At 43.5% G+C, this 1153433-nt stretch overlaps 1 protein-coding gene and 1 pseudogene across 2 annotated transcripts; both read right to left on the bottom strand.

Annotated features, from left to right (window-relative positions):
• Positions 1 to 4238: 4238 nt before the first annotated feature.
• Positions 4239 to 934135, bottom strand: LOC126470633 (cAMP-specific 3',5'-cyclic phosphodiesterase-like). Of its 2 annotated transcripts, XM_050098609.1 has the most exons (13): positions 934016 to 934135; positions 818216 to 818398; positions 758284 to 758316; positions 429594 to 429695; positions 336445 to 336509; positions 278087 to 278199; positions 28460 to 28553; positions 16110 to 16321; positions 12741 to 12839; positions 12213 to 12477; positions 11424 to 11701; positions 11082 to 11264; positions 4239 to 10998 (listed from the first exon to the last, which is right to left on the bottom strand). In XM_050098609.1, the coding sequence occupies exons 1-13, from the start codon at positions 934120 to 934122 to the stop codon at positions 10666 to 10668; spliced, it is 2067 nt and encodes a 688-aa protein (XP_049954566.1). In that variant the 5' UTR covers positions 934123 to 934135; the 3' UTR covers positions 4239 to 10665. The 2 variants fall into 2 exon arrangements, with proteins under 2 accessions (XP_049954566.1, XP_049954567.1); XM_050098610.1 differs by lacking the exons at positions 758284 to 758316; positions 818216 to 818398; positions 934016 to 934135 and adding an exon at positions 587576 to 587717.
• LOC126472189 (5S ribosomal RNA) lies at positions 684083 to 684200 on the bottom strand (annotated as a pseudogene).
• Positions 934136 to 1153433: the final 219298 nt, after the last annotated feature.

Here is a 1153433-nt window from a genome sequence, read left to right on the forward strand (position 1 = left end):
TAATATTCACATCTGTCAGCATTTGCTTTCTTTGTAATTGGTATTATTACATTCTTCTTGAAGTCTGAGGGTATTCCACCTGCGTGATACATATTGCACACCAGATGGAATAGTTTCATCATGGCTACCTCTCCAAAGGACAGCAGTAGTTCCAACAGAATAATGGAGCCTTCTCTGTCAAATTATTTTCACAGTATCATATCTCCCATTTCACATTCATCTACTGTCTGCCCCCGATAGCTCAGTGGTCAGCGCGACAGAATGTCAGTCCTAAGGGCCTGAGTTCGATTCCCAGCTGGGTCGGAGATTTTCTCCGCTCAGGGACTGGGTGTTGTGTTGTCCTAATCATCATCATTTCATTTCATCCCCATCCATGCACAAGTCGTCGAAGTGGCATCAAATCAAAAGACTTACACCCGACAAACGGACTACCTGATGGGAGGCCCTAGTCACACGACATTTACCTTCATCTACTTTTTCATCCCTTTCTGTAATATCATCTTGAAGTTCGTTTCCCCTGTATAGCCCCTCTATGTATTTCTTCCACATTACAACTCTCCCTTTTTTGCATAGTATGGGTTTTCCATCATAGCTCTTGATATTCATACAGCGGCTTCTCTCTTCTCGAGATGCCCCATTAATTAATGTACAGGTGCCACCTATTTTTCCTGTAGTGATATGTGCCTATACATCCTTACATTTGTCCTTTAGCCATTCCTGCTTAGTCATTTTAGTTACTTTCATGGTTTAGAAGAAATTACAACAACATTATCTCAATGATTCACAGAGAAAGTCTTCCCCCTCGAGTTTATCTCTGACCAGTTAACCATAAGAAACTGCTGTATTGCACAAACACTTCATGTTCATGTCATGTCTTTAATATAAGTTATGTAAAATATTTTATTATATGATGTTCTCCCTCATTGTGTGCCTACCATTTTTGATTATACTTGTGTTTAATTTTATTGGATACTAAATCAACCTGCTACATTTTTAGTACTGTACAACTTGGTGAAAACTTGGAGTGCAACCAAAGTATGAGCATCTAGTTAATTATACTATAAGTCCTCTTTATTCCAACCATTGGCTGTTTTATATTTTGTATTTTAATTACATTACATGTGGTCTATAGGCCTGTTTTACACTCACTTGAAAATAGCTACACAGCTTGTAACTTTGCAGAGGTTGTCAAGGCATTGTAAAAATATGTTTTAGTCTGACAAATGTCTGACAGTGTGGCAGATTGCTCCCATTCAGAAAAAAACTATATTCATGAATACCTGTTGTTGAACTCAGATGAGTTATTGACCACAAATTTAATTGGTGAATGAATACTGGGGGCTGTGGATAGTACATAACCCCAGCTGCTTACACAGTTGTGTACAACACAAGAGTCAACCTCCCTCCCCCTTCGCTCACCAAACCTCCACCTCACACAGTTAATTTCCTTTTGTGTAATTATCTTTACTAATGTAAAGAATATCCAAAATATTATTCTGTAGGAAATCAATGAATTAAAATGTGTAGCTTACTGGTTTTTTATGTCCTCAAAGCAGGAAGCTGTTCTTAATGCCATACAGACTGAACCTAAATGTTGTAGGTGGCATCAAATATTTTTTCCAGTTTAATTAGTCATCAGTAAGCATAGCCAGAAATTATGATTTTTCTATGTAAAAAAAAAAAAAAAACCACCGTATTTCTAAGAGTGATACAGAATTTCAGCCAAAGGAAATCTGTTTTGGACTCTACAAAATTTAATGAGCTGGTAGATTTGTGAAAAAAAATCTCTTCCAAAAGAACTGATTCTATCACCTGATTCAAATAAAATGATAATGCGAACTGGGGTTACTTTGGCCCTGTGCAGGTAATTTTAGTCCAGTGGTATAAAAATAAAAAGAAAAAAAATTCCCATTAGAATTACATCACTAGCGCATAGTATACAAGGCAGTATGCATTTACTATGTATTAAGAATGATCTGGGAGATTGCAAGTTCCACGAGGTAACATTGTGTTGGCAGCACTGAACTTAATTTTGATCGTAAATATTTTAACAGCAATTAGACCTCAGTAGCTTCTGCCTGGAGGTTTAACATTAGTTAAGCTAAAAATATGATAAGCGTAATTTTTTGTTCTGTCAGTATTAGGTAAAAAGATGAGAAACTGTCATTGTGTGAAATTAAATATGGGTAATTTATTGAACACTGCTGTAAAATGGTGCACATTCTTGAAAAACCGGTGGACCGAAATTTTCCCAAATGGCATATGAAGTGATGCTGGAATTTGATGGTGATTCTGAAAGTTTCTCTGTGCAAAATGATGTCCAGCACCACAAACAAAGCAGTTGGAGATTATGCTACAGTTCTGTATGTCAGAGAAGAATATTCTGGAACTGGGACTGAGGTGAGTGATGAGGGACCTAGAATGAACTGTATGGGAAAGACAAAGCCCTACAGAATGTGGCAAGAACAAAAAGATAGACAATTTTATCTTTGGAAGGATTTTATAAGAATTATCATTCCAATATGACTAAAAGTGTTGCTATTTTCAAGCACAAGAACTTCTTTAATTTGTGTAATAAGGCTCATATCCATACAGTACTCCTTCAAATATGATATATTCTGTTTGGAAATAGTTATTGATGAAATGTACAACACTTGTATATTAACTTTATTCAGAAATTAATACAGTAAACTATTAACTGTCCTTACCTCCAAAATTTGGTGTTTCATTTGTTCTTCATGCTCCTGAACATTTACTCTAGAGAAATTCATTGTGTTCACTTTATCCCAAAATCATATTACCACTTTTTCATGAATAAATGACTGGGTGGGCCAAACTAGCCACAAGTGCGGGTAACATTGGCCAACTTTTCTTAAATAGCACCACAGTTATAGATGTAATTTTTTTCCAGTGGCTGACTTATTGTAAGTATTTGACAATACTAGAAAAATGTATTTGGAATTTTATCTCTACCACTATCTTTTGTTTTCTTGCCACATATAAAAAGAAAACAAAAATTGACCCAAAGTAACCTCTGTTTATGGCAGTTCCTCCACAAAAAGCAAGAAGAGCATAGGACCAATGCTCAAACCCTATGGAATGTTGAACATAATTTGTCCTCACATAAATATGAATCTTCTCTGAGTTACCTGAACAGTCTAGTACAACAGCTTGTAACTTTTTCCATGACAAAGTATTACATGTTAAGACATTCTTCTGTCAGTTAGAAATGGCTGTCAAGCAGCAAGATTTAAATTTATCTTTAAATTTTTTTTGTTACATGTTATACTCTATGTTACTGGGTGAATTAGCAAAGATTTTCACTTTTGTATGCTTCAGTTCTGTTAGTCCTGCAGCACACTATGGCTGTGTAACATATTGTGAAAATTATTTTTCCTTTGAATGGTAATATTTTAAAACTTAATATTGATTTTGACCTGTAATTGATTTTGACAACATACTATACATGAAAATAAATGTGCAGTGAGGCTGTTATTATTTGAATGATGCACAGATAATATGGTGTCACATTGGTTTATCTCTGATGAGCTAACCATGGGGACTCGCTGTATTAGAATTCTTCACACACTGCTGTTAAGGAAACATTAGGTGTTATTTATTACGTGTCTTTATACCACGATTTCTTTTTTCCTCAGTGAAACGTTTCTCCAAAACAGTAGGCTGTAAGTTGTTCATGACTAAAAATCCACATTATTCTCAAAAAAAAAAAAAAAAAAAAAAAAAAAAAAAAAAAAAACAGCTGAAACATTGTGTGGCATCAAAAATCTCACTTTAGCCCTCAAGGATGACACTTAATCATGTCATGATATTGTATAGGACACACAACTATAAACTTGTTTCAAATCACATATACAAAATAATGATTATTGCTCAGGCTTGCAGAGTGATACATTTGCTAAGAATGAGTTCTGACTGTGCTTATGCAGCAGAGATCACTCCATCCAGTTTCAATACAGAACTGTACTTCAAAAATCATTATGAAGTTAAACTGGATGCTATATTCTACCACATGACACTACAACAATATTCTGGAAACCTAAGCTGTTATTTCTGGGAAGACTTAATTAATGGCTTGGCCAAAATGAAACAAAAAAGGTTTGTTATGCAAAACTTACAATCAAAGTGCTGTTTTCCAAACCTTCCCAATTTTCTCGCACGTAAAAAAAGGAATAAAAGTGTGATAGAGTAAATAGGTACATGAAATAAAGGAACAAATATACAAGCTTCAATTCTGATTTATTGACTGATCTGGGCTGCACATAAGGTGAGGTATTCATACCAACAGTGACACATTGAAGTTTTACAACAGAAACCAAAACCAGCATACATTTCAATTTTATTGTTTCACATACAATAGGAAGAAGGTTGGTTAATGACAATCACATGAGGCAAATTAATGCCACTATTTCATAATGTATTCCTCTGACACAAACTAAATATTTTTAAGCCAGGTGTACAGCTCTTTCCAACAGACATTAGCTTTTACTTCATAGTCTCATATATGTTACCATTTATATAAAGTTTTATTTTTCACATGGTTCAGACAGAGCATTGGATGGTATTCTTTTATAAAGCAAAACTATTAACACCATTTACTTCCTATTTTACACAGTGAAATTTGAACAACTATAGCTAAACATTTTCTTTTACATATTTGCAATCTGACAGAGGAAGTGAGCTACATAAACTGAAATCTCTTTTGGTACAAACAAGGAAAATCTCTTATTTTGTACATTGCTTAGTTTATCAGAGGTAAGATATACCTTTCACAGTTGATACAGCTTGGAACAGTCTACATCTACACACACACACACACACACACACACACACACACACACACACACACACACACACACACACACACACACCAGTGACTGAGGGAGTTGGTACAGTTAATGACTGACCTATGATCTGTTTTATCTGAAAACTAACTATGTCATAACATGCCTCCGAGAATGTTATAGGTTCTTATGGATAGTGCTATGATTTTACTTCTCTTATTTTATGAGAAACTTTTTTCCATTCTTGTTTCTTATGGCAGAAAAGAAATAAAGCAGGGGTTGCAGCTATAATACTTTATGCAAAGATAGCAGTCAATCAGTAATAACTATTGTGGCCCATAAATTATAAATATGAACTGGAAGCTTTACTGTAAGGTGACTTCAGAAATATATTTGAAAAGATGAAAATGCTGTTAGCTAGGGGTTTTAAAATACCTCACAAGAAAACTCAGTAAAGAGAGGCACCAACAACTGATTCTATTAATTTTAAAAATTACGTTGAGAGTTAAAACATTAAAACTATTTCTACTTTCCTCCATGCTTAAGTAATTTTGTAATGGTATTTTAGTCTTCGCATTCATGTTCTTGAGATTATTAGCATTACTGGAAATAATAATTCTGTAGTAGCCAATGCCAGATAATGGATGTGATAGACACAGAGCATTTCACTTTGGACTAAGTAATAACTATTTTGTAGTGATATTAACAAAAAACGTAAGTTTATTCATTTGGATTAAGTTCTGTTGCTACCTAAGTGATGACTGAAATGCTGCAAAGTTCTCCCTCGAGCTAAAGCAAACATAATTTCTGTAATAGTGTTCAATGCGGATGATACACCAATGCACTCACATGAGAGTATTGCAGAATTCTTGATTAATCTAATGCACGCATGTTCAACAAATTCTAACTGAAATACTTTAAGAGTGGATTGTAATTTTATAGTCGTGACAGTTTCAGTAGCAGCACTGTAAGAGCATTTGTGTACATGTGTATGTAGTTATATACTGTTCCTTATGACAGAGGATTAACACAATATTCACTGTATTGCAGCATAAATTAGTCACTTATTACAAAAATATATGAGCTAAAAGAGAACATTCTGATATAGCAGTCAAATGGTTATACCCTATCTGAATACTAAATAATAAATGCTGAAATTAATATCTGAAATTTTTATAGCACATTATGAAACAGATTTCTCTGTGACTGCAACATCTGTTTCCTGCCTGCCAGGTATATAAGCCCAGTAGTATTTCACTTACGCCTTTAATAGACATATACACGCACACACATATATATATATATATAAATACATATAATACAATACAAATATAATTTCATCAGCACTTATTATTTGTCTCAGGCTGCACTGGTGCAGTGCTTTTATACTCAAATGCTACAATGTCTGAAATTCAGTTTAAAAGAACAGAATAAACAAAAATTAGCGCAATTTTGTATCACAAAACTGCTTGAAATTATGTGGTCTTTGATAGTAGTATAAGAACTCAGAACTGCATACTGTTACATGAAATGGCAATGTTGCATATGGATTCCACATGCTCATACACATCTGAACATAATACTTATATGGTAATGAAAAATTTGTGCTTTGAAAGGCATCTGCATATGCATGATGATTATATTGTGCATATATAACATTGTTGCCAGCTGAATATTTAATATTGAGAAATAGATTTTTGAAAAGTAAAACATGAATAAATCACGAAAAGTCACAAAACACCAGTGCAGTTAACTATTGGAACAGTGGTAACACATACGCAGCTAATATTTTGGCAACATAATACTGTTCTGGGAGATTTGTGAATCTACACTACTTGATAACGACTAGGGTTCCTCCAGTAACATCAACATTGCCATCTACACGTTATCACACAATTACATGAATTTGAGGTACATTTGTAATGTGTGATAAATATCATATGAGTAAATAATGTATCAATAAAAAGCAAGTTACATGGAGAGAGACACATTGAAAATTATGGCATATCAACCATTTGAATTACATACTCCCCGATTCAAATATTAGCAAAATTTCAATGCTAGTCATCTAAAACAAATTGTAAACAAAAATGATTTTAACAAAGTTGCACAGATACACAATAAATGGTTATATCAACACACTAACTGTTTAAGCTGGTTTCTAGAAGGAAAACTACTGTTATTCATTTCTTGCATTTTTGTGGTTATTTGCCATGCTTTTGAAATAATAATACATCACCATCCATCAAATCAGTTTCTAAATTAATTTCATGTTTATTTCAGTAGCTTTCTCATTCTGTACATATAAAAATGTCTATCCTGCCACACAAACACATTAGTTCCAATGACTAGCTTCTGTGTATCTAACAGAAAAACAGCTGCAGTAAGACTATAGATGAAACACAATATTATGAACTAATGCTATACAGATATTGTCATCCTACAATAAAGTTATAAGTTTCATTTCTTTTGAATTTATTTGTGAATTATGACATTTCTTGTTCTTCTACACACTTCTATTCATTATTAAAAAAGACTTTGGTATATGTTGACCTAACTCTTGAATATCTCAACAATGAAATGTATGGTGTTTATACACATTTAACATCGATATGTCCTGGAGCAATAAATATTTTATGTAAGAAATTATTAGAGTTTAAAAGTTTGTTTTCAGTCAGTGAGGACACACAGAAAGAAACAAAAATGTTTACTTATTTTCAGTATTTATTAATTCTGCGATAATGTACTGTAGACACTCACAATTTACTTAATGATGACAATAAATATCATGAGCAAACTGTAAAAAAAGCATCCAGATCTGAAATTGTTCCAGATATGTAAACATTTACATTTGCACATAGACGAAATGAAGAAACACACACAAAAATGTGAGCAAAATGTTCTCCTACAAGAAACCAGCATTTTAACCCTGGGAAAGTGTGTTCCTCTTCTTCTATACACAGATCTAAATACAACATACACAATCTCTGTTTATTAATTTCGGCAATAAAGTTATCTTTAGTTTTTGTACAATAGTGTTACAAACTTATGTGCCATTACAGAAAGTGAAACACAAGCAGATAATATATATTACAAACACAATATAACAATTTAATAACAACAAAGTAATTACAATAAATAACCATACAGATGTTTATGAATAGTCACACACATAATAATGTTGGTGAAGATGAAAGTGAAGCACCAGTGCCTACACTTACAATTAACATTACACATTACTGCTTTTTGCAAACATACACACAATAATATTTTCTATAGATTTTTCATGAAACCCTGCTTTTCCCCATGTCCTAAGTTTTGTGAAAGAGTTCCTCAGTATTTTAGATCACTGCCTAGTAACGTCCAGCGTTCCTGCAGTCTGACAAACATACCACACACACACATGAGAGAGAGAGAGAGAAAAAGAGAGAGAGAGAGAGAGAGAGAGAGAGAGAGAGAGAGAGAGAGAGAGAGAGAGAGAGAGAGAGAGAGAGAGAGAATGGGCATTTTGGGAAAGTGCTCTCATTTTTAAATACTTTCACACCGATCATACTTTTGTAATCAGTGGTTAACCACCATTTGCAAGATACTGGGAATAGACATATAAATTCTTGTATGAAATATATCAGTTCTCTGCATTACTGATTGCCTTTATAGAAAGAAACCCAGCTTTCAGACTGTTCCATTTCTTTAAAAGAATGTGAGAGATAGACTGACTGACAAGATTTTCTGTAAATTAGATATACTCAATATTCACAAACTTCCAGTACTTTCTGTGATACCACAGTTTTCACTTTCAGATTTATTGAATTAATTCCAAATGGCCCAGTATCCATGACATCACGTGAAGAAAGTGGGTGTTGATAATGCTCTGAAGGCAAATACCAACACTTAATTTTAATTCCATAATTTAATTTTTTCATATTAAACATTACAAGTTTTACATTTTAGTCCTTCCATATATTAAGTTGTATTTTGTTTAGCGGAAAATTTGTCTTACTGGCACCAAGGTATATTAAGGAAATGGTGAAGTATATGTGAAGTAGTTAAAGGAAACAGGCATTGGAAACTGAGTAGGGGGTAAGGAGTCTCTCACAAGAAAAATAATGACAACAGAATCATCAGACAAGAGCAAACTATATATTATGATAATGTTCAACCTAGTATGCTTTAGTCTGCTATTGTTTACACAAATCTGGCTAAAAAAGCATAGCAGTAGAATAATGATAAATAATTTTTAATCCTATAGCTGAAAGTTTGTTGGAAATTTTATGTAGTATGCACATCACATATCCCTTCTATAGCAAAATATGCTAAATAACACCTTTTAGTTGAAATTAAGAAGTATGATGGACAAAGGGCTGTATTCCAATTTTTCACAGAAAGTGTACAGGTAGGACAACAAGTGAGAGATGACAAAAGCTGAGAGAAATGACAATACAATACTGATGAGTTAGCTGAAGTTCTTATTCACTTTTTGTATTTAATGTGGTGACTGAAAAAAATTAGCAGACCTCTGAAAATGATACAGTTGTTTTGTGTGTACTGTTAACACATACACTTTCAACAAATAAGTATTCTCATTTATTAGATTTCAGCATATTTGTGAAACAAACAGTTGTACTCTGACCATACTGAAAGAAGCACTGAACCTGCCAGAGCCTTCTTTGTCTTTCACACAGTGACAATGCCAGCTGGACTGTCTTCCTTATTGTAGTAAAGTCTCAGCATGTGGACAGTTTGAAATAAATCTTAATTTTACTTCTCAAGTGATATGAGAAAACATTATAAAAACAACACAAAAGATATACAGATATAAAAATTAGTTGCATTTATGAAGTGTCACATTCACAACTGAAAAGACAGTTGCTGTGACAACAATGTCAAATACAAATTATCACAGCAGCTACAAAACAAATGCTATGTAATTTATGTTTTGTATCTTCTTCTCCTCTCCCTCTTCTTTTTTGTTTACCCTTTCTCACTCTCGCATTCACCCCCTCATTCCCCAACATTTACAGAAAATGTTGAAAACACACTATTTCCATTTCCATCACAGGGCCAAGTAAGCAGTAGGTTTCAGGTAGTCCCTGACATAAATGGCAAGATTAAAAAAGAGATATGTTTTGTTGACTGCATTGAGAATCACACTTAAACTGTACTGAATAATCAGAGATCAGGACAGAACCCAATGGTTGGCAAATACTTATTTGTTGAAATTATCTGCAGTCTAGCTGCCTACTCCACTGCATTTGTGGTTATTTTACTTCACTTACAATAAGTTTTATTCTTTACTGGCTTACACACTTAATAAATTATAATATCTCTCTATATTTGCAACAGTATTTTAAAATACAAGGAAACAAAGATACGGTATATGACTATTCTCCTACTTTTGGTACCAGAATTTTGAATTCACCGCTTTACCAATTCTTAGTTTCCTGCTTATAAAGTAGTCTTCTCACTCCTCTCCAACAATACATGTTTCTGCATAAGTACAGCTGCTATTGTACAGTGGGATAACAATGCTAGAGAAACAGCTATCCTCAAATTAGCTAGTACTTTGCTCTACACATGCCATACACATTGACAAAATTCAGATGGTAACCTTGTACATTCATTACAACATTTTCTTATTTGCTGGTAGCTTCTCTTCATATCAGCCTCCAGAAGGCTCAAAACATTTTCAAATGCTTACATTTCTCAAGTAATACAAAATAAAAGACCAGAGTAAGAAATGAAGAATACGAAAGATACAAGAGCAGACAGATCGTGTGGCGTACTGTGACAGTGTTCACTGTCTGACTCGCCACCACTGCTGCACCTTCTCGTGCAGCTTCTTGCAGAGTCCCAGGAACCTCCGTCACATTCCTGCTGCTGCTGCTTCATCTCCTTCACCTTCACCTTCTCCTTCTCCTTCCTCTAGGGTCACCTGAAAGCGAATTCTGTCTGGTTGTCCAGAATGCCTGGGTGCAGCCGCCCCACTCTGTTCACTGCCACTGTCTTCTGTATCTTCCTCTCCTTCCTGCTCTCCTTCTGTTTTTCCTCCTTCTGCTGGAGGTGGACTCGGTGGTATCATACTTTGGTACCAATCTCGGTTTTCCTCTAGTGTATCTAAGATGTCTTGTGCATCTGGGTGTACCAAATCAGCCCAAGTTTCCCACAAGGGGTGCACGATGTAGTCAATGAAGCCAACCTGAAAGCAGATGTACATTTTAGCATCATTGTGAATGTTCTCTCTCTCTCTCTCTCTCTCTCTCTCTCTCTCTCTCTACAAACCTGAGACTTCTCAATTGTGGCACTGTGTCTGTCACACATTGGGCTGATGTCTAGGTTCTGTTCACGCTCTCTGTCACCTTGCTGAAAGAATTCCTCCATCAGAAGATCAACCCATCGTCGATATAATGGAAGAGGCTTTGTAGGATTGCTCAGATCAGCACAGTGAACTAAGTTCTCTAGTACCTGGAACCAATTGTAGCAAATGCCGAATGAAGCTAGTTCAATGGCTGATAAAATCTTTCGTAAGTAATTTCATGTAACGGAGTGAAGGAAATTGGAATAAGCAACCTTCTGCGGAAATAGGTAAAATAAATAACTACATCAATAACAACTGAAACATACCTGAATACGATCAGTGTAGTTGTCTAGCAGTAAAACTCCAGAGCCAGCCACTTTCTTTGTCTCCACCATTGTTTTAAGATCAGCAAGGAGAGACATGTGTTTTGACATATCAGTTGATAGTACCATGTCAATAGCCATTTTTCTTAATGTTTGGCGTTGCTTTTTGCTCATATTAACAAAAATATCGCATCCTTCATTTTGGAGGAGTTTAAAAGCTACAGCCAAGTGGTGATTTTCCAATACAGATTCATCATTGTACATCAAAGCAAGTTCAGAACCTGAAACAAGCAAAATGAAATATTAATATATCCATGTGAATTCAATTAAGGAAACAAACAAATATTTCAATTAAGGAAACAAACATTATAAAAGTAAATATCAGCAGGATGTTTTCATGTCATTCATCTAAGGAAAGAGAATGAATACAAACTACAGAATGAAGTGGACTACATGCAACAAAATTAATTCCTTCCTTCCTCCCCCCCCCCCCCCCCCAAAATGATATGATGTATGTACGAGAAAATTCGCATGGCTAAGCAAACATATGCAGCAGAATTATCTTTCAATTGAGAGTAATACTAACCCATCACTTAACTTCTGTAGTATGCTGTGTGATCAGTTATATTTAAAGTAAAGCTTTGTGATAGTCAAACCATCCTTTGAATTGGCTATTGTTTTACAATCCTTTTACTTTTATTTTTATTTTTTAAGAAACCCAATGACTTAATTACAGGTTTCCCATTAAAAATAAATAAATAAAAAATAAAATAAACTTTTCTCAATGCTTACTTGAATTTATAAGGAATTGGTTGGTGAGTCCAGGGTGATCAACATCATGTATTGTGGCTGCAAACAATGCAGCCATGATTTCCAGTGGTGTAAAAACTGACTCAAGTGCAGGAGAATTGAGAAGAACATTAGTAGATTGTGTAACATCTGCTGCATGCAGACTGTTGTGAAATGGATTATCTTTGACATAATGGTCCTCCAGCGTCATCATGAATGTAATAAATGTCTTTGGAGGGATCATGAAGGTCTTCAGCAGATCACGATTCTGAAACAGAGAAGGTAAATAGTTGAAAGGCCAAGTCAATTTGTAACATAAAAATTGCAAAAATGGATTAACACCAACAGCATTTTTGCCTTGCCTGCTGTTCTTAGTTTCAGACACAGACCATTGTAACAAATGATAAACTGCTATACATTTCATAAAGTAACAGTTATTATCTCTTTATCATAAATTCCTGCTTCGCACTACTTGAACGACATTTCTTCATAAAGATGCATTGTTTAAATGAGAAATTGTGACTTACTAACCTGGAAAGCTGTGTAAGCAACGCAAGTCAGAGGTCTGCCATTGGATAGCTCTCCTATTTTGAATATATCAATGCCCCATGTGTCAATTTCTGCAAGCAGCTGTAAAAGAAATACGAACAATGAAAAACATACCGTGATGAAACTAAACAGCATTAATTGAATTTATGTTGCAAACAGAAACAAAACATTTCACAGAGGGTAGTACCAAACTTGCTGTCCCTCCCTTTGAAGCATCCACGTGTAACCTCTTTAAAGAAATATATTTGATTATTCTTTTCTGCAAGGATAAAAAAAAAATATTGCAACAAGGATTTGAAAAGTAATTCGTGCATACTATCATGGAGTGTTTTCAGAAGCGTATGTAGCTCTTCCAATTTATTATTACCAGAGTGGCCTTGCAGTTTAAGTATGTGACTCAAAATTGCAAATTTTCCTAGCCACACTGTTTATTGATTTGAAGTGTCTTACATATTTCGATTATACACCATTTTCAAAGGCTAAATGGAAAACAAAAACATAGTACAATTAGTGAAGAAATAGTTACATCTCTGGAGAAGTCTTAGCACATATAAAAGTATGGGTACATACTACTTAGTCATCTGTTACAGTCAACAGACATTGCTCATGAGAAAATAATAATAGCTTAAATGAATTGTGTTAGTTACTATGGTATACAGTTCATTAATGATATATCATCATGATATTATTTACCACATGTTAAATATAGTAATTTACCAATCAGGATTGACCATAACCCAATTACACATTTTAAAATAATGGCTGTATGTAAGAATAAACATTGCATACATGCTATAATATACACATGTAGATTTACATCATGGAAGAATAACTAGTGAGAAATTAAATAGATTATTGTGAAGGGGGGAGAGGAGAGGGGAAAAAAGGGATGGAACGTTGGTGGAAGGGGGAAAGAAGACAGTTTAAGTAGAAATATTATAACTAAGACAAAATTATCATGATGTAAAGTACGTTCCAAACAAAATCAGTTGTGTTTATAGTCACTTAAGAAACAGCCATTTGTACCACCATGTTCAGTATATAAGCCCATTATTACAGCCTTAAAAAAGACTATTATAGTCTTACAGTCAATAAGAGAAAGGGGTTGCTAATTTTGGTGGAGGGGGGAAGGGTGTAGTTCAGAAGTGTGAAGTAGATGTTAGTAGAGGTGTAAATTTGAGAAGTAAATACAAGATTTCTTTACAAATTTCATTGCAATTAAAAATAATGCTTACATCTCATAGTGGCATCACAGTATTAATTATATTATAAAAATGATCACTGCTATTATAAGATTTAAAGTAAGCTATACAACTAAAGTCTGGCTTCCTAGAACAATGTATGATGTGTGCATGAAGTATAGAATATAGAACAAGTTTTCCACTTTCTAGTAAAGGCTATATTACAAGTAACAGTTGTAATGTAGACAATTTCTATGGAAATAGTGCTGATGCTAGGGAAATTTACACAAGATAGAAGTGCCTGTATTCAATAAATGTTACGTAATGTGAACTAAATAGAGGAAAACTCTTATAAGCAATAACGAAGATGCAGTCGCCATCTGGCAGGCTGCTATATTTAACGCATTGTAAGTAATATCATAATGATACATCATGAACAGACCGTATGCCTTAGTGACTTTCATAACACAGTTAAGCTATAATTATTTTTTCACAAGCAATGCCATCTAGGTTTTCCAAAAGACTGCACTATTTTCTTCATAGTTAGGCATATGACGAGTGTAATACAACATTACTTATTTTATTACCCTTAAAGACTTACCATGTGTGTGTGTGTATATGTATTTTAAATTAGTGCAAATAGAGGATGTAGTAATGACCAACTGTAATTGTAAATCTTACATATAGGCTGAAACATTTTCACAAGCAATGCTATCTATCTTGCTGTTAAGTTTGCACATATGCATTTAACAACACAATTAATCATTTGAACAAATGTAAAATAACAATTCACTAATTTTACTCTCATTTTGTTTTTAATCTTTATGTAATTTATAATACAAGTCTGTAAAATCACAACATGTAAATGGTAGACATATTGCTACCCTAGCGTGCTATTGCAGCTGACTTCACTGAAAACCACATGCATTAGAACGACTTATTTTGCACTTGTCAGTTCTCCACAATAGATGATTAAGTGCTACGTACTCTTATGCTCAGCATATGCAGTGTTTTTCATATGAATGCTTTTATATGTGGTAAGAGTTCCCCCCCCCCCCCCCCCCCCCCAGATAGTTCAGTTTTACTGTGGATTCAGAGTAACCATTTGTTCACAGATGATACTATCCTTGCCGGCCGGAGTGGCCGTGCGGTTCTAGGCGCTGCAGTCTGGAACCGCGAGACCGCTATGGTCGCAGGTTCGAATCCTGCCTCGGGCACGCATGTGTGTGACGTCCTTAGGTTAGTTAGGTTTAACTAGTTCCAAGTTCTAGGGGACTAATGACCTTAGAAGTTGAGTCCCATAGTGCTCAGAGCCATTTTTGATACTATCCTATGAAAATGATGTGTAATTAAAATGCATAAAGCAGTTCCAATCACTGAACAGTGCATCTAATATAATTTGAAATTTTGAGTTCAACATGGTCACTATGCCTGACAATGCATATTTGCAGATCATTAGTTAATTATGCGATTTGTAAATGGGGAAAGGTTGGATGGAGAGAGGGATATGCCAAGAGTGAGTAGAGTTTGAAAGTACTGTAGCATCCCAGAAATACTATTTATTGCAGAATACTCAATCTAAAATTATGCATTAAATAGTTATAGTATTAAATATGAATTAATGCTTTTGTGTAAGTGACTTTCAGACATACAATGTATGTGTTGACACTTCAACCAATCCCAACAATGAATTGAAACAAAATGTACCCACAGTCCAGCACCACCTGCGGCTGTGGCAGTTACATTGTTACTACTGCACAACATGTCTCCATATGGAAATCCTATAAAGTAGACTGCCTGCTTTCAACTAGAAAGCACACCGAATGGTGCATCATGGCCAGGGTGCTTTATCACCCATGTCAGTGGGTCCTAAGCTTACAGTGAAAGGTCATGTCCGTGAAACATTATTATATGACTGCATTAATGTCCAAGGTGACTTGACAAGCAGGAGGGTAAAATATCATACTTTAACTTATGTACAATACTGATAGGTTTTAATGTTAACAATACAAGGAGAAAAAGTGACTACTCAGAGTATAGGCGAATTTTTGAGTGTCGTTTGGAAGTTCAGCTATGTTCTCAGTTTACTTCGTGTGTGTGTTGACTGCTCAATGGCTGAACTATACACCGAGTTGCCACATTTACTGATTACGACATAGGGCAGACGTACCGTGCCGAGCTCTTCCTCGTATGGCGTCTCGACGCCGTGCTTGGGCAGCTTCTCACCAGTGAAGGAGTTGGTGTGGCACAGGGGCCGCTTCACCCCAGAGATCTGCGACATGGTGGCGCCCGCGCCAGGGCGCGGGCGCTCCTTCTTCTTGGCAGTGCGCTGCTCAGAATCTTCCACCCGCAGAGATGGCAAGTCCAACTCCTGCTGCTTGTCTGCAAAAACACGTCAGTGCGTAAACTCGCTGATCTCAAATACTAATTGTTGCCTACAATTTGCTATTCACCAGATCTCCATCTAGTCTCACAGCTGAAGACATTGTTATTTTTATTTGCATTTATCTGGTCCAGTAAATGCATTTATCTGGTCCAGTAAATAATACATATACGGTACAGCACATCAGATATTCGTCAAGTCAGTGCAAATATATCTTCATGTTTACATGATGTTTTCTATGTATTAATGAGTATATTTTTCAGCCCTAACTTATAATTAAACCACTTTATCTAGAAAATTACAATCGAAAATATGAACAAACTAATATTAACAATCACAGTTTTTAGATGTGACAAGTAGACAGTCACATTTACTCAATATTTTTGTAAGTGATAAAGAATGTGCTTATACACATAACATTAACTTACTTGGGCTCTCAAAGATGTTGGAAGAACTCTTCCAGATTATTTAGGCAATGCATTAATATATATATTCTTTTAACACTGCTTCAATTTTGTTAGGTCATTTATTACTTTAAATTCATTTGGAAACTTACTGTAAATAATTTTACAATCCTTTCTGGCACAAACTGGAGTGTGTGAAAGTCAGTTTTCTGCCTTGTATTATGTTGCAGATTTTCATTTTTGAGCACAAGACAATCATTTTTATTGCATATTTCCTATTAATAAATATTGTACTTTCAAAGTGCAAATACATGGAAGAGGAAGAATCCTCATCCTTTTAAACAGTCATCTGCAGGGCTTGTTCCTTTTTATTCCAACCATGATTCTCACTATCCTTTTTTGTATCCTGATGAGTTTTAGGCTTCTGAATAGAACGCAGATTAGCATGATAAAAAGTCATTATACAGTCCTTATGACAACAGTTTTCAAGTACTCTCATTATATAGCACATGGTACTTAGTCTCTTAAATATGCTGTCAAAGTGAACATCCCATCTACGGTTATCAAGAGCCAGATTCCCAGAAATTTTGTATAAGCAACACTTGCAATATCTGTGTCTGATATCTGCATTTTTGTGCACTTTTCACTGTTTCTTTTGACATGAAAATTTAACGCAATTGTTTAACTTTTATTTATTATTAGCTTATTTGACTGAAGCAGTTCACAACATTAGTTAATGTCTCGGATAACATTGTGTGCAACATTTCTGCTGTCTTCCCACTGATTAAAACCCTTGTGTCATCTGCATTCTGGCTGCAAAAGCTTTATAATTCCAAGGAGACAATTGGGGTGGGGGGGGGGGGGGCACTAAGAGTGATTTTGGAAACCTTTCAGCAAAGGTGTAACGAGCAAGAGGCAGTCCCACAAAAATAAAAATCTCTTTCAACTGAACTCACATCCTCTCTCGGAAAACAGAGACGTATCAGTTTGAAGAAAGCCAAAACATTTAACAGATATTGACTGGTAATAAGTGTACTATGAACCATACTAATATTTTGTCATTCACCTGAAAGTTAGACCCCCATCCCTTCTCTCCTCTCTCACAGCTCAGACCCTGAGTTCTTACTCTCTTCGAACTGTACCTCTGGGATTCTACAAATTGGAAATACGGTATACAACGTACATCGATTTAAAAGATGCCTACGATGAAAAACATGTGCATTTATGCCTAAAAACAATGACTTTCATTGTCAAACTGAAAACTTTTCACGTTGGCTGCGTATACGAACACTTCATCCAGTTATTTTTATGGACACAAGAATAACTGTGTGTGCTATGATTAGTCCAATCGCGTCTTCGGTACCTAAGGGAGCGTATTCAGCTGAAACACACTCCTTTATTCTGTTCTGAAAACCAATTTTTTTAATTTCGTAAAAAAGACTTTCGTGATATGTAAGGATTCTATATTTGAGCTTCACTTGCTTTAGATTTATCAGCGTTGATGTAACAGTTTCCTTCGACTTAAATGAACCTGTGACCATGTTAGTCTGGCCCGATTCGAGCTCTGTGCACTACAGCAGTACGCCGACACGTTGTACGGAAGTGTAGTAGGTTACTACTCCTTGGACTACCACTCCTTCCATTCACGAGCAATGCATCCACTAAGTGAGCTACAGGTGCCGCAATATATAATCACTTGCAGCATGAACATTCATTCTTTCGTGAACAGTTGTTTTCAGTTTTCCCTCCAATCAATGTAAGTCTGCAGTCTGCTTTACCCATATGATCACTCCACTTTACACCCACAGCCACTGTCATAACTAGCTTATTTGCACTTGCGCATATTGTAGTCAAAGTCAAACACATTATCACGTTTTGTAGACCCATCATGTTCAACAACTTCAAGGTGTAACTGTGAGAGTCATATTTATGGTAGAGGGGGAGGGGGAGAGAGGAGTTGTCTGCTTCAGACAACTTAAGTTATCAATAACGTGCGAAAAGTTTGAGATTTCAGTGGGTGCTACCTCCCAAGTCAATGAAAATGTGGCAACTGTGACCCTCCCACAATTCTATGATAGGCCGACCGAAGTGGCCGAGCGGTTCTAGGCACTTCAGTCTGGAACCACACGACCGCTACGGCCGCAGGTTCGAATCCTGTTTCGGGCATGGAACTGTGACCCTCCCACAATTCTATGATAGGCCGACCGAAGTGGCCGAGCGGTTCTAGGCACTTCAGTCTGGAACCACACGACCGCTACGGCCGCAGGTTCGAATCCTGCTTCGGGCATGGATGTGTGAGATGTCCTTAGGTTAGTTAGATTTAAGTAGTTCTAAGTTCTAGGGGACTGATGACCTCAGATGTTAAGTCCCATAGTGCTCAGAGCCATTTGAACCATTTGAATTCTATGATACAAATACCAAATAATCTGTGTTTATTTTGATCTCCCTCCGCGCAGTACAGTCCGCCTACATCCTGCCTTCTGCGCACTTACAATTTCTCCTTTTCTAGCAACATCGTTGGAAATGAAATTAAAACACTGTATAGCAGCCGGCCGGTGTGGCCGCGCGGTTCTAGGCGCTACAGTCTGGAACCGCGCGACCGCAACGGTCACAGGTTCGAATCCTGCCTCGGGCATGGATGTGTGTGACGTCCTTAGGTTGGTTAGGTTGGTTATGTTTAAGTAGTTCTAAGTTCTAGGGGACTGATGACCTCAGCAGTTAAGTCCCATAGTGCTCAGAGCCATTTTTGAACTGTAGCTAGCACTCTGCGTTTTGTGACATGAACTGGAATATCCTTACGACAATAACTTCGAGAACAAATAAAGGGACACACAGAAGGGTGTATTCGCAACGATAATTAATTATAAAATTTGTATGACATATTTCAGACTCGAGGTATATATACCACAAAGAGCAACTGATGTTTATTGGAGGAGTGAACCTTGCATCCCTTTGGTGAACGACTTTTTTCGGTAACGGCATATTAGCCAAAATTAAAGAACTATTGTTTTTCGTAGGCGAAGGGAAACGTCTTAGCAAACTTATTGTTTAGATGAGAATCATTAGCGAAAAGTCTGTACTCCTTAGCTGTCTGGCGCAAACAATGAAGCTCAGCGGCTGCCCCCTCTGATGAAATGTTCAACGATAGACGAAGGTTTGTCATGCGACGTCCGCCCAGACGAAACTACGAGAACAATGACGATCAAAACGGAAAATAAAGTTGTCAGAGCGTCTGACTTCCATGCAGTGGGATCGGGCACGATTCCCGGCCAGATCTTCGGTCGGGGACTGGATCTTGTTTGTCATTATTTCATCATCATCATCAACAAGCAAATATCCCAGTGTGGCGTCAACTGAAAAGACTTGTTCAGGTGGGGACTCAAGGCCATCAATGCCATACGATCATTTCATCCCTTTTTTTCCTTTTCTTGTTTTCATTGGAGAAAAGCAGCAGAATGAAAGCGACGCTGCACTTGGGAGCAATCAAATAGTTAGCGTGTCCCACTGAACTCTTGCCTCAGCTCGCTCGTATCCCACTACAGATCGATGCCTTCCTATCTACATCTAAACTTAGCAGCTCAGTGCGACGAAGAACGAACGGATTAACCACGTAAACAGTGAGCGGAATCAACTCAGTCACCGGCAACAATGGAATTCATGTAAAAAAAGCTCAACAATGTATTGTCTCTAGATGTAACTCGTGTCATCTACACATTCTTCCCAAGATACATAAAGGACCAAAATTTCTTTGAACAAAAGTCTTGTGCAAATCAGATTCTTAATATTATTTATTACTGTATATAAAAGATCGACAAAGTTGTTTTTTGATCTTCATATTCGTACATAAAACGTGCAGTTTGCAACTCGTGTTACCCTCATAAACCCCAACACGGTAGAAATTCTGCCCAGTACCGCTACAGTAAGTCTTTCAGTCGTCGGTGGACTACGCAGATGAAAATGAACTTTCTTTCAGAAAACAGTTATGACACTAATCAGCATACTTTATACCGCATTGAAGTGGGTAGCACACAGCAGCTGATACCAATTTCTCATCTGAAGCTGGAGAACGTTCCTCGAAATATACTCTGGAAAGTGTTGCCCTATTTTCTTGCTTATATGACATCTTTTATTCAGGATTTACTGTCATATGGACACTGTGATATGTAGCGAAATGAACCTTTTGTTTCCTCTCTGCTAGTAGCAATGAAAGAGAGGCAACTGTTAAGAAATGGACAGTGGGGTTCAGACGTGGTCGTGATTCCCTGAAAGGTTATACACGGGAAAGAGTTCCAGGAACTACAATCACACACGAAAATATCGAGGAACTACACAATACGGTACGGAACAATCAGGGATCAAAGGTACATTACATTACATGAGTAGTAGTTGTAGTAGTATTGCGTATTTTACGCGTAGAATTAACTATGAGGAAGTTTTGTGCAAGATGGGTGCCAAGTTTGCCGAACGCTGACCGGAGCAAATAAGTAAAATTTGTTAATGTTTGGAATGTTTCAAGAAGAACACAACTGATTCTGTTCGTCAGTTTTTGTTGGTGATGAGAAGTGGGTCCATTTCTTCACTCCAGACACAAAAAATTAATCAAGGCAGTGGAAAGAAGCCGGTAATCATGCACCATAACAGATGAGCCCGTTTGGTCTGCCTGACGCCTTATAGAGAGGAAAAGTAATTATTATTGATTACGCTCCACAAGGAAAGGCAATAACTGACCAAGTGTTAAAGGAACAACTACGAGACCTGAACTGTAAGGGGGGTTGGGGCGGCATCATCATTCTTCAGGAAAATGAAACTACCCATTAAGATACTTTGGAAATGGCGAAGCTGAAGAATTACACGTACGGACTGTTAGAGAACCTAACTATTTCCGAAGATCACTTCGAATTTCTGCATCTAAAGAAATTTGTGAGCGGAAGACGCTCTGAGTGCACTGAAGAGGGTATAGTCATGGCTGGAAATCATACAGATCAGCCCCCCCCCCCCCCTCTCTCTCTCTCTCTCTCTCTCTCTCTCTCTCTCTCCGGTGTTGCAATCACCTCGCTGGAAAACGTAGGACAAAGTGCATTGTCGTTGACACAGAGATTGAGCCGAAAAATACGACGACGGCAAAAAATCGCGTCACCAAGAAGGAGTTGTGCCACATAAGCGTAACTTCGTATGCGTGTTTCTACGTCTGGAAGATGACGTCTATTGAAATTTTGCGCCAGTCGATAAGACTGGAGTAGCAGCGGCACTATGAAGATGTGAATCAGATTTGCTTTAAATACACGCAGTAACCGTCACGAGTGTTAGTTACCTTTGAAATTGGACATGGTGTGTTGATGTTATTCATAACGCATTTAAAGTGACAAAGACGCCATTATCAACACGTCACCGAGTTTGAACGAGGCCGTATAATAGGGCTCCGAAAGCCGGATGTTCCTTCTGCAGTACCGCAGAAAGACTTGGCAGGAATGTAGCCACTGTACATGACTGCTGGCAGCGGTGGTCACGGGAATGTACGATCGCGAAAGGTCGGGCACCGTACGGCTACTTGGCACTACCGAGAGGGACGACCATCGTGTTCCGGGTTCTGGCACGTCGTACTGCCTCTGCAGCAGCAATTTGAGCAGCATCTGGCATCAGTGGCACAATGAACTGTTACATATCGGTTACTTCAAGTACAGCTCCAAGCCAAACGCCCTGTAGCATGCGATTAGTCAAGCGGTCTAAGGCGCTGCAGTCGTGGACTGTGCGGCTGGTCCCGGCGGAGGTTCGAGTCATCCCTCGGGCGCGTGTGTGTGTGTGTGTGTGTGTGTGTGTGTGTGTGTGTGTGTGTGTGTGTGTGTGTGTGTGTGTGTGTGTGTTCAGGATAATTTAGGTTAAGTAATGTGTAAGCTTAGGGACTGATGACCTTAGCAGTTAAGTCCCATAAGATTTCACACACATTCCCCCGTAGCATGCATTCCACTGACCCCAAACCACTGGTCTTTGTGACTTCACAGGTGTCAAGAGAGACCTCACTGGACAGCGGGATGGAGGTCTGTCGTGTTTTCTGATGAAAGCTGGTTCTTCCTCTGTGCTAGCTAAGGCCATGTGTTGGTTAGGAAGAGGCAAGCTGATGTCCTGCAACAACACTGGGCCTATCCCTGGAGCTATGGTCTGGGGGTGTGATTTCGTATGACAGCAGGGGTACTCTCGTGGTTATCTCACTCACCCTGACTGCACCCTGGTGATTTGAACTGTTGTGCTGCCATTCATGACCACCATTCCAGGTGGTGTTTTCCGACAGGATAACACTCGCCCACATACCACTGTTGTAACGCAAAAACGTGGTCTACCGAGTGTCGACGTGTTGCGTTGGCCTGTTCGATCACGATATCAGTCTCCAACCGAGCACATTTCGGACATCATCGAACGACAACTCCGGCGTCATTCACAAACATCATTTTCACTGCATTGACCGGCCACGGGGCAATAGGCATCCAACTCCATCCCATAAACTGACATCCGGCATCTGTTAAACACGATGCGTGCACGATTGCATGGTTGTATTGAATATTCTAGCGGTTACAACGGTTATTAATGTACCAGTATTTCACATTTGCAACGGCTTATCTAGCGCTTACATTAACCTGTGACCTTGTAATATTAATAAAACATGTTACCGTGACAAATGTATTCCCGAAATTTCGGTACTCTACATTCATTATTTTTTGGTTCTGCGATGTTCTTCCGTCAGTGTATGTATCTTTTTGAACATAAGAAAATGTGACACTGCCAGTCCGACGAATTTTCTCCTCACCGTCGTAGAACCAGACGTGCTACTTAAAACCACAACGGTAGATGCGCTTCTGGAAAATCTTAACACGACGCCTTTGACAACGCGTGGCTGGCGCGGACTGTGCTCAAACGATCGTCTCCTACAGGCGTGGCCAGAATCACTGTGTAGAATTTGTCAACAGACAGCTAATTTGTTTGTCTGTCGGCGAGAGCGAGTTACTCATGGTCGTGGCTTCCTGTTGTGTGCGACAGCGGCCACTTATCTGGAAACTTGCAACGTCCGCGCGCGCTGCCGCCTGGGATGCGGCCAAGTCAGAGGACGCTGCGACATCACCTGTTGCGTAGCTGCACACTAAATCTTCGCAAATGCTGCTTGAGGGCAGGCCCTCGGCAAACAGGAACCCTATTGTAAAACTGAATGACCTACCAAGAAAGAGGTATCTGTATAGGTAGTTAGATGACGAGAAGAGACTTCCTCGCCACATACAGTTATCCTTCGCAAAATGCGGTTAATTTTATAAACACAATTGCCAGTGACAGCAACGTACGATTATAAAATACTATCGGACGCTGTGTGGTTGTAACACTCTCTCTCTCTCTCTCTCTCTCTCTCTCACTACAGAAAAGCAGCAGCAGCAGACCCAGATCGAGGCGAACGAGTGTAGGTACTCCCAAGACTGACTGAACTGCTAGGACAATTCTGGCTAAAGCTCTGGTTTTGATTATTAGAGTTTGACCAGAGTACAGAGCTTTTAGATACATGGACACGTCGTACTAGTCACGGTAACATGACCAAAACACAATCTACACCATCACAGGTTCTACATTTGCAGACAAAGGAAGCCTATATTTTTGCAGAATAGGAGAGTGACTAGAGAGGAATTAACTATATTGACGGCTATCAGAGAAAGACTGAATTTGTGTCACGTAAAGACATGATTCGTCTCGTCAGTGGCGATAGGCTGTACTCGAGGTATTTGTTCAAAAGATGTTCAAATGTGTGTGAAATCTTGTGGGACTTTAGTACTAAGGTCATCAGTCCCTAAGCTTACACACTACGTAACCTAAATTATCATAAGGACAAACAAACACACCTATGCCCGAGGGATGACTCTAACCTCCGCCGGGACCAGCCGCATAGTCTATGACTGCAGCACCTTAGACCGCTCAGCTAATCCCACGCGGCGAGGTATTTGTTGAAAATTAGGAAACGGAACAAGAATTGTGTGACCTAACAAGTCGGGATTTGTGAGTAGCTACGTGCTTTGTACCCTTCTGGTAGAGGTTAGGCAGCATATCCTTTCAGTAGATCTTTATGACGTTTTGAAGTGACGCAGAACTGTGATCCTCAGTAGACAACAGACCGTACAGCCTTGAAACAAACTTTGTGACTTACTTCGACGACTTCTTTTCAGTGACCCTGCCTTCCTTGAAGACTATAGAAATGACTTGCACGGGGATACAGACGAAAGTAATCGTGGAATCAATGTGAATACTGTACCCGAATAATCAAGACGAAAGAGACGCAAAGCGGGTTCCCACGCATAAAGTGGACTTAATTTTGAATTTTGAGGAGAAATCTACGTGAACAGGACTACGGACCAACACTGAATCTTAATTAAGTGGTATGTCCTCTACATAAATCGCAGACAATGAACATGAATGTATGTCAGTTTGTATGTACATGTTGCCAAGAAGTGTTTGTTGTCAAAACATCTTTAATTTAAGAAGTGTTTAGAATTAGATGAGAGGTACCCAGGAAAACTCAACTCTGATGGGGGAGCTTTGAGTCGTATCTTATTCAAATAAACCTGCTTACAGTGATTTGTGGAAACATGGAAAATAAAATCGCTCTTATTCAAATAAACCTGCTTACAGTGATTTGTGGAAACATGGAAAATAAAAATCGTATTCGGCAGGAATGTGATTGCAGCTCTGTACGGCCATCTGGACTGGGCGTTTCCGCAGTCACTGACGGAGAATGCTGGATGGCTCCATAAAGAATGCCAGAGCCGACTTCCTCTTCCATCCTCCCCCAGTCAGAATTTTAGCTTCGGCTCTAATGATCTCGTTTTCAACGGAACAGCAAACTGCAATCTTTTTCATTCTTCTAGCTCGGTGTGCAGTGTACATGCGTAGTTTCCACAAATATAGTGCTATTCTTCGAATATCAGGACAACGACCTTTCTAATGCTTACAATGAAATGTAGAGCAGTCAACTTATTACAGCGTCACTCTGTTTTTCATAGAGCTAAATAATTTTCAGTAACTGACATTGCGATGCAATGAAACAGGATCCACACATTACCGCTAATTTGTTCTTTTTTATGGAACAATATTTCTAGGGATAGTAAAACTTCCAGCTTGAGAGAACACCCGCTTGTACTAGAAATATTTCAAGACTGGGAAGCAGCGGTAATGGTTTGGCCTTTTCCGGTGTGGCGACGTTTGGGGAAACCGATATTGCGCCAAACCACCGGTCCACAACATCTTTGCTAGTGGTAGTTGTACGAGAAGTATGCCTACAACTTGCCACGAAACTGTCCACCCACAGACATGCGAGTATGCTTGGAAGAGTGGGCAATGTCGGTAGAGAACCCTCGAAATAAGTTACTTCTCCGCACCTACTCCTCCAAAAATATTTTTATGGACGAATTCTGACAACATACTAATTCTTTAACACACAATATCTTCCATTTACCACATGAAAGATAAAAAGACTGAGCACAAGCTCGGATTGGACAATGACGAGGAAGGAAATCAGCCGTATGCTCTCCAACTGAACCACTCCGACAATCCCTCGGGCATGGATGTGTGTGATGTCCTTAGGTTAGTTCGGTTTAAGTAGTTCTAAGTTCTAGGGGACTGATGACCACAACTGTTAAGTCCCATAGTGCTCAGAGCCATTTGAACCATTTTTGAACCACTCCGACAATCACCTTAAGTAATTTAGAGAAACCACAGCAAAGCTAAAACCTGATAACTCGTACTTCCCAAATCTAAGTGCCGCGTCATAAGTACCACGCCAGCCCGTTTGGGAACGACAAGGCCACCCACGTGCTGCCCTCTTGTCAAAACACAAAATACTATCCATCGAAACGTGAAAACGGATTACGCATGCCATAAGAATCGTACACTAGTATAAAGGCTCTTGACACAAGAGAGCCACGTGTCGCAGAACAATGCCTCTGGCCGACGCCATTTGCATCCAGTTGAGTAACTTCTACTAGGTTCGCAATAGCAAAGTAGTTTGAGGGAGTGGTGGCTGCCACAAAAGGGGTAAGTGGAAGGCCAACCGCATACTAAGACACCATTACATAAGACGGACACTGCAACCATATCCGACTGGTAACCACGTGTAACCAATCTGCCAGTCGCTTTTAAACAGATTATTTTCTTCGATTACTTCATCATTTCACCTATACTGATCACAAAGACATGATGTTTCAAAAACAATAAATATGTCAAGACCCGTTCGTAAAGTCACGATCGGTGTCACAGCAAGTTACACTCACGGCTGCGGCGCCTCTTTTCATTGGGGTAAGACATGATATTCTGTTTCTTGTAACGTCTGTTCCTAACTGTTCCTCTGAATTAGTTTTAAACGTCCACACTGTAAAATCGGTACTTTACTTTTGAAAATAGCCATATAAGCTAAATCTAGTTAAGGATATGTGTCGCGACGTATGTCATGATAAGCTTACGGCGCCAGGGAAAAGTGTAGCCTAGATTCGTAGCTAAACGCCGCCAAAATACGCCAGAGAGCAGAGGCACACTGCTGCAACGAAGAAGCAGATTTCGTCGAGCAGTCTTGCTAATAGTTGCAAAATTTCGTTTCTAATCGCACTCTGCTCTCGTACGTAAACAGCCTCTTTCCTCAAACTGCTCTTTGACATCAGATGATTGATACAAAATTATAGTTTTAATGCATTCTGTACTGCGATTACTGATTCACTGCTGTGGACCCATCCTGGACTGTTGCTGAACGAGCGAAGTGTTTGTATGCTAGTCATCTACGACCCGTCATTTCAAGTAAAAAGAAACACTTTCACCAACGGATATTCAAGAAACCCCTAGAGCACTGATGCAGTTAGTACACGCTTCCCGCCCGTGTCACGAGGACAAGCTTCACCACAACAATGCAGTGTTAAACCGTGTGTTCAAGCAGAAGCCACATCCAGTCCTTACGAAGGCTAAACAGCGGCCATAATCCTCTGCTTTGTAACTAACTTTCGCTTAATGTTCCTAGGGCATGCAGGCTGACTTGAGAGTTCTGTTTTGTTGGCACAATGGCCTTTCGGATCAAAAGTCTTTGCCTACTTTAGACACATTTTTTGTATTTATGAATTTCTTCGGACGAAAACAGAGGAGGAGAGGATTGTAGGAGCGCGAGTTTAGAGTGAAGAAAAGGACGTTTCAGTGATCGTTATCGACGATACCGTGGATCGAAATTTTCGTTACCAAACCTGGTGCAGATTCTTGTGATTATGTACAGTCATTGCAGAAAGGTCGGAATACCTGCTAACTCTGGGACCGATCCTTTTGTGGTCCCCGTTATGTGGTTTCGTAGTCCGAAGTTTAGGATTCGACTAGGGACGGCCAGTTGACTTCACAAGTCAACGCTATTAAAAGGTTTTCTAACAAAAGTTAGAAGACTCTCACGAAAATTTAACATGATAAGCGGCTGTCTCGCAAAACTAACGGTGGTCTTTGAGAATGAGGCTGTCGTACGAAGGATTGCTGGTAGACTTAACACAAACCCAGGCCCGTTTATGGTGACAATGCATAATGGAAACAATGTTACTGGACTGCACCACTGTAAAATACTCAACTTTTAAATGGGAAAGCAAGAACTTCCTTTACATACATGCGTAAAAGAACACATTAGCGTAAATGAACATAACAAAATGTAAACATGTTTTTTCTTCATTCAGTATTATGTATAGAATTACTCACCAAGAAAAGTTGAGCAGATGTACTCTGAGATCTGGTTCCCTGATTTGCTGGACTCTGAGAAATGGCTTAGTTCTTTATTCAGCATGCGTTTGAACTGTAAAAAAGGAGACAAAGTATTAATGGCGTGCAATATACAATGGAAATAACAGTAACAAATAAATAATTATTGATCAAGAGTAAAGAGGAGCAGGTCAGTCGTGAATCACTGAGTAGTGAAGATTTGTTATCCTAAACGCAATGTCTACGAAAATTACGAAATTTATCAGATTGTGGGAGAAAGTGTTCCATTATTTTCTCGTTGAAGATCATAGCTTTTACAGCCTTACTCTCCGGCACATGCCTATATCCACAATGCAATGTTCGAATGTCTGTTCAACTTGGATAACCGGGCAATATTTATGCTGAACAGTAAAATTACAAACAATATCCCAAGAGAATTCCTGAACGAGGGGGCTAGTACCATGCGTCAGGTTTTTACATAGCAGACCTTCCTGATTCGGTATTTTGTTTTTATTTTCCTCTGAGTGCCAAATGCGTTTTCTTTCTCATTATACAGTGGTAGGTGATCCAAAGAGACAGACACTAGCACTTGTTTCGAAAGGCGTATATCTTTCGTGAGTTCACTACCTCTTCGAAAATAAGGAAGGGGTGGCGAAGGCGGTGACAGAGCAGTGGTTCAGCGACTTTACTTTTAGTCGGAAGGAACAGGGTTCAATTATCCAACCGACCATACAGACTGAAATTTTTCGTCGTTTCCCTGCTTCCCTAAATGACTTGACGTAAATGTCAGAATGGTTTTTTTTTTATGGGTAATTTCTTTCCTCACCCTGTTACACCTGAGATAGCGCTATGTCACTAATGACTTTGATGTCATACGGACGTAAAACTCAAACCCTCCACCCCACCCCCTCCTTCCTTCCTTCCTTTTTTCCTGATGCAAATGATTCTGCGTCGTACTGTGTCGTATTTCTGAATCAAGGACGGAGATCCGTATCGGAAATACCATAACTGAGCGTGACAGACTATCATGTGTAGTCTGGTGTTTATACCAGACTGCAAGGCGTTAATCTCTTGCGCGGTTTTGATCTGGGTCTGTTCTCCCTTCGTTTGTTTGGCGAGGAAGTCTACTTTTCACTTTTGCGGTGTTTGCTACAATAAGGCTTTTGAGAGTTCACGATGACTTTTGAAGAAGATTATCAGCACTTTTAACTAACAGGCTTTTGAGAAACGTGTCTTAACAGCGTAGGCTGACGCGAAGTGGCGCATTGTTTAAGGAACAGGGAACACCTTTCGTATGAAAAGCGTCTGATTTTTCCACATACTGTCTACTGCAATCGGGAGACCCAGGTAAACTGGTACAGGCGGTTTTTAATATGGTTTCCAAAGGCGTTCGGCGCTGTACTTCACCGTGGGCAAATAACCGAGACATGGCGACAAGAAGTAACATCTCAGATATGACTGATCGAAAGACGTTTATACTGACAGTACCCAGTACATTACACAGGACGGGGAATGGAAGTAAAATCGGACGTGCCCCAGAAAAGCGTGACAGGACAGCTAAGGATCTGTATATACAAAAACGACTTATCGCACTTTTAGATTGTTCGCTGACGATGTACCATCGCTGGGCAGTTGTAACCGTTTGGTGCATCACGATGGCTATCTTTAACTGAGGATAAATGCATGGTAATGTTCATAAACAAGATAAAAATAACACGATAACGCAGGATTAAAGGATTAGTGGAAACCTTCCGAACCCTGGCACGTTGATTGAATATCGTGAGTGAGTACCACACGACGTGATTTGAAACTGAACGAACACCTACAGAGAAAAGTGACTCAGCAGTACGACATTACACACGCATGCGGGGGAGCCGTTATTCAAATCTCTCTCCAGCAACACAGATCAAGGTTTCTGGTGGTTTAATCGCGAATTCCAGGAAACTGCTCATTCCCTTCTCTAATCCGAGCTCCTGCTCCATCTCTGATAAGCTCGTTGTCGACGGTGTTTTAAACTCAACTCTTCCTTCCTTCGAGAGCATTTGAAATCTGTAGTAGGAAATGTGAATAGAAGAACTGCATTTGATGGTAGAGTTCTGGTATAGTACGGAGCATCTATAAAGGAAACCACAAAAAAATGGCTCTGAGCACTATGGGACTTAACAGTTGTGGTCATCAGTCCCCTAGAACTTAGAACTACTTAAACCTAACTAACCTAAGGACATCACACACATCCAAGCCCGAGGCAGGATTCGAACCTGCGACCGTAGCAGTCGCACGGTTCCGGACTGCGTGCCTAGAACCGCGAGACCACCGCGGCCGGCAAGGAAACCACACTCTAGGGTGCCCCAGCGTTTGGATAAATCTGGCAGCAGAAATCAAAGCTATGTAGAAAAACACACTGCTAGGATCTTACCCGGTCAAGTTAGTCCAGATTTAATTTTTAGAGAGGCTCAGAGTACTAGTGCGGGAATGTTTTGGAAGAACGTCGATGTCGTTCTTGGGAAACCCTGCAGAGTAAATTTACTAATATGGTATTCGGCGTAAACTGTGCATTATTTGTACTGCCTCCATGCTGCATCTCGTCTTAGGTACGTACCATAAGAAAGATTAAGGCCTGAAGTCATCGCTCTGTACGCTATTGGAGTAGGTCAGTAGGACATAAGGCCGCACTTTACAGTCAATGTAAATTCAGGAGGAACAGGATTTAAATATCCAGCAGCAGATTTTCGTTAATCGAGTAGGACGAGTTCTGTAATGGTTCCTTTGATTTCCTATAGAACCCAAGCCCAATTCGAGCATGTGCTCCGTCTCTAATGATCACGTCAACGTCGGGACGTTAAGCCTCATCTTCCTGCGTCAACCTGGGCCTCTCTCTATTGCCTGGAATGGTGATGGTGGGACGCACGAGAGCACTGGACCGGTGAGCCGCCCGGCTTTGGTCATCGCCGCTTCGCTTGTTTGGTAGTGCATGGCGGAAACGGAGACGGCAGGGCGCTTGCTGACGTACGAAGGGAGGGGTTGCAGGTGTCTGTGCGACATAAGACCGCTGCGGCCTTTTCAGGCTGGCCGGAACGCGAGACTGGAACGCGAACGAGTCGTGTAACAGCTCTCCTTGCCGCTAGTGACGTCAGAAGTGACTCACCAGAGAGAGACGCTGCGCCTGCCACCAGCAAATTAGGCAGCACGCTGAGCGCGCGCGCGAGCACACACGCATACGCGCGAACACACACACACACACACACACACACACACACACACACACACACACTTTCTACAACGCACCAATGCTAAGAGGTTCCTTCCTGGGTGCGGAGCTTCCAGGCGACTTTCTCAGCTCTGCTCTAAGTGCCGCTTAGTAGCCGGGAAATCGGCTGGCGGTGCATCCTCCTGTGCGTGTTAGTACCGGGTAAGCGCAACTTTCGCCAGAACTCTGCGGCAGTCTGCCGAGCTGCCTCCACGCGGGTGCTGCAACGTTTAGTGGAATCCCGATACAACGTAAGCGGTTCAAAATTTCGCTGAGATTTTCAACGCCACTGACATGCCTTGTCGGCGTTGTGCTACCATTCGCGAAGATAGAGGGGTGGTGGAAAATAGTCGTAGTTATCACCCTGAAGGGCGGCCTTCCACGCTCAATGCTAACAAATTTTTTGTGAACGTGATCCGTCGCACCACTATTTAGACTCCTCTGCAGTTTTTTTTACACTCAACTTACCCCTTTACGATTACAGCGGAAGCCTCTTGGCATCAGAAACAAGCGATTAGTTTGTGTATGTCCTTCTCGCTACGAAATCTCAGACGCTGTTGTAACTGTTCCTTAGTGCGACAGACATGGTGGTGAATCATAGATTTGTTTTCTTTTGGGGAAGGGGAGGGGCATATGATATAACGTGGAACCCGAAGCACGACACAGTCAACAACTGAAATTTCAAACCGTTTTTACCCGCAAATTCTTCACACCCGCAAATTCTTCACACACACACACACACACACACACACACACACACACACACACACACACACATATATATATATATATATATATATATATATATATATATATATATATATATATATATGTGTGTGTGTGTGTGTGTGTGTGTGTGTGTGTGTGTGTGTTTTGTTAAACATAGATAAAATACAACATAAACACGAGGCACTCATGTGGAGAGTCATTGCGCACCGATACACTGAGAAAAAAAAATATTATTCTTGTAAGTATTCTGACAGGTTTCACGTTATAACATTGGCAGAGGTTCAAAAATGGCTCTGAGCACTATGGGACTCAACTGCTGAGGTCATTAGTCCCCTAGAACTTAGAACTAGTTAAACCTAACTAACCTAAGGACATCACACACATCCATGCCCAAGGCAGGATTCGAACCTGCGACCGTAGCGGTCTCGCGGTTCCAGACTGCAGCGGCTAGAACCGCACGGCCACTTCGGCCGGCATTGGCAGAGGGTATCGAGAAAGTCCAAAGAAGGGTAGCTAATTTCATATTATAGAGAAATAAGGGATAGAGTGTCACGGGTATGATACACGAAATTGGATGGCAGGCATTAAAAGAAAGGCGTCTTTCGCTGAGGCTGAGCATTATTATGAAATTTCGATCACCAACTTTCTCACAGTGAGTGAAAATATTTTGTAGGCACCCATCTCCATAGGGAGAAATGATCACCATAATAAGAGAGAGAAATCAGAGCTCGCACGGAGAGGTTTAAGTGTTCGTTCTTCCCGCGCGCTGTTCGGGAGTCCAGAGGCAGACAAGTAGCTTAAAGGTGGTTCGATGAACCCACTGCCAGGTACTTAATTGCCAATTGCAGAGAAATCATGTAGATGAAGATAGGGTAATATCGCGCGCATGATCCATGCAACTTTAAAATAATTAATAGCAATCTGTTGACCTGGCAGTCAAATGGTACTATGTTTTTCGTACTATTTTCTGTTGAATCTGGAGGAACCGTCTACTACGCAAGCGGTCAATTCGCAAAATTTTTCCAACAGTAAATCCTAGATTATCAGCAGAGTACACGTCAACATGCATTTATGTAAGAAATGACACTAGAATTTAGATAAATCAAAGCACGGAAACCACATGAAACCTATCTTACAAATTCAAACCATATTCTCTCAGTTAAGCATCCTGTGGTTGCACGACCTTGCTAGGCAGAAGAAAAAGAAAGTAGTTGTTGGGTAATTGCGAGTGGAGCAAACGGGCAGGAAGCACATGATTAAACTCCCTCGGTTGACGAGGTCATTCTGAAAAAGACTTTGAAGTGCTGAGACGGCTGTCCGTGGAACATAATGAATGTTAAGCTGCACATGCCTAACACTGCAAACGAAACATGAACCAGTGACTGCCCAATGCGGACCCAGTGATTTTTGCAATTTTACTTTAACTGGACGTAGATCATGCACTCGATGTAGTATTACTGTATCTTTTAACTTATAATACGACAGTTTTCAGAACACCAAGCCCAAGTATCGGACCCTTAGGTACTGTACACAGTGAAGAGAAATGTAGACATCGTCCTCAATCCTCTGGCTGGAGTATTAGAATGATAATTAAGTTTGCCATATTCAGTGCTTGGTTGTTGATTATGTTAATTAGGAGTTGATTTCAAGAGTTCCTCCAAAACCACCATTAAGTCATCCTCGCTTAAGTTTTCCTCGGGTTCCCTAAATCACATTAAACCAGCATCTGAATAATTCCTCCAACACATCACTTCCCGTGTCTCCCAAATAAGTTTTATTGGAAGCATCAACTCTCAAGTCTTTAATCCCGATGTCCAGCTAAAACCTATCTTTCCTTATTCTAAAAAAAAAACAAAAAGAAAGGCTTTAGACATTTTACCACGCTGTCAAGGTAAATGGATACGCGGGTTACAGTTTTCCAGTCAACCTCTACAGAAATCCTGATGGACAGAATGCATTACGTTACCCTTGTTAATACCAATTACTTGACCATAAAGCAACGTCGGTGTGAGCCAACTGATTGTGATTGAGCTGTTGACATTCTCCGTACTTAGAATATTAATTATCTATCAAACACCACTGGCAGTTTTACCGCAGAGAGAGGACGTCGCGAAGCTGCCGTAAAGAAATAAAGAGCGACACAAACTGAACGCCAATTCACGACAAACGAGGAAAAAATCAAAGATATAGCACAATAACTCGAGGAAAATTTAAGTGTAATTTATTAGATTAGCTAATATGGAATATTAGAATTTAAATTCCTGTCAGTAGCGTTGCAGGCTGAGCTGGACTAGCTCAGTTGGGCGGGTCATGGGGAAAAAATCCAGTATTGCCATCCCACTGAAGAAACTGTACTGACATCCATCTGAAGTTCGAATCAGGAGGTCTGTATGGGAAAGTAACTCTGCCGTTACCGAAAGCCAGTCCAATGTTGTAACTATGACTGCACCACTTCACTCCGTATGTGATTCTCCCCTGGGTGCAAATACATTATATACATCTTGAAGACGCGATGCTAAATGATGAGACTTGGAAACCTCACAATCAGATTTACTGAGCGCAACGGAAAATATAAAGTCAAGGGGAGATTCTTGGATGAGCGGATTACTTTTACGAAGGAGACACGACACGTTGGTGTCCCGACTGATCGAACTGGAGGAAGAGCGCTGAAGAATTCGCAGGCATATTGACAGGTTTGCAACCGGCAGACTGTCTTCAAATGTGTGCTACAGAGACGTTAGGGTAACGTACACGGGAATTGGACATAGGCTAGGTCCTTTCGAGAAAATCTACTGTATAAACCAGGTAATCTACTGTAAAATCCTCCGAGCAGTCTACATTGTGTGTGTCATTCAGTGAGCAAATGAATACGATAATCCAGTGCGTACTGAGCTCGTACGGAGAGCCATGTTTTCTTCGTTTTATTTGTGAATGGAAAAGTGAAGGGAGCATCCAGTAATGGTAAGTAGTAATTTCCGGCTTCAAATGGTACAAATGGCTCTGAGCACTATGGGACTTAACATCTGAGGTCATCAGTCCCCTAGAACTTAGAACTACTTAAACATAACTAACCTAAGGACATCACGCACATCCATGCCTGAGGCAGGATTCGAACCTGCGAGCGTAGCGGTCGCGTGGTTCCAGACTGAAGCGCCTAGAACCGCTCTTTCCGGATTCGTAGAATATATGTATGTGCGGATGTAGAACGTTCCATAATACTGCGAAATGAAGTACGGACTTTGTGCTTTTTGTCTGTCAGGTGACCCGTTAACTTTGTCGGCTGTCTGTGGTAGCATACCGGCGTAAGATATCCAGGAGTCATTGTACGTGTCCGGCGCACGAGCGGCTAACAAGCGTGGCTGCTGCTGTATGGCGTGCCCCGGCACAGATTAACGCGCCCAGCTTGACGATACCCAGTCAGCTCTTTTTATCGTCCGCTGCGGCCTCGTTCAAATCACGAGTAAACATCACGCGTGACAGCAGCTACAACTCCGTCATGGCGACATGGTGGGGCTGACTTGAATTTAGGGTGTCGTATACTGAAATATGCGGCAGGAAACGAGATCTCAAATTAACAAAGCTGTAATAAACTCCATCTCTCGCTGCCAGGAAAGTGGAAGTTAAGACCATAAATGTCGAGTCAAAGATTATTTACTTATTATTTCATTTTTTGACAGACCTTGGAGAAAGAGTCGGATGCACCGACACAATAGTCACTGTGTTGTAACGTTGCACGAGAATAAATCTGTCCCCGCTTAGTGTAGTGTGTCGTCAAACCCGAAAGCATAGGTCCGAGGTGATGAGAAACGGCAGCGGAAACACTACAGATCACGAAGAAATGATTTTAACCGGCTCACGTGAATTCGAGGATTGAATCGGGAATTAAAAATTAAATTATAATCCTATCTAGCACGTCTGATAGATTTTTCCATAGAAAACCATAACGTTCGAAATATTCGAGGAAGGAAAGTTCTATTTGCGGCAGCCAGTTGCCAGTCCTATCCAGTTAGCATCCTTGAACTTATTACCGTGAAAAAAAAAAAAAAGAAGAAAAAACTGGTTTTCCTCAACAGCAATTTCTTTTGTAGGTTAAATACCAAGTCTGCTGGGAAACGGTCGCCGAATTTCAAGAATCGTTCGCGAAGTTCACAACTCATGGGAAATAGGTGCGAACTGTATTTCCAGTAATAAGCGGCAATTTGCGATGAATAGAGCGAAGTAGTTGTACCAGCACTTCAGCGTTTTCTGTAACGGGAACGTAAGTATATAACGCTCCCCTGCAACAAAAGGCAGTTTAAGGCTCTCGTAAGGACTGGCGACTCAGCTTCGTTTCAATTTTACGTAACAGCACGTTTCTCCCATTGGCCCTAGCTTGCGCGGCCATCAGCGTCAATTATAAGTCAACTTCACTGGAAAATCTGCTGTAACATGTAGACATGACGCAGAACTGAAGATGCTGAAGTTCGATCTTCGGAGTAAATTGGTAGTAGCTTGAAGTTTACTGCGTTCACATCGAGGACGTTGGAATCCTCTCATTCTCGAGGAGAGGTTCTAGGCTCGGGTACTCTCAGTTAAGCTTCTCATGGCTTCTTTGAAAACATTTCAAGAGGATTCTAGTGGCTAATTCCCACCATTTCATTCCTTCCGTTTATTCCTCTCCCCTCCCTCATGGCGACGAAGCCGACCTAATATGTTGTTGCGGCTCCATGAAGAGTTGCTATTTGCAGGAGGTTTACGGATAACGAGACAGTAAGTGCATCATTGACAACAAGGAAAGAAGGAAGTAAAGCGAATTTCAAAATGTCATACTAACTTTGTCGCTAAAAGCTGCTATATAATGACATTTGCTTTCTCCTTTTCTTCGAATTTATGTGTAACAAACAAAATTGTATTTACACGAAGAACAGAGTTTACATGGAATAATAGTGAAATAACATATGCTCTGCAGCACTTATTTACTAATTTATTACTGAAGTACGGATTCAGCCAACTTTAAATCTAGTATTATTGCGAGTATGCGAGAGAGATTACTAAGTAAACATACTTTGCTTACTTTTATTCAACAATTTCCTGAAAAATTATTTTGTATGGTAACTCATCCTTAGGAAAAGCAGATACCATTGCACAAACGCCAGCCGCAAGAATAATATGTCGTGCGCCCCCAGAATCGACTTTTAGATATGTAAATATATGGATATATGTGTTTATCTAATGAATATTCTCCCATAAAATTCGTCCTTTATAATCTAGTGCGGTTAAGAAAAAAATGTTTGTGTCCTTAAGTACAATACTAGAAGAATAAATTCTTTCCACTAGCCTACACTAAAATCAACTACAATTTAGAAATGGGGTTAATTATGCTAATACCAAAGTTCTGATACAAAGTGTCTGCCTGACAGACAGAAAATCTATATTTTAAAGGATATTGTGATTTTTTCTTTTTAAAAAACTTCCTTCCGAGCGTCTCCTATTCCAGAGAAAAAAAATTAATTCGGAACTTACGATCTCCCATCCCCCCCCCCCCCCCCCCCCCACACACACACACACCTATTGTTGAGTTCACGTAAGAGGAAAAAATTACGGAGTTCATTTGCAAATCAGCATGTGTGAAATACAAATTAATTTAATGCTTGTAAATTCATTAAAATACATTATGTCACGTGAAGCACGTAATTAACTCAGCATAACGTGTTTATATAGTGAGTTTAGACCTGGTCACCCCATGCTACGCACTTCACGGAAACTTTAAGCCGATAGGTAACCAGTCTTTAACCGAGTCTCTATTACATTACAAAACAAATCTAGTATTTGTTAGTTATAAACATGCAGGAACTATATGTGTTTACTCCACTGGCGCAATGTTTATACCGAGTTACCCATAACCCTAAACAAAAGAAGGTTCATGTTGACATGTACGAACTTGTACTTAGTTACTAGACTGAGCGTAACATTTCATTAGCAAGAAGGCTCACGCTCTTGATGACAGAGTTTTGCTTTTAAAACACGGTATGCTGATGCTTCAGAAACTTACTAGTAACCGACAAAGAACACTGAGATTCAAACAAGACGCTAATTTCTACAAATCACTGTAGTAAACACGGAAAAATAATATTAAAAAAATTTACCTGCAGTATCACATTGCTGATCATCAGAGAAACGTCCATGACTAGAGGAATCCAAGCGAAACTGTCATGGAATAGGGAAGACTGCTCCTTCTCAAGCGTCATATTATAAATACGTAGACACAATAAAAAAGGTACAAAATATCACAGCTGGGTAGAAGCACTATCACAGACGAGGGAATGTGTCGGTGCTGCTCGGGCCGTATGCGCGGCGGAACTGGCGCGGCGCGCTAGCAGGCCGCTCTTTATAGCCGAGCCGTGACGCCGCCACACGACACAGCCGCTACTCGGAACGATGCTGGCGCGCCAAATTATAATACGTGGAACCGCTGCCTCTGCCGCTGCTCCTGCATCCCAGCCTATTCCGGATCTTCTACTTAAACCGTAGACCGACTACTCCCCCTACCTACTAAAAATATCTATTCCGGCCGGCCCGAAACTAAGCCCTCGCAAGCCGTCTGAGAATATTTCGTTTGTTGTCTTTCGAGGGAACTACAGCTCCGTAGACCGGCTCACACGAACTCCAGAACTTTCACGTGCACAATACTCCCAGTTCTCCAACTTGATCAAAACTGCACTTACCATCAGTATCTGCAAATAGAAGCGGACCTGTAATTTTCTTTTCGCCACTTCCCCCAATATACAAGGGTGTTCAAAAAGTCAGTATAAATTTGATAACTTAATAAACCACGGAGCAATGTAGATAGAGAGGTAAAAGTTGACACACATGCTTGGAATGACATGGGGTTTTATTAGAACCTAAAAGAAAAAACAAAGTTCACAAAATGTCCGACAGATGGCGCTGGACAGCAAAACATCAGTGACTGCGCATGACAATCGTGTATAAAAGGAGCAGTAGTGAGAGAGAGAGAGAGAGAGAGAGAGAATCAGATGCGCCAGCAGTCGCAGCATGTTGATGTTACCTGAAAAGGCACTTTTAGTGAAGCTGTATTACCAGAATGGGGAATGTCCTAGTTCAGCGTTACGATCTTATCGCCATAGGAAGCGGATTCGAACGGTAAAGGTCCGTTGACAAATGCAGCTGTGGCAAGAATGATTTCGAAGTTCTAATCCACGGGTTGTTTAGACGATAGACCCCGTAGTCGCCGATCAAGCACAAGGCGTAATACTGCTGAGACAGTTCAGGAAGAAATGGAGACTGTAGCGGGTTCGTCTATGCACGGGGAAGTCAGCGCACGTGGAGTCGCACGTCGCACCGGCATTCCATACGCTACTGTTTGGGTGGCACTTAGGCGAACCCTCCGATGCTATCCGTACAAAATCCATCGGCATCGTGAACTGTTACCTGGCGATTTAGTGAAGCGGAGGGCATTTGCTGTGTGGGCGTTTCAAAAGATGGCGGAAGACGACGATTGGTTGAGTAACGTGTTGTGGACGGACGAAGCTCATTTCACGCTCCGAGGGTCTGTCGACGCCCACAACTGCAGAATTTGGGCTACCGAAAATCCTAGAACTGTTGTGGAAACTCCATTGCACGACGAGAAAGTCACGGTATGGGTTGGATTTACCACATCTACCGTTATCGGGCCTTTTTTCTTCGAGGAAATGCGTGATTCTGGTTTTGTAACTGCTACCGTGACGGGTGAGAGGTACGCCGATATGTTACAGAATCACATCATCCCCAGCTTGGCTGGTAAACACCTGCTGGAACGTACGATGTTTATGCAGGATGGCGCTCCACCTCATATTGCTAGACGCGTGAAAGACCACTTGCGCGTCGTGTGCTCAGCCGCCACTTTCGTCATGCTTGGCCTCCCAGGTCCCCAGACCTCAGTCTGTGCGATTATTGGCTTTGGGGTTACCTGAAGTCACAAATGTATCGTGATCGACCGACATCTCTAGGGATGCTGAAAGACAACATCCGACGCCAATGCCTCACCGTAACTCCGGACATGCTTCACAGTGCTGTTCACAACATTATTCCTCGACTACAGCTATTGTGGAGGAATGATGGTGGACATATTGAGCATTTCCTGTACAGATCATCATCTTTGCGTTGTCTTACTTAGTTATGCTAATTATTGCTATTCTGATCAGATGAAGCGCCACATGTCGGACATTTTTTGAACTTTTGTATTTTTCTGGTTCTAATAAAACCCCATGTCATTCCAAGCATGTGTGTCAATTTGTACCTCGCTGTCTACATTATTCCGTGATTTATTCAGTTTTCAAATTTATACTGACTTTTTGATTACCCGGTATATTGTAGTAATGTAGCAACATCAAGCTAAAGAGTATTATTAGATTTTTGTTGCAAAAATTTTAAAAAGAGGTAAATTATTATCTTAATACTCTGACAGATGGATGAAGATAAAATGTTTAAAGAAAAGAAAAGTGACGAAAGTCTGGGACATCTAATATCTTGTCGGCCTTGCCCTGGCCGGCCGGCGTAGTGCAGCAACTCGGTATAGCATGGACTCAACAAATCGTTGGAAGTTCTCTGTAGAAATAATGGGCCGTGCTGCCTCCATAGCCATCCATAATTGCGAAAGTGTTGCCGGCGCAGTATTTTGACCACGAACTGACCTCTCGATTACGTCCCATAAATGTTCGATGGGACTCATGTCGGGCGATCTGGGTGGCCAAATCATTCGCTCGAACTGTCCAGAATGTTCTTTAAACCAATCACGAACTATTGCGGCCCGGTGACATGGCTCATTGTCATCCGTAAAAATTCCATCGTTGTTTGGGAAAATGAAGTTCACGAATTGGCACAAATAGCCTCCAAGTAGCCGAACATAACCGTTCCTAGCCAATGATCGGTTCAGTTGGACCAGAGGATCCAGTCCATTCCATGTAAACACAGCCCTCGCCATTATGGAGCCAACACCATCTTACACAGTGCATGGTCGATAACTTGGATTCATATCTTAGTGGGGTCTGCGCCACACTCGAACCCAACCATCGGCCCTTACCAACTGAAACTGGCACTCATCTGACCAGGCCACGGTTTTCCAGTCGTCCAGCCGATATGGTCACGAGCCCAGGAGGGGTGCTGCAGGCGAAGTCGTGCGTCAGCAAAGGCACTCGCATCGGTCGTCTGCAGCCACAGATCGTTAACGCCAAATTTTGCCGCACTGTCCTAATGCATACGTTTGTAGTACGTCTCACATCGATTTCTGCGTTTATTTCAGGCAGTGTTGCTTGTCTGTTAGCACTGACAACTCTACGCAAACGCCTCTGCTCTCGGTCGTTAAGCGAAGGCCCTCGGCCACTGTATTGTCCGTGGCGAGAGGCAATAACTGCAATTTGGCATTCTCAGCACTCTCCTGACACTGTGGATCTCGGAATACTGAGGAGGAGATTAGTGTTGAACGTACCGCCGTCAACTAGGGCATTAGAGACGAAGCACAGACTCGGGTTAGGGAAGAATGGGGAAGGAAACCGGCCGTGACCATTCAAAGAAATCATACCGGCATTTGCCTCAAGCGATTTGGAGAAATCACCGAAAACCTAAATCAAGATGGCCGGACGCGAGTGTGCTAACCACTACGCCACCTCGCTCGGTCGGAATACTGAATTTCCTAACGATTTTCGATATGGGATGTTCAATGCGTCTAGGTTCGACTACCATTCTACGTTCAAGGTCAGTTAAATCCCATCGTGCGGCCATAATCACGTTGTAAACCTTTCCATATTAATTACCTGAGCACAAATGACAGTTCCGCCACTGTATTGCCATTTTATACCTCGGGTACGCGTTACTGACACCATCTGTGTATGTTCATATCGTTATCCCATGACTTTTGTCATCTCAGTGTATAACAAAGAGTTTGAATTTTAAGTGCTTCTACTCAGAAGATAGTTTTAAACTAATGATAACATTTAAGTTTTGTACGAAACACGTTCCTGGCTAAGAGACGTCTGCTAGTATCAAACAAAAGGCGTTCATTTGAGGATGACATTTCTAAGAATGTACCTTTGTAGCACAGCATTGTATGAAGGCGAAACATGGACTGTGGGAAAACCGAATCAGAAGAAAATTGCAGCATTTGAGATGAAGCACTACAGAAGAATGTTAAAAATTAGGTGTACTGATAAGATAAGGAATGAGGTGGTTCTCCGCGGAATCGACGAGGAAAGGAATATATGGAAAACACCGACAAGAAGAAGTGACAGGATGATAGGACGTGTGTTAAATACTCAGGGAATAACTTTCACGGTACTAGAGGGAGCTGTAGAAGAAGACAGAGATGGGAAGACATCCAGCAAATAATTGAGGACGTAGGTTGTAACTGAAACTCAGAGAGGAAAACGGTTGGCACACGAGAGGAACTTGTGGCGGGTCGCATCAAACCAGTCAAAAGACTGATTACTCAGATCAGTACGTCCATTTCACTAGTTCGTGTGCATCCCCGAAGACGGCTCGGACTGCCGGCTTCACGGAAACCATGGCGTCTCTTGGCTTACTTGGACAAAATTCACACGCCAAGAAAGCAACAACTCTAAAACACATGACTCTGTGGTGGAGTACGGCTTAGAACCAGTGTTATTCGCTTCCTTTCCTTTCTCATTAACAAACAGGGCGAGGAAATAAAAAATCTATTACTGAATGACCTCCGTAAGCACCCTGGCAAATCTTAACTTATCCTCATGATTCTTGAGCGCTATAACCAATGGAAAGAAGAAAGATGAGGGTTGAATGTCCCCCTGGAGACGTGGTAATTAGCGACAAGCTCATTTTGACGAAGGAAATTGGTCGTGCAATTTTAAAGGAACTGTCCTGCAATTGACCTTAAGCAATTTAAGGAGAGAAACGGAAAACCTATACGTGGATTGTCGGACGGGAATTTGAATACGAATCCAGTGTATACTGTGCTATCTCGCTTCATACACGCGCGCGCGCTCGCGCGCGCGCACACACACACACACACACACACACACACACACACACACACACACACACACACACAAAATGGAGACAGCAGAAGGGTTTCATATCTAATACTTCAGAAAAATAATATTTATGCAGCTGTTGTCCACAATTCCCGATGATGATCTTGGATGCGAGGCGCTCAACATCATGGTCATCAGCGCCCTGACGAAAAGTCAGCAGGCCATTTTCATGAGGGAGGGAAGAGACGACGACGACGGCTGCCCCCATCTGCAGAGTAGTTTGTAATGCATTTAAGTCCGCCTCGCCTCCGCACAACTTCAGGGACGAGACACGACATTTCAGAAAATTTCAGAACCTTTGTAACACTGGTGTCAGTATCGGCGAGGACGGTCGGCACAACTCCAGCCAAACCTAGGGCTGACCTGATGTCAGTATGTAAGACACATGTAGGCAAAATATGTTGAACCGGAAGTGGCACTTCACAAAGTGGAAGGAGGAAACCGTGTGTTAAAGGACTCTGTCCTATGCGCAGTCTGGTGTGCAGCATTCCTTTCCATCGTTCTGGTTGGCGTGATGGCCGCCATTCCTGTGTTGTCGATATGAGGGGCCGCAGTTCGTTCGCCGCCAGCTCCAACCATTCAGTTTCCCGCTGACGAATGATTCATCTGCCAGATAATGAGATGACAGTGCACAAGGGGACGACACATCAACGTAAGACACCATTCCGACATGCGTCTTGCCACGTTGTTGGAGCTGCCGTAGTGACTCATGGATGAGATGAGTCAACTGGGCCACGGGGATACATTTGAGGGACCGCTTTTAGGGCACTGAGCGAGTCAATAGACGAGAAACCTTGTACTGTGAATCCACTCCAGTGCCGTTATAATGCCGCACAGCTCTGCATCATAATCTGTAAACTGTTCCGGGAGGCGCACTCTGAAAATCATATACGGAAAAACAGCTGAACAACCGAGGGCATTCTCTTGCCGGGATCCATCCGTATAAACAACGATTAAACTGTTTGGTACAGACTTAAATTTGAAGAAAACAGAGTTTACTGCAGATTACGTTTTCACAACTCTGTTTTCTTGTACTGCGTCAAGTTTAAAACCATTTTGGGCTTCTTAAGACGCCAAGATAACAGTTTATTCCATCCCTGGCTGTGTATTCGAAGGTCTGGTACATCCAGATCCTCGAGTCAGTCAGTAGCACGTATCCCGAACGGCCTGTTCGCATGGGGGTGATTCCCGTACAGCCGCTCAAAGTTGAGATGGACTGTCGAACTAAATGCCGATTGCTGAGACAACGCCGAAATTTTCAGAGCCTCTCGAACCAAAAAGAGGCACCGTCGAATCCAGAGGGATGATTCATTAGCCTCTGCACACAGACTCTGAATTGGGCTGTCCGATAGCTTTCTGTCGATATCCCAATACCCTCGTGGTGGACAGCGTCCAACAAAAATGGTTCAAATGGCTCTGAGCACTATGCGACTTAACTTCTGAGGTCATCAGTCGCCTAGAACTTACAACTAATTAAACCTAACTAACCTAAGGACATCACACACATCCATGCCCGAGGCAGGATTCGAACCTGCGACCGTAGCGGCCACGCGGTTCCAGACTGAAGCGCCTAGCACCGCACGGCCGCACCGGCCGGCCAGCGTCCAACATCTTGATGTAGGAAACACGGGCTGATCCGTAAACCACGCTGCCATACGCTAACCGTGATCAGACAAATGCCCTATAAAACTGCAGGGGGCGGGACGTTTCAGCTCCCCACGCCTTTCCACTGAGGCATTTCAAAATGTTCAACGATGTGAAGCCCTTTGTTCACAGGTCTTCCAGGTGCGGGAGAGGGGTTATTTTAGAATCAAATAATAGGCCCAAACAGCGCACATTGCCCTTAAAATGTAAAACATTGTCCCCATTGAGACCCTTGGGCGATTAAAACTTTGACGAGCACTTTTAAAATCGACGCACGTAGTGGTCTCTGGCAAGAACCTAAACCAAGTTTTAATAGCCCAAGATTCCAGCCTCTTGTAGTCAACTGCAGTTGTCTCGTAGTCATTGTCAATTCGGAGGAGTAGGAGAAGACTGTAAAGTCATCCACAAACACAGCATTAAACAGGGCTCCTGACTGCAGAAAAGATGCCATTGATACCAACTGCAAACAATGTGACACAGAATACACTGCCTTGGGGGACCCTATTCTCCTCAACATAGCCGTCAACAAGGCATCACAGTTCCCGTCTAAATTACGCGAGCACCTCAACTGAACTTTCACACTGACTAAACTGACCAGTTACTCCTGCGAATTTTAAGCCGATCTGTCAGTACCACAAACATTCGAATAGTATTCAAAAATCTGAGTGCACTGCACTGCACCATGTCTCCTTTTGTACATACGCTCCATTATCCAGTTGCCGTCTAACTCTCCGCAGTTGATTATGTTACTTCCGTCTGATGTGACACCATTTTGTATCACTTTTTGCTCGCATTTGGAAACACTGATCTAGCTAAATGGCGTCATGGTCAAGGCACTGGTCTCCTCTACAGGAAGAACACAGTTCAGTTCCCGTCTAGCTATTCTTACTAAGAGCAGTTGTCCTTAAATCATTTCAATCGAATACTAGAAGAGATACCGTATTTCAATGGGACTGTGACCAATTTCCTTGCTCTTACTCAGATAGAGCTCCGCGTCTGAACATATCGAAACTGACCCTGAAAATTAACTTGCTCTTCTTCCTTGCACACCACCACCACCACCACCACCACCACCACCACCACCACCACCACCACCAATTTGACTATCACTGTTGTATGACGACTACATCTAGACTGTTACATTCTATTCCTGCTGTTCTGTGTCAACTCCTCACCATCCATTATGTCTTGATATCGACCTGTTCTTAAATTGGAATCCGGCATAGATGTCCTTCAATCCATCTACCATCAGTTCATCTGACTATATGCTTTGTCCAGTTTCACTTCACTTCTTTTTATTACGGTCCCCCATTCCAATCTGTTCCCTGAACCATTTGTTAATATTCCTGTCTCCGCAATAGTGAAGCAACCCTCAGTGTTGGAATGGTTTTCCTATTAAACGTCCCTCCCTCGTTGCCACACGCAAAAACTGGTAAGGCACACTAATTCTAAACTTTCCGCATCAACGGTATTTCAATGAAATGATATAAGATTTTTTCTCGAGTCTATGTGCACCAATACTTGTACTGTCCACTAATTAAGTGAGCGCACTATCTCTTTATGTAAAAATAAAATAAAAAACAACTGATCCTTATCGTTTTAATACATGCAAATATCACCTTCGATCAAACACATGGGGGCTCCTGAAGCAAAAAAGTGTCTGCCACTTTGTTCAAAAATGGCTCTGAGCACTATGGGACTTAACTTCTATGGTCATCAGTCCCCTAGAACTTAGAACTACTTGAACCTAACTAACCTAAGGACATCTTACAACACCCAGCCATCACGAGGCAGAGAAAATCCCTGACCCCGCCGGGAATCGAACCCGGGAACCCGGGCGTGGGAAGCGAGAACGCTACCGCACGACCACGAGATGCGGGCTGTCACTTTGTAAATGCCCTCTAGATTCTTCAACTCGTAGAGAGTCGGTTGGAAAGAAGTTTAACTGCCGTGTTACAACCGAAACATAGTAAAAGATGAGGCAGGCACCAGGGAACATTTTCAGCAGCTCCCTCCCTTAAACCCCGTATCTTTCAAAAGATTTTCAGAGAGTAAAAGCATAAGAGAGAAATCGCGGCCTCGCGCCGTACGGTGGACTCCCTTAGCTACCTACACCTTACGGTGGTTAGCAGAGTTTCGATGTAGATGTAGACGTTTAGCTTGGTGGTTCTGTTTCTTCTTTTTCGATAGACGTGAGATTTGTGGCAGCTCACGGTTTCGTGATTTCTCACCCCTTATTTCGGCGTCGTCGTCGTCGTGGTGGTCGTCGTCATGAACAATATTTATTGCGATGGCGGCGACGTTGACAAGCATGACGACTGTCGACATCGATTCCCCACTAACTTACACAAACTGCCGAAACTTGCGTCTCCACACTAATATCAGCCAGCAGAAAGGGATTACCATAGCTGCATGCACCTGGGTGAGGCTTTACAGCGTAGTAAGGCAATGTAAGATGGTGCAAGATGTTCGAAATACCGAGGAAAATAGGGCGAGCTATAAGGGAAAGATGGGTAATATACAGGGTGGCAATTATTGAACTGTATGAAATAAACTGAGGCGTTTGCGTTAGGACGTCTAAACTGCACGGTTGGTCGCGGGGCTTGATGGGAATTAGTATGCGCATACGTGGTTTGATCCAGCAACGAAGCCCACTTTCATTTGGATGGGTTCGTCAATAAGCAAAACTGGCGCGTTTGGGAAACTGAGATTCGCATTTCGCGCTCGAGTAGTCTCTTCACTCTGAACGGGTGACTGTGTGGTGCGCAGTGTTCAGTCACGGAATAATCGGTGCGATATTCCTTGATGGCACGGTCACTACCGAACGGTACATGAAGGTTTTGAAATGATTTCATCCCCATTATCCAAACTGACCCTGATTTCAATAAGATGTGGTTCATGCAAGATGGAGCTCGATCCCATTGAAGCAGGAGAGTGTTTGATGTCCTAATAGAGCACTTTGGGGACCGTATTCCGGCTCTAGGGTACTCAAGAGGCCACTGGCATGGGTCTCGATTGGCCGCCATATTCTCCGGATCCGAACACATGCGACTCCTTTTTGTGGGGCTATATTAAGGCCAAGGTGTACAGCAGTCACCTCAAAACCACTGCTGAGCTGAAAACAGCCATTCAGGAGGTCATCGACAGCATCGATGTTCCGACACTTCAGCAGGTCTTGCGTCTGCGCCACACCATCGCCAACGATGGCAGGCATATCGAACATGTCAAAACCTAAATGGGAATATCTGTTGTGATGTTTACATGCTGAATAAAGTGTGTGCACGTGATAGTTTGTAATTAACTTACGTTTTTCTCATATAGTTCAATAATTGTCACACTGTACAATACGTACAAGAGCCAATAGGAAACAATAAGAGTGGAAGGTCAAGAATAAAGTGCTCGTATAAAAAAGGGTGCGCCGGCCGGAGTGGCCGAGCGGTTCTAGGCGCTTTAGTCTGGAACCGCGCGACGCTACGGTCGCAGGTTCGAATCCTGCCTCGGGCATGGATGTGTGTGATGTCCTTAGGTTAGTTAGGTTTAAGTAGTTCTAGGGGACTAATGACCTCAGAACTTAAGTCCCATAGTGCTCAGAGCCATTTGAACCGTTTTTGAAAAAAGGGTGCAAGTCAAGGATGTAGTCTTCCGCCGCTACTGTTCAATCTATATATCGAAGAAGCAATGACGGAAATAAAAGAAGGCTTCAACAGTGGAATTAAAATTCAAAGTGAAAGGATACCAATCATAAGACTCACTGATGACATTGTTATCCTCAGTGAATGTGAAGAAGATTCACACAATCTGCTGAAGAGAGTGAGAAACTTAACATCAGGACTGATGATCACGAAGTGGATGAAGCTATCGAATTCTGTTACCTGGACACCAAAACAACCCATGACAGATGGAGCAAGGAGGACATCAAAAGCAGACTAGGACTGGAAAAAAGGGCATTCCTCACCAAGAGAAATGTACTAGTACCAAACATAGGGCTTAATTTGAGGAAGAAATTTCTGAGATTGTACGTTTGGAGCACAGAATTTTATGACAGTGAAACACGGACAGTGGAAAAATCGGAATAGAAGAAAACCGAAGAATCTGAGATACGGTGCTGCAGAAGAATGCTGGAAATTAGGTGGACTGATAAGGTTCTCCGCAGAATCGGCGAGAAAAGGAATTTATGGAAAACACAGAAGAAGAAGCGATAGGATGATAGGGCATCTGTTAAGTCATCAGAGAATAACATCCATGGTACTAGACGGAGCCGTAGAGGGTAAAAACTGTAGAGGAAGACAGAGATTGGAATACATCTAGCACATAATTGAGGACGCAGGCTGCAAGTGCTACTGTGAGATGAAGAGTTTGGGCAGGAGAGGAATTCTTGGCGGGCCGCATCAAACCAGTTAGAGGACTGATACCTCAAAAAAGGTGGAGTCACCACAGACAGGTACTCTATTCTAGTCAGTCAATTAATTACTCTGCAGGAAAAGGGCAATTTATCATTTGTGAGACAATTTTGTATGCGTGTAATGTATCTCTACACATTTGATTGTTATTCAATCCACTGATGACAAAAGAGAATGTCGTCAACGGCGAAGGAGTTCTTTTCATTTCCATGGGGGTTAAGCGTCCGATCGGCAGCAAGGACACATGACATGGAGCACGTGCTCATATTCGATAAGGATCAGGCCGGCGCCGACAGCTCTCTTATGTAAGTAACCCCACTGGCTTCTGCTTAGGACGGTTTAGCCAAAGTTAGTGATAGTCACAGTAACAGACGAACCTACACTTTCAAGATTGTAACAGCAACGTTTCACCATATCTGCCATTTCACTCACTGCGAGAAGGACGTCACCAGAGTAAGAAGAGGAAATAAATAAAAGAAAGAAAGAAAGAAGGAAGACTGGCTTTTAACTTACTGTCAGCATGGACAGGAAGTGAAGTCGGGTGTGGGTTTGCGGAAGGGACAATCCAGGGATTCGCATGAACCGATTACGGAAGCCAACGGAGAATCTCATCGGTTTCTCTGGAGTACGCAGAAAAAAGAAGTAGGTGGACATGCAGCTCTCATCTGATCATCGCATTCTGCTCTTTGTGTATTTGTTTCGCCCAAGGTGTAAAAGACGGTGGAACTAATAACAGGGGAACTACTCTCTCCAAACAAAGTTTTCACACTCACCTGTTTCTTGTACAAGTTTTAACACACTCTGTAGCGTAGCCTATGAGTGACAGCGAATGTGTTACTACTGTACCGTCGTCCTAGTTGCAGTTCGTTCACGCAGTATATGATAGAACATAAAATGTTGCTGAAGTAATGCTAATGAACGTGACTTTCATACGAGCTATTCATCATGTCGATATGAGATTTCTGTTAAGTTGTTTTCTGTATGGGGAAATAAATCAATTCGCCGTAAACCTAATGCTCTTACACGTAGACCAAATGATCCAGCAACAATGATTAACATATAAGTACGAAACCTAGAGCACAACACGCACATTCGCCTGTTTCTTACAGTTCTTTCATTTTAATACAGCGTAACTCTGAGTCATGTGACTTTTTTTTTTGTTTTAACCGCAGTGAAAGCAAAGGTGACAATCAACGATCTCATGTATGTAAGAGCTAAGAATATGCCCACTCCAAAAATGCTGAGGACAAATACGTTCACAACTATTTATTGTTAACACGGAAGTAAACGGCAACATTTTAAATCACGTGTTACACATAAAAAATGTCTTGATTGACACAACTATAATTACTGTAGTATTACAAGATGACAAGGCTTAATGTGTTGGTAACCATTATAGTGAAGCATAATAATTCCGGAATATGAAATAATTTGATTTGCATCTTATTATCTTACTTATAACACAGCTTTGTTTGAAACTTAGTCATTACGTTGTTGTTCGTAATAATATATTGTTATTTTTCAGTGTCTGTCTTTTGTGCAACAAATAACCTCGTTCCTCTGACAGAAGGTAGGCGTTGGAGAGTAACACATTATGTACCATACCTTAGTTATGTCCAGCATTGAGAAGCATACCTTCAAAGTCCGGGGAAGCGGCTTATTCATATCCAACATTCGTGAAACAGTTTTAATGTTAGAGAGATACGTCAGAGGTATAGGAAAATCGTCCATGAAGGGAAGATAGAGACGAGACGTTAATTGCTAGAAATTATTACAATACTATAAAGAAAGCTCTGAAAATCGTACTAAACAAGACTTGGTTTAGATATTGTAGACTGATGGACACAGATAAGATATATGTTTGACATTGCGTCAATCGTTGGGCCGATCTGAAGGTTATATTATTCCCGAAGAATCAAGTTTGCCAAGTTCGCTGCTAATTCTTTTTATTACTATTACCGCTTTCGACAGATCTACGTTGTCATCATCGAATCTTGTAACATTATTATACGTCCATGCTTTTTATGATACTGAAAGTGACATATTTATGTTGGGTCAAATTGTAATTTGCCACAACACTGCAAGTGACAGTGATGTTGCGTCAAATTGTACTTTGGCACATTTTATTACAATTTGACGCACCATCGTCACGTAACTTTCAGTGTTGTAAAAAGCATGTTCATCTAATATTGTTACAAGATCCGATGATGTCAGCTTAGACCTGTCGAAATCGGTAATGGTAATAAACAGAATTACTAGCGACCTTGGCAAACGTAGACTTCGTTACAGAATTACTTTCCTTGACTGTAATGATAACTGGATTAGTAATGCTGATAATTTATTACTGTGATTAGAAAAACTGTCAACAGTTTCTCTTAGTTCATTTCAGCTCAGTTAACTGCATGTTGTAGAATGTAAATATGAGAGGATCGTGACATCAATAACTGTTATTCTGTAGAAAAGTGGTTAACAAAACGTGAAACCTAAATCGTGTGCAAATAAATATGTTTATTACAATTACCATAAAATGCACTTTTCTGTTGTGTACATTTTATAATGATCCACCAGCTGCTCACATCACGTAATTATACCATCGGGGAAGTTCATGACAGCCCTTTCCTAATAGTCCGCAGCTCGTGGTCGTGCGGTAGCGTTCTCGCTTCCCGCGCCCGGGTTCCCGAGGGGGTCGGGGATTTTCTCTGCCTCGTGATGACTGGATGTTGTGTGATGTCCTTAGGTTAGTTAGGTTTAAGTAGTTCTAAGTTCTAGGGGACTGATGACCATAGATGTTAACTCCCATAGTGCTCAGAGCCATTTGAACCTTTCCTAATAGTGCTAACGACTGATGTTTTACTTTGAATACAACTTGAAATATTCAAAGGAAGGCAATTCAGTCATTTATCCTTAACAATCCTCAATAAAATAATGTTACTTCTAACTCCGCCATAGCCGGTCCCAAGCCCGGTTGAAAAAGGAGGAGGGGGAGGAGTAACACCTCGTAAAAAAACCTTGGTTCACCTGGCCCGGATGATAGCACCTCGTGAGGGCCCCTTGCCAGGGACACGGTGAAGACCTCAACGGCAGCGAAGGCGGAGATGAAGATCATCGGTACAGCGGAACTGGCGGAAGAGGCAACCTTGCTTTTTTGGATACTATAAAAGCTATCGTCCAAGTTTATTTGGACAAAAGGCACGACGGTTCCACAGGTTAGTGGCGGTAACCCTATAGCGTCTGTTCCACCTGTTAGTGGCGGCTGATCTATAAAACTCAAAAGTGGAACACCGAGCTTAATCAGACTGAAATCTCAGTTTCAGTCACAAACCCAGTCCAAATAAATCAATGTGGATACAGCACCTTCAAAGACAAATTACCCCAGTGGGTCAAATCCCACGGTTGAAAAACCGCAAGTGGTCTATTCGGATTCTGGGGAGACCACAGAAATGTGTATGGAGGTAAATCGGAGTACCTCAAAACCCCGTAATAAGAAAATCAAACCAAAATCTAGAATTTGGCTAATGACATTTAATGTAAATTCTTTCTTAAAAATGGAAAAACTAAAAAATATCCTGGACAAATCCAGAGAACGTAAAATCAAAATTATTGCATTTCAGGAGTCACGATATACAGATGAAAATCCTTTTGAATCAGAAGGATACAGGATATACAAAGGAAAACCTGGAAAACGATCCATGGCAAATTGTCCACAATTTGGAACTGGATTTGTAGTAGATACATCAATACTTGATTCAGTCTCGACTTTCAAATCTTACTCGGGTCGGCTCTCCACGATGACAATAAAATCAGTTAATAAGATATACACCCTAATCAACGGACATGCACCAACTAACATCACTAACAAAAACAAAGTAGAAGAAGTAGAATAATTCTGGAACCAATTAGATAATATTCCCCAAAAAATCCCAAATAACCATGTCAAAATCCTTATGGGCGATTTCAATGCACAAATCGGTAAAGAAAAGAAATATCGATATTGGGTAGGTAAATGGTCAGGGCATACACAGACCAACCGGAATGGCATGTGACTCATTGAAATCTGCAAAAACCACGACCTATTTTTCAAATCAACATTTTTTCAAGAAAAGATCCTCGAAAACGAAAACTTGGATCTCACCTAATCCATTACTAGGTGAATATCAGTTGGATCATGTAATGATCTCCCGCGTAAATACAGTAGAAATCATGAAACTTAAAGTCCTTAATGGACTAGATCTAGATTCCGACCATTACCCAACAAAATTCACCCTAGATGCCATTCCAGAAAAAATAAAATTCTCTAAGAAATCTCTACACCGTAAATATGATGTACAAAAGATAAATGGAAATGAACAATTTACAAAAGAAACACAAAATTTAAAACCACAAAATTGGCAACAACTGCAAGCAGGACTTTTAAAAGCAGCTGAAACTGTAGCACTGCAAACAAGAACACGTAAACACCCATGGTGGACAGATGTGTGTGACCAACTGATAAATCTCAGACAACAAGCGTGGCAAAATTGGTTGTGCAACAAAAATCAAAAGACCCTGGAAGATCTCAAAGATACCAGGAAAACAGTCACAAAACCAATACGAACAGTCCGTAAACAACACGAAAATAAAAAATTGCAAGACATAGAAAATTATTTCAAGAAAAACAATTCCCGAAATTTCTACAGAGTATTTAAACAAAAATTAACAAAGTACTCTCCTCCATCACCCCAATTCAAAAGTGAACATGGGGAAGTTGCCCATACCAACACCAAAAACTGTGAAATTCTTGCAAAATACTTTTTTAAATTACTGAATTGTGAAAAGCCTGCAGAAAAATTTGAGTTCCATCACACACAACAAAACCCAGACTCAAAGCCACCGAGTTTACAGGAGATTGAGATAATTCAGTCACTGAAAAATAACAAAGCATCAGGAGAAGACCAAATCATCGCAGAATTATGGAAAAATGCAGGAGAAAATCTTATTGCAAAACTCAAAGAAATTATACATGAAATCTGGAAAACTGAAAAAATCCCCACAGATTGGAAGACAGCAATCATACATCCTCTGTACAAAAAAGGGTGTAAAACAGATCCCAACAACTATCGTGGAATCTCTTTATTGTCAATAGCATACAAAATTCTGTCTCAAGCCCTACCAAACCCAGCAGAACCTCAGCTGGATTCAAAACTAGGCGAATACCAAGATAGATTCAGAAAAGGTCGATCATATGTAGAACAAATCTTTAACTTGAAAAACTCAATGAAATATTTTCATAGTACTTCAAACAAAAGTTATGTCATCACGTTTGTCGACTTTAAAAAAGCATATGACAGTATAGACCGAGAATCCCTTTTTGAAGTATTAGCAGAATTTGGACTAGATCAAAAGACAACAAACATCATAAAAGAAATACTCACGGACAACAAATCCAAAGTAAAATTTATGGGAGAATTGAGCACAGAATTTGAAATAGACACAGGAGTACGACAAGGGGATGTACTGTCCCCAGTGCTCTTCAATTGTGCTCTTGAAAAAGTTGTTAGAGAATGGAGAAAAGCAGGTGCACCAGCACACAGACTGGGACCAAGACGTAAGGGCATAGAATTAGACTGTTTAGCATTTGCTGATGGCATGGCACTGATCGCACAAGACATTACCGATGCACAGAAACAGCTAGAATTATTACAAGAGCAGGCAGCAAAAATAGGATTACAAATTTCATTTGAAAAAACAAAATTTATGACTGACATCAAAGATGCACCTTCTGATCTCAAAATTGGTAATAACTACATCTCTCGAGTAAAAGAATTTAAATATTCAGGTGAATGGATTGCAGAAAATTGTAATGAAAAGAAATCTGTCAGATAAAGAGTCCAGAAAATGGAGACTGCGTTTCAATTAACAAAAAACATTTAAAACAAAAAGAGTCTCGTGGAACTGCAAAATACGACACTACACAACAGTAATTAAACCCGAAGCTCTCTACGCATCTGAGACACTAAACTTTCAACACAGAACACTGAAAGAGGAATTAGAAGTGAAAGAACGTAAAATAATCAGGAAAATCCTAGAACCAAGAACTAAAGATGGTGTGCATTATCCAAAGCCCAATGCAGAAATATATAAAAATACCTCCAAAATAACAGACACAATGCGCATGAGGAGAATCCAATTCATGGAGCATTTAGAAAGAATGGACTCAAACAGGTTAACGCACAAAATCCATACATTTTTAAAGAACAAAACTGCAAGACCGAACTGGTACAAACAGACAGAAAAAGACCTGAGAGAGTTAGGGTCTTCAAATCTACACGATAAAAATGAAATCAGAAAAATCACAAACACACGGGGTTTTGAGGAGGAAGAGAGAAAAACTAACCGACATACGTGGTCTACGCAACGAAAGCTAGCCCACTCGTTGTTTATGAAGGAATACTGGGCGAAACGGAAGGCCAACAAAAGTTGATTACGCGTGGTCCTAAGTGATCCATCCGCGAAGAAGAATAAGAATAAGAAGAAGAAGAAGAAGAAGAAGAAGAAGAAGAATGTTACTACTGGAATATGCCGAACATACACAAGCAGTTCCTAATGCAAATCATTAAATGATTTGACGGTGGCTTCCGTTCGACCCTAAGATTTTTTTTGTAACAGTTTAGTGTGACGCCATTATCTGGCAACAAACAGTTCATGTACGTGAAGAAAGCAAAATAGCATTGTGGCGCGTACCTACGTCGAGCTATAGGTCTCTTGGTAACTAGACTGGTGAGTTGGTCCTCAGATGAAAGAAATGTAAGTCGACTCTACTTCCAACAGGCTCTTTACTGTTCAAACCTTCCTTCACTTTCGAGGTAGCTTATTTTTTCTGCCTCCGCACTGCAGTGTACTGTAATGTAGCGTGCTTATATCTAGTTTCTGCGCGTATCGATTGTCACGTTGACCGGTAATTATTTAACGGAGCGGCAAGTTCTTATTGATCAGCACATTAGCGCTAACGCTGCTAGTATAAGACGCGTGCTACCTACTGTACAATGAGGCATTCTCAAAGTGATGCAACGCTGTGAGGGGTCGCCAGTGTCCATCAATCCATAGGCGATGAGGTCGGTGGAAAGAACGACGCTTACGTAACCCTTGTTGTGAAAGACTGTTCTTCGGCTACCTTTTTCTCCCTTTGTGCAAGTTCGACATTTGCTGTAACGTAAGACTCAACATTTGAGAACAACCAAATACAGAGTCTTACGTTACAGCTTTTTAAATTAAACAACGTTAAAGAAATAGCATGAGGCAATCCTAGAAAACTTTCCTTTTTGCTGTAACAACAGATTTACTGTTTCCTTTGCAATATAAGTCGCTATGACGAGAAATGATACTTGGCTGTAGCAAATTTTCTTGTAGCACTGGATTCATCACATCAGCATATCTGAACACTATTCTGCTTGAATTAACCCACTGACACAACGCAGCGGTACGTTGCTTCCCATGGCCATACGAGTCTTTGGCAACTTACGTCAAGTTACTGTATTTGGAAGAAGATCGTACTTTACACTTTCATTTTCCAAATGTTCTCACATTTCACCTGCATAGCCGTGAAGTTAAACAGCGGTAACGAAATACTGCTCTGGAAACGGCCGGTTTGTGTTCAAGTCGGGTGGAAGTTTGATCACCCAGATTTGTCCACCGAGGCGAGGCGAGGAGAGGTGCAGGGCACAGACTGTGGTGAAATGTCCTCCATTACATTCTTGCACTTTTCGCTGTACCTCGTTGAGTGCTTCCATGGGAAACTTGATAGTGATTCGCCCGTCCTATGCGGAAGATAACGTTTGTGACTCCTTGGCGCTATTCGAGAGGTGTAGACTGCGTGCTGACACAAGAATCTGTCATATAGCTGTGAGGGCGGGTCGTGATCTTGGCCTGGATAGCTCAGTTGGTAAGATCGTTGCTCGTGATAGGAAACGTTCTGTGTTCGTGTCCCAGCCCGGCACTCAGTTCTAATCTGCCGCCTACTTTCAAACCAGCACATATTCCGCTGCAGAGTGAAAGATTCTTTATGGAAATATTTCCTCGAGAAAATATAGGTGTAAAGTACGATCTTCTTTTCAACATAGTAAGTTGCCAAAGAACAGTATGGCCATGGGACGCAACGTAACACTGCGTTGAGCCGGCCGGTGTGGCCGTGCGGTTAAAGGCGCTTCAGTCTGGAACCGCGTGACCGCTACGGTCGCAGGTTCGAATCCTGCCTCGGGCATGGATGTGTGTGTTGTCCTTAGGTTAGTTAGGTTTAAGTAGTTCTAAGTTCTAGGGGACTGATGACCACAGATGTTAGGTCCCATAGTGCTCACAGCCATTTGAACCATTTAAACACTGCGTTGCGTTGAGTCAATGAGTTCATTCAAGCAGAACAATATTCAGATTTGCTGATGTGATGAACCCAGAGCTACAAGACAGTTTGCTCCCTCTACAGCTTTCCGCAAAACGACATACGAAACACTACAATGCAGAGGCAGTTTTAGCACAGTCACCTGTAAAATTTAATTACCTGACATCTCGCCCAGTTCTAAGGGACGCAGTCCCAAACCATCTCACTTGGGCTTTTAGTGAGCTCAGTGTGAGTGCTATTGCACACAGTAAATGCGGTCAGCCGATGACCCCGTGGAGTGACGAGCAGTACTGTGGAAATGCTCTATTAAACTGAGTAGAGAACGTTTGCAGAAAAAAAAAACTTCCGAGAATGTGATAAAGGGGCACGAGGGTTCAGGCGATTACTCGCCACCGCACAACAGACAGCCGATTACAATGATCCACTTGTAGCCAGTGTTTCCCGCGCTCGAAACGTAATTGCACAATTCTACTCCGCATAACTTCAGCCTCGTTTGGACGAGAAGCGGCGTCCTAATTTCTCCGCTACCGCCTAAACACACGCCGTCTTCTACGAGGCAAATTACTACCAAATCGCTTTGGTGAGCCACAAGTTCGTCATTATTAACTCGCTTCGTCATATGAACTGCGGAATACGTCAAACACGGTTGGCGGACGTAAGAAGGTAACCGTTCTGATTTTAAAAAGGAAGGAAGAGTAGGGTTTAACGTTCCGTCGACAACGATGTCATTAGAGTCGGAGCAAAAGCTCGGAATGTTTCAAGGATGGGGAAGCAAATCGGCCGAGGCCTTTCAAGGGAACCATCCCAGAATTTGCCTGGAGCAATTTAGGGAAATAACGGAAAACCTATATCTGGATGGCCGGATGAGGACTTGCACTATCGTCCTCCCGTCCAGATTACACACACACAAAAAAGACGATTATCACATACTAGATTATCAACGAACATTGGGTACAGTTGCTGTTGCCTCTATCGACCGGATGAGGGCTCTCTCTGGCACAGGACTCGTCGCCAAGGCTGAAGTTGTTACTGAACGCAGAATTATGCAACTAGGGTATGGGGGTAGGCCCCGTTGCGACAGAAGTGATGTGTACATTATTCGACTATGCTGTCTGCAGTATGACTGCGAATTACCAGGTGGAGTGTCGTATTGTGTGCCCGCAGCTCGTGGTCGTGCGGTAGTGTTCTCGCTTCCCGCGCCCGGGTTCCCGGGTTCGATTCCCGGCGGGGGTCAGGGATTTTCTCTGCCTCGTGATGGCTGGGTGTTGTGTGATGTCCTTAGGTTAGTTAGGTTTAAGTAGTTCTAAGTTCTAGGGGACTGATGACCATAGATGTTAAGTCCCATAGTGCTCAGAGCCATTTGAACCGTTTGTCGTATTGTGTAACTCCGTGTCAGCTATCGGACACAAAAAACACTCCGTTCTGCTTAACAGGGTATTGGCACGGTACTTCTGGTGAATTTTTGTACACAGTGGAGAGTGCAATGGCAGTCCTGTGCTCACAGCAACGTGCTATTCGTGTGAGTGCATGAAGAGAGGCCCAAACAATGTGTCAAATGTGTAGCGGCATTGTACGAACGATTGTAAACTAATTTGGTCACGGGCCTATGTACAGCCACGTTGCATTTCAGTGTAAGTGTTACCTGGCAGTACAATCACAGAAACCATCGGCCTTCTCTCACTGAATTCACCGGGTCTCGTTGCATCACCGATGTTAAGCAGCTTCGAGCGTGGTCAGTACTTGGATGGGTAACCGCCTAGGTACAGCGACATGTGCTGTTGGCTGCTTTTCGTTTACGACAAAGGAGAGTTTATGATCATAAAACTTTGCGCCACTATCCTGGTTGGTTGGTTAGTTGATATCGGGGAGGGGACCAAACAGCGAGGTCATCGGTTCCAACGGATTAGGGAAGGAAGTCGGCGGTGCCCTTTCTGAGGAACCATCCCGGCATTTGCCTGAAGCGATTTAGGGAAATCGTGGAAAACCTAAATGAGGATTGGCGGACGCGGATTTAAACCACCGTCCTCCCGAATGCGAGTCCAGTGTACTAACCACTACGCCACCTCGCTCGATCAATGTCCTGGATTACATTCCAAACCTCCCTGCTGTCTCTCATGGACTAAGATGGTGTTGACGGTGATCCGTCCGACGGATGAGGACCTTAAGCTCAGCCGCCCCCTTCGTGCTATTCGCGAGCTGTAGGCTACGTGTTGGCACCAGCTTTCACCCTTTCCCTTCTACCATCAACACACACACACACACACACACACACACACACACACACACACACACACACACACACAATTTTACAGACACTAACACTTAAAAGACACAACGCACAAACTTCGCGAAGGAAAAATGCAATTGTGCGGGAAAAGAAGATAAATCTTTACAATTAGGTGGCCGAACCTCCTCTTCAGTCTCTCAGACAACAATACAATACAACTCTAGTTTACAGTTACAGAAAGTGATAATGGAAAATATCTTCGCTGACAAGTGAGACGGATTGCTATTAACGTCATCCAGTTTACTGATAATGAGAGAGATGAAAGAATGACAGCAACGATGGAGAAGTATACGGATATTTCTTGCAAAAGGTAGAATGAGTAAATTACGGAAGGATGGAAGTTGCCTTCTAAACCCATTTAGAAGGTAGACAAGAAAGTAACGTCGCGTCGACGACGACATCATCAGAGACGATGCATATGGTTGGTTGGTTGGTTGGTTGGTTTGGGGAAGGAGACCAGACAGCGTGGTCATCGGTCTCATCGGATTAGGGAAGGATGGGGAAGGAAGTCGGCCGTGCCCTTTCAGAGGAACCATCCCGGCATTTGCCTGGGGTGATTTAGGGAAATCACGGAAAACCTAAATCAGGATGGCCGGACGCGGGATTGAACCGTCGTCCTCCCGAATGCGAGTCCAGTGTCTAACCACTGCGCCACCTCACTCGGTAGACGATGCATATGTTCGGATTCAATAAGGTTGGAGAAGGAAATGCCCTTTTCTTCAAAGTAGGCGTCGTCGAATTTACACTGAGCGATTTTAGGAAAATCACGGAAAACTTGAATCAGAACGTTGGAGGGGGGTTTTGAGCACCCATCCTCCCGAAGCTTATAGCTTTTTTTAGCACAGAACTAGTCATCAAAGTTAACGACGGGACACACAAATTCTCTCCACGACATTAGGCTAAATTAAGGTGCCAGATTAAGCGCGAGAAGATGTGTGAACGACAAAATATGATTGCGGATAGAGCAAACCGCATTAGCATTTTACGAAAAATCAGTCATCAGAAGTCGAAGATGATTTTATTTATGTCAATGTGCAACGTCAATCGTGGAAGTAGAGTACCGGTCGACATGTAATTGTTGCTAGACACATTGCGCATCACAGTAATCTTCTCCTTAGAATAATACGAAAATGCTCTCCTCCCCCCTCCCCTCTCTTCTCTCTCTCTTTCCTCTCCCTGTGTATGTGTATGTGTGTGTGTGTGTGTGTGTGTGTGTAAAATTTTGGTGCTACCGCTGTGCGAGACATTTTGTAACATTTATGCAACATCCATGCCCACGTATATTACAGTTTTGTTGCTATGTTTTATAGGAAGATTTTTATTTTATTTTTATTTTTTTTTTTTTACGGGAAGCACGCAAGTAGGTAGAATCATAGGGCAGACTCATCGAACGCCGCGCCAGATGGTCATTTTGCGTGAGAACAGCTGGGCGAGAATGAGCCGAAACGTACTGGAACAGAGAGAGACAGCGAGGATTCACCTACCATGCTGGGCGTCACGAAGGGCAACTTTTATTATTTAAATCTACTGTTTAAATATTAATGTACAGCTCCAACTGTGCTGACGACGTTGCTTGCACTGAGAACTTGGTAATAAGAATTTAAATATCACTCAATTCATCAGGAAATAATAGTTAAAGATTTTAGTTACTGCCACTGATGGAAAGGAAGGACCAATTAGAAGAGGACAGGGGTCAGACTGTTAAAATAGGTCGCTACTAGCCTACGACCTGTTCACGTGTATAACATCTGATCTTACGTAAAGACAGAACAGTTTAACGAAATATTGTCTCGGATGACTTGTGTGATTTGTTAATCCAAGGAAGTCTACGATCGGTATCCAGGGTGGCAACATACGAGCTAGTGTATGAAGTGCAACTCTGCATAAAGACGGAATTAATTGTTGTAGTTGCCTCGGAAAACATACTATAGCGATTTAGAGAAATAAATACTCTCATTAATAGAGAAAAAAAGAGGTCGACCACAGAAGCTAATGCAAAGAGAATGAGATATGTTATTAAGGAAGGTCAAAAACGATCCTAAACTGACAGCTTCTACGTTGTCTGCGCATGTTAATGATCAGTTCGGTAAGGAAATCACACCATATGTGGAAGCTGTTATGGAGCTGTGGTACCTTGAAGAAAACCATAAATTGGCAAGAAGAATAAGAAATTGGAACTTGCTTTTGCTCGAGAGCATATAAGCAAGAACCCAAATCTCTGGGACAAGGTACTGTTCACAGATGAAAGTAAATTTAACATATTTGTAAATTATAGCAGAATTTTGGTGTGAAGGCGACCAAATACTGAGGTGGTGTGGAGACGACCACTTACTGAGGTGGATCCCAAACACATTCAACCCACACAGAAGAACAGTGGAGGAGGAATTATGGTATGGGGATGTACGGCTACATCTGGTGCTGGGCAACTTGTTTTTGTTGAAGGTAGCATTGACAGATATCGGTATTTAAATATCCTAAAGGAAAATCTGCAAAAAAGTATTGATCGCTTGGATTTAGGCACAGATCATTACTTTCAACAAGATAATGACCCTAAGCATCAAGCGGAAATTGGTCGTCTGTGGTTGTTATAACATACTGTCCATGTTCTCAAGTTTCCGGGACAGAGCTCCGACCTTTAGCCATTTGAACATCTCCAGGGTACGCTTAAAAGAATGGCCAAGAACATGAAAACATGAAGTAAGACTGCTCCGAGACAATAGCTACAATAACCGTGCTAAAATATTACTTCAGAGACTATAAAAAATAGTTCATTCCATGCCACAGAGTTTAACGGAAGTGGTAGAGGGGGATGCCTACAATGTGTAAACATTGTCATTATATTTACGTACAGTGTAATTTTATTTGTATGTATGAATACTTGTTTCCCCACTGTGTGAAGCCAGCTGGTACAGAATTTTTATTTACTTTTTGCAGAAGGCAAATTTAGTTAATCCTTTTATATGTAAAGATTAGGGAGGAAACCCCCTTACTGTTAGTTTACCAAATAACATCTCAGGTTGTTGTCTTTAGTTGTAATAAATAAAGGTACTCTACATTATAAGCGGTACATGAATACTTTTTTTCCATGAGAGTAGGATCACTGTGCGTCCCCGTGTACATACTGCGGCAAATAGTATTTAAAACATTCATTTCCCAGTTTGCTGTGCTAGTGTTACAACTGGAGTACCATTTCTCACATAAAGAGGAGTTACTGTGGACTACAGTGTAGTTGTGTTATCAAAAGACTGCCGCATGGAAGGAAAAGATTAGCGACTGTATCATTGTGATGCACACACGTTTCCTCTAGAGCAGCAACACGGGATCAGACAGAGTTCTGCGTATCTCAAGACGCAGACCGCCCCATGGCTCGGCGCCAAAACTTTCTACTTGCAATCACAAGAACGTGATTCCAATACGCAGGCTGTGCAGTTTCTCCACGTGTCTGCTTGTAAGGGTATGATTTACGTGATTATGATCGGGTCAAGAAACTATCAACATAACGCACTGCCACTCAGTCTGACGTTCTTGTGTGGCTCAATCGAAAACACATTTTTCCTCTCAACTCTTAAGAAACTCTGCAGCTCTTCAAATACACAGCGAAGGAAACCATTAACGTCTTACCCAACGCGTCACCAACTATACGCCCTACAAGTACCAGTTCTCGCTATGGCGGAATATTGCGTTGTATTTGAATATACCGTATAGGACACAAAACAGTGTGACTACAGATGACGAAAAAAGCAACGATGTAACTCTGCAGGAAATCGTTCTTGAAACGCCTTTAATAGCCACGATACCACCGAAATGCTACATGAGCGTGTTCTACGTCGTCACATTACCACTCTTCAAATTATTTTCAATCAAAACTGATCGCGTTGCGTAATGGATTGTGAAGGCATTTCCAAAAATACGATATACTGACAATATTATCTTCGACTATGTATCTCATCATTTATCTTATCCACTGCGAACAAGTGAATATGATAAACGTAATTTCGAGTTTGTAAATCACCGATCGAAAGATTACCATTTTTGCACTATTTCAAATTAAATCGTTTATAAAATTTTGTTAGTAAAATTAATAGTGAAAGCCATAAATGGTATTCAGGAGCAAAATTTTTACAAGATACTTTTTTATAACAAGTCTGAAGTACGTAATCCTTATGAATTCATAACTATTTCAGTTGACTACCTAAAACTAGAGATTCTGTTGATAAGCAGCAAGTATTTTTCTGTAAGATTGACATCCCTAACTTCTTTTACCTACCGATTTGTTGAACGAACTACAGTTCTTGAATAAAATGGTGTGCCTTTTAACAACAATCGCTAGCTCGGAGAAACAGCAATACAGGGATTTTTGCAGTGCTGTTTTCCGCAAAGCTTGTTTTTCTACTGAATGTGGGCCTACGTCAGCACAGCGCCGCTTCGTGTCCAACATGGCATACTTAGACTGCAACTGTGCTGTGCCGTCTGAGTTTTGCCTTGTATTTAACAAGCTACCTAGAGCTCTTTCTCCACGGAGATTTAGATATTTCGCATTACCGTATTTCCTCTTTTACGAGCTACCGATAGCCGCTAAGAAATATGCCATTTGTTAATAAACCATTTGATTTAATGCCTTGACATATAACGAAAGTTAATACAATTAATCATACAACTTAATGCTTGCTTCACTTGTCAAAAAGGTGTTTTCAGTATATTCCACCCTTTATTAAGTACTTAGGCTACTCCTGTTACATGTGGCACCTGGCATATACAGCTCGGATTAAAAAGGTACGTATGGGTAAAAATTTGGAGAATATTCCAGAATATGGCTTTTACGAAAAACACGCGAGTGGCAGATATAATAGTTATAAGTATACAATCACGTGGATGATTCTGACGGCAAAGTCTTGTCTCATCATTATCACAATCACACGCTTGCAGTTAAAATCGGACTACATTCCTAAAAATACCAGATAAGAACACAAGGATGATAAACGCTGAAAGTAATATACGCTCTGATTTCAAATTAACCTTGTAAGTGACAAATCGTTTTTTTTTTTCAGCGTACCAGTTAAATACTTCTTAGTTTGAATACTCTGGCAAATATAAAGAATAAACCTGCTCAATGTCTCATTTATTTCTCAGTCTACCAAGATAAACGTGGTTAATATTCGTACTAATGAATCAAGAGCACACCAGTTAAATATGAAAATTCCAGTTGTTTACCAGTGGTACATACACCGGGTTTGCCTTCTAAGATGCGTCAGGCGCATTTTCTCTGGTGTTTCGGAAGATATTCGCAGTTTAATTTTTGCGAAGTGTAGCTGCTCTCACCCCATAAAATACTGCCCGTCATGACTTACACGTGACGCTCAGTACCGACGGAAAAGCGTCAATTTGCTTCCATTTCGAACAAAATGATTTTTAAAGTAGAATTTTGCGTTCCCGTTCTATATAGTAGTCCCAAATCAGTCTAGTGTGATATTCGTTTTATCGACACAGTAGAAACCCTCTAATCCGACCTTGGATGGTCCGTCACTCCTGTTAGTCCGGCTATGCTGAGGCTCGCGAGCCTGTGCCAACTTGTCACTGACTGGACGCCTGTCGGGCCATTGTTGCGGGGTCTATCGCTGTGCATACTGTACGTTATTGTGCAGTTTTATCCTTTGTTGGGATTAAAAAACTTCATTGTTTGCTTTATTCCGTGTTCTCTACCGTACTTATTACTGTAGATTCACTATGTGTACAGTTGTCTGTTTTCGAACATGTCTGGATTCGAACGTAAACACGTACCTCTTTCACTAAACGAAAAATTAGCAGTGCTACAAAGTCTGGACGAAGGAGATTCGCTCCAAAAAACTGCAAAGAAACTGAATGTAGGTGTTACGACGATTAAGGATTGGAGGAAGAATCGGAAAGACATTGACTCCTATACAGTTACGATTGATGGTGAAAACACTCTGAAGATTCGCAAAACGTTAAAAAAGCCTAAACTTGAACTGCTTGATAACGCATTGTGAATGTGGTTTTGTCAAGAAAGAAGGAAAGGAACTCCAATATCCGGGCCAATTCTCAAAGAAAAAGCGATAGTTTTGCACAAAGAACTGGTAACCGAAAGTAAATTTGCTGCCAATGAAGGCTGGATTGATCCTTGCAAAACTCGTCAAAAATGTATCCCCGACTTTTTTCCAAGTAATTTGTTTTCGTTTTTACTGTAAAAACAATGCATACAGTATAATCATTTATTAGTTTATACATACAGTAGTTTATTTCTTTGTAAAAAAATTACTTTTTTATATACAGTGCTATAAACATTTTTTAGTTTACAGTGTATATCGTTTATACGTTATTATGTACAGTACAGTACTGTAATTTGCTTGTCGTTTTTCCTTTTAAAACCAATACATATTATAGTGTTTGTAGATGTTTTTTAGTTAATATACTGTTTAACACTGTGTAAAAAACATCTTCTTATATTACTGTAGACATCTTTTAGTTCTTAAATCGTTTAAGTTTTTGTACTCAATGTCTTTTTATATTTTTTGCGATGAATATTAGATTTTTCGGATAATCCGACCTTTTTCTCGTTCCGACCATAGTCCCGGTCCCGAAGGTGAAGGATTAGAGGGGTTCTACTGTGTATATTAACAGGGACATCAAAGCACGAAGAATAACCAGCAATGATGAGTGCTGCTGCATAGCGGTAGGAGTTAATACATATCGATAAAATGAATATCGCACTAGACTAATTTGGGACTGCTATATAGAACGGGAACGTAAAATTCTACTTAAAAAATCATTTTGTTTGTAACGGAAGCAAACCGACGCTTTCCGCCGACACTGGACGTCACGTAGAAGTCGTGATAGGCAGTATTTGCCTGGGGTGATTGCAGATATATATTACAAAAATGAAATTACAAACATCTGCCGAAACACTAGAGAAAATGAGGCAGACGGCTATTAGGAGCAACACCCTGTATATTTACCAGTGTTGCTTAAAGGCTTGAAAGTCAACAAAAAGTTAACCATCCTTCAGTTACGCTGGTAATAGAATTAAGTACCCACCAACTGTTCCTAGCGAAGCAATAAAACAACGCAGCCCACGAGTTCCTTCAGTAAGACTTTTCTTCTTCTATCTAATGGACTTCACTCTCTCCTACTGTAGTACTTCAAAGGAATCATGGAGCATCTAGGTCGCTGATTTGATTCATCTACGAATATCTGGACAAAGCTGAAAGAGATATTCATTTATCATGATGTGCTAGAGACTGAAGGGCCGGCCGGAGTGGCCGTCCGGTTCTAGGCGCTACAGTCTGGAACCGAGCGACCGCTACGGTCGCAGGTTCGAATCCTGCCTCGGGCATGGATGTGTGTGATGTCCTTAGGTTCTTTAGGTTTAATTAGTTCTAAGTTCTAGGCGACTGATGACCTCAGAAGGTAAGTCGTATAGTGCTCAGAGTCATTTGAACCATTTAGAGACTGAAGGATGAAAATCTGCCCAGGTACATAACCACTCATGACAGTGATACACGAACTGATAATTTGGAAATGTACTTTGTTGCCATATATTGTCTTTTCCGGCAAATCCCAAAGGTAACAATCATTTTTATCGCGACGATCAGAAGTAGCTACCTCTGTATGAAGTACCTTGTGATTCAGCGATCTCGGTAACGGAAGTGTTTCATTGTTTCGTGTGCAAGCTAAAAACTGTTCGCTTGCAAATGGAGCAAATTCTGTTGCGACGCGCCGTAAAATGAGCTGATAGTGGAACAACAAACAAGCCTGGAGCTGGTCCCCAACGGCGTTGGTTAAGAGAAGTTTGTGACTTTAGTGTGGCTTCTTGCCTCAACGGGAAATCTGAAGCGGAACCCTCTAGTAGTTTCGGTGTTACAACTAACAGGATTATTGAGCTATAATGCTGCCAAGCAAAGAGTTAAGGAAGCCAACGCACTGAACACGCAGTCACACACAAGATATGCACAAAATCCGTGCACCTAAGACTATAGCAACATCAGGTTTCCTGTTATACTGCGCTAAAGATTTATTTATTTCGCTAACGGACAATTGTCTGTGTAGTCATCTACCTGCAATTCCTGCAGTTGTACTAGTAGCTTAGTCCAACTTGCTACATAACCGACAACATTAAGCCTTTGGCTGTCACGAGGCAGTGACTCAAGTCTCGCTGGAATTCGCTAGGCGCGCAACGATCGATAGCCTCACACGCTGGTCAGTCATAGTTGTGCTTTTAGACCACATTCTGCTCACACGAGGCCAGTTTCTGCACTAGTTAAGTATTTATAGATGTAATGGACATTGTAAAAACATGCTACATAAGACGTAGGCCAAGTGGAGTGGGTTAGATTTCAAACGACAAAGAAAACAGCAAAAGAACCTGTGGTACAACAGAACAAATTATAGAGCAAACAACTCAAGGACAGTCGGCTGATGAACTTTAAGTTCAGCCTTATTGTTGTTTAGAGTCGTATATATTGTTAGCATACAGCCAAATTTAAATTAATTTAATAAAATGTAAATTGATTAGGTTCACATAATTCGATATAACGAGCAAGCGACTCGCGGAACAAGTAAAAGAATCTAATACCACCACCACCACCACCACCACCACCACCATCATCATCATGACGACGATGACGACGACGACGACGACGACTGCCAACAACACCACAGTTTTTTCAGTCTTTTGGTTTTCTTATTGGCCTTATCCTATATAATCGTCCTCTATTTCCGCTACAACGTTTACTCGCCTTCAGTCTCCACACTCGATGTCTCAAAACGTGACCTGTGCAACAGAGCATTCCGTCGGACAATTGTCTCGAAAGTGGATTGGCGTCAAGGGTGTGAAATCGAGAGTATATACTGATCATTGTGTACCATATTTCTTATCAGGATCTGTTATACAAAATGAATCACGTGTCCATTCTCCAGAATGCCAACGACTCTTAAGCTATATTTTCCTTGGGCGAAAATAAATGACTGGAGAGTAAATGTAACTGCCAGCATCAAGAATTTTTGTATGTAATTTTTTACCTGTTGGAGGGTTTTCCCGATATTCCATCGAGAAACGTATAAAAACACGACAAGATGGTTGTACCTTCATGGAGAAATGTTTGCGGTTGCGTACGTAATCATGGTTATATCCAGGCGCATCTCTTCGCCCGAAGCAAATAAACAGCCACGAATATGTTTCTTCATGGCCCCAAAAATACGGAAATCGCATGGGGAGAGATCGGAACTGTGTGAGAGATGCGTAAAGGCTTCCTAGCGAAACTCCCGTGGCGTACTCGAAACAGCCTCGGCAACATGTGTGCGGACATAATCCTGTAATAAAATGATGCCGTCCGTCCACATTCCTGGGCTTGTGGACTTTGCTGCAGAAGTTTCGCTGGGAAGACCTTCCACACAACTCATTCAGTGCCTATGCCTCCCCATGAGATTTCCGTATTTTTGTAGCTCCGAAGAAAGATATTCGTGGCTAGTGATTTGCTTCGGACGATGAAGTGTACACATGGATACAATCATGGTTCGGTAGGCAGCTGCAAACATATTAGCATGACGGCATTGACCGTCTTGCCTCACAAAAAAATGGTTCAAATGGCTCTGAGCACTATGGGACTTAACATCTGAGGTCATCAGTCCCCTAGGACTTAGAACTTCTTAAACCTAACTAACTTAAGGACATCACACACATCCATGCCCGAGGCAGGATTCGAACCTGCGACCGTAGTTCAAAAATGGTTCAAATGGCTCTGAGCACTATGGGACTCAACATCTTAGGTCATAAGTCCCCTAGAACTTAGAACTACTTAAACGTAACTAACCTAAGGACATCACACACACCCATGCCCGAGGCAGGATTCGAACCTGCGACCGTAGCAGTCCCGCGGTTCCGGACTGCAGCGCCAGAACCGCTAGACCACCGCGGCCGGCTGCGACCGTAGTAGTCGCGCGTTTTTGGACTGAGCGCGTAGAACCGCTCGGCCACCGCGGCCGGCTCTTGCCTCACAGTAGGATAAATGTATTAACAGTTATGATGATAACTTTTGAAATAGTAAACAATTTTCAGCCCACTATGTTTACGTGTATTAAATTACGTTTATTTATTTTGATCTTTCAGCTGCCAGGCTTTGGACTAAGCTCTGACCACCTTTGAGTATTCCTTCATTTCGTAACCATTCTCTAACTATATGACCTCTACGTAGAGAACTGCATGGCCAGCGAAAAGCCTCACATTGCAACAAACGCTGCCTTCCAGGTCATTTACATACATATGGTAAATATAGATCTTTCACATTTCCGTCAGATACATGGGACGCTATTTTCGCTTGCAGCAAGATCTCTGACGATTTCCGCTTCCGCCGGCCGAAGTGGCCGCGGGGTTCTGGCGCTGCAGTCTGGAACCGCGAGACCGCTACGGTCGCAGGTTCGAATCCTGCCTCGGGCATGGATGTGTGTGATGTCCTTAGGTTAGTTAGGTTTAACTAGTTCTAAGTTCTAGGGGACTAATGACCTCAGCAGTTGAGTCCCATAGTGCTCAGAGCCATTTGATTTCCGCTTCCACCCTCGTCAACAAGCGCTATGAATGTGAGAACGTCAGTACCGTAGGGACGATTAGGTGGCTGGATGGTTGCTTGGTTGGTTTGGGAGGAGGGGACCAAACAGCTGGGTCATCGGTCTCATTGAATTAGGGAAGGATGGAGAAGGAAGTCGGGCGTGCTCTTTCAAAGGAACCATCCCGGAATTTGCCTGAAGCGATTTAGGGAAATCACGGAAAACGTGAATCAGGATGGCCGGACGCGTGTTAGAACCGTCGTCCTCCCAAATGCGACTCCAGTGTGCTAACCATTGCGCCACCTCGCTCGGTGACTAGCTGTAACGTTCCTTGAAAATATCTGCCTACATATCGTGATTCCCTTAAGTCATTTGGTAGATGAAGTGGAGAGGGTGGGGGACACGCGAGGACGTTTCCTTCACGAAATCGACGGCCGATTCCTTCGGGAGTACGTGCTCTGTCTCTAATGACGGTAGACGTGCCAGCGGCAACAAAACAGACACCTGGTCATCAAGGCAAGGGGAAGCAATGAGCGGTAGCCGCCGTCCTCGGGCCATCGAGAGTGGCGTCAACGGCTGGGGGAGAGGCCTGGATCGTGGAGATGCGATAAGCGACGGGCCATGGTCCTGCGGCACGTACGCACCGCTGCGGCTGACTAAGCGCTCGGCGTGCGCCAGTCGGCGCCTCCGTTCTGCGAAACACCTCGGCCGCAGGCCCTCCCCTTCTAGAGACCGACCAGGCAATGCCGAGGGCCACGCCGCTTCCTGGAACTGTACAGCTTGCCCGCGTCTCGCACCCAATTGCAGCTAGAACGAATAAACGATGAACACGGTTTCGCGGACAGCGCCGATTTGCTTATCTGTGTACGTACACATGGCTGTCAAAACGACGCAAACTCCTGAGATGTCGAGATTAATACGGCATTACTATCGATAGACCGACGTTTTCCTTTTTCCGGATTTTATCCCGTATTTCCACGGGGGTCGGAACTTTAAATTTTCGGATTTGGCGATATTAGCGCTAGAGCAGGTTCCCAACCTTTGTTGGATCACTATTCCTGAGTGCAGTCAGCCATTAGCTAGTATCCGCGCCCTGCCATCTGTTGCCTCCCCCCCCCCCTCCCCCTCTCCGACATTATCACCACCTTAAGCACATTACTACCGTAAACTGTAGAATAAATGGCTTTTCTTGCAACACTTTTGTATTTAAAATGATGAAAGATTAATGATATTTAGTGTGTGTGTGTGTGTGTGTGTGTGTGTGTGTGTGTGTGTGTGTGTTATAATGAAGAAGGAATTCGTGGTGCATCTCAAGTGCTATCCACAACTCCTCCTCAGAAAACCAAGTTAACTATCCACAGTGAGGGTACATACTTTTTACAAAACATGGTTCCCCTGCATTACTCCTCTCCACTGCGGCAGCTGCTTGACCTGCGCATAGCAACCCCATTTAAAATCAAAGAAATTCTGATGTGTCACTACATCTACTGTTCGTAAATCACTTCATTGCTCCATTCCTTACTTCTGAACTGGCAGAAACTGGACAACTTTAGGCTGTTAGCTCTTTGTGTCTAACCACTCTAATAATAATGATAATAATAATAATAATAATAATAATAATTACTGTGTACAGCACTACAGTCGCCCTTATGTAGTTACTAATGTGTAGTGGTGTCAATTAATTCATTTCTCTGTTTCGAAGAAAGTAATGAAGCAATTCTGGACTACTACAGGTACTATCTACAACTTGGAGAAGACATTTTCATGAGGTGTTTAGCATTTGTTGCGCATATGTCTCACTTTTATCATCAGCGATGTATGGGACAAAACACAACATAAGTGTGTAGTGGGTGAACTATGTGAGGAACCTGTAACCTCCACCGTGTTAGTGCTACTAATAGAGGAAAAGTTATTGTTGATAACCTATGTAATCAATATTAGACACACATAAAATTGTGATAATAGTAACGATATTTTGAAAATAATTTAGTTTCATGACAAACAGAATCTAATCATTTAGTTTTTACGCCTCAGAAAATTTCTTTTTTCCCTCAGGGGATAATTACCCCAGGTCGGAAAAAACTGAGCTAGAGGAAGGCAGGATGGCCTGCCGACATACCTTTCTCCCCGGGACGGAGTATGTGCACCCCAACTGGCTGCGTCTAGTGTTATTCCATGTGAAAGTGTGTTGCCTAAATGAGGCGGGACGTGGGTACCAGCCCTATATTGACCTAGACGGATGGGAAAAACCGCCAAAAAACCACAACAAGGGTAGCTGGACATAGGCCCTTCTCGTTAATTCTGCTGGCGGATTTGATCCAGGGTCGACGCAATTCCCCGAACCCCAGAAGCGGTGTGCTAACGCGCGCGTCTATCGGTCGAGTCGACAATAAGCCTCCGTGTGAGCTCAAACTTCACAGTTTTTCTCATCCTGGGCTTTTTGATAAACTTTTGTAGGAGGAAGCAATATGATTCCGACTCTTCCCACAAAGTCCTCTCTAGAAATTTCAGCAACAAAACTACCTGCCTCCGTAACGGAAGCCGCTAACGCACGCTTGTGCTGTGGCGCTCGACTCGGAGGTAAGCCGGTTCGAATCACTTTGGTGGACGAAATTTTCACTGCCAGTATTTGACCGGCAAACCTCTGCGCAGTGTTTGACGAAGTCAGGGCATATGACACAGCTGATAGTGATCCGTCCGTCGGATGGGGACCTTAAGCTCGGCGGCACCCTTGGAAATCTGCGAAAGGAGTAGGCTCAACACGAACGGGAGAATGCACTACACAGACACCCATTACAGTCACCTACTCTTAAGAGATGCACTTACGCACACAGCTTCCATACTTCGCAAAGAAAGGGTGACTGCGGGAGCGAAGGATAGGAAAAAACTTTCCATTCAGGAGACTGAACTTGCACTTTAGGGTTTCCCAGCCATTCATGCCATACGACTTTATTGTACTAATAGTAAAACTCTTCATGATACACAAAGCCTCTCACTGAAATTTGTTGAGCTTCTCCGTAATCCTCTCGCACCGACTAAACAATCCCTTGACGAAATTAGCGGCTCTTCGCTTGATCTCTCTCTCTCTCTCTCTCTCTCTCTCTCTCTCTCTCTCTGTGTGTGTGTGTGTGTGTGTGTGTGTGTGTGTGTGTGTGTGTGTGTGTGTTTCTAATGTATTAATACCACCTAGTAACGTTGGTGAGGAATACTTAAGAATCGGTCAAACATGTATTTTGTTAGTCACTTCTTTCTTGACTGAATTACATTTCCCTAAGATTATTCTAATAAACTAAGCCTGGCATCTACTTATCCTACAATTTGTTTTATGTGGTGCTTTCGCATTAGGTCACTTTGGGTAATACTCCTTGCGATTGCAGAAGAGTTCCTGTTTCTAGGAATTTATCGTGAATGGCATAATTGAACAACAGCAGATTTCTTCATTTACTTATGTGCAACACGTTACAATTATTTACGTTTAGGGCCAGCTGCCAGTTCCTGCACCATTCATCAATGCTCTGCAGTCCTTTCTGCAATTCATAACATTCGTCTCGCGTACCATCCTATAGATAGCTGCATCTTCTGCGAACAGTCTCACGGAGCTTCAGGCGTTACCTATTAAGATTATAACGACCCTATCACACTTCCTTTGAAGTACTCCTGAAATTACCTTTACGTCTGTCGATTTTGATAATTAAGAGCGACGTGTTGAGTTATGTTTGCAAGGAAGGCTTGAATCCAGTCACCGATCAGGTCAGATTTACTGTCTTTCAACACTACGGAAAAAGGGAGGGCGATTGAGCTTTACGTCCCGACGATGACGCGGCCATTAGAGAGGGAAAATCGAGCTCGGACTGAGTAACGATGGTAACCATCCCGGCATTTGCCGTAAGAGATCTGGGCAAATAACGGAAAGCGTAAATTTAGGTGGTTGTGCGGGGATTTGAAGCGGTATCCACCCGCATTCGAGTTCAGTGTCTTACCACGCCGGAATTTCTAGTTCTTGATATGTTCAAACTTTCTGCAGGTAATAAGCAAGCTATCCAGGCACGGATGGCGACTTTTCTTGCTGCTGTCGCTGTCACTATCTTTTATCTTCCAAAGGCCTCAGTAGTTCTCCTACATACCTTTCTGGACTAACACACACGCTATAAGCGATTTGCAGAAGAATGAAGAAGCCACGAAAAGCAAGTGACCGGGTTCGAAAACTTCAGAGAGAGATTTATTCTGTGTTCTGAAACCGATCACAGATTTTCGATGATGCCCATTGTTTGGATGGACTACGTAAGTTGTCAAAGTCATTTTAGGAAGTATCTCGGAACATTCTAAACTTAACACGTAAAACAGTTCTACTGTAAAGAGTAAATTTTTGGAGGCAACTTTGGAAATGACAGATTGGATATCTCTTGCTAAATTTACGTTCCATGAAAGAGGAAGACCTTTGCTAAATACTGTATCTAAAGTATGTTGCACTGTAGAAGTGAGAGCAGGCAATGAATAAAAAAATTAAAATCAGCTAAAAGTGTCGGAAAAGCGAATATGAGAGAGTCGTCAGGACGAGCTGTACCCGTTGAAGAATAAATCAAGTCATCCTGTAATAAGTAAATGAAGAAAGGAAACTACCTAAGAAAATTGAAGGAAAAACATAAATCTCCCCTGTCATATTGTGAAGCATAAAAAGCGGATGATAAGCGCTTTTAAAGGCAAAAAGCTGTGCAGCAGAGTTAAAACCAAGACACAAGTCTTCGAAGACCTTAAAAGGACACTGGACTTTCTTACTAATCAACTGATGAAAACTGGATAGAGTGTCGGAACACAGTAATTCAGAGATAAGTCCTCGTTAAGGACCAACGTCTGTCCCGTAACACACACTTTGGCATGTAGTTACTCCTAAAGACACTCGGCTGCAATTCTTCTTCGTAGAACTACAGTCAGTATGACGCATATATTTCACTGGATATTGGTGATTTATAAATACCCCTGCTGATAACGGAAAGTTTTAGAAATGGCGACTCTTCCACAACAGTTTTCATTTCTAAGATATTGCAGGACTGTGGACGCAAGTAAAAAAAATTGAAATAAAATACAATTTGATTTGATCGGCAATTTATTTCCCTCTTCCTATCATCGTTGGTCCATATTTTACATTCTGAAAATCGGCGTAGGATGCATTCTCATTTTACACGCATTAAGGCTGCTTCTCGATCCAGTCATTGAAGGAGTGCCTATGTTACAACTTTCACCGTGAGAACCCGGTCGGGTTGGGGATTTTCTCTGCCCGAGGACTGGGTTTTTGTGTTGTCCTCAACATTTCATCATCGTCATTCGTGATAGTGGCTAAACTGGACTGTGTAGAAATTGGACTGAGTGAAAGTTGGGACTTTCTATGGCCGCTGATGACCGCGTAGCTGAGCGCCCTACAAACCAAACATCATTATCATCACCATGAGAACCGTTAGCAGTTAACCTCATCCTTTCGGTTATTTACGGAAGCAGTATGTACGCTGCTGAAGATTACTTTTAAGTTCAATCCAGAAATCCTGTGGAACCTCTCGCAGGACTGGTTAGGGTGGTTATTGTGTCAGTTTGTCACCGTCGTCTTCCGCTGGCCCAGTGCTGACGCACAAGGTAACGGTGACAGAGCTTTGCACGCGACCCCAACCACGCTTTACTTTATCGTTCTTCAAACAGAAGGCGCTGGACAGAAATGAGTAATGCATTACGGGACACCCAAGGACCCAAGTGACTGAGGGGTGATCGTTCCTGTGGCTATCCAATAGCTTGCCCACTAGCGCCGATTTCCTTGGGCTTCTATGTATATTTATTTGTAGTGTTTATCATTTCATCAACTACGAGGTAACTGAACACGAAGCCCTAACACGACAAGACGAGGAAGGATTAAGAATTCGTCTGCGGCTTTAATCGAGGAGCTAACCATACACTCCTGAAGAGCTACGGAGGACATTACGGAGAAATTTGGGTCACGGTGTACGAAACAGTATTTAACCACGATTCTCCCGGTCTATTTCTACGCCATCTCTTCACAATAATCGTGGCTTGCACGTGGTTTAGATTGGCGTGTGGCTAATGGAATTTCAAATAATTGTACAGGAGCAAGGTAAACACACATTAATGAGACTATCTTAAGGTTAAAAAATTTCGGCGAAGTCCCCTTTTAGGGAGATGCCCTTTGTCCATCGTCTTTACGGTTATATTCCATCCCTGTAATGCGATTCTCAAAGACCTCAAATTCCCATCTACAGCATCCATAACCGTTTCACTGTAGTCAAAATGTTCTGCTGTTGCAACTTTCCTCAGATGTGGGAATACGTCGATGTTAGACCAGGTGAATAAGGTGGCTGTTTGAACAGTCCGTACCCTAGGTGTCTCAATTTTCCTATTGCCAAACCATCTTCATAGGCAGGTGCAGTGTTCAATGATAGATATTTATTTCATTATCCATTACTCTTCTCGCGTCATTTTGTATCTAGCTGGTCCAGAAAAGACCGAGCGAGGTGCCGTATTTAGCATTCTGGAATAGCATTCGGAAGGACGGCGATTTGAATCCCCGTCCAGTCATTCAGTTTTTGCATGATTCCTCTAAACAGTTTCAGTGAAAGCGACGCAGCCAACTTCCTTCCCCATCCTGCCCCCAGTCCTAACTTGTGCTCTGTCTCAAGCGACCTCTGCGTCGAAGGGACGTCCTGATCAACAAGACTTAAAGTAACATTTCTTATTCTTTTCCGTTTTGAAAAAAAAAGAGAAAAAAAAGGCTCTGAACACTATGTGGGACCTAACTGCTGAGGTCATCAGTCCCCTAGAACTTAGAACTACTTAAACCTAACTAACCTAAGGACAACACACACACATCCATGCCCGAGGCAGGATTCGAACCTGCGACCGTAGCGGTCGTGAGGCTCCAGATTGTAGCGCCTAGAACTGCTCGGCCACTCCGGCTGGCATCCGTTTTGCAAGATCATGAATAGAAATAATCGCCTTCGCATCCCATAGCAATTAAAACAGATAAAATCGACCTCTCTCTCTCTCTCTCTCTCTCTCTCTCTCTCTCTCTCTCTCTCTCTCTCTCTCACTCACTCACTCTCACTCTCGCGGTGTAAGGTCAGCGACTTCTACTAGTGTCTTCACTGCTTTTTCGTTTCTTACGTGAATTGATGGAACCACGTCTCACCCACAATAACAAATCGGCGAGCAAAGTAATCCACATTCTTCTAAAAACTGTCCACACATTGCCAAGAAATTAGGTTTTCTCATTTTCTTCTGATCGACAGTCTGCAAATGCGTCTGCCATCTTGCGCAGAACTTTCTCAGAGATACTTCTCCATGTAACATGACCGAGCGAGGTGGCGCAGTGGTTAGCACACTGGACTCGCATTCGGGAGGACGACGGTTCAATCCCGCGTCCGGCCATCCTGATTTAGGTTTTCCGTGATTTCCCTAAATCGCTCCAGGCAAATGCCGGGATGGTTCCTTTGAAAGGGCACGGCCGACTTCCTTCACCATCCTTCCCTAATCCGATGAGACCGATGACCATGCTGTTTGGTCTCTTCCCCCAAACAACCCAACCCCAACCCCATGTAACATGTACCGTACTCTTTGCCCTGATGCACTTAGAAGCGTATCAAACAACTGACGTCCTAACGGAAGATCGTCCAAATCGCACTGTGCACTTTCCCGGCGTTTTCAGAAGTCGTCCTCTTGAAAAAGGTCCACGTGAAGTGCGGCGTCATTGGAATGCAGTCTCTCAGTTCTGACCGATTGAAAACATAGATGCATACTTCTTATTAAGCATCACTGACTTTGTCCGAATTTTTATTTATGATAAACAGTCCAAATCAAATAATTTTATGTAGCATCAGCAGCAGCAGCAGTAGTAGTAGTACTAGTAATAATAATCAGTCCGACTACCGGTTTGATAAAACTCTCCACGCAGGTCTATCCTGTGAAAGCCCCTTCATCCCTGCATAACTACTCTAACCTTCATCCATTTGAAACTGCTTATTGTACTAAAGTCAGTCTCCATCTACTACTGTTCTCCCCCAGATTTCCCTCCCTTATCCCATTACCAAACTGACCATTCCTTGATGCCTCAGGATGTGACCTGATAGCCCGCATCTCGTGGTCGTGCGGTAGCGTTCTCGCTTCCCACGCCCGGGTTCCCGGGTTCGATTCCCGGCGGGGTCAGGGATTTTCTCTGCCTCGTGATGGCTGGGTGTTGTGTGCTGTCCTTAGGTTAGTTAGGTTTAAGTAGTTCTAAGTTCTAGGGGACTGATGACCATAGTGCTCAGAGCCATTTTTATTTGATGTGCCCTGATACCTTCTTTCAGTCAATATTTGCCATAAATTTTTTTCCTGTTCGATTCGACTGCATACATCTTCATTATTTATCCTATCTACACATTCTTCTGCAGTACTACATTTCAAAAGCTTCTATCCTCTTCTTGTTTGAAATGTTTGTAGTCCACGTTCAGCTTTGGTACAGGGCTACAGTCTCAGTACAGTATTCCAGTTTATCAATTCGAATGAAGCACGCCTAATACGGCTACTTTAAGACATAAAAGTCTATTCCGCAGGGCAAGGCGCCCAGGTAGATGCCGTGTTCCTTAATTTCCGGAAGGCGTTCGATACAGTTCCGCACTGTCGCCTATTGAACAAAATACGAGCGTACGGACTGAAGAGTTTCTAACAAACGAAACATAATATGCCATTCTGAAAGGAAAAAGTCATCACGCGAAAAAGTAACATCGGGCGTGCCCCAGGTGAGTCTTACAGGATCAAATGGCTCTCAGCACTATGGGACTTAACATCTGAGGTCATCAGCCCCTAGACTTAGAACTACTTAAACCTAACGACATCACACACATCCATGCCCGGAGCAGGATTCGAACCTGCGACCGTAGCAGCAGCACGGTTTCGGACTGAAGCGCCTAGAACCGCTCGGCCACAACGTCCGGCTCTTACAGGAGCATTAATTTTCATAATGTATATAGATGACCGAGTAGATAACGTCAGAAGTTGCCTGAGGCTTTTTGTGGAGGATGCTGTTGTATACAGGGAAGTCGCCAAGGTGGAAAATTGTAGCGAAATGGAGAAAAATCTGCAGAGGATCGACGCTTGGTGCAGGGTGTGGATATTGGCCCTCAACATACACATATGTAACGTATTGCAATTACATAGACAGAAAGATCCTTTATTGTATGATTGCACGATTGCAGAACAATCACTGGGAGCACATACTTCAATAAAATACCTAGCAGTATGAGTACGTGGCGATTTGAAATGGAATAACTACATTTTAATCGCGAGTAAGGTATATGCCAGACTGAGATTCATTGGAAGAATCCTCAGGAAATTCAGTCAACAAAGGAAGTAGCTTACAAAATACTCGTTTGACCAATACTTGAATACTGCTCGTCAATATGGGATCCTTATCAGATAGAAGTGACGGAAGAATTAGAGAGGATCCGAAGAAGACCGGCGCGTTTCGATACAGGTTTATTCAGTAAGCAAAGGCGTCACAGAGATGATCAACCACCTCCAGAGGCAGACACTGCAAGAGAGGCATTCTGCATCTCCGTATGGTCTACTGTTCGGAGAGTCAACAATAATATTGCTTCCAACTACGCATATCTTGCGAAAAAACCATGAAGATAAAACCAGAGAGATTCTAGCCCACACGGAAGCTTATGGGCAATCGTTCTTCCCGCGAGTTATCGGCGACCGGATGACAGAAGGGGGAAGTGACAGTGGTATACAAAGTACCCTCCGCCACACACCGCAAGGTGGCTTGCAGAGCACAGATTTAGAAGTAGACGCTTACGTACATGTACTAAAAAAGTCATTTAATATCAACGTCATCTCTGAGCCATGTAGAGGATCTTCCACGTTACCCTCATAGTGACTGGACAAATGCGACTGATAACTGTCCAGAGACATATGCTGGTGTTAAAGGTAACTGATACCAGAAGCTGTGTGTGTGTGTGTGTGTGTGTGTGTGTGTGTGTGTGTGTTCTCCCTGAGCAGCCGGGAAATAGCTAGCAGCGGCAGTTCTTTGAAAGGAACACGCGACCCAGACGGGAAGAGTACGTGCCACAAAGGCCCTCATTCTCAGAAGCCCTAGGGATCTCCCACGGTGGTAATGGGGTTACTGCCGTTATTGTTTATATCGTTAATGCGGAAGACTAGGTCTACTGTAGGCCGCGGGACGTCCGCTGCCAGTCTCACAGCAATACCTTCTGCTTTCGACAACAGGACTTCCTTGTGCTTCCTTGCTGGCCTAATTATTATTACTCTCTACACGAGAAATTTACATGACAGGAAGAGAGAAAGTTACAATTTAACGGCATTAGCTGTAGTAGTACCGCCGGCCGGGGTGGCCGAGCGTTTCTAGGCGCTACAGTCTGGAGCCACGCGACTGCTACGGTCGCAGGTTCGAATCCTGCCTCGGGCATGGATGTGTGTGATGTCCTTAGGTTAGTTAGGTTTAAGTAGTTCTAAGTTCTAGGGGACTGATGACCTCAGAAGTTAAGTCCCATAGTGCTCGGAGTCATTTGATTTTGTAGCAGTACCTCAACTGGAGGAAAGAGACCACCATATCCTGTTTGAAGGATCATGGCACCATTCGTGTTAAAAGATTTATTTAATCTAAGAACACCTGGCAAAAAATTAGTCACTTCCAGAAGACATGACGCTAATACAATGTTACACCGCCTCTAGTCTGTGTTCGGTGACGAGGAGAGTCCACAAGTTTTGTCAGCCATGACACATACAGCTGATGCCAATCATAGGTGATTAGTTCCCGTACAGCTACCAAATTACGGAAATGTTACTTGTTACGTTCTGCATGCTGTTTCAAAGTTTCCTATGGGCTGCGATCGGGTGCATGAATCTTTGTCAAATCAAGAATGTATTCGTGGAGCCATGTGAACACGTGTGTTGTCATCTTGGAGGACGGGAATGTCCATAGCATACTCATCAGGAAGGTGTAGAAAAATGGCAACACTTGTTCGTCGGGAATATTGAAATAAATAGAAATAAATATTCTAGTTCGTGTTAACGGTGACTTGAAATATCTCCAAAACATCACGGGAACGTCTCAGAGTTGAGCTATACCCTCTATACAACGCGGGTTGAACGTCTCATTGAAAGGACAGTCTATACCTAAGTCAGCTACTTCCAGTTTCTATATTTGGCTCACTGAAGAACTGCAGTTTCATGTGCCGATCTGAGCAATGCTTTTTTACGAGGTAGTCGTCTCCAGTATCCATTCCTTATGGTTACCTTGCTTGGAAAGTGGCTGAGATGGACCTGCATTCACAGACAGCACAGACACCAACAGTTCTTGTCTTGTTTGAAACCGTTTGTCCTGGGCAAGGCGTAAAACTAGTTCCCGTTCCTTATCGGTTACGATCTTTTTACAACCACCTGTGTTACGCAGTTTTACATGTTTGCGAGTGGCGAAAGATTTATTGTAGACACGTTGGGCAGTCCGTGTTGATACTCGTGCCAACTACCACGACAACTTCTGTTACTTTGCTCCCGGTAAACGTTTCAGGTTAGTAAGGTCGTGGTCAAGGGAACTCTTCTGTTCCTAACGTTTTGTCCAGAACTAGCTTGACATCTTTAGAGGCGTTGCTGTTCCGTTGAGTCTTGACAACGGAGGAGCAACACTTCTGAAAATGTCCAGCGCAGTTCTGGGCGAAACGTTAGGAACAGAAGAGTTCCGCGAATCACGACCTTATCCTCGAAAGATTAAACAGCAGCAATGTCACCCGATCGTGAAAGCCTTCATTCTATCAATGTCTGTTACATTGTGATCACGGACACGTCGAAATAAGGTAGCTCCTTTCTGGCATTTCGTTGGTCTACACTTAAAGCCACCTTACCGCACCGATTCCATACACCTACCTGGCTCATAGAAATCACATTACCTCCATGGCTAACGTTAACGATGGAGGGTCACTTGACTACTGGTTCCACCCATCTGCCACTAAAGAACTTCAAAGCGAACACAGTGCTGTCTTAAGGGGCGTTGTTCGTAAAATTGGTCAAAAATGTAATTATAATTTGTTAAAGAAATGCACACATGGTGGTAACAAAAAAAAAAAAAAAAAAAATGCGAACGAAAGCTTTAATAACCTCATTTGAAAGTGATGCCCAAAGACAACATTTTGGTCATCTACTGTTGTTAAAATTTTCTTATATCATGCTTGCCTGGTAACAATGGATGATTTGGGACCCTTATCAGACTAGCATTTGCTGCAGGTTGCTTCAGTGAAAACCTACTGAAGAAGATTGAGGCTAGTCAGTGATGGATATTGCCAAAATGGTACGCCAGAAGGATGACACTAGAAGAAAAGGGCTACATGGAGACCAAACAGACCTAATGTATGGTTATGACCAAAACTAAGATACTTGTTTCTGGCATAAAGGGTAATAAAATCTTTGTCCTGCACTTCCCGCAAATTAAATTTCTCAATGTGTGATGGACATATTCTGCTGAACCAATGCAGAGAAAAAGGTGAAATTTGCTATAAACATTTTACATTCTAAAATACAACATCCTACGACACAAAATTTTGGAAGTGCTTCACTGTCAATTTTATTTCAATTTTTGTGAAATAAAAATTGCTACGTTTCATACATAAATTTAAAAAAATGTTGCAAGCCTTCTGTGACTGATTTTGAGAAACTGGTACATAGACTTGTTTATCTAATACTAAGAATAACCTACCACATTTTGAAAGTGGTAACCTTTGAGAAAATAATCCTCATGTCATACTATGAGTTCTAGAAGTATCCAGCAACGCCCTGATCAATTTATTCGACAAAAAATTGAAAAACGAATCCAGATTATAGCCGACAACATGTGCAAAACTTAGTTTAATCATTTTCCAAATAGTAAAAGATACTTTAGCTTATACATAACCGTATATTTTCTCATACACCCACTTTGAGGTAACTAATATTTTTTTCGGTGACCTAACGTGAAACCTTAATAAGGAAGGCCATACAGGAACTTGAGTTTCCTTCCTCCTGAATACGAGTCCATAGTCTTAAAAGTATTTTTATTGCTATCATATTTACATTTTTTGTTTTTAATGACTGAGGCAAACCATGATCAAAAACTAGACTAATAAACCAGTATTCAATGAAACTACGAGAATAAATTACGACGTACTACATTTTAATCAGTGTGTCAGTTGCTTCGGTTTGGCAGGAAGATGCACTACAAAACTTTCTGTGAGCGAACGTCAGAGGTGTTAATAACATTTGGAATAATCTCGTTTCTCTTCTTTCCTTTTTCGATTTTCCTTAATTGCTTAACATCATACCGACAGCTAAGTCATTAGAGCCGGAACTGAAGCTCAATTCCGATAAAGTTCAAAGATAGCAGTGTCGTGGTACGTTAGAAGAAACGGTCTTGTAAATGGTTTCAATCGATTTTGGGAAAACCCAGGAAACCTAATCAAGATGTCGAGCTTCATTTCCTACCACGAGAGCTGTGTTCTGTAAGGTACAATCAAATAAAGCCAAGACAATGGAAAATAGTAAGTACACCGTTCGTTTTTTAAAAAGTAATCACCTTAACTGCTAATGCATTTATCCCACTGTGAGACAAGGCATTGCCTTCACGGAAAAATGTTTGTGGTTGCATACGGAACGATGATTGTATTCAGGCGGGCATCTCTTCGAGCGAAGCAAATCGACGGCCACGAATTTCTTTCTTCGGGTATCCAAAAACATGGAAATCGCATGGAGAGAGATCGAACTGTGCGGAGGATGTGTAAGGGCTTCCTAGCGAAACTTCTGCAGCGTAATGGTCCCGCCCACATGTTGCCGAGGTCGTTGCGAGTATGCTGCAGAAGTTTCGCTGGGAAATCTTTACACATTCTCCATATTAGGCGCTATCCTTCCCCATGCGACCCCCATATTTTTGGAGCCCTGACAAAAGACATTCGCTACCGTCGACTTGCATCGGACGAAGAGATGCACGCCAGTAGAGTCGTGGTTCCGTAGGCAACTGCAAACGTTTCTCCATGAACGCGCTCACCGTCTTGTCTCACAGTGGGATAAATGTATTAGCAGTTATGGCCATTACTTTTGATATAATAAAGTTTAATTATTATTTCTAATTTGTGTTTTTTCATTTAACTGCTCCTTATACCATCGTACATACGGTTTACACTTGTGCCTTTTATATGATTTTACTTGAAGTACGTAAATGGATTCTGCTTCAGTCTGTCATTGTCAATAACCTTTGCCATTTCCACGGACATCAGAAGTGTTCTTCGAGCAAAATATAGAAAATCTGCGAATACATCCTTTTTGCAGTATTAGGTGTGATTATCCAGCGTTACGGAATAGGATAGATGACTAAGTAATTATCTTTTCCTCAATAATACTGGAACTAGTCCTTTTTTCCCACCAATCCTCTGGACTCAGTACCTTCCTGCAGATAATAGACACTACGTTCTACATAATATATTCCTTTGTTTCAAAGGTGTCAAAGCATTCATCTTTCGTTCGTACAGGGTTAGCTACGTTTACGATAACTATTTAAATTTTTTTAAAAGGAAGTGGTTTAGGGTTTAACGTCACGTCGATGATGACGTCGGCTTCTTTCGGTCGCGTCCTTCTCAAGGGAAGGATCCGGCCATTTTCCTGTAGCGATTTAGGAAAACCATGGAGACACTAAATCCGGATGGTTGGACTGGGATGCGCCCGCCACCCTCGCGAATGCGTGAGTAACTGTTTGCTACTGCGCAAACTCGTCGGGTGTAAATATTTCAGCCTGAAACTATTACTCACATGTATCTCCATGGATTACCCCTCTCGAAGTTCTGTCGGCAGTTCGATATGGAACGAATCAAGCATGCTTTCGCATATCTTCTGGAGCTGCTCCCTTATTAAATTTACTCGCTACTGAACATAAGTAATTCTTGGACTGACTACCTTTCGTCAGTAGGTAGCGTTCGGCATTTCATCCTTTGTTCCTTGCTTTCTGTTATCCTCGAGTTTCGCAAACTAATTACTAAAAGTAAGAACATAATGGACGCAAAACTAACTTGTTGATCTCGCATTCACGTGAATCGGTATACTTTAGTTACTGCCGATATTCCACCACAGATATTCTATCAAATATTAATTATGATAGTTCCATCATTCGTGGAGGGTCAGATGTTATGTTTGCCTTATTATATTGGGTTATTTTGAATGCCCCAGACTAAGTATCTGTGAAAATAAATTCTCTGTTTTAAAAGTTCATTTTAGATTCAACCCCAGTCCATATGGAACCTTATTCTTGAAGTACGAAGTAATATTCTACACGGAAACTGGATTTGGGAAATTTGTAGTGAGGTCTTATGGGACCAAACTGCTAAGGTCATCGGTCCCTACACTTACACACTATTAATCTAACTTAAACTAACTTACGCTAAGGACGAAAGGACGACACACACACACACACACACACACACACACACACACACACACACACGCCCGAGGGAGGACTCGAACCTCCGACGGGGGGAGCCGCACGGACCGTGATAAGACGCCATAGACCGCGCGGGTACTCCGCGCGGCGAAACTGGATTTTCTGGTAATCGTGTATTCCACGAGACCCTTTCTCATGATTTTACTATATTCATACTGAATATCTTACATTAGTTTAAGCCTTATGTAGTTTCTGGAAAGAACTTGATCACTGGATCACTAGCGGAACACGTATAGTGATATAAGAAGGTAGGAATATAAAAAAACTGTCACTCTTCATTTCATTTTCGGTAACATCGTTTTCAAAAATCAGGTAAGAGAGTGCACGTTTTTTAATCAGATAAGTAGAATCTTGTTTGGACACGATGTATAAAATGCTTCTAACTTTGCCGGAAAGCAGCAGGTGATGTCGTCCAAGTATACCGCTTGAAGGTGGATGGTCTAAGACTACGTGGATCAACAGAACAAATGGCCAGATCCGACGAGGGGATAATTAAATATTGTGAGGAAGATAGATTTAACCGAATCTTGTAGCTTTCGACGATCGGGAACATGAAGAACACGAACCATAAAAGAAACCGCAAGGGGACAGAGAGACGATGAATAATCATCTTCTGTTGTTAGGTGCTCCTTTAGTTCGCAAACATTAATAAATCGGAACGAAGATGTGGAAGAGGTAGTAGAGAAGAAGGAAAGAAGAGGAAGGAGGAGGAGGAGGAGGAGGAGGAGGAGGAGATTCGCAGCGGTCAATAAACCTAAGAGAATTTATGTTCTTAATGGGTACATGCTAAGAAAGTAACTTAGTTTTGATATGGTGCCTAAAAAGAGACATAAATTACAAGAATTCTATCGTTCATACTGACTGCTCATGGTGTTTCACATCTTATACTATATCAATGTCCTTGTTAGTTTTTACTGGGAAGTAGTTTGTTAATAGCAACAATATCAAACAGGGAGACTTATTTACATACTCTTAAATTTAGCTACTGCATCGTCGTATCTCTCCCGTTAATAGGATGTTGGTTTTCACTCTGATGACCTGCACTAACTTTCCGTTTATCGAGGTGATGCAGCGATAAAGGTCCTGTACTTCCAAATTCTAGCCCGGTCATTCGGATTCCGGTGTCCGTAAATCAATAAAGGCGAATGCCTGGCTGATCCCATTGAAAAAGACATTGGTGATTTTATCCTCCACCCTGACAAATCTGCGTTTGTGTTCCGTCTCTAATGGTTTCGAGGTCGGCGTGGTGTTAAACCCTTATCTTCTGTCTTTCCGTCCTTCATGATGCTTTGACGTTTGCTTTCACTCTGGAAAGCTCAAAACATTTCAGTGTATCATGTATCTAATACGAGTAAGTGGCGTAGTATGAAAAATTCTAAGTAAATCAAATAAATAACTCAAGAAACTTACGAATCATTATTAAGCCGAAGTAAGCTAAAACGTCAAAAATGACGTGTGTGATGTATTACAAAGAAGAGGTAATGGGCATACTAAATCTGCTGAAAATTCAACACAGCATTCGATTGGAATTTGAGGGAATTTGAGCCTATCTCATCTGTAATGTCCATGTTAATACGGAATTATTTGGCTTTTCAAAATAGTATTACTAGTTATGAGACCATGCATGTTCAACTTTTGGTTTAAAGATAAGCTTACTGGTATTAATGTTAAGTATTCGGGTTCCATATAACGATTTTTCTTTGTCATTGCTTAACGATTATCGAGCTGGTGAACAAAGACCTGTTGTGGAAGCAGTCACCTTTAACGTGGGATCGAATATGCTTTAGCATTCTGTGCTCGCGTTTGTTGTTGCTCTTACCGACACGCAAGTTCCGACTAATATATGACCGTGCAAGAACTCCCTTCGGTATGATCACAGTATTATGTAACTACCGTTCTGGAATGATCTGTTGACAACTGATTGCTTGGGGCAACAACAGCCACTTCGGCTGCAGGTGAATGTTTGAACGATTCAGGAGAGACAAACACAAAGGAATACGGGCAAAACAAATTCCTGGCAGCTAACTGCTAAAACGATTACAGCGATGTACGATGCAACAAAATGGTTTTCGTAAAACTGCGTACGTTCAAGGAACCGTATGAGAATCATGTCAGTGTGCAAACGAACTGACAACGGACGCATACAGTCTACGAGACAGAACTTGCTGATCTTTCGCATGCTTACAGTGCAAGTTTAGACATAACAGATGCTACTGAAGTATGATGCGTTTCTCAGACGTTTTCGAATAACCAAGGTTTAAAATTTTACAGGTACGTTGAATACCAGACGAGAGCACCAGCAGTCAAGCAGCGGCGTTAGTGCATCCGGCAACACCGGCAGATTACAATTCTGGCCGCAAGATGATAGCGAGCTGTATGTGTTGACTGTTTGCAGTATAGGAAGAAGGAAGGGAGGAAGATTAGAGTTTAACGTCCTATCGACAAAGCCGCATTAGACGGAGCGCCAGCTTGTATTGGAAAAGTACGGGGAACAAAATCGGACGAGTCCTTTTGAAAGGAATCATCCCGGCGTTTTCCTTAAGCCGTTTAGCGAAAACTGAACTATTCTTACATGAAATATATCTGCAATCGTGAATACGGACAATCACCAGCTGTATAATGCAATGACGACAATGACGACAGTGAAAATTTGTGCAGGAAGGGACTAAAACTCGGATTTCCCGCTTATCGCGAGCGATCGCCTTAGAATTAGGCTATCCGAGCACGCTTCAAGGCCAGACCCAAACTTCCATATGTCATCAACCATGTGTCTACAACATGTTCTCGTACATCCACTATGTTTATATCCGTATAGGGGAGTCATTTTAACTCAAAGTCGCTTGCCCGGTGTCGACGAAGAAGTACGACATTGCAGTGCTTGCGTTGTTCAGAAGTACGATGTAATGTTCCTTCGGACATGCTAGGCCCGGCACAAAATTTCCTTGACGTCATTCCATTACACAGCCGATGGTATTCGCAACAGCGAATACATTTCAATTATTTCATAACGGCTGTAGTCGCCGCAGTGCCTGCTGCTTCGGACATTCATGCATATCCGAAGAACATTGCATTGTACATCTGAACAACACAGGCACTGTAATATCATATTAACTACGCTTGGTCAGTATTCGAAAATTGGGCTGCTCAGGAAAATCGTTCATCATTTCCACCTCAACCCGTACATTCTTGGCCTCTTTGCTCAGTCGTCTTCTGCTAAAAAGTCCTCGAGATTTACCCTGTCATATATAGTTCTGATCCATCGAGGTCTCGCTAACCATTTTAGGTGGCCAGGCCACCATATTCGAGTGTCTCCTCTGCCTAGCTGTATCCGGGGAGCATGCTGGCGCTAACCTCGTTCTCTTAACACGTTAGTAAATTCAGGATAGCTACCTTATACATCTTCCATTTTAAGTCCCGATATCGGCCTTCCTTATCGCCACCTGGCACCTATTAGTGTAATCCTGCAGTGACGCGTTGTAGAACCATGGGTTAGTAGTCTGAAAAAATCTATTTCACATTTCACTCCTGCCTCGCTGATTTTGCTTTCTGTCGTTTCCATTAAGAGCTTCAGATAACTGCTCTATACAAACCGAGCGAGGTGGTGCAGTGGTTAGCACACTGGACTCGCATTCTGGAGGACGACGGTTCAAATCCCTGTCCTGCCACCCAGCTTTAGGTTTTCCGTGATATCCCTAAATCGCCCCAGGCAAAGTCCAGGATGGTTCCTTTGACAAGGGCACGGCCACTTACCTTCCCCATCCTTCCACAATCCGAACTTGTGTTCTGTCTCTAATGACCTCGCTGTCGACTGGACGGTTAAACTCTGAGCTCCTGCTCTGTCCTACAGAACACGTACCCATACGCGGGTACTTAGTTATCCACACTATTGTTTATCTGGGCTTACCTCTTCCTCAATAATAATCTCCGTTACGCAGGGTTGTCAATTTCTTACTTTCGTATATTGCATTGTGGGAAAAATACACAGGAGGTATTTTTCTATTTTCTGCCTCAGTGTCTCACGTTATTCACTTTGTTTACCAATCAGTCACGAATCACAGCACGATATACAAAACATACGAAAAAAAAAAGAAAAATCTTCTGGCTCGACTTGTATGGCAATGACTGCAACAGAAACAGAAATCAAAGAATTCCTAATAATTTTACCTGTTCACAAAAAATGATAAATAAGTCAGAGAGAGAGAGAATTGGATACCTATATTAGCATCGTCCTTTTGTACTTTCTATTCCTTGGCACGACAGGGTAAGAGCCTTAGGTGGTGGACGATCTGTGTGAAGTCGCCTCGCAATAGTGAAACGTGCTACAGTTTTATCTTACTTTGGTGATTATTAACAATTTCGTATGTCCCAATGATCGCGTGCAAATTTTTCTGTTGAACATAATTTCGGCGAGTTGTATGTCCCTGATCTCCCCACTTATTCAGCGAGGTAAAGGGTAACTACAGTTTAACTTGGAATCTGAACGACCTGTCTGTCTTGGCGACTCCTCACATTCGGTTAAAAGGCAGACTGAAAATTTACGTGGTCAGACGGCGATTCGATCCCGCTACCCTTCGTTTCTCAGTAGTTCACTTTAATAACCACACATTCTCAATCATGTATAATCCATTAAAATTTGAGAGGCTTAGTTATGTCTGCAGCTGCTACATTCCAAGGAAAATAAATACCTTCACCAAACACGACCAAAGCTGCCGGTGGCACTGAAAGGTCTAGAATACGCGGTCACAAAAATCTATGATACTTCCTTTACTCAATAATACAAAATCATCTCGAAGCTAGCAATAAAAGTTTCAAATCTCAACTACCAAAAGAATTTTTACTTTGTTGGTAATTTTAAGTCTTTTTCCCTAATAACATGAGTAGTGTCGAAGATTAAAATTTAACTTTTTGTTACGAAAACGGAAGCAATTGTGCCGTCTAGTGCTGTGTAAATGGTCATCATGTTGTCATAGACACAAACGAATGGTCTACATGTAGCCTGCAAACGGACAGCAGATGCCAAGTTGGACGGCGGATTCCGCTGACGGACATTGCCCTCTGGACAAATCGCTAACGTCGATGGCAGCGCTACGGTAACATTATTTGCCAATCCGGTTATGTATAGAACAAATCGAATTAATGAAAGCACTGTGAAGCTGTGGTCGACATAAAAATAAATAAAAAGAGGTGTTTTGCGTATAGTGCTTTTTTCTAGGCTTCAAATACATGTGGCCATGGAACGGTAGCATGAAAACTTACATGGGCGAGATGCCACAGAATTAAATACTTTCCACTGGAGACAGCTGACATGCAAAAGTAATATATCTGAGATATTCAGAGTGTATAGGGGTGACGTGTTCTAGAAGTTCATGATATCATTGTTAAGTTACAAGGTTCCAGACACGGAGGACGAGGGCTTCGCGCGAATCGGGAATTCGCCTAACGTGATTTAAGAATACCGCGGGAAAATTAAAGCAGCATGGCCGGACGTGGATATCAATCTCACTTTTCCGAGTTTTTAGGCACTGTAATTATGCGGCACACATTGCGGAGAATGTTATCCTATGAGTAGAACAGAATAATTGTTTTTCCATTGAGAACGACTAAATTTAGCATTTATGACTAATTTTAAGAGGCCACAACGTTTGAAAATTTTGTATTTGTTGTATTTGGTGGGTAACTTCTTGATATACTCTCTATGGAGCAAGAAGCGCGTATTTCGAGGGGACAGGTCACACGCTACTCGTCAGATTTTCGTTGGGAGCAGTCCTGGAGCGCATTCTTTATATTAATTATGCCCAACTATCTGTATTTTGTTGTTGTTGTCTTCAGTCCGAAGACTCTTTTGATGCAGCTGTTCTATCCTGTGCAAGCATCTTCATCTCCGAGTAACTACTGCAACCTACATTCTTCTGAAGCTGCTTACTGTATTAGTCTCTTGGTCTCCCTCTACGATTTTTACCTTCTACACTTACCTCCAGTACTAAATTGATGTTCAAAATATGTCCTATCAATCGATCTTTTCTTATAGTCAGGTTGTGCCACAAATTTCTTTTCTGTCCAGTTCTATTCAGTACCTTCTCCTTAGTTACGTGATGTGCTCATCTAATCTTCAGCATTTTTCTGTACCACCACATTTCAAAAGCTTATATTTTCTTCTTGGCTAAACTGTTTATCGTCCATGTTTCACTTGCATACATGGCTACACTCTCTACAAATGCTTTCAGTAAAGACTTCATGACACTATAATCTACATTCAATGCCAACAAATTTCTATTCTTCAGGAACGTTTTTCTTGCCATTGCCAATCTACACTACATACGCTCTATACTTCGCCCATCATCAGTTATTTTGCTGCCCAAATAGCAAAACTGGTCTACTACTTTAAGTGTGTCATTTCCTAATCTAATTACCACAGCATCACCTGATTTAATTCGACTAGATTCCATTATCCTTGTTTTGCTTTTGTTGATGTTCATCTTATACATTCCTTTCAAGTCACTGTCCATTCCGTTCAACTACTCTTCAAAGTCCTTTGGTGTCTCTTATAGAATTACAAGTCATCGGCAGACTTAGACTTTAAAAAGTATGAAATAATGTGATAGCACTTGACAAGTTACTTTAAATCCTAGACAACATGAATATGAATCAATGAAATAACGCAAATCTTTTTAATTTACGGTAACAAGTTAGCAAGGGCCAGCTGGCGTATAACTTAGTTGTCGCCGGGAAGTTAAAACTTAACCTACCTTCCTTCTTTCCTTTCTTCCTTTCTTCCTTCCTTCCTTCCTTCCTTCCTTCCTTCCTTCCTTCCTGTAGTTTCCCGCCCCTGCTGATCGTAAGGACTAAGACATGTCGTACTCTAGATTTCCTTCGTTTTCAATAATTTAAAAACCTCAATTGTCTGGGAACTATAACAACGTGTGATTTACAACTTTGTTGTTGTGGCCTTCAGTCCTGAGACTGGTTTGATCCAGCTCCCCATGCTACTCTATCCTGTGCAAGCTTCTTCATCTCCCAGTACCTACTGCAGCCTACATCCTTCTGAATCTGCTTAGTGTATTCATCTCTTGGTCTCCCTCTACGATTTTTACGCTCCACGTTGCCCTCCAGTACTAAATTGGTGATCCCTTGATGCCTCAGAACATGTCCTACCAACCGATCCCTTCTTCTGGTCAAGTTGTGCCACAAACTCCTCTTCTCCCCAATTCTATTCAATACCTCCTCATTAGTTATGTGATCTACCCATCTAATCTTCAGCATTCTTCTGTAGCACCACATTTCGAAAGTTCCTATTCTCTTCCTGTCCAAACTATTTGTCGTCCATGTTTCACTTCCATACATGGCTACACTCCATACAAATACTTTCAGAAATGACTTCCTGAGACTTAAATCAATACTCGATGTTAACAAATTTCTCTTCTTCAGAAACGCTTTCCTTGCCATTGCCAGTCTACATTTTATATCCTCTCTACTTCGACCATTATCAGTTATTTTGCTACTTTAAGTGTCTCATTTCCTAATCTAAATTCCCTCAGCATCACCCGACTTAATTCGACTACATTCCATTATCCTCGTTTTGCTTTTGTTGATGTTCATCTTATACTCTCCTTTCAAGACACTGTCCATTCCGATCAACTGCTCTTACAAGTCCTTTGCTGTCTCTGACAGAATTACAATGTCATCGGCGAACCTCAAAGTTTTTATTTCTTCTCCATGGATTTTACTACCTACTCCAAACTTTTCTTTTGTTTCCTTTACTGCTTGCTCAATATACAGATTGAATAGCATCGGGGAGAGGCTACAACCCTGTCTCACTCCCTTCCCAACCACTGCTTTCCTTTCATGCCCCTCGACTCTTATAACTGCCATCTGGTTTCTGTACAAATTGTAAATAGCCTTTCGCTCCCTGTAGGGATAATTTTTTGGTAGTCCTGAGTGAAGAGGAGATGGGTGAAACACGTGTGCACTACGGCTTACAGATTAAAGGAAGTCAGTTGAAGGAAACAGCGTGTGTCGATGCCCGGGTTTCCGCCAGCCACCGGAAACGCATGCCGCCAACAGTCGTAGACGTGATGTTGCACTTCCATAGCCCAGTAGTAAGTACTTTCAAAGTTGCAACTCACGTAGTTCTCCCCACATACTGATGAAACAAATCCTCAAATGAGAGCCTACAAGACTCAAAAATCCTGCTGCGAACCGAACGAAACTGATTTACACGAAAGCTTCTCAGAAATCGTTCTAAAAATATGCCTTGCAGACGTTTGTTTTCCTTGCAGCAGAAACTCTGCTATGCGCGCAAGAACAATAGCCATACTTCAGAGGAACACGAGCTTCGAATACCTAAGTCAGCTATGCTAGTAACGCGATGCGTGTGCCGGAATTACTCTCAAGAACGCGTAAACATGCTGCGAGCGCTACTCAGTAAACAAGGCCAATGCCAAGTACCGCGAACCGTGGGAGTGCAAAGCCTCCTGCTTTCGTCGCAGCATCCGTTGACCGACACTCGAGATGACAGTCAACGCCCTCCTGCTGTGTTACGTTACCTGATTCGGTTTCGTGCACTGGCGGCATTGTTCCTTAACGCAAGGTGTGAGAGAGGTGTCGCGGAAGCGGCATTGCAACCCACGCTGCAGCGGTCAATGGAACTGAGTTGTAAACTGTGGTCGCGAGCGTTCGCTGAGTGTTCAAACACATGCTGGCGAATGAAAACAGGTTTCGAAAGTACCGCGAAATTCAAATATAGAATCTCTATGGGTCCAGAGTCATACAATATTGCAAAATAAGAACTGATGATGTACATGCAGACATGAACAATATTCATGATCACGGTGATACAAGGCCGCGCGGGATTAGCCGAGCGGTCTCAGCCGCTGCGGTCATGGACTGTGCGGCTGGTCCCGGCGGAGGCTCGAGTCCTCCCTCGGGCATGTGTGTGTGTGTGTGTGTGTGTGTGTGTGTGTGTGTGTGTGTGTGTGTGTGTGTGTTTGTCCTTAGGATAATTTAGGTTAAGTAGTGTGTAAGTTTGGGGACTGGTGACCTTAGCAGTCAAGTCCCATAACATTTCACACACATTTGAACATTTTTTTGGTGATACAAGTGATTATCCCCATATAAGTATGAAATATATAAAGTAGAGCTAAACAAGGCACCATTTCGTCGGCATGACCATAGAAGGCACATTATGCATGATGGAGTAAATACACTTTCACTGGGGCATTACTGTTTACTGTAAGTATTGTCGTTACGTTACACTCATTTTTAACATCCATATAACAATAATATTCTTCCTGCTATGAGCAGAATTAATTATTTTATCATCATCACCATCATCAATGTGTTAACGTATTTTGTTGATCATCATCGCTGATATGTTAATATTTTTTCATCCTCCTCCATCTAGGAGCAGAATTAATTATTTTAACATCATTAACATAATTAATGATTGTATTAATACATTATCTTCAACATGTCAGGTATGTAGGTACATCATAAATCAAATGGCCACCAAAGAGATGATGTACTGTGCTAAAGAGTCTTTTGTATTTGAAAATAATACATCAAAAGTGGTCTTTAATATCAGGTACCTTTGTACCGAAAAGCATAGGCCTCGATCTACAGGGATGGTTATAACTAGAATTTCGCTGCTTGAAAGGGCTCCCATGAAAAACATGTGATCGTAAGATAATGAAACTTTGTAGAAACATTTGTAAATACATGCGGAAGAGAAATAAGGAATAAATCATTGAAAGAAAAACATTTCAATTTCCACATAAGAGGGTCCACATCTGGTGACCTTGGTGGTTATACGGTATGGAACGATAGGCCAATGATTCCGTTTACTGGTGGGAGACACAGACGGCCAATCACGCCACAAATTGTTGAAGTTACTGTTTCCACAACCGAGTATGTTGGACGCAACGTGGGATCCCCAAGCAGTGCACGAGTTACGTCACGACAACTGAACACTCCATGCCCACCGTTCGAAAAGTGCTGTGAACAACTGTGAAATGGTACCCGTACAAACTCCAGACTACTCACCAACTTTTGCCACGTGACGCAGGCATACGTTTCTTACAGGGTCTAAAGTTGACGTCACGTGGCCATTGAACATTTTTTACAGTGATGAAGCACACCCTACGCTCATTTTGGGGGAGTGAACATTCACAACTGTAGCATTTTTGGATCGTCACCTCTAACGAACGTTCATGAAGTTCCCCTGCACAGCGAACGCATCACTGTGTTGTGTGGCTTCAAGTCACAGTTCACGATAGGTCCATTTTCTTTGAGGAAGTCGGGCCCCAAGAAGCAAGAAAATGCAGCGTGAAAGGCACACATTACTGAGGTCTGCTTTGCCAACATATGACCTATGCTCTACAGGAGGGAGATGCTTAGCCTCAACTAATTTGATACACTGCTCGTGGGGTCACTAAATTGCAGTGGAATATTTGGAGAAAACCGAATCACTGACCGATCGTTCGCCGGCCGAAGTGGCCGTGCGGTTAAAGGCGCTGCAGTCTGGAACCGCAAGACCGCTACGGTCGCAGGTTCGAATCCTGCCTCGGGCATGGATGTGTGTGATGTCCTTAGGTTAGTTAGGTTTAACTAGTTCTAAGTTCTAGGGGACTAATGACCTCAGCAGTTGAGTCCCATAGTGCTCAGAGCCATTTTTTTGACCGATCGTTCCAAACTGCGTAACCACCAAAATCACCGCATTAGAGCCCACTGATGTGGAAATTAGAATGCATTTCTTTCAATGGGAAATTTTTTATTTCTCTTCATCATGCCCTTAAAAATGTTTCCACTAACTTTTATTGTGCTCGTTTTTCAGGGGGTCCCTTTCAAGTAGCGAAACTTTAATTATAAGCACCCTATATTTCGATGGTAAAGTCCTAAATAATAAAACTGTATTGAAAATTGCTAGTTTGAGGTGCTGGGGTAGAGAATACCCATCTATTAACTTGTATTCATATGTTTTATCTTCTCTACATTCTCCCCTTTTCCGTACTCGAATTAAATCAAACGAACAAACATAAACTTCAATGTATTTGAAAAACTCAGTCGTTGCGCATAGTACACCGCACGTTATTAAAATTGGAACATTAGGAAGTATAGAAAATGGCGAAGTTTTACTTATTGTGCCTATAAACCATAGTAGAAAGAACAGATTATTAATTTTTTAAGGTAATTTTGTGGTTACAAGGTCCGAAATTCAGTAACTCTCCTGTTTAGCAGCAACAAATGCTGTAGCTCGGCTGGGCATCGTTTCAAACTGAATGAGAATGAGAGATAGTACGTCGTTTTACGCTGCTTCCACTCTGCTAGAGAACATCAGTCGTAGTGGCTCCCGAGTGGTGGCAGAACATCCTCTCGGGAACCAATGACCAAATGTTTCAAATGGGGGTGAGATTTGGAATACGTTGTCGACAGAGCAACAGTGGAACACCTTCTGTATCTAGGTAGGTCAGGGCTGCACGGGAAATATGTGGTCTTGTGTTACCTCGTTGAAAGATAACGCCACGGACACCTCGAAAGATAGCGCACAGCCATAGTCCTTAACACGTCAGAAATATAACGGCTGCTGTCCAAATCGAGGCCTTTGCGAGGCAGAGGTGTAGCGTGTTGTGTACCCAGTGGCATCCCGTACCATCACGCTACGGACTGGCCTGTATGAATAAGACTAATGCAATACAACAACATTCCTTGTCCTCGGAGCCTCCGCACGCGGATATGCTCGTCGTGAAATTCGGGACTAGTGTGAGTAGACAACATGATGTCACTCCCGTGTCTAGAGTTGTTGCGAGCATCCCTGTCTGCGAGCCTGTCTTTGCTGCCGTGTCGAATAAAAACTCAACAATGCCGTACTGACAGTTCGTGGAGCACAAGACTTCGTTGCACTGTTCGTGTGGATAATTGTCTCGGTGCAAACAAGCCCATTTTGGCTAAAGGTATCTGACGCCGGTGAAAGATCCTGGAAGGTTGAGCGAACAATACAAGGATGTCTGTCTTCTGGAGATCCTGTATGACGTAGAGTATGGACCTCCTGAACCTATGGGTTCCAGATTCCCAGGACAATAGCGGGATGATGATCTGCTCTGTCGCAGGAGGATAATCTGCAGACTCGATAGGCCACAAGCCTGTCGCTGTCGAATTCAGATACGTGCTGGCAGACATTTCTCCTTCTCATACGGGGCATAACACCATCTCCTAAACAACCACCATTCAGATGCTATTTCTAAATGAGAACCTCGATGCCTAAGGTTTCCTTATACAGGGTGGTGAGAAAAAGTCTGTAAAGCTTGTAAGCGCGTTGCAGGGTAGGTTGCTCTGAGAAATAATTGTTAAGAAAAACATTCGAAAAGTTGTGGCGTGTCCGACTTAATTAGCAATGTAGTTCGTCTGTCAGGCCGTTGCGCTCTCAAATTCAAGCGGGTCGCCAGATACAATTTTCGATCCGTAGTATCGTCCCATGTCCAATTTTTCCATCGCTCTCTTGTTCGGTTTTAGGAAACCAAACGATGGACCCGTTTAGCGACACCGTCTCCGGCGGGCCGCTTGAATTTGCGCGCGAAACGGCCTAATTAGCTAACTTCAACCCAATTACCTCGGAAACAGTGCAAAGTATCGAATTTCTTCCTTAACAGTTATTTCTCAGAACTACCTACCCTACAAAATACTTACGAGCTTTTTAGACTTTAAAAGGAGTAGACAGTGTTACTCTTGTATACCTTGTGCGGCTGCATTGATGTGCTAATCATTTGCACATCGAAGCGTACTGTAGATTTCTTGCCAATTTGACGTTTGTCACATACCGCCTTCACGATGTTACAGTTTTAATGGCCGAAAGTACAGAAATGAAGGAAAATTCGAATTTTACGTATCGTCAGAACCTAGGTCACTAGAGACAGGTGAGGAGCAGGGAATATGTCATACTTCCATTTAAGAAATTTCGCCTGAAGTTATTTAGGGAATGACTTAGCGATTATTTATGTCACTCCTCCAGCGTCTTAACCACTGTCAGTATTTAAGGCACTGAGTGACTAAGTCATGATAAGGCAATTGATGTAATATCTGTCGTCGGCAGCTGCAGCGTATGCAGTGCAGTATTTTCCCTATGGTCCTGGCGGGAATGGGTCCCTGACGTGCAACATTTAGTTCCACATCAGCGCACACTCCGCTGCAGAGTGAAAATCTCATTCTGGAAACATCCCCCAGGCTGTGGCTAAGCCATATCTCCGCAATATCCTTTCTTTCAGGAGTGCTAGTTCTGCAAGGATCGCAGGAGAGCTTCTGTAAAGTTTGGAAGGTAGGAGGCGAGGTACTGGCGGAAGTAAAGCTGTGAGGATAGGGCGTGAGTCGTGCTTGGGTAGCTCAGTTGGTAGAGCACTTGCCCGCGAAAGGCAAAGGTCCCGAGTTCGAGTCTCGGTCCGGCACACAGTTTTAATTTGCCAGGGAGTTTCACATCAGCGCACACTCCGCTGCAGAGTGAAAATCTCGTTCTGGAAACATTTAGATTGTTGTCGATACGACCTACAGTAGACCGCTGCTGGCCCCGTGCGGCTCTGCGAAGGTGACATGACGTCTGTTCGTTAAACACTTGTGGTCGACGTGCGGAAACTGTCTCTGTGACACTGAAGATCTACCCAAGACACCTGCTGGTCTCGAAAACTAGAATTCTTGTGTACTCTCCGACATCCTACGAGGTGTGTGTTTTGCACCGGTATCATCAGACGTTCAGAGTCACCTAACCCGGGACGTGCTACCGTATTCACTAAATACTTCTCTGTAACAGACTGCTCATATACCGTGTCGCACCTAGCCACAACAATGAATATGTGCCATGTATGACGCCCCAGCGTCATACATAGCACATATTCACTGGAACAGTCCTTCCCGTGACTTTTCGCTATTCAGTGAGTTACGTCACTAATCCTAACTTCCAGCGATCATCAGGATGCAAAGACAAACGTATCATTAGAGACTGAATACATTAGATATCAGAGCAATTTATATCCAGAATTATACGACGATTGCGCACATGTAGGTCTATCTAGAGACTGATGCCAGTGTAATAAATATGACAATACAGTTGAATAAAGCAAAAAAAAAAAAAAAAAAAAAAAAAAAATGGCTCTGAGCACTATGGGACTCAACTGCTGTGGTCATAAGTCCCCTAGAACTTAGAACTACTTAAACCTAACTAACCTAAGGACATCACACATATCCATGCACGAGGCAGGATTCGAACCTGCGACCGTAGCGGTCGTGCGGTTCCAGACTGTAGCGCCTTTAACCGCTCGGCCACTCCGGCCGGCTATATGAACGACTTGCACCGATATCGTTTCACGTCGTTGCATCTTCACTGATGTTATCCCCATCGATCCATTAATTTAAAGTGCCTTTAATACATTTCACGTAGTAATAAGATCGTTTATGCAAACAATCGTAAAAAAATCTGAAGGGAAAAATTTAGTTTAGTGGATACAAATCGCAAAAAGTGTTCAAATGTGTGTGAAATCTTATGGGACTTAACTGCTAAGGTCATCAGTCCCTAAGCTTACACACTACTTAACCTAAATTATCCTAAAGACAAACACACACACCCATGCCCGAGGGAGGACTCGAACCTCCGCCGGGATCAGCCGCACAGTCCATGATTGCAGCGCCTTAGACCGCTTACAAATCGCAGTTCAAATGGTTCAAATGGCTCTGAGCACTATGCGACGTAACTTCTGAGGTCATAAGTCGCCTAGAACTTAGAACTAATTAAACCTAACTAATCTAAGGACATCACACACATCCATGCCCGAGGCAGGATTCGAACCTGCGTCCGTAGCGGTCGCTCGGCTCCAGGCTGTAGCGCCTAGAACGGCACGGCCACTCCGGCCGGCCAAATCGCAGTCTTCAGAGATAAGGGTAATAACTTTTTTTTTATGAGGACACCAGTAACACTGCAGTTGCACTTAGTAAGTACAAGCGGCAAATATTGTCAGAGAAAAGGTGTGAAATCCGAACCAGGCTGAAGCAAAGCAGTGGAAAGCTCCTCAGTATAACAGCCTTCATCAAAAGAGAGACCTGGCTAAGATATTTAACTCCATTTATTGCCTTGTGTACGTTACTGTGCACTGTCTGGTTTGTAACTCATAGAGAAAGCTGGCACAATGGTTAAGACAACAGATTTATCCTCGAAGGAGCCAGAATTATTTCCCAGCCTAATTTAGGCCTCCAAGAATTACTTCAGAGGAAAGGCGTGATATTTGTTTCATTGAGATAGTGGTACGCTTTCTCGGGTATAGTAATCCTATTATTATTGCCCTTAAGTAATTACTCTAGGAATTATACGAACTATGCGTGACATGTGCTCACGGCAGGTGAAGAAAGGGTTGATGTACAGAACAAGGCAGTGGTGTGACTACTGCTCTGTTTCTAATGGTCTCTATGAGGACAAGACATTTTGCTCAAAAATCCCTCCTCCTAATGGTGCTCTTCGACATTCTACGAAATCCACCGTAATGGTCCTTCCAAAGAAATCTAAACATGCAGCGACTAAAAATTAACCAGCCATGCTTTCAGACGAATTCTACAGATAAGTTTATCGAAAATAAAACGTACTGGACATGACTGACAACTAATTCTTATTTAGAAAAGCATTCATTACTACTGGCACCCAATTTTCCTCTCAACTTTTAGTGACGGAGCATCTGACCAACAAGTAAATATGTTACTTATTTTATTAGGTGTGAGACAGCGTTTGTTAAAGTCGAAATTACGTCACATAAGAAAAACTGGCTTCAGCTGTTAAACATTAATATTATTTAAAAAAACTTCACAGTTCAAGTTTGTTATTTATTCTACGTATGAAATTTCGGTACTGACACAGGTTATGCAGATGTGCTGCCCGCATCTCGTGGTCGTGCGGTAGCGTTCTCGCTTCCCACGCCCGGGTTCCCGGGTTCGATTCCCGGCGGGGTCAGGGATTTTCTCTGCCTCGTGATGGCTGGGTGTTGTGTGATGTCCTTAGGTTAGTTAGGTTTAAGTAGTTCTAAGTTCTAGGGGACTGATGACCATAGATGTTAAGTCCCATAGTGCTCAGAGCCATTTATGCAGATGTGCTGCAGTTGCGCCTAAAACGTCAGCTATTACACATACATCTTCGGATGCCTTTGATCACGTGTACAAAAGGAATCACAAAGTATTGCAAACGACGGTTGTTACGCAACAAAGAAGGCGGCTTAGGATTTAACATGCGGTCGATGACGAGCTCATTAGAGAGAGTACAAGCACCGATCGGGAAAGGACGTCATGGGAAGTCGGCCGCAGCCTTTTGAAGGAACCCTATAGAAAACTGGAACTCAGACAGCCGCACGGGTATTGAACCCTACTGCCTCGTTAAGATTACTCGGTGCTCTTCGCACGTGAGCTATGCGGATGACGTTCAGTGGCCCCTAAGAATTCAGAAACTCCCTAGTTTTTCGTGAGGAATGTAAAGATGGAACCTAATAAATTTAATTTTAAAATGAACATGCATAAAACCCAATCAATTATAACCGAAAAGCAGAATGCAGAATTTGTGACAAACATTCTTAATGGAAAATTCGTTAACGAGTAAAGGGACTGAGAGTCTGGCTGAAAAGAAGACTTCACTCTACATACGAAAGATAAAAGCCGTAAAGGAATTAAAAAGCGAATAAAGCATTTGTAACTTTGACAAACTGAAATTTCATAAACCCAAATTTTTCCTAGCTGACCGTGCCTCAGAGTTTCAGTGTGTTTGTACTCTTCTTGTACTAAGGGACTGTCGAGATTTGACAAGTGGTCCATCACAGATTGTACTTGGCTGCTGAGCGAAAGATTCATTTTGGAAAAAGACAACTGTGTAATTATCAGCGGTCTCCGATTCAGATGTCGTGATTGTGGTGGATATTACCATACCTTATATATGTGTAAAACATACATAGGACACATATGCGAGAAATGTAGTTACAACCGTTAGGCAAGAAAATGATGACAACCGAAAACCCCTGAATCCTCCCGGGAATCGATTTTTATAAAACGTTAATGTTGTATAACGCAAACTGTTCCAGTAACCGGGAAAGGGCAACAGGGCGTTAATAGTTTACATAGTACAGACCGCAGTGGCTGACTAATATTCAGGTCCAGCGATTTAGGAGGGCAGAAAGACGTGTAACCTCATTATCATGCACTTCAAACAAGCCTCGTAAATGTACAACTGTGTGGGTAGGAACATAATCGTCGTAGAAAATGTGCTGTCTTATACTCCATACGATGGTTGCACCGCTGAATAAATGAGACTACGGAGGATGGTAGCATAGACTGTGACAATCACCTGTCCTGTAGATGTGACCTTAGGACCAGCTGAAAAACATAATGCAACCGCTCGAAGTATCAATTAACCTCTGGAGTGCTTCGCATTTGGAAAATGCTAAGTATGGAAGAAACGGGTCATGCGATAGGTACTGTGAAAACTTCTGACCACATTACATTTTCCCTTCGGTCGATAAGTCAAGTTGGTGCTCCTTGCAGCACTGAAGTTCAAATGGCTCTGAGCACTATGGGACTTTATATCTGAGGTCATCAGTCCCCTAGAACTTAGAACTACTTAAACCTAACTAACCCAAGGACATCACACTCATCCATGCCCTAGGCAGGATTCAAACCTGCGACTGTAGCGGTCGCGCGGTTCCAGACTGTAGCGCCTAGAACCGATCGGCCACCCCGGCCGGCAGCAGCACTGAAGTCTCTTATTTGCCTTCACTTCATTTATGGGAGCAACAGCATGTCACGCAGGACTGTGTTAAAGGCTTCAGGCTCACCTTTCCGTTGTCCTCTGGATTCTCTTGATACCTTGCAGTCTACTTTATGGTGGTGCTCTTTCAATTGAAAGCCACAATCCTTTTCAATTCTTTCATGTCAGGAACTGACAGTTCAGTTTTTCTTCCACAACTGTGTTTAGCTGACCACGCGCTCCTTAGGTTGTCATGACACCAGCTGTAGATCCCTGGACTGGATTTGCCACTGTTGCCACGTGTGCATTAATTAAGCAGGTAGTAACCGTTTTCTCTGGATGGATATTCTGACATCACGTCATTTTACCACAACGATTACTAGCAGACCTGCAACTCAGAAAAATTTCGAAGATTTCCGAAAATTTGGTGTCTGAATGACAGTGTCCGCACTAAACTGTCAAACCCTCTTTAGTGCATGAATTCTAAATGTTATCTGAATGATCACGAACGCGAGAAAGTGCACGTCGCAGTGTTACCCACTGCAGAACATCTTCAGAAGTAATGAAAACAGGCTGTTACAGCTCACCGTAAAGGCTAGAACGGAAGATGAAACTGGATTTGGAGGCAACTTGTCTTGGTGGCTCTAGACTCTAGACAACGTTCTGAGCGATATCACATGAGTATCGAACAGTTCTTTTATTTTGTGGCTACTACGCTACTAAGTGAAAATTGCGGCATATCAAGAAAAAGAATGTGTCAAGCTGGATTCAACAAAATAATAATAATAATAACGTGGAGAGGTACTGCTTCGACATGCCTCCGTAGTCCAGGTCCGACAGTATGTTGCAGGAACCAAAAGCGTTTCTGTTCTCGAAGCTAGTGTATTCGCAGTAGCAAGAGTGATCCACGATTACTGTGTAGGGCGTAATGTAACTGGACGTCGCAGAGTAGTGTAGAAACGGACGATTATTTTAGAACTGTGGGTAAAAATTGTTGGCCTTAGAAAACATAATAATTCAAAGGAACAAATAATACTATAACGCTACTGTAAATAAAAGAACATGAGACTGCACGATACAGTTCCCTGCCGATATACCGTTTGAGATGTCATAAAACTCTCAGTATTTGACCTGCTGTGACTTCAAGACGGCAGGCGATCTATTTTTGATGTATTCGCTCACAGACAATGTTAAGGTGAATGACAGGAGAAACCATGTCGGTGTTAACTTTAAGAGAGTAAAGGAATCTATGATAAACCTACATCTTGGTGGGAGAAGGTGACTTGGACAACACCGCTCGCGAAAGCTAGTTCAGTAGGTTAGCCACGGTGTCACCTCGCTCGGTGAGGATACGATGGAAACAATCATCAAAGTGAAATATTGTCTGGAGTAGCTTAGAAAAACCTCAGCATCAAAGAATTTAATTGTAATGTCGTCGTAGCATATTTTAGGAGTCCCTGCTACTTCATTCAATAATGGTAAACGCTCGAGAGGTGACAAGACAGGACTATCACCCCTGGGTACACATTCCAGTTGTATGTAGACGGGACACAACGTGTAGTATGTTGCGGGAGAGCGCGACGTTTGCTCAGCAGATTAGCCGTCGTGCGTTTACCCGGAAGCATGCTGTTGTCTCCACATCCGGTCCTACCATTACCCAGCGACGTGTGGTTTTGGAAGTGCCGGTGAAGAGATGGGTGTTTCCATGTCAGTTACACGTTTATTTGTAAAGCCGCACAGTTGTCTTGCTCTCCGCTACCTTTGATACTAACACGGCCTTTGTACCCATTGTATTTGTTCGACGTGTCGATCTCACACACACTCACCCCCCCCCCCCCCCCCCCCCACACACACACACTTGTGGATCAATATCTCTAGGCATACGGAAGTAGACTGGAGTTCAGAAGAGTATTACAGCGACGAAGCAGTGGACTGAAGACTGTGACAGTAATGAACACGTGTCAACTGCTCGATCAGTTTGACGGGACCTGTAAACGACACTGCTCCTCATGAACTTTCGCCTTGTGTCGCCATAGAAATTAGACCACAGTAATTATTTCGATTGTTCAAGCCCTTTTCCCTTTCTGTCTTCAGCAACTGAGTTAGTGCACAGTATCCAGTGAGCTCACTGTTGACGGTACGTCAAGCTCTAACCTTCCACATTAATGATCTCTCTCAGGAGAAACCGATACTGTGTTTCGGTCATGGGTTGGTTGGTTTGGGGGAGAGGGCCGAACAGCGAGGACATCGGTCACATCGGATTAGGGAAGGATGGGGAACGAAGTCTGCCGTGCCCTTCACTGCAATGAACTGTTAAATATTACATTTAATCGATTATATACTACATACATAAAGTTTCTTCTTCTCCGTCGAATTCTTCGTCCTCTTTTTGCCTTTTCCTGTTATGCCATTCATTCCCGGTTACTGTCTCCATCTTTTCCTTGATTTGCCAGAATAACACCTGCGGAGAACATATCCAGGAAGACTGGGCAACACAGTTAAAAAAATCTACCTCCTTCTGTTTCCGTTAGTTCTTCTAGTACTCTATTTCAAGTTTTTCTCTTGTCCCATTTATGATTACAGCTGACGGTTTATATCCTTTAGTAGTTCTAAAAAAAATCATTGAGCCAAAATTGTCTCAAAAGCGGTTGGTAGCGGTTCAGTCTCAATGCTCGTATCATACAGCTATTTAAAATTCGTTCGAATTTTCGGTGAAAACTTTTAGGGACAGAAGATTTGCATTTAACGCCCCATCCACGATGATATCGTTAGAGACGAATTGCGAATGGATATTGCCGTGTCCTTTTCAAAGAACCCACCACAGCATTTGTTGCAGAAACCACGGAAAACCTAAAAGTGAACTGCCCGGCGGGTACTTATACACTGTGAACCGCAACCCCGCCGCCAAGATTTCAGAGGACAAAAACAAGAAAAAAAGTCTAATGAACATGGACTCTAAAATGCACACCTGAAGACCAGTGGGCACTTATTCAGTAGAAGAGACGTGTTTCACAGTAGCGAAGATAAACAAATGCTCATAGCGCTTATGATATGCATTTTAAAACCCAGGTTTACTGAACATTTTTTCTCCTTTTGGTCCATACCACCACCTCTGAAAGTTTGTTGGAGTTCTGTTGCAAAAATCGTTCAAATGGCTCTGAGCACTATGGGACTAAACTTCTTTGGTCATCAGTCCCCTAGAACTTAGAACTACTTAAACCTAACTAACCTAAGGACATCACACACATCCACGCCCAAGGCAGGATTCGAAACTGCGACCGTAACGGTCGCGCGGTTACAGAGTGTAGTGCCTAGAACCGCTCGAGTTCTGTTGCACCCTGTATATAAATTTTGTTATGCAAGTATTGAAAGGACATCAGAAGAGAAGAAAACGTTACACAGGAGGTATGGAAAAAGGTATTAAGGTACGCTACGACTTGCTTACAATGTCCTTTCGGAGGAGCGAAGTAAAAGGGGAAGGAAGCTTAAAAATGAACTCCCATTATCATCGAGATCATTGTAGACAGAATACTGAGTCAGTAGGACGGACAGTCCTGGCATTCATTGCAAATCGTTTACGGAATGCAATATAAACCCCGGTCGGGATACGGGTACAAGTGTTTGAACCCTGCTTTTTTTCTGTTGGGAGCCCAGTGTAACATCGTTTCTATCCTTTCAGTCAGATAATTCCAGTTCAGTCATCACATTCGTCCTCTATCCGGCAAAAATGCCTAGTAAACTGTCATTTTACGACAGAAGAAAGAAAGATTAGATTTTAACGTCACATCGACGGCGAGGTCATTAGAGGTGGAGCACAAGATCGGACTGGGCAAGGATATCGAAAGAAATCGGCCGTGTTCTTTTCCAAAGAACCTCTCCGGCCTTTTCCTTAAGGAATTTACGGTAGCCACGGAAAACACAAATATAGGTAATCGGACTGGGATTTTAGTCCCTGTCCTCCGAAACAAGAGTCAGTATGTTAACCACTGCGCCTCCGCACTCTGTGTAATTTTATGCGCTCCGCAGAGTGCTAACGTATAAGGGGGCAGTCAAATAAGGGGAAAATGTAAGTAAACTGTTCATTATTTAAAAAGTAATCGCCGTAACTGCTAATACATACATTTGTCCCACTGGGAGGCAAGATAATCAATGCCTTCATGGAAAATGTTTGCGGCTGCCTACGGAACCATGATTGTACCCAGGCCGAAGCAAATCGACGGCCACGAATGTTTTTCTTCAGTGCTCCAAAAATACAGAAATCGCAAGGGGGGAGGTCGGGACTATATGGAGGACGTGTAAGGGCTTCCCAGCGAAACTTCTGCAGCATAGTGATTCCGCTAACACGTTGCCAAGGTTGTTACTATTAAGCTGCAGAATTTTCGGTAGAAAGCCCTCACACATTCTCGGTTAAGTCTAGATCTCTCCCCATGCGATTTCCATATTTTTGCAGCCCTGAAGACAGACATTCCCGTCCATCGATTTGTTTCGGACGAAAAGGTGTACGCCTGGGTACAATCATGATTCGTAGGTAACAGTAAACATTTTCCCTTGAAGGCAATGACCATCTTGTCTCACGGTAGGATAAATGCATTAAGAGCTATTGCGATCACTTTTGAAATAATAAACAATTTTCATATTGTTCCATCTGTCTCGTTTTCATTTGACTGTCCCTTATGGGTAACTGCAGGAAATGAACTTACGTTTGTGAACGTAGCAGTTCACGGACGGAACTGTTCAAACGAGTTCAGACTCTGAGAATGTGTAGTAGAATAGCGTACCATAAATAAATGATGCCTGCAGAAAGATGGCGTATACTAAGACCCAGTAGAACTTCCTCATGTCGCACGCATATTTCAGTAATGAAGAGCAGTCAAACGAACTGAAAACATCAAAGCCAGTGCCAGAATACCTCATCTACGTCAAGAACGAGTGAGTTAGAATGGAGCAGAATGACTTGCCTCTGGGAAGTGGCTTTGCTAAACGGAGACTTTTAGATCGTAAAAGTGCGTAGATGCTACACGACTATGCTTACATACAGGGCCGGCCGGTGTGGCCGAGCGGTTCTAGGCGCTACAGTCTTTTCTTTAAGTATACTTTCTTTTGTCAGATTTGCTGGTTCTATGTGGTTTATACCCTTTCTTTCAACTAAGTTTATTAGATATATTCCTTTAAAATTAGGTTATTATTCATCTAAATCATTTGATTATGGTTGAGGTGAATTATTTGGTGGTCAAGGTTTATATAGACTATTTATTTATTTAATTGGTTATATACAAGGTTGATATGATTCTAATTTTAAGATTTATCTTTTAACTTTTATTTTTTGAATATTTATTTTGGTGATATTATTTTTCGTTTACTTAAATAGCTTATAATTAGAGCGTGACACTGAAGATGTTAAGGAAGTATTTTTACTTTTAGGTATTTATAAATATACATATATTATTTTTACAGTGAAAATGTAATGTTTTATTTAAACTATATAAATTTTAGAAATGTTAACGGAGTTTAACCGCTAATATAAAAAGTTAGCAGCTTTCATATTGGCTTTACATTTCCTTAATTGGAACTTTATAGTTAAATTATATTATTAACAGTAATACGCCTCTTTTTGGCTTCAATTAATGCCTCGGGCATGGATGTGTGTGATGTCCTTAGGTTAGTCAGGTTTAAGTAGTTCTAAGTTCTAGGGGACTGATGACCTCATATGTTGAGTCCAATAGTGCTCAGAGCCATTTGAACCAATGTCCAAATTAATGACCGCATGACCTTCAAAACAGAATACTTTGTTCTCATAAGAACAGACGCTCAAAGCGACCTCCCTGTACATCCAAACGCTGCGCAACCCGCCGGATCATAAAGCTCTGTACCCTTCAGAGAAAATCTGCATCCATAGTAAAAAGAGCAGCATGAACACGCACTACTAATTCTTCCATATTAGTCGGCGGAGAAGAGTACACGTGCTCATCCATGTGGACCCACAGTAAGAAATCCAGGGGATTTATGTCAGGTGAATGTGGTGGCCATACAACTGGACCCCCACGTCCGAGCCATTTTCCTGGAAATGTTCTGTCCAAATACTGTCGCACATTAATTCCAGAGTGTGAAGGTGTACTATCATGTTGGAACCACATCCTCTGCCAAACATGTAGTGGAACATCTTCCAGCGCATCAGGCAGATAGTTTGAGAGAAATGTATGATACCTTAGGGCAGTCAACCGCTCAGGCAATATGTAGGGGCCTAAACACCTGTCGTCCAATATTCCGGCCCAGACGTTGATACCAAAGCGAACTTGACATTCACGGTCGCAGGTGACGTACAGGTTAACCTCATACCAATGGTGGACATTGTGCGTATTGAAGACACCCTCAAGAGTGAATGCTGCTTCATCCGGCCATATTATGATGTTCACGAAGTCGTCGTTAGCTTCCTGTTCTTGTTGGAACCATTCAGAGCATCCGCAAAGCACTTGATAATCCCACTGGTAACGCAAGGCCCTAACGGAATGTAATGGACCTGAACGAGGCAAGAATAATACTTGGTACTAATTTACGGTACCACTTGGTACTAATTTACGGTACCACTTGAGAAGGATACAAAGAAAACAGGTTTCGCATTTAGTAAATGAAGTGGTGCGAATAATTTCACGCCCACGACGTGGAGAGGGCTGCTTTAAAAACTGACCAATCTTCCATTTCTACGATTGTAGTATGTAAGTGCAAATGTTTTCTTGAGGACCCGTTGCAGTCGTTGTGGACGATTAAGATGCCAGGTACCGTACCACCTGGACTACATTTACCAAATTAAAAACATATGCCTCAAACCAGGATCGAACCATTGACATCCTGCAAGTTAACCCAAAACTCAATCCACTGCACCAACGGAACAGCACAATAAACATGTGCTGACATATATATAGTTATCATACATGTTGTTACAGTGTTGCCAGATTGCCACTCTTTAACGTCCTTTTTCTGCTGGATGTACTCGCCGGACGAAATTTTGCGACATACATTTTTTTTTATCTCTGGCATGTAAGGAGTCGCGCTGCGAAGCCCGAGTGCGCGAACTTCGCTTCACCCTTTAGAGCCCTGTTAGTGTCCCCCGCTAATAACTGACAACCCTATTCTTCATTCTAAATACTCGTAGTTCGGCCATTTGCGGCTCTAATAACTCCGATGTCAAATCCCAGGACACAAAGTGGTCGTAGAGTCATAGAGGATCGCTGTCGCGGAGCGACGGAAGACTGGCGTAACCTCACAAGAGAGATAACTCCTAGCACAGGTTCCGTGTCTGAATCCTTGCACAAGCATGTGCTTGTTGCTTCCGGTCACAGTGGACAGTGATGCAGCGACGGGAAATCTACTACAGTGACTCCGAATGACTTCAGTTTCCTCATCAGTTTTCAAACTGGATATTAACCAGTCATTAGCTGTGAATGCTTTGCTGATCTGAGTCAGCTGTTTCCCCGGGTAATCAAATTCGCTTTAAGCACTAGTCAAGGTGAAAAATTTAACTGAACACTGCCCTGTAGCATTACGATTGCACTCTAATAAATTCTAAGATTAGACTACTGGATCGGAAACATACAAAGATAACAGCCTCTGTTTAACTTCCAGCTGCCTCTGCATCGTCCTCATCAAACTCAGAATAAAATCTCAGGATAAGAGTTAAAAATATTAATGTCAGCAAAGTACATCAAAATGAAACATTCCCATTTCCACAGACAAAAAATGGTCTATTTGCACTTAAATAAAACTCGCCGAGTCAGTTTTTTGGCCAAAATTTCCTCCAGATAACTATAAGTTCCCTGATGTAACACAAACCGCTCGCAATTAGCAACATGAAACTGTGCATCACCACGGAATTTTGCCGATACGTGGTTATTACAATAAGGTTGCTGTCGTAATATTAGCGCTCCTGCGCAAAATTGGGTAAGTCCACCCACGCAACTTTAAAGTGCCGTGTCCAAGCCCGCTTGGCGTACCACCTCCTCTGCACGAAGGTCTGTGACTGATTGCAAGACTGCAGGTATTAGAGCATTCCCGACACTGAACAATTTACGCTTTTTAGCCAATTAGCGCAGTAGTTGCAGTATGCTTGGCTTGTAGTTCACTCACGAGAGTTCTTATTGGTTCAGCCACCTCTGCTGTTAATGACTCTATACATTAGTGGCAATATCTACAGAATTAACGACTGTAAAAATTGCTATGACCTCAGAGAAAACGGTCTGAATATCACGTGCAGTAAAGCATTCCTGAGTTCCACGTTATACTTTTGTTTGGGGGAGAATGCCCCAACGGAAGTAGTATACAAGGTAAGTTGCACATGTTGCTGGGAGCGACCTGATATTTGGTAAATAAGAATGTTTGGCAGTCACAATCGCGTGTTTTAATATTTTTATTCATTTCTCCAGTGACTAATGTCGACAGGGTCTAGTTGACATCTCCACTCCGGAGGACACTGTTGATGCCATGGACTTTTTATTTACTCTGTTTTATGTATTTGACAAGTCAATGTGGTGCCATGCGATTCATACACAGTAACGTCATTTCCCAAAGATCCGAAAGTGACAGATAGTCTCTGCCAAAACCGGACATTGGTGGCAATAAATAAAAATAAATACATTACAACACACGATCTTGGCTGCCAGATATTATAAGAATCCCATCTCCCACGCAGCTCGGAACGCCATCTAAGAAGTCAAACTCATTCTCGTCTCAGTGCCTGCAGAGGTTTACCGCACCACATTTAAATGACGCGAAATTACTCCTGGGATTGAAATCCGGATCGAATAATTACTCGATTGACAACCCGTCCCTATCGGGACAGAAAAGACACTTTACAAGTTTTCTGAACAGCATGAGCCGGCCGGTGTGGCCGTGCGGTTCTAGGCGCTTCACTCTGGAACCGCGTGACCGCTACGGTCGCAGGTTCGAATCCTGCCTCGGGCATGGATGTGTGTGATGTCCTTAGGTTGGTTAGGTTTAAGTAGTTCTAAGTTCTAGGGGACTGATGACCACAAATGTTAAGTCCCATAGTGCCACTTTACCTGCAAATGTGCATTTTATGCTACTCCCTTCGGAGAATTCGTTTGTAAACGGGTCGGAATGGACCAGCAGTGACATCTTACGCGACCGGGATGTCATTCGTTGCAGGTAAAACTATAGGCAAACACTAGAGCAATACACTAGCGCAACCCGACACTTTCTTCCTAAGACAGTACTCTCATAACCACGAAAGTAGTCACCCCCTTTTGCCAATCTGTCACATCAGCCTTTCGTACCTTTTTACGTTAAAAAATGAGATAGAGACTACGTTACACCACCTCCATCGATACTATTAGCCAGCACTCTCCCCAAACAGTCGCTCATAGCTTCGTACGTGATAGTCCTACTTTAAAAAATGTTCAAATGTGTGTGAAATCTTATGGGACTTAACTGCTAAGGTCATAAGTCCCCAAGCTTACACACTACTTAACCTAAATTATCCTAAGGACAAACACACACACCCATGCCCGAGGGAGGACTCGAACCTCCGCCGGGACTGGTCCTATTTTATGTCGCATGTTACGATCACCTCTAAATATTTATACAATGCGACGTGCTCAAGATGTTCACCACTAATCTTGCAATCAGATGCTGATAATCTCTGTGTTATAGGAATTATGTTACATTTATCGACATTTAAAGAGAGCTACCATTCATTACACAAAGTGAAAATGTCATTCAAGTCTTTCAGCTGTTCCTTAGGATTGTCCAACAATGATACTTTCCTGTACACAACAATATCACCAGCGGACAATCGTGCACTGCTTACTGTTGCCTGATAAAGCTTTCATCTAAATTGAAAACATTAGCTTCCTTGGAGCACAGCCGATGTCCTTTTCATTTCTGTGAAACGTTCGCCGTCCAGTACAACGTAATGACTTCTATTAGTCAAATAATCCTCGACCCAGACACATATTTGAGAAGATACTCTGCAACAGTAGCCGACGATGTGGTGCAGTGTGAAACGCCTTTAGAAAATCGACATGTTCGACGGCATGTATAGTTTACAAGATGATGTATATGAAGAAAGCAAGCTGCGTTTCATGTGAATCTTTTTCTTGCGAGGATAGACCGACGAAGTTTGTAATTTCAAAATTATAAGCAACAAAGATCTTAAAATGAGCGAAACTATCGATCGAACAGTGACAGACACAAAATCAAGCTGCAGCAAAAGCAACGGATTGTGGCTACAACCAACAGTGCAGTTAAAATAAAAATAATAGGAAGAGCCTGGTATCACGCCTGCGAAACGAACGAGAAAGTCACGAGAGCTTCGCAAGTTGGAACTGGTACGCAGCAGAGCAGGTGTTTCTATGAGGCGGCTAGAGCCGACAGGTAAAATCGAGCTTTGATGCCAGAAGAGCGCGTGATACATACACCTCAAATGAACTATTCATTACACGTCCCGAGACCAAAGTCGCTTTCTACACGAAGTGTGTGTCTGATGCATGCTGTTTGATCTGACTTATCTCCTGTATTTGTAATCGCGGAACGCCACTTACAGTAAACAGCTTGCATGTGCCGCAGTTCTAGAGTACGTCGACAAAAGGAAGCCGGGAGTGTGTTTTCTTTACTATAATTTTAATCTCTTATAGGTCCACCGGAGTTACTGACGTGCTCTAAATGTTCGTGACATACTGAAGTTAGGCTCGGGGACGGTTGGAGTAAATCTGGATTGGTTCAAATAATATTCTTCACCAGAGTTTATCGGCAGGTTTGGTATTAATTCGTGGTTTTTATACTGTGCACTAATTTTCTGTACTAAAATCTGATTTTGTGTGTAACATTCGTCGAGACCACAGCGTGCTGCTGATTATGACCCGCACTTTCCGATGATGTCGTCAAATTTACCGACCGAGTCGGTGCTCTTCTTCCATTGCATTAAATAAGAAGCAAAATCGTATGGAATTTTTGGTTGGTATACCCCGAGGGATGCGTTCAGCCACCAAACTAATAAATGTGTTCTTGCTTCGCTCTAGTTGGTTCCATTCCTTCGCGAAATGTGAGTTGTGTCGTAAGTGTACATGCTGACTGTAGGTCACTCTGATTAGTGCGTGTGGAATTTCAGTGTCTTGTTCAACATGTGTGTGAATTCAAATGGTTCAAATGGCTCTGAGCGCTATGAGACTTAACATTTGAGGTCATCAGTCCCCTAGAACTTAGAACTACTTAAACCTAACTAACCTAAGAACAGCACACACACCCATGCCCGAGGGAGGACTCTAACCTCTGCCGGGAGGGGCCGCGCCATCCGTGACACAGCGCCTCAAACCGCGCGGCCTCTCCGCGCGGCGGAGTGTTTTGCTTATACTGTTGATGACTAAGAGATAAGGAAGAGAGGGAAATCTGCTCTTCTTGAATAGTAGCAAAGGGACAGCCGAACTTTACGTCACTAGCCAACGGACAGATTTTTGTAGCCTCACATGCCCTCACTTCAAGAGACGCCGTTGAGAGATTTGGAATTTAGCCCAGGATTTCGGCGTAAAGTTTGGCGATTAGGAACTGTACGCCACCAACTCTCTTCCAATTGCCCGCGAAGTACTGGCGATGACTTGTTTTTCCACCCGAATGGGAACTACCTACCTCCGAGTCCTGCGCCACAACACAAGCGTGCATTAGTGCTCTCGGCTACGGCGGCGTGAAAAAGTTGATGTACCTGCACTGGAATTCGCCTTCTCTTTGCTTCTGTCTGCACATCTTTCCATCCCTCACTCCTGGTCTGCCACTTACAGTGCAATGGTTAGCATTAGGGAGGGAAGTCCCTCAGTATGGCAGTGGTCTCCCCAAAATCACTTAAGGCGAATGCCCAAATGGTTTATTTGAAAACGCCGATTTTTACTTCATCCATTTTGCACGTGAGCTTGTGCTCCGTCTCTAATGACCTCGTAGTCGGTAGGACGTCAAAGGCAACTGTCTCCTCATTTCCTTCCTTTCGCCAGCGCACAAACACGTGAGAATGCAAGCAGGTACTTAACACAAACGGCCGGTCATGCGTTATTAGAATACGAACGACACATTGCTACACAAAGGCGACATCATTTTGTTATATCTACAACTCTGTCGTAATCTGTACTGAAACAATTTGGAAACTCTTACGGGAGTACCGAGGGCAGTGCTGTGAGGTTTTCTCGCGCTGCTCTTACAGATGCAGCAAATGACGCGAAATAAAAGAGAAAGCTCAAAGAAAGAAAAATAAGTCGATTACGAAAGGGCTGGATGGTACGACAGAAAGGACAAAGCAGAGCGAGACTGCATGATAATGGTGCAGGCAAGCGAGAGTGGCGCGCATTGAAAGCTCCACCGCTTCGTCCGCACTACAGAGGCACTCACCGCGAGCCTCAAACGTTTGTAGTCCGCGTCTCCATAGTAGAGCGCACTTACCGCCCGCACCGTTTGTTTCACCTGCGCACACTTCCTCGGTTTCTAGAACGAGCCCAGCACAGTTTAAATTCTCCGTCCGACACTGCCAGAGTCGGCTATTCTCAACAATCGTTTCAAACAATTAATGATAGCCCGTGCGCACCGTCTTCCTGCTGGAAGAACTTAAGTACTCGCTGACGCAGATCATCTTTGGCCAGATTGAACAGTATACGGCAAATAGCCTCGTCGAGAAGTTCTTCAAGGGGTACACGGCCCATGTTCCTCGTATTTCACGAAGCTCCATACGTTCGATTTATATTTGCCTTCTTTTCCGTCTCTCAAAATTTTTAATCTTTGTTCTGGTCGCTAAACAAACACTAGACCTACATCATATTTGCTACGGAGTACGGCAGTGGTAATATTTGGATCATGGCCCTCTTTACGTAAACTCTGCCGTTGTCATCGATTTTGTTTTCCCTGCAGATTTCTCCAGATAATTTAGTACTATATGCATCAACTAACGTATGGCCAGAATGGTCTCATCATGATATTAAAATTAAATACTTAATTCCGTAAGGAGGGTTAAGCGATATCCGTGATTAACCCATGAACAATGCACACGTGGTCCAACTTGCCTTCGCCACCATTACTGAAAGGACAGTCATGCATAGTTCAACATTTTATGCTCCGAATGTGCATTTTATCTGCTTTCAAATGGTCTTGCTGTCGCAACAGTAATTAAAGCGCTCTTCTAACAGGTTAAACATTGGAACTTCCCGGCAGATGAAATCTGTTAGCCAGTTCGGGAGTCGAACCCGAGACCTTTTAGCCTATTCTTTGTCGCAAAAGTTCATCACATTGTGAGCAAACAGGTTTGTCTGTCCACGCCTTAACTACGATGGGCAAAGCTGTCATCGACTGAAACTTCCGGCACGACGCACGACCCACCATCACCTTTACTTACGACAGTACCTATCTCCCATCTTCCAAACTTCACGGAACGACTGCTTCATATTGGGTCGTTATAATTAAAAGTGCAGCTGCTCACAGAGGTGCAGTGTGGGCCGTAATTATCGTATGGCAGCGGAAGTTGGTAGATATTCCATTGCGTCAATTTGGAACCGATTTACGCTGGAAATAACAGTTCCAGTTTTCGCCACCAGGTGTACATGTGGTGCCGTACAGCATCTTAGCCGCGCGGAGTAGCAGCTCGGTTAAAGGAGCCATGTCACGCATTACGCGGCCCCTCCCGCCGGAGGTTCGAGTCCTCCCTCGTGTGTGTGTGTGTGTGTGTGTGTGTGTGTGTGTGTGTGTGTGTGTGTTTTGTTCTCAGCATAAGTTAGTTTAAGTATTGTGCCGGCCGATGTGGCCAAGCGGTTCTAGGCGCTTCAGTCTGGAACCGCGCGAGCGCTACGGTCGCAGGTTCGAATCCTGCCTCGGGCATGGATGTTTGTGATGTCCTTAGGTTAGTTAGGTTTAACTAGTTCTAAGTTCTAGGGGACTAATGACCTCAGAAGTTGAGTCCCATAGTGCTCAGAGCCATTTGAACCATTTCTAGAGGACTGATGACCTCAGATGTTAAGTCCCATAGTGCTCAGAGCCATTTGAACCAAGTTTAAGCAGTGTGTAAGTCTAGGAACCGATGACTCAGCAGTTTGGTCCCTTAGGAACTCACACATTTTTGAACAGTATCTTATATTGAACAAATTGTGTAAGTGACGGTTAACATCATGAACATTATGTCTTCCTCACTTGTTTGATCTTTTCTGCCTACGTCTCGCTCCTAATGCATTACTTATAGAACCATTTTTATACCTTTTTATTGCATTCATATCGCCAGATTTGTATTTGTGGCCAAAACTGAAACTAATTTTTTCCATCGTAAATCGGTTTCGCATTAACGCATTAGAGTATCTACCAAATTTCAGTGCCATACGATAATTACTGCTCACACGAGACCTCTGTAACTGCACATTGATTATAACCATCCGGTACGTTGCTGGGCCAGCACTGGATATTGAGGAGAAATAGCTCAGCCATAGCCTACGGGACTGATTCCAGAATTAATCATTCACTCTGCAGCAGACTTTGTGGAATTTTGAAACTTATGAGTGCGATTCGTGATCAGTGCCTGGATAGTTAAGTCGGCAAGGTTTTTGCCTGCGTAAGACAAGTTTACAGGTTCGAATTCCTGTCCGGCACTCAGTTTTACTCTCCCAGGAAGTTTCAACACAGCGGACACACCGATGCAGACTGAACGATTCACTCTGGAAGTTGAACAGAGTCCTCAAATTCGGACGCTACGCCCTGGATGCATTGCCATATACATTTTATCATTAAACTTATCCATTATCGTTATAGTCAGTAAATAACTAAAAACGATCACGTCATCAATATTTATTTCCATTACTTCTAGCTTATCTTCTTACATTACAATTATCGAAATATCGTGCTGGAGACTATAGGTAGTTCCGTAAGGGAATACACGCGGCACTGGTGCCAACATCCCACGAATAACTTCCATTAGCTTTGCCCTTCAAGTACCAAGTTAGTCACAGAGCACTGCCATTGAGAGATAACTTTTACTGTTTACAAAACAGTCTATCGTGAGCAAACAACCAGTATCCTGCACGTGCCAAGCGAAGTGTGCGTCTGGCGATGGCGACAGAATTCTGCAGTGTTGTGCATCGCAGTAAGAGCAACGGTGATACTGGGCCACTCAACACAAAAAAGGGAGCAGTAACTACAGCACTACGTAGTGCCTGTTTTTCTTTCTCGTAGAGAAAGAATACAAATAAAAAAGGGACAAAGACATCTTCTGAATACTAAACATCAAAGAAAAATAGCATATGGATAAAAATGAGAAAATATACCTACAGTAATATTAAAATAAAGAGTTTCAATTCGAATGATTTTTGTTGGCTGAATCTAAAGCGATCATATTTTCTTTCAGTATCAGTGGTGAATAGCATTCCATCACTAACAGACTTTCTGAGTCATCTTAAAACTGCACTCTTCTTAGTATTATTAATGCACTTGTCCATTTCACCGACAATTTAATAAACGGACGTTATGATTCAGCATCCCGTTGATGACAGGGCGAATAGAGGCTGAGAACAAGATCGAAGAGGGCAAGGACGGGAAAAGAATACGGCCAAGTCCTTTTCAAAGGAACCATTCCGGTATTTGACTCAAACGATTTAAGGAATGAATGGAAAAACTTAAATGTGAATGGCCGGATGGGGTATTAAATAGCTTATTAAGAACTGCGCCGCCTTTTAATTATATAGTTAAGTGCTATTAGCTCTCTTTTTCTGGAAAATGTGTCTCAGCTTCAAGACACACGCGCCCGATTTTGCATCTCTTATTCATACTCAATCACTTACACAGTGATATTCCCTTGATAGTTTTGTGTACAGTAATTTCGAGACTTTTAGCCTATTCTTTGTCGCAGAAGTTCATCACATTGTGAGCAAACAGGTTTGTCTGTCCACGCCTTAACTACGATTACCTTGCGCGATATTCAGCTAGCGCGCATCTCACTTGCTTGCAACTGACTACAAGCCACAAACAGTTGATTCGAAAATACATCATTGTCGTTCTGTGTTTGCACTTCACTTCGCTAAGACGTATACTTCGCTCAAAATTAGTAATACAAATAGATACGATATTTAATTAACTGATGTGCAGTTAATGTTTTCGATAACTATTAAAGTTGGTTCATTCTAATTGTGTGTTTTTGCTTCATTGAAACTAGCCACTGTATCATGCTTCCCTCTGCTTGGTTTTTTATGTCTGGCCCCCAGTTTCCCACTGCCGTCCCCTTAGCTTCACTATTTCTTTTTAAGAATTTGTACGGTACTGTACTTAATGTGTATATTTCGGTGCCATGTGAATGAGTAATGTCATTGGTCGCCATTTTGAAACCATGTAGTGTTGCATTTTGGAGCTTGGTATGACGTCAATGGTCGAAGTCAACGCATGGTATCGAAGGCTCTAGTTTATCCAACAATTTTATATAAATATGCATGTGTCTATGTGCACACTGACCTTCCTCCGTAGGTCGATGTGCACACTGACGCCGGCGGGAATGGCCGAGCGGTTCTAGGCGCTACAGTCTGGAACCGCGCCACCGCTACGGTCGCAGGTTCGAATCCTGCCTCGGGCATGAATGTGTGTGATGTCCTTAGGTTAGTTAGGTTTAAGTAGTTCTAAGTTCTAGGGGACTGATGACCTCAGCAGTTAAGTCCCATAATGCTCAGAGCCATTTGCACACTGACCTTCCTCCGTAGCCATATCGGCCGGAAGGAGGGAGGCTGGTGATGCAACACAGTTCCGATTAACACAAGATTTGGGTATGACCCACGAACACTCCAGATATTGTATACTCGAGATGTCAATCAGTTCATTCCTGCATGCCTGTAACAACTGTATTTTAGACCAGCATTCAGTCACTTCCTTTAACCAGCATTTCTCCTTACATCACAGAACTTCTCCAAACGTGCCAACAGTCTAGAATTAACTTCACTATGGCCAGAGGTTTGTCATTAGCACAGCGCTGAGTTCGCAAGACACGTATTGCAAGTTATGTCAGTGTCCGATATGTGTGGCTAAGACACCTCACCTCATCGAGCAAGAACTCACAGACACAGCTGAATACTTAGAGGGTAAAACTACACAACAGAAGTAGAGAACCAATTTACCATCACTGAAATGGATAAGCTCACCATTTCTCTTGCACCCCCTCCCTTCCCCCCCTCCCCCCTCTCCCCCCCCCCCCCCTTCTCTCGACACGTCGTGGAGATCACGCCAAGGACGATCCAGTCACGTTATGATGCTCACGGTGGAGAAACACGATATTAAATGTTGCTCTGTAGCAGATTTTGATTTCACTTATTATTTCATTTCCTGCATCCCTTGATACCAAGCTACACATTCATAGATCCTCAGGTATTGCGAAACTTTTTTCTATACAGTTTATTTGTTCGCTTTCCCTCGCACTACAATGCCAAGAACTTTGAGTGATTACAGTACTTCATAAAATCGTTTCCGCTTCATTTTACTCGTTACCTTCGGCCCAGTGGATTCCAAGTAATGTCAGTGTCAGCCATGGGGCAAGGCATGTTGAGGTGGAGGAAGCAGGCGACGAAGTGTGGTAGTTTGTGGTGCGTTATACGCTGCTTAACGGGCCATCTACATGCAAACCTTCAGCGGCTGAACACCTCCAGTCGAGTTATTGAAGGTCCACGGGGAAAGTGGGCCTTGCTCTTTATTTAAAATTCATCCCGAGGCGTCTCCGTGTCGGGTTTGAACAGTTAGTTGAGTGTCGAAAGTTCGTCTGCTCGAATACCATTTGGATTTCGAGTGCTACGGCAAATATCTCCACACAAAGAAGGATCGTTTGGCAGCTGCGGTTGTAACGCCTAAGCGACTGTCGGAATTAATAAACTAATAAGACTGATCAACTATACATGATACATCCCGTTCGTTACTTTCCTTCCGTCAGTGCTCTGAAAGTTCATTACAAGTAAGGCCCTAAAGAGGATAGCCCACATCACGCATACTTGATCTTAGCAGTACAGCGGCATATTGCAGATTACTTTTCCAATACTGCTTCGTGTGTACACTCTCCAGGTCTTATACAGGCGTCATGAATTACGTGCTGGACAGAGGTATGTAACTAATCAAATCAAACGTTGACTCGTATCAGAACTATTGAAGATACCACCAACTGAAGAACAGATCGGCTTCAGGACGACGAACATAGCGTATATGCAAAGTTCAGATCATCTTTATGTTACTTTGGATCCTTAACAATGCTTCTCACAGAAGCCATATTTTGAAAAAGCCAAGATTAGTACCGTCAGCTTGTGGATCCTACAACTGCTTTAAAGAAACCAACTTTGTTTTCACAAACTAAACATTTGAAAGCAAAAAGATTCTTTGAATTCGGATAAATAGCTAATCTATGCCTCGATTAAGCTTGCGAAACGTCATGTTCAAATTAAATTAAAAACCGTTGTTACGTCCACTGACCGTCCGCAGCTCGTGGTCGTGGGGTAGCGTTCTCGCTTCCCACGCCCGGGTTCCCGGGTTCGGTTCCTGGCGGGGTCAGGGATTTTCTCTGCCTCGTGATGACTGGGTGTTGTGGATTGTCCTTAGGTTAGTTAGGTTTAAGTAGTACTAAGTTATAGGGGACTGATGACCATAGATGTTAAGTCCCATAGAGCTCAGAGCCATTTGAACCATTTTTTCGTCCACTGACCGCCAATTAATGTTTGATTTATGGATTTTACTAACCGCTTTACGAATGGTGAAAATTTGCTATGGAGAAAATTCCTTACAACTGTAATTCCAGCTGCATGTTAAAATATCTTTCAAGAATGCTTTATAGTTATGTGACAAATTTAGTAACTCAATAACTGTGCCGTAAGAGGCATACAATGAGCCCAAATGCTTCGAATGAATTGTGTATCAATTAAAAAAGTCACTGGCAGTATCTTATGTTCATTACTGTATTGACAGATACAGTCAGGGTTGTAAACACTTCCATAACGGAGAAAAATGACACGAAATAGTTTGTTCCGAATACGATAGTACTAGGATATCGTCTGGCTGTGACCGAATGATTTGAAAGTATGTAGCTTCTTTCTCGTGTCTCGACTCGGTTAAAATACGTAATTAATATAAAGACACCGTTGGATTATTTTCATCGTTTTGCAGTCATGTGTAAGCATATTTTAGACTGATTTGGAAGTAAGCTTTAAGTTGTTCCATTTAAAAGAAAGGAACGAAAACACACACACACACACACACACACACACACACACACACACACACACACACACGAGAGAGAGAGAGAGAGAGAGAGAGAGAGAGAGAGCGGGGGGATTGTTCAAGTACTGACCTGTACTTTGAGCCGGTGTTGAATGGCTGGCAGGGCAGCAACCCTCGAACCATTCGCCCACTCGCATACCCACTCAATCAATTGAGAGAGGCGTAATCTAATGAAGTCATGACAGCTGTGGAGGATTTGCGGAAGTGGCTTTGCAGGTAACCGCGGAATAGTTGCTGAAGCACGCATTATCACCCGGTAGTCCGTCGCAGCTATAACAGCTGCTCATCCAGGAATACGCGCGAAACTCTTCGCGGCAGGGGCGCGAGAGAATGCGAACACTTCGAGGCAATCAGACAAGAGTGCTTACGGTGAAAACACGTTGCCGGGAATTCTCTCGAGTACGAACTGTTCCATGACGCTACCGCTCCTGTTCAATCAGATAACGACGCATTTCAATCGCATCTCCATTATTTTACTCCCAGTTAAGTCCTCCGTTTCATTACGGTAATAAAACAAAACAAAATAATTCTACCACCAAATCTTTTTTTAAATTACATTTATAATAAAGATATTTGTTTTTGTTAACTTAGTTGTGGACGTTATTTCTGCGCGCAGATGTCTCCTTTCAATATACCGGGTGATCAAAAAGTCAGTATAAATTTGAAAACTTAATAAACCACGGAATAATGTAGATATAGATGTAAAAATTGACACACATGCTTGGAATGACATGGGGTTTTATTAGAACAAAAAAAGGGTCACAAAATGTCAGACAGATGGCGCTGGACAGCAAAACTGCTACCGTGACGGGTGAGTGGTATGCCGATATGTTACAGAATCGCATCATCCCCAGCCTGGCTGATAACACCTGCTGGAACGTACGATGTTTATACAGGATGGCGCTCCACCCCATATTGCTAGACGCGTGAAAGATCTCTTGCGCGCGTCGTTTGGTGATGATCGTGAGCTCAGTCGCCACTTTCGTCATGCTTGGCCTCCCAGGTCCCCAGACCTCAGTCCGTGCGATTATTGGCTTTGGGGTTACCTGAAGTCGCAAGTGTATCGTGATCGACCGACATCTCTAGGGATGCTGAAAGACAACATCCGACGCCAATGCCTCACCATAGCTCCGGACATGCTTTACAGTGCTGTTCACAACATTATTCCTCGACTACAGCTACTGATGAGGAATAATGGTGGACATATTGAGCATTTCCTGTAAAGATGATCATCTTTGCCTTGTCTTACTTCCTTATGCTAATTATTGCTATTCTGATCAGATGAAGCGCCATCTGTCGGACATTTTTGAACTTTTGTATTTTTTTTTGTTCTAATGAAACCCCATGTCATTCGAAGCTTGTGTGTCAATTTTTACTTCTCTATCTAGATTATTCCGTGATTTATTCGGTTTTCAAATATATACTGACTTTTTGATCACCCGGTACTATTCGAATCAGAGTACTGAACTACCTATATAATTGAAACAGATCCTTCTTTTCTTTTGCCACGGAATGCAATAATGTTTCTATTTTCAACAGTTACAGGCTGTTTCACAACTACGACATTTCATCTACGAATATCCCCAGATGTATGTATGGTAGGGTCTGTACGTCCGCAAGTTTCCACTCTACTGTTCGACGTCGGGACCAACGTCTTGCTGCATCAATAATCTCCCTAATACTAATATCCCTATTATCCACGTTCTGCCACGATCAGCCCCTAACGCACAAGCAATGCAGCACAGATGATTTTTTGTTGCTCTTCATGGTCATCTGCTAGGCGGTGTGACACCCAGCTGGCATACACCTCTGCGTACCCCAAATCGTGGACGAATGTGTCAACGCTACCAACAAAGACGTAAAGTTGTGCAGCAAAGAGTTCGTTTGTGATCTGTTGGTCACCACGAGTGAGAGTGTCCGCACGTTCCAACACTGCAGGAGTCACAGCTGTGTGCGGCCAGCCGGCACGCGAGAGATCGGACAGGTTTGGCCGGCCTTGTTGCGATGTTGACAGACGCCTCGGCCTACGACTCACCGTGCTTTTTCCACTGCTAGATCTCCGTAGACATTCTGCAAGCGCCCATGAATATCTACGATGCTTTGGTTTACCGACAAAAGAAACTCGGTGCCAGCTCTCTGCTTGTAACGTATCTACGTTGTAAGACGCCATTCTGAGCACTTCATGAACTATACGGGCTAAAGCCAGGAATATCCCAAGATGTCCCATAACAAATTCCGCGATTTTTCGACCGAAATTGGGCAAGAAAGAAAATGTGTTGCATTCCTTGTTGAACGCCCCTCGTATATGTATATGAAGCAGATTAGACAAAGCCTTGTTTTCTTTTGCCACGGAATCCAGTAACGTTTCTACTCTCAACTGTTACAGACTGTCTCACATTTAAGTACGATTATGCTCACGATTTTCATATTCCCCCCCCCCTTTCGGTTTTCCTCTCCTCCCTCCTTGTTTTCCCCCTCATCTGTCCAGCCCCCCCCCCCCGGCCCCCCATCTGCCCTTGAGGGTGTGTCATCTTTGTGCCGACATTTTCGTGCAGTGTTTACAGTGAGTGTTCAGTGTTGTGTATCTTTTCGGAAGTGTTGCGAACGGGTATGATACTGTCGCTGGGTGTGATTTTTATATCTCTTGCGAACAGAAACCAGACTATCGCCATGTTTTTTAATTGTGTGTCTACTATGTTACTTGTCTGATTCCTATGTATTTTATTAGCATTGCCAACCCTTTGCCTTATGTTTTAACTTTCCACACTTTTCGCCGTTTTATAATTTAAGTCACCGTTTTATCGCCTGCTTTTATTGTTTCTTCTCTTCTTCTTACGTTTTAAAAAGTCTGTAGGCTGCAGAGCAGCGTACAAAGCTGCTGCCAGGCCCCCCCCCCCCCCCCTTCGGGGGAATCGGAATTCAATGAAGGAAAAAAAAACGATTTTCATAATGCGAAAGAACCAAAAATTCTTAAATTTTTAATTACTTACGTCTCGTTGCCTGCTGAAATGAATGTTAGTATAAATTTCAGCTTCAGTCACAAAAATAAACATATTAAATTACGTGGGATGTAACTTCGAACCATGTAAATCTACCTACCTGTCCTGCGGTTTTTGTGTCTTGTGCATCTGTTCTTTTTTATGATTTTTGGGATCTCATGTTGACAAAAACAATTCATATGAAAATTACGATAAAACTAGATTATTTTTGACAACAGAAGCATTCCTTACCAACGTGGCAACGTAAAATAGTGCCCGAATAAAAGGCAACTCCAAATTAGCGAAGCAGTTTCGTAGTACTGTCCTGTTAACGTATTTGGTAACAAATATTAGTAATTGAAAATTTAAATGGGATCTCGTTTTGCCTTCAAAGTTGCGGCGCATCAGCGAAAATAGTATCAAAGAGGACAGGACCAGTCCGAAGAGTGGGCTAGTAAAATGTGACGTGCTGGGAATGGTGACGGTGCTTTTCAAAATATTGACGAAGGGAAAGAAGAAGGAACCGACGCAGAGACGTGTAACTCGGGCCACGATTCGCGTGGCCGGAGGCTTTTCTGCTGTGATTTGTTTCTGTGGCTGCAGCCGGAGCTGTGGCGGCACCAACAAAGGTCACACCGGAAATCGAATATCGACTGACCTGGAGCTTATTCCCGCGGTTTAAGGCTGCCACTCCGATTGTCTGTTATTTTGGCGCGCTGCGCTCTTCGCGCTCCTGCTGGAGGCCAGATGTCCGCCGGCTACGCGCCGAGGTCATTAGAGATGCGACAGATATTTGGCCTGTTCTTCCGGACTGGCTATTTCAGTGCGCCCTGGCGCACATGTCGCTGCATGAGATCGCCACCCGATCACGCGGAGGTTATTTATGACGTCAGGAGAACCTCTTAATCGTGATGGCTTTGGGATAGGTAGTATCTGGCATTCGCAAAAATATTTCCTCGCGTCAAGATAAGGAAAGCGGAAGAACTGAATACTGGTTCCCTAGAATGGATCATTATTTGTTTAACGTGAAATACTATGCTCACGCATAAACTCGTAATGTAAAAATCTCCACAACATGGTATAATAATGTGTGTAGGCATAAGACATTTCCCGAAATGCATTCGTAGTTATGAACACGAACGACTGTCAGCTGTATGAGGGAAGAACTCGGATTTCCCACTTTATGCGAGCCATCGCCGTAACCGCATCGGCTATCCGTGCACGACTCACAGCCAAACACACACTGCCGTCGTTCCAGTGTCACAACCTGTACTCGTACATGCATTACGCAATTCCCTTACAGGAGAAGACATTTTAATTGAAAATCGTTGCCTGGTATCGGCGGATAAATACGGTACTGCAGTGCCTGTGTCGTTAACAAGAACGATGCGACCTTCCTTTGGACACGAATGCTTGTATTTATCCACTGATAGCAGGCAGTGACTTTCAATTGAAACGTTCTCCCCTGTACAGGAATAACATAATGTGAGTAGGACGTAGAACAGATTGTGACGCAGGAGAGTCGACATACCGAAGTTTGGGTGCGTGAATCGTGGACGGATAGCCAAAGTGAATAAGGCGGCCGCTCCTGAAAAGTAGAAACTCCGCGTTCGAGTCCTGGTACGGCACAAATTTTCATTATCGTCATTCACTTATAAATGGTTCAAATGGTTCTGAGCACTGTGGGACTTAACATGTGAGGTCATCAGTCCCCTAGAACTTAGAACTACTTAAACCTAACTAACCTAAGGACATCACACACATCCATGCCCGAGGCAGGATTCGAACCTGCGACCGTAGCAGTCGCCCGGCTCCGGACTGAGCACCTAGAACCGCTAGACCACCGCGGCCGGCATTCACTTATACAGCTGATGGTTGTTCATATTCGGAACTACGGATACTTTTCATCTATTTCATAAAGGCTGTAGTCGCCGCAGTGCCTGTGCCTTTGGTCATGCAACCATGTCCAAAGGAACATTACATCGTTCTTCTTAACAACACAGGTACTGCATATGTAACAGATATTTTATTTGTTTCGCTAAGTATTTCACGCATTCAGATATTAGACTGATAATCGAAAAGGTTTTAGTTTCAGTACCTGGTTCACCCAAAAACTTGTGTCACTCTTGAAGTGGCTTTCGTGTCCACTAACAGTGTTTATGGGTAACAAAGGTAGAACATCCCACCACAGAATTACAGACCAATGTCCTAATCATGGGTTTATTGCAGGATTCTTGAGCATATTCGTATTTCGAATATAATAAATTTTCTTGCAACAGAGAAGATTCTGTCCACAAATCAGCACGAATTTAGAAAGCATTCTTCTCGAAAAACTCCGCTTGCCCTTTTCTGACGATGTTCTACGAACCACGAATGAAGGGCAGACAAATATCATATTCCTAGATTTCTAGAAAACGTTTCACATAGTGACCCACTGCAGACTTTTCAAAAGTCCGGCCATACGGAATTGTTTTCGAGATATGGGAATGGTCCGGATACTTCTTGGGTTACAGATTCCCGTGCGTTGTCCTGGAGGGCGAGTGTTCGTCGGAGGTATGGGTATCATCAGCAGTGCTTCACGGAAGTGTGATAGGACTGCTCTTGTTCCCTGTACAGGGTGCCTCGGGAAGAATTCAGGGATGTGGCACGAACAATCATTCGAAGCAAAAGTGTCTAGTAATCATAGGCTCTATAATGCATATTGGAAATTTGTGGTAAGGTCTTATGGAACCAAATTGCTGAGGTCATCGGTCCCTAAGCTTACGTACTTGATCTAAAACTAACTTACGCTAGGGACGACACACACACACACACACACACACACACACACACACGCCCGAGGGAGGATTCGAACCACCGACGGGGGTAACCGCGCGGACCGTGACAAGACGCCCCAGACCGCGAGGCTAAAATGCATATCTAAAGAGCTATGTGCACTACATCTTCGCTACTGTGGAACACGTTTCTTCTACAGAAGAAGTGTTCATAGCTCTTAAGATATGCATTTTAGAGTCCGTGTTTACTAGGCTTTTTGGCTCGAATAATCATCCCTGTCATATCCCTGACTACTGACGATACCTCCTAGCACATCGCGTATACATCATTTATGTGACGGATAGTGTGAGCAACAATCTGCGACTATTTGATGATGGCGCTATCGTGTACGGCGAAGTGTCGTCTTTGAGTGACTCTAGGAGGATATAGGTCGACTCTAGCACAATTTCTATTTGGTGTGATGAATGGCAGTTTGCTCGAAATGTAGAAAAACGCAAGTTACTGCAGATGTGTAGGAACAAAACTGCTCTGATGTGCAAATACGCTATTAGAGGTGTGTTGCCTGACACTGTCACGTTCATTAAAAACCTAGGCGTAACGTTGCAAAGCAATATGAGAACGAGCACGTAAAGTCGGTAGTTGGGGAAGAGAATGGTCCGCTTCGGTTTATTAAGAACATTTTAAGAAAGTGTAGCTCATCTATAAAGGCGATCGCATTTAGAGCATTAACACGAGTACTGTTGGAGTGTTTGAGATCCCCACCCAGCCGAATTAGAGGAAAACATCGAAGCAATTCAAAGGCGTGCTGCTAGATTTGTTACCGGTAGGTTCTATCAACAGGCGAATACAACTGAGATGCTTCGTAAACTCTAATGAGGGCAGACGATGTTCTTTTCGCGAAACACTACAACGTTCACCTCTACTACGAAGACAAGATAAATTAGGGTTCGTGCGAAAGCAAGATAGACTATCGGTTTTCCCTCGTGCCATTTGCGAGTGGAACAGGTTCAAATGGTTCAAATGGCTCTGAGCACTATGGGACTTAACTTATAATGTCATCAGTCCCCTATAACTTAGAACTAACCTAAGGACATCACACACATCCATGCCCGAGGCAGGATTCGAACCTGCGACCGTAGCGGCCGCGCGGTTCCAGACTGTAGCGCCTTTAACCGCTTGGCCACCACGGCCGGCGAGTGGAACAGGAAAGTGAATGACTAGCAGTAGTTCAAGGTACCTTTCGCCATGTACGGCATTGTGGGTTCAAAAGATGGTTCAAATGGCTCTGAGCACTATGGGACTTAACATCTTAGGTCATCAGTCCCCTAGAACTTAGAACTACTTAAACCTAACTAACCTAAGGACATCACACACATCCATGCCCGAGGCAGGATTCGAACCTGCGACCGTAGCAGTCCCGCGGTTCCGGACTGCAGCGCCAGAACCGCACGGCCACCGCGGCCGGCCGCATTGTGGGCTACGGAGTATGTACGCTGATGTAGGTGTAGGTGTTGATTACTGTAACTGCAGTTTTCCTCACGCAGGACATCGGACGTGCAATGGCATTTATCGGTGGTATAGCTTGCGTCTCGAAATACAGAGTATTTCACATACGGCGCGAGGGCTGTGTGTGGTTCTACGCGGGAGCGTTACCGGGGAGGTCGCATCCAACCGCAGGTGGCAGTCTGGCCGTTCTTCGGACTTTAGCAAGTGACGTGTCGAGCTTCAGGAGCTAAGAGCGGCCTTGGAAGGATTCGTAAGTAATGGCTCCCGCACAACCCTGCACACAGAGCTTTTCTCGTACATACGAGGGCTATCCACAAAGTACATTACGTTTTGGAATTAAAAATAAATAAAGAATTGGAAAATTTTTGTATTATATACAGATGAAAGCGACACTTAAATACTACTTTTCTACATAGTTGCCATTTAAATTAAGGCACTTATCGTAGCGATGGACGAGCTTGGAAATTCCTTCGTCGTAAAATACGGCCGCCGGCGCCTTCAACCACGTGGTTACCTCTTCTTGAAGCTGTGCGTCGTCATCAAAACGCTGCACAGCCAACCACTTCTTCATTGCTGGGAATAAGTGGAAGTCGCTCGGTGCCAGGTCGGGACTGTATGGCGGATGAGGAAACAACTCCCACTTAAAAGATTCGAGAACATTACGAGTGGCATTTACCGTCTGGGCCCGGGCGTTGTCATCAATCAGCAAGATCTTTGAGCCCAACTTTCCCCTGCGCTTGTTTTGTATTGCTCTTCTGAGGTTGTGCAGAGTTTGGCAATACCTTTGAGAGTTTATTGTAGTGCATCTTTCCAGGAAATCCACAAAAATCACACCTTTTCTGTCCCAAAAGACAGTCGCCACGTGGTTGACGGCGCAGGCGGCCGAATTTTACAACGAAGGAATTTCCAAGCTCGTCCATCGCTACGATAAGTGCCTTAATTTAAATGACAACTATGTAGAAAAGTAGTATTTAAGTGTGGCTTTCATCTGTATATAATAAAAAAATTTTCCAATACTTTGTTTATTTTCAATTCCAAAACGTAATGTACTTTGTGGATAGCTCTCGTATAATACCCCGTATTCCGAGACCCGAGCCTTACCGGTGAGAAAATGTTAATGATTGTAAATAAACAGCACTAAATCGTGGATTTTCTGAAGTATTAATTTATTTCGTCAACTAGTTTTCTGCTTACAGCGTCACAATCACACTTTAACTGACTGTCGACCTCAAAGAGAATACAATACTGATGTACAACCGTGCGAAAGATACTACACTTGGAGACTGCAGCGCAAACACAGAAAATTTATCTTTGACAATGCAATGGTAAAGTAATTAAAATGTTAAATAGTAAATAAATGTAAAGCGAACAAACCAGAAAATCGTTAAGACTAAACATCCAAAAACCAGTGTCTCACTCAGCAGAAAAGAAGATATGCACGTGGTAAAACAATGTAACAACACTCATAACAGTTTTAATTAAATTAATTGTCACAATATATGTAATTAATACACGACACGAGTATTCTAGAATGAACGGGTACAACATCTGGAAGGTGATGCAGAAACAATGTAACAGGTAGAATTTACAGTGCCACTGATACGTAATTTAACTTGTGCATTTGCTGTTACAACTGTCACTTATATATTTTACACTGTTTCTGATTCATCTTCCACGCGTAATGCCTATTCACTCTCCAAAATTTTTCCCTTGCATCACACACACACACACACACACACACACACACACACACACACACTATACATAAATGCAAACTGTCGATGTTTTGTGTTAATGTTTTTTTTCTGATTTGTTCGCTTTACATTTATTTAATGTTTAACTTTAACATTTCCCGTTATATTAACGTTGCACTGCCAAAGATGACTCTACTCTATGTTTGCACCTCACTCTTCATGTATGATATATTTTGGAATTCTGTTCATCAGTATTGTATACTATCTGATGAGGGCAGTCAAAGTCCGATGACGGCCTTGTAAGTCGAAAACTTAGCGAAGTAAATTACATACTGTAGTACCTCCACAATTTAATGCTTTTCATTTACAATTATGACGTTGTTCTTTGAAGAAGCGACCGAAGAATCTGTTAAAATTTTACTGTGCGTCCGATGTCCTGAATGAGGATAACAATTTTCAACTAAAAGAGATGGCGCAGTGGTTAGCACACTGAGCTCGTATTCGGGAGGGGGAGGGTGGGGGGGGGGGGGCGGTTCAAGCCCGCGTACAGCTATCCTGATTTTGCGACCGACTTCCTTCCCTAATCCGATGGGACCGATGACCTCGCTGTTTGGTCCACTTCCCCAAATCAACCAACCAACAGTTTTCAAATTAATCAAAATCTCATTCGCCGAAGATTATCAATCCTCGTTCATAATGTAGGGGGCAATAGGAAACAGCAGCTCGCAACTCCATACATCACAGGAAACCAACTGAATCAAAAGTTCTTAAAACTGCGAATGGATGCTATTCTCAGTAGACGGGTCGTGGCGAAGTAAAAGTCGGGTCTCGTCAAAACAGCACAAAAGTTTCTTCATTGATACACTTCGCGGAACGCCACTGCAACCACAGCCGAAAAATCGGCTTTATGCATTTAGTGACAGCTATTTTACAACATGACGCGATGCTACGACAAAAAGTTTTTATGTTAACTTCTTTACATTTGTGCGGACGAGTTCTTGAATCTTAAAATGGGGACGCTTTGTTTGAAATGATGAGAGCTGAATAATATTGAAGATAATTTGGCTGGGAAGTAAATCAGTGGGTGAAAGTGCTCCGAAGTGTTTGTTAGCGGAATGAGTGTGTCCAACAACAGTGTCTCTATCTGGAGACAAAGCGCAGCCGGTTCTGTCAGTAGTGTTTAGCATGCAGGGCCTCGCATTACGAGCGTGAAACCGGTGTGGTAATGAGTGGCACCGTATCAAGAAAGGTACCATGCCGGAAACTGATAAATGGTATCAGTCTCTGGCCTTATTGGCTGTCTGCTGCATTCTGTCTGTGACACACGTCCTCATTTAGGCCAGTATCCCGTGTTCACTGTTCGTCTCACATTGCTGTACGGAGAAACCTAGAACAAAGTCATTTAGGTTCTTGATACCGTTCTGTGACATTAATAATAAGGACGCGAGGGCACTGCGATACAAACAGTCTGCAATTCCACACAAGCTGAAGGGAGCTACCGAGTCGTTCCCTTGAAGTAGCTGATTCTCATCAAGAAATGGAACCGGCTGCTGGTCTGTGTATGTTTACCCCTTGAAGCATTCCGTTTTTATTTGACAGTACACTGCTCCTCTCTAAATTAAATGGCTCCTTCGTTACAGCCATTTCCTGGTGCATCACCATAATAAAAACACAAGGGAAGTAAGGTACTTACGCCACACATGACTAACACAAACGATGAAAATAGTAGAAGGGGGAACAATGACTTACTGCAAATGAAAATTTGGAAAATCGGATTAGAAACAATGAAATAATTTGGCTATTTACGGAACAACATACAAAATGGTCGAAGGAAGGTAGACATTAGTAGCAGCTTAGCGCGGTGAATCGGAAAAAAACACTACTGTTGCTAAAGACTGACACACTGTCTTGTGTGTAAGAAGAGGGCAGATTATGGAAAACAGCAAAGAATGAAAGTAGATAGATTTCAACTGTTGTGCTGTATGTTAACTATAAAGATAAAATACGAAATAGGGAATCAAGGGACTGAGTGAGGAACGAGTTTTGTGGAAAAGTACCATTACAAGAAGTGAAACGTTAATCGGACATGCTTTGAGAGCCGCGAATGGTTAAATGGATAAATGAGAACATTACAGGCGAAACATTGTAAGGGACACTAAGTTCAGAAACTGTCGAGAGAGTGCACGATACATACGAGAAGAAGAAATATTGCTTAAGGTAAGAAGAGATGGAAAATTAAGAGTTTTAAAACAGTAAAAGATCAGCAATGTTGCGTATAAATGATTGAAGTTTCCGCTCTATACACCCACGGTGTTCTTTAAAAACAGTCTGTTGTCAGATACCTCAGACTTTTGGAAGCATGTTTACGTCATGGTACTTAATAAATTCTTATGACACTGCCTGACAGACAAGTTCGATCCATGTCGATTTTTCACTAGAACTGCCCGCTCCGTTACGCGGGGTCATGCCTGCCTCGTTGCAGTATCACGCTTCGCTTCAAAACGCGTGTCGTTCACCGCGGTTCCCTATAACGCATACCGCCCACTTTAAGTTAAAGCGGAACTCCGCGGGAAATACGACCTGTTGCCAGTCTGCAGTCGTGTGTGTATTCATGCGGCCATTGCGTACGGAAGCGTTTTCTCTGCATCTCCACTCTCTGACAAGCATTATATTGCGTTGTAATGTAGGAACGACAAACCTAAAACGGCTGAGGTGTTACTAATTTCACTCAAGATCACTTTCGCTACATTGACTAACTTACGGAAGTGGCGGAAGAAAATGTCTTCATTCCTTCAACGCACTCCGCCGGCAGCATCCAAAAATGACAATCTGACAGTAGTGTAAATGCAGTTTTTTGTCCCAGATTTCTTCCTTTAAAATCCCTAGCGTATTCAGTGCCTCAAATTTATTAGTTATTCATATACGCACGGTGCTCTTAAGATTTCTCTGACGACAGTGTGAATGAGGTTATACCAGCATCAGGAGATGCCGTTCCTGATGCTACTCATTCCGACCTGCCTCCAGTCCAGCTAACTTACGATACTGCGCGGTCAGCCCGCCGTTTCCTTTCATTGTACAGTCACTACGGGACTTCCTACGAATGGGCGGAACCCTGGAGTGTCCTTACAAAGTATTACAGCTTGCAGATTCTCTTTCAGCCATCTACTTTCCTATCCACATACACACTAATAACCCGGTAAGCCGAGTTAGCCGAAACGCTCGTGCGATATTAGAGGGTCAGTAGCTCGAGTCTCAATACAGTCATGGGAGAAACGTTACCTTTTCCTCCAGCTCTCACTTACCAGTGTCGTGCCGACCAACAGCCATGCAATAACGTTTTACTGTCGGTGTAATACCTTACTCGTTACTCAGGCACGTGATGGAAGACAGCAAAATAGTGTAAACAAACTGCTGTGCTCTTGTCTTCGTCGTTATCGTTGTCGTCGCCGAAACAACAACAGCAGCAAAAACCACAACAACCACCCTATTTGCATTTCAAGTAGCTCATAATTCAGAGAAAAATAATGACTAGTTCCGTGTATTATATGAGTCGATTTGACAGGGTGTGTCAGTGTTGGATGTAGCTCATGACGAGGTTGTTTACCATCGTCTTCCTCCAACCAGTTATGAAGTGACAGATTTGAATATGTGTCTAGCGAGGAAGTGATGAATACTGGCACAGTGTAATGTCGAGTTGGTGTCTTATAACCAGTACTGTAATTGAAAGGGTGAAAGTCTATGTCGGTGCATAGTGAGTCGCCAACCTTCACGTCCCCACCTGACAGCTTGTTGCATCAACAGGGTCACTTGCCTAGGTGAGTTAGTCCATGACTCACCATCTAAAGCAAGTTTATAGATGACGAAAACTATTCCAGTTGTGGATGAGTAAGAGAAGGGGTCGGCTGTGGTCTTGCTGATACTGCAGGATATTTTAAACCCGCTCCTGCTGAATATGACTCAAGTGTTTTAATCATTGTAACTAGACTTACCATAGGCCACCGTAAGTCGTCATAAGTAAGCGTTGACTGTGGGACTTTTCCTAGTATCTCTGGTCAGTTGAGGTCATACCAGCGTTATCTACATATTAGGCATGTTGCATACTTATCAGGCGTTATCTCATAATGATCGCTTTCTTTACATATGTAATCTGCGTCTTAATAGATTTCTCTAAACACCAGAAGCGGTGAACCGTCTAGAAACTGTGTGAGGATGTAAATTATAAAGGGCCAGGTAACCAGTAGAACATTTTTGTTCTACATAGTTATCATCCTGTCTGTTGTTTGAAAGTAAACAGTATTTATAGCAAAATTGAGACTGTCAATGTTTAATTCAGGTTTTATTCGAAAACTGTTGATCTGTAAGGTGAAACAGAGGGGTGTTGCAGTAAAAATACAGAAAACAATATTGGTTTATCATATAGCGCTAGAAAACGCAGTTTTTCTAAAATAAACGTGAAATAAAAAAAACAGCAACAGAAAAATGTATCAAACATCGCATCAGTACTTTGTCGAACTTATATAGAACATATTTCTGTTGGTCATAAAAATATTTCGCATTTATCAATAACAACAGGAAACTGTTACCTTGGTAATATGAAGAACGTTCTATGAGTACAAAGTAACAACAACAACAACAACAATAATAATAATAATATATTACTTTTCGCGTTTGTGCATGTAAACTGTGCTTGCATTAAAAGTAAATGCTTTGGTTAAATAAAAGCCCAGAAGTATGCGATCAACTAACCTTTGTAATTTCTAAAATGCAATGTATATTCCGTAAGGATATAAAGTACACAATGAACTAACAATGAATGATGTGCGATTTTAATTACGTGCAAAACAACCAACCAAATCCACAAAAAAAAGAAATCGTTGGCTCCCAGTTTCTCTCTTACACATTAATTTATGTTTCTTTGCCTACCAATGCTACTTGGTAATCCTAACATTTACTACGTCATCTATGCAGTGTACCAAAACTGCCGAACCGTAGTTCCGGTAGAGCGCGTCTCTAGTTGTATCACATCATTCGGTCACAGTGTGGACAAGTTTGTAATTTACCAAAGGACAGTGCAAATAATGTAGCGGACAGAAATTGCACACTATCAGCGCAAGTTGCTTGCTGCCCAAATTGTGCGGATGAAAATTTTACTGTACATTGTTTAGAGCTAAGTATCCGAGGTAGGCGGCCATCGGGCCAAAACGAGTAAACGACAGCTGCCATTTAAGTAACTTAAAATGCGTTAATCAATCTCCGAAAAGCCTGCTCTCGGTGAGACATTAACAATTGTGGAGCTGGGCGATGGGTGTCAGTCAAAACAAACACTTGGACATTATCATTTTATACCCGACGCTTAACGTTTACGAGATCGTAGAAGGTACTGTCATAACGTGCAAACTAAGCAGACACCGTCAGGAGAACAGTGCGACTGCCTCTTAAGGAAATTCGTATTTCTGGTGGAATGCCAATTGTAACTGTGTCTCAGAATATTACAGGGGTGTATGTCGCTCTGACAAAGACAAATTTGTTAATATCGAATACAAAATTAAGTGTTAAGAAATATTTTCTGGAGGTATTCTTCTGTTGCATAGCAGCGTAATGAAGTGAATCGTGGACGATTAACACATTAGACAAGAAAAGAATACGAAGTTTTAAAATGTGGTGCTACTGGTGAACGCTGAAGATTAGATGAATGCACCAGGTAACTAATGAGGAGATACTGAACTGAACTGGAGAGAAAAGAATTGTGTGGCAATACGTGACTAAAATAATTGATTGATATGACACATCCTGAGGGGAAGTAAAAAAATTATTTAAAAATGTGTAAAAATTATAAAAGGAGATCCGATCTTGACTACAGTAAGCTGGTTCATATGGATGTTGGTTGAAGTAAATTAGCGCGGAGAGCTGCATTATACCAGTCGCCGGATTGAAGAGTGCAATAAAAATAATGCCACTTATACGGGTTAACAGAATTGCGAGAAATACTGTCATTTCAATTTCGCCTGGACGGCCCATCTCGCTTGTTGACAAAGCGCCGAGTACAACAGTAAACAATATGCCAATTGCGCTGTCGACCGACAAGTCGAGTGTGGGCACGTGAAGTACCTTGCGCTGCCTGCACAGGCGGACGAAGAAGGTGATGCGGACGATGACGACGAGGTAGTTGACGTAGGCGGCGCCGGCGGCGCGCTGCGCCTGGACGCGCATGGCTGACGGAGAGTCGGGCTCGGCGTCCCCGCGGCAACAGACGTTCCCCAGGTCAGCGTCGGACTGCGACTGCGACTGCCACTCGCTTGCGTCCGCGGCTACTGTCGCTGGCGCACTGGCGCGTCCTCGTACGACACGATGTCTGTCGCCGACATCGATCACCGGATTATTGACGCTGCGCCCCCCCCGCCCGCACCCCGCGTTGCCAGCGCAAAGGCCGCGCGGAAAAAGCAAAACACCAATAGCCACTCGCCGAGCCGCAGAAGCCGTCGTTGCACCCTTCAGTTCGCCTGACAGTCCCTCATTATAATTTATCACAGTCGCGATTTCGCGCGACATTTGTAAAATAACCGGAAGCGTCCATGGGACCATCTTCAGATCTTTACAAGGGATAGTCATTATCAGATCAAGAAACAAAAGCTCGCTTAATGTCCTTAACAGGAGAGCACAGCTCTTACAAATTTTTTAAGTATGTCATCTTCCTTTCAGCTTTTTTTGAGGTGGAGGGTCAACAGTCTCCTGACTGGTTTGATGCAGCCCGCCAAGAATTCCTCTCCTCTTCATCTCAGAGTAGTACTTGCAACCTAAGTCCTAAATTATTTGCTGGATGTATTCCAATCTCGTCCGCAGCTCGCGGTCGTGCGCTAGCGTTCTCGCTTCCCGCGCCCGGGTTCCCGGGTTCGATTCCCGGAGGAGTCAGGGATTTTCTCTGCCTCATGATGACTGGGTGTTGTGTGATGTCCTTAGGATAGTTAGGTTTAAGTAGTTCTAAGTTCTAGGGGACTGATGACCATAGATGTTAACTCCCATAGTGCTCACAGCCATTTGAACCATTTATTCCAATCTCTGTCTTCCTCTATAGTTTCTACCTTCTACAACTCCCTCTGGTACCATGGATGTTATTCCCTGATGACTTAACGGAAGCACTATCATCCTGTCCCTTCTTCTTCTTCTTCTTCTTTTCATACGAATTAGTTCAAATGGCTCTGAGCAGTATGGGTCTTAACTTCTGAGGTCATGAGTCCCCTAGAACTTAGAACTACTTAAACCTAACTAACCTAAGGACATCACACACATCTATGCCTGAGGTAGGATTCGAACCTGCGACCGTAGAAATCGCGCCGTTCCAGACTGTAGCACCTAGAACCGCTCGGCCACCCAGGCCGGCATACGAATTGGAGAGACATACAGGATGTTACAAAAAGGTACGGCCAAACTTTCAGGAAACATTCCTCACACACAAAGAAAGAAAATATGTTATGTGGACATGTGTCCGGAAACGCTTACTTTCCATGTTAGAGCTCATTTTATTGCTTCTCTTCAAATCACATTAATCATGGAATGGAAACACACAGCAACAGAACGTACCAGCGTGACTTCAAACACTTTGTTACAGGAAATGTTCAAAATGTCCTCCGTTAGCGAGGATACATGCATCCATCCTCCGTCGCATGGAATCCCTGATGCGCTGATGCAGCCCTCGTCGTATCACAGCCGTCCACAATACGAGCACGAAGAGTCTCTACATTTGGTACCGGGGTTGCGTAGACAAGAGCTTTCAAATGCCCCCATAAATGAAAGTCCAGAGGTTTGAGGTCAGGAGAGCGTGGAGGCCATGGAATTGGTACGCCTCTACCAATCCATCGGTCACCGAATCTGTTGTTGAGAAGCGTACGAACACTTCGACTGAAATGTGCAGGAGCTCCATCGAACATGAACCACATGTTGTGTCGTACTTGTAAAGGCACATGCTCTAGCAGCACAGGTAGAGTATCCCGTATGAAATCATGATAACGTGCTCCATTGAGCGTAGGTGGAAGAACATGGGGCTCAATCGAGACATCACCAACAATGCCTGCCCAAACGTTCACAGAAAATCTGTGTTGATGACGTGATTGCACAATTGCGTGCGGATTCTCGTCAGCCCACACATGTTGATTGTGAAAATTAACAATTTGATCACGTTGGAATGAAGCCTCATCCGTAAAGAGAACATTTGCACTGACATGAGGATTGACACATTGATGGATGAACTATTCGCAGAAGTGTACCCGTGGAGGCCAATCAGCTGCTGATAGTGCCTGCACGCGCTGTACATGGTACGGAAACAACTGGTTCTCCCGTAGCACTCTCCATACAGTGACGTGGTCAACGTTACCTTGTACAGCAGCAACCTCTCTGACGCTGACATTAGGGTTATCGTCAGCTGCACGAAGAATTGCCAGGTCCATTGCAGGTGTCCTCATCGTTCTAGGTCTTCCCCAGTCGCGAGTCATAGGCTGGAATGTTCCGATCAATTGCTTCGAACGTCTTCCTGTCGGGACACCTTCGTTCTGGAAATCTGTCTCGATACAAACGTACCGCGCCAAGGCTATTGCCCCGTGCGAATCGATACATCAGATGGGCATCTGCCAACTCCGCATTTGTAAACATTGCACTGACTGCAAAACCACGTTCGTGATGAACACTAACCTGTTGATGCTACGTACTGATGTGCTTGATGCTAGTACTGTAGAGCAATGAGTCGCATGTCAACACAAGCACCGAAGTCAACATTACCTTCCTTCAATTGGGCCAACTGGCGGTGAATCGAGGAAGTACAGTACATACTGACGAAACTAAAATGAGCTCTAACATGGAAATTAAACGTTTCCGGACTCATGCCCACATAACATCTTTTCTTTGTTTGTGTGTGAGAATGTTTCCTGAAAGTTTGGCCGTACCTTTTTGTAACACCCTGTATAATAGTTCCATTAAATTTTATCATTCTATGTGACTCAAATTTGACATTAATAGAGAAAGATTTTCTGTCAAAGAGTCTCTTAAGGTCTGGAGAATATGGTCTCCATCCATCCCATGAAAATTCTTCAAAGAGTATCATCTCATGATAGCCCCCCGACCCTTGAAACGCAAAGTCACCCGGTGTTGGAAAAAAGATGTACTCGCTTATTGTGTCATAATCTGATATTTTTTCAACCAATTTGGACTTACCAACCCCAGGAAGTCCATACAGATAAAGTCCTTTACTAAAGGCAAATTTAAGACCGTCATTCCACCATCTAATAACCTTTCGTCGCCGATTCTACGCGTCCCCGCGACAACATTGCTTACCTTCCTGCCTTATCTGGTCAGTCCACCTAATTTTCAACATTCTTCTGCAGCACCACATGTCATCTTATTCTACTCTCTTCTATTTCGGTTTTCTCACAGTCCATGTTTCACTCCCATACAATGCTAAGCTCCAAACGTACATTCTCAGAAACGTCTTCCTTGAATTACGACCTAAGTTTGATACAAGTATATTTCCTGTGGCCTGGAATGCCCTTTTTGCCAGTGATAGTCTGGGTTGCTTTTTATGTCCTCTTCGTTCCATCCGTCATGGCTTGTTTTGCTGCCTAGATAGCAGAATTTCTTAAGTTCATCTACCTCGTGATCATCAATCCCGATGTCAAATTTCTCGCTGTTCTCATTTCTGTTATTTCTCATTACTTTCGTGTTTCTTCTATTTACTCTCAATCCATATTCTGTACTCATTAGAACGTTCATTCCATTCAGCAGATCCTGTGATTCCTCTTCACTTTCAATAAGGGTAGCAATGTCATAAGCGAATCTTAGCTGTTAGAATTTTATTTTACGACTGCAGTTTCGGCGTTAAACCATTTTCAAGCACCTATTTAACGTAATGAGAACGATTTATAGTGGGATTAACAGTAGGCCCAACGAATTTTTTAATTTGTTGACATACATACGCCGTACTTACAAGATTCTGGCATACAGCTGCTTTGCATTAGGCAGAGATAACGACGTCATATGCACGACAAAGAGCAGTTAGCCTACGGTCGGAGGAAGGCAATGGCAAACCACCTCCACTAGGACCTTGCCTAGTAAGGCGCGGTTCTCCCGAGTCGCTCCCCTACGCTCTGTAAAAGAAGTATGGGACTCATCATCATCATCATCATCATATGTACAAACCCTTTAAAGTCGCATGACATAAAATAGAATACTGACTTGCTCTTTAATATGCATATTCCGATGTTATCTCTGCCTTAAGTAAACTTTTATGTCAGAAGCTTCTAAGTACGGTATATGAACGTCAACAAACTAAAAAACTAGTTGTACCTTACATTAATCCCACTATAATTTTGTTCTCATTAGGTTGTATTATGTTGTTAGATGCTCGAAAATGGCTTGCCACCGAAACAGCAATCGTAAAATAAAATTTTAACTACTGAAAGCAAGATGCTATCATTCAAAAAACAAAAATTAATCTTCTTTAACACAAAAACATCTTAACGATAAGCTTCATCATCGTCAATGCATTCACTTATTTTCTGTCAAATAACGTGTAACAATTTTTGCACTATTAATATATACGGTTCTGAGATTTTGCTCTTTACATTCAGAACCTTATTAACAAAAATATATACCTTATGATCAGTATTTATTCTTTAACTAGCATTTGCAAAGTTACGATAAAATAAACAAGAAACCAGTGTTGGCATCAAAATGTAAGATGATGTCATTACAATAAGCCGACATTAGCAAAACTGAGGAAAAAATTCAGTAACTTCATTTTTGGCCTAAGATTTAGGTAAATGTATGTTATATACTGTTGAGAACGCTTGGTTAATTGCAAACGACGGACAGCCACTTAAATATCAACAATATGTGATACTAAGGTATGTATTTTTGTTACTGATGTTGTGAATGTAAATACCATAATCCTATAATTGTATATATTATCACGAAAAACATTTTACACATTTACAGAAAATAAACACACCAACCATGATGAAACTTACCGAAAAATGTTTGGGTGTACTCCACTTAGTCAACGGGCTGCACAGTTTTATTTTGGGCCCTCTACCAACGAACTAGGATCTCAATGTGTACTAGTAATGCATACATCTACCCGCTAAAATGAAAGATTAATTATGTAGTTTTGTTTTACGTGGCTATAATTAACACTTCATAACCACCTCGACGGTCCTCACGAAGTAATATTTTATACTAGGAGCATGGCACAGCCTTACGATGCGGTGCATGTGTTAAATAAGATCTCGGACTAGAAACCAAAGCAATCATCATTTATGTGCGAGGCACTAGTCTAGATGAGAAACAAATTCACAGGTCACTACTTCCCATTTATGGTTTAGCATGGTCTCAACACTCTCAGTGGATTCTAATATATTAAGTAATATTGGACAAGCAAATACACGAAACCTCCTGGCAGATGAAAACTGCGTGCCAGACCAAGACTTTGCCTTTTGCGGGCAACTGCTCTACCGTCTGAGTGACCCAAGCGCGACTCATGACCCGTCCTCACACCTTTCCTACCGCCAGTACCTCATCCTCTGCCTCCCAAACTTCACAGAAGTTCTCCTGGGAAGCTTGCAGACTAGCACTTCTGGGAGTTGGAGATGAGGTATTAGCGTTTGTAAAGCTATGCGGACGGGTCGTGAATCGTGCTTGGGTCACTCAGACGGTAGAGCAGTTGCCCGCGAAAGGCATAGGCCCCCAGTTCGAGTTTCGGTCTGGCACAAAGTTTCAATATGCCAGGGAGTTTCATATCAGCGCACACTCCACTAGAAACAAATACATATTGATGGACGTTCCGACAGCTTTCACAAAATATGTACCGCAACGGCACAATTTGTTTTTGTATTGCTATTTGCCTTCTTTATTACAAATGATATTTTTATTCAGCTTTTCAACCATGCATAATAATTCTTTTTACTTCCACATGCTTTCAGTTGAACGAAGTCTCGGCAATGAAAGTGAAATTACTCGTACCGGTGCTGCTTTTTCCATTTTGTGTGTAACGGTTGCTATCTATTTTACTGTAGTCACTCTCTTCAAGAGGGGAAACATCGAATATATTTTTATTGTTTAAAAAAACGCTGACGCAACTGATGAAAAACAAAGCTCACATTAAACTCACCAAATTAGAAGTTACAAATAGTAAATAAATGCTGCGATGTAACAGATGCATTTTGCTGGATGGGCCACGCAGATGGTGGAAGTATGAAGCAGCTCTAGGATCAGGCTGCTGCCGCCTCGTTCTCTGACACACGCGTTATGGAGGGACATGGAGCCGGCACACCGGTCTCCGAGACTTCTAGAAGTTGGGGCAGCTACTTCTCGTTCGTGTATCCCTGTTTTTCCCGATTAATGTTCCTGTGATTTGTCCAGCTGTTTCGAGGTCAGTGCTGGGACTGTATCATGTGCCAGTATGAAAGGAGGACAAACGCCTAAGCCGAGCCGTAATATGATCACCACAATAACAGCTGCCGATATGCACTTGTTTCTTTCTCTTTTTTGTAATTGTTTCTGCTTGTTGTTAACCAAACAACACTCCATGCAAAATTGATAACAGGTGTACAATAAAGGTTATAGTTTAACGTTCCGATCACAACGAGAATGTTAAAGCCGGAGTATTAGATCACAAGGAAACGTAAGTTGAATCGAATAGATTGCAATATCGAGAAATTATGTGAATATGACCGAAGATGACATGAATCCTGTTACTGCGAAATACTGGCCATGCGTCTTAAACAATGAACCCCGAGGCCGTGACTACAATACGTGTGTAGATGCACAGATGCCGATCGTGTTGAGTGTAGCTAGGGGCTCAAAGTGCGTAAGTTAGTACTTTTCTACCTCCTTGCCTTCTCTTCCAAACAAAGACCGTTAGTGAAGACGCTTACACACTCACCATTTACGTCATCGGGGCATTTCTGGCCTGACCGTAAAAGCGGGCGAGGTTTAGAAACTGGCACAGGAACTGTTGTAAAACAGTCGGTATGGGCACTGCCCAGCGGTGACTCACGCCACCACGTAGGGGGCAGCAGAGGAGGCACTATCATTCATTCACTGGCCGCACACGTTTCGCTCACGAGACCTTCTACGGGTCGGACTGCATCTGCGAAACACGCTTTCATATTATCAATCGGACTGAGCGAGATACCACACCGTATTTGAAATCAATCGAGTTTTAACCCCCACGACACCGCCTAGGTGTAGTTTTTACATTGTTCCCTTACATAGCTCGTCGCCGCTGTTTCAAGGTTAGTCGTTTCCTTCTCCCAACCTTCAAGCAAGTGAGTAAATCTCCGTCTTTAGCTATCCAGTTGTCAGCAACATGTAACACGCTACGTGGGAAAGGTATCATTGAAATGAGTGGAGTAAGGGCAATACTCTCTGGGTGGTTATCTGCATTTTAGTTTCTTGATTTAAAATGTAATGCTATACGAGTAAACAATCCCATCTATGTTGGAGATGAAATCGCCCTTGTCTAGAAACATACGCCTTCACAACCACAGAATATGGCGCTTAAATTCGACAATCTAAAGCTAGGAAGCGAAATTTACGTCTTAACTGTTCAGGAAAGATTTCATCAAAAATGGTTCAAATGGCTCTGAGCACTATGGTACTTAACTTCTGAGGTCATCAGTCCCCCAGAACTTAGAACTACTTAAACCTAACTAAGCTAAGGACATCACACACATCCATGCCCGAGGCAGGATTCGAACCTGCGACCGTAGCGGTCACGCGGTTCCAGACTGAAGCGCCTAGAACCGCACGGCCACACCGGCCGGCTACGTATTAGAGATAAAAGTAAATCTGCATTCACAATACTGTTGAATTGAACGTGCTGTATCTCCAATAGTGAATAGAAAAATATGGCATACGTACGCTTTTCAATCTGCCAACGCGTCTCTGAGGAGCATTTCAAGCTTAGAGCGTGCGCATAGTGCCCCTTTACAGCAAGCAGTTTTGTCAGTAAGTGAAGTTCCTCGCCGAGTTGAAGTACACCACAGCGACCTTATTCGGGCATTCATCCCCGTTCGTGAACACAAAACATAGATCCCCTGCATAGTAGTCGCCAGCGGTCAAAAAACATCAGCTTATGGGCACTACTTACAAATAATGCTCCGTATTTACCCCTAGGAGAATGTAACGGAACTGTGTGCTACCTTTTTGGAGGTCACTGACCCGAATGTATTGACGCAGACAGTACGGTACGCAGTCATCTCCACCCGATCAATTTGGTCCCTGGACGTCAATTACGAACAACAGTACAAACTTCCCAGCATCGTGTGCGCTAAGGAAGTGGGCGTGATAACACCTGAAATGGAAACTGTATGGACTGTGTTGTCTACACCGACGAGTACAGGAAAACTACTGCAGATACACGTCTGGGACATGTTTTATCAGATTCAACAGATCAACAACAACAAAATAAATGGAAATCGTGCTTTACTTTAACATCATACAGTTTTGAGACAGCTTCGTATTAGCGAAGTCGCTAAATTTCAGGCAAAATCTTTTATTAGTCGTAACTCCGTAAACTACACTTTTGCGGACCTATGTTTATATGAAATTTTTTCTTTAGTTTTACTTGTAGAATAACATATTAAAATACTTGCATATCTTCGTTCATCACCCTGTATTTGTTGAGTCTTCTAGCAACGTGCGCTCTCGGAATTTTAATAGAACACCACAGCGTGATTCACAACATCCCTCTTGTCGCGTTTACCATTGGAGTTGAATGAGCATCCCCGTGACGCTTTCGTATTTTCTAAATGAACCTGCGACGAAATACGCTTCTCTGCTTTGGACATTTCCTATTTCTTCTATCAATCGAATCTGGTACGGATCCCAGACTGACGACGAATAGTCACGTATTGGTCGAACGAGGGATTTGTAAGCTACCTCCTTCGTGAATTGACTAAAATCGCTGAGGATTCTTCCAATTAATCTGCGTCTGGCATATGCCTTTCCTGTGATTAGTTTTATGTAGCCATTCCAATGCAAATAGCTACGCACGCGTACTCGCAGATATTATATGGATATGACTGCTTGCAGTGATTATGCGGAATCCGTGTAGTTCTACAATAATGGGCCTTTCATCCTATTCATCGGCAATACGCTATATTTGTTTTATGATGAGAGTTAACTGCCAATGCCTGCACCAAACGTCGATGCCCTGGAGGTCTTCCTGCCTTTCAGAACCATTTTCTCGCCACGCGAGTTCTGTGCACAACCGCGTCATCCACGTACGGCTTCAGCGAGCTTCCAATGTTAGCCACTAGGTCCATTACATACACTGTGAAAAGTAATGATCCCATAACACTTCCTTGGGGTACGCTCCATATTAATTTTACGCCTAAAGACTCCTCTTCGTTAAATAATGACATGTGTGCTGTTTGCCAGTCACAGAGCTGGTCTTATACTTAGTACGCTGGAATTTTTTCATTAGGTGGCACAATGGAACTGCATCGAAAACCTATTGGAAGTCAAGGAACACACCATACACTAGGGCACCGGTATCTGCTGCCTTCCGGATCTCGTGGACGAATTCACCGACCTTGATTTTAGACGGTGGTATTTTGCGGATTCCAAGTTAATTCGTACGGGGAAGCTTTTCAGTCTCCAGAAATAACTTAAGACGCGAACATAAAACGGATTCCGAAGTTATACAACAGACATATTACTTGTCTCGCTCTTTCGCAGTGAGGACAAGGAGAGGGTTAGGATTTAACCTCTCGTCATCACCATTATAATTAGAACCGAAGAACCAGCTTTGAGTCCACAAATATGGAAGAAAGAATTGGGGATAGCACTGCGGAAGTAGCAAGGGAGACGGTGCAATGGTTGATATATTTGCAGCGCATTCAAAATTACCGGGGTTCAAATCCCCCGCCAGTTATCCTGATGCAAGTTTCCAATGGTGAACCTAAACTATCTAAAGCGAATGACTGGATGAGGGCCGGCCGGAGTGGCCGTGCGGTTCTAGGCGCTACAGTCTGGAAACGAGCGACCGCTACGGTCGCAGATTCGAATCCTGCCTCGGACATGGATGTGTGTGATGTCCTTAGGTTAGTTAGGTTTAATTAGTTCTAAGCTCTAGGCGACTGATGACCTCAGAAGTTAAGTCGTATAGTGCTCAGAGCCATTTTAACCATTTTGAACTGGATGAGGGCTTGGAAGAGCATGCGGCCATTTTCCTACGCCATTTCGGGAGGGGTGGGGGGGGGGGGGGGAGCGCGCCCGTCTTCCTTCTGTAATGAACCCTTAGTCGGCCCGCTACTTTTGTGCTGGAGCAACAATCCCGCAAGTCGCTGGAAGGCAAATCATGACAAACATACACCACCATGCCTAGACGAGGATTTGAATCCAGCCCCTTTTGAATATGGATCCCGAGTTTTAATACCACGCCACCTCATACTGTGCGCTATTTCGATCGGAATCCACAGTCTGCCAGTACAGACTTTCGAAAGAAACTTCTGGTTCAGTTTCCAAGTCTCGTTATCCCACAAAATTTCATAAGAGATAAAGGTATTCTCTATACACGTAAATGGTATGACGTATAGTGTGAGCATCAGTCTGCGACTGTCTGCTGATGACGCTATGGTGTACGGCGCCGAGTCGTCGTAGGAGGATACAGGATGACTTGAGCAGAATTTATATTTGGTGTGATAAATGGTAGCTCGCTATAAATGTGGAACAATGCAAATTAAGATAGATGAGTAAGGAACACATCCTACAGTATTCTAATATAGCATTAGTTGTGTGCTGCGTGACACGGGGACGTCGATAAAATATCTAGGCGCAACGTTGCATAACGACATGAAATGTAACGAGCACTTGAGGAAGATTCTAGGGAAGGTGAGTGGTCTAGTTCGGCCTATTGGGAAATTTTAGATAAGTCTAGGTCTTGGGTGAAGGAGACAGCGTGCCGAACACTTGAGAGATTTGGGATCCCCGAGACATCGAATCGAAACGGAGCCGTGTTGCTTCATTTGTTAGCGATGGGTTCGATAACACGCGATTGTCACGCAGATGCTTCGTGAATTCAAATGGGAGTCCCTGTAAAGGAAGACTACGTTCTTTTCGCGAAACGCTATTCAGAAATTTTAGAGAAGTCACATTTGCGACAGACTGCAGAATGATCCTACTGCAACTAACATACATTCCGCGTAAGGACCGCTAAGACAAGATAAATCAGGACTCAGATGAATTACTCCAAAATATGATGCCATATGAAAGCAGTGAATGAAAATAGGCAAGTAGCTCAACCTAACCGTTTCAGCAGATCAGCAATGTGTTTCTTCCAATTCAATTTCTCATCAATGCATACACCCAGAAATTTTGAATATTCTGCCTTAGCAACAGACTTCAGTTCATAGTCTACATTTATCAATGGTATTATGGCATTAGCCGTGCAGAATTGTATATACTGTGTATTCTCAAAATTTAGTGAGAGTCCATTTGCAGAGAACCAATTAACAATTTCCTGAAAGACATTATTTACAATTTACTCAACTAATTATTGTTTGTTGGGTGTGATACTATACTTGTATCATCAGCAAAAAGAACTAGCTTTGCATCTTCGTAAATATGAAGTGGCAAGTCATTGATATACTATACTAAGAACAATAAGGGACCCAAGACTGAACCATGTAGGACACCATTCTTGATACCTCCACAATTGGAGAACTCTGCTGATTTTTGCAGACTGTCTTTACCGTTATTGCCAAATGCGTCTAAACAGAACCTGTGTGCTGTTATTCTTCTCTTGGCTGCCGAAGGACAAACACAGGTAGACATCCATAAGAGAATGAAGAATGTGTATGGGGGCAGCATGTCTGTCGAAAACCACCGTTGTGGCATGGTGCCCCAAGTTCTGTGCTCGTTGCTATTCGATACAAGACGCGAGTCGATCTGGGAGGCCAGCCCCATCCATTACGGGCGACAAGTGGGAGTCATTCGAGCACCCGCCCTATAACCTGATCTCTCCCCACGCTATTATCACGCCTTCTGTTCCTTAAAAAAGGCCTTGAAGGGCGAGGATTCTCATCGGATGTACAGCAGGTAGTTACGGACTTCTTCCAGCAGCAGGACACCGTGTTTTACCAAATGGGTATCTTCAATATGTTGCGTCCTTGGGATGATTGTTTTAATATTTAGGGCGATTTTGCCTGATTAGCATGCCGATTATGGACTGTACGACCTTAGAACGGAAACCTTTTTGTTCGTGTCTAACACATTTGTACCCAGAGTGAATCACCTACATCGATACCAAATGGTCCACAAACGTTTTTATATGGTACACCCCTCGCCAAGAGAAATATGCTTGCGTGAAACATGGGTCTTAATTTTATGAAGAAATTTCTGAGAATATACCTGAGGATATCAGCATTGTATGGAAGTCAGTCTTGCACTATGGGATACTGAAAATTAAGTGGACTGGAACGATAAGAAATGGTTGGTCCTCTGGAAAGTCGGTAATGAGAGGAGTATGAAGGAAACCCCGACTGCGAGAAGAGACAGGACTACGAGGTATGTGCTGAGAATAACCACTATGGTACTAGAGCGAGCAGTAGGGCGAAACTGTAGGGGAAGGCTACGGGATGAATATATCTAACAAATGATCGAGGACGCAGGGAGTATGCGCTCCACAGAGATGAAAAGTAAGGCACAGGAGAAAAAATCTCGTCAGTCAGAAGACTGGAAGAAAACAAATACGTGGTACCCCACTACCATACGTATTCCTTCGGGATTAGTCCGAGCTCTGCAACAACATTTGTCACGGGGATTCATCTGTGTCCATACCAGAGGTCACTTCTACGGTTGCGCTCGCCTAGGAAGAAGCTGGTTGAAACTCCGATGATGGAATACAGTTCCACCATCAGCATATAGCTGTGAAGTGAAGAGAGATGACTACGCACAGTCTAGACTGCCAGACAGAGCTATAAATATATGGGTTAAATTCTAAATTTCTCCACAGAGTGAGGGCATGTGACACGGTTGATCGTTATCCGCCGTCGGATGAGGACGATAAGCTCGCCATTTCCCACGATACTATTCGAGAGCAGCAGACCAAGTGCCGGTTACGAGAATCTCTCTCTCTTCTTCTCTCATCGTCATCAACAACATAAATCCGACACTGCGTTCTACACGTACTCATCACACTCACCTTTACCAAAACAGTTACGCTCAGGAAACTAACACGCACGCAGCATCAGCTAGAAAGTCTCGCACTAGTTTGTAAGCGAACACGAAATACTACGATTTTGATAAGGTTTCCACTAGCAGACAGACTAATTCACGCAGGAGGTTTGTTTATGTAATTTATTACAGCTACGACAGACAATCCATCCGGTCATAGATGATTAGTTGTGCCTATGCGTAGTCAGGTTGGACCCATACTAGCAATAATAATAACAATAATAATAATAAAATAATAATAATAGTATTAGTATTAGTAGTAGTAGTAGCAGCAATTGTAGTGGTAAAATCAGAGAAGGTAGGCTACAGTCGAAAGTACCTCCGGAAATTTCAAGGAATGTGTAGCAGGAAATAGTGTTCTGCGTGAAAATGCACTGTTTCTTTACAAGCAGGGAGTGTAAATTTCAGATAGAGATTACGAAGATAATCCTGAGCATTTCAAAAACAGATCGCAGTATATTATACGAAATCCTCGCTATTCCAGTGGTTGAGTGAAAGTTTCTAGAGAAATTCTGCAGTTTAGAAGCACAATAGTAGTGTGAGATAGTCTTGAACATGCATGGGACAGAGCTCCTATACAGACAAAGAAAATGAAAGATTAGAGGGCTCACATCCCGTCCATGATGGGGTCATAAGAAATGGCAGACAAGGGAAACATCCAGGAATTCGCCTGAATTATTTTAAGTCGTTTGAGGAAAAATAAATCAAAATTCCTCAGAATGGGGATCCAGTGCTGATAATTGAGGTAGTAGCACACAGCTAGAGGAGGAGGAGGAGGAGGAGGAGGAGGAGGTTGTGGTGTGTGTGTGTGTGTGTGTGTGTGTGTGTGTGTGTGTGTGTGTGTCAGAGGTAATCTTTGCCTTACGCTGCAAACACTTGTGACGTTACTGCCACATATCGCTACACGATATTAATTCATTTTCTGCCGCTATTTCGTGGTTCAAAATGGTTCAAATGGCTCTGAGCACTATGGGACTCAACATCTTAGGTCATAAGTCCCCTAGAACTTAGAACTAATTAAACCTAACTAACCTAAGGACATCACACACACCCATGCCCGAGGCAGGATTCGAACCTGCGACCGTAGCAGTCCCGCGGTTCCGGACTGCAGCGCCAGAACCGCTAGACCATCGCGGCCGGCTATTTCATGGTTATTTTAGTAAAAATATAGGATATGTGTGCTTGTAAAGCTAGCCTTGCAAACTCGACATTGAGGTGGTGTGTCGCCAGAAATGTCTCTATGGCCTCTTTTGTCGGCAGTAGGGAGTGTGTGGATCTTATTAAGTGAAGATCGCATCCTTTGGGGATACGAGAAGTTCCCATGAAGTGGAGTAGCGTCATTCTCCAGGCTGGCGCCTGCATCCCCTTTGGTCAGTGAACGCCACGGCCACCCTACAGTCCCCACAAGATAACTAAGGACGACATTTTTGCCTTTCTGCACGAACATCAAAGAACAAGACAACACGGCACGGCACCATGCGATCAGCGTGGGAGAGTCTGTTGCGTCCACTCTAAAAATTTGGTCTAGTCAACAGAATTGCGTCGGTCTAGACAGTGTAGTTGGCGCCTGAAGCTGACCAGTCATGAAGACACTGCTCTAGCCCAGTACCAACTTTGTGCTTAAAAATGTGTCTTGTATGCGAAAGGAGGGATGTTAAATGTGATTTCCCTGCTTTTTCATGGAGTTAGCAATAATTCTCGCTCGTCTCATTGGTAACAGTATAGAGCCGGCCCCTCCACGTAGAGTTTTTTTTTTAAAATGGGAAGTTGGGAAGAAGGAAGGAAGTCAGGAGAATCGGTGGATGGATACCGCCTAGAGAGGTAATTTGGTAGGTTCAAATGGCTCTGAGCACTATGGGACTTAACATCTGAGGTCATCAGTCCCCTAAAACTTAGAACTACTTAAACCTAACTAACCTAAGCACATCACACACGTCCATGCCCGAGGCAGGATTCGAACCTGAGACCGTAGCGGTCGCGTGGTTCCAGACTGTAGCGCCTAGAACCGTTCGGCCACTCCGGCCGGCGGTCCACTTGTAAGTGGGCTGTTTAGGTTTTTATGTTGGTAACGCCACATAGCGCTCTGTATGAAAATCACTGACTGTGCTGAATGCAGTCTGTGGCTGGTTGGCATTATTGGAATATTCGCTATTGTAGTGTTGGGCAGTTGGATGTGAACAGCGCGTAGCATTGCGCAGTTGGAGGTGAGCCGCCAGCAGTAGTGGATGTGGGGAGAGAGATGGCAGAGTTTTGAGAGCGGACGATCTGGACGTGTGTCCGTCAGAAAAACGAAATTTTTAAGACCGGATGTCATGAACATATATATATGACTTTTGAACACTATTAAGGTAAATACATTGCTTGTTTTCCATCAAAGTCTTTCATTTGCTAACGATGCCTATCAGTAGTTAGTGCCTTCAGTAGTTAGAATCTTTTATTTAGCTGGCAGTATTGCCACACGCTGTATTGTAGTAGTTTGAGTAACGAAGATTTTTTGTGAGGTAAGTGATTCATGAAAGGTATAGGTTAGTTCGTGCCCTGGATCGTCAGTCGAGAAGCCTAGCGCAGCTGACACGGTACTGAAGTCGGCATGGCTCCAGATCCAGGGATTATTGAAAGTTAGATTGCGTTGCACTAAAAAAAATACTGTTGATCAGAATAAGTAAAGAGAGAAATGTCTGAGTACGTTCAGTTTTGCTCAGCTGCTTGAAAATCAAATAACGTAAGAGGTTTACCAGCACTGTCATTCTTAATTTTTCTAAGGGGATGTTTCACACTCTGCAAGAGGTTGTAATTCAGGCTTTTGACAGGTGGTTACATTAATGCGACTGGACAGTGTATCTACCTCTGCAGCATTTACTCTCGGCAAACCTCTGAAGTGCATGTCAGAAATGCATTGAACCCCTTATTTGGGCTTCTTGCTGTTCCACTCGTCTATGGTGCCCGGAAAGAATGATTGATTAAATGCCTTTGTGCTCTCTGTAATTCGTTTAACCTCATCTGCACGGTTTCTTCAGGAACGATGCGTAGGCGGTTGTAATACATTTATGATTCCTCATTTTCGTGAGATAATTGTCGAATTTCTTCGAGCGTCTGCTAGTTCAGGTTTTTCAGCATCTCCCTTGGATAGAAACAAGCTTGTGACCATCCGTTCTTCTGTATAGGTTCAATATTTCCTGTTAGTCCTATCTGGTGTGGGTCCCACGCACTTGAGCAATATTCTAGGATGGGTCGCACATGTGCTCCGCTAGCAATCACCCTTTTTGACGTTCTATTTTGCTAGTATCTTTCGAATGGATCTAAGCATTCTACCTGACTTGTCCACGACTGAGCTTATGTGGTCATTCCAGGTCACATCCCTGCCAACTGTCACAGCCAGGTAGTTGTATGATTTGGCTGATAAGAATGGTGACTCAGTGATATTGTAGTCATAGGCTACTACTGTTGTGTTGACTGAGGAGCCAACACCGTGTTACTAGAGGAGGCCGAAATGCACGCGTTTTAGCTCACGCAGTCTGGCGTGAGGAGGGAAGAACCATACTGACGTGAGGTCTGGAACATGGCAAGGAGTTAGAATTCAGAAAGCGGACGTAATCAGCTTCATACTTAACTTTAATCCATTAATGATGAACGTCGCTCTTAATGGTACATGAGTCACAATATTTTCTGTTCACATAGTACTCATAGTAACTGAATATGCCGCCTTGCTAGGTCGTAGCAAATGACGTAGCTGAAGGCTAAGCTAAACTGTCGTCTCGGCTAATGAGAACGGATGTAGTCAGTGAACCATCGCTAGCAAAGTCGGCTGTACCTCTGGGGCGAGTGCTAGGGAGTCTCTCTAGACTAGACCTGCCGTGTGGCGGCGCTCGGTCTGCAATCACTGATAGTGGCGACACGCGGGTCCGACGTATACTAACGGACCGCGGCCGATTTAAAGGCTACCACCTAGCAAGTGTGGTGTCTGGCGGTGGCAACTACATTTATTCGTTTTGTGAAAAGTATAATTTTACATTCATGAACATTTGAAACAAGTTGCCAATTTAAGCACCACTTTAAAACCTGAATGACTATTTGTGCAGTTCATGAGACCGTACTTCATTAAAGATACAATATTGTCTGGCAGGTCGGAAATATGGAAATATACAACATGAACACAAGGATCCCAAACACTCCCTGTGGCACATCTGAAACTACTACTACTACTACTACTACTACTACTACTACTACTACCACCACTTCTGTCCATGACTATCCATCCAAGATAATGTGCTTCGTCCTGCTTATCAAGAAATCCTGTTCCAGTCACAAATTTAGATTCGTACCCCGTAAGTTCGTACTTTCCTGTGCGATGCTGTGTCAAACACTTTCCCTAAGTAAAGAGAGACACTAGTCTCTGTAGAGATATGAGAAGCAGGAGACTGAAGCTCTCGCGCTGGTGGAAGAGGCAGAGCTTTATTCGCCGAGTGCGGACTTCAGAGCAAGATAAACGTGAACGAAGCGTAAAACTGCGATTTCGCGCTAAGAATTTAACTGTGAGTTGAGAAGCGCAGACTTACGTCAAAAGAACAGTCTCTGGAGCCAGGTCAGCCGCGATGAGTGGCCTTCATTTCTCGCTGAAGAGCGGAACATTGTCAACACGAAGCCGCTCACTCATGCGGTGATTCAGCTCGACCGGCCCTCTAGGCGCAGAGGAAGCGAACGCTGCGCCTTTACGTCAGTAAGCTTCCCGCACAAAGGCAGGTTCCCGGCGAGCGAAATACGGTGAACTGCACTTTGTCCCTCACTCCTTTCTCCTGGTGACGCACAACTGCTAAGCTTTCTTCCACGCTCGTAAGTCTGTGCAACGATCTGCCGCCCATAATCGAGCTCACGTCTCTAGACTGCAGATAATTGGAAGTATAAATAAATAAATGTCATTTGGCTCACAACGTGGTGCAACCTTTTCTATCTGTCGAAACTTAGGCGGCTCGCGTGTCAGTGTCGCCACTCATTTATTTAAGCTTCTCAGCTGCTCTCACGAGGCTGAGAGAACGCGATTCTAGACCTTTCCAAGTAACGAAATTCCGAGATGGTTCCCGCGACGCAGGTTAGAATGTAACGTCCCAAAGTCAAGGTCACGGTGACGGAGCACAAGCGCGCAATAGGTTAGACACATAAATTCGCCATAAATAATCCATAACAATTTCAGAAGGTGTCCACATCCACATCACTAGAAAAAAAACATACTTATTACTCCTTATTAAAGCCGTCAGTGACTCAGGGACGTGTTAAATATGCATCAACATAATTTTTTTCATCATTTGTCCAACAACATAAAGTGTATGACAGGTACTGGGTGGTTATAATTAAAGTGCAACTGCTGACAGGAGTCCAGTGTGGGCTGTAATTATCGTATGACTGCGAAATTTGGTAGATATTCTAATGCATTAATGCAGAACCGATTCACGTTGGGAAAACAATTGTTCTCAATTTGGCCACCAGTGCAAATCTGGCGCTGTGAATGCAAGAAAGACGTATAGAAATGATTCCGTATGTAATGGGTTAGGAATAGGACGCGGGCAGAAAAGGTCAAACAAGTGAGAAAGGGACATGTTGATTTTATTATTAACCACCGATTACGTAAATTGTTCAATATGAACACTGGAGACGTTCACGAGACGCCATACAGCGCCAGATTTGCACCTCGTCGCCAAAATTGGAACTAATTTTCTAATTTTTGTCCAGTGTAAATAGAGTCCGAATTAACCATTAGCGTATCTTCCAAGTATCGCTTCCATACCGTAATTACAGCTCGCACCGGACTTCCCTTAGTAGCTGCACCTTAATTATAACCAACCGGCAGAAAAGTCTAACCTACAATCATTTCTTTTGTACAACCCTTATTTCACAGAAGAGCTTCTATTAGAAAACCGGTAGATTACATATCCTGTAAACTGACTCGGTTCACATCATTTCGATTGAAAAATCGTTCAAATGATCAATGGAGCGTGTAATTAACGACTCAACTAATTACTATTCACAAGAAGGGAAGATGAAACGAGTAACAGACACCACTGCTCTTTATTGTTGGAAGTTACCTGCTATCCATATCGCATTGAATTATTTAAAAGAAAACATGTGCTCTACACAAACAATATCAGAGCAAGCCATGGATTGCTGTAACCTTTCGTATCGTTTATGGTGCCTATCTGGAAGATTTCGATTGAACAGAGGACACTCTACTACAGTACATCTACCAGGATTTGCATCTGTACTGGAAGGTTCTTGACTACAAGAAGACAGTATGTCGACAGAGAAACATCAAAAGACGTGCACGAAAGAAAGAAAGAAAGAATATTATAGCTGATGGCATTATATACGGAGTACTAGTTTGGAACGCAGCGACTGACGGAGTAAATCGGGCGTCACTTTATTTAACGATCCACCGAGGCATTCGCCAAAATAATGCAGCAAACGCGCATGACCTACACCAGGATGCTCGAACGGTGATCTGAAAATAGCTCCTCCAAAGAAGAAGATAAATCGGTAACGCTAAAGATTCATCGGTAAAGACCGACGTTGGTCTCAGGGTCTGGGCATACGAACTCCAAGTCACGTAGCACTCCGACGGAACGGCGGAATGGTTCCATCTGGATAATGCGAGCGAATCCTTACGCCTACTCTTAGCAGTACATTGACTGTACTGAATTCCCTTATATCGAGCTATTATCGCTAGATAGGGGTAATTGAAGTATTTACTCCGCACAGAAACTGCGTGAGATACACAGCAAAATAAGTCATAAAGTAACACAGAGGTACTGCCAACGTTCTCACGAAGCATGATTGGTTTATCAAACAGAATCAGTCAGCACTCTAAGGTTGTTCGCTGACGATGCTCATGTCTACAGGAATGTATCGTCGTTGGACAACCTTAAGAAAATACAAAGAGATGAGGACAAAATTTCAACTTTTTGGAAAAGGCAGATAAATGCAAGGTAATCGCCCCACTAAAGAGAAAGAATGTTACAGTTGAACTTCTGGGGCCAGTCACAGCCTCTAACTATTCCGGGGTAATACTGTAGGTGACATGACGTGGGACAGACACGCAAAGCCGGCCTATGTGGCCGAGCGGCTCCAGGCGCTTCAGTCTGGAACCGCGCGACCGCTACGATCGCAGGTTCGAATCCTGCCTCGGGTATGGATGTGTGTGGTGTCATTAGGTTAGTTAGGTTTAAGTAGTTATAAGTTCTAGGGGACTGATGACCTCTGATGTTAAGTCCCATAGTGCTCAGAGCCATTTGAACCAAGAAACACAAAACCAGAAGTAGGAATGCCGAACGGAAGACAGATTACTTGAAGGGCCCTGGAGGTCCGCAGGTCATCAGTAGTAAAGAACACCGGATACAAGATGCTAATGCAGCCAATTCTTGATTACTGCTCCACCGTTTTGAGTAGTCGTTGACAAGTCATGGTAGCAGACATCGAAAGAATTCAGAGCTAGGCTCATAATACGTAGTTATATCCCATACAAATGCATAACAGAGAAGCCCAGGACTCTAAACTGGAAATCTAAGGCAGGAAAACAAATTGTAATATCTTTGGTATGTGTTGCTCCTGGTCAGATGTGGAGAGGCCCTTATATAGTCAGGTTACACAGGCAATAAATTAACGGTAAGTAAATAAAAAGCAGCACTCTTGTCGTAAAATCTTGTAGAATAAATTTAGAGAACCGGTATACGATGAACACTGTGCGATAATTCTGCTCATTCCATGGTTTATCTCACATGGATATTCTCATAATAAAATAATAGCGATTTAGGCGTCCGTCGAGGCACAGAGAAAGTTTTCCCCCCCTTGTTCGAAACTCGAATGGAATAGGATTGATAATCGCTAACGTTGGCACCAAGTACCCTCCACCAGGCACTGAGGGGTACACATGTAGATTTGGAATGGATAAAAAGAATCATGCAGATGTTTACCATCAATTCCAAAAAAACTTACGTGTTCTTTCGCCATAATAGTCGTCCAGTTGCACTAGTGCTACAGAATCAAAAACAAGTGACATACGTTGGTTGTTTCCGTCTCGTTCTGGAGACACGTACGGATCTGACAGCACCATTCACAGCGAGAGAGATCAACGCACTGACTACAGGGTTCACACAGCGCGCTGTCAGTGTATTCGTACGCCCCCCTCTCGCATCTTTTGCTTCCTCAGCTTTTCAACAACCCTTCTGAAAAGGCAGTGTACCCGCGTAATCAGTTCCAGCGGCGATAACGGCCGCTGATTCATATTTAGTGGCCGCAACCGGACACTTCATGGAAGGGGGGCTCCCTTTCTGTCGTGAATTCCTTGCTGGAGCCCACCTTCATTTCTTATCTGTGGTGCATTCAGCACTACTGACTGCGTTTCACTCGAAACGAGAGAATTAGAACCCTCAAAATTGGAGGGGGGAGCACCTTTCAAAAACGAGTGAAACAGACGACTTAGGTTCGTTTATTAACCGAGACGTACAAAAACATTGTAGCAGTAACAGCTTCTCTGTTTTGTTTGACTAGAAGGATAAAACAGGAAGTAAGGTAATTAATTACTGCAGCGAGCCATTTTCGGTGTTACAGTTCCATGATTTGGAACACAAATTTCCATCCTAATTTTGTTTAACACGTGGTGGAAATTGTTCAGAAAACGGAGCAGTAAACAACCAGATCGTCGTAATTGAAAATAAAGGGAATATTCAGTTTTGATAGACTTTGATACACTTCGATAATGTTGCAAAACTGCTATAAGTAGTAGTTTTTTTTCGAAAGATGCAATGAAGATATATGAAGGCATAGATTGGAAATGAAGTGCGTTTTTGTCTTTCGCCATCATTACGATCCGACTGACAAACCGTATAGTTTCGAATCAGCAGTTTTTGGGCAAATTATTTGTTTTATTCATCAAAGTAATCGGTGTTCTAACAAAACCACAGTCGTCGTCGTGACTGTCCTCCATTTGAATCTGCTGACTGTATTCAAGCCTTGGTCTCCCTCCATAAATTTTACCGACACTCCTCATCTAGACTTCCTTTCATTATAAAAACTGGCTATTGCCTGAGGCCTCAGGACGTGTGATGTCAACCTGACCTGACTCACGTTTCATTTCCAAATAAGTCTGTCCAGAAAAATATACGGTCCAGTCACGTTGAAGTGACCACCGCCTATATGCGACGTCAAGGTAAAATTACCAGGTGGAAGCACTAGCAGTGGAGGGTATACAGGGTGTTACAAAAAGGTACGACCAAACTTTCAGGAAACATTCCCCACACACAAATAAAGAAAAGATTTTATGTGGACATGTGTCCGGAAACGCTTAATTTCCATGTTAGAGCTCATTTTAGTTTCGTCAGTATGTACTGTACTTCCTCGATTCACTGCCAGTTGGCCCAATTGAAGGAAGGTAATGTTGACTTCGGTACTTGTTTTGACATGCGACTCATTGCTCTACAGTACTAGCATCAACCACATCAGTACGTAGCATCAACAGGTTAGTGTTCATCACGAACGTGGTTTTGCAGTCAGTGCAATGTTTACAAATGCGGAGTTGGCAGATGCCCATTTGATGTACGGATTAGCACGGGGCAATAGCCGTGGCGCGGTACGTTTGTATCGAGACAGATTTCCAGAACGAAGGTGTCCCGACAGGAAGACGTTCGAAGCAATTGATCTGAACATTCCAGCCTATGACTCGCGACTGGGGAAGACCTAGAACGATGAGGACACCTGCAATGGACCTGGCAATTCTTCGTGCAGTTGACGATAACCCTAATGTCAGCGTCAGAGAGGTTGCTGCTGTACAAGGTAACGTTGACCACGTCACTGTATGGAGAGTGCTACGGGAGAACCAGTTGTTTCCGTACCATGTACAGCGCGTGCAGGCACTATCAGCAGCTGATTGGCCTCCACGGGTACACTTCTGCGAATAGTTCATCCAACAATGTGTCAATCCCCATTTCAGTGCAAATGTTCTCTTTACGGGTGAGGCTTCATTCCAACGTGATCAAATTGTAAATTTTTACAGTCGGCATGTGTGGGCTGACGAGAATCCGCACGCAATTGTGCAATCACGTCATCAACACAGATTTTCTGTGAACGTTTGGGCAGGCATTGTTGTTGATGTCTTGATTTGGCCCCATGTTCTTCCACCTACGCTCAATGGAGCACGTTATCATGATTTCATACAGGATACTCTACCTGTGCTGCTAGAACATGTGCTTTCATGCACGATGGAGCTCCTGCACATTTCAGTCGAAGTGTTCGTACGCTTCTCAACAACAGATTCGGTGACCGATGGATTGGTAGAGGCAGACCAATTCCATGGCCTGCACGCTCTCCTGACCTCAACGCTCTTGACTTTCATTTATGGGGGCATTTGAAAGCTCTTGTCTACGCAACCCCGGTACCAAATGTAGAGACTCTTCGTGCTCGTATTGTGGACGGCTGAGATACGACGAGGGCTGCATCAGCGCGTCAGGGATTCTATGCGACGGAGGATGGATGCATGTATCCTCGCTAACGGAGGACATTTTGAACATTTCCTGTAACAAAGTGTTTGAAGTCACGCTGGTACGTTCTGTTGCTGTGTGTTTCCATTCCATGATTAATGTGATTTGAAGTGAAGTAATAAAATGAGCTCTAACATGGAAAGTAAGCGTTTCCGGACACATGTCCACATAACATATTTTCTTTCTTTGTGTGTGAGGAATGTTTCCTGAAAGTTTGACCGTACCTTTTTGTAACACCCTGTATAAAAAGAATCGTTGTCGTAACGCAGAAACGGATCGGTTTATCTCACGTCCAAAAGGGTATGATCGTTGGCTTTGGGGCCAAGAGTGGTAGCATTTCCGAAACTGCTTAATCTGTAAACTGTTCGCATACCATCGTGGTTAAAGTTACCGTACATGGCAAAATGGCGATATGCAAAACCGACGCCGAGGCAAACGTAGTGCACCACGACCCATAAACGACGGGGTGAACGACGGCGGCGGGGATGCGTGCGGGGGAATAGACGTGCAACAGTTGAGCAACTGATTGCCCATACGAACGAAGGGCCTACCAACAGTGTCTGTTCAACGACCGTTCAGACAACGTTGCTTTGGGCCTTCTCAGCAGGCGCCTGGTTCATGCAGCCATGCAGACTGCTGTTCCTAGGCGACGAAGGCTGCAATTTGGACGCCAATAGCGCAGCTGGAAATCCATTGGATGGTGGCAGGTGGCCTTTCAGATGAATCACGATTTATGCTCCATCGGACAGATGGCTGTCGGCGTGTACGGCGTGAAACGTCAAAAAGCAAAAGGTCCATGCCAGAGGAGGGAGCGTTATGGTGTAAGGAATGTGTCCATGGCATTCTCTGCGTAATCTAAGCAGCGCTGTCTTTTGAATGGGGGAAACTGGCGGGTGATTGTAAACTGTGATAGATAAATGTCTTAAGATATGGACCAAGGATAGTTATTTTGGCGTCTGAAAAATGTCTGACGTTGCATTGTTATTGTGAGCGTTTACTTCTGAAGGTGGCAGGGGTAAAATATAGGGAGAGAAAGGCTATTTACAATTGGTACAGAAACCAGATGGCAGTTATAAGAGTCGAGGGGCACGAAAGGGAAGCAGTGGTTGGGAAGGGAGTGAGACAAGGTTATAGCCTATCCCCGATGTTATTCAATCTGTATATTGAGCAAGCAGTGAAGGAAACAAAAAACAAAAAAAATTCGGAGCAGATATTAAAATCCATGGAGAAGAAATAAAAACTTTGAGGTTCGTCGATGACATTGCAATTCTGTCGGAGACAGCAAAGGACTTGGAAGAGCAGTTGAACGGAATGGACAGTGTAATGAAAGGTGGGTATAAGATGAACATCAACAAAAGCAAAACGAGGATAATGGAATGTAGTTGAATTAAGTCGGGTGATGCTGAGGGAATTAGATTAGGAAATGAGACACTTAAAATAGTAAAGGAGTTTTGCTATTTTGGAAGCAAAATAACTGATGATGGTCGAAGTAGAGAGGATATCAAATGTAGACTGGCAATGGGAAGGAAAGCGTTTCTGAAGAAGAGAAATTTGTTAACATCGAATATAGATTTAAGTGTCAGGAAGTCGTTTCTGAAAGTATTTGTATGGAGCGTAGCCATGTATGGAAGTGAAACATGGACGATAACTACTTTGGACAAGAAGAGAATAGAAGCTTTCGAAATGTGGTGTCACAGAAGAATGCTGAAGATTAGATGCGTAGATCATATAACTAATGAGGAAGTATTGAATAGGATTGGGGAGAAGAGAAGTTTGTGGCACAACTTAACTAGAAGAAGGGATCGGTTGGTAGGACATGTTCTGAGGCATCAAGAAAAAAATGGTTCAACTGGCTCTGAGCACTGTGGGACTTAACATCTATGGTCATCAGTCCCCTAGAACTTAGAACTACTTAAACCTAACTAACCTAAGGACAGCACACAACACCCAGTCATCACGAGGCAGAGAAAATCCCTGACCCCGCCGGGAATCGAACCCGGGAACCCGGGCGCGGGAAGCGAGAACGCTACCGCACGACCATGAGGCATCAAGAGATCACCAATTTAGCATTGGAGGGCAGCGTGGAGGGTAAAAATCGTAGAGGGAGACCAAGAGATGAATACACTAAACAGATTCAGAAGGATGTAGGTTGCAGTAGGTACTGATAGATGATGAAGCTTGCACAGGATAGAGTAGCATGGAGAGCTGCATCAAACCAGTCTCAGGACTGAAGACCACAACAACAACAACAACAACAACAACAACTTTGCGTCATACGGTAAATCACTAAAACTACGTTTAAAGTAATAACAAATATATGACAACCATCGTTTGTTTGGTATGATGTTTAAAATGATTGCACGATCATGAGAGTCACCCACTGCCTAAGGAGTTGTGATCAGCTAAATTTTTACCATAACTCTCCGGCTCCATCTCGCTTACGCACTAGTAACTGTATTCAGGCGCTCGTTCCAGTTTAAGATGTAGATGATTCAGGATTAAGTTACACCACTGATTTCGGTGCTTAACAGTAGAACACTGGAAATGATGATACGCGGCGCATGGACCGACTTTGACGATCAGGATGCTTCAAAGGGTAGGTGATCCAATTTACAGCCATGCGTAATACTGGATTCAGATCTCTCTGCCTTATTACGACCCACATTTCTAACACTCTTCCAGAATTATCCTCAATACGACCTCGATTAATGCAAATCTCTCGTTTCTTTTGCTGGCTGCTCTTTATGTTTGTTCACCAACAACGTATGTTACCGAGCTTGTATCCAATTTTGAATACGTGAATCTGTTGTGTGACACCAGCGAAGCCGCGAAGTCATGTGAACTCTGTCAGGAAACAAAGTTAGTGGAGAAATACTACAAAAAGATAAGTCGTGAACCTGTTGGTCACCAATTTCTGTTAAGTCATATGGTTCTTGAAGACGACCATCGAATGGCCACCATTGGACACGATTAGAATTGTCGTCTCTTTCTCTCTCTCTCTCTCTCTCTCTCTCTCTCTCTCTCTCTCTCTCTCTCTCTCTCTCTCTTTCTCTAAAGACGTTAAAAGTAACTGTACAAGACATTTTTATGTTAGTAGCCAATCACAAATTATTTATGCTGTAGATCAAACGTAAACCGACACAAACTCAAGATGAGGGTTAAAACCACAAAACGCCTCCTGCAATAGTAATGAATAATTTAGGATTTATTACTGAAGTCTATTTGTTTTTTTCTGTTCTAGCTCGTAATTTTTAAATTGTGTCAGTACATTATTTTCTCCGCTAATAATTCGGCCATAAGGAAACAAAAGATTGATTTTCAGTAAGTCATTTAGAATCTTCACAAAAGACAAAAGTCCTTTTTTTAGAAAATAGACACATGTCGCTGACAGATGTAGAGCGAACCACACGTCACAGACGACTGTTCAATAGGTCTGAAGGAACTTGCTGCACGCCTTCACTGCAAACAACTTTATCCTGGGAACTTAGTACATCTTAAGATTACAGTATTTCTTCAACGTATTCCTATAGCTACATTCTAACAATAAAATACCCCAGCAAATGGTGACATGAATATGCAGTCAGTCTTAAAAATATAGTAGAAGAAAGTTAGATTCTTAGCCTAGTCATTCATAAGGCAAGCCATTTATGGCCAACAGCACGATAACTTACCTTTCAACATCCCCTAACAGTGATTACCAATGGAATGTTGAGTTAGATCTATTTATTCTACCTGTCTGTTCCACAAAAACACATCAAACGTTTCTGATCCGAAAAGTGACCTCTCAGTAAATCACTGTTACTAAAACATGGTTCAAATGGCTCTAACCACTATGTGACTTAACATCTGAGGTCATCAGTCCCCTAGAACTAAGAACTACTTAAGCCTACTAACCTAAGGACATCACACACATCCATGCCCGAGGCAGAATACGAACTTGCGACCGTAGCAGGAGCGCGGTTCCGGACTGAAGCGCCTAGAACCGCTCGATCACAGCGGCCGGCTCGCTATGACTACACAATGCGTTAATATAGTAGCACATATTCAGTCGTGTAGGTCAACCAACTTTGATTAATCGTATTACTGTTTCTCGAATGTGAAATCAATTTCATTTGATCCTGATTACTATTTCATGGTCAGTTTTTACTGTTGCTAAATCTTTAAGAAACTGCATATAAGAGAAAGAAAACGGGGTTTCGATCAGATTTAAACCTGGATACTGTTAAAGGATTTGGTTTCCGAGCGACTCGTAGTTTTGAAGCATTCTACCTGTTTGTAACAGCAGCACATATTAATTACAACAGTTATCGATATGCAACGAACCATCACGCCACGCAGTGTATTAACAGCTATAGTTTTACTGAGACTTACGAATCAGAGATGAAGCACAATACGAAATTTACAGTGGTAAATAGGAATTGACAGATCTTGATTGAGCTCGAGCAGCGATTATAAGGAGATAACACTGGGAGCAACTATTTCCAGGTCACTGGAATGGCTGTTTTGGTAGTATCTTTGGACGAACAGAAGTAGGAGAAAACCAAGACGATGAGAAGCTGAAAGTGTATCCGGATTCTGGGGAATGGAAGTCGCATCACCTGTTTGTTAAGATTCTGCGAATTCTGTAGGTGTTACCGACAATGAGATTATTGACGCTACGCCATGATCAACAAACAGCCCAGGCTATTCCTGTTTGGTTTTCGAGCCGCTATTCGTCTTCCCGAAAGAACAACTTTTACATGCGTAAGCGGAGCGAACCGTGTATATTCGCAAGCCGATTTCTTCGGAGTACCTTTCGTGAAAGCAGGTATTTGCGATGAGCTGTAGAATGACCAGTGTCAAAATTGGAAAATAAAATAAAGTTCCGACTATTTCAGAGACGTAATTTCATAGACAGTGCCTACCCTAAAAATGTTTCCTGTGCAAAACAGTAAGTTCACTGCCGAAGATGATAAAAGCACAGGGCAATACTTTGGTTGTGGCCTGGTCTGGGGTGACCGCGCTCACGGCCACGTGCACCGAACTCGGTCAAAATCAAGATAATCAATGTCCCGTACCCACGGTTAAAAGTCAATCGCGTTTAAGATGTTTATGCGGTTCTCTATCGTTAATCGCCGGGTATCAAACGGTTATCAGCCAACCGTGCATATGACCGTGGACAACTCCGTGCATTGGGATGGAAGGCGTCCTGGAGAGGCAAAGAGCCGGCCGGAGTGGCCGAGCGGTTAAAGGCGCTACAGTATGGAACCGCACGACCGCTACGGTCGCAGGTTCGAATCCTGCCTCGGGCATGGATGTGTGTGATGTCCTTAGGTTAGTTAGGTTTAAGTAGTTCTAAGTTCTAGGGGACTTATGACCACAGCAGTTGAGTCCCATAGTGCTCAGAGCCATTTGAACCATTTTTTTAGAGGCAAAGATGTTAACAGAGATACGAAATTGCAAGAAATGGTTCAAATGGCTCTGAGCACTATGGGACTTACCATCTATGGTCATCAGTCCCGTAGAACTTAGAACTACTTAAATCTAACTAACCTAAGGACATCACACAACACCCAGTCATCACGAGGCAGAGAAAATCCCTGACCCCGCCGGGAATCGAACCCGGAAACCCGGGCGTGCGAAGCGAGAACGCTACCGCACGACCACGAGCTGCGGACACGAAATTGCACACGGGCGCTTATATACGTAAGTTTTCTACACAATCGCTGGGGAATGATGTCACTGTCACACGCTCTCGCTTTCGACAACAAGCAGAAGTGGGAAACTTCCTGTCAGACTAAAAATGTGTGCCGGACCGAGACTCGATCTCGGTACCTTGAGGAGTGCTTGTGAGTCTAGTTTGGGCAGCTCAGATAGTAGAGCATTTGCCAGCGAAAAGCAAAAATCCAGAGTTAGAGTCTCGGTCCGGCACACAGTTTTAATCTGTCAGAAAGTTTCATGACAGCGCACACTCTGCTGCAGAGTGAGGACTTCATTCTGGAAGCACAAGTTTTTTTGTATCTTGCTGCTAGTCCGTTCGTTTATGTTTGACGAATTGGAAAACAAAAGAAGAACACCAAATTTTTCGACGTACGAGATGGATATACTTCTGGAATTGGTTAGTGCAAATTCATCAGTTCTTGAAAATAAAAGAACTGACTGTAACAGTATAAAAGAAGAAATGAACATTGTCTCGTTTCGGTCTCTATTTTTGACCTTTTTCGTCCAGTTCCAATACCCACATAATTTAAATATAAAAGTCATCAAGTACATGCTAATTAAAACGCCTAATGGTTATTTTTATCAAAAATGCTTGTTTTCTTATTTCTATTACTGCATACAAAAATCCAGTTTTCATTGAGAACAAAAATTCTTAATTACCGATCTTTCATTAAAGACTGTTAATCGATACTTTATTATTAAAGAAACGACAAATTATTTTTTTCTATTTTTTGTATTTTACATTTCACGTAAATGCTTATAGAACATACACCTTTGCGTAAAAATATAAATCTATGTCGATCGAAACCAGATACGTATTTTATGGGACGAAAAAGTATGCTAAAATTTAAATTGCTAAAAGATAGTTACTTGGTCTCATGGAACCCATTTTGAAATATTGTCTATTTGTTTAAAAAATTGCATGCCCGATTTACTTTTAGCGATTATCGCTATCTATAGTTTAAAAAGACAATTGTTATTTCGATTAAAGCTTACTAGATTTTGCAAGCGAGGAAAATATAATCTTTGACCATACACCGAAGAGCCAAGAAATTTTGATGATGTGCGTAATAGCGGTTTTGTCCACCACTGGCACACAATACAACAATGTTGATTCGCCAAGTCTTTGGAAGGTTTCTGGAGGTATGTGACACCAGATGTGTATGCAAAGGTCACGCAATTCTTGTATATTACATTCTTTCTTTCCTTCTTTCTTTTCACTGGCGCATTTGTCCCGCAATGTTCGCAGGGTCGGCGTGGTTACAGCGGATTTGACAAGGTTAATTGAAAGGGGTGGCTGGATGCCCCTCCTGCCGCCACCCCATACCCCTCAGGATGGAAGCTGTGAACCCCAGCTGTCTGCATCTAGTGTAAACCATGAAATAGTGCGGAAGTGTTACAAATGTCTGCGTGTCGTGTAACTGAGGCGGGATGTGGGGACCAGCACGGTATTCACCTAGCAGGATGTGGAAAACCGCCTAAAAACCACAACCAGGCTGGCCGACACACTGGCCCACGTCGTTAGTCCGCGGGGCGAATTCGATCCGGGGCCGCCGTGTCCAGGAACCAGCGCATTAGCGCTCTTGGCTAACCTGGCGGGCAATTCTTGTATATTACATCCCGGTGGTGTTTGGGCGAGGAGCTGGCGCCCGATAACGTCTAAGATGTGTTCTATTGGTTTCAGATCTGGTGAATTTGGTGGCCAAGACGTTAATGTGAGTTCACTCCTCAAACCACTGTAGCATGATTCTGGCCTTATGACATCGATATTTATCCTGCTGGAAGAGGTCAACCATGAAGGGATGCAGGTGGTCCGCAATGATGTTCACGTAGACCACAGATGCCACGGTGCCCTTAATTACAAGTACTACCACAGGTCCCACGGAAATCCGGGGGAGAGTCCCCAGATCATAATACTGACCCCATTATCCTGCCTTCGTGGCGTGATGCATGTTTCGACCAGCCGTTCACCTGGAGGAGGGTGTACCTAGACACGGCCTGGTGCAACAAGAAAATTGATTCATGCGACCACGCGATAGGTTTCCACTGATCCACGTGCCAATCTACATCTACATCTACATCCATACTCCACCAGCCACCTGACGGTGTATGGCGGAGGGTACCTTGAGTACCTCTATCGGTTCTCTCTTCTATTCCAGTCTCCTATTGTTCGTGGAAAGAAAGATTGTCGGTATGCCTCTGTGTGGGCTCTAATCTCTCTGATTTTATCCTCATGGTCTCTTCGCGAGATGTTCGTAGGAGGGAGCAATATACTGCTTGACTCCTCGGTGAAGGTATGTTCTCGAAACTTCAACAAAAGCACGCACCGAGCTACTGAGCGTCTCTCCTGCAGAGTCTTCCACTGGAGTTTATCTATCATCTCCGTAACGCTTTCACGATTACTAAATGATCCTGTAACGAAACGCGCTGCTCTCCGTTGGATCTTCTCTATCTCTTCTATCAACCCTATCTGGTACGGATCCCACACTGCTGAGCAGTATTCAAGCAGTGGGCGGACAAGCGTACTGTAAACTACTTCCTTTGTTTTCGGATTGCATTTCCTTAGGATTCTTCCAATGAATCTCAGTCTGGCATCTGCTTTACCGACGATCAACTTTATATGATCATTCCATTTTAAATCACTCCCAAGGCGTACTCCCAGATAATTTATGGAATTAACTACTTCCAGTTGCTGACCTGCTATATTGTAGCTAAATGATAAGTGATCTTTTTTCCTATATACACTCCTGGAAATTGAAATAAGAACACCGTGAATTCATTGTCCCAGGAAGGGGAAACTTTATTGACACATTCCTGGGGTCAGATACATCATATGATCACACTGACAGAACCACAGGCACATAGACACAGGCAACAGAGCATGCACAATGTCGGCACTAGTACAGTGTATATCCACCTTTCGCAGCAATGCAGGTTGCTATTCTCCCATGGAGACGATCGTAGAGATGCTGGATGTAGTCCTGTGGAACGGCTTGCCATGCCATTTCCACCTGGCGCCTCAGTTGGACCAGCGTTCGTGCTGGACGTGCAGACCGCGTGAGACGACGCTTCATCCAGTCCCAAACATGCTCAATGGGGGACAGATCCGGAGATCTTGCTGGCCAGGGTAGTTGACTTACACCTTCTAGAGCACGTTGGGTGGCACGGGATACATGCGGACGTGCATTGTCCTGTTGGAACAGCAAGTTCCCTTTCCGGTCTAGGAACGGTAGAACGATGGGTTCGATGACGGTTTGGATGTACCGTGTACTATTCAGTGTCCCCTCGACGATCACCAGTGGTGTACGGCCAGTGTAGGAGATCGCTCCCCACACCATGATGCCGGGTGTTGGCCCTGTGTGCCTCGGTCGTATGCAGTCCTGATTGTGGCGCTCACCTGCACGGCGCCAAACACGCATACGACCATCATTGGCACCAAGGCAGAAGCGACTCTCATCGCTGAAGGCGACACGTCTCCATTCGTCCCTCCATTCACGCCTGTCGCGACACCACTGGAGGCGGGCTGCACGATGTTGGGGCGTGAGCGGAATACGTCCTAACGGTGTGCGGGACCGTAGCCCAGCTTCATGGAGACGGTTGCGAATGGTCCTCGCCGATACCCCAGGAGCAACAGTGTCCCTAATTTGCTGGGAAGTGGCGGTGCGGTCCCCTACGGCACTGCGTAGGATCCTACGGTCATGGCGTGCATCCGTGCGTCGCTGCGGTCCGGTCCCAGGTCGACGGGCACGTGCACCTTCCGCCGACCACTGGCGACAACATCGATGTACTGTGGAGACCTCACGCCCCACGTGTTGAGCAATTCGGCGGTACGTCCACCCGGCCTCCCGCATGCCCACTATACGCCCTCGCTCAAAGTCCGTCAACTGCACATACGGTTCACGTCCACGCTGTCGCGGCATGCTACCAGTGTTAAAGACTGCGATGGAGCTCCGTATGCCACGGCAAACTGGCTGACACTGACGGCGGCGGTGCACAAATGCTGCGCAGCTAGCGCCATTCGACGGCCAACACCGCGGTTCCTGGTGTGTCCGCTGTGCCGTGCGTGTGATCATTGCTTGTACAGCCCTCTCGCAGTGTCCGGAGCAAGTATGGTGGGTCTGACACACCGGTGTCAATGTGTTCTTTTTTCCATTTCCAGGAGTGTATTCGCAGCACATTACACTTGTCTACATTGAGATTCAATTGCCATTCCCTGCACCATGCGTCAATTCGCTGCAGATCCTCCTGCATTTCAGTATAATTTTCCATTGTTACAACCTCTCGATATACCACAGCATCATCCGTAAAAAGCCTCAGTGAACTTCCGATGTCATCCACAAGGTCATTTATGTATATTGTGAATAGCAACGGTCCTACGACACTCCCCTGCGGCACACCTGAAATCACTCTTACTTCGGAAGACTTCTCTCCGTTGAGAATGACATGCTGCGTTCTGTTATCTAGGAACTCTTCAGTCCAATCACACAATTGATCTGATAGTCCATATGCTCTTACTTTGTTCATTGAACGACTGTGGGGAACTGTATCGAACGCCTTGCGGAGGTCAAGAAACACGGCATCTACCTGGGAACCCGTATCTATTGCCCTCTGAGTCTCATGAACGAATAGCGCAAGCTGGGTTTCACACTATCGTCTTGTTCGAAACCCATGCTGATTCCTACAGAGTAGATTCCAGAAAAGTCATTATACTCGAACATAATACGTGTTCCAAAATTCTACAACTGATCGACGTTAGAGATATAGGTCTATAGTTCTGCACATCTGTTCGACGTCCCTGTGCTAACTACAGTCTTAATTGACGATTTCGTTTGGTTCGACATGGGAACACATTGGGAGCTCTGCGCAGAGCCCCGTACCAATACCGAGCGCTGCCTAGTGTGCTCCGAGAGACAAGGGCCTGCAGGAGCATATTTCTCTTTCATCAGATGTGGCACAGATGGATGATCCACGGAGTTGGCACGCCTCCGGCACCTAAGTTCATTGATGAAGCGTGGGCGTCCAACATCGTGTCGTCTGCTTGTCGTTTCACCATCCATCAAACATTTTCCACAGATGAACTCAATAGTAACATGCGGACAGTAGACCAGTAATGAGGTGCATGATTATAAGAATCTGTCCTTTGTCAGAGTAGCTAATGTCAGTGGATTTCCCAAAGTTCTCCGTTCGTCTTTGCTCAGCTTGTATACACCGCGCAACAAAATTAAAGGATCACTTTCTCGAAAACCCATAAATGCCTCCCACTGCGATGCATAAGTTTAAAATTTGGCCGAATGGTTACTACAGCATTCCTCAGTAACAGTGCAAAATCGTGGCGCGCTGCAACGTCACCCTCGGACTGTGCGATGCTTCAAACAGCAAGGTGGCTGGTTACGCAAGCGAAAGAAAGGTCACAGCTCTGAAGTTCATGTGAGCTGTAAGGTGAGTTAATGTCACACTGGCACCAAATTTCATCACAATTCTGCCCATCGCCACTGTGAACGTGTCACACGATCGGAAGGTCGCCACACACCCTCTTACCGACATTTCACCCCTTCTTTGGACGCTTCTGCGATGGAGGTCAGAACCACGATGCCCAGGTTTAAAACCACGCGGATTTGTTATGGGTGCCAAGGAAAACATTTCAGACACAACGCCGTTCAGAATACACGGAAAGGCCTTAGAGGGTGGCGTAATGTGAATGAAACCACCCCTTCCCCAGGGACGTTGATTCCCACACATTTCTCGGTCGAAAACTACATTTCGCATTGCGATGAGCAAGAGGAAGATGTTCTCGAGAACGTTTGACACTGCCGACACCCTCGGGCATTTCAACCCTTCACTAACGACAGTGTGGGGCTGCAGCCCCGTTGAACATGATCATACCCCTTTGGACTGCAGCGCGATCACTTTGTTTGCTGACGCGTACAGGTTGGAACCACTAGGGACTGCTCAGAACCATTCGACGAAGTATGAACATGATCCGAAGTATCAAAGAGTACTTAAACTTCTTCAACAATCCTGTTTTCCGCTCTCTTGTGGCGTGATCACGCTGGAGTACATCGTTAGCATGTGCACGAATAAAACGGCAAAATGTCCCTCTAAGACACCACCAGTTCGGCAACACCCTGGGTACCACCCATACACATTTTTTGAATACGTTAGAAATGTACCTTCAGAAATTTCGACACCAAATCTGCCTGTTGAATGATCTAGCGAATGAGGGTTATGCAGTTATTTGAGCGGTTTGCGTAACTTCAGGCGCCAGGGCAGTAGCCAGACTAAACTTGTGTCGAAGTTTCTAACCCTAATACTGGTTATACTTGCTCAAACATGTTCACCACTAATACTGTAATCAGCTACTATCGCGTTCTTCCTCTTTTTATAAGCATTATCTTACAATCATCCCCATTTAGAGAAAGCTAACACTCATTACAGCAAGTGGGAATTTGGACCACGTCTTTCTGCAATTACTTATGATCATCCAAAGACGATACTCCCTGTACTCAACAGTAACACCGGCGAACGTTCAAACAAAGCTGATAATTCTGTCCGTGAAGTCGTTAAACTGAAAGTATTAGTGGAGTGATTATGCTTTCTTGGGCCTAAAACCGATGCTACTTTCATTTATGTAGAATATTCGGCCTTCAGTAGGTACAGTGCCGAACTTCATTCAGTCATGAGGCACAACTGAGGTTACGTAATGTTATGGGTAAGTGTAACGCAGTTTTCATTGGTTCCTTCATTAACTTCGGGAAACTGTCAAGGCAGGTTTGATGAAAATAAGAATGGAATAACACTTCTTCCACGGCCTCATGCACGCATACTAGAACTACTGCAGTCTCTTAACTTAATTACACCCGCCAGGTTAGCCGAGAGCGCTAATGCGCTGCTTCCTGGACTCGGGTAGGCGCGCCAGCCCCGGATCGAATACGCTCTGTGGATTAACGACGAGGGCGGGCGTGGCCAGCCAGCCTGGATGTGGTTTTTAGGCGGTTTTCCACGTCCCGCTAGGTGAATACCGGGCTAGTCCTCACGTTTCGCCTCAGTTACGCGCCTCGCAGACATGTGAAAAACGTTCGCACTATTTCATGGCTCACACTAGATACAGACAGCTGGGGTACACTAATTCCTTCCCAGGGGGGTATTGGGTGGTGGCAGGAAGGACATCCGGCCACTCCTTAAAATTAACCATGCCAAATCCGTACTTAACCCTGTCGAACCTGTACACGATGCAGGACAAAGGCAGTAGCAAAAGAAGAAGAAGTCTCTTAACTTAATTCTTTGTCAACGTTTGGAAGAACATTATAAAAAGAAAAACACTTACTTGGTTCAGACTTTATTTGACGCGATCCTCACGAGATGCAAAAGGAAGGAAAGAAAATTACTGATTAATGTCCCGTCGACGACGAGGTTGTTAGAGGCGGGGGCCTCAAGCTCGGATTAAGGAAGGAAACTGACTGGCCATTTCAAAGGAACTACCCCAGAATTCGCCTGGCGCGATTTAGGGAAATTTTGAGAAACCTAAATCTGGATGGCCGGACGGGAATTTGAACCGTCGTTCTCCCAAATGCGAGTCCAGTGCGGTAACCACTGCGCCACCTCACTCGGTCCCACGAGATGCGGGTTGTTTCGGATGTCGAAGGCAATCCCATATCATATTACGTGTGTTTTAACGTTCTTCAGTCCAATCTCTGTACTTTTTACAGGTGACTAGACCATCGGCTTCACAAATGTAGCATCGTACACCAAGTCCCCACGTGGCCAAAGTCACGTTTTCAAGACGCTGTCTTTCCTAGAGGCGGTATCGGATTTTTTCCCCTCATTGTATCGCAACTCGTGCTTGGCTGTTGCACAGCCTGTAGTTTTTTTCATAGAAAATGTACGAGACGTGATTACGAAAGAACCGTCTGCGACGCGTCACACGGTTGGGAGCGCGACAAAGCGTGACGACAGGACAGCTCGCGTGATAAGTGCAGAACAATGAATAATTACGCACGTGGATTTTCTCCTTGCATGTCTGGCTAGTGATATACATCGCCCGATACAATACTCTGTACAACCGGATGCGCTCTCAAATGAAGCAGTTTCTAACATAATGCGTATAGCAGGCAAAAGGGACAGATAAATTACGCTGTTAAACGAGTGGGGAAGGACGAATGTCATAAGCGAATCCGCAAGGGTGAGTATTTTCGCGACGGGAGCGATGCTGTAAGATTTTACCATTGAATGACAATAGACTCTCGTTCTAACTCACTTTCGTTAAGGGGTTAATAGTCCATCGAGGCACTTCGACGTCTGCATGGGAAGAAACTCTTGACCTCCATTGTTTAGGGGTGATGTTGCCCGGAAAAGTGGAGGTCGTCGTTTTGCCTACCGCCGCGGCAGTGAGCATGGGTCTACACAGTGCGTGCGTGCGTGTGCCCATTGATATCAATGTATTAAAAATGACCTGTCTAAATGATTCTGTACCCAAATGTAGATACGAAATTACCGATAGATGGCACAATAGTTGATACCGAGAGATGTAATGGGGCGAGGAAGTCATGTATTTTGCACCAAGCATTTCAGATACATCTGTCGCTGTGTCTTATCTTCAGAATATTTAAGAAAGTGCTATAAATGACAACTGTATTTCCAGGCAAGAGTTAAGTATTATACTTACCGTATGACTTATGAAAGGAAGGCTCAGAAGAATTCAAACATGAATTATTGGTTATACAGTAGAAGAAAACGTCAAGTCGACTTATTTTGTTAAATATTTTTTCCCTTTTGTCTGAGAGTACGTTCTTGCAAAAATTCGATACGAAGTGTTTAAATGTTCCTTCCTTTCAAGTTCCCACATGTTACAGTATATTATGAGTGTATTTTAAAGGGAGTAAAATTTCTGTGATTTTTGGATTGTCTGTGTTATTAGGTTGCTTGCCATCACAGTAACATTTTCAGGCATATTGTGTTTTTTCTTGACGTACAAGAAACGAAGAAATACCGTTCAACTACAGTATTACGAAAAAAAAAATGGTTCAAATGGCTCTGAGCACTATGGGACTTAACATCTATGGTCATCAGTCCTCTAGAACTTAGAACTACTTAAACATAACTAACCTAAGGACATCACATACCCCCATGCCCGAAGCAGGATTCGAACCTGCGACCGTAGCGCTCGCGCAGTTCCAGACTGTAGCGTCTAGAACCGTTCGGCCACCACGGCCGGCTGTATCAGTTGTACGGTAATCCATTACTATGGAACTCCGTGTAGTTCACCTATGTCATGGCCCATATCAATTGTATTCACGAGAGGTGCAACAATAAGAAGAACTGTTCTTAGAGTACAGAAGTGCTGCTGTCAATCATTTCTAAGACCTGAAAGGAAATGAAGAATGTGGTTAGTAGAAAATAGAGGCGAGGTAGTAATAGCAATAAATGCAACTTCGCTGGTTTTTAGACATTTCCTCTCACACCCTCTTCTGCGAATACTGCACTGTTTCTCAGATGAGTTTAAAATACATCTCACTCGAAGACAAGAACTCTAAATAAAGTATGCATTTCGTGATTTATATTTCTGTCATTTTGAAGAGATTAAAGCAGCCATAGCGTATGGAGCAGTAGGCTTGGCAGCGTGAAACTAAAAGGGTGGTGCGGTGCGGTGCGGTGCGGTGCCTGGCGTGGGTGTGGGGGTGGGGGGTGTTGGTGGGGGAGGGTTTTGTACAAGCGGGCCCCGTCTAGGGTGTGACAGGCAGCGGCGACGCGGCAGGAGAGAGAAGATGCATTAAAAAGACTGCAGCAGTAATTAACGACAGCTCCGGGAAACGATAATTCGTTTATATTTTCATTTCCGCTTTAATCTCTCTCTCTCAATTTAATTTTTATGTTTTACAGTCAAAATTTCATGGGATATCAAGAACAATAAAAAAGGGAAATACGCAGTTAGCGATTTTTACCGCTGCTTTCCGCCGAAAAAAACCCTCAGGCAAATTTTGTCACGAATTTTACATTAATTAATGTATGTCATTACGATTTGTAAGGAGGGTTTCTAAGATAAAACAACTCTTTTATAGCTTTCAATTTGCTGGGCGTCGTTCTTATTTCATAATGGTTGATGGATGTTCACATGGCTTAGGGAAAGAAAGAGGAAGAAAAGGAGACAATGTCATATGTCCTATATGCACGTTGGTCCCCGTTACGCGATCATTATCAATCTCTCAATACTGGTGCAAGATATCGGAGCGAGGCTGTTGACATGTGACAATAGGAAACGAGGGACGAGGGGAGCGGGGGGGGGGGGGGGAGGGGGGATGTATCATTTTGTCTCGAATGCTTACAACCCTTTATTCTTACCTATAGAACTACTGAAGTATTTATGTTTTTCCTTTAGTGGTACAATGTAATTTTAAACGGCCTTCGAGAAATCTTGGCAATATACCCATCCGTAACTACATACGTAGACCAATACACAGCGTGTGATGGAAGGTGGATACCGTGCCAGAATCATTTCCCTCCTCCGTGTTCCGCTTGCAGATGGTAGGAGGAACATCGACGCTCCTCAGTGAGAGCCAGAAGTTTTCTACCTTTCTCCATGGGCATTATGTGAGACGAATTTTGAGGGAGTGCTATATCTCCAGACTTTCATTTAATCGTAACACTGAAAATTTTGAGAGTATGGCTCTTTCTTGTAACGTCTGTCATTGCCGTCGGTCCAGAATTTCTGTGACCCTCTGGCGCTGGCTGGGCAAACTAACGACGAACTGCGCGGAACTTCTTTAAGACTTTTCTATCTCTTCTTTTATCCCGATTTGATAAGGTTTTAGACCAACCTAAGGTATTGAAAAACTTATCGAAAGAAAGTTTTATGAGCTACTACTTTCCGCTGTTAAGTGCACTTCCGTAGGACTACTGCAGCTAATATGAGCTTCGGATTTGCGTTTCCCACTGTTAGATTGGTGTGATCTAGTTCCACCGTAATTCGCGACAAGTGATATTCCTAGGCACTCGCAGGTCTTGACTGACGCCAGTAAACGTGGTATGATGTTTTCGTCTATTTACGAGCATCATATTAAATTTATTTAATTTCAGGATCAGCTGCCTGTCTTCACACTACGCACTGACCATCTGCAAGGCTTTCTGCACGTCTTCAACATTGTCTAAAGACATAACCTCCGTGACTACAACTGCATCGGCTGCGAAATATATCACAGATCTGCAAAGCTGTCACACAGATCGTGAATAATAACGCCCTTGAAGCACACCTCACACTTAAGTTCGCTTCTGGTTCTGTCTCAGGCGGTTTTGTATGGTTTACTGTGAAACTTTACGAAAAAATAGGCGGGAAATGTTCTCAATATGAAGGCCATGATTTCGGGCATAACAGTGTCATCCAATTTAAGGACGACAGAGAGGGACCCGCCTTGTGCAGGTTGCATGTCTTTGTCTTCATATTTAGCAAATATGATCGTTTTTATGCAGAAAAAATTATCGACGAATTTAAAAGAAATATATTGCTACACTCTTTTCAACGATTTCTTGGTTCTTTTGAAAGGTACACTGTTGCATTTAAAAACTGCTGTTGCTCTAATATATCTACAGATAAGCATTAATCATTGAGCAAAATATTCTTTCCTATGTGTACCAGCACAAAATACGTGGCAGATGCTGAAAGAGTGTCGGTTTACTGTCATTACGTAAAATGTATAGAACTACTGAAAATTTTCCTGAAGTACAAGGCGCAGAAAGTACTTAATAGTCTGGGAAATCTATGGAGAGCAGCTGCGTCAGCTAAGGTATACTCATTCAGACATAATGAGAAGACCACGCAGAATTTAGTGACTTACTTTTGCTCTTTAGCAACGAAGACGCACGTCAAGTTAAAACTGTATTCCGAGCCGATATCGTAGCTAGAGTCCTGTGCAGCGCAAGTATTGCGCAATCAACTACGCTACCCGAGGAAAGCCATGGTCCGACTCAATGCTTGAAGGTAGAGAGAGAACAGCAGGGTAGGAAGAAAGGAGCTCAGAGTTTAAAGTCCCTTAACGACGATCTCATTAAAGACGGATCACAAGCTATGATTGGGGCGTAACGAGCAAAGAAAATCGGCAGTGTCCTTTTCAAAGAAACCGTCCCTACAATTGCCTTAGGCGATCTAGGGAAGTCACGCAACACCGCAGACGACGACGACGACGACGTCGACGCCGCTTTTCCATCGACGGGTTTTTCATAACACCCACTGTGGGTGTTTTCAACACGTAGGGTGCTTCTCCTACCAGTGGCTTCTGTGGGTCTTGCTTCCCCCCCGCCCCCCCCCCGCCCCTTCCTTGACTGTGGTGTTTGTCATGACGGTTGGGCCTTTTGCTGAGTGGACGGACGACGATTTGAAACGCCATCCCCAACGCAGAGTACAGTGTGCTAACAACAGCGCCACGTCGCCCGAGAGACCTGACCAGGATCAAGTCCCGTTCTGGCACAAAGTTTTAGCTTGTCACAGACTACAACTATGTGGGTTATTTCACTGTGTGAATCACATTATTCTGCTAGATAAATTGAAGTTTTATGGGACTGATGGTTTAGCCAACCAATGGATATTGTCACATCTAACCAACAGAATGTGGAAAGATGTGCTTAGTTGTTCAAATGGTTCAAAGGGCTCTGAGCACTATGGGACTTAGAACTTAGAAGTACTTAAACCTAACTAGCCTAAGGACATCACACACATCCATGCCCGAGGCAGGCTTCGAACCTGCGACCGTGGCGGTCGCACGGTTCCAGACTGTAGCGCCTAGAACCGCTCGGCCACTCCGGCCGGCAATGTGCTTAGTAATTCCACCATTGTAGTCGGGGGACATTATTCTGACTGGTGGAGAAATCAAGTATGGAGTTCCCAAAGTCTCGATATTAGGTCCACTATTGTTCCTCATATGTGTAAGCGATCGTCCGTCTAACATATAACAAGCAACATTAATTCTTTATGTGGATGACACTAGTATTGTAATCAGTCCAAGCGTACATACAGCAACAGAAGAAATGGTAAACAATGCTCTTAAAAGTATCATTGACTGATTTTCTGCGAATGGTCTCACTCTCAACTTTAAAAGTCACAATATATTAAGTTCTGCACATCTACGGGTTACTACACCGTCATGGTGTGAAAATAATAAACAGGGTGGAAACTTCGAAATTCTTAGGTATCCACACTGATGAGATTTTAAACTGCAAAACACACATTTTTGGACTCCTAAAACAACTTAATTCAGCCACATTTCCACTTACAACCACTGAAAATCTTTCGGAGGGAGAAATCAGTAAGTTGACATATTTTGCATATTTTCATTCAATGATAACATGTGGAATAATGTTCTGGGGTAACTCATCGTTAAGAAAGAAAGTCTTCATTGTTCAAAAACGCGCTGTAAGAATAATTTGTGGTGCTCACTCACGGTCATATTGTAGCCATATGTCTAACTAGTCAGGCGTTCTTACTGCTGCTTCACAGTATATTTATTCCCTCATGAAGTTGGTTGTGAATAATCCACTGCAGTTCAAAAAGAATAAAGATTTACACAACTACAATACCAGAAGGAAAAGTAACTTTCATTACCTCGCGTTAAAGTTGTCTTTAGTACAGAAAGAGGTGAACAGTGCCGCATGAAATTTTTGATAACTTATCTAGTGATATAAAATGTCTAACAGGCAGCAAACTAAAATTTGAAAACAAACTAAAAAAGTTTCTCCTTGACAACTGCTATTCCGTAGGTGTGTTTGTATTATTGCAACGTGTAAAAAGTGATGAGTAGGAATTACTAACTCACATCTGTATACTAAAAAAGTCTTATAAATGTTCAGTATGAAGCCATATTTACAAATTAATTTTCAATGTGAATGTAAAATGACTCGTTCCACATCAGTACGATTCATTGTGCGAATGACCCATGGAGCACAAAAATACCTAACTAATTCAGAATATTACATATAATGAATTCTTACAAGATTTTCTTCACACTATTACACAAGTTTAGGGGGGTACAAGATGAACTGCGGTATTACGAAATCCTCACACGAACCTTGGCCTTCACGATGTGTGCTGGATTCCGCGCCTCTACGATTCAGATTGCCTGTACCTGTGGAGAGAGCAGACAAACGTGTGGTTCCACAAAAAGGGCAGCAGCTTTCCTGTAGCTGCAGGGGCAGTCTGGATGACTGACTGATCTGGCCTTTAAACATTAGCCAACATGGCCTTGCTACGACGGTGCTGCGAACGGCTGAAAGCAAGAGGAAACTACAGCCGTTATACTTCCCGAGGACATACAGCTCTACCTTATGGCTTAAAGATGATAGCATCCGATTGGCTAAAATATTCCGGGTGTTAGGTTTTCTTAGAATCTTCGGGAGGAGACTACTGAGAAGGATGTTATCATGAGGAACACAACTGGTGATTTACGGGCTGGAGAGTGGCGTGTTGCATCCTTTCACCGTGCATGTAGTTTCGATGATTTAAGAAGGGAAATGGATAGGTTGAATTTAGATACAGTGGGAATTAGGTAATTAATGCAGTTAGCAGCAGATTTCGGTGGATGTAGGTTGCAGCAGTTTTTCATAGATGAAGATGCTTGCACACAACAGACCAGAGTGGAGAGCTATATCGACCAGTCCTCAGACTGAAGGAGGTGACGGAGACGACGACGACGACGACGACGACGATAGTAAATAATTTGGTGCGAACTAGGTAATTGTGAACAGCTGTGGTCCTTCTGTAACGTCGACGATAGTGGTTCCCAACCTAGGGGTAATTAGCCATCTGAGGAGTGAAATGAAGATCTCTCAGTGGTAGAAACAGAAAGGGTTCGAATATGTTTCAGTCATGAAACTAAAATTTTTTAAAAACATTACTATTATCACAACTTTGACAGACTAATACTGGCTGTGTAAATCACAACAATATTTTTCTCAATTACTAACATTAATGCGTGACATGATGCGGTGGAGTTTACAGCTTCCGATAAAACGTATGAAGAACATCCCTCTCACGTAGTCCACCCACTACACACATACCTCATGCTTTGTACCGCACGTCTGTGATAGTAAAAGAGAGACGCATGTGTAACAAATGTTAAATCACACATGAAAATGTCTTCTGCAAATTATAGATAATTCTTGCAGTGGGCCAGATATTGCTTCATTACTCACTTCGAAACAGATATATAAACTAAGGGATAGCACGACACTATAGAGCTGTTTACATAGTTATTACTAGAATTGTCAAACCCAAAGCATTATCCTGAAGTCCTCCAATTTCTTCCAGTGTAGAATTAAGGAGTCGAGCATTTAAGAGATTTGCGAACAGTAAGTATAGCGCAAACTTTTTTTTTTTTGGCTGGTTTTAAATTGGGGCTCAGGTTGCGGGTGAAGCAAGTATCGCTAGGGTGAGGAGTGGTGCAGGAAAACGTCTTTTGTAACAAGTGTCTGCCCTAACTATGGACAGGTAGCTTCGATTTCTACATAGAAGTTGCATGTAGCACTCGCAGTGCACCAGGCATTATATGATCATTTATTCTAACATACAGGCACGCAAAGAGATGGGGAAAAAAAAGAAAAACACACACTACCCGAACAAAGCACACGGAAAAGAAATGTAGCAACCAGGATTTACAAGCAGCATTGGCCCCTTACCTAGTCTGCATTTATCATGAATCTCTCGCCCAGCACGAAGTCCCAAGTGACTGGGAAAGAGCGCAGCTAACTCCGTTATATAAGAAGGGTAAAAGAAGGGACCCGAAAAATTACAGATCAATATCCGTAACTTATGTCTGCTGCAGAATCCTTTAACATATTCTCAATTCGAATATAATAGACTTCCTTGAGACTGAGAAGCTTATGACCACGAGTCAGCATGGTTTTAGAAAGCGTCGCTCGTGAGAAACTCAGCTTGCCCTTTTCCCCACATGATATACTACGAACTATGGATGAAGGGCAACAGGCAGATTCCACATCTATAGATTTCCGGAAAGCATTTGACACGGAGGCCCACTGCAGGTTGTTAACGAAGGTACGAGCATATGGAATAAGCTCACAGATATGTGAGTGGCTCGAAGACGTCTTACACAACAAAACACAGTATGTTGTCCTCGACGGCGAGTGTTAATCAGAGACAAGGGTATTGTCAGAAGTGTCGGAAGTGTGATAGGATCGCATAAATGATTTGGCGGACAGGATGGGCAGCAATCTGCGGTTGTTTTCTGATGATGCCGAGGTGTGCGGTAAAGTGTCGTGGTTCGGTGGCTGTAGGAAGTTGCAAGACGACGTAGACAAAATTTCTAGTTGGTGTGATGAACAGCAGCTAGCCCTAAATGTGGAAAAATGCGTAACGTTGCAAAGCGATATGAGAAGGAACGAGCATCTGAAAACATGGTAGGGAAGCTGAATGGGCAACTTCGGTTTATTGGGAGAATTTTGGAAAAGAGTGATTCACCTGTAAAGGAGATTGCATACAGGACGCTGGTGCGACCTGTTTTGAGTTCTTCTCGAGTCTCTGGGATCCGCACCAGGTGGGACTGAAGAAACAATTCAGATGCGGACTGCTAGATTTGTTACTGGAGGGTTTGAACAACACGTAAGTGCTACGGAGATGCTTCGGGAACTCAAACGGGAATCCCTGGAGGGAAGGCGACGTTCTTTTCGAGAAACACTACTGAGAAAATTTAGACTGGAAGCTGACGGCCGAACAATTCTATAGCCGCCAACATACACTTAAGAGCCAAGGAAACTGGTACACCTGCCTAATATCGTGAAGGGCCCCAGCGAGCACGCAGAAGTGCCGCAACACGACGTGGCATGGACATGAGTAATGTCTGAAAGTACTGCTGGAGGGAATTGACACAATTAATTCTGCAGGGCTGTCCATAAATCCGTAAGAGTACGATGGGGTGGAGATCCCTTTTGAACAGCACGTCGCAAGGCATCCCAAATATACTCAATAATGTTCATGGCTGGGGTTCGGTGGCCAGCTGAAGTGTTTCAACTCAGAAGAGTGTTCCCGGAGCCACGCTGTAGCAATTCTGACCGTGTGCTGTGTCGCATTGTCTTGCTGGAATTGCCCAAGTGCGTCGGAATGCCTAATGGCCATGAATGGATGCAGGTGATCAGACAGGATGCTTACGTACATGTCACCTGTCAGAGTCGTATCTAGACGTATCAGGGGTCCCATATCACTCCAACTGCACACGCCCCACACCATTACGGAGCATCCACCAGCTTGAACAGTCCCCTGCTGACACGCAGGGTCCATAGATTCATGAGGTTGTCTCCGTACTCGTACACGTCCATCCGCTCGATACCATTTGAAACGAGACTCGTCCGGCAAGGCAACATGTTTCCAGTCATCAACAGTCCGATGTCGGTGTTGACGGGCACAGGCGAGGCATAAAGCTTTGTTTTGTGCAGTCATCAAGGTTACACGAGTGGGCCTTCGACTCCGAAACCCCATATCGATGATGTTTCGTTGAATCGTTCGAACGCTGACACTTGCTGATGGCATTGAAACCTGCAGCAATATGCGGAAGGGTTGCACTTCTGTCATGCTGAACGATTGTCTTCAGTCGTCGTTGGTCCCGTTCTTGCAGGCTCTTTTTTGGGCTGCAGTGATGTCAGAGATGTGATGTTTTACCGGATTTCTGATATTCGCGATACACTCGTGAAATGGTCGCACGGGAAAATCCCTACCTCATCGCTGCCTCGGGAATGTTGTCCCCCATCGCTCGTGTGCCGACTATAACACCACGTTCAAACTCACTTGAATCTTGATAGCCTGCCATTGTAGCAGCAGTAACCGATCTAACAACTGCGCCAGCCGTTTGTCGTCTTATATAGCCGTTGCCGACCGCAGCGCCGTATTCTGCCTGTTTACATATCTCTGTATTTGAATACCCATGTCTATAACAGTTTCTTTGGCGCTTCAGTGTACATTGCACGTAAGGACCACGAAGAGAAATTAGGGCCCATACGGAGTCATATAGACAGTCGCCTTTGCCTCGCTCTATTTGCGAGTGGTGCAGGAAAGGAAATGACTAGTAATGGTACAGGGTACCCTCTGCCACGCACAGTACGGTGGCTTGCGGGGTATCAATGTAGATGCAAATGTAAAATATGGAAAGTAGATTTTTGATTATGGTAGCAATAAAAATAAAAACAGGAACTGAATTGACTTTGAACATCATTTATGTTGTGCACTGACTGGAAAAAAGTCAGTCATAAAAAGGGTTGTTAGAAACAGGCAGTACCAACTTAAACATTAGTTTGTGGTTTGATAAAACACGTGCAATAATTAAATAGTATTTGTTTTTCATTATCTTCGAAATGAAAGTGTTCAAAGAAATTCTTTCTAGTTCCAAAGTTTAGTTCAAATGGTTCAAATGGCTCTGAGCACTATGGGACTTAACTTCTGTGGTCATTAGTCCCCTAGAACTTAGAACTACTTAAACCTAACTAACCTAAGGACATCACACACATCCATGCCCGAGGCAGGATTCGAACCTGCGACCGTAGCAGTCCCGCGGTTCCGGACTGCGCGCCTAGATCCCAAAGTTTAGTTAGGTGCTAATGTTGGTGATAGTGGTGGCAGTGTCGGGAAGGAGAGGGGTAGGGGATACTAGCTAATATCTGATTGTACTCACGATTAATGGCCTAGGGGAAGTTGGGAACTACTTTTCTAAGAAAGTCACGTTTTGCATTCTTTCGCTCGGTAGAGTTGCGCTGCAAAATTCGTGTTTTGAACATATAGCACCGGCAAAATCGTCAATTTTGAATGTCGATTTAAAAGGCTATAACGGCAACTGTTGCTCCACAATCTTCGGTGACCGAAGGAGTGGTGGAACGTTTCCGTGATAGCCGATGTCAGGGATCGAAGACAGGGCCTGGCTCAGAACCTAGAGCCTGCAGGGAAGGGGACGCTAACCCCGCTATCGATTGCTATGCGTCGTCGCAACACAATCTGTGCGTGGCTCCCTCACGCACCCGCACAGCTAGCGCCCCACCCGCCTGCACGCACGAGGTACTAACTAAACACTCGGCTAGGAGCAGGCGCGCCTCCCGTCAAAGACCTGCTCGCAGCGTAGGCCTTACGGCAAAGACCTATTCCCCCATGTCAGAGAGGCACGGTGAGGTCACACACACCTCTGAGGCCAAATTCTAGGCTGCTTCCTTTGTCTGCCGTTTGACTGGCAACTACAAAGGCCTCCAGAGCATACCTTGTCCTCTCCCTCCCGTTCATTTGTACTCAGGATGCCACAGTATGTGGTGGATGGTACAGTCTATCAGCTATTGGTAAGGAGGAGACAGAATTGTCGGCATCCCACTGCAGATGCACGAATTTTTCCCTAACGCACTGTACGTATACATATCCTGTACATACACAACCCATACGGCGAACTGCAGAGGGTACCTTGTACCACTGCTGTTCATTCACTTTCCTGTTCCACTTCCAGTGTGAGGCGGAAAAAAAACGACAATCTATATGCGTCCGTACGAGCCCTGATTTCTCTTACCCTTCTTGGTGGTCCTTACGCGAGATTTACGTTGATGACAACAGAATTGTTCAGCAGTCTATCGCAAATATCGGTTCTCTAAACTTTCTCAATAGTGAAACTGGAAACTTCCTGGCAGATTAAAACAGTGTGCCGGACCGAGACTCGAACTCGGGACCGTTGCCTTTCGCGGGAAAGTGCTCTACCACTTGCCCGCGAAAGGCAAAGGTCCCGAGTTCGAGTCTCGGTCCGGCACACAGTTTTAATCTGCCAGGAAGTTTCATATCAGTGCACATTCCGCTGCAGGGTGAAAATCTCATTCCTTCTCAATAGTATTCCACGAAAATAATGTCTTAGGGAATTCATGAAGCATTTCCGCAATACTCACCTGTTGATCGTAACAAATCTAATAGCACACCTTTGAAGTGCTTCAATGCCTCCCTTTAATCCGATCTGATAGGGAACCCAAATACTTGAGCAGTACACAAGAATGGGTCCCTGAAATGTTCTGTACGCGGTGTCCTTTACAGATGAGTTACTCTTTCCTAGAATTCTTCCAGTAAACTGGAGTCGACCATTCGCCTCCTTGTAACTAACCTCTCGTACCCGTTTCATTTCATGTCGCTTTAAAACTTTACGCCTAAATATTTAATCGGCGTGACTGTGTCAAGTAGCATACTGTTAAGTAGCCTGTTTGTATGTTGGCAGCACTACGGACTGTGTTAACATCGCTGCGCCCTTGGCAAGATATTCTGTGGTTGGACGGACTAACACTTAGCGAGTGGACAAGGAACTGTATGGACATGATAATCTCAGTGGAGACTCTGTGTTGGTAGGACGTGCATTGTAAAGTGAGATGAAATGATGTGTTTATAAGAAAATAGGCAAGGAAATGTGTGAGGATGGATGTATGGTTGATAATGTTTGGGCAGTGGAATTATTGACAACTATATAATTTTTGGAACTGGCTGTCACGTGAATAAGATAAAATTTTCTAAATACATTGCTTGCTCTTCAAGAAAATCTTTCTTTCGCTACCCATATGCCTCCTAGTAGTAGAGTGGATAGTAGTTAGAATCTTTTTATTTAGCAGGCTGTTGTTGCTACTTGCTGTAATTGCTGTAGTGCGTGCTATGAAGATTTTCTGTGAGGTAAGTGACATATAAAAAATAATGGGGTTTCCACTATCGGAATTTGTGACTGAAATGAGTTGAGACAATTAACAGAGTTGGAGGTAGTTTCATATTCTTTAATTTCATATTTTTGGATTTGTATTATTGTTAGAATTTCTTGCAATTCAGGGCCATTCTTTCGTGTTAGTTATTGGAAGTCATGATGTCAATGTATAGCAGTCAGATTGCGTTGGGCTTGTATTCTGTGAGTGATAAATGAATAGGCTAAGTTTTAGTAGTCTTTGTCAGGGAAAATTTTGTAGGTCAGTATTTAATAAAAAAAAATAATCGAAGAGGTAGTTTCAACACTACTAAAACTGCATTCAAACATGGCGGTGTTGTTTTTCCTATGCATGTACATTAACTTACATTTTTCCACATTGAGAGCAAGCTGCCATTCATCATACCAAATATTAATTCAGTGTCGGTCATCTCTTATCCTTCCGCACTCACTCGAAATGACACTTTTCGGTACACAAGTGTCATCAGCAAACAGCCGCAGATTTCTTCTTGCCCTATACGTCATCACACGATTCATAAGATGGACGAACTATTATGTTTCTTGACTCGAATTTGTAGAGTAAAGCTCTCTGCGATCAAAGATGCTCTTCCCCTAATCGTCTCCCATTACATGTTGGCGCTTTCTCAGTGAGTGAACACTCATGTAGCGAATTCTGCAGTTGTTCTTCGAAACTTTTCTACAGCTCCGTTACTCTAAGAACGTATCACACTGTAAAGTGAATTAAGTACCATCTTATCCGTGACCCGCAGATGAACTACAAACATACAAACAAAAAAAAAAAAAAATGAAGAGTTAACGTTCTGTCGACATTGAAGTCATTGAGAGGGAATTAATGCTTGGATTGCACGATGGTGGGAAATGAAATTGGCTGTGACATTACTTAACATACCTTCAGTATTTTACTGCTTAAAGCAAACTGCGGAAAACAGGTTGCCACAGGAAGTGTTACGGAATTAAAATTTCCTCTACGCGTTTCGGAGAATTCTGTCTCCATAATTAGGTGGCTTCACATAAAAATTAACATGTAACAATGCCTGAGAGCAGGAAGTAAAATCAAGTCAAGTTATTACACAGATATGAATCGTTTATGGGAACTAACTCCATAGGAAAAGAGGAATGTTATGAAATTGAAGTTATCACTGGCTATTTAGCTGAACGGTGTTCATATCATACGCTCTAGTTTTCATAAACCGTCAGACTCCTCGGTCCAAAACTTTTCAGGATGAATTAAAATAAAAGAATTTTTTTTAGAAAAATCTACAAGATTGCTTTAATGCTTCAGTTGGTCTACATAGTCTTCCCCCACTTGAGTACAATGAACAGAACGTTCACATAACCATATGAAACTGTTATAAAAGTTCTTCTTTGAGCTTTTGTTCAAGTTGAGCGCAACATTGCCTTGAATGTCGGTTATGTCGTCAAAGTGTTGGCTCTTCGTGTGAATTTTTACGTTTTGTGGCAGGTTCGTATTGATAACACCAAGTATCGGAACTTCTGACAATTTTTTTCCCCAGGAAAAACTTGTCCGTGTTTTACACTTGCATTAAGTAGCGCTAGACGTCCAATCGTCAGTTCAGTTTTCAGCCTGTGATATTTTTCAAAGCATTTCTCTGTTTGCTTTAAAAAAAAAGAAAAGTTCAAATGTGTGTGAAATCTTATGGGACTTAACTGCTAAGGTCATCAGTCCCTAAGCTTACATACTACTTAACCTAAATTATCCTAAGGACAAACACACACACCCATGCCCGAGGGAGGACTCGAACGTCCGCCGGGACCAGCCGCACAGTCCGTGACTGCAGCGCCCGAGACCGCTTTTTTTTTTTTTTTTTTAATTCTCAATTTGTTCGCTATTGTTCGTTGCATCTGCTCGGGGCGGACGTCGTAAGACAGCCGTTTAGGTTCGTTGTTGATCGATTAACTCAGTTTTTATATTACAGAGGGCTGCTAACCCTCTGACCGAACACGCTGAGCTACCGTGCCGGCTATCGCTCGGCTAATCCCGCGCGGCTTTGCTATCTGCTTGGTAGACCTACCGACTTAGATCTCGGTGAACTCTTTTCAGTAGGCCATAGGAGAGGTGGAGGAGGAAGAGGAGTGAGACTTTGTTTTGAAAAATTGCTAGCTTCCAGCGTGTACCCCAACACACGCAATATGTTTCATTTGTCCGTTACTTTTTTCGTCATTAATATCTACAACATTTATATTGCACATTCTAGCTGACAGTTCTGATGAATGTCTTCAGTGGTTGTTCCTATTTGTTCTGGGAGAGAAATTCCTTACACAGTATCACCCGTGGTTTTTCCCCTTAGCTTCTTTAACCTTCCGTTGCACGCGATTTGATTTAGTGTCAGCAAGTCAGTCAGACTGAAGGTCTGCACGTTCCTCAACACAATATTATCAGAGAGTGGCCGCGTGTGGCCTTGTTAAAATCTAATCGCACTTTGTGCGCCTGTAAACAGACTGGGCGAAGCGGAACTCTGGGAGAGACCCATTAACCCGCTAATGCGAGACTCGAGCTGGGCAGGATCGTGCGAGACAAGCATTTCTGTCTAATCACGGAGCAACAAACACGTGCACATAGTACTTAGCAGCTTTGCCAGTCACACTAGATCCTTATTACGACTGGTCAGACATAAAGCCTAACCGAGCGAGGTGGCGCAGTGGGTAGCACACTGGACTCGCATTCGGGAGGACGACGGTTCAATCCCGCGTCCGGCCATTCAGATTTAGGTTTTCAGTGATTTCCCTAAATCGCTACAGGCAAATGCCGGGGTGGTTCCTTTGGAAGGGCACGGCCGAATTCCTTCCCTAATCCGATGAGACCGATGACCTCGCTGTCTGGTCTCTTCCCCCAAACCCAAACCAAACCATAAAACCTAGTACGGGAGGTGCGGTCCAATTGCAGAATTTCAAGTGCGACATTGCAACAAATTTCACGGTTTTAATCCACCACAATGAAGCATTTGCTGCCCGAAATGAGGTTCATAGTTTTTAGATGAGCGTTTACACTATTCAGTACAAAAAGCAATTTGTTGGTTGATGATGTTTCGTTCGAGATCTGTTAAGAACTGTAGAGGATTCATAAAGTTTGTTAATATTCCGTGACATCTCCATTCGCAGTGGGTAGAGTTTTTATTGAGTTACTTTCAGAGGTATATCAAATGGCATCTACGGTTAGAAATTTGAATACACTGCTGACAAACAACACACTGACGGAAAAAATCTCTGCACCAAGACGGAGTTGTACGACATAAACGAAAGTTAGTAGCCGCGTTCCTACGCCTGAACGATGATGTCTGTTCCAATTTCGTGTCAGGCGCATGAGTGTGGCGCTAGAAGCGCCACTATGAGGATCAAATCTGGTTTGCTTTAAATACACGCTGTAACGGTTGTGAGCGTTAGTTACCTTTGAGATCGGAGGTGGAGAGGTAATGTTAGTCAAGAATGCTTTTAAGGCGACAAACACGCCATTGTCATCTTACTGAGTTTGAACGAGGTCGTGTGATATAGCTACAGGAAGCTGGATGTTCCTTTTGCGAGACTGCAGAAAGACTTGTCAGGAATGTAGCCACTGTACATCTACATCTACATCCATACTCCACAAGCCACCTGACGGTGTGTGGCGGAGGGTACCTTGAGTACCTCTATCGGTTCTCCCTTCTATTCCATTCTCGTATTGTTCATGGAAAGAAGGACTGTCGGTATGCCTCTGTGTGGGCTCTAATCTCTCTGATTTTATCCTCATGGTCTCTTCGCGAGATATACGTAGGAGGGAGCAATATACTGCTTGACTCTTCGGTGAAGGTATGTTCTCGAAACTTTGACAAAAGCCCGTACCGAGCTACTGAGCGTCTCTCCTGCAGAGTCTTCCACTGGAGTTTATCTATCATCTCCGTAACACTTTCGCGATTACTAAATGATCCTGTAACGAAGCGCGCTGCTCTCCGTTGGATCCTCTCTATATCTTCTATCAACCCTATCTGGTACGGATCCCACACTGCTGAGCAGTATTCAAGCAGTGGGCGAACAAGTGTACTGTAACCTCCTTCCTTTGTATTTGGATTGCATTTGCTTAGGATTCTTCCAATGAATCTCACTCTGGCATCTGCTTTACCGACGATCAACATTATATGATCATTCCATTTTAAATCACTCCTAATGCGTACTCCCAGATAATTTATGGTATTAACTGCTTCCAGTTGCTGACCTGCTATTTTGTAGCTAAATGATAAAGGATCTATCTTTCTGTGTATTCGCAGCACATTACACTTGTCTACATTGAGGTTCAATTGCCATTCCCTGCACCATGCGTCAATTCGTTGCAGATCCTCCTGCATTTCAGTACAATTTTCCATTGTTGCATTGTTTCAGCCGTAAATAGGAATATTAAAAAGGGTAGGAAGATTTTTCTGTTTAGAAAAAGTGACAAAAAGCAGATTTCAGAGTACCTGTTGGCTCAACACAAAAGTTTTGTCTCAAGTACAGATAGTGTTGAGGATCAGTGGACAAAGTTCAAAACCGTCGCACATAATGCGTTAGATGAGTATATGCCAAGCAAGATCGTAAGAGATGGAAAAGAGCCACCGTGGTACAACAACCGAGTTAGAAAACTGCTGCGGAAGCAAAGGGAACTTCACAGCAAACATGATTGTTGACAGCAGTGATCACCAGAATATAGGGACGCAAGAAGCACGGTCTCCGGACGGACACGTGGCACTACAGAGAGGGAAGACCACCGTGTTCGGTATGACTCTAGTGCATCGTACTCCATCTGCAGCAGCAGTCTGAGCAGCACTTGGCAACACAGTGAACTGTTACAAATCGGTTACTTCAAGGAAAGCTCCGACACAGACGCCGTGTGGCGTGCATTCGACTGACCCCAAACCACCGCCATTTGCGACATGGGTAGTGTCAATCGGGAGCTTATTGAAAGGCAGGATAGAGGTCTGTTGTATTTCCTAATGAAATCTGGTCCTGCGTCGTTGCCAGAGACGACCGTGTGTTGGTTAGGAGGAGGCAAGTTGATGGCCTGCGACTAACCTGTTTGCGTGCTACACACACTGGACCAATACCTGAAATTATCGTCTGCGGTGCGATTTCGTATGACAGCATGAACACTCTTATGGTTTTCCCACGCACACTGACTGCAAATCTGTATGTCAGTGTATTGATTCGACCAGTTGTGCTGCCATTGGTGAACAGCATTCCAGGGAGTGTTTCCCAACAGGATAACGCTCGCCTACATACTGTTGTTGTAAACCAACATGCTCTACAGAGTGTCGACTTGTTGCCTTGACCTGAGAGATCACTAGATCTGTCTCAAATTGAGCAGATATGGATCACCATCGGACGACAACTCCAGCATTATCCACCGCCAGCATTAACCGTCCCTGCGTTGACCGACTAAGTGCATCAAGCATTGAACTCCATTTCACAGACTAACATGCGGCACTTGTACAACACTAGGCATGCACGTTTGCATGCTTGCATTCAACATTCTGGCGGTTACATTAATGTACCAGTATTTCACATTTGCAATGGCTTATCTCGCGCTTACATTAACCTGTGACCTTTCAATACTAATCACTTAATTATGTTACCTATACAAATGTATTCAAAATTCCGTTACTCTACATTAATTATTTTTTTTTGGTGTTGCGATTTTTTCCCGTCAATGTAATAGTTACGATGCAAACTGTCACTTCCATTACACACATGATAATTTGTAAAATTCCTATCTTCCCTTCGTCTTTTTTCATACTCGTTAATATTATTATCACCTAGAATTATAGAAGAAATTTTAAAAAATACTACTATGATTATTAAAAATAATAATAATCATTTTTCGTATTTCTTGGTGATGCGGTGCTTTTCAGAGACTATTCAGTGTTTGTTAATACTCAGTTCCATATCCGATTTTACTAGAAACATGCGCTGAGTAGAAGGTACTTCTGGAACGGTCGTCCGCCATCAAGGGCTGAGAAATTATTAGCAGAAGTAGTCCCGGAAATCATTATAGTAAAACTGTATATTCACTACTTTACACCTTGCTTGTACAGAAATGGTGTCTGTATACTTGAAGGAAAAAAAACAAACCTAGTTTCACAAAGCGCCTAGCATACCGCGCTCGTTGGTCTATATGTTATTCGTATGATTTTGAAACGCATTTCAGATGGTCGTTGCACATTTTTTAATACATTCTATGTCGATTTCTGAGCGAATCATATGTTGATTTTTTAGTGCGTGCATAGTGTACGTGATGTCTCTGGCAAGGAAATCCCTGTCGCACCTAGAACAAAGAAATTTTCCCGCAGGCAAAAAAGAAAAAAAAAAAAAAGAAATTACATATTATATTCTCGGTGTGTCCGAGACAATGAAATTTTGACAGAAAATTTTTGCCAGAACACTACACTAGTTTGGGCCTGTTGTACAGTACCTGGTTAGCAGCCGCTTAAATTCCATTCCCGGAAGAGCGCGGAAAACGCATTGTACGAACAGTAATAACCCCTTACCGGGGAACAAACACGGGATAACTGAACCTGTTATTCTGGCAGGGTTAGTGAAATTTGTTGTAGTTGTTGTTGTTGTTGTTGTGGTGGTGATGGTGGTGGTGGTGGTGGTGGTGGTGGTGGTCAAACGATGCAGCTCTCCATGCGTTAGTGAAGTTAACTCTAGAAAAAGTTGACGGTGGCAGGAATAGTTACAGAATTACTGATGATAAGATTGTTTGTTAGAAAGAGGAAGGAGAAGAAACGGGGACATCACACAAATTATATTGAAGAATATGACGATTCCAAATTTATATAAACGTTTCGTACTATACTTTTCGATCTAATACTTCAGAATCTGAAGTGTACGAATGAACTGTGAAACTGTTTCCCGACATGAAATTGTTTGCCTGTAGTAGGCCTATTAGGCATTGACATTGGCCTTCGTGAATTATGTTCTGTCGTGTTATTTATGTAAACGAGGTACATAAAAATGACCATTTGCGCCAAAATAGTCACGTTTATTTGGCGTGTGTTACAACTGCTGCAATATTAGAAAGGTATCATTCGTTTTAACTAGTAGACAGTAACAGAATAGACGTAATCAAATCGAGAAACTACCCACGTCTTGGGTACTATTCGTATTAACAGCTTTTTCATTAATGAACAACGACATTTTGATTTTTCATGTAGCAAAACGTTTGACGAACTCTGATATGGTTATAGATTCTTTCGGAGAAAGGAAAGCACGTCGTGTAACGCTGTAGCAAGATTAGAAAGGAAAAAAAAATGCTGGGACCTAAGGATTGAAGAAACGTGTACTGTGTTGCTTGTCTCTTGTCTTTACTGGTCTTATGTTTCCTACATTTAATTTTATGTCAAACAGAAGAGAAAGTTGTTAGCTAATAGGCAGTAAAGAGTGCAAATTTTGTGAAGAGTTCTTATTCTCCCGGTCACAAACAATCCCACCCAGTATTAAATCTGAGTTTTTTTTTGGGGGGGGGGGGGGGTGTAACATGTCAAACCGGCCGACTGGAAGCAGGAGAGGCACCACAGGATATTTTAACTTCCACTGTCCTGAATATACGTTTCATGGTTGTTGTTGTTGTTGTTGTTGTTGTTGTGGTCTTCAGTCCTGAGACTGGTTTGATGCAGCTCTCCATGGTTTGATGGTTTCCATTGCAAAATATACACGTTTGAATTCTACAGAGCGAAATACAGTGACGTGCAATAGGAAGAATGCTGTGTGAAGTGGCGTCGCACTGCACTCTGGCACATTTAAGACGGAATAACATAACTTACACTTCCTCGAAAATACATGTTGTATACATCAAACTCTTCAGAAAGATGTGCGCTACAAAATGAACATTTTTTTGAAAAATCATTTTTTTAAACTGATGTTCTATCACAAACGTTCGAGGGGGGCGAAGGACGCGAAGGTTTTGCTCATGTTCGGCAATAACGCAGATCCGAGGCTATATATATAGAAAGAACATGGCCTATTTTAGAAATCAAAACACCATCATGTATTTTCATACCGGGTTCATAACACAATGTTGTACTTCTCCCTAAATAGCAATGGCACCATTCAAGATGAAAACGAACGTTGCATGAAAGTTTCTTGAATAGTCCCAAAAAATTAACCGGACTCCACGCCTACAGGTAACTTAGGTACTTCACGGAACAGTAAATTTTATCCCCATGTATTACCCACGACTCTAGATCCACACACAAAGCTTCATTTCACTCGTATTGTTGAAAATAACGCTAAGCTACCGTAACAGTGCCTCGTCGGTTAATACTCTACAGAAGGCTAAGTGACGACGATTTTGTGTATTTTGTCATATTTCAGTGCTCTGATAGGGGTATACGGAATAAAACACCCCCATCTACTTACATGAATAGTTAATTTAATTTTAAAATGTCACCAGTTTCCTCTTTAAATGGTTGAACGATTGATTATCAAATCTAGCCTTGTTCTCACGACACGCTACGAAGATATATAACTGGGTGCAGAGGCTAGATATTGAATTTTAACAGGTAAAGTGTAGGAAGATCAACTGCAACTAGAACTGAACTGATATATATGTAATGCGACTTTTAAAAATTATATAGGCTGAAAGCCATCACCCTTCCTTCGTTCGAGACATGTTCAATTAATAGTATCTCTCTACCTTTCCGTCGAAATCAGGGCGCACGTGCAAGCTCATTATCGAGTTCTTGATCGACCGTGCGTTAAAAAACTAATGTGGGACAAAATCGACTTCGTGCCGAAAGCAACGTTATTCTGGACTGTTGCCGGCCGGAGTGGCCGCGCGGTTAAAGGCGCTTCAGTCTGGAACTGCGCGACCGCTACGGTCGCAGGTTCGAATCCTGCCTCGGGCATGGATGTGTGTGGTGTCCTTAGGTTAGTTAGGTTTAAGTAGTTCTAAGTTCTAGGGGACTTATGACCACAGCAGTTGAGTCCCATGGTGCTCAGAGCCATTTTTTCTGGACTGTTCGAAGTCTTTCTTCTCATGAGAAGACGACGGACGGTGTGTGCAGCAAGGCACACGCAGCAGCTTATACACATCTCCTACTGCCTCTCTTGAACACGGCGTCTTATTCTAGCTGTCTGTCATCTGGTAGTGGAACCCCCAGCAGTCCTATGCAATCTGTCTGTCACTGAAGCCTCATTTGTTTGGAGGCAGAGAGGCTATGCAATAGTAAACACAAAAGACATGCAGTTGAAAGCATATATGTTCGAATCCCCATCCAACCATATCTTGGTTTTCTGCAGTTCTCCTAAGTCGCCTAAGGCAAATTCCGAAATGGTTCATCCGAAGAGGACACTATCAATCTATTAGCAAATCCGAATTTGTGTTTCGTCCCTAATGACTTCAACATCGACGGGACGTTGAACCCAAATTTGTCTTCCCTTTTCCTTCATCGACGCAAGCACCAGAAAGAGTCGATATTATGGCGCTATTGCCAGTAATTAAACGCATTATAGACCTAAACGCAGTTCCGAACACCACAGTCATTTAATGTGCATGGTGGAATGCAAACTGTTTGCTAATAAATCCATAAATAAATAAGTAAATAAAAATAAATTCCGGTGTGTGTGGCTTTCAGTCTGTCGGAAAATTTTCAGTTTAGCCCCACTCAGTCGGCTGGAATGTACATCACTGTCACTGCTTATTAATTAAAGCTTCATCGGATTTGGCCTAAAAGGAGGCTGAGTCAACCATGTTTCGTACCACCACCTAATCCCGGAAAAAATCTGGATGGTCACCGTGATCGAGCGAGGCGCCCCCCCCCCCCCTCCAACGCTAATCATTAGGTAACGCTATTCTCCTAAAAACGAGGCACTCAACGACAATGTTAGCGGCGCTCTTGCAATGTAAACTTGCACGGATGATATGACATTCATACAATTGATAATTGATTCATGTAATCGATTAGCCTCGATGGGCAATGGATCCACCACATTCAGTGTGGATGTGGATGCACAATTACTTCCGACCTCCTGCGGGGATCTCGAAGTAGCGAGCTGGAGGTCACGGACAGGTATGGCGGATAGGTGCAACACCGATTCAAAGGAAGGCCTCGGCGCTTGTTCGTGACGTCACGTCAGCTAGGCCCGGCGAACGCCAGGTCTGTTGCAGGCATACTCATAATGGTGGTGTCTCCCTCTCTGACACAGGAAAATGTGAAATTATTGGCGGTATTTGACTGACACACACTGTTCTGAGAGATTTCTGCAATCAATTAATTGTGCAATTCATTACACTTCTTAACAAATAGTGTACTCCTGAACTTAAATTTCCGCCTGTTTTAAGGATTGACATACAAAAACAACTTCATGGTCCAGCAGCAACAGAATTCTTGCTTCTTTACCTTATTTGTAAATCTGAGGAAGGTACGTTTGTACTGGGTTGCTTTAACAAGAAACTTTGAACATATTGGTGCTCTTCTTTAGGTATCTTGGTTGACTATAGGGTGAGGAGCACTGAATTTTAGTGAAATATCTTGCGATTGGACACGTTGGGGGAGGGTGTGGGGGACAGAAGAGGCGGCAAAAGAGAAATACTTGTTTTATCAAATAAAATTTTTTTATCTTATAAAGTTTCTCCTTTCAGTTGCAAGAGGGGAATATTTATCTTTTCTAATGTGCATGTTTAAAAAAGTTTAAGCTCAGCAGTATTTTCGATGTATGAAGCTATTTTGTTTCCTGTTTAGAATTCCTTTCGTTGAAAACGACTGTAATCTAATTACTGGCAACAGTTGGACATTTACACATGTAAATTAGTTCACATTTCCAGTGACGTTGTCAAACGAAAATAAATAAAAGAAACTAGTTAACTGTAAGGGGGTTGGGGTAAGTTTCGATAGCAAAGTGGATCAAGTAAATATAGTTACTTGAATGTAAAATTTCCGAAGCTTGCTATGGGGTAAAGCATCTTCTCATATTGATCTACGTTTGTTTCGACAGGATTCAGTAATACAGAACTATGATCTTCATTTGTAGGTTTACGATAGTAAGAAAATCTTTCATCTAAATAAAACTGCAGAATCCAAAACAATACCAAACATTTTGTCCAAAAATAAGAGATTTATAGTGATTAGCACGCCCAGGCGTTTCTGCCTGCAACAGACCTGGCGTTCGCCGTGCCAGCTGACGTGACGTCACCAACAAGCGCCGAGGCCTCGGTTTGAGTCGGTGTTGATAGGTGTCGCTAGGTGGAAATGTGGGTCAGCCGAGGCGCGTGCCGTGGCAGTCCGCGCAGTTGCGATAAATCCTGTGTCCCGATGGCACAGCAGCTAACGCAACTCCCTGAAGAGCAGGAGATCCCAGGTTCGAATCTTGTTCCGGCACACGTTTTCATTCGTCGCTGCTGACGCCACACCAAGTCCTGATGCAGCAGATATTAACAGTATCTTCCTTTTCTTCCCCCACTCCCCCCTCCTTCAATTTACGTAGAGAACACGTACGTTTCAGGTATGCTGACAACTTTATTAAAATTCTTGTAAGTATTCTGTCTCACACAACAAAAAAAAAAAAATCCATGGCATAGATATTTTACGCCATGAGGAAGGATTTTAATCAATGAAACGGTGTGGTTAAAACTTCCGAAATGAGTACAATGACCCTTTACAGGATGGTAAGGCGTTTTCACACCTCTAATCTGACTAAACCTGCTTTTTATTTACAGGGATCTGCAGTTTAACGTGCACTCAAGGGCACAGTGGAGGTTTGAGTACTTAACATATGCCCAAAAAACTTGAGAACTGTCAAAAGTAACGTTAGTTTCAGATAAAAGTCTTGGGATGCTGGGGGCCGAATTTCTGATAACTATGAACTGAGCTACCGAGTCGTTAAGGAACAAAATAGACCAGTAGTGTGGTACCCACTGAGTCACTAATGTAAACGAATGTACAAAACATGGTTGGTATGCTCCCAAACTTGCTTTTTGTTCAGCTGTGTTGAAAACTTAACACACATACCTTTCAGTAACAAGTAAATTGCAGATTACTGATTTTCTGGGAGAATGCGAAAAAATGATGCCTTACCTCATTCTCAAGTCAAATGTTCTAGTTTAAACACGCTCCCAGCTCGATCCTCTTCAATTTTGATGAAATTGATACAGTCTGTACCTGAGGGACCTGCATGAATTTCTTCAAAGGTTCAGGTTCACCTGTAACTTCATTGAGGTGCTAGAGCCAGTTTTGTGAAGATTACTTTTCGGAGAGCGGAAAATCACGAAGAAATCTTCAAGTTTGGCATGCCACTGTTCCTAATCTAAAAGGGATGCCCCTTGCTTCTGGGCATAGTGGTACAACTTTTTTTCTCAAACATAAATGATGCCAGTAAAGTTCAGAAAGCAATACTTTTGGCATAATTTCAGTTGAAAGTGGGCAAAAAATCGGGTCGCTGCAAATTTGCCCCATAGTTTAACAAGGTATAAGCAGTGAGGAAAGGGCACTTTTAGATTAGGAACAGTGACAGACCAAACTTGAAAATTTCTTCGTGACTTTTCGCTTTCCGAATAAATGGTCTTCACGAAAGTGGCTCTAGTACCTCAACCAAGTTACAGATGAACCTGAAATTTTGCAGAAGTTCATGCAGGTCCCTCACTTACAGACTGCATAAATTTCATCAATATTAAAGATGGTCGAGCTGGGAGCATGTTCTAAATTACGACACTTGATATGAAATGACCCGTAATTAAAATGTTATGAAATATCTCACTGTGATAATATAAAAATCCCACGAAAATTACTGTAGATATTTTTTCTTAATGAACAAGATATGCACTAAAAGTGGGTTTATCGTTACATAAAAATAAATTATTCAACGAGAGAAAAATTCACCAAATACATAGCAAATCAATTGCTTCAACCATGCAATATTCAACGTAACTATATCTATCCCTAGTAATGTATTTAAGGGCGAGTGCCTATCCAAAACACTGGAGTAAATTGAGAGGGGCAAGGGAGAGGGGAAGGGAAGGTTGCTCACTTGACATTTGTATTGGTCCTTCCGAAAGTTTTCTCCTAGTGAAATTAAGACATGTAACTCACGTTACGCTTTTTGTGTATACCTGTCACCTGTCTCAATTCTATAGCTTACTCCAGTGAAGAACACTGGTTTGTAAACCGCATCTTGAAGCTATTACAATTTCGCTTTCTTAAAACTTATTTCTTGTAGAACCCAGAGGGCAGGCACGATTCTCAGCAACAGACGCTCTCAGCAACAGACGCTCTTTCTCCGGAAGAATAGTTGACAAAATCAAGTACCTCCATTTCTCGGGATATTGCACTCCGAGAAAGGGAGCTGAAAACGAAAAAAACCACTGAATTGAAGAGAGTTCTCTTCGGCTAACGACTGAATAACTATTATCAGTGTGAAACTATAGCAATTAAATACAAAGGAAGGTATATTATAATTTAAGGTTCCATCAACGACGTCATTAGAGAGGGACGCAACCAGAGACTGGGGAAGGAAACAGGCAGTGACCTTTCACCCCACCTGATTTAAGGAAATTACCGGAAGCCTAAATCTGGATGGTTTACCCGAAGTTTGAACCTCGATTCTCCCAAATGAGATACAGTGTCTTACCACTGCGACCGAGCGAGGTGGCGCAGTGGTTAGATACTGGACTCGCATTCGGGAGGACGACGGTTCAATCCCGCGTCCGGCCATCCTGATTTAGGTTTTCCGTGATTTCCCTAAATCACTCCAGGCAAATGCCGGGATGGTTCCTTTGAAAGGGCACGGCCGACTTCCTTCCCCATCCTTCCCTAATACGATGAGACCGATGACCTCGCTGTCTGGTCTCCTTCCCCAAACAACCCAACCCCAACCTTACCACTGCGCTATCTCGCTCTATGTATAGTAGATGGGTGTTGCATTTAGTGGACCCAGGAGGCATTATAAAAGCGTAACTTACAATCTAATTAGAAAATTCTTCTCACAACTCACCGACAACTATAACATTTAAAATTGGCATTAGTATGCACATAAAAAGCTAATTAATAATATTCTAGGCAAAATTAAGTTTCACTTGAGACGACGCGATCAGCTTTGCCGTGGGTAAAAGAACATGCCCCGCTCGGAAGCTCAGTCTGTGGGGAATGTTTCACAAGAATCATTCTGCAACACGTCTTGTATTATCTTTTCAGCTGCTTCTAGAGACACCTACAGCAGGATCTCCTGCAAAACTTGTGAAGGAAGAGCTCGATTACCAATGGTAATAAGAAGAACAGCTTTAGAATTTACAGCGCACTGACGTAAGACTTGCGAACAAACATATATAATCTTCACGCATAACAGAAAATCACTTCTAAATCTGTTGCAAACTTCTTCATATTCTTGGAGTTGCTGCCAAGCTTCCACCACAGCTTCTTTTTTGTATATGTTTTATTTATTGCTACCTGTTTCGAGCGCGGCTCATCTTCAAGTGGTACTTAAATTAATCAAGCTATTATCTGCTTGTGTGTGTGTGTGTGTGTGTGTGTGTGTGTGTGTGTGTGTGTGTGTGTGTGTGTGTGTGTGTGTTTTAACTTTGATGAAAATCGATTGCTATCGTACGTGAAATTTTAGGACTATCTTTTGTTCTAAATTATTGTCACCAATAAGAATTTTGTCGAAGTTTTCAATATATAGTTTCTGCGTTCTGTTTCTTCATTTAGGATGTTATTTGGATTTTTTTGAGAAATATGTGCACATTTCTATTTTCTCCACAATGCCTATGTAGCTTCATCTTTCGGCTCTATGAAGAATAGGAAGATTAGTGTTTATATCAACTGTAAAGTGTTTATTTCTTCGAACATGCATACTAAATGTGGAGAGGTTGTTTTCTTTTGCATGCTCCTTGTATCTTACTGAAAATATTCGTCCTGTTTGTCCGATGTAGATCCTGTCACAGTACTGCATTTAATTTTGTACATGCCTGATTGTTCGTATCTCTGAGGTTTGTCCGTTTTGTGTATTATTTTAATTCCTTGTTTATTCTCTGTGAAGAAGCTAATTGTAACATTTTTATTACGAAATGTATTAGTTACTTTTTGTGAAATATTTCCCATATATGGTAGAGCACCTAATTTTCCTTTATATTTTCGCTTATTTTATTTCCTCATTTTCGTTTGCAAATGGTTCAAATGGCTCTGAGCACTATGGGACTTAACATCGGAGGTCATCAGTCCCCTAGAACTTACAACTACTTAAACCTAAGGACATCGCACACATCCATGCCCGAGGCAGGATTCGAACCTGCGACCGTAGCGGTCGCGCGGCTTCAGACTGAAGCGCCTACAACCGCGCGGCCACACGGGCCGGCTTTCGTTTGCACATTTGGCCTTAATTTTCTTTCTGTATATTTCGTCGACTATGATAGGATCGTAGCACGAAAAGATGTTGTTTTATGTGCTAGTGGATGACATGATGTGTTGTATATTATACGGTGACTTATCGTTGGTATACGAAATATGTTAAATTTATGGACACCGTTATCGCTAGCTATTTTTATATCAACGAAGTTTATGCTCCTGTGGAATACCATTAGAATGCCTTTTATGCATTTTTTTTAGCTGCAGAACAGCATACAAAAGATATATTCTAAATAAGATGCTTCCGGGCTGTTCCATCTGTATGTACCACAGCCAATGTCACAGACCTCCAGTCAGTCGAGGCTCTTGCTGACGTCACACATTATTACCTGGGGAGAACATTGGCTTCAGTTCCTAGAACAGTCCCGTACTGGACTGCCCAGGGTGAGCCATGTCTGACGCACAAGGAGCAATGTGAAGTACGCGGAAGGTCCTGTTATCTAAGTTTTATTGCAAATATTAACACCGCGACTGTAGCTCTTTACTAACTTTATTTTATAAACGTAATACTTTTCTAATAGTTAATTTTTCGCATTGTGCACGCTTTTTGGTTTATGAGTATATAACGCTCCCGACAGTAACGGATGTCGAGAGCAGAGTAAGCCCTGATTTAAAGGAATCATACAAGGCATACGTGTTTTACTCAACCACTCGCTGCCATGGGAAACGTCTGATGCGCAACCGCTGCTTTAAACTGAAACCAGATTGCAGATTTTATGCAAGGTACTGATATTTTTAGCCCCACGCATACACGTTAGACGTTAAGTCACCTTCATAGTTGCAGAGAAAGTAAATGCGTTCGAAACTACACCTTGCTTCAACTTAAAAAGCGTCTGGTAGCTTAAATAATTTTCTACTGTGTTTTAATTAGTCGAGAAGGGGACATAAGTGGAGAGGAAATCTTTTGGCTTAAAATTTGAACTCATTCATCATCCTCGTACCCTATTGTACTATACTTCTTCCAAAATTTGCGCTGTTCTGTAGTGCTTTCTGTAATTTCTAACTTGAAACTGGTACAAAGTTGTGGATCGAACTGCAAAAACTTCGTACTACCAACGGTTTAAGACTGATACAGCACAGTCGCAGAAATGCTGACACCTGAATGCTCCAACTAGTGTTCAGAGAAGTTACAAGGCGGTGGCAAAGCGTGTTAGCGCATGAAAGAGATGTGGTTTAATATAGTTTAACTACATATTTTTTTAATCAAATTTCAGAAACTTTCATTCTGTTCTGCAAATCGTACGAAGCTGTTTTTACTTGCAAGAGTTATTTCTGAAGTGACTTTTGGTCAACCACATTTTATTTATCATTCTGTGATGCAATAACGATTTTTCTAATTGATGACTGTGAAAAAGATAGAGCAAAATTTAGTGAGTACAACACAAGTCTGCCAACGTGATTAAAAAAACCTCTTTAATGATGACGGTGAACCTGCCCATAGGGTGGATTTAAAGTGAGAAACACAAAGATATGAAGCATGAACTGCATGAAAATAAATTGTTTACAGCAGGTTTGGCATCCTATGACTTCAAGCGTTTCGAGTGCACTGAAGAGATCATAGCCATAGATAATCTTTTGCAGATATTACAGAATTGCACTGCCCAGGTGGAGTCTCCTTAAAAACAAAAAAACAACCAGGTGGAAGGAATACTAGCTGAACAATTATGTATATTTCTTAACTAAAATACGCAGTCTCTTACTGTCAGTCCTAGAACAGTTCATCTTGCTCCCTTAATCGAAGGAAATGTCTAGGATTGTGACATACTCTCCGACCAGCACCCTGTATTTGTTGTTACTACAGATCACTTGCTCTGCAACAGTGAAGAGCACGCACGCCAGAAACCTCGCTAAAGTGGTTACAGCAACGTGGGAAGTGGCAAGCAAGGTGCAGCGCGACGCTGAAAGTGCCTCGGTCGTGAGTGTTCATGAGTACACGGGAGGCTCATCACTCATGTGCTCTGGAGAGCATCTCCACACACTAAATAATCATTCACCCAAAACTGGTAGCGGCCATAACTTCCGTTCACCAAAGCAGGCTAAATAAGAATAAATGGCGCGTCGAAAGCCACCGATGCACGAGTCGCATGTGAATATTTACACCGCCTTGCAGGACGGATACAGGAAAATGCTGTGTTTGCAGTGTTTAGGAAATTCCGGCTGCATTCTAATTACACTGGTCCGTATTAAGAATTCTTAGACGTTAGTGTAACAAGAGAATATAAAGGATGTAGACGGTGTGAATGACGGAACTAAATTATTTATCGCCCACGGCGGTGGCTCGGAATATAGCCAAAAGTCGTTGTAATAATACACTCACTCAAGAATGTTCAAATGGCTCTAAGCACTATGGGACTTAACATCTGAGGTCATCAGTGCCCTAGACTTAGAACTACTTAAACCTAACCAACCTAAGGACATCACACACATCCATGCCCGAGGCAGGATTCGAACCTGCGACGGTAGCAGTCACGCGGTTCCAGACTGAAGCGCCTAGAACTGCTCGGCCACAGCTACCAGCGTTATGCTACATTCCGTTAATAATTTGGCCACTGTGCACAACTGAAACATCACCACATTGAAATAACATGTTGGTGTACTCTACATTTACATGACCACTCTGCGATTCATACTTAAATGCCTGGCAGAGGGTTCTTTGAACCACTTTCAGACTATTTCCCTACCGTTTCACTTTAACAGCACGTGGGAGAAAAGAACACTTACATCTTTCCGTCGAAGCTCTGATTTCTCTCTTTTTTATTGTGATGATAATATCCCCCTCTGTAGGTGGGCGACAGTAAAATATTTTCGTATTCAGTGGAGAAAGTTGGTGACTGAAACTTCGTGAAAGGATCTCGCCGCAACGACAGACGCCTCTGTTTTAATGACTGCCACCCCACCTCGCTTATTACATGTGACACACACTCCCCTATCTCGCGATAGTAAAAAAACAAGCTGTCCTCCTCAGGTCTTTCTCGATGTCCGCCATCAATCATATCCGGTAAGGGTGCCGTTCCGCACAGCAGTACTCTACCAGAAGACAGACAAGTGTAGTGTAGGCAGTCTATTTAGTTGACCTGTGTCCTGTTTTAAGCGTTCTGTCAATGAAACGCAGTCTTTAGTTTCCCTTTCCAAAACATTAAACATATAATCGTTCCAATTCAGTTTGTTCATAATTGTAATCACTCTGTATTTAGATGAATTGACAGCTCTTAGATTTGTGTGATTCGTGATTATATTTTTTATAAACGTCGCCTAATGATGGGAGAAGTTGTAAGAAGTAGGGATCATAAATGGAAGTATATTTCATGAATTAATATACTTTTATTCAGATTTAATACCACATATAATCATATGACAATGTTGCTCTTGGCAAAAACACAGAAAATTAACATAAAAAAATGGAACTAATAATATGGGACTTTGATTGACATCTTTAAGAAGACTGAAAGGAGAACAAATCAGAGTCCCTCATCTCTGCAACGCTCATTTTCAAATAAGCAAGACAAACTTCCTGGCAGATTAAAACTGTTTGCCGGACCGAGACTCGAACTCGGGACCTTCGCCTTTCGCGGGCAAGTGCTCTACCAACTGAGCTACCCAAGCACGACTCACGCCCCTTCCTCACAGCTTTACTTCTGGCAATACCTCGTCTCCTACCTTCGAAACTTTACAGAAGCTCTCCTGCGAATCCGTGGTAGAGCACTTGCGCGCGAAACGCAAAGGTCCCGATTTCGAATCTCGGTCTGGCACACAGTTTTAATCTACCAGGAAGTTTCATATCAGCGCAGACTCCGCTGTAGAGTGAAAATTTCATACCAAGTTCACTGTTCTCAGCCCAAACTCTGTCGGAGGGGCAGCAGCATGCTTGTAACCAACGTGACAAACGAAAAAGTGTCTCGAAGCGTGAAAATAAGGGGGGAGGAGTGACACTGCAAAAGCTTCTCTGACATCAGAAATACGCATAAACAATTTACTATAGTTCGTTTAAAATTACTTGATAGTTGACACTACACGAGTTGGAGCTGGTTTCCTCCGAACAGTTCGCCGTTGCCAACCTGCCACAATTGGTCAGTTCAATACCGATTCCTTGTCCGGCATTCTTTCTTGACGTGTTTGGATCCCACATCATTGGTCTTGCAATTTTATATGGTATCTCACGACACATGATAACCACACCAAAAACTACGCGCGCGCATGCCCGCCAAGTTTTTGTGATTTAGCGCAACAGGTAGCGTATTAAAATGACGTGTACGAGATGGTAGGCTCGAATCTCGTCAACTGAAGCGAATTATTTTTATTTCTAAATACAATCAAAAGACTTTGATTATTGTGTTTATTCAGTTAAGTGGTTTAAATTTATTTTATATCTAATTCTTTGCGCGCCATTTTCATCGCCCTATTGACTTTATTTGCTCTTATTATCCTCCTATCATTCCTTTTTCGTTTGGAATCTGCGTGCGTCACCACCCAAAAAGACTGCTCATCAGTTGGTAACGCGGCTGCTCGTGTGGCTAACGAAATCAGGTAATCAATGATAGCGAGAAATTGCAGTTTGATTTTAGCGCTGAAAACAATTTCTTTTCTGTCTTGAATTTGCTCATAGACGTTAACTTTTATCGCCATGAACAAAGCGACCGTTATTTTAGTTCTGCCCTAGATTGTTGACCGCCGTTTTCTCGGGTACACTGCACATCACGAGGTTTTGGTTAGTTTGACACGAGTTTACATTCAGCGCTACAAAACTCTTCTCTGCCGCAGTTCAGTCGTTGGTCACTTAAAATTAGCTGTGGATGGAACACCTCGCATTCCCGACATACCAGGCTGTGGCCACTTCCAACATTGCTCCGCGTTACAAATTTGTGTCACCTATAACCGAGCGGTATTCAGCATCTAATGTAATCGAACTACAGGCTGATACCGAGTTTGAACGGTCTTTTACTATTAGTTGACGAAAGCATTCACAGAAGGAAAGACAACAACAACAAAAAATGGTTCAAATGGCTCTGAGCACTATGGGACTTAACATCTGAGGTCATCAGTCGCCAAGAACTTAGGACTACGTAAACCTAACTAACCTAAGGACATCACACACATCCATGCCCGAGGTAGGATTCGAACCTGCGACGAAAGGCAACAGGCTGGATTGCCCGATCAGATAATACTGTGAGAAGATGCTAAATTTTCCACGTTTCATGAGAACAGAAAGGCACGATCCTTGTTGACACCCATGCCGAATAGATACCAGTTACAAATCAAGCGGGCAGTTGTGGGCTAAGGTACTGTTGTGGCCGTGCGTATGGGATTACCCGCAACTTCAGAATAAGCCGAGCAGGCCCTGGCAACCCCCCCCCCCCCCCCAAGATGCTACCGAACTCTTAAGCAAGCGTTTCTGTCATACACAACAGTGACCACGGGTAGTCCCGGAATCCGCTTCCTTGCGTGAAAACTTTTCAGCCACCACCCAAAATTCTGCCCTGTCCACTTTAATTAAAATAAAAAAGTAACAGAACTGATACAGGATCGTGAAGCAATCCTAATCAGTCATGTTACAAAGTGCAGCGCACATATTAAAGAATTCATATGCAGGAACTAGTACGGGACGTGAAACCCAATTAGTCTTTCTTACTTCCTTCTTTCCTTCCTTCTCAGAATATGCTGTCATGCTTTTGGCGACCGGTATCGCCGAAGTTTGTTGGCCGCTGTGGCCGAGCGGTTCTAGGCGCTTCAGTCTGGAACCGCGCGACCGCTACGGTCGCAGGTTCGAATCCTGCCTCGGGCATGGATGTGTGTGATGTCCTTAGGTTAGTTAGGTTTAAGTAGTTCTAAGTTCTAGGGGACTGATGACCTTAGAAGTTAAGTCCCATAGTGCTCAGAGCCATTTGAACCATTTTTTATCGCCGAGGTTTGCTTTTTATTTCTTTGTGGAATGAACACCCCTTTTTAAACGAATAGAATCTCGGTTTTCAAGCCGAGTCAATTCGAGTAAAATTCTCGATGTTTCGATGGCTATCTCCGCCATCGTCGTCAGGAGTAAAAATCACTAACCGGCGGGGCTGGCACGACTGCAACGTCGGGCACGTCATAAAGAGACGAAAAGGGGCGTGCGCTGAAGGGAGTTGGGCAGCTCGCAGTAACTCCAGGCTGCCGCTGGACCCAGTGACATCAAGGGGCGCGAGGCGCTGACACCAAGTTTGAAACTGGCGCTCCTGATCCCTACAAGCGTCGTGTCCGTATTCGCTTCCTTTCGATATCCAAAGCCTGCCTCCACGCCCTACTAAACGTGTACCCATGGTCTGTTAAAAATTGTTGTTACTCATTCTAATCTCAGCCGGCTCCTTTATAACGGAACCCCAATATGTGTTTTTCTCTTTTTTTTTATTTACTGATTTATTTAACCTGGCAAGATTAGTAGGGCCATCAGGCCCTCTCTTACATCTAACCAGGCATTCTACTTATTTTACATTCATACGTTTTAGTAGGCATGTTAAACTACATCTAATACAAAAAGTGAAATAAACAATTAGAAAGGTACACCTGGAAAAATACATACATATAGAGTTTATATTCGTAGATCATAAGTACTGTTATAATTACACATTATTGAAGAGACAAATTTTAGATAGGAGTGCTGGCAGCAGGGAGTATGAGGGAGACTCATGGTGAAGGGAGGAGAAGAATAGACATGATGAAACATAATTAAGGAAATATAAAGGAAAAGAAGATTGCCTGGCTAATAGAGATAGATGAAGGGGAAGGCATCTCAGGAGCAAGATAGAAGACGCTAGCTTTGCTATTTGACAGATGAGAGGATTGGCCTGGTACATTAATTTTGTGGAGTCCGCCCCAGTAGCTGAGTGGTCAGCGTGACGGATTGCCGTCCTCTGGGCCCGGGTTCGATTCCCGGCTGGGTCGGAGATTTTCTCCGCTCAGGGACTGGGTGTTGTGTTGTGTTCATCATCATTTCATCCCCATCCGGCGTGCAGGTCGCCCAATGTGGCGCCGAATGTAATAAGACCTGCGCTATGGCGGCCGGACCTGCCCCGCGAGGGGCCTCCCGGCCAATGACGCCAAACGCTCATTTCCATTTCCATTAATTTTGTGGAGAACTTTATGAGGATGATAGTAGGAAATGCTTCAACTTCTTCTTAAAAGCAGCAGGAGATTGAATTTTGCGCAAGGTAAGGGGCAGTTTGTTCCAGAGGCGGACAGCGGCAACTGAGAAGGAGTTTGCAAAAGTTTTTGTTTTGTGAGTGGGCACAGTTAGGATACCAAATAAGAGTGACCTCGTGTTTCGATTATGATGGCATGACAGGTTTTTAATGTTGACGCATGAGTGACGATTCTGTCTGTATTTGTGTCCGTTTTCCGGGAAATCCTCAACTATAATCGACGTGACAAGCTTCCTTTGTTTATTATGGCCGGCCGGAGTGGCCGAGCGGTTCTAGGCGCTACAGTCTGGAGCCGCGCGACCGCTACGGTCGCAGGTTCGAATCCTGCCTCGGACATGGATGTGTGTGTTGTCCTTAGGTTAGTTAGGTTTAAGTAGTTCTAAGTTCTAGGGGACTGATGACCTCAGAAGTTAAGTCCCATAGTGCTCACAGTCATTTGAACCATTTTTGTTTATTATGTCGCTTACGCTCGGTACTAGCCTCCGCCAACTGGGCTACTTGTTTGACCTTCGTAGATGCTGCCCATTCGCAAGGGACACTATACACATCAGGTACCCGAAGAGCTATGAGGTGTTCAACAGGGCGCAGCATACCTCGTATCTTGGGCGCAGTCCGGAATTCTCCTGTCAGTCCATGTCTCTGCAGTACACGTCCCAATTTGCTGTTCGTTGCGTCCCAGTGTGGCAGGCAAGCAGCCAACAGGGCATCTTCCGCCGATTCACAAGGCGTCCGTCTTCAATGGCACCTGAAAGCGTTTGCAGTATCTCTCTTTCTATAACCATTCTCTCACAACAAATGTCTCAAGTACTCAAATTCAGACTGTAGGTGACCGTCATCAGTGGTCTCTGCTCCTGACGACCACGGCGAAGATAACCCTCGAAAGCTCGAGTATTTTATTCGAACTGACGCGCGTTGAAAACAGAGATTTTATTCAGGCATACCGTCGCGAAAGGCTCCCAGGACACCATTTTTAAATCTCACACATCAGACTCCCACAGAAGCATATAGCTATGTGCCTAGAGAATTTTTTTTGTTGCTATGCTTCAACCGACGATGGCAATATACATTGTTTTGATGGCGTTGGGAAGAATCAAAGGAACACACACCATGCCTGACGACACGATACCTGCAATGGGTTAGGAGCATTATTTGTACGATTTCACTATCGGTCCGTTATTGTCATTCTGTGTATGATCCAGTATAGAAAAATGTTATTATGTTTAAGGAGAAAATACGAATCTTGGCAGCCAGAGCAAGATCTCAGCTGTATTCACAGCCGTGTTGTGATAGTTCCGGGCACAAGCTTCGCAGATAGCTGTAAGGCTCAGGTGCACACAGAACAGCGCCAGGCCGGCCGGAGTGGCCAAGCGGTTCTAGGTGCTACAGCCTGCAACAGCGCGACCGCTACGGTCGCAGGTTCGAATCCTGCCTCCAGCGTGGATGTGTGTGATGTCCTTAGGTTAGTTAGGTCTAAGTAGTTCTAAGTTCTAGGGGACTGATGACCTCAGAAGTTAAGTCCGATAGTGCTCAGAGCCATTTGAACCATTTGAGAACAACGCCAGCAAACTGCACTGTCGAAGTGACTGCAGAATTAAATTTCTATAAATTTTCCATAATGTACAAAACTCTTTCGGCGGAAAAAAGGAGAATATAGGAGTTATGACGGACTTCGACTGTTCTGAGACTGAAACTTGTTAGCGAAAAAACTGACTCCATTGATACGAGTTCGCCAGGCAGCAACACAACAACACTTGAAAAGTAGTCTTCAAAAATGGCTCTGAGCACTATGGGACTTAACATCTGAGGTCATCAGTGCCCTAGAACTTAGAACTACTTAAACCTGACCTAACCTAAGGACATCACACACATCCATGCCCGAGGCAGGATTCGAACCTACGACCGTAGCGGTCGCGCGGTTCCAGACCGAATCGCCTAGAACAGCTCGGCCACACCGGCCGGCAAAAGTAGTCTTAAAAATGGGGAAAAAAGATGAGAGGCTTCTTTAAAAAGCATAACATGCTACACAGAAGGTAATAAAGCGTCTAACGCTGTGGGGGAAAATATTCACATTGCAGTGAACGCGTATGAAGAACAGACTGTGTAACAGCTACTTGTGTTCCCAAGCCAAAACGTCGTTAAGCACAGTGTTCGATGTTATGTCTCTTCACGACAGTGACAGGAGACAAACTACTGCGTCGTATTCTGTTCCAATGACGTTCTCGCATTGCCAACAGACTCATGGACAGAAATAAGACGGTCAAATCAACTGTGAGGAGCCCCTCTATCGCCTCTCCCTCGATTCGTGCAAATTCAGTTATCGGCTCACTCACGATGCAGCGTTTCCTATCCACTACATCGACGGGCGTGCTCGCGCTCTTACCACCTATATTGTGACAATTTCTCACTTGCGAGAGGATAAAGGGAACGTAATGACTGTGTCCTCTTTCGCTCTTCTAAAACTAAAGCTCACGTCCCGATCACATCTTTCTTGTTCATTGCTCGTTGCTACAAACATTAAGAGGCTGCTATGCAGAAGGTCTGCGATCTTTCAGCATTCTGGAAACGGCACAGGCTCGTCAGAGTCTTGCCCATTCCTTGCTTCTCTCCAACTAGGACAGCATTCTATTCATGCCTTCCGTTTTCGATACCAGTTTACGGATAAATTTATTTTTCATTCAGTACATGTTTGCAGATAATTAAGAGGCGTCACCATCGCTTGATACGCATAAGAACACGCGCAGCGAAATCAGTTGCTCTGTGTACCTCCTGCGCCACTAGCAATCAAACATATTCCTGTTATATCCATTCAGCAACTCCTACATTTTCTTTACACAGCCGTTAAGTCGAACACCAACCGCCTTCATCTCTCACCAGCGCCGACTTTCAGCCCTCTTCTCCGCACTCCAGACTTTCGGAAGACGACAGATAACTTCATTTACTGGTGAAATCGTTGATGCCGTGAAATTCTTCCCGTCTAAATCTACCATCTAGTCACTGGATGCGCCATCCGGTAAGTTCCAGATTTATATTTTACCATCCAAAACAATCCTGTCTAATAGACTATCGAAGTACAATATTTTGGACTAACTTTCTAATGCAAACTTAGCTGGCGGTTATCTCCACTAATAGTTCGAGGAAAAAGCCCATAACAGACAAACTGACCCATCATAGACATAACGCACTTCCAGCTCCTTCCAAACGAACAAAAACGTTAGCGTAACCTTCGCAGTCTTTATCAACTCTAAACAATCCTGTTGGATGAACATCCGCAACTGAGCATTATAGCAGAGGTTGAAAACACCGCTTCAGTTGTAAATTAATTTATTTTCACACGACCGGTTTCGGACTGTTATAAGCCCATCCTCAGGTGTCGTACTGGAAATAGCAAAAGACAGGAGATAATTTTCACATGCTGCAACACACATAAAAAACTAAAAACAATTTTTTTAAAAGTTTTAGAAACTTTTAAAAACATTTAGAAACTGCCGGTCGGGCTAGGTGCTGTCAAAACTATGTCAATGCGCAAGTGGCACCAGACAGTACTACGGACGACTGCCTGTGTAGGGAATATATACAAATGATATCACGACATTTAAGCTGTGCTGTGGTCCCCCGAGCGACGTGTGTTGTTTTGAGTTTTTTTGTGTGTTGCGGCGTGTGAAAATTATCTCCCGTCTTTTGCGATTTCCAGTACGACACCTGAGAATGGGCTTACAACAGTCCGAAACCGGTCGTGTGAAAATAAAGTAATTTACAGCTGTAGTGGTATTTTCAACCTCTGCTTTATCAACTCTATTTGATTCTAAGAGCAACCATGTGCTTAAATTGTAACGTCCATAACACCTGCACATTCCATACACTTCGCCTATCCTTCCATATCCAGCAAAGTAGTCCACAAGATGGATCCACGACCAGTACTCTTCACCATTTTAATTCCTAGCAAGTCTCCCTACATCCTAACCTTCCAGTAAACCAGACTAATGGGATCCAATCAAATAATCACTATCTATAAACTCTGAAGGCCAGTTCCAAGGTTAATTTTAACAGACTACCCCTTTCCGACTTAGAAACTGGTTCAGTTCGTGATTTCCTGTTTAGAAATTTGTGGTAAGGTCCTATGGGACCAAACTGCTGAGGTCATCGGTCCCTAGACTTACACACGACTTAACCTAACTTAAATTAACTTAAGCTAAGCAAACACACCCATGCCCGAGGAAGGACTCGAACCTACGACGGGGAAGCCGCGCAAACCGTGGCAAGGCGCCCAAGACCACACGGCTACACCGCGCGGCGTGTGATTTCCTGTCAGAGGGGTCATAGTTCGCAGTAACTGACGGCAAGTCATCGAGTAAAACAGAAGTGATTTCTGGCGTTTTCCGAGGTAATGTTATAGGCACTCTGCTGTTCCTCAACTATATGAACGATTTAGAAGATAATATGAGCTACCGTCTTACGTTGTTTGCAGATGATGCTGTCGTTTATCGTCTAGTTCAGTCACCAAAAGATTAAAACCAATTGCAAAACGAATTAGCTAAGATACCTGCAGGGTGTTAAAATTGGTAATTGACCCTAAATAACGAAAAATGTGAGGTCATCCACATGAGTGCTAAAAGGGGTCCGTTAAACTTCGATTACATGGTAAATCAATCATATCTGAAGTCCGTAAATCCAACTAAATACCTAGGAATTACAATTACGAACAACTTAAATTGGAAAGAACACACAAAAAAATGTTGTGGACAAAGCGAACCAAAGACTGCGTTGTATTGTCTGAACACTTAGAAGATGCAGGAGATCTGCTAAAGAGACTGCGTACACTACGCTTGTCCGTCCTCCTTTGAAGTACTGCTACGCGGTGTGGGATCCTTACCAGATTGAATTTTCGGAGTACATCGAGAAAGTATTATTTCGAAATAGTGGAGAGAACGTCACGGACATGATACAGGATTTTAGGTGGACATCATTAAAACAAAGGCGTTTATTTCAGTCACCAACTTCCTCCTCCGAATGCAAAAATATTTTGTTGACGCCGATCTACATTACTGTGAAGGTGGTTCGATGAACCCTCCGCCAGGCATTTTGCATAGTAGCCGTGTGGATGTGGAATGTTGGTATATTAAGTATGTTGTGACAATTCGGAACAGACATTACTTTAAGTCATACCCTGGTACGAAGTTATATAGGTTTACAGAAGGACTGATTCCGAGATAAAAAGTCCTAGAGTCACATTATACTGAAACGAGTAAACAAGAAGATAATGTAACGCGGGATACACAGAGGTAGTACGCTAAAAAGTCCTACTGGTAACACAATACGAAATGATAAATCACCGTCGGTACACGTTAATGACTATGTATCTAAATTAACAATAACATGTTCTTTTGTATGTCCGATATAAATTGTTTCAAAAGTTACGGGTGGAAAATTGTATATTTGTTCATATCTGTAAGCACTATCTAGACCAGTGCTTCCCAACCTTTTCGGCTGGTGGACCCCTTCTTCAGTCGAAAATCCATGGCGGACCCCTAGTCAGTCAAGAGCACAGTAACTTTAAATTTCAGAGCGAAACCCATGAGAACTGAAAGCTTCTTAATGCAAGTTCCATGTTCCCAATGACCCCCCCCCCCCCCCGAAGTATCAATTGTCTTTGGTTTAGAGATGAATGAAAACAACTTGAAGGTCAAAAATCGACTTATGAAATAGGTAGTGCATTGACAAAGCAAATTTAACATTTAATGATGCCTGGGGCCGCATACGTGCCAGCGAGCGCTGTTATTGGTCTACAAACCTCGCTCCGGGCATGCGTAAAAGGTTTCAGCGCATCTACCGCCATGAGCCAGCGCACAAACGACCCCAGTATTGTTGCGAAACAGTCGATCAGAGAAGCCGCATTCTCCGGCACTAAACTGTGTGTGTGTTCTCACTTAGGAACCGCAAAGGCTGCTTGGGAATACGGCCTGAAGTAAATGTGCACATGTTTTTCACACGAAAAAAAATCGTGATGAATTTCATTTTCACATTTTTATTCAATAATTTTACTCATTATTTTACACTATTTGGTGAAGGGTGGCCGCGGACCCCCTAGAAAGAGCCGGCGGACCCCTAAGGGGTCCGCGGACCACACGTAGGGAAGCCCTGATCTAGACTGTGCACCGGAGTTGAGCATCTGCTACAAACAAAATGAGCTCTATCCTTGTTCATCTGTACCCTTTGTTTACCAGCCAACTAACTGACCGACGTCAATTTTATCATACGGACGGCTGGAAGACATATTTAGCAGCAATCGGATAACGAATGTTTTTCTGTCAAACTTCTTACACCAATAACGAGTTTTGAAAGATTGGAGAGGCGTTTTACGGGTGGTCGAAAAGCTTGGCAACTGTGGAATTTGGAAAAATATTTTTCTTTCTGATGCTTTAAGCCCTCTGTAGCCTCTTCCTGTTTGAAGAGGCCAGTATTTTCCGGTTGTAGTTCATTAACAGTCGAAAAACTTATTTTTGTTCTTTTGCAACAGTTGCCTTTGACCGGTCAGCTTTATCGCTCCTGTTATTGCTGACATTATTACGTCCCACTGTTTGTAGTCTCCATAAAGAAAATAATAGAATGTTGTTTCTCAGTCATGCAGACTGCCGTCTTCCTTCCGCGGAATCTTAATCGGCTGACTTAAAAAACCATTTAGACAAATTACTACATCTTTTGTAAACAACAGAAGCCTTTATCAGTTTTTTGTAAGTAAAAAAGATGTTAGAATATTCTATCATTTTCATTAAAAAGAAACAAAAGGAATCATACTGACACACGAACGCCCTTATTCAGATAATATTTAGTACAAGCGTGTACGCCAAGCTAACGCGTACCACCTTATCCGACGTAAATGTTCGACATAATGTAATTTTATTCACTCCCACATAAAATTCACATCGAAACGCCGATATGCGATTCTGTCAGGTTCCTTGTTCAGTGTAATGCCAGTCTAGAATGTAGCCTTGTGATAATTTTTTGTTTATTTTGATGAGAAAAGCAAAGCCAAAACAGAATCTCTAAGTAGCACCTATTCTAATTATAGGTATATAGCTCTGACACTTTTTTTTGTAAGATTTCTTGTGGAAAAATGCTATTCATTTTTTTAATGTTCGGTTAACAGGCGACGCCCTCATCCGGGCAACTGAAGTAAATTTGAAGGATAGCGGATCGTTATGACTGTGCAAAAAGCAATTTCAGTGGTTGCAGCGCTTATTTTTATATCCTTACTTGTGAAAATTACACCATTAACATTTAGCGTCACCTACTGCACAAGCCGACAACAGAGTGTACAAAGCATTAAAACTATGCGGCGAGCCAAAATCCAGAATGTCGTGCAGCCAGCACAAGTTACCATAAAAGCCTGTATAACTCGTGACATCAAATCAAGTAGGCTTTGAATGCGAGAAGATGTGTGGCATTCCAGAGGCTTTCTATTACTGTTTCGGGTCCTTTCTCACAGTGCGGATAAGAATCAGGAAGACTTTTTGAAACAGTTAGACGGGCACTTCGATGTTCGAAAATACCTACCGGGTCACACTGAAAAAAGAGCTATCATTTTACGCTCTCCGACTTCATTCTCGTACTGATCGCCGTGTACAGTACTCTAATTCAAAGCGAGTCTTCTAAAAATACACACTGTATCCCAAAACAATCATATTATTGTCAGATATAATGTTGGAAGTACGAGTTGGAAATGAGGTTCACACCTATAATGTCTCAGGCAGACTCCAACAATTTAGTTCAACTGAAAGAACGTGTAAAGGCATTGTGATTTGCTGGCAGCTAACATGACATAATGTGTAATGATGAGCCTCATCACACCTGGGAGAGTTTTTCGTCTTGGCACCAGGCGTATACTATTATCCCTCTCGTAATGATTTAATTAAGATTTCGAGCTACTCCTTTACTTCACAAAAAATGGTTCAAATGGCTCTGAGCACTATGCGACTTAACTTCTGAGGTCATCAGTCGCCTAGAACTTAGAACTAATTAAACCTAACTAACCTAAGGACATCACACACATCCATGCCCTCCTGTACTTCCAGCGAATGATCAGCATCGATGTATTGTCCGCTGGGATCGTGCAGGTGTGTCTTCTTTTATTTTTGAATATCATATCTTGGTTAAAAAGGGGGCGGGATAAAACATATGCGGAAATATGCACGAGGAACCGTGAATTTTCAGTCCTCCTAAGGAAGTCTCAGTTTCAAAGTACCCAAAAGTCAAAGTTATCTCTCTTGTCAAACATGCTTTCATAACTGACAAGGACATTACCGGCACTAATCAAGTATGTTTACGTATCGGTCCTTTTTATCTTCCAAACACACTCCATGTTACAGACAATGATAAGTCATGATCATTTAATTGTTTCCCCAATTACGTACATCATATCTTACACTTGAAGTATAGAATAAGTACGTATTGTAATTCTAATGTAAAAGATGATTCTGTGGTGATGTTACAGACTATCAGGTATGACGGAGAAGGAGCAAGGAATCCCGGTGCGGAAACGACCGAGTGGAAAGTTAAAAGCTGAAATCGTACTTCTACCTGTGACTCCGGAATGCTCGTACCGGTACTGTTGTTACTAAGATGATAAGGTAGGCAACTTTCAGAGGTGGTAGTATGTCCCAAAACAAGAAAAAAAAGTTAAGTAAACATGGTCTCCAAAATGCATACCTTTAGGGCTATGAGCATTTGTTCGTCTTCGATACTGTGAAATACATCTCTTCTATTGAACAAATAAGCATAAGTCTTAAGGTATGCACTTTAGAGCGCATGTTTGCTAGACTTTTTTCTTGTTTTAGTACATACTACCATCTCTGAAAGTTACCTACCTTACGATCTTAGCAACGACAGTACCGATAAATGTATTGCACCGTCAGAGGTATCGGAACGATTTTCGCTTCTAACTTTCGACCCGTCCCGAGTAGCATCGCTTACCACAGATTGATACATTTACCCTTCTCCATGATCACTGAAAGTTTTTAGCATCATCACGGAATCACCCCCCAAATAGTATTCTATATGTTTCAATACAATAAACAGGGTGATCAAAAAGTCAGTTTAAATTTGAAAACATAATAAACCACGGAATAATGTAGATAGAGAGGTAAAAATTGACACACATGCTTGGAATGGCATAGGGTGTTGTTACAACAACAAAAAAAAAAGTTCACAAAACGTCCGACAGATGGCGCTGGACAGTAAAACTGCTACCGTGACGGGTGAGAGGTACGCCGATATGTTACAGAATCGCATCATCCCCAGCCTGGCTGATAAACAGCTGCAAGAACGTATGATGTTTATGCAGGATGGCGCTCCACCCCATGTTGCTAGACGCGTGAAAGATCTCTTGCGCGCGTCGTTTGGTGATGATCGTGTGCTCAGCCGCCACTTTCGTCATGCTTGGCCTCCCGGGTCCCGAGACCCCAGTCCGTGCGATTATTGGCTTTGGGGTTACCTGAAGTCGCAAGTGTATCGTCATCGACCGACATCTCTAGGGATGCTGAAAGGCAACATCCGACGCCAATGCCTCACCACAACTCCGGACATGCTTTACAGTGCTGTTCACAACATTATTCCTCGACTACAGCTGTTGTTGAGGAATGATGGTTGACATATTGAGCATTTCCCGTAAAGAGCATCATCTTTGCTTTGTCTTACTTTGTTATGCTAATTATTGCTATTCTGATCGGATGAAGCGCCATCTGTCGGACACTTTTTGAACTTTTGTATTTGTTTGGTTTTTAATAAAACCCCATGTCATTCCAAGCATGTGTGTCAATTTACACCTCTCTATCTACAGTATTCCGTGATTTATTCAGTTTTCACATTTACACTGACTTTTTGATGACCCGGTACATGCGCGACAGTCCTAGAAAGTCGTTGTGCTTTTGTTGTTGAAATAGACGCTTACTGCAGTAGCACGCAGGCTCCGCAACTTCGTTCAACTGCAGTTTCACATACAGCACAAAGTGTTGCCAGCAAGCAGTTGCTATGTGAAGGCGTATCTCATAAATATGACAGTTATTCGGAGGTAGTCACATGTAAGTGTTTTTTTTTTTTTATAACAAAGCGTTTGATCGTGTACATCATGTTACACTCTTAGAAAAACTCACGTTTTATGGAACTGATGCCTTTACACGCAACTGGTTTAAATCATACCTAGTAAACAGAATGCTAAAAGTTGTGCTGAATAATTCAGAAGCCGGCCGTTGTGGCCGTGCGGTTCTAGGCGCTTCAGTCTGGAACTGCGTGACCGCTACGGTCGCAGGTTCGAATCCTGCCTCGGGCATGGATGTGTGTGATGTCCTTAGGTTAGTTAGGTTTAAGTAGTTCCAAGTTGTAGGGGACTGATGACCACAGATGTAAAGTCCCATGGTGCTCAGAGCCATTTGAACCAATAATTCAGAATGTGTTGGAAAATTAGAAAATTTTTGTGACTGGGGAGAAATCACAAAGGGAGTCCCACACGATTCACTTTTGGATCCACTCCTATTCCGTATATATGTGAATGACCTTCCACTTAACATTCTAGAAGCAGAATAGGTGCTTTTTGCAGACGATACTGTTGTTATAGTAAATTCCATTAGAGAGAAAACAACAGAAGAGATTGCCAATGAAATTTCACAAAAAATTATTAAGTAGTTCTCTACAACGCATCATCCCTAAATTTTGAGCAAACACATACTATTCAATTCTGTACAACAGTCACACCAAACAATTGACGTAGCACATGAACAGGAGTCGGTATATAAGGTAGAACGCTCCAAATTTTTAGGTGTACGTACGGATGAAAACTTGAACTGGAAGAAGCATATTACTGAGCTTCTAGAACAATTACATTCAGCTGCTTTTGCTCTTCGTACAATTAATTGCTTTGGAAACAAACAAATCAATCTCCTGGCATATTTTGCACGTTTACACTTAGTAATGTCTTATGGAATAACTTTCTGGTGTAACTCATCACTTAGAAAGGAAGTACTGACTGCGCAAAAGCGAGCAATAAGAATAATATGACTTGTGGTGACGACCCGCGGTCACCATGTGCGTACCTCTACAAGGAATTGGGCGTTTTAACTGCTCCATCACAACACACATATTTGCTTCTGAAACTAGTCATAATTAATCCATCACAATTGGAGAAGAATAGTGATATCCATTCCTAAAATACTAGAGGAAAAAATTACCTTTATTAACTATTATTAAAGATGATGGGACTCAGAAAGGATTTCAATAAGCAGCAGCAAAAATTTTAGATCATTTGGTCAATACCATAAATATATAATAGTTAGCAAAGCAAGTTCTAAATCTAATCTAAAAACGTTTCTCCGGGACAATTCCTTTAATACCATGGACAAATTTCTATTTAAAAACAGGCAACGTGTAAAAAGACTAGTTTTTAAGTTTAGTGACATGAGCAGAGCTATAACATTGTGTGTTCGTTAATGTTAACATTAATCACGTATACATATCCCGAACTGACTCGATAAAAGAATCGTTCAAATGATCTATGGAAAATGCAACCCTACACGTTTTAAACATAATTTTCTGTCTCGCAATATTGATAACAATCTTGCACTTTACGTTATTGTCACAAGACGATCAACCGGATACACATGAAATTCCGCCATTAAACAGAAGTCGATATTATTAAACTATGGTCAAGAGATTCTTTACGAAAATATGGTACGGATTCCGTAGCTCGTTAAATCTGACATTTCCCCAAAATGCCTGCAGAAGTGCACTTTTTCTTATAGATTTCCACGCATATTGGCACGTTTACAACCAGATTATAATATTCACCTTTGAAAAGAAAGAAGACACTTTCACCATTGTCAGTCAATTATTACGAAACAGTTAGTAGATAAAGACATACAAAAACGCAATCCATGACGCACCAGAAAGCCGCACTCTATTAATGCAAGCCATGACACCTGTCACAGGTCTCCAGCCAAGTGTCAAAAAAGGAGCTGACCCTCTGCAATCAGCAGCCGATCGCTGTCATACGGATGAGGTACCAGTCACCCTGAGTAGCATCTCAATTTATGATCCTCTGCTGATTTTATGGCTCATCCTGTTCCCTTCGGCCAATAGTCTCATGGTTGCAGTATAGTGTCCCGTAAGTGCTGCATTTATACGAGGCGAAAAATCACGGCCACAATATCTGTATCTTTAAAATTCCAGCTCAGCCCTTTGGCGTGATCCATTACGAATTTTCGCAGCTCTTAGATAGTAATACATAACGACGATCTCTTCTCTACATTTCATATACACGTAATTTGAGCGTTCAAATGGAGCTGCTTGCTCCTGCATACTTCCATCAACGTTTGTAAAATTTACACACTGGGCTTTTGAAGTTAGTATCACTCTTCCTCCGGTCAAAGTGTTTGAAGAATTCTCTGAAATTTGTTAAGTTACTAATAGTTTTCGTTTAGTGTGTTTCGCGGCCGTTGCTGGCGCCTGGAAAAATCTTAAGGCAGATGAGATTGAAACAAAAGATGTCCTTGTCCTCAGTGTCTTACGGGAGGCACAAAAGTTATGAGCAGCTGAGGTTTTCTTCGGACAGCCTCTCACGAAAATCTGAAGAGAACTACAAAAAGTTTCACTTCGGAAGTCATAACAACCTCTGCACTGAAAAGAACCGTGACACTGTTCATTTTCTCCCAGTCACTACTAGTCCAGGCAAATTAGGAAAAATGGGGGAAAAATTTATAAAGTTTTGAAATTTTGAGGAAACACTTAGGGGATGTAGAAGTAAAAAAACAAGAAAGTTCCCTCCCCCGATCCTCCCCTTAATATAATTTATTTTCCTTTTTCCAAACTTTACCAAAAAGATTCATTTAATGAAGTTATCTGTATGACAGAAAATATTTCTGCTGAAATTCTTCTCAGAGAAAGTCAAATGCACGTTTAAGCACGGTAATTAATTTATGAGCGCTAAAATTTGAAGTTAAAAAAAGTGAAATTTCTTTTAAAACACTTTTATTTATACAGAACAATTTTACTATATAGTCTTTACTTAAGATTTATGCAGCTTAAATTATTGGAATGAAAATAAATTTTCATGAAAATTAAGAATTACTGTAAAACTAATAAACAATTACTTTTGTTGAAATATATTTACAATAATATGTACAGCATGTAGACAATTAAAATACCCCAATATCTATCGAAGACATAAATTCTTGTAAATTTTTTAAAATATGAAACCATCATCCAAATCTTCTGTCAAATCACTGCGAAGCACATTAGTCCAGCTTTGTCCACGACAGTTTTTGCACATCATTGTGCAATGTAGGTCAGCCTTCACACATCCGAACTTTCTTCCGCAGCCTTGAGGGCATCCGCATGAAATCAGTAGCAGTAATTTCTCTGGAGCAGGTGGTCGTTTCATGTGAATCGGGGAGACGGATGAGTTTGATTCCCTCCAGCCTCAGTTTATGGGATCCAAGTTGTTCGCGTCATAGCTGGATTTGTAGGTAAACTCGGTAAGAATGGAGGCGTTCTGCATCAGTAGTGGGTGACAAACGGGAGAGTATGAAGGCATTGTTTACCTACCCACAAGTACATTAAAACACTTAAATCGAATGGCATTTAAGTTGTCATCATCAGGACTCTTTGCTGTTTTTATGTAGGGAGAAAGTGCATAAATTTCTCTCCTGCTTTTGCAATGGTATCAGAAGAGGAAGCAGGATCGTTGAATATCCGTGGAATATTATGCAGCTGGGGATACCGGTTGAATAGTTAGAAAGCTTGCCGCTTTCCTTTCCCAAACAATTGTTCAAGTGCTGTCGCAGCCACTTACTGCATGAAGAAACAGTACTGAATTCTTGCATTCATGAATGAGTGAGGAGTTACGTATATCTTGAGAACTGTAACACCCTGTTCTGATGCTACCTTTACCTTCCTCCATCAGGATTATGTCTGTGGCATCTGGAGCAAGAGAGATAAGCAGCACAAGAAATCTACAACTTGACCCATTATAATCACCTCTGGTAAAATGTTGACGCATTTGTTGCTTTTGCAACAATTTCAACATTTGCATCGGCATCCGCAATGCTGGTTTCAATACCAAAGCTGTCTCGGTTTTGCACAAGCAGTATAATAAAATTCTCTTATTGCTGAGGTTGCTAAGAAAATTTCTGGTGAGGTCCGCTACATCGTTCGCCTTTGGCGTTCAATAGTTTTTATGTTCAGAGAACTTTCTGAATATCCGTCAAATACAACAGTAACATCACCCTTATAATGTCTCTGAATATAGGTTATTACGGTTTTACAGATGTCACCAAAAGTTCCATTCTTGGTCCACAAGACGTGGTGGGTAAGAGATCCTCCATCTATAACAAAGAACTGCGATTCAATATTCCTTTCAGGTACTTGACTGAAAAGGTTGTACAGCGACGACTTTTTCGTTTTTCTCATCAATCCACTGCTGTCAAACGGAGACATTGGTACACTCGATAATTCGTGCGTGGAGCAATCCTATAAATCATCAGGTGAATGAAACGTGCACAGTATTCTCTGAAATAACTGCGTTGTATCTACTCCAGTTATATTTTTTTCAAGCCTAACAGTTGACATGCACATTGCCCTAACGATGGTGGATCGCTGAAGCTTCAGAGAACCAAATTTTGGCGAGACAGTAACTATTGTTCGAAGAGCTTCTTCACCAACAGACACAGCTTTGTAGCAGTTTACTTCTTGAGAAGCTACTAATCCAGATCCTAATGAATACAATTGCTCCTTATAAACAAAGGGAGCGTGTTGGTGCACCCATAGCTGATATGTTTTGCGAATTTTCTTGAAACGTGACGTCGACGTTGGTATCTTGAGTGTGACCTCTTTTTCGGATAGAGTAGGGGTTCGACACTAATTTACCTTATCAATCTCGATGATTACAGGCTTCTGCCGCTACTAAACACATAACACAGTTGATACGTTCGGCAACCTTTCTACCGAAATCATCATAGCGTTTCTCTGCTTTCTCAAGCAGCGTATGTTTTACAGTTAAAGAGCGAACTTCAAACACGCTACGGCGTTTGTGGAGTGGATTTTTTTGTTTCCGCCTCTATGTCACACTTTTCATCACATATGAAACAGTCTTTTTAGAAACTGAATGGATAAGAGAAAAAGGGTCTCAAACTTTTATCATCTGCTTGTGCAATATTCTGATTAAGTAGTTTCCTTTATTACGTTCCTTAATATATTCACGACGACATACCTTAAGCACCTCAATCAGTCCAGCGTTCTGTAGAAGATTATGAGCCCCATCCTTCCCTTCCTTGCAGACGCGTATCAGATTTTCCAAGCACTTCGCCACTATTGATTTCTCTCCTTCCGGAACAGATTTATCACAAACAAAACAGGTAACAGGGTCCAGCATTATTGTTTCCTCAGTCCAGACGAAAGAAATGAGACTAAGAAGAAGCACTTCATGACACCACTAACTAATAAACACTGTCACAAAAACAGAATTGTCTGGCACAACTTTGACAGTTCACAACATTAATTCATCTGAATTGGCACTGGGTGGGAAGAAAGAGCAGCGACAATAGTGGTAGGGGAGCGCTGAATGAATGGGAAAAGGAACTTGAGGTTTTCATTGTAGGCTCGTACTCCTGATTTCAACAATACTGATCGCAAAAGAAATATCATCAAGTAGGATATATAGGCTACGAAATATTTCCATACAATTAATTACACTTTTCATACATTTCAAAGTGACAAAAACTGCAAACTATTACGTTAACAGAATTCTATTCCAAAGCTTATGTATCAAACACCATTCGTATAAATGAAAAGATGCACAAGATCTTTTTCGTGTACAGTTTTGCGAGGAATATATTTACTAATAAGAGCTCTGTTCGAAAAATGAGCCTTTTTGCGTATAAATTTAAAATAGGGTACAAATTGACCTGGATGGGATAAAAGGGGTGACGCACCACCCCCCCTCCCCTACGAAGGGGAACTTTTCTGTTTCTTATTACTACAGCCCGGATGAGTATTTTTCCGAAGCTTCAAAACTTTATAAATTTTTCCCCCATTTGCCGATTTTCTTACTAATTTGCCTGGGGTGTACTCATCTCCGTAATGTTCACAGTGGGCATTGATACGTCACAGATATCTGTGGCTGCAAAATATTGCTCCCCAGAATTTGTGGTTTTCAGCTGTCCAAAATGGGACTATTAGGGAACTCGTCTATTGGATTATGATATTACACGATAGTTCGTAATAGATGTAGAGACATGACCCTACAAAAATGTCTTAGTCTATAGAATATCCAGAATTTAACTGCAGCCCTTTCGAATGACTGAGATGGAGAACGAAACTGTGCATGATGTTTGTTTTCCATAGACAGTTCGCTGATGGCGGTGGTTTTAACGACAGAGAGTTGTTTTCCTATAGCGTATCTCAAACGACAGGAGCAGTTCCGGTAACGCAGGAGCAATCTGTGCCAAGATCACCGCCACTAGAGGGTATTACGGCACCAGCCGCGGCAACGCCAGGAGGTTGTCACGCCGATGTGGGTCCACAACACGTTACTTACCAGTCTTAGCAGCTGCTAGACATATAACTTTTTCCAGTTAATCGTGCTCATAGCAGTATTAAATAACTCAAAGTATGGTCGATACACAGTAGGCTAGTTCAGACCGTTGCAGGAGGGATGGCTAGAGTTTTTCCGAGACTAACTATAGCAATGAGCTTCGTTAACTCTAATGGTAGTTGCTTCGATGCTGATTATACGTAATAATAATAATAATAATAATAATAGTAGTAGTAGTAGTAGTAGTAGTAGTCAGCCGAATTGCAGTGCAAGACTTGTATGCATTAAAAAAATGAATCAAGCAGTAAATCCAACTAATTTTAGATCATACTTTCGCGTAGTGGTCATAATACATATTATTTCTCAAGTCAACATCCCCTTTTCTCAACACATACTAATCGTACAGGGATGATCGAGTTATCATTAGAAAGCCTTTTTTTTTACCGGCTCCTGAGATTGCATACCGATTTCGCGCTAAACTTACTTTTCGTGTTAAATTTTAACATAAAAGAGACTTACCTATCATAGGCAAAAGGGCATCATGGATGTCCAATTTCATACCTATATTTTACGAAGCTAACACGTTAATCACGAATAAGGGACTTCCTTTTCGTATTATCTTATTATAAATACAGTATTATTTGTTTTAAAGTAGTGATTAACTGAATAATTCGTCTACAGCATTCTCATAGATAATAACTGTCACTACTGCTGTAGTCAATTATCTCTGCCGGTCGTACAGTTTGACTTTTCTAAACGAATATACTTTCCGAAACGACAAACGTACTTATATGGAACAGACAACGCTTTGATCCAGCAGAAATTATGAATTCAGACACGTACAGACGTTGGTGATGGACATCAGTTGGAATGTCAGTTTTATCAGTGAATATCTGTTATGTGATGAACATATCAGATTTTTCCTTCATGGTGTAACACCTCCCATTTGCGTTTGTACTATAATCAACGCAGAATATTCACTGCAGAAAGTAAAAAATTTCTTTGTCAAATAGGTACGTGTTGATTTGACCATCACTCTATAGGCACAATAAGACTACTTCGCTTTCCGCACACACAAGTAAGCTTAATGCCAACACTCCCTTATGCGTTTGGTAAGAAGCGCAAAACGTATACGGGAAAATTAGCGTCAACATGTATCAACGACGTGAGCACTATTTCCAGAGAAAAGTGGTATTTTTTATCTGTTTAAAAGCGATAAAATAGATTGCAAGAAACGCTGACTGAAAATACCTTGCACCATTTTGCAGAAAGACATGTTATCCCTGTTATCACCGCACATTTTTTAAATAGTCAAATATGATTGCTTCTTAAAACTTCGCAAGCGGACATACCTAAGAGGGGTGCAAAGATTCTTATACGAAGTTACAATCACGTAACGAGAAACAGCATATTTGCAAGCGTGACTGTGAGACTCTGACCCTGGTGTCGAGCTGTAAGTTTGCAGTGAGTGATAACGTAATCCCATTCACACTTGTGCATTAATTTCGTACACCCACGTCGCGTGCACCAAGCGATGTGACGTAACTCTAGGACGTTAATTTCTGTGCGACAAGGACCATCGTTAGAATCTGGGACATCCAATTTAAGTTTTCCGTGTTTCCCTAGATACCGAGTGTCAACGTCGCTCGGCGGTTTCTTAAGGGCTCTCCTCAAGGCTGTGCAACGCACTATTGCTTCTGATGTAAGTGGATACGTGACATAGCAACGAGATGGAAAGGAACTCCAGAGGTAATATCAAGGATATACTCGTAATCAACTGGAAGTGTTTTGGCAGAGGAAAAGGAAGTATAATCATAAGGTGGCTAACTTTCATTATTAATCTTTTTCTGCCAACGTCATCGAAATGAGGTTCACATATATCAAAACAGAACGTTATTCATCAGCGGAAAATAATTTCTACTTTTGTTCGTTCGACCGGAACAACTATAAATCACATATCCAATCAAATTCCACGGAAAGGGAGGGGATGGAGAGACCACGTTAAGCAAATATTCCAATAGACAATTCGTAGAATGCTGTTCGTTGGGAGAAATGTGGCATATGATAATTCTTAGGCTAAATACGTTATTAATAACATATACACATCAGTTGGTTCTACTAAAGATATGGTTGAAGATTCGACATCGAAGATCACACTGTTAAGTTCAGATATGCTGAATGTGATATGATGAATAGTTTCCAGTTTTCATTATTGCAATTACTTAACCATTAAACTACATCAGGTTCGGAACGGTTTGCGCTGATAGCCGGTCATGCCATTGCGAAAAATGGTTCAAATGGCTCTGAGCCCTATGGGACTTAACTTCTGAGGGCATCAGTCCCCTAGAACTTAGATCTACTTAAACCTAACTAACCTAAGGACATCACACACATCCATGCCGGAGGCAGGATTCGAACCTGCGACCGCAGCGGTCGCGCAGTTCCAGGCTCTAGCGCCTAGAACCGCTCGGCCACTTTGGCCGGCCATGCCATTGCATCTTCATTTATTTCATCCCCATTGATCCATTAGTTTCTGTGCATTTCATATACATGGTATTCAAAAAAAGTGTCACATATTCCTGCATGAGGTAGTGTTAGTCAAAACAAAAAAACAAAAAAGTTCCTGTTGTAATATGTCCGGAAACGAATACCTGTTGGTATATGGGCCGCTGAGATCTGCAGGTTACAGCCTGCATTTTATTTACAGATGAAGCAGGATTCAGAAGCGATGACAGAATAAATTACCACGCAATTGTGGGCAAATGCAAATCCTCGAGTAATTATGGAGTGGACGACAGGATCACTTATCAATATATGGGCAGAAATTGTGGGTGACAGACTCATAGGGCCATACGCTTTACTAAATACGAGAGAGTAGAGTAACAGCTGCTATACATCATAGATTTTCCGAGCGATGAATTACCAGCGCTACTGGAGAAAGTTACCATTGTAGAAAGGCAACGGCAGTGGTTTGTGTACGACAGAGGATTACCCCATTACCTACGGATCATGAGACATTACCCCATCGCAAAGTTTCATGGACAATAGATTAGTCGAGATGGTGCTGAAGCATAGCTTCCCATTCATTCGAGCTGAATCCATTGGACTTCTGTATATGAGGACACTTAAAGGGATTGGTGCATGTCCAGACCCATCGAAAATTAGAGCGTGAGACCAATGCATGTGAAGCAATCTGAATGGAGCCAGGTGTTTTTGACAGAATACCCGATTCAGTGAGAAGTGCCGAAATCTTTGTCAGCATGCGTGTCAGCCATTTGTAGCACTTTATACACTACTGGCCATTAAAATTGCTACACCAAGAAGAATTGCAGATGATAAAAGGGAATTCATTGGACAAATATATTATACTAGAACTGACATGTGATTACATTTAACGCAATTTGGGTGCATAGATCCTGAGAAATCAGTACCCAGAACAACCACCTCTGGCCGTAATAACGGCCGTGATACGCCTGGGCATTGAGTCAAACAGAGCTCGGATGGCGTGTACAGGTACAGCTGCCCATGCAGCTTCATGAGTAGTGACTGGCGTATTGTGACGAGCCAGTTACCCAGCCACCATTGACCAAACGTTTTCAATTGTTGAGAGATCTGGGGAATGTGCTGGCCAGGCCAGCAGTCGAACTTTTTCTGTATCCAGAAAGGCCCGTACAGGACCTGCAACATGCGATCGTGCATTATCCTGCTGAAATGTAGGGTTTCACGGGGATCGAATGAAGGGTAAAGCCACGGGTCTGAAATGTAACGACCACTGTTAAAAGTGCCATCAATGCAAAAAAGAGGTGACCGAGACGTGTAACCAATGGCACCCCATACCATCACACCGGGTGATACGCCAGTATGGCGATGACGAATACATGCTTCCAATGTGCGTTCATCGCGATGTCGCCAAACACGGATGCGACCATCATGGTGCTGTAAACAGAACCTGGATTCATCCGAAAAAATGACGTTTTGCCATTCGTGCACTCAGGTTCGTCGTTGAGTACACCATCGCAGGCGCTCCTGTCTGTGATGCAGCGTCAAGTGTAACCGCAGCAATGGTCTCCGAGCTGATAGTCCATGCTGCTGCAAACGTCGTCGAACTGTTCGTGCAGATGGTTGTTGTTTTGCAAACGTCCCCATCTGCTGACTCAGGGATCGAGACGTGGCTGCACGGTCCTTTACAGCCGTGCGGATAAGATGCCTGTCATCTCGACTGCTAGTGATACGAGGCCGTTGGGATCCAGCACGGCGTTCCGTATTACCCTTCTGAGCCCACCGATTCCATATTCTGCTAACAGTCTTTGGATCTCGACCAACGCGAGCAGCAATGTCGCGATACGACAAACCGCAATCGCGATAGGCTACAATCCGACCTTTATCGAAGTCGGAAACGTGATGGTACGCATTTCTCTTCCTTACACGAGGCATCACAACAACGTTTTACCAGGCAATGCCGGTCAGCTGCTGTTTGTGTATGAGAAATCGGTTGGAAACTTTCCTCGTGTCAGCACGTTGTAGGTGTCGCCACCGGCGCCAACCTTGTGTGAATGCTCTGAAAAGCTAATCATTTGCATATCACAGCATCTTCTTCCTGTCGGTTAAATTTCGCGTCTGTTACACGTCATCTTCGTGGTGTAGCAATTTTAATGGCCAGTAGTGTATAATGTGTACTTCTACGCAACAGACAGGTGGAAGTGAAAGGACAGATTGGCCTATATCTCAACCGATTTTCGGAGATATGACTGTAGGAACTTTTATTCTGGTTTTGATTAATAGTGCCTTTTGTAAAGAGCCTGTTGCAGGGTAAGTCAACGACCTCCACGGACTCCGTTCCCACAGTGGTGCTACTCCCACATACTTCGTGCCGTGGAAGAGTGCTCTCAAATCATAAGTAAAAACACCAGTGAGAATTAACGTTTGCGTCAGGCTTAGAGGCGTTGACCACAGGCTACGGTTAAGACGACTGTTTGCAGTAAGGTGGTTAGAGTCCCGGTCTGTCACAAACTTCGACAAGGTTAGCTGTCGAAATATTGTACTCAGAAACACAATCGTCGACCCGGTAGTAGCCGGAAGATTTGCCGTCAGTCAGACACGGCAAGAAAATAAGAGACGTCGCTACAGGGTGCTGTTTTCCCTCTTCAAGTTCCTCGAGGTGAACGAGATACAGACAGCATCCACTCGGTGAAACTCACCATGCAGGAGAAATAGTCATCGTCGTGGCATATGCACGTTGTCCTAGTGTTATTTCTGTTATCTACATCTACATCCATACTCCGCAAGACACCTGACGGTGTGTAGCGGAGGGTACCTTGAGTACCTCTATCGGTTCTCCCACACTGCTGAGCAGTATTCAAGCAGTGGGCGTACAAGCGTACTGTAAATTACTTCCTTTGTTTTCGGATTGCATTTCCTTAGGATTCTTCCAATGAATCTCTGTCTGGCATCTGCTTTACCGACGATCAACTTTATATGATCATTCCATTTTAAATCACTCCTAATGCGTACCCTCAGATAATTTATAGAATTAACGGCTTGCAATTGCTGACCTGCTATTTTGTAGCTAAATGATAAGGGATCTATCTTTCTATGTATTCGCAGCACATTACACTTGTCTACAATGAGATTCAATTGCCATTCCCTGCACCATGCGTCAATTCGCTGCAGATCCTCCTGCATTTCAGTATAATTTTCCATTGTTACAACCTCTCGATACACCACAGCATCTTCTGCAAAAAGCCTCAGTGAACTTCCGATTTCATCCACAAGGTCATTTATGTATATTGTGAATAGCAACGGTCCTATGACACTCTCCTGCGGCATACTTGAAATCACTCTTACTTCGGAAGACTTCTCTCCGTTGAGAATGACGTGCTGCGTTCTGTTATCTAGGAACTCTTCAGTCCAATCACACAATTGGTCTGATAGTCCATATGCTCTTACTTTGTTCATTGAACGACTGTGGGGAACTGTATCGAACGCCTTGCGGAAGTCAAGAAACACGGCATCTACCTGTGAACCCGTGTCTATGGCCCTCTGAGTCTCGTGGACAAATAGCGCGAGCTGGGTTTAACACGATCGTCTTTTTCGAAACCCATGCTGATTCCTACAGAGTAGATTTCTAGTCTCCAGAAAAGTCATTATACTCGAACATAATACGTGTTCCAAAATTCTACAACTGATCGACGTTAGAGATATAGGTCTATAGTTCTGCACATCTGTTCGACGTCCCTTCTTGAAAACGGCGATGACCTGTGCCATTTACCAATCCTTTGGAACACTACGCTCTTCTGGAGACCTACGGTACACCGCTGCAAGGGGGGCAACTTCCTTCGCGTAATCTGTGTAAAATCGAACTGGTATCCCATCAGGTCCAGCGGCCTTTCCTCTTTTGAGCGATTTTAATTGTTTCTCTATCCCTCTGTCGTGTATTTCGGTATCTATCATTTTGTCATCTGTGCGACAATCTAGAGAAGGAACTACAATGCAGTCTTCCTCTGTGGAACTTATTGTGAGGCACGAAAGAACTCTGAAACAATTATCGTCTCGTGACCACTCAACAGTTTTCCTCTGACGACAGAGTTTAAAACACCCGCGTTATTTCTACTTTCAGCGAATCTCGCCAACGAGAGCAGTAGTGTCGAGAGACGAGGAGTGCGATCTGCTTGCTGGCGGAACTCGGTGCGTGACACGGGAGTATCGGAAAATTGCAACCGCTGCTCCCACCAAGTATTCTGCGACAGTACTTTCCCCGCACGCAGCGGAAAACAGGTTAAGGTCGCCCCGATATCGATCCTGGGGCCGCTCATTTGTACGTAAATGTATTCCGTGATGCCCCCAGTTTTCCTGTCCTGTCTCGAGCCCATTGCGCGGCTCAGTGCTAGCGCCGTGCCATGCAAGGGGAGCAGGACAAGTCCACTACTGCAAACGACGCTCTTTAGCTGAACGATGAAACGCTTCTTTGCGCACGTATGATTTAAAAACGTAAGGAATATCAAACAATCAAACTAAAGGCCCGATCTTCATCTTACTGCGGACGAGTTGTCTGACTGTCAGACATCACGTTTCCAATTTGTCAGGACATTAGCAGAGTGGCTCAAAGTGGTTTTCCACACTAAAGTGCGCAAAATAGAAAAGCAATAAAGGTGAAAATTGCGCACATTGCGTCCCTTACACGCAGAACCAGTCAGACGTGTTGTTCACATGAAATACCTTCCAGCTGCGATAGTTATTTTACTGCATTTTGCAGGTAAGTAGTACTGAGATCTACTCTTAAAAATTTGCAAATTTATTTGCTGTTGAGATAATGACTCCTGCACTTCAGGAGCTAAGTAATGTAATGTTTTCTGGAAGACAATAGAATACTTCTGTGTTAGCAGAAGAGCCAACACCGTGTTACGAGTGGAGGCCGAAATGCACGCGTTTTAGCCCACGCGGGCTGGCGTGAGGAGAGAAGTACTATACTGACGTTAGGTCTGGAACCTGACAAGGAATTAAAATTCAGAAAGCGGACATAATTAGTTTGATACTTAACTTTAATCCATTAATGATGAACGTCGCTCTTGACGGTACATGATTCACAATATTATCTGTTCAGAATACATTCTTGAAGTAATTATTGTTGTGACTTGGCAAGACAGCCAAGCCACTATGATTGGTAGCCGAAAGGCACGCGTTTAAGCTCACGCAGGCTGGCGTGAGGTCTGGAACAGTTAAAGGAATTTATAGTAGCAAATAAAGTACGTAGCTGATGGAATACTTAACTTTAATCCATAATTGGTGAACATCGGTCTGACGGTACATGCATCACAAGATAAATAGCAAATGATAATGGCGCCTTGCTAGGTCGTAGCAAATGACGTAGCTGAAGGCTATGCTAACTATCGTCTCGGCAAATGAGAGCGTAATTTGTCAGTGAACCATCTCTAGCAAAGTCGGCTGTACAACTGGGGCGAGTGCTAGGAAGACTCTCTAGACCTGCCGTGTGGCGGCGCTCGGTCTGCAATCACTGACAGTGGCGACACGCGGGTCCGACGTATACTAGAGGACCGCGGCCGATTTAAAGGCTACCACCTAGCAAGTGTGGTGTCTGGCGGTGACACCACATTTATAGTAACTGAATATGGCGCCTTGCTAGGTCGTAGCAAATGACGTAGCTGAAGGCTATGCTAAACTGTCGTGTCTGCAAATGAGAGCGTATGTACACAGTGAACCATCGCTAGGAAAGTCGGCACTGTCGGCGAGTGCTAGGGAGTCTCTCTAGACTAGACTTGCCGTGTGGCGGCGCTCGGTCTGCAATCACTGGCAGTGGCGACACGCGGGTCCGGCGTATACTAACGGACCGCGGCCGATTTAAAGGCTACCACCTGGCGACACCACAAATACTGGAAAGAGGAGAGGAAATTAGCGTTTAACATACCGCCGACAACGAGGTCATTAGAGACGGAGCACAAGCTCGGAATAGAGAAGGATGGAGACGGAAATCAGCCGTCCCCTTTCGAATCCATTTGCCGTAAGTGATTTAGGGAAACCACGGAAAACCTAAATGAGGATGGCCGGACGCGAGTCTGAACCGCCGTCTTCCGGAATGATTGGGCTAGCCACTGCGCTACCCCGCTCGGTAGTAGAATACTAGGTAAGTTATTTTTATGCATATTTTCAGTGATGCAACACACGATATTGTGAGCATAATGAGTAGTATAACGCCAAGAATACTGCATCAACAATTTGATCTTTCGTTGCTCAACTTTCAAATAATGGGAAACTGATCCTTTAATTTCATTTCTCGCTTCCATAGAGATTTTCAAATTGCACGATACACTTTCATATTTCAAAGGAAGGAAACGGATTAACAACGGTGGAGGGAGAAAAAGGAAAGGGGTGAGGAGGCGAACCACGCGGTATCAACCGTCACAGCACGAACGCAAGGTCCAGGTGAATGGGATGCTGCACGAAGGGAAGAACGGAAAAAAGATTTGGGAAACTACTTGGTAGGTTCGGCTCTGACGGCGTGCCGCATAAGGACCTGAAGAAGGATTGTTGCCTTTACCGTGCAGAAAGTTACGCAGGGTAGCCTCTGATCAGTTGGATGGACGGATCGATAGATCAGAGTTCAACGATCCGTCAATGATAAAGTCATCAGAGAGGAACAACAAGGAATGTAGAAGGACGGAGATAGGACATCGCCGTGGCCTTTTGCAAGGGGACCATACTGAAATTCATTGGTAAGGAAGTCAACTATGTTTGAAAACATTCAGCGTGTTCAGTAAGTCGGTATCTATTAATATAAGGAGCGATCAAAACGTTTCCGTTAGAAAGCCGCACAGTCCAGAGTCGGTATGCCAATCAGGCAAAATCGATGTGAGCACTGAGGCAATCATCCCACCGCACCACCAGGTTGAATGTAGCCGTTTGGAAAGATATCGAGCCCTTCTGCATGAAGTCCGTAGCTGCCTGTTGTAAATCGTCGTCTGATAAGAATCCTTGATTCTTCAGAGCCTTTTTTTATGGGGAGAGATCAGGATTATAGGTCCAGCGCTTTACTGTCTCCCGCTTGAGTTAGCCTAACTTCTGCGTTACGCCATTTGCGATGTGGGGGCATGCGTTATCATGGAGCAGCAGTAGCCCTTGTCGCACCATACCACAACGATGGTTTTCGACGAAAATGCTGCCCCCCCCCCCCCACACACACACACACACACACACACATTCTACATTCTTCATTCTCCGATGGATGTCTACCGGCGTTTATCCACTGGCAGCCAAGAAAAGAATAACAGCACGTTGGTCCTGTTTGGACGCATTTGATGATAACTTCGCCGCAGTTCACGTTTCAGCGTTTACCGCACGCACGTTGGAAAGACACGAATGCCTTCCTGTCCCTTGCCTGCATCTCGGTGCTTAATTATCCCTATCAGAATCGCGTTACCTTGCATACACGCTGTAGCACGTCCTTAAAAGCAAACGTTTTGATCGTTCCTTATGCTGCCCTCTGTAGCTGAGTGGTCAGCGCCACAGAATGTCAATCCTAAGGGCCCGGGTTCGATTCCCGGCTGGTTCGAAGATTTTCTCCGCTCAGGGACTGGGTGTTGTGTTGTCCTAATCATCATCATTTCATCCCCATCGACGCGCAAGTCGCCGAAGTGGCGTTAAATCAAAAGACTTGCACCAGGCGAGCGGTCTACCAGACGGGAGGCTGCCTTTTTCTGTCGACGCATTACTTCTGGTTAATTCTGATAATTCCAGTAATACTATTCGCTGATAAAGCTGCTTCGAGTCGTGACGGCGAAAGCAACATTTAATTCGTATCTCTGGTCAAAAGAACGTCCACCTGTCATTGCGCAGGTACTTAATTCCGCGAAAATTTCTTACAGGGATTACATTCGTGGACTATCTGCAAAATACGATTAGACTTTTACTAGCACTCGTATATGCAGCCACAAGATTGCGGCCCATGCACGTGATGTGACACGCCGCTAAACGAAACTTTCCCCGAAGGAATGCGACGCTCACGTTCACTGGGCGCTACGGTGTCTGGAGCTTACTCCGTATCTTAAACGAACCATTAACATTACCTGCGAAAATAATCAGAAAATTTTCTGACCACGGAGTTGAATTTTTCAAAATTTAAAATTTTCGATTTTATTCATTGTTCTTTAATGAAGAAATAAATAAATATTACTGATTTCCTGATCAGTTTTTGAAGCTCTTTGCAATACTGGATGTGTGTCTCATTACACGAGAGGCTCAAAGAAATTAGTTTCTTCGAAGTTAGCGGTTTTTAGCGAAATGCTGTAGAGCGCGTTATATTTCAGGCTAAGCATGCAGCATATGATTGTGTCTATGTCTCTATGCTGGCCTTTGTTGCACAGTAACAAGAAAGGAAGTATTGTAGTCTTTGGAATTACTGGTATTACTAGTTTTGAAGATGAAAGAAAACCTCTCTTTCCTCCATACTAAATGTGCTATTAGCATTATACTAGAATGTCGTCTATAGAAAACGTTGTCTAGAAGAAACGATTTTAGTTTATACGTTTAAAATCTTCTTTACTATCAGTTACATTTTAAGTTATTGGGGAAATGATCAAATACTTTTGTTACTGGATACTGAACAACTTTCAGAACCACTGACATATTTAGTGATGAGACATTTTCTCTTTTCAGTGTTGCAGCTGTGGAATATTCCTACCGCATTGTGAATAGTAATTTTTAATTAGCTAAATTTTAATTAGATCAGTTGCATCAACTGTAAGGGCGTGGTTATAATGCGTAACTCCTTGAAGTGGCCGCTAACATATAGTTGTGGGTGAATATCACGTATTATTTTCAGTACTACCTCTTGTACAATTAATATCTTGTATGTGAAGAGTTACTCCAGAAAATTATTACGTATGACATTATTGAGTAGAAATACCCAACGTGCGTTATGATGTTTATTTTTTTCCGAAACCAGCGTATTACAGGACAATGGCTATATCATTATTTTTTTAGGGTGCTAGTCATTAGCGTCCTTCCAGAATGAGATTTTCACTCTGCACCGAAGTGTGCGCTGATATGAAACTTCCTGGCAGATTAAAACTGTGTGCCGGACCGAGACTCGAACTCGGGACCTTTGCCTTTCGTGGCCAAGCTTCATTAGCGTCCTTATTTTTCGACGAGAAAAAATTGCTGGACGTTTGAGTAATTCAATAATAGATTTTATTGCGCATTTTTCTTCAACACATTAATTAAAAATATCTCACGAGGGCGGACCAGCCAGTACTAAAGGAAGTGGGGAGTATTGCGTTGTCAGTAGAGAAGCAGCAACAGAAGAATGGATCTGTCAGGAGAGCTCAGTGATGTGGAACGGGAACTAGTCACTGGATGTCACCTACATAACAAATCAGTCTTCTAAATCTGCCCAAGTCGACAGTCAGTGACGTGACTGTGAAGTAGAAACGCGAAGGAACAACCACAGCTGAACCAAGAACAGGCAGACGCCCTATATTGACGGACAGGGACCGTCGAGCGCGCTGCGAGGGGTAGTTGTCGGACATAAACCACTTGAAATCAGCGGAATGAATCACTCGTGAATTCCAACACGCTCCCAGTAATCCAGCTACCACAATATCTACGTACAGGGGGCTAAAAAGAATGGGGTACAATGGTCGAGTCACACATTTCTGTAGTCTGTGATAAGTGACGCTCGAGGTGGTGTAAAGAGCGGCTATGCTGGAAAGTGGATGACTGGACACGAGTGATTTGGGGTGATGACTCATCTTGTGCTCTGTGAAAATCAGATGGAAGGGTTTGGGTTTGGCGTATGTCTGGAGAACGTTACCTGCCATTGTGTGTTATGTTATGTTATCTGGGGACCTAGAAACGACGGAGAGGCTCCGTCCCCGCCGCAGCCGCAGTGGTCCACAACCCCACGACGACTACCGCAGTCCACTTCACCCCTCCACCGCCCCACACCGAACCCAGGGTTACTGTGTGGTTCGGCCCCCGGTGGAGCCCCCAGGGAACGTCTCACACCAGACGAGTGTAAACCCTATGTTTGCGTGGTAGAGTAATGGTGGTGTATGCGTACGTGGAGAACTTGTTTGCGCAGCTATCGCCGACATAGTATAGCTGAGGCGGAATAAGGGGAACCAGCCCGCATTCGCCGAGGCAGATGGAAAACCGCCTAAAAACCATCCACAGACTGATCGGCTCACCGGTCTTCGACACAAATCCGCCGGGCGGATTCGTGCTGGGGACCGGCGATCCTTCCCGCCCGGAAAGCCGTGCGTTAGACCGCACGGCCAACCGGGCGGACTCGCCATTGTGTGTAGTGCCAACAGGGAAGTGCGGAGGAGCTGGTGCTGTGTAGAGGAACAGTCCGGAAATGATGATTGTGTCAGCATGATCATACACCCTGTCATAAGCATTATCTGTGAGGCATTGGCTTGAGGACAATAACATTCCCGAAATGGATTGGCCTGCCCAGAGTTCCGATCTGAACCTAATGGAACACGTCTGAATTGAATTAGAATGGCGACTTCGCTCCAGGCCACAGCGTCCATCACTGCCTTCTCTGATTTCGGGATTTGTGGAAGAACGGACAAATGGCTCTGAGCACTATAGGACTGAGGTCATCAGTCCCCTAGAACTTAGAACTACTTAAACCTAACTAACCTAAGGACGTCACACACATCCATGCCCGAGGCAGGATTCTAACCTGCGACCGTAGCGGTCGCTCGGCTCTAGACTGTAGCGCTTAGAACCGCACGGCCACTCCGGCCGGGCTCTGTCTTTCCTTACGTTTTTAATCCTCTACAGGTGCGTCAAGTACCCTGGACATTATTCGTATTTCCTGACGTTCCTTCTTTTTGACAATGTTTTTCACTCGTTCCTCCACTCGCCGATTCTGCTGAGTACCTCACTTCTTATCAGCCCACCTAATTTTCAGCATTATTTTACAGCAGCACACCTCAAACACTGAAAAGGAAAAATGACTCATCACTAAATTTGTCAGTGGTTCCTTCCCCGATTTTCTCCTGAATATATCTCGTATTTCCTTCATTTCTTCTGCTTTGTATACTTTCAACAATCGAAGCTTAACACTGTCTTACTCCGTTTCTGGTCAGAGCACCTCGTTCTTGGTCTTCTATTCTCATTTTCCCCTCTTGATTCTTCTACGTGTTGTATAATACCCGTCCCTACAGCTGATCTCTATTTTCTTGAGAATTTCGGACATCTTACACTGTCCAAGTGTTTTTTCTAGGTCGACAAATGCTACGAATACGTGTAAACTTTTATTACGTCTTGCTTACGTTATCGAACGCATCGCGAGAACAGGCTCGTACAGGGAACCACTATTCCCACTAGCGATATTCCTAGACTCTCACGACCTATACCCCTGTGCACTACCAGCCATTAGGCACTGGGGGCAATATTTGGATTTGCATTACATGATTCAAGTGTTTCGACGAACGCTCGCGCTGTGGTCACGCGCATTCCTACAAGCGCAGGTCGTGCCTCCGCTATCTCGCGCCGTGCCCGCAAATCACGCTAAAGCCTGTGCAAAGCTGCGGACAATACCATCTTACGTACTCCGCATTCCCGCAACGTCACACCATGTCCCCGCAAGGACAGGTTGCAAAGCCGCGAGCCGTTCCACGTTCCTGGAAGCTGCTCGCTACGGCAGAAACAATGCGGTGTTTTCGGGCAGCACTTCAAAAAATTCTGCTCATGCTTGCTACAAATCAACATTTGGGTACGAATTCCGTTAGTTCAAAATATTATGTAGCAGTAAGATATAAGTGGAATTTGGAAACATCTCCCACAGACCACTGCATTCCGATGGGGAATGTTCGCGTTCGTAACTACGTACAGCTATCCAAACACAGAGCAGTGCAACTTCCAAGTAATCCACGTCAGTAAACTATATATGGATATTAAATATACGAATCGACCAGTGTGGCCGAGCGGTTCTAGGCGCTTCAGTCCGGAACAGCGCGACCGTTACGGTCGCAGGTTCGAGTCCTGCCTCGGGCATGGATGTGTGTGATGTCCTCGGGTTAGTTAGGTTTAAGTAGTTCTACGTTCTAGGGTACTGATGAACTCAGATGTTAGGTCCCATAGTGTTCAGAGCCATTTTTTTTAAATATACGAAGGCCAATAGACTCTTCCTCCACATTCAACAGGCAGTTGTCACAGACGGAATTACAGCAGAATAACTCGCTTCCAATTAACAATAAATGGGAAATAAACTGGTTGCGGCACGTTCTATTCAAGGTGAATATTATTAAAACCGACAAACTGCAGGGACGGATTCCTGGCTGGAAATGGAGGAAAAAAAAAAGTCCTACGAACATATGTTTGGGAGCACATCGTTGCCATCGTAGATGGCGCTGACGAATGACATTCCCTCTGACAATGTGCCGTGTGTTCCTTGTGTGGTGCAGGCTGTGTGATTGACGCAGTGTACTGCAAGCAGCACCAGAATGGTCCGCTATTCACGTCGGGAACAAGCCGAGATGGTGTTTTTGTATGGCCAAGTAAATGGAGACAGCCGAGAGGCAGCACTGCTATACCACAACAAGTACACTCACAGATACCAACCACATCACACAACATCATTTCAAGGCTTTTTTGGGCGTTTGTTTGATCATGGGTCCTTTCAAAATAAATGGTTCAAATGGCTCTGAGCACTATGGGACTTAACTTCTGAGGTCATCAGTCCCCTAGAACTTAGAACTACTTAAATCTAACTAACCTAAGGACATCACACACATCCATGCCCGAGGCAGGATTCGAACCTGCGACCGTAGCGGTCACGCGGTTCCAGACTGAAGCGCCTAGAACCGTCCTTTCACATAGACGAAAATGCAGGGAGGCGTCTTTGCACTTTGTCTGTTTTATTAATGTTCACCACCCCTTACAATCTCTCTCTCTCTCTCTCTCTCTCTCTCTCTCTCTCTCTCTCTCTCTCTCTCACTCACTCACTCACTGCGCTATCAAGGAAAGAGACCCAGTATTCCCGAATCGGATTAAAATTAATGGTTCGCTTTTGGGTATTCAGCCGAGTTGTTGATTCCGTTTTATGTAGTCGAAGACCGACCCAGTCATCTTCTTGAGGTGCTACGAGTTGTGCTGATACGTGTAGTCACTGCCTGGATTAGGTCTGTCGTCGCAATATTGTACATAAAATGGCATCAACAGCTCGAAGGAACACCCGAAAGCACGCCATTAATCAACAACGCCGAGAAACCAGAGAGAAAACGAATACAACTTCCTGTCTCAATGCTAAATTTCTCGCTAAGCTTAGGCCTAACATTTATATCAAAATCTGGTAGAGGATAGGAACTGAATCCACTACTTCGTGTACGCGTGTATGTGGGTGTAAATGGAACTGTTCTGCTAAACAAGTTTCTTTTTGGAAGATCCAGGTTCTAAAATACTGACACAACACCCACTTCTTATGAACATTTTATTTGCATAACATCTGATGGAAATACTTCACATAAACAAACACAGTTCCCAAGGCACTATAAAAGAAAAGGAAGATCGGTTTGATAAAAAAAGTGAGAGAAATTATCTGTATTAGAATGCTGAAGATTGGATGGGTAGATCATATAACTATATTGAATAGAATTGGGGAGAAGAGGATCTTGTGGCACAACTTGACTAGAAGAAGGGATCGGTTGGTAGGACATGTTCTGAGACATCGAGGGATCACCAATTTAGTATTGGAGGGCAGCGTGGAGGGTAAAAATCCCGGGTTCGATTCCCGGCGGGGTCAGGGATTTTCTTTGCCTCGTGATAAATGGGTGTTGTGTGATGCCCTCAGGTTAGTTATGTTTAAGTAGTTCTAAGTTCTAGGGGACTGATGACCTCAGTAGTTAAGTCCCATAGTGCTCAGAGCCACCATGCCGTGGAACAGCTCTGCTCATTCACTGCTGGAGTTCTAAGTTATTCTTCGTGTTTAACTGTCCCTCTTAATACATATCGATAAAACGAACATCGCAGTAGACTAATTTGGGACCACTTTGTCGAATGCAATCGTAAAATTCCAATTTAAATATAATTTCGCATTCAGCGGAAAACAGACGCTTTCCGTCAAAACTGGACGTCTCATGAGAGACTTAATAAGCAGTACTTGTTTGGGCCGATTCCATCTACACACTGCAAGAACGACATTGCAAATATCTGTTCAGACACCACAGAAAATGCGCCTGACGACCCACAGGCATCCGGTATATGATATCTTGGCTCCCAGTATTAACACTAATCCATACCGCTGTCATTCTAGGACAGTGTTAGTCAAGCTGAACAGGAAGAGAGAAGGTCTCGTTGAAGGAGCCTTTCTGGCCAAGCGGATAGGACAACGGAGTACAATTTCTCTCCGTGGAGTACCAACAAGGTTTTCATAGGAAGAATTTGTTCTCTTTTTATTTTTTCCTTAATTTTCTATTAGTTTGCTGTCTTCGGTAAGGTGCTTCTCTAATCCCCTATTTTTACAGAAAATATTTTTAATAATAATGTACAGCCGGTCTTAGACATTTTCTGTTTTCCTGAAAATCCCGCTTAATGAAACTATTATGCGAATACACCAATTCAAAAGGCAATTTCCACGAAGAAATGGCGGTGAATGCTTAAGGTAGTGACATCCCCCAAGTAGGAAGTATCACATTTACGGGACAACATTCTCATGTGTATTGTGTTTAAGGTAAACGCAGGTCTTGTTATTCACAAAAACAGTCAAGTGAATCTTCGAGTAAGATTCCGGTGAAGTAAGCAAAAATGCGGAGTAAGCTCAAATGAAATGTTACTACCTGGATTTTTCTCTCTGACGGACGTACCGTGAAATGCTCCAGGTTTCTGCACATGGCCAGTACCGAACCAGTCACTCAGTTTGCAGCATTATCAGTACTCGACGCGTTTCAATGTTATAACTCCAGTTACGAGGATTACATTCTGTTTTCAGCGGTACATCTACTTCAGTCTTTCAGATTGTTCTCATAAAATTAAGACGTTTCTTGTTTCTGCGCTAACTGACGTGCGGGAAAAGCCAAATCAGCGGCAGCTTTAAAGAACAAAACGCAATGCTTAAAAAAGACATTTATCTTCGAATTTGTCAAAGAATGAGAAAGAGAAATCTATGAAGTCACTAGAGGTACTCTGTTATTAAATACTGTAATCCCAGATAAAAGACCACTCAAATTTCATAGAACACTAAGCGATTGACAAACAGCTGCACACACGCAGAACACTAAAAAAAACCTTCCTGACAGAGAACATTAATTTACAATTTTTGTATTCAAAAAATTCATCGAACTGGTCAAAATGAAGTGCATTTTTAATTTCCTCAACAAATTTAGGAGAGAGATCTCCAACACATCGTGGTACAACATAATGACTTGATTTGAGCTATACTCCCTACCAAGCCTGTTCTATATATATTCTAGTAACTTAACGGATAGATTCGGTGCAACTGTTGTTGTATTGGGAAAGAACAGTTATCATAAATGCCTGATTTTTCTGTACCATGTTCACTCTTACAGCGGATCGAAAATTACGCACTGGTTTTATCAGCGATAAACAAAAGAATTATTAGACGTAATCACCAGATTTGTAACGAACTGTCATGATAAAGGGCAACGCAGGTAAACTGACAATAACAACCTATCTGAATACAGACTGTTTTCGAAGTATATTGTGGACATTAAAAAAAACGAATTCGAGTGTGAGTGGTTACTGTGTTTTATTTGCGTATGAATCTATAAAACTAGAAAGCAAAGCCAGGTAAGGCAAAGAAGCACGAAGTTAACGTTCTTCGGAGCCGGAAGTACTGAGAGTGCAACGCTCCATTTTCGAATATTCTCCGCGCGCGGAGGGCCCAGCGTGATGTAACCCCCCGCTGCGCGGAGTGGCAGGGAGGCTCCGGATATCAGGAAGTATTTCGGCACAGGGCCGTAACTCCGGCTGCTGCCGCTGGGTGGCCACACTTGTCACGGCATGAGGCGCTCTAGCGGCAGCTCTCAGCACTAAGTGCTGCTTCGTTTTTCCCTCGCAGGCGTTCCGAGCTCTCAAGGCTTACGACCGCGCTGTGGCGAGCCGGCCACCGAACCGCGCGGTTGTGGAGTGGCAGCTTTCAGCCGTCGGCTATTCAACAACAAAAAGCCTTTAACAATTGGCGTGAAAGCTGCGGCTTAAATGTCCAATCATTTCGTCTTGCGCGGCAGACATTTCACGGTAATCTCTTACGCTGCTAAACGCTCTGTTACCACAACGGAGACTCCAGCGGTCAGGCAAACTATGCCATTGACTGTTTAAGCTGCACTGTTTAAATACAGTAAACCCTGAGAAACTTTAAATGGGAAACTATGATTTGTGACATTTTAGCATTACCTTACGATTATTTTTGTTAGAAATTGCTACGGTTTATATTCCAATGTTACCAGTTGCGCCCTCCCTACGCTAATGTCTTCATATATCCCGCCCAAGTGCGACTGGAAGGAGGTTTCATCCATATCCAGAATGCTGTTTTGAGAGTTCACCCTGCTACAGAGGAGCGAATGGACTGAATACCGGAAAATGTACATTTGACGGAAAATGTATGATGGCGCGCTGAAAAGTAATACCTCCGAATTTTTTTGTGAAAACCCGTAAAGCTTTTAAATAAAAGAGGCGTTATCAGCATACTACATCTTTAGTCTTCATGTCTACATATTTGCAATCCTATGCCGCTAGAGGGCTACGAATTGTGAAGTGTAACATGGCGGTGTGTAACGTAACTATGTCAGTGCGTGAGAAAGAGGGTGCTGTAACCGAGATTCGAATTCGAAGAGTTTGTCCACACATTTGTGAACCCTCTCTTTCAGCATGACAATGCGAGACCACATACGAGCGCTGCGACATTTGCAACAATCCGACGCCTTGGGATCACTGTCATCGGTTATCCGCCGTACAGTCCCGACTTGGCCCCATTCCAATTTTCATGTGTTTCCCAAACTTAAAGAACATAATCGAGGACTTCAATTCGATAGTGATCAACAGCGCAAGCAGAGGTGAGATTGTGGCTAGGTCAACAAACTTAAACATTCTACAATGACGGTATCAACAAATTTGTCTCCCGTTGGGAGAAATGTGTTCGTGCCAGGGTGACTACATTGAGGAATTGATATGCTGACATGAAGAATGTTAATAACTTTTTTCAAAAAACTTAAGAATTTTCACATAAAAAATTCAGAGGTATTACCTTTCAGCACGCTTACGTAGTACCGTGCTCTTACTAGTAACCGAGATCACTAATGTGAGTTGCTGGTTCGAATCTGATTATGGCCAGATCAATAGACGGTATGCCAAATAGTCGGTGAAGTTTCAAATTTCTCCACGGAGGTTTAATGGTATCCAACATAAAATTAACAACCTTTCTAACAGGCAGTTACGATTTATCTGGAAAACAATTGGAGCACATATATATACATCAGCTTCTGTTGCCGTATGGGGGCCCACTGACTGCTACTTGTAAATCCAATTTCAACACTCGACAATGATGAGTGGGCCTCTGAGGTTAAAAATTGCCTCTCTACGCCGCCAACTATTATATTTCTTTTTATTCTGTGAATATGGCCGTTTAGCCTGAAAAATAGAAAAAAATCTCTCAACGGAAACTGTAGTATGTTCCTTGTGTTCTTTCTCTGTCACCAGCGACAGTTCGTAATTTTGATCGGAAAAGCTAACTACGCAGCTAAGCTGGGGCCTGGAAGGTGAATTTGATAGAAGCGGATCAGAAAAGGTCAGTCTGCACCTCACTCTGGGGAGGACGTATCGCTGAAGTATACTTATTTACACCTAACGTGTGTCATTTGAATAACTTGTAACATTCAAAATAAAACATCAGGTACACCGCACATATAAAATGAACAGTGGAAGATTCTAAACATTTGATTCTCTTACAGGCAGTTGTGAGAAAATGACTCATATAGACAGCCAATTGCCTGAGCATGACTCTCAGCAATTCTCAGAGCACTTCCCCGATCCGTTGGTTCGCGTCCATGGGCTTCATCAAAAAGCTTTTCATTGTGAAAACCCATTCACAAATCCTTAGCTAAACATCTCAAAACTTCATATAACTTAACAATATTGGTAAACCAGATTAAAGTGTGTGAGGTCACAACAATGTGGTTATTATTTACCACCAGTTTGCCTTCGAAATGAAAAAGAAATTATCTTTACAGGTATCACAAATACAACGCCATATTACATTTAATTCGTTGACAATTCTGGTTGCAATCGAACTTCTCATCCTCAGCCTTGCCATTTCTTCAGTTGGCTCAAGGTTTGTAGGTAACAGTCACATGGTGTAAATTTACTGCTCTTAGGTAAAGACAGTGGTAAACAATTTGTAAAGTGAACATGGCAAACATGTTTGTATTCACATAAGACTTAATCGATTTAGAGTGACAGAACTAATTCTACACCATGTTGTGATTCTGGAAGGGAACTGTGTTCAGAGGTTAATGTCCTGTCGACTTGATGTCATTAGTTACAGAGCATTAACTGAAAAAGGAAGGAAGGACGAAAGAGGCTACAGCATTTTATAGGAAAGCGTAGAGGTCACTCCTGCTTACAAAAAGGATCAGAGATCGCATGCTCAGAATTGCTAACCAGTGTCAGTGACATCCGTCTGTTGCACGATCCTATAACATATTCTAATCTTGTGATATCATGTCTCTATACTAGCCTACCGGCGTCTTTAAGGGGGGTAGGACGTCCAACGGGCCGACTTGGAGCAGGAGAGGCACCACAGGACATTTTAATTTCCACTGTCTATACTTTTACAAATAAATTCATAAAACTTTGTCAGCATGACCAGGAAAGATTCAAGATTCACACTCGTAGCAGCGGTAGTTCAAAAACATAACAAAATAATTATTTTTACATGTGAAATTTCATCATTTTTTCACTTACTATTGGCTGCATTTGTTGCTATAGGTACACTTTTCTTCATAAGTAAGAGAGACTGTTCGATGAATTTTGCACAGCATACAATCCATACTTACAGGTGTCTGAAACTCTAGAATCTATTTAATTTATGACAAAATGAATGAGTTATTACGTTTTAAACTTTATGTTTAGAAAAAAAACAAAATTTGTAGTTAATTATCTCAATTTTTACCACAGTTTTTAATAGATTTGGAAAATTCTAGAGTTTCATACACCTGTAAGTATGGTTTGTATGCTGTGCAAAATTCATCAAAGAATCTCTCTTACTTGTGAAGAAAAATGTACCTACAGCAACAAATGCAGCCAACAGTAAGAGAAAATATGATGAAATTTCATATCTAAAAAAAATTATTTTGTTATGTTTCTGCACTTCCACTGCTGTGAGTATGAATCCTGAATCCTTCCTGGTCATGCTGACAAAGTTTTATGAATTTATTTGTAAAAGTAGAGACAGTAGAAAATAAAATGTCCTGTGGTGTCTCTCCTACTCCAAGTCGGCCCGTTTGACGTCCTACCCCCCTTAAGTTAACAACGGCACTGCAACTTTCCGCCAGACGCCTATAGCGGTCTCGCGGGATCTGGCGGAGCCAATGTTGGGCGCCCGCTGGCCCACACGTTCAGCCGCTCTGGACTGCGGGCGTCCTCTGCCGTCGCGTTACAGGGCGGCCAGAGGCAACTACACAGCCCGCTCGTACTCTCAGCAGATGCTTCCTACTCACGGCACCGACGACATCGTTCGTGCTTTAGGTCAGAGAGCCTCATCCTTGTTGACGCTGTGATAGTTGGACTATTTTGCATAATCTCCAATGAGTCTCCGTACGCTTGGAAAAATACAAGTCACGTAAATCTTCTGTTTAGTGTGTAATCTTGTTCGCTAATCGTTTCTTCTCCTGACCATCTTTCCTACGCCAGCAACTGCCATACCGCTGTATAGCCCACCTCTCCTTACTGATGTGTACGAAGCCATATACAACATACCTGAAACATCATAACGTTCCAGGAGGGGAACAATCTTCTCTTAGAGAATCAGCAGGGATTCAGGTAAAACCACACACGTTAAGCACCTCTAGATTTATTCATACACGACATCTTGCAAACAATATGAGTTAGGTGAATCTGGAGATTTCGTCTTCCTAGATTTTCGAAGGAGTTTCGACACTGTATGACATTGTCGACTAATAACCACGACACGATCATACGGAGTATCTTCAAAAATACGAGATTTGGCGGAGGAACAGTAGACAACCCAGACGGTATACTGGACGGCGAATGTTTCACAGAAGCTGAAGTAATGTCATGCGTGCCCAAAGGAAGAGTAATAGGACCACACGGTTTTCAATAGAGGTAACAGATTTATGGTTCAAATGTCTCTGAGCACTATGGGACTTAACAGCTGAGGTCATCGTCCCCTAGAACTTAGAACTACTTAAACCTAACTAACCTAAGGACATCACACACATCCATGCCCGAGGCAGGATTCGAACCTGCGCCGTAGCGGTCGCTCGGTTCCAGACTGAAGCGCCTAGAACCGCACGGCCACACTGGCCGGCAACAGATTTATCAGACAGCTTCAGCAGCGCTGTAAGATCGTTCGCTGACGATAATGTTGTGTGCAGAAAAGTGTTGTCTTTGGGATGGGACAACTGCAGAAAGACTTGCCAAAAATATTCATTTGGTTTAACGAACTTTATCTTTCTTTAAATATGGGCCAATGCAACGTAATGCCTATGACAAACAGAAAACTCCAGACTGTATACGATTACAAGAAATGAGATGATAACGTGAAATTAGTATTAGGGTAGAATGGAAGACTTAGATTCGTTGGAAGGGTTTTGGGAAAGCGCATTGCACCTGTAAAGGAAATTACAAATAAGACGCCAGAGCGACCAATTCTAAGGTTCGTTCCAGTGGGAGAAGTCCCTATCAAGTAGGTATGACAATGAATATCAAAAGAATTCGAAGACGTGCTGCTAGGATCGAAAGTGTAACACAAATTCTCGGAGAAGTTAAATGAGAATCCTTGGAAGAAAGGTAACGTAGCAGTTCTCGCGGAATTGTCATGGGTAAATTTAGAGAGCGCGTATTCGAAGAAGCCTGTGTGCCAACTATGCTGGCACCACCATATCCCTAGCGTAGGGGTTATGAAAATAAGACGAAAGGGATTAGGGCACGTACACTGGCATATAGGCAGTTTTCCCTCGCTCTGTACGTGAATGGAATAGGAAAGAACATAATGCTGGTACATTGTAACCTACGTCTGGCAAAATGCAATGCTTCTGTAAAGGAAATGAAGAATAAGGGAGTGTTGTTGTTGTTGTTGTTGTTGTTGTGGTATTCAGTCCGAAGACTGGTTTGATGCAGCTCTCAATGCTACTGTATCCTGTGAAGCTTGTTCATCTCCGAATGACTACTGCAACGTACGTCTTTCTGAATCTGCTTACAGTATTCATCTCTTGGTCATCCTCTACAATTTTTACCCCCACACTTCCCTCCAATAATAAATTGGTGATCCCTTAATGTCTCACTATGTGTGCTACACCCGATCCCTTATTTTCTAGCCAGATTGTGCAACGATTTTCTTTTCACCCCAGTTCTATTCAGTACCTCCTCATTCCTTACGTGATGTACCCATCTAACCTTCAGCATTCTTCTGTAGCATCACATTTCAAAAGCTTCTATTCTAGCGAAGCTGTTTATAGTCCATATTTCACTACCATACACGGCTATACTCCATACAAATGATTTTAGAAAATACTTCAACACTTAAATATGTATCCAATGTTAACAAACTTCTCTTCTTCAGAAACGCCTTTCTTGCCATTGCCAGTCTACATTTTATATCCTCTATACTTCGGCCATCATCAGTTCTTTTGCTGCCCAAATAACGAAACTCACATACTACTTTAAGTATCTCGTTTCCTAGTCCGATTCCTTCAGCACCACGATGGTTTCATTCGATTACATTTAATTATCCTTCTCTTGCTTTTGTTGATGTTCATCATCTATCCTTCTCTCAAAAAATTTTGCCCATTCCGTTGAAATGCTCTTCCAAGTCCTTTGCTGTCTCTAACTGAATTACAATGACATCGGCAGACCTCAAAGTTTTTATTTCTTCTCCCTGAACTTTAATTCCTACTCCAAATTTTTCTTTGGTTTCTTTCACTTCTTGTTCAATGTACAGATTGAATAACATCGGCGATAGGCCACAACAGTGTCTCACTCTCTTCTCAGCCACTGCTTCCCTTTCATGCTCCTCGACTCTTGTAACTGCCATCTGGTTTCTGTACTGTAGTAAATAGCCTTTCGCTCCCTGTATTTTACCCCTGATAACCTCAGGACTTCGAAGAGTACTCCCGACAATATGGTCAAAAGCTTTCTCGAAGTCTAGAAATGCTATAAACGTGTTTGTCTTTCCTTAACCTGTCTTCTAAGATAAGTCGTAAGGTCAGTAGTGCCTCGCGTGTTCCTTCATTTCTCCAAATTGATCTTCCCAGAGCTCAGCTTCTAACAGTTTTTCCATTCTTCTGTAAAGAATTCGTATTAGTATTTTGCAAATATGACTTATTAAACTGATAGTTCGGTAATATTCACATCTGTCAGCACCTGCTCATACATCTTGTTTACCAGATGGAAGAGTTTAGTGATGGCTGGCCCTCCTAAGGCTGTCAATAGTTCTTGAGAAATTTTGTCTACCGCCGGGGCCTTGTTTCGACAGTACTCTGACAAATCCTTCTCGCAGTATAATATCTCCCATCTTATCTTCATCTACGTCCTCTTCCATTTCATAATTCAATCATCTCCAACACTTGGTTTAAGAATCGTGAAAGAAGGCTGTATACGTGGAAGAGACCTGGAGACACCAGAAGGTTTCCAATTGTTTATATAATGGTAAGACAGAGATTTCGGAACCATGTTTTAAATTGTATGAGATTTTCGGGGCAGATGTGGGCTCTGAGCACAATTTATTGGTTAAGAACTGTAGTTTAAAACTAAAGAAATTTCAAAAAGATGGGAAATTAAGGAGATGTGACCTGGATAAGTTGAAAGAATCAGAAGTTGTTGAATATTTCAGAGGGAGCATTAGGCAACGTCTGACTAGAACAGGGGAAAGGAATACATTACAAGACGAATGGGTAGCTTTGAGAGATGAAACAGTAAAGGCAACAGATGATCAAATACGGTATAAGACAAGGCCTAACAGTTACACATATCTATTCACTGGATGAGGTATTAAACTGCTATTGAGGCCTGCGGCAAATAATACAGTAAATATTGAATGTAATTGATAACAGGAGAAAATACAAAAATGCAGCAAATGGAGCAGACGAAAGGGAATACAAACGTTTAAGAAATGAGACTGAAAGGAAGTGCAAAATGGCTAAGTAGGAATGGCTTTAGGACAAATGTAGGGATTTCGAATATAAAGATATATAAATTTAAAGAGGACTTTGGAGAATACGGAAGCAGCTGTACGAATATCAAGAGTTTAGATGGAAAACGAATCCCAAGGAAAGAAGGGAAAGCTGAAAGAAGTATATGGAGGCTCTATACAAGGGAGATGATGAAAACGATAGTGCGACCAATTCTAGTGTATTGTTCCAGTGGGAGGAGTCCGTATCAGGTAGTCATACAAGGGATTTCGAAAGAATTGTTCTGCAAAATACTTTTGTAGAGGTAAAGGCAGCTTTTTGATTTAGAATTATCTACAGTAAGATTAAATGTGACAAGTTAAAATTATATTAGGACAGAATCACAGCATAAATTTGTGCAGGCTTCAATAGCAATTTAGTAGCTCATCCACTGATCCAGTGAACAGAAATGTGTAGCTACTGCAGGGCAAAACATCGGTACTTTTGGAACATCTATCGTAAAATACATGTAAATATTCGCCCCTCCTCCTTCTTCTCTTTGCCCCAGTCTCTCTCTCTCTCTCTCTCTCTCTCTCTCTCTCTCTCTCTCTCTCTCTCTCTCTCCCCCCCTCCTTCCTCCTCCCAGTTCCCCTCTCAACTGACACTGTCATGAAACGGAAATGAGCAAAATCTGTCGCGAAAACTCTAATATTTCTCTGAAAAAAATTTAGGAGTCCTCAAATGGAAACTAACGTTGATGAGTTTAGCATTAAAGCTGCAAATGATAGAGAGAAACTTGGTGTGAACCCGCGGTCACATTAAAAAATATCCGCGGATACGTATGAAGCAAAAAAAGTCTGAGTATATATTATTTCAAAGAAACTGCGGAGCAAAAGACGTAACGCTCGGTAGTCCAAATCATGTCGTATCTACCGGCCGCTACCTCTGAGAAATGTGTTGAGACTACCTTACCTAGTGGAATTAGTTTCGTAACCCGGATTGTAAGATTGATTTGGTAGGCTGAAGTACGTTACTGCTCGAAATTACAAACTTCTTAGCAAATTCAATGTGATCGTTAAGGCAGAACTTGAAAAATGTACCGTTCTAGAAAAACACTGTACGCGTGGTTACGACACATGCCGCTCTCACTTTCCATCTGATTCACGAATGCCAGTTGAGAGAAGGTCCTTACATCTATGAAGGAAAACGCACTATGCTGTTTTAGTGAAGCCCTTTCTTTGAACAGACCCCATCAGTAAGAGTTGATAGCCATCCACAACAGCACTGTTCACTCCGTTACGAGAAGCAGTGGCAATTATACTAAGTGCTAGGAACTAAATAAATGTGAAAATCTTGTTGAACATTGAGTTGCAACGTCGTTCTAGATGTAGAGGAAAGTTCTCTAAGGGGTTTCTGACGTCACTCAAGGTCAAAAATTTGGGCCATACCGACAATTTAGACTATATAAAAAAACCGCGTTAAACGCATTTTTTTTTTTAAACTGAGGCGTCAAAGAATACGTCCTACTACATTCACATGACGTAAGGAACAAGAAGTAGAGCTTTGAGGTGAAGAAATTCTCTGTGAAGTTTCTTTATTAACAACTCCATAACACAATGGAAAATAGTTGTGCCATCATAGTCGCTATTTGGAGGTCCCTGTGTAAACGTGCGTAATGGCAGCGTCTCATTTTCTTTAGCAGTCACATAGGGCAGTAGACAGCGAAGTCACCAGCGCAGCAGCTCTATCTCATACGCAAGCATGGAACGAAGTGCCCCTACTTCTGCTAAATAAAGGATTCCAGTATTACCTCCAAGACTATGGGAAACGTTGGAAAATGAGTGTGGTGGAAGATAATTAAGCGAATGATGTCTTCCAATACAAAATTTCTTCACGATATTTCACCTAAATGTTGTCAATGAACAGTTATTACCTCCTTTATATTGTTTATCATTTTATTTATACTTAATTCCTAGCTGCGGGGCACCGCCAATGGCGACTTAGTGGCGAATGTGAATTGAACCTAGAAGCACACAAGAAAAGGAAATTACTTTGATGAAGTACAGAGAAACTGAATAGTGAACAACATTCTTCAAAGATTATGAAAAAAGACGAAATTTATTCGAATATGCCATTAACTTCAAGGATTAAATACTAATTATGGTGGAGAGCGGTGGGATAGGGAAGTGTCTTGCGCTGAACTGTCTATCATCCAAGGGTTCGTCAAAAGTGGTTTATTTTATTTGCTGTTTTCTTTTACTCAGTTATTTAGATTCTAAACCAGACCGAAAGAAAGTTGAACTGATAGCAGAGGAGTGTAACTGAGACAGAGAGAAGAAGAGTAAGTACATGTTAAAGGAGGGGGAGGGATCTACTTACTATTGCTTGGACCTCTGGCACGCAGACATACAAATATACTCATCGGGAATCCAGAATGCACGTGCCACTGTATTATACCAAATTGCTACACCACAGATCGTGTGATTCATAATTCTACACTACGCAACGTAGCCTTCCGTTAGACTACTGTCCTTTTAGTTTGAAGTAATTTTTTTCTCATTTGTTCTGGATTTTTAAGCACTTGCTCGTTGAAATATATCTCAGCTCGGGAATCAGATGGATTGTGTTTCATTCTTCTTTCCCCTTACGAGGCTGAGAATGTTGGGAGACGTGTGCTTGCTAGGGTTTCACGAAGTTCTTCCTGATCTTCGCCGAAGTTCATCTCCTAGCTGCTTCCGGAAGGGCGTTTCAGTTGTGTGTTTTCTGTACGTGCGGCGTGTTGTCATAATGTACGGCTGCTTCAGGAATAACCTAAAACTGGATGCATCGTGTACGGAGATGTAAACCCCTTCTACTGCACGTGAATCTGTTACTTTAATCCCTGCGCCAGTAAGCTCGATCAAATCCATTGCTGTTGTAGTTGTCACGTAATTGTTTTATCTGATCAAGATGGACGTGAACACTGAGACTCGCCAACATACTGAATCAAAGGATGCAAGATCCACAACAGGCGGACGCATGGCAACGCTGTAAACTAATTACGCGTGAGTCCAGCAACTCGGGTGGAAAATGAAAATTTCGAAATGTCTCACTAGCCAACGTAAAGAAACAAACAACGTGGACACAAACCTCTGAAATAAGAATGGTGAAGGAAAGAAAGGGAAACTGGCACCTACGCATAACAATTCTCAATAATGGTGCATACATTGTTCATATAAGGAGGAAAACCATATGCTACACTGTCAGTGTTAATTTGCAACCAAAAGCAGATCTGAAAACCACATTTGCATCTGCTATTATTCACTTCTCGGTATTATCGCCTTTTTCAAAACATATCTAAGACAGAATACGTGTTGCAGCAGCTGTTATGCCATGTTAGGGTTATCTGGTATGCTGAGGTCGCACCACAAGCCCACGAGTTCGTCTTTACTGAACACAGAGAAGCAACGGAAAATATCTCTTCAGGGAGCGCTATTTTCGCACGCATTGAGTCTTTCAGTTGGTCCGTGAGGCGTGTCCGGATGGCTAACCGGATAGAGTGCTCCTCATGAGAGGCAGGTGTCCAGGTATGATCGCTGACTGACACACAGGTTTAGCTTGTCAAGTATTGTTCAACTGAGAAGGACGTACGCAGCCTCAGTTTGCGGAATTGTCTTTATGTGTTGCTCATACCAGAAGAACAAGATTCGCTGTGAAAGTCACTTGCGAGGAACGATCACTGGAGCACTTGAATCAAACAAAATTCCTTACAAGGGAACCTCCCCATCGCACCCCTCTCAGATTTAGTTATAAGTTGGCACAGTGGATAGGTCTTGAAAAACTGAACACAGATCAATTGAGAAAACAGGAAGAAGTTGTGTCGAACTGTGAAAAAATAAGCAAAATATAGAAACTGAGTAGTTCATGGCAAGATATGCAACATCAAGGAGATGATGAACGCGGGAGCGCTGTGGTCTCGTGGTAACGTGAGCAGCTGCGGAACGAAAGGTCCTTGGTTCAAATCTTCCAACGAGTGAAAAGTTTAATTTTTTATTTTCAGTTTATGTAACAAACTCTTAAGTTTTCATCACTTTTTTAGGAGTGATTATCACATCCACAAGAAAACCTAAATCGGGCAAGGTAGAAGAATCTTTTTACCCATTCGCCAAGTGTACAAGTTAGGTGGATCGACAACATATTCCTGTCATGTAACGCACATGCCGTCACCAGTGTCGTATAGAATATATCAGATCTGTTTTCCTGTGGAGGAATCGGTTGACCTATGACCTTGCGATCAAATGTTTTCGGTTCCCATTGGAGAGGCACGTACTTTCGTCTACTAATCGCACGGTTTTGCGATGCGGTCGCAAAACACAGACACTAAACTTATTACAGTGAACAGAGACGTCAATGAACGAACGGACAGATAATAACTATGCAAAAATAAAGAAAGTAAAATTTTCACTCCACGGAAGACTTGAACCAAGGACCTTTCGTTCCGCAGCTGCTCACGCTACCACGGGACCACGGCGCTCTTGAGCTTTATGTTCATGATGTTGCCTATGTGGCCCACAGACTACTCAGTTTGTATATTTTGCTCATTTTTTTACAGTTCCACACAACTTCTTCCTGTTTTCTCAATTGATCTGTGTTCAGTTTTTCAAGGCCTATCCACTGTGCCAACTTACAACTAAATCTGAGAGGGGTGCGATGGGGGGGGGGGGGGGGGGGGTTCCCTTGTTAGTGTTACTTCACAGCCCACGACGACATAGCCGAATACCTACTCAGCCAACGCGCAAAAATGCGCCAGAAGGATACTGTACGAAACGCGAGTGTTGCTAGACGGGGATTGCAACTAAACACAATGAGAAAAGCTCTCTCCTATCTTTGATTCTCGGCAGCAGAATACAAATACCCAGAACCATGGATGGGTCTCCAAACGAGATTCGCCATGTCTGCAATTTACATTTTCGAGATCAAAAACTAAAGCACCCAGAATGAATGAACCGAATGAATTCCAATTCTGAAGGTGTACAATCAGGATGCAATGCAAAATCGTGAGACCTTGGTTTTCACCCCATTTTTCGTCAGTTTTCTGTACCAGTTTGTGGCTGACTACACACGCTTCTGTCATCGTCAACAGCTTTCAACCTTCCACTCTTAAATAAACGACAACGCAGGGGCACGACACCGTCGCTCATAATATTCAGTCCGTTTGTGGCGTTTAAGTCACATGCTTGAACACATTTATTACATTTTTTGCTATGTTTTAATGCACAGTATAGGAAGATTTTGTTACGGGAGGCTGGCGGGTAGGTAGGATCACAAAGACTCATCGAACGACGTGGCAGATGGTTGTACTGGAGCAAAGAGAGACAGTGGGGATTTGTGGCCGAGCGGTTCTAGGCGCTTCAGTCTGGAACCGCGCGACCGCTACGGTAGCAGGTTCGAATCCTGCCTCGGGCATGGATGTGTGTGATGTCCTTAGGTTAGTTAGGTTTAAGTAGTTCTAAGTTCTAGGGGACTGATGACCACAGCTGTTAAGTCCCATAGTGCTCAGAGCCATTTGAACCAAGACAGTGGGGATTCATCTACCACGCTGGACGCCAATAAGAGAATCTTTTATTATTTATATTTCCTGTTTAAATATTGATGTACAGCTCCAACTGTGCTGATGACGTAGCTTGCTCTGAGAAATTGTTAATAATTACAATATCACTCAGTTCATCAGGAAATTATAGTTACGAATTTCAGTTACTGTCAGTGCTTATCGATGGAAAGGCTTGATCAGTCACAAGTGCACCATGAGAGGGGAGGCGCCAAGCCACTAAGACAGCTCACTACTACACACGAATCCTTGTATAAAATATGATCTCATCTAAAGGCGGAACAGTTTGTTGAAAATGCCTTGTATGACGTACTTGCGCGATGTTGTGTTAATCCAAGGTAGTCTACAATCTGTGTGCAACACACAAACTAGTGGGTAAAGTGCAACTCCCTGTAAAGACGTGATTAATTGCTGAAGTTGTATCGGAAAACGTATTTGTGCAATCTCGTATGGATTCTAAGTTGGTGTGAAGCTCTTTGTGGCTAAAATTAGTTGCCATCCCAATATTTTACGATTCTCATTCTGCTTAATCATTTAAAACTACCCGCTTGCCACGTTGTTATGCGCTGTTTAACGCACAAGCGTTAGAGATCGCGATCGACAGAGAAGAAACCAGTTGTGAGAGCGCCTACAAGACGCGAAGTAAGCGAACTACTGGCTACTACTCAGTTACGAGAAGTGACGGGCGGACGCACTCGAGTTACGTATCTAAAACAAACGTAGCATAGTTGTGTGTCCCCGTGTACATATTGTGGCAAACGAGATCTCTGACATTCATATCCCTGTCTGCTGTGGTAATGTTACACGTTCACAGCAGAAATTTCGCTATTAATTCCTACAGCTTTGAGATTTTTGCCTCAAAAATCTTGTTAGAGAATGGATTTCACATTTGGCACGATTTTTAACTGTAGCGTTAATTTTGAAATAAATTTTGAAATAAAAACAATATGACTTTATCGCTTTCACGGCACTAGGCATATTGAGCTACTAGTTGCTATTCTGTGTCTCTTTCTCCACCCCCCCTCCCCCCTCCAGCACCTTCTTTCGCCATACCACGAGTCAAGTGGCTAAATTGGGCTAACTGCTTTATTTGATAGCTGACCTTAAGTGGAATGACCACATAAAACAAATAGTGAGAAAAGCTGACGCCGGACTCAGATTCATAGGAAGAACCTTAAGGAAACGTAGCTCACCCACGAAGGAAGTGGCTTATAAGGCGTTTGTTCGACCCATTCTTGAGTGTTGTTCCATGTATCTGGGATCCTTACCAGATAGGACTGATAGAAGAGATGGAGAATATGTAACGAAGAGCGGCACGTTTCGTCACGGGATCGTTTAGTCGGCACGAGAGCGTTACGGAGATGCTCAACAAACTCCATTGGCAGACGTTACGAGAGAGGCGTTGTGCATCACGGGGATATTTACTATTGAAATTTCGAGAGCGCACTTTTCGGGAACAGTCGGACAACATATTGCTGCCGGCCGTGGTGGCCGAGCGGTTCTAGGCGTTACAGTCTGGAACAGCGCGACCGCTACGGTCGCAGGTTCGAATCCTGTCTCGGGCATGGATGTGTGTGATGTCCTTAGGTTAGTTAGGTTTAAGTAGTTCTAAGTTCTAGGGGGACTGATGACCTCAGATGTGAAGTCCCCTAGCGCTCAGAGCCATTTGAACCATTTGACCCTGTCGTTATAAGACCCCATCAGACATTCACGTTGAATGATTTAAGGAACCCACAGGAACCCTGGGTCTAGTCACCATACAGTGACCATAACTTGACTCCTCGAAATGCGAGTCTATTACGCCACTTGGTTCCATCTTTTCCAGTAATAACTTACATATGACTCCTGCTGTATATTGCAGATGTGATACTGTATTTCAGTCAAAACAATTTATATATTTATATTAATCTCTAGAACTTGTGTATTTATGTGCACCACAACAAAAGACCATTTGAACCAACAAAAATGGTTCAAATGGCTCTGAGCACTATGGGACTTAACATCTTAGATCATCAGTCCCTTAGCACTACTTAAACGTAACTAACCTAAGGACATCACACATATCCATGCCCGAGACAGGATTCGAACCTGCGACCGTAACAGTCCCGCGGTTCCGGTCTGTTGCGCCTAGAACCGCACGGCAACCGCGGACGGCTTTGAACCAACATATTACTTTCCCCCACATACGTCTCGCGTAATGAACAAGAGGAGAAAATTCGAGAAATTAGAGCCAATACAGAGACTTACCGACAATCATTCTTCCCACGCGCTATTCGCGAGTGGAACAGAGTTGGAGAGCTAGGTTACTGATACAGAAAGTACCCTCCGCCGCACACTATTAGCTGGCTTGCGGAGTATGACGTAGAGTAAGTACATACTTCGCAATGTGTACAGTCAGAGTTTGCCACACAAATAAATAAATCCCTGCATAGTAGTGTAAGCTGGCCGGGCTGGGTGGCACCCGACGTTGACAGGAGCCGTGGTCAGGGGGGGGGGGGGGGGGGGGCAGATAAGTGGCGGCGTTTCGTCGGCGGAGCTGAGTGACGTGTGCGTCAGAAGCGCACGTATCGACGAGCTGCCAAGCGCGAGAACCTGCCGCCGGCACCCTGTGGCTCGTGAAAAAAAAAAAAAACAAAAAAAAAAGAAAAAAAAGAGGACGCGCTCTCCACCACCCGGACCCTGTCGACGAGAAGCCACTGCGCTTGTCATCCGCACCACAAGATGCATAAATTTCAATTAGAACTCGACCAAACTTTTGCGATTTTTATGCCTGTCCGACATCGTGTTCACGCCGTCAACACGAAATGACAGCGACGGCGGTTAAGTGTACTTGGAGAAGCGATACGCAGCGGCCTTATAAAGCTAACCATACTGTCATTGTGTAACACGGGCATCATTTGTTGAATGACGGAATCAAATGAGAAAGCGAATTTCTGATCAGCGTCTGGACCATTTTAAGAATAGTGTAACTTACAGAATGAGATTTTCACTCTGCAGCGGAGTGTGCGCTGATATGAAACTTCCTGACAGATTAAAACTGTGTGCCTAGGTCCCGAGTTGGAGTCTCGGTCCGGCACACAGTTTTAATCTGTCAGGATGTTTCTTAGTGTAACTTATTTGCGAACTAGTAGCACGCTGCAGATGAAAAATGAGTCCGCTATTTTTTTTATAATTGAAATAAATGGTTGTACCTGTTATTTCTTGATGATGATTAGCTTCGGGCACCTATGTCCATTTTAAAACCATCCACAAAGAAAATTACAGTTGGCATGACGACGCATAAATATTTGCAAAAAAAAAAAATGGCTCAAATGTCTCTGAGCACTATGGGACTTAACTTCTGAGGTCATCAGTCCCCTAGAATTTAGACCTACATAAACCTAACTAACTTAAGGACATCACACACATCCATGCCCGAGGCAGGATTCGAACCTGCGACCGTAGCGGTCGCGCGGTTCCGGACTTGTAGCGCCTAGAACCGCTCGGTCACTCCAGGCGGCACATATTTGCAACACAGTTATATTACACTAGTATACATGTAAGGTATGATCTGGTCATTTAGTTTTATGAGGTGCCTTACTAGTCTTACTTTTTAGTCTTTGCGCGTAACAAGAAGTTTAATCTGCAAGACGAAAGGATTTGTTATTTTTTTAATGTTCCGTACTTCAAAAAATTTTAAAAATGCATTTTCTCGTTTCATGTGGCTTTCGTCAATCCGCGGTGCTTGTCGTTTCAATATTGGATGTGCTGTCACATTAGTTGCGTTATGGATTTCATTCTTAACAAAAAGAGATCTAATTTTTGCTCTTTAGAGGACAGTACGTAAAACTAAGTAAATGGCTTGTCTATGGGCGATTTACAGTATGCTGGTTGTTTGTTTCTACTTTCGAGTCTTTGTGCTTAGTGCCGCACGTCGTGTTTTAATTTTTGATTATCAAACATAATTTTCGCTCATTATACGTAAAGCTGTGTTACTGTGTTTTACATGGAAGTAAACAATTTTCTTTTACATTAGAGGACTGAATATCAGCTAATGTATTACTCTTGAGATGATCTGCTTAGGGGGCAGTCTTCTTGTAAATTGAGAGGTTAATTTATTTTTGGAGCGGGGGGCTGCCGCACCTTTTGGTTTTGAGTTGTACTAAAGACATGTAACTTTTTTAGGGACTGTCCATAACTCATAACAGTATAACTGCTGAGCGGAGCTAATGAAACTGCAGCTTCTTCTGCAAGTGACGTCGTGTCATGGCATAACGCATAGCACTTTGGTGTAATTCGACCAACTGGAGACCAATGAGTGATCTCAGAAAAAAATATTTATATTGCACTGTTTTTAGATATATATTAAGTTAACGAAAGAAAAAAGAATAAATATAGTTTAGTCAGGAAATATTTAACCTTGACGAGCGCTGTTCTCAACGGCTCAAATGACTCTGAGCACTATCTGAGGTCATCAGTCCCATAGAACTTAGAACTACGTACTTAAACCTAACTAACCTAAGGACATCACACGCATCCATGCCCGAGGCAGGATTCGAACCTGCGACCGTAGCGGTCGCGCGGCTCCAGACTGAAGCGCCTAGAACCGCTCTGCTACTGCTCTCAACGGGTTTTACCTAGTAACTACACACCAGTTCTCCACTGTCTGTCCTATTTGGTCTACTTACTGTTGTTGCCGGCCGCGGTGGCCATGCGGTTCTGGCGCTGCAGTCCGGAACCGCGGGACTGCTACGGTCGCACGTTCGAATCCTGCCTCGGGCATGGGGTGTGTGTGATGTCCTTAGGTTAGTTAGGTTTAAGTAGTTCTAAGTTCTATGGGACTGATGACCTAAGATGTTGAGTCCCATAGTGCTCAGAGCCATTTGAACCATTTTGAACTTACTGTTATTGAGTCGGTAATAGTGCCGCTTTGATCGTCACCGGTGGACAGTTCTTGTACATTGGATTTCGTGACAATACAATCACATGATGCGGTATGTAACTAGTGAGACAACTCATAAAACCAAATGACAACGACATACCTTATATGTAACGTCATTGTATTGCAAATATGTATGCCTCTTTTGTGTAGAACTGTCATGTCAAATGTAATTTCCTTTGTAGGATGGGTTGAAAGCCGGCCGATGTGGCCGAGTGGTTCTAGGCGCTACAGTCTGGAACCGCACGACCGCCACGGTCGCAGGTTAGAATCATGCCTCGGGCATGAATGTGTGTAATGTCCTTAGGTTAGTTAGGTTTAAGTAGTTCAAAGTTCTAAGGGACTGATGACCTCAACAGTTAAGACCCATAGTCCTCAGAGACATTTGAACCATGGGTTCAAAATGGACATAGATGTCCGAAACTAGTAACAATCAAGAAATAGAAAAGATAATTCTTATGACGGAGCTACAACAATTTATTTCAGTGTAGCTTATATTGTGCTCCGATTTTTTACCGCGGATGCGAAATGAGTCTGCCACTTTATGCTGGAATTGAAACAGCAATCGAAGCAGTGATTACAAGCCAGTGGCTCCGCGCGAAACAGGGCGAACTCGATTTCATCTGGCGGAAGGTCAACGCCAGTGTTTTCTCGGGTGCAAAAGTAGCAAACGGTAAAATGTAATTTCTGGAACAACTGAATCAAAAAAATGTGAAAATGGAAAAAAATCAGGTCACTGGACCTGACCGTAAAGAAGCTTTGGTCCTGGAGAAAATGAGCGATTGGAAGTGCGAACTGCTGTAACGTCAACTCTCTTAACCAAATTTTGTACTTTCTGACTTTCATTAAACCCTCTCACAAAAAGAAAGTAGTTATGGACAACGTTGACTGAAGAGATTCTTAGGCGCTGGCGGGTATTTTGCAGACGTTTAGGCGTGAAATCTAGCCGTAAAATAAAAAAAATAAAAAAATATGTTGGACGAAATGTATTATCCTACAAGGGGAATACCCGCAAAATACGACCTTTTTGAATCAAAATATTCAGTATTTCTTCGCGGGCTGAAGTTTTCACTCTGCCATTATATACAAATGAAATCATATGATTCAAACCAGTCTCTTCCTTGAAATGAGTTCAACGTCTCAATCATAAGAGCCGTCCTAAAGACTACAAAAAGTTATTTTCTACTTATAAAAGGAAAACTTCCTTTCCCGTTGCCTCAATATTTTATGCGTTACGGCTTTAGAGCGAGTAAGGCTATTTCGAGCTTCACATGTCCGTACATCTGAAGTCTGTAGGAATTCTTTACCCCCCTCCAGTTAAGACACAAATGAGAATTACTTCGTTTATTTTACCGCTGCAAATTGAAGCACAGACTTCCTTTCCGCAGCAAGACGTGTCATTTCAATGCGACATTTACACGCATACCTAAGCATTGCACACACAGTGCATTTCTTCACAACGCGGATAACGATAACTGTGCGCGGATCGCACAGCAGGCCAAATGCTGGAATACAGGCCAGTCAAATTTCCTCTTCACCAGTCAAGGCCACAAGTAAGTGGCCTATGAAGCTGCAATCGACTCCGTACAAACAGATGTGAACTGCGAACACAGTCCCATAGTCTTATGCAGACGTGGAACGCCATTTCATTGGAGCGAAACTGGCGAGAGACTATTTAAAACTGATTTGTTTCTGAAACCTGTGTCAAGTTCACATAATATTCAAGCAATTCGCTGAGAACATCTGCATCTACATCTACATTTATACTCCGCAAGCCACCCAACGGTGTGTGGCGGAGGGCACTTTACGTGCCACTGTCATTACCTCCCTTTCCTGTTCCAGTCGCGTATGGTTCGCGGGAAGAACGACTGTCTGAAAGCCTCCGTGCGCGCTCGAATCTCTCTAATTTTACATTCGTGATCTCCTCGGGAGGTATAAGTAGGGGGAAGCAATATATTCGATACCTCATCCAGAAACGCACCCTCTCGAAACCTGGCGAGCAAGCTACACCGCGATGCAGAGCGCCTCTCTTGCAGAGTCTGCCACTTGAGTTTGTCAGAGTCTGCCACTTGAGTTTGTTTAACATCTCCGTAACGCTATCACGGTTACCAAATAACCCTGTGACGAAACGCGCCGCTCTTCTTTGGATCTTCTCTATCTCCTCCGTCAACCCGATCTGGTACGGATCCCACACTGATGAGCAATACTCAAGTATAGGTCGAACGAATGTTTTGTAAGCCACCTCCTTTGTTGATGGACTACATTTTCTAAGGACTCTCCCAATGAATCTCAACCTGGTACCCGCCTTACCAACAATTAATTTTATATGATCGTTCCACTTCAAATCGTTCCGCACGCATACTCCCAGATATTTTACAGAAGTAACTGCTACCAGTGTTTGTTCCGCTATCATATAATCATACAATAAAGGATCCTTAAGCAGCAGCATTCTCACTTGCCCCAACAGCTACGGCACTGCTCGCTCCTGGTAAATACGCAGAGGACGATGTCACACTTCGCCAATGAAAAGGTGCTTGTTGTCGTGGCACGTTAACTGGGCAGCGTTTTTTCAAGAGATAACGCAATGTAGCTTGCAGGTAGCGCGATCTGGACGGAACAATCGTCCGTAACCGGGGCAAAATCTTACAGAATCAGTCGTAATCCTGCGAGGTCCACAAAATTATTTTTGAGAAGTGCTTCTTAGAAATTTGTGGACAAAACCATCTCTTCACACTGCATCAGTTTGCTCGGTAACACGAATACAGAATTTCACAAAACAGGGCAGGAAAAGGAATAGGGTGTCTAACCACAACCTGAGGCTAACTAGACCTACGAGGGGTGTTCAATAAATAATGCAACACTTTTTTTCTGAAAGTAGTTTGGTTTTATTCAGGATTCCAGTGCATCATAGCATTACCCAGTCTTTTGACTACAAAACTCTACTTTTCAATATAATCTCCGTGCAGTGCGACAGCCTTACCCAACCTTACTGAGAGGGCGTATATGCCCGCCCGGTACCACTCTACTAGTCGACGTCAAAGCCAAGTCTTGCCGGAGGTGTGCCAAAGTTACCAACATACACGTCCAGTTGTGCTGCGGTGTGTTTGTTTGTGATACGTCCATCAGCATGAATGAGAGTATGCGCACGTTCCAATCTTACACGAGTCACAGCTGAGTGCGGCCGGTGGGTACACAGGAGATGGGAAATATTAACGGGACCTTATTACGACAATGACAGACGCCTCACCGAACAACTCGTCCAGCTCTTGTTCACTGCAATGTCTCCTTAGACATTATGCAGGCGCCTATGAATATCTGCGATACTCTGGTTTTAAGCTAAAGGAAACTCAATGATGGCTCTCTACTAGGAACGCACCTCTATTACAGACGCCATTTTGAAGGCAACGTATAGCGCCGCCACCTGTCGGAACTTCATGGAACTATAGGGGCTGAAGCGGGAATATTCCACGATGCTCCACAACAAATTCCGCATTTTTTCAAGCAAAATTGGCCGAGAAAAAATATGTTGCATTACTTTTCGAACACCCCTCGTACAAATAGTGCTACTTTCCTGTAGCATAATGTAATTTAAGCCTTTAACTGTTCCGTTAAGGACGATTCTCAGAAAAGGTACGGATGTATCGAAGAGAACAATGCTCCGTCCGACGGACAATCTCCACCAACAGCCTGACGTACGTTCTCATCTCCATAACACACTGACAAAAGATGTTCGATCTAATACAGAAGAAGAGTGCAGTGTTGAAGAATTTAGAACTTACGCTGACATATCTATTCTGGCTGCTGGCAACATTATGGTGACGACTATTTGTTTCTCCATTGCGACTGGAATTTGATATTTTAGAGTCGACTCCCATAGCGTAACTGCAATGTCGTGAGACTCTCCCACAGGGTTGGGTAGCACAAAAGGTATGCAATTAAACCAACGCTATGTTTTCCGTATGTGGCTAAAGAGGTATTTGAATATCACAGACTTTATGACATTTCACGTAACAAATTACTGTTTAACGTCTCGTCGACGACGAGATCTTTACTGACGAGGCACTATCTCGGACGGGGAAGAAGATCAGCTATGTCCTTTTCATAAAGACCATTCTTACCGCTGCGCCCCTTCGCGCGGTGTGTCAGGTGCAAGACACCAGGTACTTTCTCAGTACGGAATGAAAAAGAAGTCGTCGACATCATTTATCTCTCAGTATTTGAGACATGCTACACAATAATCCCAGTAACTTAGACTTGGCTGTAAAGCACACGACTATTACAGAACGGAACAAAGTTCGATAGATATTTGCAATCAACGTTTCATCACCGTCCTACCACGTAAGGACTCGACGTTGCCTTAACTGAACAGCTATTGTCTTTGACGTTATTAATGTTTGTGAAAGGTCGTCTCCAACTGAAAAACGTCTCAAATCTTATTAACACATTAGAAACTGTGCAGATTGCTAAAGCGTGGCAGAGGGTTGGTTTCACTCTCACCTACTGTCTCTCTACCCAATTTGGACTACGTAAATAATTACTACTTACACAAGTCACTTCGGTACATTCTATATTTAAGGTAATTTCGTATCATACGTCAGCAGGATGAGCGGGATCACATCATATCCTCCCTTCACTGACCGAAAGCCGGTTCCTGAAATTTTTCAGGAAATTTTTAAAATGAATACTCGCATCTCCCTTCGATACTTCACCAGTTCAGACTAGTCGGGATTTCCGCAATATATTCCTTCCGTACAGGAAGCCTATATTCACATTAACATGGTTTCCATCTCCTAGTATTTTTACAGTATATTACCAGATACCGACTTCCGGAACACGCTGAATGTGTTCGACCACAGTTGACTGATTCATTCTCTCTCTCTCTCTCTCTCTCTCTCTCTCTCTCTCTCTCTCCAAGGATTGAAACCGATCTATACGCCTTCCGCAACTTTTACCTATTCAACAGCCGAAATCCGCATCCAGCACCAGACCTGCGATTTCTTCTCTACAGCTCCCCACAACACAGCGGTAATCCATATTGTAGGTCTGTAGCAACGATACACTAAAAGAGTACCATCAAATTTGTATTTAAAAAATTGCAGAAAGGTAACTTATCATCTTAAGTACTCTAACTTGCAGAAGGATGACGAAAAAGAGTTTAAACAGAACAATGTGAATTGCATACTTTTTTTTCCTTTTAACGTACATTACCTGATTTTTCGTTGACTTTGTGAGTTAGGCTATATAAAGCAATAATTTACATTTTTGTGAATTTGGTAACAAAATGTAATAATGCTCTTTAGCTTACAATGCTACTCTCCTAAACTACTGGTTACTAACGAGCTTCAATTGTACGTAATTTTATTCAGAAGACTTTTTTAAGCAAACGATAACGTTTAATTTTATTATGGTTGAACACTTTTGTCTTTCCGAAGTTTACTTGTCAATTTGTGGAACGGAACGATATTAGACACTATTTAGCCGATCGTAAAAGTCTGTATTATTCCCAAGTCGCATACACATATGAAAACATCACGAGTAGAGAGAATCAAAACTTTCTCACGCATCGCCGTGCTCCTAAGCGTAGGGAACTCGTCTGCCCTAATATGTATGTCCGCGCTCTTCTAGCCGAAGGGCAAGTTGCGGAATTTGGGTAGGGTGATTAATGAGACCTTACACGACATTTCATGAAACGCAGGGGTCGTATCCCCCCATTCGAACATCACGTGAGAGATCGCCAACCGGCTTCGACACCTAATTACTAGACTGAGATGGAACCATTTTTCTTTATTATCCAGTCATCTCTACACTGCCCTGTTTTATCCAGCCACTTTACAAAAGGAACTCGCAGAGAGGCAAAGAATACCACGGGAAGGCAACAAACGCAGGTCCCATATGCTAGTGATAGTGACAATAACTACGAGAGCGCGAACTGCATCCCGCTGAAAACGGTACAGCGCGCATAAAAGCAGAATGGGAATGGTGCAGACTGCACGATGACTGCCTCCTCCGCCCCCGCAGGCGGTTCGCCGTCGTGTGCTTCCGCGCATGCGCAAAGACCTCGGGCGCGCCCTTCAATTCGCACGCCGTGCTCATCTCCGCTCTAATATCAAGTGCTCGCTATGCGCCCCAGACAAACAGCCCACGCATATACAAGAGCCAAAGGACGCCCTGACAAGCGAGAAGGAAACGAGATAGAGCGAGAGGGGAGAGAGAGAGAAAGAGAAAGAGAGAGAGAGAGAGAGAGAGAGAGAGAGAGAGGATGTAACTGGTGGAGAATGTGCCGGTGGAAGTGGAAAGGGTAGAGGGGAAGGGCCGCCGTGCAGCAAATGTGTACTAAACTGTACGGTAAGTCTACGTTTATCTGTATAAAGACGATCATCAGATTTCGTAGCTAAACAAATGCACACAACTCATCGGCAGTTTCGTTGGTTAGTCTCCAATGACATACATGTGTTATGGTTTTAACACACATAACATAGTTTAGTCTCTCCATCGTTTCGACGATGGTATCTCCGAGGCGCAAAGCCGCAATCTAGTTTACAATGTGAAAGATAGGCTGCACATTATTGGTGTTGATCATTCACGCAACATACGAGGGAATTTCAAAAAGTAAGCTGCGTATTCTTTTGGCAGGCCAATTAACTTTTACTGAATTCAGCTTTACCCTTCAAAGAGACGCGGTTACATAACAGTATACCGTTGGAATGTTCCTTCAGTCATCCAATTCATCGACGACAGAAATCGCCTCCTTCATCAACGAGCCATTCGAGGACCGATGTGTGAACGTCTGCATCGTTGCAAAAATCAGCGATCGCTGCGAATCAGTTCCTAGATTGCCTAGACATTGTCTGTTGTCGATGGCCTTCCTCCCAGATCAGCATCCCCTAAGCCTGTGCGCCCTTGGCCAAAATCTTGGCACCACAGTAATACACTTGGACGCGACATTGCATTTGATCCATTTCCGTGAGAATTTCACGGCGAACCTGTGTGCAAATCAGACGTTTGGCACACAAGAACCTTTTCCCGTGTTCAAGTTCGGATTACGTTTCCATCCCACACTGTGACGTACCCGTTATCTGCACCGCAGCAAACCTGTCTCTGCAGGAAACCGGGAACATGTACTTTCTTCTGGCAATGCGCCACTCTTGTTGCACCGTACTGTTAGCGTGGAACTTATTTTCTGGAGTCCCCTCGTACATGATCGATTTCGGAATACACATTCCATTCTGAGAGGTATTTGGGAAACAATCGCATCTTTGAAGATACAATGAAATACGTCCATGCATGGACACGTGAGAACCACCGGTGTCCAGCCAGACTGATTTTACCTACTTGCTAAAGCGGAATGGCACGATACTGGTGGTTGTCGTCCGCGTAACGACCTGTTTCACTGAATCACAAACCATTTGACTGGTTTCCCAGACACATCCGATGATGCAACGTGTATTCCGACATCTATCAGATATGTAGTACGCATAACGAACATCAATAAGTTGCATGCAGCACATTTATTTCCTTGATCACTTAATTTCACCCACACTTTGGTTCTAGGCGCTACGGACCATGTGCGTCCGCTGCGTGGTACCTGATACTTCTTAACAGTCGACATTAATTTCGTTGAGAGCTGCACTGCTGCAGTATTCTTAAGTATCCCGCACTTGGCGAGTGCTAAGGCAGAGATGTCGCCACATCTGACGAACTAAAGAACGGTTTGTTTCAGGACTCGTCGACTCGAGGTCGTTAGAGTCGGATCAGTAGCTCGGATGTAACGAGGATACAGGAAGTATACGGCCGCGTTCCTGAGACAGTGATCAGTCCAGAGTTCACATCAGACAATGTACGGGAAATCACAGAAAGCCTATGTCTGGACTGCCGATCGTTGATTTAAATTCTATTAGTGCAGCATACAAGACCACTGCCGTAACTACTGCGTGGCCTCCATCGGCGCGTCAAAGTGAGTTTCTTGGGGATAGTGAACGAAGTTTCTGTGCTATTTATGCTACGTCGCACTACAAGATGATGACGACGACGACGACGACGGCGAGGCGACGGCGGCGGCGGCGACGACGACGACGACGATGACGGCGACGACGGCGACGACGATGACGGCGGCGACGACGACGACGACGACGACGACGGCGACGACGTAAATCTTGTAGTGGTTTACATTTAGATAATTTTACTGCGAATCCTATTTCAGATAGTACAAGTGAATGTGAGCCTGAGAAAACAGCGTTACCAGAGCGTTCGTGCATATATAAGAAAATCATTTGTTTTAGTAGTTCCGCGGCACCGATATGTAGTATCGATTCATGTCAACACGACACAGTGATAACTCTTAATGGAACAAAGACCATCATCGCAGGGAGATATCAAATACATTATGAAAACTCACACCTTGCACGGTTGCTCAAATGGCTCTGAGCACTATGGGACTCAACTGCTTAGGTCATTAGTCCCCTAGAACTTAGAACTAGTTAAACCTAACTAACCTAACGACATCACACACATCCATGCCCGAGGCAGGATTCGAACCTGCGACCGTAGCGGTCTCGCGGTTCCGGACTGCAGCGCCCAGAACCGCACGGCCACTTCGGCCGGCTGCACGGTTGCATTCCAGGTAACAAATAAGCCTGCTCCCATTAAAAGTGTTTTAAAATATCCTGTAAGGTAATTTATTAACTTTATAAATTTTTCGTTGTCTTGAGTGGATAGTTGGGAGTTGCCGTCAACAACGGTCTTAATCACGGTAAGTATTAGAGTAGAATGCTACCGTTGAAGTATAAATTTACATAGTGTGTGTTGTATCTCGCGTGATGCTGTTCTTAGTTCCCTGAAAACTCGTCACTACGTCATACTGATTTAAGTCGATATTTAATGTTGGCGTTGCGGAAGTGTCAAAAACTATTTTATGAATGTTGTACTTACAGGGTGACAATTATTGAACTATGTGAAATAAAATCGTCATAACTTCTGAACGGTTTGTGTTAGGACGTCCAAACTGCACGGCTGGCCGTGGGGCATGATGGGAATTAGTATACGTATGCTGGTTTGGTTTAGCGACGAAGCCCACTTTCATTTTGATGGATTCGCCAATAAGCAAGATTGGCGGATTTCGGGGACTGAGAATCCGCATTTCCCAATCGAGAAGTCTCTTCACCCTCAACGGGTAGCTGCGAGGTGTGCAATGTCCAGTCACGGAATAATCGGTGCGATATTAGTTTGATGGTACGGTGACTAACGAGCTGTACTTGAAGGTTTTGGATGATGATTTCATCCCCATCATCCAAAGTGACCCTGATTCCCACAAGATGTGGTCTGTGCAAGACGGAGCTCGACCCCATCGAAGCAGGGGAGTGTTTGATGTCCTGCAGGAGCACTTTGGGGACCGTATTCTGGCCTGGGGTACCCACAGGCCACTGACATGGGCCTCGATTGGGCGCCATATTCTCCGGATATGAAGAAATGCGACTCCTTTTTGTGGGGCTGTGTTAAAGACAAAGTGTACAGCAATAATCCCAAAACCATTGCTGAGCTGAAAACAGCCATTCAGGAGGTCATCGACAGCATTGACGTTCCGACACTTCAGCGGGTCTTGCAGAATTTCGCTTTTCGTCTGCGCCACATCGTCGCCAATGATGGCAGACATATCGAACATGTCGTAACCTAAATCCAAATATCTGTAGTGACGTTTAAATGACCAATAAAGCTTATGCAGGCCGTAGTTTGTAACTAATTTACCTTCTTTTCATATAGTTCAATAATTGTCACCCTGTATCTGTAGTGAATCAGATTCCAAAACAGCGCACTTTCCGCCAACTGCTACGAGCATCTGCTAATACTGTGTTCACAGGTTAGCACCAATTTTTGTCTTTTTCCCAAGTACAATCCACACCATATGACTCATTATTAATTCTTTCTGCCATATAGTCTGTAAGTTACTCAGCAGAATTAGAAAACGATTTACCCGTTTTTCCAAAGTCCTTCGCTCGCTGAATTTCAGTCATTCATATTATCTACTTTCTGGTGAACTGGCTTTTAATAACAGCGAAAAAAGATGTATTTAATGTTTTCGCATCAATCACGTAACATTCTCGTTTCCAGCTGCTAGAAATAATTATTTTTATTAATACAATTTCTTCCGCTGAAGTACCGAACATTCTATAGTCGGCAGTTTCGCTAAAGCCCTGCAGGGCTTATGGGGAACGCAAAGTTTCCGGGGAACATACATCGGAGCCCTACTTGTACACAAAATCTAGCATCAAGTGCAACATTCGTCTCCACAAACGAAACAGATTGTATTTGATTGTGCCAGAGTGTTTTTGGAAACGCAATGGAGATTGGAAATGTGGAAAGGCTCTGATGATTTCTTTCGTTGTCTTCGTGATTCACCAGAGACATTTTATCCTCACTGCATCCAGAGATTATTGCTTACATCCTTCCTTCAAGCGATGGCGTAATTAATATGATCTTGTATTTACGACTATAAGTGAAGCTGCAAAACGCGTATAGATAGTTCACTGAAACCACTGTTCAAATTTCATGCTGTTGTTGTTCACTAAAATAATGAAACGGAAATGAACGAAAAGGGCCTACTTGCCCTTCTACTTAATTTTTTAGGTGTCTAACGGTAATCCGTCTTGTACCAATCACAAGGCTCACGACAATAGTTCAGCGAGCTCTTAAAGCCGCCACAGTATTAAGTCGACTGAAAAGTGCCAGTAGCTGCGGATGAACTGCATCATTCCTTGCAGTTATGTTTCTGTTATCATATAAACTGAAAATAAAAATGAAATCTCTTTACAGGTAACAAAAATCTTGTTGAAAGGTGATACTGAACACAGATCTTTGCCCGTAGAGAAGCCGACTGCTTTGCGTCGGGCCGTGTGGCGACAATATGATACAGAGCAACATGTGCAATGCAAAGTTTATAGTTCAAGTCCAGGCCCCTCACACAATTTTAATGTCATTTTAACGTACAAATTGCAAATGAGAAAGTTTCAGCCCGTTTCGCGTGCATGTAAACTCATAGACACGTGACTGTTTTGACTCCGTGCGATTTTTTAGTACTATTGCAAGAAGTATTTACAACAGTTTGTGATCGAATTATAAACTAACAGTATAACTACAAATCTTTTTTTGCTGATCTCTGCATATTTCCAAATAGGTTAAAAAGCTGAGCGTCAGCAGCACGTGGTCTTGTGATCACAGTATCTGACTTGCGATCACATGGCCCTGGGCTCGACGCTCGGCAATGGATGTGTGTGTTATCAGCATCATCGATGCGCAAGTCGCCGAAGTGGTGCCAAATAATGGAGCCTTACACCATTCGGCCGATCCACCGAGAAGGGGACTCCCAGCCAAATATTATATACGTACATTTTTTACAGAGCTGAGCAACAAGCACAGCGATGGAAACAATCAACGCATTGCATCGGCTGGCACGTGACGGGAGAGAACTAGCTACAGTGTAACGGGGAACTTCCAGTTCATTGTCGTTCTTCGCAGTCTCGTGAATACTGACACACTGACGTTCGACGAGCACAGGGTTTACGTACGTGTAGTGAACCTGTTACAGACGGCTCGATACCGCTTTTCGTGAACTTACGCCGCTCGAAGTCAAATAGACAGGATGTTCGAATATTTCTCCAAACCTAAAAAGACGAGTGAGATTGTTCTGAAATTTGTCGGCACGTACGTTCATATTTATAAGGCTGTGCTAAATGTGGTATGTACTCTCTGTAGCGCAGATTTCAACTACACGTAGACGGGTGCAAGAAAGACGTGTCACACTAACACGTTCTCGGTCCTAATACCATCATGCAGACGTAGGCCTCAATGTAGGTGTTATTTTTCCTGTACTGAACAATACACGCTTGAAAACCTTTTACACATACGCATGACACGAAGTCACTGTAGGTAATAGGAATAGATAACATTGTTGATGTTGAGACAAAAACTGTTAATGTTGCACTCAACAATATAGTTAATCCAAACTATGCCTGTTCACATACCCAGGACCAATCGGTTTTTCCAAGGGTTTATTATTATTAGAAACGGAGGGAGGTGGGGTGTAATGTCGACCACTATTTAAAGCCAAGGACGGAAGAATACATTGTAATGGACAGGGAGCAGATCCAATCACTACTGCGAAGAAATGCTAATATTTCCGATTGCACGTGTTTCTCCTGTTTGGTATTTTACAGATATTATTAAGTCTCAAAACCTGTCTTTCTTTCACAAGACAATCGCCATAATAGTATATTTCTTTTGAAAGTGTCTAATTCAGTTCCGATTTTGTCTCCAAACCTTTATGGTATTGGATTAAAACCTGTGGCACACTGAGTGAATACGATCAGGACTGTAAGTGAACAATATCATTCAGTATCCAACAGCGTGCCCTGGCTGGCATATCTATGTACATACTCCCTGGAGGCAACGTAATTTGTGATAGGCAGACGTATGCAGAGGCTGTACAACCAGCTTTCGGAGCTGTGTTTGCCATCGGTAAAGATGATACTCTGCAGTTCTTGACACTGAAATCCCAAAGCTCGAATTACGCATGTCTTAAATAAACAGCTACAAATATAGCGGTTGTATGAAGAGAACAAATGTTTAAGCTAATTACAGAGTAATGGTAGGAAAATACAACTGGTGTGATTTTCGTTAGCAACATTTTAAGTTCCCGTATAATTTTTGCATGCTTAAGATGAAACTAGTGAATTATGCAGATCGATTCAAGAAAGAACATTTACACATAGAAAGTAACTTCTAGCCAACTTCCCTGTGAAAACATTGTGATGCTCGCAGCTTTTAAGCAGACAGGCTCATTAAAGGAAATCATCGATTACTGCAAACGAGAAGTAGCATCAGATGAATCAATTTCCAAGCTCGTTTTCAGGTAACGTCTGCGTAAAAATATTTAATAGAGGAGTTCCCATACCACATGTGTCTGTACTTCAAATTAAGACTGCACGAAGGTTGACGTATATACAGCAGAAATCATACGGAAAAAAAGAAACAAGCAACCTGAAATTTCGAGATTTTATGGTTCCCAGACATTATTTCGAAGAAGAGTAGGCCGTTAGTAATTGCTCTGAATGGTATTGGTGCAGCTATGATGGCACTGATCTGAAGTGTTAGCCGTTACTCATGTCCGACCTCAAACTTTGCTGCATGCTCATTGCATCGTACTACTCAACGTAAGTAGTATTGTGTGTTCACGAGTCACTGACTATGTTCAGTGGCACCAGCGTTGGAGATGTTAAAGGAACCAGGCAAAATAAAGCCTGTATCTTGCTAGTATAACCATTGAAAAAGAAGGGTAACGTTGTAGCGAAAATTCTATAAAAACTTAATTTTTTGAGAACACTGAAAGTTCATAACAGTCTTTGATTTATTGCACGTCACATGCGGCTCAGGTAGGTTGAAACAGATTCTGCGATTGTGCAAATTTATAATGACGTTTTATTTCACCACGATGGCTAGCTTATTAAATATAGGAACACAGTTGTACGTGCAAGGCACAACATATCATTACTGTAGTTCGCCATTCTGCATAGTTTTTGTTTGGAAATATCTAGATTCGTGAGATGAGGCATATCAGCTTGGCGTTTAATTCCACCTGAGAGCATCCCTTGACACTAAGATCCGCATTTGTGACGGATGAGTAATATAACAAACTGCTCGAAGGGTGCTGCGACGAACGCTCTTTCTTGGTTGTTATACCATACTAGCGTACAGAAAAGCATCGACAAAAGTAGCTGCGAGGGAAAAACGACCGTTAGAGTGTATAAGCTGGACGTATACGTTTGTTTGTATGGGTAATGTGAAAGGTGTCATATGTAGATCAAAATTTGTCATCGGCGGCACATCAGTCCTTAGACGCAAAGAGAAGCAAGCTACGAACAGAAAAAAAAGGTTCATGTCGAAGCGGTCATTTAATTTGCTACATATTCATTATATTGCAGTTTTCTTCCTAAAGCGCTATCTGACTCCGAATATTTCACTGCTTCAAATGTTGTCCAGACTACTCACAGCCTTTACATTAAAGTCTTAGAAAGAATTTCACCTGTCACTGATTATGATGAGATGGGTTAAGACCTGATACTAACCGAAAGATTTGATACTGGCATTTAAAATCGCGAAGTTTACTGTTAGTTTGAAGCATCAGCGCTACAGCTTTAACGTGGTCGGTAATGACAAGGTTTACTTTCCGACTTCTAGCAAAGGAAGGTGATAAGTAGATAGAGTGAGTACATAATTCACGACTGATCTGCTGTGTAAATATGGGTATATGAAAAAAAAAGAAAGAGATGAAGTAGGTACTTACCTTCAGTGAAGCCATGTCAGATACGGAGCGATGAGTCTGAATAGTTTCAAGTTGATCCAAGCACCAGTCCAGTTCTTCCATTGTCTCGATAGCCAGTTTCATGTAAGCGTCATCTGTGGACATGGAAACACGCCATTAGAACAACAGTAACCCGTTCCGACGATGCTATATGCAGCTGTTTGGTTAATGAAAAACACATACACAATGTAGGATTATACTCTATGTTACAACTGCTAGTTATAGAATGACACTACTTTGTTTACGTTCACTGACAGGCAGAAATAACGCCGAGCTCTGCAGGTCGTAACAGGTTGCACTTTCGCCTTGTGACGTATACAGCTCCGCTCTCAAGGTGCGTGGAAGTGGCTTCTGCTTCCAGATTCAGGTTAAAACCGGCAGAAAGCAGGCTTATAGCATGAAAAAATTGGGAGCAGCCGGCTATGTGGCTCGCTGTAGCTCTTACTTGTCGGTCAAATGTTCTGGCTGTGTTTTATAGCAATGTCAAAGCGAGCCTGCTCTCAATAGCGTCGATGAGACTGTGGACATGCAGCAGTGGACCTACTCTTTTCCTTTAGTGTCTACTTGCGCCGTGAGGCACCTGCAAGGAACAGCATTATCCAGTTTCTACGCTATTGGGTCGACTGACGGTGAGGAACAGATCTTCTGATTATGAAAATCCGTTAGTTTCTAGAATTATTTTCTCAATTCAAATTTTGTTAAAAAAGAGGAGCCTGGCGCTGCAGTCATGGACTGTGCGGCTGGTCCCGGCGGAGGTTCGAGTCCTCCCTCGGGCATGGGTGTGTGTGTGTGTGTGTGTGTGTGTGTGTGTGTGTGTGTGTGTGTGTGTTTGTATTTAGGATAATTTAGGTTAAGTACTGTGTAAGCTTAGGGACTGATGACCTTAGCAGTTAAGTCCCATAAGATTTCACACACATTTGAACATTTTTTGAGGAGATTGGGATTTCTTTATTGTTTAATATTACTAAGAAATTACGCAAGAAATATGGAAGAAGCGCCCGTGGCAGTGGCTACGGAACTCTTCCGAAAATCATCAGGAACAATTCGCAAATACAAGAAAAATTACCATGTAGACAGACAGATTATGGGTTCTACATACGCGCAAGAGGAAAAAACAGCTTTCCTCCACGTGTGTTTGAGAGCTGCGTGGCATGGAGTACACAGCGTTGTGGATGTAGAAGAAATCAATGATCAATCATTTCTTCTACACCAACCGGTCAGTAAGACTATACTGCATACGTGACTTTTTATCGTTGGACGAATTGTTCCAGAGGTCTCCAAAGATTTTCAGTCGGGTGCAAATCCGGGGACTTCGCGGAACACTCAAGATGTGTGACTTGAACGTTCCCCAGTCGTGAAGCCGCTGTTTTCGCTCAGCTTATTGTCATCTAGAAAGTCAGGACCGGAAATATCAAGATCACCACAAGCTGCCTGGTATACGCCAAAATTTGGGTGTCCAGTAGCTCGATAAGGCCATTCTGATTCATGGTACCAGCCACCTCAGCTAAAAGACCGATTTCAATGCAATTACAGCATTCATACGACATTGCATCACCTTCTCCAGCTTGCGTCTCTTGCGTGCAGTACGCAACCCTGCCACATGTCTACCTGACGTCGATAGTGAGTTCCACGGGACGCAACGTCCACGAAGACATAAATGTGATCCGTTTGAATATATAGCGCTTTTCTAGTTTTCCACGGTCCACTGAGTCTCTCTTTTCGCTCATTTTGGACAATGTCGTAGAGGGGTGGAGGAGGGGAGGGAGAAGGAGAGAGAGAGAGAGAGAGAGAGAGAGAGAGAGAGAACTCTGCTCCAAGTATTCATGTGATGTAATTTCTCCCGGAGTCTTCACTAGGACGGGTCGTGGGGAGCGGGCGGTGGGGGGTTGGGGAAGTTGAGGGGGATAGTGCTGAGAACACTGATGACGTCCTGCATCAATATTCCTAATTCGTAGGGAAGGAGTTAATAGTTTTTGAGCTGTGACACGCACCTGGGGTTCCTGATCCACCATGCTCATCTCTCGGGCTTCATTTAGATAAGAGCTTCTGATGCAGTACTTTAACACGCCCCCCTTCCCCCGCTATCAGTTCCCCGTAAAACGATTTTTCGAAATAGGTTCCGATTGTTCATGTAAACTGTCCAATAGCGACTGTACAAATGCGGTTTTCGCTGCCGAATTTCTGTTTCCACAATCGATTTATCGCGTTTAAGTTGCGGTAGGGTTGTCAGGTTACTACTTGCTTTTAGAATGTTGGTTATTATGGACGAGAGCGTTTTTTTGTAGAGTGTAGGGAAAGAGAAAACATTAGAGCAGAAAGTTATTCATTTCCTTTACATAATTTAGGATAATCACATTTTTCTTTATTATACGAAAGAGATACATAGGTGCTGATATGGTTTCCAAACTGATAAAATCGAAATGCGTCGCAACAATCCTATGTCTCCCGTAGCTAACTAATTTGTTAATCGTTATACACACCCTCTTTTTTAGTACCAAGCCGCTGGTACTCTATAAATAGCTAGTGACAATACGTACGCTAGTTCTGTCCCAGGATTAGGAATGTGTCTTACGTAATTCGGAAGTTTTCTGGCCATTACAAGTGACCAAAACGTTAGAGTGCAATAAGGTTCCACCGATGATCACTTCGTGCTGTGTTTTTTCACAACTCGAGTGATCTAGAAGGGTGTAACAAAACTACGAATTGGTGTGGTAAGGAATTTAAACGTGTCGTCTTGAAAAGTCTCTTCCCCTTCCATGTCTTTACGAATTCACTAACATCCATAAGGAAATATTATTCTTCCTTTGTTAAACTGCAAATATATGGATATGGATATTCTTATCATATGGACGAGCCGGGAACACATGATTTAAAGACGTCATTCGTGTAAAACAACTGACGCCAGGGAAACTGATATTTCATTGCGCTGGCATAATCGACTGAGATTCAATATAGCGGATATCGATTTTCAAATTCGATTATCGTCTTCCGCAAGGTGGGCTACATGCAAACGTAGAATTAGACGGATGGGTATGCCAGTGGAAGCAGACCAAATGTTAAGTACGCGTGAGACAGATTCGTAGAATCTACCATTTATGAGGGGAAAGTGAAACATTGTAGGCCTGGCATAGAGATGGCGTCGATGGATGAACTATTTTTTTCTATTATGTTGTACATGTTGCATTATAACACAAGCAAAGCGTTAATTTGGCAGGCGATATAGTTTTGTTTATACGGCTTTTTAAAATGATCGTGTTACATGTGATTCGTTCAAAAAGAATAAAGCGGAATACAGCGTCATCACAAATAATTTGGTGTGGACACTTTACCGGCATCAGAAATGCATCTAAAAGTTAGTCAGGGGTCATGGGCCTGCCCCTCCATTTTCAACATTTAAGAAATGTGCAGCTGAACTGAAACGTGATCCTACCACTCTTGATATTAGCGCCTATTAAGGATGCTCCTAGCCCGAAACAGCAGATAACATCAAGAAAGTGCAGTATCTCGTATGAGATGATTGGCAATTAGTGGTTTGTGAAATACCTGGCGCCGTAAGCATACCGGTAGAAAGGATATGGCACATTTTACAAGAAGAATTAATTGCAACGACTACGTGCCACATTTGTTCAATACTAGTAAAATGTTTCCCCTACATGTTTCGGTCAATTTAATGAGACTCTAACTATTGTTGTACACCATTTCGCTACTATGGATGAAAAACAGATCCAACTTTTCACGCCAGAAACGAAACAGCAGTCAACACCGTTGGAACAAGCAGGTGTTCTTGCGTTAAAAACGGCGAAGCCGGGTACATTTGTTTTGCGAATGTTTAATTACGCATACAAAATTTTTTTTTTCCTGATTGCATCCAAAGGGTAAAGCAACATGTGTAGAGGATTACGAAAGTCAGCTGTTGTAATTGGATGAAAAACAATTGAGTTACCCACGAAGCTATTTTGGCAGCGGGTATAACTTATGGATATGATATAGGAATTCCTGGCAATTCACAAGATTTGGTGTCCACGTAACTTCACACCAAACGAAATCTGTGTCCTTAAGAAGTTTTGAGTCCAATGAAGAGATTATGGAGATTACGCACAATTTCCAGAATCGCACTTGACGAGTGGACTATTCCCACTGAAAACACGTGGAACGTATTGACTTCAAGGGGATCTAAGTCTTAAAATAAGTATATTTATGATCTATGCACAACGTCTTTAAACGCCAGACAGAAAGCTTGTCCCCTAAAATTGACTCTCCACTCAAGCACACGTCTCCATGCGTTGCAATCCGTTGGACCCTCGTATCACGGTAGATACAGACCTCTCAAGTCTGTATTAGCTTCGACACACCCCCTCATACTGTTTTTTCGATAAACTTACGATCGTATTCAGTTCGATTGAAAGGGTTAATGTTGAGATACATAGAGCAGTAACATAAATGTTTTATCTTGTGTCTTAGGCCACAAGTTGGTTATTTTTCAGGGATGTTTTTGTGTGTTTTGACATCAGAAATATTGTTAGAAACTATATCTAACTAAACGTGCTGTAGTAGGTGAAGTATTTACTGTTTCAAAAGATGGAAGTGTAGTAAGTTTGTGTTTAGCTTCGCATCGACAGCCAGGCTATCTGACACGGAGCACAAACTCGTATTCGACAAGGTACTATCCCGTACTCGGCTTTCGCCTTAATCGATTTAGGGAAAACATGGGAAACCTAAATCTGAATGGTTGGACGGGGGTTTGTATCAGCTCGTCGTCTCTTGTAGTCATCTGATTACGGGAGTCCAAGTTAGATATCGAGAAAGAAAACAGGACAGACCGCCACCTCTCAGTAGAGAAAGAAATATAATGGGTTAAAAATACGTGCATCTTGACACTAATTTTGTATAAAATTCAGTGTCACAAGCGTTGTACCGTGTACATTATTCTAAGCACTGAAATGCACGAACGTTTGCGGACAACAGCTGAGAAAGAGAGTAACTCTAAATTTGCATTCTGACACATTCGTGACTGCCAATGTTTTCACGAATACACAGACAGGGCGGTTACGGTTTCTTAAAACAAACTCGATAATTATGCACTTATCCCGCGAGGTTATTCAATATCTTTGAATACCAAATTAAATAAGGAAACAACACGTACGTAAATTTATCATCATCACGCCCAGCGCCCGCCAAACGGCAATGCGAGGTATTACACATACTTTGGACATACGGCTAAGAACTCTATTCTTGTGTGATAAAAGCTTGCCCTCTATTTATCGTCTACGCACCTTAGAGAGCCGAATTAACTTGCCCGACTGTAATCGAAACTTACAGAGGTAAATGGCATGTCGATAATAATAAAGTGGTTTATCTAACGTCCTAAGCCAACAACGAGCATGATCTGCAAAGGTATTAAATGAGAACGAGACAGCGACCACTGTGAAGTCAGTACTAAGCCACTCACCTGTAATTGCTGCGCAAAATACAGGAAAAGTCTACCCCAAGACAAGTAGCAGCGGTGTGTAGCGTATTGTTCGCTGAGGACTTGAGGGGACAACTGCGCGGACACGCAGAAAGCTTGCTGCTCTGGTAGGCAGCTTCACTTCCCAGAGAGCTAAAGGCGGCTCGGCTTACCCGCTGCGTCATGCGCCGCCCCCAGTTCTGTTCCACGGATTTAACCTCGCTTCTGATTTGCACCCATTGTCTGAAGTGTCTGCAGTGATCGCAATATAATCACCTCCAATTGTTCGTTATTAAAAGGTGTATTCCAGTTGCGTGATGCTGTTATAACACATTAAATCACTCGATTATTCTGGTGAAGTCTGCCTCATTGTATTGGTTCAAATGGCTCTGAGTACTATGGGACTCAACATCTGTGGTCATCAGTTCCCTAGAACTTAGAACTACTTAAACCTAACTAACCTAAGGACATCACACACATCCATGCCCGAGGCAGGATTCGAACCTGCGACCGTAGCAGTCGCGCGGTTCCGGTCCTCATTGTATTGTTTTCCATTTATGCTTAAAGCTACAAATCAGCATTGAAATTTTTTTGTGTCATTAACGACTCCTGCCAATCTAGTGTGTCCCGAAATACTGAACCACGATTAGAAGAAGTATATTTCGTAATATGCATGCGCAATTGATGCCAAACAGTACTCAAATATTTTATTTAGATGATGTGCTTTCATAAATACCAACGGTTTTCTCGCGAACATAGCAAGAGAGACAAGCTATGGGACTGTGAACAACTCTTTGCCTTACGTAGTGAAATACACACATCAACAAAAGTTTTGCATCAATCCGACATGTGGCGCACGTGTGTTGCTACTGTAACTGTTCCTGTACCGATCGAAAGGTAACATCTGTGGAACAGCAGAGTGGGCGTCCATTATACCGCGAAGGACAATCGCGACCAATGAACGGGAGAATATCAACTCATTACGTGCAGAAGACTTGCCAGCGAGGGAAGTTCCTCGGCGTGTGCACAGGCGTCAAAGTGATGTGGTGCGGACATGGAATCGGTTCCGATTGACAGGCAGTAGCCGGCCGTTGTGGCCGAGTGGTTCTAGGCGCTCCAGTCCGGAACCGCGCTGCTGCTATGGTCGCAGGTTCGAATTGTGCCTCGGGCATGGATGTGTGTGATGTCTTTAGGTTAGTTAGGTTTAAGTAGTTCTAAGTCTAGGAGACTGATGATCTCAGATGTTAAGTACCATAGTGCTCAGAACCATTTGGACCATTTTTGACAGGCAGTGTTGACAAATTACACCGCACGGTCGTCCACGTTCGACAGGTGCACAGGATGATCGACATCTAAGAATCCTGAGTCAAAGGAACCGTGGACTGAGTGTTCCAGAACTGAATTCGGCGTTCGATGAAGCTATAGTGCGTCACGTATCGCATCAGACTGCTACGAGACAATTGCACGATGCGAATATCCATTCCTGACGACCATGGCGAGAACCTCGTCGTGCTCTAAAATATCATGGTATCCGTTACAGGTGGGTAAGAAATCTTGCAGAATGGATGCCCGAGAATTGGGTTCGGGTGTCGGTTACGGACGAAACTCGGATCTGTTTGTATCCTGAAAATAGCAAACAACGGGCCTGGATTGTAGCCAGGGAATATAGAACGCCGCCAGCGCTGTGTCCCACATGTGAAAGAAGGTGGTGGTGGAGAGATGTGTTGGGGACCACCGTACCTCTCGTATTTGCTGAGGGCAATCTCGCTACTTTACGGTACAGACAGTAGATTCTGGACCAATAGTGGGTCAGTAGTGCCAAAAATTTGGTGACACGTTCATGTTGATGGATGATAACTCTCCTGTACTCTTTTAACACGTGCTTCAGCGCGCTAGACTCGCCAAAATGGAGTGGCCTTCCTACTCCCCAGACATCGAACATGTACTTAATCGACTGAAACGAGCTGTTTTTGGACGTCGACAACGATCACACACTCTGGGCAACTTACGTACAATCTGGTCTAGGGCTGGCTTGATGATTTCATCGATAGTATCCCACGACCGATTGAGGCCTGCATCCGAACAAGGGGAAATTCGACCACGTATAGACGTTGCTCAGGAGTTCTCTGAACCCCCCTCCCTCCCCCCCTCCCCCCATGGGAAACTGATGATTTTGTCGTTATACAATTTTTCTTCATTCGGTGATCTGGAAACATTGCAAATGAATGTATACGCATGCCTCAGGGCCAAATTTTGTTGTGGTTACCATGACTTTCGAAATAAAGGCGTGATGCAAAACTTTTGTTGATGTGTGTAAGCAAATAGTAATTTTGAGAAATGTCGTTATTGATGTAAACATTATTTTTTTTCTGCGTTTAGTTAAGTTGACTTAAATCGCAGCTTTTACTGCTAATGGCCCGTCCACCCCATATTTTCTTATAACCCCCACAATACAGTGACAGAAGAATACCGAAAAATGGCTGTTCTAGTCTTGATAGGAGCCGCCACTCGTCATCACAGGTAAACTGAGAAAGAAACAAAATGTTTTTTCTTGACAACTCCTCCTCCAAAGATGAATTTTTGTTTCCGAACTGGTTGCATACATGTAGTGTAAAAGAGTGCTGCCGCTAATTTATTTTCACTGTTTTATTCACTCCTCTATAAAAGTGCCCCTGTGTACTAGTTCCGCATAGTCATAATACGAAGTAAAAATCATCTACAGAACCTCATTTAACCTATCTACTTACCTACCTAAATTAAGAACTCGGCGTTTGTAATTTGGATCAGTAACTGCTACTCGGAAACTCGCCCACTTGTGCTAAACAGTAAAAGGGACGTGGGATAAGAATTGTTTTCCGTTGTTCCGTAGTGCACGATTTTTTAATGTTGTATGGCTCTTTCCACCATATAGGCCTCAACTGGGTCACCAACAATTTGAAACCTGGAGCCTCGATTCAGATTTATATCAAGTTCTCCTCTCTCTGTCTACACAGGATGAACATTAATAAAACTGACTAACTGCAAGGACGGATTCCGGACTGGAAATGGAGCGGAAAAAGGTTGTATGAATATGTGTCCGGAAATGCTTCGTTGCCAGGTAGATAGCGCTGACAAATGACAGTTCCTCTGACCACATGCCGTGTGCACATTGTGTGTTACAGGCTGTGTGATTGACGCAGCGTACTGTAAGCAGCCGAATGGTCCGGTATTCATGTCGGGAACAAGCCGAGATGGTGTTTGTGTACGGCCAAGCAGATGGAAACGGTCGAGAGGCAGCACGGCTGTACCAGAACAAGTACCGTCACAGATTCTAACCACGTCCTTTTTGGGCGTTTTTGTGATCACGGGTTCTTTCAGACACACGAACGTGAAGGAAAGCGGCAGACAGTGCGTATACCAGATTTGGAGCACCAGTTTTTATAGGCTATTGAGACGAACCCTAGTACAAGCTCCCGGCAAGTGGCCCACCAACATGGTGTGAGCCGAAGTACGAATAAGTGTATCGTGCATGACAACCACTGCTATCCCTATCACCTGCAATCCCACGGAGGCCACTTTTGTGACGTGGATGCGATACAGCTGTGTACGGTGTTCCGGGAGTATTTGTTGTCGTGGGACACACACAGCTTCCATTCTGGACATATATTAATAGGACCTTTTTTCCTCCATTTCCAGTCAGCAATCCGCCCCAGTAGTTTGTCGGTTTTACTAACGTTCACCCTGTATATTAGATTTGAAACAAGCGAATGTCATTAAACATTCTGACTCCCGGCATGTTCTCTTGTCACTGGTCGCAATCCGCCTCAGCGTAATTTTTTTACGTTGTACGTATGCCACTGCTCGTGTTTACTTGGCACAGTTGTCCCATATACTGTACATGTAAGCCATTATTATGGATACAATAAGTATGAAAACTTGTAAAAAAACTGACCTTTTTTCTCACAGAAGAAGAGGAGAGGAAAAAAGAATAGCGGGTGCGCTGGTGGAAAAGAGAGCAGAGAAGGGGATGGATGAGTGAAGGACGAGGACTAACGAAGGTTGAGGCCACGGGAGTTACAGGAGCGTAGGATATATTGCAGGGAGAGATCCCAGCTGCACAATTTAGAAAAAAGCCTTGTGGCCGAAAGCTCAGCATGGATGGCTGTCTTTCTGTGTCTGTCTATTATCATCTCTATATGGTGAGTAGCAATCTTTCCTTTTATAATATTGCCGTTATTCCATTCTAGATTTTCCATTGTCTGAATATTTTATAGCAATGAATAAATTAAATCGGCAACTTAAGAAAATATTTATTCCCCCACCACTGGTTTGGATCCGTTTCTGGCTGAACTTCAGACGACGTGTACAGAAAAGTTACAAATGAAAATGAGCCAGAGATGACGCTCGACTAGTACTGGAAATCAATAAATATTTTATTTAATGACCCGCTGCAGAATTTCGTAGGTAGAACTGAAAAGAAGCAAATACACTTCGTGTACGGCGTAAGAGCGAGGCAAATTTTGTCAGTTCTTTTGTCTAGCGTCTGTAGTGTTACAGATCATCGTAGCTCCCTCCATGTGGCCTCCGGTTGCAGACTGTGAGGCGATACAGGTATCGATTTCATGGTAGAGGGGCACATTTTTTCCTCGTGTATGTGCGCTCTAGGCGGCTGCTAGGACAAGTAGGTTCTCTACGCAGAATGGGAAGACTACGTTTGTTATACACTCCTGGAAATGGAAAAAAGAACACATTGACACCGGTGTGTCAGACCTACCATACTTGCTCCGGACACTGCGAGAGGGCTGTACAAGCAATGATCACACGCACGGCACAGCGGACACACCAGGAACCGCGGTGTTGGCCGTCGAATGGCGCTAGCTGCGCAGCATTTGTGCACCGCCGCCGTCAGTGTCAGCCAGTTTGCCGTGGCATACGGAGCTCCATCGCAGTCTTTAACACTGGTAGCATGCCGCGACAGCGTGGACGTGAACCGTATGTGCAGTTGACGGACTTGGAGCGAGAGCGTATAGTGGGCATGCGGGAGGCCGGGTGGACGTACCGCCGAATTGCTCAACACGTGGGGCGTGAGGTCTCCACAGTACATCGATGTTGTCGCCAGTGGTCGGCGGAAGGTGCACGTGCCCGTCGACCTGGGACCGGACCGCAGCGACGCACGGATGCACGCCAAGACCGTAGGATCCTACGCAGTGCCGTAGGGGACCGCACCGCCACTTCCCAGCAAATTAGGGACACTGTTGCTCCTGGGGTATCGGGGAGGACCATTCGCAACCGTCTCCATGAAGCTGGGCTACGGTCCCGCACACCGTTAGGCCGTCTTCCGCTCACGCCCCAACATCGTGCAGCCCGCCTCCAGTGGTGTCGCGACAGGCGTGAATGGAGGGACGAATGGAGACGTGTCGTCTTCAGCGATGAGAGTCGCTTCTGCCTTGGTGCCAATGATGGTCGTATGCGTGTTTGGCGCCGTGCAGGTGAGCGCCACAATCAGGACTGCATACGACCGAGGCACACAGGGCCAACACCCGGCATCATGGTGTGGGGAGCGATCTCCTACACTGGCCGTACACCACTGGTGATCGTCGAGGGGACACTGAATAGTGCACGGTACATCCAAACCGTCATCGAACCCATCGTTCTACCATTCCTAGACCGGCAAGGGAACTTGCTGTTCCAACAGGACAATGCACGTCCGCATGTATCCCGTGCCACCCAACGTGCTCTAGAAGGTGTAAGTCAACTACCCTGGCCAGCAAGATCTCCGGATCTGTCCCCCATTGAGCATGTTTGGGACTGGATGAAGCGTCGTCTCACGCGGTCTGCACGTCCAGCACGAACGCTGGTCCAACTGAGGCGCCAGGTGGAAATGGCATGGCAAGCCGTTCCACAGGACTACATCCAGCATCTCTACGATCGTCTCCATGGGAGAATAGCAGCCTGCATTGCTGCGAAAGGTGGATATACACTGTACTAGTGCCGACATTGTGCATGCTCTGTTGCCTGTGTCTATGTGCCTGTGGTTCTGTCAGTGTGATCATGTGATGTATCTGACCCCAGGAATGTGTCAATAAAGTTTCCCCTTCCTGGGACAATGAATTCACGGTGTTCTTATTTCAATTTCCAGGAGTGTATATAACACGCTGAAATTTAAGAAAATTAGAATTGGAGAACAAGTGTAGCAATAGTTTGGCGAATCTAAGTTTTGTGAGACGCTGAGTATATTCGACACTTGCTTTAATAGTACTTCTAGCAATAAAACTCTGTGAGTATTAGAGTAATCAACAACTGCAAGAAGTGAAGTAAGTACAAGGCTGTATCCGGTACCCACTGTGGCAATAGTTGTAACGTATGGGCCCGCATCTCGTGGTCGTGCGGTAGCGTTCTCGCTTCCCACGCCCGGGTTCGCGGGTTCGATTCCCGGCGGGGTCATGGATTTTCGCTGCCTCGTGATGGCTGGGTGTTGTGTGCTGTCCTTAGGTTAGTTAGGTTTAAGTAGTTCTAAGTTCTAGGGGACTGATGATCATAGATGTTAAGTCCCATAGTGCTCAGAGCCATTTTGTAACGTATGGAAGGACAAAAAGCTCCAGCCTTAGCGGCGCTTAGTTGCAGACAGCATCAGGGAAATCTCGGAGAATGTAACGCACTAATTTCCTGAACGTATTATGGTAATAGGGGGTAATTTCAACTTAGCAGCTATCGACTCGGAAGCTCACGTAATTAGAATACGAGCGAGGCACTCGGATTCGTGAGTGTTTGTGCTGAGCGTCTAACTTTAAGATTACCCTGAGCAGTTAGAGCGTTGAATCGTGACGGTCAAGTCTTAGATCTCCAGGTGCCAAACACTTAAGAACTTCTTGATTAAATTAACGTACAGGAGGAAATCAGTGACCTTGCGGCTGATACAGCGTCAATGATTGAAGGTGTTAAAAATACAGGTTTATATATAGCAAGTTCTACAAGAAACTGATTGATGCTGAGTGCGAATGTTATTTACAGGCATCCATCTCCCAGCAGTAAATGCGGTATTTCAGTGAATAAAATTCAAGAGAAGCGTACAATACCTTTTACACATGTGTGGGTCTAGTAAATTTGCGAGACATGGTAACATAAGCTTGTTTGTGGATGACGCTGTTGTGTACAGGGAAGTCACGATGCCAGAAAATGGAACCGAGGTGCAGGAAGATTCGCAGAAGACCGATTCTTGGTGCTGGGACGGCAGTTGATTCTTAGAATAAACAAATGTTACATACTGCGCATAATTTTGTAGAAGGAGCGGCTATTGTTCGATTGTGCGGTTGACGATCAATAAAACAAAACAGTAGCAACCGTAAAACATCTAGGTGTAAGCGTCTGGAGCGACCATAATGTTACGACCACATGAAACACATAACAATAGTTGTGGAAAATGCAGATTCTAGACACAGATTTAACGGAGTGTCCTAAAGAAATGTAATTCACTGAGGGACGAGGTAGCAGTAAAACACTCAATCCATCGCTTTTTGAGTAACGCTTGACATGATTCTGGGATCCTTATCAGATAGAACTCAGGGAAGAAAAAAAAAGATAGATAGATAGAGAGAGAGAGAGAGAGAGAGAGACAATGAATCCAAAGAAGCCTACGTCCATCATGCGAAATGATCGTGGCGATATAGTCAGAAATTCGAGCTCGAAACGAAAGGAAGGCAGTTATAGAGTTGCACTAAGTAATCTCCGTCATATATGGGAAGGTGGTTTGCGGAGGACAGAGGTAAATATCTACAACGAAAAGGCAGCTCGAGGTTTTAGGACCGTGACTAATTCTTTTACAAGCACAAACAACAACACGATAATCCGATTTAGAGCCAGGATTTGTGAATTAAATATTTTGGATAATCTTTTGGATGGGATGGGGGCGGGGGAGAAGGAAGAGGAGGAGATCGTTTACTTATTTCAGTACCGCTGTGCACTGAATATCACGCTTTATTTCTGTGAGACATAATGAGTTCACCTGAAAACATTTAGCTTCGTCTCTGTGAAATGACGTGTGGTGTTCAGCTTTTGCCAAAATACCATCATGTACCTTTGTAACGTTTTTACGAATTTTGCACCTTCTTAACAACCAGATCGTAGGCTGTACTCGCCTAATAAGACACACAGAGGTTTTCAATATGGTAATAGTACACGTTGGGTTTTCCAAGGATTTGTAACGTCTGTCTACTTGCAGCATTATTGTGCATTGAACCGAGGACCTAGAAACGACGGAGAGGCTTCGCCCCGCCGTAGCCCTCAGTGGTTCACAACCCCACAACAGGCCATAGCAGTCCACCAACCCCACCGTCGCCCCACACCGAACCCAGGGTTACTGTGCGGTTCGGCCCCCAGTGGACCCCCCGGGAACGTCTCATACTAGACGAGTGTAACCCCAAATGTTTGCGTGGTAGTGTAATTATGGTGTACGCGTACGTGGAGACAGTGTTCGCGCAGCTGTCCGCAACTCGTGGTCGTGCGGTAGCGTTCTCGCTTCCCACGCCCGAGTTCCCGGGTTCGATTCCCGGCGGGGTCAGGGATTTTCTCTGCCTCGTGATGACTGGGTGTTGTGTGACGTCTTTAGGTTAGTTAGGTTTAAGTAGTTCTAAGTTCTAGGGGACTGATGACCATAGATGTTAAGTCCCATAGTGCTCAGAGCCATTTTTTTTTTTTTGTTCGCGCAGCAATCGCCGACATAGTGTAACTGGGGCGGGATAAGGGGAACCAGCCCGCATTCGCCGAGGCAGATGGGAAACCTCTTTGAAAAACCATCCACAGGCTGGCCGGCACACCGGACCTCGGCGCTAATCCGCCGGGCTTCTCACTCGGGAAGCATCGCGTTAAACCGCGCTGCTAGCCGGGCGGGTGCTACACCATTATTGTATCCAATAAGTTTTAGTGACGTTGTTCTGGTATGTTCCACAGGCTGATACCAGAGACGATTCATAAATTTAGACAACACTGTCTATGGAGTGCAGCTATATAGTGCTATATTTAGGATAAAATCAACAGTCGAGATAATATTTATTTATTTACCGGCTTCGGCTTATGTTAAAGCCATCCTCACAACTGACACAGTGTACTATCGTGGTATCAAGAGAAAATTGAGGAACTGCCAGCACCAGCCATAGAGGGCCAGAAATTCTGAGGATGGCTTTAACGTAACCCGTAAACTGTAAATAAACAGATATTATTGCGATCTCGACCGTTGGTTTTAACCTAAACCAGAGAAGATTTACAGCTGATCAAGTCAGTGAAAACAAAAATTTCGTTAATATTACGGGCATTACAAGGTCAAGAACAAAATGTTTCACCCTGGCAGTGATACTGGCTTTTTATTATTTTAGGTAAATAATTCACTTATCTCCAGAATGAAACTTTCACTCTGCAGCAGAGTGAGCGCTGATATGGAACTTACTGGAAAATTAAAACTGTGCACTAGACCGAGACTCGAACTGGGGACCTTCGCCTTTCTCGAACAAATGCCCTACCGGTAGAGCACTTGTACGCGTAAGGCAAAGGTCCCGAGTTCGAGTCTCTGTCCGGCACACTGTTTTAATTTGCCAGGATGTTTCAGTTCACTTATTATTCCGTGCGCGACTGCTACGGTCGCAGGTTCGAATCCTGCCTCGGGCATGGACGTGTGTGATGTCCTTAGGTTAGTTAGGTTTAAGTAGTTCTAAGTTCTAGAGGACTGATGACCTCAGATGTTAAATCCCATAGTGCTCAGAGCCATTTGAACCATTTATTATTCCGTGTCGTTCCCTATTAATTCAACGAACTTTGTCCAACCAGTAAACAGAGATCATTCCTGAAATATCACTGCCGAACGTCAGCAAAATATTAATCTCTAGCTACCACCTCTTCATTGGACACAAATCCACAAGCAAATTTATTAAGTAGTGGATGTAGATAGACGCATGAGGTGTCAAATCAGATGAATACAGTAGATGCTGGAACAAGATGTACTTAAAACACCTCACTTTCTCCGTTGAAAATACAACATTTGTGAACAGCTACAATGTCCTGTTGATGTGGGCCTACCTGTTTATATTACCGTGAACATGAACAACGTTGTTCATTCCAACATTCTTACTCGACAAGTGTTGCCCTTTCTTCTAAATCTTCAAGATGAGTATGCTGTGGACACTTCGAAAATGATGACAGCCGTGTTCACAGAGCTGCACTCATACGTTCCTCGTTTGGCGGACATGCAGGTACCTCACACCGCTACACTGCTCCGCTACGTCAAACGACCTTAATCTCACAGAAAATGTCACTGATTATTTGGACAGCGGGTGAAACGTATCAGTAAATATACCCGCAGTTTGGGAGCTCTAAGGGATGTAATCATCAATGAGTGGCGTCGCCTGGCTGTAACATACCTGTAAAAGACGGTGGACTATCTTTCTAGGCGAACTGAAAGCTAGAGGCGATATTATTCGGTATGCGCGAGATGTCTTCTGAGAGTGGCAAATCTTTTCTTCGGTGTCGAAAGTAACGTTAGGATCCTTAATATTTCAATAAACGTTCCAAGCATTAAAATAAGGTTTTATACAAACCATGGTACACAAAGTAGTAAATATTTTGCGGTATACTCCTCGCTCTCAAATTTTTTATCCATTGATACATTCCAAGAATTTTGAATGCAAAACAGATGTAAGCTGAAACTTATTGGCAGATTGAAACTGTATGCCGGATTGAGAATCTAACGTGGGACCTTTGCTTTTTATGCTAAAGTGCTCTATTTCAATCCGGAAACACCACTATAGGCTATGGCTTAGCCGTGACTCAGCAGCATCAAATGGTTGAAATGGCTCTGAGCACTATGGGACTTAAATTCTGAGGTCATCAGTCCGCTAGAACTTAGAACTACTTAAACCTAACCAACCTAAGGACATCACACACATCCATGCCCAAGGCAGGATTCGAACCTGCGACCGTAGCGGTCGCGCGATTGCAGACTGTTGCGCCTAGAACCGCTCGACCACTCCGGCCGGCTCAGCAGTATCCTTTCTTCCAGGAGTGCTAGTCCTGCAACGTATGCTGGATAATTTCTGTGATGTTTGGAAGATGGGAGATGAGGTACTGGTGGAAGTAAGGCTGTAATCGGTGGGTGAAGCACTTGACCGCGAAAGGTAAAGGCACTGGGTTCGAGTCCCGGTACGACGTATAGTTTAATTGGCCAACAACTCTGTTTGAAACCAGCGCATATGCCGGTTATTATTTTGTACCATTTGCGATAAATCACTACTAACAATGAGTGAATCCCTCGGTGTCATCACCAGTAGAAGTACTAAAAAAAAAAGACAAGATGTTGTTATCATTTACGTGTCCCATGGCATCATTTCACGGAAATTAACTTAAATGGAAAGAGTCAACTCAGAAGCTGCACACACTTCTCATGAAAATATGGATGTTTACATAATTGTAATTGACTTTGAGAGGCATCCACATGCCTTGCTCATACTGTGGCATCAAGCAGTCAGGCCTGCAAGATGAGTGGTCTGCCAAGCGAGTGGATTCATTCTTATTTATCGAGTAACATGAACTCTAGTACTCACACTTAAGTTACAAGTTATCCTCCTATATGATTAATACGCAACGGAAACACGCATATGACCATCAGTAATTTACAGAACTCTGACTGTACACTACGCACTGGCAATACCACATTTTCTTTCTTTTTTTTATTTAACGGCTTTTGTCAACACGTGGCCACCGCACTGAATATGAATGGCGCACACATTATAAATTCGGGACGTCATGACAACATACAATTCGAAGGAAAAGTCAACCAATATTTTTCTTTTCACTATCTTATTTATTCCGATAAATTCTCTAACCTAAACACACAAATTCTATAACCTACAACAATAACACATGAGAAATTCAGTCCAGTGGGCATGGCTTTACATTGGTGAATCTCTATATTATGGTCTCGTAATTATTTAACGCTACAGTGCACTTTCTGGATAGGATGGTGGATCTTTTATTATTTCTCACACTACGACTCTCACAATCATCATCACGAAACTATCCTCCAGACCGAGCAGTACAGAAGGAACAAGCATAACCCACTAATCTTTTGCAACTGCCTTGCTACTCTCCAATGCAAACCACACATACCCAAATTACATGACATACATCACACTACAACATGGAATACAATACGCTAAATGGTCACAACACTATCACTTTCAGCTTTCCCACTTCAATTAGTATTTATCCCAGTTTCACACGACACTGACCCACTTTGTAATTCTACTTTCCTACTATGAACTCTGGAGATATATGCACGTATTCCTGTGCAATGCAAGCCAAGTGGCGTTGCTGGATAGACGGCCGACTCACCTTGCTTCTCTCTCAGAGTTTGAATCTAGCGTCACACGGAATCATATCACGCAAAGTAATATTAAGAACATATTCATCACACACGCGAGTCCTCAACTGATACCATGGACGAGTACTTCTCTTTATCCTTTGTCTCATACACAGATTGAGACTCACACAGTACTCACGACGTGGAAGTACTCGTCTCTAATTTCAAGTCCTGCACACGCCATTTCTTAAATATTTCAACTTATGGTACACACGCTATTTCTTAAATATTTCAACTTATTGTACACACGCTAGTAATTCAGCTTAACTTAAGCACACGGAAGTATTTCCACTTATTGCTACACGTGGTTTTATTGTGACCGTTGGTCACTTCTGAAGATTACTACGATCCCATTAATATTACCTGCCTGACATTTAATTCTCCCCACAAAAGTTCCTGAAATAGAGAGATTATTATTTCAAACCACTCTTAAATATTCCACATGCATACCATGTCTCCACTCTTTTGCCATTACGGAGCACAACTAAAACAGGTCTTAACAGCTCAAGATCCAGCGGCAGAGTGCTGAAACATGGCCGTTCTGTAGGTCATCTCGCACCTCTGTCGAGGTGGGGGGTAAGACCATGCTACCGTATTGGTCAGCCACATTTCAGGCGCTCAAAGCTCAGGTAAATTTCATCTCTTTGGTCCCACCAAAGGTGGCCAAAGGATCGACTCAAAGATGATCATATATTCACATTCACTATCTGTGGTTAGCAGACGACCATACAATCATTCATTTCACAGATCTCACCAAACTGGATGTAGGGATTTATTTTGTGGGAGTGCACATGTGATCAATTAAATAAATAAATTGTCATTCTTTCCCACACTGGTATCCGGCTTCGCTGTATTAATTGAAATTGAGTTATTTTACAAAAAAAATATGTTGTTCTGACAAAAATAATGAAGTATGTTGTACCTATTTTCAATGTCGGGCGGTACTGTACCCTTTCAACTTATTGAGAACATTCAATAAGCCCCTACAGTGCAGAAGGAGCTGTGAAGCATGAATAATCTAGACTTGAAAACACTTTTGTTTGTTCTCAATTTATTTCCGTGGGTAGACCATCAAACAGTTTTGCAGTTTTGGAGTTCAGTCTTTTCTCTGGCACGTTCAAAAGATAGTAGTGTACAAAGTTTTTCCTTTTAATATTCGTGAAGTAAAATAGAAAAGGCAGCTGTCAGTGTACTGGAGGGTATTGGAAATATACAAGTCTTCTACGAAAGGACACCAAAGCAAGACGTTCTAACGAAACGTCTTGGAGCAATGCCTATCTATGATCCGTATCAATGTAAACTGATTGCAGAAACGGGGAAAGTTCAAAGAGGATCTCCGCTATCTGTGACCGATTTATTTGATCGGCAAGGGAGCTTTACTGAGATGCACAGTAAATTCAATAGGTGTCTTACAAGAAACGCGTCCAACACCTCGTGAAAGACGGCTTTTGAGACTTTGAAGAGCTTCCTTCCTAGAAGGCTCCGCCTACGTCTGTCTCGTGCAGAGACCATAGAGATGAAATTAGAAAATTCTTGGTGCGCAGAAAGGTGCGATGTCCTTTTTGCTGCGCAGCATTCATGTACAGAAAAGGAAGTGGGGTTGGAGACGAAGAGGGTCGCCGCGATTCAGGAAGCAATATCGGTCGGAGGTACCTCCTTACCAGTATGAGTGGAAATATAGGTGTAGACGTCCACCTCGAAATTACACAAATCAGACTATTTGGCGTCATGAAACGACGAACAATTGGCAAACTGTGGAGAACAGTGAAAATACTGTTAAACATCTTAAAAATTTTCTAGCTCCGGGGCAGAAGGAGGAGGAACATCTAGTTCTGCTGTAGTGTAAAAAAACTGGGAATCCCCGAGATACCATCAGATAAGAATCAGCACTTGGTAGTCACGAACACATACTAGTGAACATTGCAGAGAGTCCACATAGTTCGTTAAAACACGTCTGTAATTTTAACAGGAAAGAGGAAGTTTCAAGTCTTAATGGTATTTGGTTTCTGGTACTGATAAGAGCATGTGATAGTTTGCCGTTGAGGGACAATAGAGGAGTGGCCGATAATATTCGACAAAGATCCAACTGCGATCGGACAAAAAGCAACTAAAATGCACATCAATCTATAGGAATCCACTGCATGCAACGGTTATAATCGGTTGGTTATAATTAAAATGTAGCTACTTACAGAGGTCCAGTGTTGGCTGTAATTATTGTACAGCAGCGAAACATGGTAGATACGCTAATGCGTTAATGCGGAACCGATCTTCGTTGGAAAAAAATTACTTCCAATTTTGGCTACCAGGTGCAAATCTGGCGCTTTGAATACAAGAAAGAGGTGTAGAAATGTTTCCATAAGTAATGGATTTGGAACGTGACGTGGACAAAAAAGGTCAAACAAGTGAGAAAGGCATGACGTTGATATTATCAACTGCCGCTTACACAATTTGTTCACTATAAGCACCGGAGACCTCGAATTGGTGCTGTACAGCACCAGACTGCACCTGGTGGCCAAAATTGGAAATAATTTTTCCAGAATAAATCGGTTCCGTATTAACCCATTAGAATTCCTACCACGTTTCGCTGCCATACGATAATTATAGCCCACAGCGGACGTCCTCTTTAATTTTAACCAGCTCGTATATCCAAGTTCTGCCCCCACCCCCTATCTCCACGGGTAACGCTTGCTATTGGAGGTGGACCCTGTGTTCGGCGGCGGGTATAGTGCGTCGCCATCTACTGAAGCTCCAGGATGGCGGGAGAACTGTAAGTGCTCCGTAAATAGACTGTAAAAACAGTTCTTGGTGAAATCTATTTGTTCGTATAGTATTTCTCTCGAAAATTTTGTCTTACTGTGAAAAATCTCCAATTCCTCAAGCGTATTTACAAGCAGGCCCTTTGGAGCGTTGTGCAGATTTTTAAGGTTAGTTTGAATTTCGCCTAACGAGTGGGTGTTTCGCACAAGATGTCTTTTATACAACCTTCATTGCTGTTATACGTTTGCTGTATAAAACTATTTTTCTTTTTGAAGAACCTACCAGTCTGTCCAATATAAAATTTATCGTAATCACCACACTTAATCCTATAAACTCCCTTGCCCTCATACTTATCGCGTCTGACAGCCGAGTGTCGCAAATTGTCCCCTAATTTACTATTACTTTTTAGCCCTAAACTGATATTGAATTCCCTGAATCTATTTACTACAAGTTCAGTGAATATGCCGTTGTATGTCATACTCATCTTTGCTTTTTGCTGTCTGTTTGGCTGCTGAGTGCTTCTGTTAATTGTAAAGTTACTGTACGCTATAATAGTAAAGAAGTTAGGTGCTGTAAGTTGTACATAAAACAAAAGATTCGTTTGTTAACAGACAGTTGGCCCCAGCACCAATCAGCGCGTTCTTCCAATGTATTACATAAGAAAAGTCTGTAACACGTTGTTTTGTAAGTTAATATCTTTTGCAAAACATTGTACGTGATTCCCATGTTGAGCGGGATTAGACGAGCGGTCTAGGGCGCTGCAGTCATGGACTGTACGGCTGGTCCCGGCGGAGGTTCGAGTCCTCCCTCGGGCATGTGTGTGTGTGTGTGTGTGTGTGTGTGTGTGTGTGTGTGTGCGTGTGTTTGTCTCTACGATAATTTAGATAATTTAGGTTAAGTAGTGTGTAAGCTTAGGGACTGATGACCTTAGAAGTTAAGTCCCATAAGATTTCACACACATTTGAACATTTTTTTTATTCCCAAGTTGACTGATGAAAGCATTTTATACGTTCTAACGATGATAATTGTGGTTGTAAAGAGAAACAAATTGCATGGTGTATTACGCACCCAGCGCCACCTAGCGGTTTAATCCACTTGGATTCCAAAATTTTCACTTGGTAGCAGTTTGCACTTGTCTTGTGCACGAGAATGTTGACGTGATATAATTTATCTATTTCTTTATGTGACTGACATAGAACTGGTAAGCTATGAAGCCTAGTCCTCGTAATGTCTCGTAACAATGGTGAAATGTATCATATTTTCATATAGTCTAAATGTTCAAATGTGTGTGATTTCCTAAGGAACCAAACTGCTGAGGTCATTCGTCACTAGAGTTACACACTACTTAAACTAACCTATGCTAACAACAACACACGCACCCACGCCCGAGGGAGGACTCGAACCTCCGACCGGAGGGGCCGCGCAATCCGTCACATGGCGCCTCAAACCACAACATTTTCATACAAATTGCAAATGGACCGTGTTTTACTGTACCAAAGCTGTTCGGAAAACTTAAAAGTCAATTTATCGAGAATTTTTGAGAGTTGCATCGAACGCCTTTGGCCGATTGATATTTGTGTTCTGGACTCCACGTATCATAAATATATAAAATAAAAAAGAATCACAAAAATCCAATTTCCTGGTTGTCTCTTTGATAGTGGGAAGGTCCAAATGCAATCAATTTAGAAAGTTATCATTTCGTGTGCGGTTTTTTTTTTTTTTTTTTTTTTTACACACACCCGTCTTGTGTTTAACCCACTGCCTTATACAGCCAACTCACAGCCTTCCACATGTTTCAAGTCCGCTACTACGTTGCCGACCGCGAGTCGGGCCGAACAGCTATTGCTTCTTTTTAGTGTTTCTTCTTCTCTGTGAAGGTGTAGGACGTCAAACGGGCCGACTTGGAGCAGGAGAAGCACCACAGGACATTTTAATTTTCACTGTCTGTACTTTTACAAATAAATTCATAAACCCTTGTCAGCATGACCAGGAAGGATTCAGGATTCGCACTCATGGCAGTGGAAGAAAAAAAAAAAAAAAACAAAAATAATTTTTTTACATGTGAAATTTCACCATTTTTTCACTTTTTGTGCTATAGGTACACTTAAATTCACAAGTAAGAGGGATTTTTCGATGAATTTTGCACATCATACAAACCATACTTACAGGTGTGTGAAACTCTAGAATTTATTTAATTAATGAAAAATGTGTTGTAACGTTTTAAACTTCAAGTTTAGAAAACACTCAAATTTTATAGTTAATTATCTCAAGTTTTGCTACGGTTTTTAATAGATTTGGAAAATTCTAGAGTTTCATACTGTAAGTATGATTCGTATGCTGTGCAAAATTTATCGAAGAATCTCTCTTATTTATGAAGAAAAGAGTACTTATAGCTACAAATGCAACCAATAGTAAGTGAAAAAATGATCAAATTTCACATGCAAAAAATTTATTTTATTACGTTTTTAAACTTTCGCTGCTATGGGTGTGAATCCTGCATCCTAGTCATGCTGACAATGTTTATGAATTTATTTGTAAAAGTATAGACAGTGGAAATTAAAATGTCCTGTGGTGCTTCTCCTGCTCCAAGTCGGCCCGTTTGACATCATACTTCCCTTAATTCATACCACTGGATACCTGAGAAATCTGTCTGCTTAATGATACATAACACACCCGAATTCTTTCGGTATTTTTCGAGTTACAAGCAATCGTTTTCAGGTTCTGTGAGGTTTATTTCCTCCACCCCTCCCCCAATCCCACCAGGAACACAACCTCCAGAAATTGTGTAGTGTGCAAAGCAAGGAAGAAGAAAATTGATACACGGTATGAGTGTGGGAAATGTCTAGTGGTGTTGCACATGCCTGTATTCTTTAGGGTGTACCACACAAAAACTTCTAAAACAGTATTATCTTCACTCCTCGTATCTACAATAAAAAGTAAGAAAAAATTTATAAGAAACTAGCAAACCCGGCAATGCCTCGCAATTGATAAATATGTATGGGAACTGCACTTACATCCTAAATTCCTTGCCCTCTGCCAATCTTTTCATACTCCCCCCCCCCCCCTCTCTCTCTCTCTCTCTCTCTCTCTCTCTCTCTCTCTCTCTCTCTCTCTATCTATCTATCTATCTATCTATCTATTTGTACACCACATCATCATCCTCCTCCTCCTCCTCCTCCTCCTGCTCCTCCCCCTTCCCTCATCTCTCTGTGGATAACCTCCTAACCTCCTACCCCCTCTCTGTACAGTTTCGTCTGAAAGTCCAATAGCTACGTAGATCTCCTCCGCCCATCTGTGTGTGCATAACCTCCTGCCCCATCTCTATGTCCATTTCTGTCTAAATGCTCAGAAGTGTTTTGTGTAAAAATATGAAGTAAAACAGACAAGATGTTTTAGATATTTTCTACCATTTCCCACCATAGGGTGGGGTTTGAGATAGAGGAATTCGAGGTTTACAAATGTTAACCCAAATATTAATTTTTTCCGCAGATTGGGATAAGATTTGTTTGTTTCGTCTAGAACTTTTATTCCTCTTTCTCAAACCCCACCCTATGGGGAGAGAGGGAAAGTTTTAGTTTTAGCGAATCAAAATTTACGAAGCAAATAAGTATTTTATATTGATCTGTAACCATTTTCTACGCAAAAATGAGAACATGGATTTTCATGAATTACAGGGCCATCTACTAAGAACCAAAACAAACGTTTAAGACAAAATGTACGTAGTTTTTTAATGTAGAATCTGATTCTGCAATAAAAAATGGAGGTTTCCATTTGAAATTTTAAATTTGCCTCCCGCCCCACCCCCAGGGGGCTGGGGTGGCGGGCTAATTTTAGCACCAGCAGCTGTCCCCCTCGAAAATAATCAACTTTGGACTCTACAAATTTTTTCGTGTGAAGCTTATTTTTCGAGTTATTCTGGTTTGTCAACTTAAAATTTATACTTAAAAAATATATAGCCTACAACCTTCACGCAAGTGCAAGCAATAGGTTGACAGTTTTATCGCAATCGCATGAGCGGTATGACAGTGCATGAAATACGAACAAACAAACACTGATTTTTGTATATTAGATTCCTGTCAAAGAAGTTATACAGTTTTGAGAAAAGTTTATAAGAGAAAATATGCTGATTTTCGTAAATTTAAAGAGTAAATACAACGTCCACTATTGTGAAAAATATTAGTAAGTCAATGGGTTAATAAACTGCAACTATCACTGATTGGTCTGACAGCTTTCTAGGTAAACTCTTCCTACATACACGTTTGAAAACTACGAAATGGTAAGTACAGGAAGAAAATGGGAGTACTTTAGAACGGGGTGCTTTGCAGATTGGTCCAGACTCTAGGGTAAAGGACGCTTGTCCTATAGTTCTACGTCACTTACTTTGGCCACAAAGTACTTGTTCCACTAACATGCACGAGATATATCACATTTCACCTGCGGGACGTACTTCAGTATGCAAAAGACCAGTGTACTGAGCGAAAAGCTTGGATGAAATGAAGATATCTTTGCACACGTTGCGTAATAATCAGTTTGTAAGGCATAGGCGTGTGAAGGTGTCATAGAGTTTGGCTTGTCCTGCGTAGTTAGGACATTTCTTGAGTACAGTTTGTGCTCCGTAGGAAGAACGCACACACTTGGTGCCGCTTACGGGAAACGTAAGGGGAATAGGGACACGGCAATGTGAGACTCCAGCTGCCTCCGAGCGGAGTCTCATTATGCGTTACGTATGGCGGCCGACATTTGCTTCCCATTCAGGGGGAAGATCTAATGACCGCCTACGTCTAATTGCGGCTCTCTCCGCAGCTACCAGCGCCGCTGAGCCGCCCAGCCTTCTGGATTTCGTGCAATTTCCTTCTACGCTCGTCTCTCCACTGCCTCTGTCCAATCTTTTCACGTGCATTGTAGTATGTCTTAAGTAAAGCTTCCTTTACTGATCATAACTGTTCTCTCTCTCTCTCTCTCTCTCTCTCTCTCTGTGTGTGTGTGTGTGTGTGTGTGTGTGGGGGGGGGGGGGGGGAGGAATTTGAGGGGGCACCTTGATGTCCAGCAACAGAGTTTGTAATCGCTTTTAACTATGCGACGTAGATGACGCGGAAACAAATAATTTAATATAACAGATACGATGCTGCAAATGTCGGAAAATGCCCCAAAAGTGGATGACAAATGTTAAAAAAGTACGTCTCAACATGTACTTCGCCGCACGTGCAGCGATGGAGCCCATCTGTATGTCGCACCTTATTGTGCCAACATAAGCCAAGTTAGTATTTACGTCAGTGCGGCTGCGGGTGTAAGTGCGCGCCTTTAGGGTGTGCACCGAGCGAGGTGGCGCAGTGGTTAGCACACTGGACTCGCATTCGGAAGGACGACGGTTGAATCCCGCGTCCGGCCATCCTGATTTAGGTTTTCCGTGATTTCCCTAAATCGCTTCAAGCAAATGCCGGGATGGTTCCTTTGACATGGCACGGCCGACATCCTTCCGCATCCTTCCCTTATCCGATGACACCGATGACCTCGCTGTTTGGTCTCTTCCCTTAAATCAACCCGCAACCCTTAGGGTATGGGGCTCAGAGGTCGAGTCTTGTATTGCGTTAGAAAATTGTGTGTCTACATTGAAGTAAGACCTATTATTTTATTTAGCGGTCTCGCGGTCTCCGCTGTTTAACTGCAAAATACCCTACAACAAAAAACCTAGAGTACTGCGTCACAGGTAAATATGTATAAGCTTCGAATTTCACCGCTTCCAGCAAATGACCTATGTATTCTTTACAAAATGAAGTCTGTAAACACAAAAAGAATGAACAAAAGGAAAGTAACACAAAAATAGTAGCAGCTTTTGCTTGGTTACAGCGAGAACAATAATTCTGTAGCTTCTACGTTTAGAACAGATCATGTTCACAGAAGCTGGTCGAAAACAGAGTAGCCTAACAGAGCCATGTGTAGCATTGCCCCCTACCGGCGGGGATAGGATAAACAAGCCCAATCGCTGCACGTCCGGGTTCTCGCTTCCCACGCCCGGGTTCCCGGGTTCGATTCCCGGCGGGGTCAGGGATTTTCTCTGCCTCGTGATGACTGGGTGTTGTGTGATGTCCTTAGGTTAGTTAGGTTTAAGTAGTTCTAAGTTCTAGGGGACTGATGACCATAGATGTCAAGTCCCATAGTGCTCAGAGCCATTTGCACGTGCGGCGAGGTATGGTTCAAATGACTCTGAGCACTATGCGACTTGACTTCTGAGGTCATCAGTCGCCCAGAACTTAGAACTAATTAAACCTAACTAACCTAAGGACATCACACACATCCATGCCCGAGGCAGGATTTGAACCTGCGACCGTAGCGGTCACGCGGTTCCGGACTGAAGCGCCTAGAACCGCACGGCCACACTGGCCGGCGGCGAGGTATGTCATCTGCTGATGCCACATGTTCAACATCTGTCATCCACTTTTGGGGCACCTACCGATATTTGCGACCCCATGTGCCTTGTGTTAAATTACTTCTTTCAGCGTCATTTACGACGCTTCGGTTAATTTTTGAACGTTAATATGAATCACCCTGCATACTCCTACACACAGCTAAAACGCACTCGTAGAAAACTAATTACACTGTCTGACAAAAAAAAAGTGAAGCACACGGAACGGGGAGATGAAACGAAATGACACTCCACGGGTTGAGAGTTCAGTGTTTACAGAATCGTGTCAAATTTACGAACAACATAACAGTATGAGCCGACTTATCAGTACGACGTTCTCCGTCCCCGGTAGCTGAGTGGTCAGCGCGACAGAATGTCAATCCTCAGGGACCGAGTTCGATTCCCGGCTGGTTCGGAGACTTTCTCCGCTCAGGGACTGGGTGTTGTATTGTCCTAATCATCAACATTTCATCCCCACCGACGCGCAAGTCGCCGAAGCGGCGTCAAATCAAAAGACTTGCACCCGGCGAACGGTCTACCCGACGGGAGGCCCTAGTTACGCGACTTAGTAGTAGTAGTAGTAGTAGTAGTAGTAGTAGTAGTAGTACGTTGCATCCCTCTCTGGACACAGAGCGACGCGATTCATCAGCAGTCCATTCTTCCCGGTCACGACACGACTCCAAACACAGCCGTTTGTGTTGGGGTGTAAACGGCAGCCTACACACGGGACGCTGATTCCCTAGTACGGCTGCTGTTAGTCTCCGAGCAATGGTGCGGAATGGCTCAGAAACTTTAAGGGAATCCATTACTAGTTCCCATATAGCAGGCACCAGTGTGAAGGGTTTGCGATGTGCTGGGTGCACAATATGGCGATCCTCCCTTGCGGTGGTCGACAGCCCCCTTCCCGGCGAGTTGCCTGCCGTCACGTTCCCATGCAGTACGACATCGGGCCACTGTCACATCCGAATGCCACACTGATCTTGATATTGTACGATTCGACCAGCGAGTCAGATGCAGAAGTACAATGAAACTCGTTTCAAACTCTGACACGTGAAGACAACGTTCTGTCTCACGAGCACGCGTCATCTCCTAATCCTTCACAGTGATTAAGCCGTTCATGCCCCTTATATGTCCAGACAGCCTGGAAACAACACTAATGTTCGCTGGTGGCCGTTCTACTTGTCACAGAGGGGAATAAATCTAATCATTTACATACTCGCTGACTGTGTGCACAGCCACACCCATGTTCAGAAAAAACGGAACACCTTGAACGATTAGAGATAGGACGTTCATACTCACAGGACAAGTATATTAGTATGTTCTGCAGAAATGATTACCATTTCACTCAGCTCGTTTCAACATGTGTCCTGTTACCTAATAGGTACACGTGCACCATGGGCCCTGATAACTTGGTCCATGCGTGATGGCATCGACGCGCATAAGGAGCGAGTGGCGTCCTGTGGTGTAGCAATTCATGCTGCATTCACCTCGTTCCAAAGTCCATCTGGTGGTTAGCATTGGGTCACAGCACGGCACCCATCGTTTCACCATATTCCACACATTTTCGATTGGCGACAAGTCTGGCGATCTGGCGGGCCAGGACAAAAGGCTGACATCCTGTGACACCAAGAAGGCACGTGTTGGTGCAGCAACATGTGGTTTGCATTCTCTTTCTGGAAAATGGCGTCTGGGGTGTTGTGGAGACAGGTTATGGCTATGGGTCACAGGATGTCATTTACGTAGATCACACTGGTCACAGTGGCATGGACACACACCAGCTGTGATTTGTGGTTGTACCCAATAGCACCCCACACCATAAGGCCTCGAGCTGCCGCTGCATGTTTCGTGGGAATGCCGTCATTGTGCTGCCGCTCTCCCTGTCGGTGGCGAACCAAAATGCAGCCATTATTTTCAAACAAACAATTCTTGGATTCGTCCAGAAACACTATCTGATGCCATTACTGTCCCCGGTGACGCGTCTGGTATGTTTCTGCACATTCAGTAAAGGTAAGCGGAGAAGTGGACGGCGCGCACATAACCCAAGCCGTATTAAAATCGCTAAGGGCTGTTACTCTTGAGAGCATACGGTGTGTTACACTATTCCACTCTTACGCCAGAGCCGAGGAGGACGCAGATCTGTCCTGCCTTGTCACTCGGATGAGATATCGATCTTCTCGGGGAGTGGTTTGCGTGGAGCGATCTGGACAATGCCGTCATGTTCTACGGCCTTCCGTGAACCACTCTGTACACACCCGTTGCACTGCCGAAACATTTCGTCCCACACGAGCAGTAATTCCCCGATAGGATGCATCACATTTTTTCAGGCCAATAATGCGCCCTCTTTCAAACTCGCTGATCTGTCGTACAGTTCGCGCAAACGTCTGTGACGCATCCTGCAGTCTACTCAAGAGACACTGAGCCATTACCGTTTATAACGACAACAGGAGCCTCAGGCACATTTTACCGGTAGGTCGCGTTGTACCGCGATGTGGTTGTTGACGCTGAACCCGTCGGCCGACATGGTTCGAATGCTAATCATTTCTACTGATCATATTAATCTACACATGCCACGCGAATATGAACGTCCTATCTCTAGTATTTCAATGTGATCTGTTTATTTTTTTCTGAACATGAATGTGCCTTGACATACGGCCGTGTCTTGGGCGTGATTCACTTTCTTTGTCTGGCAGTGTTGATTATGTTACTTTCTGTTCCATAGGTCCATAGTAAGAAGATCCTTAAGTATATACAACATATAATGGAACAAGGCTAAGGGAAACCTGTCTTCAGTCCGAAGCACGGCGCAACGTGGTACACAGAGCGAGGTGGCGCAGTGGCTAGCACAGTGGGCTCGCATTCGGGAGGACGACGGTTCAATCCCGCGTCCGGCCATCCTGATTTAGGTTTTCCGTGATCTCCCTAAATCGCTCCACGTAAATACCGGGATGGTTCCTTTGAAAGGGCACGGCCGACTTCCTTCCCCGTCCTTCCCTAATCCGATGAGACCGATGACCTCGCTGTCTGGTCTCCTCCCCCAAACAACCCAACCCGCAACGTGGTCCTTTTCACATCGGTAAACATTGCCAGGAGTGAAAGAATTGATGAGCGACTCAAAAATACTAGTAACACTGACCAGAGATCTAACCTTTGAATCCATACTCAGGTACTTCATCACTGCTAACGTCCCTGCCACGGGCCATAAGTGAAATGCTCCGCATGGATGTGGAGAAAGTAAAAAATCTTGAACGTTTTCATGTAAGAGGTAATAAACTTGTCACAAACATGTAAATTTTTATACATTGCGGCACATGTCATGATTCTTAGGATACTATAGCCATTTATCAACTAAGTGAAAATCAGTTGTTTACATCAACTTGCTTTGACCAAATTACTACAATGAAGATTTGCTGAAGCAACGTTTTACGCTACATTCATTTTACTTTGTATTATTGAATAATATATACATCAATCAGTTCTGCTAAGTAATTCCCCAACAGAGCATCAGCTAACTTCAGAAAATACTGGTAATGTGTCAGAGATTCGGTCCTATTGACCTCAGCAGGTAACATGGCCGCTGTGGTCGAGCGGTTCTAGGCGCTTGAGTCCAGAATCGCGCTGCTGCTACGGTCGCAGGTTAGAATCCTGCCTCGGGCATGGATGTGTGTGATGTCCTTAGGTTAGTTAGGTTTAAGTAGTTCTAAGTCTTGGGGACTGACGACCTCAGATGTTAAGTCCCATAGTGCTTGGAGCCATTTGAATCTGAAACTCAGCAGGTAAAGAATATTAGTTAACTGTGGGGTCAGTCTATTTAATTTGAGAGGTGGCAGAAGCCCCCTCTCATATTTCTATCTTACTCTGAGTAATTAGATATTTCTCTCTAATTGCATGCGGTGAAAAGTTGCTATTCCCTCACACGCGGACTTCCCACACAGCGTCTCTCGTCACCCGGGTGGTGCGGTGACAGGCAGAATCTGCTGATCTTGAAAGGGTTAAGCCGATGGGTGTGAAAGAGTCGAGTGAATGCTTTCCAGACGCCGACACTGTCATAATAGCGGCGGAGACACGCCTGCAGGGGCCCGAAGGAGCGGCTGGGCTAGAGATTCCGTTACTTTGCAGAAACTTAGCGAAAACACTTCCTGGCGGGCTACCAGCGAGGCATGGGAATGACTTGTGTCTCCAAGCAGTCTTGGCGGGCAAATTCCCGCGTTTTATGCAAAATCGTAACTGTGATTGGCTTGCTCAGGGCATAGCTCCGTGACATAGCAAAATCGGCGCAGAAATTGGCGCCAAGAATCTCCATTGGTGGAATGGTAGTGCTTCGACAATAGAGTGGAATTTTCCGCCGGTTTTCGAGTTGCTGATTGGAACGTTTAACCATGGCCACTGTCGTGGGGGCGGGAATGTTCTGCGTTCGGTTTGTACGGGTGCTCTGGTGGGAGTCGGTTCTCACCTTTCGGTCAGAGTAGGTTACGAGACTGAGCTCTCGCTGCTCTGGACAGCCTGCCTTCCGTTGGCTGTCTAATATACTTTTATTTAATCGTAACTGTTTGACGAAGTTGCTGAAGTTTTGACTTCCACATAACTTTCCGAGTACAGTTGGCAGTTGAGTATTCTGCGTACAAGCGGCCTATGTTGTTTGTCTTGAGCAGTTTTGGCAAAAGTTGACTATATCGGAGTTACTGTGTGATTTCGTTTGTTAAAATCAATCACTGTACCGTCAGTGACTGTGTGGCGTGCCTTCTTCGTCTCCCTCAGAGGCGCATTTGTATTGCTAGGAGGTCTTTAGTCTGGAACAACCAGACCAGGATAATTTGTTTCGGGCTATACTCGCGGTATTATCATCACCACGACTGGACGTCGAAGCAACCAGCCATCTCCTCCGGTACGCCAGATCGTGTCCTTGCAGTTAAGAAGACAGCTTGGTAATGTACGTCCGCAGCACTGGCAAAGCAGGCAATTTTGCTAGGTGATAATCAGAGCTCAGCAGAGCGCCCCTGTTCGTCTTTTCTAACTTTGTTCTGTCTTGGGTGTTCATTGTCTGAGTTCTCACTACTGTAGCAGCAATTAATGTTGGGTTGGCTTTGTGTTTCTCGTAAGATTTGAGTTGCAAGGAATTGGCTCCACATACCACTCCGTCATAAAGGTCACAATCTAGTTTAGGGACAACTTCACCTTCACAGCATTTATTTGAGTATCCAATTTGAGCCAATTTGATGTATTGTAAATGTTTCATGTGTTTTGTTTATTATTTTGAGTTTAGTCATAAGAAATCATATTGTTATTTTGGACAGAACTTTCATTCTGTTAATCGGTAGAGCAACCCTATCATTTCTGACTACGTTAATGAAACTTTCCTTTATTTAACTTATTTATCAAATTAAATTATTGCAGGTGCCAAACTCTTTTCTACTCCACTTGCAGGGTCGATTACAGTCAGTCCGCGTTTCTTTTTAATCCTTGTGCAACAGCAAAAGTAGGAGTTAGAATAGGGGGGGGGGGAGGGCTTAGAGCATCATTTACATATGTAGATTCTAGAAGAATTTAGTGTTAAATACACTGCTAGCCCCGGCACCTCGCAAATTTATTAGTCTAAATGACGTCTTCGTGCCAAAATAATTTCTTTGTCAACAGTGCATTTCAGTGAGCTAGCTGGACGATGAGGGAAGCCTATTGGGCGATGCACAAGTTTCGCAGTAGCTGCACTTTGAAGTCCGTCTGCTAGTTTGGTGGCCGGCCGAAGTGGCCGTGCGGTTAAAGGCGCTGCAGTCTGGAACCGCAAGACCGCTACGGTCGCAGGTTCGAATCCTGCCTCGGGCATAGATGTTTGTGATGTCCTTAGGTTAGTTAGGTTTAACTAGTTCTAAGTTCTAGTGGGCTAATGACCTCAGCAGCTGAGTCCCATAGTGCTCAGAGCCATTTTTTTTGCTAGTTTGGTCTGGGGAACAGCGCGTGTGGTGGTGGGCGCAGAGATGTTGGCGTGAGTTTGCCCTAGCCCCTGGCTGCCGAGGTCCACCCGTAATCTGCACGCTGTTCCCCTGGCAGCTGGCGCATTTATCTTTATTAGCTCGCAGGTCCTTGCGAAGGCTGACCGCACACTTGGCAGTAATTGGATTTGACTTACCGGTGTAAGCATCATGACGAAACTTCTCCCGTTGTACAACATCCTGACAATAGCGGAAGTGCTTTGTAAATACCTGTAAGTGTAGTGCGTTGTTCACCTTTAAAATAGTGTTCAGCTTTCTCCTGCATGGCTATAACTACGTAGTAAGAATCGAGGAAGCTTGCGACTACACTGGGTTCATTACTTTAAGTTGAAGGAAGCTGCTTTTTTTTTTTTTAAATTTGCCATCTTGAAAGTTTCATCTGCAAACGCTATTGTAACTTAGTGGCGACCGGCACCAGAGGAAATTTATTTTAATAACTATTTCGTAAATACGATCAATTCGCATCATTAACAGTTATTTTTGATTTGAAGTTTCTTTTCGTTTTAAATAGCAAAACATGCCCCAACTTAATACCCTATGAATAGGTGTTCAGCTCCCTCCGCGGGGTTGTGAACTTGTTAACTTTAAAATAGACGTTCGTGATGCGGACACCCATGTTGTTACCTGCTTCTTGACTTTTGGTTGCTGTCGTCTACGTCATCGTCATCTGTCGAATCTGCAAGTGCAGTATTTCAACTTTCTTATTTCTACTGAAAATTTATCTCTCTATTGCTAACAAAATCTACAACGTTTATTACAGACCTCGTTAAAGCATACGTAATGCATGTAGCTGACTGTTGTCGCCTCGACTATCTCAGTGTTATTTCATACTTTCTATGTGCCCTTACAACTAAGTGACACCCGTCGGGTTCCCGATCTTTCTAGCTTGTATTGGCCAGATTTCGTCGACAGTCTTCCAATAACGCTGTTTCGTGTACACTTTCTTCCGCATTACATTTTTTTTCATCCATGTCCTCACTTACTTCTATAATATAGTCTGTATTTTGCTGGTGTCCTCGTAATGCAAAATTTTCGTGAATCTTCTGGTGACATTCTTTTGAAATATTCATAACAGTAACATGTTTTATTGGAAGATGTTATGATTTTCTCGGTCTTCTTGCACCGTTTCTCATCTGATCGTAATCTATATTATGGGCCCACTTAACATAGCCATTGACTGTTTTTGTGTTTCTTCTACATCTACCACCTGACGGTGTGTGGCGGAGGGTACCTTGAGTACCTCTATCGGTTCTCCCTTCTATTCCAGTCTCGTACTGTTCGTGGAAAGAAGGATTGTCGGTATGCCTCTGTGTCGGCTCTAATCTTTCTAATTTTATCCTCATGGTCTCTTCGCGAGATGTACGTAGTAGGGAGCATTATACTGCTTGACTCCTCGGTGAAGGTATGTTCTCGAAACTTCAACAAAAGCCCGTACAGAGCTACTGAGCGTCTCTCCTGCAGAGTCTTCCACTGGAGTTTATCTATCATCTCCGTAACGCTTTCGCGATTACTAAATGATCCTGTAACGAAGTGCGCTGCTCTCCGTTGGATCTTCTCTATCTCTTCTATCAACCATATCTGGTACGGATCCCACACTGCTGAGCAGTATTCAAGCAGTGGGCGAACAAGCGTACTGTAACCTCCTTGGATTGCATTTGCTTAGGATTCTTCCAATGAATCTCAGTCTGGCATCTGCTTTACCGACGATCGACTTTATATGATAATTCCATTTTAAATCACTCCTAATGCCTACTCCCAGATAATTTATGGAATTAGCTGCTTCCAGTTGCTGACCTGCTATATCATAGCTAAATGATAAGGGATCTTTCTTTCTATGTATTCGCAGCACATTACACTTGTCTACATTGAGATTCAATTGCCATTCCCTGCACCATGCGTCAATTCGCTGCAGGTCCTCCTGCATTTCAGTACAATTTTCCATTGTTACAACCTCTCGATATACCACAGCATCATTCGCAAAAAGCCTCAGTGAACTTCCGATGTCATCCACAAGGTCATTTATGTATGTTGTGAATAGCAACGGTCCTACGACACTCCCCTGCGGCACACCTGAAATCACTCTTACTTCGTTCTGTTATCTAGGAACTCTTCAGTCCAATCACACAATTGGTCTGATAGTCCATATGCTCTTACTTTGTCCATTCTTCTGTTTCTGGTGGGTGTTTCTGTTCTGTAAGATGCATTTAATGGCGTACAAATTTTATAGTTTCATTTCATTGTTCTAATCGCTTAGATTTGCACTGCCTGGACTCGACATCTCTACGGTCTTTTTTTTTCTGACTCTAAGTCACCATGTATCAGTGTCTTGCGCCAGTATTTGCAAGTTATCCTTAAGTTCAGCGGAGTCTATTTTGATTTCAAAACATCTCACTGTTGCAACTTTTCTTGCTCCGGCCAGTCCTCTTGTAACAAGACTTGCCTCACAAGTCCTGTTACCTAACGCTGGATGTCTCATTCGCTACAGTCAGGTAGTACTTACGAGTATGTTCAAAGTTGATACAGTACGTCGCTTGTTGACATGTGTTTGCTCTAACCTCCGGCTGCGGAGGTCCCACGCGTAATCTGCATGCTGTACTCCCTGGCACCTGGCACACGCGTAACGCCAACCTGCCCAAGACATACGCCGTTGGACCAACCCGAAAGATAGGGGACGCATCGCTCAGTGAGGCGGGATTGTATTAGCTGTTAATAGTGGCAACCATATAAAGCAAGCAGCACAGAAAAGAGGGCAAGTTAACAAATCTTCTCTATCTTTAATACTTATTCTACAATTTTCAGTTGTGTTATTAGTGTACACTGACTGAAAAAAAAACGCAACATCAAAACATAGTTAATGTACAGTCATGAAATTTCGAGAATACATTTTTCCAGGTAACATATTTCAATGACTAACGTTACAAGATCACAGGTTAATGTAAGCACCAGGTAAGACATTGCAAATGTGAAATGCTGGTACGCTAATAACCGGTGTAACCGACAGAATGTTGAATGCAACCTTGCAATCGTGCATGCATTGTCTTGTACAGGTGTCGGATGTCAGTTTCTGGGATGCAGTACCATGCCTATTACACCTGGACGATCAATACAGGGACGGTTACTGCCTCTTATGGATGACGCTGGAGATGTAGTCCGATGATGTCCCATGTGTGCTCGATTGGAGACAAATCTGGTGACTGAGCAGGCCAAGGCAATATGTCCACAATCTGTAGAGCATGTTCAGCTACAACAGTGTTATGTGGGCGAGCGTTTTATCCTGTTGGAAAATAACCCCTAGACTGCTGTTCACGAATGGCAGTACAACAGGTCGGATCACCATAATCCAACACACGACCATCACTGGCAGTGAGGCAGAACCAGTTTTCATCACAAAACACAACAGATATCCACCGTGCCCTCGCATGGGCTCTCACCTGACACCACTGAAGCCGCAGATTGGGGTGGTTTGGGGTCAGTGGAATGCACGCCACAGGGCGTCTGGTTCGGAGCTGTCCTAGAAGTAACCGATATGTAACAGTTCATTGTGTCCCTGTGGTGCCAGATGTTGCTCAAATTGCTGCCGCACATGCTGTACGATGCGCCAGAGCCATACGCCGAATGCGATGGTCTTCCCTCTCGGCAGTGCCACGTAGCCACAGCAGCCTGGTCTTCTTCCGACAGTACATTCTCATGACGACCGCTGCTAGCAATCACGTACAGTGGCTGCATTCCTGCCAAGTCGTTCTGCAGTATCGCAGAAGAAATGACCAGTTTCTCGGAGACCTATTATAAGAGCTCGTTAAAGCTCAGTGGAGTGATGATAATGGCGTCTTTGTCACCTTAAAGGCGTTCTTGACTAACATCAACAAGCACGTCCAATTTCAAAAGCAGGTAACGTTCACGGCTGTTACTATCAGTATTGAAAGCAAATCTGACTTGCAGCCGCATATGCGACTGCGCGAAATTTGAATGGACATCATCTTTTAGATGTAGAAACACACCTACCAACTTTCGTTTATGTCGCACAACTATTTCTTGGTGATGCGATTTTTTTCGTCATTGTATATTACAGATGAAGATCAATGTGTTTTTTAATACACTCGATTCTGTCAAACTTACACGAATGACAGCGTGTCGGCATACGCATGCTTGGGGCTGACAGTCTGCGACCACTTGTTTATTATTTTGTAACATCATGATGTCACTCTCTAGTTCCCGACCTACCTCGGGTACCTGGCGATTCGAGATCCTGCAGACTTCAGGTTAGTGCGAACATCTGTAGACGACTTCAGACGAGTGACACGATAAGCACATTGTTGCAGTCTTTTTGAGTAGATGAGTGTGATACGTTTGTTACACACATGTGCGAACCAAGGATCTGAGTCAAGAGTGGGGGGAATGGGTGTGATTCATTTCTGTTTCGACGAATTACGGAGGGGTGGAGGAAACGAAGCACAATCTCTTACAAAACAAAAGTGAAGGGTGTTACAAAACTGCGTTATTAATCACCAGATATACGAATGCTACCACTTAATAATACGTACCTACTATATGCGTTGTGCTGAACTGATGTGGCACATTTCGTTTTAGATTTGTACATAATGCTCTGGTGTCAGACAGGTAACATTCAGACAAACGGGAATACTTCCCATATTCACATTTTAGTAGATTTTAAGACTGACTGGTAACGCTAGAAAAAAAAAAGTAAACTCGCGAGGTGAAAGTAAAACGTAAATTGAAGGCTTTAGAACACAATGCTGCAAGTAAAATAGCGGCAAATGGCTAAATAGTTTTGAAATTTTACGACAAATGGGTGAGGCTACACTTGTTGCTAGTGCGTATCTATTAATGTTCAGGCGTTCCTCAAACTGATTCCAAAGTCAAAAGCTTTCCGGCGTGATTTCACAGTATGCGAATTCGAATAGAAAAATGAAGAGTAGGGTTAAACGCTCCATCGACGATGAGGTCCTGAGAGACGGAGCGCAAGCTCGAATGGACCAAGGATGAGGAACGCAATCGGGCGCGTCCATTTCAAAGGAACAAACCCACCACTTGACTTCAGCAATTTAGAGAAACCTCAGTCTGGATGTGTGGTCGGGAATTTTAAACGCCGTCCTCCGGAATGCGAGTCACGTGTCATACCATCGCTGCTTGTTGTGCGGTACGGCAGTATCACGTGTTAAGGAATTTATTATTTTTCCTAAGGGGTACGCCGCAAAAGTTTAATGACCCCATTCGACGAATGAATAGGTGTCAAGACTCTCACACGCCTTCCCCTCACGAGTAACTTAGCAGATGTTTGGGATTAAGCCCATGGCACTAGTGCAACAATGCCTCTACCACGATTCGAATGAATGGCTGAAGTCAAGCTCCACCTGTATCGCGTGCGTTTGTAAATTCAGCTACGGAGGAGGAGGATAATATTAACTAACAGTTGGAGGAAAGTGGTTGCTGCATTATCTCGTTTCGGGAACACTTATTGCTGTTCACCAAGCTCCTTTTCAGCGTTTTATTGAAGTGTCGTAAGTAGGATATTATAGGCAACAGTTAGTAATGGTATTCTTCTATAGCTGTTAACGCTTGTCTTAGCTTGAGTTTTCTATGATTATTTAATTTTCCCCACGAGGCTGGGATAGTTCACGCTGCTGCGTCCTCAGCGCGCCGTTAATGGGAGATTTTACTGCTGGAGTTTAGCGCAATTAGAAGCCGGGACAGCTGCCTGATGTCACTGGTTGTTTCATCGTTAACACAGTAAAGTGTATACACACACACACACACACACACACACACACACACACACACACACACACAGAGCCGCGCCTAGCGCCTTCCATCTCTGGTCCGTGGACTGTTGAGACGCATTGCGGGTGAGGCGCACGCACCGTCCAGTGACGAGGAAGCGCAGCTGGAAAATACAGCAACGAAATGGCGATGACGAATACACGCTTCCAATGTGCGTTCACCGCGATGTCGCCAAACACGGATGCGACCATCATGATGCTGTAAACAGAACCTGGATTCATCAGAAAAAATGACGTTTTGCCATTCGTGCACTCAGGTTCGTCGTTGAGTACACCATCGCAGGCGCTCCTGTCTGTGATGCAGCGTCAAGTGTAACCGCAGCCATGGTCTCCGAGCTGATAGTCCATGCTGCTGCAAACGTCGTCGAACTGTTCGTGCAGATGGTTATTGTCTTGCAAACGTCCCCATCTGTTGACTCAGGGATCGAGACGTGGCTGCACGATCCGTTACAGCCATGCGGATAAAATGCCTGTCATCTCGACTGCTAGTGATACGAGGCCATTGGGATCCAGCACGGCGTTCCGTATTACCATCCTGAACCCACCGATTCCATATTCTGCTAACAGTCATTGGATCTCGACCAACGCGAGCAGCAATGTCGCGATACGATAAACCGAAAACGAGATAGGCTACAATCCGACATTTATCAAAGTCGGAAACGTGATGGTACGCATTTCTCCTCCTTACACGAGACATCACTACAACGTTTCACCAGGCAACGCCGGTTAACTTTTGTTTGTGTATGAGAAATCGGTTGGAAACTTTCCTCATGCCAGCACGTTGTAGATGTCGCCACCGGCTCCAACCTTGTGTGAGAGCTCTGAAAAGCTTATCATTTGCATATCACAGCATCTTCTTCCTGTCGGTTAAATTTCGCGTCTGTAGCACGTCATCTTCGCGTTGTAGCAATTTTAATGGCCAGTAGTGTAGTTCTGTATATAATACTTCGCAAACAACTGTGAACTACATGGCAGATGGTATTTTTTTATCAAACGTCGTCTCTCCGTCTTATTAGATTCGCACATAACCTTAGATAAAATACAATGACGGAAAAAATCGCAATAGCAAACAATAATTAATGTACAGGAATAAAATTCCGGGAATACATTTGTCTTGGTAGCATAATTAAGTTAATAACATGACAGGATCACAGTTTTAGGTAAGCGCGAGATAAGCCATTTCAAATGCGAAATGCAGGCAAATTAATAATAGGTGTAACCGACAGAATGTTGAATGCAAGCTAGCAAATGTGCATGCATTGTGTTGTGCAAGTGACAGCTGTCAGTTTGTGGGATGGAGTTCCATGCAGAACTTGGTCGGTCAATGCAGGGACGGATACTGCTGCTTGAGGGTGAAGCTGGAGCTGTCTGATAATGTTCCATATGTGCCCGATTGGAGACCAATCTGGTGACCGAGCAGGCCAAGGCAACATGTCAACACTCTAGAGACCATGTTGTTGTGTTACAACAGCGGTATGTGGCCGAGAGTGATCCTTTTGGTAAACATCCCCTGTAATGAAGTCCATAAATGGCAGCACGACAGGTCGGATCACCAGATTGTCGTAAAAATTTGCAAATGGGGTGCGTGAGATTACCACGAAAGTGCTCCTACTGTCATACGAAATCGCATCTCAGAATATAACGCCAAGTGTAGGTTCAGTGTGTCTAGCATGCAGATAGGTTGGTCCGCAGCTCGTGGTCGTGCGGTAGCGTTCTCGCTTCCCGCGCCCGGGTTCCCGGGTTCGATTCCCGGCGGGGTCAGGGATTTTCTGTGCCTCGTGATGACTGGGTGTAGTGTGATGTCCTTAGGTTCGTTAGGTTTAAGTAGTTCTAACTTCTATGGGACTGATGACCATAGATGTTAAGTCCCACAGCGCTCTGAGCCATTTGAACCATTTTGCAGATAGGTTGGTTGCAGGCCCTCAATTGGCCGCCTCCTAACCAACACTCGGCCATCACTGACACCGAGGCAGAACCAGCTTTCATCAGAAAACACAGAAGATCTTCACCCTGCCCTCCAGTGAGCTCTCGTCTGACATCACCGAAGTGCTCCTGCTGTCATACGAAATCTCACCTCATACCATAACTTCAGGTGTAGGTCCAGTGTGCCAAGCACACAGACAGGTTGGTTGCAGGTCCTCAACTGGCTTTCTCCTAATTAACACGCGGCCATCACTGGCGCCGAGACGGAACTCGGTTTCGTCCGAAAACAACAGATCTCCACCCTGCCCTCCAATGAGCTCTCGATTGACACCACTGAAGTCGCAAACGGCAGTGGTTTGGGATCAGCGGAACCCACGCTACAGTGCAGCTGTCTCGGAACTGTCCTTAAAGTAACGGATTTGTAACTGTTCGTTGTATCACTGTGGTGCCAACTGCTGCTCAAACGACTGCTGCTGCAGATGCAGTGCGATGCACCATAGCTATTCACCGAACACGGCGGTAGCGCCACATGGCCGTCCAGAGCCCGGTCTTCCTGCGACCAGACATCACGTGACCACCGCTGCCAGCAGTCGTGTACAGTAGCTACATTCCTACCAAATCATTGTGTAATATCGCAGAGGGAGCATCCAACTTCTCGTAACCATATTACACGATTTAGTTCAAACTCAGTGAGGTGTTGACAAAGATGTCTTTGTCGCCATAAAGGCATTCTTGATTAACATCAACTCACCACGTGCTATCTCAATAGTAACTAACGCTCACGACCGTTACAGTGTGTCTTTAGAGCGAAACTGATCTACGTTCTCATACTGACACTACTAGTGTCACTCTTACGTAACTGGTTCCAAATATGAATATACTTCATCTTTCAGATGTGGAAACACGCCTACTAACATTGGTTTATGACGCACATCTATTTCGTGCTATTCCAATTTTTTCCGTCAGTCTATGTGTTTCTGTACGCACACTTTTCTCTGTTTTCTTAGTCTCATGTTACTGAATTGAGATACACTACTGGCCATTAAAATTGCTACACCAACAAGAAATGCAGATGATACACGGGTATTCATTGGACAAATATATTATACTAGAACTGACATGTGATTACAAAAAAATGGTTCAAATGGCTCTGAGCACTATGGGACTTAACATCTGTGGTCATCAGTCCCCTAGAACTTAGAACTACTTAAACCTAACTAACCTAAGGACATCACACACATCCATGTCCGAGGCAGAATTCGAACCTGCGACCGTAGCGGTCACGCGGTTCCAGACTGAAGCGCCTAGAACCGCATAGCCACACCGGCCGGCCATGTGATTACATTTTCACGCAATTGGGGTGCATAGATCCTGAGAAATCACCTCTGGCCGTAATACAGGCCTTTGTACGCCTGGGCATTGAGTAAAACAGAGCTTGGATGGCATTTACTGGTACAGCTGCCCATGCAGCTTCAACACGATACCACAGTTCATCAAGAGTAGTGACTGGCGTATTGTGACGAGCCAGTTGCTCGGCCACCATTGGCCAGACGTTTTCAATTGGTGAGAGATCTGGAGAGTATGCTGACCAGGGCGGCAGTCCAACATTTTCTGTATCCAGAAAGGCCCATACAGGATCTGTAACATGCGGTCGTGCAATATCCTGCTGAAATGTATGGTTTCGCAGGGATCGAATGAAGGGTAGAGCCACGTGTCGTAACACATCTGAAATGTAACGTCCACTGTTCAAAGTGCCGTCAACGTGAACAAAAGGCGACCGAGACGTGTAACCAATGGCACCCATACCATCACGCCGGGTGATACGCCAGTATGGTAATGACGAATACACGCTTCAAATGTGCGTTCACCGCGATGTCGTCAATCACGGATGCAACCATCATGATGCTGTAAACAGAACCTGGATTCATCAGAAAAAATGACGTTTTGCCATTCGTGCACCCACGTTCGTCGTTGAGTACACCATCGCAGGCGCTCCTGTGTGTGATGCAGCGTCAAGTGTAACCGCAGCCATGGTCTCCGAGCTGATAGTCCATGCTGCTGCAAACGTCGTCGAACTGTTCGTGCAGATGGTTGTTGTCTTGCAAACTTCCCCATCTGTTGACTCAGGGATCGAGACGTGGCTGCACTATCCGTTACAGCTATGCGGATAAAATGCCTGTCATCTCGACTGGTAGTGATACGAGGCCGCTGGGATCCAGCACGGCGTTCCGCATTACCCCCCTGAACCCACCGATTCCATATTCTGCTAACAGTCATCGGATCTCGACCAACGCGAGCAGCAATGTCGCCATACAATTAACCGCAATCGCGATAGGCTACAATCCGACCTTTATCAAAGTCGGAAACGTGATGGTACGGATTTCTCCTCCTTACAGAAGGCATCACAACAACGTTTCACCAGACAACGCCGGTCAACTTCTGTTTGTGTATGAGATATCGGTTGGAAAGTTTCCTCATGTCAGCACGTTGTAGGTGTCACCACCAGCGCCAACCTTGTGTGAATACTCTGAAAAGCTAATCATTTGCATATCACAGCATCTTCTTCCTGTCGGTTAAATTTCGCGTCCGTAGCACGTCATCTTCGTGGTGTAGCAATTTTAATGGCCAGTAGTGTATATGAAGGATGCATAAGAACTGTAACACATTTACCTTTAACAACAGTTCTCTAAAATTGACTCAACACGGTTTCGTTATTACAACGCCGAATTTCACATTCGCATTTAACTTTCCAGACTATCGCTGTTAATTTTTCATATGTAGCATATCGACGTGTTACGAACAAAGGAGTGCATATCTCAGTTCCACAGACTTAAGCTGTTATGCGTACTTCACACGGATCAAAAATACTGGAGCAGTCCCCTGGACCAGGCCACACGAGATGCTTCTATCTCGTTACTTTGACAGATGCTCTACTTTCCTCCATCCGCGCTCTAACTATTGATTTAACATGTTCTTTTCATCCCACATCGCTTTGTAGTACTATTATCCTTATACAGTATGTTCTACAGGCTCCTGAACGCTGCAATCTGATAACGATAACCAAGAACTGCATAGATGACAAACAAAATCCTCATCTTAGCTCATGTCATTTCTTTTCAATTTAAGATACCAACCACTTTTTGTTTGGATAGTCGTTCTCTGTTAATGACCTCAAATACTATATTAAATGTACTGGCATAACGCTTACCTCAATATTTTCCGCAGGTTTTTTTTCCATTCACTATGTCAAATAACTTTATGTACTCTAATAACAAATTTGCTCTCTCTTTTCTGTTAACTTTCTTTTACTGTAGTTATTTCAGAATTAACACGTCTATGCAGGATGGTCCTTTGCTAAAATCACTAAAGTGGCCCAGTATTTCTCACTTTGCCCGTTATTGTCTTCGAATTCTCTCTCTCTCTCTCTCTCTCTCTCTCTCTCTCTCTCTCTCTCTCTCCATTCGTTTAGTCGGTTCCGACTCTTCGTGACCCCCATGAACCAAATCACGCCACTTTTTCCTGTCTTGCACTTTCTCCCGTAGACCTTCCAGGTTGGAACACATTGCTTTTGTGGTGCCATCGATCCATCTCATCCTCTGACGTCCTCTTCTTCTAGTTCCTTCAATGTTCCCCAGCATTAATGTTTTTTCCAAAGTAGGTAAGCTTTTGTTTTAACATTAGACCCTCCAGGGAGAAATCTGGTTTTATTTGCTCCAATATTGATCTGTTGGTTCTCTTTGCAGTCCATGGAACTCCAAGAAGTTTCCTCCAACACCACAATTCGAAGGCGTTAATTCTTCGCCGTTCAGCCTTTCTAATGGTCCAGGTCTCACGTCCATACATCACAACTGGAAAGACCATAGCTCTCATAATACGGATCTTTGTTGCTAGTGTTATATCTCTGGACCTTATTACCTTGTCAAGGTTTGACATCGCCTGTCTACCGAGCAACAGGTGTCTCCGGATTTCATGGCTGCAGTCGCCGTCAGCAGAGATCTGGGAACCGAGATAACTGAATGTGGTCACTACCTCCATGGTTTCTCCTGCTATATCCCACGAATTGGTAGGTGTAGTTGCCATAATTTTCATTTTCTTCACATTCAGGCTAAGACCGGCCTTTTCACTTTCGTCTTTCACTTTCAGCAAGAGTGTTCTCAATTCTTCTTCACTTTTTGCCAACTGGATCGTATGATCCGTGTATCTGAGGTTGTTTACATTTATTCCAGCTATTTTAATTCATGTTTCTCCTTCATCTAGCCTCGCATTCCTCATAACATGTTCTTCGAATTTACACTAACGGAAAATGAGGAACGAACATTTCTACCTACATACGTGCAGTAGAAAAACAGTTTTTGCTACGGATTCTGAAGAGGTTTCGATTCCGTAGCCGAGACTGCATAGGAACACGTGTCCGGTGGCGCTCGTCTTGAAGGAGCACGATCCGAATCCTGGTGATGGAACAATTTGTCATCGCTAGCACTTGGCCTGCAAGAGATGGAGTGTTACTGGTGTACAGCTTGGCTCCAAATCCAAAACCCCTCTACAGTGTCTTATGGAGTGAGGGCATGTGAAACTGTCGAGGGTGATTCGAACTTCACATGCCGACGTCAGCTCCTTTCGAGATATTGTAGAGAAGTGGGCAAATGTACCAGCACCGAGTTGCATTCTCTCCTTTCCGTTCGTAGCACAAACACATCGCTATACGTTACATCAGACAACCCTATGTTATTCCTACGCGCAGTTACAGGACTGGACTGTAACGGAAACTATGAAAGTTCCTGAAATATTTTTCGAGGACATATTGTCCATAAGTGTATGACACTTGAACAAATTAAATACACTATCTGTATCCCACGTACCATCATAAGAGGCAATGAGATGGATGATGTTTGTGTTTTTCTTTGCTATCTTATACAGCTTCCTCCACATGAACGTCCGCAGTTCGTGGTCTAGTGGCTAGCTTTGCTGCCTCTGGATCACGAGGTCCCGGATTCGATTCCCGCCCAGGTTGGGGATTTTCTCTGCCCGGGGACTGGGTGTTCGTGTTGACATCATTTCATCATCATCATCATCATCATCATCATCATCATCATCATCATTCGTGACAGTTGCTAGATTGGACTGTGAAAGAAATTGGACTGTGTAAAAATTGTGACTGTCTGGGCGCTGATGCCCTCACAGTTGAGCGCACCACAAAAAAGATACTATGCCATGATAATACGAGTATTAATGATACCAACAAGACCTCACTACCGTGACCTCAGGCGTGGACGGCAATTCCTCGTCCTTACAACGTACAAGATGTTTAATCACAGTCGATTCACACAACACGTTCATAGCATCAACATACACTCCTGGAAATTGAAATAAGAACACCGTGAATTCATTGTCCCAGGAAGGGGAAACTTTATTGACACATTCCTGGGGTCAGATACATCACATGATCACACTGACAGAACCACAGGCACATAGACACAGGCAACAGAGCATGCACAATGTCGGCACTAGTACAGTGTATATCCACCTTTCGCAGCAATGCAGGCTGCTATTCTCCCATGGAGACGATCGTAGAGATGCTGGATGTAGTCCTGTGGAACGGCTTGCCATGCCATTTCCACCTGGCGCCTCAGTTGGACCAGCGTTCGTGCTGAATGTGCAGACCGCGTGAGACGACGCTTCATCCAGTCCCAAACATGCTCAATGGGGGACAGATCCGGAGATCTTGCTGGCCAGGTTAGTTGACTTACACCTTCTAGAGCACGTTGGGTGGCACGGGATACATGCGGACGTGCATTGTCCTGTTGGAACAGCAAGTTCCCTTGCCGGTCTAGGAATGGTAGAACGATGGGTTCGATGACGGTTTGGATGTACCGTGCACTATTCAGTGTCCCCTCGACGATCACCAGTGGTGTACGGCCAGTGTAGGAGATCGCTCCCCACACCATGATGCCGGGTGTTGACCCTGTGTGCCTCGGTCGTATGCAGTCCTGATTGTGGCGCTCACCTGCACGGCGCCAAACACGCATACGACCATCATTGGCACCAAGGCAGAAGAGACTCTCATCGCTGAAGACGACACGTCTCCATTCGTCCCTCCATTCACGCCTGTCGCGACACCACTGGAGGCGGGCTGCACGATGTTGGGGCGTGAGCGGAAGACGGCGGGCCCGTAGCCCAGCTTCATGGAGACGGTTGCGAATGGTCCTCGCCGATACCCCAGGAGCAACAGTGTCCCTAATTTGCTGGGAAGTGGCGGTGCGGTCCCCTACGGCACTGCGTAGGATCCTACGGTCTTGGCGTGCATCCGTGCGTCGCTGCGGTCCGGTCCCAGGTCGACGGGCACGTGCACCTTCCGCCGACCACTGGCGACAACATCGATGTACTGTGGAGACCTCACGCCCCACGTGTTGAGCAGTTCGGCGGTACGTCCACCCGGCCTCCCGCATGCCCACTATACGCCCTCGCTCAAAGTCCGTCAACTGCACATACGGTTCACGTCCACGCTGCCGCGCCATGCTACCAGTGTTAAAGACTGCGATGGATCTCCGTATGCCACGGCAAACTGGCTGACACTGACGGTGGCGGTGCACAAATGCTGCGCAGCTAGCGCCATTCGACGGCCAACACCGCGGTTCCTGGTGTGTCCGCTGTGCCGTGCGTGTGATCATTGCTTGTACAGCCCTCTCGCAGTGTCCGGAGCAAGTATGGTGGGTCTGACACACCGGTGTCAATGTGTTCTTTTTTCCATTTCCAGGAGTGTATACCATTTTATCTCTCCCAGTGCAACAAAGAGAAAGATGTAAATCACAATGGCTGCGCATAACGTAAGGACACGTTAGCTAAGGAACGTCAGCCCTCAAAAACGGCAGCTGAAATTTAGGCGATATCAAAAACATGTTTATTTCTTTGTTTCTTTATAAAATAGGTAGTGCTAATATCAGAAGGTTTTTTATAACGTTAAATTCTACCTCAACGATAGCGAAAATAAGTATATAAGAGACATTTATGAGGTACGAAACAAAGGTTTTAATGCTGAAATCTGACTGTGATCACGTAGTTATGTATGTACACCCTATCGTAATAATGTATCAGGTGTCCCTTCTAAGAGCCATCAGATGCATTTTCTCTGGTGTTTAGGCAAATATCTGCTATTTCCTTTTTGTGACCTGTAGTTCTGGTCACCTCAAATAAATGTGACTCATCAAGTCTTTTATGCGACACCCGAGGTCGACGGAAAGCGTAAGTTTTTTCCTCTTAGTGAACAAAATGATTTTTAAAGCGGAATTTTACGTGTCCATTACATAGAACAGTCCCAAATTAGTCTAGTGCGATTTCGTTTTATCGATATGTATTAAGAGGGTAATTAAACACTGAGAATAACCAGTACTCCAACAGCCACAAAGCAGCGCAGAAGCATGTCGATTGCAGTCAGCTCGGCTCACGACGCTACTCAGCCGCTGCTGTAGTACTGGTTATTCTGCGTGTTTTAACGTCGCTCTTAATACATATCAATAAAACGAATTTCGCATTAGACTAATTTGGGACCACTCTATACAATGGACACGTAAAATTCTGCTTTAAAAATCATTTTATTCGTAACGAGAAACAGATCTACACTTTCTGTTGATACTGGGTGTCATATGAAAGATGTGATGAGCTTAATTTGTTTGGAGTGACTCCAGCTACACACAGCAAAAAGAAAATTTCAGATATCCGCCGAAACACCAGAGAAATGCGCCTTTGACTCTTTATGAGGGATACTCTATATATGATTAAGATCCGTAAATTTGGAGATGCTCGAATGGGGTCACTGGAAAACCAATACAACGCTAAAAAATCATGTATATGTTTATGCAATGCTAACACTTTCGTGTGTTCGCTATTCAGTCTCCACTAGTATAACCTACGACTGGCTTGTACCTCTGCAATTTTCGTACATCTCACAGGCGTATTTCTCGAAGCATGGTTGTAATCATAGTTGGAAGCATAGAGAGAGCACGTGCCCTTCGCTGGCCTCCTCTCTGAGAAGGTCGCCGTATTCCACGTGTGGCCTGCCCTCTGCGCAGCGCAAAATGCCACGCAGGGATTTTCGTAACAAAAGCTCCGAACGCCTCTGGAGATATCTCTGTGGTAGCGACTAAGAAGCAGCACAAGAAAGCGGCAGCGTGACAAGAAAACCTGCCACACAAAGCTGTAAAGCGGGAACTCTCAGAGGGGAGAGTTCGTGCCGCCTCTAGAAATGCTGCTCTTAACGTTTGCCAAAGGTTCTGTAAGCTGTGAACGGTTGCATGCAGACGGCCGAACTGCGGTATCCTATGTAACTTTTCATACATAATATTTCTTTCACCAATACAAACTGCGCACTAGAGCGTTGTGAGATTTCTTTTCATACTTCATCGCTGTTGTTCACGTCCTGACTACCCAAGGTAGATTTGTAGTACACATTACCTTTTCTTTGTCCTTTTATTGTGATGTATTGTACATGCCGCGATTTCTAGTTTTTGAGTTTTTCTTGTGCAGCTGCGCTGGAGGCCTTTAGACGTTAAGAAAATTTTTGTAATATATTTTCTAAAACAAACGCCCAATATTACATAATGTGCAGTTTATATTTTTCAGTGAGAAGGAGAGCCAAGTATGTAAGACACGTTCGAGTTCTTTTCTGTCATAATTCAAATTTTTTCTCTTCTTTCTGGATCACCCGCAGGGTTCTTTTTCTAAATTTCCACACATTTTGTGGGGAATGTAAGTTGCATATCGTTGCGTGCTACTATCTATAGAACGCCGTTAGCGTCGGCAGTTTCTTGATCGGTGGGGTAATTGCGTAAATCAAGAGCGCTGGGATTCCCCAAGTAGAGAGATGGAGAAGCATGGCTTGCTCCTAAGACCACGTCGCGGAGTTTGTTTAAGCGGTAAAAAGGTTGTTTGGCTGTGCGTGTTCGTATGTGCCGCGTAGTAGTGCTAACGATACATTTTTAAGTGCACCATATAAGACAGTTTGCGTGTGGTATAACATATTCGTATACATCTCTTCCGCCGTGTTGATCGAACCACGCGTTTGACCAGTGAACTGTACCATAAGAATTAACTGTGAAAATCTCCTGCTACTTGTTAAACGGTGATCGTGAACGTATAACTGAAGTAGAGAATACGGTATGAACAGTGCGTCAGTGAGAAAGAACGATATTCAAAGTTCAAGTAAGTTTCGGGCTTGCAGCCGGTCGTCGTTCTATATACCGGGTGAACAAAAAGTCAGTATAAATTTGAAAACTGAATAAATCACGGAATAATGTAAATAGATAGGTACAAATTGACACACATACTTGGAATGACATGGGGTTTTATTAGAAGCAAAAAAATACAAACGTTCAAAAAATGTCCGACAGATGGCGCTTCATGTGATCAGAATAGCAATAATTAGCATAACAAAGTAAGACAAAGCAATATGTCCACCATCATTCCTCAACAATTGCTGTGGTCGAGGAATAATGTTGTGAACGGCACTGTAAAGCATGTCCGTAGTTATGGTGAGGCATTGGTGTCGGATGTTGTCTTTCAGCATCCCTAGAGATGTCGGTCGATCACGATACACTTGCGACTCCAGGTAACCCCAAAGCCAATAATCGCACGGACTGAGGTCTGGAGACCTGGGAGGTCAAGCATGACGAAAGTGGCGGCTGAGCACACGATCACCACCAAACGACGCGCGCAAGAGATCTTTCACGCGTCTAGCAGTACTTAGTTTTATTTTTGGTTCTAATAAAACCCCATTTCATTCCAAGCATGTGTGTCAATTTTTACCTCTCTATCTACATTATTCCGTGGTTTATTAAGTTTTCACATTTATACTGACTCTTTGATCACCCGGTATATTCCACTATATTTCAACTGGGCACCTGTCAATCACCCTCAGGGGAGCCATCTTCGACAACCGCCCACATTTCGACACTTGCACATTTCCATGGCACAAATACAACGCGAGGACGCTGTACAAGAAAATTTAAAACCACAGTAGCCATCGCACGCACGCACGCACGCACGCACACACACACACACACACACACACACACACACACACACACACACACACACACACAAGCTGCCCAATGCCAGAAGTTATCAACAGTTAATATTATTTACCAACACGTGATTTAGTATTAACTCTGACCCTCTGTTGTTTGACCAGGAAGAGAGAAGGATTCAAAGCAGATTTTAAGCAAAATCCTCCATCGCTATGTAAAAGGTCACTCGCTAATTTCATCTCAACGGCTGCCTTAGTAACACTACCCCAACAGCTGGAAGCGCACGCCAGAACCTCCGTGTTGTTATATTCAATAGGATCACCACTACCAAGGCAGTGTTCAGCATCAGCAGATTTGCTCGGCTGTTGTAAGCGTGTGTAATGCTTACGTTTAATACACCGATCCACCTCGGTCCTAATGGTATGATCAATGTACGAAATGCAACAACTGCTAGGGTCGTTTAACAAGTAATGCAACATTTTTTTTCTGAAAGCAGGTTGATTGTGTTGTGACTTGGCAAGACAGCCAAGCCACTATGAGGTAGCCGAAAGGCACGCGTTTAAGCTCACGCAGGCTGGCGTGAGGTCTGGAACAGTTAAAGGAGTTGAGTCTAGTAAAAAAAGTACGTAGCTTCTGGAATACTTAACTTTAATCCGTAATTGGTAAACATCGGTCTGACGGTACATGCATCACAAGATAAATAGCAAATGATAATAGCGCCTTGCTAGGTCGTAGCAAATGACGTAGCTGAAGGCTATGCTAACTATCGTCTCGGCAAATGAGAGCGTAATTTGTCAGTGATCCATCGCTAGCAAAGTCGGCTGTACAACTGGGGCGAGTGCTAGGCTGTCTCTCTAGACCTGCCGTGTGGCGGCGCTCGGTCTGCAATCACAGACAGTGGCGACACGCGGGTCCGACGTATACTACCGGACCGCGGCCGATTTAAAGGCTACCACCTAGCAAGTGTGGTGTCTTGCGGTGACACCACAGATTGTATTTTGAATTCCAGTACACCACTTTATTCCCGACTCTTTTGGGTACAAAAGCCTATTTTCAACATCATCTCCATCCAATGTGAGGGTCTTACGCTATCTTACTGGGAGGGCCTGTATGCCGGCATGGTACCAATCTACTAGTCGACGCCGGAGCCAACGTCTTGATGCGTCAATAACATCCCCATCATACACGTACTGCTTCCCGTAGATTGCATCCTTCATTGGTCGTAACAGGTGGAAGGCAGAAAGTGCGAGATCTGGGCTGTAGGGTGCATGACGAAGAACGGACCAATGAAGGCTTTCTGAGCTCCTCTCGGGTGCACAGGCTTGTGTTGTCATGCAGGTGTTTGATTGTAATCCGTCCTTTCAACACTGCTGGAGTCACACTGTGTGCGGCCAGCCGGCACGGGAGGGATCGGACAGGTTTGCGCGACCTTGTTGCGATGATGACAGACGCCTTGCCCAACAACTCAGTGCGTTTTTCTGCAGTGCCAGGACACCGTACACATTCTGCAAGTGCATACGATAATCTGCAACACACTGGTGACAGCTCTGTGCTTGGAACGCACCACCGTTAAAGACGCTATTTTGAAGGCTACGTATAGCGCTGCCACCTATCGGAACTTCGTGAAAGCATAGGGTCTGAAGCGGAAATATTCCACGATGTCCCACAATTTATTCAACCGAAATTGGCAGGGAAAAAAAGATGTGTTGCATCACTTACTGAACGTCCCTTGTACAATAGATAGGTAGACATCGGTCTTACACAAATCACGATCGTTCTTTACAGACCGCGAAAGAGCCCTAATGTTAGATGGTGGTCGAAAACCACACTTCCCATCCCGGTGGAAATGATGGGTGCGTAAGGAAAAAAAAGGTCGTTAACTTCGGTGACAATTTTCATCACTCACCAGACTCAGGGTTGTTCGATAGCGGATCGTGCGTCTGATCTCTCTCTCACTGTAAATATTCTGGCTAAAGGTTTTTCGAGGTGAGACAACTCGGCTCACGAACGCTCAGTGTCTGAGATGACGTGGGCCATATGAACCAACGTACGAAGCGAACCCTCAGGTTGAGCAAAACGATGTCAACCGTCAGCCTAAAGATACAAGCCAGAGGGAATTGCCTTTCTAGAAATGGCGTGGCCCAACGTACCCTCAACCTTCCTTCTGACCGACACATCAAGGAAGTGAAGGCAGCCACCTTTTGCCACCTCCAAAGTGAAGCGAATTTTTGGGTGAATTGAATTCAGCTGTTCTAAAAGGTTGTTAAAATTTTGCAAAAGGCCTCACAGATTTCAACGGCGCCGTCTCTAGGACTCGTTTTTCGAAATCTTGCAAAAACAGTTTGGCAGTAATAGGTGACAAAGCGCTCCGTATCTCAACTCCATCGATTTGCTCATAAAACTGATCATTAAATAGGTAAGTCGGAGTCAAAACAAGTCGAAATAGGTTCGTTCATTCAACACCAATCGTAATCTTAATTAATCATAGCGAATCAGTTGGAAGAACGCGAGTGAAGAGAGAGGCCACATCAAAAGTTACTAAAATATCAGGGTCATTCAAACGTAATTCCTTTAATCGATATAATAACTACGCCTATTTCTTAAGGGGGACCGGCCGCGGTGGTCTTGCTGTTCTAAGCGCTGCAGTCCGGAACCGCGCGACTGCTACGGTCGCAGGTTCGAATCCTGCCTCGGGCATGGATGTGTGTGATGTCCTTAGGTTAGTTAGGTTTAAGTAGTTCTAAGTTCTAGGGGACTGATGACCTAAGATGTTAAGTCCCATAGTGCTCAGAGCCATTTGAACCATTTGAATCGTAAGGGGGAATGACAGGGTAAGGGTGAAAAAAAACTGGAAATTTTTTATTACGGAATTTCAATGTATATACATTGAAGAATTATTTTCCAAAACATTATGCGCGAAATCCAAAAAGTAACGATTCTGTGGGCGTTTCAAGCTGGGCGTGGATGGCACCCCTCGGCGTTAGAGAAACGGTTGCAAGTCGTTATCGATGCCATCACCCTTATTTGTACCGATTTGAGTAAACCTGATTTGCTGGAGCGTTGTTTGGGCGGTTTCACTCAAAATGTGAACGAAAGTTTCAATAGCCTCATTTGGAGATACGCTCCCAAAGATCCAGCCGAAGCCAAATTGTCAATATTCCTTCAAACTTGGCCCTATGTCTTTTGAATGTGGCCCATACTGCATTATTACATGTGGAAAATGCCCTTCAAATCAAAATCGGCGATGAAATCCGCCGATTCTGTGAAGACAGAGTCGCCAGCAGCGATGCGCTCAGCAACAAAATGGGATTTGAGGACGAAAATTTGGGCTTAGCAGGTCGAAGTAGCAGAAAGCTGACACCCACTAACTGAGGCGATTGTTATTATGGACTAGGCATCTATGATATCCCGTAAGTTTTAAGCTTGGTCCCTTTTCTGTGATAAATACTCGTCAAACTTTAAACGCCTTTTTCTCAGAACCATGTTTTTCGGCATGGTTGTTGTCGCCCATGCTACAATTTCCATCTGATTTTAATAACTTTTGGTCTCGCTTGAAGCAAACTGAGTTCTTTTCAGTTCATCGAAGCCGATTTTTTTATCTTGATATTTAGTATTTCTTCGCCCAAAAAAGATGGGTTCAATAATGCCCATTTTTTTCGAATAAAATATCTATAATTTCGTAAATTTTTTTTTTTTGAAATTCCGTACAACGAACTAAAATTACATCTGTAACGATCAGGGTGATATGTTAATTTCATGTTTCAAGTAACTACAACCGGAGTTACAGCGACAACCGCTGCCTCGGAAAAATCCCACCATACAGTGAAGATATTACTATTTTTCACCTAAAAAATACCAATGAAAACTTGATTGTATGCTGTATTCATTGCATAGGCCTAAGAGGAATCCCTTTCTTGGGGATTTTCTGAAGGCCACGTAATCTAGGGAGACAGCAAAATAAGAGACAAGACACTTTATAGTCTGTGGTGACCAGAAATTTTTCTTCAGGAGATCAGATAGTAAATACTGCATTTTGAACATATTCCTGCTTTCCAACGAAAATGTAGTATTGCTCCTGTCCGCTGGTAAAATAACAAGCATCTGAGCCTTGAAAACGACAGAGTGCTCACCCACAATACAGTAAAGAGTGGCAACTAACTTCAGGCTCTTTGCTGAACAGCTTCCATTGAACACTGTGAATCAAAATATTTAGACAATAAATTTAACAAGTGATTAACACATGTAATCATATTGGATGTAACTGTCGCCGTTTTCTGGTTACTGCCGTCAATTATACTCGCAACGACAAGCTACACTTGATCACAGAAACGTTATATTGCCTCGTGACATTTGACAGCCCCTTGAACAGATTCTGTGTACTTTGAAGCTATGTATTTGAGGATGATGGTAAACGCACAGTATCAACACTGTAAACGCGTTGCTACCACACCACGATATTACCGCGCTTGGTCTCCTGTGGCCGTTATCGGGAACACGCGGCGACATTGCAATAAACAATTCTTGTGGTGAATAAAGGAAACACATCGTACTGTGAATGCTCTCAGGACGGTTGTGCATATAATATCAAGTGATTGGACACGTTCTCATGATAACTCACGATAAGCCGAACCAAGCATCCTCACTCACAGACGCAATAATACTGTGGTCGACTAGTACCTGCTAGTGGTACAATGGAAATATTATGGGGCAGTGTAAGAAAATTTTATAGATGATGGGTCACTGTTCATGATGTGGGTCTCAAATAGGCGTGTGTCGAGATTGCTTGCAGAACAGTATTTACCTGCTGGGGAACTTTGTTCCAGTATATAACTTAATGTTATGAAGAAAGGCTGGGTTATCAACTGGTTATGGCCTTTATATTGCTAACGTCCACTAAATAACCATGCGCACTGTGTTCGGTTTCCTCGTTGTAGTCTTGATTATAGCGTGATAAAAATCGTTATTATATTTTGTTTAGTTAGATTACATTGTTATATCCCCAACGAGAGACGTGATTTGCATTCGTGAGTCGAGTTCAGTTCCGGTCTGGTCGTCCTTATTTACATCTTCAATCCTCTTTCGACGCTGATACAGCTTAAGGCTACGAGTGATCCCACATAGAGTGCACCAACGCCTCTATTTTTCTTCCTATCCAAACAGATGAAACATTTTGCAGCTTATACGAGTACTGTAGTCAGCTGAAGGTAAATACAGCAACAGAAGAAAAGTTAATAAGCTTCTTAAAATAATTAGTAACGTTTTCTGTGAAACAACTCGATATTAATCTCTGTAAAAAATTTACACAGCTATTTCTTCACTAAATAGGTTCAACACTGATGTACGGAGGGTGTAGTTCCGGTTGGAGCTGGTGCTGTGATGTTTCTGGGCTGTTTTTCGGCCAACCATCGGGTAACGTGTACACGAACGGGGATGTTGATTTCAACATTATCGTCGCTCAAACGTTGCCCCTTATTACACATCCTCATGATGTGTGTGCTGTAGACACTCCCGTCTCCAAGACAACAGCCATTGTCACAGGACTGCACGCCTGCTTTCCTCGTTTGACTCACAATCAGTATCCTCTTACTGCTAGACTGGCCAGCTAAGCTACGCTAATCTTAAGCCCATGGAAACTATTCGGAAAAACTGGTTAAACGCAGCAGTCAGAGAGCTCAGTGGGATCCAATCATCAATGAGTGTCTCCAGCGGGATATGGCATATGTAAAGAATGTTGTCGACTTTCTTCCTTACTCAATTTAGGTCGTTATCAATGACAGAAGTGATGATACACAGTATTAGCGTCATGTCTTGTGATGTGACCAATTTTCTGTCCCCGTGCTTACATTGTTTACAAGAGTTAAATACTTCTGTAATTAAAGCGAAGCCTTTTTCGCCACTGTTCATATTAATCTCTAAATGGGCAGCAATGCCTACGAAAATTATAAATTATCTTAAGTAAGTCATTTTGGAGCATTAACGTACTTCATATAAATTGTTTCTGGAACATTTAACTAAACTGATAAGGAACTGATTTATACACTGATGCTTATAGTTGGAGGAACTGTAGAACATCGGCAAATTAAGTGACCTGTACAGTTATGTGCGAATGCCGTGTTCCTAAGGGGATTTTCATACTCTGGTTTCATCCGCTCAGTTACATGCATCAGTAGAGCCACAGTGTGCCAAGAAGGACAAGCTAAATATGAAAGCTACTAAAAACCTTATTTAACATTACTAACTTCATAGCTATGAAACACTTCACGTTTGCTAAGAGAGCCTTCTGGTATACCGAACAACAAAAGCAAATCTATCGTGCATAACACAGAGTAATGTTTGCGGTTGATAAATAAATAAGAAAAAAACATTCTGAGATTTCCAATAAGTATTTAAGTAGTTAGCTTTTCTTTCCAACCTAGTTTACCTAACATAAAACTATTTGCATAAATTTATAGTTTGAGGTACATTCGGGTTCAGGAAACTGCTTTGGTCCCCATATAATTCATATTTTTTAGAAAAAATTGGAACATAGTTTCTCTGATATGTTTGTTACCTTAGGGTATGGACCTGTAGTACTTCACTTAATCAAGAACTTACGTCCTGCGTTACAGTCGTCTGGAACTAAATATAAGACTCTTACGTGCCCTCTTCCCTTCCCCACTACGAGTACTGCAAATTCTATGACAACAAAAACTAGTCTCTCAGTACTATGAGGTATAGCTTGGCCTATTCTGATGGTTGACACCTCTTTAGTTACGTTTGAAATAGTCTTAGATCTGATACAGTATCTTAATTTAACACTCGACCGCGACTATGATAAGAACTTTGAACAGTTAGCTAACTGTCTTCAGTCACAGTGTAATCAATAATTGTAAATGACTACTACATGTTTCTTTCAAAATGGACGCGTATTCTAGTCACCAATAGAGCGAGATTTATTGAATGAACACAGTTTCATCGTTCGAGTCACCCTATCATGACAGCGGGTTACCAAATGCCACTAATCGAAGGTAGCACTTTCGCCCAATTTCATGTCTTGCACTGCTATATTTTCAAAAGTATATCGACAGGATCACTGGGTAATATACGACCGGAACCTGTTAGAAACTACAAGGATACAGTCAGTTTTGGAGTCTCGTATGGGTACAGGGTACAATATTTACGAATTTCATACTCTTCTCCCATATAAGACTCTTGAGCTGACATATTTGCCTCTACTTTCAAGCCTGCCCAAATAAATGGGTTGTTCACTAGGAAATTCATCTTTAAACGTTTCCCTTACAATCTCTTGTAACCGAAGAAAATAGGTTGCCTTTAAATAGAGAAAGAACGCTTGTACAGGTTGTCAGGGCCAGTGAATCTTGTAGACATTGAGTGGTTACTATTCTTGCGTTTTTTGTTTCATATTATTTCAGTTTTCAGAGCGTTTAAAAATACTCGCAAATCTTGTGTCACTTTTGCTGAGTACAGACAGATTCCATTTGGATGAAATGTTATACTCGCGTCAGACCTCATAAGGGCTCCGTTTTCATCAGTGAACATCAACTATGCAATTGGAACACAGCAAAACCAATAGAAAAGTAGAATAGTCACTTATGGCGAAGCAGTCACAAATAAGAGATGAATCTTACCTCCAGGAGCCAAATTGCGTGGCTGTGGTGTAGCATTGCCGGGGGCTCCAGATGACCTCCGGGATCTGAAACAAATCGAGAACGCAATATAAATTACCGATCTGCCGAGGTATTCCTCACAACAGCAACTCAACAGCAGGAAAACAAGATCTGAAATCTGTGAGAAATATTCTGAGCGTACACGTTCATTTGCCTTCCTACTGAGTTGGAATGGTTAATGAAGATGCCTGTTAATTTAAGGACTCAGCTAATGACTGAAAAGTATACCAAAGTCCAAGAAACCCGTCTTCATTGACTTCAGCTACAGCAATAGTTTTCTATAGTCTCGTTCCAAGCATATAGCAGCTATATAATAAAATATGTAACTGCCATATGCATGACATGATGAAAATGCAGGTTTGTACGCTCAGTGTTTGTACGATGGGCATTCAATAAGTAAAGCAACTAATTTTTTCCCAGCAGATTTCTTTGGAAAAATGCGGAATATGCTGTGGGACATTGCGGATATTCCCCCTTCAGCCCCTATAGTTTCATGAAATGTAAATAGGTTGCGGAGCTATGTGTAACCATCGAAATGGTGTCTGCAACGGATGTGCGTTCCCAGCAGAGAACTGTCACTGAGTTTCTTTTAGCGGAAAACCAGAGCACAGCAAATATTCATACGCGCTTGCGGCATGCCTACGGAGACCAAACAGTGAACAAAATCTCGGTGAGTCGTTGGACGAGGTGTCTGTTATCCTCTCAACAAAGTCAAGCAAACCTGTCCGATCTCCCGCGCGAAGACCGTTTACACAAAGCTGTAATTCCTGTAATATTAGAATTTGAGGACACTCTCATTCGAGGTGACCAACCGATCGCAATCAAACACCACGCTGCACAGCTGGCCGTCTTTGTTGTTAGTGATGATACACTTGTCGATCAGTTCGCGTACTCAAAGACGCGCTGCCCGACGGGTTCCTCGCCGCGTAACAGAAGACCACCAAATGCAACGAAGGATCATCTGTGCGGAATTGGTTGCGCTTTTCGAGGCTGAGCGTGACAATTTTTTGTCGAACATCGTCACAGGCGATGCAACACGAGTACATCACTCCAAACCGTAAACAAAACGGCAATCCGTGTAGTGGCACCATACCGCCTGTCACCTTTCGACCTCCCTCTATTTGGACCAATGAAGGATACACTCTACGCCCTACGGGAAGCAATACATGGATGAGGGGGAGGTTACTGATGCAGTAAGACGTTAGTTCCGACATCGACGAGAAGAGTGGTAGCACGCGGGAACACAGTCCTTCCCGTAAGGTGGCGTAAGGCCGTCGCATTGAACGAAGATTATCTTGAAAAGTGGGGTTTTGAAGCCAAAAGATTGGGTAATAATATGGTGAATAAAACCAAGCTGCTTTCAGAAAAAATGTGTTTCACGGAACCCCACGTGATAACGGTCATACGGCCGAAATTGCATTAGTAGATTTTACCGTCAAAAGAGACCATTTAATAATCCTACATGACTGTGAATTCTAGGCATGAGAAGTCACTGTACACCAGTCTCTACCAACTCTTTATAATATCAACAAGATTGAATATAAGGTTCTAGTGAATTATTCTCGACACAGCTGTGCCAGACAGTTTTTTCTTTTTTAATTGAGATGTGCAGTAATTGCTGCTGTAGTCCCGTTGAAGGTCGAGGTACATTAATCATCATTTTTCCGTATGTGGCCTTCATCCTCGAAGTAAGAGTGTGGAAGATCTGCAAAACAGATGCAATTTCAGACACGGCCATACTATTAGCGAGTACGTAAATGTTTAAATATGCAACAATTTGTGTTAGCTTGAAGCTTGAACGGCGATCAGAATGCATTGCGTTGCCAACACGTGACCATGTTATCTGGCCTAACAAGTGCATAAAGGGCACGTCGGGTGAAGCGTCTTCCTCTGTAGCTAACAAAATAACAAGTGAAAGGAATATTTATTTAGACACGTAAACTCTTTCTGCAGAGTTTGAACATCATTTAATTAATTGTTTTCCAGAGTGTTACAGCACTAGATATATGTTTTAAAATAACACATTTTTCCCCAACGTGTAACTGATTTAGTTAAACCAAATCCTCAGGAATGGGACGCATGGCCGGCCAATTTGACACCAGTGGATTTCATTTTGTGGGACTATCTAAAGAATCATGTTAATGTCACCGAACCCACAACACCAGATGACTTCAAACAGCGCATCGAGGAGACTTGTCACTCAATGACATCAGTAACTTTACATCGCGTCCAAATATCGTACGGAAGGCGAATCCAATTGTTTCTTCTAGGAAAACGGGCTTGAACTTAAATGAAGATTCCGACCAACAGAAAGCTCATCTGAACACAGCCAAATATGTACAGCATGCTGCATATACTCCTAAAACTTTGAACGTTTCTAGTTTCCTAATTAAATCGACATAAATTTTATTTAAATTTATTTGCACACAATTTGTTTAATTCCGTCAGCTAAATGATAGAAAAAATAGTGCTATATTTAAAGAAAATTATAAATCGTTGCTGCAGATGTTTGGAAAATAACTAAATAAACTACACTACTAGCCATTAAAATTGCTACAACACGAAGATGACGTGCTACAGACGCGAACCGTCAGGAAGAAGATCCTGTGATATGCAAATGATTAGCTTTTCAGAGCATTCACACAAGGTTGGCGCCGGTGGCGACACCTACAACGCGCTGACATGAGGAAAGTTTCCAACCGATTTCTCATACACAAACAGCAGTTGACCGGCGTTTCCTGGTGAAACGTTGTTGTGATGCCTGGTGTAAGGAGGCAGCAGCATGGACTATCAGCTCGGAGACCATGGCTGCGGTTGCACTTGACGATGCATCACACACAGGAGCGCCTGCGATGGTGTACTCAACGACGAACCTGGGTGCACGAATGGCAAAACGTCATTTTTTCGGATGAACCCATGTTCTGTTTACAGTATCATGATGGTCGCATCCGTGTTCGGCGACATCGCAGTGAACGCACATTGGAAGCGTGTATTCGTCATCGCCATATTGGCGTATCACCCGGCGTGATGGTATGGGGTGCCATTGGTTACACGTTTCGGCCACCTCTTGTTCTCATTGACGGCACTTTGAACAGTGGACGTTACATTTCAGATGTGTTACGACCAGTGGCTCTACCCTTCATTCGATCCCTGCGAAACCCTACATTTCAGCAGGATAATGCACGACCGCATGTTGCAGGTCCTGTACGGGCCTTTCTGGATACAGAAAATGTTGGACTGCCGCCCTGGTCAGCATACTCTCCAGATCTCTCACCAATTGAAAACGTCTGGTCAATGGTGGCCGAACAACTGGCTCAACACAATACGCCAGTCACTACTCTTGATGAACTGTGGTATCCTGTTGAAGCTGCATGGGCAGCTGTACCTGTTCACGCCATCCAAGCTCTGTTTGACTCAATGCCCAGGCGTATTAAGGCCGTTATTACGGCCAGAGGTGATTGTTCTGGATACTGATTTCTCAGAATCTGTGCACCCAAATTGCGTGAAAATGTAATCACATGTCATTTCTACTATATTATATTTGTCCAATGAATACCCGTTTATCATCTGCATTTCTTCTTGGTGTATAATTTTAATGGCCAGTTGTGTATATTCATAGCTAAGAGGAAAGAATAAAACTTCTTACGTTTATCTATCTAAATAAATTCTTCCTTCACTCATTATTTTGTAAACTGAAGAGAAAAACATCTTAACTGTAAAATCCTTTATAATGGCTTAGTGACATGATAGATGGTTGGTTGGTGAGCGCTATGGAGAACAGCGGAGAATGCTGCTTGCTTGTGAAAAGCGAGATTACCAGCACTAGACACACATGCATTCGACACATACATCTACGCACATACTACGCAGGCCACGTGGCGGTGCGTGGTGGAGGGTACCTTGTAGTATTGCTAGTAATTCTCTTTCCTGCTACAGGCACATATGGAACGACGGAAAACGCCTCTCTCTAAGCTTTCGTACGAGTCCTGCCTTACCTTGTCTTCGCAGTACTTACGCGGGATGTACCGGGTCATCAAAAAGTCAGTATAAGTTTGAAAACTGAATAAATCACGGAATAATGTAGATAGAGGTACAAATTGACACACATGCTTGGAATGACATGGGGTTTTATTAGAAGCAAAAAAAATACAAACGTCCAAAAAATGACCGACAGATGGCGCTTCATCTGATCAGAATAGCAATAATTAGCATAACAAAGTAAGACATAGCAAGGATGATGTTTTTTACAGGAAATGCTCAACATGTCCACCATCATTCCTCAACAATAGCTGTAGTCAAGGAATAATGTTGTGAACAGCACTGTAAAGCATGTCCGGAGTTACGGTGAGGCATTGGCGTCGGATGTTATCTTTCACCATCCCTAGAGATGTCCGTCGATCACGATACACTTGCGACTTCAGGTAAACCCCAAAGCCAATAATCGCACGGACTGAGCTCTGGGGACCTGGGAGGCCAAGCATGACGAAAGTGGCGGCTGAGCACACGATCATCACCAAACGACGCGCGCAAAAGATCTTTCACGCGTCTAGCAATACTTCGTTTTATTTTTGGTTCTAATAAAACCCCATGTCATTCCAAGCATGTGTGTCAATTTTTACCTCTCTATCTACATTATTCCGTGGTTTATTAAGTTTTCAAATTTATACTGACTTTTTGATCACCCGGTACTTTGGCGGCAGTAGGATCGTTGTGCAGTCTGCCCTCTAAACTTTCTCAAGAGGGTTTTGTGAGATAGAACATTGTCTTTCTTTTCAGGGATTCCCAACTGAATTCACATAGTATTTCCACAATACTTCCGCACTGACAGAACCTACCGGTAATAAGTCTAGCAGTACGCCTCTGAATTGCTTCGAGGTCTTCCTTTAATCCGATCTGGTGATGATTCCAAACACTCGAGCACTGCTCAAGAGTGAGTCACGAAAGTGTTCTGTATGCCGTCTCCTTTATAGATGAGCTGCGTTTTCCTAGAGTTCTCCCAATAAACAGAAGTCAATCATTCGCCTTTTCTACAACCGACGTTACATGTTCGTTCTGTTTCATATCGCTGTTCATGGTTAAGCCTAGGTATTTAATCAACGTGACCGTGTTCGAAAAGTATGGGACAGTTTTTCCTACTCGTCTGCCTTAGTTTAAATTTTTGAATATTTAGAGAAGGCTGCCATTCATCACGCCACATACTAATTCTGTCCAAGACATCACCGTCCCAGGGCAACGCGTTGGGTTGTATTAACTAAGAAGTCTTCAAAAAAAATAGTTCAAATGGCTCTGAGCACTAAGGAACTTAACTTCTGAGGTCACCAGTCCCCTAGAACTTAGAACTACTTAAACCTAACTAACCTAAGGACATCACACACATCCGTTTCCGAGGCAGGATTCGAACCGGCGGCTGTAGCGGTCGCTCGGTTCCAGACTGCTGCGCCTAGAACCGCTCGGCCACACCTGCCGGCAAGAAGTCTTCCAGCCACCCAAATGTCTGAAAATGTTTTCCATATGCTCGGAACTTTGTTAGCAGTTTGCAGTGTAGCACAGAGTCAAATACTTTCTGGAAATCTAAGATTATGGAAGGAAACTTCCCATTGCCCTTCGTCCATGCTTCGGAGAATATGGTGCGAGAAAAGGGCAAGCTGAGTTTCGCGGGAGCTATGCTTTCTAAATCCGTGGACCTAAGTTTTTCTGTCTCAAGGAAATTTATTATATTCGAACGTAGAATATGCTCAAAAATCCTGCAGCAAACCGATGTTACGGTGGTACGGATATTAGTCTCTAATTTTGCCGGTCCTTTCTTTCGCACTTCTTACGAGGGTGAGTCAATTGTTATCCGCAAAGGAATTATAAAATTTTATTGTAAACATATAGGAAACTTACAAGATGATCATTTTTCGACATAGTCTCCTTGCGTTTCAACGCACTTGGTCCATCGTTGTACAAGCTTCCTGATGTCTTCATAAAAGAAGGTTCTCGGTTGAGCTGCGAGCCAGGAATGCACCGCTTCTTTCACTACTTTGTCCGAGGCAAATCGACGGCCGCTTAATGCCTGTTTGAGTGGACCAAACTAGTGATAGTCAGAAGGGGCAAGATCGGGGCTATATGGAGGATGATCCAGTACTTCAAATCTGAATTTCTGGAGCGTTTCAGCAGTGTGGGCACAGTATGCGGACGGCCATTGTCGTGCAACAACAAAACACCTTTTGACAGCAATCCTCGGCGCTTGCTTCGAATTGCAGGCTTTAGCCTGGCAGTAAGCATATCACTGTAACGTACGCTGTTTATTGTTGTGCCCCTTTCCCCATAATGATCCAGTACTGGATCTTGTGCGTCCCAAAAAATCGTAAGCATCAGCTTTCTTGCGGACGGTTGGGTCTTGAACTTTTTCTTGCACGGCGAATTTAGATGTTTCCATTCCATACTCTGCCGTTTACTCTCCGGCTCGTAATGATGGATCCATGTTTCGTCACCAGTAATGATCCTGTGTAAGAAGTTGTCCCCTTCGTTACCATAGCGATCCAAATGTTTTTTGCCGATGTCCAAGCGCGTTTGTTTATGCAACTGTGTGAGTTGTTTTTGGACCCATCTTGCACAAACTTTATGAACCCCAAGTCTGTTGTGGATGATTTTGCAGGCAGAACTATGACTAATTTGCAGACGATGTGCCACTTCGTGAATAGTTAATCGTCTGTTTAAGAGAATCATTTACGTGAACGTTCAATGATATCTTAATTTGTGGTGGTAAACGGTCGTCCGGCTCCATCGTGCGTAACACTTGTGCGAACATTTAGGAATTTTTCAATCCATTCGTAGACACTCCGTTGTCACAAAACACTGTTCCCGTACTGCACCGAAAGTCTTCGATGAGTTTCGGCCCCTGATACTCCTTCCGACCACTAAAAACGGATCACTGAACGTTGCTCTTTTTTGGTGCAAATACACAGCGGAGCAGCCATTATTAACAGCACAGCAGCGATAACGAAACTAATCTAGCAGCTTGAAAATTGCAAAGATATAACAACAAATAAACAAAACATGTGTCATCAACGTAAAGCGATAGTACTAACAAAATAAACAAAAATGTAATTAAATTGTGGATAATAATTGACTTACCCTCGTATATACGAGAATCACCAGCGCTTGGGACTTGCCGCTGGGCGTGATAAGCGCGATGAATGCCAGCGAAGTATATGGTCAATGCCGAACAGTATCCGTTAAACTAAACTCGGATTCCATTTGCACCTGGCGATTTCTTTCTTTTTACTCTTTCAGCAGCTTTTCAACTCCAGGGGTGCCTTGTTGCAACGTCAGTCTGGTCCACAAGTAATTGAAAAGAAGCCTGCCATTCTTCGATAGAATTTCAACTGGACATCATTGTTGGTATGCACGTGGCTAGCTGTCTAGCTGGTCGAAGTGTGCAATATCCTGGTATGTGGTACGTCGAGACGCGCCAGTGGCCTAGTCTTGGAAAGAACGAGAAAGTGAGGAAAATCACACATGTAGTTAAGGTTATAGTCGACCAAGACTGAGCGCAGAAAGAGAAGACTGTATCGTGCGCCAAGAACGTCGTGCTCACATCAGACTACATCTTCCGTTCGGGCACTAACAATGGACTCAGTACAACACCTCGAGTCATCCTGCACCACTGGCAAGAGAAACAGCAACCGGAAGTCTGAATAGCCTTCCCACGTATAGGCTGCCGTTAACAAAACGACACAGACGGCTTTGTTTGGAGTGGTACCCTACCATGAAAGTATGTATTGCTAAGGAGTGGCGTCACAACATTTGTAACGAGTCTCGTTTTTGCGTTATCTCGACTGTGAGTATGGCGGCGCCAGTTCGACAGGATACATTCTGCCCTTGTGTTGTAGGCAGCCACACCAGTCTTCACCCCCAATAATCATTGTGGGGAGCTATTGAGTATAACTTAACGCCTCCATCGAAGTGATTCATGGAAGTCTAACGGCACAGCTGTATCTCCCAGGCATCATGCGTCCTCATCTGTTACTTCGAACGAGACACTATCCTGGTTCCATCTTTCAAGAGTAGGACGCTTGGCCATTCACGGCTCGCGTGTCTATCAACTGCCTGGAGAATGCTGATATACAGGTTCTGACAACAAATTCTCACCTGTGACAATATCTGGGATATTGAGGGCATGTTACAAATGACACACTTCGTAACAGGCTCAATGCACCCACACACAAGGAGGCACTACACGTGTAGATTGAATTTGTAACCACACCTCGACATCCTACATAATGGCTCTGGTGAGGAGTTTGTGGCCGGACTTGCATTCTGATATCAAATAGACAATTAACAGAAACAAGTGCCGAATATGGTCAAGTGTTGTCCTTTTGAAAGACGACCCTCCATTTTCTCGCAGGAGGTGATATATGCTGCTTCAGAAGAGGATATACACTATGTGATCAAAAGTATCCGGACACCCCCAAAAACATACGTTTTCATATTAAACACTTGGCTTGGTCATAAGTAAGCAACAAGCAAAATATACGATCAACACCAGAAACAAATCAATGTGGAGAGGCATTGAGCAGTTTGAGGGTTTGAAAGAGTACATCACTTTCAGTATTTGGGGCGAATGGTTACGGAAGATAATTCGGTACCAACAGAGGTAAAGGCAAGAATAGCTGCAGGTAAGAGGTGCTGTTACAGCTTCTTTAAAATGTTGCAAATCTCCAACGTTTCAAATCAGCTGAAGACGAGAATTTGCGAATATATTATAAACCAGTTGTAATGTATGAGTCAGAAATGCGGACAGCAACACAACAAATCTTTGGATGTTCATCCTCGTAATGGACGGCTACAAGAACTTGGACCATTCAATATGAAATGAAAATTAAAACATCTGCAACCGTCACTTTTCCAGTTAATTTATTTACACAACCTGTTTCGGTGATCCATCACACCATCTTCAGGCCAACTGACCTACGTAAATTGGGAGTAATCCAATCTCTTCGTGCATTCGTAACAGGAGCCAATGTTACTGTCGTCGGTTGATGAATGAAGGGATAGTGTCGTGCAAACCAGATATCTACGGATACCGGTTATAGATATTGGCTCCTGTTTTGACTGCACATGACATCAGATTCCTCCCAATTTACAGTGGTTAAGGCGCCTGAAGATGGTGTAAAGGAGCACAGAAACCGGTTGCGTAAATAAAGTAAGTGACAGAGTGATGGTTGCAGGTGTTTGAATTTTCGTTTCAATAATGCAAGTCAAAAATGCCTTGGATGCATTGGAGCGCAAGCTATAAGGGGCAGTAAAAAAACGGTGCTTGGAGTGTTAGGACCAACGCAGAACTGTATGAACTCTACAAAAATCCATCAATCACCGTAAATGTAAAGGCCCGAAGGTTTCAGTGATAGAGCCAAAGAAGGTGCTAACTGCAAAGCTACAGCGTAGCAGCTCAGTGGGGAGACCACAATTGCGATGTCTGGATGATGTAGAGAAGGATCTGAGAAACTTAGACGTAGCCTACGGATATGAAGTAGACAGACTGACGAAGTCGACAGAGGGGTCGAGGAGACAAAAGGTCGGCAAGAACCGGGACATTGATGGGCTGTACGCCGAAAAGAAGGAAGAACTTGCGTCAACTTTTCAGTGGGTCTGGTGATCAGCTCTTTGAAGTTGAACGCACGGTTCCGACATGAAGCTAGAAATGAAATAAATCACTAGCCCTCGTTTGACGTCTGACTATCGCTATGGAAATACTTGAACTAGTGTCAGTCACACACATTTCCACTGGCCGAATGTGCCGACATGATAGTTCCTTACAAGATTTGTGTGGAAATATTCTTACTGCTGGGAAAAAATTGCACTGTTTCCTAATTGCGAGGTTCGAAATTCAAGGATAATTACTCGTGTTTTTCGAGAAACTACCATACAGCTGGCCGGATTTCCAGAACACAAATTTCTTCTGAACGTGTTACTGAACATATGTGACCGAATTAATAACATTTACTCACTTCTCAGAACTTGGCCTTACAAACGCGCATACGAATAATTTTAACATCTCCTGACGTTTCACGTAAATATGGCGAACCTTACACGAAGAAGAGTACAATTTCTTCATCGTAAGCGAGTGAAACACTTCAAAGCAAGCGAAGTAGCTTGCACATTGTAATTTTTGTAGATCGAAAATGTTAACTACCGATTAATTCCATTCGTAGTGTTTAATGTGGAAGCTACGTTCATTCGTGACGGCACCACCACCACACACATGACGCAGACACATTACTTTTAGGGAGACATTTTCAAGATGACTTCTTTCAAAGTGAGTGGTGCAATGTCCTCGATAATTAGGTCTGTACTACTGGGATACACCTAGAAAATGAGTCGCTACTGATAATGGAAGAAATTACATTAGTTTTAAGGTCGTAGTTGTTCTTTCATAACAAGGCAACGTACGTACTATTCTTCAAGCAACACGTTAGTGCAGCATATATGCAGGCCTACGGTGTGATCACACAGGACAGTGACGGATGTTAGTCACTGCGAAGAGGTGGTAAACAAATCGGAAAATTTGTGAAGTTGTGAAGGGGCAGATATATTGGTCCCCGAGAATGGATCTGTCATATCGTGAGATTTTAGCTCATAGGAACCACTCTGATACCTTAGTCATGGGTGTGTAGAAGGTCCCCCGCAGAGACAAAAGAACACCTCACCGCGCTTTGTGCCTACGTTAAGGGATGGGCACCAACCTGTCATTATGGCCGTGAACGACCGAGGAGCTTCGTCCAATTTCTTGGCTCGGCGATGGAGCACAAGGAGTGACGTGCAGCTGCCTGGGTCGTCCGCTCACTGCGGACTCGACTGATACTACAAATGTCATCCCGTAAGTTTGCGCTATCCGGAAACTACTAACACCTGAGAATTCTGCGGATTCTTTCGTTGACGTGGTGAGTAGGCAAACGTAGTACATGTTCAGAGGAGTCCCGCTTCAATCTGTTCTAAAGTAATGAACATGTTCCTTTAGACCGCGCTCTGGATGGCTGCATTTTTGGGAACCAAGCTACAATAGGTCCCACGATTTAGATAGTTTCAGTGTCACATCAGAAATTATATTAAGACAGGCTATAAAAAAATCACAATAATCCGGAAGATATTCATTTTCTAGGGTCTAGCCAGAAAACGACGGGAAAACACCAAGAACTCGAGACTCACTGACATTGCGTGTCTGCTTTGCGCCAGTCTTCATTTACGAACAGAAAAATTATGCTATGACATTCCTCTTTGCTGATGATCAAATTGTGATTGGTGATACGGGAACACACTGCAGACAGCCACTCATATTTTGTCTACAACAGCCAAGTTACACTATGTGTTAGTATATTCAAAGAAAAACCGAGGCGTTGTCTTCAGGGACCAGGAGCCGATTCCCAGCAAAACAATAATAAATAACCTGAAAATAGAAAGAGTAAACCCTTTCATTTTCTTAGGAAGTACTGTCTCATTTACGATAGAAATGGACATATAAAAGAAGCTAGAACAACTTCACTACTCTAACCGAACAATCTATAGAACTATGAGACCTAAAGCAAGAAATGAAATTCTAATAAAGTTCTACAAAACGATGTCAATAGCGCCAATAACATACTGAAGTGCGTCGTGGACTGTAACGAAAAGAAATGTACGAAGAATAAAAGTATTGGAGAAACAATTCCTAACAAGTTTAGCTGGGTACACACCATCCAACAGGAGGAAGAATGCTGACATCAGAGAGGAACTCGGAGTGAAAAGCTTAATAAGCAGATTAAGGAATATGTCACAAAAATGGAAGAAGATACAATAGCAAAATTAATTATTACCCGGCGGGCAGAAGACGATCTGGAATATCGAATAGCACGTGGAAAGATCAATAATTTCAACTGAGAGGGAATAACAGGCAGATGCCTAGTATATACACGAAGACGAAGAAGAAGAAAACAAATACTCTCTTAAACAGGCACGAATGCAAAATCCCATCAGTACCTGCAGTGGAGACCATTAGAGTGATAGCCGGCCGCTGTGGCCGAGTGGTTCTAGGCGCTTCAGTCTGGAACCGCGCCGCTGCTACGGTCGCAGGTTCGAATTCTGCCTCGGGCATGGATGTGTGTGATGTCCTTAGGTTGGTTAGGTTTAAGCAGTTCTAAGTCTAGGGGACTGATGACCTCAGATGTAAAGTCCCATAGTGCTTAGAGCCATTTGGACCATTTTCAGAGTGATATACCGGGAATGATAGTCGGGATTGGTAGTCTAGTGGTAAACTATATACCTAGAAACATAAAGGTCGCTGGATCGAATCCCGATCAGACGTTAAAATTTTTCAGTCTGCCTTTACCGTATCCTTCACTTCTGTGTGATGTTCAACTATTCCAGGAATGACACGTGGTTCGGATTCGAAGCTAAACTGTAGGTCTCATTCCTCCAGTAAGAATACTGGGGTAGGTTAAGGACACACAAGTTCCCGAAGTGGCACCCAATTCGGAAAACTTTTACAAGACGGCTGAGCATACCTGCTCAGGGACTTCCAATGAACCGAGCCTTTTACTTTTAACAAGGAAATAGAAACATGAAATAAGTAGTGTAGTACCTACACACTGAGGTGATGAGTCATGGGATACCTCCTAATATCGTGTCGGAATCCTTTTGCCCGCTAAAGTGCAGCAGCTCGACTGGAATGGACTCAACTAGTCGTTGGAAGTCCCCTGCAGAAATATTGAACCATGCTGCCTCTATAGCCGTCCATTATTACGAAACTGTTCCGGTGCAGGATTTTGTGCACGAAATGACGTTTGGATTATGTTCCACAAATGTTCGATGGGATTCATGTCGGGCGATCTGGGTGGCCAAACCACTCGCTCGAAATGTCCAGAATGTTCTTCAAACCAATCGCCCACAGTTGTGGTCTGGTAATATGGAGTATTGTCATCCACAAAAATCCCATCGTTGTTTGAAAACATGAAGTCCATGAATGGCTGCAAATGATCTCCAAGTAGCCGAACTTAACCAGGATCCAGTCCATTAAGTGTAAACACAGCCCACACCATTATGGAACCATCCCAGCTTGCACAGTGCCTAGTTGACAACTTGGGTGCATGGCTTCGTGAGGTTTGCGCCACCCTCGAATCTAACCATCAGTTCTTAGCAAGTGAAATCGTGATTTATCTGACAAAGCCACGGTTTTCCAGTCATCTAGGGCCCACCCGATACGACCACAAGCCCAGGAGAGTCGCTGCAGATGATGCTGTGCTGTTAGCAAAGGCACTCACGTCGGCCGCCTGCTGCCATAGCCCATTAACGCCAAATTACGCCGTTCTGTCCTAACGGATACGTTCATCGTACGTCCCACATTGACTTCTGCTGTTGCTTCACCAAGTGTTGCTTGTCTGTAAGCACTGACAACTCTACGGAAACGCCGCTGCTCTCGGTCGTTAAGTGAGGGCCGTCGGCCACTGCTTTGTCTGTGGTGACAGGTAATGCCTGAAATCTGGTATTCTCAGCACACTCCTGACGCGGTGGATCTCGGATTATTGAACACAGCGACGATTTCCGAAATGGAATGTCCCATGTGACTATCTCCAACTACCAATCCATGTTCAAACTCTGTTAAAGCCCGTCGTGCGGCAATAATCACGTCGGAAACCCTTTAACACGAATCACCTGACTACAAATAACAGCTCCGCCATTGCCCTTTTACACCTTGTGTACGTGATACTGCCACACACACCGAATATGTGTATATCGCTATCCCATGACTTTTGTCACCTCTATCTACAACAACAACAACTACTACTACTACTACTACTACTACTACTAATAATAATAATAATAATAATAATAATAATAATAATAATAATAATGTTGACAACAAATTCTAAATTCCTTTCCAACATCTACTAACCTAATTCTATGCGAAAGACGGAGCAAGACAGAATACTGGCCGGGCTATGTCTGCTTCAGTAGCGCTCTTATTTGACTTCAAGTGAGGTCAGCCAGTTCTTTCACTATCCAGTTTCTCTAATAGCCCAATTTTTCACTCACAGAGGAACCTGTTTCGGATTACAAAGCTGTGCTATTTACAGGTATTATTCTGACCTAACAATTCTTTGTTCTCGTGTTACGGCGAGCTTGCACATATTAGCAAGCTTATAATCACATGTGTGTAGGCTTCTCTGCTCTTTCCGTTTACGCTGATAACTTCGGCGCAGAGCGTCCATAGCCTCCTCCTTTCCGTTTACTTGAATTCGCTACCTTTTGCCACGTTTTTCACAATTTCCTTGTAATAGAAGCGTAATACTGGTCCCGTGGTCCGTTCTCGCGAATCACTCATTATTAGTATTCAAGATATGCGTCAATGTATGAAAAACTTGTTTCTACAACACAACCGTTTTTGCAATTTACTAATGACTTACGGGACACTGATTACGTCTGCTCTGGAAATACGAGTGAGTGATCAAAGATAACAAAATTTTTCACTAGCATTCGGTTATCTGTTACAATATTTTAATGAGGGTCCGTAACACGAAAACCTGTTAACACATGTTCTGGCGTATTAAACCATATCACTGTCAGAATCATCTCTGCGAAGTTACTGTACAGATATTCACACCCATATTACGCCGAAATCTGTTACCCCGCAAAGTGTTCTAAATGGAGTGTCAAAAAAAGCAAAACGTTAATAGTATGATATATAGAGCGCATCGCTTGCAACAACATCCCCCTACGATCTTTCCCCGTTATTCTTTACCATCTGTTTTAAGGTTGAAAAACAAACTGTGTTTTGTGTAGCCGGCCGGGGTGGCCGAGCGGTTCTAGGCGCTACAGTCTGGAACCGCGCGACCGCTACGGTCGCAGATTCGAATCCTGCCTCGGGCATGGATGTGTGTGATGTCCTTAGGTTTAAGTAGTTCTAAGTTATAGGGGACGATGACCTCAGAAGTTAAGTCCCATAGTGCTCAGAGCCATTTGAACCATTTGTACCATAGCACTGCACCTGTCGTTTCACCATATTTTCGATTGGCAACAAGTCTGGTGATATAGCAGGCCACGGCATAAGGCTGACATCCTGTGAAAACAAGAAGGCACGTGTTCGTACAACAACATGTGGTCGTGCATTATCTTGATGAAAATTGGCGTATGGGGTGTTGCGCAGAAAGAGTATGGTAAGGGTTGCAGGATGTCATTCATGTAGATCGCACTGGTCACAGTGCCCTGGAAACGCATAAATTTTGATTTGCTGCTTTGTGGTTGTACCCAATAGCACCCCACAACATAAGGCTTGAGTTAGCGCTGTGTCTTGCGCGAATGCAGTCACTGCGATGCCGCTCTCCACGTCTGCGGCTTGCCAAAATGCAGCATTTATCTGCAATCGAACAGAACCTGGATTCGTCCAAAAATACTGTCTGATGCCACTCCTGTCCCCAGTGACGTCGTTCCATACACCATGTTTCGGCACATTCGTCAAAGGTACGCGGAGAACTGGACGACTCGCACTTAACCCGTGCCGTAATAAACGGCGACGGACTGTCCCCCCTGATAGGGTGCACTGTCCCACTGTTGCACCAGAGCCGAGGAGGATGCAGATCTGTCCTGCAGTGCCATTCGGATGAGGTGTCGTTCTTCTCGGGTGGTGGTCTGGGTGGTGCGACCTGACCCATCTCGTCGTGTTCTACGGCCTTCCGTGAACCATTCTGCACACAGCCGTTGCACTGCCAAAACGCTTCGTCCCACACAAGCAGCAATTTCGTGGATGGAGGCATAACATTCTCTCTTGCCAATCACGCAGCCTCTTTCAAACTCATTGATGTGATGGTACGGTTCGCGCATACGCATGCGAGGCATCCTGCATATCTGCTAGAGTCCCACTGATCCATTACCTCCGGTTGATAGCAACAACGAAAGCCACAGGCACATTTTACCGGTGGGCGGTGATGCAAAGCGATATGGATGTTTACTTTCAATCCGCAGGCTGTGATGGTTCAAATGCTAATGATTTCTGCAGAACATAGTAATGTACATGTCCTGTGAATATGAACGTCTTATTCTGGTCGCTCAGGGTGTTCTGTCTTTCTCAACATGGGTGTATGTTTTGTTTTCTGACGATGGCAAAAAAGCCGAAAACAGGGTCGCCAGATACAAATCTTAATAGAACAAAACATAGTAACTTATAAACCTTATATATGAAATTGTTCTACCGACAAGTGACCGAAGAATCCATAAATATCTTTACGAACTGTTGAAAGTATCCAAATAATGTGTTCGGCGAGTAAGTGAAAACCAAGGTCAGTAAAATGGATTGTCTGTCCCGTTATCCTCAGTTCACGCCAGTGGAGCTGAAGCTGTCATCTGCTGCCAGGTGGTGGTGGATATGTTGGGATGGGCGCTCGACAGCAATGTCTTGAGCACCCATGAGAAAACTGTTCGAGACAAGTGTCAGAAAATGACTCGAAACAGAAGTGCAAAACAACACGAAAGCTAAAAGGAACACAATGTCGAAAACCATGTGTGTGATGATGATGATGACGATGATTGGTTTGTGGGGCGCTCAACTGCGCGATTATCAGCGCCCGTACAAATACCCAAACTTTACTCAGTCCAAACTCGTAACTGTCATAAATGATGATGAAACGATGAGGACAACACAAACACCCAGTCATCTCGAGGCAGGTGAAAATCCCTGACCCGCCGGGAATCGAACCGGGGACCCCGCGCTCGGGAAGGGAGAACGCAACCGCGAGACCACGAGCTGCGGACAACCATGTGTGTATCCACACTGAAGTACGAAACGAAGTATCATGCCAATATTAAAACATTAACGAAACGGAAGAAAGGGGAACAAGGAGTTAAAACAATGTATCGGAGGACGCGGCTGGCTGACCGAAACAATAATAAAAGGAGAAGCCAGCCACTCTGCAACACACTTAAACCGCCAGCCTATCATGTGCTACTAGATTACGATCTCACATTCCGCCCATTTCCAGCCTACTTCTGTAATATTTTTCAGTGCGGAACTGATAAGTGCTGAACCACTTACACTCGGAGTGCTGTCGAGTGCCATTAAAAATTACAACAGTTAAAAATGTACTTATAAATATCTCGGCATTGTTTTCTTCTTATTGCAAAAGTAATGGAACCTTCACGCAAACTGCACTTTTCGGAAACCTTCTTTCGCTATCTTCAAGTGTTTGTGAAATTTTACGGTTATCACCGATACGGGACAGGAAGAAACAGCAGGACATACAAAACATATTACAGAGCTAACCAGTATCACGCATCCTCGTATCTACCACAACACAAACGAAGCATTAGATGAATATAGAACAAAAGCTTTTGAGAAACGTTCACTGCTCCGAATAAAGATAAACGAACGTCCTATTGCTGGTGGCGGTGACAGAAAAAAACAAACTTGTCTTAATGGCGAAGAACTCCCCAACCCACGAGAATGCCCCTTTATCTTCTTACTCAGACTCATTAATTGCGAGATAATGTCAAATACCACTTGTAACAAGCGCTGCAGAAGTTGTCGCAAGCTATCTTTAAAGCATGTAGATCAGTCTTTCGAGTGGGAACTGTTTGCTGCGGATAACTGCTGCTCCTTCTCCCTTACTAAAAAATGTTTTATGAACTTTCATTCACCTTCATATTTTAGAGACAGTGAATTCAATCGAATTTTATCCAACAATACGCTCTGGCCGAAAAAGAGAAACAAGATCCGTGCTTAAAATGTTTTTCTTCGTTGCCCCTGCATTCCTGTAATGCGTTCTGATTGGAATGTATTCTCTCGTTCGAATAGTAGCATGTATTGTAAACCTAAAGCCGTCCTAGCTCAATGTCCATTTTCAACAAGCATTTGCTTAAGGACACGTTGCACCGGTCTCTAAAGATTAGGCAAATTATGCAGCCATATAGGGCAGCGAGGATTCTTTGATGGAGAGGTGGGAAGGTGGCAAATTTTGTTCGGAAAGCTAGTAAATTACCACGGAATAGGTTTGCAGTTCGTTTACACTGACAGCAGTTCGGCCTCCAGACCAGCATATTATGAAGCATTACTCTTGCACTCACACCACCACTAGCTACATTTGATTCTCTTGTTAAGATGAGACGAAAACTTAAGATGATAAATTTGTGTTTGCAGTCAGCTAGCAGAGTATTTTCAATAGAATATCCAAACTTTCCATGAGCAAAAAAGTGCTAAATACGAATTGAAAATACTTTTCGTTGCTTCTCATTCCCAAGAATTTAAAGAATCGCATATCTCAAAAACTGTTCAGTACATCAATTCAGGCGCCAGCCTCTAAAAGAACATTTGAGAGCGTTTAGCGCTTCGGATTTGGCGCTCATTGTGTTATTAGTGGCATAGACGCACAGGTAAAATTGGCGGGAATGCGACTACTGTTTTTCCACTAAGCAGCTGATGACTAGTAACCACTATTGTTTCTTGATTTATAATCATTCTGTCATTTTGTTGATCTGCTATAGTTACGCCATTACTCTCTTTTATAATTAAATCTCGCAATAATTTTTGTGCTATTCATTTAAACAATAACATTAAAATTAGAGCTTTATTTGGGGTGGAGTGCCGGCCGGTGTGGCCGAGCGGTTCTAGACGCTACTGTCTGGAACCGCGCGACCGCTACTGTCGCAGGTTCGAATCCTGCTTCGGGCACGGATGTGTGTGATGTCCTTAGGTTAGTTAGGCTTAAGTAGTTCTAAGCTTTAGGGGACTGAGGACCTCAGAAGTTAAGTCCCATAGTGCTGAGAGCCATTTGAACAATTTTTTTGGGGTGGAGGTGGGGGTGGAACTCGTCTCGTTACGGGGGGAGGGGGTGTAAGATGATAAGATGAATTTGTCAATACATTTCGCGCTTAGGACACCACGGCACGTGGTATCGGCCCTAGAAATGGCGCTCCGTAGTTCTCGTCAAGCCAACAACTCTATGGTCTCTGTTTGCCGTGCTAATTCTAGTCAATTGGGACGTACGTAAATGCCACAAGTATTTAACTGACTCTCAATTACAGTGCGACTTGGAATCCGCATAACAACTCTCCTTCGCAAAATGCTTATTTACTGCATGGGGAATTTCTATGCTTTTATACCGACAGCAATCGACCACTCTAAGCTCAATCCGATCTGAGAGTATAAAGTGTAATGTGTTTAGTAGACGGCAAGCTGGTTTCGTGTGGCTGATAAACTGAACGCCACTTTGACGGTTCGTGTATCCCCGCCAAAAGTATAACCCTACAGTGTCGCTGACTGAACTAACTTGCTCTGTATAACGCTGTGCCCGCCCTATTGATTATGTAGCTTGGGAAAAGAGGAGAGGGTTGAAACCGACGCCGGCGTATAACCGCCTTATGAAGCACAGGCGCAGGATGAGCATATAACGTCTCCCTGTGACTGCAGGTTTATAAGCGGTGTCTCTTGTCTTCGTTCCGTAAGGCATGAGGCAGTGTGGAGACGCACATAAACTAATACATATAATGTAGGCAACAGGAAATGTGCTCTTCGTTCTCTTCGCCGCCTCACTGACAGACACTGAACTTATTATTATTATTATTATTATTATTGTTATTATAACAGTAAACAAAGCAAATGAGATCAGTATGTTGGATTTAGTATTTTATGACTAGCCAGATACAGCGCAAGTATCTAGCACTGTGTGATTTACTGATAGATAATTCCCGCAGGTTCCACTAAAACTGTATTTATGTAATTGGTAGATGGACATTTTATCAGTGTCAGTGCTTTTCAGGTGCTAACTATGATTTTTGTGTACGAATGCCAGTGTACCAATAATCGAAGGGGCCACTATCACTAGATTACGTCACGGTCGCCGTAGTTCGATTTTAAAGTCTCTCGTCGATTCTGTAGTGGCCGGGCTGGTCATGTCAACGATCAACGCTGTTCTTGTCTTCGAAGTCTCTCACTCTCCAGGTTTTATTACATCAGATGTGTGGTTTTTCCATAAACCGACGAATGTCAATACACAAAGTTGAGTTTAGTTGTTTTCTACAGGGTGTTACAAAAAGGTACTGCCAAATTTTCAGGAAACATTCCTCACACACAAATAAAGAAAAGATGTTATGTGGACATGTGTCCGGAAACGCTTAATTTCCATGTTAGAGCTCATTTTAGTTTCGTCAGTATGTACTGTACTTCCTCGATTCACCGCCATGATTTCATACGGGATACTCTACCTGTGCTGCTAGAACATGTGCCTTTACAAGTACGACACAACATGTGGTTCATGCACGATGGAGCTCCTGCACATTTCAGTCGAAGTATTCGTACGCTTCTCAACAACAGATTCGGTGACCGATGGATTGGTAGAGGCGGACCAATTCCATGGCCTCCACGCTCTCCTGACCTCAACCTTCATTTATGGGTGCATTTGAAAGCTCTTGTCTACGCAACCCCGGTACCAAATGTAGAGACTCTTCGTGCTCGTATTGTGCACGGCTGTGATACAATACGCCATTCTCCAGGGCTGCATCAGCGCAACAGGGATTCGATGCGACGGAGGGTGGATGCATGTATCCTCGCTAACGGAGGACATTTTGAACATTTCCTGTAACAAAGTGTTTGAAGTCACGCTGGTACGTTCTGTTGCTGTGTGTTTCCATTCCATGATTAATGTGATTTGAAAAGAAGTAATAAAATGAGCTCTAACATGGAAAGTAAGCGTTTCCGGACACATGTCCACGTAACATATTTTCTTTCTTTGTGTGTGAGGAATGTTTCCTGAAAGTTTGGCCGTACCTTTTTGTAACACTCTGTATACTGCGCCCTCTATGAAGCGTATTTCCACAAGGTTTCTTTCAATTTTAATTATCAATATGAAGTAGCTATTATAGCAGACTGGGATTAGAATCCAGATTTCCTGCTTATCGGGAGAAGTTGCCTTATCCATGAGAGTATCAGAGCACGCCTCCACACTTGACTCAGACGTTCATTGTCACCGTTTTTTCTACCTACGAGGGGTTCGCGCAGACATCATTTCATTTCTGTACACTTAATTCACTTAAATTTTTTACCTGATTTTCTTTTTGTCAATTCAGATTGTTAATTTCATGATGTGGCCACAAAATTTCAGTCAACTCTTCTGAGCGTGTCCGTTATCATCTCACAGTGTTGTTAATACGCAAAACCTTTCTCCTTCAGAATCTTAGTCGAAAGCCTTTTTTTCATGTTTAACTTCGCTAGGTGTTTCCAGTAATTAATAATTCCGATAAATATAAAGCTTCAGGCTTAATTAGTTGGTTGTAACGTCTCAATGTTGCGACCCGAGATGATGATTCTTGATTATACATCTTCCATGAGATTGTACCGACTTAATCTAATTTAAATATTCACTCTTCACTAGCTTCGCAATTTAATTCCCAGGTGTCGACAATTTCTGTAGGTTATTTGAATTTACATACTTTATAATCCTTACCATTACTGTTTATTGGCTGTCATTTTGGAATGGTACTGGTAATGATGACGGTTTAAACATGTTATGAGCACCGTCATCATGTTCTACGAAAGCTCTTCTGCTGGTGTTCTACACAAGTGTCTTCTGCAGTTGCAAACAGAGCGAAGTGTGCGGGCGTCGGTCCTGTGAGTTCCTTACTGTTTCCTTGGAGATAACGTACGTCGCTCTAGACATCATCAGTGCACCTCTTTCACCAGTTAATTATTTTCAGCAATGAACAGGATTATAAAAAATGGTTCAAATGGCTCTGAGCACTATGGGACTCAACTGCCGAGGTCATCAGTCCCCTAGAACTTAGAACTAGTTAAACCTAACTAACCTAAGGACATCACAAACATCCATGCCCGAGGCAGGATTCGAACCTGCGACCGTAGCGGTCTTGCGGTTCCAGACTGCAGCGCCTTTAACCGCACGGCCACTTCGGCCGGCAAACAGGATTATAGAAATTGAGTTATACACATTGGATTATATAAGATGTCTCATTAAATTAAACTCTACCTTGACCAATAAAATTTGATCTAAATCAAAAAATCTTTCAACATAATGATAAATTGATTATAAATATCTGTTCTATGGAAATAAAACAAAAGAGGAGTAAGGTAACCCACAGATTTTCATTGGTAATATCAGTGTCCGTGCAAATACTTTCGATGTTAGTACCAGCGACTATATTACATCTGTTTTCGCACGTTTTCTGTAACAAACTCTTATCTATTGCAGGAGCCCACACGCACTATACTATTTTTGTAAATAGGTTATGACAGTACATCAAAACGTTACGTTCTAAGCTGCTGCCTGGCGTTAGCATAGACGCCAAGACGCCTTTCAACACACTGCGTTCGGCTGACGACATCCAGGGAAGGTGACGACGTGGATTATTCAGACGAAGGTGAGTAGCACGCAAGGTTGGTTGCTTCCTTCCACGTTGTTCCAAATACCATTCCACTAACTAATTCATCACTTGAATCACTCACACTTTGACTTCTACTTATGCTAAATGCCTAGTCCGCTCGCAACCTATTTTGTAGGTCATCCTGATGCCTATAAAAACATTCAGTTTACAGTAGATAAAAATTGATATCTGCCATGATATATACAACTTTCCCACAACTGTGAGAATTCATCTCTTACATTTAATCGGTATTTTTAACCATATCTTGTCTGTGTTGGTTTCTAGCTGACAGTGGACTACAAAATTATATGGGCAGCGATCCATTTCGCTTTCACATAGTCCTCCCAGTTGCCGTTGTATATTGAAGAGATGCTCAGAACAAGGACCATATAGACTTAACACATCCTGTGACCCTCGTCAGACGAAGGGCATTTACTTTGCCAGGTGTCCCGTCCTCAGCGCCGTAGCTAGACTTCTTCGATAATTCTCAATAATGATGACGAAAATGTCTTCCAATTCCAGAATTCGAACCGGCTACCTCTAGCCACTCCGTGAAACAACAAAAGTACCAAATTCATCAAAACAAAATGACGCAATGAAATTTACACGATATTATTTTCGTGAGATGCCATGGATGTTTTATGTGTATTTGCTTATCTTCATAAGGGCAGAGTAGGATTAGACTCAAGTGAACTGGAAGGTGAATAAGAGTGGATGCCAAACGAACGCAACATTCTTTATTGGAAGGTGCGCAGACACTGAATACCAGCCATCTATTCGCATTATTCTGTAGGTACTGGCAATATTGTACAGAAGGCTTCGCCATGCAGCTCACAGACATTAGTTGCGAGGCATAGCTTTTTTTTCCTTGATCAACGACGACCAACGGGAATTGTTATTGGACGCAATGGAGATACCAGCCTGATTGACGTCTTATCACAACTTAATGTGGCAAACACTACAAATGTATCCGAGGAGGACATGAAGCGTTCTTTATTTTCTGTAAGAGATGATGCTCTAACAGAATGTGTCTTTAGGATAACGAACAGTGGGCTGCTTATCACATGAGTTCACGAAGTAGTTTCATTGATTATATGAAAAATGCGTCTTGCTCAAGCGAATGACAGTGTTGGCGATATTGAACTAAAGCTGGGTTTTACGTCGCTGGATTCTTTTGAGTTTTTAGTTCTACAGAAACACCTTGGAGGCCAAGAGCCTTTTAGTACATGTTTTGCCATGGGTAAAGTCTAGTGATTGTCCTAAAAAGATAATTTCAGATTACTTGAGAACCATCTGTTCCGCTTCAGGAAGTTAACAAACCATGGACACAAAAGGATATTCCAATATAAAGCACTTTCTCACACTGTAGGTGACGTTCGTATTTGTTTGTAACAAAGTACGGGGACATTTTAAACCAATGTTTTCTTTGCGTGAATACTATGACAGATTTATGAGACGTGGTGGGGAAAGCGGTTCGTGTCTGAAATTCTCTTTCAACACGAATTAGGGAGCTTTAAGCAGTTATCAAAACAACGGTTGGTTTTGTGTTTTCTTGTAAGTTTCACCAACCAGATGCAATGCAGTGCTGAGCTTTCCAGAGCAAGAAGGCTTCTGCGTGACAGACCATAAATTCGGTCTAAACAGAAGGCAGCAACAGTTAAATTTTCAGGAAGCTTCCAAATGTTACTAACAGACCCTTCGTCACAGACGACATAATCTCCCAAATTTTCTGTTTCCTTGTCTGTGACGTCATCCATTTTTATGGTATTTTTAAGCTCCAAGAATACATTTTAAAGCCTAAAATTTTTAAAATACTGTTTCTAAGCAAGGAATGCTTGTCCGAAATTATTTTCTAGAAAGAAATTGTAAAAAATTAGTTCCGGTGCGGCGTCTTTGAGAGAATGAAATTTTTACGAGGTCATTAGAGACGTAGTGCAAGCTCGGATGTTATGAAGGATGGGGAAGGAAATCGACAGTGCACTTTCAAAGGAACCAGCCCGGCATTTGACTGGAGCGATTTAGAGAAATCACGGAAGAAATAAATCTGAATGGCTGGACACGGGTTTGAACAGTTCTCCTCCCGAATGCAAGTCCAGTGTGATAACCATAGCGCCACCTCTCTGGCACCATACTCATTCTACAGGTAATTACAGCAATTTCTGTTCATTCCGGAACATACACTCGCAGTGAATGAGGTAGTTTCATTGCGTTCACAGTTTCTGGTAGCTTTATGAAACATTGTCCCGAAACATTTGTAAAGCAGGCCGATTTTCAATGTTTATTCGGAAAGAGAAACTGAAGTTTCCACCACTAAGAGCTGCATTTTAAGCTGTTACTTTCACGCTCTTTCTTCGTTTCCGCATACCATATTTTTAATAACGAAAATCTGTGCGTTGGACTTGCCCTTGACCAATGAAGGTCTAAGACTACATCGGCCTAGAGTTGTTACGGGGAAGTTAATTTCATGCTTGCGTGTCCGCGCAACATTAAACAAGTTGTTGGCTTCCTCAGGTTTTCACGGTAATCACGGCCTCGAGTAAGACAAACGGAATGTTGGCGCGATGCGTTAAGTGCCACAGTTAACCGCTTTCCTGTGTTATAACGAATAATCATTTTGTTTCAAACAGTAACATCTGCACTATAAGAAGAAACCACAAAATTATGCAACAACGTGCGGGCCGTAATCTTTTTATAAAAAATATTGCATATAAAATATTTCCTGGCCTGATAATGTCTATAATTGATTCAAGTCGCAATTGTAAAGCATGCGTAAGCTCAACAGACCAAGTATTAGCCAGCCTCTACACAGAGCACATGAGTCGCTTTGGAGGGTTGCAGGCAGTGTAGAACTGACGCCGACGTGTGAACCTCAATCACTGACGAAAGTCAAAAACTAGTGGCAATGAAATGGTGTGTATGTGCTGATCGGTAGAATGGTACCAGTTTAGTAACATAGGGTGGTGTGAAGAAGTGACAGGATAGCAAAAAGGAGCCCACGAACAAACTGTGAATGAAGTTAATTGATTTGTTGGTGAATAAAAGGAACAGTCTTCTACTAGCAGCCAGGTACCACAACATAAGAATAATAGTCGTAACAATTATTGAAAGTAAATGAATTTTTAAAGTATTATCTTTTCAAATGGGACTAAAAATTATAAAATTATTTTTCCTAGAGGCATACAGATTCTTAACCTCATACAAATAGTGCTGAAAAGTTGTGATAGGAAATTTTTAATAGCTACGGATACACACCACTGGCCATTAAAATTGCCATACCACGTAGATGACGTGCTGCAGACGCGAAATTTGACCGACAGCAAGAAGATGCTGTGATATGCAAATGATTAGCTTTTCAGAGCATTCACACAAGGTTGGCGCTGGTGGCGACACCTACAACGTACTGACATGAAGAAAGTTTCCAACCGACTTCTCATACACAAACAGCAGTTGACCGGCGTTGCCTGGTGAAATGTTGTTGTCATGCCTCGTGTAAGGAGGAGAAATGCGTACCATCACGTTTCCGACTTTGATAAAGGTCGGATTGTAGCCTATCGCGATTGCGGTTTATTGTATCGCGACATTGCTGCTCGCGTTAGTCGAGATCCAATGACTGTTAGCAGAATATGGAATCGGTGGGTTCAGGAGGGTAATACGGAACGCCGTGCTGGATCCCAACGGCCTCGTATCACTAGCAGTCGAGATGACAGGCATCTTATCCGCATCGCTGTAACGGATCGTGCAGCGACGTCTCAATCCCTGAGTCAACAGATGGGGACGTTTGCAAGACAACAACCATATGCACGAACAGTTCGACGACGTTTGCAGCAGCATGGACTATCAGCTCGGAGACCATTGCTGCGGTTACCCTTGACGCTGCATCACAGACAGGAGCGCCTGCGATGGTGTACTCAACGACGAACCTGGGTGCACGAATGGAAAAACGTCATTTTTTCGGATGAATCCAGGTTCTGTTTACAGCCTCATGATGGTCGCATCCGTGTTTGGCGACATCGCGGTGAACGCATATTGGAAGCGGGTATTCGTCATCGGTACACTGACCCGGCGTGATGCTATGGGGTGCCATTGGTTACATGTCTCTGTCACCTCTTGTTCGGATTGACGACACTTTGAACAGTGGACGTTACATTTCAGATTTGTTACGACCCGTGGCCCTACCCTTCATTCGATTCCTGCGAAACCCTACATTTCAGCAGGATAATGCACGACCGCATGTTGCAGGTCATGTACGGGCCTTTCTGGTTACAGAAAATGTTCGACTGCTGCCCTGGCCAGCACATTCTCCAGATCTCTGACCAACTGAAAACGTCTGGTCAATGGTGGCCGAGCAGCTGGCTCGTCGCAATACGCCAGTCACTACTCTTGATGAACTGTGGTATCGTGTTGAAGCTGCATGGGCAACTGTACCTGTACACGCCATCCGAGCTCTGTTTGACTCAATGCCCAGGCGTATCAAGGCCGTTATTACGGCCAGAGGTGGTTGCCCTGGGTACTGATTTCTCAGGAGCTATGCACTCAAATTGCGTGAAAATGTAATCACATGTCAGTTCTAGTATAATATATTTGTCCAATGAATACCCTTTTATCATCTGCATTTCTTCTTGGTGTAGCAATTTTAATGGCCAGTAGTATACTCACGAGATTTACAACGAAAGAATTGGAAGGCATGCAATAGAGAATGGTAAGGAGGTGAACTATTCATACGTCAGTTATATATTGCATGTGCTCCAAATTTTATTTTAAAATCTCAAGTTTTTTCGTAGCTATTAAAAATTCACAGTCACAAATTTTCAGGACTATCTGTATGGGATTAGGAATCTGTATGGAGCTAGGAGAAATTATTTTATACTTCTTAATCCGTTTTAAAAAGGTGATATATTAAAAATTAAATGTTACTTAAATTGTTGTTTTCTGCTTTTTAGTCCTGTGTGACGTTTTTCAATCGATTTCGAACATCCTGGTGAAATACAGAAGAGACATCTGGTAAATTTCAGGTTTATTTCGCCGCGCGGGATTAGCTGAGCGGTCTCAGGCGCTGCAGTCATGGACTGTGCGGCTGGTCCCGGCGGAGGTTCGAGTCCTCCCTCGGGCATAGGTGTGTGTGTGTGTGTGTGTGTGTGTGTGTGTTTGTCCTTAGGATAATTTAGGTTAAGTAGTGTGTAAGCTTAGGGACTGATGACCTTAGCAGTTACGTCCCATAAGATTTCACACAAATTTGAACATTTTTTCAGGTTAATTTCAGTTTCTCTCCCCGTGACTCAACTAATGTACTACTTCCCTCTGTCCATCTCTCGCGGAAAGACCTTGACGATAAAAATTACAATGCCAGCAATCGTTCTTCCTGCGAACTATTCACGACTGGAACAGGAAACAGGGAATGGTACACAAAGTGTCCTCCGCCATACACCGGACATGAAAGCCAGTTAATATTGCAATGTCATCCAGTTCTGAGGTATCGTTTGAAATGTCGAGTCTCTAGCTTATTTGGAAGTTAGTTTAAAATCAATTGCAAATTCTGCGCCGAACAAACAGATAGACAAATAAATGACCTAATAAAAACTGCGGAAAAAACCTAACACACAGGGACTGAAGACAAGCGTTACGCCATATAAATGACAGCCGGTTTCAGACGAAACAGAAAGTGGCAGCTGTCAACGAATGCAAGTCCATCTCAACCAGTTTCTGAGTGAAGATTGCGAAGAAAACTACACTCATTCAGGTTGCTATGATCGAGAAACAGTGATGTTTCTGTGAACATCGTCCGTGACCAAGCGTTGCCCTTTCTTCTGCATCTTAATGACGAGGATTCTGTGGACACTCAGTTCTTCTAAGATTACATGGGCCGTGTTCACACAGCTGTAAAGTACGTTCCTGGTTTAGTTGCCCTACAGGGTCTAATCACCACTGAGTGTCCTCATGTGGACATGGTTACAGAAAGACGGTTGTGGGCACTGTTCGCTGCCGGGTTGTGTTCATCGTCAAGGCTTGAGTCCGTGTTACACGATATTAGCCTCAAGACCCCTGGCGGTCACTAATTTTTTGTCCAGTGTGAATATTACTAAGCATGTAAGTAGCAATAATAAGAAAATTTCGTGGCTGCCGTTTCTCCTGCATTATGTGTAGGTGAGAACCGTTGACTGAATCTCTGCGAAGTGATCCTGCTCTATTGACCTACCAGAGCGACAACTTTAAATTCACCTACAACAGCAGGAAAGTACTTTAAACTAGTTCTAGGTCGAATGAAACAAGTTTACTGTTACTAGTCACTGTTTTACATCCACAACGCGTTTCGCGGGTTTAAACCTTCGTCATCGGGTGGATTCAAATGTGTTAGTATAACATACTTGTGTGTTGTGCTACGATTCTCAGGCAACTTGGTTGTGGATATAAATAAACAGTGACTGGTAACAGAAAACTGCTTTTCATTCGATATCAATAACAGTCACGGGAAAGCCTAACCTAAAATGTTCGCCTTTAACAGCTTCAGGTCGTATGACTGAATCTTTGCGACGCAAAGTATTGTCACAATCTTGTTGGAAATTGAGGTACAAGACGAACAACGTTTCGATATTGGAGAATTTATGTATTTTAAAGAACCTGAACGTGATAAAATGCTGAACTGAAAAGATTCTTTAAATGTGTGTGTTCGATAAAACCCAAATTACTCATTGCTATCTGGGTGTCTACACTAACACATTGACTGCAATGTGTGTTATTAGTATACACAGCTACACTGAATTCAAATCGATATATAGTGGCTGAGGCCTCCTGGTGAGGCCGTGCGCTTTTGGTTCCGAAATTCGTTGGCGGACAGTCTTCACATTTGCGATGTGATTATTGGCAGCCTCTTCTCATGGTTGGCACCTATATGTAAGGGTTTTCCGAATAAGTTAATGTGCTTGGACTGACTTTTCATTATTCACACTTGCAAAGTAAAGCTTACAATCTATTAATTTATTCAAATATGTTGTTACATCTGCTGTGAATTTGTAAACGAATCTCTTGATGCATTACAAATTCAGCATTGATATTATTCTTGCCCTATTCTTACAAAAAACGAATGTCATTCGTCTGAAATGCCGAGTTCTTATTCGTTCGTAAAGGCTGTGCGTAATTTCTATACACATGGCCTAGCAGGAATGATAGTGAAGAAATTAACTTCACAGGTCATGTGTCTTACAGTTATACACACCCGAAAAAGGCCTCGGCCTGGTATTTACCCTGGGTGATTAAGGTATGGTAGCCAACGTGTTAATGTACAGAATGGCTGCTCCTTTCCATCCCACTCAAATTTTCGTACTGAAGTCCACACTCTTATTCCCTGTGAGGGGAAATATGCTTTCTTGGCGAACTTAACTGATGGCTTTTTCTCCAGTCAATAGACGAATAACAGATATTAACTCTCCGAGCTGGTGGGAGTGGTCCTATTCTTCTGACCTTCCAGTGCAACAACTTTAAATTCGCTGATAACGCTAGGAAAGCTTTTGTTAAACTAGTTCTAAGTCATATGAAAATAAATTCTGAGTGAAACATACTACGGTTAGCTTTGATACAGTGCATAGCTGTTTTGGTAAGTTTGTCGCTGTTAAATGTGGTTAAAGAAAACTCATTCTAAGAGAAGGGAACATCATGCTTAAAGTCCAGAGAGCCGTAAGCACAAGGCGCCCCTCCATTTTGCTAGTACTGGATTCGTTGTTGTCTTATCCGCATCACTGACTAGCGCCGCTTGTCTTAGGGCCTGTACCGGCAACCAACCATTATGTAACTGCGTTTTAGTGTGTTTTGATCGGCCTACACGTACAACTCTAACTACTGATGCGCTGAAACATATCACACGCTCTCGACTTTTGACGCAGTTTCCGAATAACAGATTTGTGCAGTGCAGAGCCGTTTCGGAGTAATCATTGTTCTAATCCATCTGCAATATACCTTAGACTCTTCGCCATGCTACTGCATAACTGCAAACGAAACTGCGATGCTCCAATATTAGTGCAACTAATTTACTCAGTTTCAAAATATGTGTGCACGTGAGGTGACAGCGTATTATCGACAATAATCGGACGCCGGTACGGTATTTCTTCTTTGTAGCCTTTATTACCCATCTTCGTAATGTATGAAGTAACTGTCGCTCTTGCGGTGGAGCTTGCCTGAATCGTAGTGGTGGAAGAAATTTTCGTGAAGTGGTCGTTTTCAGCGAGACAAATGTATAGTTTCTGATTATTTCTATCTTCTTCTTGTTTCTAATGGGCCTACTTTGGAGCACACTTGTTCAACTGTTGGGCTTTCATCTTTGCCCAGTACTGTCGCATCCTCTGCTGGTGTAACTCCTTACTTTCTTCTGTCCAGCGGGTACCTTTTCTTTGGGGGTTTTCGCTGAAATCCTCGGATTTCCTTTAGGGTGTGTCTCACAGACTGTCTCTTCTGGAGATCAGTTATTCCTAGTTCCTTAATGTCCTTCTCGGTTTCTGTCAGCCAAGTGGTGCGAACCTTCTTGTTTTGCCAGAAGGTGAACAGAGGGTTGGTCAGTCTGTTTGGAGGGAATCTTGTAACATGGCTATAGAAAGCTACCCTTTTTTTTCTTGCACAATCAGAGCCTCTCGATATGTTCGTAGAGCTCTGAGTTATGCCGCCTTCTGAATTCCCCAGCTGCTTCTACCGGGGCTAGGATCTTCCTGAGGATTCTCCTCACTCTGACTTCGAATTTCTGCATCAGACCTCTCCGGTTCATACAGTGACATTCCCTGGCATATAGGGCTTCTGTTCGTACGACTGATTTGATTATTTCTTTAATTTACATGATGCATTTTCTTGATTATTAACACAGACTGTGTAATTTTACATAATGCGATAATTTTCTCGTTTTCTGGCGGCAATGGTCCTTTCGGGCAGTGCACGATAATTTACGCTTGTTTCTCTTAATTAAGTTCATGAAAGCTAAAAATATCAATAGTTGCCAATTTACCAATTACAATAGCCACCACTCAGTCTCACAAAATAAAAAGAGGAAATGTTAAAACGTAAAAGAAATAGAATTATAAAAACATGCAGTAAATACAACAATTTATAGCCTTGAGTTTATAGATTTTTACCTGCATCCTTTTATTCTCCGCAAACCATCTTATGGTATGTGGCGAAGGCTATTTCATTTCATTTTCCTGTTCTATTGGCGAACTGTCGCCAAGTATCCGCTTGAGCCCACATTTTTCTCATTTTCCCATCACGGTCATTTCGCTGGATGAGTGTAAGAATAAGCACTACGATGTCTGACTCTTCTTGTTTTTCCGAAATTTACCTGTAAGTTTGTCCGTGACACTCAATGCTTCCCCCGTAGCGTCTGCCGCTTGAATATGATTCTGTCTCTGTGTCGCTTTTGCGCTTTCTAAACGCACGTTGAACCAAGGTGGTTTTCGTTGAATCTTCGGTGAAATACATTTTTCTTGGGCTTGTCTCGACGAACCTTCGTCTGAATTCTGCCTTTGCTACGATTTTTTCTATACAGCTATTTCACTTTAAATCGCTGCGAACACATCCTACTACATATTTTACGATTATGACGGCTTCCAGTCATGGCCAATCGAGTAATTTCAGAGTAATTCATTGTTGAAACTATTTATGTGAAGTAAGTCACAACTATTCGCTTAAGTGTCAACTACGAGTCCCTAAATCAACTATCGATTCTCTGCATGTCTTCCTTCAACTTCATTACGACATTCAGGTGATGTGCCGGCCGCGGTGGTCTCGCGGTTCTAGGCGCGCAGTCCGGAACCGTGCGACTGCTACGGTCGCAGGTTCGAATCCTGCCTCGGGCATGGATGTGTGTGATGTCCTTAGGTTAGTTAGGTTTAAGTAGTTCTAAGTTCTAGGGGACTGATAACCACAGCAGTTGAGTCCCATAGTGCTCAGAGCCATTCAGGTGATGTGAGTTTCTCCACTAACAACAGTATGATCCCCCGACAGTTTCTAGGAGCTTCGTACATTACCCAGCAATCATTTATCCGTATAACGAAAAGCAATGGTGCTACAACATACCGTTGGGGTACGTCAGAAGCTACGAGGGATGTACAATAAGTAATGCAACAGATTTTTTTCTGCCAGTTTCAGTTGAAACAATATGGAATTTGTTTGGGACGTCGTGGAATATTCCCGATTCAGCCCTTATAGTGTAATGAAGTTCCGATAGGTGGGGGTGCTATACGTAGCCTTCGAAATGCTACCTTTAACGGAGGTGCATTCCAAGCAGAGTGTTATCATTGAGTTTATTTCGGCGGAAAACGAGAGCATCGCAGATATACGTAGGTGCTTGCAGAATGTCTAGAGAGACCTGGCAGGGAACAAGAGCACGGTGAGTCGTTGGACGAGGCGTCTGTTATCACCACAACAAGGTGGTGCAGAACTATCTGACCTATCGCGTACTGACCGGCCGCACACAGCTGTGACTCTTGCAATGATAGAATGTGCGGACACACTCTTTCGAGGTCATCAACGGATGACAGTCAGACACCTCGCTGCCCAACTAGACGTATCTGCTGGTAGTGCTGACACCTTTTCCCACCAGGTAGGGTACTGAAAGGTGTGTGCCCGGGTTCGTAGCCGCCAAACAGGAGACCACAATGGGCAACGAAGTACCATCTGTGCGGCATTGCTTGCACGAGGCTGATCGTGACAATTTTTTGTGAACATCGTCACAGGTGATAAAACATGGGTTCATCACTTCGAACCGGAAACAAAACGGCAGTCCAAGGCTTGTCAACACACCACCTCTCCTCCGAAGAAAAAGTTCGAAGCTGCTCTCTCACCCAGTAAAGTCAAGGCGACGATCTCCTAGTATTCTGAAGAGCTTATTGTATTTAATGTCCTCTCTCATGGTGTAACGATCAATTCGGAATTGCGTTGTGGTACCCCCAGGAACTGAAGAAACGTCTTCAGCGCGTTCGAATCCACAAAAATGGAAACGAACTTCCCTTCTCCATGACAATGCAAGGTCTCACCCCACCTGCGCACCCGAGAAGAGCTCGGAAAACTTAATTGGACTGTTCCTCCTCATCCACCTTACAGTCCAGATTTCGCACCTTCCGACTTCCATATATTTGGCCCAACGAAGGACGTACTCCGCGGAGAGCGGTGCGTGGGTGATGGGGAAGTTACTGATGCAGCAAGAGGCTGGCTCCGACGTTCACCAGCAGAGTGTTACCATGCGGGCGTACACGCCCTCCCAGTAAGGTGGCGTAAGGACGTCACGCTGAATGGATATTACGTTGAAAAATAGGGTTGTGTAGCCAAAACAGTGAGGAATAATACTATGTATTGGAAACCTCAATAAAACCAACCACCTTTAAGGAAAAAACGTGTTGTATTATTTATTGAACGCCCATCGTACTTTCACATCTGAAGATCCCTTCCCTTTAACTATATTTACAAGATGGTCCCCAATCCAGTTAAAAAGCTAGTTCGATATTCCCTAAACTCTTATTTTGTGCGGTAGGTGGCAGTGTGAAATTTAAGGTGGTCAAGTATGGGGCTGTTATGTACTGCCTTCTAGGTTTCATGAACGAACAGATCTGTTCCACAAGATCGGTGTTGGCACATTTCATGTTGATTCTCACAGGGAAGATTAGTGGTCCCCAGAAGGTCATAATAAATGAGCACAAAACACGTTCCTCTATTCACACACAGAATAACGCGGGCGATACAGACCTATAGTTACGCGCATCTGTTAACGAGTCTTCTTGGAAACGAAATCAGCTTGCGTCTTTTCCAGCTGTCTGGAAAGTCCGTAACTCTGAAAGTCTACATCTACATCTTCATCTACATCTACATCGATACTCTGCAAATGACATTCAAGTGCCTGGCAGAGGGTTCATCGAACCACCTTCACAATTCTCGATTATTCCAATCTCGTACAGCGCGCGGAAAGAATGAACACCTATATCTTTCCGTACGAGCTCTGATTTCCCTTATTTTATCGTGGTGATCGTTCCTCCCTATGTAGGTCGGTGTCAACAATATATTTTCGCATTCAAAGGAGAAAGTTGGTGATTGGAATTTCGTGAGAAGATTCTGTCGCAAAGAAAACGCCTTTCTTTTAATGATTTCCAGCCTAAATCCTGTATCATTTGTGTGACACTCTCTCCTAGTCTACGTAGAAATTGTGCTAGAAGTAAATCTAGGTTTTCTTTTCTTGTATAACCTGTAGAAAATAGTGCAGTACCGCTATATCCAGTCACCTCTTCTCGGTTGAACAATTATAGTTTATTTTCTGTTCGGCAGTTGCTTGTCTCAATATCTGTCGTAGCGAAGTTCATGCGGCGATTGAAATAAGGAAATTTGGTGCGATCTTCTTCTGAAACAATTTACGAAGACGGAATAAAATTTTTCGACCTTCTGTTAACTAATCTCTCTAGTGATGGCACTCAACGCTCAGTTGCCATTTCGTTATTAGCGTGCATGCCTTATCAACAGAAGGTAGATCGTCGGTGTACGGTGATTTGTTCCTATTCACAACTTGCGTGATATACACTCTAAGACAAAAAACATTGCTCTACGCGGAAATTATCGGAATGGGACAACAATCGGTTGATGGTATGGACATGTACAGCCCAACAAATGATTACAATTTCAGAAACGTTGGATGATTTATTTAAGAGAAACAGCTTCACAAATTGAGCAAGTCAATAACGCAGTGGTCCACCCTAGCCCTTATGCAAGCAGTTATTCGGCTTGATATTGATTGACAGAGTTGTTAGATGTCTGCCTGAGCGACATGGTGCCAAATTCTGTTCAATCGGCGCGTCTGATAGTCAAATCCCGCGCTGGTTGACGCGTCCTGCCCACACTGCTCCGAATGTTCTCAATTGAGGAGAGATCCGGCGATCTTGCTAGCCAAGGTAAGGTTTGACAGACACGAAGACAAGCAGTAGAAACTTTCGCCGTGTTCGATTGGGCACTATACTACTGAAATGTACGCGCAGGATGGCTTGGCATGAAGGGCAACAAATCGGAGCGTAGCATATCGTCGATGTACCGGGCCGGATAATGCATTCGTCGTGTGTTTTCCTTTTTTTTCCTCCGTAGAATGTATATGCCCCTACTACAGATACAAAGCTTTCAAATCGGATTGGTTTCATGGGTACACTGACTAATTAGCAGCATTTCTTCCCAGCAGTACTTGAAATTTTGATGACCTGTCTGGTTTCATTCCGTACTCTTCCTCTAAGACTTATCTTGATCCTTTTGCACTGAGCACATATTAGTTGGTCACAACGATTTTTAGTTTCCGCCTCAATTCAGCACCGCCAACCGAAGGTGTAAAGTGACGTGCAAAACGAACTTCCCTTGCGTTTGTACTTTGAAAATTACGTGCTATTCACATGTAGAAATATCGGTGGTAGTAGAGGACGTTAACCGGTTGCATTCTTGTAAGTGACACTGCCGGAAAAATTCAGTACACCTGGAAAGACGGCTTAGATTTTCATCTGATGACGGCATATGCCACCTGGGGGATAGCAGATGGTGTAAGTAGGCTGTTTATGTTTTCTTATTGGCAACGTTACGTAGCGCTCTGTATGAAAATCACTGGCTGTGCTGTGTGCAGTCTGCGGCTAGTTTGCATTGTTGTCTGCCATTGTAGTGTTGGGCAGCTGGATGTGAACAGCGCGTAGCGTTGCGCAGTTGGAGGTGAGCCGCCAGCAGTGGTGGATGTGGGGAGAGAAATGGCGGAGTTTTGAAATTTGTAGGACTGGATGTCATGAACTGGTATATATATTATGACTTTTGAACACTATTAAGGTAAATACATTGTTTGTTCTCTATCAAAATCTTTCATTTGCTAACTATGCCTATCAGTAGTTAGTGCCTTCAGTAGTTTGAATCTTTTATTTAGCTGGCAGTAGTGGCACTCGCTGTATTGTAGTAGTTCGAGTAACGTAGATTTTTGGTGAGGTAAGTGATTTGTGAAAGGTATAGGTTAATGTTAGTCAGGGCCATTCTTTTGTAGGGATTATTGAAAGTCAGATTGCGTTGCGCTAAAAATATTGTGTGTCAGTTTAGTGTTGATCAGAATAGGTAAAGAGCGAAATGTCTGAGTGCGTTCAGTTCTGCTCAGCTGTTTGAAAATCAAATAATGTAAGAGGTTTATCAGCACAGTAATTAATTAATTTTTCTAAGGGGACGTTTCAATGGTTTGAACGTCGACCGGCAAGAGGTATCGTAGCGTCATAGTTACCAGAGCGCCACCTCTGTGTGCCCTCTAGGAAATGCTAACAAAAAAATGTTCAAATGTGTGTGAAATCTTATGGGACTTAACTGAAATGCTAACAGCCAGAAGGCTTACTGGGGTGCAAACGTGTGAAGCAAGCAGGCAGCCATGCCGTGGATACGAGCTGGTGCTGCCTACAGCCAAATGAGCCAGTGTGTAAGGAGTCAAATTGGGACCTTCCGAGTGGCGGGATGGTCTTTCCAGAGAAATGCCACACAAGCTGGGCGTTGCGTCAGATGTGCAACGGTGATGGTATCAGTGCTCACGTGAACATTCCCTCCCCCCCCCCCCCTACCCTCATGCACTTATACTCTTGCGATCATTATCAACCGTTAACAAGTACAATACTGATTATTGATCTGGAAAAACGCTGCATGCTATTAATAGGTAAACGCTCTAAAGCCGGTTTACTGGATTCTGAGAAGATCTGCATACTAGGTAGTAGGATGGCAGAGTTCATTCATCACCACAGAAATATTGACAAGGAAATTAATGTGGGACCTTGGTACAGACCCCAACGCTCACTGACAAGTAGGGGATTGATTGGCTTTAAAAAGCTTTTAATGGTGCGAGTACGCCGTCCCTCCGCGTAATGCCAGTGTCGGATTTTCTGCTCTTTTCAGGAAGGCTTCCCTTCTGAGCAGAGGTACATGTTCTTTCTGCCTTGGCGCCTGAACGTGATCAGCTATTGTACTCATATTGTTGCAGTGCGCTAACGATCCTACTGTTTAGCACCCTCACTCACAAATCATCATCATCATCATCATCGTAGTCATCGTATTGGCGCTATCTTCTATGACTATTATTTACCGCTGCAACTCACTGCAGATATGCTCCGCTGGAGTAAAATGAGGATTCTGGATTGACCATTACGCAGGGTGAATCCCGAACTCCATCAACAAAATTTACTAATAACTTCTGGGAATTCAGCCAGGTAACACTTTCAGCGGCCGTCATTTTCAAGGCAAACTGCAACGGACAGGAGGCGTACATGAAAAATCGTTTCTGACGTTGAGACTTTGCCAGCTGAGCTGTCCCATCTTGAAGTTACATTACGTCAAAATGGTTATAGTGATAGACTGAACGTGCGTTGCGCTATCGACCAACTGTACATTGGGTGATTGATGATAATTCTGAGTCAACACCTAAGTCTACCGCCATTTTGCCTTACGTAGGAAACACGTCCAACAAGATAGGTCGTATTTTACGGAAATACGAAGTGAAATGTGTTTTCCGACCTCCATCTAAAATCAGAGCGCTTTTGAGTTCCGTTAAGGATGATCTTGGACTGCGTAAGGCGGGTGTATATCGTATTCCTTGTAGCTGCGGTATGGCAGATATTGGCCAAACTATCAGGACCGTGGAGGACCGATGTACTGAGCATAAACGGCACACACGATTACAGCAAGTAGATCTGCTATTGCCGAACAATGCTTGGATACTGGTCACCCCATGTTATATAACAACACCGAGATATTGGCATGCACGTCCAGCTATTAGGACAGTGTTATTAAAGAGGCAGTTGAGATTAAATTTGCGAGCAATCTCAATAACAGGGATGGAGGTTTCTGTTTAAACTCTGCTTGGAATCCGGCTCTCTCCCTTGTAAAAAACAGAGGGACAGAGTCAATGCTGCCGCACCTGTGAATTCGTAGTCTCACTGTCGATAGCTCTGACTTTGATCATTGGTGGCACTAGTGTTCAGTGTGTGTGTTATCTTTCCTGCTTCAGTCCGAGAACCGAGGTTTTAAATTTGCATGCACGTCGCCTGTCCGTTGCAGTTTGCCTTGAAAATGGCGGCCGCTGAAAGTGTTACCTGGCTGAATTCCCGAAAGTTATTTGAAAGTTGTATACGCCAGGAGAAACTCAGGTCTAACAAAATTTAGGTTTATAAATCTTTTCTGAGCATTTTGGCATGACAGAGCTCTGGTTCATTGAAGATTAATGACGAAATTATATTTTACTCATTTTTTTACCCCACTTACCTTCGTTTCTGTGAAAACGCCCTAGAACGTATGAAAGCCTGTAATATGCCATCACGAAAACGTGCAACACAAAATTCAGTTTCCTGTTATGTGGTTCTCGTTGCTGCAAGAACAGCGCAGCGTGACGTCGTTGCGCTGCTATTGCAATGCATTCAGTGAACCCTTACACGAGGTTAATACTGGTCAAGTCTTCAACAGTAAACCTATCCGTACTGCTGTGTATCACTTTTAACGTATAACAAACACTACCGAAAAAAAGACGTTAACAGAACGGAGCAGTACTGGACGTAAGCTTGATGGCGAAAAGTAAAGTTGTCAACGGCAGGTACCGCGATTGAATGGAAAGAGATTGTTTCCAAACTGGACACACCGCGCCTACCGTCTGGACATTGGTACTTTTGTGTGAATGTTTTCGGTACAATACAGATACAGGAGTAAGTTGCAGTAGCCCGCCCGGTTAGCCTTGCGGTCTGTGCACTGTTTCCGAGCGGGAAGGCGCGCCAGCGGATTAGTGTCGAGGTCCGATGTGCCGCGAGACTGTGGATGGTTTTTAAGGCGGTTTTCCATCAGCCTCGGCGAATGCGGGCTTGTTCCCTTATTCCGTATCTGTTACACTATGTCGGCGATTGCTGCGCAAACACTGTCTCCACGGCCGGCCGGGTGACCGAGCGGTTCTAGGCGCTACGTCTGGAACCGCGCGACCGCTACGGTCGCAGGTTCGAATCCTGCCTCGGGCATGAATGTGTGTGATGTCCTTACGTTAGTTAGGTTTAAGTAGTTCTAAGTTCTAGGGGACTGATGACTCAGAAGTTAAGTCCCATAGTGCTCAGAGCCATTTTTGAACTGTCTCCACGTACGCATACACCATAATTACTCTACCACGCAAACGTTGGGGTCACACTCGTCTGGTGTGTGACTTTCCTGGCGGGGTCTACTGTGGGCCGAGCCGCACAACATAATAGCCCTGGGTTAGGTGTGGGACGGCGGTGGGGTGAGTGGATTGCTGTAGCGTGTTGTGGAGTTGTGTACCACTGCGGGCTACAGAGTGGACGAAGCCTCGAAGCCTCTCCGTCGTTTCTAGGTCCCCAGTTCCATATAATACAAGTGGGAGTATGAAAACGAACGAAACGCAATTATTCTGTAACAAGTCACCGGGGACCACATGTCACTTAAATACTCAGGAAATATTCCTGAGCAGTCTTAGAAATTTTGTCATCTAAGGAACTAAAAAAATACTATTTTTCAGTCGACTTCACCCTGTCTTTATTCACAACCATTTTATGAGAACATTGTTATATCTTTCACCTCAAAAGTGGTAGCACTGACCTGCCGAAAATGAAATGGTTCAAAATGGCTCTGAGCACTATGGGACTTAACATCTGAGGTCATCAGTCCCCTAGAACTTAGAACTACTTAAACTTAACTAACCTAAGGACCTGACACACATCCATGGCCGAGACAGGATTCTAACCTGCGACCGTAGTGATCGCGCGGTTCCAGACTGTAGCGCCTAGAACCGCTCGGTCACCTCGGCCGGCTCCCTCGTAATCATTATCCACGTTTTACTTCCATATGTTCTAGTCTATGTCCTTCATTTTAACTGTGGACTACCACTTCTAGCGCGCCGGCCGGGGTGGCGGAGAGGTTCTAGGCGCTACAGTCTGGAACCGCGCGACCGCTGCGGTCGCAGGTTCGAATCCTGCCTCGGGCATGGATGTGTGTGATGTTATTAGGTTAGTTAGGTTTAAGTAGTTCTAAGTTCTATGGGACTGATGACCTTAGAAGTTAAGTCCCATAGTGCTCAGAGCCATCTGAACCATTATGAACCAACTTCTAGCGCGCTCTATGTCTATAACTCATGGTGAATGACTTTTTTATTTTTTAGGGGGTGGGTGGGGGTGGCTCCAAGGCAGTTACCTTTCCTGTATGAGCTGTTAAGTGGAATCTCTCTATTTTTCAAGTACTGATATACGCTACTATTTTTCAGTATCCCTTTATTATTCAGACCATTTTTAAGAAAAAAATTCTTTGTTAATTTCTGTAAAAATCATCTGAGGATGCGTCTTCAGTTGACGCGAAACCAGTAGTCGTTTTGGATAAAAGTATTTTGCAGGCAGTGTGGATTACTGCATTCAAAATGTGGAAATTTGGTTGCAGTTGCCCGCAATTTAAACTAAAATGGATAGACTAACGACTCGCTCTGCAAGATACACAAAACAAGGGCACGACCATAATGTGTGCAATGAAATGTGCTCTGCAAATAATTCAATTCTTGATTCAGATACAAGTTAGACCAGAAATCCGACCACTGGCCGTGTCTACGCTTACAGAGCGTGGTGTCCTTCCGCCATTAGCGTACAGAATTTCAGTAGAGGGGTGTGATTCCCTCGCATACAGGTTACATAACTCCCCATTCTTTAAATCAGGGTCTGCAACATAGATTGCAGTACCACTTCCCATGGCCGTATATGGTACCTCTGAAGATCAGCAATCTATTCGTCCGTGTTGGCGACATTGGGGTTACAGAAATCCCCCTCCCCCTCCCCCACCACCCAAGTAGGGCAACCTATGCGCACTCAGTGGAATGCAAATCCAGCGCGAGGTGGCCACTCTAGGCGTGTGACGTCCTCATTTCGCACGTAGTAGTCGTTCGCAGCCTCGGTGGGTGGTAATTATCAACCAGAGGGAACCACCGAGCGAGGTGGAGCTGTGGTTAGCATATTGCACTCGCATCTGGGAGGACGACGGTTTAAATCCGCGTACGGCAATTCAGATTTAGGTTTTCCTGATTTCCTGAAATCGCTCCTGGCAAATGCCGATTTCGTTCCCCATTCTTTAAACAGTCCGAGCTTGCGCTCATCTCTAATGACCTTCATGTCGATGGGGTGTTAAACCCCATTCAATCAAAGTCACAAGGACTTAAGTCGTACTACTGTTCGTTTTTGGAACATCACCTGCGAAAGAAGCGGCGACACATTCTGCGCAACCCACCCATCATTTTGCACGACAATGTGCGGGCGCATACAGCGCAAGCAGTGGCTGCTCTGTTCGGTCGATGGGACTGGGAAGTACTGTACCATCCCCGGACTTAAGTCCTTGTGACGTTGATTTGATTTCGAAGATGAAGGAAACACTTCCTGGCATTCGCTTCAGAACTGTTCCAGACATTCGACAGACAGTAGACCGCTCCATTCGCACCATCAACAGAACAAGATCTGCTAACGGTATACTACGCCTTCCATATCGCTGGCAACGGGTTCAACACAACGCTGGTGGCTACTTAGAAGGACAGTAACAGGTGCAAATATGTAACTCTTTTGCATCGGTTGTGAATAAATAGTTGCCACTATTTAAGTTCCAGCCCTCGTATATACTCGCTGCGGATGCCAAATACGCGACGTCACTTCCATTTATCACACGAATTATTCCTAGTCGCTATTACACTTATAACGAATGTTCTTCTGCGCTTAGTTGTTCTACACAATATTGCTTACTTTCTGTTGTTCCCGTGGCTATAATCAAACACCTTCGTAAAAATCCCAAGCTCTTGTCTGAAAAACTGGGCGTCTTAGTTACCCATTTGTCCCCATGGCGCTGGATTCTATTAAATTTCCCTCACTTATCATATTTCATTGGTTCATGAAAATTAGCGGAATCTTCTTTGAGTCTGTATTGCTTCAAAACTGCAGGAAAACGCGTTTCAGTAAACATTTCTCGAACCCGTGGAGCGCCATAAGAAAGTTCTGCTCATCTTAACGTATTGGGCTGTCTTTTTGCCTTGAAAGTTTATCGTTAAAGCACTCCGAACAGAAACAGAAACTGCTTGAAACGACAGATATTCCTGTGTAAACGTGGCGTTCATTTTCCAGTATCTGCTAGTAAAACAGCACACACACCACCCACACACACCTTCTGATGTAATTTGTATTCTTATTGCTCTGAGAAAGTTTTATTAAATACTTTAAATATCTTTGTACCTAGGACGTTAACTGTAATCTCTCAGATGCTTTGTTTATCTTTATTCCCGGTAAATACAATTAGTTTCCTGAGTAAGCGCTCCCCCCTCTCTCTCCTTCCCCCCTCCCCTCCCCTCCCTCCCTCGTCATCTAGTAGTTTCTAACCTTCCGCATCCGCATCCCTTTTTACTCCAGCAAATTTATTAGAGTGCTTTTTAACGTAGACTTGATCAGAATTCCATTTACTACTTCGTGTAATCTCTACTGTTTTTTCTTATTTTTGCTGAGGATATAGATTTTAATATCATTTTATACACCGCCCTGATTATTTGTCGCTTACCGTGTTGACAGTGTAAGCTGTTTTACACATTTACGGTTCTTCACTGTAAGTTTATCTGTTCATAAGGCAGAAGATATCTCGTATTCAGTTGTTCATGTGTGCATTTCTGCGGAACACATGAAGTAGATAATGGGATAACGGATATGATTACTTCGGGGAACATTCTAGAGCGTGAAACTGGTACTTACTTTCATCACCTTTACTGTTTATTTTTCTTTTAAGTAAACATAAACCTGAACGTGCTCGTACGAACCGATGATCACTTTCCCGTCCTTGTCATACATTTTGCATTTTAAGCCAATTCCGATCTTCTTATGAAGAATACAACTTATCATTTCTAACCTCGAACGCTATCTGCCCACAGTGTAGAAAGCTGCAGGCCAGATAGTCAACTTCAAGCATATCTACCATCTTCAGAGCGTAAATTTCCGGAACGGGAGCAGATCTGCTACTCACAGTTTCCATATGCAGGCATTAGATGAAAGTGTCCGAGAGTGGACATGACGTACGAAGAACTTTTAGCATAACGCATTAACGCGAGTTCATCAGAGAGAGACGCATATCGGAAAATATACAGAGAGAATTTTGTAAGTCTTTACAACTGTGTAACGATGCTGTTACAATTTCAGGTACTCGTGATTGTCATATAAGCAGCACTTATTCCATGAAGGACAAGTACCAAATCTCTCTGAACAACCGTCATTAGAAATGTAATTGGGAACAAAATCTTAAACAAATGTACTAAGTAGTACAGCATTCTCTTTGGGCGCTATATTCGCTCTTCAGTCTAAAATCGACGTTATCCTTAACACTAAGTCACCAATCTACAATACTTTCGTACAATTTTCAACGTACTACGCCGATAAAGTACTGGGAAATCTAACCGACAACAACATATACTAATTACAATGTCTGCAATATGAACCATGTATTAGAATGTACAGAGCGTCATTTACATTCCCGCAAAATATTTCCATGATGTGGTAAACAAGATTTAAAAATCAACCTGTCAAATTCTACTTCAGTATAACGAAGCCTGCAATACCTAGTCAGCTAGATTAGATAATTAGAGCCACAAACAACCTGTCTCTATGGTAGGAATTTTTTGAACAACAGAAAGTAAAGAACTTAAGTACCTTACGGTATGTAACACTGTGAAGCTGTAAACTTTAACTGAAATAACGGAATAACGATCCAGTAAAAGATTAACTCATACAGTACGTAAAGCTGTATAAGGTTACTTTGGTGCTTATTAGCATTGTGACTATGCCTTAGTGAAACTGCAGACATTCCTGTTAGAATTTGTAGCTGGCTCTACTGAGTTTAGTTATCCGCTGTTTCTCCAATTTACTTAAGACGAATGAAGGGACGGTACTTTTTAGAAGTACATGGTTTGTTCTTTGCCCTCTAATTGTTCTGTTGAAGTTGTGCTCGGTCAAACGACTTTGCGATCAAACGGATCGTAAGCCAACGCACCAGAATACTGAAGTTCCTCCCTTCCTTGTTTCGTGTCTTATCTCCTAACTAAAGCACAATAAAAATAAAACGTAAGACAGACGTCGCAACAACAAAACACAGTATGTACCAGTTTAAAAAAAAGTCTTCAGAGCCTTATATCCCAATGAGAACTACGATTAGAAGTAACTGTTTGTACAGTTTCACCAACAATCATTTGAATGCAGGAATGTAGACCAAAGTGCTGCTTTCTCATTTTCAGAGAAAGTAAAGGAGGTGGGGGCAACGCTGAGCGGGCCGAAGCGAGACTGCTGCAGTTCGCTTTCTTCGCTTCGAGGGTCGGCGCCAACAACAGCTAATCAACAGAAATTGGCCCCGTCCAGGCAGGTCACTGGAGCAACACAAACGCAGCCTGCCACCATCAAAGAACGCGCTCCGCTGCACAATGTTCGTAGGTCCCGCTGATGAAACTCCTTTCACGAAACGCCCTTCTTGCCCCCCCCCCCTCCCTCCCCACACCTCCACCGCACCTCGCCCCCAAACACACACACACACACACACACACACACACACACACACACACACAGGAAACCTTTCGCATAAAATGGAACGTACTGAGAATACTAATAAAGGTACACAAATGGGGCAATATATTCACGATCTTTCCTCCTGATATGCATTCCATGCTCGAGCCCGGAAACCTTACCTACACACCACGGATTAGTATTTCCATTCGCGTCGAGCCTGGCGCTCGATTCAATCCCAAGTTACTAGAAGGGGCTGAGGAGAACCTGCGCCCCATCCATATCGACGCGGATCAACGTACGAGATTGGGGCACTACTAGAGGTGCGCTCTACCACGACTACGGTTCGGAAGTTTTGTTACACTACATAAATGGCGTACTAAGTGGTAGGATTATTGGCAGTATTGGTATGAAAAGAAACCTAAACGAATTTATAACAGAAAAACTGGGAGCCGACGATTTTTCTTTTTTTTTTTGTTTTCTGCCTATTTGTTTTCCAAATAATTGGAACTGAATATCATTCATTGTTACTCCATTGTGTATTTTATATCCTTCTAGAATATAAATTGCATTTTATAAGTAATAAAACTTAGTCGATCGCGTAATTTCTGCGCCTTTATGTTATCAATAGAATCACTTCTGATGCAAGTACAGTTTACGTGCACAAACATAAATCTGTATAATTATTGTTGTTACTTTGAACTCAATAGAACTTTTTCATCGTGATCAAAGGCAAGAGTTTCCTGTCGTTATTGATCAATCCGATAGCTGTTTATGAATAACAGAAACACGTTTTACACAGATTTGACGAAGTATTGAAGCTATGTTTGATATATTTTCGTTTTGTGTTTTTCTTATTTTAATTTTCTGTTAAAGAAATTGCTATTTATAGCGCTATATGATGAATGTGTATTGTTTTCTTTATTTTTACTACACCAAACCCCGTTTCACGTGACAAATCAACAATTTTCGAATAAAACCTTAATTAAACATTGACAGTTTCCATTTTACAATACCGAGCGAGGTGGCGCAGTGGTTAGCACACTGGACTCGCATTCGGGAGGACGACGGTTCAATCCCGTCACCGGCCATCCTGATTTAGGTTTTCTGTGATTTCCCTAAATCGTTTCAGGCAAATACCGGGATGATTCCTTTGAAAGGGCACGGCCGATTTCCTTCCCAATCCTTTCCTAACCCGAGCTTGCGCTCCGTCTCTAATGACCTCGTTGTCGACGGGACGTTAAACACTAACCACCACCACCATTTTACAATAAATACTGTGAATTCTTAAGTAACAGATATAAGGATAACTATACTGAACGAAAATCTTCTGTAGGTTACTCGGCCCTTTTTATGTTTCTCTGTTTCTAGAAGGTTCACCACTTCTGGTGTTCTGGAGAATCTAGCAAGACATTGATGGCATATGTAAACAAAGCAATCGTTATGAGGTAACGCCCAATAGGTATGCAACACACGTAGCGTACAGGCACAATCTTAACTAACCAGAGCTACTAGGTAAACTACCGTAGCCTACGTTTACTTATGGTAGTCTACGGTAGCATTCCGTAGTTTTACAACTCTAGTCACTAGGCTTACGCATCCTTATAATCGATATCAAATGTCATAATGTACGATTCATTTCAGACCAAGTGATACTGACAGAACACTAACAAATTTTGGTGAACAATCTTGACTGTTTCACGTAAGTTACTCCGATAGTGCTAGAGCCATTAGAACCAGCCATCTATAGACTGAGCGAGGAACTACAGCGGTTGAGCCATTAGACTTGCATTCTGGAGAAGCAGCGTTCTTATTACTATCTGGACATGACAACTTAGATGTTCCACTATTTCTGTGAATCTGTCCAGTAGAACGCTGAGATGGTTCCTTCAACATGCCGTATCACAATTCTTTTCTCATATCCGTCCATCCCAGTTAGCACTCAGTGTCTAATGACTTCACTGTCTACAACGCAATATTTCCATGCACTGGGTAAGAGTTTGACCCTAGGCTGTGGTAGGACAAGGCTGAGGCAAGAATCAGAATTGACCTTTTCAAAAGAGTTATCCTTACATTCATCACAGTCCACTTAGGGAAACCATGAAAAATGTAAATCCACAATTTGAATCTCGACTAATCCATTGCCGCAATCAAGGTACAACCTCTCTTGGTTCCAAACGAAGTCGCTCTTAATGCTCTAGTTTTCGGAAGCTGACCGTATCGAATTGAAAGTCTAACTATAAACGTGCGGCCACGGCTTTTAGACAAGTTCACCCCACATAGAAGTGTTCCGGAGAGCTCACTGAGTTTTCATGCAAATCGTCGATACAGAGGCACAATGAAATCGAGTAAATATTTAGAATCGTACTTTCAAATGCTCTGTACGGTAATTATGCAGCCCCTCTTTCACGCGTTTCACTTAAGGACTGTCAGAATAAGAGACACCAAGGATCCCGCAGAGCGAAAAACAGTCCTCACTTCTTCGTTCTATTCATTAATGGAACACAAAAAGAAGCGGCAAACAATGCTACGAGGTACTTTACACGAAGCGATTAATAGTGACTAGTAGACTGTGTGCTAAGTTTTCAACGTAATATGGATTAAGTTAGGCGAAGAGGAGAGGTAGCGGACTGAGAAGAATGATGGAGATGTACGTTTTAAGATACTCTGCTTTTGGAATGGATAGTAGAGCAAAACAATTCAAGAATAATGTTTGTTAGTTTGGGCTCAGAAATGGAACTGCAACACATTCATGTGCGGACTGTTGACAAAAAGGTAGGCAGAAGATGCCAAGTACTAACACGAGGGGATTTCAGTGGTGGAACAGGGAAAGACAGAAGAATAGCACATGGAAGCATAGGCAGTCATGGTGGAGAGAAGCCGAAACGATAATAGCAGGCATCTAATAGAGTTGTAAGCAGAGAAAAAAAATCAGTTCTTGGGTAGCTTCTTTTCTCCCTCAGAAATAAATGAAAAAATTTCCTATGAAGCAGAACATAGAAATGCCAAAAGCATTATCGATTACTTGATGCCGCATGGAAAAGATATATAGCATCTCATACGGAAGAAGACCGAATGAAGTACAGGGAAAGAAGGAATGAAGTGAAACAAATAGCGAAGGACGCTAAAAGGAAATCTTGGGAGGAATGTGGAAACATGGTTGAGGTCAGGGCAAGAGAAAACAAAACAAGAAGCTTCTTAAAAACTATAAATGCACTGAGAGGGAAGTATCAGAAGCAAAAAAGGACAGTTAAAGATTGGAGAAAGCCAGAGTAAACAGCAGTGCCCGAAGTGTCGAGAAGATACTATGAACGAAACTTGAAAGAACTGAGGGTGTAATAGAGGAAGGGATTATCGTCGTACAATATGAAATAATGCAAGATCAAAAAACTGAAGGCGAGATAAAAGAACATGAGATAGCAATGGCGGTTGACCAAGCTAGAATAAGAGAAAGTTGCGGGACCTTACTGGGTAGTAGTTCCTGAACTAATCAACTATGGTGGAGCAAAATTGGTAAAGGAACTTACTGAGCAGTCCAAGGGAGTATTGGAGGAGAATAGTATTCTAGAGGAATGGAAAAACATAGTCATACCATTGCATAAGAAGGGGAACTGTTATGATTGTGGTAACTACAAAGCTACCTGACTATTAGCCGTCGTCTGTAAAGTCCATACTCGTATACTGGAGAGGCGAATGAGAGGGGTGATGGAAGAGGATATGGGAGGAACAAGCTGCTTTTTGGCCGGGGAGGGGGGGGGGGGAGGGGTAGACAGAGGACCACATCTACACTATAAGAACAACCATGGAGAAGTGCATAGCCAAGATGCGCGACCTTTATCTCGCGTTTCTCCATCTCAAAGTTGCAGCTGAGTCCGTGCCAAGGTAGTATATATGGGAAGCACTGATAGCAAAGAGGGTACAATGAAACTGATAAATGCCATGAAGGGTGAGTATGAACAACCATTGGGAGTCTATCGTATTGATGGTGAAAAATCAGGAGACTTTCCAATGGAAAAAGGACTAATGCAAGGTGATACCCACAGCCTGTTACTCTTTAATATCTTCCTAGGTGAAGTAACAAAAACATGCAAGAAGCGAACCCACAGAACAGAGCTTGGAAGGTTGAGACTACGACCAGTCCATCTGCAAACACTGCTCTATGCAGATGATACAGAATTGGTGGCTCACATACCAGAAATACTTCAGCAGGCCGTAGTCTGATGGTATAAACAACTGAAAAGGAAGGGAATGATTTTGAAAGCAGTTGAAAGTAAAGTAATGTGGGTTTCAAAACAGAACAGACAGGAAGAACAACCCAGCTTACTTTGTAATGGACAGCCTCTTAGAAACGTAAACAGTTTTCAAATCTTGAAACCATTTCAAGAAGCGAAGGGAGAATAGAACAAGAGGTGTTGAATAGAATTAAGAAAGCAGTTTCCGCATACTACCAGATGAATAACAAGACAGTAGGGATAAAAAGAGGTAAGTATGAAAACAAAAATGCAAATTTACAATACAATTGTGGCAACAACTATAGCATATGATGTGCAGAGTTTGGCGTTACGAGAGAATCACTTAAGGAGGATCGCTGCCAAAGAAATGTTCATGAGGATAGCAGTAAGAAAGAGCAGAAGAGATACAGTTAGAAATCAAAGAATGCGGGAAGAGACTGGGTAGAAGAAAGCAATGAGTGTGATGGCTGAGCAGTGTCAGTTGATATGGTATGGCATGTTAGGAGAATGGGAGATGAAAAGAAAGCTAAACAAGAATATAAAATACGTATGCAGCGAGGACCTGGACGAGGAAGACCCCGCATCACACGAAAGGAGAGGGTCGAGGACAAGGACAAAGACGTGTAAAAACAATAGTGCAAATGAAGAGACTGTGAGAGAATAGAGTGGGATGGAATGGCAGAAATGGATTGAGCAAGGCTACCCCGACACTTGAAAGTAAAATGGAACTGAAGAAGAAGAAGAAGAAGAAGGTACACTACGTTTCCCACGTAACATGGACATTCCTAGTAATCCATAAAAGGCTGAAAATACCTGATATTTTCGGCCAGTTATAGTATACACAGGATTTATCATTTGTAAGGATTCAAAAATGGTTCAAATGGCTCTGAGCACTATGGGACTTAACATCCGAGGTCAACAGTCCCCTAGAACTTAGAACTACTTAAACCTAACTAACCTAAGGACATCACACACATCCATGCCCGAGGCAGGATTCGAACCTGCGACCGTAGCGGTCGCGCATTTCCAGACTGAAGCGCCTAGAACCGCTTGGCCACACCGGCCGGCTTACAACTTTGGAATGATGCAGAAATTTACTGAGATAACTTACAGAATCGGTAAATGTGTCATTTTGTAGCAAACAACCTCAAGTTTGATTCACATAGCGCATCCATAGCCCATCCCGTCAACAGGAGCGCCAACATAGTGCACAGTTAAAATGGCGACTTTCACTGGTGCGAAGAGTGCTCGTTGTGTGTTTTGATTCCATGAAGCAAGCTCTGCAACAACAGTTCGGTGCAAATTTCGCACTGAATACGCTAAAGAACCTCTAAACAGGAGCCGTTGCACAAGTTACGCCCGATTTGCTGCAACGAGTGTGAGAAGAAACGGATTACTGGTGGGATGTTTACTGCATCACAAATGGTAGTCACATCGAATCAAAGTGACACTTGACACTTTTATGTGACACCTGAGGTTGTCTGCTACAAAATAACACTTCTACAAATTCTCTAAGTTATCTGAATAAATTTCTATATCAATCCAAAATTGACTCACTCTGTATAACGCTTATCAGTATATGGTGTGTAATTTTTCTGAAAAATAGTCAGATGATGCACCAAAATGATGCTAAATTTTGGTATCAAAGCGCAGTTTAAGACTCATTTTGCGACGTTTATATTGCAAAGCGAAGATGCTATGTATCGGTAAAATTCTGCTACGCAGTACGACGTCTCAAGTAGAAAAACATTTGTTTCAATTACTTTACTAGATAAAAAGCAAAATATTGGCATCTTCTACTACTATAGTTTGCATAAAACCTTGTTTGGATACCCTGAGCCGATCATGGAGTGCTACAGCTATTCAATTTACGTGCGCACACCGAGTAAGTAATGTATACAGTGCAATGGCAGACTTCTCAGTTACAGTACATAAACAAAGTCAGATGTACCCAACATAGTACAATTGTTACGGGTATATGTACTGCAGGCTGCGAGGCGCAGTCGATAAACCTCGCAGAGTATGTTGACATGCCAGTGATAGACATGTATTAAATGATTACGACATCATTATGCTATTGGAGACTGCGTGCTTTGGGCGCCAGACATACTGTTAATTACCGAACAATGCTAGTGGTCCGGCATAAACATTCCTAGTATGGTATAGATACAGCTTCAAGTCCTTTTGTAACACGCAACCATGGAAGTATGAACCACTTGACTCCTCTACGAGTCATGTCCACGTAGCTGGTATGTCAGTACCGAAATCGCTGCGTTGCTTGACAGCGGATACTTTTTTAGTCTTCTGTACAGATGAGTGTGCCATCTCGAAGGAGAATCCAACGCTTCAGACGCGAAATCGTATTCCTTTCTCAAATCTGATTCGTGTTCTATTTCCCCTCTCACCTCCGCTCTCCCCCATCTCGTTCTCAGTTCTCACACGATGATGTTGCTCCTCGTGAGTTTGCTTAATATAATTATAGCAGATCCTGTGTTACTGTGTTATGATTTGTACGAAAAACTAACCTACTGTTTACGTGCGTTTGCAGGAATAGCAGGAATTACAGAATTAGAAAATATGTACAGAATCATAAACGCGCTTTCAGCCCCCTCCTCGTCAATAACGGAAAGTGGTAAAAATGATACTCTTTAAGAGAAAACCGTTGCCATAGTTTACATGGTCATGTCGAACATTTTATGTAGCTGTAGATGGAAAAAACTATACCTAGGTTTAGCTGCCATCCAGACAATCTGCCGTTAACGAGTGCTCTTTAATCTGGGTAAGTGGCAATCTTTAAACGGTTTCTGCACAGTAATTATTGAGTGGAGCTTTATGAAAATTCTGGCGAATGACTTAAAAATGTTATCATTTTGTCAGACGTTCTGAGTGTATGCCTACGACGACTCCGGTCCACTTTGTTTACATTTGCGATGTCACGTGGCTGATGTCATTGACCTACATGTGACATCACAAGCCTGATCTTCCTTATCAGTGACGACCACTTATCAGTGATGTGAAGCCACTTCCTCTTGCTCTCCCCTCCCCCCCCCTCCTTCCCTTCCCACCTACCACCTCTCCAACCAAACAAAGCAAAGTGATGAAATCAGGTGTAAAAATGGCGCCAAGATCAAACAATGATTACTTTTGTGATAGTTACATACACATTCATAACACTGTATTTAACCAGCGCAATACTGATATGATGAGTAACAATGGTACAGATTTACATTATTTCCTTGAAAGTCAAATGTATTTGCGCAAAATGGCGTAAATACAGGGTGTTTCAAAAATGACCGGTATATTTGAAACGGCAATAAAAACTAAACGAGCAGCGATAGAAATAAACCGTTTGTTGCAATATGCTTGGGACAACAGTACATTTTCAGGCGGACAAACGTTCGAAATTACAGTAGTTACAATTTTCAACAACAGATGGCGCTGCAAGTGATGTGAAAGATATAGAAGACAACGCAGTCTGTGGGTGCGCCATTCTGTACGTCGTCTTTCTGCTGTAAGCGTGTGCTGTTCACAACGTGCAAGTGTGCTGTAGACAACATGGTTTATTCCTTAGAACAGAGGATATTTCTGGTGTAGGATTTCCACCGCCTAGCACACAGTGTTGTTGCAACAAGACGAAGTTTTCAACGGAAGTTTAATGTAACCAAAGGACCGAAAAGCGATACAATAAAGGATCTGTTTGAAAAATTTCAACGGACTGGGAACGTGACGGATGAACGTGCTGGAAAGGTAGGGCGACCACGTACGGCAACCACAGAGGGCAACGCGCAGCTAGTGCAGCAGGTGATCCAACAGCGGCCTCAGGTTTCCGTTCGCCGTGTTGCAGCTGCGGTCCAAATGACGCCAATGTCCATGTATCGTCTCATGCGCCAGAGTTTACACCTCTATCCATACAAAATTCGAACACGGCAACCCCTCAGCGCCGCTACCATTGCTGCACGAGAGACATTCGCTAACGATATAGTGCACAGGATTGATGACGGCGATATGCATGTGGGCAGCATTTGGTTTACTGACGAAGCTTATTTTTACCTGGACGGCTTCGTCAATAAACAGAACTGGCGCATATGGGGAACCGAAAAGCCCCATGTTGCAGTCCCATCGTCCCTGCATCCTCAAAAAGTACTGGTCTGGGCCGCCATTTCTTCCAAAGGAATCATTGGTCCATTTTTCAGATCCGAAACGATTACTGCATCACGCTATCTGGACATTCTTCGTGAATCTGTGGCGGTACAAACTGCCCTAGAAGACACTGCGAACACCTCGTGGTTTATGCAAGATGGTGCCCGGCCACATCGCACGGCCGACGTCTTTAATTTCCTGAATGAATATTTCGATGATCGTGTGATTGCTTTGGGCTATCCGAAACATACAGGAGGCGGCGTGGATTGGCCTCCCTATTCGCCAGACATGAACCCCTGTGACTTCTTTCTGTGGGGACACTTGAAAGACCAGGTGTACCGCCAGAATCCAGAAACAATTGAACAGCTGAAGCAGTACATCTCATCTGCATGTGAAGCTATTCCGCCAGACACGTTGTCAAAGGTTTCGGGTAATTTCATTCAGAGACTACGCCATATTATTGCTACGCATGGTGGATATGTGGAAAATATCGTACTATAGAGTTTCCCAGACCTCAGCGCCATCTGTTGTTGAAAATTGTAACTACTGTAATTTCGAAAGTTTGTCTGCCTGAAAATGTACTGTTGTCCCAAGCATATTGCAACAAACGGTGTATTTCTATCGCTGCTCGTTTAGTTTTTATTGCCGTCTCAAATATACCGGTCATTTTTGAAACACCCTGTACATATATACATACATATATACATAGAGAAATGTTACTTAAAAATAGCCGGCCGGAATGGCCGTGCGGTTCTAGGCGCTACAGTCTGGAGCCGAGCGACCACTACGGTCGCAGGTTCGAATCCTGCCTCGGGCATGGATGTGTGTGATGTGTTTAGGTTAGTTAGGTTTAATTAGTTCTAAGTTCTAGGCGACTGATGGCCTCAGATGTTAAGTCGCATAGTGCTCAGAGCCATTTGAAACATTTTTGAACTTGAAAATAAACAGTCTTAAACTAGATTAATCGAGAACACTTTGTTTTTTACTGTAGCTGCTGGTGTGGCATTTGGGGGGGGGGGGAGGAAGGGGGCAGTGTATATCTAGAAATCGAAGTCAGTGATGTCTTTTGCTGGTTTTCTTCTTTGTTGTTGACTATGTGTATCACAGTAATTACATCATCTTGCTGCTTCACTTGCATCACTGGTGTAATGGCGGAGCTGTTGATTGACATTACACTATTGCACATTATATTTTGTCACTGATTGCCACTGCACAAATTGCTTCGATGTTTTTTAGTGACATTTCTCTATGGATGTATGTATGTATGTGCAAACACTTGAAGATGAACAGAACATGTTCGAAACGCGTTGCATTATGTTAGATTAAGCATAAAATGAAAAGTGAGTGGTAGCAGAAATCTGAAATAAATAATTATCCCACACAGTCACGGTTCACAATCATAACCATTATGTTGAAAAAAAATCTAGTTCTTGTGATAAATGTTAGTTAGCTATACAAGTAGAAAAATATAAATTAATGCAGATGGGCAGGAAAAACAAACCTGTAATATTCGGACATAGCAAGAGTAGTGACCAGCTTGATAAAGTCACGTCGTTTAAATATCTGAGCATAATATTGCAAAATGATATGAATAGAACGAGCATGTGAGGATTGTGGTAGGGAAGATGAATGGTCGACATCGGTTTATTAGGAGAATTTTTGAAAAGCGTGGTTGATCCGTACAGGAGTCCACATATAGGAAGCTAGTGCGATCTATTCTTGAAACTGCTCGTGTGTTTGGGATCCGCACCAGGACAGATTTAAAGGATGACAGCGAAGCAACTCAGAGGCGGGCTGCTAGATCTGTTAGCAGTAGGTTTGAACAGCACTCAAGTATTATGGAGATGCTTTGGAAACTCAAATGGGAATCCCTGTAGCGACGTCGACGTTCTTTTTGAGGAATACTATTGAGAAAATGTAGAGAACAGGCATCTGAAGCCGACTGTAGAACGATTCTACTACTGCCAAGATATATTTCACGTAAGGACCACAAAGGCAAGATACAGAAATTAGGGCTCATGCAGACAGTTGTTTTTCCCTCACTCTATTTGCAAGTGGATCAGGAAATGAAATGACTATTAGAGGTACAGGGTACCCTCCGCCACACACCATACGGTGGCTTGCAGAATATGTATGTAGATGTAGATATAATTTGACACGTATGACAAAAAACGTAAGTCGTCGTCTGATTATGCAGTCTATCATTCAGACGTCTGTTATACATGTTCCATGTCTATGAAAGCAACTCGGACATGCTTTTCCTCATTCAATGTTACAGAGTCTGCAAGCAGCAGCCTGCGGTCTGATAACCTCCTCCTCGCGATCAATCAGTGGAAACCTGCAAGTAGCACTAGCAGTGGAGGAGCTGCAGTGCTGGGAAAGGAACGAGGGGGGGGGGAGGAGGAGGAGGACGTCTACATCTCTAGATAGGCTGAACTTCGTTGACTAACCCAGCAATATTACTGTATTAAAAAAGATGAGAGAACCAACGGTAAAATTCATTAAATTGTATGATCTAGAATGGATTGTCGTCCAGTCTGCATTTAGAAGTCGAATGTGTATTAGTCTGATAGGTAATACACCTGGTTTTTAGGAGCCTAGATATATCTTAGATGGCTGTTTTCACTGTTTGTAGAACAAAAAAAACTAAAAAAAAATGGTTCAAATGGCTCTGAGCACTATGGGACTGAACTTCTGAGGTCATCAGTCCCCTAGGAACTACTTAAACCTAACTAACGGAAGGACATCACACACATCTATTCCCGATGCAGGATTCGAACCTGCGACACAGATTGTAGAGCCTAGAACCGCTCGGTCACCACGGCCGGTTGTAGAACAAAGTTTTTCCTAATTAACCAACTTCTTAAAATCGGTGTTCCACTATTCTGCAAGTATCTCTGGCCCCAATCAGGTTGGAAGGAAAAGATGTATCTCAGCACAATGAATGCGAGTTTAATGCTGTCTGATTGAGTGACAACTGGTAATTTACTAATATCATTGATAAGCTGTCAAGGGAATTTGAGATATCTCAAGATAGATGTTCCAGCTGGGCAATGAAGGAAATAGCTGAAATATGATTAATGAAAACATAAGACTTTGTCCAAGAGTATACACAAAACTGCCCAAGGTAGTAGCAAATACACACACAGTAATAAACTTAACATCAAACGATAACGCTTGTGATAAGTAGTAAATTGTAGCAGGTTTATATCCTGCAAAAATGGGTTTAACTACTTTCTGTAAGCAAAGAAATTAAACAATGTTAACATACTATTCGCTGCAAAGCTGAACTAAGTTCAGATTTTCGAAAACAGAATAAAGACATCTCTGTGAACGTCTACAGCAGGGGCGGCCGAGATTTCGGCTGACGGGCCATGCCCAATCGTAAGTGCCAAGTGCTCACCCTCGGTGCACACTTCCCGCACCGCTATGCCTAGCCATGGTGCCTAAACGGGAGGCGGGAGAAGAGGGGAAAACTATGAACGCGCCGCATTTAAATGCTACTTCGTTATATATTTCACGTTTGTCAACAACAAAAGTCGCAAAGAAAACAAATTTTCACTAGTATATAATTATTTTTTGCGCGCTGAAAACATAATTTTTATCTGGTACGAACTGTCATCATACGGACAGAGGCAGACAATTTCACAGGGTTTCGCACTCAAGATACCACATAATCGTGACTTATTTAGTTTCATAATCGAAAAAACATCTTTTACACAAATATCTCGACCGAAATATTGTACCACTTTTGCAACCTCATTATGGAGACTTCAAAAAACTATCTGAAGAAAGCAATGTAGATGTTCTGGACAGTTTTAACGTAAAAAAAAATTGTCATTAAAACTGGAGTTACCTTGCATGCTACATCAAGATTAGCACAGGAACTCTGAGAAATTAAAAGTTCCATATCACATATCTGAGCAAGTGTGAACGACAGGTTCAAGTCGCTGTCTGGACATCCACATTTAGGTTTTCCGCAGTTTTAATGCTAATCCAACACACCCTTGCGGCATGCACGAAAGTGCTTTTACGTCTGCAGATTTCTCTTCTATAAGAACGATATGCTCTGTTTTAATTCCCAGGAACACGTCAGTCCATCACGAAACAGATCTCATATTCCGTACGCTCCTTTTTTTCCATTACGCAACAGTGAGGCATTGTATCGAGCGCTCTTCGAAAGTCGAGGAACATGGCATCAGTATAGCCGTGGAACTGTTTTCTGGATTTCGTGGACGATCAGAGCGACTTGGGCCTCACATATCCGTTGCCTGTGGATTCTTTCTTGATTCCTTCAGGAGAAGTATGGTCTCCAACAAAGTCATAATGCGTGAGCGCAAAATATCTTCGAAATATCTATAAGAGACTTGTGTCGGTGATACGGACCTATAGTTGTATGCATCTGTTTGACGACCATACGAGGTAGACGTCCTATTTTATCTAGCCTGTTGTGGACATCTGGCCTAATGAATGAGACTGGCGTATTTCTTGTCATTTATTACTGCGCTGACAAGGCTGCGAATTTCCGGAAATCAGCCTCCTGAAATGCTACTCACTTTATTTAGGCGCCGTATCCACTGATAAAAGTGTCGTTCGTGTTCGCCCTGAGCAAACTGTAAACGTAATTACACTTGTTATTTACATAACGTGGGAGAACAGCTAATACCATTGAGACCTCTCACTCTACGATACCCTGTGTGGAGGATACCAAAATCCATTATACGTTCTAGCCAACAAGCATGCCTTTGGTTTTCGCAGCCAATGCCTTATGCTGTATGTGCAAGTTTTTTCCCCGCATGCTCAACATGCCTTTGGACGGTTGAGCGGTGAGTGGCTTGCAAGTTGCCGCGAAGTGGTTAGGCTAGGTAAGTCAGAGTTGGCGCTGAGCAGAGCACCCAGGCTATTGCAACGATCCGTGGACGGACGTGGGAAACCGCTTGCCCTGTTAACAGCGGCCCAGCGGCTCGGAAATCCCTAGGTGGCAGGGGAGTGTGTGCTGCCGTGTTCTTGAACGAAGTCAGGCAAAATCGCACAGGAGCTATGTTAAAACTGAAACTTAAAATATCGCTGAAAATACTAAAATTACTTACAGACGTGCCTTGAAAAATCTAAAAGCAGCGTAAAATTCGCGGTAGTAAACCAAGCTCGATAAAATTATTAACAAAGTTACTAACATTTGCAATAAAATTGTTTATAAAGTCAATAACAAATGATACAGACACACAACCTGTGCATGTGAGACACAACTGTGTAATCTTTGTCAGTTGGTGACGAACGACCACGTTCCTATTACTGTTACAGATTAGACCAGTGATTATAAATTATTTAGTGAATATAAATTAGACAAATAATTATAAATTATTTACTGAATAACCCGAATAAAGACACCAAAACAAAGATTTCTTCACATGTACAAACGTTTATAGCCAGTATAAGAAGATTCTTCCATCGTGTCACAAATACATATGTTTAATAAAAAAATATTAGTAACTTAACGTGTGTTAAATTGTCACCTAGCTGGATGCCGTTCCAAGGTAAATAAAGATGTCAAGTTGACTAGGTGTTCTGCAGTTCCGTTTGTGATGTATAAAACTGAATAAAGCCAGTTATTTTGATATGTTTAAAACTCAGTAATGAGATATCGGGTTGCTAATCACCCAAGAGTACATGTTTCATATATGTAATATGTATAAATGTAGTAATGTCGTAATGTGTATGATCTCACAGGTGGTGGTCAAACTGTAAATTATTGTATTGAGTAAGGCCGTGGGTCACATCATCAACTTTTTGAACAGGCAGGCAAAACAGAGCACAGACGGTCTTTCGTCTTTCTCTCTTGGCGGTGAGTTTCGTTTTGGTAAAGTTCTGTGTGGCCAAAGAGCCGCTTATGCTGAAGTGTTATTCAAGACTGAGAAATATTTCGATGTGCACCAGTTCGGGACTGATAAATACGTGTACGCATCGACTGAACTGTAACACTTCATTGCAGATTAAGATATTTGATGCACGGCTCCACGCCTTTAGTTCACATCGTTACTGCTTACGAATGCCCTGTTTTCACTGCAAATTAATCTTTTTTTTTACTTGTATCTATATTATGTTCAGTAACAGCCTATATGAAGCCACTACTGCCGGCCGTTGTGGACGAGCGGTTCTAGGCGCTTCAGTACGGAACCGCACTGCTGCTACGGTCGCAGGTTCCAGTCCTGCCTGGGGCATGGATGTGTGTGATGTCCTTAGGTTAGTTAGGTTTAAGTAGTTCTAAGTTTAGGCGACTGATGACATCAGATGTTAAGTCCCATAGAGCTTAGAGCCATTTGAACCATTTTTTGAAGCCACTACTAGGAATAAAATTGTATGTGATTTGAATGAACAAACAATCAAAGACTAATCCTTCGGTTGAAGCCCACATTATCAAGCTATGGTATCATATACTTCACGGTTTCTCCTTTTTGATGATCACATATCATTTATTGATTTGATTAATTATTTCACTGTTTTGTAATTGCTTAATTACATTGAGGTGGCAAAAGTCGTGGAACAGCGGTATGCACATGTACAGATGGCTGTAGTATCGCGTACACACGGTATAAAAGGGCAGTGCATTTGGCGGAGCCGCCATTTGTGCTCAGGTGATTCATGTGAGAAGGTGTCAGACGTGGTTATGGTCGCACGACAGGAATTAACACACTTTGAACGCTGAATAGTGCTTGGAGCTAGATGCATGGGACAGTCCATTTTGGAAATACTTACGTAATTCAATATTCTGAGATACACAGTGTCAAGAGTGTTCCGAGAATGTCAAATTTCAGGCATTACCTCTCACCACGGGCAACGCAGTGACTGACGGCTTCCACTTAACGATCGAGAGCAGCGGCGTTTGCATTGAGTTGCCAGTGCTAACAGAGAAGCAACACTGCGTGAAATAATCGCAGAAATCAATGTAGGACGTACGACAAACGTATCCTTTAGGACAGTGCGGCGAAATCTGGCGTTAACAGACTATGGCAGCAGATGACCGATGCTAGTGCCTTTGCTAACAGAACGACATCGCCTGCAGCGCCTCTCCTGGACTCGTGATCATATCGGTTGGAACCTAGACGACTGGATAACCGTGGCCTGGACAGATGAGTCCCTTTTTCAGTATGTAAGAGCTGATGGCAGGGTTCGAGTGTGGCGCAGACCCCAGTAAGCCTTGGACCCAAGTTGCCAACAAGGCTCTGTGCAAGCTGGTGATGGCTTCATAATGGTGTGGTGTGAACCGATCACTGCTGAAAATGGTTATGTTGTTCTACTCGGTGACTATTTTCAGCCATTTATGGGCTTCATGTTCCCAAACAAGGACGAAACTTTTATCGATGACAATGCGCCATGCCACCGGGCCAGATTCTTCGTGACTGGCTTGAAGAACATTCTGGACATTTCGGGTGAATGATTTGGTCACCCAGATTCCCGACATTTATGGAACATAATCGAGAGGTCAGTTCATACACAAAATCCTGCACCAGCAATACTTTCGCAACTATGGATGACTATACAGGCAGCATGGCTCAATAATTGGGCATGGGTCTTCCAACGGCTTGTTGAATCCATGAACTACGCTGGGCAAAAGGTTCAAATGGTTCAAATGGCTCTGAGCACTATGAGACTTAACATCTGTGGTCATCAGTCCCCTAGAACTTAGAACTACTTAAACCTAACTAACCTAAGGATATCACACACATCCATGCCCGAGGCAGGATTCGAACCTGCGACCGTAGCAGTCACGCGGTTCCGGACAGCGCGCCTAGAACCGCTAGACTACCGCGTGGGCAAAAGGAGGTCCGACACTATACTAGGAGGTATCCCATGGCTTTTTTCACCTCATCGTAAGATGCCTTACGAATGATCCGTGCTTCTATAAAACTTAAGCAACAGTGAATAATCGAACTCCTTTTGATCAGATGAGTCATATTACAATCTAAGGTCGTGTACACGCCCTCAAATGGTTAGGTAACAACTGACACTGAGCGGCGATTAATTTCTCACTACTGTACATAGAAAAAAGGATCCTTTATTGTATGATTATATGATAGCGGAACAAACACTGGTAGCAGTTACTTCTGTAAAATATCTGGGAGTATGCGTGCGGAACGATTTGAAGTGGAATGATCATATAAAATTAATTGTTGGTAAGGCGGGTACCAGGTTGAGATTCATTGGGAGAGTGCTTAGAAAATGTAGTCCATCAACAAAGGAGGTGGCTTACAAAACACTCGTTCGACCTATACTTGAGTATTGCTCATCAGTGTGGGATCCGTACCAGATCGGTTTGACGGAGGAGATAGAGAAGATCCAAAGAAGAGCGGCGCGTGATAGCGTTACGGAGATGTTTAATATACTCAAGTGGCAGACTCTGCAAGAGAGGCGCTCTGCATCGCGGTGTAGATTGCTCGCCAGGTTTCGAGAGGGTGCGTTTCTGGATGAGGTATCGAATATATTGCTTTCCCCTACTTATACCTCCCGAGGAGATCACGAATGTAAAATTAGAGAGATTAGAGCGCGCACGGAGGCTTTCAGACAGTCGTTCTTCCCGCGAACCATACGCGACTGGAACAGGAAAGGGAGGTAATGACAGTGGCACGTAAAGTGCCCTCCGCCACACACCGTTGGGTAGCTTGCGGAGTATAAATGTAGATGTACTGTTACCAAACCCCACAGAAGTTGCGAAACAAAATATGACTACGCTATTTTGTCGAAAGACGAGATGTTGAGAAACGTGGCTGTTGTACTTAAGGTATATAATATTACTAGTTTTAAAATATAGTTTACAATTGGTCTTCCTCTTGGCGCCGCGGCACATACGATCCAAATGTTATCCACTGCATTGCACTACACCTTGCCATAACTAACCTAGGAGGGACCCTCACGATCGACGCTGACCATACGGAGGATGGGGTTCTCTTCTTCATAGAAACGAGTTTGTCAGTATGGATGCTGCAGTTTCTCTGCCAAAGAAGTCAGCACAGCAACTTCGTGTGGACTGGACTGAAGGCCAATCAAACAACAAGTCGCAGTTAAAGAACACGAGTGAACACCACGTGGTTCTCACCTCGACAGCGGATCAGCCGGTGCCCAGTTGATGCTCCACGTGACTTTCAACGGGAGAAATCTAAACATCAACTTGTGGCAACTGTCACCTCTGTAGCCCTGATACGCACCTGTTCTGCCTTCTCTAAATATCTGTCTAGCGTTCTAAAGGAGCAGATGTAATAAACCTGTGTGATATAATATTTTTTGTTGTAAATGAAATGTCGACTCCCTTGATGTAAGTACTCGTATAATTCGGTATAAACGCAACAACGTAATGAACATGGGTAATTTGTAACGAAAACTGACAAATTTTCCATGAGTGATAGTGCAACCTGAAAGGGTCGCTGTACTACGACGGGTCTTCGCAAACAGTATTCCACAACACTTGTTGCTAGCGTTTTACATGTTCTCACATTTTTATTTCCGACCGTGACGGCGTATCAGTCAAAAGCACAACACACTAAGCAAATGCTTTCAGGTCTGCGGTCAGCTATCTTATTTTAGAGACGATTATGAAGGCTGATATTAGCTCCTATTTTGCTTTGCGATGGAATGGCGTCTCATAGTTTTCTATACTCTCTGGGCTCCAATAAATGTGTACGTTTTTATCAATGTTGATCTTTCAGTGAAACTGATTATATATATGGGCTTAAAGTATTACGTTTTAATTTCTTACGCACTTTCCTTCCTCTTCGTTTTCAGAGCAATGAACATAATTATTTAACAGAGCTGCTAAGGGATACCTAGAGACGATTACATGAGCTTTGCTTACCAGTGTGTTTACTTGTACATTACCACAGGCAGGACGCAATACGCAGTGTAATGGAGGTTGCCGCTGCACATGTCAGCGCTATACATGTGGCATGCTCATGAGTTTATTCAACAGGTATTTGTCGGGCACATCGCTGTAATTATTGCAAACGGCACGCTGTCAACTTTAAAAGCAACCGAGAGTCTTTCTGAATGGACATCCTTTTCTCCTGGAGCTTAATAATTACGGGAGACAGTAGCAATTAAATAGAGAGTTTTGCTGCCCAGTGGCGTTGCACTGTAGGTCATTAATTGCAATCACAGTAGATGTGTCCAAGTGACACTCACGCAATATTACACTCATGATATCGCAACAAACACTTATTACTCCTCTCTCCCCACTTTTATTCGAATTTACCGGCCCGTCAACACTGAAATCGCAAAACGCCAGTCTTGTTTTGTTTCCTGAAGAGAAGCATTCTTCAGACTCGGTTCACAGTTTTTTCAGTTTCTTTTTCTCTGTGATCACTCTTGATTTCTGCTACTTGCATTGGCCTCAATAATGTGAGCTAATTGGTTGTTTTGGGGAAGGAGACCAGACAGCGAGGTCATCGGTCTCATCGGATTAGGGAAGGACGGGGAAGGAAGTCGGCCGAGCCTTTTGAAAGGAACCATCCCGGCATTTGCCTGGAGCAATTTAGGGAAATCACGGAAAACCTAAATCAGGATGGCCGGACGCGGGATTGAACCGTCGTCCTCCCGAATGCGAGTCCAGTGTGCTAACCACTGCGCCACGTCGCTCTGACTGTGAGCTAATTACGTCAATCATTATCTTCTGTGCAAATTTTTCCTTTAATGCAACCTCACTGTAAAATTAGCAAGTACTGGGTGTCTTACAGCAGGTCACATAGATGTATTTCCACCGCAAAAGCAATGTCCTCTTGAAGAAACTGCGACTTCGAATCGTACATTGGTATATTAAAACCGTAATTAAAATGACATTAGACAGTAGCCAACGTATTTCAGCGAAATCTCTGTAGGTGTCAGATATTTCTGAAAAGTATGTGCCGTCTGTCGAGACCTACGCGGCGTAGCAACGAGAGCGACATAAGAAGAGCACTTCAAGGAAATCATTAGAAACGGCTGCTTTCCGTAAGTCTAACAGAATTATCATGTTGCTTGTTTGGACTGAATGTACATCTCCTGTTTCAATTAGTTCTCAGAATGTGGATAATTATACGAAACACTCATTTGAGTCTGGCTCTATATATTTAATTTCAGAGGCTTAGTTTGTAAGTGGCAGTGTGAATTAAAGTATGAATTAGCTAGTGTCATCCATCTCGATAGTATTTTGTCTTTTTCTGTTTCTCGGAAAACGAAATGAGCCAAAATGTAATTATAAATGAAAAGCATAAAATCATCATTAAGAAGTTGTTGTGTCAAGCAGCGATGGGAAAATCGGCTAACATGAACAGTAAGAAACATTTTACAATCTAGACTGAAAATTCATTTTACTAGAGACATAAACGTTAGTAGATATTTCTGATTTCATATGAACTTAACAGTCAGTCATACATCATAGTATTTTGCCAGAAACAATCTTTTGCCACGTTACAAGGGAAACCAAATCGATACAACTTTTTACCTCCCGCGCTAATATTCTTACCTAGGGACATACATACAAAAACAATTCGTTAAGACGACCGCCATGAGAGTTGACAAACCTTCACCTGACGTTAAGTTTTGCACATTTAGTTTGTGACCACTCGTGCACAATTACGTGGCGAATCATTTCTGCCGCGCATGTAACCCGTGCAACGAGGTACTCCTCAGGCTACGTGGCCGTCCCATAAACAAAGCTCCTCACGGAGACCCTGAAGGAAACGTCAAAACAAACGAATACGAAGGCCATGAAGAAAAAGTAATAGACGACATTCTCTTCGAACGCTGAGTTCCCTCTTCTTCCACGAAATCGATCCCATACTGTAGAAGAATTTGATGCTTCTGATCAGCTAGGCTGCAATAAAAGAAGCACGGCCAAACTACCGTCGATGATAACTGTTGGTACATTGACACCGTAGGTGTGTTGCAGTACACGCGAATGTGTGGCGCGAGAGATAAAACCGTGAATCGATTTTGATTTTCTTGCAACATGGAAATGGACAGTATCCGGGCATGTGTTCCCAAGTAGAACTTCGTCTACTAAGTGTTCTCTGCATATTATAGAAATGAGTTCTATGATTTGCGAAACATCCTGTATTTGCTATTTTTGTCTTTCAACATGACTTTAAAAGGAAGGAATGATTATCACAGACTGACGTACCATTGACAACGAAGACAGAGCAGCCGTAGCATAATCTCATATTGAACGGGTGTGGGAAAGGACATCTGCTCTGCCATTATCAAAGGAAATACCCTGGTTAGCGAACTAGAAATTAGAGAAATTACAGAAAACTAAATCTGGATGGCTATGCGAGATTTGAACCCCGCTCTTCTCAAATACACGTCCAAACACTGAAAAGGTCTGAATGTGGAGGTCTGTTAACTTGTTACGTGTTACGCCACAACTCGAAACTTCATAGGTCCGTGGAAACTTTCGCTTTTGTGGTTCTAAAACTAATTTCTGTACGCTACTTACAATAACACTGTTACAGTAAATCTATACTTTCTGATAACATTTAAGTTTACATTAACTTCCATCACTGGCAAGATGTTGCACAAGGAGTGTAATGTTGTTTTGCCTCCCCGGTTTCGTCTTAATGTCAGCTGCACGTGAGCAGTAGGAATTTGAATTTTATCTGTTTCTTAGTATCGACCGTGGAAGCTATCGGTGTCATATCTACTTTTAGGAGGTTTCAAGATAACTACTTAGGAAGCTGAAGAGGGTGGACCGAGGTTACAACACAGGAAATCGATTATTGAAAAGAATTAGCATGTATCGATGTAAAAATAAATTCACATAGCTCAGCACAGCCTTGCCCTTCCTTGACAAAAAGAGATGCCGAGTTGTTGGTACACGACATAAAATACAAAACACTGATGGTTCCATAAAATGATCTGGCTGCTAGACTGTGGTGCTTTACCGTGGTTGAATAATCAGAGAATTTGAGTGGAGGGGGCAGAGGGCGTGAGAGAGATGAGAGAGAGAGAGAGAGAGAGAGAGAGATGAAAGGTGCCGGCTCTGGGTGTCGAGCCTGAACGTGAATAAGTGAAACTTATTGCGCATACATAGGGAAATAAATTCACTTCTTTACAACTACAGTACTGATGACAGATTTCTGGGAACAGTGACCACTGTCAAATATCTAGGAGTAACTATCCAGAGCGACCTTAAGTAGAATAGCCTCTAAAAAAAAGTAGGAAAAGTAGATGACATACTGAGATTCATAGGAGGAATCTTCAGGAAATGAAACTCATCCACGAAAGAAGTGTCTTGCAAGGCGCGTGTTCAACCGATTCTTGAGTATTGTTCTTCAATTTACGACCCTTACCAGGTAGGGTTCAAAGAAGAGGTAGATATGATCTAAGGAAGGGCGTTGCGTTCCGTCACGGGACCGTTTGGTCGACGCTAGAGAGTTATACTCGACAAACTCCATTGGAGGACGGTACAAAAGAGTCGTCGTGGATCACGGAGTGCCCTAGTACTGAAATTTCAAGAGGGTATTTTCCTGGAAAAGTCGGATAACATGCTGCAAAAAATGGCTCTGAGCACTATGGGACTTAACATCTATGGTCATCAGTCCCCTAGAACTTAGAACTACTTAAACCTAACTAACCTAAGGACATTACACAACACCCATCCAAACATGCTGCATCATTCCACATACATACATCTCGCGGAATGACCACGACGGTAAAATTCAAGAAATTGCCGATAATAAAGAGGCTTACCGACAATCATTCATCCCGCGCGATTCGGTAGTGGAACAGAGAAGGGGGGATCAGTCAGTGCCGCCAGAAGTACACTCCGTTGCACACCGTCAGGTGGGTTGTGAAGTGTTGATGTAGATGCACAGATACAAGAAGACTGAACGCATAAGAGAATGACTGAGGCGACAAAGGAAATCTGGGAGGGGAGGGAAGTTAGGGAGACGGGGAAGAGTTTGCGGTGACTTCTTACAACATGACGATGCTGATGTAGGTTTGCTATAGCTGCTATGCTGCCTCACCGCTTCTCCACGATGTCCTTGTGTTCGCCGTGTAGAAATGGTGCTAATTAATCGTGGACAATATAAAGAGCTTCTGTCTAAGTTAATCGACAGTAAAACTGCATCACGACCAAGGTGACAAGTGCCAAGAGCTGACTGCGGTCTACGTTGGCGACTTCAAAGTTCACAGTCCAACCTGCATCAGCTGAAATCGAGGACAGCGAGATGGCAGGACACCGTTTTATTACCTCCGAGTGATCACTCTTCAGTAAAAATACGACCACAGAACATAGTAGTTGTAACGACTGCTGGGAACATTAGTGACAAAAGCAGGGACCCAGAATGAAGGCAGTGTCTTGAGTCTATTGAGGTTTTTCATCCTGCCTTGGTACAAACAAACTGGAGCACAGTCATTTTTCGTATAGCAATACCGCATTGAAAGAGAAGGAACCATTCAGATTTGTAGCGCATTTTAACGGTAAGCGCCTTTTTAAGGAAATAAGTATATCCTCTATTAATCCTACACCGAAATACTGCTACCCAACACACAATGAGTCTGGCTGTAGCTCCTTTCTCTCTGATCTTTTTTCTGTGGAAGTAGTTTGCACACCAAATCAATAGCAGAAATAGTTCATATTCCTTACAAATGTGTGTTCATTTCAAATTACACAGAGTCTTTGTTAATGACCTCTCGACCTCGCCCATGTACGCATCTCGACACGTGGCTAGGATCGGTGCCACAGGAAGTTACGGAGCTGTACTTTATTTCTCTGTGCGCAGTTGTGGTCTCTGAGGACCACAGTTCTGAGTCCCTCACAAGGGACGTGTTTCTCATCGCGAAGCGAGCCAGACGTGGGATACGTTACGGTTGCTGCACTCTCTGAAATGACCTCCTACATCTCGAGGAAAATGCTCCTAACATGATTTGCGTCCGCAGCGCTCTCCAGCGGCAGCTCTTGGCTGCATCCGGCGCGCAAATAACAAAGTTTGTTTAAGAAAGTGGACACGAGTAAAATAAGTCCGTTAACTGTGTGTTGGCCGTTGCCGAAAAAGACCGGAGAGAAACGCGATGAAGATTCCGGAATGGTCGATGGCTTGAACAGCGGGTTGTTGTATAGGAACACTACATAATTCTGAAAAACGTTCTAACATACACTGAGGTGACAATAGTCAAAAACAGCGATATGCCAAGGAGAACGCAGTGGCCGACGGCTTTCACTTAGTGACCGAAAACAGCGGCGTTTGCGAGTTGTCAGTGCTGACAGACAAAGAGCACTGCTTGAAATAACCGCAGAAATCAATATGCGATGTACAAGAAACGTATTCGTTGGGACAGTTCGATGAAATCTGGCGTTAACGAGCTATAGTAGCAGACGACCGATGCAAGTACCTTTGCTAGGAGCGCGACATCGCATGCAGCGCCTCTGCTGGACTCGCGATCATATCGTTTGGACCCTAGACGACTGGTATATCGTGGACAGATGAGTCTCTTTTTCAGTTGGTAAGGGCCGATTGTAGGATTGGCTTGAAGAACACTCTGGACGTTTCGAGTGAATGAGTCCGGATTCCAGTTGGTAAGAGCAGAGTGCACCAAGCCATGGACCCAAGTTGTGAACAATGGACTTTGGAAGCTGTTGTTGACTTCCTAATGGTATGAGCTGTGTTTACATAAAAAGGACTGATTCATTTGGCCACCTGAGCCGATTATTGACTGGAAATGCTTACGTTCGGCTACTTGGAGTCCATTTTCAACCATTAATGGACCTCATTTTCCAAAGCAGTGGTGGAATTTTATGTGGGTGGCAATGCGCCATGTCACCTGACCACAATTGTTCCCAATTGGTTTGAAGAACATTCTGGACTCTTCGAGCGTATGGTTTGACTACCCAGACCGCCCGACATGAAAACCATCGATCATTTGTGGCTCATAATCGAGAGGTCAGTTTGTGCACTACGTCCTGCACCGACAACACTTTCGCAATTATGGACAGCTTAGAGACAACATGGCTCAATATTTGTGCAGGGGACTTCCAACGACTTGTTGACTCCATGCCACGTCGAGTTGCTGCACTACATCAGGCACTATATTAGAAGGTATCCCGTGATTATTCGTTAACTTAATGGAATTACCATGTGTTTTTTGGTTTTAAATTGAATATAGCTTAAGTACAGTGTCTAATGTCAATTTGCGCATGCACAACATCTATATTCTCGATGCTGTATTGACTACCATCACTGTGAAGTAACGTAGCTCACATAAGTTTTAAGATCGGGTTTCGTTTCGCAATTTCATTGGACTGCAAGAACCGATTATTTCGAAGCTGCTCATGACCACTGAAGAAACATTTATCAGCATGGCAAAAACATGAGGCAGTCCATAAAACTGGGCGGTAGGCTAATATGTTTTACAAAATGTTTCGTAACAGCAAAGTCTCGCGGTTTATAACTTGTGTTTACTTTCGGACATAGACTGGAGATTACATTAAGTGTTCTGGCCACTTCAGTCGTTGGTCTATGCCCAAAGAATTTCAGCAGATACATTATTTGTGATAAATAACATCGACTATTGCGTATCATGCTTCCATTAGATTAATAAGAAAACAAAAGGTGAATGAAAATTGGAAGTAGCTTGATGCGAACCTGCTACCTTTCTCTTTCGAGTTCACAATGCTATCAACTATGCTACGGCTTCAACATGGCTGTAGGACTTCAGATACATACTATACACTGTCTAACGACTGTATCTTCAAATTTTGTAATTTGGTATTTAACTGTGACACATAGTAGGATACCCAGGCCGGCCGTAAGTTACTCACAAAATTGTAAATGTCAGCGTGATCCGATCGAAACGAAGAGTTAAAACAAGTACGAAAACTCTCATACGTATTTTGTTATCCAACGGGCAGACATCTCAGCATCCCAAACGTACTCGTATTTATACACTCTTCTACCTGAATGGTAAGGTCGATCAGTGGACCTTTCATTAACCTTTCCTGAACTTCGGAGTTAGTGTCCTACCCCTGTCACTGTTACAACTTCCATACATGTACATGAAAGAAGGTAAACAATAGCAATGGTAATGTTTCGAACTTATGCCCTTACAGTTGTCTTAATTGACTTTCACTGCGTTCCTTAGCAATAAAGCGGCGTAACTGATCCGTGTGTGAGACGTGAAAACTTTGTGACAATGCTCGACTGTTTTGATCTAGTCTAGAATTTGTTGCAAAACACATGGGAAATGACCTAAAAATTTTAAGAAAAACGAAGTACACGCGAGCAGCTAGGACACTTGGAGCGGAAAGTGATAAAGTGTTTCGTCGTCTCTCAGACACATGGTGCGCTGTGCCCAGCGTGTAGCTTCTGTTGCCCTCGCGGTTTTCCCCTCATCAGGTTTCATCCACACCCACTGAAGAAAAGTACATTCGGAGTGGCGCTTGGTTTATTTCTGGAGCTTGTTTTTCGTAGTGCGCGCGACCGCTACGGTCGCAGGTTCGAATCCTGCCTCGGGCATGGATGTGTGTGATGTCCTTAGGTTAGTTAGGTTTAAGTAGTTCTAAGTTCTAGGGGACTGATGACCTCAGATGTTAAGTCCCATAGTGCTCAGAGCCATTTTTTTTTCGTAGTGGCGTCCCTTTAAGCGCCGAGGTTAAGGATTTCGACAGGGTTGGCTGGAGGGGCCGAAATGTCTGTCTCCATCTACAGGACCTCTTGGCCTGTTTTTTGGAGACCACCACACTCATATACTCTCTAGCGGATGATAATGTCTCGTCTGCAATGTATGCAGTTCCCCGTGGTGGCTGCTATTCAGCATAGGCGCTTCAGGACCAATAGTTACGACAGAGTTTCACGCAAGGATGTAAGCCCATTACACTAAGCGACTTGTGAGAACCGCCTGAAGATAGTTCCTGGGCATACTGTGTACACCAGGTCGGCCACTGTGGGGCATATGTCTCCGGCGTACTCCTTATGACGACGAGCCCTAATCAGGGCCATGAAATTACAGGCTACAGGGGCACGAAAAATTGTAGGCTAAAATTCTGGAAAATAAACGAGTGGTGAACTGAATGATACACACCTGATAGAGCGCAGTAAATTTGTGATATATTCTCAGGTATCAGGAGGGGACTCTGATCAAATCTCCTTAACCCAAGTCAGGGAACGATAAATTTTATCGGCGGCCATGGTCTCTTCCAGCAGTATTTGTTAAAATTATGAAACGGCACTAAAAAATGTGTCACTGTGGAAAGGTCGGGACTTCCAAGCACTAGTACTGGTTTGCCCACTTACGTTAGAGAGCAAGTTCCATCACAACATTTTCATAACCTTCAAAAGCCGTCATCTCACGGGACCTAAAAGCGTACGGGGATGAGGAGCTGGTGACGTTACAGCGTGGAATTCCACCTTCCACAACACTGCCAAGAGTAAAATGTCAGATTTTTGCTTCGTGGGGAGGAATGAGGCCAATGAGAGGCGATATCGGTTTTACATCACAAGGACTTTGTATTCGGTGTTATTTTTTATTTTATTTTTTATTAAAGAGTATGTGGCATGAATATAAGCTGTTTTAGAGCATCAGCAAATTGGGGCTCTCTCGAAAACACGTCGGTTTAGGTACCATTTGTTATAACAGAATAACAGGAAACTACATATGAGAACTAAAGGCTTCCCACATTTGATGCTTATAGTGTTACAACTTGTGTGTTCTGAAAGTACACCATTTCAATCCTATAATGATCTATCAAATGCGTGTCGTTTTGGGTATCCTACAATCTGTCAGAGTTAAATATCAAATTACGAAATTTGAAGATACAGTTGTTACACAGTGTATAGTATGTATCTGAAGCCCTACAGCCATGTTGAAGCCGTAGCATAGTTGATAGCATTGTGAACTCGAAAGAGAAAGGTAGCAGGTTCGCGTCACGCTACTTCCAATTTTCTTTCACCTTTTGTTTTCATATTAATCTAATGGAAGCATGACACGCAATAGTCGATGTTATTTATCACAAATAATGTATCTGCTGAAATTCTTTGGGCATAGGCCAACGACTGAAGTGGCCAGAACACTTAATGTAATCTCCAGTCTATGTCCGAAAGTAAACACAAGTTATAAACCGCGAGACTTTGCTGTTACGAAACATTTTGTAAAACATATTAGCCTACCGCCCAGTTTTATGGAATGCCTCATGTTTTTGCCATGCTGATAAATGTTTCTTCAGTGGTCATGAGCAGCTTCGAAATAATCGGTTCTTGCAGTCCAATGAAATTGCGAAACGAAACCCGATCTTAAAACTTATGTGAAATACGTTACTACAGAGTGATGGTAGTCAATACAGCATCGACAATATAGATGTTGTGCATGCGCAAATTGACATTAGACACTGTACTTAAGCTATATTCAATTTAAAACCAAAAAACACATGGTAATTCCATTAAGTTAACGAATAATCACGGGATACCTTCTAATATAGTGCCTGACGTAGTGCAGCAACTCGACGTGGCATGGAGTCAACAAGTCGTTGGATATCCCCTGCACAAATATTGAGCCATGTTGTCTCTAAGCTGTCCATAATTGTGAAAGTGTCGTCGGTGCAGGACGTAGTGCACAAACTGACCTCTCGATTATGAGCCACAAATGATCGATGGTTTTCATGTCGGGCGGTCTGGGTAGTCAAACCATACGCTCGAAGTGTCCAGAATGTTCTTCAAACCAATCGGGAACAATTGTGGTCAGGTGACATGGCGCATTGTCACCCACATAAAATTCCACCACTGGTTTGGAAAATGAGGTCCATTAATGGTTGAAAATGGACTCCAAGTAGCCGAACGTAAGCATTTCCAGTCAATAATCGGTTCAGGTGGCCAAATGAATCAGTCCTTTTTATGTAAACACAGCTCATACCATTAGGAAGTCACCAACAGCTTCCAAAGTCCATTGTTCACAACTTGGGTCCATGGCTTGGTGCACTCTGCTCTTACCAACTGGAATCCGGAGTGTTCTTCAAGCCAATCCCACAATCGGCCCTTACCAACTGAAAAAGAGACTCATCTGTCCACGATTTACCAGTCGTCTAGGGTCCAAACGATATGGTCGTGAGTCCAGCAGAGGCGCTGCATGCGGTGTCGTGCTCCTAGCAAAGCTACTTGCATCGGTCGTCTGCTACTATAGCTCGTTAACGCCAGATTTCATCGAACTGTCCCAACGAATACGTTCCTTGTACATCGCATATTGATTTCTGCGGTTATTTCAAGCAGTGCTCTTTGTCTGTCAGCACTGACAACTCGCAAACGCCGCTGTTTTCGGTCATTAAGTGAAAGCCGTCGGCCACTGCGTTCTCCTTGGCATATCGCTGTTTTTGACTATTGTCACCTCAGTGTATGTTAGAACGTTTTTCAGAATTATGTAGTGTTCCTATACAACAACCCGCTGTTCAAGTCATCGACCATTCCGGAATCTTCATCGCGTTTCTCTCCGGTCTTTTTCGGCAACGGCCAACACACAGTTAACGGACTTATTTTACTCGTGTCCACTTTCTTAAACAAACTTTGTTATTTGCGCGCCGGATGCAGCCAAGAGCTGCCGCTGGAGAGCGCTGCGGACGCAAATCATGTTAGGAGCATTTTCCTCGAGATGTAGGAGGTCATTTCAGAGAGTGCAGCAACCGTAACGTATCCCACGTCTGGCTCGCTTCGCGATGAGAAACACGTCCCTTGTGAGGGACTCAGAACTGTGGTCCTCAGAGACCACAACTGCGCACAGAGAAATAAAGTACAGCTCCGTAACTTCCTGTGGCACCGATCCTAGCCACGTGTCGAGATGCGTACATGGGCGAGGTCGAGAGGTCATTAACAAAGACTCTGTGTAATTTGAAATGAACACACATTTGTAAGGAATATGAACTATTTCTGCTATTGATTTGGTGTGCAAACTACTTCCACAGAAAAAAGATCAGAGAGAAAGGAGCTACAGCCAGACTCATTGTGTGTTGGGTAGCAGTATTCCGGAGTAGGATTAATAGAGGATATACTTATTTCCTTAAAATGGCGCTTACCGTTAAAATGCGCTACAAATCTGAATGGTTCCTTCTTTTTCAATGCGGTATAGCCATACGAAAAATCACTGTGCTCGAGTCTGTTGGTACCAATGCAGGATGAAAAACCTCAATGGACCGAAGACACTGCCTATATTCTGGGTCCCTGCTTGGGTCAGTAATGTTCCCAGCAGTCGTTACAACAACTATATTCTGTGGTCGTAGTTTTACTGTAGATTGGTCACTCAGAGGCAATAAAACGGTGCCCTGCCATCTCGCTTCCTTCATTTTAGCGGCTGCAGTTGGACTGTGCACTTTGGAAAAAGTTGAAATGTGTGTGAAATCTTATGGGACTTAACTGCTAAGGTCATCAGTCCCTAAGCTTACACACTACATGAACTAAATTATCCTAAGGACAAACACACCCACCCATGCCCGAAGGAGGACTCGAACCTCCACCGGGACCAGCCGCACTGTCCATGACTGCAGCGACTGAGACCGCTCAGCTAATCCCGCGCGGCGTGTACTTTGGAGCCACCAACGTAGACCTAGTCAGCTCTTGGCACTTACCATTTTGGTCGTGATGCAGTTTTACTGTCCATTGCCTTAGACAGAAGCTCTTTATATTGTCCACGATTAAATAGCACCATTTCGACACGGCGAACACAAGGACATCGTGGAGAAGCGGTGAGGCAGCGTACCAGCTATAGTAAACCTACATCAGCATCGTCATGTTGTAAGAAGTCACCGCAAACTATTCCCCGTCTCTCTAACTTCCCTCCCCTCCCAAATTTCCTTTGTCGCCTCAGTCATTCTCTTATGCGTTCCGCCCTGTGCATCTACATCAACACTTCACAACCCACCTGACGGCGTGCAACGAAGGGTACTTCTGCCGCCACTAACTAATCCCCCCTTCCCTGTTCCACTCCCGAAACGCGCGGGAAGCATGATTGTCGGTAAGGCTTTTTATTAAGGGCAATTTCTCGAATTTTATCGTCGTGGTCATTTCACGAGATTTATGTATGTGGGAGGAAGCAGCATGGTATCCGACTCTTCCAGGAAAATACCCTATTGAAATTTCAGTACTAGGGCACTCCGTGATCCACGACGACTCTTTTGTACCGTTCTCCAATGGAGTTTGTCGAGTATAACGCTCTAGCGTCGACCAAACGATCCCGTGACGAAACGCAACGCCCTTCCTTAGATCGTATCTACCTCTTCTTTGAACCCTACCTGGTAAGGGTCGCAGATTGACGAACAATACTCAAGAATCGGTTGAACACGCGCCTTGCAAGACACTTCTTTCGTGGATGAGTTCATTTCCTGAAGATCCTTTTCCAACTTTTTTTTTTAGAGGCTATTCTACTTAAGGTCGCTCTAGATAGTTACTCCTAGATATTTGACAGTGGTCACTGTTTCCAGAAATCTGTCATCAGTACTTTAAAGTAGTGAAGTTATTTCCCTATGTATGCACAATATGTTTCACTTATTCAGGTTCACGCTCGACTGCCAGAGCCGGCACCTTTCGTCAATCGGGCGGGCAGTCATTCAGCCACTCACACTCTCTCTCTCTCTCTCTCTCTCTCTCTCTCTCTCTCTCTCTCTCTCACATCTCTTTCACGCCCTCTGCCCCCTCCACTCAAATTCTCTGATTATTCAACCACGGTAAAGCACCACAGTCTAGCAGCCAGATCATTTTATGGAACCATCAGTGTTTTGTATTTTATGTCGTGTACCAACAACTCGGCATCTCTTTTTGCAAAGGAAGGGCAAGGCTGTGCTGAGCTATGTGAATTTATTTTTACATCGATACATGCTAATTCTTTTCAATAATCGATTTCCTGTGTTGTAACCTCGGTCCACCCTCTTCAGCTTCCTAAGTAGTTATCTTGAAACCTCCTAAAAGTAGATATGACACCGATAGCTTCCACGGTCGGTACTAAGAAACAGATAAAATTCAATTTCCTACTGCTCACGGGCAGCTGACATTAAGACGAAACCGGGGAGGCAAAACAACATTACACTCCTTGTGCAACATCTTGCCAGCGATGGAAGTTAATGCAAACTTAAATATCAGAACGTATACTTTTGCTGTGACATTGTTATTGTAAGTAGCGTACAGAAATTAGTTTTAGAACCACAAAAGCGACAGTTCCCACGGACCTATGAAGTTTCGAGTTGTGGCGTAACACGTAACAAGTTAACAGACCTCCACATTCAGACCTTTTCAGTGTTTGGACGTGTATTTGAGAAGAGCGGGGTTCAAATCTCGCCTAGCCATCCACATTTAATATTCTGTAACTTCTCTAATTTTTCTAGTTCGCTAGCCAGGGTATTTCCTTTGAAAATGGCAGAGAAGATATCCTTTCCCACACCTCTTAATTATAAGCTTATGCTACGGCTGCACTCTCTTCGTTGTCAATGGTACGTCAGTCTGTGATAATCATTCCTTCCTTTTAAAGTCATGTTGAAAGACAAAAATAGCAAATACAGGATGTTTCGCAAATCATAGAACTCATTTCTATAATATGCAGAGAACACTTAGTAGACGAAGTTCTACTTGGGAACACATGCCCGGATACTGTCCATTTCCATGTTGCAAGAAAATCAAAATCGATTCACGGTTTTATCTCTCGCGCCACACATTCGCGTGTACTGCAACACACCTACGGTGTCAATGTACCAACAGTTATCATCGACGGTAGTTTGGCCGTGCTTCTTTTATTGCAGCCTAGCTGATCAGAAGCATCAAATTCTTCTACAGTATGGGATCGATTTCGTGGAAGAAGAGGGAACTCAGCGTTCGAAGAGAATGTCGTATATTACTTTTTCTTCACGGCCTTCGGATTCGTTTGTTTTGACGTTTCCTTCAGGTCTCCGTGAGGAGTTTTGTTTATGGGACGGCCACGTAGCCTGAGGAGTACCTCGTTGCACGGGTTACATGCGCGGCAGAAATGATTCGCCACGTAATTTTGCTCGAGTGCTGCCAAACTAAATGTGCAAAACTTAATGTCAGGTGAAGGTTTGTCAACTCTCATGGCGGTCGTCTTAACAAATTGTTTTTGTATGTATGTCCCTAGGTAAGAATATTAGCGCGGGAGGTAAAAAGTTGTATCGATTTGGTTTCCCTTGTAACGTGGCAAAAGATTGTTTCTGGCAAAATACTATGATGTATGACTGACTGTTAAGTTCATATGAAATCAGAAATATCTACTAATGTTTATGTCTCTAGTAAAATGAATTTTCAGTCTAGATTGTAAAATAAGTTTCTTACTGTTCATGTTAGCTGATTTTCCCATCGCTGCCTGACAGAACAACGTGATAATTATAATTTTATGCTTTTCAGTTATAATTACATTTTGGCTCATTTCGTTTTCCGAGAAACAGAAAAAGACAAAATACTATCGAGATGGATGACACTAGCTAATTCATACTTTAATTCACACTGCCACTCACAAACTAAGCCTCTGAAATTAAATATACAGAGCCAGACTCAAATGAGTGTTTCGTATAATTATCCACATTCTGAGAACTAATTGAAACAGGAGATGTACATTCAGTCCAAACAAGCAACATGATAATTCTGTTAGACTTACGGAAAGCAGCCGTTTCTAATGATTTGCTTGAAGTGCTCTTCTTATGTCGCTCTCGTTGCTACGCCGCGTAGGTCTCGACAGACGGCACATACTTTTCAGAAATATCTGACACCTACAGAGATTTCGCTGAAATACGTTGGCTACTGTCTAATGTCATTTTAATTACGGTTTTAATATATCAATGTACGATTCGAAGTCGCAGTTTCTTCAAGAGTACATTGCTTTGTACTGATCTTCATTATCATGTCAGACCACCAGACACGCATGTCTGTGGAACTTACAGTGCATTCATAAATGCAATTTGCGAGACTAAGGCCGAATACATACAGAATTCAAAAAGAATATCCGCAGATTTTTGTTAAAACTTATAATATGCCTCCGTAGAAGTCAACAAAATTCGCACGTATACTATAAGTTTCAAAAACATTTATATACAGGGAGTTTGTTTTAACTTGTTGCTGACCGCTGTGGTCGAGCGATTCTAGACGCTTCAGTCCTGAACCACGGCCGGCCGCGGTGGTCTCGCGGTTCTAGGCGCGCATTCCGGAACCGCGCGACTGCTACGGTCGCAGGTTCGAATCCTCCCTCGGACATGGTAGTGTGTGATGTCCTTAGGTTAGTTAGGTTTAAGTAGTTCTAAGTCTAGGGGACTGACGTCCTCAGTTTGTAAGCCCCACAGTGCTTATACCCATTTGAACCATTTTAAACTTTTTACAACTAAATATCTCGAAAATGACCCATCGTACGAAAAAATGTTGTAGGTGAAAAGTTGATATTAGCAAAGGGGAGCTCTGTCTGTGCTACAACCGACCACATCCTAACCACACCTCCTGCAAGGCCGGGTGTAGCATTGTGTTTTCAAATGGTAACCCCCCCCCCCCTATTTTTATTGCATAAGCGTATTCTGAAAAATAGCGTACGGTTTACTCAAACCAATGTTTTTCATTCGTGTAATCGACAAACGTCAAGAGTGCCTGTTTTTGCAATTAAGAAACGGCGCATTTGGTTTGACATTTCATTTACGATGTAAATGCAAACTTTTATGTCTGACGTCCAAATGTTATTTGATTGTTGCAAACCTACAGTATAAACAATATCGCTAGACTTTCAGATTTCTGGCAGATAAGCTACTTGTATGGTAACGTGGTTTTCTTTTCCCTACAAAGTTGACTGTGGTGTGTCCCCAAACCATCAAAATGGTTGATTTCAGCTCCACCTTCAAACCCCGGCATCAGGGTTACTGATTTCGCTGTGTGTTTCCATACGGCCGCCGTAATTCTCGTGCTGGCCGCTACGCGACTGCTGGCGGAATACAAACCGTTATAGTCGGGTAAAATATCCAGGAAATGACAGTGACAGGCCCACCTGCCGTGGATACTCACCGAAATCAAGCAGCCCAATAGGGAGAGGCAAGGGGAGTAACAGAAATCAAGCACCCGATGGTGAGAAGCAAGAGGCCTCACCTGAGTCAAGCATCCCGAAGGGGACAACTATTGTATCCACGTTATTGTTTCTGGATCTACATCTACATCTACATCTACATCCATACTCCGCCAGCCACCTGACGGTGTGTGGCGGAGGGTACCTTGAGTACCTCTATCGGTTCTCCCTTCTATTCCAGTCTCGTATTGTTCGTGGAAAGAAGGATTGTCGGTATGCCTCTGTGTGGGCTCTAATTTCTCTGATTTTATCCTCATGGTCTCTTCGCGAGATATACGTAGTAGGGAGCAATATACTGCTTGACTCCTCGGTGAAGGTATGTTCTCGAAACTTCAACAAAAGCCCGTACCGAGCTACTGAGCGTCTCTCCTGCAGAGTCTTCCACTGGAGTTTATCTATCATCTCCGTAACGCTTTCGCGATAACTGAATGATCCTGTAACGAAGCGCGCTGCTCTCCGTTGGATCTTCTCTAACTCTTCTATCAACCCTATCTGGTACGGATTCCACGCTGCTGAGCAGTATTCAAGCAGCGGGCGAACAAGCGTACTGTAACCTACTTCCTTTGTATTCGGATTGCATTTGCTTAGGATTCTTCCAATGAATCTCAGTCTGGCATCTGCTTTACCGACGATCGACTTTATATGATCATTCCATTTTAAATCATTCCTAATGCCTACTCCCAGATAATTTATAGAATTAACTGCTTCCAGTTGCTGACCTGCTATATTGTAGCTAAATGATATGGGATCTATCTTTCTATGTATTCGCAGCACATTACACTTGTCTACATTGAGATTCAATTGCCGTTCCCTGCACCATGCGTCAATTCGCTGCAGATCCTCCTGCATTTCAGTACAATTTTCCATTGTTACAACCTCTCGATATACCACAGCATCATCCGCAAAAAGCCTCAGTGAACTTCCGATATCATCCACAAGGTCATTTATGTATATTGTGAATAGCAACGGTCCTACGACACTCCCCTGCGGCACACCTGAAATCATTCTTACTTCGGAAGACTTCTCTCCATTGAGAATGCCATACTGCGTTCTGTTATCTAGGAACTCTTCAATCCAATCACACAATTGGTCTGATAGTCTATATGCTCTTACTCTGTTCATTAAACTACTGTGGGAACTGTATCGACCGCCTTGCGGAAGTCAAGAAACACGGCATCTACCTGGCAACCCGTGTCTATGGCCCTCTGAGTCTCGTGGACGAATAGCGCGAGCTGGGTTTCACACGATCGTCTTTTTCGAAACCCATGCTGATTCCTACAGAGTAGATTTCTAGTTTCCAGAAAAGTCATTAGACTCGAACATAATATGGGTTCCAAAATTCTACAACTGATAGACGTTAGAGGTATATGTCTATAGTTCTGCACATCTGTTCGACGTCCCTTCTTGAAAACGGGTATCACCTGTGCCCTTTTCCAATCCTTTGGAACGATACACTCTTCTAGAGACCTACGGTACACCACTGCAAGAAGGGGGGCAAGTTCCTTCGCGTATCACCCCAAACACAGTTTATAATCAGACGCTGAAACCGCTAACATGAAGTACAACACATTTAAATTTGCAGCGCTTCAGTAAATTTAGAACACAAATATCAACCGTTAGAACACAAAGGTTTATATTTACATCGTAAATGAAATGTAGAATCAGTTGCGTCGGTTCTTAATTGAAAAACGGGCATGTTTAGTATTTGTCGATTACATCGCAATCTACCACGAATCACAAACAATAGTTTGAGCAAACCGTACGTATTTCATGGCGTAGATTCCGAATATGCAGTAAATATGTGGACTTTCCATTTTAAAACACGGAGTTTAACCTGCTCACGTAGGAGGGTTGGTTAGGAGGCGGCCAATTGTAGCACAGACAGATGTTCCCTTTATTAATATTAACTTTTGCCTGCAACTTCTTTTCGTACACTGCGTCGTTCTCGAGATATTCAATTATCTCAAGGTAAAACATACACACTGTACAATCTTCATTTTTTTCCAGTTTTCCGTTATTCCTTAGGTGCTTCTAAGCTCACGGAAGTATGTTCGGTCTATGGAACTAAATTAAAGGCAGTTTGCTTTTTGTCATTTTTTGCCATCTTTTATTTATGAAGCATCTTCAGTGACCTGTAACAGATGTTTCTTTTTGTACATATAATGAATGTATTATGTAGTAGTTATAATATGTTACTATGTTACATTTTGTCATGTTTTTCTCTTGTTTTCATATTAGACACAATTTTTGTAGAACAAATTTCGTGAGGTTAAATTATCGTTTCGTGTTCCTAGTGATTTCCGGTGTTGTTAGTCCATGTGTGTGGTCCTGGAGACGTGTTCATTTGACACCCATGCTCCACCTGGCCGATTCCCGACGTTTTTTCACCCACATTTATTGCAACACATCACTTGCACTGCTCGTTTTGTGATCAACATATGAGTGTTTAAAGTGTGTAGTGTTGCAGACTGTCGCTCTTTGTTTATCTTTCGTCTTTCATTTGTGTTGTGTGTGTGGTTCGATATTTCTCATTTGTTTTGTATGCGTGTGTATTTTGTTATAGGTGTATGTGTCGTTCCTTGTGAGACGATGTTTTTTATTTTTTCTAAGTGTATATTTGTGTGTGTGTGTGTGTGTGTGTGTGTGTGTGTGAGGGAGAGGGACACACACGGTCATTGACTACTTTCTTTTTCATTGCAAGGTTTCTCTGTATGTGAAAGATTCCTTGTAATGTCATTAGTTTTTTGTTGTGATTGTTCACTCTAATAATTTTCATGTCTTGTTCCGTGTTGCATGGTTGATGTCCACGCCTTATCAAGGTAGACTGGCTATTTTCATACTTCCGGCTGCTCGTAAGTTATTTATATCTAGTTCTGAAATTCCTGCCAATCATCCCCAGATACACTTATCCACATTTCCGGCATTCTAACTTGTATATACGTGCTGCTTGGTATTTATCTGGTTTGTGTGTTGTTGCTGTTCGTAAATGCGACTGGCGTGTGTTTCTTGTTCTGTGAGTAAAGTGCAATACCTGTTCCTTTAATATATTTGCCCTCCTGTGTGTTGACTCATGTTTGTATGTTGATGTATACAATTTCTTTCTGTTAGTCATATCACGTGTGTTACTGTTTCGTGTTTCCGTGTGTGCTGTAGTGCCTGTGGGGTTCTTTGGAGTTTGTGTTCTCTGCTTGTTTTCATTTTTCTTCTGCTGTGTTTCGGTTTTTTTGTTGTCTTTGTAGTATACGAGTCTTGTAACCATTGTTTGCGGCTATGAGTTATTATTATTTTTCATAGCTTTCTTTGTTAAGTGGAATATTATTTTGTCTGTGTCTGGCCGCTGCTTCTATATTTTGCGGGTGGCTGGATGAGACATGTATAATGCTATCTGTGGTTGTTAGCTTTCTGATGATGTCAAATGTGTGCTTACTGCTGTCTCTATTTATTGCTATATCCAAGAAATGTATTTTTGTGTTTCCTTTTTTCAGTGAACTGAATATTTTTATGTATAATGTTTATTTCAGTATGAAATTTATTTTCTCTGTTGATTCATCTACCATATAATTTATGTCATTCACATATCTGTACCAGTAAACAATTTTCTGTCCTTTCCTTGTGATGACTGTACAAAGATTGTGATTTCTATGTGGTTAAAAAATATGTTTACCAATGTTCCTAGCCTATCTGTTTGTAAGTAAAATTCCTTTTCAAATTGGAAGTAATTTTGGGATGTAGTTGCTTTGAGGATTTTGATTTTTGATTAATATTTTCTGCGGGTAGCTTGTTGTAACACATGTGAGTGAAAAAAGCTGCAGAAATCTACCAGCTGGGACATGGGGACCCAATGAACACATCTCCAGGACAACACATATGGGCTGACAACACTAGAAATCGTAAGTAACACAAAACAATAATTTAATCTCACAAATTTTGTGTTATAAAAATTGTTTCTAATCTGAAAAACAAGAGAAAAACATGCAAAATGTATCACACTAAAATATTTTAACTGCTACATAATACATTTATTATGTACAAAAAGTAACATGTATAACAGGTCACTGAAAATGCTTCATAAATAAAAAGAGCGAAACACGTGTGGCAAAAAACAAACTGCCTTTCATTTAGTTGCATAGACGGAACATACCTCCAAGAACCCCGTATAATATTCTTTAATTCTGTGTCTATTCCACCGCAGTTTCTCAAATTGTAATTAAGAACTCACTGAAACGGAATGAACGTATGGTATTAATGGTCGAGAGGGACTATCTGGAGTCGTTCGGACACCTGTCGCACGTATTGCTACGCTGACGGGAAAAAATCGACGCACCAAGGAGGAACTGAGCGACATACACGAAAGTTGGTAGGCGTGTTTCTACGTCTGAAACATGAAGTGTATTACAGTTCCGCGCCAGCTGCGTAAGAGGAGCGCTAGTAGCGCCACTATGAGGATGCAGATCATGTGTGCTTTAAATACACGCTGTAACGGTCGTGAGCGTTATTTACCTTTGAGATTGCACGTGGTGAGTTGATGTTAGTCAAGAATACCCTTAATTCTGTAAAGACGTCATTATCAACACCTCACTGAGTCTGAACGAGATAGTGTAGTAAGTTTAATAAAAACTGAATCACCTTCTGCGATAATGCAGAAGGACTTGGGAAGAATGTAGCCACTGGACACGGTTGCTGCCAGCTGTGGTCATGAGAATGTACGGGTGCAAGATAGCCGCTCTCCGGACGGCCACGTAGCACTACCGTGTGTTGATTGGGAGGTCAGTTGAGGGCCTGCAACCAACCTGTCTGCGTGCTAGATATACTGCGTATACACCTGGATTTATGGTCTGGGATGCGACTGACTTCCCTGTGACAGCAGGAGCACTCTCGTGGCTATCTCACTGACCATGATTGCTAATTTGTGTGTCAACCTGGTGATTCGGCCTATTGTGCAGCCATTCATGAACAGTATTCCAGGTAGTGCTTGCCAACAGGATAACGATCGCCCACATACCGCTGTTGTAAGAGCACATGCCTTACAGCGTGTCGACATGTTGCATTGATCTGCTCCATCACCAGATCTGTCTCCAATCGAGCACAAATGGGACATCATCGGACGACAATTCCAGCGTCATCCACAAACAGCATTAACCGTCCCTGTATTGACCAACCAACTGGCTCTGCGCACTATGGGACTTAACTTCTGAGGTCATCAGTCCCCTAGAACTTAGAACTACTTAAACCTAACTAACCTAAGGACGCCACACACACCCATGCCAGAGGCAGGATTACAACCTGCGACGTAGCGGTCGCGCGGTTCCAGACTGTAGCGCCTAGAACCGCTCGGCCACCCCGGCCGGCGACCAACCAACTGCAACAGGCACGGAACTCCATCCCACAAACTAACACCAGGACCTTTACAACACTATGCATGCACGTTTCCATGCTTGCATTCAACCTTCTGCCGATTACACCCGTTATTAATGCGCCATCATTTCACATTAGCAGTGGCTTATCTCGCGCTTATATTAACCTGTGATCCTACAATTTGAATCACTTAAATATGTGACCTTGAAAAACGTATTCCCGAAATTTCGTAACTCTACATTAATTATTTTTTGCTACGGCGTTTTTTTCGTCAGTAGATTTCACGTAATGCCACTGTGGTGGTGGTGATGAAGATGAGATTAAATGGTTAGTAGAACATACGCTGTGCTACCCGAACGAAGGTCCTTACACTACAAAGCCCTGATGATGAAGCTGTGCCGGCTGGGGTGGCCGAGCGGTTCTAGGCGTTACAGTCTGGAACAGCGCGACCGCTACGGTCGCAGGTTCGAATCCTGCCTCGGGCATGGATGTGTGTGATGTCCTTAGGTTAGTAAGGTTTAATCAGTTCTAAGTCCTAGGGGACTGATGACCTCAGAAGTTAAGTCCCCTAGTGCTCAGAGCCATTTCAACCATTATCAGCAATGTTAGTCAGAATGAATGTGCCAGTCTGCAGCAGATGCTGACGCTGCGTAAGTGTCTAAGAAGACCAAACACAGAAGGTCGTCTGTCTCCTACTCACCCCCAGGACAGAAGCAATGTACCGAATCGGTCTACATATACAATAAATTGTGTGCGCAAGTGTGAGAAATTGCTCTAAATGTTTGCATAGCGTGTATTCGAGGCGGTAAACGCGAATCAGTCCGGCATTCACGTAGCGGGATAAGGGAAACCGCCTAAAAACCACATCTGGGCAGGCTGACCAGCATACCGACCCCCTCGCCGTTTATCCCCCGGGTGGAATCGACCTGGAACCCGGCATACCTGCCCGCCCCGGAAGCGGTCGCCTCAACACGCGTAGCTCTCTGCAGCGGAGTGTGCCTTGTTTTGAATCTTCCTCGCAGATTACAACTGTGTTCTGGACCGAGATTTGAACTCGGAACCTTGTCTTTCGCCGGCAATATTCTTACCGACTGAGCTACCCAGGTACGCCCCACGACGCGTCCTCACAGTATCTACTCTCCTACTTTTCACACTTGACAAAAGTTTTTCTGCATATTTCGTAGGACTAGCAGGCCTGGAAGGAGGGATATCGCTCAGAGCCATTTGAACCATTTTGATGAAGCTGTGACAGGGAATTATACGTTCGTGAAGTAAAACCGCTATTGCAAATGACAATACACGGATTTTAATGTTCCCCGTTGGTCATCATCTCTATTCTTGAAGAACAACGTGTATGGCTAGCACGATTTTTTTTTTTTTTTAATTTCAGCGATATAGCAACAAGTGGTTGGTTTTCTTAAGGGCGAGCAATCGGCGTGTGACGTAGGAAGTGGAAGAGCAGCGGCTTTCTTAACTAGAGCGGAATGCGGCAATGGAGTGGTGGGGGCGGCGACGCGCCTGCTTAACGCAGACCGGACGCGGCCATCGGCCAGCCGCCGTCCGCGTCCGCTTCTCGGCCGCTGGTCACGAAAGGCCCCTGGCTGCCCTCTTCGCCTTTCACGGCTCAGAGGCGCCTACCTTTGACCTTCACCTCGAAAGCGCACTGCGCGTTTGAAGAACGCGCGCTCTGCTTCACATGCTGCCGCATGCTTGGCCAAAAATGTGTGCCGATAAGCCCGTTCACTAATCCTGCGCAACCTTTGATACTACTAAATGCAGGCAGCGTTTTCCCACTTTGGCTGTACACTGTTTAGGCTACTTCTTCGCTCTACACCTCATCTCGTCCTTTTATGTCATTATCGAGTCTTTATATAAAAAAGCATACTACAATACTGCATCGAACAGGGAACACAGTGGTGTGAATCTAATTTTGCGCAAAGACTGTTACCGAGAAAAACGTGCAACAGTACGAAAATGGCAGCATATTCGTAGGATGTGCTTTTGTTCCTTCTGGTTTACATATTGCACTGTTCTTGATACTTCGACAGATGGCCGAAGCACACAAGGTGGCGAAAAATGTATGAAGATATAGCGCTGACAGAAGAATGAAACTGAGGACCGACTATTAATTTCAACGATAAGTGCACACATCTAACTCACTAAAATGTAATAACAATAAAATTATTAAAATCTATCGTAAAGAAAAAAGGGAAAATTCGAAAATTAAAAATTTCGCTCACTGCTGGACGATATAAACAATCCTACTTGTCAGCGCCAGAAATGTATGTGAAATCTTATGGGACTTGACTGCTAAGGTCATCAGTCTCGAAGCTTACACACTACTTAACCTAAATTATCCTAAGGACAAACACACACACACACACACACACACACACACATGCCCGAGGGAGGACTCGAAACTCCGCCGGCACCAGCCGCCCAGTCCATGTCTGCAGCGCCCGGGCCGCTCGCCAAATCCCGCGCGGCTTACTTGTCAGCGTGGAAACTACGAATGGAATTTCCGTTTTGATTTTGTTAGTCACAAGCAGAGATGACTATCCGATAGAATAAGCGGGATTTTTTTTTTTTTTTTGTAACAACGTTATACTACACAAAAGAACATTAACGACTAGGTATGCTACGAAACATAGCTTTATTCTACACTCCTGGAAATTGAAATAAGAACACCGTGAATTCATTGTCCCAGGAAGGGGAAACTTTATTGACACATTCCTGGGGTCAGATACATCACATGATCACACTGACAGAACCACAGGCACATAGACACAGGCAACAGAGCATGCACAATGTCGGCACTAGTACAGTGTATATCCACCTTTCGCAGCAATGCAGGCCGCTATTCTCCCATGGAGACGATCGTAGAGATGCTGGATGTAGTCCTGTGGAACGGCTTGCCATGCCATTTCCACCTGGCGCCTCAGTTGGACCAGCGTTCGTGCTGGACGTGCAGACCGCGTGAGACGACGCTTCATCCAGTCCCAAACATGCTCAATGGGGGACAGATCCGGAGATCTTGCTGGCCAGGGTAGTTGACTTACACCTTCTAGAGCACGTTGGGTGGCACGGGATACATGCGGACGTGCATTGTCCTGTTGGAACAGCAAGTTCCCATGCCGGTCTAGGAATGGTAGAACGATGGGTTCGATGACGGTTTGGATGTACCGTGCACTATTCAGTGTCCCCTCGACGATCACCAGTGGTGTACGGCCACTGTAGGAGATCGCTCCCCACACCATGATGCCGGGTGTTGGCCCTGTGTGCCTCGGTCGTATGCAGTCCTGATTGTGGCGCTCACCCGCACGGCGCCAAACACGCATACGACCATCATTGGCACCAAGGCAGAAGCGACTCTCATCGCTGAAGACGACACGTCTCCATTCGTCCCTCCATTCACGCCTGTCGCGACACCACTGGAGGCGGGCTGCACGACGTTGGGGCGTGAGCGGAAGACGGCCTAACGGTGTGCGGGACCGTAGCCCAGCTTCATGGAGACGGTTGCGAATGGTCCTCGCCGATACCCCAGGAGCAACAGTGTCCCTAATTTGCTGGGAAGTGGCGGTGCGGTCCCCTACGGCACTGCGTACGATCCTACGGTCTTGGCGTGCATCCGTGCGTCGCTGCGGTCCGGTCCCAGGTCGACGGGCACGTGCACCTTCCGCCGACCACTGGCGACAACATCGATGTACTGTGGAGATCTCACGCCCCACGTGTTGAGCAATTCGGCGGTACGTCCACCCGGCCTCCCGCATGCCCACTATACGCCCTCGCTCAAAGTCCGTCAACTGCACATACGGTTCACGTCCACGCTGTCGCGGCATGCTACCAGTGTTAAAGACTCCGATGGAGCTCCGTATGCCACGGCAAACTGGCTGACACTGACGGCGGCGGTGCTCAAATGCTGCGCAGCTAGCGCCATTCGACGGCCAACACCGCGGTTCCTGGTATGTCCGCTGTGCCGTGCGTGTGATCATTGCTTGTACAGCCCTCTCGCAGTGTCCGGAGCAAGTATGGTGGGTCTGACACACCGGTGTCAATGTGTTCTTTTTTCCATTTCCAGGAGTGTATATAAATCAATAGAAACTTAAAAAGGGCGCAACTGTCTACTAGTTAGTCATGAACAGTGATTGTCATTAACGTTCAACAGTTTCAGTATCGTGTATTTCGTTTTATGACAGCCTAATCCTTTATGCTCCGTGTAAGCCTACGAGGGTCGCCCTGTTTAATCATTTTTTTGTCTTTGCACTGGTTTTCTTCGTTGATGTACGAGGGGCGTTCAATAAGTAATGCCACATATTTTTTCTCTGTCAATTTCGATTGCAAATATGCGGAATTTGTTGTGGGACATCGTGGAATATTGCCGCTTCAGCCCTTATAGTTTCATGAAGTTCCGATAGGTTTTCGGCGCTGTAAATAGCCTTCAAAATGGCGTCTTTAACGGAGGAGGGTTCCAAGCAGAGAGCTATCATTGTGTTTCTCTTAGCGGAAAACCAGAGCATCGCAGATATTCGTAGGCGCTTGCAGAATATCTACGGAGACCTTGCTGTGAACAGAAGCACGATGAGTCATTGGGTTCAAATGGCTCTGAGCACTATGGGACTCAACTGCTGAGGTCATTAGTCCCCTAGAACTTAGAACTAGTTAAACCTAACTAACCTAAGGACATCACAAACATCCATGCCCGAGGCAGGATTCGAACCTGCGACTGTAGCGGTCTTGCGGTTCCAGACTGCAGCGCCTTTAACCGCACGGCCACTTCGGCCGGCTGAGTCATTGGGTGAGGCGTCTTTTATAACTACATCAACGTCGCAGAAACCTGTCCGATCTCCTGCGTGCTGGCCTGCAGCACAAAGTTGCGTTACCATCAGGAAATTGAAGAAAGGACTTCAGCGTGTTCGTCGCCACAAGAATAAAAACGAACTTGACCGCCACTATGACAACACAAGGCCTCACATAAGTCTGCACACCCGAGAGGTGCTCACAAAACTTCATTGGGCTGTTCCTCCTCATCCACCCTACAGAGGATGCACTCCGCGGGAAACATTATGTGTATGATGGGGAAGTTACTATTGCAGGAAGACCAGTAGGGTGGTAGCATGCGGGCATACAGACCTTCACAGCAAGGTGGCGTAAGGCGGTCACACTGAAAGGAGATTACGTGGAAAAATAGGGTTTTGTAGCCAAACGGGTGGGGAATAACATGGTGTATTGGAATCCTGAATAAAATCGACCTGGTTTCAGAAACAAAAGTGTTGCATTGTTTATTGAACGCCCCTGGTTCAGTAACTGAACCGTTGCGAATAAGATATAAAACGCAACTTTCACGTCACTGAACAGTCTCCAGAAATAAATCAAATAACCGATCTGCATACCTAATGACTACGTTTGGGAACTGAAGAAGGGAAGGAAAATTAGGGTTTAACTTTCCGTCGACGTCGTTAGTGACGGTGTAAGTAGCCTGTTTGTGTGTTGGCAGCGCGATAGACTGCATTGATAACTCTGACAGCGCAGTGCGCCCTCTATAAGAGACACTCTGTGGCTGGTCGGACTCGCAGCTGGAGGTGAATAGCCAGCGGTGATGGACGTTTGAAGTTAGTAGTTAGCTGTGATGGACGTTAGCCGTCTGAAGTGTTACCGCGAGTGAACGGACTGGACGTGTCCGTCATAGAGATTTTATATTGTTTATTGTATAATTTTTTGAACTGGATGTGACATTATTAAGGTAAAATTTGTTAAATACATTATTTACTTTGCAACAAAATCTTTCCTTTGCCAACCACATGCCTATTAGTAGTTAGAGCCTACAGTAGTTAGAATCTTTTATTTAGCTGGCTGTATTGGTGCTTGCTGTATCACTGTAGTTCGTGTAATGAAGTTTTTTTGTGAGGTAAGTGTCTTATGAAATGTATAGTTTATTGTTATGATTTCTTCTAATTCAGGGCCATTCTTTTGTGTGAATTATTTGAAGAGTCAGATTGCGTTTGAGTTGTATTTGTCAGGAATAATTCTGCAGGTCAGATATGAAACGATAAAGACAGGCAAAGAGTGAGTACGTTCAATTTTACTCAGCAGTTTCAGAATTATATTTAGATGTTTCACCTTCCCAGTTACTTCAGCTTAAGTAAAAACATATTTAGAAGTTTCAGCGGAACACAAGCTCTGATTTAAAACTGTGATTACGAGCGGAGATAATGTGACGACTTTTGCGGACGGCCCAAATCTACCATCGACTCGAAACAGTCACTCTCAAAACAACATTTAACATTCACTGTGTGGTCACTGTCACCCAAGTCAGATATCTGAAGCCAGGATTAGAATAGGCGTAATATTCCAGAACAGAAAGCACTAAAATATTATCCTCCTACTGCTGTTTATTTATTCTCGTTACAAGCTTTTTTAGCTTGTAACACCATCACCGTTTAACAATCGTAATTACAATTCATACATATAAAGTAGTTGTAACGATGGCCTGCGAAAGCGCCCTTTTCCTTTCAAAGTATCTACACTCACGCTCATAAATTAAAGATAATGCTGATACATGGTGAAACAACGCTCTGGTGGGCGGTTTGTGGGTTTAAATCACCTCGGGGTATGACCATGAGGTGCATTTGACCTGTGGTCATTGCATGGTGGCGCTGGCAGCAGTACACACACGCAGAGGTATGTTGGTGCATGTCACAGTACAGTGCAGCGAGGAAGTGTGCAGACGTTTTCAGACGTGCTAATGGTGACTGTGTGTTGAAAATGGTTCAAAGAACACATACTGATGACGTTATGAAGGGTAGAATACTAGGGCGACTGGAGGCTGGTAAAACACAGCAGGTCGTAGCACGGGCCCTCCGTGTCCCACAAAGTGTGATCTCAAGATTATAACAACGATTCCAACAGACAGGAAACGTGTCCACACGCTACAGTATGGGACGTCCACAGTGTACAACACCACAAGAAGACCGATATCTCACCATCAGTGCCCGCAGACGGCCACCGGTACTGCAGGCAGCCTTGCTCGGGACCTTACCGCAGCCACTGGAACAGTTGTCTCCAGACACACAGTCTACAGACGACTGAACAGACATGGTTTATTTGCCCGGAGACCTGCAAGGTGCATTCCACTGACCCCTGGTCACAGGAGAGCCCGTAAAGCCTGGTGTCAAGAACACAGCACATTGTCATTGGAACAGTGGTCCGAGGTTATGTTCACGGACGAGTCCAGGTATAGTCAGAACAGTGATTCTCGCTGGGTTTTCATCTGGCATGAACCAGGAACCAGATACTAACCCCTTAATGTCCTTGAAAGGGACCTGTATGCAGGTCGTGGTTTGATGGTGTGGGGTGGGATTGTGATTGGTGGACGTACACTCCTGCATGTCTTTGACAGAGGAACTGCAATATGTCAGGTGTATCGGGACATCATTTTGTACCATTACGTTGGCTTTTTCAGGGGTGCAGTCGGTCCCACCTTCCTCCTGATGGATGATAACGCACGGCCCCACCGAGCTGCCATCGTGGATGAGTACCTCGTAACAGTAGATATCAGGCGAACGGAGTGGCCTACCTGTTCTCCAGAACTAAACCCCATCGAGCACGTCTGGGATGCTCTCGGTCGACGTATCGCTGCACGTCTTCACACCCCTGGGACACTTCAGGAGCTCCGACAGGCACTAATGCAAGAATGGGAGGCTATACCCCAGCAGCTGCTCAACCACCTGATCCAGAGTATTCCTACCCGTTGTACGGCCTGTATACGGGTGCAAGGTGATCATATCCCATATTGATGTCAGGGTACATGCGCAGGAAACAGTGACGTTTTGTAGCACATGTGTTTTGGGACGGTTTTCTCAACTTATCACCAATACCGTGGAATTATAGATCTGTGGCTTGTGTGTTCCTTACGTGCCTATGCTATTGGCGCCAGTTTTGTGTAGTGCCACATTGTGTGGCACCACATTCTGAAATTATCCTTAATTTATGAGTATGAGTGTAGTTCTACCTAAGAAGGGAATTCATTAGAAAATCTTCCGCACTAATGTTTTCAATTTATTGATGCTGCACACAAAAGCAATAATGGTACGCTGAAATCACGTTATCTCTGGTGCCCCATCTACCTCTAACCACCCCCAGTAATAACAGGACACAAGAAGCTTTTTTGCAAGACATCAGCCCTATGTGTGACTCAATCACGATCAAATAATCTGGAGTAAACTAGTGTGCACATTCATTTAGATAATTTTCCGGTGGCGACGATAAATTATTTCAACGTACGTTAACAGCTAGCCTTTTTTCACACTAGATTCACTCATTATGCTATCTCTTCCGAAGCGTAATAATGACGCAGGAGCAGAAGTAGAAGTAGTCGAAAATATGCAAACAGAATACGGAAGCTGAGCTATAGGTGGAAAAGAAAGCAGTGAGCGGTACTTACTTAGCAGTTGGAACATTAGTGAGGCACAGGAAGTTGTTCCTGACCGAGCGCAGGCTGGCCAGAATCTGTGCGAACGGTGTGACGATGAGATCCTCGCCATGGCTGTAAACAAACAGAACGGCCAACATTAGCATCACGTGCCTCTGCAAAGGCTATCATTAACAAACCAGTAACAGCGTTATCGCTTACAACTGCCATGCAGGCAACAAAAGCATATCGATGCCCGCAGCACCACGTGCAACACACAACTGTTCACATGTAAACCTCGTCACGTAACTGCGTCTAGGGCTTCAAGAGATTGCGCCTACCATACTATTGAGAGCTCACCGAATAAGACGTCCTTCTGTATACGGTAAATGTACTCATGTTGCAAAGTATTACTTTTAGGTTCCAGCTATTCTAGCGTGACAGATTTTGCCGTCAGGCGGTGTTCTTTGAGACTAAAGGTCACATGTGAAACAAAGTTTTCTCAACAAAGATAACTGGCATCATAATGCAACTCTCTGTGTGGCACAAAAACTGCAACTCCAATGGGTTTTCTGTTCTTGCTGCAAACATCAAGCACTTAAAAAGGGGCTGGGGTATAGGTACTACGTCGTTTCTTTAAAAATCTGGGGACGTCGTGCAAGATGATTGCGATTAACGATTTTGCTTCGGTGTGGAGCCACAATCAGATAAAACTTTTTAAAAGATGTAACCGCCATTTGACTGTACAACAGGTTTTATTCCACAATCTACATTTCAGCCTTAGGCCATTTTCAAGTGTTGCAAGTACCTAAAACCATTAGACTTGACAAGAACACAAGACATTGTCAAAATATGTATCTTCGGTTATATAAACCAATTTAGTCAAAAGTAAATGCCATAAAATTTGTGTAATAGGCTAATTTACTGGCAATTAGCATGACTTATTCACTTGGTACGGTTGCGGAATAAAACAGATGACCAAATCACAGGTTTAAATTTCGCTACATTGTGTCTAAGCAGCCACTGACAAACAAAAGTGAAACGATTGTCAAAGATCATCATAAAGACATCCCAGTGGTTGCTTAGACACTGTGCAGCGAAATTTAAACCTTTGATTTGCTCATCTATTTTATTCCACGACCATAACAAGTAAACAAATCATGCTAATTGCCAGTAATTTAGCCGTTCTATCATTTAGTTTTGACAAAATTGGGTTATATCACCGAAGATACATATTTTGACGATGACTGTGTTCTATTCAAGTCTAATGATTTTAGATACTTGTGAGACCTGAAAATGGGCTAAGGACGAAATATAGATTGTGGAATAAAACCTGTTGTCCAATCAAATGGTGGTTACATCTTTCAAAAAATGATTGCGATTGTTCGAGAAAGAATGTTTATGCCGGGATCGTTCATTTTTGTTATAATTCAGATGACTTCAATTGTCACTAGTGTGTAGTTCTTACGTTCATCACTGAACGATATCTCGCTGGGTGCTTAAGAAGGATAATTCAGTCCACCAGTACTCATTTGTAACTAGCAGGAAAAAACCAAAGGACAATGATGGGTTGAAAAAACTCCTGTGCTTGATTTACACCATTTACAGAAAATCTTTCAGCATTTGGGAGATAGAAGATTAACAAAATCCTTTCCACAATCTATAGGTGACTGAAGAGTATAACCTAAATACTGTGTTTACCAAAAGTTCTTTTAATTACATGGAGAAACACAAAAATACGTCATCAGTTTGGTCAGTTCTCCGCATATTTATTATAACAAGGTGCATATAGGATTATTGATTACCACAAAATACAAATCGACGTATAGATCAATACTCTGCATGCCACTGTGAAGTGCATGGCACAGGGTACTTCCAACTGTACCAGTTATTAGGGCTTCTTTCCGTTACATTCACGTATGGAGTGCGGGAAGAATGATGGGTCAGTCGCCTCTGTGTTCGTTGTAATTCGTCTAATAGTGTCCTCGCTATTCCTACGGGAGCGATGCGTAGGGGCTGTAGTATATCCGTACATTCTTCATTCTTCATTCAAAGCTTGTTCTTGAAACCATGTGAGTATGTTTTCTAGTGATAGTTTACTTCTATCTTCAAATGTCTGGCAGTTCAGTTTCTTCAACTCCTCCGTGGCATTCTCCCATGCCCGTCCCCTGTTAATGCTATCTGGTACGGGTGCCACACACTTCAGCAGTATTCTAGGATGGGTCGCACGAGTGTTTTGTACCCAGCTCCTACTGTGAACTGACTAAATTTTCCTAGTGCTGCCCCAATGAACTCAAGTATACATAATTGCAGTGTCTGTATTTGACAATGTCTTTGAAGTTCCATGCAACGTTCCTTCGGGCACGCATGCACACCTCGAACTTTACAGACTCTGTCAAATACACACACTTTACTAATGTATCTCACGCCAGAGCCAAGGCAACCTTACGGGAAAACTACATTCAGTCTCTCCCTCTGCGGGAAACACAATCGTGCGAGCATATGGATGCTTAGGTCTGTCCGTAAAGTGTGTTCGGATAGCCGAAGGGGTTAAGTTGGCCTTTGGCTGTGCTGCGGTGACGACGCGCTGTTTGTGTTCCAGCCGCGGAGCGAGCGCTTGTGTTGTTTACATCGTACTCGGCCGTTCCGCGCGTGCTGTACTCAGCATATAGATCACTAAGGCGCACCAATACAGAAAATCGACGCTCAAATTTACGTTCCGCAACGAATTTGCACGGCCCAAAGCACTCGAAGTCGAACGATTTCTACGAGAAGAAGTTAAAATCCCGGCGACCGATATTCTCGGCATTCACTTGTCCATTGTGAGTAGTATCGTGTATGTCAAGATCATCAACGACGCAACATGTGAACGGACCCTTCGGGACACGAAACAGGGCCTCCGTTTCTGCCATGCTGATGGCAATGTGGGGACTGTACACGTCGATTATTCTGGCATGGGGCTTCGCACGATCAGAATTTTCGAACTTATTTTCGAACTACCGGCGGAGGACGTCGTGAAAGCGCTGCGCCCCTCCGGCACGGTCCATGATCATATTGCGGAAAAATGGACGCAATTCCAGACATATCCTGTGCTGAACGGAGTCCGCCAGGTCCGAATAGAACGTAAAAGACATGTGCCTTCATATCTGAATATCGGTGGCTGCCGTGCCATCGTCATCTACGATGGGCAACCAAAGACCTGCTCTGGTTGTGGGAAGGAGGGACACCTCAGATCAGAATGTTTCCAACGTCGAATCACTCAACTTACGCCGGCTGACGCAGACCCGCCATCGCAGCCGACGCTGCTTCCCGTGACTTATGCAGCAGCCCTCACGACAGCTACCACTTCACCACGACAGCCGACATCCACTGTTGGGTCGCGGCTCCATCCTCCCATACAGGGCGATGACGACACACCCGTTCCACAAGCTACGGATTCAATTCCGATGCCGCCGCCCCCGTCGACGGATAACAACATACATGACGATAGCATGGCCGTAGACTCGCTTATTGTGCCTACAGCTGCCTTTGTGCTGGAACGTCGGGAATCTTTGCCATCGTCTGACACAGAAGGACACACTAGGAAGCAACGCTCTCCGAAGCGACGGAAGCGGAGGCGTAGAGCAACTTCCGAACGGGATGCGACACAGCCTCCAGAGGACGACGACTCCACCTTCAATGACGACGCTACCACAGAGGCAGCCGCCCTTTGCTGCAGTGTGGCACCACCGAACGGAACTGAGGACAAACCACATATACCTACAGTGGCAAAATCGGATGCCGATATGCAGGACAGATGCTGCCCTCCACCTTCTGGAGTGCAAGCACCCATGCCATGTCCTGAGGAAGCTAGGGAAGCCGATCTTACTTTGAGTTCCCCGACGTGGGCGGATGACCACGACGACGACGGAACCATGCAAGTTACGCCAACAGGGCCCACGCCATTGGCGCCGGCTCTCTAGAAAAGACGGCAGGTGAGGTTTGGGGGGATGCGGAGGTGTCAATACAGTCAGAAGCGTCATAGGTAATTCCAGTCTTAATGGATAACTTAACACCTGCGGTTCGGCAACAAGCTTATCGTATCGCCACGCTTAACCTCAAAACGATACGAACGGCAGGGAAGATCCAGTTGCTGCGTGAGATGCTTCGTTCTTCGGATATTGACACTGTCCTGTTGCAAGAAGTGTATATAGCGGCCCTCCCCGTTTTCTACGGTTATGTGACATATATGTCACCGGCGGACCGGAATGGCAGCGGTATGGCAATACTAGTGCGCGACGGAATTGCCATCGAAGAAGTGACTTACCTTCCGTCAGGAAGGGGGCTGGCGATCACAGCACTGGGCACACGCATCATTAACATTTACGCTCCATCAGGAACTGACCAACGCCGCGAACGATCGCTGTTCTACTCGGAGGATATCGCCCCCCTCTTTATCAGCCGCTTCGATCAATATATCTTCGGCGGCGGCTTTAACTGTGTGCTCCACCCCAAAGACCAAGTCCCACACTTCTCGACTTGTCAAGAACTTCGGCTCCTGGTTCGAGATCTGCTTCTCACCGACACGTGGGAGACAGTGCACGGTGACCGTCCCGGGCCGACATACCTTACTAGTCACTCAGCCAGTCGCCTAGACCGCATTTATGTCTCACGAGCTCTAGCGCCGGGAGTACTGGACGCCAAACGTTGGCCGCTTGCCTTCTCCGATCATAGCGCTTTCATATGCACACTCACTCTACAACAGCAGCGGATATGGCGCAGCCGAGGACCCTGGAAGCTCAATGTGGCACATCTTCAAGCCCCGGAATGCCGTCGGATTATCGCCAACACATAGCTGGATTGCGAACGTCGTCTTCCCCGATACCCTTCGACTCTAGCATGGTGGGTGGACTGTGCAAAACCAGCAATTCGGTAAAGATATCGCAGCTTGGCATCTTCACACATTGAACTTTTATTACACGATGCTTCGCGAACTCGACAGCCAACCACCATCTCCAAACCGCCAAATGGAAAGCCGCCGAATTAAAGGTCAAATATTGTCTCTTACGAGGAAACGTTTGGAGGGGATCGTCGTGCGATCGCGACGTCACGACCGAGCGGAAGGAGAAAACCCGTCTATCCATCACATCGTGCTCGACAGCCGCCGACGCCGACAGCAGCTGATCACGGACCTCGTATTGCCAGGTGGTAGGGTCGTAATGACTCAGGCGGCGGTTACAGAAGCCTTTGCAGATCACTATCGCAGGTTTTACGACGAGGTGAATACAGAGGAAGAGGAAGCGGACGAGCACGACATACTGCAGCACGTGTCGCACACTCTCGACAATGCAGCAGCGGCGACGCTGTTAGGTGGAATTACGCGGGACGACATCGAGGACGCGCTTAACAAGGGAGCGCTCAACAAATCTCCCGGGCCAGACGGACTGCCGCTCGAGTTTTATCGGATTTTCCGCGATCAAATGATGCCCCGATGGATCAGCATGTACCAAGAACTGATAACCCCCGGTTCCCACGTGCCACCTGCATTCGTGGAAGGTCTCCTTATACCGATACACAAGCCTTCCAGAGGTCGGACGGTCGAGGACTACAGGCCAATTACGATGCTCAACTCGGACTATAAAATCTTCGTCCGACTACTCGCCAGCCGCATAAAGAAGGTTCTGCCCCTACTCCTCTCAATGGAGCAAACGACACAGGGCGGAGTGACCAATATGCAAACGGCAACCATCGAATGCAGGGATTTAATAGCCATCGCCACATCCTGTCGCCTTCGAGCTGCTCTGATCTCCATTGATTTCGACCACGCCTTCGACATAGTTCACCACAAGTTCCTTCTGTCCGTTATGGCCCGCATGGGCTTCCCGCCTGACTTTCTCGACATCTTTCAGCGCCTTTTCCGTGGAACTGCATCCCGTGTACTGGTGAATGGACGGACTGCGGGTCCCTTTCCGATCCGACGGTCAGTTCGCCAAGGATGCCCACTCTCCATGATCCTTTACGCGATCGCACTCGAACCACTTGTCGGAGGGTTGAAAAACAGTCTCTAGGGAATGTCACTGCGGGATCACACCTTTCACTGCAGGATATATGCTGATGACCTTCTATTACTTGTCCGATCTGGTGGCGAGGTACGCTCGGTGATACAATGGATCAATCGCTATGGATTGGCAGCGGGCAGCCTCATGAATGTGGCCAAGTCGGCAGCGATGCCGATTGGGAGAGGTCTACAGGAGGACGCTGTAGCCCCACTCCCACTAGTTAACAAGATCCGGTTCTTGGGCATAACATTTACACAGGATGTGCGCCGCACGGCTGCCATGAACTATGCACGATGACTACAGGCCATACGCACAGAAGTTCGCCGGAACTTACTTCGACGGATGGACCTCCTACAGCGTGTGGAATACCTCAACCTTCACGTGGCGACTAAGATGATCCATATGGTCCAGGTCCTACCGATATCGACAGCGATGGCACACAGATTGCAAGCAGCGTTTGGATATTACCTTACCGCCGGACACCTATTCAAAGTCCGCTACGAAACACTCACCCTCCCTCCGCGTGATGGCGGACTGGGACTTATAAATGTACGAGCGAGAGCTACAGCGTTATACTTGTGCACAATGATGAAATTGTGGACCCACAAAGATGCTTCCCTTACGGGACGTCTGTTAGAGGAATTGCTGCCGGCGTCTCTTCTGCCACCTGTCACGGTTGCGCACATTACACCTTCACTCTCGCACCTCTCGGCATTTATTCTTGAGTACAGTTACGTGCACCCAGACCTTCCCAACACTCGCACTCCCAAGGCGAGAGACGTTTACAGACTGCTGCTAAGGTCCATCCCTCGGAATGTGATTGAGAGGAAGAGCCCTACGACCCTACGGCCTGCAGTGTGGAGAGCGGCCCATAAGCCATTCCTCCCCACACGGGTACGAGCCGCGTGGTACCAGGTGGTGAACGGGAAGATTGTAACACGACAAAGGCTGCACGCTATTGGGATGACGGATTCCCCCCTTTGCCCACGTTGCCACCTCGTGGATACTGACGAACACCGCTTAACATGTGGATCGGCGTTAGAGGTATGGCTGATAGTGCAGAAGATCCTCGCCTGCTACCTACGTATCGCGCCTCGCACAATTGAGCCACGGCTCCTCCTTTGTCCAGAGGATACTTATTTCCAACCTCACGCTCTCACATGGTTTAAAGGCATGTCCATATACTACCTCTTTCGAGATAATGAGAAGATGGTGTTTGATTACTGGCAATTTCTCCAGGACAGTCATAGCACACTTGAGTGTACACCCCGATACCGACAACTATTTGCGCAGTGTCTTCGATAACCCCCCTCACAGTTGGGGAGTACCGGGCAGAGGTTGACCGCCTTCATGGGGCTCCACACGCTGCGAAATGTTGTACCAATTTGGAACATGGAATCTGTACGCAGATGGGCCATGCACATCGAATGGCGTGCGGGATTTGGTTACATTTTTCTTTCTTTATTATCTATCATCACACTATTAGTTTCAAATTCTTTTTCATAGTTTAGAAGAAACTCTTGTTCTGTTGTTGCTACGGATGTAATTTTCTAATTTTGTTTGTCGTAACTGAAAGACGCCTTTTTCCATATATAAAAAAAGGTTGGCAGCGACAATAATTTCCAATTAAGAAAATTAAAAAAAAAACAAAAAATAAAATAAAAAACAAATTAAAAACACAAAAAGAGGAAAAATCTAAAAAACTGGTCAGCGCGACAGGATGTCAGTCCTTGGTCCGCGGGTTCGATTCCCGGCTATTCATTTAAAAAAATCCAAAATGAAAAAAAAGTGGTCGAATGCTCGCCTGCCACGCGGGCGGCGCGGGTTCGATTCCCGAAAAAAAAAGGTTAACGCGACCGCTTGCGTAAAGCGGAAAATCCGGGTTCGAGTCCCGGTACGGCACAAATTTTCATTTGTTTACAGTACATTGTATAACTGTGGTGGTACACTACTGGAATTTTGCGACTACATTTCATGCAGTCAAGTATGGCGCCTGCTCTACCTACGACTAAACCTACGCCATCGTTCATCTCATATCCCTACAGAATGTTACACCCAGTTACTTATACGAGTTGACCAGTTCCACTTGTGCCTCGTTGATCACTGGATAATACGTTTTTTCGTTTTATGTTCGTGAATGTTTAAAGCAAGTTGCTAGTCTTTGCAGCACTTTGAAGTCTTATCAAGATCCCACTGAATATTTACGGAGAATTCCTGAGAAAGTACTTCATAATAGATAAATGCATAATCTACGAAGTCTTATTTGAGCTGTGTTCAGATACAAGGAGATACTTCTTGCTTTCACAGACCACTGCCGGTAGTTGTTGAAAGTCAGTACCATTAATACGAGGACAAATCTCTCGTCAGCGACGGTACGTCGCAACAGGAGCGTCGACGTGCTTCTGAACTTCTTGTTGAGACGGAGCAGCATTTGCGTGCCCGTCCCTTATTCATTGAACACACTGGTCACGGAGAGGAGGCAGACTTGCCTCGAACTAGGTCGAAGTTCGACGTCAGTCGGGGCTGTCAGCAGTGAAGCTACACACTACTATGTAGGACTATTCCTAACTGACGGCGTCAGTTAATTCAGTGACAATTACTTTCTGCTTAACTGAATATACTAAATCCCGCGCTTTCTGAAAAAAGTTGGAGTTCAATGTTTTTGCATGGATTTACAAGAGGAAAGAATTAGACATGAACGTCTCATCGACATTAAAGTAGTCAGAGATTACGCATTAACTCCGGTGAATGGATACGGGGAAAGATGTGAGCTGTGGCCTTGTTGAAGGAAGTGTCTCAGGAACCACCTCAAGTGCTAAAAGGGAAACTAAGGAAAAAACATATCAGGATTCCCGGACGGGAATTTGAGTTCAGTTCCTGCAGTGAGTAAGTTCACTATCAACCGTGCGCGGGTTTAAGACCCCGGAACATCCGACGTAAAACCGACTATAGCTGACAGTAATGTACCTTCATTTAGCGTTATCTTTTGTCATGCTTATGGAATTCGGCAATGAATCTTCGCAACTGTAGCGTGGTAGAGTTGCAGCGGCCCATATACAGGGTGAAAAAAATGGTTCAAATGGCTCTGAGCACTATGCGACTTAACTTCTGAGGTCATCAGTCGCCTAGAACTTAGAACGAATTAAACCTAACTAACCTAAGGACATCACACACATCCACGCCAGAGGCAGGATTCGAACCTGCGACCGTAGCAGTCCCGCGGTTCCGCACTGAGCGCCTAGAACCGCTAGACCACCGCGGCGGCCAGGGTGAAAAGTATTTAAACCGGCAAACTCTGGGAGGTAGCAGGGGACATCAACAAATATTTTTCCCTAATGTCATTTTTTCCTATGAGGAGTATTTAAACCGGTAGAGGAAAATTTCTCTGGCGGCAAGTTAAACCAACAAACACTTTTCCATTTGTTTATGACCAAGAGACAACACATTAACACAACCCAATTTCAGTAACAGTAGATTTTCAAAAATGCCTCCATTGACACATAAACAAAGGTTACACTGTCGGATTATGTTCTGTCTGACACGGGCAAAAACCCCAGGAGTATCCTGAATTGTTCCTGCTGCTGCTACTATCCAGACAACCAGATCCTCTTCTCATGCAAGAGGAGTTGCGTAAACAAGGTTGCGCATCTGTCCCCACACAAAAAAATTCCAGAGGGGACATATCTGGGGATCGAGCAGGCCATGGTTCAGTACCATCTCTGCCAATCCATGTTTCTGGGAACCGATGGTCCAGGAATCGACGCACACGGTGACTGCAATGTGCTGGCGCCCTCTCATGTTGGAACCACATGCGTTGTCTTGTAGGGAGCGGAACGTCTTCCAGCAATTCCGGCAATGCTCTGGCGAGAAAATTGTAATAGCGCCTGCCATTTAATGGCCTAGGTAGCAGATACGGCCCAATTAAACAGTCCCCAACAACACCGACCCACACATTAACGAAGAACCTCACTTGATGAGCGCTAGTAACTGTGGCATGTGGGTTATCCTCACTTCAAACATGCGAATTGTGCATGTTGAAGACTCCACCACGCCCGAACGTTGCTTGATCGGTAAACAACACAGAGGACGGAAATGCAGGATGCATTTAACACTGTTCCAAGTATCACTGTGAAAACTGTGCTCTGGGTGAAAAATCAGCTGGAGCCAGGTTGTGGACACGCTGTAAGTGAAATGGACGTAACAATTGCTCTCAAAGGACTGTTCTTACATTCGTCTGATTCGTCCCCACGTTGCATGCAATTGCACGAGTGCTGATTGAAGGATCTCACTCCACATGCTGCAAGACAGCTTCCTCCAATTGCAGCGTTCTTACCGTGCGTCGGCGTTCCTGTCCAGGTAATCTGCTAAATGACCGGGTCCCACGCAGACGTTGGTACGCAGCAGCAAAGGTCGTATGATGCGGGATACGGCGATTAGGATATTGTTGTTGATAAACCCGCTGTGCAGCTCGTCCGTTGTGGTGCGCTACGTAGTACGCACCAACCACATCAGTGTACTCACTCCAGGTGTATCGCTCCATTGGTAAACAGAGACAATGCACTACTACACTGGTGGACAGCAGTTGCCTACAACTGAAGAGCGTAATACGGCCTCCACCGGTTTAAATAACCCTCATAGGAAAAAATGAAATCAGGGAAAAATATTTGTTTTGGTGTCCCCTACAACCGCCCAGAGTTTGTCGGTTTAAATACTTTTCACCCTGTATGAGTATTATGACAACTGAGTATTCCGTCTATGATGGGACAGGCTTCATCTGAGAAATCTACGGACTCAAGAACGTAAGCATTGATCCGAGAGCACTGCAGCATTCATTCATTCAACACGACGCAAGGTGAAAAGTGAGCAGGAGTTAAGCCTTGTACTTTGGTGAATGGTACTGCTACAGTTGCTGTCCCAGTATTATTTTCCACATACTGCTGTGCTCAACAACCACTCTACGTTCCACTTACTGAGTGCCGATTTCTGGCTGCTCATCCATGCGAACACTGCTTCTTTCATTAGGGGAGTCAGCACTGTCTGTTGTCCTCATCGATGGTTGTATTGTACTTCCAGTTACGTTTTTTTTTCATTAATCGTTCGGATAATCTTGAAAGGATGATGTGTGTATGCCGTCTCCTGTGTCGGCACTCGATCCAATACTATCTGTTAGCTTACACCGAGTTTCCATTTCTTTGTCCGTACGCGAAAATTAAGTCTGCTAATTCCGAAACATGGTGCAACGCCACTTCACTAGAGTTGATCGATTGTGAAATTTAACTTACTAACGCAGACAGCAGTTTTAAACATTTTTTTCATCAGGAATGACGAAACAAATATACACATTATGTCACCTACAGTGCAGTAGTGGCGATTGCTGTCGATATCCCCACATGTACGACTCCGTGTTGACAGGATTACCAGTTCTACGTACCACATCAAAGAACTAACGATTCGTACATTCCTGTAAGTCCTTGTCCGAGCTATTCCAGAACGCTGATAGCTATGTAATTTTTACTACATTCGTATATGCCACGAATATCGACATAGCACCATTGAAAACAACAATAAGACAACCGAAATATTTATATTACATTGAAATCAACGTTTTTTGCTTTAAATTACTATTCTCTTTATTGCAGAATACTGAGCAGGTATAGGAATGTTGGTAATAGTCATTTGTATGAACAGCAAAATTTCTTTTAATGATACTTTAGAAACTAGAAAATTTCACTGATGAACTAAGATCAGTCATAGTGATGTGATGCACTGTAATTATAAGCACTCCGTCTTCAGGCCACGACTGGTCTACCGGGACCATCCGACCGCCATGACATCCTCAGAGGAGGATGCTGATATGAGGGGCGTGGGGTCAGCAAACCGCTCTCCTGGTCGTTATGATGGTATTCTTGACCGAAGCCGCTACTATTCGGTCGCGTAGCTCCTCAATTGGCAGCACTAGGCTGAGTGCACCCCGAAAAATGGCAACAGCGCATGGCGGCCCGGATGGTCACCCATCCAAGTGCCGACCACGCCTGACAGCGCTTAACTTCGGTGATATCACGGGAACTGGCGTTTCCACTGCGGCAAGGCCGTTGCCCACTGTAATTATAGCATGTCCAAAATTCTTTGTCCAACGTTAAATACAAGTCTATTTTATAGTACCAACTCAAAACAGTTAAGGAACAGTTTTCCTGAGATCTCTGCTTACTGAAATATCAACCTTTCGGGTTCTTGGAAGTACAGCAACAAGCAGACACAGAAACGAAAATCGTATGTGCCGTCGCTACCATGTACAGAATGTAAAGGCAAATGTGACAGGATAAATTCATTCGTAGAGGAAGCGAGCGGCTGCGCGCTGTACCGAGAGTGTGTTGTTAATCTCCAATGATGTTTAGTCAACTACACTGAAATGCCAAAGAAACTGGTACAGGCATGAGTATACAAATACAGAGATATGTGAACAGGCAGAATACTGCGCTGCGGTCGGCAACGCACACATAACACAACACGTGTCTTGCGCAGCTATGTGATCGGTTACTGCTGCTACAATGGCAGGTTATCAAGATTTTAGTTAGTTTGAACGTGGTGTTATAGTAGGTGCTCGAGCTATGGGACACAGCATCTCCGATGTGGCTATGAAGTGTGAATTTTCCCGTACGATCATTTCACGAGTGTACCGTGAGTATCAGGAATTCGGTAAAACCTCAAATCTCCGACTAACTAGTGTCTGATTGCACTCAGGGGTAATGATCTAACAAAGGTTTGGAACCACTGTTTTAAAGGCTCCGCGCTTTTGGGTCAAAGCGCATTCTGAGGGCCAGATCAGGTCAGTGGAGAGAACATTTGGGAACAGTGATAAGTCATCTTTTCCGAAGAATCCATCGTACTTCACAGAGGATCCCATAGTTCAACAGTGTTTTGGCAGATCAAAAAATGGTTCAAATGGCTCTGAGCACTATGGGACTTAACATCTGAGGTCATCAATCCCCTATAACTAGGTTTAAGTAACCAAACTAACGTAAGGACATCACACACATCCATGCCCGAGGCAGGATTCGAACCTGCGACCGTAGCAGTCGCACAGTTCAGGACTGAAGCGCCTAGAACCGCTCGGCCACCGCTGCCGGCTTTGGCGGATGGCTAATAATCTCGGTGTTGAGTTTGTCCCTCCCCCCCCGCCCCCCAACACGCGCACGCACACACACACACACACACACACACACACACACACACACACACACACACAGTGCCTTATCGAAGGTGATAGAACATCAAGAGAGGCTTAAGCAAGGGCAAGGAAGGAGTTTTCGTCTACTGAAGTTTATCTGAGCTGTGAGCGATTATTTCGCATAGTTAGAAACAAATTTCTTTTCTGAGGGGAAAACAAAAAGAGCGTCACCAGATGATATGCGTTTAGATCCACTGAGAGTATGTGGACAATGGACAGTTTATATTTTTACTAAACTTATCGATCCAATTTTGTAGACGAACACCAAATTAGCAATGAATCTGTACCGCCTGGAATCTGTTTAAAACCAGAAGAAAGAAAAAGAGAAGGTAGTTCCAAAAGATGGTACAAATTTAGTACCACTAAAGGAAGTACTAAAACCTGAACATTCTGTTCGGAGTTTTTAAAAATATATAAACAGACTAATCTTCCAGGCAGTGTGACAATTTGAGCAGTACTTAAAGCAGGGAAAATCCAGAAATGCAGATATGTAACGGATATGAAAATTTTTTTCTTTTAGTTTTGAAGTGAGGAGGAGTGTTTTTACGGTTCTCTCATTCGGTGATTATTAACTAACGCTGCGGATAGCCGGCCGTAACCACCAGGAAATATCTGATGTCCAACCGGTGGTGGAGACGGAGGAGGACAAATTCCTTCTAAGATGGAAATGTTTGATTCGTCGTCACACACGAGAATTTGTGTAGGAAAAATTATGATAAAACCTTCCCTTCCCATGTAAAATGCCTTCCTAAAGCTACGTCCGAGTAGAGGTCTTTACGACGAGGTAAGGTTCGGTGCTTCACCCAGGCGCGCAGAAACGGCGAATTGGCGGCGCTGGGAAATATCGGCTGCTTCTCTCGTTCCAGAGAACTTCTTACTCCGGCTACCAAATCGTAAAGCTCCGCAAAGTGTGGCAAACGTCTCGCCGCGATGTCGACCGTGTGTGTAGCACAGACACAAACTGAACCTTCGTTCTCAGCGGTAACAGTCAATAAATCTCACCCTGGTAACAGACCCAAGCAGATCTGTTTGGCACGAGCAATCGGTAAGAAATACTTTTCTGTCTTCAATAAATTTCGTCCTATTCGTTCAGTTTAATGACGCCAGTGTCGTTGGCGCCTTGAAAAGTTACTCATTTGTTGGTAATTTTCACATTGTTTAAATTCAAAAAATCATCAGACTTTTGGCTTGCTACAACCTCTCTCGATTCGAGTAAAGGCTATTAACGGGATTGGTACGCGCGTTGTTTACTATAAAAGTCCGCGGGTGGTGCCTTTAATTGAAAATGAAACAGGATTTCTTAAGCGGCGGTTAGCCAATCGGGCAGGCGGCGAGCCATGCGGCCAGCGATTCGCTTCACGTGCTGGTGACACCTGCTCCCTAGAAATCGATAGCGGCCTGCTCCATTCCGCTGGATTATGACGTTCCGCTGAGATCATCCGATTACTCGCGCCGGCAGCACCGGCCCGCGCCGCGCGACAAAAGCTGCTGCTACACCGCGCCGGCGACAACTCTCGCTGCCAAACGCCAGCGCAAAAATATCGCCAACCACGCAACCGGGACCGCAAGCGACGAAGCGAGCAAGCCATTTTGGATAGCTATCTGGCAGGAAAAACCGCGACCATCCTTCCACAGCGTTCTTAAGGATAATAGACTCACATGGAGTAAAAATAGGGGTCCCCACGAACAGTGGACCCTACATCAATTTGATGCCTCAACGATACAGATAGCCTGTTTCGGTTTTTCAGAGTCATGGTGGCAATCTCCGATGGGTGAAACAAATGTCTGACCGTACCCGCTATCCTTCTTTGTACACTATCAATATCCCCTGAGAGTCACACTCGCGCTACTATTTTGTGAGCAATCTCCTTGTATAGTCAATGTAGTGTCCTACCAACTCATCGAAGTCTGCTTTACCTATATCTGAGCCTATAAAATCATTCCATTTCACATCCCTACAAATTGTTACACCCAGGTACACTACTGGCCAATGAAATTGCTACACCACGAAGATGACGTGCTACTGACGCGAAATTTAACCGACAGGAAGAAGATGCTGTGATATGCAAATGATTAGCTTTTCAGAGCATTCACACAAGGCTGGCATCGGTGGCGACACCTACAACATGCTGACATGAAGAAAGTTTCCAACCGATTTCTCATACACGAACACCAGTTGACTGGCGTTGCCTGGTGAAACGTTGTTGTGATGTCTCGTGTAAGAAGGAGAAATGCGTACCATCACTTTGATAAAGGTCGGATTGTAGCCTATCGCCATTGCGGTTTATCGTATCGCGACATTGCTGCTCGCGTTGGTCGAGGTCCAATGACTGTTAGCAGAATATGGAATCGATGGGTTCAGGAGGGTAATACGGAACGCCGCGCTGGATCCCAACGGCCTCGTATCACTAGCAGTCGAGATGACAGGCATCTTATCCGCATGGCTGTAACGGATCGTGTAGCCATGTCTCGATCCCTGAGTCCACAGATGGGGACGTTTGCAAGACAATACTCCATACTAGCGTATCACCCGGCGTGATGGTATGGGGTGCCATTGGTTACACGTCTCGGTCATCTCTTGTTCGCATTGACTGCACTTTGAAAAGTGGACGTTACATTTCAGATGTGTTACGGCCTGTGGCTCTACCCTTCGTTCGATCCTTGCGATACCCTACATTTCCGCAGGATAATGCACGACCGCATGTTGCAGGTCCTGTACGGGCCTTCCTGGATACAGAAAATGTTCGACTGCTGTCCTGGCCAGCACATTCTCCAGATCAGATCTCTCACCAATTGAAAACGTCTGGTCAATGGTGGCCGTGCAACTGGCTCGTCACAATACGCCAGTCGCTACTCTTGATGAACTGTGGTATAGTGTTGAAGCTGCATGGACAGCTGTACCTGTACACGCCATCCAAGCTCTGTTTGACTCAATGCCCAGGCGCATCAAGGCCGTTATTACGGCCAGAGGTGGTTGTTCTGGGTACTGATTTCCCAGGATCTATGCACCAAAATTGCGTGAAAATGCAATCACATGTCCGTTCTAGTGTAATATATTTGTCCAATGAATACCCGTTTATCATCTGTATTTCTTCTTGGTGTACCAATTTTAATGGCCAGTAGTGTATTTGTATGAGTTGGCTGTATATACTGGTGATTCATTGAACATTTACAGCGATTAGCCAATCTTTGCACCACTTTGCTTTCTTATCATAATCTGACCCAATACTTGTGCAGCTCTTTCTTAGATAGTACTTAGTTATACAGATAGATTACTGCATAATCAGCGAAAAGTCTGCAGTTATTACTTATAAGTCTGCCATGTCGTCGACGTACAACATGAACAGCAAGGTTCCCAGCACACTTGCCTGGGCAGACAGGCGTTACTTCTGCGTCTGTTGATAACACTCCATCGGAGAACATTTGTAGCATTTTCTCGACCTGTACTAAATCGTGACTAGTTCCCATCTGCTGCATGGGGTACAGTTCCAGTAGCATAGTAACGTGACGGTCAACCATGAACTGCGAACTCAGATGGAAACATCAGTGTTCCTGATGAGAGGACAATTTGCATGATTTCATTCTGTGTTATTCATGGTTATGTAAATACAAGTTGGCAATATTTTGACTAAATTATAATTTGCCTTGTGGATAGTTTCAACTAGTAATATCTGTTTTGAATTTCATTCATTAGATTTGGAGACCGTTAATTTATTATAATAGCATCGGTATCTAACTTTTATCCCGTACACTAGGTAGGTGAACAGTAACACAAAAGATGGTGGCCAAGGTAAGGCATTTGCCCCCCCCCCCCCCCCCTCCGCAACACACACACACACACACATACATATATATATATATATATATATATATATATATATATATATATATATATATATATATATATATATATATATATATAGCTCTCTCGAGGCAGAACCTTAACTGAATAAGCCGTCCGCCGATGTTCAACATAGCTAAACAGAGGTAAGCGCTCCCACCATTCAAAATGAGTTTCACCTGTCAGTTCGTTTCATATTTAATAATAAATAAATAAAACAAACTGCAGGTACCCGTGTAAGTAAATGTTTAGTCGAGTATAAAGATTAAACACAAAAGCACGATATCAACTTAGGACGATGTCTAGTCAATAAATGTGATGAAATTTGTGACTTGGTACTGTCACGAGTAAAACAAACATTGGAGCGTTCATGTAACGTTCCTTTCTATATGCTCGATATACGAGTATGTTACTATATTCTGTCGGATGTGAAATGGATCGCACGTAACCGAATGGCATTCTGTTGTAAATCTATATGCTTCTTATCAGAAATTTCTGCTATGGGCAAGATGCAGTTCTCCACGACAGTTACGAAGACCTGAAGCTATTTTATGCGTTACTCCACTTTGTGTACCTATGTAGTGTTGCTTTCAGAAATTTACTAGGAATTACTGATTCTAGACGTAAACCATTAATCCTGTTATCAAAGAAGAGTAAATTTTTTTATTTTGTGAAAAGACATTCCAAATCTTTAACTACCACAACAATCTCTCAATATTTCGAAAGATTGGAAAGCTCATATCTACTTTACTAGGTTTTTTAAACGAAATTTCATTAACTGGGTGTCCCTTCCACTGCCAGTTACAGCAGTGGCTTCCAATCTTGTTTAAGTTACGAAGAATATTTTAAGCAACATCTTCTCCCTGTAGAAAAAAAAATCCTTTATTTAGTGATAATTGCCAAGAAACTGGCGCTTGATAAATGAATCGTTTGAATCACACCGAACACGTATTATGCATACTTCATAAATCTGTTTTTGTTACTCTTGTGAAACTCGCAGGATGTGAACGGTCGTGTGTCGAGCCAAACTGCTAATTTTTTGTGACATTAATTTAGTGTAAGAAAACCTTAACTTTTGTATTACTAGACCACTTTCGCAAAACAATGAAGTGTAAATGTGGCAAATCTGTTTCGGTCAAATGACTGATCCAGTTCTTGGATATAAGGGAGGGAGCGGTGTCACTATTTCTTATTGTCTTCCCCCTCTCCTCCCGCCCTTCCCATAACCACCAAGAATAGATTACAGTCAGCCCCACTTTTACACATTCCACAGACGACTACAAATTTAAAAATAAAAAAAAAACAAAATATAAGAGCATAAAGTGCTTGAATACAATAAAAATAATATTGTGTTTGCAACAGTGCCTAGTATATCACTCTGGTATTCAATTCGGAGTAAAACAGCATTTGAAAAGCATTTGCCCGAAAATTTGGGAAGTACATGTGTCATGCAATTGATTTAAGAAGTGCAATAGCAACAAACCCAACTCTAACAACGTCACATTTTGTTGTTGTTGTGGTCTTCAGTCCTGAGACTGGTTTGATGCAGCTCTCCATGCTACTCTATCCTGTGCAAGCTTCTTCATCTCCCAGTACCTACTGCAGACTATATCCTTCTGAATCTGCTTAGTGTATTCATCTCTTGGTCTCCCTCTACGATTTTTACCTTCCATGCTGCCCTCCAATACTAAATTGGTGATCCCTCGATGTCTCAGAACACGTACCAACCGATCCCTTCTTCTCGTCAAGTTGTGCCACAAACTTCTCTTCTCTCCAATCCTATTCAATACCTTCTCATTAGTTATGTGATCTACCCATCTAATCTTCAGCATTCTTCTGTAGCACCTCAATTCGAAAGCTTCCATTCTCTTCTTGTCTAAACTGTTTATCGTCCACGTTTCACTTCCATACATGGCTACACTCAATACAAATACTTTCAGAAACGACTTCCTGACATTTAAATCTATACTCGATGTTAACAAATTTCTCTTCTTCAGAAACGCTTTCCTTGCCATTGCCAGTCTACATTTTACATCCTCTCTACTTCGACCATAATCAGTTATTTTGCTCCCCAAATAGCAAAACTCCTTTACTACTTTAAGTGTCTCATTTCCTAATCTAATTGCCTCAGCATCACCCGACTTAATTCGACAACATTCCATTATCCTCGTTTTGATTTTGTTGATGTTCATCTTATACCCTCCTTCCAAGACACTGTCCATTCCGTTCAACTGCTCTACCAGGTCCTTTGCTGTCTCTGACAGAATTACAATGTCATAGGTGAACCTCAAAGTTTTAATTTCTTCTCCATGGATTTTAATTTCTACTCCGAATTTTTCTTTTGTTTCCTTTACTGCTTGCTCAATATACTGATTGAATAACATCGGGGAGAGGCTACAACCCTGTCTCACTCCTTTCCCAACCACTGCTTCCCTTTCATGCCCCTCGACTCTTATAACTGCCATCTGGTTTCTGTACAAATTGTAAATAGCCTTTAGCTCTCTGTATTTTACCCCTGCCACATTCAGAATTTGAAAGAGAGTATTCCAATCAACATTGTCAAAAGCTTTCTCTAAGTCTACAAATGCTAGAAACGTAGGTTTGCCTTTCCTTAATCTTTCTTCTAAGATAAGTCGTAGGGTCAGTATTGCCTCACGTGTTCCAACATTTCTACGGAATCCAAACTGATCTTCCTCAAGGTCAGCTTCTATCAGTTTTACCATTCGTCTGTAAAGAATTCGCGTTAGTACTTTGCAGCTGTGACTTATTAAACTGATAGTTCGGTAATTTTCACATGTCAACACCTGCTTTCCTTGGGATTGGAAGTATTATATTCTTCTTGAAGTCTGAGGGTATTTCGCCCGTCTCATACATCTTGCTCACCAGATGGTAGAGTTTTGTCAGGACTGGCTCTCCCAAGGCTGTCAGTAGTTCTAATGGAATGTTGTCTACTACGGGGGCCTTGTTTCGACTCAGGTCTTTCAGTGCTGTAACATAAAATTGCAAAGTACGTTTACTATTATCAATCGTATTTTCCTTTATTCTTATCTTACGCAGCTTTCTCTGGTTTGCGTGTTCTACCTGTGTCTTCACTAGCAGTGTCTGATTTGTTGCTGAGAGCAGGTACGGTCAAGCCTGCTAATGTGCTCGCTTCCCTGGCTGGAGTGTTTTCTGCAGGCGGTCGGGCCTTCAGTAATGACATCAACGACGGCAAAACAAACTCTAACTTCCCTCCACACCTTCTTAAAATGTTGTGGCCTAAAAACAAAGTTTAAACAGAAATATTTGTAACTTGTACATCTGAATGAAACTGTTGCTGCTTCTAAGGCAGTGAACTGCGCCGTACTTTGCTTGGAGTAAGTTCTGTAATTGGTCTCTAGAACCGTCCCTCGCCCACCTCCACCAAGAAGTTTGCTATTGAGCACCGGTCGTCGCCCCTGTGTTAACAGAATAGTCGTTTATACTGCGTAAGAGGCTGGAATCGCGCCTCAAGAATTTCGGTCCGAGAGGCGTTTTAAAGAAACCGGGCACTAAAATGGAACCGCGGGGAACTTATAATTCGTTGCATCACGGCCTGGAAGAGATGGTTAGAGGGACTCATCGAGTTAATCAGCTTTCAGAAGTACGCAAGGGAATCGACCATACCGGCAAGTGGCTAATTATGAACGTGGACTGCGAAGGAAGTTCTTCCTTCGAGTGTGCGGCTGGCGTGGGTATGCCACGAGTATTTAAGCTGACGGACGGCGGAATTTGTGTCTATGTTCTCGAACATAAAGACGCTCTGTAATAAATCAAATTTTCCCATGCAGTAGTGATTTAGTACTAATGGTCTCTGTTCTACATTCCGTTCCTAGTTCATTTTACTTTCCAGTTTTATAATGAATATAATCAGCAAATGAATCAAAATATTCGAAAAATTCTGTAAATGGAAAACGGTTTCTTTTTTGTATCCATTATAGCTCCAGGACTGTAATTTTATGCAGATGAGTAGAAAAGCAAACCCGTAATGGTCGAATACAGCGTTAGTAGCGTGGTGCTTGACACAGTCACGTGGATGAAATATGTAAGCGTAACGTTGTAAAACGATACGAAATTGAACGAGCATGTAAGGATCGTAGTAGTAGGGAATGCGAATGGTTGACTTCGGTTGACTGCGACAATTTTAGGAAAGAGTGGTTCAACTGTAAAGGAGACCGCATATAGGACACTACAGTAGTGCGACCCATTCTTGAGTAATTCTCGAGTGAAACTTCCTGGCAGATTAAAACTGTGTGCCGGACCGAGACTCGAACTCGGGACCTTTGCCTTTCGCGGGAAAGTGCTCCACCATCTGAGCTACCCAAGCACGACTCACGCCCCGTCCTCACAGCTTTTCTTCTGCCAGTACCTCGTCTCCTACCTTCCAAACTTTACAGAAGCTCTCCTGCAATTCTGGAATTCTCGAGTGTTTGTGATCCGCATCAGGTCAGGTTAAAGGAAGATGTCGAAGCATTTCAGAGGCGGGCTGCTACATTTGTTCAGTAGGTTCGAACAACACACAAGTCTTACAGAGATGCTTCGCGAACTCAAAGGGAAATCCCTGGAGGGAAGGTGACGTCCCTTCCGAAGAACACTGCTTAGAAAATTTAGATAGCAGACACTCGAAGCTTATTGCAGGACGATTCTACTGGCGCCAACGTATACTTCGTAAGGACCACCAACGTAAGACAAATTAGGGCTCATATGAAGGCATGTAGGCAATTGTTTTTCCCTCGCTCCGTTTGCTAATGGAACAGAAAGAGAAATGACTAGTAATGGTACAGGGTACCCTCCACCACGCACCGTATGGTAGTTTGCGAAGTATGTATGTAGATGTAGATGGAGATGGACACGAGTGGCTTAATGGCTCTGAAATGACAACGCTCCGATTGTCCGCATCTAAAGCCAAGCAGACTTCCAAGTGGACAGATATAGCAAAATCACTGAATACAAGGTGACAAGGGTCAGCTGTATCACACACGTGCCTAAATTAGGGATCATTGGAGACTAATTAGGCCGATTCTTGTATGGTGTAATCACATATTAACGAGAAATAACTGTAATGCGGTTTTCTAAATAATGTTATATATTGTGCAACTTGTGTTTTCTGTCTTTATCAGAAGAAAAGATAAGACGTGAGTCATGCACAAGCATAAAAAATGAATGCATCTTATGGTATTATTGATTGGGACACGCTGTCTGAGGTTGTTCGGTCCCCTGGCGTACGTCTTTCTGTCTGACGCACTACGGCTACTTACGTGTCTTTCTGATAAAAATGAGACTAAATCATAAGGAAAACACGAATACCCAGGTCTTGAGCGAACAAAATCTCCGACCGGACCGGGAATCGAACCTGGGACCCCACACTCTAGATGCAGCGACGCTAACCACTTCTGTTCCTTCATTTTGTTCGTCATTGTTCTATTCATTTGGTCTGGGCGAACGTCACGTGACACCCCTTCAACTTCATCGTTGAATTCTTCCCTCTGTTTACTATTATTATTACACGCTGAACTACCATGCTGACACCACTAGACCACGAGGTTTACAGTGCATAAACATTAACTTACCTCCACGTAACTCAGGTGGGCTATTACGTAGTACAGTTCCTGGAAGATTCTGATTTTTCCGTCAACAGCACTGCTAAGAAAAGAAATCAGTTCGTGCAACTGACTTACATGATTCCCAATAACTAAATTAATTTGACCATAGTAATTAGAATAAGTCGATGCGTGTCATATACAGGGCGTTTCTGACACTGTTGTCTTTTTTTTTTTACGCTACACAATACTTAGGAAAAACGAACGCCGGCCGGTGTGGCCGTGCGGTTAAAGGCGCTTCAGTCTGGAACCGCGTGATCGCTACGGTCGCAGGTTCGAATCCTGCCTCGGGCATGGATGTGTGTGATGTCCTTAGGTTAGTTAGGTTTAATTAGTTCTAAGTTCTAGGCGACTGATGACCTCAGAAGTTAAGTCGCATAGTGCTCAGAGCCATTCGAACCATTCTGCAAGAATTATTGTACTTCTGAACAGTGAAACCAATCCGGCCGTGTGTTCGAAGTCTCAAATATTTTCTCACATAATGCCGACGATTATAGAAAAAAGGTACCACAACGTTCTTTTTAGCGTCTCGTGTATCAGTATTCTGATGTTAAAGAAGCACTGTAACTTCTCTAAACGAACCACTAACTAGCAATGAAAAAAGTCGCAGATTATCCTACAAACATGAGCTGTTTTGTAATCATGGAATGCAAGTGAATTTAGATCCCAGAAATTTTAATCCAGTGCTAGGGGGTAAGGTTTTAACGTGCAGCTACACTTCTTTACCAAACATTGATATGATGACAAAATGATCAGCAATGGATGAAAGAAAGAGAAAAAGGCAAGATCAGGCTTTAACGTCTCGTCAGCACCGAGTTTATTAAAAGTGCATAGGAAAGGACAGAGCAGGGTATCACCGCCACGTTTTCGTCGGAACCACTGTCGCCTTTCGTAATATAACCGAAATCCCTGAAATGGACCAGTATTACCGCGTACACTGACAGTTTCAAGCAGGTCACTCAACAGATACAAGATCAGATCCACTAGTTTATATCACGAACCAGAAGCACATGAACGTAAATGGGTGATAATCTTCCGAAGTTATGAAATTCACACACAATCTGCAAATACGAATATACAATGGGTGTACTATTTGCTGGTAACACATGAAAATTTGAAAATTTATGCCGGAACGGAAGTCGAAAGCGGATTTCCTGCTTCACGCGAGCGATCGCCTTACCACCTCGGTCATGCGAGCACGCCTCCAGGACCGATCCAAACATCCATATGTCCTACTGTCGCCGGCCGGTGTGACCGAGCGGTTCTAGGCGCTTCAGTCTGGAACCGTGCGACCGTTACGGTCGCAAGTTCGAATCCGGCCTCGGGCACGGATGTGTGTGATGTCCTTATGTTAGTTAGGTTCAAGTAGTTTTATGTTTTAGGGGACTGACGACCTCAGATGTTAAGTCCCATAGTGCTCAGAGCCATTTGAACCTTTTTTGTCCTACTATCTACGTCCCATAGTGCTCGCATACAAATCGTATGATTCACGCACAGGAGGAGAAATTGTTCTGATCGTCAGATTGCCTTGCTTTGGCAAGGAATACAATAGGGTAGTGCCTATATTTTACAGTGTCTATAGAGTTCGATGCAATGTTCCTTCGGACATGCATGCATTTCAGAAGGAACGTTGTATCGAAGTCTAGATGACGGTGATGATGATCGGTTTGTGCGGCGCTGAACTGCGCGGTCATCAGCGTCCGTACAAAGTCCCTATTTTCACACAGTCCAATTTTTTCACATTCCAATCTAACCACTGTCACGGATGCTGCTACTGCAGCTGCTGCTGATGACGATGAAATGATGCGGATAACACAAACACCCAGGCCCCGGGCAGAGAAAATCTCCAACACGGCCGAGAATCGATCCCATGACCCCGTGATCCAAATGCAGCAACGATAGACCACGAGCTGCGGACTCGAAGTCTAGAGACACTGTAAAATGCAGACACTGCCCTACTGAATTTTCTGACAGTCACTCACTACCGAAGACAGATATGAATATAACGTCAATGGAATTGTTTTTTTTTTCTCATTTGTTCACACTGGTATGTGACTAATGCCTTTCGCGAGATTTTAACACCAACAGTGTTATCCGTTCCACCAGTAGCAACTCAGTCGCTTCTCACTCGTAGGTAAGACGGATCTTCCAGCGGTCCTTCCGCGAGTTTCCTGGTCCATTGTAGATGGCTTACGCTCGAGTTAGGGGATCCCGGTAGCGTGGAGTGGGCGACTGAATGCTCTTTCCGTTCGTGTGGAGAGTGTGTGTCGTCCTCTCCAACGCAATGCGGTTTCCCCTCTCGAGTATCCCACCCCGACCTGCACCGGCGTGCACATCCCACTGGTTCCTCCCAACGTCCGCCGCCACTGTCTCTTTAACCAAAGCAGCTTCGCTAGGATGCAAAAAGAAGGAATCATATTACCGACATTTGCCATACAGAGTTGAGTTCCCACACCTACAGATGATTTCTACGCCTGTCAGCTTAATGTACCGAATAGGACGACGACGACGACGACGACGAACTGATTAAATCACTTGTTGAGCACGATCAGCTTGTTTCCGCTTTGAAACGTGTCTGCCTCTCAGTCGCGGCACTATAAAGCTATATACACTACTGGCCATTAAAATTGCTACACCACAAAGATGACGTGCTACAGACGCAAAATATAACCGACAGCAAGAAGATGCTGTGATATGCAAATGATTAGCTTTTCAGAGCATTCACACAAGGATGGCGCCGGTGGCGACACCTACAACGTGCTGACATGAGGAAAGTTTCCAACCGATTTCTCATACACAAACAGCAGTTGACGGGCGTCGCCTGGTGAAACGTTGTTGTGATGCCTCGTGTAAGGAGGAGAAATGCGTACCATCATGTTTCCGACTTCGATAAAGGTCGGATTGTAGCCTACCGCGATTGCGGTTTATGGTGTCGCGACATTGCTGTTCGCGTTCTGTTAGCAGAATATGGAATCGATGGGTTCAGGAGGGTAATACGGAACGCCGTGATGGATCCAAAAGGCCTCGCATGACTGGCAATCGAGATGACAGGCATTTTATTCGCATGGCTGTAACGGATCGTGCAGCTACGTCTCGATCCCTGAATCAACAGATGGGGACGTTTGCAAGATAACAACCATCAGCACGAACAGTTCGACGACGTTTGCAGCAGCATGGACTATCAGCTCTGAGACCGTGGCTGCGGTTTCCCTTGACGCTGCATCACAGACAGGGGCGCCTACGATTGTGTACTCAACGACGAACCTGGGTGCACGAATGGCAAAACGTAATTTTTTCGGATGAATCCAGGTTCTGTTTACAGCATCATGACGGTGGCATCCGTGTTTGGCGACATTGCGGCGAACGCACATTGGAAGCGTGTATTCATCTTCGCCATTCTGGCGTATCACCCGGCGTGATGGTATGGGGTGCTGTTGGTTACATGTTTCGGTCACCTCTTGTTCGCATTAGCGGCACTTTGAACAGTGAACCTTAAATTTCAGATGTGTTACGACCCGTGGCTGTTCCCTTCATTAGATCCCTGCGAAACCCTACAGCCGGCCGAAGTGGCCGTGCGGTTAAAGGAGCTGCAGTCTGGAACCGCAAGACCGCTACGGTCGCAGGTTCGAATCCTGCCTCGGGCATGGATGTTTGTGATGTCCTTAGGTTAGTTAGGTTTAACTAGTTCTAAGTTCTAGGGGACTAATGACCTCAGCAGTTGAGTCCCATAGTGCTCAGAGCCATTTTTTGAAACCCTATATTTCATTTCAGCAGGATAATGCACGACCGAATGTTGCAGGTCCTTTACGGGCCTTTCTGGATACAGAAAATGTTCGACTGCTACCGTGGCCAGCACATTCTCCAGATCAGATCTCTCACCAATTGAAAACGTCTGGTCAATGGTGGCCGAGCAACTGGCTCGTCACAATACGCCAGTCACTACTCTTGATGAACTGTGGTATCGTGTTGAAGCTGCATGGGCAGCTGTACGTGTAAACGCCATCCAAGCTCTGTTTGACTCAATTCCCATGCGTATCAAGGCTGTTATTACGGCCAGAGGTGGTTGTTCTGGGTACTGATTTGTCAGGATCTATGCGCCCAAATTGCGTGAAAATGTAATCACATGTCAGTTCTAGTATAATGTATTTGTCCAATGAATACCCGTTTATCATCTGTATTTCTTCTTGGTGTAGCAATTTTAATGGCCAGTAGTGTACGAACTGGCTGTAGAGAATAAAAACTATGTCCAGTACACGGTTGTACGCCTGCTATCGCGCGCTGTTACTGTACAAACCTCAAAATCGAATTCTATTCTGTACGGAATGCTACGCATGCTCATTGAATGGGAGTGGGAGAGAGAAGAGTGAAGAAGTAGGGCAAGAAGGCAACGTAAGAACCCCTCTATGTTTTTTACGCAGTATTATAGTGAAGGTGCATTACAGATCGCTTCTCTCGACCAGTACATATCGTAGTAAGTGTGCGTATTTGTCACGTGAATGGCTGTGGTGAATATTTTTGAATGCGGTTATGGATTTTTATTAATGGAAGAGACAGAATGAAACCTAGTGTTAGTAATTAGCTTGCTCCTTTCATACAACACAAAAGATCACCGAAGTAGCGAAGGCGAATGGTCGACTTCAGTTTATTGGGAGAATTTTAGGAACTGTGATTCAACTGTAACGGAGACCGCATATATGACACTAATGCAATCCACTGTTGAGTACTGTTCGATTGTTTAGGATACGCACCAGGTCGGATTAAAGGAAGACATCGGAGTAATTCAAATATGGGTTGCTAAATTCGTTCCCGGTAGTTTCGACCAACACCCAAGTATTGTGGCATTGCTTCGGGAACTCAAATGGGAATCGCTGGAGGGAAAGCGACGTTGTCTTCGACGAACGTTAGTGAGAAAATTTAGACAACCGGCATTTGAGGCAGGCTGCAGAACAATTCTACCGCCAACAACATACATATCGAGTGAGGACTACAAAGATAAGATTAGAGAGATTAGGGCTCGTACGCTCGTTTTTCCCTCGCTCTGTTTGCGAGTGGAAGAAGAAAGGAAATGACTAGTAGTGGTACCGGGTACCCGCCGCCACACACCTTACGGTAGCTTGCGGAGTATGTATGTACACTACTGGCCATTAAAATTGCTACAGAAGACGAAACGCATATGATAAAGGGGTATTCATTGGACAAATATATTATACTAGAACTGACATGTGATTGCATTTTCACGCAATTTGGGTGCACAGATCCTGAGAAATCAGTACATAGAACAACCACCTCTGGCCTTAATAACAGCCTTGATACGCCTGGGCATTGAGTCAAACAGAGCTTGGATGGCGTGTACAGGTACAGCTGCCCACGCAGCTTCAACACGATACTACAGTTCATCAGGAGTAGTGACTGGCGTATTGTGACGAGCCAGTTGCTCGGCCACCATTGACCAGACGTTTTCAATTGGTGAGAGATCCGATCTGGAGAATGTGCTGGCCAGGGCAGCAATCGAACATTTTCTGTATACAGAAAGGCCCGTACAGGACCTGCAACATGCGGTCGTGCATTATCCTGCTGAAATGTAGGGTTTCGCAGGGATCGAGAGAAGGGTAGAGCCACGGGTTGTAATACATCTGAAATGTAAAGTCCACTGTTCAAAGTGCCGTCAATGCGAACAAGAGGTGACCGAGACGTGTAACCAGTGGCACCCTATACCATCACGCCGGGTGATACGCCAGTATGGCGATGACGAATACATGCTTCCAATGTGCGTTCGCCGCAATGTCGCCAAACACGGATGCCATCGTCGTGATGCTGTAAACAGAACCTGGATTCATCCGAAGAAATGACGTTTTGCCATTCGTGCACCCAGGTTCGTCGTTGAGTACACAATCATAGGCGCTCCTGTCTGTGATGCAGCGTCAAGGGAAACCGCAGCCATGGTCTCAGAGCTGATAGTCCATGCTACTGCAAACGTCGTCGAACTGTTCGTGCAGATGGTTGTTGTCTTGCAAACGTCCCCATCTGTTGATTCAGGGATCGAGACGTAGCTGCACGATCCGTTACAGCCATGCGAATAAGATGCCTATCATCTCGATTGCTAGTGATACGAGGCCGTTGGGATCCAGCACGGTGTTCCGTATTACCCTCCTGAACCCACCGATTCCATATTCTGCTAACAGTCATTGGATCTCGACCAATGCGAGCAGCAATGTCGCGGTACGATAAACCGCAATCGCGATAGGCTACAATCCGACCTTTATCGAAGTCGGAAACGTGATGTTACGCATTTATCCTCCTTACAGGAGGCATCACAACAATGTTTCACCAGGCAACGCCGGTCAACTGCTGTTTGTGTATGAGAAGTCGGTTGGAAACTTTCCTCATGTCAGCACGTTGTAGGTGTCGCCACCGGCGCCATCTTTGTGTGAATGTTCTGAAAAGCTAATCATTTGCATATCACAGCATCTTCTTCCTGTCGGTTAAATTTCGCGTCTGTAGCACGTCATCTTCGTGGTGTAGCAACTTTAATGGCCAGTAGTGTAGATGTAGAAGTAAACATCGAGTAGGCAGGTCACCATAAACTATCATGAGTTCTCACTCCTCAGATTCGATGGAGAGAATCAAACTTTAACCTAGGAACTTGGCGCGCACTCTGGTTGCCAGAAACTGCACTTTTCCACCTCACAAAGGCCGTGTAGATCTCGTGTTTCCGTGCTTACATTCCACGATATGATCCGCATCGTGTCGCCATTACTCCATGTTTTTTCCTCATGGATCTCTAAGAACTATTGGCTTATGGACAAGAGTACCACTTAAGGCTAACTTTTTGCTGTGGTGCTGAACTCCCAGACACTACTGCAGATGCAGCCATAAACGTCAACGGACCATATGAAGAGGGCTAACTACAAGAACCTATAAAAAAAATTGTACGGAAAATTTCCTTCATGGTGATGTAATCGCTACCGTGAATGCCGAGGGAATATAATGACGTTAACATCGAAAGGCAATGAAAATTGTGACCATTAGTGAACTAGTGAGGCTTGCAGAATTGTAACAGACAGTGTAATGCCACTGATTACACATTATCTTATAGTTTTCAGTCACTTGCAGGAAACTAGAAACTCGATGAACTGCTCAACTGGTTCCTTAAAGAAAGCACTGAACAACACATGACGAGCGTAGGCATAGTTTTCCCTCTTCTCACCAGGTAATTACAGTTTTTTCATAGAATTTTGACATATGGTGAATCGTGGAGCCTATATGAGGAAAGGTTTGGCATTCTGTAATGCCACACAACGTCGGCATATAGGTGAAAATCTGAAATTTGTGCCGACGCTTCATTCGAAGAACACAGTAACGACAGCTGGACGGAGCGCTGACTCCCTTATAGACTTTTAGTTTCTTAAAAATGGCCAAAACATGATACTTGTCAGTAAGGGTACCATAATGGTCAAAATGAATCTAAAATTACCGGCGAAGTGCCTTCGACCAGTACGATGAACTGTTTGGCAAGAAAAACTGTAAATAATATAGAAAGACTACGACAGATTTCTGCACATATCTCAGCATCTGGTCATCTCCTATTTTTAAGCAACTGGACCATACTTTTGCCGGAGAAAATATTTTCCAATGAAGCAACGTTTGGAAACACTTCTGAGAACCTATTTCCGATAGTCTGAAGTCTACAGAGTGGAAAGTCTACATCGCTAAGCGGTGCCTATTTTATATTATACTGGATTCTTGTGAGTCGTCTTTATTTGAAACTTCACCTCAATGTCTGTTGTTTTGGGTAAAAAAAGCCCGATATTACTCCCCAAAGCCATTATTTCCCTGTTGAGTAACACAGAAATTTGAACAACCGTAGCGCCGCATTTTTTAAAATGAAATTCCCAGCACTGAACGTAACGTTATATTCAACTTGTCGTTTCAAATATAATTTAACTCTTGGTAACTCCGATATGAGAGCATTATGTACACACTGTTGATTGTTATTTGAAGAACAACTTTTAAGCACTCTGAGTAAAGATGCATCACATATGTCACGCGTGTAGTCTGCACTTAGCGGTGTCTACTGATGGGAGAAAGCACTCGGATTCGCTAATATGTTCCAATCCTTTCCGCCACCATTCGAATTTCTTTCCCTAATGCAGAATTTTTTAATTATACGTTTTGGGTGAGCGATCATACGTTGAAGGCGCTGCGCACAGCCATAGAACTGCTAACTCCGACGTGCCACTCGTTTATTGGATTCCACAGACGAAAAACAATATTCATTTTTCATAAGGGCATACCAGTGGCCGAGCTTGCATATTCTCGCCGTGCCAAATGGAGATTTTTTTGTCGATCTCCGTATTCACGCATTAATCCCGTCAAAAAGGTCACCTTTTGTAGACGGACAGAGGCAACAATCGATTTGATCACCACTAATGTCCCGGAACGGTCATATGCCACTCCGCAAAAAACTGAATTTATGTTTTTCATAGACCTCTAGAAGTACACAACACAGAAGATTGCACATACCGCTGCAAGCGTAGGATAGCAAGACAATAAACCGGCGTAAATGTTCTGGTTAGCACTCGCTCTTTAGAGCTGTCGAAATTTCGAGATCTGTAACTTCAAAAAAACCATCAAAAATTGGATAATTCGAGTGTTACAAAGAACTTCGTTGTGGAAGAGACCGATATGTGTAATCCCCGCATCTATCGATCTATTTATCTATCCATCCACCTATCAATGTTTCTGGTGCAGCGGAAAATATGCTGATTTGTGTGTTCAGTCTAAAAGACGTCTTTTAACTGCGGAAGTTGCTTTCTTGCTGCTATAGCTCCAGAAGTAACTCCATATTTTGAATTCTCTACGTGTGTCCGAAGTTGCTTTAAAATGCTAAGCGTTGGGTAACATTTATGTTCAGCGAGTCCATTAACCTCGCCAGACAACGTCAGGGAACATCCTCGTCCATTTTCTGGCGTTTGTGTTACTCTACTGCAAATGCTGCGATTGTTAGCAGGCTGAGGGTCGAAGCAAGAACCAGCTCAAGCTATGTCGTCACGTCTTTATCACGCAGCCTAGGAGCGATCCCCACAATACAAATGAAGCGCTATCAGGAAAAGTACACACTGCACCGTTACTTCTCTTGTCATTACTGAAGTGGAACCTTCCCTGTTACCACGCACTCATTACAAGAACAAGTTATTTCACGTTTAGCGTCGAGTAACAACGTAAATTACGAACACTACTTTAGAAATTTATATGGAAATTCTTCGGGAAACACGAGATAACGCCACTCTTAATGCGATGATTAAATTAATCATCGGTCTTTTATTGCTCTCTGGGAACATAATGGTTATACAACTTATCGTGGCCTGGTCTGTGAGATCGAATTTTGAAGACATCGCATAGATAACGAAGACAGAGTAACAGCTCTTCTCCTGCCTTTCTTTTTTGGTCAAAATTACTAAATATCAATGACTTTAACGTGGTATGCAGGAATTAAATTTTGAGAAGGAATTAAAGTTTATGGAAAAGAATTACAAACTTTGAGGTTTACCGATGGCATTGTAACGTAAAAAGACAGCAAAATGACTTGGAAGAGCAGAAGGATATAATATTAACATCAACAAAAGCAAAACAATGGTAATGGAATACAGTTGAATGAAATCAGATGATGCTGAGGGAATTAGATTTGGAAAGGAGACACTAAAAGTAATAGGTGAGTTTTGTTATTTGGGCAGTAAAATAACTGATGACGGCTGAAGTAGAGAGAATATAAAATGTAGACCACCACTGTCAAGAAAAGCGTTTCTGAAGTAGAGCTATTTGCTAGTACTGAATAAATATTTAAGTGTTCTGAAGTCTTCTTTGGAGGTATTTGTTTGGAGTGTAACCATGTATGGAAGTGAAAAGTGAACGATAAACAGTTTACCAAGAAGAGAACAGACGATTCTGAAATCTAGCGCTACGGAAGGATACTGAAGATTAGATGGGTAGATCGCGTAACTAATGAGGGGGAACCAAAAAGAATGCGGGAGAAAAGAAATTTTTGGCATAACTTGCCTGAAAGAAGGGATCGGTTGGTAGGACTCATTGTGAGACATCAATAGATCACCCAAATTAGTATTGGAGGGAAGAGAGAGAGAGAGAGAGAGAGAGAGAGAGAGAGAGAGAGAGAGAGAGAGAGAGAGATTGTGTGTATGTGTGTGACTATGTTAGTGGAAGGGGGGATGGGTAAAATTGTAGAGGGAAGCCGAAAGGAGAATACAATAAGCAGGTTCAGAAGAATGTAGGTTGCAGTAGTTATTCGGAGATGATGAGGCTGGGACAGGATAGAGTGGCATTGAGAGCTGAATCAAACCATTCTTCGGACAAACGACAGCGACGAAGGCGAAGAAAACAACGGCCACCACCACAACAACATGCAGGAATATAACAGAACTCGAAAATGCTGAGGAAGCAAAGACTTTTGCATTCTCGGTTCAAAAGTGAACGTGCAAATTACGACAGGCAAAAGTTTGTAGAGATTCGAGCGTCTGTAGCAAGATACATGCGCGAAGGATACAAAATTAACCATCGTCACACATTAGCAAATGATGTTGCCGGAAACTCGAAAAAATTCTAGCGCTGTGTAAAATCTCAAAGCGCATCGAAGACTTCTGTCCAGTCACTTGTTGACGAGTCTGGTGTGGCAATAGAAGACAGTGAAACGAAAGCCGAAGTTTTAAATCTCGCGTATAAGAAACTGTTCACGCAGGAGGATTGTACGAGGGCTGTCCAGAAAGTAAGTTACGATTGATCGCGAAATGAAAATCACAGTGAACATGAGAAATGTTTCATTTGTAACAGTTAGCTACACCTTTCGGCTACTTCTGTACGTAGTCGCCGTTCTGACTCAGACATTCGTCGTAGCGTTGTACCAACTTTCCAATACCCTCATCATAGAAGGCAGCCGCCAGTGCTTTCCGCCAATTCTCTACACTGGCCTAAAGCTCGTTGTCTGTGCCATAATGTTGTCTTCATAGCCAGCGGTTCGTTTGAGCAAAGATGAAACTCAGTGGGAGACAATTACGGGCCGTATTGTGGGTAACCAAACATTTCCAATTGAAACGATGCAGTAACATCTTCATTGCCCCTGCAGAATGAGGCTGAGAATTGTCTTGAAGAAGAAACCGCACGACAGTTATGTAATGTTGGTTGCATAGTTTCAGGGGAAAATTCTCACCAGGCCCTCGTACTTGGCGGGAGACACTATTTTCTATAACATCTTTACGCGCTCACTAAGAGCTCAGGAATGAAAAGAGCGACATAATTATACCTAGAGTCATACTAGAGACACTGCCCAACACATCTTTGCAAAGCTTTATCGGATTTTCGTAGTCGTTTCTATTTCGCGACCGATCGTAACTTACTTTCTGGACAGCCCTCGTACAAACAGACCGTCGTGATTCTTGAGTTTCTCCCGGCGTATTTGATAATCAAAATATCCACGGGTGTGCTGCCGGTCTATAGTGTCCAACGGGCACAATATTTCGGCGATCATACATGTCGCCATCATCAGGTGAACTGACGGACTGAGCTCCTGTGAACGTGCCGGCACGGAGATCCGTACGCTATGGCTGCTCAGAGGGAACTGGGTTCGGTCGCGGCGGCGGCAGATTTAAATACCCTCCGCCCGCGGCGCGCTCCCTCCGCCGTCCGCGCCCCGCGCCACGGTCGCGCGGTGGAACAGATTGTGACGGCGTCTGAGATGACGTCGGTGTGATGGCTCTGTCCGCCGTGGTCGTCACAACTATACGTTTGCTCGATTTACTCTTGATTAACCCAATCGCTGGTTCCCAAGCCTTGCTAAGATTATAGCCATAGCCACGGTTTATGTAATGGAGAATACTACGAACAAACGGAGGGAGTCGCCATGGGTAGCCCACTCTCACCGGTGGTAGCGAATTTGTACATGGAGAACTTCGAGGAGGAAGCCCTGTCGTCATCCGTATCGAAACCTACTTGCTTTTTCCGTTACGTGGACGACACGTTCGTCATCTGGCCACATGGTATGGATAAACTCCTTGACTTCCTTACACATCTAAACTCCATACACCCTAACATCAAATTCACTTTGGAGACTGAAACGGAGGGTAAATTACCTTTCCTTGACGTCTTGGTCAAGAGAAGGGCTGACCCTAGGTCATGGGGTGTATCGGAAGACAACGCACACTGATCTGTATTTGCACGCAGACAGCTGCCACCACCCTTCACAGAGGAATGGGGTACTTAAAACTCTAGTACATAGGGCGCGCATTATCTCAGACGCGGAGAGTCTAACCCAGGAATTGGAACATCTGAGAACTGTATTTCGAAAAAATGGGTACTCAGAGTGGCAGATTCGACGTGCTCTCCGCCCAACCACTGCAGCACAACCTGTTGAGATGGATGAAGTCATGAGGGAGGAGGTAGGCACTGCATTTATTCCACACACAGCCGCACTCTCGGGGAAAATCGCCCGCATTCTGAAGAAACACCGGGTCGGAACTGTGTTTTGTCCTCCAAATAAAACTCGTGCACTGGTGGGGAGCGCCAAAGATGACCTCGGTTTGAGGAAGGCCGGCGTGTACCAGATTCCGTGTCAATGTGGCAAGTCGTATATTGGTCAGACGATGCGTACCGTCGAGGATCGATGCCGTGAACACCAGAGGCACACTCGACTGATGTATCCGAGCAAGTCGGCGGTCGCTGAACATTGTTTGTCGGAAAATCACGCCATGGAGTATGACCGCACGAGGATTCTGGTACAGACGTCGAGATACTGGGACAGCGTTGTTAGAGAGGCCATCGAAATTCGCACCAATGACGACCTCATAAACCGTGACTGTGGCTATAATCTTAGCAAGGCTTGGGAACCAGCGATTGGGTTAATCAAGAGTAAATCGAACAAACGTATAGTTGTGACGACCACAGCGGACAGAGCCATCACACCGACGTCATCTCAGACGCCGTCGCAATTTGTTCCACCGCGCGACCGTGGCGCGGGGCGCGGATGGCGGAGAGAGCGCGCCGCGGGCGGAGGGTATTTAAATCTGCCGCCGCCGCGACCGAACCCAGTTCCCTCTGAGCAGCCATAGCGTACGGATCTCCGTGCCGGCACGTTCACAGGAGCTCAGTCCGTCAGTTCACCTAATGATGGCGACATGTATGATCGCCGAAATATTGTGCCCGTTGGACACTATAGACCGGCAGCACACCCGTGGATATTTTGATAAACAGACCGTCGTTTGACCACCACACAGATTCCCATACGGAGGACATGCTAGGCATCCCTGGCGTAGAGAAGCAACTGAAAGAGTTGAAAACAAATCAGTTGCCAGGTCCGGATGGAATCCCAGTTCAGTTTTACAAAAGGTACTCTACAGCATTGGTTCCTTACTCTTAGTTTGCACTTATCGTGACTTCTCGCCCAGAGCAAAGCCCCAAGCGACTGGAAAAAAGCTCAACTAACACTCGTATTTAGAAGGGTAAAAGAACGGATCCGCAAAATTACAGCCAATAATCTTAAGATCGATTTGCTGCAGAATTCTTGATCATATTCCCAATTCGAAATTCATAAATTTCCTTTAGACGGAACAGCTGTCCAGAAATCGGCATGGTTTTAGAAAGCATCACTCGTGCGAAGCTCAGCCTGACCTTTTCTCACAAGATATCCTGGGAACTATGGATGAAGGGCAATAGACGGATTCCACATTCCTAGATTTCCGGAAAGTGTTTGACACGGTGCCGCAGGGCAGACTGTCAACGAAGGGACGAGCATATGGATTAGGTTTCCATGTTGAGAGTGGCCGAGAACTTCTGAAGCACTCGAATCCAGTACATTGTCCTCGACTCCGAGTGTTCATCAGAGGCAAGGAGTGCCCCAGGGAAGCGTCACAGGACTGTTGTCATTCACTATATACATAAATGATCTTAAGGACAGGGTGAGCAGCATTCTGCGGATGTTTGCTGATGATGCTGTGGTGTACGGGAATGTATCGTCATTCAGTGATTGTATAAGGATATAAGATGACTTAGACAAACTTGTAGTTGGTGAGACTCTGGTTTACATTTACTGACGATGGTGTCGTGGCCTACATTATAAATAGAGACTGAGTCTTCAGTGAGCTTCATTTAAAGATGGTTGTCAGTCAACGGAAAACGCTTATCAGCAAATTGTAATTCTATGGTTTACTGCAATTAACACAGTTGAAAAGTTTTGATATATAATACAGGTCGCTGCATCTCCGTCACCCGACGACGTCAGGTTTTACGCATAAGACCAGTGTGCTGTATTTCGCAAGAGCCACTCTCTGGTATCTGGAACGCAAACAATTACGCCGAGAACGGCGTCAAGTGTTAACTAGTAAGATGAGCGCGTTTATTAACCTTTTCTCGGTCGTGTGAATCAAGACAAATTGGAGACGCTGCAACTTGTCAACAACGGTCCCGGTATAGACTGAGCACTTGTATTCAGAGCTGACGAACGTGGCTTTGAAAAAATCCATTTTTAATTGTCGCTTTAATGGCTAAGCGTAAAAATCCTCACTTATTTCCTGTGCAGTTTCTTTCTGGTTTACATTTAATAAATGACGACTTGTTGGGGTCCCATTTCGCTCGCAGGCAAACATGTCTCCATACAGGGTATCATACAGAGTATCAGTTAATTACACTAAAATCTGAAAATAGTGACTGACAGAGTCCTTAGTCGATAGCTAGATCACATACAACATTTACAGCGTATTTTGTTAAGCTTTTTAACATTTATATGCAATTGCAAGGTGAAATAACGATTTGTGCATTGTTACATCTGTCTCAGCAATACATTCCTCAGTGTTTGCACAGAGTACCGTGTTGTCAGTACAGAAGCACAATGGGTCCGTCAGGATGGTTCAGCGACTTCAAACGTGGACTAGTTATTAGGTGTCACCTGCGTAATATATCCATCAGGGGCATTTCAGCGATTCTAAAGCTTCCCAAGTCGACTGTTGGTGATGTAATTGTGAAGCGAAAATACCAACAACCACAGATAAACCAAGAACAGGCAGATGTCACAACTGACCTAAGGGACCGTTGAGCATTGCGGAAAGTGGATGTAAGAAAGCGCATAAAGCCAGCGGAAGTGCTACCAGCCGTCTAGCTAGCACACTGACTGTGGGTACGGGGTTAAAAGGAATGGGGTAGAGTGGTCGAGCAGCTCCTCGTAAGCCACACATATCGGTAGTCAGTGAAGCGACGCTTGAGATGGTGTAAAGATTGACGCTGCTGGACAGTGGATGACTGCAAACAGGTGATAAGGAGTAATGAATCACGCCGAACCGTGTGGGAATCCGATGGAAGGGTTTCGGCTTGACAAACACCTGGAGAACGTTACCTGGCCGCATGCATGGTACTAACAGTGAAATACGGGAAGGTATGGGGTGGTTTTCGTGGTTAGGGTGTGTTCACTTTACTGCGCTAAACGCGGAAGGATGTGTGCCATATTTTACAGCATCGTGTACTACGTACATTAGGAAGATTTCGGAGACGGTAACTGATTGTATTAGCATTACAATGTACCCTATAATAACGCAGGATCTGTGAGGAAATTGTCTGTGGACAACAACAATCCTGACATGGACTGACCTGTCCAGAGATCCAACATGAACGCAGTGGAACACCTTTGGCTTGAGTTAGAAAGTTGACATCATTTCAGACCTCAGCGTCCAACATACTACTTTCTCTTGTTTCGAACGTTGAGAAATGATGGGCTACCAGTCCACAGTCCTTCAGACGTCTCGTAAGCAGAGATGAAGTCGTCATAAACACGGATGATGCTCGAGTGAAGAGACGTCTGGTGGTCGAGCAGACCAAGGCAATACGTCGGCAATCTGTAGAGCATGTCAATTTACAACAGCAATACATGGGCGAATGTTATGGCCACTAAAAGATATCTGTATACTATTGATAAGATAGTATATTAAGCATTGGAATGTGAAAATAATACGTGAAAAATCTGGCACGCAGTGAGTCTTATACACATCATTCACGGAAGTATTTCATGCAAAAATGCGGTGACGAAAAAAGAATCTCAACACCAATAAATAATTACACACATCATTCACGGAAGTATTTCATGCAAAAATACGCTGACGAAAAAAGAATCTCAAAACCAATAAATAATTAATGTAGAGTAATAAAATTATGGGATATCATTTGTCTAGGTACCGTATTTAAGTGATTAACATTGTAAGATCATAGGTTAATAAAGCGCGAGATAAAGCCATTGCAAATGTGAAATGCTGGTACATTAATAAGTGGTATAACCGCCAGATTGTTGAACGTAACCACTCAAACGTGCATGAATTGTTTTGTGCAATTGCCGGATGTCAGTTTGTGGGGTGGAGTTCCTTGCCTGTTGTACTTGGGCGGTCAATACGTGGACGGGTAAGGCTGGTTGTGGATGACGCTGGAATTGTCGTCCGATGATGTCCTATTTGTGCTCGATTGAAGACAGGTCTGGTGATCGCGCAGGCCAAGGCAATATGTCGGCAGTCTGTAGAGTATGTCACTTACCAGGTGATCAAAAAGTCAGTATAAATTTGAAAACTGAATAAAATCACGGAATAATGTAGATAGTGAGGTACAAATTGACACACATGGTTGGAATGACATGGGGTTTTGCCCGCATCTCGTGGTCGTGCGGTAGCGTTCTCGCTTCCCACGCCCGGGTTCCCGGGTTCGATTCCCGGCGGGGTCAGGGATTTTCTCTGCCTCGTGATGGCTGGGTGTTGTGTGCTGTCCTTAGGTTAGTTAGGTTTAAGTAGTTCTAAGTTCTAGGGGACTTATGACCGCAGCAGTTGAGTCCCATAGTGCTCAGAGCCATTTTGACATGGGGTTTTATTAGAACCAAAGAAATACAAAAGTTCAAAAAATGTCCGACAGATGGCGCTTCATCTGATCAGAATAGCAATAACTAGCATAACAAAGTAAGACAAAGCAAAGATGATGTTCTTTACAGGAAATGCTCAATATGTCCACCATCATTCCTCAACAATAGCTGTAGTCGAGGAATAATGTTGTGAACAGCGCTGTAAAGCACGTCCGGAGTTATGGTGAGGCATTGACGTCGGATGTTGTCTTTCAGCATCCCTAGAGATGTTGGTCGATCACGATACACTTGCGACGTCAGGTGACCCCAAAGCCAATAATCGCACGGACTGAGGTCTGGGGGCCTGCGAGGCCAAGCATGATGAAAGTGGCGGCTGAGCACAGGATCATCACCAAACGACGCGCGCAAGAGATCTTTCACGCGCCATCTGTCGGACATTTTGTGAACTTTGTTTTTTTTGGTTCTAATAAAACCCCATGTCATTCCAAGCATGTGTGTCAATTTTTACCTTTTTATCTACATTATTACGTGGCTTATTAAGTTTTCAAATTTATACTGACTTTTTGATCACCCTGTACAATAGCAATATATGGCCGAATGTTATCCTGTTGGAAGGCATCCCCTAGAATTCTGTTCACGAATGTCAGAACAAGAGGTCGAATGACCAGACTGCCGAACAGATTTGCAGGCACGGTGCGTGGGATAACCATGAGAGTGCTTCTGCTGTCATACGAAATCACAGCCGAGACCACAACTCCAGGTGTAAGTCCAGTGTGTCTAGCACGCAGACAGGTTGGTTACAGGCCCTCAAGTGGCCCCCTCCAAACTAACACACGGCCACCACTGTCACTGAGAGAGATCCAGATTTCATCAGAAAACATAACAGACCTCCACCCTGCCCTCCCATAGGCTCTCACTTGTCACCGCTGAAGTCGCAAATGACGCAGTGATTTGGGGTCACTGGAATGCACGCTACAGAGCGTATGGCTCGGAGCTTTCCTTGAAGTGAACGATTTGTAACAGTTCGTTGTGTCGCTGTGGTGCCAACTGCTACTCAAATTGCTGCTACAGATGCAGTAAGATGCCCCAGAGTTATACACCGAACACGATGGTCTTCTCTCTCGGTACTATCACATGGCCGTCCGCAGGCCCAGTCGACCTGCGACCGTACATTCCCGTGACCAACGCTACCAATAGTCAAGTACAATTACTACATTCCTGCCAGTTCTTTCTGCAGTATCGCAAAAGGAACATTCAGCTTCTCGTCACCCTGTCACACGACCTCGTTCAAACTCAGCGGGGATGTTGATAACAGCGTCTTTATCGCCTTAAAGGTGTTCTTCACTAACATCAGCTCGCCTAGTCCAATCTGAAAAGTAACTGACGCTCACTACCGTTGCAGCGTGTGTTTAAAGCAAACATGGTTTGCATCCTAACAGTGGCGCTACTAGCACCACTCTAACGGGACTGGCGCGAAATCTGAAGAGACATCATCCTTCAGCTGTACAAACGTGCCTAACAACTTTTGTTTGTGTCGGACTACTATTTCTTGGTGTTGCGATTTTTTCTGTTCTTTTCCATAAGAGCTGTATAGTGGAAATCTGAAAGCAGTTTGATTCTGCTATCTGGGCTCTATACCACCATCAAAACCACCCCTTTCTCGTCCTCCACTAATGGTTCAAATGGCTCTGAGCACTGTGGGACTTAAAATCTGAGGTAATCAGTCCCCTAGAACATAGAACCACTGAAACCTAACTAACCTAAGGACATCACACACATCCATGCGACCGTAGCGGTCGCGCGGTTCCAGACTGTAGCGCCTAGAACCGCTCGGCCACCCCGGCCGGCCGTCCTCCACAATTCAAGTGCAGGCGTCAAGAGAATTTCTCTATTTCCACAACTGAAAACAAAGTCTTAATGCTTTCCAAGCATATTGTCGACCGATGGTGGCAGTCTTACAGATCGGATTGATGTCGTCTCCTATGGCAGTGTCCCACAATGTGTGGATCGATAATTCTACTAGTCACCCAGGATCACGACAGGTACGAGAAAGGCACTGGCTATCTCAGAAAATTTCCAAACGCCAAAGTCATAGCTTTCCTACCTTCTTGGCTCTCCAGTCCAACGAGACAATTCTCAGAACAGTAACAGTCTAAACGAATCAATTCAGAATAACTAGATACAGTTATGTCGAAGGGACTTCAAAAATCAGGACGTTGAGTCCTTTTTTCTGCTGTGTTCACAAAGTAATTCAGAGCTTCAGAAGATACTCTGGAGGTTTTAAGAACTACAGAGTAAAACCAATTACTGGCGGTATAAATCTTTGTAAATATTTTTTTTCTTTTGCCTCAGGAAGTTAATAACTGGGGATAAAGTCTTCTCAGGTGACAATACAAAAATTACAGTTCGTGTCACAGCTGACGTACATGTAGATGTGTGTTGCAATGATTAAAAGCTCAAGTAGTAGGCGTAAATTGCGGTGCTGTGTTGGCAAGCCATTAATCAAGGCTCGCATTCCCATCCTACGGCGCAATAGAAGCGGGTGCCCTTGCGTCGCCCCGTATGTTTTATTTCACTCTTCTTCGAGGAAGAACCGATTCCACGAACACAGCTTGTGATAGCTGCCCGTGGAAACACAACGTGAGTGCGCGCGTCTGTGAGAGGCACCAGTGAGAACTTCGTTAATTGAGCTGCAAACAATCGCATTCGCATACTTCAAATAACAATATGAAATCATCTGCCAAACAAGTATGGCGCTGTTCGATGGGCTGTTACTGTTGTAGTTGATGTGGTGTTTGCGTCATTAGTGGCGAATAATAAAATTTTAACTGTCGCGGGATTCACAGAACCTTAAAATGACTTCAAATCGTCACTATTGTTACGCTCTAAACGTGAGGTGAGGTAAATATTTCAGCATCAACATCTTTCCTAATCTAAGCAGTCTGGGCTACAGTTTTCAGGATTCCTTAGTAAATGAGTGTTTCGACTCTAGTGTTGCCGGCAATTTGTGGGAGATGTGACAATGTTCATACAAAATTTCTTTCAGTACAATTTTATGACTCGAAGAGCTGAGGGCACGATCACTGCAAAAACGCCTGTCATATTCTAGTGAGTTACAGATTGTTATGATCAGTACCAACCATCGATTACGTACTGAAAGGAGAAGATTAGTTTAACGTCCCGTCGGGAAAGAGAGTAATACAGACGGAACCAAAGTTCCGGGCTGGACAAGGATGGGACACGAAGTCGCTCGCGACCTTTGCAAAGCATCGCCATAATTAACCGAATTTGAGAAACGGCAGGAATTCTGAATCTGGGTGGCCGGCAGGTTATTTGAACCCTGAATCCAGTGTTTCACAGTGCTACCAAGCTCGGTCACTTATTTCTGAGCACAAAGCAAACCTGCAGCTTTCGCTTTAGAAAGGTTGCTGGGTATGCATAACAGGTAGCGAATAGGACGGAAGGGCAGATCCGTGCGTACCTACTTATAAATTGGCAACAACCTTCTCACCCATTCCTAGTAGGAGAGGAAAAATCAAGGTTAATTTGAAATTGAAAGTAAATAAAAATACTAGGAACGCTCATCGAAGTTCACGAGCGCCGTTTGACGAAATAACAGCTAATCTCCTCCAGCCTTAGCTTAACGAGATTTCTTTTTAAAAGGTCAGCCGGCGCCAGCTTTATAAGAAGTTCAATCAGAAAGGCCAAAATTGCTGTTCTTTAATAAATATTAAATAGCAGTTACTCGATGAGCAAACTTAAAAACTCAGTTTATAGTTAACCCCAGCAAAATGAGAGCACACGCGAAGAGATCGCACATTAAACGTGGGAGCTTGGAAGTTAATCTTTGTCATGTTACAGTCTTCGCAGCAGCTTCTCCCGTTTCACTGTTAATGTCAGTCACTTAAATGATGCACGTCAGCAGCGGCAACACAGCACTGTGACGACTTAAAAAATGTTGCAGAGTTTCACCACCAGGCATGTGTGAAATGAACAACGGAGCGCAGTAGATCAAGGCAAGGCCGCCGGATTCGGTTAAGACTTCCTTTCTGCCACCAAGGTTTAGTTTTGCCATTACTTCTTTAAATTAATTTAGACCCAGATGTTTCCTTTTGGAAATTATGCCGATAGTTTCCTTGGAAAACACAATTTCAGCAAACCTGACGCTACTGCGTAGTACAAGAATTTAATCTATAATTATAAAGATCGCCTTAGTGCAGAAAGACAAACTGGAAAGAGACATGTGACTGACGTAAGCATTTATTGCTATAAGTTGACTGATAATACTACTGACCATCGAAATTTTCAGCTTGTTCGTAATATCCCAAAAACGTGTTAAGAGTTTGCTGAATAAATCAATATTTTCTGGGTGTACTTTTTAAGTTTGAATTCTGTGCCAGAAGACGCGAGTCTATTATCGAATTTCTATTACGTTGACTTAAAAAAATGGTTCAAATGGTTCTGAGCACTATGCGACTTAACTTCTGAGGTCATCAGTCGCCTAGAACTTAGAACTAATTAAACCTAACTAACCTAAGGACATCACACACATCCATGCCCGAAGCAGGATTCGAACCTGCGACCGTAGCGGTCGCCCGGTTCGGGACTGGAGCGCCCAGAACCACACGGCCACCGCGGCCGGCTACGTTGACTTAGACTAAATGTTGTTTATTAGCGAAATGATTCCCATCGTGTAGAACTTCAAAACAAAGGGAATAGTTAATTCATTTATTCAGTCATTTTCTCTCTCTCTCTCACTCTCTCTCTCTCTCTCTCTCTGCCCCCCCCCCCCCCCCCCCCCCAGACGCGATGCAGCGATGCATGTATGTATGAGCATATACCGCCAGTGCACGTCAATAGTGCCGAGCTGCCAAATTATGATATCTACCTACAATTTCTTTGTGAAGTATTTATATGACCAACGCACTAGTCAATTTATATTTTTTTGATTTAGATTCAAATCTATTCACTGGAAACGTTACGTAATTAATTGAACGGGGCTCTATTTGTAGGGCGTGTGGAACGTACGAAATGCACAGAACAGGAAATCACGTTTAAAGTACGTATGAACATTCAGCAGAACCCTAGTAACTCTGGATTGCAGTCGCTTACCGCTACCGCCGACTTTACTGCAGGATACAGCAAACGGAAAAGTGTCGAATGACTGTAATTACTTGTTGTTCAGTGTCTTATTCCGGAATAAATAGGTGATGATGATGATGATGATATTTGGTTTGTGGGGTGTTCAACTGCGTGGTTATCAGCTCCTGTACAAATTCCCAGTCTTTTAATAGTCCAGTCACGCCATTTTTTCCGAATGATGATGAAATGATGAGGTCAACACAAACACCCCGTCCCCGGGCGGAAAACATCCCCGACACGGCCGCGAATAGAATCATGGTTCCCGTGATCCAGAGTCAGCAACACTAGACCACAAGCTGCGGACAGAATAAAAAGGGGAGGCAGGCAACAATCAGATTTATTACAGCTGCTGACGCGAGAGAAGTAGTGGACTGTACTGCCATCAACAGTGAGTTCTCTGGACAGCAAATTGTAAAGAAATCAGAAAATAGATATGAAACACACTTATTGCCTTCAGATGGTTCAAACGGCTCTGAGCACTATGGGACTTAACTTCTGAGGTCATCATTCCCCTAGAACTTAGAACTATTTAAACCTAACTAAGCTAAGGACATCACACACATCCATGCCCGAGGCAGGATTCGAACCTGCCACCGCAGCGGTCGCGCGGTTCCAGACTGTAGCGCCTAGAACCGCTCGGCCCCTCCCGCCGGCACTTATTGCCTCAAAAACTGTTTTCATCGGCACCAATTCACATTTGTAAAGGTTCATGAAGTTGCTGCAAATTGTCAGCAAGGTCTTATTTAGAAAATGGTTGGTGGACCTAGGTTAGCGATATGAAGCATCGAAAACTTCAAAAAATTGAATACACACTCGAGGAAACAGAACTTTACGACTTTATGATATCGTGAACTAGGATAGAGTGTGCCATGGATATGATACGCGACTTGGGGTGACAGTCATTTAGTAAAAAAAGGCATTTTCCGTGAACACTGAATCACCAACTAGCGTCTCCTATAGCGAAGATATTTTGTTGACTCTCATTTGCATAGGGACGAACGACCATCGTAGTAAAATAAGAGATATCTGAGAGCGAACGGGAATCTTTAGATGTTCATGTTCCCCACTGCTATTCGACGGTGGAACGATAGGCAAATAGGCTGAAAGTAATTGTATGAATCAAGCACGTCAGTTTGAACTGCAAAGCAGTTATGTAGATATAGGCGCTAGAGTCTGGAGCCGAGCGACCGCTCCGGTCGCATGTTCGAATCCTACCTCGGGCATGGATGTGTGTGATGTCCTTAGGTTAGCTAGGTTTAATTAGTTCTAAGTTCTAGGCGACTGATGACCTCAGAAGTTAAGTCGCATAGTGCTCAGAGCCATTTGAACCAATCCATAGATATAGGTGTAGATAAGCCTACCTGCTCTACATGCTACACGCTAACGGCTTTACTTGTTAATTTCTCGCTTTTCGGGCATATACAGAAGTCTATTACGTTTACATCTATATTCCGCCAGCCACCAAATGGTATGTGGCGGGGCTTACTTCGTGCGCCACTGTTACTTCCACCCGTTCCTGTTACGAACGTTGCGTGGGAGGACGATTGTTGGTAATCCTCCCTCTGAGCCCGAACCTCTCTCTCTCTCTCTCTCTCTCTCTCTCTCTCACCGAGGTCTTTTCGCAACGTATACGGCGAAGGAAGCTATGTACTGGTTGAATAGTCTATGAATGCACGCTCTCAGAATTAGAACAGTAAACCACACCGTGATGCTAAAGCCTTTTTTTTTTTTTTTTTTTTTTTTTTTTTTTTTGCACCTTCAACTGGAGCTTGATGAACACCTTGCGATTTCTACACGAACCTGTGACGAAATGCGCTGCTCTTCTTCGGAGCTCTCACTTCTTCTCTCAGTCTACTCTGGTAAGGGTCCCAGACTTTCGAGGAATCCTGAAGTATCGGTCGCACGAAGATTTTATAGGCTAACTTCTTCGTGAGTGGAGTACAATCTCTTCCAGTGAGTCTCAGCTTTCCATCTGCCTTTTCGACTGGTTCTATGCGATCATTATTACTTTACATCGCTCACTACGTATACTGACATATTTACTGGATATGACTGCTTCCAGCGATTGTTCGGCAGTCGTGTAGTGAAACGAGGGGCATTCAATAAATAATGCTACACATTCTTTTTTCTCGGCGAGTTTCTGTTGAAAAATGCGGAATTTGTTGTGGGACATCGTGGAATATTACTGATTCGGCCTCTATATACTTCCATGAAGTTCCGGTAGGTGGCGGCGGTGTATGTATCCTTCAAAAATGGCGACTTTAACGGAGGTGCACTCCAAGGAGAGAGCTGTCACTGAGTTTGTTTCCGCAGAACACCAGAGCATCGTAGATACAAACAGGCGCTTGCAGAATGTCTACGGAGACTTAGCAGTGAACAAACGCATGGTGAGACGTTGGGCGTGGCATTTTTCATCATCACAACAAAGTCACGCAAACCTGTCTGATGACGCGCGTGTCGACCGGCCGCACTCAGTTGTGATTCCTGCACTATTGGAACATTGGGGGAAAAAAAATGCAAATCTGCTTTTCCTCCTCCATGACAAGGCAAGGTCCCACTCAAGTCTGCGCATCCCAGAGGAGTTCACAAAACTTCATTGGATTGCTCCGCCGGCCGTTGAGGCCGAGCGGTTCTAGGCGCTTCAGTCTGGAACCGCGCTGCTGTTACGGTCGCAGGTTCGAATCCTGCCTCGGGCATGGATGTGTGTGATGTCCTTAGGTTAGTTAGGTTTAAGTAGTTCTAAGTCCTAGGGGACTGATGACCTGAGATGTTAAGTCCCATAGTGCTCAGAGCCATTTGAACTGTTTGATGATGATGATGATGATGATGATCGTGATGATGATGTTTGTTTGTGGGGCGCTCAGCTGCGTGGTTATCAGTGCCCGTACAAATTCCCAACCTTTGCTCAGTCCAATCTCGCCATTTTCATGAAGCTCAATGAAGGAGACGCAGTACGTGGGTTGATGGGGAAGGTTGCTGACGCAGCAAAACCTTGACTACGACGTCGTCAAGTAGTGTGTTTTCATGCGGGCATACAGGTCCACCCAGTAAGAAGGAATTAGGCCGTCGCACTGAACGGAGATTATGTTGAAAAATAGGGTTTTCTAGCCAATAGTGGGGAGTAATACGGTGTATTGGAATGCCGAATAAAACCAACCTTATTTCAGGAAAAAATGTGTTGCATTACTTTTTGAACACCCTCGTACAATAATGGGCCTTTTTGCCTATTTATCCACTGTGACTGCGCCCATAATATGGGATTTTATGTCAACTGCTCCGTCTAAGAAGGAAATAACTTCATTTAAATGAAGAACAGCTACAACCTTTCCTGCAAGTGGTTTTTTGGGAAATATTTTACTATCTTCTGGTAAACCTTCCGGGATGTAAGGTCGTGGTCCATGAAACTCTTCAGCTTCTAACGTTTCGTCCAGAGCTGCGCTGGACATCTTCAGAGGGGTGTTTCTCCTCCGGTGAGTCCTGCCGACTGACGACAAGACTCACCGGAGGAGAAACACCCCTCTGAAGATGTCCAGCGCAGCTCTGGACGAAACGTTAGGAGCTGAAGAGTTTCATGGACCACGACCTTACATCCCGGAAGGTTTACCAGAAGATGTCATCCGGTCGTGAAAGCCTTCATATTAAAATATTTTACTGTTGCATAAAAAGAGAGAGTATTTTTAGGCCAGTATGCATTCTTTGGCTCTGACCACTATAGGACGTGACTTCTGAGGTACTCAGTCCCCTAGAACTACTTAAACCTGACTAACCTAAGGACATCACACACATCCATGCCCGAGGCAGGATTCGAACCTGCAACCGTAGCGGTCGTGCGGTTCTAGACTGTAACGCCTAGAACCACTCGGCCACTACGGCCGGCATTTATTCTATGCTGTAACTACTTCCCCATGCGATTTTAAGACAAATGTGTAGGAAAAAATTTTTCTTTAGCTTACAGTAGTCTCACTTCACTTGATAATGAACTAGCTTTGCTTTCGTTACAGTCACGGTTAATAGGCTAATGCTGAGAAACGGCAAAGAATACATATCCCAGAACCTGGAACATTTCCTAGAACAACGAAAAACGGTTCTCGTTCACGTCTTGAGCGTTGCCGACACAGTCCGATCCGTATCGTGAAACGGGAGGACATTTCATGGGTGACACGTGATATTCGAACACATTACATCAGCTCTCGAATACATCAAGCACACGGGATCGAAAAATTGTCAGCTCTCAGTTCCGATGAAGATTAGGTGCTCCGAAAACCTGGTTACTAGGCCATGTATCCTCGTAATCAACGAGACAAGAGCAGATGGTTCAAATGGCTCTGAGCACTATGAGACTTACCTGTTGAGGTCATCAGTCCCCTAGACTTAGAACTACTTAAACCTAACTAACCTAAGGACATCACACCCATCCATGCCCGAGGCAGGATTCGAACCTGCGACCGTAGCGGTCGCGCGGCTCCAGACTGTAGCGCCTAGTACAGCTCGGCCTAGACAAGAGCAGAGTTTTGCTTGTAATATAGATATCAAGTCAGCGTTGTAAGATTCCCTCTTACGACTGCGTCTCACCGTTTCTTGGTTGAGGTACCCAAGCTATACGCAATCTTGTGATCATCACCTAAAACTCACCACTCCTAAAGTACATGCTGGTAAAATACTGTTGATGAAAACATATTCCACCCCATGAATAGTTACGTTCAGTTCAAGCGGTACAATGACTACGTCACTAACCACGGATTAGTGTAGAGAAAACTTTGTTCCAAGTTTGGGGGGGAAGCACGCTCTACGTGCGGGATGCAGTGGTATCCCATGTCCTCCGGGTCAACGGCCCGTTTGAAAACAAACACGAAAAACCAACCAAGCCCCAGGCAGCTATCGCGTGCAGGATCAATGAGAAATGAACAACGCACAGCACTCTGGCATAATCGGCTACAACTGCAGTAATGAAATCATCAATCATGATCCATCCATTAACTAAAGGGTAAGTTGACAATGTTTGCTTCGGTAGCTAACATCAATAACGCTTCCATCTGAGTGCTGAAACAGGCATATTTGCCTTTGTTAATCTGTTTCCCACTTCTTTCTGCCTTACCTTTTTTGTTCCTTTAGTGAGTACAAATTACCTTACAGATGACATACGGATGAAGGAGAGGCAGGCGATACAGAATAGCTTTATGTAAAGGACGTGCCAATGTTTGGACATATTTAGTCCACTACTGCGGCTCGTCAAGGAGCCCTGCGCCAGCTTCCGGCTGTGGGTCGACGTCGAGTTCATTGACCTCCGTCCGTTCTCTGCCTCGCAGCGCGCGCGCGGCCTGACACCACACCAGGAAGGGGGATCAAACAGACGGCAAGAAAGGGCAAAGTTTCACGGTCAGTTGACGTTAACGGTGACGGTGACAGCGTTGTGAGGAGCTACGCCTGCACACTTCTCATAAGAAATTCTGTTTCCGTAGTAGATAGAGCTGTACGGTGAATTATGATAATATTGGTTTTCATCAAACTAATATTAGTTAGTACAAGTCCTTTGGAAGATTGATAGCGTTTCAAATGAATCATGTAGAAGAACAAATTCTTCCCCATAGCAAAACTCCACTGCTTGAGTTTGGTTCGGGTCTGAGAACCTACTGTCTGGACTCAAGAGGCGCATTTTGTCGACAGCTGCGGGGAATCAGTGCGCTATCATAGAATTATTATTCCCAGAGGTATGGCAATATGAAGAAAATAGAGAGGAAGTCGCGTCATAAAATATACTCCTACTGTACAGTTACATCAGCGGAACATGAGATATATCATATGCTGGCTAATAAACAGTAGAAACAGAGACTCCAAAGCCCTTATGTGAACCTCTGCAAACTACCCACTTCTACAGGGTGTTACAAAAAGGTACGGCCAAACTTTCAGGAAACATTCCTCACACACAAATAAAGAAAAGATGTTATGTGGACATGTGTCCGGAAACGCTTAATTTCCATGTTAGAGCTCATTTTAGTTTCGTCAGTATGTACTGTACTTCCTCGATTCACCGCCATGGTTTCATACGGGATAATCCACCTGTGCTGCTAGAACATGTGCCTTTACAAGCACGACACAACATGAGGTTCATGCACGATGGAGCTCCTGCACATTTCAGTCGAAGTGTTCGTACGCTTCTCAACAACAGATTCGGTGACCAATGGATTGGTAGAGGCGGACCAATTCCACTGCCTCCACGCTCTCCTGACCTCAACCCTCTTGACTTTCATTTATGGGGGCATTTGAAAGCTCTTGTCAACGCAACCCCGTTACCAAATGTAGAGACTCTTCGTGCTCGTATTGTGGACGGCTATGATACAATACCCCATTCTCCAGGGCTGCATCAGGGATTCCATGCGACGGAGGGTGGATGCATGTATCCTCGCTAACGGAGGACATTGTGAACATATCCTGTAACAAAGTGTTTGAAGTCACGCTTGTACGTTCTGTTGCTGTGTGTTTCCATTCCATGATTAATGTAATTTGAAGAGAAGTAATAAAATGAGCTCTAGCATGGAAAGTAAGCGTTTCCGGACACATGTCCACATGACATATTTTCTTTCTTTGTGTGTGAGGAATGCTTCCTGAAAGTTTGTCCGTACCTTTTTGTAACACCCTGTATATTTCCACTTCATTATTGGTCACTAAAATGGCGACATCAGCTGCACAGCAATTGTTTTTAATTCATAATGTGCACACGATATCGACATTTGAGTCATAAAAATGAAGTTCCTGAGTTTCGTGTTATCGGCAAAGCACTGAGTATATAAATAATCTATATTTGTACATGAAATACAAGGCATACATTTATAGTTTGCAGCCTTCTATCGATCGAGGTGACGCAGTAGCTATAACAGTGGACTCGCTAAGAAGATGAGTCTGGCAATCCATTTTCGAAAGGTCACAGCGAGCTTCCTGCACCGAATGTGGGGTCCATACCTGACGACATCACCGTCGATGGAATGTTAAATCCTGATTTTTCTTTCCTTTCTGCCTTCCGACTTATTTCGCTCTTTTTACTCAGGAAGAATGAAGTCTGTACTTCTCAGCAACAGTCTAAAATTTCCTAATTCCTCCAAAAGACTATCTACGCAATAAATATTTGGGATGTTACGGATTAAAACACTATTTTATTCTTTTCGGGTGTCAGTTTCTCTGAATTTTAAGACCAATTGTTTTTGAAATGGCCATCTAAATCAGGAGATATGTGTTACTGAACATGATATGCAACACTAAGTCTTCTTCATACTTTCCCCGTCTGCACGGTGAAACAAAAAATTGAATACGATACAAATGAGGCAACAGTGTCTTTGCAGAAGGCTGATTCAGCGGCTTGTTTTTATTATTATTACAATCGTTACATCTTCGCCTACGACTTAACAGTCCCATATCAGAACGACATTCCTTACCACATTTTTCGCAGATAAAAGGTGAGTCTCGATGGCATTCCACAGTGCTGTAATGCCATTTCTGCTTAAGCACATATGGCCATGGTCCATCGTGACATCGCATCCCAAAAGTTGGGCAGCGCCTTATACTGACATGCCATCTTGCTGCTATCATTTATGTCAAAGTTAGCAGCGTCCCGAATCCTTGAACCACAGGTGTGTCTACGTGGGCAGTCTACCAGATGAGCTCATAATCTGATAATCTCAAGTAGTCTATTTTGCGTGTCTAAGCCACAGGAGAGAAAGAAAAATGGCATTCTACGGATCGGAGCGTGGAATGTCAGATCCCTTAATCGGGCAGGTAGGTTAGAAAATTTAAAAAGGGAAATGGATAGGTTAAAGCTAGATATAGTGGGAATTCGTGAAGTTCGGTGGAAGGAGGAACAAGACTTTTGGTCAGGTGATTACAGGGTTATAAATACAAAATCAAATAGGGGTAATGCAGGAGTAGGTTTAATAATGAATAAAAAAATAGGAGTGCGGGTTAGCTACTACAAACAGCATAGTGAACGCATTATTGTGGCCAAGATAGACACAAAGCCCACACCTACTACAGTAGTACAAGTTTATATGCCAACTAGCTCTGCAGATGATGAAGAAATTGATGAAATGTATGACGAGATAAAAGAAATTATTCAGGTAGTGAAGGGGACGAAAATTTAATAGTCATGGGTGACTGGAATTCGTCAGTAGGAAAAGGGAGAGAAGGAAACATAGTAGGTGAATATGGATTGGGGGGAAGAAATGAAAGAGGAAGCCGCCTTGTAGAATTTTGCACAGAGCATAACTTAATCATAGCTAACACTTGGTTCAAGAATCATGAAAGAAAGTTGTATACCTGGAAGAATCCTGGAGATACTAAAAGGTATCAGATAGATTACATAATGGTAAGACAGAGATTTAGGAACCAGGTTTTAAATTATAAGACATTTCCAGGGGCAGATGTGGATTCTGACCACAATCTATTGGTTATGAACTGCAGATTGAAACTGAAGAAACTGCAAAAAGGCGGGAATTTAAGGAGATGGGACCTGGATAAAGTGAAAGAACCAGACGTTGTACAGAGTTTCAGGGAGAGCATAAGGGAACAATTGACAGGAATGGGGGAAAGAAATACAGTAGAAGAAGAATGGGTAGCTCTGAGGGATGAAGTAGTGAAGGCAGCAGACGATCAAGTAGGTAAAAAGACGAGGGCTAATAGAAATCCTTGGGTAACAGAAGAAATATTGAATTTAATTGATGAAAGGAGAAAATATAAAAATGCAGTAAATGAAGCAGGCAAAAAGGAATACAAACGTCTCAAAAATGAGATCGACAGGAAGTGCAAAATGGCTAAGCAGGGATGGCTAGAGGACAAATGTAAGGATGTAGAGGCTTGTCTCACTAGGGGTAAGATAGATACTGATTACAGGAAAATTAAAGAGACCTTTGGAGATAAGAGAACCACTTGTATGAATATCAAGAGCTCAGATGGCAACCCAGTTCTAAGCAAAGAAGGGAAGGCAGAAAGGTGGAAGGATTATATAGAAGGTTTATACAAGGGCGATGTACTTGAGGACAATATTATGGAAATGGAAGAGGATGTAGATGAAGATGAAATGGGAGATAAGATACTGCGTGAAGAGTTTGACAGAGCACTGAAAGACCTGAGTCGAAACAAGGCCCCGGGAGTAGACAACATTCCATTAGAACTACTGATGGCCTTGGGAGAGCCAGTCATGACAAAACTCTACCATCTGGTGAGCAAGATGTATGAGACGGGCGAAATACCCTCAGACTTCAAGAAGAATATAATAATTCCAATCCCAAAGAAAGCAGGTGTTGACAGATGTGAAAATTACCGAACTATCAGTTTAATAAGTCACAGCTGCAAAATACTAACACGAATTCTTTACAGACGAATGGAAAAACTGGTAGAAGCGGACCTCGGGGAAGATCAGTTTGGATTCCGTAGAAATGTTGGAACACGTGAGGAAATACTAACCTTACGACTTATCTTAGAAGAAAGATTAAGAAAAGGCAAACCTACGTTTCTAGCAATTGTAGACTTAGAGAAAGCTTTTGACAAAGTTAACTGGAATACTCTCTTTCAAATTCTGAACGTGGCAGGGGTAAAATACAGGGAGCGAAAGGCTATTTACAATTTGTACAGAAACCAGATGGCAGTTATAAGAGTCGAGGGGCATGAAAGGGAAGCAGTGGTTGGGAAAGGAGTGAGACATGGTTGTAGCCTCTCCCCGATGTTATTCAATCTGTATATTGAGCAAGCAGTAAAGGAAACAAAAGAAAAATTCGGAGTAGGTATTAAAATTCATGGAGAAGAAGTAAAAACTTTGAGGTTCGCCGATGACATTGTAATTCTGTCAGAGACAGCAAAGGACTTGAAAGAGCAGTTGAATGGAATGGACAGTGTCTTGAAAGTAGGATATAAGATGAACATAAACAAAAGCAAAACGAGGATAATGGAATGTAGTCAAATTAAATCGGGTGATGCTGAGGAAATTAGGAAATGAGACACTTAAAGTAGTAAAGGAGTTTTGCTATTTGGGGAGTAAAATAACTGATGATGGTCGAAGTAGAGAGGATATAAAATGTAGACTGGCAATGGCAAGGAAATCGTTTCTGAAGAAGAGAAATTTGTTAACATCGAGTATAGATTTAAGTTTCAGGAAGTCGTTTCTGAAAGTATTTGTATGGAGTGTAGCCATGTATGGAAGTGAAACATGGACGATAACGAGTTTGGACAAGAAGAGAATAGAAGCTTTCGAAATGTGGTGCTACAGAAGAATGCTGAAGATAAGGTGGGTAGATCACGTAACTAATGAGGAGGTATTGAATAGGATTGGGGAGAAGAGAAGTTTGTGGCACAACTTGACTAGAAGAAGGGATCGGTTGGTAGGACATGTTTTGAGGCATCAAGGGATCACAAATTTAGCATTGGAGGGCAGCGTGGAGGGTAAAAATCGTAGAGGGAGACCAAGAGATGAATACACTAAGCAGATTCAGAAGGATGTAGGTTGCAGTAGGTACTGGGAGATGAAGAAGCTTGCACAGGATAGAGTAGCATGGAGAGCTGCATCAAACCAGTCTCAGGACTGAAGACCACAACAACAAGCCACAGGAGTAGTGCCTGTGCTAGAATCGCTGTCATGCATTGGTACCATGCATTCGATGGTCCTGTGCAGTTGCTCATCCAATCTTTCCACAAAAACGTGGGGCGTACCATAAGCACTGTATTTGAAAAATAGCACAGGTAGTCCACGTTTTTCCGCTGCGCACAACGAAATACGACACAGGAGTAAAGTTTGGTTTAAGAAGATCTTGATGGATACTATAAGGTTGCCATTTTCCGAGTGTCGTACCAACTCTACCACTATGTTTGTCTGTCTCCATGTTGTTGGAAAACTTAGATTTTTTATAGTCTTACTGAACAGAAATGATCGTAAACTTAGGAAAGCTCCGTCGGGAATGACACTGCACGCATGATCTCCACCGTAAACCAGAAAAATTGTACCCCAGGTGATGACGCTCTTCGAGAGCAGTTGACAGACGGGATCAATCTCGCTATTATATCCTTTAACTTTATCTTCGGTATCTGTGAAGAGTACATGGTCATGTGCATATAGAACTTCTCACGCGAATGTATCTATAAGCTTTGTCGTTGGCTCACTTTGTATGAAGATGCACTCCGACGTAGTGGTCTTTGAAGGTCGCTACGATATAATGTAACAATAACTAGCGATGTTAAAGCAACGGACAAACATTTGTGAAGCAATTGTGTTGTTCAAGTTTACATCACAGCGGTACAAACCTTTCAGATCTGTTTTCATATTTCTGATATGTAACACACATATAAAGGAAGTGTTAACCTGCAAAGGAGCTACAACAGATACTTTAGGAGTATTACTCGCATTGTGCCTTCGAAGATGTCTGCAGCTAACGGAACGTTCTACACATAGGCATACATCTGTGACTGGATACTTATTTCTCTGAAAGTGATAATGACGGAGGTGAAAATTCTGCGAGAACTTGTGGAATATCAGACACAAGGGGGAGACAGAGATCGGCTGTAAAGGGACTACCTGCAGATTCATTTAAAATTTCAGAGTAGACTTGCATACTTCTCAGATTAGCACAGAAAGAAAATCTTAAATTCAACAAAGAGGGAACATGTCTCCACTGAGATCATGTGATTCGCCCTCACGAAAGACTTCCTCAATTATCCAATCGCCGTTAAAGTATTTTTAGTAAACACTTCTCTCCCTCTCTTCCAAGGTGAAGATATTTTCTGACCGTGTACTACAGAGTTACCTTTTTTGAGACGGATTTGATTCAATTTATCGCCACGGGATGTTTTGCAAAAATTCTTATTCTTTTTAACTTACTCATCAGAAAGGGAAAGGGAAAACGCCTACTCTGTCACCACTTTTCAGGAAATCCTTTTAACATTTCATTTTCGTGTTTTTCTGAATGTGGCTGTAGTGATTACAATGAATGAAGTACGTTATTCTACACAGGTTTTTGTAGAAGTCAGTCTCACGAAGGACAGTAAATTATTCACAATGCGCGTAAGCGTTTATATCATTGTTATTTCTGAGATCCACTTGGAACAGCATCGAGTCTGGTCTACGATGTCACGTAGTTGTGACAATTCGGACGAGACAAGAATCTCTGCTTCACTGCCATTCATCACAAGAAAAGGAAGCTATTTTCAGAGACAAATCGATTATCCGAAGGGGTAGACACTGTCAACGCATGCAATGGAGGTAGCTGGCGACCTGGCTGAAGTTTTATTCGATACGAAATGGAAATAGGAAACAAATCGACCTATTCGTGAACGAATTAGTAAAGGGTCAAAAGTATGTAAAGATACATGTCATGCAAACTACTTGCGAGGCAGATATCTCCAAGAGCACAGAAGACGAGGCGGCACAGTATGAACAGTGAAACAACGCTCCAGAAGCATCGTTTAATACATTACACTGAAACGCACTCGCTTATTGTCAAGACTCTAACGTTCCGCCTCTCAGTCAGTCAAGATAATTGATTATAAATTTCAATTTTTTTAAGCCTGACTTCTAACATGATTAGGTATTTTAAGCTGTACAGACTAACAATCCAGTGGTTTTTGTCTTCACCTGTTTTCGCATTGTCTGGTCCCAATATTTAGTAATATACAGGGTGAGTCACGTAAGACATAATAACCCTTTTATTTTGTGAACAGTTCCAGGTACTGAAACGACGTTTACGGCAAATGATAGTACGCCGAGGGGTATTAATTTTGGTGTGAGATAAAGAGTCCTAACTCTTTTATCGATTGAGATACTGCAGCAAGTATGATTTTTTAAACAGAATGATATTCTTTTTTTTAATGCTTGTTAATGTTGAGGTTGAAACGCTTCGCAAAAGAATTCGAGAAATATTCTAAAATTAAAATGCAAGTCGGCCGGAGTCGACTGTTGCGTTGCGAACACGCTCATATAAGGCTATGTCATTATGTCAAGTCTTTCGACTGTTTACTTGGCTGCACTGCAGAACTAGCAGGATCCGTGTCGCCTATAGGTAGATCACTTCTGCTTTAAAATTCCTTGAATGCAGATACGTACACCAACGAGGAGAAGTTAGACATGCCACTTTGATATGGCGAACGGTGGCATTGAAGGTATTGCCAACGAACGTGGGATCAGCCTGAGAAGCGTCATTCGCGTCTTGCATCGACGTAAATTCCACCCTTGTCATGTGCCACTGTATCAGGCACTCGGAGGAGTGATTTCGAAAGCCATGTAGAATTTTGCTGCTTTGCTCTGTATCGCTTGTTCAGTCGAAGCAACGTAAATTACTAACCAACTACTCTGCAGCTGAAAATTCACGCTGGCTTCGTCTGGTACAACAACGAGTGTGAAGCGTAGTACTATGGAATGGCATCATGCGAAATTCCACTGAGGGAGCTTACTTCAACACAGGTACGTTAAATGGAAGGGCGTATGCAGACTTTCTACGAACTTTCTACCTGCTCTTCTAGAAGAGGTATCAACGGATAAGTGACCACTGTATGTAGTTTCAACAGTACGGCTGCCCAGCTCAATCTTTCTGTATGCAGCACAAAAACAGGATGAAAGACTTCCTGACCGTTCGATAGGACGGAACGCTGCACAACAATGGCTGGCCAGTTCTCTAGATTTGACTCCTCTTTATTTCTTTCTATGGGGAGCACCGAAAGAAACAGCACATTATAAAGCCCGAACTACGCCAGACGAAATGTGCCATCGAATCGCCACAGTATGCAACGGCATATCATACAAAGTACTTTCAATTGTTCGCCTATCATTGAGAAAGCGCCTGCAAATGGCCTTAGAGTCGATAGTAAACAATTTTAGCACGTACTGTAACATGTCGTGGGTCATTCTGAATAAAATGTGTAGTTTATTTAATGTGCAGTCCGTTTCATTACAATTTCAAGTAGTATTTATAGACGCATTTGTCCGACAGCAGTTGGTTTCGTTTAAGAAGCATTCAGGCGTCTCCATGCAAAGACACGTCACTTTATTTTTCAATTCTAAGGAAGTTAAACATTTCCTTTTACCCTTGAGGAGGACTGTTTATCATTATGAAGTATGAACGACCGACGTTTCTGTTTCGGCTCTGATAAGTAAGCAGCAACGGGAAGGAATTACATGGAAAACTGCTTGATGAAACTTCTGTTATTTCCATAAAAATCTGGAAACGTACACACCTTTGAAATAAGTTTTCCTAAGCCCCATCTGATGTGCCACAAGCTAGTAATCGTATATGCCGTAGTTACATACACAAAAATCATAGCCGACCCTGTATCTTTTTTGTATAGGAAATGAGGTTTTATCTTACAAGGGAACCTCCCCATCGCACCCCCCTCACATTTAGTTATAAGATGGCACAGTGGATAGGCCTTGAAAAACTGAACACAGATCAATCGAGAAAACAGGAAGAAGTTGTGTGGAACTATGAAAAAATTATAACTAAATCTGAGGGGGGTGCGATGGGGAGGTTCCCTTGTTAGTAGTGGAGGCCTGCTTTGCTCCATGTAACGAGGGAGCCACGCGTGAGAACTCTGCTTGACGTTGTTTATACTGCAATAACCGACTCTGGCCACATTACTTCCCAATTTTAGTAGATTTCTCTGACTCTCTTGCGAAGAGTTTCAACCTCAACATTAACAAGCATTGTATCACTATATTCGTCTTTTCAAGCGCTTTCGGATGCAGTTAAAATAGTAAAATATCATTTCGTCTAAGAATCATAATCTCTACAATATCTCGATCGATACAAGAGTTAAGTGGCTATCACATACCAACGTATATGCCCCTTAGCGTTTTACCATTTGCCGAAAACCTCTTTTCGATATCTGGAACCGCTCACGAAATAGAAGGTGTGTTACATCTCCCAGGCTCACCCTGTATTTGGAAACATATTAATTTTTCTCGTGTTTATGTGCCAGTAAGGCTCTTCTACTGCTTTCTTATACTACAGAACACAACAGTGCAGATGAAGAAGCCGTTATAATTAAAAACTAAACGTTCTGAAAGATAAATCGGTCAGCGCTATCAAGTAGCAGATATAAATATATTCGTGTTCTTAAATCGAAGCTTGGAGTCTTCTCTTCCATGAAAATCTTTTGTCGGCGTCTCCGAAAAATATAGCTGATTTATGAACAGACACTATATTCTTCACAATACTTTCATCCTACTAAGGTTAGGCTCTGCACGAGAGAGAGAGAGACCATATCAAGCGCACGCTACAAGCACCATTAAAAGTTTGTCATCATGTGGAAGTTTGGCGTAACAAGTTGCTAATATGAATCTGACAAGAGTAATTTCAGAGTATATTTTACGCGCTGCATAGACTAGGACAGACTTGACGAGAAGTTGGCCGCTATCAGGAGCGGCAGACGCATTCTTCGTTAGGCGTAATTTGCACACACACGGCTCACGGGTAGATAGCATACTGAGCACTTCTTTCGCTGCAATATTTCCCTCCTGAACGGACGAAATTATGACCGGTAGCCAGGGAAGGTACTGAAGTCGTATCACCGTTTCGAATCAAAGTATGCGAGTTCAAACTGACGTAATTGCCAGTTGGCACCCTACGCAAGTTGCATCGTTATAAGCTAGACAAGATAATTGATCAACCAAACAGACGTACAGGTGATTAAGAGATGTGCGGAAGGGTTTAACTTCTGTAAACGAACAGACTTTTAAAATCCTTTGCAGGTTAACGCAAATTACAATGTCGGTATCGTCCCAATGAAAATGGTTCAAATGGCTCTGAGCACTATGGGACTTAACATCTGAGGTCATAGTCCCCTAGGACTTAGAACTACTTAAACCTAACTAACCTAAGGACATCACACACATCCATTCCCGAGGCAGTATTCGAACCTGCGACCGTAGCGGTCGCGCGGTTCCATACTGAAGCGCCTAGAACCGCTCGGCCACACAGACCGGCAAAGTTTCTAAATAATCTGTTATACACATGGTGAGAATCATATGCAGTGAATTATTCATTAGTTACTACTAATTTTCGCATTTACAGTGAAAGAAATTAGGACGCAGTTCGCAATTCTTCAAGCAGTTGCTTCAAAAGAATAATTATGGTCACTTTAAAATTTACAAAAATGTACTAGTACAGGCCACATCTGGGTTCAGAGACAGTCGTCTACCTTAATTTGCTAAATTCATTATTATTTGTGGTATGAGTAAGCAAACAATGATTCTGAACTGAAAAAAAAGAGAGTTGTCAGTGAGAGTGCTTTAAAGAAATAAGTTCAGACCGCACCCTGATAAATTCGCATCCCCTCGGTAAGGACGCTGTGTGGAATGATGGCTTCCACTAGGAGGTACACCGTTCGAATCCCGACGGTGGAAAAACTCACATCATCGGACTTTCACCCAAATAAAGGGGGCGGAGGAGGTGGTGCCGGGTAGTTCCCAACCACAAAACTATAAATCATTATCCAGGAATAAATCCTCACGCGCAAGTAGTGTCTCACGAAATGAAAACATGAGTCACCGCTGCTCGCGTTTTTCAGCAACTCCCAAGAGGTTATAAGATATGAATGTGTGCTGACGTCGGAATTCGCCCCTTTTCCTTCGTTCTTGACAGCGCCATTCACAACAACACATTGCACAAATACTCACCACTAATTCACACGGCACGCATATATATTCTGCTTTCCAAGGAAGCAGAAAAACGGATCGCTACATTCGGATTACAGCTATCGATTAGATTGCTGAATCCTGACTGATGTAGCATACCTCAAATAATATGGTATCTTACCCCACAAGACCAATTAACTTCTCGGATTCTGTACTGACAGGAACAATCCTTTTATACAGGGTGTTCAGAAATTCCCGTAACAAACTTGTAGGACTGGTAGAGGGGTGTGAGTGCATAATATTTTGAAAAGAAACCCACGTCAGGAAATGTACCGTTTCCGTTCTATGACGGCTTCGATTCACATGTGTATCACGTAGGCGTCTGCTGAGGAAAAGAGTGAAGTCAGAGTTGCTCGTCCTGGTATGCAACAGACAGGACGACGTATAGTACGTCAGACGGTCACTTGATGTCACGTAATGTCTGCCTTACTACGAGACACCTATAGAGAGAAGAAGATCTGTTGGCTCGATTTCTGGCCGCTGTTCTTGAAACTAAAGATACTCCATGTGGGATGGAGAGAGAGAGTACCAGAACAAGCTCCGAAGCTACAATGTCTAGAACAACGTTGGTGGTCGAGCCGCTGTTGTATTGCGTCAGTACTGCTCTGTACTTCAAGTATACTGGCTTTTTTTTGGTTTGGAATAAAGTATCCATATATTGAAACTTCCTGGCGGATTAAAACTGTGTGGCGGACCGAGACTCGAACTCGGGACCTTTGCCTTTCGCGGGCAAGTGCTCTACCAACTGAGCTACCCAAGCACGACTCACGCCCCGTCCCTACAGCTTTATTTCTGCCAGTACCTCGTCTCCTACCTTCCAAACTTAACAGAAGCTCTCCTGCGAACCTTGCAGAACTAGCACTCCTGAAAGAAAGGATATTGCGGAGACATGGCTTAGCCACAGCCTAGGGGATGTTTCCAGAATGAGATTTTCACTCTGCAGCGGAGTGTGCGCTGATATGAAACTTCCTGGCAGATTAAAACTGTGTGCCGGACCGAGACTCGAACTCGGGACCTTTGCCTTTCGCGGGCAAGTGGTCTACCAACTGAGTCTCGGTCCGACACACGGTTTTAATCTGCCAGGAAGTTTCATATCAGCGCACACTCCGCTGTAGAGTGAAAATCTCATTCTGGTATCGATATATTGTTTAACACACACTGTTTAACACAAACATTTGTTCGTAAGTGAAAACTGAACATATCGTTTTGTTTAATTTTGGACTATTACCTAATAATTGTACTACGTCACGTTTAATTTAATTCCTCAAGCAGAAGTAAACGAGTTAAACATCTGAATTAAAATTGCTGTCGAACGGAAACGCTACGTTTCCGGACGTGGATTCCTGTTCAAAATATTACGTACTCACTCCCTTCAAAGTCCTAAAATTTCCGAACATCCTGTATCTCGTGTCCATTACGAGTGTCACAGCTGTTGTTTCGTTCATGTATGTTGTTACTGCCTTAAAATCAGTCACGTCAACGTTACTAACGCTGCTTCGAGTACTGTAGTAATGCGAAGCCGTTAGCATCGCTGATATTACGGAGAAGAGTCTGTATATGGATTCGGCGGAACTAAGTGAGAGTATTCTTGTTTTTTTTCTGTTTTCATCTGCAATCAAATGTTTTTCAGTAAAGGATCGCTCAGTGAAGAGATACATTTCCTCTGTCGAAAGACATGACAGCATCAATTGCAAAACAATAACCCCATCTTCCCTTCAACTACAGGTAAACAGAGGCCTAGTTCCTGTGTATGAAGCACAATCGTTACAGCATTTAGTAGAATTTTGAGACTTGTGACAGAAAGCCAGATTTATGCGAGACAAAATCTGCTGTGTCGACTTTTCGTGGACGGCAAGCAGCGAGGCGAGGTTGTGGTACTCCCACGTGGCCGAGAGGCCTGGTCAAACACAGGCCTGTTTGCACGGTACCGCAGTCGGCCAGCGCCACCTGTTGATGTATTACTACAGCGCTCCCTGCGGCCGACTACGAGCGTAATTAAATTTAAGAGACGCGTACCTGCTCCCACCAGCTCATGTATATAACCCCAAACACATGTACCAAAGTTTTACTGCGATGTGGCAGAGTTCCAGGTAGCACTCAACAAATTCTCTTTGAGGGAAATCCAATTACTCTACTGAACACTCGGACTGAGTGTTGGAACTACTGTGCTCTGAAACCCTTCCACGTTTTTTCTGTATTTGTGGTGTTTGTTCTTTCGGATATGTCCGAAAGAACAGACACCACATATATGCCTCGTGATGACTGGGTGTTGTGTGCTGTCCTTAGGTTAGTTAGGTTTAAGTAGTTCTAAGTTCTAGGGGACTGATGACCATAGATGTTAAGTCCCCTAGTGCTCAGAGCCATTTTTCAACCACATATTATATATATACACTCCTGGAAATGGAAAAAAGAACACATTGACACCCGTGTGTCAGACCCACCATACTTGCTCCGGACACTGCGAGAGGGCTGTACAAGCAATGATCACACGCACGGCACAGCGGACACACCAGGAACCGCGGTGTTGGCCGTCGAATGGCGCTAGCTGCGCAGCATTTGTGCACCGCCGCCGTCAGTGTCAACCAGTTTGCCGTGGCATACGGAGCTCCATCGCAGTCTTTAACACTGGTAGCATGCCGCGGCAGCGTGGACGTGAACCGTATGTGCAGTTGACGGACTTTGAGCGAGGGCGTATAGTGGGCATGCGGGAGGCCGGGTGGACGTACCGCCGAATTGCTCAACACGTGGGGCATGAGGTCTCCACAGTACATCGATGTTGTCGCCAGTGGTCGGCGGAAGGTGCACGTGCCCGTCGACCTGGGACCGGACCGCAGCGACGCACGGATGCACGCCAAGACCGTAGGATCCTACGCAGTGCCGTAGGGGACAGCACCGCCACTTCCCAGCAAATTAGGGACACTGTTGCTCCTGGGGTATCGGCGAGGACCATTCGCAACCGTCTCCATGAAACTGGGCTACGGTCCCGCACACCGTTAGGCCGTCTTCCGCTCACGCCCCAACATCGTGCAGCCCGCCTCCAGTGGTGTCGCGACAGGCGTGAATGGAGGGACGAATGGAGACGTGTCGTCTTCAGCGATGAGAGTCGCTTCTGCCTTGGTGCCAATGATGGTCGTATGCGTGTTTGGCGCCGTGCAGGTGAGCGCCACAATCAGGACTGCATACGACCGAGGCACACAGGGCCAACACCCGGCATCATGGTGTGGGGAGCGATCTCCTACACTGGCCGTACACCACTGGTGATCGTCGAGGGGATACTGAATAGTGCACGGTACATCCAAACCGTCATCGAACCCATCGTTCTACCATTCCTAGACCGGCAAGGGAACTTGCTGTTCCAACAGGACAGTGCACGTCCGCATGTATCCCGTGCCACCCAACGTGCTCTAGAAGGTGTAAGTCAACTACCCTGGCCAGCAAGATCTCCGGATCTGTCCCCCATTGAGCATGTTTGGGACTGGATGAAGCGTCGTCTCACGCGGTCTGCACGTCCAGCACGAACGCTGGTCCAACTGAGGCGCCAGGTGGAAATGGCATGGCAAGCAGTTCCACAGGACTACATCCAGCATCTCTACGATCGTCTCCATGGGAGAATAGCAGCCTGCATTGCTGCGAAAGGTGGATATACACTGTACTAGTGCCGACATTGTGCATGCTCTGTTGCCTGTGTCTATGTGCCTGTGGTTCTGTCAGTGTGATCATGTGATGTATCTGACCCCAGGAATGTGTCAATAAAGTTTCCCCTTCCTGGGACAATGAATTCACGGTGTTCTTATTTCAATTTCCAGGAGTATGTATATATATATATATATATATATATATATATATATATATATATATATATATATATATATATATATGTAACAAAAGCGAGGACGGCCAATGATGTTTTCAGTGAGGATGCACACTAGGCTCACACTCTTACGGGAAGCGGCGAAATGTCGCGAATAGTGAGTATTATAGTCAAGGGCACTACATTAATAGTGTGAGAATAAGTTGACAATTTGGGTCTGACGGGATATGTAGTCCGTGCAGTTGCGATGACCACTGTGTTTGGATGGCTATTTTTTTAAATCTCATTTTGTTCATTATTGTTCATTGTGTCTGTCCGGGGCGGACTCTGACCAAACACGCTGAGCTACCGTGCCAGCAACAAAAAGGAAAGATGGCTTAGTGGTCAGAGGATATGCCTAGAAGAACCGGCCGGAGTGGCCGTGCGGTTCTAAGCGCTACAGTCTGGAGCCGAGCGACCGCTACGGTCGTAGGTTCGAATCCTGCCTCGGGCACTGATGTGTGTGATGTCCTTAGGTTAGTTGGGTTTAATTAGTTCTAAGTTCTAGGCGACTGATGACCTCAGAAGTTAAGTCGCATAGTGCTCAGAGCCATTTGAACCATATGCCTAGGAGACCCCGATTGAATCCTGGTTCAGCACAAATTTTCAACTTTTCCCATGCCCACACGAAGCCAATATCTGTAATTCCTTTATGTGTTAACGTTTTGTTCGCTGTTTCAGTCTCTAGTATCTTAACCAGTTTTTTATGAGATTGTTATCATTTACATGTTCTTTAAGCGAAGTAAGCCAACTATAGCAGCGTGAGGAGATTGAATACAGCATAGTGTGCCATAACGGTATGACGGGAATATGCACAGCTATCAGTCTTACTCAGTAGCTCCTCCGTGTTTTGCAGTCACTTTCAGTAGTCATTCTTTCACTGAATATCGCATTGCTTTGTGGACTGGGTACATAAAATTTATACAATATTTTGTTTACTCCGAGTTCCAGGCTTACTCTCTCTTCGCAATACATATATTCACTTATGAAATTAGTTATTAATAATCAAAAAATGGTTCAAATGGCTCTGAGCACTATGAGACTTAACAGCTGTGGTCATCAGTCCCCTAGAACTTAAAACTACTTAAACCTAACTAACCTAAGGACATCACACACATCCATGCCCGAGGCAGGATTCGAACCTGCGACCTTAGCGGTCGCGCGGTTCCAGACTGTAGCGTCTCTAACCGCTTGGCCACACCGGCCGCCTATTAATAATCCAAGCCAATTCAAACATAATAGCGAAGTGCATAGCTACAACACTAGAAGAAACGATTATTTTCACTATTCTGCGTTACATCTGACTTTGGCACAGAAAGGAGTGAATTAAGCTGCCACAAAAATCTTTGGTCATTTGCCAAGTAGCATTAAAAGTCTCGCAGCCATCCAACATTTACAAACAAATTAAAAGAATTTCTGAATGATAATTCCTCCTACTCAACAGACGAATTTTTAGATATGAAGTAGCAACTGTTTTGTGTAATGAAACTTAATGGGCCGGCCGGAGTGGCCGAGCGGTTAAAGGCGCTACAGTCTGGAACCGCAAGACCACTACGGTCGCAGGTTCGAATCCTGCCTCGGGCATGGATGTGTGTGATGTCCTTAGGTTAGTTAGGTTTAAGTAGTTCTAAGTTCTAGGGGACTTATAACCACAGCAGTTGAGTCCCATAGTGCTCAGAGCCATTTGAACCATTTTTTGAAACTTAATGTTAAACTGACAGGCTCCACATCATTACGAAATTTCGTATTCATGATCTATGGAACAAATATTAAATCAATGCAATTCTGGCGCCGGACCCGACACGAAATGACAAAAGGCAATAAGTGTTTGGACTGGCTGCACCTACACAAGATAAAAGTTTATACATATCTATGAACACCGGAAAAATGACACTTGACAACTCTCAGGAGGGGGACCAACAGATCCAGCAACTGGTATTATCAAAGGTCTAGTAAGCTATCACGATCTGTAAGTAGAACAAGATACATTTCTTAACGACAGGTCGTGAGAAGTTTAGTACAATGGTAAAATGTGTGACAATGTTGCAGACAAACTATTTTTAAAAAAAGAAAAAAATTAGGACATTTTCAAAATTCAAGGACAAAGTCTTCCGACAAAGCGCAGTTTCGGGGCACAGTGTTTACATAAAACTGTGCAGCTTTGGTTCATGAATTGGTTTTAAATACGATTACACACATATTTTCCGGCCGGTGTGGCCGTGCGGTTCTAGGCGCTTCAGTCTGGAACCGCGTGACCGCTACGGTCGCAGGTTCGAATCCTGCGTCGGGCATGGACGTGTGTGATGTCCTTAGGTTGGTTAGGTTTAAGTAGTTCTAGGTTCTAGTGGACTGATGACCACAGATGTTAAGTCCCATAGTGCTCAGAGTCATTTGACCATTGAACCACACATATTTTCGATATACAAGTAAGCAGCGAAAAGAGTATTTGTAACATATAATATACAACTATATAAATTCGGAGCCTTTATCATTTTGTTGGTGGATACTACAGTTGCATTTGGAAACGGCCACGAGACAACCAATGCTAAATTTTAAGCAGAAGTCGTTTCAATACATTAAAGCTACCGTGGATGAAATGCTTTCGACCTTTAGAAGATACCAAGCGGTTAATGCTTAGAAATTAGACCTGTAACAGGTCAAAATAAAAACTGCTGTTGGGAAGAATGCCACCTGTAACTAGCCTTGTGTCCAAACTAGCATCAAATTTGCGTTCATGCTCAGCTCTTTTGCTGCAGGTATCGAAGAGCGCTTATAGGAAGTGCAGCCTAAGCAGGACATGTCTGCCAGCAGTGACTGTCCCTTACTCTTCTACCTTTCGTTTCGTTGTGGGATGTAACGCAGTACATAATCTGGTTTATTTTTGAAAGAATGAACTGTGACTTCAGAATGTGTGTAGCGTGTAGACAGGAGGAACACGCACAGGAGTGTCGCTGTCATTAACCTAACCTTTTCTTGAATATGTGTGTAACTTTACGGCAGTCACTGCATTTTATAATGATCGCAGCTGCTGCTGCTGCTGCCATCGTTTCTCATAAGAACAACGAATCTTCAGATAGTTGACGGACACGATGTATTTCGTAAATGCGACTAATCTATCGGCGCCGGCCGGGGTGCCCGAGCGGTTCTAGGCTCTAAAGTCTGGCACCACGCGACCGCTACGGTCGTAGGTTCGAATCCTGCCTCGGGCATGGATGTGTGTGATGTCCTTAGGTTAGTTAGGTTTAAGTAGTTCTAAGTTCTAGGGGATTGATGACCACAGATGTTAAGTCCCATAGTGCTCAGAGCCATTTGAACCATTTTAATCTATCAGCATACCGCTAAAACTCTAGTGAACATTACATGAATATTCTTGTCTTTATTACTTGAGCTATCTTGCATACATCCACATTTGAGATCTTTTATTGTACACAAAATCACATATGGTAGACACTGGATATCTGTTGTTGTTTCTTCAGGTCACATACAACAGTGTCTTGGGATCTCGCTAACACTTCCTCTCCAACGTAACGTACTGGTTTCTAGGTTTAGAAGGCATAACGACAGACATCTAACCTATTCGCAGACATGCTGCTATGATCTTAATTGGTCGGTGTAGCCCTCTACGAAAATATAAGAGATATTCTCGTGAACTTAAGTGGGAGCCCTTGAAAGAAAGACGACTTAGTTCCACGACACCTTGTTTGATAAATTTACAGAACCTGTATTCGGTGAAGAAAGTGCAACATTTCTGCTATCAACGTAAATCTCTCACAGGGATCATGAGAATAAGAGAGATTCGGGTGTTTAGAGGTAGATTAGGCCACTGCTATACACACACACACAAAGTGTTATTTTTCTGTGTTGTCACATAGTTAGTCATCTGTTGCTTTGGATAGATTGTACAGTTAATGCCATTTGTTGTCAAATGATGGCGTTACATACCTAGAACATGTAAAAATACACTATTCGCCAAAATTGTGAGTTAGATACTGGTTTCGTAGCCTCACAGCCTAATTAACATACTCTGACGCAGAAAATGCAATAACAAGGAGGAGTTGTGCGACATAAACAAAATTTGGTAGGCGTGTTTCTAGATCTGAAAGATGATGTGTGTTCAAATCTCGCACCAGTCGCATAAGGCTGGCGCTGGTAGCGACACTATGAGGATGCAGGTTTGCTTCAAACACACGCTGTAACGGTCGTGAACATCAGTTACCTCTGAGATTGGATGTGGTGAGAGATTGGACGTGGTGAGTTTATGTCAGTCGAGAGTGTTTTTAGTCAAGACTGTCTTTAAGGCGACGAAGACTGAAAAAATGGCTCTGAGCACTACGGGACTCAACTTCTGAGGTCATTGGTTCCCTAGAACTTAGAACTACTTAAACCTAACTAACCTAAGGACCTCACACACATCCCTGCCCGAGGCAGGATTCGAACCTGCGACCGTAGGGGTCTCGCGGTTCCAGACAGCAGCGCCTAGAACCGCACGGCCACTTCGGCCGGCTAAGGCGACGAAGACGCCAGTATCAACACCTCACTGTGTTTGAATAAGATCATTGGATAACAACTTCAGCGTCATCCATAAGCAGCATTAACCACCACCATACTGACGGACCAAGTGCGACAGGCATGGAAATCCATCCCACAAACTGACATGCGGCACATGTACAACATAGTGCATGCGCGTATACATGCTTGCATTCAACATTCTGGCGGTTACACCGGTTATTGATGTACCAGCATTTCACATTTTCAATGGCTTATCTCGCAGCTACATTAACCTATAATCTTGCCATGTTAATCACTTAAATATTTTACCTAGACAAATATATTCCCGAAATTTCCTTTCTCTACATTAACCCTTTCGTGAGCCGTGGGAAACATGCTTCCCAATACATTGAACTCGGTCCTAGTTCCGTGAGATTCACAGTTCCCACCTCTGTACGGTACTACCACCTAGTGAACAGTATAGGGTACTGCTTCCAATCGGAAGTTCCCGCCGTTTTTGCTGTTCCTTCGCGCAGAGGCATTGTATAGCTGAGTGTTGCTCTGTAGAGGAGCCTTTCAGTGCTGTTTGCGTGACATTTTGTGATATTTTCCTCAAAGCTATAGTATAAAGTAAATACTTTCGATTTACCCAAATTTATGAAGGAAAACGTAAAATTGGAACGAGGAGAATTCCAGTTTGAAACAAAACGAGCCTTTTTTGCAGTAAAATGGATGGATAACCGTCCAGTCACTTTCCTGTCCTCAATTCATGACCCATGAGAAACAGCAACAGTGAAAACGAAAAACAAGGATGGTACTAGTACAGAGATTTCTTGTCTTGAACTTGTGGCAGAACACAACCAAATGATGGGTGGTGTCGATAAGTTTGATCAATTACGAGAAAGGTATGCTATTGGCAGACGTTCTGTAAAATGGTGGCATAGAATATTCAGAATATTTTATTTCCTGGTGGATGTTGCTGCAGTGAACAGTTTTATCTTGTGAAAAATTAGTAAACGAGAAAGTGGACAGCATGATCAGCTCACATACAGGATCCATCTAGCAAGACGATTGATCGCTGGCTTCTCATCTCAAAAAAGGCGTGGACAAAAACCTGTCTTTCTGGCAAAAAAGGGGTAAAGTACCTGAAAATTTTCGTCATGTGGCTGTAGGGGAGCATCAACCCATTTTAGGAGAAACCTACTGGACGTGCCGTCATTGTAGTACCAATGCTGCGGAAAAGAGCACTCGCTGTGTTTGTACATATTGTCAAATACCACTTTGCATAGACCGATGTTTCAGAAAATTTCATAGCAAGTAATTGTGAACAATCATTGTAACAAGAGAAGTAAATTTATCAAATAAATATGACATATACTGAAAAAGTTGTTTTTGTCATTTAACTCCAAGGAAGGGCAGTGGGAAGAATACTTCCCACCTTGTTGTGTGACCTCACTTTCACAGTTGGAGCAAATCTGATATTCTGTATGATATATATATATATATGTATCTGTTAACTACTATCTGCTCTCCATTCATTAAAAAAGCTGCTCAATAATTTTGCCCACGAAAGGGTTAATTAACTTTTGGTGTTGCGATTTTTTCGTAAGGGTATATTGAAGCCGGTGATGGTCTGCTGCGAAGGTCTCTTCGAACGAAATTTGAGTTTCGAGTAGAAGCAAATGTGCAGCGCTGGCGAAGCGGCAAGTGTGCACGTATCCATATGTAACGCCCATCTCCGGCTTCAGCGGACCAGAGTTGGAAGAGGAAGCAGAACGCAAAATCAACACGCCGGTATACAAGATAGCCGAGGATTTCTCGGGAGCTGCACAGGTTCCTTGCGCTCCCTGGGCAAATAAAAGGCCGGCCAGGAAAGTGTTCGAAAGCCGACGACCACCGCGGTGAGCACTGCCGGAAGACAAACAGCGGCCCGCCGTAACCCCTGGCGAATGGCTGCACCACGTACTGCCGCTCCTGGTCACACAGCCGGGCTTCCATGCACGCCTCTCTCAGTTCTCGTACCGTACTACAAATGCGAGTCTAATTCCAGGACGACCATCTCCACCGATTTCATGAAACATGCAAGAAACAAAAATACCTGGAGTATCACAATTACACATACGGTGATAGAAGAAAAAACTTTCCAGTTAACGTGGATACGTAAGCAAGCCGTTTGCGACGTAACTACCAATGTGTGGTTAGGAGCTGTCACTGATTTCAGAATCGAACGTTGTCCTTAGTATTACAGAATTATTTGAAATATAAACTTTTCGATGAATTAACTGGAAGAACGTTAGCCTTCTCTGCAGTAATAAACGACACGCAACTATGAAAATAAATGGATCAAGTTATCTATCACTTCACAAAGAACTAAAATTAAAGTTACAGCAGTAGGGCGCATGCGAAAAAAGTACGACTGGCTATTTGTTGTTCGAAGTTCGAGAGACGCTACTTGATTCTCATTAACAATTTGGTTCCAAAGTGAATGATTTTTCTAGCATAACTTAGAGTTCATTTCTATCTATTATTGTTTCGTAGCCACACTAAGCTGTGAACATGAGCGGAATTGGCACGAGATATTGTTATTACCTTATCCAAAAGTAATCACAACTGTAAACAAAAAAATCATCAATTGTGTATCACGTGTGTGACGCTCAATACTGACGTTCAGAATATTATGAAGTGTGCCAGCGTAATTTATTTAGAATATGGGTGGTGTTTACAATTCAACAAGATATCTACATCTGTACTCTGCGAACCACTGTGAAGTGCATGGCAAAGGGCGTCCCACTGTAGCAGTTATTATGACCTTTTCCCGTTCCATTCACGCATGGAGCGGGGGAAAAATGACTGTTTAAGCGCCTCTAAGGGTGCTGCATTTAATGTTGTCCTCACGATCTCTATGAAAGCGATATATAGGGGACTGTAGTATATTCCTAGAGCCATCATTTGAAGCCGGTTCTTGAAACTTTGTAAGAAGATTTTCTCAGGATAGTTTCCATCCGTCTTCAAGAGTCTGCCAATCCAGTTCTTTCAATATCTCTTTCACACCGTAGCGGTCGCGCGATTCCAGGCTGTAGCACCTAGAACCGCTCGGCCACCCCGGCCGGCTGTGACAATTCCTGCTGCCTTTCTCTGTATATGTTCAATATCCCCTGATAGTCCTACCTGGTACGGGTTCAACACTCGCTAGAAATGTTCCAGGATGGGTCGTACAAGTGATTTGCAAGTTATCTCCTTTGTAGACTGATAGCATTTCCCTAATACTCTACCAATAAACCGAAGATCGGAACCTGCTTTTCCAACGACTGGGCCTATCTGATTTCTTCAACTTCATGTTACTACTAAGTGTTACACCAAGGTATTTGTATGAGTTTACCGATTCCTACTATGATTCGTTGATACAGTAGTCATATGACACTACTTTTTTCGTTTTTTGAAGCACACAATTTTCATTTCTGAACATTAGAAGCAAGTTCGCAATCTTTGCACCACTTTGAAACCTGTCACAATATTTGTACAATTTCGTTCAGACTGTACGTAATTGTAAATGACTGCATTATCTGCGAGAGGTCTGAGATTACTATTAACATTGTACGCAAGGCCATTAATATACAACCTGAACAGCAAGCGACCCAACATATTTCCCTGGGGTACACCCGAAGTTACTTCTGTATCAGTCGATGACTCTCCATCCAAGATAACATGCAGCTTCCTCCCTACCAATAAATCCTCAATCCAGTCACAAATCTCGTCTGATTCCCCACATGATAGTACTTTTGACAATAAGCGTAGCTGTGATACTGAGTCGAACGGTTTTCGCCCATCTGAAGATATGGCATGGTAGCCCGAAACCGGTTATGGCACTGAAATAAAAAGTATTTGTGGCCATCATTAACGGCCGCGGAGTTAACAAGATCCAACATAGACAAAAAAAACTGAAGACCGAGATTTGTTTGCCGTAGAAACGTAGTTTCACGTAGAATGGAGACACTCGGCTGATTAATTTCTCAGAGATTTCAGCATCGCAGGAGCGGTACTACAGCTTAGCTCATGCAGAAGATAAATCAAGGTTTCTATAACGGTGAACGATCGGCATTAGCATGCGAGGCTGCTTCCACGTTTTGGAGTGTAGGTATATACATTACTTTCTCACAGAGAACAATACATGTTTCTACGTACGAACTGTTGAGACTTTCGCGCTGAGACATTATACGTCTATTTAACGATACTGCAGTTCATTTATGTGCTAAGTCCCTATGGGACCAAATTGATGAGGTCATAGGTCAGTTCATTTGTGTGAATAGTACCTTCATAAGTTATTAATATTGGACGATTTACACAGTGTACAGTCAGTCACACTAAGTGGAACGCGTAGATATAACTGCGTCTATTATATACAGTTATCGTTTTGTCATAGTTTTTGTCTTTAAAACGGGGGAAAAGAGAACTCATATGAGTACTTCTGTCATTTTAACTTTCCGCGAAGAGGTAAGTTTCGTTCCTAGGACACCTGCCCTCACCTTGCAATGAAGGAGGGTTATACCTATGTTAGATGGCGGACCAAAAATTAATTTTTGCTTAAGCTTAGTCTGCAACTGACTGACTATATCCGAGTGCCCTCCCTCGAAAACGCAGACCAAGTGCAGAAACGCAATTTATTCAAGACATACCAAAATAGCTTCCGCCTATTGCCTATTTCCATAGTCTGAGCCTGGCTATTGCAGCGACATTATTTGAAGTTTACCAACTTCTTAGGGAGCAGAGGCGTACCAGAAAATTGGACGATTCAAAAACTTACACAGATTTTGTATCTTCCCACGTTCTACCTTCCTTACGTTATCGAAAGTGACTCAGTTCGACTGGCTACATAACTTCAGCTAACGATGACAGAGAGCGAGGTGAAGTGTTGGAGAAATTGTCGCGCTTCCTCGAGCGTAAATCCTGTGTCGGTAACAAGCAGCAAATAGCTACTTTGAGATCAGCCCAGCTCAAAAAGTGTGTATACTCCTCGAAGCCGGAGATTCCAATTTCGCAACACAGTTCATACCTTCCTTTTGATGACATGAACACCCAAGATTTTCTTTTAATTATTTCTTCTACCAATTTAGCGGATCAAATGACGTAAATATAACCCTATAATAATGACAAATTATAGCTCAAATACACGTTTAGAATTCAAGTGCAGTGAAAAACTGTAGTAGCAACAAGTAGGAACTACTATAATATGTAACTCTCGATCGCATTACATTCTCCAGCTCTCAGGAATGTCTGTTCGGGCCGGCCGCGGTGGTCTCGCGGTTAAGGCGCTCAGTCCGGAACCGCGCGACTCCTAGGGTCGCAGGTTCGAATCCTGCCTCGGGCATGGATGTGTGTGATGTCCTTAGGTTAGTTAGGTTTAAGTAGTTCTAAGTTCTAGGGGACTGATGACCACAGATGTTAAGTCCCATAGTGCTCAGAGCCATTTGAACCATTTGTCTGCTCGGTTTTGCAGCACTTGTCGCTCCGACAACAGGAGGGACAGTTTTTCAGTCTAATACTGTAACGTCTTCCCATTAGTCCTATGTTGAAAACATCACTGTCGATATATTTCTCAGGAACAAATGATACGCTTTATTTTGGTCTTAATTTCATTAACCCTTTTCCACAGCGAGGAATACAAACAAGGTATACCTTCGAGCCGACCGAACTGTCTCGGAGATACAGATAAAAAATTTAAAAGTAAACCCTACAGGGTGAAAAGTATTTAAACCGATAAACTCTGGGAGGTTGTAGGGGACATCAAAACAAATATTTTTCCCTAATGTCATTTTTTCCTGTGAGGATTATTTAAACCGGTGGAGGCCGTATTACGCTCTTCAGTTGTAGGCAACTGCTGTCCACCAGTGTAGTAGCGCATTGTCTCTGTTTACTAATGGAGCGATACACCTGGAGTGAGTACACTGATATGGTTGGTGCGTACTACGTAGCGCACCACAACGGATGAGCTGCACAGCGGGTTTATCAACAACAATATCCTAATCGCCGTATCCCGCATCATACGACCTTTGCTGCTGCGTACCAACGTCTGCGTGAGACCGGGTCATTTAGCAGATTACCTGCACAGGGACGCCGTCGCACGGTAAGAACGCCGCAATTTGAGGAAGCTGTCTTGGAGCATGTGAAGGGGCATCCTTCAATCAGCACTCGTGCAATTGTACGTAACATGAGGACGAATCAGACGAATGTAAGAACAGTCCTTCGAGAGCAATTGTTACGTCCATTTCACTTACAACGTGTCCATAACCTGGAAGCAGTTGATTATCCACCCAGAGCACAGTTTTCGCAGTGGTACCTGGAACAGTGTGAAATGCAGCCTACATTTCCATCCTCTGTGTTGTTTACCGAGGAAGCAACGTTCGGGCGTGATGGAGTCTTCAACATGCACAATTCGCGTGTTTGGAGTGAGGGTAACCCAAATGTCACAGTTACTAGCGCTCATCATGTGTGGTTCTTCGTTAATGTGTGGGACGGTGTTGTAGGGGACTGTTTAATTGGGCCGTATCTGCTACATAGGCCATTAAATGGCATTCACTATTGGAATTTTCTCGCCAGAGCATTGCCAAAATTGCTGGAAAACGTCTCGCTACCTACATGACAACGCATGTGGTTCCAGCATGACGGGGCGCCGGCACATTTCAGTCATTGCGTGCGTCGATTCCTGGACCGACGGTTCCCAGAAACGTGGGTTGGCAGAGGCAGTGTGTTTGTTGGTTTAATTAATTTCCCGCAAGAGAAATCTTCCTCTGCCGGTTTAAATACTCTTCATAGGAAAAAATTACATTAGGGAAAAATATTTGTTTTTATGTCCCCTACAGCCTCCAAGAGTTTGTCGGTTTAAATACTTTTCACCCTATATAATGCCTAGACCGCAATTTTTTTTATCACAATTAAATTTCAATAACTAGTTTTGGTTGTTATCTGCAACCATCTTCAGATCGATAAAAATATGAAAAGGCGGTGAATAAGCATCGAAAAGCATCGTTTGCTGTAGTCATGCAACAGCACGCCTTCGGAAGTACCAAAACGGTAACAGTACTTAGTTGAAAACATCACCATGAGAAAGCCAGTCTGACAAGACACGTCCAAACGAACTGAAACCACTCGCAAGGACATGCGAGTCGTATCTTATCCCCTTTCCACCTTTCAGGTGTTGTCGAAGTGGCGATTTTTCTTTAGAAGACGGACTGAAGTGGGATGCACTCAACCTGGTGAACTGAGGAACTACCCAAAAGACAAGTAGCGGCCCTTAGCTGTGGAGATCTGACAACGACTGCGATAGCGTTGTGCTGACCACGTGCCTCTCCATACCGCATCCAAATGACGTCATTGGCAGAGGATGCGTGGCAGCCGGTCAGCGTCACGCGCCTTCGAGGCCTGATCGCACAGTAGTTCTTTCAATTTCATAACTCTAACTCGCACCCGTAAACAAAACATCGTCACCATATGTACACATGAAAATTCACCCAGTGCAGAAAAATTGCGCTATTTTAAAACTACGTTCAGCAAAGAATCCTACAGTTTCTCTGTATATTACTTACTGTTTACAACAAGACAACCAATAATGCGCTGAATTTTCGATAAATGTTACAGCTGTCTTCGGTTGGTTGGTTGGCTGATTTGGGGAATGGGACCAAACAGCGAGGTCATCGGTCCCATTGTATTAGGGAAGGTAGTCGGCCGTGCCCTTTCAAAGGAATCATCCCGGCATTTGCCTGAATCGATCTAGGGAAATCACAGAAAACCTAAATCAGGATGGCCGGACGCAGGTTTGAACCGTCGTCCTCCCGAAGACGAGTCCAGTGTGCTAACCACTGCGCCCTTCGTTCCGTCTGCGCTGTCTTTCTGGACTATGGTAAGATGTACGTCCAGTTGAAAATTTTTGTCTGTCAATAATTTAAGTAATTTAGTCGAGAAAAAGGAAATTACGTTGTTGTCTGTTGAAAACGAAGTTACTGTCTGTGCTTTTAATAAGTCAAGCAGCGTCAGAAACAATCCACGAATTTTCATACCTCTTAGGAATAGGTCAAGTATCTATGTATCGACATGTTAAACATGGAGACGTACAAGATCATAACGTCTACTGAACTACAAATTTGTTATTATTTGTTCCTGGATTTTGTGAGTGACATAACGGGAACTGTGTGTCCCTGACGGTGATTACGGTGCTGCAACGTGTCGAGATAAGGAGAAAGAGAGATGAAGATATTCCTGTACTTACAGCAGACTCGACAAAGATCACTATGATCATTTACATTTTGTTATTCTCCTCCCCAGGCAAGATATACAATGCAATAAACAATATAATGTTTTGGTGTAATGTACGTAAATTAGTACTGAAATGCACCACTGTTGTTCCTCGCAAATAGCGCGCTTGCTGGAGCCAGAAAAAGCATATCCAAACTCGCCGTCCTTTCGATTTTTTGAACCGAACATTTTGTAGTCTCTTCTGCTGCTCCGTTGCGGACACCAAACTTTCATTCGGAATAAAGTTCTTTGTTGCTATTCCACGTATCAACCAGTAATTCCCAAACATAGTATTACCTGTTAAACAGAGCAATCTATGACAGAAACCAGAGCTGTGCAGACCACTGCAGATCTGCAAACTTTGGGACGCATGTGCTGCCATCCATGAGTTCATCAAGACACCGTATCATCATGGACGAGAGATGATGATGATGATGATGATGATGATATGCTGAGGGACTATATGCATCACAAACAGAAATAATAGAAATTTCAGTACGCCACTTCTGCAAGAAACATATCAGAAAGCCAGTTGTGTAACTAACGCCACAGCGGCGGTTCCAACTGCGCCAGTTCGTGAAATCTATAGCTCTTCTGATAATGAGCCGTGGTTACAGAGTATAAATGAAGTCACTAATGGGATGCTAATCGGTTCATACATACCTAATAAAAAAAATTTTAAAAAAGTTGTCATCTGACCAAGAAATATTTGCATTTGTAAGCTTGGGGTCACAAATATTAACAACTTCACGACCTAAATTCAAAGCGGACAGACCCAATGATGATGTGTGACGCCATAATAACACTAGGCACGATCGCGAGTAGTTACCGGTATCTGAGAATTACGCGTATTACCTATACGCTGAAATTACGCAGTAGATAGGATTGCAAAATCACTGGAAACAGCTTCCGTATTAACAGTGGGTTTTCGAAGCCACAAAACAGTGTAGCATGGACCTATATCAGGCTTTCGTGGAATTTATCGTATCCATGAAGTTTATCGATTGCAGACGGCCCTTAATTACTTCACTGGAAGGAATACGTTTGTGTCCGTATCGTATGAAAATGTCGATGAAGTTCCTGGGGTTTCATTCTTTGAGAGAAAGCGCGAATCGCATTCATCTTTGGCTGCAGCGAATGCAGAGCGTATGAACTACTGTGAAGATTTACTCGAGGGAAATATTTGACAACATAAGCCATTATTACGAGGATTGTCCAGAAAGTAAGTTCCGATCGGTCGCGAAATGGAAACCATTGGGAAGATACGGTAAAGGTTTGCACAGATGCGTTGGGCAGTCTCTCTAGTATGCCAGTCGATCGTGTCTCGTCGCTCTTACCACTTTTGAGTTAACAATGAGCACGTGAAGATGCGTACGGAATAGCGTCTCCGGCGAAGTATGAGGTTAGAGATTTCGCCTGTATCATGCAGCCCACATAACACAAATGTCGAGTAGTTCCATCTTCATGCCAATTCTCGGCCGCACACTGCAAGGGCAATGATGAAGACGCTACTGCAGCGTTTCCGATGAGTGGTGTTTGATCACCCACAATACAGTCCGTAATTGGCTCCCCCTGAGTCTCATCTCTGCTCACAAGTACCGCTGGCTATGAAGACAAAATTTTTCCACAAACAACGAGCTGCAGACCAATGCAGATAACTGGCCGAAAGCACAGGCGGGTGCTTTCCATGACAAGAATATTGGAAAGTTAATACAACATTACGACAACACTCGAAGTTGGAGCAGCGACTATGTAGGGAAGTAGGTGGAAGGTGTTGCAAATAAAACGTTTCTGGTTTTCACTGTGGTTTCCATTTCGCGACTCATCGGAACTTACTTTCTGGACAACCCTTGTATAATAAAAAAGTTACACGTGTGCAGTATTCTCAGCTCGTTCATTACAACTTAAATTGGAAGGAACACACAGAAAATGTTGTAGTGAAGGCTAACAAAGACTGCGTTTTATTGGCAGGACACTTAGAAAATGTAAGAGCCCTACTAAGGAGACTACCTACACTCCGATGGTCCGTCCTCGTTTAGAATGCTGCTGCGCGGTGTGGGATCCTTACCAGATAGGACTGACGGAGTACATCGAAAAATTTCAAAGAAAGGCAGCACGTTTTGTATTATCGCTAAATATGGGAGAGAGTGTCACAGGAATGATAGAGGATTTGGGCTGGAAATCATTAAAAGAAAGGCATTTTTCGTTGCGACGGAATCTTCTCACGAAATTCCAATCACCAACTTTCTCCTCCGAATGCGAAAATAGTATTTTGTTGACACCGACCTAGATAGGGAGGAACGATCACCACGATAAAATAAGGGAAATCAGAGCTCGTACGGAAAGATATGGGTGTTCGTTCTTTTCGCGCGCTATACGAGACTGGAATAATAAAGAATTGTGAAGGTGGTTCGATGAACCCTCTTCCAGCCACTTAAATGTGACTTGCAGACTATCCATATAGGTGTGGATGTAGAAATATTTCTATGTTCGAGAATGTAATGATTTTGGGTAAGCTAAGGAATTATTGACCGAATGAGATACTACACTGGTGTGCTATGTTCCTGGGTTCTTTTATGGTCCCACTTCTCACCGTATGAGAGGACGTCCAGCACTGTCGAACATGAGCGTTTTGGTGGTCCAGGTGTTTTGGTGTGGGGAGGCATGATGTTGCACGGCCTTACTGACCTCCAAATCTTTGAACACCGTACACTCAACGGTCATCGTTATTGTAATACTGTCCTCCTTCCCAATGTACGGCTTTTCAGGGAGGCATTCGGCCATCACTTCATTTTTATGAATGAAACTCCGTGACCACTTCGTTCAAAGCAGGTATAGTTGCTCTTGGATCGAGAGGATATGCGGTGAATGGACTGGAATGGCTTGCCCGTTCCCTCCCGAATTAAATGACATCGAGCACGTTTGGGATGCGTTGGGGAGACGTACGCTTTGCAGCAGGTCCACATGCATCCACGACCATCTATCAGTTATCACCCGCGCTGCTGGAGTAATGGAACGTCCTTCCAACCTAGTGTCCAGCATGGGGGAACGTTGCAGAGCATCGCTGCTTTCGTGGTGATAACACGTCGTGTTAAGAACAATGTCCCGCCTTTCGTAATATTCATGGGACCATCATGAATCGCGGTGTGATCATTATCTTTGAAAGAAATACGCAATGGGACGAGCAGAAATGACGCTTCTATTTAGTTATATTCTGTACTTTACCAGTTCTTCCTATGCATGTTTCAAGTTTCGTCACGCTTTGTTACTTGACAGAGAGACATCATGCGAAAGTTACTTTAGTCCTCAAGTTTTGCCGCTGAAACTAAATAAAAGTAGGGTTTATCACAAGGAGCTGTAAAAACGTTCTGACATCCTACTGTCTAAGCTCGAGTGTTTCGCACCAGAAGCAGAAGCCCAACATTTGGTTACCTGTCGAAAAGCACTGGCTCAGGTAATCCCAGTCATCTGTGTACATTTCAGCTAGCGATGTTCGGTATATCGCGTCATGGACAAGATAAGACACATCAGGGAGTGGGCGAATGCGGGTAGACAATTTTTCCATCGTCCTATATGGGGATTTCCCGAGGAAGGGAAGAACTAATAATGGTAGGAAATACTCCCTATTACACACTACACAAATATCGATTACAGTCGCCCGGCATAAGAGTACACCGTAATGCAGGAAATACTTCAAATAATCTTAATTACACAAACCTGAGCGGGAGAGATTTAAAAAGCCGGCGATTTGCCGCTGCTGGCAGTGTGAGGCTGGCGCAATCACTTGTGCGCGCAACAGCGAGCTGGCCAAAAAGATAGCCGCGCGCCCAAGGACGGACGGTGCAAGCGTCTCTCTTAATTAAGCTCGGCAATGTCTTCCTTTTCAGCCAGCGGCGTCATTGTCCTCGCCAGAGCTGCGTATTACAGAAAAAGCGCCGGCGCTATTCTGAAGTCGCGAGCGGGACCAGAGACGCGCCACTCTGCTGACGAATATTTTTCTACTGGCCTGTCAAGGCCTGCGGTGACAAATCTGTGCACTTCAGCGGTTTCGGTCAAACGCAGACAGGTAAACAAAGTAACTACGCAGCGGTCTGTTCCTGCGGATCGCACTGCTTTCCTTGAAATGATGTTATTTCTGGGGTTTTCCCGGCGTGGTTGATGTCACGTGTTATGATTGCTGCCTTACTTGAAGATACCATTTATGGGCGTAATATATTAAGGGCTGTCCTTGTAGTTTTCTTCAAATTTTCCGAACAATAACTGGGTGTCGCCGGTGCTGGTTCGCAACCAGAATGTCACGTATCCTGTTCCTAGCGAAGTTCCACTCTCATCGCCCACTACGTCCTTGTAAGACAAATACTTCACAACCCGAACAAATGTCATTCTAAAATAGAGATATGTGCGTTCAACAACCCGACGGGGTCGTTTATCTGTAAGACTCTGCATTTGTGTACAACAGATACTTTAAGGATGACGAGTCTGAACACCAAACAAGCTCAGGTGGTTGAAGAAAGAGACAACTATGACTAACAGATTCACAGGAGTCGCGCACGAGGAATTATTTGCCAAAAAGATTTAAACACTATATGCTAAAAAATGCAGAATTAAACAGTCAGATTTCCCAGAATACGAGAGCGTGTTGAAATGCAATGCTTCAGAATTTTTTACGCGAAAACTCGTGAAGTTTTTTTTAAATAAAACAAACATTATTAACGTCATACATCTTTATTCTTCATGTCTACATATGCGCAGTCCTCTGCCGCTAGAGGGCTCCGGATTTTAGTGTCTAAGGTGACAGTGAGTAAAGTAACTACGTCGGTGCGTGAGGAACAGCGTTCTGTAATCGAGTTTCGAATTCGAACAGTTCGTCCACACTGTAGCACCCCCCCCCCCCCCCCCCTTCAGCACGCTTCAGCATGGCAATGCCAAACCACACACGAGCGCTGCGATATCTGCAAGCATCACTTGGATTCACAGTCAGCAATCATCCTCCACACAGTTCCGACGTGACCCCACCCGATTTTCATCTATTTCCGTAACTTAAAGAACACCTTCGAATACTTCACTTTGATAGTGATGAACCGATGCAAGCAGAGACGAGGCTGTAGCTTCGTCAACAAGTCAATCATTCTACAGTGACGGTGTCAACAAACTGCTCTCTCTGGGAGAAATGAGTTCGTAATCAGAGTGACTATACTGAGAAATAAATATGTAGACATGAAGAATAAAGAAGCAGAATGTTAAAGTTTGTTTTTTTAAAAAAGCCTTAAGAGCTTTCACATAAAATATTCGGAGCCATTACCTTTCAGTACGCTCTCGTAGAAGTTACTGTGCTGCCGTACGTGCTAAGGGCAAAAGTAGAGTTTCAATGTGGGGAACAGAGGAATGGAACAGCTCGTCACAAAGATCCAGATAATGCGATCACTGCGATTTTTCGATTTGGACTGTTGCTGTGCGGATGTACAGTAAAATGATATGGGCCGCGCGGGATTAGCCGAGCGGTCTCAGGCGCTGCAGTCATGGGCTGTGCGGCTGGCCCCGGCGAAGGTTCGAGTCCTCCCTCGGGCATGGGTTTGTGTGTTTGTCCTTAGGATAATTTAGGTTAAGTAGTGTGTAAGCTTAGGGACTGATGACCTTAGCAGTTAAGTCCCATAAGATTTCACACACATTTGAACATTTTTTGAAAATGATATGATGTAGTATGTCCGTATGTCGCCCTTGTTGATTGTCCAGGCTGTTCCATTCCTCTGTTTCAATGACTTCGCTCTAACTCGACGTTTGCACTTCCAAGACCACTATTTGGAAAATTTACGACAACACAGCAACTTCCATTTTGGGCATAGTTATCCGTAAGTACTGGATATTGTTTCAAGTAAATTTTTAGATTTTGCAAATATCACCTCATTGATGGCTCTTGTGAATTTGCTGGTCGTATCTGCCGATCACACGGTACTGCGTTTTCGCGACTTTTACTTCTACAGCCTCTAGATGTTTAGCTTTCAAACATCGATTGTACAAAATGGTTCAAATGCCTCTGAGCACTATGGGACTTAACAGCTGAGTTCATCAGTCCCCTAGACCTTAGAACTACTTAAACCTAACTAACCTAAGGACATCACACACATCCATGCCCGAGGCAGGATTCGAACCTGCGACCGTAGCGGTCGCGCGGTTCCAGACTGAAGCGCCTAGAACCGCTCGGCGACACCGGCCGCCCGATTGTACACAAATGGTGAGATATTCACCGTCCGTCGAAAAGGTTCTCAGACTAACTTTACTCCAGGCGCATAAGCGACGTCGGCGCAGTAACTACAGTGGTAGCTTGAACTGAAAGCTATACACTACAGATGGGCATACGAATAGTCATTTGTGAGCAGACAGTCTTCAGTAGTGGACGTGCGTCTGTGGTGGAATATCTTCACCTCCAGACTGTTGTGAAAATGAGAAAAGTGTGTGCAAAATTTGTCTCACACACTGACTGACGAACAAAAACAACGCGTGGACGCCTGCAGTGACCTAATTGAAATGCGTAACGCGTTCAATTCTTTCCTGTAAAAAATCATCACCGGTGACGGGACTTGGCGTTATCTGTACGAACCTACCACAAAACGACAAACTGCAGAAATTCATACGAAGAAGAATCACTTTGATGAAGTAACCAACATTCATGTCAATATATCAGTAGAAAGACTTTTCTGACAGTTTAACATGGTTGTATGAACATTCTGTGCGTTGTACTGAAGTGCAGGGAAACAATGTAGATCAGCTGAAGTATTAAAACCAAAATCTTAACCTACCTCTATTTGTTATTAATTCAGACACGGAACTTTTTGGACTGAAGAAGGGAGCGGCGGGAGGGGGCGGGAGGGTGGCGGGAGGTACAGATCACAGATCCACGGCTTTTGTGGGCAGTGGAACAGCCGTGACGGACACTGTTTTCTGGCTCCAATGACTGGGATGAGAGGATGTTAGAGCCCTAGCCTTGCTTGAATTGAAGCCTCCGTTCTTGTTCATGCGTTGTTTCTTAAGTTTTCCGCCGTGCATATATGGTTCATATGGCTCTGAGCACTATGCGACTCAACTGCTGAGGTCATCAGTCGCCTAGAACTTAGAACTAATTAAACCTACCTAACCTAAGGACAGCACACAACACCCAGCCATCACGAGGCAGAGAAAATCCCTGACCCCGCCGGGAATCGAACCCGGGAACCCGGGCATGGGAAGCGAGAACGCTACCGCACGACCACGAGATGCGGGCTCCGCCGTGCACATTCCAATATTTTCTACTTATTCTTTCTCGTATTCTTTGAATGCGTACTATGATACTGTTCTTCGCGTAACTCATGTCATAATTGTAGTGCAAGCAATGCTAAGCGTAAGCTTATTTGCTTGGATCCTTCATTCGTATCTCGTATACGATGACTGCCTGTCCCACACACAATTTGCTAAATTGGTAAAGAACGTAAACCGGATATTTGGACGTCTACGTTCGCCTCTGATACTGTACAGTAAAGCTTTAACGTTTTTTATAGTACTGAAACCCACTGGTTGACCTGTTTACATAGACGAATACAGTTTTTTCAGGAGGCTGGGCGAGAAGACGGCAGATAAGATTCCCTTAGCTTTTCTTTTTCTTTCTCAGTTTCGATATCTCGACAGATGATGTTGATTTAGGGCGTAACGGCCACTCGACTTGTCGATATGAGAACTCATTCCTCTGGAACACTATTCGCAGCTTCGAGAGGTTCTTTTGCTGTGAGAGCCCTGCGAGCTGTACGGATAAAAGTCCTCAGCGCTTCCTGGCTCGAGGCTTCGACAAAAAGACGGCGATGTGTAGCTGACCATTACTGTAAAGCATCTTCGTTAATTTTATATCAGCGTCGATAGAGTTAAAGATATCCCAGATTTTCCATTTCATGTAATGATACCACAAATCTGTCTACGCATTGTTAGAAACATATTGTCGTGTAGTGTCCTTTCCTCAAAATGTTCCTTGTATAGATTCACCAAAAGAGGAGGGATCGCAATCCTATCGGTTTGTTCATCATATTTTCCCTCTAAACAGGAAAAAGACTGACTTGCGAGAGTGCCTAAGCGTTCATTAAAACTGTCGTCAGACATTTTAGCGTTTAGTCCCAACCATTCCGAAAACGGAAGTGTCGTAAAAATGGGGACCACATCGAAAGCGACCATAAAATCCTTAGGCCGGAGCCGCAATTCGGCAGAGTTGTAAATTTGATGTTCGCACCTGCACAGTTATTTGCTGGTAATAAATCAAAATTAGTTATTTTTACAGCTGGTACGCGGGAGTGTCAATGTAACTGAAAGTTCGTCTTAGTAGACTATCTATCTTGTGCTGCTAGGGAAGGTTATACAATCCAAGTGGTACAGCTGCTGAGGCCCTAAATGATGTTACATTACATGGGTGCAGCGTCGAATATTTCTGGAACTTAGCGAGCAGGTAACGACCAAAATAAATTGTACGAAATTTAGTTGCAGTTGCTGTATATTGGAATGACGACAGTGAAAATTTGTGCCGGATCGGGTCTCGAGCGCGGATTATCCACTTTACGCGAGAGGCCGCTTTGACTCTTTCGGCCATCCGAGCACCAATCACGACCCGCCCCGTACTTCCATATGCCCTCATCCATATGTCACATGATGCACTCGTACATTTCGTAGGGCAGATTTATTCGGAGCCGAGGGTCTGGAATTGGAGCATGAATACACAGACGAAAAAAAATCGCAACACAGAGGAGGAGTTGGGCGACAAAAATGAAAGTTGACAGGCGTATTTCTACGTCGGAAAGAATTCTCTTCAAATTTCGTGCCAGTCGCATAAGAATAGCGCTAGTAGCGCCACTATTAGCATACAAATCAGGATTGCTATACGCGCTGTAACGGTCGTGACCGTTGGTTACCTTTGAGACTGGACGTGCTGAGGTTATGTTAGTCAAGAATGCTTTTGAGGTGATGAAGCCGCCATTATCAACAGCTCACTAAGTTTGAACGATGTCGTGTAATAGGGCTATGCGAAACTCGAAGCTGCTCCAGTGCTATTGCAGAAAGACTTTGCAGGAATCGAGCCACTGTACATGTCTGCTGGCAGCTCTGGTCACGAGAATGTACGGTCTGATCAGACTCTGGGCGGCCGCCTGGTATTACCAAGAGGGAAGACCACCCATCGTGTTCGGCGTGTGGCTCCGGCGCATCGCACTGCACCTGCAGCAGCAATCTGAGCGACAGTTGGCACCACAGTGACACAATGAACTGTTTCAAGTCCGTTACTTTAAGGACAGATCCGAGACAGCTGCACTGTAGCGTGGGTTCCGCTGACCCCAAACCACCGCCGTTTGCGACTTCAGTGGTGTTAAGCGAGAGCTTATTGGAGGGCAGGGAGGATGTCCGTTGTGTTTTCCGACGAAACCGAGTTCCATCTCGGTGCCAGTGATGGCTGCGTGTTGATTAGAAGAAAGCCAGTTGAGGACCTGCAACCAACCTGACTGGGTGCTAGGCACACTGGATCTACACATGGAATTATGGTCTGGGGCGCGATTCCGTATGACAGCAGGAGCACTCTCATTGTTCGACCTATACTTGAGTATTGCTCATTAGTGTGGGATCCGTACCAGGTCGGGTTGACGGAGGAGATAGAGAAGATCCAAAGAAGAGCGGCGCGTTTCGTCACAGGGTTATTCGGTAAGCGTGATAGCGTTACGGAGATGTTTAGCAAACTCATGTGGCAGACTCTGCAAGAGAGGCGCTATGCATCGCGGTGTAGCTTGCTCGCCAGGTATCGAGAGGGTGCGTTTCTGGATGAGGTATCGAATATATTGCTTCCCCCTACTTATACCTCCCGAGGAGATCACGAATGTAAAATTAGAGAGATTCGAGCGCGCACGGAAGCTTTCCAGCAGTCGTTCTTCCCGCTAGCCACACGCGACTGGAACAGGAAAGGGAGGTAATGACAGTGGCACGTAAAGTGCCCTCCGCCACACACCGTTGGGTGGCTTGCGGAGTATAAATGTAGATGTAGATTCTCATCCCACGGACCCTGACTGCAGAACTGTGCGTAAATCTGGTGATTGGAGTTGTTATGCTGCCATTCATGAATAGCCTTTCAAAGGGAGTTTTCCAAAATGATATCGCTCGCCCATATACCGCTGTTGTAACCCATCATGTTCTACAGACAGTCAGCAAGTTGCCTTGACCTGCTCGATCACCAGATTTGTCTCCAATCGAGCACATATGGCACATCATCGGACGACAACTCCGGCGTCATCCTCAAACCGCATTAACCGTGCCTATACGGACCAAACAAGTGCAACAGGCATAGAACTCCGTCGCACGAATTGACATCCAGAGCCTTTACAACACAATACTTGCATGTTTGCATTCAACATTCCGGTGGTTACACCAGTTATCAATGTACCAGCATTTCACATTTTCCAGCGGCTTCTCTCGCGCTTACATTAACCTGTGATCTTGCAGTGTTAATCACTTATATATTTTACCTAGACAAATGTATTCCTGGAATTTCATTACTCTACATTAATTACTTTATGGTGCTTCGTTAGTTTTCCGTCAGTGTATATTGTATACTCAGTGTATTTGTGTCATAGCAGAGCTCAAACAAAGCTAAATGGATTTGTCACTGCCAGCATACACCCACCGTCTCGGGATGTCGAAAAATGAAGGGAAGGAAACAAATACTAGTGTACAACATCACGAAGATAACAAGGTCATTAGAGATCAAGTACAAGCTCGGACTGAGGACTGAAATCGGCACTATCTTTTTGAAAAGAAACATTCCAGCATTTGCCTCAAGCGATTTAGGGAAACAATAGCAACGCGGAGGTCGCTGGTTCGAGTTCCACCTCGGGCATTGGTGTGGGTTTCAAATGTACCGCTGCCATGTACGTGCCCTGTATTTGCTAGATTCCAGCATACGTCTACTGTTTTAAAATAAAATGATGATGGAAATACGTCTGAACAGTTAACATTACTGTATTAGGTTTCAGACTCACAGATAATTACTGAGCTGACCGTATGGCTTTCTGGACGAATGGTTAGCGGTAAGTATATGATACTTTGATTATTACAGTTGGACATGAAAACATCTCTAAACCAAATTGCAGGAGAAAGACGAGGAAAGTGCGGGGAGGTAAATTTCAGAAGAGAGAAAAAAAAAGTCTCCATCACGGCAGTGGATACACAGCACAGAGATGCCCGTGATCACGAGTGCGGTTTCACGGAAAGATATTAATCAAGGCGCGGCCCGTATCAGCCAATAACACGGCAAACAGACGGCGCCGACGCGTGCGCACGTATCAATTACAGCGATACACGGCGCTTTGGGGCGCCGCTACCCCGCAACGGCCCCTTTCTCTCTCGCTGAGACTAATGTGTGGTCGCTTCTCTACAGACTCATTTATTTGATTTGGGCAGGAAATGGAGTTGTGGTAAATATCTCTCTCGGGCAAGAGTTCACCGTTGCAGATTTCATCAACAAGAATCATATTCACATTCACTTTATCTGCTTCTATGGTTCAAATGGCTCTGAGCACTATGGCACTCAACATCTGTGGTCATCAGTCCCCTAGACTTAGAACTACTTAAACCTAACTAACCTAAGAACATCACACACATCCATGCCCGAGGCAGGATTCGAACCTGCGACCGCAGCGGTCACGCGGTTCTAGACTGACGCGCCTAGAACCGCACGGCCACACCGGCCGGCCTGCTTCTATGCTTAATGGTAAACGTACACTGCGGTGACAGTCATGGGATAGTGACACGCACTTACACATACGGCAGTAGTACCGCGTACTCAAAGTATTAAGGCAGTACGTTGGCGTAACTGTCATTTGTACTCAGGTGATTTATGTGAAAAAGTGTCCGAGGTGGCCGGCCGAGGTAGACGAGCGGTTCTAGGCGCTACAGTCTGGAACCGAGCGACCGCTACGGTCGCAGGTTCGAATCCTGCCTCGGGCATGGATGTGTGTGATGTCCTTAGGTTAGTTAGGTTTAAGTAGTTCTAAGTTCTAGGGGACTGATGACCTCAGAAGTTAAGTCCCATAGCGCTCAGAGCCAGTTGAACCATTTTTTGTCCGACGTGATTCTGGCCGCACAACGGGAATTAATGTACCGGGTGATCAAAAAGATAGTACAAATTTGAAAACTTAATATACCACGGAATAATGGAGATAGAGAGGTAAAAATTGACACACATGCTTGGAATGATATGGGGTTTTATTAGAACCCAAAAAAACACCCCACATTGCTAGACGCGAGAAAGATCTCTTGCGCGCGTCGTTTGGTGATGATCGTGTGCTCAGCCACCACTTTCGTCATGTTTGGCCTCCCAGGTCCCCAGACCTCAGTCCGTGCGATTATTGGCTTTGGGGTTACCTGAAGTCGAAAGTGTATCGTTCAAAAATGGTTCAAATGGCTCTGAGCACTATGGAACTCAACTTCTGAGGTCATCAGTCCCCTAGAACTTAGAACTACTTAAACCTAACTAACCTAAGGACATCACACACATCCATGCCCGAGGCAGGATTCGAACCTGCTACCGTAGCGGTCGCTCGGTTCCAGACTGTAGCGGCTAGAACCGCTCGGCTACACGGCCGGCACTCTGTGATCAGAGAAGTTGTTGAAATTAGACTTCGTGGAAACAACTTCAATAGAGACTCCAGCTATGCGCTTAGCAATGCATGGAAGCGTGCTAAGGAAAAACACAGAGGAACAGTTCTTGCAGTTCACCGCCTGATGCGATGGATGGCGCTGCTGGCAACGCTAGATAGAGAGCGCAAGCAAAATCTATGGACTACCGCCACCTCTGTACGCGCCATTATGACGAAATCCAGCCAATCGAATGCCGTTCTGTGGGTATACAAGAGGCAACCTTACCAGTTTACGACAGTCAGTTTTAGTGCCTGACGAATATGATGGGGACTATTATCGAAGCCTTGGAATTTTATCCGAATCTGAAGCGGCAAGTGAAGCGAAAAGTTTTTATGCAAAGACCCTGCCGCGAAAAACTTCGTAGTCATTTCCGTACTAGTGTCCTAGAGGACAGGCATATTGTTCGCTGGGGCGTGCAGAATCTTACAGTCGCGTCACGTACCTTGAGCGAGAAAAGGTGCTTGTTTGCAGAGAGACATGGATAGCGCGACGGCGTCTGGAGCACCACGGACTGTCAGCAGTGTGCCCAATGTTGCGGCTTCCCTTACCGCGGTAGCTCCGTCATGCTACAGTAGGGGTAGTATGTGTATAGCACACAGAGGCTCTGGAGGGCACTAAGTGAATCGGAACATAATACACAATTGCCTGATAGAGGGTGGAAAGCTCTGCAGTAAAAATGGAGAACTGTTCTAGAATCCATTATTTCAACGTATTCGTGTGCTGTAGCTCCAAGTTGAACGAGCTTTGCCAGACCATAGTCAAACGGGTTCAGCACCTGGCCGTGCCACTGGGTATACACCATCATCTCTGGTCCCCACAGGCAGTAATTTGGACAACGGGTGTTAAATTTCTGATATCTTCAGTCTAGTACCTCCTACATTTGCGTGACGTTATGTTCCAAACAGATCACGCAAGACTCCGTGTTGGCAGCGCTTTCCTGGTCTGGGTGTTCGAATGTTTGCCTGGCCAGCACGTTCTCCACGTCTCTCACACATTTGTAGCAACTGGTCTGGGGTTGCCGAGAGACAGTACGATTGACGAACGATGGCACAGAGACGAAGTAGCATGATGTCACAAACCCGTATGTCATCCAAGCTCAGTTCGACTCCATGGTTAGCCGAGTTAGAGATACTATTGCTGCCAGCGGGGGCAGATCTGTGAATTACATTTCCCGCCCTGTATGCTCCCAGATCATCTAAAAATTTCTCGATGTGTTCTTTGCATTACATAGTAAAGGACTGTTATAATTCAACTTGCGCTCCTTGAGAGGGTGGCATGAAAAACGAGTGATGGTAGGGCAATTAAACTTTGTGCAAACATTTTTAAGGACGTGCGAAGGAGACGTAACGAATAAACCATTGAAAGAACACATTTTAATTTCCACATGAGAGGGTTCGAATCTAGTCTTCTTGGTGGTTACGCAGTTTGGAAAGATCGTCCAATGATTAGGTTTTCTCCAGATGTATTACGGAGTAACTATATTACCTCACGAGCAACCTGAGGTGGAGCTCCATCATGCATCAAAACAGTTGAGTCCGAAGCACCTCTCTTCCTTAGAGCAGGGATGACATGTTGGCGAAACAGATCACAGTAACGTGTGCCGTTCATGCTGCGTGTCCTTTGTCCTTGGGGTCCGAGTTCCCTAAAAAAAATGGACCAATCATGAACCGTGCCGTGAAGCCACACCAAGTAGTTACACGTTCACTATGCAGCAAAATTTCACGAACATTTCTTGGGGGTGACGATCCCCAAACGTGACAATTCAGAGTGGTCACTGCCCTAGTGAGCGTCAAATCCGCTTCATCACTCCTCAAAATGTTGGAAGACCACATGCCGTCAATTTCAATCCATGTAAGGAACGTAAGAGCGAGCTGTACTCGAATTTCTACGCCACTTGGAAAAAGTTGAATAATGAAAAGTTTGTACGGATCTCGTTTCACAATTTGTCGCAGCGCTTTTCGAACAGTGGACTATGGAACGTTCAGCTATCGTGACACAGCTCCTGTACTGCTTGAAGTTCGCACATCGCATTCATCATTCTCAGCCATGGCAACATCAACTACTTCAACAATATGTAACGCAATAGGTCGTCGGCCTCTCTCGGGAGCAAACCGAATCATTGGCAGATTGTTCCAAATTGTGTAACCACCTAAACCACCCCATTTGAACACTCTCACGTGGAAATTAAAATATGTTTCTTTCAATGCTTTATTCGTTGTTTCTCATCCAGTTGTCCTTAGAAAAGTTTCCACAATCACTTGTTTCTCATGAGGACTCTCTCAAGTAGCTAAAGTTTAATTACAGCCACCCTGCTCATGTACCGTATTTCGTTATTTACTGTCCTTCCTGGAGTTGCAGTTTTGATGGCCATCAGAATAGTTGATCACAGGTGACATCCAAGGTCTGAATATTTTAATACGCTGTAACCTATTGGTTTCTGCAATACAGGAATGTCTTCGAATTACAGGTTAATCAGTGTAGTTCCAGGGATTACGTATATACTGACGAAAAATTTGCAAATACTTACAGCACTATGATTTCCTATAGGTAGAAAAGTGTATAATGAGACCCATATATGTGTAAGAACATACGGCATGCCGATAAGGAAATACTGAAGAATGCCAAACAGCATTGACGAAGATTAAGTAGTCTGTGCGTATGGGAGACGATTCTGCAGGAATTCATCGGAATTTCACCTGTCGCCGCATCATACTATGCTAGTAATTTTCCGTCGAAAAAACGATTTGACGCTGAAACCCAAGAATTCCAGAAGACACATCCTAATCTGCTCATATTCCGTAATGTAGTATGGGACAACTGATGCCCGATTACGAAAAAGGTACACTACAGTTGCAATCTCAGATTGTAAACTAAAAAACCAGAAAAGTCGACCATCAGGCAAAGAGTTTAGCGCGTCCCCGACTAGCCATTTCTTCACTTTCGGTGATGGGGAGGTATTTGGCAGGAATACACCGAAGTAAGCAGCCTTCGAAACTGAAGAAGCCATCTTAAGCTGCTCCTGAGTTGTCCTCACCACGTTCAGTGCAATCCCTCCCCCTATTCCCACCGAGTAAAATACCTAAGTAATACAAATATCAATGGTGAGCCCTCAGTGCCACCAACAGCTACCATAACCTTTCAATCACGAATCAAAAGACTGATATTTCCAAACGTGAATCATATTCCATTTCTAGCGTTCTCGCTTCCCATGCCCGGGTTCCCGGGTTCGATTCCCGGCGGGGTCAGGGATTTTCTCTGCCTCGTGATGGCTGGGTGTTGTGTGCTGTCCTTAGGTTAGTTAGGTTTAAGTAGTTCTAAGTTCTAGGGGACTGATGACCACAGCAGTTGAGTCCCATAGTGCTCAGAGCCATATTCCATTTCAGTCATTTATCCAAACAGCAACTCTGTCATCCTTTGGAAATTAACTCGACATGTACGACTTGAAATCTATTGGCCAAATGTTACAAGATCCATATTGATCCTTTCCAGAAAATGTGGTGTAATGCAGAGTAGATCTCCGTTTTCGATCAAGCTTCATACGGCCGGCTGCGGAAACGCCTGCCTACACAGTTGTAGGAATCTACATGCAATAACGTAATTTTGAGGTTGTTCGTGAGATATACAGGGTGTCCCACAAGGAACGGTCAACATTCTGGAACATGAGAGGAACAATGATAATCAGAAGCAAAGAAGTCCAGTAAACGTGTGCTCTAAAATGCATAACTTAAGAGCTATGAGCACTTACTCAGTAGAAGAGATGTGTTTCACAGTATCGAAGATAAAATGCTCATAGTCTTTGAGATATGCATTTAGAGCCCATGTTTACTATACTCTTTTGCTTCGAATGATCGTTCCTGTCATCCCTGTATAGTGACCGTTCCTCCTGTGACACCTTGCCGACTGTGTGCATGTATCGTGTAGGTCCTGTGTTCGTTGCTTGTTTACTATCGTGTAACGAAATGTTCTGGCTAATTGTGAAAATGGAAGGAAAGAGGTGGTTGGCGCCAGTGCTGTGACACTGCTTGCTTACTTCGAATACCACCAATGACTGCCTCAGGTCTCTATTTCTCCATCCGACAGGCTGACCGTCCAGTAGTTAACACTAACTGCGGAGATATTTACATCTAGCGTCGGACAGAGGAACAGACCCTTGTGATAACTAGCTGCGATAGACACTACGCCAACATCTTCCCTTGTCGGGCAAGTACTTTGAAAATGTCTTCCACTATGATCGAATCAGTTAAGTCCGTGTACAGCGCAAGCGTACTAGCTCACGGTGACGTCATCACCTACTGCGACGAATGTTTTCATTACTATAACTTCAAATACAACGGTACGTTCTGACATTAAATAAATGCAACAGTTACTAAATTAAGGCACAATATCTCCACTTCTACACTTTGTTCCTCACGAATTTTCTGACTCCTTGGCGTTCCACGTATCACAGTTTCTGGCAACAAACTTCACCGTAATTACAATCAACCCCCGTACTTCGAGTAACTTAGACTCCTATGCCCGAAATTATTATTGTTACTGTACGAATGAGTTCAACGTACAACTGTCTAAGTTCAGCGTGTTTGTTTATTTACTCCATTTCCTTGCGTGTAATGTGAAGTCGCTTAGAGCTGTAATCCCAATAATTCACGTACTGTGGCTAGAATTATTTAGTAGAGCTTTGCTTTAGGATAACGCCGATATACTGCATCACCACAGACATGACGTGAATAAAATTGCTTCATCTCACAGATTCCTCACCACCTCAATGCAGACGCGTTTGCTAATTACCACTGTGAGCTAAAGCGATGTCTCATCAAGGAGACTTGCTCAGCATTGTTGATCATTGTTATATCAATCGGTTCCACCAAACTTTTAGTTTGTTGTTTTATGAGGACATCACCTCGACTTTTGATGAACTATATTGGCGTCCTCCTTGATGAGACATCGCTTTAGCTCACAGTGGTAATTAGCAAACGCGTCTGCATTGAGGTGGTGAGGAATCTGTGAGATGAAGTAATTTTATTCACGTCATGTCTGTGGTGATGCAGTATATCGGCGTTATCCTAAAGCAAAGCTCAACTCTTCTTCTTCTTTTTCTTCTTCTTCGTAGTGTTTTACTTTATTGTTGATATAGAACTTTCATGAATTGTAAGCCAATGAAGTCAGGACAGAGAATCTACGACATCACTTATTTTACTAAACCAAATAATATTTTTCTACTTCGTTGCAGAATTTTTAAACAAAAGGCGGTTCTCATTTCTTATATTTGATAGATAGCAGTACACGCTATCGATTATTTTAAAACAATGAGTGTGAACATTCAGAAAAGGCTATCGTTTGGGTGCTTACCGATATTGTTTCTAACTTTGAAGCATAGAGGGTATCTGATTACTCTAGTCTCTGGTGGCATGAAACTGAAGCCGAAAGTCTGCTGTAACGGCCGAATTCCGACTACAGGGGCATAATTCTATGCTAGTAGTTTTCCGTGCCATTACCGTAGTATGTGACCGGAGTTAACAAGGCAACTTTGAGAACGTGGGACGTAGTGACCTGAAACCGCCCATCTGTTTCACTACAGTTAACGTATCAATATTCTCAAGCTAGACAACTTTTCGCTCTCTCGTTGGCGTATCAGCAGTTCAGTAAACTCTGGTTGCCCGCGAAGTGTAATAATAATTTCGGGCATAGGTGTCTAAGTTACTCGAAGTACACTTCTCCCCTCTGGAAGGTAACAACCGCAATGTTCACTCGCTTGCAGCATTTGCAGCATTCTCCGCGCTGTTGAATGTAGCTGTGTGTTTCTCGGCAACACGAAGTGGGAAAGTGTTAGCGGAAAATGACTTCAAGCGTAGCAGCGGCAACTTAATGTCAATGACATTTAAAACACTGAATACGTGAACAAGAAAGATGTGATAGTGTCCACAGAGAAGGGGGGTCGGAAGTGCAAGCAAATGTTGACAAGCGAAAGTTAAGTGAGCCAATGATGTACAAGTTATGGCAGGAGGGACACGGTTCTGAATGGTCCAGGGTTCAGTTATCTGCCCCAAGGCACTGCAAGTAAACTGCACACAATAAATGTTTGCTTCACGATGTAGATAAATGTATGATTAGAAAGAAATTTCTGCGATGTATGAACTATATAAGGCAATATAAACCTTGCGGATTTTGTAGTAAAGAACTTAATTTCCAGGCTAGCAAATAAGCTCTGAGAAGAGCTGCCTCATCTATGGGATTGATTTTAAAAGGTGTCAGAATGAAAAAGTAATTACGTTCGGATTTGCAAAAAGAAGCATCGGAATTAATGCGACTAGTCCACACAAAATGGACGATAAACTGTTCAGACAAGAAGAGAACAGAAGCTTTTGAAATGTGGTGCTACAGAAGAATGCTGAAGATAAGATAAGTAGTTTAATAACTAATGACGACGTGCTGAATAGACTTGGGGGAAAAAGAAATTTGTGGTATAATTGAGTAAAAAAGGAGAGCGGTTGAAAGGAGACCTTCTGATACATCAAGGGATCGACAATTTAGTACTGGAAAGGTGTGTGCGGTGGAAATTGTAGAGAGATACCAATAGATGAATACAGGAAGCAGATTCAAAAGAATATACGTCGCAGCAGTTACTGGGTGATGAAGTTTGCACAGGACGATAGCGTAGAAAGCTATATCAAACCAGTCTTCGGAAACAAACAACGAAGTTATTATTAGTGACCGAAGACCTGGTAAGCTTTTGTTTCCCAGAGCAGATAAACTTTTAAAGCCACACTTTGAGAATCGTTTACTTGAGTTAGCGTCCTCAGTTCTACCTGTTATTGCCACTACGTGCGACTTCTTAGACAGAACACGAGAAATGTTTTATTACAGCGCATTAAATCCCCCAACACTAATACCTGTTTTATTAAGGAGCTGTTCATTTGATTTGTTAAGGAGCTATTAAATTGCAGAATGAATAGCGCGAATTGCGCTATTCATTCTGCAATTGCTGGCTTCGGAGAAAGCAAATGGAATCTAATTAACTGGGCCACTGTATGTGCTTCGTTCTGCGAAATGTTTACTCTGCTTAAGAACACAAAGCGTGTACAAGATCCCGCTTTATCTAAAAAACTAATTGGTTGAGTTACGTCGCACGGTTCAATACGGATATGCAGGTGGCAAGGACTGACGGGTCAGTCTGTAGCAGCCGATAAGTGACAGCGCACGATGCGGCTCAGAGTACGATACGATTAAGACCCATCTCTAGTACACCGCCCGCTGGCTTGCGTTCTGAAAGAGGCCATCGAGATAACACGTCATTGGGGACACCATTAACAGGGATACTGCTTTTCGGAGCTCCGGCGCCTGTACTGCTGAAATACCCGTTCGTCACAGAAAGAAGAATCGACAGCAGTCCACTGACAGCCGACGGTAAGGACTCAGAGCCATAAAACCTTGCATATGATCCTGATGGCGGAAACAAGTATACCAAATAGTGTTAATGTGTGCTACAGAATTCATTTGTATTACGCCATTACAGCCAAGACTGAATGGTCAACGGCTAGACAGTCGAAAGCTGCCTTTCTAGTAAATTTACAGCTCCGCTTTCCTTAACAAATAACGTAAGACTGCTGTATGGCTTTTATGGTTACATTCAGAGAAATTCAAAGGATTATTGCGTTAGCTGACCCGCTGGAAACTTCTAAGACATCACGTCATCAAACAACAACTTTAAAGCAGTTTATGTGACTTTTTTTAGGCATCCTCGGAACATAGGATTCATTGTAAGATAGGAGTGGAACTCAAAAGTTATGTGATTTGTGCGAGGCAGACGCGAAGGCGAACATTTGCTTTGTCACTTTCTTTGATGGAGAGAGAAATGGAACACTATTGACGACTGTTGTATTGTATATGACTCAACAATTTTCCTGGCACGAAACTTCACTATTTAGTTATTTTTCACCCAACTGACATCTTCAGAGGCTTTGGAAGAACAGTCATGATTATTTATCCATTGCAAATAGCATACTTATTACTGTCTTGTGTCTTTAGGAGTCTTAACCAATGAAAATAATTCACGAAAAAAGAGAATTACTTTTTTTCCCAACAGATACGCAAGACTATGATTAAAACACAGAAACCTACCTTTCGTATGAGCCAATATCCACTCTACACGCACTCATTACAGTCATCCACACGATACCGATTCACATCTGACACTTCGGAGGAAAGCAACGGCAGACCATTTCCACTAGGATCAAGACGAGAGCAGCGATTTAAGATTCGTGAATGTGCTCTTCTGCGCTCGTTTACTGAGTATGGGACGACTCTGATGCTGAAATTATACGCCGGATATACCTGTTCCTTAGTGGAAAACTGTTTTTTTTCCTACCTCCAATAGTTGGCTCTTTACTCGGTGAAACTGATATTAATCTCATTCATTTTAATGTAATATTTTTATATGTTCGCTTCGTAGTGTTATATTGTTGCCATCTCCGTCTCCACCTGAAGATTAATGATATTTTGATGAGGTTCTGGTTGAAACGATGGAATTTTATACTAAGACTACGAATAGAAAATGGCGAGTACCTCAAATACCATCTGCAACTCAGCATTCTAGTGGATCGTTTCGGGTTCACTGGATTTTGTTGAACACCACCACATCTCTTATGTATGTGAAGTACCCTCTGCCACACACCGTAAGGCAATTGTGGAATATAGATGTAGATGCGGCTGGAGAAATGGTCTCAACAGCAGAGGCGGTATACTACTCGCTGGAAGATGGTAACATGGTTTACAGATGATCAGAGAAGCTTCCTTAGCTTTTACTCTTTGCAGGTCATTTACGATTTTTCATTGTGGCTAGATACCCAGCAGAAAGGCGCTCCCTCGCGCTCTCGCTGATAAAGGAGATGTGAACTACACTCATGTTCAGAAAAAAACAGATCACCTTGAACGTCTAGAGACAGGACGTTCATATTCATATTCACAGAACATGTACATTAGTATGTCCTACAGAAATGATTAGCATTTGAAACACGTTGGCCCGCAGGTTCAAGGTCAACATCGACATCGCGGCGCAACACCACCCGCCGGTAAAATGTGTCTGCGGCTCTCGTTGTCACTATAAAGTGATAATAATGTATCAGTGTGACTAGCAAACGTGCTGGATGCCTCGCAGACGTGTGCGCGAACCGTTCAAAAATGGTTAAAATGGCTGTAAGCACTACGGGACTTAACATCTGAGGTCATCAGTCCCCTAGAACTTAGAACTACTTAAACCTAACTAACCTAAGGACATCACACACATCCATGAACGAGGCAGGATTCGAACCTGCACAGTTGCGGACTGATGCGCCTAGAGCCGGCCGCTGTGGGCGAGCGGTTCTAGGCGCTTCAATACGCAACTGTGCAGGTTCGAATCCTGCCTCGGGCATGGATGGTTGTGATGTCCTTAGGTTAGTTAGGTTTAAGTAGTTCTAAGTTCTAGGCGACTGATGACCTCAGAGGTTAAGTCCCATAGTGTTCAAAGCCATTTGAACCATTTTTTTCCATCATCTGCGAATAACCTTATGGGGTTTCCGATGTTATTCACTAGATCATTTGTGTGTACTGTTAAACAGTAACGGGTCCCTCACACTTGGTCGAGGTTCTCCCGAAACCAACTTTACATTCGTCTTTATTGTTCCGTTAAGAGCGACAGGTTGAGCTGCATCTGCAAGAAGTCCTGAGTCGAACTACAAATGTCGTTCGATGATCGGAAAGCTCGTATTTTGTTCACTGAACGACAGTGCGGGACCTCACCGAACACCTTTCGCAAGTCAAGTAACAAGACATCTACATAGGCCCCACCGTGTACGGCGATCTGGATCTCGTGTATGACCAGAGCGATCTTCCCTTCGCAAGATCTCTGCTTTCGGAATCCATGTTGATTTTGACAGATGTTCTTGTTTCCCAAAAATATCACAACAAATTAGCATAAAACACGATCGATAATTCCACAACAGATTGACGTCAGCTATATACGAGCATCTACCTTACGACATTTCATGAAAACCAGAATAAGGGCCGGCCGAAGTGGCCGTGCGGTTAAAGGCGCTGCAGTCTGGAACAGCGAGACCGCTAATGTCGCAGGTTCGAATCCTGCCTCGGGCATGGATGTTTGTGATGTCCTTAGGTTAGTTAGGTTTAACTAGTTCTAAGTTCTAGGGGACTAATGACCTCAGCAGTTGAGTCCCATAGTGCTCAGAGCCATTTGAACCATTTGAACCAGAATAAGGTACGCTTTTTCATGTCGCTAGCTACCCTTGTTACTCCAGCGAGGTGCGATAAACTACCAAAGGGGACCAAATTCTTTTCCATAATCTCTGTGAAGTCTCTCAGGTATGTCGTCCGATCCAGATACGTTTCCACTGTCGAGTGATTTTAATGTACAGGGTGATCAAAATGTCAGTATAAATTTGAAAACTTAATAAACCACGGAATAATGTAGATAGAGGGGTAAAAATTGACACACATGCTTGGAATGATATGGGGTTCTATTAGAATAAAAAAAAAACAAAGTTCACAAAATGTCCGACAGCAAAACCTTAGTAACTGCTACCGTGACGGGTGAGAGGTACACCGATATGTTACAGAACCGCATCATCCCCAACCTGGCTGATAAACACCTGCTGGAACGTTCGATGTTTATGCAGGATGGCGCTCCACCCCATATTGCTATACGCGTGAAAGTTCTCTTGCGCGCGTCGTTTGGTGATGACCGTGTGTTCAGCTGCCACTTACGTCATGCTTGGCCTCCCAGGTCCCCAGACCTCAGTCCATGCGATTATTGGCTTTGGGGTTACCTGAAGCCGCAAGTGTATCGTGATCGACGGACATCTCTAGGGATGCTGAAAGCCAACATCCGACGCCAATGCCTCACCATAACTCCGGACATGCTTTACAGTGCTGTTCACAATATTATTCCTCGACTGCAGCTATTGTTGAGGAATGGTGGTGGACATATTGAGCATTTCCTGTGAAAAACATCATCTTTTCTTTGTCTTACTTTGTTATGCTAATTATTACTATTCTGATCAGATGAAGCGCCACATGTCGGACATTTTTCGAACTTTTGCATTTTTTTTGGTTCTAATAAAACCCCATGTCATTCCAAGCATGTGTGTCAATTTGTACCTCTCTATCTACATTATTCCGTGATTTATTCAGTTTTCAAATTTATACTGACTTTCTGATCACCCGGTATATTCTATTTCGCTATCAGTTTTCACAACATTTTGTATTTTTCGCTACTGGAGTTTCGGGTATGCAAGCATTTTCAGTGGTATTGCACAAACAGTCGAGACGATCTATTTGGGCTACAGTCGAAATTTAGGTTGGTCAAACATCCTCAATAATCCATCTGTGACTAACCAAAGTGTGTCCGTTGTACTGTTTATGCAATACAATTTAGAAAGGCTACGTAGTCTGAACTGTGCGACAGTGAAAGAGACAAAAAAAGGAGATTCTAATCTAAGATATAAGAAATAGTCTGGCAGATAATTATAATTAAATTATTTATTTTGGTTGTGGACTTCGCTGCAGCTCGAACATTGATCATCTACCGCCGCTTATCACAAACGTAACAGCAGAAAACACTGAAGTACTACTGCTTTCGCCGAAATGAGTGCCGAGATCCACTTTGGAAAAATGTCAGTGTGCCGATGCCTCGTCACCTGCGGATTCGAAGCACAGTACGTGCCTGGCCCGACAGGGTTAGGAGGCCAGAGAACGAGGTTGGAGGCTGGGGCCCGGAGCGCTGGCATCACGTCCGGTCGGGCGCGCCTGATCGATGGCTTGATAATCAGCACTAGGCGCCTGGCGGCGGCCCGCGGCCAGCAGAAGCGCGCCGCATTGCCCGCCGGCGCCTCTGGATCCCACCAATCGCGAACGGGTCGCTGCAGCTGGTCGCAGGACCACGTGGCTCTCATCTACACCAAGCGACAGCCGCCACCACACAATCAACAAGTAAATAATTGAAACTTCCTGGTAGATTAAAACTGTGTGCGCCGACCGAGACTCGAACTCGGGACCTTCGCCTTTCGCGGACAAGTGCTCTGCCATCTTAGCTACCGAAGCACGGCTCACGCCCGGCCCCCACAGCTTTACTTCTGCCAGTATCTCGTCTCCCACCTTCCAAACTTTACAGAAGCTCTCCTGCGAACCTTGCAGAACTGGCACTCCTGAAAGAAAGGATACTGCGGAGACATGGCTTAGCCACAACCTGGGGGATGTTTCCAGAATGAGATTTTCACTCTGCAGCGGAGTGTGCTGCGATATGAAACTTCCTGGCAGATTATAACTGTGTGCGCCGACCGAGACTCGAACTCGGGAAGTTTCCTATCAGCGCACACTCCGCTGCAGAGTGAAAATCTCATTCTGGAAACATCCCCCAGGCTGTGGCTAAGCCATGTCTCCGCAGGATCCTTTCTTTCAGGAGTGCTAGTTCTGCAAGGTTTGCAGTAGAGCTTCTATAAGATTTGGAAGGTGGGAAACGAGATACTGGCAGAAGTAAAGCTGTGGGGGCCTGGCGTGGGTCGTGCTTCGGCAGCTCAGATGGTAGAGCACTTGCCCGCGAAAGGCGAAGGTCCCGATTTCGAGCCTCGGTCGGCGCACACAGTTTTAATCTGCCAGGAAGTTTCATATCAGCGCACACTCCCCTGCAGAGTGAAAATCTCATTCTGGCAAGTAAATAATTCTCCAGAAACAACTCTTACGGTATCCGTAAGACTGCAGATCTGGACTGAAATGTTCGTACTTGTCCTCAAAATATGTTCATCTACGGCATTTAACCTTTCACATTCTGACGGTGGCGGGGGTAAAATACAGGGAGCGAAAGGCTGTTTACAATTTGTACGGAAACCAGATGGCAATTGTAAGAGTCGAGGGGTATGAAAGGGAAGCAGTGGTTGGGAAGGGAGTGAGTCAGGTTTGTAACCTCTCCCCAATGTTATTCATTCTGTATATTGAGGAAACAGTACAGCAAACAAAAGAAAAGTTCGGAGTAGGTATTAAAATCCTTGGAGAAGAAATAAAAACTTCGAGGTTCGCCGATGACATTGTAATTCTGTCAGAGACAGCAAAGGACTTGGAAGAGCAGTTGAACGGAATGGACAGTGTCATGAAAGGAGGGTATAAGATGAACATAAACAAAAGCAAAACGAGGATAATGGAATGTAGTCGAATTAAGTCGGGTGATGCTGAGGGAATTAGATTAGGAAATGAGACACTTAAAGTAGTAAAGGAGTTTTGCTATTTGGGAAGCAAAATAACTGATGATGGTCGAAGTAGAGAGGATATAAAATGTAGACTGGCAATGGCAAGGAAAGCGTTTCTGAAGAAGAGAAATTTGTTAACATCAAGTATAGATTTAAGTGTCAGGAAGTCGTTTCTGAAAGTATTTGTATGGAGTGTAGCGATGCGTGGAAGTGAAACATGGACGATAAATAGTTTGGACAAGAAGAGAATAGAAGCCTTTGAAATGTGGTGCTACAGAAGACTGCTGAAGATTAGATTGGTAGATCACGTAACTAATGAAGTATTGAATAGGATTGTGGAGAAGAGGAGTTTGTGGCACAACTTGACAAGAAGAAGGGATCGGTTGGTAGGACATGTTCTGAGGCATGAAGGTATCACCAATTTAGTATTAGAGGGCAGCGTGGAGGGTAAAAATCGTAGAGGGAGACTTAGAGATGAATACACTAAACAGATTAAGAAGGATGTCGGCTGCAGTAGGTACAGGGAGATGAAGAAGCTTGCACAGGATAGAGTAGCATGGAGAGCTGCATCAAACCAGTCTCAGGACTGAAGACCACAACAACAACAACAACAACAACAACCTTAGGAATTGATTAATAGCTAAGACGGACTACTGTGGGTATATATTAAGGCTACCGATACAACCCTGTTGTTTTAACCCATTAAGTCGGCATAATTGTCGGCATAAACCGGTCACAGAAATCCAAAACGCCTAGAAACACAATGCATAAAAAAATTACTGGAGATTTAGGTAAGAGAACAAACCCTCCAGGGTAGCCGAGAGTGCTAATGCGCTGCTTCCTGGACTCGGGTAGGCACGCCGGCCCCGGATCGAATCCGCCCGGCGGATTAACGACGAGGGCCGGTCTGCCAGCCAGCCTGGATGTGGTTTTTAGGCGGTTTTCCACATCCCGCTGGGTGAATACCGGGCTGGCCCCCAAGTTCCGCCTCAGTTCCACGACTCACAGACGATTGAAAACGTTCGCACTATCTCATGAGTTACACTAGATGCAGACAGCTGGGGTACACTATTTCCGTCCTGAGGGGTTCGGGGCGGCGGCAGGAAGGTATCTGGCCACCATCTGTAATTAACACTGCCAAATCCGTCATAACAAAGCCGACCCCGCGTTGGAGCGGGACAAAGGCCCGAGAACGAAAGAAAGAAAGATCTAGGTAAGAGTACACAGTTACGGAAAAATATGTGGTTAGCTACTTGACACTAGTTCAATAAATAATGCAACTCAGTCTTTTTTCTCAGCCAATTTCGTTTGAAAAATGCGGAGTTTCTTGTAGGAAATCCTGGAATATTACCGCTTCAGGCCATATAGTTTCATGAATGTCCGATAGGTGGCGGGCTGTATTAGTTTTCGAACTAGCGTCTGTAACGGAGGTGCGTACTAAGCAGAGCATCGAAGATATTCATAGGCGCTTGCACGATGTCTACGGGGGGCTGGCAGTGATAAAAAATACGGCGAGTCTTTGGGCGAGGTGTCTGTCATTATAGCAATAAGATAGCACAAACCTGTCCGATCTCTGATGTGTCGGCAGGCCACACACATTTGTGACACTTGCAATGTTCGAACTTGCGCACACTCATTCGAGGTCCTCGACGGGTCACAATCAGAAACCTCGCTGCCCAACTGTATGTCTCTGTTGGTAGTACTGACACACTCGTCCACCAGTTGGGCTACTCAAAGATTTGTGCCCACTGTGTTCCTCGTCGCTCAACAAAATGGTTCAAATGGCTCTGAGCACTGTAGGACTTAGCATCTGAGGTCATCAGTCCCCTAGAACTTAGAACTACTTAAACCTAACCAACCTAAGGACATCACACAAATCCATGCCCGAGGCAGGATTCGAACATGCGACCGCAGAAGCAGCAGTGTTCCGGACTGAAGCGTCTAGAACCGCTCGGTCACAGCGGCCGGTTGCCGCTCAACAGATGACCATTAAGATCAACGAAGGACCCTCTGTGCGGATTTAACAGCGCGTTGTGAGGTTGATCGGAACAATATTTTGTCCAACATCGTCAGAGGCGACGAAACATGTATTCAGCACTTCGAACCGGGAACTAAAGCGCAACCCATCGAGTGGCGCCAAACCACTTGCCCTCCGAAGAAAAAGTTCAATACTGCACCCTCAGCCGGTGACATAGTTGAAAAGTCGATCAGCAAAAGTGGACGAGCATTCCAAGCTCTATCCTCCAGAACAAGAGTTCACGAACTAAGCTACCGTTGATGGTAGTGGTGGTGGTGGTGATGGTGGTGAAATGAGGACACTAAAACTGTATGAAAAGGACACTAGTTCAAAGGACAAAGTCAGGGTTCAGCATTATGTCGATAATGAAGTCAGTAGAGACCTAACAAAAGCTCGGCCGAGGGTTTTCCGGAAGAACCATCGCGGCATTTGACGGAAAATATAAATTATAAAATTCGTATGGGGTCTGACTACCTCTCACAAATGCAACTCCAGTGCCCTAACATGACATACGAAACCGTGCGTGGACTTTATGTAGGATCCATTTTAGCATTCGTCTGAAGCAGATTTACTGGAAGTAAGAAAGACTTAAATCACGTTAACCGCAGGGAAATATGAATCTTTTCACTCCCGATAAAGACAGTCAAATGGATTAAACACTTAGCCACTACGGTCTGTAGTAGTAGTAGTAGAAGAAGAAGAAGATGTGAAAAATTACTTGTGTAACTTCCAGGCGATTAATTAAGCACGCCAACGGCAACAACGGAAGACGATTGTTTCAAGTCGATGGCCTACACTCACCTTGTACAGTCCGTATCTTTCTTTAAATATTTACTAGGACTCTGTTACACAATAAGATTATCGCAGAGCCCTCGCAAACTGTTAGGTCATGAGGGAAGTATAAAGAGGCCAAACAGTGCTAACATTCTTGTTTTCGCTTCAGAAGATCATTCACGGAACGTGCAGTATATCCTCTGTAACAACCAAGGTAGCTTTCAGTTCCATTTTATTCGTTAAGATAGTTTATAAAATAACGAAAGACGCATTTCTTCCTTAACAAGCGCAGCCATTACCCCAGAAGTGTGGCCGGCCGGTGTGGCCGTGCGGTTCTAGGCGCTTCAGTTTGGAACCGCGTGACTGCTAGGGTCGCAGGTTCGAATCCTGCCTCGGGCATGGATGTGTGTGATGTCCTTAGGTTAGTTAGGTTTAAGTAGTCCTAAGTTCTAGGGGACTGATGACCTCAGAAGTTAAGTCCCATAGTGCTCAGAGCCATTTGAACCATTTGAAACAGAAGTGCGCAGAGTATCTCACTCTTTGGATTACCCAGTTATCCTCAACTAACATAGACGTCATGCATTTTGAATGTCACAAATGAAAATGCAGCCGAGGTTCGCCTCAGACGAATAGGTGGCAATAAGTGAACCAATACATATCTTCAGTCGCGACTTTTCGTTTTCTGAGACAGTATTTCCCTACTACTTTAGTTGTAATCTTCTGACGTTCATACGGCACTGGGCAAAAATTTTAACAGTTGACCACTATAGAAAATCTAACGTAACACCGTCAGTACACGAACATTAGAAAGGCTAGTTGGATAAACGTCATTTTCACATCACTAAACTCCGTTGACGACGAAGAGGCACATGCACAGTCTAATTTCAAGTTGCTTAGACATGTGGAGACAACATTTAGTGTAATTTCTTACCGAAGTCTTTGATAAGGCTTTCTGAGTAATAGGTGCAACCCGATCAGCCAAGATGGAGTTAGCAGACCACGTGAATAGTATCACAGATGAGGTATAGAAACCCGAATGCTAACTTGTTTCAGCGAAGAATGCAATGACGCTGAATGCTGCTGCTCCACTGAAGTCGCAAAACTTACTGTTAGAGCGTTTGTATCTTAATTGACAGTTTTGCATCGCCTACTTATGTCTCGTTTCAGATACTTCTGAATGTGTCTTGTGTATAAAGTCAGCACATATAATTATTCAAAAACTGTCATATCATACAGAACGTAAATTATGTAAATTAAAATCATTATAAATGCTAACATCGGCTTTACGGAATCCAGTAGGCGCTCTTCACACACCCAAGCTGAAAATTCAGTTCTCAGTGTACTGACTGCAACGAAGAATGTACGTTTATTCGTTAGATTTGTGACTACGTTAAGGATTAAAACTGTATACCGGTCACGGACTCGAAGTCGGTCGGGCACACAGTGTAAATCTGCCAATAAGTTTCTGAATAGCGCATGCTCTGCTATTTAGGGGAAAATTTATTCTACCAAGGCTCTCTAAAAAGTAATGCCTCCGATTCTTTTATGTGAAAGCTCCTCAAGCTTTTTAAATAAAACAAACGTTATTAACATTCTGCATCTTTAATCTTGATGTCTGCTTATTTATTTCTCAACATAGTCACCACGGCGACAAATACGTTTCTCCCAACGAAAGGCCAGTTTGTTTTTACCGCCAGTGTCCAACGTTTCACTTTTTTGACGAAGCCAGAACCGCACTTCAGCTTGCACCGTTCATCAGTAGCAAAGTTAAGTCCTGGAAGGTGTTCTTTAAGTTCTGGGAACAGATGAAAATGGAATGGGGCCAAGTCGGGACTGCATTGAGGATGATCGATGACTGTGAACCCAAGGCGTACTATTGTTGCAGATGTGGCAACGCGCGCGTCTGGTCTAGCATTATCATGATGAAGGAGAAGGTGCTGCATGTGTGGTCGAACTCTTCCAATTCGTGCTTTCAGTTCTCTGAGAGTCTCTCATGAGAGAAAACTGTTACGTTACGCACCGCCACATCATAATCGGAGTCCAATGCGCATAACATGTGAGGGTAATACGCATGACATGTAATACTCAACTGATATTGAGAACAGAATAAAAAATTCTGAGGCATTACTTTACGATACGCTCTCTTAGATACTTACACACACACACACACACACACACACACACAGATAGGAAGGAGATGGAGAGAGAGAGAAGGAGGGGGGGGGGGGGGTAGAGGAGGAGGAAGAGGAGGAGAAGGAGGAGAAGAGAGAGAGAGAGAGAGAGAGATCCTCTACAGTTAGTCGCAACTGCGGTTTAATAAGAGAATCTCCTCTACTACACTGGCCAACAGCATTTTTGTCACACAGAATGCGAAAGAAATTCTTCAAGCAAAGGTGTGGGTCATGTTTTCAAAGATGAAACCAGTTTCTGTTTATCGGGCTCAGTTTTCCACACGTTACCCTCTATTTATCGATATCCTTGTAAACACTGCACTTTGGTTTTTCTGAGGGGATTTAATTTAATTATTCCGCAGATGTAACGGTTGAAAACAACAGCATTATTTAGTAGAAATTCTCTCATGTGACAGAAATTCATTATCACAAAGTGATGGGGGTTTAGCAACATCCCTTATTAATGAAGTTGAAATGTATTTGTACCAGTGTAAATAGCAGAAGATCTTTTACATCTGTGCAGAAGTAGCTCTTAGGCAAAATCTTAATCTCGTGTTAAGAAATGCAACGAACCTCATTTTCGGTATAGTTTTCTCGACCAGGGGAAGAAATTGGCTACCAACGTATACTGTTTCACGTGTTTTACACTAATGACAAACTGGTTAAAAGGACCATGCCTCCGTTCTTCGGTGTTTCCATGATGCAAGAGGGCAAAAGTAACTTGAATTACCTACAAAATAAAACGAAAATTCTGTAGTATCCTAGTTTCTCATTCGCCACAAGGGCTACTCGTCACAGTGAGTAATTACCGATAGATAGTGTGGGAAGATGAATACAGAGACAGGCAAGATCAGGAATGTACGAAAAGAAAATAGCCTACTAGGACTGAATTACTGCCTGTGCAGAGGAATTAATGCTATTAACTATACCAGAAAATGAAGAAGAGGCGACGGACTGACTGTTTCATGGAAGACGTTTGGCCTCAGATCAGTAACAGTAGTGGCAAACTACAAAGATAATGTATCACTGCTGAAGACTTTCTGGAAAAACAATTTCGTGGGTGCATGACAATTTTTTAAAGATACCTGTGCTAATAAACCATTATCGATTTTTCCATCTTAAGCTTACTGCAGTTCAAGAATATTTCTTGACAAAAGCGTTTCGATTTCATTTATAAAGCACTTTCTGTGTACGTTAAGGAAATATGGATAGCTAATATAGCTCTACATTTTGGTAGTTGTAGAACAAAAAGTGTATTTCCTTATGAAATTGGCGTGAATTTTAATTAAGTGTTTTTGTCTCTTGTTTACTTATTCTACAAACCACTAGTTTTTCTCTTCGTCGTTTGCAGAATGTGTAAGCAAGAGGCAAAAACACAGTAAGCAAATTCTACCTTAATTTTATAAGGAAATGCTGTTTTCATCTGTGAAGTCCAAAATGTAGAGACATATCGCGTATCTATATTTCCATAATGATTACAGAAGGTGATTCAGAAGTAAAAGGGAAAAGCGTTTGGTGAAAAACTCTTTAATTACAGCAAGCTTAAACGGAAAAAATAATAATAATTAATTATAACATCTGTTGCGGGAGATGGTCATGCAAACGGACATACCAGTACTAAATACTAATGTTCAAGCTACAGGTTTATCTGGATGAGAAACGGTTATACATTTACTTTAGAATGACTCCCTCTAAATACATCGTCAACATAATATGAAATATTATAAATCGAAACGCTGCAACTCTGAGCAAAATAATCCCTACAGCACCGCCTCGCGACCAAACGTGTCATTGAGGACTGCCCCGTGGGACGCAGCACTTCCCACTAGACAGGTGCTATTTTAAACGCTGCATCGCATCATTGGGGAACGCCGTATCCTGGACAGAGTGTTAGTGACGAACACAACAGTAGTTTCTGTGAACCTGGTGTAAGTATTACACACACACACACACACACACACACACACACACACACACACACAGAGAGAGAGAGAGAGAGAGAGAGAGAGAGAGAGAGAGAGAGAGAAAAATGGCTCTGCGCACATGGGACTAAACATCTGTGGTCATCAGTCGCCTAGAACTTAGAACTACTTAAACCTAACTAACCTGAGGACATCACACACATCCATGCCCGAGGCAGGATTCGAACCTGCGACCGTAGCGGTCACGCGGCTCCAGTCTGACGCGCAGAGACAGAGACAGGCAGATAGTCGTTACTGTTCGTGCCGTATATTAACTATGTCGTGGATGAATGTAACTTTAAAGCTAGACTGTTTACAGAAGGAGAGTCATCTAAGAAAATAAAGTTTGTTTGCACAGAACATTGCACGAAACTCCAGTCTGACTTTAACATGCCTGCAACTCTCTACAAGGAATAACAACTGTGTCTTAATAAGGGACAATGCCAATCTGTGCCCTCCACCAAAAGACAAACCATGTAGCATTGTGCCACACGATTACTGAGTTACAAATCGACTGAAGTCACGTCGCGCCACGACAGGAGAGCAACAATGCTCACTTTCAGTCATGGGTAATGAGGATAATTTTACTTCACTGGTAACATGCAGGGGACTTCTTTTCTTATATGAAAGAGACTGCTTACAATACGATAGAGCGGGAAATTGAATACTGGTGGAGTGAGTGCAATCCCTTTAAAGCTTAACAGGATACCGAACGTGTATCGACCACAACAGCACGCACAGTGGTTGGTTCTGATTATGGTTGAATGCCACAACAATACAGTTATTTTCAAATACCCGAGTTGGCTTACGATCAAAGAGCCAAGCAACAAAACTATACGTAAAGCACAATTTTTCAGTTACAATTCTAGAGACATCCCCTAGCTTCATATTGCGCTTTAATAAGGGTACCGAACTGAGATGAACTATGCCTAATGCAGAAGAATTAATCAATTTTTATTCACACGGTGAATCCACGAACGCAACAGCTATCACTTCCAGGCCCTGAGCAAACAAGGAGGAAAGAACAGTCGATATTCTTTAGGACTGCAACGATGTGGCCGTGGCGGAATGACGCTGAACTGATTACGGGATGCCGCAAAGCGGAGTTTCAGGCTAGAGCATAAACGACGACAAATAATTATACAGAAGGTTTTTAGTGAGTAAGCTCCCCGCTGGTCGGCGATCTACGTAAACGCAGTACTGTCCGGGCGGAACAAAGGAATCTGATGGAATCTCTATCGGAAAACTCTCAGCGGCTCTGGAGAGGGTGGGCGGCTACTGAAGAGGTCTTGCAGTAGACGCTGTCTCCAGCGACTCGGATACCCTCACACCGCGAGCTCTTCTCATTAGTTGATAATTAATGCGCATCAGTAGTTTGTCAATCAGATAGTAGTAACTGATATTCAGAAATGTACCTCGCTGCGGTGCAAGTCCGTGACAAATGGTTCAAATGGCTCTTAGCACTATGGGACTCAACTGCTGTGGTCATCAGTCCCCTAGAACTTAGAACTACTTAAACCTAACTAACCTAAGGACACCACACACATCCATGCCCGAGGCAGGATTTGAACCTGCGACCGTAGCAGTCGCACGGTTCCGGACTGCGCGCGTAGAACCGCGAGACCACCGCGGCCGGCAGTCCGTGACAATCTAAAACTCTTTGCTTGACTGGGACGGCATGAAAACGAATCAAGAGGCAATTAGTAACTCCGAATCTGTTCTTGAGGAGTGTTCGGGCGGCGAAATTGGTAGCGTTGTGAAACCGCGAGACCGCTACGGTCGCAGGTTCGAATCCTGCCTCGGGCATTGATGTGTGTGATGTCCTTAGGTTAGTTAGGGGACTAATGACCTCAGCAGTTGAGTCCCATAGTGCTCAGAACCATTTGAACCATTTTTTGGTAGCGTTGTGCACACGAAGGCAGTGATCGGTGCTCGAATTCTGGTCCGTTTTTAGACTGTCACACAATGCGTATCTGGAAGTGTTTATGTTATTTCATACATTTTCGACCTTCAGTCTTTATTAAAGGATGAATTTAGATTACTATTAATAAGATAAATACACAGCTTTCTCTTCTTTCTTTTTCCTGCTCGTATCTCCACGGGGCAGCATGTTAAACTGAATTTGTCAGTGTAAATGGTGGGCCGAATGCCCATCCTGTCACCACCACAATTTCCCCCTCCCCTCCCCCTCCCCATCCTTCCCACCGGAAAGGAATTTGTGCATCCCATGTGTCTGCGTCCAGTGTGATCCCATGTGAATGAGTATGAACGTTTTCGAAATGTTTGCGAATCGTGTAACTGCGAAAGGTCATGGGTGTCAGCCAGGTATTCAAATATTCGGATGTAGTAAACCGCATAAAAATCACATTGCGGCTGGCCAGAACACTTGCCTTCATCGTTAATTCGCCCGGCGGATTTGATCTGGGACCGGAAGCGATCGTGGCGGCTATTCGCGCGGGTGAAGGAACAGTTTCGTATGTTTGTTTTATTGCGGTTCACATGCATTATCCTACTCAGAATACACACTGATATGTCTGGAGCTAGGCCGCGTCTGCAGTAAATTTACAATCGTCGGTAGTATTTTCGAATACGGCAAGTGGAAAAAAATTAGGCTCTACAGAGGAGGAGATGAGACTGCGTACAAACCTTGATCGCCAAACAATTTGCACTAATGCTGGAGCAAAGGTTTCGCGGTGATTGCTCCTTGTGATTGTAACGTTCACGTTAGCTTTTTGTAATACGTTTGTTTCTGGGTTGTAAATTACGCATACGCAACACAAATGCAGAACGGCTAGCATACGCATAAGTGATGATTATAGTTGAATACAAGCCAGGTGTAAGCTTTACTTGCTTTCACACTCTTTAAAAATGAGCGCGGAGATGAGTTGGTAACAGAAGACAATAGCTATGGCTAAATCTACACAATCCATTAGGCACAACTAACCACACGTACATCACTAATCAGAAGCGTTTTTACATTCCTTTATTAAATGAAAATATTAGCTCAAGACAGATGAAGAGCGATGACTGCTGACACCTGATTCCTTTAATAACTTAATCCACTTTTATAAGCTGTGGTAGAAAAATCGAATATCGTAACGAAACCGGTAAATTAATGTGATTCGTTGATTTTATGAATTTCTGAAAGGAAGAGACAAACACAAATTTGATTGAACTGATACTCATAAAAGCGTAACAGAAAACAAATCTTACAGGAATAGAATCCTGCAGCTGGCAGGAATAACTCTGGGTACCACCGTGAAAGTGACGTCTACAGAAGACTGCCTCACTGTAAATGTAATTCAGTCTTCCTGCTTGTCTAGCTTCGCCCAAGTTTCAACCCATAACAATCAATTCCGTTTTAGAAGTAGAACTATCAGTAAAAAAGCACAAAACCTGCATCCAATAATGAACAGAAATAAGCCGCAATTCTCAAGGCTTAATGAATTTTCATTAAGCTTAAGTGACTCGTTATAGGACAGTAAACACTATTTGTAATTATGGGGAGTACTCTAATCACGTAAACAAACTTAACTTGTGACTGTGGCTGGCATTAATGGCAACGACATACGCAGCATAAATCTGTCAGGTTTTCGAAATAAAACCCGTGTAATTGTCAAGTTCAGTAACTACCTGGTTTTCACGTCAGTATAGAAATTCTGCCTAATGCTGCCATTATTTTAATTCAACGCGTTTCGATGCCATAAGAAGCTTATTCCCACGCGTTTCGACGCCACAATAAGCTTATTCCCCCCCATATTCACGTTTCGGTTCAATTGAAAACAAAAAGCATACAGTAAGGGGCGATGAATTCTTTGCTAGTAGCGAGCGTATTGATTCGCACCAACTTCAGACTGTACCTTCAAAGCTATATGTGGTGCGACAGCTGTGATTAAGTTTTTAACTATGATCCATAGAGTATTGCTGCAGGACTGCAACGTTCGAATTGACTAATATAGTCATAATGTAATCTTCAGTGTAAATACAGACATGGCGAAGTAGGTTAACGTTAAATTGTTTGAAATGGTTGGCTCGGAAAGTTACGAACCACAAATCTAAAAAATTGCAATGAACCAACCAGTTACGCCAGACAACAACAGCTGAAGTAAATTACAAATATATTTAACACCTGAACAGAAATCCTACCTTAAATGGGCACATTGACAGCGGGCCACGGATGTTATCATTCTTACATGAGCACCACCACTCTGACGACAAGATCCAGACGCTCTCGGGCAAGGAACTATTTCCGCTAAATGATTTAAATACAAGAGCATTCCTGTTTGAAGACTCTCATAGAGTTAATTAAATACTTGGCACCTACTACGGCAGTAAATTTGGCGGAAAGCTTGCTTGTACACAGTGCCCCCAGATGTAGATGGCTAAGGCAAAGCGTAGTTTTAATATTGCCGACGGGCCCTGGTAAGGCCGGGAGAATGCAACGATTTTAATACCATTGTCTGTGTGTGTGTGTGTGTGTGTGTGTGTGTGTGTGTGTGTGTGTGTGTGTGTGAGTGAGTGAGTGAGTGTGAGAGAGAGAGAGAGAGAGAGGAGGAAAGAGGGGAGGGCGTGGAAGAAGAGCAGTGGAGCTACCTTGAGCTCCATATATTACTTCCACTGGGCATTTATATAAAATGACTTCTTGTTCAACTGAAGGAGGAATAATTTCCATGTAGTGAGCACGATTTTAGCTGCTTTCTAAAAAGTTACACCATGTGGGAGGTCATTTATTGTTTATGTAACCGAAATGTTCCTTCATCTCCAATTTTCAATATGCAAATCAACTGTAACAGTGTGACTTAGAACAGCAGTCTGCCAGATACTTGCACGTCCCATACAATCACACTGCTTTGAAACTCAAAGTAAAGACGATAAAATGGAAATTAACGGAAGTGCATATTTATACAGCGTGTTTCATATTCTTTCCAACAAATTTCTAGATATTACTGATGACGGCGTGTGGACCAATTTTTGTTAGAGACAAAATGTTCGCTGGCGCTTCCGGGCGATGCCATTTAAGGCTATATACACTTCTGCAGCAGGGCGTAGGCACTCTGCAGCGTTCGTATGCCATGTATGTTGTATATCATCGAGCGTCTGCTCCGCGTGAAATGCAGTAGGCTCAGCAAATCAAAGTTCCTGATTCTCCTCTGAACTCTCTTTCTCCCTTTAGACACACCTATTCTGATGGTTTTCTTGTTGAAAACCACAATGTTTACTGGGGTAGGTAGTACGCTGCGTACCTGATTATGCTACGGTTACTATGGATGCGAGTTCTGACGCACACGTCCGAAATCCTCGTCAGAACAAGGCGGTTACACTGTACGCGTTTTCTGATATTATGATAGTGCGTTTCTACCACCCAGCAGAGATGGACGAACTTGATGTATTTTATTTTGTTGAAGGTCCGTTAATGAAGCTATTGTTGATAAATGGTGAAAAAACAAAGCATGTCAACCAGTTGTTTTCTAGAAAACGCGAAAAAAGGAGAATTTCAAATGTTATTTCAAGAATCGTAGGACCAACCAGAAAAGTTTTTCGAGTATTTCAGGATGAGACCAGTAACATTTGAATGTATATTGCAGGGAATAAAAGAAAGCGTCAAAAAGTTCTCCAATGTTCGTGAATGTCTTTCGGCAAGACGAAGACTGGCTGTAACTTTAATGTGAGAAAGAGTTTAACAGTGTATTCAGTTCTTTACTTCAATGGAAATTCGAAATATTCCTTACTTATTTTTATTTTTAATTTTTTAACTATTCGAAATATAAAAGAAAGTAGAAACAAGTTAAATAAAGTACGCAGTCAAATTGAACAAACGGCGCTTGCATTTTCAGTTTATATCATTAGGCATTACACACGAAAAGAACGAAGCAAAGTCTTAATGTTGTGGAGTACTCAGAGCAGTTTCCACTTGTGAAGCCCAACCATCCCCCGTCGATGAACCATACGGTGTTACGCTTAGTGTTAAAAAAAATCCTCTTCGCAAAACACTTGCTGGAGTTTAGCCGTCACAAATATATTTTTTCCTTCTGGTACTTTTCTCAAATATGGCAGTAAACTCATCAGAAATTGATAATCCGCAGTTCGTTTCGAGAAGCTGAATTCCTTTCCTTGAACATTTGTATTTTTTCCTCATCAAGCATCATCATTTTTTTAACCGCAGTGGCATTATTCATCCTGGCAATTTTTCTGAACAGCAACAAAGTTTTGTGGTGGCGTAGTTTCACTCGTTATGTTCTGGGGTAATTCGGCAGTTTGTACTCGTGCTTCCGGTTCGTTGTCAGGGGAAAAAGTAGTAACTGAGTTCTGGGTGTCTGCATCAAATGTTGTTTCGCTCCAGACATTACCCTGCAATTGTTTTTTAAATTAGTCCTTCAAAAATTCCATGCTTTTGAAATGAGCTCACTTAGAGGCTTACATGATTCTTCCTTCCTCCGTCTCTACTCCGCTTTTTAGGGTTTTTGCTCAGTTCCTTGCAAAACTTGTTCGTCAAACCTCGCCACATAATTTACGCTGCTTCGTTTGAAATTAGTGAAAAAACCATTGATCAACGTTTTTAATTGTAACCTAGTGTTATGTTAGTGTTCTGAATTATTGTTTTAATGAATATGTTGATGTATAGTATAGTAGTTGTTTCTTATTACCAATTTCTATCAACTGGGATATCATTTCGAGCACTAAGCTTTCACATCGTGCTATTCGAAACATAGCTTACAAAACATGCCAAGCTGGGTGGGAGTGCTTCTGCAGTATACCTGTGTCTTTGCCTACTACAGAGGAATGGAAAATCATCGCGAGTGACTTCTACAACAAATGGAATCTCCGCAACTGCAACAGTTGTATAGACGGGAAACATATTTGCATGAAGTGCCCCAAACAAACAGGGTCGTTATATTTCAACTATAAGGGTTATTTTTCAGTTGTATTTCAGGGAATATCTAATGTAAATTACAAGTTCAATGCTACTGAAATTGGGACTTACGGTACGCAAAGTGATGGGGGAACCTTTCCAGATTGAAATGTTTATCAGTAATTTGAAACAAACACTTTAAACCTCCCAGAGAATGAAAATATTCCGTCGACAGACATTTCAGAACCCTTTGTTCTGTTGGGTGATAAAAACAATCTTCTAATAAGTATTTGTTGAAACCATGTTCAAGACAAAGACTTACTATTGAAAAATAGATTTTCCAATTATAAACTCTCAAGAGCTAGACGATGCGAAGAATGTGCCTTTGGTATTCTGGCAGCAACGTGAAGGTATTTAAAAACTGAACTCAGAATAGATCCAGATAAAGTAGACATCGTAGTTAAATGCGTTTTCCTTTTACATTACATAATCATCGATAAGGAACCTCTTACTTTCCTTGATATTCCTGAGGTGGACTTTGAGCCCCTACACTATGTACCAGTTTCACGGAGATATAATCACTGCGGAAAACACAATACACAATGGAAAAAAAATCTGTAATTTAAGTTTATAGTTTGTGCCTTTTCTTTATTACTTCGATCAAAGATTTTTACAATAACCCTTATGGTGCGTATTATGTTATTTCTAATCAGCCCGTGCTTAGTTATCACAGATATGTACGTTTCCTGCTGTTGCGATCAGTATATCTGACAAATCCAGACAACGTCTGTTTGTCCACTCCAACTACACATTCGCTATAGCGTACTGTGGTCAACAACAGTCGAAAATTCACAAAGGTGCTTGTTATGCAGTGTAATCTGCTTTTTTTCCCCCACAGAAGTTCACTCACAGACAGGCAGTATGTACACTAATTGAGTCAATAATTCTGCTCGCTTTGTGCCGTTTAGCCCAGCTGGGTTCGATTACAGCTAATTAATTTTTTGTTTACTGTTCTGTAGTAAATAACAGTCGCCACCAACTTACGCTTGCGGAATTATTATACTAACAGACATATCTAACTTTGGGTACAATTTTACTTCGACACTCGCTTGTTAATACAAAAAGTGAGGGAGTGAATTGTCAACGAATAATTTATTCGCCAGCTACTTACAGAAAACTGAAAAATGCACAACGTCAGTATGATATGAATCCAACTTCCACACTGTTATAGACTCTCGATGCCGAAATTGAGTTCTGTTCTCAGTGAAAATATTCGTGTGGGTGCCGTAACCAGAGAAGCATTGAAATCACTGTTAAGCATCAATGTGAAGTAATAAGCATTGGGAACGGCGTATATAACTCTCGATCTGATATTTAACAGAAAATTTCAAATGGCTGTGAAAATTACATCGATTCACAGCTATTAATTTCATGACAGGTCTCTCTCTCTCTCTCTCTCTCTCTCTCTCTCTCCCTCCCTCCCTGCGAAATTGATCATATGAACAGAGTCTCAGTATTAGACTCTACCAATCATCTATATAGCCTGTAGCAATCCTCTATAAATGTGAAACACCTAACATCAGTAGTAGAGACGAATAAAAATTAGCAGTTTTCGACGGATACTCAGTATGTATGTAAGTTTAGTCCCTTTACAAGAATTGGAAGCCAAGGTCTTCAGGCTACCACTATTTAAAACTCAAAGAACTGATGAATCGACATTCACAGTACAGAATTTCGAACAAAATGAAGCGGCGGACGTAACGGAGTTGAGGATATAAAGAATTCTACTAGAAATGCTCGGGCTAGAATGCATCGCACTGGACGTGTAAAGTATGCCGCTAGAAATACTCAGGATGAATTGTATCATTGCCGTATGATCTGGATGGCAACTGCGACAAAACGTAATTTGACAATGGTATAAAAACAACAGCATTTCTCGATCTATTACCTCATTTTCACCCAAATGAGAACTACAGCAGCTGGCTTGGTGACCGTTTGGGCAATGATGAAATGTCATTTTGAGAGAGCACGCCAAAACTTACGTAATATAAATTTCGATTGAACCGTAACTGCACTAAATTTTGAGTACCTAAATGTGAGGTATTAATACCTCAAAATGTGATCAGCTAAATCGTGTCTAGTTACTGTTGTCAATTTGTTTTTATACTTATATTTTACACAGACAATTGGCTTCATCTCCAAATGTCATTCGAAATCGACAAGCACAGTGAAGTCGCGGCACTGACGAAAAACGACTGCGTTATTGTAGTAATGGCGCAAAAATTGAGACGTTTGGATTAAGTACATGTTAGGCTAGCCAAAGTGAGAAATGATGAATGCACGGGGCATATGTGATACAAATGTGCTAGGTACTATTTAAAAAACTGGCGAACATAAATATTATGCAAGAACATTAGTGCAAACAGTGAAAGTCAAATACTACACCGTACAATCGATTGCAATTGGCGATGTTTCTGCAAGGTAAAAATGACGAAATGCATCTTCTGAGACGTGGGAATACCAAATATTTATTTATATACCGTGAGCTATCTGAAACAAATCGCTGTTTTTATGCTGAACAATGGTTTCTTTCCTGGTGTGAATTTCTCTCCGGAGTTAGTGCCAGAGACCTACGGCAGTATTAAAATACAGCCTCATGACAAACTACTGAAAGGACAGAAATCTGGACCCTTTATAATAGCATCTACGCCGTGTCCTGCGCGCAAGCTGTCTGTCAAGGCCGTTAGCCAGAGGTAGGCAATTATCTCGCGTACAACAAAAAAGAAAAAAGACGAGAGGGAGAGGGAGAGGGAGGGAGAGGGAGAGAGAGGGAGAGAGGGGAGAGAGAGAGAGAGAGAGAGAGAGAGAGAGAGAGAGAGAGAGAGAGCGAGCGGAGGTTTTGGAGGGAAGGCAGTGGGTGGGGGAGGGGGGGGGGCAGACAGAAGGGACACGCGAGAACTTGACGGTGGAGAAGTGGCTGCTACGTCTAGCCGTCTGCAGTGCTGTAAATCGAGAGCTTCGCCAGGTCGACTTTATCGTCTCGTTATTCCGTAAGTGGGAGCAGCGACAGCCAATCCCGACCTGCCAAGACATGTCTTCGAGGGCCGGGTGCAGTGGGCGGAAGGAGAAACTCACGCACGCACCCAAGATGAAACGTCGCACGTCGTTGTCATCTTCGCCGCCTCACATGGTTGGCTGTTGCCTGCCAGCCATGTTTCCTTAATCCCAACATTCATGCATTTTTCCCAGAGTTTCGGTGTCTCTGACGTCACATACGACTTCGAAAGGTGTTACGTCGTTGATGTTAGCAGCGCTTTAAGGATTTCGATAAGTAAGGAAACAATTTGCTTGTGCATCTCGGAAGGTTTATTGGGAGACGTTTGTGACCTCTGTGAACTAACGAGGTCAGACGAGAACGAAATTCTGTAGAGCACACCACGAAGCAACAGTGGTTGATATTACTGTCAAATGGTGTGTCAAAAATGAATCCACAGAAATTTTAGGGTATGGAACATTCCACAATATCTTAGAAACAACTAGAATCTCTCTACCCGGTGCGGAAATATGCCTTGGTTTTATCACGTTTTTACAAAAGGCTTGGTAAACTGAGTACATACGAAATGGTTTTCCAGAGCTTGTCGCGTATCATAATGTACCGCACACGAGCTTGTGTGGTAGCAAAGTGGCCTAGATCCGAACTGAAAGCACTAACCGAATTGAGGACTGTTGCATTGGTACACAGATCAGCCCGGCTGTGGTTTCTTGGCGGTTTTCGGTACCTGTATATGAAAATGTCGAGCTGGTTCGTATCTGTGTCTCAAAAACAAAGTTAAAATCTCATACAGAACGGAGCTTACGCGATTCAAGGGTAGATAACGCACACGTCGTCTTACAGTAATTGATGTCTGTAGTGAAAGGGAAGAAATTCAGAAACATCAATTTTTTTAAAAATTGCCGAATAATGAATGGACGATTACGTGTAATTAGTAGATGCTCTAACAGATGGGATTAATGGTAAAAAAATGTTGTCTTTACATGGGGGAGCTTTTCCATCCATAATAAGACACACAAACTGAAAGATACAGTTTTGCGCACAATTTTCTGTTCACCACGATTCAGGCTAGACTGTTCTGTTCTGCTGCACCGACACAGCTCTTTTATATTTGACATCCGGTCGGAAATGCAAGAGCATTCTTGTATAAAGACTCTCATAGAGTTAATGGCACGTAAATCTAAATCTAGTAACTTGTATGAAATTAATCACTACAGTTTGTAGGCAAAGTGTGTTTCGAAACTTTGGAAATGTGTTGCTTGAATGCAAAATGAGATGCAGCGGTCGTAGTTGCACTTACACAATTTACTCGAATGTTTGTCATAATCACAAATGATTTATTAATATACTAGCGCGTTTCGATCTCTGACCATCTCACATTTTAACGTGACTAGATACATTCTGTCAATCTATTTCAAGTTCTTCTGAAGACGACCAGTGGCCGGAACGTGTCAGGAAATTACTATAATATTTGTGGTTATGACAAACATAAAATTAAATTATATTTCTGACAGTTGTTGGAAGTGCAACTAACGCTATCTTTTCTGCTTTTTTTGACACGTAAGTTGTTTCCCAAAGCGAGCTCGCTAGTGAAAAAAGTGTTTTCTGCAGATAAAATATGCAGAATTAAGAGAGTTTTCTACAACCGAATTGACAATTTTGTACAGTTATTTTTGCTACAGTGGAGATGATGTAAATAAAAGGCATCTGATGTGTAATCTAAAGTAAATCTTTCAGTCTTTGAAAACGTCACGTTGTCCACATCGCATCATGCATCATTGTCTTCACACAATCCTAAAATCAAATTCCAAAACTGCAATTCTGATTACGTTTCAAAGCCCATATATTGCATGTTTGACAAAGACTAAAACTGATAATCTGAACCGAATATGGAACAATGCGGAAATTGGTAACTGCATTTTAGACTATTAACTTTACTTTGGAGTGTGTGCAAAATGCCAATTTCCGAGCTGAAACGAGAAATTAATTTAGCCGATTATTAACTTGGTTTTCAGGTGTTGAGAGGGCAGTAGATGGACAATAAAGCACCTCCTTTGAGAGAGCAACCTTCTGTGCTCTTCTCCGTTGCTGCCACAGGCGGCTAGTAGGAATAGTCGACGGAGCAAGAGATGAGAAATTATTGATCATCAATCTGACAACTCTTCTTGGGAAATATTTTGCATTTAAAAAAAATTAATAGAAGTTAAACATTTTAGTGCCAGAAGTATGTCTGCATCTTCCGGTTCAAAAGATTATAGAAGGATCTAAATTTTAATGTCATGTTCAAAAACTAACAGTTACTGGAGGAAAAAATAAATTAAAATAACTGTGTTATAGATATGTGCCTTTTTAAGAGGTTAATGCTACAGCAGACATGCAAAAGAAACATATTCTATAGTTATTTCAAGTTCATAGGTAAATACATGAGCCACTCAAACTTTTCATCTTTACTCGTTATCAGCAGTATAAATGCAATTGCCAGACCACGCTGCAGGCCAGATGTGTGTGTGTATGTGGCTAGTATTAGTGTTTATACAGGTGCCTATGTGTATTTCCACTGGAATGATTTTCTTATTTGGGTGGTGGGGTACTGAAATTCGGAAAAATTGTTAGAAAACAACTTAAATTAGGGGCGGCCAATTTTTGGAGGCGCAGGCCGTGCCTTCGCACAAGAGCCACAGCGCTCACAGCACTGCACATTTCCACCACTCCATGCCTGTCTGAGCAGGAGGAGAGATGTTTGGTATGTTGTGTGCGGTCATCAGCGCCCGTATAAAGTCCCAATTTTTACACAGTCCAAATTTTTTACACAGTCCGAATCAGTCCGAATGTTTACACAGCCCGAATGTTTACACAGACCAATCTAGCCACTGTCACAAATGATGATGACGAAATGATTAGGACAACACAAACACCCAGTCCCCGGGCAAAGAAAAAAATCCCCAACCCAGCCGGGAATCTAACCCAGGACCCCGTGATCCAGAGGCAGTAACGCTATCTACTAGACCACGAGTTACGGACAGGAGAAGAGAGGACACATGGAAGCTGTGAACGCACTGCATGTAAATGGCACAGTAGTCGCACTGCATAAGACTGCCGGTTGGGGTGGCCGAGCGGTTCTAGGCGCTACAGTCTGGAACCGCACGACCGCTACGGTCGCAGGTTCGAAACCTACCTCGGGCATGGAAGTGTGTGATGTCCTTAGGATAGTTAGGTTTAAGTGGTTCTAAGTTCTAGGGGACTGATGACCTCAGAAGTTAAGTCCCATAGTGCTCAGAGCCATTTTGCGTAAGTCTTCATTATATATTTCACATTTCTCAACACAGATCACAAAAAAATGGCTCTGAGCACTATGGGACTCAACTGCTGAGGTCTTTAGTCCCCTAGAACTTAGAACTAGTTAAACCTAACTAACCTAAGGACATCACAAACATCCATGCCCGAGGCAGGATTCGAACCTGCGACCGTAGCGGTCTTGCGGTTCCAGACTGCAGCGCCTTTAACCGCACGGCCACTTCGGCCGGCTCAACACAGATCACAAACAAAACCAAATTTCAGTATTAATAGATTATTTTTTTTGCTGCACTGAAGGCATAATGTTTATCTGGTACAAACTGTTGGCATAAGGACAGACGCAGACAATTTCAGACATTTTCGCAGTCGCGTTGTCATGAAAGCGTGACTTATTTAGTTTCGTAACCGAAAAAAAGGTCTTTCTCACAAATATGTCGATCGAAACATTGTAGCAGCCTCATTATGGAGATGTTGATACTCTATCTCAGGAAAGCAATGTAGACGTTCTGGACAGTTTTAACGCAAAAGGATTTGTTATTGAAACGTGAATTCCCTTTCAGGATAATCAGTTACACCTGCACATGCAGAAGGGCGCTTTCAACTAAAAAGGCAAACAGTCTCGAAATCAGCTCGAAAACAGATGTAATATTGACAGTGACTCCAAAATGTTTATGAAAAAATCCTTATAATTCTTTTAAGGCCACAATGAATTCTTTGAAGTTCGCGTTTTCTTTAACGGCAGTCAGCTTAGGAAACTGGTTTGTCAAAATTTTGCCTTGTATATCGCTATTTTATTTTTAAATGTATATCAGTTAAATCATAAAGAAGTCGTTCCTCACACTGCAATGTCTTACTGTGGCCAGTGTGCAGTGTAGTTCACTTAAAATGCAAATTCTGCAATCCATTCAAGATTTTCCTTCCTAAACTCCTTTTTCCTTCATAGATTCAACAATAGCGAGTTTTAAGTCGAAAAATCGTTCCGGGCATGGCTCTAGACTTAAAGAACATACTTTGGAGTAATATACAAAGTCTTCATACTCTTCGTCCAGTTCCATTGAAAACAGTTGCAACTGACAGTGGGATAATGCACGGAACATACTATTCATACTGCCAGTATCTCCCCGTGCTGCATGCTTAAAAACTTAGCACTAAGTGCTTCCTGATATACAAAACAAGGAATCCTGTCTGTAGAGTGTTGTAACTTTTTGCTGTTTCATTATCAACTAAATCTTTAAATGCTTTCTGCGTGATACTGTAATATCGTTTCCTGAGAAATTTGCAATAACTGTCGTTTATGCGACTGCATAATATATATTGAGAATTCTCATCCCTCTCTTCTGTCATTCCCATTATTTTTTAAAAGCTTGTGACGGTAGATCGCTAGAAAATGGCTCTGAGCACTATGGGACTTAACATCTGAGGTCATCAGTCCCTAGACCTTAGAACCACTTAGACCTAACTAACCTAAGGACCATCACACACATCCATGCCCGAGGCAGGATTCGAACCTGCAACCGTAGCGGTCGCGCGGTTCCAGACTGAAGCGCCATGAACCGCTCGGCCATACCGGCCGGCTAGATCGCTAGATTCACTCTTTTTACGCAAATATTCAATGCATCTGGGAACATCCTTCATACTCGGACAAATAGCGAAGGCTAAACAGTGCTGACACCGCGTTTCTTCCGAACTGATGAGAGTTACGCCAACCAAAAATGCCACACCGCAGTATTAAATGAAATGTGGTGCTGTATTGAGTACTTCCGGGAAGGAAGGAGCCTTGGCCCGCCCGTGTCACGCACACTCGACCCGCGTGAAATTTGGCACGCCGAGGCCGGCCCTGATTTAAAGGACTACAAGGTTTACACGTTTCCGCTATGAGTTTTGAGTACTTCTTAAATATACACTCCTGGAAATGGAAAAAAAGAACACATTGACACCGGTGTGTCAGACCCACCATACTTGCTCCGGACACTGCGAGAGGGCTGTACAAGCAATGATCACACGCACGGCACAGCGGACACACCAGGAACCGCGGTGTTGGCCGTCGAATGGCGCTAGCTGCGCAGCATTTGTGCACCGCCGCCGTCAGTGTCAGCCAGTTTGCCGTGGCATACGGAGCTCCATCGCAGTCTTTAACACTGGTAGCATGCCGCTACAGCGTGGACGTGAACCGTATGTGCAGTTGACGGACTTTGAGCGAGGGCGTATAGTGGGCATGCGGGAGGCCGGGTGGACGTACCGCCGAATTGCTCAACACGTGGGGAGTGAGGTCTCCACAGTACATCGATGTTGTCGCCAGTGGTGCCCGTCGACCTGGGACCGGACCGCAGCGACGCACGGATGCACGCCAAGACCGCAGGATCCTACGCAGTGCCGTAGGGGACCGCACCGCCACTTCCCAGCAAATTAGGGACACTGTTGCTCCTGGGGTATCGGCGAGGACCATTCGCAACCGTCTCCATGAAGCTGGGCTACGGTCCCGCACACCGTTAGGCCGTCTTCCGCTCACGCCCCAACATCGTGCAGCCCGCCTCCAGTGGTGTCGCGACAGGCGTGAATGGAGGGACGAATGGAGACGTGTCGTCTTCAGCGATGAGAGTCGCTTCTGCCTTGGTGCCAATGATGGTCGTTTGCGTGTTTGGCGCCGTGCAGGTGAGCGCCACAATCAGGACTGCATACGACCGAGGCACACAGGGCCAACACCCGGCATCATGGTGTTGGGAGCGATCTCCTACACTGGCCGTACACCAATGGTGATCGTCGAGGGGATACTGAATAGTGCACGGTACATCCAAACCGTCATCGAACCCATCGTTCTACCATTCCTAGACCGGCAAGGGAACTTGCTGTTCCAACGGGACAATGCACGTCCGCATGTATCCCGTGCCACCCAACGTGCTCTAGAAGGTGTAAGTCAACTACCCTGGCCAGCAAGATCTCCGGATCTGTCCCCCATTGAGCATGTTTGGGACTGAATGAAGCGTCGTCTCACGCGGTCTGCACGTCCAGCACGAACGCTGGTCCAACTGAGGCGCCAGGTGGAAATGGCATGGCAAGCCGTTCCACAGGACTACATCCAGCATCTCTACGATGGTCTCCATGGGAGAGTAGCAGCCTGCATTGCTGCGAAAGGTGGATATACACTGTACTAGTGCCGACATTGTGCATGCTCTGTCGCCTGTGTCTATGTGCCTGTGGTTCTGTCAGTGTGATCATGTGATGTATCTGACCAATGAATTCACGGTGTTCTTATTTCAATTTCCAGGAGTGTATTTTCTTCATATGTCTATTACAGCATGTGTGTCTTACGAAGAACCACAGCTACACATCACAGGGCCTCTTTTTGCTACATTTGAATAAAATTTTGATATGGCTTTGAGAGCGAGGTCTTGATGACGAAAGAGAAATTCAGACACAAGCTACAATCGGGCACAGAAATAAAACCAATGGCGACAGGTGAAAATTTGTGCTGGACCGGGTTTATAACCCGGATTTCCCATTTATCGCGAGCGGCGAGCGGGCGCCTTAAACGCTTCGTCTATCCGAGCACACTTACCGTCCGACCGAAAATTTCCGCATGTTGCACGCTACATATGTAGTGTCCCTTGTCCATTATTATGGTGTGTGTTCTTTCTGTCCGAAAGAACAGACACTACACATATGAAGATACAGTAGATCTTCCTTCAAATTTTTCACCAGATGAGTAAATGAAGTTCTTCATGCACCACAAACGATTCATTTGTTATGTCGTATAGTGGAGATGGTCCGCAGCTCGTGGTCTCGCGGTAGCGTTCTCGCTTCCCGAGCACGGGGTCCCGGGTTCGATTTCCGGCGGGGCCAGGGATTTTTCCTGCCTCGAGATGACTGGGTGGTGTTGTGTCGTCTACATCATCATCATTCACCCCCATTATGGTCGGAGGAAAGCAATGGCAAACCACCTCCGCTAGGACCTTGCCTAGTAAGGCGGCGCGGGTCTCCCGCGTCGCTCCCCTACGATCTGTAAAAGAAGTATGGGACTCATCATCATAGTGGAGACGTATCTTATTTACCAAATGACAAACTATGATGGGGAAAGAAAGCTTTCACATATGTCATCAAAAGTTATTGCCATCAGTGTGAAATCTGAAAGTGTGTTTTGAATCCTAAGAACTATATTAAATATAAATTTTACCTGTAAACCATCTGATTATGCCAAACAAGGATAGCCCTTGTTTGTATTCAAATTCTGTGATTAAATCGTAGATGTTCCAGTGCAGGGCTCAGACGCAATCATGCCTTCGATCCTGAACAGTTTTAGACGGGCTGTCATGCACGCCCGGCCGACAGTTGGGCCCGATGCCAACTTCCGCCTGATCTACTCTGTCCAGAAATACGTACAAGACGATTTACGTATCAGTGAGCTTGCACGTTTCGGAAGCCCCTGATGGACACCGCCTCCTAGCAGTCACTGTGCAAAACAACACTCCACTGGTGTTACACAATACCATTTGTAGCACCATTATTATTTGTTGCCACTACCATTCCAATTACACTATGTTACTCCGCTACAACATTCCAAGGCTCCGCTTTCCCACGAGCATGTGTTTACATAATCCAGTCAGTTACGGCGTATGAGAGACCTTTTCCATAAAACTCACATCACGTCGAATACAGCGTTGTAATCAATTTTGAAAAATTATTTTAAAAACAGTAATGTAGTGTAATATGTAAACCAGACCTGATACACACACACACACACACACACACACACACACACACACACACACACACACACACACTCGAAAATTACTGATATAATGAGATAAAGAAAGGGCTGGTTAATAACTAACAAAACATGGAATGAAGGATATTTCAGTGCTTTACGGATTTGTTACTTCACCGCAACCTAGAAAGACGGACGGGACATTCCCAGATGTACACAGGTCAAATGTGTTGCACTGACATCGGTACTCTGTGACCAGCACAAACTTGTAGGTAAATTGCCGTAGAAAGGCAGTGATCTACTTAAACAGTAATTTATCCGAACGCCTTAAACTATTTTAAACTCTTCCTGATTCAGAGTTCCGAGCTTTCTGTACGCCACAGCAAAAAAATCAGTCACTATTGTTGAGATCACTTTCTGTCTTTCTTCAGTGTAAAAATTAGTTCTTGAAATAATATTGTGCTGGGGAGAGGCATTTCAGAAACAAAACACTGCAACCACTAAACAACATTAATGTAAGAAACTACTGGTTGTGTGATACTTAAGTTTGCGCGAGTCTCAAATAGCTTTCAACGAAAATCTTAGTTAATTCTTTTCTTAATTTCTGCTGCAAAACAGGAAGCCTGTTTGATATATAACTTAAATAAATTACTTCGGTGCGCAATACACCTTTCCAGAACGAGCTAAAAGGGTATCTTCAGGAGACCTGCCATCATCGCCAAAATGTACAGGATGGCAATCTGACAGAACTTATCTCATCTTCTCCATTTTACATTGATAGAATCACTGAAGTAACTTCGTAATGAATTTCTAGCTTTCAAGGAAGCAACACCAGAGCTCTTGATTGTAAAATACTCTGAATGCGAGCCCTGGCATACAAACAGTGGGCACAACGGCGTTAAAATTTATGTGCGTTATGGTAAAAATGCGCACACAATTTGAGAATTTCTTTCATGCAGTTGCTAACACTATACCTGTCCATCCCCTTCCCCACTTACAGGATAATCGTCACCCGACTGCAGTCTCTCCGTAAAGGTACCTATGAGGTTCAAATGGCTCTGAGCACTATGGGACTCAACTGCTGAGGTCATTAGTCCCCTAGAACGTAGAACTAGTTAAACCTAACTAACCTAAGGACTTCACAAACATCCATGCCCGAGGCAGGATTCGAACCTGCGACCGTAGCAGTCTTGCGGTTCCAGACTGCAGCGCCTTTAACCGCACGGCCACTTCGGCCGGCTACCTATGAGGTAAAAACCTCGAACGCTAAGAGGAACGCTAAGAAGAACTCTATCGGAACTACTATTTTGTGGTACATAAATGTGTATTCATCCATATATGCAGACACGAGCGTGCTCCTTAGTCACATATAATATTATTTATTGACACCACAGAGTTAAGATACAATCATGAAATACTTAACGACATGCTCCGCCTTCCCATGCGTAGGAGTAATAACTCTTGTACACAAACCTTCCTCGTTAATCAGTATATGGATTAGTGAAAACTATATCACAAGTCGTACATTATTTTCTGGTATTAGCCTTCACACACAGACAGAAAAATGAGGGGGGAGGCACTTTTATAACATGCAGTGATACACAGCATCTTAGGAAACGTCACCACAACGATTTTTAGAAGTATTTGACTGTAATTCGATTTTTATTGATGAGTCAGTGACACACTGCTGGTTTTATTTGACAATTTCTAAAATTCCTGTTGGTTAATGAATTAATATAGGTCTATACAACATAGAGCGGGTGGTGTAGAAGTTGATCGTCACCATACAAAAATTACTGTCATAGTCTTTACTTCAGCTGGAGAGGGAGAGTAGAGAAGACGCCGGAGCAATAGAAGAACAGTGTCCTGCATCGGACTACCAGTTAGTCTTTTCGAAAGGATATCGACGCTCTTTGTTTGGACGTAAATTCAAAACCGTGTGCTTGATAGGACAGAGAGTGTTGCAGGCAGAAAACTGGAACGTTTCCACTGCCTTCGCGGACAACGGAGGGAACAAAGTACCAAAAATGCTTCTGATACCAGATTACAAATTCTGAAACTTTTGCATTCCCTCGTAATTGTGAGTATAGCTTCAGCCGTTTAGAATTTCGATTCGAAAATTAGATACACAAAATATGTGGCAGCTCTAACTACGAATGTACAACTTGCTACATGCCTTGAACGAAGTCAAGATGAAATGTAAGAAATTGACCTCTTCGTACAGGTGGCTGCGCTAGCTTCAGGAAGTGAACTCGATCGGCGTCGAATCCGCGCGCCGGATTAACGACCGTAAGGTACAATGGCCAGCCTTAGAGTGCTTTCTAGGCTCGTTCAGGCAGCTACTTGATGTGTTCGCAAAAAATGCTATGAATAAACGGTTAAAATACGATAACATACAAAATTCAGACGCAAATGTCGCACACAACTTTCCTCCCTGACGTCAGAACGAGATAAAAGCTGGGAAAGAGAGATGTGTGGAAAAGGTCCTGTTTGGTACGCTTAAAAGTTTTGAAGCAAATGAATAATTTTTGGGATAGATTGACTGTTTTATAGAACAGTGACGGTTCGTGACAGACGTGTACACAAACATCTCGCGAGTTTCTCAGTTTCCAAGTGCGTATTGCTAAGGTGCAATTAAAAATGTTTCGATTAATCAGAAACGACTGTCCTCTAGAGTTTGATACACAGCGACAATCGACTTTGTATGGCTTTTAATGGTACTTCGAGACTCTTTCAGAGATCAGGTTCTCAGAAAAGTTACGTTCGAGTTAATCGAGGTGAAAACCACTGCCATTGGCCATTTCCAAGTCAATCTACAACAGAAACAATCCTTGCATTGCGTGACATTTGTCAGAATCGTGTACCCGTAAATCATCTTCTGTTTGTTTCTGTGTCGAGCTGTGAATTGTGTGCTACGTGTCTGAGGCGAGAATGGAGACCTGACAAGCATCCGTCTGGACAGGGGCAGGACGCTTCTGAGAAACACAGTGTGGCAGATCCTCGACCATTAATCGCCTTACATTACAAAAGCAGGCCACTCCACACAACCTCCCGTTTGCTCATTATGACTGTTTAACACGCTCTACTGAGTTTTTACTTCGTAATGGGCTCTAATTTTATGCTTTACTTTAAGGACATTTCTTTCAGGTACCTCCATTACTTTCATAAGATTGTCGTCGTCTCATGTTTTTGTAGCGTAGGGGACTCTCCAACACGAATTCCAGGGTGTCGAGGTCCATATACATGACACTGATTAGACCTCTGATGATGTACGCAGCTCCCGTCTGGGGATATGCAGCTCCTACACGACTGCGCCGCCTGCAGATCATACAGAACAAGGTGCTACGAATCATTAGCAACGCTCCACGCTACACACGCACCGTGGATCTTCACCATGAATACCGCCTTGATAACCTCAAGGAAGTATTCAAAAAACACGCCACACGACTATACAGGAACTCGAGACACTCGAACAATCCTTTCATCCTCACTCTGGGAAACTACGATCACAACCACAGGTGGAAGCACAAGCGGCCAAAGACACTGCTAGCTAGGGCATAGCCACCTATGGTAAACTAACATACGCAAACAGCGACAAACGTCGGCAAGCCCCTGCATATCAGCAACACTGACGGGCAACTACCAGCTGCTATTAGAGCCGACCAACAGGCCACAGCAGGGACACCGACGAGCACGCCCACAGACGCACAAACAATCTGCCAACATTCCCTCACACTGTGCCTCCGGTATATGACCTATCGGACACAAGATCGATAACAAACCTAACTGTTGCAGGTTGCTGACGCTGAACGAGGACTCTGTACCAGCACCCAGCGCCAGCTGCCGAGCAGCACAAACGCACAACGTCAACGTATCGACATGCGTGATACCCACTACTAACAAAGCCTATCCTTGAACAACCTATCGCAGGCAGCAAGACAACCGCTACTGCTCTTACCACCCGACCTCACTTTCGCAGAGGTTTTTTTTCCCTTGGCTCTTGCCTTGGGACTTTTTTTCCTCTGCCCTTCAAACCGCTACCCTTCGTCAGATTTCGACCAATCTATCTCTAGATGAGCGCGTATTAATGGTTAATCCTAACCAGACGTACGCAAACATCGCAGTACCCACATCCTGCGACACCTCACTTTAGCAAATACTAACCCTTATGCAGAGATGGCAGTAGACCTTTTGTGTTGGCCATCATGCCGGTGTGGGCGTGGAGGGGCCCCACCTCTTGTTTTTTTTTTAAAAAAAACACGAATTCCTCGAAATGATAAAAAAAAACTGCTTCAGAGGTGCTTCAGGAAGTAGAATCTAATAATCCGAAATGCCCCGTTACACTCAACACATTAACCCTTCCTCTGACTTCGCAGCAAAAAATTCGCAGCAGAAATTCTACATTGCTCTTGCCTGGCAGGACTCTAAATTCTTGTTCTTTCAGTTTCAAGTAAACGGAGTATATTTGTAATCGTAGTAATGCTTAGGAGAGAACTGGACATTAAGACAGAGAAAATCCGATTGCACACTAAGTCAGTTTAACCGATCACTTTTTACGGACAATATCAAAGATAATGTTGAGATATCGCTCTCTAAGAAGTTTGTTTCCATTGAGCTCGTAAGAGTTTGGTGCTGTGTTCAGTTACATCACAGGGGCGATTACTTGATCTGATTAACAACTGGTTTCCTTTTGCGAACAGCCGCAGTGCAGAGGTCTACAATTGCTTGCTACGTGGTAAAGTGTGTAACATATAAAAATGTGAACCTTTAATCGATGCCTTGAGTGATTTTTGTGGCCATGAATAACAATGAAAATTAAGTGGAAGAGATGCCAACGGATTACTCACCTCCCTCTCCAAAATGACAAATGCTATATCGACCTAACACCCACAAACAAGTAGCCGGTTATAATCAACACTCTGATAAGGTCACTCCGTACGATACTGCATGCGGTTTGCAATTTAATCCAGTATATTATCTCAGAATCTAGTGAGCAGGAGATGATCTCCTCCTCCTGACGACTAAATTCTGCGATCAGTTCCTTTTTAATTCAGTTCGAATGGTACCACGTTGCCAGTGATTCACCGACCTCGATTTTGCCAATGAAACACACATACGGCTTAGTCGCAGTCCTGTCGTTATCTAGCGTTCTATTCTCACATATTCTATTATAATGTCATACAGAAAATAAACCACTGCGTTTAACAGTGACTCATACTTCCAAAAACGCCCGTCGTTTCTCGTCTCTGCATGGAAGCACACACCTCAGAAACTGCATCCGTCGGCCATGATATTATGATTAATGAAGGCAACCGTGCTGCTTAGACAGGAAATCCATCTTCCAGTAATGAGGGCATCAAGCTTCAGCTTTCTGCAGTTTTCGCCTTCAATATATTTTTCCAGTAGATACACATAAAATAGAAACTGACGTGGCAGTACCTGAACATCGTGAGCATCCGAGAAGGGCCACTGCGAAGTGGTATATTGTCGGGAAAGAAAACAATATTTTCCGATCGGTCGCAGTTTCGATTCTCCTCTTTCTCCCACGTCAGCAATATCGTTATTTTTTGTGCTGAATACTTATACTTCATAATTTTTCTGACTGATTCCCACAATTAGGTTTAGGCTTCTGAGGCAGAAGGAGAGGGTAAGGTTCGGAGAGAGAGGAAACATTAAGAGGTTACAGAATAACGGGTGCGAAGAGCAGTGGAGAGAGGGCAAGTGAAGAACGCAGGTGGAAGAGGCGTATTTACTGTTCGTTCTATTTCTACTTACAAGACGACGCAGAAACAGAAAATTGCGTCTGTTATCAAATCCATTTACCTAGCACATTGAATTGTGAGTGTTTGTGTTCACGTAACATACAGAAATAATAACAACCTGTACGCGAATACGCGACAGAGGTGCAACCGCAAAGTACAGAACTGGGGCGTGTTAACTCTGCCCTGTTCAAATCTACGAACGATCCTGGCGCATCACCGGTGTTTGATCCATTGCCGAGCAAACAAACGGGAATGCGGATTAAACACGTTCGGGGTTTTAATATTCAGCGGGCGCTCTACAAGCGGAACAGATGGTAGAATTGTGTCGTTTACGTAACAGTGGTCCCTCTACAAGTTCAACGTGATCTTCTACGGAAATTTTCATCTACACGTTCTTGTAATGTGAGGTCCTGTTTTTTCTGAAGTCTGACAGAAAAAACTCGTATTAACTGTTTTAATGGCGCCTCAAATGTTTAGAACGCCTGCTACCTCTATTGATGCCTCGACGTTACATTCACTATATTTCTTACTTGATATTATTGTTGCGCACATGATGTTTCAGGACCTCTCCAAAAACCTTCGGAGAATGAAGGGAAATTAGGGTTCCACTGACAATTCGTCGACGACGAGGTCATTATAAACGGAGCACAGGGTCAGGTGTTCCAAGGATGAGGAAGGAAATCGACGTGTCTTACTGAAAGTAAATATCATAGCATTCACCTGATCGTTCTAGGGAAACCACGAGAAAATAAATGGATGGATGGCAGAGTGCCTGTTTGGATCCTTCTGCTCTCGCTAGTGTGTACATTGTCTTAACTACTGCCCCACTTCGCTGTGTGAAAAACTTTGTATGAGACTTCTCGTGCCTCTGAGGATAATTTTATTTTAAGGACCTCTTTTATCCCTTCGGTAGTACTTAGGAGAGTGAGACTTTGTAAGACTGCAAAAAGAAGAACAATTGAAAATAAACTATATTTCATTATAATATGTATGTCGGAATAAATCTACAGCACGTGTTCAAGCAGTTGTCTCGAGCCTCATTACATGATTTAATAATGATAATAATAATAATAAATAATAATGCATCGTTTATTTGTTCATAAATGAAGAGAAATTATATACAACAACATTAAAAATCCTTGATGAAGTACAAACATTTATTAATTAACAGTTGCTTTAATTTTGTCTTAAATATTTTTCCATTTAATAATTTATATCATTTTGCAGTCTGTTATAAAAATGTCTTCCAGCAGAAAACGGGCTATGATCTTTTGCTCTGTTAGTACAATATTTTATAAGGTAATCCTTTATTTTTCTTGTATTATAATTATGGATTTCACTATTGATTGTACTATGCTCCATACTTTTTTTTTTTTTTTAGAAACAGTATAGTCCTGAGAACATGCTATGAATACACTGTTAGTATGTTATGCGTAATGAAGAATTCTCTACAGCACTGACGTTTACTAATATTAGCTATTATCCTAACTGCTCTTTTCTGAGCTCTGAAAACCCTATCCAAGTATAGCATTGGTGCTCCATCTCAAATCTCGGTACCCTATTTTAGGTGGGAGAGTATGATTCCATAATAGATTTGTCTGAAGACAGATGCCGCTATTATGCTAGAAAGGCATTTTAATAGGTAGGTGTTAAAGATTTTTTTACACATATAACTGATGTGCTCCTTCCATGGTTGATGTTCATCTACTATAATATCCAGGAATTCATGTTTTTCAACTGTTTCAACTGATAATTCTGGCTCACTATCCACTTGTCTTGATTTATAATTTAGCAGAAACTCCATCAGAATTTTCTTATCCATATTTAGTGCCAACTTGTTTTTGGTGAGATATTCTGTGATGAGGCTAATGTTCTCTGTATTATTTTGCACGGCTAACTGTTTTGTAGAGCCCCAGCTTATGAAGGAGGTATCGTCGGCATAATACACTAGGATTCAATTTTGTGGAATTATTATATCACTGATGGACATAATAAACAAAATGGTCAGATAATGCTTCCCTGAGGGACTCCACGGTTAAGAATTTTGTAAGATGATTTTACTGTTTGTGTATTTCGCCCAGTTAGCTGGTTCAAATGACTCTGAGCACTATGGGACTTAACTTCTAAGGTCATCAGTCCCCTAGAACTTAGAACTACTTAAACCTAACTAACCTAAGGACATCACACATCCACGCCCAAGGCAGGATTCGAACCTGCGACCGTAGCGGTCGCGCGGTTCCAGACTGAAATGCCTAGAACCGCTCGGGTACCCCGTCCGGCAGTACATTCCTTACACTCAAGTAAATAGAAACTCACATTTACCTAAGGACATATAGACGACAATACGGAATTGATTGTGCTTACACATCTGATAATAAATTTAATAACAAAGCCGGCTTTATTAAAATGCCTGTGTTAGAAGGTTACACAGTCTCTTTACACGCTCGATACATTTAAGTACAAAAAGAATTATAGCTCACTAGCGAAAACATTATCAAATGTGGACAATGCGCTCACGCAACACGCCCGTCATACAGGAGCTCCCAATAAACCCCAGGGACGACAGTGAAGTGGAATAAAAATGTATTTGGACATTACATAATCACTGCCATTCATCATCCATACAGTTTTTATATACTTGAGTGTAAGAAATGTACTTCTTTCAATTCGTGTAAACTGACGTGCAGCGGCGACATTTAGCAGGCTCGGATGGAGGTACGTTTCTTGCCGCTGCACAACAGTATAACTGACTCTCTCTTCATGTGCAGTACGTACGCTTCAGTAGTGCGCTTTGGATACCATAATTTTAGTTTCTTGAAGAAGCAAAAATGGCTAACGATTTTGACTGCATCATCGCATGTCGTAGCGTGGTACGTATAATGCAACACGTTTTCGCTCAGGTATGGATACGTTGTACAATTGTTTTACAGTTGTTTTTTGCTTTACGTTCGTATAGTTGGGAGTGTTTTGTAAATTAGGCTACCTCTTTGTGCTTTACTTTCTAGGTCCGAAGATGGTCATTACCGACCGAAATTAATAACTTGACTACAAATAAACATTGTGGTTGAAGACTGGAATTATAATAAAGGAAAAACTTTCAATGTGCATGAGTCTTCAAACTTTTTGTAAAAAATTGATATCTTGATAAAAGAAATAACTTCTTATGCTAAGAAAAAAAATTCGCCTGAAGCCTTCCTAAGAGTTTTCTCCACTCCATCCAATTTGAATATCTAAGCGTACACGAGATGTGGTTTAAAGTCAAAGAAATACTGTAGTATCTACGGCTGTTAAGAGAGATATACCAAATAATTTGATAAGAGAGGGAACTGATCCCCCATGGTAAACAAAACAGGACAGAACACTGTTGCAGAAACAACGAAACAAAGCGTGTCAAATTTAAAAGAACGCAAAACCCTCAAGATATGCGAAGTTTTACAGATGCTCGAAATGTAGTGCAAAATTCAATACGAGATCGTTTTAATCCTTTCCACAACGAAACTCTGTCTAGAATTCTAGCAGAAAGTCCAAAGACGTTCTAGTCGTATGCAAAGTACACTATCCGAAAGACACAGTCAGGACCATCACTGTGCGACGCTAATGTCAATATTACCGATGATAGTGCCACTAAAACAGATTTAATAATTCCGGTTTTCCAGAATTCCTTCAACAAAGAAAACAAAGTAAACATTCCAGAATTCGAACCAAGAACAACTGCCAACGTGAGTAACTTAGTTGATATCCTCGGTGTAGCAAAACAGCTGAATAGCTCCATGTTTAGCAATCATATACAACCGATCGATCGTTCATTGAAAGATTCCTACCTGAAGACTGGAAAGTTGCACAAGTCACACCAATACCGAAGAAAGGAAACAGGAGTAATACGCCGAATTACAGACTTATATCGCTAACGTCGATTTGTAGCAGGATTTTGGAACGTATACTGTATTCGAAAATTATGAGTTATCTTGAAGGAAAGAATTTATTGATAAACAGCCAAAAAGGATTCAGAAATATAGTCCTTGTGAAACGCAACTAGCTCTTTATTACCACGAAGTAATGAGTGCTACTGATAGGGAATGTCAAATTGATTCCACACTTTTAGATTTTCACAAGGCTTTTGACACCGGTCGCCACAAGTGACTTCTAATCAAATTGGGTGCCTACGGAGTATCGTCTCAGTTGTGTGACAGGGTTCGTGATTTCCCGTTAGAAAGGTCACAGTGTGTTGTAACTGACAAAAAGTTAGCGAGTAAAACAGAAGTTCAAGAACAGAAGATTCAAATAGTAAAAGAATTCAAATATCTCGGAGAATGGATTAGTTGGAATGCTGGGGAAAGCAAAGCAATGGAATCCAGAAAAAATAAACCTGAATTGGCCTTCCAACTAACAAAAAATACATACAACAAAAAATCCCTTTCATGGGGGTATAAAATTACACATTACAAGACAGTGATTAAGCCAGAAGCACTGTATGCAGCAGAAACACTTAACATGAATTTCAAAGGCCAAATGGAGAAACTTGAGCTAAAGGAAAGAAAAATTTTAAGAAAAATCATTGGCCAAAATTTCAAGACAATAAGATTATATGCATCAAAAATTAAACTCTCTACAAGAAAATTGAAAGACTTTCAGATTCTATGCGAAAAAGGAGAATAAATTTTTATGGTCATCTACTCAGAACGAATTCCAACATATTAACTAAACAAATCTTCCGTAACCGAAAAACGAAGCCCAACTAGTTTAAAGAAACTGAGAAAGACCTAGTGGAATTAAAGATTTCAGAAAATTCACTTATTGATCGAACTGCTACATTAATTACTAAAGATGAAAACATAAGGTTCCAAGACAAATCCACACAAAAGTCCAAACCCTTCATCTCGGAAGAAGAGAGGAGAAGAAGATCAGAAAGAATGAAGAAATACTGGGCCCTAAGAAAAGAACAATGCACAAAGAAATGATTGATCCAGCGTACCCCAAAGGGGGTGAAACGAAAGAAGAAGAAGAAGAAGAAGAAGAAGAAGAAGAAGTAATATCCGGCATTTCCCAACGAAGTGTTAGAGGCCCTATGTTGTGTCTGATCTACATAAACCATTTAGGAGACAATCTGAGTGGCACTCATATTATTTGCAGATGATGCTGTCATTTACCGTCTTATTAAGTCATCAGATGATCAAAGAAAACTGAAAAACGATTTCGACAAGATATCTGTATGGTGCGAAAAGTGGCAATTGACTCTAAATAATGGAAACTGTAAAGTCATCCACACGAGTACCGAAAGGCGTCCGCTAAATTTCGGATACACGACAAATCACACAAATCCAAGGCTGTAAATTCAATTAAATATTTAGAGATTACAATTACGAAGAATTTAAATTGGAACAGTCACATACATAATGTTCTGGTGAAGGCAAACCAAAGACTAAAATTTACTGGCAGAACACAGAGAAAATGCAGCAGGTCTTATTAAAGAGACTGCTTACACTACTCTTGTACTTTCTCTTCAGGAGTACTGCTGTGCGGTGTGGGATTCGGATCAGATAGGATTGACGGAGGAGATCGAAAAAGTTCGAAGAAGGGCAGCGCGTTTTGTACTATCGCGAAATATGGGAGAGAGCGCCAAGGATATGATACGTGAACTGGGGTGGCAATCACTAAAACAAAGGTGTTTTTCGTCGCGGTAGGGTCTTCTCACGAAATTCCAATCACCAACTTTCTCTTCAGAGTGTGAAAATATTTTGTTGGTGTCCACCTACATTGGGAGGAATGATCATAACAATGAAATAAGAGAAATCAGAGCTCGCACAGAAAGACTGAAGTGCTCGTTCTTCCCGCGCGTTCTTCGAAAGCAGAACGGTAGAGAAAGAGCTTGAACGTGGTTCGATGAAACATCTGCCAGGCACTTAACTGTGAATTGCAGAGTGATAATGTAGATGTAGATATAGAACGTCCTTCATGCACATATGCATACACGAGAAACGGTAGCGACAATGCGCCGAATGCAATAAAGACTCAATAAATAAATCCCTCTGTTCTGTTCCTTATCTTCAAAAACGAACGGTGAGCGGTTGGAGGAAAGCATCGCATTCGGAGTTATCTTTACTCGCGATAGGACAAATTCCAGCATATTTCTCTCGAAAACACGTTAGCCCGTTGCACACGGCGGGTGTACAGCTATACACCGCAAAGTGAGCGCGGCGTCGGGATAAGTTAAGCGCTGAGGAGCTCGCGGCATAAAAGAGTTCACATTATTTGCATTTACTGAAGCAAGTTTAAGTCTTGAGTCAGCGCGCCACAGTACGCAATTAAGGTTGGGCGGCAAGCGCTGGCGGGACCACAGCAGACGCCAACTTTACGGCGGTTTTTGTCTCTCGGATATATAAATCGGCCGCGCGACGAAAATTCAGTCGCTGTGCGCATTCATAAAATGCAGAATTTACGAGCCCGCCGTCACGTAAACGCGTCAAGTCTGAAATGCAACGACGCGTGGCGGACGGCGCGAAAGTCTCCTGCTGCCAGCCCTGCACACGATTCTATCGCGCAACTAGCGGTAAACAAAAGCAGGAAGCACATTATCAACAAACGCCGCCGCGTCGCCCGTCCAGTTCGGCGGCGAACGTTCTTCCGAAAAGCTCGCGACATTCCCCTTGTTGCTGCTCTACGTTTCTGTTTCGCCCTGGCGACGGATTTGAAGCCAGGGCCAGAAAAATTTAGTCAGCATCAGGATGAAGTGAGGTCCAACTCTATTCAGGTATTCGTGAAAGGCGATATTGATGCCTACGGATGTTCGTCACTCTGGCACCCTTAAAAAGTTGAATTAACGGAAGCGAAACAAGATTCAAAGGACCACTGGGCGATCTGCTTCTGGTCTGTTTTATCAGTGATACAGCGACATATAAATCCCATATGTTTTATAAACGCGAAAGTTTGTGTCTGAATGTTTGTTACTCCTTCACGCTGAAACGGCTTGATGAATTTGAAAAAAAAAATATTGCATGGAATTAGCTTATACCCTGAATTAAAACATGTTGTTGTTGTTGTTGTTGTGGTCTTCAGTCCTGAGACTGGTTTGATGCAGCTCTCCATGCTACTCTATCCTATGCAAGCTTCTTCATCTCCCAATACGTACTGCAACCAACATCGTTCTGAATCTGTTTAGTGTATTCATCTCTTGGTCTCCCTCTACGATTTTTACCCTCCACGCTGCCCTCCAATACTAAATTGGTGATCCCTTGATGCCTCTGAACATGTCCTACCAACCGATCCCTTCTTCTTGTCAAGTTGTGCCACAAACTCCTCTTCTCCACAATCCTATTCAATACTTCATTAGTTACGTGATCTACCAATCTAATCTTCAGCAGTCTTCTGTAGCACCACATTTCAAAGGCTTCTATTCTCTTCTTGTCCAAACTATTTATCGTCCATGTTTCACTTCCATACATGGCTACACTCCATACAAATACTTTCAGAAGCGACTTCCTGACACTTAAATCTATACTCGATGTGAACAAATTTCTCTTCTTCAGAAACGCTTTCCTTGCCATTGCCAGTCTACATTTTATATCCTCTCTACTTCGACCATCAACAGTTATTTTGCTCCCCAAATAGCAAAACTCCTTTACTACTTTAAGTGTCTCATTTCCTAATCTAATTCCCTCAGCATCGCCCGACTTAATTCGACTACATTCCATTATCCTCGTTTGCTTTTCTTGATGTTCATCTTACATCCTCCCTTCAAGACACTGTTCATTCCGTTCAACTGCTCTTCCAAGTCCTTTGCTGCCTCTGACAGAATTACAATGTCATCGGCGAACCTCAAAGTTTTTATTTCTTCTCCATGGATTTTAATACCTACTCCGAATTTTTTTGTCTGCTTTACTGCTTGCTCAATATACTGATTGAATAACATCGGGGAGAGGCTACAACCCTGTCTCACTCCCTTCCCAACCACTGCTTCCCTTTCATGCCCCTCGGCTCTTATAACTGCCATCTAGTTTCTGTACAAATTGTAAATAGCCTTTCGCTCCCTGTGTTTTACCCCTGCCACCTTCATAATTTGGAAGAGATTATTCCAGTCAACATTGTCAAAAGCTTTCTCCAAGTCTACAAATGCTAGAAACGTAGGTTTGCCTTTTCTTAATCTAGCTTCTAAGATTAGTCGTAGTTAACACATAGTATACTTTTAAGAGCGTGCAGTACAAGATGTTTATCGATTTCAACAATATAACGTGATATGTAGAACAATAATTACTCTTACAAAACGCTGCCTACTCTTTGACTTCCGAACTGTATCGTGTTTGTGAAAATGCGTTTGTTTACTATGTCCTGCATAACACGATTCAACGTAACGAATAAAATGCTTATTGAATCTTCAAAGTGTTTAATCGATATTTCCAGATAAGCCCCTTGCATTTAACCGCAGACCGTCAGGCGAATCACATAGCTTCTGAAACGCTTGAAGACCCACGACGGTGTCGTTGAAATGCTATACGGCAGAGACACGCCGTGCCGTTACATGTAGAACATAGCAGGCTTTAGTGAGGGTGAATATGATTATGATACGTGAGAGTATCCTATTGTAACAGGCACACAGGTGAGGGCAGATGACGTCGTTGCACGACAAATATTATAAAATTTGCGCTGCACCGAACTAGAAATTGCTTATTTTCTTTCTTCGTCGAGTTAGTGTGTTTCCTAATCCTTCATGCCGAAGCGGCTGGACGGATTGGGATGAACTCTGGTATGGAGATGAGCCTACAGTCTGGATTAGAAAAAAAATGGAACGGTCACTGTTCCCGTGGGATGGTCAACGAAAAATAAACAGGATGAATGTAAAAATGGTTGTAGAATAGTATGTACCCTCTACCACAGACCGATGGTGTATTTCGGAGTAAAAATGTAGATGGATAACTCCACCCAATACAGTCAGTGCAGTACCCTTGTCCGTATAAAACAAGTGAGTATGTCTAGTAGTCATTTCATTACTGCTGACATAGCAACGGTACAGGAAACACTGCTAATACAACAAAAAAACACTCGCTGGGAAAAGAACATCATCTGTAAAAAAAGTTTGTTTTTATGCCTCTCTAAATAGTCGTTTTGAATCGCAAACTGAAATTCATCATCTATTGTTGACGGCTTATATGAAGTGTATTACTTCATTTGCAGCAGTGAAGAAATCGAAAGTTGAATTCGAACTTTTTTTTGTTGCTGACCAAAACCAAATCTGAAAATTAATTTATCGTCAATGTCCTATTCTCTGACGTTTCTGGCCCTCAATAATTCCACTAGTCACGCTTGGTATGCGAAAGTAAGAAAATATCAGTTCTCTTTTTTCTAAAATAGTAGATAGCTTCATGGCGTTTCGCACAAATTGTTTTCTCCATGCCTGCTTGGCCGCCGCTGTACTGTTGCATCTTATGACGCTCAACGAAATTACACATCGGCCCTTATAATCTATTGCTTCGTAAACAACCACTTAGCAACCTACAGTTGCTCACTTATTGTTTCAGGCATCTAGGAACTGACACGACGAAAATTCAGAATGGCGGAAAGAGTCTACATCTACATCCATACTCCGCAAGCCACCTGACGGTGTGTGGCGGAGGGTACCCTGAGTACCTCTATCGGTCCTCCCTTCCATTCCAGTCTCGTATTACACCGAGCGAGGTGGCGCAGTGGTTAGACACTGGACTCGCATTCGGGAGGACGACGGTTCAATCCCGCGTCCGGCCATCCTGATTTAGGTTTTCCGTGATTTCCCTAAATCGCTCCAGGCAAATGCCGGGATGGTTCCTTTCAAAGGGCACGGCCGACTTCCTTCCCCGTCCTTCCCTAATCCCATGAGACCGATGACCTCGCTGTCTGGTCTCCTTCCCCAAACCAACCAACCAACCAGTCTCGTACTGTTCGTGGAAAGAAGGATTGTCGGTATGCTTCTGTCTAGGCTCTAATCTCTCTGATTTTATCCTCATGGTCTCTTCGCGAGAGGCAAGAAAAGTATGACCAGCTTTGATTACAGCTACCAATTTCTTAAGTGTTGAAAATGGCATAGATTTCTTATAAATATTCATCAATTCTAGATGCATGTCAGTTTGCGATAAGAGGAGAGCAAAAAGAAAAATTTTCAGTATAACAGTTAAAGATCGTTTTGTAAGTCGAAGTGGAATAATCCTTTCGATTGAGTGTTCTTTTAGTCAACGAAATTTTTCCGGCAACTTTCTGTGAATATATTTTAGTCATTAGTTGTAATTCTTCAACATATGCTGCCATAACCACCTCACTGAGTTTCAGACTATCTGTCTAAGGTGGGGCAACAAGTGGCAGTCACAATGCGCTAAATACGGTGAAATTTGGTCGTTCCAACACTTCAATTCTCAAATCTCTTACTTTCCCCCTTGCTAGAGCATATATGTGGACATGGTCCCGAAAGAAGATGATCTTTATTTCTTCTCAACTGAGGCCACTCCGCACGATTTTCTTTGCATCTAGTTGGCTCCAAAGTATTCTCTTGTTGTTGTTTTAATCTTCACAATGTAACTAATAACAAAAGTCCCCTTTGCATCCCAGGAAACTAACCATATCCATTCTGACGGCTGAAATCGACCATCTCTTACGATAGATTGCCATCAGATTCCGACCACTGTTTCGTTTCTGGCGTTAAGTGGTAGACCTATGTTTCATCTATAGCAACAAGTCGGTGAAGATAATCGGTTGGATTCTTTTTAAAACTCACCAAACATTGCTAAGAAATTTATTTTCGCATTTGGATTTAGCCAACACACTTCAAATGCTGTATCCGACTCGCACAAGGCTTTCTCATTGTTAATTCTACATGTAAACAGCTGGTCATGCAACATTATACTGGCGCTATCTTCCTGTTTTCACTTTTGTCGTAGGCAAGAAAAGTATGACCATCTTTGATTACAGCTACCAATTTCTTAAGTGTTGAAAATGGTTTACATTTCTTATAAACATTCATCAATTCTAGATGCAGGTCAGTTTGCGATAAGAGACGACAACTTTTAATGACATACAAAACAACCTTACTAATAAAAAGTTGACGTCCAACGGGCACATGAAAGAAGTACATAAACGCTATGTTTGTGATAAACCGCGTACGCTTCCATATTGAGAACACTATGTTCACGGTCGGCCCGTAATCTGTGAGTTATGATACGGTCCTTTCATTTCTACATTCTATTAAATTCTCTTGCCTCACCCCGCTACTCTACGACTGAAAACAATCAACTGAAAATGTACGGTTAATTTTAAAAGTTCCACGAACCACAAATAAAATGAGTTAACTAATTTGTTGAAATTCCTCTGCCAAAAAACTCGTTTGTTATTACAAGCAGTCTTTTCGCGACGGTTGACTTCCAACTGCCTAACTGTCCGCCATAATGTAATAAGCAACGTACGACGGAAACCAAAGTTAATTAGGAGTAGACCGCGTCCCTGCGACATTTGCTGTAGTAGGGAACTTTCACAATTTCTTAACATGTTCGGCGTCATACTAATAAGGTTATTCTGTTTTTTTTTTCTCTTTTTTTTCAGACTTCGGAATGTTTTGACGTTACGGAAGGATTCATGAGACCTTCACAGTTGCACTCTATATCGAGCAAGTAGCCGCTCCAACAGCTAAAAAATATGCACACAAAACATTTTCATACAACTGATGGAGGGTTTGGTCCGTATAAAGTAGCCGTAGAGAGGAAGTATCTGCCGATGGCAGCAGAAAGTCCTCAGCACTCTCCCATCAACAGACGGCACGGCGATTCGCCCCTGTATGAAATATTTTACTTTAAATCAGCGTAAGAATATCGGGTAATTCTAGCGGCGTTTAAATTAGGCCATGGCAACAGTATGCTTCTGGTCTATAAGCAGCTACATCTGAGTAAAAACAAAACACTATTTGCGCAACTGCATATTGAAGCCGGCCGCGGTGGCCGAGCGGTTCTAGGCGTTTCAGTCCGGAACCGCGCGACTGCTACGGTCGCAGGTTCGAATCCTGCCTCGGGCATGAATGTGTGTGATGTCCTTAGGTTAGTTAGGTTTAAGTAGTTCTAAGTTCTAGGGGACTGATGACCTCAGATGTAAAGTCGCATAGTGCTCGGGGCCATATTTTGCATACTGAAATTTTACGTTTAGCTTTTACGACATCTTACGTTTACTTTTAGAGCAAAGGTGTCGTTTTGTTCGCAGATTATTCATAAAGCCTTCGGGATTGGGAATATTATAACGCTGCTTCAAAATATTAAATGTGAGGAAACAGGAGGGAACTGGTGATCCCATCTCACTGCGGGAATATACACTGAACAGCCAGAACATTATAACTACCGAACTACTATCGATATAAACCCATCCAGGCGATAGCAGCGTCACTTGCGAGGAATGACTGCTTGTCAGACATACACTCCTGGAAATTGAAATAAGAACACCGTGAATTCATTGTCCCAGGAAGGGGAAACTTTATTGACACATTCCTGGGGTCAGATACATCACATGATCACACTGACAGAACCACAGGCACATAGACACAGGCAACAGAGCATGCACAATGTCGGAACTAGTACAGTGTATATCCACCTTTCGCAGCAATGCAGGCTGCTATTCTCCCATGGAGACGATCGTAGAGATGCTGGATGTAGTCCTGCGGAACGGCTTGCCATGCCATTTCCACCTGGTGCCTCAGTTGGACCAGCGTTCGTGCTGGACGTGCAGACCGCGTGAGACGACGCTTCATCCAGTCCCAAACATGCTCAATGGGGGACAGATCCGGAGATCTTGCTGGCCAGGGTAGTTGACTTACACCTTCTAGAGCACGTTGGGTGGCACGGGATACATGCGGACGTGCATTGTCCTGTTGGAACAGCAAGTTCCCTTGCCGGTCTAGGAATGGTAGAACGATGGGTTCGATGACGGTTTGGATGTACCGTGCACTATTCAGTGTCCCCTCGACGATCACCATTGGTGTACGGCCAGTATAGGGGATCGCTCCCCACACCATGATGCCGGGTGTTGGCCCTGTGTGCCTCGGTCGTATGCAGTCCTGATTGTGGCGCTCACCTGCACGGCGCCAAACACGCATACGACCATCATTGGCACCAAGGCAGAAGCGACTCTCATCGCTGAAGACGACACGTCTCCATTCGTCCCTCCATTCACGCCTGTCGCGACAACACTGGAGGCGGGCTGCACGATGTTGGGGCGTGATCGGAAGACGGCCTAACGGTGTGCGGGACCGTAGCCCAGCTTCATGGAGACGGTTGCGAATGGTCCTCGCCGATACCCCAGGAGCAACAGTGTCCCTAATTTGCTGGGAAGTGGCGGCGCGGTCCCCTACGGCACTGCATAGGATCCTACGGTCTTGGCGTGCATCCGTGCGTCGCTGCGGTCCGGTCCCAGGTCGACGGGCACGTGCACCTTCCGCCGACCACTGGCGACAACATCGATGTACTGTGGAGACCTCACGCCCCACGTGTTGAGCAATTCGGCGGTACGTCCACCCGGCCTCCCACATGCCCACTATACGCCCTCGCTCAAAGTCCGTCAACTGCACATACGGTTCACGTCCACGCTGTCGCGGCATGCTACCAGTGTTAAAGACTGCGATGGAGCTCCGTATGCCACGGCAAACTGGCTGACACTGACGGCGGCGGTGCACAAATGCTGCGCAGCTAGCGCCATTCGACGGCCAACACCGCGGTTCCTGGTGTGTCCGCTGTGCCGTGCGTGTGATCATTGCTTGTACAGCCCTCTCGCAGTGTCCGGAGCAAGTATGGTGGGTCTGACACACCGGTGTCAATGTGTTCTTTTTTCCATTTCCAGGAGTGTACGTAGTGAGTGTGCTCTCCGTGTGTAGAACGGGGAAGGCGCGGTATCTATCTAAGATTGACCGAGGACAGATTGTGATGGCCCGGAGTCTCGGCACGAGCATTTCGAAAACTGCACGACTTTTCGGGTGTTGGAGGAGTGCTGTGGTGAATGTCTACAACACCTGGTGAAACCATGTCCATACGTCGTGGGGTTGGGCGGCGTAGTCTGGGAAGACTGATAGAACAGGATAGGCGGCGAACTGTGATAGAACTAACATCGGACTTCAATGGTGGGCAGAGTACAATTCTGTTTGAAAACACAGTGCGCCGGACACTCCTAACGATGGAACTCCGCAGCCGACAACTCATGCACGTGCCAGTGGGGAGTTCTGATTGATGCGCTGGCCCCCCAACTCGCCAGAACTGAAACCGATCGAATACATCTGGGATGTGATTGAATGTGGCGTCAGAGATATCGCCCACTCCCAGGAATTTATGGGAATCAGGTGACTTTTGTGTGCAGATGTGGTGCCAACTCCCCCCAGCGACCTAACAAGGCCTCACTGCTTCCATGCCACGACACGTCGCCGCTGCTGTCTGTGCCAAAGGTGGACATACTAGCTATTAAGCGGGTGGTCATAATGTTCTGGCTAACCATTGTTTCGCAATGCTTTATCTGAGAAATAGCTGAGCGACAGTAACTTGTGATTATTTTCGACTGTCACTGTGTCACAACATTCTTCATATTGATGAAGTATAATTTCAACAAAAAAAAAAATGGCTCTGAGCACTATGGGACTTAACAGTTGTGGTCATCAGTCCCCTAGAACTTAGAACTACTTAAACCTAACTAACCTAAGGACATCACACACATCCATGCCCGAGGCAGGATTCGAACCTGCGACCGTAGCAGTCGCGCGGTTCCGGACTGCGCGCCTAGAACCGCGAGACCACCACGGCCGGCTAATTTCAACAAGTAGGAATCTTAACTAGGTAGTGTTCGGTTCAAAGCATCGGTCACCCTACATTAATTATTGTTGTCTGTGGGTTCTGTAACTCAAGTTAGAAGGGAATCCTTTCCTCATTACAGCCCAGTTTAATGCAGTCCCTGTTTCTGCAGAAACAGTCGACGGAAACATTATAGACAATTTAAAAGTTGTAACGAACGGAAGCCTTTCCCTTAACTAAGGATATGTTTTCTCCTCTGTACTGAAAATTCGTGTTTATGGAGAAAAAAAAAGCTAATTTACTAGAAAGCAATGGAATGAGAATAATATCCCGTGAAGACGAGTCGAGAGGAATGAACGCCACAAGCAAACTAGTGGAGCACTGGACGAATTCTGCAAGCGTTAGTAGTTCAATAAGTACAGCAAATGGCTTTGAGCACTATGGGACTTAACATCTTAGGTCATCAGTCCCCTAGAACTTAGAACTACTTACACCTAACTAACCTAAGGACATCACACAACACCCAGCCATCACGAGGCAGAGAAAATCCCTGACCCCGCCGGGAATCGAACCCGGGAACCCGGGAACCCGGGCGTGGGAAGCGAGAACGCGACCGCACGACCACGAGATGCGGGCGAATAAGTACAGCGAAGTGTGTACAGCTGTACAAGTGCCATATATATATATATATATATATATATTTCTTGAAAATTTATTCTTTTATTGAAAAACGTGCACAGAGCGTGTGTGCTGAGGCGATCAGGCAGCATTTTCCTCAACGAAGTCCTGTAAAGGAAACGTTTTTAGTACCAATGATAGTTACTTTCTGCTTAAATACGCAAGAAAATTAATTTAGAACATGTGACAAGTGGCGTGCTTCTGACGACACATGAGTGTTCAGTGGATCTATACAGGCTACATACATCGATACTTTTTCAACTGGTTACTGTATGTCGGAAACCACTACAGACACTATATAACTATGTTGATGATGTTTAAACGCAACGAATTTGAATTAATTTGAAATACAGCAAGAAGCTGCTACTTTGCTAAGGAGTGTTTCTTATTGTCGTCCATTTTAAAATGTTCGCCGGCCGCGGTGGTCTAGCGGTTCAGGCGCTCAGTCCGGAACCGTGCGACTGCTACGGTCGCAGGTTCGAATCCTGCCTCGGGCATGAATGTGTGTGATGTCCTTAGGTTAGTTAGGTTTAAGTAGTTCTAAGTTCTAGGGGACTGATGACCACAGATGTTAAGTCCCATAGTGCTCAGAGCCATTTGAACCATTTAAAATGTTCAAATGTGTGTGTGCTCTTAAGGGACCAAACTGCTGAGGTCATCGTTCCCCAGACTTACACGCTACTTAAACTAACTTGTGCTAAGGACAACACACACGCCCATGCCTCAGGGAGAACTCGCCCATTTTAGTTGGAGTCAAGCAGATAAATATTCATCTAGCTTTCCCAGAATGCCTTTTTGATACATTAGTTGCATTTATGGACACGGCAGTAAAGATAATTTTAAAACGGTATACTGTTTCAAGCTAGCATTAACTACTACGTCGAATTACAGGTTTTAAGTTGTGTAACTCTAAGTGGTTACAGAAATTACCAATGGTTCGTTGGTTGGTTGGTTGGTTTATTTGAGTGAGGGGATCAAAAAGCGAAGTCATCGGTCACATCGGATGAGGAAAGGATGGGGAAGGAAATCGGCCGTGCCCTTTCAAATGAATCATCCCGGAATTTGCCTGAAGCGATTGAGGAGAATCTCGGAAAACTAAATAAGGATGTCCGGAGGAGGGTTTGAACCGTCGTCCTCCCGAATGCGAGTGCAGTGTGTTAACCACTTCGCCACCTCGCTCGGTAATTACCAATGTTGGCGTGTTACGGACACGTCCTTTATAATAATTGACATTGTCTTGTAGCAGTATCAGATGGCTTGGAGAGAGATCAGACCTGCAAGACGTATAGCGGTTTACTCAACGAAAAAAATTTCCGACTTTCGCTGCATTGAGGTATTGAAGTAACTCAATAGTGACAGATGAAAATTTGTGCAGGACCTAGATTCTAACCCAGATTTACCGTCTTAAGGTGCTTCCAGAGTTCCACACTTCGCCCACTATAGAGTAGTGTCCCCTGTCCATTATTGCTCTCCGCTCGCAGCCATACTGTATCACTCGAGAGGTCTTACATTATTGTGCATCTGGACTGAAAAATCGATCCGTGATGTGCATATATTATACGGGTATTGTGTCTGTTCTTACGGATGTGTATGTCCGACAGCATATCGATCTTTCAGTGCAGATGCACAATTACATCTGATCTCTCGCACGAATTACAGTGGAGCTGTGAGGGAAGAGGAATAATGGACAAGGGACACTACCTTGTAGTGTACGGAGTATGGGAACATGCATCGGACGGGAGACAAGCTCAGGTTTGAATCCCGGTCGGCTACAAATGTTCATCTGTCACTATTAAGTTATTTCATTGCCCCAATGAAGTAAAAGTCAGAAATTTCTTTCGTCAACTACGGATCAACACAATGGTGTCTGTTCTTTCGGACCAGTGACTCGTCAGCTAAGACCTTTTTGTACTTACCGCCGTGCAGAAAGTTGGTGGTATTGTGCAATACTGTTTTACGGATTTACCCTGTCAGGCAGTCATATGTGGGGTAGCTACGCTTTAGTGGAAGACCTAACTGTTCTAAATGGCCGCAGATTGTTAGAACGTACTCGTTCAGGGCAAATGTGTGGAAGAATGAGGCTCTGTTAGATGCCTCTAGTACAGGCGTCAAATGTTATGGAATTCAAGAGCCTTAACATTTTGTCAGAGTGTAATTTGGACGAAAACAAGTTCTTAGTGACAGGGACTGACGAGCATTCAAGAGAATCGCATTCCTGCGTACGATGGAGGAAAAGTGAGTGCGGATAGAAGTCTGAATCTGCCCCTTCAGTTCTCCTAGCCCATTATACCTTACGACCATATTTTTACTAAGAACCGATTGAGCGAAAAGAATACAAACGACATCAGGATGAAAACAGCATCAGAAACAACCTGTTTCTCTAACAACTGTCCAGGATGACCTGAACAACCACGACAGATTCAACCAGGAGGCCATCCGGCAACTTGTAGTCACCACCGGGAACGAATTCAGAACATGTCCCAACGACAATTAGAGGGACCAGACATACTCCAATCTGTAATCATGCGATTTAGATATTGTGTATGGACAACGGAGATTGCGATCCGTACAACTTTCTTTCTACAATTGCGCGCAGAAGTTGACTTATCTTGTGGACTACAGTTTGGAGAAATTTCTACGGTCTCCTCGTTATCCACCAAGAATGAGTAACGACAAGGATTGTGTGGCCATTTTAGTGTATCAAATGCGTTCTGTGATATAAATGACGCCCAATGAAGGATTCTGCAGAGGACAATGTCCCATTTCACACTTTAGTGTGTTTAAGAACATGTGGAGCAAACTCAGTACCACCTTTTATTCGTCCGACCACTAGTCTTCCTTAAAATTGAGCCTTTGTGTGCGTTTTACAGAAGAAGAAGAAGAAGAAGAAGAAGAAGATGATGATGATTATTTCTTCTCCCATAAATGATGTACAAGGTTAATTTCTTTTTAACATCTGTGTTAGATTTGGAATGAAGCCTGTAATGACTCAAACTAGAAAGAAAACATGCTGCATAAAGTCATCAACATTATTTATTTTTTCATGTCGCAATGCTGCGACATTATGCAACAAAACTTCATAAACGACGCCACTGAATCTGCATCGCGTACGGTTTCTATCTTTTCTTTTTTTTTTTTTTAAATTGGCGTTTGGGTATTCCCCATACAGCCATCTACGTAAGTAAATAATAATGATATACAACTGGTAGAGGTACAAAAGCAAATCGATGAAAACAAACACTAATGATGATCACATGAAACCAAAGCAAAAGAAAACTGAAATACTATATTGTGATTACACAAAGGCATTTAATTTACGTGAGTTAGTTCACATATCTCTTTTCATTTCCGTTAGAAACGAGTAAAGTTCTTCGTACACCGCAATGACTGTGGTTGCCAGTAATGCTGGCACAGATAGTATTTCTTTCTCACAACATTCCTTAGCAACTGATGTGAGGAGTTTACAGCTCAGTGACGTAGATATTATTGCCCAGCTGAAGATAAGTTACTTGACTCCTCCGAGCCTCTCGGGAATAAAGTAAATAATATAGGGCGTATCCAGACCTTGACGGCAGGTTCGTAACACAAATTAAGAGCTGTGAGCACTTGTTCAATAGAAGATATGAGTTATCATAGTAGAGAAGACGAACAAGAGCTCATACCTTTAAAGTACATATTTTAGAGCCCAGGTTTACTAGACTTTTTTTCCTTGTTATGGTGTAAAGAACTCATCGTAAAAGCCGGAAAAAGGAACTTAGTTACACCCTGCATGTATATGAGTGACTTTCTACAATGTGTTTCATCTGGCACTTACATTCCACTCTACGTGAGCATATAAAATTTCCCCTGAAACAATTCCCTATGTGTCATTTCGAAATGAATTCCAACCCTGTGCAGCGCTGCAGAAATCGTATTCTATCTGGAGTTACACCATTTTTATAATGCTCTGAATCTCAATAGCCCATACCATTTTATATTCGGACAATATTTTGACATCTTTTGTTGTTTTTAAAACCGCGTGTAGAGCGGCCGATTGGTGAGCCTCGTTTTTATAGCGTGATATCATTTGACACATGGTTGACGACACACGGAATTGTAGGTCTGGTCGTGAGTCGTGCTCCGATGGCCGAATTGTAAGGCGACTGCTCGCGATAAGCGGGACATCTGGGTTCGGTCCCTGTCCGGCGCAAATTTCCACTGTCGTCATTCCATTCGCAACTGCGAATACATTGCATGCATTTCACAAAGGCTGTAGTCGCCACAGTGTCTGTTCCTTCGGACATGTAGGCATGTACGAAGGAACTTTGAATCGTATTTCTGAACATACAGGGTGTCCAGAAAAGGACTCCCTGATTTCAAAATTAAATATCTCGAAAACAAAGATCGATAGAAGAATGCAGTAAACGGTATGTTTATTGTGAAAGCTGTAAGAAGTTTATACAGCAGTTTGAAATAATAGTTACAAAAGCTGCTAACAAATGTGCGCTGTACGCTGTACAGCTCATATCAGCATACATAAGTGAAATAATCGTATGAAAACAATCTTTGCAATGTTTTCAAAATGTTCACCATTGGCACTACAGAGGTGGAGCAAACGAAGAATGAAATTCGCCATCACATTTCGTAGTGTCTCAACCGAAATGGATTCACATGCCACAGAGACCGCCGATTCAAGCTCATCCAGCGTGGCGGGATGCTTCGGGTAGACAATGTCTTTCACTGTGCCCCACAAAAAAAATCACAGGGAGTCAAATCCGGCGAATATGAAGGCCAATCCATGCCTGCACCAGTAAATTTGGGATATTCCAAAGCAATGACTCGATTCCCGAAGTATTCCTCAAGAAAGCGAAACACTTGTTCGGTCCGATGTGGTCGGGCTCCATCTTGCATAAACCATTCAGTACCTGGTCGATCCTCTAACGCTTGCTGTGTGGGGACAAATTGTTCCAAAATTGCAACGTAACGTGCACCAGTGACCGTTTCTCGAATGAAAAAAGGGCCAATAATGCCTCTGCTGCATACTGCAGCCCACACAGTAACTTTAGGAGAGTACAGGGGTTTCGCTTCACACCAATATGGCTTTTCGGAACCCCAAAATCGCCAGTTCTGCTTATTCACGTATCCATTCAGGTGGAAGTGTGCTTCATCTGTAAACCAGATGCAGCCAACATCAAATCCTTCACTATCAATCATTGTGAGCATCTGATTAGCGAAGGCAACCCTCTGTTGCACAGCTCGTACGGTTATGGCCTGGTGCGTTTCAATTTTGAATGGAAACATGTCTAGGCTCTTTCTCAGTATTTTCTGCGTGCTGGAACGCTTCAAACCAGTCTCAGATGCAATTCTACGGACGAATGACATTGGATTTCGCTGAATAATTCCAGAAACTGTGGCGATATTTTCTGGCGTAACTGCGGTTTGCTTGCGGCCAACATGCCCCACTAGATCATCAGTTACGCTGCCTGTTCGTTGAAATTTTGCGAAGAGCGTACGAATGGTTTTCGCGTCGGGTCCTTTTGGAACATTAAATCGTGCTTGAAAACTTCACCTTGTCGCCGTAGGACCCTCTTCTAACCTGTGGTACTCTAGCACCAGAAAAACGCGTTGTTCAATGAAGTACATGGTTTTAATCTCTTTCTTCGGTACTCTAACCTCCTTTCACGTTTCAATAGTGGAACTGATCGCTCTGGGCTTCGGATCACTATTTATACTAGGCATTACATATGGCGATTACAGCGCCATCTGTTAGCAGCTTTTGTAACTATTATTTCAAACTGTTGTATAAACTTCTTACAGCTTTCACAATAAACATACCGTTTACTGCATTTCTCTATCGATCTTTGTTTTCGAGAAATTTAATTTTGAAATCAGGGAGTCCTTTTCTGGACACCCTGTATCAGACCTTTAATATCGTATGGTATCATTTCAGTCGGTGTAACTAACATTTTAATACGAACGTAGAATCAGGTAAGTGCCGATGCTGAAAGAAACATCGTATCCCGAGAACCACATTGATGTAGGTGTCGACCTCTTTTTTCCAACCCAGCTGCTACTGACTGATTAGCGTGGTATATGAACAGGAAGTTATTCGAGAAAAATAAACACGGGAGCTGGGCAGTGTTTTTCCATCGTCTCGTCACATCGCTTTCGGTGGCGATGTGGAGAAGGCGACGTTATCGTCCCGTGCGTTTTGTTTGTAGCTGAGAGAGGCAGCAGCACGTGGCGTCTAGAGCGCGCGTCACAGGAAGGGGTGGCCAGGAGGTGGAATGGGGGGGGGGGGGAGGAGGGGGGGCTAGGAACGCCGGCTCGTCCCTTCTTACCGCAGCCGCCCACTCAGCCTTGACCAAGGGCCAAAGGGCCGACACCGCAACTATTACGCGCACCCATGTGTCTCTGCCCGCAGCCCGTCTATTTCTGCTCTATCCTCGAGTGGCCCAATACAAATAGCATCGCCAGGTGACACGGCTGAGTGACGAAGCGGTAGCAGGAACTCGTTGCTCGACTGGCGCAGAAGGAATGGCCTAATACGATAACGTTTCGTGAAAGAAGCGGCTGCACAAGGTGTCGCATAAACCACGTCGTACAGAAAGCTCGTCTATCTTCTGAGACGATGTGGAAGGAGTCAAGTGTCACACACTAAAGGTCGACATTTGTGTTGTCGGAGGATAGGGTAGCTCGGGTCTTGATGAAGACTGGCGTTCCGAGCTTCATTAAGAACTTATTTCTTTGTCTGTATTATTACGGTACCAATAGTTACTTCGCCACGGACAGAGCATCGGTGTCGTTTCGAGGATGATGATGATGAAAGTGGACTGCAGTCATGCTGAAGGATACAGTTGGGTATTCTCCTGTGAAGATTTAAGGCGACCACATAACCATTAAGTCATCGTGGTCAAACAAGGTGACTTGAAACTTCCTGGCAGATTAAAACTGTGTGCCCGACCGAGACTCGAACTCGGGACCGATAACGTTCGAGTCTCGGTCGGGCACACAGTTTTAATCTGCCAGGAAGTTTGATATCAGCGCACACTCCGCTGCAGAGTGAAAATCTCATTCTGGAAGGTGACTTGAATCTGACTCCTTTTGTATGAGAGAGGAAAGTTGACGAACATGCCATCCTGCTGTTTCCATTGACGAGCGATTTTTGTATCTGTTAGTACTTAACCACCATTAAAAACGATTTGGAACGAAAGTGTTCTGAGCACTATATCAACAGGTGCCTGCGTAATGCGCGCAATAAGATTTAACAGCGTTACCATACGCTCGGTCCCCTACGTAAGCGCAAGGAAGGTTAATAAATGAGCCTAACTTGATGAGTGTTTACTCAGCCCGCGACAGCCTCTGTGGTCCAGTGGCCTGGTAATGTCATGATCCACGATGAGAATTCCGGTGGCCACTTTAAATTTTTCTGCGGCGGTTTACTCAGCCTCGGGGCGACCAAATGAGAAGCTGCTTGAATAATTACGCGGCGAAAATTACAGGCAGGTCACCGAAGCGGCGTCGTATCTCCGGCTTCTAACCGGCCACGAACCACATGCCATATATTATTCAATGCATAAAACTACAAGCTTATTGTAACGTCTCTGACACTTAAAATATTTGCACACGATCTTCCGCGAATATCTCGACGGATGAGGCTCGGGTCTAGATTCCTACTTTAACCCGTATCACATCGACACGTCAAAAGTAAAGTAACCGCTAACCTGAAGAGAGTGTCGGTAATACAATGCTTCATCGGGTAAGGTCCCATGGCGAAATTTGTCACCGATAGTTCATTACCCGACGGCAGCAGTGCTGAGAAAATGAAGATTTAATACGTTCTAAACATAATGCCAACGAAAAAATACCACAGCATGACTGCGTGTTAGAGTAATTCGACGGTATTTTACAGGATAGAGAGACGGAGTTTGAGGAGATCGGAGACTGTTTACTAAGCTGCGAATGCCTACAAAGGAAAGTGGCAGCTACGAGACTGGACCGCTAACGTGGAAGGAAACGAGAGTAAGGCAGGACGCGATGCTCTCGAGTTTAACGGCGACTTACATATCGCGCGGAGAGCGCTGCTGCCAGAACTTGTCCCAGAAAGAGGAGCGGTGCTTGATGCGCAACGCAGAGGTGCTGAGGGTGCGAGGCAGGGAGAGCTCGGGCTGCTGCGAGCCGTGGGGCGCCACCTCCGACTGCGAGGAGAGCCCGGACAGCAGCGACGGAGAACTGGATAGCGTGCCGAGCCCCAGCGACAGCCCCAGCGGGCTGCCGCACCCACCAGACCGTTGCCCCGCCAGCGCGACTGCCACTGCGGCCGCGTAGCCGCTCGACCGCCGCCGGCCGCCAGCGCGCTCACGCCGCGCGCTCTGCGCATGCGCGCCCCGCGTGGGAGCCACCGGCGTACGCACCTTCACAATTACGCCTCTCTCTCTCTCTCTCTCTCTCTCTCTCTCTCTCTCTCACACACACACACACACACACACACACACACACACACACACACACCACGCCGCGATTTGTCGACTCTCCAATTAAAAAAAGTGCAAAGGCGACGATGGTGGGAAGGGACGTAAGGACGAAAAGTTTAGGACGAGGTGGGAGAGTTGAGGGAGGGAAGAGGAGCAGCGCGACTGCTTTCCACACCTGTCCGACATACCCCTATCGACGTCGCTGACGCCACCGCCTTCAGACCGAGAACCTCGTGACAAACTTCTAAATGATTGTCGACGTTACCGCCACTGTTACCCTACTACATTCCATCCGACTTCTCCTTGAAATTTATAGAACACTTACGGGACAGGAGTACTGTAGCATCAGCGGAGAAGATAACCTGGCGTAAAGGGAGAAGGAAGGGAAAGAAGCTTAGGGTTTTACGTCCCGCCGCCGACAAAGTCATCACAGACGCGCACCAGCGCCAACTGTGGAAGGAAATTGGCCACGTCCTTGTCCACATCTACATCTACATTTATACTCCGCAAGCCACCCAACGATGTGTGGCGGAGGGTACCTTGAGTACCTCTATCGGTTCTCCCTTCTGTTCCAGTCTCGTATTGTTCGTGGAAAGAAGGATTGTCGGTATGCTTCTGTGTGGACTCTAATCTCTCTGATTTTAGCCTCATGGTCTCTTCGCGAGATATACGTAGGAGGGAGCAATATACTGCTTGACTCCTCGATGAAGGTATGTTCTCGAAACTTCAACAAAAGCCCGTACCGAGCTACTGAGCGTCTCTCCTGCAGAGTCTTCCACTGGAGTTTATCTATCATCTCCGTAACGCTTTCACGATTACTAAATGATCCTGTAACGAAGCGCGCTGCTCTCCGTTGGTTCTTCTCTATCTCTTCTATCAACCCTATCTGGTACGGATCCCACACTGCCGAGTAGTATTCAAGCAGTGGGCGAACAAGCGTACTGTAACCTCCTTCCTTCGTATTCGGATTGCATTTCCTTAGGATTCTTCCAATGAATCTCAGATTGGCATCTGCTTTACCAACGATCAACTTTATATGATCATTCCATTTTAAAACACTCCTAATGTGTACTCCCAGATAATTTACGGAATTAACTGCTTCCAGTTGCTGACCTGCTATTTTGTAGCTAAATGATAAGGGATCTATCTTTCTATGTATTCGCAGCACATTACACTTGTCTACACTGAGATTCAATTGCCATTCCCTGCACCATGCGTCAATTCGCTGCAGATCCGCCTGCATTTCAGTAAAATTTTCCATTGTTACAACCTTTCTATACACCACAGCAACATCTGCAAAAAGCCTCAGTGAACTTCCAATGTCATCCACAAGGTCGTTTATGTATATTGTGAATAGCAACGGTCCTATGACACTCCCCTGCGGCACACCTGAAATCACTCTTACTTCGGAAGACTTCTCTCCATTGAGAATGACATGCTGCGTTCTGTTATCTAGTAACTCTTCAATCCAATCACACAATTGGTCTGGTAGTCCATATGCTCTTACTCTGTTCATTAAACGACTGTGGGAACTGTATCGAACGCCTTGCGGAAGTCAAGAAACACGGCATCTACCTGTGAACCCGACTGCCGGAAAGCCTCCGTGCGCCCTCGAATCTCTCTAATTTTCCATTCGTGATCTCCTCGTGTGGTATAAGTAGGGGGAAGCAATATATTCGATACCTCATCCAGAAACGCACCCTCCAGAAACCTGGACAGCAAGCTACACTGCTATGCAGAGCGCCTCTCTTGAAAAGTCTGCCACTTGAGTTTGCTAAACATCTCCGTAAAGCTGTCACGCTTACCAAATAACCCTGTGGCGAAACGCGCCGCTATTCTTTGGATCTTCTCTATCTCCTCCGTCAACCCGATCTGGTACGGATCCCACACTGATGAGCAATACCCAAGTATAGGTCGAACGAGTGTTTTGTAAGCCACCTCCTTTGTTGATGGACTACATTTTCTAAGGACTCTCCCAATGAATCTCAACCTGGTGCCCGCCTTACCAACAATTAATTTTATATGATCATTCCACTTCAGCCGGCCGGAGTGGCCATGCGGTTCTAGGCGCTACAGTCTGGAGCCGAGCGACCGCTAAGGTCGCAGGTTCGAATCCTGCCTCGGGCATGAATGTGTGTGATGTCCTTAGGTTCGTTAGGTTTAATTAGTTCTAAGTTCTAGGCGACTGATGACCTCCGAAGTTAAGTCGCATAGTGCTCAGAGCCATTCCACTTCAAATCGTTCCGCACGCATACTCCCAGATATTTTACAGAAGTAACTGCTACCAGTGTTTGTTCCGCTATCATATAATCATACAATAAAGGATACTTCTTTCTATGTATGCGCAATACATTACATTTGTCTATGTTAAGGGTCAGTTGCCATTCCCTGCAGCAAGTGCCTATCCGCTACAGATCTTCCTGCATTTCGCTACATTTTTCTAATGTTCCAACTTCTCTGTATACTACAGCATCATCCGCGAAAAGCCGCATTGAACTTCCGACACTATCTACTACGTCATTTATATATATTGTGAAAAGCAATGGTCCCATAACACTCCCCTGTGGCACGCCAGAGGTTACTTTAACGTCTGTAGACGTCTCTCCATTGAGAACAAGATGCTGTGTTCTGTTTGCTAATAACTTTTCAATCCAGCCACACAGCTGGTCTGATATTCCGTAGGCTCTTACTCTGTTTATCAGGCGACAGTGCGGAATTGTATCAAACGCCTTCCGGAAGTCAAGGAACCAGCTTCTGTTGCATGTGATATCAACTTTTACTTCACTAGTTTTCATGACTGCAAGTAAGTTTTTACGAGGGGCGTTCATTATGTAATGCAACAGTTTTTTTTTCTCGGCTAGTATCGGTTGAAAAAAATGCGATTTAGTAGTGGGACATCTTGGAATATTCCCGCTTCAGCCCCTATACTTTCATGAAGTTTCGATGGGTGGCGGCGCTCTACGTAGCCTTCGAAATGGCGCCTGTAACCGAGATACATTCCAAGCAGAGACCTGTCATCGAGTTTCTTTTGGCGGAAAGCAGACCTTCAGAGATATTCAGAGGCGTTTTGCAGAATGTCTACAGGGACCTGACCATGAACAAAGGCACGGTGGGTCGTTGGGCAAGGCAACAAGGCCGCCCAACGTGTCCGCTGCTTGACTGCACACAGCTGTGACTCTTGCAATACTGGAACGTGCGGACACTCTCACTCGAGGTGATCGACGGATCACAATCATACATCTCGCTGATCGACTAGACGTCTCTGTTGGTAGTGTTGACACACTCGTACATCGGTCGGTGTGTGCCCACTGGATTCCTCGCCCCCTAACAGAAGACCACAAAGAACAACGAAGGACCATCTGCGCGGAACTGCTAGCGCCTAACGCAGCTGTTGTGGCAATTTTTTGTCGAGCATCGTCATAGCCGGTGAAACCTGGGTTCATAATTTCGTACCGGAAACGAAATGGCAATTCCTGCAGTAGCGCCTCTTCTCGGAATAAAAAGTTCGAAGCCGCACCCTCAGGCGGTAAAGTCATGTCGACGGTCCGCTGTATCTCTGAAGGACTATTCTGTTTGATGTCCTCCCACATGATGCAACGATCAGCTGTTAAGAGTATTGCGCTACCCGCAGGAAACTGAAGAAACGACCTCAGCAGGTTCGTACCTCCTCTCCTCCGTGACAACGCAAGGCCTCATACAAATCTGCGCACCCTAGAGGAGCTCACAAAATGTCAGTGGACTGTTCTTCCTCATCCAACTTGCAGCCCAGACCAAATGGTTCAAATGGCTCTGAGCACTATGGGACTTAACCTCTGAGGTCATCAGTCCCCTAGAACTTAAACCTAACTAACCTAAGGACATCACACACACCCATGCCCGAGGCAGGATTCGAACCTGCGACCGTACCGGTCGCGCGGTTCCAGACTGTAGCGCCTAGAACCGCTCGGCCACCCCGGCCGGCCAGCCCAGATCTCTCAGCTTCCGAATTCCATCTGTGTGTCCCAATTAATAGTGCACTCCGTGGGAAGCAGTACGTGGAGAATGAGGAGGTTACTGATGCGGCAAGAAGTTGGCCAGTAGAGAGATACCATGCGGGCATAAAGGCCCTCCCAGTAAGGTGGCCTAAGGCCGTCGCACTGAACGGAGATTATGTTGAAAAATAGGGTTTTGTAGCAAAAACAGTGGGGCATAATATGGTGTATTGGAATCCTGAATAAGATCAACCTTCTTCCAGAAAAATAATGTGTTGCATTATTTATTGAATGTCCCTCGTAGTTGTGACGTCCATTATTGTAAATATTCCGAGTTCAGCACGGATCCACAGCATTATGAAGTGTTTTGTGAAGTTATTAGATAATCGTGGTCCGCTACCATTTCGTTCCATGCCGTGTCATTGTGTGAAAGAGGGTGAAGTATGTGACAGATCATCCCAGGAACACGTTTCGTATTATTGTCACTGGAATATAATATTGATAGACCATGATAGAAATGACACATTGTGTTTCAAACCGGACGTTCTCCACACAGTCATGACATTCATCCTGAAACATGACAATAAATAAAGGAAAACTGAATATTAAAGGCTGATCTACGGAATGTGTGTGTTCAAACGTGCATAGGTGTTTAATTTTTTTTATTATATTAGAGAACCTGCCTTTGATTCTATGTGAATAACGAAATCACAGATACGTGACAAATTCTCTCACGTGCGTTATGTGGTGTCACCGCCAGACACCACACTTGCTAGGTGGTAGCCTTTAAATCGGTCGCGGTCCGTTAGTATACGTCGGACCCGCGTGTCACCACTATCAGTGATTGTAGACCGAGCACCGCCACACGGCAGGTCTAGAGAGACTTCCTAGCACTCGCCCCAGTTGTACAACCGACTTTGCTAGCGATGGTTCACTGACAAAATACGCTCTCATTTGCCGAGACGATAGTTAGCATAGCCTTCAGCTACGTCATTTGCTACGACCTAGCAAGGCGCCATTATCATTTGCTATTTATCTTGTGATGCATGTACCGTCAGACCGATGTTTACCAATTATGGATTAAAGTTAACTATTCCAGAAGCTACGTACTATTTTTGCTACTATAAAGACCTTGTCATTTTCCAGACCTCACGCCATCCTGCGTGAGCCTAAACGCGTGCCTTTCGGCTACCTCACAGTGGCTTGGCTGTCTTGCCAAGTCACAACACGTTACGTTCCGTCGCACTCACAATCGTGCAGCAAGAAACGGAACTAGAGCCCAAGAAGAGACAAAAACCAAGATAGGCATGGTTGGCGAGCTCACCGGAGGTAGCCACTGTAGAGATCGGAACATTACAGTTTCATGCTTTTTTACCGGTCTAGGCGCTGTAGTCATGGACTGTGCGGCTGGTCCCGGCGACGGTTCGAGTCCTCCCTCGGGCATGGGTGTGTGTGTTTGTCCTTAGGATAATTTAGGTTAAGTAGTGTGTAAGCTTAGGGACTGACGAAAAATGGTTCAAATGGCTCTGAACACTATGGGACTTAACTTCTGAGGTCATCAGTCCCCTAGAACTTAGAACTACTTAAACCTAACTAACCTAAGGACATCACACACATCCATGCCCGAGCCAGGATTAGAACCTGCGACCGTAGCGGTCTCGCGGTTCCAGACTGTAGCGCCTAGAGCCGCTCGGCCAGCCCGGCCGACGATGTGACTGCATAACGAAGAAGCACAGCACTTCTACATCTACAACTACATGGATACTCTGCAAATCAAATTTAAGTGCCTGGCAGAGGGTTCATCGAACAACCTTCACAATTCTCTATTATTCCAATCTGGTATAGCGCGCGGGAAGAATGAACACTTAAATCTTTCCGTACGAGCTCTAATTTCCCTTATTTTATCTTGATGATTGTTCCTCCCCAAGTAAGTCGGCGTCAACAAAATATTTCCGCATTCGGTGGAGAAAGTTGGTGGTTGGAATTTCGTGAGAAGCTTCCTCCGCAACGAAAAACGCCTTTCTTTTAATGACGTCCATCCCCAATCCTGTATCATTTCTGTGACACTCTCTCCAATATTTCGCGCTAATACAAAACGTGCTGCCTTTCTTTGAACTTTTTCGATGTACTCAGTCAGTCCTATCTGGCAAGGATCCCACACCGCGCAACAATATTCTAAAAGAGGACGGACAAGCGTAGTGTAGGCAGTCTTCTTAGTAGGTCTGTTACATTTTCTAAGTGTCCTGCCAATGAAACGCAGTCTTTGGTTAGCCTTCCCCACAACATTTTCTGTGTGTTCCTTCCAATTTAAATTGTTCGTAATCGTAATTCCTAGGTATTTAGTTGAATTTAGATTAGACTGATTTATCACGTAACCGAAGTTTAACGCGTTCTTTTTAGCACTCACACTTTTCGTTATTTAAGGTCAACAGTCACTTTTCGCACCATTCCGATATTTCTTCGAAATCGTTTTGCAGTTTGTTTTGATCTTCTGATGACTTTATTAGTCGATAAAGGACAGCGTCATCTGCAAACAACCGAAGACGGCTGCTCAGATTGTCTCCCAAATCGTTTATATAGATAAGGAACAGCAAAGGGCCTATAACACTACCTTGGGGAACACCAGAAATCACTTCTGTTTTACTTGATAACTTTCCGTAAATTACAACGAACTGTGACCTCTCCGACTTGAGATCTAACGGAAGTAATGGAGGTTAATAATCATCATCGACAAGTAGACACTGATGCCATCAGAGAAACTATTACAGTGGAAATATCGTTGTTGGGTGTCACGACCAACATAATCATCTTCTCATTGTACCACGCTGGAAAGGGAGAAGTGACAGTGGGACACACAGTACCCTCCACCACTCACCGTAAAGTGGCTTGTGGAATGAAGGTGTAGATTTCTAAGAGCAATAAACGGTAGCAATAGACACGAAAAATATGGTCTTGTTTCTCAAACGATCTAACCACTATTTCAATTCCTAACCGCACTGCAAATTTTTCAAGCTAATCTCAGAAACAGCAGTCTATCTTATCGTACCAGATATTGTAGTTTACGTTAGTTGGAGTGCCAGATTAGTGTCCGCTGTGATAAAAAGAATTGCCAAGAACCCCTATAGGTTTTCTATTGGTACGGAACTGGTTTTACTATCTCGGAAGAGCGACATGCTTCCACTGAAAGCAGTCCTTCAACGTGATCGGTTTGAGAACGACAGCGTTGTTTGAATTTTATAATTTCATCATGCAGAATAATCAGTTTTGGTTGAAATTGATCTATGTAAGCGTTTGAAACCATCCTAGTGTTGCCACACGACGGGACTGAGTCATCTTGCACGCCGAACGTTGCCCTCGTTCCATTCCAGATTCGTCTTCCGTACGACCAAACATGTCGGTAATACTGAAATTCATTATAGTAAAAAACTAGAAACCCGCCTCGATTGCGAAAAAAGCACCTAGTGTTAACCTAGGTTTCGGCGTAGATAACTACACCTTCTTCAGAACAATAAAACCCACAAGTGCCTAAGAAGACCTTTGTCAATGATTAAAACAACACCATAGCTATACATTTATAAACGAAAATAAGGGAAACACAAACAGTACATACGTCAAAGTCAAACCACTACTTAACTTAATGGTGTACGCTCCACCTCACACCGGCCTATGTTCGATGGGCCATGACCCGCCATATGAAGAAGGTGTAGTTATCTACGCCGAAACCTAGGTTAACACTAGGTGCTTTTTTCGCAATCGAGGCGGGTTTCTAGTTTTTTAATATATTAACCAACGATTGCTGACGCACAGCGATGTTGAAGGTTCTCATACTGAAATTCATTTGGTCCGTCAGCCATTTACAACGGTTTGTTGAACTGGTTAACTATCCAAGTCTACAAGCAAACAGGGCTATGAGGGAGGGACTTGTTTGAAAAAGGTCAATTGAGACAAAATCTCCAATTAGTAACGCAGCGTCCGTCGATGGGAGATTGAAAAGACAACGGGACGTTCAGTACATTTTTAAGCACGAGCGTAAGAAATGAGTTTATCACCTCTTAACGTTTCTTCCTGAAACATCCTGCAGGGAGACCCCATTCCGTTGTGAAAAATCATGAAAAATATTAATGGAATGATAAATTAGGAGAATCCAGGTTGCAGTCCGATACTGAGGTGTGGATCTGGAGAAAAAGTGACGAACGGCTTCTTTACTGTGCAGTAGTGGCATGAAATTTGACGTGTATGACGATGTTACTTGCAAAAAAAGCCTTGGGCGTTTCTAATCAAATGTTACATAGCCGCAACAGTGTACTGCAAGCAAATCCTTAAAAACTTGCTGTCTGACACCCTTTACCATTTGGCATCAACGTAACATTTCAGCTATGTGTGTTGTACAGTCTAAAAGGGAGTGATTTCGACATACAAATGGGCCATTGGACACAAATAACAGTACCGTTTGAAGTCTCTACGAAAATAACCTTTGACTGTTCTGGAAAACTTCCGTCGTATCGTCCTAAGCATCACTAAAGGAATCACGGCTGTAAAAGTGAGTGTCTCCCTCAGATTACACAACACTACTGTACAATGAACCCGTCTGAACACCTTTGTCACAACCGCCGATTGGCGTTAGTATTTTTGATTATTCAGTGTATACCTCGTCCTGGGTTCTGTGCCTTCCGTTCAGTCCGTGTACTAGCTTGGGCACCAGTTATATAAAGAAAAAAGTAAAGAATGACTAGAAAACCCCTCTGCAGTTTCAGAGCAACAGTTCGTTCTAGAAAATTACGGCGTTGAACGGATCTAGGTGGATGAATAGAACTCATCAAATACTGACAAGAGACCCCTTCACAGCGGTTTCACTTGAACAGACTGAATTGATTGACGTACTGAATCGCATCCCTAGTGGGCGTAGAAGTGCCAGTGCGTAAAATAAATGGATGAACCGGAGAGTCCACCGACTGTGCTGGAACACAGACCGTCCTAAGTTTACTGTGGAACTAAGCTCTTTTCACAAAAATTTCACGAACAATGCCGACCGAGTCGAAGCTGCCGACACAATAACCGGAATTACAATAGGTTTTTTGTTTTCATAGTGATTCATTCAGAAGTTTATTTGCTCAGATGCAAATGAACAACTTTAGTAATCAATTATACTATGGCCGGCCGAAGTGGCCGTGTGGTTAAAGGCGCTGCAGTCTGGAACCGCAAGACCGCTATGGTCGCAGGTTCGAATCCTGCCTCGGGCATGAATGTTTGTGATGTCCTTAGGTTAGTTAGGTTTAACTAGTTCTAAGTTCTAGGGGACTAATGACCTCAGCAGTTGAGTCCCATAGTGCTCAGAGCCCATTATACTATGTGAAATAATGTACAAATGGGTTGGAATAAGACTAATAGTTGTAACTAGACCGTAAGCACATATTCCCGATCTATGAAATTTTTAGAGACTGATTCCTGATCTTCCCAACTTCAGTGCAGCATCGAAATCACTGTTGCATCTCGGTCGAACTACTGAATAAATCGTGGTGAGTGACACGATGCCACAGCACAACATTTTAGGTTGCGATATGACTGTCACCACATGTTGTTTTGTTGTTGTTGTCTTCAGTCCTGAGACTGATTTGATGCAGCTCTCCATGCTACTCTATCCTGTGCAAGCTTCTTCATCTCCCAGTACTTACTGCAACCTACATCCTTCTGAATGTGCTTAGTGTATTCATCTCTTGGTCTCCCTCTACGATTTTTACCCTCCACGCTGCCCTCCAATGCTAAATTTGTGATCCCTCGATGCCTCAGAACATGTCCTACCAACCGGTCCCTTCTTCTAGTCAAGTTGTGCCACAAATTTCTCTTCTCCCCGATTCTATTCAATACCTCCTCATTAGTTATGTGATCTACCCATCTAATCTTCAGCATTCTCCTGTAGCACCACATTTCGAAAGCTTCTATTCTCTTCTTGTCCAAACTATTTATCGTCCATGTTTCACTTCCATACATGGCTACACTCCATACAAATACTTTCAGAAACGACTTCCTGACACTTAAATCTATACTTGATGTTAACAAATTTCTCTTCTTCAGAAACGGTTTCCTTGCCATTGCTAGTCTACATTTTATATCCTCTCTACTTCGACCATCATGAGTTATTTTGCTCCCCAAATAGCAAAACTCATTTACTACTTTAAGGGTCTCATTTCCTAATCTAATACCCTCAGCATCACCCGATTTAATTTGATTACATTCCATTATCTCGTTTTGCTTTTGTTGATGTTCATCTTATACCCTCCTTTCAAGACACCGTCCATTCCGTTCAACTGCTCTTCCAAGTCCTTTTCTGTCTTTGACAGAATTACAATGTCATCGGCGAACCTCAAAGTTATTATTTCTTCTCCAAGGATTTTAATACCTACTCCGAATTTTTCTTTTGTTTCCTTGACTGCTTGCTCAATATACAGACTGAATAACATCGGGGAGAGGCTACAACCCTGTCTCACTCCTTTCCCAACCGCTGCTTCCCTTTCATGCCCCTCGACTCTTATAACTGCCATCTGGTTTCTGGTTTCTGTACAAATTGTAAATAGCGTTTCGCTCCCTGTATTTTACCCCTGCCACCTTCAGAATTTGAGAGAGAGTATTCCAGTCAACTTTGTCAAAAGCTTTCCTGAAGTCTACAAATGCTATAAATGTAGGTTTGCCTGTATTCCGTGTTAAACTCCGTCCACAGACCTTGCCGGATCCATCGGTACCGACGATCGGCGTGCCGCCCTCTGCCAACAGCGTCATTGGGCGCGTTAGGGAGTGGCGTGGGCTCAACACACCGCTCTCCCGGCCGTTGTCAGTTTTCGTGACCTGGAACTACTACAGCTTTATCGAGCAGCTCCTCAGTTCGTCTCTCACAAGTCTGCGTACAACCCGTTTCAGTCCTCCCGTTAAGGAAAAATCGCTGGCAGCATCTGGAATCGAACCCGCATGACAGTGAGCAGCTCTGACCACTCGGATACGGAGTAGGACCTTTCCATGTTAAGCACGCTATTTTTTTTACGTGCGACTGATGTGAGTTGGAGTCAGATAACGACTTTCGAAGAGTAAGAGGTAAGTGACACAAACAACTGTTCGTTTACCCCGCCAGCAACGAAATGAGGAATGAAACAGTTTACGCGCACCGAACAAGCGAGGTCACATTACGTAAATTATTCACGAATTATGAAGACTTATTTATTTATATCAAACAAGTCTCGGGTGGTATCTTGGATTTGATATTTCACAGTTTAATCAGTTAATACCAGCAGCTGCCAGTAGTGTTCGTAACTTGTAGAACTGACTCGGCAACCGACGCGCAATAAAATATACTGTACATTGAAAAACCAAAGAAACTGGCACACTTGCCTCATATTATGTAGGCCCCCCCGCGAGCAAGCAGAAATGCCGCAACACAACGTGGCATGGACTAGACTAACGTCTGAAGTACTGCTTGAGGAAAATGACACAATGAGTCCTGAGGGCTGTCCATAAACCGATAAGAGTACGAGGGGATGGTGATGTCTTCTGAACAGCACATTGCAAGGCATCCCAGATATGCTCAATAATGTTCGTGTCTGCGGAGTTTGGTAGCCAGCGGAAGTGTTTAAACCCAGAAGAGTGTTCCTGGAACCACTCTGTAGCAATTCTGGACGTGTGGGGTGTCGCATTTTCCTTCTGGAATTGTTCAAGTGCGTCGGAATGCACAATGGACATGAATGGATGCAGGTGATCAGACTGGATGCTTACGTACGTGTCACCTGTCAGAGTCGTGTCTCGACGTATCAGGGATCCCATATCACTCCAACTGCACACGCCCCACACCATTACAGAGACTCCAACAGCTTGAAAAGTCCCCTGCTGCCGGCCGGAGTGGCCGAGCTGTTCTAGGCGCTTCAGTCTGGAACCGCTTGACCGCTACGGTCACAGGTTCGAATCCTGCATCGGGCATGGATGTGTGTGATGTCCTTAGGTTAGTTAGGTTTAAGTAGTTCTAAGTTCTAGGGGACTGATGACCTCAGATGTTAAGTGCCATAGTGCTCAGAGCCATTAAATTAAAAATGTATACCTCACCGGCTTCAGTACCGAGATGCTGTCACACGCTTCCAAACGAGCTCGGCAGATATTCATGTGCTGGACTCGCAAGGTTCAAATACCCATGCGGCCATTCTGATTTATGCTTTTCGTAGTTTCCCTGAAAGATTTCAAATGGTTGCCGGATTGGTTCCTTTGCAGACAAGACCGTCCATCCGTGGTACAACCTGAGATCTCTAACGTTCCCGTTATCGACGGGGTGCAAGGGTCTAATCTTCCATAGATTCTTTAGTACAGCGCTCCAGTGCTACGACATTTGACACGGACAAAGCCTGTTTGAATCCTGGTGTAGGAAGAACCTTTTATAATCATCACCTTTCACAATAATAATAATAACGCTCCGGAAAATTTAATGGCATAAAGTTCCTTAACAATGGCCTATGTAGTAGTTTCTTAGATTAAATGCGATCCTTCCATGCAGTTAAGTCCCAGGATACTAGACACTAGTGAACGCACATTGTAACTGTAATTTTCGTGGCCTCCGTAATTATTTAATCCTAGTTATTTGAGGCGTTTTGGTACCACACTGGAATCCTGAGAAGCCCTTACCAATTTATGCCTTACACTGAATGTTATAAGAACATTACTTTTAAACCTGAAAAGAAACAGAATGCCCTGGCGATATACAATACACTGAAATAAACTCGTACAGATAATTAAGGTTAGGAAAGTGCTGCCGAAGTGTGTGTGGAGTCAATTTATTTGGTCCGTAATAAATCAATAACCTGCTCCATAACAAAGACGGCTACATACACTCTAGAGTGACAGCTGCAAAATCTAAGGTAGTAAGTTTGAGTCGTGGCGAAGGAAAACGTTTCATCGGATGGACGTGGACAACGCTGGTGGAGGACGGAGTGAATGAGTGAGTGAGTGAGTGGAGATGGTGTGAAGCTTATTTTCACCAGACTTTGCGACAGTACCTTGGTTAAATTTCATGCTTTTCCGTGATCCTCTGATTCTCGTCGTACAGTCACCAATATGATTATTTCCTTCAACATACGTTGCCTTGACAGCAGACGACGTTGCAGATGACATGCTGTCGACCCACAAAAACGCACGAAAGCTGGCCAAGGAGTTCGGTACAATCTTTAAAATAGTTTCAGATGGTCAGTCACATCAAAATATGCTGCACGTGTTGCAGCTGGTTTCCTACTTTAGGCCTAAGACGTTTAAGTTTTGAACAATAGTTTTACAGATAAAAAACGAAACTCACATAAAGAATAATGAAAAGGAAAAATCATGTTTTGCAAAAGGCCGAGTGTTAAAATGGTTCAAATGGCTCTGAGCACTATGGGACTTAACTTCTGCGGTCATCAGTCCCCTAGAACTTAGAACTACTTAAACCTAAGGACATCACACACATCCATCCCCGCGGCAGGATTCGAACCTGCGTCCGTAGCGGTCACGCGGTTCCAGACTGTAGCGCCAAGAACCGCTCGACCACACCGGCCGGCGCCGAGTGTTAAAAAATTACTTCCAATATAAAGTAAAAAGAATCTATTCTTATACAAATAAATATACTGAATATACTACAAAGTGCAGTTGTTATTCAGAGATGGTAATTCTGTAAGTACCGGTTCTGTTGCATCCGTAGTTTCGTTGTAGAAAGGACGTTTACTCCCTTTCCTTCTCTTTCAATGGAGTTACATGGTGTAATGAGTCATAATCCGATTACTTAACTCGCTTCTGCGCTTGTGATTCGATGCATATTTTGTATGAAGTTGTAGAACAATAATGATGTTTCATAGCTCAAGCTCACTGTCTAATTTGAGCAAAGCGTTTAGTGGCCGCTTTAATAGAATATTATTTCGTTATAGGCCTTCATCATACGTCACAGACCGTACGGTGGCATACGGAATGGAAACGTAGAATTGTAGAGGACTGCTGGGCAACGGCGAACATTGTGGTGCTGTAGGCCGGACTAGCGGGAGGAATGCAGTATTGGCGGTTCCCCTACACCTGCCGCGGCGGTCCGTATCGACGCCGCGGGATGACGGATGCGTCCTGGAATTAGCGCGAGCTGTCACCGCCACACAAGTGCCGGCGCTCACAAGTACTTATGCCGGCTGAGGCGCGCTCGCCTCTCACACAGCTTCCCGTCCCACAGCGCACATGGCCAATGTCTCCGCCTGCTGCGCATCTGTATCAAATTCTGTTTTCGTTGTCTCAGTGCCTGTTGCGAAATAACGTGTCAGCTTGACATACGCAGTTGTTTTTCCTATTTTTTAAAGTACTTCCGTTTACAAGAATAAACAGCAATAGTAAACAGCAATAGTAAACAGCAATACCTCGCGTCTATGAAATCTGCATCTACATCGCAACCCTGCAAACCACAGCGCAATGCGTAGCAGAGAAAACTTCTCGTTGTACGTTGTGCTTCTTTCCGTTCCTTGCGTGTGGAATGAGGAATGAAATTTGCTCGCATTACTCTGTGGGCACTTTAGTTAGTCTAATCTTAAATGAAGGCAACGTTTTTCCATTTGGCTGCATTTATTTCAAACTGCAGCGTGTTCGCATGATGCGCATCCGTTCGCTTTGGTTTACAAGTTTAACTGTCCTTGGTGTCTTGACAGTTATCTGGAACATTTCTGCACATTTACCGCCCTATTTCCACCAACTAACAGTTAAACTATCAACAGTAGTTAAATTTGTGAAGTAAAACGAACGGATGCACATAATGTGAATACGCTGCCATTATTGTACGAGGGCGTGCCTTTAAAGTACGTCTACGAAGATTTACGTGAAAACTCAAAGGTTTTTAAATAAAACGTTGTTAGCATTTTACACCTTTATTCTTCATGTCTGCATATTTGCAGCCCTCTGCCTCTGGAGAGCTCCGAATTGTAGCGCGTAACATGGCGGTGTGTAATATAAATCTGTGATGCGTTAGAAACAGCGAGCTGTAATCAAGTTTCGTTCAAACACAGAACATCCTCTGTTTCAGCATGAGAATGCCAGACTACACACGAGGGCTTCGACATCTGGAATAATCCGACGTCTTGGGTTCACCGTCACTAATCATTCTCCATGCAATCTCGACTTGGTCCCATCCGAGTCTCGTGTTCCCTCATTTTACAGTATCGGTACCAGTAAACTGGTCTCTCGTTGGGAGGTGACTATGCTCAGAAGTAAATATGTGGACATGTGGAATAAAGATGTAGAATATTAATACAAATGGATTTATTTACAAAGCTTTAAGAGTTTTCACATATAAAATTCGGAGACATTGCTTATCAGCACGCCCTCGTATAACAATGGCAGCGTATTCAGTTATGCGCGTCCGTTCGATTTACTTTACAGATTTAACTACTCTTGACATTTTTTACTTCGTTGGAGTACATAAGGCAGCAAGTGTGCAGAAATATATCAGATAACCGTCAATACACCAGGAAGAGCTAAATTTATAAACAAAAACGAAAGGATGCACATGATGCAAATATGCTGCAATTTGTATACCTATGGCACTTTTTTCTAGCTATACACTAGCAAATGCCTTAGAAAGCTTAATTTAGACGTGGAATGCAGAAATAGTTGAAACAAATTTAGCCAAATGGAAAAACGCTGTCTTCATTTAAGATTAGACTAAAAACAGCGCCCACAGAGTAATGCGTACATATGCGAACTTTTTCTTGCTAAACACTGGAATGTAGATTAAAAAACAAATTTTAACTGTCGAACGCAGAAATAGTTTAAATACAGTCAACCAGGAAAAATGTTAAATTCATTTAAACAGATGTGGCTGTTCTATCCACTATGCAGAATTTTAGACTATCTTCTGTCGCCGCACGTACGGGAGCCATACGTAAGGCGTTGTTTTGTACTTGTTTGTTCACTTAATGCTGGTTTCTGAAACATTTTGAATACGCTTCCTCTGCCTCGTGATGACTGGGTGTTGTGTGATGTCTTTAGGTTAGTTAGGTTTAAGTAGTTCTAAGTTCTAGGGGACTGATGATCATAGATGTTAAGTCCCATAGTGCTCAGAGCCATTTGAATACGCTTCCGTGGGATGTACTGTTGTGGTTGTAAGTCCACGCTCCCCCCACAGTTCCCTCCACTACTAAACTGGCGACTCATAATGTCTCAGAATGTGTCCTATACACCTATCCCTTCTTCTAGTCAAGTTATCATACAAATTTCTTTTTTTCAAAATTCTATTCAGTACCTCATTGTTAGTTATGTGATCTACCCATCTATCTTCAGTATTCTTTTGTACTACATTTAAAAAGCCTCTATTCGCTTTTTGTCTAAACTGTTTATCGTCCATTTTTACTTCTATACATGGCTACACGCCATACAATTACTTTCAGAGAAGACTTCGTAACACTTCAATCCCTATTGGACGTTAACAAATTTATCTTCTTCGGAAACGCTACTGTTCCCATTGCCAATCTACATTTTATACCCTCTCTACTTCGGCCACAATCAGTTATTTTACTAGCCAAATAGCAAAACTCTTGCTGCTTCTAATGTCTCATTTCATAAACTAATTTCTTCAGCATCGTATGACTTAATTCGATTGTATAACACCACCCTTGTTTTAATTTTGTTAATGTTCATCGTATATTTTTCTTTTACGACAGTTTCAATTCCTTTCAATTGTTCTTCCGAGTCTTTGGCTGTCCCATACAGAATTACTATGTCACTGGCAAACCTCGAAGTTCTTATTTCTTCTCCTTTCACTTTAATTTCTTCTCCAAGCTTTTCTTTGGTTTCCTTTAATGCTTGCTCAATGTATAAACTAAAAAAACTGAAAATTTCTGGTAAGTTCTTATGGGACCAAACTGCTGACGTAATCGGTCCCTAGGCTTACACATTACTTAATCTAAAACTAACGTACGCTAAGGACAACACCCACCCACACACACACACACACACACACACACACACACACACACACACACACACACACACACACACGCCCGGGGGAGGACTCGAACCTCCGACGAGGGAAGCCGCGCGAACCGTAGCTGTACAAACTGAATAACGCGTTGGATAGGCTGCAAGCCTGTCTCACTCATTTCTCAACCACTGCTTCTCTTTCATGTCCTTCTGCTCTTATAACCGCAGGCTGGTTTCTGTACAAGCTATATATAACCTTTCGTTCCTTTTAATTTACCCCTGCTACCTTCAGAAATTTCAAGAGTGTATTCCAAACAACATTGTTAAAAATTTTCTTCGAATCCACAAAAGCTATGAACATTGATTTAATTTTCCTCAACCTATCTCCTAAGATAATTTGTAGTGTCAGTATTGCCTCATGTGTTCCTACATTTCTCGGGAATCCAAATCCATCTTCCCCGAAGTCGGTTTCTATCAGTTTTTTCGATTCTCCTGTAAATATTTGGCAACAATGACTTACTATACTCTTAGTTACGTAATGTTCACACCTGTTAGCACCTGGTTGCTTTGAATTTGGAATTTAGCGTCTATCGCCAAGAGTCTGCCAGCCCACGTTTTCCAGCATTTCCGTGACGCTGCCCCATAGCTCAACCTGTAATCATACGCGCTGTCCTCCTGCGTGTTCATTCAATATTCTCTGGGAATCATATTAACACTGAGTCTCATACAGATGAATAGTATTCTAGGATAGGACGCGCTTCCTTTTAGAACGTCAATCGCCGATTGATGTTCACGAAAAGTTTTTTAAGCTATCTACACCTTTATTTTATACTGTTAATAAATCAGGGCTTAATGCAAACGTAACTGTAGTGCCCTTGAAGGCGATTCAAGCGAAGGACGTCGCAAAATAGCAACCACAAACGAAAAATAAGTACGCGCGAAGGCGTCTCGGGGATTCTCACCGAACTCCAGTGGCAGACGCTTCCACAGTGTGGTTTACTGTTAAAGTTCCGAGAGCGAACGTTCGTATCACAGTCAACCAACATATTACTTCCTCTTACGTGTATCTCGTGAAATGTTCACGAAAGCAAAAATCAGTGAGATTCGAGCCCACACGGAGGTCTGCCAGAAAGTTTTCCCTTAACAATTCGCGACCGGATCAGCAAAGTGGGGAAGTGACTCTGCGACATTAAGTACCCTCCGTCACACACTGTAATGTGACTTGTGGAGTACAGATGTAGATGTAGATAACTGTAATAAATGAACAATGTGATGTATATCGGTGACTAGAAGTATATGAAAAGTATTTTCGATATTTTCTCACGAATATTTTACCCTGTTTGACGATGACGTTCAGCTGAACTCTTGTGACGGCCTTTTAAACCGAAAACTGGTTAACAAAGCAAGTTAACACTGTAAAATATACACAATATGGTGCTTTTAATTTATAAGCACATGATGAAGCTGACATCAAAGGCATTTCAGAAGAACAAAATTACACGTTTTCCTTAGAGGTGAGTATAAGTTAAGTGCGACAGCTGTTAAATACTGATGAACTGCAACTAAAAAAATCGAAGTATACAGTTTGTATTTCAGCAGTTTCAAAAACAATATAACTGCCTTTGGCATCGATTTTTTGCCTGAATTAGAGATGGCTCCTACACTTCAGGTCAGAAACTAAATGGAATCAAAACGGTGCACTGATATTGTGGAAAAGAAGGAAACGTGGAAATGAATTTAATCTGCATCAAGGGTTTTATTGGATATAAGGATTCTTCTTATAGAGTATCCTGTAGGACGTGAAACAATAATAGTGAATACTACACGTGTCTTCTGAACCACATGGATGAAGGAACAGAAAAGAAGATTGGAGTTAAACGTCCCGTCGACAAGGTGGTCATTATGGAAGGAGCACATGCTCGGATTAAGGAAGAATGGAGAAGTAAACCCACAGTGCACTTGCAAAGAAACCAGCCCGGTATTCCTCGTAATCGAAACAGGGGGAGCACAGTAAGCATAAAGGAAAATGTTCTGACGGGGATTCGAAGCGCCTTCCTCCAGTATATGATACAGTGTCTTACCACCATATCGTCTCCCTCCTTCACCACCCGAACGCAAAATTCAATGACCAGAATCGCTGGATAGCGAGACAATATTTCAAGACAATGCAGTTGATGCCACAGATAATTTTGCAGTTGCATAAATGAAGAATTTGAGATACGAACTGTTACAACATCCATCCTTTTCGTCGTATCTGGTGCGTCCTAACTACTCCCACATCTAAAACTATGTGGATGAAGAACGTTTCAAGTCCGGTGTAGAGGTTATAGATACTTCTTTTTAGTTTTTTAATATAAGGAGTAGCATTTCATGCGTAGGAACTACTCACTAGATAAGTGTTTAAGTGCACGGACTTGAAAGAATATTACGGCGAAAATTAAGCGAACTATTAAGCTAAAAAAAGTCTTTCATTGGCAGACCGAGAACATTCGATATTTCCCTCTTTACTTCATAAAACAATTCACTCTTTGTTTTAGGAAGAACCTCATTAGTCAAAGCATCCGCCTAAGGCGCTGCAGTCATGGCCTGTGCAGCTGGTCCCGGCGGAGGTTCGAGTCCTCCCTCGGGCATGGGTGTGTGTTTTTGTCCTTAGGATAATTTAGGTTAAATAGTGTGTAAGCTTAGGGACTGATGACCTTAGCAGTTAAGTCCCATAAGATTTCACACATTTATCTGCCTAATTTCCGTCTATAGAAGCTGTAACATTACGATAGCACATGGAAATCGACAAAAGTTAGTGCAAGACTGTCGTTGGGACAAAGATTAAAACGCAGCTTACGAAAGAGAGAATGTTTTGCATGTGAATGCAAAGTCTACGTTAGCGCGATCAGGGATTAATTGCTCACAGTCCCCATCATCAGTTTTGTGGAGAAAGAAAATATATATGGGCATCATTTTGCGACGGAGCGATTGTGCCCGTTTAGGCACGCTAATTAATCGTTTCAGTCGCTGACAATACTCAGAATGTCTAATCACCGGTAGGTGCTATTCATTTTTCATCTGTTTGACGTCAAATAATGGAAATCTTCGTTTTCCCGTAATTTTGGGCAACAAAAGTGCTACATTAAGTTTCAAATACATTCCCAAACACTATTATCACAACATATCAACCAAATATCGGAACATACCAGTTATAGCTCTAAATCTGTACTGTGTATTGTATATTATTCCAATGCCACATTAACGTGAAGAACCTGTTGATTATATGAGAACAGACGAAGTTCGCAGTATCAGATTTCCTTTATGACTAGACAAAAACGTTTCAGAGGTTAAAAAAAAAAAAAAAAAAAAAAAAAAAAAAAAAAAAAAAAAAAAAGTTCAAATGTGTGTGAAATCTTATGGGACTTAACTGCTAACGTCATCAGTCCCTGAGCTTACACACTACTTAACCTAAAGTATCCTAAGGACAAACACACACATACACCCATGCCCGAGGGAGGACTCGAACCTCCGCCGGGACCAGCCGCGCAGTCCATGACTGCAGCGCCCAAGACCGCTCGGCTAATCCCACGTGGCTTCAGAGGTTCCTGGTGAACTGCAAGACTTTCTCAGTCTCTGCCACCTGATCCATCAAGTTTCATTCGTTACTTTTTACTAGTGTTATTAGTTCATGTTTCTACTGACGGTTCTCTTCGACTTTGGCGTTAGCGACTGAGTTTGTGCCCTGTCATGTATTCGGCGGTACCTTATTTCTTATGATGTCACAGTGTTTTTAGGAATATGCTGTTATGTGGAGTACCGAACGGTTTTCGAATTGCTCTCTGTAATACTTGTCAGTTGGTTATCTTCCAATATCACTATGTCAGTGGAAACTATTGCACAAATTTGACCTGTATCCCATGTAAACGAATTAATGGTAGTCAATATCAACGTGTATTTTTCTTGAGTTATCGTGGAGGACATTTTACATTCGTATAGTGGAACACTTCCACCGCAGTATTAGCCGTAGTATCACATTACAACTCCTCTCCAAAGCCGTTTCTCCAGCCGAACAACCGTAACCAGTAGATTCAGTCAAATTTTCGATTTATTCAATTAATTATTTACTTTTTCCTTCAGTAGCAGATTATGACACGCTCGATGAAGGCTTGGTTTTGATTAGTAACAATTACTTACAAATCGCAAAACTACGCTCTTTTTTTATAGCAATTGTTCTTTCTCCAAAATTTTCAAGCTAACTAGACTTTTATTTCATAAAACTCTCGTGAGCCCCAACACACAATGAATATCTTTGCAATGAAACTTCTGGTACAATGTAAACTCGGCGCGAATGATTAAACTGAACACAATTTCAAGGCGAGTGCTGTTTGTTCCCAGTTAAATCGAAATACACACTTCAACACATCTGCAACTCAAGAGCGCTGCTGATGAATGCGAACGATTCGAATATTACTCCCAGTGCGCGCATTTATAAGACTTTGCAACAGGCAAGTATTATTTTTACTGCTGGATACAACTTAAAAAACTGTAGCTGCCTGGCTATCGATACTAGATATGCAGCCAACGTAAAGAATAAGATTAAAATGACAGAAAATTGTAGATAATATGACGCGTGAGGGAACAGGATTCCCCCAAAAGGTTCTCTCGATCAAAGCATTCTGCTTCTTTGCTATAAAATGCACCACGATCTCCGTATCAATTTCTACTTGTTTTCTTTCCTTGTCTTCTTTCTGACTGATGAGCGAATAATTTCGAGCTCAGTCTTTATCCCAAACACATGAAAGAGGAAGTTGTAACAACGTGGAATTTATATCTTTTCCCCATGGTAGATTTCATGTCGGGATTTATATGGACATTTTTTGCTTTAGTGCCTTGGAGATATAATATTTTACTGTCGTTAGAAACTTGAAATCAGCAGCCCAATGACTGTTGCAGATGGAAAAAAGCTATGTCTTCGGAAAAGGATACTGAGATGGTATCCAGTGCCGTTTGCATGTCAGTGACGCATATTCTGCAGCCGAAAGGCTACCCCCAACCGTCAATCAGTAAGACGGAACTACCGTGATGCATGGAGCTGTGTCGCGATACCACTACCGCAGGCGTCAGACTGCGGGGAAAGACTTACAGCCCGCTCCCTTCTGGCAATGACGAACGGCTGGTGCACGAGACGCCGTGCCCCAGATATGAGATGCGCTACCCTTATTCAGAGGACAGAGGTCCATAACATGTTCTGTCCTCCTTTTCAGCTCAAATTACTAGCCGTTTTAATTGGCTGCACGAAACAGCTGGCGTATTTTCTTAATATGGGTAGCTGCTATCTCAGAACATACAGCTATTAACGTTCTGTATAGGATATCGAGATCCTAGAAGAAATTTTAGACTTTGTATACTGCGTTTCCTATTGAGTACATAATTATCAAGTTTCCATATACCGTGAGGTTATCGGTCCGTGTGCTGTGATTGTGAGACGACAGTCTGATCATTGTGAACACGATTCTAGAGTTTTTCTTCCTTTTTTTAAATGTAGCAACATGTTATCTTCCAAAAAGAAGGGAATATATCGCATTGGCTCTTTAGAGCTCGCATTTGGAAATAACCATTTTTAAAGTCGAAGTGATGGTGCTGTGTGTGACTTGGTGTTAGGTGACTATAAGTGTGCTATCGTAATAGGCCTAAGCAGAAAGTCCACAGCAAACAAATAGAACTGTAAGTAGTAGCTGTTTTTAATGGCCCCTGCATCCAGACAGTCGGAAATACCAAGTCGTGGATCACGTGGCGGTACTCAACGTTAAAGTATCTGGAAGAACATTATATATATTGTGCATTAGTATGCCCAAGATGTCAGCTGAAAATGGAAGAGATAAAGTTCTAGAAACCGGATGTCCATCACCAAATTCCTGATAACCACTCAGCAATAGATTTATCTGGTGAAGGCGGATACTCAACAGACCTGAAATACACTACTGGCCATTAAAATTGCTACACCACGAAAATTATGACGTGCTACAGACGCGAAATTTAACCGACAGGAAGAAGATGCTGTGATATGCCAATGATTAGCTTTTCAGAGCATTCACACAAGGTTGGCGCCGGTGGCGACACCTACAACGTGCTGACACGGGGAAAGTTTCCAGACGATTTCTCATACACAAACTGCAGTTGACCGCCGTTGCCTGGTGAAACGTTGTTGTGATACCTCGTGTAAGGAGGAGAAATGCGTACCATCTCGTTTCCGACTTTGATAAAGGTCGGATCGTAGCCTATCGCGATTGCGGTTTATCGTATCGTGACATTGCTGCTCGCGTTGGTCGAGATCCAATGACTGTTAGCAGAATATGGAATCGTTGGGTTCAGGAGAGTAATACGGAACGCCGTGCTGGATCCCAACGGCCTCGTATCACTAGCAGTCGAGATGACAGGCATCTTATCCGCATGGCTGTAACGGATCGTGCAGCCACGTCTCGATCCTTGAGTCAACAGATGGGGACGTTTGCAAGACAACAACCACCTGCACGAACAGTTCGACGACGTTTGCAGCAGCATGGACTATCAGCTCGGAGACCATGGCTTCGGTTACCCTTGACGCTGCATCAGAGACAGGAGCGCCTGCGATGGTGTACTCAATGACGAAGCTGAGTGCACGAATGACAAAACGTCATTTTTTTCGGATGAATCCAGATTTTGTTTACAAAATCATGATGGTCGCATCCGCGTTCGGCGACGTCACGTTGAACGCACATTGGAAGCGTGTATTCGTCAACGCCATACTGGCGTAGCACCCGGCGTGATGGTATGGGGTGCCATTGGTTACACGTCTACGTCACCTCTTGTTCGCATTGACGGCACTTTGAGCAGTGGACGTTGCATTTCAGATGTGTTGCGACCCGTGCCTCTACCCTTCATTCGAACCCTGCGAAACCCTACATTTCAGCAGGATAATGCACGACCGCATGTTGCAGGTCCTGTACGGGCCTTTCTGGATACAGAAAATATTCGACTGCTGTCCTGGCCAGCACATTCTCAAGATCTCTCACCAATTGAAAACGTCTGGTCAATGGTGGCCGAGCAACGGGCTCGTCACAATACGCCAGTCACTACTCTTGATGAACTGTGGTATCGTGTTGAAGCTGCATGGGCAGCTGTACCTGTACACGCCATCCAAGCTCTGTTTGACTCAATGCCCAGGCGTATCAAGGCCGTTATTACGGCCAGAGATGGTTGTTCTGGGTAGTGATTTCTCAGGATCTATGCACCCAAACTGCGTGAAAATGTAATCACATGTCATTTCTAGCATAATATATTTGTCCAATGAATACCCGTTTATCATCTGCATTTCTTCTTGGTGTAGCAATTTTAATGGCCAATAGTGTATACTGACAAAATGTCGGCTACTTAGATTGGGAACTAAGCTCAGGACGACCGTAGTAGATTCTGTGGACGTGGTCAACAGGGGACCCACAAACGGTAGAGGGGTATTTCTCTTGGCAGATATAGTGCACAACATACTGAATCCGTCTAAGAATTAGAGAAGAAAAGCGAATGTTAAAGCGGAGTATTTCTGTGAAATTACTAGTACTACTGCTAGATTTATTACCGGTAGGTTAGCTCAGCACAAATGTATTACGGAGATACTTCGGAAACTCAAATGAGAACCCCTGGAGGAAAGACGATGTTCTTTTCGCGAGGTACTGTTAAGCAAATTTAGAGAGCCGATATTTTACGCGAACTGCGGAACGATTCGGTTGCCACCAACCCATATTTCGATTTTTTTTTTTGCACAAATTCAGTTACTTTCGTTAGAATTTTGTTCGGAAATTTTATTAAATCTGAGAATAAGATCCGTCTAGTTATGTCACATTCTATTAAGGGGAGAGATTGAGCAACAGTTCAGTTGTAAAATGAAGGAGCTAACAAATCACGTCGGTATTCGTGAAGGAAACTGGAAATTAAAGACATTTTCTGGTAATCAGAAGGCCATTATTTTAACCGCAGGCGATTTCGCTAGCCAAAAAGAAAAATCTACACCAAGAACCAATATTTCAAAATAACGCACATTCAGTCTTCAAATCGTCGCCTCATCATTCTGGAAAACAACAGATATTCGATACGGACATGGGAAGCACAATAGGAGAAATTTTCTATTCCTTTCACCCATGCATTCATCAGTAATAGCTTGCCGATCACTAGACCATAGTGAGTAATTCACTTTCATTTAATTATGATGGCGAAATAATGCGCACATCTCCATCAGTGAACCCAGCTACAAAGGGCCAGATTCAGTACATCGGTGACAGCAGAGAGAATAAGTTGTTGTGCAATAGTAGTGGTAGATACAGTGAATTATGTTAGTAGGTGTGGTTTTCATTAACAATAAAACAGTCATGTTGATGGAAAGTAGTATTCTGTTAGCTGTAGTAGAGATTTTTTGTATAATTATTTGTCGATGTATAGAAAAAAAGATCGTTGATAGTAATAACCTGAACGTAATAATCTGAATAAGAATGAATTCAGCATATGTTTAAATGGTAGGTAATAGCTTCCAAAATAATGAGTTACTAAATCTACGGTTCAAACATTCGCGTCGTTTAGCTAGCTATCTCCGTCACGGACGAACGAATTTCCATATATTTATGCTAGAAGATCCTTCGCAAAGATTAGGATTTTTACAATATAATGTGTCTGAGATAGCAAAAGATCATCTCGAGAGACGGCCGCTAGCAAGAGACAAGAAGTGTAGGTAGCTATTAGGTATTCAGGAATGAAACAACGGGAAGTTAAGAGACTTACATCGCTCTCGAAGACCCCCTCCCCCTTCTCTCTCTCTCTCTCTCTCTCTCTCTCTCTCTCTCTCTCTCTCTCCCCCTTTTTTTTTTTTATCAGAGGAAGACGCGGCAGGGAACATCAAGCTGGCGTTTTATCTGCATCTGAAAGTGGTTCCGTTATCTTACCTCGCCACCACAGCAGAGCCGTAAAAACTGAGTAATCCCCACCGAGCAGAAAACCGTGGAAGACCTGTGGTTTTTTCTAATAAACTTCAGTCTGCTCTACTGGATTTCTTTTGAGTTTAGCGCAGAAATAACAGTAGAAGAAAACACAAAGAGCAAGGATAAAGTGATTTGTGGACAATTGGTTTACACAATATCTCCTTGCCTTCTACCAAGCAGCGGAGGCCATCGTGTCAAAATGGTTTATGTTCTAGCCGAAAACTGGAAAAGTTCGAGACTGGACAGCCACGCACTATTAAATCAGGAGGAAAAATCTAAGTAAATGTGCAGAAAGAAACAGGTGGAACTTTGTTCCCTTTTCCACTCCATACCCCTAGCTCACAATTTGGTTACAACTGTGTGGCCTGTGTAAGCGCGCGCCAAGGCGGACGTGGTGTGGCGTGCCAAGTGGCGTGACGCGTTGCATGGCAGACACATGGCAGTGGCGTGGCAAGCCTGAGACTCGGCGCCAACAGAAGTGATTCGTCAAGTAAGGAGGCACCATGTCTTTTTCGCATGAAAGTTTTCTGGCTTTAATTAGTTTAACTGTTTTACGTAAATGAAGCACAGCTGCAGCTGTCTCTGTCACAAACTATTTTGTGGTGGCCATCCACAGGTGCTGAAGGCAATGATGTATGAAAACACCGCTGACAGACGGTAAAAGCCAAGTGACAGAGGTGTTTTCGTTCATCGTAATCTGTCTCTGTAGCTACTTTCTCACAAGGAAAACTTCCCACGGCACCCCCATCAGATTTAGTGGTAAAATGGCCTAGTGTATGGACCTTCAAAAACTGAACATATATCAGATATGATGACAAGAAGAAGTTGTACTGAACTGCAATAAAAGAAGCAAAATAGACACAGTGAACACTCCAAGCTCAACATGGGCGACATCGAGCGAGACGCAACAACAGCGCCTCCGTGGGTGTGTAGTAATGGCGTTGGACAATAAAGTGGGAGATCTGTGTTCAAATCTCCATTGTGCCATTTTTTTCACAAAATTATGAACTTCCCGACCCGACACTGACGTGTCTATTCGCCTTCTGTGGTGTTGGAAATTGTCGTACTATACACTGGTTGTACATTCATGCTCATAAATTAAGGATAACGCTGATACATGGTGAAAAAACGCTCTGGTGGGCGGCTTGCGGGTTTAAATCACCTCGGGGTATAACCATGAGGTGCATTCGACCTGCGGTCGGCCCACGGTGGCGCTGGCAGCAGTCCACATACGCAGAGGTGTGTTGGTGCATTCAGAGTACGGTGCAGCGAGTAAGTATGCAGACGTTTTCAGACGTACGAATGGTGACTGTGTGTTGAAAATGGTTCAAAGAACACATACTGATGACGTTATGAGGGGTAGAATACTAGGGGACTGGCGGCTGGTCAAACACAGCAGGTCGTAGCATGGGCCCTCCGTGTGCCACAAAGTGTGATCTCGAGATTATGGCAACGGTTCCAGCAGACGGGAAACGTGTCCAGGCGCTACAGTATGGGACATCCACAGTGTACAACACCACAAGAAGACCGATATATCACCATCAGTGACCGCAGACGACCAGGGAGTACTGCAGGTAGCTTTTCTCGGGACCTTACCGCAACCACTGGAACAGTTGTCTCCAGACACACAGTCTACAGACGACTGAACAGACATGGTTTATTCGCCCGGAGACCTGCAAGGTGCATTCCACTGACCCCTGCCATAAACAGCTAACGTCAATACGTATTCGTAGACTGCGGATTCATCTCGTAATTGCAGCACCTGAACCGACAGACTCTTAGCAGCATCGTATATTCTTCACGCACAGACATGGGACTGAAATACCCGAACGTCATCAACTTGACTATGACTCATCCGATAAATGAAGAAATGTCTGGGTATCTGAGGATAAATTAACGAACACGTCCTGGTTTCTGATGCTGCCGCCGCCGCCGCTGCCGCTGCCGCTGCCGCCGCCGCCGCCGTCGTCGCCGCCGCCGCCGCCGTCGTCAATAAGAAGACTGGTTTGATGCAGATCTCCACGCTAGCGTATACTGTGTAAGCGTCTTCATCTATGCACAAACTGTTCAGTCTACATCCATTTGAATCCAATTACCACATTCAAGCCTGTACCTCTTACAATTTTTACTCCCCAAATTGCCCTCCATTATTACATTAACGGTTCGTTTACACCTCAGGGTAAGTTTCTGGTTAGCAGCTTTCCTCTGATGGCCTTACGGAAAACCACTCCACATTACGTGACTCGTGTCTACGATTTTAGCATGCAGTTGACCATTATCAGTTTCCGAATAAAGATGAAACTGTAACGAAGAGTGCAGTGTCCTAATTTTGCACTCACGAGTTTCTGTGAAACATGACTGCTAATCGCTGCCACTTACGCATTAAAATGCACGGTTCAGAGAGAAAATCGTCATTTCAGCTATTTTCCTTCAATAGCTTAACTGTAATGAGTCAGGCGTCCTCTTCAAACATCACCAAACAGTTATTGATTGATCTTAAAACACTGATCGTATCCTCGCAAAACACAAATCAGTACCACTTTCGCACACTTGATCTTGGGCAGTTGCTAACAACTGTTTAGTAGAATATCACTGCCAGTTTCTTAAAAGTAGAAAACATAGAGCTGTGCGCTTCCGTATGTGTCAAAATACAACAGACTGAATCAAAATCAGCCACAGATGTACCCCATATGTTGCACAAATACGTGACAAAAATGACGTGTGAAATCGTGAGAAGAAATCATCTCGAAGATTCAGTTGTGCAAAGTAACGTAGCATACTTGAATTTATTGTCAAAATCTTTAGAAATTCACTTTTTCTACGAAAGAAACGGCTCATCCAATTTATTTTCTGTGTATCCTGTACTGTTGTTCTAGTGTGTGATATTCGCATTCGACTGAAAAACGGGCGACCTGAACGTGAACAAAGGTAGGTTCCAGTCTTCCACAGATCATCACAGACATGTTGATATTTTGTCAACTAGTCAACTAATGATCTTACATTCAGAAATAGGTAATAACAAATATCAAAAAGAGGTTTTGAAATGACGTGCATGTTCCTTGAAGCAATTATTTGCGAAGAAATTTTCCCTGTGATAAATTCATGAACGAAATGAGAGAGTAATATGTTGCTTATTGAAGGCGACAAAATTATGTGCTTATTAAAAGAATATTTCAGAACACATGCAAATTTGTGCCGGACCGGGACTCGAACCTGGATTTCCCGCTTGTTGCGAGCGGTCGCCTTAACCATCTTTTTTTAAACCAAGATTTGCCACTTTTTTAAAAAATTAAGTAGAGCTCTCAGTTTCAGGCTGACGGAGACAGGGTGGGCAGGGGTAGAAACGCGAGGTCTAGCCCGATGCCTCCCAATTCCCGTACCTGAACCGCCATCTGCTGTGATTTCTTTTTTACCATTCTACATGAAAACCATTAAGAAAATATGTGTATATAATGCTACTCTAAAACATCTTCTCTCTATATAAAAGGATATGTCCCGACCGACTTCCTCACTGACCTGACCGACCTGACCGACTTCCTCACTGACCTGACCGACTTCCTCACTGACCTGACCGACCTGACCGACTTCCTCACTGACCTGACCGACTTCCTCACTGACCTGACCGACTTCCTCACTGACCTGACCGACTTCCTCACTGACCTGACCGACTTCCTCACTGACCCGACCGACCCGACCGACCCGACCGACCCGACCGACCCGACCGACCCGACCGACCCGACCGACCCGACCGACCCGACCGACCCGACCGACCCGACCGACTGACTGACCCGACCGACTGACTGACCTGACCGACTGACTGACCTGACCGACTGACTGACCTGACCGACTGACTGACCTGACCGACTGACCTGACTGACCGTCGCCGAGCCGAAACCACTGAGGATAGCAACATAAAAATTGCAGAGGGTGTTGATATTATACTATAGGCTTCGTTTAAGCAGAGATTTTTCGATATTCCATCCCTAAGAGGGTGAAATAGGGGATGAAAGGCTTTGTGCAAATATGTCGCTATTCCGGCAATTTTGAAGCTAAAACTGCTGAAATTGGTATTTGGCTTTTCGGTCAGAAATAAAAAAAAGAAACGTGCTTCTGCGTTTTTGGAAATTCGACCACTAAGGGGGTTTAATACGGGATGACAAGTTTTATGAAAATCTTACATTATGAAGGCATTTTTAAAGAAAATCTATGGAAATTTGCATTTGGCATCTCCATTAGAAATACAGAAGTACCTGTTTCAGTATTTTTTGAAATACAACTCCTAAGAGGGTGCAATATGGAATGAAAGTTTAAATCACTAAGTAAACAAACTTGAAATTTTGAAACTGTGTTGCTATTATACAGCTGGCGTCGTTTAAGAAGGGCCTTTTCAAAATTTCATCGGTAAGAGGATGATAGGTGTTTTGAAAACTGTCGCTTTTAAGGCAATTTTGAAGACAGAACTACAAAAATTGATATTTTACTTCTCGGTCATAAATGGAAAAAATACGTACTTCTGAGATTTTAGAAATCCATCCGCTAAGGGGGTAAATAAGGGATGAAAAGCTTTATAAAAAAATCAATGAAATTTCGCATTTGGCTTTTGGGTTTAAAATAAAAAGAAAACGTATTTCAATGTTTCTTGAAATTCAACCTCTAAGGGGTGAAATAGTGGATGAAATTTGTTATGGAATTGTTTCATTATGAAAGCATTTATTTGTGCTCTGAGCTCTATGGGACTTAACTTCTGAGGTCATCAGTCCCCTAGAACTTAGAACTACTTAAACCTAACTAACCTGAGGACACCACACACATCCATGCTCGAGGTAGGATTCGAACCTGCGACCGTAGCGGTCGCGCGGCTCCCGACTGTAGCGCCTAGAACCTCTCGGCCACTCGGGCCGGCAAAGCATTTATTTCACCCCCTTAGGTTTCAATGCCTATTCCATCGCCTTAGGATTCGAATTTCCTAAAACACAGTTTGCACAGTATGTATATACACATGAGAAATGGGCGTAACTACACACAAATTCGATTAAGGAAAATAAAAATCTCAGCAGACCATAAATTCGATGCGAATGAAGCAGCAGACGTTAAGCTAATAATCAACTAGACACAGGTAGGCTATAAAAATAAGAAGACGAAAATCAAATACCCGTAATCAGGTCACTGACACGATGTCCCATAAGTGCTTTTTTTTTCATAGATGTCTGCATGCGAGGAAAAAAAGAAACTAAAGAGCCCCTCAAACAAAAGCGAACCGTTTTCGGCGCCCACAGTATAATAAAAGCATAATGGATTAGCATATCTCCGGCGCAAGGCAGGCGCGCGGACGGGCGCGTCTTCTCGGCGCATCATGTCATTTCCTACCCGTTACGCCCCATCTGGGAAAGGGGGAGGGGGTGTCCGTGGAAACACTATCCAAATAATTGGCATGAAGCTGACAGTATCGTGAAAGTTTCAACAAAGAATCATGTCATCCCTGTAAGAACGCCCAGTAATGGAGCGCATCCTTTGTACCGTCTCAGAAAAGATAGTAAAATGATCCTTCTTTGATACACGTCAGAGCGTGGGCTTTCATAGAAGAAAAATACGTGTACTTCCCGCAGATTAACATCCGTGGCTGTATCGCGAGTGGCGCAGTTCGAAGATAAAAGGCGAGGATCCCCTGTCTGCTGACGACCCACACAATAGGCGATGTTCGTCTGTATCAATTAGGCGACACTGCTTGCAGAGCGGGCAGTCAACCATGCCGATATTGTGCAGTCGAGTCCGCGTCTCGTGTTTCTCATTAACGACAAGGTACCAGGAGGCGCGCACCGCCGTAGGAAGGAAACCGCGGTGCACGGCGTGCCACACCACGGGCTATATACCCGTGAGACGGCGACTCTCAATCACATTCCGGACATGATTCTTCATCATAAGATAATGTATGTCCCACAACGTTGGTGCTCTGTTGCTGGAGAAGTCAGCATACACATAGCTACATTCAAGAAAGGAGGCCTTGACGTGTGAGAGAGATGGCGCGAACTGTGCAACAGCAGTGGGGGGAAGGCGGGACGCAGCCGTTAATGCTTCAGTCGAGAGACTAGTGACATTACTGCAGCGATGAGTCCACAGCTTAAACACTGTACTGACATACAGTGCCGCTGCCCTGGCACAGACGTTGACAAGCTCCAGCCCACCATCGAGTGCGGGGCAAAGTGAGGGTGTTGAACAGTATCTCGAGGATACTTCCAGCGCTGACGAAATGTCCGAATGCCACCAGTAGTTGGTGTGCCACCACGGCCGTCATTGCAAAAATATGAGCCAGGTGCGGTTTTCTGGATGCTGCGTGTGTGTTGATGAAGGTGACTCGTTGGGACGGTCGGAGTGGCCGTTCGGTTCTAGGCGCTGCAGTCTCGAACCGAGGGACCGCTACGGTCGCAGGTTCGAATCCTGCCTCGGCCATGGATGTGTGTGATGTCCTTAGGTTAGTTAGGTTTAATTAGTTCTAAGTCTAGGGGACTGATGACCTCATCAGTTAAGTCCCATAGTGCTCAGAGCCATTTGAACCATTTGTAACGGGCGTCTCAGTCATCTGTGGAGTGTCGCTAGTGCCCGTCAGAGACGGCAACGAGCCGACATCCTCCTTGAGAGCGCCATCTTTGTCACAGGTAGGGACGTCGGCATCGGGGGAGGGACCGGGTTCGCAGGTGGCAGTTGTGCTCTCCTCCTCTGCAGACATTCGGACCGGATATCGCCTTCTGATTACGTCTTCGGCTGTTTAACGTAAACGATGACGCCTCTGCATCCTCCAACGTATAAATAGGATGAACGCGTTTATTTAAAGTAATGCACGCCATTAAGGACAGGATATGTGCTGAACTGAGCCCAATTCTCCGCAACATGTCCATACACCGTCCCGTTAGGGCGAAGCGCAGACACCACTTCGTCTGTGGGCAGTTCGAAAGAGAGTTCGAAAATTCGAATCGTCCGCAATTCCAGCCCAGCATGGACGATGTTCACAGCAACCATACTACCACGCGAATAGCAGAATTTGACCTCGTGTTTTTGTCTCTCGAAGGATCGTGTCGCAGACTGCATCCTTGAAAAGTCTGACGTACAACACAATACTGACTATGGACAGGTGTGTAATCACTAGTTCGTCACTCGGGATGTTTACTTCAGCTCAGAGGGTTGGGTTGGGTTGTTTGGGGGAAGAGACCAAACTGCGAAGTCATCGGTCTCATTGGATTAGGGAAGAACAGGGAAGGAAGTCAGCCGTGCCCTTTCAAAGGAACCATCCCGGCATTTGCCTGAAGCGATTTAGGGAAATCACGGAAAACCTAAATCAGGATGGCCGGACGCGGGATTGAACCGTCGTCCTCCCGAATTCAGCTCAGAGAAAACGTTGTACTTTCAGAGCTTTGGTCGAGCTAATTCAGACCTGAAATGAGTCTCAGCGTCGATTTTCTGTAAGAGTTGGCCATTCTAATCGATGAAAGTAGACAAACACCGAGGGCGCGCTGCGCATCAGGGACGTAAACAGCACGTCCGCGCCGCACGACTCCCTCCAGCCAAAATTGTTCCCGGAGGGCCCAAATCTCAATTTGTCCTGGTGTCTACTCTCCCTTGAGCTCGCACCATATTACCGTGATTCCCCCACGGAGTGAGACAATGTTTTTTCTCGCCATTGCCTTGCTATGGGTATTTGGGCCGCACCTAGATGCGTGCTCGGATAGTCTAAGTTGTTAAGGCGACCCAGTCTGGCACAAATTTTCATTTGCTCTGAAATATTCTACAAATGATGCAGAACTATAATCGCAGTTTCCGAGTTCATTCTTAACTGAATGCGGCTGTTGATCGTCAACGCAGTGTCCCTGACACTGCGCTGCAGTATTAAAATATTGATCATCTTGGAAATGCTCTGAACTGTTCATCATTTCAGAAAATAAGGTTTTTCCGGAATTATAGTTCGGCATGAAATGAGAAAACTTTCACCCTCAATACAAAGGTGAATAACGTGTATCAAGCCTTTCAGTGTTATGTTCTAAGTGTATGTGAAAGGCTGTAAATGTAATCATTCAAATAAACTATGTTCTAGCAAATAAAAGAAATGAAATCTTACGGAATACATAGAGATCAAGAAACAGACGGCGTGCACCACGGCACTCTACACTGTTTCAAGATTTTATCGTGAAGAACTCTACATTGTGTTATGTGACGTAATAGAAACCACGAACACGGTGCACGCTGAACAACTGCATCGTCGTCGTCGTCATCATCATCAGACGCTAAGCAGTGTTAATTAAAGGAAGAGTTATTTTCATTTTGCGTGGACTTTCGGTCTGCGGCTGGGAGTACTGGGTGCGATTCGACCCTGAAACCTAGACCTTGTGGACGACGCCTGTGGGCTGAAAAATCTTTGTAAGGTCTCAAATTGAGACCACTTGTAAACTTTTCGCCAAATCTTTCCCATTTTTCCTTATTGCAGAGAGACTCCTTTATACATGTGAAGACTGACACAATTGGAGTAAGAATGAGAATGAACTGCGGCTTGACAGAAGATTAGAATTCAACGTCCTGTCCGCGACAGGGTGATAAGGGATACAAGAAAAAATATTACTGTGCAAGAAATGAAGTACGAAATCGGCCGAAATCCTGAGAAAAACAAAATCGTTAGAGTCAGACGAGGAAAAGGACCCCCGTCCTTCCGAAAGCGACTGCAATGCCTTAATCACCACATGAAATACCTCGGTACTGTCCGTAGAGTTTGGAAAAGCAGGATATAGATTATGACAGCTTCTGTCACAGTAGACAGTTACAGTGTTTTGTTCATTTCATTTAAGTGAAGGACAACTTCTGGGGTAATGGTTTAACTTGCGGTATGGACAAGACAGCTAGACAGCACAGCACTCTCGTCAGGAGATATTTCCTACGCATTTTTCATCCTGCTACACCAGTTAGTGTGGCGAATGTATACATCGGCCAATAGTATAAACCTCTAGAAAACGAATGCATGCGGGTAGTCTCTGTAATTCTGTCGAATTGCTTGAATCTCACGCCTTCTGTGCAACAAAATATACGTGACGATTTTCACAGGTGTTGGTGCTGTTGCTGGTGTAATTCCTTCCTACAATCTACAGCTGATTCCCTGGCCTAATCTTTCTCTCACTGTATGTGCTCCATTTCCAATGAAGACGACCTCACCGGGGCGTTAATATCTCTTATTCCATCGCGTACCTCGCATTTTAGTTACGTAGCTTGACTGGCGGCCTTAATGCTGTGTTTGAACTACTCATTGTGATTTCGGCCATTTTCGTTAGAACCCTAACTCTAACATGGTTCATTCACACTACAGTTTTAACCAATTTGGTCACAATATAGCTAGTTACATAATTTGGTACGATCTTCCCTGAAATTTTGAGAGGAGACGCTTGTATTAAGTGTGGAGATTTACAGGAAACACTGAAACATAAATTTAAATTACGCGACGGGGTTTGTCGAGAGAAATGATGTGGTAGAAGACAATGGAATCGCATTTGTCAAGATTTAGGTTTCTGTATTTTTTTCCTACATCGCTGGCCAAGTTATGGAGTTCGTCTGAGCAGTACAGTATATAGCACAGCTTTCTCTTATTTATCACGCGGTAAAATGTTGCAGCATGAAACAACGTTCCGCATTACAATGACCATATTATACAGGGTTCTCATGGTTTATTAAATGCAGGGTGTTAAAAGCAAACTCTAATTAGCGACCTCTTACCAGGTCGGTTCTCTGTTTCTTTGGACACGTGTCTGCTATGCTCCATTTACTATCGTGCGAGTCTAGCACCGCCACAGGAATGTAAGGGAAAAAGCTGTCTACTGGGCGCGCAATTGTTTGTGGCTGGCCAGCTGTTGCAGCAAGGCGACAGCAATGTTCCGCGCCTCCAGCACGCGGGGAACGAGCGCAAGGCTTCCTTGCAACAGCAGCGCCTCGCACCTGTCAAAACAGCCAGAGAATTTGCGATGCAGACTATGTTAGTGCTTCACTGAACGTAAAACCACGGCAAGGGGCTCCTTATACGAGCACGACAGGCCGTGTAGGACTCTGAAAAGTTCTCCGAAGGACACGGCACTGCAGAATTCGAAAGTCGAAATCAGTGGCTGGAATGAAGATACGGAAAGTAGGAAGACAGAACGTAATTGCACAAAAGTAATTATAGCCAACTAACTTACGACCAGCAATATTAAAGCACACTGGTGTGCAAAACTTAAGGACGAAAGTAGCTTTCCATGATGTGTCACTGCCAAGTAACGTAGCTCGATGTAACTTGGACCGCACGTAGAAAGAACTGCTATAGTACAGCACAAAAAGTAACAAAAAGAAAAAGGCAACCCGACGAACAAAAATGATACATGTATTCAAAACAATAATTACACTAAGTCATAGCCATTTATGACGGTCCCCTGCGTATTGCAAAAGAAGAGACATACGTCCCCCACGTACCCCGCTTTCTCGAAGGGATATAAGTCGGGTAAACGGGCAGCCAGTCCATTCGTCGAATAGCCTTTCGTTCCAAGCGCTCCTCCATCTGGCCTGTACGATGTGGTCGCGCACTGTCATCCATAAAAAACAGAATGGGGTCCAAATGCACCGTTGAAAAGACGCCCAGGGAGAAGGAGAACATGGTCACAACATTGACTAGTGAATGTTTCGTGTTCAAAGATTTGGAAGTCAGCATGCATTATACAGTATGCCTCCCCACACCATAACACCTGGACCACCAAACGTTCCTGGGTGAACTAGATGTCCTGTCCCCATCTCTCGCCATATGAGGATACGTCCAGCATTGTCGAACATGATCGATTTGGTAGTTTAAGTGTTATGGTTTGGGGAACGGTAAATTTGCATGGGAGTACTGACCTCACAATCTTTGAACACGGGATACTCACCGGTGAGCGTTATTGTCACACTGTACTCCTTCGTCATGTACGTCTTTTCAGGGCTGTATACGGCCCTTACTTGATGTTTATGGATGACAACGGATGACCATATTGAATAGCGAAGGTGCTGGAGCTCTTGGAACGTGAGGACATGCCGCGAATGAACTGGTCTGCCCTTATCCCGAATTAAAACGCACTTGTCACGTGTGGGATGCATTGGAGAGAAGTCTTGCAGCACGTGCACATGCACCAACGACCGTTTAGCAGTTGTCAACCGTGCTAGTGGAGAAATGGAACGCCAAATCACAAGAACTCCTTACCAAGTTTGTGGTCTGCGTGGAAGCATGTTTCTGAGCATGTACCGAGGCCGTTATGATCACACACACACAAAAACACACACACACACACACACACACACACACACACACACACACCTAACAACCATGTCCCACCTTCTGTAATGCCCATGGGACCAATTTCGGTTAACTCAGTGTAATTATTATATTTGAATGACAGTGTCATTTATGTTCGTCTCATTACGTATTTTACTTAGTTACCTTCTGTATTATACTGTAATATATTTGGTCTATGTTACATCGCGCTATGCTACTTGGCAGTAACACATCATGTGAGCCGGCCGCTGTGGCCGAGCGGTTCTAGGCGCTTCAGTCCGGAACCGCGCGACTGTTACGGTCGCAGGTTCGAATCCTGCCTCGGGCATGGATGTGTGTGATGTCCTTAGGTTAGTTAGGTTTTAATAGTTCTAAGTTCTAGGGGACTGATGGCCTCAGATGTTAAGTCCCATTGTGCTCAGAGCCATTTGAACCATTTTTGAACATCATGTGAAAGCTACTTTCATCCTCAAGGTATCCACGACACTATTTTCCCTACGCTTCAACATCAAGGGCATTTGAAATTTACAAAGACCGTTGACAGGATCTGAAATAGGTATCTAGCCATGTGTTAGACATTTTGTAAGTCACTGTAACGAAGGCCAACCATGGAAAAAATGTTTGGTTGGTTTAAAAGAGGGGGGAAGGAACCAAACTACAAGGTCATCGCTCCCTTATTCCTAATAAAACAATGCTACAAGTGTGTGAATAAAACGGACTAGACATATAACACAAAACGGAAAGAAAGGAAAAACCACAAGAACGAAGGAAAGGCACCGAACCATAAAAGGAAAGAAAGAGGACAAGAAAACAACAGAGACGCTAGAAACAGAAGAGAGTAAAACAAATCAGATTACAGTGGCTGGACGACCACGAGAATAAAAAGGAGAAGCCAGCCACTCTGCAACACATTAAAACTTCCACCCTAAAAGCACTAGGGTGGAGGACACAGAGGGGCAAAGGACATGCGCTAAAACCTACATAGAAGTATAAAACCCACTCTCACGCATAAAACTTAAAACTAAAGTTGCTGCTGAGACATCGTCGCCCAGCACCGAAGGTAGGGAGCTGGGAAACTTAAACGTCCGCAGCAGAGCGGCTAAAAGTGGGCAGTCCAGCAAGAGGTGGAGGACTGTCATTTGGGAGTCACAGCGACACAGAGGTGGGTCCTCGCGACGGAGAAGGTAACCACGAATCAGCCACGTATGGAAATTGCGGAGCCGGTAGAGGACAACTGATTCCCTGCGAGAGGCCTGCATGGAAGACTTTCACACATTCATAGTCTCCTTAATGACACGCAGTTTGTTGTGTTTGCTGTTATGCCATTCCGTCTCCCAAAGCCTGAAAACCCTGCGGCGTAAGACAGAACGCAGGTCAACTTCGGAGATGCCCATCTCCAGAAGCGGTTTCCGCGTCGCCTGTTTGGCCAGTCTGTCGCCAAGTTCGTTGCCTGGGATTCCGACGTCTCCAGGGTCCACACAAACACCATTGAAAGACGGGACCGTTCCAGGACATAGATGGACACCTGGATGGACGCTACCAGAGGATGGCGAGGGTAGCACTGGTCGATAGCTTGTAGGCTGCTCAATGAGTCAGTACACAGCAGAAATGACGCGCCAGGGCATGAGCAGATGTGCTCAAGAGCACGAGATATGGCCGCCGGCTCTGCAGTGAAAACACTGCAGCCATCTGGTAAGAAGTGGTGTTCAATATGTCCCCCATGAACATACGCAAAGCCTACGTGACCATCAGCCATCGAGCCGTCGGTGTAAACCAGTTCAGAACCCCGGAACACGTCAAAGATCGAGAGGAAAAAGTGTGCCTCAGTTACTCTCACAAGGAAATGTCACCAACTCGACTTCGTATTTCAAGGAAAAAACAGCACATTTGCAAAAATTCTGCCCCAGCAATCGGTTCCGCACAAAAATGTTGACCATAATGCTGATTCTTGTGACCTTCGGATAGTACAGTTCTTAAATTGCGCGAGCACCGTTTGTTTGTGACTCGGCCCGCCACACTACAGCCGCCGAGCGCCAAGTACTCTATAGCAGACTCAGTAAAAGCTTTGTGATGCACTGTTCTGACATCGATATCATGCTTTATTCAATGTGTCAAAGTGTGCGGTTACCAACCTGTAGCTGTTGCCAAAGACCTCGCTGCTTTGGACATTTTTATGTCGCGATTCACAAGTACACTGTAAGGAATGAAATATCATTAAAGTAGTCGTGTAGCGTTATTTAATTATTCTTCAGTAACTTAGGTTTATTAATTTTGATGTTGAAGCGTATATACAAGAGTCGTTAAGCAAATTTTCTCTGGTGTTTCGGCAGATATTTATAATTTCTTTTTTGCAATTTTATTCACTGTCTCTCCCTCCTGCGCCACATATTTAACCTTTCGTCACGCTCAAGTTTAGCGTACACAGGTGCCTACTATTTTAGCAATAGTAATAATATACACACATCAACAAGAGTTTCCATCATACCGATGAGTCAGGTGGGTGTGTTGCTATTGTCACTTGCTGTACTGATCGGAAGAGCGTCCCTTAAGTCGTTTCCAAACATGCAGACGGTGACCATGAGTGATACCTACGGGCAGAACGCCGAACTCAAATTGATTGCAGAATTTCAGTTAGGAGTAAAACACCAGTAGGAACGCATTAGCGACTTCTTTGGGACAGTAGAGTGAGCTTCCATCATGCCAGGACGGACAATCGCGACCAATGATCGGATCCGTATCATAACATTATGCACAGAACGCTGGACAAACAGAGAAGTTGCTCGACGTCTGCACCGGAGTCTTAGTGATGTGGTGAGGCCATGGAATCAATTACAACTGACAGGCAGTAACACCGCACAGGCCGTCAACCTTCGCATGTGCACAGTATGACCGGTATGTACCGATTCTGAGTCAAAGAAACCGCGGGCTGAGTGCTCCAGCACTGAATTCAGTGTTCGAAGAGGCTACAAGTCGTCACGAATCGCATCAAACTGTTACGATACTACTGTCTCTGTAATTGATGGACAAGTAATCATGCAAAATGGACGCCCCAGGATTGGTGGCGAATGTTGTTTACGGACGAAACTCGGTTCTGTTTGTACCCTGACAATCGCAGACAACGTGTCTGGAGACAATTCGGTAATATAGAACGCATACAACACTGCGCAGCAAAATTCTGAGTGAGCATTGTTCTGTGATGGCATAACACGGGGCCACCTAACACCTCTCATGGTTGTTGAGGGCAATCTCAATGCTTTACGTACAGGGACGAGATTCTGCAACCAATAGTGGGACCGTATCGCCAACGTTTTGGTGACACTTTTATCTTGATGGATGATAATCCGTAAGATCATTCGAGCTATTCTCCTGAACGTGTTGCTTCAGCATGCTAGGATCACGAGGGTGGGTTGCTCTGCCATGTACCTCGGACAAGAACCCAATCTAACCTGTGTGGGATCTATTTACACAAGCTTTTTTTGGAAGTCGACAACGATCACGCAGTCTGCCAGATTTTCAAAGTATCGCCATTGAAGAGTGAGACAGTTTTGGTCGAATCTCATCGGTTGTATGCCACGACAGATTCAAGCTTGCATCCGAGCAAGGGGACTTTCCACCACGTACTGACGTTGCTCAGGTGTGTTGTGAACACAGCCTCCCATCCTTCCCCCACTGGAAACAGAAAATTTTGTCGTTACACAAATATTTTTCTTTTATTTGATTTGGTTATTTGAACGCAATGACAATGAATAAAAATGCAGGTCTTAAAGCCAATTTCTGTTTTCTGTGTAATGAATTTCATACTATAGGGCTGATGTGTGTGTATTACATGTGTAATGTAACAACTTATTTGTATCAGTGCTTACTACATCGTTTTACCGTAATGTCCAAGAAATTTTTGGTCAGAAGAATACAGCATTTTAAAGACATTATCTCGAAATATGAGAAGCCCATGTGCCATGTGAATGATTTAAGAACTGTTGTTGTTGTCGTCTTCTTCTTCTTCTTCTTCTTCTTCTTCTTCTTCTTCTTCTTCTTCAGTCCAGAGACTGGTTTGATGCAGCTCTCCACGCTACTCTATCCTGTGCAAGCCTCTTCATCTCCCACTACCTCTGCAACCTACATCCTTCTGAATCTGTTCAGTGTATTCATCTCTTGGTCTTCCTCTACGATTTTTACCCTCAACTCTTCCTTCCAATACTAAATAGGTGATCCCTCGATGCCTCAGAACGTGTCCTACCAACCGATCCCTTCTTTTAGTCACATTGTGCCACAAATTTCTCTTCTCCCCAATCCTATTTCAGTACCTCCTCATTAGTCACGTGATCTACCCATCTGATCTTCAGCATTGTTCTGCAACACCACATTTCGAAAGATTCTATTCTCTTCTTGTCCAAGTTATTTTGCTTCGTAAGTTTTTTGCTTCCCAAATAGCAAAACTCATTTCCTCATCTAATTCCCTCAGCATAACCTGTTTTAATTGGACTTCATTCCATTATCCTCATTTTGCTTTTGTTGATCTTCATCTTATATCCTTTCAAGACACTGTACATTCCGTTCAACTGCAGCGTATTTAGAACTTAATAACTATAAGAGTAAAAACCTCTCAGAATAGTCAGAATGTCAAAATTTACACGATTTAAAATCAAAGTGTGCTCTCAACATTATCAGGCTTTTCACAAATCAATATATTATGAACAAGGGTGAAGGATATGCGAGCACTGAAATACGTGAAAGTTCTTTGTTCCAGTAGTTCACATTTCCGTTTGGGAAGTGCGTTTTTCTGTTACACATTTTAAACACAAATTCTACCTACAAGCTTTATTGAAATATGGGAACAGGAAAAGGGATAAAATTAAAAGCAAATAACACACAATAACTAAAGGCACCCTACGTCGGAATCCAATCACTGGAAAATATCGCTGTTTATCTGCATTTACTTCGTAAACATACATCATCATAGTAAGTGAAAAGTCAAATTACTGTCAAAACATATTCAACGTATAGCATATGTAACAATTACGTAATTCTACCTACAACTGAGCACTGACGGTTACATTACGCTTTACTATCAAGGTACTATGGACGTCAAGTTCACTTAGACGTAATTGCCAATACGCAGTCAATCAATGTGAAAGGCGTGATATGTACGTAAACGATCTTACCAACATTGTATCTACAAGTTACTTACAGATGACACTGAAAGCCGAAACAGATCTATCATGAAATTAAGACAGGTAATTACGTTGCAGCTATTCTGGACTTACTTTATAACGATGTCATCTGAGACATACTATGCGTCAGGCCCAAACCAACAAAAACCCTCTGGCCTTTTTGAAAAAATATTCCGATATTTGCCTGAGGTGAGTTAGAGAAGTGAAGGAAAACTGAAGTCATGATGATCAGTCAATGATTATTCCAAGCTCAAATGCTATTTAATACGCTTGCTAAATGGCCGTTGTCTTGGCTGTAGGAGCACTTCCAACAAAAAGATAAAGCCCTGAGTCCGTCCTTACTAAGAAAAAAATTGTGTGATGTAACCGTCGCTTTCGAAGCCTTCGTGGAGAGAAAACTTTGTTTCCTGTTTCCGCTATCAAGTCAGAAGCCGCAGCGGGTAGTAAAAAAAATGCTGCTGCTAATCGAACTACGAAAGGCAGGAAGCTTTTTCAAATACAATTTCCTGATTCAACGGGTAGTTTCAGGGCACGCTTCCAGACGATGCAGTTTCCGTAGGTAGCAGGGTTCTCTCTAAATAGGGAGGCCGTTGTTGATAAGATAAGGACATTCTGTGTCAGGTTACACAGTTTGGCGACTTTTATTCGAGGTCACCCCTGCTCCCTCTCCTCAGGGGAACCACCGGGAATTGGTCAAGGTCACCCAGGGGAAACCCCCCCAGGCAGTTGTGCTAGTTATACTCAGGGTCATGATGTTACTCTACAGTGGTCACGTAAGTTCTACTCAGGCTTCTTATGCAAGAGGACTCGATACTGATCACGTGATATAAAACTGAATGGAAACGACTCTCAGCCGATGGGAGTACAATAAAATGGTGGGAAACCCAATGGACCAATTAGGATGCAGCACCACTCTCCTCCCCCCTCTCCCATCCCCATTATCATCTTTTGTAACCGGAACACTTGGGTGGATTGAGTTCACTCAGCAGTTGGTCAGCATTGGGAGAGGTTGTAGGCTGTGTCTATTTTTAATAACAAATTACGTTAAGTCAATATAATATTTCATAATTAGAGGCACCAGTAGAGACTCCACCCAGGCAGATATGGAAGTGCTCTTACTGTTTCCAAGTTTTACGCATTTTTTTCGTATTTTCCATCATCTTACGTATTTTACCCAATTACGCACGTTTTGTATCAGCATCACGTCGCACTGTATTAAAGTCGTCATGTTCTTAGCCAAGCATAATACAGCATGGTCCCGACATGTATAACAATTAAGCTACCACTGCATTACTAAATTGTATGACGACACAGGAAAACTCTGTAGCTTCCAACAAAAAATACCGTATGTGTAGAACGCCGCTACAAAATAAGCCTCTAGAGTGGTGAGCAGCATTTGCAACAACCCCACAGAAAAGCATGTCGCCTGCAGGACAGCTCACCCCTCGGATTCAGACGTGCAGGGTATAGCCGCGAACACGGCCCTCCGAACTCGCAATGGCCAAGAAAGTTGCGGTGTAATCCTCTCCGGCCTGGTGGCCGACACAAAAGGCGCAGATGCTGTATCAGTTCTGGTCGAGTGAGTTCCCGCCCGCGGTAATAACGACAAACATATCCTAACACGTCGGTGGAAATATCAAAGACTACTACAAATACATATCTAGATAACGAGGAACTCACCAGCATTCGGAGTTAGAACGAGACAGGTGTGATGCTGGTAAGGTATGGACAAGTTCCCGCGTTTCATGCTAACAAAGTAAAGTGGGCCGTCACGTACACGACTTTATCGGTAACTTCCACTATGCACTGGCTAGATTCGCCCACGTTCGCTTTGACCTGATAGGCCCTCTTCCACCGTGGGAAGGACACAGACGTATACAGTGAGTGGAGGCAACACCGATAGCTGAAAAAAAAAAAAAAAAAAAAAAAAGTTTGTGTGTATGTGGATTGTGCGCTTCAGTTGCGCTCTCGATGTTACAACTGACCAAAGACGCCAGTTTGAATCCACGGTGTTCCTGGAGCCGCGAGATTGTGAGCTTTGCAGCGACACCATCCAGCCAGTAATGGTATGGAAGAATGTTGGCACAGAACCTTGAAAGCACAACTAATGTGTCACCAAGAAAAATGGGAAGATACGCTATCCTTAGACCCGTTAGGTCTTAGACCGTGATACACACCTGACTTCAGAAATGGTTTATAGTGAACGTTTATGGATTTTTGTGCACTGTTTAATGCCAGCGTCATAGGGAAATACATAGAAACTTCCTCAGCTGGTGCAGCAGTTAACACATCACTGCACCAATATACGTTGCCGCCCCCGTGTGGCAACGGCGACCATCACGTATCAGCACACAAAGACTTGCAGAGCTGCTCACATGTGATGGTGCGAACGGAACCAAGTCGTCCCCACAGTCACCGTATTCTGGTCCCGTTCCGGTATTGAGCAAAGGCGTTCATGTCGTGGATATACTGTGCAATGGCACACCGTTAAAAGTTTGAACAGAACGTATCACGCCGGCTTGGATTTTACCCGCGACAACCTCAAACGATTAGCCGACACGTCAAGGCATAACCAGTCCAGAGCAGACGAATCTTGCTCCTCAAACGCCAGCCGTCCCCTCTCCACAGCTGATAGAGTTTGTGACACTTGCATGGAGTGACGCTTGTACGAAGATGGAATGTGTCGACATTTCTAAGGATTCTAGGACTTTTCAGACAGTGAACCTCGGAAAAGGGTGTTCCAGAAGCATACACTGCCCTGCCCGTCGCTACCTGTGACGTATTACTGGGAAACGTCACATCCTCCTCTATGAACCCCGTCTGCACAACAGTTCATTGACAGAAGGCTGTGGTGCGTAGCTTTCTGCCACAGTGCGTAGCTTTCTGCCACAGTTCAGCACTGCAGTTGATCTCAGACTATCAAGTAGTGTTCCGTGTTGAGGTGTTGCGAAGATGGAGTACACAAAGACCACCAAAGAGAAGCCTTTATTTATAGTGTACGACACCACAAAATGAGGTGTAATTTACTGGCGTTGTGTAAAAATTGTGAAGAACAAATACAAAGGAAGATTATCCACTAAAGGTAACAGTTTTTGGCGAAGACAGTCATGTTTGTATTCCAGATGAAGCAGCACATGAAATGCGAAAACATTTTGTTTGTGAGAAAAAGCGTCCAAAATAAATATATACTAAAATTTCATCAGTATACGTTGAAGAATTAGGGCAGCTATTTAATCGAGGCTGGCACTTAGTGATATCGTTGCCATCCCATACAAGTACCAAACAGTAACTGCATGACATTAGTCGAAAATATATGGGAACCATACATGATCTGGCCGATTCTGGAGGAATATGGTTTCAAGAAAATTAACTACTGATGATTGATAGCAGCAAAATTTTACTTACAGATGACAACAAGGGACCGAATGTGAGAATGTTAATATCTGGCAGCGAATGGAGAAAATCATGTTTATTAAACCGTGAATCATTGTTTGTAGATTCGTTAAGGTCACCTTGAGGTAATCGTGCGACGTAATTTATGTTGTACCTTATTGCATCTCTCTGTCTGTTATAGTGTTCCGTGTGATTTGGCCGTCTTCTGAAATTGCCTGTGCAGCGAGTAGAGGCATTGGCAGTTGAAAAAGGTTGCGTTAAAACTGAGCCATTCACTGTGTGTAAGCTGATTGAGAGTTTGGCAAGCCATGTACTGTAGTAATACAGTTGGATAACCGTATGAAATGCTCATATGCCTTTACTTGAAGTTGTTCTGTGTTATGTTTCTTGTTTCTTCCTTAAAGAGAATTCAGAGCTTTGTGTTTAACTGTGTTGCTATTCGTTTTCCCTATTCACGGCCGTGTTCTTGAAGAGATGAGACTTTTAAATGTGTGTAGACTCCCTTGATTTATTACTGTTGAAAAGAGTGTAAAAGCTTTATACTTAACTGTAGTAGTAAAAGGTCTTCCAGGGGTTATCACAGAAAGGATACTCCAGTCTTAATCCCTTTAACTATTGTGAGTTTGGCGTTGGTACGAGACGTTTAATTTACTTATCTGTTGGTCAGGAACGGCAGCTTGCTTAATACTATGTTACATTTCGTTTTAAATATTTAAGCTAACTGTTTTTTTAACTGGCCAGCTACGGCCGTCCTTGCTTAATGAAAATTTTTTACACCGATACCGACAGTTAGACACGGCCGTTCTCTTAGTAAAATTACGCCTTGTATTCAGTTGAAATTATTAGCCTGTTCAATATTTTAGGACACTGCCATTTTCTAAAGAAATCGGTGTTATTAACGGTTCCGGCCGTTACTCTCACTAGGTTGAATGAAAGTTTGGTGTTTTGCAACTAACGAAATTTGCTCATCTGAGTGAGTCCGGCCGCAGGTATCTTGTCTAATAACAACTACTTTAAATTTATCTCGTTTATTTTAGTATTGGTCAGCCATGACCGTTTGGGGTACAGAAAATTTTAACGAAAATAATTTGGAATGACGGTGTGGATATATAACTAATATTGCTCTCTGGAATTAGTGAACTTAAATCCTTTTTAAGAAAGGAGTAATAGTTCTGAATTTGCTTCACACACGAAATTTAATGCAAGTACAGATTTAACTGAAACTTTGTATTTCCTAACACGGCCGGCCGGGGTGACCGAGCGGTTGTAGGCGCTACAGTCTGGAACCGCGCGACCGCTACGGTCGCAGGTTCGAATCCTGCCTCGGGTATGGATGTGTGTGCTGTCCTTAGGTTAGTTAGGTTTAAGTAGTTCTAAGTTCTAGGGGACTGATGACCTCCGATGTTAAGTAGCTCTGCCACCTCGGCCGGCTAAACATAGGAGTTACACTCGTCTGGTCTGGTTCGAGACGTTCCCTGAGGGGGGGGGGGCGGGGGGGGGGGGGGGGGGGTCCACCGGGGGCCGAACCCCACAATTACCCTGAAAGAGTGGGTGTGGGGCGGCGACGAGGTGTAGTGGACTGCGGTAGTCGTCGTGGGGTTGTGGAGCACTGCGGGTAGGCCCCCGGTTAACATACAATACAATACAATACAATACAAGAGAAGGTTCTCGAAAGTGCCGTGTAGGGCAATCTGTTTCAGAGATGCTGCTGACCTCTGGTCTATTTCTTTTTATGGGGAGGGGGAGATGAACCTTGCGGTCTATAAGGCAACGATAGACGCTCCAGAAGGGCTGGCTACCGGTTTGGCTGAAGCAGCAGCCATTATTCGACAAAACCGTTGTTTTGATCGTGTCAGATCATTTTCAGCAACATCTCTAAAAGAATATTCGTCACGCTGCAAACTGAACATCGTCTCTCAATATCACTAGCGTTAACACCTTGATGTGGTGTCGTCCGAAGAACGAGGTCTCATTTCGAAGTTAGTACATGACGATGAAACCACAAGTTATGACAGTCGCTGCCTGACACAGCAACAAATGATAGACGTCTGTGTAGACAGGTCTGCGATGACAGACACCTCGCCCAACGACTCACCGTGCTTTTGTTCATTGTCAGGTATGTAAGCGCCTACCAGTATCTGTGATGCTCTGGTTTTCCGCCAAAATAGACTAATTGACAGCTGTGTACTTTGAATGGTTCTCCATTACAGACGCCATTTTCAAGACTACGTACAGCGCCACTACATATTCATGAAGAGTAATAAAATGGCTCTGAGCACTATGGGACTTAACATCTAAGGTGATCAGTCCCCTAGAACTTAGAACTATTTAAACCTAACCAACCTAAGGGCATCACACACATCCATGCCAGAGCCACGATTCGAACCTGCGACCATAGCGGTCGCGCGGTTCCAGACTGAAACTCCTAGAACCGCTCGGCCACATCGGCCGGCGAAGAGTAATAATCACTTAAAAAGAAATTACTTGTCACAGGACATAAGTATTAAACTTATCAATCTAGAGAACTAATCAACATACTTACTACATTGAGTAACAGAGGCCAGTTGTAATATTTTAAATACACAATCAATGACAGCATGTCTTTAATAAAAGCATACATTGTTTTCAGAGCAGACTCTCAAAGCGACCTCCCCGCATCTCCAAACATTTAGCCACTTGGTGGATCAGGTGTCTCTGAACTTTCCGCCACATAGCTGCATCCATGGTCGCAAGAGCAGCGTGGAAGTACGCTACCAGTTTTTCCACAGGCATTGGCGGGATAGAATAAACGTAACAGAGTCCGGTAATTACCTGTGCAGCGTGTTGCTGGCCTTACTTGTAAAGTAATGTCCTAAAGAAAAAAAATGGACACGAAAGTAGTAACCATGATAGTTTGCACTAAACGAAAGCCCAATGCCGCGCGGGATAAGCCGAGCGGTCTCAGGCGCTGCAGTCGTGGACTGTGCGGCTGATCCTGGCGGAGTTTCGAGTCCTCCCTCGGGCGTGTGTGTGTGTGTGTGTGTGTGTGTGTGTGTGTGTGTGTGTGTGTGTGTGTGTGTGTGTGTGTATTTGTCCTTAGGATAATTTAGGTTAAGTAGTGTGTAAGCTTAGGGACTGATGACCTTAGCAGTTAAGTCCCGTAAGATTTCACACACATTTTTTTTTGAAAGCCCAATGGCAGGAGCGCATACCGAAAATTTGGCCCGAGTGTAGTTGACGAATTCTTATGAATCAATACAGTCAGGCGTGTGACTATGTGACTTGCTTGCTAGCATGGTAACTACATACGACAAATGGAGCAGGAATAGGCGGAGGATGGGGAGAGGGGGGAGAGGTTGAGACTTTTTTCTTTTTACTTTGAGGAGAAGAGGTAGGACTGAAGGAAAGAGAAAAACAATCCGACAGACTGGAAAGCATCGAAAGATGTAGGACGTGAAAGAAAACCTTTACAAGCGAAACCCATTTACGAAAGTGGAAAAAAAAAAGATTTAACTTTCGTTACTGTCTTGCTATGAAATAATTGCTCGCGTTTTGTGTGACATCTGCTATAACAACTGTACAATGATTGAGATGCCAGACACTATATCACAAAGCCTAAAACAATAAAACAGAAAAAATCACACCTAGACCAGGTATCGAACTCCAGAATTCAAGTATTCTAACTCTTTTTCGTCTTTCTTTCTATCTGTTTCTTCGCCGTTTTTCTTAGCAGTTCTGTACGACTGTCCACGACAGCTCTCAAATACCATCGATGAAAACTTCGCACAGTTATTTTATAACAGAGGATAGTCAGACCCTAACCGAACACGCGGAGCTACCATGCTGAGCAACATGGATGTACAGCATTGAATCAAGGTACTTGGCGTACACGTAACCACAGCGTTGGTAAATTTTCATTTTTTGATGTTCATTTTCTATTGAAAATATTGACGAGGCGAAATTTTATAAGAGAAGTCTTTGTGCAAGTTAATGTGCAAGGAATCGGGCTGTGGCATCCGAGTGCAGGAATGTTGGTTCACCGTACCAATTTGTAACGCAGAGATATCGTTGTCAGGGAGTCTGTTGACATGCTGCAGAAGACGTGTTGAGCCTCGTACCTAAGCAACTTGTCACGATCAGACGCTAGGTTCCAGTCACCTGGAGCAACGCAGTGGCACCCAGTGCGCTTTCTCTATTAAAAGTTCGCTAACTAGTTAACGGATTTTAAGCAGCAGCTTCCGCTGTCTCGCAGCGTTGAGGTAGTTAAGCACAATAGCAAAAAGCGGTGCTCAGCAGCGCTCTGGCGTCGTACAACCGAAGCCGGAGCTGACGGTCTGAAAAATTTTATTCAGTCCTCCACATAAAAGGCATGTCCGAGTATTTTGCGTACCTACACTGCTTCCTTCACAAATAGCATGAATTAAGCATTTCATCGACTCTACACGTCTATGGAGATCTAACATACGACGGCAAAGAGAAAATATCTCGCTTTGGTACTGAAAGGCTTTTTCTCCCGTAAAAAAAAAAGAAAAAAAGCATTTACATTTTCTCTTTTAGGGTAATTAATTTGTCGAATATTTTTGTGGTAAGTGTGTTTAATAGCACGGTGTCATTCTGAACCTCAGCAAAACACCCATCTACGGCCGATATAGTCTTCACTGCGACTACAAAAATTTCCTGACCAAAAATTTCTTTATAAACAGAACGCCATATCTGATATAGATAACGGATGAAATGACGGCGGTGTTTCTGAAAACAGGTTGCGTTTAATTGAACCTCTTATTCGTTCTGTACCTATTTTCGGCATTTTAAACCATTATAAAGTTTTAGCTGTATAAAAAGCACATTACATTACCGCCACGAAATGGGACCACAGTGAAAATGTAATCGTATTCATATGATTTGCTCCCGTTCATATGGTTTAAAAATTATACTGTTCTTCATGGTTTGACAGTCGGTGCACTTCAGGCGGGAAAATGTGTGAAAATGTAAAGTTGACAAAAAGAATAACATCGATGGACTATAAATTTCAGAGATATATTTACGCGTATGCGCAAAGAAAAGTTACTAAAGATAATAAAAGTAAAATTACTGAAAAGGTTGCTATTGTTGTGGTCTTCCGTCCGAAGATTGATTTCATGCAGCTCTCCATCTTTACCTCTATATAATCACTGGAACATAAAGCCATTTGAATCTGCTTAATGTAATCATCCCCTGGTCTTTTTACACCGACACTTCCCTCCAATACCAGTATGACAATTCCTGATGTTTCCGAGAGCACTTTGTTACTTTTGTTGACGTTCATCTTATAACCCACTGTCAAGACACTGTCTATTCCGTTCAACTGCTCTCCCAAGTTCAAAAAACTGTGTGAATTCCTAAGGGACCAAACAGCTGAGGTCATCGGTCCCTAGACTTATACACTACTTAAACTAACTTATGCTAAGAACAACACACACACACCCATGCCCGAGGGAGGACTCGAATCTCCGGCGGGAGGAGCCGCACAATCCGTGACATGGCGCCTCAAACCGAGCGGCCACACCCCGCGGTCGTCTCCCAAGTGTTTGCTGTCTCTGGCAGGATTACGTCCTCAACATTTTTTATTTCTTCTCTGTGAAATTTAATTCCCTTTTCATTACTCCCTGGTTTCGTTCACAGTATGCTCAATGTACATATTGAATAATGTTGGAGTTATGTTACAAATCTGTCTCACTCCCTTTTCTCAGTTACGGCTATCCTTTCAGGTCCATCGATTCTTATAACTGTAGCCTAGTTTCTGGACGGATTGTAAATAACCTTTCACTAAACGTATTTTACCCCTGATACCTTCTTCATTTCACAGAATGTATCACCGTTAACATTGGCTAACGTTTTCTGTAAGTCTACAAATGATACAAACATAAGTTTTGCCTAAGTTTTACCTATCTTCAAAACAAAATCGTAGGGTCAGTGCTGCCTCGTACGTTCGTGCATTTCTTCTAAACCCAAACTAGTCTTCCCCTGGGTCAGCTTCCACAATCTTTCCCGTTCTTCTGTGAATAATATTTTGCAGTCATGACATAGTAAACTAGTGATTCGGTGATACACTAGTCAGCAGTTGCCTTCTTCCCCAAGTCTGAGCGTGTTTCACCCACCTGTGGATGTATATGTATATTCCACCTTTCAGCTTTCCCTTCTTTCGGTATTACTGGATTTCCATCTGAGCTCTTAGGACTGAAAAGACATGCTGTAGCAAAATGGAAGTACTGAAAGTCTTAAATTTCACTTAGTGTTTAGGTAGTATAAATAACTAATTGTCAGTGTGGAAACTAAAAATGGAAGTGCTACTTTGGTCCTGATTAACAGGAAGCAGAATTTGACTCAAATTATCGAGAAGATTCCTATTTTGTGTAAAAGGTAGTCCAATGAAAACGAGACAGATAGAAAAAAACCAGTACACTGTTTGCTATTTCAAAAGTGATCGCGATAACGGTTAATACATTCTCCCACTATGAGACAAGACAATGCCTTAATGGAAAAAGGTTTGCGGCTGCGTATGGAACTACGAATGTACCCAGCCGTGCACCACTCCATCCGTAGCTTATCGACAGCCGCGTATGTCTTTCTTCAGGGCTTCAAAAATATGTAAACCGCATGGGAAGAGATCTGGACTGTATGGAGGATGTGTAAGTGCTTCCTAGGGAAACTTCTACATCGTAGTCGAAACAACTTTGACAACACGTGGGCGAGTCAGTATGTTCCCCTGCTATTTCCATACGTTGTAGCCCTGAAGTAAGACATTCGTTACCATCGATTTGCTTAAGACGAAGAGATGCACGCCTGTGTACAATCAATCATAGTTCCGTACTATAAACCACCTTCCATTACAGTTCACTGACATTAATCGTAAGATGAATCCGTCTTGCATTTTATCGAAACATATTTTTGCAAGATAAAATATCGTTTAGCGAAAGGCAGTAATATAAAACATTGATCTGTACTTAAATTATTGTTTGATGAATTCAACGTTCAGGGGCTGAAATTTATCTATGAAAACTTTTTCAAATGTTTGGTCCAGATTGTGATTTGTAAAATACTCATTTTCTTTCACTGTTGCTAATTAATTCTGCCGCCTTTCTTGAATTCAAGATATAATATTTGATATACTTTCCATCACACAATTCTTCAAATCAGATGCCTCTTCTTAACACTCGATATCACATTAACTTAACAGAATAGCACCATAACAGTAGCTTAACACAAACTGACTGCTGTGACATGGTAAGAACTTAATACGAAAGACTATGTCACAGATGTTTTTTCCAAAGAAGTTGTATTGATTGATTCTCTGACATCAATTTTGTACGTTAGAAAAATAGTGTTTCATGTATTATTGTAAACTATATTTTGTACCGACACTAATAATTATTTATATCCGATTTTGTTTAAATTGGACGTAAAAATACTTGGCTGACTAGTTTTTTCAGAATGTACATATTTTGTACAAAAATCAAACTAAATATTTTCATAACTATCCAACAAAATAAAGGAAGAGAACTAGTGAATTAATGCAATAAAAGGCTACACCTACGCAAAAGCCGAGAATTACGCAAATATCGACAAAAAATGATATAGAGCCATTCATTAACAGTGAGACTGGCACTGACAGTCAATTTGGAAGAGAAAAAAATTACCCTTCGGTTGTTATACTAGGCTACTGCAAACATTTTTCCGTGGAGGCATTGACCGTATTGTCTCACAGCAGGATAATTGCATTAACAGTTACGGCGAATGCTTTTGAAATAATAAAGTTTACTCGCTTTTCCGTCTGTCTCGTTTTCATTTGGCTGCACCTTACAGATCAGCTTGTTCGCTAATGAATGAAACTAATTTATTTTTAAAATGATTTAAAAATGTCGATCTCTTCAAGAATATTCATTTTCTCCTGCTCTTTGCGTGACTAAGGATTTGGAGCTTATGGTTAATGTTTCGGGACGTGTGTTTGTTGTTCTAAGTAATTGTCTTTACGTTAATTTCACACCACCGTATTTCCCTTTTGCAGCAGTAATGCAATGTGCTTCCAATATAAAATCTCTCAGGAAATATGGTCAGTTTTCAGGGATATTACCGGAACGATGATTCGAAACAAAAAATTTTAGTAAATAAGGGCTCTAAAATGCATACCTTACGAGCAGTGGCCACTTCTTCATCTTCAAAAATGGTTCAAATGGCTCTGAGCACTATGGGACTTTACTTCTAAGGTCATCAGTCCCCTAGAACTTAGAACTACTTAAACCTAACGAACCTAAGGACATCACACACATCCATACCCGAAGCAGGATTCGAACCTGCGACCGTAGCGGTCGCGCGGTTCCAGACTGTAGCGCCTAGAACCGCTCGGCCACCCCGGCCGGCTCTTCATCTTCGATACTGTGAACAAACCTCTTCTACAGAAAGCTCTTTGCTATGCGTGTTTTACTAGGCGCTAGTATGGACCAAAACAAGAAAAAAAGCCCAGTAAACATGGTCTCTAAAGTGCATCTCTTAAGAGCTGTGAGCAACACTTCGATGCTGTGAAACGCATCTCTTCTACTAAGAAAGTGCTCATAGCTCTCATAATAATCGTTTTAGAACCGATGTTTACTACACATTTTTGCTTCGAATGCTTGTTTCTGTAATATTCCAGAATACCGACCATTCATCCAGGGACACCCTGCACAGCTGACCAATCGTTAATGGCTTAGAAAGTTGAAACAGCGTGTGGAACCACGAAGAGGTCTACATAAAAACACTGTAAGTGAAATATGGTGGATTTCAAGCAATTCACACTTCTAGACTCTGTTTCACACGCGCTGAAGTATTTTAATACGTCAGATCTTCATTTGCAATGGGGGACTCTTCTCTCTCTTGCTTCATCCAGATGGTGCAAGACATTCGAGTAATATTCACCAATTGTTGGTTTACACTCCTGAACCTGACCAGGAACAAGAATCGATGTGCCATGACCTTTCCGGAGGATGAAATCGACTCTGAAGGCTCGATGTGTGCCGTGAGACAAGCAGCCAGTGATTGTTCAGATAGTGCTTTTGCGCATTACGTGAAGGCGAGGCGCAGCGGTGGTCTAGGAGAAGCCAGTAACAAGGGATCAGTGGTTTGGGCAGCAGCAGGCCGCACTTGGCTTTTAGCGCAATTGGCTGGCCAGCGCTGCGGCGCCAACTTGCTTCCGGCCCAGCTGCGCTCCGCGGAACTCAATTGATTTACACAATTTCCAGCAACGCATTTTGAGCAAGCGGCCAGAAACAGCATTACACGTGCGGGGCGCTACTGCAGTGACGAGCTCCAAAATGAGGCGCGCGCACGTCAATTTTCTGGTGGGATTCGTTTGTCGCAGGAGTGAAACACGGTGTCTGGAATGCGGGCGCACGCACCTGCTATCGAACAGTCGCGGCGATCTAGAAAGCACAGCCGTCGCTATTTCTCCAGCGACGCTATAGTCGCAGGCGGGAAAGGATTCTCAGGCACAGGTACCGACCCACGCACACCGGCGACTCCGGTTCCCTTGTCGACTCCGGAGTGAGTTCCAAACGGACACGAGCTCTGCACTATCAGGCGGTCTCACGTTAAGAGCTGTACTGCACATGTGTTTGTAAATGGTCGGATCGTTTCAGCAACAAGTGTACCAATGCTGGTGAAGTCAAACGAAGAAAATAAACATTTCAAACAATCGAAACTCCAGGTAGGAATATCAACAATATAGGACCAGACAGATTACTGTTTACCGTAAAGAAGACACGTCAAGTTGCAGACAAGCATGCCGCCCGGTGTGACCGAGCGGTTCTAGGCGCTACAGTCTGGAACCGCGTGAGCACCCCTCACACACACACGACTGCCGACTCCAGCATCTCGAGTCGGAATCCCGGCCCGAGATGATGGAGTTGGAGGTCGTGTGTGCGTGAAGGGTATTTTCTTGTGTTTGTTTTACTGAAGAAGTCTGTGGCCGAAGGCCAAATGTGAGTGTGTTTTAATTGTGCCTGTGTTCAACTTGACGTGTCTTTCTTGCGGTAAGTAGCAATCTATCTTTTTCCTACATTGAAAATAAACATTTCGAGATAGAAGAAATACTAAACGTGCTGATGTATTTTGTATTAATACAGTTTTTCCACAGTGTCTTAATATGTTATCTAAGAACGCCATTCAAGTAATTTCCTCTTCAGGAATAGCTTTCATCCAACCATTTTCAAATGGCTCTGAGCACTATGGTACTTAACATCTGAGGTCATCAGTCCCCTAGAACTTAGAACTACTTAAACCTAATTAACTTAAGGACATCACACAAATCCACCCCCGAGGCAGGATTCGAACCCGCGACCGTAGCGGTCGCGCGGTTCCAGACTGATGCGCATAGAACCGCTCGGCCACCCTGGCCGGCCAACCATTTTCCTCAAATGTGCTATATGAAATGGTACATCGACCTACTGTGTTGCACCCTGACAACGGGGAATAGAATTCTGAAACTTTTAGTTCTATGAGGAACTTGCTTCCACTGGGGTAGACAGTTAAAAAACTTTGTAGAATTCGATACAGACTTTGATCATCAAATTTCTCCTTTATTTTATGAGAGGTTTCGATTCGTAAGCCCGTCATCAGATGCGTCTAAAAAAGATAAAAATAATGTGCAAAGTTACTAACGAAAAGAGTACGATAGCATACAACAGAATTGCTAACACCGTTAATATAGCTGACATTTTAAAATTTTAACTAGCATCTCACTAAGGACCAAATTATATTTACCACGTTCCATTTTTATTATACTTTTAACTCATGTTATGTTCGATTATTCAAAATTTCAATATTTCTACACTTAAACATTTATCCATTATGGATGAGGGGGGGTGCGACTGTATGAGTAAATGCTTCCAGATATTAATGTAACAACTCGACTCTTGTAAATCTTCAATTTTTATTCACAATTACCAATTTCGAATCGGCTAGCGATTGATCATCGGTTGGTACACACTTAATGCACGTTCGGAGCATTGTGGGCAGCGTGCAGACTTATTAATATTTTTTGGCATATTCCTGGTAAATTTGGAAGTTGCTACCTCTGGCAAAGTTTGTGAAGTGTGGAAAATGTACATTATACTGTATTTACAGAATTATGTGAGCAACAGGAATAAACCAACGGATACTAATAAGTAATAACTCTACATGGCCCCCCAAAATGCTCCAAACATGCCATAAATATGTATCATATGATGATGAATCGCTAGGCGATTCGAAACCGGTCATGGTTAATAAACAATTACAAATATTATTATTAGATAACAAAATATCTTCTCGGGTTTAGGCTCTTTAGGAAGAATGAGCTGCTATCCTTCCCTCCCTCCCCCCCCCCCCTCACAGATATTCAGACACCTAACTGAAAGTACCCCGAGCACAGCTCAAGCCGTCAGAAAGATGAAGGGTGGACATGTCTCACCCTCACTAATGTCCACTAACAGGTGTCCAGACACTCCTGACCGGATAGTGTATGCTGTCGTCACACAAGGCGCAGCGGCTCTAGATGCACCTCATATATATATATATATATATATATATATATATATATATATATATATATATATATATATATATATGACCGGTATATTTGAAACGGCAATAAAAACTAAACGAGCAGCAATAGAAATACACCGTTTGTTGCAATATGCTTGGGACAACAGTACATTTTCAGGCAGACAAACTTTCGAAATTACAGTAGTTACAATTGTCAACAACAGATGGCGCTGCGGTCTGGGAAACTCTATAGTACGATATTTTCCACATATCCACCATGCGTAGCAATAATATGGCGTAGTCTCTGAATGAAATTACCCGAAACCTTTGACAACGTGTCTGGCGGAATGGCTTCACATGCAGATGAGATGTACTGCTTCAGCTGTTCAATTGTTTCTGGATTCTGGCGGTACACCTGGTCTTTCAAGTGTCCCCACAGAAAGAAGTCACAGGGGTTCATGTCTGGCGAATAGGGAGGCCAATCCACGCCGCCTCCTGTATGTTTCGGATAGCCCAAAGCAATCACACGATCATCGAAATATTCATTCAGGAAATTAAAGACGTCGGCCGTGCGATGTGGCCGGGCACCATCTTGCATAAACCACGAGGTGTTCGCAGTGTCGTCTAAGGCAGTTTGTACCGCCACAAATTCACGAAGAATGTCCAGATAGCGTGATGCAGTAATCGTTTCGGATCTGAAAAATGGGCCAATGATTCCTTTGGAAGAAATGGCGGCCCAGACCAGTACTTTTTGAGGATGCAGGGACGATGGGACTGCAACATGGGGCTTTTCGGTTCCCCATATGCGCCAGTTCTGTTTATTGACGAAGCCGTCCAGGTAAAAATAAGCTTCGTCAGTAAACCAAATGCTGCCCAAATGCATATCGCCGTCATCAATCCTGTGCACTATATCGTTAGCGAATGTCTCTCGTGCAGCAATGGTAGTGGCGCTGAGGGGTTGCCGCGTTTGAATCTTGTATGGATAGAGGTGTAAACTCTGGCGCATGAGACGATACGTGGACGTTGGCGTCATTTGGACCGCAGCTGCAACACGGCGAACGGAAACCCGAGGCCGCTGTTGGATCACCTGCTGCACTAGCTGCGCGTTGCCCTCTGTGGTTGTCGTATGCGGTCGCCCTACCTTTCCAGCACGTTCACCCGTCACCTTCCCAGTCCGTTGAAATGTTTCAAACAGATCCTTTATTGTATCGCTTTTCGGTCCTTTGGTTACATTAAACCTCCGTTGAAAACTTCGTCTTGTTGGAACAACACTGTGTTGTAGGCGGTGGAATTCCAACACCAGAAAAATACTCTGTTCTAAGGAATAAATCATGTTGTCTACAGCACACTTGCACGTTGTGAACAGCACACGCTTACAGCAGAAAGACGACGTACAGAATGGCGCACCCACAGACTGCGTTGTCTTCTATATCTTTCACATCACTTGCAGCGCCATCTGTTGTTGAAAATTGTAACTACTGTAATTTCGAAAGTTTGTCCGCCTGAAATGTACTGTTGTCCCAAGCATATTGCAACAAACGGTGTATTTCTATCGCTGCTCGTTTAGTTTTTATTGCCGTTTCAATATACCGGTCATTTTTGAAACACCCAATATATATATATATATCAGTGCGCAATAGGTCGCCGTGTAGGATCATTCGGTAAGCCTTTGTGGGGCTCTGGGATAGCCCAAACCCTAAGCGTGGTGAGCAAGAATCAAAACAGTATGACATTTTGTCCACGACGTAGTACATAAATTTGTTTAGTGGAGATCGAACACCAATAGAAGCACATAAATTTAAAAATCTTACACGACTGTCTTCTTTATACTGTCATAACGTATATGCTCAGTCTAATAATTAACGCAATCAAATTTTGCAGAAGTGTTCCGTTGAAAATCTCACACGCATTGAACTTTGCCAAGGTCAGTAATTGTTCCTCTTTGACAAGTGAGCCGCAGAGGCCAAGTCAACGTTCTCCGCCGCAGGCTTAGGCAGAGTGGTTAACCCTGTGACAACATCTCGCTAAATCCAATTTTACAGCGGGAGCCGCAAACGTACGGCTAAACTAGCTCGGTCTTTGCGTCACATTTAACTTGGCTGAATAACGAGATTTTTCCTCTCAGATGCGGCCACTGTTGGACTGATGAAGAAGGTGAATTATTTCGGCAAACAGAGGCCTGACACGCACAGATAAGCTACTTACTCGTTAAGGGATTCCCAGAGAGTTACGTAAGGTTCGCGCACGGACAGACTGAACCATACCGCCAATTCGAGCCCTTCTCGTCGCAGATGCCGCCGAACATCTCGTCCAGTGCTGTTGTTATGCTGTCTCTTCGTTTCACACTTACTATCAGTAAATCAAAGTGGCTGTTATTCAACTTTCATTTTCATCAAAAGCCAGATTCGTACAGTTTGATCACTTCTATAATGATAAAATCTGACCATGTATTAGAAAAATACCAAAGCAGTTTGCTTTTGATAAACCGTATTACATAAGAAACAATTGGAGATTTTTACTGGAATCTTCTTTCTTTCCATAGCATCAAAATCAAATACGTCATTGATAAATGAACTTGCATTGGTTGTAGGGTAATTAGTGTCGCTTTAATAACATACTGCAAGAGATGCCAAGGACACAGCTAACAAATCAGTGTAGTACTCAAGCCAGGGTTAGCAGGTTTTTGTCCCAATAGTGGCAAAAAATATCTCCCACTTGAATACAGATGCGCAGAGGAAGAGAGGTGTTCGTACCTAGTTTCTGACCATGAACACAAAGGATCAGAGTTAAATTCCTACCCTTACCGATGTATATCGTACAGATGGAGCATTTTACAGCGACTTGTCCACCTGATGGGAACGTTTAACTCGATGCTACTAAGTTTGAGCAACAAACCCAATACCAAAATTCCAAAGTCTTGAAAACAATCAACCACCCAATATACACTCCCGGAAATTGAAATAAGAACACCGTGAATTCATTGTCCCAGGAAGGGGAAACTTTATTGACACATTCCTGGGGTCAGATACATCACATGATCACACTGACAGAACCACAGGCACATAGACACAGGCAACAGAGCATGCACAATGTCGGCACTAGTACAGTGTATATCCACCTTTCGCAGCAATGCAGGCTGCTATTCTCCCATGGAGACGATCGTAGAGATGCTGGATGTAGTCCTGTGGAACGGCTTGCCATGCCATTTCCACCTGGCGCCTCAGTTGGACCAGCGTTCGTGCTGGACGTGCAGACCGCGTGAGACGACGCTTCATCCAGTCCCAAACGTGCTCAATGGGGGACAGATCCGGAGATCTTGCTGGCCAGGGTAGTTGACTTACACCTTCTAGAGCACGTTGGGTGGCACGGGATACATGCGGACGTGCATTGTCCTGTTGGAACAGCAAGTTCCCCTGCCGGTCTAGGAATGGTAGAACGATGGGTTCGATGACGGTTTGGATGTACCGTGCACTATTCAGTGTCCCCTCGACGATCACCAGTGGTGTATGGCCAGTGTAGGAGATCGCTCCCCATACCATGATGCCGGGTGTTGGCCCTGTGTGCCTCGGTCGTATGCAGTCCTGATTGTGGCGCTCACCTGCACGGCGCCAAACACGCATACGACCATCATTGGCACCAAGGCAGAAGCGACTCTCATCGCTGAAGACGACACGTCTCCATTCGTCCCTCCATTCACGCCTGTCGCGACACCACTGGAGGCGGGCTGCACAATGTTGGGGCGTGAGCGGAAGACGGCCTAACGGTGTGCGGAACCGTAGCCCAGCTTCATGGAGACTGTTGCGAATGGTCCTCGCCGATACCCCAGGAGCAACAGTGTCCCTAATTTGCTGGGAAGTGGCGGTGCGGTCCCCTATGGCACTGCGTAGGATCCTACGGTCTTGGCGTGCATCCGTGCGTCGCTGCGGTCCGGTCCCAGGTCGACGGGCACGTGCACCTTCCGCCGACCACTGGCGACAACATCGATGTACTGTGGAGACCTCACGCCCCACGTGTTGAGCAATTCGGCGGTACGTCCACCCGGCCTCCCGCAAGCCCACTATACGCCCTCGCTCAAAGTCCGTCAACTGCACATACGGTTCACGTCCACGCTGCCGCAGCATGCTACCAGTGTTAAAGACTGCGATGGAGCTCCGTATGCCACGGCAAACTGGCTGACACTGACGGCGGCTGTGCACAAATGCTGCGCAGCTAGCGCCATTCGACGGCCAACACCGCGGTTCCTGGTGTGTCCGCTGTGCCGTGCGTGTGATCATTGCTTGTACAGCCCTCTCGCAGTGTCCGGAGCAAGTATGGTGGGTCTGACACACCGGTGTCAATGTGTTCTTTTTTCCATTTCCAGGAGTGTAATTACATTTGTAGCGCAACATCCTCAGTTCGATATAAGATGAAGGTTCTCCACCAACACCAAAACTAGTACTCTGAAAAGAGAAAAATGTTGTATCATATAGATAATCGTCAACATTTGAGATGGAACCGGGCGAAAACAACTCCACAGTTACCACTGTCACTCATCCCGCGTAGCTAACTGAAGATGCGCCAAACGCACTTATTCTCAAAAGTCGGCACTGCTAACGTGAATGGTTCTCGACCTACGCATTTAGCTCAATATTTACAAATTGGGCAACCGTTGGCTAACCATTGCGTAGCTTCTACTTGCTTTCGTAGTTACTGAAATGGAATCACATACTGGACATCTGCGCGAACTGGCAACAAGAAATGAAATGAAATTAAATTAAATGAGCGTATGGCATTTGCTGGGGGGAGGCCCCATCGGTAGAGGTTCAGCCGCTGATTGCGAGTATTATTTCAATCGACGCCACACTGGGCGACTCATGGGCCGGAGATTAAGGATGAAATGATAATGAGGACAACGCAACACCCAGTCCACGAGCGGAGAAAATCTCCAACGCGGTCGGGAATCGAACCCGGGACCGCTGCATGGTAGGGTTGGGTTGCTTGGGGAAGAGACCAAACAGTGAGATCATCGGTCCCATTGGATTAGGGAAGGATGGGGAAGGAAGCCGGCCGTGCCCTTTAAAAGGTACCATCCCGGCATTTTACTGAAGCGATTGAGGGAAATCACGGAAAACATAAACCAGGATGGCCGGACGCGGGATTGAACTGTCGTCCTCCCAAATGCGATTCCAGTGTGCTAACCACTGCACCACCTCGCTCGGTGCATGGTAGGCAAGCACGTAATCACTCAACTAAGCAGGTGGACCCGGCAACAAGACAGGATGTGGAAATTTGTGCCCGAACTATTGCCTCTGGTTTGAGCCGGTGTGGTGCTGCAGTCTATCGATTAGTGGTCTAATGGCAAATATGGCGCAAAGTTAACGCAAATGTTTTCTCGTTTCAAGTAGAATCGTTTCGATGTGAATTATTTTCCACACTGAAGAAGACCATGTGGTTTTGATTAATGACGTGTACTATACCCACCCAATTATTTGCAAATACAGGTTGGCGCGAACAGCAGTGGCCAGGACTAGTGGATATGATTGGACGGGAATGTATGCATATAACCACACCACACAGGAAGGAGCAACTGCCCATACAGCAGGCCGAACCTTGAAGCACAATTTCACAATATTGACGCCTGACGGAGTTGTCAGCAGAGGTCAGTCTGGTCGCGGCTCTAGCTGGCCACCTGATCTGTCAGTGTGTGATTACTTTGTATGAGGAGCCCTCAAGTCTAAGATGTATCGCAACAACCCTCATAGTCTTCAAGAACTGCAGCAGAACATTTCGGATGAGACTGTAGCAATTCCAGCAGTCCAGCTTCGATCTGCCTTCAGCAGCTTGCTGACCGTGGCCTAAAATTCCAAGAGATGAATGGTAGTCACTTTCAGCATCCGCTGTAATCAGATTAGTACTGTATTTCCTTACCTCTGGTGTGTTTCTTTGCAGCCTCAAACTCTGCTCTCCGGACCACTTTTATTTGCCCCACCCTGTGCGACGAACTGTGGCCATTTAACCGTCGTCAAACATTTGAATTCAGCGCGCAGTGCTGGATAAGGAAGTAAGGAAGGTAGAATGATTAGGGTTGAACATCCCATCGATGACGGCTTCACTAAAGGTGAAACATAGGCTAGGACTGGGAAGGCAGCGGAAACAAATAGTGTGCCCTTTCAAAGGAAAGGATTTCCCTTAAGAGATTTAAGGGAAAACTGAAATCAGAGTGGCCAGACAAACTCTGAACCATCGTGTGTTCATTTCACAAAAGAAAAAAAAATGAAATGATAAATAAATGGACACCCTAGCTGCAAACAAGCGTTAATAAACATCACTGGGGACATGTTGAAAATGTGTACCTCGACCGGGACTCGAATCCGGGATTTCCTGCTTACATGGCAGACGCTCTATCCCTCTTTTTTTTTTTAATCTCATTTTTGTTCGCTTTTGGTCGTTGAATGTGCTCAGGGCGGACGTCGTAAGACATCCGTTTAAGTTCGTTGGTGATCGATTAACTGTTTTTATTACACAGGGCAGCTAACCCTCTGACCGAACACGCTGAGCTACCGTGCCGGCTGTCCATCTAAGCCACCGAGGGCATAGAGGATAGTGCGCCTGCATGGACTTATCCCTTGCACGCACGCTCCCCGTGAGACCCACATTCCCAACATGTCCACACCACTGAATTCGTAGTGCGCCTAATAGATGTTTTCTCATCATACTCATTACTCGTGGCAGACTAATCTACCAAGTCCCGTATGAGTTCGGGCATAGCGTGTGCGTTCGCACAAGGTCAATGAACGCGAAGCCAGATTTTAATTATATATGACGGTAGTATCTGTTCCCGAAAGAACAGTTACCGTTTATGACCATGCAGCTTTGCTAGAATGAAATGATAAATAAATGGACACCCTAGCTGCAAACAGGCGTTAATATACTTCATTGGGGACTTATTGAAAAAAAAAAAATGGTTGACCCTAACAAAAACATCTGAACCGAAGGCCAGTGCAATACCCAAAATGTAATTTAATGCATCTGGTGGCACAATGAAGGTGTTACGAACTGCATCTCAAGGGTGTCCCCATCGCAACTGTTGCCAACTTCTGAGACGCCTTCCGATCGCTATACAGGGTGTTACAAAAAGGTACGGCCAAACTTTCAGGAAACATTCCTCACACACAAAGAAAGAAAATGTTATGTGGACATGTGTCCGGAAACGCTTACTTTCCGTTTTAGAGCTCATTTTATTACTTCTCTTCAAATCACATTAATCATGGAATGGAAACACACAGCAACAGAACGTACAAGCGTGACTTCAAACACTTTGTTACAGGAAATGTTCACAATGTCCTCCGTTAGCGAGGACACATGCATCCACCCTCCGTCGCATGGAATCCCTGATGCAGCCCTGGAGAATGGCGTATTGTATCATAGCCGTCCACAATACGAGCACGAAGAGTCTCTACATTTGGTACCGGGGTTGCGTAGACAAGAGCTTTCAAATGCACCCATAAATGAAAGTCGAGAGGGTTGAGGTCAGGACAGCGTGGAGGCCATGGAATTGGTCCGCCTCCACCAATCCACCGGGCACCGAATCTGTTGTTGAGAAGCGTACGAACACTTCGACTGAAATGTGCAGGAGCTCTATCGTGCAAGAACCACATGTTGTGTCGTACTTGTAAAGGCACATGTTCTAGCAGCACAGGTAGAGTATCCCGCATGAAATCATGATAACGTGCTCCATTGAGCGTAGGTGGACGAAACTAAAATGAGCTCTAAGATGGAAATTAAGCGTTTCTGGACACATGTCCACATAACATCTTTTCTTTATTTGTGTGTGAGGAATGTTTCCTGAAAGTTTGGCCGTACCTTTTTGTAACACCCTGTAAAAGAACAGCGACCCAAGTATTGTTACTAGACGAGAACGCCCGTCTGCACTCCGCTGATTCCAATAAACAAGTTATCCAAGAGCTTGACTGCGAACGACCACCAACAAAATTTCTTTGCGGAAGTAACAAACTTTTTATTGACACCATTTTAATGTCGGAATCGGCAGCTTTCCGCAGTCGTGGAATACAAAAACAACTTGAGCATCACCAGAATGTGTTGGTTCATATCGGAGAATACACTGCCGATGGCTATTTCTCTCTTATGTTTTTCTGTTATATTCAATAACCTAACGAAAGCGCAATAAAAATACACACTTTGCTAATGCAGCTCAATTACAAGTTACCTCGATAGTCTCAAGCCTGAAGTGTAATTTAATAAACAAAACTGGCTGCGTAATAACAGCACACCCAAAACATTACGCAATACTAAGATATCGTTGTGGCTTCTATCTACGTGAAGTCTTGCGAGCCCATGAAGCATTTCAGAACTGCCACAAAAATATATAAATCCAACAGCGACAGCAGTACCAAAGAAAGAAACCAACTTCAATTTCGTAATGCCACACACAAAATGAATCAAATTGTGTATTAAAAAGAAACAAAAAATTGTGTCGGTACAAGCAAACTCATTAGAGTTTTAACAAGGATGCTATGAAGCAAATTCTTTAATTTTGCACCTTACCTAAATAAAGTCTGCGAGATGAGATAAGATAGTGAAATTAAAGTTTCATTACTGATTTTCGAACTTGAAGCTTGTAGCTCGATAACAAAGAGGTAAGAAGCTTACGAATTATACAGATCTCCACCAAGGTTACACCGAGCGAGGTGGTGCAGTGATAAGCACACTGCAGGACGGCGATTCAAACCCGCGTCCGGCCATCCCGATTTAAATTTTCCGTGATTTCCCTAAATCGCTTTAGGCAAATGCCGTGATGGTTCCTTTGAAAGGACACGATCGACTTTATTCCCCATCCATCCCTAATTCGATAGGACCGATGATCTTGTTGTTTGGTCCCCCCACCCGAATCAACCAACCATCAAGGTTACAACAAGAGTTAGTGCATTTATGCTTCTTAAAACCGGCCACGATTCCACTTAGCTATCGAGTTGGTATTGCCTGGAATGCGCTCTCATTGTCGCAGTCATCGATAATACAGGTAATTCGCAACGAAAAATATGAGTCTAGTTGTAGATTATGCGTGTAACGACCTCCTGGAATCGAATCAAAAATGTAGTAACACAATATTACGCCTAAATTGAGAATTATTCAGGTTATTTATTCGAAATGAGAAGAAGTTTGGAGTGAATTTAGAAGATTGGTTCTGCACCACTACAGTAAGTAAATCGATGGTTACATAGTTGACAGACATATTCTACACTGTTCTCCATTGGACTCTCGACAGGAACAACGCGTTTACTCGGCCTGTATGTTTCTTCAGCTGTATACCACTCGGGAAGCTCGCACTTCGAAGACGTGGTGACGTCAGTTACCACCGTGCTGACTGGTAGCTGAAATATCGGAAGTATAGGCCAGTGTGTTTTACTCGTTTAACTCCAACTATGATTTGCGTCTAAAGCGTAGTTACGAATAAGATGCAGTTTCATCGACTGAGACTCAAACGCCACAGATAAAGGGCAGGGAGAATTACGTGGGCGGCTCTCGACTACAGCAGCTGTCGTAGCTGTTTCCGTTTTTCGGTCTTCAGCGTACTGCAAACTAAAACATTCATTCAGCGGTATCGACTCGCTGTTTTAGGATCACCATACGCTATCAGCATAATAAGAAAGTAACATTAATCTAAAATTATACACTTAAAAATAATTTTCCTTATGAACGCTTTCATTGGTTCAGTGAATAACACAAACGAAAAAAATAACACTGTTTACGAAAAGCGAACATCAACTGAGGAAGTTCATTAATTGCGAATGACAGTCTCAAATCAGAAAAGTAATCCGTGTGTGGAAATCTGGTACAAAGTCGTAAGAGTAGGATCCAAACAGCCGCCAAGAAAATGCGTGAATGAAGGCCATGTAAGTTCGATCCTAGATTTCGATAACATGAACGGAGAAGCTGTTGTGATGAGAAAGTGGAACTAGCAGCGCAAGACGCTGATGGCAATATCTCCAACGAGCCACCCTTACGCAAAACTGGCACTTCCTGTGTAAGAAGCAACGGTATGATTACAATTTAACCGCTGGTGATTCTTTATCAACAAAAGCGAATATCGTTTGACGCATGTGATTTTCGATTTTCAAACAGCTTAACACAGAGAGAAATCGAATTGACAGGAAGCAGTTCACCTAGGTAAGCATGGAACAGAATTTCTATGCATCTTCTAGTAGGTGTCGCATTTTGCACGTAGATCATTTCCTAACTTTTTTAAAATGAATACGCCGCTATTTGGCTGCACCATACATTCAAATGGCGATGTGTTCATTTAAAAATTGTTGTATGACTGTTGCTCATCAACAGCAAAAGCTATTTCCTGGCCGTTTCTCGTTAACGACACCTCATGGCTATCAGAATTTTCAAATGAGAATTATCGAATTTAACTGTTAGATCAGACTGCTACATTAAATACTACGGTAGTTGTGACCTAATCGTGCTCAGTGGACATCGCTGATCGTAATTTCGTTTCATCTGTGAGATTATTTGAAAGGCTTAATGATGCTTCCACATGCACACACATATTTGTGTCCTAATACTAATGCTCAACGCCTCTTGTTTAAAAAAATAAAAAATAAATTAAAAAACTGGTTGTCATATAAATAGGACGAAAGCAGAAAGGCCAATGGTCATGAAGATAAGAGATCACTGTGAAATAACCTGAAAAGATAGCAAACTGATAATGCAACGGTTTTAGGTGGTGCGAAGTTGATGAGATAAATTAAACATTTCGAAATCAGACTTCATTCATTGCTTCCGTATTTCCATGTTCAAATAGCCCCAACACGGCAAACAAATGCCAAACACTTCTCAAACAGATGTCTTCAAGTGGTTGTAGGCATTTACTTTGGTAAGTTGGTGGTGGGGTGGAGTGTTTGCCTTCGTCGTCGCCGGCCGAAGTGGCCGAGCGGTTCTAGGCGCTACAGTCTGTAACCGCGCGACCGCTACGGTCGCAGGTTCGAATCCTACCTCGGGCATGGATGTGTGTGATGTCCTTAGGTTAGTTAGGTTTAAGCAGTTCTAAGTTATAGGGGACTGATGACCTCAGAAGTTAAGTCCGATAGTGCTTTGAACCATTTTTGAACCTTCGTCATCACAGCCCCGGTGCGATGCAGCATGCGCTTCAACTGCGCGACACAAAGTCGCCAGTTGTAGTGATTTCCCTATATCGCTCCAGGCAAATGCTGGGATAGTGCCTTTGAAAATGGCACGGCCGATTTCCTTCCAAATCCTTTCATAATCCGTGCTTCTGCTATGTCTGCAATGACCGCGCCGTCGACATGATGCTAAATCTTGCCACCTTCTTCCTTCATCTGGCCTATACCACCGTCGTCTGTGTAGCAGTCCCGTTACTTTCAGGTTTATTATAAATGTGCTACTCAACCAGAAAAATACACCGCTTCCGATCTGCATATGACCCCAACTAGCTTCTTGCAATTTTATCGGAAAGGACAGCAAGGATATAGTTACGGGAAACTGCCTACAAATGAAACACGAAATTCTTGCTGTATTGCTACACCAGAAAAATCAGCTCGGCCAGCCTCTTCTGATCGCAAATATCCGTCTTGAGAAAGCAACATACTATCCTAACTAATCACAATGCCCTACGTCCCTCCAGACTGTGATAACGATGTTATATTATTAAAGTAAGATTCAATCGTGTTGTCTCCGTGGGAATTAACGTGGTCCATTCCTTGTGGTTTTCTCATTATTTTATTCTCTTTTTTTAGCTATTTTCCTGAAATTAGATTAATGCTGAGCTTTTTGATGCAATTGCAGGGTGCTAGTCGGGGGTTATGTGAACACTGTAAGCGGTGCATATTCGCGGTTTTAATGTACGAAATTGGAACTTCGGAGACGAGCGGGAATACTGATAAATTTTTCCTCTAACGCATAATTGCGTCACGTAGTTGGATCGGATGCTGCATTGCTCCACGACTGCTATGCCGATAACAGCGGGTGGCAGGCCAGACAATCCTTACCGTTACCTCGCGTTACGAAAGTCAGTCTCTAAAACCTCTTGAAGATACACGTATTTGGCGTATGTTCGCCATGTTGGGGCTATTTAAGCAAGGGAATCCTTCCTGAAACAATGAATTAGGTTTAACTTCGAAATGATTAATTTATTTCATCAAATGTATATAATCTGAAACCGTTGCCTTACCATTTTTCGAATTTTTAAAGTTATTTTACGATGATGTTAAGATTGAGGGGTCTAACTCCATGTCTGTCTGTCTGTCTGTCTTTCTGCATTGGTCCTATTTACGTGATTCCAATTTTTTTAGTTACACAAAAGCCGATGAGGAGTAAAATTTTGCGTGAACTATGTGCGCGCAGGTTGAAAGCGTCATTAAGGCTTTCCCATAGTCTCCAAAATGAAATGAAATTACTATTAGCGATGCCCACTGAGTAATATTCGTGTACAAGTAGCGCAGTATTTAACGTAGCAGTCTCATCTAACAATTACATTCGATTATTCTCACATGTAATTTCTTATATCCCAGAGGCGTCGTTATTGTGAAACAGCCAGGAAGTAAGCTACGAGCAAAATGCAACACCTGTGGAAAGATGCATATAAATTCCGTTCGACGCTTACAAAGGTGAACCTCTTCCTGTTAATTTGGCTTGTCTCTGTCTTAAGCTGTCTGAAAATTCAAACGATCATTCATCAAGTGATTTTATCTTTTATTGATAGAAGATCGCTAGCAGTTATCGTTCTGTTGCTTCTTACAGTCTATGTCAGTTTTACTTAAGGATGATATGTTGGAAACACTACTGCCAGCGTCTTGTGCTGCTAGTTCCACGTTCTCATCACAACAGCTTCTCTGTTGATGTTATCAAAACCTGGAATAAAACTCAAACGGCCTCATTGACATATTTAACTTTTTTCACGGCTGTTAGAGTCCTGATTTTCCTACGTTGTACTAGATTTCCTCAAACAGATTGCGTATCTGATTTGAAACTGCTTATGAAATTCCTTTGTTGACGTTCGCGTTTTGTAACAGCGCTACTTAATTCATTTGTGTTATTGTGTGTGAGAGGTGGTGCCAATGAAAGTATTCTTAAGGAAAATTACTTTTAAGTGCATAATATTAAATGAATGCTCGATTCTCATTATGTTACAAGCGTCTGGTGATACTAAAAACGCGAATCGCTTCCGCTGAATGAACGTTTTAGTTTGCAGTTCGTTGAAGGCAGAAAAACAGAATTAACTACTACAGGCACTGTAGAAGAGGGCTACCCTCATAATTCCCTTGCCCTTTATCTATGGTCTTTCAGTTGCAATCGGTGCAACTGCATATTATTCGTGACGATGCTTTAGACCAAAATCGTAACTGGAGTTATGCGAATAATTGGCCTATACTTTCAGAGTTTCGGCCACAAGTCAGCGCGGTGGCAGGCCACGACGGCGCATCTTCGAAATGCGAGCTTCCCATGTTGTAGCCAGCTCAAAAAACACATAGACCGCGAAATACTGTTGTTCCTGTTGCTTGTGTAATGGAAAACAGTGTAGAATAACTATATGACCATCGACGTACTTGAGGAATTGGTTCCGAATGATCCTTCTAAATTCACTCGATATTTCCTCGCATTTTCAAAAAATTAACCTGAATGACTCTCAGTTTATGTGTAACACTGTATTATCAAATTTATAATTTAATTCCAATAAGGTCGCTCCACGCAGAATATACATTTCACACTGCGAATTACCTGTGTTACCAATCGCAATGAGAGTGCACTTCAGGCAGTACCATCTCGTTAGCCAACCGGGCTGGCACGGTAGCTCAGCGTGTTCGGTCAGAGGGTTAGCTGCCCTCTGCAATAAAAAAAAAAATAAAAATAAAAAAGTGAGTTAATCGATCACCGACGAATTTAAACAAGCATGATGGTACGTCCGCCCCGAACAAATAAAACGAACACTATCGAACAAAATGAGATTTTTTTTTTAAAAAGAGTAACGCGGTCGGTTTTTGAAGGGGTAGATGCACTAGCTCTGGGTTCTAACCTCGCTTGAGAACCAGATAATTTGTGAGCTTTTTGCGTCTTCTCTTACTGAGCTACAGGCTTCCAGTTCGAAAATCAGTGATGAAATCTCAACTTCTCCACCTTAAGTCTTCTCGCAGTCTTGATTTAGTACCCCGTTGAATGAAAAGGTGAAAAATTTAAAAGTGTAAGAATCTGAGTCCTGAAACTTCTCGGCAGATTAAAACTGTGTGCCGGACCGAGGCTCGAAATCGGGACCTTTGCCTTTCGCGGACAAATGCTCTACCAACTGAGCTACCCACCTACGACTCACGCCCCGTACTCACAGCTTTACTTCCGCCAGTATCTCGTCTCCTACCTTCCAAACTTTACAGAAGCTCTTCTGCGAACATTGCAGAGCTAGCACTCCTGAAATCTGTGAGTACGGGGCGTGAGTCGTGCTTGGGTAGCTCAGCTGGTAGAGAACTTGCCCGCGAAAGGCAAAGGTCCCGAGTTCGAGTCTCGGTCCGGCACACAGTTTTAATCTGCCAGGAAGTTTCATATCAGCGCACACTCCGCTGCAGAGTGAAAATCTCAATCTGCATCCTTTTTCAAACTTGAATTTTTCTGCGTATATAGATATTTTCTTTAATGTACGGACCGCTGACAGTTTACCTCGTCAACTAATACTTCGAATCGATCTTCCACGATCACATGGCGGTGTTCCCACTGGAGGTACACAAATATCTAGTACTGATAACGCATTCTCTCGCCGTTGAGTGATATCTAGATTTGGTAGGCACTGTATCGCCGTCATTCCACGACAGCCGCAACCCGCAACATGCAGCCTACTGCCGAGGTCAGGGCAACAGCACGGCACACTCGCCGTGGGTGCAGCCTGAGGATGGAACCAGCTAGCGTTGGTCGGAATGGCGCGGCTGGTGCGGTCTGACAGAGCGCGATTAATAAGCAGCCGGCACAAAAGCGCCCATACCTCTCGCTCCGCCCACGCGTCCCAATCACCCGCAGCCTCCGTGACGGCCTGCTGCGGAGTGCAGCCCAAATCTGAGCCAGGCCTCCACTGCAGCCCTCCCGTGGCGCCACAACTGCTCTGCTTGTACTGGTACCAAAGTCTGCATCTGGTGTACGTGACGATTTTGAACAATGGGGATCAACTGCGAGAGCTAACTGATAAGAAGGTAAAACATATACAGGGTCTAATGAACATACGCTGCTGCCTACTCAAATTACAAAACCAGGAAAGGAAGCAAGTAATGAAATTTTGCTTCTTGTGTGACAAAAGTTGTAGGATAGTACCGTGTACACACGGTATAAAAGGGCAGTGCGTCGGCGGAACTGTCATTTGTACAAAGGTGATTTACTTGAAAAGGTGTCCGACGTGTTTATGGCCGCACGACAGGAACAAACAGACTTTTGAAAGATGAATGGTAGTTGGAGCTACACACATGGGACATTCCATTTTGGAAATCGTTAGGGTTCAATAAATGGCTCTGAGCACTATGGGACTTAACAGCTGAGGTCATCAGTCCCCTAGAACTTAGAACGACTTAAACCTAACTAACCTAAGGACATCACACACATCCATGCCCGAGGCAGGATTCGAACCTGCGACCGTAGCGGTCGCGCGGTTCCAGACTGAAGGGCTTAGAACCGCTCGGAAACACCGGCCGGCAAAATCGTTAGGGAATTTAGTATTCCGAGATCCGCAGAGTCCAGAGTGTGCAGAGCATACCACATTTCAAGCATTAGCTCTCACGACGGACAACGCAGTGGCCACCGGCCTTCACTTGACGACCGAGAGCAGGAACGTTTGCGCAAGAGTTAGCAGTGCTAACATACAAGGAGCACTTTGTGAAATAACCCCAGTTGGTAAGTGCTGACGGTAGGTTTCGAATGCGGCGCGGACTTTACGAAGCCATGGACCCAAGTTGTCAACAAAGGCCGGCCGGGGTGGCCGAGCGGTTCTAGGCGCTACAGTCTGGAACCGCGCGACCGCTACGGTCGCAGGTTCGAATCCTGCCTCGGGCATGGATGTGTGTGATGTCCTTAGGTTAGTTAGGTTTAAGTAGTTCTAAGCCTAGGGGACTGGTGAGCTCAGATGTTAAGTCCCATAGTGCTCAGAGCTACTTGAACCATTTTGTCAACAAAGCAGTATGCAAAGTTCATATGGTTCAAATGGCTCTGAGCACTATGGGACTTAACATCTGAGGTCATGAGTCCCCTAGAACTTAGAACTACTTAAACCTAACTAACCTAAGGACATCACACACATCCATGCCCGAGGTAGGATTCGAACCTGCGACCGTAGCAGTCGCGCGGTTCCGGACTGAAGCAACTAGAACCGCTTGGCCACCAGCGGCCGGCCAGTATGCAAGCTGGTGGTGGCTCTATAATGGTGTGGGCTGTGTTTACATGGAATGGACTGGATTCCTGGTCCAACTTAATAGATCGGTGACTCCACCACACACCGTCTGGTGGCTTGCGGAGTATGGATGTAGATGTAGAAGTTCGGCTACTTGGAGACCATCTGCAGTGATTTATTTACTTCATATTCCCAAGCAACGATGGAACTTTTATGGATGACAGTGCGCCGTGTCAGCGGTTTGAAGAACATTCTGGACAATTCGAGCGAATGATTTGCGAGATAGCTAGACATGAGTCCCATTGAACATTTATGGGATATAATCGAGAGGTCAGTTCATGCCCGAAATCCTACCCCGGCAACACTTCCCCAATTATAGAGGCAGCTTGGCTCATTATTTCTGCAGGTGTCATCCAATAACTTGTTGAGTCCAGGCTACGTCGAGCTTCTGTACTATGCCATGCAAAAGGACGTCCGACAGGGTATTAGCAGGTATCCCTTGATTTTTGCCACCTCAGTGTACAGCATATAAGAAAAATACATGATTCAATTTATATGTGGTTTGGGGTTATAAAGGGTACAGAGCTGCCACTTTTGGTAACAAAAAAACTAATCAGGCTTCAAAAGGCCCAACGGTACCGACAGACCGCCGTGTCACCCTTAGCTCATAGGCGTCACTGGATGCGGATATGGAGGGGCGTTTAGTCAGCACACCACTCTCCCAGCTGTTGTCAGTTTTCGTGATCGGAGCCGCAACTTCTCAGGCAAGTAGCTCCTGAATTTGGTCTCACAGGCATTCTGTGCACCCCGCTTGCCAACAGCGCTCGGCGGACCCGTACGCTCACCTAGATTCACCATCGCATGAAGGCTGTTGGCTACGTTTGGTAACAACTGGTTTAACACGGATGGGCGTGGGGTTGACCTGAGGTTGGATGATAACAGGTACGCTATGCTGGGCTGCTTCTAGTGTATGCTAGAGTTCTTCAAGGTGAACACCCTCTTTATCTATGAGGGTCGGGGCAGCACGGGCTGCAAGTGGTCCTGCGATATCTTGTTGAAGAGACGCCACAGAGACATCAAAGATAGGGAACAATCGCCGGCCTTAACACGTCTGAAGTGTAACGGCTGCTGTCCAAATTACCAGCTATACGAAACAGAGGTGATCGCGTTGCGTACCTTATGACACAGCCCACCACACGCCAGGGACTGGGCCTAGGTGACGATGAGTAACGTATTCTGGAACCGTTCGTCGTCCTCGCATACACGGATACGCGCGTCGTGAGGCTTTGCGCACAACCTGGACTAGTCTGAAACGACGTCATGCCACTCTCGCGTGTGGTTGCAGTACCGACAGTCTGTGATGCCCGAGATTTTGTGTCGATACACATCTGAATAAAGATATATTCGATGGTTATAATTAAAGTGCAGGTACTCACACAGGTCGAGTGTGGGCTGTAATTACCGTATGGCAGCGAAACCTGGAAGATATGCTAATGCGTTAACGCGGAACCGATTTATTTAGTTCCGATTTTGGCCAGAACGTGCCAATCTGCCGCTGTACAGCATCTCGTCGTCGTCTCCGACGCTCATAGTGAACAAATTGTGTAAGCGGCGGTTAATAACAAAATCAACATTATGACCTCCTCGCTTGTTTGACCTCCTCTTCCTCATACCCGCTGTTCCTAATCCATTATATATGAAAACATTTCTATACGTCTTTCTTGCATTCACAGCACCAGATTTGCACCTGGTGGACAAATTTGGAACTAATTTTTTTCCAGCTTAAATCGGTTCCACATCAATGCATTAGAGTAACTAAAAAATCTCGCTGACATACTATAATTACAGCCCACGCTGGACCTCTGTGATTAGCTACACTTTAATTATAGCCACTCGGTATGCTGTGGCTCAACGATACTGCACGATCGAGCGAAAAATGTGTGTGCTCTCTCGGGTGGTAGTTGTGCAGTGTCGCCGAGATCCTGCATGGCGTTGAGTATAGCCTTCCTGAGCCCACCGGTTTCATACTCGGAAGACCGCTGTGGGATCCACCATGAACGCCAGCAGCATATCGCAGAACGAAAAACTGCCAACTTCATAGGCATCATCTAATTTCGACACATGATAGTTGACGTTTCTCCTTACACAAGGCATAACAGGATTTCCTCACAATCAATTGACATTTAAATGTAATACCTAAATGAGAAATCCGCTGTATAATCTTTCTTTGTATACGGACAGCAGATGGTGTTTCTGCAACTACTATCTGTGGTTTCTCCGAAATGCTGGTCACTTGCATTTTCAAGCGTTAGGTAAGTAAGTGTAAGTCGCACTAATTTGACGTTTGCAGCATGCCGTCCTGCACTTTTATAGGCCAGCAGTGCATACCCGGTAATACTTTGTTTACATGCTGGAGTTTATTTTATTCAAGCCTTTACAGTCATCATTCCTGCAGACGACACCAAGCCCTAAAGACGCTATTTATGAACTAAAAGTTGTATGGTGGCTAGAAATCATTAATACCGGTTCAGGACTAATATGTCAATGGTGATTATTGCCGACCGTATCAGAACACGAGTCGTCATTGCACGATGCTCACAGGCCACCCCAAAACATTGTATCCCATGTCGGAAGAAGTACCTCTGGTAGTACAAAAGATGTCAGATTCGCGTAATGAACGGCACTCCATCTAGCGCTGTGAACACTGGTAAACGCCGTCGACACATTACATGTTTCTCGACATCGACACGGCGGGCAGTTGTTATGAAACCTAAACAGTTTACAAACACTTATCTGAAGCATTTTGCTCATTCAAGACGTCGCACTATATAAAATAAGCACGAGGAGTATCGTCAGCGTCCCTTTTTGCATTACTACACTTATTTCTTTTATAATCGTATCTTATTCATGATGTACTCAGTACCATTTGTCCATTCATGTTGTACCTCCAGAACTTACATATCTTTATTTTTCCCGCCAGCTTATATGTTCCTTTTATAGATGGTGTCCCACGAAGCGATCACTCCTAACAGAGCAGTTCGGTCCAAATAATTAACGTAAGATTGTAAACAAATGCTAATACGCATGGTGACGAATATCTTACTGCAACATTAATACTCTTAACTTTCGGGCGTACTAAGGCTCAATGAATAATTCTGTTTTAAATCACGTTGCACATTTTTAAACGATATTTGAGAGCTCATCACGGCTCAAATCAATGCCTTGTGACTACCTTTTAGAATTCCATTTATTAGAGTTCAACAATTAATTAAAAAATCGGCAGTTGCTTTATCATATTGGTGAATAAAAATAACTTAGGAGTATTAATGCACAGTTATGTGTGAAACCATTGCGTCGGTATGTTGCGTTTAGTGGTAGACGAACTCAAAAATGAGTGGCATTTACTTTCCCACTTCTGCGTCTTCATTCAGTAGATTATTTCAGGTGAAGGACAGCGCTCGGCTAACATCTGCATTGACAACAAGATTTCCCACAATCCTGTGTGAAAGTTCTGGCCCTCTTCTCCCGTTTGTCTGTGGCACGTATGTGATTCACAAAGTATCTGCCAAGTATTTCCTCCGCTTGCGGAGAACAACAAAAGCTCAGATACACACAGCTGGACCAGATATGCTGTAAGGCACGCGCGCCTCGCGGATAATACAGGTAGACGACGACACGTGGACTGTGCTTTGAGTCGCGCCATTGTGGACTGAACTGAGTATTAGAAATAAACCATGTTTCAAAAAACGAATAAAACAGCTGGCCTCAGAAATGTCCGCAACAGCCCAGAGCACGTGACCGGCTAATACGGCGAGCGAAACGTTCGCTAAAAAAACTGCAGACCAAGGATCAAAGCTGCTTCCCCACCTCTGACATTTACCGATGTCACACACTCGAACGTTGCAGAAAAGTGGAACGCTGCCAACACGTCTCCGGTTAACTGCTTCGTAAAACCAAAATACCTACACTTGGAACACCGGGACTGGCTCGCACTTCCAGACTCGTGCTTCCGAACTTAGCGTCCCACATACAGTCACCATCCGACGACTACAGGGAAGGTGCTCCGTCATTTAAGGAAAAAAAAAATGTACCGCCGGAAAAAAATTATTACACCCTTTTAAAAGTTCCCAAGTCAGTCAAGATTTATTTTAGCAACAGTGCATACGAAGTACATGAAATGTTGTTACTTACAGAACAATAGCACAAGAGGTTCTGTGGTACCAGGTGTCGACCAATGGTGAGACCCCCACAGTTGGACGTGGTGTGGCCTCCACGGGCTGCAGTGCATGCACTGACTGTCATCCAGTAGATCGTACAGATGGCAATTATTGTCCTGGGATACATTGTGCCGCGCCTGAACGATCTTTTCACGTACTTCTCTTAAGATTTGCTGATCGACGAGACGCACGTGTCCAGTCTCCTCACATCATATCCCACACGTGCTCCATTGGAGATAAGTCCGGTGCTGGCCAGAAACGTTGCTCCATTCTTGCACGGTACGGTGAGTTTTATGGGTAATGGGTGGGCGAGCATTATCCGTTTGGAAGAACACACCACCTTCCCGTTGCACGAACGGCGAAAGAACGGGTCTAACGACATTCTACACGTAGTTAGCGCTGTTAGTGACCCCTCCAAAAGCACCAAAGGTGAGCGAGACTCCAGACCATGGAGCCAGTGTGTATCGGACGCATGCACTCTACGAGACACTGTTCACTAGGTCTGCCTCGCATGCGCAAACGACCATTACTTGCGTGCGGGCTGATCTGCTTTCATCGCTGAACACCTCGGAGCGCCATTCCATCTTCCAAGTGATCCTCTGAAGGCACCAATCGAGCTGTGCCAGTGGAAGACGGGCCAGAGGTGTGAGTACCCATAGTACTACTGCTAATAACCGGTTAACAGTTCGTGTTGAAACATCTGGGCTCAGAAACCCTCTTATCTGCTGTGGTAGCAGTACGATCTTGGACTGCTGCCCTCACATTACAAGGATCCTGGCGGGCCTCTAAGCTGCATTGACGTCCGTAACCTCGTCTACGGATGTGAGAATTTTCGTATGACCACTGGTACGAGCATCGTTGCACAACTGACGTAGCACCTCCAACACGTGTGGCAATTCTTCGAAGGAACAGTCCTGCCACTCGGCGGGTCACAGTTTCACCCCTTTCCAACTAGCATCGCTGGCTGCAGGAAGTACGAGTGAGTTTCCGTGGCATGGTGGCCTGCTGGCTTCACACGTTTGCACCAGAACCACACTGAGACTGCTGGCCGTGACCATCCTCTACTACAGGGTAGACACAGATGGCGCTCTTGTAGCTATGCCACTACGCTGTCTGTTGGCTGACGACACTGAAAATGTTATCGGTACATCTGCTATATCCCAGGTGGCACAGGTCGTCATTGGACCAAAATCTACATAGTTATACCGGGTATCCTAATTTTTTTCCGGCAGTGTATGTACACTACTGGCCATTAAAATTGCTACACCAAGAAAAAATGCAAATAATCAACGGGTATTCATTGGACAAATATATTATACTAGAAACGACAAGCGATTAGATTTTCACGCAATTTGGGTGCATAGATCCTGAGAAATCAGTACCCAGAACCACCACCTCTGGCCGTAATAACGGCCTTTGATACGCCTGGGCATTGAGTCAAACAGAGCTTGGATGGCGTGTACAGGTACAGCTGCCCATGCAGCATCAACACGATACCAGAGTTCATCAAGAGTAGTGACTGGCGTATTGTGACGAGCCAGTTGCTCGGCCACCATTGACCAGACGTTTTCAAGTGGTGAGAGATCTGGAAAATGTATCCAGAAAGGCCCTACAACATGCGGTCGTGCATTATCCTTACGAAATGTAGGGTTTCACAGGGATCGAATGTAGGGTAGAGCCACATCTGAAATGTAATGTCCACTGTTCAAAGTGCCGTCAATGCGAACAAGAGGTGACCGAGACGTGTAACCAATGGCACCCCATATCATCACGCCGGGTGATACGCCAGTATGGCGATAACGAATACACGCTTCCAATGTGCGTTCCCCGCGATGTCGCCAAACACGGATGCGATCATCATGATGCTGTAAACAGAACCTGGATTCATCCGAAAAAATGCCTTCTGCCATTCGTGCACCCAGGTTCGTCGTTGAGTACACCATCGCAGGCGCTCCTGTCTGTGATGTAGCGTCAAGGGTAACCGCAGCCATGGTCTCCGAGCTGATAGTCCATGCTGCTGGAAACGTAGTCGAACTTTTAGTGCAGATGGTGTTGTCTTGTAAACGTCCCCATCTGTTGACTCAGGGATCGAGACGTGGCTGCACGATCCGTTACAGCCATGCGGATAAGATGCCTGTCATCTCGACTGCTAGTGATACGAGGCCGTTGGGATCCAGCACGGCGTTCCGTATTACCCTCCTGAACCCACCGGTTCCATATTCTTCGAACAGACATTGGATCTCGACCAACGCGAGCGGCAATCTCGCGATACGATAAACCGCAATCGCGATAGGCTACAGTCCGGCCTTTACCAAAGTTGGAAACGTGATGGTACGCATTTCTCCTTCTTACACGAGGCATCACAATAGCGTTTCACCAGGCAACACCGGTCAACTGCTGTTTGTGTATGAGAAATCGGTTGGAAACTTTCCTCATGTCAGCACGTTGTAGGTGTTGCCACCGGCGCCAACCTTATGTGAATGCTCTGAAAAGCTAATCGTTTGCATATCACAGCATCTTCTTCCTGTCGGTTAAATTTCGCATATGTAGCACGTTATCTTCGTGGTGTAGCAATTTTAATGGCCAGTTGTGTATTATATTAACACTGTAACAGTATTAAAAATTAAAACAATATGTCACGAATAGCAGAATCATCACTATCATAAAGAATGAACTATTCACATCAATTATATTTTTCACCAAAGAAGTGGAAAGAAAAGCAGTAAGATTAGGTCATTAGAGAAAGACCACAAGCTGTGATTGAACAACGATGGAAGAGGAAGCCAGGTTTGGCCTTTTCAAAGAAATTGTACCAACAGCTGCCCTAATCGAATAAGTGAAACTGTGTAAACCCAAAATCTGATTGGCCCAGGCGGGTATTGGAATCCTGAATCTTACGAGTGGTATTACACTATCCACATTAAGTCACCTCCCTTTGTAGGGAAGAACTGGGAAGGATTCTGAACATTCCAAGTTCTAATACTTTTTCCAGATTCATGTCGCTGTAATAACAACTTCGTCACGTCGAAGACTGTCCTATAGCTGAAGAAAGAGAACGTTTTATCCACATCGCGCATTTCGCAATCCAAAAATGGTTGAAATGGCTCTAAGCACTATGGGACTTAATATCTGAGGTCTTTAGTCCCCTAGACTTAGAACTACTTAAACCTAACTAACCTAAGGACAACACACACATGCATACCAGAGGCAAGATTCGAACCTGCGACCGTAGCAGCAGCGCGGTTCCGGACTGAAGCGCCTAGAACCCCTCGGCCACAGCGGCCGGCTGTCGCAATCCACATCTCTCACTTCTACTATAATGTGTGTATGTGCGGCGTAGATGACATATGACTTGTTTAATACAGCTTTTTGTTCTTGATGCTGTGGAGGAGTATGGAACTAAAGGCAGTGAGAGGGCGACAACTGGTGCCAACATACTGCAATTTCCTCTCGAGAAACACCAAAGACGTGGCTACGCCTGTTCCAGAGGTTGCCCCTCAGTCTGCAAGATCCGGGCAGTTGCAGAGGGTGGGCTTACTGGTAGTTGGGAGCTCCACCGTCAGGCGCGTAATGGGGCCCCTTAGGGAAATGGCAGCAAGAGAGGGGAAGAAAACCAATGTGCACTCCGTGTGCATACCGGGGGGAGTCATTCCAGATGTGGAAAGGGTCCTTCCGGATGCCATGAAGGGTACAGGGTGCACCCATCTGCAGGTGGTCGCTCATGTCGGCACTAATGATGTGTGTCGCTATGGATCGGAGGAAATCCTCTCTGGCTTCCGGCGGCTATCTGATTTGGTGAAGACTGCCAGTCTCGCTAGCGGGATGAAAGCAGAGCTCACCATCTGCAGCATCGTCGACAGGACTGACTGCGGACCTTTGGTACAGAGCCGAGTGGAGGGTCTGAATCAGAGGCTGAGACGGTTCTGCGACCGTGTGGGCTGCAGATTCCTCGACTTGCACCATAGGGTGGTGGGGTTTCGGGTTCCGCTGGATAGGTCAGGAGTCCACTACACGCAACATGCGGCTACACGGGTAGCAGGGGTTGTGTGGCGTGGGCTGGGCGGTTTTTTAGGTTAGATGGCCTTGGGCAAGTACAGAAAGGGCAACAGCCTCAACGGGTGCGGGGCAAAGTCAGGACATGCGGGGACCAAGCAGCAATCGGTATTGTAATTGTCAACTGTCGAAGCTGTGTTGGTAAAGTACCGGAACTTCAAGCGCTGATAGAAAGCACCGAAGCTGAAATCGTTATAGGTACAGAAAGCTGGCTTAAGCCAGAGATAAATTCTGCCGAAATTTTTACAAAGGTACAGACGGTGTTTAGAAAGGATAGATTGCATGCAACCGGTGGTGGAGTGTTCGTCGCTGTTAGTAGTAGTTTATCCTGTAGTGAAGTAGAAGTGGATAGTTCCTGTGAATTATTATGGGTGGAGGTTACACTAAACAACCGAACTAGGTTAATAATTGGCTCCTTTTACCGACCTCCCGACTCAGCAGCATTAGTGGCAGAACAACTGAGAGAAAATTTGGAATACATTTCACATAAATTTTCTCAGCATGTTATAGTCTTAGGTGGAGATTTCAATTTACCAGATATAGACTGGGACACTCAGACGTTTAGGACGGGTGGTAGGGACAGAGCATCGAGTGACATTATACTGAGTGCACTATCCGAAAATTACCTCGAGCAATTGAACAGAGAACCGATTCGTGGAGATAACATCTTGGACCTACTGATAACAAACAGACCCGAACTTTTCGACTCTGTATGTACAGAACAGGGAATCAGTGATCATAAGGCCGTTGCAGCATCCCTGAATATGGAAGTTAGTAGGAATATAAAAAAAGGGAGGAAGGTTTATCTGTTTAGCAAGAGTAATAGAAGGCAGATTTCAGACTACCTAACAGATCAAAACGAAAATTTCTGTTCCGACACTGACAATGTTGAGTGTTTATGGAAAAAGTTCAAGGCAATCGTAAAATGCGTTTTAGACAGGTACGTGCCGAGTAAAACTGTGAGGGACGGGAAAAACCCACCGTGGTACAACAACAAAATTAGGAAACTACTGCGAAAGCAAAGAGAGCTTCACTCTAAGTTTAAACGCAGCCAAAACCTCTCAGACAAACAGAAGCTAAACGATGTCAAAGTTAGCGTAAGGAGGGCTATGCGTGAAGCGTTCAGTGAATTCGAAAGTAAAATTCTATGTACCGACTTGACAGAAAATCCTAGGAAGTTCTGGTCTTACGTTAAATCAGTAAGTGGCTCGAAACAGCATATCCAGACACTCCGGGATGATGATGGCATTGAAACAGAGGATGACACGCGTAAAGCTGAAATACTAAACACCTTTTTCCAAAGCTGTTTCACAGAGGAAGAACGCACTGCAGTTCCTTCTCTAAATCCTCGCACAAACGAAAAAATGGCTGACATCGAAATAAGTGTCCAAGGAATAGAAAAGCAACTGGAATCACTCAACAGAGGAAAGTCCACTGGACCTGACGGGATACCAATTCGATTCTACACAGAGTACGCGAAAGAACTTGCCCCCCTTCTAACAGCCGTGTACCGCAAGTCTCTAGAGGAACGGAGGGTTCCAAATGATTGGAAAAGAGCACAGATAGTCCCAGTCTTCAAGAAGGGTCGTCGAGCAGATGCGCAAAACTATAAACCTATATCTCTTACGTCGATCTCTTGTAGAATTTTAGAACATGTTTTTTGCTCGCGTATCATGTCATTTCTGGAAACCCAGAATCTACTTTGTAGGAATCAACATGGATTCCGGAAACAGCGATCGTGTGAGACCCAACTCGCCTTATTTGTTCATGAGACCCAGAAAATATTAGATACAGGCTCCCAGGTAGATGCTATTTTTCTTGACTTCCGGAAGGCGTTCGATACAGTTCCGCACTGTCGCCTGATAAACAAAGTAAGAGCCTACGGAATATCAGACCAGCTGTGTGGCTGGATTGAAGAGTTTTTAGCAAACAGAACACAGCATGTTGTCATCAATGGAGAGACGTCTACAGACGTTAAAGTAACCTCTGGCGTGCCACAGGGGAGTGTTATGGGACCATTGCTTTTCACAATATATATAAATGACTTAGTAGATAGTGTCGGAAGTTCCATGCGGCTTTTCGCGGATGATGCTGTAGTATACAGAGAAGTTGCAGCATTAGAAAATTGTAGCGAAATGCAGGAAGATCTGCAGCGGATAGGCACTTGGTGCAGGGAGTGGCAACTGACCCTTAACATAGATAAATGTAATGTATTGCGAATACATAGAAAGAAGGATCCTTTATTGTATGATTATATGATAGCGGAACAAACACTGGTAGCAGTTACTTCTGTAAAATATCTGGGAGTATGCGTGCGGAACGATTTGAAGTGGAATGATCATATAAAATTAATTGTTGGTAAGGCGGGTACCAGGTTGAGATTCATTGGGAGAGTGCTTAGAAAATTTAGTCCATCAACAAAGGAGGTGGCTTACAAAACACTCGTTCGACCTATACTTGAGTATTGCTCATCAGTGTGGGATCCGTACCAGATCGGTCTGACGGAGGAGATAGAGAAGATCCAAAGAAGAGCGGCGCGTTTCGTCACAGGGTTATTTGGTAACCGTGATAGCGTTACGGAGATGTTTAATAAACTCAAGTGGCAGACTCTGCAAGAGAGGCGCTCTGCATCGCGGTGTAGATTGCTCGCCAGGTTTCGAGAGGGTGCGTTTCTGGATGAGGTATCGAATATATTGCTTCCCCCTACTTATACCTCCCGAGGAGATCACGAATGTAAAATTAGAGAGATTAGAGCGCGCACGGAGGCTTTCAGACAGTCGTTCTTCCAGCGAACCATACGCGACTGGAACAGGAAAGGGAGGTAATGACAGTGGCACGTAAAGTGCCCTCCGCCACACACCGTTGGGTGGCTTGCGGAGTATCAATGTAGATGTAGATGTAAGAGCAGCAACTTTATCCATAGAGAGGATCACCATCTCGTGTCTTTCGTGTTTGTGTGATGTGGACAGATTTGACAAGTAACCTACGAATTCGAAACACCGTGTTGTGATCGATTGTACGACACCATTTCTCTCTGGTGATACAAACTTCTTCCATCAAAAGGGTCGACGCACTTGCGAGCGTTCGGGATATGTTCCTAATGTAGGAAGCACGCATGTGTAGTTCAACGGTTGTTCATAGTCAGAATATAAAAAGCAGTCAATTATAATGTGACTCAACAAAACTGGTATGGCAAGTACTACAGACTGCTGGACGGGTATCCGACATGAGCAGACGCTTCTTAGTTGGTTATTTTACACATCCTCCAAGTCAGTCTCTTCGTGAGACGACACAGGGTGTTTCACACAAGCGTCCATGATCATGAATCTAATGACATGAATCAGGACGATTTAATACATGAAACCCTTATTGGGCTGTAATCTAGGATCTTTTTCGTTCTAGCAGCTAATGTCAACAAAGGGAAGTCCATTACGTGCCGTATTCATGAAACAACAGATTCTATTGCTGCTTTGCTCTAATGGATCTGCGACAGCCTGTTAATCATTTTCGTTAACGCGGTGTTACTTCATTTCTATCACACCATGGCATCTTCATCACGAAATATACTTGAAGGTGGCTGCTTCTGTCGGAATATGGGAGAAGAAATTATAATCAAGAGAAGTGGTGTTCATAACTGGACACTAGAACGAAAAATACCTTCATTCTGCTTTATTAAAGCTGCAGTGGCTCAGAGAGGAGTTCAATATGCATCAAAAATAATGTCTGATTATTTGTCCACTAACATAAAATGTAATACGTAGCAAAACAAGTATTCAGCTTAACCTAAAATGACTTTTCCTGGCTAACTTCGTCCATTCCTTAGACGAATTACTATCTGAAAACTGGTTTCCAATATATATATACAGGGTGAGTCACCTAACATTACCGCTGGATATATTTCGTAAACCACATCAAATACTGACGAATCGATTCCACAGACCGAACGTGAGGAGAGGGGCTAGTGTAACTGGTTAATACAAACCATAAAAAAATGCACGGAAGTATGTTTTTTAACACAAACCTACGTTTTTTAAAAATGGAACTCCGTTAGTTTTGTTTGCACATCTGAACATGTAAACAAATACGTAATCAGTGCCGTTTGTTGCATTGTAAAATGTTAATTACATCCGGAGATATTGTAACCTAAAGTTGACGATTGAGTACCACTCCTCCGCTGTTCGATCGTGTGTATCGGAGAGCACCGAATTACGTGGGGATCCAAAGGGAACGGTGATGGACCTTAGGTACAGAAGAGACTGGAACAGCACATTACGTCTACATGCTAACACCTTTTTATTGGTCTTTTCACTGACGCATATGTACATTACCATGAGGGGTGATTGGTCGCAGCGCTTCCTCAATTTTACACTGATTAAATATTCAGCGTGAGCTATTTCTCATCTTTGTTCATACCGTAAGCACGGTACTTTGGTGAACATAACGCTTGTCGAAAATTAGAGAAAGTTCACCTAAGTAAGTTTACAACACAGTTCATTTTCTCCGTCCTTACGCACAAAGAAACTTTACACAGAGTTCAAAAATTGATACGTTATTACTTCTTGAAATAATTTTACCAGCTAGTGACAAATGTTCTCTTTAAAATATTCAGTTAAAATATCTCATTACCATAATTCAGACAAATCCCTGTTCTCGCCTCTTGAAAACTAAGCAGTACTTTTCATCCATAGAACTGCGTGTAATGCAAAAACATGCTTCCCAACGAAAACGACGCTTGGGCGGCATCATTAAGTAAAGGTAAAGAAATACTCCAAACTACCTTGTTGCACTATCGGCGTTCTCGAAACGCTCTCGCGTCGTCGTGAAATGAAACTGATAGGGCTCAACTGGTTAGACTTCAGTCTGGAGATGTAGTTGAGCTCTACACTGGTCACGCTTTAGGTAAAGGGAGAAGGTGGGAAAATTGCTACTTCAGCGGCGCGGAGAATAGCTTACCGGATAACTGTTTCCGGCGATAGAGAGGGTGGCTGCCCGCACCCTCGAGAACGAGGTCATGGGAACGCTGGGAACAGGCAATTCAATCCGCTGTCAGAAATGTTTGTCAAGACTCCTTGCGACCCCTAGAGTCGTTATGAAACCATGGCTGCTGTGGGAACTCCGAGGCTATTTTGCAAACATGGACGTCCCGACAGCTGTCAAACGCCGACAGACACAGCCAAATTACACCGATCTCGGAAATGTTTGGCAGGACGTCTCGCGACTCCTGGAGTTGTTATGGCTCTGGGAACTCAGATATTATTTTGCAAACAAGGAATTGAGATACGACGGCAGCTGCCAAGTGTTACCTTCCCGTTGACTGTAATACCTGTCGTTCCCAGACCTCAGTTATACTGGGAAATTCGTGTGGGAGGAGCAAGAGGCAGTGGGGTAGCAGAGAACTGAGTGACCAATGACAGCTCGTCGCTGTGGCTGTTTGTGTGTCAATCAGTCAAAAGAGGGCGAAGGGTAATATTTGTTTATCGACGTAGAGGAGCGGAAAAAACAGTGAGGGAAGTGGGTGTTGGTCCCGAGTGTGGACCATTAGTTGGTTCAAATGGCTCTGAGCACTATGGGACTTAACTTCTGAGGTCATCAGTCCCCTAGAACTTAGAACTACTTAAACCTAACTAACCTAAGGACATCACACACATCCATGCCCGAGGCAGGATTCGAACCTGCGACCGTAGCGGTCGCTCGGTTCCAGACTGAAGCGCCTAGAACCGCTCTGCCACTCCGGCCGGCGGGCTATTAGTGATGTGTGATGTTGTAGCGGCGACTTGAGGAGGAGAGGGTGGCTGTTCGGCCTGGACCGGTGGAGAACGGAGAGGGGCAGCACTCACTCACTGTTAAAGGTAAAGCGCCGTATTAAACTTTCTATAGTTTCATTTATGGGCTGGAGCACGTAATTATAATCGATCGAAGACTGGAGGACAAGTAGTTTGTGGGTTTTACTTGCAATCAGGAAGGACTGGAAGTGTCTAAGGGTGTTACAGATGCTAAATTAAACCTCACACATGATAGAGCAAAGAAGGAACGTTTATTGGACAAGGTAAATACGAACCTGATGAAACCTTAGTTATCAAAGTGTGAAAGGATGGAAACGCTTATTAAAGAATGTGAATAAAACCCTTTGTGGATAAAAACCCTTTGTGGATAAAAACCCTTTGTATTGCCATGCCCCTTTAACAGTTAGTCTCTTCACCTTTAAGTATTAGCCGGCCGGGGTGGCCGTGCGGTTCTAGGCGCTACAGTCTGGAACCGCGTGACCGCTACGGTCGCAGGTTCGAATCCTGCCTCGGGCATGGATGTGTGTGATGTCCTTAGGTTAGTTAGGTTTAAGTAGTTCTAAGTTCTAGGGGACTGATGACCTTAGAAGTTTAGTCCCATGGTGCCAGAGCCATTTTTGTAAGTATCAAAGGTCATATGAGCCGTGATTTCATTTCCAGTGTCCGCCGTAATGTTTGTGTGAAGACAGACTAAGTTTACACTGAAGTGACAGAAGCCATGGGATACCTCTGAAGACCGTGTCGGACCACCTTTGCCCGGCGTCATGCAGCTACTCGATGTGGCGTGGACTCAACAGTAACTGGACGTCCCCTGCAGAAAGACTGAGCCATGCTACCTCTGCAGCCGTCCATAATAGCGAAAGTGGTGTTGGAGGAGGACTTTGCCCACAAACTGACCTCGCGATTATGCCGCATAAATGTTCGATAGGATTCATGTCGGGCAGTATTGGTGGCCAAACCATGTACTCGAACTGTCCGCAATGTCCTTCAAACCAATCGCCAACAACTATGGCTCGGTGACACGCAGCATTGCCATCACTGTCGTCAGTAAAAATTCCATCGTTATTTGCTAACATGAACTCAATGAATGGGTGAAAATGGTCGATGATCATTTTAGATGGACCAGATGACCTAGGGAATTTAATGTAAAAACGGCCGACACCATTATGGAGCCAACACCAGCTTGCACAGTGCGTAGTTCACAACTTGGGTCCCATGGCTCCGTGGGGTCTGCGCTCCACTAGAACCCTACGATCAGCTCTTACCAGTCCGCCCCCGGTAGCTGAGTGGTCAGCGCGACAGACTGTCAATCCTAAGAGCCCGGGTTCGATTCCCGGCTGGGTAGGAGATTTCTCCGATCGGGGACTGGGGGTTGTGTTGTCCTAATCATCATCATTTCACCCCCCATCGATGCGTAGGTCGCCGAAGTGGCGTCAAATCGAAAGACTTGCACCAGGCGAGCGGTCTACCCGACGGGAGGCCCTCGTCACACGACTTTATTATTAGTTCTTACCAATTGAAATCGGGATTCCTCTGATCAGGCCACGGTTTCCAGTCGTCTAGGATCCAACAGATATGGTCACGAGCCCAGGAGAGGAGCTGCAGGCGATGTCGTGCTGTTAGCAAAGGCACTCGCGTCGGTCGCCTGCTGCCATAGCCCATAACTCCACCTTTCGTCGCACTGTCCTAACGAATACGCTCTTCGTACGTCCCACATTTATTTCTGCGGTTATTACACGAAATGTTGCTTGTCTGTTAGCACCAACAACTCTACGCAATCGCCGCTGCTCTCGGTCGTTAAGTGAAGGCCGTCGGCCACTCCATTGTCAGTGGTGAGAAGTAATGCCTGAAATGTGGTATTCTCGGCACACTCTTTACGCTGTGGATCTCGAAATATTGAATTTCCCAACGATTTCCGAAATGGAATATCCCGCAAGTCTAGCTCCAAATACCATTCCGCGTTCGAAGTCTGTTAATTCCCGTCGTGCTCACATAATTACGCTGGAAACCTTTTCAAAGGAATCACACTCCCGCTAGTGCACCGCTCTTTTATACCTTGTGTATGGGATACTATCGCCATCCGTATACGTGCATATCGGTATCCCATGATTTATTGCCACCTCACTGTATATATACCATCCTTATGAGCGGACACTAGACCTCCGCGACTGTCAGATGGGCCAATAATATCTGTTTAAAACAGTTCCGCTTGCCTCCATGGTGAAGCTTTATATATATATGGCTCTGAGAACAATGGGACTTAACATCTGAGGTCATCAGTCCCCTAGAACTTAGAACTACTTAAACCTAACTAACCTAAGGACATCACACACATCCGTGCCCGAGGCAGGATTCGAACCTGCGACCGTAGCGGTCGCGCGGTTCCAGACTGAAGCGCCTAGAACCACTCGGCCACAACGGCCGGCCGAGCCTTTTATAGTGAGGCAGACGCCGCAAATAATATACACTTATCGGTTACCTGACGCAAGTGGCACACTGAAGGCTGATGTGTGGCAATACGTTATTAATACCTCGCAGAAATATTTTTCCGTTCTCTCGATCGCATATTCTTTCCTCTAGCAAAAGATACTAACACGTGTGACAGTTACGCTCAATCTGAGGTTCTCTCTAAAAAAAATTAGCGACATAAATGTACGAACTGAGGATCACTCAAAATCGGAACAACGTGCAGGAGTGGTCTTCGTTTGGCTAATAATTAAAATAAGCAAATGAAAATAATGCGTGGATTTAATGAACCAGAAATAACTACTGAAAAATGACAAAACCAAGGGATGAAAGTACAATATTGGCAGATTCCTTTTCAGCAATGCAGGGGAAGAGGGAGAGGTTAAAAACTCGTCAAGGTCATTAAAGATAGAGCACCAATCGAAAATGGGAAAGGATATGGAAAGGTAGATATGGGCTGTTTACACAAAAAAAGCACGCCTTGATGTGCTGTGGCGAAAGCAAGAAGAACTCTAATAAACTTTTAATTTCACTGTGAAAGATAAAGAAACTGCTGGTATACAAAAGGGCATGTCAGGGCTTAAGGTCAGTGGCAGTTTCATCAACTACAGCGTAGATACGCATTTCAATGCTGCAGTCTGCATTGTGATAGAGAAACCAGTCTGCTGCCACGCAGTGACCCCACCTGTCCTATTATCAGCCGTTACCCGAAGCAGATGCTCGTAGATTTATCAAACTAATGTAAATTTTTCGGCAATATCGAGTCGCGCAGAGGGTGACGGGAACAATACAAGCGCATGAACAATAGGCTGCTGACGTCACGCCGGAAGTGCGAGTGGCGCCTCGAGTGGCGTGCGATGGAAGCGAGAGGGTGGCGCCAGCTTTTGTCCGCGCTGCCCCCGCACCGCTGCCCCCGGCCCCAAACTGCCTGATATGACTAGTGAAGACAAACTACGACCGCCCTGGGAGCTAACTCTTCCGCAGATACGGGGTGAAAGACGGTCGGGGCAGGGGTGAGAGTTTGCGGCCACTGACAATAAGCATAAACTTCTGTTATGCTACTGCATTCAGTCACTATTTGCTATAATAACAATCTTCCGACGATAAAATGTCCTACGCAAACAGCTAATTGTTTGCCTTTAGCGGTGCTGAGCTGCTCTGATTAGCTGTGTAAGCAAAGAGCTGGCGACCTCAACTTTGAGCAGGCTGAACGTACATAGACCTTGAAACGTATCAAGTACGTGGCGTAGATCACGTCGCCTTTACTCGCGTGACGCGTTTAACGCTGTGTTGTCAACTTGTCGAGCTGCGTGCAAGTTTGTCTCACTAGAAAAAACCAAATAGGCGCATCTATTCTACATCCTAACAAAATATATCACGATAGATACGTAAAGTAACCTCTAACAATTGAAATGCTTGTGATGCAGTGGGATAGTGCGGGATGAATCACAAGAAAATCAGGCAGAAAAAATTCTATCGACATCAAAATACTTATAGTAAGGAGAATGTGACAAAGGCAAAATACAAATACTTCACTCTTTGCCATTCTAGAACGAAATGCGTGTATATGAAGCTGATATTCCAATGAGACAACCATGAGTGATCATGATAGATATATTAAAGTGACGAAATCAGATGACGGAGATAAATTACAGTTACGGTTCGTCTTGGCTCCATTGTTATTTCTCGTATAAATAATTATCTTCCACTTGCACCCTGGCAAGATTCATATCTTTTTTTCCCTAAATTATTATAGTCTGCACAATAGTCGTCTTACTGGAAGGCAGCTAAAGAAGTATTTGATAGCATCACGTAATGGTTCAAGGCAAATTTATAGTCAAGAATTAATAGCTATATTCCAGTGTGTTTCAAAAAACACACGACCAGCCACTACAATCTGCTCAAACGTTCAGTTCCTGAGATTACGAATCGCATATAAACTGGAACACTCCAAACCCGGTCTTAATGCACCATGTTACTATAGCTACATTTTCAGTCTTCATGAATTTAAAAAACAAAGAAATTAGTTTCTTTTGCAATTTAAACTCGCGAACGAGTTACAGGGACAAGTTTTTCGGAAGTTCTCATTGATTCGTAGATTGTATGTGCGCTTTTCAGAAATTAAAACGGGAGTGGGTTATAAAACACACTACACAGTTGTCTATGAACAGCATAATATTTTTACAACTTTGACGAAAGTATCTATTTATCAATTTCCTGAGTAAGCACGATTACTATACGAAAATTAATAGCGATCTTCACAAATACATAAACGTCTTAACACTGAATGCATTTCTAGACTGGCTGCTAGTTCCGATCTGCACGCTGCTGAGATAAGCATTACGTGATGTTCAAGTCACTTTCGACGGAAATGTGTGTCGTCGAGAGGAGAGGTGCTTCATTATGTTATAATTCAAGGCAATTACTTTTACTGATATAAAATTCTGTTTGATAAATTTTGGTAAAACATAAAGCTCAACCATGACCGCGTCTCAACCCGGTGGAGAAAATCTTCCTGAAGTGAGACGTAAATCTCTGGTCATCCATTCAAACGACTGAAACAACACAAAAATAACCATATTCACTTCGTTTTTCCTCCGTAATTCGTCGTATTTACACTCCTGTATTTATTTCATACACATCAGCTCTACCATAGCACAATTAAACTAACGCTTGTATCTCTGGGATTAATGAAGTTATGAGAACGTCTTGATCTTTGGTTCATGAACCTCTGATCAGTATTCTTCCAGGTAAAAAGATATTAAAAATAGCTTTAATGTGTCGGAAGTCACGTGTATCGTGACCAGACAGGGGGCAGTTGAGAGATCAGTAATGCAGGACGAGGAGTTTCAAACAGCCACAACTTGGAAGCAACTATACGTTGCTAACGTCGTGCAAATCTGACATGTGAATTACGACGCTTCTCACACGATAGCATAGATTTTTAGAACGGTTGGACAAATAATACGGTGTAAGATCTCCAGCCAGTTTGTTACGGTCCAACAACATCCGCCATACATACCCTTTTTTGTTTTCTCCTTTTAAGCAGAGGCTGATGCAGTAAAGTTAACCACTTTATTAACTGCTTTGGAACTCTGATGTTGAGTACCGAGCCCCCATGCAGTATCTCAACCCGCCAGGGATGGAGTATCTGGACGGAGGCTGCGCGAGCGACAACTCAACAGTGGCCCGAGCAGCACATAACCTATACATGTAGTTACCGAGCTGATGTTAATTCTTTATATGCCCCAGAGCGGGATAATAGACACTGATATAATCTGAATTTCACTTAAAGCCAGGTAGGTAGATATTAGGACGCGCAGTTATTGTAATTATGGTTTCAGAAAACAGACCCGAGTTATTTGTTCAGCAGTTCCTTGTATTTATTTTCCCACTTCAGTGGTTTCGAATGACTGTGTGGTGATTTATTTTCCAGTAGCTGAGTACCTGTGCGAGGTGCCGGGGCTAGCAGTGTATTTAACACTAAATTCTAGAATCTACATATGTAAATGATGCTCTAAGCCCCCCCCCCCCTATTCTAACTCCGACTTTTGCTGTTGCACAAGGATTAAAAAATATACGCGAACTGACTGTAATCAACCCTGCAAGTGGAGTAGAAAAGAGTTTGGCACCTGCAATAATTTAATTTGATAAATAAGTTAAATAAAGGAAGGTTTCATTAACGTAGTGAGAAATGATGGGTTGCTCTACCGATTAAGAGAATGAAAGTTCTGTCCAAAATAACAATATGATTTATTAAGACTAAACACAAAATAATAAACAAAAACACATGAAACATTTATAATACATCAAATTGGCTCAAATTGGATACTCAAACAAGCGCTGTGAAGGTGAAGTTGTCCCTAAACTAGATTGTGAGGTTTATGACGAAGTGGTACGTGGAGCCAATTCCTTGCCACTCAAATCTTAAGAGAGACACACAGCTAACCCAACATTAATTGCTGCTACTCAAGACGGAACAAAGTTAGAAAAAGACGAACAGGCGCGCTCTGCTGAGCTCTGATTATCACCTAGGAAAATCCCTATCTGCCGGTGCTGCGGACATACATTACCAAACTGTCTTCTTAACTGCTAGAACGCGATCTGGCGTACCGGAGGCGATGGCTGGTTGCTTCGACGTCCTCGACCGAAAAGCGAGAGCCGACTATCTAGAGCACCCGTACAGGCCGAACACACAACATTCCCGCCCCCACGACAGTGGCCGTGGTTAAACGTTCCAATCAGCAACTCGAAAACCGGCGGAAAATTCCACTCCATTGCTGGAGCACTACCATTCCACCAATGGAGATTCTTGGCGCCAATTTCTGCGCTGATTTTGCTACGTCACGGAGCTATGCCCTGAGCAAGCCAATCACAGTTACTATTTTGCAGAAAGCGCGGGAATTTTCCCGCCACAACTGCCTGGGTACACAAGTCATTCCCACGCCTCGCTGGTAGCCCGCCAGAAAGTGTTTTCGCTAAGATTCTGCGAAGTAACGGAACTTCTAGCCCAGCCGCTACTTCAGACCCCTCTGGGCGTGTCTTTTGACAATGTTGGCGTCTGCAAAGCATTCACTCGACTTCCTCACACCCGTCGGCTTAACCCTCTCTCACGATCAGCAGAGCCCGCCTGTCACCGGACCACCCGGGTGACGAGAGACGCTGCGTGGGAAGTCCGCGTGTGAAGGAATAGCGACTTTTCACAGCATGCAATTAGAGAGGAAAATCGTAAGATAGAAATATGAGAGGGGGCTCATGCCACCTCTCACCTGGAATTGCCTGGTATGCATTTATTCCAGTGTTCTATTAGTCCCTCTCCTCCTCTCCCTATCCATCCCCCCCCCTCCCCTCTTATCTGTGCCTATCTTCTCCTATCACCCCCCCCCCTGTCCATCTCCTCGTCCTCCCTTCTCTTTCCACGTTATCAAACTAAGCCAAATAGGAGGCTGGTGGTTATTATCCCAATTACCCCATTGTCCGTACAGTATTTCTTTCCAGACTGTAGCTAATTTGTGTTCCAAATTTTATTGAAGTCGTGCCAGGGATTTATGATCCGCTTTTCATCCGTGGCTTTGCCCACATACACATATGTCAAATATATTTCGCACATATTCCACATTTGTCTGTTTACATAAGTCTCCTGTATGCCTAGCGAATTTCACCCTGCGGTTGCATTTACACGCAGGTCAATGTTTATGACATCGTATTTCGTGAACCATGTGCTGTACAACGATATAACTTTGCAAGTACATCCTGTGGTATGCGTGCCTACTTTCTGGGAAATGTGTTGCGAAAAGAATTAGAAGTAAAGAAGTAATAAATTTAAACGTCATACTTCATATGAAAGTTTTACTGTATGAACAGCAAAAATGAAGTAAGCGATAAACTTTTTTTTTCCTTCCATCATTTTGTGGGAGCCAGCGAGAAAAAGCGTCGTAAAGGTTTGAAATTATGTTTAAAGTTTATTGTAAGTTTCGAAGAGCTCTCATTCTCAAGTACTGGATGACTCGAGAATTGGTAGTTTTGCGTCGTGGACTACACTGCGTTTTCACGCCCACCCCTTTGATAGACGAGTGGTCCTTACCAGCCCCCTCCCCCCGTCCCCCACAGTGATTCTAGACAGTAAATGATATGTATACCAAGTTTGTTTGAAATAGGTCCAGTGGTTTAGGAAGGCATATGGACCATACATACATACAACCATACTTAAAACTAAACTCTGTCCGAACAGGCCATGAACGCCCAACGGTACCGACCGGCTACCGTGTCATCCTCAGCTGATAAGCGTCACTGGATGCGGATACGAAGGGTTATGTGATTAGCACATCGCTCTCCCGGCCGTATGTCGGTTTACGAGGAACCGCTACTTCTCAATCAAGTAGCTCCTCAGTTTGCCTCACAAGGGCTGAGTGCACCCTGTTTGCCAATTTGCCAACAGCGCTCCGCAGGCCGGATGGTCACCCATCCAAGTGCTAGCCCAGCCCGACAGCGCTTAACTTCGGTGATCTGACGGGAATCGGTGTTACCACTGCGGCAAGGCCGTTGGCCAATATACATACGTACATCCATTTTTATAGATTTACCACAATTCAGTATAATTGATTGTTTTGTTAATCAAAGATTCGCATTCTGCTGGAGTGAGGAAAACTGTTTACTCTCTGAAGTTACACCGAGTAGTCTTTACACTATTTTATGTCCAGATTGGCCTAACTTTGATCATTAAATGATGTACGTGAGAAAAGGCAGTTAGGTGCCACTTAGAGCCCCAGTGAGTGTCTACGTAGTGGATCCGATGATACAACCGAGAATTCTGATGCTAGTTCCCTTCTTACGGTCGGTTCATCTGAGCCAGATCAGCAGTACATTATACAGGATGGGAGCCCTTGCGAACTAGAGGGTCAGCTTTATCAGCTAAACTCAATGGCTCAGGCCATTAAATATGAAACCCGACACAACTTTAGTAATGGACAGTCGCATCATCTGAGCGGTCAAAAGTCATGTTCGATCACTTTGCTACGCCATAGTGCAACTACTGCCTCATAGGCATATTCTGTTGGCAATGTACGTTAGCCTGGTGAAACTGACCTCTGGCGTGTGCTGAAGTTAGGATAGTATTTCAGTGCCGACATCATCTCTCTGGAAACAATCCCCACATTTTAGCAGTTAGGACAATCAGTGATGCGCCTATCATTCATCAACTAATGCAGCCTAACTTCCTTGCTGAAACATAACCTACGAAGGACCTCACCGTCACTGTAGCACAGATTAAAGCGGGATTGATCGAGAAATATAGGGTGGGGAGTGTGCGGGTCACGTATTCGCAGTGTGAGCACATTAAATGTAATGGCGGAACAGTCCAGAGCTCCGTCGTCTGTCTAGTATAACAATCAAAGTCACGAGGCAAACTCGTCACGTGGCAATGCTGCATCACGAAAGTTACCATACCCTTCCCCAGGCCAACAGCGCCGTACGTCCAACCATCCACTGTATGAAGAGCACAGCGCAGCACCGTCCCCGCTTTCACAAGGCACGGCAACGCCGTTCCAAAATTGGATCATCAGTAACATTTAGTCGTCGTTACTGATGGAAACAAACGATTTGGGTAACATCACGGAAACTCGTTTTTTCCCTAGTACATTACCTAGTTATGCTTTTGAGTACGCAAAAATTCAGAATGATCACCGCAACCTTGTTTTCCCTAAAATTTAAAAAAAAAATGGTTCAAATGGCTCTGAGCACTATGCGACTTAACTTCTGAGGTCATCAGTCGCCTAGAACTTAGAACTAATTAAACCTAACTAACCTAAGGACATCACACACATCCATGCCCGAGGCAGGATTCGAACCTGCGACCGTAGCAGTCCCGCGGTTCCGGACTGAGCGCCTAGAACCGCTAGACCACCGCGGCCGGCCCTAAAATTTTAAATAATCCTAGAATTGACAGGTGGCCTGGTTCTAGTAGAAAGAACCCTGCCTGATGTAGAGCCATACCGAATCACATTATCGCTTACGACAGGGAAATACTGTCGCTAGGTGACCGAAAAGAAATGCAGAAAGAATTTCTATCCCATCACAGATAGCTCTCTTTACATGTAGATAAATCGATACAGTGCTTCAAACAGAGAGAAGGAACCCCATAGAATCCTATTACAAGATTAGTGCTGAACATGTGGAACATACTACTTTAAGTATTTAGGAGTAATGAAATTTTATGGCAGAATAAAACTATACACCTGCCCGAAGCTCGAATCTGGAAAGTCGCCTTTCACGGACAACGCCCTTACCGAGTGAACTGTACAGGTACAACTCTCAGCCTTACTTCTGGCGTACCTCTCTCCCACTTTCCCAACTTCGCATTAGCTCTCGTGCATATTTTGCGGGACTAGAACTCCTGGAAGGAAGGGTACTGCGGAGAAACGGGTTAACCACAGGCTAAAGGACTGTTTCCAGGATGAATCTGTCGCCCTGTAGTGAAGGGTATACAAGATTCCGGGTTAGTGTTGTCTGAATGCCTTCCTAAAACAGTAGGGAGAGGTATACGCCTAGTTCATCCAGTGCGTCACGTGATGAATTAGCCACGTATGTCTCCGCATATTCCGACGTTTACCTACATCATTTATGCTAAATGTTTCGTATTTTACACTATTTTATTAACAATTAAGATGCCATGAGCGACAAATGTGTTTTAATGATACAGTTTACTATCAATAAACGCATAAAATTTTATTATCTTAACAACAATATTTCATAAATAATTAAGTGCTGACGCTGTGATACCTACGCCGAGAGGTTCAAAACAAAAGTAATGGCCTTAGATCAAATAAAGCTAAGGAAATTGGATCTGATAAATGACTCTTCTGACTACAGTGTTATTAAATGTATTACTTCCGAAAGCTATTTCAGCTAGTTTTCCAGTCTTAAATTATAACTCATTATTAAGTGTGTCAACGCATATTCATTCGTCTTGAAAAGGCATCGTCCTCTTCTCAACTATGTTTACATATTTCTAATGCATAACAGAACTGGACTACTTCTATACCGAAGAGGTAGCACTAAAGCTGAGGAGTGTAGGGTATATTCACTTTACTGCGGGAAGCAGTTGCAGAGTTTTCAACCTGTAAGATGCACTTACGGTAGGCCAGGCAGTAAAGATGACAGGCAGTGCAGGCTCTCGCCACGTGAATGTTCATTTCCTTTACCAGCAGTACGACTCCACAATGATGGCTGTGTGCTTCAGTGCTCCTGGGAAGCTCCAGGTTTTTGGCGTTGCCGCCAGCGCTAACCTAACGTGACAGCGTTTTGCGACAATCTGTCAGTTGAAGTGAACTTCCTTGTGCGCGCCAGTCATCGGATTCTGAAAATAATTCAAAATAAAAACTGAGTGCTGTGTTAGTCTGACAAAGTACAGAAGACTCACTCGGCCCCTGAGCATCTTCCCACTGCCAAGTGAACTTTGATTTCATGGCGATTCATTCATATATTCAGGGTGTGAAGCAGTACTTAAGAAAATGTAGTGTCAGTTTCGCGACAGGCTATTCCTACTTTTTGTTGGTTTACACTGTGTTTTGATTTTTTTCGTCATTGTTGATCCTAATCTGCTCGGCACAAACAAATATTGCATTATGAAGCTGAACGTGCATGAAAAAAACTAAGTTTTTGTGTAAAAGTTGCCACGCAAAAATTTCTTATTGTCGAACTAAATTAAATACAAAAATTAATATAATAATAAAAATTTCTTGATAAGAGTGCCTTCTATTTTGACGATAAATACAAGGGCGTGCTGGAAAGCAATGCCTCGTAACTTTTTATGTGGAATCTCGGAAGGAAACCTTTTTAAATAAAACAAACATTATTAACGTACTACATCATCTTTACATCTACATCAACATTTATACTCCGCAAGCCACCCAACGGTGTGTGGCGGAGGGCACTTTACGTGCCACTGTCATTACCTCCCTTTCCTGTTCCAGTCGCGTATGGTTCGCGGGAAGAACGACTGCCTGAAAGCCTCCGTGCGCGCTCTAATCTCTCTAATTTTACATTCGTGATCTCCTCGGGAGGTATAAGTAGGGGGAAGCAATATATTCGATACCTCATCCAGAAACGCACCCTCTCGAAACCTGGACAGCAAGCTACACCGCGATGCAGAGCGCCTCTCTTGCAGAGTCTGCCACTTGAGTTTCTGAAACATCTTCGTAATGCTATCTCGGTTACCAAATAACCCTGTGACGAAAAGCGCCGCTCTTCTTTGGATCTTCTCTATCTCCTCCGTCAACCCGATCTGGTACGGATCCCACACTGATGAGCAATACTCAAGTATAGGTCGAACGAGTGTTTTGTAAGCCACCTCCTTTGTTGATGGACTACATTTTCTAAGCACTCTCCCAATGAATCTCAACCTGGTACCCGCCTTACAACAATTAATTTTATATGATCATTCCACTTAAAATCGTTCCGCATGCATACTCCCAGATATTTTACAGAAGTAGCTGCTACCAGTGTTTGTTCCGCTATCATATAATCATACAATAAAGGATCCTTCTTTCTATGTATTCGCAATACATTACATTTGTCTATGTTAAGGGACAGTTGCCACTCCCTGCACCAAGTGCCTATCCGCTGCAGATCTTCCTGCATTTCGCTACAATTTTCTAATGCTGCAACTTCTCTGTATACTACAGCATCATCCGCGAAAAGCCGCATGGAACTTCCGACACTATCTACTACGTCATTTATATATATTGTGAAAAGCAATGGTCCCATAACACTCCCCTGTGGCACGCCAGAGGTTACTTTAACGTCTGTAGACGTCTCTCCATTGATAACAACATGCTGTGTTCTGTTTGCTAAAAACTCTTCAATCCAGCCACACAGCTGGTCTGATATCCCGTAGGCTCTTACTTTGTTTATCAGGCGACAGTGCGGAACTGTATCGAACGCCTTCCGGAAGTCAAGAAAAATAGCATCTACCTGGGAGCCTGTATCTAACATTTTCTGGGTCTCATGAACAAATAAGGCGAGTTGGGTCTCATACGATCGCTGTTTCCGGAATCCATGTTGATTCCTACATAGTAGATACTGGGTTTCCAAAAACGACATGATACTCGAGCAAAAAACATGTTCTAAAATTCTACAACAGATCGACGTCAGAGATATAGGTCTATAGTTTTGCGCATCTGCTCGAAGACCCTTCTTGAAGACTGGGACTACCTGTGCTCTTTTCCTATCATTTGGAACCCTCCGTTCCTCTAGAGACTTGCGGTACACGGCTGTTAGAAGGGGGGCAAGTTCTTTCGCGTACTCTGTGTAGAATCGAATTGGTATCCCGTCAGGTCCAGTGGACTTTCCTCTATTGAGTGATTCCAGTTGCTTTTCTATTCCTTGGACACTTATTTCGATGTCAGCCATTTTTTCGTTTGTGCGAGGATTTAGAGAAGGAACTGCAGTGCGGTCTTCCTCTGTGAAACAGCTCTGGAAAAAGGTGTTTAGTATTTCAGCTTTACGCGTGTCATCCTCTGTTTCAATGCCATCATCATCCCGGAGTGTCTGGATATGCTGTTTCGAGCCACTTACTGATTTAACGTAAGACCAGAACTTCCTAGGATTTTCTGTCAAGTCGGTACATAGAATTTTACTTTCGAATTCACTGAACGCTTCACGCATAGCCCTCCTTACGCTAACTTTGACATCGTTCATGTCTATATATTTGCAGCCCTCTCCGATAGAGGGCTATGTATTATAGTGTGCAACACGGTTGGTTGTAACGTAGTTACGTCAATGCTTGAGGAAGAACGTGCTGTAGTCACGTTTCGAATTCGAAGAGCTCGTCTACACGTGGCGTACCCTCTCGTTCAGCATGACAATGTCAGACCACACACGAGCGCTGCGACATGTGAAGTATTCCAACGCCTTGAGTTCACGGTCACTGATCATCCTCCATACGAGCCCGATTTGGCCCCATACGATTTTCGCCTGTTTCCAAAACTTAAAGAACACATTCGAGGACCTCACTTCGATAGTTGTCAAGCTATGCAAGCTGAGATAATGATGTGGCTCCGTCAACAAATTCAAACATTCTACAGTGAAAGTGTTTACAAACTGGTCTCTCTCTGGGATAAATGTACTCGTGAGCAACGTAACTATGTTGGGAAATAAATACGTAGACATGAAGAATGAAGACGTCGAAAGTTAATAACGTTTGCTTTAAGAGCTTTCAAATAAAAAAAATCCGAGGCATTATTTTTCAGCACTCTCTTTCATCTCTGTGTACGCCAGTGAATTGTACAGACAGCTTTCTTGCTCATTAGAAAATGTCTTCAGAGCATCTCCCCAGAAATAGTTACCTGCTGTTACACAGTCCATACTGTTCTGTAAAAATTAAGACAGCACGGCGTATACGGAAATAAAAAGGCACTTTGGTGAGAAGCCACTTCGTTCACTCTGGAGCACAATACTCTCTCTGGTAATACGTGACGTGTCAGAGACCCTTCTAAGGTAAACTCTTCCTACGAATATCTTTACGGTCTTACCAAATCTCCCTCTCGTACCACGGTTTTGTAACAGAAGCAAAAGTCATGCGAAATTATGCCCTGTAGATCGTAATGTTTCAAGTTTGCGAACAGTGAGCTCTGTATGCAGTGATCAGCGACCAAGTTGTTTAGTTTTGAATGAAAGTCCTTCCGGCGATGAAGTCGTTAGATCCATGGTTCACTGAAGATAATTTTGTTAAGCGATAGGCTGCTTTTTTAGTGTATCCATAATATTTCTCTTTGTGTCACTCGTTTCCTGGACAAAACCACAGAAAATATAACCGAAACTAAAGTCAAGCCTCTCAAGTACAGACGTTTTTCGTAATTTAACTTTACGGCACAACACTCTTGTAGTCAGATAAAAAGTTGTACGAATAGACAACAGTGCCTACTGACAACTGTTCAATAATTTTTGTGAACTGTTATTCTAGGTAAACACTGTAGAGGTGCACAGTAGCCTGCTCCCAAGTAACTCGTTACTGGGTGTCTCAGGGTCGATTTTCACCTAGACTAGATATTCACCGACGGCGGAAATTTACCTTTACCGCTTCTTTCCAGGTGTCAGTCTCTAGCGAGCCGTAGCAAATAAGATTTTCCTCTCCGTCCCGTTGGTTGACAGCCGACCGATCTGTGCAGTGCAGACTGATGTCACGTACACATCCTCTATGTCTCTCGCTGCAGAGGAAAATTGTAACTGACAATATTCCATGGCTCGAGTCATCCCCAAAGCTTTTCGGCCACGAAATTATGCAAGCTCAAGGAGGAACCTGTGTTACAAGAGGGGATTTTAAGTCACGTGGAATGGAATTGACAACTCAAGCCTAGCTGAAGAAACCTGGCTGTAGGAAACAAAAAGCTCTCTTACCTCTATCGTCGCTCCACGGCGCCCGGCTGAGTATCAACAACAGGCGCGTCTGAAACGACGAAAATATAAAGCTGTCTATCGCAGTAGCCTTTCTTGCCAAGGGCTGAAGTGCCAGCCTGTATGAGAAACACTGCCACCTTTCGCAATCTAAGATGAAACTATCACGTAATTCTCGTTAACTCTGACTTCCACATAAGGCTTACAAGAGTGATAAATTAGATGATTTACTTCCGTCACTTCCGCTCTTGTGATGTAAACCATCAAGGCACCGTTTGAAACTATCATCTTTGTGCCGTGGAAGAGAGAGCATGTAGCATATATGCACTTTATCAGACAAACAAATGAGAGGTTATTTATTTTTACACCCTGAAAAATTACTGTAAACTTCCTAGAAGAGTATGCCAAATATCAAAGCCGCTTCCTGTTCCACTCACAGATGAACCGTAGGAGGAGAGACTGCTTATCTGCTTTTACGCTACTGAATAGGTAGGTTTAAGACTGAATAGATTCGTAGAGCCGCGCGGAGTGGCCGCGCGGTTTGAGACGCCTTGTCAAGGATTGCGAGGCCCCTCCCGTCGGAGGTTCAAAAAATGGCTCTGATCACTATGGGACTTAACATCTATGTTCATCAGTCCCTAACATCTATGTTCATCAGTCCCCTAGAACTTAGAACTACTTAAGCCTAACTAACCTAAGGACACTGTGGTGTCACCGCCAGACACCACACTTGCTAGGTGGTAGCTTAAATCGGCCGCGGTCCATTTAGTACATGTCGGACCCGCGTGTCGCCACTGTGTGATCGCAGACCGAGCGCCACCACAAGGCAGGTCTCGAGATACGGAATAGCACTCGCCCCAGTTGTACGACGACTTTGCTAGCGACTACACTGACGAAGCCTTTCTCTCATTTGCCGAGAGACAGTTAGAATAGCCTTCAGCTAAGTCCATAGCTACGACCTAGCAAGGCGCCATTAGCCTTACATAGTTTGATAGTTATCGTATGAAATGTCTCATCAAGAACGTTGTAAACCAACAAGGATAGATAAAAGTTAAGTATTCGAGGAGCTGCATACTTTTCTTATTAGAATTCACTACTTATCCTGTTCCAGAATTCACGCCCGTCTGCGTTAGATAGCGTGCATTTCGGCCTCCTCTATCTACAAGGTGTTGGCACATTTGCCAACACATCAGACACCATACACATCCATGCCCGAGGCAGGATTCGAACCTGCGACCGTAGCAGTCGCGCGGTTCCGGACTGAGCGTCTAGAACCGCGAGACCACCGCGGCCGACGTCGGGGGTTCGAGTCCTCCCTCGGGCATGGGTGTGTGTGTTGTTCTTAGTATAAGTTAGTTTAAGTAGTATGTAAGTCTAGGGACCGATGACCTCAGCAGTTTGGTCCCTTAAGAATTCACACACATCTCAACATTTAGATTCGTAGAGCCTACGCTGAAAACAGTTTCTTTAATTTCTACACGCAGATTCTCGTGAAAAATTTGTTATCTCTCTTTGACTATGGGCCAGCTTAGATGTTTGCGACACTCTCACGGGAGTCAAGGAAAGGCTCTCATCAGTTTTCTGACTGCTCATCTTGGTACATGACATAAAAATAAAAACCAACCACTGACCGTACCTCGTTCATAAACAAACAGCACTTGTTTCACAATGTTATCAACGAAACTAAGCCGCCCATGCTGCACCCATAAGTGAACCAATAAGATCATTCTGGGCATTATTACAAGATACCTGAATGACGTTGCTGACTCCAGTTGTGATTAAATTACGAGGGGTTTTCAACAAGTAATGCGACACATTTTTTTCTGTTAAAAAATGTTCAAATGTGTGTGAAATCTTATGGGACTTAACTGCTAAGGTCATCAGTCCCTAAGCTTACTCACTACTTAACCTAAATTATCGTAAGGACAAACACACACCCATGCCCGAGGGAGGACTCGAACCTCCGCCGCGACCAGCCGCATAGTCCATGACTGCACCGCCCTAGACCGCTCGGCTAATCCCGCGCGGCCTTTTTTTCTGAAAGCAGGTTGATTTTATTCAGGATTCCAATACAACATATGATTCCCCATTCTTTTGGCTACAAAACCCTATTTTTCAACATAATATCCCTTCAATGCGACGACTTTACGCCATTTTATTGTGATGGTCTGTATGCCATCTTGGTATCATTCTACTGCATCAATAACCTCCACTGATCAACGTACTGCTTCCCGAGGGGTGCGTCCTTCATTGGGTCAAACAGATGGACGTCGGTAAGCGCGAGATTTCGGCTGTTGGGGTGGATGAGGAAGAGCAGTGCAATAAAGTGTTCTGAGCTCCTCTTGGGTGCGCTGACTTCTCAGACGTCCAGCTGAGTAGCGAGGTGTTTGTCATCCGTCGATCACCTCGAATTATGGTTTAAAAAATGGTTCAAATGGCTCTGAGCACTATGGGACTTAACTTCTGAGGTCATCAGTCCCCTAGAACTTAGAACTACTTAAACCTAACTAACCTAATGACATCACACACATCCATGCCCGAGGCAGGATCCGAACCTGCGACCGTAGCGGTCTCGCGGTTCCAGACTGTAGCGCCTAGAACCGCACGGCGAATGAGTGTCTCCTTACGCTCCATCACTGCAGGCGTCGCAACTGTGTCCGGCCGGCCGGCAAGTGGAAAAGCGGACAAGTTTCTGTGACCTTGCGATGATGACCGACGCTTCTCCCAACCACATTCCGTGCTTTTGGTCACTGTCAGGTCTCCGTAGACGTTCTATAAACGCCTATAAATACTTCCGATGCTCTGGGTTTCCGGCAAGAGAAACACAGTGACAACAATCTGCTTGGAATGAACTTCCGTTACAGACGACATTTTGAAGGCTACGTATAGAGCCGCACCTGTTGTAAGTCATGTACTGTAGGAGCTGAAGACGGGATATTCCACGGTGTTCCACAACAATTTCACCTTTTTTTTTTTTCAACCGAAATTCGCGAGGAAAAACATATGTTGCATTATTTACAGAACGCCTATCCCATATAAACCAAAGTTTTCACATTTCGTACGTTTCACAACTTCATCTCTACCTACATTTTATATGTAGCTGCAAGTCGCTACCTTCGCGTAGTAGTAGTAGTAGTAGTAGTAGATGTTTTCATGATCTGAGCAGATAAGATTAAAATTTCTAGTGGGTGAGGCTTCTACGGAACTAGGACATTTGTAAAATCTCTAAGAACGCAAATATAGACATCAAAAAAAGTTTTGCATCATCCCGGTTCCCAGAACTCCTGAAGATAGACGTTGACTGTGGATATTGTATCACAGACACAGTCCCAGTCCCTTTGACTGTTCAGACCCTCCCAAAGATGTAAACAACCATGCATGAGCAGCGCCTATTAGACGGAGGGGGTTCGACAGTCGATCAGTTCCAGTCATTCCATCTGGAAGGAGGTACACGGCTCATGTTATCTGTAGTTCAACCAAGCCCAGACGGTCACTTCCGCGGTTCGATAGAGTCCACATTGTTATTTTGTGATAGGAAGGGCTCTCAACAAAGAAAGTGTCCAGGCGTCTCGGAGTGAACCAAAGCGATGTTGTTCGGACATGGAGGAGATACAGAGAGACAGGAGCTGTCGATGACATGCCTCGCTTAGGCCGCCCAAGTGCTACTACTGAAGTGGATGACCGCTGCCTAAGGATTATGGCTCGGGGGAGCGCTGACAGCAACGCCACCATGTTGAACAATGCTTTTCGTGCAGCCACAGGACATCGTGTTACGACTTAAACTGTGCGCAGTAGGCTGCATGATGCGCAACTTCACTCCCGACGTCCATGGCGATGTCCATCTTTGCAACCACGACACCATACATGGCGGTACAGATGGGCCCAACAACATGCCGAATGGACCGCTCAGGACTGTCATCATGTTCTCTTCACCGATGATTATCGCATATGCCTTCAACCAGACAATCGGAGACGTGTTAGGAGGCAACCCGATCAGGCTAAACGCCTTAGACACACTGTCTAGCGAATGCAGTAAGGCGGAGGTTCCCTGCTGTTTTGGGGTGGCATTATGTATGACCGACGTACGCCGCTGGTGGTCATGGAATGCGCCGTAACGGCTGTACGATACGTGAATGCCATAATCCGACCGATAGTGTAACCATATCGGCAGCATATTGGCGAGGCATTCGTCTTCATGGACGACAATTCGCACCCCCGTCGTGCACATCTTGTGAGTGACTTCCTTCAGGATAACGACATCGCTCGACTGGAGTGGCCAGCATGTTATCCAGACATGAACCCCATCGGACATGCCTGGGATAGATTGAAAAGGGCTGTTTATGGGCGACGTGACCCACCAACCACTCTGAGGGATCTACGCCGAATCGCCGTTATGGAGTGGGACAATCTGAACCAAAAGTGCCTTGATAAACTTATGGATAGTATGCCACGGCGAATACAGGCATGCATCAATGCAAGAGGAAGTGCTACTGGATATTAGAGGTACCGGTGCGTACAGTAATCTGGACCACCAGATTGCAGTTGTACAACATGCAATGTGTGGTTTTCATGAGCAATAAAAAGGTCGGAAATGATTTTTATGTTGATCTCTATTCCACTTTTCTGTACAGGTTCCGGTACTCTCGAAACCGAGGCGATGCAAAATATTTTTTGATGGTGTAATTAAAATATAAGTAATATGACAAAGGAGCGTAAGATGACATACTACTGAGTCGCTGACGGTTACTTCCCCAACTGGTGAAAGGAGTGAGAAACAAAAGGTTTTTACGGCGTGTATTACAAGTCAAAACATTTTAGTGACATTTCGCACACTTCAAGTTAGCTTCACCACAGAAGAATGACCCTTTAACTTCTTACCCGGGCTCTATTCGCATGCCGATAAGAAGAAATCACACTGTTTACGAAGCAGCAATTGCGCATAAGCGCTACATAATAAAATGGGAAATTTTTAAGAAGAAAGGTTAACGGGAAACGATTTTTATATATTGTAAGCAATTTCAGGATGCTTAAAATGTGGATGTGGTCACTGTCACGTAAACACGTCATATAAATGGCCTACAGCAGAACACGTCATCTAAGTATCCCAGAGTAACAAGGCGTGGAGATATACAACAGCACTATCTTATGAGCTCACTCGTGGGTGAATGGGGGCAACGCGCTCCAATTCATTCCCAGAGTATCGGACATTGCACTTAACCTTCGACAATGTGTTTACAAAACACTCGAATAAACGATTCTTTGACTGTGTAAATATGTGGGCTCCGTATCAAGTTAGGTTAATAATGGGCATAGAAAGCACAGAAAGAGATTTGTGTGTTTAACCTTTAGAAACTGTCACAAAATGCTGATAATCCGAGAATTAAGACGTAGATTATTTCACAAAACAGGAAGTAAAGAACAAGAAAAATACGATTCAAATGAAAAGTAGAGGAATATCCTGAAGCCTCCGACTTTTCTCCTGCGCATGATTGATGGCGGTAAGATCAGATACGGCTCTTGCAAAGATACAAACGCAGTGGATGTTACACCGTTCGTCCACGAACGCAACCAAAACAGTTAATACACTCTCCGCTGAAATACTCCCAAGCTTATAAAATATGTGAATGTAAATACTTTTCAAGAAACAAAATGTAGCAATTCATATGCTGACAACCATTTCAGAATAACTAACTTTCGAATGATGACGTGGCTGTCTCACAACAGTTTGATACATCTTATTCTTACATAATGTCAACTGTTTCTTGTTCCAAAATTAGCCCTTGTAGTAAATTAGTGTCACCCATGCAGCTCTCGTAGGGAACGCAGTGAGCTGGGCCTGAACAAAACGGTTGGTGTGGCGTTTCGTGTGACCGATACGAATTCGTTTTGGTTGCAGTTGTACCCTTCCTTATAAAGGGAGATGGGGTGGATCTCGGGCGGCGCAAACACTGAATTACATAACGTGAAATGTCAGGAGTCAGTTTCCACAAGCAATTTTTGTGTAGCAAGTAACGTGGCCACTGCAGCAGTCAAATTACACCATATGACTTCCTCGCCAACCATTTAAATATTTGGTCCCCGATGCCGGCCGCTGGTGGCCGAGCGGTTCTAGGCGCTTCAGTCTGGAACCGCGCGACCGCTACGGTCGCAGGTTCGAATCCTGCCTCGGGCATGGATGTGTGTGATGTCCTTAGGTTAGTTAGGTTTAAGTAGTTCTAAGTTCTAGGGGACTGATGACCTGAGATGTTAAGTCCCATAGTGCTCAGAGCCATTTGAACCATTTTTTTGGTCCCCGAATTTCTATTGTGGACTGACACCGTCGGATTAGGTCCTGGAATCTCAATTGTGGACTAACATTGAAGATGTTCTTGTGAAGGTAAGTCAGTGTTATTCCATTCATATCGACGTACAGTGTATCCCAAATAGGAGTTACCCGGACGAGTGGATACGATTAGATACGATTCGATGTAAATGTATGTATATAACTACACCCCATGACGCGCACCCCACGTGATCCACACCGGCTGAGAGCGTAGTGCGGGGTGTGTCATTGTGAGTGGAGCAGTGCAAAGGGAACGATGGTACTCACACTGGAGCAGGGTGTGTTCGTTGTTAAACGTCGTGGAAACGGTGTGGTCAGTTGTTTGTTGAGAAGTCTAATGGTCTCAATGTGCCAGCCAGCAAAGAGTGCCAGGCTCTGTTTTGAACAAATCAAAAAACATTCCAAAACGTGTTCGCACACCAGAAAATACGTCTGCAGTTCACCAGAAAATGTTTCAAAGCCCTACCAAATCAACCCGGAGTGCATCGCAAGAGACCGGCATGTAAGGTCGATCCTACGGACGAGTACTTCACCAGTACCTGCAAATGATCCCTACCCAGTGTGTGTCTTGTTTATGCATTAAAACCAGCATATGTTCCTCAGCGCCTCTAGTTTTGTGAGTGACTGTTTACTGAGATAACAATGAATGGCTTGGACATGGATCTGTTCTTTATGCCTCATGAAGCCTGGTCTCACCTGAGTGGTTATGTCAACTCAGAATCACAGGTTCTGGACAGCGAAGAATCCGCATATCTTCCACGAAACACCACTGCATGATCAGAAGGTTAGAGTTTGGTATGCAGTGTCTGCACGCCGAGTTATCTGTCCCGTCTTCTTTCACCAGACGCTGACGTTGGCGCGTTACATTGCCAAGATTTTGAAACCATTTCTGGCAGCATTAAGAGAGGAGGAAAAGACGTACAGTTACTTCCAACAGGATGGAGAAACTGCCCATAGAGCAGGCCGAACCTTGGAGCACATTTACACAGTATTCAAGCCTGACAGAGTAGTTAACAGAGGTCAGTCTGGTCGCGGCCTTAGATGGCCATCTACGTGACTTGATCTGTCAGTGTGCGAATACTTTGTGTGGGGAGCCCTCTAGTCTAAGGTGTATCGCAACAACCCTCATAGTCTCCAAGAACTGCAGCAGAACATTTCGGATGAGAGTGCAGAAATTCCAGCACTCCAGCTTCGATTCGCCTTCAGCAACTTGCTGACCAGGGCCCTGCTGCATTTCTTTGTACCCTGGAACTCTGTTCTCTGTGCCACTTTTATTTGCCCTACCCTGTATAAGCCGCAGGGAAATATGATAGACTGGGTGTGTGTGGCATACTAGACGTGCTGTTGTACGGCTGGAGAAGTTTTGCTTTCTCCCCTGCGTCTTAGGTGTTAAGCGAATAAGGTGAGCCAACTTCGCTTTCGGTGCACTGGAGAAGCCATTGTGTAGGATACCACTATCGACATTTAGATGCTGTTACACAAAAATGCGTTGCATTCTATTCAGATTCCGGAAGGCACAGAAAGCACATATCCTTCGACAGTGAACTTTTTGCAGCTTTAAAAATATTTTTCGATGAGAGGAAAAAAAGCATTGGGCTCTGAGATTTTTGCAGCCACATTCATCGTCAACATTTTCTCGGTGTTCGAGGCACGTTGTTTGTGAATTACAACTCCAGGTTTCGAACATACTCGTTACCTTCTTCGCGAGGAGCTGAATTATTGCAGAGACCGACGCATCTCTCTTATGTAGCACACCACCAATCTCCAGTCCATTTTCATATAAGAGACACACGTCTATCCAGGCAGTCAATAAACTTCGGACTACGAAAATAGTCAATAATTTAGAAAGCTCAGGTCTTTACTGCGGTATAACGTGGCTTGAAGACCGAGAAAATTTTATGCAAAAAGGATTTTAGTGATGCAGCTGTAACCCTGTTCCGACAGAAATGTAAATGGAAATCTACTTTGACAGACCGTCGAGATACGTACTTGATGATTTATGCACTAAATGAAAAGTTTTACACTACGAAGCATCAGTACGATGTTTATTAGACTTTGTGGGGATGTTCATCACACAGGGGACGGTTGCAATTAATGGGCTACCTAAAGAAAATTACAATGAAATCAACGGATATTGCAACAAATATTTTAGTTTCAGCATAACTTGAGCCTTATCTTTTCCATTCCACTACGGTCGATACAAGACATCGTAAATACTCACTGTATTGCGGATGGTCGAAGACATAAAGAAAACTGATACCAACAGCTGTCGTCTTTCTACCTAACAGGTTCGGTGCCTCATTGGCACCTTCTTCAGGCCCCTGTACGCCAAACCAGCAAGTAATCTCTGATGGGGTGTGAAGGGTTCACGTCTGTCGGAAAGAAGTCTACGGAAACACATGGATATAGTAGTCCATATAATGGCACAAATGTTCAGATGATTTATCTAGTTAGGTGTTTAAGGGTCTGAAGATAGTGCAAACAAGACACCGAACCTGGTAGCTAATAAGGTTATTAAATAAAATTACGACTGTTCGTATCTACTTCCTTCAAATTACTAAACCAGTCCTGCTGTCATATCCAATAGCTCCCACATCATGATTCCAGGGGTTGGTGAGGTACTGGTATCGAGAATCACTGCTTGATATGATCTTTCACCAGGGCATCCACAGACACGTTTCATTGGTCCGAGAGCCATAGATACAAGCGAAACTCCTCGCTGGAGCCGGCCGGAGTGGCCGTGCGGTTCTAGGCGCTACAGTCTGGAGCCGAGCGACCGCTCCGGTCGCAGGTTCGAATCCTGCCTCGGGCATGGATGTGTGTGATGTCCTTAGGTTAGTTAGGTTTAATTAGTTCTAAGTTCTGGGCGACTGATGACCTCAGAAGTTAAGTCGCATAGTGCTCAGAGCCATTTGAACCATTTTTTTCCTCGCTGGATATTACAGAACAACCCTCAGTGATAATTCAGGCTCTAGACACTGCAAATATCTGTTGCCTGTGGTGTGACATCAGCGGTGAACGAGGCATCGCGATTCAAGATTTCGACCCAGGTTCCAGTAACATGATCCCAATGCTTTTTGATGACACACTGCCTGTAGCCTTTGTCCGAACTGCAGGTGTTTTTATCCGTCTATTCATTGAAGTCAGCCTAGCATTTCTACAATATTCTCGTGGCGTTGTCCTGCAAGGATCCATGCCTATTCATTTCGCCACACTGTCGTCCTGAAGCCGTCTCTCACCTCTTGTTCTGCAGTCACCTCATTAAAGAAGTGTGCGTGCGATCTGTCGGTATGTTGCTACAATGCACCCCGTGCTAACGATTCTACCTTCAACAAAGTCCGGAAAATGGTGATGAGCTGCAAATGCACATTCTCTGTGCATAATGTGTCACGATTTCCACCTGAAAAGTTCCAGTAACGATGGACACACTCAATAGCAACTATGTACTCTCGTCATTCTTCATCAGTAAGAATGCCTTCTTTCTGTATGGGAAATAAGCTTCGTAAGCATGAAATCTGAGCTGCTGCGAGGGGCGTTTCTAAGCCGATATCGGATGAAAAAATGCAGAATTTCTTGTGGAACATCGCGGACAACTACCCGTCTGCCCCTATTGTTTCATGAACTTCATATAGATGGCGGCGCTGTACGTAGACTTCAAAATGGCGTCTATAACGGAGGTGTGTTCCAAGCAGACAGCTGTCACTGAGTTTCTTTGGCTGAAAATCAGAGTATCGCAGATATTCACAGGCGCTTGCAGAACGTCAACGGAGACGTGACAGTCGTTGGGCGAGGCGCCTGTCATCATCGGAACAAGATCGCGCAAACCTGTCCCATCTCCCACGCACCGGCTGGCCATACACAGCTGTGATTTCTGCAACGGAGCGACGTGCGGACACTCTCGTTCGAGGTGATCGACGGATCACAAACGAACACCTACCTGCACAACTGGACATCTCTGTCCGTAGTGCTGACACACTCGGCCACCAGCTAAGGTACTCAAAGGTGTGTGCCCGCTGGATTCCTCGCCGCCTAACAGAAGACCATGAAGAGCAACGGAGGGCCATCTGTTGGGAATTGCTTGCCTGTTACGAAGTTGATCGTGACAATTTTTGTCGAACATCGTCACAAGCGATGAAACACGGGTTCACTACCTCGAAGCGGAAACTAAACGGCAATCCATAGTATGGCACCACACGACCTCCCCTCCGAAGAGAATGTTAAAAGCCTCACCCTCAAATGGTCCAAGCACTATGGGACTTAACAAAAAAAATGGCTCTGAGCATTATGGGACTTAACATCTGTGGTCGTAAGTCCCCTAGAACTTAGAACTACTTAAACCTAACTAACCTAAAGACATCACACACATCCATGCCCGAGGCAGGATTCGAACCTGCGACCGTAGCGGTCGCGCGGTTCCAGACTGTAGCGCCTAGAACCGCTCGGCCACTCCAGCGGCTATGGGACTTAACATCTGAGGTCATCAGTCCCCTAGACCTAGAACTACTTAAACCAAACAAACCCTAAGGACATCACACACATCCATGCCCGAGGCAGGATTCGAACCTGCGACCGTAGCAGCAGCGCGTTTCCTGACTGAAGCGCATAGAACCGTTCGGCCACAACGGCCGACCTGCACCCTCAGCCATTAAAGTCATGGCAACAGTATGCTGGGACTCTGATGGGGTTAATCTGTTTGATGTCCTCCCTCGTGGTGCAACAATCAACTCTAATGTGTACCGTGCTACCGACAGGAAACTGAAGAAACGGCTTCAGTGTACAAACGAACTTCTCTCTCTCGGTGACTAGACAAGGCTATACACAAGTCTGTGTATCCGAGAGGAGCTCACAAAACTTCATTGAACTATTATTCCTCATCCACTGCACAGCCCAGATCTCACGTCGTCCGACTGTCCGCCCCCGGTAGCTGAATGGTCAGTGTGACGAATTGTCAATCCTCTGGGCCCGGGTTCGATTCCCGGCTGGGTTGGGGAATTTTCTCCGACCAGGGACTGGCTGTTGTGCTGTCCTCATCATCATCCTATCATCCTCATCGACTGCAGGACGCCAAAGTGGCGTCAAATCGAAAGACCGGCACCCGGCGAACGGCCTGCCCGACGGGGGGCCCTAGCCATACGATTAAATAAATAAAAATTGTCCGACTTCAATCTGTTTGGACCAATGAGGGATGCACTCCACGGGAAACAGTGCGTGGATGATGTGGACGTTATTGATGCAGCAAATCGTCTCCGACGTCGACCAGTAGAGTGGTACCATGAGGACACAATGTGCGTGAGGCCGTCGCAATGAGCGGAGGTCATGTTGAGAAACAGGGTTTTGTGGCGAAAAGAGAAGGGAATAATATGGTGTATTGGAATCCTGAATAAAACCAACCTGCTTTCAGAAAAAAAACACATGTGTTGCATTACTTATTGAACGCTCCTCGTATACCCCACAAGCACGGAAATACTGGACTGGCAGTTCGGTAGCGTTCGGCAAAGGCGTTCATGGTGGAAGTGTTTCGATTTCCGTCCGTGCAGTGTACGAGGGAGCACGAGTATCTGAACAAGGGGAGTGGAATTCGAACCATCCACCTTGACTTAGCAGCCGTCCTTGTGACACGCTACGAGACGTCTCGCAGAGCGAGGCTCGGTGATGCTGGCAGGCGGGCCGCTGACGGGCAGCAGTGGACAGCAGTGACAGATGCTTCCAGCAGAGGAAGCGCCGGATATTGGAGGGGCGCGTTTAGTGCGTGCCGGCGCTCGATGCTGGGGCGGTCACAGCTCCGTCGGATATTGGCTGTAACGGAGCCGCATCTGGGGCTGGACAGAGGTTATTCGTTATTGGCCACCTCGGCCGCTTCTCCGTGCGTCACACAGAAGCCGCGTGCATCGCTGATAATAGGCCCTTTTCTTCCTCTCCTCAATATCCATTCTCAAACAGGAATGTCTTTCGTATCGCTTCTACCACCTGCCACAAAAGATTCGTGAATGCGCGAGGAGTCCGTAGCAAGTACAGTGCCGTTTCGTATCTATATGCTAATTTACTCAACTGTCTAAGATGTTTGTGGGTAAATAGGGAGAGTAACTTATGTTTTAAGGAGAGTAACTTATGTTTTAAGGAGAGTAACTTATGTTTTAGGGAGAGTAACTTCGGTCTGAATACGCCGTGACAAATGAAAACTTTGTCAGACCAGGGTTCGAACCTGGAGTTCCTGATTTCCACCATTTTCAATGTGGAAAACTAAAACTGCTATCTTAAAAACATTCAGAAAACAAAACAAAAACACAGTAAATTCCTTCACTAAAAAGATGCTGCTCCTTCAGAATTACATATCTTAATTATGTAACAAATTCTTCGTAGTTTAAAACAAACTATTTTCGTCCTTTGTGCAAGCCAGCAAAAAACATTTTTATTCAAGGAGCGTGACCGGTTCTCATCGAATTCCATCTTCCATTACTCGTTAATGCAGACAAAGAGTAATTACTAAAGCGTTATGGAACATTTTACATCTTGTGTGCCTCATTTTTATTGCACGATGCAGCGTTGCTGTCGCAGTAAGTGTGAATATCCAGAGCGGCTGTGGTTACGTAGTAGTGAGCTAGATGAGTCAAGTACCAAATGTATTGGCAATCGGGGTAACTTTTTGCCAGAGCATCTTTGTACCACTTTCTACTTTTGTTTCGTATTACTAGTGTCCCGGCCGGCCGCTGTGGCCGAGCGGTTCTAGTCGCTTCAGTCCGGAACCACGCTGCTGCTACGGTCGCAGGTTCGAATCCTGCCTCGGGCATGGATGTGTGTGATGTCCTTAGGTTAGTTAGGTTTAAGTAGTTCTAAGTTCTACGGGACTGATGACCTCAGATGTTAAGTCCCATAGTGCTCAGAGCCATTTTTGAACTAGTGTTCCAAATACTGGCAATATTTTTGTTCGAGAAGTAACCGCTGTATTATCTGTGTTACTCTTAGCACAGATCAATGCCAGTAGCTTTAACACAAGCCTTTCGAAACAAAAACAGTATGTGATTCAAAGATATCCTGACTGATAAAAAGTTACCCTGATTGACTGTACGGCCGGTGTTTGAGGCTGCGGAACGTGTATCAATGCGGCTGGAGAACGACAGTCAGCTTCCGGAGGTTGGCTTCATCTGGCGATTAACGGCAACTTCTCCCTTGTGAGCGACAAAGTAATTTGCTTAAAACAAATTAATCTTTGTGCTAGAGTACCCTGTAATCGACACATTCTCAACCGTTAGGTTGAGGAAGCCTCCAGGCCGAAATAAAATCTTCACTGTCCCTTTTGTTTCCACCCAATATTGTTACTTGGCCTCTCCCACAGAGTGTTTGGAAATTGCACCACTGGCTTAACGGAGTTAACGGTGGACCGTGAGAAATCGTAGATGTTAGCGAAGTCCGTAGATTGCGCTGTTGTATCTGTCCACGAACGGCACCTGTGCAATGGCCCCAATACGCTGCTGCTGTGTGTGATCGCTTTGCACCTCCACCATCGTTACCCGAACTTACCATTTAGTAGGAAGAATGATACAATATTTCCCTGAAAATCACACAGGACCTGTTTTTACCCATTCCGAGACGACTGTAAGCTGTTCTGAATGCCAACGTGTTTCCTACACAGTATCAGGCATGACAATGCATTGGGTGTTCCCATATTTTTGTGCAACCCCTGAGCACCAGTTAATTATATTAGCTGAAATTAAATGAACGATTGATGATGATACACGATCGAATATACAAGGACTGGAAAATGCTGAACCAACTAATTAACGAATACGTCGAGACAAACGAAAATCTGGTTGTAGTATTGGGAAATTCGAGTGGGAGTCGTCAATGACAAGGAAGGTTTGAGTGTGACATGGAGGCGTGCTCAGATAGCCTAATGGTTAAGGGAATCCAGATTCGAGTCCCGGCCTGGCAACAATTTGTTTTTGATTCACGACATATTCATTACACTGCAGGTTCAGCACTTCTAATCAGTTTCCGCCTTATCATTTCATGTCACTGCAACTTTATCAATTTCATCTTCACCAGCCATTCATTGAGTGTCACGTCAAGTAAACGAGTCTAAGACAAGCAATAACACTGATTTGCATATTGCAGGGCAAAAAACGTATGTACGTCTATAAGAAGCTTTTTAGTATGTATGCAATAGCCCTAGACGGATCATCTCTGCAGCTTTGCACTTTGTGTAACAAATATTAGGAATGGCCATAGCAACTATAGATACTACAAAGCGTGAAGTGTACATAATGGTGACGACTATATGAGTGATAGTACATGTGTTGCATTCTTCGAAACGGACGAAGAGGTGTGGTTCATCGTGAACTAACGCAAAAAAGAGATAGAACATTGTGATGAAACAGGCTATTCACAATTAGAGAACTACTGCATTGTTATCCTCACTTTTAACATTTAGTGATGAGGCTAAGACGTAGTTGAGTGCCCAAATTTCTTTCTGGCTACCTTGACACACAACAAACTCAGCGAGTCCTCACTACCTCACGTTGTAATTACGATAAGTCGAGGGAGGCGATTATGTATCATCGCACAGGTGATTATGCATTGGTTCCATATGTAAATGCCGAAGCAAAGCAACATTCTACGGGGTTGCCTTCCGCTAGTCCACAACAGAAATTCTTGAATAATACCGAGCGAGGTCCGCCATTTCAAATTCAGATTTCCCAATGTTTACATAATCTAATAAGGCAAATAGTCGAATGGTACTCCAGGAAAGGACGAGTCGAATTTCTTGTATAACCTTCCTCAGACCTCTTTCTCAGTCTCTGGCCTTTATCGATGGGACTGTCGTGTGAAACGTAGCGTGAATTTTTCTTATGGTCACTGCCATTTGGAACACGGCAGGCATAAGGCTAATTCATTTTACGGTACTAGACATTACTTAATACGAGAGTGTATAGTGAACCATCGAAACAGGTCCAAATTCGAAAAAAAGGGCCTTTTATGTTGAGATATGGCGTGGTTTCAATCAGTGCCAAAATATACGCACGTATGACAACGAATATTTGAGAACTCCTGAAAACTTTCAAATGGGGGTTGCTTGACTTTTCTGTATACAGTTCTGGTTGACTGAGAATCATTTTAAAGTCTTCTCAAATATGAATGAATTGCTGTATGTCATCAGTCTTTTTTTGTGAAATGTTGCAATGCAAAAGTGGCAAAAGTTCTATTGCTGTGTCCCTCTTCTCAGGGGCACTCGATCGCTGTAAAAGTCACACATATATTTAGAAAGCATGCTTCTGTCTGGTAACAACGATGCAAGCTGTGACCATATAGGTAGATTCCCGCTCCAGTACTGCCATCGCCTGTTTACGGCTTTGTTTTGATTTCTTGGAGGTGTGACCATGCTGAGTAGGATACATTATTATTTACAACAGATGTTTCATTAAATCCAATGAAGTCTGTTACGTTTTCTTACGGAGAGACGCCTAACGCCCTTTATCCGTTTGGTTTCTCTATTAGATGTTTCCAGCTGCCTAATGTAGGTATTTAAGGGAATACTTTGTGTCCGATTGCCGAGTAATATATGCTGGACAGTTTCACGCTATGCTTCGCAAATAAATGCACAAGTGATCCGAGACGAAAACTTGAACCAATACGGTTTAACATCGTGGTACTTGGATATTTTAGTTTCGTATCACGCCAAGTAGTACAGCGAGCATTTTGTTGCCAGACTACTAAACCAAAAAGCTGTAATATCACGACGTAGATGAACGAGATGCAGAAAGACTGGAGACTGGCAAGATTTTTATAGCAGACGAATACTCTTTCAGTAAAATTTGTCAAAGGGAGTTTCAGGATGTCGAAAGTGTGCGGTGTGCTACGTAGACATTGCGGAATATTCTTTTCTGCGTTACAGTGACGTTAAAACACACGGTCATACAGCTCCAATCCATATTTAGAGCATTCCACAGGTTTTGCTCACAATGCTTAGTGCGTTCAGACCTCTCCCAATGCTGTTACTCAATCGCTCCGGACTGAAATAGAACGTTCACTCGTGCAGGGAGGTCCCGTGATGCCGTGCTCGACATTTCCTGCGTCCCTACACATAAATATAGGAGCGGCCGGATGACTCACCTGAGCGTGAATACATAGCCGCCTTGTTCAAATTCACGGGACGTGCTCACGTCACATGTCACGTCTTAAATCTTTTGACCTAGCAGCTGCTGATCGAGAGTGCTAAGTATAACTTGATGATTCGGGGTAAATATTTACTTTTTGGCTAGTACGATAGAGTTGCGATGAATCGATGATCCTATATATTGTAGTTGATCATCTCGATTCCAGCAAAAACAGTGTTCCGACGGAGGCAGTCAGAACAGTTAGGAGAGCGAATTAAATGTCAAAAGATATACCACTTACGTAAAGTTAAGCTTGTTTGTTGTTGTTGTCTTCAGTCCTGAGACTGGTTTGATGCAGCTCTCCATGCTACTCTATCCTGTGCAAGCTTCTTCATCTCCCAGTACCTACTACAACCTACATCCTTCTGACTCTGCTTAGTGTATTCATCTCTTGGTCTCCCTCTACAAATTTTACCCTCCACGCTGCCCTCTAATACTAAATTGGTGATCCCTTGATGCCTCAGAACATGTCCTACCAACCGATCCCTTCTTCTAGTCAAGTTGGGCCACAAACTTCTCTTCTCCCCAATCCTATTCAGTACCTTCTCATTAGTTATGTGATCTACCCATCTAATCTTCAGCATTCTTCTGTAGCACCACATTTCGAAAGCTTCCATTCTCTTCTTGTCTAAACTATTTATCGTCCACGTTTCACTTCCATACATGGCTACACTCCATACGAATACTTTCAGAAACGACTTCCTGACACTTAAATCTATACTCGATGTTAACAAATTTCTCTTCTTCAGAAACGCTTTCCTTGCCATTGCCAGTCTACATTTTATATCCTCTCTACTTCGACCATCATCAGTTATTTTGCTCCCCAAATAGCAAAACTCCTTTACTACTTTAAGTGTCTCATTTCCTAATCTAATTCCCTCAGCATCACCCGACTTAATTCAACTACATTCCATTATCCTCGTTTTGCTTTTGTTGATGTTCATCTTATATCCTCCCTTCAAGACACTATCCATTCCGTTCAACTGCTCTTCCAGGTCCTTTGCTGTCTCTGACGGAATTACAACGTCATCGGCGAACCTCAACGTTTTTATTTCTTCTCCATGGATTTTAATACCTACTCCGAATTTTTCTTTTGTTTCCTTTACTGCTTGCTCAATATACAGATTGAATAACATCGGTGAAAGGCTACAACCCTGTCTCACTGCCTTCTCAACCACTGCTTCCCTTTCATGTCCCTCGACTCTTATAACTGCCATCTGGTTTCTGTAGAAATTGTAAATAGCCTTTGGCCCCCTGTATTTTACCCCTGCCACCTTTAGAATTTGAAAGAGAGTATTCCAGTCAATATTGTCAAAAGCTTTCTCTAAGTCTACAAATGTTAGAAACGTAGGTTTTCCTTTCCTTGATCTAGCTTCTAAGATAAGTCGTAGGGTCAGTATTACCTCACGTGTTCTAATATTTCTGCGGAATCCAATCTGATCTTCCCCGAGGTCGGCCTCTACTAGTTTTTCCATTCGTCTGTAAAGAATTCGCGTTAGTATTTTGCAGCTGTGGCTTATTAAACTGATTGTTCGGTAATTTTCACATCTGTCGACACCTGCTTTATTTGGGATTGGAATTATTATATTCTTCTTGACGGCTGAGGGTATTTCGCCTGTCTCATACATCTTGCTCACCAGATAGTAGAGTTTTGTCAGGACTGGCTCTCCCAAGGCTGTCAGTAGTTCTAATGGAATGTTGTCTACTCCCGGGGCCTTGTTTCGACTCAGGTCTTTCAGTACTCTGTCAAAATCTTCACGCAGTATCGTATCTCCCATTTCATCTTCATCGACATCCTCTTCTATTTCCATGATATTGTCCTTAAGTACATCGCCCTTGTATAGACCCTCCATATACTCCTTCAACCATTCTGCTTTCCGTTCTTTGCTTGTAGCATACAAATGTACGAAGGCGCGCTGTAAATTAATGCCAGCGATTTTATGTGAAAATTCTTAAAACTTTCTAAATAAACCAAATGTTGTTAACATTATGCATCTTTATTTTTCATTTCTGCGTATTTATTTCTCAACATTGTTACCTTAGCGACGAACAAATTTCTCCCAACGAGAGACCAGTTTATTGATATCATCACTGCTCGATGTTTAACTTTGTTGACGGGGCCACAACCTCATCTCTGCTTGAACCGCTTCATCACTATCAAAATGAAGTCTTATAGGGTGCTCTGTGCTCTTTAGGTTTCGGATAGAGCCAAGGTGGAACTATATGGACGATGACAGATGACAGTGAACCCAAGGTGCTGTATTGCCGCCGATGTCGCAGCGCTCGTGTGTGGTCCGGCACTATCATGCCGATGGAGAGGGTGCTACATGCATGAACGAACTCTCAGAGTTCGCAACGCGTTTGCAGCACGCTGTTTCTCACGCATCTACAAAGTTACGTTACACACCGTGTTATACGCTACAATTCGGATCCCACTAGCGGCGGAGCGCTGCGGATATGTAGACATGAAGAATAAATGTGTAGAATGTAAGTAACTTTTGCTCTCATGTAAAAAGCTCTAAAAATTTTCACATACAAAAATTCGTAGGCATTACTTTTCAGCACGCCCTCGAAAATTCTTTGCGTGTTTGTACAAAACAAAATATCTGAGAAACGGTAGGTTAAAACAGCCATAATTAAGGATTCACTTTACAATTTGCGAGCGACATTGAGTCTCACAATCGTAACATCGATTCGTAAATGTTATTTTTGAGTTTTAGTCGAATTTGTGCCCACTCCTTGAAAATAACTATCTTCTGATATGTAACAGTCGTAGGTAGTGCTGGCCTAACTGCAGTCAGTCTTCCAAGTCAAATCGGACTTAGCGATAATGTTACGTATTTCATAAAACGTCTGGAACGTATGATGGTCCAAAAATGTGTTTGTAATCTTATGCGATTTTACTGCTAAGGCCATCAGTCCCTAAGCGTACACACTACTTAACCTAAATTATCCTAAGGACAAACACACACACGCACACACACACACACACACACACACACACACACACACACACACACACACACACACGCCCGAGGGAGGACTCGAACCTCTGCGGGGAGCAGCCGCACAGTCCATGACTGCAGCGCCTTAGACCGCTCTGCTAATTCCGCGCGGCACGTATGATGGTTAATTTATTGCTAACAAGGATGAATCTCTAGTATTCTCACTTTTTGTGTACAGTGAGTTTGGAGCTCCTTGCCTTTTTGCAGAAAGATACAGTCATAAGTTATTCAGTACTCGGTAAAATGCGCGGCCTCACGTATAACTCAGTTGCTGGAGTTGAGGGGCACAGCCCCGGATAGAAGAACGCAGTCGGCCGCGTCCTTTCAAAGAAGATATCCAGGCATTTGCTCTAAGCGATTTGTACGAGAACAACAGGAAACCTATATATGTACGACCAGGTGGAGAATTAAATTCCCGTTTTCCGAATTCTTAATCACGGCTACACCACTCCGTTTATTTGTTTCCTCCCCCCCCCCCCCCCCCTTCGAAGGAACCAACCCTGCACTCAACTTAAAACTTTTAGGGAAACCGTAGTAAATCTGAACCCAGCCCGCCCGGCTAGCCGTGCGGTCTAACGCACTGCTCCCCGAGCGGGAAGGCGTGACGGTCGCCGGCACGAATCCGCCCGGCGGATTAGTGTCGAGGTCCGGTGTGTCAGCTAGCCTGTGGATGGTTTTTGAGGCGGTTTTCCATCTGCCGCGGCGAATGCGGGCTGGTTCCCCTTATTCCGCCTCAGTTACACTATGTCGGCGATTGCTGCGCACACACTGTCTCCACGTTCGCATACACCATAATTACTCTACCACGCAAACATTGGGGTTATACTAGTCTGGGATGTGACGTTTCGGGGCGGGGGGGGGGGGGGGGGGGGGGGGGAGGAGGCACTGCTGGCCGAAACGCCAAATAACCCTGGGTTCGGTGTGAGCAGACGTTTGTAGGTCCCCAGTTCAATACATACATAAATACAAATCTGAACCTTGATGGCCGGACGTGCATTTCAATTACCGCCCTCCCGAATTCGAGTCCAGTGTCCTACAACCGCATCACCTCACACAGTTGAAAGTAAGAGACAGCCTCGTTTCGTGACTGGGCTGTATGTTCTTACAATTCGCTCTTCATATGCCACCGTTTTACCTTTGATCAAACGCCTTGCGGGATGGCTCTATACTGATGTACTCGTAATTTTTTTATTGGCAATCCACTTCTCGCTTTTTTCCATTTGAGTGATCGAAAAAAAGTTTCGGTACTATTCACGAGCTTCTGTTTCTTCATTTGCAAGATAAACATTAAGAGCCTTTCTCACATTCTACGAAACACTAGTTATAACCCTACCGGTAAATAAAATCGGCTTCGCCTTTTCTGTTCCATCTATTGCTTAAAATGCACAACACTTTCTGAAACTTAATTTTTCGCCTAAAATATGCCCTAATTTCTATTTTTTATGTGGTTATGGAGTCAGCTCTCTGTGGTTTCATATTTTGTTTCATCTCTGGAACGTTCTTTTCGTGGGTATCACCCGGAGAAGTACGACTACAAATTTTACGAGGCAAGACACATAATGCACACATTTCAAAAAATATACACAAGACAACTTTTTCGAAAAGGCATACAAACTATTCCACGTATAAAATTACCAGTTAATGTACGTTTACTGCACATGTACCAAGCTCAGAGAAATGAAATTTCACTCATCTCATCGTCATATGTACGTTACACTAAGAATTTCCCTCGATGCCGTAACATATGCATTTTAAAGTGTTGGATCCGAAGAGTTTCAAAATAGCTAACTAACAGGTTAAAGAGTGAAACTGGCCATGACTTTGGACGGTATACATGAAGGTAGCCTGCAGTGGGTGATAACGCGGCGATTCAATAGTCCGCCATCGTCAGTCATCTGCTGATTGCACTGCCCTTCCGGTTACCACGCACGGCACACCCGAAGGGCGTTGCCTGCTTTTCGAGTTCCGCATGCTACACAGCTTTCGTTTCCCACCGCTTCCTTGATGCCGCACCTACCTGTGCAAGTCCATCGCCACCGCCGGTTTTTGAGGAATTAGTTCTTTTACTACCAAGGGGCGGTCCTCTTACCTCGTGGTAAAGGCTTCAGGTTATTGTAGAACAGTTCAGACGAAGGCATATATTTCACATTAAAAACACATTATTAAGTAACATTACATCGTCACGTTTCCGTGACTATAAGTCTACCGGCTTATTTTACTTCGGACATGCCCGAAAGAAAAAGACACCACGTACATAATTAAGGCGAGAACGGCTAGTGATCACTTCAGTGTGGATGCACACACTCTTGCGTGAATCGGCGAAATGTTGCGAGTAATGAAGACAATTGGCAAGTGGCAAAACATCAGAGTTTGGGTCTGACGGGAAGCGTGCTGGGGTAGTCCGTGCTGTCGCGATGACCATTGTGTCTGGATGGCGCAGTTGTCAGCAGATCTGCCTAGTAAGATTGACATCCGGGTCCGAAACCCGGACTGTAATAAATTTTCAACTTTGTCCAGCAGACACTGCACATGTAAGTTAGCAAAAGCTGTGCAAGACAAAAAGGCTTCCTAGAGAAGCAAAGAAACTGGCACGCGTATTCAAATACAGAGATACGTAAACATGCAGAATACGGTGCTGCGGGGGCAACGCCTATATAAGACAACAGTTGTTAGATCGCTTACTGCTGCTACAATGGCACGTTATCAAGATTTGAGTGAGTTTGAACGTGGTGTTATAGTCGGCACACCAGCCATTGAACACAGCGTCTCCGAGGTAAGAATCAAGTGGGCGTTTTCCCGTTCGACCATTTCACGAGTGTACCGCGAATATCAGGAACCCGTTAAAACATCAAATGTCCGACATCGCTATAGCCGGAAAAAGATCCTGTAAGAACGGGACCAACGACAACTGAACAGAATCATTCAACGTGACAGAAGTGCAACCCTCCCGCAAATTGCTGCAGATTTCAATGCTGAACCATCAACAAGAGTCAGCGTGCGAAACATTCAACGAAACATCATCGACATGAGCTTTCGGAGCCGAAGGCCCACTCGCGTAACCTTGATGACTGCACGACACAAAGCTTTACACCTCGCCTCGTCAATACCGACACTGGACTGTTGATCACTGGAAACAGGTTGCTTTGTCGGCTGAGTCTCGTTTCAAATTGTATCGAGCAGATGGACGTGTACGGGTATGGAGACAACCTCATGAACCCATGGACCCTGCATGTCAGCAGGAGAGATCTCGACCTACTTTTACTCTTACGGATTTATGGACAGCCCTACAGGATTCATGGTGTCAATTCCCTCCAGCACTACTTCAGACATTAGTCGAGTCCATGCCACGTCGTGTTGCGGCAATTCTGCGTGCTCGCGGGGGACCTACACGATTATATTCAGGTGTACCAGTTTCTTTGGCTCTTCAGGGTATAAATACTGACACTGGAAACAGATTCAGGAAGTTTTGTCTGGAGTACGGCTCGGAATGGAAGCGCAACGTGAACGTTGGAGAAGGTGGAATTTAAGCGAAAGGAAGGCTCTGAAATGTGATATTAAAGGAGTCTGCTGAAGGGCAGCAGGATTGACTGAGTAAAGAACAAACACCTCTAGCCAGAAGATAAAAGGGTCCAATATCAACGGAGACAGAATGGTTGGGCGCATATTACGATATGAATCTTCGTTGAAAACGACCATTTAAGGGGTAGTAGAGGGCAAGATTCGCAGGGGCAGGCTTAAATGTGAGTAGACAGAACAGATGGTCGGTGATGCGGGATGCAATAATTTTGCTGCCATGAAGAGAGCTGGCGAAGGACGTACATAGTGTTGATGCTTAAACCAATATGAGAAGTGCATTTTGAGATGTTTGGATGGAGAGGCGCTTGCTCGGTTACAGTTGGCCAGCTGTGGAGGCAGGCCGCGCGAGATAATAAAGTTTGTCCCGCGCTCTGCCACATCCGTTCCTGTCGTCCAATGAGGAAACAAGCAGCGCGCCGCTATGGGACGACGAGGTCAACGCCGCGCCCACGTTTCTTTTAAACTCTCTTCCCGAGCGATGCAGTCTGCACGAGGGACGTTGTACGTGCGGAAATAATTCCAGAAAACGTACTTGGACCTCAGTTCCTCCTAACCAGATTTAAGTCTTCCGTTCGAAAAAATGTTCAAATTGTAAGACTTCGTGGTCTCCTGACCTTCATTGCTTACATATTCCGCCCTCACAATCATATTCCGGCCGGCTGAGGTGGCCGAGCGGTTATAGGCGCTACAGTCTGGAACCGCGTGACCACTACGGTCGCAGGTTCGAATCCTGCCTCGGACATGGCTGTATGTGATGTTCTTAGGATAGTTAGGTTTAAGTAGTTCTAAGTTCTAGGGGACTGATGACCTCAGAAGTTAAGTCCCATAGTTCTTTGAGCCATTTGAACAATAATATTCCGCACATCAAGACGCTTCATTCGAACCCAAACTCGATAAGATAAAGTCAATGTTGTATGAATTCATGTAAACAATATGCAAATAACTAATAAATCGCAAGTGCGCACCGTGGTTGAAATACTCGAGGCTGGCGTACACACGTACATTCCAGACACGGCGGTCACAGGAGCTTTTAGTTTGAGAGAGGCAACCGCACGCAAGGAGGCCGGTCCCAACCCATCTACGTCGGCCGGTGGCCGCCCGTGGAGCGGACAGCGTTTGCCCGAGGGAAAGGAGGAACGACCCCAAGTTTGGCTTAAAAGCAAATTCCGCTACATTGTGTGGGAGCGGCCAGCCTACACAGTTTCAGAGATTTTCACAGGGAGACAGCAAACGCCGATACTACAGATTTCTGGATAGGTCGCCTTGAATGAAACGTCATTCTCCCGTTTTAGAAGAGCAATGCTGATTGGCAGACGATATTTCTGATGCCTTGAGCTGAAGGAGTAATGGAAGAGACCGAAAGATACACCCCTTCACGTCTGGCAAGGAGAGGGGCCGTTCCGTTGTTGCTCTTGGAGCGAGAACACGTAACGAGAGCGTGTTCGCTCGTACGTGTACTCAAAGAGCGAGTAACAAGTCTCTCCTCAGTACTTCACTGGGAGAGCACCTCTGTCGAGAGTGAATCGAAGTGCGGCTCTATATGGAGTCCTTGCGATTAAGCGTTGTTCACTGTATTGGCCGCCACACTTATTGTGCGGTGCGAACGGACAGAGTTATAGTTATACGCCTGCGAGCGAATTTTGAGTGCCATCGTGGCGGATTGGTTATCTGACTGGTGTACCACGCTAATAGTTAAACTAGGGGCGAATAGGAGTCCTTGACTTCATCAAGGCGTAGGGAGAGTTTAATTGGCGAAGGTCAATCCAGATAGAACGAGAGTTATCTTATTTGTTAGCAGCGAGCGGCGCAGACAGCAGTCATCGCAGCTTACGGTATTGTGCGCTACAGCTCTTGTTAGCCCCATATTTCCTCCACAACAGTACACTTCACTGCATTTCACACGCGACAGCTTCGACCGTACCTAGCAACATCCTAAAGGATAATTATTCAAGTTGAGTAGGCGCGCCTCTCAGCCATTCTGCCAAGTCAACAACCATCTTAAACTTTGTATAGAAATTTCATTAGCGAATCCTATCCTTGAGAGGTAACTTCACATTCCGAAAAGAACAAGGATATAACTTGTTCAATTCATAACTAAAAGTGCCATTGTGATTTCTCAGAATGTTTGCAAAATAAATAATAACTTTCGTTAGTTTCATGTTTTTCTTACACTAACTAGCACTACTCCAGTACCCAAGTATCCCACTAGTTGCGTAATAAATTTTGTGAATTTTTGTGTGATTTCCTTACAGCGGACCACTCCAGAAGATATTTATTGCTGAAAGTTTTTCAGGCATTTCTCTTTAGAACGTTAGGAAAGTCTGTCTGACTTCTGTAGTAGTGTGGGGGTGGAAATTGCATCTTGCAGGAGCCACAGGGTAAAGGGTACATCTCAGATTAATCCGTTGCGCAGAATGACAGAATAGCAACCCAACACACTCGCAAAATGTATTTGAATTTCTAAAGACCAAACTGCTGAGGTCATTGGTCTCTAGACTTACACACTACATAAACTAACTTATGGTAAGAACAAAACACACACACACACACACACACACACACACACACACACACACACACACACACACACACACACACACACGCACGCACGCACGCCCGAGGGAGGACTCGAACCTGCGGCGGGAGGGTCCGCGCAGTCCGTGGCATAGCGCCTTAAACCGCGCGGCCACTCCGCGCGGCAGGTTTTCCGCGTTTGTGGATGCCAAGGCAGCCGTTGTGGCCGAGCGGTTATAGACACTCCAATCCGCAACCGCGCTGCAACTACGGTCGCAGGTTCGATTCCTGCCTCGGGCATGGATGTGTGTGATGTCCTTAGGTTAGTTAGGTTTAAGTAGTTCTAAGTTCTAGGGGACTGATGAGCACATATGTTAAGTCCCATAGTACTCAGAGCCATTTGAACCATTTTTGGATGCCAAGACTAGTACTTATGCGAGATTTCCCGAGATGCTCAAGTATCTCTGTCCAGTGAAAGTTTTAGATCAAGAATGACCTAGTGCAGAAGGGGCAGAGAGGTTCTAAGCCCACCTCCGACATCGGGAAATCTTAATGTACTGTGTAGCTGATAAAATGATTACTGAAACAGTTAAACTTCACTGGTTATTCATAGTTTCCACCTAAGTTACACGCCTGTACACTACAAGAGTGCAGGATCTTGCAGATTATGTACCAATACAGCTCCTTCTGCCGTTGAGGCAACTCTCATGTAGCTTCTGTGCAACATTCTTATAGGTACCGGGTTAGTTTGAAACCAAGAATCGTAGTAACGCTTATTCCATCTCCTAAAGGTGCAGAATTGAGTAAAATCCCGTCAAGTAGGAAAGGACGCTATAGAACGCTAGAAAAAAGCGTAAGGCTGCTGACCGAAAGTAAATTAGGATTGGTCAATAAGCAGTTTCTCCTGACTTGGAGGTAGTGTCAAGCATTTTCTCCGGTTGAGAAGGAAGCACATTAAGTTCAGATAGTCTGATCGAGTTGGTTTCCTTCCGTTTCTTCAAAACTTGATGCATTTGCAAATTTGTATCATTATAAGTGGTTCAGAGAGATTAAAAATACAAATAAAAATCGATGTGCCTCCGGCTATTTTTTGAATTGAACGGCAGATCTTAAAATTGTAATTTCTGTGTAAAACTGGGTTGCTGTTTGGTATATCATAAATGTCATTTTCTAAGAGGATATAACCGCTACTTAAGTGCGAAAAGGTCGTTATATTTGATGTAATTTAACCCTTTCCTGTCCGTCCAATTTCTATGAGTCATAAAACAGCATGTAGTTGAATTCATGCGCTGGCATTCTGTCGGGACGAATGTGTACATTTGCTGTAACAAAGGAACTCTTCGGTTGCGCTAATTCAATACATCTGTCCACAAAGGACAGAAAAAAAAGCGGCCAACTTCGAACCCTTGTGTTGTTCATTTTGTCGTAAGAGTTTACGGGCCGTGTTGACGTGAAACGACATTATTGCCAGTATTTTGATGTTTATAATCTGGCTTTGTATTGTTTTAATGACGTAAACGATATTACCAATGAAATTAATAAATATACCGATCAGATACGATTAACACGTAATGACGGGATGCAGAAGTCTCACTTGTGTTTTGTACATCAATTTAAAAAAAATATACACTTATCCAAATGCACAACTCTGTTTTAGTTTCTTTGGTAATATTCTCCTCAAATATCAAATCCTTTGGCGCAGTTTTTCATAGTTTGGGCAGGGGAGGGTAACGTTAGTTACGACGAGAAGAGAAGGAAAAAAAGTTTCTAGTGAGAGGCAGTAAAGTCTATAAATTAAGAAAAGCGAACAGCGATAGCTGAAAGAGCAGTATTTTCAGAGAACATATTTTGAAGAGAACGGCAAAATTCATAATAGTGAATTCTGTGTGAAACTGGCTTGGTGATCGCTAGGTCTTAGGCGTGACATGCTAGTCCAATACCGTATTACGGTCCGTCAAATGACTGCCCCCTTGCGCTTGCTCATCACATACTACTACAGTAACGGATATAACCAGAGGCAGCGCTCTAGTCGGAACCTCGGACTTGTTCGCCAACTACCCGCATCAGCTGACCAGCTGTAATCTCCACGCTAGAAGTAACTTTCATCATTTACGTTCCATCTCGCACAGTTCCTCGTCACTAGATTATGCTCCAGCGTTATGAACTGAACTCTTGACCTCTCCGCATGGAGCGTAAGCGGCATTCCATAATGGTCCACCTGTCAAATGGAGATTCAGACCTTTGTACTTTTCAAGGAGAGAAGGCAATTTGCCTCTTACCGTCTCGCTTCGCCATCGACTGTGTGTGTGTGTTTGTGTGTGTGTGTGTGTGTGTGTGTGTGTGTGTGTGTGTGTGTGTGTGTGTACGCCGCGCCCGCGTGTTAAAGTCCCAATTATTACACAGTCCATTTGTTTTCACAAGCCAATCTAGTCACTGTCACAAATGATGATGATGATGACAACAAAAACACCCAGGGAAATGAGATGCTAAGAATAGTAGATGAGTGTGTGTAGATCGGCAACAATATTACGGATGACAGATAAAATAGAGATTATATAAACAATAGACTGGCAATAGAAGGAACAGTACTTCCCAAAGAGGTAAGTTTATTAACATCGAATATCAGTTTCAGTGGCAGGAAGTTTTTCGGCAGGTGATTGTGTGAAGACTAGCCTGGCATGGAAATGAAATGTGGACGATAAACAATTCCGACAAGAAGAGAATCGAAGCTTTTTAAATGTGGTGGAGCAAGAGACTGCTGAGGATTAGATCGGATAACCAATGAGGTGGTAATGGATCGAATTGGGGAAAAATTTATAGTGCAATTAGACAAAAAGAAAGGATTAGGTGATAGAACTCATCCTCAAGCATCAAGGGATCTTGAATATGATGGTTTTTTTTTTGGGGGGGGGGGGGGGGAAGACTGTAATGGGTAAAAATTGTAGAGGGAGGTCAGCCAGGGTCAAATACAGTAATCAGGTACAAATGGATGTAGACTGCCGTAGGTATGTAGATTTACAGAGGCCTGCACAGGACAGACTAGCGTGATGAGCTGCGTCAAAGTCTTCTGACTGAATACGATGACTACGATGACTACGATGACTACGACGACGACGACGACGACGACGTACGTCTGCAGCGCAACATACTCGGCAACGGGAAAGGGAACATGTGGATAAAAACCGCGAGTCTTCCCAACTATCTTACTGAACATCTCCTCGGGATCTCCTATCCAACAATACCATGTTATGTCTACTTTACTGACTTAAGACCGAGCGAGGTGGCGCAGTGGTAGCACACTGGACTCGCATTCGGGAGAACGACGGTTCAATCCCGTCTCCAGCCATCTTGATTTCGGTTTTCCGTGATTTCCCTAAATCGTTTCAGGCAAATGCCGGGATGGTTCCTTTGAAAGGGCACGGCCGATTTCCTTCCCAATCCTTCCCTAAACCGAGCTTGCGCTCCGTCTCTAATGACCTCGTTGTCGACGGGACGTTAAACACTAACCTAACCTAACCTAAGCTAATCTAACCTAACTGACTTAAGATTAAAACCATGGTTTGCTGCGAATATTTTAATTCACTATTGACGAAGGTGATGCAGTGGACGTGATTCTGGAGCCGAAGACTTAAAACACGGCCCGACCATTGTGAGTTCCTTATGTGGTTTACCTAAATTACCATCCGCGGCTCGTGGTCTTGCGGTAGCGTTCTCGCTTCCCGCGCACGGGGTCCTAGGTTCGATTCCCGGCGGGGTCAGGGATTTTCTCTGCCTCGAGACGACTGAGTGTTGTGTGTCTTTCATCATCATTTCTTTCTCATTCACTCACAAGTCGCCGTAGTGGCGTTAAAGAACTTGCGGAGCGGCGGCTGAACCACCCCACGAGGGGTCTCCCGGCCACCAATGCCATACGCTCATTATTATTATTACCTAAGATACTACAGGTGATACTGTCACTTTTGTTGCAACTGATTTTTTGTCTCATTCTCGTTTAATTCGTCCGTGTGCGTCGTGTTTAATGAAGTCGATGAGACGTTAAACCCTAGAACTCACTGTAGTTCGGGCGATCGCACCGAAGAATTAACTGTTTACCGAAAGATCATTCGTAACTATCATCTGGAAGATAGCTTTTTATTCCGAATTTCGTGCATGTGAGTGTATTTGTACTTTTGATGGTATGTGTCCTATTACTTAATAAGTCGTTAAAAAGAGAAACTTAAATGTCATAGAAGATTATAATGAACACAGGGTGGAGTTTAATCAGCAATCAGTTGGCGAATTATACAAAGTAATAACGCGGATTTTAGAACGATATTATCAAACATGAGGCTGATCGGTGAACATTTAAATGCACAGCGAGGACTGACTAAAGAAACTTTGACATAAACCAGTAGACAATAAATTTTTAAATAAACGCAACCAGATTTAATGGCAACAAAAACTAATAAAAGGAAAGCTCAACGACAGTGCGAACACATTGTCCGTCGACGGGCGATGTTACACGCTGGTGACCTGTAGCTCCGCGAGCATTTGGAGTTAACCGGAACTTGCAATCTCCCGATTGCACGCCACCGCAGGTCATCCGATAATTGTTGTCTGCTAACGATTTCGACTGGTTTTACCATCAACGCTCTGCGCAGCCACTGTAAAAGCTCGGAACAGAAACTGAATGGAACGCCGAAAGCACAATACTCTTGCCTGCACTCAGCCGTAGTGCTATCACGTCAACTACATCAAAGGTCTTCAAAAGGCGTTGGGAACATTCCACTGTTATGTATATTATTTTAATTTTTTCAAGGTTTTAAAACACTAGTAATCTGCATTGCGGAAGGAAAGAAGGAGAATTTGAGTATAATGTACAGTCGACATTGTCGATGTTCCTGGCACCTAATTATCTGTTTGGCTACAAGGGGATTTGAACTACGAGGTGCGGCTAGGAAAAAACCGGACTGATGCTGGAAAAAACATTTATTTACAATTATTTACAATTTCATGTTATCTCCTTCAATGTACTCTCCTCCTCGGTCTCTACACCGCTCCATACGAATTTTCCACTGTTCATAGCAATACTGCAGATCATTTTCGGTAAGTCCATACATTACTTCGGCCGCTTTTTCTTTTACTGCTTCAACAGTCTCAAATCTAGTTCCTTTCAAAGCTGACTTGACTTTAGGGAAAAGAAAAAAGTCACAGGGGGCCAAATCAGGTGAGTAGGGTGGATGATCTAAGATGGGAATGTTGTGTTTTGCCAAAAACGTCTTCACTGACAACGCACTGTGAGCTGGGGCATTGTCTTGGTGAAGGATCCATGACTTTTTTCTCCACAAATCGTTCCGTTTTCTCCGTACTCGCTCACGTAGGGTAGCCAGGACGCTAATGTAGTAATGCTGATTCACTGTTTGTCCCTCTGGTACCCAATCAATGTGCACAATCCCTTTGATGTCAAAAAAAACAATCATCATTGCCTTGAATTTCGATTTTGACATTCGTGCTTTTTTTTGTCGTGGAGAACCAGGAGTTTTCCAATGCATCGATTGGCGTTTAGTTTCGGGATCGTAAGTAAAAAACCACGATTCATCGCAAGTAATAACATTTTGTAAGAAGGTGGGATCACTTTCAATGTTTTCCAGGATGTCAGAACAAATCATTCTTCGGCGTTCCTTCTGTTCAGTTGTGAGACACTTTGGAACCATTTTTGAACACACTTTGTTCATGTTGAAACTTTCATGAAGAATCTGCCAAACACTTTCCTTGTCAACTCCTGTTAACTCAGACACTGCTCTGATTGTTAAACGGCGATCTTGTCGAACAAGTTTACCGATTTTTTCAATGTTTGCATCAGTTTTTGCTGACAATGGTCTGCCAGTGCGAGTGTCATCACTGGTGTCTTCGCGGCCATCTTTAAATCGTTTAAACCACTCAAACACTTGTGTTCGCGATAAACAATCATCGCCGTACACTTGTTGTAACATTACAAACTTTTCACTTGCAGATTTTCCTAGTTTGAAACAAAATTTGATATTAACGCGCTGTTCTTTCTGTACACTCAACATTTTCCGACGCACAGACAAAACGTCAACTACTTAAAACAGACGCCACGGGCAGACTGAGTGCAGGAGGCAGATGAAACTCGAGCAGTAGGCGAAGCGAGAGTCACGTGACAGGCCACGCGACTTTCAGCCTTATTGCATTCGTTTTATTGTTTCACCAGTACTAGTCCGGTTTTTTTCTAGCCACACCTCGTATACTCCTCCCAACCATCTAGATCGGTCGTTGAAGTGCCCGTTCGCCCCCTCCCCTTCCTTCCCTCCCCTCCTCTCCTCTCCCCTTCCTTCCCTCCGTCCCCATACACACACATTGTCAGGCGGTAAAAAGGCGGTAACATCAACGTAAAAACGACGTGTTGTTGTTTCAGGAAATACTTCCTGTTTCGAACTCACTTTGAAAGATGTGTTAATAAACCATACGGAAAGTAGGTCAGTGCCAACCGACTTCGAACCCCTGTGTTGTTCATTTCGTCGCAAGAGTTAACGGGCGCTACTTACGTGAAAGGTCATCATTGCGACTGTTTTGATATTTATAATCTGGTTTCTTATTCGGAGTAGGTGTTAAAATCCATGGAGAAGAAATAAAAACGTTGAGGTTCGCCGATGACACTGTAATTCTGTCAGAGACAGCAAAGGACTTGGAAGAGCAGTTGAACGGAATGGACAGTGTCATGAAAGGAGGGTATAAGATGAACATCAACAAAAGCAAAACGAGGATAATGGAATGTAGTCGAATTAAGTCGGGTGATGCTGAGGGAATTAGATTAGGAAATGAGACACTTAAAGTAGTAAAGGAGTTTTGCTATTTGGGGAGCAAAATAACTGAAGATCGTCGAAGTAGAGAAGATATAAAATGTAGACTGGCAATGGCAAGGAAAGTGTTTCTGAAGAAGAGAAATTTGTTAACATCGAGTATAGATTTAAGTGTCAGGAAGTAGTTTCTGAAAGTATTTGTATGGAGCGTAGCCATGTATGGAAGTGAAACATGGACGATAACTAGTATGGACAAGAAGAGAATAGACGCTTTCGAAATGTGGTGCTACAGGAGAATGCTGAAGATTAGATGGGTAGATCATGTAACTAATGAGGAGGTATTGAATAGGATTGGGGAGAAGAGACGTTTGTGGCACAACTTGACAAGAAGAGGGGGTCGGTTGGTAGGACATGTTCTGAGGCATCAAGGGATCACCAATTTAGCATTGGGGGGCAGCGTGGAGGGTAAAAATTGTAGAGGGAGACCAAGACATGAATACACTAAGCGGATTCAGAAGGATGTAGGTTGCAGTAGGTACTGGGAGATGAAGCTTGCACAGGATAGAGTAGCATGGAGAGCTGCATCAAACCAGTCTCAGGACTGAAGACGACAACAACAACAACAACAACAACATGAACATCATTTTAGGAAGAAGTAGTATGGCGCAAATGAAGGAAAAATGCCCATTAAACATGGGGTCTAAAATGCATACCTTAAGAGCTGAGAGCCCTTGTTCAAGTTCGCTACTTTTAAACGCCTCTCTTACACGATTTGCCAAAGGAATTGGATGAACGTCTCCAACTTATCGAACAGACCCCTGACATACTCGATATCCCACCTATGAATACTTTCTGTCTCGTCTATGACTCATATCTGAATGGGTTCAAGACGAATACAGAAGAGACGATCGACGGGGAGTTTTTTTAAGGTAACTTCTTTGCGAACCAAGTTCACTTTCTTGAGATTCTTCCAATGGACATCAGTCTCAAATAAACTTTTTGATATTCCGTTTTATCCTCACTTTTCTGGCTTCGCGACCTTCCTGTATACAACAGCATCGTCCTCAGAAAGCCACATGAAATTTCAGACTTTCATATAATTATAGATACGAGTGTATGGAAAATGCACTGTAGAAGCCGCTTCGACTATTCCAGAAGCTACTTTCATTTCTCATGTTTTCTCGCCGTTGCGAAGGCCTCCATTTCTCGCTGTGTCTCCGCACCAATGTCAGAGTTGGTCGGTTATTTTGAAAGCTTGTGTTTGTCCACCAGTCGACACTACGAGCTGCAGACAACAGATTCCGGAGGTCAAGAAATAAGGCCTAAAGCACAGAGGCGCTACTAGCCGCTGCTTTCTACTGATGTCTAATAACAGCGAATCGTTCAAGTAAGAGAATTTTTTAACCACATTACCGACCTCAGTAGAGCAGTATGTGTGTTCCGCAATATGTTTTACGATACTGAACCGAGAGTGATTTGTGGTTTTGTCTATCTGTAACCTGCTGACACTCTGTCATCAAAACAAAGCGAATTTGAAACTTCCTGGCAGCTTAAAACTGTGTGCCCGACCGAGACTCGAACTCGGGACCTTTGCCTTTCGCGGGCAAGTGCTCTACCATCTGAGCTACCGAAGCACGACTCACGCCCGGTCCCACACTCCGCTGCAGAGTGAAAATCTCATTCTGAAAGCGAATTTGGTCACATCTTAATTCCCCAAGCCGATATTAGTAACATATCCATGTATTTGCTTCCACTCACTCTCTGGTAACTTCTAGTAAGAGAAACCAAACTGTAGCTTAAATGCTGCTATTGTTTGGAAATAATACCGAACATAATCTGTACAATATCTTGCATACAGTGTGCAAACAATAACTGCCTACAACACACTTAAGTGGTGTAAGGGGTCGTCGAGACATAAAAACTGATTGAAGACATTTGCGGTCCATCAAGACGGGTATCACAATCAAAAGCTACCTAAGTTACAACGCACGCGCACCTCCCGAGATTTTGAACGTGTTCGCTCTCTCTCACGCCATCGGGTTTGTCGATATTAACCGTTTGAAGTTTAATTCTTTTTATCGGTAAAATTTCAACATTGGAAAGTTAACAAATAGCATTTTTTTCTAGTCATCTTACTACGAGACAAGTGTGGTAATTAGTTTGCAAAAGTATTTATTCTTTCATTACCCACAGGGGATACTTTAAATTGCTAACATTAACGACAAAATTAAAAACGAAACTGAGCGACTAATACCGTGGCGCACGACGGCGAGAGGATACTCAAAAGTGCGATGTGCCTTCCCTGTGGCTTATATCGCGTTTGTACGTCAATTTTCGATTGTTTGTGCGACAATTTTACATTGTTAAATAGACCGCGAGTGTCCTGTATCAAACTGTTCGTCTCAACTTCCCCTACACGACTGTGATTCGTTGTAAAAGCTAACATTTGCACCCTGTATATAAGTGTAATCCAAAAAGCCGAGATAAATACTGGGCACGTTCCCTGCCCAGTGATTTTGTGGCAGCTAGTCACACATCCGCATGTACAACGCGTGGGGCTCCGACCAAAGTGTCAAGATGATACGATATATATGCAGAGGGAAATTAGGGAAATTTAGGCCTTGTGCCATTCGAAGCAATTTTGATGCAGTCCAGAGAGGTGTTCGAAATATGACCGACGTCTGCCAGTAGTGACGGATGTATAAAAGTTCTTGACGTTGAGAGAGTGGGACAGCGGTTTGCCATAAAAAGTGCATTGGCAGTGAAGTCCAGATGTGGGCCGTTCTGACTGTCAGTTCTTTCCGACGACTATATGACAAACCACTGAAAATAGATGAGTTTAAATTAGCTCATCGAAATTGCAGATGGCGTGAGCAATGTAATCAGTGTCAGCGTACTTACGGCAAAATAAATAATATGTTACAAGGAATTATTTATTATTTTTCTCAAATGGTATCTCTTACTCAGCTTTACTGAACTCAGCATATTCAATTTCCCACATCAAAAACAACAACACAAATTATAAATTAAGACCATGATGAATAAATTCAAATGGTTCAAAATGGCTCTGAGCACTATGGGACTTAACTTCTGAGGTCATCAGTCCCCTAGAACTTAGAACTACTTAAACCTAACTGACCTAAGGACATCACACACATCCATGCTCGAGGCAGGATTCGAACCTGCGACCGTAGTGGTCGCGCGGTTCCAGACTGTAGCGCCTAGAACCGCTCGTCCACTCCGGCAGGCAATAATAAATTAGCAAGGCACTATCTTCAACATCTTGTTTGTCTGTATATATTAATAAAGACTGTGTTACCAAAAATACCTTGTACACCTTCAAGAACTCATTTCAGCCTTCCTTTGGCTTCGTGTTTTTGCAAAGATTGTAGAGAGAAACAAATTAGTTCGTTATAAGATGTTTAATGGAATTATATCCTAGGGCAACTATAATGTAAGAACGTTTTCATTGGACTAAACCGTGCAGTATGAATAACATATTGTGCTAAAGGGCTATCTCGTACACAGTTTTAATTACAGCATCAGGGTACGTATATTCTCTCATGAAATTTGTTTTAGATACTTCGTTACATTTTAGATGGAATAATTATGTCCATAATTAGAATACTAGGAAAATAACCTTTGTTACTCTTCATTAAAATTACGATTGGCACAGACAGTAACGAACAAGAGCTTACCTAATGGTGTAAAACATCTAGCAGGCAGCACATTCACATTTTCGTAGCCTAAAATAAACAGACGAACAAAAATGACCGCACCCACCACGAGATTGAATACCGCTTGGTTGCGTCCCGCGCAAGCGCCGTGCAGAGGGAAGTGTATCAGCGGAGCAGAGACGAATGGGGGATCATTCTAGTGACGATACGGTGGTACAGATTCAGCAAGTCGTTGGATGTCCCCTGCCCAAATATTGACCCATGCTAACTTTATAGCAGTCCATAACCGCGAAAGTGTTGCCGGCGTAGGACTTTGTGTACGAACTGACCGCTCAATTATGTCCCATAAATGTTCGATGGGATTCATGTCGGGCCATCTGGGTGGCCGAACCATTCGCTCAAACTGTCCAGAATGCTCATCAAATCAATCGTGAACAACTGTGTACCGTTGACACGACGCATTTTCATTCATGAAAATTCCATCGTTGAATGGCTGCAAATGGTCTCCAAGTAGCCGAACATAACCATTACCAGGCAATTATCGTTTCAGATGGACCAGAGGACCCAGTCCATTCCATGTGCACACAGCCCACACCGTTATGGAGCCACAATCAGTCTGAAGAGCGTCTTATTGACAACTTGGGTCGACGGCTTCGTGGGATCTGCGCCACATTCGAACCCTACCATCAGTTCTTACCCACTGATACCAGGACTCATATGAGGAGGACACGGTTTTCCAGTCGTGAGTGATCCAAACGATATGGTCACGAGCTCAGGAGAGGCGCTGCAGGCGATGTCATGCTGTTAGCAAAGACAATCGCGTCGATCGTCTGCTGCCATAGCCCATTAACGCCAAACTTTGCCACACTGTGCCGTACTGTGCTAAAGGATACGTTCGTCGTACGTCTCACATTGATTTCTGCGGTTATTTCATGCATTGTCGCTGTTAACACTGACAACTCTCAGCTGGTCGCTGCTCTCGGTCGTTAATTGTAGGCCGTCGGCCACTGCGTTGTCCGTGACGAGAGGTAATGCCTGAAATGTGGTATTCTCTGCACACTCTTGACACTGCGGATCTCGGAGTACTGGATTCCCTAACGATTTCCGAAATGGAATGCCCCATCCGTCTAGTTCCAACTACGATTCCGCTTTCAGAGTCTGTTAATTCTCTTAGTGCTGCCATAACCGCGTCGGAAACCTTTTCACTTGAATCACAGAGTGCAAATAACAGTTTCGCCAATGCACTGCGCTTTGATACTTAGTGTACGGAATGCTATCGTCAGTTGTATACGTGCATATCGCTACCCCGTGACTTTAGTCCCCTCAGTGTGAAAGGGCACGTAATTAAAGGAGCGCCGAGCGCATCCGAACGACCTAACAGGATACTTCGACCTAACAGGATACTTCGTCCGCAACCATTTTCCTGGTGAACATAGAAGCCATGAACGAATGCTAAGTAATGTTGACTCTACAGGGGTTAAACGCATCTTTATTCACTTTATTCGTCCACGACTACAGCCAACACAGGGTTTTCACTCATGATTTGTATGGGTAATCATGCAGCATCTAAAAGACTATGCAGTATGAAGTGAGACTGAAACCAATATGTACACATTGAAGAAATGCGAGGGTCTCAAAAGGGATATGTTGAATAAATTTCTGGTGGCTGTAGACGGAAACAGCAAGTCTACTGGATAGGGGGCTTGCATACACGGCTCTACACTATTATGTTCCCAGTCGGGAAGGGCTCATTTAAAGAAACACAGCTGTAAGAAAACTCACACTGACACAGCTCCTTCAGGTATACCGGCAGAAATAAAAAGTAGTTTAAAGCGAAATGTGTTCCAATGTGTGTTAAAAACATCAGACATTTTAATGCTGTTTGTGGTGAAGCTTCCCAAACACTATGCCAAGAATGGATAGATGTATGTGCACATTATGGAGAAGACAGCGTTTGAAATGTCACGTCACGTTACTCTACAATAAGTACACATAAATTTTCTATGTTCCTTTGACAGTCTTTCTGTAATATGAATTGCTTGATATAAATGAAAATAAGGAAATTCTTATCAGTGTGCGACAGATATACGCAAGTTACGAAGGTAGAACAGGCAATCCTTAACGTAATCGTCTTTGTATAGTTAGTGCATAGTGTCTTACAGCCAAATGGAAGTGCTGTATTGTAATTCGTATAATATTTTAACAAAGTAAGAGACAAATTTTCGGGTACGTCTTTATGATTTCCACGCCATTTCTGCATTAATTCCCTGTCTCTATTTTGTTTGTTAACCGAAACCTCCAAGTATAGTTTCATTGCCACCCACAGAGATAGATCGTTTCAAGGACTGGGAAAACAACAAATGCTCCGTAGCAGCTTATGTAGATCTTTTTATTTTACTGCACCTATGCGGTAATGATTTCTTAAAGCAGTGGAGCAGATATGAAAACCATCAACCCGGCCAGGTTACAGTTGCAAGACGTATTTTACGTAACTGATCAACAAGCGCACCCAGTGTACGGTGCTTCAATAAAGCTGGCATGTTGTTAAAAAAAATCACCACAGCCAATTAAATCCAGAACGCCTTAGTGATCTACTGCTGATTAACGGTAATTATAAATATTCTTTCCTTGCGAACAAGTGAAGTGTGAAAAATTACTGTGAAAAATTACTGTGAAAAATATGTAATGATCCTAGTATGTTTTCTTTACAAAGACAGTCGTCTCCTCGATTTCAGGAACAGTACTTCTATGATGTGTACACTGTTTCTTATTAATGATGGGAAGAACAGATCTATTTGGAAATGAGTTTCATCTTTTTTCTGTGGGTCTATCGAAATAAATTATTTTCCACGCGATGTACGGTGTTGACTGTGTCACGTAAACATTCTTGGAAATTACTTTTGTGTTGGGACAGACAGACAGGGAGGGAGGGAGGGAGAGAGAGAGAGAGAGAAGGGAGAAGGGAAGGGAAGGGAGACAGAGGCGAGGTGACACGTCAGCTGTCCTGCTTGGTTACTGGCATGTCAGGTGTCAGGAAGACAGACATGGAGGGGAGTGCGTGACAGATCAGGGTCGTATGGGGCCGGCCACTAACTGTTCGGTCGCACTTTCAGAGGGGAAGTCGTAACCGGCAAACAGAGCGTTGCAGCACTCTAGCACACCAGCTTCATCAAAGAATCGTGAATAGAGGGTTGCCTGCTCTGTAAAGTAGGGTATTCGGCGATCTGTGTCAGACAGAGGGCAGTACGCTCGCTCTCTCTCGCGCTCGCTCTCTCTCTCTCTCTCTCTCTCTCTCTCTAGTGTGTGTGTGTGTGTGTGTGTGTGTGTGTGTGTGTGTGTGTGTGTGTCGGGGGATATTCACGTTTTGTTTAATGGGACATCTAAACAGTTGTGGACTGCGTGAACCTAATTGTGAACCACCAAAATCCCTTCATGCGCGATGTCTTCCGCGATAGCGATATCATCTTTCAGAAGGGTAACTGGCCTTGCAAAAGGCTAGAAGCGTGCTACAGAGATTTGAAGTATATGATACTGAACTCACGTTGATTTCTTGCCCACCAAAGTCGCTGGACCTGACACCGATGAAGGACATCTGGGACGCTGCCGGGCGGCAGCTTCATGCCCACAAACAACCGGCCCGTACCGCTGGTTCAAAATGATTCAAATGGCTCTGAGCACTATGGAACTTAACTTCTGAGGTCATGAGTCCCCTAGAACTTAGAACTACTTAAACCTGACTAACCTAAAGACATCACATACATCCGTGCCCGAGGCAGGATTCGAACCTGCGACAGTAGCGGTCGCGTGGGTCCAGACTGTAGCGCCTAGAACCGCTCGGCCACCGCGGCCGGCGCCCGTATCTCCGGAAAATTAGCAAGGACTTGAAGAATCCATGTCATGCAAAATTGTTGCAGTAGGTCTAAAAGTAAACCAACACGTAGACGGTCCGTATGTTTTGGCTCCTATGAGTAGTTCCCTCTAGGCAACTACGCCTAGTCCAGGAACGGCCTTAAATGTAAGACTTGCAGCTTGCATCTTAGTACAGAACGTTTCTGTTACGAAGATAAATATTTGCGTTGCTGTTTAGTGAATTTATTTGTAAATGGTCAGCAGGTGAGTTACTTTCACAGTCTGTAAATTTACTCGTTCCATTCAACTATTATATCGTGCAAGTTCACGGAAGGTGTTATTGAGAAATACATTGCTGATAAACGCTTTGCAGATGATGATTATCTGAAGATTGCAGTTGTGCATTGGACCTCACAGAGAAAAGATACACTTCTTAACCTACCGTGAAAATGCGACAAACGTTTCAGTATTCATTATTATTATTATCATAACATAAATGAAATTGAGTGCCATATTATATGGATCATTTGTTGTATTCTGCAGCGGAGTGTTCGCTGATATGAAACTTCCTGCCAGATTAGAACTTGTGCCGGACTGAGACTAACTCGGGACCTTTACCTTTCGTGGCCACGTGCTCTACCGACTAGGCTACCTAAGTACTACTCGTGACCCGTCCTCACAGTTTTACTTCCACCGGTACCCCATCTGCTACCTCTACCTCAGTCGGAACAGAACTTGCCCGAAGGCAAAAGGTCCCGTGTTCGAGTCTCGGTCCCTCACACAGTTTTAATCTGCTAGGACGTTTCACACAAGTGCACACTCCGCTGCAGAGTGAAAATCTCAATCTAGAAATACCTCCCAAGCTGTGGCTAAGCCTTGTCTCCGCACTATTATTGTATTGTTAATCAATATGCTCACGTACATTTAATGTCATGTGTGACAGTGCTACAGCAGCAAGGAATATAGGAAAAATAAACCACGAAAATTAATAGACAGTGTGATGACCTCGCATGGCAACGATGCGCAACGTACTGCCCCCTCCCTCCTAATCCTCCCTCCCGGATCACCATATGATGGATCAGGCTATTCAACTTGGCTTGCGACAACGCCTACAATTGCTGCGCAAGCGGCCTTTGGCGGCAATATTTCAATTTGAAGTGTCATGTGTGCGTTCCATTGGATGTAAGTCCTGAGAGATAGATAGATGCACTGAACGCATTATTTCCCCGTAATGCAGGTGCTCGTAAAAAGAATGACGCACAAACCGTGGCCAGATGTGACATTTATAGGCCGCATTCTTCACAGTAAACACATGCAGTGCGTCTTATGATGCCCAGAGGAGAACACTTGCGCATAATTCGACGGGCTGACAAGAACTATCCTACGGGGTAAACTGCGGCTCGTCCCTTAACAAGAAGCTACCCCACTGCTCGGTGGGCAAGGAAACACATCGGACGATGTGTAAGGTATCATGTACACAGAACCTCTTCATCCTACGTCGCATTATCTGACGGCAGATGTCTCACCAGAGTAAGCGCTGTGTTGATTGGACAACTTCGCGCACTTAAGGTAACATAAGCATGTGATCGTAATGCCATGGCTGCATTGGAGTCTCGGCCTACCTCACACTATGGCCGACACGAGTTATGTTATCCACGAACGTTCATTGTTATCATTCTGCTTCTCTACGACTACACACCCAGAGATCTGTACCCAATACCTGCTTCTGTGCTGTTCCACCACCCAATGAGCACAATATCGTCCTGACTCAGTTCCTTTCACTGAGCTCCAAGAACCCTTCACATTCTCATTCTTATATTATCAAATGTTCCCTGCTTGTCAAATAAACCTATCAAATCAAGAAGTTTGCATATAACAATGTTAATCTATTTTTCAGTAATACAACCGTACTTCTCCCACTTTCGTCCTTCCGTCTCCTCCTCCTCCTCCTCCTCCATTTTCGTTTGACAGAACACTTGCCTGGCCTGCATTTCTAATGCAGGGAGCGAGGTGCCGCAGTGTTGACATACAGTACACACATTCAGGAGTAAGGTGGTTCAACTTTTCCTCCGGCCATTCAGATTTAGGTTTTCGGTCGTTTTCTTAAACAGTTTCAGACAAATTCCTAGATGGTTCGTCTGAAAAAGAGACAGCCGATTACTTCTCGCATGTTTCTTCACCCCGAGCTAGTACTTTGTTTTAATCTACATGTGCATCTACATACATTGGTGAGTATCCTGTATGAATACTAATCGGTTTCTTTCCTGTCCATCTCTCAGATAGAGCGAACGAAAAACTACTGTTTATATGCCTCCATATGAGACCTCATTTCTCGTATCTTACCTTTGTGGTCCTTACGCGTAGTGCGCATTGGCGGCAGTAAAATCATTCTGCAGTCAGCTAGAGACGCCTGTTCTCTAAATTTTCTAAATAGTATTCCTCGAAAAGAACGTCGCAGTCTCCCCAGGGCCTCCCATTTCAGTTTCCAAAGCATCTCCATAATACTTGCACGTTGTTCAAATCTACTCGTAAAAAATCTAGCAGCCCCCTCCGAGTTTCTTCTATGTCATCCTTTAATCCGGCCTTGTGCAGATCCCGAACACTCCAGCAGTACTGAAGAACAGATCGCACTAGCGTCCTATATGCGTTCTCCCGTACAGATCAACCATGCTTCCCCAAAATTCTCCTAATAACTCCCCACTACTTTCCTTACATTCTCGTTCCATTTCATGTCGCTCTACAATGTTACGCCAAGATATTTAATCGACCTGACTGTGTCAAGTAGAATACTACTAATGCTGTATTCGAACATTACGGGATTGTTTTTCCTACTCACCCGCAGTAACTTACTTTTTTTTTTACATTTAGAGCTTACTAATATTTATCGCATCAACTATAAATTTTGCCAATAATCCTGTAGCCTCCTACAGTCACTCATCTTCGACGCCTTTCCGTACACCACAGCATCATCACAAAAAAGTCACAGAACGCTGCTTACCACGTCCGTCAGTAAACGATAGCGGTCCTATCACACTTCACTGGGGCACTCCTGACGATATCCTTGTCTCAGATGAAAATTCGGCGTCGTCGATAACAGGCTGTTTTCTATTACATATGAAGTCTTCGAGTCCCATATCTAAGAACCTATTCCGTATGCTCGTACCTTCGTTACCAGTCTGCAGTGGGCTATCGTATCAAATGCTTTTCGGAAATCTAGGAAAATGGAATCTGCCTGTTGCCTTCATCTATAGTTCGCAGTATATCATGTGACAAAAGGGCAAGCTGAGTATCACCCGAGCGATGTTTTCTAAAACCGTACTGATTCGTGGACATGACCTCCTCGTCGACGGGACGTTAATATCTAATTTTCCTTTCTTATTCTATTTATGGTTAAATAAAATGGAAGCACAAAAGGTATAAAGCTATTACTATATTTTAACTATAGTCCACGCTTCAAATGGAAAGAAGATACAAGACTAGTGTTTATTAACCCGAGAGACAGTAGGTACATAAGCTGATCTCAGAATGACATTCCAGCTTTCCGCTTGCTGCCCGCCACAACTGAAGACGTCGGCTGAGGTCTGTGACTCGCAGGTCCTATAGCTCCCCAAGAAAGAGCCCTTTCCGCAATATTGCTCGCCGACGGCACCCATCAATTTCATGTCACCGATAAAAACGTTATGGTCTTTATGGACCAACATCCAGGACAATATAAAACACACAGCAAACAACTTTTAGAGACAAGGAGTATACTTCTGAAGAATACTTCTAAAAAACGATTATGGCTATGTTTAAAAAAACCGTAATCAAAATCATAATTTCAAGTCAAGATTTGTGTCATTAACACAGTTTTCTTCTGTTTGTTCAACAAAACGGGTATGTAACACTAGCAAAATCGTGTGTCTGTCAGCCCTTTGGACTTGGTTACTTTTCGGCAGTTTGCGCGTATGTATCTGAAATGGACCATTTGCTACAGGTTACTGTCGACAGCGTGTGGAGAGAGTGTGACGCATGAGTTGTTTGTGACGACGAGAAGGGAAATAGGATCAATAGCACTGTCGGGGTTAACAGTCCTATCTGACAAACATACCATCAGCAACTGTTTCAAACACTATTTATTGGCGACTCCATGGAGTGTTCTGTGCACCACGACCAAATAGTGCCGGCCGGGGTGGCCGTGCGGTTCTAGGCGCTACAGTCTGGGGCCGAGCGACCGCTACCGTCGCAGGTTCGAATCCTGTCTCGGGCATGGATGTGTGTGATGTCCTTAGGTTAGTTAGGTTTAATTAGTTCTAAGTTCTAGGCGACTGATGACCTCAGAAGTTAAGTCGCATAGTGCTCAAAGCCATTTGAACCATTTTTGAACCAAATAGTGGATAGAGTTGGAAGGAGAATCAGCATTAGTCGTATTTTTTTGTTTTTGTTTTATTATCCGCAAAATCGATTTTCGGTCACTTAGTGACCATCCTCAGTGCTGTAATATACAATTAAAATTCGTAGGCACTGGTATCAACAAGCTTAGAGCGGTCACATAGCTTTCGCAGCCGCAACATGGCAACTAGTCAGCAGCGGGGACGACCCTAAAGCGGCAATAATAATTACAAACAAATCATTGCGGTTCACAAACAGTCACTACAACGTTGATGAAATGCAATCTCCCATGGGAATATTAACTCTCGTAAATATGTACTTCCAGTATGGAGATGATATTGAGCAACATCTGGGCCACCTCACTAGAGTAATCAAGGCATTGCGGGGACGCAAAGTGATTGTAACTACTGATATAAATGCAAAATCCCCCCTATGGTACAGTGTCACAAGAGACGCAAATGGAGGAAAGGCGGAAGAAACTATTATGGCCTTGCAACTTGTGGTGGCCAACAAGCCTGGTAACCCTCCCACCTATACAGTGGGAGAGGGACAAGGCACAAACATTGATGTGACACTCACCACACCAAACGCCGTTACTACTGTAAAAACTTGGAAGGTTGAAGGCAGTGCGACCACAAGTGATCACAATCTTATCACATTCACGTTAGGCTACAGATAGTGCCACTGGACCATGGGGTGGGAGGTTCAGTTTAACAGAGCAGACTGGGAAGGCCTAGAAAGGGAGTGCGACATTTCTGCGTTACCAGGTGACGATCACAAAGACATAGATGTGAACAAATTTGCCAAGGAGCTGGTGAGTGCGATTCTCAGAGCGGTGAAAGCAGCCGTACGAACTAGGAGGAAGGCCATAGCGGCCCCTCTGTCACCATGGTCATCCGACCTAGAGAATATGCGTCAGTCTGTCAGAAGACTAAGGCGGCACTACCAGCGCAGTGTCTTCTGGTGGGAAAGGCCACGATGGTTGCAACAGTACAGGAAAGCAAAGGAGACATTCCAAAATGAACTTAGGGCGGTTAGAGTACGAAGCTGGGAAAGCTATGTGATAAACCAAGTAACTATAGACCCGTGGGGAGTACCCTACAAACTGGCAAGAGAGAAGATCCGCTCCCCAATGGTGATATCTACAGTCAGGCATGGGGACAGGATGACTGAATCCTGGCAGGAAACTGCTGAGGTCCTCCTCCGGTCCCTGCTGCTTGACGATAGTACGGTTGGGGAAACTGAGGGCTAGCGCCAAATAAGAAATGACGACCTAGTTAGATCCACCAATGACAGAGCAGTATACCCCTTCTCTGAAGAGGTGGTGGCTGCCCAAATAAAATCGCTAAAGAGAGGGAAAGCCCCTGGACCAGACCGCATTGTAGCGGAGGTAGTGCAATTCTTAGCCCCTCGGCTGATAACACCACTTACCCAACTGTATAATGAGTGTCTCATGGAGCAAAAATTTCCGAAAAATCAGGAAAGTTACAAACATGGTAATCATAGAGAAAGAACCCGAAAAAGACCTGATCGAAACTAAATCATACAGACAAATGTAGTTTATTAAACCTTTTTGGAAAACTACTCGAGAAATTGTTGGCTGACAGTCTGGCTGCCCATCGACTGCAGTTCGGCTTTAGGCCTTGGCGGTCGGCGGCTCACGCAATCGCCCTGGCGGCCGAGGTCTGTGACTCAGCCCCATACAAGTACATAGCTGGCTGGCATCATGGTGGACATCAGTGGCGCTTTCGACCACCTGTGGTGGCCTTCACTCTTCTCCTGTTTACGGGAGAAAGAGTGTCAAGGGCCGCTATACTGTTGTCTGAGGAGTTATTGCGAGGATCGGGAGGTCTGGCTATCATCCCCTAGCGGGAAAGCTGGGAAAACGATAACAAGGGGATGCCCCCAGGGTTCTGCGTTAGGCCCCTTGTTCTGAGACATCCGCATGGAACCGTTATTGGACGGCCTACAACAGAGCGAAGAAGTGCTCGAGCCTACGCGGATGACCACCTCCTGTTTGCTGGCGGCCGTAGCCGCGAAGATATCGAGCCAAAGATAGAAAGGCCTATGGAAAAACTGCAACTATGGTCCCGAAATACAAAAATGACAATTTCACCAAACAAGTACTAGAAGTACTCAATAACCTCACTTGCATTGGCCGTAAAATATCAGTGCGATCAGGTGAAGAGGTGAAGAGGTGAAGAGCTGTGGCAGGAGTCATGGGAAGCCGACGACACTGGTCGAAGAGCATTCCAATTTCTACCAGACGTGGAAAAAAGGTTAGGTTTGAGATACTTTGAGCCAACACCGGGACTGTTCCATTTTCTCACTGGTCATGGGCCCTATGCGACATATCTGTGTCGGTTTGGGAGGAGGGCCACGCCTTCGTGTGATTGTGGTGCCCCCTTCACAATGGTGTAGCAGCCGCACTACGACTTCAACTACCGAACGACGACACATACACATTACTGAGACGAGAGGATACGAGAGTTTAAGCATTTCCACTGCTTCTTTATCATTAGCATGGCTGTATAATGGTACTAATATCTTTTTTTAGTTTTTCCCCTGTTTTGAAAACTAATACACAATTTAGACTATCGTTTAGCTGTTTTCTGTTTGGGACACTGTTTCATAAACAGGTGTCTAATTTTTGCACTTTTCCAGTTAACCACTCTGGAATTGGTAAATCATTTTGTGCGCTCGAAAATCTAGTACACTCATCAAACTCCGCCACACATTTGCGGTCACTTAATTAAATCTGCTGCGAGGTCCGGTGGATATCGGGGACGTAACGACTGCACTAGTGTCCAACAGCAGAAGGCAAAATACACACAAGTGGCGGGTTCGTATTAACGTTTATAATTAACGTCTCGTTCCCTTTTTCCGCATATACTGTATTGTCACTGCGGCCATATTTTCTCTAAGAGGCACTGATTAGAACAGGATTGGTCAAAGAGTTATTTCGTGACATCAGAAAGTGTGTTAATGAAACTCGCTTACAATATTTAAAGGTGACAGATTTTTGAACAACGTTCAGCGGTATGGATTTAAAAACCAGCATCGACCACAAGGCGTTAGAAGTTGACGTCTTCTACTTGCTTTTTTCTTATCTCTGTCTGAAATTTGCGTCTGTAACATTATTATATACAGTTTAGCCAGCACGTATTGACTAATGATACGTACTGCTTGCTAATTGGAAATTTTACAGCCACTGATTCCAATTCTGATCATTTTGCATCCTGTTGCAGTGATGACCAGTTGATCAAAGGTGTAAGTGAATAACAGCACCTGCAATTTTTTTTTATTGCGCGTTGGATTACAGTGTAGAATTGTAACTCATGTCTGGGACAGAACATTCCGATCTACACTCCTGGAAATTGAAATAAGAACACCGTGAATTCATTGTCCCAGGAAGGGGAGACTTTATTGACACATTCCTGGGGTCAGATACATCACATGATCACACTGATAGAACCGCAGGCACATAGACACAGGCAACAGAGCATGCACAATGTCGGCACTAGTACAGTGTATATCCACCTTTCGCAGCAATGCAGGCTGCTATTCTCCCATGGAGACGATCGTAGAGATGCTGGATGCAGTCCTGTGGAACGGCTTGCCATGCCATTTCCACCTGGCGCCTCAGTTGGACCAGCGTTCGTGCCGGACGTGCAGACCGCGTGAGACGACGCTTCATCCAGTCCCAAACATGCTCAATGGGGGACAGATCCGGAGATCTTGCTGGCCAGGGTAGTTGACTTACACCTTCTAGAGCACGTTGGGTGGCACGGGATACATGCGGACGTGCATTGTCCTGTTGGAACAGCAAGTTCCCTTGCCGGTCTAGGAATGGTAGAACTATGGGTTCGATGGCGGTTTGGATGTACCGTGCACTATTCAGTGTCCCCTCGACGATCACCAGTGGTGTACGGCCAGTGTAGGAGATCGCTCCCCACACCATGATGCCGGGTGTTGGCCCTGTGTGCCTCGGTCGTATGCAGTCCTGATTGTGGCGCTCACCTGCACGGCGCCAAACACGCATACGACCATCATTGGCACCAAGGCAGAAGCGACTCTCATCGCTGAAGACGACACGTCTCCATTCGTCCCTCCATTCACGCCTGTCGCGACACCACTGGAGGCGGGCTGCACGATGTTGGGGCGTGAGCGGAAGACGGCCTAACGGTGTGCGGGACCGTAGCCCAGCTTCATGGAGACGGTTGCGAATGGTCCTCGCCGATACCCCAGGAGCAACAGTGTCCCTAATTTGCTGGGAAGTGGCGGTGTGGTCCCCTACGGCACTGCGTAGGATCCTACGGTCTTGGCGTGCATCCGTGCGTCGCTGCGGTCCGGTCCCAGGTCGACGGGCACGTGCACCTTCCGCCGACCACTGGCGTCAACATCGATGTACTGTGGAGACCTCACGCCCCACGTGTTGAGCAATTCGGCGGTACGTCCACCCGGCCTCCCGCATGCCCACTATACGCCCTCGCTCAAAGTCCGTCAACTGCACATACGGTTCACGTCCACGCTGTCGCGGCATGCTACCAGTGTTAAAGACTGCGATGGAGCTCCGTATGCCACGGCAAACTGGCTGACACTGACGGCGGCGGTGCACAAATGCTGCGCAGCTAGCGCCATTCGACGGCCAACACCGCGGTTCCTGGTGTGTCCGCTGTGCCGTGCGTGTGATCATTGCTTGTACAGCCCTCTCGCAGTGTCCGGAGCAAGTATGGTGGGTCTGACACACCGGTGTCAATGTGTTCTTTTTTCCATTTCCAGCAGTGTATTTCAGCAATTTAAAATTACATCAACCAAATCACGATACACAACCTTGGACGAATGTGTTTAGTTTCGTCATCTGTGCTTACTAGACAGCGTACTGCCTCTGTCGATAAGACGGTTAAATCACAATTCCAAAAATAAAATGTTTCATCGCAAAAATCAAACTGTATAGTTCAGCAGCCACAGTTTCTTTTCTACGTCTTTGACGTTACTTAATTATTATCGTTGTATGTTATTTTAACTGCTGTCTTTTTCATGACTTACTCATGGGGTGGAGCGCAGCAGTGCGTAACGAATCGCGAAGGTATATCGAAACCTAATACCATTATCCGGATTTACGTATTCGGTTAATTTGTTAAAGTGTTTCGAATGGAAGCTTGGATGCTTTCCTCCTTGTGCTTGCTGCCAATTCCTTCATCGAATTTTTCCAAACCTCTCTGAAGACAGTGAAGCAATACAAAAATATAAACATTTTTTCAAGAATGAATTTAGTCTCTCTCCTTTCGAGATTAGACTACATCTTCAACGTGTAATAAACGACAAATTAGTTTTGATACACTGTATGTTTCTCAATGAGAACCTGCCGTACTTAAAATATAGCTACATGGAAAATATTGCACAATGATCAACTTTGCACTCTAATTGGATACGTAAAGACTTTAAGTATGAAAAATACAAACTGTGAAAACAATTAAAATCGAAAAGGTACATCAAAATCAGAAGAAAAGAAACCACGACAGGAGCTACCATATTAAAGCGGGATGACAAAAGACACAAGGCAAACTGTATTCAAACCCGCAAACTGATAGACTATTTTTTTGTCATTGAAGAGAAGCCTACGGTAGTACATTATAAATATCATGGCAGTATTGCACGTGGAGAATGAAATAACTTTAAAGCAGCTTAAGTAGTACACAGAAATGAAGTATAATTGGGAAGAAAGAAAAACAGAGAAATGGTGAACAGTCACTGGAAATGACAGAGGAGATTTTCCTTCAAACTGAAACCTATGTAAGGAAGTAACTACTCCGTGCTCCTAAAAACCATGTTATCAATCGTTAGTTGTACTTTCCTTAAGAGCTGAGCACAGTTTTTACAACATAATGTTATAAAACGCCATTTGCACCCCCGTTTTGGAGGGTAGACTTCTCAGACGCCTAGAAACAAATCACAGACGGCATTCTTAGAAGCTCCGATGTGCTACGAAGTGTCAGTTCAAGTCTTTGGCGACGATTACGAGCCAGAGGAAATATTAGTCTTTGATCACAATAACAACAACCAACATTAAACAAACCGCAACAGGATCGATATCTAGCTTTAATTGCACGGCGAAATTCAAAAGTATCAACAAGACATTTACCTTGCCATCTTACAGCTGCCTCTTGAGTTCGTCTTTCCTTAAAAACTGTGTACTGGAGCCTCAATGTAGTTTTTTGGCCTGAATACGAGACATCTTGTATCGTATTTCCCAATCGCACTTGTGAAGAGACAGGCTCGTTTGTAGTGGAGTAAGCGAGAATGGACCATGAACGACTGAAAGACCGTGTGAATCATTGCTGAAACTGCTTTAGTTGGCAGAAAGGTTCCTCGGACACGTTTGTCTAGATGGGTAGTGGTAGCCGGTATCATCCAAGACACATCCTGTTGTGTACGAGAGGTGGGCTACGGAGCGGTGCAGGAACTGTCGTCGTAGGAAAGCTCGACAGCAACAGAAATGATTAGCGAACGAACTGACACAGTAAACTGAAGATTTACTTGTCTTTCTCCAAATTAACGAAGACGCATTACAAATACTGCATAAAGAAATGAAGTCCAGCACTAAGTGTCAACTAGGATGAGGTTCTCTGAACTAAGCATGAACGGTGGTGTAGTGATGAGGCTCCAGGTGCATGTGGGAGAGTGTCTGCCGCCAGCCGTCCTGTATCACAGAGGCAGAGGGAGCCATTGGAGGCGTGACAGCGGGTACGCACCATTGGATCCGCCAGCTCCCGCGCGACCGCTATCGGCGTCAAACGGAAACTTGCAAGTCCTTTACCAACTGTGGAACACCCGTAGGGTGATATCGATGCGTGACACCACACATCGGACTAAAGAGACCAGCATGACAGTGATGGTGGTGACAGAGGTGGTGTCAATGTGTGAACGAATCACATTAGATTGGTGTACGGAGTAACATATCTTTGTTGACGTTTGGACGCCGGCCGCGGTGGTCTAGCGGTTCTAGGCGCTCAGTCCGGAACCGCGGGACGACTACGGTCGCAGGTTCGAATCCTGCCTCGGGCATGGATGTGTGTGATGTCCTTAGGTTGGTTAGGTTTAAGTAGTTCTAAGTTCTAGGGGACTGATGACCTCAGAAGTTAAGTCCCATAGTGCTCAGAGCCATTTGAACTATTTTTGACGTTTGGACGAATATTGTTATCATTGCAACTAAATGTGTGGTTATCTAGTGATACAGTTACACTTCCTCCTCACGGATGCGAATGCCCGTCGACATCGACGTACTGAGATGGGTCATTTTCTCGTTTTGAAGAAATCCACTTTATTGACTGGCCAGTGTGGTTTCCTTATCCGAATCAGAAGCATTGGGGAGACTAGTTTTGGTCAGATACCTCCCATGATGAAAGGAGAAAAAATTGATGAAAGGAGAAAATATAAAAATGCAGTAAGTGAAACAGGCAAAAAGGAATACAAACGTCTCAAAAATGAGATCGACAGGAAGTGCAAAATGGCTAAGCAGGGATGGCTAGAGGACAAATGTAAGGATGTAGAGGCCTATCTCACTAGGGGTAAGATAGATACCGCCTACAGCAAAATTAAAGAGACCTTTGGAGATAAGAGAACGACTTGTATGAATATCAAGAGCTCAGATGGAAACCCAGTTCTAAGCAAAGAAGGGAAAGCAGAAAGGTGGAAGGAGTATATAGAGGGTCTATACAAGGGCAATGTACTTGAGGACAATATTATGGAAATGGAAGAGGATGTAGATGAAGATGAAATGGGAGATATGATACTGCGTGAAGAGTTTGACAGAGCACTGAAAGACCTGAGTCGAAACAAGGCCCCCGGAGTAGACAATATTCCATTGGAACTACTGACGGCCGTGGGAGAGCAGTCCTGACAAAACTCTACCATCTGGTGAGCAAGATGTATGAAACAGGCGAAATACCCTCAGACTTCAAGAAGAATATAATAATTCCAATCCCAAAGAAAGCAGATGTTGACAGATGTGAAAATTACCGAACTATCAGCTTAATAAGTCACAGCTGCAAAATACTAACACGAATTCTTTACAGACGAATGGAAAAATTAGTAGAAGCCAACCTCGGGGAAGATCAGTTTGGATTCCGTAGAAACACTGGAACACGTGAGGCAATACTGACCCTACGACGCATCTTAGAAGAAAGATTAAGGAAAGGCAAACCTACGTTTCTAGCATTTGTAGACTTAGAGAAAGCTTTTGACAATGTTGACTGGAATACTCTCTTTCAAATTCTAAAGGTGGCAGGGGTAAAATACAGGGAGCGAAAGGCTATTTACAATTTGTACAGAAACCAGATGACAGTTATAAGAGTCGAGGGACATGAAAGGGAAGCAGTGGTTGGGAAGGGAGTAAGACAGGGTTGTAACCTCTCCCCGATGTTGTTCAATCTGTATATTGAGCAAGCAGTAAAGGAAACAAAAGAAAAATTCGGAGTAGGTATTAAAATTCATGGAGAAGAAATAAAAACTTTGAGGTTCGCCGATGACATTGTAATTCTGTCAGAGACAGCAAAGGACTTGGAAGAGCAGTTGAATGGAATGGACGGTGTCTTGTGAGGAGGATATAAGATGAACATCAACAAAAGCAAAACAAGGATAATGGAATGTAGTCTAATTAAGTCGGGTGATGCTGAGGGAATTAGATTAAGAAATGAGGCACTTAAAGTAGTAAAGGAGTTTTGCTATTTGGGGAGCAAAATAACTGATGATGGTCGAAGCAGAGAGGATATAAAATGTAGGCTGGCAATGGCAAGGAAAGCGTTTCTGAAGAAGAGAAATTTGTTAACATCCAGTATAGATTTAAGTGTCAGGAAGTCATTTCTGAAAGTATTCGTATGGAGTGTAGCCATGTATGGAAGTGAAACATGGACGATAAATAGTTTGGACAAGAAGAGAATAGAAGCTTTCGAAATGTGGTGCTACAGAAGAATGCTGAAGATTAGATGGGTAGATCACATAACTAATGAGGAAGTATTGAATAGGATTGGGGAGAAGAGAAGTTTGTGGCACAACTTGACCAGAAGGAGGGATCGGTTGGTAGGACATGTTCTGAGGCATCAAGGGATCACCAATTTAGTATTGGAGGGCAGCGTGGAGGGTAAAAATCGTAGAGGGAGACCAAGAGATGAATACACTAAGCAGATTCAGAAGGATGTAGGTTGCAGTAGGTACTGGGAAATGAAAAAGCTTGCACAGGATAGAGTAGCATGGAGAGCTGCATCAAACCAGTCTCAGGACTGAAGACCACAACAACAACAACACCTCCCATGAAGGGCTCTTGCACACAGCTCCTCCTAAGGAAAGGGATTGACTGTTAATACAGCTTTGAACGACCTCTTAGAGAACAGATTACGGTGCGGTCATGTGTGACAGCTAGGGTTAACTGGATGCTGTTAATAGATTTTACGGTTTTACTACGTTTTCTAAAACGTGTATCTTTGGTTTCAGAAACTATCCGATGACATGGTTTGGGCCATGTTGTATGCCAAATGTCTCGTGACTGAGACTGTGTTCTGCAACCATTGAAAAATTCTAGTCACGAAGTAAGTTGATTCTGAATTTGGAACTACTACACGCACCATCCGTCCGAAAAGCTTTGAGACTGATTTTATTCCTGGCATATAAGCGATGACAGCACGATAAATACGGTGGCAGCTTGAACTAACAGATTTAACACACACAAAAAATTCGAAAAGTCAGTTGTGAGCAGGCAGTGTTATGTAGTGGATATGGGGTCGTAGTGTGTCAACGCCGTTGTGTCAAACACTGCAATGGAGCAACATCTCTAAAGCAAGTGTTCAAGATATTCTCCACAATGTTTTGAAGAAGATAAAATTGGACTTAACTCCCAAACAATAACAGTGACGTGTGACGCCTGCTGACACTTGAAAGAAATGCAAAACTCGGACAGTTCTTTTCTGGAAAAATCATCGCGGATGATGAGACTGTGTAATCAATACTAACATACCATAAAAGGACAAAGTGGAGAATGGGTATCTGATAGTTTCAGACCGAAGGAGGTGCGAATGTGACGCGCCAGTTGATCGTCATCCCAAAGCAGGAGTTCTCTTACGGTTTCACATGGTTGTATTAACGTTCGGTGCATTGTACTGAAGTGGAGGGATACTATGTAGAACGCCTGAAGTATTAAGACCATCACTTTAACGTTTGACTGTTTTTTTTTTATAATCCAGGCTCCAACCTCTTCGGACTGTTTAAAGGCAACGCGACTAAGAAAGCTTGCATACGACAGAAGTTTATAATGAAGTTGATGATTATGTGAGAACAAGCTTTGCGGGAAACATATAATGCAAACAAATACATATTTCCTATAAACAATGAAAAATTGACTCCGAACGTCTTAGGAACTATTGTTTTCGTGGTAGAACATCTTTATTTCTAACATCAACATCGTTGTCACATAATACGTGAAATGTTATGACTACTGTGTGCACACTTTCGTGTCATCTCTCTTGTGATTAACCTCGTCGTGAGAGGCATTCTCTACCGTGAGAATGCCAAAATAATTTCGTAAGACCCTGAAAATCCCTGATATCCAGGAACTGTATTCAGGTTATTTATGTACCAAAAGATAGCCTTGAATTATTCATTATTGTGTGAAGGGACACAGGGACAGTTAATATGGCTACTAACCACCTCTTTCATCTTACTATCACTGCTACTAGCCGTAGGCTGTAACGCGAAACAACGGCCAATTTGTGAAGGTGTATTTTAAGATACACACCTTACAGGTAAACAATCTCTCGAAACCCTCACAATAAAGTGATGGCATCATCTATCTTCTGTTACCATTAAATTTATCCAGCTGCGCGACTTCACATCGCTACAGCAGTTCTTCCCCCGAGTTATTTGACGTCTCAATGCGCCAGGAGAAAGTGTGCGAACTTGGCGATCGCTTTCATTTTGTTTATTATCTAAGTTTAGGATTCTATTGGTGTCTGACTTGCCACGAAGGGACGCCTACTCAGCCTCGAAGTTAATGCAGAAAAATCAACTGTGAACTTCCAGTCTCCATACAAGAGTCTAAGGGAAAGTTTTCCGTAATTTGAGGATAACACTGCTACAAAAATTTTAGGCATCACGGATTCTAACGATAATTTATCTGCGTGGTGGCATAGCGAAAGTAAGAGGCTATTTCTCTAAATCCATAAACGAAATGGTTCATCCACCTGCTGCACACATTGTAGACAAAGGTCTAGCCATGCTGAAGTGGATGTAATTGCAAGCACAACGCACTAACATGACATAGGTGTCTTCTGTTACAGTTGGAGAGTGGAGATCTGAGTGGACTCGGAAAAGGTCGAGCATTCCGTCAGAGACATTTCACATTAATTACATTTGATCACTTTCGCTTTAACGACGTTATTATGAATTGGAAACGTCAAGGAAGAACTAAACCAAATCATCGGTCCAGTAGGCCTAAGAAAGTAATTGACAGAGACCGACGAACTATAAACTGTACTCTGAGAACAAATTTTGAGGGTTCTCCTCGGCTGCTGTAGAAGACGTTCACGCTTGCTTTTCAGAGATGCAAGCAAGTAAAAGATCGATGCATTAAGATATGACAGGACTCTGTTCACGTGATCATGATGATCCCAAAAAGAATGTGTGACAGTCACGCGCGAGCAAATTTGTTAGGTGGAGCTACTTCGTTCTTGGTGTAAGCACCAGCACTCTAACACTTCATATATGTGGTGTCTGTTTTAGTGGACATGTCCGAAAGGACAATTACAGCTCTTATGTCAGGGAAATGAGGCAGAATGTTTGACTCACGTTCCATACAGTCTTACATGTTCTTTTGTTATGTTTCTATAATCACTCACTGGACTGCAGAAGCTGCTTTGGAAGGCCCCGGCAGGAAAGGATTTTGCCTGATAGGTGCGATATGTCAACTACACTGATATAGCTTGTCCTTTGCTCACGGAATGCCGTATTGTCTATGAAAGTATATTTTAAAATGTTTTAATTCTCGTATAATTGTGAAGTCAGACAGTAAAATATGGTTCAAATGGCTCTGAGCACTATGGGACTTAACATCTGTGGTCATCAGTCCCCTAGAACTTAGAACTACTTAACCTAACTAAACGAAGGACATCACACACATCCATGCCCGAGGCAGGATTCGAACCTGCGACCGTAGCAGTCGCGCAGTTCCGGACTGAGCGCCTAGAACCGAAAATATGGTTGGTTGGTTGGTTTGTTTTGGGGAAGGAGACCAGACAGAGTGGTCATCGGTCTCATCGGATTAGGGAAGGAAGTCGGCCGTGCCCTTTCAGAGGAACCATCCCGGCATTTGCCTGGAATGATTTACGGAAATCACGGAAAACCTAAATCAGGATGGCCGGACGCGGGATTGAACCGTCGTCCTCCCGAATGCGAGTCCAGTGTCTAACCACTGCGCCACCTCGCTCGGTAGTAAAATATGGAAAGCTAAGTAACTGAGAAATGTTGACTGAAAATATCTGAAGCTTATTTTGAGATGGAAATATGTTAAGCTCTCGCTACACGATGTGAAATCCTGAGTAACCGATCGATCAAACAATACTACTGCGAGAAAGAAATCTGTTCTCAATAAAATTTATGTACGCAATCTGACAGTGACAAAATGACTTCTTAAATTTTGGCCCTGAATGTTGCGAATCTTTGTTAGTTTAGAAAACAATTTCTGTACCAGACCTACTATCGTTATTACACAATAAATGTTATAATACAACTGACTTTATCTGCTAAACCTGTTTGAAATCAAAACGTAACACTTTCATAAAATATATCACTCGCATCTAACTTCTGAACTTATACTGATATTATTCTCGTAAATGCACTCTGACAATCACTGTGCCTGACTGAACATAATCTGCAATGATATGCTTATGGCTTACCTCTATGCAGCGGACTGCCTCTTGTCTGCTCTGCAACCTTGTTTTTTTTTTATAAAATAGTAATCTGACAGTCAAAATAAAATTGTACTAGCGATGCGCAGTGCGAGACGGGATTCCGTCAATACTCAAAAATTTTACTCAGCACACAACTTGCGACGTGCAATGCGAGTCTGCAGTCAAATAAAATCATGAATGCAAATAAAAAATCTGGTGCTAGTCTCACTGATAAAGAAATAACTGAATGGACACGAAGTTTTAACTGAGCTTCATTAAGTCGTAGTAACAATACAACTTTCTGCACTTCTCACGCACGGACTAATTCGCAAAATATATCTTTAGCATTTTACATTGCAGTGAAAGAACCATGTAACTTCATTACAGGAAATATGAACCATAAGCACTCAATCAGCACACTAAGTAATTACAAATATAACGAACCACGTTACCTTTAAATGTAACGTTTTCTCGTTCATACAGCATTATAATTCTCCTGCTTCATATCTCCCTTTAAACCCATTACGCCGAGTACCTGCACTAAGCGCTGGGAGCGTCAACGTCCATGTCGTGTTATGTAATTAATAACGTTGTGTTTCAGTGAATGGTACACTGCGATACATTTTTGAATAGCTCTTTAGGAGAGGAAATGAATAACCCGATTAATAAATACAGGGTGCCATTTAAAAAAAGTCATACCGCTGTTCATATCTTTGTAAAATACAAAGCTACAACGAAGGCAATCATGCTGATTAATGTCCCCCTGACGGCTAAAGAACATTTGCTTGAACCATTTTGTAATTTGAATCTGGACAAACAGTTATTTAGGGTGGTCGAGGTAAATGAGACACCCTGTATAGTTGAAGTACCATGTAACCCCAGTCTGTCGTTTAAGTTCAGTTTGACTCGATGTTCAGCCATATGTTGTTCAGCTATGTGAAGAATCCTCCGCATCTCTAGAGCGAGCGCACGATGGTGCTGTAGTGCTCGACCCTGTGGTACAAAGTTCGCGTTCTGCGAGAGGAAGAAATTTTCAACGCCACAAACTGATGGGCAAGAGGAGAGCTTATAACTTACAGTTCCAGATCAGGAGACTGGACCTCAGTTTGCTAGTTTAAATTGCGAGTAACATGTGGTACCGTTGACTGTGATCCGTCGGTCAGTTGCGAACGTTATGGTCGCCTCCTTCGCTGTTCCAGTACTTGACATGTTGCTAATCTTCAGTCAGTGTAGTTGCTAATCAAAATCAACGCTTATTGAACTAGTCTAGAGAAGTAAATTTGGATATAAATAATCTGTTAGCGAAATTAATCACGAGTTTGCATTCTGCAGTGGAGTGTGTGGTGATTTGAAACTCCCTGGTAGATTAAAACTGTGCTCCGGATCATTTTTAAAAAAATCAGCCCGTTTTATCTGTTGATAAATACGCGACGTAAAATGTGGAGAAAATGTAGGTTTTCACTGAAAGAAATCAACCAAGAAGTACACAGTTCCAAATGCAACCGATCGAGGCCTCTCTGCAACAGCTGCACTACACCAAATGGATTACCAGTGCGTTTTCTGCTGGCTATAACGTATTAACTTTAAAAAAATCGTAATTTCCTACGAGTGCCTTCTTAGGAGGAGTGAGCAAGAAAGTATTGTTCACAAACAGTTGACTGGCACGAGTGAGGGCGCTACGCAAAGCGGAGCGTGTAGTGCTTGCAACGGCGTCCGTCTATTTATACTGGTATTATTTGGCTCCAGATGGGACAAAGCCGCCGTCCGCAAATAGTTGACGCATGGCCTCGTGACCGTACGTGACAACCCGCTCACCCAGCTTTGTTACGTACTTTCATACCAAAAAATTAACGCTGGCAGAATCTCGACACTTTTCAAAGTTTTCGTGAATAACTTCACGATAGACAGTAGCAATAAAATACACACACCAGTTATTTACAGACAAATGTAACGTAGAAGCTGTCCTCGGAGAAAATCGTTTGCCCTCCGGAAATGTTTGGGAATACTCGAGGCAATAATGACCCTACTACTTGTCTTAGAACCTAGAGTGAAGGAAGGCAAACCTACGCTTGTAGAATTTGTACATTTACAGCAAACTTCTGAGAATGTTGGCTGGAATACACTTTTTGGAATTCTGAAGTTACAGGGAGCGATATGTTGCATTCAACTTTACAGAAACCAGCCTGCAGTTGTAAGAGTCGAAGGACATGAAGGGGAAGCAGTGGTTCAGAAAGCAGAGTGAGACAGGGCTGTAGCCTGTCACCCATGTTATGCAATCTGTACACTGAACAAGCAGTAAAATTAAAACTGTGAAGTTTGACACTGACATTATAAGGCATGTAAGAGCAGTTTAACGGAATGGATAGTGTCTTGAAGACGGATAAGATGAACATTAGCAAAAGTAAAACCAGTGTAATAGAATATAGTATAATTAAATCAGACGATTCTGAGCGAATCAGATTACGAAATGTGGCGCTAAAATGAGTGTGACAGTCGGCCTTAGTCTGTGGCATGATGTACACGTAACTCATGCAGATATTTTATCTTGTGACTCCTGTTACAATTTTATGTTGACCTGTGGGCATTTGCGAGTCAGCATTAATTCTGAAGTACGATATATGTGATCTGCCTGCTATCTAAAGCCATGGCTTGGGATAATTCTTGTTTCGTAAATTTTATATGTGACAAGAACCGCTCGTCTTCATCTAATCTGATGTACCACCATATGATGTAACAAGGCCCACTCCTTCCGAAGAAGACAGTTTTAGAAATATTGATTCCTAGGTCAAGGACTAATAAACCTTTGTTTTGCAACTGGTCGGCTGATTTTTCAACCTCTTCGGATTTACGCAGTTGCTGTTTCGAAGCCATGTTTAAGATTTTGGAATCTTTGGAACCTTTATCGACAACCGTACTACAGAAACCGCATAAACAAAACATCTAATATATGCTTTGTTCAAAGCTCTCGTAAACTGAAGTGATCGACATTTCAATGGTGCTAAGAACAAAACACCGGGATACCGACCAATGGTAACACGTAATGAAGTCCGGAGAGCCCATGTTTAAGCTGTTTCTTATGCAGGAAATGGTCGGGCAAGGAGAGCACCAGACTAAGTGTAGAATCAGGTCTGTCCTCTTTCAATGTGAAGTATGATGTACATTCCAGAATAGTTTGCATGCCCCCGTTGCTTTCAGCAGATCTGTCACAATGGAAGGTAAGGTAACTGTAACCTCTACATAACGATTTTAGGTGACTGATCATGAAGTCCCATACTCCGTAACAGAACGCAGGGGAAGATGCTGGAGACCTGCACCGCCGTACTAGGCAATGTCCTAGCGGAGGTGATTTGCCATATCCTTCCTCCGACCGTAATGAGGATGAATGATGATGACACAATAACACACAGTCATCTCGAGGAAGTTGAAAATCCCTGACCCCCGCCGGGAATCGGACCCTGGACCCCGTGCTCGGGAAGCGAGAACGCTACCGCGAGACCACGAGCTGCGGACTTTAGGTGACTGTGTGCATTAAATTGTGCAGATATTGTCAGCTGGATCTTTCTAGGACATAATACTCCCGCTCACAAGGCTGAAAATGTCCTGGATTCCTTTCATTTGATTATTTTAGAGTCATTTTGACGTGTACTGTAAAAGTTGGCTCTGAGCACTATGGGACTCAACATCTGTGGTCATCAGTCCCCTAGAACTAAGAACTACTTCAACCTAACTAACCTAAGGACATCACAAACATCCAAGCCCGAGGCAGGATTCGAACCTGCGACGGTAGCAGTCGCGCGGTTCCGGAATGAGCGCCTAAAACCGCGAGACCACCGCGGCCGGCTACTGTAAAAGTAATAGGATGCTCACAAACATCAAAAAGCATCTCTCAAGGAATTCAAACAGTTTTCTTGCGATGAATGGTGTAAAAATCCTATTACTTGCCATACAGGATTTGCATCCATTCCATTTGGGTTCAAAGTGTTGTGAATACAAATGTGGCCATGTAATGGGACTAAACCATAACTAACCTCCCTTGGTACGTTTTATGTTTACTGCTGCACAGGTCAACAAAGGTCTCCGATGTGCTGTAACTTGGATCAAGAAGATGGAAATAGTTGTGGTACATTTCAGCTGGTATGCAATTTAAAACACTTACGCTCAAGTTCACTTAACATATGTTTCACAGTTGCACCGTTTCTCCGCTACGGGTCTGTGAGGGATTTGATACTGCTGATGTTCAGAGACGACGCAACGAAATGACGTGTGGTTAATATTGTTTTAGACATGTTGCTGCAAATTTGAGCCTCACTCCAATGAATTTCTTTTTCTGCGGGAGATGAAGCGTTTGGTGTATGAGACGCCGATAGACACTCCAGGAGGGCTGGTTGCCCTTTTGGCTGAAGTTGCATCCATTGTTCGTGAAATACTTTCCGTCTGGTAATGTTTTTTAGCCTCGGAAGACGTAAATGTTCCTCGTAGACGCATATCAGAGCACTTCATAAAATTGATAAGATGGTTACCAATATTCCTTTTTTTACATCTGGGCTTGTTACCTGACACACAGATTTGTTATATATCTTTACTCTACACTCAAGAAACCAGCCACATTAAACATTCTATTCCAGCCGCCTTATCGTTTTTCACTGTTATATTACTGTTTTCTCGGTAGTGGTCTTGCACATAGAATCTGTGGGTTTTTGTTGAGCAATCACATCTCCATTTTGTTAAAAATCCCAGTAAAATCTTGCGTTGCATTCAGGTCCATAAGGCAACAGTCATCTACACGAAGCTGATGTGATAACCCAGATAATAATAACGATGATGATGATTATGATGACGACTAGCTTAAAGACACTAAGCATCTATGGTCATCAGTCTCATATTCACACCACAGGACAGAATCTGTGTCGATGTCTAGAGTAAATCTCATGTGCAAGAGTGGGAACGTTTTCTACACATTTGTATAGAACATATCTAAGGAGAGACGTGGGTACCAGTCCAGTGTTTACCCAGTGTACTGCAAGATATATGCATTTACTGTAAACACGAATGGATAGTGACCGTAGATAGATTAAAAGAAAATAGTGGACTCGAGGCGTTTACTATGTCGGATACACGATAAATCTGCTAATAAACCACTTTTCCCTTTTCGTTCTGCTTAAAAAGGAAGGTTATATTTATCTAAATGTGGTGGTGTCGACAGTGTGCATATTTCAACAGGAAAGCATTTGCAGAGTTTCAAAGTGATGGAATAGTTACATTCCATGACCATTCGCTCCTTAAGTGGTAAACCTGAACATTTTATATGGAAATTTCGATAGAATGCGTGGAAGAATTGCCATCTTGCTCCCAAGAGGACGTAGAATGCTAACTGTGTTAAATTAAACTAAACCCCGCCCGAACAGGCCATGAAGGACCAACGGTACCGACCGGCCGCCGTGTCATCCTCACACACAGGCGTCAGTGGATGCTGATAGGGAGGGGCATGTTGTCAGCACAGAGCTCCCCCATCCGTATGTCAGTTTACGAGACCGGAGCCGCTACTTCTCAATCAAGTAGCTCCTCAGTTTGCCTCGCAAGAGCTGAGTACACCCCGATTGCCAACAGCGCTCGGCAGACCGTACGGTCACCCATCCAGGCGCTAGCCCAGCCTGGCAGCACTTAACTTCGGTGATATGACGAGAACCGGTGTTACCTCTACGGCAAGGCATGTTAATAGTGTTGCTATGCGGAGAATAAATGGATGAAATTAAAATTACTAATTGCTCTCAGGAATTGCAGGAAGAGACAGAGCTTATTGTTAAGAGGCGATGACAGACAGTTTACAGGACACTTGTACTAACATTACATCGATCGAATATAGTACTGGATGTTCGGCAACTGCGGCCAATTTTTGATAGGAGACATGTGAAACATCAGTTGTTTCAGATGCCGTCAATGCGTGTAGCAACAGCAGGACCGTCTCCACGACAAGCACCGATTGCCTTCCATGGGTTATTATACTCGTAAATACGATATGAAAATTTTTTAACGCATAATAAAATGTGTTTTATCGAAAAGAGTGAAAGGATCGCCAAGCTGTTACGCCTGCCAATGTATCTAGAATCAAGCCATTGGTTTTATTATTTGACTGTGCTTAATACTTTCGCGATGCGATTGGATAAAATGAGAGTTTGTAAAACCTTTTACGGTGCAGGGGAGAAAATGTTTCACTGAAATTTCCTGATAAATTATGGTTGTGTGCTTGAGTGGAATTCGAAGCCGACGGTTGCCGTTCTTGCTCAACCCCTCCATCTGAGTACAGTTGACTGCTTCCATTTGACGCCATTACTATCCTTTTACGGTCGAGTCTCCGCTGCGGTTACGGCACTGGGCGCACATTCCGGCCCTCAAATCATCGTCTAGAAATCCATATTTCCTTTACCATGTTGTCCATAAGTCGCTTATGGCAAACGCTGGGATGTATTTGTTTTGGAAATGGCTCTCTTCCCCGCCCTTGTCCAGTCTAGCTTTCCGCCCCTCTCAAATGAGATTTTTATGGACGAGACGCTGGATACTGACTTAACCTTTCTTTCTCCCATCCTGCCCTACTATTCCACACTCTATACAGGGTGTTACAAAAAGGTACGGCCAAACTTTCAGAAAACATTCCTCACACACAAAGAAAAGATGTTATGTGGACATGTGTCCGGAAACGCTTAATTTCCATGTTAGAGCTCATTTTAGTTTCGTCAGTATGTACTGTACTTCCTCGATTCACCGCCAGTTGGCCCAATTGAAGGAAGGTAATGTTGACTTCGGTGCTTGTGTTGACATGCGACTCATTGCTCTACAGTACTAGCATCAAGCACATCAGTACGTAGCATCAACAGGTTAGTGTTCATCACGAACGTGGTTTTGCAATCAGTGCAATGTTTACAAATGCGGAGTTGGCAGATGCCCATTTGATGTATGGATTAGCACGGGCCAATAGCCGTGGCGCGGTACGTTTGTATCGAGACAGATTTCCAGAACGAAGGTGTCCCGACAGGAAGACGTTCGAAGCAATTGATCGGCGTCTTATGGAGCACGGAACATTGCAGCCTATGACTCGCGACTGGGGAAGACCTAGAACGACGAGGACACCTGCAATGGACGAGGCAATTCTTCGTGCAGTTGACGATAACCCTAATGTCAGCGTCAGAGAAGTTGCTGCTGTACAAGGTAACGTTGACCACGTCAACGTATGGAGAGTGCGTGTGCAGGCACTATCAGCAGCTGATTGGCCCCCACGGGTACACGTCTGCGATTGGTTCATCCAACAATGCGTCAATCCTCATTTCAGTGCAAATGTTCTCTTTATGGATGAGGCTTCATTCCAACGTGATCAAATTGTACATTTTCACAATCAACATGTGTGGGCTGACGAGAATCCGCACGCAATTGTGCAATCACGTCATCAACACAGGTTTTCTGTGAACGTTTGGGCAGGCATTGTTGGTGATGTCTTGATTGGGCCCCATGTTCTTCCACCTACGCTCAATGGAGCACGTTATCATGATTTCATACGGGATACTCTACCTGTGCTGCTAGAACAAGTGCTTTTACAAGTACGACACAACATGAGATTCATGCACGATGGAGCTCCTGCACATTTCAGTCGAAGTGTTCGTACGCTTCTCAACAACAGATTCGGTGGCCGATGGATTGGTAGAGGCGGACCAATTCCATGGCCTCCACGCTCTCCTGACCTCAACCCTCTTGAATTTCATTTATGGGGGCATTTGAAAGCTCTTGTCTACGCAACCCCGGTACCAAATGTAGAGACTCTTCGTGCTCGTATTGTGGACGGCTGTGATACAATACACCATTCTCCAGGGCTGCATCAGCGCATCAGGGATTCCATGCGACGGAGGGTGGATGCATGTATCCTCGCTAAAACGGAGGACATTTTGAACATTTCCTGTAACAAAGTGTTTGAAGTCACGCTGGTACGTTCTGTTGCTGTGTGTTTCCATTCCATGATTAATGTGATTTGAAGAGAAGTAATAAAATGAGCTCTAACATGGAAAGTAAGCGTTTCCGGACACATGTCCACATAACATATTTTCTTTCTTTGTGTTTGAGGAATGTTTCCTGAAAGTTTGGCCGTACCTTTTTGTAACCCCTGTATAGGGCATAATAAAACCGACGGTCTGCAGGGACGGATTCCTGACTGAAAATAGAGGAAATAAGGTCCTATGAACATGTGTCCAAAAATGAAGCGTTGCCACGGTAGATGGCGCTGTCGAATGGCAGTTCCTCTGACCACGTGCCGTGTGTTCCTTGTATGATGCAGCCTGTGTGATTGACACCACTTACCGTAAGCAGCAGAATGGTTCGTCGGTAAAGATACTGATGACAGAATTGCCATAATTGTGACGGTCTGGTGCAGAAACCGTCGCCAAATTACTTACTATAGAGGGATGTCCGCTGCTGATAATCCTCTCATTTGTTGCACGTGGTACGGATAGTAGTGGTTTTCATGCAGCCCGCATCTCGTGGTCGTGCGGTAGCGTTCTCGCTTCCCACGCCCGGGTTCCCGGGTTCGATTCCCGGCGGGGTCAGGGATTTTCTCTGCCTCGTGATGGCTGGGTGTTGTGTGCTGTCCTTAGGTTAGTTAGGTTTAAGTAGTTCTAAGTTCTACGGGACTGATGACCATAGATGTTAAGTCCCGTAGTGCTCAGAGTCATTTTTGGTTTTCATGCACAATACGCATAATCGTACTTTGGCTTGCACCATGTTGGCGGGCACATTGGTTGGAGCCTGTACTAGGGTTCGTCTCAGTATCTGTAGAACCCGATCCTCCAAATCTGGTGTACGTACAGTACGCCGCTTTCCTGCACGTTCGTCTGTATGTAAGGACCCATTATCACACAAATGCCCAACAAGAGGCTTGAAACGTAGCATGATGTGGTTGTTGTCTGTGAGGGTATTTGTTTTGGTATAGCCGTGCTGCCTCTCAAACGTTCCATCTCCTTGGCCGTAACACAAGGCACGCGATCAGAAGAATTTTCATTCGTCAGCGCATTCTACCGTGGCAACGATGCATTTCTGGACACATGTTCAAAGTATCTTTGTTTTCTCCATTTCCAGTGAGCAATCCGTCCCTGCAGTTTGTCGGTTGTATTCATGTTCACCCTGTTTGAACTATCTTGGTGCAGTTCGGAAGAGTTGAGGAAGGATACAGTCAGGTTCAAGTTTTGACTGTGCCGTGGGGGCGTGTTAGAACAGCTTAACTTGAACAACGTTCCCACGAAACTCAAAGCATTATGAAAAACCTCATGAAGTTTAAGAGAGATCGTACATTCATAGTCTGCTGGACCCCCTTTTTTCGTCACTCTCTCTATAACTAAAGTTTCCAATCGTAATTCGTGTATACAGTTAAACATATACTCATGGCACAGATAATGGGTTCGCGTCGATCACATAAGGCAGATCCCATCTATTGGCAGCAGATGACAAGCAGTCCAGCTGTTTGAGTGCTTAACACATGGCTGATTTTGTAACTTCACTAAAGAAAAAGCGAAAGAACTATGATTATTAGTGCAAACCACTGAATTTCAACACTGCAAACGTATTAAAGCAAGTGAATAACCTGAAAAAGGTTATAAGGATTTTTTCAACTGAAAATGCACAGTGGTCGCATACAAAAGCCGAGAACTGAGCTGTCTGTGGTCAGCCCAAAATTATGTTCTCTTAATTTAAACTAGGTGACTAATACAACAGTGAAAAAAAAATGCAGACATTCCCGATGTGAATTCAAAAGACATGCGTGAAATTTAAAGAAGCGCAGGTGATGGACCTACGTAATAAACATTTTACTGTGCTGTGTTACTACAGGACGCGTAAAAAAAGGGAGTGCTGGGGAAGACGAACACCAAACGCCACTCGCACACAGGAAGGAGGGGAAAGTTAGTGCGTGGGGATGCGAGCTACGGGATGCACAACCACTCCGTGCCACCTACGAAACGCTAAGGGCAGGCCAGAAGACAGACAAAAGAAGTCAGGTACATACGAGCGCTCCAACACTGTCTCTGTCTCCTTGAATCTGCAAAAGACGCAACATCAGGATCAACAAATGGACGACAAGACACTGGTGTAGCCACACACGCACACACACCCATGCACATAACAACACACTCAAATTAGCCAGCTAAATCACCCACAGGTCGTAAAATTGAAAGCCGAGTACTTCGAACACTCGGAAGTATTTTCCAGTAACACATTTATGTACATTAAGAAGAAAAAAAATGTCTTGGACAGAAAGAATGAGACTTGTAAAAACAATAACCACTTTATTCAAACTGTATTATACATACATTAATTAGCAAAAATGTAATAAAACAGGAAAACCTTGGGCTATTATTGTACTAAAAAGTTGGTAACCCACAAACACTAAAGTGCATAACACGGCAAACCGTCACAGATGCTTCAGGTTTTGCAACGGGGCATTTAGTTGGTAGTCCTTAAAACAGAAAAACACAAATAAAAAAATAAAAATTCTTCATGTGGGTGCCCATATTGTCCGTAGCAGTTTTACAATTCTTGAGAGTATATTATTAAACTTCCCTCAACAAAATAAGGAAAGTGATCTAAACTGTAAGCGACACACACACACACACACACACACACACACACACAAAGGGCGAGAGAGGGAGGGATGAGAGGGGGGGGGGGGGAGAGAGAGAGAGAGAGAGAGAGAGAGAGAGAGAGAGAGAGAGAGAGAGAGAGAGAGAGAGAGAGAGAGAGAGTGGGGGGGGGGCTGATTTGAAGAGAGGACACAAATACATCACAATACAAATATTTTAAAAAAAGACTAGCAACTACCACATACATATCCGTATATTTACGCCAGAAGCAATTCTACTTACCAAAACCATCCATTATTTTCATAACAATGAAATAGGTAGCAAAAATTTACATTTCGAATACGTTCAATGTGCGTGCCAAGAATAGATGATGTACAACACTTCTCTCTTAATTTTTTAGAAATGCACAAAAGTTGAAACTGATGGAATCAATTATGGAGGACAGATAAAACTTTATTGTGGTAGGAACACTGTTCTGACTTTCAGACACCAATAACGTCGATTTCAAATTGGAACTCAACGGTTATTTCCCAACCACATAAACATCATAAGTTATTGCGAAAATATGAATTGATGTAGCAAGATATCTGATGTATGGAATACAATAAGTCAACAAAGAAACCGCAATTGGAATCCGAACGAGTGTGAAATGGATGGCAGTTATTTGGAAGATTTTGTGTTTGGCATTCTAACTTACCTAGAGCACAGAACCATATACTGAACCGAGCGAGGTGGCGCAGTGGTTAGCACACTGGTCTCGTATTCGGGAAGACGACGGTTCAAACCCGCGTCCGGTCATCCTTTTTTAGGTTTTCAGTGATTTCCCTAAATCACTTCAGGCTAAAGCCGGGATATTTTCTTTGAAAGGGCACGGCCGACTTCCTTCCCCATCCCTAAGGCGATGGGACCGATGACTTCGCTGTTTGGTCCCCTCCTCCAGACTAACCACCCACATACCGGCTGTGTCTCCTAAGAGTCGTCGGGCCCCTGTTTTCTTGTGTTTCGGCAGATTTTTCCAATTTCGTTTTTTCGTTGTGTAGCAGGAGTCAGCCCACGTATTTCATGCGACAGTGTCGACGGAAAGCGTCAGTTTCTTTCCCGTTACAGACAAAATTATTTTCTAAGTAGAGTTTTATTTGCCCATTCGATAGATCGCTCCCAAATTACTCCAGTGCGATATTCTTCCTATCGATACGTGCTGCTGACAGGGACAGTAAAACTTGAAGAATAACCGGTATTCCAGTAGCGACAGCAGTGCCCTGGCACGCGCTGATGCTACCGAAAATCATGCAGCGCTACTGAATCGCTGGCGGATTGCTGTTTATTCTGTGTGTCTAGTGTCACAGTTAATACATATCGATAAAATAAGTATCGAACTAGATTAATTTGGGAGCTCTCTATCGAATGGGCACATAAAATTAAGATTTAAAAATAATTTTGTTTGTGATGGGACACGAACCGACGGATTCCATCGACACGGGGTGTCGCATGAAAGACGTGACGAGCAGTAATTGTCTGAACTGTCACCAGCTACACATTGCAAAAACGAAATCTGCCAAAACATCAGTTACAATGGTCCTGACGACTCTTAAATCAGACATCTACAAGGTGTTCCCATAAGAGCGTGAAAAAATTTAACAGGACATAAATGATGCTCCACTAAACAATTTGAGGTAGCGAACCTGGGTTCAGAGAAGCCAGCGTAAGGAGATAATAGGAATAAAACCACATTACTGCATACTTCTTTATTTACATTAGTTACAGCTAACCGCAAATACCATCATTGACACAACGAACATACAATTTGTATTGTAGCGTACAAAATGTGCTGAAACTGGCGGCCATCAACCTTAATGCAAGCATGACATCGGCGGACAAGATTCTGACGCACGCTAACAAATAACCCTGGTGTGTTTCGAATCGCATCAAAGGCAGCTACAATTCTGAAATTGATTTCATCTCCATACCCACTGGGGTCTTTAGATATTCCCACAGGAAATAATCGGGGGGGGGGGGGGGGGTTCAGGTCAGGTGACCTCGCAGGCCATGGAATAGGACCTCCCCCTCCAATACAGCGACCAGGAAATATGGCTCTGAGTACTATGGGACTCAACATCTGTGGTCATCAGTCCCCTAGAACTTAGAACTACTTAAACCTAACTAACCTAAGGACAACACACACATCCATGCCCGAGGCAGGATTCGAACCTGCGACCGTAGCGGTCGCGCGGTTCCAGACTGAAGCGCCTATAACCGCTCGGCCACTTCGGCCGGCACCAGGAAATACACCACTGAGATGGTTGCGGACATCCACACTGAAAAGTGAGGTAGTGCACCGTCATGTTGTATGCAATCCTCTCATTAGCAGACAGGGGTATGTTCTCCAACAGGCATAACTCTTTGCACGAATCCCAAGTAAAGGTGGCCATTGAGGAAGCCAGGTGGAAGATGTGGCCCAGTGAGACTGTCGCCTGTAACGCCGGATGATGTCTGTTAGGAAATCGTTCCCTTTACAGCGTTTCAACAGCGACAGCATTGAAACGTACTTCCCCATACACAAGGTGCACGTCAGTGAATCTGTACCGGTACTGCTCCATCGTACTGTACTGTACGTCTCTGAACAGCACAGAGTAATGAATGGGTCTGTCGTCGATTCAAAGCATATTCTGTCATGAGAAAATGTAAATACGATACAACAGAGCCACCTCATGGCCAAGTAAAGTAAGCAAAACCTGCATCATGACTTCCTAGTAATCAGGCTAGTCGTCCTTGTTTCTTTGCAAGAAATAAAGAATGTTCATGTAAATAAGCAGCACATTATGTGTAAATTTGTACGCATGTTAGTTGTAAATAAGCTGGAAAACAGTAATTCTAGACAGAGCGGCAGACAAGTTTACTTCCGTATCTCATTAAGCTGGTTTCTCTGATCCTAGGTTCCCTACCTCAAATTTTTTAGTGGCGCGTCCTCCATGTCCAATTTTTGGACACACTTACCGAAACACCATATGAACGATTCCAGAAGTAGTTTCTTGAGGCTTGTACAGCGTCGAGAGGGCTGCCTCAAAGCTCAGTCCTCACATGGGACTTGTCCGTCGTGGTTGCCACAGGCTCTCAAACAACCGGCTACATCTCACAGAACGTGCTTGTCATCATTGTGACCTGTGACCTCAGCGCTCTCCAGCGACAGCCTGCGGCATCTGGCGCGTAAATCACACACATTCTTTACGAAAACAGACGCGCGTAAAACAGTTGCGTTAACTCTGTTACGTATAGCGTCAGATGTCAGTTTGCGAATCCTTAATATCCATATGAGGGGTGCTCCATTGAATACCATCACTCTGAAGTAACGTACTTTGTCACACAGATTTCAAGATCGAGATTACTTTCTTAATTTCATTTGAACGGAAGTGGAGATTCTTTCGAAGCTGGTCACCATGCCTGAGAAAGATACTTACCAACAACATACAAACATGAGGCAGTACATAAAACCGAGAGATATATTTTACACAAAGTTTCATAATGGCAAAAACTTCCAGTGTGTAACTTGTGATTACTTTCTGCCTCAGACTGTCAATTACGTTAAGATTTCTGGCCACTGAGGAAACACCACAATCGTTGGCCTTTGCAACAAGAATTGCAGCAAATACATTATTTAAAATAAATAACAGACTACTGCACGTAATACCTGGACTAAATTACTAAGAAACACCAGGAATCTTCTGGAAAACAAAAGGTGACAATACATTTGCGAGGCAGTGGATGCGAATCTGCTGCCTTCCTCTTCAGAGCTCACGGTGCTATCAATTAAGCTACAGGCCTCCAGATGTGGTATACATTGCCTGAGATTGCATCTACAGACGTCATTATTTGATATTCAACTACCACAAATTGAAACAAAACGCCGCGCTTTTGATAGATCTTCATTGGGGCGTAACTTTGAAACGGTTTCCTTTCATAGCAGACAAATTATAACACTAAAAACATCGAGTACAGCAAGTTTTTATCCCCTTTCGAAACATTCTCAATTTTCCGATGCCTTGAAACAGCTTATTTTCATACCTCGTGCTCTATGATAATGGAAACGTATTCAAAACATAGTTTACCTCTGTACAATATGGCGGCATGTGGTGCTTGTGCCGTACAAACGATGTCGCACCCCACTTACCACGTTTATCTGCACGAGGCAAAAATCTGACATGCCTAGTTCTTCATTTTACGCTCCACACGTGTAATTCCACGCTGTGACGTCGCCCGCTCCTCGTTCATGTGTTTTTAACGTTTCGTTAGAGGACGACTTTATCCACTTTTTATAAGTTGCAGACATCATCTGGCGCACATGCTTCTCCAGTAATTAAATCTTATTATTTATCTACTTTTCATTTACAAAAAAAAAACTTACTAGCCTGCGTACACCTCTTTAAAACTCTTACAATTAGTCCTATTGAGTGTAACCATTTTTAGAGATCAAGGAACCGCCAATCAAACCCAAGATATGTGATTAGGTTTTGTGTACCACACTGAAGTCAGATCAACTATTATTATTGCTATCAAACTCTGACATTAAGAAGAGAACCCTCTTGGATCGTTTCACAGCTGTGCTATCGACTGTTAAAGTCTAGTTTTTCTCCACGCTACTATAATTAAATAAAAAGCGTCTATATTATTTTGCTCTTAATTGATTCATTCACTGAACGTTGTCGTATCCTGAAGAAAAAATTACTTCATTTTTGAAATACTCAGTGACAAGTAGAAATGAAACGCGAGAAAATAATGGAATTTTTAAAAGAAAAATGCGTTACTGTAAATATAGATCTTATAAACGTTTATATCCGAAATAAAGGCAGAACAGAAAGCAAGCCAGTCTTCAAATGTTACACGGTGAGCATCAGGGCGAGGAAAGATTTTCTGAAGTTACTGATACTGTCCAATTGCATTTGGCGTGGACGTAGTCAGGGAGTTGTTCAATACAATCCCGAGGAGGTTCAGCAAAATGTTTACTGTTCAAACAGACGAGGCTACTGGACATCATATTTACGCCGGGCAGACGTATTGGTTGAGCGGATACGTTTATCTGATTTAGCTGGCAAACACATTATATTACACAGGGGTTGGGGAACGGTAGATACGAATCATAGATGTTCGTTATTGAGTTTTAGAGACATTTTCCGGATCGCAACTATCCACTTTAGCTTGCGGCTACTCATTATATTCAATAACTGTCAAACCGTTGAACGATTATAAAAGTAATTTTTCTCTGTCTTTGACAGAAATCAGTTTTCTGCTTGAATGTCCACGACTGCGGCTTTTGAAAGGTATCTTCCCTTCTTTCTAGTGTCTTCCATCACAACACATTAACGCAGTGGGAAACACAGGCCGATACTTTAATTTTTCCAGCACTTTTTAGGTTATAATTAATACACTGATTCTGTTGTTTTACGTTCGTAACTGAAAGTGACTAAAAAGAACCGCAGACATCAAACTAAAAGTACGCCTGTTTTCCAAATGACGTGCTCTGTTATTGACTGCCTAAAGAGAAATTACGAAAGTAACATAAGATGGAGACAATTTTCAAAAGAGGAGTTAAACACATTCACTCGACCTGAATAAAGTTCAACAAAATTTGCTCTATAAATAATGCAGCATTGGCGACATAGGTAGAACATAAAAATCCTGTGATTCTTTTCATGCGGGTCGAATATCGTACGACTGCACCGTTGCCGAACAGTTACTGGGATAAGTCACGATCATGAAATATCTAGAGTTACCAGTACAGAACAATACGTCGTGGCGTGATGAAATAAATCTAGCACTGGAGAAAGTAGATACAGATGAATGTTTATTTGGAAGGAGGTGGACACGAATCTGCTACCTTTCTCTTCACAGCTCAAAATGTTATCGTCTATGGTACTGTTTCAACATGACACCCAGATCTCAGTAAACCGTAAATACTATCTAAAGTCTGCACCTACAACTGTAATTATTTGATACTGAACTATGATAAACAATATGAAAACGACGCGCTTTTGATATTTCATCATTGTGCGGTAGCACTGAAACCGTGTACTTTCATAGCACACAAGTTATACGTAATTACTTCACTTTATTATAATAAATTGTAGCAAACATGACAAGTTTTTCGAGAGATTCCCAGTTTACTGATACTTTGAAACAGCTTATAGTCATGCCACGTATCTAAAAAGAATTATATGTTAGTTTCACTCAATACAATATGGCGGCTTCTCAGTTCTATTTGTGATTTAAAACGGATGTCGCATCTCATTGGCCATGTTGCCCTCTCAGAGACAAAAATCTAACATGCCAGATTATTTACTACACCGTCCGCACTGCAGTGGAATGTGGAATTCCACGCTATTACTTCGGCAGCTTTTCGTCCACTTGCGTTTCCACGTCCCGTTATTTAGAGTATATCTATCTGAATATCTCGTGGACGAACAGAGCAAGCTGGTTTCCACACGATCGTTCTTTTCGGTATCTATGTTGATTTCTATAGAATAGATTTTAGGGCCCCAGAAATGTAATTATGTGCGAGCAAGAAACATGTTTCAAATTCTACAACAGACCGTCATCGGAGATGAAGGCCTACAGTTACGTGCGTCTGTTTGACGATCCTTCTTGAAAACTAGTATCACCTGTACTGTTTTCCCGTCATTGAAAACACTTGGCTCCTCCAGCGACCTACAGGACACTGCTTCCAGGAGAGAAGTACACTCATAGGCCAAAATATTATGACCACTGCCCACCGCGGCGGTGGATGCCCCCTGGTAGCGTTGCGGATACGTGACGCGGTAACAGAAGTGTGTGTGTGTGTGTGTGTGTGTGTGTGTGTGTGTGTGTGTGCGCGCCCGCGCGCGCGCGCGAGCGCGCGCAGCAGACAAAGACGGGGGACCACCCTAGCGAAGATATGGGCCGCAAATGGGGAAATCCACTGAGATAATCTACTTCGAAAAATGGCAGCTTATTATTACGCAGAGCCTGTAAACGTCGAAGCTGGTCGAATGTTCCACTTGCTACTGTCGTTAGCATCCACGGATAGAGGTGGAAGGAGGGGAAACTACCAGTAGGCGCTAAGTGGCTGGAAGTCCACGACTCTCCACGGAACGTGGGATTCGGAGGATTGCCTTCTCTGTAAAGTAGGATAGATTGTGATCTGTGGCATCTTTGCCGAGAGAGCAAATTGCTGGTGCACGTACAAGTGTTTCAGAACACACCATTCATCGTAAATTGCTGAATATGGAGCTCCACAGCAGACCACCCCTACGTGTTCACATGTTGACCCAACGACATCGTCAATTACGATTGCAGTGGGCACGGAACCATCAGAATTCGACCGTCGATCCATGGAACGTCTCGGCTATTCTGCTGAATCACACTTTTTCTACACTAGATCGATGGTCGTTTTCACAAATGCCGTCATCGAGGTGAACGGCGGATCGAAACATGCAGCTCGCCACGGACGCAGGCTGGTGGTAGCAATATTATGCTATGGGAGACATTCTCCTGCGCTTGCATGGGGCCTGTAGTAGTAATCGTAGTCACGCTGACAGCTGCTAACCACCTAAATCCCTTCATGCTTGAAATGTTTCCCGACGTCGATGTCGTCATTCAGCAGTATAATTGTACGTGTCTCGGAGGCAGTGATTTGAGGAACATTATAGGGAATTCATTCTTTTGTCTCGGCGACCAAATTCACCTGATGCAAATCCTATGGAACCCATCTGGATCGCTATAGGGCGCCACCACCGTGTACATAAATCAGTAGCCCGTCATTTACGCGAGTTACGCAGGGTGGTCCCTTGATTGTGACCAGGCCAAATATCTCACGAAATAGGAGTCAAACTGAAAAACTACAAAGCCCGAAACTTTTATAGCTTGCAGGGGGAAACCAGATGGCGTTATGGTTGGCCCACTAGATGGCGCTGATATAGATCAAACGGATATCAATTGCCTCTTTTTTAAAATAGGAACCCCCATTTTTATTACATTTTCGTGTAGTACGTAAAGAAACATGAATGTTTTAGTTGGACCACTTTTTTCGCTTTGTGATAGATGGCACTGTAATAGTCACAAACATATGGCTCACAATTTTAGACGAACAGTTGGTAACAGGTAGGTTTTTTAAATTAAAATACTGAACGTAGGTACGTTTGAACATTTTATTTCGGTTGTTCCAATGTGATACATGTACCTTTGTGAATGATGTCTGTCAACCTCAATGCATTTGACAATACGTGTAACGACATTCCTCTCAACAGCGAGTAGTTCGCCTTCCGTAATGTTCGCACTTGCATTGACAATGCGCTGACGCACGTTGTCAGGCGTTGTCGGTGGATCACGATGGCAAATATCCTTCAACTTTCCCCACAGAAAGAAATCCGGGGCCATCAGATTCGGTGAACGTGCGGGCCATGGTATGGTGCTTCGACGACCAATCCACCTATCATGAAATATGGTATTCAATACCGTTTAATCCGCACGCGAGCTATCTGCCGGACATCCATCATGTTGGAAGTACATCGGCATTCTATCATGCAGTGAAAAATCTTGTAGAAACATCGGTAGGACATTACGTAGGAAATCAGCACACACTGCACCATTTAGATTGCCATCGATAAAATGGGGGCCAATTATCCTTCCTCCCATAATGCCGCACCATACACTAACCCGCCAAGGTCACTGATGTTCCACTTGTCGCAGCCATCGTGGATTTTCCATTGCCCAATAGTGCATATTATCCCGGTTTACGTTACCGTTGTTGGTGAATGACGCTTCGTCGCTAAATAATAAAACGCGTGGCCGGCCGAAGTGGCCGTGCGGTTAAAGGCGCTGCAGTCTGGAACCGCAAGACCGCTACGGTCGCAGGTTCGAATCCTGCCTCGGGCATGGATGTTTGTGATGACCTTAGGTTAGTTAGGTTTAACTAGTTCTAAGTTCTAGGGGACTAATGACCTCAGCAGTTGAGTCCCATAGTGCTCAGAGCCATTTGAACCATTTGAGCCAATAAACGCGTGCAAAAAATCTGTCATCGTCCCGTAATTTCTCTTGTGCCTAGTGGCAGAACTGTACACGACCTTCAAAGTCGTCGCCATGCAATTCCTGGTGCATAGAAATGTGGTACGGGTGCAATCGATATTGATGTAGCATTCTCAACACCGACGTTTTTGAGATCCCCGATTCTCGCGCAATTTATCTGCTACTGATGTGCGGATTAACCTCGACAGCAGTTAAAACACCTACTTGGGCATTATCATTTGTTGCAGGTCGTGGTTGACGTTTCACATGAACACTTCCTGTTTCCTTAAATAACGTAACCACCCGGCGAACGGTCCGGACATTTGGATGATGTCGTCCAGGATACCGAGCAGCATACATAGCACACGTCCGTTGGGCATTTCCATCACAATAGCCATACATCAACACGATATCGACCTTTTCCGCAATTGGTAAGCGGTCCGTTTTAACACGGGTAATCTACCACGAAGTAAATACCGTCCACACTGGCGGAATGTTACGTGATACCACGTACTTATACGTTTGTGACTATTACAGCGCCATCTATCACAAAGCGATAAAAGTGGTCCAACTTAAACATTCATATTCCTTAATGTACTACAGGAATACGTAATAAAAAGTGGGGGTTCCTATTTAAAAGAAACGCAGTTGATATCCGTTTGACCTATGTCAGCGCCATTTAGCGGACCAACCATAGCACCATCTGGTTTCTCTCTTCAAGCTAGACGAGTTTCGTTCTTTGTAGTTTTTTCGTTTGATGCTTGTTTCGTGAGATATTTGGCCCGGACACTATCAATGGACTACCCTGTAGAATCTGTGAGTAGACAGCTAATGCCTCATACCTCCGCAAAGCTGCCAACAAACTGTCGGATCCCTTATACGCAGAATGAGTTTGTGTTTCGTTCCAAAGATGGACAAACAAACTACTAAGCAGATGGTCATAATGTTTCGACTCATCAGTGTCGCATACTCTATGTAGAATCGCACTGGTATCCCGTAAGCTCCAGAGGCCTTCCCTTTGTTGAGCAGTTTCAGTTGCTTTTCTAAACCATGGTCACTTATTTCGTTACCAGGCATTTTGTCTTTTGTGCTACGAATTAAAGGAGACACTGCACTGCGATCTTCCTACTTGAAACAGTTGTGGAGAAAGACGTTTAGTATTTCGGCCTTTCCTATGTCGTCCTCCACTGCAATGCTATTACGATCACAGAGTGTCTGGACAGATGGCTTCGGTCCGTTTACTGATTTAACGTAAGGCCAAAACGTCTCAGGGTTTCCTGCCAAGACGGTGAACAAAATTTTGCTTCCGAACTTGTTGAACGCTTCGCGCGTAGCTTTCAGTACGCTGATTTTGGCTTCTTTTAGTTTGTCTGTGAGGCTTTGACTACTTTTAAATTTGCAGCCACGCTCTCTCTGTTTCCGTAGCAATTTTCTAACACGGCTGTGGAATCAAGGCGGATCTCTTCCACCCCTCATAGCTCTGCTCGACATATACCTGTTTAAAGCGTTCTACACAATGCTCTCAAACTCCGTTCGTTGTTACTCAACACTGTTAGTGCTGGAGATGACATTTTCGTGTAGATCGCCCAGGTAATCTGAAATCCGTTTCGTGTCACTCTTGCTGAGCAAGATGATCTTTCCTGCCACTCTTTGTATTTCTGTTTACAGCCGTATTCAATGATGTTGTAACGGCCTTATGAGCACTGATTCTCTGTTCCACATTTAGGATTCTACATTTAGAATTCCGTTCAGATATCAGTTGGAAAACCTCAATATTCATTATTAAAATTTTATGAAAAATGGCTTCCAGACAATCAATTCAAGTTTCATTGTCTACATTAATTTTATTGGCTGCCCATTGTTCTTATTAGCACTGATGACTCGATATCAAGAGACGTCATCAGTGGGACGTGCATTTATTGTCCCTAAGCAGAAATATTCCGAGCAATTCGTCCTCCCCACAGTGTTAAATTCATACCGCGGATGTAACAGCGATTAGAGAGGCTGGCAGATTTGATCATTATGCTGGTTGCAACAGTAAAATGAATGCCAAATACCAAACGTTATAAGAAACGTACTGCAAATTAAACGAAGAGGAATGGGTATCTCCTCTCTATGAGCCCCGGCTCATGTAGGACGAGGTCAATCAGTTGGCGAAGCACACCAGTTTTCTGCCCCCTGCAATGAACGTCAGTCTAATACCCATCGATTTCAAGTTATGGATAGGGAAACTGACCTAGGAAGAATGGGCAGAGAACTGGCGTCTTCAAATCTGCCGTAAAGGTCAATACCAGGCTGCGACACGACCGGTAATTTGAAGCTCCCACTGATTCAGAAAATTTCAGGCGAATAGGAGACTGATAACTGCCTTGGTAAAAATATGTGCTAACCAGCTCCTTCTCACTTATATCAGAGAGGCATAAAGGATAATCTTTTCTGCGACTGTCAACAGAAAAGAGAAAATGTAGACCACTTACTATTTTCCTGCAGTTTCTTCGAAACATAGTAAAACCGCTTACTGCAAAACTTCAGCCGGCCGAAGTGGCCGTGCGGTCAAAGGCGCTACAGTCTGGAACCGCAAGACCGCTACGGTCGCAGGTTCGAATCCTGCCTCGGGCATGGATGTTTGTGATGTCCTTAGGTTAGTTAGGTTTAACTAGTTCTAAGTTCTAGGGGACTAATGACCTCAGCAGTTGAGTCCCATAGTGCTCAGAGCCATTTGAACCATTTTGAACTGCAAAACTTCGTGAAATTTAACGTGCTCCTTCCAACAAATTCCTCGTTTTACTGCATCATGAAGGTAGTCAAACGTACCAAGTACTTTTTTTTATTTTTCACGAACAGTAACGTGTGTATATGAAATTTGGTGTTCTATCTGTGCTTGCATTAACACTAACCTCCAGGCGTATGCTTCCCAATCGCTGTTCGCATTTTTTGAGTCTGTTTCGTCTATATTTAATTTCATGGCAGTATTTGCTGATGTGTACACTGTAAAATGATTTTAAAGCATTGCTCAAACTATTTACATTAGCATTTCCCTGTTTGTACGAATTTCTGCTTGTACTAAGCTGACGGCGGTATAATTTAAGAAATCCAATCCAAGAAAGACTTCCCAGAAATTATATGTGCGATGAACAATAAACGGATCTAAAGTTGCGAGATAGAAAACGTCTAGCTACGAATGCAGATTAGATGCAGGTGTTTTCCGCCTCGTCACCGTTCCAACAAATTCTACTGCCGACGTGCATCGTACTGGTTGCGTGTTCTCGATGATTACAAATTTTGTTAGATTTTGTACTGTGCGTATTAAGAGAGACTGTAAAATAAATCGGAGCAGTCACGTACTCATTCCATTGCTGGCACATAAATTTTTTGCATACGGCGTGTGAAGTCTGGAGTTCAATGGGGGTCGAAAATTATGTGGTCTCCAATTTCAGTCGGTATTCAGGTAAATTTTTGCACCAAAACAATTTCGCGTATCCGTTTTCCATCATCGTGAATTAGTTTTCCATGATCACTTCTGATGAATCACCAACATTCACTGGAATGAGGGTGAAAGCAGATTTGTTTCGAAAGCCTCATTAAGAAGATAAGTTCTCTGTTTCAACTGCGAACATCAAATCCGCGACAGAAATGTTTCATCTTCTGAGGCATTACGAAACGAATAGCCGAGCCGCGGTGGCCGAACGGTTCTAGGCGCTTCAGTCCGGAACCGCGCGACTGCTACGATCGCAGGTTCGAATCCTGCCTCGGGCGTGGATGTGTGTGATGTCCTTAGGTTAGTTAGGTTTAAGTAGTTCTAAGTTCTAGGGGACTGATGACCTCAGATGTTAAGTCCCACAGTGCTCAGAGCCATTTGAACCATTTGAAACGAATAATTACCAAATAGCAGAGGACATCAGTTGTATCCATTAGTCCAAAAACCTGAAAAATAGCTGTGATATGCAGTTGTTCTGCTAAAAATACTCGCAGCTTTGAAAATTTCATTGTTTATGTGGAGTAAATCCGAAGTGTCCACTGAACGTTATCAGTATTTAACTTAGCCCTAAGATCATGAACCGAGGTCTGCACGCTGCAGTATATACATGGGTGGAGTAGAGAGGGGGGGGGGGGCGATTTCTATCCTTTCCAGCTACGTTGGAAAAAGTAGCTCACTCTCTGTCTTTTCTTAGTGGAACATACTTCCCTCCTGTCTTACCTTCCGAAATCTTCCTATAATTTATTATGTAGAATATAATTTATAATATACACGAACCGTATCAGTTATTAATTTCTTTTTGTCGGCAAGAGGTATGGTATGCCTACGAATGGGCGCATATACCTGATTAGAAGGTTGCATACAGCCAGTCACGCAGCAAATTATTACACGTGAGCGAACTTCCAGGAACGCAACTGAAAAATATTCAGCACTAAAAAAAAACCTCAGTTTTTCAGTTCTTGCCATTTTCGAGACTTCTTGTTCTCACCATACTATATTCACCAAAAAATAGGTAATAGAATTTGAGATTAATATGTGTCATAATACAAATGCTTTTCTTAAAATGTTGACCTCCATAGACGGCACCCCCTTGCATCAGCGCCTCGTTAGTACATCGAGATCATTAGAAAATGAGTAGTAGCTGATTTAGCTCACAGGAGGAATGTCTAACAAGGAAACGTCACCAACTGCACCTCATTTTTTAAGGAGGAAAAATCTATGTGTCTACATATCAGCCCCAGCAATCGACCACGAACAATAATTTAGGCCATAATTCTGAAAGTACGCAATTATGACCTTCTGAATGTTCCAATATTAAACTTGGTCCGCACGGACTGTTCATCACTGGATCCTTCCCAATGCAGTCGCCTAATGCCCGAGAGCGAAGTACTGTACAGTGTAGCGAGTAAGGTGTTCATAATGTTAACGAAGAAACAAGTGACAGTGCTTTGTTCAGTGCGTCAAAATGTGCGGTTTCTATCCGGCAGTCAGCACCAGAGATCTCTTTGCTTTGAACACTTTTACGCTGCAATTCACAAATGTAGGGTAAATTAGTGAAATGAGTAAGTGTGTCGTTAAAGAAGTAGCGTAGTGCAATTTAATTATTAAAATCACTGTTGCACGTATTTTCATTGGACTGAAAAGCTGGCATGGTTAAAGCGAAGTACATTTGCAGGATTGCAGGTGCTGGGCTATTCATTAACGTGATTAGCGTGAGTCACCTGTAATTGGAAAATCGTTAACTCCATTTCATAATGATTCTTCAGATGCTTAAGGTTATTCATTTTGATTATCGGGAATGTATATATATAACATGGATGCATTAGGTAGACATATTAGGCACTCTGATTGTGAAAAAATGCATTTTCTTGAAAAAGATTTCACAAGAAGTTCGGCGGAAGTGTCGCCCCCCCCCCCCTACCCGCTGCTCTTCGCTTGCTGGCTACATCTCAATGCAGTAAGGCGGAGCGAGTGTCAACAACCGGTGCGAGCGAAGTTTAAGAAGCTGTGTATTCACACGTCCATAACTGCGTACTATTACGATTATGGCCCAAATTTTCGCACGGATTCGATTGCTGGGGCTGATATCTTGTAAGAGTGCGTCCCCGAGAAGAGAAAATCTCCGACCTGGTCGGGAATCGTACCCGGGCCTCTCGCGTGCCATTCCGCCGTGCTGATCAGTGACATATGGAGGCGGACCATTTATATACCGGATGATCAAAAAGTCATTATAAATTTGAAAACTTAATAAACCACGGAATAATGTAGATAGAGAGGTAAAAATTGACACACATGCTTGGAATGACATGGTGTTTTATTAGAACCCCCCCCCCCCAAAAAAAACAAAGTTCATTAAATGTCAGACAGATGGCGCTGGACAGCAAAAGTCAGTAACTGCTACCGTGACGGGTGAGAGGTACGCCGATATGTTACAGAATCGCATCATCCCCAGCCTGGCTGATAAACACCTGCTGGAACGTATGATGTTATGCAGGATGGCACTCCACCCCATACTGCTAGACGCATGAAAGATCTCTTGCACGCGTCGTTTGGTGATGATCGTGTGCTCAGCCGCCACTTTCGTCATGCTTGGCTTCCCAGGTCCCCATACCTCAGTCCGTGAGAATATTGGCTTTGGGGTTACCTGAAGCCGCAAGTGTATCGTGATCGACAGACATGTCTAGGGATGCTGAAAGCCAACATCCGACGCCAATGCCTCACCATAACTCCGGGCATGCTTTACAGTGCTGTTCACAACATTATTCCTCGACTACAGCTATTGTTGAGGAATGATGGTGGACATATTGAGCATTTCCTGTGAAGATCATCATCTTTGCTTTGTCTTACTTTGTTATGCTAATTATTGCTCTTCTGATCAGATGAAGCGCCATCTATCGGACATTTTTTTAATGTTTGTATTTTTTTGATTCTAATAAAACCCCATGTCATTCCAAGCATGTATGTCAATTTGTACCTCTCTATCTACATTATTCCGTGATTTATTCAGTTTTCAAATTTATAGTGACTTTTTGATCACCCGGTACTAATGCAGGGTGTCCCAAGAGGAATGAGCAGTATTCAGGGATATGACAGGAACAATCATACGAAGCAGAAGAAGTAATCATTGGCTGTAAAATGCGTACCTTAGAGCTATGAGACCTTTTTCATTAGAGGCGATGTGTTTTACATTATCGAAGGAGGACAAGCGCTCACAGCTCTTAAGCTAAGCGTTTTAGAGCCGATGTTTACTAGACGTTTTTTGTTTCGAATGTTCGTTCCTGTCATATCACTGACACTGAAAATTCCTCCATGGATTTCCCGCATATCGTGAACAATATCGCTCTGACAGGAATAGGCTGCTTACCCATAGCAATGCTCTCCATGTCTGTTCGAAAGTATGCCTAAACGAATGGTAACAGTCAGCTGTAAGAAGGCACCAATGTCTACAGAACATGTCTGCACTGAAACAATATACTTGAAGAGACACTATGAGCTCACACTCATGGTCACAATTTGACACATTCATATATTTTCAATACCTAAAGAGAGAAAAATAATGTCTTTCGAGAAAAATTCCTGAAGCCGGAAGGAGAAAAGGTCAGAAGGCGACGTTTTCCCTGAATCGAGCTACAAATATAAAACAATGATGAGAGCAGCTATGCAGATGATTTGCTCGACTGAAGCTGTAAATGACGCACCAAACTCCCCGTATAATCAGAAACTAATTATGAACTATGAGAGAATTAGCTGAACAGTGGATTACTTTCGCACATGTATTTGTGAGCCGATAATGTAAGCACGAAAGAATCAAGCGAAATGGAACGGCAACGGTACGCTTTCAACAACTGGTGCCATTTGCAATATTCCGCCACAGATTTATTAAATCTCCATTAATTTTTTCTCTCGAAAATCGTGGGCGCGCACTGGATTTCGTCTGCCAATACTCATTAACATTTCATCCCGGCGAGACCAAAGGCAAATAGAATAAGTGGCTTCGTATCTCCGCCATGATTTTTTAGCGACAAGCAATTGCAATTCCCGCTTTGAATTCCGACTTCAAAAGCCATCGGGTGCTCTTTGATGAGCGGCATCTGACGAGCGCAAATTACGCTGCGGCCCTGCCAGGGGTCAGCCCGCTCAGTTTCTGTTACATCGCCCGCCAAACAGAGGCAGTCGTTGTCCACTAAAGAAACATTCCGGCACATAAAGGATCCATTGCGAATTCATGAAAGCTTCCTTGCTTTCGATGCTAGTGACTTCCCTCAGGTGAGCGACGTTTGTGTAACTGAACACTCTCCGTACTGAGACAGAAACGTCGTGGTACGCACCCACCACGTTGACTAAGTCCGGGTATTAAATTCTGGCCACGCTGACGACTAGAATACTTTTTGTGCACATCTCCTCCCCTCTCCTTTCTCTGCACACCACCCCCATTTTCCTTCCCGTGCACAACTGCTCTTTCCTTTCTGTGTACATCTCCTTCTCTCCCTCCTCTTGGTCATTCGCCTTCCCTTCCCATCTCCATCTCTTCCTCTCCCCCCTATCTGTCCACTTCCCCCTCCCCACTTTCTGTGCGCCGCCTCCTCCTCCTCCTCCTATCTGTAGCTATCTCCTCATTCTCCCTCCCTGTCTGTCCATCTGTTCGTCCTCCTCTCTTTCCCCATTTTATCACACTCACCACCGCGGGAGGTTTGTGGTTCTTACCCTTGCAGTATTTCTTTCCTGACTGAAATTAATATGTGTAACAAATTTGATTGAAACCTTCCCAGGACTTTAGGATGAGCGTACAAGCCATGATTTTGCCTGCATATGCGCAAATCAAATATATTTCACACATATTTAACATATTTCACGCGTATGTGTACACATATTTCACCTCTGTCTCTAGCGAATTTCGCCCTGCAGTTTCATTTTCAGGCAGCTCAACGTTTATGACGTCGTATCTCCCGAACTGCACTATGTGATCAAAATATCCCGACACCCCCAAAAACATACGTTTTTCATATTAGGTGCATTGTGCTGCCACCTACTGCCAGGTACTCCATATCAGCGACCTCAGTAGGCATTAGACATCGTGAGACAGCAGAATGGGGCGTTTCGCGGGACTCACGGACTTCGAACGGGGTCAGGTGATTGGGTATCATACTTCTGTACGCGAGATTTCCACACTCCTAAACATCCCTAGGTCTACTGTTTACGATGTGATAGTGAATTGGAAACGTGAAGGGACACGCACAGCACAAAAGCGTACAGGCCGGCCTCGTCTGTTACCTGACAGATACCACCGACAGTTGAAGAGGGTCGTAATGTGTAATAGGCAGACATGTATCCAGACCATCACAAAGGAATTCCAAACTGCTTTAGGATCCACAGAAAGTACTATGTCAGTTAGGCGGGAGGTGAGAAAACTTCGATTTCATGGTCGAGCGGCTGCTCATAAGCCACACATCACGCCGGTAAATGCCAAACGACGCCGCGGTTGGTGTAAGGAGCGTAAAAATTGGACGATTGAACAGTGGAAAAACGTTGTGTGGAGTGACGAATCACGGTACACAATGTGGCGATCCGATGCCAGGGTGTGTGTATGGCGAATGCCCAGTGAACGTCATCTGCCAGCGTGTGTAGTGCCAACAGTAAAATTTGGAGGCGGTGGTGTTATGGTGTAGTCGTGTTTTTCATGGAGGGAGTTTGCACCCCCAGTTGTTTTGCGTGGCACTATCGCAGCACAGGCCTACACTGATATTTTAAGCACCTTCTTGCTTCCCACTATAGCAGAGCATTTCAGGGATGGTGAATGCATCTTTCAACACGATCGAGCAGCTGTTCATAATGCACAGCCTGTGGCGGAATGGTTACACGACAATAACATCCCTGTAATGGAAAGACCTGCACGGAGTCCTGACCTGAACCCTATAGAACACCTTTGGGTTGTTTTGGAACGCCGACTTCGTGCCAGGCGTCACCGACCGACATCAATACCTCTCCTCAGTGCAGCACTCCGTGAAGAATGGTCCGCCTTTTCCCAAGAAACCTTCCAGCACCTGATTGAACGTATGCCTGCGAGAGTGGAAGCTGTCATTAAGGCTAAGGGTTGACCAACACCATATTGAATTTCAACATCACCGATGGAGGGCGCCACGAACTTGTAAGTCATTTTCAGCCAGGTGTTTACGTGCTGTACAATGATATAACTGTGCAGGTGCATCCAGTGGTATATGCGCCTACTGTCTGCGAAATGTTCTTTGAATAGAGTCAGGGGTAAACAAGTAATAAATTAATACGTCATGCTTAATGTGGCAATTTTTCTGCGTGAACAGCGGAATTGTAGCAAGCGATACACTCTTTTCTTTTATCATTTTGTGGGTGTTATCAGTGTGGAAAAGTTTCGTAAGGGTTTCAAATTATGTGCAGAGTTACTTACAAGTCTCTAAGTGCTCTCATTCTCAAATAATGGATGTCTAAAGAAGGGGTATTCTCACGTCGTGAGCTGGTGGCGAAACAAGCGCTGTATCATTTGAGAGATGCAGAGGCGAGCGAGTGTGCCAGGACTTCACTGTTACTAGCGCCACGTCATCATTACGCGCCTTTGCGTAGCATACAAAGTATTGTGCCATAATCCTAGATTCAAATTATAAAATAAAGTAGCTTTTCCAAACTTTTGTCAACACACACTTCAGTTTATTAACGTTTAAATGGTTGAATTTCAGAGTGATCAGATGAATGTGCATCCCCAAATACAACGTTTTACATAAAAAAAACAAGCGGCTTTAAATGATGGAGCTACAACGCCAAAAATTGTTCAGAATAGGCAAATGTATGTCAAAATCAACTGTTACAAGTCTCAACTTGATTGGAGCAATATTTTGACCAGAATCGGTGTTTTTACGAAAAACTGAAGGCGTTAAATATTAGACTGAGAAATATGAAAATTCGTATGATGCGCTCAGTTTGATATTAAAACATTAACTATCTGACCCCATTAAGCTACCTCAAAAAGTTTTCAAGTAATTTACTAAAAACTAAATTCGGAAATAAAGCGACCTTATATATCAAGTATTAATTATATTAATGAAAGAAAGTTCTGATAACAGCATTTGATTACATCCAATAAATAATCAAGCTATAACAGGTTTCAAGACTTTGATGTAAATAACAATCAATACAAGGTATTGAAATTGTAGTTCAGAGGTCATGTTCTACTGTCGGTTCCGTTCTTTAAATGCTAGTCGGCAAAGTTTAAATGCAGTCGAGCTAAAACTTTTTGGGTGGCCGAGCGGTTCTAGGCTCTACAGTCTGGAACCGCGCGACCGCTACGGTCGCAGGTTCGAATCCTGCCTCGGGCATGGATGTGTGTGATATCCTTAGGTTAGTTAGGTTTAAGTAGTTCTAAGTCTAGGAGACTGATGATCTGAGATGTTTAAGTCTCATAGTAATTAGAGCCATTTGAGCTATTTTTTCTACCTGTGACAGGTCTGAGAACAGAGTACAATGCTGGTGCACGCCAAATGTTTTGGAGCACACCATTCAGCGCACATAGCTGGACATGGGGTTCCGCAGCAGTCAAGTCTTACCTGTCCCCATGCTGACCCAACGACATTATCAATTACGATTGCAGTAGGCACTGGATCATCTATATTGGACTTCGGATCAATGGAATCATATAACCTGGTCGAATGAATCACATATCGTTACAGCAAGTCGATGATCGTCTTCCATTATGTCGTCGTGTAGGCGAACGGCTGCTCGAAACACCACACCACAGGCGCAGGCCGGTGTCGACAATATTCTGCTGTGATGAACATTCAGCTGATCTTCTACAGAACTTTTAGTAATCGAAGTCACGTTCACAGCTGCGGACTACGTGGACGTTACTCCGAGACACCTGCACCCTTTCGGGTTTATAGTCTTCCCTGACGGCGATGGCGTCTTCCAATAGGATAACTTTCGGTGTCACAAGGCCAGAATCATGATACAGTGGTTTGAGGAACATTATAGTGAACTTACGTTGATGTCTTGACCACTAAATTCGCCTAATTTAAACCAATGGAACACACCTGGAACGCTGTCGGACACCAGTACGGCACCTACAAACCACGGGCACATTATTTACGGGAATTACATGACCTGCACGTAAACGTCTGGTGCCACATATATCTAAAAACCTGCTAACGACTTGTCGAATCCATGCCATCCAGAATCACTGCTGTACTGCGTTCCGAAGCTGGACCAACAGTCTATTAAGGGATTGGTCACAATGTACTGGTTCGTCAACGTGCGTGAATTTCCATCCATCAGGTGGAGTACTTTTAAGGTTTTCATATGTTTTCTGCCATTGTATATCATTCACCTTTACTGTACTGGGATTTAAATGCATGAGCGCGCTGCGCAAGTTGTGGATAATATCCTTCACTCTGTGTTTAATTTAATCTATGGTGCGCTTGTTCGCCAGTCGGCTGAACAGCGCTGGGGTAATCGTATTAGAGGCATAGTAGCGAGCAGTTGAGTCAGAGAGGAATATCTGATATTTGTGAATCTGGGAGATATTATCAGGAATATTTTGCTATCGGGATGAAAACTTGTTTATAAAGCTATTTTATTGATTGTATTGATAGAGAGGATTTTTGAGGAGATACTTCAAGGTAACTCACGCACGCGTAACAATGAAATGTTTGTCAGAACTATCAGTTGAAAGAAATGACTGTCCCTTAGATAGGCCCGCATCTCGTGGTCGTGCGGTAGCGTTCTCGCTTCCCACGCCCGGGTTCCCGGGTTCGATTCCCGGCGGGGTCAGGGATTTTCTCTGCCTCGTGATGGCTGGGTGTTGTGTGATGTCCTTAGGTTAGTTAGGTTTAAGTAGTTCTAAGTTCTAGGGGACTGATGACCATGGATGTTAAGTCCCATAGTGCTCAGAGCCATTTGAACCATTTTTTTGTCCCTTAGATAACTAACAATATTCATGATTTGTGTTAATCTTATCTCTGTTTTCATCATGTCAAAAATTACGCAGCTGGTTGAAACGTATGGAATTTTTATAATGAAAGAATTTCGTGATTGTTATTGTCTTCTTATGATGTACCGTCTTTTTTTGACAATAAACAGAGTTTAATTTCTGGAGAACGGTTTTCTTTGAAGTAAAACCCCCCTCCATTACTCTTAATAAAGTTTTGAGTATTTTGTCGTATGTGCATTGCACCTTACGCCACACGCAGACACAGACAGCTTCTGACAAGCAAAGGAAAATTTATAGCAGATTATTTTCCGTTAGTTGCTGCATTTGCTGGCTTTCGAGAACATCAGTACGAGCCGTCCGCTGTGTGCAGAGCGGTTCTAGGCGCTTTAGTCCGGAACCGCGCAGCTGCTGCTGCGGTCGCAGGTTCGAATCCTGCCTCGGGCATGGATGTGTGTGACGTCCTTAGATTAGTTAGGTTTAAGTACTCCTAAGTTCTAGGGGACTCATGACCTCAGATGTTAAGTCCCATAGTGCTTAGAGCGATTTGAACCATTTTTTGAACATCAGTACATGAGATTCAAAACAATATGTTGAGCATGAGGTAAGTTGTTTTTATTTTGCGGCAGATCTCACTTTGCATTTTTGTGACTAAACAGCACGCAGCCATAAATTCCAGGTAATGTGCTAAATAAGCAGATTAATTTACAGTGAACAGTGTTGGTTATCTACCGTGTTGACCAGTACTTTATTTTGTGGATATTTCAAGGCAAGCATTGCACTTCATGCTACGTAACGTTCGTACATACTTCAGTATTGAGTTTCAGTTAAACAGTTTTCACCCACTACACAATTACTTTCTTTTGGCATTTATTTAGACTCATTTTCGTTATTGTAAGATTTAAGTTCCGTTTCACGACACTGTTCACATGCGCAACACAGGACCAACCGACTGTCAGTTTTTCTCAGCAGATTAATACGATATCTATAGCACATGTTACAGGAGGAGAAAGATTTTGAAAAAAAGTGTTTCTCATCTCGCATACAGATTAATTACATGAAACGCTTACACACTAATTCCGTGTTGAACTGCTTTCGCAACACGTAAGTGCTCACAGTAACTTATTTAATACCTTTTAAAAAAACTGCGCTAGAGCGCAAGTGGCCCCTGTGTGCCAGACAGGGATGTGAATCCAGATACTTGCTTTTAACAGACACTAGGCGAGCGTAATTCGTAGACCAAGTGGGGCTCTAACTTTGCCAGACCCTTCTTCCTTCTTCTTCCAAACTCTCGAATAGTTCAACTTCTGGCCCACTTCTCGCTGAACGCCGCTGCTCGTTATCGTATCCACACTCAAAACATCGCGTGCTCTGACAAGAGTAGAACTAAATGTCAATTATTTTCATTTACTGGTTTAAAATACGCATCTGTCTACAAAATAAGTATAAACTGTTACAGTTGCGAATTTTCACGTGAGTAACGCTACGCGGCCCGGCACTTCTGTACGCAGGTCACTCGTAAGGAAATGGCTGTAAGGTACTGACATTTGTTACCTACGAACCAACTGTGTAACATGGAGTCTGAAGAACGCCACACAAATACACAGGCGGATTTTGACAAAATTCCGGTATGGGGCAAAGATTGTCATCTAACTCAAAGCTGTGCTCTGACGATTACACTTATCTTGGTCACCAAAAAGTAAATTTTCATTATTTTAGAGTTCTCATGACGCGTTTCGTTATCACCATCATCAGATTTGTGGTATGAAATTGTAACGTAAGACAAAGTAGAGGAAAGATCGTCACATAGTGAAGCTGCGCTGCATACCTTACTTCGATATAACGTGTCTTGTTATAAAAATTCCTTCATGACGTCATTGATCTACCTAGTTCATGCCGTTAGGCGTGTTAAAAGGTAAACATCTTTGTCACCAGGCGGCGTTAGTGTCCTTTTCAATGCCAATGACAAAACAGTATATCTGTGATACGTCATTCACTTAACTGAAATATATGTAATCTTAAAAACAATCATATTTGGCACGTCAATTAGAATACCGTACTGCGACCGAATGAATTTCGTATTATGTAGAGCTTCATTGTATTTATATTACAATTTGACCAATTGCAGAACATCTTTAACCAACCTTAGATCAGGAAGGTACTTATAAGGTACGGTTAACGCCGACTTAGTATAAGAGGGTTATTCCCCGTAGTAGTAAGTCGTATCGTACGACAAACGGCTACTGCCTTAGTTGCAAGTGACGCTATCGTCCTTAAAGTTAATAAACATCGCATGAGCGCTCTTGGCTGAGTCAGCTTGGGTGTAGCTTAGTGAGCGGCCGCTAGTGTGTCTACTAATTCATAGTGACCTTTACTACTAAACAGGTACATAGTAATATCTGTGTTAGGTATGTAATTAATTCTGCTATGGATGTTGTTTGCTAATCGTAAGCCGTGGGGACCATTTAACCTGTGTGTTAATCAATAACATTAGGTGTTTCTGTTTGTGTGAAGCTGCATACTCCGATTACCAACTGTATTTGATAGATTGAAGTGGATGGCCTGCCTAGACATTTAATATTCTTTGATGTCAGAATTTTACTTTCTTGAAGTGTTCAATTAATTTTGCTGCGAGATGTAATGTTGAACAAATATTTAAATTGTGGATTAATTGCATGTTTTTATTTGGTGTGTTTTAAATACGGGTATTGACGGCCAGTTGTGCTGTTAGAGTAAGAAGGAAGTTAAAACCTTTCAGTAGATCATAATCAGCCATATCTCGGTTTCAGAACAAAATCGCTTATGCCTTCCATTAGTCTTCCACCCTCAGCAATCCGCGCCTTCGCTGATAACGGACTGGATGTGTGCTGACTAGCGGTTCACAGGGTTCACTCTGAAGACGTCGGATGGGTGAAATTCTCGCCGGATTCCGAATACCGAAAAATGGTTCAAATGGCTCTGAGCACTATGGGACTTAACATCGATGGTCATCAGTCCCCTAGAACTTAGAACTACTTAAACCTAACTAACCTAAGGACGTCACACAACACCCAGTCATCACGAGGCAGAGAAAATCCCTGACCCCGCCGGGAATCGAACCCGGGAACCCGAGCGTGGGAAGCGAGAACGCTAGCGAATATCGAACACCACGTGCTTATGAAACCTGAAACTGAGGGATGGAATAAAAAAGTTTGTTTCAGCACAGCCAACTCTCGGTCACAAAAGCCCAGCGCTCTACTACCCAATTATATCGTGTTGGACAAATGTGGTAGCAAAGCAGAACGTAAAAAACTGTACCGACATGTGCTCGGACGACAATAAAAATATGAATAAATGTACATACAGAAATCATACACAAGTTTTCATTCAGAAATCTGAAACCGTTGCTTGGCCCTTTATTACATCTCTGTGCTTTTCGTTGAGGTCAATTACAAATCTAATTTCTCCTCAGGATCTCGGTGGTGAAATATTATTTAACTTTTTTCACTGTAACGTAGCAAAGAAAAGATTATATGTATATAGAAAGAGAGAGAGAGAGAGACCGTAGTATTTGTCATGTGTCTTGTGTGAAAATGCAACTCGCTTTTTATTTAGTTGAAATTACAGTATAACTCCGACAATATTTAGCAAACTTCCATCTATCTAAGCCTCTAGCGCTGGGGGAAAAAAGGACCATCAGGCTGGGATTACTATCAAATAATATTATGAAAGTGTCACAGAGTACAACGTTTGAAAACTGCTTAGGTGTTCTGTCAGTTGGCATGAAAAGTTTACAGAACCAATATAAATAACCTGACGGCCAGACTTGGAACCACATTAAATAATATATTACAATGAATGCAGTGGTGTTTCCATTTTGCCCTTCCACTCTGTGGCGCTTAATACACGAGCTAGTTGGCTTAGCTCATATAGTGCTCTGCACACGTGTCGTGCTGGATGTACAGTAGTTAATGTTACCGCAATTATGCGTCGGCGCGACTCGCTAGGTACACCGGCGGCACTAATATACGCATGAACACCGGCAGCACAGTCGCTACTGGCTTTTCTGCGAGCGTAGCCGTTTTCGATGTCCCACGTCAAGACATAGAAGTAAGATTTTCAGTAGGTGAGATTGTACATGGTATACGCTTATTCAGTAAGATACAGTACGAACTGTTAGGAGTCCCGTGCCTCAGTCGGTACAAACTGAACACTTATAGGATCCCTTTGTTTTCCGTCCGTCCATCTGTCGGCCCTGCTTTTCTCGGGTATGGATCGACGTATCAAGTTGACATTTCCTTCATGTATTAAATGATAATTAAATCAAGAACCTAAGCTATCGACAGGCGTTGATATACATCAACGGGGACAGTTGAAAATGTGTGCCCCGACCGGTACTCGAACCCAGGAACTCCTGCTTACATGGAAAAACGCTCTATCCATCTGAACTACCGAGGGCACAGAGGATAGTACGACTGCAGGGATTTATCCCTTGCACGCTCCCCGTGAGACCCACATTCCCAACTTAATGCCCACACACTACATTCGTAATGCCCCTGCCTAGTACACTCATTACTCGCGGACGTGTCCGAAAGAACAGATACCATCTTCATATTCATTTATTAAGGTCCACGATCCCTTGGCGACGAAAAAAAAAAAAAAGAGTGAAGGTTCTAAGTCAATGCAATCAAAAGATAAAGCCATTTATGTTATATTTTGACACTCGCAAACGCACTAATCAAAACCGATAGGGTACTTCCCGTCATTCTAGAATCGTGAAATTTGCCAAGAAGCAAAGCTCCACACTACAATCAAAGCAAAAATATCCGAAAATTGTTGATTTGTAATTATATCACAAGTAAAAAAAATTTTTTTTGTCTTTTTTGTTATCACACTGTGTGTGTCCGTCCGTCCGCTAGCCGGCACGGTAGCTCAGGGTGTTCGGTCAGAGGGTTAGCTGCCCTCTCTAATAAAATTAACTGGATTAATGGATCAACGATGAACTTGAACCAGCGTCATAGGACGTTCGCCCGAGCATGTGTAATGACCAATAACGAACAACATGAGATTAAAAAGCGGTTTGCGTTCGAGCTTCGTACGACGAGCGTGTATGAGGCGACGATTCGCCTCCTGCTCAAGCCTTCATTATTGTATTACAAGTGTAAATTCTGTGATATTCAAAAATTTCACCTGCACTATTCGTTCTTGCTATATTAGCTACGTTTCACCGCTACACAGGCGAAATTCCAAATGGGGCCTTCCTCTGTCTGCAGCTCAATGTGTTAAGTTGCAAAGTAGTTCCGGGTACCTAACCAGATTGCATGTATATAAGGAATTTCGCAAATCACTACAGGCATCTACTGTCACGAAAACTCTTACGAGTTTCTTCATTTTCTGTTGATATTTATAAGTATGTTAGCTCTAACAGTTACATTTAATTAAAAATAATAAGTAGTGATATAACACGAAATTCACTAAAACATCATGGAAATACGTGGTCTTTTTAATTATATTACCTCTCAAATATCGCATTAATTAAATAATATGACCAGTGATGAAAAAAATATAGATTAAAAATTAAAATGGAGCAAGTGTCGAACCGTCGTCTCACGCACGTTCGTCTTATGACCCTCGAACGCTAACCGCTTTTTTTAAATCTCATTTCGTTCGTTATTGCTGGTTGCATTTGTTCGAGACGGACCCTCTGATCGAACACGCAGAGCTACCACGCAGGCAACGCTTGACCGCCATCAATTCCAACGTCAGACATAATCAGTTGCATAACAGACGCGTAAAACTTCTCTGGCGATTTTCTCGGAATTGCCAAACTAGTGCACCTTACCACCTTATGCTGTTTTAATAGCCTACGAAAGGTGAACAAAGTTTGAAGTAAATCTGGGATCCCAACGTCGTGGCCTTCCTTTACAAGTTAATGCAGTTAAAAGATACAACGATTTATGTCATATATTTTGATACTCGCAAACTCGCTCATTAAAAATTTATAGGTACTTTCCCATGATGTAGAATCATGAAACATGTGGCCAAGAACTGTTATGAAGAAGGAAATGCATAACATTTACGTTATGTGGGGCTGCATGAAATCAGGCGAAATTTCCCAGCAGGCGCCCACATTTGGCAGGAGACACTGTTGTCTAGGCATCTTTACAGGCTCACTGTGCGCTCTGAATTGAGAAGAGAGATGTGACGCTATCTACGGGTATACTAGACACACTGCCCAACACAGCTGCGCAAAGCTTCATCGGATTTTCGCTGTGGTTTCCATTTCACGACCGATCGCTCTTTACTTTCCGAATAGCCCTCGTATTTCCAGAGGCACATACGATACCTTGCCGTTATGGAGAAACTGGAGCGTCACTAAAGAATGCCGCGTTAAACCTGGAGCGGTTAATCCTTTCTGTCAAAGTGTTACGAGAGCATTACTGTTGCTTTACAAGTTGAAAAGTAAACAACATTTCGCAGCACCATGACGTGAAACTGCCGATAAAACATCGTATTTGCTAGTTGTGAACTGTTCTACTGAATAGGTTGTGATTGCTTCTTCACGTTTAGGAACGCTTACTGCTTGAAATAAGCAATTTAAAACGTTCTCCTTCGCGACAATCGGATAAAATGCACATACCGGCGCTTGTATTGTCAGTTTACCCACTGACGGAAGTGCTAAATTTTTTAAAACTTGCCCCTGTGAATAAGAGACTTGTGACAGAACGTGTGTAGTGCCTCTGAAGGAACGAAACACCTATCAGCCTGCAGGCGAACTGCAAGTATTTGTCTGGAACGATCCGCCGCAGGCAACTAAAAATGGGGCCCGCGCAGCCACGTGCTGTGACGTCACGCCCTCCAGGAGAACAATGCGGGAATGTGGGGCAGCTCGGCACACAGGCCGGGGCCGCCTCCATTTCAAGCGAACTCTGCCGAAATAAGGCGCTCTTCTGCTCGCTAGTCTCCTGACACGTGAGCCAAAATATAAACACGCATCTTTACTCGCTAGGCGGAAGTCATTAACGGTTGACAGACTTAAATACCAAATATAGATTCTTATATTTATTGATGATGTCAAAATACAAAAGCACAACGCAACCCGTCAGTAAATGGTAAGATTTTTTTCCTCTCCTCCCTTACTAACTCTTTGGGATTTTTTGCTCCATAAGGTGGCAATTGCGGTGTTTAGTTCAGATAGCTTGCCATTTCAGCTTAATACCTTCACTGTTTGTATATGTCGCTCTGTTGCAGAATTATCAGAAGTGCTTGGTTCGCATAGGACGACTTTTAGGTGACTGGGGGAGAATTCTGATATCCTACGCGGTTTCTGTGAGCATTGTTGTGCAAGTCTGCGTAAAAAAAATGCTCATGGAATATTACGGCAAGATTGCGACAGGGTTGAAGACATTTGGAAGGCAAAGTTTAGGACACCGTGCTCAGAAGGGAGACGCTGTCTGAAGTAGAAGCAGTACTGTGTGTGACCTAGGCTATGGAAGTGTGTGTGTGTGTGTGTGTGTGTGTGTGTGTGTGTATGTGTGTGTGTGTGTGTGTGTGTGTGTGTAATATATGAAGGGGAAAGGTTGGTACCAAAAATTTCTGGGCGATTTACTTCAAGTTTCTACACGATTTGCTAATGTACATTTGAGCGGACACATGCTATACGTTTTTAATGTACAAAATTATATATTGTTACCAAACATCTCGAGAAGCACTTGACCGATTTACTTCGAATTTCTACATTCAGATGAAACAACGAAGAAAGTAAATGAAAAATTAAATGTCTAACAAACGAAATACATCGTGGTAAACTGATTGTAATTCCTACCGCGAGAATAAATTACTTCGGCAATACCCGTCTTCGAGATAGTACCATCAGACGTCACTAGATTACGGGACGAGCGAATGTTCGAAAAACTCCTATTTACCGATTAGTTGCCGGTGTTACATATGACATATACCTGAGAAGATATTTTACTCCGCGTTTCACAGTTATTTTTATTATTAAAATCCTCCGTGTTATACAAACGGAAAGGCAGGTCTTTGATAAAGCACCAACCACAGTTACCAGATTGCAGTTTCCCATGCTGCTTGCATTCGTTATGAGTATCAACAAGGCACAGGACCAATCAGTTTGTGTGGCAGATATTAAACGTCCTAGGCAATGCCGGGCACTGCTGCTAGTAAACAGTAAATACAAGAAGCGTCCTTCAGCAGACTCGGTAAGTTCGTTAGCTATTTCTAGAGATATTCTCAAAGCTGCGTTTTTTACGACGTGCACTTTCAACAGAGAACGCCGTTTTGGTTCTCACTACTCGGTGGCTTAGCAGTTAAGTGCCAGACTTCAAACAAAACATGTCTGTGGTTCAGACTTCAGTCGCTGTGGTATGTTACCTGTCACTTAAAGCTATTTATTTCACCTGACAATGATTTATAAACTTTAGAAACGCCAGTTCTCGCTGTGTGTCGATTCCACGTTAAGATGTAGAGGAAGTGGTCCAAATTTCGGCTACGATCTATATCTGGGCTTGCTCGATATTTCGCACCGAGAGGTGTGCAGCCTAGCGGAAGCAATGTAATACAGTGCTTCAGACCACTCCAGGTGATCTCTAAGGACACCGCGTCAGTTCATTTTCGCATTCGATTGTAGTCAACATAAACTCACTTTTGGCCATCTTCAACGATTTGCTGGTATACATTCTTTATTTTTTCATAGAGTCCCTGTGGTTATGAATAGCCTTCTCTCTAGTACATCGTGTTAAGAATTGTCATAGTTTTTATCTTTTAGTTTTAACAGCTACCATTGTCCTTGTTTCGTAGCTATCCTTAAAATTACGTAGTTTTACTGATCTAAATTAGGGCTAGAATGTAAGGTCTAAACCTATAACCTGATTTTGAACCTTTTTGTCTGTATGGCCAATCTGTACTTTTTCTCCCCCTGGAATGCCGAGAACAAAGCCAAAATTTAGCCCACAAGGCAAGAGGAAGAAATGGAATGAAACAATTATGACCCCAACGATTCGTGCAGCCAGAGCTAAAAGTATGGGGACACTGAATGCTGCTAAGATAATTAATGTGCCACGATTGACGTTACGAGCACTTTGCAAGGTTGAAGTTTCTCCTTCAAAATTAATTTCATGGAAAATTGGAAGAAAACCCGTATTAACGCGTAACTGGAAAAGGAGTTAGAGTCTTACCTACTTCACACAGAAGAGGTATTTTATGGCTTCACTCTAGATGACGTACGTCGAACGGCTTACCAGTTACCGACAAGAAATAATCTACCAGCATCCGTTTAAGTATGGATAGGCAGGAAGAGCTTGGGTGGATCTATTTTTTGCTGCGTCGTCATTAGAATACTGTGCCATTATGTACGCCAGGGGGAACTTCTTTTTCACTTGCTCTAGGATTTAATAATGAAAATTTTGAAATTGTCTTTAATCTGTTAGAGGTGGCTTACATGAAACAATTTTCCGGTTGACAGGATCTACAACGTAGATGAGGCGGAAGTAAGTCCATCTTTATACAGATGTTTGCGGGACCTCGGCAGCTCAATATAAAATGTCGAAGTTGTTATTTTATTTGAGCAACCAGTTTCAACGCTACATACCAGTCACGAAATGTCGCCCCCTATTTTTACTGGACCAGACGTGGGATTCATCCTACACGTCGGTTAGGAGGTCTGAAGATGGTGTAGTGGAGCGCTGAAACTGGTTGCTCAAACAAAATAACAACTGGAAATTTAGACAGGTGAAGGTGTTTTGACTCGACTTCTTTGGATTAGAAGTTTTACAAAGTAGAATTTCTTGTATTATTGGAAGGAAGGGAAAGCAACAAATTCCTGTCCTTACCCCTGCTGAGCGAGGGGCAACAATTAAAGTGATTGCCGGTATAAATGCTTCTGGACATTATGTCCCTCCTTTGGCCTTATTTCCTCGTAAAAACATGAACAACCAACTAATGAAAGGGGCTCCTACAGAGACAATTGGTGTTCACATCCATTAGTTTGGGTGCAGACCAACATCTTCTATTCATGATTCAACCATTTTTTAGAAAAAAAAGTGAACCCCGCACGAGAATCTTTAGTTTTACTCATGTTGGATGAGTATTTTACTCTTGTGCGTGATGTCGATCTTACTGATAGTGCAAGAAGTAATCACGTGATTACTGTATCATTTCCCCAACATTGCACACCAAACTGCAGCCCCTAGAGTAAACTTTCATGGGACCTTTAAAAGTCTACTACAGTGAAGAGATAAGGTAATGACTTCGTCATTCAAATAGACTATTAACCACTTACGAAGTGATGGAACTGTTTGGAAAAGCGTATCTCACAGTAAAAACAGGATAAAATTTAGTCAATGGTTTCACAGTCACAGGGATATAGCCTATTAACAAAAATATCTTTACTAAAGATGACTACTTGGAGACCACGAATGATGCATAGCGAAAAGCTGTAGTTCGTTGTCGTTACTACAGCAAAACGACCAAGAACAACTTTCCCAAGAACTTGCGTCCATTTCGGATAGGCCTACGCCGGGAACGTCACACGTTTCAGCCCCTCCAATACAGGAGCCACAGCCAAACAAGTCTACTTCATCGGCTGTTGATCCTTACGAAATTCCTCCTGTTCTTGCGGCAAACAAAGTGAGAAGCAATAAAGGACGTAAAGCCGTAGGATCTTCCCTACTTATTGCCACTCCTTAAAAAACAGTGTTAAAAATGTACTAGACCTATTGAAGCAAAAAATTACATTAATCCTCCCAAAGGAAACGCTGCAAAAAAAAAGAATCTTAAGTTTGGAAAAGGGGAGATATGTCATCCAGAAATGTGAAGGCTGAGAAAAATAAAAGACAAGAAACAAATGGAAACGGAAATGGACGAGAAAACCGAAAGATAGTTCAGATTAGTCACAGGTGCAGGAAACTTTTCTGATGACAAAGAGAACTGTGGGTTATGTGGGCACGCAACGAATGTGCAGGAGCTGGCAAAAATATTTATATTTGTGACTTTTATCGACTGATTAGAATGTTTTACATTATGTAACCACATTATTTTATGAACTGCTATGATTTAAAAATAAAACTGTGTCATATAATTTTCCTACTACTTTATAAAATGTTTCTAATATGGTGTTCTTAAAATAAATTGTTTTTCATTCGTTTTACTGGATTTTTCTCAACTATATAGCTATATATAGCTGTATGTGGGAGTCGCCATCGGTGGAAAAGTGCCTGTCTCACTTTATGTCTAACGACACTGGTAAGCACACATTGTGTTTTCCAGAGCAATGCCTGCCACAAGAATAAAAACAGTGAGTAATACCATCAAATTAATCTTACAATAGTAATATTCCTTCCATATGCAGTGCTCACTTTTTCGTCTCTGTATTTGACACAGACGCACGACCTGCACAATACTCCAAGCTAAATTGTATCATCTGATGATGAATCGCCAGGCGATTCGAAACCGGTCATGAATAAATAAAAATTGAAGAAAAAAGCGATTGGTTGTAGTAATTCCTGAAACCTCTGATATAACTATATTTTTAGGACTAACCTAAATTTAGACCACACCTCAAAGCTGTGTCAACTTGTCAATACCTTTCTAGTGCAAAATAAAAAAAAATGAGTGTGTGTCACATTTCATCATAATGTTTTAACGCAGGACACTTAAAAGTGTTATTTACTGCAACATTTTTTTTAATTTGGAACAAAAAGCATATGTTATATCTTAAAAAGTAAATGATAGCCCAAATTTAGACTACGTCCTCTATAATGTATATAGATGATTTATGTGACAAAAGCTGACACGAGCCATAGAGCCTCACGTCATCCTTTTGCTTCTTATTGATGCTGACTACTGCTGTGTTTACAGCACGTGAATAACTTTTAGTTTATTTGAATTCAGATTTCTCATTGCTGTATTACGAAATGCCAGAAAAAAAACGATGTCGATTTTTATCCGATGACGGCATATGTCACTTGGAGACAGCAGATGAGTGTCAGAAAGCTCAGTGTGGTGCAAATGCGTGAAGGAAGTAGGCAACCATGCCACCGGAGACGCACTCGTGCTTCGTACAGCGAAATGAGCGCGTTTGAAAGGAGTCAAATTCTGACCTTGCGAGTGGCGGGAGAATCCTGTCCAGCAGGATAACGCCCGCCCACGCACTGTACGTGCTCTGGATGACGTGCAGCAGCTTCCCTGGGCAGCACCATCTCCGGACTTGTCTCCAATCGAGCACGTGGGAGGGACGAGAAGTGACTCGAGCGACTCGTCACCCAACAAATCTTACAGAATTACGTTAACAAGTCGAGCGGGCACGGCATAACGTATCCCAACACAGTATTCGCCGTCTGTACGATCGACTGGATACCAGTGTCAGCCCCTACATTACCGCCGGTGGGGCCTACACAACGTACTAATACGAGTGTTTCATCATCATGGGTCTATAGGTGGTACGTCAAAACCGCTTGTGCTGTTGATTTGTAAATGTAAGCATTACATGTAATCCATATGCAGTGTTGCAACAATAAATCATGAGTGAATTGGAAACCTCTAAAAGAGTGTACTGATTTTTTTCTGACAGTATGTTTTTCTCAGTGTTCAATGTAACCTTGATGTATATAGTGATTGCAGCTCTAACTGCTCGAAAATGGCCAAAAGGTTGAAATGGCAGTAGAGGAAATTGTAACGAATGTACAATCAATGGCGCGTACGAAGTCTTTTAAACAAGTTCCGCGCACGTTTTCCACGAATTACGCTTCGCGTAACATTCGCCAATGAATACGCGCTGTTTTATCACGAGCGTCATTTTGTGTTGCATTCAACTGGCTATTAAACACATCCTCCCCTCTCACTCACTCACTCACTCACTCAAAGGTAATGACACAGCGAAGTACTCGGGACAGAGCATTAGGCAGATGCGCATGCGCACACATGTGGCAGCAACAGATAGGTGCATCGGAATCACGGTTACCAACATTTTCTGTGATGGGCTGCTCTCCTATTCATTAACGACGGTCAGTTCCGCGTCACTCTTATGAATATTTTCTGGGGTCAGTTTTATTTTCGTTACCATGTGAAGAAAACAAAACACTTGGCGATTTAGCAGAGGGACACAGTTTATAAATGTGCACATAGACAATTTATATTCAGCACTCGGAGGCTGTGCGCTGATGAAAAAACTTAATGACGGCGGTTTGCATCACTGTGAAGTATTTACTAAGTGTGGTGTGTGTACTGTAAGACCTTCGGTACACACACCATCAGATTATTTGACTTGTCGCTCTAACGAAGTAGGCGAGTGTCAGCATTATGTCTCGTGGTCTTATCGTGGCGTTTTTATCTTCTGCCGTTAGGTCAGACGATAGAAATGCCACCTGCACACTTAGAGTAGCAGATTGACGGTGACCAACTTTAAACAGAACTTGATTAATTTTTACACACATTTATTAAAATAATAATAAACATAGACATTACGTAACTTTATTCTGGATGCTGTTTACAACTGACAATCTGAAGTTCCTTTGGTCTTGGTACGTTAATGTTATTCTCACATATCTCTGATACTTGACGAAGTGTGTATTCATTTCTCTCCATGGCCATGTACAGGAATATGATAATCTTATTAGGCGCATAATGAAACTTGACTACAGACAAATGCAGACTGACTAATCGAAGGTCAATATACTCGTTATAATACCTCGAGCGTTCAGTTATCACTGCGCAAGTGTGATCCGCGAGGAGAAAAGGTTCTACGTTAGCAGCAATCACATTGGCTGCGCGACATATTAATACGCGGGTCGGCGGAAGCAGAATTTGGTCCATCTCTAAGACAGCGCCATCTCGTAGTGCGGAGACGGAAGAGCGCTGCGCCTGCGCTGTTGTGCTTAGCGGGGCGCGCTCTATTGGAAAAGTTGTGTACGCGCTTACTACGCGGAACTATGTACACAACACTAAGTGATGGACGTCCTGTGGTTGCTCGATTCAAAGAGCGGCGGATGGTTCTCGTCGTACACACATTTAATGCAGTGTAAAAACGTGATGTTACGAACTTTCAGGAATGTTCGAGAAGGATAAATGCATCAACTTGAAGTGAGGGCCCTGGTCCGGAAATGACTGAGTCGAACGTTATAAGCAAAAATCGTTCTGACACGTCTGACTGTGGAGTACATGTACCGGTACTTAAATGGATGTGTTGTGTCTGTTCTATCGCACATGTCCGAAAGAATAGACACCACTCCGAATCCGCAGCTGTGATACATGTAGTGTAAATTAAAGTGGGAGGCGGAGAAAGGAAAGGAAAAGGAAAAGACGATATCAGCCGTATCGCGACTTTGTGCGAAATCAGTGGTGACAAGTAGAAATGTGTGCCGAACCGGGACTTGAACCCGAGATCTCCTGCTTACTAAGCAGTAGCGTTAACTACTGTACCATCCAGACACAATGTTTACTGTAGCTGCGCGGACTACCTCGGTACATCTCCCAAACGACCCACATTCCCACCTACCGCCACGTATCTGCAGTCCCCGACCATGTTTGATGCTCGCTATTTTGAGATGCAGTAATGGAGGAGGTCGAACTTAATTGTGCGTCCCCACATTCCAACACCTTTGATGCAGATGCACCATTATGCTTGACCTCTTACAGGAATCTCAGGGTAGTGAGCAGACGCCATGCATTCATATGATTGATTCACCTCGATGGACAATGAGTCTACCACTTTCAGTGCAGATGCACAATTACGTAGGACCTCCTATGGGACTCGAGTAGTGAGCATGGAGAACATGCACAGGGACTGTGGATGGGTGGCGCTAGATAGGAATGTGAGTCGGCCTGGAGACGCGCCCAGGTAGACCGCGCAACTGCGATGAACACTGTGTCTGGATGGCTCAGTGGATGCCGGCACGGTAGCTCAGCGTGTTCGGTCAGAGAGCCGGTTGGCCTCTGTAATAAAAAACTGAGTGGAAGGATCAACCACCCAACTTGAACAGGATGTCTTGCGACGTCCGCAACGACCAAACAGCGATCAATAACGAAAAAAAAGTGGTTAACGCAACTGCCTCGTAAGCAGATTTCGGGTTCGAATCCTCGTCTGGCACACATTTTCACTCGTCGCCGCTGATCCCACATAAAGTCATGATGTAGCTGATATCATTCCCTTTCCTTTCCCCCTTCAATTTACATAACATGTACCAGTAATGTTGTAGCTATTTTTTTGTTATGGTTTTACGGCGCAAAACTGCTACGGTCATTAGCGCCCGGTCTGTGACTTAGGAAAAGCTAAAAAAAAGGAAACTGGAAACCAGCAGCAATGGGAGCAAAACTCAAAAATTGGGGAAACCAAAAACAGAAGGAAAGCTTAAAAAACCACTATAGAAGGGGGGTTGTTTGTCCCCAAAAAGAGCTTCAAAAGACTGACTTCATCGCACTGGCACTAATGAACTCGAGAACGCGATCGGCTGATCGCGTGTCACCTGCTAAAATGGAAGATATATCAGGCGACAGCTGTAGACGGGCGCGTAATGGAGTAAAATAGGGGCACTCAAGTAAAAGGTATCTCACCGTCCACAGTTGAGAGCAGTGGGGACAGAGTGGGGGAGGATCACCGCTTAAAAGATGTCGATGGCTAAAATGATAGTGCCCTATCCGGAGTCTAGTTAAAATTACCTCCTCCCGGCGACGAGTTCGGCAGGAAGAGGTCCAAGCACAGGGACGAGCTTTCACGTCCAGCAATTTATTATTGGGAAGTGTCGACCAATGTGCGTGCCATAAAAGAGCAACACGACGACATAAAACATTCTGTAGATTGGCGAAGCGAATCATGCGAATAGCTGGCCGAAGAAGAGAGACTGCAGCCTTGGCCGCTATATCGGCCGCCTCATTTCCACAGATACCAACATGTCCTGGCATCCAGAGGAACGCCACAGAGACGCCCCCCCAAGTGGAGCAAGTGGAGGCAGTCCTGAATCCGGTGGACCAGAGGGTGGACAGGGTAGAGAGCTTTGAGACTGAGGAGAGAGCTGAGAGAGTCTGAGCAGATAATATACTGTATCCGCTGATGGCGACGGATGTATTGGACAGCCTGAAGAACAGCGTAAAGCTCCACAGTATAAACCGAACACTGGTCGGGAAGCCAAAATCGATTTGGGGTGTCGCCAACAATATAGGCACTCCCAACACCAAACGATGTTTTTGAGCCTTCAGTGTAAATCCTCGTAAATGTGGCTTCCTTCATTTGTGCGCAAAGAGCAGCAAATGCCCGACGATAAACGAGAGAAGGGGTACCATCCTTGGGAAACTGACAAAGGTCACGGAGCAGGCAGGTCCGGGGCCGGAGCCAAGGCGGTGCTGTACCCCAAGTTGTCAAGAAAGTCTTAGGAAAGTGGAAGGAAAGAAAATGGAGCAGTAGACGGAAGCGGACTCCCGGTGGTAGTAGGGAGGAAGGGCGGCAAGCATTGCCTAAATCCAACGAGGCGTCGAAAAAAATGTCATGGGCCGGATTTGCAGGCATGGAAGACAGATGGCTAGCATAACGATTCAGAAGGACTGCTCGCCTATTGGACAGCGGAGGTTCAGCAGTCTCAGCATAAAAGCTTTCCACAGGGCTGGTGTAAAAAGCTCCAGACACTAAACGTAATCCACGGTGGTGGATAGAGTCGAGACGCCGAAGAATAGACGGTCGAGCAGAGGAGTAACTAAAATTGTAGGCTAGGCTACTTTCAGAGGCGGCAGTTTGAACAAAAAAAATGTATATTAAACATGGGCTCTAAACTGCATATCTTAAGAGCTATAATCACTTGCTCATCTTCGCTACTGTGAAACATGTCTCTTCTACTGACGAAGTGGTCACAGCTCTTAAGGTATACATTTTAGAGACCACATTTAGTTGATATGTTTTTCTTGTTTTGGTACATACTACCACCTCTAAATGTTGCCTACCTCTCAAACGTAGTAACAGCAGCACCGGTACATGTATTGTAAGATATGATGTATCAGAATGTACTTGACCTCAAATTAATACATTGACGCGTCTTCAATATCCCAAAAAGTTTGTAACATCATTAAGGAACCACCCTGTATAATGATCACGAAACTAGACGAAAGACTAGTTTATTGTTGACTACAATATTTTCGAACAGTCACAAAAGTGAATCACAGCCATCATCTATTAAGAGAGATCTACACAGAATGGTTTAAGGTGAAAAACTACAAATACGTCCACTCGAAGAGCCACTTACATTTAGAATGCACAGAAGAAAACGGTATGAATACCTCGTTAGATGAATTATGGCATTTCGTTAGTTAATTTGAAACGTTCACCTACTTGGGTTGGTAGCCAGGATATGGAAAGTTCAGAGACTAGCAGCACGATTTTTCACGTATGTTCAATCAGCGCAATAGCGTCTTCGATATGCTCAACAAACTCTAGTGGGATTTGCTACATAAAAGCGCCGTGCATTCCATTGGGAATGGGAGGGGGTGGACATTAGCTCATAAATTGAATTCATTCGAGTGCGGGTAAATAGATTAATAAACTATGAGAAGAAATATACACACTATCTGATCAAAAGTATCCCGACACCCCCAAAAACATACGTTTTTCATATTAGGTGCATTGCGCTGCCACCTACTGTTAGGTACTCCGTATCAGCGGCCTCAGTAGTCATTAGACATCGCGAGAGAGCAGAATGGGGCGCTCCGAGGAACTCACGGACTTCGAACGTGGTCAGGTGATTGGGTATCATACTTCTGTACGCGAGATTTCCACACTCCTAAACATCCCTAGGTCCACTGTTTACGATGTGACAGTGAATTGGAAACGTGAAGGGACACGTACAGCACAAAAGCGTACAGGCCGACCTCGTCTGTTGACTAACACATACCACCGACAGTTGAAGAGGGTCGTAATGTGTAATAGTCAGACATGTATCCAGACCATCACACAGGAATTCCAAACTGCTTTAGGATCCACAGAAAGTACTATGACAGTTGGGCGGGAGGTGAGAAAACTTGGATTTCATAGACGAGCGGCTGCTCATAAGTCACACATCACGCCGGTGAATCCCAAACGACGCCTCGGGTGGTGCAAGGAGCGTAAACATAGAACAGTGGAAAAACGTTGTGTGGAGTGAAGAATCACGGTACACAATGTGGCGATTTTATGGCAGGGTATGGGTATGACGAATGCCCAGTGAACGTCATCTCCCAGCGTGTGTAGTGCCAACAGTAAAATTCGGAGGCGGTGGTGTTATGGTGTGGTCGTGTTTTTCCATTGAGGGGGTTTGCAGCCCTTGTTGTTTTGGGTGACACTATCACAGCACAGGACTACATTTATGTTTTAAGCCCCTTCTTGCTTCTCACTGTTGAAGAGCAATTCGGGGATGGCGATTGCATCTTTCAACACGATCGAGCACCTGTTCATAATGCACGGCCTTTGGCGGTGTGGTTACACGACAGTAACATCCCCGTAATTGACTGGCCTGCACAGAGTCCTGACCTGAATCCTATAGAACACCTTCGGGTTGTTTCGGAACGACGACTTCGTGCCAGGCCTCACCGACCGACATTGATACCTCTCCTCAGTGCAGCACTCCATGAAGAATGGTCTGCCATTCCCCAAGAATCCTTCCAGCACCTGATTGAACGTATGCCTGCGAGAGTGGAAGCTGTCATCAAGGCTAAGGGTGGGCCAACACCATATTGAATTCCAGCATTACCGAAGGAGGGCGCCACGGACTTTTAAGTCATTTTCAGTCAGGTGCCCGGATACTTTTGATCACATAGTGTAGGTGTGTGACATATAGAAGTTTGGGTCAGTCCGGGGATCGTGCTTGGAGAGCCTAAGGGGTAAGGCGACCTCTCGCAATATGGCGGGAAATACGAGTTCAAGTTCCTGTGCGCCACAGGTTTTCGTATGACGCTTTAGGTAATACGTCTGTACCTATTACAGGTAAGTTGAATTTCAGGAATAAATTTCAGTATTTTAAACTGTATTTCGTCGTCAAATATAAATAAGTTCTTTTTCAGTCTAACATTGCTACACTGGTGTGGTAGCATATAATGCCAACAATGTTAATTTAACTTTCGATTGGGTCTCTGTAATGTCCTTGTCAATATCAGCAACACTTCATTACCCACGGAAACAATTTAGTTTATGCCTACTTGCATTACTCTTGCTAAGTCCTTCATTGACGAGCATTTCCTTTCCTAATCCCTCTATCCGAATTCCGCAACTTCCCCTTCCTGTTGGCTAGCCCTCTGCGCCTTGCCACCTGATTTATCGTAGCCGCCAGGTGACCACACCAGGTTATGTTAAATCACTGTACGCTGGACACTGACAATCACAACTGCCGTTAACACTCCAGATTCAGGTCCTACTAGTCGCATCTTGGTCACTCGACAGGGCGTGATTTCGCGAGTTCAAAGCAAACCTAGAAATTTGATAATTATTTAGGGTTCGTAGCCAGTGAGCTCTATATCTAAAGAATGCTTTGGCTTGCTTATCACTCTCACGTATTCTGTGTGGTGCATCCGCCCCACCCCTCTTACAGCTAACGCCACAACACCCGTGATCGTGTTTCTCGAGATAACGACCAGAAACGTTCCCGTGACATCACGAGAAACCCTTTACAACTCCACGTGCAAAGCAGGCACTCTCGAGAGCTCAAATTTCGAGATAATCCCCACCATCCCATCAAAGCTGCCAAATAGGAATTACCCCACCACGTGAGCAATCCTGAAAACCCTACTGTCTCACGTTTCAAGTACTACCTTGCTATGCCGCTCTGCAGATTAAGTTAGTAAAATAACTCTCCTGGCGAAAATCCTGGTCCAACAATTACTCCTGCAGCAACCAATATCAGACTCATATGGAAAATATATAACAGAAAGTCAACAGGTTGATTACGATAAACAGTAACGTACTACATGTTCTGAGTAACACAGAAGCGTTTTAAAGGTAGACTAAAGACCTTCATTTTTGGAAATTACGAATTACTAGATAGCACACCGCAAAGTTTAAGAGAATTACGGTAAAGCGGCTTGCTTGTTGCGACCATACAAAAAAATTGCTCTTAAGATATTCGTAAAAATAGGTGAAACTCAGTTACGAGCTGTTACGAAGTATATTTCTTGAGAGGTTTAAACTCAAAGAATGTAAAAGAGTTACGTTCTTCCAATTTTTTATGACAGTTAAGAAGTTACCAACTGAACTGAAGCATGGTCGAGCACACACTGAATATTATAAGCACTCAAAAGGTCCACAGATCTTGGCGACTGATACGATTCGCATTGTCACTCACATGGATCGCCGAGAGAAGCTACTTGAGTTTAATGACGTCGGAAATACCTCTGTATGTGGTGAGCACCACATTTTTAACGAAGCTTGTGGCATGGTAAAGCTTGTTGTTCACTAAGTACAGCGTCTTTAAACATTGGCCAAAAACGCATTTGAATCAATATTGCTCAGTAGTATTTGGATTAGTTTAATTGCAATTTACGCCGTTTCACAATAATAGATGAAACATGGACTCATTTAAATCAGAGACGGCAAAATAGTCGATAGAGCTTAAGGAAAGATAGAAGTTCACAACCGGTCCACATGAAAAAAAAAAAAAGTTATGGATAGCATATTCTGAGATTCTCTTTGTGTGCTGCTGACACATTACCTCAACAAGGGCAGAACCCTCACATGGCAGTGTTATCCTTCGCTGGTGGGCAAACTAAAGTACGCTATTATACTTACTGTCCACATCTTGCAAAAAAGATACCGCAACTGCACGGGTGTCTACGAACGTTTCTGCAAAACTGCGAAACCTTCGCTTCGAAGTTCTTCCACACCCGCGTGATTCAGAGCACTACGTTTTGTATCCAAACCTAAAGAAATGCCTTGGTCGATTATCTCCTAATTCTGGGGTTGATGCTTATTTTGCACTCTACAAGGTAACTGTTTAGAAATAAATAAGTAAATACCGGGTGATCAAAAAGTCAGTATAAATTTGAAAACTTAATAAACCACGGAATAATGTAGATAGAGAGGTAAACATTGACACACATGCTTGGAATGACATTGGGTTTTATTAGAACAAAAAAAAAAGTTCACAAAATGTCCTACGGATGGCGCTGGTCAGCAAAACTGCTACGGTGACAGGTGAGAGGTACGCCAATATGTTATAGAATCGCATCATCCTCAGCCTGGCTAATAAACACCTGCTGGAACGTATCATGTTTATGCAGGATGGCACTCCACCCCATATTGCTAGACGCATGAAAGATCTCTTGCACGCGTCGTTTGGTGATGATCGTGTGCTCAGCCGCTACTTTCGTCATGCTTGGCCACCCAGGTCCCCAGACCTCAGTCCGTGCGATTATGGCTTTGGGGTCGTGATCGACAGACATCTCTAGGGATGCTGAAAGACAACATCCGACGCCAATGCCTCACCAGAACTCCGAGCATGCTTTACAGTGCTGTTCACAACATTATTGCTCGACTACAGCTATTGTTGAGGAATGATGGTGGACATATTGAGCATTTCCTGTAAAGAACATCATCTTTGCTTTGTCTTACTTTGTTATGCTAATTACTGCTATTCTGATCAGATGAAGCTCCATCTGTCTGACATTTTTGAATGTTTGTATTTTTTTTGGTTCTAATAAAACCCCGTGTCATTCCAAGCATGTACGTCAATTTGTACCTCTCTATTTACATTATGCCGTGATTTATTGTTTTGAAATTTATACTGACTTTTTGATCACCCGGTAAATAAAATTATCTCTTGCCTTTTTTCCCTTTGAAAGGCCAAGAACATTTCGAACATACATCGTACATCTACGTCGTCTGTTGTCCCTCATGTCTTTCAGCTAGTAAGAAGCCGTCTACCAATGTTTAAGAATAGTTAGCATAGGGAGCTCAGCTTGTCATCTCTGCCGCACAGGAGTTATTTGGCTTGACTCATCCAGATACTTCCCATTCGCTCCAGTTAAGCTCTACTCAGTATTCCACATAGTATTGATTGTAAAATATGTATTTTTATTTCTTTCAGCTTCGTTAACCACTCCATTGTCTCTTGACTAACGCCAAAACTAAATATCAGTATCACGCTGTTTCTGAACTAAGTTTCCCTAAGTTTTAGCCAACTGTTGGTAACGGTTTTCAATGTATTTCAGACTTTATTTCGATACAGCTTTCCGGTGATAATTCAATTTTTCACGAAATCAGCACTGTCGATTAACATCCCTTGTACACACACACACACACACACACACACACACACACACACACACACACACACACTGAACGCCAACTTCTTCACACTACCTAAAGGAATTCAGACATTACCAGAGATTACTCTGCACAGGAATCTGCGTTGATATGAAAGTTTCTGGCAGATTAAAACTGTGTGCCGGGCCTAGACTTGAACTCGGGACCAGAAGTGCACTTGCCACCGAAAGGCAAAAGGAACTTTCATTGCCACAGATTGTTATCTGTTGTACATTTCCAAAACTGTTTTGGGCGTCCACATATACTACATTAAAAACATATCTGCTACATCAGACTGCAATTTTCTGCACTTCCTTTATTGATATTCAGAAGCAAGGTTTTTTGGTCTGTTTAAGGTCTTTGAAATATTTAATAAATCGAAGCGAAGGGTGATAACAATCCTACATAGCTCATTAAATCAAATTTTTTATGCTCGAAGGCTTAGATGTTTTCAATATTTTTTCTTGTTTCGTAACATTAAATCGGTGCAGATGAAATAAAAAAAAACCTGTACGCATCTGTCAGGTGATGCTTCTTTCAGTGTCAGGAGCTCTACTGAAGGATATCCGCCGTAGTAGAAGATGATATATATATATATATCTCCACCTTCCTACATATCGCTCTTTGTGACATGGCAGTGCAAAAGTTAATATTTAAAATCCGAGATTCTCATGCGTTATTAAAATTGTGAAGATTTCATTTCTCTGAAATGGTCTTGTATTGCCTCAAACATCACGGGCACAGATTAGTGATTCCCAACCGAATCGCTATATCTGAAGATAAAATTAACTCTGGATAATCTTTAAGGATAGATCGAAGTACTGATTAGTTACAAATTTCTTTTCTTAAATGCATGGGACCGATGACCTCGTTGTTTGGTCCCCTCCGCAAATCAACCAATCTTAATTGCAACGGCTTCAGAGCAAAGAATTCATCGACACTGAAAGAATAGGCTGCTAATCAACACAATTTAAAAGACGAGGTTATGGTGAATGCGTTGTCACTCAAAAAATTTTACGAGACTGTGATCACAGAACAAACAGAACTATGTGAAAGGCGATGGTCGAATCGTTTCTGAATAGTTGTCGTTGGGTTCGACAAACACAAAGTATGAAATCGATTAGTATTTATTACTTAAACCATTTCTGTAAACCATTAAAAAAAGAATGTTAGATGTTATTGCTAGGAAGTGATAAAGGCTTCATAATGAAACAAAAAATTACTTTAATGCATTCAACTCACTTTAAAAAGTCAAGGTACGTCCTTAAGAACAAATATGGTGATAACGACATAAGGGAAATAATTTAGGAAAGTATAGCGCTTTGTAAAAAGTACAGATGACCCTAAAGATGATATTATTAATCGCGCTTCTGCTTATGTCTAAATTCTGTACCTCGTAAACACGGCACAGTCTAACACATCGAAACGTTGACGCTGACAAAGTGTTATGCGGGATTCTGACGGTAACGAAATTTTTCGTATCCAGATTCGAGTCATACCATACTGTCCGAGGTCAAAACGAAGTTCAACAACTATCATGGACTGAGGGCGGATAATAGTACTGTAGATGTGTAGCCCGTCAAACGGCAACGCCAAGTTTCGCGACTTCGTAATGCTGTTCGAGTATTCACCATAGTAATCATCGATAAGATCACGCACACAGTATTAGGGAGTCCAACACAGAGTACAGTCATACACATGGCGTTCATACGAGGCAGTCCAACTGAAAGCGGCCTTGTAATTGCACGCTAATCACCAATCTCGACTTCCTCTTGTTATCTGAATGGCTTATCGTCTACGTTTCGCTTCCGTACAAGGTTCCACTCCAAACAAAAACCTTCAGAAAAGACTTTCTAAGAGTTAAATTTGTAAATATCTCTTTTACAGAAACGCTTTCCTTGCTTTCGTCAGTGTGCCTTTTATATCGCCTCTACTTCTGCCATCATCAATTATTTCAGAGCCCAAACGGCGAAAGTCATTTGCTTTTTGTATCCCATTTCTTAACATCGCCCGATTTACTTTCGACTGCATTCCACTACTTTTCCTTTACTTTCGTTGATGTCCAACTTACAACCTCTTTTTCAAGACCCTATCCATTTCGTTAAACTGGTCTTCCAACTCATTTTGCTGCCTCTGTCAATCACAGCGGCATTGACAAACGTCAAAGTTCTTATTTCTTCTCCTTGAAGCTTAGTTCCGTTACCAAACTTCTCCTTCGCTTCCACCACAGCTGCTCAATGTACAGACTCTGTAACATCAGAGATGTTTCACTTTCGTGTCCTTCGATTGTTTTACCTGCAGTATGTTTCCTGTACAATACCTTTTCACTCTCTGCAGTTTACTACCGCTATTTTCAGAATTACAAAGAGAGTATTCTAGTCAACACTATCAAGAGCTTTCTATAAATATACAAATTACAGCGTATATAACGAATACTCGTGAGACAATTATCGATAGGGCACCAGTTACAGTACTTTTCAAAAAGTGTGTACCCAGGAATGAAGTCAGTTGGTGATCAACAGGTTGGCAAACCCACGGTGAAGTCTTTCCTCCTGAGAATTGCCATTCCCTGCACGGTTAGTTTAGACCCACTGAACTGTTTGATGGGGATATAATTAACTAAAAATATTGAAACAGTAGACTCTACTATTGACACAACAATATATTTTTATAAAAAGCTCACTAAAACATACTGGGAGAAGTATGACCGGATAACGCCTTAGCCTTTTAACCATTCTCATAATATCCGTTCAATGAAGTAAATTCTTCTGTTCCAAGTTTCATTATCATCATCATCATCATCATCATCATCATCATCATCATCATCATTTCTAATGCAAGTATCCTTCTAAAATTTCATACTTCAGTGTTTAATTATTCAATATTTTCATTAAAACAATTTTGTGCATGTTACGGCTTTCATGACCTTATGGCAATTGCACAGTAGCCCAAATCACTAAGTTCGCTCATTGAATGTTACTGACAGCATGACGTAATTGAGCGGAACGATGTAAATACAGACTTTTACTCCCAAAGAGTTCAATTTAAGTCAACTTAGTTTAGGATACCCCTCAATCTTGCAACATACGCAACTGAGGACACAACGCTGAACTAAATACGTGGTTAGTCCAGTGTTCATATTTCGACTCGCTGCAGGTATAGAATTTTTTAAGTTGATCTGTTTTCGCAGTGACTAAAATAGCGCAATGGTTAAACGATGGAGACGGATTCATCCGGATCGGGGTTCAATTCCCGTCCGGTCATCCCGACGTGAGTTTTACGTTGCTTCCTTAAATCTATTATGCAAAAGTCTGTCTATCATCTCTTCCCCCCTCTCTCCGATCTTGAACCGCGTTCATTGTTACGGCAAATTCAGATTCGGAAGTCTTATTCCGATCACAAGCCGATAAGCAGTAAATACAACTTTCTATTTTCTGTGAAAACCAACTGCGAGGAAGAAAACGAAACAGAATGCTGTTTTGTATACAGCTTCTGTTTAAAAATATGTATAACTGGCTTAGAGCCCGCTGCTTCGCTCGTGTAGACTGTATGGCCTGCAGAGACTTTTTTTATTTAATCAAAACTTTTATGTTGTTCACAAATTGGAACACCTTCTAAGCCTTTCACACTGAGACCATATTAGCATCGTCTTTTTGAGTGTACTTCTGACCAAAACGTGATTTCTAGTAGCTGGATTCCGAAGTGTTTGTTAATCATGCCTTTTGCGTTCTTGTGGAGTTATTTCCATAGTAACTTTCATCCCCTAACAAATATTTCATTATAGCTAACCGAGAAGTAAAATTCCAATTTTCATAAATTTAGCTTTAAATTTTTTTTATGTAACGAAATATTTTCATAAAAATTTTCATCCCCTATTGCACTCCCATTTAAGAAATATATGGCCTATGTCTGGCTGAATGTTATTAAAGTATCAGATAAAAATTTGAAGTAAGTCGGTCAAGAAGTTTTCGAGTTTTTTCTGACAACGTTTCCCTTCACATTCATATATCATATAAATTAAAAATACATAGCCTATGAATGTCCAAACGTTTATTAGCGTAACGTTTAAAAATTTAAAGTAAATCGGTCACGTAATTTTGAAGATTTTTTGTAACAAATTTAAACGTAGAAATGTATATAGTAGTATAGATGTTCAGCGGTGTAATGCGACAGGTACACATCAACCTGTGCATCAGTAGCACTTTTTAAAGAAAGAACACACACATTCAAGACCAACAAACACGCAGTTTTTATTCTTCGAAAAGCTTAGTTTCAATGGCAACATAATCTACTGGATGCCACTGACACGTCTTTAAAACGAAGTGCGATGAGTAGCAGAAGCAACGCTTAAAAGCATTTTTTAGTTCGCGTCTTCGTTGACGTCTGCCGAAGCCAAATCCGTTTCGTGACTGCCGCGCTATCTACCGCCGCCGGCCGTTACTACTTCTGATCTTCCGTCAGCTGCCACCTACCGCCAACAGCCGGTAGTACAGCTGAGTCGCAGTGCTACCAACCGCTGTCCTCGTAACAAACGACGAGGGAAACATTTTTACCAAAGTCGTAAATTTATAAAACCTTCGTATGTTCAACAACTTGACTAGTAAGTTAATAAGACTCACAAAGGCTTAATGAACTGCTAAATTTCATGTAACCGTATAAAAAACCTAATGTGACGGCAAAATTGACAGTAAATCCCGTGGACTTCGTACCTGTATCTTTTACACTTTCCAATTTCAACTCTGTTGCTTGTTTCTCGCTTGGAGTATCGCGGTTCCCATCAAATGCTGCTCAAAGCGTTACTAGAAGAGGAACGTTCATTTTCAAAAAGTTAGGCAATAGAATACAGCTAGTGTAAAGAGCTATATAGTAACTGATTCACATCAATTAAAATCAAAACTTTTCACTAGCAGGTATTTAGTATGTCAATTAAAATGTAAAGGTTAACAGAAATATAATAAAACACGTGTTAAAAGAAGCTAAAACAGAAACCTAGACTAGCTACACGACATGAACATTCTGTGTGGCAACTAGTACGTTAACCATGAGTGCCACTGATACAAGGCGCGAAAAGAAAATAGACGACATTTGCTAATGTGTACCAATTGCCCCGAGAAAATGGAGTTCGAGGACAATTTGGCAAAACAACGAAGGCAGTACTGCACTCCCTAACAAGCCTGCAAATGTGAAGAAAAACGCTGTCTTCAATCTACAACATGGGCTCCATTCGCCTAAGTTTCGCAACGTCTCAACCTCGTTTCCATTAAATCAAATTTTTCAAGGTTTTTACTCCATAATTCCGATATTTCTGTGTTCCGCTGTCCTTTTTGTGTGCGTCCCACACTATACTAGAAGCCTAAGGTACTTTGCATTATACCGTTTTTACTAACTTAATAACTATTAAAAATAATTTTAGTCGGTGTCTCGTGGAACATAAGATACTGACAGTAACGGAGAATTTTGTCACCATACACCCCAAAAATCTGTTAAGTCTATACACATAAATGAATTCCGACTAGGGTTATGAATACCCATTTTTTCGCAGTGAACTTATCTGACTCGAAAGTCTAATTGAAACGGTTGTTACGTGTGCGTGAGTAATTGCGATTTGAACTGCATCCTAATGAAACAATCATTAACAAGCATTCTTCAAAGGTTCTGTTTTTCCATTTTCATAGCCAGTGTCAAAATTCGGTGGGCTACTGAAAATATAACTGAAAATTTTCACGTAACGTTTACATCAATCAGCGAGGTCACAGTTTAGAAACGATGGGGAGTATGTGGATCTTTCTCAGATTATCAGATCTCTTAAACAGCGGCAATACACACTGAGTAGTGAGCGCAGTGAGAAATCCAGATAATTTTCACACCTGAGAATTTTGCACTGAAACAATAACTGAGTGTAAAAGTACACAACAGCAATGAGGTAATGATACTCGTCTTACAGGAATAACCAAAACAGCTATCAATGTGGCCAACGAAATCTAACATGAGATAGCCCCACAGCAGTAATTATTAGAGCAACATACGGGCGATGGTAAATGTGTCTAATTTCTTATGAGTGTCTGAAAAAAGATACGCAACCGTTTCTCGGAAAATATAGCTGTGAGAGCTGGAAATAACAGTCCTGCAAAGAGTTTCCGTATTTTTTCCAGTTGTTAAAATTTATAATCGATGAAACAGCAGTAAACGCAGCAATGGACATTTGTTGCAAATGGAGTTTTTCATTATACCATTTGCTAAAAACCTTAACAATCTAATGAAAGGCATTCTTGAAAAACAGCATAGGCTGTACACACAGAACACCTTCACTCGTACACCAGTGGAGAACAACCGGTTTCGACCTTTGGAACATCGTTAACCCATGTTCTAGTTGTCTGGATAGCTGCCTATCTCAGGATGTCCAAGTACATTCTTCCGTAAGATAATGATGAAACAATAAAAGAGTCATTAACAGAGTATTTTATCCATGGTGGTTTGAGAACACAGTGGATGTTTTCGTAAGGAACCATCCAGGAATTTGCCTCAAGCGATTTAGGGAACTCACGGGAAACCTACGTCAGGATGGTCGGACGCGAATTTGAATTGTCGTCCCTCAGAAGGCGAGTCCATTATGCTAACCACTGCGCCATCTCGCTCAGTAGCTGGAATTGATTTAGTTTACTGAAATTCGCACTTCATGAAATTAAGCACGGATTTCTTTACCTGGCGAGCTAACGACATTATGGTATCCATGACGGGTTGACAACGGCGAGGCTGTTTTAGCACTGGTCACTGAAGACAAAACCTGCAACCAGTCGCTCTTTTTAAAGAATGATTTAACGAAAGCAATCCTAGCCATTGTATTCTACAAAGAATGTGACAATCAGAAAAAGTGATTCCAAAATAAATTAAAATGAACATAAAGAACAACAGTACAGCTGTACAGCAAACAAAAATCAAAAATGTTAAATGTGTACGGGAAATCCTCGCTACCGTCTGACAATGGGATCAGGCCAGAACCTAATTTCGGTTAAATCTATCATTTGCTCAAAAAGTACGGCTGATTGAGTTTTTCCTTCAGTGATATTTACATTAACAGAGTATTGTGTGTCAACTCTCCAGACCACGAGTGTCAAGTTAGGCCGGCGCAACTCCTGGCTCCCGACGTTACATATATGTTTTTTCACAATTCAGGACTTCTACAGGTTGTAGAGGGGACTTGGTACATCGAGTTTTAAATAATAACCTGTGACCGGAAACGTCATCTAACGACGCTACAGAGCGTCAAAGTTACAGGCGCTGGCGTCTGTAAATATGCAGGTAGTTCCGTGATCATGTTAAATACTTTCAAAGACGTTGGAGAACGATAAATTTGAGGTGAAGGTTCCTTGTACCAGAAACAAACGAGTCGAAAGTTATAAGCGAAACCCGTTCTTATACCTCTGACAGTGGAATACGTGTACCGTTGCTGTTGTTGCTAATTGAAGGATAGGCAACTTTCAGTGGTGGTAGTATGGATCAAAACAAGAAAAAAAATGTAAACATGGGTTGTAAAATGGATACCTTAAGAGCTATCAGCACTTGTTCAGTTGAAGAGCTGTGTTTCACACTAGCGAAGATGATCATGCGCTCCTCAGTTATGCATTTTAGAGCCCATTTTTTGGAAATCTATGGCAAGTTCCTGTTGGACCAAATTACTGAGGTCATCGATCCCCAGGCTTTACACACTTCAACTAACTTACACTAAGGACAACATACACACACACCCATGCCTAAGGGAGGACTCTAACCTCCGACGGGGGGGAGCCCATGTTTACTGGTAATTTCTTCCTTGTTTTGGTCCGTACTACCATCTCTGAAAGTTGCCTACCCCACAATCTTAGCAACAACAGTACCAGTACGTGTATTCCACTGTCAGAGATACCAGAATGATTGTAATTTTAGATTCGTTCGTTTCCAAACCAGCAACCCTTCCGTCAAATTGACACAGTTAACCGTGTCCATCATCCTTAAAAGTCTGTAACACCATCACGGAATCATCCTGTATACATACACACATTTACAGGCACAGGCGCCAATAGCTTTGACGTTCTGTAGCGTCGTTGGCTGACTGTTTCGGACGTGGGTTCCTATGCAAGACTTGATATACCAAGTCCCCTCTACAACCTCTAGAAGTGTGTAACATAAATTTCGAAACAACCTGTAACTATACAGGGTGAAGAAAAATTCGCTCACTCAGACTTTGCAGCGCTATTTCTCACACACAAGCAATATAAAAATCTTCACGATAATGGATGACAGCCAAAAACAGAAGAATTTCAACAGTTGCTGCTGCAGCCATGTTTAAAATCTTGCAATATAAAAATGTCTCTCACGCATGTTTCGGGAAGTAAATGGATGTTGAAGATTGGGCATCTGGCAACACTGTAATCACATATATGGTTACTACTTCTGTCAGCATATACGGGTAGTGCTGTGCAATTGGTGCAGTGGGTAGCGCATTGGGTCAGCAAGCAAGAGGTCGAGGGTTCGAGTCTGGATTGAGGCTTCTCTGTACTTAGCTCCTAAATATAGTCTGCGTGGAACGGTATCTAGCGCCTGAACCGTCATACACCGATTACAGTGGGTCTTCTACAAAACATTTGCAGTTACGCACTACGAACACAGAAATGGAAGCACAATCGTTTTTCATTGGTCAGCTTTTAAAGAAACCTTTTGCACGTCGTGGACACGAACTGCTTCACATCACTGCATCTACTAGTTTCCAAACCTGTTTTATGTGTACTCCTCCCCCAATGGCCCCATCGATTCTTACCACGTTCAGGTCCACTGCATTTCGTTAGGGCCTTACGTTACCAGTAGGACTAGCAACGTGCTTTGCAAATAATTTCGACGGGACCATTTGGGGAGGGTACACACAAAACAGGTTTGGAATCTAGTAGAAGCAGTGGTGCAAAACAGTTCACGTCCACGACGTGCAAAACGCTTCTTTAAAAGCTGACCAATGGAAAACGATTGTACTTACATTTCTGTGTTTGTAGTACGTAACTGTAAATGTTTTGTAGAAGATTCACTGAATCGCTGTATGAAAATTAAGACACCAGATACTGTGCCACGCAGAAAATGTTTAGCAAATATTAGCAGATAAGTCTCAACCCAGAATCGAATCCTCGATCCCCAAATCGCTATTACTGCACCAACTGCACAGCACTACTCTTATATGCTGACAGAGGTAGTTTCGATACATGTGATTACAGTGTTGCCAGCCTGCCAATCTTTGGTGTAAATTTATTGTTCAAAACATGCGCAGGACGAAATTTTGTGACATTTTTATACTGCCAGTGTGTAAGGAATCGCCCTGCGAAGTCAGAGTGCGCGAATTTTTCTTCACCGTATGTGTGTGTGTGTGTGTGTGTGTGTGTGTGTGTGTGTGTGTGTGTTTGTGTGTGTGTGTGTGTGTTTATGGGGCGGCTAGGCCTTTTTGTATGGGCGAAGAATCACATTGCAGAAATACATTTACATACGGAATGACGTAACGTATCCGCAAAGCAACAGGACGAACGTGGATATTTCGACACATTACCTGGAGGGGCTGGCTGGTGAGGCTGAGAAAGACTAGATGTGCTGGAGAATTAGATGCAGGTACCAACGGGTGTGAAGAAGACCTCTGACTATACTGTAATTCGGGCACCAGCAGGCATTGTCACTGCAGCGAACTGGTAGCCACAGAACATGTTTTTTAGATATCTTATTGAATAATTATATACCCCAAGTCAGAAAATGATTAGTTGTCTCCGTCCGAACAGACCTTTAAAGCCCAAAGGTGCCGACCGATCACCGTGTCCTCCTTAGCCCATATGCGTCACCGTACGCGGATATGAAGAGACGTGTAGGCAGCACACTGCTCTCCCGGCCGCTGTCAGTTTTCGTGGCCGACGACTGGTTATCTAACTGTACATTATGTGATTTGTTCGTAGATCCACTTTTCTTAAACAATTTTATGTTCAGAATTACCAGTACTTTTTGCCTTTCTGTACATTTCTGATACGAAATAACTTCAAGGAGGACAAATAAAGGGACAGAGACGGCATCAGAAGCCAGGTGACTAATATTTAGAATGGGAGAGAGAGTGTCAAGTTTTTACATGTAGGAGCTTGTTAACCAATAATTTTCCAGAATGTGTTTCTGGTAAAAAAAAAGGTCGATGACATATTTACTGGTTGTAACGAAATCTCAAAATTTTTCATCAATAAAAAGCACAGGAAAAAATTAAACAATTTCAGACAATGTTTATGGATCTACAGAGTTTGCCACGTCTTGATCGTAAAACTATCTTATTCGCATTTGCTTAATGTTGTTAGTGCTTTCGATCTGTTGACAAAATTTAAGGCAGCAGCGAGGTGTGCTTCAAGGAGTAGACTTCTGCTCTCCGTGTCACTCATATCATACAGCTGATTGGTTACGACAAATCTTTATTGCCATCTTCGGATCTATGTTTACATCAGTACAGTAAGTAGTGCTATACAGCGTATGCCCATGTTGGTATCGTGAACTACTCTATAAGTCGGCATGTCAGTTTTAAAATAACAGTTAGTCTAAAGTGCTTACAAAAGTAAAGTGGTGATGAATTTGAACAATTGTAATCGGAAAAGCCAGGGCTCGTACGGAAGCAGAAAGACAGTCGGTTTCCCTCGCTCCTTTTCCAAGTGGAGCAAGAAATGGGAGGACTGGTTGTGGTACAGGGTACTTCCGCTGTGCACTATATGGTGGTTTGCGAGTTTTTCTCCTGGAACCCTCTAAAAACTCCAATGCTTCTCCGTATACAGGAAAAAATAAACTGCAAATGGAAACCTTTGTCCGAAAACGTAGTCGACTATGGCGACATGGCAGAGGCCTGTCTATGGGGAAGCTAGCGCCACCTTCTTCACTGGCGATTGTGTCAATCATTCGCTGTCACCGAATAACAAACAACATTGAAAGACGTTCCGCATACAGTCCGCAAGCGTATACATAAGGCCGAGTTAGCTGCCGAAGTGGTAACCTCGAGGAAGGCGCCGATGCCTATAACTTCGACGCTCTGTAGCGTTGTTAGATGACGTTTCTGGGCGGGGGTTCCTATCCTCGATTTATTGCTCAAGACACACTCTACAACCCCTCTAAGCTTGTCGCAACATTCGTGGGACACCATATAGATTCCGCAGTAACTTGACGCCCACATGCCCGATGTCTAAAAGCTAAGACCGTCAACAATAAATAAACGCGAACGAGGCTTTTTTCACAATCACAACATTGTGTCATGTAAGACGAATCGACGTGAAGACGTGTTCGGACATTCCCCATGACCCTAGTGTGAATGAAACTGCCTATTTATTTGCATTTATTTAAGTATCCAACATGTCTGCTAGGAATGGTGTACCACTAGCAGCCATGCAACATTGTGTGGGAACTGGAGACGAGTGTCACACCCAGTCAACGACAATTAGTTTCAAATCCGACAGAAACAGCTTTTATCAGTAAACGCAGGTCTGTCTCAAGCAGTTTCCGAACAAACACTGAGAAGGGCAATGCTTCAGACTGACGCTTGTGGTCGGGTACCTCGCAAAAGGCCATTGTTCATAGCGGCCTTTAGGGGACCAAACCGGACACTAGCTAACTGGAGGATGTTTATTTCTACATTATCGGCGACCTAGTGTTGGACTTTCTTCTGTGTGTTCACGATGAGCATCCTGTCAACGCTCCCCGCTTGCAAGATGACAACCACCATTTTCACATGGCTACACTCATACGTTGTAAGTTTGACGCGCACGTAGGTACCCTATTGCCCCTCGACTGGCCTGGAATTTTGGCCGATCTTAATACCACAGAAAATGTTGGATTATTTGGAACAGCAGGAGAAACGTATCATTCAACATCCTCTCAAACTGGTAGTTCAACAGGATCTAATCGTCAATAAGCGGCTTCAGCTGGATATGGCATACTTGAATGAAGGCGAGAGAGTGTGTTGCAAGGTATTAGCATGATGTCTCCTGAGGGTGACTCATTTTTTTTGTCCAGTGTGCTTATTCGTGCATCGTACCGGGTGGTTATAATTAAAATGCAGTTCCTAACGGGGATCCAATGTGGCATGTAATTATCGTATGCCAGCAAAACTATTTGGCGAATGATCGAAGCAGACGAAATGAATTAAAATTTGTGCTGCGGCCGGGACTCGAACCCGTGTCTTCTTACTTGCTATCCAGAAATGCTAACCATTACACCACTGCTGTACGATGGTCAATATTGCTGCATGAAATACCTAAGCTAAGTGTCCTCCCCAACACAAACTTCAATTCTGGCCACCACGAGCAAATCTGACGCTGTCCATCACGTCGTTTTACGGCTGAAGTATTTCCAGTGTTAATACGGAGCAAGTTGTATAAAAGGCCATTAATAATATGATCAACATTATGCCTTCCTGACTCGTTTGACCTTTTCTGCCCAAGTCCCGTTCCTAATCCATTACATATGGAAATATTTGAAATATTTATATACGTCTTCCTTGTGTTCACAGCGGCAGATTTGCACTTGATGGCGAAAATCGGAACTAATTTTTTCCAGCGCAAATTGATCCCGCATTAACGCTTTAGGATATGAACACTGAATAAATTCGTAACTACCAAGATCGCTAAAGTCATTTATTCATACAGCTGATTGGTTACGACAAATCTTTATTGCCATCTTCGGATCTATGTTTACATCAGTACAGTAAGTAGTGCTATACAGCGTATGCCCATGTTGGTATCGTGAACTACTCTATAAGTCGGCATGTCAGTTTTAAAATAACAGTTAGTCTAAAGTGCTTACAAAAGTAAAGTGGTGATGAATTTGAACAATTGTAATCGGCGCAATAATGTGTGTGTACATAGCTGCTATTTTAAAACTGACGTACTGACATGGACATGCCTTGTATAGCAGCACTTACTGTACTGATGGAGGAGATTGTGTAATGTCGTAAACATAGATCTGAAGATGGCATGGCCGAGCGGTTCTAGGCGCTTCAGTCTGGAACCGCGCGACCACTACGGTCGCAGGTTCGAATCCTGCCTCGGGCATGGATGTGTGTGGTGTTCTTAGGTTAGTTAGGTTTAAGTAGTTCTAAGCTCTAGGGGACTGATGACCTCAGATGTTAAGTCCCATAGCGCTCAGAGCCATTTTTTTGAAGATGGCAACAGAAATTTGCCGTAACCGGCCATCTATATGAATACATGATTTTAAAAATTATCGCAGTTGAGAATATATTCAGTGCTCATAATATTACAGATCACCCCTGCGCTGACGATGTCAGAATTGCATTAGAATATGTACGAGGGTTTGCTGCCGTACAATAATTACGGCCCAAACTGGACCTCTGTGAGTAGTTGTACTTTAATACAGGTAAACTGGGATCTCGGGTGAACACAGTTATCTGAATTTGTTCTTTCCAAATGAGCTCATTAAATGGCTCTTTGTCAGATGTACCGTAACGCTTCAAGCTGCCCATTACAGAAAGAATGTCTCTGCTCCACACATTATTCGTTCATTCATGCCACCATCCTTCGCTTAACCTAAGGCTTCTTTAACATTTGTACATAAAAGTTGCGTCGTTTCAAAGTCAACACGGACATAATCAAAAATGGCTCTGAGCACTATGGGACTTAACTGCTGAGGTCATCAGTCCCCTACAACTTAGAACTACTTAAACCTAACTAACCTAAGGACATCACACACATCCATGCCCGAGGCAGGATTCGAACCTGCGTCCGTAGCGGTCTCGCGGTTCCAGACTGTAGCGCCTAGAAACGCTCGGCCACTCCGGCCGGCGGACATATTCAAGTACTGATGTTTTACCCTACGACTGTTTTCCAAGTGAGTGCTTTCCAGCCCACTAGGTTAGTCTTTCTGATATGAACTCCGTCATCTGGACAATAACGCGCACTTCATACACCGGGAACGACCCAACGAACCCATTAGACACCGTCTAACAAGTCCTCGAGCACCACCGCTAACAGTTAAACATACTGAAATGTAGCTATCTCATACTGGACCAGTAACAGTGCCGTCGGACGTTTCCCGTGGGCTGTCACGTCGCTAAAGATGGATGCGGCCACCAAACATCGACATCACGGTATGCAAAGTATGTTGTTTCACTACACAAGAGCGAAATTTACGAGGAGACATCTGAAGGTTCCAGGAGTATATTAATACAAGTTATTTCATCTTACCCAGACCTTATTGTACACCATTACCATCAAAGTAGTCCCCTTAGGAATGGAGGTACTAAGTCCAACATTTCAGCTACATTCTGGAACCGCGCGACCACTACGGTCGCAGGTTCGAATCCTGCCTCGGGCATGGATGTGTGTGGTGTCCTTAGGTTAGTTAGGTTTAAGTAGTTCTAAGCTCTAGGGGACTGATGGCCTCAGATGTTAAGTCCCATAGTGCTCAGAGCCATTTTTTTGAAGATGGCAACAGAAATTTGCCGTGTCTTTGTTAGAATGTTTAGTACCCTCTGCGATTACACTTGAATCTCCTTTACTGTATCAGTCTTCGTTAGTTAAACTTCATTTGCATCTTTGAGAGGAGGAGGAAGTCACAAGAAGCTAAATCCGGCGAGTACGACGACGGTGAAACAACTACCTTGTTGTTCTTAGTCAAAAATTCTTGTCCGATGTAATCGGTATGCGGTCGTGCATTGTCATGGTGGAATACCCAATGATACCTACGCCTCTTCCGCATACATTTACTCCTCGTAACCTCCCTCAACCGTCTCACAATACCATGACAGAACTTTTTAGTGATCGTCTGAGCAGGGGGAATATACTAGTTACGAACGATCCTATCAATATAAGCAGTTCAATAACGATTTAATGTTGCTCTTGACTTGTCAAGCTCTCTTGGCCGAAGCGAAGGGCTCTTCAAGTGCGACAATTGCTGATTATTTTTAGGGTCATAGCTATCAACTCAAACTTCGTCGCCAGTGACATCATTTGAAAGGAAGTGAGGGGCGTTTTGATGCAGTTGTTAAAGTTCCCTGTAGACTTCCAGGCGATATTCCTTTTGATTATCTTTAAGCAGTCTCGGCACAAACTTCGCCGCAATCCTCCTTATGTACATTCCTCCTTATACAATACTTTCACATGTACCACTGCTTACTCCCGAGGTGTTGCAGAGGTCTCGGATGGTCTGCCTATGATCTTGGAGAATTATATTCCTCACTTATTGAATGTTTTCCTGAACGAACGTTCGCAATCAACTGCTTATTTTCGCCCATTTTTGGAAAGCTTGTACCGGTCCTGTCGCTCGTCTAAAAAGTTGTCTCCAGCAGCTTGCTTCAACATCCGGTGCGCTTCTGCAGCGGTTCTCCCAAGTTTTGTTTCAGACTTTACACAGACACGAACTTTCAGATCAACCATCGTGAAACCGCATACTCATGGAAACACGGCATTGGAAATATGCTCACCAATAACTGATTTAGAGAGGATGTTTGGGAGATACCTAAAGGTATTTCAGTGTACTCTTAAAATTTAAATTTGTACACACACACACACACACACACACACACACACACACACACACACACACACACACACACACACAGAGTATCCAACATTCAGATTAGTGACACAGAAGATGGACGGCAGACAGAGGAAGGAAGAAGCGACTTACCTTTCGCTGGCGATGGATGAGTTCCTGGACATGGACTTTGGTGACATCTCGAAGTCGGAATCAGAGCGATAGAGGAAGGACTCTCTGCGCTGTGGCAAGTTCTGCAGTACCAGCCCGGCTGAAGGCGATGCTGCGCCATCCAGCGGACTGCGACCCGGGCTAGCGCCATTTTCCACGTCAAAGCTGAAACACCGAGAAGCACTGTGTCACTGCACATTCTCTCTGTCTCAGATTAAAGGTAAAGTACCCGTTCAAGGAAATCTAATGAATTCAGCTTCAGTTTTTTTTATGGAAATCGGTTTTGTTGGAGTTTAATATTGGAGCACAGCCGGTAATTTCTTCGGAGTTACCTCGAGTACTGAAGGAAATCATTGGAGAACCAAGTCATAATTCGGCGGTTTGAGAGTCAGTTTCACTGCTTATCTACGGAAGCACTCGAGAATTTCTAACTTAGCCTCACACGGCTGAATGGACCGCACTGACGGACATCCCCCCCCCCCCCCCCCCCCCCTTTTCAATAGTAGTTCGATATGACCACGGAGAATCGAACTGTGATCTCAGTCAGCACTAGCTTACCACTTAACAACCGTGTCAATTGTGTGCGTAATGTTCCAGATATCTCTTAACGTAATGTAGACAAAAATGCCATTGCGGGCTTGGAATAAAATAGCTGTGACACAGATAGTGTCAGGAATTTGTGAAGGGATTGTTCGAGAACAAGTCCAGGCAATCAGAACAGGAAACGTAGATGGCAGTGACAGGGTTGAGATTTGAATCCGGGCGTAAACAGTTACGAGATCCGTTTTATACTGCAGCGATTACTCTTTGGATAGTGCTAGCGATGATTTCTTACAGCCTGCAGAGAGAAGAAATGGTTTAAAACATCTTTACCACAACTGTTGTATTTTAAGCGTAGCTGATGTTAAACTGATGCTAAGAAATCCTAAAGCGGTTTGTTAGCATACGACAGCAATGAATGATCATTGTTCCTACACGGACACTCTGCCGCAGGTTTATCTTCTGTACAATAATGAAATAATGGAACTCCTTTCGGAGCATACGCAGAAAATCTTACCAACCGAAATTAGCTGTTAGTATTTATAAACTTCGCCGTGTAGCTCTCTTTCATGCTTGTAGAGACTGACATTTTCTGCCAAAGGGGGGCGACATTTCCTCACCGCACGGAAAAAATGTCACAGGCAAAAGTTCCATCTCTTCAAAATGTCAGATTCTTTTCTGCTCCATTGTCACATTTAAAATTAAGTTCCAAAGTGATGACTAAACGGAAATTTCGATTAAGTTTGTCGACAATATTCTGTTTCTTCTGGTTGGAGTATACACCTGTTTTTCAACGAGGGTGTATGTGTAGAAGTAGTATGCTAATCCCTGGGAAAATATCCTCCTTCGGCGAATGACTGCTTTCATAGTGTCGGAGGTCACGATTACTGATAAAACCCTCTATGTTTTTGCGGTTAATATACAACTGTTCTTTCGTAAGAGGCACATGTTAACAAGGACATTCTCAATACGTTTCTAAACGGAACAGTAATTTGGCGTCAGCTGTTTCGTCCGTCTTTATTTTGATCGTCCAGAATCATACTATAAAAGTGTCATATAGTTTCATATGCGCTTACAATTTTTGGAAATCCCTTACGTGGATCATCTCCAGAAAAAAAGTACTGTCACACTTGAACCCATCCAGCTAGTTGTTAACTGTTGGAAACAAATGAACGAAGTTCTGTTAAGTCTTCAACTTCGGATAAATTACTTCTTGACGGCACTGCTTTACAGTTTATCCGTTTGAACGAAACACAGCGCGACTACTGTAAATTGTTGTACAAACAAAAAGATCCCGCAAATCTAGCTCACATTGTTGTGCAGTATTTAAAAAAAACCACTGACATTTACGCTGTGCTCCGTGCCTGGTCGAGAAATATTCTCCTTGCTTGATCCAAGCCTCCTCCTCGAGACAAATTAGGGGCTTTTTATATTAACGAAACGGTGGAAGTAGCACTAAGTGTAAACGAAATTACATCAATGTCCCATATGGTGTTAACAAATCACAAGAAACGTCAAAATGTAAGGCACACCCGTTACGGCAACAAATTATCACCATTAGCACCAACATAAGTCCTCAACTTCTTTTTCACTAATATATTCACAAGCAGTCATTCGTGTATTTCTTGACTTTCATGTCCGTGGCTTTCTGGCGTACATTAAATTATACTGACACAAATTACAAGCATAAACTCAGCTACGCCTTCACCATCAACTTGGTGTTCTTGAAAACTTTACAGTCCCACGAAATGTTGAAATTTATGTACGGCAATCAACAACTGGGAAATTGGTTTGAACAAGGCAGTGATTCACTAAATACCATCTTACAAGAGGCGGCGCCTGTTTCACTTTTTCAGAGCTACGAAACAACACGCCTCCTGTGTTACGAATAAGACACACTATTCTGTGTCGAAATATAAGTAGAACTCCAATGGCACTACAGGCATACTTAAGCTGCTGCTAACGTTGGAAGTCGTCTCGTATGTGCAATTTAGGGTTAATTATAGATCAAACTCCATACTGTGGATTACTAATTTGTCACTACACTACCGAACCACAGACAGTAGAAAAGTAACTGCTTTCGTCTTTAGAGTAATATCGAAGATAAGCTCATTCGACTGACACGCGGATATGAAAATCTGATGCCTTTACGACTGTTGCTTACTGCTTCCAGCTAGATGACTGTGCAAGATCAGAATTTTCACATACGTAACTATCGAGTTCTGTATTTTCCGCATCAGAAGTTGGAGACTACGCTTAGCTGAAATAATTTCTTTTGTCCGAGACGCGTCATTTATACGTTAATGTCTAATACTAATCACTCTGTGTGTGTATTTTTTAGATAACGTTCGTACTTCGTTTTCTACAGACGTTACGCATTCCAAAGACAGTTAATTGGTTCTGCTCCAACTTCCTCCTATGATTTAGAATTTGTATTTCACTTATTTCTATTAAAAATGAATATAGAACAGGGAAATACGAGTGCGAAATAGTTTCCTCAAGATTCACTCACCTCGGCAGGCAGCGTAAATATATTGCTCAAGACAATTTACAAGTCTATTTACAATAATTTATTTAGGAAGAGTTGTTTTAAAATTCTCGTGAGAAAATTAGCTAAACTTTCTTTAGAGAACTGCATTATTATAGAACGAAACAGCGATATAACGGCGAACGTCTTTCATACATTTAGAAACTGCACATTTAGAGTATCGTTCTTGTACGCAATAGTCTTTCAGGAATTGTTACTTTTAAGTGTGTCAGTTCTTAAGTTCTGTTTCGTTTGTTCAACAACTGCATCTTGCCTTCCGTTAAGGAATTAGGAACTTTTAAACTGTCTTAACAATGGAAACTTCTGCTGTTGACTGTAGTAACCAACCGGTCACACGTTCTGTTTCGTGCTCTAGTGAATTTCACCTATGTCATCGAAGTGCGGCATATACACTTCGGAAAGGTGTGGAGGTACATTCTCGATTAATGTGGCGAGAAAGACACGACATGCTGTCTACCGCCCCAAGTCAAACAATTTGCGTGTAAAGCAAGACTTACAAGGGCTGAGTCACAATCGACCTTGAGTGTTTCCACACTTCACCGCAGCACATTCGCTAGCCGCACCGTTCTCTACGTGACGAAGTACAAAAAGCATGTTCACGGTCATAATTAAGTCCCCAAGCAACCATCCAGAAATCTAACGCACCAGAATCTAGCATTTCAGTAATATGGAGTAACTTTGCAGGATTCAAAGTCATAAAAGCTGAAAGCAGTGATCACGTTCTCAGCACCTTCATAATGCTTCAACGTAATGTATGCCATTTATTCATTGTCCGATCGGGCAATACTCCGTACAGTTCTTTACTCGGATACTATCGAATTCTAATACTAGTTGGTAAGTAAATCTTTCGGGTCCGTCGATGGGTACTGCGTTCAAGAATAGTATTAACACAGTTCTCAGGCCACGTGATTATCAACAACAATCGCAGCAAACAGTATGAGCTTGTTTTACAGATCACAATGTTTGATACCGAAGTTTCAAAATCTTGGATTCGGTTATGAATCTGATTAATAACTAACTACACAAGAAATTTATGCTTTTACTTAGCAAAGCGAGCTGTCTCTAATGGTTGAAAGATAAGATTATTATGTTTCATTTGTTCTAATATTAAAGACAGAGAATTAACGTAACAGTGGTTATAAAAACGTTTCACTATTAGCTTCTTCGCGTAAACCATTACATACTGGATGGAATCTGTGAAAACCTCTTACGATTACAATCTGTATCAGTCATTCGATCTTGAGAATATCCACTCAAATGCGCTTACTGGCTTCACTACTGAGGAAATGCAACGCTTCATACATCACTGAAAACTAATCAAGCTCATGATTATACGTACAGCAAGCCCCAACGGATAATATTAAAGAAAATGTGAAATATTTCAGCTGTGTGAATCTGCGCAACACCACAGAGGGGTACGTGAACTTATATTGATCACTAAAACAATTTTATTTACGAGTCTGGCTGGACAGATTGCAACTGTGTGTTCGGGGTGTCAGCCGCCTTCATATTTTGATAAAGCGTAGATGACAATGACTAGAAAGCAGTCGGCAGTATTGGTTACTACATTAGTAGTTAGCCTCTGAGGACTGTCTCACCGTTAAAGCGCTTGGAGTAGATCGAAAAGATCAATGTGGGGCAGCATATATAGGCCAGATATGCCGCACAGTACAAGAACGCTGCGATGAACATCAGCGTCATACACGCCTTCGTCAACCGCAATAGTCGTCAATTGCGGAACACTGTCTGAATACGGGACATCGGATGATTTATGAAAAGACGGAAGTTTTATCCCCGGCATCATCTTTCTGGGAAGCAATGCATATCCGTACAGCCGATAATCTCATCAACAAGGATGCGGGATTTGAATTGAGCACAGCGTGGGACCCTGCATTGGCTGCTATTAAATCACGACGCGAAAATCAAGATTCTTCGATAACAGGCCCGTCATAACATTGGTCTAGTACAGCCGTTGGTGAGTAACGTCTGGTCGCACTGTTTGCAAACCCAGCGTACAGTGCACGTGCAGGAGAACCGCTCTGCGATTTTCGGCAGAGGGAGTTTGAATATGGCACCACCTATCTGCAACTCACTGCGCATGCGCGATTTCCGTGCCTGCGTTTTCTTCGCGCACGTGTTCTAGAAACGTGGCGTCGATGTGCGGATACCGTCAGTCGTACCTAGACACCAGCAAGGTTGAACCACTTGAAGATGTCGGACAGTTGCTCTGAGGAAATATTGTGGAATTTGCACAACGTGATCCGGCGGCAAACCCGTGAAGACTATTTGTTATGAATATTTATTACACACTAATTTCTCCGTGCTTGTACTGTCTCCAAAGGGAGGCACTAATCTCAAAGTGACGAAACATAATTCTAAGCTAGAATTTTGATAAGGGATCCATCTATAGTGGTGCACAATCTGTCGTTGTTAGGTAACAAGGAAAGGCCGGCCGGAGTGGCCGTGCGGTTCTAGGCGCTACAGTCTGGAGCCGAGCGACCGCTAAGGTCGCAGGTTCGAATCCTGCCTCGGGCATGGATGTGTGTGATGTCCTTAGGTTAGTTAGGTTTAATTAGTTCACAGTTCTAGGTGACTGATGACCTTAGAAGTTAAGTCCCATAGTGCTCAGAGCCATTTGAAGAAGGAAAGTTTTGCTGGGGGACAGCGGACGATGTTGGTTCAAATGGGTCTGAGCACTATGGGACTCAACTTTATTGTTTAGGTCATTAGTCCCCTAGAACTTAGAACTACTTAAACCTAACTAACCTAAAGACATCACACACATCCATGCCCAAGGCAGGATTCGAAGCTGCGACCGTAGCGGTCTCGCGGTTCCAGACTGCAGCGCCTAGAACCGCACGGCCACTTCGGCCGGCTGCGGACGATGTTGGTCATGTGGTGCTGACAATAACGTACGTAACTAATTTAAGAGAATGAAAAGGGGGAAACTATTCCTCCCGTGTGTGTAAGTTGCCCTCTGCTCATTTGCGCACTGAGATGAATTGATCGTTGCAAGAATAAATACGAAATCAATATGGATTGCATATCAGTAAAGTTCTTGAGCAAGTTGTGATTTCTCAAGCCTCACTGAAATCTTCCTGTGTACGGGGAAATCTGCAGAATTAAAATGCACCTCTGAAGGCATTCTGTGATGTGAAGAAAAACGAATCTGAGGGGGGCTTTTGATTAATAAAATGTATTTTTGTGAGTATGAACTTGACAGTGTTTTCTGTTTGCCTAAATACAGGATAACCAATACTCATACACAGCGTTAACTATCTGTTGTTATATTTGTAGTGAGAAGTTAGAAGAAATAGCGAAATTTAGCACAAAAGACATCAACTCAGCATCTCTTACACTTCAGTAACTATCTACTGACCACCTGAAAATGATGTAACACAGGTCGTAATGTGTTGAGGAAATACTTACTGAAGCACTATACTTTATTTGCCATTTAACATGGATATTAGCTATGTACCGAACTCAGTAGACATGGTTAGACAGTGTTAATGAACCAGTTAGGGACTCTCGGTAAATTACAAAAGATCGCTCACTTGTGCATGTAACGTATAGCCGATTTTCACATTCTGTCTCATATACTGTAACGACGAAAACAGTGTATAAAGTAATCTGATAACCAACAACGTGGCCGGCCGTTGTGACCAAGCGGTTCTAGGCGCTCCAATCCGGAACCGCGCTGCTGCTACGGTCGCAGGTTCGAATCCTGCCTCGGGCATGGACGTGTGTGACGTCCTTAGGTTAGTTAGGTTTAAGTAGTTCTAAGTCTAGGGAACTGATGACCTCAGATATTAAGTCCCATAGTGCTCAGAACCATTTGAACCATTTTTGAACCCAACAAACGTAGGCTAAAATATGAATACTAGGCATCACGTCTCCCTCTTGTGAAAGGTTAGTTTCATCGTGTTTTACGGGAAGCGGAACGAAACACGGAAAACAAAAAAGTTCACGGATGATAAGAGGAAGTGTGCCTGACGTCCCGGATGATTCACGGTGAGTGGGATGTGCGAGGCCACGCGCATCTACCGTGACGAGACGGCCCTGCCTTCCGCCGACAGCGAACGGCGCTGCACTGCGCTAGCCCGATCACGCGATCGCGACTTGCCATCACGCAGCATCACCGCAGTAATTTATCGCTAGCTGTAATGGTCCAATCTTCACTCCGTGCAGTCGACCTTCCGCGCGTCCTTATATAATCGTGACGGCGCGATTCCAGCGCTTTATTCCGTTCTCTGGAAGCCATTTGTCAAACGCGTCGAACAACAACACTCCTGACAGACATCATTCTGGTCTGCGTGTAATATAAAGGCTAATAGTTAGCGAGCTTCCATCACGATCCTCAGAAGATTTAACAATTTACACAATTTCTGGCTACTCCACATGCTTCTGATTAGTTAACAAAATAGAGGATACGTAAATAACGAGAAATGTTTATCATGGTGGACAAAAATTTTTTCAGTGGAAAGAAAATATAAATTACGCCATTACAGCACGCTAGAGCGTCTTTTCTTCGCACTGAAGCGTCTGTTGTCGACAAAGCAAAGTAATTACGAAAACTTAAATGCAAAAGCAGGGTATGAATTGCGTTTTTCGTTGTTTAAAATGAAACAATGTTCCACCAAATGCGGAATTCATGTGCACATTCATCTGTTATACCACAATAAGTCAGTTCAAACATAATGGATAAAATGAAAATATTAATTTTCTCACTGCTGACAGGCAACTGGAAATGAGGAGTGATGCAAATGCGTTAATGTTAAGCGAACATTGATTTACAAATAATTAGTCTACATGTAAAATTTACTGCGCGTAACATAACACCCGTGCCACATCGCCACTTCATTAAGTAGGCAATGAAAGTCTAAAATGATGAGAGAGAAGAAAAGGACTTACCGGAATTTAAGCGAGATGGCACAGTGGTTAGCCCACTAGATTCGTATTCGGGAGGACGACGGTTCAAATCAGCGTCCAACCATCCAGATTTAGGTTTTAGTGATTTCTCTAAATCGTTTCAAGCAAATGCCGGGATGGTTCCTTCGAAAGGGTTCAAAAATGGTTCAAATGGCTCTGAGCACTGTGGGACTTAACTACTGTGGTCATCAGTCCCCTAGAACTTAGAACTACTTAAACCTAACTAACCTAAGGACATCACACACATCCATGCCCGAGGCAGGATTCGAACCTGCGACCGTAGCGGCCACGCGGTTCCAGACTGAAGCGCCTTTAACCGCACGGCCACACTGGCCGGCCTTCGAAAGGGCACGGCCGATTTCCTCCCCCCATCCTTGCCGCAATCCGAGCTTGTGCTCCGTCTCTGATGACCTCAATGTCGACGAGACGTTAAACCCAATCTTCCTTTCTTCCTTCTGACTAGAATGGTAGGTTTATCTGCAAACCGACTATATGTGTGGTGTGCTTCAAGGAGGCCGTAGTTCTTTAGTGTGTAGAGATTGATGAGTACATGGTCTTAACGAGGAACTGTCAGTACAACTGCTGGGGGCACGGACTAAATATGAACATTCTGGTAATAACATCTCATTCCTTGACCTTGTTTCCTGACTTACCAGCAATGCACTGTAAATATGTCTGCAAGAGTTTTCAGCGGATAGTGTATGTGTGATCATTGTGACCTACTGCATCTAGTGTCAAGACAGCAGAGTGAGTTTAAGGGTAAAGTTGATCTGCTAATCACAACAGCGGAAGAGAAAATTAACTTACGCATAACGACAGAAGAGCGTTATTTATAATAATGCGGCTTATAACGTGATGCCAAGTACTACGGGTAACTTGAGTCTAGAGAAGACAGCATTAACAAAAAAAAGGGATCTGAATGAACGCCACATTAGGTTAAAGGCTACTCTTGCCAAATATTGTAATACAGTGCTGCAGCGAGAACAAAATGGTAAGTATTAATCTCCAGAAACTTTTAATGCGCTCCTTTTACCCATTGCAAGACCTGGTCACGAATGGGGAACATTAGGGTGTGTGCAAAATCTAGACTGTCTACTTCCAACGGTGGAACATTGCGGAAGTTCTGTAATAGTAGCCTAAATTGTAGTTTTCTGAGTATCCTATGGTCACAAGGAATGGGGAACAATCTGTCTATGAAGACATTCTACAAGATTTTTGATAAACATGTTCCGTTAATGGTGGAGACAATGTTCCATGTAGATGATTACATTTTTCAGTATGATGATTCTATCATTCATGTGGTTGTACACGTCCAAGAGAGGCTGGGAAATGAAATTATACTTATGATGTGTTCTACACAGACATCGGATTTAAATATTATGGAGCCAATATAGGCAGTATTGAAGAAAATATTAAGAACTAGTTGCCGAGCCGGCCGGTGTGGCCGAGCGGTTCTAGGCGCTTCAGTCTGAAACCGCGCGACCTCTGCGGTCGCAGGTTCGAACCCTGCCTCGGGCATGGATGTGTGTAATGTCCTTAGGTTAGTTAGGTTTAAGTGGTTCTAAGTTCTGGGGGACTGATGACCTCAGACGTTAAGTCCCATAGTGCTCAGAGCCATTTGATTTGAACTAGTTACCGATCCCATTGGTGATCATTCATGAATTGTATGTATGTATGTATGTATATCCAACAGCATTTCCGATGATTTGGATGCTAAAGAAGACCCTAAACCATATTAGAAGAGTATTTACTTATTTCCCACCCTGTGAGGATGATGGTGAAAGGAAGTGGGCGCACGATCTGCGTTCGACGACTGGTTCCTTCCACAGGCTCGACAGCGAGGAGCAGCTGTTACTGTGGTTAACACATCCCTGATGACGATGCACAGCAGAGTTATTCCAGCAGATGCCCACTCCGTCATTCGCGCGTCACGCATTCATCAAACTAACTTACACGACTCGTCGGCTGCACTGGGCATCGCTCAAGTGGACAATTAGTGACTCCAGAATGTTTCTTTGGTCTGTCTCGCAACACTTTTACTATACTCTGCGGATGTGTGCTTATATACTCCTCGTTACTACCATGACGTTGACACACACAGTGCAAATCTGAGGCGGCAGTTTTTCTTGTGTGGAGCATATAAGCCATACTCTTAAGTGGAATAACAATTTGCTGTAGCGCGATGATGCCTTTCCTCTTATCCACACTATGCAGCAGAAGGATTGTACGAGTAATTAGGTGTAGCATTGTTATGTATCGTCGTCGTCGACGTCGTCATTATTACTACCGTTAGAGAAAAAATTCTCCCTTTTCTACAGTTTGTTTCCCAGTCCCCATTAAAGGCAGTGACGTTTTGTAGGGGGGGACCTCCGCCACACACCGTTGGGTGGCTTGCGGAGTATAAATGTAGATGTACGTGTAATTTGCAATAGCGTATTACCTTCAGAAGCTTGCTGTGTCTGTGCTGGAGGAACACACTGTTGCAACTGTTGGGTGGAAGAGCGATAGTCATTTACTGTGACTCTGAATTTCAATTAAAATGCTTCAGTTACCACTGAGCAGTAGCGATACAACGAAATACATTTTTTTACGTTTGTTCCTCTAAGTTACTGGATTTGATGTTCTGCTATAAATAAGCCTACTCTGTCGCCACTATGAGCCGCCATCATCACATGTTGTGCTTCGTTATTGCTACGGTACCAGTTTGGATTGTCACAAACGATCTTCAGGCACACGAAGTTTTGAACATCAGTAGCTGTGAGGATATATACATGACGTAAACACCCACTCCAGGTAACGTGAAAAACGCAAACTATTAATAACGATATTTTTCAACGTTTTGTAAGTATTCAGAGTTTCGACGCATCGTACTGTTGTATTAATACGGCATTAGATCATCTCAATTATACACTCCCGGAAATTGAAATAAGAACACCGTGAATTCATTGTCCCAGGAAGGGGAAACTTTATTGACACATTCCTGGGGTCAGATACATCACATGATCACACTGACAGAACCACAGGCACTTAGACACAGGCAACAGAGCATGCACAATGTCGGCACTAGTACAGTGTATATCCACCTTTCGCAGCAATGCAGGCTGCTATTTTCCCATGGAGACGATCGTAGAGATGCTGGATGTAGTCCTGTGGAACGGCTTGCCATGCCATTTCCACCTGGCGCCTCAGTTGGACCAGCGTTCGTGCTGGACGTGCAGACCGCGTGAGACGACGCTTCATCCAGTCCCAAACATGCTCAATGGGGGACAGATCCGGAGATCTTGCTGGCCAGGGTAGTTGACTTACACCTTCTAGAGCACGCTGGGTGGCACGGGATACATGCGGACGTGCATTGTCCTGTTGGAACAGCAAGTTCCCTTGCCGGTCTAGGAATGGTAGAACGATGGGTTCGATGACGGTTTGGATGTACCGTGCACTATTCAGTGTCCCCTCGACGATCACCAGTGGTGTACGGCCAGTGTAGGAGATCGCTCCCCACATCATGATGCCGGGTGTTGGCCCTGTGTGCCTCGGTCGTATGCAGTCCTGATTGTGGCGCTCACCTGCACGGCGCCAAACACGCATACGACCATCATTGGCACCAAGGCAGAAGCGACTCTCATCGCTGAAGACGACACGTCTCCATTCGTCCCTCCATTCACGCCTGTCGCGACACCACTGGAGGCGGGCTGCACGATGTTGGGGCGTGAGCGGAAGACGGCCTAACGGTGTGCGGGACCGTAGCCCAGCTTCATGGAGACGGTTGCGAATGGTCCTCGCCGATACCCCAGGAGCAACAGTGTCCCTAATTTGCTGGGAAGTGGCGGTGCGGTCCCCTACGGCACTGCGTAGGATCCTACGGTCTTGGCGTGCATCCGTGCGTCGCTGCGGTCCGGTCCCTGGTCGACGGGCACGTGCACCTTCCGCCGACCACTGGCGACAACATCGATGTACTGTGGAGACCTCACGCCCCACGTGTTGAGCAATTCGGCTGTACGTCCACCCGGCCTCCCGCATGCCGCATGCCCACTATACGCCCTCGCTCAAAGTCCGTCAACTGCACATACGGTTCACGTCCACGCTGTCGCGGCATGCTACCAATGTTAAAGACTGCGATGGAGCTCCGTATGCCACGGCAAACTGGCTGACACTGACGGCGGCGGTGCACAAATGCTGCGCAGCTAGCGCCATTCGACGGCCAACACCGCGGTTCCTGGTGTGTCCGCTGTGCCGTGCGTGTGATCATTGCTTGTACAGCCCTCTCGCAGTGTCCGGAGCAAGTATGGTGGGTCTGACACACCGGTGTTAATGTGTTCTTTTTTCCATTTCCAGGAGTGTATTTGGCTTTTATATAAGAGGTTGTGGTGATGATTTTGTGCTTTTGACATCAAGTAGGCTGTGGATGTAATTCGCTTACACTGCTGGCCATTAAAACTGCATACCAGAAACGAAAATTTACATATGTTCTGTATAAATTGTTGTTGGAAGAATATAAGATTTAATTTGTATCTTGCGGGTATACAGGGAGCGAAAGTTAGTACACAGTGCCGCCATCTCTGACAGCAACAATGGCTAACCTGGCTGTGAATCGTGACGAACTAAACTTGGACGACAGATGCGGCTAAGTCATTCCATCCTGCTTCAATTCTATTCCAGATTTTATCAATTAAAGTGGCTTGCGAAACCCACGACCGGATGATTTCAATGGTTGAAACATCTAGACAACGCGCTGACCAGGAAAACAGTCAAACACCGTTTTTATGAAAGTAGGTCAAGACCACACAACGAACTTGCGTTATCTTGTTGAAAGATAACGCCACGGGGAACTCGAAGATAGGGCACAGCCACCGACCCTGAGACGTCAATTACGAAACGGCTACTGTCTAGATTCCCGGTTACGCGAAACAGAAGTACTCGTAGTGTGTATCAAGTGACATTCCATACCATCACGCCGGCCGCGGTGGTCTAGCGGTTCTAGGCGCTCAGTCCGGAACCGCGACTGCTACGGTCGCAGGTTCGAATCCTGCCTCGGGCACGGATGTGTGTGATATCCTTAGGTTAGTTAGGTTTAAGTAGTTCTAAGTTCTAGGGGACTGATGACCACAGATGTTAAGTCCCATAGTACTCAGAGCCATTTTTTGAACCATACCGTCACACCAGAACCAGAGCCCGTCTAACAATGACCATCTGGCAACGTCCGTTCTCACACACGTCGACGGTGATGCTGTATACATACTCGGGACTCGTCTGGAAAGACAGCTTGGGGTTACTCGTGTTTCCAATGAGCTCCTTGAGGGCACCACTATCGGTGTGCCTGTCTTTGCTGCCGCATCAAAGGTAGCCACCATAATGGTCGACGTGCTGACCGTCGGTGGTGCTCCAGACGTCGTCGATCTGCCAGTCTGGATACTTGTTGCTAACAAGTCCATCTCCTTACTCAAGGTACGTGACGTAGGTACGAACCTGCACGACTGGGCGAACAATAAGGCTGTCATCTCGAGCGCTATACAGGTGAGGCAACTGAGATCAAGCATGATGCTGAGTGTGGCCCACTTGGACCCATCGATTCCATTTTAGATGCCGACCTACGTGAACAGCAATATCGCGGAACGAAAAACTGCACCCTCGACTAACCATGATCCTGCCGTTGTCGAATCCAGACACATGCTGGTAGAAGTTGTTGTGTCTAGACAAGACAGCCTAGACACAATGAGAGGAAGCCGAAAGGCACGCGCTAAGTTAAAGCAGGATGGCGTGAGGTCTGAAACAGGATACGTAATGAATGCTATAAAGAAAAGTACGTAGCTTCTGGAATACTTAACTTTAATCCATCCTTTTGGTACATCTGGAGATTGTGGCGATACAAGTGAGACTCTTTAGATACATGCAATGTTACTAATGGCACCTTGCTAGGTCGTAGCCATTGACTTAGCTGAAGGCTATTCTAACTATTGGCTCGGCTAATGAGCAATGCTTCGTCCATGTAGTCGCTAGCAAAGTCGTCCGTACAACTGGGGCGAGTGCTAGTCAGTCTCTCGAGACCTGCCTTGTGGTGGCGCTCGGTCTGCGATCCCTGACAGTGGCGACACGCGGGTCCGACATGTACTAATGGACCGCGGCCGATTTAAAGCTACCACCTAGCAAGTGTGGTGTCTGGCGGTGACACCACAGAAGTCTCTCCTTTTTACAAGAGGCGTTACACGGACTCGTCACAAACAACCAACATTCACATACAATATTTGATTGAGAAACCCGCTGCATATTCTTTTCTACTATACAGAATGCATATGTCATTACTCCTACCTATAATGTACAGATGCGCTGAAATGCTAAGAAGTTACATATCCAAGCATGTGATACATGATGAGCAGAAAGTCTTCCCTGGTTACAAACACTTATTTCTAAAGAACTATGTCACATGCAACTGTGTAGTGTGTCATGTCAGCACTTATCGATAGTCGCATCAAAGGGCAATGACCTCTCTTTGATCTGGGAAGCTCCGGAGGTACTCTTGCGCGTTGGTCGGACGGGGAGTGAGATGGTTGTTGAACGGCACTGGGGCAAGATGGAATTGTGGAGGGAAAGGCGCAGCTGCTGGACAAGAGAATTAGCCGGGTTCGTTGGTTGGTTGATTCGGGGGATAGGATCAAACAGCGAGGTCATCGGTCGCATCGGATTAGAGAAGGACGGGAAGGAAGCCGGCAGTGCCATTTCAAAGGAACCATCTCGAAATTTGCCTGAAACGATTTAGGGAAATCACGGAAAACCTAAATAAGGGTGGTCGGACGCGGGTTTGAACCGTCCTTCTCCCGAATGCGAGTCCAGTGTGCTAACCACTGAGCTGCCCAGTAGTCAGGATCTAGTGGGGTGCTCGGTGTCCCTGCTCAAGCAATGTTATCGCAGAAGTATCAAAGTTTGATCGAAAACGTGATAACTGCATTTTGTGGCAATGTGAGCACGTATGAAGCCGATGTTCGCTTTAAGGTATGACTGTACTCTGCCCCTGCTGAGAAGTTACTGAAGAACCCTCTTGGAACTGTTCGCAGATTTTTGTTACGGTCTCTCTCTTGTGAAGTACCGAGTACTATTTGAGGTTTGGTGACAACGTAATGAATTTTATAGTGGACAGTCCTTTGCAATTTTTCAATGGCGCACTGAGCACAAAGTTAAGTAATTCACACCCATAGCGAAGTATTAGTTTCAAATTTCGCTTAAAAGAGCGTACAATCTTCCTATCTCTGGGTCCAAAAGCGTGGAGACCTATGGTGTCACTTTCGTGTCTGACGCCCCTTCAAACAGCAAGGTGTCGACACATGCGACAAAAAGGCCACAGATCAGAAGTTCATGTGACGTGTAAGGTGGGTTAATATCAAACAGGCACCAAAATTCGCCACAATTCCGCACAACGCCACCGCGGACATGTCACACATTGGCATGGTCGTCAAGCTTGTTCTTACCCACATTTCACCTCTATTTTTAACGCCTCTGCGATGGAAGTTAGAACCGCGACGCTCAGCGTAAGAATCTTATCAGTGGCCGAGAACAACATTCAAGACACACCATCGCTTAGAATCGGTACGAAAAGGTCTCAAGGTTGGCATAAAGGGCGTCAGTGAAACCACCCCATTACATGGGGCGGTCAAATGTTCAAATGTGTATGAAATCTTATGGGACTTAACTGCTAAGGTCATCAGTCCCTAAGCTTACACACTACTTAACCTAAATTATCCTATGGACAAACACACACACCCATGCCCGAGGGAGGACTCGAACCGCCGCCGGAACCAGCCGCACAGTCCATGACTGCAGTGCCTTAAACCGCTCGGCTAATCACGCGCGGCCGCAGATGGGGCGTTGATTCCTACATATTTTACTGTCGAAAATGACAGTTCGCAGTGCCATCAGCAACAGGAAGAGCTCTTGTGAATCTCTGATATTGCTGACACCCTCAGCCGATTACACCCTTCTCTGAGGATATTGTGCAGACGCATCCCTATTAAATGTGATCTGGCCTCTTTGGTGAGCAGCGCGATGGCTAGTTTTGCTCTCGTGTACAGGCTGGAACCAACAGAGCCCGTTTAAAACCATTCGACGAAGTCTGAACATAAAGCGTGGCAGCAAAGTGTACGTACGCATTTTCATCCCTCCGTTTTCGCCCTCAACTACAGCGCGATCAGGGGAGAGGGGAAGGGGGGGGGGGGTTTGCAACATTCAGATGTGCGTGAATAAAACGGCGAAGGGTCCCTCCCAGTTCAGCAATACCCTCGCTACCACCTACGCCCCGTATCTAGGCACGTAACAAATGTACAGGACTATTACAAATGATTGAAGCGATTTCATAAATTCACTGTAGCTCCATTCATTGGCATATGGTCACGACACACTACAGATACGTAGAAAAACTCATAAAGTTTTGTTCGGCTGAAGACGCACTTCAGGTTTCTGCCGCCAGAGCGCTCGAGAGTGCAGCGAGACAAAATGGCGACAGGAGCCGAGAAAGCGTATGTCGTGCATGAAATGCACTCACATAAGTCAGTCATAACAGTGCAACGACACTTCAGGACGAAGTTCAACAAAGATCCACCAACTGCTAACTCCATTCGGCGATGGTATGCGCAGTTTAAAAGTTCTGGATGCCTCTGTAAGGGGAAATCAACGGGTCGGCCTGCAGTGAGCGAAGAAACGGTTGAACGCGTGCGGGCAAGTTTCACGCGTAGCCCGCGGAAGTCGATGAATAAAGCAAGCAGGGAGCTAAACGTACCACAGCCGACGGTTTAGAAAATCTTACGGAAAAGGCTAAAGCAGAAGCCTTACCGTTTACAATTGCTACAAGCCCTGAAACCCGATGACAAAGTCAAACGCTTTGAATTTTCGGCGCGGTTGCAACAGCTCATGGAAGAGGATGCGTTCAGTGCGAAACTTGTTTTCGGTGATGAAGCAACATTTTTTCTTAATGGTGAAGTGAACAGAGACAATGTAGAGAATCCTCACGCATTCGTGCAACAAATTCGCAATTCACGAAAAGTTAACGTGTTTTGTGCAAACTCACGGTTTGAAGTTTACAGCCCCTTTTTCTTCTGCGAAAAAAACGTTACAGGACATGGCTCATGCCACAACTGGAGACCGACAGCGCCGACTTCATCTTTCAACAGGATGGTGCTCCACCGCACTTCCATCATGATGTTCGGCATTTCTTAAACAGGAGATTGGAAAACCGATGGATCGGTCGTGGTGGAGATCATGATCAGCAATTCATGTCATGGCCTCCACACTCTCCCGACTTAACCCCATGCGATTTCTTTCTGTGGGGTTATGTGAAAGATTCAGTGTTTAAACTTCCTCTACCAAGAAACGTGCCAGAACTGCGAGCTCGCATCAACGATGCTTTCGAACTCATTGATGGGGACATGCTGCGCCGAGTGTGGGAGGAACTTGATTATCGGCTTGATGTCTGCCGAATCACTGAAGGGGCACATATCGAACATTTGTGAATGCCTAAAAAAACTTTTTGAGTTTTTGTATGTTTGTGCAAAGCATTGTGAAAATATCTCAAATAATAAAGGTATTGTAGAGCTGTGAAATCGCTTCAATCATTCGTAATAACCCTGTACATGTCTGAAATTTCGACACATATTCTGCCTTGCACCTGCAGGCAGGTAAACACCGCCTGAGGGATGTCGAAGGGGTTGCCTGACCCTCAGGTGCTATAGCAACCACAGGGCTTCGTGTGTCTCGAAGTTTCAGACATGTACATTTATTACGTTCTCAGCTAAGGTGCGTGGATGGTAGCCAGGGTGTTGCCGAACTGAGGGTCTTAGTAATCCTTCGCCGTTTTATTCATGGATATTTGACTGTTACACCCTCCCCTGACCACTCCATAGGAGAGCGCGAAAATGGAGGGATGAAAATGCGTAAGTGTCCTTTCCTAGTGGTTCCAACCTGTACACGAGAGCAAAAACTGTCGTAGCGCTGACCTCCGGAGGTGCCATATCACGTTTAATGGGGACACAACCTCATATTGTCCTTAGGGAAGTGTCGAAACGATCGAGGGTGTCAGCAGTGTGAACGGTTGACATGAACGTCTTACTACTGTTCATCGCTCTGCCAACTGTCATTTTCGATCTGGAAATGTGTGGGTAACAACGCCCTGTGGCCTGTGGAAAGGGGTGGTTTGATTGACGCCATTAAGCCAACTCCTGAGGCCTTTTCGTGCTGATTATGAACAGCGGTAGGTCTGGAACGTGTCCCCTCGGCCACTCATAAGAGCCGGCCGCGGTGGTCTAGCGGTTCAGGCGCTCAGTCCGGAACCGCGCGACTGCTACGGTCGCAGGTTCGAATCCTGCCTCGGGCATGGATGTGTGTGATGTCCTTAGGTTAGTTAGGTTTAAGTAGTTCTAAGTTCTAGTGGACTGATGACCACAAATGTTAAGTCCCATAGTGCTCAGAGCCATTTTTGAGCCACTCATAAGAAAACTGGGTACAAATGTACGAACATATTCCCTCCACTGTGTCTCTTTGCCAACTGAAGCCAGTGTGTATCCGTTAGAGAAGGGTGGAGACAGTTAAAATCATTAAGTTGTCAGAGATCGTGTTTCGCCGGAGATATACTGACTGCAAGGTAACTGTGTGAGGCCTTTCCGCTTCGTGGACGCCATCGCACACAGTGCAAGCCTGGGGCGTTCTAGTGACATTGAAAGCACTATCAGTGCTGTTACTTCCTTGTCAGCATTTCTCGGTTGCAACAAATACCTCACATGCAATGCACATGCTCTGTGACGTTTCTGAGGCCATCAATGGGGCAACAGTTGGGATAGCCACACGTGCTATACACCTGAAGCCTAGCCTAAAGAACCGGTCCGCTGCATTAAACAGCTACCTTTGTGTAGCCATTAACGGAGAGTGCTTTTTAAAGGACACGGGTGAATTGTGCTGGCGTCTCAATCATGGTGTTATGTGCATCTGACACGTACTTTGCAAAGAAACTGAAATATTTATTCAGTTAATTACGTGTTGTTTTAAACGAGGCCAGTATCCAGCAAGCTAACGCAGGCCATGGTTTATATTTTACAGCACAATTCATGTGGAAATAGTTAACAGATATCCCCAGTTCACAAACCGAATTACCTACTATGCATCAGAAGCTGTAAGACATCTTTCTTATTGCTATCAGTTTAGACTGGTATCAATCGACAGTGGACAGAGGTTGTCTTCCAGAACACTATTCGTGTGGATGTATACACTTCTCACAATCACAACTGGAAACGATTAAGGCGTCATGCAGCAGACGTCAGAGTGTCAAAGCGTGCAGGGCGGGCGTAAAATCCTTCCCCTACTACAAAAAAATTATTTCTTACAAACTATACTAGATACTCTTGGTCATGTTGATCACTACATCTGACAGTGTAAATAATTACTAAAAACCACGTCAGCGGTATCACTATACATTTATTGTGTTTCAACATCTTCTGGTTGCCGAATTGTGCGAAAGTTACGTCATCCATACCATTTATGTCGTGACTTTAGTACAACTTGACAACCCGAAGATGTTCAACGGACGAAACCGGCCGCAACACAATAAATGTGGAATAATAGAGATGAGGCGGTTTTTATTAATCATAATACTTGATATAGCTATGTTGCTTGTTGCAAATAGTAGTTCAACTAATAACGTTTTCGTGGACACACTTCGACAAGTCTATGCCGTTTTTTGATAATGGTTGTTTACAAATGAAGTTTTTACGTGTGCTCTGACATCAGTTACATGAATTTCAAACATGGCGCGCGGTGTAGCTGCGCCGTCGTGACGCCTTGTCACGGTCCGTGCGGCTACCCCCGTCGGAGGTTCGAGTCCTCTCTCGGGCATGAGTGTGTGTGATGTCCACAGCGTCAGTTAGTTTTTAAGTTAGATTAAGTAGCGTGTAGGCTTAGGGACCGATAACCTCAGCAGTTTGGTCCCATAAGACCTTACCACAAATTTCCAAATTCAAACATGGATAGTAATTCAAAAAGACACACGCTAAGGACTATTCTTTTACCAGATCTTTGATGAAATCTTTCAGGACAGATGGATTGATAAAGAGAGTAAAACGTCACAGCCACCATGTTCACCAGATATAACCCTTCTTGACTTCTGTGGCGTTACGTTAAGAATGAAGTGCACCAGTTTCTGATGCGTAAACTCTTACGGCACGAATACGAGACGCTGTACAGCTAATAGCGAGGAATTCATTGTTGTGGAAGGCGATGGTGCATCGTCGCTCTTACCAGACTTTTTCAAATGTATCGCCTGTTCCTGGACGTTAATGAGGGTGCTTCGTTGGTCTTTGTGAACTGTGCGTGAGTACAGGCTAAGGCGGCTGAAAACAGGTTTACTGTATAGGGGTTGGCGGCAGGAGTCTTAAGTTTTATTCATCTGGACGTCTCTGTTGGCTACATTACGTAGCAATATACGTCAGATTAATGTCACAATTTGCTAGAGAACAAATTAGAATATTAGAACATTAATTTATTAATTTCCTTAGCAACAACAACAACCAAAATAATAACGCTGTTGATGGTGAGTAAGTGTTTAAGGAGACCAAACAGATATCATCAGTCTCCTATTCACTATCTAGGACAGAAGCAGTGCACCCAATCGGTCTACGTATAGAGTAAATTCTGTGTATATATGTGAGAAAGTGTTCTAAATATTTGCGTAGCGTGTATCTGAGGCAGAACGTAGGAAACAGTACGTATTCACCTGGTGGGATATAAAGAACGGCTTGAAAACCACCAAGCTGGGCGGCACACCGAAACCACCTAGCCACACCTGCGGGTTGCAGGCCGCGATCATCACCTGCGCAATGATCTCAATACGTTGAAAATGTCAGTTGTGGTGAGAAGAGTGTTCCGTGTAGTTGCAAGTGCATTACGTCGGAGCTACGTCAATTAGAACGTGGGAAAATTGTTGGTGTTCGTATCGTAGGTGCCTCCGTAAGCAAGGTAACGGAAATGTTTGATGATGCACCGTATCGGAGATTTATACCACACAAAGGGAAAGCGAAGAAACATCCTCTGCTAAGTCACAACGCGAGCGAAAGTGTGTGTTAAGTGATCACGACAGACTGTTGCTGAAGACGATTGTGACGAAAGGTATGATTATTTATTTTTAAATTGGCTTTCGGGGTGCACCCATACAGCCATCACAACAATGGAAGATACGACAGTGTGTTTCGACAAATGAGAACAATCATTAGGACCAAGCCGCACCTTAATGAGTCATGTGTACCGTACAGGCGATTATCGGGCCAGTTATGACGGTACGAAAGTATGGGCAACACCCAGTCTCCGAGCGGAGAAAATCTGCCACCCCGCCAGAATCGAACCCACTCGCCTTCGGTTAGCTGTCTGCCTCGCTGAGCCAGCAGCTGCCGAGCTGAACATAGGCGCTTCTCTATCTTCACTACTGTGAAAAATACATCTTCTACTGAACTCGTGCTCATAGCTCTTTAAAGTATGCATTTTAGAGTCCATGGTTACTAGACTTATTTTGCTTCGAACGATCGTATCTGACATATCCCTCAATATTGAACATTCCTCCTAGAACATTGTGTAATTTAGGTGACACAAAGCATCCCGGCAGTAAACAGGAAATCGCTAGAAGAGTAGCCTTCTATTTGGACTGGAAAGGCTAATGCTTGTCGCTTACTAAGTTCAATATTCGTGCCAGCCTATTGAACTTGCATGCTGCAGACTGCTGCTCACTTTCTGGGTGATAATTAAGGATCTGCTACATATATTAAGATCGTACCTCAGTATTTCGGTTACTGAATGTGGGCTCATTTTGTGGTTCGGAAATCTTTTAAGTGTCCGTAGTGATTGTTCTTACACCGCAATTCTCAGTATGTACAGCGAATTTAATATACGAGCTGTGTGTTCACGACGGTTGGCACCTCAATCTAGCTAGCCCAGTAATATAAAAAAATGTACATCGAAACGTTTCCCCGTAACTGTCTGACTTAAATCGTACTGAAGTAAGTAAACTACCGTCGAGCAGTATATGTCTCGCAGTGAAACTTCTTAAGGACGAAGATTACGCGCCGCATTCTTATGCCGATAACGTGCGATACGGTCAAGGTCACGAACGATAGCATTACAAAATGCCGTGTTATGCGATGAAACTCGCCGCATCTCGTAATATATCACGCAACTGACACATTGCAAACAGAGTGTTAAGTAATCTGCTATCCTTTACGCTGCGTCGTCTTCGCCACATAGTGTTGACACCAGTAAGCGAGTGATCACAGCATGGGCTTGTGCAGCGCACGCTCGGTTGTGTAATTTGTAGAGGGAGGTGGGGGAAGACAGGGGAAAGTAGGGAGAGGGAGAGGGGGAGGGAGAGAGAGAGAGAGAGAGAGAGAGAGAGAGAGAGAGAGAGAGAGGTCTGACGACAATACTGAAAGCATTTCAAGGAGCAGGGAAGCTATGTCACCTCTTTGACGGCGTGGTTTTGGTACTGGGAGTACGTATTTTACAGAATTAGTGAGCAGCTCTAACATTTTAATACAAATTACACATTTGTTGGTCCTTTTTAGTATGAAATGCCAGCAACCCTATCTTCGGTTGCTTGTGCTTGAAGGGTGCCCTGTACCAGTTGGCGTTCGAATAGTTGCAGATGGAAAACTAACAAAGTTGAGCAAATACAGGTGACAAAATAGACCGTGGCTTTCGCCCACTCCAATGTGTGTTCAGCACCATAACCACTACACCTCTCATAACGATCACCCTTTAGATATAGGTATCCAATTAAACAATACACTGAGGGCAGTAGAGTGGCTGTAGTATCACAGAGTGCCGCAGATAGATCCATGAAAATTATTTACTACGTTTAGATTGCAACTAATGGCTAAGCACCAATACGAACTAACTCGTGCTGAAGTCTAAAGGTGAGACATCTAAGACATTACCTTTTAAAGAATACAATCTTATTGTCTACGACGCGGCTGGGTTAGTGCGCATGTTGTAAACTGCTCAAAAAGCGTTTTCCAGCAGCGTCATCGTATGCACAGGTTGTATTTTCTAGATCGGGACTACGTTTACAGTTGGTTTATGAGCAAAAAAAGTCGCGACATACAACCACCGGCGTATGAAACTAAAAACTAAACTCCGTCCGAACAGGCCTTGGTACGCCCAACGGTACCGACCGGCCGTCATGCCATCCTCAGCCCACAGGCGTCACTAGATGCGGATATGGAGGGGCATGTGGTCAGCACACCACTGTCCTAGCCGTATGTCAGTTTACGAGACCGGAGCCGCTACTTCTCAATCATGTAGCTCCTCAGTTTGCCTAACAAGGGCTGAGTGCACCCCGCTTGCGAACAGCGCTCGGCAGACCGGATGGTCACCCATCCAAGTGCTAGCCCAGCCCGACAGCGCTTAACTTCGGTGATCTGACGGGAACCAGTGATATCACTGCGGAAACCACCGGAGCGTGCTTAACTTAATTCAGTAGAGAGCGCTGTGTGTCCAGTCGTGAACGGGAAAAAATGCAGCTTGTGTTCACTGTTCAGCCCCTCAGTTTGTATGGAAGGTTCACTGGAATGGGACAGTACGTGCAGTGTCACTTCATGACAAGAAATGTTGGTAAGACGGGAAGTTGGCCGCCAAGCCGACCCACACTACCGTGTGGCGCGTCGACAAAAGCACCAATGTAGACCGATGCGAGTACTCGTTGACACGCAGAGTAATCTTCTGCAGCCAGTTCTTTCTGTGAGCATTGATGTAGAACTTTTTTACAAATTGCATAATCAGCTTACTGCAAATGCGGTGACATTCAAGCACGTAAAGCGGCCAGTAATTTAATGAATAGCTGCGCGACGACAGTAACTGCAACGCGATATTTTCGTTCTGAAAAAACACAGTTGCTGGGCTATTATAATGTAACGCACTATTCAGACGGCATTTGGCATCAGGGCGCCTGAACGTTGAGGATTATGTGAGTTGTTATCGACAATAAGGAAGTCTAAGTCTACTGTGTTCCCACAGAGCGAAACGGTCTCGTGTGCTCAGCTATCTGACATCATCTGAGCATTAACATTATGTTCACTATCAGGAAAGTCGAGTGTCCTTATACAGTATCAGAGTCGTCAACTCTTATCTCTGAAAGAACACTAATCATAGCAGTTTGTACACGTTTACAATCGCATCAAAAAACACTTAGTAATCAAACTCTGAATCACTGAACAAAGGGATGTTATGTTGTGTTACTCAGAAACGACGGTGATGATGACAAACTTCTGTCTCAAATTTAGTGTACTGTTATTGTTGTTGTCTTCAGTCTGAAGACTAGTTGGATGCAGCTCTCCGTGTTAGTCTAGCCTGCGGAATCATCCACATTTCTGCCTAACTACCACACCTTACTTTAGTGTACTATGAGACCAGATTTCTTAAACAGTAATTGTTTTGTCAGTAGTTTCACAGTGGGTTGGGTTGTTTGGGGGAAAGAGACCAAACAGCGAGGTCATCGGTCTTATCGAATTAGGAAAGGATGGGGAAGGAAGTCGGCCGTGCCCTTTCAAAGGAACCATCCCAGCAGTTGCCTGGAGCGATTTAGGGAAATCACGGAAAACCTAAATCAGGATGGCCGGACGCGGGATTGTACCGTCGTCCTCCCGAATGCGAGTCCAGTGTGCTACCACTGCGCCACCTCGCTCGGTGTTTCACAGTGAAACTATCATTACTACACCACATGAATTTAGCATCATCTCTAGCGAAGATAAAGAAGTTCTAAGCCACGTAGTTTATGTCAGGGACAATACTGTAGCGAACGAAGTACTAATCCGCTTCAGGCCGACGAATAGCTCATTGTAAGTGCAGATGACTCAGATAAGTTATCAACATGGAGGATTTGCAAATCCAGTGGTCGAAAACCCCAGTACCACTGTTACATTTATATTTAACAAGTTAATTACTTTCTGTAATTTACATCTAGCGTAAAAACCACAATGGCAAACTTAGACAAAATCGGGCGCGTACAACATGGAACGGTAACTTTTCTTTCCGTGTACCATTCTCAACTGGAAGAACATATGAGGACGAATAATGCAGCATACCACATATGGTGTTTCGTGGAGGATAGATAATCTCAGTGATTACCCAGAACACCTGCTTTGTTGCTTACGAAATGAGCAACAGTCTTTAGTTGCGCAGTGCGGCGTTACTATTCTTTATCAGCCTGGAGACTGGAACTATCGGTTAAATGCCTCCTTGGGTCTCTGGAAGCAATTTAACTCGGGCCTTGGCGCTCCCAGAATTCGCTGCCGGCTACGAGCAACGCCCATCTAATCGCGGCTTCTGTAATGTTTCAATAATTTTCAGGCTTTCTAACGACGCGGTAATTTAGGTTGTGACACAGGCCCTTGCAGCACATGTTGGGAAACCAATGTTAAATGGGGAACCGATATTTATCTCGGCGATCTCCAAACTAAGGCCTCGTGCTGGTCCTGCTAGGCTAATCGACAACGTAGAGACTAAATTACAGCCAGCCCCAGCTACGACACCAGGTAAGATACTCACAAACGCTCTTTTGAAAGTAAGCAGTATTTTTCTTTTATAATTTTGGAAAACTCAGAATTCTGAAAATAACTTGTGGTGCAATCTTGGGGATGATATGACAATATAATTACATTATTTAAGAAACACGTTTTCTAGACTATATACAGGGTGATTCAAAAAGAATACCACAACTTTAAAAATGTGTATTTAATGAAAGAAACATAATATAACCTTCTGTTATACATCATTACAAAGAGTATTTAAAAAGGTTTTTTTTCACTCAAAAACAAGTTCAGAGATGTTCAATATGGCCCCCTCCAGACACTCGAGCAATATCATTTTCATCACTCGTTCTCGGCCGTCCAGAACCCTTTGCACAAACACCCATTCTCTGTAAACTGTTTATACCAACGTTTAAAACACCATCTATCAGGAGGTTTAACACCATACTTCGTTCGAAATGCACGCTGAACAACTGTCGTCGATTCACTTTTGCCGTACTCAATAACACAAAAAGCTTTCTGTTGAGCGGTCGCCATCTTAGCATCAACTGACGCTGACGCCTAGTCAACAGCGCCTCAAGCGAACAAATGTACAACTAAATGACACTTTATAGTTCCCTTAATTCGCCGACAGATAGTGCTTAGCTCTGCCTTTTGTCGTTGCAGAGTTTTAAATTCCTAAAGTTGCGGTATTCTTTTTGAATCACCCTGTATATTACAAATTGTTTTTAGTTACTACATTCCGTCACGTCTGATGGTTTCGCTGTTACATCCCGTACATCTAGTAAGACCACAGAGGAAGATGAGTGTCTGGAAATAACCCTGTCAGAAAAAATTCGATTGGTTAGGGATCATTACTCTCTCACTACACTATGAGATCAAAAGTATCAGGACACTTCAAAAAACGTTTTTCCTATTAGGTGCATTGTGCTGCAACCTACTGCCAGGTACTCCGTTATCAGCGACCTCAGTAGTCATTAGACATGGTGGGAGAGAGCAGAATGGGGCGCTCCGCAGAACTCACGGACTTCAAACGTGGTCAGGTGATTGGGTGACACTTGTGTCATACTTCTGTACGCGAGATTTCCACACTCCTAAACATCACTAGGTCAACTGTTTATGATGTGATAGTGAAGGGGAAACGTGAAGGGACACTCACAGCACAAAAGCGTACACACCGGCCTCGTCTGTTGACTGACAGATACCACTGACAGTTGAAGAGGGTCGTAATGTGTAATAGGCAGACATGTATCCAGACCATTACAGAGGAATTCCAAACTGCATGAGAATCCACTGCAAGTACTATGAAAGTTAGGCGGGAGGTGAGAAAACTTGGTTTTCATCGTCGAGCGGCTGCTCATCAGCCACGCATCACGCCGTTAAATGCCAACGACGCTTGGTTTAAGGAGCGAAAACACTGGAAGACTGAACAGTGGAAAACCGTTGTGTGGAGTGACGAATCACGGTACAAGATGTGGCGATCCGATGGCAGGGTGTGTGTATGGCGAATGCCCAATGAACGTCATCTGCCAGCGTGTGTAGTGCCAACAGTAAAATTCGGAGGCGGTGGTGTTATGGTGTAGTCGTGTTTTTCATGGAGGGAGCCTGCACCCCTTATTGTTCTGCGTAGCACTATCACAGCACAGGCCTACACTGATGTTTTAAGCACCATCTTGCTTCCCACTGTTGAACAATTCGGGGATGGCGATTGAACCTTTCAACACGATCGAGCACCTGTTCATAATGCACGGCCTGCGGCGGAGTGGTTATACGACAGTAACACCTATTTAATGGACTGGTTTGCACAGAGTCCTGATCTGTATCCTATAGAACACCTTTGGGATGTTTTGGAACACCGACTTCGTGCCAGGCCTCAAAGACCGACATTGATACCTCTCCTCAGCGCAGTACTCCGTGAAGAATGGGCCGCCATTCTCCAAGAGACCTTCCAGCACCTTATTGAACTTATGCTATAACGGCTAAGTGTGGGCCAAAAGCATATTGAGTTTCAGCATTACCGATGGAGAGCGCCACGAACTTAAGTTATTTTCAGCCAAGTGTCCGGATACTTTAAAGTGTCCTGATACTTTTGATTACGTAGTGTATTTGCTTGCTCGTATTTGCTGTTTTCCAGGCACTGATTTCACAGCCTTTATTCAGAGCTCCGTACTTCAACGGATAACGTTGTATCTGTTGACTACCAGTTTGATTCGTCTAGTAATTTATGAACCCTAATGACTTTTGTTTTCCGACATAAACTATTTACATTTTTAACAGTCACGGGAGAGTAAACAGTAATAGCGGGTAAATGATTGCCAGACGCGTTAAATATGAGCCAGCTCCATGTTTACAAGAGTGTCTGAATGCTTACAGTACTACAGAGACGCACATTAATTTATTAGAGGCTAATGAAGTACCAATTACTGCTGAAGTAAAGCTTTGAAAATCGTAGACGAATTCATTGTCTGGTCAGCAACGTAACTAATGCTGAAAGACGGGAAGACGACGTAAATTGTCGACAGGTAATAGCTAGGAAGTTATCCTGAAAAGAAAAATATTTTACCTTTCAATACAAATTTAAATGTCGGAAAGCATTTAAGCTTTTGCAATGTGGCACTACAGAAGAATGATGAAGATTAGTCTGGTAGATAGGGTAACTAATGAGGATGTACTGTACCGAACTGGGGAGAAAATAAATTTATGGCAGAACCTGGCTAAGGGAAGGGATCGGTTGATATGACATCCTAATGCATGAAGTAATAATTAATCTGGTAATCGATGTAAGTGAGGGGAGAGACTAAAGATTGAATTTAGTAAGCAGGTTCAAATGGATGTAATTTGCAATACAGACTCAGAGATGAAGAGGCTTGCACACGGCAGACTAGCATGGAGAGGTGCATCGAACCCGTCTTCAGAATGACGACAACCACGACGACAGAATTTGTCGAACAAACCCCTAAGTGGCACGCCTCCCGATTGATGTACTCGTTTTATCTTAAATCGCCCCTGATACATAATCAGATACTTGTTAGCTGTCTATAATTCGAGTGACTTATCGCTGAACGTGCAGGTAAATGATACTGAGTCTCTCTCTACTATCGCACATTACTTTAACATTCATTTACGTTAAGGATCAGCACTCGTCTTATCTTCAAGCGCTTAAGCGACTGGCAAGTCTTCCTGCGTTCCGCAAAACATTTCTGACAACGTGCCCCCTCTGTATGAAACAGCATCGGCTGCCAACGGCCTCAAACAGTTATAAAATTACCTTCCAGGCCACATATCGTGAAAAATCAACAGTATTACAAAATTCTTTGAATGATGTCGGACGCTGCTTTCATTTCTGACGATATCTCTCCTCTGAGAGCAAAATGCGATTAGTAGAGATACGTCAGTCTCGCGGCATACCTAGACCTACATTAGGTGAAACTGTATTTTACTTACCTTGCTAAAATATCGAACGCTCTTAAGACGTCGAGAAACTGCATTATATTCCTGAGATCAGCTACTGAGTGGGTATTTAAGAAGTCCAGACAGCTGATGTCATTATTCTCTTTTTAACGCCCCCCCCCCCTCCCTCTCCTTCCAGGTCAGAAGCAGTGTATCTACCTACCTGAGTATAGAGTAAATTATGTGTTCAAGCGTAATGAAGTGTTTGAGTGGCGATTGTTTCTATCAGGCGGAACATGCGAACCAGCCTGGTATACACCTGGTGGGATGTGGAAAACCGCCTGAAAATCACATCCAGGCTGGCCTGCACCCTAAAACATCATCTATGCTCTGTGGCCGGTACACCGCCCGTTTGTCGTTAATCCGCCGGGTACATTCGACCCAGGGCCGGCATAGGAAGATGCAGTACCTCTAAAGAAAATGACAGACAACATGCTAGTGTGATCCATTCGAAAGCATTATCCATGCGTTTGACTTAATTTGCGTCATTAATTCGCATTACCTGCTCAGCTAGAGTGTCGATATGTAGGACAGGTCAGAGGTACTCGGACTACATAGTTAGGGGAAGAAGCCGAGATACCTAGAAAAAAACTTTACGTAGACAACCGGTTTCGGTAAAACTACGTTACCATCTTCAGATCTTCATAAAGGTTATTACAAACATTTGGTGCCAGTTATACACAAAATCGTTCCATCGAATTTCCAGATACATAAAACACGAAATGAGAGATGCGTTTGCACGATAAAATTAAAATTACTATGTACATCATAATTCGCTAAAACAACGTTCCTCTAACATAACACGTCATGCCTTTCAGGGCGCCAAAATAATAACTGTCAATAGCATGTTCAAAAATAGTTCAAATGGCTCTGAGCACTATGGGACTTAACATCTGAGGTCATCAGTCCCCTAGAACGTAGAACTACTTAAACCTAACTAACCTAAGGACATCACACACGTCCATGCCCGAAGCAGGATTCGAACCTGCGACCGTAGCAGTCGCGCGGTTCCGGACTGAAGCGCCTAGAACCACTCGGCCACCGCGGCCGGCCTCAATAGCCAGTACACGAGACGAACTGACCACAAGCACAATAGGTGTCGTTGCAGTACATAGATGAATATTTTATGAACATTTCAGAATTTTTTATGTATGTTTATTTGGAATCACAGTTGTTTTTAAATTACGTATATGACTCTTACTGATAAAATTTAATGTACTGCAGCGACACGTGGTGCGCTCGTGGCCAGTTCGTCATATGCACTGGCTATTGACAGTCTTGTGGCACCCTGGGAGGCGAGACGCGTTATTTTATGGGAACGATGTTTCAGCGAATTTTTATGTTCATAGTAATGTTAATTTGACGTGCCAACGCATCGCTCATTTCATGTTTTATATTTCTGAATATTCAACGGAAAGATTTTGTGTGTATATTTGGCACAGAATGTTTGTAATAACCTTTATGAAGATAGTAACTCGGTTTAACCGAAACGCGTTATCTACAATAAAGTTTTTTTATAGCGATCTCGGCTAAGAAGTGGTTGTTCTCCTAAATAATCGCTATAGATCGCGTCTTCGATTTCAACATGAGTAAACTAATCGGGCTACATACTCTGGCCGCAACTTGCTCCCACGCGAGGAGCCCCCGCAGCCGCAAGCATGTGACGTGGTACCCTCCACTGACACGAGAGTTCAATTCGAAGAGACCGTCCACACATGGAGCAACGTCTCCTTCAGCGCGACAACGCCAGATAGCACACGAACGCTGCGATATCTGCAACAATCCGACTCCTTGGGTTCACTATCATCCATCATTCTCCATACAGTACCGACTTGACCCCATCCGATTTTCAAAACGTAAAGAACATATTCGAGGACGTCACTTTGACGGCGATGAAGCGGTGCAATCAAAAGTGAGTTTGCAGCCCCGTCGATGAAGTCCGATATTATACGGTAACGGTATCGCCATCCTAGTCTCTCGTTGCGAGAAATCTATTTGTCGCCAGGGTGACTATGTTATAATCGCATGTTTCTGAAGTCTTAATCACTTGTTCCTTGTGCACTGTCGCAGACATCCCCAGAGTTTTGATTCTGTCAGTTGATGATTTTTTTTTTCTTCCAGTGTTGCAGTTGTCACAAACCTTTGTGTAGACCAGTGCTAAGCCATTTCAACACTGAAAGCTCTCAATTATATCGTCATTAAAAGTTTGTGTGTGCTGTACTATTCGCGTGTTATAGGGCTCTGGAAAATACAACCACTGACGTTAGTGACAAAGGGTGTTGGCGGCGTGGAGAGAATATGACGCTGAAGGTAGGCGTAGGCCTCACCCGGGAAAGGATTCTTTTTTTCCGAAGCTGTAACGGTACGTGGACATGAAGGCCGAAGCAGGGGAAGGGACTGTGACACGCGGAACGAAACAAAGGCCAACGCACTGACGTCAAAATTGCGTAAGCAGCTGCCTCCTGCCGCAGATGCACCACCGGCCCTCCACCGTGACGTCAGATAAGGGAGCACGCCTAACCTCTCGACCTTTGGTCGCCAAGAGGCTATTCGGAAAGCCTCTCATCCCTCTAAGCCGAGGGCCAAATAAGTGCCACATGGACTTTCGAGAACGTTATTTCCCGAAATACGAAACGTATCTGTGGCGTAAAGAGCAGGCCTTCCCAAAGGATCTTATTTCAGTTACAGGTTAGTGAGTTCACGATCAAGACAGTACACGTTTCAATTAAAGTAGTGCTGTGGAGCAAGGATAGCAAGTGATAGTGCAGTGTTTTCGAAGACAGTCGCAAGGCTAGCTATGAACGCATTTGAATCTGTTGACGACGAGATGCTGAACAGAAAGGCAGTGCCGACGGAGAAGACGACGGAATGAATATTTCGCGAGTCGATGGTGTGAAAATTACAGAAGGTGGCTCATAATATTGAGGAGCGCGTTTCGCTCGTAATACGCTCAAATGTGCTATTAAACATCGGCAATGCTATGAAGAACATGGAGAAACACGAACTCTGAAAATTTCACAGCTTTATTTGCAGAGAACGAAATGTGAAGGTAAACAAAGAAACTCTCAGAAACGTTATGTTGTGTCACTAATTCGATTTTAAAAATTCGCGAGACTAAACACGCTATTTGTGCTAATGGGTAATGAATGTTGCGAAGAGAAGATACTAATTCGACTTTTATGAAGAAGTAATGTTCGGAATCCGAACAGCCATTTAGATAAGACGTAGATTCTTGAAGATGACACTGAATGAATAGCGACTAAGTGATAGTGTTTTAGCAGTACTATTGACTAAAGCTTCCGATCAACGTTTAATTGTTGGTGGTATTGAAAGGTGCAACAGCGCTTCACGTTTAAGAATGAAGGAGCGTACACTGTTGGTATCTCTATGTCACTCATTCTTTACGAATTGGCGGGTACATTCCAGACAACAATTACGGTAACAATCTTCCCGAGTTTTCAGGCTTGCAATGTTGTTAAAAGTGACCAGTGATTCCTCAGACAATAGTTCTGCCAACAACAGAAACTGCATATTGATTTTAAAAAACTTCAGATTTTTTTTGAATGATTTATTTACTTGACCAGCTCTTTCGAAGTGTTTCTGTTGCACTTTCTCGAACAAAGTAATTTGTTTTGGGGAACTGTGTCCCACCGGCAATATCGTGCGTTAAAAAACAGAAAAATAAATAAATTATGCCATTATTACGCAGGTAAAACTTCAAATTTTAAAATAATCAGCACAATTGAGCGTAGGATGAAGTCTAGAGAGGAGCTTTCGGAGTGTCTTCATTTTCCTCTGAGATCAAACCCGCAACATCGCGATTAACGGCACAAAACAAGAGACAACTATTCTGGCAAATTATTGTTGTTGAGTTTTAAACTGCTATTCGGTACATACCATTTCCTTAACCCTTTGTTGCCTGACGGTACTTTAAAGTACCAGTAAGTTTTGACTAATTATTTTCTCGTGGTGCAGTTTCGTGATCTGAGAGTATGTCGGTACGTAACAGTAACTCTGCTCTACTGTTTCATAGATGTTATTGTGCAATACATAGACCTCTCTGGCGGTCAGAGCTTGAAATTGTTTTTCGCGCGCTGCTGTGAAAACAGAAGATTGTATGTGCTTGTTTCCATGGTGTTGCCTGAATTTGTGCGCAATTTATTGAAACTTCCGTTGAGTTTTCCATTGTACGTACTTACCTTCTTTGTTTTTTTATAATAGTTTGAAGCATTACGTTACAAGTGAATGAGATAAAGTGGAAAATATAAAGCGGACTTATTAGTACCGTCAGGTTGTGCGAACACTTTATTGTAGCAACAATGCATTACCTCTCACTAGTTGTTCTGTCCACTTTTTCTCACACAGAAATCGGTAAATACATTTGCCTGTGGAACAATTAGAACAAACAGGAAAGGTTTGCCAGGGAATTTACCTAAAGAAAAATGTCTAAATCAAATCACAGAGAGTCATCTTTAGACCTAACAGTATTTCAATGGAAGGAAAATAAAGTAGTATATTTTGCGTCACACTTCCATGGCATTGAATAGAGCTTAGTGACAAGAAAACAGAAAGATGGAATTAGTATGACTATACCATGTCCAGTTATTGTATGTGATTACAATAAAAACATGGGTGGAGGGGATCATGCAGACAGATTACATTCAACTTATGGTCTTGACAAGCGATCAAAGAAATGGTGGTACCGTCTCTTCTGGGGAGCAATAGAAATTGCTTTTGTCAATGCTTACGTCATTTTCAGTTATCTACATGGGGCACTGCCACTGCTGGAATATTGGTGTGCTGTGGCACTAGGGCTAATGAATGAACAGCAAGTGCCAAATCTCAAAAAGAGAAACTCTGGTAAAGATGAAATAACTCTCCCAAAGAGAAGGAAGGATAACTTTTCTGTTCCGAAGGATGTACGTCTTGGCAACCGAGGAAACCATTTTGTAGTGTTCAGTTGTAAAAGAGGACGATGCGAAATGTGTGCGAAAAATAAAATTCAGTCGAGACCACATTCACAATGTAGTACATGTAAAGTGTATTTGTACTGCAATGAGAAAAAGAACTGTTTTCTACAATTTCATGAGGTATCACTAAATATATGATATGTATATACTGTCAAAAATGTATAGCTAAGTTACTATGTATTGTGAAGTTGCTCTAGAATAAATTTATGCGAAATTTAAAAAAAAAATTCAGAAATATCATATTTCGGTTAATTAATTTTCTAATGTAAAAATATTTAATATTTATGTGGAATAAGGTACAAGTTATAAAAATTGGAGCATTTTTCTGCGCATGTTGTGATTCTGTACATGGAGTCTAACGGTACTTCTAAGTACCAGGAGAGAAAAAAGTTGTGAAAAATAAAATAAAATTTTACAAAAAATCCTACCGTCATTTGAGGCCACAATAGCATAAATTCTGCAAAAAAAAAATGTTAAAAAGTAAATTTTTTCTTATGTCAGGAAACAAAGGGTTAAATCAGCTGCAAAAAAATATCTGCCGTCATAATTACAGGAAATACTACAGCGACACTTTATGCTCAGCAACAGATTTGTATACATTCCCGAAAGAATTCTCACTACGTACTGTACCTTCACGCATTCTGTGAAGTATCTACTTTGAAACTGTGGGGATACCGTAAAACAAGGTACCCGACATTCCTCAGTTTTCCCTTTGGCGAGGCATGCTTATAGGTATGTGGATTGCCCCGATGAGAGATTTTATCCGTGGTTATACAGGCACATTCTCACCGAAGTTAGTCCAAAAGCCTTCCACAGTATTCACCAATTGTTGTTTTACACGATATTGCACTGCCTGTGTTATTTCGATTTACGATGCGAAGTTACTTTGGATATGCATACATGTGTAAAGGACCAGTATTTGACGTGACTACATCCGCTATGAAGTACATTAAATGTATTCGCAATTGCGATATGAACAACCATCAGCTGTAGAATGGAATAACGACAATGAAAATTTGTGCTGGACCGGACTCGAACCCAGATTACCCGCTTATCGCAAGCAGTCGCCTTACCATGTGGCTATCCGTGCGCGACTGAACAGCCATGCCCAAACTTTCATACGTCGTCAACAATGCGTCTACAAGCTGTACTCGTTCATCCACTGTGTATATTCCCGTACAGGAGAGATATTTTACATGATAGTCGCTGGCCATTGTCGGGGGATAAATACGATATGCAGTGCCTGTGTTGTTCCGATATGCGATGCAAAGTTCCTTTAGACATGATACTTGCAATATCTTATTTATCTGGAAAGAAATATTTCTTTACTTTTGGCGGCGGCGGAGAGACTGTGTGTGTGTGTGTGTGTGTGTGTGAGACTCGCGTGCAGCAATTAATACTAAGATAAATGATATATTACACAGAAAAATTTTAGCACCGCTGCCCGTAGAAGTGCTGCGAATGCGCTGGCGATGCCATAGCCTTTTGTCAGTCCTGGGTGAAACCTAAGCCAGTGATGCACGCTCTCGATATTCTCTATCCAAGGTCAGCTGCATCACGAACTTTGCTGCAGCTTTCACCAATGAATGCACTTATACAGCGGATCTTGTTTCCGTTACGTAACACACTTGTCAGATGTCTAGGAAGTTTCAAAGCTACGTGAGCTAAGTAGTCCGTACTTGCTGGAAATTATGCCTGTAAACACACAGTACAGTTTTGTGAGTACTTGTTACGCTACGTTAAAATCAGTTCGTTTGTAAAAACTGTATTTTCAACACTCTGGCATTTCTGTCCATGTCGGATATGCCGAAGTAACTGTTTCATTTACTATATTCTGCATCACCGGTCGCCGATATGAGAGGAGTACGTAGACTAGACCCTTACCAACCATTATTGTCTGCTTACGATACCAGAACTGCCTTTCTCCGTAAAATACAGTTTTAGTTGTCAGAACGAACTGGATGGAATTCATTCCAGACCTTTAAGCACGGAAATACAACATCGAGCGCCGATTCTCTGTGTGACAGTGCCTAACCGCAAAAGCTGAGTGATTTTTCTACATTTCTGGAATTGCATTATCATGAATGAATCATAGCTTTTATGTGATCATAGCTTGGCTATAATACCACGTATGACTAATGCTGTTGTAAATAATGCATACGCTCGGCCCAATATATTCACCTCACTTCCACAACTCCAGTTTTTCGAACTTGCTCGTGATTAAGTGCTTTAGAAAGTGCAGTTTTAGGTAAGAGAGACAACGATGTATTCCTGCGGTTGTCCCTCTCGGGCTGCTTTTAGCAAACTTCACACAGCATTGGAAGATGCTCTTATGGGCAAACAAAAGCCAGCTTCTTTTTAATCAGAATCCATATTTGTCAAGTTGCTGAGGCAGCAGTTTCTTGTTACGATGATAAAAACAACGTTGTATTAATATACAGTTTCTCTGAGCTGGTCGGTACCGTTGGGACTAAGAATTTCGTAGCATTGGTGATGGTCTATGATAACTGACTGACGATGCCTATCATATCACGTCTGGTGTGCGTACAGTATAATGCTATTCAAGGTATGACGCAGTTTGAAGTGTTCTTGCACACAATCCTAACGCTTTGCTTTAACTAAGAGTCGACGAACTAAGCAACACATCTTATATGGAGGTAAAACGTGTTCATTGAAAAAATATGGTTTACCTACGACATCAGCTCCTTTCTCTTTTCAGAGTTCAGGAATTTTTACATAAATGACACGCTCATTTTCAGGTTTGTTATTTTTGTTCCACTGGATACGACATTAGACGAATTATTAATATAGGAACTTGATCGCCTATAGTCGTGGGTACAGTACTACGAAAATAAAATCCTGGTAATTATCCGACAGTATATGGCATTCAACAGATGAACTCCCTTTACTTTCCGACAACAGCCTCCTAGACTGCTACTGGAGAAGGGGAGGGGCAGTTTGTAAACTTACATGACTGAACTCACAAGGGAAGGCCGCCAATTGTGAAATTCAAATTCGATTCATACTGCGCATAATAAAAGCTCATGGCCAGAGGTGTAATGTGGCAAAGCACCAAGATGCACTTCTCAGCCGTTGTCGAGAAAATCTACAGTTAAAAGAAACCGTTGCGGTGAAATACTCTCTACGATTAATGATTTTCTACAGCGTCATAGCGCAGCGGTAAGCGCTGGGGTTCGTAATCCGAAGGTCGCCGGATCGAATCTCGCACCATGCAATATTTTTTATTATTAGTTTTTTGCAATTCAAATATATAAACTATTAATGAATTGCTTATGCATGTTGGTGAAGGCGGATCGCTCTCCAATTGTACCGCCTCCATTTTTCCGTTTGTTTAACAGGGTGTACCAAAGCTGTCCCGTCCTCACTGGTTTTCGACGATGTTATAAGTTGCGTTAGGGACAGCATCTACCTTCTTTCGAAGTTAGCAGGCAACTACGTTGTTATGGGGCGGCTCGTTTCGGCCCATTCAACATCTGGCCTTCAAGTGTAACGAGCGAGTAACGGAGTTTATACTTCATACCTGCCACAGCAAGTTTGTGTTCGTGGGGTCTCTATTCTAATTCGAACGTTTGACTTACGCTATACGTATTCGTTTCTACGTCTTCCGTTAACTATACGTGGTTAACATTATGAAGACAATTAATAACATTTGTGAAATACAACTTTGTTTGCGGAAAACAATGATGTTCGAAGTCGCCAGTTTTTCCACGACAAACGACTTTCAACAACTTATTATATGCATAATTCTTGCAACTGATTGCCGGGAATTTTTTATATATATATATATATATATATATATATATATATATATATATATATGTGTGTGTGTGTGTGTGTGTGTGTGTGAATTAAAAAAACAAATACTAAAAAAAAGTTGCATGGAGCGAGATTCGATCCGGCGACCCTCGGATTACGAACCCGAGCGCTTACCGCTGCACCACCACGCTGTAGAAAATCACTAATCGTAGAGAGTATTTCACTGCAACGATTTCTTTTAACTGTCGATTTTCTCTACAACGGCTGAGAAGTGCATCTTGGTGCTTTGCCACATTACACCTCTGGCCATGAGCTTTTATTATGCGCAGTATGAATCGAATCTGAATTTCACAATTGGCGGCCTCCCCTTGTCAGTAATTATTGAGTACGCGTAACGTATTTTACCTGCTTTGAAAAAGTTCTGTTTACTTAACTCTGATTAAGTTCGCTCCTAATCAAATGATAATGAAAAAACTAGTTATTCAATTTAAAAATATAATATACGCATTGTTGCGCCGAAATACATGGAAAAAGTAAAGCAGATTTTCCACTTATTTCATGTTGGCGGCCAGGTGGACCACACAAATAATGAGTGCAGGTGACAGTTTGATCCGGCTGATTATCCGACCAGAATTTGATCAGTACAGAGTTTCTTGTGAATGAACAGTTACTGATTTAAATATACAAAATAAAATAACGAAAAAGTACAATTAGTTTGAAATTAACCTTCGTATTTACTTATACAGAGTTATTTGTATTTGCTTGTTCCATGAATGAATGAGAGTAACAATGGCGTTATAGAATATAAAGAAAGTGACATTCTTACTGGGTTCCACATTTATATGCTATATATATAGCTATCTGATCTATTTGTTTGAAAATGAAAGATGTTAACACTTTATACTTATCATCATACTTATTGCTTCGGGGAAGGATGTGTGCTGTTTGAGGTTTTGTTTAGGAACTGGAAGGTATTGTTCTGTTCAAATTTTTTAGAATTATAGAAACTTCTAATTGTGAAAATGACTGCGGCCAAAGAGTATCAGCAGAAGACATAAAAAACGAGTCTGTATTCACAGAATGTACACGCCAGAATCTTGTCGAGCTTTGTTTCCTGAAATTAGAAATAATAGAACAACTTGACTCCTAAGGCTACTGTGAGCGCCTGTCGATGTGTCGTAGTTTTCAGGAGCAGAGAGATTTGAAAAACTGTTCGGCCGTCGTGATTTATGTTATCTGTGGCTTCCCACATCATTTCAGGTGAATACCAGCGTGATTCATTTCATTAAATCACAGCCTGCACCTCCCCAATTCTTACTTCAGCTAAGCTAGTCCCACGCTCAATAACCCCAACACAGAAACGAGAACTCTCTTTCCTTCAATAGGAGCATGAATGCAACCAATTGTATGTGTCAGCGACAGGCAACGTTGTCCGTCAAGTGTCATTTAACGCTGATTAAACTGGGGCCAGCATATGTGTTTCGTGATGCCTATGACTCTGCATACATTTTTGGAGCCTTATAGCCCACGAATGACAAATCTGATGACACACTGTATGGAAGAGAATGTTACGTCACATATGACCAGTTACGTCCTTTGTCACGTAGTCATATTACGATATTCCAAAAAACAAAACGTTCTACCCTCTTCTTCCTGGGACACAGTTACCTTTTTATCACACCACGTCATTCCCTACTGGTTCGAACAACCTCCTCAACAAGTTTTCAGTGAATTGCTTACCAACTGTTTTGTCCAAATTCCTCCGACACTTTTCTGATTTCATGCCTCTGTTTACATAAAATCTCGATCCAGCTCAAGATAATGCTCAGCGTAATCCGTGTTGTTTGCTGTTACATGTGCATGAAACTCCAATGGTTTCTTTACAGAATCAGTACACATACGAATCATTAAAGTTATTCTTTCATGCTGCTTCCTTTACGGTAATATCTTGCATTTTTAACCCAGTAGCTGATCTTTGCCAAGTTCGAAGAAGTGATGCATAACGTAATTTAACTTTAGATAGCAGAATTTTCAAAATATTTTAAACAGAGCGATGTACACTGATCTGACACTACGTTATGGCGACCCCTCTATTCTGATATTGACTCGGGTGTCTCCTTTGCTGTATAAATTACAGTATTAATATGTATGTTCTACCCAGGCACTGCTCGTATGAAGATAATATTCCTGTTGTCTGGCGAATATTTTAAGGTTTTACATTTTATATTCGCTCCGCTTCTTTTTATTTGACTATGTGCGTGTACAAATACCGTAAACTGATTATGAAAATCATGCACGTAACAATATTTGCATTTTCAGATAGTGAAACTTCTCTAATCACGAAATTTTCGTGAAGCGACCAAAGTATTTCGTTTTCTAGTACGCCCAGAAGACAAGCAGTAAAGAACGATAAGGCTTCCATGAATGAAAGTCAACCTCAGTTTGCTAATACCAGGAAACCCGAGAACCCAGTTTACAACTTAATCCGCTTATCTCAGCTTATCTGTCGCCTTACTCCGTTGACAATAGTGCCAAAGTGTAGACTATATCCAGCTGGTGAGTTTGGCGTAATTATTTTCTGTGATTATCCAGGAGTGTTAATGACCTTGACATTATTATTATTGTCAATCATCACCGTCGTCGTCGTCGTCGTCGTCGTCGTCGTCGTCGTCGTCGTCGTCGTCTTGTTCAGTTTTTATCAATGGGCCCTGTTTAACGTCGGACATTGGAGTAGTAGCCGAAGGCACATAGTTACGTGACGCAAGAAAATTACATTCGTGTTGTGCTTCGAAAGACCTGGATGTTCCTTCTACCTTCCTCAGTTGCTGAAACTGAGTCTGTGTATAGTACTTATGAGAAAACATAAATTTTCCAAATTTTGTACGAATTGGTTTCTGTGGATTGATCTTTTGTGTTCGGAGATACACCTTCTGTCAAAATTACTCGTCGCATTTCACAGGCGTTAGGTGCGGTCCTGAATTCAGTACAACTTGAACAATGTTTCTGTGCGTTGTTGACCTGCTATTTAAGAAAAGATTTCGATTACTTCTATGTATCAGAAATGTTTGGGTAGGAGACGTTGTTTCAGAACACTTTCTTCTCCAGGCACCCATTTCTTGTTGATACATTATAATCTTATTGTATTACATGATTTATATGTATTCTCCTGGGAGTACCAGTCTGGCTATGCTGCGAAATATTTTCGTCCCCGATAGGGAAAATATAATAGAATTTAATTTGTGTAAGCAGGTGTAAGCCTGAAAAACGTGCATCAAGTGACACCCAGTGCTGCGATCTGGTTGTCAAATTTGAATGTTTGCCTATAATTGTGTGTGTGTGTGTGTGTGTGTGTGTGTGTGTGTGTGTGTGTGTGGTGGGGGGAGGGGGGGCGCACGAGGTAGTAGTAAGAGCTTCTTATGCTGTTTGAAATACGAAAAATGTTGAATGTGGGTGGTGCGAGTACAGTAAGCATTTTTGTCACGGAACACAAAGCCAAAAATATTATGCACGCTACAAAACAGTTCATCTCAGGTGCTCTTTAAAAAAATCTACAACAATCTCAAATGTTTGAGAGTTATTTCGTCACTGTTACGAAGTGTAGCGACGTAGCTAGCTGAATACACACCAACTGCAAGAAATATTGGAAGGGTAAACATGCAGGAGAGCTTCTGAATGAACTGCGAAGAGGGTGGCTACTGTCTATGGACGAAGTTCTCTTACAGCCGCAGGATTAGTGAGTGTGCGCATTTCTCACAAAAGGCCGAGGAATTTTTCCCTCGTACTTATTTGAAAAGGAGCAAACCTTGGCCCGACATTCAAATACGGGTACTGGTCATGGGTATGAAACCAAAAGGAAAATGTCTTTACTTATGTGTCAGTCATGATATTAAACTCTTATTGAATTTATGAAAGGAAGCTTTAATGGTGATAGGCAAAGACGATTTAAAAATCGCTTAAAGGGACCTGCTAGAAGCGATTACGTTTTGATAGCGTGACCGGCAAATTTTCGAAACATGCAATCATTTGTGATGTCGCTACAATCATTCCTGGAAAAATTTTAAATTCACGGTTCAGTTATAAGTAAATCGTGAAAAGGAATTACGTGATGCGAAAACGGAGATGATGGATGCAGAAGTCAATATCAGCGATTCCAAATAATCAAATGAACGTGCGTGTTCACGAAATGACCCGTGCAGAAGTGAATTAGAGAGAGAGAGAGAGAGAGAGAGAGAGAGAGAGAGAGCACTGCAAATTATTGACGCGCAGGGTATCTATCAGCAACATGGAACCTATCTCTTACATTTTTTACAATGTAGTTTCTTTATCTCATAATATGTAACGTCTAATATACATTTCCAGATCTAAGCGAGCATTGATTCTGCGCACTTTGATTTTTGAACCGTTAACCGAAAACAAAACGAACACGTTAAAGACACTGTAATTAACCGTTACAGTTTACTTTAATTAGCTAAATTCACCCAGAAAGAAAAAATTCAGACACTGTATAGAGTGAATTGTTGAATGTCATCCAGTGTTTTGTGTCTCTCGTCAAAAGAACTGTTAATGTTCTATGGCTAAGCAGAAACGGGTTAAGAAGATCGAATCGCGGACCACTAGCTATTCGGTCCTCGTATGCACTGAAACTGACAAGTAACCGGCGCGTTTTCACTCTTGTTCTCAATAAGTGGAAAAAGTAAAGTAACCACTACTCCGGATTTTCCTCTTCGCGTGAATTACGAGTAAGCAGAAGTGGCAGTTGCCAACCGTTGCAGGCAATGGCATGTATAAGCTGTCGCGAAATTATTACACTGAAATCTGCGCATATACAAAGTTTAAACCTCTAGACAGAAAAAATTCGCGACTCACTACAAAAACTACGCCACACAGTAAATGTAAATGTCGTGTGACTAGGGCCTCCCGTCTGGTAGACAGTCCGCCGGGTACAAGTCTTTAGATTCGACGCCACTTCGGTGACTTGCGTGTCGATGGGGATGAAATGCGGATGATTAGGACAACACAACACCCAGTCACTGAGCGGAGAAAATCTCCGACCCAGCCGGGAATCGAACCCGGACCCTTAGGATTGACATTCTGTCGCGCTGACTACTTTTTTTCCCGTTGTTGGTCGTTGTGTTTGGTAGCTGCGGACGTCACATGACGTTCGTTAAAGTTCGTTTTGTTGTTCCTTCCATTCAGTTTTTTATTACAGAGGCTTACCAGCTCTCTGACCGAACACTTTCAGCTACCGTGCCGGCGATCACTAAGCTACCGGGGGCGGCCACGCCACACAGTGAAACTTTGCGACATATCGGCAGCGAAAGACTCATCTACGGTACGATATTCCAGTGCCTGTGTTATTACGAATTACAATGCATGCATGGAACACTTCACCGTAGTTCGTAATAACACAGACACTGCAATATAGTATTTATCCGTCGACACTGGGCAATCGACTTTCTAGTTAAGTGCCCCTCCCGTACGGGAATATACATAATGGATGTGCGATTACAGGTTGTAGACATATGGTTTATGGCATATCAAAGATTGGGTTTGGCCGTGAGTCGTGCTTCGACAGCCAAATTGTAAGGCGACCGCTTGCGATAAGCGGGAAATCCGGGTTCGAGTCCTGGTCTGGCAGGAATTTTCATTGTCGTAATTCCAGTATACAGCTGATGGTTGTTCATATTCGCAACAGAGAGTAAGTCTCATATGCATCATCTACGTTGCGCTTAGCGATGGAAGCTTGGACATTTGGCGGGACACTGGCCTGTCTGAATGGAAGTGACAGCATAGCTCTACAGAAAAGCATCTGCTACATGCTCTGTAACACAGTATGACTGCAACAGAGTTGACCACTGTGATTTTATTGTGATGCTTTCTTGTTTCACAAATACTCTGCCGAAAAAAAAAAAAAAAAAAAGTAACACCTCAAGAACAAATGGCTCTGAGCACTATGGGACTTAACATCTATGGTCATCAGTCCCCTAGAACTTAGAACTACTTAAACCTAACTAACCTAAGGACATCACACACATCCATGCCAGAGGCAGGATTCGAGCCTGCGATAGTAGCGGTCGCGCGGTTCCAGACTGCAAGCAGTAAGGTTCACTGCTCTACAGATTCCGAGAAAATCGCAAGAGAAGTTTTACGCGTCTGTTATGTAACTGATGAATCTATGCATAGGTGCCGGACATTAGAGTTCATGGTGATCAAGTGGTTAGCGTTTGAACTTCGGAAGACGAACGTGTATGAGGCGACGGTTCGACTCCCACTCAGACCTTCATTTTAGTATTACAAGTGTAAATTCTGTGATATTTTGCACCTACACTATTCGTTCTTGCTACATTAGCAGGTTAACTCCCAAATGGAGCCTTCCTCTGTGTCTGCAGCTAGAAGCGTGGAGGTGCAAAGGTAATTCGGGTACATTATCAGATTGCATGTGTAAGGGATTTCGCAAATCACGAAATACATACATTTGCAGAAAAACTCTATGCAATTCTTCATTTAATTTTCGATAGTTACATTTCTTCGTTCTGATAATTGAATTTAATTAAAAATAGTAAGTAGTCAAATAACATGAAATTCACTAATACTTCATGAAAATAAAAGTAGTTTTTTTTAATTACACTACTGGCCATTAAAATTGCTACACCAAGAAGAAATGCAGATGATAAACGGGTATTCATTGGACAAATATTTTATACTAGAACTGACATGTGATTACATTTTCACGCAATTTGGGTGCATAGATCCTGAGAAATCAGTACCGAGAACAACCACCTCTGGCCGTAATAGCGGCATTGATACTCCTGGGCATTGAGTCAAACAGAGCTTGGATGGCGTGTACAGGTACAGCTGCCCATGCACCTTCAACACGATACCACAGTTCATCAAGAGTAGTGACTGGCGCATTGTGTCGAGCCAGTTGCTCGGCCACCATTGACCAGACGTTTTCAATTGGTGAGAGATCTGGAGAATGTGCTGGCCAGGGCAGCAGTCGAACAGGACCCGTACAGGACCTGCAACAGGCGGTCGTGCATTATCCTGCTGAAATGTAGGGTTTCGCAGGGATCGAATCAAGGGTAGAGCCATGGGTCGTAACACATCTGAAATGTAACGTCCACTGATCAAAGTGCCGTCAATGAGAACAAGAGGTGGCCGAAACGTGTAACCAATGGCACCCCACACCATCACGCCGGATGATACGTCAGTATGGCGATGACGAATACACGCTTCCAATGTGCGTTCACCGCGATGTCGCCAAACACGGATGCGACCATCATGATGCTGTAAACAGAACCTGGATTCATCCGAAAAAACGACGTTTTGCCATTCGTGCACGCAGGATCGTCGTTGAGTACACTATCGCAGGCGCTCCTGTCTGTGATACAGCGTCAAGGGTATCCACAGACGTGGCCTCCGAGCTGATAGTCCACACTCCTGCAAACATTGTCGAATTTTTCGTGCAGATGGTGGTTGTCTTGCAAACGTCCCCATCGTTTGGCTCAGGGATCGAGACGTAGCTGCACGATCCGTTACAGCCATGCGGATAAGATACCTGTCATCTCGACTGCTAGGGATACGAGGCCGTCTGGATCCAGCACGGCGTTCCGTATATCCCTTCTGAACCCACCGATTCCATATTCTGCTAACAGTCATTGGATCTCGACCAACACGAGCAGCAATGTCGCGATACCATAAACCGCAATCGCGATAGGCTACAATCCGACCTTTATCAAAGTCGAAAACGTGATGGTACGCATTTCTCCTCCTTACACGAGGCAACGCGTTTCACCAGGCAACGCCGGTCAACTGCTGTTTGTGTATGAGAAATCGGTTGGAAACTTTCCTTATGTCAGCACGTTGTAGGTGTCGCCAACCTTGTGTGAATGCTCTGAAAAGCTAATCATTTGCAGATCACAGCATCTTCTTCCTGTCGGTTAAATTTCGCGTCTGTGGCACGTCATCTTCGTGGTGTAGCAATTTTAATGGCCAGTAGTATATATTACCTCTCAAATTTCATATAAATTAAATACGTCCAGTGCTGAAAAAACATAGATTTAAAATGAAGATTTTAGCGGGATTCGAATCGTCGACACACTTACGTTCTTCTTACGAAGCTCAAACGTTAACCACTTCTTTTCCTGATCTCGTTTTGTTAGTTGCATTTGTTCGAGGAGAACGTCCAATGACACCCGTTTATGTTCATCGTTGATTCATTCACTCAGTACAGAGGGCCCTTAACCGTCTGACCGAATACTTTGTGACACCGTGCCGGCATCACTTTACCGGCACCTACGCACAGATACATCCGTTACGTAATAGACGGGTAAAACTTTTCTTGCAATTTTCTCGGAATTGCCAGAGTAGTGCACCTTACTACTTACACATCATGTTGTTTTAATGGCCTACTAAAGGTGTACAAAGTTTGGAGTAAATCTTTGACACCAATGTCGTGGTCTCCGCTTGTAAATATTTCAGTCGTAGTTTTCGTTTTTCTTGTTCTTTAGCGTTTATTTGCTTCTTTTTCGTTTTAAACAATTTCCAATGCGACGAGTAGTGCCAACACAACACGTGTACTTAAATGGAGAAAGAAAAGTGTGCTGGACAGACAGGCCCGCGAATTCGTGTGTTCGCTGAGAGAGTACTTGGAGAAAGCAAATATGTGAGCCCTTACTTCCTCTTGCTCAGGTTATTACGACAACTGCAAGCAAGTATCATGTTGTGAAGGTAGGGAAAGAGCAGTACAGTGTAGACTGTGGTCAGGGTAGAACAACAAGATTACACACACACCAGGAAGCGACTGAGAAAGAAGCAAATGACAGCTTTGGACGATTTCCAGAAAGAAGCTATTCGTCGTCATATGTATAGCTACTATAAGGAAGGAAACAACAAATGGTTCAAATGGCTCTGAGCACTATGTGACTTAACTTCTGAGGTCATCAGTCGCCTAGAATTTAGAACTAATTAAACCTAACAAACCTAAGGACATCACACACATCCATGCCCGAGGCAGGATTCGAACCTGCGACCGTAGCGGTCGCTCGGCTCCAGACTGTAGCGCCTAGAACCGCACGGCCACACCGGCCGGCCAAGGAAGAAAGCATCGCATTCTGTCTAAATTACTCATGTAGCTTCAGAAAGACGGACGTTTTAAAGGAATTATAGGCATTCGTGGTGTCTGTTCTTTCTTACATTTCCGAAAGAACAGACACCACTCGGAATCAGCATCAGCATCAGTGATACATATTATGTAAACTGAAGGTGGAGGGGGAGAAAGGAGAAGGGAAGGGAAAGAACTAACGATATTTTCAAACCAGTCAAATTTTCTTCGCACACACTGTGGAAAGACATAGGCTTCAGCTATTCAGTGTTTAGCGGACGCAAAATATTAATGGAAAAACCAAATGTAGTTGCATGGAGATGCCTCGGGCATGGATGTGTGTGATGTCCTTAGGTTAGTTAGGTTTAATTAGTTCTAAGTTCTAGGCGATTGATGACCTCAGAAGTTAAGTCACATAGTGCTCAGAACCAGTGCTTACGTTGTTTTAATGGCCTATTAAAGGTGTACAAAGTTTGAAGTAAATCCGTGATCCCAATGTCGTGGCCATCCCTTGTTAGAAATACGACGAAACGACAGCAAAAGTTGCAGGTGTGACACTCACTGGTACGTTTCAGACATCGGTGCGCCTAGTTGGAGAGCTGCAACGTGGCTTGTGCTACCTGCTCGAGTGCAGTCCTCCGTTGGCTGGTACCTGCAGTAGCTAGGCAACGGAACGACGCCACTGAGCTGTCAGTACCAAAGACACGTCTCCCAGCCTATAATCTGCCACGCTCGATGCGGGGGCGACGCAGCGTGGCGGATTCCTTTCGAGAGGAACCGAAGAAGGAGCGCGATGCAGCAACAGTCTCCTCGATAGTGCAGAGTTTATTAGAGGGTCGTAGCCACCGGTTGTTGCTCCATCTCCAAGTAAGGAGAAGGCTTACGTGAAAGAAAATGTTGGGCAAGTACGAACTTCTCTAATAAAACAATCTGCCAGTTCATTGCCTGCAATACCCACATGACTTGGGACGCACAGAAAGGCAATACGACTAAGGTCAGAGAGAAGATCATGAGTAACAGATATCAGAGAAGAAGAATAACATTGCTCAATAGTTTGGAGGCAGCATGTAACACGGCAGGATAGTTCCTCAAAGCAGTTTCATCTTTTATTAAGTGATATAACTTAATTCTGGATGTAATCATGTCATCATCGTTGTATCATGTTGTTAATAAATATGGGAGCGATGCTTGCCGCAGTACTAACATCTTGATTGGCATACTATTCATTTTAACTCAGTATTGAATTCTTACTGCTCGTTTACTCCTGGTATACTGGTCTGGCTTGGGCTGACGTCACTGGAATTTCCGCAGGGCGAGACCACAGAGCAGAGAAATATTTCTGTGCTCTGTGGGCGAGACCTACAGTGGCCCCGATCGGCGGCGTGGCCGGAGGCATTGTAGGAACCGGCTTAGCTGACCAAAGGACGATGCCGGATTGTCTGGCGTATTCGCCCAGTTGCCGCCTCGCTTTTGTTAAAGTACCCTGGGCTCCCTGTTCATGGTGGCCGCCTCTTTTAACTTGAAGAAGAATCGCTGAGGCGGCAGCATGATATAGTATTCTTGTTACTTGAGAGCAGCATGATACAGTATTCTTGCTACTTGAGTACGCTAGTGAAGCTTGCTGCAACCAACAGTCTTATTAAGGGATCACATATTCAATGTGTCTGTTTTTTTGTGTCGTGGTCACAAGTTCACACTCCAGTCCCAATACTGCAGATGTTTATTTATTCAGTCTTGTTAATGCTGGCATAATTCTTGTTTCTTATAATTATTGCATATAATCTCCGAGAGAGGAGACTGGCAATCAGCTTGACTATTATGTCATTTATTGATCTTTTTGTAATAGATTATGATTCATAACTCCATTTATTTAACATTAATTAGGATCATCGAACTAACTTCTGTGTAATAACGTGTAGAAGGGCCCACCATGACTCATTTTTTAACGCCTATTTCTGTTTCCGCCGCGTACAGTTATTAGAATCACATTTGAGTCAGTGAGAGGGCAAATATGTTTCTGCATATTGAATGACCAGGGTCACCTTTCGTTTAGGACCCTTCCTAAAAGCCAGCCGCTGTGGCCGATCGGTTCTAGGTGCTTCAGTCCGGAACCACGATGCTGCTACGGTCGCAGGTTCGAATCCTGCCTCGGGCATGGATGTGTGTGATGTCCTTAGGTTACTTAGGTTTAAATAGTCCTAAGTCTAGGGGACTGATGACCTCAGATGTTAAGTCCCATAGTGCTTAGAGCCATTTGAACCATTTTAAAGAGTCAAAGTCCCCTTGCAAGCTCACAGAGTCGTTACAGTTTAGAACGTAGTCCGAGGGTGGTATTTTTAATAAAACGCAAGGCTCTGGTAATTCCTATGAACTCTGCCACTACGCGTTCCTAGAAACGGATGTTGTTCCTGACTGAAGAGAGATGTAGACGCGTATCTTGTCTATCCATGGATTAAGAGCTGTCATTGTCGTGGCCTGGGTGCTAAGTGAGTGGGGACTATGGGCGGCGGTGGTGGTCGAGGTCGTGGTTGTGGCTGTGGTGGTGGCGGTGTTGGGAAACACGAGGAGAAGTACATTCTAATGAGTTTAGGAAGAGGTTCCTCCACAGGGCCTCGAGTTGCATTCCACCTTGTTATTCGATGCAAAGGCGGGTATCAGTGGGTCGATGCCTCTGGTATCGAAAAAGAATTAAGCTGCAATGGTCAGCCTTACTCCACTATGGTGGAATGGGTCCAACAATTTCAAAGCGGAGGGTGCGACTGTGGCATAAACCTGGCAACTACAGTCCGGTCAGGACGATACAAGGGTTCAGTAAATGTGAAGTAGAGGAGTGCCATCCACACCCCAAGAGGTGGGCAACGAAGCACGGAGCATTAGGGTTTTGCATCCACTTAATATTTAGTTGAAGAATACGGCGCAGCGGTGCAGGCTTTTTATCAAAAAGGAGTTTCAAAAATCGAAACTGTTCTATGACGTCCAATCAGTGGGCACGTAAGTAGAGTTCTTAGCCAGAGCAGACTGTAGTATGGCAACATATGCTCATGGCTCGCGTTTTTGAGGGAGAGAACTCGAAGCCATGGGAAAGTGTTGTGGTTTATGTTTTCAGACGGTAACTTGGAGCCGTCGTTCAGCCATGGCTGCAGATTGGAAACTATACCAAATGCTGAAGTCGTTGACATGCAGGTAACTAGTCAATAGATAGCAACGAGGAGGAGGATAATACTCAGTACAGAGCCATTTGGGGCCCGTTCTCTTCGACCAATGGGGAGTTGAGTGATATACCAAGTCTAACCAGAAACATAACTGACAAAATTGGAGGAAGCCTTGGAAGGCCCAATCACGGATGGAAAGTGAAGTCTGATGGTGGCCGTGTATGGCTTATGCCTTATCAGTTTGTCAGTTGTGGATAGTCCATCCATAAATCACACTGGTAGTGGTCTAGAAGGCATCGTGGTTTCAGAACCAAGCATGATCGTCAGGCTACAATTCTTTCAAGCTGTTCACACAGTGCACTGGCGAGGCTAAACAATCTGTAGTTCTAGAAAGATGTCGTGTTTTTGCCTAATTTCAGGACTGAGATTATGATCTCTTGCCATTGTGGCGTAAGAACACCTTCTACCCAAATACAGTCGACGACCCTGAGTAAATGGAATGTTTGAGTAACATCTTTTGTTAATCATCTGATTATGGATCTCATAAAGACCTGAGGCCTTATGGTGTGACGAGTCAACAGCCTGAAGGCGGTCCCAGTCAGTGAAATGTTCACAATATCATTCAGCCTGACAGGACGTGAAGGATAGGAGGATGTCTGCAACTTCTTGTTTGTGTGTCTAAAAGGCAGCCAAGTAAGAAGAGGATGCCAGTGCTGTCGCAAAGTGAGTAGCGGTGTGTTCTGCAAGAACCGAAGCGTCAGCAAAAATACCACAATTGCGGAAGAGGCGTGAAACAGTTTGTGTTTGATAGCCCAGAAGACCTCAGAACTTAGCCCTAACCTGGGATGAAGGGGCATACGTTCCCGTGGATGAGACGTAACGCTCCCATCATCTTTACTTATTGTGTTTAGTTAGTAAACCCGAACATGAAGCCACTTAGAAGTGAGGAGAGTGATGTGTGCAGGACATTGCTAGAGACTTTCCAGGACCCTTCGACGATCATGAATAGCTGCTGCAACGTCTTTGGCCCACCATGGCACCAGGTGGCGGCGGAGGGGCCTGTAGAAAGGGTAATAACACTTCCATCGTCATAGGTGACTGCGTCAGAACCGTCTGCCACATGGCAGAAGATTACCATCATTGCCTAGATATAGAGCAACATCAGAAAGAAATTGGTTGATTGGTTGGTTGATTAGGGGGAGGGGACCAAAGAGCGAGGTCATCAGTCCCACGGATTAGGGAAGGGTGGGGAGGGAAGTCGGCCATGCCCTTTCACAGGAATCATCCCAGCATTTGCCTGTAGCAATTTAGGGAAATCACGGAAAACCTAAATCACGATGGCTGGACACGGGTTTGAACCATGGTCGTCCTGAGTGCGAGTCCAGTGTGCTAACCACTGTGCCACCTCGCTCGGTAAGAAACTGGACAGTCAGATGGCAGCTAACAGATGTAATAGTACTTCCCAACATGGGGTGGTGTGCATTGTAATCCCCAAAGTAGGAGAAAATGGAGGGGGGTTGTTGGATTATGGTGCTCATCTCAAATGAACCGTTGGTCTTCCTGGAGGTACATACATATCACAAATATTGGTCATTTGCCCTCACACTCATTTCTTCCAAAGTGGTTTGGTGGGAGACCACTCACTGACGACATCTGTGCAAACCAATTTACAGACCCATCCAGATGTTTTTTTGGGGCGAGTGTGGTTTCGACTGAATCCAACCCTGAAAAATTGGAGAATGGTCATCAGTTAAATATATTTCTTTGAGAGCAACAAAGATGGCTGGAAAATGGGAAATTAGTAGAAGTTGTTCTAGCAGGTGACAATATGTGTCGCAGTTCCATTTGATCATCATCTTCCGTGTGTCCTGGTTATGTATGAATGATCCAGGAGGACAGCTCATGCCACAGGATCACTGTCTGACACCAGTGGGGATGGAGTTTTAACAATGAATATTGGTTTGGAGTCCGACAGCGTGGGGGGATCTGGCGCCTTCGGGGTCACTGGGGTGGAGGGTAAATGTCCACTTGAGTTAGCCTCATATAACATAAGTGTTCGCACAGTCTCATTGGTGCGAGGGTGGTAATTCCTGCAATTGTCACAGACTGGTGGTAGCACACGCAGTGAAGTTTCCTGAAGTAGTCAGTCAGTCTCAGTCTCCACATTGTGGGTTGTATGTATACTGGAGACACACACGCAAAGGGTACTGTCACTTGAAACACAGCACCGCAGGTGAGGAATAAGGCTTTGCATCATAAGTGGTAAAATATGATTTTCACCTTTTATGGAACGAAATTCCTTCAAAACGGAGGATGAACCTGCCAGGGTTTATGATGTTGTCTCTCAGACCTCGAATTACACTACATATGACGTGGGTCCCTCGCCACTCCAAATGATCGAGTAGTTCTTCAGTCTGCAACGTTAGGTGCTGGTGAAAAATCAGTTCCTGTACCACGTACAGGCTCTTATGCAGATGTTACTGTAATAGCTACTTTAAGTAGTTTTCAAGAGAGTATAGCACAGGACTGGGTAGGATTTTCCGTCTTATGATGGACCTACTACACAGTTTGCTAAGGGAAAAGGGTCCACTAAATACGTTTTCAATATTCTCCACAAAAAAAATTATCAGAGAGAAAGGGCCTTCCCTCTGTACAGGTGGAAACTAGGAAATGAAGGCAATAACTGTCTGCAAGTAGACTGGTTTTGTTTTCTTCCCATGGTGTAGCGAAGGAGAGAAGTACTTAGGGTCGTAACAATCAGAACTGAACTGTGGTCTGTCTGAAGAGACTTCAGAGGCGTCGCGGCCAGAGGCTGATAACTTCGGTCGTTTTATGATGCCAAATGTCCTCTATGATGCCATCTACTCCAAACGAGAGGTCCGCAGCTCGTGGTCGTGCAGTAGCGTTCTCGCTTCCCACACCCGGGTTCCCGGGTTCGATTCCCGGCGGGGTCAGGGATTTTCTCTGCCTCGTGATGACTGGGTGTTGTGTGCTGTCCTTAGGTTAGTTAGGTTTAAGTAGTTCTAAGTTGTAGGGGACTGCTGACCATAGATGTTAAGTCCCATAGTGCTCAGAGCCAGCCAAACGAGAGCTCTACCCACGGACGCCATCCAACCAGAGGAAAGCCTCCTGGCGCGATGACCAGTGTCTGGAGTTGGACAGGCAGAAAATCCTCAGCATGCATTGGGAGATGTCAGGTCTGGCACCAATAGTGAGAACCGATTATGGTCAGGGGCTACTAACCTACGGGTACCTGAACACTCCTCCCCCGCCCCCGACCCCCTCTCCCCCCACACGGACTATGCTGGTGGCATGCTGCGTTTGGTTGAGCGGCCCACAGTTCTGTTAATCTTCTTTAAAAATGTGGTCAAACCAAAATGTGGGAACCGAAAATATGATAACCGAAATATGTGTAAAATAAACGCAGTGCGACAAACTAGAATCTAAGACCTATGAGCGAGCTAGTTTGCCATTAGGGAACCTGCCTTACAGAATAACGCCGAGAAAAGGGATAGTCGGAGAGTAAAATTCGAGTAAGGAGTACTGCAATGGCTTGGGTCTCCATGTCGGCCACGCACTACTCACAAAGGGGTTGAGAGCCCTTGGGGGACGGAGGGGGCATGAAATTAACCACTGATACATTCATTCATTATCGTCTCTCTCTCTCTCTCTCTCTCTCTCTCTCTCTCTCTCTCTCTCTCTCTCGGTCAACGCAAGAACCTATTGGCTGATTATGCGCATCCGTTTGTTCGCCTTCATCACCACGCACGGACTTGCATCTTCAGCAAGGAAATGCAAACTCCACGAGCGCTTCCGAACTGAGTCAGAATGACCTGAGGAATACTGCAGAGGTGAGAATGCTTGTGCTGTTTCCCAGGTCACTTAAGCTCAATCATAAAGGAAACATCTATTACGGTATCAGACGAGTAGAGTGCGCCTTGGACACAGCTCCAACCAACCTCCTTGATTTCCGAATGGTGGATTGCTCCCAAATGAAATCGGTGATCGTTAAGAACACGTCACGTCGCGTCATCGCCGCTATCTGGGAGAAAGAGAGTACTACACGCTATTAGGGTTTAAAATTGAATTGTTGATTATTGTGTATACACTGCAATTCCAGCATGATGACTTAGTAACTCACACGGCTAGATTAGTTGGTAAATTCGACACTACACCTGGCCGCTCTGTCGCCCGACTTCAACACTGTGAAGCCTCTCTTGCCAGTTTCAAAATTTCTTGTACCACAAATACTCATGAGACTAAAGGCAACTTCATTTGACGTCTTTTATTTCCTAGGGGAAAAAAGAATTACAAGTTGAATTCATCAGTTGGTCGAGGAATCGCAGCTGCAGGAAACGCAAAAGATACTATGATTCCATATAAATCATGTTACATTACTGTGATAACCCTGTGTACATCCCAAAAATCATATAATACGATTTTACCTTCTGTCGTAACAGATCGAGCAGATGCTGAGAATCTCTTCCGTGACTTACACATGTAGTACTTCCAGAGGCACGCTTTCACAGCCATCGAGTGAGAACGCGCTCTGCATTATTTGAATAACTAATGTCAGATCACGTAGGCGTCTATTCTATAACTACGCCTTTTGAGAAGGGAGGAGAATGTCCCTGCTGCTCTGAGACAGAATTCCTTTATCATCCACCTGGTCTCCCAGAGGATGGCTCTGCTGCCTCAGAGCAGAGTTTCTGTATCATTCCATTGCTAGTGGTAAGTTTTCGCTGGATAAAAAGTTCCTATTCACGAAAGACTATCACGTAAATCATCCTGTTCATAGAAATCTTGTGCAGAATATACTTCCGTCGACTATTGAGAGGGGAAAATAGCTCCACATAGCCATGCGTCTGGACCTATGGGAGGCTAAGTGTGTTTTGTGCAGAAACCCGTGTCTTCTATACAGGCCTGCTGACGAAAACGGTTAGCGGTCTTCCGTAATTCGAATTTAAATCTTATAAAGATACTCTTTTCTCCACTCTTATCAGTCATTTCAATTTTGAGAGGTGAAACAAAACTAAAAGGAGCCGCTCAAATTGATAAACGAACAGACTGAATTGAAACACAATAATTGTTTTGTTGTTCTTAAAAGTGATTCGTAATTTAGTAACCTGTCAAATTATGACATAATTTATAAAATGGTGCGATACTGTAGAAGATTTTTTATCAGTATAACATCTGTACATTTAGTTGTAACATTGTGATCTCTGAAAGAGAGCATATGGACACAACATACACAACTGAAGGCACCTGTTGAATTTTTATGTATAAACAACTAAAGACGCCTATCGAATTTTGGGTACATCAACACAATCGTAATAAAGTCAAGTAACTTTTTTATACTGAACTAATGAAAAAACATGTCTTATGTAAAGCGAAATATTAAAAGTTTAGTTAAGTTATAAAAGATTTATTGCACTGTTGTAATCTGTGCTGACAAAATGATGGAAAATGTTGTATTTATGTTTTGTTAATAACTGTGTGCCTTTCAATGCAGGTAATGGTTTGAGAATGAATGAAAGTGTTCGAAAGTGGGCACTAATGAAAATATTATTTGCAACTCGGACGGAAACCTTACTTAAACGTTACAAAAACCTGCAAAACTAAAAACACTGAAGGATATAACTGTCTACTTCCCCTGCCGAAGGAATGTTTGTCGTGTTTCTAAAACTGCATCCAGTTGCATGAAGCAGTCCATTGTTTGTTTCTACACATACGGCTTCTCTTACATAAGTATCAAATGGTTCAAATGGCTCTGAGCACTATGGGACTTAACATCTGAGGTTATCAGTCCCCTAGAACTTAGAACTACTTAAACCTAACTAACCTAAGGACATCACACACATCCATGCCCGAGGCAGGATTCGAACCTGCGTCCGTAGCAGTCGCGCGGTTCCAGACTGAAGCGCCTAGAACCTCTCGGCCACAGCGGCCGGCTACATGAGTATCGGTACGCAGGATTGTAGCTAGTAATTTTTCTAACAGAATGCTGAAAACTCTTTCCATTAGTCTGAGACTATAAAAAAATTGTTTTGGGTCTTCTGTTGTGGCATCTCTATGTAGTACATCGGAGGCTCTATACAAATATCTTCGACTAATCCACTCCCGTCGATGTTATCTGTTATTTTAATTTCAATATTTTATCCGTCCCTTGCAGAAGCCCTCCCGCAAAAAAATAGTGCTCTACTCGTTGTCGATCTCCGGCTCACTGCGCAGTGCTCAGTCTTACAGAGATGGTCACCTGAGCACCAACTAACCGGCGTTTGATTTCACTGTTTCCACGCGTAGTAGAGACGCTAAATCACCTGCAACTGAAGTAAAGAACTGACTTGGAGGCAACCAGCCGTTTTTGCCATCTGATTTATCTTTAGCTGAGTTTATCACAGTTTCTGCGAAATTTTGTAATCACAATTCCCTTACATCAGCCTGATAACTGATTTTTCGCTATCTTGCCCCACAGATAAGAGTATTTGCAGATGGTGTGTATCAGCGAAGACGAGACGCTTGCAATGGAGTACTTGGTGTCGGTGTGTGGAGGAAGTACGGAAGATGAGCAGGGCACCGCCACGCGACGCCAGCCAAGCGCATCCCTGCGTACGTCAATCTCGCAGTCGTTTATTAACCCGCACCCGGCACGCCACACCGCTTCCCTCGCCGCCTGAGTCGCTACAAATTATACTTACCCACTTATGTAACACACAGGACACGCAAGGTGCAAGCACACGAATGAATTTTTAAAACTCCAGGTCGCTATACTTCTGTTAAACGGAAAAAATGATATTTGTTGCTGCTCCTTGTACTGTCTTTCCGCTTACGTCTTCGAGGAGTACTAGATTGGTGTATTAGTTCGTATCATTTTTGTTTTGCGTGTTGTTATTCCGGTTGCTATGGGTTTATTTATAGAGAGTCATTTTCTTATTTGTAGTTCGCTGTTGCTATTTGAGTTTACATATTGTAATTTTGTCATCTGGAGATACGAGTGGAGCTGTGGACGTTACAAGTGGAGAAATCGCAACTTTTCCGACGTATTCTTCTGTTTGAGCTCAGTAGAGGGGTGACAGCAACGGAGGCAGCCAGAAACACTTGCGCCGTGTATGGGGATAATGCTACTTGCCAGAGCACGGCAAGAAAATGGTCATCGTTTTAAAGAGGATCGTTTTGATATTTGTAACTCTCCACGTTCAGGAAGATCTTCCAGGATTGATGGAGAACGTTTAAGGGGGGGACGCATTAGAAGGTTCAAAAAATCCGATTTTTATTGCATAAATCGTTAGCTTAACTAACCAAGAATACGCTGTCAAAATTTCAAAGCGAAATTCGCATTCGTTTAGATTTTCTGAGCATAGAACCGAGTGCACATCGGGTACAGGCTCGAGCGTAGATTTATCAAGGGATGAATTACAGGAGAGATGTTTAGGTTGCCACACCCAAAATGCGAATGAAAGTTTTCATTCCACTATTCGGCGATTAGTTCCTAAACACTTGCACTCCGGACTAAAAGTCGTTGAACTGACATTGTATTTAGCAGCGGGCGTATTCAGTGAAGGATATTCATCCCTTCAGATGGTCATGAACGAGGCAGGAATTGTAATAGGCACGCAAAGCTTCAATTATGCCGAACAAATGGATAATCAGCGCCTGAGCCGGCAGAATCGATGTAGTTCATTGGAATATAAGGAAGGTCGGAAAGCACTGCTGCAAGCGCAAAAAGAAGCCTGCGAGGAAGAAGGATTATTTTATGGTGCTGGAATCGCAGATTAATCGTTAAGCATTTCCGAGAAATTATTTTTCAAACGCGTTTCACTTTTTTCACATTTGCATGGATTCTAACTAAAAAAAAATAGAACCGATCATTATTAAAATTGACAGTATGATTCTTTATACAATTACTAATTATATGAACGAACTTGTGAGATGATATCATGTTTTTAAGGGTATTTTTCTTTGCATAATTAGAGAAAAAATAGGGAAAATCGAAGTAAATTGTTCCAATGCCTGCATTTTTTTTAAATTTTCATTATTTTCGCCTGCATTGAGGTTTATATTCTTAGAAATTAAGTTATTAATGTAAAATCAAAACCTTTTTGGTTTCAGAGGAAAATCGGAATGGCTACACTGCACGCAATTGGAGAACTGTACTCACAAACTTCAGCGCACATCACAGCGTAACTTCGTAATTTTTGGCTGAAATTACACAAAAACAGTCAAAAAAACTGTTCGAGATATGAATGAAGTGATGTCAAAATTTAATTAAATGCTAATTCATTCTTCCCATCCAAAAATAATCCCAAAGAATCAAACAGCCTTCTATTGTGGTTTTCCCCCTTAAATGCAATAATTCACGATGATCCACGTCAGTGTACTGGAGAGCTAGCAAATATTACGAACTGTGGTCACTCCACCACCGTGCGGCTTTGGCATGCCGTGAGGAAGGCTCAAAACTCGGGTGTATAGGTACCCCCGGACGGGGTGGCCGAGCGGTTCAAGGCGCTACAGTCTGGAACCGTGCGACCGCTACGGTCGCAGGTTCGAATCCTGCCTAGGGCATGGATGTGTGTGATGTCCTTAGGTTAGTTAGGTTTAAGTAGTTATAAGTTCTAGGGGACTGATGCCCTCAGAAGTTAAGTCCCATAGTGCTCAGTCATTTGAACCATTTTGTATAGGTACCAAATCCTCTAAGCCAAAATTACAAAAATCATCATATGTGCACCTCTGCTTGCTCTTCATCAATTGGCTCGTGAACAACAACTACCATTCCTATACTGACAAGTTATTGGTGACGAAAAATGGAGCCCTTACACTACAATAAGGCAAACAAAGGAATCGTTGAGTTCAAACAAAGGAGCAACATCCCGTACATCTACCTGCGCGTATACTCAAATGATATTGTTATGTAACTAGAGGAACAGAGCTGGTCTGGTGAACTAAGAATTGCTTCCCCGAGGTGTAATCATCACTGCTGAAATTTTTGTCGACAACTGAGATGTCTTTGAGACGCAGTCCAAGAACAACGTCCAAGAAGACTGCGTGAAGTAATGGTAGTCCTTGATACCATCCGCCTGCATTCTAATATACTGATAAAAAACTTTATACATGAGTTGGGTTGGGGAGACACTGTGCATCAACATTATTCACCTGATCTTGCACCCTCAGATTTTCACCATTCGGCTCTGTATCTAACAATCTGCAAGGAACTTCTTTTCTGGGTGAAAATGCGCTGCGAACATGGCTCGATCAGCTCTTCACCTCACAATCACGTGATTTCTACAGTCGCGGAACCGAAAAGGTACCCCAAAGTTAGTACACTTGTAAATTGTGAAGGAGAATACATTACTGATGGCTGAAGTCTCCGTTACGAGTATCTGTTGCGCTTATTAAACTTACGGAAAAACACTACGAACGTATGTTGTTGTGGTCTTCAGTCCTGAGACTGGTTTGATGCAGCTCTCCATGCTACTCTATCCTGTGCAAGCTTTTTCATCTCCCAGTACCTACTGCAACCTACATCCTTCTGAATCTGCTTAGTGTATTCATCTCTTGGTCTCCCTCTACGATTTTTACCCTCCACGCTGCACTCCAATACTAAATTGGTGATCCCTTGATGCCTCAGAACATGTCCTACCAACCGATCCCTTCTTCTGGTCAAGTTGTGCCACAAACTTCTCTTCTCCCCAATCCTATTCAATACTTCCTCATTAGTTATGTGATCTACCCATCTAATCTTCAGCATTCTTCTGTAGCACCACATTTCGAAAGCTTCTATTCTCTTCTTGTCCAAACTATTTATCGTCCATGTTTCACTTCCATACATGGCTACACTCCATACGGATACTTTCAGAAATGACTTCCTGACACTTAAATCAATACTGGATGTTAACAAATTTCTCTTCTTCAGAAACGCTTTCCTTGCCATAGCCAGCCTACATTTTATATCCTCTCTACTTCGACCATCATCAGTTATTTTGCTCCCGAAATAGCAAAACTCCTTTACTACTTTAAGTGTCTCATTTCCTAATCTAATTCCCTCAGCATCACCCGACTTAATTAGACTACATTCCATTATCCTTGTTTTGCTTTTGTTGATGTTCATCTTATATCCTCCTTTCAAGACACTGTCCATTCCATTCAACTGCTCTTCCAAGTCCTTTGCTGTCTCTGACAGAATTACAATGTCATCGGCGAACCTCAAAGTTTTTATTTCTTCTCCATGAATTTTAATACCTACTCCTAATTTTTCTTTTGTTTCCTTTACTGCTTGCTCAATATACAGATTGAACAACATCGGGGAGAGGCTACAACCCTGTCTTACTCCCTTCCCAACCACTGCTTCCCTTTCATGTCCCTCGACTCTTATAACTGCCATCTGGTTTCTGTACAAATTGTAAATAGCCTTTCGCTCCCTGTATTTTACCCCTGCCACCTTTAGAATTTGAAAGAGAGTATTCCAGTCAACATTGTCAAAAGCTTTCTCTAAGTCTACAAATGCTAGAAACGTAGGTTTGCCTTTCCTTAATCTTTCTTCTAAGATAAGTCGTAAGGTCAGTATTGCCTCACGTGTTCCAGTGTTTCTACGGAATCCAAACTGATCTTCCCCGAGGTTGGCTTCTACTAGTTTTTCCATTCGTCTGTAAAGAATTCGTGTTAGTATTTTGCAGCTGTGACTTATTAAGCTGATAGTTCGGTAATTTTCACATCTGTCAACACCTGCTTTCTTTGGGATTGGAATTATTATGTTCTTCTTGAAGTCTGAGGGTATTTCGCCTGTTTCATACATCTTGCTCACCAGATGGTAGAGTTTTGTCAGGAATGGCTCTCCCACGGCCGTCAGTAGTTCCAATGGAATATTGTCTACTCCGGGGGCCTTGTTTCGACCCAGGTCTTTCAGTGCTCTGTCAAACTCTTCACGCAGTATCATATCTCCCATTTCATCTTCATCTACATCCTCTTCCATTTCCATAATATTGTCCTCAAGTACATCGCCCTTGTATAGACCCTCTATATACTCCTTCCATCTTTCTGCTTTCCCTTCTTTGCTTAGAACTGGGTTTCCATCTGAGCTCTTGATATTCATACAAGTCGTTCTCTTATCTCCAAAGGTCTCTTTAATTTTCCTATAGGCAGTATCTATCTTACCTCTAGTGAGATAAGCCTCTACATCCTTACATTTGTCCTCTAGCCATCCCTGCTTAGCCATTTTGCACTACCTGTCGATCTCATTTTTGAGACGTTTGTATTCCTTTTTGCCTGTTTCACTTACTGCATTTTTATATTTTCTCCTTTCATCAATTAAATTCAGTATTTCTTCTGTTACCCAAGGATTTCTACTAGCCCTCGTCTTTTTACCTACTTGATCCTCTGCTGCCTTCACTACTTCATCCCTCAAAGCTACCCATTCTTCTTCTACTGTATTTATTTCCCCCATCCCTGTCAATTGCTCCCTTATGCTCTCCCTGAATCTCTGTACAACCTCTGGTTCTTTTAGTTTATCCAGGTCCCATCTCCTTAAATTCCCACCTTTTTGCAGTTTCTTCAGTTTTAATCTACAGGTCATAACCAATAGATTGTGGTCAGAGTCCACATCTGCCCCTGGAAATGTCTTACAATTTAAAACCTGGTTCCTAAATCTCTGTCTTACCATTATATAATCTATCTGATACCTTTTAGTATCTCCAGGGTTCTTCCATGTATACAACCTTCTTTCATGATTCTTAAACCAAGTGTTAGTTATGATTATGTTGTGCTCTGTGCAAAATTCTACAAGGCGGCTTCCTCTTTCATTTCTGTCCCCCAATCCATATTCACCTACTATGTTTCCTTCTCTCCCTTTTCCTACACTCGAATTCCAGTCACCCATGACTATTAAATTTTCGTCTCCCTTCACAATCTGAATAATTTCTTTTATTTCATCATACATTTCTTCAATTTCTTCGTCATCTGCAGAGCTAGTTGGCATATAAACTTGTACTACTGTAGTAGGTGTGGGCTTCGTATCTATCTTGGCCACAATAATGCGTTCACTATGCTGTTTGTAGTAGCTTACCCGCATTCCTATTTTCCTATTCATTATTAAACCTACTCCTGCATTACCCCTATTTGATTTTGTGTTTATAACCCTGTAGTCACCTGACCAGAAGTCTTGTTCCTCCTGCCACCGAACTTCACTAATTCCCACTATATCTAACTTCAACCTATCCATTTCCCTTTTTAAATTTTCTAACCTACCTGCCCGATTAAGGGATCTGACATTCCACGCTCCGATCCGTAGAACGCCAGTTTTCTTTCTCCTGATAACGACATCCTCTTGAGTAGTCCCCGCCCGGAGATCCGAATGGGGGACTATTTTACCTCCGGAATATTTTACCCAAGAGGACGCCATCATCATGTAATCATACAGTAAAGCTGCATGCCCTCGGGAAAAATTACGGCTGTAGTTTCCCCTTGCTTTCAGCCGTTCGCAGTACCAGCACAGCAAGGCCGTTTTGGTTATTGTTACAAGGCCAGATCAGTCAATCATCCAGACTGTTGCCCTTGCAACTACTGAAAAGGCTGCTGCCCCTCTTCAGGAACCACACGTTTGTCTGGCCTCTCAACAGATACCCCTCCGTTGTGGTTGCACCTACGGTACGGCTATCTGTATCGCTGAGGCACGCAAGCCTCCCCACCAACGGCAAGGTCCATGGTTCATGGGGGATATACCAACCTAATATGAACCTTAGCTGGCACTTCGAATATGTCCGCCCTGCGACTGATCAGAAGTAGTGAACACACTTTTCAACACTGGTAGGAAAACACCCTTAGTGCAAATCTTTTGTACTGTTCATTTGTATAGATATAGCATTGATAGAGTGGCAGATAATTACAAGTATTACGCTCCTCCGGCATAAGGAGGCCACATCACAGAAAACCATTTATTTCGTATAAGTATTTTCAAAACATTGAATCTGATATTGTGTCTTGCACTTCATCTTTGGCGAACTGATATTTTTAACTGTGGTATACTCGAGGACAAAAAATAACAAAATAAATAAAAAATAAAACGCTAGATGCGACGTACATGCACAGAGAAATAAATGATTACAGTTTCATAGAAATTTGTTGATTTATTCGAGAGAAAGAGCTTCACAAATTGAGGAACTCACTGACGCGTTTGTATACCTCTGGCCCTTCGGCTTGGCACTGATTGATAGAATTGTTAGATACCGTGCCAGATTATGTCTAACTATTGTGTTAGATCGTCAAAATACCGAGATGGTTGGAGCATCCTGGCAATAATGCTCTGAATTTTCTCAATTGGGGAGAGATCCGGCGACATTGCTTGCCAGGGTAGGGTTTGGCAAGCACTAGGACAAGCATTAGAAACTCTTGCCGTGTGCGGGTGGGCATTATATGTTACCGAAATGCAACGTCAGGATGGCTTGCCATGAAGGGCAAAAAATGGGACATAGAATATCGTCAACGTACCGCTGTGTTGTAAGGGTGCCGCGAATGACAAACAAACGGGTCCCGCTATGAAATAAAATGGCATCCCAGATCATCACTCCTGGTTGTTGGGCTCTATGGCGGGCGACCGGCAGGTTGGTACCCCGCCACACACTGGGGCGTCTCCAGACATGTCTTCGGCCTGGAATCCCATTGGATGGAGTAGAATAGTCTCCAGTGACGAGTTCCACTTCGAACTGAGCCCCGATGACCATCGAAGACGTGTCTGGAGACGATCTGGACAGCAGTGGGTTACCAACCTGACTGTCGCCCGCCATACAGCCCGACAACCAGGAGTGATGGTCTGGGTGCCACTTCTTTTCAAAGAAGCATCTCTTCGGTTGTCATCCGCAGTACCCTCGCAGCATAGCGGTACGTCGACGATACTCTACGCTGTTATGTTGCCCTTCATGGCAAGCCAGCCGGGCCTTAGATTTCAGTAAGATAAAGCCCGCCCGTACACGACGAGAATTTGCATCGTTTATCTTCGTGCTTACACGAAGATAATACACTAAGCAGATTCAGAAGAATGTAGGTTGCAGTAGGTACTGGGAGATGAAGAAGCTTGCGCAGGATAGAGTAGCATGGAGAGCTGCATCAAACCAGTCTCAGGACTGAAGACCACAACAACAACAACAACAACAACAACAACAACAACATATTCGTGCTTGCCAATCCTACCTTGGCCAGCAATATTGCTGGTTATCTCCTCAGTCGCGAACGTTTGGAGCATTATGGGCAGAGCTCTCCAACCAGCTCGGGACTTTGACGATCTAACTCGCCGTCTGGATAGAATTTGGCCTCATATTCCTCACGAGGACACTGAACAACTCTATCTATCAATGCCAAGCCGAATAACTGTTTACATAAGGGCCAGAGAAGCTCCAGTGAATTATTCACTTCCTCAATTTGTGAATCTCTTTCTCCTGAATAAATTCTCGAATTTTTCTGAAACTGTAATCATTTGTTCGCCTATATGTATGCATCAAATCTACGGATCCCCCCCCCCCCTCCCCCATTCGAATAATTCCTTCGTGGTGTGCCGTCTTTCTCATTATCTTAGTGTGTATCACGCAGATATTTTTTTGGTAACTGCATTACTCTATGCTTGTTTCCCTATCACTAAAGATGGAAGCAGGAAAAGGAATGTAGAGTGTGAAGACTGATCACGATGTTTTCATTGGAGACGGAGCACAAGCTTTGAACGGGAAAAGTTAATGACGAAGATAGGTCTGGTTCTTTTCATCGGAATCATCTCGATTTTCATTTTAAATGATTTAGGGAAATAAAGAAAATCAAAATATGGGCGGACGAACGAGGATTTGAATTCCGCCGTTTCTGAAAGCGACTGTAGTGCGTGAACCACTGCGCCAACTGACTTGGTCAATGGTTGGCTGGTTGGTTGGTTTGGTTGGCTGCCTGGTTTATTGATTGATTTGAGGGAGGGAACCAAACAGCGAGGTCGTAGGTCTCATCAGACGAGGGAATGATGGGGAAGATAATCGGCACTGCCCTTTCAAAGGAACCATCCCGAAATTTGCATCAAGCGATTTAGGAGATCACGGAAACCTAAATCAGGATAGCCGGATAAATGGTTCAAATGGCTCTGAGCACTATGGGACTCAACTGCTGTGGTCATCAGTCCCCTAGAACTTAGAACTACTTAAACCTAACTAACCTAAGGACATCACACACATCCATGCCCGAGGCAGGATTCGAACCTGCGACCGTAGCAGTCGCACGGTTCCGGACTGCGCGCCTAGAACCGCGAGACCACCGCGGCCGGCTGATAGCCGGATACTTGGTCAATGGGAAAGGAGTGAAAGTCGCGTCAATTCTTCAGAGGCAGACCACGATCCAGACAGGATAGAAGAGAAATGTATGCAGGCTGTTTGAATGGTAGTGACTACCAAGTCCACTGTGTTTGGACACTGTAGTCTAGGCCTGATGAAGTTCTGTTATGTAGTGAGGGTGTTTCTCCTACGATGACTTGGGATTATTCATTCCGGCTATTGTGAACATGAACTAGGTTGTTTATTTCAAGATTCTCTGTCATCAGATGTTGAACTTCATTCCACATCTTCGCGTTGAGCATGCTGTTGACACCCCAGTCTTCCAAGCTAACGAGAGATGTGTTCACAGGACTGCACATATACGCTCTTGATTTGAGAAACACTCAGGCACCCTAAAGCACCGTAACTGGTCCGCTCGATTTGACTCTACAGAAAATGTCTCGCACTATTTGGAAAGTGGTTGAAACTTTGTAATCAACACCCCCATAATTCGGAAACTCTACGGTATCGAGTCAGCAAAGAACGGTTTCAGCTGAATATGGCATAGCTGAAGCAACTTGTTGAGGCTTCCTCGCCGAATTGAAGACGTTATCAACCTTCTACGCGTTGTTACACGGTACTAGAGTCATGTATACTTGTGATAACTAATTTTTCCCCGGTGTGCATGTAATTCTATTTGTGGCGCGCATTTTACACATACTGAATTTTGATGAGTGGTTTACGTCCACCATTTTGATGACACTGTGAGTAAAAGCAGATGGGTGGTATAGGCAGGTCCAATATTGCCTTTAATACCACGGTGCTAATGAGGAAAAATTTATTTCCTCTTGGCCCTACGTTATAAGACGTAGATACGTGTTCAGCTACGAATATTGTAAATGGAGCTCTATACTAATTTCTAGCGTATCAGATGGGGCTTAGAAAAACTATTTCCATTGTTAGCAGGTACTCATGACTGAGTGAGTATCTTTTGCAGAAATAAGTAAACAGTCGAAAGGTTAGACGCAAATATGGAGTCTGGCACGAGAGTTCCGCATACCAACAGTTTATTCCGGCTTTCTTGCCTTTCAGTTCTTACTCATTTCTCGGGTACTGTTGAGAAAAGTTTGAACGTCAACATTAATAATCGTTATATCTTGGAAAATGTGTTAAAAGCTACATCGTTCTATTTAAAATGGCACACTTGCTTGAATATCTCAGCTGAGTTATCTTTATTAGATATACAACAAATTTACTTGCTGTTTGGATACACTGAACAGTTCACAAAATAAAAGCTTTAGACGATCCATAATGTATACGTATGAGTGTATGACAAAGAAGTTTACAGGAACGTGAACTTTCCACACAATTCGAACTACTCAAGTACTAATATGGCACCCTTTGAAGTCTGCGACTCAACCTGTTATTTACTTTCAAGTCCCTACGTCAATGACAGCTTCTCACTGAGTTTGGTCGAACACCAACATTTCGTGCTACACAAAGTAAGGCTCTAGTGAACCTACGCGTCACCATTTCTCTGCACACTAAATCACTGATTCTAGTCCAACTTTAACATTCCCGGTTTTCCTTGTCATTCGGATCACTTCTTTGGCTGCTGAAATTTACATCAAAATTTGTGTGCATTGGTCTTGGAAACCGTGTAACTATTTAAATGCTTTAGTAATGCCAGAGTTTTCAGAAATGGTCAGTTAAATAGAGTGGATGTGAAGCAGGCAGTGCTGGCTGCACTGGTCTGAGGCGTGCGGCGGCAGGGGAGCGTGTTAGGGCTTTCTCGTTAGACGCTGCAACAAAGTAGCGAGCCCTCCGCGCGGCGTGCCCCTCGCCTTGAGCGATAATTGCGCCCGGGTCGGCGTTACACGCTCATTCCGCCCAGCAGCTGCTAAACGCGCAATGCCCGCCTACGGGAGAAACAGCGCACTAGCTGGCCCAACCTTCCACTCAAATGTACCTTCAAATTATCTAATATGGATGACAAAATACCACCTACCAAAACATTCATTTTGAAAATGTTACTCAGCCGTTTAACCTGATTCCTTTTGCAAATAAAGTCTGGAAACCGTTATAAACGGACGATGTTGAATTGTCCTCGTATACGTAAAAATAACTTTTTGAAAGGGACACAGGAAGTGCTCTTAGCTGATACCATAAGCGGAGGTGACGGAAGTCACGGAATAGTGATATGCGCATACACAGATGGCAGTAGAGTCACGTACACAAGATCTGAAAGGACAGTTTGTTGGCGAAGCTGTATTTGTACTCATGTGATTCATATGGAAAGGTTTTTGATTGAATGTGGAATGGTAGTTGGGGCTAGACGCACGGGACATTCCATTTGGAAAATGGTTAAGGAATTCACTATCTCGAGATCCACAAAGTCAAGTTTGTGTCGAGAACACATTCCAGGCATTACCTCTCACCACGGACAACGGAGTGGCCAATGGTCTTCACTCAACGACCGACAGCAGCGGCGTTTGCGTACAGTTGTCAGTGCTAACAGACCAGCATCACTGCGTGAAATAACCGCAGGTATCAATGTCGGAAGTACGACGATCGTATGCGTCAGGGCAATGCGTAGATTTTGGCGTTATGGGCTACGGCAGAAGACGACCGACGCGAGTGTCTTTGCTAACAGCACGACATTGCCTGCAGTGCCTCTCCTTGGCTCCTGATAATATCGACTGGATCCTAGACGAATGGAAAATCGTAACCTGGTTAGGTGAGTCACGATTTCAGATGGCCAGAGCTGATGGTAAGGCTCGAGTGTGGCACAGATTCCAAGAGGGCATGGACCCAAGTTGACAACGAAGCACTGTCCAAGCTGGTGGTGGTTCCATAATGGCGTGGGCTGTGTTTACACGGAACAGACTGGGCCTTTTGTCCGACTGAACCAATCATTGAGTGGAAATGGCTATGTTGAGCTGCTTGAAGACCGTTTGTAGGCATTCATGGACTTCATGTTCCAAAACAACAACGGAATTTTTATTGATAACAATGTACCATATCACCGGGTCACAGTTGTTCGTGATTGGTTGGAAAAACATTCTGGACAATTCGGGCGAGTACAGTTCGTGCACAAGATCCTGCACAGGCAACACTTTCACAATTACTGACGACTACAGACGTAGCATGGCTCAATATTTCTGCAGAGAACTTCAAACGACTTGTTGAGTCCATCCCATGTCGAATTGCTGCATTATGACGGACGAAAGGAGGTCCGTCGTGATATTAGGAGGTATCCCATGACCTTTTTCACCTCGGTGTACATCGTGAACCTGAACCAACCGAAAAAATTCCGGATATCGTTCATTGACATTTTCTGAATATTTTGATATTAATGTACCCGGGGCATCCGGTGACTCCTTGCGAAACTATAATGTACTTATTGTTTATTCGGGTTATTGTCGGGCCTAGCGGTAACGCGCGTGTCAGGAAACAGAGGTCACGCGATGCAATCCCTGTCGGTCAACGGAAATTTCAAGTCCCCTTTCTCAGGCTGGTTAACGGGGGTAGATTAGTGATACCTAAGTCGCCGAAGTGGCGTCCCATTTAAAGACTTGCACTTCGCCACTGAGCCACACGAAATTACTATTTATGAATCGGTTTGTTGCCCCAATTACCTGTTTTTCCTGCGAAAATACCACCAAGAAAGTAAAAAAGCCTGTCGAGTCTTGCTTTCTTAGATGGAAGGGTCCGGTTTCTCTTAGGCATCTACTTACAGTTACGAAAGTACTTTGATGTGGTTGCATTGGCTGCATCAACTGCTGAGCAGAGCGTCTTTTTGTCGCTCTTTCCTTGAATTCAGTGAATTTATTCATAGTGTGCATATCGGACAAATTTTATTCTGTAAACCCATTTATTCTACAAGTTATTATTGGTGAAGTATAGCTACCATTGCTGGGAGTACGAGCCCGAGGCAGAATCCAGCGGTACTGAATGCAGATTTCAGGGAGAAGAGTAAAGTGGTATTGCACTTAGGAACATCAAGTACCGTGACTGAATGGAACAGATTTGTTTCCAAATAATACACACGACGCATACAGTCTACTTTTCCACTGTTGTTCAGATACACTGGTGCCCAAAATTAAAACAACAAATCGTTATTTCGGCGTTTTGTGTCTAATTCACCACATAAACATACAAACGTTCAACCAGATGTCCGTACGATCTTGTTCTGCACGGAGGATGGCATTCTGGTCAACGGACAACCATGCCAACGAAACGTCAGGGCACCTATGAAACGAGGTAGTGTTTGCCAGGTAGTCCCACATCCACAATCGCTGTGTACATAGTCGCAGGCGGTGCAATATGGCACAGAGAAGATGCCTACCATACTCCCTGGGATGGTGGGCCACAGGAAGAACGGTATAAGGACAGTCGCAAACTGACCTGGCCCGATGGCTTGGCATGAATCGTTCTGTTTCTCTGATGTGGCGACAGAGACCGAAACAGGGCAGGGCCGACCGCGAGTGACATCAGAAGAGAAGACCGTCATTTGGGTGTAAGGTCACGACAGTCTCGCCTTGGTACTACACGATAAATGGCATGTGAGCTCGCAGCATCGGCTGGACGCGTTGTATCGAGGCGAACGGTGTGCAGAAGGCTTCGGCAGAGTGGCCTTTATTGTCGGAGACTTGCTGTATGTCTAACTCTGACGCGTTTTCACAGAAGAGAATGTCTAGAGTGGAGTCATCAACATGCCACCCTGGCAGTCGAAGAGTGTGGCAATGTTGTTTTCACACGTGAGTCCCGATTCAGTCTGGAGAGCGATTCTCGATGGATTCGCATCTGGAGGAAACGTGGAACACGATTTCGGGACCCGAACATTATGGAAAAAGGCCGATATCGAGGAGGTTCCCTAATGGTGTGGGCACGGATTACGTTTACCACTCGAACCCCTACTCATGAAATTGTACCGATGAGTCGGCAAAGTTTAACTGCTGCAAGGAATCTAGACGAAATCTTGGAACCTCATTTGCGGTTGTTGCGAGGTACTACGGGCCTACACTTAGTATTGATGGTCGATAATGCTCGACCTTATAGAGCACAGGTGGCTGATGTTTTCTGGGAAGCGCAAGATACTGCACGCATGGCGTGGCTTCCTCGATCTCCCAATTTCAATCCCAGAGAGCATTTCTGGGATGTACTAGGGAGATGGTTTGCATCACGTCAGCATCCATCAATCCCTCTCCAAGACTGCGAGGATGAATGGGCGTTATTGCATCAACATGAGGCTGATGACATCATTCACAGCATTCCCCATCGTTGAGGTGATCACATACCATACTGAGCACATTAACCAGTTGTAGGAATGTGTTTGCAAATCCGTTAAGTTGAAAAAGAAAAGAACATTTCTGTCTACCGATATGCATGTTGCAGTTCTTTACGTTCTGAATTCTTTGCATTGTTTCTACTTTACTATCACCAGTTTATACTGTTTTGTGGCAAAATAAAAGGAACCTTGCAAAACTTCAATTTGTTGCTTTAATTTCAGACACAAATGTATTTTGAGTACAATGTACGAGGACGTGCTGAAAAATGCCTCCGATTTTTATATGAAAACTCTTAAAGCTTTTAAATTAAACAAACGTCATTAACATTCTACATCTTTATTCTTCGTGTCCGCATATTTGTGGGGGAGGGTGCGGGAGGGGGTGGGGTGCTGGGGGGGGGGGTCCACTGGAGGCCGAACCGCACAATAACCCATGGTTCGGTGTGTGGCGGCGGTGGGGTGAGTGAACTGCTGTAGCCTGTTGTTGGGTTGTGAACCACTGAGGGCTACGGCAGGGACGAAGTCTCTCCATCGTTTCTAGGTACCAAGTCCAATACATTACAAAGCAAAGGAAAGGAAAGACTTTACATTGTTACTTGGCCTTTGAACGGGATTTCACTGCTTGCCATAATAAAAATATACGATCATTCTGATACCGAAGAACATTAAAGCAGCTGAAACAAATTCGTGGAAAATCTCGAGTAATGTGTGGAAGTAAGGAATAAAACTGGTAATACAAAAATAAGTATTCTCCGACTGATAACTGATGAAGTGCGGTGTTCTTCCGAGATCGTTTCTACGATTCATTCAATACGATATTGATACTCTCGCAGCAGTAAGTGGCAATAACGTATGTCTAACACGTAAAGTAAACGGTCGTAGGTGAAGTACTGGATTTAAGCGTCTCTCAAAATATGAAAGATGCTAACACATAAGTCAGCGAGAACAACAAAAGCCATATCATCCGTAAACAATAGCTCAATTTTCGTGTACACATAAGGAAGAGGTAAAGTTGAGATAATGTCTTTCAGTATTTACCTTGTATACGATTTAGTCTTGACTCGTCGGATATAATGTGACAGCAATATAGGAAACTGAGATATACAAGACAAACATTCCAGTTTACAACCGAAGTAAGCAAAAACTTTCAGGATAATGTTTGGCCGGTCCACGAATCGCATTTTAGAGACAGCGATGAAGAAGACACAAGTACGGCTACAGGCAGAGGATTTGGATTAAAAATTGCTGCATAAAATTGAAGTGATCCAAAGTTAGTCTGAACTGAAATGCAATGATTCTAAACGCTTTCGTTTTTGAACTCGTGGCGACACATCTTCGGAGATTCTTCCGTTGCTGGAGATGATTTACCACACAGCAGAGTACAAGAAATGCGGCACCTACGTCCGTTGCTGAACCTTTATGCGACATAAACATAACACCCCATGATATATGAGTACCGTAAATTGTACAGAGTGCTCGTAAAGGATTTTGGCAAGCTTCAATAAAGAGATCACTTACTCGCTTAAAATTGATTAATCTGGCACGCGAAATTTGTCTTCAGCATTAACAAATCAATCAAACCACAGGCGGAGCTATTCGAGCAAGATACTGAAATGTTATTCCAGAGACCAACTAAGATGCTTATTTTTAGTACTGCCATTTTTCCACAAATAGACTTCCCAGTGCTGTAATTTTTACACAAAGAAGATCGGCTTTCAGTTACGCTTGCATGAAATAGTTTGTTGTATCACTGACAACCGGCATATGACCTAAAAAAGCTATCACTGAAGTTAACTAACATAATTCATCGTCTCTGAATTAAGAAAAGAGATATCACTTTAATGGTTTCACCCCGCTCCCGTTTGGATTCGAGACCTGTACTATCCGAACGATGTTGCTGCTGCTACTGATGATGATATGGCTATTATGAATGACAACAGTAAACAGTGCAGTCGATTTAAATATATGGCTACCACTGGAGAGTCAATAATGCACTAATTATTGATATGCTGACACATTCATCTATTTTCCTTTGTTCACTGCAAAATTAGCAGGGAATTTTTTCAGGTGAACGACCGTCTCCAGGGTGGTGGGAGGGAGGGAGCAGTCTGAGAACTAGAGTCAAATTTGAAGCTGTCTCCCTCATTAACGTCTCGTTTCTCACTATAGTGAAATTCTGGAAGAAGCTTGACTTATAAGAGGCTTTTGTGGGGAAAGGAAAACTCAAATTCTGTGGAATATGAAGTAGCAACCCTGTATTAAATATTCCAACCTATTAAAATAAGCCGGCAGAAGTGGCCGAGCGGTTCTAGGCGCTACAGTCTGGAACCGTGCGACCGCTACGGTCGCAGGTTCGAATCCTGCCTCGGGCATGGATATGTGTGATGTCCTTAGGTTAGTTAGGTTTTAGTAGTTCTAAGTTCTAGGGGACTGATGACCTCAGAAGTTAAGTCCCATAGTGCTCAGAGCCATTTGAACCATTTTTTTTATTAAAATACCTCAATCCCGAAAAGCGAATAATTCTATTAGAGTCATACGACATGAAAGAAACCCAAAGCCGTCACCAACTCGAAGATTGTTTTGAACGCCACAGTGGTTTACTAGACATGGTCTGTTGCCTTACTCCGGCGTTTGAGATGGCTTACCCAGCGAGCTATAGCGGACGTACAGTTCAACTTGCACTCTGAACCATGGTGCAACTCGGCCATTTTCACATTAGAAATCATTGCGAGAAGTGAAGGAAGTGATACGTAACAGACAAAAATCCGAGCGCTGACTGGGGATCGAACCAGAGACCTTTGGATTTGTAGTCTGGCATTTCAACACTGAGCCACAGAGAAAAAGTTATCAGATGTAACTACGAATAATTTACACAATTTTATTAAAAGAAGGTGACATTTTCCTCTTTTGTTGTATTAATCTTATTTGTTTACAACTTGTTTCGGTCTTGTAGGCCAATTTCAAGTGGCTTTGTGCTTCTATACACACTACAATGTATTATATTACATCCAGAAATAGAAATGTAGTGATGTGAATATAAATATAGTTTTATTACATTGAGCTGCAATAGGAAACTACGCCTTACATATTGAAACATTAGTCTCTCTAAATCTGTGTTTTCTGCTATGTATGGTTCAAAAAAATGGCTCTGAGCACTATGGGACTCAACTGCTGAGGTCATTAGTCCCCTAGAACTTAGAACTAGTTAAACCTAACTAACCTAAGGACATCACAAACATCCATGCCCGAGGCAGGATTCGAACCTGCGACCGTAGCGGTCCTGCGGTTCCAGACTGCAGCGCCTTTAACCGCACGGCCACTTCGGTCGGCCATGTATGGTTCACAAATGATGTCTTGTTAGTTTGACAGCTTGTCAACTTGACATTTACAAAGATATATTGAGTCACGATTAAAGCTAAGTATGGAATACTTATATGAAATACTACGAATATATATTTGTGTGTGTTAAGGATAATAAAAATAAAATAAAAATCAATGTTAAAATGAATGTTAGCGGATGTATATTTATTGTTTAGGAGATGTAATGCACATAAAGCCTAACGATAGCTGTGTAGGTACCTTTGCACTAAAGAACATACATGCATCCAAAAACATTAGGGAAGCGCTCTATATTTTCTGTTAAGCCTTATATTTTCTGTCATGAATATCTCAGAAGAAATTGAGATTTTCAGTCATTTAAAAAGTCAGCCTGATGAACTTCCTTAATGAACAAAAGCTCTTCAGAACAAAAAATTACTTGATAACTTCAGTCACAATCTGCGAATGACCAATCAGAAATCATCGATACAATAAAAAGAAATTTAATCTTGCCTAACCGCAGGTTTTCATATTTATTTTTATTTCCCATAATATTTCATTTTAATTTTCCTTAACCACACACGTACATATACAGCCATAGTATTTCGAATTATTATTCCATATATTCCACGGTTTTTTAAATCTTTAATCAGTATATTACCTTTGTAAATGTCAAGCTATCAAACTGACGAGAGAGAACTTCTGAACCAAATCGAATAGAAAAAACAAATTTAAAGACGAAGACATTTCATTTCCGTATGTACGTTTAAATTCACATCATTACATTTCTATTCGTTGATGCGTACAAATAAAATTAATACAGTAAAAGTGGAAAACGCCAACTTCTTTTAATAAAATCATTGCTGTAGTACCCGCTACGAAGAAAATTACACAGTTTTATTCTTCCTACATCCGTTCGATAAATGTTTCGAATCCAATAAATCATTCCGAGACCTGTGAAAAGTGCTTGTCACTCGTCTCAACACTGCGTGCGAGTAAACCAGCAGTTTTCTGTAAATAATTGATAGATACTGGAGACGGGGTGCTGTAAAGTAGCCAGAATGAGCGACCTCAGTGCTGTAAACCTCACCAGCATTAACTGCTGCTGTCCGCTTCGGTTCTTGCGAGGTCAGTGCGGCAGACTGCTAACTAAGGGGGCCAAGATTCGATTCCCGACCGGGTCGGAGATTTTCTTTACTCGGGGACTGAGCGTTGTGTTGTACTTACATGCGTACCGTCATCACTGACACAAAAGTCGCCTAAAAAACACTGCATATCGTCTATCCACCATTGAGATGGCTGTATGGTCACGAACCGAAAACTAATAAATTAAAATTTAAAAAAAACTGCTTTACGGCATACGAAAATATTGTGTAGCTTAACTGTGGGCAGAGCTCTTTGATGAAACAGTTAATGATCCAATATTTGACGGTCAAAGAATACGAGAACGTTAGCAAGAAATAAGCAGAACGGCTGACTCGCCCTAATAGCCTCTTGATACACCTCAAAAGAATGTGTCCTCCCTGCTGTTGAGAGAAAGGAAAGGCTTTAGTTCATTGCTAAGGTAGGCATTATCAGAATCCGTGAAGGTAATTGCCTGTAATCAAGCTGCAGTAATTGGGGCCGTTCGCAGCGGGGTACTGATCGCACCGCGATTACAGTTCGGTAGAAAATATCTAATTTCCACAGAGCAACCTTGCGACACGGCTCGGAGAAGAACTCAAGGCTCCGAAATTACTGCTTGGACATCGAGCTACTTGCTAGTAAGATGCTAGGTTACCTTCAACAGACCGTCAAGGACATCTCGTAGCGCACACGCTACGAGAAAACTCCGCGTGGGGCCATCTTAATACGAATCTGTTGAAGCAGTCACGAACATAAAAAAAATTATATATCGTAATAGGAAAAGTTGTGGGTAAGATCAGAAAATACAGACTAACGGGATATTGAAATTTGGAAATTTGTGATAACTCCTATGGGACCGAACTGCTGAGGTTCAAAACATGGTTCAAATGGCTTTGAGCACTATGGGACTCAACATCTGAGGTCATCAGTCTCCTAGAACACAACTACTTAAACCTAACAAGGGAACCCCCCCATCGCACCCCCCTCAGACTTAGTTATAAGTTGGCACAGTGGATAGGCCTTGATAAACTGAACACAGATCAATTGAGAAAACAGGAAGAAGTTGTGTGGAACTGTGAAAAAATAAGCAAAATATACAAACTGAGTAGTCCATGGGCGACATAGGCAACATCATGTACAATGTGAGCTCAGGGGCGCCGTGGTCCCGTGGTAGCGTGAGCAGCTGCAAAACGAGAGGTCCTAGGTTCAAGTCTTCCATCGAGTGAAAATTTTACTTTCTTAATTTTTGCATAGTTATTATCTGTCCGTTCGTTCATTGACGTCTCTGTTCACTGTAATAAGTTTAGTGTCTGTGTTTTACGACCGCATCGCAAAACCGTGCGATTAGTAGACGAAAGGACGTGCCTCTCCAATGGGAACCGAAAACATTTGATCGCAAGGTCATAGGGCAACCGATTCCTCCACAGGAAAACACATCTGATATATTCTATACGACACTGGTGACGGCATGTGCGTCACATGACAGGAATATGTTGTCGACCCACCTAACTTGTACACTTGGCGAATGGGTAAAAAGATTCTTCTACCTTGCCCGATTTAGGTTTTCTTGTGGATGTCATAATCACTCCCAAAAAAGTGATGAAAACATAAGAGTTTGTCACATAAACTGAAAATAAAAAATTAAACTTTTCACTCGATGGAGGATTTGAACCAAAGACCTTTCGTTCCGCAGCTGCTCACGTTACCACGAGACCACGGCGCTCCTGAGCTCACGTTGTCCTTTACGTTGCCTATCTTCCGCATGGACTACTCAGTTTGTATATTTTGCTTATTTTTTCACAGTTCCACACAACTTCTTCCTGTTTTCTCAATTGATCAGTGTGCAGTTTTTCAAGGCCTATCCACTGTGCCAATTTATAACTAAATCTGAGGGGGGTGCGATGGGGAGGTTCCCTTGTAAGTAACCTAAGGACATAATACACATCCACGCCTGAGGCAACATTCGAACCTGCGACCGTAGCGGTCGCGCGGTTCCAGACTGAAGCGCCTAGAACCGCTCGGCCACAACGGCCGGCGTGTCAGTGGTAACAGACAAGGAACACTGATAAATAATAGCAGAAATCAATGTGGAACGGAAAACGAACGTATCCGTTAGGACAGTAGTGCGAAATTCGGCGTTAATGGCTATAGAAGCAGACGACCGACGCGGGTGCCTTTGCTAACAGCATGACATCGCCTTCAGCGCTTCTGCTGGGCCATATCGGTTGGACCATAGACGACTGGAAAACGGTAAGTCCTTATTTCAGTTGGTAAGAGGTGATGGGAGGGTTCGAGTGGGGCGCAGACCCCACAAAGCCATGGACCCAAGTTGTCAACAAGATACCGTGCAAGCTGCTGCTGGCTCGATAATGGTGTGGGCAGCGCTTACATGGAATGAAATTGGTGCTCTGGTCCAGCTGAACCGATAATTGACAGGAAATGTTTATGTTCAACTACTTGGAGACCATTTGGTCAGTTCGTGCAGAAAACCATGTACTGGCAACACTTTCGCAATTATGGATGGCTGCTGAGGCAGCAATGGCTCGATATTTCTGCAGGGAACTTCCAACCATTTGTGGAGTCCACGTCACGTCGAGTTGCTGAACTAAGCCGAGCAAAACGAGGTCCGATGCGATATCAGGAGGCCTCCCATGACTTTTGTCACCCGAGTCCAGTGAAGTAGCTGCGTTTACGTAAAACGGAACACCTGTTTAAAAACGTGACTTCTTTTACTCCACCAGTTTTATGATCACACTGAACATAACCTGGGTGGAAACCTGCTCCAGACTTGCAATAAAGCTTTTGAGTTGCCACGCTAGGCTTCCGAGTTGCCCGTTTGCTCGTATAAGCACGATATTCTCCGAGCTATGAAAAGGCGCACAGCAGGCAGTCTAGCAATAGCGCTAGACTGCGGTGGCTGCAATTTGTACAGATAAGACTGTGGCCAGTTCTCCTGCGCCTGCGACTGTTCCTTTAAAGTGGAGCGTGCCGGAGCTGAAGGATGAGGCGGGCTGCAACTTTAGTCTAGTTAGCGGCTGACGACACAGCTCAAGGCTAACACTGTCCAAACACCACGCAGCCGCAGACCAACACGCAACGCCCCCCGCCCCCCCCCCCCCCCCCCCCCCCCTCTACACATACAGTGACTTTGCGTTGAGGTGGCAGCGATGTAGTCTCACTGCGAAATCAGCTTTTCTTCTTCCTAGCGCATGTACTCGAGTCCTCTCCCGCCACTTAAACCTACTCAATAGCTTGGCGTGCTATAGGGCTTCGCCGTCTTAGATAGCTTAGTCAAATTTCTTTGGAAATTTATTGATAAGATTTGTATTTGCCGTATCTAGCACAAATGCAGGCTCGACCGGGTTGAGTTTTCATATCAATAGCCTTCGTTCATAAGAGCAAACGTAAAATATATCGAGGTCGCGTGAAGAATTTTATTTTTCTACTAACATACCGTGACCATGGTGTCACTCTTGTAGACAGTCCATTACAGTAATTAAGTATTTGTGCTTTGAAAAATACCCTGCATCATCTCATAGTTAATAATGACAATATTTGTTACTCAAATCAATTTTTTCCAAATTAATTAATATCAGCCAGGGATAGTTTAGTTTCGGGTGGGAAGGGGAGCGGGGCGGTAGATGATGCCCAATTCTAAGCCGACGCTAGAAAAAATTGAGGGAGGGTGATATAAATATTCACATATAAGAGAGAGAGAGAGAGAGAGAGAGAGAGAGAGTGGGGAGGGGAAGGAAGATACATTTTTTTCCCTTAGAGAAATATTAGACGAAGTGATTCGTTCAACGTCGTAAGGAGACTCCTTCGGTTACGTCAGATAGAAATTAGAGAAAATTGTGACTGAGACAATCGACATGTTGGTTATCTGGCTCTTTCCACAACTGCGAGAACATGACGAAAATTTCATTTTTAGACCAGCGCGAGCAGCACGGAACTGGTACCAACATGTAGGAGAAATTCCTCAATGATGTCTCGGCAGTAGGGGGCATACGGATTGTGGAATTCCATCATTAGCCTTCAAGCTCGCCTAACCTCAAAGCATCTGATTTCTGTTTTCAGTACTAGTTATTTTACTGTAATATATGTTTGCTCACGCTTCTTTTCCTCTATGGTCACTTTCCGACTCTTACTACCAGCTAATGACTGAGAATTCTGTCTCCACTTATTCCAGTCACACGTTCCAGCCCAATGATGCGCATCGCACTTTGGTTTTTCTGAAAGATTCCCTATTAGGGAGCTACGGACCTCACTACAGCTGTTTAGATGTGAGTCCCCATCTACAGCGCCGTTTGTCGTTGGTAGTAACTTCATTTGTTTATCATTAGGGCTTTAGATATTACGCTGCTAATGTGCACTTGCATTTTTGTTTGTACCTTATGACAACTATAGTTGTATACGTTTTTAGTACTTTTACCTCCCAACTCCCGTGAGACCAGCTTCAAAATATGCACGTGATTCTTTACACCATTTTTGTGCAAGCCCTACCAACAACATGTAAGCATTACCAACTCTTATTGTATTAATGAATTCATTATTGTATTGGTCATTGCCTTCGTATTTTTTTTAGGATCATAACAATATGCTACATGCACCTTACTGCTGAAAATCGCAAATAATGCGATAGTTGTAAGTATGTACCATTTTTTATCTTTGAACTTCAATTTTTTTAGCTTTTTGTCCTTTATTTTAATATTCTTATCTAACTTTCACTTATTTTGGTGTATTTTTCTGTACAGCCTTCTGAAGGAAAGTACTAAGTGCTTGGAGCCGGTTAAGAAATTTGTGCAGCTTGCTGCTGATTGTTTCGATATATTTCTGTTGTGGTTTGGGGACTATAAAAGACATACATAGTGATTCCTTGAAGATGCTACTAACTTTGAGGGATGATGGAGAAGGGTAAATGTAACAGTCTGAGGTAAGGGATTCTAGTTCGGGAACGACCAAGTCGAAAATTATAAGGAAAAATCTACTCAAGTTCCGCCACAGCCTCGCGCAGCGCTCAAGCTAAGGGCCCCAATTTCCGGACTCTGATCATGACGTACAGAATTCCCGCTGAGTACACCGCGATATCCTCAGATAATTTCCACTGTTGATAGACTAGTAACGGCGCTCGTAATTTGATGTCAGGGAGACAGAAAATCCCAAGTGTACGGTACAGTAATGTGAGTTCTGTTTCCCTACACAAATTTCAAAATCTGCTACGTTTATAACAGCTGTTCAAAATGTCGTTCCCCAGTGTCAATGCAGGCACATAATTGTCACAGAGACTTCTGTCGTAGTCTCGTACACAAGACTTTCACCATGGTCCAACAAGAAAAAATCAAGTGAGGTGAGATGAGGTGAAAGTGCTAGCCAAGAAACTGAACCACATTGCAGGAAATGTCTGATCCATGTGTTCGCGAACCTTCGGTCCAAAGTGAGATGGGGTTCCATCACGCTGTAACCACATCTGTTGACGAATAACAAGTGGTGTATGTTTCAGGAACCTGGGTAGTACGTCTCTGACAAATTTTCAGAGCTATCAGAACGATTTTCGCGCATACCTTTAGACTCTGTCGTTTACGGATTAGAGTCCCTTACCTCAAATTGTTACATTTATCCTTCCCCGTCATCAATGAAAGTCTGGAACATCGTCACGTAATCGCTCTGTATATGCCTCCTTTGCAAGAACTTCCGAAGAACTGCGACGGCGCATAACAGCTGTGACTGCACTATCTTCAGATATGCTCGGGAAAGCATGAGTCGAGTTCGATTACGTCAGGATGTTTCACGTGGGTCCGATGGGGAGCACACTGAATATTTATGGAAGATAATCGAAAGCTTTCGTCCTACACGTAACCGTAAAATATATCTCAATACTGTATGTGTATGTGTGTACAAGACAAAAAACGGTTCAAATGGCTCTAACAAGGGAACCTCCCCATCGCACCCCCCTCAGATTTAGTTATAAGTTGGCACAGTGGATAGACCTTGAAAAACTGAACACAGATCAATCGAGAAAACAGGAAGAAGTTGTGTGGAACTATGAAAAAAATTAATATAATATACAAACTGAGTAGTCCATGCGAAGATAGGCAACATCAAGGACACTGGCAGTCAAGGTGCGAGAGCAGCTATGGAACGAGAGGTCCTAGGTTCAAGTCTTCCTTCGATTGAAAAATTTAACATTTTATTTTCAGTTTATGTGACAAACTCTTATGTTTTCATCACTATTTTGGGAGTGATTATCACATCTACAAGAAAACCTAAATCGGGCAAGGTAGAAGAATCTTTTTACCCATTCGCTAAGTGTAAAAGTTAGGTGATTCGACAACATATTCCTGTCATGTGACGCACATGCCGTCACCAGTGTCGTATAGAATATATCAGACGTGTTTTCCCGTGGAGGAATCGGTTGACCTATGACCTTGCGATCAAATGTTTTCGGTTCCCATTGGAGAGGCACGTACTTTCGTTTACTAATCGCACGGTTTTGCGGTGCGATCGCAAAACACAGACACTAAAATTATTGCAGTGAACAGAAACGTCAATGAACCAACGGACAGATCATACCTTTGCGAAAATAAAGAAAGTATAATTTTCAGCCGAGGGAAGACTTGAACCAAGGACCTCTCGTTCTGCAGCTACTCACGCTAACCACGGGACCACAGCGCTGCTGAGCTCGCATTCTCCTTGATGTTGCCTATCTTGCATATGGACTACTCAGTTTGTATATTTTACTAATTTTTTTCACGGTTCCATACAACTTCTTCCTGTTTTCTCGATTGATCTGTGTTCAGTTTTTCAAGGCCTATCCACTGTGCCAACTTATAACTAAATCTGAGGGGGGTGCGATGGGGAGGTCCCCTTGTAAGCACCATGATACTTAACATCTGAGGTCATCAGTCCCCTAGACTTAGAAATACTTAAACCTAAGTAACCTAAGGGCATCACACACATCCATGCTCGAGGCAGGATTCGAACCTGCGACCGTAGCAGCAGCGCGGTTCCGGACTGAAGCGCCTAGAACCGCACGGCCACAGCGGCCGGCTGTACAAGACATACTTTCGTTAAATCGAATAGATGTTTTGAAAATAAATACTTTGCACGCCCTTGTAAGGTTAAAAATCTGCCTCACGTTTCTATCTTCCTTCATATGTAAGATATAGTTTTGTGAAATCAGATGAATTACTTTGAATAACTCCGTATTTAGCAATCGCGGGTCAACACCGGAGCCATTACAGCTGCTGATCAAATTCCGTTGCGCTATACGGCTTCCGCTCATTCGAGCACAATTTCCGGTATTCCAGGTAGACAATCGCCAAAATTAATAATTTTGTATGTATTCAGTTGACAGCACTGGTGCTCTGTACAGAGAGAACGTGGAATATGTTCTGAGAAAATTTCGGAGTTGTGAGTGGCAATTACAAAAGGGAAGAACACAGATATCGTATGTAGCCCACTAACAGAATGACTGGACTTTAGGAGTCAGTCACGTTATGATGTGCTTCGCACTTGCTGGAAGTGATTGCAAATGATGTACTACAGCGTGCTGAAACGTAATGCCTCAGAATTTATGTCAGAAGTCATAAAGCCAACCTGATGAATAATCGTGACTTCTGGCGGTTGTTCGCGTCGTTCTCGCACAACATTTAGACGGCGCGATTCGCTTTCTTCTTCAGTGCGTTCTGAGACTGGTCGCTTAAGGCTTTTTAAATGAAACAAACGTTGTTACAATTCTACAACATTATTCTTCATGACTACATATTTGTAGGCCTCTGCCGCTAGGGGGCTCCTAACTGCATCGTGTAAAATGCTGTGTAATTTTGTCGGTGCTTGAGCAACAGAGTGCTGCAATCGATTTTAGAGTTCGAAGAGTTCGTCCACACATGGAGCACCCTCTCCTTCAGCATGCTAATTCCAGACCACACATGACAGCTACGACATCTGCAACAATCCGACGCCTTGGGTTCACTGTCATCGGTCATCCCCCATAAAGTCCCGAGTTGGATCCATCCGATTTTCATCTGTTTCCCAAACTTAAAGAACACTTTCGACGACTTCACTTTGTTAGCGGCGAAGCCGCCCAAGTGGAGGTGAGATTGTGGTTCCGTCAACGAAGTCAAACAGTCTACAGTGACGTTATCAGCAAACTGGTCTCACGTTGGAAGAAATGAGTTCGTCGCCAGGGTGACTATGGTTGGGCTCTGAGCACTAGGGGACTTAACTTCTAAGGTCATCCGTCCCCTAGAACTTAGAACTACTTAAACCTAACTAACCTAAGGACATCACACGCATCCATGCCCTAGGCAGTATTCGAACCTGCGACCGCAGCGGTCGCGCGGTTCCAGACTGTAGCGCCTAGAACTGCTCGGCCACCCCGGCCGGCGGGTGACTATGTTGAGGAATAAATATGTAGACATGAAGAACAATTATGTAGAATGGTAATAAAGTTCGTTTTATTTAAAAACTTTAAGAGATTTCACATAAAAATTCGGAAGTATTATTTTTCAGGTCTTAAAAATGGTTCAAATAGCTCTGAGCACTATGAGACTTAACATCTGAGGTCATCAGCCCCCCAGAACTTAGAACTACTTAAATCTAACTAACCTAAGGACATCACACACATCCATGCCCGAGGCAGGATTCGAACCTCCGACTGTAGCGGTCACGCAATTCCAGACTAAAGTGCCTAGAACCGCTCGGCCACACCGGCCGGCTTTCAGCTCGTCTTCTGACAATGGTGAAAGGCTAAAGCGGAGTCCTGCAGACGCCGCGAAATAAGATAAGGAATCGCAGCAGGGAATACCTCAATTTACAATTATCCGCCAAAATGTTTAGCTCGGAGTTAAGAACAGCCGTCGAAGAGAATAAGCAGCCTTGGTAACAAGTGTGCTCACATTGCGCTGGCGAAGGTGAGTTCCACTGAGAACACTGAACAGTTTGTTCACGAGGAGCACTAAGCTCAGAATATCAGATTAAGCAGTTCACTGAACGGCCTGTTTACACTGAGGAGTTATCGTTTGCGCATGTATATTGAAAAATTAGCACTAGAGAACTGTATGATCAGGAGATCTGAATACAGTTTTCACGAGTTTGTTGATGGATTTGCTAACGTGCAAGTTAACAAAAGCAGTAAAAACGTAGGAAGAGTACAACTATCAACCAGCAATGCAAATCTGGGACAGACAGATCTCCGATAGTGAAGAAACAGTGCAGAATTACAGAAATACCTCCTTATGTAGTGGCAAAATAACTATAAAGAAACGACTGATAAGGTAAACTTGAATTGGCTGTTGTCAAGAATACTGTAAGGGAGAATAGCAGCTGCTCAAATACCACGTATATTGTTCCCGAGCGTTGAGTGCAGCTTGCATCACACGTAACGTCTCGTTTAGCCGTTGACTGCAGGAACTACTCTAGGTAGAAGAAAGAAGCGGCACGCAAAACAATTATTCGACCAGTTCTTTGAGGTACAAAAGATCCAAAGAAGGGCGCACGTTTCATCACGAGAGCGTTACACAGACACTCAAACTCCAGTGCCAGACGCTACAAAATAGGCGTTGTTTATAATGGAGAGTTTTCCCTTTAAAATTAACAGAGGGAACGTTCGAAGAAAGTCGGACATCAGGGCATTGCTTCCGATACATGTCCCACTGAAGTACCACACTGAGAAAAATCGTAGAAATTAGAGCTAATACGGAAGTTTAACTCCGCCATTGCCGGTCCCAAGCCCGGATGAGAAAGGAGGAGGGTTAGAGGATGGGCCAACCCCCCATCCTCTGTAAAAAAAAGATTCTGGTTAAAGAAAAAGACAAAAGGAAAAACTGGACGGATCAAAATGGTGACGAAACTGGATACGTAAATGGATTTTCTGGATTTAGAATTGGAACATGGAATGTAAGGTCAATCATGACGGGGGGAATGAAACAACTTGGAGGAGAACTGAGTAAATATCAATGCATAGTGGCAGCAATTCAAGAAACAAGACTTCCTCAGGGTGTTATGAAGATTGGAGATACTCACACGCTCTTTAACAGCAATGAGCTAAGCCCAGCCTGGACTTCTGGAGTTGGTTTTGCTGTACACAATAAAATGATATCGGCTGTCAACAAATGGTCTCCTGTAAACGACCGAATCTGTTGGATGATTTTACACGCTAAACCATATAAGATCTGCCTAGTCAACTGTCATGCCCCATCAGAGGATGCCGATGAAGAAACAAAGAATAACTTCTATCTAGAACTAGAGAATGTAGTAGACAAACTCCCAAGACACTCAATTCAGTTGATAATGGGAGACTTCAATGCCCAAGTGGGAAGAGAAGTGCAGTATCGTCCAACGATAGGGCCTGATAGTATCCATGAAACAAGCAACGAGAATGGTATCAAATTAATTAACCTTGCCGATACAAGGAGAATGATCGTTAGAAGCACATACTTCCCCCGCAAAGCAGTGCATAAAGTAACCTGGATATCCCCAGATGGAAGTACGATGAACCAGATCGATCACGTTCTTGTTGACCGAAGACATCATTGTAGTGTCGAGCATGTAAGATCCTTTCGCGGGGCAGATATGAATTCAGACCATTTCTTAGTGGTAGTCAAACTACGTCTGAAACTTTCAACCATGTGGAGAAGAAATTCTGAAATGATGGTCCGCTTCGACAAGAATAAGTTGAAAGATGTAGAAGTGAGACAGCGCTATCAAGAAAAAATTGCAGAACATCTCACAATAACAGAGAACCCTACCAGTGTGGAGAACGCATGGATGCTGCTGAGGAATGCAGTGTTAGAAAGTGCAAATGAAGAACTAGTTTGCGATGCAAAACGAAGAAGTAAACCTTGGTTCGATGAACAATGTCGAGAATCTGTTGAGATTAGATCAGCGAAGAGGATAAAATGGCTACAGCAACTCTCGGAAGAAGCAAGGGTAGCTTACTACGAAGCGAGGCGTAACACGGACCAACTCATGAGAAAGAAGAAACGGGACCACCACAAAAGTCTGTTGATTGCAGTCGAAGAAGCAAAGTCGTCACGCTCGTTTTTCCAGGCCTCAAGATTCGCCAGAGGCGCATACAGACAACGTACATTGGTCCTAACGAATGAGACGGGTGAAGTTGTACCGCCAGAAGAGCAAGCAACCCTATTTAAAAAACATTTTGAAAACCTATTGAATCCCGACAACCCACCAGTAGGGACAACACAGACGGATGCCCGTTTTGACAGAGTTGAAGTCCCTGAACCATCTGAGGAAGAAATCAGTGTTGCCCTAAAAGCACTCAAGAACAACAAGGCTCCAGGAGGTAGTGGTATCACAGCTGAGATGCTTCGCTTGGGAGGGGAAACACTGGTGGGTGCTTTGAAACGATTAATTTCTACCATCTGGGAAGCAGAAGTTATTCCTGAGGAATGGAAGGGAGCAATCATATGTCCCATATTCAAGAAGGGAGATGCTACTCATGTATCCAACTACCGAGGGATTTCGTTACTTGAAATTGGCTACAAAGTTTTTACAACACTGCTACTAAACCGCATGAAACCACTGGCTGAAGGAATTGTAGGGACCTATCAATGTGGGTTCGTTGCTGGACGATCGACAATTGATCACATATTTACTCTGAGGCAGTTGATAGAAAAATTCTACGAATTCAATAAGGATCTACACCTCATCTTCATCGATTTTCGACAAGCTTATGACAGCATTGACCGCGCCACGTTATGGGAAACGTTAGAGGAACTTGGCATCCCATCAAAATACATCCGCTTAATTGCTGCTTGCTACTCTCAGTCTACGGCCCAAGTGCGGTTTGGTAATCAACTATCACCATCATTCAGTATACAAAATGGATTGAGACAAGGAGATCCATTGGCGCCAATATTATTCAATTTGGCCCTGGAAAAAGTAAGCCGTGACACTTGTCGAACCAGAGAGATGGAGATGGTGGGAGCAGACACAATCTTGGCATTTGCTGATGATGTTGTGATCCTTGGCGACACTCTAGAGCAAGTACGCAGGGATACTTCCCGATTCCTCCACAATGCAGAGAAAATTGGGCTGGTGGTGAACGAGGAAAAAACTAAATATCTTGTTGTATCACGCCGCCGAGATCTCCCTCCTTCCATTGATGTCGACAGGCATACCTTCGAACGAGTTGAAGAGTTCAAGTACCTGGGCTCCATACTAACAAATAGAAGTGAAGTAACGAAAGAAGTACAGCAACGTATAACAAATGCTAATCGCATGTTCTTTAGCCTGAACAATCTTTTCAGATCTCGGCTGATATCGCAGAAGAACAAGATCCACCTATACACGACACTGGTGAGACCAGTACTTTTATACGGCTGTGAAACTTGGGCAACATCAGCAACAGCAGAAGAAGCAATATGTGCATTTGAAAGGAGGGTACTTCGGAAGATATATGGACCCATCTACAATGCCATGGAAGGTAAATGGGAACGAAGAAAAAAAGAAGATTTATACCAGCGGTATGGAAAGCCACACATTGGACGAATATTGGCGCAGAAGAGACTCCAATGGTTTGGCCACATCCTACGGGCAGACGGATCCCTTCCAAACAGAGTCCTCCACTCTCAACCCACAGGAAAACGCCCTAGAGGACGCCCAAGAACTCGATGGAAGGATAGGATAACAACGATCCTGAAAGAAGTGGAACCAGCAGCCGTGGAGGAGGACGCCAACGACCGGATGAGATGGACTGCCATCTGCAACAGCTCCCTCCTCTCGTGTAATTGACAGACACTGCGTGTGTGTTTTTTTTTTGTTTTTTGTTTCTGTAATGTATCCCTCTTGCCTTTTAAACCTTTGATTGAATGCCCTGTTTATTTTTTCGTTTTTCTTTAAGCTGTAATGTACATATGTAACTTTTACTACTGTATAGAGTACCTTTGTAAGTCTTTTTGTCTTTACTTTTCCTTTTGTTCTTCTTGCTGTAGGCCTTAAAGGCCCGATAAGGCAATAAATGATGATGATGATGATGATGATGAATACGGAAGTTTACTGACAGTCTTCGCAAGTACCAGGTATGAATGGAACACAGAAGGGGGAAAAAAACACTGCCCGCAAAAAATCGCAGCACCAAAAAGTTATTAATGTAGAGTAACGAAATTTCGGTAATACTTGTCTAGGTAACATATTTAAGTGATTAACGTTGTAAGATCACAGGTTAATGTAAGCGTGAGATAAATGTGAAATTCTGGTACATTAATAACCGGTGCAACTGCCACAATTTTGACTGAAAACATGCAAACGTGCACGCATTGTGTGGTACAGGTGCCAGTTAGTAGTTTGTAGGACGGAGTTCCATGTCTGTTGCACTTGGTCGGGCAATACGGGGACGGTTAACGTTGTTTGTTGACGCCGCCGGAATTGTAGTCTGATAATGTTCAATACATGCTCGATTGGAGACAGATGTGGTGATCGACCAGGCCAAGACAACATGTCGACACATTGTAGAGCATGTTGGGTTACAACAGCGGTATGTCAACGACCGTTATCTTGTTGGAAAACGCCCGTTGGAGTGATATTCATGAATGACAGCACAACAGTTAGAACAACCAGACTGACTTAAAAATTTGCCATCAGGGCGCATGGGATAATCACGAGGCTGCTCCTGCTGTCATACGAAATCGCACCCCAGATCCTAACTTCCGGTGTAGGTTCAACGTTTCTAGTCTGCAGACAGGTTCGTTGCAGGCACTCACCTGACCTTCTCCTAAATGGTACCGCAGCAGAACCGGCTTTCATAAGAAAACACAACAGACCTCCATTTCGAACTCCAATTACCTCTCACTCGACACCACTTAAGTTGCAAATAACGATGGTTTGGGGTCAGTGGTATGCACGCTACAGGGCGTCTGGCTCGGTGCTGTTCTTGAAGTAACCGATTTGTAACAGTTCACTGTGTCACTACGGTGCCAACTGCTGCTGCAGGTGTAGCGTGCGCAAAAGACATACGCCGAACACGGTAGTCGTCCCTCTCGGCAGTGAAACGTTGCCGTCAGGAGTCCGGTCTTCTTGCGACGGTACATTCCCGTGATCACCATTGCCAGCAGTGTGTACAGTGGATATATTCCTTTTTTCTGCATTATCGAGGGAGGAACATCCCGCTTCTCATAGCCCTATTACACGAACTCGATGAGCTGCTGATAATGCATCTTCGTCGTCTTGAGCGCATTCTTGACTAACATAAACTCACTACGTCCGGTCTCAAAGACAACTAATGCACACGATCGTTACAGCGCGAGTTTAAAGCAAACCTGATTTGCAGCCTCATTGCGGTGTTACTAGCGCCACTCTTACGCGACTGGCGCGATATTTGAATAGACATGATCTTTGAGATGTAGAAAAATGCCTATCTACTCCTTTTCCGTCAGTGTATAATAATGATACCAGAATTACCCTCCGTCACACACGCTAACATTGGGTTGGGTTGGGTTGTTTGGGTAAGGAGACCAGACAGCGAGGTCATCGGTCTCATCGGATTAGGGAAGGAAGTTGGCCGTGCCCTTTGAAAGGGACCATCCCGGCATTTGCCTGGAGCGATTTAGGGAAATCACGGAAAACCTAAATCAGGATGGCCGGAAGCGGGACTGAACCGTCGTCCTCCCGCCGAATGTGAATCCAGTGTCTAACCACTGCGCCACCTCGCTCGGTCACGCTAAGATTGCCAGCATTGTTATAGATAAGTAAATGTAACTACAACCTTAATTTAACGCTTAAGTACTTCTCACTAATGAAATCGGTTTTAAAATCAAGTTACAACCTGCTTGAGGCTTCGAGGGACATTTGTCGAAAAAAGAAGTGTTTTCAGCCCCATATGAACGGAAATTTTGATTGCGTTTGATGAGTTTGTGGACTGATTCGTGAAGACCGTCTATCGAATGTGGACGAACTCAATGAATATTCAGACGTTGATTGACATGCACTGTCTAAAACAAACCACTTGAATTCTTGAAAACCTAGCGCTCTGTGAGTGATTTTGAAGATGTTAACTGATGATAATAAAAGTGAATTACGTCCAGTCGAATCGGGATTTTCTGACCCCTTGTGAGTTGCAAGCAAATAAATGGTAGGGACGAAACGTGGGTGGCCCGTTACAGAACGAAATCGAAACGACAGTCAATGGAGTTGCTACCGTCGGCAGAAAATTTGAAAACGCAAATGTCTGGGAAACGAAATCATTTCCTTTTTAAGTTTTGCTGATAGTGTGTTTTTCTCCGGATGAAGCCATAAATGCCGAGAGAAACTGCGAAGCCCACCACAAGACCGTGGATTACTTAAAATTGGAGACAACAACCACGTATTTAATGCGATGCTCATGTTCGAGTCCATAATGCATACTCAACAGTCGAGATCATTTGCAGTTTTCATAGCATATTTTCAATCACCCTGACGACAGTTCAGACTTTTAGCTTCTTTCCTTTCACTATTTGGAAGGGACACAGCGTACAGAATTGGATATCCCGGCTCCCTAAATTCTTGGAACGCAATAGCGAATACGTGGGACAGTAGTGGTATAAATACACATTTTTCAGACATACTGCAACGTGTGCCTGTGTAGTAGCTATTAGGTGAAAAGGGAATGGGTGTGGTGCAATTTAGAAACGTTTCAATAAATGTAAGTGTCGGTTCCTCCGATTTCCGTAACTAACTTTTAACTTCAGAATTTTAGTATTAAATTTCCCTCACTTTTTTCTATTCTTCGCTTTTTTCCATCATTCGCAAAAACTGGCGTCACAAAGACGGAAACAAAAGCGATATGACGTTCTACATCAACTTTCATGTTTCCGTCACACTTTTTGTGCAATGGGAACTTCCTTCTGCTCTTTCATTAATGTGCTTGGCGCATTGTTTTATTAACTAAAATCCATAAAGCTAAAGACGTACTAGTTAAACATGCATATTGTACAGAGTATGGGATGGCCAATAGTGCGCTCTCTCTCTCTCTCTCTCTCTCTCTCTCTCTCTGTGTGTGTGTGTGTGTGTGTGTGTGTGTGTGTGTGGGGGCAAGGCCAAAGAAGAGCCTGAGAAATTTAACGTAAATGTTAACAAACCCTCCGAGGGTTTTTACGTGCACAGCTGGACGAAAACGACGCTAAAAATAAAACGGGGAAGTTCGTGGTAGGCTTAAAACAGCCTGAGGTGAAAAGAACATTGATGTATCATAACGCTAGTCGAGGAACGTAGATCAGAGCGGCTACGTCACAAGTTAACGCACATTCGCATCTAAACATACGCGTGGCAGCACAGGAGAGGAGGTGAAGGGGAGGGTGAAGGGGAGGGGGAGAGGGAGGGGGAGAGGGAGGGAGGGAGGGGGCGGGGCGAAACGAAGTCGCTTAGGACCAGTGTTCCTGTGCATTTGGCATTCGAAAAGTCACCGTTTAAAAATCAGTAGCGACTTAAGTGGTTTTTCTTCTCTGTACGGCTGGAACAAATATGTAAAAATCAATTAAGAAAATCTGATTTCAGTACAGCTTTGTACAAACTTGTAGAAGACGAGTGTTCTTTAACACGTTTTTCATTAGATGAATTTACGTTTGTTGTGAAGAATGCCATATGATCGCTATGAAAATCGTGAAAGGTCTAATGAGCAGGGCGAAGTTCTCTATTAAACTTGAAAGCGCATAATGCAGTAGAGCAAAGTGAAAGGAAAAAAACTTAGTAATGAGACCAACACTGGCCTAGATTACCACGCCATCTATGAAGACTTCATCTGCAAGACTCGTGTAACGACGAAGACGCAGTTAAAACTTTTAGTGACGTTCCTTATTATGAAAAGAGAGCAAGTCGACATTATCAAGCGCTCGTTCGGAAACTACACTGTGCAACAGATTTTAAAGGATCACATTTTCGAAACCCCGTAATTGACTTCCGTTGCGACGCAGAAGTTTGAAATATGGCTTAACCTTCCTCTGTAAGGATGCAAAACCATGCCTTCTTCCTACGTTACCGTCGGGTTCAGAAGTTCATGCAAGTTTTAATGTCACATTGGCACCAAATTTCTCCGAAATTCTGCCCGTCACCGTGGACATGCCAAACGATGGGAAGGTCACCACACCCCGTCTTACATTTCACTCTTTCTTTTGATTCCCCTGCGATGGAGGTCAGAACGGTGAAACGGTGACACCCAGCGTTAAAATCAATCGGTTGTCTTACGTGTGGACGATTAAAAAAAGTATTTCAGATAAACCGCCGCTCAGAATCGACACGAGAAGGCCTCAGGGGATGGAACAAATGACATCAATGAAACCACCCTTTTCCTTGGGGTTCTGATTACCGCACATTTCGTGGTCGAAAACAACACATGTATGTCCCCCCGATCTACTACCATGTTACATGAACTGAGATTTTTCATAACGAAGCGGCATGGTATAGTTGAAGCAATTTCATGAATAGGCAAGAGGAGACATACAAACTAAGATATTCTGCATTCAGTGCTGTATCAAACATTTCTGGAAGTTTTTTTACCCTTTTGTGCAACTAATTTATAAACACTGTGTATTTGCATATGTATTATCGATTGACTCGTATGTCGAGACGCCGAGCAACATAACATTCTAAGAGAGTCCACTGGGAAATTCTTGCGGACTCTTAGATATACAGGGTGTTCATAAATTACTTCTACAAAAGTAATCCTTAATCGAGAAAATGGTAAATAACTTACAGAACCATTCTTCAAGTTTTGTTTACCAATTTTCAATGTAGCTACCCTTTGCGAAACGACAAATATCCCACCTCTAATCAATTTCCCGCAAAATCCTATGAAGCAAGTCTTTAAACCGAGCGAGGTGGCGCAGTGGTTAGCACACTGGACTCGCATTCGGAAGGACGACGGTTCAATCCCGTCTCCGGCCATCCTGATTTAGGTTTTCCGTGATTTCCCTAAATCGCTTCAGGCAAATGCCGGGATGGTTCCTTTGAAAGGGCACGGCCGATTTCCTTCCCCATCCTACCCTCACCCGAGCTTGCGTTCCGTCTCTAATGACCTCGTCGTCGACGGGACGTTAAACACTAACCTCCTCCTCCTCCTCCCCCCCCGCAAGTCTTTAAGTATGGCGGCAACTGCTTTTATAATCCGTTGTCGCAGTTCGTCGATGTTTCTCGGCAGTGGAGGAAAAAAAAAACTGCCTTTAATGTAAGCCCATATTTAGAAGTCCATTGGGTTAAATCAGATGATCGTGATGGCCAGGATTTGTTGCGCCACGTCCAATCCATGTCGGCACATTCCTACGGAGATATGCAACTACTTTGCGATGATAATGTTGTGGCGCGCCATCTTGCTCGAAAATAAATTCTGTGCCCGTATCCTACTAAGACAGAGGCACTTCTTTTTATTTATTCGCACTACGAATGTAAAACTGCCGAACTTGTTCAACTGCTGCGTTAGAGGCTGCTGGCCCACACTGGCTCGGTGTCCTATGTGATACACAGCCAGTTTCGATGAAACGATTGGATCAATTAACAAGCTTGACTTTGAGGTGGTGGCTTGCGATATTTAGTCCCGAATTGTCTCTGCACTATAGTAGCGGATTTGAATTCATGAAACCATAAACAACCCTGTACAAGCTCTGCACCATTATACTACTCTATGATGACTGTTGGAATAACTCATTCGCGCATGCAGCCTAGCGAGAACGTAGGGAACTAACAGTGTTAGGCAGGAATAAAACTAAGATATTCTGCATTCAGTGCTGTATCAAACATTTCTGGAAGTTTTTTTACCCTCTTCATAATTAAAGGCTACTTTTGTGCAACTAATTTATAAACACTGTGTATTTGCACATGTATTATCGATTGACTCGTATGTCGAGACACCGAGCAACATAAAATTGTAAGAGAGCCTTATCGCAGTCAGTTCCAAGTAACTTCTCACTTCAGCATAACAGTGGAAGTCTACGTTTCCTTCCGCTCACCAAACCATGAGGGAAAAACAAATAACATCATTTTCTTCTGCAGGTTTTCAAAGCAGGATAATTCACGTATCGACTAAGAGAAGAAACTTAGGGCGTAAGAAAGGCAGAATGAGTGGAAATGGAAATGAGCGTATGGCGCCAGCGGGCGGGAGTTCCCAATCGGGAAGCTCGGCCGCAAAGTGTAGGTCTTATTGAGCACGACGCCACACTGGGCGACCTGCGCGTCGACAATGGGGATGAAATGATTATGAGGACAGCACACCACCCAGTCCCTGAGGGGAGAAAATCTCCCTCCCCAGCCGGGAATCGAACCCGGGCACCCGTGCGTGGCAATACAGCGCGCTGACCGTTCAGCTAATGGGGAGGACAGAATGAGTGGAGTCTTAGGCTAAGACCAACACCCAGTCGCCGAGCGAACAAAATCTCCAATCCGCCAGGAATCGAAACCGGGGCCCCGCGATCTACAGGTAGCGACGCAAACCACTAGATAACTACCTTGGGAAAGTGAAAGGGGGGAGGGGGGATGATAGCATAATGGCAACCGGAAAAATTCACCAGGAAATGTAGCCCACATACTAAGGAAAGTGCGTACAAACCCCTCCTCAGCCCTGGATCCGCACTAGGTACTAATGACTGAGAAGCTCCTAAGAAGAGAGACGTTTCGTCAGGAGTTCCTTTATCAAGCGCAAATCCTCATCCAGCACCAGTGGCAGAACCTGCTAGAGAGACTTGTGCATCACGGTGTGGTTTACACTTAAAAACTGCGAGAGCGAACGCTACTATAGTCCCATTAGAATTACTTGATAGTTGACACTTCACGGGCTGGAGCTGCTCTCCTCTATTCAGAGTGCTCAACGTCACGCCCGAACCGTTCGCCGTTGCTAAACTGCCGCAACAATTGGTCAGTTCATCTTTTCCGGCTTTCTTTCTTCTTGTGTTTGGATCTCGAATCCTGAATCTGGCCCTTTAATATCGTATTCCATCTCACATGATGAGAACAGAAAAAACACACGCACAATTCTAACGATATTCATGCGATTCATTCACAGCACTAATCAAACGCTACTGGATCTTTCCGCACTACACGCGAGCAGCGTCACATCTAGCTGTTAGAATCTCAGAGATCAGCTTACATTACAAAAAGTCTGGGCGAGTAGTGGTTAGTGCATTAATCTGTCGTACAAAAGGTTTTGAGTTCGAAACTCGTCGAACACTGCGAAATACTTTATTTGTCAATCTAAACGAAAAACTTTCGTTATTTTTATTGAGTTAATTTAAATATTCATTTTTTAATTTCTAATGCTTTGCCGCATCACTTTTATTGTCGTATTGACTTTCTTTGGAAATTTGTGGTAAGGACTATGGAACCAAACTGCTGAGGTCATCGGTCCCTAGGCTTACACCGTAATCAATGTAACTTAACATAACTTACGCTAAGAGCAACACGCACATCCATGTCCGAGAGAGGACTCGAACCTCCGACGGAGTGACTTTTTATTTGCCATTATTTTTCTTTCTTAACTCTTTTTTTAATTTGGAATGCCAGTATCGTGTATAATCTACAACTAAGTCCCAACCAGGAATGCTCATTGGTCGGTAAAGCGGCAGTTCGTGTAGCTATTGTGAGGATAGTTCCAGGTAACCAACGAATGAGTTAAATTACAATAAGTTGTTTAGTGCTGAAACTGACATATTTCTGTCTGGGTTGGGTTGTTTGAGGGAGGAGACCAGACAGAGAGGTCATCGGTCTCACCGGATTAGGGAAGGACGGGGAAGGAAGTTGGCCGTGCCCTTTCGAAGGAACAATCCCAGCATTTGCCTGGAGCGATTTAGGAAATCACGGAAAACCTAAATCAGGATGGCCGGACGCGGGATTGAACCGTCGTCCTCCCGAATGCGAGTCCAGTGTGCCAGCCGCTGCGCCGCCTCGCTCGGTTTTCTGTCTGGGACTTGCTCGTAGAGGTTAGCTTTAATCACCGAGAAAAGGTGATCATGATTTTACAGAGTTAGGCAAATAAAAGTGGTCCGTACAAGTGGATACTATTGGACGTGAATATGGGCATATAACCACACCCCGTGACGGGCACACCACGTATACGCCCACCACGTGATCCACACCGGTTCAGAGGGTACTGCAGGCTGTCAGTGTGAGTGGCGTAGTGCAAAAGGGACGATGGTACTCCCAGTGGAGTAACGGGTGTTCGTTGTGGAAAGTTACGTGACAACAAAGTCTTGGAAACGATGTGGTTAGTTGTTTGTTGAGAAGTTTAATGGTCTCAAAGTGCCAGCCAGCAATTAGTGTCATGCAGCGCTTAGTCCGAAAACCGCGGCAGATAGGCGCTGTTCTGAAAGTCAAAAAACTTTCCCAAAACGTGCCCGCACACCAGAAAATGTGTCTGCAGTTCACCAGAAAATGCTTCAGAGATATAAGAAATCGACCCGACACCTGTCGCAAGATACCAGCATATCACGCAATTATGTGGACACTTATTGCTCCATCCTGTAGTTCTACCGCTGATTGTTGAACGCCGCTTTTTCGGACATATGGCATATCATAAGGCTGTGGTTAGCTTTGGACATGGATTTTAATTCAGGGCTACAAAACGCGCCTTCTGCCGCATTTCAGTCATTTGCTACTTAAAATCAACTGTCGACAGCACATCTCGAATTTCCGTCAACCTCGTGGCAGCCGCTTCCAACACTGCTCTGCGTTACACGTTAACAGCACTTATGAAGCGACCTGCCGTGTTTATGTGTTAGCTTGTTAGCTTCCGAGCAGTATTCTGCAGCGAATGTGGCAACACTGTAGCGGCAAGTGACAGACTTCAACTATCAACCAATTTTAATCGGACTATGGGAGTCTGTATCTCGTGAAAATATCATAGTGGTAAAATTAGAACGATTCGAATTCTCACAGAGGCGGACCAACAACCTATCGACTGGAACAGGAAGGGCTGAGGGACCGAGTGGTTCACGAGATACCCTCCGCCACTTTCCGTACAGTGACTTACTGAGTATAGCTGCAGATGCAACAGCCCAAGGTAAAACGGGGTGGGGGCGAGTAGAAAGGTAACTTATTTCCGCAGTAAGAACTTTTTATAACTCTTTCGATTATAATTCAAATAATCATTCGAGTGACAACAATGCGCCACTACTTGCTGATGGCGGATATTTGAAAGAAAGAAATTTTTGCCCTTTGATACAACAGTCTCGACGTTGAGGCCGTGATGTTGACTGTTGGGGGAGTTCACAGGACAGACAGCGGTCCAAGACGAGAGCGCGCCCGCACGCCTAACAAGCCACACGAAGCCGAGTAATAATCGCCGGATTATGGCGGGGCAGGGGTGGGGGGTTATACGACAGTGTCGTTAAGTCCGCGGCTGCTTTTGTTTTCGCACAGTTACGGTTTGCCGCCACTAAACTCGCTGAGGCGCCGCATTAACAGCCTACAACACACCATTTTTGGCAAACAATGGGCTCTATGCGATAGTAAAAATTTTAACACCACAGTGAAAATCGAGAATATCTTTTGAATAAACAGATAGAATTATTTAGAGAATTACTGAGAACATAACACAACACACAAGAGGGCACAGAACCAACACGTAACACAACGATGTACCGTAACCTTATTCGAATATCAGATCAGACGCGTGTTTAATTATTCGTCTGTACGATATACGTGTGAACATACCCTTTCCTTGCAGCATTCTGGTATTGATTCTTCCAGACTATAGGAAAAACAAATATTAATTGAGCAGCTCAGGTTTCCCGGGACGCTGGACAGCATGTAAATACACTCCTGGAAATTGAAATAAGAACACCGTGAATTCATTGTCCCAGGAAGGGGAAACTTTATTGACACATTCCTGGGGTCAGATACATCACATGATCACACTGACAGAACCACAGGCACATAGACACAGGCAACAGAGCATGCACAATGTCGGCACTAGTACAGTGTATATCCACCTTTCGCAGCAATGCAGGCTGCTATTCTCCCATGGAGACGATCGTAGAGATGCTGGATGTAGTCCTGTGGAACGGCTTGCCATGCCATTTCCACCTGGCGCCTCAGTTGGACCAGCGTTCGTGCTGGACGTGCAGACCGCGTGAGACGACGCTTCATCCAGTCCCAAACATGCTCAATGGGGGACAGATCCGGAGATCTTGCTGGCCAGGGTAGTTGACTTACACCTTCTAGAGCACGTTGGGTGGCACGGGATACATGCGGACGTGCATTGTCCTGTTGGAACAGCAAGTTCCCTTGCCGGTCTAGGAATGGTAGAACGATGGGTTCGATGACGGTTTGGATGTACCGTGCACTATTCAGTGTCCCCTCGACGATCACCAGTGGTGTACGGCCAGTGTAGGAGATCGCTCCCCACACCATGATGCCGGGTGTTGGCCCTGTGTGCCTCGGTCGTATGCAGTCCTGATTGTGGCGCTCACCTGCACGGCGCCAAACACGCATACGACCATCATTGGCACCAAGGCAGAAGCGACTCTCATCGCTGAAGACGACACGTCTCCATTGATCCCTCCATTCACGCCTGTCGCGACACCACTGGAGGCGGGCTGCACGATGTTGGGGCGTGAGCGGAAGACGGCCTAACGGTGTGCGGAACCGTAGCCCAGCTTCATGGAGACGGTTGCGAATGGTCCTCGCCGATACCCCAGGAGCAACAGTGTCCCTAATTTGCTGGGAAGTGGCGGTGCGGTCCCCTACGGCACTGCGTAGGATCCTACGGTCTTGGCGTGCATCCGTGCGTCGCTGCGGTCCGGTCCCAGGTCGACGGGCACGTGCACCTTCCGCCGACCACTGGCGACAACATCGATGTACTGTGGAGACCTCACGTCCCACGTGTTGAGCAATTCGGCGGTACGTCCACCCGGCCCCCCGCATGCCCACTATACGCCCTCGCTCAAAGTCCGTCAACTGCACATACGGTTCACGTCCACGCTGTCGCGGCATGCTACCAGTGTTAAAGACTGCGATGGAGCTCCGTATGCCACGGCAAACTGGCTGACACTGACGGCGGCGGTGCACAAATGCTGCGCAGCTAGCGCCATTCGACGGCCAACACCGCGGTTCCTGGTGTGTCCGCTGTGCCGTGCGTGTGATCATTGCTTGTACAGCCCTCTCGCAGTGTCCGGAGCAAGTATGGTGGGTCTGACACACCGGTGTCAATGTGTTCTTTTTTCCATTTCCAGGAGTGTAGATGATGTGCCCAAATTTGACTCCTGAGGAGGGGAGGGGGGGGGGGGGGGGGGGAACGGAGTTTTCTAAAAAAATCAAAATTTTAGCAAGATGTAAAATATTCAGGATCAGTAATAAAAACCATCATCAATTACACAGCCATTCCCTGTCGCATCGCGGATTTCTTTCTGCGATTAGATATCAGTCACATCTTTCACACGAATGAAGCTCAGTTTCAAAACATTCTGCTTCTATCATATCTAAGTATCAGTCTTCCCTGAAACTACCAAAATGTGATGAGAACTTTTCGGCAGTTACAGACTGGTTTTAAAACAACTGATCTTCCCCGATGTCGCGTTCTGCCACTATTTCCATACTACTGTAAATAATTCGTGTCTTTATTTTACAACCATGACATTAATCTGATGGTATTCATATCTGTCAGCTCTTGCCTTCTTCGGAATTGAGGGTGTTTCGCCTGTCTCATATATTGCACAACAACTGGAATAATTTTGTTATGACGGCACTCCCAGTAATTCTGAGGGAATATCGTTTACTTCAATGGCCTAGTTTCGAGTGCTCTGTCAAATTATCCTCGCAGTATCGCATCGTCCTCTTCTCTTTCTATAAGACTGTCCTCCCCAAGTTTACTTCCCCTCTATAGAACCTAATATATATTTTCGTTTTCGCTTTCTCTTCTTTACTTAGTACTGGATTACCACCTGTGCGTTTGGTATTCATTTCTAAAGGTCTCTAGTTGTCCTATCTCAGCCCTAGTTACGCATGCTTTTACAGCCTTGCATTTGTTGTCTAGCCATTCCTGCATAGCCATTTTGCACTGTCAATTTCGTTTTTTAGGCGACTATATTTCGTTTCGCCCGCTTCACTCATTGCATAATTGTATTTTCTCCTTTCGTCAGTTAAATTCAGCATCTACTGTGATAATAAAAGATTTATTCTTGGTCTTGTGTTTTTACTTATGTTATCTTCTTCTGCTATGCCTGTTTCATCATCTCTCAAAGCTATCCATTTGTCTTTTACTGTATTCCTTTCTCATGTTTCAGTCGAACGATGACATTCTCAATGAAATTCGACAATTTCTGGATCCTATTTATCGACCGTTCCGCAATTTCTTGCATTTTTAGTCTGTTGTCATAATCAGTAAACTATGGTCAGAGACGCATAGACGATGACTTTCCCTTGAAATACCTTGCAGTTGAAATTATGGTTCTGAAATGTGTATTACCATCGTATAAATCTATCTGAATCCTTTCATTGTTCCCAGGTCACTTCCACATTTACAGTGTTATTTGACGATTCTTAAACCTAGTGTTTGCGATGATTTAAATTATGCTCTGAGCAGAATTATACACGTTGACTTTCTTCTTCATTGCCTTCCCCCAGTCCATGTTGTTCCACTTTTTCCTTCTCTTTCTTTTCCTACTGCCGATGTGTGGGTAAATTGAATTCCTAAGGGACCAAACTACTGAGGTCACCGGTCCCTAGACTTATACTTTAACTTATGCCAAGAACCACACACACACACACACACACACACACACACACACACACACACACACACACACACACACCCTTCGGAGGACTCGGGAGGGTCGGTGCAATCAGTCACATGTCGCCTCAAACCGCGTGGCCACCCCGCGAGGCTTTCCTACTGCCGTATTCCAGTCACCCGTCGCAAATGTTCTGCTCCATTAACTATCGGAATAATTTATTTTACCCTATCAAATATTCTTTCAATCTCTTCATCGTCTATGGCTGTACATGGCATATAAAATTGTATTACTATGGCGGGTGCTGGATTTGTATCTATCTTAGCTATGGTAGTGCGTTCACTATGCTGTTCACGGTAGCTTACTCTCATCTGTTTTCTTATTCGTTATTACGCCAACTCGTGCATTAATCGTATTCATACCATTGGTAGTGTTTTATTCTGTTTGATAATGCAACATATACAACCATAACAAAACGCTTTAATGAATATCAGGAAAAAAAATGGTTCAAATGGCTCTGAGCACTATGGGACTTAACAGCTGTAGTCATCAGTCCCCTAGAACTTAGAACTACTTAAACCTAACTAACCTAAGGACATCACACACATCCATGCCCGAGGCAGGATTCGAACCTGCGACCGTAGCAGTCGCGCGGTTCCGGACTGCGCGCCTAGAACACGAGACCACCGCGGCCGGCTTAATACCAGCACCGTATCTTGGCAAGGGCGATGAATGTCATCATCTTAACATCACAATATACCGCACAACATTTTGACAGATCACTAACTGCATCGTTCTTCTTGACACTAGGCTCATAGTCCCATAAACCGGTGCTACTAAAACCAGCGATACTGATTTCAGAGACTAAAATTTAGTTACTCGCTTTTTAGGCCAGGGTACCAAAATTCAGCTCCGCAATACCTTCATCGTGATCAGATTAGATACGACTGCAAATTTATCGCGATAACGCACCGTTACAACGAACAGTCCCCTCTTTGGTATTCTTGAGATTACACATGTCAACATACACTACTTGAATTTCGACCGAGCGAGGTGGCGCAGTGATTAGCACACTGGACTCGCATTCGGAAGGACGACGGTTCAAACTCGCCTCCGGCCATCCAGATTTAGGTTTTCCGTGATTTCCCTAAATCATATCACGCAAATGCCGGGATGGTTCCTTTGAAAGGACACGGCCGACTTCCTTATCTATCCTTCCTTAATCCTCGCTGTTTGGTTCCCTCCCCCCAACCAACTAACCAACCAATTTCGATAGAAGCTGTTCAGAACGAATAGCAGAAACACATCCACTACTTTATCACCTAGTATCCGAAACGAAGAATCGGCGCTACTCAGGTAAAAATTTTCACCGCAGATTACGCCACCAAAGGCGTGAGATTGCACAGCACAAGAAGGAAGGATTCGTATCGAATACAATTCTGGTCTTCAGGCTAGTTTCTCAAACAATGCCCCAATTCATTTCTTCACCCGTCCCCCGAGGCAGAGGTGATTTCTTGCCTCTAACTACAACTGGAAGAGAGATTTTAAGGTCTCAGCGTATACATTACATACAGGCTTTAACATGATTAAGCCTAAAACAGGTGAAATAGTTTCTTGAAGGTGCCATACTCATAATCGTGTTTCGTAACCTTGTTAACGGTGCTTATTTTCAGTCTATTATGCACCATGGCGTCATATGCAGGGCCAAAGTGTATTTGTAAAGAATAGCCCAAAAAAGGAAGCACACATGTATCGGCCATTTCAGCTCAAGTAGGACGTAGTTTAAACTCTGCTATCACTGTATATACACAGCCATGGGATATGTGGCTAGCAATACTGACTCAATCATATTAACTGTAGCAATCGATGACTGAATATTAAATATACACAAAAAATGAAAATCGTCCAGAATATGTGGACCTGCTACAGAAGAATGCTGAAGATTAGGTGGGTAGATCACGTAACTAATGAGGAGGTATTGAATAGGATTGGGGAGAGGAGAAGTTTGTGGCACAACTTGACTAGAAGATGGGATCGATTGGTAGGACATGTTCTGAGGCATCAAGGGATCACCAATTTAGCATTGGAGGGCAGCGTGGAGGGTAAAAATCGTAGAGGGAGACCAAGAGATGAATACACCAAGCAGATTCAGAAGGATGTAGGTTGCAGTAGGTACTGGGAGATGAAGAAGCTTGCACAGGATAGAGTAGCATGGAGAGCTGCATCAAACCAGTCTCAGGACTGAAGACCACAACAACAACAACAACAACAACAAGTGGACCTGCAAGTTTCGTATTTAAATAGTGTACCGGGAGAACTGAACAATGAGAGAAAGAAACACCGTATGGTAAAATATTTGAAGCTCACTCATGTTATTCGATGCCAACGTTTCTTGCAGCAGTATAGAAATTTTTGCTATAGTATGCTACTTTTTTGTATATAGCCCGGCGTATCTCCTGTCTTCGTTTTTGTCCATTCTTTTAAAAAAAAATTCAGTCTTTTTTGTGAATTACGGAGCAAATAACATCAGCTCAGGTGTTCCTATGATGTATGAGGAAAGTAGACAGTACTAAATGAATTTCGATGCCGTGAGCCACTGTTGTGTCGAGAAGCTACTGAATAAAGCATTTAGCGCGACGGAACGAGGCCAAGATGGCAGGCTGCAGAGAGGCCAGACGATTTTACAGCAATCTGGCGCGGACGAAGCCGCAATCTAATTATGTAGAAGGGCACTGGGCGCAGCATTTGGCGTCGGGTCCCAGGCACCACGAGCAAAGCTACAGCCATTCGTTGGCACAAGCCTCCAAAGTCGTTTCATCGTAAATGCCTACCGCTATTAACAGTCGTTCAGCTACAAATCTGTTCTCATACTACCAGTCAAGCCTTTTAGATATCGTACAGAGCAACGTTCCTGTGCCTGCCGAAGTAAAATTCGACAGAATTCATCCTTTTCTGACAAAAAGTTGCGCGACTAGGTAATTTTTACAATAAAATTTAGTTGTCACGTTTGTGTTCGAGGTAACTGCACTGATCTTGGCAGAAAAAGTCGAGGTCGGGTATTTAGACGAATCAACTGAGATGGCTTTAATTAGATTCAGAGATAAGATATCGTGACAATATTCTCAGTGTTTCTGCTTATACAAAGGCTTTGAGGACTTAGTGGAACACATCTCAGGGTTTAAACATAATCCTGAGACGGAGGTATTTTGGAAACAGCAGATTTATGGCATTTACATACCATTAAAATGTCACCACCAGTGCCTCTTAAGTTCATAAAAAAACACTGTAATTTTAGTATGTGTTAAAGTCATTACAAGCGTGATGATGATGATGATGCTTTGGTTTGTGGAACGCTCAACTGCGCGGTCATCAGCGCCCGTACAAAGTCCCAATTGTTACACAGTTCAATTTATTTTTTCACAGTCCAATCCAGCCACTGTCACAAATTATGATGATGAAATGATGAGGACAACATAAATACCCAGTCCCCGGTCAGAGAAAAATCCCCAACCCGGCCGGGAATCAAACCCGGGACCCCGTGATCCAGGGGCAGCAACGCTAGCCACTAGACCACGAGCTGCGGACGATTTCATTTCAAGAGTGAACGCGATACTAAAGACCAGAATTAACATGGTACAGAGCAACATAAATGAACTGCCAGCTGAAGATGGAGTTTTCTACCAGAAAACCATTGTTAGCATTCAAAACAAACTCGGCACGCAGTAGATACGGTACATCGTCGTGTCTCAGGTGTGAGTTCACGGGACGCTAACCACAACTGAACGTTTTGCACCGTTATCATTTCAAATCATTTTATCCTCAACCTGTTCATTTCAGTACGTTTATTTCCATTTATTTAATCACAACAATGATAACTGTCTGCCTGGCACGGGGATAAAAGGATAAAATGTGTACCTGCTGAACTTATAATTGGTATACTTTCTTATTTACTAACGCTCTGATTCACACAGGTTACAACACAGTACATAAACGTTTACCGAAGTAAATTTTCTTTGCCTTAGTCTGAAACCAAGCACATATGATTCAGCTACAGCCGGCACGGTAGCTCAGCGTGTTCGCTCAGAGGGTTTAACAGCCCTCTGTAATAAAAAAACTGAGTTAATCGATTAATAACGAACTTAAACGGATGTCTTAAGACGTCCGCCCCGGGTAGATGCAACGAAAAAAATCGAACAAAATGAGATAAAAAAAGCTACCTCTAAATTTAGCTTCTTTATTTCGCGCCAATGCGTAAACCCTACTAATATTTTTACCTTTTAGTTTATTTAATATCAAACGTAAAATACTGCAGGGGCAACAAACAGAACATTTTTTTTGTAAATTGGTGTCTCTGAAACTGAAAAACTGCGTTTCTTACTATCGTCAGTTTTTAGGTACTCAACAAATACAACTGTCAGTAATTGTCAGTAAGTTGGCCGTTAATCATGAAAGAGATATTAAATAATATATGACGGTAGTATCTGTTCCCGGAAGAACAGTTACCGTTGATGGCCATGCAGCTTTTGCTAGAAATGAAATGATAATTAAATGGACACCCTAGCTGCAAACAGGCGTTGATATACTTCATTGGGGACATGTTGAAAATGTGTGCCCCGACCGGGACTCGAACCCAGGATCTGCGCGTTCGAGTCCCGGTCGGTGCACAGATTTTCAACATGTCCCCAATGAAGTATATCAACGCCTGTTAGCAGCTAGGGTATCCATTTAATTATCAGATATTAAATAGTTGAACAGAACTTTCTTATCTGCAGGAGGAAATGTTACGCCGTTAAGAGGAACTCCTAAAAAGTTGTATTAAAACAGTTGCAGGTGCGTTGGTTTGCTGACACTACTTCGTTCTCTTTAGTGATGTGAAATGAATACGAGCACGACCGTCAATATCTCTGAGACTGTTCACGAATATCCAATGAATTTATCAATGTGAGAGACCTGTGGTCTCTGCTGGCATATTACCAAGTAGCAATGTATTTACTATTTATTCGGTTTGCTACGCACAGTTGCCGTTGTCGCTGTGGAAATACCTTCACTTTAGTGAAGAAGCCTGTCATACGCTATCACCAAAACCTACAAAACAAAACTCAGTAATGCAGCAACCATCAGATGAGACACACTTATCACAGTGTGTTCAGTCTGTTCTGTCACGGTACAGGGAAGTACGCAAAAAAAATGCAAAACCGTGCCCTTAGAGGCATTGCCCAAAATGTCCAACACGATACGATAGAATGTACGGAGGGGGCGCTATTGGCTGTCTTACTTGGTCAAGAATTCCACGAATCTGGCGTACCACTCACGCGGCTGCGATGATCTAAACAACAAGGTCCACGTGAGTATCGAGCGGAGTCCCGCAAACTAGGCCCTTTATATGTCCCAAGAAAAGTAAGTCCAGTGGTGTCGTCCCCGGGGACTGAAGTGGCAGTGGAACAGGACAACTTCGACCATCCCATTGTTGTCCAAATCAAATGCAATTACTTATTAATGAGCCACAGTGGAACCAGCGTCCTTATACCAAAAAACTCGGAAAATATCCATAAATAACCTCAGAAATGTTGTCTGTGGAATTTAAATTCACTCAGTAACTACAGTTGTTCGCAGAAGCATTAAAACTGTGAATAATACAGGGTGATTCAAAAAGAATACCACAACTTTAAAAATGTGTATTTAATGAAAGAAACATAATATAACCTTCTGTTATACATCATTACAAAGAGTATTTAAAAAGGTTTTTTTTTCACTCAAAAACAAATTCAGAGATGTTCAATATGGCCCCCTCCAGACACTCGAGCAATATCAACCCGATACTCCAACTCGTTCCACACTCTCTGTAGCATATCAGGCGTAACAGTTTGGATAGCTGCTGTTATTTCTCGTTTCAAATCATCAATGGTGGCTGGGAGAGGTGGCCGAAACACCATATCCTTAACATACCCCCATAAGAAAAAATCGCAGGGGGTAAGATCAGGGCTTCTTGGAGGCCAGTGATGAAGTGCTCTGTCACGGGCTGCCTGCCTTGAACCAATTTCAGACGATAAGGTTTCATAACTAACCTTTTTCGTAGGACTCTCCATACAGTTGATTGTGGAATTTGCAGCTCTCTGCTAGCTCTGCTAGTCGGTTTTCCTGGGCTGCGAACAAATGCTTGCTGGATGCGAGCTACATTTTCATCACTCGTTCTCGGCCGTCCAGAACTTTTCCCTTTGCACAAACACCCATTCTCTGTAAACTGTTTATACCAACGTTTAATACACCACCTATCAGGAGGTTTAACACCATACTTCGTTCAAAATGCACGCTGAACAACTGTCGTCGATTCACGTCTGCCGTACTCAATAACACAAAAAGCTTTCTGTTGAGCGGTCGCCATCTTAGCATCAACTGACACTGACGCCTAGTCAACAGCGCCTCAAGCGAACAAATGTACAACTAAATGAAACTTTATAGCTCCCTTAATTCGCCGACAGATAGTGCTTAGCTCTGCCTTTTGTCGTTGCAGAGTTTTAAATTCCTAAAGTTGTGGTATTCTTTTTGAATCACCCTGTATAAATTTTATTGTAACACTGTGAGTTCAGGTTTTTTAAAAAAATTCTTAACAATTTCTTAGTTGTGTTGAACTGACTGCAACTTCGTTATTTCCACTTCCTGTACTGCTCGAAGAACTTTTCGATTACAGACCCAAATTTATGTGCAAAATAAATACATCTAACCAACGTAATTAATTAATTTCGGAACTATTTCATAACAATAGGGCTCTTGATATAGTTTAGCACCATACCAAAGATAAGCTACTGGGCCTCGAATTCCGGAGCGCAGGAAGAGGAAGACCGAATGTAGCCTCTATCTAACTTAGTGGAAGTACACGCAACACATTCAGAAAACTGATACCTGATGACAACTTGTGCGAGTCTTGCAATGAGACAGTAATTTCTGTATATTTAACGAAATTATAGCTCATATAATCCAATAACACTTCATGTAAGGATCACTTCTACCCATCAGAATGCGTAAATTCAATTGTGACTCGTATATACAGTTTCCCTACTGTTTCAGAGCTTGCTCATAAAACGAACGTTTTACGTGGGAGTGCGCGAGTAATCAAACGCTTCCGTGTAGACTAAATTAAACTGAAATCATCACAGACAATTCCGATACAAAGTCAGGCACACGTTTCGCACTAACATTCTCAAAATACTCAAAAATATTTGATCTAATCATCCAAAGGTGAGCGTTGTACACTGTGGTCATCTGCCGAGCGGTTCTAGGCGCTTCATTCTGGAACCGCGCGACCGCTACGGTCGCAGGTTCGAATCCTGCCTCGGGCATGGATGTGTGTGAGGTCGTTAGGTTAGGTAAGTTTAAGTAGTTCTAAGTCGTAGGGGACTGATGACCTCAGCTCTTAAGTCCCATAGTGCTCAGAGCTATTTGAACTGTGGTCATCTAATCGAAAGTATAATTAGTATTCTCGTAATATTGCGTTCACAGTTCTGTCCGAGGCGCTAATGTGTTATAGCCTACCCTCTGACTTTCTAAAATACTGCAGGCTTGTGGACGTAAGAATATAGAAAACGACAGAACAAACTGTGAGGATGGGTCGTAATTTGTGCTTGGGTAGCTCAGCTGGTACGACTATTGCCTATCTGAGGCAAGATTCATGTCCGATTCTTGATCCAGCACACAGTTCAGGGAGTTCCATACTAGAATAACAGTTTACTTGAAGATTTTAGCGAGTATCTCGCCTTTCAGATGTCATTGTGTTATTTCTAAAGTGCGTTCTATCAGCAAATACAGTGAATTACTGTTGTCTGCTGTGCGGCTGGTCCCGGCGGAGGTTCGAGTCCTCCCTCGGGCATGGGTGTGAGTGTGTGTGTTGTGGACTGACAAGACAGCCAGTCCACAGTGACGGGCAACCGAAAGGCACGCGTTTAAACTCACGCAGGCTGGCGTGAGGTCTGGAACAGGATACGTAATGAATGCTATAAAGAAAAGTACGTAGCTTCTGGAATACTTAACTTTAATCCACATTTGTAGAACATCGCTCTTGATGATAGATGTTACAACCACAATATCTATAGCAAAGGATTATGGCGCCTTGCTAGGTCGTAGCAATTGTAGCTGAAGGCTATGCTAACTATCGTCTCGGCAAATGAGAGCGTAGTTGTCAGTGAACTGTAGCTATGAACGTCGGCTGTACAACTCGGGCGAGTGCCAGGACGTCTCTCTAGACCTGCCGTGTGGCGGCGCTCGGTCTGCAATTACTGAAAGTGGCGACACGCGGGTCCGTCGTATACTAGCGGACCGCGGCCGATTTAAAAGGCTACCACTTAGCAAGTGTGGTGTCTGGCGGTGACACCACAGTTTGTCCTTAGGATAATGTAGGTGAAGTACTGTGTAAACGTAGGGACTGATGACCTTAGCAGTTAAGTCCCGTAAGATTTCACACACATTTGAACTTTTTTTTTGAACTGTTGTCTGCATTTTTAAATTGTGAGGGTACAAATTTTAGAACAGGAGTTGCTAAGAATAGGCTTGCACTCTGTACCCTGACTTGTGTACCATAGCATTGCCTAGCTCTACACTTCCCACACCACCGCATCATGCTGTCTGAGCTTGGGGGTGGGGTGGGGTGGGGTGGGAATTGCGAACACACCGACTTCAGATTGCAATGTAGTCGCACCGCATACGACTTGGTTTTGTATTTCATATTTTTTCAATAATTCAGATCACAAAAAACAAATTGCAGTGAAACTTCCTGGTAGATTAAAACTGTGTGCCGGACCGAGACTCGAACTCGGGACCTTTGCCTTTCGCGGGCAAGTGCTCTATCAACTGGGCTACCCAAGCACGACTCACGCCCCGTCCTCACAGCTTTACTTCCGCCAGTACCTCGCCTCCTACCTTCGAAACTTTACAGAAGCTCTCCTACGAATCTTGCTGAACTAGCACTGTATATACAATTTACACGTCTACACATGCTCCGCAAGCTGTTGTCCAGTCCATGATGGATTGTATTTTGTGCCAGTATCCATTTTATGTTCTATTGCCTTTGCGTTTCGAAGGTGGGTAGAACGAGGATTGTACTCTTCTGTATCCGCGCTTATCTTTTTTATCTTATTCTCATGATCACTACACAGTGGGATACAATGCTGGAAGCTGAATTGTCCCACCGTCTTCCTACCTTTCTACATTTATCCAACAGCGTTTCCTGAGTTTTGCGTCGCCCTTCTGGCAAGGATTCTCATTTAAGTTCCCCGAGCATTTCTGTTACGCTTTCGTACGGGCTATGCTGACCTGTTACTACCCTCGCAGCACGCCGCTTATTTAGTTCGATGCATACTGTCGTGCTTACTTGGGGGACTAGAACACTGGAGCAATACTGTAGATATGGTGGCACTTGCGTCTTTTATACTTTTCCCAGAATAAAAATTGAAGATCTTAGTTGCCGTGCTACTGACGTCATGTATTGTTTCCTTTTCACGACGTTTTGCAATATTAAGCCACGATAATAAATCGTGTGACAGGAAACAATAGTTAACCAATAAAGGGTTTCTCTTATTACTAATTCCGTTACATTACTTATTTGAAGAAACATTTTTAACGACCTGAGCAACCCGGCGTTGCCCAGGTATTTATTTATAGCTGTGCCCGAGACACCGTAGATTTGGAATTTATTATTTACTTATAAAGCTTCTTTCTCTACGTTTGAAGTACTATGATTGGGAACATGACTGAAGAGCTTGTTTGATTCATTAACACGGAAGAGTGTCACATAGAGTAGGCTGGCATTTAGGTCCATGCCCGCAACATGCAACATTTGACCTTTTGCTTTGTTTATAGGCATGGCATAACACAAACTCACCGGGAGTTGTACATGTTTAAAACGAAACGGCAAATTGTTAGGAATAAGTGGGATTCGGGGTATAGAAACTCGCTCGCCTCGCCATTTCCCATTAAAATTTCCTTTTGTATGACATGTTTCAGGGAATTAACTTTACGTCTCTGTGAGTAAAGGGTTGTGCAGAGCGAGATAAGACATGATGCTCTCGATGAGAGTATGACGCACCTTGCTGTCTGAAGGAGTTTCCATAGAGCGAGTTAAATCCTGATGTTCTTGAGTTGGAGCAAGTCTCAACCTCACGATCTTCATTGGATTCTTGACATCGCAAAGTCCTCAGTCTTTTAGCCATTCTGGTGTATTTAGAAAGATTCGAACGTTTTCTAGACACCCAAATTACAAAGTAAACTTAATAAATCCATTTTTCCTAGCAAAGAATATAAATGAAAGCTATCATAAAGACCTAAGCAATGTCGTTAAGTTTTTAATAGACAAAGTGAAATCTGTAAATTCATATGTCCTAGCCAAGTAAATTCAACGTTAGTTTGCATAAAAAAAGCTTGTGGCACTTAATTCTGTCACTTATGAAACTTCCGAAAATACATTTGTCACTGGGTTTAAAAAGTAATAGCGCCATCTATTGGTTCTTTGGTATACTATGAAACCAACAACGCCGGCTAGTGTACTACGCCGCTGTGATTAAACATCTGAACTACTAAACTGACAAGGTGGTTTTAGATAAAATTTAAAATTAGTAACTTTTTCGCGTGGCAATTTTGATAAAAAAAAGTAGATAGGTTGCCCGAAGCTACTCTCAAGTTACATGTGAAAACCCATGAAAATTTGTCTGTTAGTTTTGGAGATTAGTGTGTTCAGACAGACAGGATGGTTTTACGATTTCATTATTAGTAAAGATTTACCGACTCGATAACATGTATGGTCTAATGAGACTTATTACTTTAATCTACGTAATTAACGTTTCGTCCTTGACAAAATGCTCAATACTTGCTCAGTAATGCTATGGTTTTGTTACAGTCAGCACCACTTTGTTACAGGCATGCCTAGTTTACACAACACACGGTGCGCAATGTAGAACTCATTAAGGTTAATACAGAAACTGCTGCGAGATAAAACCGAGAATGGCCTACTGTGAACCTGAAAAATATGAAAATTTTTCTGTTGTCGTAACTTACTAATTAGTGAAGGCAGTTAAAACACAACGAGAAAAAAAGGTACACTATCTTTTAGTTGAAACTTTACTTTAGCGAGCCAAATAAAAAAAATACACCAATGGATATACCTCATTACTACAGACAGAGTAATGCTAGAAGCACTTTGAAATTGCGCTCCGATTTTGCTATAAATCGCCATAAATTTCGGAAGACAATTCGGATTTCGAGTCGCAGCTACAATCTAGCAAAGATAAACTTTGCCTATTAAATCATGCGTTTAACCTTAGATGTAAATTCAAGATTAATTTTATCCATTTTAAGTTTAGTTGAAGTCATGGCTGCGTCACATACAGCTATCCAAAGTCACAGGTAGTCGTTTCTTTCAAGATGAATAATGGAACACTGATGGTCCATGTAGAACACATCAATTCTCTTGGCGGAATCAATATTCATATTATAATGCATCTCTACTTCTACAGCTGTTTCGTAGATCTTAGGACGCCATAGATAGCGGTTCTAGGCGCTACAGTCTGAAACCGCGCGACCGCTACGGTCGCAGGTTCGAATCCTGCTTCGGGCATGGATGTGTGTGATGTCATTAGGTTGGTTAGGTTTAAGTAGTTCTAAGTTCTAGGGGACTGATGACCTCAGAAGTCAAGTCCCATAGTGCTGACAGCCATTTTTTTTGAACGCCATAGATAAACACGCTGCATGCCATTATGCCAGGTGCCATTTTTTTCTTCGATGTTTCTATGCTGCAGTTTTCACTGGTTTCTTTCTAAAGTGGGTGTACATAATTGAAACACAGATAATATAAATTGCATAACAATGTTTTTTGCAGATGACTGCCGCTTTCGTAAATATGTTAAAATGTTACATGAATTGTAATATAAACAAGTCAGCTACATGAGCTTTGTTTTACACAATTGTTCCTTTTTTAAACAAATCCCTATTAGTTACGAAACAGCTTTACAAAGAAAGAATTACGAAATAGTGTATCGTACATGTAAACTTTTTTCAAAACCCTGGCGAAACAAAATGTCTCCGTCATTGCCCCTAGGCAGATTCGCTTTGAAAGTAATTTGGTGACACTAAAAACCACCATTGTTGCCAGAATTTCAGCTCCGAACGGTAACGTGTAATTCTGCAATAGTCTTTGACATGAACAGTATATGGCAATACCTTTCGTATAGAAAACTTTCAAAACATAAACTCAGTGGTGTTCCTAGCTAATTTGTTGCTGCAGAAATATACAGTCCTTTGTACGGGAAACCGACCACAAAGACTGACGACTCACAATTTACGATAACAAAGTAAAACTAGCTGAATTTATTATCATTTGCATGAAGTAATGAAAAGTAAAAAAACAGAAATATCAAGTGCTTAGCGACGACTGCCTGTGTTAAATCGTAACCAATAAAAATACATGGAACAAAAGTGACGTAACGTGGCACGCGTAAGCAATTTTAATTTTCGTCCACCTTGCGGACGACAGAAGAGGTAGCATTAACTTATCGTACACTCACCACACGCTTTAGGGTCTACAAGAAAGCGATTATATAAAAACACATCCATAACGCACCATAGTGTCCTTCATACTGTAACCTGAGTGTGTTGTCTGTATCTGTGTTACAAGCCCCAAGCTTTGCCAAGATTGCGTGTGATTATCGAAGCACTACTTTTTGGTCCTTAACCATCAACCAACAGATGTCTGAAGGCATCGATCAGATGTGAGTAGAGTATTTGCATCAGCGTTTGTGGCCAAACAATATTTTACTGCAGTAGCGACCAAAGCGCCACTGTTGAATGTTTCTAATTTTTAATTTCGTATTATTATTATTGTAATATATGTTTGAACATCATCTTTTAGTGAGATGAGAGTGTTATGATCGCCGACAGGATCAATAAATTTCAGGTTATGGGAGTACAGACAGAAACGACCTTTGACATGGCAGAAACTTCTTAAAATTGCAAGTAATTATCAGCTCGGTGACGCTAAGACTGTGCGGTTGTTAGGGATGGGAAAATATTCGTGATGCCGACCAAAATCAAATACCAATAATCGAGACGAGGCAAAATTATATCAGGATATTTCAAAAGCTCTATTATTTCATATATGTTAGTAATCTCCAGCTAAGCACGCGTTAGCGAATTGAGAAGCGCTGTGTCTTATTTGTACAACAGCATGAAGTTCAACTCTTGTTACTGGAAACCAATAGTGATTACCTTAGTTACAACACTCGTAACTGTGAATCCCTCCACGTAGAACAAGGAAGAACAACTCGTACTCAAAGACATGTGAGCCATTTTGGGTCATTCTTTATAATGCACTGCGAACATACTTACATGTGTTGGCAAAGGAAAAGGGTTTTAGAGGATAGTTAAAATTATTTCTTGTTGATAAACGTGTCTGCAATACAAGGGAAAATGTTATCATATAGGATTAGTAAGTGCTCAACAATTAACGAGGATCTAGTAATCTGTTCACTGATATACCGTATATGCTGTGTTTATCTTTGCGAAAGAAGGTTTCTGATGTTCGTTTTCTGTTTTCTCTTCGAGATGCAAAGAACGAATGTGGTGCAACAGTAGTGGTGACAGATAGAGCGTCGGTAGGTGCCCATGTGTTACATTTCTCAACAACTTTATATAAAGCGATCATGTGTTTACTTGTATCAGAAGTGCAGTTAGTACAGTATCATGTTATAGTTACATCGTTGTTTGTCGTCCTTTTGGACGTTGTAATACCTTTGTAAACTACGTTCATATGGTTTTCTTTCCTAACCATGTACCGAGCGAGGTGGCTAAGTCAGTGAATGCGCTGGACTCGTATTTGGCGGGGGGGTGGGGGGTGGGGGGGGGGGGAGGAGTTTGTGGCTATCCTTGCTTGAGTTTCCCATGGTTTTCCCAAGTTGCTAGTGTGAATGCTGAGATAGTTCCATTGCTTAGGGCATTCCTATCCCCGTCTAATTCTACCCTACGTTGCGTGTGTGTTTTATGTATGTTTCCGTATCGCATACGACATGTCCGATACTGCTGTACTATATGGTCCAAAGACGAATAAATAAAATAAACTGGATCCCCTCTACAATCGTAAAGATAAAGTGATTTGAAATATGGCTGCACCGTCCGCTGAAAAGTAAAAAAAAGCATGAGTGGATCACAGATCAATGATTAAGTATTTTACGGTACTGGTAGAATTCTGAAATTCTTACCGCCATCAGATGCAGTAAAGCAACATATTTTGTCCATATGTTTCGAAACGATTAGAGTTTTATCCAACTTGTCATCGATGGAAAAGTAGAAGGGATACATGCTCTTGGAAAGAGAGGAGTTGCATGGGTCCAGAATCACAGATAATGGCTCGATATTGAACGAATTGCCACACTACAACAGCCTGGAGTCAAGAAGAATGTTCCATAATAGTTGTCAATCTTCTTTAAGGACATGCCAATAAAAATTATCATTGTTTCAAAAGCAATTTTTTTGTATCTCAGCAATATTGTGTTTATATCTCAGTAATACTTTCAAATGTTAGATTAGAGATTTAAACTTCGATCATCTCTGTAGTCTGTGTGACGGTCTTCTATCTCCTGGACCATGACAATTCGATCCATGTGTATAAAACTGGCACTAGCATTAATCGATCATAAAATTATTGCACCTAGGAGTGAAGGCGCTTCGGTCGTCTTATCGCGAGCTTTTATTGTGATATTTCACGAGGACATGCTGCACCACTTGATTGTATATGCACAACTGTCCTGGAAGCATTCACAGTGCGATGTGTTTTCCTTGACCACCACTATACTTGTTTGCCGTACCGTCACATCGTGTTTCCCATAACGGCCTAGGTGAAGTGCAATAATGACGTAGTCGGGTAAGGCACAATCCCGTTTTAAATCCGCACGGGAAATGAGCGCGGATGGTCGAGTATGCGATGCGGAGAGAAGACACGTCGAAAACGGCTCGTAACAACGGTGTTTGCTTCAGACATCAGGGCGGGTGCATTATCACGAATGTAACAGACAAATACAATGGACCACAGAAGCGCTGTATCGTGTTAATCTAGACAACGTGAGCAGTCGTAGCACCAAAGGGGCAATGTGACAGAAACTCACGGTTTGATAGGTAAGTACACGATGCGGTAGGCCGGTCTGTATGGTATGGTACCCAAGCTGTCAGACCGGCGGCGATTCTTGACGAGGTCGCTGTCGCGTTTCTTCATGAGGTCGAAATCGTGTTGCACTGCGTACGTGTAAGGCACCATTCCACTGCGACTCACTGTAATACCCGGCGCCCGTCAACAATCTGGGATCATCTCGCCTCGACACCGAGGTTTGTCAGAGCACGAACAAACTCGCACGAGGAAGGTCGGCTTGCTCGCGGGCTCGACTACATACTGAGTACAGGGTGCGCCGAAGTTTCCGGTGCGAACAGTCCGGGAAGTGACGCGCGTGAGCCGCCACAAACTCCAATCTTTGACGTCCGCGAGCGGCCGCGGCAGCCAGTAGACTGCCATCAGCTGAGTGACGGCCGTAGATAACTGACAGAACTCCCTGGTGGCCGGCCGCGCAACTAACCCGCTCATGCTAGCCGCGCGCCAGCCTAAAAAAAGTACCGTCTAAGGAAAACACAGCCAAGCCCACTCGCTCTTCACTACCCGCGGCCCCGCGCCTAATACACTCACCTACGAAATCTGAAGAACACGACAGCTATGACCACTGACACATTGTTTTCTTCGGTTCACTTCAAACACCAATCTGCTCTCCTTAGCAGTAACAGTTCTGTTCATCAGTAGACAGCTCTTTCACGGATGTTGAACGTGTCGCAGTATTATAGATTAAAAACAAGAAATATAATTTATATATGCAGGCATTTCTAAACGTTCATGGACAGGTCGTTGCCTAATAAACTGTGTCCTAATAAAAAAGGCACAATGTAATTTTTTAGTAAATACGTAGGTTATTTGAAAATTTAAATTATTTTTATCTCGTACACATTAGTACACAATATTGTGACCTTTGAAAAACAATATCGGACAAATTTTGACGATTCATGGTTTCACATGGCACACAGACAGTGGAAGATATACAGGATGCTTCAAAAAAACACCGACAAGTTTACGCGCAGGTTCCTTACACCAACACAAAAAAAAAACAATGTCTAGTAAAAAACAGCTCTGAAGCGCATATCTTAAGAGTAATGGGCACTTGTTCATTAGAAGAAATGTGTTTCACACTAGCGAAGACGGAAAAATTAGACACTAGCGAAGATGAACAAAATAGGAAAACTAAGATCACAGTTTAACGTCCCGTCGACGGCGCGTTCGTTAGAGACGGAGCACAAGCTCGGATTAAGAAAGGCTGGGGGAGGAAATCAGCCGTGAACTTTTCGAAGAAATCATTTGGCATTTGCCTGGAGCGATGTACTTCAAAATGGTTCAAATGGCTCTGAGCACTATGCGACTTAACTTCTGAGGTCATCAGTCACCTAGAACTTAGAACTAATTAAACCTAACTAACCTAAGGACATCACACACATCCATGCCCGAGGCAGGATTCGAACCTGCGACCGTAGCGGTCACGCGGTGCCAGACTGAAGCGCCTTTAACCGCACGGCCACACCGGGCGGCTGAGCGATTTGCTAAAATCACGGAAAACCTAAATATGGATGGCGGCATGGCGATTTGAACCGTCGTCCTCCCGAATGCGTATCCAGTGTGCTAACCACTGCGCCACCTCGCTCAGTCGAACATGAATAAGTCCTCACAGCACTTAAGGTATGCATTTTAGAGCCCGGGTTTACTAGAAATGTTTCACTTATTACTGTATAAGCAACCTGTCCTTAAACAGTATCGGTGGTTTTCTTTTGACACTCTGTATATTTTATAAATGTATACAATGTTTAGCAAACAATTTCGAGGAATTTCGCAATGGGTCTCCTGTGAAACAGTATCTCACAACATGCACCTGCAACTGCTGCAAAAGCTCAAGACGGAAAGCGTCATGTCAAAGTTGAAAACCTGATAATGGAGCTGGCGGTCAGAAATACTTATCGGAAATAAAAACTATAAAAACGCTAACAAAAACATGAAAACCGAAATATAGCTATACGACCGACTTTTACTCATAAACCCGCCCTGATAGCCACGCATTAGCAAGCCTTGGATCAAATCCGCCTTTCAGATTGACGCCGGCCGGAGTGGCCAAGCGGTTAAAGGCGCTACAGTCTGGAACCGCGCGACTGCTACGGTCGCAGGTTCGAATCCTGCCTCGGGCATGGATGTGTGTGATGTCCTTAGGTTAGTTAGGTTTAAGTAGTTCTAAGTTCTAGGGGACTGATGACCTTAGAAGTTAAGTCCCATAGTGCTCAGAGCCATTTGAACCATTTTTTTCAGATTGACGACGAGGAACGGTGTGCCGGAGAGCCTGGATGGGGTTTTTAGGCGGTTTCCCTCATCCAATTAGATGACTACCGGGTTGGTCTCCCATATCACCTCAGTTACACGATTCGCATGGGATAACAATAGTCGCATACACAAATACCGTCCGGTGTCTTTGGAGGGTGGGCGTGGGGCTGTGACAGGAAGGCATATGGGAACCCTCTACCCCGAAGAGTGCCAAATTCAATAATTAACAAGGCGAGCCTGTGAAGATAAAGGCCAGGAGAAAGAAGGAAAACGGACTTTTATTCACAATATATCCATCAAAACTCTGTAGACAAAAACATAAGCGTTTAAAAAACAATGACGTTTTCGTACATTTCTGGATATGTTTCCGCAATGACGCGCTCAATTTGGTCCTTTGATTCAGGAATAGTTACAGGTTTACTCGCGTAAACACTCGACTTCACTTAAACTCACAGCAAATAGTCACTCGCGCCATGTCGCAAGACTTTTGTGGCCAATTCCGGTCTCCATGGCGTGATATCACAAGACCGGGAAATTTCTCCGGCAACAATGTGCATGAACGCTCGCGGTATGGCAGGTCGCGTCATTTTGCTGGACTCACTGGTTTTCGATGTCCATCCTCTCCTATCTGTATCAAAAAATCTTATCATATTGTGACGACGTACGCCATCCATTGTCACTGTATTTCCAGCGGAATTCTTGAAAAATGAGGCCCAGACACTCCGCCCATCCAAAATCCGTATCGCGCGCTGAGCACACATCAGCTGTTTAAGTTCAAAATGGTTCAAATGGCTCTGAGCACTATGGGACTCAACTGCTGTGGTCATAAGTCCCCTAGAACTTAGAACGACTTAAACCTAACTAACCTAAGGACATCACTCACATCCATGACCGAGGCAGGATTCGGACCTGCGACCGTATCGGTCGTGCGGTTCCAGACTGTAGCGCCTTTAACCGCTCGGCCAAGCTGTTTAAGTGTTATGCGAAGAGTCCCGCCGGTTCAACCAGATGTTGATGCAGCCGTCCAGCTGAAAATGGCGCCTCATCACTGAAGGTGACATTCCTCGCAAAATTGTCATCCATTCCTACAACCAATCTGAGAATTTAAACGGTTGCAAATGGATCTGTTGGCAGTAGTTGTTGTAATGGTGCAAATTTAAATCTTTCGTGAGAATACGCTCCGCAGAAAATTCAACCTTATGATCGTCGGCGTATCGAGGTTTGGGGATCATTCTGAAATTTACTTGAAGTAATTTACAAAATCACGGAATGCGCAAATCAGGATGTCCGAATGCGGAGGAGATTCAGAGTATGTAATGTGGGCTGTTGGACAGGCTGTACAGCGTTCTGATTACCATCCCAAATTCGTTCGGTATGAGTTAGTTTTTGTGATTGCCGCCTGGATAACATTAATGATTACTTGTAGACAACTTTGATAAGGAACAAATGTAGTGCAAGAGATTCCTGGATAATAGCTGCTGATTATGCAGTTGTAAACATACATGCAAAACTTCTGTAGCAGAAGGAACGATAACACAATTTCAGGTAATTAATCAAAAATTAAATTTGATGTTTTAAGAGTTATTTCATATTAAAATTAAAATTTCCGTCTCAGACAAAAGTTCAGCAATTAAATACATAAGATAGCTCGTTTTCGAACGGGAAAAAAAGAAAATTACTGAAAAGAGGGGAAGCTCTACAACCGCTTTTAAGTTCTAATTACTGAGTGCGGAACATAACTCTTACGAGTTTCAGCTGATTTCTTTTACCGCAGGTTAGGTATTTGTTATATGAAACACACGAAAACAACATAGTTAAAATCCTTCTAATTACAACTGCAACTCCATGAAGGCGGTTCAATCAATTCAAACTGAGATGAAATGAGCTACATGCCTGCATATGCAAATGATTAGTATTTCAGCACAACCGCACTAAGTAGGTCATCGATGTTATATGTAACAGAAGAAATGAAGCTGCTTGTTTTTCATCCACAAATAGCATCTGAATGGTCTTTGTTTATGAGAAGATCATGCTATGGCTCGTGTGAGAAGGAGAAACGTCTAGCAATACACGTCGGAATTCTACAGTGGCCGAGCGGTTCTAGGCGCTTCAGTCTGGAACCGCGCAACCGCTACGGTCGCAGGTTCGAATCCTACCTCGGGCATGATGTGTGTGATGTCCTTAGGTTGGTTAGGTTTAAGTAGTTCTAGGGGACTGATGACCTCAGATGTTAAGTCCCATAGTGCTCAGAGGCATTTGAACCATTCTTTCTACAGTGTTAGGATCATGGCCTATCAATGATGCGGTTTACCCTTCCTTGGTATGGCTTACTTGCGTTGATTAGGATAACACAACTCTCATGTAAATATGGGATCGATGGGTCAGGGGGCCATACTCACCGCCATTCAGGAACTGTATGGTACCACGCGACTAGCAACTGAGAGGACAGACTTTAGTCCAATCGGCTGTGGAGAATCGTAAAGTCACGTCATGAAATGTGCTTGTTTGCAGCAAGAACAAGTAACTACACGGGCAATGCGAAGACAGCTTGAGCTCCACACTCAATAATCACACTGGACTCGCATTCGGGAGGACGACGGTTCAATCCCGCGTCCGGCCATCCTGATTTAGGTTTTCCGTGATTTCCCTAAATCGCTCCAGGCAAATGCTGGGATGGTTCCTTTGAAAGGGCACGGCCGACTTCCTTCCCCATCCTTCCCTAATCCGATGAGACCGATGACGTCGCAGTTTGGTTTCTTCCCCCAAACAAAACCCAACCGAACCCCTCTACGCGGTAGCATAGGGACACGCGCCGACAGCGGTGCGACCAACATGAACTGATACAGGAGTGGCACCATGTCGTCTTTTTTAGAACCTCCACATACGAATACTTCCATTGCCATCCCCATACAGACTCAGCACGTCCATTCGTCACCGTCATACAAGTCCAGCACTAGGTATGGGGTTCCATTGGGTGTTCCACTGGGTACACAGCACAATTATCTGTGGTACTTTACACGGCAGACGTTACATGTCTAACGCGTTAAGACCAGTGTCTGGCCCGTGACGTTAACTTTCAACAAGATAAAGCAAGGCTGCATACTGTCTTGCTGTGCCCATCTTCGACTGTTGCCCTGGTCACCATGTTTTTCCGATACCCCACCCACTGAAAACATCTGGTCATGGGTTATCACACAACCACTCTCCAGCAACTGCTGTTGACAAACTCTGGCACGGAGTTGAAACAGTGGGCAATGAAGCACCTAGTGGCTGTAACTAAAGTGTAGCTATTCACAGAAGCCTAGTGTGGGCTGTGAGTATCGTATGCCAGCATAACATGGTAGATATCATAATGCGTTAATGCGGAACCGATTTACGCTGGAAAAAAATTAATTCTGACTGTGGTCACCAGATACAAATCTGGCGCTGTACAGCATCTCGGCGACGTCTCCAATTCTCACACTGAACAAATTGTATAAGCGGCGGTTAATGATATCAGTATTTTGCCTTTCTCGTTTTTTTGACTTTTTCTGCCTACTTCCCGTTCCTAATCCATTACATATTGAAACATTTCTACAAGTCTTCCTTGCATCCACAACGCCAAATTTGCACCTGATGGCCAAAACTGAACTTAATTTTTTCCAGGGTAAATCGGTTCATCATAAACGGATTATAATAACCATCAAGTTCCACTGCCTTAGGATAATTTTAGGGCACACTGGACCTCTCTCGATAGGTGCACTTTAATTATAAACAACCGCTACCAGTATCGTACCACCCACACATACCCAGCAGATATAGACTGGGTCACTCAGATGTTTAGGACGGGTGGTAGGGACAGAGCATCGAGTGACATTATACTGAGTGCACTATCCGAAAATTACCTCGAGCAATTAAACAGAGAACCGACTCGTGGAGATAACATCTTGGACCTACTGATAACAAACAGACCCGAACTTTTCGACTCTGTATGTACAGAACAGGGAATCAGCGATCATAAGGCCGTTGCAGCATCCCTGAATATGGAAGTTAGTAGGAATATTAAAAAAGGGAGGAAGGTTTATCTGTTTAGCAAGAGTAATAGAAGGCAGATTTCAGACTACCTAACAGATCAAAACGAAAATTTCTGTTCCGACGCTGACAATGTTGAGTGTTTATGGAAAAAGTTCAAGGCAATCGTAAAATGCGTTTTATACAGGTACGTGCCGAGTAAAACTGTGAGGGACGGGAAAAACCCACCGTGGTACAACAACAAAGTTAGGAAACTACTGCGAAAGCAAAGAGAGCTTCACTCTAAGTTTAAACGCAGCCAAAACCTCTCAGACAAACAGAAGCTAAACGATGTCAAAGTTAGCGTAAGGAGGGCTATGCGTGAAGCGTTCAGTGAATTCGAAAGTAAAATTCTATGTACCGACTTGACAGAAAATCCTAGGAAGTTCTGGTCTTACGTTAAATCAGTAAGTGGCTCGAAACAGCATATCCAGACACTCCGGGATGATGATGGCATTGAAACAGAGGATGACACGCGTAAAGCTGAAATACTAAACACCTTTTTCCAAAGCTGTTTCACAGAGGAAGAACGCACTGCAGTTCCTTCTCTAAATCCTCGCACAAACGAAAAAATGGCTGACATCGAAATAAGTGTCCAAGGAATAGAAAAGCAACTGGAATCACTCAATAGAGGAAAGTCCACTGGACCTGACGGGATACCAATTCGATTCTACACAGAGTACGCGAAAGAACTTGCCCCCCTTCTAACAGCCGTGTACCGCAAGTCCCTAGAGGAACGGAAGGTTCCAAATGATTGGAAAAGAGCACAGGTAGTCCCAGTCTTCAAGAAGGGTCGTCGAGCAGATGCGCAAAACTATAGACCTATATCTCTGACGTCGATCTGTTGTAGAATTTTAGAACATGTTTTTTGCTCGAGTATCATGTCGTTTTGGAAACCCAGTATCTACTATGTAGGAATCAACATGGATTCCGGAAACAGCGATCGTGTGAGACCCAACTCGCTTTATTTGTTCATGAGACCCAGAAAATATTAGATACAGGCTCCCAGGTAGATGCTATTTTTCTTGACTTCCGGAAGGCGTTCGATACAGTTCCGCACTGTCGCCTGATAAACAAAGTAAGAGCCTACGGAATATCAGACCAGCTGTGTGGCTGGATTGAAGAGTTTTTAGCAAACAGAACACAGCATGTTGTTATCAATGGAGAGACGTCTACAGACGTTAAAGTAACCTCCGGCGTGCCACAGGGGAGTGTTATGGGACCATTGCTTTTCACAATATATATAAATGACCTAGTAGATAGTGTCGGAAGTCCCATGCGGCTTTTCGCGGATGATGCTGTAGTATACAGAGAAGTTGCAGCATTAGAAAATTGTAGCGAAATGAAGGAAGATCTGCAGCGGATAGGCACTTGGTGCAGGGAGTGGCAACTGACCCTTAACATAGACAAATGTAATGTATTGCGAATACATAGAAAGAAGGATCCTTTATTGTATGATTATATGATAGCGGAACAAACACTGGTAGCAGTTACTTCTGTAAAATATCTGGGAGTATGCGTGCGGAACGATTTGCAGTGGAATGATCATATAAAATTAATTGTTGGTAAGGCGGGTACCAGGTTGAGATTCATTGGGAGAGTCCTTAGAAAATGTAGTCCATCAACAAAGGAGGTGGCTTACAAAACACTCGTTCGACCTATACTTGAGTATTGCTCATCAGTGTGGGATCCGTACCAGATCGGGTTGACGGAGGAGATAGAGAAGATCCAAAGAAGAGCGGCGCGTTTCGTCACAGGGTTATTTGGTAGCCGTCATAGCGTTACGGAGATGTTTAACAAACTCAAGTGGCAGACTCTGCAAGAGAAGCGCTCTGCATCGCGGTGTAGCTTGCGCTTCAGGTTTCGAGAGGGTGCGTTTCTGGATGAGGTATCGAATATATTGCTTCCCCCTACTTATACCTCCCGAGGAGATCACGAATGTAAAATTAGAGAGATTAGAGCGCGCACGGAGGCTTTCAGACAGTCGTTCTTCCCGCGAACCATACGCGACTGGAACAGGAAAGGGAGGTAATGACAGTGGCACGTAAAGTGCCCTCCGCCACACACCGTTGGGTGGCTTGCGGAGTATAAATGTAGATGTAGATGTAGGGTTAAAGCACTAACTTTCGCACTCTATATGCCCCCAAATCATCTACAAATTTGATAATGTATACGTCCTACTACACTGGGTACGCAAAATACCTAAGATTTGTTATTTTCTATTTTTCTTGGAGTCGCAACGGCCAACAGTGTACATATTGCAGCATGGATCTAGCAACCATTGTGTACTTCCGTGCAATGCTTTTGCTAGTGCAAAATGGTCTACAAAAATAATCGTATTCTCTGAAAGTGCAATTACCACTGAAATGATCGTATGGTATTGCTGGCCAGGAGATCCCGTATGGGGTTGTTCAGACGCCTAGTGCAAGTCTTTTGATTTGACGCCACTTCGGCGAATTGTGCGTCGATGGGAATAATGAAATGATAATGAGGACAACACAAGACCCACTTCCAGAGCGGATAAAATCTCCGGCCGTGAATCGAGCCCGGGTCCTCTGCATGGCAGTCAGAAACGCCGATCACTTTAAAAACTAAGTTCCTCACATTCTTGACTATACGTAAGCTTACAAAAAAGGAGAAGCCAATGGCACCGCCATTTTTACCCTAAACTTAAGGGGCAGCCCCCAAAAAAGCTTCATCATTCCATTTCCGTCGCACCAGCACGTCCTCGTGAAGACTGGCGATCGCCTTCTGCATCAGCGGAATAAAACCCGCGCAATGACGACGCATCAGTAGATCATCGATGCACGTCTTCAAGCAAGTGTGTATAAAAAATCGTGGATGAGATCGAATCCGTAAAATGAAAGGAAGGACGTGTCAGCTGCTGCTAGCATGAACGATCCAGCTGTGAGGGGGTTGCGGAAAGCACTCCAAAGAAAGTTCAAGAAATATTGTTGGTACTTAGCGTTCTTGACAACTGCACAATGTCGGTCGTTAAGGTATTCTCAGAAACCGAGGGCTTATTTGTCAGTGCCAGCAAACAGGTAGTGGACAGAGTGCCCGTTAGTCGAAGTCACTGAGTGGATCTTAACCACTCAGCTACTGAGATGGACACGATTACCATTACATGCGATTCACTTTCAGCTCTATGAATTAGGTAATCTATAGTTCGGAATGCTGATAAATATTCCATAATTACAGATTTTTAAGGAGTCACACGGAGTGAATCACATAGACAGATGATACATGAAGTAAAATGCTGTGTTCGTGCTCAGGATCTCCCTCAAACTATTTTGGGTGTTCCTCTTGAACAATATTCCTCTGTAGACGACAAAACGAGTATGTTTCTTCGAGAAAAATGGAGTATCAAAAGTTTCTCTTTAGTGAAACGTATCCCGCAACAGTCTCTATTAAAAAGTTCTGTATACAGCACAGCTATTTCTGCGTTCGTTTTCTCGGCCAGGATAATAGCAATAGCGGTCTGAAGTCTGTGCCAAAACCCTCGTAAATATTTTGGTCTCGAGTCACCGATGCCACGCTGTCAGACAGAAAAAGCATTTCTGTTCAAGCACGGCGAAGAAAATAGCACTCGTTACATTCCAGTTCCGTAATGAGCACCCGATTCAAAGGTGGTGTGCTGAAACACTGGTAAGTGAGGCTCTGTATTTAATTGCTTGGAACAATACAAACCGTTAAGTCTTCTACTGGCACCAGAGGATAGAGTTACGCACGCGTCAACGTACATATAAACACGTGTTCGTAAACATACGAATGTAAGCAGGAAGGGACGCGAAACGCAAAAACAGCTATACTGTAGGTTTAATGTGTGTTACGCGCATAAAGAATGTCCTGTACATGCCCTGCATGGTACACAAACCACTGGAAACTGGTTCTTAGACAGTAATTTTACTGTAAAGTGATTACGGGTTTTTCTCACCCCATTCACTAACGGAACATTGGAAAACTGTTTACCAATACAGCTTTAGCGCGAGCTGCTATTAATCTAAGTTCATCTCCACTGCCTGGAGGGGAAGCAGATTTAGGTAGCTGAAGAATGTTTGTAGTAACCTTATGAAAACTTGTTCTTTGATGTTTCTAAGTTTGTTTTCTGGAGACAGTTGGTTGCCTTTCTGAGAGTATCTGCACTTAAGGTTTTTTATCACTTCTGTTACAAACATATGACCGATTGTCATGCCTTTAGTAGAGTGCGCTCCACGTAGAGTGCATGGTTCATTCTGAAAACAGCCCATGGCTAAGCCATTTCTCCAATATTCCTTTCATCCAGCTACAAATACTGGAGAAACACTTAGAAGTTAGGGAAGTACATCACGTATTTGCAGAATAGAAGCCGTGATCTGTGCCCGGACAGCGAAATCGGTAAGAGCATTGCAACAGGAAAAGATTCAGGTTCGATTCGTGATGAAGCTCAGAGATTTAATTTTTCAGGTAGTTTCAAGTGCGACATGAGTCTCAAACGCTCAAGCAGAATTACACTGTATGCCTTAAAAGACTACTACAAGCAATATTATTCGTAGTCAGACTGAATTTCCTATAAAATTTCGTGTCATTACTTTTATGACTGGGTTTCATGACAATTTTGATTCAATAATGCCTTCCTTCTAACACGTCTAACATTACTTGGTAAATGGTTGTTGACAAAATTTTCTAACGCTTCGATAGCATTCTCAGGGAAACGGTCCACTGCATCACTTGGGCTGGGTTGGGTCGTGTGCCATCGTGTGTTACAGAGGGTGTGAAATAAGTTATTTTCTTTGGGACACGTGCCAGAGCGTTAATGTTGGATTCCTTGAGTATCAAGAAGTAAATGTGACCACAGAAGTTGGTGTCTTCAGGTATTTGTTGATGGCAGCGATAGAAAGAAACAGGACCTGTTTTTTCTTAATTTTCAATGCGTATTCCTAATGTTTAATGGCTTGGTAATGGAATGCTGAGGAAGTGCTGTGAGTACATTCATACACATATATCCGGTCACCACCTTATTACAATAGCCAACAGAGCTAACCTAAGAATAAATGTAAGCGAGTCACAGAAATGGGAACCAAATAAATGTCACGTGAAAACGATGGTTAGCTCCCAACAGAACAAATTATGTTTCTTGCTAACAGTATTTCGTTTACTTATACCGGCGCACTAAATCTTCGACGGCTTCTAGAGCCAAAACTCGACAATGGCAGACGCAAGAGCTGTAGAAAATAACTTCGCCTCGCCGACCAGTGCGCCCCGTACAAGTATCTCTACCAAATTTTGCAACATCCTGCATGTAACCGCCAAGGTTGAGCGCTCTCTCCGCTCGCCAGTAGTTTGCTCCTCACGCCTATAATTTGCTCATGGATTTTTCCTTGTCTGTTTATCCGAGTCTGAGTTTTCCGTGAATTTACTAAATCGATTCAAATGACGAGTGGTATAGTCTTTTAAATGCTGTAGCCTGTGTGCAAAATTTTTTACTAGCGAAACTATATAAAATAACTAAAACTTGATGATCTCTTTTCCTTATCCTGATTCGCCTGTCCGTCCCACCCTGCAGTTTCACGTACAGTGATGAGCCTAACATTATGACCTTTGGTACACAACACTGCAATAATTCTTCGTGGGATGGATTCTGCAAGTCCTTAGTAGATCTCCAGAGATGTATGGCACCAGAGGTATATGCACACATCTCTCAATTCCCGTAAATTACGGATTAGCGGTTGGTGGGTGCGGAGATGGCGTCCGACAGCGTCCCAGATATCTTCCACCAGGTTGGGATCAGGCCAATCTCATGGCCAAGACTTCTACTTGAGCTCACGTTCATGCTCCTCAAGCCGGTGTAGTACGACTTTGGCCTTGCGACACAGACAGTTATCCTGCAGGAAGATGCCAACGCCGTCTGGGTGACATGAAGCATGTAGGGATGCAGGTAGTCCGCAACAGTGTTGGCGTAGTCCACTGCTGTCACGATGTCTGCGATTACTACCATATGTCCCTCGGAAGCCCATGTGAATGTCCCCAGTACCATAATACTACCTCCAATGGCCTGCGTCAGTGCTGTGGTATATGGTTCGAGCAGACATTCACCTGGATGTCCGCGCATCCGGACACGAACTTCAACCCGGTGTAGTAAAAAACGCGGTTCATCCAACCAAGAAAAGCATTCCTTTGATCCACCGTCCAACTACGATGATTCCGTGCCCATAGCAATCGTAACTGACAACGCCTTTGAGTCAACATGGGAACACATAGAAGTCGTTTGTTGCGGAGGCCAGTAAACATTTGTATCTTTGCCAGCGTAGTAATCTGTTGCCAGATCTGACACAGATCGCCGCTTATCCTGCTTTACAAAGCGGGAAGGACTCCGAGCTCCACGTTCAGTGATGAGACGAGGACATCCAATACCTTGTCACCTAACGGGATATATCGCTCTTCAGCCCCTCTTCATAGATGGCTCTTCAGCCCCTCTTCATAGATGCTCACTGCAGAACAACGCCAACAGCCGACCAGCTTCGCAGTTGTTGATATACTGGGTGATCAAAAAGTCAGTATAAATTTGAAAACTGAATAAATCACGGGATAATGTAGATAGAGAGGTACAAATTGACACACATGCTTGGAATGACGTGGGGTTTTATTAGAACCAAAAAAATACAAAAGTTCAAACATGTCCGACAGATGGCGCTTCATCTGATCAGAATAGCAATAATCAGCATAACAAAGTAAGACAAAGCAAAGATGATGTTCTTTACAGGAAATGCTCAATATGTCCACCACCATTCCTCAACAATAGCTGTAGTCGAGGAACAATGTTGTGAACAGCACTGTAAAGCATGTCCGGAGTTATGGTGAGGCATTGGCGTCGGATGTTGTCTTTCAGCATCCCTAGAGATGTCGGTCGATCACGATACACTTGCGACTTCAGGTAACCCCAAAGCCAATAATCGCACGGACTGAGGTCTGGGGACCTGGGAGGCCAAGCATGACGAAAGTGGCGGCTGAGTACACGATCACCACCAAACGACGCGCGCAAGAGATCTTTCACGCGCCATCTGTCGGAAATTTTGTGAACTTTTTTTGTTCTAATAAAACCCCATGTCATTCCAAGCATGTGTGTCAATTTTTACCTCTCTATCTACATTATTCCGTGGTTTATTAAGTTTTCAAATTTATACTGACTTTTTGATCACCCTGTATGTGTCCCCAGAAGCCGAGTCGTAACATTCTACTATTTGACAAAGTACCGTAGTTGATGTCAGTGGATTTCTACTTTTGCCACCCGCGTCGTTGTTAGAATTATTCGTCTTTGCTTCGCATATAAACTTTCCTTACTGCATCACGTAGCTACAATGCCACCAGGCACCTTTCAGTCTCGTGGTGAGCAGTAGTTACGAGGGTATGCGCGAAAGTAATTCCTCCGAATTTTATATGTGAAAACTCTTGAAGGTTTTTAAGTAAAACCAACTTTATTAACATTCTACATCTTTATTCTTTATGTATAGATATTTATTTCTCAACACAGTCACGCCGGAGACGAACACATTTCTCCCAACGAGAGACCAGTTTGTTGATAACGTCACTGAAGGATCTTTGACTTTGTTGACAGAGCCACCTCACCCCTGCCCGCACCACTTCCTCACTATCAAACTCAAGATCTCGTAAGTTCTTTAAGTCTTCGAAACAGACGAAAATCGTTTTGGGCCAAGTCGGAGTTGTATGGAGGATGATCGATAAGTGAACGCAAGCCGTCGGACTGTTGCAGATGTCGCAGAGTTCATGTGTGGTCTGGCATTGTTATGCTGAAGGAAAGTGTTCTCCATGTGTGGAAGAACTCATCGAATTCGAAACCCGATTACAGCACGCTGTTTCTCACGCGCCGGCGTAGTTGCGTTACAGAACGCCGTGTTATACGCTACAAATCGGAGCCCTCCAGCGGCAGACGGCTGCAAATATGTGGACATGAAGAACAAAGATGTAGAATGTTAATAATGTCTGTTTTATTTAAAAAGCTTTAAGAGCTTTCACATTAAAAATTTGGAAGCATTACTTTTCAGCACGACCTCGTATAATGTTTTGGTTCTTCCCGCGCCCGGGTTAACGGGTTCGATTCCCGGCGGGGTCAGGCATTTTCTCTGCCTCGTGATGACTGGGTGTTGTGTGATGTCCGTAGGTTAGTTAGGTTTAAGTAGTTCTAAGTTCTAAGGGACTGATGACCATAGATGTTTAGTCCCATAGTGCTGAGAGCCATTTGAACCATTTGAATTCAATGTTTATGTGAGAAGCAACGAATTTCTTTCATTCAAGTTAAAGAATAAAAAGGGATCTAAGGTACTCTCAAATCTGACTTAAACAGAAGCGGCAGGTACAATCGTCACACGCTTACACAGCGAGTAAATCGTTTTTATTCAGTTTTCGTTATATTGCTTGATTTGTATTTTAACGAATGATTAAGGATGAGTAACTTACAGACTTTTTACGAATTTAAAAAATGTTCAAATGTGTGTGAAATCTTATGGAACTTAACTGCTAAGGTCATCAGTCCCTAAGCTTACACACTACTTAACCTAAATTATCCTAAGGACAAACACACACACCCATGCCCGAAGGAGGACTCGAACCTCCGCCGGGAACAGCCGCACAGTCCATGACTGCAGCGCCTGAGACCTCTCGGCCAATCCCTCGCAGCTTTAAGAATTTACTGATTACAAACCTGATGGGGTGACGTTTAATTTCTATCGACTGGGTATCAGATGCAGACAAGATATTCATTCATTAAATTACATACTGGTTCAATGTTCGTTATTAAATGTGTGGAACCGAACGTTTGGTAACAATAATGTTACTAATAATACTAGACAGTGGCCAGACAACATTGAAACAGCTTAAATTTGCAAGACATGGCTTCTAACATGGGATTAAGGACCTTCATTGGAAAGACAGACTGTACAGCAAAGACTGAGGGAGTGTGTGACTCAATGCGTGAAATTCTTGCTGTTAATGTCAATTTAAAAAGGCGTTGGAAGAAAGAACAAAGAAAATGGGAACGTCATGTAAACAATATCATAACAGTAACCAATGCTTCCAGGAAAAACAGGCGGCCGGTGTGGCCGTGCGGTTGTAGGCGCTTCAGTCTGGAACCGCGTGACCGCTACGGTCGCAGGTTCGAATCCTGCCTGAGGCATGAATGTGTGTGATGTCCTTAGGTTAGTTACGTTTAAGTAGTTCTAAATTCTAGGGGACTGATGATCACAGATGTTAAGTCCCATAGTTCTCAGAGCCATCTGAACCATTTGAACCAGGAAAAACAAGGGCGCTATTGGGCTGGTAAGTGGGACACGATGCCTCTGCACCTTAAGACCATTAGCCATAATATCTCACTTTGGATAAAGCAGGGAAATTCCCTCACAAATATTTTAGGACTCAAGAAAGCTTTAGAATGATCACTATCCAATTGAAGTCCAATAAATAATTATGTGAGTAGACTTAAAAGATGCATACTGCAATGCGGATGGGGAGAGTTACTATTTCCGAATGCTCGAGGACGTTGAACCATGAGACGCTGGCGCACAGACTTTCCAGTCGTCCAGAGAAACGGAATACCACTCCCCGCAGACATTCGTTTGAGTTTAGTATCAAATAAACAGTTATGTATATCGAAATTCCTCAGGAGTGGACTTGTAACTAAGGGGATCACCCAAACAGCCTACGAAACAGTGAAAATCCTCAGCGAAGAAACTACCAGGTCCACATATGATTGTAATGATAAACAATAATAATAGTTCTGAAGCTCATGCAACGTGCTACAGCTGGTTATTTCTTGATAAGATAACGCATATAAAAATAAAAACGGGTGGTTTCCAGTGAATAAAATTAATCGGTGTACAAAAATGAGTGTTGAGGGGTGGAGGGGGGAGAGGGAGGGGGAAGGTAGAGGGCGATTGGGGGGGGGGGAGACAGAGACAGACACAGAGAGAGAGAGAGAGAGAGAGAGAGAGAGAGAGAGAGAGAGAGAGAGAGAGAGAGAGAGAGAGGAGGATGAAGTTGGTGATGTTTGGTTTGTGGGGCGCTCAACTGACCGGCTATCAGCGCCCGTACAAATTCCCAACCTTTGCTCAGTACAATATCGCCACTTTCATGAATGACGAAGAAATGATGAGGACAACACAAACACCCAGTCATCTCGAGGCAGGTGAAAATCCCTGACCCCGCTGGGAATCTAACCCGGGACCCCGTGCTCGAGAGGAAGAGAAGGTGGAGGAGGAGGAGGTCGAGGCGGAGGAAAACACAAAGAAGAAAAAGGAGAAGAGTATATACTGCATGATCAAGAAATGAACAGAAAGGTTACACATGTAACATCTAGCGTCATGAGTACGTAATAGTTGTCAAAGAAGAAATACAATACGATCCATCGAAGAAAAATTACGGAAACCATTTTCTGCTATCTCTGAAAATTGGACTCACCATCGGCACAATGTAACGCCATAAGGATTATGGGAGGCATTCAGGGAAAAAAATGCATCAGGACACCAAATGAGCGCTTTTCTGTGACCAGCAAAGTGCTCAAAGGACTCAGAGATTGCACTCATTTTGTAAAAAATCTGACTTAGGTCCACTTGTAATTTATTCTCTCTCTTTAACGTGAAAATCGACATAATCGTCAGAAGAGAGAAACTATTAAATCATACTACAATGAAATGATCATATGTTAAAAATAACAGTATTTACGGTGTAAGCGAAGTACTGTGTTTTTAAATAAAAAACTTGATCACGCAAGGTAGGGAAAACTCTATAGTGAGGTACCAGCCACAGATGCATATAGAATTGAATGACTTAGCAAACCTTTCAAGTGTCTTGGTTGTTTGTTGACATGTTGTGAAGAGAGATGACAGACCGAGCACGCCAAGCGAGAGCGTGGTGGTAAAGGCCGCACTGTTACGTGCTGTGCTGCTGAGAGAAACAGATGGAGCTATTTCTGTGCTCTCGGGTAATGAAATATGGAACACTATGTATCACCTTCACGGCCCTTGCTAGCCTCCTCTCCTGGGAAGAAATACAACGACGTCTTGCAAATAACACAGCTCAAGCTCAAGTAGTACCAAATGCTCCGTCACGATTTCAAGTACATACTTCGCCTTGCCATTCGATACTCTGCTTGTGGAAAGAATTTACGGGCATAAGAGAGTATAAATGGTCGCATGATAGGAAAGCCAAACGAGTAAAATTGCCCTGTACTGTATAGTATCGCGTACACAAGGTATAAAAGGGCAGTGCACTTGCGCAGCTGTCATTGGTACTCAGGTAATCCGTGTGAAAAGGTTTCTAACGTGATTATGGCCGCGCCACAGGAATTAATAGACTTTGAACGCTGAATGGTAGTTGGAGCTAGACTCATGGGACATTCCATCTGGAAATTCGTCAGGGAATTTAATATTCCGAGATCCACAGTCTAGGGAGCTGAGAATACCAAATTTAAGATACACTACTGGCCATTAAAATTGCTACACCATGAAGCTGACGTGCGACAGACGTGAAATTTAACCGACAGGAAGAAGATGCTGTGATATGCAAATGATTAGCTTTTCAGAGCATTCACACAAGGTTGGCGCCGGTGGCGACACCTACAACGTGTTGACATGACGAAAGTTTCCAACCGATTTCTCATATACAAACAGCAGTTGACCGTCGTTGCCTGGTGAAACGTTGTTGTGATGCCTCGTGTAAGGAGGAGAAATGCGTACCATCACGTTTCCAACTTTGATAAAGGTCGGATTGTAGCCTATCGCGACTGCGGTTTATATTATCGCGACATTGTTGCTCGCGTTGGTCGAGATCCAGTGACTGTTAGCAGAATATGGAATCGGTGGGTTCAGGAGGGTAATATGGGACGCCGTGCTGGATCCCAACGGCCTCGTATCACTAGCAGTCGAGATGACAGGCATCTTATCCGCATGGATGTAACGGATCCATGAGACAACAGATGGGGACGTTTGCTAGACAACAACCATCTGCACGAACAGTTATACGAATAACAGTATTTACGGTGTAAGCAAAGTACTGTTTTTTTAAATAAAAAACTTCCCTCACAAATATTTTAGGACTCAAGAAAGCTTTAGAATGATCACTATCCAATTGAAATCCAATAAATAATTATGTAAGTAGACTTAAAAGATGCATACTGCAATGCGGATGGGGAGAGTTACTATTTCCGAATGCTCGAGGACGTTGAACCATGAGACGCTGGCGCACAGACTTTCCAGTCGTCCAGAGAAACGGAATACCACTCCCCGCAGACATTCGTTTGCAGCAGCATGGACTATCAGCTCGGAGACCATGGCTGCGGTTACCCTTGACGCTGCATCACAGACAGGAGCGCCTGCGATGGTGTACTCGGGTGCTCGAATGGCAAAACGTCATTTTTCGGATAAATCCAGGTTCTCTTTACAGCATTATGATGGTCGCATCCCTGTTTGGCGACCTCGCGGTGAACGCGCATTGGAAGCGTGTATTCGTCATCGTCATACTGGCGTATCACCAGGCGTGATGGTATGGGGTGCCATTGGTTACACGTCTCGGTCACGTCTTGTTTGCATTGACGGCACTTTAAACAGTGGACGTTACATTTCAGATGTGTTACGACCCGTGGCTCTACCCTTCATTCGATCCCTGCGAAACCATACATTGCAGCAGGATAATGCACGACCGCATGTTGCAGGACCTTCATGGGCCTTTCTGGAGACAGAAAATGTTCTACTGCTACCCTGGCTAGCACATTCTCCAGATCTCTCACCAATTGAAAACGTCTGGTCAATGGTGGCCGAGCAACTGGCTCGTCACAAAACGCCAGTCACTACTCTTGATGAACTGTGGTATCGTGTTGAAAGCTGCCTGGGCAGCTGTACCTGTACACGCCATCCAAGCTCTGCTTGACTCAATGCCCAGACGTATCAAGGCCGTTATTACGGCCAGAGGTGGTTGTTCTGGGTACTGATTTCTCAGGATCTATACACCCAAATTGCGTGAAATCACTTGTCAGTTCTAGTACAATATATTTGTCCAATGAACACCTGTTTATCATCTGCATTTCTTCTTGGTGTAACAATTTTAATGGCCAGTAGTGTATTTACCTCTCACCACGGACAATGTAGTGTCTGATGGCCTTCACTAAACGATCGAAATCAGCGGCGTTTGCGTAGAGTTGTCAGTGCTAATAAAAAAAGCAACACTACGTGAAATAATCGCAGTAATCAACGTTGGACTATGACGAAAGTATTCGTTATGACAGCGCGGCGAAATTTAGTGTTAATGGCCTATGGCAGAAGACAACCGATGCGACTGCCTTTGCTTACAGCATGATATCTCCTGCAACGCGTCTCCTAGGATCGTAACTATATCGGATGGACCCTAGACGTCTGAAAAACCTTGAGTCCCGATTTCAGTTGGTAAGCGCTGATGGTAAGGCTCAAGTGGGGGGCACACACCCTAGAAGCCATGGACCCAAGTTGCCAACAAGGCAGTGTGCAAGCAGGTGGTGGCTCCAAAATGGTGAGGGCTGTGTTTACATGAAATAGACAGGGTCCTCTGGTTCAAGTAAACCGTTCATTGAGTGGAAATGGTTGTGCTCGTCTGCTTGGAGACCATTTCCAGTCACTCATGTACTTCACGTTCACAAACAGTGACGGAATTTTTATAGTTGACATTGCGCCATGTCACCGGGCCACATTGTTCACGACTGGTTTGAAGAAGATTCTCAAAAATTCGAGCGCATGGTTTGGCTACCCAGATCACCCAACATGAATCCCATCGAAAATTTATGGGACATAATCGAGGTGTCAGTTCGTGCACAAAATACTCCACTGGAAACTCTTCTGCAATGATAGATGACTAAATAGGCAACATGGTTCAATATTCCTTCAGGGGAGTTCCAACGACTTCTTGAATCCATACCAGGTCGAGCTGCTGTACTACGTCGAGCGAAAGGAGATCCGACACGATATTAGAAGGTACGCAGTTACTTTTGTCACCTCAGTGAATATCCTCTCTACTTCGGTCATCGTCAGTAGTTTTGCCACTCATACAGGAAAAACTTATCAACTACTTTTAGTGTCTCATTTCCTACTCTGAGTCCCTCAGCATCCTCTGATTCAATTCGTCGACATACCATTATCCTTGTTTTAATCTTGTTGATGTTCATATTAAGCCTCTTTTCGAAAAAGTATCTATTCCATTCATCTGCACTTCGTAGTCATTTCCGTCTCTCAAAGTTTTTGTTTCTTCTTGGCGAACTTTAATTCTCTTTCCTTGGTTTCATTCGCAGCTTGCTTACTGTACAGACTGGATAATATCACATATAAACTTAAACTCCCCTTCGATTCTCAAAATTGCCTTGGCTTAGCGTTTCTGCAAATGTTGTCGTTAGCCCTTGGCTCCCTGTATTTTATCGGCGAAACCTTCAGAATTTCGAAAACTGCAGTCTAGTAAAACCTTTTCCTATATCTGCAAATGCAATACACTTGGTTTGCTTTTCTTCAGTCTATCTTCTAAAACAATTCACCGCTCGTGGTAGCCGCGCCGTCTTAGGCGTCTTTTCGCGGTCCGTGCGGCTCCCTCCATTGGAGGTTCGAGTCCTCCCTCCGGCGTGGGTGTGTCTGTGTGTGTCGTCCCTAGCATAAGTTAGTTTAAGTTAGATTAAGTAGTGTGTAAGCTTAGGGACCGATGACTTCAGCAGTTTGGCCCCATAAGACCTTACCACAAATTTCGTTCGTTCGTTAAGTCCTTTTCGCCTCACGTGATTCTACAATTACTCCCGAACCCAAAACGATCTTCCTCTAGGTTGGCTTCTATGAGATTTCCCATTCTTCTGTTAAAAATTTGTGTGAATATTTTGTAAGTATGACTTATTAAATTGAAGGTTCGGTAGTATTCGCAACTGTCAGAAACTGCCTTTTTTTAAATTGGAATTATTAAATTCTTCCTGAAGTATGAGGGTATTTCGTCTGCCTCATGTATCTTACACGTTAGCTGGAATGATTTTGTCATGGCTGGCTCTTCCAAGAATCTCAATAATCCCGAGGGAATTTCGTACATTCCTGGGGCCTTGTTTTGACCTGGGTCTTTCAGTGCTCTGTCAGATTCTTCTCGCAGTATCGTATCTCTCATCTCATCTACACCCACCTCCTCTTCTCTTCAATAATACCATCCTTAAGTTTGTTTCCCTTTTTTATAACCTATATTATTTTAGCTTTCTCTTCTTTACTTAGGACTGGCTTCACATCTAAGTTTTTGATATTCGTATAGCTGCTTCTATTTTTTTCTAAAAGTGTCTCTAATTTTTCTATAAGTGGTATCTATCTCTCTCCTACTTATACATGTTTCTATATCCTTGAATATGTCCCCTAGCCATTCCTAATCAGCCATTTTGCACCGTCTCTCAATATCATCTTTACATGACTATATTCTGTCTCGCCTGCTGCATTTGCTGTATGTTTATATTTTCTCCTTTCGTGAGTTAAATTCATTATCTCCTGAGATATCCATGGATTTCCACTACGCCTTCTCTTTTTGCTTACGCTATTATCTGCTGCTATCCGCATTACGTTTCTCAAAGTGACCCATTTGTCTCTTATTGTATTCCTTTCTCCTGTTGTAGTCCAACGTTATCTAATGCTCCTTCTGAAACACTCAATTTCTGCTTCCTGCAGTTTATCCAAGTCCCATCTCCGTAACATCCTACCTTTTTGCGATTTCTTCAGTTTATTCTGCAGTTCATAACCAATAAATTGTGGTCGGAGATCCCATCTGACCCGGAAATGTCTTACAGTTTATCCCTAGAACACTAAAGGGTGGTAAACGTTACATTGCTACTAAACCATCGTAAATTTTCCTACTGCACATATTATTCAAAAGGAAGTTATAATTTATAGATTATGCATTAGTTAATTTGAAGTATTCGATCTCCAATGGCATGTTACATACCAAATTCAGTACAAAATGTCCTGTTTTATACCGTACTACAATCGGAAATTTTACGAGGGTTTAGTAATCTAGTGTCAAATCTGGATTCGACATCTCAGTCTTATCATTATAGTATCAGCCTGAAACTTTCCAATGCCTCGCGGTCTCTTCCATGTATACAACCTTCTTTTATGATCTTAAACTAATTGTTAGTGATGATTAAATTATGCTTCGTGACAAATTCTACCAGGTGGCTTCGTGTTTCATTCCTTTCCTGCAGTCTCTGTTCTCGTACTATTTTTCCTTCTCTTCCCGTTTCTGCCGGCCGTGGTGGCCGAGCGGTTCTAAGCGCTTCAGTTCGGAACCGCGCCGCTGCTACGGTCGCAGGTTCGAATTCTGCCTCGGGCATGGATGTATGTGATGTCCTTAGGTTAGTTAGGTTTAAATAGTTCTAAGTTCTAGGGGACTCATGACCTCCGATGTTAAGTCCCATAGTGCTCAGAGCCATTTGAACCATTTTTTTGCTGTATTAAAGTAACTAAAGACAATCAAATTTTCGTCTCCCTTAACTATGTTAATAATTTCCTTTATCCCATCATACAATCTCTCATTCTGTTCATCGTCTGCGGAGCTATTTGGCTTATAAACTTTTACTGATGTCGGGATGTCGTCTGTCTTAGGTACGATAATGCGCCCTCTTTGCTGTATATAGTAGCTTACCAGCATTCATATTTTCTTATTAACTATTAGACCTACTGTGGCATTATCGGCATTTAAAGCCCTCTGTGCAACTTCTTGCAGCTACACGTTTGATTTTCACAATAAGCCTGACAGCGCTAACAGCTTTAGATGGCATTCACACCCGTCCAATAAAGCTGTAGAGAACGCTAAAAGCATTGGCGGCTGTTGGAAAAGCGTACAAATCCACATCTGTTGCAGAAGGTGGGACCTAGCCTCAGGCATTATCCCTTATAACTTCGACGCCCTGTCGTCGTTGAATGGCTATTCCGGACATGGGTTCGAAGCAGTAGTTCGTTCCTCAAGAGACAATCTACAACCCCTCCGCCTCCAAATCTTTCGGTATCTTTGTTACACACTGCACGTAAATGATATGCAGCACAACGTCGAAAAATCTGTGAGGCTGTTGGCAGATGTCACTGGTATATACAGGAAAAAAGCAAAGCTAGAAAATTATAGCGAATAGAAAATCGCAACTCAAACATAACGTATTGTACATAATGGTCGGAAAGATCCATTACTGTTCGATTACACGATTGGGAATAAATCACTGAAAACAGTCACAACCGTATAAAGTATGGGTATATTCGTACAAAGCGAAATAAAATAAATGATAACGTGAAATAAGTAGGAAAACCAAATGGAAGACTGATATTTATTGCCGGCCGCGGTGGTCTCGCGGTTAAGGCGCTCAGTCCGGAACCGCGCGACTGCTACGGTCGCAGGTTCGAATCCTGCCTCGGGCGTGGATGTGTGTGATGTCCTTAGGTTAGTTAGGTTTAAGTGGTTCTAAGTTCTAGGGGACTGATGACCACAGAAGTTAAGTCCCATAGTGCTCAGAGCCATTTGAACTATTTTTTTGATATTTATTAGTGAAATCCGTCCACGAAAAGGGTAACTTACAAACTTCTCGTTTGAAATACTTTTCTAAGCATTGCTCGTTAATCTTGGACCGTTACACGGTATGATTAACAGATGAAATATAGAAGCTCCCATAGGGTGGCTACTCAAACTTGACAAAAAACAAAAAAAAAACAAAAATCCCTGAGAATTCCCGGTATGAGGAGGAAGATGAAATCAGCAGAACCTCCTGATGGGGGGGTGGGGGAGGTTTGGATTCAAAATGGTTGAAATGGCTCTGAGCACTATGGGACTACTTAACATCTGAGGTCATCAGTCCCCTAGAACTTAGAACTACTTAAACCTAACCAGCCTACGGACATCACACACATCCATGCCCGAGGCAGGATTCGAACGTGCGACCGTAGCGGTCCCGCGGTTCCAGACTGAAGCGCATAGAACCGCGGAGGCCGGCGGAGGTTTGGGACCGGGAGCAGGGAGGGGGGGGGGGGGGGTTGAGCATCTCGCAACAACGACTTTTCTTTCCTCTCGGCTGTAGTTTTTGAACACTGATAGTGTATGCGGACTTATACTCAAATAATTAACACACTTTGTAATAATACGTATTTTAAAATTTGTGACTTATAAAGCTCAATAGAATTAAATTCCAGTGCTAGGTTAAAAACTCAGAATTCCTTGAAATTTTCCAAAATTCCTGAAATTCTCCAAGTTTTTCCTGATTTTTCCAGATGAAATGTAATTCTCTGAAAATTCCAGGTTTCACAGATAAATTGCCGCCTTGCTCTCTAGGAGAGTACCGTATTTATTTCGTAACGGATTCTTTTTAGTAAGCGTGATAGTGCCACGGGTATGTGAATGGAGTTCCCATGCGTTGTGCATCACGGAGAGCTACAATGTTGAAGTTCCAGGAGGAGGCAACTAACGCATTAATTTCACCCGCACACATCTAGCGAAACAATCATGACTGGAAACAAGTCGAGTCATAAAATGACTTACCGATTGTCGTTTTCCCCGCACCTAATTAGCGATTGGAACACGAAAAAAGATGCCATAGTGGTGAAGTACCTACTGCCACACCCTAAATATGGAATACACATGTAGCTCAACCTGTTACATGGCACATATTACGATGACCGTGCACACCAAATGAGATGTATGTATTTTAAAGCCAGCCAGTGTGGCCGAGCGGTTCTAGGCGCTTGTCAGGAACCGCTCGACCACTACGGTCGCAGGTTCGAATCCTGCCTCGGGCATGGATGTGTGTGTTGTCCTTAGGTTAGTTAGGTTTAAGTAGTTCTAAGTTCTAGGGGACTGATGACGTCAGATGTTAAGTCGCATAGTGGTCAGAGCCATTTGAGCCATTTTGTATTTTAAACAGGACAATGCATTCCATTGTGTCATAATTACCTCTATATTTTTAATTTATTGAATTACACTAATTAATAATTATTTATACAGTAAGTTCGCTTTTGTAAATACGACCGCTGCTGAGGAACGTTAACCTATTACGGGGAGAGCATAAAATTAATTGTTATATACTGCTGTTTTAGTCAAACCATTATTGAAAATAACGTTTTTTCAATAAAAACGCGTGTAGAGAGTTCTGGACAGAAGAAACAGGAGCATGTTGCGAAGGAGTTGGGATGACGATATTCCGACTAGTGAAATTTTGGACTTCATGCAATTTTCTGCAGACATCTAGGTAATATGATGTACTACTACCACACTTGGTGTGACTCCTTAATGGAAGTATTGTCACACGAAATCGTAACACAGAATAGTTGCGTAACTAAAACATTTTTCACTTACTTCCAATGGACCCACTGTCAGTAAGACTCTAGAATGCACACTTTATTGTGAAACACACATTACATCATTACCCAGTAAGTGTGCGATGAAAACAGGGAAGACGAAATTGCCATAGGCCAACAGAGTGAAACATCTTATCAGCCGTGAGCGTCTCGCAAAATGAAAATGGGAAACGGCGACCAGCCTTGCTCCGCACGATGGCACACATGTGTTGTTCAAGATAAACATACCTTGTTTATGACCGCGACGCCAAAAATACACTGCGTTTTGCAACTAGCGTTCCTTAGAAAGAATCTGTGTCTGTGTGAATCGTCCAGTTGGTCAATTTTTATTTGTTTGGGCATACGTTCAAGTGAACAAAAATGCATGATGGTCTCTACGGTATTTGAAATCACTCATCGAGGTAATATGGACCTATTAGTTGTAGGGCATACGTTCAAGTGAACAAAAATGCATGATGGTCTCTATGGTATTTGAAATCACTCATCGAGGTAATATGGACCTATAAGTTGTAAACTTCTCTACTCAATCTACTTATAACACTACTAAGAAACAAAGCGCATCATTGTTTACGCAAATGTAAATAATACAATCTTCGTCCCTGAGGTCTTCCGACTGTTACTTGTGGGAAATCCACAAATTAGTCAAGGCGAAAGTATTTTTCACCTGTATGCTTTCCCAGTGAAGATCATACGTGAAATTTGTGAAACTACACTAGTACCAGAAAGAATCTCGGAATCAGGAAAGACGCTATAGTGAATACTTAAGAGATATTTTGACGACCTTTGAATTATTATCATAACAGCCGCTTTTAGCTATGTAGGTATTGTGTGGCTCAGCTGTAGATAGAACAATTACTTTTTCTTTCGTCTGTGGTACAAGAGCTGTGATTTTCACATAATTTGGTACCAAAAGTATCCGGGAAGAAGTTTTTATTCGGTGGTGACAGCACTGAAGCGCGAATCAAGCAATTTTGATTCTGGAATCTTTTTAATGCACTACGAAAGAAAAGGGAAACTGCATATTTCAGTGATACTTTTCAGAAAGTGTTCCTAATACAGACTAGAAAATCTTAAGGTTCCTGCAGTTCTTTACGGTGTCCTGTGATAAGAAGTTTACTCGGTTACCAACTAATTATCCAGGTGCTCCAGGTGTGAACTCCGCCTACGTTCAAAACGTATCTCCACGATAGTATGGTCGGCCAGTGTGGCAGAGCGGTTCTAGGCGCTTCAGTCCGTAACCGCGCGACTGCTACGGTCGCAGGTTCGAATCCTGCCTCGGGCATGGGTGTGTGTCATGTCCTTAGGTTAGTAAGGTTTAAGTAGTTCTAAGTTCTAGGGGACTGATGACCTCAGATGTTAAGTCCCGTAGTGCTCAGAACCATTTGAGCGATAGCATGGCACGTGATCTCCTTTAGCACTTTTCAGGATCTTACACAATTACATCGAGATAATCCTCCGCAGACTTAGTAAAGCTCTTGATAAATTTGTGAACCGAAGACGAATATTATTTTTGCCTTTCTTGTAGGATATTGGAACAGTGTTCTCTGTAGTTACGAGTGCATTATGTTCGAGCTAAGTGAATTCGAATATGGGCAAATTGTTAGAGCTCGTATGGTGGCTGCTCCCGTAACGAAGATAACCGAAGTGTTTGGTGTTACAAGCGGTATCGTATCGAAGAGTTAAACCACATACCGGAAAAGCGGAAAAACATCATCCGCCAAGTCACAAATCAGACGAAAGTGTTTGCTGAGTGATCGTGAAGGGCGGTCATTTAAGAGTATTGCGAGGAAAAATAGGAGGGCGATAGCTGCGAAGGAACTGAATGTCGGACTTGCTAATCCTGTCAGCACCAAAACGTGATGAAGGGAGATCTAGAAGCAGGGAACTGCAGGGCGAGATGGGATTCCAAAGCCACTCACCACTGATACAAATGCCCATACCAGGAGAACATGGTGGCGAAGCCGTAAAACCTGGACTGTGGCATTTGGTCGGATGAGTCTTGTTTCGTACTGTTTCAAACTTTTGTCCGAAGAGTGAAACATGGCGGTGTTCGGTGACGATTTGGGTAGCCATGTCCTGTTATTTCATATGCTCCATGATTACTCTGTAAGGTCGCATATATGTCAATAATTATGTGACCATTATGACTAATCAGGTCCATCACAAGTTGTAATGATTGTGCCCCAGTGGTGATGCTGCGTTCAAGATGACAGGGACCCTGTCCACAGTGACCGCATCGTCCAGGTTCTGTCATCAAGATGGCCTCTTCTGGCCATGAAAGTCACAAGATCTCACCATTATCCACGCACAAAGTGTCCCTAAAGCGCCGCTACAAACAGTATCCACGTTTATAAATACAGATTAATCTGAGTTGCTTAGTGGAACATATAACGCTTCAGTGAGTCATCTTCTTCCTTCCGAACTACACTACTCGCCATTAAAATTGCTACACCAGGAAGAAATGCAGATGATAAACGGGTATTGGACATTTATATTATACTACAATTGACATGTGATTACATTTTCACCCAATTTGGGTGCATAGATCCTGAGAAATCAGTACCTAGAACAACCACCTCTGGCCGTAATAAAGGCCTTGATACGCCTGGTCATTGAGTCAAACAGAGCTTGGATGGCGTGTACAGGTACAGCTGCCCATGCAACTTTCAACACGATACCACAGTTCATCAAGAGTAGTGACTGGCGTATTGTGACCAGCCAGTTGCTCTGCCACCATTGACCAGACGTTTGCAATTGGTGAGAGATCTGGAGAATGTGCTGGCCAGGGCAGCAGTCGAACATTTTCTGTATCCAGAAAGGCCCGTGAAGGTCCTGCAACATGCGGTCGTGCATTATCCTGCTGAAATGTAGGGTATCGCAGGGATCGACTGAAGGGTAGAGTCACGGGTCGTAACACATCTGAAATGTAATGTCCACTGTTAAAAATGCCGTCAATGCGAACAAGAGGTGACCGAGACGTGTAACCAATGACACCCCATACCATCACGCCGGGTGATACGCCAGTATGGCGATGACGAATACACGCTTCCAATGTACGTTCACCGGGATGTCGCCAAACACGGATGCGACCATCATAATGCTGTAAACAGAACCCGGATTCATCCGAAAAAATGACGTTTTGCCGTTAGTGAACCCAGATTCGTCGTTGAGTACACCATCGCAGGCGCTCCTGTCTGTGATGCAGCGTCAGGGGTAACCGCAGCCACGTCTCCGAGCTGATAGTCCATGCTGCTGCAAACGTCGTCGAACTGTTCGTGCAGACGATTGTAGTCTTGCAAACGTGCCCATCTGTTGACTCAGGGATCGAGACGTGGCTGCACGATCCGTTACAGCCATGCGGATAAGATGCCTGTCATCTCGACTGCTAGTGATACGAGGCCGTTAGGATCCGGCACGGCGTTCCGTATTACCCTCCTGAACCCACCGATTCCACATTCTGCTAACAGTCACTGGATCTCGACCAACGCGAGCAGCAATGTCGCGATACGATAAACCGCAATCGCGATAGGCTACAATCCGACCTTTATCAAAGTCGGAAACGTGACGGTACGCATTTCTCCCCCTTACACGAGGCATCACGACAGCGTTTCACCAGGCAACGCCGGTCAACTGCTGTTTGTGTATGAGAAACTTTCCTCATGACAGCACTTTGTAGGTGTCGCCACCAGTGCCAACCTTGTGTGAATGCTATGAAAAGCTAATCATTTGCATATCATAGCATCTTCTTCCTGTCTGTTGAATTTCGCGTCTGTAGTACGTCGGCTTCATGGTGTAGCAATTTTAATGGCCAGTAGTGTACATGTACATGATGTCCATGCGTAAACTGGAGTACGTTTATGTGGTGTCACCGCCAGACACCACACTTGCTAGATGGTAGCTTAAATCGGCCGCGGTCCATTTAGTACATGTCGGACCCGCGTGTCGCCACTGTGTGATCGCAGACCGAGCGCCACCACAAGGCAGGTCTCGAGATACGGAATAGCACTCGCCCCAGTTGTACGGACGACTTTGCTAGCGACTACACGGACGAAGCATAGCTCATTAGCCGAGCAGATAGTTAGAATAGCCTTCAACTAAGTCAATGGATACGACCTAGCAAGGCGCGATTAGCCTTACATAGTTTGATAGTTATCGTATGAAATGTCTCATCCCTTCGTTCGATCCCTGTGAAACCCTACATTTCAGTAGGATAATGCACGACCGCATGTTGCAGGTCCTGTACGTCACAATACGCCAGTCACTACTATTGATGAACTGTGGTATTGCGTTGAAGTTGCATGGGCAGCTGTACCTGTACACGCCATCGAAGCTCTGTTTGACTCAATCCCCAGGCGTATGAAGGCCGTTATTACGGCCAGAGGTGGTTTTTCTGGGTACTGATTTCTCACGATCTATGCACCCAAATTGCGTGAAAATGTAATCACTTATCAGTTGTAGTATAATATACACTCCTGGAAATTGAAATAAGAACACCGTGAATTCATTGTCCCAGGAAGGGGAAACTTTATTGACACATTCCTGGGGTCAGATACATCACATGATCACACTGACAGAACCACAGGCACATAGACACAGGCAACAGAGCATGCACAATGTCGGCACTAGTACAGTGTATATCCACCTTTCGCAGCAATGCAGGCTGCTATTCTCCCATGGAGACGATCGTAGAGATGCTGGATGTAGTCCTGTGGAACGGCTTGCCATGCCATTTCCACCTGGCGCCTCAGTTGGACCAGCGTTCGTGCTGGACGTGCAGACCGCGTGAGACGACGCTTCATCCAGTCCCAAACATGCTCAATGGGGGACAGATCCGGAGATCTTGCTGGCCAGGGTAGTTGACTTACTCCTTCTAGAGCACGTTGGGTGGCACGGGATACATGCGGACGTGCATTGTCCTGTTGGAACAGCAAGTTCCCTTGCCGGTCTAGGAATGGTAGAACGATGGGTTCGATGACGGTTTGGATGTACCGTGCACTATTCAGTGTCCCCTCGACGATCACCAGTGGTGTACGGCCAGTGTAGGAGATCGCTCCCCACACCATGATGCCGGGTGTTGGCCCTGTGTGCCTCGGTCGTATGCAGTCCTGATTGTGGCGCTCACCTGCACGGCGCCAAACACGCATATGACCATCATTGGCACCAAGGCAGAAGCGACTCTCATCGTTGAAGACGACACGTCTCCATTCGTCCCTCCATTCACGCCTGTCGCGACACCACTGGAGGCGGGCTGCACGATGTTGGGGCGTGAGCGGAAGACGGCCTAACGGTGTGCGGGACCGTAGCCCAGCTTCATGGAGACGGTTGCGAATGGTCCTCGCCGATACCCCAGGAGCAACAGTGTCCCTAATTTGCTGGGAAGTGGCGATGCGGTCCCCTACGGCACTGCGTAGGATCCTACGGTCTTGGCGTGCATCCGTGCGTCGCTGCGGTCCGGTCCCAGGTCGACGGGCACGTGCACCTTCCGCCGACCACTGGCGATACCATCGATGTACTGTGGAGACCTCACGCCCCACGTGTTGAGCAATTCGGCGGTACGTCCACCCGGCCTCCCGCATGCCCACTATACGCCCTCGCTCAAAGTCCGTCAACTGCACATACGGTTCACGTCCACGCTGTCGCGGCATGCTACCAGTGTTAAAGACTGCGATGGAGCTCCGTATGCCACGGCAAACTGGCTGACACTGACGGCGGCGGTGCACAAATGCTGCGCAGCTAGCGCCATTCGACGGCCAACACCGCGGTTCCTGGTGTGTCCGCTGCGCCGTGCGTGTGATCATTGCTTGTACAGCCCTCTCGTAGTGTCCGGAGCAAGTATGGTGGGTCTGACACACCGGTGTCAATGTGTTCTTTTTTGCATTTCCAGGAGTGTATTTGTCCAATGAATACCCGTTTATCAGCTGCATTTCTTCTTGGTGTTGCAATTTTAATGGCCAGTAGTCTACATACACAAAAATATTAATCTTTGTCTGAGACAATGGAAAACATAAAAAAATTATAAATGAAAATGGTTAGAATCCCCAAGTGGCGACCAAGATTTTTGGGACGTTTCACTAGGATATGATCCGAATGCCGGAACTTGAAGTCCCCTTCAAAGTATTTGTAATTGGGAATCCCTGTACGCCACTCTAAGCCTGCTGGGACATTTGGGAGAACCGGATAACATCCCCGTAATGGACCGCATCTCAGTGAGGCCGCTCTACTGCCTGGAGCAGAGAAAAACCCTAGTAACTTCTGTGACATAAAAAAACCACAGCGTTTAGTTTTGTTCGTTAATTTAAGTATGTTTCTCTGAAGGCTTGGCTAGTATCGGAGATTATATTCATTTTTGTCATTAACTTAAAACGGTTGAGTTAATTTTTGCAAATAGTCAGCCTATAGCCACACACGCAAACACATTACGTACACGTAACTGGCTCGTTCTACATCATTAAAAATAAATTATGAAAACGATGTGAGAAACACAGAATAAACTAACTAATTTTCGCTGTGATGTAACAACTCAATAGACATAGTGTGACGGAGCACAATGAGAAGACAAAACTAACCAGAATATGCAAAACAGCTGTCTCACTGTAAATTGTGGGGAACTTCTGACGTCTTTTCCGTCAGTCACTAGCAAGTGTCATTCCATCAAGGCATCAAGGATGGGAGAGCTTAAAGCGATACAGACATCTGCAAACGTTTCGACACCCTGAAGTACATGTCGTAATACGATGAACACTACGTAGCACGCAACTAATAGTCATAGATGGCGCCTATTACTCACACAGGAAAACGGGATTCTCTCTGATCATAATACTTTGCTTTTTAACAATGTTTAACTCAAGAAATCGAAACTAGGGTATTTGACCACTGTGGGATAAATTTATAAATATTGCTACAATCTATGGCATGAACAGCCAGCGAGGAATGTTCATAGACGCTTCGCTGACATAGTGTAAGCGATGGAGGCGGCAGTCCTTTAAAATCCGCGGGTCGTAAAGCCAGGTCCCGGGTAAGCAAACACACTTTCATACAGTTTACCGGGCGCCGACCGCCAACGGTCCCGGGTTAAGTAAATCGTAAAAGCTTTTCGGGATTTGCGCGGGGCGATGATGTCACACAAGGGAGCACTTCCCTCTCACTTCTTTTCCACCACGTGAGCTTCACAGAAAGCCACAGAGTGGTACATCTGATCTTTCCCACACCGGAGGGGAGTGTAACGGGAAGAGAAAAGTATAGCTCCGATCCTAACGCTAGAATAATGTGGCCATCTTTATTTAACGGTCCTCATTGATTATATCGTCATCACCATCATCATCATCTCTCTCAACTGTTTCCATTTTTTATAAATACGTAGAGTATTATTTGTTTTTGTTCTACTTGTGATCTTTCTTTAGTAGAAAGACTAGTTTGGCCCATCTCTCGACGCCAGTCTACCATGTGCGAGCCCCTTCATCTCCACATATTACTATTGCCATCTACATTCAGTTGAAGCTGCTTACACTCAAGCTCCAACCCTCCCCACCTCCCCCTCCCCTAACTTTCGTGCGTCCCTCCATTACCAAAGCAACTATTTCTTGATGCCTCAGGGTATGTCCTGTCAACTGATCCCTTCTCTTATGCAATTTGAGCCATGAATTCGATTCAGCATCACTACACCAGTTATTCAATCTACTCGTACTAACCCCCAGCATTCTTCTACAGCTTCACATTACAAAATCACTTATTATCTTTTTATCTGAACTGTTTACCATCCTCGTTTCACTTCTGTACGAGGCTACACTCCAGATAAATACCTGCCAAAAAAATGTCCTAACATCTACATTTATGTGCTACATTAACGTATTTCTATTTTTCAGAAATACTTTTCTTCCAATTGCCAGACCGCGTTTTGTATACTTTACGAGGCTGTTCTGAAAGTAAGGAACGATCAATCGTGAAATGGAAACCACAGTGAAAACCCAATGAAACTTTGTACAGACGTGTTGGGGAGAGTCTCTATATGCCTCTAGATAAGATCACATCGCTCTTCTCAGTTCTGAGCGTACAGTGAGCGCATAAAGATGCCTAGAAGATAGTGTCTCTCGCCTAGTGTGGGTGCCTGCCATGAGATCTCGCCTGATTTCATGCAACCCCACATAACGTAACTGTCATGCAATCCCATTTTCACGACAGTCCTCGGCCGCACAGTGCAGGGGCCATTAGGACGCTCGTTGCTGCGTTTTCGATCGGAAGTTTTTGACCATTCACCATACAGCATGGACTTGGCTCTCTCTGATTTTCATCTCTGCTCAAATGCACCGCTGGCAATGAACACAACATTTTGACACAGACAACGAGCTGCAGTCCAGCATTGAAAATTGTACCTTCTGTGACGAAGGTATTGGAACGTTGATACAACGCTACGACAGATATTTAAGTCGGAGCGGCGATTTTGTAGGAAAGTAGCTAAAAGGTGTAGGTAGGTGTTTCAAATAAAACAGTTTTGATTTTCACTGTGGTTTTCATTTCGCGACCGATCGCTCTTTACTTTCCGAACAGCCCTCGTACTTCGACCATTGTCACTTATTTTGTTGGCCAAACAACAAAACTCATCTACTGTCTCATTTCTTAATCTGAGCCCCTGCGCATCCCTTTATTTGACTGCGTTCCACTATCCTTGTTTTACTTTTGTAGATGTTCATGTGAGAACCTCTTCTCAAGACCTGAGTTTGACAACTGGTCTTCCGAGTCCTTTGCCATCCCTGAACTGAATTACAATGTCATCGGCAAACCTCAAAGTTGTTGTTTCTTCTCCTGATCTTTAGTTCCCTTTGAAATTTCCTCCTTGTTTTCCTTTGCAATTTGATCAATGTGCAGGATGAAAAATATCGTGTATATACTTTAACACTCTGACAGTCCCTACTCAAAGACTGCTTCCCTTTCATGTCCTTCGCCTCTATTAGCTTCAATCTGGTTTCTGTACAATTTTTAGATAAGCTTTCTTCGCCTGTTTTTTATAACTGCTATACTGAAAAAATATTTGTAGTATTCACGGTATGATTTGCAAATAATCTGTACACATCTCATTAATTCATATGGTAGAGCTGCACTAGTTTCCAGAAACTTGGAGGGGGTAGGTAATCACAAAGCAACAATTACTCGAAAAAATAGAGCAATTGACATGAGAGCAGCGTATGTTGTTGCCACAGTGGAGCTGGTCGAAACCAATCCATGGAAATCAGCGGAGCTGTAGTCCACCTTGCGTCGACCGCACATAGCAGGTAACACGCTTTTCACTGGACATGACAGTTGATGCTGTCGAGAGTTGGAGTGGAGGCCTGATATATCCCACTTGGTCGAATGGTTTCGCAGCGTAGTTTATTGGGTGCACTGAGATGGAAGTTCGTTGGCAGACTGGAGACAAGTCGATCCGAGACGAAGTTGGCCCGACGATTAAACGTTCATCCTTCTTGCCGTTGAGTTCATCCCTCCGTTGTTTCCTAATCGTGGCAACAATTTCCTAAGTTCAAAAATGGTTCAAATGGCTCTGAGCACCATGGGACTTTACATCTGTGGTCATGAGTCCCCTAGAACTTGGAACTACTTAAACCTAACTAACCTAAGGACATCACACACATCCATGCCCGAGGCAGGATTCGAACCTGCGACCGTAGCGGTCGCGCGGTTCCAGACTGAAGCGCTTAGAACCGCTCGGCCACAACGGCCGGCAAAACCTAAGTTCGACATGAAAAAGTTTCAGACAGGTATTTCAACACACGTCGACGACCTGTATTTTCTGCTATGCACTCTAAAGTTTGTTCCCCATCTCTGTAGTGGTCCACCCTTAACGCGACATATCAATGGAGGGCCGGTTTCTTCAACCATGAGTCCTAAGTTTAGTAAGGCTTTTTGCATCAAGGTTAAAGGCTGAAACTATTGCTATCGGTAAAAAGAAAAAAAAAAAAACCAACAGCTCCGCTCTGTGTCAGATACGACATCGAATAGGGCAGGGTCTGATTACGTTCATGGTACAATGTTTGTTCCCCAATGGTGTTACTGTGTTCCAAGACGACAGGGTCCTGTTCACACCGCTGGAATCGGTTTCCTAGGAATAGCTACTACCACTTCCATAAAATTAACATAATATTAAGAAGTTTTATTGTTACAATATTTTTAAATAAAATTCTAGACAAATGTAAGCTCGTTAAAGTGGCAGTGACGGAAAGTTATACAGGGTGTTACAAAAAGGTACGGCCAAACTTTCAGGAAACAGTCCTCACACACAAAGAAAGAAAATATGTTATGTGGACATGTGTCCGGAAACGCTTACTTTCCATGTTAGAGCTCATTTTATTACTTCTCTTCAAATCACATTAATCATGGAATGGAAACACACAGCAACAGAACGTCCCAGCGTGACTTCAAACACTTTGTTACAGGAAATGTTCAAAATGTCCTCCGTTAGCGAGGATACATGCATGCACCCTCCGTCGCATGGAATCCCTGATGCGCTAATGCAGCCCTGGAGAATGGCGTATTGTATCACAGCCGTCCACAATACGAGCACGAAGAGTCTCTACATTTGGTACCGGGGTTGCGTAGACAAGAGCTTTCAAATGCCCCCATAAATGAAAGTCAAGAGGGTTGAGGTCAGGAGAGCGTGGAGGCCATGGAATTGGTCCGCCTCTACCAATCCATCGGTCACTGAATCTGTTGTTGAGAAGCGTACGAACACTTCGACTGAAATGTGCAGGAGCTCCATCGTGCATGAACCACATGTTGTGTCGTACTTGTAAAGGCACATGTTCTAGCAGCACAGGTAGAGTATCCCGTATGAAATCATGATAACGTGCTCCATTGAGCGTAGGTGGAAGAACATGGGGCCCAATCAAGACATCACCAACAATGCCTGCCCAAACGTTCACAGAAAATCTGTTTTGATGACGTGATTGCACAATTGCGTGCGTATTCTCGTCAGCCCACACATGTTGGTTGTGAAAATTTACAATTTGATCACGTTGGAATGAAGCCTCATCCGTAAAGAGAACATTTGCACTGAAATGAGGATTGACACATTGTTGGATGAACCATTCGCTGAATTGTACCCGTGGAGGCCAATCAGCTGCTGATAGTGCCTGCACACGCTGTACATGGTACGGAAACAACTGGCTCTCCCTTAGAACTCTCCATACAGTGACGTAGTCATCGTTACCTTGTACAGCAGCAACTTCTCTGACGCTGACATTAGGGTTATCGTCAACTGCACGAAGAATTGCCTCATCCATTGCAGGTGTCCTCGTCGTTCTAGGTCCTCCCCAGTCGCGAGTCATAGGCTGGAATGTTCCGTGCTCCCTAAGACGCCGATCAATTGCTTCGAACGTCTTCCTGTCGGGACACCTTCGTTCTGGAAATCTGTCTCGATACAAACGAACCGCGCCACGGCTATTGCCCTGTGCTAATCCATACATCAAATGGGCATCTGCCAACTCCGCAGTTGTAAACATTGCACTGACTGCAAGACCACGTTCGTGATCAACACGAACCTGTTGATGCTACGTACTGATGTGCTTGATGCTAGTACTGTAGAGCAGCGAGTCGCATGTCAACACAAGCACCGAAGTCAACATTACCTTCCTTCAATTGGGCCAACTGGCGGTGAATCGAGGAAGTACAGTACATACTGACGAAACTAAAATGAGCCCTAACATGGAAATTAAGCGTTTCCAGAAACATGTCCACATAACATCTTTTCTTTATTTGTGTGTGAGGAATGTTTCCTGAAAGTTTGGCCGTACCTTTTTGTAACACCCTGTATTTGGGAAGAGAGAGGGAAGAGACGCTGATAAGTGTCCCAACCCCCCTCCGCCCTGCGTACACCTCACCCAGAACCATACCCTGGATCCACACCTGGATGCAGCCAACCTGAATACTCTGTATAGGGCGATGCCTCAGTCCGGCACGTGCCGGTAGAATATGAACAGAGTATACAATACTCTTTAGTTAGTCATAACTGGAAGGCACGCGAAGTGAGCAGTAGAGACGAAAGTCGGGCAAGATACATGCGTTGAGTATTGAGTGCGGAGTGTATCTGCGGGCCCGGGTGTCTTGCAAGGTATTTTCGCTTCCCCCTGAGCGAGTACAAAGCGGAGCGCAGCGGCGCGGCGGTGCGCACGCAAGCCCGCCTGCTCCGTTATTCCAGGCCGCTGGCTGCGTTGTCACGGACCCGCGACCCGCAAACAGCCGCAGCCGCACGGCAACAGCCGCACGCTACCCTCCCCCTCACCTCGACACCACCCAACTTCTGCACCATCCCGTACTCATTTCATTTCTCATATTCCTCAATCATTCTAGAGCAGTACGATATATTCAAAATGAAGGAGTCAATTTTCAGGGTTCCTTACTGCGTTGACAGCTGCTCTGAGAGGCAGGCCAGTGGCTCAAGCAGCAATAAGAGTGCTACGCATATTCGTGGATTCGTCTTATTAAGTTGTAGACTACGGCTCCCGTCGAAGGAAGGAAAATTAGCGTTTAACGCCTAGTCGACATCGAGATCATTAGAGACGGTGCACATCATTGGAAAGGTTCAAAGATGGGGAACAAAATCGACCGTGTCCTTTCAAAGGAAACATTCCGACATTTGCTTGGAGCTATTAAGAAAAATCACAGAAAAGCTATATAATGCTGGTTAAACAAGATCTGAACCGTCGTCCACCTGAATGCGAGTCCAGTGTGATAACCACAGCGCCACCTTGCTGGGTGACTCCCGAAGACACTGGTGGAAATACAGGGTGGCGCAGTGGAACGGGAAATTTTGAACGTTACAGGTGGTATTCCAACGGTACGTACCCCAAAGAACATTGCAGCTGCAATCGAGAGAAGTCCTCGCCGCTCCGTTCGACAACATGCATCTTCGCTAGGGATTAAGCGACGAAGCTTACAAAGAATACTGCACGAATTAGACTTCCATCCCTATAAGTTGCAGATTGTGCAACACTTACATGAACGAGACCCAGCGTCACGTATGGAGTTTAGCAGCGAATTTCCTTGGTAACTTATGGATATCAGACGAAGCCCATTTCCACCTAAACGGATTCGTGAACAAACAGAATTTTCGTTATTGGGCACAGGACAATCCTTGTGAGTTTCACCAGATACCACTACATAGCGCCAATGTCACAATATGGTGTGCTGTATCATGTCATGGTGTTATCGGCCCTTATTTTTTTTGAACGTGAGGATGGTAGTGCAGTGACAGTAACATCCGCTCGATATGTTGAAATGCTTCAAACAATCTTTACACCGAGACTGTACGAGCTTAATCTTAACGTCGAAAACACGTGGTTTCAGCAGGACGGAGCCACGTCACACACTGCTCGACAATCGATGGCAGCAGTTCGTCAATTGTTTGGAAGACGCATTATTTCACGTAACGGAGACATTGCAGGGCCTGCGAGATCCCCTGATCTTAGTGTGTGCGACTTCTTCCTGTGGGGATATCTTAAAGGCAAGGTGTACCGTACACGTCCTGCAACAATCCATGAACTGAAGGAGAACATTGAAAACGAAATCACTGCCATTCTCCAAGATTTGCTACACCGCGCATTCCAGAGTTTTCATAACAGGCTGTTAGAGTGCGAACGCCGAATGGGAGCACATCTTTCCGATCTCATCTTTAAAAAGTAAAGAGACACTTTTGGACATTTTTATTGTAAAGACATACTGAATAATGGCATACTGAATACATTCACTTTCGTTAATAAATTACTAGTTTTATGAATTTATTCATGGAAATGACGGTATTTCGAAATTTCTCGTTTCCGTGCGCCACCCTGTACTTCGAGGCAGATGAAGAATTTACCTCTGTATCAAAGTACGAGACTACTGATTCAAAGGTCTCCGGTTTGATCTCTGCTCAGTGCTAGGACTTTTTTCTCCTTCTTATCGCTTCACTTGCCTCTGGAAATGTTTGTAAATGGGAGCGGAAATGCATCGTTGTTCCACATTTAAGTGTAGGTCCCCCCCCCCCCCCCCCGTCCCCCTTCCACTCTCGCCGGCCGGTGTGGCCGAGCGGTTCTAGGCGCTACAGTCTGGAACCGCGCGACCGCTACGGTCGCAGGTTCGAATCCTGCCTCGGGCATGGATGTGTGTGATGTCCTTAGGTTAGGTAGGTTTAAGTAGTTCTAAGTTCTAGGGGACTGATGACCAAAGAAGTTAAGTCCCATAGTGCTCAGAGCCATTTGAACCCCTTCCACTCTATAACTGTCTGTCAACTCGAAGGGCGGAGGAAGACAACGACGTACCACCTGCCTTAGCACAATAACTAGTAAAGCACAGCGCTGTTCAAACGATTCTTCCGGTTCATGGCAACTTTACCTAATCTAGACTGTACTAACAATTTCCAGATTAAAACTGTTTTCCGGACCGTGAATCGAACTTGAGACCTTTGTTTTTCGAAGATATGTGCACACAATTTTAATTTGGCAGAAAGTTTAAAATCAGCGCATACTTCGATGCACAGTGAAAATTCATTCTGAAAACCACAGGATTGTCCCAAATCGTTAGGATAAAAATTACACACATGGGAGAATTTTCCTCCCTTATGAACAGGTCAAATAAACTTTCCTTCTTTCACTGTTGTCTCCTTCACTCTCACCCAAATCTTTAAATCTTATATGACCATATCGTAAGCCTGTAAAAGCTCTGAAAGCCCAGCAAGAGAGAGAAAATTTCTACCGCGCCATTTACTTAGGCTGTGTCGTGTGGCTGAATAATTCATTCCACTGTGGAGAATATAAAAGCCTGATAACTAATGCATCTCAGCAAGCTACTTTCTGTCACCGGCAATAGTGTGCTCTCCAAATAAAGTATACAGTCCAAATTTTCGTACCGTAACTTCATTACGCTCATACTAGCATTATTCACTGAGACACAGAAAATAGCCAGCAGAAGATTATTATGCGTCACTCCTTTTTGCGAAATGCATACTATTTCACACTTCCACTTGGTCACTTCCGGTATGATCTAATCTAGACTCTGATTCTTTTTCATAAAAAAGCAAGTATACAACGTCCACCCAAGCTAATGCGCGCACATATATCGTAGTTACTCTAAGAACTGTAATATGCTAGAGAATAAGCCGTGAATTCGTTCAAAACTTTTGTCATTTGGATGCAACAGTACTTTTGAGTGCACAGTCATGCGAACCACAGCGGTTACGATAGAAATGGAGTTGTCTTTAAAACATATTAACTATGGTCAAAAGAAAAATCAATGGTGAATTTTGTCCTGGAACATCAAAACTTCGTGCGGCACAGGGACTCGATGTGAGATCTTTCACGGCGCGTAAGGAAGTTAACGGCGTCGACTTCGAGTACCGTAGCTCTCATTTTGCAATTAAAGCAACGCTGCGATAATCGCGCAGATGGTCTACGGAAGCTGTAACTAACAGACTGATACTGACCTCTTATTCGAAAAGTCGGCGGTTCCAGTCCTCGTCCGGCCATCCGTATTTAGGTTTACCGTGCCGCGCGGGATTAGCCGAGCGATCTTAGGCGCTGCAGTCATGGACTGTGCGGCTTTTCCCGGCGGAGGTTCGAGTACTCCCTCGGGCATGTGTGTGTGTGTGTGTGTGTGTGTGTGTTTGTGTGTGTGTGTGTCCTTAGGATAATTTAGGTTAAGTACTGTGTAAGCTTAGGGACTGATGACCTTAGCAATTAAGTCCCATAAGATTTCACACACATTTGAACATTTTAGGTTTACCGTGGTTCTCCTGAATCACTAAGGCAAATGACAGCATTGTTCCTTTGTAAAGGACACGGCCGAATTTCTTCCCTATCTTTCTCCATTCCAAACTTCTCAAAAAGTCTCTCTTTTGACCTAGCCCTCGACAGGACGATGGAATCTTATTTTTTCTCTTCCTTCTGAGCACTTAAGTTCAGTTTCTGAATTTCTGTGATGGGTGCAACTTAGAAGTTCAGATTACCGAGCTGAATTTTAATGACGTGTTTGGAATCTTCATCGTAAAACAATGTTTAGAAAGACGTTGTAAAGCCAAGCTACACGGCGCACGGGTTACGCATTTCCGTCGCATTCGGCTTGAAAAGCTAACAATAAACTTATATTGCTTCGTGAAAATACAAAGCTCGGAAATATCTTTACGATAAATCACATACGCCTTTCATTACCCCCCCCCCCCCCCTAAAAATTTTCTCTTGGTGCATCGAGTAAAACAGACTCGGAATCGCATAATATTTTTGTCAGGCCGAGAATCAAGAATGTATCGTTTGCAGTCACAAATTGTGGATTTGTCTGAGTGCTGGGGACAGATACCGGAGAGGGTAGTTCAGAAAAATCTGATACACAGTGTAAACCTTTAGTAGAAAGCGTACACTGACGGGGATGGGAGCTGTCACGCCATGGACTCCTTGACCCAACGCTACAAAACTGATATTCCACTACCTATATGCCAGTCGGATATGTTGACTAAAATTTCACCCTTTTCCAGCTGGTTTGAATATTTTCGGTACAGAAAAAAACGCATTCATACAGGTTATGAATGATGTGAATACATGATGGCTGTTGCGTGTGTCTCACGTTACGAGAACTTTCAAGAGGAGATTGCAACTGAGCATGATTAGAGGACGTGCACTTACAGCTTATCGTCATTTTTCATACTTTAAGAAGGGTAAAATCATTGAAATGAGGGACACAGGAGCACCATACAACAGATAAATGCTTGCCGTGCAAGGCATCCAGGTGAATGGTGACAAGATGGAACCAAGACAAGCACTGGTCTTTCCAGTAGGACTACGCCATGAGAAAATGGTGTGGTTGTTCCACTGGCTGTGACGAATAAATGGATGACAGCAGCTGAAATCCGGGCTGAGGTTACAGGCGCCGTTTCACCACAGACAGTCGGGAAAATAATACTAAAGGAGGAGCTTAGCGTTTAACATCCAGTCGACGACGAGGTCATTAGAGACGAAATACAAGCTCGGTCAGGGAAGAATGGAGAAGGAAAGCTGCCGTGCTCTTTCGAAGGAAACATACCGGCATTTGCGTTAAGTCATTTAGGGAAATCACGGGAAAGCAGGATGGCCGGACGCGAGTTTGAACCGTCGTCCTCCCGAATGCGAGTCCAGTGCAACCACTACGCTACTCCACCCGGTCAGATTACTGGAATCTGGGTTGATATTTCGAGTTGCCGTGCTTCGTTTCCCACCAGAAACTTACATGGTGTAGACTGTAGAGCAATGAGTCTCATTTCAATCAGTGGCGGTAAGACCGACGCCAGCGTTTCCGCAGAAGACCAGGAGAAACGTCACAGAAAGCACATAAGCTCGAGATCCATACCTGTCCAATTCCTGAAATCACAGCACGCAGAGTTATTGGATATGAGAGGAAGACTCATTTCGTTGGTGTTGAAGGGAGGCCGAATGCCCGCCATTATGTGGCCAGAATGATGAATAATGTTGTCATACCCTTCATGACCAGGGTCAACATAGCATAGTCCAGCACGATAATGCAAGACCACACTCAAATTACACCACAAACGCCATGAAGAATTTGCAGATCCTTGGCTAATTTACCTGTTGTCTTCGATCCGATGGGAAGACGTAGGCTTTCCCAGCAGCCTCCACGCAGCAATCTTCATGAACTAACACAGCATATGTTTCAGACTTTGCAAGAAATTCTTCCATTTGATATTCGGAGTTTTTGTGCTAAAATGTCACAACGAATACACGAATGTACTAGAGACCGTGTGGGTAACACCTCATATTGATACAGGTGATGGATATCAGTTCCGAACGAAATAAAAGTTTAATCGTTTAATACCTGTTACGTGATGAACATATCCACAAAGTTTAATAAATATTAGTCTGGTGTTTCAAGCCATAACACTTTCCAATTCCACCAGTGTATATCAATAAGGCAAATGGAAGCAAAGTCCATTGAAGATCTCTTGGCGAAATTTGATGTTTTGTGCTTACACTCTCTTTTGGTTGAGCTTTTCATTTTTCAGTGGCTATCCTTCAGTTCCACACAATTTAACAGGAAATTATTATTTAAAACGCAGTGATCCGTACAATAATCGCTTTTTGTAATAAGTAGACGATTTTGTGACTGGTTGCCGAAAGAGGAAAATTTTATCAACTCCATTACACTTCTATCCAATCTCGTAGAGCAAACAATTGGAATACACTCGCACATCAATTGGCAACAGTGTAGACATTGACCCCTAACCAATGCAACATGCTGGGTGGTCATAAATAGTGTGGAAAGCTTGAAAGGGTGCTGCAGAGTAGTTTGTACTGCGAAATAACTCTTAAGAAAAAAAAATCGATACGTTGTGCCGTTTCGGAGTTAATTAGCATTGGAGCTAGTCAGTCAGGCCTCACGCGCGCAAATTCAAGCGGCAATGCCAAATGCAATAGTGTCAGTTGTTCTTACAGCGTAGATGAGGGTGCACGAGACTGCTCAGCCTTTGGCTCAAGTTCGAGCCTTACTACCGTCCCACGTCTAATTTTTGTATCGCTCTCTTGTTCGGTTTTACGAAACCAAACGAGGATCACGTTTGGCGACACTGTCCCTGGCTGGCCGCTTGAAGCACGCGCAACCGCCTGATTGGCTCACTTTAATGCTATTTAACTTCGAAACTGCGCAACGTATCGCATTATTTTCTTATTAATTATTTCTCAGCGCAACCTAACCTGCATCACCCTTAAAAGCTTTTCAGACTGTTTCTGATCGTCCTGTATATAATTAAACAGTCGAGATTGGGCAGAGTTTTCGAAAGGATTCGCGCAGTCAGATGAAATTTGGTATGTACAAAAGCAGCTGGTATAAGGCTCGGCCTAGCTGAATTATGCCTGCCGTAGAGGGCAGCAGTGCACCGTGTTCGGCTTCCCAGTGTGAGAAGGAGCTCTTAGGCTACTCAGCGCAAATACTAACTAGAACCGTAACTACAACTTCTCATAGGTGCTACTATTAACTTTCGCAGAGAAAGAATGTTATTGATGTGTAAGGATCGAAGACGTCTTGAGATTACTAAACGCGATAAAGATATAATTTATTGACAAAAATGACAAAACATAGATGTAGTAACACTAAAATGGACTACTTAGCCGGCCGCCGTGGACGAGCGATTCTAGGCGCTACAGTCCGGAACCGCGCTGCTGCTACGGTCGCAGGTTCAAATCCTGCCCCGGGCATGGATGTGTGTGATGTCCTTAGGTTAGTTAGGTTAAGTAGATTTAAGTCTAGGGGACTGATGACCTCAGATGTTAAGTCCCTAAGTGCTTAGAGCCATTTGAACCATTTGGACTACTTAATATTTCATGGAGGTATATTCCGTCTTTGGAACTCTATGGAAGGCAGTTCTTAGTCTGCAATAGGTGTTTCGCTTCTTTTATTTGTGAAGCATCTTCAGTAGCCTGTAATACATATTCTTTTTGTGTATATACAATAACTGCATTATGTAGTAATGACAAGTATGTCACTATGTTACATTTACTCATGTTTTGCTCTTGTTTTTCAGGTTGGAAACAACTTTTGCAGCAAAATTTTTGTGAGGTTAAATTATCGTTTCATGTTACTTACAATTTGCAATGTTGCTTTTCGATGTGTATGACTATAGAGATATGTGTACTCGGTCTCAATACTCCTGGTGGCCGAGGTCCGGCGTTTGTTCACCGACGTTCACAAAGAATGACACAGTCGCACGCACGCACGCACGCACGCACGCACACACACACACACACACACACACACACACACACACACACACAAACACACACACACACACACACACACAAAACGAAACAAAACAAAACGAAAGACGAAAGATAAGAGCACAGCGACAGTTGGCAACACTACACGCTGTAAATACCGCACGTCCAACTCCCAACGAAAAGTGCAAGTGAAGCGTTGTAATAAATGTGGGTGAAAAAACACCGGAAATCGGCCATTTGAAGTATAGGGACCGAGTAAACACATCTCCAGGATCACACACATGTACTAGCGACACTGGAAATCGCAAACAGCAACAAATGATAATTTAACCTCACGAGACTTGTGCTGAAAGAGTTGTTTCTAACCTGTAAAACAAGAGAAAACCAGGTGAAAACGTAACGTACTAACATACTTGTGAGTATTATGTAATGTGTTTATTGTATATATATATATTTAAAAAAACATATATTACAGGCCACTGAAGGTGTTTCATAAATAAAAGAAGCGAAACGCGTATGGCAAAAAGAAGAAAGACTGCTTTCATTTAGCTGCAAAGACGAAACATAATTTAATAAATTTTGAAGCTACGAGGGGAAACGGAAAAAAATGACGATACTTAATTTTTGAGTAAATTCCTCGACAGCGTTTGTAGGTTTAACAACATTACACCTTTAAACATCAGAGACAGGAAGTTTTCTTTCGTCACTGGAGCTTCCTTCACTATTTATGAACCCCATAACGCGCGCCTAATAATTCACTTGCAATGGTCAAGCGGAATTACATATTTCTTCTGGCAGAGGTGATCTGTTGCTGGCGTCTCTTCTACTTCTATGTCCTGTCATGTGGGTATAAATCACAAAGAAAGAAGGATAAGATTAAATGTCCCGTAGCAACGAGGTCGTTCGGGCGAAGCACAAGCTCGGATAGGGCAGGGATGACATAGCAATTCGGCTGTGTCCTTTCCAAAAAATCACCTCCGCATTTGCCTTAAAGCAGTTTAAGGAAAACACGGAAAACCTACGTTCGTACAGTCTGACGGATATTCGAACCGCGTTCTACTCGAATGCGATGCCGGCCGGTGTGGTCGTGCGGTTCTAGGCGCTTCAGTCTGGAACCGCGTGACCGCTACGGTCGCAGGTTCGAATCCTGCCCCGGGCATGGAAGTGTGTGATGTCCTTAGGTTAGTTAGTTTTGACCCTAGGACGCCTAAGTCTTTTTTTCTAACTTGGATGCCTAAGGGGGGGGGGGGGGGGGGGGTTCGGCGAGCCCACAGGTATTAAATAGGTTTACTGACGAAAAATTACAACTTTCAAAATGGTTTATGTATTTTAACTAAGGCATCGGTTTATAAATGTTGTTGATTGTTATAAATATTGGATTGAGTGAATAAAAAATTGACATATTGCAATACAAAATACAGATGTGTTCATATACATTAGACTACTCTGAGTCCGGCAACTTCAAGGCAAGAGACACACTTCACAATTTTTTCTGAATGTGTGTACACACATGTTTATCACACTGTCCACAATACTGTTTTGGTTTACTTAGATTGTTGTACTTCTGCTTCTTTGTTTTAGGTTTTCTTACACAAATATGGCACCGACCTTTCCCTGCAGGAGGCTGACGTGCTTCTGTTGTCATTTCTTTGATTTTCTTTTGTAGAATAGTCTCCATTGATTGAACAATTTGGTTAGATAACCCTCTTGCATTGGCACTTCTTTCTTCTATCTGCAATTTCACTAGTTCCATCCCAGCTTGCAGAAGATAAAGTTTCCGTTTGTTGTGTTTCTTTCCATTCCATCTCGGATGTTGCTGGATGTATATGGTGGTTGCATTGATTGCACAAATGTCGATGAGAGAGTAAAATACAAACAGAGGCCATCTCTTTGTTCCCCTCTTGCAGGTGTACATACGTGCCATTTGATCAATGGTATCAATTCCACCTTTAGTGGAATTATAATATGCATTTATCTCGGTTTTATTCTTCTCTCCTCCAACAGTGCCTTTATGTTGGTGCACTGTTGCCAAACATCAGTAAGTTTTTACTTGGTTTCGTTTTTGCTGTGTAGGACACCAAAGTTACTGGAGGCCTACGTGTTTGGAACTGCACTAACTCACTGCAAGTTTACAAGATAAATAACAGATGACTGACATCAACAATCACTTCCTCTGAAAGTAAACCGATTGTTGTGAATATCAAGAATACCAACCAACAAGAAACTAACTTGCATTGTTGTAGAGATGAGAAATACGAAATCCTACAATGGGAAATTTTCTATAGCATGGAAGCCTAAGGGGGGCTTTGTTGGACCCATGATAAGTTTATTTATTTTTTTCTTTCAAAGCAGAAATTTTCTATAAAATACACTCCTGGATATGGAAAAAAGAACACATTGACACCGGTGTGTCAGACCCACCATACTTGCTCCGGACACTGCGAGAGGGCTGTACAAGCAATGATCACACGCACGGCACAGCGGACACACCAGGAACCGCGGTGTTGGCCGTCGAATGGCGCTAGCTGCGCAGCATTTGTGCACCGCCGCCGTCAGTGTCAGCCAGTTTGCCGTGGCATACGGAGCTCCATCGCAGTCTTTAACACTGGTAGCATGCCGCGACAGCGTGGACGTGAACCGTATGTGCAGTTGACGGACTTTGAGCGAGGGCGTATAGTGGGCATGCGGGAGGCCGGGTGGACGTACCGCCGAATTGCTCAACACGTGGGGCGTGAGGTCTCCACAGTACATCGATGTTGTCGCCAGTGGTCGGCGGAAGGTGCACGTGCCCGTCGACCTGGGACCGGACCGCAGTGACGCACGGATGCACGCCAAGACCATAGGATGCTACGCAGTGCCGTAGGGGACCGCACCGCCACTTCCCAGCAAATTAGGGACACTGTTGCTCCTGGGGTATCGGCGAGGACCATTCGCAACCGTCTCCATGAAGCTGGGCTACGGTCCCGCACACCGTTAGGCCGTCTTCCGCTCACGCCCCAACATCGTGCAGCCCGCCTCCAGTGGTGTCGCGACAGGCGTGAATGGAGGGACGAATGGAGACGTGTCGTCTTCAGCGATGAGAGTCGCTTCTGCCTTGGTGCCAATGATGGTCGTATGCGTGTTTGGCGCCGTGCAGGTGAGCGCCACAATCAGGACTGCATACGACCGAGGCACACAGGGCCAACACCCGGCATCATGGTGTGGGGAGCGATCTCCTACACTGGCCGTACACCACTAGTGATCGTCGAGGGGACACTGAATAGTGCACGGTACATCCAAACCGTCATCGAACCCATCGTTCTACCATACCTAGACCGGCAAGGGAACTTGCTGTTCCAACAGGACAATGCACGTCCGCATGTATCCCGTGCCACCCAACGTGCTCTAGAAGGTGTAAGTCAACTACCCTGGCCAGCAAAATCTCCGGATCTGTCCCCCATTGAGCATGTTTGGGACTGGATGAAGCGTCGTCTCACGCGGTCTGCACGTCCAGCACGAACGCTGGTCCAACTGAGGCGCCAGGTGGAAATGGCATGGCAAGCCGTTCCACAGGACTACATCCAGCATCTCTACGATCGTCTCCATGGGAGAATAGCAGCCTGCATTGCTGCGAAAGGTGGATATACACTGTACTAGTGCCGACATTGTGCATGCTCTGTTGCCTGTGTATATGTGCCTGTGGTTCTGTCAATGTGATCATGTGATGTACCTGACCCCAGGAATGTGTCAATAAAGTTTCCCCTTCCTGGGACAATGAATTCACGGTGTTCTTATTTCAATTTCCAGGAGTGTATATTGTCACTAACGTTTCATAAAATAGCCAACAAACAATAACTCAAAGGGAATATGTAGTATGAAAGTTACTTGGGCAAAAGCAAGGGACATAAAAAAATTTGTGGGTTCAACGACCCCCCCCCCCATCATTAGGCGTCCTAGGGTTAAGTAGTTCTAAGTTCTAGGGAACTGATGACCTCAGATGTTAAGCCCCCCACTGCACCGCCTCATTTGCTTTACACGTCGAATTCCCGAGCCGTCGTTTGGTCACTGTGGCACGTTGATAGACCTTCGCAGACATTTTTTAGCTGTCCAAAGAACGCGTTGCAATGTGAGTAATTTTCTTTGCATCTCCACGAATTGCGTCGTCTTGCCGGAACAACATATTCAGAACTAGGCTTACCCCGTGCCGCCTCTTTTCACGTGCGCACGCTTCTAATTGCTGTTAGAGGAAACGGATCGCTGTAGCGGAGTAACAGTGAACGCGACTATCGCTCGGTGTCCACATTTAGACTAGGCTGGAGGCCTCGGACAGGCGAGGCCGCCGGCGCCAGGAAGGAGAGCGCACTCCGCGGCTCTCAGACAGCTCCACCGCAACTTCCTGTGGCGCCACAAGAATCAGAGCGGAACATATTATACGCCGACACTCGGCGCTGATGCGGACCTCGGAAAGGGTAACAGCAGCTACTACAAGCGGCACACTCACAGCAGCACTCACGCTCGCTGACCTATGTTGCAGTGTGAGTCATTTTGTCAGTTAAACACTGTAGCCACGCAAAAGCACAATTTCAGTGACATCTCGAGCCGTAATTAATGTCAGGTTCTTTACCTTGCTTTGTCTTTCGCAAATAATCCGTGAAATACATAAAGTATTTTTATTTTGCAATGTAAGGTGGCTATAATTGCGCACCTTACAAGCACTCATCTACATATGTGAGACCTTAACTTTTCCCGGCGAATCGAATGTTCAAATAACTTACGGGTTTGCTGCCGGGTGACGTCGTCGAACACCGCCGATATTTCGACAGGAGCACACCCTGCCATTCTCAAGGCACAAATGCAAAGAAGAAAAAATGTGCAAGCAAATTTAATACCTCGGTTCACAGAGGAGAAACAAGGAAGACACCACACACAGAACAAGTGTCAACACAACCAAAGATAACCAACATCAGAAATATCGATAGTTACTATTAATCAACAGGTGAGGTAGCACTAATTCTGTCCCTCTGTTTTTTTATGAGAGACAGAGCCGGATTCCAAGCAGCATTTAAACAAAATCCACCATCTCTGTTAATAAGGTTGCTTGATAGTCTGATTTCAACAGCTTCCTTAATAACACTATCCCAATAGCTGGACGTCCAAGCCAGAATCTCCGTGTTGTTGTATTCCTTGCCAGTGTCAAGGCAATGTTCTGCAATAGCGGATTTGCTTGGCTGTTGTAAGCGTGTGTGACGCTTATGTTCAATACACCGGTATTCCACAGTTCTGTGTATTGAACATAAGCGTCACACACGCTTACAACAGCCGAGCAAATCCGCTATTGCAGAACATTGCCTTGACACCGGTCATCCTATCCTGTCAGTCGTCTTGCGTTAATTATATTAGATCGCGTAGCCATAAAAGGGGGCTGATTTGGGTAATTTATCAATCGTATTAGTTAGAAAATTTATTTGTATCTCTTTATGTCCATTGGTCATTGATATATAAACATTTGTAATATAAAGGGGTTTTCATCTATAATAAATGTATAAGCGGAAACAGCATTTATCATTTGGTAGTTACTAGTTCCCTTAATCATTCATTTACGCTTATGTTGTAATTTATATGTTAAAGAGCAAGAACGAGATAATCACCATTAACAGATCCTAAGATCTGCTTCAGGGGGTAGTCAAATTTGGGCCAAATCTTCATTTTCGCGTCCATTATTTCTGTTAGGCACATTCATTTTACACCTGCCTGGAGTAGCATCTTGGAGCAATATCTCATCAACAGTAAGGCTTTTAAAAACTACAACACCAACAAAGATACATGTGACAGAAATGAACTTTGCTCTCGGGTAGACGACGATTCAGCCACAGCTGGTGCCAAGGAGTTCCTATATTACGTAAGTATATTCTGAAACTGCTTTTCAGAAGAGTCACAATTATCTAAACCTTCAGAGTCAGTCGGATTTCCTCCGAAACGTGCAGCAGTAACCAATGTACAGTCGGAATGGCAGTTACCACCAACCCAAATGGTACCTATTTATAACACTAGTTTGTGTGGTATCAGATAACCGAAATCTAATACGTGATTCTACCTCAACTTTTAGCGCTGATTCCAAATCTGTTTTCAGTATTTTCCTATTACGTACAGTTTCACCGCAGTTTGAGTTCAAAGATATATTGGTGTTCCAGCAGCGTCTGCGTACTGTTGAAAGGAAATTTCTCAGTACGGCCCCGTACACCTTCAGCTTATTACACCTGTTGATGCTAATTGTTCTTGTGTGACCCTGAAAGTGTTTCTTGTCTCACAGGCTTGGATTACCAGTGCTATATTGTGACTATTCTGTATATTTAAGACAGTATTAATAAAACACTTCGCCTGCTGTTGATAGTTACTACTATGTCAACAGCCAAGTGTGTGAAAAACCTACATATTTTCTGTTACATTTTGGGAACTATACAGTGGCTAAACAGACTGTGAAAAATGCTTATGATGCTTATTTTAAAACGAAACTTGGTGTCCAGCACAAGGAATGAGCACCAGAGGCAGTTTGGCGCTATTGTATGGAAAGGTTAAGATTGTGGACAAAACAAAAGAATGCAAGCATGACACCTGTGATTACAATGGTGTGGAGGTAGCCTAAAAATCACCTTAATGACTGTTACTTCTGCGTAGTTAATGTTCAGGGGGTTCAGTTCGAAAAATAAGAGGCAAATTGTGTATCCAGGCATTGACTCAGTCATTAGGACAGTTTGCACCTGGAGAAGATCTGATTGCTCCTGTTCCTCCAGCTGTTGTAGAGAACGTGGCAGAAGATGATGAAGAAAATGAAATTGATGCAATTACCGAAGACGACAGTGACAAATTGAAAGCTGGATTTTTTTTAGTCTGAAATGAAGAAATGACGAAGGATGAAGATTCTGAGAAGACAGTGAAGAATAGAGAAAAAGGTGGATGACCGCCTTCCGATCGGTTAGTGAGAACTTTCTATGGAATAACAAAGGTCCTAATTATAAGGCCATTGTTGAAAAGAGCTGCAAAATTTCAAGATGATGCGCTGTTAAATAAGTGTGAAAGTCTATTTTCTACACACACATTTCGACTACTTCCAGGAAATTTAGGACATTATATCGAAGAGCAGAGCGAACGTTTCACCGAGATATTAAGAGGAGGTACCAGCGACATCGGACAGCAGCTATGTTGGCCGACTACTGATGGATGTTGAAGAGGGACAGTCATCATATACAAGGATCTGGAAGGAAGTCAAAATAGAGAAAGTTTAAAAATTGATGGGACACTGTTGACTTTTTGTTTTTATACAAGGTAATGAAGAACCAAATTAGGAAACGATAAAATACCTGACGGCTTACCAGAGAGGACATTATCATTGATAAAGAACGTCCGTCCTCAGAGACCAAAAACAGGAAAAGTTAACGTAATATTGGTAAACTGCAGGAGTATCCAGGGCAAGGTTCCTGAATTAGTATCTCTTATTGAAGGAAATAGTGCGCATATAGTATTAGGAACGGAAAGTTGGTTAAAACCGGAAGTGAACAGTAACGAAATCCTAGACACAGAATGGAATATATACCGCAAGGATAGGATAAACGCCAATGGTGGAGGAGTATTTATAGCAGTAAAGAATTCAATAATATCCAGTGAAGTTATTAGCGAATGCGAATGTGAAATAATCTGGGTTAAGTTAAGTATCAAAGGTGGGTCAGATATGATAGTCGGATGCTTCTATAGACCACCTGCATCAGCAACCGTAGTAGTTGAGCGCCTCAGAGAGAACCTGCAGAACGTCGTGAAGAAGTTTCGTGATCATACTATTGTAATAGGGGGAGACTTCAATCTACCAGGTATAGAATGGGATAGTCACACAATCAGAACTGGAGCCAGGGACAGAGACTCTTGTGACATTATCCTGACTGCCTTGTCCGAGAATTACTTCGAGCAGATAGTTAGAGAACCAACTCGTGAAGATAACGTTTTAGACCTCATAGCAACAAATAGACCGGAACTTTTCGACTCCGTGAATGTAGAAGAGGGTATCAGTGATCATAAGTCAGTGGTTGCATCAATGACTACAAGTGTAATAAGAAATGCCAAGAAAGGAAGGAAAATATATTTGCTTAACAAGAGTGATAGGGCACAAATCGCAGAATATCTGAGTGACCACCATCAAACGTTCATTTCTGAGGAAGAGGATGTGGAACAAAAATGGAAAAAATTCAGAAACATCGTCCAGTACGCCTTAGATAAGTTCGTACCGACTAAGGTCCAAAGCGAGGGGAAAGATCCACCGTGGTATAACAATCATGTACGAAAGGTACTACGGAAACAAAGAAAGCTTCATCATAGGTTTAAGAGTAGTCGAATCATAGCTGATAAGGAAAAGCTGAACGAAGCGAAAAAGAGCGTAAAGAGAGCAATGAGAGAAGCATTCAACGAATTCGAACATAAAACATTGGCAAACAATCTAAACAAGAACCCTAAAAAGTTTTGGTCATATGTAAAATCGGTAAGCGGATCTAAATCCCCTATTCAGTCACTCGTTGACCACGATGGCACCGAAACAGAGGACGACCGAAGAAAGGCAGAAATACTGAATTCAGTGTTCCGAAACTGTTTCACTGCGGAAAATCGTAACACGGTCCCTGACTTCAGCCGTCGCACGGACGCCAAAATGGAAAATATTGAAATAAACGATATCGGAATTGAAAAACAACTGCTATCACTTAGTAGCGGAAAAGCATCCGGACCAGACGAGATACCCTTAAGATTCTACAGTGATTATGCTAAAGAACTTGCCCCCTTTCTATCAGCAATTTATCGTAGATCGCTGGAAGAACGTAAAGTACCTAGCGACTGGAAGAAAGCGCAGGTCGTTCCCATTTTCAAGAAGGGTCATAAATCAGATGCGAATAATTATAGGCCTATTTCGCTTACGTCAATCTGTTGTAGAATAATGGAACATGTTTTGTGTTCTCGTATTATGACGTTCTTAGATAACACAAATCTCCTTCATCATAACCAACATGGATTCCGCAAACAGAGATCATGTGAAACTCAGCTCGCCCTATTTGCCCAAGAAATTCACAGTGCCGTAGACACTGGCGAGCAGATTGATGCCGTATTCCTGGACTTCAGGAAGGCATTTGATACGGTTCCGCACTTACGTTTAGTGAAAAAAATACGAGCTTACGGAATATCGGACCAGGTTTGTGATTGGATTCAGGATTTCCTAGAAGAAAGAACACAACATGTCATTCTTAACGGTTCAAAATCTGCAGATGTAGAGGTAATTTCGGGAGTACCGCAGGGAAGCGTGATAGGACCCTTATTGTTTACAATATACATAAATGACTTAGTTGACAACATCGGTAGCTCCGTGAGGCTATTTGCAGATGACACGGTTGTCTACAAGAAAGTAGCAACATCAGAAGACTCGTACGTACTCCAGGAGGACCTGCAGAGGATTAATGCATGGTGCGACAGCTGGCAGCTTTCCCTAAACGTAGATAAATGTAATATAATGCGCATACATAGGGGCAGAAATCCATTCCAGTACGATTATGCCATAGGTGGTAAATCATTGGAAGCGGTAACGACCGTAAAATACTTAGGAGTTACTATCCAGAGCGATCTGAAGTGGAATGATCACATAAAACAAATAGTGGGAAAAGCAGGCGCCAGGTTGAGATTCATAGGAAGAATTCTAAGAAAATGTGACTCATCGACGAAAGAAGTAGCTTACAAAACGCTTGTTCGTCCGATTCTTGAGTATTGCTCATCAGTATGGGACCCTTACCAGGTTGGATTAATAGAAGAGATAGACATGATCCAGCGAAAAGCAGCGCGATTCGTCATGGGGACATTTAGTCAGCGCGAGAGCGTTACGGAGATGCTGAACAAGCTCCAGTGGCGGACACTTCAAGAAAGGCGTTACGCAATACGGAGAGGTTTATTATCGAAATTACGAGAGAGCACATTCCGGGAAGAGATGGGCAACATATTACTACCGCCCACATATATCTCGCGTAATGATCACAACGAAAAGATCCGAGAAATTAGAGCAAATACGGAGACTTACAAGCAGTCGTTCTTCCCACGCACAATTCGTGAATGGAACAGGGAAGGGGGGATCAGATAGTGGTACAATAAGTACCCTCCGCCACACACCGTAAGGTGGCTCGCGGAGTATAGATGTAGATGTAGATGTAGATTAGGAGTGTTCTGAGGAGTATTTTTTAAACGTATTTTATTTTTTAAATGTGTTTTGATTAAAATCTCGTCTTATGTAAAATGGTGTTAGAATTTATTTGTGGGCTCAGAAGTGAAAATCGTCAAAATATTACTTTTTATTTTGTGTAAAAACCTGACGCCGTTAGAACAGGAAGGGTGATGAAATATGAGCCGTTGGTTTCGGGCTGCAGCACATAAAGTGGGAAATCATAGCTGAGGTGGGCACAAACGTAAGAAAAGCTTCAAATCTTCGATACGCGCTTTTTGGATGCCGGATTGGCAAATTTAATGACGGAAATAATACTTTGGCCTGCCATCAATTGACAGCACGAATATGATTTTTTTGCTTACAAATACAGTACGAGTAAGATAATATGACGTCAATACTCAGTATTCGTAATTTAACGTAATACAGGAAACAGTAATACAAGGGGAGTTTGTTCGCTGTAGTAGTTCTTTTCTATACCTTTGGTCAAACATGGGCAGCTACGCAGATGATTTCCTGCCATGTGAAGTACTATGGAACAACACTGGAATATAAATGTGCGTTCATACGTACACCTTCATTTTAACAGGAGAAAGATGGGATTTGAGACGCATTTTGACGTGTTAACAATGGATATCGTGTTCCTACCTACCACATTTCCAAGTAACTACGAGAAGAATAAAAGGTCATCGCCTGTATATTTTCTTGAGGTGGTTGTCATCAAATTTTTTTTGTCTACACTCATGTGTGGTGTAAAGAATATTTTTCCATATTTCCTTTTGTTATTCGATTTTGATATTATTTTTATGTTTTAAGTACTACAAGAGTAGTGCAGTTTTCCTTTTAAGTTACCAACATATGTGTAAGCCAAGAAAACCGAAAATATCTTTCCATTCACGAACGATGTCATAAAGATTTAGTTGCTGCTTCTTACCTTACAGTAGTAATAGGAGAGGGATGGCTTTCATTCGAAAAAAATAAATAAAAAAATAAAAAGCCGTGGTGGTCATTTGTAAACGACACCCTTTAGCCCGATCTTAATGTCACGTCAACTTCTCTGTTATTAAAAATAATTTGTGTATCACTAGTCGTATCTTTAATGGAGATATGCACATATTTTAGCTCTAATAACTGAGAAATCAGAAAACAGTGCGATCCCTCGAACAGGACAGCAAGTAGAGTAGAAGTATTATCTGTACGACGTGCAGGTTGTTGTAGATTTATTTATTTATACATTTATTGCAACAGGCAAGATTAGGACCTTCAAGTCATCTCCTACATCTCCTCGCTGAGTAAACATTATAGTTTGTATGGTAAATGTGCAATACATAATTGTAATAACAATAATGACAACATGTGTAGTAATGAATATGTGGAACTTGAGAAGTATCAGTCTTATTAATATTAAGCAACTTCCTCACTCGTTCTTGTCAAATGTAAGTACTCACGTCCAACAGAAATGTATGACAATAGTACAGAAGGAATCAATGCGGAGAAAAAGTTGACTGGTCAGAGGACGAGAGAGAAATGACGGGATAAGATTACCAGATGAGGTGCAAAGAAGAAAACAGAAATAGAGGGGGCTGAGAAAAGCATAGAGAGGGAAGCTACGACGACGATAAAAGATAAAGCTTTAATCTGCTCTTCAATGCTGAGTGGTTTTTGATAGGAGGAATGTTACAAGTTTCTTTGTCCTGTAGACGAATGGCCTAAATGGGGACTGACATGGAGAAAGACTTCGTGATGTAATACTAAGATGCTGGATGTATCTGGTCTGGCATTTCATCTTTGGAATGATGACAGGTATTTTTAAATGTGTCTGTATAAGCCAACTTTCATTTTTACTGTAATGATACTAGTTAAGTATCCGGTATGGGTTGTACAGACGAATCAGAACGCTCGCGGCCATACGGTACGAGATGTCACTCACCAGCTTTAAAAAAAAAAAAAAAAAAACCGTTGAATCAACGGCTTGGCTGTTATTTTTCTCTTTTTTTCGCAGCGAGACTCTTCAGATCTTGTCGCCGACCTGGTAAGTCTTAATGGTCCTTGCAACTCATTTGTTCCGGTTAGTGCGAATAGTTCTTTTATGTCAGTTATGATGAGATAACTTCATTTATTTCAGGGAATGTTCAGGAGTGCATTTAATCTTGTTTGTTGAGTTTCTTTTCCACGGCTAATGCCTGAACTGGCTCTCTGTCTCTGTAGATACCACAACTGACGATCTGCAGTCAGACTTGCTCTCTCTTTGATTGAATATCTACCGCGTTTTTTTCATAATAATACATCTTTTAAATTCGTGAGACCAGCAATATCGATTTAAATCACTTTTATACTCTATCCAGAAACCGATTTCTGTGCGATAAATCACTTCTGAAGAGTAGTATTTAGCTTGTGACTGTTCATTCGAGTTATTGACTTCGGCAATAGCTACGTTCTTGCCGTGTAATGACGTGAATCAGATCACCGAATCTGGGATTTGCTTTTCCATTTTTGAGGTATGATTTTTTTGTGCAGCACTGCAGCCACGTGTATATGACGTTACAGTGTTGTAAGCGTAGGCTATTCCGTTGTGTAGGTTATATAATGCTATGCAGGTCGACGCCAGTTTGAATAATATTTCTCGAATAGAATGACAGTTATGGAATTTATCACTTTTACTGAAAAAGCTTCGGCTTTGAATTTAGGACCTCTGTGGCTCCTCAGTGTAGTTACAGTGCTGGTGGGATAATTTTTTTTTCTTCACTTGCTAAGTTATGTGTTGTTTATATTTAAATATTAATGCAGGAGTTTGTGTAGTTAATGCAGATTTGTGTAGTTTACAGTCTTCGTTGTCCCCATCTTTGACTTCATTATGCTTCCCTTGCAATATTTGTCCCCAACATTTTCACTGTATAAGTATGGGACTATAATTTCACTGATGATTACATGTTAATTCATATATTTGACGTGGGATATGAAACACGTTCATAAGATGATGATAAATAATAAATAAATAAAATTAATAAGCGATAATCGCTTTATAAATATTCCATCTCACTTCAAGCTCTCCCTTCCCGTAACTGTTGTCCTCAAAAGTTAAAGAGAAGCACTTTAGATTCAGTGTGATAATTAATGGAATTTCTTGCGTATGTGTGGCACACCACATCTCCAAGTAGTCGGGCCGTATCACAGGGAAAGTAGCGTGCGTTATTTCAAATCAGGATCTCTTACAATTTGTCCCAATCGGCAGCACAGCGCACATGGTAGACGAGGGTGAGATGTAACTTTCATCAATTACGTGTTTCCTCACTTTAGTGAGAGAGGGAAAGTAATGATTCTATGCTATATGGCAACTTGGTTGACTACCGCACTTAGAATCCGATTACCGATTTCTATGCATATTCTTTCAATCATAAAAGAGAAACAGCAGGTAATTTGCAGTTCACAATATGGTTCAAATGGCTCTGAGCACTATGGGACTTAACATCTGAGGTCATCAGTCCCCTAGAACTTAGAACTACTTAAACCTAACTAACCTAAGGACATCACACACATCCATGCCCGAGGCAGGATTCGGATCTCAGACCGTAGCGGTCGCTAGGTTCCAGACTGATGCGCCTAGAACCGCTCGGCCACACCTTCACGATATGTATTGTGCTTCTGATTTGAGATCGAGAGAGTAGCAGTCTTACACTTGGTGACTCGTAGCATCATGCGAATTACTGTATTCTTCTGAGGGAGTAGTTAGTTTTAAGCACGTTTTACGTATAATCAAAAATGTTTTCAATAAATGTGCAATACTGCTTGCGTCTCCACAAATCACTGCGTAGTTTTCCTTTTTTGTCGATGCATTTTGTGTATAAGTAATTTATCGTCGTGTATCTAGGGTTTTTGTTTGTGTGAGGGAATGCTGAGTGATTCGTGTTTTTGTTGCTCGAGTTCGCGCAGTTCAAAATTTCATTTAGAGACCAGACGTGCTTTTCGTGTGGCATTCGGATTTTAACCATTAGTATTGAATTTGTTTGTCGATATGAATGATAATACGCTCTAGGGCGACGTTTCTTTGTGAAGATGAGCACTGTGCAACAGGATATTTCTGAGCAAGAAGCTTTAGAAAGTGTGGCCGCTATGCTGAACCAAGGCGACTTCGGTGAGTTGGAAAATTCTAGGGGAGACTCAAGCAGCGTTTCGGAGAAGACATATAATGGGGAGGCCGTTAAGCTGGCCGCACGTGGCACCACCCCAACACGAGAGCAGGCACGTTACAGCGCCGAAGAAAGCAGCCCGGTTGGAGGGCGTTGGCCTGTACGGAACGGCCCCTGGTAAAACAGAATGCGCAGTGAAATCTCCCACCCCCATCGACTTTGAGGCCGTCCAGAACTAGTGATGCGACACTTCCAAGCCCAAAGTAAGAAAAGTGACGAAGGGAATAATAAGACTGATAACAGCCTGCGGCCGGCCGAAGTGGCCGTGCGGTTAAAGGCGCTGCAGTCTGGAACCGCAAGACCGCCACGGTCGCAGGTTCGAATCCTGCCTCGGGCATGGATGTTTGTGATGTCCTTAGGTTAGATAGGTTTAACTAGTTCTAAGTTCTAGGGGACTAATGACCTCAGCAGTTGAGTCCCATAGTGCTCAGAACCATTTGAACCATTTTTTGAACAGCCTGCGAATCTAAACAAAAAGAAACAAAAGACTAAAAGAGTAAGAAAACTGAGGATCAGGATGCGGACTCAGATAAGAAGTTGGATATGACCATTGCAGAAAGCCAGGGTACTGCGCGGGAAACACAAAGAGAAGTCCCAGAAATGTGATTAAATTTAGTATCTGTTAATATATGGCAAGATGAAGTTCAGGAATATGTAAAAGAAATTAATGGTGATCAAGTTTCAATGGCTGAATAACTCAGGAAGATAGTGGCCTGGTGATGGATCATGTGATCTGACACCAATACACGAGATCGTTCACGAAGTAAGTCTACAACAAAATGACTTACTACATAATGTATGTCAAAGTATTGCCCCGGCGAGGCAACGCGGTTGCGTAACGAGGAAGTCAGCAAAGTAACGTACAAGGTAGGGTGTTTGATTACAGCGGTCAAGCAGCTATTCCTACCGTGTGAGGCCGACTCTGACCACACGCGAACGATCGAAATTAGCGAAAGCGAAGAGATCAAATCGTTGCTCAGGCTCAAAGAAACACAAGTCGAGATTATTTGCAAGAAACGCGAATTACTCTTTCACCTTCAGCATACCGCTGACCGCGTTAGCAGCACACAAAATTGCGAGAGAGATGCAAATTGAGAAGCACGTGAGAAAGTGAAATGAAGGTGCACGGAGGCAGAAGCATTGCATGATCTCAAGGAGATGCTGTGCCACATAGGAGACACGCCATCGAAACCGCAAGTGGAGGAGAGTAAGACTGCCTCTCACTATTAACCACAGAACCCTATGGTTGTTCCAGACATGCATATGTAACTGTATTTAATCATTTATGAAGCTGGATAATTTGAGAATGGAAGCAAATCTGAAACAAGTTACCATCAATAAATAAAGGAGACTTCCTAACGCAACATATCATGGTACTCTAACCATTTATTTCTCTTTTTTGTATTTGTTTTATCCATGTCTCACTTTTAACTGACAAGTGACACCAGTACATTTGTTTTTTTTTTTTTTACATCTTTGTAGTAGCATTAAATATCACACTTTCTTGTACTTTTACGGTTGTTTGCATGCCTTTGTCCTAGTCACAAGTACTAATAGTTCCCTTAAATATTTATGGCCTATCAATGCATTCCTGTCTTGAGTTACGTGTATGTGTAGCACTTTTTATAAGTTTATCCCATCACTTGTCAATTAAATCGTGTTTGCTTGGCAGTGAGAATGAATTCGATCATTCATTAATTGTTTATGCTGTCTGGTGTCACTGTTATTACAGCATTTTGGTTCCATTTCCTTGCTATTTCTAGACTACAGAGTTCTGTACGCAAATTTTAGTTATGTCTGGAATGAATATGTAAAGACTTCGCTGATGATCTATAACAGCTACACACACACACACACACACACACACACACTTGTTGAACCGCAATTGTATCTTTGCTTAGTGTTATTTGTTTGACTGGACAATGATTCTAAGGACAATCACGAGCGAGAGTATTGTTGGTATATTCCTTATATGTATAAATGTATTATTTTGTATTTTTGAATTGGTCTCATTATCGAGAGAAGCTTATGTTATCAGTTTCACCGTCGTGTCTTTTAGTTATTTTATTACGAGTTAGGGTCCGCTCCCGTGTACAATAAAAGAAAATTTTTTCTCTGACGCTCCTACGTATAATAAATGAAAATTTTCTAACTTTTTTGCTATTGCTGAAAACAAACAGCATCTGCAAAATCTTCTTCCCAAGTGATGATGTGATGAAAACTGGCTGTATAAGCAAATTTTCATTATTACTATAATGATACTGCGTAATTATACCAGGTAACTTGCACAGACGATTTATCTGTATGTTAGTATTCCCTTGGTACGATAATATGCAGGGTGTACTTATGTTTAGTGTCAACGAGCATCCTTTCCATATTCCCTCCATTTCCGCAAATGATCTCTTCAAAGTACAAACCTGTGAGAGTGTACAAATTTGTCATTAAGTATAACAGAGACTTTCTTGGGATGTACAATAGTGCAGCACCAACCTTGCTAACGTTCTCCAGAGATGTGTAGCAAAGTGCTGATTTGGTTTACTCTCCGCAACTTTGGCAATGTGAAAATCAGATGTAGTTATATTTAAACATTGCTGCAGATTTATCTTCCTTTTGTGTAGCTCCCAGTCTTTCTTGATCCCATCTTTGAATTCGTAATGCTGGTTTCCCTTGCAATCATTGTTCCAGACATAATCACAGTTACACAAGGAAGGCTTTACCGACCAGTTGTCCAGCTAGGAACCTACGAACCAAAAAGTTTCTTCTACCAAAACCGTACAGCGCGGAAGACTCATCAGCAACTATACACAGGGTTCCTTACACACTGCCTCAAATGGCCCGCATAGCTGACATGGTAGATGAGCGTGAAATGCAACTTTTATAAACCACTTATTTCCTCCATTTAGTGTTATAGGGAAAGTAATCAAGCCCATGCTACATGGCAGTTTGATTGTCTACTCCACGTAGAACGCATTTACCAATTTCCAAGAACAGTTTTCTGATAAAAAAATGAACATTAGGTAACTCGCAACCGACAATATGTATTATGGTTTTGTCTGAACATCGAGAGAGTAACAAGTTTGCAATTTGGTATGTGGCAAGAGGTACTGAAGACTCATGTGAATAAGGAGCCAAGGAAGTAAATAAACAGTAAGAAAATCACACGGCCTATTGAGCTGCATCCAACCTAATGTTTATAAGAAGGACCGATATGATATGGAAATGCCGTGTGGCTAGGGCCTCCCGTCGGGTAGACCTTTCGCCTGGTGCAAGCCTTTCGAGTTGACGCCACGTCGGCGACTTGCGTGTCGATGGGGATGAAATGATGATGATAAGGACAACACAATACCCAGTCCCTGAGCGGAGAAAATCTCCGACCCAGCCGGGAATCGAACCCGGGCCGTTAGGTACGACATTCGGTCGCGCTGACCACTCAGCTACCAGGGACGGACACAGATATGATAAAATACACGTGTTATATACCTTTCACACAATCGTTCATTACTAACTCGAGTCGTATGAAGTTTTCATGATTTGTACCGTGTTGGATTAAATCACAGTACTAAAGATTTGGCAGGACTAAAGACTGGAATGATTTTTGTTTAATTTGAGGTGGAAGTATTTTCCTAAATTTCGCGATTTCGTATAGGCATGCAAATCTATTCTTGCTCGGATGGCCGAGGCGCTTAAGATGACCACTCGCTTCAATCTGGAGATCCGGGTTTGGGTCCCGGTCTGGCACAAATTTTCACTTTTTCTCACTGATTCATTTCAATGCCCAAATGCAACTAATGTCAGTGGAAACCTCTGAATAGTCTTCTATTTTAATTTACATTCATTCGCTCAGTTACATTTAGATACTGAATCAAAGTGCATATTATGAGGATTGCCCAGAAACTAATGAACCCCATTTTTTTCCAGCCGAAAAAAGTGCTACGAATCAGAGACGTTACGTCTGTATTACCTAAAGTCTCCTGAGCGAGCGCGCCAACTTTTCACTTCCGATAGATAGCGTAGATGCAGGACAGTTTCAAAATGGCGTCTGTAGGTGAAGTGCGTAACAAGCAACGTGTCATCAGTGAATTACTTACTGCAGAGAAGGAAACTGTGAGGAATATTCACAAATGCTTGTGCAAAGTCTATGGACCATCAGCTGTCGACAAAAGTACAGTTAGTCGCTGGGCACGGAGGGTGAGGTCATCAGAAGGCGGTTCGGCGGAGCTCCACGATTTGCAGCGGTAGGGGAGACCATCCACGGCCGTCACACCTGAGGGATGGAGATTATGCAGAAAAATATAGTGTGTAGATAAAACACCATTCCTTCGTGTGTGTGTGTGTGTGTGTGTGTGATTCTCATTATTTTCAATAAAGAATTGTTGAAGAATGCAGTGCACTACTTTCTGGGCAACCCTCATACTTAGTATACTATTCCTCTGCCCTCCTGTCTGTACATCAAATGCGGACAGTTAAAATACGGCGTATTGGAATCTGTATGTCATGGTCTCTGGACAGAGGTACGTCCTCTTTTCACAGAGGTATTTCATGCGTGAAATGAGAGCATATAAAATGGAGGCTCGTTAAGAGGACCTGATTCTGCCTCGGCGACCGGAAACAGCTACACCAAGGCCACATAACTGGCTTCACCTGTTTGTTGTCGCTTATTTCTAGCTCCCCCTTCAAACAATGAAGCGTGGTTCCTTACTAGCGAGATCACTGGAATTTATACTGTGATACAGTACATATTTTGCACGTCTTTCCTGTTCTGGCTTAACCTCAAGCGCCAAAACGAAGATGCAGTACGCAAGACCAGAGAAGGCGGTGAGGAAACATTGGCCAATGGTGCGCGGAATTGGACCGCGCTGCGCCAAGAGCGACACCCGGAAGAAGTGAATATAAGCGCCGCTCCTGCTAGCAACGGCCGCTCAGACCGGCCGAGGCTGCAACGGACATGCGTGCTAAGCTATCAGATTGTCGTGATCCGTATCACGCGCTTACTAGGACTTTGTGTGTAGCAAGAACTTCACTTTTTTCGTGTCGCCTCTTGCTAGCGACATTTGCTGTAATCGAAGTCAAGTATTGTCAATTTGCTTTCTACAAATAAAACTACTAATGTTATTTGTTTGAATTGTTGTATAGCATTCCGAGAACGCTGCATCCCTTAGGCACCCTATTAGCGACGAGTGGGCAAGACCCCACATTTCCAAATTCCTGAAGGCACTGGTACACAACGGGAATGTAACAGAAAAATGTTTATGTCGTGGATGGACTGGACTGGTTTTTGACAAGGCGCGTGTACCCATTGATTTCAAGTGCACTCAGGTAGCTGCAGCATATGAAACTTTGTAGCTCGAATACTCACTACATACCCTGGAAATTTGGTGTCACCTATACAGGGTGAAAAGTATTTAAACCGACGAACTCTGGGAGGTTGTAGGGGACATAAAAACAAATATTTTTCCCTAATGTCATTTTTTCCTATGAGGTTTATTTAAACCGGTGGAGGCCGTATTACGCTCTTCAGTTGTTAGAGGGCGTATTACGATCTTCGGTTGTTAGAGGGCGTATTACGCTCTTCAGTTGTAGGCAACTGCTGTCCACCAGTGCAGCAGTGCATTGTCTCTGTTTACTAATGGAGCGATACACCTGGAGTGAGTACACTGATGTGGTTCGTGCGTACTACGTAGCGCACCACAACGGACGAGCTGCACAGTGGGTTTATCAACAACACTATCCTAATCGCCGATCCCGCATCATACGACCTTTGCTGCTGCGTACCAACGTCTGCGTGAGACCGGGTTATTTAGCAGATTACCTGGACAGGGACGCCGTCGCACGGTAAGAACGCCGCAATTTGAGGAAGCTGTCTTGCAGCATGTGGAGCGGGATCCTTCAATCAGCACTCACGCAGTTGCACGTAACATGGGGACGAGTCAGAGAATGTAAGAACAGTCCTTTGAGAGCAATTGTTACGTCCATGTCACATACAGCGTGTCCACAACCTGGAACCAGTTGATTATTCACCCAGAGCACAGTTTTCGCAGTGGTACCTGGAACAGTGTGAAATGCATCCTACATTTCCATCGTCTGTGTTGTTTACCGATGAAACAACGTTCGGGCGTGATGGAGTCTTCAACATGCACAATTCGCAAGTTTGGAGTGAGGATAATCCACATGCCAGAGTTACTAACGCTCATCAAGCGCGATTCTTCGTTTATGTGTGGGTCGGTGTTGTTGGGGACTGTTTAATTGGACCGTATCTGCTACCTAGGCCATTAAGTGGCAGGCACCATTACAATTTTTTCTCCAGAGCATTGCCAGCATTGCTGGAAGACGTCCCGCTCCCTACAAGACAGCGCATGTGGTTCCAACATGACGGGGCACCGGTACATTTCAGTCGTCGTGTGCGTCAATTCCTGGACCAACGGTTCCTAGAAACGTGGATTGGCAGAGGTGGTCCTGTACTATGGCCTGCTCGATCCCCAGATGTGTCCCCTCTGGACTTTTTTGTGTGGGGAGAGATGCGCGACCTTGTTTACACAACTCATGTTGCATCAGAAGAGGATCTTGTTGCCCTGATAGTAGCAGCATCAGGAACAATTCAGGATACTCCTGGGGTTTTTGCCGGTGTCAGACAGAACGTGATCCGACGGTGTAACCTTTGTTTACTTGTCAATGGAGGCATTTTTGAAAATCTACTGTAACTGAAATTAGGTTGTGTTAATGTGTTGTCGCTTGGTCATAAAAAAAATGGAAAAGTGTTTGTTGGTTTAATTAATTTACCACCAGAGAAATCTTCCTCTACCGGTTTAAATACACATCATAGGAAAAAATGACATTAGGGAAAAATATTTGTTTTGATGTCCCCTACAACCTCCCAGAGTTTGTCGGTTTAAATACGTTTCACCCTGTATGTAATTGTACTAACACACGCAAAAGGTTTTTACAGAGTCTGTGATGGGGAAATGAACATCTTGTACAGGTTTCCTAAACTATTTCAGCGTCCAAGTGCACTACAACGCTCACTAATAACTTCTCATTTTGCTCTTGAGCTATGCAACTGCAAGTCTGTGAGATCACGGAGGAGTGGCTTTGTTAACATGCTAGCACGAACTGAACAATTTCAGCATGCGAAATACAGTATTTACTGGTTTACCATGCATCTCCAGCCTCACTCAGTTGTTTTCGGAAGTAAGATATTCATTCTTCTGATTAACAAATTAAACAATATGTATCAAAGAGTATTTAGAGGCTTCCCCGCAAGTGTTCATAAAAATATTCTTGGCTCCTGGATTTGGGTTACTGTAAGGCTTTGCTAACGTAAACATATAGACTTTTCAACGAGTCGCAGCTCCATTGCTTGACTAAAAGGAGCCAACGCCATATGGACAGCTGCAGGCAGGCAGAGGCTCCGAAACTCTGAGAATGGCCTCAGTTCTAATAAAATGTTTAATCCTACTAGCGTGTCAAGTAAGGGACTTACACAACACTTATGCTTCAATGACAAAAACTGCAGAAATATTCTTTAAAAAATTGGCGGGCTGGCCGGCTACATAACAAACAGATATAAATGTTGACAACGGCACAATCCATAAACACAGCAGTTTTTCCCAATAAATAAGCAAAAGCTTGTAGAATAATGTGAGCCAAAGTCTATTTTTCACGCTTTGTTTACCAGTGATTACTGTACGAAGCCACGTTTTTTCTTTAGGTCGCCTATGTGCCTTACCAGTAGTGTGATAGCGGAGTATTATGTTGGCTGGTAGCTACCTACATTTAGTGTCCATCTTCAATAGCACCACCTTCCTGGCTTTGAGATTACCACTATACCTCTTACTCCGCTGTCCCTCATTTGTTTCTTGTTTGTGTTTCAAAAAACACCGGTTTTTCACGATGGTAAACGATAATGTGCTTTAAAATTGAGTTTTGTAGGCCGCAAGTCATTATTATGAGCCAGCTTTCTTATTAAACAGGATAATGTGCGGTTTGGTTTTAGTCTGTAACCACTGTAAGTAAGGTTCAAACATCTCCTCTTCTCAGCGATGGAGTCATGGGACCTACATGCTGCTAACCTGACCTGTGACGTGCTAGATGCTACTGGATGAGTTGCCAACTGATCAAAAGGCACTAATCTATGACAGCTACAGCTACAGTGAAAGTGAAATGGTGGCACCTCATGACGCGGTGTTTTCTTGACGTGAAATAAGTTAACGCCAGTGTAATATTCAGTGAAAGACAGAGTGAGTTGGAAGTACTTTGGAGTTGCAGCCATTGCAGGGATTTTGGAAGCACGGTGTGTTCTCCAGCATCAAGAAGGCGTCATTATATAGGGTGTTAAAAATTCTTCGTGCAGTTGACGATAACCCTAATGTCAGCGTCAGAGAAGTTGCTGCTGTACAAGGTAACGTTGACCACGTCACTGTATGGAGAGTGCTAAGGGAGAGCGAGTTGTTTCCGTACCATGTACAGCGTATGCAGGCACTATCAGCAGCTGATTGGCCTCCACGGGTACCTTTCTGCGAATGGCTCATCCAACAATGTGTCAATCCTCATTTCGGTGCAGATGTTCTCTTTACGGATGAGGCTTCATTCCAACGTGATCAAATTGTAAATTTTTACAACCAACATGTGTGGGCTGACGACAATCCGCACGCAATTGTGCAATCACGTCATGAACACAGATTTTCTGTGAACGTTTGGGCAGGCATTGTTGGTGATGTCTTGATTGGGCCCCATGTTCTTCCACCTACGCTCAATGGAGCACGTTATCATGATTTCATACGGGATACTCTACCTGTGCTGCTAGAACATGTGCCTTCATGCACGATGGAGCTCCTGCACATTTCAGTCGAAGTGTTCGTACGCTTCTCAACAACAGATTCGGTGACCGATGGATTGGTAGAGGCAGACCAATTCCATGGCCTGCACGCTCTCCTGACCTCACCGGTCTTGACTTTCATTTATGGGGGCATTTGAAAGCTCTTGTCTACGCAACCCCAGTACCAAATGTAGAGGCTCTTCGTGCTCGTAGTGTGGACGGCTGTGATAAGATACGCCATTCTCCAGTGCTGCATCAGCGCATCAGGGATTCCATGCGACGGAGGGTGGATGCATGTATCCTCGATAAAACGGAGGACATTTTGAACATTTCCTGTAACAAAGTGTTTGAAGTCACGCTGGTACGTTCTGTTGCTGTGTGTTTCCATTCCATGATTAATGTGATTTGAAGAGAAGTAATGGTGGTGGTTAGTGTTTAACGTCCCGTCGACAACGAGGTCATTAGAGACGGAGCGCAAGCTCGGGTTAGGGAAGGATTGGGAAGGAAATCGGCCGTGCCCTTTCAAAGGAACCATCCCGGCATTTGCCTGAAACGATTTAGGGAAATCACGGGAAACCTAAATCAGGATGGCTGGAGACGGGATTGAACCGTCGTCCTCCCGAATGCGAGTCCAGTGTGCTAACCACTGCGCCACCTCGCTCGGTGAAGAGAAGTAATAAAATGAGCTCTACATGGAAAGTAAGCGTTTCCGGACACATGTCCACATAACATATTTTCTTTCTTTGGGTGTGAGGAATGTTTCCTGAAAGTTTGGCCGTACCTTTTTGTAACACCCTGTATAGTACGGTGGGACACCTCCATCGTACGAAGTCCATTAGCCAGGCCACTGGTGTCGGACTCTGCACGAGTAATATTAAAAACTTTTTGCAGACTACAAAAACAACGAAACCATTCTTGGTTTAACAGAGGTTTCGCTGCAAAACACTTTTTTCTGAAAATGGGCATACATACGTTAACTAGAAATAGATTTGTTTGCACCTATGCTAAGAAAATAATTCTAAGAAGGATTTGAGTCTCGTAAACAAAGGGTTAAGTGTTGAGATGCGTGCCTCTTGTAGCGAGAGTTTTGGCTTCGCCGGCTGGGCGGGCTGTGCGCAGCTGGAGCGCTTATTTCGGAGGCTCGCATCAGTCCCTCCCGTCTCCGAGACACCGCTGTCCAAACACTCGCATTTCGCTGCGCGGCCCGTCAACAACGATCACTCCCATTTGCGATCAACCCTTTCGTTACCCTGCTCGCACATCACCGTCTGCCTCAGCAGCTGTTTGAACAGCAAACACCACACATGTGCCACACCTAATAAATTAAGACACTGTTTACAGGCAATGTGAAGTCGTATGTATCACGGGATCTAAGGCAAGGTGTGGAAGTTTCGGTGTTCTTTACAGATGGGAAGTTACGTGAATAATGGTATATGGGAAAAGTGAAATAACTTAGTAATCGCCACTTTAGTTGCTCTATGTATGTTTCAAGCTATATAATTTTCCTATTTGTCCATCAATTTATGTGCTCGTTGCTACAGAGATGAACTGCCCTCCTTCGACTCAGCTCTGTGTGTTATAATATACTGAAATTAAACATTGCAAATCGCATCTCCTCTACGGGTAGATACAGCGTGCAGCAGAAGAATCTCGTTTCGAAAAACAATAAAAATAGAAGTTAACAATATTATGGGAAATTCTTTCATTTATATAGGGTGATTCTGAACGACTAAACAGTCGCTGAAAGAATAAGAAATTAATAAGCTGCAATTTATTCTTTTGTATCTGAGGCACTTTCAGTGGTAAACGATAGGACATTTCAAAAAAATCATTTTATTGTATGGCTCATGCAACACGTTTGCATAATATGGAACACTGGGGGATTAGGGAAAAAATTCAACGGTGGTTCACTACATATCTGGAAAGTAGGAGGCAGGAAATTGTTTCCTAGTGTCAACAAACATGAAACACAGGAATCATGTAAAGTGCGGGTGACACAGCGTTCTGTTCTGCTTTTTCTGACATGTCAATGATTTGCCACTTAAGACAGATCAATCAAAAATTTCTCTCTTTGGAAAGAAAGACGTGGTACGTAAAATAAATTTATTTAATAGGATAGTCTGTTACATCAGCTGAAAGCTAACAGATTAAAGCTTAACAGCAACAAAACGCACGGCATACATTTCATGACACGGAAGCAAAATTTTACTGTCTCAAGGTGGCAAAGAGTCAGTGAAATTGACCATCTTCAGTTATTAGGACTAGAATACTCTTCTCCAAGAAGAAGGTTGTTAGATTGTTCTGCAGTGTCAGTCCGCGAAATTCTTGAAGGGCGCACTTCCATAGCACTTAAGCATTGTACAGAAAGTTGTCCACTATTCAGCAGATCTGATTTTTAGTTGTCGTCAAGCCCAACTGAAAAAAGCTGAATTTTGAACTCCAAAAACTAAAATCCAAGATGAAGGAGGCACAGGCCTCTTATTCTGTACAGCACTTCTAATCAGTAGTTCAGAACAATTGTTTGTAATGTATTTATTTGTCTATTATCTCACAAATTTTTGTGATTTATTAATTATTCAGTTTCTTTGCTGACTAGTACCATGATCAAGCAGCTTTACCTTGCATGGTCACATGGAACCTGATAAATATACACAGAAGACCATAAGAAACTGGTACACCTGCCTAATATCGTGTAGGGCCCCCACGAGCACACAGGGGTGCCGCAGCATGACGAGGCATGGACTCGGCTAATGTCTGGAAGTACTGATGGGGGGAAGTGACACCATGAATCCTGCAGGGCTGTCCATAAATCCGTAAGATTATGAGGGGGTTGAGATCTCGTATGAACAGCACGTTCCAAATCATCCCAGATATGCTCAATAATGTTCATATCTGCGGAGTTTGGTTGCGAACGGAAGTGTTTAAACTCAGAAGAGTGTTCCTGGAGCCACTCTGTAACAATTCTGGACGTGTGAGGTCTCGAATTGTCCTGCTGGAATTGCCCAAGTCCGTCGAAATGCACAATGGACATGAATGGATGCAGGTGATCAGACAGGATGCTTACGTACGTGTCACCTGTCAGAGTCGACCGATTCCCTTCCCCATCCTTGACACAATCCGAGCTTTTACTCCGTCTCTAATGACCTCGATGTTGACGGGACGTTAAACCCAATCTTCCTTCGTTCCTTCCTTCCTTGATAGTGGCCCATTCACAAGACCTGGCAGCTGAGGCAGAACTTCTCCACGTATTGTGAGGTGTCATTTGAGCTGATTAGCATACTCCTAAGATGGTACAGGTGTGATTTCTAGTGATCTATAGGGACGGTAAGCTCCCCATATAACCACACAAATTTAAGAGAAACAACATCACGCAGTGGGTAACGTCTTATTAAATAAAATCTATTTGGAATGGCCCAGTAAACAATGAAAGTATAGGTACCAAAACTCGCGAGGGCGTATTAGTGAACGTATTCAAATATCACTAGAACAATTTGGTTTATTGCCACAAGACAGCAGATGAAATGAATTATCTACTGAAACCAAGCATATAAACATTTAATAAATGGACAGGGACAGGCAATGAAAGCGTTTCTGAAGAGGAGAAATATGTTGACATGAAGTATAGATTTAAGTGTCAGGAAGTCTTTTCTGAAGGTATTTGTATGGAGCGTAGCCATGTATGGAAGTGAAACATGGACAATAAACAGATTAGACAAGAAGAGAATAGAAGCTTTCGAAATGTGCTGCTACAGAAGAATGCTGAAGATTAGATTGATAGATCACGTAACTAATGAGGAGGTACTGACTAGAATTGGGGAGAAGAGGAGTCTGTGGCACAACTTGTCTAGAAGAAGGGTACGGTTGACAGGACACGTTCTGAGGCATCAAGGGATCACCGACTTAGTATCGGAGGGAACTGTGGAAGGTAAAAATCGCAGAGAAAGACCAAGAGATAAATACTCTAAGCAGATTCAAAGGATGTAAGTTACAGTAGTTATTCGGAGATGAAGAGGCTTCCACAGGATAGAGTAGCATGGAGAGCTGCATCAAACCAGTCTCTGGATTGAAGACCGCAACAACAACAAAAATGGACAAAATGTTGTAATTATGAACCATAGCCTTGGCACGTGGGGTGGGTACATGAAAGCATAATAAGAGACTATACCGCAGATAGGGCTAATGACTGCAGAAGTGATTAGTAATTTGAAGAAAGAATCCCGGAAAAGCAAGAACGAACACCAACAGATTCGTCAAAGCATGGTTGCTAAACAACTTGTTCGGCATTGCCAGCAACCAGTGTTGCTGCTGTGTGTGCTTGCGCATAAGTAAATGCAGGGAAATCTCCAGGAACAAATGCCGTCCCTCTTTAATAACCTGTCATGATTTCTAGAGCTTCAGATTGCAAGAATTGGTGACTTCATACTGTACTGAAACCGGAAGTCATGGTTTGTGAATACCTAGTATGTAGTGCACAGTATTTCGCAGTCACATATATTCTCTCTTGTGTCACAGTCACTTAGACCAACGTTCATGTATAACAGGCCAGGTCTATTGCGTACCTTTAACACCCATTTTTCCACTGAATATCAAAATAACGTACCTCGTTCGCCATTCACTAGGTTACGTCACGAAGCCGTTCATACGATGAATAGGAAATTAATCCATGGGCGCATAATGTGGCTTACAAGTTCCACAGATCATCTGATACCATGCGAACACTGCGTAAAGAGAACCAACCTGCTGAGATCAGCGGTCGTCACGCGAAGACTGCATAGTTGTAGAGTTGCAGGTTCGGCAACAATTAGGCCGACATGGCGTTGGCATGTCTCTCGATTACGTGGGTCACACGTCGTGTATACAACCGTCTCTTTTGTGGGATATAGAGTTCCTCTTTACACAGGTGGTCTATTTTTTGATTCCTCTGCCAGGTTACATTGGCTCAGAAATCTAATGTGTTAATTTGTAAAACGTGAATATTTATTTGTATCTTCTCGCAACTAATTATTCTGGTTAGAGCAGGTAGCAGCAATTCTGTGCTCCCTGTAAGCGTTAAGTAGGCTTATACGGACTATTTGGACGTCACTATGGCGGCCACACAGTCCTGTCTATAATGTAAAGTTCCTACGCAGCTTATTCACTTTTAAGGCTACGCACAGGTCTTTGGATGCTGAGGACACAATCCTCCTCCCATGAGATGCACATTTATCTTGATGAGGCAGAGTGCCGTTCAAGTTGTGTTAGTATTAATGCGTTTGTTGTATCAAATGGCTTGCAATGTGCCTCTTGGATTACTGGATAATGTGCTTACGTTCTCGCTTTTCAATTCTCTACTCTCATCAGGAGGCAAACTTATGTTAAAGAAAAGGAGAGGTATACATTCCGATGACAGCGAATGTAATTCATCCATCAAAGATGCAGCTTAAAAAAACCTCGGTCTACCTGTTCTGGCTTTTGCTCATCATTTTGGGATTCTTGCCAAGTTGAGTTAATAAATTAGATAGAGAAGAACTAGAGAAATCTGGCAGGTTTTGTCATGGATACGTTTAATAATCGTGAGAACGTCACAAAAATGTTGATTAAACTCCAGTGGGATATGCTACAATGGACGCGTTACGCATCACGAAACAGTTTACTCTTAAAATTCCATTCGCCGAATAAATAAGAAAAGGAGAAATGACATTGGAAAGCGAAGAACCCTCCGCCACCCACCGTAAGATGGTTTGCAGTTTATAGCTATAAATGTAGAATGAAACAAAATTGTGTACTTTCCAGCGGTAGATATGAAACTGTTTTACCACGATGCGACGGAGGAATCCGTTAATATACCAACAATTCGTTGCTCAAACTGGATACAGAAATAATGAAAAATACCCGTTCATCCAGTCTTTCTCTCATTCTTTTGCCTGCACATATAATTTCTCCCCTTTTTATTAACAAAACGGGCCACGCCAACTAATCACGCAACACGACATGACTACATCCACAGAAATAGTACTCCGCACTCAAATTTCCAAAATTTCATTATTAATAACCGCCACACAGACAAAGGACGACCAAATGCCGTGCTGCACTCTAAAATGTGTACTTGATCGTTGGTACAGTCCCGCCATGGTGCATATAATTTTTGTATAACAAAGATCATACAGTAAAATGTGTGAAATCTTATGGGACTTAACTGCTAAGGTCATCAGCCCCTAAGCTTAAACACTACTTAACCTAAATTATCCTAAGGACAAACACACACACCCATGCCCGAGGGGGGACTCGAACCTAGGCTGGGACCAGCCGCACACCCCATGACTGCAGCGCCTTAGATCATACAGTAATAGAAACGTGATGTTTCAGAGAATCCAACGTACAAATGAAACTAATGAGGAAATTAACATATAAAATGCACTGTTCTAAATCGTGAAACATTGACAAACAAATACAATAGTGGAGGTAAAATACTACGGAAAGCTATTTGCAATCGTGATGAAATGTGGAGCCACTGATAAAAGAGTATGCCGTTGATGACCAATACAGACAACACATATTTCAGCTGCACTGTAGTCAGTTACATTCTGCACTGCTCATTTTGGTCAAAATTAATTTTGCTGGTGAACTCCTTTGCTTTGAATTCAAGTTTCGATAGCCTTGACGAAATCGGTGCACTATAGTGAAACGTTGGGATTACATGAAGAGCGGCACCCTCACAGCTTAGCTGCACTCATGCTGATGGGTTGGTAATCCTGAATGAAACTTTCATGGTATGAAAACAAGATTGCGGCCACCTTTTCACTTTCTCAGCAGAGTTTACGCTGAGCCAGTTGTTCCAGAGGTCGTTCCTCTTCTTGTTGACGATATCGGTCACTGCTGAATGGGTAAGCGATTTCTCTGTGTCGAAATACACACGACGCTGCATCGATGTATACTAAACTTCACACAATTCGCAGTACGTTTTCTAGCGATGAACGAGGCCTAGAAATGGAACGAATGGGCATGCTCAATTGCATCGAGTGTTCCACACGTGTGGTATAAAAAATAATACGATTCAAAGCTGCTGCATATACATGCAGTCATAAAAATGAAAATCAAAACAATATGCTTGCGGATATATGCGCAGCGAATTGCATCTGCGGCTCCTGCTCTATCGCCGGCCGCGGTGGTCTCGCGGTTCTAGGCGCGCAGTCCGGAACCGTGCGACTGCTACGGTCGCAGGTTCGAATCCTGCCTCGGGCATGGATGTGTGTGATGTCCTTAGGTTAGTTAGGTTTAAGTAGTTCTAAGTTCTAGGGGACTGATGACCACAATTGTTAAGTCCCATAGTGCTCAGAGCCATTTGAATCATTTTGCACCTGCTCTATCTGCACTGTTACCCATTTTTCCATATTCTTGGCAGATAGGAAAACCATTTCCTTTCCCTCGCAAAGCTGGCTTGATCTGCTCTCGCCCTGAGGCAGATGGAATTAATACCGCTGGCCGTTCTCTTTTCATTTTCTTTTATTACCCCCTTTGGCAACGTTTATACGGAAGAACTTGGCGTGTGCACTGATGACACAAACCGCAAAAAGTCCTTCACTCTTAAAAAAATCGTCTCTATTTAATGAATATATCTCTCACGTCGATCTGTTGTAGGATTTTAGAACATGTTTTTTGCTCGAGTATCATGTCGTTTTTGGAAACCCAGAATCTACTATGTAGGAATCAACATGGATTCCGGAAACAGCGATCGTGTGAGACCCAACTCGCTTTATTTGTTCATGAGACCCAGAAAATATTAGATACAGGCTCCCAGGTAGATGCTATTTTTCTTGACTTCCGGAAGGCGTTCGATACAGTTCCGCACTGTCGCCTGATAAACAAAGTAAGAGCCTACGGAATATCAGACCAGCTGTGTGGCTGGATTGAAGAGTTTTTAGCAAACAGAACACAGCATGTTGTTATCAATGGAGAGACGTCTACAGACGTTAAAGTAACCTCTGGCGTGCCACAGGGGAGTGATATGGGACCATTGCTTTTCACAATATATATAAATGATCTAGTAGATAGTGTCGGAAGTTCCATGCGGCTTTTCGCCGATGATGCTGTAGTATACAGAGAAGTTGCAGCATTAGAAAATTGTAGCGAAATGCAGGAAGATCTGCAGCGGATAGGCACTTGGTGCAGGGAGTGGCAACTGACCCTTAACATAGACAAATGTAATGTATTGCGAATACATAGAAAGAAGGATCCTTTATTGTATGATTATATGATAGCGGAACAAACACTGGTAGCAGTTACTTCTGTAAAATATCTGGGAGTATGCGTGCGGAACGATTTGAAGTGGAATGATCATATAAAATTAATTGTTGGTAAGGCGGGTACCAGGTTGAGATTCATTGGGAGAGTGCTTAGAAAATGTAGTCCATCAACAAAGGAGGTGGCTTGCAAAACACTCGTTCGACCTATACTTGAGTATTGCTCATCAGTGTGGGATCCGTACCAGATCGGGTTGACGGAGGAGATAGAGAAGATCCAAGGAAGAGCGGCGCGTTTCGTCAAAGGGTTATTTGGTAACCGTGATAGCGTTACGGAGATGTTTAATAAACTCAAGTGGCAGACTCTGCAGAGAGGCGCTCTGCATCGCGGTGTAGCTTGTTCGCCAGGTTTCGAGAGGGTGCGTTTCTGGATGAGGAATCGAATATATTGCTTCCCCCTACTTATACCTGCCGAGGAGATCACGAATGTAAAATTAGAGAGATTAGAGCGCGCACGGAGGCTTTCAGACAGTCGTTCTTCCCGCGAACCATACGCGACTGGAACAGGAAAGGGAGGTAATGACAGTGGCACGTAAAGTGCCCTCCGCCACACACCGTTGGGTGGCTTGCGGAGTATAAATGTAGATATAGATGTAGATGTGAAATAACTGTTTTTGTGCATTTATTGCCCACTTTCCTATGCGATACACAATCTCTCTCTCTCTCTCTCTCTCTCTCTCTCTCTCTCTCTCTCTCTCTCTCTCCCCCTCTCTCCCTGCCGGCCGAAGTGACCGAGCGGTTCTAGGCGCTACAGTCTAGAGCCGCGCGACCGCTACGGTCGCAGGTTCGAATCCTGCCTTGGGCATGGATGTGTGTGATGTCCTTAGGTTAGTTAGGTTTAAGCAGTTCTAAGTTCTAGGGGACTGATGACCTGAGACGTTAAGTCCCATACTGCTAAGAGCCATTTGAACCATTCTCTCTCTCTCTCTCTCTCTCTCTCTCTCTGTGTGTGTGTGTGTGTGTATGTGTGTGTGTGTGTGTGTGTGTGTGTGTGTGTGTGTGTGTGTGTGAGGGACGACGGGCGGTTAGAGCTCGTTCGTTTCTTTAATGCTTCGAACGTGTTTGCCTGAATAATCCTCTAGCCTTAGGAACTCTAAGGAGTCAAAAATTTGAGCGCATAACAGCAGCAGCCACGTCGCTAACCCGTGCACTATCAATAGACATGAAGCCAGCAGTCTGAAGTTGGGTACTGATATCCGAAATAATGACGAACTTTTTACGAAATCGCGGCTGCAGGCGCTTCATTCCATCAATATACACGAATATTCGACGCAACTAATAATATACACGAGTTCAAGTGTATGGTTATGTAAATTCAGAATACTTAGGCGACGACATTATTGCATAAAACATTCTCAGCTCTGGACGGTGTAGAAAAGAACAGCAGTCGATAGCGAAATCTGTGGTGTCACCGCCAGACTCCACACTTGCTAGGTGGTAGCCTTTAAATCGGCCGCGGTCCGTTCGTATACGTCGGACCTTCGTGTCGCCATTATTAGTGATTGCAGACCGAGCGCCGCCACACGGCAGGTCTAGAGAGACTTCCTAGCACTCGGCCCAGTTGTACAACCGACTTCGCTAGTGATGGTTCACTGACAAAATACGCACTCATTTGCCGAGCCGATAGTTAGCATAGCCTTCAGCTATGTCATTCGCTACAACCTAGCTAGGCGCCAGTACCAGTTACTGTTGATACTGTAATCATGTACCGTCAAGAGCGACGCTCATCATTAATGGATTAAAGTTAAGTATTCCACCAGCTACGTCCGTTTTTCTAAAGTCTAATTTCCTTGTCCTGTTCTAGACCTCATGCCAGCCTGCGTGAGCTAAAACGCGTGCCTTTTGGCTTCCTCTAGTACCCGGTGTTGGCTCTCCTGCCAACCCACAACATTGGCGACGAGGCAACACCGCGTTCGTAACAATACTGCCCTGATTTACTTGTGTAATGGCTTCGCCACCATCTCCAGATGTACTGTCCGATTTTTATCGCTTACAGAATCAGCAGACGCAGGCCTTACTGGATGCCCTTGGACAGCTCGTCCAGGGTCAACGTGCAATGCAAAACGACGCGGCAGCCGCCGCTCCACCGCTAACGCAGCCACAAAACATAGTTGCACCACCTTTTCGTCCTTTTGATGCAGCACTGGAAAGCTGGACGGAGTGGTCACGCCAAACGAGCGGCAGCCTTTTTTATTATCTTCCGTCGGGGTGACCACGTACCGTGTGATAGTCAAATTATTTCCCCGACGCGACGTAGCAACTCTGTCCTATGAAGAAATTTTGTCTGCATTAGATGCATATTTCAAAGAATCAGTCAATGTAGTTGCCAAACGGTATAACTTCTTTCGTACAAAACGTACGGCAGCTCAGACTAATTGGGAGTGGGTTGCAACCTTGCAAGGCCTTACTAGGGATTGTGCTTTTGAGTGTGAATGTGGACTCCCTTATTCAGATACTATGGTACGTGATGCAATTGCACAAAACGTTTCTGATGTTCGTATACGGGAACAGATTTTGAAACTAGTCAGTCCCTCCCTTCAACAAGTGATGGACATATTGGATCGGCAGGACACACTTGACTTTGCTCAGGAATCATTTGAAACTTCGCCACCCGTGTGTCAGATTAACCGTCCCGCCGGGCGAGCTGCACGGAACAGTAAACAGTCCTCGAGCCCGACCGCGCCGCTGCCGACAGGCTCTCAGCCACGTGTACCGCGCTGGCAAGCAAATGCAGTGCTAAAAATCATGCCCGCGGTGTGCTACTAGACATTCGCGTGAGAATTGCCCGTCACGCCAAGCTATTTGCTTTTACTGTACTAAAAAAGAACATGTTCAAAGTGTTTGCCAGAAAAAGCTCCGATCAGAAGCTCAAAAGTATTCCAGGCCCTATGCTTCGCGCCGGAATCGGAATCGAACCAAGGATACTAAGGCTCGCGACACTTCGCGCGTGGAAATTCATATAGTTCATGCCACTCTGCCCAGTGCCACTCTCTCTAACAGTGACTGTGTTCGTCCCACTAATAGTGTGCGTCGACATCGCCGGCACTCCCGTCAAGTCGCAAGTGATTTTGTACCAGTGTCAGTCACGCTGCAAGAGACAGTCGCTCTTGATGTCAGCAGGACAATAAACTTTGTGTGGACTTGGACATTAACAGCAAAGTGATACCATTTCAGCTCGATACCAGGGCTGCAGTTTCACTGATCAATAAAGGCACTTACAAACTGCTGGGCACACCTCCGTTGCGTGCCGCAACTGTTAAGTTAACTACCTATTCAGGTCACGAGCTCCCTGTGTTTAGGACAGTGCAGCCTTCTTGCAACATACAAAGGACAAACAAAACTTGTGTCATTTTACGTCCTTCGTTCTTCTTCTGCAGTGAACTTGTTTGGTTTCGATTTATTTCAGTTGTTTAACTTGTCTACAGTAAATCAGGTCCTATCAGTGAACCAGACTGTGCCTGCCGACAGCGTTTCTCGTCTATGTGAAGAATTTGCAGACATTTTTGCACAGGGCCTCGGTTGCGCTAAGAACTATAAAGCACATTTGGAACTGAAAGTAAATGCGCAACCGAAATTTTTCAGAGTGTGCAATGTTCCCCACGCATTGCGTGATGAGGTCGCAAAAACATTACACGATTTGGAATCACAAGGTGTAATTGAACGTGTGCAGGCTTCTCTCTGGGCATCACCCTTAGTAATTTTGCCAAAACCTTCTGGAAAATTGAGACTTTGTGTGGACTTCAAAGCAACAGTGAATCCACAACTAGTGATTGCAACTTTTCCTTTACCCCGCCCGGAAGATCTTTTTGACAAACTGTGCCCGGGCAAATATTTTTCGAAGTTGGACCTAGCAGATGCATACTTACAAATACCGGTGGACGAAGAATCCCAGCGCGTTTTGGTGGTTAACACGGATCTTGGTTTGTATCGATTCAAACGACTGCCATTCGGGTGTGCACCCGCCCCTGCATTGTTTCAGGAATATCTACAAACTGTTTGTGCGTCGGTCCCTACTGCAGCAAATTATCTGGACGATATTGTGATCCCCGGAAAGACGGAAGAAGAACATTCAGCCAATCTCAGAACATTATTTCAGGTCTTGCGACAAAATGGTCTTCGCTTGCGGAAGGACAAATGTGTGTTTTTTGCTCATGACTTACCCTACCTGGGACATGTACTCAATGCCCAAGGCATACATCCCAGTCCAGAGCACCTCCGTGCCATACAAGACTTGCCTTCGCCGCAGAATTTGAAGCAGCTACAGAGTGTGCTGGGCAAAATTCACTATTACCATCGCTATGTTCTCCACGCCTCTTCCATTTCAGCTCCGCTTCATCGCTTACGCCGTAAACGTGTTCCGTTCGTCTGGACGACGGAATGCGAACGCGCCGTTCGCCAGTTGGAATCGGCGTTGCTTTCCAATACTTGCCTTACGCCATTCGATCCCCGGAAGCCCCTTTTGTTGATGGTGAATGCATCGGATTTCGGGATCGGTGCTGTGCTTGCGCACAAAGATGGTTCGCACGATCGCCCTATTGCCTTTGCGTCCAAATTGCTCTCGTCTGCGCAAAGAAATTTTTCACAGATCGAGAAAGAAGCATTGGCTCTCGTATTTGGTGTTACAAAGTTTCATGATTTCTTGTATGGTCGTCACTTTACCATCATCACAGACCACAAACCTTTGACATCGCTTTTTCATCCGACCAAGCCTGTACCTCCACGTACAGCGCAGAAATTCATTCGCTGGTCTATTTTCCTCTCGCAGTACTGCTACGATATCTTGTATTGGTCCACTGCTAAGCACGGAAACGCCGTTGCTTTGTCCCGTTTGCCTGTTGTTGAGGATAGAGCATTCGATTCCTCCGAACTTGCTTGCATGTTCATTGATGTGGAAACCGATGACGTGGTCGAATCGTTTCCGATTGATTTTCGTCGTGTAGCTACAGCCACAGCTGCCGACCCTGTCCTTGCTACCGTTCTGCGTTTTCTTGCTACGCAATGGCCCTTGTCAAAGTCACGGATCGGGGATCTGTTGGTTCGCCGATTTTTTGGTCACAAGGAGAGACTTTCTGTTCGACGTGGTGTTTTGCTGTTGTGTTCTGATAATGATCAGTCCAGGGTCGTGGTCCCACGTTCGTTACAGTCCTCTGTCTTACAGCTTCTCCACCAAGGACATTGGGGTATAGTGAGAACGAAACAACTTGCTCGTCAGCTCTGTACTTGGTTTGGAATCGATGCCGCGATTACGAATATGTGCTCTTCTTGCATGGTGTGTGCCGAACAACAATCAGCACCACCACGGAAATTCTTTGCATGGCCAAAAGCCACTTCCCCTTGGCAACGCTTACACATCGATTTTGCTGGTCCATTCTGGAATGCTCGATGGTTGGTTGTGGTAGATTCATTCAGTAATTTTCCTTTTGTTGTCTGGATGTCTTCCACGACGTCATCTGCCACCATCCAAGCGTTATCCGCTATCTTTTGCATTGAAGGTCTTCCACAGACTATTGTTTCCGACAATGGCCCACAATTCATGTCCGCAGAATTTCAGTCATTCTGCAAGGCCAATGGTATTCAACATCTGACGTCCGCGCCGTTTTCGCCACAGTCAAACGGTGCCGCGGAATGGTTGGTCAGGACTTTCAAGTCACAGATGTTGAAGTTGAAAGAGTCGCATTCTCGGGAGGACGCGTTATTGCTCTTTTTGTCCTCGTATCGCTCTCAGCCCCGAGATGGTCGTTCGCCGGCAGAGTAGCTCCACGGTCGCCCTCATCGAACCTTGATGTCTTTGCTACATCCGCCGCATCTGGTTCCTGTGCGGCGGCAGACACCTGCTTTTGCCCCAGGCGACGTTGTCAACTACCGCAGCTATCGAGGTTCACGGCGTTGGCTCGAAGGGAGCATTCTTCGCTGCCTCGGCCGCGCTATTTATCTGGTTTTGGGGGCCTCTGGTGAGGTGCGTTGGCATCTCAATCAGCTGCGCCTCTGTCGTCACACGGGATCTGCCGCTCCCCGTCTGCTTTCAGCGACGGTGCCGTCCGGCCAGCGGCCTGGGGATCCATCTACTGGCTCGCCTCAGCCCCAGGTGTTGGCCGGCCGGAGTGGCCGAGCGGTTCTAGGCGCTACAGTCTGGAACCGCGCGACCGCTACGGTCGCAGGTTCGAATCCTGCCTCGTGCATGGATGTGTGTGATGTTCTTAGGTTAGTTAGGTTTAAGTAGTTCTAAGTTCTAGGGGACTGATGACCTCAGAAGTTAAGTCCCATAGTGCTCAGAACCATTTGAACCATTTTTGAACCCCAGGTGTTACCGACGCTGCCTTCCATTTTGCCCCATGGCGACGCGCCGCCGCCGCCACCGCCGCCGCCGTCTGTGCTCCCGCTGGCGACGCCCGCAGTGGACGCGTCGCTGCAGCCGCCGGGCGCCTCCCTGGGTCACGAGCCGCCAATCGCTTCCCGTGACTAGTTGTCCTCCGACATGGAACTCTTGCCCGCCCCGGACCATATGTCGTCTTCGCCCGTCGGGTGCCCCAGCCCGATGGAGGTCGACCCTTCGGCCCCTCCTGTCTCTCTACGGGCGCATACACCGCATGTTGGCGGGCACCCTGGAGCAGGTTTTCAGGCGTTTCCTAGCTCCCCGCGGTCCGAATGGCAGGGTGCGGGTGGCACAGCCTCGCCTGTTGTTAGGCTCCCCACCTCGTCGCATACGTCAACATGGGGTCCTCCCCACGGCGGGCGGAAGCCTTATGCCACAACCGTGCGCCGATTTGCGGGGGAGGAATGTAGTGTCACCGCCAGACACCACACTTGCTAGGTGGTAGCCTTTAAATCGGCACCGGTCCGTTAGTATACGTCGGACCCGCGTGTCACCACTATCAGTGATTGCAAACCGAGCGCCGCCACACGGCAGGTCTAGAGAGACTTCCTAGCACTCGCCCCAATTGTACAACCGACTTTGCTAGCGATGGTTGACTGACAAAATACGCTCTCGTTTGCCGAGACGATAGTTAGCATAACCTTCAGCTACGTCATTTTCTACGACCTAGCAGTACCAGTACCAGTTACTATTGATACTGTAATCAGGTACCATCAAGAGCGACGCTCATCATTAATGGATTAAAGTTAAGTATTCCACCAGCTACGTCCCTTTTTCTAAAGTCTAATTTCCTTGTCCTGTTCTAGACCTCACGCCAGCCTGCGTGAGCTAAAACGCGTGCCTTTCGGCTTCCTCTAGTACCCGGTGTTGGCTCTCCTGCCAAACCACAACAAAATCTATCGTTTTACTACAGCAGATCTAGATTTCAAGTATTACATAGTCATCTTCAGCGCATGTAACAAAAGGTGACATCAGTCCAAAGTGTCACGTAGTAGCCGGCCGTGTGGTCGAGCGGTTCTACGCGCTGCAGTCTGGAACCGCGCGACCGCTACGGTCGTATGTTCGAATCTTGCCTCGGGCATGGATGTAAGTGATGTCCTTCGTTAGTTAGGTTTAAGTAGTTCTAAGTTCTAGAGGACTGATGACCTCTGAAGTTGTCCCACAGTGCTCAGAGCCATTTGAACCATTTGTCACGTAGTAAACAGTACTGGTTAACGTAGAGCATACAGGAGTCTAACTTGAACAGTCGAACTCATGACTGGTTGGTTGATTTGGGGGAGGGGACCAAACAGCGAGGTCACCGATCCCACCGGATTAGGGAATGATGGGGAAGGAAGTCGGCCGTGCCCTTTCAAAGGAACCATCCCGGCACTTGCCTGGAGCGATTTAGGGAAACCACGGAAAACTTAAATCAGGATGGCGGGACTCGGGTTTGAATCGTCGTCCTCCCGAATGCGAGTCCAGTGTCGAGTTCATGTTAGACTTCTGTGTGTTCTCCATCAACCTACATTGTTTACTACACGACACTTCGGACTACAACTTTGGCTGGCGTCCAGTTAACTTAAGTGGACCACGACCACAATATGTGGATGACAAGGATAGACTGTCTGTCCAGATTTGTAACAGCGAACAGACCGCCAACATTATGTCACATTATACCTTCAGTGCTGGATATCAAGATCCAGAACAATTTAGTGACTACGGGCTATTCAAGTCACCGTCCAAAACGAGTACTCGCACCCCTGCTAACTGCGCTTGAGAGAGCACCGTTCCAACCTATTGCTGCAGAATTTAGTTCGAGCGGTGAGGGAACACATATCTGCTGTTCCCTGAAACTGCCCGACTTAAATCGTGTTGTCCACATCTGGTACGTAGAGAAAATTTCTATATCCGTCTGGGTTCATTAATCAGTACGGCTTCACATGCCCGTCAAACAAACGTTTCTGATTAAGTTGGCGGTTAGGAACTTAAAAGATTGTATTTAATTTAGAAGAACACGGCTGCAATGGCGATTTCGGTACATTGTTCGACATGTGGAAATGTTGGAGGTTCTGACTCTTTAGCACATGATATTTCTTGTCAAGTATTATCGCGAAAATATGGTTATTTCCACTTAATTACTCCTATGCGATCGCATAGTCGGTGTACAGCAAAAGTAATGTCATATAACATTCGTTGTGCAATGTGTGATCCGAGGATGTAATTATCATTACGTAATAAAAGCATGTGACGGTCGAGTCGAGCTTCCTCTCTTCTTCTGAAACCTACTTTGTTCTTGACAAGAAGAAGATTATTAACCATGGAACCCTGAAACGGTTTCATTATATGTGATACTACGTAGCTGAAAAAGTTTTGATCTTATTATTTTTGATAATAGTTGCCGTTTCACTTAAGTCCTGTGCCTTGAGAACTATTACAGGTAGTGTTTTAGAAGTTAATACCATCTTACTCAGAATGAATGCTGTTATATTCCAATCAGTACGCCGGCCACTGTGGCCGAGCGGTTCTAGGCGCTTCAGTCCGGACCCGCGCTGCTGCTACGGTCGCAGGTTCGAATCCTGCCTCGGGCATGGATGTGTGTGTTGTCTTTAGGTTAGTTAGGTTTAAGGAGTTCTAAGTTCTAGGGGACTGATGACCTCAGATGTTAAGTCTCATAGTGCTTAGAGCCATTTGAGTCAATTAGTAAATCGAGCAACTCTTCGGATCACAGCGGATACTGGAATTTTCGAATGACGTGAGCGCGACCTTCACTAGGGAGACTTGTGTATGTGAACAACATCGTGGCTTCTGTTCCTTGTATAACCGCAAGCTGCTCACGCCAGCAGGAAGCACTGTTCACATTCACGAGAACATGGAAAAACGCTCAAGTGCAGAGAAACTATAAAAAATGCTGGACGTTTCAACCTTACATCATGGCAGCAGGATTCGAAACTCTCAATTTTGTAGACTATAAGTCATGTGTTCGGCTAATATATATATATATAATGTTTTTCATACCTTAACTGTTTGGCTCTTGTAACCAATTGTGTACTTGGCGGTTTCAGCTGAAGGAAAATTTGCCGAAGAGTTTATGGAAATTAACTGAGAGCCTTACACCTGTTACTTCTGACTGACTGAAATATCATCTTTATATTTATGTCCTTCTAAAACCGCAGACTATACTGGAGAAACGCTTAACTCGACCTCCTCCATAGGTCAGACTAAGTGCTATTTGACCTGGGTCTGGAATTTATTCTTGGTATCACCAAGGCATTGATATCAATGAGTGGACTCGAACATCCACGTATGCAGAAGTGAGAATTTTCTTGAAGGATAATTGACGACTACCATTTCAAAATCCGACTTTAACGCTAATGGAAGCTATGCTCCATCCACATGCCCCTTCAGTGCTGGCCTCCAAGCGGTGTGTGAATATTTTGTTTTGAAGTAACTTGAAATGTTAATGTAAATCTGTATCATTTAACGCAACGAGAATAACTGGAATTCTGAAAAAAGGAGACCGTGCTATTCAAGTCATTCAATCTAAACATATTCAAGTATTTACGCAGCAAGGCCAGTGGTGAATGACGCCTATATTCACGTATTGAGCAACTACGCTGGATGAGCCGACTACAAGAAAACTAATTGTGTGGGCTGCTAAAATTCGCACGCTGTTTTCGAACATGTATTTCGCATGGCCTGTCTTTTATAAGGTCGGGTCGCACTTCGCAGTAGTGTAGTCAGTTTCCCGTACTCCATGCAAAAGGTATAAATGAGCACTATGGGACTTAACATCTGTGGTCATCAGTCCCCTACAACTTAGAACTACTTAAACCTAAGTAACCTACGGACATCACACACATCCACGCCCGAGGCAGGATTCGAACCTGCGACCGTAGCGGTCACGCGGTTCCAGACTGAAGCGCCTAGAACCTCACGGCCACACCGGCCGGCTGTGAAGGATAATAAAAGGTTGACAGTCGAGGCGTGCGGCGCATTCAACGGTTGTGCCAAGCTGCGTTCGTAGCTGATACTCAGTACAACAATTCCCTATTTGACAACTCAACGACGACTATGCGCAGCGTATTTGCGTTGTGGGTTAATGCACCAACTGCCTCACTTTTGCCTCACACAGTTTCAGTTTCATCAGCCTAAGTATCTCACCTGTTGCAACGATCTGATCATGTGGTCAAAGTGTAAATGTAAGTCTGTTTACAAAACGTATGCAATCGTGCGTGATTGATGTCAGTAGGAGGAGGGAATGAATCTATCTTGTGATGGGATCTTCAGCACAATAACCGGTGGCAGTATAAGAATGTATGAGTGGTTTTTTGTCTTGAGATGCAACCACCTTACTTCACAATCTTTGTCCTTCTAAGTATTTGTGACACTCGTAAAATCACACATCGCAAACCGCATTAATATGTAAAATTAAAAAAAATTTAAAAATTAAAATTTGAACTTTGGACCTCACCCATTTAGCCAACCTTCATAAACAATTCGCATCCAGTATCTTCTAAAAATTACATCATAACATATTTAGAGAGCACATGTGGCAGAGACACAGTTAAAACTCATACCCATGCCAGAGGTGGATCACTGAACTCCACTACACAAGGCAGCGATGCTATTAGGACACGACGGAGGCATATCAAGCATAATGGTTGAATGCATTTTGTATCGCTGTCGTACATGCGGGAAGATGAGGGCATAAGGGTGTTAGATAGGCCCTCATCCGCACGCAAAACGTCTCTGACGTACAATTACCAGGAGCTTTTGGCAAATCACATATTCTACACAATTATCCAGAGCAGTAACAGAATGACTTTCGTAATAGTAGCCCCTCGTGAAAAGTGCTGATGATTTTGATGATAATGATTATTATTATTATTATTATTATTATTATTGTTACTGAAAGGGTTTAGGACGCACGATGTCTGGGTCCTTAGCGTCCAGAGAGGTACTTCTGGTAAGGATGCTATCACGACGACTGAGAGAAGCTTACGTAACTGAAATCGGCAAAAGCATCCCCTGCCGACTGATCGATTATGATTGTGAGAGATAAACATAGCTTTCATGAAATAATTTCAAACGAGTCAAATAGCCAATTCAAACATTTTAAGGTGGGGTGACTCTGTCGTTATTACCCATTGCAGAATTGGAACGCCTTGTAAGCAAGGCATAGGCTATTTGTCGTTTTTCAGTGTTACATTACAGAGTACTCAGCATCTGCTACAGGAAGCTGAATCAGGTACTCATTGTTAACTCATCTATGTCAATTTCCCTCTTTCCTTCTTACAACAGAGTGGCCGAGGGTAGGAAAGGCCAATTGATTCTTATTTGGGAGGAACGTGACTTAATCCCACATTTGGTGGGATTAAGGTTTTCCTAAAAATAGAGGGCTGGTTCCTTTGAAAACGTCACGGCTGACTTCCTTCCCCTTCCTTATACTGTGCGAGCTGGCGTTCCGTTTCGTAACAGCTCGTCGTAGAGGGGATGTAAAATCTATATCTCCTTGGTATTTCTTAGTACAGTGGAAGATTGAAAAGTACAAAACAACTGTCAGACCTTACCCAGAACATACCAAAGTACCGGATCCCCCCACTTTCTTGCATAACTGGATACAAAACACTATTCTTCATTTTTTCGTCTCCAAAGCAGTTGCTATAGAAAATGTGCTAAACGCTAAACAATGTTATTTCAGTGACTGATTCAACCTAAATGGATACAACAAATGACAGTCTAAAGCTTCATGTTTCGTGCGTTTTTAGCTTCTTTTTATTAAAAGTTTCCGTTGAAACCATACCTAGTGTTGTATCACAATACTTATATTTTTGCGAACTTCGACTATTGCTATTAAAAGTAAACTGTTCCATTTTCTTAAAAATCATATCTCTTTCAATATAACGGTAGAAAGGAAGGTTAGGAGCATCCAACAAAACACGACCACTTTCGAAACCTAATCTCGATATCTAAATTAAAAATTGGAGGAAACAGAACTAATCAGCCGTTAAACTAAACACAAAAATGTTCTTTTCAGTAGCTGCATTGCTGCTTGAATTCGACTACAGAACCCTTGAGAAGTATTGGCAGAATTATTTGTGAAACGTGTTGTATTATTACCAATAGCGTGAGACCAATGCTAATCTTCACATTTTTGAATTAATCCCCTGACACACTTTGCAACAAATTATTTACAGACATTGTCATTTAGGGAAAGATGAACTGTTACGAACAACAAATATATTACAAAATATGCCAGTATATTCTGCCTTGATAAGATGTCTCAGAAGATTGCCAACTTATTTAGGAACATAAATATTCAAAAGCATTCTATGTCAATGACAAAATGGGACAACAGTTCATATACAACAAAACAACCCACCAGATAATAAAGCAATAAAGGTGTAAATACAGTTTTAAGATTGTTCTGCATATTACGTAAGGGGGGTAAGGTGAGGAGACTTACAGAAGCTTTAAGAATTAGATCAAAGAACACTTTGGTGCGTTTGAACTGAACCATTTCAACGCAACATCCACACACATGCGGGCCACAGGTTACAAAATGCATAAAATAGGCAAAACCTTAAATATCCCCAGCTATGAGGAAAAAGATCGACAGATTAGAAGAGCTGAAAATTTCTTTACGTCAACTTAAATAACCAGAAAATTTGCTGAATAAGAAGACTTCAGGAGTTCTACAGCCACGATTACTTCATCAGCTTTACAGATGCACTTCTGCTCTATACTTAACCAATATGGATATAGAGCAAGATTGTTCAATAAATATATATTTATGCATGAAGTCTCTGCAATTAACAGTAATGCATGTACACTAATATCTACTACTTAAGTATCTTCTGTAGCTTTGTCTCTTTGAATATAAATTTTGGAAATTTGTGGTAAGCTTCTGTGGGACGAAACTACGAAGGCCATCGGTCCCTAGAGTTACACACTACTTAACCAACTTAAACTAACTTATGCTAAGGACAACACACACACTCATGCCCGAGGGAGGGCTCGAAACTCCGACGGGGGCAGCCGCGCGAACCGTGACAGGACGCCCTAGACCGCACGGCTACCACGCGCAGCTTTTGAATATTACAAGCAGTTGTTGACATGTAGTTTCTGCATTGTGTAGCGTCCTTAACGTTAGTGTTGTGATATCATTATGTTACATTATTCCATTTTTGCGTTTTCGGGGCTAGTTTACGTTACTACACGGGTAATAAATGCTTCTGTCCTTCACAATAACTTGTTCTTAACGTAATATTCACAGAGGGTGCTATATATAACATCGTTTCTGTTAACACTAGGCGCAAGCAATTATGTAAGAAGTTATATGTAGACAATGTAAGAAAATAAGCATCTGAAAATAGATCCAGAGGAAACGAAATGTCACAATACATTATTTTCAATAAAGTCACTTTGAAGGCGGCAGTTATACACATTGTCATTGGGTTATCCTAGCCACGGTCAGTTCTATCCAAACTGATAAGTTGTTAATGTGAGAGATACCGACCAGCCTACAACTTCAAGTTCCCAGATAAGAAGAAGAGACTGAGCGTCAACGCGTCAGTTCCCAAGTACATCGTCAAGTGTATTCTTTGGAAACCTTGGAAGCGGCTACTAAGGGAGTTAAAACAACTCCATCTATTTATTTACATTCCTCTGTTACATCAGACGGATTTTTCTTCTTTTTCATGTATCCTTTGTACAGTAACTGTTCTTGTGGGTCTCTACTTATATTTAAAGATTTGTCACTAATCGTTATACTTCATCATATTTGCGGAAACTGTATATGTTACTGCTTCTTAACCTTATAAAATATCAGAAACACTCCGCAAACAGTCATTAACATCATTAACATTTACAAACAATGGCGTTTCGGAAACCCAGTTTCTATATTCAGGTGACAGTCTTTAATTTCGTCATCCGTCAGACGTTCTAAAAAACTGAATGTTCCATTTGAGAGCATAAATTATCACAAAAATTTAGAACTGGTAGTGGCTGCTTTAGAAGAATATGACAAATCAAAATCAAAGATTATCATCTGACGACAGGAGCCTCTGAAAAGCGTCTAAATATAATGTTTAATGACTGACTACGCAGTATTTTGTTACGTAAACAATTATTTATCGTTCCTATCAGTAACATCACAATCGTCGTGCTTATGCCGGGAATTAATCATAATACCATGAATTCATGCCTAGTGGCGTCTCGGCTACTGGGAATGTTATGTCGAATTAAAAATAGGAGAAACTTACTGTTTTCAGAACACTGCTCCCAGATGCTACGGTTAGTTGTTCGCCTACTGTACGCAACTATGTATTGACCTCGTCATTTTCGAAACCATTTGAAATGATTGTCTCAGTAGCGAACGCGGGCAAACAGACAACCCACAACAATCTGGTAAAGTTCAAGGCACAAAGGGATGCAAATACGTGAAGCGGAAAGAACTTCTCCGGTTATCTCAGTTATTGTTCACTTCTTGCTTCTTTAATTCGTATTAAATAGAATTACTGTTACCTAAATGTACGGGGCGCATATACTTAACAGTTGTTATGACTATGCTATTTGTTGTATTAATGGTCGTTATTGGAATCACTATTTTGTTTATTGTCACGTCATCGATAATGTTCATTCAACGGCCTTTCAGGAAACTGAACAAGCGCCAATCACATGAGATGAGGCGACTCCAGTTCTACCGAGTCCCAAAACACCACTGAGTTTCTTTCAGAATGTAAAATGTACCGAAACAACGTCTTAGAGACACTCCCAAACCGTGTGTTGTGATTTGAATACCACAAGGCACTAAAATTTACTTTTGGAGTTAAATTGAAAGCTATTAAATATTTATATGATAGACACATTTTTTCTGATTTTAATTTGTTCAGTTTTTCTTTGTTTTGCTCTTTCATTTTATTATGGTTATATTGAACTTAAAAATATTATAAATTCGCCAGTGTGCTTTAGTCGTCATACTACGGAAAAGGGAAGATGTACTTATATGACATGTTTTGGGTAACAAGCGTCTATTCATGTAATCTGATTGCCTCCGTTAAAAAAAAAGAAAAAAGAAGAAAGACCTGTTCGCAGACAGCGAAACTGTGCACAGGGAGAGGATCTGGAAATTATTAATGCAGAGTGGCTTGCAAATAATCATCGCCTTTTGCAAAGATTGTAGAGATTCCTTAAAGATAAATAGATGTAATGTACTGCACGTATATAAGACGAATATATAGTATGACAACACCATCGGTGATTAGTTACTGGAGTCAGCCACAACTGTAAAATATCTAAGAGTATTTCTCCAGAGCGATGTAACGTGGAACGATCACATAAATCTTGAATTGTTAACGGTAAATGTTAGACTCAGATTTATCGGAAGAATGGCAAGGTAGTGTAATTCACCGACGGAGGGGACCATTTACAGAACCCTCCCTTGATCAGTTCTTGAACATCGCCCGTACGTCTGGGAACCTTGGAAAAATGTATTAACGAAGTAGATAGAGGGGATTAAAATGAGGGATTCTCAAAATGACATGGGTTTCTTCAGTAAGCATGAAAGAATCACAGAAGTGAACAAGAAACTCCAATGATAGACGCTACAAGAAACCATTGTGCGTTACAGAAATCCTTCCCTCGCTCCAATATTAATTAAAGAAACAAATTACTTCCTCCAACACTTATCTCATGTAATAACCACAGATGTTAAAATTAGAGAAAGTTATGCAGAGAGAACCGACTGTCCCTCCCACGCACCGTCCGTGAATGGACCAGGAAGGATGCAAAAATTCATTTTGGCACACTATTTACTCTTTGACACATACCGTACCGTGGCTCGTGAGAACAGATGTACTTGCTGTAGGTGATATAATGCGAACACACTATACAGCTTGCTCCAGCTCACCAATGCTCATATGAAGCTCATTCATACTGGAATCCGTACTTACCGGCTAGCAATAAAGTGATACTCTCTGATTTAATAAACGTGTGTGTAAGGAAGAGCCTAGAGCCTACCTGGCCTTGGATCGTCTCTTTCGGCGAAATCTGGTCCCAGTTCCACGTCTCTGCGACCTCACACCTGGCGCCCCACGACGCTTGAGCATCGCCCACACCACCAACCACAGAGACAGCATCGCACTCACAAACCAGTTCCAACTCTGTTCGTGTCTATGGACTCACCCTCAGCTGCGCGCACTCAACACACGCATTTACCTGTTAAACTCTAGCGCCATAACGCTATTACTTTCTCTTCCATTAAAATCGTTAAATTACCGAGAATTCTGTGATACACATCGGGCTTTTTATACCCAAATTTTAAATATCTGTCTGTATTACGCTGACTTGTGAGTGAACTACATTGGTGTTACGCGTACTCCTTCATGTTCACTTTCACACTGGATGTTCTACAGCAACCTTATCTTTCGTGCTAGTATTTCCTTTGGGCACAAAATACTTCACTATCGACTTGTCAGAGCCAGATATATGGCCACTCTGTATCAGTGCGTCCAACAGCCGATATTCAGACAAGTCTCAAAGCATCGCCTCAATGACGAAAAAATTTGAACATTCATAGCGTAACGTTACTTCAACAACACTTTTGTAATTTAGAATGTGCTGATAGGGACTGCACCATGTGTGCGGGAAAATTAGCAGGGAGCGATCTTGTTCACAAACGATTGTAACACCCAGTTTTCACCTTTTCGGTTTACCAATTACACAGTTATCCATCACAGAACTCATTTCCCGTTTCTGTCAGTTATTGGTCGCTAGAGTAGGTAAACGACATACAGAATCAACCGACAATCATAATAACTATTTTCACACACACCAGCGTCGTTTCAGACGTCAATTTAACGCTCGTCGCTGCGCATCTATCGCATTTTGAGTTTTTTCCGAAGGAGGCGGTTTAAAACGCTACATTTCACAACAATGGATTTCCCTATGTTCTGATTACTGTCATAGCGGCGGTACTATCACAGGTTGACATTTGTCGATATCTCTTTAAGACACAAGGTGGTGCATAATACTGATGTTAGTTTTCTCTTCTTCTCTTAGTACACCGGTGGTAAGACGTTCAGGCATTGAGGTTTTCATTGTTGCTGAACCACTTATCACATCCGGAAAGTCTTTTCACTGGTCGCTTCGTTAACGAACTGCCGCTGTATCACCTGCCAACAGCACACGACGGCGGCGTGCGAGAAGCTGGTGTTAGCCAGACGCAGCATCCACGCAAGCGTAGATAGGCAGGGAAGGCGTGCTGACGCGACGGCGGGCGGCGCTGCGGCCGTTTGAAGAGCGGCTGTGGGACGTCAGCCGGAAGACTGAAGCACAACGCGCGTCCCCGTCGTGGCGGGAGCAGATTCCGCTGGTCAAATGGCAGTACGTCACATTGCGCTCAACACAGGCCACACGCCGCACGCGCATGCGTCATCAGCCGCCAACGCCGCTCGCCTCTGCCTGCCTTCAGCGCTCTATACCACAACATGCCCCATTCAACTCTTCTTATTTCAACGTGTCTGACGGTCTAATTACGTAGCAATGAACTGAAAATAATCCGAAGTTTTTTTTTTCTCTCTTTTCGTTTTGGCCTTTCGTTTCATGCCCATACAGCGAATTATAATTTACTCGTAGTCGGATTTGAATGATTTCTAAGTACAATGATATCATACACCAATAAAAATTACTCAAGTCATAAAATATGTAAATCTATAGCAAAATTTGCTGTCTGTGTTTCGTATGTACGGAAATGTGCGTAATAGTTTATTAAAAGTATTTAAATTCAAAATACAAATACTTGAGTAGCGTTTCTATTTCAAATATACATACAAAATGGTTTTAAATAAAGGTATTGAAATACAAAATTCAAAATGTGTGTGCCGCGCGGGATTAGCCGAGTGGTCTGAGGCGTTGCAGTCATGGACTATGCGGCTGGTCCCGGCGGAGGTTCGAGTCCTCCCTCGGGCATGGGTGTGTGTGTTTGTCCTTAGGATAATTTAGGTTAGGTAGTGTGTAAGCTTAGGGACTGATAACCTTAGCAATTAAGCCCCATATGATTTCACACACATTTGAACTTTTTTTTTCAAAATATGTGTTTTCGAAATATCTGTATTCAAACAAAATTCCTCTAGTTAGTGAACATTTTACATGCCTTTATTTCACTGATTTTAACACCAGTAGCTGGTCAAATATTTCATTTTTCATGTTCCGCTTGTGTGGCCTCATTGTTATTCCAGAAAAGTAAAACAGTCGTTCAACAGGAGCAGAACCTGATAAACAAGTATTATATTTAAGGAAAAAAATTATTATAGTTGCATATCTGCGAACTTCCAACATGCTGGAGTAGCTTGGGTTACCAATTTTAGGTTGCAGTTTTTTTACGTTTTATTCACTCGATTACTAGTTTCAGATTCAGTTTCAAATCATCGTAACACATTCGAAAATGGCATTTCCGAAGACGTTAAAAATGTGCAATGAACAGTTAAGGTGTAATGCACACAGCTATCTGTTCAAGGAATCTAAACTACTGTATCCTAGTCATATGTTGATTTACTTTCAAAATCTAAATTTTCCTGATCTCTTAACACTTCGAGAACTGTGTAAGGAAGTTTATAAACTGCGATGTATGTATCTCCAACGGCATTTGTATGCTGTAGTACTCGACTGTTATAATGTTCCCTGTCGTGACTTTCTTTCCTGAAAATCTTAATACCATGGGGTTCATATCTTCTTCGTCTCTACATGTACAAAGAGGGGCGTCAGTCAATCCTAGCCTATCCAGATGTTTTTTAAACCGACCATGATTAAATTTCATACGTCCTATGATTGTGTAAAATTATCTTGATACCGTTGGCTTCGTATACAAATAAGTTTTCGGTATCACAGGGTGCATTTTTCTATAGTGTTGCCCTTTATTGTTAGTTCGTGTTCTCTAGTCTTCGTTCCACCTCATTAGCATCATCATTTTAAGTTGTTTTAAGAAATCAGCGAGCGGCAACTTTGGGTGACGCGGTGCGCCGGAAATTGTATCTTGTTTAGCTTGTTGGCCAGCCAGTTCGTTGCCCTGTTGCCACTGTGGCATTTGATCCAGATTAATGCGACTTATTTATGTTGAGTTTTCCGACTTCTTGCATAGGTGCGAAGCCGTCAGGGTGGTTGTGTCGATGAGCAAAACGGTATTTAAGTATCATGACTGCTGCATGGGAGTCGGTTAAGATGACAGCTTTAACATCAATGCAGATTCCAGAGTCATTTCTGACTACATAACACATTAAACCGCGCTTTAAAAGTAAACAATAGTTGAGTGAATACTCACAGACTAATTTGAACCAACATAGAAGCTCTCTTTTTAAAAAAATACGATTACCATTTTTACAGAAACGTGCAGATATGCTTGGTTGACCGAGTTTCCAATAAAATACAGGTTGTTAAAAAATACTCCAGTTGGTAGTATGGACTAAAAACAAGGCAAAAATGTCCAGTAAACATTGCATACTTCATATTCTACGAGCGGTTGTTCATTAGAAGAGATACGTTTCACTGTAGCGAAAATGTGCAAGTGTTAATAGCTTTGACGGTATGCATTTCAGAGCTCATGTTTACTACACATCTCTGTCTTGTTTTGGTTCATAATGTGACCTCTCAAAATATGGATTAATTAGCAGCCCATGTTTCTAATTGGAGTCAATGTAAATAGTATTGTAGCTGTGCTACCAGAATGCAGCCAGAAGCTGAATGCAGCTACCAGCATGATTAGAAAATTGCCCATGGATAGTTTACTCTACGTATTTTCATACCTTCATGCCTTATGGGATACTATTTTGTGGAAAATAAGATGAAAAAGAAAAGCGACCGTAGGACATATGTTCATATTCCATATTATACAAGGTGCCCATTTATGTTCACCACCCCAAACACATTTTTGTCCAGAAGGAAAATAAAAAATGTTTGGCTGCCAGATGGACATTAAACAGCATAATTGCTTTTCTTGTAAATTTTTTCGTTTTTATGATATGTCTTTTTTTTTAAAAACAGAACCCTATATTCTTTATGCGGTAAGCCACTTCCTCTTCTCAGGACTTGTTCACAAACATATCACAACACGTAAATATGACGTCATTAAAATCGTAGCACAAAACTGACTTTGACTCTCGTGCGCTAGCACACCATGGAGGCACATGGGGTAACAAAACTCTAGCACTTGCTGGAGTTGACAGTAAACAATTGGAAATACAAGGAAAATGCATACCGGTTATTGTGTGACCGTCTTTAACGAAGGTTTCTGACAGAACAATGTAGACAAACGAAGGGACGGTATAAACGCCATTCATCTACGGAGAATGTAAGTTCGCTCAACAGTTACTGCAATAATGTTTCCATTTATTTACTGTAGACTCCAGCAAGTGGACGAGTTACGTTACCTCTGGGTACCTACACTGTGCGCTAATAGAGGTGAGCCAAAGTTAATTTCATGTTACGTTTTCAAGACCATAACGTTTATGTGAATGATACATTGTTATATGTTTCTGAACAGGTCTTGAGAAGAGGATGTGGATTACAGAATTAAAAGCATTGGGTGCTATTTAAAAAAAGACATTCTGCCGTTCATATATCTCTAACAAACAAATATACAAAGAAAGTAATTAGGTTTGTTGATTTCCTCTTGGTAGCTAAACATTTTCTAACAAAGACACAAAAAAGATAATCACGTTTGTTTGCTTCCTCCTGGTCGCTAAACAACATTTGCTTGATACATTTTTTTGTTTTTCTTCACGACAAAAAGTTATTTGGCATGATTAAGATAAACCGGACACACTGTGTACTATTATCAAGCGTCAAAAACCGTATGCAACTCTCCGCATCGTGTATTTTCAATAAGCTGCGACCAGAGTTGAATGCGCTTATACTGGAACACTACTTTTACAGCCTGCAGTAATACTTGGGTACACTTAACTATGTTATGAGGATACAACTCATTGAAACGGATGGATTAATAGGTAATACTTTCTTACCTGAGGACTTCAGGACTTAGTGGTTCAAATGGTTCAAATGGCTCTGAGCACTATGGGACTTAACATCTATGGTCATCAGTCCCCTAGAACTTAGAACTACTTAAACCTAACTAACCTAAGGACAGCACACAACACCCAGCCATCACGAGGCAGAGAAAATCCCTGACCCCGCCGGGAATCGAACCCGGGAACCCGATCGTGGGAAGCGAGAACGCTACCGCACGACCACGAGATGCGGGCACTTAGTGGTAGCGCTCTTATTAATGTGCAGGACTAAAGTGCAATGTTGAAGCTGTTCACGTAAAGAGGGTTCTCATGGTTCCCCCAATCATGGTTGACATTTTCCCCTTTCCTTGTGCATTGTTAAAAGATGTAAAAAGAAGGATATTCTCCCACTGTATGTTACCTCTTATTTTAATAAGTTTCGTCTATGCTTTTAAAAAATTGCTCAGTTGAATAAAAAATAAGGTTCACAATAAAAGGAACGCCGGCCGCGGTGGTCTAGCGGTTCTAGGCTCGCAGTCCGGAACCGCGCACTGCTACGGTCGCAGGTTCGAATCCTGCCTCGGGCATGGATGTGTGTGATGTCCTTAGGTTAGTTAGGTTTAAGTAGTTCTAAGTTCTAGGGGACTGATGACCACGGATGTTAAGTCCCATAGTGCTCAGAGCCATTTGAACCAATAAAAGGAACATCTAAGAACACAACTAAACATGCTAATGGCCCTGTAATTTTTATTAATTCAACACAGGGGCTACAGATTAAGACTCTAGTGAATAGACACATAAAAACCAGGTAATTGTAAAATTCTTAATAATTCACATATGTGTCTCGAACACTGCCATTTATGGCACATTTTATTATCGGTATCCTGATTTCGACATTCGCGTTCCTCAGCGTGAGGATTAACGTATCATCAGAAAAAGAAAACACGCTACCAGTGATCTACTCACATTTCACGACATCCAGAACTCGAAATCTTTAATAAGTAAGTGATGTGCTTGACTTGTTATTCGAGATTATATCTTATTTTTATTTTAACGTGTTACCGTAATCTAAAAAGATCAATGGCCCCTTGCTGTTAGCTCTTACTTCCAAAATCCTTCTTCGAAGTTTTGTTTGTTATCGAACTTCTTAAAAAACAATTTTAAATAATTTACTACTGTACTCACTGGCTCACTCACAGCCAGTGCATCTACTGTAAGTTGGCATACTTGCCACCATCGCTGCTCTTAGCTCAAAGCTCATAGCCATCATGCTTTGTAAGTATCTGCACATTTACAAAACGAATTTTCATATCCATAACTGATTTTAAACTAAACGCCAGGAGCCGATGCATTCCCTCCACACTCCCTACGAGGATTTCGTACAGGAAAATACTGCAACAATTTAATCAGCGCATTTGACAGCTACCAGGGTCACAGTTACGCATGCATTTCCAGTACTATAGGCTTTGCTTCGAGGAGCGGTCCAGAAAATAAACGATTTGGAGATGGACCTCGATTGAAGGCCGTATGAGTCTGCTTCGTCCTTCTCACTCACCGTTTTCAGAAAACGTGGACATTGATTCGCGTAATGTTTTATCGTCTTCACGACGAGAGACTACAATACAGAGAACTATGCGTCTGCTCGAAAGTGAGACGTACAGGGAAAAAATGGATGCAAATTGTGGTCCATCCGGCTTCCATCAATTTGGAAGTGGCCAGCAATCGGTTTAAGGAGGGACATCAGCCACTACTAACAAGGGAAAGTCCCCATGACACTCCCTCAAGTTTAGTGGAGAGTTCGTCACTAACTGAACACAGATCGAGCATGAAAACGGGAAGAAGGTTTACTGAACTGTGAAAAAGAAAGCAAAACAGAAACAGTTAACGGTCCAAGCGTAACAAGTGCAATATCGAACGAAGTGGAACAGCTGTGGTGTCGTGGGTAAGTGGTCACGATGTTAGACTATGCAACGAGACGAGCAGTGTTCAAAATTTCAGTGTGCCACTTACTTTTTTTCCCTACAACATTGCGAACTGTCCGTCCGGTCATTTAAATGTTTGTTCTTTTCCTGTAGTCTTGGCAGTTATACTGTACATTGGTTATAGAGTATGAGTCATGTGATTAGAATACGTGACAGTCGCAAGTAAAAATGACGAATAGTGAGAGCAGACGAGATACCATATAGACGTCTCACGGAAATGAAAACAACAAATAAACGGATGTGAACTATGTTACAACGAAGGAATTCAAGAGTCAAAACTTCCAAATCGGAAAACAACTTCAAGAACGTTAAAAATCTAGGTTTTGACAAAGCACAGAGAAACTGCGTGATTGTAGAACTTTTGCCCTCATTTGTTGCGGCTTATGTGACAAAGTATTATGTTTTCATCATGTCCTTCGGAGTGATCACATTCACATTCATACAAACACCCAAATCGGGCAAGGAGGCGCATCCTACTGACTCATTACCAGCGTTACAAATTACGTACGTCTCCAAGGGATTCCTGTCATATGACGCACGTACTACCATTAATGCCGTTTATGAAGCACCAGACGTGTTTTCGGGTGGAGGATTCGGTTGACTTGTCGGCTTGTCATCAAACGTTTGCGGTTCCCATTCGAAAGCCACTTCCTTTTGGCTGCTAGTAGAGTAGCCTAGTTGTGCATAATCAACTGACATTATAGGTATCTTCCTTATGCCTTGCTGCTGCAAACGGACATTACATCACGACACAGACACAGACACAAATTTGAATGCAGCGAACAGCGGAAAAAAAAAGCACGAGGCAGATTTGAACAAGGTTCGCCCAACTGGCAATCCAACACTGTCACCACCTTTTCTTCTTTTTTTTCGTTTTGTTCGTTGTATTTGGTCGTAGCGGATGTTAGATGACAACCGTTAGAGTTCGTTGTTGATCCTTTCACTCAGTTTTTTTTTTTTTTTTTTTTTTTATTATTACAGAGGCCGACCAGCTCTCTGACCGAACACGCTGAGCTACCGTGCCGGCATCATTTGACCACGACGCCGGTTCTGATTGGGGTTGCTCTGTACTGCACTTCTTGTCCTTGCACCATTCGCTGTTTCTATTCTGCTTTTTTTTACGGTTCAGTACACCGTCTTCTTGTATTCATGCTTGATCTGTGTTCACTGTTTGACGGGCTGCCCACTTGGCCCTCTTACCACTAAATCTGAGGGGTGTGTGTTGGGAAGTTTCCCTTGTAACAGACAAACTTTAGTGTTGAAGGACACTGCTCGAAAACAGCGTCGCGGTATGGGCAGCATTTACCGACAAGGCTAACTATCCTGGTCTTCATCCCGCTTTCTTTAGATCCTGAACATTACCACTGTTGGCCTTGCTCCCTAGAAAAAGGTTCCAGCTTTACGATGTGCTGCAATATCGAGTGTCTAAATTCTGGCCACAGAGACCAACACATTAGCTGCAGCATCATCTTATCTTTCACCGATATAAAACATACGGAACGAAATTCGCTTGCGAAACTGTATTGTAGTAAGCTTTTGATGGACTGTTTAGCACCTGTTGTGGACTACTCGCTGACTGGATGAAACTGCTATTTCCTCGCATAGTCGATGCGCTCTTCCTCGAATACAAATAAATGTCATTCCATTTTGAAATATATTTTTGAGTATAACAATTTTTTTGCGGTAGCATGTACACAAAACTAATCTTCAAACGTAAAGAGGGCCATGTAACTGAGAAAGTAGCGTCTGGAGCACCTACTACGCGTGTATGATCGTGTGTGTGTGCGCGCAATCGATGAGTGGGATACCATTGCAGGTAGTAAACAAAGGTACGTTTGAAACTTCCTGGCAGATTAAAACTGTGTGCCGGACCGAGACTCGGACTCGGGACCTTTGCCTTTCGCGGGCGAGTGCTCTACCGACTGAGCTACCCAAGCACGACTCACACCCCGTCCTCACAGCTTTAATTCCGCCAGGACGGGGCGTGAGTCGTGCTTGGGTAGCTCAGTCGGTAGAGCACTTACCCGCGAAAGGCAAAGGTCCCGAGTTCGAGTCTCGGTCCGGCACACAGTTTTGATCTGCCAGGAAGTTTCATATCAGCGCACACTCCGCTGTAGAGCGAAAATTTCATTCTAGAAAGGTACGTTTGATTATGAAGCTATAGCTTCGTACACTACCAATAGAAGAAGTCCATCAGACCTGAGACTGTTAAGTCTTATGTCATATAATTTTTTATGTTTGTTAATGTCATCGCAGGAGGGTCGTTCAACAAGTTATGCAACACATTTTTTTCTCAGCGAGCTTGGGTTGAAAATTTGTCGCGTTTGTTGCGGGACAACGTGGAATAGTCTCGCTTCAGCCCCTATAGTTTCATCAAGTTCCGTTAGATGGTGGCGCTAAATGTAACCTTCAAAATGGCGTCTGTAATGGAGGTGCGTTCCCAGCAGAAGCTGTCACTTAGTTTCTTTTGGCGGAAAACCAGAGCATCGCAACTACTAGTAGGTTGTTGTGTACGGTGAGCCACTGGGCGAGGCGTCTGTCGTCATCGCAACACGATTGCACAAACCTGTCCGATCAACCTCGCACACCTGCAACGTTGGAACTTGCGGACGCTTTCATTCGAGGTGCTCGACTGATTACAATCAAACATCTCCGTGCTCAACTGGACGTCTCTCTTGGTAGTGCTGACACACCCGAAAGGAGCTCAGAAAACTTCACTGGTCTATTCTACCTCATCCACCCTACAGCCCAGATCTCGCGCCTTCCGACTTCCATCCGTCTTGCGCGAATGCAGTCACTGCGGTGCGCACCCCCAGTATGCGGCGAACCAGAATATTCAAACAAACAGAATCTGGATTCGTCCGAAAACACTATCTCATACAATTCCTGTCCTCAGTGACGTCGTTCCATGCACCACGTTTCTGCATTTTGCCATAGGTAGGCGTAGAAGTGGACGACGCGCACGAGACCCATAACGTAATAAACGGCGACAGACTGTCATCCCCGATAATGTACGATGTGCTCCACTGTTGCGCCAGAGCCGAGGGTGATGTAGGTTTTTCTTGCAATGCCATTCGGAAGAGGTGTCGCTTTCCGCGGGGGAGGGGTTGGGTAGGGGGAGGGGGAAGAGGAGGGGGGTGGTCTGGGTGGTGCTACCTGACCCGTCTCGTCGTGTTCGACAGCCTTCCGTGAACCATTCTGCACGCATCCGTTGCACTGCCAAAACACTTCGTCCCACACGAGCAGTAATTTCCCAGATGGATGAATCACATTCTCTCATGCCAATAATGCCCCATCTTTCAAACTCACTGATCTGACGATACAGTTCGCGCAGACGAGGGGTGTTCGAAAAGTTCGTACAAAAACAAAAATTACTTACGTGTTTGGGGTAAACCTTTTTTATTTTTCGACATAGTCTCCTTTTAGACTTACACAATTCGTTCAACGCTATTCTAATTTGTTGGTCATTTCCGAGTAATAGAACTTGTCCAAGTCTGCAAAATAGCTATTAGCTGCTGCAATCATCTCCTCGTCTGAATAAAATCTCTTTCCCGCCAGCCATTTCTTCAAATTGGGGAACAAATAATAGTCCAAGGGAGCCAAGCCTGGAGAATAGGGGGGTTGTGAAACGAGTTGGAATCCTATTTCCATTAATTTTGCGACCACAAATGCTGAGGTGTGTGCTGTTGCATTGTCGTGATGGAAAAGAACTTTTTACGGTCCAATCGCCGGCGTTTTTCTTGCAGCTCGGTTTTTAAACAGTCCAATAACGATGAATAATATGCACCTGTAATAGTTTTACCCTTTTCCAGATAGTCGATGAGGATTATTCCTTGCGAATCCCAAAAGACGTAACCCATTGTTTAGATTGTTATTTGGTCTCAAGAGTATAGTAATGTATCCATGTTTCATCCACAGTGACGAAACGACGCTTAAAGTCCTGCGGATTCTTCCTGAACATCAGCAAACCATCCTTGCAACACTTTACACGATTCCGTTTTTGGTCAAGCGTGAGCAATCGCGGAACCGATCTTGCGGATGGCTTCGAGATGGCCACAGCACTAGCAATCTCACTTACCTTAACTCTTCTGTCATCCATCACCATATCATGGATTTTATCAATGATTTATGGAGTCGTAACTTCCACAGGGCGTCCAGAACGTTCAGAATCACTTGTGCCCATAAGGCCACTCCGAAAATTTTGAAACCACTTATAAACTATTGTAATCGCAGGTGCAGAGTCACCGTAATGTTTATCAAGCTTCTCTTTAGTCTCCTGAGGCGTTTTGCCTTTCATAACGTATTGTTTAATCACCACACGAATTTCTTTTTCGTCCATTTTTTGACAATTACTCGACTTCCTTGATTCACACAAATGCCAAACACAAAGAAATAGACCAATATGGCTGAAACTTGGTGTGCGTTCTTTCCAAAGATGGTACTAACTAAACATGACCTCGATACGCGCCGATGGTACCATCTCTCGGACATCGCACGGACTTTTTAAACGACCCTCGTACGTCTGCGAGGCATCCTGCATGCCTACTGAAGTCACACTGATCCATTACCTTCGGTTTATAGCGGCAACGAGAGCAGCAGGCACATTTTACAGGTAGGTGGTGTTGTGCAGCGATATCGATGTTGATCTCGAATATGCGGGCCGACATGGTTCAAACGCTAATTATATCTGCAGGGCACACTAATGTACGTGACCTGTGAATATGATCGTCCTATCTCTAGTCATTCAACGGGTTCTGTTTTTTTTTCTGAACGTGAGTGTAATATTTATGCGCCAGTCGGTTATATGAAATCAGCAGTCAGCTCGGTCGACGCGGAGACGTAATAGAATGGCAGAAAGGAATTATCGTGTTTGGATGTCCTCATGACCACACTGTGAATGAATTTGTCCGATTTGTTAGCGTATCAACATGGACTGTTCAGCATATCACGTGTTCAATGGGCCAAACGACACCCAAACTGGACATTAGATGTCCGGATGCGTGTCACTTTTCAAATGACGCAAAGATGTCGAATGCACCGACAGCCCAATCAGGAGTTTAACACGCAGTGTATGTGGAGGGTGTAGTCCAGGGGGAACGTCGTCCTGCAGTAATTTGGGAGTACTTTTTATACTTTCAGCTGGAACCAGTCGCTTAGGTTACCACGAGCATATTTATTTCAACGTTCAAGGTGTACAAGCGTTACCCTCTCTTGTACATGTTCGTTATGAAAGTGTTGTGGACACTCCTGACTTCTAAGATCTCTTTACAGGCTTTCAGGACGTGCCCATACAGCCATCTCAACAGTGGAATATCAGCTGTGAGGATACGAACGTGAGGACAACACAGTATCCAGGGCCCGAACGGAGAACGTCTCCGACTCGTCCGAAAGTTGAACCCTGGCCCCTTCGGCTAACAATCTGCCACGCTAACCGCGCAGTTACGGTGACGGACGTATTCTAAGAATACAGAAGCCATGACCAAAGGGCTGCGCTCATACGTTCCTGGTTTGACGAACACTCAGGCAACCGATCGGACCTCAAATGTCGTGCTAAATCACCTGATCTTAACCGCGCAGAACATGTCTGGGACTATTTAGAACAGCAATTAAAACGTAGCAGTCAACATCCCCGCCATTTAGTATTTCTACGTGATCTATTTATTAGTGACTTTTATCAGCTGGATACAGCATTTCTGAAGAACCTTTTGGACACTTTTCCTCGACGTAGTGGCCGTTATCAAGTCTAGAGGCTGCATTAGTTCAAATGGCTCTGAGCACTATGGGACTTAACTGCTGAGGTCATCAGTCCCCTAAAACTTAGAACTACTTAAACCTACAACTACTACTTAAACCTACTACTACTTAAACCAACTACTAGAACTACTTAAACTAACCTAAGGACAACACACACATCAATGCCCGAGGCAGGATTCGAACCTGCGACCGTAGCGGTCGCGCGGCTCCAGACTGTAGCGCCTAGAGCCGCTCGGCCACTATGGCCGGTCTAGAGACTGCATTAGACGCCATTATTTTCATATATACTAGGGTCACTATTTTTTTGTCTGGTCTGTTTACATTTCAGACGGCATTAGTATGATGTCGAGAGTTTATTTCCTCAAGATTATGCTTCTCTCCTGTCATACAGCAAATGTTTCGTTGACTGCACGATCTACGGATAATGTGGAAATCCAGCTGGTGTGTGAATGTTAAAAGATACATGCTGGTATCTATTTGGGGTGATTTAGAGGAAATACAGCGCTTACAAAAATTTGTTACGTTCACATTAAGGTTAATAGTGTCTCACCTCGAAGTGACCCGAAATAGAAATTACAAGAAGAGCCGAAACTACAGGTTGCTATAACAAAGCACAATTTACTTTATTTCCACTACACATTTCACAGTGTCAAACTTCTGTCTTCAGATGGTTTTATGGCCGTTAATAAGACATGTATGCATAGTATGTGCGACGTTTGGGTAACGTGTGACGCTGTCTGGCATGAGATGAGAGCGCCACAGGTTACCCAAAACTTGTACAGACAGTAAATACATTACATATATGTTAAATTCTCCTTTGCTTTGTTTCTTTTCCTTAGCGTTTATCCATCCTAGTACGGGGTCTGCTTTTTCAATATTTGGCATATATTGTTTTATAGTTTGCCTTTGTGGCCGGATGGCATTTCTGACGGCACTGTGATCAAGGATAACGAAAGAGAGGGAAGTCAGGTGCGCCATCTGTCTGTCAAATCGTGTTAACTTTGTTCTGTGTCTTTTAATATTTTAACTGTTTGTGTATCGCACTCTCTGAGGCGGAATTTATAGACCACTGCAGTATTTGCCTAATCGAGCGGGCGAAACTGCATAAAAACTACTTTCAGGCTTTCCGGTGTACCAGCCCAAGGTCTTTAATTTCGTGAAACAGACGTACTGTGCCGGTTATAAATACAACCCACCCCATATGACGGTCACTGCATTCTATACACCTACCCTATCGTCCATAGTATTTCTCTCTTAATTCCTGAAAGATTCTCGTTAGTCATCGCAAGGCTCAAAACAGCATATTACTTTAATGGGACGTACGTCTCCCATTAACCACGTGTCGCCAGGGCGTTCCACCGCTCCGCCTCGTCGTTTTGAGCAAAGGAAACACTATGCTAAACTAGTTACATCTGACGACACAACTCATTATACGAGTAGAAGCTGCTGATATGACGTCTAGATTGAAGACCTGCTGCAGCCACTGAGCCATACATAAGATCAGTAGTTGCACGTGGGGCTCTAGACCTGAAACCCTGACAACAACGGCAGTAGCAGCATGTTATATTGCTGGAGAGTATGCGTGTCCAGTCGAGTACAAATCTATCTACGAAAATTAGTTGACAAAGTGCTAAATGAAACGTGTAGGCTTATTACAGGTTGATAGAAACCTACGCCACTTGCTAAACTAACAGCTCGCAGCCGTATCGCCAACACATATTCGTCGCGAAATAGTTACCAACGCGGAAAAAAACAAACCAGGCTCTTCAGGAAAACCATTCATCACCTGGACAGGTTCCAAATGCCTCAAGGCTGAAGTCCAGTAGAAGTTTCCTCAAGACCACTTCAGTGTTGCGAATAATAACAGCTACAGCAAGGAAACTGTGGATTTCTCGACTTGAAAATAACTTTACGTGCCCTTTCGGAAAACCTCTCACAGAGCATGAACAGAACTGGATCATGTGGAGGTCACTCAACCGTATTCGTTCTGGTGTTACAAGATCCAGGAATAACCTCCAGAAATGGCACTTCCCTGTGGGTACCACCAATTGTGACTGGAGCGCTTACCGGATTGTCGACTGTGCCCTGCATCTTCCACAGAAAAAGATGATCTGCTTCCAACTCCGAGTGCAACTGAGCCTGCAGGCTTTTGGTCAAGAGTAGTGTAATTCGATTATTCTCTCTTTAATGTGCTTTTAGTAATAACATCTACATCTGTAGCCTGCGAACCACTGTTATATGCATCGCGGAGGGTACGTCCCATTGTACCGATTATTAGGGCTTTCTCCCGTTCCATCCACTTATGGCGGCCGTGAAAAATGATTGCTTAAATGCCTCAATGCGGGCTTTAATTAATCTAACCTTATCCTCACGATCCCTATGGAAGCGGTATGTAGGGGGTTGTAGTATATTCCTACAGTTATTATTTAAAGACCGTTCTTGAAACTTTAATAGTAGACATCCTCGGGACAGTCTCCATCTTCAAGAATCTGCTTGTTCGGTTCAAGGAAGAAAAAAAAGTTCAAATGGGCGTAAATTCCTAAGGGACCAAACTGCGGAGGTCATCGGTCCTTAGACTTACACACTACTTCCACTAACTTATGCTAAGAACAACACACACACCCATGCCTGATGGAGGACTCGAACCTCCGGCGGGAGGGGCCGCGCAATCCTTGACATGACGCGTCAACCGCGTGACCGCTCCGTGCGGTCTAGTTCGGTTCTTTCAACATCTCAGTGACATCCTACCACGATTCATACAAACCTGTAACCATTCTTGATGCCCTTCCTTGTGTAAGTTCAATATCCCCTGCCAGTACGGTTTAGTTCGGGTGCTTTGGGGAAGGAGACCAGACATCGAGGTCATCGGTCTCATCGGATTAGGGAAGGACGGGGAAGGAAGTCGGCCGTGCCCTTTCAAAGGAATCATCCCGGCATTTGCCTGAAGCGATTTAGGGAAATCACGGAAAACCTAAATCAGGATGGCCGGACGCGGGATTAAACCGTCGTCCTCCCGAATGCGAGTCCAGTGTCTAACCACTGCGCCACCTCGCTCGGTGTACGGTTTAGTATGAGTCCCACACACACGAGCAGTATTCTACGATGGGTCGCACGAGTGATTTGTAAGCAATCTCCTCTGTAGACTGATTGCATTTCCCTAGTTTTTTACAAGTGAACCGAAGTCTGATACCTACTTTACCCACGACTATGTGGTCGTTTCACTTCATGTCCCTATTGTTACACCGAAGTATTACAGTTCAAATGGCTCTGAGCACTATGGGACTTAAGTTCTGAGGTCATCAGTCCCCTAGAACTTAGAACTACTTAAACGTAACTAACCTAAGGACATCACACACATCCATGCCCGAGGCAGGACTCGAACCTGCGACCGTAGCGGTCGCGCGGTTCCACACTGTAGCGCCTAGAACCGAAGTATTACAGTGCACCTCACAGAGCATATCACAACACCAACGTAATCTGCCAATAATATACTCTTGTCAAAACATGAAACACTCTTTAAGTCCCAATCAAGGTCACGCGCTATCGCGCGTCTATAAAAGCGAGCGCAGCCCGCGTAGCGGACCATTCGCGCTGCTGCTGCTGCACAGGCAACTGCATTGAACGCTGCCAAGATGCCTTACAGAAGATACCGTCGCCGTGCAAGACAGACAATATATAAAACAATTGAAGACGTTGAAATGACAACATCTGCTGCTGACAAGAAGAAGAATACTATAAAATCTGTCGCCGCACACGCACTACTAGATGGACCCGCTGTCTTCTGTGGATGTAGACTGAATTTTAGTATTGATCTGAATGATACATTTTCGCATGGTAATGGCTGGTTAACTGTCGCTGTTGTACGAGGTGGTACAGGTGTACCCAATGTATCAGGACTGGAAAGTTTCGTAGACAGAGACATTATAGCCTACCGCACATATCATGTTGTTGAAAATGCAAATAAAGACTTCGGCAAATCATCATATGTCACCCTCACCCTTCTCCTTGTATACACGTAATAGACGTAAGATATCTGTTAATGAAACTGTATTTATATGGATTAAAGGTAAAGGTACTTGTGAATATGTTAAATTATTCGGTGCGTGACATAACAGAGTTGGATCTGAACAAGGGGGAAATACGCCGCTAGACCAGTGGCAGCAATAAATAATAATTTACTGTCGAAAGATATGATGTACGAGGACATCTCACGTGATGGGCAAATGGGTTACCACCTCAAGGTAGGTAAGAAATTGAGTTATACATATTTCACGCGGGAGAGACGTCACGCGAGGAAATTGTATTTCGGTTGGGCGGAAGGCAGGCTGGCTAAATGGCGGTGTCGATGCGGAGACAGGCGTGCCTAAACGACGTTAACTACAGGCTCCCGGCAGCGGGCCCCCGGCAACGCTCTGCACAGCTGCAACCCCCGCTCGCTGGAACTCCTCAAACAGTTACTTACTCCTCCGAGTGATTTGCAGACTGTTAATACGGCCAGCGCATCTTTCTTCCTTCAGTGAAATGCATTGATAAAAATTTTCGAATACTGAGTATCTTTTATGTGACTTAAATAAACCTTTTGACAGTGTCAGCCACCATTTATTTCCAAATAAAATATTTTGCAATGAGTAGTAAGCTATTCAGTTGATTTAATTCTTATCTGGGCAGTAGATACCGAAATCCTATTATACAACCTCGCGTAACAGGAGAAGAGTTAGCATCAGACTGGGCTATTGTTATGTGGGATGTACCTCAGGGTTCCAGAATAGTCCCGATATCCATTAATGACTCACCTTCAAGTTTAACAGATACCTCTAAAGCCGTCTTTTTTCGGATGATGCAAGAATGTAGATTCGGGTCAGTAGCTGAGTAATATGGCAATCAAAGTCTGAGAGAAGCAATTCTTAGTTAAAAGCTATTTTTTCTGACGAAAGTTTTGTTGTTAAACAGTTGCCACGTTTCAGAAGTAACCAGGTAATCTTAAGACGGCCGGACGCGGTGGCCGAGCGGTTCTAGGCGCTTCAGTCCGGAACCACGCGGCTGCTACGATCGCAGGTTCGAATCCTGCCTCGGGCATGGATGTGTGTGATGTCTTTAGGTTATTTAGGTTTAAGTAGTTCTAAGTCTAGGGGACTGATGACCTCAGATGTTAAGTCCCTCAGTTCTCAGAGCCATTTGAACCATTTTTAATCTTAAGACGTATTCTGAATTTTATGCTGTTCATATAACAACAGCTGTACTTAATTGCATTTAAAAAATTTAAAGTACTTAAAAAACTTCACTAAACAGAATTTTTTTACTGTATAGTAGGTAATATTTTGAATGTTGCCTATTGTGCATCTAGGTGAAGCGCACTCACGGAAGGAGTGGGGTAAAAATGGGTACTATATAACTCATTCATCTTTATGCTTTATTAACTATAACAAAGCATTAAGTATTGTCCTGAGCACTATTCGTCGGTTTCTTTTTACAGGTATGAGAAACTACCTTATTATTTCCTTTATGCTCCACACTGACAAAATATAGTATACTTTCCTGTTCTTCTCCCGGTTTCTCTTTTAGTTACGATGGTTCACAGTGGAGGCCAATAACAATCACTATTTGAAGCGTTTAATAATTGTGTCAAATGAGAATAATGTATTATCAGAGCAATCTGGCTGGCCCTTAATTGAATTATATACTGGATATTAGGAGTATAGGCAAAAGGTATTTTGCTAATTAGTACCGTAATATGCACCCACTTCAGTATGTTAGTTGCTTTTTTTCCTGCGGTAACAGAACTCCCACAAACAAATCACATAATTTACTACCTGATATTTTCTGCATGGTCGTAACTGCGCCACGAAGTTGACTATTCCTGTCAGTATAGACTCTCCGTTTTGCATCCGCGTTAACACACTGCTACCCACAGGAAAATAAACATTAATAACTTGCTTGTGCCACGCATACTGCTAATAGCTATAATTATTAGTCTGCAAATGAAGTAAATACTTGTTTAACATTCTTAAGTACACTGTGGTCACTTATCAATACAAGTATCTGCACTTCTACTCTTAACATCGTGTTTATAAATGGCTCTGAGCACTATGGGACTTAACATCTGTGGTCATCAGTCCTCTAGAACTTAGAACTACTTAAACCTAACTAACCTAATGACAACACACACATCCATGCCCGAGGCAGGATTCGAACCTACGACCGTAGCAACATCGCGGTTACGGACTAAAGCGCCTAGAACCTCTCTGTCACAGCGGCCGGCTAACATCGTGTATATATGTGGTTTCTTACATCGGTCAGCTGCGATGACATGTGTTTGCATCGCAGAAGACTAATTCTTAACTGTTGAGGATTTCATGGCCACATGTTGACGTACAGCCTGTTGAATCTTCTACTTTGATTGAAGATTCCGAGACAGAAGCCAGCACGCAATACGTCACTATATCCTACGGTGGTATCTTGCAGCTTAGTAAACTACGCGCTATAGGGGAACTACGGGGGACGTATACGAAATACTGAGATTGTGGAGTAAGACCCTTTTAACATGGGTGATTATGATCATACGCAATCTAGGCGTGTATTAATGTTTATTAAGCTTCTGCAGTGTCAGAGTCTTGCTTCAAAGCGTAATTTTTTATTCCGCACTAGTATGTATCTGTATCTTTACATTATACTTTTAAGTTCGCTGCGTGAGGTAGGGTGCTGGATAAGATTACTTGTTATCTCACCTCAGACAAAAGAGACCGCATAAAAACGGAGGATTCCGTCGTCCATCGAAACTGTCTCCTGGAGGTACTCGGTTCCCTTTACGAAGTCACGGGTTGACTTCCTCCGTCACCATTTACCGAATGGGCTTGCCAAGGAAGATTGGGGTTGACGATCAGGTCGTTAAGAGACAGAACACGAGCTCGGATTGGGTAAGTACAAGGAAGGATGTCGGCTGTGCCGTTTGGAAGGAACCATAGCGCCGCTCGCCTTACGTTCAAAAAATGGTTCAAGTGGCTCTGAGCACTATGGGACTTAACTGCTGAGGTCATCAGTCCCCTAGAACTTAGAACTACTTAAACCTAACTAACCTAGGGACATCACACACAACCATGCCCGAGGCAGGATTCGAACTTGCGATCGTAGCGGTCGCGCGGTTCCAGACTGTAGCGCCTAGAACCGCTCGGCCACTCAGGCCGGCTGGCCTTACGTTATTCAGGGAAATCGCGAAATATATAAATATGTATGTCTGGAGGGGCATTTGAACTATCGTCCTCCCGAATCCGAGTCCAGTGGCTTGCCACTGCGTCACATCGCTCGGTGGAGGGGCTAGTGGTTCAAATGGCTCTAAGCACTATGGGACTTAACATTTGACGTCATCAGTCCCCTACACTTAGAACTACGTACTTACACCTAACCAACCTAAGGACATTACACACATCCATGCCCGAGGCAGCATTCAGACCTGCGACAGTAGCAGCAGCGCGGTTCCAGACTGCAGCGCCTAGAACCGCTCGGCCACAGAGGCCGGCAGAGGCTAGTGCTTTTGCTGTAATGACACTGCAGCAGACTGCATATTAAACTCCAGGGTTACCTTCCTTCATACGGGAGCTGTATTACTATGACTTTCCTCGGGTCCGTATATATGATGTCACACATATTAGCTGCATGGCTAGGTGTAATAAGTAGGTGTTTGACATCTGTTTGTGCTCTTCTTGTTATGAGTAGAAAAGGAAATAAAAGAAACAAATGAATCTCTATAAAGTCTACTCATTAAGAAAAGACGGCTAGATTCAACATATCTGAAGGACCTCATCTGAAAGAACGGTCGTCCACTGAAATGTACTCTCGAGCGTGCAGCGTGATACAAATATAATGTTGTACAGTGTTGGTACTCGGGACTTCTGGCTATGTGTTATTGACATCAGTTGTTCCTTATGCTCTGAGAGATCATGTCTCGCAGTCTGTGCCCTTTGTTTAAAATGACTGTGTACGGATCAAATGCCACGTCACAACTGTCATGGAGAAGGAATCCTAAGTAAGTGTGGTGGCGCACTGCTAGGGCTATGGACTCGTATTCAGGACCGGCACGGTTCAATCAGCCATCCAATAAAACTGATTTGGGTTTCCTGTGGATTCACTGTACCACTTCAGGAGAACGAAGGACTGTTCTCTCTATAAGGTAACGGTAGATATTTATAATGCTGAACTCGGCAGCAATCAGGAACTGTAGACTTAGTGTTTCAATGGCAATCAAACAGCCAGCCAGCTGCACATCAAAACTTTATTCAAACCGTTACTTAAACTTCGATAGATATAAACCTGTCTTCCGCAAAAGAAGTAATAAGACGTGTTACATACTGCATGAAAAAAACAGACGAAGTTAAAGTCAGAAGTAAATATGATCCGCGTAAAATCTAAGGTAGACGTGCTTCATACACACAAACAGACACCTTGAGTTGCAACTGGTTGGCTGTATAATTCCCATTGCATCCGTAGATGTTTATCTCTGAACTTATCCAGTGTTCATTTTCCGTCTCAGTTGAGCTTAATTCCAAACGATTTCCTTTAATTCTCATTCCTTAAAGCAGACATTTCAATATTTTCTTTGAATTGTTCATGGAGCTGAAAGTATTGTTTAGAAATTTGTGCGAGGTATTTGAGCCCATACAAATCCGAGCACAAAATAAGCCGAATTCTTTTTATAAAGACCCAAACATTGCTGAGCAATTAGTTTTCGTACGCACTTTCTGTCAGGATTCGTCTAATTCGAAAATGTTTTCTCATAGTTCATTTGTCACGGGAAACGTAGCGTTCTCTTTCTTCAGCTGAGGGAAATACGCCTGCTTGTGGCACGCCAACCGTGTGAGAGTTAAGGGCGAGATTGCCGGAGATTGCTGGGTAGTACAGGCGGCGTTTGTTTGGAGGAGCGCCCTGGTGGCGGACTGTTTAAATGTCGGGACACAACACAGTGGCGAAGCGAGGGGCACAGAAATACACGGTGGTGGCGGTGGGGAGCAACAGTCTGCACTTCCAGTGTCCAGCTACCGCCTCTGCCAGGACAAACTGGCACCGGTCACTACGTGACAGGGCTGTAGACAACTCCTAGGTCTTAATGGCTCACATTCTACTTAAACAGTGCTTTGTCAACAATCAATAAGAGTTGAAAGCTGCAGTAACATTCATAGCTATAACACTAGAAGTAGAAGTGGTTTAAACCATCCACCATTCAGCTTAGCATGGCACAGAACGGGGTGATGTAGTCAGTCAAATAATTCTGTAACCATACACACAGTGACGCGAAGATTTTAATGGATAATAAAATGAGCTTCAAACACAAAGAGGAATCAGATGGAACTGTGTGGTACCAGGGGCCTTATCAAGTCTCTAACATCTATGATGTATTTATGCAGACTTAAGCAACGAATGAAAATCTGTACCAAGGCCAGGATTCGAACCCAGGTCTTCTACTCACAGGACAGATGTACTAACCTCTACACCTCCCTTGCACAACTGCAGAGACTGCCCTAGCACGCCTCCCTCCCCAACTCGGTTTCGTTTAATGCTGAGGTGCTACTCTAACACAATTGCAGAGTCTCTGCAATGGAGTTCGAGTTCAGAGGGAAAACCAAGCGGGCTGTGGCGTGAATGAGAATTTGGACTGAGGAAGAAGATGTGCTAGGATATTCCGTGCAGTTGTGAAAAGCCACTGCGACAGGGTGGCGTAGTGGTTAGTGCATATGTCTGGTGAGCAGGACACCTGGGTTCGAATCCTGGCCTTGGTACAAATTTTCATTTGTGGCTTCAGTCTGCATACATACAACAAACAGAAATCAAATCTGTTTGACATCTCCTTCTACTCCATGTAAGAAGTTCCGAATAGGTAGTCTTATCATGTATGTAAGAGAGAGAGAGAGAGAGAGAGAGAGAGAGAGAGAGAGAGAGAGAGAGAGAGAGAGAGAGAGTGTGTGTGTGTGTGTGTGTGTGTGTGTGTGTGTGTGTGTGTGTGTGAGAGAGAGAGAGAGAGAGAGAGAGAGAGAGAGAGAGTGCAGGCGGCGTTCAATTACGATCCACAGACCATGCAGCTAGCTAACAGCAGCAGGGCAACAGGGCTTCTGGGGCACGTAGGGTGTGCTGCCAACTTTATAGGAAAAAATCTCCTAATGATCTGGGTCCCGTACCTATAGGGGCAGGACTTCGATGTCGGCAGTAGGATGACGCCACCAATTGCGGAGAGTGCCTTTTACCTATCTTAAGTTTCAGGTGCTGCCAATTTCATAGAGAGAAAAAAAAAAAAAAAGAAAAATCCCCTGACGACCTCTGACTTGCCTACATGCAAGAGCAGACGCATGACATCATCAGTTCCGTAGGATGTTTGATGCCTACTTTGTAGAAAAAAAATCCCGTAACGAACTTTGACCTTTGGGTTGCCTACATGCAGGGGCAAATGCATGACTTACTCAATGGCGAAGTGTGCTTCTTGCTAATGTTTGCACGACGAATGGTACTTCATACAAAGTTTATATGATACATACCAATCCCAGTAACAAACAGATAGTCTTTTCTTTTGGAGGGAAAATGGTGGGGATGTTTCAGCGGTAATGGTGCTTGGCAAGGCAATTCACCCTGTTAAGCATTCAGGAGCTACATGCTCTTGTAAAGTTTTGGATTACAACTTGTGGATTCTAGTTTTGTAGTTTATAATTGTTCTACGTATTGAATCATACTTAATAATGCTTTTACAAGAATTTACAAATTTTCATAAAAATTTCTGAGGTTTTCATTCATGCAACCAGCATTTTACTGCTAAAACAACTGTTGTCCACGCAACTGTCTTCTGGAAAGTGACTCTTCATCACGAGAACATCGCTGTTTCTTAGCACGAACTTACAAACGCTACAGAGTTCTTCTCGCCCATGTTCTATTGGAATTTGCGTATAGAGCTCTAAATTTAAAACTTTTGCAAACGAGTGTCTGTTAAATGCAACACTTTTAAACTCTGCAAGTGGTTCTTCTGTTGCTAGATGTGCAATTTCGAGATGACCAGGTTTAGATACAATATAACCTTTTGCACTAGAAACTGTATACAGTTTGGCTCGAATTATAAACTGAACAGTCGATTTATCAGCATCATTTAATAACTGGTCTGGGTGCTGAATGTGACAACAATTTTTCAGCCACAGTATTATCTCATCTTAGTTTAGCTAAAACGTGTCGTAGTCGGATGAACAAGCAGCAGGGTATGCACCGATCTCGATTCTGCCTCCTGTTAGCACTGGACTCGCATTCGGGTGCAAAATGGTTCAAGTCTAAGTGTGACCATCCTCATTTAGGTCTTCTGTGTTTTCCCTAAATCGTTCCAGACAAATACAGAGACGTCCGTTTCATAGGGCACGGCCGATTGCCACGCGCATCCTCGTATCAAATCCGAGCTTGTGCCCGGTCTCTAATCACTTACATGTCGATGGCACGCTAATCCCTAATCTTTCTTCCTTCCTTCCATCTGTTTGCTACATTATCTGTTTTCGATATAGCTACTGTGAGCAGTATGTACCTAAACAGGTGTGTGTTAACCTTGGAAGCAACACCAACAGAAAGTAGCTTTTTTTTAAGAAAAAGTATTTGATGTTACAACCTTTTCCCCACCAAAATTCAATATCCTACTTTTATTTTGTCATATTTGAAAGTATAAGCAGTAAGAATAATTTATGTAATCTGAAAGAGCAGACTACGATCTACAATACAACTGCTTGACAATGTCCCTCATGTTAAAATAGTTTCAAACTGAATAGGTAACTCACATTACAGAATACCTTCTAAAGTTTTAGTGACACAAAACGTTGTTCCGTAACATGTTAAGATAGAAATGACATCTAAATCATGACTGTGTACTCTAGTTATTTCCACATCTACAAAATGTCTGTCTAATCAGTCGAAAAGACGTGACATTACGTGTACTGAGACTACTTGAGTCGCTTACGTGACTGTGGACTCTCGAATTAACTACCGTAATGCTGATTCCACGTCTAAATTGTCTTATTATTGTATTGTAGCAGTTCAAAACACATGTAGCAAAAATAATATGCTAAGCAATGAAGGCAGCAATAGCTGACAGTTCCTCTTAGGCCTAAACGAGGCTATGTTATTGGTGATACAAAAACGAACTTATGTCACCTGACCATGCACCATTTTTAAGGAGAAGGATGTAATAATGCATCACGTTCTACGCCAGAAAAATATAACTGACGTTACAGACTGGCTAGTATTGTATTTTTCATTATTTTTGATCTAAGGTTATGTTCTGCCGGTGTACGGAAACGAACATTTGATGAAGGCTGCGACATTTATCGACTGGAAGTATATTTCCACGGCTCTCTAAGAAGTCAGACTCAACCTCTTTTCCTTCACATAATTAACTACTAAATTATATTATAATCTATAGCATGTCTATCCACTGACGTCACGTTTTCCCAAACCTTAGCACAACAAATCACACTAAAAAGCCTACGTTTTGGCGAGGTCTTTAACATGCTGTATCAAATTGCATATTTTCGTAATGCGTAAGTATCACTTCGAAAAGCACCCAATGTGACATGTCAGCTTCGTAAACACATCTGCATGGCGGCTGCTCGCTTTGCTTATGTCAAAGACAATGATGGACAGGGTTCCGAAAGAAGGAAGTTCGATCCCTGATCGTGAATGACAACTCGATCTTTGTACCATAATAAAATAGCATGTCCATATTATTTATCAAAATGTATAAAGATTTTTCTGTACTAGCAACAAAGACGTATGGGAATACTGCTTCAGCTTTCAGGCTAAATTGTAATTTTAGACGACAATAGTTTGATCTTTGTACCTCACTTTAAAGTGGCCAAGAAGTGTCTGTGTTACTTACCAAAATATATAAAGATGGCTTCTGTAACAGTAAAAAACACAGATGACTCACTTATTGGAACTACTAGTCTAACTTGAAGGTTAATATACACTTGTTGGCTAGAATACTTCGATATTTGTACCACACTTTAAAAGTCCATAAAATGTTTTATTATTTTCCAAAGTACGTAAATATTTCTACACCGTTACGAAATACACATGGGTCACTTGTTGGCATTACTGGTTTAAACTTACAGGTTAAGGTACACTTGGCAAGGATTGATTTATGATGTCACACAGTGGAAATTATATGCCACATGAGAGAAATATCATACCGAACAATCGAGTTATCAGCATTATTTAATACATGCTCGTGTAGGTAAAAGAAACCAAGGTTTCTGTGATTTTTAACCACCAATTCTTCCTTTGTAGCAGTTGTTTTAGTCAAATACCTCTGTCTGCATTTTATTCAATTTATTTTTTACCTTGACCTCTTCCCTTTCCAGTTTGCTTTTGTATACACATAACTCATTTACTGGACTTGTAGGCGTACTTTCTGTAATAGGGAATGATTTAAATCTGTTTGATACATTTGTGCTATGGAATGACAGTGTGCGGACCAGTCACAATTCGGCAATATCTATATTTAAAGAAAGATGTTCTGCAGGAACTGACTGAGAAATATGCCATACGTGGAGACTGCACCAACGTCCCACAAAGCATACGTGCGTATATGTCGATATTATGAAATATGACATGCTTGGAGATAACGTCAATGAGTATGCACAGATGTCAGCAAATGAACACCAGAAATTGACAGTGTGCCTGTGCCATAACCTGATACAGGATGTCTGCTACTGGGTGGTAATTTATACTGGTCTTCTAGCAGTTGAGATGGTGCAGAACTTAAACGGCGTTCTGACGCCACGCATACACACCTCATCACAGCTTTCATATGTCACACACATGCAGCGAGAAGAACGGGTGAAGGATTGGAGAAGGCCTTATGTGTGTGACGTCAGGAGGACTATGCTGGGGCGTGCACTTGTGGTGTTTGAAAGCTATTTGCGTTCTCTACCATGTCAGTTACTTGAAAACTAGTATAAATTACTACCTGGTAGCTGATATCCTCTATCAGCTTATGACACACACACACACACACACACACACACACACACACACACACACACACACACACAAACACACACGGCCCGCCAGAGTGGCCAAGCGGTTCTAGGCGCTTCAGTCTGGAACCGCGCAACCGCTATGGTCACAGGTTCGAATCCTGCCTCGGGCATGGAGGTGTGTGATGTCCTTCGGTTAGTTAGGTTTAAGTAGTTCTAAGTTCTAGGGGACTGATGACCTCAGATGTTAAGTTCCGTAGTGCTCAGAACCATTTGAACCAACACACACACACACACACACACACACACACACACACACACTGTCAGCTTTTGGTGTTAACGTTCCGAGACCTGTTCATGTGCATTGATGCAATGTCGAAGCATTTCATGTTTTGTCGATCAGACATAAATGCACTCATGCTTTGTCATACAAGATGAGACTTTCGCAATCTCCTAGCGTATCATATTTCGTCGAGTTGACACAAATGCATCTGCGAGGCAAATACAAAGTGCATTCAAGTTCTAAGGCCTCCGATTTTTTTTCTCCGCACTGGAAAGAGATAGAAACATGCGCATTGTTTTAAAATGAGGCAGCGTTCATTATCAATACGTCCCAGAGATGGCAGCAACGTACAGCAGATGGAATTTTACCGCCAGTGGCGAGAATGAGAACTGTTTTAAATACTTAAAATGGCGACGTTTCCTTATTTGAACAGCGTGCAATCATTCGCTTTCTGAATTTGCGTGGTGTGAAACCAATTGAATTTCATCGACAGTTGAAGGAGACATGTGGTGATGGAGTTATGGATGTGTCGAAAGTGCGTGCGTGGGTGCGACAGTTTAATGAAGGCAGAATATCGTGTGACAACAAACCGAAACAACCTCGGGCTCGCATTAGCCGGTCTGACGACATGATCGAGAAAGTGGAGAGAATTGTTTTGGGGGATCGCCGGATGACTGTTGAACAGATCGCCTCCAGAGTTGGCATTTCTGTGGGTTCTGTGCACACAATCCTGCATGACAACCTGAAAATGCAAAAAGTGTCATCCAGGTGGGTGCCACGAATGCTGACGGACCACCACATGGCTGCCCGTGTGGCATGTTGCCCAGCAATGTTGATGCACAACGACAGCAGGAATGGGACTTTCTTTTCGTCGGTTGTGACAATGGATGAGACGTGGATGCCATTTTTCAGTCCAGAAACAAAGCGCCAGTCAGCTCAATGGAAGCACACAGATTCACCGCCACCAAAAAAATTTCGGGTAACCGCCAGTGATGAAAAAATGATGGTGTCCATGTTCTGGGACAGCGAGGGCGTAAACCTTACCCATTGCGTTCCAAAGGGCACTACGGTAACAGGTGCATCCTACGAAAATACACTCCTGGAAATTGAAATAAGAACACCGTGAATTCATTGTCCCAGGAAGGGGAAACTTTATTGACACATTCCTGGGGTCAGATACATCACATGATCACACTGACAGAACCACAGCCACATAGACACAGGCAACAGAGCATGCACAATGTCGGCACTAGTACAGTGTATATCCACCTTTCGCAGCAATGCAGGCTGCTATTCTCCCATGGAGACGATCGTAGAGATGCTGGATGTAGTCCTGTGGAACGGCTTGCCATGCCATTTCCACCTGGCGCCTCATTTGGACCAGCGTTCGTGCTGGACGTGCAGACCGCGTGAGACGACGCTTCATCCAGTCCCAAACATGCTCAATGGGGGACAGATCCGGAGATTTTGCTGGCCAGGGTAGTTGACTTACACCTTCTAGAGCACGTTGGGTGGCACGGGATACATGCGGACGTGCATTGTCCTGTTGGAACAGCAAGTTCCCTTGCCGGTCTAGGAATGGTAGAACAATGGGTTCGATGACGGTTTGGATGTACCGTGCACTATTCAGTGTCCCCTCGACGATCACCAGTGGTGTACGGCCAGTGTAGGAGATCGCTCCCCACACCATGATGCCGGGTGTTGGCCCTGTGTGCTTCGGTCGTATGCAGTCCTGATTGTGGCGCTCACCTGCACGGCGCCAAACACGCATACGACCATCATTGGCACCAAGGCAGAAGCGACTCTCATCGCTGAAGACGACACGTCTCCATTCGTCCCTCCATTCACGCCTGTCGCGACACCACTGGAGGCGGGCTGCACGATGTTGGGGCGTGAGCGGAAGACGGCCTAACGGTGTGCGGGACCGTAGCCCAGCTTCATGGAGACGGTTGCGAATGGTCCTCGCCGATACCCCAGGAGCAACAGTGTCCCTAATTTGCTGGGAAGTGGCGGTGCGGTCCCCTACGGCACTGCGTAGGATCCTATGGTCTTGGCGTGCATCCGTGCGTCGCTGCGGTCCGGTCCCAGGTCGACGGGCACGTGCACCTTCCGCCGACCACTGGCGACAACATCGATGTACTGTGGAGACCTCACGCCCCACGTGTTGAGCAATTCGGCGGTACGTCCACCCGGCCTCCCGCATGCCCACTATACGCCCTCGCTCAAAGTCCGTCAACTGCACATACGGTTCACGTCCACGCTGTCGCGGCATGCTACCAGTGTTAAAGACTGCGATGGAGCTCCGTATGCCACGGCAAACTGGCTGACACTGACGGCGGCGGTGCACAAATGCTGCGCAGCTAGCGCCATTCGACGGCCAACACCGCGGTTCCTGGTGTGTCCGCTGTGCCGTGCGTGTGATCATTGCTTGTACAGCCCTCTCGCAGTGTCCGGAGCAAGTATGGTGGGTCTGACACACCGGTGTCAATGTGTTCTTTTTTCCATTTCCAGGAGTGTATTTTGAAGAACAAATTCCTTCCTGCACTGCAACAAAAACGTCCGGGAAGGGCTGCGCGTGTGCTGTTTCACCAAGACAACGCACCCGCACATCGAGCTAACGTTACGCGACAGTTTCTTCGTGATAACAACTTTGAAGTGATTCCTCATACTCCCTACTCACCTGACCTGGCTCCTAGTGACTTTTGGCTTTATCCAACAATGAAAGACACTCTCCGTGGCCGCACATTCACCAGCCGTGCTGCTATTGCCTCAGCGATTTTCCAGTGGTCAAAACAGACTCCTAAAGAAGCCTTCGCCGCTGCCATGGAATCATGGCGTCAGCGTTGTGAAAAATGTTTACGTCTGCAGGGCGATTACGTCGAGAAGTAACGCCAGTTTCATCGATTTCGGGTGAGTAGTTAATTAGAAAAAAAAAATCTGAGGCCTTAGAACTTGAATGCACCTCGTACTGCAAAATATCGTTCATCATATATAGATAGTGCTGAGTTAGGATTGGTTCCCGTAAGTAACGTTATTCCCCAGAACAAATTTATCGAACAGGCTTAAACCACTTCCTATTACAGAAATTACATCTATAACACTAGTTAACGTGTTAGGTGTTCGTAATTTATTTAACACTTAAGTTAACTTATCAGGTCATCACGCATGCAAATTCAATTTCAACTAACACGGAGAAAACTTTGGTAAACACCGCCTCTGGAACGTTGCTTGAATTCATGCGAACAGCAACTTCATTGGCTTACTTTAACCTTAAATAAGAAGAAAATAACGAAAAGTATCGAATTTTTTCTGGACAACTATTTCTCCGCACAAGTACCCCTACAGTCCCTTACAAGCTTTTTAGACTATATTTGATCACTCTGCGAAGAAATCTGTATGTATCTGTATCGGTACTACTGTACACAGTAAGGTTTTGGTTACCTTAAAGTGTGGTACAAAGATCGAACTACTGTCGTGAAAAGACTCTCAGTTACAGCAGTAGTGCTACGTGTCTCTCTTACCATTATAGAACAAATCTTTATGCATTCTGATAAATAATATAGGCGTAGTGCTGTTTTATTTTGGTACAAAGATCGAATTTTCATTCTTGATAAAGGATCGAAATTTCTTTCGTTTGGAACCTAATCCATCGCTGTTTTTCGTACAAGCAAAGTGATCAACCGCCATGTTGACGTGTTTACGAAACTGACATGTGGTGCTTTTCGAAGTCATACTTGCGCATAACGAAAACATGCAGTTAAAGTGATACACCACATTAAATATCTTAGCAAAACCCAGGATTTGCTGCACTTAAGTGTGGGAAAATGTGACGTCGTTTGGTTAACGTGCTATAAACACTGACATTACTTCGTAGTTGATTGTGGAAATGGAAGGAGATACATCCTGAAAACTTTTTAGAGAGCCTTGAAAACATAGTTCCAATCAGTAAATATCGCAGCCTTCTTCAAAATTTCGGTTTTGTACAGTAGTAGAACATAGCCTAAAATAAAAAACAATAAAAGAGCTTTATTAATAACGTCAGTTATATTTTTGTAATGTAGAACATGATGCATTATCTTCTTCCCCCTTAAACTGGTGCTTGGTCAGGTGTTTAAAGTTCGTTGTACAACGTGTAACATAGACTCATTTAGGCTTAAGAGGAACTTTCAACTACTGCTGCCTTCCATGATTAGTGTATTATTTTTTCGACATGTTTTTTTTACTGTTATGGAATAATAACAAGATAACTTAGACGTGGAAACAACATTGTGACATGTAATTCGAGAGTGCACAGTTATATTACAGACGGTTCTTAACCAGTAAGTTACTCCAGTGGAGTCAATATCTTTACGTGTTTTTGATAGATTTGACAGAAATTTTGTAGATGTGGAAAGAAGTAGAGTACACAGTCATGTTTTAGATATCAGTTTCATCTTATCGTGTCATACAACAATGTTGTGTGTCGCTAAAACGTGAGAAGGTATTCTGTAGTTTGAGTCATCTGTTCAATGTCCATAGCTGAAACTTTATTTTAAAATGATGAATGTCGTGAAGCAGTTATCATATTAATATTTCGAGGGAGGTACCGACGTCGGCCGCAATTCGCACTGAAATAATTCAATGGCGAAAGTTCAAAATTTGTGCCCGAGAGGGCGACCCGCTTTACGCGAGCGGTCGCCTTAACCACTTTGTCTATCCTTTTACGCTTACCGGTCGGCCTAAATTCTCAGCTTATCACACACTAAGACTTAGCGTCCCTGTCCATTTACCTCATACGCTAGCAACGTTTCATGTAATCCCACAAGAGTTTCGGATCCTATTGTTCATTCGCACTCAGAATGTCGTAGCAGTCAAGCTTACGGATACATTACGTCCGTTTGTTATCTGTTGTGTCAGACGTACAATCCTACAAGTTACCAGAAAAATAGGAGTAATACCATGAGCTTGGTGAATGATGCAAGCAGAGAAACTGCACCCAATACCTGTCCTCAAAGTTATCGTCCATTGAAGATGCAGTGTCTACTAATGGCAGCATAAATTCAAGAAGTTTAACATTAGACATATCATTAATAACGTACTGCCTCAACAACACACATTTGAGAATCTGCAAAGAAAGGAACGGAAAAATTTTCAATAATAACAAATCCAGCTTGCTTCTCGTGAAACAACAGTGCAGTTTCAGAAAATGATAAATACACTATGTGTTCAAAGGTATAGGGACACCTGGATGAAAATGACTTACAAGTTCGTGGTGCCCTCCATCGGTAATGCTGGAATTCAATATGGTGTAGGTCCACCCGTAACCTTAATGACAGCTTCCACTCTCGCAGGCATACGTTCAATAAGGTGCTGAAAGGTTTCTTCGGGAATGGCAGCCCATTCTTCACAGAGTGCTGCACTGAGGAGAGGTATAGATGTAGGTCGGTGAGGCCTGGCACGAAGTAGGCATTCCAAAAAATCTCAAAGGTATGCTATAGGATTCAGGTCAGGAGTCCGTGCAGGCCAGTCCATTACAGGGATATTATTGTCGTGTAACCACTCTGCCACAGGCCGTGCATTATGAACAGGTGCTCGAGCGTGTTGAAAGATGTAATCGTCATCCCCGAATTGCTCTTCAACAGTGGGAAGCAATAAGGTACTTAAAACATCAATGTAGGCCTGTGCTGTGATAGTGGCACGCAAAACAACAGGGGGTGCAAACACCCTGCGTGAAGAACGCGAACAAACCCTATCAACACTGACTCCGAATTTTACTGTTGGCACTACACACGCTGGCAGATGACGTACACCGTGAATTCGCCATACCCACACCCTGCCATCGGATCTCCACATGGTGTACCGTGATTCGTCACTCCACACCACGTTTTTCCACCGTTCAATCCTCAAATGTTTACGCTCCTTACACCAAGCGAGGCGTCGTTTGGCATTTGCCGGCGTGGATTCTGAGCAGTCGCTCGATCATAAAATCCAAGTTTTCTCACCTCCCGCCAAACTTTCATAGTACTTGCAGTGGATCCTAATTCAGTTTGGAATTCCTGTGTGATGGTCTGGATAGATGTTTGCCTATTACACTTTACGATCCTCTTCAAATATCGGCGGTCTCTGTCAGTCAACAGCCGACGCCGGCCTGTACGTTTTTGTACTATACGTGTCCCTTCACGTTTCCACTTCACTATCACATCTGAAACAGTGGATCTAGGGACGTTTAGGACAGAGGAAATCTCGCGTACAGACGTATGACCCACGTGACACCCAATCACCCGACCACGTTCGAAGACCGTGAGTTCCGCGGAGCGCCCCATTCTGATCTCTCACGATGTCTAATGACTACTGAGGTCTCTGGCATGGAGTACCTGGCAGTAGGTGGCAGCACAATGCACCAAATATGAAAAACGTATGTTTTTTCGGGGTGTCCGGATATTTTTGATCACATAGTGTATTTCATGTTCCAAAACATGGTATAGAATGTTTCACTCCATAGTGCAGTATACCCAACTGTAACTTCATGCGATATGCAACGATGGACCGTAGTCTTACGTATGCGTTCATTTTTGAAAAATAGCATTTTACCTTCATACTGTGAATGAGATACAGTCCACTATCCAGATTGTACCTATATATTCAATGGGCAAAGAGCGAAGAGCTGAATTTCGCATCAATTCTGTTACTAAAAGCAAGGCATCTGGTAAATCTTCGAGCCGATCCTCATCTACTAACGCAGTGTTACTAACATGGCCACAGTGTGTGATGGAGGGTGATCACTGGCCAGAAACTCGTTAAATACGTTAAATTTATGGAATTCATCTTAGCTTTACTTGGCAAACAGAGACGGTGAAATATGTAAACATTTATTTTGTGACAAATGCTAATCCGGAAGAATGCTGCGCATGAATGCAAAGTTATACAACTTAAAATGCAGCAGCAATAAGTGATTATGACTGCAAAGAGAGAGTGTCTACGTATAGCTAATGGCGCCCTTCATAGCAGTCAACGTTACGTCAAGCTCAGCCACTGCACCGCCGTCAGAAGAACTGCAAACGTGAAAATAAGTGCCAGTATGTGACGTCCATGTTAAATGGCACAATTCTTGCGTGGCAGAAATATTTGTCTCCAGTAGATGATACGTGTTTCGGGAGCCTTTAGGACCATTACCGTTCACAATATATGTAAATGACCGTCTCTCTAAGGTCGAAAACCTTGTGAAGCTGTTAGCACATGACGTTTTATACAAGGTTCTTAACAATTTCTGTTACGGGTTTCTATGGGTTGTAGACACGACATAGAAACTAAAGTTCTAATAAGAAACGCATATTCAGAGGTTTATCGTTTTGATGAAAAATAAGTTTGAAGATAGGATCACTTTCAAATCTCCAGATCCATGGTAAACACACAGCAGACACAACGAGCTCTGACTTACGTGCTCTCCTGCACGTCACGACCCTGCTGTTCGTTGCACAAGGTGTGTTTGCGAGGCTTGTTTCCACACAAACAGTCCACAGACTAGTCCGCATCCGTGTAGCAGCACATTCAACCCTCCTAGTTGCGGATATACCAGTTCCTCGCAACAGTTGTTTTAGTCGGACGAAAATGGTTTGTGAGGGACTGACGTGAGGGGAAAACGTTCTCGATACATGTCTTGTGCAGCTGTACCAGTATGTACCAAAAACTGAAGCGGGAGGTTTGAGAGTTATCCAGTCTTCAGACTTATTTTACGTCCGAACGGTAGATTTAAGGACATGCGTTCCTTATAAAAACTTTATCTACTAAATTTCCTACAAAACCCATAGAAATCTTTAATAGGAATTGTGAAATACCCTGTATGGAGAAGTCGAAAAACTAGGAAACTTCGAACAGACTTGCAGAGGATCGACGACAGGGACAGAGACTGGCAGTTATCAGCGAAACAAACAATTGTAATGTAATGCGAATAAACAGGCGAAAAGACCAGTTATTTTTTGACTACACGATTATGAAACAACTACTGGAAACAGATGAACGCATTAAATATGTAGAACTACGCGCATGGAGCAGTTTAAAGCTAAATGACCTTATAAAAGTAACCTTAGAAGAATCAGATGCTAGAATATTCATCAGAAGAATTAACAGGTAATGTAGTCAACTAGAAGGTAGTTAACAAAATCTTTTTCGACTGATACTGGGGTATTGCCCCAGCTTGTTAGGACTGATAGAGGAAGTAGAGAAGATCTAAAAAATAGCAGCGCATTTCAACACGGGTTCGTCTAGTTAGAGCCGCGCAACTCCATCGCCAGACACTACGTAACAGACGTGCATCACAGTGTACTTTACTGTTAACATTCTGAGAGGAACGTCCCTAAAAACGTCAAAAAACTTACTGGGTCGACTGTATAACGGATATAAGGGCAGATACTGTGATCAGTGGTACCTTAATGTGTACTCACTTCAGTATGTTAGTTGATTTTTCTTTGCATCTAACATTCTTCCCGCAGACATGTCACATAATTTACTACCTGATGTTTTCTCCACAGTCATAACTGCAGAACTAAGTGGACTACGCCTGTAATACAGACTAACCGTTTTGCATCCACGTATCCACTTCAACACCTGACCTGCTGCCGAGGGGAGAATAAACATTAATGGCTTGCTCGAGCTACGTGTATTTGGAGATACTAACCAACCTAAAAATGTAACAACTGAAATTATTAGTCTGCAAATGAAGAAAATGATGTTCAGTACTCTGTCCTCAGTCACTAATACAAATACCTGTGCTCATACGCCTAACACCCTGAATATCCAACGGAAAGACCATTAACATTAAATTAGACAGAATCGCGCTCATACGGAGGCTTAACAGTCGTCCCTCCCAATCGCGACTCCAAAAGGACAGAGGGCAAGAGACAGTGGTACACGATGTACCTTCGACCACACACACTGTAAGGTGGTTTGCAGAGTACAGAGGAAGAGTATACGGGATTGTCCTATAGTGACACTTTGGCGCTTACTGGACATGCTGCTAGTAGGGTGATGTGTATATGGAGGCAATGGATTGAAAATCTGCGCACGCAACCACGAGCGTATACTGGTCCACCCACCGTCATCACGGCATGCCATAATTTGGCACTTAGTCTGCATAGCCCAAACCATCTGTACAGCTGGGTCGGCCGAAGTGGTCGTCCGGTTCTAGGCGCTGCAGTCTGGAACCGCGAGACGGCTACGGTCGCAGGTTCGAATCTTGCCTCGGGCATGGGTGTGTGTGATGTCCTTAGGTTAGTTAGGTTTAACTAGTTCGAAGTTATAGGGGACTAATGACCTCAGAAGTTGAGTCCCATAGTGCTCAGAGCCACTTGAAATGTACAGCTGCGATCAAGTGTTGTCTCATCGCTGAATCACTGCAGTGGACGTGGACCTGCATCGAAGATTCCATGTCATCTGCTGCGAGCTGGACTTGATTCACAAATGCCAATGAGTCGGCTTTTATTGACCACAACCACGATCGCCCTAGAGTGCAATGGCAAGGCAAACACTGTTCCTAGTGTTCAATGTTGAAAAGTTTTCAATAGAGTCCGACTTCACTCTGTTCTACAGTGACGACCATAGTTGGTTAGACACCGTGGCGACTGTAATGTGGCACCCTGTTTTATAGAGCGACATAGTAGACAAACTTCAAGTGTAATGGCACAGTCGCCGCTGGATGCTGCATGCAGTCTCGACTACCAGGTACTGAGGAAAGTATGAGCAGCAACCGGATCGTTAGGGAGCTTTGAGCCCATAATACCCTCTCCCAGGCACATTCCAGATGAACAGTATCTGCGAACGTGTGCCAAGGAAGGTGAAATCCTACGAAGAACGAGTGTACCACTGTTTCTCTAAGCTGCACTTCCGTGTTTGTTGATGCTTTGTGGAATCCTACGCAAACCGCTTGGAGGAAAATTCCCAAGCAATACGTTCCTTGATTCCATGCCACAACGATTACAGACTGATTGTAGCATGTGGTAGCTTTACATAATACTTAATTCTCAATAGCAGAAACAATGCGACATTTATGTACTCTCATGCAAGTAACATGTGATATAATGCTCTCTAATACCGAATATACCCTTCTTGGCGTCGCAACTTTGAATAACGTTCGTTTAACTTACTCTTATTGCGTCGCATGTTCGTAACTGTCTTTCGGCACCAAGCACAGCATAATATTACGTGTTGTAGGGCCACATACGGCACGAATGTTTGCTGCTAGGAATAATATTCGTTACTACAGAGGACTGTAGTCGCCCACATACTCTGTTGGCTTCTGAACCCTGTTTCCGTTCTACCAGTTTTGTTTAAACTGCAAGCCGCTCCACAGCGAGATCATTAGAGAAGAAGCGCTACCTCATATTTAACAAGCCGGGCGTGACCAGGCCTAAATAATTATCTCGTAATTCACCTCGTGTCTACTGAGCTTATGTTCCCGGATTGTATACATGTTTCCGTATTTTGCGTTAAAACATTACACTATTTCACAGGATTACTTTAGTACAGCATAATTTTCTTTCATAGTGTTAGCATACCGTTGGAGGATGTACGGCACGAGCCTTTGTTCAAAACGTATGTGGTGGTCGTCTCCATGCTGTCATCACCAATGGCACAATGCCCCATTAAAGTAAGTGGCGAATGTCGTGTACGACACTGATCTGCAAATTATGTGAAATCGTTTCTGTGTTTTTTTCTTGTGTCACTTGTTGGTCAATGATTAGCTACAATATTACGATCGCCAGTCTAGTATCGATATAAAACAGTCCAAGGGACAGCAGCGTCACCTGGCGAGGAATGGCTGCTAGCCAGACACACGCACGGTGCATGTAGTATCAGTGAGCGTGCTGTCCGTGGGTAGAAAGAGGAAGGCGTGCTATCTATTTGAGTTTGACCGATGGCAGAGTGTGATGGCACGGGGGCTCGGAGCGAGCATTTAGAAAAGTGCACTATTTGTCTGGTGTTCGAGGAGTGCTGTGGTGAACGTCTGGAACACGTGGCGAAACCACGTCTTTGGGTTGGGCGGCCACGCCTCTATAGACATGTTGGACGTCGAAGGCTGGACAGACTGGTAAAGCAGGACAGGACAGGCGGCGGATTATGGAGGAATTAACATCAGCCTTTAATGCTAAATAAAGTGCAAGTGTGTCTGGAGCAACAGTGCATTAAATACCCCTCACGATGGGCCTCCCCAGCCAACGATCCATGCATGTGCCAATGTTAACACCACGACATCTCCAACTAAAGCTGAAATGGGCACGTGACTATTGGCACTGGACGTTGGTGCATGGTGTGATGAATCCATATACCTTTTTCATCACGCCGATGGGAGGGTGCCAATCTGTCTTCTTCCAGGGCATCGCCTCCTTGATACCATACTGTGGGATGGAGACAAGCTGGCGGCGGCTCCATTATGCTCTGGGGAACATTAACGTGGGGATCCATGGGTCCAGTGGTGCTCGTGCAAGGCACCATGACAGCCAAGTGGTATCGTACACTGCTTGCAGACCAAGTACACCCCTTCATTACGATCATGTTTCCCGACGGCAGTGGCATTTTTTCAGCAAGATAATGCGCCATGTCACAAGGCCAGGAGGGTGATGGAGTGGTTTGAGGAATACAGTGGCGAGCTGTAATTAATGTGCTGCTGCCCCCCCCTCCCCCCCCCCCCCCCCCGCTCTCAGATCTGTACCTGATCGAACACAACTGGGGTGACTGAACGTGATTGAAGAACTCATCGTCCCTCTCCGTAATTTACGGGAATTAGGTGACTTGTGAGTAGTTACCTCCAGCGAGCTACCAAGGCTTCGCTGCTTCCATGATACGACACCTCGCCGCTGTTATCTGTACCAAAGATGAACATACCGGCTATTAGGTAGGTGGCTATAATGTTCTGGCTGATCAGTGTATGTTGTGTATCTGAACGGAAGAAACCCAAAGTTCGCAACAACAGGAGTGAGAGACCGACCAAAATTAACGAAAAGTCAGATCAACAATCTAATCAATGATCGCTAACCCAGAGATCGATTCTGTTCAAGGTCTAGTTCGTCTCACTGAAAGTAAGTAGATCTACTACACATAGCGCTGCGCGAGAACGTCGTTATTTCTCTCTACTTCGCCTTGTTCCTTCGTTTCCGACGTTGGCTTTGCTGCGGATGTGTACGCTAATTATGAGCAGTTCTTCGTCCATGATTTGAATTAAAATTAATGTATTTTTGCGGCACATCGTCCTTTCTTTCAGCGCCACCGACAGTCATTCTAAGGTAGGAAAATCTGCAAGCTATTTGGTCGGGAATCATGTAAAATCTCTCTCTCTCTCTCTCTTTCTCTCTCTCTCTCTCTCTCTCTCTCTCTCTCTCTCTCTCACACACACACACACACACACACACACACACAACGTACCCACTGCTGTCTGTTCGTTTTCAGACAAATGGGGAACCAGCCCGGCATTTGCTTACACGAGAAGTTTGTAAATCCATTCAGAAGCGACACTCAGTCTGTCCCGTGTCCAACACTAACTGCCTTTAATCTGGCAAACAGCTTCCATCAGAATCTGGCTCACCTTTATTTCTGTGTTTAAGTTATACGAGGAAGTTCATTTCTAAACAACCATCTTGTGTCAGTCACTTTTATTTTCTCACACGACTCGTTTTGAGGGCTTACACCCGCATCTTTAGTTGGATAAATGGATTACATGGAAAACATAAGGTATTTCTGTGTACTACAATAGGCATAACCGCGTTACTCTTCCTAAACCTATATACACTGACGAGCCAAAATATTATGACCACCTTCTTAATAGCCTGGTCCATATTTGGAACGCAATACGCCACCGATTCTGCGCATCATCGCAGATTTTTGGCGGTATGTCGCATCAGAAGCCCACGCGAAAGTCACGTAATTTCCTTAAACAGCGGGTCGCTGATTTGTGTACGCGGTGACGGCACCTGGTAGCGACATATGGGTTCCATTGACTTGACATCAAGCGGATCTCGTGGCAAAGACATCAACGTGAGTTCACTATCATGCACCTCAAACCACTGTAGCTCAGTTTCGGCTTTGAGACACAGACAATTATCCTGCTGAAAGATGACATCACCGGCGGGGAATAAATCAAACATGAAGGGCTGCAGATGGTCCACAGCTGTCAGCGTGTCTTCGGTTGCTACGACAGGTCCCACGCGAGCGCAACAGAACGTCTCCCACTGCATAATGCTGCTCCCACAGTTGGTTGTTTAGGGAAAGAGACCAAACAGCTAGGTCATCGGTCTCACTGGATTAGGGAAGCACGGGGAAGGAATTCGGCCGTGCCCCTTCAAAGGAACCATCCCGGCAATTGCCTGGAGAGATTTAGGGACATCACGGAAAACGTAAATCAGGATGGCCGGACGTGGGACTGTACCGTCGTCCTCCCGAATGCGAGTCCAGTGTGCTAACCACTGTGCCACCTCGCTCGGTCCTGCTTCCACAGGCCCTGCGTTCTTGGCGCGGTGTACATTTCGAACCGCCGTTCGCATGAATGACGGCGTTTGTGGAGAAGGCCATCAACGTTATGTAGCAAAAATGAGATCCATCCGACGAGTTGACACGTTTCCATTAATCGACGGTAGAATCCTGCGGCCACTGCAATCGTAATTAACGATGTCGTTGAGCCAACATGTGAACACGTAGGGGTCTTCCGCTGCGGAGTCGCATGGTCAACAATATACGATGAACGGTGTGCTCCGAAACACTTATAAGTGCACCAGCATTATGCTTTTCCGGAAGAGATGCGACAGATGACCACATATCCTGCTTACAGAGCAAACAAACTTCCAAATCTCACGAATTTTGAAGAGCCGTGACGTCCGGCCGCTTATCGCCCAATGGTAGTTTCACTGTCGTTCTGCCACGTTCCACAGGCTCTCAATACAGTTTCCCGTGAACATTGGAGATACTAGTTCACAGGCTCTGGGTAATAATATCACCTTTGTCAAAGTCGCTTAAGTCAGAAGATATCCTCATTTGCGGCCCGTCGCTAGAATGATTCCCAATCTGTCTTTCTTCCGCTTATATAGTTTCCTTAAAGTGTCACGTTCCCGCAGCGCCACCGGAAGTCATCCAACCTCGCGGTGGGTAGTGGTCATAAAGTTTTGGCTTATCATTGTACTCTGACCGTTTCTAGTCTGTTTCATACTGTGCAACGCACTGTGTTATAAATGTGATGTTCACTTCCTTGCGGAAATGTACGTTCGCAGTTTCTTATTTCGTGAAAACACTCCCAAGAATGTCGTACCTTGCATGTACTTGGAAGCGTCGTACTCCATAAAAGAGCAACAAGGCTCAGAAATTTGGAATCTGGTTCTACGTGTCTACAGTCTTGAAAATGGGTAGGCGCTATTTTCTCCGGTTGAAATGTATTTCAAGCAATAAGGACGAAATGAATGGTACGTCTCATATTGCATGGATTTGCTGAAACTTTATGTTCAGACTGTCAGTAGTCTATTCATCCACACCAGTTCTGGACAATCTTATTATTTAAACTCTGAAGCCGACCTTATTTTCTCGGACTTCCTGCAGATTTCAGCTAATGTAAGCATAATTCTGTGTGTCAGAACAATTTTGCACCCAAAGTTTTGGAGATAAAACTCGTACCGCCCTGGTATTGCCTACTGCAACACGGTACATCGAATAAGACGTGGAAGTCATGCTCAAACTCTTCATTCCTCAATAGCTACAAAGTGCCAGCTCTGCACGTTCCGTAATGACCGACAGATACCGTGCGAACCTCTGACATACCTGAACAGTTTCCTATCTTTACCTTGCTATGCTGCTTACACAAGTTTTCTCTAAACAGCTATATGTTGGGTAAAATGGTAAAATGGCAGCACGAAGCTAGGCTCGGATGGCCAAGGAACCATTAACTGTCTTAGCTGAAGAAGTGCCACCAGGTGACGACGCCTGGGATTCAAAGGTAACGGCGAAGGGCTGCCGCCTATGTTTCCCCAGTTGCGCTCTTTAGCCGTGTTCCCGAGGCTGTTCGCTATCCTATTACCCGGGTATCGTTCTTTATGAGAATGACACGAGCGGCGCACCTGGGAGTAGGGCAGGCCCTTTAAAGAGTTGCGCGCGTTTGACCTTTCCGCTGGGGAAAATGTGAGGCAGAAATAATTCGTAAACCTCCGCTACCTGCGCCAGCAGCAGACGCAGCGTCATCAAGCCGCCACAGTACTTTCCTACAAAGACGTTTCATCCACGACCATTGTCGACTTCTTTAATACCAAAAATTTAATGTCCCGGTTCTATTAATTCGTTATCAGATAGCACGGGGAAAATTTTTCGTTCTGGCACAGAGGAAGGGTCGATATGGGTGAAATTTAATTTTTCGCTATAATGACACAAAATTAATAATTCCCTTAGTCAAGTGTAACTTCATATACTCTACAGACTTGTTTGCATGTTTTTTTAAAAGTAATAATGTTATAGACGACGCATTTGTTGAATGCTGATCAAAAGAAAATACAAAAATCCCTAGAATGTTTAAACAATTCAAAAGAAAACTCACTTGTTTTTCAGCTACTAGACATCAGATGTGGAAATACCATTTCAGACCAGAAAAGAAACGACAGTGAAAGGAAAGCAAAAATTATCAGTGTGACAGTTAAAGATTGCTGAGTAAGGAGAAAACAACACATATTTTGTGGTGTCACCGCCAGACACCACACTTGCTAGGTGGTAGCCTTTAAATCGGCCGCGGTCCGTTAGTATACGTCGGACCCGCGTGTCGCCACTATCAGTGATTGCAGACCGAGCGCCGCCACACGGCAGGTCTAGAGAGACTTCCTAGCACTCGCCCCAGTTGTACAACCGACTTTGCTATCGATGGTTCACTGACAAAATAAGCTCTCATTTGCCGAGACGATAGTTAGCATAGCCTTCAGCTACGTCATTTGCTACGACCTAGCAAGGCGCCATTATCAGTTGCTATTGATATTGTAAATAATGTACAGACAAGAGCTACGTTCAACATTAATGGATTAAAGTTAAGTATTCCACAAGCTACATCCTTTTTTCTAAAGTCTAAATTCCTTGTCCTGTTCCAGACCTCACGCCAGCCTGCGTGAGCTTAAACGCGTGCCTTTCGGCTTCCTCCAAACCCCGTGGGTTGGCTCCTGCCAATCCACAACATATTTCCTCAGGAAATCCTCTTGTATGGCAATGCAATCTGTCCAACGTTTTTCCAGTAAGTAGATCCCATCCCCATAGTACAATTGTGAAAGGCTGCAAAATACCCATCTAAGGCTAACGTGACCACTGCATTGGAATCAAGTTTTCTTGTTAAACATTTCTTTGCATACGGAAACAGATAGAACGGAGAAGGTACCAAATCTGGTTAATAGGAAACATACTACAACGGAACGCAGATACTATACCTTAATGTTTTCATTACCAAAGCCCTCTGCTTGTAGGTGCGTTGTTTTGAAATACAGTGTGTCTCTCTTAAGAGTCGTCAGGCGCATTTTCTCTGTTGTTTCGGCAGATATTTGCAATTTTGTTTCTTAAACGTGTAGCTGGAGTCAGTCCATCCAAATTCTGCTCATCACGTGTTTCATGCGACGCCCAGCAACGACGGAAAGCGTAGGTTTGTTTCCAATTTGAAAGAAAATTATGTTTAAAGTGGAATTTTACGTGCCCATTCAACAGAGCAGTCCAAAGTAAGTCTACTGCGATATTCGTTTTCCCGATGTGTATGAACAGGGACAGTAAAACAGAAGAAATAACCAGTATTCCAGCGGCGACTGAGCAGCTACTGCAATTCAAAAACGCGCTGCTCAGTACCGATTGTTATTTATGTCTTACTGTTCCTGTTCATACACATCGGTAAAGCGAATATCACACTAGGCTGATCTGGTAGCGCTAGAGCAAATGTGCAAGTAAAGCATACCGGCAACTCCTTACGAAATTGTAATTGTAAATTTCTGCCTAAACATCAAAGAAAATGCACGTGACGACTTTTAAGGGAGACTCCTTGCGTGTCGAAACATTACACCTACAAAGGGGCTTTGGTAACGGGAATTTCTTTCTGCTTAATACAGGGTGTTACAAAAAGGTACGGCCAAACTTTCAGGAAACATTCCTCACACACAGAGAAAGAAAAGATGTTATGTGGACATGTGTCTGGAAACATTTAATTTCCATGTTACAGCTCATTTTAGTTTCTTCCACCTACGCTCAATGGAGCACGTTATCATGATTTCATACGGGATACTCTACCTGTGCTGATAGAACATGTGCCTTTACAAGTACGACACAACATGTCGTTCATGCACGATGGAGCTCCTGCACATTTCAGTCGAAGTGTTCGTACGCTTCTCAACAACAGATTTAGTGACCGATGGATTGGTAGAGGCGGACCAATTCCATGGCCTCCACGCTCTCCTGACCTCAACCCTCTTGACATTTATTTATGGGGGCATTTGAAAGCTCTTCTCTACGCAATCCCGGTACCAAATGTAGAGACTCTTCGTGCTCGTATTGTGGACGGCTGTGATACAATACGCCTTTCTCCAGGACTGCATCAGCGCATCAGGGATTCCATGCGACGGAGGGTGGATGCATGTATCCTCGCTAACGGAGGACATTTTCAACATTTCCTGTAACAAAGTGTTTGAAGTCACGCTGGTACGTTCTGTTGCTGTGTGTTTCCATTCCATGATTAATGTGATTTGAAGAGAAGTAATAAAATGAGCTCTAACATGGAAAGTAAGCGTTTCCGGACACATGTCCACATAACATATTTTCTTTCTTTGTGTGTGAGGAATGTTTCCTGAACGTTTGGCCGTACCTTTTTGCAACACCCTGTATAAAATATTTGCGTAGTATTCGCATCCTTGCCGGTCGCGGTGGTCTAGCGGTTAAGGCGCTCAGTCCGGAACCGCGCGACTGCTACGGTTGCAGGTTCGAATCCTGCCTCGGGCATGGATGTGTGATGTCCTTAGGTTAGTTAGGTTTAAGTAGTTCTAAGTTCTAGGGGACTGATGACCACAGATGTTAAGTCCCATAGTGCTCAGAGCCATTTGAACCATTTTTATTCGCATCCTTATTTCTCTTTGCAGTGTAATCGATAATAGAATCCGTGACCTCCTACGGGTTTAGGAAGTGATTTCTTTGATGGTGTGCTTTCTGGTGTTCAGCTAAGTTTTAGTTCAGTATTTACGCATATTATGGCGTCCTACCCAATCGTCTTCTACGGGTACTGCGAGCATGCTAGCATTCTGAACTCCTGCCCGTTCTTATAAAAAACAGCTCCATCCAGCTGAAGTAGAGTACCGGATCGGTTGTAGCAATATTGTGCATAAGCATTGCAGTAACAACCGTGCAGCTCGCCCGAAAGCGCACCATTAAAAGAATATTCTAGTAAATATACTGACGGAAAGAAATCGCAACACCAAAGAATAATTAATATAGAGTGATTACATTTCCGGAATATATTTGTCTGTGTAACATATTTAGGTGATTAACACTGCAAGATCACAGGTTAATATAACCGTGAAATAAGCTATTGTAAATACGAAAGACTGGTACGTTAGTAACTGACGTAACCGTCAGAATGTTGAATGGAAGCATGCAAACGTGCTTGCTTTGTGTTGTATGGGTGCCGGGCTTCAGTTTGTGGGATGGAGTTAAATGCCTGTTGCACTTGTCGGTCAACACAGGGACGTTTAATACTGTTTGTGGATGACGCTGGAGTTGTCGTCCGATGATATCCCATATGTGTTCTATTGGAAACAGATATGGTGATCAAGCAGACCAAGGCAATAAGTCGACACTCTGTACAGCATGTCTGGTTACAACAAAGGGTATGTGAGCGATCGTTATCCTGTTGGAAAACAGCCCCCTGGAATGTTTTTCACGAATGGCAACACAACAAGTCGAAGCACCAGACTGACGTGCAGTTTTTCAGTCAAGGTGAGTAGGATAACCCACGAGAGTGCTCCTGCAGTCATATGAAATCGCACCCCACCATAACTTCCGATAGGTGGAGTGCGTCTAGTACACAGGCGGTTTTACTGCAGGCCCTCAAATGGCCTCCTCCTAACCAACACACGGCCCTCACTGGCACCGAGGAAAAACCAGAGCCGGCCAATGTGGCCGAGCGGTTCTAGGCCCTTCAGTCTGGAACCGCGTGACCGCTACGGTTACAGGTTCGAATCCTGCCTCGGGCATGGATGTGTGTGCTGTCCTTAGGTTAGGTAGGCTTAAGTAGTTCTAAGTTCTAGAGGACTGATGGCCTCAGATGTTAAGTCCCATAGTGCTCAGAGCCATTTGAAAAACCAGATTTCATCAGATAACGCAACAGACTTCCACCCTGCCCTCCAATGAACTCTCGCCTGTCACCACTGAAGTCGCAAATGGCGTGATTTAGGGCTGTTGGAATGCGGGCTACGGGGCGTCTGGCTCGGAGCTGTCATTGAAGTAACCGATCTGTAACAGTTGGATGTGTCACTGTGGTGCCAACTGCTGCTCAGACTGCTGCTGCAGATGCAGTACGATGCGCCAAAGCCATACACCGAACAGGATGGTCTTCCCTCTGGGTACTGCCAAGTGGTCGCTCGGAGCCCGGTCTTCTTGCGTTGCGAACGTACCTTCTCGTGAACACCGCTGCCAGCAGTCATGTACAGTGGCTACATTCCTGCCAAGTGTCTCTGTAGTATTGCTTCTCGCAGCCCTATTACACGACCTCGTTCAAACACGGTGAGGTGTTAATAACGGCGTCTTTGTCAACTAGGCATTCTTGACTAACATCAAGTCAACAAGTCCAGCCTCAAAGGTAACTAACGCTCACGACCGCAACCTGGAGTTGCATCCTCGTAATGGCGCTACTAGTGCCAATCTTACGTGACTCGCGCTAAATTTGATTAGACATCATCATTCAGATGTAGAAGCAGGGCCGGCCGGTGTGGCCGTGCGGTTCTAGGCGCTTCAGTCTGGAACCGCGTGACCGCTACGGTCGCAGGTTCGAATCCTGCCTCGGGCATGGATGTGTGTGATGTCCTTAGGTTAGTTAGGTTTAAGTAGTTCTAAGTTCTAGGGGACTGATGACCACAGATGTTAAGTCCCATAGTGCTCAGAGCCATTTGAACCATTTTTTTTGTAGAAGCAGGCTACCAACTTCCGTTTATGTCACGCAACTTATTCTTGGTACCGGGTTTTTTTCCGTCAGTGCATTTGCTATGACTTTTCCGGTAAATGAAATCGACTACACCTATTGTTGTACAAGGATCACCGACTTCCCATTGCGAGTTTGATTGTTGTTTCCTCTATGTCGCGGAAAGCCTTATGGACATCATACTCGTTTAAGTCCTTGTTTAAGTCCTCCCGACGGTGGGATTTTTGCAGTGGCGGGAAGATAGACATGCGTGCTATTCTGGCTACCTGTCACCATCTTAGTGCTCTCAGGGCTCGTTCAGCGGGTACACTGAGACGACTGGAGCATCCGCCATTTCTCTTGCTCAGCTTGTTCGTTTTCTAGTTCCTGTGGACAATCACTACCACATCCTCCTGTAGAAAACACCTATGTCACACTGTTTCGACGTTCTTTCAGTCGTTTCCTTCCTAATTAACTATCTACTACGCTGTCACCGATCGTCCGATTTCTACAGCGCCTGAAAGGAGGTGAAGCGCTAAGTATGTGTCTTGCTTACACCATGCTGAAAGCCAACGCAAGTGCTATTTGAGGTTCTTCTAAAAACCATTCAAGCAAGAGTCGACCGCTTTGAACAGACGGGTCGAAATCTCATCAGTTGTGTGATTTCGAGAGTGCCCCAGTGGAGTTTTAGAGGGTCGTTCCACGATGTACGTAAATCATCTGGTAAATAGCGTTGGAAGAACCGTGAGGCTGTTTTTGAATAATGCTGCCGTATATAGGAGAATAATGTCAGAAAATTGTAACGAAATTCAGAAAGACATGCAGAGGATCGATGCTTGTCACAGGTATTAGCAGAGTGCCATCAACACAAGTAAATACAACGTGTTGCGCATAAACTGGAGAAGAAACCTTTTACTATTCCATTACGTACCTAGCAGGTATGAAACACACTTACTAGAAGTATACTAAGAAATTAATATTCACTCATGAAAGATGTAGCTTACAAAACCCTCGTTTGGTTATTTCTCGTCAGTCTAGGATTTTAACCAGGTAGGATTAATGTAAGTGAGATGATGATGATGATGAGCGTTTGGCGTCATTGGCCGGGAGGCCCCTCGCGGGGCAGGTCCGGCCGCCATATCGCAGGTCTTATTACATTCGGCGCCACATTGGGCGACCTGCACGCCGGATGGGGATGAAATGATGATGAACACAACACAACACCCAGTCCCTGAGCGGAGAAAATCTCCGACCCAGCCGGGAATCGAACCCGGGCCCAGAGGACGGCAATCCGTCACGCTGACCACTCAGCTACTGGGGCGGACATGTAAGTGAGAGAAATGATAGAAGAAGAGTGCCATGTTTTGTCACCAGTTCGTTAATTATGAGCTAAAAGAACTTAGCTATTTATAAAACTCCAATGGCCGACACTGCAAGTGGGACGGTGTGCATCACGGAGAGCTTCGCTGTTAAAATTCCGATGGCGTAGCGTTCCACAATGCTCAGGCAACATATTAATTCCTCCTGCATACGTAACACGATATGATGATGACGGGAAAGGGAGGGCAGTTTGACCTTATGCGGAGGCTTACCGACACACGTTCTTCCCGCGCACCCTGCACGACTGTAACGGGGAAGAGGGAAATCGTTACCGGACTACACTCCACCTCACACCGAAAGGTACACTGCCAAGCGTAATTTTAGATGCAGACCATGAGCCTCTTTTCTGTTGTGGATTTTTTTATCAGCCAAGTTGCATGTTTTCCCTAATACTACTTAGAAAAAGAAAAAAAAAATAATTTTTTTTTTTTCAGTTGACGTGCGATTGTAATATTGCTAAAAAAATACACGGTGTTACTGTAATGCATAGGAGTTGTCATACATGCACAATACACAATACACACAGTACTTTCATGGATGAAGTCGTTGTACATACCTGAACATTAGTAAACAAGAAATACACAGGCTGATTCAGCAGACCCTACCGATAGGTTTTGTGCGATCCGCAATGCCTTTAAAAACAACGTGCAAGATATTCGTATTCTCTTGGTAGCTACGTGCAAATCAATAACCCTGAAGAAAAAAATGAACAGGACCTTTTGCAGGAAATCTGATGTAGTTAAATTTTGTACTACGTTATATTTTCGGTGGAGGCACACGGCTTTCGAGTTATTCAAGAAAAACGCTTTTGAAGGTGACTTTTGTACGTTTTTCTTGAGTAATTCGAAAACTGCGGCTTCTAGCGAAAATATATCTCAGCAAAAATTTAACTACATGAAATTTCCTGCAAAACTGTCCTGTTCATTTTGTCTGTAGGATTAATAGTTTGCCTGTATCGAGTGAGAGAATATGAAAATATTGCCCATGGTATTTGGAGGCATTGTGGGTAGTGGCAGATGAATCACCCTGAATCATAAATGAGAGCAGAAACACAGGAACATTGTCGGATGCGCTAATAGCGTCTGGTGAATAAGTCACAGAAAAGTCGTATATGACACATTCTGAATCATTCAAGGGCAGTAATAAGACCGTTCTAGAGCGAAAGCCTCTCGACCTTCACAACAGGAGGTTAATACGGCAGACATAGCCATTTCACGAATGTCGTCATAGGTGACGATCTCATACCGTCGACACTGTACACAACTGATACCCTTATTTCTGTGAATATTAATTGCCCTTGCTTCAAAGACATCCTCATTACTTCCATGGTACAATCATATGTGGTTCATGTATGCCAAAACGTATACACATTTTACAGCTGACTATTTGCTGCTAGTGCATGGATTCAATCGTGAAAATTTCTTTCGTGGTATACCAGAAACACACTGCACTGCAGTGCATCTCAGATTAGCACATACGGTAATGAGCCAAAAAATTACGATTGTCTGCTTGCTAGCGTGTTGCTGCACCTTTCGAACACAAATGATGATCGATTCTGAGTGCCATGTATTCCGTAGGTCGTTACTAAGTTTCCGGATGTATTTAACATCAGATGTCTACACAGTAGTCACGGCCAGTAATATGTGAATGCGGAGCTGGTGCCCGATATCGTCCCACATGTCTTCCATCGGGTTCAGATTAGGCGAATCTGGTGGCCAACCCATCGATGTGAACTCACCGTAGCATGATTCTGGCCTTGTGACGCGGGCAGATATCCTGCATCGCCCTCTGGGAAGGCATCAAGCATGAAGGGATGGAGGTAATCTCCAATAATATTCACGTAGTCCGTAACACTCACGGTGATTTCGATTACTACTATAGGTCCCACGGAAGCTCTGGTGAACGTCTCACATAGCATAATACTGGCCTCACCGCACTGCGTCTATACAACACCGACTCAAAGAAAGGCCTCGGCGCTTGTTCGTGACGTCATGTCAGCTAGGCACGGCGAACACGAGGTCTGTTGCAGGCATACTCATAATGGTGGTCTCTGCCTCTCTGATACAGGAAAATGTGAAACTATTGGCGGCAGTTGACCAACACACATTGTTCTGAGAGATTTCTGCAATCAATTAATAGTGAAATTCATTACACTTCTTAACAAACAGTGTACTCCTGAACTTAAATTTCCACCTGTTTTAAGGATTGACATACAAAAACAACTTCATGGTCCAGCAGCAACAGAATTCCTGCTTCTTTACCTTGTTTGTAAATCTGAGGAAGTTACGTTTGTACTGGGTTGCTTTTACAAGAAACTGTGAACATATTGTTGCTCTTCTTTAGGTATCTTGGTTGACTATGGGGTGAGGAGCACTGAATGTTAATGAAATATCATGCGATTGTACACGTTGGGGGAGGGGGTGGGGGACAGAAGAAGAGGCAAAAGAGAGATACTTGTTTTATCAAATAAAATTTTTTTATCTTATAAAGTTTCTTCTTTCAGTTGCAAGAGGGGAATATTTATCTTTTCTAATCTGCAGAAAATGGTTCAAATGGCTCTGAGCACTATGGGACTTAACATCTATGGTCATCAGTCCCCTAGAACTTAGAACTACTTAAACCTGACTAACCTAAGGACATCTAATGTGCATGTTTAAAGAAGTTTAAGCTCAGGAGTATTTTCGATGTATGAAGCTATTTTGTTTCCTATTTAGAATTCCTTTCGTTGAAAACGAGTGTAATCTAATGACTGGCAACAGTTGGACATTTACACATGTAAATTAGTTCACATTTCCAGTCCCGATGTCAAACGAAAATAAACAAATAAAAGAAACGAGTTCATTGTAAGGGGGTTGGGGTAAGTTTCGATAGCAAAATGGATCAAGTAAATATAGTTTCTTGAATGTAAAATTTCCGAAGCTCTCAATGGGGCAAAGCATCTTCTCATTTTGATCAACGTTTGTTTCGATAGGATTCAGTAATACAGAACTATGATCTTCATTTGTAGCTTTAAGTAGCAAGAAAATATATCATCTAAATAAAGTTGCAGAATCGAAAACAATAACAAACAGTTTGTCCAAAAATAAGAGATTTATAGTAATAAGCACGCCCAGGCGTTTCTGCCTGCAACAGACCTGGCGTTCGCCGTGCCTAGCTGACGTGCCGTCACCAACAAGCGCCGAGACCTTCCTTTGAGTCGGTGTTGGTCTATAGCGGAGTGCAAGTTTCGAACAGCCGTTCGTCTCTATGACGGCTTTAACGGACACGATCATCGATTCACATGTTTACCTTGATCAATGGTCCACTCTCGATAATCTCATGCCCTCTAGAATAATAACTGGCGATGTCGTTGGGTCAACATTAGAATACGCGAGGATTATGTGTTGCAAAGCCCAGTGTTAAACATATGCGCTTAACGGCGTGCAGTGAAACAATGCTGCCTGCAACAGCATGTATTCTGTCGTCGGATCAGTCACGCATCGTCGCCTGTCCTCCTTTACAGAGTGAACACGTCCCCGACCTCCAAGTTCACTGCTGAGGCGTGGACGTCCAACACCATGTCACCTAGTCGTGGTTTCACCGTCCTTCAATCAACTTCCATAGATGTGACGACAGTGCCTCGCGAACAGCCGACCAGCTTCGCTGTTTCCGAGAGCCTCGTCCCCGGGCGATAACAATCTGCCCTTCGTCAAAGTCGAGTTCCCTATTTGTGGCGCGTGTCGTCGCTAGAATGATTCCCCATCCCTCTCTTCTCCTCTTACATACTTTCCGCAGCGTGCCACGTGCCCTCTGCACTACCACGCGGCATTCACTCTCTCTGTGGGCCGTGGACGTAATGTTCAGGCTCCTAAGTGTACACTTGCGTACAATGACATTGACGTAAATTGACAGTGGCTGCAGCTATGTTAGTATACATATTAAGGGGGGTAGGAAGTTAAACGGACATAATTGGAGCAGGAGAGGCATCACAGGGCATTTTAATTTCTTACAGGTGTATGAAACTCTAGAATTTTCCAAATCTATTAAAAATGTGGTAAAAATTGAGATAATTGACTATAAAATGTGAGTTTTTTCTAAACAAGTAGTTTAAAATGTAACAGTTCATTAATTTTTTCATAAATTAAATAAACCTCAGAGTTTCATACACATGTAACTATAGTTTGTATGCTGTGCAGAATTCATCGAAGAATCTCTCTTACTTAGGAAGAGAAGTGTAGCTATAGCAACAAATGCAACCAGTAGTAAGTAAAAAAAAATGATGAAATTTCACGTGTAAAAAAATGTATTTTGTTACGTTTTTGAGCTTCCACTACTATGAGTATGAATCCTGAATCCTTCCTGATCATGCTTTCAAAGTTTTATGAATTTATTTGTAAAAGTATAGACAGTAGAAATTAAAATGTCCTGTGGTGCCTCTCCTGCTCCAAGTTGGCCCGTTTGACGTCCAACCCCCCCCCCCCCCCCCCCCCCCTTAATGAGAGAGCCGACTCAGTCTGACAAAGGAAGTAAGTTAGCCTATAATTTGACGTGTCGCCGATATCCAGGCTGCTATCTAAAGTGAATAAAGCAAAAGGAAACGACCTTGCGCTGTATAAGAAATCGTTTCTGCACTCGCCCTAACTGAAAAATCTAGTCTAGAAGACTGTTAATAATATTTCCGAGGCAGACAATCGACTGTTTTTTCGTTACGGAGCGGGAAGAAAATGAATTCTCGACGAGTGGGAAAAGTATCGAGAGAGAAACGAGGCCCTGGAGGGCAGAAAAAAATGTTTCGGTTGCCAAAAAATGGTTCAAATGGCTCTGAGCACTATGGGACTCAACTGCTGAGGTCATTAGTCCCCTAGAACTTAGAACTAGTTAAACCTAACTAACCTAAGGACATCACAAACATCCTTGCCCGAGGCAGGATTCGAACCTGCGACCGTAGCGGTCTTGCGGTTCCAGACTGCAGCGCCTTTAACCGCACGGCCACTTTGGCCGGCTTCGGTTGCCAAGAGTGTGCGTGGGTGGCGAGATAACAAGGGCATCCGACAAATGGTCAACTAGTGCAGGAGCCAGCCAACCGACACTAAGGTAAAAATACTGATCCATTTCATCTGTATTAGACGAGTGCGGTTAGATGGAAAACACTGAGGCATTCAGGCGCAGGGAGAAATACAGTAGTAGAAAACTGAAGATCAGAGTCTTCGATCGCGTACTGGGGATGGATGGAGCGGGGTATGCAATACAATTTAAATGTTTCCCGTGCTGGGGTGCCGTTCGTAAGTGTAGCAAAACTTGATTTTGCTAAGTGGAAGCGGAATACATTTGTTTTAAAGAAAATTAAGGTTATTTCTATTCATTCGTTTCCTTCGCTACAGCCAATTTATCCCTTTGGTTCCCCTAACTGTTGTTTATATTTTATTGCAGGAGACCTTAGCCAACGAAGGAGCAGCAAATCTTCGTCACAGAAGGAGTCAGAGGGGCTAAGAAAATTTAATACGTCTCACGAGATTTTGAAGGTAAGATGCGTCTGGAGAAACTAAGGTGCAATTTGTGAGGTTTACAGATAGCCAATCGGCCGTACGATTATTTGTAAATTTTGTGACACCTCTGAGAAGTGTCTCAAGAGAAGGTGGCAGTGTTCGAAATTAATATGAGGTGGAAGACAACGGGCTCATTACAACCTGTTAACCCTAGAAACGTGTACCAGGTCACTGGAAATCTGCTGCATATCCCTCTCCCGCGGTCAGTGAGGTGACACATTAGATGGCGATCAACTCTTAAGATAAAAATATCTTCAGGGGCAAGACCACACCGGTAAGCTATACGACTCAACAGAGTAGTGCGTATATACAGGAACAGATGCTTTAAGCAGACCACTGCAGGAAATTCGGTGAACATCTGCAGGCTGTGACGACAGTGCCTGTTGCCTGAAGCAACGTAATATTGCTTAACATGAGAGATGTTTCGGAAAGTTTCGATCTTTCGTGTCCTGGCAAGGAGATGAAACTTTCACTGCCGCGAGACTGAAAGAGGAAGTTTCGGAACGGTCGCTGATGCCTGCCGATATTACGCACATTGAACGAGAAAAATTCAATTAGTTAACAAATGTGACTTGAAAGTCAGGTTTCATAATCTGTCAGTAAATTCAGCATGTATATCCTCTTTTCTTTTGGGACTTGCTAGACACGCGCAGTAGAAGTGAATATAAGCATATTCGTCTTAGATTATTATATCGATTTTAACACTTATAAAATTATTTCACATGAATCCCATAGACTAATTTCTGGCTTCCAATTGAAAACATACGTTAATAGTTTTGTTGATTCCTTCGAAAATGATCGAATATTAGAAAATTATCCTTTATTTTTCTAGTAGTACCTATCGTGAGCACAATGGCATCATACGAGGGTTATTCGGAAAGAAGGAACGATCGGACGCGAAATGGAAACCACAGTGAAAATCCGATTAAGTTTTGCGCAGGTGTGTTGGGCAGTGTCTCTAGTATGCCCGTAGATATCGTTGCGTCGTTCTTTTTAGTTCTGAGCACACAGGGAGCACATAAAGATTTCTAGAACAATAGGATCTCCCGCCAAGTTCAAGGGCATGGTGAGAAACTTCACCTGAAGCTATGCAGCCAACATTACATAACTGTCGTGCGTTTTCTTCTTCAAGACAATTCTCAGCTGCATTATGCAGGGGCAATGAAGATGCTCCTGCATCGTTTTTAATTGGAATTGTTTGATTACCCACAATACAGCCCGCAGTTGTCTCCCTCTGAGTTTCATCTCTGCTCACATGAAACGCTGGCTATGAAAACATTTTGGCACAGACAACGAGCTGTAGGCCAGCGTAGAGAATTGGCGGAAAGCACTGGTGGCTGCCTTCTATAACGAGGGCATTGGAAAGTTGATACAACGCTATACAAATGTTTAAGTCGGATCGGCGACTATGGAGATACGTAGCTGGAAGTTGAAGATAACTGTTGCAATTAAAACAGTTTTGATTTTGACTATGGTTTCCATTTCGCGACCTATCGTTCCTTTCTTTCCGAATAGCCCTTGTATTTCATTTTCTGTCTAAGTTAGTTCCATACTTGGGAAACGTGTGCTGGTTGCAAATGCGAGAATTCCGCATTACCGTTCCCAAAAATGTCTTGGTGCAGAAGTTTCCCTTTGCTTCCCTACGAAATGCTCTGTAATGTATCAGGGTCGTGCAGATAACTATGATGAGTGCCTCTACAATTTACTGTTCTATTGGTATTGTTACGGATAAAGGTGAGGAATAGGGTGACCCTACTGTCGAAAAGCACAGAGGACCTCATTGTTTTCAATACTTTCCACATGTTGCTCCCATCTCTGAATGTCCTCATTTCTTACCTTGACCGTCCACCAAATTTTCAACGTTCTTCTATAGCATTGCACCTCACAAGCTTCAGTTCCTTTCTTTACCGGCTTTCCTCACACGATTCACTTCCATGTATTGCTGTCCTCCAAACATCCTCTAAAGTATCTTCCTCAGCTTAAGGCACATGTCTGATACCAGTAGATTTCTTTTGGCCAAGAATGCGCTCTTTGGTTGTGCTAGCTTGCTTATTACGCCGTCCTTCGTTCGTATGTCGCATGTTATTTTGTTTCCGAGGTAGCAGAACTCCTTTACTTGATCTACTTCACGGTCCCCAATTTTGATGTCAAGCTTATCGCTAATCTCATTTCTGCTATTCCTCAATATTTTCGCCTTTCTTCAACTTACTCAGAATACCTAGAGTGCGCTCTTAGCCTGTCACCTCCATTCAACAGGTCCTGTAAGTCTTTTGTTATGGTGCACATAAATACGCAAGTTCTTGAGATTACTCAAGGGCAACCGTATTGGTTATTCGGAAACCGTATTGGTTGCTGTGAAAAAAATATAAATTGTTTTGACTGAAATACAGTATCACTGCTGCAATGTACAGCACGAGTCATATGTAAGTTATTACTGGAAAAGATCGAACCAAATGGCGTAATAGACTCACATTTGGAGGTGTGAAGTTATAGTCACTATATGGTGACTAGACCTAGGGTTCCCGTGATTTCCTTACATCATTCAAAATGAATATTTCATGAGGTCTTATAACGACAGGGTCATTTTTCTTCACCTGCTTTAACCATTACAGGCTTGTGTTCCATCTCTAACTATCCCGTCGTCGAAGCAGCGTTAAACCATAACCTACCTACTGACTAGTAACGGTAGAAACAATTCATTACCCGGGTTAAACCAAGTATAATTCATACAGGACAAATTTTGCTTGCTATAGACATTACGATTAACATGAAGCACTGTTCAGAAATGAGATGCGTTCAGTTTTGACCCTTGAAGCCGGGTCAACACCAATGAACATGTTATCATTATGTGATGTTCCACCTTTTATTCTCTTTAAAGAAATATTCTGTAAAATGGAATTACTCGACATCAAAACCCTTCGCAATAACTTCAAATTTTGTTTCAACACTGAATGAACTTATTTCTTGGCTGATGTACCCCAAAATTAATAACCAATATGAACACATTTACTCGAGATAGTATCTTTTATCCCAGAGCGCCTAAATAATGTGAAAGATGAACTGTAGTCAATTTGTTTAATATTATCGTTCGAGGCTACAAACTATAGATTAGAATTCAAGGGTGGAAGTTAGACGAAGTTTTTCATCGTGACTCTTGCAATGTAGAGCACAGGTCAACAGGTGTAGCGTAGAATAATCACCTCAACACGTCAGCAGATAGGTTAAACAGAATTCTACAGATGCACACATGCGACCCCTTCCGTACTCAGCTTTTAGTGGTTGCCGTTATATGGCTGTATCTCAAGAAAGGTTAGCTCACAATTTTGTTTTCGGTTCGGCATCTCCCGTCCTATTTTCGCCTCAGTATGAAGCTTTCTTCACATCCTGTGTACATCAAGCCTTATCGGTGTAAAGAGTATTTCAGATTACCGCCCGATCATTAGAATTTAGGTTTTCTATGAGTTTTCCTAAATCACTTAAGACAAATGGCGACATAGTTCCTTTGTAAAGTATCCTGCCAATTTCCTTTCTCATATTCGTCATTTCGAGCTTATGCCCCGTCTCTAATGACCTCATCGTCGACTGGACATTAAGAGCTAACCTTATCTGCCGGTACTACCTTTTTTATGAGATATCTGCACCAGTATAAGGAGCTATGCGTCGATATGCATGGTACGCCGCGAAATTGTCTGACAACCGGGAACAGTTTATGAATGTAAACCAAGTTTGTTTTCCAACAGACACACTGAAAAAAAAAAGGACATGCGCATGGAAAACTTCGGCGTTCATTACATGTTCTGTATATCGCTATAACTATTGTTTTCCATGTTTCTACGACAAGCATCATCCTCATTCGTGCAGTGCTTCATAGGCTGTATATTATATTTGTCATAAATGTAGATACAATGATATATATGAAATTACTATACTTATTCAACTGAAAGTTTACATGTATCCTTGTCGTATTTCCATCATCCTTAAGGAAAGGAAATTCTCTTTCTTTCGGGGTAAAGATTGGAAAAATAATAACTGAATCATTAAATACTGATAATTTTTACAGTCATATCTATTGTTAAAATAAGTTACCGGCGACGAGATTCGTTCCAGAGACAACGCAGTTATGAAAGTGAGCGCTTACTCGGTGGCCTGCGGAGTCCTCAATTACTAGCGACCCTACAAAATATACGACGTTCAATATCTAACCCAACACATTTTCTGATAAAAGCCGGTTGCTTTATTCAGGATTCCAATACACCGCATTATTCCCCAATCTTTTGCCTATAAACTGCTATTTTTCAACATAATCTTCGTTCAATGCGATAGCCTTACGCCATCTTACTCAAAGAGCTTGTATGTTCGCATGGTGCCTCTCTACTGATCGACGTCGGAGCCATCGTCTTCCGGCATCAGAAAGCTTCCCATCATTTACGCACTACTTCCTCGGAGTGTATTCTTCAGTGGGACAAACACATGGCCGGCCGGGGTGGCCAAACGGTTCTAGCCGCTACAGTCTGCGACCGCTACGGTCGCAGGTTCGAATGCTGCCTCAGGCGTGGATGTGTTTTATGTCCTTAGGTTACTTAGGTGTAAGTAGTTCTAAGTTTTAGGGGACTGATGACCCCAGAAGTTAAGTCCCATAGCGCTCAAAGCCATTTGAACCATTTTTTCTCTTAAGAGTCGTCATGCGCATTTTCTCTGTTGTTTCGGCAGATATTTGCAATTTTGTTTTTTAAACTTGTAGCTGGAGTCAGTCCAACCAAATGCTGCTCATAACGTGTTTCATGCGACGCCCAGCATCGATGGAGAGGGTACCAAATCTGGTTAATAGGAAACATACTACAACGGAACGCACATACGATACCTCAATGTTTCCATTACCAAAGCCCTCTGCTCGTAGGTGCGTTGTTTTGATATACAGTGTGTCTCTCTTAAGAGGCCGGCCGGGGTGGCCGATCGGTTCTAGGCGCTACAGTCTGGAACCGCGCGACCGCTATGGTCACAGGTTCGAATCCTGCCTCGGGCATGGATGTGTGTGATGTCCTTAGGTTAGTTAGGTTTAAGTAGTTCTAGGGGACTGATGACCTCAGAAGTTAAGTCCCATAGTGCTCAGAGCCATTTGAACGATTTGAACTAAACACATGGAAGTCGGAAAGTGTGAGATCCGGGGTGCAGGGTGGCTGAGGAAGAACAATCCAATGAAGTTTTGTGAGTTCCTCGCGGATGTGCAGTCATGTGTGAGGCCTTGCGTTGTCATGGAGAAAGATAAGTTCTAGAATTTCTTGAGGCTAGCATAATACACTTCCAAGTTGACCATTGCACGAGGAAAGAATATATCAAACAGAATAACCCCTTGAGAGACCCAGAAGACCGTCGCCATGATTTATCGGCTGAGGGTGCAGATTTGAACTTTATCTTCAGCGGAGAGGTGGTGTGGCGCCACTTCGTGGGCTTCCGGTTCTAAGTGACGAACCCATGTTTCCTCGCCTGTGACGATGTTCGACAAAAATTTGTCACGATCAGCCTCCCAAAGTGCAAGCAGTTTCGCTCAGATGGTTCTTCGTTATTCTTCATGGTCTTCTGTTAAGCGACGAGGAACTCAGCTGGCACACAACTTTGAGTACCCCAAGTTGTGGAAGAGTGTGTCAACACTCAAAAGAGACGTCCTGTTCTGCAGCAAGGCGTTTGATTGTGATCCCTCGATCACGTCAAATGAGTGTTTCTGCACGTTCCAACACTGCAGGAGTCACAGCTGTGTGTGGCCAGCCGGCACACGGGAGATAGGACAGGATTGCGCCACCTAGGTACGATGATGACCGACGCCTCCCCCAACGACTTACCGTGCTTTTGTTCTCTACCAGGTCTCCGTAGATGCTCTGGTTTTCCACCAAAAGGAATTCCATGAAAGCTCTCTGCTGGGAACGTACCTCAGTTACAGACGACTTGTTGGAAAGTACGAATAGCGACACAACCTATCGCAAATTTATGAAACTGTAGGGGCTGAAGCGGTAATAGTCTAAGATGTCTCACAACAGATCCCCCAATTTCTCAACAACATTAGCCGAGAAAAAAACGTTTTGCATAACTTATTGAATGCCCTCGTGTAAGTACGTCTAAATTTTCAAACTCTATTTTCTCGAAATCGGTTATTACGACTGAAGTTCTAGACGTACCCTAGACACCTTGTCACTATGAATAAAATCGGTAATGGGAAGCTAGTACGGTCCTCTTGTTAGCGTCAGCGGTATGCTGCGCGAAGGAGACTGTCGATGGCGCTACATAAGAGGGTGAAAGGTGGCCGCAGAAAGGACCTCATGTGTGCTGCAGAGCTGTGTCAGTATTCGAGGTGGATCCCAACAGTTAACGGCTGAGAAGTGTGTGTGTGTGTGTGTGTGTGTGTGTGTGTGTGTGTGTGTGTGTACACTAAAGGCTTTGCGAATCGTTTCCAGCCCACTGCCCACTTCGTCCAGGGTGTTAGGCTCTGCAAAGGCTGCAGATACATCATACAATACAGCGTAATCACTAATACTATGTGACTAGTATCATTCAGATGTCGCAAAAGAGTTGTGTGGCAACATGTGAGGTCATACAAGCACAGTCGTCGCCCATATAAAGTTTACTTCTTGCCAGACGGCGTCACACAAATTTCTGTAGCCGTTTGTAAATGTGCCTCACACTGGCTCTTAGATAGTTCTCCACCTCCACCGTATGCCCCATCGTTATATAATTCTAATTGCTTAACACACCCTTCACTGTCTTGTAAATTTCACAAATGGTACAAAAAGAAAACGGAGAAAGAGCAGGGTAAAATGCAAGCACCTGAAGAAGATCAGTGTTCTCGAGAGAGGAATCGAAAATTATTTACTGTACGTAGATGAATTGGCGGTAGGAATGTATGCACGGTGTGCTAACATCGCTCTTAAAGGTCTTTCGTAGAGGCCAATAACGGTGGACAATTTCTGATGTGCAGAATCAAAATGTATCACAAGGTTCTCGCTCTGCGTCGAGCAGAGTAAGTGAAAAGGAACTAGACGTTTTTTCTTGTTAATTGTACTCCTTATTTTGATGTGGAAGTCTCGAAAATACCAGGAATATCAATATAAACATTGTGTAAGAAGATATTGTGTTAATACTAAATAACTTTCAAATTTAAACTTCACAGACATGATTTTCGGAAGGATACAACTTAACGCAAATGTTTTGAAAGGCACTAAACAAATTCTGAACTTCTGTTAACTACCATATTTAATTTTATTATTTTTTTTATTTTTACTAAATTGGGAGTTAAGAAATTATATGAAAATATCTCGGGAGATTCCTCTTTCCAATTCTGGTAGAATCACAGTGATTTACAATTTTCACAGTTTCAGTGAATCATCCCATACGGGTACCTACATAAACGTAGCGGTGGAAATCTTTCTCCACTGCGTTTTGTATCCTACGACATAATTTTCTCTGGAAAGGTCTAATTGTCTAACAACAGGAGGCCCAAATGTGTGTCCAACAATTTAGACAAGACGTGTAAAAGTCAATACGTAACTATGCTTTTTTCCGAAAACATGTCTCCTAAAACATTTAGGGTTAAGTGGAATCGACAGAAGGCTGAAAAAATAACAATTTTTATTTATACATAGGAGGCTGACAAGCCACTAGTCATGAAAAATTAGTGATTTTCATCCACCATAGTACGCATACTTCGGGAATTTACGCAGTCGTTAATCTTGGTGGCTGGTGAATTTTCAGTGTAGTTACCTCCGAACTTCGAAGACGTAAGTTCGTTTCCTGTGCAGATAACTTTTTATATGTTTCAATTTAGCGAGTTGTTCTTTCTACTTTACTATAGTAGCGTTATTAGAGAAGGGGGCCTAGATGTGTTGAGAGTCAACTTCACGGTCCTTTGATGGATAATACTGTTTGCAAATAACATACACAGAGAAAAAATGGGAACTGAAACACTGAGAATCGAATCTATGCCTTCGAAATTCAAACACACGTCCGCTGATCTTCGGGCAACACTCCGATTAATGGCTGTGTAACTACTCAAATATAAGTTCGGCGGTGTATTGAAGTCAATAATTCTTTGATTTCTTTCAAGCATTAGGTGTGAACTTGCTGATGTAATCAGTTTTTTACGTTCTATCGATTGCATCGGAAGTGACATGGATCTTGATACATGACCACTGAGGTAAACCTTTCCACACAAATTACTTTCGTGTGTCTCCCGCCTATTACAATGAAGATGATCGGAATCGGTGACACTCAGGGTGTGACTTCCCGTTGTAAAATGTTAGGGCATAAGAAAACAAGGATCCCTCCATCCGAGCGCTTGCGACGCTTGTCTAGGTGTCCTGTAGGCGCCGAGCACGGAAGCCCCTTCTGGCCAGGCTAGGCCGCTGGAAATCCCCGTCACTCGAGTGCAGACAAATCCCAGCAGCCCACAGCTTGTCTCGGGCTGGCCCTGTGTGTGTGTGTATCACTCTTACTCGTCATCTCGCGAGAGGTTACTAAACGTAAGGGCACACCCAAATTCAAAGCATTCTTTGCTCCGCCAACGAACACGGCCGCTTCATGTAGCAGTTAAGGTGACAATATAGCATTTTGGGCACACCCTCTTTCTAGATTTCTTGTCTGAAGGGAATAGAAAGGCTTTACATTAAGGTAGTGAAAACAGTACAAGAATGACGCAAGAAGAAATTTATCTTTAAAATTAAGCAACTTCTCATATTAAGTATAGGCAGACAAAATTTGGAAATATATACTATGTGATCAAAAGTATCCGGACACCTGGCTGAAAATGACTTACAAATTCGTGGCGCCCTCCATCGGTAATGCTGGAATTCAAAATGGTGTTGGCCCACCCTTAGCCTTGATGACAGCTTCCACTCTCGCAGGCATACGTTCAAATCAGGTGCTGGAAGGTTTCTTGGGGAATTGCAGCCCATTCTTCACGGAGTGCGGCACTGAGGAGAGGTATCGATGTCGGTCGGTGAGACCTGGCACGAAGGCGGAGTTCCAAAACATCCCAAAGGTGTTCTACAGGATTCAGTTCAGGATTCTGTGCAAGTCAGTCCATTACAGGGATGTTACTGTCGTGTAACCACTCCGCCACAATAATGCATTATGAACAGGTGTTCGATCGCGTTAAAAGATGCTATCGCCATTCCCGAATTGCTCTTCTACAGTGGGAAGCAAGAAGGTGCTTAAAACATCAACGTAGGCTGTGCTGCGATAGTGCTACTCAGAACAACAAGGGCTGCAGGCCCTCATTACTGTTGGCACTACTCACGCTGGCAGATGACGTTCACCGGGCATTCGCCATACCCACACACTGCCATCGGATCGCCACATTGTGTACCGTGATTTGTCACTCCACACAACGTTTTTCCACTGTTCAATCGTCCAATGTTTACGCTCCTTACACCAAGCGAGGCGTCGTTTGTCATTTACCGGCGTGATGCGTGGCTTATGAGCGGCCGCTCGACCATCAAATCCAAGTTTCCTCACCTCCCGCCTAACTGCCATAGTACTTGTAGTGGATCCTAATGCAGTTTGGAATTCCTGCGTGACGGTTTGGATAGATGTTTGCTTATTATACATTACGACCCTCTTCAACTGTCGGCAGTCTGTCAGTCAACAGACGAGGTCGACCTGTACGCTTTTGTGCTATACGTGTTGCTTCACGTTTCCACTTCACTATCAAATCGAAACAGTATACCAGGGATGTTGGGGAGTGTGGAAATCTCGCGTACAGACGTATGACACAAGTGACACTCAATCACTTGACCACGTTCGAAGTCCGTGAGTTCCACAGAGCGGCCCATTCTGCTCTTTCACGATGTCTAATGACTACTGACGTCGCTGATATGGAGTATCTGGCGGTAGGTGGCAGCACAACGCACCTAATATGAAAAACGTATGCTTTTGTGGGTGTTCGGATACTTTTGATCACATAGTGTATTTCCTTGTGTTTGTTGACAACCAACAGCAGTGACTCTTTGTTTCACAGGAGCCTAAAAATGTACTAAACTTGTAACAATTTCGGCTTTCACCAGTTCTGTTCCTCACCGTATTACTAAGATCGTAGAGATAGTTGATTGAAATCGAGACGCAACCATGGCAGGAGTTCAACCATTAAAAGCAGAAAGCCACTTATTAGGGCTACGGTCGCAGGTTCAAATCCTGCCTCGGGCATGGATGTGTGTGATGTCCTTAGGTTAGTTAGGTTTAAGTAGTGCTAAGTTCTAGGGGATTGATGACCTCGTATGTTAAGTCCCATAGTGCTCAGAGCCATTAGAACCATTAGGGCTACGCCGCTTGGAGTGACCGCGCGGTTAGAGGCGCCAAGTCACTGACTGCGCGGCCCCTCTCACCGGAGGTTCGAGTCGTCCTTCGGGCATTGGTGTGTTTGTTGTCCTTAGCATAGTTTAGTTTAAGTCAGTTTAAGTAGTGTGTAAGCCTATACCGATGACCTTTGCAGTTTGGTCCCTTAAGAACTAACACAGATTTGAACATTTTATTGGGGCTACAATTTTGCTTCCGCCGTTTCGCAATAGATAGCAGTAGCGGCAACTGGTGCTGCAGGTTGTAAGTCGTAAGTGTCATACAATAAGCTTAGGCATTTGTAAATATAACACCATCAAAATATTAGTCGATTTATGATTGCATCACGAATTTTTCTCGACTGAATATGTCAACTTACGAGCCCATTTCTTGTCATTTGCGGGAAGTTTTAATTTAGTGCTTTATCATGAGTGAACCTGCGGCTGAGGCTCACAAAATGCTGGGTAAGGCCTGTAGTGAGGCGCCTATTACTGAAAGAACGTGCAGTGACTGGGTTCGACGCTTCAAGAGCTGTAATTTTGACGTCAAAGACCGGCATGGCGTTGGATGAGAGCAGGTTTTCGAAGCTATTGAAACCGACGGAAGCAATCACAGGTGACCGTTATCGAAAGCAGCAGAGGCGCTTGAACCGAGCACTGAAAGACAAACGGCCACAATGCAGCGATAGGCACGAAAAGGTGATTTTGCAGCATGACAGAGCTGTACCCCATGTCGGAAAAACCGTCAAATAATACTTGGAAACGTTGAAATGGTAAGTTCTACACGATCCGCTGTATTCTCTAGACACTGCTCGCTCTGACAAACCGCTTCTTCGATCAGTGGCACACGGCCAGGCTGATCAGCACCTACAGTCATATGAACAAGTGCAAAATTGGATCGATTCATGGATCTCCTCAAGAAGCCCAGTTCTTCCGCCACGGGATTCGTATGCTGCTTGAAAGATGGGAGAAAGAAGTGGCCAGCTATGGCCAACACTTTGAATCGCAATTTTTTTATTTTTCACAATAAAGTCTCGAACTTCGACCAAAAGAAAAAAAGGACGGATGCAAAGCTTTAGGTCTGATACTGTTTGATACAATACCGTGTGAAAATATACTGCCCACATGCCTGATCAACTACTGGTTCACAAGTGATGACCATAAACTTGCGTTAATAACTTCAGTATGAAGGAGCTGACGACCGACATGTAGGGGACAGTGCCTCGAGTAGATTTTTGTTGAAGATGGCCGTCAACTGGATTGTTTTTTTATTACAACTATATAAAGATGTCAATCGGAACGGTACGACTGATAACGTCACTATCCGAGTGTTCTCTTAGCAGCAGTAACTCGGCATTTGTGAAGCTGGGCAGGATATTCTGTGACCAGCACCTGACGTGCGAAGTTATTTTCAACATGCAGACATGTATATATCCAAACAATTACGATGTTGGCAATCATAATTATTATAATAAATTTAAAGTGGACGTCAATGTAGCCTAGAAGTCTTTAATTTTTGATTTGTGCGTGTAATTTCCATTGAAGTCTGTTTTAGACAAGGTCGCTGTAAATCTAATAAATATGCACTGGCATTCCACACCCTTCGCAAATGAGTGAGTAATCCAACATAAAAAATTTTATCAGCGCAAGAAAGCGGCCTGCTTGAAAAGGGTCCTAAATATAACAGTAACTAACACATTATACAGATACGAGAAAAACTGAACACATCTAAATTCAGCGCAAACTAAGCAGTCAATTAGTCACTGAAGAAATAAAATACATAATGTAAGAAAAGAAAACATTGTAAAAGAAAACACAATCAGAGGAAACACCTGCAGGAATTCACAATTTCGGAAGAAGAAATAGGAAAAAGAGAAACGTTTAGAGCGAAAGTAAAAATTTGAAAGGGCATTGAGGAGAAAACAAATAAAGACAAGCGCAATATGGACAGAAAAAAGAATAGAACAACGTAGAAAACAATGCGTAACCACTGGAAAGAAAGAAAGAAGAAAACAAACAAGGTGTCATTGTTTTATGTGGTCCTCAGTAGGCCAAATAAATAAAATGATGATGATGACCACCATCATGACGGAGACAACTGAATCGCGATGGCGAGGTGATGACTGATCGGCTGTGTGTTATTTAGTTTGAATCTCTGCAACACGAAAAGTTTCTACTGTCAGTGTTCGCCAAACAAAACAGAAGTGATGGCGTATAGCTCTTCATAGTCACCGCTATGTGTTCCAGAGCAGGAATTATCTGGTTGACAGTGATACTCCTACGAACCCCTGCGCTCGGCGGCTCTCAGGAAATTTGTGGTGACTTCTTATGGGACCAAACTGCTGAGGTCATCGGTCCCTAAGCTTACGCACTACTTAATCTAACTTAAACTAACTTACGCTAAGGACTGCACACACACCAATGCTCGATGGAGTCGCACGGACCGTGACGAGACGCCCGAGACCGCGCGCCTCCCAGGGCGAGTGCTTTTCGACAAGAGCATGCTGCTGCATACGGGCGCCGGGTATTACTGCCTCTCCCCTTTCACAGCCTCATTCACTCACAACAAAAGCATTGTTCTGAGCCTACATTAAACATGCGCTCGTTACAGTCATTCACATGGCGCAGTTACACCGTGAGCAGAACATACAGCGGTTGAAAAAAAGGAAACGGCAAACGATTTCCACTGGAGTCTTGCCAGCGATCTTCACATGCCATTCACAAGTTGGTCCCATGCACATTTGGACTGATTGTGGATTACTTTAGATTTCGAAGAGTAATTAGTAAATAGAAACGTATTTTTTCTACAATCATCATAAAATACTTCTTTCAGGAGCAGCTTAGTGTTGAAAGGTCCGTTAGCAGAACGATTTAAGAGAAATTCCGCTTCTCTTTACAGTTTATGGCGCATTGCTATATTTAGGAACATGTTGCGTTTGTGTATTGGCTGCCGACGTTTCCCAGTTTGATCACGAGGTGTTACTCATGAAATACAGCGTCTGCTATAAGTCGATGATGATAATACAGTCTAGTAGATCTGAGACAATCAGGCAGGTTCCTAAGTTTCGCACATCCTGTAATGGTTTGATGCTTTCGATATTTACTGGTAGCGACGAATACCGCTTCGCCTTACTATTCTTCGTTACTCCATTTTCCCGTCCTTGATTGACAGTCGTGCTCAACAAAAATGTTTCACATAATACGATACTGCAGTGCCTGTGTTCTTATTAATGCATACCCGAAGGAACAGGGTCTGCGGCGACTAAAGCTGTTACGAAGTACATAAAATGTACTCGCAGTTGCGAATATGGACAGACATCAGCTGTATAATGGAATGACTGAGATGTAACTTCGTAATCAATGGAAATATGCAACAACTTCAAAAATTGCAAAAATATGACTTATTATACAGGGTGTCCATAAATTATTTGTACAAAAGTAACCTTTAACTGTAAAAAGGGTAAATAACTTAAGAAATATTTCATACAGCACTGAATGCAGTATATCTTCAAATTTTAGTCCCGCCTAATACTGTTAGTTCCCGATGTCCCCGCTAGGTGGCATGCGCGAATGAGTTATTCCAACAGTCATCTTGGAGTTGTACAACGGTGCAGACGGTGCACAGTGCTGTTTAAAGTTTCACGAATCCAAATCTACTACTAAAGTTTAGAGAAAATTCGGAACTAAATATCGCAAGCCACCACCTCAAAAACAAACTGTTACTGATTCGTAAAATTGTTTCACCGAAACTGGCCGTGGATGACTAGGACACCAGTCAGAGTCGGCCAGCAGACTCTGACACAACAATTGAATAAGTGTGGCAGACATTCGTCGTCCTACAAAAGGAAGCTACACTGAACATTTGTAAATGTTGTAAATGAGACTTGAAGATATACCGCATTCAGTGCTGTATAAAAAATTTGTGTACGTTATTTACCTTTTCACAATAAAAGGTTACATTTGTATAACTAATAAACACTCTGTATGTGCAGAGAGAGGGGGAGAGAGACAGACAGAGAGAGAGAGAGAGAGAGAGAGAGAGAGAGAGAGAGAGAGAGAGAGAGAGAGGAAGAGAGAGAGGGAGACTATGTCTACAGGAAGCAATAAAAAATATATATATATGTTTATTCTTTCCAACTTTTGGTTTTTTCTTCTTTACTTAGTACTGGCTTGCCATTTAATCTCTTGATATTCATACGGTTGCTTCTTTTTCGACCGGAGTCCTCTTTAATTTTTCTTGTGGGCAGCATTTGTCTTTCACCTAGTTATGCATGATTATACATCCTTGTATTTATCCTGAGCAATTTCTGATTAGCCATTTTGCACTTTCTGTCTGGTTTAATTCAGCACATTCTATCATGCTTCTATTACCGGTTTCTTCTCTTTAATAATTGCCTTGTTTTATTTCAGATTAACTATTCTTTTTCGTATGTGCAACATCTCCTGACAGGGGCCTAAGTACCTTTTAAAAATAACCACCCCCTTCATCTGAATCTATATAATCTTCATTTTCTAAATGTTTTACCTGAACTCAATTATATTTAATATGACTCCCTAATTTAAAGTAAGTTCTATTAATCTGTACTTATGTCTTCCTGCCTGTTGGACCTCTTTCTTCATTGTTTTGTATCTACATTTCTTCTGCTTCTTAGGAGTCTACGAACACTCAGAATGCTTTACGACCGTAAGATACGGCACAATTACTGTATTATTTTGAAAAACCAAGCAGTTTAATTTCTATTTACATTTAGTTCATTTGAAGTCCATTTTCTAATTGTCTTCTGGAAGTGTGTCTTATGAGCAACATCTTGTTTCCTCCTAATGTACCTGTGTCTTTTCTGGTATAGTTCCCTAAATTTCACACTGAATATTCGCCATTTACTTTTTGTCCTACTTCCGCCTTAACACACCTGTTACCATCCTGTGGCGAGATTTCTGCAACTATACGGAGATGTCTTTCATCTCCTCATCGGAATGCTAGCAAGTTGTTGCGTAGCTTTGAACGATTTCTGTGCAATACCCTTTGTATATTTTTAAAATACGTTGTGTTGGTACCCAGTGAGGTGGCCCAGCGGTTAGCACACTAGACTCACATTCGAGAGGACGATGGTTCAGACCCATGTCCGGCGATCCAGACTTAGATTTCCCGCTATTCCCCACGTGGCTGTCTCACTTGGAGGGACACGGCCAGTCTCCTTCCTCATCCTTCACTAATCCGAGCTTGTGCTCCGTCTCTTCAAAATGATACAAACGGCTCTGAGCACTACGGGATTCAACAGCTGAGGTCATCAGTTCCCTAGAACTTAGAACTACTTAAACCTAACTAAGCTAAAGACATGACACACATCCATACCCGAGGCAGGATTCGAACCTGCGACCGTAGCGGTTGCGCGGTTCCATACTGAAGCGCCTAGAACCGCTCGGCCACAACGGCCGGCTGCTCCGTCTCTAATGGCCTCGTTGTCGACGGGACATTAAACTCTAATCCCCCCCCCCCCCTTTATAGTTTTGCTAATCTGTCAGATTCCTTTGAAGTCGGTAATATAGATTTTAGCTTTTTGTTATTGCAGCATGCGAGGGACGTTCAATCAGCAATGCCACTCTTTTTTTTCTGAAAGGAGATTGATTGTTTTAGGAATTCCTCTACACCATATTATCCCCAACTCTATTGGCTACAAAAACCTATATTTCGACATAATCTCCGTTCAGTGCGACGGCCTTATGCCAGCTTACTGGGAGGGTCTCTATGGCCTCGTGGTACAACTCTACTGGTCGACGTCAGAGTCAACGTCTTGCTGCATCAATAACCTTCTCACCATCATCAACCGCCTACTGCTTCCCGCAGAGTGCATCCTTAGTTGGACCAGACAGATGGAAGTTGGAAGGTGCGAGATCTGGGTTGTGTGAGGGATGAGGAAGAATATTCCAATGAAGTCTTGCGAGCTTCTTTCGTATGCGCAGACTTGTGAGAAGCTTTGCGTTTCATGGAGGAGGAGTTCTTCGTTTGCATTTTTGTGGCGACGAACACACTGAAGTCGTTTCTTCAACTGCCTGAGGTAGCACAATACACTGCAGAGTTGATCGTTGCACCATGAGGGAGGTCATCAAAGGTACAATAGAACAATAGCATGTGCCTTCTGGATTCCAGACGAACATATGCTGTATCTGTGCACAAGATGCTCAAAAAGTAGTAGGTAATTTTTTATTTATTTATTTTAAAAATTATTACGATTTTTTAAAACTGTAGATTTCCCTCCCTTAAACCCCATAATGCTTAGTTATATTAACACATTTAAAATTATGTAAAATTATTATGTACTATATTCATACCAATTCATGTGCAGCATTTGGTCTGTTCTTACGCCTATATAACAGACTAAAGGTAAATAGCAAATAAACAAATAGACAATACATTCATTTAACAGTCTGCCTTTGTATCACGCGTATCAGACTTCGACTCGCCAAGTTTCTACAGTGCAGACTAGTGAGCAACCCAAAGAAACCGTGAACAGACAGTTACGTGACCGTCTTGATTGGACACTGGTATTAAAGATGGTCGGTTCTCTTAATCTTCACTACGATACACTGATCAGAAGTATCCAGACACCCAGTAGTGGACAGTAACATGGTGTGTCCACTTTTTGCCTTTATGACGATCTGAATTCTGATGGGTTTAGGTCGAGATTCTGAGCAGGTCAGTCCATTTCAGGAATGTTACTGTCCACAAACCAATGACTCACAGATGCTGCTTGAGGACAGTGTGTTCTGTCATGCTGAGGCAAACAACGATAGTCTACATCTACTACATTGATACTCCGCAAGCCACCCAACAGTGTGTGGCGGAGGGCACTTTACGTGCCACTGTCATTACCTCCCTTCCTTGTCCCAGTCGCGTATGGTTCGCGGGAAGAACGACTGTCTGAAAGCCTCCGTGCGCGCTCTAATCTCTCTAATTAGTTCATTTGAAGTCCATTTTCTAATTGTCTTCTGGAAGTGTGTCTTATGAGCAACATCTTGTTTCCTCCTAATGTACCTGTGTCTTTTCTGGTATAGTTCCCTAAATTTCACACTGAATATTCGCCATTTACTTTTTGTCCTACTTCCGCCTTAACACACCTGTTACCATCCTGTTGTTTTCCTCATGGTTGGAGAACATTTTAATAAATAGAAAAAGATTTTCTATATCCTGATTGGGCACCCCCCTTTCCGAAGTTCCCTTATGGCTTCGGACGATGTAAATTGCCAGTTATCTGTATGCGCCGTAACTGTTCGTTGCACATTTTTGACATCTTCGGAAATTCCATTTTCGACTATGTTACGTAAAATGTGTTCATATCGTTCAGCGTTTAGTGTTTTCTTAAGCGCAGTAAGGGAACTATATCCTAACCAAGACAAGGAACACCGTAACACAACACCGTCCTTAGTTCTTCACTGTTGGCGATAAACACGATGGCAGGTAACGTTCTCCTGGCATTCGTTAAACCTACACCCTTTCACTGGACTGTCACAGGGCGTAGCGTCATCATCACTTCATCTCTCACTTCCAGGCGTCCACCGTCTAGTGGCGTTGCTCGTCACAGCACCTCAAGCGCCACTTGTCATAGACCACAGAGATGCGTGGCTTACGAGGAGCTGCTCCAAAACTTACCCCCCTCTTCTTTTTACTCCCAACGAGCAGTCGCAGTGCTAGCTGAACTGCTGGCAGTACTTTAAAGCTCACGAGTGGTTCCTACCGCTGATTTCACGATTTTTTCACAACTACCCTCCTCAACGCCCGACGTTTGCTGTCCGTCAGTACATGAGGTCGTACTGAACTTGGTTTAGCTACGGTTGTTCCTTCACGTTTCAAATGCGCAGTGCCATCCACAATAAAACTAATACTTTTTAAAATCTTTAACGAAAACAGTCAAATATTTAAAATCACTGAACAGATTTTTAAAAGTATTGATTTTATTCTTGTCATGTACGGTTAGTGGACCCACTGTTGTTTTCCTCATGGTTGGAGAACATTTTAACAAATAGAAAAAGATTTTCTATATCCTGATTGGGCACACCCCTTTCCGAAGTTCCCTTATGGCATCGGACGGTGTAAATTGCCAGTTATCTGTATGCGCCGTAACTGTTCGTTGCACATTTTTGACATCTTCGGAAATTCCATTTTCGACTATGTTACGTAAGTTTTGAAACGATATGTTTCGTATTTTTGGCATATGCTTAAAAATTTGGTAATAACTGTGTTATACATGAATGTAAATTTAGATTTCTGCCCTGTGGGATGATTTGAAAATGGGCTCGGCCAGAAACTAGTATGTATGTATGTATGTATGTGTGTGAAATCTTATAGGACTTAACTGCTAAGGTCATCAGTCCCTAAGCTTACACACTACTTAACCTAAATTATCCTAAGAACAAACACACACACCCATGCCCTAGGGAGGACTCGAACCTCCGCCGGAACCAGCCGCACAGCAGAAACTAGTCATCGAGCGAATAAAAAGTGTGTGCATGAATTTCTAAGGAACCAAACTGCTGAGGTCACCGGTTCCTAGACCTACACATTACTTAAACTGACTTACTCTAAGGACAACACACACACCCATGCCCGAGGGAGGATTCGAACCTCCGGCGGGAGGGGCCGCGCAATTCGTGGCATGGCACCTGAATAAAAAGTAAAATTTGCAACACTGGACTGGTTTTTCGTTCTACTGAAGTCGCTGATGTGTTTATTTTTCTGAACTTATCCATGGCAGTACGACCTTGTTCGTAACTCCGTCCTGCCATCTCAAACCATCAAAAAAGTCTAAGGCGATCTGCATGTGAGAAATGACAAGTCTGTCAGTTGTGCTCACTCAAAAAGAGGATCTCAATTCTGGACTTATGGATTTGAGTTCTGATCGAACAGGTGGCTTCCTTTGTTGCTGGTGATCGTTGTATGATGTGGGCATTGACGATACTGTTGTTGTGCATTAAAAAGTACTGAAATAACTGGAAAAAATTATAATACTGCAATACGAACCCGCTCAATTGCTATATTGTGAACAATGCATCTCCTAACATGTTACCGCTACATGTTTCAAAAACGGTTCAAAACATCGAGGTAAAGTTTGCGATAAGTGATATTACGCCAATGGGAATCTATTTTGCAAAATTCTTAATGTTAGTAACATTTCCGTCTAGCGAGATATTGAAACAAAAGTGTCCTTGTTTTTTAATAGGTCCTAAAATAAGAATGACATTACTATTCTGTACAAACACGGGCACAAACATGGACATCTTCAGTTAAACAAATTCATACAAATACCATCTAAAGGTAGGTATTTTTCAACCGAAACGCATCGCATGTTTTAATACATTTTTGTGGCTGCAGAGGTTCCTTACATTGAATGTTAACATACTAAGTCAGTGGTCTCACTCACAAAAGCATTATTAGTGATGAATAATGCCTACTAACTTGTGTTAATGATCGCACTGTGATGTATCGCAACGTTTGCCATGGAATATACTGCATAAGAGGCGTAGGCCTGACTTTATTGACGCCGTTTCACCCCCGATATACAAAGCAAATTTGACGTTATGGTCGATACCACACTATATCGGCATCTTTATCCTTCACTTTTAGCACATTGTAAGGTTACTTTTTCGGAAAATTCCACTCCTCACACAGACATGCACTATTCCTATTTATAAAGAGCCTTCGGATGACATTAAAAACCAAAAGACCATAATTACTTCTATATCTTTGTAGGCAAGAAAAGAGAAGAGCTTGAAAAATACAATAAAAACTTGCTCTTTTACATTTTTGTGACACTGACAACATTGCCTGAGTGTCACGAACCCGTTGTGAAATGTTATGGCTTTCTATCTTTACAAAGTGTTGCAAAGACTGACCAGTTTCTGTAAGTGAGCAGAAGCGTAAAATAGTGCACTTCAAGGGACGGAGGAAAATAGTTCATCATCAGTAAGTCACAAATGAAATCAGTCTACCGGTGCAAATACCTTGCTGTACCAATTTGTAGGTATGGGGAATAGAATGATCACAGAGGCTTAGACGTAAATAAGGAAAGTGGCGGACTTCGTTTCGTTGGGAGAATACTTCAACAACGCAGACTCAGAATATTGCCCAAGTGTCTAGGACCCACACTAAAGAAGAGCTATACACGTACACAAAGAAGGGTGGCACGAATGGTCACAGTTTGTTTGATTCACGGGAGAGCGTCACAGAAATGCTTATGAGCCTGAACTGGCAAGCACTTGAAGATAGACACTAATTAACTCAACTTATAATGTTCCCGAATCAGTATTAAGTGAAGAATCTAGAGATAGTCTTCACCCCCCTACGTATCGCTGCCGTAAGAATCGCGAAGACAAAATTAGACGAACTACAGCATGCAGAGAGACGTTTTCTTCAGTTATTTTTCCCGCGCTCCATAAGTGATTGGAACATGATATGCAATGGCCGGCGGGAGTAGCCGTGCGGTTCTAGGCGCTACAGTCTGGAACCGCGAGACCGCTACGGTCGCAGGTTCGAATCCTGCCTCGGGCATGGATGTGTGTGATGTCCTTAGGTTAGTTAGGTTTAAGTAGTTCTAAGCTCTAGGGGACTGATGACCTCAGAAGATGAATCCCATAGTGCTCAGAGCCATTTGAACCATTTTGATATGCAATGCTAACTACACTCCACTATGTACTACACAATGGTTAACAAAGTACGTCTGCTGATGCAGATACGTGAGACAGACATTATGTTACAAAGCAAAAGCTGTTCTCCAAAAAATACAGCTAGAGCAGATTTTCTTTCCTCAGATACGATGTCTCCCTTACCTTATTCTAGGAAAACTTACGTGATTTTACTGCTAATCCTGTTTTACATCTAAAAAGGAAGAAAGACAATTCCACTGATGTAATATCGGATCTCCGTATACGAAATTCATTTCAGTCGGTCACAAGAAAACTTTGTGCTCTCCAGTCTAAAGAACTCTCTTTTGAGAATTCCAGCCCACGTGTATTTTAGTGTCGCAAAAACAATGACAGTAAAGCAAGTTTTGACATGCAGTTCATGGAATTTTTATTGAGAACATGCTTCCTGTTATCTGGCCATTTTTCCAGCGTACAAGCACCTTTTATTGATCTGCAACATCGTGCACTATCGTTAAATTTTGATACGTTACAAGAGAATGGGTTTCCCGAGCCTGCAAAGTGTATCATTACGCACGGATGGCCCAAATTCCATTTTCCTACAACCTATAAACGTCCGGCCCGCACAAAATATGAAGCAGTAACGCCGTTAGCAAGATAAAACTTGCTGTTACTTTTACTTTTAAAAATTTACTGTGTATTGGGAAAATGTGCTCATAAACTTTTATTTTTCACGCCAAAATAAAGTGAAAAAAGGTACAAAACGGGTACTTTCTTCAATGTAGGAAATATTTTAATTTTAAGCGTAGTAGCAACAAACTGAAGCGAACATTTTCTAATCGTCGCCTCTACTTTTTTTATCAGAGAATAACATACTGTCACAAGGTCCGTATACTCTCGAACATATGACCTGCCACAGCTCCAGGTGTTGAGCGACGTCTTCCCGATAAGAACATGCTTAAGTTATACTGCTTAGAATCGATGCCAATCATAGCTTATCTTAATTATTTATTTATATCACATTGCGTTTAGATGTTAAGATCCCCAACAAACGTTGCATGAAAACAAAGATGCACACACCATGGCTCACGGGCCGCATACGGCTCGAAATTGATCCAATGGTGGCACACCCCCTCACATTTCGTTCTTGTAATATTTCCTGGTCTTCCATTGATTCCAAAGGAGAGGGCGGGCCCTTGTAGAACTTCGTTCTTTTGAAAAGGCACTGTTGTAACCATATTCATCACAACTGCAAATATTTGTGAAGCAAATGATAAGAAGTAACTATGAAATTTTTTATTCCCATTTTTGAATTATTTACGTGCACCACATGTAGATGTTTTTACATGGCCTTAAACTATTTGGTTTTGCAACACCTGGTCGATGTGTCGGCATCCAACGATCTTTAAAGGAGGCCCTTAACTTTCTCTCCCATTCCTCTTTCTAAGATGTCATCTTAACATCATGTGTTTTCTGGAGAATTTGACTGCCCACAGTTTTTCTCCACAATGGCAGTTTTTCAGGGACACTGCCATTATGCGGCACACATTCTGTGTCCTCACAGCCCACACATCCTGGAGATGGCTCAAATGGCTCTGAGCACTATGGGACTTAACTTCTGAGGTCATCAGTCCCCTAGAACTTAGAACTACTTAAACCTAACTAACCTAAGGACATCACACACATCCATGCCCGAGGCAGGATTCGAACCTGCGACCGTAGCGGCCACGCGGTTCCAGACTGTAGCGCCTAGAATCGCTCGGCCACTCCAGCCGGCCTCCTGCAGACGTAATCTGCGTAGTGTGACTTCGGACAGTCGGCGCCAGGGCGGCCTTCATTCAGAACACAGGCCGGCCCCAATCTATACATGCCTTGCTTTACTCTTCGAATGGCGGCGGGCGGCTTTTCTGCGAATGGGGGTGTAGGAGTAGCTCTCTGCAGATCATGATCCTACTGCAAGTCCCTCAGCCTCCACGGAATCCAACCTGTCTTCATAGTGGCTTCTAATTTAGCTATGCATGCTCTTTAATTCGGGAAATCGTAATCTAAGCAGTTAGCAGGCGCGTACAGACGCATATTCCTTAGGGCTTGATCATATTTCAATTGTTGAAATGGACAGTGGCTTGCAACTCTTCAATTCAATCAGAAATATGATTTGATTCTCCATATTCTGTTCGTATGGAGACATCACATAACTGTATCGAACACTGACGAGAAGTCAGGCAATGTGGTATCTAATGCCTTCTGGTTTTGTGTATGAACAAGGGGAATTGACTTTCACATACTTATTATTGATGGAATGAATGTTGATATTCTACGCCCACAGAAAGCTCATAATACACGAGCGGAAGACGTATTCAAAAAATCCGCAGCTAACTGACGTTAACGATATCGTCCTGTAGTTCTACATCCACATTTAGATCTACATACATACTCCACACGCCACCGAATGGTGCGTGGCGGAGAGTACCATGTATCACTACTAGTCACTTCCTTTTCCGTTCCACTCGCAAATACAAAGATGGGAAAACAACTGTCTGACTCCGTACGATATCTAATCTCTTTCAAAAAATGGTTCAAATGGCTCTGAGCACTATGAGACTTAACTACTGAGGTCATCAGTCCCCTAGAACTTAGAACTACTTAGGCCTAACTAACCTAAGGACATCACACACATCCATGCCCGAGGTAGGAATCAAACCTGCGACCGTAGCAGTCGCGCGGTTCAGGACTGAAGCGCCTAGAACCGCTTGGCCACCGCGGCCGGCTCTAATATCTTTGATCTCACCTCCATGGTCCTTACGCGAAATGTACATTGGCGGCAGTATAAACGTTCTGCAGTCAGCCTCAAATAAAATATTGGTTCTCTAAATTTTCTCAGTAGCACTCATCGAAAATAACGTCGCATTCCCTCCGCTGATTCCTATTTGAATTCTCTAAGCATCTCCATAATGCTTGCGTGTTGTTCGAACCTCCCGGTAACAAACCTAGCAGCCCGCCTTTGATTGGCTTCGATGTCTTCCTTTAATCCGACATGGTGCGGATCCAAAACTCTCTAACAGAACTCAACAATAGGTCGGATTAGTGTCTTATATGAGGCCTCCTTTACAGATGAGCCACACTTTCCTAAAATTCTCTCAATAAAGCTGAAGTCGACCATTCGCCTTCCTACTACAATCCTTACATGCTTGGTCAGGGATTTTCTCTGCCTCGTGATGACTGGGTGTTGTGTGATGTCCTTAGGTTAGTTAGGTTTAAGTAGTTCTAAGTTCTAGGGGACTGATGACCTCAGATGTTAAGTCCCATAGTGCTCAGAGCCATTTGAACCTTACATGCTCATTCCATTTCATATTACTTTACGTCTGGATATTTGTCAAGCAGCTCACTAAAGATTTTGTATTTGAACATTATGGGTTTGTTTTTCCTACTCATTTACATTAACTTGCATCTCTCTACATAAGGAGCTGGCTGCCATTCATCACACGAACTAAAAATTTAGTTTTTAAATGAACACACCGCAATCTGACACTGTTATTTTTTATTTAATTATGACCCAAGTTTCGGACTTTTATGCCACTGGAAATGGCAGAAAAGACCGAAACCTGAGTAGTAATTAAATAAACAACAGTACAGTCAAATGTCGGTGTGTTCACTTGAAAATTATTGTGTGACTCTTGCTAAGCAGCATCATAAACCGTTTAGAAATTTTGTCTAAGCCATCTTGTATACAGTAACTCAAAGGCGGAACCTTTTGTATACATCTCCAGCAAACACCAGCAGACTGCTGCTTACCTTGTCAAAAAATGGCTCTGAGCACTATGGGACTTAACTGCTGAGGTCATCAGTCCCCTAGAACTTAGAACTACTTAAACCTAACTAACCTAAGGACATCACACACATCCATGCCCGAGGCAGGATTCGAACCTGCGACCGTAGCGACGCGCGGTTCCAGACTGTAGCGCCTAGAACCGCTCGGCCATTTTTCATCCTGGCAACCATACGGGCTCATTCAGGTATTCAATGGAAAAGATACGAGTGTGTGGTCGGTTTACGACATTCACGACAAGTTGATCACTGTGCTACCATTTCCCGACCATTGTTATGATGCCTTTTCATTTGCTTGGACTAAACCCTTCAAGTACGCAGTTTCTATTTTACACAGCGCTGAAGTAAGATTTTTTTTATTCACTGGGCACGGAACCGAACCACGACCAGACGAAAGATGGACGAAAGAGACTTAGATACTTCCAAAAACAAGTTAACTATATTATCCCCAGTTGGCCTCAAACCGCGCGACCACTCCACGCGGCAAAGCAGTAAGCTAAATACTTCTTTTAACCCTTTCAGGGGCAAAATAAAAAAATAATAATTTTTAATTTTTCCTTTTTATATTGTATTAATTTTCATACAGTGGGACAGAAAAATGTAAAAATTAAATGAAATATACATAAACTGAACACATACATGGTGGTTTCAAATGGAACCACCACAACATTCACGGAAATAAATGCATTATTTTGGTTATTATTACAGTACATATAGTATTAATGTAAACAGAACAGTATTCTGCATTCAATACATGCATAAAAGTTACCTAATACAGAAGAATACAGTCACAATTTGAGAACAAAGACGTTCGCTCACAGCGTACAAAAATCGCTGTCCAACTCGCCTCACTACTTGCTAATATTTACAGATTTGGAAGCGGTTCCAGTGACAGCCGCTAGAGGGCAGAACAAACTAGGCAGCTGAATGGTATCCCAAATGTAGCCACTGCCCTTTTGCCACCAAATTGGAAAACTGTAGGTGGTTTCAAACGGAACCACTTCCCCTGAAAGGGTTAATCGTAGGTTACATTCCCTACGTCCCCCAAGTGCAAAAGCAGATATTTTTGAGTTTCTTAGGCGTGTGAAAAAGACGCAAACGCAAGAGCACTTTGGGTTCCACGGAATAGTGCTCCTAATCAACTCATTGTAAAGAATCTACCGAAGATGATTGTCTGGCACTGTACTAATGACTCACGGCTTCTTCCTCCTTTTTCCTCTAACAAGAAATGTGGTGTTTAAGATCTTCTACTGGACAAAAGCACACGTACCAAAGCATTCAGAAACCGTTGCGGAGTCTTTCGCACATAAAAATAGCGACATTGGGAATAACAGAGATGACGCTACTGTTTCTCGCATCAAAATTAGACTTTCGAAAATGTACGTACTCCAACAAGACGTCATAGTTACATGTGCTCAGAATTTGATGCCACGTATTTGAAGGTGTTAGTACCATATAGGATTTGCACAGTCTGTTAAATAAAAGAGTTGTCGGCATTACACACAGATGGTAAAAGATATCACCTTAGTTCCTTCACAGCCTCATACAGGGAGCCTTTGTCCTTCATACAGTTTCCGTAAAGGATATTTGGGGATTTCGGCAATTTGCACATATTTACCGACAATTTCAATGCACAGAAGATGTTACAAATTTGTCAAAGACGTCTGATGCCGACTGCCAAACGTTGATTCATCAACAAAAATGAAGACTGGATACTGCAGTAGGACAATGATCCGAACCACCACAGCAGGCTATTGCAGCGGTTGGAAATAGGAGAAAGGTGTGCAGGTACTTAATTGGCCCTCACAAACGCCTGACGCTAATCCTATTGAAAGTGTGTGGCCTTACATCAAAAAGATGTTGCAAGGAAATAAAGATCTTCACACTGAAACAGCTGCCAACGCCAACTGGACGCATGTGGAGCTCTCTTCCACGTGAATACGCGTAAAACTTGGTTTCAAGCATTCTCGGAGTGCCAAGCCATTATCGACGCTGCGGGTGACTGGACGAATTATTCCTTGTAATAGCATTTTTCTTTCGGTCATATATGATGTATGAATATGTTTTAGTTTGTTGTCATTTTTCTGCTGATTAACCCCACCACGATCTTACTTAACAGACTGCCGCGCGGGATTAGCCGAGCGGTCTGAGGCGCTGCAGTCATGGACTGTACGGCTGGTCCCGGCGGAGGTTCGAGTCCTCCCTCGGGCATGGGTGTCTGTGTTTGTCCTTAGGATAACTTAGGTTAAGTAGTGTGTAAGCTTAGGGACTGAAGACCTTAGCAGTTAAGTGCCATAAGACTTCACATACATTTGAACATTTTTACTTAACAGACTGTAATATCAGTGTATTCCTTACGCTCTTCACGTGAAGGAACGAAGGACGTTTCCAGAAAGTCCTACACTAAGGAACACAACTGAAAGGCAGAGAGCTGTTAGAGTTTCCACGTATCTGTATTACTGTGTATTGCTACTGGCTGATCAGAGCAGCATTTGAATTCAAGACAAATAATTGTTTCGGTCTTGTTTTATATAATCACAAGTGAAGAGCCCACGGTAACAACGGGGTAAGTCACATTGTGTACATTACTCAGGAGAGGAGATTTAAACTTTCAATATTACAAAAAATGCATAAAACACTCCAGTCGACTGTGACCAATGTAACTTCGATGCCAAATTTCATGGCTGTAGAGGATGTACACTAAAAAAATGTCAATTTAAACCATATGATAAAAAAGACAATAAATGCAAAAGACGTACAAATGGTTCAAATGGCTCTGAGCACTATGGGACTTAACTGCTGTGGTCATCAGTCCCCTAGAACTTAGAACTACTTAAACCTAACTAACCTAAGGACATCACACACATCCATACCCGAAGCAGGATTCGAATCTGCGACCGTAGCGGTCGCGCGGTTCCAGACTGTAGCGCCTAGAACCGCTCGGCCAAACAGGCCGGCAAAGACGTACATCTTTATCGCAAAAAAGAAGTGGTAAATTCATCACTTATTTGTAAGCTTTCGTCCACTCTTCGTGTTCTTTAGCATTGGAAGTTCCTGTTTGTTGTCTTGGATTTTGGTTCGCTATTAGACTGGAACAGAAATTTCTTGCGCCTTGACGACAAAACTGTTTAACTTCTTGAAAGTCTGCGCATTTTTCATAAGGTATTGGCAGGAGCTCTGAAAATACGTATAACCCCAGAGTTAGATATCTGCAAAACAATCATGGTTTACTCTTCAAAAAGTATCCTATTACAGAACACAGTTACATGCGCGATGAGCCATAATAATTTGTCAGTCCGTGCGGTTGATACTCAAGCTCAACGTCTACTTGTAGACCAACAGGATGTTCCAAACGTACTGGTGTTCAGGTAAGTAAACGTGTTTTTTAACAGCTTATCTTTCTTCACAACCAGAACACCTCTGAACGGTCGTGTCTTGAAAGAACACTTCGGTTTGTAATATGCTTTTAAGAAGGTCGTTCAGTCTCCTATAATTTCTTATTGAACGGAAATGACATAGTAAGGCGTTGGATTCACTCTTGCGTCTCAAAATCATGTTGGCAACAACGCAATTATTTTCTTTTGTATCGAACCAAAGTTTTTATCACATTCCATGTTGGACTGTTCTGGGCTTGGCACTACCTAATCTCTTAATGGTATGGACGAGCTACTGAAGGTATATGAACACCGCTTTGTTCTTATTCTGTCCTCAGCACCAGTCACAGAATACTACAAGATCACTGACTTTTGGATCAAGAATTTCATTCACATAATAGTGCAAAAATCTTCATTCGGTCCTTTATTCCTTAAATCTTTAGCGCAAGTAAAAAATATTGCATCACTGTTGGACATCTGATGAATGTAGAAACGGAAAATCGATAATTCCATGCAAAGAAATGAAGACCTATCGGCAAACAGGAAATTCACATGCTATCACTTCGTTTGGTTCCTACAATGTATCGCAAAGTGCAATCTCTGGCATTGGAATCGTCATGTCTAGATCTTCTACGAGCAATTGATATCACCGAAATAGAACTGGTTAAACATAAAGAACTGTCATTCCAATCTCCTAGTAAGTTGATAAGGTGCTCTCTTTCGAGGGGTTGGTTTGTTTGAAACACGCAAAGAATGAGCATTTGCAGTCACTACCCAACTCATCAGACATTGCCCTGAGATCCCTACAAACAGTCATTCTGGCATAACTTTTTCTCGTTTTTACCTGACTGATTAACCGATGGCTTCTCATCATCTTGTGATGATCCACAAATTTCAAAGATCCTAAGAGGGGTCACGCAACTATCCCACTTTAAACTAAACACTATTACTATAAGAAACTCAATCGATCATGTTTGCAGCCGCACTCCAACTGACCTAACAGGTGTATTGCAAGCAGTGGAAGCAAACCTTGGACTTGTCCCATTCTTTCCGTGAGAAGGCCGATTTAGAACGTTCTTTCCGTTACCACTAAAAGTAAAACCCTTTGTATCTCGGCGTCTTGCTATTTTATCTGAAAGCCACTTTAACTGTCTCGCAGTATCGACTGCTGGCCATCAGAATTTGCCATAAACTGATTTTCAAACTAAACGGACTTACCCTGTTTTCTCTGTGGAGTCTTCAAGTATTGAAGTCAATCTAAAAGGATGTATAAGACGGCCGATGCTCAGAGTCACTTGTATCGTTTAAAAAAAAAACCTTCGGCTCCCGCCGTCGGAGGTTCGAGTCCTCCTTCGGGCACCGGCGTGTGTGTGTGTGTGTGTGTGTGTGTGTGTGTGTGTGTGTGTTGTCCTTAGCGTAAGTTAGTTTAAATTACATTAAGTAGTTTATAAGCCGGGGGATCGATGACCTCAGCAGTTTGGTCCCACAGGAACTTACCACAAAAAAAAAAAAAGCCTTGTCAGCAATATGAAGAGCCTTGCGTAACCAATTGTGGAACAGGACCGCAAATTATTACACCAAGAGAACTTACTTGATTCGAAATTTGTGCACAGCATCTCCCCATGATAAAGGTAGGTGAAAATTGTGTGTGTGCCAGTCGTTCGTACCCTGGAAATTTAGCGTTATGCTAGATGATTGCTTTCACAGGCTCAACAAATTTTTGAAATACTGCGCTTTCCCATAGCTTGCGATTAGAATTTTCAAGGCAGAACTGTAAACCCGTTCACGCGGAAACCCGTAAATACTAAACAGAGGAACACGAAGCATGTGATAGCTGTGGATCCTCTCAAGGTTTCTAGTATTACTTCTGAAATATCTTCGTGTGATGTATTTCAAAAGTACTGTACAGCCAGTCTTTATTTTTTCAGTTGTATTTAGCCATAGCACAAATTGCTAAAGGCTCTCTAACTTCTCGTAAATGAATTTTTCGAAATTATATAGCACAGCGCAATAATTATTTTGGTATAACATAAATTTATTTTCAAATTTGCAGTTTTCAACTCATTCTGTTTTAAGCATGTTACAGATGTCTGCGTCCTTTTCGAGTGAGTCACTTTAGCGTCAGAATCTCTCCACAAGCTAGCGGAATACTGGTACTCAGTTAAGAAATGTGGAGAGAGTAGTGGGGGTGGAACAATGCGTTATGCCGAAGTCTTGTGTCAATAAACACAAAAAGGCAGTGTTACAGTGGGCTACTCTGCTTTTAGCGACCCTCAAATGATAAATGAAGACTGATTTGTGCATTAACGATAACGAAAATTTGGCTAGGTAGCTGTTAGGGATAACGCTGGTGTTCATTTACTGCTTTTAAGCCTCGAAGTTTCTTTTATGCGTAAAGAAAGCAATATCTGTGGCAATACTAAGACCGACAACATCGTAGGAGAGCAACACAGTGGGTTTCCAGTTCACCACATGATTATTTCGTGGAACCAATACCAAAAGTCACATTTCGAAAGTTTCTGCAGTATTCATACACCTCCTTTAAAATTTAAGATACGCCTAGAATTGAATCGCCTATTCTTATGAGATCAAGCACTAACTACATTGTCCAGGTCGTCTACCACATAATGCACTATTTCCTAATCATGCAGCTGATAACGTGTTACATTCACGGTCGTCTTTACGCCTTCTATATATGAATGTATAATGCTACTCGGCGGAAGGGAAGAACGCACGCTAAGGTATGCAAGGAAGCTTCGGGGCTCAAATAACAACGCTCTCGCTATCGGAAACACAAACTATGCGTGGAGAGCGGAAGAGGGCTTACAAACCATTCCGGTACCAACAAGCGCAGGGTTGTGGGTTGCTCGAGAACTAGAATCCTGCTCAAGCGACTACTGTACGGAACGTCCTTCTACGGTACTGGGGAAAGAGTTTCGGCACTACAGAGATGACTAACGACAAACTGCTGCCAGTTCGAGAGCAGAGTGGGAGCGGGCAGGGGTCTACACGGGGTCTCTACTCAACATGTGCCTCGAGTTACCGTGACGGGAATACGCGCAGTCCAGGTCTGCAAGGACAGCAGCCGCTGCCCGTCCGCTTCCTCTTGCGGCGGATGCACCATTCCTGGCCCATGCGGCACTACGTTCACCTGTGGCGGCCACCAGTCACGTTTTAGCCTCCTCGCTCACCTGCGCTGCCGTCGTCGCGATAAGGGTGCTCAGCAGCGGACAGACGAAACTGCTCCGACTGCTTCACGAAACAACTGCGTCATCATTTAAGACGCCGACTGCTCGAGGACAAGTTTACAGTCGCATACCTCTCAATGCAACTACGCAAAGCACTCTAGCGAAGAAACAATTACATACCGGAAGTACTTCTCACAGGTCTGTATTCGTGGCAAAGTTGCGAGTCGTGTGAAACGACAGCAGAAAAGAGCGTCTAGACCGACGCGTATCGCGATCCTAACGGTACGCGCATGCGAGCGTAGTGAAGCGGCGGGGTCGACGTCCGCCGTCGCTCTGCGTGCCTGCGGATCGCGTCCTCGAGCATAATCGCTGCTGCAGGCGGCAAACGAGAGTGAAATGCAGAGAGACGCACGTGCCGAGCAGAGGAATGGTAAGGGAGGACGTGGCTGTATTGATGCTGGGTGGCTGGCGCGCGCTCCGCTCCCAGGCAGGCGGCGATCCGCGCGCCCCTACTGCCAGCCACAGGCACCGCGCCCGCCTCCCGCCTCCCGCGCCATCTTTGTCACGTGACACCGCCGCCTGATCCACGCCGCTGCTCTCGTGCGCTCGTAACCCACGCGCCGCAGTCGCTCCTCAGACAATGTCGCAGTTCGCGTAATTCTCAGTAGGAAAGGGAATGCACTGTGAACCCGAGTTTCGCCGTCAAGATTTTTATATCTTCTGAGTATGATCGGATAATGGACCCGTGGTTAGGGACGCCATGTGTCCGACTTTAGCAGGACATGTCCGGCTTTTTACTGTAGTGTCTGGCCAAAAATATAGAAGTCCCGCCTGTTACGCTTTTTTGGGTTATTTGTTAGCGATGCAGTAGAGAACGAGCAACTAAGGTCCAGGTTAATAACGTTGATGTGCAATAAAAAAGTATCCTGTCCAGAGTTCCACGAAATGATATCCAAGAAAAATTATGTCCTTCACAAAGTGGATTCAAATGAGAAATACCAATACTTATGTACAGATTGTTATTTCATTATAAGTCTAGCTGAAATGACCAAAGTTGGTTAATACCTTTTCGTTTTTTCTCACAAAAGAAAGATAATTGTTTATTTTGCTTAACGAAGAACTTTTTGTTTATTTAATTATAAGATTATCTTAGGAAGAAGACTGAACGCTTATTTGCTATCTTAATTGCCAAATGCTATGGCTGTTTACTGGTAGTACTTTTTTTTTTTAGTTTAAGCCCGTTTAACGCCGGCCGGTGTGGTCGAGCGGTTCAAGGCGCGTCCATCTGGAACCGCGCTACCGCTACGGTCGCAGGTTCGAATCCTGCCTCGGGCATGGATGTGTGTGATGTCCTTAGGTTAGTTAGGTTTAAGTAGTTCTAAGTTCTAGGGGACTGATGACCTCAGATGTTAAGTCCCATAGTCCTCAGAGCCATTTGAACCATTTGAACCCGTTTAACGTTGATATCGCAAAAAACTGAGCGCAATTGATTATTAATAAACGACTGGATGACATTATTTCTGTTTTAAATAGGAAGTCCGACTAAATATAATGCCAAGTCCGGCTTTTCTGTTTTTGGACCTGGCAACCCTACCCGTGGTCTCTTGCGGCTACTTATAATGTCACAATGTAATCACAGTTTATTCGGTTTGTTATCTCCAATCAACTTTCCCTCTGTGAAAATACTTTCGCAATTTTGGAAAAGCGCGTAATATACAATTCCCAAGGCACAAAATACAGAGTAATGCAACAGCCCTCAGACGAAACATGCAGACAGTGTTGTGGTTGCAGGAATAGTTCAGCACAGTGTCATCCTGCCGTTTTTCTGATGCATTCAGTGAGCCACACACGAAGTGTATATCTACACCCATCAACAAACCTGTCTAAAACTGCTATGCTATGCTATTATCCCAGAACACAGAATCTGTTACCGGCTGTAGGTTAACTTTCTAAAGACTTCCAGGGGCAACAAAAACTTGATTTTCAATATTTCGCGTAATTATTGACCGAATTTAAAAAATTAACAATATATCATAATCTACTGGTGAATAGGTATAAACTTACGTTAAAAGTTTAACACAATCAGACAAGTACTGCAGTTAGAAATGTCTGGTTTTTCACGAGGCGCCGGCCGAAGTGGCCGTCCGGTTAAAGGCGCTGCAGTCTGGAACTGCAAGACCACTACGGTCGCAGGTTCGAATCCTGCCTCGGGCATGGATGTTTGTGATGTCCTTATGTTAGTTAGGTTTAACTAGTTCTAAGTTCTAGGGGACTAATGACCTCAGCAGTTGAGTCCCATAGTGCTCAGAGCCATTCACGAGGCACAGTGATTCACGTTCCACAAATACTCAGACTTTATTCATTCAGTATTTAAGAATGAAAGCACTCTGCGACTTGTAACGAACTTTACACATAATTGCAAACATTTGCGAAACTTTCCTCGTTGACATTCAACCCACAAAATCGTGAAAGGAAAAAAGTTTATCGATTACAACATATAAACTGTTCATGTAGTAAAACTTCAGCATTTTACATGATGTTTTAATTTTTAACGTCTTTGATACTGATTCTATTAACAATAAAGTTTGCACACAGTAGAAGTGAAGTACATGTACAGACAAACAAATGACTACCATTTCCGAAAAAGTGGATGATGGATGATGTGTTCAAGAGAAAGAGCTTCACAAATTGAGGAATTATTTATCACGTTAGTCCAACTCTGGCACTTATGTAAGCAATTATTCGGCTTGACACTGATTAACAGAGTTACTGGATGCCCTCCTTAGAGAAATCGTGACGAATTCTGTCCGACTGGTGTGTTAGATCGTCAGAATCCCGAGCTGGTTGGAGCACCCTGGCAACAGCGCTCGAAACGTTCTCAACTGGAGAGAGATCCGGCGACTTACTGGCCAGGACAGAGTTTGTCAGGCACGAAAACCAGCAACACAAACTTTCGCCATGTGCGGGCGGGCATTATCTTGCTGAAATGTAAGCCCAGGATGTCTTGCCATGAAGGGCAACAGAACAGGGCCTATAATATTGTGGACGTGTGGTGTAAGGGTGACGCGGATGGCAACCAAAGTGGTCTTTCTGAAAAGAAATAAGTATCACTCTTGGTTGCTGGGCCGTGTTGCAGACGACAGTCGAGTTGGTATCCCCATCGCTGTGCGGGGCGTCTCCAGAGACGTCTTTGCTTATCATCGGTGCTCAGTTCGAAACGGGACTCGTCAACCAAGACATATCTATTACAGTCAGTGAGATACCAGGCCCCGATGACATATGACGTCTTAATAGTTGACATGTGTTAATAACTTGCTCTTGCTTAAAGTGCGCAAATTACCATGACTATATTCATCCAGCGTTCCATAGTGAGAACTGTTAGCGTCCTCCAAAATCTTTAACCATGCTTTAAAACCTTTCCTAAACTTTTTCACACTTACATGTACAACGTCAAACAATACACATTCTTTCACTTGTAAAGTAATCAGATGTTGCAAGCTTTTTAGTAGATCAGAGTTCCATCCCTTTAAGAATCGGGGTTTTACTGGTCCATACTGACCGAGCAGTACTGAATGCAAGCTTGGGGGTGTAGAGTAAAGCGGGCACTACTGTTGCCAACAGAAAATATCGGGAGTCCCTGAATTAGTGTTTCGAAACGAGATATTATTGTGCAGATATTTTAAGCGTAAAGATAAATGGGGGCAAGAAAGCAAACAAAACAGAATTACTCTGCAAAGATCCACGACAGGTCACGGGACCATTTTACTAAACTGCTGAGAAAATATCACCGTACAATCTCCGATATTTTGACGGCGGAGTTCATATTCACCTTCGCATATTCCCTCAAGGAATATAAATTTACTCTCACAAATACACATCTTCAAACGAAATCCTCGATCACAAATTGCTCACACAACCAGCCTACGAAGGTGGTACAGAGTCTGCTTCGGTAGTTGCGCGGTCAGCACGGCGAATTACTAACCTAAGGGGCCCGAGAGTCCGGTTCCCAGCCAGATAGGAGATTTTGCACGCTCTGGGACTGGGTGCTGTGTTGTCCTCATGTTCTTATTGTCATATTTGAGTTTCCACTGCTATGGTTGCTGTATGTGCACGTCGCGTAAGCGAATATAAAAAAAAGCGCTAAAGATAAATTAGTACGAATTTCTTCTATTATTTTGATCAACAAGTATAACTTCAGGTAAAACACATTACTTTAAATCAAGTATCATTCATTAAGAGGAATGAAGAAAGATTAGGTTTCAACGTCCGGTCGACATCGAAGTCATTAGAGACAGCGTATAAGCTCGAATTCGTTCAAGGTCGGGGGAGGAAATCAGCCGTTTTCTTTCAAAGGAACTATCCCGGCATTTGCCTGGGGCTTTTAGGGAACTAATTGAGGACCTAAATCTGGATGGCCGGACACCGATTTGAACCGTCGTCCTCCCGAATGCTAGTCCAGTGTGCTAATCACTGCGCCACCTCACTCGGTGTGCATAATTCAGAATAATACGTTACTGTTTTACTAACGCTATCTAAAATATCATTGTTTCACTGGTCTGCATAATCATCAACAGTCTCCTTTTAAAATAAGCGAATCCCTAATTGTCACTATACTGTCACCTAAAACGTGCACCCCTTTTATTCCGTGAATCGTTTAAGATACCGAAATGAGGTTTCCGGTGTTGATAGGTCGCAGAGAGTACGCAATTTCGTTGCATGTTTAATCTACGTAACTTCTGTATCAATCGAGATCCTTGAGCAAGTATGGTTTTTTAAATGGAATGATGTATCTTTAACGGTTTTTGAAAGCTCTTGGAAAGACGACTACAATGATATAAGTCTTGTTAATATTTGTGTTGGAACGTTTCGCCAAAGTATCCGAACACTGGGCTAATGGAAGGCAACTGGAATCAGGTGTTGCGGTTTGGGCACTCATACCAGGGTTGCTGTGTATTAAGATGGTTCCTGCCAGCAATGCTGGCCGCTGCATTGGCTTTCCCATCTTAGCTCATTTAGGGGCATTTCTGGGAAAAATACCAATGTCAACTTTAACAACCGTTGTATCACTATACTCGTCTTTTCAGTAACTTTCGAATGCCGTTAAAAGTATATCGCTCCATCTAAAAATAGCATATTTGCGTCAGTATCTGAGATCATACAAGATTTACGTGACTTAAACATGCAACACATTAACGTGCCGCTCTGCTGAATATCATATGTCGGAAACATTGTTTCGTTATATTGTACGGTTTACTAAATAAAAGGGATGCAAATTTTAGTTGATTCTCCCTGCACAGATTAATTTATTTGTTATAGTAACGTTGTGCTGTAATAACTTATGAAGAAGGAAATATTAGTTTTGATTTCACCTTTTTTTTTATTCTTTTAGATACTACGTTCACACACCAACCATAAATAATGAATAATGAAATATGTCGAATAGTAAGTGAAGCTTCATTGTTTCATTCATACATATGCTTGAAAATAGATTAAATGTCCTCAGCATTATACTCCATACACCAATTAGCTTCGCAGCAAAACTGTAATTTGATTGCAGCTATAATTTCCGACCATAACAAACGTAGATATTGGACACATGGCGAATGTTGCGCTGGAAGGCTCCGTGGACCTCCCGACAGAGGCGTTTTTGCCCGTTTTGTAGGCGTCGCAGGTACCGTGACACTTTCGGCCAACCAGTTTAGCACCGTGATATTTCCAACCTGAGCCTGCCTCCTCCACTGCTGGGGCTTCCTTTAACGATCAGAAAAGCGACGGCTAAAATATACCCTGAGAGAGAGAGAGAGAGAGAGAGAGAGAGAGAGAGAGAGAGAGAGAAAGCTTCACAAACTGAGCAAGACAATAATACATTACCGCGGATCTTCACCGGGAATACCGACCTGAGACTCTCACAGAGGTAATCCACAAACTCACCACAATACTACACAGAAACTCCAGACATTCGCAAAACCTGTTCATTCTGAATCTGGGCAGCTACGACCACAACCATCTATGGAAACATAAAAGACCAAAAGACATACTTGCAAGGACCTAACATCTATGGCCAAGTACACGCAAACACAACGGTACAGGTGAAACCCTCTTAATCAGCCACCATTACTGGATATGCAGTTGGAACACACTTGCCGAATAACTGGCACCACACGCAGGGAAGTCGTACCGTACACTGCATGCAGACAAGCTCCACCCCCCCCCCCCCCCCCCACACAGTGAGATGATCTATGGCCGATCTCCCACTACTATATAACGATCTTGATTGTTCCAGGAATGCAGTGGCTGCAGCAAACCGGGATACATCGCCATCGCCTGCCACGGTAATGATGCATGATACCCACACTAACAAACGAAACCTTGCACGAACTATCGCAGCTAGTAAGCCATTACTGCTCTTACTACCCATCCCACTGTCGCAGAGGTTTTTTTCCCACGGCACGAGTCTTGGCACTTTTTTCCCTCTGCTTTTCAAACTGCTACCCTCATTTGCGTTTCGTCCAATATCTATCACCTGATGGACCGTGTTAATGCGTAGTCTTACCCATACCCACGGATAACATCATAGCCCAGCATCCTGTGATCCACCTATTAGATAAATAACGTGTTGACGTAGGTGACAGTAGAACTTTTGGTTTGGTAACCACGTTGGTGCGGACGTGGAGGGGCCCCATGTCTCTCTCTCTCTCTCTCTCTCTCTCTCTCTCTCTCTCTCTCTCTCTCTCTCTATAAAAACACATTGGTCCACCACCGGCCCTTGTGCAAGGAGTTATTCGGCTTGGCATTGATTTATAAGAGCTGGATGTCCTCCTGAGGGATATCGTGGCGAATTCTGTCCAACTGGCGCGTTAGATCGTCAAAATCCCGAGCTGGTTGAAGGACCTTGTCCATAATGCTCCAAACGTATTCATCTGGGAGAGATGCGCGGACCTGCTGGCCAAGATAGGGTTGAGCAAAGACGAAGACAAGCAGTAAAAACTCTCGCCGTATGCGGGCGGGCATTATCTTGTTGAAATGCAAGCCGAGGATGACTTGCCACAAAGGCCAACAAAACGGATCGTATAACATCGTCGACGTACTGCTGTGGTGTAAGGATGCCGCAGATGACAACCAAATGGATACTGCTGTAAAAAGAAATGGCACCCCAGAACATCAGTCTCGGTTACCGGGCGGTATGGCGGGCGACAACCAGATTTAGTACCCCACTATTCTCTGGAGCGTCTCCAGACTCATCTTCGGCCTGGAATCTCATTGAGTTCAAATGGTTCAAATGGCTCTGAGCAATATGGGACTTAACATCTATGGTCATCAGTCCCCTAGAACTTAGAACTACTTAAACCTAACTAACCTAAGGACATCACACAACACCCAGTCATCACGAGGTAGAGAAAATCCCTGACCCCGCCGGGAATCGAACCCGGGAACCCGGGAGTGGGAAGCGAGAACGCTACCGCACGAACACGAGCTGCGGACGATCTCATCGAGTGAAGTAGAATTGTACTGAGTGATGAGTCCGGTTTCGAACTCAATCCTGATGATCAGCGAAGACGCATCTCGAGACGCGCCGGTTAATGGTGGGATACCAACCTGACTGTTGCACGCCGTAAGGCCCGAGTATGGACCATTTCGCTGGCCTTCCGGAAGATTCCAGTACTTATTACCCAACAAGGTAAAGTGGTAACGTGATCGTAGCAGGAACTAACATGGTCACATGACTAGGTGCAATCTCACTCCGGTTAAACCAGTGCACGTCGTTACGTGGCAGTGCAAGTATGGAAGGTTAGCGCGGAGAATGTCTCCGCGTGCAGGCGCGACGGCTTTCGGTTGGGGTGATTAAATTTGTTGACGATGATAAAGAGAAGGGATTTATCGCGCTGGCAGAGAAGGCTACGGAACGTGCAGCCAAAATATTAAATTAGAGCAGGAGGATGGTTCGGAATTTACCGAAGGGGTACGCAAAGCTGAGCAGAGTGGAACACAAATTTGTACGCCAAAGGTGGAGAAGAAAAGTGCTCACAATAGATATTCCATTGACGATATCGAAAAATGTATTATATCAGCAATTTATACACTGTTACGAACAACATAAAAAAATACCAAATGTTCGAAAACTACACAGCTTTTGTTCGAAAGAACAGACACCATCGGTGACCATGCAGCTCGTTGGAATGAAATAACAGTCAAATGAATTACCCTAGCTACATACAGGCGTTGATATATATATATATATATATATATATATATATATATATATGGCTTACCGGCCATTTGACCATCTTGCGGATGCGCAAACAACTGAGTGAATGGATCAACGAACAACCTGAACGGGTGTTATTGGACGTCCGTCATGAACAAATTCAACTAACAATATAGGATAAAGTGAGAAAAAAAGATCGATAGAGTGTCTGCCATGCAAGCAGAAGATCCTGCGTTCGAGTCCCGTTCGGGACACACATTTTCAACTGTCCCCGTTCACTTATATCAACGCCTGTATGCAGCTAAGGGTATTCATTTCTAAGAAAAATGGTTGTGCCTATGAGATTTAGTTTTAAAAGTTGCCAAAATAAATTTGTTGTTAAGTGAGAACGAGAGGAGATAGTTGCAGAAAGGATATACAACATCGGGTTTTTACGGAAGAATGAAGCATCGAAATCAAAGCGGACAGTACGTTATTTAGACGAAACCTGGATTTACACACACTACACCATAAAAAAATGTTGGCAAGGTGACAGTTTGTGAGTAATATTGTCGAATAAAAATTCCGGTCAGCACTAGTTGCTGTGCATGTAGAGGGGGACACGGATTTCATTTAAAAAAATATGACTCAGGAACCAAATCACTTTGAAACGGGTCATAAAGTCTTCACATTCTTTTCTTTCTCTGACGGAACAAGATAAACAAACGCTGAAATATTTTATAAATTAACAAAACAAAACACAATGGCGACAACCGTACTATCATTCGTAGCAGGCTAATTTGGAAATTGTTTTATCCACCTTATCTTACTGGAAAACGCTCTCGTCCCCAAAAATTTACTAGTGCCAAAGATTCAGTAACAAGCGGAGGGGCGAGATCGCCCTTTTGAAACCATCTACAGGGTAGTGGGCAAATAAAGTTAATATGGCGATTAAAATAAAGGAGCAAAGAATTAGAAATAAAATAAATGCAATTAACGGAATAAAAATAACGAATATTGTCATTCTGATAAAGGTTTAAAAATAAAAGTGCACCTGAAGAGATTCGAACTCTCAATCTCCTGCTCGTGATGACTATATCTAAAACCCCGCTCTACGTCACTGTTCGGGGTAACACCACTAATTTTAATGTTCTAGAGCATCACGTGAAATACTTTTTGTTGATTACTCGCAATGCCTTTATCTATTCGGACTATTTCTAGCCATTACAGTACAGCGTCGACTAAATCCGAGCATCAGCTTTACATAATCTATCCCTGTCGGACAAGTGACACTTGGAAACCGATACTTGATAGGGTTAACAAAACAGACGAAGAATAACACATGAGCACGACACAGAACCTCACATTCGGATTTCGGAATTAGATTTCCGCCTTAGACATATTATGTGGCATGCGAACATCCTGATAGACGAGCGGCGTGTGAAGTACTGTACTTTTAAGGATACTGGAGTGTACGCTTCTATTATTTCCCCTCCCTGTTTCTCGGGTTCTACCGCAGTGGCGAAATTGCCACTTTGCTTTGCCGAGTAATAACGGTTGGCGGTAACAGGCGGGGAATCCTATTAGATCGCGCCCACTTACGCAGACGCAGGATAGCATTTCAGTCTGTAACGAGCGGCTAATGATGACGGTTGGAGTGAGGCCCCGGTGTCGTAAGGTTAGGTTAATTTGAAGAAACACCCACATGATTAAGATCTCGAGGGGTTCAATGAACTGAAGAAGTAATTCTAAAGTTGTCGAAGACGTTTTGTCAATACATTTGTAAAGAAGTGAGATCTCCGAATATTACATCTGTTGCTGCCGTTAACGTCACTTAATTGTTTCAAAATTAACAAAGTCAGCGTTGATATTGTCGGGTCTTGGAAGAAGTTATACTGTGCGTCAGTAAGTCAGTTTAACTATTCAGAACTTACTTTTAAAGTTAGATTTTACATTGTGGCCAGAAGTTTGAGTGAAGCGAATTTGCGTATGAGTCGGACTCTTATCTTAGGACTTAATAAGCTGTGTTTCCATAGAGTAACCTTCATCATTTCAAAATACTGTTAAACATATTTTCCTATGAACTTAGGAAGCAATGGATAAGATCGCTCCAGACACACGGTGGAATTCGACAACTGCCTACATATCTGCACGTGACCGCCAACGCTCTTCTCTCGTTTGTACAATAGCCTAGAAAATTATTAAATAATAAAGGGGACGGTTATTAGCAGCATATAATGTCAACAATGACGGATAACGTGTAAAATATGCATAATACTGGTACAGGTAGATATGGAATGAAGCATTGAAGTAAATATATGTTAACTGCAGTTTTAGAAACTCATGTACATCTAGATTAACCAGGATAGCCAAAAAAAGTGTTATTTTACACAGAACAATTGTAGCATTCAAAATGCAGTTGATAAATTGACGGCAAGTACGTAAGTGTATTAAGCCACCTCGCGATAGGCAGGGGTCCAAAATGCAGACTGGCAAATAGAGATTTAAAAAACCTGCATGACTGTTGTGTTTCTAGAAGTGGTAGAAATAATATATTTTTGTTGTATAATGCACAAGCTGAAACAGTTTTCCGCTAATATAAACTCACAAATCGTATCAGAATATGCACCAACTTATAGAACTACAACGGATTTTTTAAAAATTAACTATATCTTGAAGATGTTATTACATAAGCAACCTCACCGGAGATGATTAATATATTTCGTATCGTTTTTGGCAGAATTAGGACTTTTTCTAAATAGTGAACGAAAAATCCAGGCCACATGAATAAACATCACAAAGTAATAGAATTTCCATTATACATGCATACTAATAATTTTACTTTGACGAAATAATATCTTAGAAGCGATTCATGACATTTCTGTTCAAAAATGATTCAAATGGCTCTGAGCACTAGGGGACTTAACTTGTGAGGTCATCAGTCCCCTACTTAAACCTAACTAACCTAAGGACATTACACACATCCATGCTCGAGGCAGGATTCGAACCTGCGACCGTAGCGGTCTGCAGCAAGACTGCTGTGACTGCTTACTTGGTGCGTGTTCGGGATAGCCTCTCCGTTGTCCACAGTTGATAGTTCCTGGCATCACTGGTACGAACTGTTCGCGGCTGGGTCCAAAGCGCTGTTCGTCTCCTCTGATGGAGCCGGTTTCTTTATTCGTTGACACTTAGACACGCATGGTTAGAAATCGTCACCCCGGTCAGATACTTCGATAGTATAGCTCAATAATGACGTCATAGAATGGTCCGTAAATTAGGGATCATTAATGAATGACGAATATAAAGCAGCTCCCCACTGCTTTCGAGCAATAGGCTCTCCAGTCTATTTCAGAGTTCGGGTATTGCTTACAACGAATTACATTCTTGTTCCTAAGGTATCCGAACGATCTCACGTATGCATGGCGACGTCACGACGGTGTATACAATTAATTTTGGCTCCTTGCTAGCTACTTTGCCTTTGGGACAAGTAGGGGCTACTGTCGAGCGTGCGACGGACATTTGCTGTCTCCCACTAAGTGAGAACTTGTCCACTGCTGTGCTTATTGTAGACTAGGACAAATGGATGACCGCCTGACCTGCTCTTCTATGACAGCCACAGCAGCCGACCGCAGCCCAAAGAGCCTCTGATCTGATGCTGGAGCAGGACACGGAGGTGTCCCATAGGGCACAGGAGCAGCCTTCTATATCGAGTTTATCTGGACTGTCAAGCAACCTGGAGGAATACAGCATGACAATGAGTGGCTATTACTTTAATTGCTAGTTACAGCACGTCACAGTGAGTTCGACGTGGTGACTAACACAGAAATCGTTCAACGTTGTGTTACTAAGTGCAATATCCGCGGTATGAATGGGACTGTCCGTACAGTACGATAGCGTTCATAGATAGAAAGACATCGACGGAATCCAACCCATCGCATACTCCTACTGACACAAGTGTGGTGAATTTTAACAAGCTGTATAATGATTGTGACAGACAGAATCGCTGGCGTCCTTGTATTGTGCTTTACTGACTTTTTGTGAGTGTACAGTGTAAATGTAAATCAATTACAACAGCGTATAAATGACTGTATTCATCCAACACCTAAATAAGCATTTGAAAACCCCTACAACCATTAAATATATGGAGGCAGAAATGATTCGTTATCATTAACTGAGGTGTCACCGCCAGACACCACACTTGCTAGGTGGTTGCCTTTAAATCGGCCGCGGTCCATTAGTATACGTCGGACCCGCGTGTCGCCACTATCAGTGATTGCAGACCGAGCGCCACCACACGGCAGGTCTAGAGAGACGTCCTGGCACTCGCCCCAGGTGTACAGCCGACGTTGCTAGCCATGGTTCACTGAGAATTACGCTCTCACTTGGTTCAAAATGGTTCAAATGGCTCTGAGCACTATGGGACTTAACATCTATGGTCATCAGTCCCCTAGAACTTAGAACTACTTAAACCTAACTAACCTAAGGACATCACACAACACCCAGCCATCACGAGGCAGAGAAAATCCCTGACGCCGCCGGGAATCGAACCCGGGAACTCGAGCGTGGGAAGCGAGAACGCTACCGCACGACCACGAGACGCGGGCCGCTCTCAATTGCCGAGACGATAGTTAGCATAGCCTTCAGCTAAGTCAATTGCTACGACCTAGCAAGGCGCCATCACCAAGTTATATTGAAATGATAATACTGTATCAACAAGACCAATGTTCCCCAATTGTGGATTAAAGTTAAGTATTCCAGCAGCTACGTACTTTTCTTTATAGCATTCATTACGTATCCCGTTTCAGACCACACGCCATCCTGGCGTGAGCTTATAGCGTGCATTTCGGCTTCCTCAAACAACACGGTGTTGGCACTTCTGCCGACACTTCATATTGGCGACGAGGCTTCAAAGAGGATTTCGCGTTCGTATTGCTCTAATTTATTTGAGTCATGGCTTCGCCACAATCTCCAGATGTACTGTCCGAATGTTATCGCTTGCAGAATCAGCAGACGCAGGCGTTATTGGATGCCCTTGGACAGCTCGTTCAGGGTCAACGTGCAATGCAAAACGATGCGGCAGCCGCCGCTCAACCGCTACCGCACCCACAACATGCAGTTGCACCACCGTTTCGACACTTCGATGCGGCGATGGAAACCTGGACGGAGTGGTCACGCCAATTTGGATTTCATCTCGCCGCCTACAGAATTCAAGGTAACGAGCGGCAGCCTCATTTATTGGCGTGTGTAGAGGTGCAAACGTACCGTGTGATAGTGAAATTATTTCCCCGACGCGACGTAGCAACTCTGTCCTACGAAGAAATTTTGTCGGCATTAGATGCATATTTCCAGGAATCAGTCAATGTAGTTGCAAAAAGGTATACGTTCTTTCGTACAAAACGTACGGCCGGTCAGACTAATAGGGAGTGGGTTGCAACTTTGCAAGGCCTTACAAGGGATTGTGCTTTTGAGTGTGAATGTGGACTCCCTTATTCAGATACTATGGTGCGTGATGCAATTGCACAGAACGTTTCTGATGTTCGTATACGGGAGCAGATTTTGAAACTAGTCAATCCCTCCCTTCAACAAGTGATAGACATATTGGATAGGCAAGACACACTTGACTTTGCTCAGTAATCATTTGCAACTTCGCCAGCTGTGTGTCACATTAACCGGCCCGCCGGACGAGCTGCACGGAACTGTAAACAGCCCTCGCGCACGTCCGCGCAGCTACGTGTCCCGCGCAAGCACGCAAATGTAATGAAGTCATGCCCGCGGTGTGCTACTAGACATTCGCGTGAGAATTGCCCGTCGCGCCAAGCTATTTGCTTTTTCTGTAATAAAAAAGGACATGTTCAGAGTGTTTGCCAGAAAAAGCTCAGAACGGACACTAAAAACCATTCCAGGCCCTTTGCTTTGCGCCGGAATCGAACCACGAATACTCAGGCTCGTGAACCGTCGCCCATGGACATTCATGAAGTTAATTCCACTCCGCCCAGTGCCACTCCTTCTAACAGTGACTGTGTTCGTCCCACAAAAAGTGTGCGTCGACATCGACGGAAGTCACGTCAAGTCGCGAGTGATTCTGTACCAGTGTCTGTTCACGTTGCACGAGACAGTCGCTCTTGTCGTCAGCAGGACAACAAACTTTTTGTAGACTTGGACATTAATGGCAACGTGATCCCATTCCAGCTCGATACCGGAGCTGCGGTTTCACTAATCAATCACGACACGTACAAGCAGCTGGGCAAACCTCCGTTGCGTGCCGCAAATGTTACGCTAACTACATATTCAGGACAGCAAATCCCTGTGTTAGGACAGTGCAGCCTTCTTGCAACATACAAGGGACAAACAAAACTTGTGTCATTTTACGTTCTTCGTTCTTCTTCTGCAGTGAACTTGTTTGGTTTAGATTTATTTCAATTGTTTAACTTGTCAAAGTCGCGGATCGTGGATCCGTTGGATCGCAGATTTTTTCCTCACAAGGAGAGAATTTTTATACGACGTGATGTTTTGCTGTTGCGTTCTGATAATGATCAGTCCCGAGTCGTGGTTCCACGTTCGTTACAGTCCTCTGTCTTACAGCTTCTCCACCAAGGATATTGGGGTATAGTGCAAACGAAACAACTTGCTCGTCAGCACTGTACTTGGTTCGGAATCGATGCTGCGATTACGAATATGTGCTCTTCTTGCATGGCGTGTGCCGAACAACAATCCGCACCACCGCGGAAATTCTTTGCATGGCCGAAAGCCACTTCCCCTTGGCAACGCTTGCACATCGATTTTGCTGGTCCATTCTGGAATGCTCGATGGTTGGTTCTGGTCGATTCAGTCAGTAATTTTCCTTTTGTTGTCCAGATGTCTTCCACGATGTCATCTGCCACCATCCAAGCGTTATCCACTATCTTTTGCATTGAAGGTCTTCCACAGACTATTGTTTCCGACAATGCCCCGCAATTCATGTCCGCAGAATTTCAGTCATTCTGCAAGGCCAATGGTATTCAACATCTGACATCCGCGCCGTTTTCGCCTCAGTCCAACGGTGCCGCTGAACGATTGGTCCGGACTTTCAAGTCACAGATGTTGAAGTTAAAAGAGTCGCATTCTCGGGAGGACGCGTTATTGCTCTTTTTGTCCTCGTATCGCTCTCAGCCCCGCGATGGTCGCTCGCCGGCTGTGTTACTTCACGGTCGTCCTCATCGAACCTTGATGTCTTTGTTGCATCCGCCACATCAGGTTCCTGTGCAGCGGCAGCCACCTGCATTTGCTCCAGGCGACGTTGTCTATTATCGCAACTATCGAGGTTCACGGCGTTGGCTCGCAGGGCGCATTCTTCGCTGCCTCGGCCGCGCTATGTATCTGGTTTTGGGGGCCTCTGGTGAGGTGCGTCGGCATCTCAATCAGCTGCGCCTCTGTCGTCGCACGGGTTCTGCCGCTCCCCGTCTGCTTTCAGCGACGGTGCCGTCCGGTCAGCGCCCTGGGGATCCATCTACTGGCTCGCCTCATTCCCAGGTGTTACCGACGCTGCCTTCCATTTTGCCCCATGGCGTCGCGCCGCCGCCGCAGCCGCCGCCGGCGCCACCCGCAGTGGACGCTTCGCTGCAGCCGCCAAGCGCCTCACTGGGTCACGCGCCGCCGATCGCTTCCCGTGACCAGCTGTCCTCCGACATGGAACTCTTGCCCACTCCGGACCAGATGTCGTCTTCGCCCGTCGGGTACCCCGACGCGATGGAGGTCGACCCTTCGGCCCCTCCTGTCTCTTTACGGGCGCATACACCGCATGTTGGCGTGCACCCTGGACTACGTTTTCAGGCGTTTCCTAGCTCCCCTCGGACCGAATGGCAGGGTGCGGGTGGCACAGCCTCGCCTGTTGTTAGGCTCCCCACCTCGTCGCATACGTCAACATGCAGTCCTCCCCACGGCGGGCGGAAGCCTTATAACACAACCGTTCGCCGATTTGCGGGGGAGGAATGTGGTGTCACCGCCAGACACCACACTTGCTAGGTGGTAGCCTTTAAATCGGCCGCGGTCCATTAGTATACGTCGGACCCGCGTGTCGCCACTATCAGCGATTGCAGACCGAGCGCCACCACACGGCAGGTCTAGAGAGACGTCCTGGCACTCGCCCCAGTTGTACAGCCGACGTTGCTAGCCATGGTTCACTGAGAATTACGCTCTCAGTTGCCGAGACGATAGTTAGCATAGCCTTCAGCTAAGTCAATTGCTACGACCTAGCAAGGCGCCATCACCATATTTTATTGAAATGATAATACTGTATCAACAAGACCAATGTTCCCCAATTGTGGATTAAAGTTAAGTATTCCAGCAGCTACGTACTTTTCTTTATAGCATTCATTACGTATCCTGTTTCAGACCTCATGCCATCCTGCGTGAGCTTATAGCGTGCATTTCGGCTTCCTCAAACAACACGGTGTTGGCACTTCTGCCGACACTTCATTAACAATACATTTTTTTCAATTTTCATTATCGGTTATGCGCTGTAACTCCACTGCTCTTTGGCAATTTGCTTCCACTCTAGGTCTGTGATTTGGGATGAGATGATCACGGTATGGGTATCGAGCAAGTACGTATTGCACTGCCCTGTGTGTGTATCTACATTAAATATTCGACAGAACTCGCATTTCTGCAAGTCTCAGCCGGTCCCCGCGCACATGCATTTCTACCGAGTCGGTGATTCCTTAAATAGTATTGACTATTATAGGACATGTCATAATGACGCCCTTACGTACATAGGGAAGGCAGTACCACCGGAATAATATTGCTTGTCGGTATTTTGGTAAGAATAGTGTATTTCTCCTGCTGTGACTGAGATAGAGAACTTTCAACAGATTGGTACAAAGTGCGGTATTCGTTGCTGCATGCAGAAACATGATAGTTAATAATAATAACAATAATAATAATAATTGCCAAATCCTCGTAGACTATTTCAACAAAATTCTCAACTGCGAAAGACCTACAGAGGATGTCCACTACCAGACGTCTACACTTATCCCGACGCTAAACCACCAACCATCAACGAAATAGTAGAAATTATAAAGACACTGAAAAACAATAGAGCCCCAGGAGAAGATGGAATTATTTCAGAACTATGGAAACTAAATGATGAAAGATTAACAGGAAAAATCCACAAAATCATATTAAACATTTGGGAAACAGAACAGATCCCTTCTGAAAGGAAATGCGCACTCATCCATCCACTCCACAAAAAAGGGGACAAAACTGAACCAAATAATTACAGGGGTATCTCACTAATGCCGGTCACATTTAAAATCTTATCAAAAGTTCTCATGAATAGATTAGAAGAACAAGCTGACCCACAAATAGGAGAATACCAGGATGGTTTTCGCAAGGGACGATCATGCATAGAACAGATCTGGAATCTGAAAATGATTCTCCAGATGAGAATCACCCGAAACACAGTGGTCATTTTTGTAGATTTTAAAAAGACCTACGATTTAATAGACAGAGTAGCGCTCTGCAACAAGCTGTAAGAATTCAGCATTGACAAAAAGACAAGAGCAATCATTCGGCAAACATTAACTGACACAGTCCCCAAGGTTAAATTTATGGGGGATATCTCTGAACCATTTGAAATCCAAACTGGAGTGCGACAGGGTGACGGACTTTCATCATTACGCTTTAATATCATTCTTGAAAAAATTATCAGGACGTGGGAAAAAGGAGTCAAAGGAATCCAAACTGGCATTTGAAAAGATAATAGATTCAATGTGAAGTGTTTAGCTTTTGCAGATGACCTTGCAATCCTCACAAATAATAGAAAAGAAGCCACTAACACCATAGAGAAGTTATAGGAAATTGCACAAAGAACTGGCCTGCAAATTTCGTAAGAGAAAACCCAGTACACAGAAAGAGTGCCACAAGACAAATTGCCTACTGTGACAACCCATGGGAAAATCGTGCAAATACCACATTTTAAGTACCTGGGAGAAATCATCCAGCCATCAAGGATCAACCTAAAGGCCAATGAGGAAAGAATAAAAAAACTACAGAAAGCACATAAACTCACGTGGAACTGGTATTATAACAAAAAGTACATAACCATTAACGCAAAATTGAGGCACTACAACACTGTCGTACTTCCGGAGGCACTGTATGCATCTGAAACAACACAAATAGGTGGGCAAACTAAAATCAGATTTATATAATTACAGAGGCAAGATTACGGATACAATAAGGAAAAAAAGAATGCAGTTCTACGGATATATCCACAGTATGAATGAAAACAGAATTTCAAAGCGAATTCTTAAAGTCATCGACTCAGGCAGGGGAAAAACAAAATGGATAAAAGAAGTTTCAAATGGCTCTGAGCACTATGGGACTCAACTGCTGTGGTCATCAGTCCCCTAGAACTTAGAACTAATTAAACCTAACTAACCTAAGGACATCACACACATCCATGCCCGAGGCAGGACTCGAACCTGCGACCGTAGCAGCAGCGCGGCTCCGGACTGGAGCGCCTAGAACAGCACGACCACCGCGGCCGGCGATAAAAGAAGTTTAAGAGGACTTCAGACAAGCACACATAACAGTAAACAATGCAGAAAATAGAATTGAATTCAGGAACATCACCAAAAAACATAAATTTGACAGCACAACACAGAAGAAACCAGGATGCAAATGGACAGCGGAGCGAAAGAAACAACACAGTGAACACATGAAGAAAATTTGGGCTCTGAAAAAACATAAACAATCATCATAAAGGAATTCAAGTTGAAACGCTCTCTTTAAATGCGAATAATCGAAAATAATAATAATAATAATAATAACAATAATAAACATGACCACATTTTATCCTTGTCGACTGTAACCAGCAGTAAAAAGGTGATGGAACAGACAAACATTGGTAAAATTGGCTGCCTGACATTAAGATAACGCGGTTAGGGGCACTGCCTCCTCTAGAAAGAAAGACGACCTTTTACTATCCACTAGAAAGTCGATAAATTTAGAGTTAAACAATGACGCTATAGTGTGTCTGACGTCATAGCATATTGTGCAAAAGTGTGGTGAATATTAACGCAATGCACTCTGACATTACGGTGTAGCCAAAATCAGCATAAATAATGCCTTTCGTATCTATCAGGAAACTAATGGAGATTTTCTCTAAGCACTCCACAAATACACGCATTTACATTAATTATTCGGGTGCTGTGAACGTGGATTAGCGATCGCGTATGTTAGAGTATTTGTTCGACACACATGTATATTAGGTACCTCTCATTTTTGCTGTATCGATACACACACATTTCTATTTAAGCCCCAGCTTGACATTTCGTCTACCGGCGCGTGTAAACTAGGGCTATTGCGCTCCTAGCCTCGGCTCAGTGATAGCAGACCCCTGCACCTAAAATTTAACTGTTAGTTCGCCCACTCTTCTAGGTGAATTGTATGTGATTGCTTAAATGTGGTCGGCAATATTACTGTAATTAATGGCTCTCGTGTCTAGCAGCAAAGTTCTTCAGATCATCGCAAATATCGAGAATGTAGAGAAAGTAAGCCACTGCTACACGTCTCTAGATGTGTAAGCCAGTGCGAAAGCTTCTTGAAACATACCTACACTTACAACATACTGAACAGCTACCGTTCGCAACAGCGCAAGCAGCATGGATTTCTCACGGTGCCCTACACTTGGTTATTAGTAGACTTTTAACCATACTTTCAAGTAGACAGCAAACTTATATCGGTTACGGCAAGTTTTCTGGTCCAGATCACATACCACATAGGTTTCATTCAAGGTACACTGATGAAATAAGTTCATATTTAAAAATTATACACAGACACTCTACAGCTAAAGACAGGAGAGTTGTTCAGTACACACGAATGTATCATTGAATCAAATTTGGGGTAAGATTTCTGAACGTATACCGTGTCTGAACATTGTAAAGTGTCTCGAAGAAAATGACACTCAATCAGAATGTACTGTACTGTGATTTTCCTTTTCTGATGGCAAGAAGCTCACATTACACATCGAACGAAGGAGTAGACAGCAGAATATATTGCATCATGGAATTTTGTCTGGTGATTTATTTGCTAAGTAAGCGCACAGACCTAGTGGACAGTTTTCACCTCGTCCGTTCCGCCATTCGTGGTTTAACATAGGCCTTAATGCGAATGGAATGTGTTCGTCTCTCTAAAAAACGTTGTTACAGATACGGATTCTGATGCATCGTTCTCCCGATTGCGAGTCCATTGTGCTAACCAATGCACCTCCTTCATTGTCACAGGTATAAATTCCATGTGTGAACTCGAGAAAAATGAGTAGTCTATGGAGTGGAACTTCTCTAGACATTTACTCGGAGAAGCATATGGTCATCATCCCTTGGGAGGCGAAAGGCGCTCTACTGATTCAAATTATTGGCCTAAGTACAAAATCAAATGCAAACCATGTGGTATTTTGAGTCCAAATATTATCACAAAATGGCTCTGAGCACTATGGGACTTAACTTCTAAGGTCATCAGTCCCCTAGAACTTAGAACTACTTAAACCTAACTAACCTAAGGACATCACACACATCCATGCCCGAGGCAGGATTCGAACCTGCGACCGTAGCGGTCGCGCGGTTCCAAATGGTTCAAATGGCTCTGAGCACTATGGGACTCAACTGCTGTGGTCATCAGTCCCCTAGAACTTAGAACTACTTCAACCTAACTAACCTAAAGACATCACACACATCCATGCCCGAGGCAGGATTCGAACCTGCGACCGTAGCAGTCGCACGGTTCCGGACTGCGCGTCTAGAACCGCGAGACCACCGCGGCCGGCGCGCGGTTCCAGACTGTAGGGCCTAGAACCGCTCGGCCACTCAGGCCGGCAATATTATCACAAAGAAATTTGCTTGACCATCCTTCGTACATCTGAGATACAGCAGCGAATAAGCAAATTAGACTAATCGCATGTGATAAGACTAAGTGACTGTGTTTTTTTTTAATCTGATTGGGTATTTTCGTCCTAATATAATCTTTATCGTCCATAACTCTGTCCTGATGACTGACCAGAAAGTATTATGGTGGGTCCTTACGACTCATTCACGACGGTGAAGAACCAGAGAGAGCCTCGCAACACGTATTCAAAGAAAGCATAAAACATTCCAGCGTTACAATCTTAAGTGATTCCTCATATAAAATATTTAATGAACTACGAACTGCAATACCGTGTTACTAAAGCAGCTAGTTGTAAAAATTATTCCAGCATGTAAAAGCTGCTAAGACATGTCACTCAATCTTTGTTAAGTCGGTAACGTAACAAGTATACAATCCCAGCAACACGGACAACGATATCATTCATTTGCGTATTTTAATAACGCCGGGTATAGTTCAACTACAGGTGTCAAAGATCTGTAAATATACTCTAGAGCTACAACAACGCCCCCCAACAAGCTTCTGTCATATTACAATGGAGAGCCTGTCTGCATACAGTAAAATACCGATCTGCATGTGGAGTTTTGCACTTCAACTACTGAAGTCCTTAAAAGAATGGTTAATGTGTTATGTCTACGAAAAAAGCTAAAAGTACTGACTAGGTACTTCTGCAAGACCAAGTCTGAAGAACGAACATTCTGTCTACAGGTCGAATCGGATTTTGAGTGAAAACCAAAGCCTATGTCACTATGAAGGTATTATATTACAGCAGATGGAGAGATACATTATTCGCCACAGTGCCGTCATGACTCTTAACCAGATTTTGTCCTTGTTCTGACCAACAGCTAAGAAAACCGTTGGGAAGGTTGTGATTTTGAAAGTAATAATAACTGAAAATAGCCAGAGTTGGTGTACTGATAAAAAAAATATCTTCTTTAGGTCTTAAGAAAAATGAACAATAAAAACAAAACCGTGTATCAAACGCAAACTATCATTCAAATGTCTATACTTGTGGAGTGGTTTTAACAGCAATCTTCTGCAACAAGTACGCTGCGCGATGTGATTAACGCCGACCCTGAGGAGCAACTGACCTCGTAATAAATATTTCATCATCCCCACACATTCTACAAAGAAAAAAAAAGTGCGACTGTGCGATGGTATTTTTCGTGGTTCAGAAGCAGTCAGCCTGCAAATGTGTAATTTGAAGAACTCAAATCACACCACCAGTGTTTTTCTTCAGTCGGCTTGTGAATTCCGCATATTTCATCATTTAGAAACGTCGTACCAGAGTTCCTTTTTTTCGCGCTATTGCGTGCTGCGCGCTTACGCGTGTTTTGAAAAGCCGATCGCTGCGCTGCGCCCGGACGCAGCACGAGTAATTTTGCGCCGCAGTTGGCCATTGGCGCTCGCTGCCTGTAGACTAGCGTGCGCGTTCCGGCCTGTCAGTGCGGAACATGGAGAACAGAGTTTATGCCCACATGAGGTGTGTACATCGATTCATGCAGTTTACCGTATGCAGAGAGGCCCGCATTGGAATACGGTAGCAGGGCGCCGTGGGGCGCCTCCGATAGACGAAGTCCCTAAACTTATTTCCCCCAAATTTTTCAAGAGCAACGTAGGCTATGTATGTTAAATACTTACCCGGAGCTCGAAAGTGAGGAGGTGGGAAAAAGTATGAAGTGAATAAATAAATACACAGCGCTTTTAAAAAATCATTTATTGATATCCAACTTGAAAGCAGTTGTCCATTTTCTGTTGCACACATGTAACTGCTGCTGCGCTTGTTACATCAGATTTAAAAAGACCTACACTCAAAGACACGAGTAACAGGCGTCGGGCAGTTGTTTATTTTGGTCATCCAACTTACTGTGTCGGATCCTTGCTATAATGTCAGTCGATCTATGCAACAAGATGTTTATTAACAATGTTGCAGTGAATATAGCTCCACCTTTGCCACTCTATGTAAAAAATATTTTTCTTCGTAATTCGAAGTTGCTACATCACAATTAGATAACATTCGAGGACACTTTTTCTGTCATAATGAGAACACCCGTTTGATGCACTGTATCCCTGTCACTCGAATAGTAACAGATTTGATTCGTTTTAAATAGCACTCTCATAGACGAAATGTAGTTTGAGCTCCTGCTGGAAGATATCTGGCGTTCCGCAACTTAGTGTAATAGGCCTGCAGTTCCTGGTTTACATAAATGATCTAGGTGATAATCTGAGCAGCTCCCTTAGATTGTTTGCAGATGAAGCTGTAATTTACCGTCTAGTAAAATCATCAGACGATCAATTCCAATTACAAAATTATCTAGAGAGAATTTCTGTATGGTGTGAAAAGTGGCAATTGGCACTAAACAAAGAAAAGTGAGAGGTCATCCACATGGGTACTAAAAGAAATCCGATAAATTTAGGGAATACGATAAATCGCACAAATCTAGGGGCAGCCAATTCGACTAAATACCTAGGAATTACAATTACGAGCAACTTAAATTGGAAAGACCACATAGATAATATTGTGAGGAAGGCGAAACGAAGACTGCGCTTTGTTGGCACAACACTTAGAAGACGTGTCTCTTTAGAGACAGCCTACATTACACTTGTCCGTCATCTGCTGGAATATTGCTGCGCGGTGTGGGATCCTCACCAGGTAGGATTGACGGAGGACATCGATAAAGTGCAAACAAGGGCAGCTCGTTTCGTGTTATCGCGCAATAGGGGGTGAGAGTGTCACTGATATGATACGCGAGTTGGGGTGGCAGTCACTGAAACACAGGAGGTTTTGTTTGCGGCGAGATCTATGTACGAAATTTCAATCACCAACTTTCTCTTCCGAATGCGAAAATATTTTGTTGACGCCCGCCTACGTAGGGAGAAATGATCATCATAATAAAATAAGAGAAATCGGAGCTCGAACGGAAAAATTTAGGTGTTCCTTTTTCCCACGCGCCATTCGAGAGTAGAGTGGTAGAGAAGTAGTATGGAAATGGTTGGATGAACCCTCTGCCAGACGCTTAAATGTGAATTGCAGAGTAACCAAGTAGCTATAGATGTAGATTCGCTGTAATACTCAACGTCAAGCCTCTAAGACAGGGCTTAACAACTGGCCGGTTTTGAGCGCGAGTACTCGCGTCTGCTCAAGCACGTGCTCGCGAGCAGGTGCAAGGTCGTGGAGTAGGGAGGGAGGGGAGGGAGTGGAAATGCGCGCGCACGTTTGAATTGGGCCGCAGCGTGCCTATTGAATTCGCGCCGACTGTGTAACGTTTAAAGTACTACTATCAGCTCTAACGGTCACTTCGCTGGTTAAGAATCATGTCAAGTCGCCGTTGTGTAACCCCAACCATGATTTCGCAGTTCAACCCCCATTGGGAGGAATTGTATCTGTTTACAGAAAAAGATGGTGTTGCAAAATGCTTAGTATGTCACAAAACGCTGAATTCTTTTAGGAAATTTAATTTGCGACATTATATGTTGTACCACGCGAAAGACTACGGAAGTGGAAAATGTGATGGACCAGATCGTGCACAGGAAGTTATTAAACTTAAAAGAAAGCTATCCGAACAAGATCTGGACGACGAAGAAAAATCAACTGAGGCAGCTCTCAGAGTGAGTTACAAAATTGCTTTGCTTTTAGCAAAATCCCTGCGCCCCTTCACTATGGCGATTTAATAAAAGTATGTTTGGTAGTTGCAGCGGAACATTTGAGTCCATCTCAAGTTGAACAGTTTCGGATTGTGCCATTATCTAACATGACCATTATGCGTCGCATACAGGACATGGCAGACGACGTCCAGAGCCAGCTTGCAAATATCTGTAAAGATTTTATGGCGTATTGTCTAGCTCTGGACGAAAGTGTTGATATCACTGGAACAGCGCAGCTTGCCATATTTATTAGAGGTGTTAATAGAGATCTTCAGGTGAGGGAGGAGCTCCTCGATGTAGTAGCCATGAAGAACACTACAACCGGAGGTGATATTTTAAGTAGTGTTGAAGAAAGTGTTGAAAATATATGACTGTCGTGGAATTCTGTAGTTTCAGTGTCTACAGACGGTGCACTAGCGATGACAGGGAAAAAGTCAGGTTTAGTTGCGCTGTTGAAGGAGATGGTTCAAATGGCTCTGAGCACAATGGGACTTAACATCTGAGGTCAGCAGTCCCCTAGAACTTAGAACTACTTAAACCTAACTAACCTAAGGACATCACACACATCCATGATCGAGGCAGGATTCGAACCTGCGACCGTAGCAGTCACGCGGTTCCGGACTGCGCGTCTAGAACCGCTAGACCACCGCGGTGTTGAAGGAGAAAATGCAAAAACTGACCGTGCCGAATGAAATAAGGGGCGTTCACTTTGTCATCCACCAGGAAAACTTATGTGCAAAGAGTATCACTCTAAAAAATGTGATGAGTGTTGTTGTTCGTACAACAAATTATATAAGGAAGCATGGGCTACAACACAGGCAATTTAAAAGCTTTCTAGAGCATGAAAGCCAGTATGGTAGCCTGCCTTATTACAGCGAGGTCCGCTGGCTTAGTCGTGGCGAATTATTAAATCGATTTTTTTGCCTATTAGATGGGATAAATATGTTCATGGAAATAAATAACATGTGTGTTCCTGAATTGAAAGAGCCTTCATGGAAATGTGATCTCGCGTTCTTAGCAGATTTAACTAGCCATCTGAATGCTTTGAACATTTCGCTACAAGGTAAAGATCTGCTAATTACTCATTTCATAGATCGAACACAAGCTTTTAAAATGAAATTGACGCTTTGGGTGAGTCAACTGGAAACAGGAAATCTAGCTCATTTTCCTAAAGTATCATCTGTGCAAGATGTTCACAAAGACTTTGAACGTTATTCACATAGTTTAGTTGCCCTTAAGGAAGAATTTGATCAACGCTTTCAAGATCTGACAGCACTAGACAGTGATTTTGAACTGTTCTCCTCTCCATATTCAGCGAATATTGAAGAGATTCGTCCTGAGCTGCAACTAGAAATTATTGACCTCCAGTGTGACAGAGAATCAGAGAATACAGAGACAAATTTTAGAACAAGAAAAACATTTTGGAATTCTACAGACACTTCCCTCAGGATAAATTTCCTCGTTTGCACAAATTGGCGGCTACAATAATATCAATGTTCGGTTCCACGTATGTTAGTGAACAACTGTTCTCTGCAATGAAATGTAACAAGATGCGCCTGAGAAACGCATTGTCTGATCGAAATTTAAACCGCACGCTGCGCCTACAATGCACAAGAACAATTACTCCGAACATAGACGCAATTGTAAAGAGCAAAAAGTACAAGATAACCGAGAATCCCACACTTCAGTGACATCTTTTATTGTGTAACAGTTCACATATTAATACGAATGTAGAGGCATACACTAAGCTAATAAAATTATGTGGCACGTGTACATTCTCCTTTATTTGTTTCATTTGTCGCAATAATAATTCGTGAGTGATATCCCTGCAGGTGGCCGCATATTTACATTGACTGGCGGCAGCTGTTGTGTGCCCCACGTGACTCTCCCCATTCTCCGCTCTGGTCCGGTAGTGGGGGTAGCGTGCTCGCGCTGCTCCGTGCTCGTGCTCGCGCCTTGCTACTCACAGCTTGCTCCGCGAGCACGTATGTTGTGAAGCCCTGCTCTAAGACATGCTTATAGCGGCAACGCAGCACACGCACAATACAGTGACACTGAACTACGAGTTTACAACTGCATGTGCGTCCGGTTTAGACATACCGATGCTGGCTAGCAGCTACAAGGTGATAAGGTGATAATGGTATACAGTGGGATGTAGTGGTCTACTGTCTCGGAATGCTACATGTGATCGACACACTAGAGACTTCATCGGCGTTGTGTAGAATAACGCCACATTCATTGGTGTACTCTGAAACGCTAGTGGCGTTTACAAAACGTCGCATGTTGTAGCAAGGCCATATGAAAAGACAACTACCTAATGGATATAAAATGGATATAAATTCTTAGACAGAAGTATGTTAGCTTCGGGCCCACCTCTATCCGCTTCATCATGTCACTAACACAATGGGTTCGATAATCCAGTTTCTACGTCGCTGATAATCTGGATTTGTTGCGACATTAAAAAAAAATCTGATTGGACGGTAATAACGCGCTGACATCTATCACATGCGGTTAATCTAATTTGCTTACTCTCTGGTGTATCTCAACTGTTCGGAGGATGGTCAAGCGGATATCTTTACAACAATGTGTGAACCCTAAATATCACGCGGTATGTATCTGGTTATGTACCTCGGCAAATAATTTGAATTAGTACAGCACCTTTCCTCTCCAAAGAGACAGTGAGCATATGCTTCTTCGTGGTAAATGTCTAGCGACGTTTCCTTCCACAGACTGCTGATTTTTATCTTCAGTTTCACATACGGAAGTCACGTCTGTGACAATGCATATGTGCAGTTGTTAACACATTGGACTTGTATTCCGATGATACTTCAAATCCATGTCTGTAACAGTGTATTTTAGAGAAACGAATACATTCTATATGTCTTAATGCATGTGCTAAATCACGTGGTACAGACAAAGTGTAAACTGTTGTATAGACATATGAAGTTTTTAAGATAGGACTGTTTCCTTACTGAGCAATTTACTCACCAGAAAAAATTGGACGATGCAATCTATAGTACCGTCAGCTTCATCATACGATGTGTAATGTGAGATTTTTATCGTCAGAGAAGGAAAAGTACGGTACTCGTCGCAGCAGCTCTTCAAAACCACGTTCTGAATACGTGTCATTTTCTTCGAGATATTTCATAATGTTTGACCATGGTGTATGTTCTAATTCTTACTGGAAATCTGATTCAGTGATACTTTCCTGTGTAGTGAACAGTTCTCCAGTCTTTAGCTATGGATCATCCATTGGGCAATGGCTGTATATGATCATTCACTATTAACATACACTCCTGGAAACTGAAATAAGAACACCGTGAATTCATTGTCCCAGGAAGGGGAAACTTTATTGACACATTCCTGGGGTCAGATACATCACATGATCACACTGACAGAACCACAGGCACATAGACACAGGCAACAGAGCATGCACAATGTCGGCTCTAGTACAGTGTATATCCACCTTTCGCAGCAATGCAGGCTGCTATTCTCCCATGGAGACGATCGTAGAGATGCTGGATGTAGTCCTGTGGAACGGCTTGCCATGCTATTTCCACCTGGCGCCTCAGTTGGACCAGCGTTCGTGCTGGACATGCAGACCGCGTGAGACGACGCTTCATCCAGTCCCAAACATGCTCAATGGGGGACAGATCCGGAGATCTTGCTGGCCAGGGTAGTTGACGTACACCTTCTAGAGCACGTTGAGTGGCACGGGATACATGCGGACGTGCATTGTCCTGTTGGAACAGCAAGTTCCCTTGCCGGTCTAGGAATGGTAGAACGATGGGTTCGATGACGGTTTGGATGTACCGTGCACTATTCAGTGTCCCCTCGACGATCACCAGTGGTGTACGGCCAGTGTAGGAGATCGCTCCCCACACCATGATGCCGGGTGTTGGCCCTGTGTGCCTCGGTCGTATGCAGTCCTGATTGTGGCGCTCACCTGCACAGCGCCAAACACGCATACGACCATCATTGACACCAAGGCAGAAGCGACTCTCATCGCTGAAGACGACACGTCTCCATTCGTCCCTCCATTCACGCCTGTCGCGACACCACTGGAGGCAGGCTGCACGATGTTGGGGCGTGAGCGGAAGACGGCCTAACGGTGTGCGGGACCGTAGCCCAGCTTCATGGAGACGGTTGCGAATGGTCCTCGCCGATACCCCAGGAGCAACAGTGTCCCTAATTTGCTGGGAAGTGGCGGTGCGGTCCCCTACGGCACTGCGTAGGATCTTACGGTCTTGGCGTGCATCCGTGCGTCGCTGCGGTCCGGTCCCAGGTCGACGGGCACGTGCACCTTCCGCCGACCACTGGCGACAACATCGATGTACTGTGGAGACCTCACGCCCCACGTGTTGAGCAATTCGGCGGTACGTCCACCCGGCATCCCGCATGCCCACTATACGCCCTCGCTCAAAGTCCGTTAACTGCACATACGGTTCACGTCCACGCTGTCGCGGCATGCTACCAGTGTTAAAGACTGCGATGGAGCTCTGTATGCCACGGCAAACTGGTTGACACTGACGGCGGCGGTGCACAAATGCTGCGCAGCTAGTGCCATTCGACGGCCAACACCGCGGTTCCTGGTGTGTCCGCTGTGCCGTGCGTGTGATCATTGCTTGTACAGCCCTCTCGCAGTGTCCGGAGCAAGTATGGTGGGTCTGACACACCGGTGTCAATGTGTTCTTTTTTCCATTTCCAGGAGTGTATTTCATCAGGATATCTTGAAAGAAACATAAGTGGTATGCTATCTGGACCGGAAAATTTACCGCAACTGCTGTCAATTTGCTGTTTCCACGGATATACGGTTAAGAGACTCACTGCTAAGCATGTGTAGGGCACCGCGAGAAATTCATGTTAGCCAAGCCTGCTGTTTGCGCTGTTGCGAACGGTAGCTGTTCAATATGTTGCAAGAGTATGTATGTTTCAAGAGGCTTTCCCACTGGTTTACACATCTGGGGACGTGTAGCAGTAGCATATTCGCCTTACAGTCTCGATATACGAGTGTTGTCCAGAAAGTAAGTTCTGATCGGTCGCTAAATGGAAACAACAGTGAAAATCAGAAACATTTTATTTGCAATAGTTATCTACGTTTGCCAAATACTTCTCTACATAGTCGCCGCTCCGACTTAGGCATTTGTCAGAGCGTTATACCAAATTTCCAACACCATCGTCATAGAAGGCAGCCGCCTGTGCTTTCGGATAATTCTCTATGCTGGTCTATAGCGCATAGCCTGCGCCCAAGTATTGTGTTCGTATTCAGCGTTTCTTGTGAACAGATATGATACTCATGACGAGGCAATTAGGGCTGGGTTGTGGGTGATAGAACACTTCCCATCGAAAAGGTTGCAGGAGCATCTTCACTGCCCCTGCAGAGTGCGGCTGAGAATTGTCATGAAGAAGGAAGTGCGTGGCAGTTGTGTTAGGAGGGCTGCTTTCATTAAGGCGAAGCCTCTCAGCAGGCCCTCCTAGTTGGCGGGAGACATCGTTGCTCTAGGCACCTTTACTCGGTCACAGTGCGTTCACAACTGAAAGGAGTGTCTTGATGCGATCGGCAGTCATACTAGAGACACCACCCAACACATCCGTGCAGAGCTTCATCGGGTTTTCACTGTGGCGTCCATTTCGCGACCGATCGAAACTTACTTTCTGGACAATCCTGGTATATGGTGAACTTCCAGAAAAATTGCAAACATTTTTCCTGCTAGATACGGAAGCAATTAATAACAGTAATATTGCCAACTATTACTAAGCAGTCACACACAAGTCCCTCGCGCAGTGGGTGGACTAGCAGTTTAATGATATCTGCAGGTGTCTGGTATCGCTCAGCGGACGCTATGAGCGCAATGGCGCTGGTTTACACACGCCAGTAGACGGAATGTTCGTCAAGAGAAATGGCTCTGAGCACTATGGGACTCAACTGCTGTTGTCATAAGTCCCCTAGAACTTAGAACTACTTAAACCTAACTAACCTAAGGACATCACACACATCCATGCCCGAGGCAGGATTCGAACCTGCGACCGTAGCGGTCGTGCGGTTCCAGATTGTAGCGCCTTTAATCGCTCGACCACTCCGGCCGGCTGTTCGTCAAGAGAAACTGAGGCTTGAATAGAAATGCGTGTGTATCAAGACAGCAAAAATGAGAACTGCCTAATGTGTGTCAAACAAATACCCAAACATACGTGTTCGCTAACCCATATCCCCAGTACCCGAATATATAATGTAAATGTGTTACATAGTCTCAGTATTTGTGAAGTGCTTACAGAAAATACCCAGTACTTTGCTGCTATATACAAAAGGCGTTAATTACTGTAATACTGGCTTCCATTTTTAGGTTCAGTCACACACACAATTCGTCTAAAGACTAACATATCTTGAAAATTCACACACACTGTAAAGTCAAAGTGCCTTAAGTTAATATTTACCATCATTTTGCGGAATATGCTATGGCGTCACACACAGTATGTCGCCTCATAAGTTTTTAAATTCTAAATGGATCGACACTTTCCTGGGTAGTAAGACTTCGTCTTTCTTTCTAGTGGAGGCAGTGCCCCTAATCGCGTTATCTTAATGTCAGGCAGTCAACTCTATCAATTTCAGGCTATCACTTTTTTTACTCCTGGTTACATTTGACAAGGATGACATGTGATCATGGTAGCATCATTATTTTTATTAACTATGTTCTTTCTGCATACAGCTTTAATGAACTACACTGACTCCAACAGAAGTGCCATTCACACCAAGAATACTGCACTGTTCTACCAAGAAGCTGAACGATCTCTGTATCAATCACAGCAGGAGAACCATATTCTTTTTACCACAATAGCCACAAACAATGTTATTCCGGCGGTACTGATTTTCGTGTATATGTAATTTCGTCATCTCCACATGTTCTGTGGTAGTCAATACCTCTTAGTAGTCACTGATTTCGTAGAAATGCATGTGCGTAGGGACAGGCCGAGACTTGCAGAAAAGCGAGTTCTGTCAAATATATAATGTAGATACTAACAGAGGGCAGTACAAAGAGTGTTTCGTCCCCTTACTCTCACTACAGAACACAAATCTAGAATGGATAGAAAACTGCCAAAAACAGTGGAGTAACAGCCCATGATTGATAATGAAAACGGAATAAAATGTAATGAATGATAATGATAATGAACCATAAGTTAATTTGATACATCGGTATTATTATTTACAAAGTATCCTAATCTTTTCACTATGTTGGTTATCACGAGATGGAGGTAAAACAGAACTCTTTTTTCCTTGTAAAACATTTTAATTTATTTATATACACAAACACACTCACACACTGCATCTCCATACATTGTAAGTAGGCTGTTTAGGTTTTCTTATTGGTAACGCCACGTAGCGCTCTGTATGAATATCACTGGCTGTGCTGTGTGCAGTCTGTGGCTAGTTTGCATTGTTGTCTGCCATTGTAGTGTTGGGCAGCTGGATGTGAACAGCGTGTAGCATTGTGCAGTTGGAGGTGAGCCGCCAGCAGTGGTGGATGTGGGGAGAGAAATGGCGGAGTTTTGATATTTGTAAGAATGGATGTTATGAACTGCTATATATATTATGACTATTAAGGTAAATACAATGTTTGTTCTCTATTAAAATCTTTCATTTGCTAACTATGCCTATCAGTAGCTAGTGCCTTCCGTAGTTTGAATCTTTTATTTAGCTGGCAGTAGTGGTGCTCGCTGTATTGCAGTAGTTCGAGTAACGAAGATTTTTGGTGAGGTAAGTGATTTGTGAAAGGTATAGGTTAATGTTAGTCAGGGCCATTCTTTTGTAGGGATTTTTGAAAGTCAGATTGCGTTGCGCTAAAAATATTGTGTGTCACTTTAGTGACTGTTTGAGTACGTTCAGTTTTGCTCAGCTGTTTGAAAAGCAAATAATGTAAGAGGTTTATCAGCACAGTAATTCAGAAATTTTTCTAAGGGGACGTTTCAACATGTCAATTTTTTGATCTCACCCTTGAACATGCTATGTTAATAAGAAGAGTATGCGAAGCGTCGTACACCATCAGCGTCTGTATGAACCCTATCGTACTACACAGACGCTTCCATCCACACCACGAATACTGTACTCTAGTACCAAGTTGTTGTATGTACTCTATCTCAATCACAACATCAAAATCACAGTGAGGTGTCAAGGTTGTCAATTACCCACTCATTGTGATCCTATATTCCTCCTGATTCCTTGACAGTCCAGATATATTTGATGTAGAAGGCTCCTTCTATGGCTCATGGAACACCTCTGTGTCCTGGTCCTGCATTAGATTAGAAGCTCTTCAGGCTATAGGCGGTTGCTGTTGTGGCTGTCCTACAACATAGCTGAGAGACAGCAGGTTAGACAGACATCACTCAGCATGAGGCAGCGCATGGCTGTTAGACACCCTCCAATAGCCGCTGTGTGTCTGAAAGACAAAGTAGCAAGCAATGAGCTCACATCACGATGCATGTGTGGTGTATACACGGGCATAAAATAGTTACTACCACAGGAGAGAAGGAAGGTAATTCTGCATAGAATGTCATCGCCCAATGGCTGGATGCTGGCGCCATGCAATGCCAGAAAATGAGCTGATGCTGTTGTCAGCAACTAAACGATTGCTGACGCCAAAAAAGTGCTGACGTCAGGGATTATCACCTGAACACACACTGTCCCTCTACTGGCAATGGGATGTAATGCTGTGAGTATTATCGAACACGAGTGCAGATCGACCTTTGGCTGCTGTTAGACTTCTAGTGTATGGCAGTGTTCCACTTCCTAGTATTCTGAAGTTTCGTCTCTCTCTCTCTCTATCTCTCTCTCTCTCTCTCTCTCTACCCCCTGCATAAACGTCACTACGCTCCCATTAACATTACCGTAGGACTGATATCACGATATCAAACACTTCAGTTTTGGACTGATCTATTCAAAATTCTAAATTGTTTCTGGGAGAACTTTTGTAGCATGTTTTGAGACAACAATGAGTCGCGCATCCACCCCGACTGTGCGTATTTGCAACTCTGCACGAGGAATGAGGATTTGTTTTCCAGAGAGATCACCAATTTTGTGAGTCGAATGCTGAGTGGATGAAGCTCCCTATTATATGACGCTCTTGGGTGCGTGGTCATTTCCTTTCCTGCTCCACTGGCAAACAGAGCTAGAGAAAAACGACTGTTTGTATGCCTCCATACAAGCCCTATTTTCTCTTATCCTGTCTTGGTGGTCCTTACGTGAATTGTATGTCGGAGGCAGTAGAATCATTCCGCAGTCAGCTTCAAATGCTGACTTGCCCTTTGGACTTGGCTGCTATTAGAGATTTGCCAGCGCCCCGCAACATTAACGAGCTCCAGTCAGTCATAGGGAAGCTCACTTACGGTAACAAATTTATTGGTATCGCTTCGCAAATTGCTGCACCACTCGACTGTCTGCACCGTAAAAATCTTGCTGTTGTGTCGTCCGAAGATTGCCGGAATACATTTCATCAGTTAAAGGACGCATTGTTAACCTGTCGTTGTTTGATTCATTCCTCCTACGGGACTGGAGCACTGCTTTCCCATTAATTTGGTTCTTCTGATACACCTACTGTTTCTGCCTCGAAAACTCTTAACCAAGCGCTGTATATCTACGGTCAGATTGAAAAATAGGCACTCGCCATTATCTATGGTGTTATGAAGGGCTACGAACAATTTTGCGGGCCGGCCGCTGTGGCCGAGCGGTTCTAGGCGCTTCAGTTCGGAACTGCGCTGCTGCTACGGTCGCAGGGTCGAATCCTGCCTCGCGCATGGATGTGTGTGCTGTCCTTAGGTTAGTTAAGTTTAAGTAGGTCTAAGTCTAGGGGACTGATGACCTCAGATGTTAAGTCCCATAGCTTAGAGCCCCTTGAATTGTGCGGTCGGGAGTTCTATTTGTCGGAAGTTCTGTTTGCTGACAGATCATTGGCCTTTGACGGCCTTGTTGAATCCTGCCAAGCCTGCCCACCTCAGACATCGCAAAAATTGCAACGTTGGTCTCTGATATTGTCTAATTATTCGTATGACTTCTTGTACAGGCCCATTGTCCAACATCCGAACGCAAACTTGTTGACGCGCTTAGCGGTCGATACTGACATGGCGTTCGATTGATCCGAGAAATTACGTTTACAAGTCGATTCTCAGAATTTTGAAAGTCTTCAAAATTTTCCTCTGAATTTTTGGCCTGTGGCCGCTCCAACTGTTTCCGACGCAGCTCTGTAGGTTGTTCTGCAATACGTGCGCCATTGGTGGCTACACAGTTTAAGACATCCCCCACCCTGTGGCGCGTCGTTGCTTTTCGCATCGTCATGCGGCTTCCTTCGCGATCAGGTGTTCTGCCGTTGCATTCAGAGGACGACGGTGCGCGGTTTGTGATTCCTCATTCACTACAGTGGTAAGTTTTGTCTTCATAGCACCAAGGTCATTGGGATGTAGTCGGCACAAACAACATGCCAGATGTCATTGTACTTGGCAGGGAACAAACGCTCAAATTGAGCAAATGACATCTCTCTGCAAAGTTTGTGCGAAACAGCAGTCAGACTCGCCGCAACGCTTTTTTCCGTGGCCACGTTCGTCCGCACCGCGACAACGCATTCATATTGATTTCGCGGGTCTGTTCTTTAACACGCGATAGTTGATCTTATAGTTCAAAATGATTCAAATGGCTCTGAGCACTATGGGTCTTAACATCTGAGGTCAACAGTCCCCTATACCTTAGAACTACTTAAACCTAACTAACCTAAGGACAGCACACACATCCATGCCCGAGGCAGGATTCGAACCTGCGACCGTAGCAGCAGCGCGGTTCCAGACTGAAGCGCCTAGAACCGCTCGGCCACACAGGCCGGCACCTTATAGTGAGTTTCTTTTCGTTGTCCCCGTGACATCCACCACTATTGCACGTACGATATCGGCTTCGTCTTGTATTTTTTTTTTTTTGTCTTGTATGTCTTCCAGATGTCATTGTCTTGAACAATGGACCCCAATTCACGTCAGCCGAATTCCATCAGTTTTGTGCCACCAATGGTACACACCATGTGACCACTGCACCTTTTCATCCACAGGCTAATAACGGTGAAGTTGAGCAGCTCCTTCGAACATTCAAAAGTCACATGGGAAAACTCCGTTCCTCCTACACATGGGAGTAAGAATTGAAATTTTTTTCTCTGTCGTGTTACCGGTACTTGCCACGTAAGCGAAATCAACAGCTGAATTTTTACACGGTCGTAAACATCGTACCCTATTGCATCTTCTGCGGCCGCGGCGGAAACAATTCATTCCGGCAGGTCATCAAAGTTTGGGTAGCAAGATGAAATATTCTACAAAGTTTTAGGAAAGAAACAGCTTTGGGAGCGCTAAGTCATTACCAAAGCAATCTGACGACGTCCTCACGTCGTCCTAGGTTCTGCTCGGCTCTAGCGGCGCCACCAATACCAGCTGTGGCACGTTTCTGAGTACGTCAGTGATACTGCAACATAATGTTGGTCCACGAACCCAACGTGACGGCTGAAATCTGCACCTGCTGTCGTGCTGTCGTTTCCAACTCTTCGTCAGCGGCGGCCGGCACCATCCAGTGTTGTTCCCATTGACGTCGATGCGCTTCTGTCGCCGCCACTCGTCCCGCACCCTGAACCCGCCCCCAGAAGGTAATCACTCCTCTCCAGAAGATACATTTGCCGTTCAGCCGACCACGGCGTCTGCGCCTCTGCATGCGGACGTGCACCCTGCGACTGGTTTTTCGGCCCGTGTTCCAGATCGTTCTCACAGTGAATACCGGGATGTGGGCAGGGAGGCGTTATCGGACGTCGTTACCCTCCCTGGCTCCTCATCTGCGTCCGCATGGGGTCCTCCCCCCCCCCCCCCCCTTCCCTCACCAACCATCCGCCCCACTCCATCGTCACGCGCATCTGCCCTACAGGAGGGGAGGGGGAGGGATGAATGTGGTATCGTCCAAAGATCGCGGTGCCGTAACAAAGTCGGCATCTCGCATCGATACCACGGAAGTTACGGTGCCTCGCTGCATTCCGCAACGCCGAATCGGAGGCGCTGGCGGAGCCACAGCCAGAACGTACATTTGACGCCGAAATACCGGGTGATCGAAAGTCATTATAAAGTTGAAAACTTAATAAACCACGGAATAATGTAGATAGAGAGGTAAAAATTGACACATATGCTTGAAATGACATGGCGTTTTATTAGAACAAAAAAAAAAAACTAAGTTCACAAAATGTCCGACAGATGGCGCTGGACAGCAAAACGTCAGTGACTGCGCATGACAATCGCGTAGAAAAGGAGCTGTAATGAGAGAGAGAGAGTCGCAGCATGTTGACGTTACCTGAAAAGGTGCTTTTAGTGGAGCTGTATTCAGCGTTACGATCCTATCGCCATAGGAAGGGGATTCGAACGGGTAGAGGTCCGTTGACAAATGCAGCTGTGGCGAGGATGATTTCGAAGTTCGAAGCCACGGGTTGTTTAGACGATAGACCCCGTAGTGGCCGACCGAGGACAAGGTGTAATGCTGCTGAGACAGTTCAGGAAGAAATGGAGACTGTAGCGGGTTCGTATACCGGTATGCACGGGGAAGTCAGTGCTTGTGCAGTGGCACGTCGCACCGGCATTCCATACATTACTGTTTGGTTGGCACTTAGGCGTACCCTCCGATGCTATCCGTACAAAATCCATCGGCATCATTAACTGTTCAAAAATGGTTCAAATGGCTCTAAGCACTCTGGGACTTAACATCTGAGGACATCAGTCCCCTAGAACTTAGAACTACTTAAACCTAACTAACCTAAGGACGACACACACATCCATGCCTGAGGCAGGATTCGAAGCTGCGACCGTAGCTGTCGTGCGGTTCCAGACTGAAGCGCCACTCCGGCCGGCCATGAACTGTTACGTGGCGATTTAGTGAAGCTGAGGGCATTTGCGGTGTGGGCGTTTCAAAAGATGGCGGAAGATGACGATTGGTTGAGTAACGTGTTGTGGACCGACGAAGCTCATTTCACGCTCAGAGTGAAACGTCCCCTTTGAACAGTTTTACATAACTGTGCTTAACCTGACACACAATATTTTGTTAGCGCAACGCAATCTGACTTTCAAAATTCCCTACAAAAGAATGGCCCTGACAAACATTAAACTATACCTCTCACAAATCACTTACCTCACAAAAATCTTCGCTGCTCAAGCTACTGCAATACAGCGAGCGCCACTACTGCCAGCTAAATAAAAGATTCAAACTGTGGAAGGCACTAACTACTGATAGGGATAGTTAGCAAATGAAAGATATTAATAGAGAACAAACAATGTATTTACCTTAATATCATCACAAGCCATAATATATATATCAGTTCATGACAAATTAGAAACCTCCGCCATCTCTCTCCCCACATCCACCACTGCTGGCGGCTCACCTCCAACTGCGCAACGCTACGCGCTGTTCACAGCCAGCTGCCTAACACTACAATGGCGAGTATTACAACAATGCAAAGCAGCCACAGACTGCACACAGCACAGCCAGTGATTTTCATATTGAGCGCTACGTAACGTTGCCAATAAGAAAACATAAACAGCCTACTTACATAGAGAAAACATAAACAGCCTACTTACATAGCCCCCATGCTCCCCACAAAAATTTTTACAAATTGGATTGGGCAGTGGCCAATACAGATTTGAAAAAAATTTTTCATAATTACAATAACAAAGAAATCAAATGCACACACTTATTGATATTATGTTGGTCAAAAGCTCAAATTTTCTCACAGTCCATAAAGACAGTCCTAATCGTACATAACAGTAGAATAGCAGTGTTTTTTCTCAAAGTCTGAGCAGTAAAAGAAAATGCACACGGAAGTAGTGGATTTCCATGCAGTCTTGAAGAAGTAGTGTTGTCCTTCCAACGGAAAGACAGTGCTGACTCTCGACATGCAGACAAGTATTGGTCCACAACAGAGCAAACCCACAGCAGAGTCAGTCGAAGTTTTGAAGAGTATTGGTAGGTAGGTCATCACAGAGCAGACCCACTGGAGTCCTGGTAGAGATTGTGGTATTGGTGGGCCACCAGAGGTGCAGACCCACTGCAGTCCTTGTAGAAATAATGGCGTTGGTAGGTCATTATAGATGCAGACCCACTGTAGTCCTTGTAGAGATAATGGTATTGGTGGGCCACCAGAGGTGCAGACCCACTGGAGTCCTTGTAGAGACGGCCAGCAGCCATCTGTTGCGACTGTGCAGGTGCACAATCACCCTCGAAGAGTCTTGCGGAGAACATAGCAAGTCCATAAACCACCACTTGTGCACTCACAAAGTTTTTGGAATTGTCCTTAGAACCAGCAATGCTGTTATCCAGTCCCTTGCTGAATTATTAACACATGTGCAAACACTATCAGTCCCTACTTCTCACATATTATCCATATACTATGACCAACAGAAACGTGTGCAGTGAAATGTAACTTACAAGTTAATAATATCATGAACTGGTGACAATTACAATTTTATAACAGAAGAATACAATAACAAAGGTACAAAATACATCATTAAAGAACATAACAATACAGATAACATTTGTAGTACAGGCTTTACAAAAGAATCGAAATAACATATACATCAGTGTTACAGGAATTATGACATTAGTAAATACATAAAAGATCAGAATAACTTTTGACACATCAATTTCACACATGAGCATTTAAACAGAATAAATAATGTGTAAGCATATTTATAAGGTAAATAACATATTATTAATGCCAATTATATTTGAGGATAACAGTATTCCTCATCATAGTGAATGTAGCTTAATATTAAAAGAAGAAAAAATTCTATGAAACTACACAGAGACAGGAAGAAAACAACTAAACAAGGGTACACAAACACATAGTGGGATAACACAAAAGGAAAGGACAGGGTTCGTTTTACTGCAGTATTTGGCATGGAGATCTCCCTTCGTTCATCATTATTCCCAAAAGGTCCTATCTAAGCCTGCTTTCTGTATTCTGTTCACATCCTCTGTCAATAGTTTTTCTCCACTGTACAGTATCCCTTTTTTTTCCAGACCATTTTCTCATCATAGTTAGTTTCTTATATAGTCTACCCCCTCTTAAGCTATCTTAAATCTACTGAGCTCAGATGCTAAACTAAGGGATGAGGCAATGCAGCAGCACGTAAAACAATTATTATAAACAGCAATGAAAAAAATGGAAAATTGCAAAGCAAGCTACAGTATAAATTAGCAAAAGTCAAATTCAATAACACTATGCCTGGCAAACAGCAGCAACTTATACCTAAACATGACATAGAGCAAGCAGAAAAAATATTACACTAAAATGGCCATGTCTAATACCTATGTCACATCTTAACATTAGAGTGATGCATCACAATTTATTCTACAAAAGAAATTACCAAGTACTTGAAAAGAAAATTATAGATGCAGTTACTGGTATTAGTCCCTTCTTATTGTTCTCTCCATTCCAAGTGCTCCTTTTTTAAAGAATGTGGATCATAAAATAATTATTTAATAGATCTGTTGACAGAAAGTGTTCACATTAGCAAATGCATTTCATTTTATAAAAGCAATGCTGCAACACAGCTGGAAACCAGATATCAAATGAAATAAGCAACTATGAAAAGCAAAGCATAAAAATATCATTCAGTAGTCATGTGACATTTCATAAGTTAGTAGAAATTCTCTCAACTCTCATAGAAAGACGCTTGTCATAATCAGGTGTGCAGATGTACGAATATTTCCCATCAATTCATAAGCATTTCAGTAATTAGCACAAAGTGCGAGTAATCATATGTTTTCAAGTAACGAGGGTGTCGCATTAGCGATGAAAGGCACATCCTAATGGCTTGTTCTCCAGGTGTTTGACACGTCCCACGTCCCCTTTTTTTTTTTTCTACCTGTGCCGCTGAAAAGGGCTCGCAATAATGGCTTTTTCTCCAGGCGTCTGACACAGCTGGGTGCCCGCGACGCATTACGTGCAGGTGGTCACTTAACTGTCGTACGGAAATATTTACGACAGCAGTTTCTGCTACCGTGGCAGTCTATTTAACAATATTTCACAGGTCAAGA

This window comes from Schistocerca serialis, chromosome 3, assembly GCF_023864345.2.
Source record: "Schistocerca serialis cubense isolate TAMUIC-IGC-003099 chromosome 3, iqSchSeri2.2, whole genome shotgun sequence".
Taxonomy (NCBI): Eukaryota; Metazoa; Arthropoda; class Insecta; order Orthoptera; family Acrididae; genus Schistocerca; species Schistocerca serialis.

Coding starts and splice junctions, on each gene's coding strand:
- LOC126470633 (XM_050098609.1), bottom strand. CDS start 934,122: ATGAAGAAACGCGACAGCGACCTCGTCAAGAATCGCCGCCGGTCTGAC. Junction 16,322..28,459: donor CATCTGCTCAACTTTTCTTG/GTGAGTAATTCT, acceptor GTGTTTTTGCAG/ACAAGCAGCAGGAGTTGGAC. Junction 12,840..16,109: donor ACGAGGAAGAGCTCGGCACG/GTACGTCTGCCC, acceptor TTTCTTTTACAG/CTGCTTGCAGAAATTGACAC.